General features: G+C 37.8%; 32 protein-coding genes, 4 long non-coding RNA genes and 2 pseudogenes across 76 annotated transcripts; 22 read left to right on the forward strand and 16 right to left on the reverse strand.

Moving 5' to 3' along the window:
- LOC113051628 (mitochondrial sodium/calcium exchanger protein-like) overlaps positions 1 to 6,303 on the reverse strand; it is an 8,707-nt pseudogene extending 2,404 nt beyond the window's left edge.
- Positions 6,304 to 9,379: 3,076 nt separating this feature from the next.
- LOC113051645 (troponin I, fast skeletal muscle) lies at positions 9,380 to 12,400 on the forward strand. Its single transcript, XM_026215562.1, has 7 exons — positions 9,380 to 9,492; positions 11,221 to 11,251; positions 11,343 to 11,379; positions 11,466 to 11,594; positions 11,671 to 11,760; positions 11,854 to 12,030; positions 12,117 to 12,400. Exons 2-7 carry the CDS (start codon positions 11,244 to 11,246, stop codon positions 12,204 to 12,206), a joined length of 531 nt encoding a protein of 176 aa, XP_026071347.1. The 5' UTR covers positions 9,380 to 9,492; positions 11,221 to 11,243; the 3' UTR covers positions 12,207 to 12,400.
- An 8,395-nt stretch (positions 12,401 to 20,795) lies between these two features.
- LOC113051644 (troponin I, fast skeletal muscle-like) lies at positions 20,796 to 23,731 on the forward strand. Of its 4 annotated transcripts, none has more exons than XM_026215561.1 (8): positions 20,796 to 20,909; positions 22,034 to 22,196; positions 22,279 to 22,365; positions 22,647 to 22,683; positions 22,784 to 22,912; positions 23,107 to 23,196; positions 23,303 to 23,479; positions 23,602 to 23,731. In XM_026215561.1, the coding sequence occupies exons 3-8, from the start codon at positions 22,358 to 22,360 to the stop codon at positions 23,689 to 23,691; spliced, it is 531 nt and encodes a 176-aa protein (XP_026071346.1). In that variant the 5' UTR covers positions 20,796 to 20,909; positions 22,034 to 22,196; positions 22,279 to 22,357; the 3' UTR covers positions 23,692 to 23,731. The 4 variants fall into 4 exon arrangements, with proteins under 4 accessions (XP_026071346.1, XP_026071342.1, XP_026071343.1 ...); XM_026215557.1 differs by having other exon boundaries at positions 20,797 to 20,909; positions 22,034 to 22,188; XM_026215560.1 differs by having other exon boundaries at positions 20,850 to 20,909; positions 22,109 to 22,188.
- A 1,241-nt stretch (positions 23,732 to 24,972) lies between these two features.
- On the forward strand, positions 24,973 to 42,410 carry LOC113051629 (lymphocyte-specific protein 1-like). 4 transcript variants are annotated; one of them, XM_026215530.1, is made up of 14 exons: positions 24,973 to 25,246; positions 27,032 to 27,178; positions 27,535 to 27,982; positions 28,126 to 28,235; positions 29,248 to 29,313; positions 29,386 to 29,611; positions 30,881 to 30,919; positions 31,724 to 31,767; positions 32,329 to 32,410; positions 32,874 to 33,008; positions 34,008 to 34,106; positions 34,662 to 34,754; positions 35,649 to 35,739; positions 41,340 to 42,410. In XM_026215530.1, exons 1-13 carry the CDS (start codon positions 25,188 to 25,190, stop codon positions 35,730 to 35,732), a joined length of 1,632 nt encoding a protein of 543 aa, XP_026071315.1. In that variant the 5' UTR covers positions 24,973 to 25,187; the 3' UTR covers positions 35,733 to 35,739; positions 41,340 to 42,410. The 4 variants fall into 4 exon arrangements, with proteins under 4 accessions (XP_026071315.1, XP_026071318.1, XP_026071316.1 ...); XM_026215533.1 differs by having other exon boundaries at positions 27,745 to 27,982; XM_026215531.1 differs by lacking the exon at positions 30,881 to 30,919 and having other exon boundaries at positions 24,974 to 25,246.
- LOC113051652 (uncharacterized) lies at positions 40,816 to 43,549 on the reverse strand. The gene is made up of 3 exons (XR_003276932.1): positions 43,256 to 43,549; positions 42,978 to 43,008; positions 40,816 to 41,009 (listed from the first exon to the last, which is right to left on the reverse strand). It is a non-coding gene; the product is annotated as an uncharacterized LOC113051652 (long non-coding RNA).
- A 1,207-nt stretch (positions 43,550 to 44,756) lies between these two features.
- LOC113051640 (troponin T, fast skeletal muscle isoforms-like) lies at positions 44,757 to 56,827 on the forward strand. Of its 7 annotated transcripts, none has more exons than XM_026215550.1 (13): positions 44,757 to 44,830; positions 46,098 to 46,137; positions 46,242 to 46,252; positions 48,820 to 48,987; positions 50,913 to 50,930; positions 51,851 to 51,869; positions 52,025 to 52,070; positions 52,170 to 52,286; positions 52,592 to 52,783; positions 52,900 to 53,012; positions 53,132 to 53,222; positions 54,399 to 54,439; positions 56,467 to 56,827. In XM_026215550.1, the coding sequence occupies exons 2-13, from the start codon at positions 46,118 to 46,120 to the stop codon at positions 56,501 to 56,503; spliced, it is 873 nt and encodes a 290-aa protein (XP_026071335.1). In that variant the 5' UTR covers positions 44,757 to 44,830; positions 46,098 to 46,117; the 3' UTR covers positions 56,504 to 56,827. The 7 variants fall into 7 exon arrangements, with proteins under 7 accessions (XP_026071335.1, XP_026071338.1, XP_026071339.1 ...); XM_026215548.1 differs by lacking the exon at positions 44,757 to 44,830 and adding an exon at positions 47,913 to 47,927; XM_026215549.1 differs by lacking the exons at positions 44,757 to 44,830; positions 54,399 to 54,439 and adding exons at positions 47,913 to 47,927; positions 54,989 to 55,029.
- A 376-nt stretch (positions 56,828 to 57,203) lies between these two features.
- Positions 57,204 to 100,143, reverse strand: LOC113051650 (otogelin). The gene is made up of 55 exons (XM_026215567.1): positions 100,091 to 100,143; positions 99,659 to 99,716; positions 97,162 to 97,234; positions 96,510 to 96,608; positions 96,277 to 96,434; positions 95,220 to 95,341; positions 94,874 to 95,082; positions 94,000 to 94,130; positions 93,755 to 93,861; positions 93,508 to 93,617; positions 92,712 to 92,837; positions 92,508 to 92,616; positions 92,355 to 92,401; positions 91,900 to 92,045; positions 90,796 to 90,928; positions 88,941 to 89,118; positions 88,728 to 88,852; positions 88,417 to 88,629; positions 87,426 to 87,591; positions 86,270 to 86,344; positions 86,027 to 86,070; positions 85,720 to 85,885; positions 73,379 to 73,486; positions 72,893 to 73,031; positions 72,666 to 72,800; positions 72,223 to 72,366; positions 71,957 to 72,076; positions 71,460 to 71,576; positions 70,495 to 70,651; positions 70,300 to 70,326; positions 70,021 to 70,188; positions 69,595 to 69,873; positions 69,212 to 69,329; positions 69,049 to 69,128; positions 66,390 to 68,770; positions 66,050 to 66,227; positions 65,798 to 65,946; positions 65,626 to 65,715; positions 65,262 to 65,448; positions 64,914 to 65,134; positions 64,666 to 64,804; positions 64,344 to 64,532; positions 64,049 to 64,258; positions 63,729 to 63,833; positions 63,532 to 63,636; positions 63,025 to 63,126; positions 62,635 to 62,733; positions 62,382 to 62,422; positions 62,172 to 62,247; positions 61,863 to 62,041; positions 61,682 to 61,786; positions 61,113 to 61,232; positions 60,400 to 60,445; positions 58,575 to 58,654; positions 57,204 to 58,490 (listed from the first exon to the last, which is right to left on the reverse strand). The coding sequence occupies exons 2-55, from the start codon at positions 99,695 to 99,697 to the stop codon at positions 58,290 to 58,292; spliced, it is 9,171 nt and encodes a 3,056-aa protein (XP_026071352.1). The 5' UTR covers positions 99,698 to 99,716; positions 100,091 to 100,143; the 3' UTR covers positions 57,204 to 58,289.
- Positions 100,144 to 101,359: 1,216 nt separating this feature from the next.
- LOC113051635 (solute carrier family 22 member 18-like) lies at positions 101,360 to 107,041 on the reverse strand. 2 transcript variants are annotated; one of them, XM_026215544.1, is made up of 11 exons: positions 106,857 to 107,041; positions 106,357 to 106,511; positions 104,539 to 104,636; positions 104,206 to 104,351; positions 103,987 to 104,119; positions 103,589 to 103,698; positions 103,240 to 103,350; positions 102,716 to 102,816; positions 102,506 to 102,607; positions 102,245 to 102,365; positions 101,360 to 102,096 (listed from the first exon to the last, which is right to left on the reverse strand). In XM_026215544.1, exons 2-11 carry the CDS (start codon positions 106,453 to 106,455, stop codon positions 101,903 to 101,905), a joined length of 1,215 nt encoding a protein of 404 aa, XP_026071329.1. In that variant the 5' UTR covers positions 106,456 to 106,511; positions 106,857 to 107,041; the 3' UTR covers positions 101,360 to 101,902. The 2 variants fall into 2 exon arrangements, with proteins under 2 accessions (XP_026071329.1, XP_026071328.1); XM_026215543.1 differs by lacking the exon at positions 106,857 to 107,041 and having other exon boundaries at positions 106,357 to 106,820.
- A 379-nt stretch (positions 107,042 to 107,420) lies between these two features.
- On the reverse strand, positions 107,421 to 139,207 carry ptprja (protein tyrosine phosphatase receptor type Ja). Of its 2 annotated transcripts, XM_026215521.1 has the most exons (31): positions 138,967 to 139,207; positions 133,734 to 133,755; positions 133,361 to 133,558; positions 124,278 to 124,538; positions 123,913 to 124,182; positions 123,525 to 123,785; positions 122,857 to 123,108; positions 122,438 to 122,695; positions 121,675 to 121,926; positions 120,597 to 120,863; positions 120,230 to 120,493; positions 119,564 to 119,827; positions 119,199 to 119,465; positions 117,705 to 117,968; positions 117,340 to 117,606; positions 115,421 to 115,675; positions 114,920 to 115,177; positions 114,692 to 114,835; positions 114,081 to 114,267; positions 113,768 to 113,886; positions 112,191 to 112,269; positions 111,997 to 112,044; positions 111,873 to 111,881; positions 111,402 to 111,489; positions 111,012 to 111,102; positions 110,821 to 110,894; positions 110,615 to 110,749; positions 110,242 to 110,358; positions 109,054 to 109,214; positions 108,799 to 108,934; positions 107,422 to 108,670 (listed from the first exon to the last, which is right to left on the reverse strand). In XM_026215521.1, exons 1-31 carry the CDS (start codon positions 139,036 to 139,038, stop codon positions 108,515 to 108,517), a joined length of 5,496 nt encoding a protein of 1,831 aa, XP_026071306.1. In that variant the 5' UTR covers positions 139,039 to 139,207; the 3' UTR covers positions 107,422 to 108,514. The 2 variants fall into 2 exon arrangements, with proteins under 2 accessions (XP_026071307.1, XP_026071306.1); XM_026215522.1 differs by lacking the exons at positions 117,340 to 117,606; positions 117,705 to 117,968 and having other exon boundaries at positions 107,421 to 108,670.
- A 4,335-nt stretch (positions 139,208 to 143,542) lies between these two features.
- On the forward strand, positions 143,543 to 162,085 carry LOC113051631 (tyrosine-protein phosphatase non-receptor type 5-like). 2 transcript variants are annotated; one of them, XM_026215534.1, is made up of 15 exons: positions 143,544 to 143,930; positions 145,902 to 146,016; positions 146,108 to 146,173; positions 150,302 to 150,499; positions 152,932 to 153,042; positions 153,153 to 153,230; positions 153,419 to 153,654; positions 154,065 to 154,251; positions 154,344 to 154,428; positions 154,538 to 154,617; positions 155,069 to 155,206; positions 155,979 to 156,089; positions 157,718 to 157,878; positions 157,967 to 158,080; positions 158,315 to 162,085. In XM_026215534.1, exons 4-15 carry the CDS (start codon positions 150,332 to 150,334, stop codon positions 158,406 to 158,408), a joined length of 1,563 nt encoding a protein of 520 aa, XP_026071319.1. In that variant the 5' UTR covers positions 143,544 to 143,930; positions 145,902 to 146,016; positions 146,108 to 146,173; positions 150,302 to 150,331; the 3' UTR covers positions 158,409 to 162,085. The 2 variants fall into 2 exon arrangements, with proteins under 2 accessions (XP_026071320.1, XP_026071319.1); XM_026215535.1 differs by lacking the exons at positions 145,902 to 146,016; positions 146,108 to 146,173 and having other exon boundaries at positions 143,543 to 143,930.
- A 5,252-nt stretch (positions 162,086 to 167,337) lies between these two features.
- LOC113051651 (uncharacterized) lies at positions 167,338 to 168,409 on the forward strand. The gene is made up of 2 exons (XR_003276931.1): positions 167,338 to 167,441; positions 167,527 to 168,409. It is a non-coding gene; the product is annotated as an uncharacterized LOC113051651 (long non-coding RNA).
- Positions 168,410 to 171,416: 3,007 nt separating this feature from the next.
- LOC113051638 (uncharacterized) lies at positions 171,417 to 173,166 on the forward strand. Its single transcript, XM_026215546.1, has 3 exons — positions 171,417 to 171,647; positions 171,751 to 171,935; positions 172,080 to 173,166. Exons 1-3 carry the CDS (start codon positions 171,567 to 171,569, stop codon positions 172,852 to 172,854), a joined length of 1,041 nt encoding a protein of 346 aa, XP_026071331.1. The 5' UTR covers positions 171,417 to 171,566; the 3' UTR covers positions 172,855 to 173,166.
- Positions 173,167 to 174,226: 1,060 nt separating this feature from the next.
- On the reverse strand, positions 174,227 to 177,200 carry LOC113052384 (G2/M phase-specific E3 ubiquitin-protein ligase-like). The gene is made up of 8 exons (XM_026216834.1): positions 177,066 to 177,200; positions 176,810 to 176,980; positions 176,349 to 176,716; positions 175,916 to 176,226; positions 175,353 to 175,531; positions 174,891 to 175,063; positions 174,576 to 174,804; positions 174,227 to 174,253 (listed from the first exon to the last, which is right to left on the reverse strand). The coding sequence occupies exons 1-8, from the start codon at positions 177,165 to 177,167 to the stop codon at positions 174,227 to 174,229; spliced, it is 1,560 nt and encodes a 519-aa protein (XP_026072619.1). The 5' UTR covers positions 177,168 to 177,200.
- A 4,061-nt stretch (positions 177,201 to 181,261) lies between these two features.
- LOC113051625 (uncharacterized protein KIAA0232-like) lies at positions 181,262 to 198,943 on the forward strand. The gene is made up of 8 exons (XM_026215523.1): positions 181,262 to 181,417; positions 187,600 to 188,124; positions 188,965 to 189,105; positions 189,821 to 189,890; positions 190,006 to 190,093; positions 190,933 to 194,245; positions 195,107 to 195,215; positions 195,412 to 198,943. Exons 2-8 carry the CDS (start codon positions 187,891 to 187,893, stop codon positions 195,426 to 195,428), a joined length of 3,972 nt encoding a protein of 1,323 aa, XP_026071308.1. The 5' UTR covers positions 181,262 to 181,417; positions 187,600 to 187,890; the 3' UTR covers positions 195,429 to 198,943.
- Positions 198,944 to 199,449: 506 nt separating this feature from the next.
- LOC113051627 (TBC1 domain family member 14-like) lies at positions 199,450 to 216,367 on the forward strand. 2 transcript variants are annotated; one of them, XM_026215528.1, is made up of 15 exons: positions 199,450 to 199,994; positions 200,255 to 200,377; positions 203,751 to 204,438; positions 205,486 to 205,612; positions 208,240 to 208,358; positions 209,310 to 209,392; positions 209,520 to 209,637; positions 210,189 to 210,295; positions 211,122 to 211,208; positions 211,425 to 211,519; positions 211,598 to 211,669; positions 212,390 to 212,518; positions 212,627 to 212,736; positions 212,821 to 213,079; positions 213,801 to 216,367. In XM_026215528.1, the coding sequence occupies exons 2-15, from the start codon at positions 200,317 to 200,319 to the stop codon at positions 213,855 to 213,857; spliced, it is 2,112 nt and encodes a 703-aa protein (XP_026071313.1). In that variant the 5' UTR covers positions 199,450 to 199,994; positions 200,255 to 200,316; the 3' UTR covers positions 213,858 to 216,367. The 2 variants fall into 2 exon arrangements, with proteins under 2 accessions (XP_026071313.1, XP_026071314.1); XM_026215529.1 differs by lacking the exons at positions 199,450 to 199,994; positions 200,255 to 200,377; positions 203,751 to 204,438; positions 205,486 to 205,612 and adding an exon at positions 206,517 to 207,118.
- A 224-nt stretch (positions 216,368 to 216,591) lies between these two features.
- ccl36.1 (chemokine (C-C motif) ligand 36, duplicate 1) lies at positions 216,592 to 217,650 on the forward strand. The gene is made up of 3 exons (XM_026215564.1): positions 216,592 to 216,740; positions 216,954 to 217,065; positions 217,177 to 217,650. The coding sequence occupies exons 1-3, from the start codon at positions 216,665 to 216,667 to the stop codon at positions 217,268 to 217,270; spliced, it is 282 nt and encodes a 93-aa protein (XP_026071349.1). The 5' UTR covers positions 216,592 to 216,664; the 3' UTR covers positions 217,271 to 217,650.
- Positions 217,651 to 228,450: 10,800 nt separating this feature from the next.
- Positions 228,451 to 266,556, forward strand: LOC113051633 (lysosomal acid phosphatase-like). Of its 2 annotated transcripts, none has more exons than XR_003276930.1 (13): positions 228,451 to 228,587; positions 235,002 to 235,097; positions 235,361 to 235,447; positions 235,551 to 235,703; positions 235,897 to 235,995; positions 236,346 to 236,435; positions 237,160 to 237,292; positions 259,333 to 259,421; positions 259,607 to 259,713; positions 259,806 to 259,984; positions 265,008 to 265,118; positions 265,263 to 265,341; positions 265,560 to 265,639. XR_003276930.1 is itself a non-coding variant. In XM_026215541.1 (13 exons), the coding sequence occupies exons 1-13, from the start codon at positions 228,504 to 228,506 to the stop codon at positions 265,904 to 265,906; spliced, it is 1,470 nt and encodes a 489-aa protein (XP_026071326.1). In that variant the 5' UTR covers positions 228,451 to 228,503; the 3' UTR covers positions 265,907 to 266,556. The 2 variants fall into 2 exon arrangements, 1 of the variants encoding a protein (XP_026071326.1); XM_026215541.1 differs by lacking the exon at positions 265,263 to 265,341 and adding an exon at positions 265,777 to 266,556 and having other exon boundaries at positions 265,560 to 265,671.
- A 3,512-nt stretch (positions 266,557 to 270,068) lies between these two features.
- Positions 270,069 to 274,544, forward strand: LOC113051634 (transcriptional adapter 2-beta). Its single transcript, XM_026215542.1, has 2 exons — positions 270,069 to 270,506; positions 271,278 to 274,544. The coding sequence occupies exons 1-2, from the start codon at positions 270,237 to 270,239 to the stop codon at positions 272,463 to 272,465; spliced, it is 1,458 nt and encodes a 485-aa protein (XP_026071327.1). The 5' UTR covers positions 270,069 to 270,236; the 3' UTR covers positions 272,466 to 274,544.
- Positions 274,545 to 274,623: 79 nt separating this feature from the next.
- grpel1 (GrpE-like 1, mitochondrial) lies at positions 274,624 to 278,380 on the reverse strand. Its single transcript, XM_026215556.1, has 4 exons — positions 278,232 to 278,380; positions 277,115 to 277,271; positions 275,955 to 276,036; positions 274,624 to 275,862 (listed from the first exon to the last, which is right to left on the reverse strand). Exons 1-4 carry the CDS (start codon positions 278,297 to 278,299, stop codon positions 275,516 to 275,518), a joined length of 654 nt encoding a protein of 217 aa, XP_026071341.1. The 5' UTR covers positions 278,300 to 278,380; the 3' UTR covers positions 274,624 to 275,515.
- A 9,126-nt stretch (positions 278,381 to 287,506) lies between these two features.
- LOC113051626 (VPS10 domain-containing receptor SorCS2-like) lies at positions 287,507 to 468,098 on the forward strand. 3 transcript variants are annotated; one of them, XM_026215524.1, is made up of 27 exons: positions 287,507 to 287,928; positions 346,108 to 346,175; positions 392,841 to 392,940; positions 438,071 to 438,235; positions 439,092 to 439,165; positions 441,290 to 441,354; positions 442,487 to 442,605; positions 443,892 to 443,981; positions 450,466 to 450,645; positions 450,850 to 450,996; positions 452,540 to 452,642; positions 453,574 to 453,650; positions 454,046 to 454,137; positions 455,363 to 455,470; positions 456,411 to 456,531; positions 456,718 to 456,851; positions 457,027 to 457,155; positions 457,920 to 458,091; positions 458,245 to 458,431; positions 458,717 to 458,850; positions 459,244 to 459,367; positions 461,215 to 461,327; positions 461,439 to 461,561; positions 461,898 to 461,997; positions 462,800 to 462,902; positions 463,270 to 463,502; positions 465,065 to 468,098. In XM_026215524.1, the coding sequence occupies exons 1-27, from the start codon at positions 287,569 to 287,571 to the stop codon at positions 465,127 to 465,129; spliced, it is 3,486 nt and encodes a 1,161-aa protein (XP_026071309.1). In that variant the 5' UTR covers positions 287,507 to 287,568; the 3' UTR covers positions 465,130 to 468,098. The 3 variants fall into 3 exon arrangements, with proteins under 3 accessions (XP_026071309.1, XP_026071311.1, XP_026071312.1); XM_026215526.1 differs by having other exon boundaries at positions 463,270 to 463,490; XM_026215527.1 differs by having other exon boundaries at positions 463,345 to 463,502.
- Positions 468,099 to 470,838: 2,740 nt separating this feature from the next.
- Positions 470,839 to 475,753, forward strand: LOC113051659 (repressor of RNA polymerase III transcription MAF1 homolog). Of its 4 annotated transcripts, none has more exons than XM_026215581.1 (8): positions 470,839 to 471,351; positions 471,988 to 472,072; positions 473,792 to 473,926; positions 474,009 to 474,171; positions 474,317 to 474,438; positions 474,525 to 474,644; positions 474,721 to 474,813; positions 474,995 to 475,753. In XM_026215581.1, the coding sequence occupies exons 2-8, from the start codon at positions 471,990 to 471,992 to the stop codon at positions 475,017 to 475,019; spliced, it is 741 nt and encodes a 246-aa protein (XP_026071366.1). In that variant the 5' UTR covers positions 470,839 to 471,351; positions 471,988 to 471,989; the 3' UTR covers positions 475,020 to 475,753. The 4 variants fall into 4 exon arrangements, with proteins under 4 accessions (XP_026071366.1, XP_026071368.1, XP_026071367.1 ...); XM_026215583.1 differs by having other exon boundaries at positions 473,795 to 473,926; XM_026215582.1 differs by lacking the exon at positions 470,839 to 471,351 and adding an exon at positions 471,684 to 471,903.
- On the reverse strand, positions 475,144 to 476,749 carry LOC113051660 (uncharacterized). The gene is made up of 3 exons (XR_003276936.1): positions 476,577 to 476,749; positions 476,441 to 476,476; positions 475,144 to 475,319 (listed from the first exon to the last, which is right to left on the reverse strand). It is a non-coding gene; the product is annotated as an uncharacterized LOC113051660 (long non-coding RNA).
- On the forward strand, positions 475,900 to 480,695 carry LOC113051658 (leucine-rich repeat-containing protein 14-like). Of its 2 annotated transcripts, XM_026215578.1 has the most exons (4): positions 475,900 to 476,490; positions 476,587 to 476,864; positions 478,783 to 479,646; positions 479,796 to 480,375. In XM_026215578.1, exons 2-4 carry the CDS (start codon positions 476,587 to 476,589, stop codon positions 480,373 to 480,375), a joined length of 1,722 nt encoding a protein of 573 aa, XP_026071363.1. In that variant the 5' UTR covers positions 475,900 to 476,490. The 2 variants fall into 2 exon arrangements, with proteins under 2 accessions (XP_026071363.1, XP_026071365.1); XM_026215580.1 differs by lacking the exon at positions 475,900 to 476,490 and having other exon boundaries at positions 479,796 to 480,695.
- Positions 480,696 to 487,972: 7,277 nt separating this feature from the next.
- Positions 487,973 to 499,210, reverse strand: dync2i1 (dynein 2 intermediate chain 1). Of its 3 annotated transcripts, XM_026215569.1 has the most exons (22): positions 499,066 to 499,210; positions 498,819 to 498,872; positions 498,086 to 498,737; positions 497,936 to 497,991; positions 497,509 to 497,751; positions 497,328 to 497,396; positions 496,544 to 496,606; positions 495,994 to 496,216; positions 495,806 to 495,902; positions 495,572 to 495,701; positions 495,271 to 495,382; positions 495,075 to 495,169; positions 494,820 to 494,949; positions 492,790 to 492,962; positions 492,504 to 492,666; positions 492,115 to 492,222; positions 490,787 to 490,848; positions 490,626 to 490,677; positions 490,311 to 490,471; positions 490,059 to 490,190; positions 489,677 to 489,900; positions 487,973 to 489,498 (listed from the first exon to the last, which is right to left on the reverse strand). In XM_026215569.1, exons 1-22 carry the CDS (start codon positions 499,078 to 499,080, stop codon positions 489,327 to 489,329), a joined length of 3,186 nt encoding a protein of 1,061 aa, XP_026071354.1. In that variant the 5' UTR covers positions 499,081 to 499,210; the 3' UTR covers positions 487,973 to 489,326. The 3 variants fall into 3 exon arrangements, with proteins under 3 accessions (XP_026071354.1, XP_026071355.1, XP_026071356.1); XM_026215570.1 differs by lacking the exon at positions 498,819 to 498,872; XM_026215571.1 differs by lacking the exon at positions 497,328 to 497,396 and having other exon boundaries at positions 487,974 to 489,498.
- A 431-nt stretch (positions 499,211 to 499,641) lies between these two features.
- Positions 499,642 to 532,862, forward strand: LOC113051656 (extended synaptotagmin-2-like). 6 transcript variants are annotated; one of them, XM_026215573.1, is made up of 23 exons: positions 499,642 to 500,559; positions 507,508 to 507,549; positions 508,527 to 508,661; positions 509,669 to 509,745; positions 509,845 to 509,917; positions 511,182 to 511,271; positions 515,143 to 515,198; positions 524,016 to 524,136; positions 524,249 to 524,425; positions 524,515 to 524,597; positions 524,689 to 524,737; positions 525,189 to 525,278; positions 525,395 to 525,475; positions 526,026 to 526,127; positions 527,269 to 527,343; positions 527,425 to 527,511; positions 527,673 to 527,822; positions 527,934 to 528,298; positions 529,153 to 529,251; positions 529,562 to 529,693; positions 530,766 to 530,871; positions 530,970 to 531,015; positions 531,095 to 531,237. In XM_026215573.1, the coding sequence occupies exons 1-23, from the start codon at positions 500,170 to 500,172 to the stop codon at positions 531,103 to 531,105; spliced, it is 2,637 nt and encodes an 878-aa protein (XP_026071358.1). In that variant the 5' UTR covers positions 499,642 to 500,169; the 3' UTR covers positions 531,106 to 531,237. The 6 variants fall into 6 exon arrangements, with proteins under 6 accessions (XP_026071358.1, XP_026071357.1, XP_026071359.1 ...); XM_026215572.1 differs by having other exon boundaries at positions 499,770 to 500,559; positions 530,966 to 531,015; positions 531,095 to 532,862; XM_026215574.1 differs by lacking the exon at positions 526,026 to 526,127 and adding an exon at positions 526,707 to 526,763 and having other exon boundaries at positions 499,771 to 500,559; positions 527,266 to 527,343; positions 530,966 to 531,015; positions 531,095 to 532,862.
- Positions 532,863 to 534,071: 1,209 nt separating this feature from the next.
- On the forward strand, positions 534,072 to 549,436 carry LOC113052385 (condensin-2 complex subunit G2-like; annotated as a pseudogene).
- Positions 549,437 to 550,306: 870 nt separating this feature from the next.
- On the forward strand, positions 550,307 to 721,360 carry LOC113051661 (receptor-type tyrosine-protein phosphatase N2-like). The gene is made up of 23 exons (XM_026215585.1): positions 550,307 to 550,590; positions 563,329 to 563,379; positions 574,951 to 575,064; positions 585,359 to 585,476; positions 585,895 to 586,003; positions 586,716 to 587,118; positions 589,407 to 589,640; positions 589,783 to 589,817; positions 589,909 to 590,327; positions 592,434 to 592,520; positions 595,559 to 595,638; positions 658,450 to 658,514; positions 690,854 to 691,069; positions 694,590 to 694,802; positions 699,534 to 699,681; positions 699,950 to 700,023; positions 703,673 to 703,750; positions 706,263 to 706,382; positions 706,819 to 706,985; positions 711,711 to 711,764; positions 713,916 to 713,980; positions 716,190 to 716,263; positions 720,660 to 721,360. The coding sequence occupies exons 1-23, from the start codon at positions 550,503 to 550,505 to the stop codon at positions 720,729 to 720,731; spliced, it is 3,084 nt and encodes a 1,027-aa protein (XP_026071370.1). The 5' UTR covers positions 550,307 to 550,502; the 3' UTR covers positions 720,732 to 721,360.
- Positions 721,361 to 735,355: 13,995 nt separating this feature from the next.
- On the reverse strand, positions 735,356 to 764,426 carry LOC113051662 (dnaJ homolog subfamily B member 6-like). Of its 2 annotated transcripts, XM_026215586.1 has the most exons (10): positions 764,153 to 764,426; positions 757,236 to 757,356; positions 755,218 to 755,327; positions 754,658 to 754,711; positions 754,459 to 754,563; positions 750,637 to 750,765; positions 750,393 to 750,540; positions 750,201 to 750,271; positions 737,311 to 737,475; positions 735,356 to 736,853 (listed from the first exon to the last, which is right to left on the reverse strand). In XM_026215586.1, the coding sequence occupies exons 2-10, from the start codon at positions 757,298 to 757,300 to the stop codon at positions 736,753 to 736,755; spliced, it is 948 nt and encodes a 315-aa protein (XP_026071371.1). In that variant the 5' UTR covers positions 757,301 to 757,356; positions 764,153 to 764,426; the 3' UTR covers positions 735,356 to 736,752. The 2 variants fall into 2 exon arrangements, with proteins under 2 accessions (XP_026071371.1, XP_026071372.1); XM_026215587.1 differs by lacking the exons at positions 735,356 to 736,853; positions 737,311 to 737,475 and having other exon boundaries at positions 749,482 to 750,271; positions 764,153 to 764,424.
- A 3,219-nt stretch (positions 764,427 to 767,645) lies between these two features.
- On the reverse strand, positions 767,646 to 792,454 carry LOC113051663 (ubiquitin-protein ligase E3C-like). Of its 2 annotated transcripts, none has more exons than XM_026215589.1 (24): positions 792,315 to 792,454; positions 791,206 to 791,344; positions 790,893 to 790,946; positions 790,354 to 790,428; positions 790,081 to 790,227; positions 789,833 to 789,948; positions 789,539 to 789,696; positions 789,230 to 789,383; positions 787,799 to 788,019; positions 787,542 to 787,693; positions 787,277 to 787,464; positions 785,081 to 785,167; positions 784,835 to 784,989; positions 784,527 to 784,753; positions 782,454 to 782,558; positions 781,712 to 781,799; positions 780,248 to 780,345; positions 779,938 to 780,070; positions 779,165 to 779,412; positions 774,678 to 774,890; positions 773,660 to 773,848; positions 773,401 to 773,467; positions 772,612 to 772,742; positions 767,646 to 769,373 (listed from the first exon to the last, which is right to left on the reverse strand). In XM_026215589.1, exons 2-24 carry the CDS (start codon positions 791,269 to 791,271, stop codon positions 769,203 to 769,205), a joined length of 3,243 nt encoding a protein of 1,080 aa, XP_026071374.1. In that variant the 5' UTR covers positions 791,272 to 791,344; positions 792,315 to 792,454; the 3' UTR covers positions 767,646 to 769,202. The 2 variants fall into 2 exon arrangements, with proteins under 2 accessions (XP_026071374.1, XP_026071375.1); XM_026215590.1 differs by lacking the exon at positions 792,315 to 792,454 and adding an exon at positions 791,883 to 792,282.
- Positions 792,455 to 797,263: 4,809 nt separating this feature from the next.
- Positions 797,264 to 799,962, forward strand: LOC113052497 (motor neuron and pancreas homeobox protein 1-like). The gene is made up of 3 exons (XM_026216914.1): positions 797,264 to 797,865; positions 798,982 to 799,142; positions 799,333 to 799,962. Exons 1-3 carry the CDS (start codon positions 797,376 to 797,378, stop codon positions 799,612 to 799,614), a joined length of 933 nt encoding a protein of 310 aa, XP_026072699.1. The 5' UTR covers positions 797,264 to 797,375; the 3' UTR covers positions 799,615 to 799,962.
- Positions 799,963 to 802,315: 2,353 nt separating this feature from the next.
- On the reverse strand, positions 802,316 to 810,044 carry LOC113051664 (nucleolar MIF4G domain-containing protein 1-like). The gene is made up of 12 exons (XM_026215591.1): positions 808,940 to 810,044; positions 808,450 to 808,562; positions 808,216 to 808,353; positions 807,988 to 808,045; positions 807,528 to 807,854; positions 807,236 to 807,346; positions 805,031 to 805,201; positions 804,729 to 804,850; positions 804,164 to 804,296; positions 803,687 to 803,818; positions 803,345 to 803,454; positions 802,316 to 802,990 (listed from the first exon to the last, which is right to left on the reverse strand). Exons 1-12 carry the CDS (start codon positions 809,885 to 809,887, stop codon positions 802,816 to 802,818), a joined length of 2,538 nt encoding a protein of 845 aa, XP_026071376.1. The 5' UTR covers positions 809,888 to 810,044; the 3' UTR covers positions 802,316 to 802,815.
- Positions 810,045 to 811,689: 1,645 nt separating this feature from the next.
- LOC113051665 (limb region 1 protein homolog) lies at positions 811,690 to 841,360 on the forward strand. Of its 4 annotated transcripts, none has more exons than XM_026215592.1 (17): positions 811,690 to 811,920; positions 814,015 to 814,087; positions 815,026 to 815,065; positions 815,286 to 815,425; positions 816,339 to 816,442; positions 823,033 to 823,159; positions 823,266 to 823,334; positions 824,600 to 824,685; positions 824,786 to 824,858; positions 828,771 to 828,854; positions 830,165 to 830,241; positions 830,368 to 830,478; positions 834,540 to 834,613; positions 834,788 to 834,878; positions 835,293 to 835,359; positions 837,299 to 837,460; positions 837,727 to 841,360. In XM_026215592.1, the coding sequence occupies exons 1-17, from the start codon at positions 811,858 to 811,860 to the stop codon at positions 837,810 to 837,812; spliced, it is 1,527 nt and encodes a 508-aa protein (XP_026071377.1). In that variant the 5' UTR covers positions 811,690 to 811,857; the 3' UTR covers positions 837,813 to 841,360. The 4 variants fall into 4 exon arrangements, with proteins under 4 accessions (XP_026071377.1, XP_026071379.1, XP_026071378.1 ...); XM_026215594.1 differs by having other exon boundaries at positions 811,691 to 811,920; positions 830,368 to 830,445; XM_026215593.1 differs by having other exon boundaries at positions 811,691 to 811,920; positions 824,621 to 824,685.
- Positions 841,361 to 895,880: 54,520 nt separating this feature from the next.
- On the forward strand, positions 895,881 to 903,638 carry LOC113051666 (sonic hedgehog protein A). The gene is made up of 3 exons (XM_026215596.1): positions 895,881 to 896,565; positions 900,068 to 900,329; positions 901,916 to 903,638. The coding sequence occupies exons 1-3, from the start codon at positions 896,266 to 896,268 to the stop codon at positions 902,608 to 902,610; spliced, it is 1,257 nt and encodes a 418-aa protein (XP_026071381.1). The 5' UTR covers positions 895,881 to 896,265; the 3' UTR covers positions 902,611 to 903,638.
- Positions 903,639 to 907,931: 4,293 nt separating this feature from the next.
- Positions 907,932 to 950,931, reverse strand: LOC113051668 (RNA-binding protein 33-like). Of its 3 annotated transcripts, none has more exons than XM_026215599.1 (19): positions 950,750 to 950,931; positions 949,407 to 949,485; positions 949,073 to 949,124; positions 947,249 to 947,322; positions 946,085 to 946,361; positions 942,477 to 942,569; positions 942,202 to 942,388; positions 939,329 to 939,615; positions 935,840 to 936,164; positions 932,587 to 932,639; positions 926,874 to 927,000; positions 926,363 to 926,682; positions 923,811 to 924,083; positions 923,342 to 923,629; positions 921,461 to 922,030; positions 918,062 to 918,235; positions 912,528 to 912,698; positions 912,057 to 912,145; positions 907,932 to 911,537 (listed from the first exon to the last, which is right to left on the reverse strand). In XM_026215599.1, the coding sequence occupies exons 1-19, from the start codon at positions 950,766 to 950,768 to the stop codon at positions 911,489 to 911,491; spliced, it is 3,507 nt and encodes a 1,168-aa protein (XP_026071384.1). In that variant the 5' UTR covers positions 950,769 to 950,931; the 3' UTR covers positions 907,932 to 911,488. The 3 variants fall into 3 exon arrangements, with proteins under 3 accessions (XP_026071384.1, XP_026071383.1, XP_026071382.1); XM_026215598.1 differs by having other exon boundaries at positions 918,062 to 918,232; positions 926,351 to 926,682; XM_026215597.1 differs by having other exon boundaries at positions 926,351 to 926,682.
- Positions 950,932 to 952,977: 2,046 nt separating this feature from the next.
- On the forward strand, positions 952,978 to 973,162 carry LOC113051669 (uncharacterized). The gene is made up of 3 exons (XR_003276937.1): positions 952,978 to 953,493; positions 969,090 to 969,135; positions 971,052 to 973,162. It is a non-coding gene; the product is annotated as an uncharacterized LOC113051669 (long non-coding RNA).
- A 926-nt stretch (positions 973,163 to 974,088) lies between these two features.
- LOC113051670 (homeobox protein engrailed-2a-like) lies at positions 974,089 to 979,110 on the reverse strand. Of its 2 annotated transcripts, none has more exons than XM_026215601.1 (2): positions 978,210 to 979,110; positions 974,089 to 976,398 (listed from the first exon to the last, which is right to left on the reverse strand). In XM_026215601.1, exons 1-2 carry the CDS (start codon positions 978,679 to 978,681, stop codon positions 976,082 to 976,084), a joined length of 789 nt encoding a protein of 262 aa, XP_026071386.1. In that variant the 5' UTR covers positions 978,682 to 979,110; the 3' UTR covers positions 974,089 to 976,081. The 2 variants fall into 2 exon arrangements, with proteins under 2 accessions (XP_026071386.1, XP_026071387.1); XM_026215602.1 differs by having other exon boundaries at positions 978,213 to 979,108.
- Positions 979,111 to 998,936: 19,826 nt separating this feature from the next.
- LOC113051671 (insulin-induced gene 1 protein-like) lies at positions 998,937 to 1,004,972 on the reverse strand. Of its 2 annotated transcripts, none has more exons than XM_026215603.1 (5): positions 1,004,312 to 1,004,972; positions 1,003,603 to 1,003,727; positions 1,002,818 to 1,002,984; positions 1,002,479 to 1,002,578; positions 998,937 to 1,000,628 (listed from the first exon to the last, which is right to left on the reverse strand). In XM_026215603.1, the coding sequence occupies exons 1-5, from the start codon at positions 1,004,643 to 1,004,645 to the stop codon at positions 1,000,599 to 1,000,601; spliced, it is 756 nt and encodes a 251-aa protein (XP_026071388.1). In that variant the 5' UTR covers positions 1,004,646 to 1,004,972; the 3' UTR covers positions 998,937 to 1,000,598. The 2 variants fall into 2 exon arrangements, with proteins under 2 accessions (XP_026071388.1, XP_026071389.1); XM_026215604.1 differs by lacking the exon at positions 1,004,312 to 1,004,972 and adding an exon at positions 1,003,874 to 1,004,074.
- Positions 1,004,973 to 1,033,373: 28,401 nt separating this feature from the next.
- Positions 1,033,374 to 1,049,990, reverse strand: LOC113051672 (5-hydroxytryptamine receptor 5A-like). Of its 2 annotated transcripts, none has more exons than XM_026215605.1 (3): positions 1,049,807 to 1,049,990; positions 1,044,811 to 1,045,888; positions 1,033,374 to 1,035,089 (listed from the first exon to the last, which is right to left on the reverse strand). In XM_026215605.1, the coding sequence occupies exons 2-3, from the start codon at positions 1,045,633 to 1,045,635 to the stop codon at positions 1,034,757 to 1,034,759; spliced, it is 1,158 nt and encodes a 385-aa protein (XP_026071390.1). In that variant the 5' UTR covers positions 1,045,636 to 1,045,888; positions 1,049,807 to 1,049,990; the 3' UTR covers positions 1,033,374 to 1,034,756. The 2 variants fall into 2 exon arrangements, with proteins under 2 accessions (XP_026071390.1, XP_026071391.1); XM_026215606.1 differs by lacking the exon at positions 1,049,807 to 1,049,990 and adding an exon at positions 1,047,397 to 1,047,490.
- Positions 1,049,991 to 1,065,107: the final 15,117 nt, after the last annotated feature.

Here is a 1,065,107-nt window from a genome sequence, read left to right on the forward strand (position 1 = left end):
GTATTTTTTACCTTGATCACTTTTGAGGACTTTGGCACTCCAGTGCTGTCTCCTCCAGGTCCGGCTGTCCACCGGGTTAATGGCATTCAGGAAGATCTGAGCAGTGGATCGAGTGTAAGGCAGCAAAGGCTCATACTCTCCATCATCTGTAACACACATAACACTTACAAACACATGCATGCAAGAGTTTCACATAGACAAATGCAAACCAATCGTCTAAACTGTGAAAGAAAATGGTTGATGAGTAGCATTTTCAGAGCCTAAGAAGCACACAAACATAAAATCAAATGACTGAGCAGATAGAAACACTGTTACACCATACAGAACTTCCTTAAAGATGCAAAATTCTCATTCACTTTCACTGTTACCAATGCAGATAGCAACACACACACGAGCAAACTACCATTATTATGAAAGTCTGTGGTGTTGAAAACAATCATGCATACATAACCCACAAAACTCCAGCCACGTATATAACCAACATAGTTTTAAGTTTAGAGGAAGTGACCCACCGTGTGCTTGTATGCTGGCATTCGGAATTTCTCTATATGCATCAGATGGAAGAATCTCTCCTAAAAGACAAGAACAGCGCTCATTAATATCTGCCCAGTGTTAGACCAACACTGCTGCAAAGCAAAGAGCATTACTTCCATTTCATAAACTTCATAGCACTTTATTCAAATTGACAAAGCTTTGAGTTTGCATTGTTGTGCGCACTATATCTGAATGTGTTAGAGTTTAGTGCAGTTAATTCATATATTACTAGAAATGGGAATGAGTACTTAAGTAAGCAAGCTCAGTCATTAAAAACAATAAATTTAACATGTTTACCTTAATAAAAGAAAAAACGTTGTCCCTCCTTATTGAGGAATTGAAATGTGACTGAAAGAGTGTGGTGTGTGATTTGTGAGTTGAGTGCTGAGAAAGGCTGCAGTCTTTACCCCGTTCACTGCCTGAGGTCTGGGCCGATCCATTCAGTTGATGCTTCTGACGATTGTAAACATATGCACTAACAATCACAGTCAAAACATATACAATATACAGCCCCAGATAACCTGTGGAGAATAGAAAAGAATGATAAGAAGAATCAGATGACTTCTCTAACAAAAGGAAATGATAACCATATCAATATATTATGCATATAAGTGGAACAAGCAGATTGAAAATGTGTGTCAATTTCCTAAATGAATGAAAAGATGTGAGTGAATAATGGTTATCGGACCCACGGCTTCTCCCATGGAAATATGGCCTTTATATAGGATCATGAAGGTCCAAAACACAGCTGCCATGTAGAAAATGACATCACGAAGGAATGGACGGGACGCCACAGTGAAAGGCTTAACCAGAGCAATGCTTCCAGCTACCACTGTTGTGACAAAGATTCCCGCCCCTAGAAAAAAGAAATCACATTAGGAATTTTTTTTTTTTAATGATGAATTTGTTCAGAAGGATTAAAGGTGAAGTGTGCAATGGAGCTGTATGAATACTGCTACTGTTCAGTCAAAACAAACAGTCTCAAGGTTATTATGGTCAAACCACTTGCATGATCCAAGCAACCTGCACAATAGCACAATTCAGTTTGGTGCCATTATTAGTTGAGAACTACACCGTTTACCTTAAATACTCCAACACATGTCCTTGATGTTTATGTGTGTGATGTAGGAAGCTTGGTGTATGTTTAAAAGAGCTGATCTCTCACCAAACAGTGCTCCAATGGCAAGACCAGCAGTCTGAGGGTGAGAAAAAGCAGCCATGGCACTGAACACATCTGGAGCCCCATTTCCAAGTGCCAGGAATGTTACTCCCTGTTCCACTTAGTCACGGAAAACAATGATACAAAAATGAGACCAACACAACCTCACAGCACAATTTGGACCTTTTCCAGCAACCAAAACACAGACTCATCACTGAGGATTCCACTCAGTCACACATACAACACACCCCGCTCAGTCATGTGCACACGTTTATGACACAAACACACTTTAGAGACTCTTCTCACTCATGTACAAACTTCTCCAACTATAGAGAATAACAGTCTTGGCAAATGTCAGCATATAACCTACTAACAGGCCAGTCGTTTGCTATGTCTAATTGTTTAGAATGCTGTGATATTCTCTTCACAGTTTATCACTACTGTGGTATATAAGGACTCAGCAGAAGTCCACAGCAGGAGTAATTAACCTCCTTAACCCACACAGAATGAGGACAAATGACAAGGATCAGCTGATGTGGGAATTGCAGTACCGCCGCCACAATTGAACCATTTAAAGGATACGGCCACATTATGAGTCAAGCTTAGTGTGGAAGAAATGGCTGAGAGGTTTGGGCAGAAACTGAAAACAAGAAACAAAACAAAAAAGTTACATAATACAATATAATCAAAATACATATTATAATCCATTTGCATTTAAATTCAAATTCATTTTATTTATAGAAGAAATTCACTTTAAATATATTTTGCAACATAACGACAAGTTAACTGACTTCTTGACCCTCAAAAAGAAGAACCTTTTTAAAATAAAGAGACTCAATTCTAAATTCTCCAGATAAATGAAAGAATGTCAGATGAGTAAATAGAGAAGTGAAACCTTCATCATGGCCAAAGGCTACAAAGGATAGTGTTATGAGATCACAAAGGAATATACATGTCTCTACATAAACACGTCTGCAATTATTGTTTTTACATATTATTGTTTTTACATTTTAAACAGTTACTCATTTTAATTGCGTCACAGTCCGAATGATCAATTTAACTGCATAGTGCAAATGGAATACAATGTGAACCTAAAAACACACTAAATCATATTCACGTCATTTTGTGGGTTTTACAAATATTTAAGCAGTGAACATCATTCAAAAGAGCTTGTGACTAGACCCGGTAACGCCACTGGTTCCTCAAACTGTCAGTGAAACCTTAAACTCCTCCCAGTCTTCATTCAAAACACAGTGCTGTGTAGAGTCTGGTGACAGACCTAACTTGCTTGCAGTGCAAGGGTAAATAAAAACTGTTGTTTGAATAAGTACAGGGTTTTCTTTACTCAAGATACACTATGTCTATAAACACTCATGTTTTTCTGTGTTTGAAGAGTCTTAGCATTTACAGTCTAGGTGTAGCTAATATACTGTTTTATATATCCTTTGCATAGTGCTTCATCTTTTATAGCATTAGATTTTGGCTAAATGTATTCAGCAACAAAAGACTGACCACCCTTATAGCTACATAAACTTTATAACCTGTAAGTTGAGGAAAATGTGATGTGATGCACTTACTGCCTCAGATGAGTCTGAATATGACGGATAAAACGCCGCCCGTTACCAAACGTAGCCTCGGATCGGCTCCAGGAGGGAACGAGACACTGCATTATTGAAGAGGTCGCTTTGGGGTTATCCCCCCTTCCTCGAATCTACTAAAGCCTTATGAAATCTCACAGGTGAGAATTCATCCACCTTCAAGCATGTGAAATAGAGGCAGGCGTGCCCAGGAGATGACATTGTCAGTTCACTTAATTTTGTCGTGGCCATGAAATAATAACTTGTCGTAAAAAATGTCGTAGCCACGAGATCATTTTATCGAGGTAACAACATCCTTATGTCATGGCCACGACTTCTTTTGTTGAGGAAAGGACTTATTTTTCTTGTGGCCATGACTTTAATGCGTAAACAAACCTGCGTGACCATAACAACCCAGGATTATCAGATATTGATTCATTAATATTTCATTTTGAATTAAGAAATTATTATTATACATATAATTATTAAATTATTACATTAACCATATGCCTTGGCTACTGGGCTTTATTAGGTGCGATAGTCAGCATTTAAATTAAGTTTATCATAAATAAATATTACATAAAGTGCATAATATAAAATAGGCCTACAAGAAAAAAAAAAAGTATCCATCCTACAGTCTTGTAAGTCCATTAACTTACAGTCTTTTCCCCGTAATATTTGTATATTATTATTTTTAGACTATTATTATTGGTTATGTTTACTCTCTGGGTGGCTGAGAAGCAGAAGTCTGTGATGGTTTAATACACTCCCTGAATGGACTATGATCAGTCAATCGTCCAGATCCATTCTGCACACAAGCTCCACACATTTACAAGGGGGAGAGCCACATTTGACACATTCAAGCAGTGTTGGACTAATGAAATGCAAAGCGCGGTAATAATAAGCAACAAGCGTATTGGTGCATTAAACCAACTCTTATGAGTGACATATTAACAGCATCCACCATTAATCTGCATTAAGAACTAAGTTCATATAAGCACAAGAACAGGGCAGACTGCTGCAGCTGTAGTGCATGAATACTACTGAAATAACAGAACACAGAAAACTGTGTCATGAAGTAGTGAGTAATGGCACTACACATCGGCCTATACAACCTAGTTGAAACACGCACCAGAGAGTGGTGTGGCTAAGAAATCTCGCAGTCACTCATTTGCTGCTCCCCTGCACAGACAGAACATGTGGTGTGAAAAAAGGAAATTTTCAAGTTATAAAACCTAGCCAAAAGCCTTGACATGACTTCAAGTTCAAGATGAAGCCAGACAGCGCTTGTGGATCAAAGCAAGTTCCTCTATGTTCAGAGCATCACGAGTGACTGCCTCTATTTCACTTGCTTTAACACCATTGGCGGGCGAATTCTTGTCCGCGAGATTTCACAAGGCTTCAGTAGATTCCCAAATCTACTAGATAACCCCATCGCGTCATCTTCGATGATGCAGTGTCAAAAGACCGACTCAAGAGGGAACACATATTGCCACCCTAAAATGTTAATATTATAATGGCACATGCAAGTGTTTGATCATATACATAAAGCCACAATACCAACTCTAATGATGCAGCGTTTAATTATCAAAAAAATTAAATGTTTTTACCTTTCCTGAAAGTGGTAGTAGATTTGGACATACAAGGTTTCCCCCCAATAGCAACAACATTTTTATTTGTTGTTCAGTCATAAACAACAACATAAAGCTACCCGACCTTGTGCTCATACCTGCCTTAAACTCACGTTTCACATTGAACATATCAAGTTTTAATATGCTATTTGAAGCAATGTTTGTGCATGTTTGTGTAACTTTGCTATAATTCAGTGCTTAGCGGTGAGCCGTGGAATTTGATTTTACGAATCAAAACTGCCCTAGAATTATCTCAAATACACTACTCACAAGTCTGATGCAATCAGCCCAAGAAGAAGGAACAGAACAAACAGCCAGAGGACCTGACAGGAAGAAAAAAAAAGAGGGAAGGAAAAAGAAAACGTGAGGGGGACTTTACTAACATACAAAACCAGTATGTTCATAAAATACACAACCAATATAAAATCAGATTACACAGTCTGGATGATGCATTCTCATTAGTTTCAGTTGCATATGTAAACAAACATGTCACACTCCACAAATAAACTTACACAACACTCAATACTCTGATATGCAATCAGTTTAAAAAGTAAACCGTGAGTTTGCTGACTGAGCTAAATGTATCCTCACATAGAGAGTGATGGCTAGGGGCAGCAGATTAGGTGGGAACAGGCAAAAGGTGACCACAGGGTATTTGATGAACCCTTCATCTGAAGCACAGTCCGGTGTATTCTTCACAAACTCACATCTCTGACTGGCAGACAGGTTCATCACCACATCACACTGCAACACAGATCAACAAATGCAGCTGTGAAGGATTCATTGCCAACAGTTAGGCAACATCACATATAGAGATTTTATATATAGTTTACTCATGGTCGTGGTGAGGAAAAAGAGAGCAAATGTGTTTGTCACAATAATGACTCAGTGAGGGACATAGGAAATCTAAACACTGCGTGATCACATATTTCAGAGAGTTTCGTCCAGCTCACCTCGTCTCGGTTCGGTGTAGCTTCTGCAGGTCTGTCTGAACGCCAGACATTCCCAAGAGGGACGATGTGTGTGTTTGACTGGTAAACAGTTTTCTGGCAGCTGACACGATCCCACTGCAAAGCAACGGTGCAAAACAACAAGAGCAGAGCACGCATTTCTAAGCTGCTGATTCTGCTTCAACATTGCTTTTCAAAATTCAACACTAGTAACGTTAGTTGAATTGTGGTAGTTCGATATGCCAGTTACATAGACTGCAACATTTGAGGTTCCGTCGCGCTCTTTTCCTTCATTGTTGATAAAATCCACGTATTTAGACGCTGTGAATCACAATCCGTGGGTTTGACTTAAAATCACGCAGGATTACGCATTCTGTCACGAGAGAGCCTAAACGTGAAGCGTGTCAGCCTGTCAAGTCATTCCAACACTTCTTAAAAACAGTGTGACGCGCGTTCTTATGCGCCCTCCCTTTGTCCTGAGGTTAAAGAGACATTTCACGCTTTTCAAATTAAAGGGATAGTTCACCCAAACAATTCCGAAATCACTCACCCTCATGTCGTGTCATAATAACCAAGACTTTTTTCGTTCGCCTTCGAAACGAAGCATCTAAATGGACAAGGGTGATGGAAATACCTCATGTGAAGTTTTTATTTTATTTTATTATTTCTCTCGCAAGACTTTTGCGTTCTCCAAGGATCTTTGCATCAAAAGCTCTGAAAGTTTAGTTTGGGTGAACTATCCCTTTAAATGTCGATCTCTCTTTCTGTTGACTTTTAAACTTGGCTTACAAGTTTGTAATGTCATGTAACCAAAACTGTTGGTCAATGAAATTTAAACAGTGTCTTTTTTATTTACTTTTTTCCCCCTCGTTGAAAGCGTTTTTAAGATGGCATTGTTTTGTTTGGGGTTAAATTTTATAAAGAAACATTTTAGCAAAATTGCCAATTCAAGCTGGCGTCCCAGTGGAAAAGTTCCCATAAGCCAACCGATGAGCCCAGATCAGCAAAACTGTATGATTTGACCTTCTTAAACAGCCAACTGACCAGCAAAGTCAGGAGGCTGAGATGTGTATATATTCATTTGAGAACAACCTTCTGACACTCTGTAAAGTTTGATGCTCCTGGTATAGGCCTATTTCCCCCTACTGCTTTGACCTTTATAAAAGCCTTACATGATGTAAGCTAGAAGACATCAGTATATCTGAGAGCAGCCCTTTGACATTCTCTAAAGTTTCATTAGGCTATGTCAAAATCATTTGGAGTTCAACTATGATTTATTGGGATGGGCTCTGTGAATAGTGTGAATAATATAGACGTCCACCACTGGGCTCACTGTCACATGTAATCTATAATCAGTAACGGACTACAAATTGAAAGTAATCTACCCAACACTATTTGGGGATCTAATAATTTTTATTACTAAATGTGATTGGGGATTAAGACCAACCACTGTTTCAGGTCAGTTACTTGCATTGAAAATGAATAAATTACTCCCTAAATTTTCAGAAGAAAGCAGTGACCTTCTTGTTTGGTTTCCTGTGATACAGTTCAGAGGTAGTAGTTTTACCTATATTTAGATATCATTTAATTGCTTTAAATAAATGTTAAAATATTGCTAGAGTTGTTCTTTGAGGGTTAGGATTGTGGAATTTGTTGAAAGGTCATATCAAAACATCCGTCAGCCTCCCTAAATAGCTGAGCTGATCTAAAGAAAGAGTGCGGAACAAAAACTATATATTGTCTCATCTTCTTTTATAAGAATCTGATGTTTGGGTGATCTGGTTACTCACACATTCAGTCTTTGCAAATGAGAAGAGTCATGTCTCTGATCATCGAACAGCTGATGAAACAAACGAGGGGCCGGTTGCTTTAATAGAGCCACTATCTTAAGACTGTGTCTAAAGACGTAGTCTGACCAATTAGCGAAGGGGTAATCTGTTTTCCTTTTCAGATTCAAATTAGACCAATCTATAATTCAAGTAACTGAATCAATAAAAAAAAAAAAAGTTATGACGTCTTAAAAAAAAAATTATTTGGATGTTTAACTTTTAACTTTATGCAATTGGACACTTTTCTCACTGACATATTGAGCTATTATTGCTATAAAAGATATATATAAAGATTGGTGTTTTTACAGCTACTGAAGTAATTGTTTTCCTCACTGTAAATATGAGGTACACATGTATTTATTTATTATATATTTATTATCCATGACACAACTGCTTGTATTGGTTTTTGTAGAAATTAGCACAGCATGAAAATTTGTATTTATTCAGGAATATGATTTTTGCTCTAGTCAAGATGCTACTTTTATTTACAGTATCTAAATGGCCAAAATAAGCTTGTCAAAAATGTATTATATACATCACACCATCCACAGAGCTTGTGTGTTTATATGTTTCTCTGAGCTCTATACCTGGGGCTGAAAGAGTTAATGTGATAGTGGTAATGGGTAAAATTGATTTGACATCATGTCTTAACTATTTCAGGATTGTTTCTATCAGAGTTGGACTGGAAGCACCAATTGGGGTCTCAATTTGGGATCATTCATAGAGAAACAGCTAGCATCAAACTCACCACACACAGTCTCATGCACACATCAACACGTACACATGTACACACATGCTGATGACAGCTTTGACACCATCCTCTTCCCCCTTGGAATTAGAAGCCCGCTGGGACAGAAGGTTTCTAGCCCTCGGAAACTGTCTACTAAATAAAAGGTCAGGCAGGCTTGATGGATACTGTTTCTCCTAAGGATGACCAGTATATCTTTGGCTCATGTCATGAATTTAAGGCAATTGCTGCACTGCAGTGGTGTTTAAAAAATATTGCTTATAAATGTAACCTTCGTAAATGTCATAAATGGACCTGCAAGACAACAGCAGTTGTAGTTAACACAGATTCACAGTGTACGTGACAAATTCTGTAAATTCTAGATATGTAGAAATGATTTCCTTCTGTTCTGTGAACTCCAAACACTTCACTGTTGTGAAAAACAAAACTGTTTGGAATGTGGTTCCGGTGTTGACAGTGATCATTTGACAATAACTGACATTATTTTTGCATGGAAGATCTATATTACTGCCTGTTTATCATTCATTCCTTAAATATTAAAATAAATTAAAATTACTTTTGTACTTCAAAATTGTTCACATCATAATTTTAAGGTACATTATACAGGACCAAAATTCTGTCAGTATATTCAAAACCAAAACATTGTCATTGTGCTCTGAAAATTAAATTAAATTAAATTACTATATCAAAATGACACTGACCCATTGATGCAGACTATTATTCATGTTGATTGTTTAAGTAGATGTGTGTTTTTTGTAAATTTTTTGTCTTTGGTGATTATTGCTTTTCAGAGTGCAGTAACTCATTAGGACAGTAAAGTAAAGTAAATAAGCAATAAAATAAGAAAAACTATCTTCAAGGCAAGGGTTATTTATATGAGTGAGGTTGGGAGGGGTAATATTGGCTTTCAACAGCATGAAGTCTCATTGGTCTGCACTGGACTCTAATTCTGTAAAAAGTTAAAGGGTTTGGCTGAGCCTTCACAGAATGCTATCAAACCCATCTTTCAGTATAGAGGCCACCCACAGTTCCTCGTCTGTCCTGTCAACCAGATTTTCTTAAAGGTGAGATGTCTCTGACCTGTTACACATGCTGTATAATTGCTGGATGTGTTTTAAGATGATAGTATAGACTTAAACAAAAAGATGAGCTCACCCACATAATGGTAGAAGGTTTCTTACAAAAATAAAAAATGTGTGAACTCTTCTACCATCCAATACCAAGCTTCTCTTTTTGTTAAACTTTGGTATGTTTTTTGATCTTACACACCAAAGTAATTCTTAAATTCTACTAAAATGTATAAGACATTTAGTTTTTATTTCTATAAGGAAAATACATATACATATATTAATGACTATATGGATGTGTTGTATGAAATGTGGGTTAGAGGCATTCAAAGCGAAGGAATACGTTCAGTGATCAGGAAATTAAGTTTGCTTCCTTTCTTTTATTCAGCAAAAGTTTTAGCGTATTTATTTTCATTGTAAGCATAAGCATCATCTTGCATGTTGTGTTTCAAGAAGAGTCTTTTATCAGACACTTTTTAGTCTTTTATCAAAGTGAGGAATCCTCTTGGAGTATTGCTCAAGGGCATAATGTAAATGGCTTATGAATAAAGTTTTTCATTTGCTGTAAATATTTCAAACAATTGAGCTTTATTTAAATATAGGAGAATGTTTGAAATCCAGAAAAATGTCCTTATATTATCAAGATAACATAATACAATGTGGCAGAGTTGACACTCTATGTGCTAACATTTCAATAACCCTGAAATCTGAGGCCCCAGTCAATCCATCACCCAGCTTATCACTGCAGCTACAGTCCAGTTATAGATCTTGAGGAATTCATGGGTTTTAGGAATTTAGAGAAAGACAAATTATATTTTTTGAGGATATTGAATAAAGAGACAGCATTAGTGAGAGAGGAAGAGGAATGAGTCGGTCTGATCTGTTGCCTGATACAGTTTCTGATTAATATCTTTAGCCCCTTTGCTCTTGATACAACACTTTGGATAATTTTACACACAGATATCAGCTTTCTGCTTCACTCACATTTATGTCCCATGCAGCTAAATGTTAGTCCCGGGTGAAACATAACAGCAGATTTATTTCATTTCATATCAACGTTTTTACACAAAATACACCAAAACATCAGTATGTTCATGTTGTTAACTACCATATATATATCTGTAATAATAAAATACATGTCGCTTAACATTATTATGGGCATCATGTTAATTAAATATATTCATCCCAGTACCAACAAATGTACGTACAGCAGCTGTCTGTATTGTATAGTCAGCTCATATTCCTTTTCCTGCATTTCAGCATGAGTGAATTCAGAAGTGGATTACTTAATTAACCGACAAAACAGCCACTTGATATTCTTGCATGTGATTGGTGGGATGTTCTCTGTGTAATGAATGAGTGTTAATGGAGTGTGACTTGTTTATAGCTGTAGTTCACTTTGTTAAAAGTGATGACTGTTGATAGCAGTACTCAGTGGCTGTAACTGAATAAGGTATGTTAGGGTGAACGCAGCAGAGAAGAGCTTAGAAAGGCTGCATTGCAGAACTTAATGCTTTGAGATTAAATGCTATAAACCAGCTATTTGTCCAGGGTTTCATTTAGGCATAAGTCTAAGTAACACAGTAGCTATAGAGAAGTTGACCCACACCAAAATAGAACATTTAAAACATGGTTTATCATCTGCTGAATGTGTTGACTACCAAACAATGCTTGGACAATCACTCTTTAAGACAGTCTCTCCCTGTACTCTATATTTCCTAACAGAAGAGCACAACAAGCCTGCCATCATGTCTGAGTAAGTCTGTAAACACACCTTCATCTGGAAATGTCACACATAGTGTTCTAAAGTGTTGAACTATGATATTTCTCTCCTAAAATCCTAACAGTAAAAAGATGAGCTCTAGCCGTCGGCATCATCTCAAGGTAAACCTGAGCATTTGAGTCGGTTTGTGTTTACTCTAGAGATGTGTGTTTTGTTGCATGTGTCTTTTCCCCATTGTTTGTTGTAGAGTTTGATACTGGGTATAGCCAAGGAGCTGCTGGTGGCTGAGGAAAAGCGGACAGAGGAGGACAGAGCTCGCTATATGGAGGAGAAAAGTCCTCCTCTGTCTCTGCCTGGCTCACTGCAGGAATTACAGGTACACATGCATGAAATCCTTTATTTTTATTGAAGTATTTTACTCTGTTATTAAATGTCTTCTCTACTGTGGTCAGAACCTGTGCAAAGAGCTTCATCAGAAGATTGATGTGGTGGATGAGGAGAGATATGACCTGGCTGTTAAAGTGGCCAAGAGTGAAAAAGAGGTTTACACTCACGGATTCTGCTCTCTCATTTGTTTATCTCTCATGGGGTTGACTTTTAGCGAATAACGCTACATGTTTTTTTTTTTTTTTTAGATTGAGGACCTGAAGATAAAGGTTCAGGACCTGGTAGGTAAATTCAAGAAACCCGCTCTTAAGAAAGTACGTATGTCTGCTGATGCCATGCTGCAGGCCCTGCTGGGCTCCAAACACAAAGTGTCCCTGGACCTGAGAGCCAACCTCAAACAGGTCAAGAAGGAGGTCAAGGAGGAGGTCAGCACACACTACAGCAATAAAGAAACCTATACCTGCCAAAGGAATTATTTCAAATCTTGAAATTCTTTCACAAATTATTTTAGGATAAGGAGGCAGTGGGAGACTGGCGTAAGAACATCGAGGATAAGGCCGGCATGGGCGGCAGGAAGAAGATGTTTGAATCCGAGGCTTAAACAGGCTGACATTGTACTTGTGGAGTTGATTTCTGATGGACTTTCTGTTGTCGCTGTTGCAATGGTCTGTCAAAATGTGCTTTCACATCCAACAAACTAATATTAATTAAGGTAATCATAATATTTTGAATGTCATGTACTACATGAGTGATCCATGAGCTCACCTTAATAAATAAAAGTATTAAAAGAAACTGTCATCTGATCTGATCATTCCTCATATTCCAAATTCCTTTGATTCCTCTCATCATTCCTCATTCCTCGTCACATTTCCTTATTTTTCTTACCCTACTAGCAAAAAGTCATCCTCATGTAATTAGTTTTTTCTCTATTTATCTTCACTCTAAAATATTTCATATATGCTACATTAAATGTAAAAAAAAATTAAGTATAATTTTTAGATCATAACTGAACTAAGTTAATTTATCATGGTGCTTATTGCAGAGAAAAACTGTTCTGCTGCAAGCTCTTCCCATTATTTCCTTCCGTATATTTATGTCTAATGAGCATCAAATGTACTGAACTTACTTCTCTGTATTTTGTGACTATCAAAACTCATGTTCATGTCGTTTTAGCTTTATTGAATGAATTGTCTTTATCCTGTTTAAAAAAATAAGATTACTAACTAACTAAAGTCTCTTGATGGGCGATGTCTCAAGTTCAAGACCCAAGTGTTTGTAAATTCATAAATATAGATGAACATGTCACTAAATATCTATATATGTGCATATACAGTACCGGTTTAAAAAAGAAAGTCTGTATCAGAGTAGGCACATATACTATTGTAGTATTCTACTTTATTGCATAGATAGATGGGTAACTTCACTTGTGAGTACTGAACCAAATACGAGACTTTGCAATACCTGCTTCCCTACAACTGAGATACAAACACACACGCACATACACACACGTTTTATGAGGATGTAGATGTACTGTTTTTTATACTGTACCAATCACATGTTTCTGTATTCAGTTACAGTTGACCGATGTTGAAGGACCATCTGCTCAACTGCCGAGAGTCTGATACATGACACAGGTCATCTAAAGTTACATTAAATACACTTTTAAAAAAAAAAACATTTTCTATTCGCAGTGGTGTTCAAAAAGTTAGCTCAGGTCCCTCAGCAAAATATGATTTTTGTAGCTGTAGCAGTCAGTCTTTTCTTCTTTTACAATGTAAGAATGAGAAAAGTCTTATTACTGAAGTGGCAGATAAACAATAGTCCAAAAGGACAGTTAAAGACATATTTTCTTCTGCATTGATGCAGTGGCAAAGGTGCTACTGATCTCTTACACTATTTGTTTAGTAGAACATGTAACAACAGTAAGAATTTCACAAGTTTTCATAAGCAAAATGTAAATTTTACTTAAGTAAATCCTGCATATCCATCAAATCACGTCAATTATATCATGCTTTTAATGTACTCTAATGTACCAAAAGATGTCTGTCGCCCTCGTGTGGCTGTCAGAGCAAAAGCAAGAGAGATTCATGATTGTAAGATGATCACATACAGTCATGGCCAAAGGTTTTGGCAGTGACATTGTTTTGCAAAGTTTGCTGTTTAAGTTGTTGTGGTGTTCATTCACATTGTTGCTAGATTATCGATAATTGGCCAAAAAATTAACTTTTCACAAAAATGTTATTTCACTATTTTTTGACCCTAAAACAAAATGACCAAATAACATTAATTGATTAATCATATCAGCAACACATGTATAAGTGTGAATGAGTACTACTCCGGTAAAATCACTATCATACTAATTAGATTGTAAGAGCAGACTGAATGATATAAAAGGAAGGAAGAAGCACTTCCAATCATTGTGTTCTTATTAGTGATGGAAATTGCTACAAAGAATACTGCACCTGAAAGAACAATTTACCGGATTATCAAGAACTTCAAGAAGAGAGGTTTGACTGCAGTGAAGAAGTCTTCAGGACGTCTCCTCCTGATGAGTCAGCTCCAGAATGGTGTCTCCAGCAGTGCAGAGCTTGCTCAGGAACAGCAGCAGGTTTGTGTGAGAGCATCTGCACACACAGTGAGGACAAGACTTTTGGACAACGGCCTGGTGTCAAGAAGGGGAGCAAAGACGCCACTCCTCTCCAAGAAAAACTTCAAGGACAGACTGAAATTCTGCAGGAAGTTTAAGGATTAGACAGCAGAAGACTGGTGCAAAGTTATGTTCTCTGATGAAGCTGCCTTCTGAATATTTGGGGCATCTGGAAAATCGATTGTTTGGAGAATAAAAGGTGAACACTACCATGAGTCCTGTGACGTGCCAACAGTGAAGAATCCTGAGACCATCCATGTGTGGGGTTGCTTTTCAACCAAAGTAGTGGGCTCTCTCATAATTCTGCCCAAAAATACTGCCATGAATAAAGAATAGTATCAAAATATCCTGCAAGAGCGACTTCTTCCAACGATCCATGAGCAGATTGGTGATGATCTGTGAATTTTCCAGCATGATGGAGCACCATGTCACAAAACAAGAGTGATAAGAACTGGCTCAAACATCATTACATTGAAATTTTGGATCCGTGGCCAGGCAACATCCCAGATCTCGATCCCATAGAGAACCTGTGGTCAGTCCACAAAAGGCAAGTGGACAAGCAGAAGCCCACAAATTATGATCAACTCCGAGAACAAGGCAAGAATGGATCATCAGTCAGGATTCAGCCCAGAAGCTAATTTCCAGCATGCCAGAGCGAACTGCAGAGGTTATGAAGGACAAGGGACAACACTGTAAATGTATTTATTTTTTGCCAGTAAAAGGCTTTAAAACTTAGAATACGCTTATCATTGTTTTTCAGTATACCATACAAACTTGTGGAAAAATGATCTACAAATACTTTCATGAAACTTTGCAAAACAAAATGTATGCACTGGCAAAACTTTTGGCCACGACTGTCCTTCAGTACTACACAGAAATTTTTGGAGAAAACCCAGATCACTTTTTATTATTATTATCATTTTTTTTTTTTTTACATTTTTTTACATACCTTATATTCTGAAGCAAAAACACATTCATTATTTATTTAGTCATACATTCCTTTTTAAGTAATCATGACACTCTTTGTGTAATTTTTGTCATTTACTTGATTTACGCATATTATTAGATATGAATGATACAATTAACAACATTAGAAAGAACATTTGATGTTTGTGACAAACCACTCTGCTCGAGCCCTTATTTCTGAGTAGGTGATTTGGTTCAAAAACATTATTTATATGCTTGATGAAAGTCTCTTCACATCCCAATAGCAATCACTAAGTTAAAGTGTACTAAAAAATATTTAAAAAACGCTTTTGTCCACAGTGTCAAACTGAGTCCTGAAACACACTCGCTGCCAATCAGTAGAAAGGGGCGTATCTAGTAATGATAAGGAGAAGAGAGCGCTCAGTGAGTGCACAGGACAGATATTAGCAGATCGACTATAGCAAGAGATTTTTTTAAAAAGAGGAAAATCTCGGAAGAACAAAACATTAAAATGATCAGACAAGAGGTTGGACTTGTGTAAATATTGGAGCAGTTTCCAGTGGTGAAGAAACTGGTGAAGGAGCGGGAAGGCCTGGGACTGAACACTGAGGTAGCTTTGTTTCTCCTTGATAGGTGAGTTTACATTGAATTACCATAGTAACACACATCGCTTTCACTTATTGATGGCATCATACTCTCGCCAGGCAGGCAATGTAAGGATAGCAGATTCCTCCATCATCGCTGCCAGGGTTGTGTATGTGCATGTACATCAGTCAGTTGGTGGATGACACTACTCTCTTCTTTAAGGGGTGTTATGATGCGATTTCAAGTTTTCCTTTCACTTTGGAGTGTAAAAAGCTGTTCATGCATAGATAAGATCCCTAAAGTTGCAAAGACTAAAGTCTCAAACCCAAAGAGATATTATTTCTAAAAGTTAAGACTCCACCTTCCTAAAACGGCTTGTTTAAACACACACCCACATGTCTACGTCACGATGCGGGAAGATTTGCATAACACCACTCAAATGTTCATGCAAAGAAAGAAGGCGTAACATTTATTCATACTGTATATTGTTGTTGCCGCGGCTGCCATGTTGTAGAGATGCTGTGTGTTTCAGTGAGAAAGTGAAAATACTTTGTTTTGTCTCCCGAGAGAGGACACAACTAGAAATCAGTGGTTAAGTTCTGTTTACAACACTGTTCCAGAACAGTTCAACCCAAATATTCAGATGTGTGCTGCACATTTTATGGAGGACTGTTTCCTGAACCTTAGAGAGTAGCCTACAATGCTCGCTCTGGCAGTTCCAACTTTGCAAGCACAGTGTGGCACTTCTGACCTTTAAGTACATTTTCATATTTAAAGAATTTGACACTAATGATTAAAATGTGCGTGTAGAGCAGTGCTTGTTGTTTGTCGTTTCTCCAATCACAAATGCAGACATGGTTTTATGTTTACGTGTCGCAATGCAACACTATGCGTAAAAAGACAATGTAAGTCATTATAATCACTGATTATGTCCCCACTGGATGCTGTAAATGTTTTAAAAGTGTTTGTAAAAGTCTTGTGCCAGGATACACATCACAGTATGGTAAGGGACATAACATATCCGGCACACGCTTAAGGCATTCAGCCAATCACAACACACTGGATAGCTGGCCAATCAGAGCATGCCTCGCTTGTCAGAACGATGAACTTTGTAAAAATCGACTCGTTTCAGAAAGGCGGGGCATAGAGGAGAAACAATAATGTACAATATGTGGAAAATTATGTTTTTTTTTTTTACCTTAAACCACACGAACACCAAATACACAAAATAATTTTCTTCTATTATTCCTTTTAGATTTAATGGAACATTTCTTTAAAAGGAAGGGTATTACTTACTAAAGCTGAAGGTTTATCTAGACTGACACATGCAGCTTTGGCTTTACATTTATAAAATAAAATTTGTAAAATAATAATCTGTTATTTAATTTTGTCTGGAGGAATCGTATCCATATTATTAAGATAACCGTTGTGATGAAAATCTTTTTATTTATTTTATTTTAATACTTTAAATTACAGTTTTAAAGTCAATTGGAGGAAACACTTATAAAATGTCCCTCGTCGATTTGGAATTACATCACTGTATTTTAAAAGCTGGGTGGCTTCGTTTTCTTTCTTTGTGAAATTAAATTATTTGCCTGTTAAACTCTTTGCATTCCACAAAGAAAAAGCTTCTTGATTGGTCTCTTATTTATAAACATAATTTCACTCCACATTCTGTTTTATGTGGAGCAATCTAAAAGCAAGTCTTTATTTTTCAGAACTGGTACAATAATAAAAGATTTTTTTAATGAAGGCGGTCGTCTACTGTTGTATGTTGAGTTTTTACAGTAAAAAAAAAATTAATAAAAATAAACATTATTATTGTAATATTACGTGCTTTATACTGTGAAGTTTTCTCACCGGTGAATGAGATGTGAGGTAATCTGACTACTTTGCATTCAACCCTCCACCAACGCCGTCTCTCATAGTGTTGCTGTCGTTTCAATATAACACAATATCTCACTGAATGCGCTGTCATGCTCTGACGTCAATGCTGTGATGTCATTATTTTTAGACCGCTGACAATCAATCCACTTTAGATCCTACTGTTTCAGAGGTGGGGAAACATTGCCTTTCAGCTGCTTATTCTTATAAATCAATACGCTTGTTATTTATTGATGAATTTTTATCAATTCCAAATGTAACAGTTTATTAGAAATATTTTGTTTCTGATATTTCCTGGATTAAAGTTTGGTTGATTGTGAATAGATACATAATTACTAATAAGAAAATGAAATTTCCTTTCGAATTATCCATCGTATATATCCTGTTAATACTTTCTTAAAGAAAAAAATATATATATTTATAATTTTTATTTTTATTTTTAAACAGCAACCAGACACATTTATTTTGCCACTGCCATTACTCTAAATTGTAGTGTAAAGACATTTTCTTATTTGTTAATGATAATATTGATAAAGAATTTTCTTTACTTTGGGAAAATGTCTGTTTGGATTTGTTAACTGGAAAAAAAGTGCATTGACAGAAAACAAAATATACTTACTTAATCGTCTTATCTTGTTAACAAAATTTTATAAACTCAATTCTCAAGTCAGAAGCTACTTTTCTGTTTTGCTTACTGAAACAAAACATTTATTTGGGACTTTTTATAACTCATGTAATAAGAAGGCTTTAAAAACAGTTGAAATTGATAAGTTCAATATGTTCAATCTTTCATTTGAATGTGATGTGTTTAGTTTAATTATATACCCCTGTCTTGTATTTTATTATTATTATTATTTCCATTATTTTCATTAATTTATATTTTTGTATTGTAATTGCTTTCCTTATTTGTTGACATAATGTTCTCTTAAAAAAAAAAAAAAAGCATTTTATTTTTCCCGTAAGAGTTTTGAAGGGAGTAAGGATTTTGACATTTGCCTGTTTCCTGTGTCTGGCTTCCGGCGTCATCTGTTTCCAGCTATTTTATAGATATATATATAGCTATCTGTATAAAACCACTCATTTTGCTGCTTATTATTTGCACCATATTATTTTAGTATATTTTCTTAATAATGAACACACTGGTTTGTAGAACAAGCAGTTCTACCGAAAGTATGAAGTACCAGTATGAACCGGAAGTCTCACACATTCGCAGAAAATGGTTTTCTTCCATGCTGAAAAATAAGGTGGAGAAAAGAGCAAAGCTTTAAGTTCATATGATCTGTCTGACAGAGGCATGTCTTCTCAGATACAGAAACTGTGATTTGAACACTGCATTTGTGAGTTCTACACAGTGATTGCGATTTGTACAAAGAGCTTTTTGAAATAAATCTTCAAAAGACAATCAAAATGACAACATTCAAAAGCATTCAACAGAGAGATCAGCCTGGGACATGAGTTATGAGTAATTTGCACCCAAATGTGACTGAACAAATGTTGTATACAATATTTGTTTGATTTGGACAGGGAGATAGAAAAACCTGAATAAAATGTAATAAAAATGTCAGAAATGTATAATTATATAACGTTTACTTTCCACGATTATTCAAACAGTGAATAACAGCGAAGAGTAACCAGGTTTTTTTTTTATTTTTGCATATTGACCTTATCTACAAATACCATGGTCAGTACCAAGGTTTAACTAGTAACCATATATATATATATATATATATATATATATATATATATATATATATATATGTGTGTGTGTGTGTGTGTGTGTGATGTGTGTGTGTGCGTGTGTGTGTGTGTGTGTATTAGGGCTGGGAATTTAACGCGTTAATTAGATTAATTAATTATGGAGAAAAATTATGCGTAAAAATTATTAACGCATTGAACGCACTTGCAAATGTGAAAATGTCTTCCACGTCAGATTTTAGGAGCCCAATAACCTGGGCTTGGCCAGAAAATAACAACAACAACAAAACATTTGATCCCAAAAATAGCTATTAAGAGCCTAGACAGGGACAATGATAGCCTTGCTTTATACAGTAATGTGGCTTGCGACACTGGCACCCTGATGTTACAGCAGCATAAGCCAAGTCAAAGTTCAGTTAAAATAGCTATTTTAATACTATAAAATACAGGAAGTGGTCTCTAAGTTGCATGAACATATCAAAGCCCTGAAGAAACACATTGAACCAAGTTAGAAATTAACAGAGGGGCAATAGCTGCCCCCTTAACTAGATTCAGAGTCATTTTTCCCCTTTTTATGAATTTCTTGAAATGTATGTACTGTATATGCTTTCTGAAATGTGTTTGTGTCATCTTTTTTGTCAAATTCTTACATTTTTTAAATCAAATGAAAATGAGATTCCAGAAAGGCATCTGGAGTCTCAAATTGGTGACAAAATGATCCAGCAGATTGAGGACTGATCATTTAAGACTCAGTGCCCTATGGCTATGAACTGAATGATATACAATTTTTTGCAAGGTCTCACTGTTTTTAGTTTTAAAGACAGTATGAGCTTTTCAAACAGACATGCCAACATAAGTTTGAAGAATAAGTGTATCATTATAACAATTACAAAGCAGTTGTGAGGTTTGCATGTAGTATGTGATCTAAAATGTGTCTGCAGAAGCTGTTATTCCTGTGATACAGTTGGAGTTCCCACCTGTTTTATTGCTAAACGGCTGCTAGAGAGCACAACAGGTGAGAAAACACAGAGATTTCAGCAACAGAAGTGATAGGGTTATCTTAATTTCTTACAGTTCTTGCACTTACAATAAAGGCCTCTACTGAAAGAGTGTCATGTTACTCTGTTCATGATTTGGTGAAAGATTTGTGTTTGTAGGTCAGGTTTTTATATGGTTTTGCATATAGCACCAAATATTCCCACAAGGACAGATAAAACTGAAATTATTATTTAACATACACATTCCTTTTTTTTATTGAAATGCAGAAATATATTTAGGTGATAGGTAGGATCCAAAGCATCATTAGCTCTACAAAATAATGCAAGTTAACAGAGAGTCCTCATGATAGAAGGATAGAAAAACAAATATGTGTGTGTGCTGATTGTGGGGAGGGGAGGACGGAGGGTGATGGGATTTGACAATCTCATTGGCTAAAGGAAAGATCTGTTTCCTTAAAGAGAATGGAGGAGCTGTATGGGAAACCTATATAAACCTGACTAATGTTAAAAGCTGATACTCTTTCCCTCTACAGTAATTCCCTCTGAACGTCCTGCTGTGCACTGAAAGGTGAGTCTCTATTATTCTGTCCATCTCTAACACTGGATCTTCAGAAGATCTCAATCATGCTGAGCAGCCATACTCAACCAAAATGTGACTAATAAGAAGGACAATAATAATCTTTGTAATGTACCGCATACTGGATGAAAGCACTTGTGATAAAACCGGTTAAGTGGCTGTTGCCTAATATAATACTGTGTTTTTAATATTGAAGAGACCATGGATATGGTTTGATGTCTTCTTTATGAATAAATTATAATCAATTTGAACTTTAAACTGTTATGCTCAAAAGGCTTTTATTAGAGCCTAATTTGATATATTTGTGGTATGTGTTGTTGGGATACATTTGAGGCTATATTTCATTCATTGTAAAAATATATGAATCTCATTAAGCACATGCTCACAGTTAGAGAGATCTTGCCTTCATTCATCAGCACCTGTTGTTTTTATGGAGAAACACTGACAGTTGGGTGTATCGAAATTCAATTAAAATACTGTAAAGTTGAATCAACTTTACAGACCTGTGAATTTAACAGTATAAAACTTGTAATACAAATATATATATATATATATATATATATATATATATATATATATATATATATATATATATATAACAAACACATAAGGTGTACAGTGTCATACACACAAATTCAAAATACCATCATGGTAACATACATGACATTAAAATAATGTAATAATCAGTAATTTATCAACATATGCTGTAACATAAAACCATTGTTTTAACAAAATGCTGTCAAATGTGAAGTATCAAACAGGGAATTCTGGAAATGTCTGTTCACTGTAAATTATATAACCTGTTTTTTTTTACTTCCAAAGCTGTTCATACATAAAATATCCCAATAAATCTATTTGAGTTTTTTACAGTGTAGTTTAAGGGAAATTACCATTAACCAATTAACAGGTTTTACTATAAATCCTTGCAGTCCTTTTTCACAATGTACATATTTCCTCCACACACCTTACGATATACACAGGTATGGAGACCACAGCTCATTTTAGAAAACTCCCAACTCAGTCCACGTCCAATCCAAAATCCAAAACTTTATTTGGCAAGTAAAGACGTTCTTCAGACTAGCAGAAAGTATTTTTACAGTTGTGGATGGTTTCAGCTGTTGAAGTTGAGGAGATTCTTCAAAAGGCAGCAAGTTTACTGTCAGCTGTCTCGTCTTCTGTGTTGGGTGCAGACCTTCTGCTTCCTACAAAGGAACTCTAAAAAAAGAGCACAAGACAACTGCTTCTCAAACTGAGACCCTTAACACTTAAGGTACCTCTGTGGGTATTGACTTGTACACCAGCTGTTTCTCTTTCACATTATCCCCAGCCAAATTTAGTGAATGTTAATTGCTTCCATTAGATTAAAGGCAGCAACACCCCCACCTGCCACCCACAGGCGTCTTCACCTTCACAGAGGTTGCCACAAAGAGACTGGCAAGATGTCTGAGTAAGTATTGAATTACAAACCTCATGATGTTTGTGCGGCGTGAAAATGATCAAGTTACTAATTCATTACTGAACTCATCGAATACATTTATCATCATGATCATTTTTCATTTATTCTGATGCATATTAGGTATAAATGATATTAACATTATTATTGCACATTAATCAAAAGCAGTACATTTTCTGGAGTTCCATCTGCTTCTCCTAACCATAATCATCCAAGTCAGTGAATAATGCACTGTTCTGTGCACTCTGAAATTGTAAACATTTGCTTTCTGCTAGGAAAAAGATGTCGTCCAGCCGCAGGCAACATCTGAAGGTGAGGTCATCTCATTCTTCATTAGATCTGACCTATAGGAACTGTCAGTGTCTCTCTTGTTGAATACTGTCTATGCTGCTTTTTTGACTTTGTTCTCCAGAGCTTGTTGCTTCAGATCGCTCATGGGCTTTTGGAGGAAGAGGCAGATGAGGCTGAGAAGGAAAAACAGAGATACATGGAGGAGAACTGCCCTGATCTCTCACTGCCTGGACGTATGCAGGAACTACAGGTACACACACACACACACACACACACACACACACACACACACACAGATTCAGTCAGTAACAGAATCACATCATGCTTATGAACAGTTTTATATTGGCTAAAATCACCTCATCGTATTCTATTGCCTTCAGTGCAGTGTGATGTGTGATGAGGAATAGGTGACATGTAAAAATGGGCATGTATCTTTGTGTAAAGGATCTGTGTAGGAAGTTGCACCAGCAGATTGATGTTGTTGATGAACAGAGATATGATATGGAGAGCAAAGTGGCCAAGTCAAACAAGGAGGTACTTTTGTTCTGGCTGTTTTGTTCTGTTCTACTAGTGAATGAACTTACATAACATCGAACTTACATAACATCGAAAACCTAAACTTTATTCTTGTTCTCTTAAGATTGAGGACCTGAAAATAAAGATTCAGGACCTAAAAGGTAAATTCAAGAAACCCGTTCTTAAGAAAGTACGTATGTCTGCTGATGCCATGCTGCAAGCCCTGCTGGGCTCCAAACACAAAGTGTCCCTGGACCTGAGAGCCAACCTCAAACAGGTCAAGAAGGAGGTCAAGGAGGAGGTCAGCACATATCATTAGCCTTTAAACAGACACCGTTGACATGAATGTGGAACTCATGACGAGAAGACAAATTACATGAAGGCTTGTAGTTTTAAAACATTGTACTTTTTCTGGCATTACAGGAGAAGGATGCAGTGGGAGACTGGCGTAAGAACATTGAGGACAAGGCTGGTATGGATGGCAGGAAGAAGATGTTTGAGTCTGAGGCCTAAATCAGTTTTTCTTAAATAAATTAACGTTTCCATAAAATGATTTATTCGGTTTGGTTGTCTTAATTCTCATGGTCTTTAGGGTTTTGAGAAATAAAAATTGGTAATACTGTCTAATTTTGTAACAAGTGATGTGACAATTGGTTATGTATCGTATAAAAGAGGTTTTGATGAATGTAACGGTTGGTTTTTCAGCTGAGTAATTAGTAAAATAATAATCTGACTTTGGGTCTTTGTTATTAGACCAAATAAATTGACATTCATTAGTGAAAACCATTCAAATACTCAAACAGTACTGAGAGGAGTCTTCTGGAGAAAAACAACAACAACAAAACAATGAAAGTGTGACATTCTGCTCTTTCATTATTTCATCTTCACCTGTTAAATGCATGGCTCAGTGAGACTAAAGAACAACAGCAATCGATGGCCCTGGCGGTCACAAGGGAAAACAGCCAGACTATCAAACTAGTAGTGACTTGCTCTAAATGAAACAAGTATGGAGTCGCACTCAGAGATTGTTCATTTGATAAGCAAAGCAAGATTAATCTCCCACTTGAAAATGATATGATATGAGATTTGTTGCAAATGCATGCTCTCTGTTATGCCGTTATTTATTTTCTTCTTTTCCTATCTTCCGTTCTTTATATTCTTAAAAGAAAAAAGTATTTTGTATACAGTACAAGTCTGAACATACGGAATCAATAGCAACTACTAAACTATCAAAATGCAATAAACTGCAGGTATTTAGGTGTGATACAGCTAAAGTGTGATGTATACATCTGAGCCAGCATAATTATACACCTTCACAAGCCCAACATTTTATTTGTATATATACACCTTATTTTAACTCACCATCATGCCCTGGTTAATATTATAATTATTTTAATTCTACTTCTTCTCCACCCATGCTAGGAAGTATATTGGACAACTATTATTTTCATTATAATTATGTTTTTAGTATATTAGTAGTTAGGCCATGATTCATTTAGTTTGCAATTATAATGAAGATTTAGGTCCTTATCTCTACTTATGTACTTACCTTAGTCTACCTGTTTATTATCTTTAGGCAGGCAAACCATGCATGTGGATATATTGGTTCTGAAATGAGGGCCTGACAACACACAGACTAGTGGCCCTGCAATGCTATTGTTATGAGGTGTGGATGTGTGTGTGCGTGTGTGGTATCATCTTACTTTCCCAGGGGATCATCACATGACTGGTTAGCTTTCTGCTGATTGGAAGAGAGAACTGGAAAAGACAGGAGCCAGAGTTTCAAAGCTCTGAATGAGAAACACATGGAGAGAGACAGAGGAAAGGGAGTGAGTGAAACAGAAAGAGAGAGAGAGAACGAGACTGACTAAATCCTGTTCAGTGAAAGAGGGGGAGCACATTCACACCCTTTAGAGGACTCAGTGAGAATCAGAGTAACACACTGAGATACCATCTTCAGTCACGGGAAGGCTGCCTCTCAGTGAGGAGATTCAGAGAAACAAATAAACATGTCCAGCTCAATCCTGCGACGACATTCCAGCAAAAAGGGATTGGAGAACCTCCAGAGGTCAGATGATGGTGATTTGTATGCATGTGTGTGAATGTGTTTGTCTGTGGCCATTTGGTCAGAGTCTTTGGTCTACATAGTCACACCATTCTTTGCTTTGAGTAGCAGGGCTAGATTATGCTGCAGTTTTATTAAATCCTGTTTCATGCATCTTGACTTTTACAACCTTAATCATGACTTTTAAACTCTTATTGTGCTGATAGTGATAATATGTTAACTAAAAATGCTGAGTTGCACCAGACAGTCATTAGGACAGAAAGCTTTTATCAGGCAGAAGAGAGGGGTCAAGAGGGGGAAATGGAGCATGAGTTCTTCCTGCTGTTTATCAGTTCCTCGGGGTGTTTGGGGGGGAGGGTTAAAGTTATTGTGGATTGTTTTGCGGTCACTTAGTATTTCATCCAAATTCTATGTTCAAAGAATGCATGGATATGGTAACAGTGAGACCCAAATCATCAGGCCGTCCCAGAGGTTCTGAGGGTAGATGATTGTGTTGTCTTATAGTTTTGAGAGATGTCGTGAAATGATAATGTGTCTGTCCTTTAGGATGTGTCTGTAGTTAATAAAGTAAAATCTGTACCAAAGCTGTCCCAGATGGCTGTTGTTCACACGGCACATGGTGAGTCAATTCATGACATCATATGAAATTGCAGTGACAGGCTTCAATCGCTTCTTTTATTACTGGATTTTTCCTGAGGGTGGTGACATCATCAGATCACCCCTGGCTCTAAACCTGCCGGATCTGTGATACACAGCAGCCGCCCCCTCCCTCTCTGCCCTTAGGACCCGGAGCAACTCTACTCTGCTGGAAAATTTGAGCTGCTCCACCACCCAGCCATTCTCACTAAGTTTATTCAACAAAGGAAAGAGTGCAGTTATTATTGATATTATAGATTCAGGCTATTCTGTATTAGTGCTTGCTATGTTCAGATTCAAATGTTTAAGCAGAATGTTCGTGTTAAAGAATTTGACTGTTGCTCTGATGTATGTTGATTTTCAGCAGCCATTTCTTTAGCCTTCAGTAATGCATTCTTCTAATAATAATTCTGCTAATAATAATAATAATAATAATAAAATCTTACCTACATTTTTGAATGCTAGTTTCAAACTGTTTCTATTTCTTCTCTTTTATATGCTGGCTTACTCTGCCAACCAGCAATGAAGTGCTTAGATTGCACATTAGAAATAGTGTGTAACAATAAGCGTGCCTTTGTTGCTCATTCAGGACAGGTTAAATAAAATATTAGCAGACAGTGCATCAGTTCCCATAGATGTCTGTAATGTATCTAATCTATAAGCGTATTAAACTAGTGGTTTCATTGATGAAAACACAGAAATATTTTTTGATCTGTAAAGAAGAATAAAACTGTCTGGTAATCATCCACTGCTGCACAATTATTGTAAATAGTCAGTAAAAGTGTTTCTCTGCAGATTTAATTGTGACAGTTGTTTTGTTTAGTTCTCGTAATGTAAGTCTCTGTAAAGGAAGGCAGTGAGCCATATCCTGTCAGTGGTAACACTTCCTGTCCATGTTTGACTTACTTCCTGTCCATCTCTGACCCTACCTTCTGTCATACGATCCCTATCGCTATTATAGTCATGGTGTTATATTATTGTCTTGATCATTTGTAAATTACTGCCTGAAGATTTACATCACAGTATAATGCATAAAAATCCGGTTTACCTTCATGCACAAATGCAACATTCATGAATTGTCATAATTCTGTTCCTAAACATAGAAATTATGAAGATTATGCCTAAATTTGTATTATACTTTATTATATGCAGGATCACTGTTCAGCGCAGCCTGGAGGATGCGGAAGAAATTGAGAGAGAACAACGACGACGTGCAAGAAGCAGTTCCTCTACTGAGCCGTCTCAACCCACTGTGACCCCACAGGACAGCCCTCGCACTGCACAGCCTCAGGACAACCAGTCAGTTTCAAAAACACTTCAGTCTTCCTGAAGTACATGTGTCTTCTGATACTGTGTGTGTGTGTGTGTGTGTGTTTGTTTTGTTACCATGGAATCTCAACCTCCAGATTCTGGCTCAAGCCAACTTTCTCTGTCTAACTCTTTGTGAGCTTTCTTAATCTGTTTGTGAGTTTATATTTGTATACGTGTCAAGACCACACCTGTTCTTTTGATTCAGACACTTATTCTATTCTATTCTATTCTATTCTATTCTATTCTATTCTATTAACATACTCAACTCTTGTAAGCAGACTTATTCTTATATTGGCATCCCAATTAATTCTGGGCAATTCTGAAGGTGTTTCACTGTTTGTTAGGCATCAGAATGATCTGGTTTCAATCTGCCCATCCTCTTTGGAAGTGGACGAAGGCTTCAGTGATTGGACACATTTGAGCAGACACAAACAGGGACAAATGGAACATAAAGATGTAGAAACGCATCTCAATGGCTCCCGTGACTCAAAACAGCAGCTTTGTTCCAACTCCGCTCAGCAAAGTAAACGGCATGATATCAATGTGTTTGACAGCACCCCAGTCATAAAGACACGACCCTCCCTTTCAAATCAGCACAACCAAGATGAGGATGGTGATGATGAAGACTGGGGTGCCAGAGAGCAGGAAAGAAGAGATAACATTAACGCAGCAGAGGAGGAGGAGGGAGAGACTGGACGGTGGTGTGCAGAGGAGGAAGATCCAATAAGGGTGAAAGGACATGGGTCATCTTTCTGGAAAAAACAAAACCAGAGCTGTGACATGGATGAGAAGGTATGATATTTAAGAAGGCATTTAACAAGATAGCACTCAAATAATACTTTTAACCCTTGAACCCTTAACTCAGTCATACACCAAAAACCAGAAGTGCCTACTGTAACTACTGCATGCAGTGAACATAAATGCTTCTTCCACAGAGAGAAAATAAGGCAGAGATGAAGATTTCCTACACCTCTACTGTACTCCTCCAACAGAATGGGAGACAATACAGTACTAATGGACAAGAGGGGAGGAGAACAAATGACAGGTACAGGCACAGACACACAAACCTTAAAAAGACTTGTAAAATATATGCAGTTACAATGAGAACAAGGGTTAAAATATGTATACAGTACAAAGTAGCAGGGGAGACTAAGCTTAAACCAGTCTTACACTTAAGTGACTTTAGGAAATGAATATGATTGTAATGTAGTGTTTTATTGTTATGTTTTATAATTATTCACTGATGTATATTAGGATGGATATAAAGATCTGAAGTTAACTGTTGCTTGTTGAGGGATTGACTGTTAGTTCACGTTTCAAAAAATTGTAAATCTCTGAATGACTGTTTGTGAGGAGCTTGTTCATCTGATTCCTGCCAATCACAATATTAAGGCCAATATGATACCGCTGACCTCACTTGTCACACCAATGAGCATTCATCTGGTATCCCACCTCCACCTTACTCCACTTCCATTTTTAGTCTCTTCTAGGGATTCGGTAGAAATGCATCTTTTATATGTCGATTATGCCAGTTTTACTCAAGCTCCACACTCACATACACAGCTTTACATTTTTAATTGACTGTGATGATATTAAAAAACCATGTACAGTTAAATAAAGGCAAGGATGGCATCTTTAAATGGAGCCTTCCCCTTGAGTTGCACGCAAACACAAATATACGGCATGAGAAGTAATCCGATTGCCAACAAATGATTTGATTCTTTGAACGTATTGCTCAAAAGATTCACAAACCCGGGAGTTGGATTGAATTAGTACGAGGAATCCTTCACTGAATCAGACAGCAAGGTTATGAATCAACATCTGACATACTGTGTGGAGACCATGACCTCCAGCATTGTGAGAGTTACCCTCACAATGCAATATCCTCAGCACACTGCAGGAGAACAGTTTGAGAAGAATGTGCCAATGATTGGGCAGCGATAGAGTTATGTCGATATTGACTCTGTGTTGAGAAATGACATGAGAAATCAGGTGAGTTTCGCAATTTCCCCAGAACAAATCTCCTTCCTGAGTTCAGCCTGTTTAATCTTGCTCAGAGAACTAAAGATACAAAGCAACATGGACTCTTCGGTCGATTCAGCAGCTCTCAGCAGTGCAGTGAGGTAAAATAATGCATGGGAAGTAAAATCATTTGTTCACAAGTTGCTGCTCTTCATGAATCTCTTTGTGTTTAGTGTGTCTGAGGAGGTGTTTGTGAAGAGCAGTGAGGAGGACCAAGAGCACAGACAGGAGACAGGAGATCATGAGGAGACTCATGAGGAGGTGCAGAAGAGGATGAGAGAGGAGGAGCGAGAGAGGAAGAGAAGGGATGTGATGGAAAAGCTGAAGAGGTTGAGTATATCCAGTGCAGATCCAGAGGAGCCCTTCAGTCCTCTCAGCCCCAGGAGCCCCTCCTACATGGTATGACATCATCGTCATTAGACTCAAAATCACATTATAATTAAAGATTCATTACAGATATGTCCACATATGCGTCTTAAATAGAGTTCAAACATTAATATGGTTTACTTCGTCTCCTGTCGTCATTTTAAATTGCTGCTGACCTGGAATCATTATCTAACTCACAGTTGTTAGCTGCAGAACAAATGACAATATCTGCAGTGATTAGTGTTTTATAGAGTTAATGACGTGTGCTTTCATGTTTTTGCATGTGTAAAGGGTGTCCTGTAGGGTTTAGCTCCAATTCTTTCTAAACACGCCTGAACCAGCAAATCAAGGTCTACAGGACAAGACATATGTATTACTGTGAAAAAGGAGAGACCAATTAGTAAAGTCATGACATCAGTGCATAGAAGAGAACGTTTATGGGACAGGTCATGTCAGATTTTATTTTCCGATTTGAAATACATTATTTAAATGTGAGTTTGGCCAGCAGCATTTGAGATTTAAGTATTTCCCAATTCAAGTATATAGGAGTTGGTCTTGCATGTAATAGCTGCCCCGGTGGTGTTACAAATTTTCCTGCAAGTGAACAGAATTTTATAGTTTACACTGACTTTGTTCAGGATTGCTAAAAATACTTATAGTCACACAGGTTAGAGCTAAATGTGGTCTGGTTTGTATATTCATGTTGGGACAATTTTTTACATCATTGTGCCCAAATCAACAAATGTCTCCAATGATAATAAACCTTAAAAACCTCCAATGTAGTAACTTATTATGAGGAAATAGCTTGATTTAAGAAAACTTCAGAAAGGGAATAAAAAATGGCTCATTTCAATTAATAAAACTGCAAAAATTCCTCTTACCTTTTTAAACAATAGGGTCTGTTGCACTTCGACTAATGAGAATGGGGCAGGGCTATGCCTGGGATGGGGCTGAATGTTCAGGAAATTTATTTGAAAGTTATTTTCGCAGTGAATTATTTTGCTTTACCATTTGGCGATGCTTGTGGCACAGAAATGACAATCTCAATGATAATGGTAGGTCCCTGTCTGAAATAAAACATGATATACTGTAGAACACATGTGTTTGTGCATTGCCCAGTTGCATCTGGTGTCCTCCATATGCTGTTTACCTGAATCAGACGTCTTCCATATGCTATGTTTGGTTCTGGTCTTTTCCTTGCAATGGTGGTGTGGGTTGTGGGAGAAAGATGCCAGAACAAGAAGCATCTGCTTTACGTTGCTGAGGTGCTTTGTGTGTGTATGTGTTGCTTGCTGGTTTCAGGCTGAGGGTGAGGAGTGCCAAACAGAAGGTACAAGCTCGGTGAGTTGCTTACTTTGTGCATGTGCATGACAGCATTAAATTGCACGTTAGAATGTTTGTGTGTCTGCTACTGTGTTCCTTATCTTTGCTTTATCTGTGATTATAATTGCTTATAATTGCTTTGTTTTGCATTTGCTCTGTTTATGTCTATGATCAATTTCCCTTCCAACTTACTTTTGCAGTGTTCTGATAAAGATCATCCTGATATACTGTAGAACTTTAATATAAGAATGTTTTTGAGAGTCTCAGTATGCCCCAGATACAGTATATACATGTGGGATTCATTTTAAAGCAACAGATCAGTCAATATACACTTACTGTAAGGTGATGACAATTTAGAAATATAAAGGAAATGGGTGGCAGGATTAATTTTTTTTTTTTTTTTTGGCAATTAAGGCATAATATCATGTCAAGTGAAACTGAATCTTGAAAGGCCTAGACACTTTTTGTGGAAGAAAGAGAGGGCAACAGGCTGCAAGGATTTACTGGATCAACAAAGAACATGAACAGCCGGATACAAACCCCTCAGCAATGAAATTATGAAATAAATCTGCTTACAACATCAATGGGTTAATCTGCCCTTCAGTATTGAGTCAAACTTTTGACAGAGTATGGTTTTACTATGTGCAATCATCATCCGTTACCCGTGAAGTTGCACTGCATTGCACTTTTTTTTTGTTTTTTTTGCTCGTTGCCTGGAAACATTGCACAAAATATTGCCTTAAGGTTTTTTCATACTCAGTGGTGTAAAGATTCACAAATACTCTGAATCTACTAACTAATAAATGTTCTTTTCACCTACAGATTACTGAGAGGACTGAGTCTCTAAACCGCTCCGTAAAAAAACAGTAAGACTTCAGAAACACACATACACACTGAGATGAAAGGATACACGTGATTTAATGTAGGACTGTAAAAAAAAAAAAAAAAAAAAAAACCCCTCATAGTATGGAATGTGAGGAAAAAGCAGATGTGAATTGTTGTTTTTCTGTGCTGTGGTATGACTTCATGGGTTCATCGGTATTTTCTCCTTGATATAAACATCACTTATGAATGATTCATTCATGAATGAACAACTGTTTAAAACATGGTTTACATTTCAAGCAGGCTGGTAGACATGATATGACATGTTTTCATCTGTGTATCCTTCTCCAATTCACTAAATATAAAATAATGAAGGATTTGTTTAGTCGTTCTTGCATCTCGGAATCCAATTTATCACTGGGTATTCTTTTCCACATTGTTCATTCTGGTATGAGCTATAAACAGTATACTTCACAGAGCCTTTGATTGTGTTTCACACTGCTTTGAGTCATGGTGCTCTTCGTGTCCATGCTTGTTCTGAGATGGTCTGTGTCTTGAAAGAACAGTGGCACTTTAGATAATGTTTCATTTGTTATTGAAAACAGGAACAGCATAAAGAAGACCCAACCTCCCACGATCATCTCGAAGTTAGATGGCAGACTGGAGCAGTACAACCATGCCATTGAGGTGAATTACCTTCACACATGCACTTGTATAATGTCAGTTTCATAATTAAACCTTCTGCATATATTCACGTAAATACACCTGCATGGCTATTACTGTATGTTGCTGCTTTAGCATGAATTTCTTCGCACATGAAGCTCTTATTACCACACACCCAGTGCTTACAGTACATTCACCTGCTCTGATATTTACCTTTCTGATCTCACTACAGTGGTGCTTTCAGACAACCTGCATGCCCAGGCACTTCCTCTCATTCTGATTTGCTCAAACATTTTTGTTTTCAGCCGGTTCTGTTTTCCTGCCACCTAACCGTCAGGAAACGTGTAAGAGCCCCCTGGGAAATGTGTGTATTGAGGAACCGGGTGTTACTGTGCTTTTATTGCGGAGAGTCAAGCAGGTGTTTCACATGTCCCAGATAGCATAATATTTTCGGTCATTATATGTGTGTTTTGGTCTGTGTGTGCAGGAGTCCTGTAAAGAGGGCAATGTAGTCAAGGTAATGGACGTCCCAACACCACCAGAACCTGTATCTGCTCGGAAGACCCTGTTTGAGGCAGGAGAGGCCTGGAATCAGAATTCAACAAAGGCTGTGTCCTCCAAGGTTCATACAGTCACAAAGATCATCCTCAGTTTATCAAAACATTATTTATTTATGTTAAAAGGATAATTTACTCACTCTCATGTCATTCTAATCATGCATGGCTTTCTTTTATTTCTTTAGAACATAAAATAATATATATTTTTTGAAGAATGATTTTTTTTATTTAGCCATTCAGTGGAAATCATAGCCTGCTGCAAGGATGACTTATTTTTGTAGGCCAAGAGCCGTTAACAAGTTAGTATTTTAGGACTTCCTGTTTCTATATTCCGGAAGACGTGTTTTTTTTTTTTTTTTTTTTTAGTTAAATGATATTTTATCATTTTATTCTACAACAAGCTTTTACTTGTTTTGAAAAATGAGTAAATGGTACCTCAGAGGTTGCTGGGGACAGAGGTTATCAGTTGAATACTCTTCATATCACTAGTCTGCTTTCACAGCCTCTGTGTGTTTATAATCACACTTTTGCAAACTATTATAACTCAAAATTTCAGAGAAAGTATTTTTTTTAAGTGAAGACTGAAAGAGTTGTTAGTCGCTTGGTGATGGTGTCGTGAGAGGGAACCAGTATAATGCTGAAAGCTTCCAGGTTTACCTACAAAAGTATGTTATCACTGCTGCGCTCTGTTAGGATTCAGTGTAGTTTTTGGACCCCAATGACTTTCATTGTACGCACAATTGTTAATATTATAATTTTTTTCAATTTATGTTATACAGAAGAAAGTCATAGAGATTTAGAATGACATTAGGGTAAGTGAATCTTGAAATAATTATAATTTTTGGGTGTACCTTCCCTTTTAAGGCACCAGATTGTTTCCTCACAGAGACTCATATTGTGTTATTAGTTGTTGTTTAGTTACTATAACTGAATTTCTGTTCCCTTGTGACATGAGCATACAGATATGTTGCAGATATGTTATTCTTCATCATTCTGGTGTGACTGTAAAAAGTAAGTGAATGAGTAATTTAATGAATAAAGGATGACTAATTACTCTGATTCAGGATACAGAGGGAATGAAAGTGGGTGTGGCAGATCTAATTAACCAATGGGTGAAAGGAAACAGTGATGTCAGCACCAAGAGCTCCTCCTCCAAAGCAGCTGTATGTCTATATAATGTTTATATTCTAAAGTTAATTGCATTTTTTTTATCCAGCCGATGGTACATTTTTCTTCTGAATCCGTTGTATCCTCTATCTTATTTTAATTAATCTTTAGTTCTCTTCTTTACACTTTTCTTGTGTCTGCTGTTCTTCTCATCATTTTCAGTAAGGTAAACAATTCCTATTTCCTTTTTCTTTCCATCAATACTTTATAGTTAAGTGGAACAGATAAAGTGAATTTCTTTTTTCTTTTTTTACTAACTGTTTGTATGTTTTCTGGATACAATCTATGGAAAATATGAAAGATGTTGTAAGGTTAAAGTTCATGCTGTAGCAAGTCATGTGATGGGAGAGAAAAATTGAAACAAGCTTGTGGTTTAAGGACACCATCTAGTGGTTATGACTAAAATGAACCTGTTAGACTGACTGCAATTTGAATTATATTAAATGAAAAATTATTATTTTATAATAGACAATTTTTTTATATTTATTATGCCATTTCTATTTCTGTTTATTATGCCATTTATTATCTTTCTTTGTGTGTGTGTGTGTTAGTGTCAGGATGTTAAGGCTGGTGAGGTGCGTAACATAAAATCCATATGGGAGAATCTGGGAGACGCCTCATCACAGGATAAACCAAATGCAAAGGTACATCATGTCTCCTCATGGCACTAAACCATGATCCACCTTTCTCTAAACTTATGTTAGGATTTAATTGCGTTCAAACCAACCAATGAGCAACATGCATCAGTTCTTATAAACATCACTGGAGTTTGGCTGTTCACAAGCACAGGCTCATTCTCTAGTAATCTGCTACTTTAGATTAAGTAGTACTTTAAGGGATACTCCATACCAAAATGAATCACTTGCTGCCCTCATGTTGTTCCAAACACGTAAAGTCTTTGTTCGGTATCGGAAGCACAATTTAATATATTTTGGTTGAAAACCAGTAGGCTTTTTTCTGTCCCATAGACTGCCAAATAAATAACAGTGTCAAGGTCCAGAAAAGTATGAAAAGCATTGTCTGAATAGTCCATCTGCCATCAGTAGTTCAACCGTAAAGTTATGAAGCGACGAGAAAACTTTTTGTACACAAAGAAAACAAAAATAACGACTTTATTCAACAATTCTCTGTGCCTCTGTGTCTCTCGAAATCAGCATGGTGTCATTTTGGCAAATCTCAGCGTACACTCTTCTGTATCAGCCTCGGCACAAGGATATGTTTTATTACGTGTATTTACGCTTTGGTTTGAAGGAAAACAGCTCATCGGTGCAACGCGGCTGATATGATACATATAAAGTCATTATTTTTATTTTCTTCATGTACCAAAAGTATTCTCGTCATTTCATAACGTTACAGTTGAATCACTGATGACAGATGGGCTATTCTGCCGATGCTTTTCATTCTTTCCTTTTACGGGTTTGGAATGACATGGGGGTAAGTGATAAATGAAAAAAATTTCATTTTGCGGTGGAGTAACCCTTTAATCACATTGTTTTTCAAGGTTTTACAAGGCTGTAATTTGACCTTTATCTTTTCAGGGAGTTGCTGGGAAGAAGTGCAAATTTGTTGAGAGTGGGCACGGGAAATATGAGAAGGTCTTCATTAATAACGACGCAAACTGAAGAACAAGTAAGACATTTAGTTTCTTTATTAAAATATTTTTAATTCAAAATAACAAAATATAAATTCAGCATTTTCATTACTACACAGACGTAATTTATGCTTTACCAAAGTAACTAAAATATGATAATGTGCTGTACATGAGCTGCTGCATATCTACAAAAACAAAAAAATAAATACATTTCACATGGCTGCCGTCACACCGGTCAGTCTAATCATCCTCAGTACTCATCACAATGAACAAGAAAATAATCGAAGCTTGAAATCACTTAAATTTATTTTGAAATGTTTTAGAAAGAAAACATCCAACACTGGTTTTAAGCTTTAAAAAAGAAAGAAAGACAAGTTCAAAAGGGTCATATACGGTACGTTTTAATCTAAATCCATGATCAAGATTTTTTATTTGTTTATTTTAAAGGTCTCTCCTACCTGTTCTAGTTATACTTTTCCTATTTTCCCTCTGCCCTTTTTTTAAATGAACAACACCACCATCATGCCATAAGTCATTCTGAGCAGGGCTCTTGACGCCGCTCAAAACATCACATTCTGAAGCTCTCTATTCTAAACATGTCTGCTCGCACCACGCGCCTCAGCTGACGTAAGCAAACCTAGACCCAGGATCCATTCCCCAGATGCCACATCACACTCTGAGCCTCTTTCCTTGTTTGATCATTCTCACCATTACGTTTTCAGCCCTCGCTCGCCACATCCTGAACAGCTGCACCCATCACTCAGCAGGAATGCACTAGGCCTCCATTTCTGCTGACCATCCCTTTACTTGCACTGCTCAGAGCAGAGCACAGTGCATAGCTTGTTTGTCTCAATGCTGATGATTTCATATAAAAAAAGGAAAATAAATTGACAGTGCTAAAACACTACATAACTGTATAAATTGTAAATGAATTGTAATTCTAACTAACTCTTAGTTTAAGCTTTACACTGTGCATTTGAAATGCAATCAAACTGCTGTTTTTCCTGTAGATGCACCGAATCCTCTGGCTGTTCTGTTGAAGTCTTTCGGCTCTTCACCTTGCTGTTTGCGATTCAGCAGCCCTCTTTCAAAGGCTGTAGCTATTTTGTTGAGAGGTTTCGCAGCTGCCTCCTTCAGCTTCCGGGCATCAAAGCGCGGACTGTAGAGAAGGATGGGCAGGCGGTGGACGAAGGATGGGACTAACTGGCCATCCTTCTCAATGTTTTTCTGCTCTCCTTCCTCGGTTTTGTTGCTATGTATTTGTTTCATAATTTTCTCCTTTGTTGCAAACATATGAAAAAGTACAGCGTCCCACATTTTTGTTGCCCTGGGATCATCTTTCTTTTTTACCACATCCTGTCCACCCAATGACTCTTCTTTGGCCCCTGCAGATTTGTCTTTGCCACTTATTTTTATATCTGTTTTCTGAGAATTTTTCTCCACCTCAGACTCTGGAAAACTGGGGGCTTCAGGTTCAACCACCATGTGCTTTTTCAGCCTTGTCCAGCCACTGAGCTTGGCCTTCAGGCCTTTGGGTTTCTGAGCCCCCTTAGGTTCATTTAGTTTCTTCTGATCATCTAGTGTGGGCTCAGAGAGAGTCTCTTGGCTAAACTTGCCATCATCAGTGGTGACAGCCTCGTTCTGTTTTTCAGTTTCTAATGAATCTTTTAAACACTTTTGAGGTTTTGAGGTATCAGACTTAAACACTTTGACCTCAGCATCTATGACAAGATCAGCTTTTGAATCCTGAGCATGGTGTGCCTTTACATCCATATTAGATGCTTTGGCTTTTGTCTGGTATTTAGCAGAGCTTTCTTCAGATAAAGAGAGTGGTAGAGATTTGGCAGCCTTGAGAAGCATGGCGGCAAGACTATTGTCTGCACTTGGGGCTTTTCGAAGAGACTTCATATTTGAACACGGTGAAGGCTTTTCCATATTCGATTTGGTGTCATGGTGTATGTTATTTGATGGTTTGATTATTGCATTTAAATGTCTTTGTTGTGTTAGTGAATTGCTTAATTTAGATTTGTCTGTGTCTTTAGCTGCAGCTTTGAAATCACTGTTTGTTTTATTAAAGTCCTGTAAGTCTGAAGCCAAATGGCACTTTTGGTTTGGCTCTTTTTTATTAGCACTTAGGGCTATTGATCCTTCATTGCTGTTGTCTGGTTTAGAAGATTTATCCACTGCCAGGTGGGTGACTGGGGCTTCAGTGCTAGGCGCAGGTGAAAATATCAGTACATCTGGGGGACTTTGGATGACCTGTTTGTTTTGTTTGATGGGCTTGGAATAGATTTCACATTCATGTCATGTTTCTGTTTCTGCATCTGCTGATCTTTGGTTTCTTCAGGGGTTTGATTGATTTTAGCAATGGTTTTCAAGGAGGGAGGTGTTGAATCTGGATTTATTATAACTTCAGTTTTATTTGCTTCTGATTTAGAGTAAACTACAGGATAAGATTTATCTGATTTTGCAAGTTGAGATGGCTCTGGTTTAGAGTGACTCAGAGTATTAAACATATCTGTTTTAGCGGGAGTTGGAGGATTAAGTATGTTTGATTTGCGCAAAACATCAGGACTGTCTGCACTAGATATACATGTGGCTTCAGGTCTGGATATTTCTGTCTTTGAGGGGGCTGTAATGATAGATGCACCTAACTTTGAGTGAGCTGTAAATTTAGTTTCCTCTGACTTTGAGAGGGCTGTAGGCTTAATATCGGGAGGGACTTTCGTGTAACTTCTGGTGTCTGCAGATGGCATTCTAGAGTCTGTGACATTGGTTGAGTTTGTCGTGATTTGATTGAAATCTTCAGTTTTGGTGTTTATGATACTGTGAAGTTCATTACCTTTATTGAGAGCAATAGAAGAGTCACAGACAGTGGAGTAAGTCTGGTGGGTTTCTAAACATGACATGGTTTTCTGCTCTTGATTTGCAGAAACTTGTAACTGCATTGCTTTCACTGACGCAGGATTAAAACTTTCTGTTGGATATATAGATCTGTGTGCATTCTCTGACTGCCCCGTTTGCAGTGGGATATTTTGAACTGATAAGAAATTCTTTGTTAACAATCCGGTTGTATTTGAGTTCGGAATATTTGATTGTACCAGGGGAAAAGGGTAAGTTGGCATTTTTTTCCCCTCTGCTGTAAAAGGAGGGGAGGCTATGTCTGTAGACCCTGCATTTAGTTGTCTAGGTGCCTCTGCTAAAGCAGTGGGGTTTAGGGCCTTTCTTAAAGGTGTAGTTTGAAGCCCATTGTGCATTGTATCTTCAGGATTTAAATCTAGATATACTGGTTTTACTCCAGAGATTGTTTCTTGCTCTGGTATTTCTGTAGCCGAAGTTTTTAGTTCAGTTTTGTCAGTTACTTGTACCATTTCTTGGTTTGTCATCAAGATTTGTGAGGGCAATTCAGCCACTGAAGTATGTAAAGACTCTGAGGATTTCTCTGCATTGAAATTAGAAATAATACTGAATGTTTCTTGTGATGTCTTGGTTGGAGATTTGATCATGTAATTCTCATACGCCATGTTTTTAAAGTCTTCTGGTACTTCAGGCTTAGATACAGAAGGATCACCATGTGAATTCACCTTGATTCCACCATAAGCAATATATTCAGCAGGTGTTAAACCGTAATAAGTTGACTTTGGTTTCGAGATGTTAATATCATTTTGTGATGGCCTCTGGTTGCCCAAAAACCGTGCTGGTGGTCTAGGTGACCAGTATGCAGGCATACTTGGTGTTTGAACGTTTCGGGAGTGTACAGGCGTGGATGTCTCCTGAATGATATCTGTTGGAACAGCCTTGGCTGGTGTCATTATACAGGTTTCTGGAGTTCCAGTTTTAGTCATTGGATACTCCTGTGGAACTGTAGATGTAAGCACCTCACATGCTCTAGAGCTTGTCTTACTAGCCTCAGCAAGGGTCTTGGATAAGGAAACCTCACATTTAGAAATCCTTGGTGTCAAGCATTCCTCAGAATAGGCATTAGAAATAAACGTTTTGGGTCCTGTGGTGAACACAACACCATTTGGAGTGGAGCTCCTTATTTTATCCAAAACAATTTTTTTCAGACCATCATCATGGCCAACTGCTGCACTTTGAGCTTTTACATTAGTCGATGAGGGAGGTTGGAGCAGGTGATTTTGAGGCATGGGCCCCTTTTGGTTTTCTGTAGAAATCATTGTTGTGGATAATGTAGAGTTAAATGTAAACAAGGGTTGATTATCTGCAGAAGCCTCCAAAACAGGTCTTTTTGCTCCTGTAACTTGGCCTGCATCTGTATTTATCTGGCAAGAAGGTGTTTGAGCCTCATACAGCATCCCTACATTTTGTTTAACATCTATCACTGAAGTTTTTGCATTAAATGGTGCTCCTCCTTGAAAGGTTGAACCACATGTCCAGGAGTCCTGAATGGGTGGCTTTGATATCTCATAAAAGGAGGTTTTTGGAGTATAAATCCTTGTTTGTGGAAAATCTGCTATTTTCTCCGCTGTGGAAATCTTGAAGTGTGACCCAGCTGTTTCCATGACGTGATTACATGTGGGAGGTGTGTGAGTAACAAGTGCAGGTGCAACATTTTTATATCTTTCCCTGTTGGATTGGCTCACTGGAACCTGAGATATGGGTTGTGTCTGGTAACCTGAAGCACAGGCCAATGTCAAATTTGGAGCGGGAGGTTGAACTGGAGCCAAAGGGGGAGCTTGTATTTGTACTGAGGCTTGATAGGTCTGTCGTTCACCGAGTGTGTCATGCATCGTCCCTGCTCTTGAGGAGCTGGACTGAAGCGTTTGGCTGAAGGCTATCTCACAGGATGCATCTGGGTCAGCATCTGTGGCCTGCTCTGAGTCATCGTCAAAAAGGATAGATGAGCATGTGTATAGAGGTGCTATCTGGTGCTCCAGTGATTGGGCAGGGTAAGAGTATGGCTGTGCAGACAGTGTGGGCGTAGAGCTGTAGTGTGAGCTGTTGGCAGGGTATAAGTAAGGGGAGGCAGAGTGACGGTAGAAAGGGCTGCAGGTGGAATATTGAGAATCGAGGGTCCTGCTGAAGAGAGGGCTTTCTGGAGTCCTTGGAGGGGTGGAGGGGTCACTGTGCTCCAGGTCAGGGCTGGCCTCATTTACTGGCGACAAGTTCGACCTGAATGGGATGGGCGTCTGAGAGGAAGAGCCGACTTTCTTCTTAGCACTTTTCTTCAGGAGTTTTTGCAGACGGGCATTGCCTGGCCCTGGTTTTGGCAGTAGAGGAGGAGGGTATTGCTGTGGAAGCAGATTAGGCTGACTACCATAACTTAAAGCCATCAGCATTTCAACACCTGCATTAAAAACAAGCCACAAATAGAGGTCTGGGATTAAAAATAAAACATCGATTCAGACTGAATGCTAACTTTGGCTTTAAACTTGATCCCTATTTTTCCATATGAACTATGAATTTCACTTCACTCCAAAATATTCAAACAGCTGAATGACATCATTTGGGATTATGCATATACACTGTAAACATGATTTTTCACAGTTTTAAATAAATAAATGAAATAAATTGTATATATATATATATATATATATATATATATATATATATATATATATATATATAACTGCCTGCTCTAAAAGTTTTTAAATATATATTTTTTCTCTCTCTTTAGTTGGATGCCAATCACAAAGATGTCTGAAGACAGGATGCTGATGATCATTGTCCTTCAGTTATTGCACTGTAAAAAATTTAAACCCACTAAAATTGAAAACTTGTTTTAATTGCTGCCTCAAGCTTTAAGTAAAATCAAAGTGGTGCCAAGGCCACAGACTAATGAAGAAAATCAAGTTGAAACTTTAAAAAACGAATATAATCAAGTACAAGTGACAGAAATTAATGTTCAAAGTGAAATGTTTGGAAACAGAGATGCTGTTGTAATGATGGAAAAATTATAGTGGGGTTTTTAGTTATTGTTTAAAACATCTCATTTATGTGTAAACTTTAAATCTAAATGTGTCCAATCCTGCTCCTGGAGAGCCTCTGTCCTAATTTTGGTCAAAACAAAAGTATTTTTCCACTTACACATATATTACATCAGGGTATTTCAGTTGAGTGACTGTCTAAGTGTTTAGTTCAGATGGAGGAACAACACCAGTCAGTATTAAATACAAAATGCAGTCCTGAAGAGGGTATCAGAAATGATCTGAGCTGTCATCTTAGAAAGTGCTATATATTAATTTACTGAAAGAATGTTTTTTGTCAAAATGTTGTATTATTTTTTATCTGTTAAAATTCTCTTTTTAATAAGCATTTCATGGTGAATGTTTTAGCCTCTCCATCCTACTCTCGTTTTTTGGTTATTTTTCTTCCCTCATGAATTGTTTATCCATATAAGTGAATACTATTCTATTAAGTATCATTACACAGTCAACATATGTAAACCAATCAACTAAGTGACTGAGCAGTGGAAGGTGTATTTGTCACAAAAAGTCCAAACTTATACATTTTGTATAAATGTTTTGTCTCTCTGTCCATACTATTGCAAATCTGTCCTCTTCAGTTCCATACTTTTATATGAATTTATAAATTCTGCAACAAGAAGTCATTTTGTAGAGAGGTAAGTTTATTACCTCTGTTAATTTAGGTTGATGAGCATGCATGACACTTGCATAATATGACAGAATTGACTATACAGAATTTCACCAAATTAATATTCTTGCAAGTAAAACAGTCTGTGACTCACTCTGTGTCTGTGTCTGAATGTATTCTGTTGCCTGTGTGACAGTAGTGTCACTGAAATGTGATCATAAGCTGCTTTACATTTTATTTTTGCTCACTGAATGACTGCACATCCTGAAGCCACAATAAGACTGGAAAGATAAACACCCCAGCCTCAATTCTCACACAACAGCATAGATATGAAGATGATACTAATTGATACATCCATTTGAATCCATTTAATAATTCACAGAAGAACCAATACATTATTGCATTATATCTGACTGTTAAGCATGTTAACCTGGGCGACTCAATTCCCTGGCAGATTAATGAACTGTGCTAAGGTCTGTGTGAGTATATGCTTCCCTAAGATCTGTGTGAGATATCTGAGATAAGTGCTGAAGAAGTAGAGACCTGAGACATGCCTGATTTAGACTCTATTTCCCTGTCCCCCAACATAACAGAGAAAAGACTTCATGCTGAAAGTTTGCACTGTTAGCAATAGTGTATTCAAATACATGCAACTGCAGTATTATTATTATTATTATTATATTTGTATTAATTACTTCCAGGTAAGATGCTAGTAACTTACGGTGAGGCTAGAGATGAGAGATGATGCTGATCTGCAAAAGCGATGAACAGACAGACATGAGATGGATATCAGTTACCGCAGTACTGTACAGGTACTACACACCCTAGCTGTGCATATTATATATGTCAAACAAAGACAAAAGCACCTTTCAATGGTTTTAAATCAGGCACTTTGACACTTTAGTCAGCACAACAAGCTGAGGCCTAATGTCTTTCACAGAGCCAAAACAAATCACACTCACACTATTAATGAAAGTTCAATTGTGCAGTTTTTCTTACCTGTGCAAAATTTACTGTGCAGTTAAGTGTGCAGCTGAAGGGTCCAACTCCAAATGTGTTGGCGGAAGATTAGTAGAACAGAGCAACAGGACATGGTGACCTACCCCTTTTCCATACCAAAAATAAAACTCCTTGCCTTGAATTCAAGCTGCACTCTGACAGCCAGTGAGCTGTAACCAGGCAGGGGCTTTCCACTTCACCTGAAACCCGCTGCATGCGCTCGGTTATCAAAAGTCTGAATGCATGTCTTTTGAAGATCGCATGGAATTGGTGTGATATGCTGTGGTAATAGTGGTAACTTGTCTGCCAAAGTCTGTTGGCATGTTTTGTTCGGGGCATCAGTATAGATTCAGGTATGGATGTTAGAGGCACAAGTTGCATGTTTGTTTGTATGTAAAAGAACATTTGATTCACATTTAAATGTAGAGCATTAAAAAAATTTTTTTCAAATAATTATAAATTCAAATATATATATATATATATATATATATATATATATATATATATATATATATATATATATACACAGTATAAAGAGCTGTGCAAGAACCAGGATCACTTAAATAATAAAAATGATTTGATGAAATGAAGTGTTGTTGTTGTTTTGGCCATTATATTCAGTGTACAGATTGTGGTGGACAACTACAAATTCTCAAATCTAAACAAGAACAGCTGATATGCTCTAAAACCTTACAGTGAAGGCCAGTAACTGGTCAAATCTACCAGTTGTACAAGGTGCATTTAGTAATTTCTTTCTCATTACATGTGTAAAGTTTTACAAATAAAAAAATTATTAGTACTATAAATGTTTAATAAATGATATACTATAACACAAGAAGACTCTAGCCAGTGGCCAAATATGAGCTGTTTTATTTGACATAGAGCTGGTGGCCACATGGGGGCAGACATGTTGAGATCACATGACCAGCCAAATAATCCTGGCTTAATTTCAGTCTGCCCCTAAATTGGAAATTGTGGCTGACTGTTAATAGCCCGTTTCTACAATGGCTTCAATTTGAAGCTTTCATTTTTGCATGACGCTGCATCGTGCACAACATAAAAGCCAAACCTACACAGAATCGCTATTATGGACAACAAAATCATCTACCTTAACATGGAAAAGAACTCAGCTAATTTAAATTGAACGTATTGTATAATCAGTCCATAATGGCACTTTTTAGTTTGTAATGTCTACCCTGTGCCATGTTCCCAACAGCATGCACAAAGACATTGTGTGCCCCTCTGTTAACCACAGCAAGATCTCTAAAAGCTCCTCAGACCCTTAGCATGCTCTCCTTCTTAACATGGGTTTATTTTTGCTTGCCTTGTGCTATGACAGATATAGCGACTGGGGTGCCTCAGCTTTCCAAATCTGATCATCCTTTCATCAAGCACATTCTGTGGGTCTCCTTATGGTCCAGATTCCCTCCCCCCCAACATTAGCTCCTCAGCCAATGAGACTCCTCAGAAGATCAAATATCAGTATAAGTTAAGGACTTAAGAAGTTTCAAGGTTTGCAGAGCCTTACAGCCCGTCTTCGCCATCAAGACACTCTCTTCTTTCGGCTTTTCTGAGGTAAGAGTTTAAAGGTTTGGTATCTTCAGACAAGTAAAGACAAGGCTGGGCAGTTCTTTCCTTCTGCTCACAGCTGACAGCGCTTTCCTCTTTTAAAGGTTTTTAGTATTTGGTATTTTTTCCTCTCTCACATGTTGTAGTAAATAATTGTTGTAAATGATGAACTTGATGTATGTAAATGGAATATGCTAACAGATTTCGCCTCAGTTGACAGCCTTGGGTCATTTTAAGGGTGGGTGTGGGCACTGAATGGTTCTGTCTCAGTATGGCACATTGTAGATAACACACCAAGGCCAACGCAATGCAATTTAGGATTTACACTGTTGGCTTCTTATTTGTCCTATCCTGTAGATCACCACTAATGATAGCAAAGACAATAGAGTCTTAGCAAAGAACAGCTGACAACAGATAATGGCACAAACAGGGTGGTCGCATTAGATCAATGCTCTAATGATTTCTCAAACATGGACTAGATAGTCATAATAAAATAGATGTCATAATTGTATATTGTATTGGGTCTATTTTTATGTTGCAATCACTTTTTGATTCATGTCAGAATAGAAATCCGTAAATATTCTGGCATTCTTTCCTTTAATGGCTCATAATAATGTAAGCAGACAGTCATGCCCACATAAGGCAGGGCTGACAGGACCAGAGCCTCACTGTCAAACCAGAGAGAGAGAGAGAGAGAGAGAGAGAGCTGATGCTGGGAAATCTGATCATGTGTTAATCTCCAAACGCTTCTGCAGCTGTGCTGGAGATATGAGTCACAGCACACACACACACACACACACACATTTCTGAAGCTATATTAGTAAGGACATCTGTTAGATGCAATAGTAGTTATAATTAAGATCATTATATTTATTTTATCACCAGAAAGCTTACAGTATATAAACCAATTGACATTATTTGATATAAAGCACAACATTTGGCTAATTTATGTTCAAGATTTATTTGTGAGGAAATTGTCTTATATTTGGACCTAACTGCTGTAGCCAAACCTGTGGACTCACATTTGTTTTACATTTTGCTCTGCTTTGAGCATTTATCATTTCCTTGAAGTAATGAAGTCAGACAGACAGTAAAGCCATTTTTTATAGTAAACTGGATGAAAGGATGTCATGAAATGTTACGAGTTACCTAAAATATTTAGCAGGTTGAGGTGCCTTTTACACCTGTCAAGTCAGTGATCAACCCTGTCACAGTTGTACAAAATAAAGTCTAGAGAACAATTACAAACATTCTCACTGTCTGCTTTGTGTAGGTCTAAAGTTCCCTGTCATCATGTCCGACACAGAGGATGTGTAAGTATTCTGATGTTTGATGTAACAGAATATATATTTATATATATTCATGCTCTTTGGTCAAGACTAAGTAATGATAAATCTTTTTCTCTCTTTTTAATCAGTGGGGTTGAGGGTAAGTACTAAATTTGAATTCTTCATATTTTTATTTATTTACTTATTATTATTATTATTATTGCAGTTAAAGTAAAAATGCATATGCCTTAGCCAGGATTTTCAAGTCTGTCATATCCAGAGATGGGCAGTATTTTATTTAAATGTATTTAATTACTTTTGATCGAGTATTTTGTCATTTATACTTTGCTAGGGAACAAAATATCAAATGCAATTTGTAATAAAATAATTTAAGGGACAGTATTTTGAATTTGAAATACTTTAAATACTTAATCAAGTAGGTCACTTTATTCTCAGATAACACAATATCTTTCTGCGCCTGTCTTAATAGTACTGCCAATTATAGCCTAGCAGAGTTTTTGGCTAGATACAAGTGAATCATATGACATCCTGTTGGATCAATAGGCAGATTCTTAAACAACTAGTTCACCCAGAATTCTGTTGTTAATTACTCACACTGTTCCACTCCTGTAAGACCTTTGTTCATCTTTGGACATAAATGAAGATATTTTTGATGAAATCTGAGATCCTATCAGATATTGCTCACTGAAGGAAAAGGAGGAAAAGCTATGCTACTCTACAACTTTGCTTGCTAGCTGACAAGTGATGTTAGCTTGCTAGGTTAAGGTAGCTACTTGCTTCTACGGACAAAATGAAATTTTTAAAGGGGCTTAAAGAGGCTTATTTTTATGTGAAGGACACAGTTTTGCTGTGAAAATCCAAGGCAATCTATCATAACAGTGTCATTTTAATGAACCTCATCTGTCCATATGATGTCAGTGGAACTCGCTCGCAAGAGCATGAGCAATAAGTTGTTGGCCACAACCCTTTAACAGCTTAATGTTAGTTTTTATATAGTATTTGTAGTATTTATATAGTATTTTGTATTTTAAAATAAATACATTTGATGAGCAAGTAATTATACTTTGTAATAAAATATTTTTGAAGTATTTGTGCCCATCTCTGGTCATATGCACATTTATCCACTTGATAACTGTTTCCATTTGATTGTAAATGTTATGTTTATGTATTTTTCCAGTCAGCATCAGTGTTTTCTTGGTATGTCAGCAGTTACCTTGATTACAGTATATTTAGAAACAGTGAGAGCCTTGGTGATATTTTTTTGCAGGTTTGGCTTTTCTCCATTTAGCATTACAAATTCATTAATAAAAAAAAAACCACATATTTCAAATAGAAATATTTCTCCATTGCAAGAGGGGTGCCCTGAATTTGCCTGTAGTGATTGATATTGTGCCACCTGCTTCCTGGCAGCTGCTTCGTGAATCCTGAATCTCATGCCAGCATACTGCCTTCTGCCACTGCCACAGAGAGCTATTTTAAGACATGTCAAATGCGTGCAGTGGCCGAAGGCAGTATTAATGATGCTCATGTTACTGGTGTTCTCTGAAGTGAATGCTCATGTGAGGCTAGAAAGGCCAGAGGTTCATTTACAGGAATTCCTATTACAAATTTACAACTTTCCATACAGAATGTGATCAGTCTGTACTGAACTAAGGAGCACTGACTTCCACAGAACACCACCAACAAATGAAAGGCTCGGCATGCATTTAATATATGATGCAATTAATATAAAATAAATCAATAAAAAGCATTTTGTAATTTTTGTATTCCTTTACTGCTTTCTTTTCTGGCATATGAAGAGTTCGAAGAAGGAGGTAAAAGAATAAACAAACAAATAATTTAACACCACCACTACAACCAAACCAACCATGAGGATTTGAAAATTAACTAGTCTTTCACTGTACTAATTCAACAAAATGTCCCCTTATTCGTTTTAAACTGCCTGACATTGCTGACACTGTCTGTAGTAAGTTGTAACTAAATCAAATAAAACAAAGAATTAACAGAAAGCAGAAAATGATTTGCTCAACTAATTTTGGTCTGATTCAAGAATCTTTCAAATGTCAACCTTTTCACTTAACTCATCATACGGTCAACTAAAACCATAATCATAGTAATCAAACTCATGGCAGGAAATCTAACCCGAGCTACCCAGCATGTGCTGCCCCCTACAGCTTTGGTGCCATGACCTTTGATGACCTTTTGAGTAGAACACATAAAGCAGATTGGAATATTCCAGTTTCTGGAGGCTTGAAGTTCTAAATTGTGTGGCTGCTGAAAAGGTCTTTGAAATAGTCTGTTGTTTTGATTCATTGGCTGTGTTTTTGTTAGTTTGTGGATTTTATCTGTGCATAAGTTGTGAAATTTATTCTAGTTTATTTTCCTATCAAACACAAATTAGTTGGAGATGACATTAGATCGTTAGAATCGATGGCTTTGGCAAACAGGGAAACGCAAAGTCATTTCTTGTGGGTTTTTTATTTGGCATGTGGTATCCTGGTGTCTCATCATTTTATAACAGGTTCTCCGGCTATGTGCATCCTCTCAGCCACCTGTCCAGTTTTATACATTTCAAACATGAATCTTTCTCTGTCTTTCTCACTTTAACCAATACATAATCTCCCATTTCTGAATGCTCCCTCCTCTGCAATGCATTAACTGTTGATAACCTTCCTTCCCTCGGTTGCTTGCTGCATGTACTATTAGCTGAAGAGGTAGTAGAGGTAGAGGTAGCCCCAGAGGCAGCTCCTGAACCGGAGCCTGAGCCTGAGCAAGAACCAGTGCCAGAGCCAGAGCCAGAGCCAGAGCCAGAAAAACAGCCAGAACCAGAGCCAGAGCCAGAACCAGAACCAGAACCAGAGGTGCATGAGGAAGGTATGTGGCATGAATATTCATTCATCCTTCCCATTTCCCCCAAAACAACTAAAAACAGGCAGCACACCTCATCTGCTACTTGAAAATGAGCCACATTAATGTAGTTCCCCAGTAGTACCCTTGCCCCCAACCCCAGAAATACTTTAACCACTACTGGCGGTACCTCCTCTTCGTTCAGGCCCACCATGAGATTGGTGTGGTACTACCTAATGTTGACAGAGTTTAGATCCATTCCATCTTGGTCCCTTGTGGTCCATTTGAATTTTGTTTTGCTGAATTGGACAATTTCCACCCTTTATGAACAAGGAATATTTTCCAATTCAAATTCACTTGCAGACTGGGGAGTGAGCTGGATCGATCAAGCTCTGTCAGACATGGCGCTCGTCACACCTAAAATGCAACTCTCTTTAGGGTGGACGCGGGAGGCCCGCAGTGTTGGGAAACAAATAGTAGCTTAGCCATCAAAACAGTGTAGCATTTTGGTTATCAGATTCTGAAAAAGTCAATAATTAAACACTTTCCACTTTCTTTATAATCATGTCATTCTGGAAAGTCACAGTCAAATTCAGATTCAGTAAATGATAAAAAAAACATGCACATTGTAGCTACAGTATACTAAATACTACTGCTGGTCTTCCCCATTTTTTTCCTTCTGTTTCAAGGTTAATTCTATTATACTAATTAAGTTCATTATTGTTTTGTGCAGAATATTTATGTATATTGATTGAAAAAAAAATCATAGAATCTGATATGATTTAATTTATGTATTTAAAAAAAAAATATGCAACCCCCTTAAATTGCTCCAGTGTACTTCCTTTTAGCAGATGAACTATTGTATATCAGGACAACATTACTGCCTTACAAAGCAAAAAGGCAGTAACTGCATTTTGTACATTTGTACAGTAACTACTTAGTCTGGATGACAGGATAACTTTTAAGTCATTTTTCTCAGTTCTGCACTCTGCGTAGTTACTGCCTTTTTGCTTTGTAGGGCAGAGTAGCTTGGCAAACAACAGTTTCAAAGTAGCTTCCCAACACTAGAGGCCTTAAATGATAATAAATCACATTACAGATCCTGCTCTTTCCAATTACAGTGCAGCAATGATGCTTATCAGACTTATCAGTCACTGAATGTCACTGCTTATCAGTCACTGAAAACTCTGCACTTTCCTACATTCAGATCTGTCTCTGAGTTGCCGCCAGCATAACGCTACTCTAGGCTGCATCTTGAAGAAAAATCTATTCTGTTGCCTGTGTTATAATAATTCTGCAACAAATGCAACTGCTTCAGTTGCTTTGCGGTTTCATAATATTCATGCAATGAATATTAAATGGTCAATAAATGGTCAGTATATACAAAATAATTTTCAAAGGGACAAAAAGGGCTATAATATGTTGTTGTAACTTATTCTTTCTCATTTCCATGGCTAAACACTGGAAAGGCTCTCTTTGGCACACTGGGATATAGTTAAACAATAAATAATACATGACTAAAATGATGACTAAAATAATTATTCTAAAAAGCAAAATTCTGAAAGTGTCAAACAAGATGCCATCCATTATTAAGATGCTTTTGTCCACTTTGAAATACCAGTCAATGTTTTATTTTAATATATATGCAAATATAGATTGTTCATCAGTATAAAGTATAAATGTTGTCATTTAGCTTATGTTCTTTTAATGACTTGCTCATTTTGAGGTGTCCCACTGAAATGTATTGATCTGAACATTTCTTTATTGTGAATTTTGTGTAATGAATTGATTTCTGTCAATGTATCCTGATAAAAGTTGGCACCTCAATCTGAGCTTCTGCTTAGCTGAAGTCTGCATCTGAGCACGCGGCCCTGCTTAGGGCAGCAAAAAGCACACAAAGCAACATTAATGTTCTCTATTTTACTCTTGCTTTCAACGCTTCATGCATGCAGAGGCCTATGAAGAGGAAGGTATGTTTGTCATTTTCTTGTATTTATCATTTCTGATTAGAAAGACGGCATGGGGGAGGGGTTAATGCCTGCAAGGGACACAGTGAAATCAGGTCCAAAACCTTACAACATAAGATTCTGAATGGGGAGACACAGTGAACTGGCCTGAAGTGTCAGTTGAAACTGGCACTGGTTTACCTTAAGTCAATAACAAGGGTGAAAGAATATGAAATGCTGACATTGCTCTGTGCTTTGCTTCTTTTTGCATGAATGTGCTACACCAGTTGAAGAAGAAGGACAAGATGGTATTTTTAATTCCCTTCTGGAAAATGTCTGGTCTGGATGTGGCTTTTTGCTTGTGTTTTTGGTGTGAAGGTCAAGCCAAATAGTTATGAAACATTGCAATGGCTCTAACATCTCATCTAGGTCACCTGCAGGTCTAGTCAGAGGTCCAAAGTGACCACGGATATATAACAAACTCAGATTTAGATGCTGTTAGTCAAAAGAGATGGGAAAATGAATGAAGGATAAAAAGAAAAACAAATTCCACAAGGCTTTGTTGTTATGTTAATTCTTGGAGGAGTGAGAATGGTCCACTTGCCAGGAGTTGTGTCTGTTTATACTCATGTACTTATAAGCACCTCGTGATCTGAATACTTATGCAGTGATTATATTTGTTTCACAACTTTCAAACTAACCCAGTTTATTAACATTACTGAAACGACTGAAATCAATATGTGTAATTTACTTTGTAAACATACTTTCAGAAGTTACGTCATTCTTAAAGCTCAGGTAATTTAAACCAGCACTGAGTTGTTACTAAGAGTAACTCCATGTTCATGGATATGGCTAACAGAATTCCCACTGATTGTTGACTGAGTTTGTTTTAAACTCTCTAACCATGTTACATATCCCTCTCCTTTTTTATTTTTTCATAACAGAGGAGAAGCCCAAGTTCAAGTAAGTGGAATCGACCACTAAGCACTTTTTATAACTGAGAAGCCAATTTCAATGTTGCGATGCAACACAGCATGCTCTGAGTTTCACTGAGGAGCTGGGGAAGATTGAGATACACAGAATCCCACTTAAACACATTTTGCTTTAATTCCCATCAGACCAAGTGCACCAAAGATACCTGATGGGGAAAAGGTTGACTTTGATGTAAGCAAGTTCTTCACTGTTTACATTGTGTTATAGTGTCGTATTGAACATTGTAAGAATACATGTTTGAGGTATTGATATTTATGTGTGCGCAAACAGGACATCCAGAAGAAGCGCCAAAACAAGGACCTCATTGAGCTGCAGGCCCTGATTGATGCCCACTTTGAGCACAGGAAGAAGGAAGAGGAAGAGCTCATTGCCCTGAAAGACAGAATCGTGAGTGTTTCTCGTGCCAGATTCCTACTATGTACACACTTAGAAGGGTATTTTTATAAACTGAGTTTAAAAAAAAATCTATGTCCACATGAAAACTCAAATGCATGCGATGAAGCACTTTCAAGAGCATGCCAAGCCAACAGGTGGCAATGTTGTAATCTCAACCGTAAAACCTTGTTGGCCAATCAGAAGCCTGAAATAGTATCCAGTAGGCGGAAATAACAATGAATGCTCTCACAAGAGGGTCTGGTTTCGTAGATGTATTAGGTTATTATTATGGACAAATGTATTATGTGTGTGTGCAGGAGAAACGTAGGTCCGAGAGGGCAGAGCAGCAGAGGATCCGTGCTGAGAAGGACAAGGAGCGTCAGGCAAGACGTGAGGAAGAGAGGCTGAGGAAGGAGGAGGCTGATGCTAAGAAGAGGGCAGATGAAGATGCCAAGAAGAAGTCTGCCCTGTCTAGCATGGGCTCCCAGTACAGCAGCCATCTGCAGAAGGTTTTTCTAGCAACCCCAACTCTGATTCTGTCAATCATCAATCGAAGTACAGTACTGTATATGATTGTGAAATGTGAATAGGCCTAAGTGCTTCGTTTGCATATTGCTTAAAACAGGCTGATTCAAAGAGGGGAGGTAAGAAGCAAACTGAAAGAGAGAAGAAGAAGAAGATTCTGGCAGACAGACGCAAGCCTCTGAATGTTGACCATCTGAATGAGGACAAGCTGAGGTCAGCACCAGTCTGACAACTTTAAGCCTACAGTCAATGAGGCTGAAAGAAAAACACCTTGTTCTGACAAAACACAGTTTGTGTTCTAAATGTGTTCTGGTATATATGTGTGTTCACAGGGAGAAAGCTAAAGAGCTGTGGGACTGGATGTACCAACTGGAGGCTGAGAAGTTTGAGCACATAGAGAAACTCAAGAGGCAGAAGTATGAGGTGAGGGAGCTGACTAATTTAGTCAATACACCATCTATAAACTCATTTTACCTTATGTTTCATCACAGCCTACATTTATTTTACAAGGAGAGATCCTCTACTTTGTCAACTGCACCCTGGACACATTATAACCTAAAGGGATAGTTGACTTATAAATGGAAATCTGTTACAAAAAGAGATGTTAGACAGAAAGGCCATCTCAATCACCATTAATTTACACAGTATGTAAAAAAAAGAAAAGAAAAAAGCATTAAAGTCAGTGTTGTCTGAGACGCACATTCTGCCCTCCACAGAAGAAAGTCTCATATATGTTTGGAATAACATGATGATGAGTAAATGATGACTTTCATTTTTGGGTGAATTGCCCGTTTAGTTAACAAGCATTATGTTTAAACACAATTTATGTACAACTATAATATTTGTCCACCCAACTGCATTCAACTGGCCAAATAGAAAGTCAATGCCCTGTTAATTATTAATACAACATTTAGTTCTGGTCCTCAAATTTGACTGTGTTTCTGCATTAGTGGCGGGGATTTTTCAGTGACTCTTTCTGCAGGTTACATCGATAAGGCTGTTGGTGGTGACAAGTTTTTAAAATCCTTTATTCAACCCATTCGTTCAAGAAAGCGGATTCATTCGAGACAAAACATCACTATTGTATAGTGCTTGGAGACATGATGATTGATTCTGCTTTGGCTTAAAAATATGTGGTCACATCTCTTTTTTCCACATGATCTATTGTCAAAAGCATAGTGATGTATGAAGCAAAGAATTCTCACACAGAATTCACCTGAAATCCAATAGCTTTCTGTTGGTCAGTGCGGTGAATCTGAGTGACCAAATTGAACCCGCTGCGAAATTCCTGATCATGTGGATTCCAGTTGTTGAACTATATTTCATGAAACAGTAATTGTGACCACCCCTTAAGTAACTGGAAATATTGTGTCTAAAATGTAAGTAACTTAATATTTATTTATTGAAATATTGTATAAAAGCAATAGTGCATTCCCTCATTTGCATAATGAAACCACTAAGACAGCTTGACATTAAAAGAACACGAACAAATTCACAAAAGCACATATGTGTAAAGCAGGTCTTAGTGTGTCTGTGCAGGTGATTCAGATTGTGTGTGTGTGGTAGTTCGGGTCTCAGATGTGTTCTGGTGTTCTGCAGGTTACTACCCTGCGTATGAGAGTGGAGGAGCTCAGTAAATAGTGAGTAACTGGAACTGTAGGAAGTTAAGGCTTTGGTCAGCAACAGGGACATGACGGCATGATCTGCATGCATGAGACTCTCTGGTCTCCACGGCTTCTGGGAAACAGGTCGATTCAGACCACAGGTGAAAGGTCAAATGTACTGTCACTCCTAAAAAGAATCTATGGTGAGAGTCTTCATAACAAGTTGATCTCTTTCACACAAGAAGCTAAACCAAACAGTAGATGTTAAAAGGAAGGTAGTCAGCTTCTGAGAACACATACTCCGAGATGTTTCTCCTGCAGGTAAGTGTGTGTGATTGTTCAAGCTCAATACCATCTTGCCGAGGGATTCTCCACTATGGCACAAAACACTCATGCCTGTGACATGCCCACACACTGCTGCTTTATACCAGCTCCTGGCATCTGCTGAGGTCCTGAGCATCAGTCCAGAATGATTTGTGTGTGTTTGTCAGCACTCAATGCTAGAGGGCAGCTGTCACAATCCAGGATCCTGTGGTTAAGGTATGATCCGGCAGCTTTAAAAAAACGCTCATGTGTTGTTTTCAGGTCATCTCTCTCAGAAACCGCATTGATGAATTGCAGAAGCAGTGAGTAGCTCCTTGCCACCACACACAGCACACAGATGGACTGACTACTGGCCTTCTGCCTTTACGCTAATATTTCCATCTAACTTTACTCTAATATTATTCTCTAATCATTTTCACACCCCATGAAAACTCTCAAAGAAACTGTCACACAAAAGCTGCCAGTCAAATTGGATAAAAAGTCGGATATCTGTCATTGGCAGCAACACTTTACAAAACATGTCCTAAATCTTGAATATAGGGTTGCAGTTTTGAAGCTGTTGTAGAGGTGGTAAGTATTTGGGACATTTTTGTAGCGTAATGACAGACTTACTGAAGCGTGAAGCCTTTGAGAGGGAGTTTCTGCAGAGTTGTATGAGTTTCATCCACCCTGATCTGACAGCAAACCCTCTTTGTAGTTTGCTCATACAAGCTCCCCTTGACGTTTACATGCACTCAAGTTTGATTTCAGTCAGACTAAAGTAATTATTCATCTGTTTTAAATGACATGTAAACACTTTAGTCTGACTTAAATCATGCCAGTCTGGTTTTTACGTTGAACTATCCAGATAATGACTTGTACAGAAATCGAACTACAGTTTACAGTCTATATTATAGGTCAGTGTTTCAAATCGACACGCCACTTCCCACGAAACAACCCTGCAACTCAAGTATCATGAAGAATTCTGGGTTTCCCCACTTGTAAATACAACATTGCTTAGTCATTCATGTGTTTGTAATTCATAATCGCGATATTTCTGACTCCACTTGGACACATGAATCCTTCAAATATTCTCTAACGCATTGTGTCATATGGAAAGACAGATGAAGATTGTAGCTCGATTACAACGGTGCATGTAAACATACCTGATTTCTGAATTGATTTACATACAATGAAAAATAAAGCTCACTCTTTTATTGCCAAACATGCGATACGTAGCGTAGCCTAAGTGGCACTATAAAGCACTATTCACTATTCCAGATCTGGTTTATTTTTCATTGGCGCCAGCAAATCTGAACTGTGAGGAATGTGTTTGATATACATGCGGTAAATAGTGGTAAAAATGCGATGTGTATCAGCTGCTGCTGTGATAAACATTTAAGACTAAGACAGGCCTGTTTAACAAACTGACAGAGCTCAGAGAAAGAGCGGTAAGTCCTGCTTGGAGTGAACGCGATTTCATTTCCATGTGCATGACAGAAATTGTGTGGACACAGTAGCTAAATGAGAGGAACATCCTGCAGGACTGGACTGAGAAAACTGGGAAACAATAGTATTTGGTGTGATCGATGTTACTTAAAAATAGTTGTGCTTAAGATTGAAGAACTCAAAATCTGATTGGCAATTAAAAAACCCAAACTAATGGATCCCTGTCCTGTATGGTGTTCTTGTCACTCTTCTACAAGCAGGTCAGTAAAGGTCAGTGCCACTAACTTGCTCTCTCTTTGTCTGCTATTCAGCTCCAAGAAGGGCGCCGCTGCTCGCCGCAGAAAGTAAGCGTTCATGGAGAAATCTACGCTCGTGGTCAAGACATGCCTGCTCCCTGCGTCTCCGAGCTCGGCCTTCAATCACCAGGCATCTCTGATCCCACCCACCTTTTGCAGTTTACCAGAGGCTGTCAAAGGCGATCTTCCTCACCCTGCGTGACATTAACACTGTCCGGTCTTAGCAGTAGTTGCAGTAGGAACTCCCCCCCCCCCCTCCCCCCTTGCTGTGTCTTTTGGTTCCCACCTTCCGTTTTTGTAAATAATATTTGGCTCGCCAGCTTTATCTGTTGCATCTGGCAGTTCAATAAAGTTATTCTTCAAGACTGATAAACTAGAACTGAGCATGTGTCCTGATTGTACTGAGAAAATCTGATGCTGAAACATTAAGTCGAACTGAATATGAACCTTATAATCCTGCATTTCTCGAACTCACAATGGGCCCCATGATTTGGATGCCCTGATCACACGTATTCATGTTTGCTGCAGACTGATGGTTAATTAACCAGTGATGATATGCCATCCACCCAAAAAATTATTATTCTTATCTGTAAATGGATCTAAATGTCTTAATGCACAGTTACAATTTTCCAAATCTTGGTTCTTGACCGTTTTTAAGCCAATGAGTTGAATATAACATATATTACACTGAAGCTTGAACAAAAATGACAGCAGTGATTGGCTGATAAAACCACATGAAGGGAAGCAGACAGGAAAAACAACCTCTTTAAGAAGCTTCCAAAAATAAATACTAGTTGACATGTTGGTTGAAAAAGTGCACCAGCAGGAGCTAACACGAGCCATGCCTACAAGCACATCCAGAAACCATTGAAACTGCAGTTTTGAAAAATTTAAAAAGTCTGATATAATATGCACTGATTAAAACTCAAACACAAATAGAAACTGCAGGGTTTTCTTTGTGTAAGATTTTATTGAAAATGGAAATATACATATAGTATAGTACACAATTAAATCCTATGCATATTATGTATTTAGCATTTTTTCAGCAGGTAAAATCAAAAACCAAGAACGTAAAGAGGGCTCCATGTAGAATATTTAATTCTATAAAATATTATAAAATATTTTAGTCTATACAGAGGTATTCATTATGACCGCCCTTTGCATTTTATCGATGCAACACTGCAATACTGTGAACACAGATATAAAAACATGAACTTTACAAATTCAGTTTAATGTGTGTATATAAATATCACAAAAAAAAAAAAAACATTCTAAAGCTGTTCTTAAAATGTGCCATACTGTATAAAGCAATTTTACGTTGACTTTGCAATAATTTATACCAGATTACAAAGATAAACAATTATTCTGCATCAGCTGAAGTCCTTCATAGATCAAAGCCCCGCATAATTCATACCATATGTGTATAAAGCCTTGTATTTTGAGTGACGCAATTATATATTAATAAATAAATAAAGTGCCCAAAATACAGCATAAGGTCAATTATTCAATAAACATGTGATTGCTTTATAACATATCAAATCACATAATATTCAGATCATTAAGCAGTAACATTACCTGTAGAAAAGCATCTAAATATGACTAGTAAATCTGTATTTCAGTGGGCTCTGTGGTATCATTCCATATATATATACAGATCAGGAGCACATAGCTTGTATCATTACAGTCGCTGTTGGATTCATATGCTTCTATATTACTTACACTTCAAACATTTTGATAGAACAAACAGTATAATGTGCACTGTATTTTACAACACTATATTTAAACTTCAGATTTGATGTTCAAGTTGAATGATAAGTAACACTTTCCGTTGTTCTGGTTTATGACCACTGGCAGGAGCAGTCCGTCGGTTCCTGTATGGTGTAACTAACCCACGTGGAGTTTCCACTGCAGTAGAGCTGGACTGAGCGCCGCTGCAGCCCCATCTCTCTGCAGCACTTACAGAAGCGTGCATACGTGTTGATGTTGTAGTTGTAAATACTTGCAGAGGGACACTTTCCATCACATGACACTATGTTGACCTGTGAACATGAACATGACCTGTAAGCCAGTTTACAACCAAATTAAAGCCAGATTGTAATAGGTATATTCTGAAATGAACTCACCGGTCTGTTACTACGGCAATCATTCTTTCTAATTGTCATCCTCACTGTCACTTTCTGACATGACTTGCCGTCCTCTTTACCTACAGCATGAGAAGGCAATGAATCTTTTTCATCCTGTGTTACAGTTCAGTTCAATAACACACTCACTAACTTCTGCTCTCCCTATGTTAGGATTAGATTCTCATTTATATGCTTGTTAATTGCTTGATTTCCTGTTGCTAAAATTATTTTTAAAATACTGAATTGCTTACCGTCAGTTTGGGTGAAGAAAAGTTATTGACAACAGTGCACTTCTCGAGAACACTGCTGGGACGCCACTTTAAGTGACATCACTGGATGGCTTTGCCTCAGGCTTTAAAGTGATCTTTGTAATCAGCACGTGCTTGAATATGCATTAGATAATGTTCATTTGAGAAAGTGTTGTAAAAAAAAAAAAAGTAATCTATTTGAGAAGTACAAAGCTGAATATAAATGATGTCCTTGTGCATTAAGATGAATCCCGATGTACTATTTTAATCTAGTTTGTCACTGCAATTTATAGCAGGATGATTATGTTACATTAATTTTCAAAGTCCAATTATAAAAATGTATAGTATGAACGGTAAACAGATTTTTTTAAAATAGATTTTATGGTTCACCTTTTTCATCCTCCTGTAAGATTGAAGGCTTTAACATTTAACTTTGCAAGATTTTAACAACTTTTCCTTGTGATGTATCACTGACAGTGGAAAAATACTATTCTTTCCCCACTTAGCTGATAAAAAAAGTAATCACTATAAAACTACTCATCTACTGAAAATAAGTGAGACATGAATTTACTTGAATGTACTCAAGGTCAGAGTCGTTCCACCACCTCAAAATTAAAAACAAACAAACAAACAGACAAACAAAATAAAAGACCCAAATCTGCCCCAATACTTGATTTTCCACTAAAACCTACTGTATGGGTCAGTAGTGAGCAGAAGCTGTAATGGTTTGAGTAATGTGGCAGAAAAGGCAAGAGCATTACAAGGAGACAACAGATGAAAATGCTTTGTATTGATAATGTTGCCATATCACCCAAAACATTACCAAACACCCCATTACTACAAACTACACATACTATGTGACTAGAGGCTACAACCCAAGCACTCTGAATCATGCAGAGCTACAGAAACTCTCTAACAGGCCACTACCAACAGTACATTGTTGGCGATCAACAATGCACTGCCCGACAGAGCGAAATGGGGAAAGATTTAGCTGCTTCCAAGAAACGTCTGGGAGAAAAGTGACTAGAGGAATAAATGACTTCAATGAGCAGTTATATTCGAATCTGTTGAGAGTCCTGTATTGTTTGAATGTGGGAGTACATTGTTGGAAATCAACAATGGTGATGGCGAGCCTTGAGGTCTGATGTTAGTATCAGGTACCTTGTTCACAGTTTGTGCTAACTGTGGGTTTCAAAGGGCTAACAGAGAAGGGGAACAGGGAGCTTGCAGCGCCTGGAGAGATTGTTACAGGACGTTAAACTCAGCCGATGCAACAAATCAACTTTTTGCTGTTGTGGTGCATGTCAGTGCTTTTTCTTTTTTCTTTTGTGTGAAAAAGTGAATTCTCGATTGTTTCCCAGGATTTATTGTTTTTATGTTTAGGTTTATTTATTTTGCTCTTTACCTTGCTGGTACAGAACAAAAGTCCTGTGCCATGTCTCTTGTTTTCATTCATACATATGGAGTGCAAAAAACTTGTGAAAGAATCAGATGAATCTTTTAAATAATAATATTACCCATGTTTCTTGTTAAAACAAGAGCAGAGATGAACAAAGGAGTGTAACTTCTGTACTCACATGTCTTGCAGCACCCATCCATGTAACTCACAGTGGTGCCCCCAATCTAACACAAAAATGTGGTAGGGGTCAAAAAGAAAGGACCTTTTTTTTGTTGTTTGTTTTTAGCAGTAGCATATTTAATGACTAGCTATAAACAGTTAGCAAAATGTTTATTACTTATTACTGTTTCATATCTCCTGTCATGAAGGGAGCTGTCAGTGAAAGTATTTAACCATCACTGAATCAAGAACAGCACCGTCTCAGAAATGTGATTATGTATTAATATTATATGGTTCTGTATTTTTCGGACTATAAGTCGCACTTTTTTTCATAGTTTGGCTGGTCCTGCGACTTATAGTCAGGGGCGACTTATTTATCAAAATTAATTTGACATGAACCAAGAGAAAACATTACCGTCTCCAGCCGCGAGAGGGCGCTCTATGCTGCTCAGGGCTCCTGTAGCCTACACTGAGAACATAGAGCGCCCTCTGGTGGCTGGAGACGGTAATGTTTTCTCTTGGTTCTTGGTTCTAAATAAATGCGACTTATAGTGCAGTGCGACTTATATATGTTTTTTTCCCTTGTCATGACGTATTTTTGGACTGACTTATACTTAGGTGCGACTTATAGTCCGAAAAATACATCGCTGTCACTTACATGTGTTTATGTGTATATTACCTGTACCTTGATGTATTATTTAGGTTTATGTTTATCAAAGAGAGAGAATTCACCTTCATGCACTCAGTTTCGTTGAAGGGCGGACAGCTGTAAGGGTGGGAGACGAGCACAGGTCCTGACATAGTATCTGTACAGTCATAGCGTATGCAGTCAGACACCCAGCTGCGCCCTGGCTGGAGAGGGGAACACAGATAATACACTCACATCACTGCAGAATAGACCCTATAGGAGCTAAGTCCTTCAGAGAGTCCTTCGAAAAATTAGAGATGTAAAAAACAATTAATTTGGGCTTAAATACAACATACATACACAAACACACACACACACATATATATATATATATATATATATATATATATATATATATATATACAGTATGTCTATGTTATATATATTAATTTCTTATTTTGCAATGGTGAATTAAATTATTCAGAAGTGACAGTACAGACATTTACTTTATTTTTATTTTTATGTTCTTTTAAACTTTCATCAAAGAATCCTTAAAAAAGGTACCATGTTTTCCAAAAAACAAATATTAAGCAACAAAAACTCTATTAAAGATTATTGGTAGATCGGTGCAGCTTTTGAGTGGAGGAGAACATGAGCATTTGTTGAACATCACCTTGTACATAATTACAGATCCATTCTCACTCCGGGTCAGGCAAGAAATGTTCTTACACGCACCACAGCAGCTGCTGGGGTCTTTAGGAGGGATGTATATCTGGTTCTGTAGAACACGTAACACAGTTAGGAGGTATTTTGTGTTTGGCTTGTGTGTGTCTTTGTTCATTTTATATACTCACAGGCTGGCAGTGTGCAGTGCAGTTAGTGCCAGTGGCTTTAAGGAGATAGAAACCTGTGGCAGAGTCCAGTGTGTGTGTGCAGTGTGTGGTGTAACACACATCCTGATCACGGCGCTCGACCAGTGTCTGCCCCGGCCGCATCACTCCCCGCTCACCATCCACACACACTGCCTCTCTCACTATAAATACACACACATAGAAATGCACACATATTTTTCCATAATTACACACACACACACACACACACACACATACAGTATATATAACATATGTATTTTCAGAGCATTTCAAACAGATGTGTGTTCTCACCACAAATGAATCGTTTGCAGGCACAGCGGTTCTCTGGATCAGACAGAAATGCTCTGTCTAACTGCATACTTTCCCCCTACAACACAATTCATCTGATATCAGATATGAACCAACCAGTCAAACAAGAGCCTGATCAGACACAAATAATGGAAGAATAAATGTGCGCAAAAATACATCTTCATTTGGATACAGTTATTTATGGATACTCACCAGAGCACATTTAGGACGAAGGTTTTTCTCACATGCACATTCTAAGAGAGGATGAGGAGCTTTAGTCTTTTTCAGAAACACACACTTAACATAGATCTGAATTCTGTTTCTTTAACACACATTCATAGACAGACACACGCACACAAACACAGACAAGCAATACATCAACAGTACTGACACACTGACCCTCACACTGATATAATTTGTGTCTAATGCACAGTAAATACTTCTAAACATTATTATCAGGTCTTACCACATGTCTGTAATGGACAACACTGATCTTGAATCCTCGTGGAAACTACTGCCATGCCGAATGGACATGTGATGTCTAAGCATCGAGATGTCTCACACACTGCATACAAATATACACAACACCGTTACAATAACACTTCACTTCCTCAACTAATGTGGTGTTTTGAGGATATTTCGTTGTGTGGAGCTTCAGGGCTGTCAGTTTTTATGTGACATGCGGGTTTAGGCTTCTTGTGCTTCTGTGGAAATGGTTGTTGTTGTATTCTTCTACTGTAACTGGTTTACTATAAGCTTTAGCTCACAATTTTCTCAACTGCTTCTATTGCCTGTATTTTCCACTAGGAGTAAAAATGGTAAATAATGAAATGTTTAATCACATGTTTGTACTCACAGCAGTGATAAACTGGACAGCAGCGCTCTGTGCTGTTTGTGTCCACAATCAACAATTCTCCATCTTGACACACTGGAGCTGCCTCAGAACATTTGTCACACACTAACACAATAATAAACACACACAGAAATGTATTTGCTAAAAGATTGTGCGAAAGATTTACATTATACACATTAATGCAGCAGTACACATGCCTGTCAAAGGTTAGGTAGGCAGAAGTTTGGGTAAATTCTTCATTTAAAACTAATTTCCTCCCAAATCATTTAATCATTATAGGGAGGAAATTAGTTTTAAATGAAGAATTTACCCAAACTTCTGCCCACTATTTACTCACAGAACATGACTTCTAAAGACTTGGAATATAATGAACAAGTCCAAACAACTTTTATATAACATCTAATATCTACTGCACAAGTCTTAACAAATTCTCACATTTTATTCCACAGAAGAAAGTCAGTCATATGGGATTGAAACAACACGATTTGAACCTGAATCATAATGACTTACTGCAGATGTGTGCCAAGCAGCAGCTGCCTTCAGCTCGAGCAGCGATCAATATCTGATCCTCGCGACACACAGGAATGTCCGAGACACACTGATCAGGATCACACTCTAAAAAGACAAAACAAACTCGATCCTGTATGCATGGACAGATATACAGACTCAGACACACAAGCTAAGACAAAACACATGTCCAAACTCACCACATGAGTATTCTGGACAGCAGGAATCCTGCCTATAATACGAAACCAGCTTCTCCCCATATTTACAATCGGTAGGAGCCGCCGCACACATACTCTGATTACAAACTGTCACAAAACATTAAAGCATGAATTAAACAATTTCCCAAAGCATCTGAACTTATTACACAATGGTCACATAATAGATTAGTTATATACATCAATACATGAGTTATTAACAGTACTTTTAACTTGATGGCTGTAAGCACAGAACATTTTTTTAAGTTTTCAATCATTCTGCAAAGCCCTACTGTAGTGATGTGTGAACTGATTGTGTAACGGACCACAGGCTTTGTGAGGGCAGCAGCTGCTGTCATCTGCAAGGCTGACAGGGATCTCTCCTGTACGCACGCAGACTGGCTGAGGGATATTACTGCAGTTATACTCCACCGGCGCTATGCTGTCGTTCTCACACTTATACATGCAGCAGCCATCCAGCGAGGCTTTCCAAACCTCCCCAAGTGCACGCGGGGTTCCAAAACTATCAGTACATGCTGCAAACACATATCATAACACAAATGAATTCATAACAAGAGTTAAACGCCTTTAAAAAGAGAGAGAGACAGACAAGGGACATACCACACTTGCTGGGTGGAATGCATAGGGGGGAATAGGGCCGGTGTAATAGAGTTCCCTCTGGACACACACAGCCCTCTGAAAGGCCTGTGCATTGCTCTGGGACAAACTCAAACTCTTGGTTTGGGCAGGATGGGGCAGTGCAAGCAGGCAGACATGCTTGGTACTGCAGATTTTCTGGGCACATGAATGCTACACACGAAAACATACTACCATAAGAAAACACACCACACACAACACAGATAAAATGGCACTTAACACCATACACAGCTGCGGAAAGCATTGTTACTTAAAGCTGTGTTGGTATGCCTTGATAACTACATACGGCAGAAATCAGAGCTCCTCCATTCCATGCAGATGTTGAATTTGTGGCAGGAAGCAGCATAAGCGGCCAAAGCAACACATGGATTATTCACATACTCCACATCTCTCACCCATATCTCACAGAACATTGCTGGAGGGACCTGCAGCACAAAAAAAGAAGAAGAAAAAAACATTCAGGAAATGTAGTGCATAATCACTGGTGTGGTAGCAGGTTTGGGATTGGTGGGATGTGCATGTTGTGTGCCGTACGTAAGGATGGCAGATGGTGAAGGTACGGTTGCTCAGCATGCTCATGCACTGGGAGCAGTCGCCCGTGGTGCAGTTGGCCTCCCTCCGTCTGCTGTGACTGACGTAGCTGGTGGTGTTGGGAATCTGCCAGCTATCGATGAACACTGCCGGATCCTCTTGCTCAGACACAACTGTACCGTTAGACAGAGTCAGATCATTCAGAGGATTACCATCACAACTACCTGGACAGGGTGACAAAGAAAAAGATGAGAGAGGAGGAGAGTGAGGAACATGAAGGAAGTAGGTGGCATTAAAATATGACACAATCATTTTTACAGTACATATACTCTGTGGTTAATAGCATCGTACCACACAAGCCCACTGTGGGGAGTCTGTTGTTATAGCTGTCCATCTCAATCACCATCATGCCTGTAGAGTGGAACCACTGGATCTTCAGACCAGCCGGGCTTCGGATTAGATACATGTTTCCTGTGTCCAGAATCTCAAAACCAAACTTCTTAAAACGTGGCTTTGTGTACCTGGAGTTCACATATAGCTGGAAAAACAACCCATTGTATTTCTGAACTTCTTTCAATCATGTAAATCTGCCAGGCTGGAATAATAATTGTCCAGGTTTATTAAAATCTCTTTCTTTTTTTTTTCTTTTTTTTTATCCATTACCACTACAAAAGTTGCAGCTAATTCCAAGAATTGCAAACAGATGGATACTCACGTGTCTCTGCAGACGATTGATGAGCACTTCATTGGATTTGTGAGTAATGTTTAAAGATGCCAGACACAAACTGGTAAAGTTCCACACGAGCTGGAATCAATAGAATATATCACTTGAGTTGTGAGGAGCTATCCTGAAGTTAGGCAAAACAACAGAGTTGTGCTTATCTTACGGTGTCATCTGGTCCAGAACACTCTTGCACCAAGATGCTAACCGTCTCATTGGGAAGCTGAGTCACCACATATAAAGCAGCTTTATAAATCGCAACACTTTTCCCATCAAATGTGATCAGATTAAGATCTGGAAACACTGAACAATGACCTACATGGAAAACGAAACGTGTATCTTAATAAACATTCAATAGTCCAACAAACGACAGAATAGAAAAGATCAAAGTAATGTGTGTAATGCAGGTGTTCCTCACATGGACAGTCCCATCGTGGACAACACTTATCACCATTGACCAGTACAGCGAAGCCAAGCAGACCACAGTTTGGAGGTGTAGCATCATATGGGCAGCTCTGAGACTTATTGAAGAGGAGCAACTGGCCACTGACACAAATAAGCTTTGTACATTCATCCACTACCTCTGAATATGGAGACTACACACACACACATTATTTAGTTTAGTATTTAATAACTGACTTTTGTTATACAAAATTTACAAATTCCACATATTTGTATATATATTTGTTCATACCACCACACAAGAGTAGAATGAAAAACAACTAATACTATTTAAGAGTACTTTATAATTGACTTACAGTGCATACTCTGCTTGGCTCAAGAGCAGTAGTTTTTAAAATTGCATGTGTCTGGCTCGTCATCCAGTGCTCTGTTTCTGTCGTGTAGGAAAGACTGGTCATCACAGATGAACTCAGTGTTGTTTGGGCAGTGTCTGGAGCAGGTGCCATGGCTGTGACTGTGGTGTGTTCATCCACCAGAGGGCGCTCAGTAGAGGCCGTTGCACTTGTTATGGGACTACTCTCAGTGACAGTAGAGGAAGTAGGGGGCTGTGTTGAAATGGTAGTCTGTGTAGCAACTGATGAAACAGTAGGCAGTGGAGTTGTTCCAGTTGATGATTGCAGTGTTGTGGTCTGACCAGATTCAGTGGTGTACTCTGTAAATCCAAAGGTGTATTCAGTGGTGTCAGGACTATGTGTTGGAAGTGTGCTAGAAGCAGCAATAGGGATACTAGAAGTATCTGTGGAAACAGTGGTCACTTTATCGGTATAAGTGGTTGCAGGTGTTGTCAGTGTCGTTGCATTCCTAGTTGGAAGTGATATGCTGGTTGTGGCCACAATCCATGGAGTTTCTCGCCGTGTGGTAGCCACAGCCACCTGTGAGGTCAGGACTGGGGTGACACGGGTTGTGAATTTCGGAGTCATTGTGGAAGTAAAGGTGCTGGAGGTCTCATGGACCAGTGCTGGTGTCTGGGTTGTCGCAGCAGTTGACAGCACAGCTCTATCTGTGTCAAGAGGAACCCTAGTTGTCTCTGTGTCAGAATGTACACTCCAAGGTCTAGCTGTAGATGTTTCACTTGTAGAAACAATCTCCATCTCAGCTGCAGAAGACGTTAGCAGAGGTTTCTCAGAAGTGATGGTTGTTTCTGTGGTTTTTGTTGGGGCTTCAGATACTGATGTTGCCATTGTAAGTATGGATGGTGAAGCTGGAGAAATCTCAGGCAGTTCAGATGAGGGGGTCATAGTTGTCATAGAATAAGGAGGATGAGCTGATGATGTGCTGACTTTGTCTGAAAGGAGAGCAGTGGTGGAAACTAAACTCCAGTGAGACTCTGTAGGGCTCAGCATAGTAGAAGTTGTTTTGTCAGTAGGTGACACATGTGATGTAAGCAGGGTTGATGTTTCTTCTGTAAGTGCTGAGGTGAGTGGCATGGTGGTGTAGGTGGTAAGTGGTGTCTCTGCTGTCCTGGCAGTGGTTTGGGTTGTTTCTGGGGATGGAGTTGATGTGGTTTGGATCCCTCTCCAATCTGTCTGTAATGTTTCATTGGTTGTTGGAACATCAGGATAAGGATATATAACAGATGTTGGTTGATATGTTGTTTTTGCTGTAGTTTCTGTTGGCACAAATGTAGTTTGGGAGGACACTGTGGTGATAAAGGTTGTTGGAGCAGCTGTGGAAACAGACACTGTTGATTTTGAAGTTTCGGGTTGCTCTGAGGTTGATGTTGAAGGAATAAAAGGTGTTGTTTGAGCTGAAGGTGGTATTGGAAAAGCAGAAATTGTGGATTTTACTGTAATGCTAGTGGTTGATGCTTCAGTATGTGTAGGGGAAGTGGAAATGGTAGTGATGTCCAAATGTTTCTGGGTTACAGAGGTGCTCCACGGGGTCTTCACAGTGTGTAAAGATGACGGAAAGGTCAATTTTTCTGTGGTGACAGAGGTACTCAATTCTAACATAGGTGTTGTGGTCGATGGTGAGGTGGACTTTGTCATGCTGATGGTTTCAACAGAAAACTGTGTACTGCCAATTGAAGTCACGGAGGGCATTGTGGTCTTTTCAGTAGGCATAAAGGCATCTGAGACTCTGGGGGTCTCAGTACTAGAGGTAAGAGGAGAGGACACTTTGACTGTTGGGGAAGTGGCTTCTGTGGAACTTATGGTAGTTGAGACTGGATGCGCAGGTAGAGTGCTTACTCTGGTCGGCTCTTTACTTGAGGTAGACGACAGAACAGGACTAAAAGTAGAAGGTGAGGGGATAGTGGTGGTACGTGTGAGAAGTGTCAAAGACTCTGTTGGCTTACTTGTTGTAGAGGTGCCTGAGAGAGTTTCTGAGATAGACATTGGGCTTGTGTGCAGTGTGGTGGAGGAAGTGGAACTGTGGGTGCTGCTTGATGCTTTAGTGGTTCTCTCAGTAGAAGCCAGCGGACTTGGAGAGAAAGTGGATGTTGTTAATGTGGTAATGCTTTCCACCACTCCAGGTCTGATAGGAGAAGATGTAAGCTTGGCAGTGCTTGGCATGTGTGCTGTAGGTGTGAAAGCAGTGGTGCTAGACTCTGACACTGTTGAAGAAGTGAGTGATATTGAAACCACTGGACTACTCAAGGTGGAATACTCCGAGGAGGACGTTGATGATACTGCAGTACTGGGTGGCGGCAACAGAGGAACAACAGCAGGCTTAATGCCTAAACACAAACATGATATTTATTAGACACTGCGCAAAATATCAAATTTAAACTGATATAGCTAATTGTGTTATGTTAAGCTATCTAAACTGGAGCTTAGATTTACTATGGAAATAAAAAGACAAACAACAAAATTATTTTTAAATTGTTCCATTTACAACTAGTATTAAGAAATGTTTTTTTCTCAAAAATTGCTAGCATTAGCACTGGTTAAAATGGCATGTGTTTTTTTTTTTACATCAGCATTAGTGATAGAAGTAGCACAAACAGTAGCTTACAGTCCTCCATAAAGACACATCTGTGAGTGACCTCATCTAGAACCATGTGACCTGGACACTGAGGCAGGCATCCCTCAACCCTACAGAAAGGTGCATATCAGCCATTACATTTGCAGAAAACGAGTGTGTGCATGTTTGCATGCATGAATGTGTGAGCTCTTACTTGAGGATACTGGCACAGCTCAGACCTGATGGGTCACTGCATGTCCTGAAGCACGGACTCACACATGATTCATACCGCCACTGACAGCGAGGACCCATTGGATAGTGTGGTATGGCTCCTGTAGTAAAAGTAATGATTTAGGCAAGGCAAGTTCATTTATATAGCACATTTCGTACACAATGGTAATTCAAAGTGCTTTACATAAAAGAAAGTAAAATAATTATGAAGAAAAATAAATCACAAAAATAAAACAAGCAATTTAAACGCTTTTAAAATGATGAAAAAAAAAACGTATTTAAAATGAATTTAAATTGATAAAAAAAAGGATATTTCAGTGTAATATTTCTGTGTGATTATGAGCAAGTTTGTACACACATGCTGACCTGTCAGTTTGAATAGAGTAGCGCGGCGGTACCGATCTGAGTGACTGTATTTCAGGAGTTGGAGTCTAGACAGCATGAAGTGCAGAAAAAACCCTGGCTTTGCCAGGGACTCAAGTGAATCAAAGCCTGAGACCCAGGTGTCTCTATGAAGAATAAATGTAGCTGAATCCCAGAATGCCTCAGTTTCTTCCCACTTCTGCAGCCTCAGCTGACCACTGCGCTCTGCTTTTAAGTAGTAGTTGGGTCTGTCTGCCACCTCAAATGACACCAAAGATGTGTCTGTAGCATTAAAAATGTACTCATTAAAAAAAGAAAACAGCACATACAGAATATACATAGAACAACAGATCTAAAGTGGTTGGTTTTGATTTTTTTTCATAAAAGTCACATTTTTATATGTTGATTATGTGTTTATGTTGGACTGACCATGTGGTCTGGTTTTGCTGATGCCTGGCGTCATCATGAACAACATCAGGATCTCATCAGTACTGGTCATTTCTCTTTTTGGGAACACTAGTCCACTTGTCTTATTGGCTGCCAACACTGTTCCTCTCTCTCTGTAGGTCAACAGCTTCAGTGGCCCTTTCCCTAAAGCTATGCAGATGTGCATTCCCACATACACAATTGTCAAAATTATATATGTACACATACACATATATACATATGTGCAAATATCATTATTATAAAAAAAAACTAGAGATGTACCTTTGTTGTAGTATTCACAGTCATAAGCTGTAAGAAGAAGCAGACTGTATTACTCATTATACAGCACCACATAAACCAACCATGTGATGAAAAACTGTAGTAAAGATCACTCAGTTCCTCCAGACTATTATATATTCAGTTGTTGGTTATTATTACAATGATTGACTCATCATATAGGAATATGGCGTCACTCACGGCAGACAGAGGGGGAGCGCCAATCAATGGTGACGTCCTTTTGGCAGCAGCGGTGAGCATATGCTGCAACACTGGTGCAGAAACACTCACAGTCTCCTCCACGGTTGCAGCCACAGGTGTCCACCAGGCAGTTCATATAGAACCATGTGACATCTACCTACAGAGTATCAAACACCTTTAAACACTGAAACCCTCTGTCACTCACATATACAGGTTCATCTCAATAAATTAGAATGTCGTGGAAAAGTTCATTTATTTCAGTAATTCAACTCAAATTGTGAAACTTGTGTATTAAATAAATTAAATGCAGACAGACTGAAGTAGTTTAAGTCTTTGGGTCTTTTAATTGTGATGATTTTGGCTCACATTTAACAAAAACCAATTCAAAACAATCTCAACAAAAACAATAGAGTCTGGAGGAAGGGTGGAGAAGCTCATAGCTCAAGTTGCTTGAAGTCCAGTGTTAAGTTTCCACAGTCTGTGATGATTTGGGGTGCAATGTCATCTGCTGGTGTTGGTCCATTATGTTTTTTGAAAACCAAAGTCACTGCACCTGCTTACCAAAACCTTTTGCTGACCAGCTTTTTTAAGATGTTGATTTCATTTTCCAGCAGGATTTAGGACCTGCCCAAAAGTTGGTTAAATAGCCATGGTGTTGGTGTGCTTGACTGGCCAGCAAACTCACTAGACCTGAACCCCATAGAGAATCTGTAGACTATTGTCAAGAGGAAAATGAGAAACAAAAGACCAAAAAAATGCAGATGAGCTGAAGGCAACTGTCAAAGAAACCTGGGCTTCCAGACCACCTCAGCAATTTATTTAATACACAAGTTTCACAATTTGAGTTGAATTACTGAAATAAATTAACCTTTCCACGACATTCTAATTTACTGAGATGCACCTATATATTTTGACTCAATGTGAATGTGAGCATTAATGTCTGCTGGTTTTTGTGATCAGCTTACCACAGGGTGGCAGATTTGGAACACCTCACTGAGCAAAATCCCACACTGTCTTTTTGCAAAGGGTTCTCGAAGAGGATTCAGATTGCAGGGGTGTCTTATATCAGGACTGTTCACACACTGATGGCACATCCACACACAAACAGACACAGTCAGTGTAAAGAGTTTGATAAGAGTGTTTGATTTGTAGCTACCGCCAGATTTGGGACATTCTGAAGGGCAAAAACACGTTTAGTCATCTAACAAAGTGTGCATTCATGTTTTGCATACACTACTGGTCAAAAGTTTATGATAAGTAATTTAATTTAGCTGGGATATAAATTTCAATTTCATAATATTACGTTGGTTACTGTATTTAAATTACATTGCATTACTATTTTAATCAAATTAATGCAACCCATGGTAAGCATAAGGTAATTTTTCCAAAAACCTTAAAAAAATCCTAATTTATTTCCAAATGTTTGATCGGTAGTGTATGTGTGTTTATCTGTTTGCCATGCCTCTGCTGCCGTCCAGCTGTTGCCAAACTCCTGTGGTGTTGATGAGTCAATGTTCTCTGGTGTTCTCATCTCATTCGCTGTCTTCTCATCAAAGTTCCCACAAAGACCAGTAAGCTTGCCCTAAAATAGCATAAACACACAAGTACATGCTTGTAAGGAAATCAATATTGATCTGCAAATTATTTCTTTGCAAAACTTCAAGTTTACACTTACTGCAGATTCATGAATCAGTTTCATCTTTGTTGTGTGTGTGTGTGTGTGTTTACCTGCCAGCGTGGTCCAGCTTGTATGTGTACAGTGGTTTTTCTGTCCCACAGCACTGTGAGGTCTTCCCCAAGCAGATGCACAATGATGTAGTATCCTGCTTGCCAGATATATACTTTCTGCCTGTCGATCACACTGGATGGGTTCTGCATATGAAACATATCCGCCGATCATTATCAACCACTGTTAACATACCTCAGTCATTGCAAAACCAGTGTTTCAAAAAACATAATAATACAGACACAACACCATCTGATTTCAACACTACCACACATTATGACCAACACTATGATGAACTGAATATATTCAAAGTATATTCACTCCTACCCAGGGGCGTACAGGAATCAGCTGAATATGGTTGGGGCACATTATACTTATTAAGTGACAACTAATTATAATCATAGTTTTTATGATGTTTTATACAGAAAGAGTAAAGGTCACTCACAGGTTTTCCGGTGTCATCATCAAACACGATGAAGGAGCGTCCCAAGGAGATGAGGAGAGATTTCCTGCAGATCACGCCACTCTCAAAGCAGTCAACATTCTCTGCTGTGACAGCCATCATTGCATCTAATGAGCTCTAACACACACAGGAGCACACGTTAGTAGTCAACAACAAGACATTTTTATAAAATGAGTTATGAATACCTGGATATTTCGCTAAAAGCTCACCTTGACCAAGTACACCTTACATGCCCCGACATAATCAAACAGGAATCCATCAAATGTTCTGTAGTGTCGATCTCCATAAGCCGTGCACATTGAAGGACATGGGCGGAACTCACACTGAAACGTGCCGTGCTGACACACACTGCAAAATAATCACATTCAGACCTGAGAAAGTTTCACTGCACATTTTCTCTCTTCCCTTTTCCCCTAGGAGGCGCTACGTGAATATGTTTGTGCTGAGTTTCAGTGACATTTTATGTCTCTACCAAATTTGCTATTTGATTAATTTAATATAAAAAATTGGGAAAATTACACTGTTATGCATACATTTTACTCATACATAATTCAAAACAATAAAGTACTAAAATTCAAGTGACCACATAATCTTTGATATAACATTTCTTGTAGTATAAAATGTAGTATAGCAAAATGACTGGTGTAAAAACAGATAGAAATGAATGCACAGAATATAAGTTAATGTAATCTCACCACTGATGGCAGGGGGACGATACTCTGTCTCCCGGATAATATTCTTTCCCTTTCCACAAACACGGACATGCATGTGGCTCGAAACATTCATCACCATGCTTGAGGAGCCTGAAATACACAGATGCACACAGTGTATCACACCTGTGAACATACTGAAACAGCACATAGGATGCATGTGTGAGTTTATTTATGCATGTAAGTATGCCATGCAAGTATGATGCAAGAGCTCTGAAGATTCTGTCTGAGACAAGAATATTTGGAAGGGTAGAGGGATGAAAGAAAAATCTGACTGGTGACATGGGAAAAGCAGCTTTCTCATTTCTCATTCTCACAGATCCAAAGAACTTCTCTCTCTCTGATAAAGATCTTGTAATATTGCAGTGAATCATTTCCATTGGCCTGAGGGTCTCTGAGAGTTCCCAGCACACTGTCTGTTAGAACTGAGTAAACTTACACCCCAGATAGACAGGCGTTAACAGCTCTCTTTATCCCTCAGCCAGAACGCTGGATCACTTACTGCCATCAAAGAATGTGTGATCACCTGCTCCTGTTCTGCATGCATTAATTAAGAGACAAAGAGATGGATCCATAACTAAACAATCACAAACTCCTTTGCTCACCAATTACAGTCATGCACCGGTGATGCTGCTCTCTCTCTCTCTCTCTCTCTCTCTCTCTCTCTCTCTCTCTCTTGCTGTAGAGAGAGAGAGGCATGAGAAAATAAAACTGAGACTCAAACTAAAACTCTGAGGGATGAAATTACAAAAATACTGAAATGGAGGTTAAATCCTTATGTTGGATTGAGTACTGATGAGGTAGAATTTCATAATTAAGAGTGGCTCATTAACACACATTGACTGTCAACTTCTCTTTATTCTGCTAGAATAAAAATTGGACAGAAAAAGGAGCTGAAGAAGTTAGTATTCTGTATGCAAACAGTCATTTTGTCACATTAAGGATAAGTCCACTGAATATGAATCATGGATTTCAGGGCAGGCAATATTCACAGTTTGCACATTTGATGAATACACATCCTGTGGCCCTTGTTCCTTTTAATCTGTACAACTCCAGCAAATAGATGAATTAATTTGGTGTTTCTGGGTGAGGGATTAAGGGTGGCACATGTACAGGTGCTTCTCAATGAAATAGAATGTCGTGAAAAAGTTCATTTATTTCAGTAATTCAACTCAGATTGTGAAACTTGTGTATTAAATAAATATAATGCACAAAAGACTGAAGTAGTTTAAGTCTTTGGTTCTTTTCATTGTGATGATTTAGGCTCACATTTAGCAAAAACTCACAATCACACCCTCTGTGTGTCTATACTACAGTATATGTGTGCACATCCCTTTATACACAAACTGAAACCTCTCAAGCAACAAATAAACTAGTGCATGCTGATATGTATTATCGTACAAATTCTACAAACACGCAAACTTCTTCCAAGCACACCACTGACTGAATACTTGTCATATGCTGATATACTGAATACCATTAAAGGTTGTTCAACTTCAATGTTGTTCAATTATTTTGATGAGAATAGCAAACGTTCAAATGTTCATTCCTTTAAATTATGACTTCTCATTGTAAACAAAAATACATGAATTGATTAAAACTGACCACAAATTTGTCCTATGAATTGAAAACAAAAACTAAAAAGTGGCAAATCACATCATTTAGTTCAAACAGTTCAAATAAGGTCAAAGTCAAAACTGGAAGTGCATTGATTAAAATGAAAGAACAATCTCTGGGTGAAAAGTTGTGAGTACCATTACCACTGAAAAGCTTCACTGAATAAAACACAATGTATAGCTATCTAGAGACTCAACTGTGGCATAATTTCCTCTGTGAAAGCTCTGATCTCAGACCCAGTGAGATGCATTACACCTGAGAAGAAGTAGAGGTCACCTGCATTGATCCCTGACCTTAACCCTTAACCCTAAACCTGACCCTAACCCTCAGAGAAAGGAAGCAATTGATCAGAAAACCTATGCATTCACACAAGCTAAAGGTCTGCAGCAAAGCACAGAAACATAAAGATGCCTTTCTTTTCTTGTAGTTTTCTCTCTTTTCTTTCCATCTTGACAAATGAAAATGTGCAGGAATGCATTTAAGCAGCTTATCGGTTATTTGATCCAGCTGTGCACCTGTTTACTACGTAAATAAGCATCACTGCCATTAACCACTTTGCTTTGGGGTGGAGGAGGGGGTAATTACTCCCTCTTGTTAGTGCAGGAATTCCCCTGCTCACAAAAACACTCCTATACCTGCTGCTCCCATGAGCATCACCCACAAGAAAGAAACAGGTTGCAGAGTCTGCCCTTGCTGAAGCATCTTTAACAAACTTTGACCAAAGTTACAGATGTTTGTTTCCTAAAAGCATCGATAGCCATCTATGATTGTTCTGTCAGTGCCAACATCTGGTTCAAAGTTCAGCAATTTGTCATTTCTCATAAGCATTGTTCCAATGAACATTCGCAGACAGCATCACAAACTTGTGTGGTTGGAACAACAGCTCTCGATCTGTGGTTGGAAGCATAGTATCTTGTTAGCGTAAAAATGACATTTAGCAATTTTACCCCAGTGTATGATGTAAGAGGGAACCTGTGATTAATTATTTGTTCAGGACCATGTTACTGTGGTATTGGGAAACAGTCATGACTAGCTACACTCTAAAAAAAAAAGATGGTTCTTTAAAGGTTCTTCACATGCAGTAATGGTTTCATTTAGAACCATAGCATTCTGAAGGACCCTTTTATGCTGAAATGGTTCTTTGAGTTAGAGTTTAGGGTTCTTTGTTTCGGCCCTTTTCTTTTTCAGATCTGTAACTAAAGCAACTCATTACTGACATTCTGGAGCTCAGCCATCCAACTACACAGATGGTTAACACAATCTCAATAGGCAAATAATTTCTTTCTTAAAGTGTGTATAAATTATAACATTTTTAAATGCTAATTGGTTTCCTATGTCTTTTCTCTTTTTAGTTTGTGGACATGTAAGTGTGACCAGCTCTATTCAGTCAACTATACTCTCCTCTTCTTAAGTAAGTAATGGTATTGCATTTATGTCCATTTTGTTGGTTAACTTGTTTGTTATTACTGGGGTTTATGCATAAATGTACACAGCAATCACATGACTTTATATTACTTTTTCCTTTGAACATTGTAAAATGCTCATATACTACTTTTGACCTTTATAAACTTTTTTTTCTTCACATAAACAAACGAAAGGAGACCAACTGTATATCTAAATGCAATTGTGCATTTCAGATGCTATCATGTCCTACTGTACAACCTCATCATCTGCAGAGAGAAACTGCCATTCAATCACACCAAAATACACATAAAGATTAACTTAAAGGCATCATAGAGGAAAGTACCTAATTGACACGTTGTTGTTGTTGATTTTATGTAAAACCCTAATAAACACTTCAAGATATTATAAGACCAGGCAGATAGAGGGTTAAAAACCAATATTACATTTACATTAAATGTATTAATTTAGCAGACGCTTTTATCCAAAGCGACTTACAGATGAGGACAGTGGAAGCAATTAAAAACAACAATAAGACCAATGATATATAAGTGCTATAACAAGTCTCAGTTAGGTTAACACCGTACACGTAGCATGGGATTTTAAATAATATAATAAATAAAAAGAAGACAGATAGAATTTAAAAAAGAATAGAGCAAGCTAGTGTTAGAGATCTTTACACATACACACACACAAACACACACGCATAATATAATATAATTGCATAATAAATGAAAAGAAAATAGAATACAAAAATATTAGAAAGATAGTTAGATTTTTTTAAAGAATAGAATTAGAATAGTGAGTGTTAAAGTTAGAGGGTCAAATAAAGATGGAAGAGATGTGTTTTAAGCCGATTCTTGAAGATGGCTAAGGACTCAGCTGCTCGGATTGAGTTGGGGAGGTCCTTCCACCAGGAGGGAACATTTAATTTAAAAGTCTGTAAAAGTGACTTTGTGCTTCTTTGAGATGGCACAATCAAGCACCGTTCACTTGCAGAATGCAAGCTTCTAGAGGGCACATAAGTCTGAAATAACAAATTTAGGTAAATGGGTGCAGAGCCAGTGGTAGTTTTGTAGGCAAACATCAATGCCTTGAATTTTATGCAAGCAGCTATTGGTAGCCAGTGCAAATTGATAAACAGAGATGTGACGTGTATTCTTTTTGGCTCATTAAAAATTAATCTTTCTGCCGCGTTCTGAATTAATTGTTAAGGTTTGATAGAATTGGCTATCAAGAGAGCATTGTCCAGCCTGGACAGAACAAGAGCTTGAACAAGGAGTTGTGCAGCATGTTCCGAAAGAAAGGGCTTGATCTTCTCGATGTTGAATAAATCAAATCTGAATGATCGGACAGTTTTAGCAATGTGGTCTGAGAAAGTCAGCTGATCATCAATCATAACTCCAAGGCTTCTAGCTGTTTTTGAAGGAGTTATGGTTGATGTGCCTAACTTGATGGTGAAATTGTGATGAAACGATGGGTTTGCTGAAATCACATGCAGTTCTGTCTTGGCAAGGTTGAGTTGAAGGTGATGGTCCATCATCCAGGAAGAAATGTCTGTTAGACAAGCTGAGATGCGAATAGCTACCGTCGGATCATCAGGATGGAATAAGAGGTAGAGTTGAGTGTCATCAGCATAGCAATGGTATGAAAAGCCATGTTTCTGAATGACAGAACCTAAGGATGCCATGTAGACAGAGAAGAGAAGTGGTCCAAGAACTGAGCCCTGAGGCACCCCAGTAGTTAGATGTTGTGACTTGGACACCTCACCTCTCCAAGATACTTTGAAGGACCTATCTGATAGGTAAGACTCAAACCATTGAAGTGTGGTTCCTGAGATGCCTTTTGCCAGTAGGGTTGATAGGAGGATCTGGTGGTTAACCGTGTCAAAAGCAGCGGACAGATCAAGCAGGATAAGTACTGAAGATTTTGATTCTGCTCATGCAAATCTTAGAGCTTCAACAACTGAGAGCAAGGCTGTCTCAGTTGAATGTCCACTTCTGAAGCCAGATTGGTTGCTGTCAAGGAGGTTGTTGTGTGTGAGAAATGTAGAGACTAGGTTGAACACAGCTCGTTCAAGTGTTTTTGCAATAAAAGGAAGAAGGGAAACTGGTCTGTAGTTCTCTAAAAGAGATGGGTTGAGTTTGGGTTTCTTAAGTAGTGGAGTTATACGTGCCTGTCTAAATGGTGAGGGGAAAACACCAGTGTGGAGGGAAGTGTTGATAATGTGAGTGAGTGCAGGTACAACTGCGGGAGAAATGGCTTGAAGGAGATGAGATGGAATAGGATCAAGCGGGCAAGTAGTAGGGTGATTAGAAAGGATGAGTTTGGAGACTTCTGCCTCAGAGAGTGAAGAGAAGATGTAAATGAGTGTAAGTTTGCTGGTGATATGAGCTTGACTGATTGTGGTGTGGAAAATTGTGCACTAATGTGTTTAATTTTATTAATGAAAAACATTGCAAATATTATATTATATTATATCAATAAATAATATATACAAATAATACAAATATTTAAGATATTAAAATACTTACATTAATGAAAAACTATCATTAAAAAGGTTATTTATAACACCATTAGTGTCCTATATGGCATTTTTAAAGCATGGTTCTATATGGAATCCTATAAAAAAGGTTCTATTTAGCACTGAAACAAGTTCTGCTATTGTTACAAGCTGAAGAACCCTTTTTTGGTACTGTTTAGAACCGTTTTTCTTAGGAGTGTAGTTCATTGCACAGTACAATGACTAAGCAGACTGTTTTACACTCCAAAATGTTTGTCACATTCACATGCATCAACACGTTTCCTTGGATCAGAAAAACTAAAGGGGAAATAAATGTATGAACAAAACTAATGTCAGAACTTTAGTACAAGTCAAGACTACAAAGTAGAAGCATACCTGATAGATGTGACAATGTATAATACTAGAAGAAGAAAAAAACTAGTTCTAACTTCAATAACTAGTGGACTAATTTTCAGGGAATGAACAGGTGCACTGAGGAATTCAACCTGCTTCTAAGGTCTAGCTCATGTATCAAACACAGCAAACACACACATTATATTGTTGATAGTGAGACACTGCATTTTGAATAAGATGGGCTCTGACTGTGTATGTACAGTGGGTATAGAAAAGAATTACCCCCTTTAAAATAATATAATTTGGCTGCTTTGCTGCCTGAAATGAAGATTGATGAATTTTGTTTTATCTAGCTGTATTTACTTAGTGCAACTTGTAACATCCAAGTGAAAGATATACAGTATTGTTCAAAATAATAGCAGTACAATGTGACTAACCAGAATAATCAAGGTTTTTAGTATATTTTTTATTGCTACGTGGCAAACAAGTTACCAGTAGGTTCAGTAGATTCTCAGAAAACAAACAAGACCCAGCATTCATGATATTCACGCTCTTAAGGCTGTGCAATTGGGCAATTAGTTGAAAGGGGTGTGTTCAAAAAAATAGCAGTGTCTACCTTTGACTGTACAAACTCAAAACTATTTTGTACAAACATTTTTTTTTCTGGGATTTAGCAATCCTGTGAATCACTAAACTAATATTTAGTTGTATGACCACAGTTTTTTAAAACTGCTTGACATCTGTGTGGCATGGAGTCAACCAACTTGTGGCACCTCTCAGCTGTTATTCCACTCCATGATTCTTTAACAACATTCCACAATTCATTCACATTTCTTGGTTTTGCTTCAGAAACAGCATTTTTGATATCACCCCACAAGTTCTCAATTGTATTAAGGTCTGGAGATTGGGCTGGCCACTCCATAACATTAATTTTGTTGGTTTGGAACCAAGACTTTGCCCGTTTACTAGTGTGTTTTGGGTCATTGTCTTGTTGAAACAACCATTTCAAGGGCATGTCCTCTTCAGCATAGGGCAACATGACCTCTTCAAGTATTTTAACATATGCAAACTGATCCATGATCCCTGGTATGCGATAAATAGGCCCAACACCATAGTAGGAGAAACATGCCCATATCATGATGCTTGCACCTCCATGCTTCACTGTCTTCACTGTGTACTGTGGCTTGAATTCAGAGTTTGGGGGTCGTCTCACAAACTGCCTGTGGCCCTTGGACCCAAAAAGAACAATTGTACTCTCATCAGTCCACAAAATGTTCCTCCATTTCTCTTTAGGCCAGTTGATGTGTTCTTTGGCAAATTGTAACCTCTTCTGCACATGCCTTTTTTTTAACAGAGGGACTTTGCGGGGGATTCTTGAAAATAGATTAGCTTCACACAGACGTCTTCTAACTGTCACAGTACTTACAGGTAACTCCAGACTGTCTTTGATCATCCTGGAGGTGATCATTGGCTGAGCCTTTGCCATTCTGGTTATTCTTCTATCCATTTTGATGGTTGTCTTCCGTTTTCTTCCACGTCTCTCTGGTTTTGCTCTCCATTTTAAGGCATTGGAGATCATTTTAGCTGAACAGCCTATCATTTTTTGCACCTCTTTATAGGTTTTCCCCTCTCTAATCAACTTTTTAATCAAAGTACGCTGTTCTTCTGAACAATGTCTTGAACGACCCATTTTCCTCAGCTTTCAAATGCATGTTCAACAAGTGTTGGCTTCATCCTTAAATAGGGGCCACCTGATTCACACCAGTTTCTTCACAAAATTGATGACCTCAGTGATTGAATGCCACACTGCTATTTTTTTGAACACACCCCTTTCAACTAATTCAACTAATTGCCCAATTGCACAGCCTTAAGAGCGTGCATATCATGAATGCTGGGTCTCATTTGTTTTCTGAGAATCTACTGAACCTACTGGTAACTTGTTTGCCACGTAGCAATAAAAAAATATACGAAAAACCTTGATTATTCTGGTTAGTCACATTGTACTGCTATTATTTTGAACAATACTGTAACACCAACATGTCAGAAAATAATTTGAAAAAAGTTGGAAAAAGGATCACCCTCTTGTGCCAGTATTTTGTTGAACCATTTTTGCTTTAATTACAGACTTTAGTCTTTTGGGATTTGTCTCTGTCTCTACTAACTTTGCACATCTAGACATTGTAATATTTGCCCACTCTTCTTTGTAGAACTGCTCAAGATCAGTTCAGTTTGATGATGAGGGTTTGTGGACTGCAGTCTTCAGGTCATTGCACAGATATTCAGTGGAGTTTAAGTCTGGGCTCTGATCAGGTCATGCAAGGACATTCACCTTCTTCTCCTTCCACCACTGTGTGCTCAGTTTTGCTGTGTGTTTTGGGTCATTATCATGTCATTCCATTGACAACTTTCTGGCAGAGGGCAGCAGATTTTCCTCAAAAATTTGATGGTGTTTTGCCCCATCCATTCTTCCTTCTATCCTGACAAGTTCTCCAGTCCCTGCTGCAGAGAAACACCCTCATAACAGGACATTACCACCTCCATACTTTACTGGAGGAATGCTGTTATTTGGATGGTGAGCTATATTGGATTTCTGCCAGACACATATTTTGGTGTTGAGGCCAAATAGTTCAATTTTAGTCTCATCTGCCTCAGAATCTTCAAAGTGTGTTTCTGCAAAGCTCAATCATGACTGCATGTGGCCTTTCTTGAGGAGTGACCCTTTTTGCGACCCTCTCATATACAAGCCACATCTGTGGAGAATTTGTGATATTGTTGTAATATGCACACAATGACCACTCTTTGTCATAAATTCCTGCAGCTGCCTCAGAGTTGCTGTAGGCCTCTTGGTCGTCTCTCTGATCAGTTTGCTCCGGCTCTTTCATCCAGTTAGGAGCGACGTCCTGATCCAGGGAGGGTCTGTGTTTTACCAAATACCTTCCAATCTTAATAATAGACTTCACTGTGCTTCTAGACATTGATAAAGCCTTCAAAATGTTTTCGTATCCATCTTCTGACTTGTGTCTGTCCACAACTTTATCCTGGAGATCTTTTGACAGTGCCTTGCCACACAAAGCTGATTGTTTGCTTCGGTTTCACTACCAAAAACTGAAATACTCCAGGAAAGCTCTTTTCACCTGATCAAAATGACCACAGCTGAACACAGCTGAAAGTCAAATGGCTTTGTGTGCCATTGAGAAGGCAATTAGCCTCACCTGATTAGTAATGGGGTGATAATTTTTCCAAATCAGTGATTCTGGTTGTTTATTTATTTATTTATGTTAATTTTAAGTCATGTTGGTGTTACATCTTTCACTTGGATGTTATAACTTGCAGAGAGTAAATACAGCAAAAAACTAAAACTTTGTCCGTTTTCATTTCAGGCTGCAAAGGGGGTGATTCTTTTCTATATCCACTGTGTCTGTGTGTAAAAGAGTATGGCTGCTGGAAAGTCCCTGTAAAAGGTCTAGAGCGTCAGAAGACTCATGACAATGTTCCAGAGGGCAAGCAATCAAATACTTTACATTCTGCCTTTTATAGTCACTCTAGGTGCTTTCAGATGTACGCATTACAGTAGACTGACGATCAGTAATGGATTCCTTCCAGTTCTCTTCTTAGTATTAGCTAAGCTTTGCTAAATATGCTAAATTTGCTAAATATTTAATGGTTCACAGAAGTGACTTGTGGCACAGAACAATAACTATGTATTATTATTTTAAAATCTTGAAAACCCTTAATTTTTCCTTAATTTTAATGCACATTGTGGTTTTCTTGGTAACTTACACCCATGTTTGACCAGCACAAAAAATCTGCCCGCATGAGGTAACTTAGTCCAATCCAATCCTCCGTCTATACTACAAAAAAAAAAAAAATTCTGTTTTTGTCTGGTTTTCACATAAAAAAATCTAAACATTATTAAATAAAGCTACATTTACTTGTTACATTTACAAATTCTTGATTTCTGATATATGAAAAATATGAAAATTAAGTGAGTTTACATATATATATATATATATATATATATATATATATATATATACCCCAATGTCAATTCATTGGACTTTTTGCTGCATCCTATATTCAACATCCTGCTAATACTACACTGTCAACTGTAATGATGTTAGACCACATGTGTGGCACATTTGATATTTTCCAGACTTATCAATTATCTCATCACTACTTCTCATTGTGAAATAAGGGGCCTTTGTACCATATTTACGCCAACCCAGATGCCAAACTATCAAGTTGCAGGAATTTATTAAACACTCATGACAGAATCTTAGCCATGATATTTCTTTCCCATGATGCTCTTGTGCAATGGTTAGATTGCCTTTGTAATTTAGCTTTGGCAATGTCAGAGCATTTACAAACCAACATCATACTATAAATACTGTAAATACAACTTAATCAAATGTGCAAAATAAAAATACAAATCAACAGCCACTAATTTAAAAGAAGAAAGCATTAAGTACACACTCCTATGTGCACCAACCAAATCAATGTGTGTCATGTACAAAATGTGAGCTGCTTTAGATCTCACAGATCAAAAGATTTCCACAAACAACTTAAAAAACAGAACATGGCTCATTCCCAGACTCTCCCTGGCTGGTGATGGTGTTGGTAAAAGGACAACTGATACACAGTCTTATCATGCTGTTATGGCTGCGGATGGCTTTAGGAAGTTAAGCTTGTGATATGGCACTTAACCTCAGTTTTCTTGTGTAGACACTGGTATTAAATGTATCAGATGACAAAAATCCATCTATAGAGCAAGAGTCGTGCTCTCTGAGGCCCCTTTAGTGGGAACGTGACGCGAGGGGGAGAAAAGTGGGGGAAGTGGAGTTGAGCGACAAAGAACTCTTTTCACCTCCCATAGACGGCAGCAAAGGTTCCCACTGAGTCAGCGGAGACCCTTTAACTGATCTGTATCGACATCATCACCTGCTCCGGCAGACACCATCCGAGTGAGACCTCAACATGTGGAGCAGAATGTCATCTGTCCGTGAAAGTGTGCGTGGGAGTTTGTGTGCTTCTGCAAATCTGCACTACCTTGCTTGGATTGTCAGTGGTCTGCTTCTGCCAGTGAAAGGGTGTTTCATTATGTGGAGTTTCGATTAAGAATATTATGTGACCCAGATAAGCTAAAAATCCCAGTGTATGTGTGTGTAATGGAAATGAGTAGTTCCTGATGCTCTCTAAGCTTAGCCATGGATCACTGCCTCTTCACACACGTACATACACATATAGCCATTCACCTACCAACTCCTCTACATCACACACAAACATGGACTAACCTTTTAAATATATAAAAATAAAACTACCAGTACAGATGGAGAATAAACATGCTTTTCAATTTCTGTAGAAGTGCAAAATGCATTTGGGAGACATGGAATAGATACACCAAGAGCAATCATATTAATACTCAGTAAAGCTAAAAATCCCATTGAAGCAGAGACTTAAACAGCAGAGAAGTAAATGGCACAATAGCAATATCACTTACGAAAATACATGCTATCATTAAACCATGGCAAACTTTTACATGCCTTTTATATTATATATATATATATATATATATATATATATATATATATATATATATATATATATATATATATATATATATATATATATATATATATATATATATATATATATATATATTTTTTTTATATATATATATTTTATTTAAATTTTTTTTTTTTTTTTTTGATGAACACTTTAAATTTATCTATATAAATATATGTGTAGGATTCAATGTAAACAAGTCCCACTAGGCAAGGTTTCAATTACAAATACATTACTTGCATTAAAAAAAAAAATAATAAAAAAAAAAGTTAATTGGAGGCTATAAAATTCTAATTTTTGGCCCTTTTTAGACAGTTTATTTGACAGTTGTTTTTAAACAATGTATTTTTGTCCTGCCTTGAAGCCCATTTCTGTGTGATTATTGGGTAGGCTCTGAAATGGGCAAGTCTTTGCAACAAACAGCCAGTAATTCAAACTATAAAAAAGTAATATTGAGAAATATTATGAAAATGTCATTTAAATGTTTTCCATTTTAATATACTTTAAAACATAATCTATTCCTCTGAGGGCAAAGCTCAATTTTCAGCAGCTGTTACTTCAGTCTTCAGTGTCACCTGGTCTTTCAGAAATCATTGTAATATGCTAATATGCTGCTAGAAAAACATTTATTACTTCTTGGTGTTGAAAACGGTCTGCTGCATGTCTTCTTTCATGAATAGAACATTCAAAAGAACAGCATTTATTTCCTATAAAAATCTTTTATAACATTATAAATGTTGTACTGAAAAAGAACGTTACTGGCCCCAAACCTTTGAACTGACAGCTTTTTTGAAATGAAGTCTTTTGTAACACATTCAGTTCAGCGTTTCTAATGTTTTTGTAAGTGATAACAGTCACTAAGAATGAAGAAAACAAAGACCCCACTCACCCTGCGGGACAGACACAGCCAGGCATGCACGGCTCATGAGTGGAGCAGGTGAGGTTCAGCAAATTCGACTCACACGTCTGTTCACACGCTAAACCTTTATTGACCGAGTGGCCATCTACTCGGTTCCCACAGTCCTCATAAAACTGCCCAGGTGGGCACATGGTATCTGAGAGAGGAGAGAAGGAGAACATACTCTGAACTCCAGCACTGGAGAGATATGCAAACGCAGACCAACTGCAAACACTACAGACATTCAAAGAGTTTGACATGGATAAATAACATCAAGATGCTGAAATACAACACTCACCAATAATTGAGCTCTGGGAAACAAGTTTTCCATCTTGGCAAATTCTGTTCAAGTAAGAAAAAAAAAAAAAGATTTTAACTTACGTGAGGCACAGAGTCTATTGTACTGGGATGCTGTGATATTTATAGAGAGAGAGATAAAACAGTATTTCTTTACAAAACACTAGTTGTAATTGGGAATGTGAAATAATGGAGATTTTGACAGTGTGGTGATGTTTAACATGAGTGAATAAGACAATCTTACTGTACGCCTGATGATGTCATGATCACATCTCCAGGAGAATAGTCAGCACCAAGAAAACTACATGGACATGCACTTCTGTACCAAAACAAATGGACTCAGAATCAATATATTATGTCATGTGCAAGGAGAAAATCAAACTGAAAATTTAAAAAATGTAGGCAAGTAACCCATTGTCCCAACCTAACACTGAAAGCCACAATGCTGTATAACACAGCACAGCCAATCAAAAGACATTTAATGTTTAATGTACTGTGGTAAGGAGTGAGGATGACCATAGTCATGATTCAGCTCACGTGACCTATGAGACAATAAAATCTCTCTGAGCTGTTTAAGAGAGCTGAGCTAGTAGAGTAGTTGGGGGTTAAGGGTGAGAGACTGCAGGCCACAGTGCAGCGGTTTGTGTCTGTAGTAGAGTACGAGGCTAAAGTCCTCCTCTATCACGTCTTTGACTTTCTCTCAGCCTCTGCCGGTGTGAGTGCTGTAACTCTAGCACATGCTGAGTATGTGGCAGTGTAATTTCAGGGAAGTGAACCCATGTGAGGGTGAGGAGGCTAAAAGCGTTATACAACACCTGAGGTTGTCAGATCCATAACATTTTACAGTCTGCATGAACGAGGCCTGCAAATAACTTCACTCTCTCACTACACTAAATAATTCAATCTAGGTGAAAGCCACAGAGCTAGTGTTTAAAAAATGAGGAGGGTGTTGATTTGGCATTAATTATTTTTCATAATTTCACAAGTTCATTTCATAATCCTTGACTTGGATAAAGATAAACATCTGTGGATTACCACTATTTTGTGGATAAAAATTATATAATATTATGTACATAAGTGAATGCTGTTGGGAAGCTGTTTATACACCATTGTGTTGTGATTGACAAAATTAGATGAACATGTCCCTCATGCACTTTCATTTGGAACTCCATTCAGTTCTAGTTATGCAGCAAATATAATGGATAGAAACTGTTTTAACACTTATTAAGGCACAATTAATTACAAATGAACAGTCTGTCATTATTTCATCATCCTCATGTTGCTTTTAATCCAAAGAAGAATTATGAAGCAGTTTGTAATGGCTTCATCTGTCAAGCTCCCAAAAAGTACTGTAAAGTACCATAAAGCGGTCCATATGACTTTTTTTTTTTCACTTTTACCGTGGCACGCAGGTGTGTGTATGCATGTTTAAGTATGTTCCTTCTGGGCACACGCAACCCTCCTCACACTCATCTCCACACAGCTGAGGGAGAGACAGGAACAGGCAGCGACGCTGACATGATGACACACAGACTCCATACTCCAGAGTAGATGGACACGTGATGGCTGCAAAAACATTCACACAAAAACAGGTCACATGCATATAAATAAAGATATCAGAGCACTAATCAATTATCAAAATACGTACTCAAAAGTTTGGGGTAAGAAAGGTTTTTTTTTTTTTTTTTTTTTTTTTTTTACTTTTTCAGCAGTTGATCAAAAGCCATTGTTACAAAAGAAAATCCAGAGAAAAATTCACAATTTCCATAAAAAAGTACAGTCAGTGTTTTCACCACTGTTTCTTGAAAACAAAATCAACATATTAGTCGTGGCCTAGTGGTTAGAGAGTTTGACTCCTAACCCTAGGGTTGTGTGTTCGAGTCTCAGGCCAGCAATACCACGACTGAGGTGCCCTTGAGGAAGGCACCGAACCCCAAACTGCTCCCCGGGTGCTGCAGCATAAATGGCTGCCCACTGCCCACCGTGTGTTTACAGTGTGTGTGTGTGTTCACTGCTGTGCGTGTGTGAACTTTGGATGGGTTAAATGCAGAGCACAAATTCTGAGTATGGGTCACCATACTTGGCTGATTGTCACTTCAGTTCATATTAATGATTTCTGAAGGATCATGTGACAGACTGGAGTAATGGCTGCTGAATATTCAGCTTTGCCATCACAGAAATAATAATAATTTTAATATACATTAAAATATATAACAGTTCTTTTTATATTTTAATAATATTTCACAATATTACTTTTACTCTATTTTGATCAAATAAATGCAAGACCTAGTGAGATGACATGATATGACACTTCTTAAAAACATCTGAAAAACTCTTACTGACCCCGAACTGTGGACTGATAGTGAATACATGAGTAAGTGTTAGACTGACCGCACTCAGGCAGGTGTGAGCGAAACTCAATGATGACCCCGTGTCTCCTGCAGGTGCGGGCATAGTGAGCGAGGATGGAGCAAAGGCACGGTGCTCCACATCTGCAGACATCTGCACGACACTGCAGCTGGAAACCCACTGGGCTCACATACTCGTGACAGGCAGAAAACACCTCTTGCATCAGCACGTCACACTTCTCCACTGCATAAGCGGCTGAAATTACACAAACAGTCATTCCATACACACAAAAACATGTTTTAAACAAAACCTAAAGTTTAGAAAGGCACTAGGTTTCGCATAAGACGTGTCACCTGCTTGCTGGTGTGTGTCACAAGGGTCAAGCTGGGGTAAGCTGGGCCGCGGTACGCATGCTGAAGACACACGCCATGCATTTCCAAACAAGTATGGTGTGCTTTCAATCATCCCAGAGGGTGCACTAAAGTAACACATCAAAAACAAAAAGTTGGACAATAAGTTGAATCTGAGCGAAAACAGATAACAGGGAGAAAGAAGGTGAAACCTACAGGAAGTCATCCTGAATGTTGCCGTTAAATGTTCCGCAGAGCCCCACAGTATCATCTCTCCACTGCTCCTCCAGCTGCAGGTACAGCCTGAACTCCCTCCAGTTATACTGCAGCCGCAGACCCTGCGTTGACTTCACCTGAACAAACATGGACGACAGCTCCTGGATCTGCAACACATCTGAGAAGACATCACTATATTAAACACATGAAGGACCATCAAGTAAATATGCACGTTTTAAACTTTTTTATGTTCCATATTTTTATTGTGTAAAGTTCACCCAAAGATGAAAATTCCCCATTTATTCAGCCTCAAGTTGTTCCAAAACTAAACATAAAAGAACAAATTTTGAAGACTGTTGCTGACTTTCATTTTATGGACAAACAAAAAAACAGTAAGACATTTCTTAAAATATCTTCTTTTATGTTCCACAAAAGAACGAAAGTCATACAGGTTTGGAACGACATGAGAGTTTGTAAATGATGCCAACATTTTTGGAGAACTATCCCTTTAAAGACCTCTGCTTTAAAAGTACAACACAAAACTAGGTATTATGGATAGACATCAGTGTGTTGGATATGAGTCTGTATGTAATCTGTATTGTATGCAGATACAGTTGATGAACACATTCAAGGTAATGAACACGATATTGCGTAGCTTGTCAGTGATCTACGGCTCAGTCTGTTAAATGCACCCTCTTTGAAAGCAGGTGATGTTGATTTACCGCTAATCAGGGAACTGGCTTTACTTACAAAAAATGCGTGTGACAATCACATTGATATATCACCCATCCCTATACTAAGGCTGTGTCAAAATTCAGGGTCTACATCCTTCGGAGTACTCATTTGAAGGATGTTACGTCACAGCGCCGCAACGAAGGCTGTCCAAATTCGTAGGATCCATCAAATGCGGCCCACAAATACGTCCTCCTTTTCCCCGAATTGGAAGGATGGGTGTGGTGGATCCTTTCCCGTCCTACCTATCCCATAATTCTTTTCGGCAGAGCGTAATGGTGGACGAAGCGAGCGGTAGCGGAGTGGAAGAGGAGTATGCTTTTCGATGTTTCAAAGTTTTGTAAAAACTGGCTTTTCAAAAATATATATTTTCAGTGGTTGTGTAGTTAGGCATTTTGTTTTAAGCGTTAAGCTTTTTTTTTTTTACATTTGTAAAAAAAAAAAAACTTTTACTTTCGTAAACTAGCTTCTTCCTTACTGCCTGTGTGAATATCCCCTTACACACAGCTTATTTGTTAGTGATTGAAGCTGTTTTTAACACTTGCTTAGCGCTGTCACGGTTGCTAGGCGACAGGATATGAGCAAAGGGTAAGGGAGGGAACTGAAAGAAGGGTAGGCTGTCCAAATTCACAAACACCGACTTCCGGTTTTTGCGGTCGTCGGAGGACCCCTCCTCCTTCAACCGGGTAGGAAGGATCCTAAGGAGGATGCAGACCCTGAATTTGGACACATCCTAAATTGCACCTTTTACGTACTAAAATTTGGGTTAAACCATTTAGGTGCTAAAGTGTACCTGTAAGGAACTAATATGCACCCTATAGGAATAAATAAGGCACAAAGGTGTACCTCTTGAAAATGTACTGCCCCAGTGACAGCTACCCTTTTTTCTAAGAGTGTAGTTTTCCATGATAAAGGGGTTGCATCGCATGTTAATATTAAGGCATTTTAAAATATACCATGGTACTAAAATTCATGTACCTTGGTATTTACATGGTCCAAGGTTCTTTCAACAACTTCCATGTCAAAATGAGACGTTAGTACTTTTTGGATCACTTTTGCAGTTGTTATAGCACATTTCCATGCCAGCATTTCATTACAGATCAACTGTAGTACTGTACATTACCATCTGAATACGGAAGTGAGATCCTGAACTGGCTGGCCAGAAAAACCTCTCCACTATGGCTCATTGTGATCTCAGTACGCGGATTCTCGTCAACCATCAGGTTGACCGACTGAATACAAGAACCATCCAGATTCTGCAGACACAACAAAGCAAAACAAGTCAGAACGTCCCATACCGGCACACACAATATCAGCAGCTATAGAACTACTGCATGAAACACAATGGATGAATGTCTGCACAGGGACACACACTTATCGGTTCATCTGATTCAATTTTGACTAATTCAGTAATCATGTCTTTTAGGAATTAAGCATTTATGCTTGTGAAAGTGTTACTGAGAGCTGTTCACAGGAGATAAACCACTGAATCGTTCCATTCAAGGAAATGATGGACGCTACCAACAGGTGCCTATGTGAGGATCTTTCACCAGTCACTTTACTGAAATACATCTCTCGCTCTCTCTTCTCTCTCTCTCTATCAGCAGCTACAAAGTCTCTGGCTCTGTCATTCAGAGGCTCAGATAAGCAGAATGGCTTGTTCGGAGTCCAGACAGTGACACTATACACCAGACTGCTCTCCGTGTGTTGAGTTTTATCATCAGCGGGTCTGGGCTTCAGGAAAGGAAGGCTTTGAGGGAGAGAATCTCTTCATGTTTTGTATCGTTTCATGTTTTATCCGTCAAAGCTATTCAGGGTCTAATCATGGTACAAGCGCATCTAGAACTTTGTTTCATCTCAACCCAAAAAATGAAACTTTAGCCAAAAGAAAGGCTGTGCAATTATTTGTGCCGAATCTAGAGATTCATTGAACTAATCTGAAATAAGTGTAACTAAAATACTATTAAGACTTGCTACTCTGACTGCTAATAAGCCAATAGCTTGACTAATCACACAAATCTAGAAGCTGCGATCTTAAGTCTGTCTACTGAAGCTGTGTTCCAACTCCCAGATTACTCTTTAGATCACTACACTAGAGCAAGTCTGGAACGGGATGAATAAAGCTTTGGCATGCTACATCTGGCATGCCTTAAATCTTTTCTCTGTTGTGTGCTAATACTCGAGGTTTGTGTTGGTGCGGAGAGCATGAAAGTGCACAGGGACTTACGGCTCCACAGGGTGCATTCTGAATGGTCACAGTGAACTTGCCCGAGTTTCTGCTCTTGGCTAAAACGTACTGGCATGTAGCAGGAAATGTGTAGACGCGGCCATCAAACGACTGGAAGAACATATCTCCTGTCACAGAGCACTCCCCTGTGAATAAAAAAAATGTAAAAAAAAATGTATCTTCTTAAAAATACAATAAAAACTGTAATATTATAGTACAATATTACAGTAAAGTTTCATATTAATTAAATTATAAGCACAATATGAGGACTGGACAATTTGATTTGTTATGTTTGGCTAAATAAATTAAATCTATGCAATCAAATGATAATAAAATTGAAATAAGATACAGTTGGTATCAGTGAAGTGAGAAAATATAGTTTAGAAAGAGGAGAATGACTGTAAATATACAAAAACAGTAAATATAAAAAAAGGTTAATAAAAACAGATAAACACCTGGACAGCTGTGCTCGGTGCAGTTCCATATGCCCTCAACACATGTGCTGAGACAAGAACAAAAATTGATACATTCAGTACCACACGAACACAGGTTTCAATGCTTCTTCATTCAACCAAGTATGCAGTGCATAAGAAAATATATTGTCTGACCAGTTGTTGCAATCTTCTTGTACGACATGTCCGGAGGGGTACAGCATGCCGTGGTGCTCACAGGGACACTCTGATGCTTTAACACACACCCCATTCTCGTAGATCAAATCTAGAGAAAGTAAAATGAATTGATTATCTTTAAACATTCACAAATGAACACACATTTAAAGCTTGTGATTAGTTCATTTAGTATTTTGTTACTACCATCAGGGCAGTAGCAGCCATCCAAACACTGCAGCTTGCTGTCGATACACATGTGTTCGATCTTGCAGTGCATGGGACAGCAGGTAATACACTCTCTGAAAAGGAGCTCACCGGGGCAATCTACACCTACAGCCAAGAACAACAGATACTATCACAATATGCATCTCACAGCAAGAAATATATATTTTAACACTTAAAAACTGTAAAAGCGCTTAAATATTTGACAAAGATAAATTGTACAACTTGCATCTTCAGAAAAAAAAAAAGAAGTATGGCACTCGAGATTACTGTGTTACAGTGATTTTACATCTTAGTTTCATGCCAGCTGTGGCAAATTACTGTAATGCATGACCTTATGTTTTTACAAAATGAGGGCAATAGACAAGGCAAGGCAATATTTTAAGAAATTGTTACCAATATTCCATGAACTGTTTTTATTTACACCACATTTCAAAAATTATAATAATAAATGTTAAAAAAATTCAGCTTTCCCATCACAGGAATGAATCACAATATAAAAGAAAATTAATATATTGTTAATAAAACATTAATAAATTATTAACATATTCCTGTGAGATTCTTTTTTTTTTATCATCCCAAAAACAAAAGTTTGAACCATATTTTTGAATAAACAATTCTCACACCAGAATAACTAATTCTTGGTGCAAACATTTCTTACACTGATTGTTCACTAAAATAATTTTCAGACTGTTTAAAGCTGTCAAAACAATGCAATACAACTACAAAAAATGAACTCAAATATCACAAACAATTGTGTATTTGCAATGTAACCTACTGCAAATAGGAACGTGTGCTCTCCAGTTATGCAGCGGATGTCCAGCATGGGCACATGCTCTTGCATACTCTGTGAAAACCTGGCACACGACATCACCATTGGGACCAGACCTGCACCAGGTGGAAAACATATACCCACACAAGAGTTATATAGTGCGATAACATCAACAGCATAAGTATGTGTAGGATAACACTTTGGAAAGTAAGGTGTGGTAATGTCAGTAGCTCAGTGTTGTGTCAGTACTTACAGGCAGAGGTCATTGGAGCAACTGGCCATGTATGAATATGGACTGACAAATTCATGGCAAGACTGGAACGGTTCCTTCAGTAGAGTGGTACAAACTTCCTCCACTTTCTGCAGTGAAGAACCAGAGTCCTTATTCACCAGGTGTATAGTGTGTGTAGATGTAAATATGAATCTGATTGATGTGAGACAGGAATATACAGTGTGTGTGTGTGTGTGTGTGTGTGTGTGTGTGTATGTATGCAGTACCAATAAGACACGAGGATCCTGCGTGGCACATGGCGAGGGGTAAAGAGAGGGAACAACAGGACATCTGACCAGCTGTGGCTCCTCTTCTGCCCAGCTGTTTCCAAACATAGCCAAATCCTGTGTGAAAACCCCTGCAGAAAACACAGATAAATGCATTTAAGTGATGCATAATGTGTTTATGTGCTCTTTCAATTAACATTAAGATTTTAACATTTCAATGAAAACAAAAAGCTATAGAAACAATTTTTCCAAAAATTGCTAGAACATTTCACAATTACAAAGCAAAAGACATTAACACACTGAAATAAATGTGTTTTTTATAGTAGAAATTCAAAACTGGAATAGCATTTTCTTGTAAAGCATATTCCAATAATCTTTGTTTTATTTACAACTCTGGTTAAAAAAATATATGTGGTGTGACAAATGCTTTTTTTTTTTAAGTAAAAACATTTCTCAAAAAGAAAAAATGAAAGAATGTATAATTATGCATGTAATTTTTTATAGCTTTAGATGCAGTAGTGCGCTTCACCACAGTTGACATTCCAACTTCCTATAATTATTTCATGTCAGCTACCCTAAGCTTCATCAAATATTACTTCTGATCACTGTCATTTCATATTTGTACAGTTAGTACAGAACATTTAGTTTATTAACAAATGGGTTCTTTACTCTTTCACATCATTTGCTTCAACTCAGACAAGGTTACATTGCAAATAACATTTCATATTTCTTACTGCTCAGATAATTTACTATTTTTCTGTATTGCCAAATAAAATCTACAATTTCTCATCTTGATTTAATCTTGCTGATGTTGTCTCTTTCCATCATACATTTTTTTTTTAAATACCACACTCTGTAATAGAGTAAAACTTGCCGTAGCTGGTCTTCAAGTCATCCTGAGTGTCAGCATTGAAATTGCCACATAGTCCACAGGTGTGTCCTACAAACTCAGGACTCATCTTGATGTACACAGAGCCAGTGAGCCCTTGCCAGGCCAGCGTGAAACCCTGCGGCTGAGACACTACGATGTAGTCAGAGATTCGCTCCAGCTCAACATCGTGGATATGATGGGGCAGCTGTACACTACAGAGAGAGGATGTTTAGTTAGAACTACACTCACGCATAAATCCTTGAACAGATTCTTTAAAAGAATGAGAGAGCGTGCAGGTCAGGTTTAGGTTAAGTGACCGAGGGTATGGTTGAATGTGAATGTTCATTACCTTTGACCCTTGAAAGTAACACTGAAGTTCTGTAACCTAATCTCCCCCTCCCACGGCAGGAAGAGGCTGATTGAACGTGTGCAGGAGTATGGGAAAGAACTGCATTCTGGGTCATTATGCACCTGCAAATCAATAATTCGCAATTAAGCATAATATAAGAATATTTCCGGATTAAAAAGTGAAAAAAGACCTAAAACGAAGCTAAATGTGAAGTTAAAGAGAATTCCAATTCTAAAACAGAGTGAAAGTAAAACACATTATCACTTAAATAAAGTGTATGCAACTACAGTGTGCAGCTTTTAAGATGCTTCCTCTCCATCATCAAAGAGTGGAGTCGTCTTATCCAGAGCAGCCGGGCCAATCCTGCTTAAGTTCTGCATTACTGTCGCCATCCTTTCAATTCATTGATAAATGATATTGGCACTTAAGCTAATGGCCTAAAGAAACTCCTGGCTGAGTTAGCGCACCTCCTCTGGATTCCCATCAGTGAGTCTGGGAGAACAAAGCCAATTCTGTTTTGGCCCTGGCCGTAATTACTGTATTAAACTGTAATGGGAATAAATGACCATAATAATGAGATCACTTTCTCTATGAATGCCAATAAATATTTTCCTCAGGCAAGAGCTCTGCAGTACACACACACTTATGGCATCTCTGATGCAAAGCAGAGAATAGCAGCCTGCTTAAAAAACACACACATCTAAAGCAAATACACACTCAGAAATAAGCTACAAAAGCTGTCACTGTACCTGTTCAAAAGTTTCCCCTTTGTACCTTAGTTACCCCTAAAGGGTGTGTATTAGTAACGTCTTAGTACATAAAGTGTACATAATGAATTGATACCTAAATTATTTAATACATTTTGAAAAGGAACTACTGTTGAGACACAGCGTGATACAGTCTGATGGCAACAAATCACCATTTGGTAAAGGACATATTTTCTGGTCAATAGTTATAGGTGGTTATGTGGTAGATATACACTAATTATAATTATTATAAAGAATATTATCAAAAATAAAGTTAAATAAAAATCCTTTTATGAACATTAAGAGATCACCTGTATATGTACACTTGACCGAGTGCTGTCTTCACAGTCTCTCAGTAATGTGTAGCTGCATTTTCCAGAGAAGTAGTAATAAAGTCCGTCAAATGTTTCATAGTTGTATTGTCCCCACGAGCGGCATGCCATCTCTCGCTCAAAGCCTAGGTTGGGGACTGAAATATTTGATCCATTATTTGTCATGCCAAAACTCAAAATGAGATTCAATTGAATGATCCACAGTACAGTACCTGTCTGGCAGTGTGTTCCAGTGGCCTGGTATAAAGTGCAGTTACAGGAGTCTGGGTGGACACACCGACCCCCATTCAGACAAGATGATGAACACTCACCTGTATGGCACAAACAAAGCACATTAAATAGTGTGTGTTTCAGTGCATTTAAACGTGTGCAGGTATCTGGTAACTGAAATGGTCATTGAAGCATTAAGATGAATCCTGATCTTGTGTGTAATGATGACACTCATCAGCCTGTTGAACAGATGTCTAGTGAAAAGAGGGGAACGTCCCTTTCTCACATTTCAAATGGGCATAACTCTTATTGTTTGCAGTTTATCATTACAAGACTTAGGTTTATGCATCACAAACTTGCAAACACAGTAATTATTGATATGTTATAATAGCTTATAATTCTTACTAAATGCAATGCACAAATAAAAGTATAATCACAATTCTTGTACAACCACATTAACACACATAAACAAACAGTTCCTTACAGATGAACCCATAATCATATGTGCAGGTGTCAACAAGAATACATTCAAGCAAAAAAACACACAGAGCAACAGGGGTTTTTCAACAGGGGGAATGTGCACAAAAGCCCAAAACCTACACAAAGAGGTTACTGGGCCTCCTAAACTATTGTAACATTCGGCTCAGTTCTCACCAGTGGCTCTGCGGAGCGATGGCTTCTGTGCTTCTGTTTGTTCTGTTGATGATGTGTTGCTCTCTAAGGATCTCTTTAAAGAAATAAACAAGAACAAAAGAATAATAATAATTTCAGTTCACACATAGCTTGTTGGTAGTCCTGGCAGTTTGCCAGTTACTGAAAAAAATTGTGACAAGCCTCCCAAAGCTAAGTTTCAGCTACCATATTTTCCGGACTATAAGTCGCACTTTTTTTCATAGTTTGGCTGGTCCTGCGACTTATAGTCAGGTGAGACTTATTTATCAAAATTAATTTGACATGAACCAAGAGAAATGAACCAAGAGAAAACATTACTGTCTACAGCCGCGAGAGGGCGCTCTATGCTGCTTATTGCTCCTTTAGCCTACCACTAATAAACATAGAGCGCCCTCTCGCGGCTGTAGACTGTAATGTTTTCTCTTGGTGCTTGGTTCTAAATAAATGCGACTTATAGTCCAGTGCAACTTATATATGTTTTTTTCCTCATCATGACGTATTTTTGGACTGATACGACTTATACTCAGGTGTGATTTATAGTCCGAAAAATATGGTAAATATTCATTCCACATTCAAATGTATTACAAATGCATTAAGTACAACTGAAATGTATTGTGCATTACTCATTAAAAATGATTACTGAAATGTTCATAAAAACATGTAAGCACATTGTTATAATGAGTATTCATGTGTTTTTTATTTTATTTTATTTTTTTGTTGTTGTTATTGTTGTTGTTTTTTATACAATAACAGAGGCCCCTGGACTGTAGCTCTATCCACCAAGGGGTCTTTGACTTGAAAAGACCCATGGTCTGTTGACACCAATAAGGATAACTATAAAGATTTCCACAACAATGTATTAGTATTACTATATCGGTATTTATTAACGTGAGAAATGACTTCTGCCGCTTTAGCAGGAAAGATGCTGATTGGCTGTCAGTGTTTTTATCGTTCATCAGCAGTGGGAAGAAAAAAACTTTGAAAGTGATGACAACTGTATCGTTCCTATGTGCTGTTATCGTTATTTGTGGCATGGACTGCCATTCTTTTACATTTAGAACGATGTAAACTATATCGATATCGGACTGTGAACGGGTTTTAAGACTGAAAGAATAGGCTACAGTGAATTGTCAGCAAAGAGACAGAACTTTGAAAGATTTAAATTAAATGCAAAGGCAGTGGGGATTTTGTGTTACAAGCTTACTTAATTATGACTGGCCGTATTAATTAGTTGACAAATTAAGCTTAGGTGAAAAATAACAAATCTATCCTTCAGCTACTTTAATTTGCTCTCATATAGACTATCGGATTAATTAAGACCTCCAAGAACTAATTTATCCGGAGACCCAGAAGTAGGACGCCACAGGGCAAATCTGAAATTCCAATCAAAGTCTTAATCTAATAAATCATTGTTCTCTCGGGGGCTTACAGAACCTGGAAGCAAGTGCTGTGCAAAGCATGGATAAGAGTTTATTAGACTATTACCGCAGGAGGAGGGCGATTAGCGATTCACTTCACTTCAGAACTAAATCATTTTCTTATCTGACCGAAACCGCCCCTATTCTGCCCGCTTTTCCCCATCACACCTGATATCTGAGAATTCAATAATTTTATGTAGCTTACGAACTGCAAGGGAGATGTATTTTCTGACTTAATGAACGGAGCCAGTGTGTCTCGGTGAATAGCGGCTCTGGGGAACAGCTTTACCAATCCTGAGCGCGCAGCGGACATCTGAAACCGCTTTACTGCCTCCGAAATGACGGCTTTTGTCCCAAAAAGCTCGACAGAGTCAACGCTGGGGGGTGTTCGGTGTGCGAATTAAACAATGAATTTCGGAGGGGCTACATTCATATGTAGGCTATATAATCTATATCTGTTTCATCAGTTTCAAACACAAAGTGCTCGAACAGCAGGTTTTTGCCATGGATACTTATTCAATCAAACAAGTTCTCTTGTTAGCGTAGCTATTCTTACATTTGTGGTCTCTAAAACGTTTGGACCCCAGCAGAAATTAAACGTACATATAGTTATGCTTGCATGTGAAAAGAATTTACAACCCAGTGATTCAAGTCTTAATTAGGGGCTCGATCGGGCTCCCAAATCCGTACAGAATGTGCACATCTCTTTTCTTCTTCAGTGGCATCAGTGAATCTGTGGTTGTAAAGACTGATGTCATTGTTGTTCAAATAATGAAAAATTCTAAGAATAATTATAGCTACGCAATGAGCCAAAAACTAATTTTCATAGTATTAATATAATGTATTAGAATTTATACCGCATTCATTATGTGCAAACTGCACCTTAAATAGATCCTAATTCATTCAAGGTTTTCTCACCATATTTGGTTTGACAAACTCGCTTTTGAACCAGCTTTTGGAAACCTCTTGTTTTCTGTGATGTTATGCATTTAACCTCATGGCAGTGCATTTAGCGCAGGTTTCCTGTGCGCACTCTCAATGCATCGCTTCAGCTCTCCTACCTGCTTCGTTTGGGAAGCGGGATCCCATTTCTCCAGCATTATCCTGCTGCTCTCGCTGCTGCTGGGACACACAGAGAACAAGGAGCGGTTTGTTCCTCACACACAGCTAATCAGCACTTGTTAGACAGAAAACCCAGAGGCTCACAGGCGTTTCGACTGAGCTTCGTCAGCCTGTTTCACAACTGTACAGACCTCAAGACCTTTCATGAGATTTCATCAAACGCGCGGAAAATTAGCGGCGAGTCAGGATGGCAACATTTTAGTGATGTTAAAAATAATGTCCCCCATTAGGCTAACAGTAAATAGACATAGATTATGCAACAAAATGCTTTGTTTCTTTATAATAAATAAATACACACATAAATAATACATGAAAATATAAATGCATGACGCACATCGGATAGACACATACATTTAAATAGTAATACTCACTTTCCATAATCATGCTGGTGTGTTAAATTTAGACTTTCAGTGCACCACGTGATATGTGCTGAAAAAAACAACAAATGATCATCTATACGTCATGATTACATTTTTTCCCCACTTGTATACTTTTCTGTATCAAAAAAAATATATATATACTTTATATTTTACTTAAGCTTTTTAATACAGTAAATTAATAATATTTTTTTATAAGACAGACATTAAGAAAATAAATTATTAACAGACCATCTTGCTACTCAACTTGATATTCAAGAAATTAGGCATAGCCTATAGGCCTCTATCATTATATTTTTTAAAACTATTTCGTTGACAGTGATAACTTAAATCATGCCTTTTAATTATCTACTTGTATTTTCCCTCTAAATATTGATCAGGTAATCGGGGTAGAACACATCAGCCCATCTTCATGCTGCTTACCTTGATATATTAAGATGAAGATTAATAAATAGAGTAAAAAAAGTTTCTTTCCTGGAGTTAAAATAGGATCCATCCGTGACTCATGTGAATCACTTGAAATGGAATGAGATTCTCCCCTCACAGTCTTCCACCGATGGCCACTACCGACGCATATTCCCGTCTGACTGCAGCTGCCTCTCGCGCGCTCACTCCCGTGTGTCCTCGCGCATCTCAGGTGCTGAAGATAACGCCCGTCATCTGCATAATATATGCTAATGAGCAGCATGAATACCCACAACTACATAGAGAGAGAGAGAGAGAGAGAGAGAGAGAGAGAACGGCAGGCTCCGCTGCAGGAAGAAACACTTGAAGAAAATGTTTTGATATTTCTTTCAATTTTCATGATATCGTGAAAATGAAAATAATTTTCATCCAACTGCTAACTGGGCATCAGTTAATGAAGGCTTTAAAAGATTCTTTATCATTAATAATAATAATAATAATAATAATAATAATAATAACAACAACAACAATAATAATACAAATTCTGTTGTTATTTACTCATCGTCATGGTATAACATGGTATTTTTTTCTGTAAAAAATAAAATAAGAGAAGGCGGCACTTGGCAGAATTAAGAGTTCATTACTGACTTTAGTTAAATTGGAGGGAGGGGGGGTGCAACGAGAGTGAATGGTAACTTAAGCTGTTCAGTTGTGTATTCTGTTTAACTTCTGTGTAATAAAAAACTTGTTTTTTGTTTGTTTGTTTTTTTTGGAAACCTTGTTGTGAGGAACAGACTAAATGTCAGAATCTGTGTACCAGTGCTGTGAACAAGTGCAGCTGGACTAATAAGCATGAGCCGTGAAGTTAAACATGGACAAGAGTGGAGTTTTTTTAATAACTTTGCAGGAGTTGCAATGTGGAAGAACAAGATAAATATGGAGAAAAACACAGACTTTATATTCATTTAAGTTTCAGATACAAAATTATGGATTTTTAATTTAGTTATTTTTCATGATGTCTTATAACTGCAACATCATTATAATGAATAATTCCTGTATAATATGGGATTGCCTGAAACTATCCTAATGCCACACAGATAAAAGCATTCTGCACTTCTTTGTACTTACCTACAGTAGACATTAAAAAGCCAGCTCCTTTTTAAGATATGAAACTTCCTTAAAAAGAAATACTGTGCTAACTTGTGATATAAAGTGGAATAACCTGACAGTAACTTAAGATATTTTGAATGTCTGGGGTATTAACAAAACTGAGATCAGCAGAGTTATTTGTGACCAAGTCGTTCTCCAGTGTGTAAGGAGGTAAGTTAAATGCCCATGGTTTGATGTATCTGATCCCTCTCTCATACAGTGTGGCCATGAACAGGACAGTCATAACTCTTTTCACATTTTTTTGGGTTTGTGTGGCTGCGAGCGCCCTCCAGTGGCTAGCAGAAGGCTGAAGACAGCAGCATTAATGACACACTGGATGTATCCGAAGGATGGCACACCGTATGTCTCATAGAGGAATCCTCCAATGGTTGGGCCCACAGTTCGCAAAAGAGATTGCACTGACGCACACAGACCCAGCATGGTTCCTGAACACACCACACAAACAATTGTTTACATTTAGTGCATTAAGAAAACATTTGCATGATAAATGATTCCTCTGGTATTGTGTACAATGTATATGCATATGTATGCATTGAAATCCCGTCCAGTCTAGGATGTGTGTTTGTGGATCACCTGTGTCAGATGGAGACACACTCTTGGTTAACATGCTGTCTGTGATGACACTGAAGACACTTAGAGAAAACATCATCGGTATAACGATTAAACAAAAATGGAACACATTGGTCATCATTGCCTGAAAAACACACCAAACACAAATATTTAATATACACACTGTGAGACCAGTCATATAATCCAGCTTCCATGTTTAACTGACACAACTGTTATGCAACTAATTTAAAACAAAAAAGGGAACTGTTTGCAGTGTCAGTTTACCTGTGCAAGGCCAACTAAACTGGATACCCCAACAGAGAGCAGCAGTAAAGAATACTCTGAAAATCTAGATGTAAGACGCCCAATTACAGCACCCTGGATTACCTTAAAAAGCAAGATAGCAGTGTCACTTATTGCCTCAGCACATCAGTGCTTAAATTCCAAACTATTTAAATGACGTGTGATTGATAAGAAGTGTGCATGTGTTTATACCATTTGAACTATGCCAAAGTAAGCCATCAAATAGCCATTCTGCTCTGCCTTCAGTTGAAAGAAGTTCATGGCAATGATGGAGAACATAACTTGAAATATACCTAAAATTATATGTAAAACAAAACATTAAACAACATTTAAAGTCATGATGTAACGGAAGTAGGGACAGATTTGTTTCTTCTGTGTTGTTAGGTACATTGAGAAAACAGATGTCCAAATGAGGGGCTCTACTCATCAGTTATTTGATTGGATGGAGTTGATTGTAAGAAAGGGGTGGGTTATGCAGACTAAATGATTAGAAAAGTCCAGCATACGTCACCCAAGAGAAGTCTGTCGTTTTACCGGAAGATTTGAAAGTTTGGACATTTTATGCATTATTTATCATTCACAATAAGATCAATAACATGCATTTAGAAAATAGATGGTGAACTTTCATTTCATGTCAGCTTTAAGTATGTTTCTAATTTAGGGGTGTTTCAATATGTTTAAAGTCACTAATGGCAATAGTTAAATTGAGGGTTCACCTGCTGGTAATCCAGAAATAATCTTCACTGTAAAAGTCTTTGCAACACCTGGAAACTTCATCAGTCTAGTGATCTCCCCCACATTAAACACGGAATTTGATGATCCCTTCTCTAAACAAAAAACAAAACAATTATAATAATAATTATATGTAATGTAAATATAATCCTAAATAACATTTAATTATATTGAAAATCTGCCATGAATATTTAGCTAAAAATAAATAAATCAATACAAACTTCATTTGAACAATGTACTATAATCAGATTCTTAATAGAAGTCTCTACAAATGGCTCCAGCATGAGAATTCGCTCGGTGTCTAAGTGAGTCGTGTGTTTGTTTCTGTCATACTGTTACTCTCTTGCATGGGTGGTGATTTGGTCTGTTTAGGGATGAAGTTCAACACCAGCAGCAAAGAAACAAAACTTCCAACAGCCGCAAAAGATGCTGCAAACTTTTCCCTGCATAACACACAAAAACGCTGGCATTTAAATTCTGTTTCTACTGGATTAGAGCTGCTTTCATTTCATTTTCATGTGATAAACAACATGATTGGCTTTAAATGGAAAAATGCAGTTTTTCTTTTGAATTTGCATTCATCATACAGAACAGTGATACAGAAAAAAACTGTATCACTGTTTCTGGAAAAATATTAATGTTTAATGTTTCTTGAGCACTAAATCAGCATATTAGAATGATTTCTGAAGGGTCTTGTGAGACTGGAAGAATGGCAGCGTAGTGTCCCCTACCCAAAGCGTGTGCTGAGGGTCCCACCCAGTGATGATCCTGCGATCATGCCAATGCCAAAGCAGAGGCCGAGTTTCCCAAGAGCATCTGCTCGCTTCTCATTCTCCGACAGATCTGCAACCACCATTTGAGCTCCTACAGACAGAAACAAATGTACTCCCGTACCTAGACAGTGTGTTTGAGAAACACATATGTGTGATGAGTGTATGAGCATGTGTTACCTGGCAGTCCATGCATGAATACAGCAGGTAGTTTGTGCACGAAAAGCATAAAAGTGTTGTCTGCCACTGTTAACAGTAGGAAATAAACCACTGACGCCAAGCAAGACACAGAGAGAGCTGCGCGTGCGCCGAACACATCAGCAAACCTGAAAACAGACACAATGACACACATGAATAAAAGAAATCACTAGATCATACACTACCTATGTTTGAAGTCCTATAACTGAAGTAAGAAATTAAATAAATTAGTAGTTCTCATTAGACACGTAATTACAGACACGGATTTATCCCATTTCCATACACACCACACACGGATGAGTTCTGACTGCTTACCTTCCATAAATAGGTCCTCCAAGCAGCTGAATTACTCCAACTGTGGTTTGCAGATATCCGAACCAAATAGTATCGAACCCGAGCCTCCTCGCCAAATACTGTTCCACAGAAGAAAAAAAATTAACAAGCAAGGCAGCCCATCTTTTATAACTGCTTTCTTTCTATTGGACTAGCTGAAAAAGTCTGGATTAGACTACAGTGGGCCCCAAACTACACGACCAGCTTTAATCTGCTATACAGTACATTACATTCATTTACCTGCTGCTTTTATCCAAAGTGAGATATTAAATGAAGAATATGTAATGAAGGTGAATAATTAAATAGTGATTTTATTTATACATACATACATACATATACATACACATATATATATATATATATATATATATATATATATATATATATATATATATATACATACAGAATTGTCTATATTTCTCCAGAAATTTGACCCAAAACACCAGCAGATTTTCACACAAGTTCTTAAAATAGACAAAGAGAACCAAATCAAACAAATGAGACAAAAATATTTTATTTGTTATTTATTTATTAAGAAAAAATATCCAGTGTTACATATCTGTGAGTGGCTAAAGTATATTAATCTTTGCTTTCATTTACTGGTCTGACCCCACTTTTGCAGCAATAACTGCAGCTAACTTTTCTTGTAATTGCTGATCAGTCCTGCACAACGACTTCAAGGAATTTTCGCCCATTACTCAGTAAAGAACTACTTCAACTCTGTGACATTGGTGGGATTCCTCCTATGAACCCCCGAGACTTAGTTTACAGACATATGTCATGAAAATTTCCTTTAGAATTTGCTGGTACAATGCAGAATTCATTGTTACATCAAAGATGGCAAGCCATTCTGCAGTAAAACAGACACAAACCATGATACTACCAACATCTTGTTTCACAGATGGGATAAGGTCTCCAAACAGCGCTTCTCATTTAAACCAAAAAGTTATATTTGGTCTCATCTGTCCATAAAACTTGTCTCCACTACTCCTCTGACTTGTCCACATGATCTTTAGAAAACTGCAGATGGGCAACAATGTTCTTTTTGGAATGCAGTGGCTTTCTCATTGCAACCCTGTTGTGCACACCATGGTTGTTCAGTGTTCTCCTGATGATTAGCTAATAAGGCCTTTAGTTGCTTAGAATGTACCCTGGGTTCCTTTGCAACCTTGTGGATTACACATCTTTGATTCAGTGATCTTTTTTGGGCAACCACTCCTGGTGAAGGTAACAATGGTCTTGACTTTTTTCTTCCATTTGTACATAATCTGTCTGACTGTGGATTTGTAGTCCAAACTCTTGATGACTTTGTAACCTTTTCTAGCCTTCAAATTAACAGATAATCCAAGAGATTCATATGCTTTTGTCACTCACATATATATGTAATATTTCCTGAATAAATAAATGAAAAATAGTTGTCTCATTTTTTGTTTGATTGGATTCTCATTGTCTATTTTCAGGAAAAATATGATTATGTTTGAGGCTATATTTATGCAGAAATATAGAAAATTTTAAAGGGTTCACAAACTTTCAAGCAGCAATATATGTGTGTGTGTGTTACATATATTGTAATAATTTTTCATAGAAATCGTATTAAGTAACAAATATAATATTTAAGTGTAAATATAATTAGTTCACATGATCGCTGACTTAATGAACAGTTTGTTTGTTGGAATGTCACGTGTCAAATGTGAGAGCACAGCCAAAACCCCTGCAGATATTCCAGGGCTCAGCAAAATCGATTCAAAGGAAGTTTTATTTAACTTTTGATAACATATGAAGTCGAAAAGCAAGACGAACCGGTGTAATGGAGAACTGGAGGAAGAGCCAGGTGATGTCCAACGCTGCGATGAGGTAGGTGATGTAAATCACTTTCTGCTTCGCTGCTGGTTCCATCATTCTCGCTAACGTTATATTAGATCTCAGCTTTAGGTTTTTGTCCCCCGATAGTTCTCCTTAAATGGGTAAATTAAGAGCATCTGCATCAACGTATCTGAAACTCCGACGAATACAAGTACAATTTATGAGCCGTGATCCCGCTGTAAGCATAACTTAATGTGACTGTGAGGGAAAGGTTAAGCGCAGAGCTGAACTTCAACCAGTCCTCAAACTATTAACAAGTTAAAGGACTTTGAACCGTTTCAGTTTCGCCGAAGCTTTTCTCACTGCGGTGGGAGGGGCTTATACTGGTTTAAAAACTATAATATAAAAATACTGTTGTAAATACTGTTTACATTTAATAATTGATATAAAGATCTGCAGTAGTTTCATTTCCGCACAAGATCACGGATCACATTTACCTTGGGAGTCAAACTGTCCGATTACACATGTTGTAACAAATTACCGGATTGGATGGTAAAAAATAAAAGTGTAAAGCGTATAAAGGTGTCTAAAGTGCTAAAATAAAACCATTAAGTACATAGTCCTCGCCATCTTGTTGTATATAACATACATCGAGGAAATCACTCCTTTTCTCTGTGTCGTGAACACTGGAGGCGTGACCAGGTTAGCCGTCGACAGCAAGAGCAGAACACAGGATCCAGGGGGCGTGGTTAGACTGCGTCTAGGGGTGGAGATGGGTGTGTTTAGGGATCAGGGGTGGAGACGGGTAAAGTTTAGGTGGTATATGTAAACTAGAAGCAGTTGGATCTGGATCCCCTGGATCTTGTGTTCTGCAGTGAGGACCTCTCGTCAACAATCCTACAATCAACATCTAAACTAACTAAACCGATGAGTTTACACCAGCAGAGACTGCGTGTGAGAAAAACAAACACTCGTTATCACAGGAGCTCACTGTGCTGTACGCGTAATCTTCACTAAAGGTCGCTTCATTTTCATAAAGCTAAGATATATTTAACAGGGAAGAAAGATAGCGTATTGCTGTTGGCTTTATTTTAAAATAAGAAAGTTACCATTTTGATCACACATCACAAGTATATATGTATATATATGTAGTATTTTCTGTTACACACACACACACACACACAAACACAGGTCACCACAGTAGTGTGAAATAAAGTGCATCTTTTTTTTTTTTAATCTCAGTATAATACAGAGTTCATCTGGTATGGTTCTGTATCATGACCAGCAGAGTATCTATGAACTATTTTAAAAATATGTGCAGAAAATTTCAGAATATTAAAACCACACAAGCAAAAAGTCCCTGGAACAACACTTTGTGAAAAAAAGGCTGGAAGTCTGAACTAAATATATTATGTACAAATATAACAGTTTAAGTGCACAGATGGTACAGAGTGACACTCTGTTCAAATCTTTTTGTAATAAATTACATCAGTAGGCATATACTTAACATTCACTGACCTCATTCTAAAAGGAAAACAAAAACATTTACAAACTAGGACCAGACAGGATAGCATGTCTCTTTACTGAAAATAAACAATTGAAGAGAATACCAAAAAGATTGCAACTATTCAATGCTAACTCATTGTCCTTATGGTGCATTTAAGGTCAACCTTTGGCCTGTGACATCCGGAAATAATAGTTATATTAAAAACACAGACCTGAGAACAGCAACCTGTCACTGCCTATTGTCAACAATTTACCAGCTTAACCATTTTGTCTTCACTACTGCTGTACTACTGTCTAACGGTGAAGTCCTATGTGACTGTTGCATGTCTATATTTCTGTTTATGCTTCTATTCATTTCACCTGTAGCCTATGTCTGAGGAAATGCCATTTTTATGAAGTCATATTACATAATTAAAACATTATCAGCTTTATTCTATGAAAACTCATAAAACTTCCTTGCAGCTACATTTCTGTAATTTGATAAAAACTTGATTAACAAAATTAAAAAATATTTCTGCATACTCTTATAAACAAACTTAATAAATATATATACTTTTTCCTATTTAAATAAAACTCCATTAAAAAAAAAAGAAAAGAAAAAAGAACAACGTTTCTTTTACAGCAGTGCAGTGAATTATTCATGGTACGGTCAGGCATTATGGTAGCCATTTTTGGCTTTTTTTAAGGGTTCAAAGTTCTCATAAATAGTGAGTGCAGCTGTGTTCTGGTAAATCAAATCTACGTTGTTGCCAGTCCGAGACTTGATGATGTCCATGGCACACTGGTTGAGAAACACATATTGATCCTGCAAAAATAGAGAATGTAAAGGCCTGCAGAAGACATTTCAGGAAAAATGTGTATATACATATATATAAACACATGTTTAAACATATATAAAAGAACATTATATTCAAAAACAGGTAATGAATGTACCTCTGTTTGAACCATTAGTGGTCTGTGCATGCGTAAATCGTGGATGATCCCATATACATCTACTACACCCTCCCGCTCAATCTGAAAGATTAACCGATCAATGGCGATGAAGGTTCCCGTACGGCCCACACCAGCACTGTATTATGAAAACAAAAAATATGATGAAAATGACATTTTTCTCTGTGGGAATAAAATAACAAAACGGTGATAAGTGGACATGCTTGCATATTCAAGGTTCAGGAACTGTTGAAGTACCTGCAGTGCACAAGTGTGGGTGAATGTCTTGAGAACTGGTCCATGTGCTCTCGAACCAGGTGTCTGAAGTTGATGAGAAGCTCAGTGGTCTCAGGAACTCCATGGTCTGGCCACGCAGTGAAATGGAAGTGACGAACTGATCGAGACTCTGCTGTTTTCACCTGTTATGAAAGGAATCATTTTTCCCAAATCATTGACACAATCCTTATAATTATGCATGAGGAACAGGTCCCTGTTTTAACAATCTTATCGCATGGTCTAAAGCGCACTGCGCAGGTGCACTCAGGGCATGTCTGAATCCACTTTTGCTAGTTTACAGACGGGAAAACAGTTGGCGAGCCCCGGCGTATGGTCTAAACGGCATGTCCCAATTCTCTTAATGAGTAATGGTTATTTTTTTGGGCGTAACGTGCAATTAACCAATCAGAGTCTCAACTTCCATTCCCTTTAAAAGCCAGTTGTGCTCGTGCTATGGCTGGTTCACTGGTAATTTTTCATTTTTAAAAATGTTTGGGTGCTGCTGTGTGTGAAATAAGCATAGTGTACGCACATTGTGCACCTGTCTATAGGTGCTTATTACTAACTTGCTCTTTAAGTAACAAGAAAAAATATTGCGTCAGACTTTAGACCAGGTCTGAGTTGGTCTATGGTGCAGTCGATTTTCATTTCCTCAAAATAGCAATGTGCAAACAATGTGCCTGAACACACCTCTTTTTTAAACCAGCAGGCCTATGAGCGCACATATGGGCACAAATGCATTTGCTGTCTAAACTATGTGGCACATTGTTTTGAAAATGAGAGCTGCGTTGGGCTGAAACTAGCAAAAACACTTGAGCTATGCCTTGAGCCGCATTGTGGGGGGTGTATGATAGAGCCCATAATGTCAGAATTGAGTCATATTGCAAACATATTGACAAGAAGATAATTATGACTTTATAAAATTAGTTATACTTTTATAAACTGTTTGATATATTAATGTATTTTTATGTATGAGATTTTCCCATCCTAAATGATGTGTGTATAAATAAAATGCATAAATACAAATAGTAGGCGCACCAATGCAGTAGAAAAAGAAAACACTGGAGAAAAATGTGGTGCAGTTAAAACAGTTACAGTATGTTCATGTTTTTGTGTAACATATGGTATAAATAGCACCTGGGTCTATCTGTAATATTAATATAGACTTACATTTTTCACTTCAAAGTCACGTAAAGTCCAGTCTTCCAATGTGATCTCAGAAGTATTCATCACTGTCAGATTGCTAAAATGTTTCGTCTCTGCTGGCCAGTATTCCTCACATTTCACCTGAGAGGGACAAAACATTGCAGCAGCATTCATATCAGCTCATTAATAGTTCAATACTTGAGATGAGGTATTACAAATGATCACAAAATGCTGAATGAGGATATGAACATTGAATATGTTGTGGTCAAGTGATTTATAGCCTGATGCTGGTACTGATAATTAAAGTAATCTAACAATAAACCTTACTAAAACATGAGGAATGGAGGCTTTAACAGGTGAGATCAAACAGAAAGTGAAGCATGAATGTATACTGTACCCGTCCTTGCTCATTGCATTTAGTGAGCATGACAATAGTGTGGACGTTTTTCTCCCAGATCAGTCTCCAGAAGTCATCGACAGTGCAGGGCAGTGGCCCTTGGGCTGCGATAAACTCCTTCTTTGAAGTATAACCCTAGAAATATCACACAATTAGTGTGACAATTATGTAAAGTGCCAAATGTCATATTTTTTTCCCCTTCCTACCGGCATGTAGTTGGCATTTATGTAGTCATCAAATGGGCTGCCGAGCACAGAGAGTTTGACACGAGATGAATCATCTGTCGAGAAGACATGAACCATTGTGAATATGGGCTATGTGTCTAGATCAGAGTGGAGGAAACTCAGTGTTGTGTAACTTCATGAAAGGAAACACTTGTGAATCCTGTGGTTCTTACATGGCAGCACATTGTTGTAACGATTCTTGGCTTTGTTTTCAGGTGCCTGAGCAACAGTCTTCGGCTGATTTATCCCAACTGGCCTTAGATCCTACAAACACACACATACATTTATGTAAAGAGTCTCTCTTTTGTTTTGTCTATTGATTTTAGTACATTTATATCAAAAATCTGTTTCTCTGTTAATAACTCAAGGAGGGATGCAAGTGTATGTCACATGTTTATGAAGGAAGAGGAACAAAGCAAACAAATTAGACACCTCTACTACCGTTTTGGACCAAAGATAATGGTGGCATATTAGTAGTATGGAATTTATTTGCAATGCAATACCAATTTTTTATTTAGAGTTTAACAGCTGGAAATCTACAAAAAAGCCAAAGATATAATCACCTCAAATTCTTCAGCAAATCCACAGAAGGAATCAGCTCTTTGCTTCTTATAGTAAGCCTCATAATCCTCCACCTTTATTGGAGCACTCCTTTAAAATAACACACAATTAAAAACTATACAATACACCACAGAACATTGTTTTTAATACAGTATTTAGCATAATTCAAATACAATAATATAGAAACATACTTTACAGAAAAGGGGTAAACATTTTACAATAGTTTTAGTTTCTTTTTTAATGTTAACTACACTAGTTCACAATACTTTTAAAGCATTTAATAAGTTAAAAGTTAATCTAAGCATTTACTAATCAAAAGTTGAATCTGTTAACATGAGTTAATGCACTGTGGACTAATATGAAAATAAGAAATGTTAAATTTAAAAATGAGAAGTTATGTACAGGAGTCATAAGTCAGTCAAATCATAAATATGCATGAAAATGAGTGTGGATAAACATGTATGGTTACTTACACTTTGTTTCTGTAAGAAAACAAAACAACAAATATTAAAGGTTACTTTTTATGGCTCAATATTTTTTTTCTATCAAGTTTCCAATGTGTATTATGCTTTTTTAAGAAAAGACCAGTGTACTTGCCTTATAGAGTGGATAGGAACACTAGTAGACTCGTCTTTACTTTGCTTCCTGGGAAATTGATAGCATAAATGTAATTACCTATTTGCCACTGTCTATTAATGCTTCAATCAGAAGAGAGGAACATTCTGTAATGTAGAATTACATATCTATACACACCAAAGTTTATCCAGATTAATAAGATTGTGATGTCTTACTGTCTACAAACCACAACCCCAATGATGATTACAACAAGAGCAGCAACACTGACTCCCGCAGCTGCTCCTCCAATTACCACTGAAAGATGGAGAAAGAATAAAGTGAGCTCAGAAATTATTTATAAGATTTATGCATGCACTCTAGAAATCACTGGTGGTGCTTGTCATAAGTCAAGTCCACTCATTAGAAGTGAATCTAGGGTAAGTAATGGCATCCAAATGATTTCAGATCTTGATACAAGTCAATAAAAACTAAACTAAATTTTTAAAAGGGGTGGTTGATTGTGATTTAACTTTTTAATGTTAATGTTAGTTAGTGTGTAATTTTGCTGTTTGAACAATAAAGTTCAAAGTTGCTGCACTGAAAGTTCAATGCAAACGGAGATGTCTTAAAATCTGGCTGTTTATTGCCTACAAAAACGTCTGATAAGGGACTACAATGAGCTTCTTCCTAGGTCCATTACGTCACAAAACCAGATAAAACCTCTCCCGGGAACATGCAACAAAGGGGTCGAGGCCATGTTGTGCTGCTTTAGAGAAGAGGAAGCGAAAACTAGGGGTGCATGTAAAAATCTGTGCATATATGAATCGCAATTCTGTCTTCTAATGACTAACGGATTCACAAGTTTCAAAAGCAATGTTCTTAAGCAGCGGTTCTCAATCCTGTTCCTCACGTCACCCTGCTCTCTCTGTCTCTCTCTCTCTCTCTCTCTCTCTCTCTCTCTCTCTCTCTCTCTCTCATTCAGATCATTAGATTAGCTCCAACAAACCGATCCATTTATTTTCACAAAGCAATGAGAAGCGTTATAAATGGACATGCGTACGGTTGCTGTGCTGTATTAAAGCTTTAATCAGAGTAAAAATGTATATAAAAAGCTAACAGAAGCAGTAGCATTTGCAAAAAACAGCGTGTCTAAAAGTATGAGACAACAAAAAACGAACATGCCATTAAGAGCAATGTTTTGACAGATTCTGTGCGATCTTCTTCATTAATATTCTCTGCATCTCAATCGGGCTCAAACTGATAAGCAATATAGAGGACGTCACTGTTTACATTACAGCCGAAGCACATTCTGAGCTTGAGGGGCGGGATGTTCAGACACGCTCTAGAGGCGGTTTAGCGAATCACTACACACTGAGCCAGCTGACCAATCTCAGCCCATCGCGTATTTCTGAGGGAGGGGCTTCATAAAAACAGGAAATAATTGAGGTGCCTGTGAGAGAAGGGACAGATCGGTGTGGAATAAAGGTAAATTATGTTTTTTTTAAACGGAGCATGAGCTCATGTTAGACTGCACCCCATTAAACACAATCAAGCCTAAAAAATAACCCAGTCAACCACCCCTTTAAAGCTAAGAATAGCCAGAAGACCAAAAATTCTGAGAACCCCAACTATATTCTCATCTAAATGTTTGCTCTGGATGAAAATGTGCTTGTAAATCAGTAGGCTTTACATTTGATGTAAATGCTTCTGAAGTATTTAAGGTATTTTAATCACACATCAATAAAACTTTACTTTAAAAATGCTGGTGCATTTAAGAGCTTTAAATATTGAGAGAAAGTGTCCCAGTCTTTACCTGGGTTCTCAGGCAGTGTGATGGGACTTTGGTAAACCTCAGATATGGAGTAGTATGAATTAGACACATCCACTAAACTGTTGTTTATCTCCAGACGAGTGAAAGCAATGACAGCAAAACTGCAAAAGAAAGGCAAACACATAAAGGCATAATGCAGAAGACATAACAACCAACACAAACGATGGAGTTGTGCAAGGCACACCATTAGTAACAGAGCAGTAGTTCAGTCTAAAAAAACGTGACGCTGTTATAAAAGGTTTTAATATATGCTAAGCTGAAGTTAAAACAAAGTATGGGAAGTATATTCACTTACTTGTAACTGGCTTTGGCATTTAGTTCTCCATTTTTGTAACCATTCCATTCAGTTCCATCTCCAATCTGTACACTTGTAGACCCTGCTTTTTTGACAACAGCCAGGAATGTGCTGCACAGATTTAATTTCCAGGCACTGTAGGTGTTCAACAGGCATCGATCGAACTTTTTACTATTCTCTGAGCAATCTGCATGAAACAAAACCAAAATTTCATTATAATCCAATGAAATCCAATCCAATATATATAAATGTTTCTTGAGCACCGAATTAGCATATCAGAATGATTTCTAAAGGATCACGTGATACTAAAAAATGATGGCCACTAAAAAATTACCTTTGCTATCACAGGAATAAATTAAATTTTAAAATACATTCAAATAGAAATTGTCTTTTTAAAATAGTAATCATATTTCACAATATTAATGTTTTACTGTATTTTTGACCAAGTAAATGTAGCTTTGGTGAGCATTCATTTGAAAAAATCCTACCAACCCCAAACACTTAAATGATATTGAAAACTACCCAATTATTAAAAAGACTAATGACGAGGCATTTTGAGGAGTAAACTTTTACAAATGCAAATGGATGAATTTAGAGTTTATTTGACATACCAATAGTGCCGGAGTAGACAAGCACACCATAATACAGCACAGGACCGTTTGAGTCATTGAAAACATCCGACTGAAGAATCAAGGTAAACTTGTTGTACTGTAGCTCAGATACAATCACTGATGTTATTTGAGGAACAACTGGCCCTACAAACACACACACAGAAACAGGCAATGTGAAATGCACCCACATTCAAACACAAAATACAAAACAGAAGAAACGCTCCTTACTTGTGATTCCAGTCATACAGGCGATTGATTCCATCTCGCTTTTCTTCCCACAACCAAGTGTCCAGAGCATGACATTGTACAGAGTGTTAAACTTGAGTCCAGTGAAGGTGTGGTTTAGACTGAAGGTTTTTTCTGAGTTGGAGTTCAGCTTAACTTCAAAGCCCAGGTTTCCACCAAGAGGAGGGCTCCATGAAAGGGTTAGCATTGGTAAGGTTAAATTGGGACCTGTACAGGTCACATTCTTCACTGGAGCTGCATCTGCACATTAAAACACACCAATACATTATTACTTAAAAAAATAAAATAATTAACACATTTTAAACAATGTGTTTCTTGATTATTGTGTCAGTATTTTTAAAGTGGACATGTCTGTGTGAGCTGGAAAACTACACAATCAGCACAAGAAATAACAACTCGGCACTGAATGCTGCAAATGGCTTTTTTCATACTTACAGTTCTACTGTAAAATAATATATAACAGTATGTATAGTTTGTACTAACCTGTGCATGCTTGCAGCCACACGGCTTCTCCTTCTGTGTTGTCAGAAGTGCTACTCTGCACACTGATGTTATAGGGTGTTGAAGGCATCAGATTGTATATGGTCATGCTGTTATTTGTACTGGTTAAATTGTTCTCTACCTTCTCACTGTACACTCTAATTACATATTTCGGGACCCCTTCCACTTTTGCCCAAATAACAAAGATGTTTTTTGTTGATGTGGAACCAAGTTGTAGGTTTTGGACAGGATCAGGCTCTGAAAAAAGATGCGGAGGGAGAAGGATGAGGACTTTAGAGGAGGGCTCATATTTATTGTATGTTCATGAAAATGGCAACTCAGTCCAAAATTTTTTATTGTGCCATTATTTATTCATCCTCGTGTTGTTTCAAGCTTGCTCCTCGTGAAACACAGGAGATTAAGTTTGAAAGAATATCAAGGCTCCTTCTTAATAATAATTAAAGTGACTAGGGACTATGGAACCTCAAATCTATAAAATTACAATAATCATTGTAATCATAAAGTCATTATTTACTGACATGCAAGTGGTATGAACTTCTTTTTGAGCACATTTTGGAGCTTGACACTTCGAGTCCTCATTCACTCATTATATAGAAGAAAGGATGACTATTTTTTATTATTCATCTAGTGTTCCACTGAAGAGAAAAAAAACGTGTCAAAGTAAATGATAACTGTTACTTTTTAATCTGTGACTGAAACATTCCTTTTTATTTGCCCTTTGAGGATCAATGTACTTGCAAAATTTATTCAAATCTAATCCAATGTGTAAATAAAATATAACATAGACCTACACTACTATTCAAAAGTTTAGGGTGGTTAAAATTTTGTTCTGTTTTTGAAAAAAAAAATCACTTATGATTACCAAAGCTGCATTTATTTGATCAAAAATACAAGTCACAACATAGGCGGAGGGTGAACCAACACCAGCGTACAGGCAGCCAAATGTATTAAACATCATAAACCCATCTTTTTAGGCATCACGTAGACAAGCCCCTGTTTATGTGTGAGCCATAGCACGGAGTAGGCCATAGCCTAAAATACACATCCATAGGCATATATTAAAGGATGGTTAATATGTTATTATATTAATCAATGTAATATAATGTGCAACGAGTTGACTAGAAAAATCTTTATTCTGGAATTTTGGAATTCATTCAGCGAATGTGTGCCCTCAAAACTGATGAGTTTCAGTGAGGACTCATCTGAATCCTTTTGATTGGCCATTGCATTCCTAAGTTCAACAGAGTTGTGTGTGATTGGTTAAAATGCACAACCCTGTAAAAATGCCTAAAATGAAATAGGTGCAACATAAGCAGATCTTAATTTATTGCTGCAATCAATATTGTCTGTTCATTTTCACTTTATTAGCAACAGAAGTAATAGATTATATTTGTTTGTGCAGGGGCATTTTTATCAAATTTAAGTATAATTTTGCCCCAAGTCCCCATGGCCAGGGGATGCCTTACACACGGTCCGCCTATGAGTCACAACAATAATGTTGTGAGATATTAGTTTAATATGTGTATTTCTAAAATTAATTTAAATAAATAAATATATTTTCAAATGTAATTTATTCGCCTAATGACAGATTTCAGCAGCCATTAATTTCAGCAAAGAAAGATTTTTTTATCATTAATCGTTGAAAACAGTTGCTCTGTACTTGATATTTTTGTGGAAACTGTAACATTTTATTTTTCCGAATTCTTTGATGAATAAAAGGTTATAAACATATAGTTATAAACATCTTTAATCTTTTAAAAAATCTTTTTAATGTGCCGTTGCTCAATATTGTTGAATTAATTAATATCTATAAAAAATCTTAATGTGTATATCTTAGAAAATCATTTCAAAGTAACTTATCAGTTTTATAATTTTCCATTCCCCTGAAGTGTTGAACTTACTGGTGGTTACTTGAACTCTGATAGATTCACTCTGGAAACCCATCGGGCCTACAGTAGCCACAGAAACATTATAGGATGTTCCAGGTTGCAAGCCGTCCAAAAGGAAAGTGTTATTAGCAGTCAGATATTGACTGGTTTTAAAGCTCAACCAACAGGTCAGGGTGTAGTTGAAGCTGCCATCTGACATGTTCTCAGCTTCATCCCACTGAAACCACACTGAATGGTTGCTCGTCAACAAAATCGTAATCTTTCCCGGTCTGTTTGGATCTGCAACACAGACAATTAGAATCTAGAAACACTATGTATGTATTCTTACTAAGTCTGCCACATGATTTTCTAACTATGATTTAGAGTTGAGTACTCACAAGTTGCCATGTTTACTGAATGAGATGTTTCCCAGAAGGCTGCTTTGACAGTCGTGAGTGTGACTGTGAAGATAGTTGCTGCTTTTAGTTGACTGAAGGTGTAATTGCGTTCAGTGCTATTGAGAACTTTAGAGTTGCTCCATCCTTCTTCACTGCTGATGTTCAGAATGTACCTGTCTAGTCCACCAACAGGATGATCCCACGTCACCAAGAGTGATTGGTTAGAGCCTTGATTATCTAGTTGAGGAACCACTGTAGAGGGCTCTTTGGAGAAAAGAGAGACAGAGAGAGAGAAAAGCAGTGTCCTTTAAAGAGCAATAATTCGTTTGAAAAAAAAAGGGGATTTTTGTTTGCGTTTCCTTGTTGAGTGTTCAAGTTCAAACTACGTTTCTCTTACAGGTCTTGGCAATAATTTATATAAAGAGAAACATTTCTTATCATTATTTAACTGTTGAAAACAGTTGCTGTACTATTTAAAGGGGTTATATGATGTTGTTAAAAATAATATTATTTTGTGTATTTGGAGTAATAAAATGTGTTTATTTGGTTTAAGGTAAAAAAAAAAAAAAAAAAAAACATTATTTTCCACATACTGTACATTATTGTTTCTTCTTTATGCCCTCTGGGTGGTGGAGGGATGCTGAAAGACTAGAGAGAATGAAGGTAAGGCTGCTTTGATTATTTATAGTGGTTCTCTCTCGTGGTGGTTGGATAGATGATGTGATTACTGATGGTGAAATGGCCGCATTGATTATCTACGCATACTCCTCCCGAAATTTGTTAATAAAACATCACGTTGTAGGCTATTCTCACAGGAAACTGTCATTCTCTGTCATCCTTTTTAAAATGTGTTGCACACATATTTGGGTTGAACTGTTCTGGAACAAGTGTTGTAAATACAACTTATCCACTGATTTGTAGTTGTTTCCTCTTTTGGAAGACCAAACAAAGTAGTTTCACTTTCAAAATGAAACACACAGCATCTCTACAACAAGGCGGCAGCGGCAACAGAGAGAATAAAAGTTCTGCCTTCTTTCTTTGTGTGAACATTTGGGTGGTGTTATGCAAACATGCCCACATCGTGATGTAGAGGTGTGGGGGCGTGTTTAAACAGGTGTTTTTGGAGGGCATGGTTGACTGACTCATCAACTTTTATAAAAAATATCTCTTTGGGTTTAAGACTTTTGTCTTTGCAACGTTATAGATCTTCTTTATGCACCAAGAGCTTGTAACACTCCAAAGAGAAAGAAAAACTTGAAATTGCATTATATGAAAATTTAATATTTTTGTGAAAACTGTGACATTTTATTTTTCTAAATTCTTTGATGGATAAAAAGTTCAAAAGACATTATAAACATCTTTAATCTCACTTTTTAATGTGCCCTTGCTCAACATTGTTGAATAAAAAAATCTTAATGTGTATTTCTTGGAATATCATTTCAATGTAACTTATCAGTTTTATAATTTTCCATTCCCCTGAAGTGTTGAACTTACTGGTGGTTACTTGAACTCTGATAGATTCACTCTGGAAACCCATCGGGCCTACAGTAGCCACAGAAACATTATAGGATGTTCCAGGTTGCAAGCCGTCCAAAAGGAAAGTGTTATTAGCAGTCAGATATTGACTGGTTTTAAAGCTCAACCAACAGGTCAGGGTGTAGTTGAAGCTGCCATCTGACATGTTCTCAGCTTCATCCCACCGAAACCACACTGAATGGTTGCTCGTCAACAAAATCGTAATCTTTCCCGGTCTGTTTGGATCTGCAACACAGACAATTAGAATCTAGAAACATTATGTATGTATGCTTACTAAGTCTGCCACATGATTTTCTAACTATGATTTAGAGTTGAGTACTCACAAGTTGCCATGTTTACTGAATGAGATGTTTCCCAGAAGGCTGCTTTGACAGTCGTGAGTGTGACTGTGAAGATAGTTGCTGCTTTTAGTTGACTGAAGGTGTAATTGCGTTCAGTGCTATTGAGAACTTTAGAGCTGCTCCATCCTTCTTCACTGCTGATGTTCAGAATGTACCTGTCTAGTCCACCAACAGGATGATCCCACGTCACCAAGAGTGATTGGTTAGAGCCTTGATTATCTAGTTGAGGAACCACTGTAGAGGGCTCTTTGGAGAAAAGAGAGACAGAGAGAGAGAAAAGCAGTGTCCTTTAAAGAGCAATAGTTAGTTTGGATCAAAAAGGGGATTTGTGTTTGCATTTCCTTGTTGAGTGTTCAAGTTCAAACTACGTTTCTCTTACAGGTCTTGGCAATAATTTATATAAAGGCATAAAGAGCAGGATAAAAATATATATATTAACAGGTACATTTTTGGTTACTTTATATTTAGTACAATTACAATAATTCCACCAAATTAGACAAGAGAACAATAAACACAATATTCAAGTCACATATTGTAAGACACATTAGAAATACTCAGACACATTCATAATACTCCAGTATTGTCTTCCCAAAGTCAGTGGAGCGAACAGTATATTAGAAAGGGGTGGGCATGTGTCGGAGTACATACTTGTGAAGACAGAGATGTTCACTGGTTCTCCCAGAATGCCGTAGGCCAAACTATATAGACTGAACTGACACAGAGTGCCAGGCAGCAAGTCTGACACTATGATGTTTTCAGAGAAGGTCGACAAGTTCCTACTATTTTCTGTGCAGTTGGACACTAATACTTGGTAGGAAAAGCCATTGGGATACTCCTGAGGACGGGACCAGCTTAACTTCACAGCAGAAACATTCACAACATTGTATGTTACAGAGGAAACTGGAAACGGCTCTGTGAAACAAAAATACAAGTGACTGTAGAGCAGATGTGATAGCATGATTCATGTAGCAAATATATAAAGTACTGTGTTGTCATATGCAGTGTGGTTACTAACTAGTGCGGGCAGTTATGAACTGGAGATAAGACTTGGTGCCGCCAGCTGTCTGTGTGATAATGCTGATATTGTATTGACTAGCCGACTGCAGTGACAGTAGCTGTGCTCTGGTGTTATTTACAGTCTTCTGGTCAGCTGTGCCATTAGGGTGTGTGAAGGAGAGCAGGTAGGAGTAACCAGATTGCTGAACATCAAGCTGCCGCCAGCTCAAAGATATACTGGTCTCAGTATATTCATTCAATCTCACATCAGTTACGGCAGTAGGATCTGAAAACCAATCACAAAATTTCTCTAAATAACTGCATAGACTGCCAATGCAGCATACATTATTAAGTTCCAACATACAAGTTCCTTAAAGATACAGTTCACCCAAAAATGAAAATTATGTTATCATTTATTTACCCCTCAAGACTTTTATTCTTCTTTGGAACTCAAAAAATAAAAAAATAAAAACAGATTTAAATTAGCTTCATATACGGTAATTTTTGTCCTGTGCTATAAAAGTTGTCAAGCTTCAAAAAGTTAATAAAAACCATCATAAAAGTAATCCATATGAATCAAGCGGTGTAATCCAAGTCTTCTGAAAGGGAATGATTGATTTAACAGATTTAATTTAAGCTTTTCTTCACATATAAACTTTGATCAATACATACATAGAGTGCATCAAATTTGGTAAATGGAATCTCAACCATATTTGCTTGTCGTGTGAAAACCTCATTGCCTGCATGAAGCAAGCACAACCCTAAGTTAAATCTGTTCATAATATATATCCGGACATAATGAGAGAATATTCAAAATAGCTTTATTTGAGTTTCAAAGATGAACAAAGATCTTTGGAATGGCAGGTGAGTAAAAAATGTCTGAATTATAATTTTTGGGTGAACTATCGTCTTTTATAAAGAACTATTGATTTTAATTCAATAACAAAAATCCATATTCATCTGCAAACAGACATAACTTTCTATTTCAACAATGCAACATTACAAACATTTGGATTTGCAACCACCATATGAAATCAGATACCTGTCTACAGCAAGCCACTTGGAAAGAAAAAAAACTACAAATGTGCATTGCTTACTTGTATATGCAGTGAGATACTGAGGAGAGCTGAAATATCCCATTGCACCTACAGTCCTCACAGTGATGTTGTACTGGACACCTGCATCGAGCCCCGTCAGAGAGCTGTAGTTCTGACTGCAGTTCAGCGTGCTGTTGCTGTATGACAACTGGAAATAGTGTGATATGGAGCTCATGTTAAGTGGTCGAGCCCAGCTGATGTTCAGTGAATTTGTGCTTTGCATGGTCACAAACTCTCCAGGAGGAGTAGGCACTGGAATGACAACAATATAAATCAAAGCTGTGACACACAAAGGCATGGAGCATCACCTACAGACCATCATGTGACATTCTCATACACTCTTATGTTATAAAATTCTGAAATCTATTTTCATAAACGTTATAAACGCCTTATAAACATTTGCAGCTGTAACACAAACAGCTAATGTTGACTTCCTAATACCCAAAACTCCAAAAAGCCATTACTAACAGATATTGTGCAAAGGAATTAGGAAACTTACACAATTTCTGAAAACTGCACCAACTGTAAAGCCCTTTCTTTAAAAAGACACACTTTTAGTGTAATATGCTTGTTTAGAACAGATTAGTCAGCTCTTTGTTTCTGAAAGAGAATGTCTTACTTCCTTTTCTCACTCTTAACAGTCCATGCAAATAAATTCTGTGTGTGGTGATAGAACTGTGCAGATGGGGGGTTATTTCTGTCTAGTTCTCATACACAAATAATTCAAGTGTGTGTTTGTTTTAGGGTTTGTGAGGGGTCTTACAGGTGGCATTGGATACACTATCGCTGTCCTGCTTCATTGGTCCACTGATACTTGTCACAATGACATTGTACTGAGTTCCAGGTAGCAGGTCTGAGAACACAACGGTTGTCTCATTCGTTCGGTTTTCCATTTTTAAAACCGTTCCGTTCAACAGGATTTTGACGTTGTAGAGACTCACAATGCCATCAGGCGGTCTCCACTCCACTCTCATACTCTGAGTAGTGCTAACTGCAGAAATATTGGATGCTTTACCAAGCCCTGATAACACCAAATAAGAAGAAAGAAAAAGAGGGATACTATTAAACATCACAGACCGACAGACAAAACTGTAAGCAACACAGACAAAAGGTTATGATACAAAGCCATTGGGGTACAGTATAAAATGAAAAAGTGTTTGAGTAATATGAGAATTGTAATACCTGTAAATGCAGAGATGGCTACAGATTCAGAGCTCATGCCATTTGCTACAGTTTGCACAGTAAAGGTGTAGTTGTTCCCAGGGATCAGATTAATAACATTTGTGGTTTCATTGATGCTCGGTATCAATTGTTCTCCATTTACACTCACATTATACTGATATGAAGATTTGTAGTCACTCTGACGAGACCAGGCAAGGCTCATCTGAGTGGTGCCAACAGGAGAGGCTGTTAAATTAGTCACTGGCAGTGGCTCTGAAAGAGAATGCACACAATTATATTCTGCATTGACATATTAATGTGTGTGTATTAGAGCAAGCAAAGACTAAAGACCTTAGTCAAGGCAGTGGCCTATTTAAATTTAATTAAAAAAAAAATGGGATACAGTACAAATCTCTAATATCAACAAATAACCAATGGTGTACCAATATATTGTACATACGTAGCATTAGGCATAACTTATAAAGAATTTACAGTACCATTTATTGTATAGCCTATATTCAAATTTGTTTAGCTTATACAACACTTGCACACATACAGAGGTATCACAGCAGAGTAACATTAAAACATAAATGAATGTGCCCAATTATTTACACAAAACTTAAAAAAATAGTATTAAAACTATTTACTGTATGACAGTACATCTACAGTTTAGAGAGATTTAGACTCACTGGTATTACACTGTGTGAGCTGTGAGGGTCCAAATATGTAGGCAGTTATTATGAGTGCTCTGACGCTGCAATTATACTGAGTCCCAGGCTGCAACTGAGTAATCTGATAATTATTGGATGTGGTATTGAGAGTCTGATCAGGTGGAGAGATGTTGATAGTGTAGGAGAACAGGCTGAGGGTCCCTATAGGGGGTAGCCAGTTCAGATTGACTGAATTGGTGCCGACAGCCGAAACCGACAGATTTTGCACTGCATTAGGAGCTGTGGAAACACAAACATGCTTATGCAACCATACACCCTGTAAAAACAACAACTGTAGACTTAATTTGCAGTTTATACCATCAACAGCTTAGGTTAAATGCATGCTGTGCTGTGTGCTTTACAGTACCTGTATATGCAGTGAGATTCACAGAGGAGCTCCTGAGTTCTTTTACTCCAATGCTGACCACAGTGATGTCGTACTGACTGCCGGGTAATAAATTTGTAAGCGTTGCGTTTAAAGAATTGGTATGATTCAAAGTTAGGTTGACTCCTGACTGGTTAGATCTATATGACACTTCATAGCACACTGCATCCATTGATAAGGGTTTCAACCACAGCAAAGAAATAGATACATTTGTCTGACCACTCACTCGGACCGCTTCAGGTGGGTTAGGCCCTAAGGGGAAATATCACAGATGCAGATGTAATAAATGGATTGAGGTCGTGTTTGATGTTATGGTGACAAGATGGAAAGTGTGACATCTGACTTACTAGTGGCAACCAGCACTATGTTAGAGGTGTTCTTCAGGACTCCACTGATGGTGGTCACAGTGAGGTTATAAACACGGCCTGCCATGAGGTTACTGATGACTGAAGTGTTGGTGAAGGTGGTAAAGTTGAGGGTTGTGTTCAGCTCGGCACCAGACACGTTCACAATATATGAGTCCACATGACCAAGAGGGACTGGCCAACCCACAGTCAAACTACTGTTACTGGAATTCAGCAGAGTGATATTCTCTACTTGTGCTGGACCTACACACAGGTAATCAGACCTTCATTAATATACATACACGACTGTTCAAAATGTGTTTAAAGAACGTTTGCATGAACTGATCAACAGTAAAGACATTTATATTGTTACAAAATATATATTTTTTTATTTCAAAGACTTCCTCTTCTGCATCACGGATTCACAAAAAAAAGCAGCACACATATTTTCAACACTGATAATAAGAAATGTTTTTTAGCTGCAAATCAGCATATTAAAATGATTTCTGAACTATCATCTGACACTGAAGACTGGAGTAATGGCTGCTGAAAATCCAGCTTTGCATCACAGAAATAAATACATTTAAAAAATATTTTAAATGTTAATAAAATTGAAAATATTACAGTTTTATTGTTTTTTGTGATTAAATAAATGCAGCCTTGGGTGAACATTAGAGAATCTTACATTTAAAAAGTCTTAATGACCCCAAACTTTTGAACAGTAATGCAAAAGTAATGTAAACTCCACAATACAATAAAGACACCTTAAACCTCCCTATTCTCTTCTGCCTACAGTACTTGTGTTTTGGGATATTTCATCAGCACGCCCTTCAGTGAGGTTATCAGAGGCCACTGAGGTGACTCTGAAGGTGTATTTAAAGCCTGGTGCAAGTTGTGAGATTTGTATGGAGGTTTGGTTAGTTGTGAGAAGCAGGTCTACACCCCCAAGCTACTCTATAATAGAGGCTGATGCCATTTGGAAGTATCCAGCTTAGGTTCACTGAGCTCACAGTGATGGAGTGCACAGACAGGTTACTAACAGGCTCAGGGCCTGTCAGCGAAAGAGAAAGGATATGGATATGTGTGAGTGTGAGAAAGTGGACATGGACACCCATTTGCTCCATTATTTACTTCCGTGATAATACCGAGATGTTTAACATAACATTTATGCTGCATTTTGCCATACAAAAAAGTGGATAGCTACCAAAAACTGTCAAGCTAAAAAAGGAAATGTTTTCAAATTGAATTTGTACGTGCATATCTTCCAATATGTTTGTAGCAGTCAGTTGTGTCACATGCAAGATGCACAAGTGATATGTGACAGTTTCAACAGAGGGGAAAATGTCAACATTTCTAAAGTTTGGTTGATTTATCACACAAAGATATCATAATGTATGATTTGGTAACACTTTCAATGAAGCCTGTATTTATAATACATTATAAGGGTATTCTTAAGACATTATAATGAATGCATAATGCATTACAAAAAAAATGTATAATATGTTGTATCATCAAACTTTCCTGAAGATGGTACTCCTCTGGTACTGCTTGGTGACTTCAACATCCACCTAGATCAGTGGTTTTCAACCTGTGGTCCGCGGCCCACTAGGTATTGCAGGTGGGCCGCCAATTATTTTCTGTTCATTTCCAGTCCATTCTAGGGCTGTGCGATTAAAAGAAAACGTCCTAAAATCACGATTTGAGCGTGCGTGATTTCTAAATCGCTTTATACCACAATTTTCCGCGGCCCTGACCTCCCATCCGATCCCATCAGAATGCATTGCGCCTAGCGCGAGAACAGAGACTGGGCATATGCCTAACTCCAGGTTCACACTGTCTGTGATGCGCCTTTTTTCTGAGCCAATGTTGACGGATCAGAGCGTTCTCACTGCGGTAAAAGGCTAGAAATAAAAACGTGCGATAATTAATGTCTAACACATGAGCATAGAGTGAATTTGTTAGTGAACAGGATGCAGTTTAAGTGAGAGGAGACACGTTTTAAGTGTGCACACTCTCTCCTCGCAAAGCAGTGTGTATCTGAGCAAGCAGTACTGGTTTTGTGACAGAGCAAAGGAAATCTGCTGCGAACAGATAGATTCGCACTCGTGCATTATTTTAATGTGCTTTCGCGTTATATTTATGCGCTCTCACTGCTGACCGCATACACTGCAAACACCTGAGGCACCGCTACAATTAATGAGCTCTATGAACAATGCATGGCAAAAAGGAAAAAAAAGTCCCTGTATACAGGATTTTTTTTTTTTTTTTTGCCACAAAAATTTTTTTACATCTTCACTATAGTGATAATTTTGACTTATGTCTGTTCTAGAGATGACTTTTTGATAAAGCTCTGATTGGTTTTCTTTTGGAAATATGTTTCAAATTAATCCTGAATGCATTTATGACTGTAAAAGCATATCGATGTGTGTCACAATTGCAAAATTGATAAAAAAAAATCGCAATAGTTTTTTTTTTTGGTCCATATCGCACAGCCCTAGTTTATTCAATAAATACAGTTTAAAATCTAGCTTCTGAGTACTAAGTTATTAACCCAACAATAGCGGGGTCAGTTAATTTTTTTGAAGTGGGCCGCGCAAACATATGTGTTTGGTTGTGTGGGCCGCGAGTTGAAAAAGGTTGGGAACCACTGACCTAGATAAACCCCAGGATGCTGACTTCAAAACTCTGCTCACCTCATTTGATCTCAAGCTAGTATCTACTACAGCGACTCACAAATCAGGCAACCAACTGGACCTCATCTACACGTGCTGTTGCTCTGTGGACCACTCTTCAGTTGCTCCACTGCACACCTCAGACCACTTCCTCATTACTGCTAACCTAGCACTTACTCCTGAAGTGCCTCACACTCCAATGCAGGTCACCTTTCGACGGAACCTACCTACGCTCACTCTCTCCATCTCGCCTATCTTCTGTGGTTTCATCCTCACTTCCTGCACTCTCTCAGTTTTCTGCTCTGGACACGAACAGCGCTACGGACACTCTTTGCTCCACTTTAACATCTTGCTTGGACAACTTTTGCCCACTGTTGTCTAGACCAGCACGCACCACCCCATCTGCCCCCTGGCTGTCCGAGGTTCTCCGTGAACATTGCTCTAAACTAAGGGCTGCAGAGAGGAAATGGCAGAAATCAAGAAACTCTACCGACCTCAGTGTGTATCAGTCTCTCCTCTCTTCCTTCTCTGCAAATGTCTTCATGGTTAAAACATCCTACTACCACAACAAAATTAACAGCTGTTGTGATGCTCGGACACTCTTCAAGACTTTCTCTTCTCTTCTTAATCCGCCGCCACCACCTTCTCCATCGACTCTGTTCAACCAGCTTTCTATGTTCCTTGTACAGAACAACCTCCTGGACAGCAACCAATCTGGCCTCAAAAGTGGCCACTCAACTGAGACTGCTCTGCTCTCGGTTACTGAAGCCCTGCGACTAGCAAGAGCAGCTTCAAAATCCTCGGTACTCATCTTATTGGACCTGTCTGCTGCTTTTGACCCTGTTAATCTTCATCACAACTTCTCTATACAGCTGGGCTCATCAACCATTACTCCTTCGAGGACAGCCAGAAACCTAGGAGTTGTGATGGATCATCAGTTAAGCTTCACAGACCACATTGCCACAACGACCCGGTCCTGCAGGTTTGCCTTATACAACATTAGAGAGATTAGACCCTTCCTGTCAGAGCAAGCAACCCAACTTCTTGTCCAAGCTCTTGTTGTCTCCAGACTGGACTATTGTAATGCTCTCCTGGCGGGCCTTCCTGCATGTACTGTCAAGTCTCTGCAATTGATCCAGAATGCAGCAGCGAGGGTTGTCTTCAATGAGCCAAAAAAGCTCACGTTACTCCTCTCCTCATCAGGTTACACTGGCTACCAATAGCCGCTCGCATCAAATTCAAGGTACTGATGCTTGCCTACAAGACAACCACTGGCACGGCACCAACTTACCTAAACTCACTGGTTAAATCTTATTTGCCCTCCAGAAGTTTGCGCAAATGAAACAACGCCTTGTGGTGCCATCCCAAAGAAGTTCAAAATCACTTTCACAGACCTTTTCCTGGACTGTGCCCAGCTGGTGGAATGACCTCCCAATCTCAATTCGTACAGCTGAGTCTTTATTCATTTTCAAGAAACATCTAAAGACTCATCTTTTTCGCCTGCACTTAACCAACTAACACTAGCACTTTTCCTTTTCTTGTCTTTTCATTTATTATAAAAAATAAAATAAAAAAAAAACTGGCTATACGTTCTATACTAGACTGAGATTTGTCATGGCACTTGTATACTGTTGTTCTCTTGTTGATCTGACTGCTTCTATTGTTCTCATTTGTCGCTTTGGATAAAAGCATCTGCTAAATGATTAAATGTAAATGTATCTCATGAATATTCATAAGAACAGTTTTAATAAATTATAATATTTACTTACTTGTGGTTATAGCTGATATAGCTATAGCTGATAATGAAAACGTGGCATCCACTTTTACAATGGATTATATTTCTCATAGTTATAATGTATTATAAAGTCTCATATCTTCCCATTTTTCTGATGTCTACTTTACTTAAAGCAGTCAAATACCACTTATAAGTAGTAATAAAAAATAATAAAATGTAAAAAAAAAAAACCTCTCAAACAGCCATAAGATCAGATATCAGATAAGATGAGTGTGTAATATGACACACTTGCTTTAAACTATTTTTATTGTAAACTTAGTTTGATTATTTTGATGGTACCCTTTAGACAGCTGTTGAAAAGTAACTCAGCAACTACATGTCGACTAGCGGTCATTAGAGTCTGCTACTGTAAATGTATGCTAACACTTTATTTTGATGGTCAACCAACAGATAAACTGACTAAACTTTAGCTTATTCTACCATACTAGATTCTACCATTCTTGAGCATACTAATACTTTAATGAGAGTTAGTTGGCATGTAGTTGCAAAGTTGCTTATAGTCGACTGATTAAGGGGACCATCAAAAAAATTTAACCATATAAAACATTGCATTTGTTTCAGTTGGAGTATTAAGCTCAAATCAATAAATTAGCATTAGCCTCACAGAAACACTCGAATAACACTCAACATCTAACCAGTCACAAGCTGAAGTAAGAAACTGTGCAGATCTTAAATAAACAATGTCAAGATATTTTACAGTCCATTAGACTGTAAATGAAGTAGATTTAATATGGTGTTCATTGTGTGTTATAAATAATCATAGTCTTAAACTTTTAACCACAAATACGTAAGTATTGTAGCATGTTCAAAATGTTGTTGTTTTGTAGATAACAATGTGCTTAATGTTAATGTTGCACTTTATTCATTTTTGTGTTGCAAACTGTTATTGGATGTTCAAGTTGGATCTAAAAAGAGGCTTCGCCCCGTGTGTAAGGGGAAATGGAAAGAAAGGAGGGGGAGAAGAGTGCCTTGCTGGTTCAAGTGCAGTTCTCTTGGAAGTCGGGGTGTGTACGGAATGGTTTGTGGCTGACAACAGCCCAAATAAACACCCCTTGTTCAATAAAATGCCTCGTCCTTGACTGTGAATGCTACAACTGCTGTTAGAAGTAAAAGAATTGAAGACAGCAGGAAGGGCTGTTGCTGATTGAGTCCTGACTGAGCATGCATTAGCCGAGTAGTTCTATCAGCCGCTGGTGAGAATGGATAATACATTTCGTATTAAGATGGAGGAAGATGACGGTTATGCTGGAGCCTGGGGCAGTGCATATGTTTGGTCCATGCACCGAGGTGATTTCCAATCAGTACATGGCAAATTCAGTGAAAAAGACGGTAAAAAAATGGACACAGCGACCCAATTGGGTTCAACGAAGACAAGTGAAGTCAATTAGAAGCACGCACTTCCTGGGGTCGGGCATACTGTGCAGACTCAAACTGAGCTTGATGACGTAGATGTCACGTGAGCAACCTGTAAGTCTTCTAAACGCTGTGCCAAGAGAAATGTGAATCACCCACTGAATCTTCCAGAGAAGGTGAGCGTGAACAGGAGCAAATTTTGGTATGTATTATGAATTAATTATCTCCCTTGACTTTATGCTTCCAAGTCCCCCCGATAGCCTCATAGACAGTAAAAGATTGTCTGCGGGCTTCTTCTCCTCTCCAATTTGCTACTGTGCGACAGAGAGTCGCTGGTTATGACGCAATCGCTAGCCTATTTTTTACAAAAACTGCTTCTAGGGGATAATTGGAGTATTTAAACACCTCAGGTGTAAAGTTATTTGCTGTCAAAGTGACGCCAAAATGAATGGGAGTCAATGGAATGCTAACAGCAGGTGGGGGTCCGCTAGCCAATGGCGGCACCCAGTGGTGTTTCAAAAAAAAATATGAAACCCTGCCTCCCTGGCCATTAACCACCACTGTAGCACTCTATGACGTCAGCTGCTGGTGGCGCCGGTGCGTCGATCTCGTGAGAAGAGACAGGACTAAAGGTAAACAATAATGGCGGCGCCCGTGAACTGAATCAGCAGGTTGGAATAAAAACACCAACATACTCTGGCAGATTGGACTGGGAGGCTTTTCATGCCCAATTTGAGTTATTAGCTAATGAATTTGCTTGGTCAGAGGAACAGAAAGCCCTTTAGCTTGCTCTTTGTCTGAAAAATTATGCCTTTTCATGTTTGTTGCTGCTTTACACTAGTGAGAAGGCTGATTATAGTGTTTTGGTTGGTGCATTGAAATGCCACTTTGGACAATGTTTCCGATCTGAACTTCTCCGGTCTGAGTTACACAGCCATCAGATTATTCCAGGAGAACCATTACAGGTTCTGGCCAATGATACTGAATCCCTAGCAAGGCGGGCTTATGCACATATTCCACCATCAGTGCAGAGCGAGCTGGCCTGCAATCAGTTCATTAAAGCTCTTTCTCAGCAGAGCTGTGCATACATATCCAGTTAGCAAGCCCACGTGATTTGGTTGAGGCCTTGGAGTTGGCACTGGAGAGAGAAATGGTAGTAGAAGCAGCAATGCAAGAAGCAGCAATGCAATTGGCCCCTCCCCAACCATCAGAGGCGTTTGCTCCACCCAGGAGGCAGACACAGGCCCGTCTTTGCTGGGTGTGTGGTCAGCCGGGACATCTGGTTAAGGAATGCCCTACGTTGACTAAGAATTCTGGAAACAAGAAGGGGACGTAGTAGGCAGCACACTGAAGACCCCCAGGCCCTTGTCCCGCTCATCATCAGAACAGACAGACTGCCCCACAATGAATAAAGAACATGGGGTGGTTGTGGTGGGCAGAACAGCCATATCAGATTTTTGCCATATCCCCATTTGCATTGATGGCATTAAATGCACCCCCCTAGTTGACACAGGGTCTGCAGTGACTGTGTTTCATCCTGATGTGGTGCAAAATAGAACGTAGCTGGAAGACACAGCAGTTCAGCTCTGCACAGTAACCGCTGAGCTGGCACCAATGAAAGGTAAGGGGCTGTTAACACTGACTGTGGAGGGGCATGAACATGCAGCATCCAGTGTGGGTGGCTAATGTGCAGGACAGTTGTATCCTGGGATTGGTTCTTTTTGAGGGATCATGGCTGTCAGTTAGACCTCTCCAAGGCCACGTTGAGTTTTGGCAATGGTCACATGGTAAAAATGAGGCCACCAGGAGCTTGTCACACTGATGGACTTGCTGTTGGGTTTTGGGCATGTCACCTAGATGACAAGGATGACTCGTGCTGCACAGTGCCACCCAGTGCGTCCCTGCATGAGCCCCTGTTACTACACACATGGCCTGGGTCTGCTTCTGGGAGAGACGGTGAAACGATGGGAGTTCTGCAAGAGAGGAAATGTCTATGGGGTTTTTCCTGTATCGCTCATCCTTTATATAAGCTTTCAAAGAATGATCAGTACTTTGTCTGGACGGAGAGCTGCCAAAATGCTTTCAGTACTCTGAAACAAGCCCTGGTGCATGCACCCATCCTGGCACCTCCTGACCCCAAACTGCCCTTCATGATGGACACAGATGCAAGTGGGGATGGAATAGGAGCAGTCTTATCCCAGGCGTGGCCAGATGGAAAGAAGGATGCTCAGCAAGATGCTCAGCAAAGCTGAAAAAGATATTGTGTCACACGGCGAGAGCTGTTGGCTGCCATCTCTGCCATCAGGCATTTTAAGTACTACCAGTCTGCATTTCACTGTACGCTCTGACCATGCCTCCTTGCAGTGGCTCATGACGTTCAAGGAACCAGAGGGCCAGGTGGCTCATTGGCTGGATGAACTGCAGAGTTATGAGTTCACTGTAACACATCATGCTGGGGAACGGCATGGCAATGCTGACGCTCTATCGAGACGGCCATGTAGTATGCAGGAATGCAAGTATTGTGAGCGCAGAGAAGCCAGAGAGCTGGAGCTTAGCCTGAAGGTGGATGGAAGCGGTGGGGCAGAACTGGTCTGCCGGGAGCTACAAGATGTGGATGTCACTCAATGGATGGAGAATCAGAGGCGACACCCAGACATGCAGCCGTTGATGCTGTGGGTAGAGACACAGCAGTGGCCACCTTGGGAGGAGGTAACGGCCCTCTCCCCATTCACCAAGAGATTGTGGGCCAAGTTCAAATGTCTACGGCTAGTATAGGGGGTTCTCCAGCGGGCATGGGTGGTGCCAGCAACAGGGGAAAAGAGATGACAGGTCGTGGTGCCTCGGGACATGCAAGAAGCAGTGTTAAAGGCCATGCATGGCTCTGCTGGATCAGGCCATTTTGGGGTGACAAAGACTCTTAAAAAAAGTAATTGATTGTGGTTGGCTAGGACTTACAGAGAGTAAAATTCTCATTGGTCAGTGATAACTGGCCTGTCCAGTTCAGATACACTGAGGATCTGAGCTGCGTGATAGTTAGATCGCTGGAAGAATCTGTTGTGCAGGTAGAGAAATACTGAGAGTGTGAGTGACAATTAATGAGAAAAGTGCATGAAAGAATGATATGGTGAATGTGATTGAGGGTGAAAAGGGCAGAAATATTATTTTCTTTCTTTCTCAGCAACAGTGGTCTTAATGTTTAAAGTCACTCGAAGCACTGAAAACATTTTAAGCCTGATCAATCGTTATTAGAAGTAGTAAAGACTTACTGGTGGAGAAGTTTGTGCAGCACACATCTGAGCAGTTGATCTTGAAGAAATATGTGTTTCCAGGCTGCAGTCCGGTCACTGTGATGCTATTCGGAGTGCTTGTAATGCTGGTGTTCTGGACACTGCAGGAGGAGCTGTTTCCTACAAATATAGTGATGTCTGATGTTGTGGGGTTTATCTTGTATTGGCACATGGTACCTAAATAAAGACACAAAACCAGAATTCAGTAGGTAAAAGCCTAACATTATTTGATGTTGCAGATCCCATCAAGTAGGTTAATCTCAGAACTGGTAAATATCACTGATACAGTCTGTACAAATGAAGACCTCTTTTTCAGGAAAAGTGACTTTAGAGATATTTATACAGTACTTACAGTCAGAGTGCCCCTGAGGGATCTGGGGAAGAAAACAACAATGTAAATGGATCAGATGTATTACTTTTTCCTTTTGCTTGCTGATTAGCAGCACATGAATTCACAGCGGTAACAGGCTTAAGCAAGTTTTAAACTACAAATAAAGCACTTTTCTGAGTAACTCCATTGTGCGTATCTGTTTCAGATACACATCTATTATGTGCACCACAGAGATGTCTGATGAGCTCTATGTGTGGGGGGGGGGAGTATTGACAAAAAAAAACATTATAAAGCCATTATTTACAGTAAACAAACCCGTTTTGTTATATAAAATTGAACAACAACTATATTGTTGAACACGATCAATTGAAATGACAACTAAAATGATGCAGACCACAAGAATACAGGATCTCATTAAGTGTGCCAATTGGGACAGACATAAAGAGAGGTATAACTGTAAATGGTATCCCTATTTTTGGTGAACTACACTTTTATGAACGCTGACTTCAAACACTGCTCAAACAGTATACAAGCACCATACCATCTAAGGATTTTGTCAAATAAGACTTTATTTATTCCTGGTAAGAGACATGGAGTATTCTTAATTTAATCTAAAAGCCATCTAAAAATAACAGACATGGCAGATAGGAAATTAATTCAGTTGTTTACTAAGGAAGGTATTGTGTTAACTATAAATGATAATAGGAATTAGGAACTTAGGTGTTAATGACAGCTGTTGAAACGGGTTTACATGTCTAGTGATGCATGTAAAACACACGCATCACACTAGCCAATGGACCCTTTTCACACTTCTGCGGTTCATCATAGTTGGGTTAACTTCTATGGATGTCGAATGGAAACTAAAATCTAAAAATAAACAAATAAAAAATAAAAGTATATATATATATAAATATATTTCAGAATCCCATTTCACTTCCCCTCACCGCATATAAGAAGATTTCTATTATACTAGAAAACCCTATTTCCACAATATACACAGAACAAAGGCATATACAGGCCTTCTATGATATATATGACTGCTACTACCAAATATATCTAATATCCTGGGGTCAAACTGATGTTGTTATCTGAGAATGCCCATTATGTGTCAGGCATTACTTAAAAAAAACCTAAAGCCTCAAACTTCTTCATTTCAAATTTAGACAAGAGCTGTTTCAGCAACACAGAACACACCCTGCTTGCTGTGTTAGATGACTGTTCCCATCTAAAGAGGGTCGGAGAGCACAAAATACACACTGCACACAGATCCTCATCACATCTGTCTGAAGAAACAAGTGTTAACACTCTAGAGCTGTTATTAGAGTACTCTTTAAAAAGAAGGTAGCATTACTGTAATACAGTACAGCGATCACATACATTGGGGTATGCACATAAACATTGAGAAATAAAACACAAAACAAATCAAACCAATTGCTTATGATGTGTTTGTACATAAGTTCCACTCTATATTTGCATCACTACAGCTTGTAAAAGAGCCCTGCTCTTCCTATTGAGCTACAAGGCCTTTTACAGTTTTACAAAGTGCATGCAAATACAAAGTGACAGACACTGTATTTGCATTTTGCTGTGACTTCTCCATCTGGGCAATGAACAGATAAACCTACAATCTTTCCCCAGCTATGATGAAAGGCTACCTCACAAAACACACTTCTGAGTGAGAGTAAAATGAGTTACATTTTGGTGTGTGTACGCCTGAGAGAGTGGAGCATGTATGTTTGAACTATTGCATAAATGTGTTTCCTAAAGACTACTGAGTTATTCTTGACAGAGTTTGAGATATGAAGGGTGAGACGTGTTATGTCACTCGAGACAGGAAATGAGACATAGACAGACAGACAACTGCATGAATAAATCCGAAGAGTCTTTTCAGAGGAAACACTTTCAATATTTGTCTAATGACCAGTTGTATACAATATTTGTAAAATAAAATACTTGATTTAAATTAATTAAAAATTATTATACATTATAAATTATCCATACATTTTCTTTGCAAACGTGTAGCATAATTTGAAAAAGAAACATTCCAATAATCCAACTTTAATAGCACATTTGCATAAATGTTACATTATCTGTTTATTTATGACTTGTGCAATTTTGTGACGCCAGACATTTCAAGTTTGTGCGCATTTCAACTAGCCATGACATACAATAAACCACTGAATGTGAATGAATGGACCAAAATTTACATTAAATGTGTGTGTGTGTGTGTGTGTGTGTGTGTGTGTGTGTGTGTGTGTGCGTGTGTGTGTGCGTGTGTGTCTAATCTGTTCCACCACAAGAATATGTCAGAATCCTTCTACAAGAGGGCATTATATACAGCTGGACACAAGCATTTTTGAGAAGACACAAAGACAAGCTTTATCTCACAGATGAGTGAATTTGCAGACTTCAGGATATGTACTAAACTTCCAAACTTAAGAAATGAAGGACATTTTCGAATAAGTTGCACAATTAAGGCCAGAGCTTCTGTTTTATTCACTTTCTTGTTTGAAAAGTGAGCACCACTGAGCCTCAAAGCTGAAAATGAATCAAATTTAATACATGAAATATACAGAAAATTTTAAAGCTAGAAGCTTCATACCAAGAGTAGTTCGCTATATTAGTAGAAGAAGCAATACTTCTAATTATATCTAACATGTTAAAATAAAAATTACAGTCATCTTCAAAAGTCAATAGGGAAATTATATTGCAGATATGTGTGTGTGTGTGTGTGTGTGTGTATGTGTGTGTGTGTGCATAAATAAAAAGGTAAATAAATAATATAAGTGGTGGTTTAAAAAAAAATCAGATAATGTGAGGACACCTAATTTTTAACCTACAGCCACTATATACTGTAAACACAAAGCATCTCTAAAACATACACAAAGATAAACATTTTAACATTGAACATTATGCACTAAACACTTAGTACATAATAAAACATTACATTATGTTTAAACTGTTAACTTACTGTTCCAAACTTGTGTAACTGTGTCATTCACATAGGACAGTACTAGTTAAAATTGTAAATACATTCTGTGGCTGTGTGACATACCATATTTACCACAGTGCAGAATAATTCATAAAAACATAGCTATACAGTGCTGTTTTTGATCATTTTGATACATTTGGCCAAAAGAAAAAAAAATGGGTTTCAGTTGGTTATAGGTAAAAGTTCACTTCATCCAGCGTTTTTATGTTTTCTGTGTCCTGTCACTGACTTTTACTGAGTTGTATGATTCAGTCTGAATTGCTAACCAGTTTGACCAGTTCATTGAAAAGAAGCAGATTAATTGAAAAATTGAACATTGTTGTGATTCTAAACAGTTTACAGAAAAATGCTAGACACACAACTTGACTGCGGAAATATTGTCAGGGTAAATTTAATGCTGTGGGAATTTTCTGAGTAAAATATCTTCAGATTTTAATTAACATTATTCAAATTTGTTCACAATTTTGTTTTTTATAATGCACACCAAATTGTGAGAATAATTTAATTAAAGTTCCAGCCTGATGGAAAAAGCTCTAGTATGAAAGACTAAAAATATTATAAGGCTTTTATTTATAGTATACGAGGAATTTGTTCTGCTTAAAAAAGTTATATATATAAACATGACAATCACGTTATTAGCAATGTTCAGCTCAATATTCAGGGTATAAATGTTTGATGCTTGAACAGAAATTTCATAAACGTCACTAAAACACCAAATAATTAACATTAATAGAATATTTCTCCCAAGTATAATTTTATTTATTAATTTTTAACCCATGCAATTAACTAAGGATATGTACAATATCCACGTCAAGTTATCCATCCATACAGCCAAAATGGCCTAGTGCATGAAAAAAAAAAAGGAAAAAAAAAAACGACTCCTGCTGCGTATATTCTTCTTATAATGGTTATCATTATAGATAACTGTGATTAGAAATGAGAGAGGGAACAGTGGGGGTAGGAGGTGGGGATCTAGACTGTTTTCTTTTCCCTGTTCCGCAGCCCCACGTCACAGTTTCCCTTTTCTCCTCTACTGCCTTACAGCAGTTTATTCTTCCTAAATGGGCCGGGCGATATTTTCATGAGACATTCATGCAAAACACTGTCCTTTCCTGGTGGTGTTAATTACTACGCATCATGGATTAATGGCATTCGCACGCACATTTGCGCAAGAGGAGAGAACTGAGATTTCCTCCATATCAGGCAGTGGAATCATCTTTTGGTTTCTCATGAATCAGTGCAGGCCATTCCTTAAAATCACAGGCTTTGGATAAAACTGTCTATGAGGTCTCCACCCAGTACACCAGCAGCTAATAAGGCTATTGGTGTAACTTAAACAAAGACGCAGCTTATTTTTCAGAGGTGACAGAGATACAGATTTATTTTGCCACAACAGAGGTGAACTTAATAAAAGGCGATCACATGACACTATCACATCTACACATAGAGAAATGGGGTCAGAATCCTGTATCTGGGTGAGGTTATAGAAAATAATAGAAACGTTTTAATCAATAAAGCAAGGTCAGGACAAAACCTATTCCAAAAATTCCTGCTGTCAGCTTGCCAGTCTCTATCTGTCACACCAAAGCAAACTGACTGAGATGAGATGAGCCTAAGTCATTTGCATAGATAACGTTTGCACTTCTGGTTAAACAGAACATAATGGAAAATCTTCGCACATACCTAAATTCACCATTAATCAAAATATATAAAAACCGCTGATGCCAAACATATTAGAATAGTCGTATTCATTAAACCGATATATGAAAATATCAGCTTACTAACTAACATTAGGCTACTGTTGTGTACCAGTGTGCAGCTTGTTCTTGCGGTCAATAACAGAGGTTATTGACAACTTTCTATAAATTACATTTCCCTCGAATAAACTTAAGATAGATGGTAGTTGACTTGTATTTATGTATATATTTATTTATTTATCCTATTTATTTATGTTATCCCACAAAAACAGCACATGCGTCAGAACGTTCATTTCGATTTTATTTCAAAGTAGAACAAAACGTAAATCGAAGTTCCTAAACAACGTTAGCGTTAAACATTAACGTTAGATAAAACTTTTAGGAGAACTTCAGAAACAGATAAGGTTCAGTCACACAGGATGTCATTTATGCAATAAGCATGGTTCATTTTAACAGACACGAAACTAGTAGCTATTTTAAAAGTAGCAGTATTGAACATGGATACGAGACTAATGCGGATCTAAACATCAAGACTTAAAGCTTAACCAGACAGAAAAACACTTACCGAAACGAGCACAGCAAATAACAGTACAGTCGCGCGGAAGACACTGGCCTGAAGTAAATAATGTTGACCCATAGTGGCAAAAAACAAAGAAACAAACCATAAGGTTTATGTCATTCCATAATTTGGTCTTTGAGTCTTTGTTATCTAGAAAAACTGTTCCTATCGTGCACGAAGAAAACGCTGCTGAAGGACGATGCTGCTCATTCGTGCTTCAGGTGCTCCTGTCCTGAACTTTTCTCCTCTTGACTATTTCTCTTCACGGAGTGATGTGGGCGGGACGAAACGAGAAGCCCCGCCCACAGAAACTTTTTCGGGCATCAGCATTTCAAAACCGCACCAACGGACGTTCACGGTCCTTTATAACATCTTGTTGCAGGCGACAGAGCGGGCAAGGGAGCTTAAACCGTCACAAAAATCCATTCAGATGGGACGGAACAACGAAGATAGTTAGCCTTTGCTTTAATCAGTTCACTACGGATGTGCAGAATATAAATGCATTTAGGCTAAACCTTTTTTTTATAACAGTTTAGCGCAGTCAGGTTTTAATTTACATTTATGCATTTGGAAGATACTTTTATCGAAAGCAATTGCAGTTATACGTTTGATCAGTTCATGCCGTGAGAATCGAAGCCCCATTTAACTGTTTGAGCTTCAGTCATACGTAAATACGAATGCTACTCAAGCTGTTAGATCGCAATATAAACTGTGGTTAAGACAACAGGTCAAGAGAAATTTTAAAACGTAGCCAACATGTCGATGAAATATGAATGAATGATCTTAAAACAAGTGAATGACAAGTTGACAAGGCTTATGGAAATAGCTGCAAATAGTTAGTGAAGTAGATAGAATGGGGCTCATTATTCAAATGTTTATAATGTTAACAGGTGTTAACAATTGTTAACAATTATCAAAAAATATTTCATGATATCTGAAAGCAATTATTTGTTTCACTGAGAATTATTATCATTATCAAAGTAATAAACCTGTCTTGTTTCCATCGTTCCATATTATCTTCCTCAAAAATAAATAAATAAACAAAATGATTTATTGACCACAACTGTGCATGAATGTCTTTTGAAATGTGATAATATCACAGCAATCAGTCATGAAACAGTAGGCCTTGGTTTAAAGAATCAACATCATTGGTCAAAAAGTAGGCTTATATCTGAACTCTGTGATATATTTAAGTGATAGTGAAGCCTAAGCCAGACACTAGATGCCGATGAGAGAAATTCCACAACATTAGGCCTACAATATCATAACACTAATTGTTTTTTTGTTAGTGGCAATTTTGTGAGCAACTGCTCTGTTGAAAAAATAAAGAGGAGCAGCAGAAGCACCCTTCCACAACAGAGGTACACCTATATCTCACAACACATATTTCAAGGCTTGCCTACCATTTCATTATTAGTTCTTTAAATCTTTGTTTACATATATATATACTGTTTCACTTCATTATGTGTTTGTAAGGCCTGTCAACTGATTAGCAGTGTTTTAAAAAATGTTATAAATTTTAACAGTTTTGTTGCAAAGTTGAACAAGTACTAATACTTAGCCTAGCAGTTCTGCCTTCCTGTTTGTCAATTAGGACTGTTGCTTTTCCGGCTTCTAAGCAATAGATTAAAAGATTATATTTCCATACAATTCCACTCATTTTTAGCTTTTATTTCGTTCTTACAATACAGCTGTTTCAAAGACAGTAGTATTAGCAGTCATTGGGTCTTTGAATAGCCCACGCAGGGTTATTAGTGTCAGTTTCATCAACCGTGTTTTGTAGAGCATTTCAAAAAGAAAGCTTTGTAACATATCAATCCAAAGACCCTTCCAAGTGTCAGGTCACATTAGGAGCTATTTATGCAGAAATCCAGATAATCAAGCGTTTTCCCCCACAACTGTAAGTTTCTTTTTGTTTCAGCTGAACAGTTCAGTCTTGATGATTTGGTACATCAGCCCCATAACAGTGTTTCTTTGTAAATGCTTGTGGGTGTGGTTTTCTGTGATGTTTCACTGTTCTCTGTGTTGCAACAGTTTTCTTTTTTATGGGGGTCTCAGTCCTGTTCAGTAAACTATGCAGTCTCTTGGGTAACAGAAAGCAAGAAAGGCTAGGGCAAACGTAATGATTAAATGGGAAGTGGTCAAATACAGATCTCTGGTGGATGAAACAGTGAAAGTCTTATCTCCCCACTTACAATAGAAGCTTTTTTTTCTTTTACCGCACCGATCACAGGCCTAAACACTTTTATGAACTCTAACTTCCTTTGCAAAATGCGGGTGACAATTTGTAGTGCTAAAATTAGTCTCTTACAATATTCAGTTTCCTCATTCATGTTCCTCATGAACATGTATGTAGTTTTTAGGTATAAATCTATATAAGTAATAGCACAGTGTAAAACTTGAGGACCCATAGTGTGGGACAAGGTTAGGGAGGGTTAGAGACATGTTCAACCATCAGCAAAAAGTACATAACAGTGTGTGTTTAGGTATTATGTGCAAATGTTTAAATGCCATTTAGGGGAAACAGGAACTTGCTTTCCTAAGGTGTTTGAAGTCAAACTTAAGCTTGAACATAGAATGTATGTGTATAAATTTAAGGTTGGCATAAAGTTAGGTTCTGTCAGGACAGTGTCTATGCCACCCCTCCCACCAAAACAGAAAGCCACAAACAGCCATATCTTTCTTTTGTCTCACAGCAGCAGTCATACTAGCTTCCATCACTACAATGACAGCACCAACCACACCAACCACTTTAGAGAAATTCCAAGCAATGGAAATTGTTTATATATATATATATATATATATATATATATATATATATATATATATATTGATATAGATACATATAGATGCTAATAGGACTTTAGTGTCTCATAATCAAAGAGGTTCCACAACTGTTACCCAAGGCCTCCAAAACTCATGCTGCGTTTGTTTGCGTATGATGACCACAGGCGGCGCTGCTGACGATCATCAATACAGACTATAGTTAAGCGCGTGGGGCAGGGCTTCATATTTTATTGAAGCAGCCCGGGGTGCCGCCATTGGCTAGCGGACCCCCACCTGCTGTTAGCATTCCATTGACTCCCATTCATTTTGGCGTCACTTTGACAAATCGAATAACTTTACATCTGAGGCGTTTAAAGACTCCATTTGTCAATTAATTATTTATAAAGAAACACGAAAATGTATAAAAGGCTCCATTACCTTGTATCTTACGTTATGGCCCCGTAGAAGCAGTTTTTGTTAAAATAGGCTAACCATTGCATCGTAACCTGCGACTCTCTGTCGCACAGTAGAGAAATTACCGTATGGACAGGAGGAGAAGCTTGCAGACAATCTTTTACTGTCTATGAGGCAATCGGGGGGACGTGGAGGCATAAAGTCAAGGGAGATAATTCATCAGAATACCAAAAATTGCTACTGTTCATGCTCACCTTCTCTGCAATAATCAGTGGGTGATTCAGATTTCTCTTGGCACAGCGATAAGAAGACTTACAATTGTCAGACAGGTTGCTCACGTGACATCTACGTCATCAAGCTCAGTTTGAGTCTGCACAGTACGCTCGACCCCCAGGAAGTGCGTGCTTCTAATTGACCTTACTTGTCTTCGTTGAATCCAATGGGGTCGCTGTGTCCATTTCTTTTACTGTCTAATCCGTTGAATCCAATGGGTACGCTGTGAACATTTCTGTTACTGTCTATGATTAGAAGCACGCACTTCCTGGGGGTCAAATCACCCACCGAATCTTGCAGAGAAGGCGAGCGTGAACAGGAGCAAATTTTAATTATCTCCCTTGACTTTATGCCTCCACGTCCCCCCGATTGCCTCGTAGACAGTAAAAGATTGCATGCGAGCTTCTCCTCCTGACCATACGGTAATTTCTCCTTCAATCCTAGTCTATTTTTATAAAAACTACTTCTACGGGGCCATAACGTAAGATACAAGGTAATGGAGCATTTTATACATTTTCGTGTTTCTTTATAAATAATTAATTGACAAATGGAGTCTTTAAATGCCTCAGATGTAAAGTTATTCGCTGTCAAAGTGACGCCAAAATGAATGGGAGTCAATGGAATGCTAATAGCCGGTGGGGGGTCCGCTAGCCAATGGCGGCACCCCGGGCTGCTTCAATAAAATATGAAGCCCTGCCTTCCTGTTTCTAATCGACTTCATTTTTCTCCGTTGAATCCAATGGGGTCGCTGTGTCCATTTCTTTAACTGTCTATGGTTAAGCGCCACTAGATGGAAGCAGCTACTTGTAGAATATATAGTCTGTGGGTTTTTAAAACATTGAAAGAAAGAAAGAAAGAAAGAAAGAAAGAAAGAAAGAAAGAAAGAAAGAAAGAAAGAAAGAAAGAACGAAAGAAAGAAAGAAAGAAAGAAAGTGAATGAAAACGTATCTCGTCAGATTCACAAAATGTGACAGACTCTCTTGTGCAAAACATCCAGCACGTTTTCATGTGCTTTCATTTGGTTTAGGAAAAGACGCAGTTGCTGTGGGTGCTGAGGGGACTGAATAGAAGAGGGCACTAAAGCGCATCCCTCAGCCCCGTTCTACCCTGAGATGCGTTGCCAAGGTTACACCTCTAGCTGCCACCTGAAGCGAAGCATCGCACCATCCGCCTCGCGAGAGACAATACCTCATAAATCAACACCTATTGAAAACCACACAAGAGGGATCTCACGAAACAAAAATATAGGCTACTCGGTAGAGAGAGACAGAGCATATTGAGACACGAGCGCGCTCACGCACGCACGCACGCACGCACGCACGCACTCAGACCCTCCTCATTAATGTGATTGTCAGTTCAGAGAGGCGGGCTCTTATGGAGGACTGCTCTTCGGCTCTGCAGCGTCTCCCGCTGCCTGCTCTTCCTCCGCGCGCGTCTCCGAGAGCGCTGTGATGTGAATATTAATGATGCTGCGCGAATCTCCGCGCTCATTTCCACAGCTTTCACCCATCTGAGAGGTAAGAGCGCATCCGTATTTCGCCGTATACGGTGCGGTGTGCATTATTATTCAGTGTCCATTTCATGCCGTGGAAGCGCGCGTCATGTTTTCTGAGGATGCTGAAGTGTTGTTCTCAATGAAGAGGCGAAGCGAGTCAATGAACGAGGTCTTTCAGTATGGTGCCTTTACGCATATTTATTCTGTCTGTTTCGTTCTTAAAAACAACCGCAGATTTGGTAGACTATGTGCTACTCTTGCTATCATAAGAAAACATTTGGCGGTCTTAGTTGGTGAACACAATGACTGGTGCTACATCGAAGTAAATGTTTTTTATGTTTATGGGGACGAAAAACAGATTTACTTTATGGGTATGTTTATAGCTATATATAGGAGGATAATTTTACATAACCTATGGGATGGGTTTTTGGGAGATGCATTTGTGATCCTTAAATGGCATTCAACAAGTGTAGAGTATCTAATTCTGCTTTGTGCCTGATATTCCCCAGATAGGCTGCCATCGTGTGTGTGTGTGTGTGTGTGTGTGTGTGTCTATCTGATTGCTCGACTGTGTGTGTGTGTCAGGGGAGGGGGGGGGGGGGCAAGCTTTGATTTGAATAATTCAGACTTTGGGTCTATGTAATGACTGTTAGAGCAGGAATTATTTTTTAGAAAAGGATGTTTGCTTCTAATCAGTGTATTAAGCCAATGAGACTATATCCGTCTGACTATTACAAGGGGAGGGAGACTGGTCCAAATAATCCTCTGGCCGTGATTTCAGTCTCTCTCGCTCTCTCTCGTTCTTTCTTTCCAGTCTGTGGCCCTGTGTTTGTCATTTCTTTCTCTGAAATGTATACAACCAGATGATCACATCAGCAATGCATTTCATAGGTGGAGAACGAGACAGAGAGGTGGGTTCTTTGGAAAACCATGCTCTTATTCTTGAAAATCAGAGATGGAGAGCAATATTGGGCTCAGTCTGCAGAACTTAAGCACACTGATTTAACTCATCCATAAATCATAATCCTCTCATACGAGCAAGCACAATGAAACACCGGCCTTATAGTGTAGGGCTGCTATTAAGCAGACAATCTCTCTCTCTCTCTCTCTCTCTCTCTCTCTCTCTCTCTCTCTCTCTCTCTCTCTCTCTCTTTTGCACTCTCTCATGCTGTTCTATTTAATCAAAACTATTTACATGGAAAAATCAGTATTTCCATTAGCTAATTCGTGTCTGTGAAAAAAAAAAATCCTTTATGGATAAACTTCTTTTGTATCCAAAATAAAAAATAAGGCCATGATGAACTGCTAACAGTTATTGTCAATCACTGTTTGTTTGTGTAGCGTGTATTCTGCCTCTCTCTTACAGTGCGGAGGCCGTGGAATATGTCTGTTTAGTTTATGCTGTTAATGTGTGTTTGTATGTATAGTTTTGGGTTAGCTAGCTATATATTAAAAGAGCTCAGTACAATGAATTTGCATCTCAGTGGAAACTGTGAAAAAAAAAAAGGATTTCATATTTGTTTCAAACACAAAAGGCAGGATATGCCTTTAAATGTTGCAGGAGCCAGATGGGAACTGTATTTCTCCTTTTTAGTCCACTATTGTGTCTGCTGCATTATCCCTTTGCGTGTCTGTGTGTGTGGGTGTTAGAGTGTGTATAACTGTGTGTGTGTGTGTGTGTGTGTGTAGAGGGGGTGTTGATTGTGGTTCTATATAAACCGTTTGCTGCTGAGTGTATTTGTTTCCATGGTTACCCCAATGCCAATGTAGATCACGTCATTGCCAGACCAGACCTCTGCAGCTATTGTTTACTGATCGTAGAGGAGAGGACTGAATGCGTTTTAGATACGTTCCTCACAGACCTTAAGTTCTTCCTTGTTTGTTGGTCTTTTGTCTAGCCTGTTGCTTATACTGCATTTAATTCCTGGATGTCTTGCTTGGATTCATCATCTCTCCTGCTGTATTTTGACCACCTGTCATTTTTCTGTGATAGACACACATGGAGGGCTATTTATTCAACACTGCTCAGTGATTCCTGTTGGTTGACTTGGCACGCAGTATCCTCTGCTTGTATCACCATCTGTAGTGCTCCGTACAGAGCTGCATGAGTAAGGATGATCTTCTACTGGTTTATATATTGACATTAAATGCAAGGCAAATAGTTCCTATTTTCCTAATTCTTCTTCTCACTACTCCTAGTTTGTTTTAGGTCCTGAGAGAGGCGTTTGTCACTGTCATGTGAGCCTAACTTTGCTTTTTTATACAGTAAGTCCTTCATTGTTTCTTTATGAAGTACAATATGTCTGTTCTTTCTTTCTCACAAAGAGAATACTTTGGATTGTGGTGTGGTTTATAAAATCCATGCAATAGTCTTTTTGTACCTATACACACAACACTAGCACAAAAGTGCTTTAAGTTCAACTTAACCAAATTTGTTTGAATAATTAAGATAAGTTTATAATATATTGAAATATAGTAAATCAACTATAAATAATAATAATAATAATAATAAACATATATTCATTTAGATAATAAGTTAATTATTGTTAATATAGTTCAGTAAGAAAGGAAGTGAAGTTATAACTTTAAAATCTTGTTTTACACTTATGAAAATATATCTTTTTTATTTACATAAATTCAGTTATTAAATATTAAAGGGGTCATATGATGCTTTTTTTAAAGATCATTAGTTTGTGTATTTGGTGTAACAGAATCTGTTGACATGCTTTAATATACAAAAAACACATTATTTTTCAAATACTGTACATTATTGTAGGTCCTCTATGCCCCGCCTCTCTCAAACGTGTTATTTTCTACAAAGTTCCTCCATCCGACAAGCGCAGTCTGCTCTGATTGGCCAACTGACCCCGTGCATTGTGATTGGCCGAACACCGCAAGCATTCGTCAGAAATGTAACACCCCTTTCCATAATCGCAAGCTTCATCTTTCAAAATAAATGTAAAGAGAGTTAATAATGTCCTTAGTTTTACCATCAGTTCAAGCCTGAAAGGGGAACAGAGTCACATGACAGACACAGTGATGAAGCTTGTATGTGTTTGCAGTAAACAAGCCACAGACTGTTAAAACAGATGACTCCACTGTGATCGTCTCTCTCTCTCTCTCTCTCTCTCTCTCTCTCTCTCTCTCTCTCCTACACACATACACGCGAAGTGCAAAACTCCGCATTTGAACAGTAAATAGCAAATACTTAAATTAATAACAAAACATACTTACAGCTGATTCAGAAGCGGCAGATTATCATAGCAAAGTCAGACTGACCTCCTCTCCTAGTGTCACGAAACAGTCGTCCATAAAATGTGTTGCTGTTCTGTTGTAAGTAATTTTAAAGATTCCTAAATGCATCTAATTCTGGAAGGCCAAATAAAGTTATTTTGGTTTCGCCTAGATACACACATCATCTCCCTGACATGACTGCTTCAACACTAACTGCAGTTACTGAAACCACGCCTTCTTTCTTTGCATGAAAATTTGGGCAGCATTATGCAAATATTTGATTTATATGATATAGACGTGAGGGCGTGTTTGAATGATCCATTTGGGGGGGGGGGGGTGGCAGAGTCTTCTCTTTGGATTTGAGACATTAGTCTTTGCAACTATACAGATCTTCTTTATTCACCAGGAGCTTTAAACATTTCAAAGAGAAATGAAAAATTTAAATCGCATCATATAACCCCTTTAAGTTCAAATTATTTTTATATACACTGCCATTCAAAAGTTTAGGGTTAGTTAAAAAAAAAAAATCTTACAGACCTAAATTTTTTTATTTATTCTATGTATTTACTATCATTGACAAATGAATACAGGTTGTAATTTTAAATTCTGATTAGTGGTCGACCGATATGTGTTTTTTGACAGCTAATCCCGATATCTTGCAAAGCGGTGGGGGGAGGGGGGGATTATGGGTGATAGCCGATATAAAGCCGATATTTTTATTATTATTATAATTTTATTATAATTAATATTTTATTATTAATATTATTAATATTTTATTGTTAATGTTATTAATATTGTATTATTAATATTTTATATAATTGAAATCATTTGACAATGGATTAAAAAATAATTGTGTAAAAGAAACATACTTATACTTTAGATGACAGTATTTTTCACAAATAAATTAATATTTAATAAAATTATAATATAAAAAAGTAAACACTGTAACCAACAGGGCACTCAGTATTCTGGGAAGTTTGTGTGCATTTATTTTTCAAATAAAGCCAGGGTAACCCTCATTTTACATACAGCACACAGGGAAAATTACATGAATATGACAGTGGGCAAATACATAAAGCGCAGCATCATTTGAATTCACGAGTTTAAATTATAGCATTCAATTCACATGGACCGACCTTCATACAGAGAACATGTGATCATGCTGGATACACATACACACTTCACAAAATCTCACAGCTGGATTCGACTAAGTTTGCAAGGTTTGTGAAATTAAATGTTCATTAGTTATTCAAAGATTTGTTTAAATTATACAAATATGTATTTGTTTAATGCTGACAGCAAACGGGAAAGTATTATAATGTTTGCCTTTCTATTACTAATAGGCCTGATATAAAATAAATCTTTATAATAATTTCTGTATACATTAATTCCTTTGTTTCTGATTATCAGACAGACTTCTATCTGTATTAGACCGAACAGTTAACAACAACAGTAAACAAGAAGGAGAGTGTGAGCACTGTATGATCATGCGCTGCTGCTCTCAGCGGCGTCAAAATAAAAGTCCCACCTCGAACACATCAGCCAACAGAAAAACTTATAGACTGATGCCGATATTTGAAAAATGCCAAATATCGGCCAGATATATCGGCCTTGGCGATATATCCGTTGACCACTAATTCTGATGTTTTAGTCTATAAAAAGTGAAGACAGCAAAACGTGAGGATAAATGAAAACACATTTTTACTGAGATTATTTAATTATTTGTGGAGAGTAGAGGACACCAATGTTGTCAAATAATTTAAAAACAAAAAATATAGTTTCCCTTTCTAAATATTCAGATACCTGCCTGCAAAGGCTGTTCTTTCTTCATCTTTCCCTGTTATACAGTTTGTGGCTGGGAACTGAATGCTGATTGAGCAAGTGGCATGAGATGATTATGCTTAGGTTTGATGAAAGACAATCTGCGAAGGGTGTGTACTTGTATGTGTGTGCGTGCGTGTGTGTGTGTGTGTGTGTGTGTTTGTGTGTGTGTGCATCTTTCAACTGAGCGATCTCTTCTCTTTATAGCTCATTCTGACAATTCAAGAGCATCCAGCTGCAGCATGAATAGAGCACAGGAATAAATAAATTAATAATATTCATCACAGAAGATAGGTAAAAGAAGGAGGATAAGATGGATAGAGAATGGATGGAAGAAGACCAGTCGCAGATGAGGGTCAGACGTATGAAAAGAGAGGGAGAAGAGATGTGATGAGTTGAGGGTCAGAAAGAGAGAGAAAGGAGTGAAAGAAAGGGGGATGGGTGTGTTTGTTGCTGAAGTGACTGTTTTTCTTGTAAATGCAGCCTCAGTGTGTGTGTGTGTGTGTGTGTGTGTGTGCGTGTGTGTGTGTGTGTGTGTGTGTGTGTGTGTGTGTGTGTGTGTGTACGTGTGCGTGTGTGTGTGTGTGTGTGTGTGTGTGTGTGTGTGTGTGTGTGTGTGGAGTATTGATCAGAGTGATCCACTCCAGCAGTGAATGTTGACTCCGCACTAAAGGTGACACACAGCCTTTTCCTTCTGTCTGTCAGTGCACAGTGATGTGTTTCAATATTGAACACATTTTGTCATAAGCATTTCTGCTGTGAAAAAAAGAAAGAAAGTGATAAGAATGTGATCAGCTGTAATTCAAATGATGGGGGATATTTCAGTATCGACTTCAGCTCGTGCCTCAGCATGCGTTAAAACCTGATAAAAGAAAATGATTCCATATGGTCAATGGTTCCCATTTAATGAATAAAGAATAAAACAGTAGACTAACAGTAATCATGCAAAATTAGATGGTGAATGTAATGCAGTTAGAATAACATTACTCACTGCCGCTCAAACCTCAAATCTTTTCTTAATGCTAATCATTATGGATCTTGTGATACAGTTCACACTGTATATGGCATAACACCCCATGTTAGCGTAATGTCCGCAGCACTGTCTCATTTGCATAGTCCACCTCTAAATGTGTCATTCCTCCCACAGCAATGCCATGAATTATGAGACTACTGCAGAAGCTGTAGTGTACTACTCTGTGATTACATTCAGCTGCATTGCTGCTTGCTGCTGTTTGCTCTAAATAAGATGTACATTTTGTTTTTGTTGTATATTTTTACACACATTTTATTATCTTCTGCCTCTAGTAGAAAACATGGTTTTCTCTGTGTCTATTTCAGCTGTTTAAAGACAGGACATTTTAAGACAGTATGGCAGAAGCCCCTGTTGGAGAGGACGCACCCAAAGAGCAGGAGGATGCCACCCCACTTACAGATGATCCCCTGCCAGAGGTTGGGATCGCTCTATGGGAAAGAATATTGAAAGCAAGTGTTACAGCCAGTGCTTTCCTCCTGCTGTACACACTGTCTCAACTCACAGTGAGTTTATGCACATTTCTCAAATAATAAGCAAATAACAAATAAAAAGGCGAGACACTGCAGGTGAATAGGGCAAAAAAAAATAACTAATAGTTATCACCTTACTTACCCAGTTGATTGATTACATTGATTATTGCAAACATTTTTTGTATTACAAGTTTTCAAAAATGTTATGTTTAGATATGCAAATGAGGCATTATTTAATGAAATATGTGCTAATTTGCATAAATGTCTAGTACAAAAATCTGAACACTAGATGAAGTTTGTTTAATTTTTTTGACATATTAGAGTCAAATGTTTTTACAGAGGTGTAAAAAGGTTAATGTTTTTTGTCACTCCATAATTCAGAAAATACTTTGAACAGCCAGAAAACAATATATTTTCACAATTTTGGGGGGAATAAAATGTTGTATATAATCAAGGAAAATATATATGAACAAATCCCTCTGTAAAAACCTTCAGAATATAGACAGGAATAAAAATGTCAAGTTTGGTGTGTGTAAGTGCTACTCAAGTGGAGATTTATGGCTCAGTGTTGAAAAAAACAAACTCATTTTGAGAAAACGGCCTTTAAAAATATGTATTGTAATTGAAATCTATTGACACAAACAGATAAAGTGCTATAAAAGAAACACTTAACAGTTTCTTTTGGATGTTTTCCTTCCACTAGTTTGAAAAAGCACTTTATGAAAAACCAAAAATCCCCAAATCTCAAAATTGACAGGTGCTTGAAAAAACAGTGTTTTTGCCTGCAGTGTCTCACCTTAACACATATATATCTCTTTATGCAGATGTGCACACCATTAACTATTTATTGATTTTTATGGCTGTATGTGTGAGTGTGTTTCACTTGTGTTCTGGTTTTGTATAAAAGTGGCAATTTTTGGCCTTTTGCTGATTAAGCATTTTTAATCAGAATTAAGGAGTTGATCATTTTGTTGTGTAGCTAAATAATTTTTCTATTAAATTTTTTTAATCATGAAAGTTATACATGTTTAATGAAGGTTTTTGTCAAGTAAATTGACAATAAAACCATTGTTATGGTGTGTTTGAAAATCTGTGTGCTTATTTGTCTTTGTGTCTGAATGTGTTTGTGCATATAAGTATAGAAAAAAAACTGTCTGTTCTGGGGTCTGCTGTGGTTGACCCTACAGTCAATAACTGCACCGCATGCCTTCCTGTCTGACAAACCAGCTAACTTATATACCAAGACTTATATATACACATAAACTACCATTCAAAAGTTTGGGGTCAGTGCTTTATTTTTTTCAAAGAAATTAATACTTTTATTCAGCAAGGATACATAAACTTGATCAAGTGACAATAAAGTTATTTAATGTTACAAAATGTTTCTATTTAAAATAAATGCTGTTAATTTGAACTTGCTAATCATCAAAGAACCCTGAAAAAAATATATCATGGTTTCCAAAAAAAAAAAAAATTTTATTATTATTATTATTATTATTATTATTATTTACAGCAAATCAGCATATAAGAATGATTTCTGAAAAATCATGTGACTGTAGACTGGAGTAATGGCTGATGATAATTAATCTTCGCCATCATTGGAATAAATTACATTTTAAATTATATGAAAATATAAAAAAATATTTTAAATTGTAATAATATTTCACAATAGTTTCTGATTTTTTTAAATTCAATAAATGCAACCTTGATGAGCTTAAATATTGCACTTGATATAACGCAGTGCCTGAAAATAGTCCCCATTTAGTTTGTGTAGTTGCAGCAATAGCAGAGTTGCTGTGGACTATTTTCAGGCGCTGCGTGATATCACTGCATCTGCTGCACCCATGGCATGGCAGCAAAGTTCCTTGATTATTACGCCGGAATGAGAGTATAGTTTCTAGCAATATCGACCCAGAAAATCCAAAATTTTCAATTTTCCGTCCGTCTAAGTACATGATGTAACTACAAAAGTGTCAAGTTTTAAAATAGGAAAAATATAGAAACTCTTTGGTCATTTTTGAGCGAGATGCTAACGGTCTAATCCGATTCAATGATCTATGCTAAGCTAAGCTAAACGTGCTGCCGCCAGACCCGGAGTTCGGCTGAATGGATTCGAAAATGGTAAAACTCAATTGTTTAACTCTAGGGGAGTTGAAAAATGAGCGTATAAAAAAAAAATATTCAAAAAGTGTTCCTTTAGGATACTTAACAAAACTCAAATACAATAAATACATTTTAAAAAACTTGCCCATTCCAAACTTTTGAATGGTAGTGTATTTGCAAAACAATAATCATTTATTCATTTATTAATTAAACTTGTGGCAAAATACCAAAACACATTTAGTGATTCATATCCAGTGTCTCATATCTTTCGTTGCCATTCCTAGTTGTTGATATGTAAGTCACTGTTGTCTCTTGAAGGGTTTGTGTGTGATATAGTAAGTGTGTATTGTTGGTGTGTTCAGGGTTTGTGGGTCCTTTACATGCTGAATGGATACCAGGCTTTTCCAGCAGCACATAAAGTTTTGGATCTCCTTCAGTACCTTCTCTCCACCAGTGATGCCTACGGTCAACAGGTGATGGCGCTAGAGCTGAAATATCTTCTCTGTCAGAACAAAGTGAAAAACTCTGATGAGAAAGAGAATTTAAAAGGGATTCAATATCATATGTGGTTGATCGTCTGCAGATGGAGATATGGAGGGTGGATAGCTTGTTGCCCCTCATAGCCACACTCTTCTTAGGTGTAGTCATCCTTGGTACTGGAGTGAGTATGTTTCTTTATGTTATCGCCTCTTTGTTACTCAGAGCTTTAGTTTAGCCTGTTTATACAATAACTTGATTTCCGTCAAACTGCATTACAGCATGTGCTCAGTTCAAAGTGTTGCCACAGCTTATTTAAAAAGAGCATGCACTCATTCCTTTGTGTAAAGCTTGAACTTGCTGTCACAACAGACACTGTTCTGCATTAAAACCCTGGTGCCTGGCAACCCGTCTTGCTTCCCTGACGACCGTCGTCAGTCCATGAGCAGGCAGCCCTCCTTTACATATTCAGAATGGACAGATGCTAAGCAGGATTTCTACGAGCTGGATGCTGTTCCGGAGACCCCCGTGTTTGACTGCTTTATGGACATGAAGACCGAGGCTGACCCTGTCACTCTCTCTGTCAAACCTGTGGGCTTGCAGGAAAGGTGAGACAATGCTTTGCATTTGATGTGTTTTACATCTTATAAATAATTTGTTGTTGTTGTTTGCTTTTAGACTATTCTATGATGGTTTTGAGAGTTCCATTTAGTGTTTAATGTAACAGTGTGCGCAATCTTTTAATGAGGTAAGAATCATAAATATAGTGGTGATGACGGAAAGGCTAACCACTTTTGTCATAATTAAACATTCAAAAGCAATTGTTAAATATATTTATAAGCATCTTTAAATAAATATTTTAACTACAGAAGAATTCCCTTTTCATTTAGTCAGAATGTCATATTCTAAAGTGTGTAAAACAGAAACTAAAAAAAAACAACAAAAAAACTCTGAAATGCATTTGAAATCACATTGTTTTACTTTGGGGACATCACACGAACTCTGTTGTGATTTTCAGGAGAGGTTCTAACGTGTCGCTGACGTTGGACATGTGCACCCCTGGTACTACAGAGCCCTATGGAGCGCTGCTGTCCCCTAGAGAGCAGAGCGCACAGGAGTACCTGCAGAACGCATCCAACCTGCTCACCCCCGAGCAGCTGCACAAGCGCGCACTGGACGACGCTACACTGCAGGCCGAGTTCTATGTGAGTATCACTCACAGTAACATCAATCTACTCTGTAAAACAGTGATTGTAACATGACAACACTCCTCATCTTGTGCATCTGGTGGAAACAGGAAACACCCATGAACTTTGTGGACCCAAAGGAATATAATTTTCCTGGCGTGGTGAGGAAGAATCGCTACAAAACCATACTACCAAGTGTGTAAAATACTCTGTATATAGTAAAATGTGGAAATGGCTAATGAGGTTTGTTACTATCGATGCTGCCATATATTTGTAATTGTAAGATCTAACCTTTAAATTGCAGACACACACAGCAGAGTTTGCTTACAAGCAAAAGAGGAAGGTGATTTTCTCAGCACCTACATCAACGCTAATTATTTGAAGGTGAGCGTGTGTGTTAGCATCAAATTATAATCTTATTTTGCTTGTCTATGAAGTATTTAAGCTGTTATGTGTTCATTTTTAATAAACTGAACAAATAAGTTCATGAGGAAACAACCAAATTTGTTAATCATTTAGCGTTGTCTAAATATTGTTTAAGTCTTGCAATATTTCGGTAAGATTCTGTCATTTGTCCTTTAAGTTAAGGTAATATCTATAAACGCTAACTTTTTTTATTTTAATTTTTTAGCTGAGTACAGCTTTTTTTTATGTCATAGCTTTTCAGATTTATTCTGAGATCACAAGCTGTTAGTTTTGGGCGACTAGACATTTTATGTAAGCATGTGAATGCTTTATTTATGATCACATAGAAGTGCAGTAGGCTGAAAAGTTAAGGCTCTCTAATCAGCCATAGAAGGTTCTTCTTTTGTTGATATTAGCTTTTTTCCTTTAGGGCTATGGAGGGAAAGAAAAGGCATACATCGCTACACAGGGTCCAACTGTAAACACAGTGGGGGATTTCTGGAAGATGGTTTGGCAGGAGCGCTGTCCCATTATTGTCATGATCACCAACATTGAAGAAAAAAATGAGGTCTGGATATATCCACACATCACGTCACATGATTTTGATCAGTCAGTGTTTCATGTTAAGCAATTAAACATCTTTGAGATTTTTTAAGCATTATTATGTATTATTTCTTTGATTATCAGGGTTATGCAAACTTGAATTAACAATAATTAGTTCTTGTCCAACGCACTATTGATACTGAGCACTAACTAAGGCTGGACATTAAATCACTCATTATATGCCCAAAAGCTAATTTGTAACTAAAGGTGTTTGCGAAAGCCAAAAAGTAAATAAAGATAAGGTTGAGGTGATTTTAACTCTTTACGTGCCTAGGTGAATTCGGTAACACTTTAGAATAAGGTTCCATTAGTTAATGTTAGTTAACTACTTTCATTAACATGAACTAAGCAAGAACAATCCTTCTACAGCATTTATAAGTCTTAGTTCATGTTAATTTCAACATTTAATAATGCATTAATTAAATCAAAAGTTGTGCTTGTTAACATTAGTTAATGCACTGTGAATTACCATGAACTAACAATGAATAACTGTATTTTCATTAACTAACATTAACGGAAATTAATATATACAGTAATAAATATATTATTCATTGTTTGTTCATGTTAATTAATACATGAACTAACATTAACTAATGGAACCTTATTCTAAAGTGTTACCGTGAATTCTAGCGAGTTATCAAGAATTATGAATGGAATCTGTCTGAATGGTTTAAAATGGGCTTAGCTGGACTGAATAAAAAAATATTAATTAAATAAAGTGTGTGTGTGTCCCACAGAAATGCACAGAATACTGGCCAGAGGACAGTGTCATCTGTGAAGGTATCGAGATCACTGTCAAACAGGTCATCCAGGCAGATGACTACAGTCTAAGGATTTTCACTGTGAAGGTTTGTTTCGTGTTTGAGTGTGTGTGTTCACACAAAGAGAGAAGACACGTTTTTACTGAGGAATAAGCTTGAGTTTGATGCATCCTGTGATTATGTAAAGGCGTTTATGTTGAAAGGTTTAATAAAAATAACTGATTTGGTTTTGTTTTTATTAGTATTTGGCAAAATGATACCAACTTAAAGAAGATAATTTTGTTGTATTTCAAAGTTGCTCCAAAGGCTATATCCTGGTCAATACAAAATGTGGGATATGTCATGTGTCATGTGACCATGCCCTGAGGGTACCCTAGCAGTTTGATGATAGTGCCACCTACAGGTCAATATTGCATTACAACATTGCAGTAACTTTGAATTTGTTTATAGCCCAGGAAAGACAAGACTGACTGACTGTATCAAATTTTGCAATCCTCTTTTAAAGTAGAATTCAGAGACAAAAAAAGGTGAAATCTGAGAATGCTGTGTTTAAAACCCATCACTTTTTAAAAGTCATTTCTACTTGTCAGGTCTAATTTCTTTTTTTTTCAGGTTTCTTTCATGTAGAGATTACAATACAGTATATCTAACTAATAACAAGACTAATATACACAGAAGAGTCTAATCTCCTAAATGTTTGTGTACAAAAGAAGAAAGATGAGAGGGACAGAAAGAGAGAAGTCTAGGTCGAGCGCAATTTTTTTTTTTTTTTTTTGCTTCTATGTTTTCTACTGTTTCCTCTGGAGGCATGGATGTCATGGCAACAAATATTCTTAGCAATGCAGTGTTTCACAAAAAATGTAGTTAATCACAAAATCTGTGTAAGATATCTTAAAGAGATATATCAAACTATGTGTATACATATGTTTCTGTGGGCATCATTTGGTCTGTGTATGTATATACACAAGAGCATGGCTAGACCCTTTACACTGGGGCACAAGCCCCAATAAAATATTACTAATGGTGGAGATTACCTTATACCAACCTGATTATCATTTCCCCTGATAAAATTTCATCAATTAGGTCGTGTGTATTTTCTGTGGGTTGTTTAGAATCAGAACTAGCCGTTTGCGAATGAATCGTTATTGATCTAATCAGTCAAATGGATTTGCAAAAAAATGTTTCATGATTTTTAATTGCAAAATTGATCATGATTCAGTTTAATTAATTTGAACAGTTCCCCAATACTGATGGAAGGCTAGAAACGATCCTGTGTATAAACACTATATGAGTCCTTTACAATTGTCGCTTGTCAGACTGTACTAACACACTCCCAGTTTTAAGCCATTTTATCTCATTAAAAATGGGCAAAGACATAGTTTTTACATCATCAATCCATGACGCGTCTAGTGATGGTGATGTATGTGGAGCAAGCTGTGTTTTTTCTGTCTTCCTAACGGTTCTTGATTTGGTGGTTGTCATAGGAGAAGCCACAGTGCAGAATTTGATCAGATTGCAATAGTCATCAACCCACCGTCAGCAAAAATGCCAAACTAGCAATCAAAAGTTACAGATTTTGGCTTAGGATCAGAAGAATCTCGTTGGATTTGCAAATTTGTCTCATATAGCCAAACTGTGTTCAGATTTGTGGAGTGTGAACACAGCTTTGATGAACTGCAAAGTGCATTTACATGTTGGTGACTGTTTGTGTGTAGAGTGAGGGTGAGGAGCGCACTCTCAGACAGTACTGGTACACATCCTGGCCAGATCAGAAAACTCCAGACAAGGCCCCGCCTCTTTTGGACTTGGTTGAGGAAGTGGAAGAAGCGAGGAAACAGGCTCCGCCCAACAGTGGCCCTGTCATTGTCCACTGCAGGTAACACACACTTTTGAAAAAAGCAGTTAAAGTGACAAAGTAAAAAGATCAAGCTAATATATTTAAACAGCGATTTCTCAACTCTTAGTGCAGGGATTGGACGCACTGGCTGTTTCATCGCTACCTCCATCTTGTGCCAGCAGCTAAGCAATGAAGGGGTGGTTGACATCCTGAAGACCACTAGCCAGCTACGCTTGGACAGGTAAAATATATAAATATACTGTACATTCTTTTTAACACGAGAGTTAGTTTGAGTACTGAGACAGCAGCAGAATGAATGTTAGCTGTTTGGCCTCAGTGGTATCCAGGCCAACCTGAAGTCATGGAGAAACATCCTTGCAAGACCATTAGGCTATTGTTAAGTGTGAAGTTGGACTCATGGATGCTATTAAGTACATTAACAGTTGGCCTCATGTTGTTGTTGTTGTGCTTTTAGAGGCGGCATGATCCAGACAGCGGAGCAGTATCAGTTTGTTCATCATGTACTCAGCCTGTATGAAAGACTGCTTCAGAAGACCTCAGAAGAGTAAAGCCTCCATGAGCGCACAACCTTCACATCCCTCCTCACAGAGCAGTTGATCTTCACCCGAACACATGGGGCTGGGACTGACCCTCAGTACCTAAAGTCTCATGTCTTCAAACACACCAGAAGTTTAGGTTGAATGCTATTTTAGGAGCAGACCCAACATTTGATTTTAGTCCAATCTCCAATACATAAACCCCACATTGGTACACCAATCAGTTATTAAATATACTTTTTCTTTATTCTTTGCCATAACAGTAACACAACAGAGATATACAGTAGCGGTAAGTTCTATCATACACAAGTACTGCCCACATAATAACACTCCGCAGACCATCAGTGCTCAAACATGACAATGTTTGGATGCGTGCATACTTCATATGCAGTGGTATGATGAACACAATAACAAGCGGACACCAAGGCCTCCATTAATGATGTAAATTTAACATTAGGTTTAGGGACCTCTTCGATTTCTGAGCCTACAAATACAGCAATCTTGCTTTTAATGCTAAGACATTTTTACAGGATTTATAACTCAGTGTTAAGATGAGATTTGTTGTAAAGTGTGAGTGTACATTTGTGTGCGTGTGAGAGACAGTGTCGCAGAAACAGAAGGAGAGAAACAGGTTATGTTTACTATGTGTTCAGTGATTATCAGACTTTAACTCCGGATGTGTGGTCGGTCGGTCTCTAGAAGAGGTTAGCCTACCACATTTAATACAAAATGGCCTTAATATGTGTCTTTCTGTTCGTACTGGGGTCTGTATGGTTGTGTGTCAATGTTGTCGGGCAGAGCTAAAGGCAGTGTGGTGTTACAGCCTGTCATCGTCTCATCTGGTAAGACTGAGAGCGAGACAGAGACTGATCTCCATACAGAATGATGTACATTTCCCCTCAGCATACCTTTGCCTTCTCGGTTTGTGTGTTGTCGGACGCTATATCATGTGAAACATTTTAGTTGGACTCTAGAAAGCATTGATGCTGCACCTCAAGGTTTTATGTATCAAAATGCCGAAACACTGTATCCAACTAATGTTAAATTTGTAAATCACAGCTTGTATCAATAGCTGAAATAATGACAATGGGACATATATAGTCGTGATGTTTTTTTTGTTGTTGACAATTTCGAAATTATTTTATGAGCTTGTTTTACTCTGGTTACATTGAACATTGTTTATATGTGGGTCTGCGTATCTGATTAGTTAAGATGTATAATCAGTATTTGCCCGAGTCGGCAGCTCGTACAGCTTTGCTGAGACTTGCAGTTTGCATGAGCAAGTACTTTTTGAACTTCTTTTTAATTATGAGCAAGGAAATGTTTCAGTTGCTAGCAGACATCTGTGTGTGATTTTGTGCAAATGCTACTGATGCTGTTGGAAATAAGCATCTTCAGTCGACGGTCCCACGTGATCCAGCTGGAAGTACCAATGCAAGTTCTTCTTAGACTTAGACAGCACTGCTACCACCCTTATTGTCTCCAGTTGTTCTTGAGCTAGTCATATGTCCTCAAATTGATGTTTCCTTCCAGGCAGCTCTGAGCTGAAATTAGGAAGTTTACAGAAGCTTGAAAGCACCTCCTTGTTACACAAAAGATTGTACTTTTTTTGCAAGTGTTGTTAGTCCAAGGCCTCATGATAGTTTGCCAGATATGAGAACGAGTTCCATTCACATGCTTTAATAGCTGCTGTTATAGTCTTGCAGAACTGCTTTCGTGTTTTAGTTGGTACTAAGTGAATTTTATTATTTGTTTTATTGAACTGACATATTAGTCCTATTTATTGAAAGAGTTTTGTCTGTTTTTGTGCTGTTTTCACACTGCCAAAGACTGTAGTGATTGGTCCATACCACAAAACCTGAACAATCCTAATTCTATATTTACACACTTTGAAAACTGAAGCTCTGACACCATCTTTTGGAATTGTGTACATGTAAGAAACCAGCATTTATATATTTTTAAAGTGAAAAATCTGAATTCCCACGGTAAAACCTGTTTTCTCGCTTACCCAGCCTTTTTCTTTGTACAGTTTATCTTTTCTTACATTGCATGTTAGTCTAGTATTTTGTGCCATTGTTTGCTGACACTGAATCTTCATTAAATAATTGCAAAATTATTAATTACAGTAAATTGCAAGTACTTCATAATTTGCCACAAACATTTAGTTTTATAGTTATTATTATTATTATTATTATTATTATTATTATACACACTAAGGATCAAAGGTTTGGAGTCGGTAAGATTTTTTTGTTTTTGAAAGAAGTCTCTTATGTTCAGCAAGGCTGCATTTATTTGATCAAAACTACAGAAAAAATGTATTCCAATGATGACAAAGCTGAATATTCAGCTTCATTACTCCAGTCTTCAGTGTCACACAATCCTTCAGAAATCACTCTAATAGGCTGAGTTGGTGCTAAAGTAACATTTATTATTATTAGCAATGTTGAAGTGTGTTGCACTGCTTGATATTGTTGTGGAAATCGAGATAGTTTTTTCAGGAATCTTTGGTGAATATAAAGTTCAAAATAACATTTATTTAAAATAGAAATCTTTTGTAACACTGTGAAAGTCTGTATTATCACTTTTGCTTTATTTTATTCTAACAGTTTTAGACATCATATGTGGGCACAGTTTTGTCTCTTAATGGGAAACTAGTGTACAACTGATCTTGTGAGTGAGTGAGAAAACAGGTTTTTACCTTTAAAGGAATGTAAACACAAGCTCTATTTACAGCATTTATGTCAATTATCACGGAAAATATTTTAGACTTATCACTGTGTTTTTCTTTTAAAAAACACAAAAATCCTAGTTTTGACAGAATCGCTTACTGACAATCTTCATTCACTTTCACACGCTACGTGTAAGTGTGGAGGCATAACCAGATGTTTATCTACCTAGAAATGTATTTTCTGAGGTAATCACTATAATGGCACAAATGCTGTGGACAGCGCCTAAATGTATTCAAAACCAGAACATTCCTACGAGGAATAATTTTTGAAATGTTGAACCAAATCTCTGTGTGTCTGTTACATGCTGTTTGTCACGCTGATGGCCGTAGACTGGTTTTATACATTTTCTGCCAGGACAACTTTGCTGAACATTTCCAAAGTCGTCAAACTTGTCATTTTCAGAACTATGCTGTTTTAGGTCAGTGAATGTAACCACTGTGAGGAAATTCTATTCTAATAAGATGAAGAGTGAAGCAGGCTGTTTGTGGCCTTAAAGAGATAGTTCACCCAAAAAGGAAAATTTTATGTTTATCTGCTTACCCCCAGGGCATCCAAAATGTAGGTGACTTTGTTTCTTCAGTAGAACACAAATTATGATTTTTAACTTCAGCCGGTGCAGTCTCTCAGTCGTACAATGGATGGCAATGGTAACAGGATCTATGAGAGTAAAAAAACAAACATGCACAGACAAATCCATATTAAACCCCGCGGCTCGTGATGATACATTGATGTGTAAAGACACAAAACGATCGGTCTGTGCAAGAAACTGGACATAATTTATATAGTTTTTATTTACCTCTGATTCACGCAATGTGCAAACTGTTAGAACTCTTGTGAACGCACTTCACAGCAGCAGGCACCTGAGGTATCTTCTTCTTCTTGCTTTATGGCGGATCGCAGACTTATAAGTGCATTACTGCCACCTATCTCTCAAATGGACCATTGACACTCCTAATTGAAATTGTAGATAGTGTCAATGGTCCATTTGAGAAGAAACAAAGTCACCTACATCTTGGATGCCATGGATGCCCATGCCATTCCAAACCTGTAAAAGCTTAGTTCGTCTTCAGAACACAATTTAAGATATTTTGGATGAAAACCGGGAGCCTTTGTGACAGTTTGTACTTGGTACAAAAAGTATTCTCATTGCTTCGTAATGTTATGGTTGAACCACTGATGACAGATGGACTATTCTGACGATGTCTTTCATACTTTTCTGGACTTTGACAGTGTAACTTACTTGGCAGTCTATGGGACAGTCACAAGCCTCCCAGTTTTCTTCCAAAATATCTTCAATTGTGTTCTGAAGACAAACAAAGGTTTTACTGGTTTGGAACGACGTGGGGGTAAGCGATTAGTAACAGAATTTTTATTTTGGGGTCGAGTATCCCTTGAATCACCAGTGATCACACAAATAAATCCGGTTTTCATTGGGTGTACCAATTTAATATTTTGATGCATCCACCAAACGCGAATCAGGGTCAAATAAAACGATTTTAAGTTAGAATAATTTGAATCAATGTTGTAGTTCACAGACTGAGAGAAGGGCCAAAATAGCAGTTTAGAGAAGTCATACCCCTCCCCCTGCTCACTACCCACTCACTCTCAGTCGGACCCCACGTCCTACAGAACACTCCATCTGTCGGGCTCGTCTGTGTTGCCAGAGAAGAGTAACAGACACACAGGCACCAGCAAACAAGTGTATCATTATATTATACACACAAATTAGATCCTGAGACAAACTAACACTGATTTTAATATATTTAAAAGAGAGTGTGCTGTTTTATGTTTAAATGGATACTGATGTAATCATCATGAACGACTCACTACCAGCATAGTATGTCTTTATGCACTACTGTACAAAGCTAAAACAAGCACAAAGATGAAATACTGATTTTATGAATGTGAATGCAGAGGCTTGTACCTCGGCTGTCTTAATTGCTCGTATATTTCAATGCCACCTGAGTATTTGACCTTTTACTTCTTCGTTTCACTCAAAATATTTTCTAGACTTTATTTTCAGGAAAACCAATAGTTGGTCTGTGTTTTGATATTTTATGCTTATTTATTGTCCTGTGATTTTGGTTGAAATGTTTAGCCCCAGCCCCTCAGTCTCAAAAAAAGAAGAGATGTTTTGTTTTCATTTTAATCCTGATCTATAGTGAAATAGATGTGGTTTAAAAAAATCAATTTGCCTCATTGCTTTCGTATTGTTCCTCTGCTGTTGAATCCAAATAGAATGTAACATGACTAAGTTTACAATATCATGGCTTGTATTATTGGTATAAGCTTTAATTTTTAAATAAAAATGCCTTTCTGTTAATCAGGACCATGGGGTGTTTGGACTTTGATTGACATGGAGACAAGGTGGCGTCTAGTTCAACCTGGTTTTGCCCAGTGATAATTTTAAACAAAAATTATATTTAATAGTGAGCTGTACATTGACCTGAAAGAAAGTAAAGCGAGATTATATTTTTGCTGACTTGGAATAGCTCCTGTAAATTTAGGCCTGCTGTAAAAAGTGACTACATCGAAATTAGAAGTGCAGTATACCATTTTTTATTTAATTATTTTTTAAGGAAAAAATAAAGAAGTAATAATTAAAGAGTAAAATAAATATTTAGTTTATAGGAAGTTTATATAAATTTGAAGTCTTTTGCATGCAGCTGCCTTTTCATAGCTTCCAATATCTTGGTTTCCCTGTCAGTCACCCAACCTGAATAATTGAATCTCTTTCTACTCAAATTAAAACAAGATATTTTGTTCATAGACATAAGCCTATAAATAAAAGCATGCATGCTAAATCACAGCACACCAGTGCAATCACAATTCTAAGCCTCCTGATACTGTTGAACATCTTTTTGGAGTAGTTATGTAGTGCTGTGAATGAGAGCATAAAATACATTTTGGGCAGGGCAAGCTGTACAACTACCTAAGACCAAATAATGATCTTGGCGAATGTGAGGGGGAAGTATTTTCACTCCCGAATGTAGTATTTTACAAATAGTTAATCCCCCATGATTAAAATGCCTCTGGTCACCTGTAAATAAAGTTTTTTTTTTGCCACTAGTTATTGGTCAGTTAGTTAATTAGTTAGAATCATGCATTGATAGGAGTGGTTAAAGGAAGTAAATAAGATGTGTTAAAAAATCTAACCCTTATTTATTCTGTGGAGCTGCCAGTATTGATGTATTAGCATGTCCCAACCAGCAGAAGGTGCTAGAGCCCCAGTTCAGACACATGCCAAGTGAGGAAAACCCTCAGTTCTGCTCAAGCTGATCCTAAATTTTAAATTAAGCTTTTGTATCTACATTTCTATGTATGGCAACCCAGTTGTATTGTTTCCTGTCATTATTTGAAATTGTCCCGAACTTACATGACAAATTTAATTTGTTCATTGTGCCTCCTAAAATGTGCACGATCCAGTTGAAATGTTTTGGTTGTATTTGGTAAAATAACACATTCTAAGACTTCCATCATCCCTGCCTTGAAACTATTTTGTTTCAAATTATTAGACTGTAACACTCTAAAAAATAAAAACCTCTCCAACTCAAAAATTTCTAGTGACTGATTACATCTAAAGTTTTCAATTAACCTAATTTAATTTATAAAATTACATTATTTTGGCCAATTTAAAAATTTAGATGTGATCAGTCAAAAAATAAATTACAGTTGGAAAGGTCTGAATTGTTTTACAATCAATGATTTTATTACTTTATTTGCCTCATCTTGTAAGTGTAAATGATTATAAATTGGAATGACAGTCATTAATTAGGTTGTTATTATTTAGTACATATGGTACACCCTCATTACATTGGCAAATGTTGTTGATAAGGCTTTATATGATAATGCTCCACTTGTGTTCATTGAAGTATGAGACTGACAGAAACAGTGTATGAAAACAGACACAGTTTTCCCAGACTTTTGTATTTTATGCACACAATATAAAATATATCAAAATCTAAATCACAATATTTGATTAACTAACACCGGTTTGACATATCCCAGTCAGTGAGCTGTGATACAAAAACACTTATAGAGAATATGTTGAATATTTTCTGAGAAAATATGATTTATCCAATCTATTTACTTGAACATAAATATGCCATATCATGTCTGATTCTCAAAATTGTCAGTCTAGTCTACACAAAAGTCAAAATGTTTAATATTAAGCGGTACAGAATCATAGAGTGTTACAATAAGTTGCATAGGCCTACGTATTATTTCTATTGTTGTTATTATCCTATGGATGCAAAATGTTGAAGGCACATCCATTCAGTTGTCAGAGAAACAGCGCTAGGGGTTTCAGTCGTCCTTATTAGCAGCTGGGCTGCAGCCCAAATGAACAGAGGCACGCTGTAGGCTACACCAACAAAAGCTGTTTGAGGGGGAAAGAAACAAACTTCCACAGTAGGAAAAAAAAATGGTAGTCAATGGTGCCATCAACTGTTCGGATACCAACATTTTTGGAACCACCGGTCGTTCTGATGCAAGCGCTCGCGGAGTGATATCAGCCATGACTACGGTGTACATTTTAGGACATCCTCAGATCTCAGTCATCAAATGAAAAGGCGTCATGCCTCAGACTAAAAGGCTTCAGTCATCGGACAAAACGGCATCGCGTCTCTGACTGAAAAGCTTCAGGTCTCAGGAAAAACGACGTCAGGTGTCAGGTCTCATACAATTAACGTTAGGCATCAGACGAAACAGACTCAGAAAAAAAGGCATCAGACGAAACGGACTCAGACAAAAAGTCATCAAACGAAAAGGACTCAGGTGGAGAATCGCGTTGCCCCGCCCCATGTGACGTCACACGCACGCCGTTCACAGGAAGTAGTAATGGTTGATTGATGGCAAAAGGAGGTAAGCAGCGTCTGATATTTAATATTTTATTCAAATGTTACACTAATTAAGTTATATAGGGAAGAGAACATGCTTTTCGAGAGTATTGTGTGCACGTTTAAGAAGTTAGTTAGCCATATTGCAACTAGCCAGCTTTTATTTTGGCCAAGTAGTAAAATTACCCTTACGAAAAAAAACATGATTTTACTATCAAAAACCACAAATAAATAAATAAATAAATAAATAAATAAAACACATGGTCGATATAGTTAAATCATGGTATCCACAGATTAACCATGGTTTTGCTACTCACCATAGTTTAACCATGGTGTTTGTAGTAAAACTGTGGTTATACAAATGGTACGTTAATCATTACACTAAAAAAACAATGTTACTACACTTTTACTATAATAAAACCACAATGCATTAAATATAGAAAAACTGTTGTTTCATCTCATAAATAATTATAACAATTATACGTATAAAACTTATACTTATTTAACTTTATAATGGTTTATAAGTCTTATATCGTGACATTATTTATTTAAAATATATACAGTATCTTACTATCTTATTGATATTACAATAAATATTGTTAAAATCAAAAGTGCCATATTACACATTCATCTAATCAGATATTTGATATGTTGGTTGTTTAAGGAAAAATAATATTTTTATTTTCATTATTATTGTTGTAATTATGTATAGTGGTATTTGCCTGCTTTGAGTAAAGTAACAAAACAACAATGCCAAGATATGAGACTTGTATTATATCTAAGGGAAACATTCTATTGTAAGTTAAGTGGATGCATTATATTCATTGCGTATTATAAATCATAATCTTAAATGCTATAACCACAAATAAGTAAACATTATAACACATTAAAACTGTTGTTATGATTACTCATGAGATGATATGACATATTACAAAGTTTTTTTTCTAATACATTATGCATTCATCATAATGCCATAAGAATTCTCTTATAATTTGTTTTAAATACGGGCTTCATAGGAAGTGTTACCGTTAAGTTTAATCGATAATGTACTTCTTCACTGATGTTATACAATATCCTTATACAAATGGAAAAAAAATGTTTACAGCATCTAATGCTTTTATCTTGGAGTGAAACACAACTAAGAAGATGAATAAAATCAAGTGAGCCACAGAGATGGCATCGTCCAAGAGCACAGGCATGTATTTTTCTTTTTTCTGCATTGGTAAGAAAACTATTAACTCAAAGAAAGTATATGTAAACATTTAAACATCATATACTAATAATGAACAAGAGTGCAGATTAAGTAACAAATATATAAATGAAAACCACCCAAGATCAGTAAACAATCTTTAACTATTACTGTATTCATTTTATATTAAGGGAGTTCATCCAGAGGCAGCGAGTGAACTTTGTGTCCTGAAACCAGAATCAGTTGGGAAGAATGGAACCAAGTCTACCCAATTAAAAGGCTTACACAGGTAATTCACAACTCTGTTTGTGTGTGTGTGCGCACAGCTATAGCTTAATGTCTTCATGACTCATCATTTGTGTTCATTTCTTTAGGTCCCCTTCCAGATGCTGATGTCTTGGCTTCTGGTGCAAAACTACGTCAGATTAATCCCAAGCCTTTGCTGCCGCAAATACTTGAGGGCATTTCAAAAGTAGAGTTGTACCTCTTGGCAGTCCACTTTCATTCCAGTGTCCCCGTATAGCTGCAGGTGTTCCTGATCTTAATTTCCCCCCACTACCTGTGCTTGGTTTTCAGTTTGGCTGTAATTTTAAATTTGGCCAGACGGACGAGTGCATGATCCATCTGAAACATTCGTTTGGACTAGTGGAGGTAAAAAGCACCTCTGCTGAAAACATTGCTCAGGTTCCATTTATGAAAATTCAAAGAGGACTAGCCAAACTTAAAGAGACCCATAAGTACTACTGGCAGGTACAAGGTCAGACTGCAGTGACTGGTCTACACTGGTGTGACTTTGTGACTGACACACAATCAGATTTCATAATACAGATGATCTGGCGAGATGATGCCTTCATAACATCAATGAAAGTACTGTTATAACGTTTATCTGGATGTGTATCTTTCAGTGGTATGAATGGACAGATTCTGTTCATATTATAGTATGAACCTAAGATTTATTTTTACATTCATAGTAAATATATACTTTATGTAGTTGAGTAGTATGTAGCATATTTTGTAGTAGATCTTTGATAACATATTAGATACATCACAAATTATAACAATAAATATATTGTACTTGCTATTAATTAGATAAATGTACATACCAAGGTGAATACTTTTTGTATGAAATCTTCTGTAATGTATATGATATGCATATTCTTTTACTACTTGCGTATATTTACATTTGATACATTGTGTGATATAACAAAGAAGATTTTTTTCATGAGTTATTATAAAAATACTTTTCATTGTCAACTATTTCATTGTGTCTGTGAAATTATTTTCAGGGACATTTTATTTAAATAATTTCATTATACAAAATATACAATTTTACATTACAATAAAAAAAGGAAAAACACATTTAATGGTGGTAGGTATGCATTGCAACTAACTGAAAAGGTAAAAAAATGTAATAAATAAAAAACTACTATCAAATGTTAACACTGTAACACTACTATTGTAATAATATAGATTCACTGCTCAAGAAACATTGGTCCCTGATAATAAACCATAAAACAGCAATTATGCCAGATCTGATTAATTCTTCCTGACAAGGTGAGTGGCACAACAGAATCCCAGATGTGTATTTCCTTGACCCTTCGAATCACTCTTTCCACCAGAAGTCTGAGGCGTGCAGTGGTCCTGTGTTTTTTCACAGTCCTGTTTGCTGAACTGCTTGGCACATTTGAAAGGTGGAATGATCCGTCTAGCACCAATACTGGAGAGCATATATTCAATAGTGAACCCCTTGTCTGCCATAACCACATCTCCACTGCACCACACAGAGCTACCCCAACCAGACCTTTGAATGTGGTAGTGCACTTATAACTTCAGAGTGGAGTTTCAGTGATGTAGGGCTTTCACAGCAGATTTCTGTACAGTCCAGGATGACATGCAGGTTTTGATTGAACGAACAGTAATTCTCTGGCATGGAGGAGCTTATTTGTTGCCTGGAAATCTAAATGGGTAGTGAATCCAGGTAATCGTCCTGCTCAGCATAGCCACGCTTACCCAGAAAATGTCAGCGATAACTTGATTGACTGAAACAAACAAATATATATTTAATTATAAGACAGAACCATTGTATTTACAAAATCATTTAATTCAACAACTGGTGTTAGACTCATACAGGTATGTTATAATTAGACCAAGATTTCAATCTAATAACTTGAAAGAATTTGCTTTACCAAGACGTAAAGTGACCATGGTTTTATTATAGTAAAAGTGTAGTAACATGTTTTTTTAGTGTAATGATTAACGTACCATTTGTATACCCACAGTTTTACCACAAACACCATGGTTAAACTATGGTGAGTAGCAAAACCATGGTTAATCTGTGGATACCATGATTTAATTTTGTGTGTGTGTGGTTTTTTTTATATATAGTAAAATCATGTTTTTTTCGTAAGGGTAATTTTACTACTTGGCCAAAATAAAAGCTGGCTAGTTGCAATATGGCTAACTAACTTTTTAAACGTGCACACAAGACTCTCGAAAAGCATGTTCTCTTTCCTATATAACTTAATTAGTGTAACATTTGAATAAAACTGTTAAAATATAAAATATCAGACGCTGCTTACCTCCTTTTGCCATCAATCAACCATTACTACTTCCTGTGAACGGCGTGCGTGTGACGTCACATGGGGCGGGGCAACGCGATTCTCCACCTGAGTCCTTTTCGTTTGATGACTTTTTGTCTGAGTCCGTTTCGTCTGATGACTTTTTTTCGGAGTCTGTTTCGTCTGATGCCTAACGTTAATTGTATGAGACCTGACACCTGACGTCGTTTTTCCTGAGACCTGAAGCTTTTCAGTCAGAGACGCGATGCCGTTTTGTCCGATGACTGAAGCCTTTTAGTCTGAGGCATGACGCCTTTTCATTTGATGACTGAGATCTGAGGATGTCCTAAAATGTACACCGTACATGACGATTTTGTAATCTGTCTTGTTGCCTGGAGATAAGTAAAATGGAGTCGGAAATATCGCAAGCCATTTTAACATTTAAAAGTTAAGTTTGACTATCCGGAATTAACATTGTAGATATCACCAACGTCTTTCTGACTAGTCGTAATTACATTTTGGATAGTTGGAATTTTAATTCAAGATATCTGTAACGTAATTGTGACTAGTCGAAACGACCGATAGAGATATCTATAATGCAGTTTTGACTAGGCAAAACTGAATTACAGATATCTGCAATGACGTCATTGAAAACGACATTTAACTCGTCACACATCTTAAATGACAATTGCAGATATCTGTAATTCAGTTTTGCCTAGGCAGAATGAAAGTTAAAGATATCTCAAACGTCATTATCACTAGTGTAAATTTTTGTGCATGACGTTGCTCTATTTTAGATATCCATAAATACGCAATTTCCCTTAAATGGGAAGGGGATAATTTCCTTATTTCTATGAACAGAAGAAGAAAGAAGCAGTCATGGCGTTGGCTGTAATCGAAAAAAACACCAGAAAATGGCATGAAATTCAACGAGCCCTCACACAGGGGATTTGTGGAGAGAGAGAACGTCGTTCTATTGAAAACTGTGAAAGAAATCTCGGAAGAATTGAGCATTTGCTATCACCAGACACAAACAATGAACTCAAAAGCAGTTTGGCTCAACTGAAAACTCTAATAGACGCAAATTTCCATGCTGGGGAAGAGAGACGTTTCTCTGTCAGGCGCATTAGTTCAGGTGAGTCTATCACTATATTCATGTTTTATCATATGTATTAACATTAAAGGGGAAGTCCGTTTTTAACATCTATGGTTTTCAGAGGAACACGTGAATGCTTCACTTTGCGCGGAATGTTTAAACCCAGACCACTACTCTACTAACTTTTTTATATAGAAGAATATATGATCATTTAACATGGGCCATGTTAAATTATCATATATTCTTCTGCCATAAACAGTATAGAAACCATGAAATAATTAGACCACCATTTACTTGCATTAAGCAACTCTATTGTTATTTTTATAATTAGCATTAATATAATTGTTATATAATGTATTGCCACACTTATATAGCCTATGTGAAATATATTCTCAGAAAACTGTACACCACTGTTATGTCCACTGGTCACAGCAATAAATATTTGGAATTCCACAAGTCTCTCCATTTCCAGTGTATCTATTCTATTCATTAACAATATGCTATATCAGTGCATGTATGAGAATTGGTATGATGATAAATTACAAAAAATAAACAGTCCAATGCTGCTTAAACGCTTAAACTTAGTTGACTTTTTCTTTTTGTAGGGAGAAGAGGCCGACCAGCCATTGATGTTACCAGAGAACACATTGAATTTCTGCTGAAGCAAGGCCATACAATTTCAAAAACTGCTGAAATACTGGGATGCTCCTCATCATTTTTGTACAAGAAGTCAAAGTTGTTGGGTATACCTGTTAGAAGTATGCTGTCTGCAATAGATGATGGTGAACTAGAACAACATGTGAGGCAACTTCAGAGCCAATATCCTAATTCTGGAAATGAGGTAATTGGAGCTCTTCATCTTTAGGCTGTATTTAATTCACATTTGTGTGCTATTGTTTTGTGAATATCATGCCAATTTAGATATTTTGACAAATCTGTTGCAGATGATAAGAGCCCTGTTGCGTGCACAGGGTGTGCTTGTTACACGGTCCAGGGTGCGTGAGATGTTGACACGGGTCAATCCTACTGCTGCTGCAAGGAGATGGAGCCAGACAGTTGCAAGACGTGTTTACCATGTACCTTACCCCAATAGTTTGTGGCACATTGATGGGAACATGCGTCTCATAAGGTTATTATTACCATACTTGTCATACTTTTTTAATATTTTGAAAATAACTTCAGCAAGTAAAAAAAGTTTACAGCTATATTGTTTCCAGACGACTGTCAATTGTATTATAATCTTCAAGTAATATTTGTTTTTCAACCTTTCTAGATGGGGTTTTGTGATTCATGGTGCAATTGATGGATACTCCCGTCTGATTACTTACCTCAACTGCAGCACAGACAATCGTGCCACAACAGTGCTTTCTCAGTTTTTGAAAGCAACATGCCTCTATGCCCTACCATCAAGAGTCAGATCTGACCATGGTGGTGAAAACATCCTTGTGGCTTTATTCATGCATCTAGTTCAAGGACTTGAACACAGAGGATTCATAACCGGACGATCAGTTCACAATCAGAGAATTGAACGCCTTTGGCGTGATGTATTTTTGCATGTGTTGCAGCACTTTTACCTTATGTTCTACTCCTTAGAGGATTCAGAGGTTCTAAACCCAGATGATGATGTCCACAGACTTTCACTGCATATTGTTTATCTTCCTGAGATTCAAAAAAGACTGGAGCAGTTTAGACAGGCCTGGAACCTCCATCCGTTGCGAACAGAAAATAATCACACACCATCTCAACTCTGGACAGAGGGTATGCTCAAAAACATTGCAACAGACAGCACAGCTGTCAACAATGTCTTTGGGGAAAATCCCTACAGCGACCAAAACATTGATGCCATCCTAGCACAGTATGGAATTCAAACACTGCCTACACTTGATGAGGAAGAGTTCCCAGCTGTTAATGTAGAGCCACCTCAACTCATCCTCACTCAGCAACAACAGACATCTGTACACAATGCAATCCAACACCTTTCTGATCTAAAGTTAAAATATCAGGCTTGCTGTACTGCTATTATCAGTATTTTGCAAACACAGGTATAGTCCAATTCCAAGCCCAGAGACAAAAGTTAATTGGCTGCATCTATTATCCAGGACTGAAAGACATTAAGTTTAAACCTCTTTAAGTTTTATTTTCTGTTAAAATAAGGTGGTATGGGCAGTGCAGCTGATGGAGCTAATGCCAGGTATGCTAGATTTAGCACACTTTTGGTGCTGTGTTATGTTTTTTTTTTGTAGTACTGTTGGCTGACAATATTTGTATTGTTCCTTTCTACTCCCATTGTGTTATAATTTGTAGAAAAAGTGGAAAAGCATCTAATTAGTATGAATGAGATTTAAAATGTTGAACAAAACTCTTAATGTATTAAAAATTGTAAACATCTTAAGGTTTAAATGGAATATTAGTTAAAAGACAAGATTTAAAAATGCATGAAAAAGAAAATTCAATATGAATCCTTGGAAAAATGGAGAAGGATCCAACTATTTTGAATGGGGATTGAAAAGATGAATAAAAAAAGATGAATAAACTGGTAATGTATGAAAAACATAGAATGTTTAATGGCTTGAATGAGAATTTTAGATTAACAGTGGAGGAGAGAGGTTTAACTGCCAAAAACACCCTAACTTCAATCCACTAATCGGAACAGAGACCAAGTCGTGATGGGGACAGGTTATTATGATAAGCAGTTGAGGTTGACATCCAGCCAGACTTTTTGTTTGCCTTCTCTGTATTCATTAACATGTACATTAACCAAACATACTGGCTGTTATGAGTGATTTCAAACTCACTGAATTAGAAGCCCAATAATTTCTTACAGTTGGTTAATAAAGGATATCTAATTCATTAGATCAACCTCAGTGTCGTCATAGTAAACATGAACTATAAGCCCAATATGTGTCTCATAAAATCTAAAGAAAAAAAATACATTTTCAAAACAAATAAGATATATAAACATAACTTAAATAATAATAAAAAAAAAAACTACACAAGTTTGAGCTAGCTCAAAAAGCTCAATATTGAATAACCGCCATCAACTGAATCGAACTGTTACTCATGCAAAATGAACAGGATTACTGCACCTAAATTTTTTGTTGAAGTGAGTTGCTTCAACAGCATTCTGTTCAATAACTTTCAAGCAGAAACACAGCTCAAGTGAAAACTGAATTTCCATTAATACGTTTTACACACAGTGACATCATGCAAGTCCAAAGGTTGGAGCTTGCAAAATTCCCTCAATCATGTGTTGTTGGAAGGCTTCATAGGAAGAGTGCAGTGGCAGGCGGAGTACAAGAATACAAGTATTTGCTTCTGGGAAGATTCTGTTGCCCTCATGAAGGAACTGAATTTGTGGACGGTGTGGAAATCCCAGTGGAGGCACTGTTGAAGCACCAGATGTAAACTCCAATACCTTCTCTAGGGTGACTGGACTGCATTCTCCTTCTGTAACACAAGAAAGTGGTGAGAAACACGCATGTTGATTTTATGTTAAGGCCACAACGTCTAGCCCTAACCTTTTGTATGCGTTACTTTGGAGCAATTTGCACGCTGACAGAGGACCACAAAAGCCTCAGTCAAGTACATTTTTGGTAAAATATTACAACACAATATGAAAAAAAGTTTAGGGGAGCTACCCACGTTCAAACAACCAGACTTCACAATGTCACTTCAACTATTGCATTTCAGCATTAATTTTCCTGCCAACTAGGACAACATAAGGACCACTAATAATGATATTTATGAAGTCTGTTATTATAACTTGTACAATAAATAGCATGCCTTCAATATCAATTAACCAGTCACGCCAAAAGCATATTGTCATGTTTTCTCGGTCTCTCCTGTTGCTGCCTTGCACAGAGAAGTCCACATCAAATAAAGTGCATAGGTCCTTCGCCTGCAGTGGAATCTCCTCACTGACAAACATGTTGTAGAACACTGCCGGATTCTTCCTCAGCTCCTCCAGTAAACCAAGTGTTTTTAACCCCTCAACAAACCTATAAAAACATTTTAGAATGTGTGAATCGTCCTGGGCAAATGACGGTTTCTTTTTTCAGACAGGTAAGAGAGGTGAGGCACTTACTGGTCCAGGGCAGTCGCCAATCTTCCATTGACGAAGAAGTTTGCAGCTGACTGGACAAGGGAGTCCTTCTCCTCCAGGCTGGACACATGTCTTAAGGCACCTATAATGCTGAGACTATCTGCTGCCTCTGCAATTGCACTGTTCGCCTCTCGGACTGTTGTTGCTTCCTGTATCTAAAAAGACAGACAGAGAGAAAAAAAAAAAAAAAAAAAAAAAAAAAAGATAATGAGTGGCTTGTAAAGACACCTTCCCTATATAAATTAGATGTTTAAGCAATAAAGCACTCGTGTTCATGAGAATGTTCATAGATATCCTCATGGCTGTGGTTTGGCCGCAGCCATGAGGCTGAAGGCCAAGTGACACAGGTAACCTGAACACGTTTGAAGCGATTCATAAATAATAGAAAATAAGGCTGTGTCACTGTACTGTACATTCAATGTATAACAACTTTCTCCTGCTTACTTTTATTAACTGCTCCCTGAAAGCATGGTCACAAACTTCATCCACCATGGCCGGTGGTGTTGGTATCCCACAGATTTGATTGAAAAGTCTTTCGGAAAAGAAATGTGGACCGACTCCTCCATGGACCACACACACAGCAATCATTTTTGCCACCCACATGTACAGTTTAGTCTGCAAAGCTAAAATGAAAGAAATAACAGTAAAATATTGCTCTGCTGTAATGCTTGTTAATTTAACACCTTAAAATGCTATGATTAATATTAGTGCTACTACAAATAACTTTTTATTGCACATTTCAAAACATGTTTCAAAAAGGTGATTCAGTACATTAAAGAAATTAAGAATCATGGAAAAATCCTAACCAAGAGTTAACAAATTAAGGCAAAATAACTAAACAAAAGACGATACAGACAAACACATGAAGAAACCTGCCCAATACATAAAACAAACAGAATAAACAAATCAGACAGGAGAAATAAGGGAGCAATCATGTTTCAGTGATGTACATTTCTAGAATTGTGCCAGTTGAAGGAGTACAGTCCTAAGAATTTGGGCTTCCCTACCTTGAGTATCAAGAGACAACTGCCGGTCTTTCTCGTGTCCCTCAAAGATATTTGACTGGTGGACGGCCCTCATCAACAGCCTTAGGTACTCTCTTGTCGGGCCGCCTTCATCAACTGCCCCTTCACCATTGTCATCTTCATCCACAAAAACAACATCCAATTTTGCTTCAGGGTTGAAGAACCTACGCTTGAATGCCCGCAGGCTACAAAGTAAAACATTATCCCTGCACACATTTATTTGGTTGCTTGTTGGACAGAATCTCCCATCAACTTTGCTGACCATTTTTTTCAATATGGTCTGTAGATCAATCCTGCAAACAAAGAAGTTCATGCATTTTATTTTAACCACCTGATTAAATGTAAAATGATATAGAAAATGAAACCTCTACATACACTAGAAAAATATAAAATCAAGTTAATGAGAAAAACTCACTCATCCACAGGTCCTCCGAGGTGATGTGTTGATACAGGAGGCTGATTCTGTGAAACCGACTCATCTTGTTCATCAAGAATAATGATTGGTTCTTGGACAGATGAAGGAGAGAGTGATGGTTCATCATAAAGAGTCAGGATTTCTTGTGGTTGTGAGAACAGAGTGAGCGGTGGCTGGGTGGAGGGCTCAGGCAGCAGAGGGCGGGTGGAGGGCTCAGGCAGCAGAGGGCGGGTGGGGGGCTCAGGCAGCAGAGGGCGGGTGGGGGGCTCAGAGAGACTTGGCTGGGTGGAGGTCTCAGACAGTGATGACTGACCGTGAGATGTATGGTGTAGGGCATAAGCTCCATTTTGTTGATCTGAGAGAATTTCCTGAAGACAAACATGCATAATACATGAGCTTGCACAAATCAAAACACATTCAGTTTTCATTCGAGTCAGGAAATAAAAATGCAACACATTTACCTGTACATCCTTATTTGAAAACCAAAGCACATATAGAGTTGAGGATGCTTTAATGCCATGATCCATTATTGACCCGGAGGAACTACTCTCAACTGATCTTGATGATGCAGCTTCTTGCACCACAAAGATTTCACTGGCAATATCATCTTGTCCCACAAAGTCAAACAAGATCTAAAAAGATGTGAAAGTCAAGTTTTACAACCCATTGAACCACTGAGAAGACACTTGATATTTTCTTAAGCTGAACACACATCACCTGGATTGGCTCTGACAAACGGAATTTCCTCATATTGGTGTGTCCATTTGGATATTTAAATTTGATCAACACCCCATCTGAGGGTTCCTCACATGCAGACATTCGCTGACGTCTTGCCTCAATAGCCTGAAATGTGATCTCATAAAAAAAAAAAAACCAAAAAAAAAAAAAAAAAACCCCTTTCGCTAGTTTATCAAACTATTTTATTATAGACAAACCTTTTGACGTCTTTCCTCACAAGCCTGATAGACTAGTTTCTTCCTCTCCTATTAAAATACCACATTAAAATGTACACATGCATTATGTAAGAGAACGTAAACCATACATAAAACTTGGAAGCATTACCTTCTCCTGATCCACCAACAAACTTGTATTATACTCCTGGTCTTGCTGGGCACGTATTGCTCGCCATTCTTGAAGAGCCTAAAGCAAAAAAAAAAATAAATAAATAAATAAAATAGAATAAAAAAGGCATTGATCACAAATCACCATTAAATAGTAGGCTACAGGCACATAAAATTAATAAATACTATTCTATACGGTGTCAAAATTGGTTACCTGATTTGCAACCACACTTTGAGCTTGGGTACTCTCAGCCACAGGCGTGGTCTCATCTTGTACCGCAGCAATTGAGAGTGGTGGGAATGAATTTATGGATATGGCAGAGGATGTGGATGCCACCTGGTAGTACACAGAAAATCCAAATGATTTCACCTTCAGCAATAGAACACACACTCATAGTGGACAAAAAACACACATATACACATCCAGTCTAGCTTTTAAATGTTTTATATATATATATATATATATATATATATATATATATACACACATACATACACACACACACACACACCACTCATCACTACAAAATTCATAGTGGACATAAAATGGACCTGATCTGAAACCACTTGTGAGGTCTCATCTACTGCTGGAGCTGCGAGTGGTGGGAATGAATTCAGGGACATGGCAGAGGGTGGTGATGTTACCTGAGCATAGAGAGGGTAACTTCAGTTATAGGTATAGACATTACAGAGAACACATTTATATGATTGTAGTATGATATAAATCCCTGTGTATAATTCCATACCTGCAACACAGTGGCTCGTGGCACGATGTAAAGCCTGCTTTTACCAACAACAGCTTTAAGTTCCTTCACAGAACTAACTTGCAATTTCTGGATCTTGCGTCCTTTGCCTGTCCTTGCCAATTCAAAGCCTACCAAATTTAAACTGATGCGAGGGTAGCTTTGGCAAACAAAGTTGTTTAATTCAGATAAACTCCAGTTTAACCCAATCTTTGAGTTGGTTCGTCCGGCCTCCATTGACTCGTGCACAGGTTTTCCTAAGAATGGAAGTGTAAACATCAGTATAATCGGTTCCTAGTGGCAAAGTAACATTCATTAGTTGCTACAAGATCTTTCAGGACTCATATTTTCAGACATAAATCACAGTGTTGCCAAACCCCAAAAGTAGATGTGTGACTACCACAGTTAACCTAAAATCATTTGTGTTTCTACCAAGTTTACAGCTTTGAAACTAAACGAACCCTACACTCCTAAGAAAATTGCATATGACAGAAGAAAGAGCCTGGTCTCACTCACACGGCAATCACACATTTGACCATATGTGAAAGAACATTAACATACAATATACGGTGTAGCTTACGGTCTGAATTCACCACCCAGATCTTCACACTAACCATAACCACCATTGACTAACTTCAGATAGCTGATGCAAAAGGATTCATTGGGAGGTATTCCTGGACACTTTCAAAGTGACGCCTTGGCATGAGAAAGTGTTGTATAGGTGTAACTATTAAAATGGCTACATGGAAACTTATGGAAATGCATCAGAGAGTAGACTTCTCTACAATATTTCTTTAAAACAAATGCTAAGTGTATTAATAGTTTCCCAATTCCCAATTTCCCAATATAGACACAGTATAACAAATCGGACCATACAGGCTCAAGCGAACATAAAATCCAAAGCAGCTCATTCCATAGCTTTCTTTGCAAGAAGGTTAGATAATAAGGTGTAAAAGTAAATAACACAATTCTTATCTGCTTCAATCTCATGTTTACCTAATCCATGTTTAGCCAGTTCCTCAAGTTCTATTGTGGGGGGCAGAAAACCATTATCTGGCCCTGGAAGGAGGAAAAGTTTTGCTTGCCAAATAGGGTTTTCCCTGCGGCCACCAGATCCTTCTGTAAAACACAAATACATAATGGTCAGCAGTGATTCTTGGTTAAAATGTTCCTGTGCGCCTATTTATGAGAGAGATTCACACTAATACACTTTAATAATGATGCTGACATGCATGATATTCTGGTGATTTTAAATGTACAAGACTATCTATGAAACTTTCCATGTTATCATGTCATGGAAGCTGATCTTTAAACACAATTTTTTTTTGTTTCAGACTCAAACAATAGGGGAGACTTTTATTCTTATGAAGATGTTATTGAACTATATGGTTTAAATGCATCAAAACAGAACTACATTAAGCTTACAAAGACTATTTGAATATGAATGTCCCTCAACTATAACTCATATATATATATATATATATATATCTTATGATTTACAGTTATTATTGTCATCACTTCAAAAAAAATCCCCTCCAATAAAAAAGCTTTACGTTTTATAAATGTAATCTTTAGTTTTTCCTTTTCTATGTATCCCCACGTCCATGGTTCTGTATTCAGTAAAAAAAAAAAAAAAAAAAAAACGTGGGGTAGCCACATACTGTGCTAACAAAAAAAAAAACGTCTTTTAGGCAAACTCGTTGTACACGAACAATGTTTTCAATACTCGAGTTCATGTGTAGGGACCCTTATAATACTACAAGCAAAGTGTCATGTTGTGTCGAGCCTTCTTGATATTTAAAAAAAACCCAGCCATTTAATGTGTATTTGCAGTAGTTCTAGCCCCTAGCGAACCCATTCAAAAAGTCATTAGACCGTGAAGACAGTCAATCTTAAAAGTACAGTTTTTGTCGTCAATATCATTTTAAATGAACGTTTGACTCCAGTACATTCACACAAAGACCCTATAATACATTTTGGCAACTGTTTTGCTTCAAGTTATTAAACAACTACCCCGAACTTCTGATAGCACATTAGCAAATATGATGTTAAAAAAGAAAAAATACCTCGAACACGATGTATTCGCCGGCGAAATAGTCGTCTTGTTGTGGAAAGTAAGGTTGAATCATTACTCGCCGCCAGCTCCTGTCTTGCACGGGCTGCAGCATTAAAAAGACGATTAAAAATTGCTTCGCCCCCTGGCTGCTCCGACATGGTGCTAATCAGTGCTAATTACAAGTTAGCAGGTGCAATTTGAATGATTAGAACAACACGCTCTGCTCCCGCCTAAAGTGCGATGCGGGCCTAATTTGCATAAAGATATCTGCAACGTAATTTCGCCTAGTCAAAACTCTAATTCAAGATATCTGTAATTACATTTTGACTAGGCTGAATGAAAATTACAGATATCTCAAATTTCAGATATCTCTAATCAAATTTAATTTCAAGATATCTATAACTTGATAATAGATATCTACAATTAAATTATGACTATCCCTAACTCCAGTTTGAGATATCTACAATGCCATTTTGATTAGTCATAATTCCAGTTACAGATATCTACAACGTCATTTCGCCTAGTCAAAACTTAATTTAAGATATCTGAAAAGGAACATGTAGATATCTTGAATTGACTTGAATTAAAGATATCTTGAACTGGAGTTATGACTAGTCAGAATCAAATTGTAGATATCTCAAACAGGAATTACAGATATCTACAATTCAGTTACAGATATCCGTAATTCACAAAGTGGATATCTGCAACTGAATTGTAGATATCTGTAATTATAAACCCCATACAAATGAATGGTGAAAGTGATGTCATTTGTCCTAGGAATAATATCTTTAAGGATATCTGAAATTACAATTATGGATAGGAAGAATGTAGTTGCGGATATCTGAAATGTTCTTTTTGACGAGGCAAAACTGAAATACAGATATCTGCAACACACATCCAGTCTAGCTTTTAAATGTTAAAACGGCTTTCCATACGGAAATCGTTTTAAAGTCATTCCCTGTCAGCCATGTTGGCTCAACGCGAACTGTCATATGATGCTTAGAGACGTAAGAGGCACGCCCACCTTGATCCAAAATGTCGTCAGCTGCGTCCTAACCCGAAATAAGGACGTACGTAACGTACTTTACCCAGCGGCTGATCTCTGTGACGCTGTTGCGGCGAAGCTCCAGAGCTCGAGCTCGTAACGGCGGCGAGAGAAGTCATCGCTTCTCCTGCTGCTATTTAGCACACTGCGTAGGGTTACAGCAGGTAAGATTATTTCATCGTATTAAGCTACATTTCGGTGTGTTGCGCGTAATATATATTAGTTATGCTCACCGGGTCCGGTCTGAATCGATAGCTAATGTTTTAGACCGTCTTGTCAAGTATTATTACAAACGCCTGTAGTCAGGCGAATCAGCCGCGCCTCCTCCCCGGTTTAGCAACAACGGTGCACTAGCATAGCTTAACGCTACCTCGTACTGTTTGGATAAATAACGCCCACTGTCCCATTTAGACAAATTTGCTTTTGAATTTATTGTACGAAGCACACGTATGGACCGTTTTATGTTGTGAAGTAAAAACATGTACGTTGCCTGTAGTTTTCGAGGAAGTGATGAACCGGGACTAACGTTAGCGTTTCACTCTGTCGCGTAAAATGGTGCCCGAGTTTGCCAGCCAGCGACACCGTACGAGCGGTCATCTGTTTACATCTCGACTCCGTCAGAACGGCACTTTAAACGACGATAATATTTACGGTGCAAATTCAATAAAACTAAATAATGCGTTTCATGGCGTAGAAAGGAGGTTTATTGTTGTGCAATGCAAGGAGAGCGCTTGTCACGAATCCGTGTGTAACTTCGGCTGGATATTGAGCAGAGCGGCTGCTCCACTTTGCGCATAATGATCTTTTGCACTTTTCTCAGTGTAGTCGAGCCGAACAACATCAATGTTAGCTGAATCATGCTGAGTAATGGGAAAGTGGTTTGGGGTTAGTCTGTTGCGCTCATAGAGAGTGGCCTGTGGAGGGGAATCTTTATAGAAACAATCGGTCTTTATTTTTCACCATTTCATTATTTTGTTGTTCAACGTACTGAGATGATCGCAAGATATAAACTTCGTGACTTTGTGTCAGGTGATAGCTAGCTCGTAGCTGGTCTTCTGTCGTTGGCAAACAATGCGCGTTGTTTTGGTGTTTGTAACATTTTTAGACAGACGTTTCTCGGACACATCGGGGGCGGTTTCGCCTTTAGGTGGTCGTTTAGGACATGACTACAACTAACTGTATAAAGGCTTTTATTCTAAAGTGATTAACTTAATCCATGTGAAAGCAAAAATCAAGCGCTATACTAGTAGTCCCCAGTCAAGTTAACACTTTAATCCGTTAGTAATGCAAGTGAAAGGAAAGTTCTTGGTCTTAATTGTTCTGCAGAATATTTTATTGTGCAATCTTGTCGTACTTTTACAGAGGTATTTTATATAACTCCTGGATCCATTTAGGCTGATTAAAGTCATTATATGAATGTAAATATCAAGGCCTTGATGAAAGCAGAAAGATAAACTAAAGTATGTTTGTAGTCAGTGACAGTAAATGAAGGAGTGTTCAATCCCCTCCGCAGGACAGTCTGCTGAACAAACAGTATGAACAGCTTTCAGTTTCAACTTTGAGTGGAGACAAATGTCTTGTCCACTCCAACACAACAAACTGCTTATGTCAGACAGGGAGGAAGGGTTTTGTTGTTTCTTATGTCCGCATTCAGTAGTAGCATATCCAAGCTTGATTCCTCTGCATTTGCAAAGCATGAATGCTCAGTTGGGGGCATGTCTTGGGTAAAAGTGCATAGATGGTTACAGTGGTTGGAATTTTCTTGGGCATGTAGAATTTGGCTTATTCACTGAAAGCTCTCCTTAAGCTGGGGACACACTTCACGACTAGCTGAAGCTTTCGAAGACTGACCTCAACACACTTAAAGCCTGTTTCCATCGACTGGCACAGATTCTAGGCTTTAACAGTCATGTAGTGCATGACTAATCAAACACACCTGAACAAGTTAATCAAGGACTTAATGGTTTATTAGAAAGCCACAGGCAGGTGAGTTTTAATTCGGGTTGGAGCTGAACTCCGCAGGGTTGCGTCTTTCCAGGACCGGAGTTTGCCACCACTGATGTAGTGCAGGGTTCCTCAAATCTTGCACTGGAGGGCCAAGCTCAAACCCTGATCGAACTCACCTACCTGTGACTTTCTAATGATCCCAAAGACATTTGCCACATTTCCACCAAAGTTACCCGGAACATTTGTACCATGAACTTTTGTACTTTTGAACTTTTAATATAAAGTACGCTTATTTTGGACTTTCATCCTCGGTAGTTGTGACTTTATGCATTAGACTCGGTAGTGTGATGTCCGCAACGGCGCAAATCCGGTAAATCTGCAAACAGCAGCGTACTTGATAACATCAGTCTGCTAACCTTGGCTACTGCAATTTTCCTTTCTGTATATTTACAATAAAACGAAATAGGATATAAAATATCACTGCCTCCTTTCATTTTCATTTAAACATAATAATAGCCACATAAATGTACTTAGTTCAGGGAAATGTGTATATACACAGTAATTACAATAAAACAAAATGTCAATTTGCCTTTTTTATTTTCATTTTAACATATAGATAAATTGAATACAGACCAAAGATCAACTGTTGGATTTACCCAAAACGAATTATATTTTGTTTAACCACTGAAGAGTAGGGCTGGTTCTCGATTCAGATGTTCCAGATCGATTCGATTTTGATTCACAAGCTTTCAAATCGATTAGATTTCGATTCTCGATTTGATTTTCTATGCAAATGCAATTGATTCAGCGATCTTTTGTGCACGAGGTAAATTGTGAGGAATTTTGCTTGTGAATGCATTTGAAATCAGCGGAGCCCGGCACGTCACCTGTATCCCATGGGTCTTAATGTACTTAGTTTCTAAAACTACAAATCTAAAATGTTTTTTTTTTAAATAGGCGCTGTCTTTATAAATAAACAGATTTGAGTTTTAAGCAACTACAATCTCGCCTGAAATAATTTTAAAATTACGTTTCATGACACAATAACAGTAACATTTAGAAAATGATCAGAATAAATGGTGGTTGAAATCACAATGCTGCGTGAACTCAACCAGTTAGCATGTTTAGCACCCAAGTCCCGCCCCCGAAAGTTCCGGAACTTTGAAAAAGTACCACCTCGCCAGCTGGGACTTTCTGAGGGGCATTTTTTTTTTTTTATCTGGAACTTTATTTAGTTCCTGTGCCTGGTTGCATGAAACTCCTTAAGCTAAGAAATCCCTTAGATATAAAGTTAAGGGTACCCTTAGTGAAACTTGGGTTGCAAGAAGTTGCAAGAAACTAAGGGTTTCCTTAAGGAACTTTAGGCTGTTATTACGTTTTTCCCCTTAATTATCTAAGTGTTCCCTTAAGCGTTGCTACAAAGTCCTTAGTGACCATTTCACCTTAATAAATTTAAGGGACCAAAACAGCTCCCTTAAATCAACTTAAACTCAAAATACGATGGCTGATTTAGTGTTAATTGAAGAGGAGGAAATACCAAGGCGTGTTTTTAATGATCGTAATAATCCCTTGGAGACGATGAATGGTTGATGAAAGGCTGAAAAGTATTATTATAACCACTTACGAAAACAATAATTGCCTTTTCATCCTCTGTTCAGTTTGGTTTACGTTTTTGTTTTCTGTTATGTTTGTACTCTCCATATCAAAACTATATTAATAAAAGTGTGATTTTAGCAAGGGTTTGGATTTGTGGTTCGTTATGTTCTGTTTACTGTTAGAGGTAGTAACTATAGCAACCGCGGCAATCTTTGCCGTATGTTGTCAGAAACTACTGCGAAATGCTTAGTATAAACACTTAGGTAAGAGTGACCGTTAAGAGGTTTCTTGCAACGCTCTTAATGAAATCCCTTACCTCAGGGATTTTTTTTCCCCTCAGGGAAACCCTCACTTAAGGAGTTTCATGCAATCGGGCACTGGTTCCTGTGGTGTAAACACACCGAGTACCAGCCCAAAGTCCCTAGTTCCTTGGTAAAGTTCCTGCGGTGGAAATGCGGCCATTGATTAACATGCTCAGGTGTGTTTGATTAGGGTTAGAGCTAAACTGTGCAGGAAAGTGTTCTCATGGGCCAGATTTGAGGATCCCTGCTGTAATGTTCTCGGCTTTAGAGAGTATGCATGTCTGTGCACCTGTAACTCTTTGTAAGTTATAAACATTGGTCAATATTGTTTATTTTTTTTGTGAAGCATATTAATCTGTCTCGAAATGCTCACCACACAGCATCATGACGTTTAGGACCTGTTTCTTTGAAATTGTTTGAAACTCATGTATTGTCTTGCATAACAAGAACTGCAGGAACAAGTCATAATTATAGTAGTATTCCAGGCATGCTCATACCTTGGGCAGTGTCAAAAGGGTTAGTCGAGAAACTGTCATCTTATGCTTATATTGTAAGTTCTTAATTTGAACACAAAAAGATATAAAATACAGAGGTTTTGTTGAGAGCATGTTACTTCCGTCTTACAGTTTCCTCTTTCTGCTTTCATTAAAAATCATTGGCGAATCTTCACAGTCAGCACATAAAAGAACTCTTTGTGATGTTGGAGTTAATTGTGCGCTCAAGTTCAATGTGCTTTTGTCTTGGAGGAAGAATTTTCAATAGGAAATGCTTTTTAAAGACATAAATCAGAAGAAAAAAGGTGGATAATATGAGATTCACACAAAATAATAAACATACCGAACTTTCTTCTGTGTTCATTTGTAGAATCACATGCATTTTATTTGTACCCTTTAGGTGTGACTATATTAATATAACACAGCCTCTCATACATTTGTTTAATTGGATTTGATTCCAGCTGCATTAAATTCTAAATGGTATTTACACCGAACCATATTACACCTCACCTTAAAAACATTGCTGACTAATCCCGAAACATTGTTACTGGAGCACTTGTAATAGTTATACAAGGTGCCAGGAATGGATGAAAACTGTACTTTCGTTTTCCTTTTCCAAAACCAAATCTTGTGGATACGGATTACATTTCAAGCGAGTTCAAACATCAGTAAGGACACAGTTGTTGCAAGGTAATAACCATGTTCGATTTGATGTAGTGTTATACTGACTTTTTTTTAAATTGGCAAACACCCGATTTCATGTTTTGGATGCAGCCTTCAATGGATTTCAGGAGACTTTTATAGAAAGTTATTATAGGAGAAATGTTATTATCGAATGCTTACATGTATTGTAAGTTGTAACCGGTATCAAAGCTATGTCTTTATCACGGTTTATGCACTTACATTATAGTATATGATTATTAACAGGGTGTTAATTACAATTAGTTATATATTTTACTTTTTTTTTTGTTTCGTGTATCTCTTTCTTCATCACTGTAAGGTGATTTGAAGGAATTGCCCTGCTATAGGCTATTGGCTGTGCTAATTAGAATGTGGCCACAGCAACCGTCGAGTATTTAAACTGCTTGGTCACTGTCACAACTTGGGACAAACGATTAGTCTAATTGGTATAGTAAGGTGGAGGTGTGCAACATGTTCAGCTCCAGCACGCTGTAGAAATGCAAGCATGAAATTTACTACAGTTTTAAAGTAATTCTATAAGTGTGAAACTTAGGGCTCTATGATTTCCACAATGCAGAAAATGCAGACAGAATTGTGGAATCCAGTTCACTTAAATCGGATGTTAAGCTGCAGAAAGACTTTTATATGTGAATCCTGCATGTTCTGAGTGTGTCTGTGCGAATGAATGTCGCAGACACATGGTTTTGTTTACCACTCATACTGAAGCCCATGTGCCGCTCACAGTGTTTTCATCATATGCCCTTTCACTAAATGAGGACATAAATACATGAACAACATCTCCAGAACTGCAGTCAGTCACTACATGAACATTTGATACCTGAAAACATATGTTGCATCATATACACACAAACAAAAACTCTTCACGGCAACCTGTCAAAATAAAGGTCTGGTTAAATACTGCTACTGCTTATAACAAAATTATTATTCAAGCTTTATTTTTTAACGAATAATCACACTTTTTTTTTATCATGTTTAAATCGTACACCTGTTGTGCAGAACTTTGTTTGCAAACAAAACGAAGTATAAATAAAATGTATGTCCTAGGGTCATATGTAATTTGTTGAACTTTTAATAAATTGCTTTTCTATTGTAAGTTTTATAATTTCAAGACATGCTTTTTGATTAATAAACTTTAATTTAACAATTAAAATGTCCAGAAAAACAAAAATGGTAGGACAAAAAAAATTCAGAAAAATTTAAATAGAATGGAAAATGGAATTTTGAATAAATAAAACTGATTTCATTGGGCCCTAGAATCTAAGAGCTTTTGTTTTTTTTCTCTCTCTCTCTCTCTCTCTCTCTCAGGTTGAGCCTGGGACCAGCTGTCCTCCAAGATGAACCCTTATGAGTGAAAGTAACCTATTCAATAAAAGCCATGCCTGAAGATTAGAGCCACCTTCTGCTTACAGCAATACAACCATACAGAGGATTCTACATGACTCTTCATGTAGACCTTCCTGTGTTTGTCCTGCTGGATTGAGTCCTTCCTCTCCTACTATAATATCAGCTCTCTCCCATTCATACCGCTCCCTCTTGCACTTTCATGTCCACCTGGAAACATGTATCTTCTTTTGAGAATGGCTCCAACCTAGTCTCATGCATCCAATGAGTGGAGAGTCAGACGGCCCTGCTCCTGAAAGAGTCTCGCGGGCCTTCCCTTTGTCAGGCCCTGTGTCTTCCTCAGAGATGTCCTCACTGCAGTCACTAGGGCCAGTGCAGAGCTGGCTGGGTCAGGAGCTGGAGAAATGTGGCATAGATGCAATGATCTACACCCGTTATGTCCTTAGCCTGCTTCTGCATGACAGTTATGACTATGATCTGCAGGACCAGGTATAGTTAAAAAGTGTCAGCACATCTGGAAAACATTTTGTGACTTGTTTCTGTTCAAATCTAACAAAACGTCTGTCTTAAAGGTGTAGTTCAACCAAAACTTTCAAAGTCTACTATGAAGTCAAATTACAGATTTGTTTTTAATCGTAAACCAGCTTTAGTGAATCATAAAGAAAAAAAGTGTCTTCCATGTTAGGGCTTGATCAATTAAAACAGGAGCATTGAATATATTTAGAAGAAATTCAGGTCCCCCAGTATTCATTTTGTGTTCAGTAATAACTAGCATTTATTTTGATTCTCTGTAGTTTCATTCTGCAATTATTCAGATTTTATTAATTATTTTAAAAGAAATACTGAATTTTATTTAATCAAATGTTAATCCACAAACTTCTATGGAATTAGGCTGTGAAATATTTAGTGCCTGTATCTGTTTAGAACCTAGGTCTTCAACCCTGCTCCTGGGGACCCACTGTCCTGCAAAGTTTACTTCCAACCTGCTTCAGCACACCTGGCCTGTGACTTTACAAGTGATCCTGAAGACCTTGATTATCTGGTTCAGGTGTGTTTGATTAGGGTTGGAGCTGATCTCTGCAGGACAGTGGGTCCCCAGGAGCTGGGTTGAAAACCTATGGTTTAGAATATGGTATTTTTGTTTGGGACGACATTTTGTTTTTTTTGTACAATAGAGATAAAGTATTCTGAAGCAACAGGATGCAAGTAGTGTTCTTTTATTTTCTTGAGAGCTGTTTATTTGGCAGTAATTGCATCTTGGCAGACATATGTGCACAATTTCTCTACATTTATACTAAGCAATTTACTCCTGATCTTCCTTGTGCACAGGAAAATGACATCTTTCTGGGCTGGGAGAAGGGAACAGGGAAGAAATGGGGGAAGAGCAAGAGGAAGGGAGGGACTGACCTTACTCTTGAAGAGATGAAGAAACAAGCTGCTGTGGAATGTTTGCGTTCAGCATCTGATGAAGTAAGATCCGTGTTCCCACAATAATTTCCCCTGCTAAATTGCAATTAGTGTACTTTTGTGAGTTTGTGTTTTGGAATTAGTAGAGCAAACATTGGTTAAGCAGTCAAGAATAGCTCTCCTCATTAAGACCGTAATATGGCAATCAGAGTTTGAGTAATGTGGCAGTATCTCAGATCCACTTTCTCTTGTGAAAATCATTGATATGCTTTGCCTTTCCCTCAAAGCCTTTTAAAGTGATGATGCTTATTTCTGTAAAAAATCACCAGAGTTCAGATGTATTCAGCAAATTATAGATTACACAGTGCATGTTTTATGTGGTTACTGTTTTAATTTTGTTTATTTGAAGCCTTCTAATCCGTAAGTCAGCTTTCTAAGGGAGAAATAATTTCATATTAAATACCTTGTTTTTTAAGAAAACAATTGATTTCTTTTGCAGTGACAGAACTATGATTAACCCCATAACACATTACATGGTAGAGGTCTGGTTACTCTCAAAAAGTTTTCCCTTAAATGTTTTTTTTTTTTTTTTACTTAAAGCAGTTACGTGCACAAGTTACATAAAATAACTAAATGTCCCTATGGACTAGATATACTACCTTGATCATTATATGTTTAAAAAGATATTTAAGAGATGCAAAATTAACAATCAAAAATGTCCATAACAATTTTCCCCCTATGTTACTGCAAGTTAAATTACTCTTTTGTTCTCCTTCAGAATTCTGGAATTGAAAGCTTGGTTGAGGAGCTGTGCTCTAAACTCAAGGATATTCAAAACAAACAGAAAGGTTGGTTTGCGTTTTCTGACTCGTGCAGGTTAATGCGAAAATGGCGTTGTCTAGCAGCTGTAACAATTTAATGTCAGTACTTTTATTAAATTGCTTTGCTATTATTATCTTACAGAAAAGGTAAAGCAAGGAAATAAAAAATCTGATATATCTCAGTCTCCTGAACCAGATGAATCATTTTCTTCTAAGGACCAGGTTGAGATGTAAGTAATTCAACTGTAGTCTGTAATGTAATAATGTGGATTGTTGTACAGCTAGGGTAATGATTTCCATGTAATTAGAGCAATAGGACTGATGTTGTGATGTGCCCTATTAAACCAGAAAAGCCTATGATTAAATTAATCTAAATGAAAAGCATGCCTCAAAGTGAATGGGTAGTTTTTTGTTTTGAGAGTCTAGTAAGTGTTCATGCTAGGGTCGGGCAATATGCCCAAATAAATTATTATAACCTTTTTCTATACAGTATTGATATTTATCACAATATCCATGATAATTACCATTTATTGGGAAGGAAAAGCTTTACATATGTTTGTAAACCTTCAGAATGAACATAAACGTAACTTGTTTGTTCTCAATTAAACTCCATAAAGTGAGCTGCTTTTTAATTTAGGTTTGGAACAACATGGGGGAAAGCGATTTAATGACAATTTTCATTTTGGGGTGAAGTATCCTTTTAGCTTTAATATAAAATGTGAATGAACAATAAAGAATCAAAACATTCGCAAACAATATCTAGGGAATTTGTAGTCCTGACTGAAGTGAAATGAAAATGGCTTTTTAAATAATGGAAATGCATTTCAGAAAGTAGCGCTGTGCATCTGATTTGTTTGGGTAATGGTTGCATTTCTACTGTTCAGCACCATATGCTGTCAGAGAGTGAATAAGTACATCTCATCCATGCTCGTTTACATGAGTGTATAATATAGCAGCTTACATAATCCTAAATAGCAACTTGAAAATGACTTTATGCTGTAATTTTCTTTTGGCTCTTAATTTTCTTTTTCATATTATTTACACTAAAATATTATTATTTCTACCTTAGGTACTATGAAGCTTTTCCACCTCTCTCAGAAAAATCAGTTTGTCTCCAAGAAATGATGACTGTGTGGAACAAAGCTAAAGCCTGCAACTATTCCAGTTCATCATCATCTGCTGTCCCTCAAACAAGCACAGACACATCCTCTCCAAAAGATTGCAACAGCGAAGGTGAAGCTTTTAAAGACCGAAAAGTTGATGTACCCAGTTCCAACACCACAATCAGTGAGAGGGCTCAGCAGCGACGCACTAAGAGGGAGAAGGAAAACCGATTCCATGGAAGCGCAACAGGAGTGTGTGATCAGGTTGCTCCTCATAGTAAGAGACAGGCGAGACACCGGTCTGAAGGGAGGTTTCGGCCCAGATCGTGGTCCTCTGGCTCTAGTGAGGCTGGCTCTAGCTCCAGCGGTAACCAGGGTGACCAGACCCTTAGTTGCAAAGCAGTGCGTATAAGACACAAGTCTAGAGAGGTCAGCAGCAGAAAGAAAAGAGGCCGCAGTGGTGGCGGACAGGTCAAACTGGCCCTAAAAGTCATCGACAAAGAAGAGTGGAAAAATGCACGTGGCAACATCAGTACCACTGGAGGCCCACCTAAGCAACAGCAGCACTACATCAAAAAAGGCAAAAGACCTCTGAGGGAGATCCGCAAAGATGCTAATCTGGCTGAGGCACAGGAGTCAGGAGGAGAGGCCAATAAAAAGGAATATGTGGAAGAGCCACTTTGGTATACAGAGCCCATCTCGGAGTACTTTGTCCCTCTCAGTAGAAGTAAATTGGAGACAAAGTATCGGAGTAAAGAAGACTCTTCCAGTGACGTGGCCATGTCCATTGATGTTGACTGTCTGTCAGAGAGAATTCAAGGGATCTGCATTGCTAATTCTTGTTTTCAAAGGGCATACCTTGCAGCAGGCACTTTTGTGGATGGTCACTTCATTGAAGTCCCTGATGAAGGTGATGAAGAGGCTCCTGAACTAAATGGGATTCCAAGCTGCCCTCCTCCTGAAGATGGTCAAAATTTAGATGACGAGCATCTGTCTGAATTCACTCACTTCTATGAAGTTGATTTTTACCAATCCATATTGGATCCTAGTGCCTCAGATGCGGTACAAGAAAGCCGAATCCTGAACATGATTCGACAGAAGAGCATTGAGCGAAAACACTTTGAAGCAGGATGTGTAGATTTAGATGGCCTTGAGCTGCAAGGGGAAAGTGCAATAAGGATTGATTCTCTGGGAGCCTCAGAAGCAGATGTTTCTATCACACAAGATATGGAAAATATTGCCCAGGTCTGGGAGTGCTGTTCTTCATCTAGCTTGGAAGATTTGGAAGGAGAAAGCTGTCTCGGTGACTCTCCAGTCAGGCTCTCCCCAGTGTTGGACAGTGTTCCTTTTAGCTTTAGTAAACTGTCTGGAGCTTTTGTAGGGCATCATCTCCAAGAAGCCAGCAGTAGCATCTCTGCCCTGAACTCCTGTTTTCCGCTTTTTGAGTTGCAGTACGATAGCCCTACCTTTTCTTTTCCCTGCGACTCTCTTGCGGAGGGTCAGGACAATGTAGATTCAAGTAGCTGTTTAGATCCACAAGGAAACAAACAATCCCGTTTGCTGATTTGGACCAAAAACAGTGCCTTTGAAGAAACTGAACACTGCTCTAACTTATCAACAAGAACCTGCAGTCCCTGGTCCCACTCAGAGGAGACCCGGTCAGATAGTGAACAGATCAATGCTCCAGCGGATGAATCTGCTCAGTTTGGGAGTGAAGAGGTCAGTTGTGTCTCCCTTATCCCACCGTTATGCCTAGAAGAAGAACTTTTAGATTTCTTTCAAGAGAACTCCAGTCACCAGCAGGAAGAAACAAGTGTAGGCACAGAGCCCAACCAGCCCTTCAATAAGAAATCAAAATTGGAGTCTGTTTGTGGCATAGCATTAGAGCAGGATGAGAGTAAACTCTATAATGCTGTTTTGTTTTCAGATGTCCCAAATCAACAAAGTGATGAATACACCTCAGGGATAGTTAAAGACATTTGGATGGCTATTGGAGACAGAGACTGTGTCTTAACACTTGGGGTAAAGAATACAAGGGAACACTTGTTTTCTGATTCTACCAGCTACCATTGCAGCTGTCTTGAAAAGGATGTAAAAGGTGAAATTATTCAAAAGAAAGCTGTGCAGTGTTCGGAGTATCATCTTTGGGATGGGCAGAAAGGAGATGAGGGACTTCCTAAAACCAAGCTCTCTAAAATGAATGATGGGGATTACACGACACCGGCCAAGCCCTGGAATTGTAATTCACAGGACAGCACCTCCTTTATCCTCGGTGGGGTTTATGGAGAACTGAAGACTCTAAGTGGTGACAGAGAATGGGCTATGATTCCACCTGGTGATGCTTGTGGCAGTTTGTTGCAGTGTGCAGCAGCCACATCTTCTGACATGGTAACCATAGCAGGAGCAGATGTGTTTATGAACACAAGCAGTTGCTTTGCTCCTGGCCACAAGCCATTGTGGAGGCCTCTTGTGTCCCTTGGTCAAAATGAGAAGGCTACCAAGAAACCCGGGGATGGTTTGAATAAGGGATTTTCTGTTGTCTTCCATGAAGATTTACTGGGATCGTGCGGAGGCTTTCGTGGAGAAGAGTCAGGATTGGATTACGCATTTTCATCCTTTGATATGAACAACCCTTTTTCCCAGGTCCTGCATGTAGAGTGCTCCTTTGAGCCAGAGGATATGGCCTCGTTCAGCTCGGGATTCAAGCCAAAATCCATATTATGCTCTGACAATGAGCCCTTTTGCCCTTGGTTATATGGCATCAACCGGACTCAGTATCGGGCCATTCGAATTTCCCCAAGGACTCATTTCCGGCCAATATCAGCCTCTGAACTTTCTCCAGGTGGGTGCAGTGAGTCAGATGTAGAGTCTGAGAAAGAGGAAGCGAATCTTCCAGTTGGTCAAGCAGACCTCTTTGATGACCCACAGGCTGACCTCAAGCCTCTTGAGGAGGACGCAGAGTGCGAGGGCCCTTATTATGGAAAATCTGAGTTGGAGTCTGGGAAGTTCCTACCAAGATTAAAGAAGTCTGGCATGGAGAAGAGTGCCCAGACTTCACTCGATTCACAGGAGGGTGGGAGCACCCTTCTGCCGATTACTGAACAAGAGGTTTGCGTACATTGTGAGACTGCAGCGGTTTCGGTGCCATGCTCTAATGTTCAGTCCTCTGTTTTTCAACAAGAGGGATCTAGCAGAGAGGCAGAGTTGTGCAAATGTGCTGCAACTGATCAGATTCCAAAAAGTGGGAAGTCGTTTGATGTTGCTCAAGATATGCATGAGGTAAGTGACTGCAGAGCCAGCTTTTATGTAACCTTGAGAGACACTCATATAGAAAATTGTATGATATGTTAGCATGTTTTTATCAGTTGATATTGACCTGCTCTTGAATGCACTCAATTCATATACAGGTGCATCTCAGTAAATTAGAATGTCGTGGAAAAGTTCAGTTAAGTAATTCAACTCGAATTGTGAAACTTGTGTATAAAATAAATTCAGTGCACACAGACTGAAGTAGTTTTAAGTCTTTGGTTCTTTTAACTGTGAAGATTTTGGCTCACATTTAACAAAAACCTGACCCCAGCCTCAGTCCATTCCTTGTGAAGTTCACTCAAATTCTTGAATCAATTTTGTTTGATAATCCTCATAAAGCTGCAGTTCTCTTGGTTGGTTGTGCATCTTTTCCTTCCACTCAACTTTCTGTTAACATGCTTGGATACAGCACTCTGTAAACCGCTAGCTTCTTTGGCAATGAATGTTTGTGGCTTACCCTCCTTGTGAAGGGTGTCAATGATTGTCTTCTGGACGACTGATTAGCTCATTGGCATTTCATCATATTCTAATTTGAGATAGTGAATTGGGTTTTTGTTAAATGTCCGCCAAAATCATCACAATTAAAAGAACTAGACTTGTGCACTGAATTTATTTAATACACAAGTTTCACAGTTTGAGTTGAATTACTGAAATTTAACTTTTCCACAACATTCAAATTTATTGAGATGCACCTGTATGCATTGACAGTACTTATTATTTAATGATTTGCCTTTTTACCAATGGTAAAGAAGAAAAAACATATAGCAGTCAGTGCATTTCCCGTTACATTCATTTGTTTCCACTGATTGATATTCTTTGTCTCTTAAACAGTTACCTCTGTTGAATTTTGGAGAACAGTGCTCAACTAATATGCAGCAAGAAGAGTGCTGGTGGCAAAGTACTCTATGTTCTCCTTTATTTCCAGGTTCTCAGTGCGGAGGTAAGAAGAGTAAACTATTTAAATGTATTAGATACTGGGGAAGCCAGTTGTACACTGCTTTTAGAAACCAATTGATCTATCAATAGGGAATAGTCATGATTAATCTTACTGTCATATTATAGACACTACATTGAATAGAAAAGGGTAGTCTGAGTGTCTGTTCAAAACTAAATGTTGTACCTTCCGTTGCTTATAGGAAGCAGTAATGTATGATTCTTCTGCTGAGCGTGGAGTTATACCAATGCTGATTTCCTCTCATCACTTTCAACCAAAATGCAGGGGAAGGATAGGAGGACCCTTACAAGAACAGTGAGCCCATGGCCCGCAGTGGGCTCTTTCTTAACCACGCTCTCCTAAGCCCTGTTATTCCTCAGCCATTTCATCTAAAACGGCGTGTCATCAAGATGAAAACATAACGAGAGGAAAACATGGCAGTAGGTTGAACGTACAGTTAGATGATTCTGGTCAACAGCATTTATTGTAGACTTGTTTTCAGTCTGTTAATTCCAAGGTTGATCAATTTTGAAAAGAATAAAAAAAAGGCATAGTTAAGTTTTAAGAATGTTCTTTAATTTACCCCTTATAGATTTTAGCATCACTTTTATGTTTGATCTAGGATACACTATAACTGTGGTCCTACTGATTGTGCATGTGCTTGTGAACCTAGCCTCAGTCTTTCTAATAGTCAAAGTTTCTGTGACCGAACTATGAATACTCAGAAGTCCGGTTGAAAGCACTACGAATGCGACATCCCCTTCCCCACTCGGATGGTTTAGCATTTTGTCGTATTTTTATTTTATTTTATTTGAATTGTAGAGGATAGAGTTGTGTGAGGTTTGGTGTGTTGAAAGAAAAAGTGCTTTTGCCACCCCACCCCCCACTTTTGTTCTGTTACATCAATTATTTGTTGATGTTCCACTTTAGTTTGATACTGCTCCAAAAACATCTTAAAGAAATAAAGCAGGGTAATATGTTAAAGGTGTAGTAATACAATAAGCAAAAAAACTAAACACGCTGATTAAAACAGAAGTCTAAGTAAAGAAATCTATCCTTGTCCTTGAAATTGAAAGTTGATTTCTTTGCTTAAGTTTCCCATTTAATTCAGTCATTGTGATAAATGTTTGCTAGGTTATTTTGTCCACTTTAGTTAAAAAAATATTTGTCAGATGGCTTGTTATCTTTCATAAAAGTTATTTTTTTGGAGAAAGGTGTGGTGTCAAAGGACAGTTTACATTTTCCTGAATACAAGTATAGTAAGATATCTGAAAAAAACAAAAAAAACATGTAAAATATAAATGCTGAAGATAAAGTCTACAAGGGAAATAAAAATTAAAAAGGAGGGGGAGGGGGCATAGGTCACTGAATATTTTGACTATACAATTTAATTTTAGTTGTTTCGAAGTCTTCAAAATCTATTACACCTTACAGTTGATCATATAAATGATCAGTTGCAACATAATTTTATGTATTTGTTCTTTAAGTTTAGTTTTGTGAATTTCAGTGAAATTTCTTCCCCTTCTTTACCTAACTAAATTGTGACTTCTGATTATCCATAAAATGACTTGATTTGTTTTTTGTTTTACATGAAAAGAATTGAGTGTTTCCAGTAATGGCAGTCAATGCCCGTTTCAATGTGTGCTGATGTCATATGGCATGGGCAATGCCTAGTAAGACTTCAAATGAAGAGGGATATACAAACGCAATATAGTATTTTGGCACACCATAACTCCACAACCTTACAATGTTAATGTATTTTTGTGTAAAAAAAAAAAATACATGCGTTCATTTTGGCTACACCCCCCTCCCCCCCATGAATAAGGCCCAAATGACTTTTCCTATAAAGTTTGGTAAGTCGCTTGCCTATATAATTTTTTTTGTGGCTGTGGTATGAGAGGAGTATGGTGTTCATAATGCAAAATCCAGTCCAACACAAATATTTTTGGCTCTTATTTTTTCATCTTATCCATTAATTTTGGTCTGCTTCTAATGGATGTCTAGCATGCCAACTGCCACCTTCAATCTAGCCTGGATGAGTATTTTCCCTCATTTCATTTTGTTACAGATGTTAGCATGAGAAATTACATGTATGCTACATCAGCAGAGTGTGAATTTACAAGTGAAATTTGGGAAAGGTTGCTGTTTTTGGAGAACTCTCAATACTTTGGTTTTCTTGAAAAAAATGTGTGCATTCTTTTTGTGTACCACTTCTGTGGGAATTTTGGTTTAAAGCATTATTGTTGTATATTTTAAGGGGGAATTTGAATGTGGTAATGAAGTAGAAAATTATATCACCCCATTCAACAAAGACCAACAGATACCTTTGGAAAAAACGTTTCCTTAATTGGGCACAAGGATTAACTTTTTTTTTTTTACTTTCTCTGGCATCAAATGTCAAAAAAAAAAAATTTAAACTATTCATTTAAATGTGCTTATTCTCCTTTACAAGGGAAAAAGTTTTTGTTGACATGTTCTGAGATACACATTGGGGTAAATTGTGATCTTGTAACATTAAGATCTATAGAGTATTTTATGTATTGGTGCTAATGTTCATACACTACAGCAAAGATGTAATCTTCAAATGTGTGTAAGAAAAAGGCCCACACACACTTGGTCTCTTTGAAAGATTTGTGCTTATTTTAACAGAAGCAGGTTGGGCCTTGTTCTTGAGTCTAGCTCGAGACCTTGTTTGTTAAAGTGTGTAATCCAAGACTGTATGGAAAAAGTTGTAGACCATAACCTTGGAGAGATTATTTTGTATGACCCAGTTTGAAACAGCTTTTGTGTGTGTTTGTTTGTTTCACCACATTATTTCCTCATTGTGGTTGGTTGTGAGAGTTTGATTATTGTTTTACAGAGATCATACATATCCAGTTCATTGAAATATATATAGTGGTAGAAACAGTGTAAAGGCACAAAATTATTTTACTGTACACTATAACTGGTTACAGCAGTGCGTATAGATACCTTTATTGGATTTGTATTTAGTTGACAAATAACATGTTCCAATTCAGTTAAATTTTTCCATTTTAACATGCTGGGTTGCTGACTAATTCCAAAATGCAATTTTATATTTGTGTGGCATTAATTTCTCCAATCAATACCCAAATTACTTTTTTGTTCTGTCAAGCACCTTGAGTTAAATATTGCCACCATCCAGAATTGTAACTTGTATTAGTTGGGTTTATGTTAAGAAACTTGTTTATGGTGGGTGGGTGACAGACGACAAAAGCTATTTAGATTTAAGCGTTTTAAGAAAATGCATATGTGTAATACATGTGTCTGACAGCGAAATATAAAAGAACATCATAGACTGGTTATTTAGTTAAAGAACTTTTGAAATGGTTACCTTTCTTAGTTTGAACAGACTCATTTTAAAATGAAAAAGAGTGACTTCATTTTATGTATCTTTCAAATTTAACTCTATAAGGTTATGGTTGCCGGAGAAAGACCTGAGTGCACATGTCTATTTGCATTTTTTTTTCTAAGGTTTTGGTTTGGAGTACTTTTGGAGAGGATGACTTTCAAGATCTGCAATGTTGTATAACATCAAATGCAAAACTCTTTACTGCAACGGCTTCTTAATTGGAGCCCAGCCCTGTATCTTTCCTCTGAATACCTGATAAATCACCAAACCCCAACACAAAGATGGTTGCATTGTTCAATTGCCATGTACATCTGAGTACATGATTTTGTTTCATTGTGTTGTTTCTAAACATTAAAAATAAACTTAAAAAAAATCCTAGTTCTTCTTTATTTGTAAACCGCAGGAGAGAGACTTTCTGAAATGGTGATTTATACAATCACTTCCCAGATAGCTCAATTCTGAATAGGTCACTGGTACACATTAAGCTTTGCCACCGAGCCAGCCTGATATAACAGAATCAGACCAAGGGAAGTGTGGAACCCGGACCATGAAGACTTTCCAGCACAACTTGTCACAGAAAAGTACTTTACAAATACTGTAACCTACTTTTTAAAGGATGTTCTCAGTGCTAAGAGTATGCCTAACAAGTACATTTGTCTCCTGGTTGTAGTGAAATCAAAGGCTTAAAAATTAAATAATTAAAAAGTTCTGTCAGTAGCATCGAATGCACACAACTGGCTGAATTCCTGGTAAGCAACTATTTGTATTGTAGATGGTTTTAATGTAGACAGTGCAACTGAAATGCTGCTATTGCTATTTCCAGCAAATGGCCAGGCGCGTTCATTGTAAAAGGGAGATTCACCTTAATCAGCCTGATGCAGGTTTAGGGGTTTGTTTTAGTTACTATAGCAACACTTTGTCTTCTGGTTACTGATAACATACCTCCTACGGTTTCATTTCTTGGATTAAAACTAGCAATAAACCGTATCTACGCACAAAACAAACTTCACACCTTGTGTACACACGACAAGACAAAACTATAATAAATCAGCGAAGAAGACAGTATGAGACTGTGGGCAGCTGCGTCGACGGGGAGCGTTGTATTTTGATCGCGTCGCTCAGTGTGTAACGTTACAGTGTGTACAGGGCGCTGGAGGTCACTTCCTGATTTACTGACTGCCGACAATACGTCCTAACTATTTCAAAACGCTCTGCCTCTGTTTAAATGACAACGGTTTGCGTGCCTGAAGAGCAACGTTACCCACAAAGGTGAAAGTAGCGATAGTTTTTGACTTTATTTGATGCAGACCAGCACTTCATTCAGTCGTAGCGCAGGTGGATTGATCGCTTTGCATGTTTTCCTGCCACATTTATACTGAGGATGTTTTAAAATGGCGGTTGTAGCGTCACAACAGGTAAGATACTTTTCATTAGCTTTTATCTCTCTGTCAGCGTTACTCGTGCGCAAATAGAGCTAGAGCCTTTTGCAGTCAGACACTTAATGTAACATTTAATGTCTCCTGAACCAGGAACAGCGCAGTTCACAAGAAGGCGAAAAGTTTTGAGTGAAGTTTAGAGTTTCGGCGACAACGTAAATGAAATGCAGAAGCGCTTGTAAAAGCGGACAGTGTTATAACCGTAATAATAGAAGTGTTTGATGTGTTGTTTATTGGAGGGTCTGGAGTAAAGGTAAGGGGGTGATGGACGCACACACATCCCTCCACCTGCAGCAGGAACATGGCAGAAGCAGAAGAGCTCACGTCCGGTGAAAGCAACACAAAGGGTCAAAGCACTGATGGTAAGTTCAAAGTAACTTTGAAGCCATAACAGCTACATCCTCCAAGCTGTTTGTTTAGAGCCCTGGATGTCAAAATTATTGCACATTAGCATCACTGGCTCTTGAGACATGGGGGAACTGTGCTCGAGTGTAACCAGATAAAGCTTCAGAAATGTTGACATAAAAAAATATAGCATGCACTTCAGTGAATGAATGAAATGAGACTAAAGGATAGTTTAAAAAAATAATATTGTAATGTATAATTATTGTAAAAAAAAAAGTCAAATAAAAATGTAATATTGATCATTTAAACCTATTTTGAACATTGGTGATTACACGTGTATTCTATGCAGTGGGTATTTTGTGTTTATACAGTTGCTAGCTATGAAACAAAACATTCATATTATGCATACAAATATTTAAGTATTTAATAAGTGCTTCAGGGGAGTTAGGAATAGAATTATATGCAAATGACTTGGGAATTCTGAAAGCAGAAATGCTGGTAATGGTAGACCATACAGCTTCCCAAAAATGACTCCTGTTTGAGCACTGCCAGAATATATGCACATGATATACCTCCTCCATCCCACAATTCCTCCAACATAGATGGAGGATGTTGATTGCCTTGAGAGAGAATAACAATTTCATAGTATTTTACAAGCATTAGAAGCACATCATCTCATAGAGTCATCAAGTAGATCTGTATGGTTTGGAAGAAAGAGCTTATTAATTTTGAAAATAAATTAACTAGATAATTCACATCAGTTCTCTCTGACTACAGGAACGCAGTAACTCAAAAAACTCAAAGACCAAAAATGCATTTGAGAAATGCATGGGCTGGGTCACTTTTGAAATGATGACTGTTATTGTTTAAGGAGTGTTTTGGGGCTTTTAAAGTATTGTTGTCCTGTCAATAGCTGCAGTTACTGATTCCACTTTCAATTATAGATTTCATGGCTTTCTTCAAGCATGTTCTTTCCACAACAGAATAATGGTTTGTAGATTCTATGCACATTTTTTAGTTTCTTTTGTAGTAGATGAGCAGGTGCACACACCTGTGACACACACTGAACCATATTCAGTTGGGGAGGAAGAACCAGTAGAGCTTGTATTATCCATTGCCTCTCCCAATATAGATTTTGCAAACGCATCAGGCACAATATAACATCTTGTTCTTCATCTCTTTTGTTTGGAGCTGATGTTCTATTTTCTACTTTGTTTTTGATGTGATGTCCTCTGGTCATATGCACCCCAATCTTTCTCCCTCTATCCTCATTTAGGTAAAGAGCTATTTTTTTCCAATTTTGATGAACAATATGGTTCACTAGATTATCAAGGTTGTTTGAGGACAGCTTTCTCATAGTTTAGTTGGAGGGAGTGTTAACCTGACGTGTCCTTAGGTCTTTGGGTTGCGTTTCTTCTTTTTTTGTTTTTTTGTCTGGTTTCAGGTTGCTTTCTCTACTCCTGCACACTGAAGTAATGTGATGAGAGGTTGTTGTGTCGTTGTTTTACTGAGGGAAGACTCAGAGAGGTGTTTATCCAGCCCTGCACACTGAGTCTTGTCACTCTTCAGAATTTACCTGGACCATTGACACATGGGGAATGTGGGCTGAGAGCACAGATCTGTCACTTAATGGAAAATGAACATGGGCCCACTTTACTAATAATATGACAGAATTTTCTCTATTTATTCATTTTGACTAATGCTTTGTTTCATGATTCAAGGTTGAGGGAAATGAATAAATAAATAAATATATATATATATATATATATATATATATATATATATACACACATACACACACACACTCACCGAAAGTATTATTAGGAACACCATACTAATACTGTGTCTGCCCCCCCTTTCGCCTTCAGAACTGCCTTAATTCTACGTGGCATCGATTCAACAAGGTGCTGAAAGCATTCTTTAGAAATGTTGGCCCATATTGATAGGATAGCATCTTTCAGTTGATGGAGATTTGTGGGATGCACATCCAGGGCACGGAGCTCCCGTTCCACCACATCCCAAAGATGCTCTATTGGGTTGAGATCTGGTGACTGTGGGGGCCATTTTAGTACAGTGAACTCATTGTCATGTTCAAGAAACCAATTTGAAATGATTCAAGCTTTGTGACATGGTGCATTATCCTGCTGGAAGTAGCCATCAGAGGATGGGTACATGGTGGTCATAAAGGGATGGAGATGGTCAGAAACAACGCTCAGGTAGGCCGTAGCATTTAAACGATGCCCAATAAGCACTAAAGGGCCTAAAGTGTGCCAAGAAAACACACAGTGGTAACAAGGCATGATGGATCCATGTTCTCATTCTGTTTAGGCCAAATTCTGACTCTACCATCTGAATGTCTCAACAGAAATCGATACTCATCAGACCAGGCAACATTTTTCCAGTCTTCAACTGTCCAATTTTGGTGAGCTTGTGCAAATTGTAGCCTCTTTTTCCTAGTGGAGATGAGTGGTACCCGGTTGGGTCTTCTGCTGTTGTAGCCCATCCGCCTCAAGGTTGTGTGTTGTGGCTTCACAAATGCTTTACTGCATGCCTCGGTTGTAACGAGTGGTTATTTCAATCAAAGTTGCTCTTCTATCAGCTTGAATCAGTCGGCCCATTCTCCTCTGACCTCTAGCATCAACAAGGCATTTTCGCCCACAGGACTGCCACATACTGGATGTTTTTCCCTTTTCAAACCATTCTTTGTAAACCCTAGAAATGGTTGTGCGTGAAAACCCCTGTAACTGAGCAGATTGTGAAACACACAGACCAGCCCGTCTGGCACCAACAACCATGCCACGCTCAAAGTGGCTTAAATCTCCTTTCTTTCCCATTCTGACATTCAGTTTGGAGTTCAGGAGATTGTCTTGCCCAAGACCACACACCTAAATACATTGAAGCAACTGCCATGTGATTGGTTGATTAGATAATTGCATTATGGAGAAATTGTATAATAATCCTTTAGGTGTGCGTGTGCATGTGTAGGGTGTAATTTTCCCTGAGTTTCTTGGATACAATTGATTTCTGTCCATGTGACCCCAAGATATTTGTAAGATAATTCCATAAGCAGAAATTGTATTTATTGCAAAACAATTCCTGAAAACCAGGACAAATAAAAACAATTTTATTATTATTATATTCCTATGCCTTCATGATCAAGTCTAGTGAGGTATAGTAAGATTTTTCCTGTCCAATGGTGTTTTTTATTGCCAAACTGTCCATAGAGGTTGCAGGAATGAAATACTGTATGTAATCTGATGCGGTGGAAATTACATTTGTTGGTTCAGAAAAAAAGTTTATTTTCTATAAGGAGACAAAACAACCATATGATTTACAGATTAACTTTTTTCTTTATAAGGACTGATTTACTTTTGTTATTTGTCTTTCTAGATTCCCAGGTCTCATCGTTCAGCAAATCTTCACACAAGCAGTGTTTGCCTCTCACCCAAAACCATGTCAACCTTCACATGCCCTCAGACTCTCAGCCGCCGCATGTCTCCCTCAGCTTCAAATCAATCCCTCCCTTCAGTAGAACATGTGATGAGGATCGCAGCAGCTTGGCCTCTCAGGACTCTGGAATCCCCACCCTTGAGATTAACCCGCCTGAGCACATTCATGCTCGAGTCACCACTGTTCCACCTCCACATGATGATAATCCGGCAACACTAAACTTGGATGTTTCAGATAACTCCACACTCAAGTCTTCCACCTTCCCACGATGTGACTTTGATTTGGTCCGCCTTTATGGAGCAAGTGGGCTCTCGAGTGCGGCAGGCAAGGGCACTTTGAACCGCAGTGATGAAATTTCAGTGTGCAGTGTTTCCAGTTTAAGTACTGAGTTTTCTGCCACATTGTCAGTCAGTAATGAGGACTTCCAAGACTTTATGGTTACATCCGAATCCAGCGCCGTTGTTACATTTGAGAATGAAGATGTCTTGCACCGTTGTGACAATTCACTCTCATCTCCTACTGACCTACACGGCAAGCTGAGCAGCCCGCAACGGCAACCTGTGGGGGTCTCTACACCACATGAGGCTAGACCCAAGAGACTGGGTCCACTCGCCAGCTTCTTCCACAAGTATTGTAGCATTTGCATTTTTAATGTTGTTAAATTCACACCAAGAAACTACTGATTTGTTCAGTAGTATCATGATTTGCTTATTGTGTTAACTTGAAGAAAATTTGCCTTTCAAATAATGTTGCATCAATATTATTTAACTTTTTTATCATTCAATTACATAAAAAATGAAAAATAACTTGGTTTTTAATTTTTCATGTGTGTTTGCACTGGAATTCTGCAATACTCTTGGCCACACCCTTTCATTTTTCTATTATAATCTAAGCTCTTTCTTTATCCTTGAGTTCTGTCATTTATAACAACATAGCAACCTAAAATAATCATTTCTGTTTTTTGTTTTTGTTTAGTATAACAAAACCTTGCAACAAACATTTGCAACATCGCAAGTTATTGTTTCCACTGTAATTTTTCATCTCAACTTTGCTTTCTATTTCATCTTCTGATAATAGGGTTTCTCATCACCGGTGATTTAATTTCGGATTTTTTTTTACTTCCGGCTATAATATGCAGTATTTGATATATCTATGATATGACTATGATACTTCAGTTTTTTTAGTGCTCCAAAGGTCTTAAGTGGCTTAGGTCCTTCATAATTGAATAGAGCTCATCACTACCTGGACCTCGGCTTGTTCTCGAACATCCACTCAAGTCACTGTCCACTGTGCTGTGGGTGATCATTTTCAACTTGTAGCACATGCCTCAGAATTACCTTTCCTTTGATGAGATGGAAAGGTAATTCCATAAAAAGATGATTTCTTATCATCTATGCAGCACAGACTTTCTTGAAGCTTCTCTTAATGTTAAAATGGCTCAAATGTTTGTTCATTCTGCCTCACTCTCCACTGTAGTGCAGTATTCTTTTAAGTTTCTCCCTTTTTTCTGTTCTGTTCTATTCTGTGTTTAGTGAAACGTGCTATAATAAAGTGTCTCTTTGTGGAATTCACATTGCTTAAAAATAATTCAAAGACAAAAAAAAAACCTTGAGGGTAATTTTCAGAAGACATAGCACTCTGTTAACTCCTTTTATTTCTTTTCTATATTTGTAAGGAGTCTTTTTACTAAGACAATGAAGGAAACAAGTGCACTGGAAGAGCAGAGAGAGCCTGGCTGGAAGCTGTTTGGTAAAGTTCCACACAAAGAACTTTCATCCAAAGACTCCAGGAAAATACAAAAGGTACGTTCACACACCTGCACTCATACTAGGTCAAAATGCAATGTAGCTGATTTTTGAGTGATTTTTCATGTAGTATGGTTGTGTCAAAATTGTGAAAAAATAACTATAGTTTCAGTATTCAGTGTTTAATGTAACCTTCATAGAGTATGGCCCTATAGAATGTCAGAGCCAGTCTGCAGGTTTTGGACAGTCTAAAGTTGCCAGATTTTGCAGAGTTTATTGTATGTTGGGCACAGACACAATTTATTTTTTTTAGCTTCAGAATATGTCCAATCTTAGAATATCAAACATGTTTGATATTTTGAGCCAGTTTAGAACGCATGTTGTTTTTTATTTGCCATGCGTCTCCTCGCAATCTTGCCGTTGAGTTCTCATTTTAGGGAAAATCAACCCATGAATGTTTTTCTCAGCTGGAAGAAAACATTTTAACAGTGAAGCTTTCACATGTTTAAAGATTTATGTACACTAGTTTTAGATTTTTCACTTTGATTCATTATGCATCAATCAAATTCAGAGTTATTTTGATATTGTTTATAATGGGGCTTTGTTTCCAGTGTAAAGGCCTGCAGTTTACTTTAGGTAATTTGAACCCCATGATTCTGCCTCCCTGTGTCCATCTAGATTTCACCCACATCCAACTCCTGCCTTTATCTCTTGCTTTTGTTCTCTGCAGCTGTAATGGAAGATCGAGGTATTGGGTGACAGGTTTAGAGGTGCTGGTTAATTTAGGCTCTGTAGCAGTGGCTTATAGGAAAACATGAGTTAATCTTAACTCAATATGATGTACTTCTGTCCTGTGCTTTTGACTTTAAACATTGCAATATTCTCCCTACTGCCATGTACAAGTCCTAAAGGAATAACATGTGTAGGGTGGTTTGACAAAATTGTTAGGATGTTTCTTGTTATATTTCATTTGAAACAGTGAAAGAGATTCTCATGAGAACTGATGACACACAGCAGATTATTTATCATCTTTGTACATGACTCAGACATGCACAGCAGAGCACAGAGCGCACTGATCACATGAGACGCAGTGCAGAGAGCCGTGTGCTGGAATCCATTAGTATGGCTGCCTGTAAATCATGGATCCTCTCTCAGCACTGTGATGATGACGAGTAGTATTAGCATGCACACACACACACCTATGGACACGACAGGAGCACGGGACAGAGTCTGATCCTCTGCACCCCTCTGATGTAGTGCCTCCCAGTTGGGTGCACGTTTGTTAGGACGGAGTAATAGAGAGAAAGAGGGCAAGGAAAAACAGTGTCAAGTAACTAAGCAGGAGTGAGACCGCAATAACAGCAGAGGAGCAGGAGCACAGTAGTATCATGCTACTGTTTCTCAGGGTGTGTCCCATATTCCTTGCGGTCTTCCTCTGCTGCTGTGCCTTGTCTTTCGGTCTGCAAGGCACTTAAGCTTGTAGTTGTGGAAGTACAGCAATGGTGTAGAGTTGTGTCTGGAACACTGGATTCTGAATGTCTCAACAGCACTGCAGCGTTCATGGTGAGTTTGTGTCGTATTTGTTTTTTCCTTTTCCCCCTTCCTTTTTTGTTTTCTGTCTGATATAAATTGAGGAAAATGAGAAGAATATAATAAAGAGCATTTGTAGGGAGGAAATGACGTGGAGAGAGCGATTCTTTTGTTGCAGGTGTACCTGATGTTCAGGTGTGAGCACATTTGTTTGTTATTAATTTTTCATTCTGTTTCTTTGGTTTGCTGTCCCACTTTCACTCTTTAAACTAATTAGGAGTTCCTTGTCTCATTTTTTTTGGTGTGTCCTTCTATTATATACATTTGGCTCAAGTTGGAATGTAGGTCATTTTGTCTAGTTTTATCTCTGAGAGAGTGCAGCGTGGGGGCAAATTAAATATTTATATTCATTCATGAGCGATAGCGTGTGCTTTCTGTATATTAGTGTATGATTTTGTAAAATTCTTTGGACTATATGGGCCATTCTACAGAATTGGTCCAAACTGCTGTCCCACAACCAAAAAAACACATTTAAAAAGCGTTTTAGTACTTGCACTTGGCCAAATATTGTCTGGTAAACCATAAGTCAATGGAAAGCTTATTTATTCAGCTTTCAGATTATGTATAAATCTACATTTTGAAAAACTGACATTTAAGACTGTTTTTTTTTCAGTCCAGGGTCACAAATAGCAAAAAAATATTTTTACAATGTAGATGTAAGCAAAAGCTCAGTAGGTCAATATAACCCTTCTAATTAAAATATTATAACTGAGTTTTGGTTGTGACATTTGGGGAGTGGACAAATATTCCAAATCTTTCTGAAAATACAATATGAGAATTAACTGCACAATAAATAAGAATGTGTACCTTTAGATATTATAAAATGTGCATACATACAAATATTTTTGAAATATAAAAAATTTTCAAGGCATTTTTTACTCTTTGATTTTCAACCAATTCTGTAGAAAGGCCCATATACAGCATTGTTTTTTGTTTTGTTTAGCTTTTTCTACTCATGATTGAAATGTGTTTAACAGGTGCTATTCATCATAAGATTTATACATTTGCTTTATAGTATTTTCATTATTTTATACATTATTCATATAAAGTGTATACATTTATTCTGTTATTTATTTATCTTTTTATTTATAAAGGAATATGAAGGAAGGAGTGGACAATCTAGCAGTTCCATATCTCCCAAGAAGAATGTAAGAAGGAACCTGGACTTTGAGCCACTTTCAACCACAGCCCTTATACTGGAGAACCGTCCAGCGTAAGTTTTGTTTTTGTGCATCTCCTCCGGTCATGAAACCTCATTCCTGTATGATGGGTAGAAAAAAAAAGATAAAATAAATAAATAATAAACACTTTCATCTTGCATGCAATGATATGACATGCAGCACAGATGATATAATAATAATAATAATAATAATAATAATAATAATTCAATACATTTTATATAGTGTTTTTCTAGGCACTCAAAGCGCTTTACATTGTCAGGGGTATCTCCTCATCCACCACCAGTGTTCAGCATCCACCTGGATGATGCGACGGCAGCCATAGTGCCATAGTGCCAGAATGCCCACCACACACCAGCTTACTGGTGGAGAGGAGACTGAGTGATGAAGCCAATCAGCGGATATTTGGATTGATAAAAAAAAAAAAAAAAAAAAAATTGGTAACACTTTAGAATAAGGTTCCATTAGTTAATGTTAGTTAACTACTTTCGTTAACATGAACTAAGCAAGAACAATCCTTCTACAGCATTTATAAGTCTTAGTTCATGTTAATTTCAACATTTACTAATGCATTATTTAAATCAAAAGTTGTGCTTGTTAACATTAGTTAATGCATTGTGAATTACCCTGAACTAACAATGAATAACTGTATTTTCATTAACTAACATTAACGAAGATGAATAAATACAGTAATAAATGTATTATTCATTGTTTGTTCATGTAAATTAATACATTAACTAACATTAACTAATGGAACCTTATTCTAAAGTGTTACCAAAAAATTAATTTATGCATTTAGCAGACGCTTTTATTCAAAGCATTCAGGCTATCAATTTTTACCTATCATGATATAGAGCGCTAGTATAATTTAAAGCATGGGGAATATGGAATAAAAAAGGATTTATAGATGTAAAGTATTTCAAAACATTTTCTCTCGAAAATAGAAATGTAAAGTCCATTGGAAGTAATTGTGTATCTGTGTGTAGGAATCTTCCTGCAAAGCCTGAGGAAGAAGCCCAGAAACACAGACAAGAATATGAAGAGATGGTGGCTCAGGCCAAGAAGAGAGGTGACTTTCTTTTCACGCTTTTGTTTGTGTGTCCAGTTTCGTGTGCTCTAGAGGGCGCTGTTGAAACAGATTTCCATTTCACTGCCATTCCTCCTCTCTCTCACTGCGTGTATGTGTTTCTATGCAGAGCTGAAAGAGGCCCAGAAACGGAAGAAACAACTAGAGGACAGGTGTAAACATGAGGAAAGCATTGGCAATGCTGCTCTCACCTGGAGTCAGGAGATTTTACCCAACTGGCAAAGCATGTGAGTCTGCACACAAAAATCATTGACACAATATATCACACAAACAAGCATTCTTGACATTCCATTCAAATAAATAACAGACAAACATTCTAAGACGACTAACATTTGGCAAGAGATGTTTTGACAAATTAGTGAGAGAGACAGACTAGAAGTGTTTGCTTAGGTGCTCATCTGATACAGCTCTCATCCTTGTTATATCCAATGATCTCTCTGCTGTCCCTGTGAATAGAAGTGGCTTAAAGTCCTAAAATATGCTTTGAGAGAAAAAAAAGATAAAGCAAGCATGTGTGAATTACCCCCCCCCCCAATTTTCTTTTTTCTTTTTACAGTGTTCAGCAGACATGTTTCTTTTAATATCGAAACTAAGTTTATCTGCTTTATGAACCAACAACAATGAAATAACTGAAATGGTTTAGCGCAGTGATATGGACATCTTAATCCAGTCAAACCTGCCTGGAACTACTTCAGCCGTGTGTTTCCCTGAGAATATTTGCACACAATGGACTTGTTAATTGACTTTTTTTGCTCTGTCCTTCTCTTCCCTATTCCAGGTGTTCATCCAGGCGGGTGAGGGATTTATGGTGGCAGGGTCTGCCACCCAGTGTGAGGGGCAAAGTCTGGAGTTTAGCGATAGGCAATGAACTGAACATCACAGATGGTATGAATGGGTTTTATCTATCCTTTATCACATACACACATGATGCACACATACTTGATTAAATATGACAATGTATTTTTAATTCGAAATGTATGGATGAACAATGATTCTAAATATAAAGTCTATCTTTTCTTTTAAGTGTGTAGTAATATAAATGGCTTTGTATCATGGGTTTGTTTTCTTCACTGTGTTTCACAATCAGTGGCCTGTGGTTTGATTGGTATTTAGTTTGAATCTCTAGGCTGGCATAAACCCACAAATTTATACCATAAATGTGCGGCCGTAAACAAGCTTGAGCCTTGTTTTGTGAGAGCAGCATATCCAAAGCAAAGCATGAATCATGCATTGATGTCATATGCTAATGTAAATGAAGTCATAGGTATTAATAACCAATGCTATTTTGGTTGTTCACTGTGAGAACTCTGCACCGAAAGCTGTTGTGGTTTAAATGCTATTTTGCAATAGTGATCTGTTGTGATCACGAGTAGAAAAATAAAAATGAACATTTGGAATGGCAACAGATTCTTGACGAGACACAGTTTTACAAGCTGGGTTATTATATTATGAGAATTTTGCTTCACATTTTTGTTGAAATATTCCCTGTATTTAAACACAATGCAGGTATACTTTGTTTTTAAGTTAAGTAAACGGGTGAAATCCCAGGAGTTGAGAAGCGCTGAGTAGATCTTCAAAAGCAAATTTGATTTGTAAAAACTGTTAGATGTAATAACCTAACTGTATCACTAGGGGGTCTCTTTACAAAGCAAATAGGGATTTTTAGATGTAGGTCATTTTTTCTTATTATTTATGTATGTGTCTTAAACAGAGCTGTATAATATCTGTTTGGCAAGAGCCAAAGAAAAGTGGAATGCCTTCGTAGCCCCAACAGCTGCTGCAGAAACAGAGAATGAAGGTAAATGTTACGCATTTTTCCATTTTTTTTTCCAAGCACATGCTACTTTTGTTTCTTTTCTCCCACTTTTGCTGGAATAACTTCTTGAATCTCATATCAACCATTATTTATATACTTGACATTCTTTTATTATCCTACTCTTTTTGTTTCCTGCTATTTCTCCTCCATCAGCATCCCTTACTGCCCTTTTGTAACTAATTATTGCTCATTTTTCAGATGCAGGGTTGTCTCATGCTGATCGAGAGGCCAGTCTAGAACTGATCAAATTAGATATTTCCAGAACCTTTCCCAGTCTCTGTATTTTTCAGCAGGTAGGGTGCATTGCTGTTTCTGGTGTTTCACATCATCTGCTGACAACTGTGTCATTATCTCTTGGGCTTTATTTTCAGGGAGGCCCATACCATGATGTATTACACAGCATTCTGGGAGCTTACACTTGCTATCGTCCGGATGTGGGATATGTAAGTCTGGTTTACTATGATATCTTATTGTTTAAATGCTGTCTAATATCTTTTAAATGTATCCTGTACCACTGCACCTTAACCTCAGTTTGCTTGAGCATTGACTCCTATAAAGAGATGTTTACTGTAAAACAGAAACTGACAAAGATGTTGTGTCGGACAGCTGGTTTGCTGGAGTTTAAAGGTTTAAAGTTTGCTCTGTTGAAGCTATTATGCACGTAATAAGCAGAGCCTTAGACCTTATTCTGCTGCACATGTGAGAAAACCAGAGCAATGTGTGCTGCACAGCCCTCTTACATCCTGCTCACAGACCACAGTGTCAATCGTTGGCCAAAGAGCTTTTGCACTTTCACCTCCACAAAGATGCTAGGTGTTCAGCTCGTATTATAAAATTTGAGAACATATTTTACGTTTCTGTTAATGTTACTTAATCAAACAGCTTCACTTGTATGACACAACAATTTTAAATTCAAATCTCCAATGTATTTTAGATGCCAAGTTTAGAAAAATCCTTTGGAAAAAGAAAAACTTTTTTTGTCACTATTTTGTGACTAACACTAGTGGTCAAAGAATAATATCTGTTAAAAGGTTTTGAAATAAGTCTCACTGTGGCTGTGTTTATATGATCAAAACTAGAGTAAAAGAGAAAATCTTAATTATTCCAAACTTGTAATAGATGAATCCTCATTTATGTATCTCTGTTATGTGTTTGTTGTGTAGGTGCAGGGCATGTCCTTTATAGCAGCAGTGTTGATTCTCAACATGGACACTGCTGATGCCTTCATTGCATTTGCCAATTTGTTGAACAAGCCTTGTCAAATGGCTTTCTACAGAGTGGACCACAGCCTTGTGAGTTTTTATGAGGAGTCTTATTAAGTCTTTTTAAGTTGTGTGATCAAGGAAAAAATAGTTGTTATTCAAGACTTTTCAAATGCTCCTGTCATTTTTCTTCCTTAGATGTTGACATACTTTGCAGCATTTGAAGTGTTCTTTGAAGAAAACCTACCAAAGCTCTTTGCACACTTTAAAAATAACAGCCTGTCCTCTGATATTTATTTAATTGACTGGTAAGTGACATACTTTAAGTCCTGTCAGAAATTTGCCCCTGAGAAACAGATTTATTTATCATAGATCTGCTTTTGTCTGTGTAGGATCTTCACCTTGTACAGTAAATCTCTCCCGCTGGACATTGCGTGTCGAGTGTGGGACGTGTTCTGTCGCGATGGCGAGGAGTTTCTCTTCCGCACGGCTCTGGGGATTCTGCGTCTTTACGAGGACATCCTCACACACATGGACTTCATCCACATCGCTCAGTTCCTGACGCGCTTGCCGGACGACATCTCTGCTGACGAGATCTTCTCCAGCATAACCACCATCAACATGAACAGCAAGAACAAGAAATGGGCACAAGTGAGCATCTTTCTCTGAACAATCATAAAAACACATAACATGCATTTCATGAATAGTTATTAAACAGTATTATGTGAAAGTGACGTGACATACAGCCAAGTATTGTGGCCCATACTCAGAATTCGTGCTCTGCATTTAACTCATCCAAAGTGCACACACACAGAGCAGTGAACACACACACACACACACACACACACTGTGAACACACACCCAGAGCTGTGGGCAGCCATTTATATGCTGTGGCACCAGGGGAGCAGTTTGGGGTTCGGTGCCTTGCTCAAGGGCACCTCAGTGGTGGTATCGCCGGCCCAAGACTCGAACCCACAACCCTAGGGTTAGGAGTCAAACTCTCTAACCCCTAGGCCACAACTTCCCCTTTTATCCAATCAACAAAACATTAAAAATATTATTACATTCAGCAGCCATTACTCCAGTCTTCATCATCATGTTGTGCTGAAAAACATATTCAGACTTCATAAACCATAATGAAAAAGCAGACACTAAAAAAATCATAATAATAATTTGAAAGCATTTTAGCATAAGGTTGCACATAAAGTGTGGGGAAAAAAATCAGAGGGTCTAAATACTTTCTGAATTATATTTTAGTTCGAAAAGGATTAAATGTTATATATACAAGAATGATACAATGCTGTTCATATTTAAATTGTTTCCACTATATACATATATACACACACACTTTCTCTTCCTTTTGTACCTCTAGGTTCTTCAGGCTTTGCAGAAAGGACAAGACCGGGGCAGTCCTCTACTGAAACACTAAGGATGCATCCTCATGTCTTCTCTTCCACCTCACAGAGACGAAGAGAGAAACTCTTGTTGACCCTGCATACCTCTGGTACCACATCAGAAAATCTCAGTTCCAGTCATACATGTCCAGTCCCATACAAACTGATGCGTGGGAATACTAACTGACCTCACACGGCTGGAACGGAGGCAACACATCACGTGAATGTACACTCCCAACTCACAAGAAGTGTGGCAGTGTGAGTTTGTGAAGATCTAAATGATTTAATGTCTCTGTCCTTTCATTACTTTCACCTTCACTCTTTCTCTTCTGCTTTATCCCTCAGCTTAAACAAGGCATTTCCTTTTACGCAAAATAAAATAATAAGGGATTTTCCTGAAATGGTTTACTTCTAATATGAAAGCATATTGACTTAAAAAGAGATTGTTGACAGTCTAACTGTACTTTTTTCTTGGTGGCCTCTGAGTATCCTTCAAAGTCCTGGAATCTCAAAGGTAGTGTTAGTTTAAAAAACTAGAAGTGCACAAATCATGACGAGTTTTTGTTTGCTAGGATTCAAAGTCAGTGAATCCCAACATTGTTTCTAAGACCTTTTGTAAACTTTTAATTTAAGTTTCTTTTTAAAGCACTATTATTTATTCTTCCTCATATTCTCTGTAATCTGTGTTTCTGTTCTCTGTATTACAAATGTCTTTATTCAGAGATTTGAGTGAACACTGTTTGTGGAATTGTTACTGGATTCTCGCTCCCCTTTTTTCTCTCTCTCTCTCTCTCTCTCTCATTTATTTATATATTTTTTTTTTATAGGAAGTGTTGTGCCAGTCTTAAACCAAACATGCTGAAATACTAGCATTTCAGTTCATGCCTACAGAACAAGGATTTTAGCATAATGGATGTGGCTTTGACAGTTTGGTGCAGCTTGGGTCTAAAGGTGGTTGAAGTGTTGAAAAGAAGCTGGATTGACTGTGTTCATAGATGGTGGTGGTTTTCTGTCATACGGCTCATCTCAGCATTATGCTTGGTGTTACACTTTGCAGTAAATTATTTTTGGCGTTCAACACTTCATCAAATTGAGATTAAAATCGGACAAAATCTTATTATTCAGAATCTATGAAATACCATGCAGGAATACTTCATAGTCTTTACTTGTTTCATGCACACATGCAGTTAACTGGCCTAAAAAGTTTAGAGAAGTAAAAGTAAGGACCTTACATCAATGAATTAATGCTGCCTAAAATACTGTAAACCCATTTTAGTAAAATATATTTCACTGTGAAGTATTGACAGTATCATGTTAAACATCCAGATGTTTATTTATTATCTTGATTAGGACACATGGTAAAGTTGATGGATTATTATTTTTGTGAGGAGGGGGAAAAATACCTAATTTCATATCCTCTGAGAGTGTAAGTGTGTATACTGTGTGTGCACACGGTAATATGTTAACAAGCTATGAAGGTTCCAGAATATTGAAAGGCACTTGATATCTTAAGTTTATGTTCAGATATTATCAAGATAATGTGAGATTTCACGGCTGTGTGATCACTGTGATCAAAGGAACACCTCCCACCTTTTTGTGGTCTAAACCAAACCACAGCAATAAGCTGCTTTGAAAACATATACTTTTTTTTCATAGATTTTCACTGTGGTCTTTAATGTGCTCTGCCATTTCATGTTTCGTTTCTTGTTCATTACCATACAGGAACAGAACTTGTTTTGTGTTCATGTTGGCTGTTTTTTATTATTATTATTATTATTATTATTATTATCTGATTATTCATTGCCTCAGTTTTAAAATATTTATATATCTGGGGGACATGCACCAGGAGCTTTAAGGAAATGGCCTTCATTTTTGCTTTGAGTCCAAAGTTTTGAAAGAACTTATGCACATAACTCAGAAAAAGAGCTTAAAAGACTTAGATGTCCAGTGCATTCAGCTGTTTGAGTTCATGTACAATAAAAAGAGTAAAGACAATCTCAGTTGTAATGGCTGAGATGACGTGTGTGTGTGTGTGTGTGTGTGTGTGTGTGTGCGCGTGTAAACAACTTCATGTTATATTGTGAGTACTTGATCATCACCATGAACAATTCATTCTGTTCAAAAGAGCATAGGCCACCCAGGACTACAGGAAATGTTAATAATGAAGTACAGTAATGTTATTGTGCAATGTATTTATTATGTTAGTGTTTTATGTGGGGACTGACAGAATTAGTCTGTTAAGATGAAAGCAGCAGGGTGTTCAATGTTATGAATAACTGGCCAGTCCAAACTATTTAATGTTAGCGTTTTGTTCATCTATATCAACACTGTATGAGCAATCAAATGTGTGCAGACTGTATGCATGCAATCCCACACTTACTGAAGCTTTCAGAAGCTATTTGAGCAAGCACTGATGCAGCTCACACAACACGCTTTGACCTGTCTGTGTTCTTATGTGTTTGTCCTTCTGTCAGAAAAATGCTGCCTTTGCTTTTGTTGTCAATATACAGGTGATATAGAAATAAAGTTGTATATATTCGTGGTCCATTGTCTCTTGACTTCATTAGTGTTCACACTGAGAATAATGGCACTCTAGACTGAGTCATACACGAGGTGCAGATTTGCTACATATAATAACCACAAAGCTGTTTCCTGTAAGACTTATGAGCACTTTTTTCAGTTGTGATCACAGTGGAATATTTTCTTACCTATAACCTGCCCCCCCCTACCCAAACCACACTAGCCCCCTCCCCTTCTACCTTTAAAAGCTATAGAGTAAAGCTTGTAGGACATTATCCAGTTGATAACAGCTTTATCTCAAGAAGAAGAAGAATCTGCAGTTATGCGTCAGTATTTTCTTTGTCTTTTTATTGGTCTTCTGGCAGTTGCATTCCTCCAGTCTGGTGTAAGGGGCAACAGTAAGTCACCCTAAAACACATTTATTTGTTCAGTTCTGTGAATAGAAATGTATATATATAAACACTTTATCAGTGTCGTAAAACTTATTTCCAAGGGTGAGTTAGAAAGCTAACAATTTTTCTTAAGAGCAGTTTATCTGTTAACATTTAGGTGTTTGATGTTAAAATATTAATAAACTGATTTATTACATAAATTATATTTTTTCAACACAGATGCCAATTTACCATCTGAATGCTGTTTTAATCTTTATGGGAGAAAACTCCCCATTGCTAAAATTGATTCCTACATCGAGACAAGAGTGGATTGCACCAAACCTGGAGTCATGTGAGTTTTCATTTATCATATTCATAATAATTCTAATCCTAACAGTAAAAATCTATTATACTGTGTTTGTAAGATTTCTGTGTGGAGTAACTGATCTTTTCTTACTTCCAGTTTTGTCACAAAGAAGAGTTTTCGTATATGCGTGGATCCTCAGCTGAGCTGGGTGAAGACTGCCATGAAAGCAGTGGATGAGCGTGATCTTTAGTGATGCTGCTGTGGTGATGATCAGTATGCTCAAAGGAATGCTTTTTTTTGTTTCTTAAGTGAAGTATTAGCTCAGTAATTCTCTTTATGTAATGCTCTGATATTCTTTTCATTATTATCATGTAAAGCATCATGTCAAGTAACTGCATATTCTGATGCATTAAGTGCTAAAATAATTGTTTTTCCTTTAACTAGTGTTAATTTTACTGCAAAATAACATGTAAAAAGACAACAATCACCCTGTTCTTATGAGGATTACAGGGACAATTTATGATAGTATTATCTTAATGTAGGCTGAAGAAAGAAATGTGCTTTTGTTTGATTCTGTATAACAGCAGTTATAGATGTTCTTAAGTCTAATAAAGCAGAATACAAAAACGATGATGAATTTTGTTGTAAAATCATTTCTCTGTTATACTGTACCTCAGTAACAACGGCAGAGCTTATCAAGGCAAGATCAGATAAATCAAAAGCATTTCTGGTTTTGAAAAAAAAAAGCAATAAATTGTGACAGAAACAAATTAACATCAGCTTCTTTTAAGGATATATATGAACTGAATTTTTATATTAAATATGGAGAAAGGAAAAAACACTTGTCATTTATTGTATTACAAATATGTACAGTATGTTCATGTTATCAATTCAAGGGTCACTAATTATTTACCTTTTCTGTGTTCATAGAATATTAATTTTTTTACTATGCACTCAAGAACACATGACTGAACAGGGTCTTTTAAATTAGTGAGGATAGAATTCAGTACAGCAGATACAACACAGAACAGACAATAAGTGTTGTGTGACTAAAGAATATAAAATGAAAAGAAAAAAAAAACTAAAAATACAGCAGTCCTGATGAACAAGGAGAAACCGTTTGGTATGAAGTTCCACCATTTAGGATTCCAAAATAACTGTATTGTTGCTCTTTTTTTTTTTTTTTTGCCTGAAATATTTTCATCAAAAATGATATTACTCAGTTGGTCTAAACTGGCAATACCAGTATGAAGTTAAAACAGATAAAGCTAATATATATATATATATATATATATATATATATATATATGTTCTTTCCATATACAACCTGTCAAGATCACGAGGTGTCATTTTTATGAAAGATCGCCAGTTTGCATGAATCTCCTATAGGTTTTTATAATTTTTTTTTTTTTTTTTTTTAGAGCTAGATGTCCTTGAATTGCTCCCTATGTGAAATTGCTGGATAGACTCTCAGCATTGAACTTTTTTCACAAATTATCTGTCAAAGCAAGATTACTCAAAGTACTACTACTAATAAGTTGTATTTATGCTAATCTACAGGTTAGGTTGTAAATGATATTCATGGTACTAAGAGAATCTTGTCTGTTGATGTGTTTTAAAGTTCCATAAAAGTAAAAACCATGACCACTTGATTATTAAAACATGAAAGGGCCTCAAATAAAACAAACCAATTAAACTAAATAAGGGGGACCTAGAGACAAGCCTACGGATGTGAGCATTCTTAACTTCATATTGATAATTGAAAAAAAGTTCACAATAGAATTGCATAGAATAGAATAGCATCAGCATAGAATTGCAGACTGTGTTGGTGGTGGTGTCTTTTAATAGCACTAGTTTCTCACCTGCCTACAAAGTGTCGCTAGATGTTAACACCTCAGGGCTGTCAGCGGAACACTTGAATTTGTGGTCAGACTCTTATGCCAATGACACTGTACCACTCTCGGCTGCTTTTCCTGTTGGAGGCCATATGCTGCTCGCTGTTTTTAAAATAGATTTGAGTCTTTAGTAAAACAAAGATCACCAATAATGTTAAACGTAAAACACTAAATACTTTAAATGTTCCACTTTGCAGCAACAGCTTGAAAAAAAAAAAAAAAAACTGAAATGTTTCTTCCCTCTTACATTTAAAAGTTATGCGCTTAACCAAACATTATTTGTTGAACACGTCCCTCTGTAATTTACATAGACTCACAATGTCAAATATGTTTGTGGGCCAAAAATGTAAGTCATTTAAGTAAAAATTCTCCACATTAATGTACACACAACACCTCATATTGACAGAAATGAGAGAATTGTTGACATTTTTGCACATTTATTAAAAAAGAAAAAACTGAAATATCACATGGTCCTGCGTATTCAGAACCTTTGCTGTGACCCTCATATATTTAACTCTTTTCCTTTGATTGTTTTGTGTTTTTCTACACCTTCATTATAGGTCCAGCTGTGTTTGATTATACTGACTGGACTTGAAAACCACACACCTGTCTAATAATATATATATATATATATATGACCTTACAGCTCACAATGCATGTCAGGGCCTTAATTCTAAGCGATATGTGTGGAGAAAAGCAGGCACTGCTCATCACCTGTCCTATACAGTCCCAACAGTGAAGCATGGTGGTGGCAGCGTCATGCTGTGGGGGTGTTTTTCAGCTGCAGAGACAGGACGACTGGTTGCAATTGAGGGAAAGATGAATGCGGCCAAGTACAGGGATATCCTGGATGAAAACCTTCTCCAGAGTACTCAACACCTCAGACTGGGCCGAAGGTTCACCTTCCAACGAGGCAATGACACTAAGCACACAACTAAAATAACGAAGAAGTGGCTTCACAACAATTGTGACTGTTCTTGAATGGCCCAGCCAGAGCCCTGACTTAAACTCAATTGAGCAAGGCTTTTCTGTCTTTCCTCACGGTTGCAGCAGTGTCTGCTCCTGCAGGAGCCTTTTCTGTCTTTCCCCACTGCTATAACAGTGTCTGCACCTGCAGGAGCCTTTTCTGTCTTTCCCCACTGCTATAACAGGGTCTACTCCTGCAGGAGCCTTTTCTGTCTTTCCTCACTGCTATAACAGCGTCTGCACCTGCAGGAGCCTTTTCTGTCTTTCCTCACTGCCACAGCAGTGTCTGCTCCTGCAGGAGCCTTTTCTGTCTTTCCCCACTGCTATAACAGCGTCTGCACCTGCAGGAGCCTTTTCTGTCTTTCCTCACTGCCACAGCAGTGTCTGCTCCTGCAGGAGCCTTTTCTGTCTTTCCCCACTGCTATAACAGTGTCTGCACCTGCAGGAGCCTTTTCTGTCTTACCCCACCTGCAGGAGCCTTTTCTGTCTTTCCCCACTGCTATAACAGGGTCTACTCCTGCAGGAGCCTTTTCTGTCTTTCCTCACTGCTATAACAGCGTCTGCACCTGCAGGAGCCTTTTCTGTCTTTCCCCACTGCCACAGCAGTGTCTGTGTCACAATAAGGTCCAGAGAATACCAACTGAAGGAACAACAACAACAACAACAACAACAACAACAACAACAACAACAACAACAACTAGACAGGAGAGACATATGAGAATCAACTAACCAACAACACGAACAGGATTGCCAGCCAAACTTAAAGGCAACACAAATGAGCTGCAGCTGGCGCTCATAGACCGCAGCTGTGGTGCTAGTTAACAGACACACACAATCAGAGAAGCAAGATGAACACACAGACCCATGAACCATGACAGTCTGCTCCTGCAGGAGCCTTTTCTGTATTTCCTTACTACCGCAGCTGTAGCTGCTCCCCCAGGAGCCTTTTCTGTATTTCGTCACTGCCACAGCAGTGTCTGCTCCTGCAGTAGCCTTTTCTGTCTTTCCCAACTGTCACAGCAGTGTCTACTCCATTCAGGAGCCTTTTCTGTTTTCCCCTTCTGTCGCAGCTGTAGCTGCTCCCGCAGGCAATTAAGGTTGTCTGCATGTAGGCCATCACGAGCCTTAGTTTTGTTAGTCTGTAATGTTGCTGTTCTAGCATAAAGAAGATCTGCAAAGTTAAAAAGCTCAAAGACTAATTCAAAAGGAGATATTTTATTTAACAGAAATCACTTTTCAAAAGCTAAAGTAGATGGCCAAACAGCGTGTGTTTCTTTACTGCAGTGTCTGCAAAGTGCATTTGCAGATTTTGACTGTTGAGTAGCACTTTAACCACAAGTTGTCAAACAAACGCATCAAAGCAGATTTTCCCAAATAGACATCAGCTTTGCCTCACTGATGTTACATTTGATGACTGCAGTCAGGGAAAATTAAAGAAAAACCCTGTACACAATTGTATCGGTATTAATATCAATATCAAGGATACTTGCCTTTAAAATTATCAGTAATGTATCTAAAACAAAATAAGTGGTATTGCCCATTCCCAGTGGCAAACGCCTGCTTATATAGCCAGGGATTTCTCGCCTACTATTAGAGTAAAATCAGCAGTGTAATATTTGCAGGGTTAAAAGATATTAATTCCCAAAGAGCTGAATGAACAATCTACAGTGTTAAACAGTACTCATGTTCAGTGTTGTTATTTGGTGTAATTTCACTTTTATACTAAAAGTGTGGATTAAAATCCCGAATTGTCTGGACTCCACCCTTCAGTGACTGCTGCCTTGCGAAGTGATGATGCTATCTTTTCTTCGAGCGACGGAGATGGTAATTTGGATTGATTTTCTCTTGATAAAGGTAAATGGCAAAATAAAATTGCTGATAACTTTAATCAAAGTACGATTGGTGGTGAACACATTTAGAAATTACTAACTGCGAGTGTTTTGTCAGGTTTAGTGTTAAGTTTGTGGTCGTGAAGTGCAGAGATGTACGTTACAGAAGAGTGAAAGTTTCTCATGCTGGCAAGGGGGTGTCTAGGGGGAGGCTGGGGGAGGCAGTGCATTTGGCGCCATTTGACAGTGCGTGTGCTTCGGGCATACGCGCTGAGAAAAAGTTCATCATGTGAGAACAGAACGCCAATTAAATGTTTACCTGGCAGAGCCTTAAAGAAATGGCATGTCCACAATGGTGGCACAAATGAGCTTTGTCACCCCAGTTGCTACCCCAAAACAGCGAGCGTATGGGATCGAAGTGCACTGAGAGTGGAACAGAGTGATTTTGACTGAAACAGTTTTTTTTTTTTTGAAAGTCAGAGAATTCCCGCGACTTGCGACTTCCAACGAGGTCCAACACTAAAATGCCCTCGCGGTCCGGTCTGTCCTCGATTTCTACGGAGGGTAGCATATTAATTTTTTTGGCTGTGGACGATAAAAATGTCTCCACCATCTGCTTTTGAAGAAATATTGTTGTATTATGCTGCATCACACATTGTATCAGCTGCAGTTCTGGTGCCACAAAATTATGCGACATACATTAATATAAGTGTAAACTCAGCGGGAAAGTTATGCTCACTGGACACTGCACTTATTCACAAAATATTTTTATTTTAAATCCTTACTGGTTATTTAAACATTTCATTCGTGTGCTTTTCTGACGTGCGTTTTTTCTGAGAACAATCAAGCACAGCACGAAAACGAAAAAGCCCTTCAAACTGTGCTTGATTTCTAAGTTATGTTTTGGGCTAAAACTGTCAAAACACACAAGGTTTATGTATAGGCTCAGTCTAAAATTAAAGTTAACAACTGAAAGAGGATGCATCTGTATATTAGATGTGCGCATTAATGACATAAATAGTCATAATGAATTTCAAATGACATAAATCAAAGTGAGATTTTGCAGATAAAAATAAACGAGGTTTTATTAACAAAGTTCGGGAGAAGCACGTGCAGATAATTAATACAGGTGGAGAGGACTCAGCAATCAATGGTAAGAGGTTTATATACAGCAGTCTCACTGCAATTCATTTGACAGTCTCGCAGCAGTTAGTAGCTTTTTGGTCTCAGCTCTGCTACCATGTCTAAATTAAGCTCTTCATCCGATGTGGACAGAAACATCACCAAGACCTACATCACCAATCACCATCACCTACGCTCACCAAGACGCCGAGGCCAGTCTTCACCACCCCCGGCAAGGCTTCCACCTTCTTCCACGTCCTCCTCCTACCGCTCGGCCGTCCCGACAATTGGGACTATTGGGAAATGGACCGTAGCTAGATCAAGGGAAGCGCTGGGCAACTCAAGACATACAGGCTTCGCGAAAAATGAACAAAGCAGAGCTGTATGATCTGTACGTTTCCCTACAGCCTACTCCTAAAATGACCCACAGGCAGAACAAAGTTCGCCTGCCCAGCTACCACCATCGTGTTCCCACACAGGATCCGGCTCACTTCGCCCATCGAGCCGCAGAAACAGGCTTTTAGCGAGCCTGGGCCGCGTCCCAGATTCCGCCATGGTTATAACCAGGTTATAACCCCGCCCACTTCTAGTGGCCTGCGGCTCCAGTAGCTCAAACAAGCGCAGGCCTGCCTCCGCTTGCAGCTCAAGCCCACACTTCATCCTATAATCCTTCCTTTTCGTCATACCCTCCAACTAACTTTCCTTTTCAAGCCACAGCGGGTCATCTAAGCGTGAGGCCGCCGCCGACATTCGCAGCCCCGGATTATACCCTTCCCAGCTCTCTCATACAAACTATTCTCACTTCACAGCAACTCCGATGCCTGTTCCGTCCAACGCAGTCGCCATGGAACCACCACCAGTATCCCAAAGTATCCGCGCACAGATCCTATCAGGTGCAGATGTAGACCTTTCCTCTCATCTTCCTCTTCTCCCAAGAGCGGAACCAGACCGCCGAATAGATGATTTCTCAGTTACCCTAAAAAACACAAACACTCACTTATCTCGTGTTCTTTCATTTTCTGAATTTGCAATTGTTTTTTCCCGTTTCACTGAAATCATCTGTTCAGCTTTCCCCAACTCAGCGCCAACTGAACGATTATCAAGCAATCATAGCCGAGCTTGCACTGTCCTATGGGGGTGGGCACTTCTACACGTACCATAAACTTTTTCAGCAAAAAGTGCAGTGCGAGTCGCACAGTAGAATCAGCGCACATACCGGAGCGCACTCGACTCAGATCTACACAGCACTGTTTTTGGGTTGCAAAAACATTACTTGCGCAGTTTGCAGGTCAGTGACGCACTCAACTGCATCGTGCCCGCAGGTTAACTCTTCCTCTCTTCCCTATGCGGGAACAAACACCACTAAATCCACCAGCTACGTGTCTCGGGGAGCAACCACCCACGTAAACCAGGACTCTCCTTTCGACGAAAGCGGACAGCCCTGTAATCATTTTAACAATGGTAAATGTAACCGAGCACGCTGCCGGTTTATGCACATCTGTAGGTTCTGTGGCGGCACTCATGCCGCTTCGTATGTCCAGTTTATAAATCTGTGAATAAAAAATCTAAAAATGATTTGGCGACTCCTGTAAATATTTTGCGCATGCACTTCGAACTAGCTCATCACCCGGACGCTGAATTTACTCATTATCTGCTTCAGGCCTAAAAAACGGCTTTAAACCCGGCTTAGAGTGCCCACTCTCCCAAAACATCACATGTAATAATCTTCAATTTGCACTCATGCACTCATAGAACCTGAAGTCGTAAACAAACTGGTCAAAAAAGAAGTTGAGTCAGGCTTCATGATCGGTCCGTTTGACAATCCTCAATTTGATGGGTTTCCAGAGGCGGATCAATTCCCAACTCCAGTACTTCGCTATTCAGAACTAATATTCCCGTAACCCACCTGTTAAAACCCCTGCTTGACGCATCGCTCGACACTATCCTCCAAGCAGTTTCTCCCAGAACCCTCCAATCCTACGTGACGGCTTGGAGATGTTTTAAAACATTCCATGTCTCTTATAACATGCCTTTCCCTGATTTTTCTCTTCTTTTAGTCACCTCTTTTATTTCCTACCTTAATAGCATTAAGGGCCTTCAAGTCGGGTCCATCAAAGGTTACTTGAGCGGCATCCAGTTTTTCCATACATTGATGTATTGGGCGCTCCTTCCCCTGAGATAAACAACTCCCAAACCTCCCTCCTGATCAAAGGGATTCAAAGATCCCAGCCCACCCGTCCCGACACTAGACAACCCATAATGCTAGACATTCTCACCAAATGTATTCGTGCCCTCCGCACAGGCTACCAGCCCATCAGTATCGCTCGCACACTCGACACTATGTTTAACCTAGCCCTTTTTGGTTTTCTCAGATGTTTGGAACTCGCCATCACTTCCAAATTCGACCCAAAAATCCACCCCACCATCTCAGACTTATCAGTAATAGATGGTGAATCAATCATTTGATTAAACAAAGACCGACCAAACCAAAAAAGGTAATTTCATATACATTTTTAATCTCTCATCGCCAATCCAACCATACCAGTCAATTCTGGCATATTCGCAATGGAGAAGCTCTCAGGCCAAATCTCCTCTTGAACCCCTATTCATAGACAAATCCAAAAAACCTGTGACACGTTTTTGGTTCCAGAAACACCTCAAAGCCGTTCTCCAACAGTCAGGCATTCCAGTAAAGAATTTTTCAAATCACTTATTCCGTATTGGGGCAGCAACTTCAGCAGCCCAAAAAGGCCTCTCCCAACAGCAGATCCAAGCCCTTGGGAGATGGTCCTCAGATGCTTTCAATAGCTATATCAGGACCAACCGATTCCACATTAAAAAAAACTCACCTAACCCTTATTGAATGAGAAGGGGGAGAAAAAAATGCATTTGATCTCGCAGCAAGAACTTTCCTGGTAGAGCTCTTACGTTTTCCTTTCGTCCAGTGAGCATTGGGCCTCACAACGGACGCAGTGTGAGAAAATCTCCCAGTCAAACTCTCATTTTCCTCTTTCCTGTTTCCTCTTTCTGTGCAGCGAGCATTTGGTCTCACAGTGGACGCAGCGAGAACTTTCCCGGTAGAGCACTTACTTTTCTCTTCCGTCCAGCGAGCATTGGGTCTCACATCGGACGCAGTGTGAGAAAATCTCCCGGTCAAGCTCTCATTTCCCTCTTTCCCATTTTTTCTTTCTGTCCAGCGAGCATTTGGTCTCACAGCGGACGCATTGAGAACTTTCCCGGTAGAGCACTTACTTTTTCTCTTCCGTCCAGCGAGCATTGGGTCTCAAAGCAGACGCAGTGTGAGAAAATCTCCCGGTCAAGCTCTCATTTTCCTCTTTCCTGTTTTTCTCTTTCTGTCCAGCGAGCATTGGTCTCACAGTGGAGAAAGGCAAAAAACTCGCCTGATCGGTCGCTCCAAATTAAAATTGCTCCCCGTTGCAGGCCAGCAGGGCCTGTCAGTCCAGGTACAGTGAGCCGCCATCACGGGCCCACTGGTCAAACATTCAGACCCTTTCTCAAGATGCCAGCTCGCCAAACGCGGTACTCATTTGGGGGGGTCTTTCGTTCGGTGGCTGTCCTCACAGCATCCCCCCACCACCACTTCTCCACACTTCTAGTCCTAAACCACTTACATAGGGGGGAGTACTCTGGGTTCGGGCCGAACTCTGAGCTCGGAGCCCTCCCCCCGGACAGCATGCCAAATACGCATTAAACTTTACCCCCTCAATTGTATGTAAGTGTGAACTCGTGAATACCCATTAAAATTTAGTTGAGCCAATGGGATCACTCGGGATCCTAAGTGAACCCGATTTTCGAGGTGGGAAATTTATTTTACTGTCTATGGGTGTTAAATTTAAAGTATCAAAATGGTCTCTCAAAATTTCTTCTCAGTCCTTCTGAAGTGTTCACGGCCGTGGGAAGAAAAGGCACGACAGACACAAGATCTGAGTATACCCTCACTTCAAATCTTTATTGTTATACATTGTTTATATAGGATAAAATAAAGGTGGTAAGATCTTTTTCAACCAATGAGCTATGGATTACATATGTGTTGAATATGAGCCAAAACAACAAGTTATATAAACATACATGTGTTCAGGAATTACTGGACATATAAGGAATAATACTGGCACTGAGCCTTTCAACTTTCTGCAAAGGTCAAACTAAACTCAACAACCTGGGCCTAAAAGGTCCCCCCACCAATCTTCACCAATTCACCTTTAGGTATCATCTGCACATGCAGGTATACATTGAGCTAAAGAGACATAATGGAGAGAGAAAACACAGATGGGAGGAGGGAGAAAAACATAGGACAAGGAAAGGGAGGGCAGGAGATAAAGAGAAGACAAAAACACACACACATATATATATATATATATATATATATATATAGCAAAAACAGGAAACATCTGTTAAAGGAGCGAGTAAGAAGGGAGGAGGGATTGCAACCTCACAGTAATATCTGACAGAGATCATGAAATAATCTAACAATGGGAAAATCTGTAAACTTGGGACCCGAGTCTGCGCAGTAGACAGCAAAGTGGAGCCGCTTCCCACCCACACTCCTGCAGGGTCAATCGCAAGCACACCTGTCTGCTCCAATTTCTGTCTACTTATTGCTGTACAAGATGCTTGTGTTGAAATAAGGTACGACTTAAATCTCTTCCTAAAGATCAGTAAAAAGTCAGTTTGCGCCTCAGAAACTGTAAGTCTGAGCTGTCAATCATGATGTTACACTTCCATTTTTATAGCATCACATAACTAACTTAAACCAAACTTAATTAAGAAAATGAACACTTGAACTTACATCAGTGTGATAAAATCTACATCAATTAACAAAAACCATGTTTACAAACTAAATATTTGAAGTGAAATTAAATTATTTATTTTGTCTCACGTCCCATTAGATTCTGTTGAGGGGAAGTCGTGGCCTAATGGTTGGAGATTCGGACTCATAATCCAGGTGCAAGTCTTAGGCTGCCAGGAATTGTAGGAGGGGGGAGTGAATGTACAGTGCTCTCTACACCCTCAATACCACGACTGAGGTACACTTGAGGAAGGCACCGAACCCCCAAATGGTCCCAGAGCGCCGCAGCATAAATGGCTTCCCACTGCTCCGGGTGTGTGTTCACTGCGGTATGTGTGAACTTTGGATGGGTTAAATACAGAGCATGAATTCTGAGCATTGTCACTTAAGTGGGGTTTTTGACCTATTCTTGGACCAGCACCTGCAGGCGATTGAGATACGATAGCTTCACTTTTGAGAACTAGTGCGGCACACTTGGCCTGAACCCAGAACGTTATCAGGAAGGCTATTCCAGAGTTTGGGAGCCAAATGCAAAAAAGCTCTACCTCTTTTAGTGGACTTTGCTATCCTTTACTATTATATAATGTTACCTATTTATATTATTTTACAAAATCTAAATAAACATATAAAATATATTTGCTGATGAGAATTGATGCAGGGACACATTTTTGCTTCAATTATTTAATGGTATAATCACACAATTACATCACAACATCATTTAGCAACTTGTAGCAACAAATTGACCTTCCTTTAGCAATTTCCTCTGAAAATTAGTTGGCAACACTACTGTTTGCCAGACCAGCTAGACAAAGATCATCGTTCAGTGAGGTTACTGTGCTCTGCTTTAGCTGCTCGCCCACAAGTATGGAGTCCTGTTTTCTGGCCATCTCTTTCCTTTTTGCTTTCGGTCTTTCCAGTGGAGAAAGGACGCTGAAGTTTGTCACTGTGGTGAGCACTATAATGTATAATCTGTCTGTTTGACAGAACCTTTTGTCCTAAAAGTTCCTAAAATGACACATTCTGGCTTCCCATATTCTGTTCATATTTTTATGCATTAGAACTCTGCGTTTTTGTGTAAATATAAACTGTTGTTTGTGTCTTTTAATTTTTTTCCACCCTCAATGCTTTGCATTCATAAAGTTGTCTTCTGTCGATGGCTGTCTAGTTTGAAACGGTATCAAACAGTAACGACGTGTAAGTGGTAATATCTGCTGACCTGAGTAACCATTGTTTGCTACCAACTTTGTTTTTAGCTTGCAACTTGTTTTTGATGAAAACTTTGGTTATTAGATATTAGAATAAACCTCCCTGTTCCCTTCAAACCAATGAAATGTCTTGATATAAGCGTATGTCCAAGTAAATTCTATTTGCTTTGTTTGTTTTGGATGTATAGATTGGAAAAGTTTTGCATATGCATTTATAAGGACGTTCTCAGATTGACTGATATAAAGTTTGTTTGACGGTATTAGACAGATACTCACAGGAAAAAATAAATTCCTATGAGTATAATTGTATAAAAATCTGAAAGCATTAGAATGTAGAACTGAACACACATCACAGTTTATTTGGATTAATCATCCACGATAAGTTGCAGTGCATAAAGGCTCGAACAGTGGTGAACTAGTGCTTAGGCCAGTTAGTGACCGTCTGCAAAGTAAATGAAAATGATAAAACTTATTTTTAAGTTTTAAGTTTGAATTTAAATAAAAAATACTGTAATTGTGATTATTATTATTATTATTACTATTAATAAAGACATTAATAAAAGAATAACAATATAAAAAATCATTATCATTCCATTAGCCAGTGGTTATGCAGTAGGCTGATTCCAGGTCTTTGTGAGAAATCTTTATTGTTTGTTATATTTACAGACACCAAAATGACACCAAAAAAGTACACGCTATTGAAATGAAAACCAATAAATAAATTAATTTAAAAATATATACACTCTTATTTATCAACCTCATAGTGTGTTTCTTGTTATTTTTTTATATTAGTTTTAGTCACAGAACTATAGCAGAAAACATGCTATTGAAATTCAACAATTAAAAAAAGTGTTGTTTTGCAGTTGTATTGACTTGAGCTTGAAAATCTAAATTTAAATAAATTAATTCATAAAAAACACAGTTTTATTACACAACTTCAGTGGGCGTGTCTTGTTACAGATTAGACAATCATTTTGATGTTGGTTTTCAGAGGCGGACAAAGTACACAACTCTATTACTTGAGTCAAAGTACAGATACTGCTGGTCAAATATTACTTCATTACAAGTAAATGTTGTAAAGACAGATTTTTACTTAAGTAAAAGTATAGAAGTACTTGCTTTTAAAAGTACTTGAAGGAAATTTACTTTTGGTACTTGTTTAGTTTTTTTGTCAATGCACTTTATTATTGTTGTTGTATGTAATACTTGCAATACCTTTGAAGTAACTTACAATACATTACACCTACTGAATACACAGACTAGCTTGTAGTATATTTGTATATTTGTAATAAAAAGCTTTAGAAGTTTTACATTTAAAAATAAAACACCCCTACCCAACCCCAAAAAAGCAGGATGGTAGTTATCTCACACAGCTCTGATAGTGAGTGCACACATATATTTGTAGCTGTTCATCTACATTTGAAAAGAGTGGACAGTGAAATTGCTGTAAATACAGAGTGATAAGAAAAAAAAAAAAAATCAAACCTGCTTAAAAACCCAGCAACACAACTGTAGCTGTATAACTTTACAACCACAACACTGCTGCTTAAAAACCCAGCAACACAACTGTAGCTGTATAACTTTGCAACCACAACACTACTTCAAAAAAAAAAAAAAAACATTGCGAAACAGCAATTCGACAAAAAAAAAAAAAAAAAAAATGGCCAATGTTAAAAAAAATGCTGGGAAATCACTTCATGTAGCCGTACAAGAGTGATTACTGATTAACTGTCTGAAAAAAATTGAAAGTCACTGTTCAGAGAAGAAAAAAATCACATTTCAAACCTGCTACGTAACGACTTGATTGAAATGTAGTGGAGTGAAAAGTACAATATTTGTCTTTCAAATGTAGTGAAAAAATAATACTCAAGTAAAGTGCATATATTCAAAAAGTGTACTTAAGTACAATACTCAAGTAAATGTACTCCGCATCTGGGGTCTCATTTATATAACTCTACGTAGATTTCATCCTGAAAGTGTACGTATACAGGCATAAAAGCTAGAACCTGAGCAAAAATACCTTTATAAATCTTAGTCAGACGAAGAATGTGCGCACGTATATCTCCACCTGGACTCCTCCCCGAAATCACCATATATGGAGCTTACAACGCCTAGTTTTATTATGCATAACCTCATCTGCTTATCATTTCTATGCATATTCCCCACCAATGCAACACGATATTTAGCACTGTTAAAATGGGGAGGGGGGTGGGGTACAATGGTGCTTCATGTATTCACAGTTACTTACAGTGTTAAAGAAATGGATTCTCATGCTCAACATGGCCAAAGTTTTTAAAAATAATTTAGAAGAATGACTGAGAATTTCTGCCGAAAATCTTTTTTCCGGGTTGGTACAAGTTTCTGCCGGACTTCTGCCGGAGTCCAACATGCACCGGGAACAGGTCTGACTTACTGGCGGCAATGCGAACCAAGCTCTTGCTCCGGTCGTACAGGGACCGAACAGCCCAAAGTAGGGGGCCGCCGACCCCATACTCCCAGAGCACCCTCCACAGGATGTCGCGAGGAACACGGTCGAATGCCTTCTCCAAATCCACAAAACACATGTGGACTGGTTGGGCAAACTCCCATGAACCCTCCAGCACCCTGGAAAGGGTGTAGAGCTGGTCCTGTGTTCCACGACCGGGACGAAAACCACACTGTTCCTCCTGAATCCAAGGTTCCACTATCGAACGAATTCTCCTCTCTAGTACCCTGGCATAGACTTTCTCGGGGAGGCTGAGAAGTGTGATCCCCCTATAGTTGGAACACACTCTCCGGTCCCCCTTCTTGAAAAGAGGGACCACCACCCCTGTCTGCCAGTCCAGAGGTACTGTCCCCAACCGCCATGCAATGTTGCAGAGGCGTGTCAGCCAAGACAGCCCCAAAACATCCAGAGACTTGAGGTACTAGGGGCGGATCTCATCCACCCCAGGTGCCTTGCCACCGAGGAGCTTTTTAACTACCTCGGTGACTTCAGCCCGGGTGATGGACGAGTGCCCCTCCGAGTCTCCAGCCACTGCTTCCTCAACGGAACACAAGTCGTGGGATTGAGGAGATCCTCAAAGTATTCCTTCCACCGCCCGACGATATCCCCAGTTGAGGTCAACAGGTGCCTATCTCTACTGTAAACAGTGTTGGTAGGGCACTGCTTCCCCCTCCTGAGGCGTCGAACAGTTTGCGTGAATTTCTTCAAGGCCAACCGATAGTCTTTCTCTATGGCCTCACCGAACTCCTCCCAGGCACGATTTTTTGCCTCCACGACTACTCGGCTGCAGTACGCTTGGCCTGCCGGTACCTGTCAGCTGCCTGTCAGACAAGCCATCCAGGCCCAATAGAACTCCTTCTTCAGCTTGACAGCATCCCTTGCTTCCATTGTCCACCACCGGGATTGGGGATTGCTGCCTCGACAGGCACCGGAGACCTTACGGCCACAGCTCCGAGCAGCCGCAGCGACAATGGAGGTGGAGAACATGGTCCACTCGGACTCAATATCCCAAGACTCCCTCGGGATCAGGTCGAAGCTCTGCCAGAGGTGGGAGTTGAAGATCTCTCTGACAGGGGGCTCGGCCAAACGTTCCCAACAGACCCTCACAGTACGTTTGGGTCTGCCGAGTCTGTCCAGCTTCCTCCCCCACCATCGGATACAACTCACCACTGTGGGAGATTTTTATTAATAAGATTTTAATCAATCAAGAATAATCAATGTGGATCTAGCCATTTTTGTTGCTAGTTGTTTTTCCATTATAATCCTATAGGTAAAGGATAGAAAGGAATATGCCTACGTGCTGGAATGTTCAGAACTGATGAGAAAAATATGGTCAGACATACAGAAAGGGCCTTTCTTTATACCAAAACAAGTAGGGGTCTCTTCTCCCTAGGGAGGAATCAAAATTGCAAGCATAAGGAAAAGTCTGACTATTTGGAAACGCCCTGTATAGGGTATATAATGAGATGCTACCTAGCATTCGGGAGATCTTCTCACAAAGAGGATCTCGGCTTTGTTTCTCTCCGAAATAAAGTCTATCTTCTGGAAACAAAACCCAGAGACTGTGTGATTCCTCAGATCCATGGCAGAAAAAAATACACTACACCTCTAGGTGGTAATCAGTTGACAGCTCCGCCCCTCTCTTCACCCGAGTGTCCAAGACTTATGGCCGATTTATATAGTTATTTAGATTATTTTGTGCAGCCTATGTAGTTAATTAGCATAGTTGTTAGTGTAACGTTAGTATTGTTAAAAGCATAGTTAGTTAGTAGCATAGTATTGCAGTTAGGATAGCTTCAAGTTAGCATAGATTTATCTGTATTTAGTGCAGTGGTCAGGATGGTACGTAGGTGTAGTGTTGCTGGTTGCAACAGCACTGCTGGACTGCAAAGTTTTCCAACAGACTTGAAAATTAGGCGCCACTACGGTTGCATGCACTCGGCCTGGAAGACCGCGAGTTCCCGCCTAGCATCGTTGGATGCCGATCGCGATGCGGGAGATAAGACTGCCATTTGAGCCAGCACTTTTCAAATATTGCCAGTGGGTGGAGTCAGGCTCTGACCAGGGGTTTAGTTACACTTTAAGTCATGATGTTAGGACTGCTGGTTCCAGGTCCAAGCCTCTACTCATTTCACTTGAGAATACTCAGGAGCATTTATTAACACTATTTCATTAATATTACGTATTTAAGATAATTGTAATTTGCTGTGCACACTACAGTCTCCGTGCTCACAGTGTCTCAGACACTAATATTTTAGCTGAATAAGTTTGTTGTTTTTGTGAGGGTGTCTGGCAGAGCATTAGGTCCCAGAAGTGGTGAAGGATGATGTCAGACATAACATACAGATATTCTTAATGGAAAGCTTGTATGGACAACAGCGTTGTTTTCCAAAACAATATCAAATTGATAGGGGAATATTTATGCCATCTACATCAGAGGGAACTTGTTGCTTTGGCAAGAGGCAGGCAGTACTGAAACACCGTCTGAGCTGTTATAGTACACCCCCAAAACAAATTCAAGACATTTTAAAAGAGCATAATAGGACCCCTTTAACCACTCCTATCCAACCAGATATTGAAGTTAGAAATCCCTGTATCATGACCACTAATTAACATACTTTGTCAGTAAGATACTGTAAAAGTGGGTTTTGTTCAAAGTTGCTGTGATCCATCCACATAGATCTTTGATTTGAATATTTTTTGGTAACTAAATATTGCCCGCTAAAAAGTAACTAGTAACTTGTACTCTGAGTATTTTTTGAGAGGAGTACTTTTTACTTTTACTTAAGTACTGTTTTGACAGCAGTACTTTTACTTGTAATTGAGTATTTTTTCATCAATGTAACAGTACTTGTACTCAAGTCCACTTGTATATCAAGTCCACTTTACAGGGCACTTATTACGGTCGAATAAGAAGAAACGCTTGAATGCTGCTGCCTGAAAAAGAGACTGAAGTAAAAGTGTCTAATGTCACTATCTGGTGAAAGAACTGGCGGATCTCCACCAAATTCGGGAGATCCATTCAGCTCAAGGAGCACTCTCAAACACCACACTCTGCTCATCGGCATGATTGGCTAGATAGGTTAACCTCCCCGTACCTCCCGAACCCCTTGGCCTTATGATGCGGTTATGGTCTCATTCGACAGAGGGCTTCAAGTCTTACACTCAGTTCACATTACAGAGGTTTCCTTAAGATGAAGGGGTCCCCCAAATTTGGTGAGGATTTGCCGTGCTTCAGTGGTATACCATAGACTACACTAAGCTTTAAAACTTTTCATCCAGGTCACCAGTAGCAAACAATCGAGAACCCTCTGCTGGAAAAAAATATAAATAATTACACCATTTCAAGCATCTTATCTGCGTTATATGTTGTGTAAAAAATATATTATAATATCGGCAGCACATCCGCCAATGATGATATGTCAGAGACGAAATGGTCAAAAATATCAGCTAAACGATATGTTGGTAAGGCTCTAATTGAAGCAAGTCTGATTTCTGTTAAAGACAGATAAAGATAAGGAGATAAACTAAATTTGCTCATCCAATTAGAATGTGTTTACAGACAACTGTGTGGCCTGTATCCAAGTGTCAGGATGTGCACATGACAAGTTGGTTTTGCTCCTGAACACACACCTAAATCCCCAATACTTATATGACCTTTTTCTCTGCCAGCTTTATCGTCATGGTGACAGATCTCCAGTCATGGCATATCCAGCTGATCCCTATAAGGAGAGTGACTGGCCCCAGGGTTTTGGACAGCTCTCTCGGGTACAGTATGCAAACACACACACACACACACACACACTCACACACTCACACACATGCCTTATGCTATTTGTTTTAACTGGTTAGTCATCATCTCACATTCAGATGATTCCTCACAAAAACAATTTATTTCTTAATGTGTCCAACTATTTAAGTTAGTGCTAAATTACTGAATGCACCTTTAAGGACTTAATACAATTCTTTTTGTATAAGATTTAGTAGGAGGCTGTTTTTATTACTTCAACTCAATCTTCTGATCACTCCAGGAGGGAATGAAGCAACACTTCGAACTGGGTCAGTTTTTAAAGAAACGCTACACGGGATTCCTGAGTGAGAGCTATGACCGGCATGAGGTTACTGTCTCTCTAAATTATTGTTCAAATATGTTCAATAAACTTTAAAAGATTTATCTGACTTATGTGTTTACATAAAAGTAATCCTGTCTTTGTGCCATAGATATTTATCAGAAGTACAGACGCCGATCGGACTCTAATGAGTGCAGAAGCAAACCTGGCTGGCATGTTCCCACCTAATGGTTCTGAGATGTTTAATCCAGATTTGAAATGGCAACCAATACCTGTCCACACTGTCCCAGAGGACCAAGATAAGGTAATACATCACAATGAAGTTCTCACTTTACTTTTCAATTTTTTTTTGCACACTGAAACTTGGCCCTGACCTCTCTTCAGTGATGAAGTCAAATCTGCACAGAAGCAGCATCAATAAGTGTCTCTGTATGTTTAAAATCAGTTTCCATTGCTACACAATCTGCTTTCAGTGTGTTTTTCTTTTTTCTTTTCAGCTGCTCTCCTTCCCTCTGAAAGACTGTCCACGTTACTCACAGTTAAGGAATGAGACTGAAAAAACAAACATTTTTCTTAACATGACTGAAACCTACAAGGTGAGTCCACCATGTGAAAATTACAATTAATAATTAAACTAATAACATTGTTACCTTAGATTTTAAAAAGTATAATGAATCCCTACATCCTTGTTTTGTTTGGGTAAATATCATGTAAATGGATCAAATGTAAATCGTTTTGTTGATTTTGTGAATATGTATTGTCAGATGGCAGAAAACTTATGCTCCTCAGTCAAAGTATTTACAGTTTTAGTGCAATTTTTTCATTATATATTTTAAATCTTGCTCCCTGTTTTTACAATGTAACTTACAATGTTAGCATGTGTATCTTGAAAAAAAACCCCACTAGATTATGATCATTCATTGTGATGTCATTATGTTTTATGCAGGGCTTTTTGGAGATGGTGAGAAATAGAACAGGACTGGAGAAACCCAACATTGGAAATATTTGGAGTTTGTATGACACATTGTTCTGTGAGGTGAGTTTCACCTGGTATTTATGCGCACACATGCACTCATGGCTATATCTAGGATTAAAAAACTCAGTCAATCTCACTTGCTAAGTATCGTCTATAGGAATGAATGAATGATATATTGAACTTTTTTTTTTTTTACTCACTCACTATCAAGTGCAGATTTAGGACTCCAGAAGAACAAATTGCATTTATTTCCTCCATAGAATAATTTATTTTAAATGATAATCATTAAAGACCTACTGTGAGCTACAAAGTTTCCTGCCTACACTCTCAAAATATTTTAATATTTGTGTGTGTATGAGTGTGTGTGTATATATATATATATATATATATATATATATATATATATATATATATATATATATATATATATATATCCATTACTGTTTTATTTGATTGTTATTAGGCATTTAAAAATATCAGAGGAGGCTCGTATTTATACAAACACATTTACTTGGGAGTCATGACAGTCGTTCACAAGTTTGATGGCTTGTGGGTAAAACAATTCCCCCGTCTGTGTGGACACATTCATGATATTATGAGGCTTTGCGGTAAATGTCTTGCAATAATGGCCATACCACAAACTGAATCACCATTACTTAATTTTATATCAGACTGATCTCATGCTCAGAATAAATTAAATCCTAATGCTCAGACAGACACCATGAACTGTGTCAGATCAGAAAATCTTCTCTCTCCACCTCTTCTCGTTATTCTCCTTCCCCAGGCAAAGCATGGGATGCGACCACCTGATTGGGTTACTCCAAGTGTGATGGAGACGCTAAAGGTCTTAAACAACTTTGGTTATCAGATTTTGTTTGGAGTCTACAAGAAAAAAGAGAAGTGCAGACTTCAGGGAGGTGAGAGCTTTTTCTTTTCAAATTAATTTCAAATAAACCTACAATTATGCAAATTAATATATGTAGCGGCCCCTCGGATATATTGATCAAGATGCAGAGAGTTTCAAATGGGTGTCAATTTATTTCTTCCTCTCAATGAGCACCATGCACAATGAACACCATGAAAACTACAGAATAAACAGAAATACAAATTTCTTCTATGTAGTTTCACAAATAATTTGCACATAAATCATGTACACATATTAATCATGTTTACACCCAATACAAATTATTTTAACAAATGACCAATATGAAATGTGTTTTTATTTAAAGGGGGGGTGAAATGCTATTTCATGCATACTGAGTTTTTTACACTGTAAAAGAGTTGGATTCCCATGCTAAACATGGACAAAGTTTCAAAAATTAAGTTGTACGTTTGAAGGAGTATTTTTGTTCCCAAAATACTTCTTCCGGTTTGTCTCAAGTTTCGGAAAGTTTTTTTCGAGTATGGCTCTGTGTGACGTTAGATGGAGCGGAATTTCCTTATATGGGTCCTGAGGCACTTCTGCCGGAAGAGCGCGCGCTCCCGTATAGCAGAGCACTGAGAGCACAACAGGCATTCACTGATCAGAGCGATTCACTGATCAGAGCGAGAGCGTCGCGAAAAGTCACAAAAGAAGTGTGTTTTTGGTTGCCAGGGCAAGACAACCCTGCACAGATTACCAAAAAAAAAAAAACAGCATTAAGGGACCAGTGGATGGAGTTTATTTTTACAGAGCATCAACGGAGTTGTGCAAGTGTTTTTGTTTGTTCCCTGCATTTTGAAGATGCTGGTTCACAAGGCCCAGTTTGACGACGGATTTGCATATCGTTTATTTCTTAAGGATGATGCAATCCCAAGGAAAAAGGGTCACGATCGTGTGTTGGAACCGCAGGCAGTGAGTAAAACTGCTTCAAATATCTCTGCCTCCTTGTTAGTGCGTCACCTCCCATGCCGGAGACCCGGGTTCGAGCCCCGCTCGGAGCAAGTCGTTGCTGCTGCTTTTGTTCAGTTTCAGCCTCTGGATCTGATTCTGGATCATAAATAAACGACTGAATCTGACTGTAAGCAATGGTTTGTTTTGGATGATGGTTTTCCCCTCACGGTAATGTCACAGCTTCCACATGCTCTCAACGCAAAAGCCTATTCGCGCTCGTGATTCTTTAGCTCCGCCTACACGTCACGCCTCCAGCCGGTTGGGTTTTTCCGGGAAAAATCGGTACAGACTATCTTTCTCTTATGAATATAATAAAACTAAAGACTTTTTGGAGTTATGAAGGATGCAGTACTACTCTGTATGTACTCAAGATTAACATTATATTGAGTGAAAACGAGCATTTCACCCCCCCTTTAACTCCTGTGACTCAGTGAGCAGTTTCTTGGCTTCCTCGACTGTTGGAACACTGACTGACAATGACTGTCATTAACATAAAAGGTTTTCTCTATGAATGTTGATGCTAGTGGATAGGTAACTTAGTGTTGGCGTGCCAGATGTTTCAAGCCAAAGTTGGCACATCCTGGAGACGAGGCGGCTCCAAAGAGATGAACCGGCACCCTGTAGTCCTGTGGTACCTTCTCTAAATCTCCACCTTTCCACCAGAGGAATTTCAGATAATTCCGGTATTCAGGAGTGACAGAGAACTGATAAAACATTCTTTCGATATCAAAGATGAAGCATCTCATAATGGAACTGTATGAAATTAACATCGTTCTGGGACACAGATTTATCTTCATAAGTTCTCTCTGTGAAGTCTGATTCTAGGGGTTTTAGAACATCTGTCGTCAATGGAATTGGCAGTTCTTTTACTGTGAGACGATGCACAGAGCTCTGACTTCCTTGTCTGTCTAGGTGAGGATTTGATGAGCCTATGATACTCCATCCTAGTTTTTATCTCTGTGCAAACGGTTGATTTTTGTCCCCAATGATAATCTCAAGAGGAGTTAATGCTGCTGGACAGTCATATCTTCTTCTAAGACAAACGTTGAGTCACTCTGTGTGTCCAGTATTGCGTACGTAAGTACTTCTCTGTGTGGCTCTTGTATTGAAGACACAAGGACTGGGACGATACTTGAGGTAGCTGAAAAACTTTGTGTTGATGCATGAGATACGACATTGTGAGTTTCCAAGCTTGCATGGTTTTCTGTGGAAGTGGAGCTATTCGTTGTTGTTTCCACAGGTCTTTGTTTCCTGTCATCGTGCGAGCAGGTTGGGTGACGACGGTTGCATATGTTGCATGTGTGTCGTCTCTGGCAATCTTTGGTCATGTGACCCTTCCTCAAGCACCCAAAGCAGAGCCGATTTTCACAGATGAATGCCTTTTTATCTTCACTACTCTTTGCTGTGAAGGTGGGACACTTGGTGATGTTATGAGCTTCACTTTTAAAGATGAAGCAAGGTGATTTTGGTTTACTGCCATTTGTTTCTTGTTTCTCCTGAGCGAAACTCTTTGTTTGTGTATTTGTGTTGAGAGCTTTGGCTTTCTTTGGTGATCTTTCATTTGTGGCCCTGAAGTTCATCAACAATGTAGAAACAATAGGGTTACAGGCTATCCGTGCATCTTTGCTCAGGAAATTTATGAAGCATGCAAGATCTAGATAGCTTCCGGATGTGTCAAGTTCCTCCACAACAACTCGACTCCACTTGCGCACGATACATTCTCGTAGTTTTTCTGAGCAACTTGTGATTTTCCTCACAATTGTTAAGGATAGCTAGTCCTTTGACGTGGGGCATCGCCTCAATGCAGCCTTGGAGGAAGTCAGCAAACTATTGTAGTGCTAGTGGATATTGTAGTGCTACCGCGCCTACATTGGAAATAACGAAAATGAGTGCGCAAAAGAAGTGACATGTGAACGGCCCCTTAACCTGCTGGAAGTAGCCATCAGAAGATGGGTGCACATTAAAATTCTTAATTTTACCATGGTTGCTGCACAACCGGTTTGAAGTTCTGCGTGACTGCCGCTAGAGGGAGAAATGCGACAATCATGTCCTAATGTCATGTGCAGTGGAAAGGGGGCTTTTGGCTTTACATCGCATGTGATCTACTCGTACAGTGTGAGTTGGTACCTTTCCAAAATCGCACTGAAATCGCACAGTGTTCGTTCGGCTTAAGGCATTACTAATCAATTTTCAGTAATATTTTTTTGCGGTACATGTTCAGTAACGCTTGTGTTACAATACACTTTCAGCACAAAATGTTATTTAGTTTTATTTCTCTTTCTATCCACGTTTTTTTCCTGACGTAAAAATGGGCACCGCCATTTGTAAATTAAATGGGTTAAGCTTCCGGTCTCATTTGCATCCAGCTATTTTTAGCTGTACAAACCAGTTCGATATTGACAATTGATGTGTCCTATAATATTATTTTAATCTGTTATCTTAATAAAGAACACTGGTTTGTAATTCAAACGGTTTTATTGTTTACTGCACCTTGTTAGTCTCCTCGTTATTTACCTATGGCTGCGAATTAAACGGAAGTCTCACCCATAGGCTTACTTCCGCATTGAGCAAAAGGTGGATAGGTATGTTCAAAGTAGTGATGGGAAGTTCGGATCATTTTACCGACTCGGACTTTTGAGTCTCGTTCAGCAAAATGAAGGAATCTTTTTTCGAGTCATTTCGTTCATTTTAGCAAAATGTTATTAAAATATTAAGTGCTACCTCCCCAACACATCTAGTACTTCTGCAAACGTTGATCACACAACAAACAATACAAAAATAAAATGCTATAAGATACAGAAAAAAATATTCATTCTTTACCTGGGTCTTCAGTCTGTGATTAGCTCATCTCACCTCTTACCTGACAAGAAGTCTTCGGGTTTAAGTCATTCCTTAATAACGTGACAGCCCCATACGCAAAACCAACGCGGTCTTGAGCCGGAAAGAGAATTGATTAGTTAATCTCATGAGTCTTTCGGGTCTCGGGTCGAGTTTGACTCGTTCCTTAATCACGTGACAGCCCCATACGCAAAACTAACGCAGTCTTGAGCCGGAAAGAGAATTGATTAGTTCATCTCATGAGTCTTTCGGGTCTCGGGTCAAGTTTGACTCGTTCCTTAATCACGTGACAGCCCCATACGCAAAACTAACGCAGTCTTGAGCCGGAAAGAGAATTGATTAGTTCATCTCATGAGTCTTTCCGGGTCTCGGGTCGAGTTTGACTCGTTCCTTAATCACGTGACAGCCCCATACGCAAAACTAACGCAGTCTTGAGCCAGAAAGAGAATTGATTAGTTCATCTCATGAGTCTTTCGGGTCTCGGGTCGAGTTTGACTCGTTCCTTAATCACGTGACAGCCCCATACGCAAAACTAACGCAGTCTTGAGCCGGAAAGAGAATTGATTAGTTCATCTCATGAGTCTTTCGGGTCTCGGGTGTCGGGTCGAGTTTGACTCGTTCCTTAATCACGTGACAGACCCATGCGCCATTTCTGACATTTCTGTCACTGTGTTTTTGTTACTGTTTGTTGAGGATCTATGGTTTGTTATTATTTTATAAATAAATAAAACTCTGTTACAAATAACATATTGATTAATTTGTCTTCTTGACTGTCTATCGGTAAATAAACACTAGGCTATATAATAATATAATAATCCAAGTTTACAATAAAAAGTATTTATAGACTAGTTTGTTCATTTTTACTCCAATTTTGAGTTTGCTGGTATAATAATTGCTTTTCCTAGGCAGACTTGACATATTGGTATAATTTATGTATAAGAAGATTTCTCAAAAAAGGACATAATGACATACATTAAAAGCAAATAACATTTTGAATTTGAATTATTAATGTTAGTTTAAGACATTAAGGTTATGATAACTTCAGCTTTACTAGTTTTAACCCAGCTCAGAGTGAGGAGTTTCAGATCCTGGTGCACTGCCAGTGAAGGGGCCATGTTTTGGGAAGACTTTGACGAGAGGGTAGCAAGTTTGAGGCCTTCTGCTACCTCTTCTAAGACCTCAGATGCTATGATGGAGATGCGGGCCAACCTTGCAGAGCCACTCTGCCTGGTGGAGGAGATGTTCACCAGTATACAAAAGCCTTTCTGAAGTCACAAAGACAAGACTTTGCATTGTGTCCACATCCGTGCCATCTGAATTTTTTTTTCTAAAACTGGGCAGATTATCTCAGATAGAAGAACTCAAAGACTCAGCCCATCCACGGTCAGGGAGCTTGTTTTTTTTTTTTATTAAAATGCAAACATGAATAAAAAGCAAGTCCTAAAAATATAGCCACAGTGTGTTTTTTATTTTAAAGCTTATTTATTTTTATTTATTTAGAAAAAGACTAGCTTGTTGTGCAATATTTTTGTTGTGGTGATTTTAAAGGTAATTTGTTATTGTTATAAGGCTCCGTAGCTTTAGTATCTCTTAATTTTCATTTATTTTTTATTCAAATGGTTTAAAATTATTTTGGGAATAGTTATCCTCTTTGATATAAAGTTTTATATTGGCACATAAGTGTTATTTATTTTAAAACGCATTCATTTAAAATTATTATGTAAAAAAAGCAAAGCTTGTTGGCCATATTTAGTTTTTCTTTTTTTTTATATTGTACTTTTAAAGTTCATCTGTTAAGGTTATTAGACCCTGTGGCTTTGTTATCTTTTAATTTTTATTTAATTTTTAATTATTTACATTTTTATTATTTTAATTTATTTTGGAATAGTTGTCCTCTTTGTTACAAAGCTTTTCTGACACAAAAATAAACAATAAACAACAATTTAAAAGTATGTACACAGTGTTTTTTAATGTTTATAAAGTGTCATATGTCACAAAAGTATGGTTTACACAGACAATCTGATTTAATAACTGCACAACTAAACAAAAACAAACAAACAAACAGACAGAAAAAGATCAACATTTTAAGCATAACCAACTCTTTATTTCCACATTCAGTGTTATGGAAAAGTACCACCAAGACAGAAATTAAAAGCAACAATTTGAAACCAGAAATGCATCACGTTACCGTAAGAGTAAATAATACTAATAATAAATAGGTACTACGCACCCATTTTGTAAGGAAAGTTGTAAATTAACTAATTACTCTAGCCAATGTTGTCACATCACGGGACAAAAGAATGAAAAACCCAAAGAACCGAAAGATGAACTATTCAATTCTCTGCATTCTTTTACTGTATATGGTTTAAGCGTATGGGTCTGTCATGTGATTAAGGAATGACTCGACCCGAAGACTCATGAGATGAACTAATCAATTCTCTTTCCGGCTCATATTGCATTGGGTTTAGTGTATTGGGCTGTCACGTGATTAAGGAACGAGTCAAAAACCCGATAGACCCGAACTATGAACTAATCAATTCTCTTTCCGGCTCAGACTGCATTGGGTAAGCGTATGGGGCTGTCACGTGATTGAGGAACGAGTCAAAAACCCGATAGACCTGAACTATGAACTAATCAATTCTCTTTCCGGCTCAAGACTGCATTGACTGACAGGTGAATTACTACGACTAGAACAGAACCTATGGAATAATGCGCATGCGCGACTGAACGAATCACTCCCCGAGACGACTCGTTCTTCCCGAGTCACATTAAAGATTCGTTCAAAATGAACGAATCGTTCAAGAACGACACATCATAGGGATGGGGATACCACATTTTATCCATGCGATACGATACCGATACTTTTTGTTACAATTTTAACGATACTGATACCGATACTGCTTATAATTTTAAAAGTGTATGTGATTTTTCTAAATAATCTTAATATATATATATATTAATATCAGTGGTGTCAAAAGTATTGGCATTCATTACTCAAGTAGAAGTATAGATACTAGGGTTTAAAAAGACTTTTGTAGAAGTTGAAGTATCAACTCAAGCTTTTTACTCAAGTAAAAGTGTAAAAGTACTGGTTTAAAAAACTACTTAAAGTATAAAAGTAAAAGTAATGTAAGGAAAAAAAATGCCATTAAGAACAAAAGCTTGGGCCGTGCCACAAGGGCCTATTGTGCACTACCCCACCTCCTCAAAAAAAAAATTTTCTAAAGGCCATAATGACTATAATGTTATATTAAAATGTTCATGTTGAAAAATTTGGGAGGCACTAGGCTACCTGTTTCAGCCACATATATGCCCATTGAAAATGAACTCATTTTAGTACAATGCAAATACATTAAAGAGCTAGAGATATGATGACTAGTTGCCAATAAGTATTGTTATGGTGCAAAAAGTCAAACTTCAGAGGCATGTCATCAATAACCTTGAATGGAATGTAAATGTACATCCAAGCTTAGCTGCAGGACTCTGTGAGGGCAATGGACAAGAACATTGGTGCAGGCTAAAAACAATTACTCTTGTGTGGTTGACTATTTACAATAAACATTATAGTGCTGTCAAAATGAATGATTAATCTAAGTGATTATTCAAAAACTAAAAATGAAAAATAACTCATAATCCTGATACCTTCTTGACTGATAGCTTCTTGTATTCGGTACATACGTCTGCTATGTCCAGTGTTCGGAGGGTAACGAGTTACAAAGTTGATATAGAGCTTCACAGTCCCACCCACAGCCCAAGAGAGCTCTGGTGCCGGAAGTAAATTTCCCATTCATTTCTCCCATTCACTTTCGGAAAAATCTGTATCTAAAGAGTTTTAGAGCATGTGTGAGGATAACCAGCTACGGCTGAACTCATAAGCATATAACATATCATTTCAAGTGAAAAAATTAAGACAAAATCCCAAAAAAGTCAAAGGTACAAGACTGTGTACATATTTTCATTTCGAGCGCAGGAACTACTCATCAGTGGTGTCAAAAGTATTGGCATTCATTACTCAAGTAGAAGTATAGATACTAGGGTTTAAAAAGACTTTTGTAGAAGTTGAAGTATCAACTCAAGCTTTTTACTCAAGTAAAAGTGTAAAAGTACTGGTTTAAAAAACTACTTAAAGTATAAAAGTAAAAGTAATGTAAGGGAAAAAAATGCCATTAAGAACAAAAGCATGGGCCGTGCCACAAGGGCCTATTGTGCACTACCCCACCTCCTCAAAAAAATTTTTTTCTAAAGGCCATAATGACTATAATGTTATATTAAAATGTTCATGTTGAAAAATTTGGGAGGCACTAGGCTACCTGTTTCAGCCACATATGCCGCGTTTCCACCGACATTACCAGGAACTTTTCTCCCAGGAACTTTTCTCCCAGGAACTTTTTTGTCCCCCCAGACCCGTTGCCTTCTGCGTTTCCACCGCGGTCTAAAGTACCGGGAAGATTATGCTAATTTGTCCGGTGACGTAGTATTGCGTGCGACTGCTTCTTCTTGTCAGGTACAGACCGTAATCATTCTTGCGCGACAGAAAAGGTAGAATGGATGAGATCCAAGGAGTGCTGCTTCTGCTCATGTTGTATTGGTTTACTCAAGAAATGATGAACCAAACGGCAGAAAAAAGACGAGCACTGATAGTAAAGCGTATCCAGAAAGCTCGTAATGCTCGATACAAAACGAGACAACGTGTCTTATCAGCAATTGCCGACATCGACCGTGAGATGGCTGGGACTAACGCGCGACATCGAGCAGAAAGAACAAGATTGGTAAGAAATAATTAAATCGAATTTATCCAGAGTTGTGACTAATGTTATTATAGATTTCGTGAACTTATTTTTGCCACTTTTGTGTGTTCTAGATTTGCGAGTACTATCGAATACGTCGCGTTGCGCCATCAGTTTGGGTACACAATAGAACAACTGCGTGGTGGGACAGCGTGGTTTCGACTTTCACCGAGGCCCAGTGGATAAAGAATTTCCGGATGTCTAAAGATACTTTTATGTACCCCTGTCGTCGATTGCAACCTCAACTGGAGAGACAAGACACAAACTACAGACTTTGTATAACCATCGAAAAAAGAATCGCCATTGCACTGTGGAAACTAGCAACCAACTCCGAGTACAGAAGCATCTCTCATTTATTTGGAATTGGAGTTGCTACTGTGTGTCGATGTGTTCATGATTTTTGCTCCGCTGTCGAGAAAGTACTCATGCCAGAAGTTATTAAATTACCGAAAAGTTAAAAGAAATGGCTACATATTTTGAACGCAGATGGGGGTTGCCACAGTGTGTAGGTGCAATTGATGGGTCACATATCCCCATTCTTGGACCTGAGGACTACCACACAGAGTACTTCAACCGAAAGGGCTGGCATTCGATCATCCTGCAGGCTGTTGTAGATGGAAGGGGACTTTTTTGGAATGTTTTTGTTGGAGCACCAGGCAGCCTGCATGATGCCAGAGTGCTGCGTTTGTCAGGTTTGTGGGGACTAGTTGATAGGGGTTTGTTACTACCTGATGTAACAAAAAACATTTGTGGACATGATGTGGGATACTTTGTCCTTGGTGATGCAGCTTATCCTTTGAAGAGCTGGCTGATGAAACCTTTTACTGACAACGGACAACTGACACCCCAAAAAATTGTGTACAATCAAAAAACAAGCAGAGCCAGGGTGGTGGTGGAGAATGCTTTTGGCAGACTAAAAGGAAGATGGAGGTGTTTGCTAAAAAGAAATGACTGCAGTACGCACAAGGTCAAATCCCTGGTGATAGCATGTTGTGTTCTGCATAACCTTTGTGAAATGAATGGTGATGAGTTCAGGGAAGAATGGGTGACAGGTGCATTAAACCAGCCTGATGGTGCTCAGTCAGCCACTGTAGAGGCTGAGGGACTAGATGCACGCACAGCTCTAATGCAGTTTTTGACGACAACATAGTAAGCTGCAGTATCACTGCAATGTAATGTGAACAGCTGTGATGTGCCTTGTGTTCATGCTGATAAACCTGTAATACAACATTGCAACAAAAGCAGTGTACAACTTTCTTCTAATAAATTCAATTTACTAAAACTGAAGTGCATTATCATTGTAATATGAGTCTGTAATGTGTGTTTGATTGTAACTATAAATACACAGCTTATTAGTTTTTAATGGATTAATTTAATGGATAAACTGCAAGTCAGTACTTAGTCACAGCATTATGGGTATTACTAGTATTAGGGAATTCAAGTAGTATCTCCTTTTACATATTGTATGTGTAATGTATTATGTGTTACATGTTTTAACTTCTAACCAAAACATTTAAAAAGTTTTAATAATGAATTTAAAAAAATTAATAATGATTGAAAAAAAAAGACACGGGAAAACAAGTCACACTTCAAACTTTATTTTACATTAGTAATTGGGACAAAAGTAAAATATAAAATGTACAAATAGAAATAAAATTTTGGAAAAATTAAATAATAATGTGCAAATGTATTTTAGAACCTGACCAATAACAGGCAGCAGCCCAGCCAAAGAAAAAAACTTAACTGCAGTAATTCCAATGGTATATAAAGTACAGTAGTCATCATTTGACGTGGATCAAAAGTGCAGAGTTGACTTTATAAGAAGATTCTAGGACCACTTACATTACAGATTTTGATCCACTACAAATGTTGACTACTATATATCTACTCCCAACAGTGCAAAGAAACATTTATACACACACACACATATATATATATAATATATTTTTTATATATATGTGTGTGCAGGCGTGCAAAGACAAAGGTTTAAAGTGCAAACGAGAATCTGTTCAGTCAAGTGGCTACTTTTTGAAAGACTGTACAAACTCTCCAAGAACAGACAGAAACCCAGCCTGAAAGTCTCTCTGTTGGTGCCTGCTTTCTCTAGCTTCTGACTGGAGGAATGCCAACTCTTGCCTCCTCATCTCTCTCTCCTCAGCCTGGCTCTCGAGTAACAGCTTCATGTACTCGTCTCGCTGTTCTTGTCCACGCTGCAGGACGGCTCGATTAGCATCTTCCATCTCTCGCAATGCATCAAGGAAGTCACTATCCCTTTTCCTCTTGCCTACAGTGAAATAAAAATAGTCAACATGTGGTAATAAACACACAGTCCACCCTGACATAAAGGGAATCATCAAAAATTATTCAATGGATTATTTTTTCTGAAAAAACTTCCTTTTAAACCATTCGTGTTGGCCCATCATGTTCCATATTTTAATGTTTGATCATGGGCAATCTTAGTTTTAAATATCAAATAAACACAATGTCACAAAACCATTAACATTTCCATGAGGTCAGTTTTGAAGAAAAGTTATGTTTTTGGACAAACGTGGGTAATACCTTGGCGTGTGTGTGATTCAGCGGGACAATTGAGACGAGGGCTACTGGTGATTGCAGGGGAAAACACGCTGACCTCTGTTGCCTGCAATTCACTCGGCCCACTCGATTCGTCTGGAGAAACATAGTGTAAAAAAAGTTAGATTGATTTATCACTACAACGACTTTAAGACGATATCATTTAGATGTGATATATACATATATTTGTATTTACCTTCAACCCACTGTTCGTCGGATTCCGGCATGGCTTCCAACAATGCAGTAGCGGAGTCCGACGTCACCGCTGCACCAGAAAATGATGGTCTGTGTCCTAGTAACGCGTCTAGGCGGTCAAACCACTTCTGTTGTTGTGATCCTTTATTTTCTTATAATCTTGCTTAAGTTTTTTCAACTTCTCTCGGCATTGTTTTCCTGTGTGCACTATCCCGAGCTCGCATAGCCGACTCGACATTCTCAAGTACACCTTTTCATTGCGGGTCGCCGTTTCCAGTTCCCGCTGGATGTCCTCTTCTGAAAATACGCTTAATAAAGCCTGCACCTCCTCGTCTGTCCAACGATCGTATTTTTTATTAGATTCCATTGTTGAATGTTCGCACCGCAACAAATGTTTGAAAATGGCGCATGGAACTTTCTGCTGCCTGGAGTCGACCAATGAAATGCGGCGTGAATCCGACCAATCAGCGTGTTCAGCGCCTAGTCCCACCCCCGAAAGTTCCTGAACTTTGAAAAAGTACCACCTCGCAAGCAGGGACTTTCTGGGGGGCATTTTTTTACCCGGAACTTTTATTTAGTTCCTGGTTCCTGCGGTGGAAACACACCAAGTACCGGACCAAGTCCCTAGTTCCTGGGTAAAGTTCCTGCGGTGGAAACGCGGCTATATATGCCCATTGAAAATGAACTCATTTTAGTACAATGCAAATACATTAAAGAGCTAGAGATATGATGACTAGTTGCCAATAAGTATTGTTATGGTGCAAAAAGTCAAACTTCAGAGGCATGTCATCAATAACCTTGAATGGAATGTAAATGTACATCCAAGCTTAGCTGCAGGACTCTGTGAGGGCAATGGACAAGAACATTGGTGCAGGCTAAAAACAATTACTCTTGTGTGGTTGACTATTTACAATAAACATTATAGTGCTGTCAAAATGAATGATTAATCTAAGTGATTATTCAAAAACTAAAAATGAAAAATAACTCATAATCCTGATACCTTCTTGACTGATAGCTTCTTGTATTCGGTACATACGTCTGCTATGTCCAGTGTTCGGAGGGTAACGAGTTACAAAGTTGATATAGAGCTTCACAGTCCCACCCACAGCCCAAGAGAGCTCTGGTGCCGGAAGTAAATTTCCCATTCATTTCTCCCATTCACTTTCGGAAAAATCCGTATCTAAAGAGTTTTAGAGCATGTGTGAGGATAACCAGCTACGGCTGAACTCATAAGCATATAACATATCATTTCAAGTGAAAAAATTAAGACAAAATCCCAAAAAAGTCAAAGGTACAAGACTGTGTACATATTTTCATTTCGAGCGCAGGAACTACTCATCCCATAAACCACCGCGCCCCATTGAATTCGTCTGAAGCCACAACTGCGAACGAGGCAACAAGCCTTTTGAGCAACATCCAAATCTGATGACGGCCGCTCGCGCGAACTTTTTCCTCCAGTGAATTTTATTTTATACAGTGAATGTGCAGTAATAGCAGTTTTTTCAGTATTAATCGTGTAAATAAATAGTGTTTTATATATGTATTGTGTATTGATTTTTATTTTATCATCGTGTATTTTATATTGTGTGCGTGTGTGAAAGTGGTTAACGATAACATCAGCAATGGTGCAGTGCTTTGTATCTGACTGCAATCACTGCTCAGTTGTCAACACATGTCGTTGCCATTACACAAATGTTCAGTAAATGCACAAAAAGGTATGTCTAGGCTAAATATTGTTTTGACAGTGGCATTATAAAATGCTTGATATGACTCATTTCAATAGGAGGCTACAGTAGCCTAGCTAAAGTGGACGATAATGCTAACTAAAGTTACCAACCTCCCTGCAAAACTCTCAATGGCAGCCAAGGAGATCATGATTGCACTGATAAGTCTACCGTGCAAAAACGCAATACAGGTTTTTATTTTATTTTATTTTTTTATTAATGATCTTCAGTCTTCACGGACCTTCGAGGGGTTTAACCAGACGGTTATACGAGCTCCACCAATCAGATGCATCACTGTGGGATTGTGGGATTGTTCAGGATTGTGGGTAATGAAGTACTTAGCCAAGACATAGCGAATAAAAGGCATTTACATCAAAACAAGGTTAGTGCCCCCATGATCTTTTTACGTTTATATGAGCATATACTGTTGCTTAGTACAGCCGTAGCTGGTTTTAAGTCTACCATGTATGGTTACGTTTTAATGGCTTACACCCCAAATGTCAATGCAGAAATTGCATTGAATTTTTAGTTCCGGCACCAGCTGTGGGTGGGACTGTGATGCTCTATAGCCTAGATATCACAACATTGTCATTTGCGTCATTAATCGCAAACGATAATTTATTAAAACGTCTCACTACCCAACTACCTACAGTAGCTTAATTTGTGGAGGACGAAGAGAAAGCACCCATTTGGCAAATGAGCCAGTAATGAGAAATAAATAATAACTTTTAAGTAGGGTCCAGTGCCTTTTCGATACTCTTAAAATGGTACTGGCGCCTCAACGTGCCTGAACCGATACTTAAAAAAAAAAAAAAGAACTACAAAAAAAACTATGGATAACATTAAAGAACATTACAAATATTTAAAATAAATCCATAGCTTTCACCTTGGATGCTCTCATTTCCCAAGTTGTGCTTCCCTTAATCTAAGGCTAATAAATGTATTTCACAATCTGGGTCATTATTTAATACAAAAGTACACATAATGTTTCTACTGTATCTCTGTCACTCACTCTGATATTTAGTTAAGATGAGTGCTGTCTGTCACTGTCTTAAATCAGTTCTGTGAATTACTGTATGGTCATTCTTTATAAAGTAGCAACAATCTCGTTTTTAAAATACAGTACTGTGCAAAAGTCTTATGGAAAAGAAAGAATAGTGTTTTCACCCCAAAAAAAGGGTTTTAAGCCAGTTATTTATATCTTTTGCTGCAATGTGTCAGTAGGACAGTAGTTTGCCATTAATTTTAATAATAATCTAGTGCGATTTTGAATGCACAAGCAGTTTGACGATGGCAAAATGAATGTTTGGAATTGTAAACTGATATTTTATACTGACAGTGACACTCTACAGCAAAATATATAAATAACTGGCCGAACACCATTCTTTTAAGTGAAAATACTGCCTAAGACTTTTGCACAGTAGTGTATGTACGTATGATTAAATGAAGTATATTTAAATAAGTGTAAGGAAACAGCTGTTTCGTGATTAGCGGTCACAAGCGAAAACTTTACACTAGATGAGAAACCGACTGATCGTGACCTTTTGTAAACTGTATTTATGACAAAGAACTTCACAGATACAGATATTCTAACAATCTATCGGTAAACACACACCTTGTGTCCTCTGTCTCTGTTTGAGCTCGCGCTGCTCCACCGTGGTCGGCGGATTGAAGAGCGCGCTGAAAGACGGGAGGAGACCGGACTGACGCCGGTTTCATTTGAAATTTAAGCGGACTGACTCTGAGGCGATCGGATACTACTGGTTCCAACCTACTTTTAAGAAATATATTTTTTGATAAACGAACCCAAAACTGTCTATGCAGTGTGATGTGACTTGTGTCATGTGCAGGTGTGATGGATCGCGTATGGACCAGGGTGTCGGAATGGTATATGTGTATACTTCTCATCCAACCACAATCAAATTCACTCCATCCTGATGGCGCGATTTATCTGGATAGGGTTTTTTTCTTTCTCTCTCTCTGAACGATAACAATCCGGTGTGAAATAGCAGTAACGAAGCTATTTTTTTAAATGTAAGGAGTAGAAAGTACAGATACTTGCGTGAAAATGTAAGGAGTAGAAGTAAAAAGTCGGCTGAAAAATAATTACTCAAGTAAAGTATAGATACCCCAAATTTCTACTTAAGTACAGTAACGAAGTATTTGTACTTCGTTACTTGACACCTCTGATTAATATATATATATTAATATATATATATATATATATATATATATATATATATATATATATATATATATATATATATATGTATGTATGTATGTATACATTTATAAGTACATTTGCAGTTACCATGGCTACAAGAACGATTATTTGTGGTGTTATTGTTAAATAATTTTCATAAGGGAACCTGAAAAAAAAACTAAACAAAAAAACAACTTTCACAGGAATGTGCCTGAAAGTGATAAATGGGCCTCATTTTCACCTAAATGTTTTATAATTTATTTTAATATATATTTAAAATGTTTAAGGTGTGCATTGTAGCTGACACCTAAATGAACACATTACAATTGTTTTATGACTGCAAGTCTTTCTCCTCGAATTCTATTGAGCTTCAAATTTGTGTTTGAGCCCATGTGGAAAAAGTAGCACAATTTACATATGATTTACAGTTTATTTTAATAAATATCAAACATTTAATTCAATTGTGCATTATAGCTGACACCTACATGAACAATTACAGTTGTTTTTATGACTGTAAGTCATTCTCCTCAAATGCTACTGACGTTAGAAATGTTGGTATGTATACCAATATCGCGTGTAACTTTAGAGACGATCCCTAAATTTGAGACTCTCGAACGTCCCAGCGTCCAGCCAACTTCATTTTTTCATAGTTTTCTTTTCTCTGCACCGGATTGGTGATGTCCTTTACCCAGGCATAGATGTCCATTCATCAATTATGAACATTCAGCCGCAAACATCAGCTGCGAGCGGTTGCGAGAATGGTGCAGGTTTTTTTTTTTTTTTTTTATTTTTTTTTTTTTTTTTGTGCAACTGGGATGGTGCCCTACGCAGACTGCGTTTTTTTGCGTTTAGGGAGTGGCGGTACTGCTGTCATCTTTCACGCAAGTCGCGACCGTGCATGCCGAGTTGTGATGGTGAATGGCACATTGCACTGCGCGCAGCCGCAGACCAATCGGTGTTAACGTCATACCACCGCGTCCGCGAATGTCGCAGCAGAAGTCGGACTCATCAGACCAGGCAACGCTTCCCTATCATAGGTCACTTCGATGCTGCGGTGACGTCACCACGTATGGGAACACCTCCGGTGTGACGAATGTCTGAAGCCCTATACCATCCCGCCAATCCTATTGGCCAAATGGCGCATAGCACCACCCTACGCATGCGCACGCATGATATACCTGGGTGCAGCGCGCCATTTCGCTCAGATTTCATTCCTTCAGGAATAGCGAATCATCTGTGCCCTATCATCTCGCGTTCTCCAGCGATCTCTTCGAGCAGTGTTAACTCCTCTTCGCGGACGCGATGAGTTTTCGCAAATGCAAGGAGCCATGTACCAGGTACATCACGGCGGGGGACACTCATGACAGGTGCGTAGTATGTCTTGGTTTACATCACGCACAGGCGGCGCTTAGCGGCCTTTCTTCCTGTCCCCATTGTGATGGCCTGCGGCTCAGAGTACTGCGCTCTAGGGTGGAAGTATTCTCTAATGTCGCCCTCGAGTCTAACCCCCGTCAGGTCACCTCTGCGACTGCCGAGGCACCGCACGAGGCGAGGGCCTGGGGTGACACGTGCAACATGGACTTCGTGGACAGCGCAGCGCTGGAATATTCTCCACATCGCTCGCTCTCCCCTACCCTGCTGCAGAATAAAACTTATACTGAGCCTGTCGTCTTCTCTAATGAGGATTTACTTCCCACACCGGAGGCATGCGCCGCCATCTCCTTCGGTTGTGGACGCTATGACGACGATGTTTTATCCACCGCGGCCTCGGGGTCTGAGGACTTCGCGACCGACACTAGCCCTCTTCCTCCTAGCGGACAGGAGAGGCGTGTTTCCCCCTCCTACAGTGAGCTGTTGGATGTGGTTTCTCGTGCGGTGGGTAAATTGGGGCTAGACTGGGAGGTTGACAAGGCCAAGGCCCAACCTTCTTCTAAGCTGGACGACCGTTTTCTAACTAGTCGGACACCTACACAGCCCCGGAGGCCTTTACCTTTTTTCCCGGACCTCCACCAGGAGGTTTCGAGGTCCTGGAAACAGCCGTTTTCGGCGCGGATCACTAATGCTGCGGCCGCAGATTTCGCCACCGTTTCTGATATGGCGAACCATGGCTACACTATGATGCCCCCGGTGGAAGAGACTCTCGCCGAACACCTTGCGCCTAGTTCGGCCGCGGCATGGAAGTCTCGCCCCCTTCTTCCTTCGAAGGCGTGTCGAGTCACGTCTAGTTTGGTGGGTAAATCCTACATGGCGGCTGGTCAAGCGGCTGCTTCACTCCACTCTATGGCGGTCCTTCAGGCCTACCAAGCGGAGTTATTGAAGGAATTGGATGAAGGTGAGGGCATCACACCGGAGGCAGTGAAAGAACTTCGCAGAGCTACGGATTTGGCGCTACGTGCTACCAAACATACCGCTCGTGCAGTAGGCCGTACTATGGCCGGTTTGATTTCGGTTGAGCGCCACCTCTGGCTTAATCTCACCGATATTAAGGAGAAGGATAAATCTTTCCTTATGGATGCCCCTGTCTCCAGGGATGGGTTGTTCGGTGAGGCTGTCATGTCAGTAGTGGAGAAGTTCAGGGCAGCGAAACAGCAATCAGCCGCTTTCCGCCAGCTGATTCCCCGCAGACCCAGGGAGGTTGAACGCCGGCAAGCGCCCGCGCGTTCTCGCTCAACCTCCTCTCACCGCCAGCGAGCAGCCTCTCGAGAGGAACCCACACCTATGGCGCCTCCTCGTAAGGATTGGGGCCCTAGGGTTTTTCCTCCGGCGCACCAGCGTCAACGTAAACGATTGAACCTGACCTCGACGGCTAAAGCCTCTCGTTCTCGGGTACCGAATAGCAGCTCCTGATCTTTTTGCTGCTTGCCAGGGACTGTGCCCTCCGCTAGAGAGCGCTGTCGGACCGCTTTCACGCATCCTACACTCTCATTGCAGTCCCCATGCTCAAACATTGGCTGTCTCGCCGCAAACAGCACCTCGAGCAGCATTGGATCGAGCTGTAATGACAGACGCTCCCTCAGACACTCTGCGCAATCCTGCTTTCGGAGTTCGAGGGACGACTCAAGGACCCTACACAAACGGCCCGTTTATGACGGCTCGCGCAGCCGCCGCTTTTTCGCTAGCGGCAGAGCCCGATGTTCCATCTGTTGGCCTAATTCCTGCCGTGGACACGTTTCAGGATTATACTCAACGGAACGCAACGACTCTGGCGCATACGCTTCCCCGGTGCACGAACACCACAGGTTTTTCGTGTCCGGTCATTTTAACGCGTATGACAGCGTTGCAGGGAGCGGAAGTTTTGAAACCGCTAATATTGTTTCGGGCCGCGTGGGAACGCTTGCCCGGCATTTCTCAATGGGTGTTATGCACGGTTTGTCACGGATACACCATTCAGTTTCGGAAAGGCCCGCCTCCTTTCCGCGGAATTCTTTCCACTACGGTGAAGTCTACGGAAATGGCGGTGCTGCGACAGGAAATGTCAGCTCTGCTGAGCAAAGGGGCTATAGAAGAAGTACACCCCTCTCAGATGGAGACAGGTTTTTACAGCCGTTATTTCGTGGTACCGAAAAAAGACGGCGGATTACGGCCCATTCTGGATTTACGCCGTCTGAATCTTGCACTCAGACCGAGCAAATTCAAGATGTTGACGGTGAAATCTATTCTGTCTCAGATCCGACCAAACGATTGGTTTATTACGATCGATCTGAAGGATGCGTATTTCCATATTCAGATCGTCAAGAGACACAGGAAGTTCCTCAGATTCGCTTTAGAGGGCAAAGCGTATCAGTACCGAGTTCTTCCCTTTGGCTTGGCTTTAGCGCCCCGTACTTTCTCAAAATGCATGGACGCAGCTCTGGCCCCGTTGCGGCTCCAGGGCGTTCGTGTGTTGAATTATTTGGACGATTGGCTGGTGCTAGCGCAATCGCGGACTCAAGCACACTCTCACCGAGATCTTGTGCTGAATCATTTAAACAGCCTGGGCTTACGAACAAATTTCAAGAAAAGTGTTTTAACTCCCTCTCAACGGATAACTTTTCTGGGAATAGATCTGGACTCTCGCGCGATGACAGCGAAGCTTTCTCTCCCGCGCGCTCAGTCGATTGCGTCATGCGTGCGGCACTTCAAAGCGGGTCGCACGGTGACTGTGAGATTGTGCCTCAGGCTCTTGGGTCTAATGGCAGCAGCATCCCCCGTGATTCGTCTGGGATTGCTTCAAATGCGCCCCTTTCAGTGGTGGACAAAAAGGCGGAATATTTCACCCCGTTGTCTCCCGCATCGCACGATTTCGGTGACACGGCGGTGTGTGATGTCGCTAAAATTTTGGATGTCAACCGAATTTCTCCTGTCAGGAGTTCGACTGGGAATGTATGCTTTCCGAGAGACTGTCACGACGGACGCGTCTTTGACTGGTTGGGGAGCTGTGTGTCGAGGGCGACCAGCCCACGGAGTATGGACAGCGGCTCAGCGCGGCTGGCACATAAACAGACTGGAATTACTGGCAGTTTTTCTGGCTCTCCAGTATTTCACGGATCTGCTGATCGGCCGTCATGTGCTGCTCAGATCAGACAACACAGCGGTTGTGTCTTATCTGAACCATCAAGGAGGATTGCACTCTCGCCCCCTGTGCAGGCTGGCGAGGCATGTATGTCCCGGTCTTTCTGTTGAAACCACTGAGACTATATTGAATTCTAGAGCAGCTTCTACGAGACGCTTATATGCTTTCAAGTGGAGACCGTTTACAGCCTGGTGTGGCAATCATAATGTGGATCCAGTTTACTGCCCAGTGGCTTCAGTGCTGGAGTTCCTCCAGGAGCGTTTTTCGGATGGCGTTACACCAGCCACTTTAAAGGTTTACGTGGCAGCCATTTCAGCTTACCACGAATACATAGGCGGTGCCTCTGTGGGGCGTCATCCATTAGTTTCTCGTTTCATACAGGGTGCGCGACGGCTGAGGCCTTTCCGCCCTGTGCGAGTTCCTTCATGGGATTTATCCATTGTGTTGCTAGGTTTATCAGGGCATCCGTTTGAGCCCTTGGAGACCGTATCGGATAAATTCCTGACACTGAAGACACTTCTTCTCATGGCTTTATCCTCCCTCAAGAGAGTTGGGGATTTACAGGCTCTTTCTGCATACACCCTCATGCATGGAATTTGCACCGGGCTCTGTGAAGGTGCTGCTGCGGCCCAGGCCTAACTATGTTCCTAAGATCGCATCTAACCCCTTTCGCTTTCAGCAAGTGGTTCTGGAAGCTTTTTCACCTGCTGAGGCTGGGTCAGGAGATCTAAGTCTTTGCCCTGTGAGAGCTTTAAAGACTTATGTGGATCGTACAGCCCCTTGGCGTGAATCTGACCAGCTGTTTGTCTGCTTTGGACATAAAAGTAAGGGCCATGCGGTTACAAAGCAGCGCATGTCCCATTGGCTGGTGGAGGCAATTTCTTTGGCCTATGAGGCGCGCGGACTCGCTTCGCCCTTAGGAATTAAGGCTCATTCCACTCGAGCTGTAGCTTCTTCTCAAGCTTTTCTCAGTGGCTCTTCTATGGATGATATCTGTGCTGCGGCAGGATGGTCCTCACCGAGCACTTTTATCAAGTCCTACAGTCTGGATGTGAGGATGGCCCCTGGCTCCCGGGTTCTCTCCGCTTGAGCAGATGCTTCCTCGGATCTCAGTTATCAGGTACGTCAGGCGTTTTGGTATATCGTTCCCATACGTGGTGACGTCACCGCAGCATCGAAGTGACCTATGATAGGGAACATCTCGGTTACGTATGTAACCTTGGTTCCCTGAATAGGGAACGAGATGCTGCGGTTCTGGCCGTTCCGTACCTTGATAATTCTTCATCTTCAGTCATGAAATCTGAGCGAAATGGCGCGCTGCACCCAGGTATATCATGCGTGCGCATGCGTAGGGTGGTGCTATGCGCCATTTGGCCAATAGGATTGGCGGGATGGTATAGGGCTTCAGACATTCGTCACACCGGAGGTGTTCCCATACGTGGTGACGTCACCGCAGCATCTCGTTCCCTATTCAGGGAACCAAGGTTACATACGTAACCGAGATGTTCTGACCCTTTGACATCAACAAGGCATTTTTGTCCTAACAACTGCCGCTCATGGATATTTTCTCTATTTTAGACCATTCTCTGTAAACCCTAGAGATGGTTGTACATGTAAATCCCAGTAGATCAGCAGTTTCTGAAATACCCAGACCAGCCCGTCTGGCACCAACAACCATTCCAGTTTCCAAGTCACTCAAATCCCCTTTCTTCCCAATTCTGATGCTTAGTTTGAACTTCACCACATCTAGATGCCAAAATTCACCTTGCTACCATGTGATTGGCTGATAAGCAATTTGTGTTACCAAGCAATTAAACAGATGTACCTAATAAAGTGGCCGGTGAGAACAACAACAGCAAAAAAATTAACTAAATGAATAAAACAATAATAATAACCAAAAGCCAGATACAAACATAATATGAGGTTAAACAGAGAGTAGTTTTTGACATTTAAAAAATAAGAGAGGATTCTTGACAGAGCATTTTGATAGTTACACTCTGACACTTTCATGCACATGAATGCAAATCAGTTTTGTAGGAGTAGAGGGAGAGGCTGCACCCTGAAAAGGTGTGCAGTTATAGTGCAGTAAAATGTCAATGTAAAGAAACAGTGGACAGACCATTCTACATTCAAACTGAAATACACAAGTGCAGTACTGTGATCCTGTGACACTTTATTGTGCTAAAACTGCACTTTTGCTTTCATTTACAGGCCTGCTGTTAGGTCAGATTATTAAGAATCTGTCAAATGCTGCAGTACTGGACTCTAAACAGGAAGTGAAGATGATGGTATACTCAGCTGTAAGTCAATTTAAATGTGACTTAAATGACACTTAAATGAGACATCAGGAGACCAAAACACCCAAACTTCAATTTCTACAGTCAATAGCCTACTAAAAAAGAAAGAAAGAAAAATAAAATAAATGTTTCCTCTTTAGAGTAAGCAGTTCATGTAATGTTCTCCCATGTAACCCTTTCTTCACTAGCATGACACAACAGTTGTAGCCCTGCAGGAAGCTCTGAATGTCTTTAATGGCCTGCAGCCACCTTATGCATCGTGTCATCTAATTGAACTTCACCAGGAAGAGAACGGGTAACTGTGTGTCAGAACTGTGTTTTTTAAATCCATGTTTCAAGTAGACACGCTTTGGTCAACCAAAATATACCTTTGCGTTGCTCTTTCAGGATGTTTACAGTGGAGATGTCTTATCGCAATGACACTAATGTGTCTGAACCTTACCCTGTGTCTTTACCGGGCTGTTCCCAGCGCTGCTCCCTACAGGACTTTGTGAAACTCACACGTGAAGTCATACCACAAGACAGGGATAAAGAGTGTCAGATAAGGAAGGAAGCCACAGACAAAGGTAATCACAATCTTTTATGTTAATAAATGCTGTTTATTGTTTATATTTTTAAAACACTCTTTTTTTGTGCAAACATAAACTGTAAATTATGGATATTTCATTATTTATTGATATTTATAATGCAATTTATTATTTAGTAGTTCCATATGACAAAAGATATTTTAAAATATCTTTCAAAATATAAATGGCCTACCATATTGCTTTAAATAGATTTTTCTATCAATTTTAGTTACTTAGATTTTTATGGTTTTCTCTCATATATGTATAGAGGTCATCATTGTGCTGATTGTGTATGGATGTCTTTTTTTCCCTCCTGGTTCTGCTGCTGTTTGGGTCTCAAAGGGTGGGCCACCCTAAAAATGAGTTTTGTCACTCCTAAACAGATTATGTGAGCAGATAGCAAAATAAAGTGAAATTGACATGACATTCAAAGTGCATACACATACCATGAACACACACCCAGAGCAGTGGGCAGCCATTTATGCTGCGGCACCTGGGGTGCAGTTGGGGGTTCGGTGCCTTGTCTGCCTACATCTCGAACCCACAACCTTACGGTTAGGAGTAGGGCTGCAGCTTTCGATTCTTTTTTTAATCGATTAATCTAGCACTTAATCGATCAATTAATCGGGTAGATTTTTTTGTGTGTTTTTAAACAACCAAAACAAAATAATGCATAACGAAAATGATGTGGCTGTAAAATGATCAAGCATTTGGCTTTTATTTCTAAAAAAAAAAACAGGTATTGATTCCAACTCCAACATTTGGCTCCAAAACTAAGCCTATTTATTGCAATTTTTATAGATTATGCGGGGGACCAGGGGGACGTGTCCCCCCCACTTTTAATATCACGGAAATTCGTCCCCCGCACTTTTTCGTTCAAGTGTGCTCACATAGAGGTTTTCAAGAGCTGGTGTGAATAAATATATATTTAAACTCAAAGAGACAAATAGTCTGCACATGATCTGATATTTTATTATGACCCAGAATACAGAGGGCTACTGAGAATACAGCGTGATGGTCATCACAGAGCGCTAAACTCTCCTGCAGTGTGTTTCATTCATACTCGAAGCCAGAGGGCACTCTTGCGCAGAAAGTCATACCAGGAAATTCCTAATATGGGCAAAAGCATCCAGCTATCACTGTATGAAAACAGTTTTAGCACAGGATAAAATAAAAAAAAGGCCCAGACACTTTTGGAAACAAGACGATATTAAACATACGATTGCAACTATATATGGTTTTTCAAGTCATTTCCAGCAGGTGATAAGTAAAGTATGAACAAGTCAGTACAAATTGACAAGCATGTATTACAGAATATAAACTATTCTGCCTTATGTGATAAAAAAATTTTTTGTACTATATAAACAAATCATTATTATTTGTTATTGTCCAGCAGTTATAGATTCCTAAGCCAATTAAAAGTTAGAAATTTGAGAAAAATTAAAGTTGCCTATAGCATCCACTATCAGTCAACAGTTTTTGAACAGTAAGCTTGTTAATATTTTTTAAAGAAGTCTCTTCTGTTCACCAAGCCTGCATTTATTTGATCCAAAGTACAGCAAAACAGAAAAATTGTGAAATATTTTTACTAGCCTATTTAAATTAACTGTTTTCTATTTGAAGGAGTTGCTTGGCTGGAACCAGTAAAGAGTGGTGCTACTTCAGCTATGCTTTACAAAGTATAGAACAAGGAATAAAAATCTGAATCCATGCATTTGTTTCCTGCTTACATGTTCACCGGTCATATCCGATCTGTGCCACATGAGAGGAAAAAATTTGAATTGAGTCACTTGAACTATGCAGTGTAAATGGGGCCTAAGTTGCACTGGACTATAAATCGCATTTATTTAGAACCAAGAACAAAGAGAGAACCAGTGGTCGAGTAGTTTTACTTCGTTACTGTACTTAAGTAAATTTTTCAAGTATCTGTACTTTACTTGAGTAGTTTTATTTTGAGTAACTTTTACTTTTACTTCACTACATTCCAAAGCATAAAATCGTACTTTTAACTTCACTACATTTCATAAAACATATCGTTACTCCCTATATATATCACGTGCTCCGACACGCAGAAGCGGTGTCTGATTCATCATGAACAAACTGAGTATTTTCAAAATAAACGTTTTCGAATTTGAATGACCCGATTACAGCCTAATGTGTATGGATTGCAGCTGTTCTGGAGTCGACCACTCATGATTCAAATGAACCGTTTAGTGCGAGTCTCCAGAAGTAAGAACTGGGAGATCTTGCGTGTGCGTCTGATGTTGCTAAAAGTAAGTTATTAATGTTGAAATTTTGGATTTATTATTGTAACTGAAAAATCATATTTAGGTCAAATTTGTCTGTTGTTTAGGAACTAAATCCATTGTAAAGAGTGATCTATTTATGCCCACTGAAATGTTCGATTGCAGACGATGCAGACACATCAATTTTAGGTAAAAAAAATAAAAAAATAAACACAGATTAAATACAGTTAACGTTACTCATGCATGTTCAAATTCCCCGCTGCCGTAATGTTTGAGCTCCACCTGTTAGTCCTTATCAGCCTTTGAGAGGAAGAGAGAGAACAAAGAGACAAAGCAAATACACAAAACAGACACTGGGACATAACACTATACTTTAAATCCTTTAGTTTAAATGTGGTCCCATGAATAGCTTTTATATGGTTCTGTTGTGTTTTTTTTTTATTCTAGAGTCGCACCTAGGTACAAGTCGTATCAGTCCAAAAATACATCATGACTAGGAAAAAATCATATATAAGCCACATTGGACAATAAATCGCATTTATTTAGAACCAAGAACCAAGAGAAAACATTACAGTCTACAGCCGCCAGAGGGCGTTCTATGTTTTCAGTGTAGACCACAGGAGCACTGAGCAGCATAGAGCGCCCTCTCACGGCTGTAGATGGTAATGTTTTCTCTTGGTTCATGTCAAATTAATTTTGATAAATAAGGCTGCATTTACACTGCAGGTCTTGATGCCCAAATCCGATTTTCTGACTATATCCAATTTTTTTCACGACCCGCTTAAATCATCTTTTAAAAGTGTCCCGTATCCGATTTTAGCTTTTACACTATACTCTGCTGAAACTACCAAACATAGACGTGACCCGGAAAAGAAAGAAAAACAGCACGAAATACAATGGATGCAGATGCAAATAAAATTATAAAGTGTTTTGCTTTCCACAATATTTTGAAAAGTCATCAAAAAAATCAGCAAAACATTGGTCTCGTACGGCGGAGAAAAAAGAGGAGCCCTTGTTGCAGCCTGGGTGAATTTCGGGCCTATAATAAGTCTATAATAGTGTGAGTCTCCAGAAGTAAGAACTGGGAGATCTTGCGCGTGCGTCTGATGTTGCTAAAAGTAAGTTATTAATGTTGAAATTTTGGATTAATTATTGTACCTGAAAATCATATTTAGGTCAAATTTGTCTGTTGTTTAGGAACTAAATCCATTGTAAAGAGTGATCTATTTAAGCCCACTGAAATGTTCGAGTGCAGACGATGCAAACACATAAATTTTAGGTAAAAAAAACCAACAAAAAAATAAACACAGATTATTAGCTGATGCTAACTGTCTAGCTAACAAGCTTGCTGGTGCTAACTTGAGGTAATTTTTATAAATAATGTCCAATATTTTTATTCAACCACCTATATATATATATATATATATATATATATATATATATATATATATATATATATATATATATATATATATATATATATATATATTATATTACATCTGGGGAGAAAAGAAAGGATGTGATGTTTAGAACATGGAAACTACAGTAATTATCAAAGTGGGAAGAGATGCACCCCGTTTGGCCAGGGGTGTTTTTACACCACAGACAAGATTTGAGAAGGAAAAAATCATTATGAAAATATAATTATATTTTCATTAAAATGTTCTTCCTAACTTCAGGCCTTATTATCATGTCATATATAACTGTGATGTTCTGTAAAACAACAAACTTTAAAATACTTTGTTCTTACTGGTGAAAATCAGATGGTCTCTGTTTTCTCTCCGGTACATCACAGTGTAAACTTCACAGTTAACATCAATCTCATCAACATAGTCCATATCAACAACAAAAATATATCTTGACTCCATATAGTGGTTATTTTGGAAAAAATCCCAGAAATTTTGAGCAGTAGGATTATAAAAAATATGGGCTAATATTCGGTTGTTAAGTGATGACGTAAGAAGCGCTGTTTCCGGGTCCAAGCCTCAACTCACTTCACTTGAGAATACGACCTCAGCAGCCGTTTATGAGCACTGTTTATTCATATTAATCATTTAAGCTAAACACTTTCAAACTTACGGTTTACACTACAGTCTCCCTGCTCACAGCGTCCCAAACACAAATAATTTTTTAATATTTTTTTTCTGGCTATCTGGGACTTCGGTATGGAGTTAAAGGTTAAGATTATAACTTTTTCGCTAATATTCTATCACATTGTGAGTTTATATTAGCACCTTTTGTTGTTTTCTCGTGGTAACTGATAGAGCGTTTGGACCCGGAAGCGCTGCTACGTGACGTCAGACTTAACAAGCGAATAAAATTAAATTAAGTAGCCTAAATAAAATTACAAATATCTATCTTTCAGTACTTTTTTACTTAAGTACATAACAAATCGAGTACTTTTGTACTTTCACTTGAGTAAAATAGAAAAATTAGTACTTTTACTTTTACTGGAGTAATATTTTACTATATGTATCTGTACTTTTACTCAAGTACTTGATTTGTGTACTTCGTCCACCACTGGAGAAAACATTACCATCTACTGCCGTGAGAGGGCACTCTATGTTTTCAGTGTAGACCACAGGAGCACTGAGTAGCATATAGCGCCATCTCGTGTACTGTTTTCTCTTGGTTCATTTCTCTCGGTTCATGTTAAATTAATTTAGCTAAATATGTCGCAGGACCAGCCAAACTATGAAAAAAAGTGTGACTTATAGTCTGGAAAATACGGTAAATGTTACCTTAAATATATATATATATATTAATGCTATGGTCAGGAGCTGCTGCTGGAGAGGATATACTGGAAGAAGGTGGCACAAAAGAAGAGGAAGAGCAAAACAGAGAGGCAGAAGGCAGCATTAGACAACCATCCCCAGAAGGACCTGATGGTATGCCCATTGTCAGCAATATTATCATGATTCTTCATTTTGGTTAGGTCATATTTAAACTACAACGAATACAAATGAGGTTTATTTTATTGATGTAAAATGTCATACTTGCATTGTCCCTCATAACTGGTTTTACGTGAAAAGCCTAGTTGCAAACAGCCGACCCCCACCCCTTGCAACCCCAGTAATCAAATTCTAGACACTCCCCTGGTAAGGGGCAACAGTAAGTCACCCTTAAACCTATTTGTTCATTAGTGTGAATAGAAATGCATAAAAAATAAATAAATAAACAAATCAGTGTTGTAAAACCTATTTCCAAGGGTGAGTTGTTGATCTAATGATTTTTCTTAAAAGCAATTTATCTGTTAACATTTAGGAGTTTGATGTTAAAATATTAATGAACAAATTCATTACATAAATTATGTTTTTTTTTCAACACAGGTGCCAAGTTACCATCCGAATGCTGTTCTTATACTTTTAGGAGAAATATCCCCATTACTACAATTGACTCCTACATAGAGACAAGCGTGGAATGCCCCAAACCTGGAGTCATGTGAGTTTTAATTGATCATATTCATAATAATTCTAACAGTAAAAATCTATTATACTGTGTTTGTAAGATTTCTGTGTGGAGTAACTGATCTTTTCCTTCTACCAGTTTTGCCATCAAGGCGGGTCTTCGTATCTGCATGGATCCTCAGCTGAGCTGGGTGAAGAGTGCCATGAAAGCAGTCGATGAGCGTGATCTATACAAAAAAAATGAACATCGTGGTCATCCGTTGTTTTAACCCAACAAGTTGGGTTATTTGTTTAACCCAGCATGCTGGGTTGCTTTTATGATTTAAAATTACTATACTGCTGAACCCAAATTGAGCTAGAAATTAAACCTACAAACCTTGTTCATTTTAAAATCCCTTTTACACACACACAGAATGACTATCAAAATGTAAATATTAATTTAAAGAAAACAGTCAAAAGTAACATGCATGTAAGAAGAAATGCAGAAAAGTATGAAGCATTTGTTGAATATATCTTAAGATCAAATGTAACGTTTGTGGTAAATTTTGTCATATACTTTTTTTTTCTTCAAAAAAGCTATTACCGTAATTCCTCAAATAAAAGACAGGGCCTTATTTACCTGAACTGCAGAAGGTAACAGGCTTTTATTGGAGGCAGGCCTTTATTTCTAATTCCATCTGTTTGATAAGTAATTGTTTTGAATAAACCGCTTTAAACTAAAAGCGATAGTGGTCCAGTGGACAGAGATCATAACATTAGCACAGAATCAGTTCAGAATCAGTCACCAAAAGAATCAGTTCGGTTCACACCATAGGTTCAGACGCGCTCTGTGTCATTCTGCTCCACGCTGAATCACGCATGCGCAGTACCCTCAGCTCCTCGGTTCTCGAATTGGACGCGTCCGACAGAAACAATTCTCGGTTCAGTGTACTGATGATCTGAAAACCGATGCAACCGTTTCTTGACTCAAGAACGAGAACCGCTCTGGCAGTGGGCGTGTTCGTTCGTTATTTGCCCCTGATGATTATCCACACAAATTTACCCCCGGCCTTTATTTAAGACTAGCCTTTATTTGTCTGTGTTGACTACGCCCCCGGCCACTATCAGAGGCCCAGCATTTATTTGACTACCGGTTTTTATTTGAGGAATTACGGTATACAATAATTGCAAACTTAGTTAATAGTTCTTTACAAAACTATTCTGGCATGACAGTAAATAAACCACAACATTAACACTGATGTTATAACATTTATCAGAAACGTGTGAAAGAATGTGAGCATGTTTATGAATGACAGAGTAAACTCCATTTCTACTAAACAACGCAGAAAAGGCATTTAACATTTTGTTTTACAAATTATACACCTACAGTTTGTTTCATAGTCCATGAAAATAGATCAGGCATCTCTGCCAATTTTCATGATCTCTTTAGCATAACTGATAGTCATGAAGAAGCCCCATCAGCACAGCATGTGACATCTTCCTCATCCAGGGCAGCGTCCTCCTTTAAAACCACCGCTGCATCAGTTTAGGGGAAAGGACATTCTCTTCTTTGACCAGCATTCATCCCAGTCAACACCTGTTCTTCATCAGTGGCCTAAAAAGAGAAACCCATTTGAAAAAAGAAAACTTTTAATAAAACATTTTCAGATAGAGGTGTATTCACATCAGTAAGGATAGGTAAATAGTCTGTTTTATAATTTCAACACTTTGTGTGGTTGTTTAATGTCTCTGTCCATCACAGCGCTCAAGAATGCTATAATGGAAGCACTAGTGTGAGGGCATGTCATATTGTATAAATAAATATTGTTTTCAGAACAAGGATAATCCTAACAAGGATATATATCATATGCAATATAATTATGTTGTAAATTGCAATATAATATGCAAACAATACTTTTAACAATTTTAACAATCACTTCATCAGCCTCACAATAAATAGGCTATATTACATAACACCATTTGCTTTAGGAAACTAACAGTTAGCTTACATCTTACATCACATCTTACATCTTACATCACGAAAAAGATAATGAATTAACATGTAAATGTTAATAGCCCTCTCTTAAAACCTAAAAAAAAATGTTATATTTTAAAATAAGTAAATATGACATAAGCCACTATAAGCTCTATTGGGAATATTTCCACCTACCATGGTGTCGTCCGATGTTAATGTGACGTGCATGTTATCTTTCATATCCACGTTCCCAACCCAGCACCAAAATTGTGTTAAAACCATAGACTGTATAAAAACAACCCAACGTCCCAAAGGAACACATTTTTGTTTCTTAAGTGAAGTATTAGCTCAGTAAATCTCTTTCTGTAATGCTCTGATATTCTTTTCATTATTATCATGTAAAGCATCATGTCAAGTAACTGCATGTTCTGATCCATTAAGTGCTAAAAGAATTGTTTTACATTTAACTACTGTTAATTTTACTGCAAAATAACATGTAAACAGACAACAATCACCCTGTTCTTAGGAGGATTACAGGGACAATTTATGATTGTATTATTTTAATGTAGGCTGAAGAAAGAAATGTGCTTTTGTTTGATTCTGTATAACAGCAGTTATAGATGTTCTTAAGTCTAATAAAAAGGAATACAAAACGATGATGAAGTTTGTTGTAAAATAATTTCTCTCTTATACTGTACCTCAGCAACAACGGCATAGGAGAGCTTACCAAGACAAGATCAAAGCATTTCTGGTTAAAAACAACAGAAAAAAAGGCAATAAATTGTGACAGAAAAAAATTAACAGGCAGCAAATTAAATTAAGGCAATATATTAACTGAATTTTTATATTAAATAGTTATTTATATGTACATATGTTCATGTTATCAGTTCCGGTGTTCAACCTTTTCTGTGTTCATAAAATTAAAATGTCCTATTTTGCACTCAAGAACACATAATTGAAATTAGTGAGGATAGTATTCAGTACAGCATATACAACACACCACAGACAATAAGTGTTGTGTGACTAAAAAAAGAAAAAAAAAGAAAACAAAAACAAGGAGAAACTGTTTGGTATGGAGTTCCAGTATTTGGGATTCCAAAATAATTGTATTGTTGCTTTTATTTTTTTTTTTGTCTGAAATCTTTTCAACCAAAAAAATCTATTACTAATTTGCACATAGATTCCATAAGCCAATATGGTCTACATTGGCAATACCACGATGCACAAGTTAAAACAGATACAGCTTTTTTTTTTTTTCACATGAAGTATTAATAAATTACCTTTCAAAGCAAGATTACTCAAAGTACTACTACTAATAAGTTGTATTTATGCTAATCTACAGGTTAGGTTGTAAATGATATTCATGCATGGTACTAAGAGAATCTTGTCTGTTGATGTGTTTTAAAGTTCCAAAAAAGTAAAAACCATGACCACTTGATTATTAAAACATGAAAGATTTTTCAACATCAATTGCCCACTGGGAATTCCGACAGTGTCCATATGTTTCTCATTGGGACAAATGAAGATTCGAGTCCGTGTATCTTGAGCCACTGAAACAGAGACGAGACATCACACAGAGGATCTTGTAATATGGGCAAGATCATATAAATTATATTGGCTCCTTTTTTGTTTTTGGCTCTTCGTTATGCCCAGCCCTTCATGTTCCAATCTAAATTACATCAGAACATAAAAAAAACAATACAAATTATAATAACATTAAAGCCCATTAAAAAATAAAATTACATTTTGATTGTGTTTTAACTTGTTTTACAACTGAAACATAAGCTTAGTAAATTTCTTCCTGTGATGATAATTTTTTTTTTGTTATTGTGGAATCATGACAAATATCTACAGGTTTCCTTTTTGAGTTTGTTGTATCTTTAATCTTCTGCATTAAATGTCAATACCTTTTCTAACTGTACCTTTACTGTAGAAGAATGCAGTAAACTTGTTTTAACTGATAGTGTCATGATTCCTATACAACAACTTACTTATTATCTTTAAGCAGTATTAGTACCATATTTGTTATTTTGCCACATTATTTGAATCATCTGAATCATAATTTCTATATCGATTAAAGCAACTCTTAAATTGTTTTTGTTCTAGTTTATAATTGTTTTATATTACACACTTAATTCCAATTATATATATATATATATATATATATATATATATATATATATATATATATATATATATATATATATATATATATATAAATTACATTACAAAAAAATTACAAATGAATATTCCTATGAATATTTTTGTTAAATTCTTGTACGGCAATAAAGGCAAGGTTAATCAAATGGCCAAACAAAATCTAAAATAAATTCTTCTGTCTGTCTTCTGCTGTTAATGCAACACTTTAAAGTATTTACATTTAATAAAATTAATTAACCTAAAAATAATGACATGCAATTTCTCAAAAGTAACCAACGTTTAGCTCATGAAACACCTAAACTATTTTGTGTCTGTACTGGAGTGCGTGCTTGTTGCCATGGTCATCCACAGCGAGAGCCAATCGCAAGCATCCGCTGTGAACTTATTAATATTAATGAGACGCAGCGGCGTGACCGGAGATACTCCACTGCGCATGCCCAGCCCCGCGCCACTGCTGCTTCCAACAACAAGCGGTAGTAAGCAATATGGCCGACCTAGGGAAGAAGTACTGCGTGAACTGTCTTGCAGATGTTACGAATTTGCGGATTCGCTGTGCCGAATGCCAAGATATTGAACTCTGTCCGGAGTGCTTCTCTGCAGGTGCTGAAATCGGCAACCATAGGCGATGGCACGGCTATCAGCAAGTTGACGGCGGGCGCTTCTCGCTCTGGGGTCCCGAGGCAGAGGGAGGATGGACCAGCAGGGAAGAGCAGTCGCTGCTCGATGCCATCGAGCAATATGGATTTGGTAACTGGGTACGATTCTCAAATGAGTCTATATCGATGCGGCTTTAATAAAATTATTTTGCATTGCAACACGTGCACATCAACACAAAATGGTCATGTTGATTCAGCAACAAATGATGCATAGCTGACTTAACTAACTTAGAGAAAATAGTTTGTTAGGAATCAACCAGATCCCCTAGGTGTGTGTGGTGCATATTGTCTTGAAGGATTATTTAACCCAAAAATGTATTTCAATTTTGGTCATTAATAACAGCTGCAGAGTATAGAGTTTCCACAGAGAGAACAAACTGTGCTTTGCACTATTACTGAAAGCACTGCCTTTGTTATTCATTAATATTTGCATAGCTTATTTGCATTAATATAACGTATTAAGACATTACATACATGTTTGAGTCTGTAACTTTAATATTATTATGACCTGTATGTTAAAAGCTTCACCCAATTATGAAAATTCTGTCATCATTTACTCTCCCTCTTTTTCTTCCAAATCCATAAGACTTTCTTTAATCTTCGAGACACAAAATGAATAATTTTTTTTATAAAAGCTGATGAGATTTCTGTCCCTCAATTGAAAGACAAAAAACTTTCAAAATCTTCATAAAGACATTTTAAAGCTAGTAAACATGAATCAAGAGGTTTAATCCACGTCTTCTCAGGAGACAGAGTTGCCATCTTCATTTGTGTTTTCATTGTGTTTGTAACGACATTAGGGTGGGTAAATGACAGAAATTAATTTCTGGATGAACTAACTCTGTATCCTTGTTCATTTCTGTGTGTTAGGAGGATATGGCAGCCCACGTGGGTGCCTCACGCACCCCTCAGGAGGTCATGGACCATTATGTGAGCATGTATATCCATGGGAATCTGGGCAAAGCCTGCATCCCTGACAGCATCCCCAACCGTGTGACAGACCACACCTGTCCCAGTGGAGGTCCGCTGTCTCCTAGTTTGACTACCCCTTTGCCTCCTCTAGACATATCTGTGGCAGAGCAGCAACAGCTTGGATATATGCCGCTCCGTGATGACTACGAGATCGAATACGACCAAGAGGCAGAGAAACTCATCAGTGGCCTGTCTGTGAACTACGACGATGAAGATATCGAGATCGAGATGAAACGAGCCCATGTGGACATGTACGTGCGGAAGCTGCGTGAGCGCCAGCGACGGAAAAACATCGCTCGTGATTACAATTTAGTGCCAGCCTTTCTGGGACGGGACAAAAAGGATAAAGAGCGAGAACGACCAGGTGGAACAGGAGGGGTTGGGGGCGTAGGTGGAGCTGTAGGATTGGGAGGTGGTACCTCCATTATTCCGACAGGGTCACTGGGCTCCTCTTCAACCGCAACGCCAAAACGCAAAATCACCAAGGAAGAGAAAGAGCAACGGACAAAACTCCGTGCACTCTGCCAGTTCATGCCACAACGTGAGTTTGAAGAATTCTTTGATAACATACACAAAGAGCGCATGCTGCGGGTGAAAGTTCGGGAGCTTCAGCGTTATCGGCGGAATGGCATCACAAGACTCGACGAGTCGGCCGAGTATGAGGCAGCACGCCACAAACGGGAAAAACGGAAAGAAAATAAAAGCATTGCTGGCTCAAAGAGAGGTAGCAGTGGTGGAGGAGGAGCGACCGGGTTTGGAGGAGGAGTTGGAGCAGGAGGTGGGCTTGGAGGAGGTGGAGGAGTCAGTGCCATCAAAGAGGAAGGGAAGGACAGTGAGTTCTCCGCCATTGAGAAACTGTCTGGCTTTGAGCTGCTTTCTGATCGGGAAAAGGTACTGTGCAACTCTATGAACCTAAGTCCCACACGCTATCTGACTGTCAAGACTATCATCATCAAAGATCACTTACAGAAAAGGCAGGGCATTCCCTCGAAAAGCCGCCTACCCAGCTACCTGGACAAGATGCTGAAAAAACGGATTCTGAATTTCCTGTCGGAGAGCGGCTGGATATCCCGAGAAGCCTCGTAACCACACTGTCCAAAGATTTGGCTGTAAGAATAATGACTGTAAACATATTTTTCTACCGTTTTATATTGCATCTCAGAAAAGCCTGTGAAAACAAAATGACTGTAGGTGCCACACTACTGGATGTGGGCCTTCAGTCAGTCTAACATGTCTGTTTTCGGTCTCAGATCTTCTCATAGGAACATAAACATGGTTATAGAAGGTACTAAATCAGTAACAATAGGAAACTTTCCATAAGTTGTCCTTTGTAATATGTCAGAGTATACAACAATAACCCATTGCCCCACGTTAAAATGCCTGTTGAATGTTTCCTGCCAATAGAGAATGAATAGAGTGTTTAATGTTGGACAGAGCAGATCTTTAAAATGGGTTCAGTGTTTCTTGTTTGGTAATAAGGAAACTAGGTCAGGTTGCCAAAAGTCTAACGTACTTGTGTTCTAACCTGAATTTGCCGGTTTCAGTTGGATTTATTTGGTTTTGTCAATTGTGGGAATGTTGAGTCACATGAGGCATGCTCCATACTATCTAAATGTCTGAAGTTCATGTTTGATGATTATTATTTGTTGGAGTTGACCTTTGTGAGGTTATGTTACATTGAGCATGTTTCAGAGGCTCAAGTTAAATGGCGAATACCCCGATTATATAAAGTATTAGTTTGATATCATTCTTATTTGTTGGGTAATGGGAGGGAAAAAAAGTCAACACAGCATCAAGGGTTCTCATGTCAACATGTTCACAGTTTATAAGCTGAGACTGTATGTTATAAATGCATACTACAGTTTTTTAATTTTCAAATGACAAAAATCTTCATGCAATACCAAATCTTAGATTACAACGGAGACATATTTTTCCATGATTTTTAATGTTATTATTGACTGATTGAGTCTACCCCAAAGCTGTAGAAGGCTAAGAAAAGCACTGTTCACAGAGGCCAATATAGTTTTGAAATGTTTAATATATTAAGAGTCAAATAGAATTGAAAGGCACAGTATCATTTTTTTGTTTGTTTTTGTATACAATAATGGAAACAACTGTGTTAAGTGTGAATCTGTTGTAAAGGACAAGGTGGTGGTCCTCATCTGCTTTTATACAATAGTTTTTGCCCAAGAGATTGGTACATATAAAGTCCCATAAACAGTCATTCATTACTGAGTATGCTTATGTTCTGTGCCTTGAAGCATATTTGCCCTGGTTGATGCTTTTTATTCCTTTCCTTTTCCTTGAAATTAATATTATATTTTAATATTAACTTGTACCACATCAAAAATGTACAAAGATTAAGGTTTATTTTAGATGTTATTTTGGCTTGATTGTTTTTCTTCAGATTTCTATGGTAGCTGTAACTGCCCCACACAAAAATATTTGTTATGACTAAAGCCATTAAAAGGAAATGGGCACAGTTGTGCTCGGAGAGAAACTCATTCAAGACATATATGTAGGATATTGGCTGTGTGACCGTTTGATAAAAACTGGATGTAGGCATTAAAGAAACGGTTATATCTCATGAAACTTGGTCTAATGAAATTATGAAGCAAATATGAAGGGGTCTTTTCTTTTTCCACTGTGTTCTTTCGCTGCCTTTTTATTTCATTTGTATAAAGGTGCTTACATTTTTAGAAAGGGTTAGTTTGCAGGTTATGCTTTATGGTTGAAGGAAACCCGATCACTGGTTAAAGTACCCAAGCCATTATTCAAGACTAGTTTAATCAACCAACATTACATTGTTTTTGAGGAAAAATTTACCAATTATTAGGGTAAATATTTACACTTTAAAAATCATTCAATATGCTATTTTAGAGAATATAAATATTTTCACAAAGTAAAAACCAATTTTAAAGTAAATGTGAGCAGAGATATGAGAATTACCATGACGTCACAAAAAGACACTATTGCAAGTTAATTTTTAAAAACAATGTGAAATTTCAAAAGGTTTTTCTTTTTGCTTCATTGTGCCATGTATGTCCTCTGGTAAAATAGTCAATTTGGGAATTATCATATTTGTCAAAATGTTGAGTATGTGGAAAGTATTTTATTGCATATGTCATGTTATTTCCTACTTTGTATTAAAGTGTTGAAATATAACCTTTTTGTCTGTTATTAAGAAAATAACATTCCACCTAAAATGACCAACAAACCTATGGAAGGTGTAATAATGACACCATTTAAAAGGAGGTAAATTCTTTATTTGACAGTTGTCTGCTTGTTCACATAGATGGAAACATTTAATCCAATACCTTTTTAAATTTGACGTTAATATTTTTAATATAATTCTATTCATATTTCAACCACAATTTCTAAGGACTGATCTTTCAAGGGGCCTTCAATGCTTCTTCTTTTCCCAAGATCTCCACAAAAGCCACATCAGTAGTTATTACAATCAGTGGACTAACGTGTGATGTTTCATCAGGTTTGCACACTAGGAGACTAATGGTGAAAGTTAGAGAAACAACTGCCAGTAGGCAGATTATTGTAAAATTATGCATTTTATTTTTGGATAAAATGTTACTCTCCAATCCTGTAAAGAAGACTTAATTGTTCTCTCATACAAACTGAAAAACTGCATAACACGGACAACAAAAGTGGAATTTACCAACTGCTGTCACAGACATCACCAAACCTGTAACATTCTTCAGTGAAATAATTAATGTAAGAGCAAATAAGCATGATAAGAAAAGATGTTCAACAATTTAATATGCTGCAGTGTTCCTTTAAAAGCTTTAGATTATTCAAAAGCTTCCGTTTCTCAGAAAGTCTCAGAAGTCCCTGGAAAGGTGATGATCCTCCAGAGAATACTGATGCATCCAGTCAAAGGTTCTGTGACTCTTCTACTGTACCTCATACATGCTCAACTCTTGTTTTTTTTTTGTTTTGTTTTTTACTGAATTATTAAATCACAAAGTTTAGTCTGGGATTGTCCTTCAGTTGTCAATATATTGGATTTCACCTCTCGGAGGCACAAAAAAAACAAAAAAACAGTGGAGCTTAAGACCAGCTAACTTACAGAAATCAATCAGTTGACCCGGCCATAAACCCATCAAAGTGTGTAAGACAAGTTAGGGGGCTTTGACTACACCCACCAGAGCTGGCCGTAGAGTACGACCATGCAGCTTGTAGCCTACTTTAGTAACTACAGCTATGGTACCTGCCTCCTTGCCCTCCACAGGTGCGTGAAAGACAGCCTCATGCTCATAAGGGTCAAACTTCTGACCATCAGGGTTAAGCTTAACAAGGCCGTGTTTTTGGAAGACCTTTTGGATCTGCACCTCAGTCATTACAAGGCCATCATAGAGATTCTTCAGGTGTGGATTCGCAGTAGATATTTCAGTTTTTGGTACGCTTTCTGTTGCCTTCTCCAAGATGTCAGCCACCTCCAAGAGATCTTTACAGAAGCCCTGGATTCCTGAGAAAAGAGATGGGAGTTACATTTTTTTATAAACTGACCAGAAATGTTGGTTCACAAAAACTGCTTATAAAAGAATTCTAATAGCTTACCATAAAGCTTAGCATCATCAATCATCTTTTGACTCCTTTGCCTAAGGTTCTCAGTGTCTGCTAGCGCTCGCTTGTATTTATCCTTCAGCAAAAGACGATTAACAAAAAGATCAGACAATGAACTACAAACAGCATGCTGAATCTTCAAATCCATATTCTATTTAAACTGCTCCCCTCAACAAAGATAAAAGAAAAACACATATTTGACAAATGACAAAACCTCATTAACTATTTGCAATGATTTTCTTTTCTTAAATACCTGCAATCATTTGAATAAAGAACTCAGCAGATTTTATTGTATTGGAATATTACAAGGAATAATGACAATATTTTTGGAGTTTCTGTAATAAGTAATCTGAATGCTTCACATGTAAAGAAATGACTAGGCTGCTGTTAGAGACTCAAACTCACATCCCGAGCGAGGCAAGGAAATCTTCTGAACATCACTAATCTGAAACACGAACTTCTTAATAAATAGAATAATTTTTGTAAACAAATATGAATAAAAATGGATAAAAGTGTCCTCAGTGTAGGGTAATCTTGCATAGCCAGACCTTCAGTCTGATGGCTGAAGGTCTGGAATCCATAGCAGCTTTCATTGGCCAAGGCCCAGCCATGAGACTGTTTGACCATTGTCAAACAACCAATCACAGTTCGTTTCCTTCAGCGTGACATTTCGGGTTGTGGAAATGTCACCACAAAAACAGACCGGTGTGGAGATTCTATGCCGCAAACGTTACATTTTTCACATACTTAATGAAAATCCAGCATTTCGTTTATCCTGATAAGTGCTTGTCGTCACAGTTGTAAACACAATGGCTTTCTTTCGTAAGGGGGTTTGGCGCCACGGTATCTTTGTTTCCAGATGTAACATTAAAGAACGCGACACACACGTCTCGCGGAAATCCTGTAGAATTCAACCAATCCAATGACGACTTCAACACTCCTGAAGTGTTACCACTTTTGTGTGCCATATGCATCAGAAGTTTACCCAACGGTCCGTGGGCGTGACATGTATGTGTAGGGAAACTAAAAGAGCTGTGGTGTCCTTGAAATACAAGGGCAACTGAAGGTCAGGATGTGCGGTGGAAATAAAAACTTCTATTGTCAGATTTCATGTAAATTTACATCTACAACAGATGCTAAGAATACAGCAATACCGTAACATCTTTTAGCTGTTCTTCCAGTTGTGTCTTTTCTTCTATGAAGGCTTTCTCAGCTGCACTGGGCTCTGGTTTCTGAGTCACATTCTCTTCTTCAGTCCCAGGCACTGAGCTTTTCTGTTGGGCTGCCGTGCAAAGGAGGCGTGGAGTCGCCCTGAGAGAAGTTAAAAGATGAGAATATTCACCAACAGATCCCTTGCATTACAGGTTAAATAAAAATTTTATTACATTTATGCATTTAGCAGACACTTTTATCCAAAGCGACTTACAGTGCATTCAGGTTATCAATTTTAACCTATCATGTGTTACCGGAGAATCGAACCCCCAACCTTAAGCTTGATAGCGCAATGCTCTACTAATTGAGCTACAGGAACGGTTATATAAATATATATTTTATTTCATGCTGACTGTAACAGAAATTGTCATGGTGAAGCAAGTATGTAAAAACCAGTAAAAAAATTTAAAAAAGTTCTATAATAGACTACGGTAGTTAATTTAAAATAACTGCTTCTTTATGGGTAACAGTCATATCTGAATGGGTGATGTAAGTTTTACTTTTGAGCATGTAAAGAATTTAACCTTAAACTGGTTAATTTTATTGTAGAATATATATGACAGGGCATTCTAGATACCTTGACATATGCAACTGGTTAAGAGATAGTCTACACCTATCATGAAGTGAAATAGTGGCAGTACAACTAGTATAGACTTCAGTAAGTGTTTTAACACTAGCAGGCGTTGGAAACAAGTCTTTCATTGCCATGCCAACTTGTGGAAACTATTTTTAAAGGCTTAAAGAGATTAAAACTAAAATCCTGAACTCAATGGAAAAACGTTCTGTATGTAACATACAATTATAAATGACAGACCTTAAAGAAAACAAAAACTGAGAAGCAACTGTAATCCCATGTAACTAAACGTATCTGACAGGACAAAAAGACAATAATGTCTAAACACTGTGACGTGAAGGTAATATCACTGAGGGTCCTTTAGCATCAAACATTCATTAGTGTAAAGCCCACGCAACGGAAAGATAATTCATTTTTGCAAAATATTTAACGTTACCCAAGCATGGACATCATCTACACACGATAACAGTGCTACGAAAACTTACCTTACTAGTGAAGGGGACGCTATGATAGAAGAGGTCTGTCTGATCGCACGCACACACCAGGTCGCCATCGTCCCACAGTGTCCACGCTGAGAGACCTGCAGAGTGGAGTGTCTCGTTCAACCAATCGCAGCTCCTGTTCTTACATGCTTGCCTTACACGACCAATCCTCGGTGTAGTCAAAACTGACGTAATTCTGTAGTTTGGTTGAGAGGAAGGTCGAAACATTCTGCACGTGACAAGGGACCGCGTCGTGTTCCTTGGCCGACTGAAGGTTACCTCACACTTTTATTACTCAACAACACCGAGCCTTTACTTCACTCCCAGTCCATCAATTCAGGAAACACACATGAATACATTTAAAACCTGCTGTCGAAATTGCATTAAATCTGTATTGGAAGACTCGTATTTTATCGTGGATAGTGTAAATAATTCAAATGTAGATGCAGACATGTAACCTTAAGTTAACAGAAATTCTTAGTGGTCAGACTTAATGACATGAGTGATGGAAATTCTAAAACAACAACAACATCTAATTGTATATTTACATCATGTATATGTTTAATTATAAAAAATATTATTATTTTTTTTAACTTAATCAGTTGTCAATATTTAGAATTAAAGTAGATGTTTTTGTGAATTTTCTTTCATGTTTTAAAGCAGACAAATGACATTGTTTACTCTTTAAATTTAGGCCAGTAATCCTCTGATTCTCAGTCAGCCTTGTCTGACTCTTGGATAAATCATCTGAGAGATTAAGGTCATGAAATCCTAACTTGTGTCCTGATTTATGTTTACAAACAGTTTCTGCTTGCATAAGGAAGATTTCACGTCTTTGTCATGCCTCACGTTTGACCTGATAACCCTTTCTAGGTCAAAATGTTGTCTAGGGGTGCTCCGATCGTTAATGCGCATCTCGTCAGTAAAGCCGGTTCTCTAATCAGCGGTTAATTCTATCAGGCGCGTGATTTCACATAGAGCAGCTGTTACTAAACAGAGCCGTTGTTAACTGAGAAGATGCGCCAATAAACGCTGAAAATGAAGTGGATTTGCGCATCTTCTCTATTAACAATGGCTCTGTGTATTAACAGCTGCTCTATGTGAAATCACTAACCGCTGATTAGAGAACCGGCTTTACTGACGAGATGCGCATTAACAATCGGCTGATCGTGATCGGAGCACCCCTAATGTTGACATCAAATATGAATGGTTAGCACTGTGCCAGTGTAAAACAAATAAATAAAATAAAACACCTTCTACATGCATAGCCACCTTACTGCATGTTTGATGGGATATGCATATATTATTTTGGAATTCCAATTTGTATTTCCAGCTTAATGTTAGACTTTGGGTTGGTAGTCTTGTCTTTTGACTTGTATTCTTGTGTTTTGTAGGTTAGCACTCTTTCTGAATTTGTGGAAAGATTTTATACATACATGCAATATACAAATTTACAGGTGCATATCAATAAATTAGAATGTTGTGGAAAAGTTCATTTCAGTAATTCAACTTAAATTGAGAAAATTGTTTATTAAATAATTTCATTGCACAAAGACTGAATTAGTTTAAGTTTTTGGTTCTTTTAATTGTAATGATTTTGGCCCACATTTAACAAAAACTCACCAATTCACCATCTCAACAAATTAGAATACTTCATAAGACCAAGAAAAAAAAAAAAAATTGTGAATTGTTGGCCTTCTAGAAAGTATGTTGATTTACTGTACATGTACTCAATACTTGGCTCCTTTTGCTTTAATTATTGCCTCACTTCGGCGTGGCATGGAGGTGATCAGTTTGTGGCACTGCTAAGGTGGTATGGAAGCCCAGGATTCTTTGACTGTGGCTTTCAGCTCATCTGTATTTTTAAGTCTATTGTTTCTCATTTTCGTATAGATTCTCTATGAGGTTCAGATCTGGTGAGTTTGCTGGCCAGTCAAGGACACCAACACCATGGTCATTTAACCAACTTTTGGTGCTTTTGGCAGTGTGGGCAGATGCCAAATCTTAAAAAAAAAGTGACTTAAAAAAAAAAAACCCAGAGTGGACCAACACCAGCAGATGACATTAGACCCCAAATCATCACAGACTATGGAAACTCAACACTGGATTCAAACAATTTAGGCTATGATCTTCTTTAGTGTAAATGATGTGACATACACCCAAGTATATTGACCCATACTCAGAATTCGTGCTCTGCATTAAACCCATCGAAAGTGCGCACACACAGCAGTGAACACACATGCGGTGGAGTGGGCAGCCATTTATGCTGCAGTACCCGGGTTCGGTGCCTTGCTCAAGAGAACCTAATTCATGATATTGCCAGCACAAGACTCAAACCCACAACCCTGGGGTCAGGAGTCAAACTCTCTAACCACTAGGCCTTCAGACTCTAGGAGCTTGGTTTCCAAATGAAATACAAAACTTGCTCTCATCTGAAAAGAGGACTTTGGACCACCGGGCTACAGTCCAGTTCTTCTTCTCCTTAGCCCAGGTAAGACGCCTCTGATGTTGTATGTGGTTCAGGGGTGGCTTAGCAAGAGGAATAAGACAACTGTAGCCAAATTCCTTGACACATCTGTATGCCTTGACCCCAGCTTCAGTCCATTCCTTGTGAAGTTCACTCAAATTCTTGAACTGATTTGGCTTGACAATCCTCATAAGGCTGCGGTTCTCTCGGTTGGTTGTTCATCTTTTTCTTCCACACTTTTTCCTTCCACTCAACTTTCTGTTAATATGCTTGGATACAGCACTCTGTGAACAGCAGCTTCTTCGGCAATGAATGTTTGTGGCTTACCCTCCTTGTGAAGGGTGTCAATGAGTGTCTTCTGAACCACTGTCAGATCAGCAGTCTTCCCCATGATTGTGTAGCCCAGTGAAACAAACTAAGAAACCATTTTGGAGGCTTAAGAAACCTTTGCAGGTGTGCTGATTTGATTAGCTGATTGGCATGTGACCTTATTCTAATTTGTTGAGATCGTGAATTGGTGGGTTTTTATTAAATTTGAGCCAAAATCATTACAATTAAAAGAACTGCAGACATAAACTAGTTCAGTCTGTGTGCATTGAATTTATTTAATACACAAGTTTCACAATTTGAGTTGAATTACTGAAATGAATTTTTCCAGAACATTCTAATTCATTGAGATGCACCTGTATACAGTTGCAATGAAAATTATTAAACACCACAGATACTGCAGTACTTTACAAATACAAGCTTCTCTGAAGATCCATGATTTTATCAAAATTGCATCAATAACATTTTACTGACATATTATAAGTAATAATGTCAGTATTTTTAGAGTGGGGTTTTGTGTTTTGTTTGTAGTACTCAATCTCCTGTGGATGCGGAGCTTGGGCCAGGACTGATTGCCAGTGTGATGGACCCACCATTGATGTCAGTGAGAGCAGCTGGCATCCCCAGGTCCTCAGCACAGGCCGGAAGTCATTCATTTTCAATGTGAGCCGGCATCGAGAAACTGCGCGGCGCGACTAGGCAATTAAGAGTGTCGAGGATAGTTGAAATCAGTTTAACTTTATGGTTATGTCAGCATTCTGTCACCAATGGAGTTTCGGTTCCTTGCCACTGTCGCCTCTGGTTGCTTTGTTGTGGTCACTTCATCTACAGCGATATCGTTGACTTGATTGAAAATAAATGCACAGACACTATTTAAACTGAACAGAGATGGCATTAATGATGAACTGCCTTTAACTGTCAATTTGCATTATTGACACACTGTTTTCCTAATGAATGTTGTTCAGTTGCTTTGACGCAATGTTTTTTGTTTAAAGCGCTATATAAATAAAGGTGACTGGACTTGACTTTGACCTGGTGGTCTCCTGTGCCATTGCATGATGGCTCTGGCCTTTCACTGTTCCACAAGTCTGCCATTACTCCATGGTCCAGACCTTCCACTATACACAAATGACTGCACTTCAAAGAACCCTCTCTCAAGCTACTGGAATTTTCAGACAACACCACACTCATCTGCCTCATTCAGGATGGTGACAAGGCTGCTTACAGAATGGAGATTAAAGAACCGGCTGTCTGGTCCAGTCTTCACAACTTGGAGCTCAACATGCTCAAAACAGTGGATATGGTAGTGGACTTCAGGAGGAACCCCCTTGCTCTCCCCCCACTCACCATCATGGACAGTACTGTAACAACCGTGGAGTCATTCAGATTCCTGTGCAATAACATCTCTCAGGACCTGAAGTGGGACATTCGCATAGACTCCATTGAGAAAAAGGCCCAGCAGAAGTTTTACTTTCTTTGACAGCTGAGGAGCCACAGGAGCTGCTGTAAATGTTCTACTCTGCCATCATTGAATCCGTCCTCTGCAATATTAACTGTCTGATTCAGCTCAGCTACCAAATCTGACCTCAGAAGACTACGTCTGATAGTCTGGACTGCTGAGCAAATCATGGGTACAACCCTCCCTACCCTCCAAGAACTGCAGTCGTCTAGAATGAGCAAAAGGGCTAGCAAAATCACTCTGGACCCCTCACGTCCATAATACTCCCACTTCTAATTGTTGCCATCTGGCCAGACACAGAAGCAGTTTCTTCCCTCAGGTAATCCATTTTATGAACACTTGACAGTAAACATGAACACACAACACTGTTATACATTTATTTAACACATACTTATTTACATTTCAACCTGTACATAAATTGTCCATTTTGTATATAGTGTTTTTGCTATTTTGCACATTGTCTACTTTGTATATATGTATATTATTATGTGTCTTGTCACAGTCATTATGTCACAATGTGGAGCTTCTGTCACTAAAACAAATTCCTTGTATGTGTAAGCATACCTGGAAATAAAGATCATTCTGATTCAGATTATATTTTGACTTCTTGTGAATAAACTGCCCTTGGGTTCTCACTTCAACTTGTCTTCAGTGGACCATTTGTTACAGTAATGTAATAATAATAATTAATAATTCATTACATTTATATAGCACTTTTCTAGGCACTCAAAGTGCTTACATAGTCAGGGGGTATCTCCTCATCCACCACCAGTGTGCAGCATCCACCTGGATGATGCGACGGCAGCCATAGTGGTGGAGAGGAGACAGAATGATGAAGCCAATCAGCAGATATTGGGATTGTTAGGAGGCCATGATGGTCGGAGGCCAATGGGCAAATTTAGCCAGGATGCCGAGGTCACACCTCTACTCTTTTCGAAAGACATCCTGGGATTTTTAATGACAACAGAGAGTCAGGACCTCGGTTTAATGTCTCATCCGAAGGACGGTGCTTGTTGACAGTATAGTGTCCCCATCACTACACTTGGGCACTAGGACCCACACAGACCTCAGGGTGAGCACCCCCTGCTGCCCTCACTAGCACCTCTTCCAGCAGCAACCTAGTTTTCTCAGGAGGTCTCCCATACAGGTATCGACCAGGCTCAGCCCTGCTTAGCTTCAATGGGCAACCGTCTTGGGCTCCAGGGTGATATGGCTGCCAGCTAAAATATGTAATATTTTAGAGTTATAGAATTTTTTTTAATAACACCGCAATGTCATAATTATTCAATCCCTATTCAATATTGTTTTCAAGTCACTTTTTTTTGTATGGTGGGGAACAAAATCTTAAAACAATGAAGCCTTTAGAAATTCTAATGAAAAACTGATTTAGCTGTTACACATACATAAATTTTGCCCATGCATGTGCTGACATGAGTAGCTGATATGCAAATTCAACAGAGCTCTCAAAAGCTTTAGAATAAATAGTTACATTAAATTAAAAAGTCTAAGGCTACATGAAGATTTTCAACAAGACATTAAAAGTTCCTAGAGACACAACTGGCAGCTTAAAATGTGTTGTACAAGAATCCTTTGAGGTTGCTGAAGAAAAAGCACAACATCGTAATATATAATTGATTAGAGCAACTGCAAAAAACCTGCAATGTACTGCCAAAGACTTGCAGAGTATAAGAAGAACACTACAAGCATGGCCTTCATGTTGGTGCATCTTGCCAAATGTCAATCTTGACCAAAGAACATCATAAAAGCCCATTTAAGTCTCCAGATTTAACTCTCATTGAAAACATTTGGTTGATTTTGAAGAAAGCAGTGGTAAAGTGAAAACCAAAGATTTTCAGTGATCTGAAAGCTTTTTCCAGTGAAGTATGAGCCAAGACTGCAGTAGAGAGGTGACATAGGTGGTGTTTATTAGTGGTTTTAAAGAATAAAAGATTCTGCACAAAATGTGACTTTTGGGGGTTGAATCATTTGAACAATAAATGTTTCGAGCCAGTTTGAAATGAAATTGAAATTTCTCCCACAGTGAACCAGTTAGTAACAGGCCATAATCCAACAACCACCATAGCCCTTGAGGACCATAACGGGCGATTATGGTTTTTAATGGTTCATTTAGGCCATAACAGAAAAAGTCAATCAACATGAAGTCCGGGAGATCAGAGAGGTGAGCAATGTCCAGAAAGTCTTGAATGTGGTCCTTGAGGGAACGCATTCCTTGACAGAGGTGAACTAACCTGAGTTCTGGGTCCAATGGTTGGACTGAGACGCTCGATAAAGCTGCTGGATCCGGGTGAGGCTCAGTATTCTGTAATGTGGGGAGGCATGACAACAAAGTGGAGGAGTCACATGCAAGGCTTTATTAGAAGCATAGTCAGACAGGCAGGGTCAAACACCAGCAAACAGATATAATCAAGGGCAGACAAAAGTAATTCAATAAAGAGGAAAGGGTCAGGGAAGGCAACAAACAATCAGAAACACGGCAAGATAAGATAACAAAAACCAAGGAAATGCTAAAGGCTAACAATACTGAGCCCTAAATTAATGGACTTAACCAGGCTATAAATAGGGTGAGACTGATGGAGGTAACAAGACACAGGTGGATGCAATAAGTGATGAGTCCGGCAAAGGATTATGGGAAATGCAGTCTGGGTAGAGTGGCAAGTGTCAGAGGTGGAGTGCACTCTGGTTGAGTTCATGGGCACTCCAGCTGGAGATCGTGACAGTTGTATGGTCTTCAGTTGGGGAGAAAGAGTGGAAAGATTTAGCGCATGCAGATATTATCGTTTTTAAATGCACAGATATTAAATTGTCTATTCAGCAACAAATTAACTTAATACCATTTTTGAAACATGAAACATGAAACAACAGCATGCCTTCTTTAAAGAAGTTATTGAAGATATGTTCTTATTTCTTTTCACAATTGTAATTGGGAAACTACAACTTCAAAATTATCTGATGGCAACTGTGGAGAAAAATTATTATAATACAAGAATATAATACAAGAATAAATGCTTATTTCCTTTGACTTGGTTTCTTTTAATAAATCCGTGTTTGTTCATTTAATTTTATTTTTAACATGCATTGTAATCATGGTTTATAGGCCTATTAGACAGAGCAACCATAATAATATGGAGGACATTTAGCTATCATCTGTAGTTAGTATGCTTCTGTCACGTGACTGCTGTTAAGGAGACGAAGGCATGATGAATATTATAAAGACCAATCCTTTTAATGGTAATCCACATGAAGAAGATGGTCTAACACACAAATCAAGGTAATAAACTAGACACACCTGAACCAAAATACTTAATGAACAGGAGACAGAAACTAGGTCACACAGAACACATAGCGACGGGGTGGATCCGGAGGGCCAAGGCGGAGCAGATGTCTCCGGCGACCGAGGCGGAGGCGGGACTCCTGAAGGCCACGGTGGAGTCGGAGTGACAGTGGACCAAGTTGGAGCAGGAGAGAAGAAGGAGCCTGACAGAGCCTTAGGAATGAGTTGTAGCCAGAGGAGTGGAGTCCCGAGTCAGCAGATCCTCCAGCCATGAGGCTGATGGAGACTGGCATACCCGTGGCGATCCCTTCACACAAACCCTCCACACAAATGGTGGGCTGAGGGTGAGTAGAGGGGCTTCCAGGATGCAGCAGTGGTAGTGGGGCTGAGGCAGGGGTGACAGGAGGAGGCAGGAGAGGGTGGGTGGGTCTGTGGGCTAATCCAGACAGGTAGAGGGTTTTAGGGACGGTGTGTGCCATCCATGACAAAGAAGTTCAGATGAAGGTGGGAGAAGATAGGGCATGTCTGCATATATATTCAAAAAAAGTCCATTGAGCTAGGCTCATCCTCAGCCATGGTGCAGTGGCTGGAACTTCCCTCCGCACTCTCGCTGTCCATGGCACTCTCCTTCGTAGCAAGTACTGTAGCCGGCTCTCACACCTGCTCTGATATCGATTGAGGCTCTGGCTCTGAGGCAATCCTCAGCTCGATCGTTCTATCTGGCGATGGATCATCGGTTGTGAAAGGCTTTGGCTCTCCATCATTGGTGTGCTCAGGCTTATACTCTGCACTGCAGGGTGATGGTGGACTGGACTCTGGGTCTGGCTGGTTCTGGATTGGGGCTAGATGCTTTCCAGACACCGGATGATTTCCTCCCTCTAGCACAGGCCGATGGTGTCTGCGAGGTCAACGGGCCGATGGGGATTTGCCCTGATCCAGGACAGTGAGTTCAGTGTTGCATCGTCAGAATCTGTTAAAATGGCGAGCTGGCTAAACTCAACAGCATTGTCCAAAATGGGAAGGTTTTGATGCGCTAGGATGATGAATAGGACGGTGAATACCATAACTTAAAATAAAAACTGACAAAAACGGAAAACAAAACAAGGGGGAGATGGTGCTTACTTATTCTTTGTGGTTCAGTATTCAAAGGCATGACAAAGATTATAACAACAAATCTTTTAATGGTAATCCACACAAAGAAGAGGGTCTAACACACAGGGTAACATCAACAACACAGGACAACAAACAGTGAACAGAACACAACTTAATTAGGTTGGCAAATGAAAATAATTAAATAGACACACCTGAAGCAAAAGACTTGATCAACTGGAGACAGAAACTAAGTCACACAGAGCACATGGGGAAAGAAAACACAACAATCAGTTCAAGGGTGTGACAGCTTCCAGATATAGTCCTGATTATTTACACTAGCCAAGAAAAATGTCCAAGACAGTATGTGCTTTCTTAAAGTTGAAAACTAGCCTATAAATTAAAAGAGATTAATTTAATGTAACAGTACTTAAAAATCCAATATTCAATCAGTTCCTTTTTTTCTTTATTAGAGGTGTTTTAGTACAAACACGTACAAATCATTCACTTGACTAAGTTCGCCACTAGGTGGCAGGCGAATACGGCTCTTCGGTCTCAGCTGTCTACTATAAAGCACATGAGCTGGATCTGTTGAAGCTCTGCTTCCCCACCCTCTTCCCCTCTCTCTCCCTTTCTCTCTCTCCCTCCCTCTTACATTAGAGCTTCCCATCTTTCGATTGCATCGCACACGCTTTGACAGTGTTAAATGAAGGCGCTCATCATGGCAGTTTTGGCGCACCTGTACCTAGCTGTGGTTTTCGCTTGCGCGTGGATGTCACTGTTCGGACCGATTTCATGTCACACCGGCGTTATAAACCAGAGAGACGTACTGGACCGAGGGCTTGACATCCGCGGTGGGCATGCCAATGGCAGAGATGAAGCGATTATCTCAGCGCACAGCCGCGGAGATTACAACGGGGACCCCGGCGGACCGGTCATGGGAGTTCCCCGAGTCCGGAGGGCATCGACTCCGGAGAAAGTCTCTCTACTCAGCAGCTCTTTCGTCCTTAAAGGGGATGCCACCCACAACCAGGCAATGGTCCACTGGACGGGTGAAAATAGCAGCGTGAGTACCCCCCTCCCCATATCCTGTCAAGTCCTGTCATGAGGTGCGTAGATGCGCTGAGAATTCATTTCGGCTTGAGAAACAGGTCAGGTAGACTAATGAAGCGTCATGAGCTGATGGGCGCGTGTTTAGACAGCAAGTAGATGCATAACGACCAGCTTTCATCTTCACACAGAACACATCTGCTGTGTATCGAGAGGTTTAGGTTCAGTGTTTACCTAACCATCCTGCATGTAAAGTGAGCCAGAATGACATTTGATGCCGAAACGCATTTATACACAGTGTACTGTGCACCTGTACACGCCTAGGAAACAGAAGTTCACTGCAAGTCATTGTTAGTATACACCTGGGTCAAGCACAATTTAAAGTTTGACTGTGTTTACCTGGGCTTGCTGAATCATAAACGATACAATGAAAACCTATCAAACGAACGAGCGCGAGCGGCGCGTATGCGCTCTGAACAAACGCGCGCTTGTTTGTGTGATGGTAGTTTGCTGAATTGTATCTGGAGGAGACAGCTCTCATTTTCAAAGCTGCCAAAACAACTCATGAGCTGTTTACACAAGATGCAAGCGCCTTGAATAAAACCTGCGTTTTAATATCTGTTGAAGTATGATGCTTGCAGGTCACGCTTCTGTGCTCGGCTTCATTTGCCTAATGGCAAAAGTTTTAGGAATGAGAAAATATATTGCTCAGAATCTTACATAATTTGTCAAGTTTAAGTAGCAACTTTGTCTCAGATGTTTTTCCTAACATTTTTGACGTACAGTAAGAGTTTAAAAAACGCGTATGGGATCAGTTTGAAGTTTTTGAGAATTGTAACCTGACTTGTAATTGCAGTCTTTCAAAGTTCTTTGCACAATTTAAGACATTGGTGAACGTCTTATCAAACTCTAGAAGAGTTACATGTGTTTTTTTTTTCCAAAATAAATATGTGAAAAACTGTAGTTGATCTGTAGAAGATGCTAATTAAAAAAAATATTACAGAGATATAATTTCTGATTATTAATGACTTTGCTTTGGGAATCTCATGTTATAACCATAATTAATAATACTAATAATTTTTATCTGAAAGTTTTACAACGCTATTGAAACCTGATGCTCTGTACTTTCCCAAAAGATCTAGAAAAATGCAAACAAAAACTTCATTTTTAGAGGCATGGATAATGTTTGAGTGTATTGGAGATGTAAATCTGTGTGGACTGTGTTCTTGTTGCTTCTTTCAATTACTTAAGGGCTTTAAGCAGTAGTTGTGTGAATTATGCAGGACCTGGCTGCTATGTCAGATGTTCTGCAGTGAGGAGAGCTGTAACCTCAATTGAGCCGAGCAATCGACCCGGGTTATTATTGTTAACTGAAAGTAAAACCATAAAAAATGTAATTAAGTGAATAAAATATAAACTGAAATTTAATAAAAACTATATAAACATTAGAAAAAAAAAAAACAATAAAACATTAAACTGAATCATCAGTGAACTGAATTTAGCTGGAAAAAATACCTCTTTGTTGTTGTCTTCTTGCACTATTGACTAACTATTTTGCTGTTGGACACTGTAAAGCTGCTTTGACACAACCAGTTTTGTATAAGGCTCTATACAAATACAGGTGACTTGACTTGACACGAAAACAAGAATGAAAAAATAAACTTGAAAATATTCACAAAAACTGTAATGGAATATCAATTATACTAAAATAACACTGCAACCGACAGACACACAAAAAAGATGCACAGAGATCAACAAGCATACCACTGCGTATTTGGTCATTTGCCAGCTTTGCTGAGAGGATTTTAACAGAAGCACAGCCATTCTTGAAGATTTCTGCCCATTTCATATCCACTCCAGATTTTAATTCATAACAGGGTTACTTTGGCATCTGGGGATTGTTCAAAATAGACTGATCTCAGTGCCATGTGGGAAAGATGAACTTTCCAGAATTATGGGTAACTAGAAGGAACTGGCGACGTGTTAAAAGCTTTCTGTACTGTGAGACTGTTTATGGGAACTCTTCTTGAAATTGCCTTCAACCTGTGACATAACTGCTGAATTTGCCTACATGAAAATATTATAAAGCCAGCCCAGCACAGACGTGTGTATGGATTTCAATTATTTTTGCAGTTATCTGCTGTTGAAATAGGAGCATGCAGAATCCATGTTCAATATCAGTTGATTAATGGGCATTCTACATGTTTCATTATAGCCCAACCTTTGGAGAGAGGCAAATATTTGCTGTGCTTTAAGTGATGTGTAGAATAGATTCAAAAGAAAGGAAATACAACCCATCATTATTCCAGTACCTGCATTAGGCTCCAGTCCTGGAGAATGATACTAGACTCTTGACGTAATTCCAGCATAAGAGCCTTTCAACGTGCTGAACAGGTGCTTTTTGTGTTTTCCGTTTTTCTCTGTTGTTCAGCCTCACTTTCTCTGGGGAGTGTGACCATCTTGATTCATTTATTTTGCCCTCCTGCACTTCTGATGACAAAACTTTTTTCTGTTAATATGAGGAGATATAGTCATCTATCTGGTGTTTAGCAGCAGTCTCTGCTGTTGTTTGTGTTTGCAGCATTGTCAGAAACCATCCATCTGTTTGCCTGCTGATAGCTGTGTTTAGTTAAGACAGAGAGAGAGAAAGGACACAGAAAACTAAGATATTGGATTTGAAAAAGTCAGATAAAGATAGATAGACAGACTGTATTTATTCCCAAAATGATATACAGAAAATAAAAAGGAGTCCAAGGGAGCAATGGTAGAATGATTGCATACAGTTTCATTTAGCTCACAGTGCATGCATGTTGTTCTTTTGCCTTCATGCTATTAGAAAATCTGATAAAATGAAAGACACGTGGCTCATTGATATTTCCAAGGCAGTCCAGAAATGCCACCACCGTGTGCGCTTCTCTCCTGAGTCATCAATTTCTTGTTTTCCAAAGCCTGGAAGCCTGAAGAAAATTATAAACGCAACACATTTGTTTTTGCCCCCATTTTTCATGAGCTGAACAATTGCACAGGTATGCCTTAGGCTGGCCACAATAAAAGGCCACTCTAAAATGTGCAGTTTTATCACACAGCACAATGCAAGTTTTGAGGGAGTGTGCAATTGGCATGCTGACTGCAAGAATGTCCAACAGAGCTGTTGCCCGTAAATTGAATGTTCATTTCTCAACCATAAGCCGCCTCCAAAGGCGTTTCAGAGAATTTGGCAGTACATCCAACTGACTTCACAACCGCAGACCACGTGTAACAACACTAGCCCAGGACCTCCACATCCTAGATTGTCTGAAACCAGCCACACAGCTGCTCCAACAATCAGTTTGCATAACCAAAGAATTTCTGCACAAACTGTCAGAAACCGTCTCAGGGAAGCTCATCTGCATGCTTGTCATCCTCATCGGGGTCTGTGCCTGCAGTTTGCCATCATAACTGACTTGAGTGGACATTTGATGGCATCTGACACTTTGAAGAGGTGTTTTCTTCACGGATTAATCCTGTTTTTCACTGTACATGGGAGATGGCAGACAGTGTGTATGGCATCGTTTGGGTGAGTGGTTTGCATCAGCCAACGTTGTGGATCGAGTGGCCCATGGTGGCGGTTGGGTTATGGTATGGGCAGGCATATGTTATGGATAATGAACACAGGTGCATTTTATTGATGGCATTTTGAATGCACAGAGATACCACGATGAGATCCTGAGGCCCATTGTTGTTCCATTTATCCACGAACATCACCTCATGTTGCAGCACGATAATGCACGGCCCCATGCCATGTTGCAAGGATCTGTACACAGTTCACTGAGGCTGAAAACATCCCAGTTCTTGCATGGCCAGCATACTCACCAGACCTGTCACCCATTGAGCATGTTTGGGATGCTCTGGATCGGTGTATATGACAGCGTGTTCCAGTTCCTGCCAAATTCAATTTACATGCTGTATATATATATATACAGTAAGATTGGACACACCTTCTCATTCAAAGAGTGATGACTATGAAAATTGTAGATTCACATTGAAGGCATCAAAACTATGAATTAACACATGTGGAATTATATATGGAATTATATACATAACAAAAAAGATTGAAACAACTGAAAAAATGTCATATTGTAGGTTCTTCAAAGTAGCCACCTTTTGCTTTGATTACTGCTTTGCACACTCTTGGCTTTCTCTTGATGAGCTTCAAGAGGTAGTCACCTGAAATGGTCTTCCAACAGTCTTGAAGGAGTTCCCCGAGAGATGCTTAGCACTTGTTGGCCCTTTTGCCTTCAGTCTGCGGTCCAGCTCACCCTTAAACCATCTCGATTGGGTTCAGGTCCGGTGACTGTGGAGGCCAGGTCATATATACATAATTAATATATATATAAGAAGTTGCTATTATTATACAAGGCATGTCTGCAGTATTTCACTGTCTTTGACACGTCCTCCTGAAGGCTTACTTCATGAAATAAGCATTCATTCATGGTTCATACACTTAACAAACAGTTAATTTGGCCCCTCCTATTGCATGGGCAAAATTGTTAGCACGTTTTGTCTGTCTGAATCAATATTCCCTAGTTGTTTCTGAATGTTTCTGTTTTGCAATGAGTCAGAATTGGCTTGCAAACATGTGGACAAAAGTGTTTTCCATACACATTTTATAAAGCCTTTCCAAATCCAGTTTTCCAATTCCAATCTTCTTTCAAATATCTGTACTAATTACTGGCATGCCATTGGTGGTTTTGCTCTTTTCAGTACTGAGACTTTAGTTTCTCTACTTCTATTAGCCCAACTTATTAGAGGCTTGCTTGTGGTCCTTTTCCCTTCCGCTCCCAATGAGGATTTCTTCCTTTGTTTCCTGGGAGACCTCATCAGAATCTGGAGGGAAAGCTCAGGCGAAGAGTTCATGTGCAGCATGCAGAATTGGTTTTATGCATTGGTCTTAGACCTGCATATGTCATATTGCTCCTCCAGTAGTGTTTTTGAAGGACTAGTTACCCCTAACTGAAAATGTTTACATAATTTACCCAGTGTTGTATTCTTTTATTTCTTCCACAAAAAACTAAATAAGACACACAATATGAGTCATAGAGCGAAAGTAGTTTGTGATTTATGTTGGAAGGAGGATTGGACTGATACTCTGAAGCTCTGGCACTTGGATGGCTATGCACAAGACAACAAATAAACAGCCTAAGATGATGATTGTTAGGGCTTTATGTAATTCTGAGCTCTCAGATTGACATCCGTGGTTGAAACATAAAAGTAAGGAGTTATTCGTGGAGAAATATGTGCAGACAATATGTCATGACTAAGTGTCATTCTGAAATAAAGGCAATGCATTTTGAAATTGATGTATTTATAAACCACCATAAAAATTTGCTTTACTTTGTACAGATTTGAATTATTTACACTATCATCTACGGTTGTAATAAAAGCAGACATAATCCATGTTCAATATTAATTTAATTGATTGAGCAAATGAGAAGATCTCAACATCAACATGAGATTTCTGTGTGTGAAGACAGAGGTTCTAATTGTGTTTTGGTATAGATCAATTTTAGTTTGAGAAAACAAATTCATAAATGTTGAGAGGGTAACTTTTTGTGTGATTCAAGTGTTTGTCTGTCAGCACCATATCAGAGCAGATCTTTCCAGCTGACATTTATGAGCTCAAGTATTGGATTTTGGCTTAGAAACATGACACATGTGGAATATACAACAGGTGCCTTTAAATTCACCTCACAGTTCTGAACGGTGCTGAATATCAAACTACAAAAATAAGCAATGGCATATTTTTCATAGTAATAGTTTTTCAACCTTAATATCCCATAAAGCACCATAAGGATATCATAAAAGCAGTCTTTTTAATGTATGCACTTTAGGCTAAACTCAAGTTTGAAGCTATACGATAACTTTGTGTGTGGAACAGACTGAAAGTTAAGCCATTATTTACTGACAATCTTCACTAGACGGGACCTCTCAAATCCTCCTTCTACGGAAAGCAGCTCAGACATTCTGCCAATGATCTCTTTTCATATTTCACAAAAGACAAAAACAATATAGAGGATTAGAACAACACGAGAAAAGATGAGACAATTATGACAAAGCTTGAATTGTAGGGAGAACTATTCCTTTAATAAACCACTCAACTATGAACTTATTAAACCTACAGCTGTCAGATGTGTTCATCAGTCTAGATCTATATCACTTTGACTGAGAATTGCTCCTGTCTACAGTACATAAGAGTTAATAAAATACAAATTCACAAGACCACCAGCCTTTTGTTTTCAGCAGTCACACAAAATTGAAAAATAGCAGAACAAATGCCTGTTGTTTTGAAGTGACTATAGCTGGTATAAGTAGCTATTTGTTACAGGAAGATCTTACAGACAACATAATTTGGTTTGTTGGCTATAGTTGTTAAAATGTTTTCATCTCTTTATTCTGTATGTGTTTTTCTATATATACGCACACCTCCTAATCAGTCTGTGCCAATTCATGCAGTGACTCATGTTGATTGCATGCACACACTGTAAAAAAATAAAAAAATAAAAAAATAACCAACCTTAAAAGTATTACATTAAACTATGATTACTGGACTATGTTTTACAAGAAAATACTGTTTTGTTTTTTTTTACTTCAAGATTTCATGTTTAAAAAAGTTAAGTGGAATTACAGTGTGTAGAAAGGGCAGAAAAACAGAACTTAAGGAAGCTTTGTGAGAATGAAATTCCTAGTATTCTATAAAATATTAATTCAGTGGTGCTGAAAAAGTTATATCAGAGAAAAAAACTCTTCTAGTAAACAGAAAAGTTTAAGAGCCAAGGACATTTCTGTCCTTTCTTTGTCAGCTGCGTTGGCACTCGTTCATCATTTCACCTTTTCTTTCCATGGACAGTTTGTGCACTAATCGATCTCTGAGAATTCAAAAGTTGTGTGTTACATTACTCTGAGAGCATGTTGATAGAGCTCATTGTTCTAATAGCACAGTTTTATCTTAGGCGGCAGTGAACTACTGGTAATAAGACATCTTCATTGCTTAAGTCTCTTAAACCCTAAACGGACCACATAGGGAAAATTGCAGTGAGAATGAAATAATTGGTATGATGTTACTGAAGCATGTTTTCAATGTTAGAGTGGATCTATTTCATGATGAATCCTGTATATATTCTCTCTTCTCTCTCTCTTAATCAGCGTGACAGTGTGCCTTAATGAAGTCTGTACGTCTGTGCCTAATGACTCTCTGTCCTCTTCTCTCTAACCTTCAGCTCATACACAAACAATATAAAGGATGATGTCTTTCATATGTCATTTTCAGCAGGACTGACAAGTACCATGATGAAGGCTCCATGAGCTCTATCAATTTTAATTACAGAGGCACTCAGATAGTTATTGGGATCGTTCAGGTCAGCCAGGATGGCAATAAAAACTCGCCCACGGGATGTCAGTCACTATATATACCTCATACTTTTTAATCTCGGTCATTTTAAATCATAATATGAATTGAATATAGACTGCATGCTTGATTAATTGCCTACTGTCTGAATTTGAAAAGGGAGAGTTGTAAAGAATAATGCATGAATACCAAATTGACCCCCAAAGGACACCAAAACACAATCTTTGCAGCTTCTTTTCCATTCTGATGTTCTCTTAACCTCTTGTCCAGGTTTCATCTGGAATATTCTAGCTGTTATATAATAACTGGAGGAATTTTTTTTATTTCACTTTCTCTGAGAGCAAAGAGTGTCATGATTGAGGCATCTGGTAATTTGACATTAAACCTCATTTTTCATACACTTTCTTACTGAAAATAGTATGCTATAAGAAAGAAATCTGTAAAAAAAAAAAAAAGACAGAAAAAAAGGATAATATCCTGCAGAAAATTACCTGTACCTTTTCTGCTAAGTTTACAGACATGTGCTTCCACTCTGAAACTCAATACAATTCAATACGTAATTCAACAAACAGGTAAAAACCATGTGAAAAATCTGATAATTCCTTTATAGTATTTCATTTTTAAGGACTTTTCTTAGAGTGAAGATGCTCAGCAGTCTAGTTTTTCAATTACTGAACTTGTGATTAATTGTGTTCAAGAGTGAAATATTGTTATTTCAGTCATCTTCGTTTAAAAATGTGAATGTCCTTACACTGGCTAAATGGGATCAGAGACATTATATCTGCACACTAACGTGCAGTCTCAAACCAGCAAGGGAATAGGATGAGTGTTGATCTTTAGGAAATAACAATACACTGCCATTGTAAAGCAGAGAAAGACTGCTGAACTCCCATGATGCACTTGTCACACTCTGCATTCATCCTACCTCTTCTGAAGGACAAACAGTATATCTGTGCTAGGCTGTATTTATGATTTGATGAGCATAGAGTTTTAAGGTCTATACGTGATTTGAGCTATAATCACAATTATCATTATGTCTGTTATCATCTGACTGGTATAACCTGAGCTACTTTGAGCTAAACTTGAGAAACAATTACGGTAGCTCAAAAATAACTATGATACTAAAATGTAACTGTACAGTTATATTATTTATAATATAAATTTAAAGGACTTACAAATGTTTACATTACCAAAGCTATTTTCTATATGCCATTAATTGTATGTTTCATCATAATCCCAAATGTAAAAGTAACTATGAATACTAATAAGTAGAACAAAACTGTATATATCTTTCAAAGATCTGTTGCCACTAACATGGCAAATCTGTATCAGCCTGGTGTCTTTTGTAGCTTTAGCCTTGTTTTCAGGAGATCTGGTGAACCTTTACTGCCGTAAAATTGTGTAGAAGCCAGTCAATCAGATACGAGCTTGCCAGATCGAGAAAATGCCTGCCAGTTTTGTGTGCAATATCAGACGGTCGGTCCTGAACGAACTGTGGGCGGTCTGTGGATGTACCGTCTGAGGCTGAGAAGAGTACTACAGTAACATTTGGATTGTTCTGAGCACTAGCATTGACTAACATGTAGATATTTTGTTTTTCTGGCATAAGAACAAAGAAGATAATTATCATTGTGTATGTGTTAAATGAGAGACACTATTTTCTATTATAAACCTTTTAGTTCTTTTCACCTCACTAAAATCTATTTTCCAGTGTTATATCTTTGAGCACATTTTTATTTAAGATCTCATCTATTGTATTTTGCAAACTCAAGTGGTGTTTTGTATTATAAGCAAGAAAAAAATAATAATTTGCCTATGAATAGGTGATTGATTTTGATATGCTTAATGTATCTGCTAGGGCTAAGCGATTTGGCAAAATTTTTAATTTCGATTTATTTTCAGAACGTTTGACTTGACTCTATTTTTAAGATTTTGAACAAGTCAACTTGAAATTGTAACTACAGCATGATTCAAATAACTTTTTTTCTTTATTAACCCTTTAGTTAAAAAAAAAAATCTATTATTTCCAAGTGCAGCACAACATGATGTAAATGTTAAACAATTCACTTGTTAAATATCTTTACAAAAAAGATGCATGAACTACAATTACATCTTGTACAAACTTGTCTTATACATATTATATGTTCAGAAATAATACAAGGAAAATGCTTTAAAAAAATCTCAAAATTCAAGGTAATCAAAATGACCACCAGTACTCTAATATTAACCTTAAATGTGCTGTAAAAACAATGCAAATGCATGATGCAAACATGAAATATCAGACATACATACAACAAAATATATTGGTAGTTCTGTACAGGTTTTTATTAGACTGTGCTGCTTTTCCTTTGTTTTTTCCTGTGTAACCATGGACGCGTTTGACTTGCGCTCACGTCTCTTGCAGCATGAAGTGGTTTACTAAAAACACGCTCAACTTAAAAAAAGTTCAACCCCCATTTTCCTGCATTTTTCCTATTCCACTGACCACTTTGCAACTTTGTCAACACAAAAGCGTATTCTGTGTGAAAGGTTTTTAGTGATACATTCTACTTATGGTCCTTCACCGAGTGTGTCACACGTGAGCGATTGATCACGTACGCCGACATGTGTTTTGGATCATTCTTTTCTCTTTACTGTTAACATTGGCACATTGTCAAAGTGTCTAATTCTAATGTGATTCCTCGATTATAATAATAATAATAATAATAATAATAATAATAATAATAATGGCAAAACATTAAATTTGAATTAATCGATAAAATTTGAAAATTCACCCAGCCCTAGGTTGTTCATCATATTGAGAGTGTTATACACAGAGCAGGATAGTGGCAAAAATACCAATGACCAGCTGCTTGCACAGAGAGGTCAAGACCCTGGAACACACACACACACACACACACACACACCGTTGTGCCGTGTACCATTATGCTCCATAATTTCACAGCCATATGGCTCATGTTCTCAAGTCTTAGTATTGCCTATTGAAATGTACTGTCATATGTGTCATTGCACATTTAGCTGTTATCATTATATATTGTGAAATGCTAAATATAATCACCCACAGAACTGACTGTTTTGTGTGTATGTGAGAATCTGATGGACACAATCTGTCTGTCTGTGAAGTGAATCTCATAGTCCTGCTCTACCCCCCACAAAGCCACCAAACGCGCTTCACTCCATATCCTCCATATATGTGTCTGCTATTTTTATCTGTTTTGTATGGAAGCTTATTTCTGCCTCAGGATAAAAAATAAAAAAGGTAACTGGAATTTTTCATCTAACAATTCTGCCTTTTTTCACACAGTTCTGGCCTTTATGTGAGATATAAATACAGAATTGCAAACTCCAAATTAATTTGATCATTTTATATGTATATATATTTTTGATCTAGAATAATCTCACTGTGATCTTGAAATGAATCTAGATTAATCTAGATTAAAATGGCTCATTCGAATTCTGTCAAAGGCATTCAGAATATATGTGTTACCCAAATAAAATTGACAAACAGTAAGTCTTTGAGAAAGGGTTTATCAAGCTAGGTGGTGCATTAGAAAAGAATTTCATCTCCTGTTTCCAAAATACATCACAAAGTGCTTGAAAAAGCTGTAAACTAATTCCATATTTAATTCCATACCTTACGCTTGTTTCACACATACTCTGTCTGCAGTGCGTATGCATTGCATATTTTTTTACGCACCCATGTTAACGGATTCTTGTTGTGTTCCAGGAGCGTTGCATCTGCTGCAGTGCAGCGATTGTTTACGTACCGAGTAGCGAACTGCAAACACGTCCTGTTTGAAAGCACATAGAGTCCGTGCTGCACCACATACGTAACACACACGGGGCCCTATTTTAACGATCTGAAACGCAAGTGTCAAAGCGCGAAGCGCAAGTAAGTTTGTGGCCGGGTCTCGGCGCTGTTGCTATTTTCCCGGCGGGATAAATGGCTCTTGTGCCCGGCGCAAATCTAAAATGGGTTGGTCTGAAGTAGCTTCATTATTCATAGGTGTGGTTTGGGCGTAACGTGAAATAAACCAATCAGAGCGTCATCCAACATTCCCTTTAAAAGCAGGTGCGCAAGTTCCATTATGGATTGCTATTATTATGGCGTATTTACCAGGCGCTCGCCAGGAGCGGTTCACAGCCGAGGAGACTGATGTTCTTGTAAGAGCAGTGAAAGACAGAGAAGTTGTGTTGTATGGCGATGGGAGAAACCCACCCAAAATAGCGTCGGTTAAACAGGCGTGGGAGGAAATAGCCACAATTGTTTCATCGATTTTTTTTCCTGGTTCTTGACGGACAAACCAATTTGTCAGATGTCCTTATATACATATATGACCTCAAACAGGTCTGATCCTTAATTACTACAATTAGCCTGAATAATTTGTAAGATAGATTTATGCCTATTTTTTCACATCTTCGTGGCACACCACAATGATTTCCGTCATCTCATGTGTTAATATTTTTTTAGTGTAACAATTTATGATTTGCAAAAATAACTGTTGCATCTGTGTAGATTACATGAGCAAGTGTATGCGCGTTGTGCACGCTATACATTATGGTCAAGCATGCGCCCTTAAAATAGCATAATGAACAACGCGCAACGCGCCACTGACTTTAGAATAGGTTTTTTCTGGTCAGTGGCACAATTGTTTAATGGAACAGCAAAATAGCACCAGGGATTGTTTGCGCCGGAACACGCCTCCTTTTTTGCGCTGAACCGCCCAGGGAGCGCAAGTTCATTCACTAGTTTAGCGACGTGCTTCTGTGGAGGGAAAAGCGCGCTTTGCGCAGGTGCAAAATAGGAATGACACATGCGTCGGTGTACAAAGTCAATTGCGCTGGGTGCAAGATAGGGCCCAAGGACTGCATACGCACTGCAGACGGAGTATGTGTGAAACAGGCGTGAGCAGGGCCATAGCTGGGGTCAGCGGGAACCCGGTGAAGGTTGTACCAGTGGGCCCTGTTTGAAATTGTTTAATTTGTATGTTTGTTTATTTTTATTTATTTGTGCTATTTACACATTGTTTAAGTTTTTTTCCAGTTTGTTGGTGTCAAGGTACAGAAACCAAATAATTAAATGTAAAATAGCACTGGATAGTCTTCAATGTAAAAATGAATTATACAATCAAACCTACATTTATTCAGACACCTTCAACATTTCTCACATTATTACAGTTTTGCTATATATATCAAAAAATATATCTGGTGTCTGAATAATTTTTGGTTCGACTGTTAAAACTACTAAGTAATTCAGTCAAGCAGTGAGTGATTTTCATTTTCATTTTCTTGGATTAACATTACAGCAGCCAGTCGCTAAATTAGGCGCGGTCACTTTAAGAGACGATGAACGCATCCAATATAATACACATCCCATTTTTTTCCTCAACTGTTTACTTTCACTTTAGAAATAACTGACAGTTTGTTCGAGCATAATTTCCAAGGTGGATATTTTGACATATTTTGTATGTATTTGTCGGCACAAGAGCAAAATAAGCAAATTCGGTGTTGAAGTGTTTTGAGACGCCCTTTTTCTGCGTGAGCCCTGAACACCAGAACACCGCGAGTACTGAATTGGGCTCTTTCACATCTTTTTGTTTGTTCAAACTGCGATTTGTATTTGTTCGTTCAGGTGCAGGAGGGACTTCGAGGAGAACTTCGCAGAAGAGAGCTCGGTTCAGTGTCACTCTCCGTGATTCGCGGCTCTCTCTCTCTCTCTCTCGTGCGCACCGAACACAGCGCGCGAGTAACCAGCTACTCTGTTCAGCTTTTCCGCGTCTTGTTTTTGGATGCTTTAATGTTTAAATTGACAAGCGGTAAGGCTTAAAAACACGTGAAAAAGATAAGCTTTCGTGACGATGCCCAGCAGTGGCCCGTCAACTGTCCTGAGCATCTTTTTAGGCTGGCCTCCCAAACCAACTTTGAGAATAGATTAATGGCGATATGTTTTTTATTGCCCGATAAGAGTCTCATGTTAACGCCGATAACGGTCCACCACTAATATATATATATATATATATATATATATATATATATATATATATATATATATATATATATATATATATATACTTGTACTCTATTTGTGGCACCATAAATATGCAAATTCTTTCTCTGCCAGCAGGATGCACTTAGAGCGGGAGATATAGAGGTTTCCCTGGTAACAGATGTACACAAAGCTCACAAATGCTCCTTTATCAGACATCACATGCAAAATAAAATGAAAATGACATCCAAACTTTCTGAAGACAGTCATTTTCTTTCAGAAAACGTTTATTTAATGAAGTCAAAGCCTTTTGGAAAATGTATGGGAAACACTAACTGCTCTCTCTGTTTTTTTTGCCTGGTCAGTCTCTGCTTGTTTTGGTTTGAATTCAGTGCTCACTTCTTCTACATTTGTAAAACTCAACTCAGATTGAATATGACTGAAGAGGGAGGCTTTTGGGTTTGGTTGTATAATCTCTTGTCTTGATCAGTTGTTGGGTTGTGGTCAAGAGGACAGCTTGTCACAGATCCAGTACATCTCTCATCTCTCTACAGCAGACACATTTATATATAGCTACAACATACAGAGCTGACTGGGAATATAACATGGCTAATTCAATCAATGGAAAAGAAGGACAAGCTTCTTTCTCTCTGACTTTGTCTCCCTTGTGGGGGTTTTCCCGTTTCAGTGTTACTTTTGCTAGTGAGCATTTTGAGATCTGTCTTTTCTGCTTGGGTTAAATTGGTCAAATCAAACACTATAACATCAAATGAGGTAGCCTACAGTATGTGCAAAAGAATGTATTTTCAAAATTGTTTAGTCAATGGATTGTCTGAATGGTTAATCGACGACTCTATCTTAAGGAATCCTTGTATAATTAGGCTGTTTTCAATCAAATCCGAATTCTTAGGGGGAGATTTATGGAAGGCACATTCTTGCATTCAAAAACAGCTAGACAGACTGCAACAGGATGGAATAAAATTGGCATAATGAATGGAATAGGAATGGAATCATTTTGGTACTTTGAAACAGCATTTCAGATGGCACAAGATGCTCAAAAACATTGTAAATTAGGACATGGTTTCCACAGACATCTGTCTGTTTGTATGAAATATAAAACTGCAAATGAGAATTTTTTTAAAATGTATAAAAGCTCAAATTAAAGCTCTACCACTAAAAATACAGAAGATAATATATATATAGTTCAAAACCTGTTTAAAATAATATCTAAAGTATATGCATATGGCTGTAACGGTGATGCTTTATAGAGATTAAGGATCAATTTTAGACTCTTAGAAGATGCTTGAAGTTTTCTGAGAAGGTTTTAAACCAAAAGAGATATTTTTGAAGTATTTTGAAGTCATGAATAATTTGCATGAATAATTTGTCATCAATTTCATGAATCACAGCCTCTTAAAGGCCATAGTTCTATTGTTAACTTCACTTTTAATAAAGTGTGTGCTGATCCTTGTGCCTTGAACTTGCTGTAAAAGCAGTCTTGCCCTCAAAATACAGCAACATCAATTAACATCAAAAAATAATAATAATAATAAAGTACAAAGATTGTGAAACAAAAGATTTTGAGTTATTACTTTGGAGCATAGGAAATGATTTTTATGATTTGTGTGAGTTTATAACTGCCAGGGATGGTTATCTGGTTATCTTAGTATGGTGTCATTTCTTGCATGTTTTTCCTCTCATATTTTAGAGATTAGCCTTCTTTGATACTTCAGACAGTGAAAGCTCAGCATGTTTCTGAGCCATTGGCAGCAGAAGCAGTTTTCCTGTGAAAGAGAGATGCACAAAGAGCTGTGCTTGTCTGATGCAGCAGAATGACCTGGGAGAGGGTTATTGTGCGGCCCACAGCAGGACCTCTGTAATGTTATATTTCTGTTCAGTGATGGAGATATGTGACTGTGTACTGAAGTGATGAAATGTTTGAAAGAGACAGAAAAGAAAAACCTGCTCACTCAAACTTGTATACTGGGATGATCATGTCATAACTAATAAATGGTGACTATCAGTGGAATCAGTAGAAATCATAAAAACATTCAAACTAAAGACACAAAAACAATTTTTAACGAGAGACATGACTGATCATGTCTGATGAAATCTTACTACATTAAGGGTTTTGCTGCATGAATCCAACTGAACCGAATGTACTTACATTTTTTTTTATTATAGTTTTGTTTCATTAAGTAATATATATATATACTTAACCATAACCATAACCTTTACTTAATGTAACAAAGCAAAAATGAAAAATTTCATTTTAATAACAACTTAATTGTAAAAAAAAGTAATATTTATTTCAGCAGCTAAAAGCTTAATTACATCAATTGCTAGAATCAACCATACAATGCTACACAAATAGCTTTAAATATCTACGTATGCAGGCAAGAATTAGGAATCAAGAATACTGCTCTTCGTGTGTGTGTGTGTGTGTGTGTGTGTGTGTGTGTGTGTACTGCTCAAGGGTCCTTTCTATCCACGACTGGTAGAAGCTGGAGAAAGGCCCTCAGCTTTCTATACTGCTGTCTTCGCGTGACTGATTCCCCCTGCAGCAGCACAGGGAGACATTTTTCTCTTCCTCTTAGCTTGTTCTTTTTTACTGTTTTTTTTTTCTCTTTCTCTTTCTCTTTCCTTTTCTTTTTATTTCTATTTTAGTGTATTTCTGTGCTTAATTGTCTTTTTTGCTTATTGTTTTGTTTTAGTGAAATGTATTGTTTTGGTTTAGTCCCTTTTCTAGCAATATTCTCCTGCTCTCCATATTTTAGTCATTGGTGTCTGGTGTTCTCACTGAATCTTATCCTCCGTCATTCACTGGGATGGACAAATGAAGTTTTCTTTCCCTGGAACCATTCTATTTTTCATTCCCATTCACACACAGACACACACATATTCTTCCTCCACTCTCCAATTTCTCATTTTTCTCTGCCTTTTTCTCTTTCTTATTTTCTATTCAACTCCCTCTCTCCATTTTGTTACAACAGTCTGAGGAGAACCACAAAAATCCTGAAAGATACTTTTCTTCCACTTATTTTATTCCTCCAGGCAGTGGAATTTACAATAAATCTCTCTCTGTGTTGCTGCACTGCGTTGGCTGTGTTAATCTCCTTTCAGTCTCCCTTTTCTCTTTTCCCACCCTGATCCCATGATCACAGTGATGTTCCAAGTCTTAAGTGGAGCTGAGTGCTCATGTAATCAAATTCCCCCTGGTTTACCACATCACTGCGGTTACAGTCATATGTATTAGTTCATGACCTTTGACCCCACCTTGGATTTGGGACAGTCAAATTTCAGCTCTGACCTTCTGAGGAGAGAAGTAACTTCTGTTCTGTTAGAAATAAGTGTGAACATGTTAATTGTGTGCATATTTAAAATGAATAATTTATATTAAATTTGGCCTATGGTCAAAAGTAGTTCAAAATTCTCCTCAACATTTGTATTCATTTAATGCACTGGAAGAACTTGCCTTAGGATTGTGGACCATTTTATTGCACATTCACAGTCCCAGCAGCTGGAAAGGAGTGGAAACTGATTGATGGAGTAGGACATTGTAATCATTGAGGATTGTTGGAAGGTTGAGCTTGATACTAGTCAGTCTCTGTACATCACAGACTGAACTGAGCCGTTGCACAAACACTGACTCTTTCCTTTTTGGAGGTTCTGTGTTCAGTAGGTAGTTAATTCATTAGTTGAGTTTGATTTCTTGAGAACCCTTATTGTGACAGTTGCTTTTGACTGTTTATGGATCACTAGTGTTTGATTTGTGATTCTAACTCTAATAATGAACTTTGCATGTGGACTCAACATCCTTATATATATAGAAAAATATATATATTTAAAAACAAATGAACAGTATTGATGTATTGCAGTAAAAACCCACTTCCATGTTTGCAAGAATCGCTTTCAGGAATTGCTAGATATTTACTTTCCAAATGATTCAATTACCGCAGTGCAGAATCCCAATGCAAACTGTAGCATCTGTTTCACTGGCCCATTGAAGTAAATTGGAAATCTTGCAATTTCCTCCAGTTCCCATCCAGAACTAATGTTTTATATGGAAGCATTTGGATCTTCCCTTGAAATACAAGATTTAAAAAGTTGTTGAGAGAATTAGGTAAATATTCTGAACTTTCATCGCATCCTAATAAATATGTGTATTGCATTACCATAATGATGCCAGAGGAAGCTCCAGAACTTATCAATGAACTGAGGATTTATCTGTTGCCAAGAATACATGTGTATGAGAAGGGCACTAAGCCATGATGAAAGAGGGAGATCTCTTCAACCAATGCTGCACAAAGTACTCACTTCTTGAACAGACTAACCAGCTTAAATGGGAGATCAAAAGAACAACATCTTTGGCTTAATCACATATCATTATGTAACTATTCATCTATTACTAACAAATCAGCATTATGTTCATCTTAAACTAGTATGGGAATGTAGCCATCTAGATCAACAATGCCAAAGACAATTATCTAAGTTTCCCACTTTACTGTTAATCATGCTACAGTTTGGAAGGCTGTTGCATCTGTCACCTTCAAAAAGTGCCCTTTAAGCTCACTTTTTTTTTTTACGATGGTTCCCTTTTTAGGATCTTCTTGATGTGTGCTAACCCTGTAAGCACTGTAATTAGTGTGGCTGACCCCAGGGTCACCAGAAGCAGGCCTGTGTTGATAGCACCTGGGCAGGTACCTGAGGACACTCCATCAGCACCCTTTCAGCTTTCATGGAGCATTGCTCTTGATGAGAGAGGGGGATGGATTGTGAGCATTTTACCGCCACTCATATTGAGGGTCAGTGTGCTTTGCCAGGACTGTTAGAGTTGGAATTTTGATCTAGTCTTGCCAAATGAACACTAAATGCCCCTTTTAGGGGACGTAATTCCTTTCCTTGGCAATACCTTTGGCACATTGCCTAGTGCACCCTGCCCTTCAACTTCTATATAGTGAATTCATGAATTTCTGTAATGTATTGAGGCCAGTGTGATGTTAGGATGCTCAGGGAGTTCAGCCATTTTTTGTTAGAGTTTTGTCAAGTAAGGTGGAATGTACCGTTAAACTAAAGTTAATAAAACAGGTTTTCCTGACCTCTCCACTACTAGAGATGCTGAGTAGTTCTAGTTTTTGACACTATGCCTGTGAAGGGACATTTTCAGAATGTAAAGCATTTCCATTTGGCTTTGAATAGAGTGTGAAATGCCAGGCACCTCTCGGGCTGAGAATAGCTGAGTGTTTGACGTCAAGCACGGCTTCACATGTAGAAATGGATAAACAAAAAAAGTGCTTTCGAGAAATTTACTCATCTAATCTTTACTGTGACATTCTATTCTTGGCATGCATTGAGGATGTGAAGAGCAAAAGGTGTGTAGCTGGATACTTTTCTTGGTGCAAAACATTAACACAGATATCTAATATATCTATACTACCATTCAAAGTTTTTTTTTTGTTTTTTAAAGAAGTCACTTAAACATTTTTACATTTTTGACAGAAGTCTCTTAAGGCTGCATTTATTCCATTTAAAATACAGCAAAAAAAAAAAAAAGGTAATAGTGTGAAATATTGTTACAATGTACATAGAACAGTATATTTTTTAATATATTAATTTATATATTTATAAAAAAAAAATATTCTTATGATGCAAAGCTGAATTTTTAGAAGCCATTACTTCAGTGTCACATGATCATTCAAAAACCTTTCTCAACATTTCTTATAATTATTAATATTTTATTATTTAGTTCAGTTCTGTGTTGGTTCAGTTGTCCGGTGTCGTCATTGTGTTTGGATTGATGCTCTGTATTGCATTTTCAGAATTTAAGACTGTGACTTTAATCTTCTTACATTTATTATTCTAAAATCATTCAAATATGTAATTAATTTTAATGAGCCATTTAATGCTTCTGCAATGTATCTGGTGTAGATCGCCTCTTCTTGATTGTCCACATTTGTAATACTTAGAAGATAGTTCACAGAACCACAAATCACACATTGTGTGTATTTTCAGTTAGAAGCTCATTGGTATGATGGGCACTAGACATCGGAAAAACAGGAATACAAATTGTGCTCACTTAGAACCTGTGGTGCAGACCGGTCATTCACACTCTGATTGGTTGTCATTGTGATTGCATGGTCTTGTGAATACCTGTGGAGTGGTTAGTCATCCACAGTTTGCTATAACAAAGAATAGGTAAAAACTCTACAACTTTGATATGGGAAATGAGAAACAGATGGAGGCCAAGGAAAAAAAAGATGAAAAAAAAAATCTCTAGAATGCAAATTGCTGTGCTGCGTCTTTAGAGCAGAGAATGACCTGTCACTGTGGAAACTGAACGAATATGATAATAGCCATTAAAGGAAACATCTGTCTTCCTAATGGTAAATCACCACTAAATGTAACTCTCTAACGCTGTAATTGAAAAACTCATGCAACTGGATCAGGAGCTGTTCTTCTCCCGCAAGGTGGTATTTACTGTACACTTGCTTGTGTATTTTACTCCTAAAATCTAATCATGAAATGACCAAGAATTATATGTGGCTTTTATGTGGCCAAGTATGAGTGGAATATGTGTACCCAATTAGATAGTGATCACTGGGCTACTTAAGGACCAATAACACTAACATTTGAGCTTTAATTACTCACTGCCCTTAGTGGGGACATATCATCAGGTTTATGGAGCTAATTAACAGACTAATTAGTTAGCTTAGGATAAATAAATGCACCTTGGAGTTACAGAGGAGCTTCTCCAACCTCCACTGTGCTCCATGACCTCCCATCCTCTGAAAAGCTTTGTACTACTGTTCAAACGTTTAGGGTCAGTAACGCAGAACCTGATTTTACCAAGCGAGACATGTTCCTGGGACAACATCTTTGTTGACCCTGGAACAACATTGTGATTAACCAATCAGATTTGAAGAACAAGTTTATAGATTTTGTGAAGTTTACGCTTACAATCACTGTTAGGTGTCATCTATCATTTCCTCTGATTTTAAAGATCACTCATGGTTAAGGTTAGGTTTAGTTGTAAGGATATGGTCAAGATTACATTTTATGAGTAAAATGTTGTTCCAGGGTCAACAAAATATGTTGACCTATGAACACATCAAACTCAGCAAAATCAGGACATGCGTCAATAATGAAAAAAAATGACATTTTTGTAAACACAGGAATAAACTTCATTTTAAAATATACTTACCAAATAGAAAATTTTAAATTTTAAACAAATAAATAAACAAAGCAGCAATTGTCTTTTTCCTGATCATTTTAATGTTTAAACACCTGTTTATGTGTGGATATGTGGCTGTGGATTAGTGTGTGTTTAGTTCTTAAGGTAATAGAGAGAGTTTCAGAAAGGTGTAAAACTCACCTTCCTTCACACACAGAGATTGTTAGAAAGTCTGATAATCTACTGCTGAAATCTACTAGACAAAGACTCTCTGGCTATCTTCTCATTTGATGGGGGATTAAGACACACACACACACACACACACACACACACACACGTGTGTGTGGGCCATGTGGCATCTGGCTATATTAGATAAGGCTCCAGCAATCTCTTTCTTTCTTTTTGTCCCCTAAATACCATATTGGCACAATTGTTTACATTATATTTGTCATGCCATTTGACATGACTTATAAACCCCACTGAGTCTGGAATTCTCTGGTTTGAGTCTCGGTCCGGCAAATACCATGACTGAGGTGGCCTTGAGCAAGGCACTGAACCCCCATCTGCTCCCCGGGCGCCGCAGCATAAATGGCTGCCCACTGCTCTGGGTGTGTGTTCAGTGTGTGTGTTCACTGCTGTGTGTGTGCACTTTGGATGGGTTAACAGAGCACGAGTTCTGAGAATGGGTCACCATACTTAGCTGAATGTCATGTCACTAATCTTGCTTAGAAACATGCTTTAGTGCTGTAACAGTGACATCATCTAGAAATGTGTATCTAATTTGTCTGTATGTCCACAGATGTTAGCATGTTTTGGCAGTATACAGCTTTTTTTTTGCTTAGTCAGAGAAGGTCCAGTCTGCACGATGAGATGAGATGAGATGAGAGTCAGCGTGTGTTATTACCTGTGTCAGCCACAGCTTTCAGCAGTGTTGGTCAATAGTGTCGTTAAAAATAGTGAAGTTCAAATAGTTAACTCTCCAGATGAATGCATCACTGTTTCTGAAATAAGTTAGCTTTTCAGAAGCAAAGATATATTATTGATCAAGGCAGCACATGTTTGAGTGAGATATGCATGTTTGAGCCATACATAAAAATTGTTATGCTTTCATTATTACAGTGTTTTTGAATGGATAGTTGCTCTGTCTAGCTGCTTAGATTGCTTTCCATAGATATGACAAGTAACATCATAAAAATCTAAATTGTTTGTCATTTTTATTAAGTTCACACAATTGGTTGAAGTGATGTTAAACAACTTCATAGCTGTTTTTTAATAGCCCATTGGAAACTAAGTGTTCAGCAGTTCCGTGATGTGTGAGTTTTATAATCAACCAGTTGTTACCTTTTTTATTTGATTGTTAATTTAAAAACCACTATAATTATGTTGCTACAGCTCTCTTGATAATACAGTATATCTAAATGAAACTATATGATACATGCAATAATAATAAAATGATTTGAAATTAATTCATCCTTATAAATAATCAGCATTATTAATAGAATGTAAATTGGCATAGCTTTCAAGTTCATTTATTGGACAATCCATCACAAGCTATTTGTTCTTGGCAAACCACCTCTGTTGTAGAAATCCTTTGTAAGGCCACAGAAGAGCAGTGAAATCTCCCTGTAGGTTCTGATTCATTTTCATTTAGCTCACATACACTTCTTTCTGTTTATCATATCATATCTGTATGATATGATATGTTATGATATGACATGATATGATATATGTGTCTGAACAGGCATTTTTACAGAGGAAGCATTGATTCAAAAAGTTACAATGACTATTTTCTAGAATAATCTGCACACTCCTTTCTTTTGAAGAACTCTTTAGCAATACTTACTGTGCTGTGTTATAGATAACTAATAGTATTTTATTATGCATGATTCAATATAGAATAGTTTTTTCCAAACTCCTAGTCAATAATGTGAGCAGCTTGTGTCCACCCATAATCAGCTATTGAAACAAGATCCTTCTTCATTCCAGAGCATTCGTTTTTTCCCTTTAGAGTATTTAGAGCACTATAGAAATACAAGCTGCATTGTAGCAGTCAGAAATTCCACCAAAACTCAGGTTTCCTTTTCCAAAACTTTTCCATATCTTCAATCATAGGACCACCTTCTCATAAGGTGGCCGCTGGTATATGCTAGGAATAAAGAGCAATAATGTCTCCCCATTGTGGTGAAACTATTTATTTATTTATTGATATAGAAGAATCTTTTCAGACAACTCCTAGAACTCCTAGTACCTTCTGCTACTGTTCAAAAGTTTGGAGCTGTTTATTTATTTATTTGTATTGTTTTTGAAAGAAGTCTCTTAAGCTTATCAAAAATAAGTATACTTTAAGTTAATTTTTTATTATTAAGTTTATTTAGTATACTTAAAGGTGCCATCTGTCATGTCTGGCAAAAAAATCAAGTCATACTCCACATTCCATACCAGATGGGGGCAGTATGCCTCGATAAAGTGAATTGGTCTACTCTAGAGTAACAAACGAGAAACGGCATTGTCTCTATAATCCGCCCCTACCTTCACAACAACCCTAGAGCCATAGCCGAAGCCTAAGAGGACGTTTTGCCTCCACAGGAACGTTGGGTGATGTCAAGTGATTTTGAAACATGACATCTTCATGCTACTCCCCTTCAATTTTACCAGTTTTGTTCATATTACATTTTGAGTTGTATTTACACATTATTTGAATTCAATTAATTTGACAGACAGCATTCTGTCAACATCATTGGTCAACATCAGACAGCTGATGTTGACCAAGCTAGCGCCAACCAACGTAACCAGAGCTGCCAACTCTCAAGCATTCACCATGAGACACACGCAATTGACTCTTTTCACACGCTTTCACGCCACACATCAATTTTCTCACGCACAGAAAAACCACGAAGCAAAGAGGACACGGAGACCAACAGACTAGACAGAGCAGGTTAGTTATGATATAAAAAATGGGTAAGTTATAGCTAGCTAATTATCAAACGCAGCTACGGTTAGCCATCGCTAACATTAGTACGTTTATCGAACAGCCTTCGATACTTTTCTATGTTATAACTTCCCGAAAAAAATACACAAACATATAAAACAAACTTATAGCGAAATACTAACAGCATCTTACTTACCAATCAAAAAGAAATGTTTCAAGTTCGGAGTCGAACCTCATTTCTTTCAGGTCCATCAGTTGGCCGAAACTGGTATTATGACACCTGTCGGGCCGGGGCTAGTAATGCTAATGCCAATTAAGGTTGATGATCAATTTTTGCACATGGCACCTTTAAGTAAAGCTCAAGTATAATTTTAAGTATACTTTATGTAAGTTTACAAATATCAGTGTACTTGTAAGTGTACTATTTCAATACTTTTTAGGACTAAATTGGCTTTGTATACTTTAAGTATATCAGTAGTAAACCTTTAGTACACAACTAGTTTAAACATATGTTTTTAGTTTGTACTGCAGCTATACTAAAAGTGAACTTATAGGTATACTGATAGTTTACTAATTAAATGTAGCATTTTTAGTACACTTGAAGTATGGTCTCAGTAAACTGCTTGTTTAGTAGTTTTATACTGCAAGTATACTCGTATGTTCTCTTTAAGTGCTTGTATTTAAAAACATTTTATTCCAGCATCATGCATTCTTTAAAAAAACAAAAAAACAATCCAATCCAAAACTCTCTCCATAGACTTTCTATTGCAGGACTGCCTCCTGATTCATAACAAAAAACAGAGCAATGCCTAAAAGCTGCTGTGTGACAAGGTGTACAGCAAAAAAAAGCAAAATGTACTTATGTACTTATGTCTTATGTACTATATATATATATATATATATATATATATATATATATATATATATATATATATATATATATGTATATGTCTTGTTTAAATCTGCATTTTGATTGACGGTCCGTCATGAGCCGCAGATGTCATGTGAAGTCTGTGTGACTAATCTATCTGTTAATAGTTTATAGTTTATTTTACCTTTAATAGACACCGTGGATTCCACGAGCTAGTGTAAGTTTCTGCATTGTCATGATGAAGAGTGTGCAAATGATGTATGTGTGTCAGATTTTCACTGTTTTCACTTTAATGAACACACATGAATAACTGCATTTGACCTTCAAAAGAGCTGCTGACAGATTCATCTCTGTCTCGCTCTCCTGTCATGCTCACACACATTTACTGAGGCTTGACACATTTTACTTGTCACAAGCTTTACTGATCGAGGGAGACTAATTACTGTTTGAATGTATTATAACTCTAGTCATTTTTATTTTTATTCATATTCTTCTTCTTATTATTATTTATACAACCATAACTTTTCAGTAAGATACATATGGCACAAGGGAATGTAACTTTTTGTTGTCACTTCCTTACCCAAATGTATTTTCTACATTTCAACATTATATATGAAGGCTTATACTATCAGGGGCTGAATGAGTGTCATCGACTGGTGGTCATACAGCTGCTCCAGACAAGTTGAGCCATGCTCACGTGGGAGACTCGATTTCATCCTTTCTGATCCCATTACCCCTCTTTCCCCACCATAAATCAGTGTTTTTCTCTGTTGTATCCTAGACTAATAATTCAGTTCATGAAGCTAGCACAGCAACAAAGCTGGAGTGTTTTCATTTCTTGAAAGGTTTTGCTGGAACAGACCAATGTCATTTTTAAGTTATGCACATTTTGGGTGTAGCCAAATAGCCCCTCATTCTTTGAGACGTGCTGATAAGAGAATATTGAGTTCATGCTAAAACCTTAGTTATTGCACAAAAGAGGCCTAAATTACATTTGATTATGTTAAGTGTTTCAAAAGTAAAGGCTTCAGATGAATCTGGTGAATTGAGAGTACAAGCATTCAGTGCTCATTAGCAAGAAACAGTCAGAAATAAAAGCAATGTGGCTATGGCTCCACAAACACACACACGCACACGTTTGTTTTTGTGAAAAGTGTGGACATCCCATAGGTGTAATGGTTTTTATACTGTACAAACTGTATATCCTATGGCCCTACACCAACCCTACCCCTAACCCTCACAGGACACTTTGTGCATTTTTACTTCCTCAAAAAAAACTAATTCTGCATGGTTTATAAGTGTTTTGTAAAATGGGGACATGGGTTATGTCCTCATAAGTCACCCTCTCCTGTAATACCTGTGTCATACCCATGTCATTATACAGAGTTGAGTCCTGATATGTCACTCAAACAAAAGCACACACACACACACATTTTTAAAGTTCATGATTTTCATGGAATACATTTTATTTTATTAGAGCTGTATCTGAATTAGCGAAAATATTTTTATTAAGATAACTAAAACAACGCTGATCATTGATAGACATTATGAATAAGAACATTATGAACATTGTGATTAAGGATGATTTCTCTGTGTAAAGACACAGTTACAGTAAGACAGCAGGCTCTTTGCTCGTGTTACTGACAGCCCACCTCAGACTCCATAAATACCACAGGGAAACCCCCAGCACTCTTCTATCTCACACCTGAAGCCCCTATGTGGCCCCCTTTAACAGACACTAATGAGAACATCATTAATCAAGGCCAAAACAAACATCTCTGAGCTCTTGCACTATGAGGAAATCAATAAAGGGCTACACTACACTCTTGCTTAATTAGGCTGTCGGGAACAGGGATAAAGACACCCAGTACACAGGCCTCTGGAGGTAATAAAGGGTGAGGGGGGTTCTTCTTCTAGCCTAGATACTGTATGCATGTGGTGAGGTTGAGAGGATAACTGTGTCACTCCTATTTAAGACCCAGCTTTGTGAAGAAATGAAGCACTAACAGTCCCAACCTGCTGCTGTTGATGAAATCTTGCCTCCCGGCACACTAACCGATAAAGATTAGAAGACGGTGGTCAATTTAATGAAACGCCTGAAACATTTCTCTGTCACATTATTCCCTGTCACGTTTTGATAGCAAATCAGCATGAAGCTAATAAGAGAGGAATGCAAAAATAATAATAATAATAAAGTAAATTTAATGTTCATGGATATATTCTAGAAGTTTGAATAACTTTACCTGCACTCTAAAATGTTGTAAAACATCTCCAGTTTGGCCGGTGAGAGGTGGAGTGTGAATCAGTGCTTATGTCAGGATCTGCTACTGCAGCCAACACATTGTATATTGCTGTGATCAATTTTAATATGTCATAGTTTCCTCCACTGGGGCCTTCTCTCATTGTGTGGGCTGGGGTTAAAACTGTGCTTTAGTGCGCCCCTGTCGTACCAGGTAAAGCATTATAATCAGATGAATTGGGAAGCATTTTATTGTAACGCTGCTCTAATAATATATTACTTTGTGTTTCATATTTTGGCCCTTTTTACCCCTTGTGTAGATTAGATTTTCTTTATTGATCTGGAGCACTCAGAGCTTCCTGCAGGGTCTAGAGACAGAGTTATGCTTGAGACAGACTTCATAAAATATTTGCTGAATGTCTGATGCTGTAGGGGAAAGATAAGTTTTGACCTCATGAATCACTGAAGTACCAAATAAATGACATATGCACAAGGTTTACTAAAGTATGTTTTAAAAAAGACAATTATCAAAGCAGAGAATTGTGATTTCCTTTTGTGCAGTCTTTTATCATTTAAAAAAATACAGAAACGCCTGATTTTATGATATTATTGGCACATTCCACGAATATAAATTGTGTCGCATGACTTCAAAGGTTTTGTTCTAAGACTTGTTGTTAGCAATGTTGATGAACTGTATAATATATCTAGCACGAAAATTAAATTTAAAATACAAAACTGTCTATCCATCCATCCATAAATTCTTTTGTGAGGTTGTGAATCCCACCAAAAATTATTAAACAAATAAAACATTGCAGGTGCTAATTTTGAAAGTACATTTTATCTGTAACACTGGAGATCTTTATTAGTAAGCTGTGTTTGTCTTTGTATTCTTTAAACAAATCCTGAATTCGAAGCATCTCAACAACGCTGGGAATGATTTGAATTACTGAAATGAATTAATTTGAATTACTGAAATCACTGCATTTCTAAAAGTTGTATTATGTAAAATGATTCTTTTTGTTTTGTAGAAATGCTGAAATCCTCAGATTCCAACAGTCTTTTTGAAGAGAACAGGGAGAAAGTGCATTATTGTGATATCAGCAGTTATGATTATTAGGGTCTCATTAGGTTAACTGTCCATTGACCTCTGACCTCCCTGACAGTGAAAGATTAATGCGAATATGCAGTAGTTTTCACCATTTTTGACCTGTCCTTCACCTCCTTTGTGTCTCATTCCACCTCCTCTTAAACTACGCTCCTCTTTTCCCTCTGCTGGGTCGGAACATTTTATTTTTCACATTATCTTTTCTTTCGGTGTTTTATTACAGTTTCTCCTGCTCCACAGGACTAAAATGCACCTACTGATATGGCTTTCAGAAGATCTTCAATTATATCTTTGTTCTTTGTGTAAAAATCAATTATGCATGTGACAGTATGCAATCACAGTCTTGATGAAGCCGATGAATTATGCACGCTCATCTAATTAAATCTTTCTCTACTTTCATCTTTTCTAGCCCACTTTATCTTGGTTTATTCCAATCTCTTGAGATCTTTTTTTGCTCTTTATCATCCTGTGGCTGGATCTTTTGTTTATTATAGTTAGATATCTTGCATGGGCATCTATTTTGTCTTGAAATTAATTAGAGAAAATAATTGTTGGGCTCAATGCAAGCCTAGTCTTATTTAACAGTAACATAAGCAGAAAGAAAGTCCCTAGAGAAATTAGCTCCTTGACAGTTATAATTATATCATACATTTATTAGAAATCTTAAAGGATGTCAAAAAGTAGCAGGTTCACATAAGGTGAATGACAGAGTACAAGAGTTGTGTGGAAGCACTTTGAAAGCATCGATCAAACAAAATAAGTGAATTTGTGTGTCAGAAACTTTACTCTCTCCATTACTGGACAATAAATTGTTTGTGCATTTTAATTACTTAACGCCTGATTTGCATATCATTGTGGTGATTCTGATGACTTTATTAATTTTACTGTATTCAGCTGTCGTTTCTCCATTAAGTTAGCCTGTATGCCCATGATATATTGCCTTAGCTAAACTTGAGCTAACTTATTACATGGTAGCTCATGAGTCAGGGATGTTAGTAAGACAAATTAACTATGCCTTTTGTCTTTTGAAAAATTAGCTGTAAATTGGAGGCACAGGTAGCTTATTCTTTTGTTCATCACCACTCTCCTCCACACCGAGACAAACACAACTGGAAAGGGAGGGAGGGCTTCACTTCTGCTGCTGTGCTGATCAGTGTGTGCTACTGTGCTTCGCGGAGGGGAGAAAGGCATCGAAACTCGACAGAGCCTCAACATTCCTCGACCTGACCTGATATTTAGACTTCTTATTTGTTTGACAGGGAAAGCAATGTACAAACAGAAACACACACATGCACACATATATACATATATTAATGATGATAATAATAAAAAAGCCCCCCAGAGAAAAAGGGCACTTTATCTCGACGAAGAAAAAGGGCAGGTGTTCAAGCCCCTCTTTGATGTCTATGTGTGCACATGCCTGTATATTTATATCTTTTGTAAAAAAAATTATTCGGTATAAATCATTATTTCATTTTTAATCTGCCATTCCACCTTTTCATTTTTTTAAATTTATTTAATTCAATTATTTTTGCACATGCCTCACACTCCTTTATACTTTCATTTTCATTTGTCCTCAATAAACATTGCTCTTAAAACTATTTGTTTCCCTGACACTCCTATTTCACTTCCATCTCTGCATTTCTCTACCTCTGTGTATTGCATACTGTATGATCCATTTTATACAGCTGTTTTTTTTTTTCATGTGTGTTGCTATTTAGTATTTTAGTTATTCTACTTGTCTGTTCCCTTGTAATTTTAGTTACTTTTAATTTAAACGTTGCATAAAGAAAGCATGCCATAAATAAAGAGTAACACACACATAAGAAAGAAAGTTACAGTATTGATACAAACTTCATCAAATATGAGATAATATAAAATAGCATCTCTAAAGAATGTAATTATTCAGCTCGTATATTCGTTTTGTGATCCCGATGTGATGTTTTCTCTCTTTATCACACTTACACACAAATATTTCCCTCTTGCTTGTGATCCACACAATAGGAGCTTTTATCAGTGCAGCCTGTGTTGACAAAACTCCTGTTCCTTCAGCTCACCTACAGCTGCTATTGACCTCTGTTAAATGGATTCTCACACTGGAAGTGCAGTGTTGTGTGATGTCCAATTGTGTAACAAATTGGTTGGAGTCAGTAAAAGATTAGATTTTCCCTTCATGGCATCTGGATAGAAATGCTGATAAATATTGACTGTAGTCTTTGTCTCCTGTGCTGGAAGCTGATCTGAGATAGTGGTTTAAAAGGGCTTTGCATGGCTCATTTCATTATTATCAAATGATTATTCTGCAGATACTTACATTTCTGAGGTAGGCCCCGAAATGAGTAAACCTCTCAGGGAACAACTGTAAAAAAAGGAAATCTGCTGTAGATATAAGCAGAATGTCCACTGCAAAACATGGTCCAAGTATGAAATACGGTCTTTAAAAAGTTATCCACCCAACGTTTTAAAGGGCTTGTGCAGCTTGAGAGCCAGATGGAGGGAATTCAATAAAGAATATGGACCTTCTCTGTAAATCATTAATAATGTGGAAACTATCACATTTACAGGCCAACAACAGTCCCACAGGATGCGATCACTCCCTTCACCGGCACCCATCCACAAAGTTAACCAAAATTATTAGGCAATACTTCATAAATGGCACATATGTGATAAGCTCTTTCTTCTTGCACACATCATTTACAAGCACTTTTTTATACAAAAGATACTTATACAAGATAAAATTGTTTGACAGATCAACTGAAACAAATCCAACTATTATGAATCTGTCTATTTCTGGACAAACAGCGTCACACACAATATTTATTTATTTTTGTGGCCACAATTTTTGGTTCTGGCCAAGAATTTCTATTTCAGTGCATTACTAATTATGTCCGTAAAATCTTATAGGATGAGCTGCATTCAAAAGTGCTGATGAATGCACATCTGTGACTAGACATTCGAAATGAATTTGCCAAATGTCTATTTGATTTGGCAACTGTCTATACATCTACACAGTTAGTCTATGAACTGTTTTACTCTGTAAGAGTGTATGCTTCATTCACGCCATGTCGTAATTAATTACTGTGATTTCCAGATGACAACATGTGACACTCCACTTGGAGCTGTTCACACCCTTCTACTCTGAACTATTGCACTAAATGCCTAAACAGAATGAATCTGAGGTGCTCAGGTTGTTGGGGTACTTGTTGTAGCTCTCTGGAAACTTTATACGAGGAGATGAACACACCTTTAGCTCCATCCCTAATCAAACACACCCGAACCAGCTAATCAAGGTCTTACTAGGCATGCTAGAAACTTCCAGGCAGGTGTGTTAAGGTAAGTTGGAGCTAAACTCTGGAGGACACCGGCCCACCAGGAGTTTGGTAACCCCTGGTTTAGGAGAAACCCTTGACCCATGGAAACAACACTGTGACTTATTTTTTCAGCCTACATCTTTAAATCAGATGTAGAATATAGTCATTATTTTGTCTTTTAGAACACAGTGTATTTTATTACACTGTGTGTCACCACTAGACACTTAAGGGAAAAAGCACAACAGCGATTTGTTTTTAATTTTAAACTACTTCCAGCTAGCCTGCAATTTCTTTACTTACCTATATAGGCTAGTGACAATGCCCCTGAATTTTCGAGATACCCCTACCGGAGGTAGAACTAAACCCAACAATGTTTTTCCTCATCTCTAAGGTCTCCCATATATGAAATGGATTCTTGGCTAAAAATATTTTACTGCTAAGATTGTTAAATTAACAGATATTGTTATACACCACAAAACCAATAAAGGACTAAAATATAGCCTGTCCGTATGGGAGTTAAGGCATATAAACTAATGCAGATCAATCACACAAGCTCTGAGAGCTTTGAAACTTGACATGTTTGTAGTCAGGAAGTTGATTTAACTACTAGAAAAGACTGGATGTGAATATCTTGATGTATGGAATAAATAGAGACATGTAAACACATATCTAAAATAAGCGGACATGCACAAATTCAATATCTATGCAGAATGTTTTCATTTACTTTGTGCTTGCTTTGCCTGGCATTATCATAGAAACACATATGATGGCTTGTTGGAAAGGTGGGGTTGTGCTGAATCCAGCAATACCAAATATGTAAATATATGATAAAAGAGAAGTGTTCTGTCACTCAATGTATGATGTGTCCAAAATGAATGAAAATGGAACACTGACATAATTGAGTCCAAACCCATTCATTATCAGTGGTGAGAAGAATGTTGAGAAATTCAAATATAAGAGACATCAAAAAATATTTAATATGGCACCTTGTACTATATGGAAACAAAGATTGAAATCGAAAGATAACACCTTACCATAGCACAAACAGGAGACCAGGAGTTTTAACTTAATGAACTTTTTAATAAAACTATAACTTAACTTCACACAATACAACTTAAATTACTGTCTTAAATAAAACAAATGGCAATCTAACTAAAGAAACAAACACTCTTCGGGGAAATGAGCCCTGTCTTCTCAGGCTGTTTAGTTTATTTTCTAGCAGCAACCATTTGGAACATCAACTGCTTTTGGTAACCATTGGAGAAGGGTCTGGCTGCAGACTTGCAATCACTTTCACTTGCAATCAACACAAATCGTGCATGTTGCCACTGGAGACAAGACGCTGTGGTTGTGATTAAACGATTAAAACTAATTTAGTACTATAACGTACAGGGTCCTGCAAGAAAAAGACAAGCACAGACCTTGGCCACAGAACATCAGAATATGAATGCAATGAACAAAGTCTTTCGTTACGCGTTTTCCTCCTGTAGAAAAAAACTAACACTTAATATGGCATAATGTATTCAGACACATTAAGTTCAATTAAAAGATCAAATTCGATATATAGTTATTATTCAATGTACTGCAAGTCAAGCAGATGGCTATGAACACAATGTGCAAACTTTGTCCTCCCATACAACATAATGCTTAATGTGGCCTAATAACAGACTAAGATGATAAAGACAATTCAGTAGGCCTAGGCTATATGTCTTGTTGTTGACTCTAAGTATATACAGACCAGCAAATATGAACGGGCATTATGCATTAAGTGATTTTAAAGGATCAACTCCGTTAATCACCACCACAGCGTCTTGTCTCCATTGGCAACATGCACGATTTGTATTGATTGCAAGTGATGTCACAGGTAGCAGAGAGTTCAAGTAGCAATTGCAAGTGACATTGTAATTTAGTTTCTTTTTTCTTGTCTTCACAACCTGACTTTATAAAATGTTGGGGAAATTCAAACGAAAAGTAATAAAAAAAATAAAATAAAGACTGCAAGTGATGTCACTAGCGGAAGTGCAAATGTCTGAGTGTGCAAGTCTGAGAGTGCAAGTACAAGCCTGCAGCCAGACCCTCTTGAAACATTTTGGGGTCAACCCCCCATGATGTTACAACTGCAGCACACCACTCATCCACATTGTCATCAGTGACAAAGTGGGTCATATTTGGACAGTCAGGGCAAGAGCAAAACCCTGTGCAGGTCAAGCCCACAGAAAGACACTGGCATTTGGTGGCATCAGTGCAGTTTCCATCTTTACAGTAGAGGTGGGTGAGGTCTCTAACTCCTTTAGGTGCTGGTGCCTTCTGGAACATCACAGATTAAATGCAGCCACCTTCTCTGAGCCTCCATCCTCTACCAACTGGGATCCAGAGAAGAGGTTTGGCCAGGTGGCTGTGATGCCACACTGCTGTTTGGTACATGGCTCTCAGCACATGTTGCTGGAAGCCATCTTCTGTTGGGGGTAGATTTGCTGCTGACACCTCAGCTCATCCAGGTTGGTGCAAGGATGCCCATCTTGGTGCCTCTTCTTTGTCTTTCAAGATCTTTGATTGAGTGTTGGTGGTCATATCTATCAAAAACTATAACGACACAGCTGTTACCTTCCTTTCCCATTAAAGTTGCGATCTTTTTCCAGACACACTCACCCAGGTCATTGTACGTTTGAAAGGCTGAATCATTGAGCATTTGAAGAAGATCCATGCCATCAATGATATATGCTGATGGTTCTTTTACACTTGGCAGCTGCTGTTGTCTTCTTTATGCTTCCATCATCAAAAAACAAAGAGGGTGGGACAAAATCATGTTTAATCTGAGATACGAGATTTTTATGACTTGGGAGCGGGGAGATACGAGGTTATGCACTCATTGATAAGAATGATACAGACACAGACGTTGCTGCTGCCAGCAGTGTTCATCAAAGTCTGCGGTCGTGTCGAGCCTTTTGACAAGAGATAAGGCTTTAAGGGGTAACTAAACCCCTGGTCAGAGCCTGACTCCACCCACTGGCAATATTTGAAAAATGCTGAAAAGTGGGCAGAGCACAGCGGAGATAAAGGGGACAAACCAAGGGCAGGGCTGAGCCGGTGGGGCGTGAACCTGAGACCCTCAGTGACAGATTAATTGACAGCTGCTGTTAGAGTCGCTAAAATGGAGAGTGACTCTAGTGACGCAAGTAGTTTTGCAACAGGGCGTTCATTTGAAGTAGAGGACTTTTCTCCCCCACCTTCACCTGAAGTGGAGGATGTCGAGGTGTCTGAGGACACAGGGCCAGGGCCTGAGCCATATCAATTCAAGCCACTGGCTCAAACTGCGGTCTTAACTCCCGGATTCTGATAGGCATCCGATGATGCTAGCGAAGCAGCCGTGCAAGAGAGAATGGGCCAGTCTCCGAGTAAGGCACTGCGTCGCTTTTCAGCGTGAGCTGTGTGGAGCATTACAGCTGTGTGGAGCATTACCGAAGCATTACAGCTATGGATTTTTAACAAAACAAGCCTACTCAAATGTATCTAACCTAACGATTTTCATTCGTTATTGTAAGAAATGAAAAAGAGTTATGCAAAGATAGGCTTACTTGGCGCCAGTAGACAGACCTTTTTTCTCCCATAAATAAAACCTGTTAGCCTACTTGGGGCATTTTACATGCACAGTGCCAACTTTGTGTCAGTAAAATAATAATAAAAACAATAATTTAATGCTGGTATCCAAAACATTTAATTCAATACAAGTAGAATTAGAAATTAGATACATTTTAAAACTTCAATGCACATGTATAATAAGCCTAGTAATAATAACCCTAGTACTATCGATCATAACATACTTCTACAGAGACTGGAAAACTGGGTTGGGCTGGGTCTGGGATGGTACTCAAATGGTTCAGGTCATACTTAGAAGGGAGAGGCTATTATGTAGGTCTATTAGAGCATAAGTCTAAGTGGACGTCCATGACATGTGGAGTGCCACAAGGGTCAATTCTTGCACCACTCTTGTTTAGCCTGTATATGCCTCCACTAAGTCAAATAATGAGAAAGAACCAAATTGCCTATCACAGCTATGCTGATGATACCCAGATTTACCTAGCCATATCTCCAAATTACTACAGCCCAATAGGAGGATCAAGTGATTCCAACGATATCGTTTCTTTATCGTTATAGTTATGGTGTGGACTCTGCTATTCTTTAATATTGAGAACGATTTTTAGAACTATATCTTTATCGTTATCTTTATAGTTATCGTGCTTGGTGTGAACGGGCCTTTAGCGGGCAAAATCCTCAATATATAAGCACTTTAACAACTGAAGACCGGAGGAGGTATGGAGAGAAGCTTAAAATTTGTATTGGTGACAAAATCGAAGCTATTCAAAGCCCATATGAGATCTGGGATGACAAAAAACGTTGGTCCGACTCGTCCGTGTCTTGGCCACGAATCTGCTGGGGAGACATTTATTCTTATTTAATAGAAACCCCTGGACCCTTCACTCATGAAAGATTAAAGGCTTTCAAAAGTCTGAAGGCCTATGATTATTTTGTTTCTCGAAAAGTTGGGCCAGTCTTTTCTGCCAAGCAGAAAGCAGTGATCGTGCTAAAAGCAGAGGTTAGACCTGGCCAAGGAGAGTCACAGCATGATTCGCATCTCCCGTGGGTGATCGCCAAAGAGAAATAATCACTGCTCACTGCGACTGCAAATCCGGGTAAGTCTTCATTGATCAGTGTTCTTATTTACTTATTTATTTACTGAAAATGTAGTGACTGTTGTACCAATTCAATTGTGTTCAGTGTGAGACTTTCAATGGCGTCTGTACTAATGGTGAAAAATTGTATATCACAGCTTACACATTTCTCCTTCTTTCAAATCCAGTCTTGGAGAAACATGCAGTCGTGTAGCAGCTTTAATGTTTAAAGTAGAAGCAGCTGTCAGGATAGGACTTACAAATGCTGCATGTACTAGTGAGGCTTGCAGCAAAGCACAGCTACAGAATGATGTGAGGAACATAGTCTGGGTGCTGTGGATTGCGGTTTGGGACACCTGAATCAGAAAGCGAAAACATATGACTCGGTTGATTTGACTCAGTTTTATTTATTTTTATTCAATCTTCTATAAATACATAGTCACTAAGACTTACCATGAACAAAATGTGCCTCACAAACTCGATCAGAAGCTGCAGGCTTTCTTCGGAGCGTCCAGGTTCAATCGCCTAATTGCACGCAACCATTTCTTTCATTTTTCGATATCCTTTTCGGAGGGAATTCGAAAAAACTTTTTATCAGGCCCCCAACTAACTGTACAATCGACCACACAGCAAGAGTGAACCATCCTCTTCTCTAAATCCTCCTCCAAACGTGCAAAACAATCAAATTACAGGTATCTAGCGGTGTTTCCTGCCACACGATTCCCATGATGCAACGCGACAAACATAAACAATGACGTCACAAAAGATCCGCCTATTGACTCCCTCTGCCAATGCATTGATAAAATTAATAGTTGGATGTGCCAGAGCTTTCTTCAGCTAAACAAGGAAAAAACTGAAGTCATTGCATTTGGAAACAAACATGAAGTGTTCAAGGTGAATGCATACCTTGACTCTAGTGGTCAAACAACTAAAAATCATGTCAGGAATCTTGGTGTGATGTAGTTCTGAGTTTCAGTAGTCATGTCAAAGCAGTAGCTAAATCAGCATACTATCATCTCAAAAACATTGCAAGAATTAGAGGTTTTGTTTCCAGCCAAGACTTGGAGAAACTTGTTCATGCCTTTATCACCAGCAGGGTGGACTATTGTAATGGGCTCCTCACTGGCCTTCCCAAAAAGACCATTAGACAGCTGCAGCTCATCCAGAACACTGCTGCCAGGATTCTGACTAGAACCAGAAAATCTGAGCATATCACACCAGTCCTCAGGTCCTTACACTGGCTTCCAGTTAAATATAGGATTGATTTTAAAGTACTTTTACTCGTATATAAGTCACTAAATGACCTAGGACCGAATTATATTGCAGATATGTTCACTGAATATAAACCTAACAGAGCACTCAGATCACTAGGATCAAGTCAGTTAGAAATACCAAGGGTTCACACGAAACAAGGGGAGTCCTCCTTTAGTTACTATGCTGCCTGCAGTTGGAATCAGCTTCCAGAAGAGATCAGATGTGCTAAAACACTAGTCACATTTAAATCTAGACTCAAAACTCATCTGTTTAGCTGTGCATTTGTTGAATGAGCACTGTGCAATGTCCGAACTGATTGCACTATATTTTCACTTTTTTTTTTTATGTAAAATCATTTTCCAACTGTTTTTAAATTCATTTTAGTTTAGTTTTTTTTATCATTTTAAAAGTTTTAAAATTGCTTGTCTTTATTTTTATTATTTTTCTTCATGATTATTTTACTTTATTTTATGTAAAGCACTTTGAATTACCATTGTGTATGAAATGTGCTATATAAATAAACTTTCCTTGCCTTGCCTAGTAATAAGTAGACATTTAAAATACATCAATAACTGATATCATAGTTTAAAACAGATAAAATCAGAGTTAAGGCTTGCTTTATGTGTTGCTCGATGAGGATTTCTCAGTCGTTGCAACTTTAAATCCTGAGGACACAAAATGCCGTGGAACCTCCTGCCGCGGAGTGAAGAAGAGGTGGAGTTACGAGGATTCTCAGACAGTTGAAGTGTCCAATGGAGTTAAGAGATTTGCTCTCAATCTATTTTCAACACTTTAGATTGTTTACCACGTGGGGTTTGACCAATAGCATTGAATTGTGAAAAAATATGAAATAGACAAAATTTGGACATGCAAGGATTCTGCCTGTCAGTGACGATATTTTAATAAAGGTGTTCCATTCCAATGTTAACCTGATTCTATTGGATCTGTGGTTCATATGAATTGTATAGTATACTGTGCATTATGAAATGTATCATTATTAAATGTATCATAAATATAGATCAGCACTTGCCTAATGTAAGTTACTTTGCAGTAACCATGAATTTGTCAACATTCTTCTCACCACTGAGGCTATTTTGTCCAGCGTTCTTTCATTTTGGACACCTCATACATTGAGTGACAGAACACTTCTCTTTTATTATATATTTACATATTAATAATTTAAGTTCTATTGTGTGAAGTTAAGTTATAGTTTTATTAAAAAGTTCATTAAGTTAAAACTCCTGGTCTCCTGTTTGTGCTATGGTAAGGTGTTATCTTTTGATTTCAATCTTTGTTTCCATATAGTACAAGGTGCCATATTAAATATTTTTTGATGTCTCTTATATTTGAATTTCTCAACATTCTCATCACCACTGATAATGAATGGGTTTGGACTCAATTATGTCAGTGTTCCATTTTCATTCATTTTGGACACATCATACATTGAGTGACAGAACACTTCTCTTTTATCATATATTTACATATTTAGTATTGCTGGATTCAGCACAACCCCACCTTTCCAACAAGCCATCATATGTGTTTCTATGATAATGCCAGGCAAAGCAAGCACAAAGTAAATGAAAACATTCTGCATAGATATTGAATTTGTGCATGTCCGCTTATTTTAGATATGTGTTTACATGTCTCTATTTATTCCATACATCAAGATATTCACATCCAGTCTTTTCTAGTAGTTAAATCAACTTCCTGACTACAAACATGTCAAGTTTCAAAGCTCTCAGAGCTTGTGTGATTGATCTGCATTAGTTTATATGCCTTAACTCCCATACGGACAGGCTATATTTTAGTCCTTTATTGGTTTTGTGGTGTATAACAATATCTGTTAATTTAACAATCTTAGCAGTAAAATATTTTTAGCCAAGAATCCATTTCATATATGGGAGACCTTAGAGATGAGGAAAAACATTGTTGGGTTTAGTTCTACCTCCGGTAGGGGTATCTCGAAAACTAAAGCACTTTTTGACCATTTGTCACTAGCCTATATATGGATTACATTTTTCTCCTGGGTTTATTTTATTTTATTTATTGGCTTTGTTGTAATATGTAATGTTCCTTGTACACTTGTCATTTTATATTTTGATGATAACTGTCCAGTTGAATGTGTATATGTGCAGTACATCCTATATAGAGAGAGAAAAAAAGTCCTATTTAAAGATGGGCTGCTGTAGCTGTGTGAGTGCATCTCGCTGATGTATTATGCTCTGACATAGACTGTACACTGTAATGCACAATATATACAACACACTGAGTGCTACTCGTTTGGACGTCCTCATTATGACTCTCCCTGAGGCCATTTCTCTCTGTAAAAGCCCTGTAATAATGTCTTCTCTCCTCTGGCGTCATATAACAGATTATGGTTGTGTTGACGTGAATTGCCATGGGAACTTTTCACCTCACTGACCCAAGATTAATCATCATTATCTGTGGAAAGTAAACACTGACTAAGAAACACAATACAGAGCTTCCTAGTTATGTAACCTTGCAGACCATTACATGCGATTTTAGTTTTGTTTTCTGTCATGATCGGGTGATGGAAGAAAGTTTATAGACTTGAAACGATCCCTCAGTTCATTATGCGGTGCCATCAAAAGGAAAATATGTGAGTTCGTCATCAAATAATTCTCAAATCTGGTTACATCCCATGAAAGCAATTGCATTTGGGAATGAATATTTATTAAACCAGCCATTAATCAAATTTCTTTTCAGACCTGACACCTTTACTGTGTGTGCCATCCGTCCGCTTTAGAGGATGGAAAGAGTGCTTGAGGATGCGATTTCAGCAAGATGCCTCTCAGAAAGGTTTAGCGAAAGAATCAACGAGAGGCTCTCTTTTCATTCACCCCTGCATGATAAACGCTGTGTAGATATAGATATAAACATTCAGTCTGTGAGATACACACAGTGTTTGTGTGATATGCTCTCATTACAGTCGTGTCATTAAAGTTCACTGAGTAATTCAATGTGTTCTGCTTTTCAAATGAGAATCATTATGTAAGGCCTTTGGATGGCCAAGCTCTCACCCTCTGTCTGTTTTTCTGCCCCTCTTTCTCATTTGTTCACTTGCTCATTCATTTACTCACTCAGCTGGAGTTTCTCTTCTTTCTTTATCTGTCACTCTCTCTCTCTCTCTGTCTCTCTTGTGCCCTCTGCTATTTCATCTGTTGAAGTAATATGTTCTTTCTCACAACAATTATGTTTGTGACGTACAGTACTTATAAGAGTTTGGATCAGTGGAGGGAAATAACTGAAGAAACTGTGAAGTTTTATCAGTTTTGTACTGTTGCTGCCTGTTTGTCCTGGGTTTCAAGTCAAATACGCTACTGTTCTAAAGTTTGGAGTTGGTAAGCTTTTCTAATGTTTTTGAAAGTCTTATGTTCACCAAGGTTGCATTTATTTGATAGAAAATATACAGTAAAATCAAAAACATTGTGAAATGTGATTGCAACTTAAAATAACTGTTCTCTATTTGAATATTTTTGTACAAAAATATGATTTCATTCTTTGATTCAAAGCTGAATTTTCAGCAGCTATTACTCCAGTGTCACAAGATCCTTCTGAAATCTTTCTAATTGACTTATTTATTGCTCAAGAAACATTTATTATTATCATCAACACTAAAAATAGTCGCGTTGCTTTATATTTTAGTGGGAATGGTAACATTTTTCATGATTCTTTAATATTTAAGAGTTTATAAGATTTTTTTTTATATTTAAAATAAAAATGGTTACACTTTAGTATAAGAACCAATTCTCACTATTAACTAGTTGCGTATTATTAGCATACATAATAAATGCTGTTTATTAGTACTTATAAAGCACATATTCTGCATGACCATATTCTACAGTATGTACATCTCTAATCCTAACCAATACCTAAACTTAACAACTGCCTTACTAACTATTAATAAGCAGCAAATTCTGAGTTTATTGAAAAGTCAAAATTAATGGTTTTTTTTTTTTTATAGTGAGAATTGGACTTTAAAATAAGGTGTGACCATAAAAATATTTTGTAACATTAGAAATGTCTGTACTGTCACTTTGAATAAATTCAATGTGTATTTGCAGAATGAAAATGTTGCATTTTTAAAAGTAAAAAAAAAAAAAAAAAAATGTCACTGAGCTCAAACTTTTGAATGATAGTGTATACAATAATTCATTTTGGGGATATTTTGATTTCATGGATCCCTTTGGATTCTCTCAACCCTTTACAAATCAAAGTGATCTCAATCAAACCTCTGCTGACTCATTTGCACGCATGGTGTTTATGTTGTGCCTGTAGTCCATAAGACTAAAATATCTACTTTTTTCTCCTTTATAGCTGATAACTATCAGACTCAGACCTTTGCTTATTTTAGCTCTGACAGCACTTCTCTGTTTGTTGCTTTTTTGATAAGGTCAGCTCTGCTTGGCTCTGGGGCTCCTGCGATGGGTGTCAGCAATAGCTGAAGCATTGTTTTGGCTTTAAGTCATGCAACCGTCTGATGGCATGGGGTTTGTTCTTTTTAGAAGTTTGTTAAACTAAGTTACACTCAAGACTCAAGTTTGTTACTGGGGTGGTCTGTAAAGTTAGATCCAGTTTTATTTCATGGTAAATGTGATGATTTTGCAAGGTGGTGTTGTTACTAGGGGAAGTAAAGCATAGCTGTTCCATGTGCTCTTGTATTAACAGATTATGTCAGAGTATTTTTATTATATAACATCTTGTAAACAAAAAGGGTTATGCTGTAATTTATTTACTTTTTGGCTTTGAGAAATGGAAAGAGACAGGTGACGTTAACATCTGTGTTTTGAATATGATGGCAGTGATCCGATTTATTTATTATTATTTATTTATTTTTTGCTGTATTCACCACTCTTATTTTTTTCCACTTTGTTGTAAGACTGGCAAGGCAATCAGGTATCAGAGATGGTAACAGCCATTATGAAAGTCTTTCAATTTTTCCATGAACTTCTGATCCCTGTGGTTCTTCATCCTAATGGCACTCAAGTAAATTGTTGTGGAGTGTAGTCTGCTCAGCATGTAAGAGGACTGATTCACCTGACAAATAATACAAGCAGTTTCACCTGAGAGCAACTGAAAGCTGTTTTACCTGAGATCATTCTCTTTTACCATAGAGAAATGAGTAACTTTAAGTACCTATAAAATGAAAGATGGACATTACCTTGTTCAGTCACACAGACACACACAGCCAAGAGATCTGACTCAGTTCAAAGCTGGTATTTGGTCTTGCTTGGGTCTCTTTTCTTTTAAGATTTGTTCTGTTTATACAAAGGCTGGCCACCTTGAAACATTCTAGAAACAGACAAAACTGGGTGGTCACATGTTTACAAGTATTGCTTGCCAGTAAACATAGCAGATACTCTCCAGCCAGTGAAAACAAATATCTATCGCCATTTCTTTTTCCGTACCATATGTTATAGAGGCTATGATAGGAGATAATATAAGGTTATAATGAGAACAAGAAAAGGAACCTGAAACTCTCTAGCTTGAGGAATAGAAGAAAGTTTAAGGTACAGTTCACTCAAACATTTACTCAGCCTCGTGTTGTTCAACCCCTCTTTGATTTTGTTTCTTCTGTGGAACATAAAAGAAGATATTTTGAAAAGTGTCTTGTTTTTTTTTTTGGTCCATATAATAAAATTCAAAGTGGTGCAATAATCTATTATGAATGTGGTTAAATACAGCTGGCTGTGGAACAGGTTAGATATAATTAGTTAAATTAATGAGATTGGTTTACATACAAATGTCAGGAAATTGAATCGTTTGGAAGCAGAAATAACACAGTTCCATACTCCAGTCGATAGGTGGCAGTACTGCACATTGACATGTCTAAGGCAGCATTGAAATGCACCTGCAAATTCAAAAGCAGCGCCAGAAAAAGCATTATCCTTGCCATTTGCATGGGAGAGGCCTGGATCATGACCTGTTTGAAAGGAAAGTTACATCTATACTCATTGTAGATAATTTGACAGATTTTAGGGTATATGCATGTATTATTAGTGCTGTTGATATCCTATTTTACTAATATCAATGCACAGACAATCGTTTAGTCCACTAAATAGCTAACTTGTACATGGTGCTGATTAGGGCTGGATTTTAATCATTTAGCTCATTTCTGAGTTGACAAAACTTACAATTTCTTTGTGAAGGTAACTAGAGGTTACTATAAAAACTTGAGTATTGGTAACTGTTTTACAAGTTAAGATCTTAGTTCAGTTAACTTAAAGATTTAAGTACATAGAATTCAAAAGGATTTTCTTAACAGCTTGTTTACTACAGTTCATCTGAGAAGTACAGTACTAGCGAATGCACAGCTGCTACAGTGGCCATCCAGAATTACAAAGAAACATCAAATTAATACATTTACATTTTGAAGTACAGTTTCATCAGAATTTTCTTCTATATTTCAAAATCAGTCCAAAAATCCTAAAATTGCACTGGTTTAAATATTTTTTTTTTTTGTATACACCATCTGGCCAAAAAAGGTCACCGTCTGGATTTAAATAAGCAAATACTTGTGTTATTATGATTGGATCAAGATTGCAGTGATCGGCATGTTTCTGGCATGTTGTATGTTTGGCAACAAGTCTTTTAAACGTAACCGATACAGTGCTTCGCTTTTTATTGTCGGAAGACATACCAATGTACATATTCCAGGATGACAATGTCAAGATGCACCAAGCTCAAACTGTGAAAGATCGCCCAACACAGAGTCCTTAACTGAACCCCAGTGAAAGTCTTTGGGATGTGTTGGAGTTGATTTTACACTGCCTGTCCAAAAACACTCAAATTATATTGGAACGCCTTTAGCTTTCATTCCATTGTGTTTTCATTGAGGGATTATTTCAACAAGTTCTTGCAACATAACAACATTCATTTCCATCAAGAGTTGCATTCATTTTTGGCTGAGGTATTGACAATGGGAGAGTCGAACCACTCTGTAAAGTTGACTCAGTACATCCTAACGTCAATAGGGTTAAGCTCCGGACTCTGTGGTGGATAATTCATGTGTGAACACGATTCCTCATGCTCAATGAACCACTGTTTCACAAACTGAGCCTGATGAATTTTGTTTTTGTCATATGATTGTCGATTGTCACCAAATACATGGGTACACTTCCGACATGGTTGTTTAAGAAATAAAAAGCTACACACTGCATCGGCTGAGTTAAAACTTTTGTTGAGAAACATACACTGCAATAATGATCACATCCAATACTTTTTTAGTAATTACTTATTTAAATCCAAATGGTTTTTTTTTTTTTTTTTTTTTGGAAAAGGCAGTGTATGTTTGAATGATGTATCTAAAATGTATCTAAAATGTCAGAGTTTGCAAACAATGTTAACATCTCTGAACATCACACTGTGACTGCCATTGGGACACAGCTCATTCACTTTCTATCTTCCAGGACTTTTGAAGTGCAGAGACGTTTCAGAAAATCCTCATTAATCTAAAAATTGAGGTGACTTGTTGCAAACTTTTGTACTTGAGTCATTTTAAATGTTAAAAGTGATAGGAAAATTTTAGGGATGAGAGGACAGCAGGGAGATGCTTTACTCTTGGGAGTCAGTGCATAGTTTAATGGAGCGAAGATGCCAAAAATTACTTGATTCAATTAGCCATGAGAGCATTAGGCTGAGCTTCAGAGATCTCTCTATACTCAACATGTTTACATTGCTCTCCTGTAAACCTTGTGTAGTCAGCATTTTCAACCTGTCCCTCACCCAAGCAACTGTGCCAACATGTTTTAAGTCCACATCCATTGTGCCAGTACCGAAACACTCCTCCCCAACGTGCCTGAATGACTATCGCCCCGTAGCACTCACACCCATCATTATGAAGTGCTTCGAGCGACTGGTCCTAGCACACCTCAAAGACTGCCTCCCACCCACACTGGACCCACACCAATTTGCCTACCGCAGAAATAGGAGCACAGAGGATGCAGTATGCACAGTGCTGCACTCTGCACTCACACACCTGGACAATAACAACACGTACGTTAGGATGTTGTTTGTTGACTTCAGTTCAGCATTTAACACCGTCATTCCCTCCAAGCTGACCACAAAACTTGGAGACCTGGACATCAACACCTCCCTCTGCAACTGGATCATGGACTTTCTGACCAACAGGCCTCAGCATGTTCGGTCAGGTCACACCCACTCCACCACCATCACACTTAATACTGGCGTACCACAGGGCTGTGTGCTGAGCCCATTCCTCTACTCCCTTTACACCCACGACTGCAAGCCTGTGCATGGATCCAACTCCATCATTAAGTTTGCAGATGACACCACGGTGATTGGCCTCATCAGTGACAACGATGAGACTGCCTACAGGGAAGAGGTACAGCACCTGGCCACATGGTGCGCTGACAATAACCTGCTCCTTAACACCAATAAGACCAAGGAGCTCATTGTGGACTTCAGGAAGAAGAATGGAAGCACGCATGACCCCATCCACATTAACGGGCTGGCTGTTGAACGTGTCTCCAGCTTCAAGTTCCTGGGAACCACCATCTCGGAGGAACTGTCCTGGGCCACAAACACCTCCAGCCTGGTCAAGAAGGCTCACCAGCGCCTTTTCTTCCTCAGGACACTGAAGAAGAACCAGCTGTCTTCATCCATCCTGGTTAACTTCTACCGGTGTGCGATCGAGAGCATCCTGACTAGTTGCATCACAGTCTGGTATGGGAACTGCTCAGTGGCTGACCGCAAGGCACTGCAGAGGGTGGTGAAAACTGCCCAGCGCATCACAGGGACACCACTTCCTGCTCTTGAGGACATCCAGAGGAAACGCTGTCTACGTCGAGCTCGCAGCATTCTGAAGGACTCCTCTCACCCTGACCACGGACTGTTTAACCCCCTGCCCTCCGGGAGGCGTTTCAGGAGCCTCCGGACAAGGACCACAAGATTCAGGAACAGCTTTTTCCCTAAAGCTGTCTCCTTGCTGAACTCTGCCCTCTGACACCCCTAAACACCCCCCACACCACACATAGACTCCTCCCCCTCTTCAACACTCTGACTGATTTATTTATTTATTCACAACAAGCAAAAACAGTAACTTATTACCTGCACTACTGTCTGTTCATCCAGGAACACTGTATAATCCATTTGCACATTGTAATATTTTCTATGCACTTTACTGTCCATTGCAATACTGTAAATTATGTTCATAGTTCTGCCTATAGTGTACATACACTTTTACATAATCCATCTGTATAGTATGTTCATAGTACACCTATCTGTATATCGTGCATATAGTATTTAATATCTGTAAATTATGTCCATAATACTTACCTGTATAGTTATTGTACATATTATAGACCTTTATTCTGTACTTACTGCTTATTGCACTTCTGGTTAGATGCTAACTGCATTTCGTTGCCTTGTACCTACATGTGCAGTGACAATAAAGTTGAATCTAATCTTGAATCTAATCTAATCATATCCCTCTTAATTACTCTCTCATCAGATGGATTCCTTTCTAGTTGTCAGGGTAATTTCCCCTAATCCAGATAAAGCTCACACTGAAGCAATAGTTTCATATATGCATGGCCAATCTAGACTTCTTGAGACGGCACCAGCCCACATCAAAGAAGACTCTGAGGCAATGGTTTTTGCTTCGTTTGGAAAAGATTAGCGGTTAAAGCAAACATTGTGTGTGTTTACAACAGAGGGTTTGTGTTTTCACATCTCATGTCATCTGAAGCTGTTGGCTTCTCTTTTAAATAAATCTGAATAAATGAGTAGCCTATTTTTTTTATTACATCATATTTCATAAAATTCAAAATGTGTCTGTACGTTTTTTGTTATTATATTTTTTTATTTAGTACGGACCATGTTGATGTCAACATGAAACATTAGCATATTGACCCCCCACTTTAAAAATATATATATTTAATTGGTCTGAATGAAAATATAAATTCATTTTTTGCCACTAGGTGCCACTTTTGGAGCTGTAAAAATAGCGGTTTCCATGGTTATGCTGTACACAAATGACAAATTAATGATCTTAAGGCAGTTGGAACCACAGTCACCAAGCAAAACATTGGTAACAAACCACTCAACAATGGACTGAAATCATGCAGTGCCGCAAGGTCCCCCTGCTAATGAAGACACATGTACAGTACAGGCCCGGTTAAAGTTTGCCAATGAACATCTTAATGATTCAGAGAAGGCTTGGGAGAAAGTGCTTTGAACAAAATGTAGGTCTTTGGCATTAACTTGACTCGTCGGGTCTGGAGGGAGAGAATTGCTGACTATGACCCCAAGAACACCATCCCTACAGTCAAGCACAGAGGTGGAAATATTATGCTTTGGGGCTGTTTTTCTGCTAAGGGTACAGGACAACTCCACCGCATTGAGGGGTAAATGGACGGGGCCATGTACTGTGAAATCTTGGACGAGAACCTCCTTCCCTCAGCCAGAACTCTGAAGATCGTGTCTTTCAGCATGACAATGACCCGAAACACACCGCCAGGGCCAGAGGAGTGGCTCAAGAAGAAGCACATTAAGGTCATGGAGTGGCCTAGCCAGTCTCCAGAACTCAATCCTATAGAAAATCTGTGGAGGGAGATGAAACTTTGAGTTGCCAAACGACAGACAAGAAACCTTAAAGGGGGGGTGAAATGCTCGTTTTCACTCAATATCCTGTTAATCTTGAGTACCTATAGAGTAGTACTGCATCCTTCATAACTCCAAAAAGTCTTTAGTTTTATTATATTCATAAGAGAAAGATAGTCTGTACCGTTTTTTCCCGGAAAAACACGACCGGCTGGAGGCGTGACGTGTGGGCGGAGCTAAAGAATCACGAGCGCCAGTAGGATTTTGAGTTGAGAGCGTTTGGAAGCTGTGACATTACCGTGAGGAAAAAACCATCATCCAAAACAAACCATGGCTAACAGTCAGATTCAGCGTATATTTATGATCCAGAATCAGATCCAGAGGCTGAAATTGAACAAGAACAGCATCAGCAACAACGTCTCTATGTGGTATGTATTGAAACTGTATATATTTGCTTAGCGGTTTTGGAAAATTACTAAGTTCCATTTTATGTCGTCTTTTTTTTTTTTAGCTGTACATGTGGAAAGTGCAGTTTGATGACAACATCGCATGTTGTTTACATGATGTGCTCACACGCCGATAGCTAAGTTAACAACACAGAGATATTTGAAGCAGTTTTACTCACCGCCTGCGGTTCCAACATACGATCGTGACCCTTTTTCGTTGGGACTGCATTATCCTTAAGAAATAAACGATACACAAATCCGTCATCAAACTGGACCTTGTTTGTAAAACAAGCATCTAAAAATAAACTCCATCCACTGGTCCCTTAATGCTGTTTTTTTGGTAATCTGTGCAGGGTTGTCTTGCCCTGGCAACCAAAAATACACTTCTTTTGTGACATTTTGCGACGCTCTCGCTCTGATCAGTGAAGTCTGTTTTGCTCTCTCTGCTCTGCTATACGGGAGCGCGCGCTCTTCCGGCAGAAGTGCCCTCAGGACCCATATAAGGAAATTCCGTCTAAATTCCATCTAACGTCACACAGAGCCATACTCGAAAAAAACTTTCCGAAACTTGTGACAAACCGGTGCCGTCTCAAGAAGTGTATTTTTGGAACAACTCTTTAACTCTCCAACTCTTTAACAGTGTAAAAAACTCAGTATGCATGAAATAGCATTTCACCCCCCCCCCTTTAAGGATTTAGAGAGAACCTGTAAAGTTGATGGACCAAAATCCCTCCTGAGGAGTTTGCAAACCTGGTGACCAACTACAAAAAAAACATCTTCTGTGCTTGCCAACAAGGGTTTTTGCACCAAGTACAAAGTCATGGTTTGCTTGTGGATTAAATACTTATTTCACTCACTCAAATGCAAATAATATTTTTAACCATTATATAATGTTTTTATTTTTATTTTTTATTTTTTTTGTGGTTGGTATTCTGTCTCTAAACGTTAAAATAACCCTACCATTAAATTACAGACCCTTAATTTTTTAAGCGGGCAAAATTACAAAATCAGCAGGGGTCAAAGAAATATTTTCCCCACTGTACACACACACTTTTCTGTGCCAGGTCTCTGTTAGGACCACCCTGGATAGAAAAGGTGTCACGGTGCAGGGTGCCGTCTCAGCTTCCCCTGTGGTCTGTGTTCTCCTGTCTGTTCAGTAGCTCGTGGTCTGGGCAATCAGCGCTGATCATGGCGGGGTTGTGAAGATCACGAGCTGATTCTTCCCCACCTGTCGCTCGTTCCCCCACTCCTTTATATGTCTCTGCTTTTCTGTCTGTGGTCGTGAGTAGATTGTTTTTTCTTTGCCCATGTTTTGCATGATTCTCAGTATCAGTCTCACCTTCTGTTCTTTTGTCAAAGGATCCGTAATTCGGAGATCCGGCAGTGCGAGTGGTCCGCAGTGTGCCGGCCAGCTCGGTGATCTCTGTGTGCGCCAGAGCATTTCATTATAGTTTATGTTATTTTGTGTTTTGTGGCGAGAATAAAGATTCTCCTTTTCTTTACTCTGCATCTGAGTCCTCTGTCCAGTACGCACCCTGACAAAAGGTTTAATTACTGTAATAGATATAATATCTTTTTTAAGACTGAAATTACTTCTAAATGTATCTGATTGAATCTTAAAACCTGCAGCATTACAGATTAATGTGTTTACTACTATTATTTATTCTTTTTTAGTATTAAGTGAATATGTATTGCTATTATATTTCTGTCCTCTTTTGTCTTTCTTGTCCAGGTCCCACTCACAATTGCTACCCCACAGGTTTATGTTTCTTTGACCTTTAATGATAACTGATTCATTCCAGTCATTATTTTTGAATTTATATGTTTAACTGAAACGTGGGGATCTGCAAACATTTTTTTATTGCTTCAGTGGAGAGTGCAGCTTTATGCGGTCCACCTTAAGGGGTCTCAGATTCCACAGTTTTTTATGACAGCCAGTTTCAAAGCCTAAACAAAGAGTGCAAAACCAGTGTGAAGTATGAACCTTTAGTAGATATGCATAATGTATTCATTTCAATTCGATCCTCATCCTTAATATCTTAAATAAAAGTTATCTGTTCTCTGTTCACTTCACACAAGTACACAAATAAATGAAGATGGATAACATAGCCAATCTTGTCAGGAAGAGGCTTCAGGCTCTGAATGCTGATAATGAGACAGGACACTTTCAGTGGAAGAATGATATTGGGATCGTGTCAAATTTAAAGAATGTCAAAAAGAAATACAGATGGAAATGTCTCATCAAAGAGGAATTATTGCCTTGCAGAGGCAATAATCTACAAAAGCAAAAGAGAGTTGTGGGTGGGGGTGGATATAAACAGAATAATGTAGATATATGGGAAATTATTACAACATAAAGAGTTGCTTGAGAGAATTACTGTGTTGCAAAGGTGACAGCTGTTATGGCAGTAATAACAGCTGTGTCCACTATGGGCTTCTCTCACTGTTTCTGGCTGAGGAAAGCCTCCACTGTCAGCAGGCCAGGAGGCCTTGCCAGATCTTCTATCTGCAGAGTTCATTATAAGCATATCTTTCCTCTTTGTTCATCAATGCACCGTTGTAGGCCATTCAATCACGTCTCAAACATACAAGCACACAACACTCACAGTTAGACACCCTGTGCTTTCACTTTAGTTTTTTGATTTTGCCCACAGATTTTACAGTCTGGCTGGATTTACAGGGAGTGATGGGAATAAATCATTGGGAGGAAACAAACAGCTGGACAGTGGGTCTGTGGTCCTTCCCTGCATTCCCTGCATCAGCTGTTTTTATGTGTCACTCACATGCCGGGTGTTTATTGCCAATCTGTTCTTAGAAAACAGATTGTGTCGAAATAGAACAACATACACTACCGGTGTCTGTAATATTTTCTTTGTCTTTGAAATAAGTATTTTATGCTAACCAAGGCTGTATTTATTTGATGTAAAAAAAAAAAACAACAACAAAAAAACTGTAAAACAGTATTATTGTGAAATATTACAAACTGTATTTGTCATTTTAAAATGTAATTGATTCCAAAGCTGAATTTTATCTACGTCGAAAACAGTTTACATTTTTTGTGGAAACCGTGATACATTTTATTTTTTCAATAATTATTTAATTAATATAAAGTTCAAAAGAACAGCTTTTTAAATATAATTGTATGACATTGTAAATATCTTAACTGTCTCACTATTATTTTCATTTTAAATATTAGTCTTTGCTGGAAAAAATACTAATACATGCAAAAAAAGAAAAAAAAGATAAAAAAATCCAGCAAGAATGAGCATACACACTGTAAAAACTGATTTTTTGAACGTGTAAATAAAGATAGCATCAGTTAAGTAAATTTTACAAACAAATACTATTTTGCCTTTTTATTTCAAAATATCACGTTTAATTCAATAAGCTACTTGAGGTTTAATTTTTATTTATTTTACTTTAATACATAAGTAAATTCAAATGGAACTGGCTAAGTAGAAATGAAAGTTAAAAAACGTATATTTTAATTGGAGCCGTTTGTTATGTTTACAAGGATTCTTTAAGTAAAAAAGTTGTGTGTGGTGTACCAAGTTTTGAGGTCTCTGTGTTCATTTGGCTATTAAATTTTTGTGTGGCATACTTTTTTGAGTGGGCATACTATCTTAAAAAGATAACAGCCTGTCTACATGCTTACTTGCATGTTTGCAAGTGAACCACATACTGTAATAGCATGGTGGTTTTCCAGTGTTACCTTGTTAAAGTAAATTGTATAAACTCACAGATTTTATTTAATTCAATGTATGAGTTTTACTTAAAATATGTGAGTGCAAAATTTGCAAAAGAAAGACTAATCTGTACACTTTTTTACAGTGATAAGCATAACATAATGTAATATTTACAAATAAAGAGTCAACAAAATTAACTGGGAATTTCTTAACTTAAAAATGTCTAATTAAACCTACTAATAATTATGTTTAGGGTTTTACTTGGAAAATTATGTTAATTTACTAGCCTTTTCTGAGTGAAAAAACTTTTCCACCGGGGGTTTTTCCACAAGGTTTTTTCAAGTAAATCCTACTCCACATTTTTCAGTACAGAGTGGATGCTACACAGCGAAGCTTTCTCAGACTATCCCTTAGGACATAAAACCACAGTTTGCTGTTTATTTGTATTTATCCTGTGCTTTTTAAAAACCAATATACAATAAAGTTTTAACTTTATTTTAAGTTTTAACCCAAAACTTCACTCCACTGGATTATGGGTAATCAGCCGGGGATAGATTAGCATCTGACACATTTTAAACTGGAGTACTGTCCAGTTAATGCAGAGGAAAATAAATTAGACGTTTATCACGTATCCTCATTCTATCCAGTCAGTCGTTTATTTCAGAGACACTAGACAGTCATTTAAATTATGAATGGCTTTCTGTGTATCTTTTTCTGTGTGTGTGGTCCCACTGCATCAGAAAGGTTAGCTGAGGGATTGTGCATTATTTACGAAGTGATTCATTTTCTTTGTCTGGCTTTATAAGAGTGACTTTCAGCATAGACTCAGTGAATTATTCCCTCTCTATCACTTGATTTACTGCTTTTTAAAGAAACGTTCATTGGAATGCCTGATTGTGAACTGAAGTCAGTGCTCTGTGCAGTCACAGTTCACATGTGGTATGTTTGCCATGATGGGTTTTTCAGTGATGCCTCTTGTGGCATCGTGTTTGTCCATTCACGTCTCGTCACAGGCTGGTTGACTTTTTCCTAATAAATGTCACCAACTCGCTGAGAAATGACATTCTCCCAAAGCTACAAATAGAGAACTTTTTCTCAGCACTTTTTTAGACATAATTTCACAAATTTCAGGTAAACTGTGCACTTTTTCGAAGGCTTGCTGAAAAATGCACTGACAGATTTTTCGAGCAGCCTGAGAAAAAATGACTGGAATTATACAGTACATTTCTGTATCCTCTTTTCTCTTTGGGTTTTGAAGCACTTCAGGCATGAGAGAATGAAACATGCAACATAGCCAGTACCCAGTAGGAGGAGAAAACACAACCGCAGACAGACATGTGGAGGTCAGGCGGTTCATCAGTGGCCCCCCTTGTGTCCTACTTGAATGCATCCCTAAAGAAACTCAGTTTATTTGGAGAGTCTCCTTTCAACAAAGTTAGAATCTATTCAGATGTCTGCCTGAATTTCAGGGGCTGTAAACAATACAAAACAACATCAACATATCGTGAAAATCATTTGTGAACTGTAATATCCTCTATAAATGTTGTCAGTGAGAACAATAATTGCTTCCATAATTTATATTTCATTATTTGATTAGTGTCTAATGCACCTGCACTCTGTCTCGTCAACTAATTAGATTTATAGTGTCTATAAAAGACGTCCTGCAGAAGCCTTATGTGAAGGCGCTGTACAGTACTTGCTGTCTTTTAGGCAAATTGCAGTCCTTCCCAGCATGTGATGTACTGAAGATATTTCTAGACTAAGATTTAGATGTAGTTAAACCCAGTTTGCCAAGCTGATATTCTGGGATGAGGGCCAGTATGTTGGTATAAATGCACTGGCACAGCTCTTTTTCTCCTAAGGTTTCCGATAGAGAGTCTGTCTGTTGCCGTGCGGTGGACTGATTGATGTCTACTGTACCTATCCTCTGTCTAACAGCATTACTCATGGTTTCCCCCCAGCAGTACTATGACCCCTTGTCTCACAACAGTACAGATGGAGAGACAAACTGTAGACCTGCCTTTTCTTTAGTTGACATCATTTTTTGCCACTGAAGGGAAAAACCTTTCGACTAGCGGATTAATGATTTAAGCGTAAAGGCTTCTGTGACGCAGTTGAGAAAGGATACAAGAGGCACTTTTACACTTTTCCTATCTTGGCAAGCCACATCTGTGTGTGTAATGCTTGAGGCATTTATCTGCTTTTATGCAGGACAGCGATGGTGACAAATCCCAGGGATCTCTGCTGAGGTTTGAGAAAACGCTTCAGTCTCTCTGTTATCCTTTATTGAAGTTATGCGCTGTTAAGCATATTTTAAGCATATTCTAACACCTCAAGTAGTGTGTATAGAAGAGAACTGTATTTACAGTAATACTTTTTCGACTTTGTGCAGTTAACATGTGTCTCACCCCTTAACATGTGTCCTATGTAATTAAGGAGGTGTGTTCTATACCCCTTCCAAACCTTTCCAAAGCCTTCCTAAAGACCCAAGCATTAGAAGCACATGGCTGAAGTTTATTTTTAATGATGTGCCTGATCTTTTATTTTGAATGTGTGCAATAATCTTAAACTTGGATGTGTATCACAGTATGAAAAAAAAGAAAATATCTCTTTCTACTTCTGTTTCATTGCAACTAATGGGGAATATATATATATATATATATATATATATATATATATATATATATATATATATATATATATATATATATATATAAATATAATTGGGGAATATATATATTGGGGAATATATATATATATATATATATATATATATATATATATATATATATATATATTCCCCAATTTTTACATTTCTATTTTATTATTATTATTATTATTATTATTATTATTATTTGTCATTTAACAGACCCTGAAAATTAATCTTTTAACATTGGTAGCCTATTAAATCGTGTTTTTAAAGTGATAAGAAGTATCCAAAAAGGAATGTCCATTTTTTCAATCTGTACGTTATAATGTTGCTAAGGGTTATAATGTTGCTTTATAATGATACATAAATCAATTAATGCATTTAAAATGATTGATTATTTTTGTCTCAAAATACTAGAAGTTGAATATCAGCCAGAAATTTTTAATGAGTGCATATTATTTTGTTCTAGACACTTATGATGACAAGATTTACTCAGTATCAGGTTCTTCTTGTCCTCAGTGCTGATTTTAACCTGGTTCTGCTCTCACTTCCTCCTTTGAAAGCAGATAAACTGAGGGCCTGTATATTAAGGAAGTCTTTGCTTCCCTTCACTCTCAGCTGATGTCAGCTTTGTTATTGCTCAAAGTAAATGATGTGAAGATTATTCTCTGCATGCTGATGTCAGTAATGAGTTCAGTGGGCTTTGCTCTAAGCTGTTGATCATCAGTTGTTATTTTCCTCAGACTGTATTTGCATGTTGTCAGTGAGTGAAAAGCTTGCTCCCAGTGGTCCATTAGCGTTGTCCTGCAGACAGCTGGGTGCAAACAGACTCTTTCCAAAGGCCACCATCTGACGCCTGTGCGGGGACACTCGGCCCCCTGGGTGGACTGAGAAAACTCTTTGCTGTGTAGCCTGATGCCAAAATGCATTGTGGACAGCTAATATGTTTGATTAGGTTCAGCATAATTAGTTCAAAAGGTATTGTCAAAATGGTGTCTGTACTGATGAATAGGGAAGATTTGCAGTTGTTTGCGATCACAATGTGGTATTTATTTGGAGAAGCACAAATGTTTCTGTCTTCTTGAATGATAAATTCATGTTTGATAAATGTTTTATTCATCCCCATGTATGTGAAGCCTTTAAAAATCATAAGTGGAAAAAGATACTTGGTTATTCTTCCAGATACAGCTGTGTTTGCAGTTAAAGTAAGCCTCCTTTTCTTCAGTATTCCCAGAGAGAAAGGTTCTTTAAATTAGTTACAGATCGCATCTGGTAAATAGTTATGTTCTTGACAAATTATGGCATGAATAGCCAAGAGGATGTTTGGTAATGGCTGATGCCTGAGATGCTTTTCAGATTTGTTTTGATGGAAGTTGATGAAAGACAAAGTGAAGGACAACGATAGAGAGAGGAAAGGAACATAATATGTGGAGTAATAAAACGCAGAAAGGAGACTTGTTTTCAACAATTTTGATAATGATCAGATGGCTTGCTTTTGCTCAAATCAGAAACGGAAAACAAAACAAACGAGACGGTGCTGATTCATATGCACTATTTGTAGAATTACAGTCAACTAGAAAGACAAAACTTTTGATTTGATTAGTTTATCTAATTCTCTCTTATAGGCTAATGTTTAAAAGTTTTGGCTCAGCATGGATACTAAGGTTTGGTTTAATAAGGAATAAAGAATTGATTGTAAGTGTCAGAAAAGTCATGTAGAATGTTACAATAGGTTTCTTTTCCAATAAACACTGTCCTTCTTGTCATTTCTCTTTTTTTTTACTTAAATGTCTGTGTGTGTAATAACAGTTTCCACAAAAATATTAAGTGTTGTTTTTGCGTTTTCATCATTAAGAAATGTTTCTTGAGCACCAAATCAGTAATAATAATCAATAATAATCTTATTATTAGAATAATTTCTGATGGATCGTGAGACTGAAGACTGGAGTAATGACTGCTGACAATTCAGAAGTATCATCACATGAATAAATACATTATAAAATATAGTGAAATACAAAACAGTTATTTAAATTGTAATAATAGCCTATTTCACAATATCAGTTTTTAATGTATTTTGATCAAATAAATGCAGCCTTTGTGACTTCTTTCAGAAAGATATAAAAAATCTTAACAACTTGTAGAATGGTACAGTGAATAACAGTGTGTGGGAATTTATTTTTATTTTATCATTAATTATGAATGTGGAAATCTTAAACTTATATCACTCAGTGTTTAGAGCAGCTGATCTGTATATATATATATATGAAAAAAAAAACACATTGAAATAAATAATTTATTAGAACAAAACATATTTGGCCCTTTTTTTTAATTGTAAGAAATAAAGCACATTGTATACTGAATCCTTGATATATATATGCCATGAATCACTGTTAAAGGTTAAAATAGCTTTTCAGCCACAAACAACCTCCAAACCTTTGCTTTTTTGCTCACACCTTTCTGTTTTTAGCACTTCTGTTGTCTACAGAGGGAGGGACAAGCTCAGGGCAATAACCGTATCAGCCGATTCCCCAAGCAAAGCCCAAGACTGGCCCGGTCCACACGCTTCCTGACACATTCTAATACTGGCCTGTCAATCACCCTGCCAAGGCCCTGAATCTCTCTGACCCTTTTCGTGGCGCTGCTTTTCCACTGGGCTTTGCTGTCAGAGACCCAGTCTGTGAGGCAGCAGAGAAAGATAAAGGAGACACAGACAGAAGTCATCCCCCTTCACTCACACACTACTGTTTTGTTACTGCAAACTCAGGCGTCCTACTTACATGAATAAAAGATAGGAGAGACTTTAAGGATACAACCCACCCTGGCTTTTATACCTCAACCAGATAGACAAGAGGAAGGCATCATTGTGTGTGTGTGTGTGTGTGTTCTCTATTCGACATGTGTTTTAATGTGTTCAATGCTTAAAAAAGCATTTACCATCCATTACACGAACTTGGACTGAAACCAGTTTTATAGAGATACAGTACAGTGCATTTAATTGTAAAAATACTTCATGGTAAGTAGAGTCACATGGCAGAAAGATTCTTGTGGTGGAGCTGCAGTACATTTCATCATATGTACAGTATTGTGTTGATTGAAGTTATTACTGGCAGCCTAATCAGCAAGATAGCTGTTTTTTTTTTTTTTGCTTTTGCAAAAATGCCATAACACAGAGAAATACATACATAAACCCTACAACATAAATTGTAATTACCAAGATGTTACTTTGTGCATTTTCAGACCTATTGCAGCTGTCTGTGCATTGTTCCTGTTTGGATTAAATTACTATAATGCAACTGATGAATGTTGAAGAAAGCTGCTGAAGAAACATTTGTGTTGTGTTGTGTTGCTTATTGAATGTGTGATTTTTATTGTTTTATGCAGGAAAAAAAAACTCATAAAGAAAAATGTATAAAATAAATGAACTGTATGTTCATCATTGCTATAGCAACAGCTTTCAGTGCAGTCAGTCTTAAAGATCCAAAAAAGAAAGAAACAGAGTAGTTATTAGCAGAAGCTAGGGAGATGTTGGCCATCAAGAGTTGATGACTGTCAAATAAAGTTAGTGTATGCTGTCTGACACCAAACACATCATGCTTCTGTGTAAGTCTAAAGAACTCAACTCTTGCAGTGATGTCTCTCTGCTGGATTTAGAGAACATTTTCTCAGAAAATTTCTCCCAGACTGAAAAGTTCTTATAAATGCAATGTTGCTACAGATATGAGATCCTACAAGAGAGAGGTGGATTGAGTGTTGTGTTCTCAATGTGTTTGATTTGCTTCATCTCACACACATTTTCAATGGGATTTTTGGACACCACTGCATTTTTTATATAATTGTAAAGACAAATTGTGTATATGTATGTATAAATATAATAATTTGTATTTAATGACACTTTTTTTGTCTTCGTAGGTCATCCTCATTCTCACTAAATATTACCATGCAGACTCCAACAAAGTTCTTGAGAGTTCCCTTTGGAGGTAAGTGACAGAAGATTTCTTTTAAAATTAAAATTATAAAATAAAATGTTATAATTTCTTTAGATTGGACTTAATCTGATCTTCAGCTAAGACTAAAGAAACTCCCACTCAGTTATGTGAATATGTGGGTTTCCTAACTATAAAAGATCTAGTATGCTAATTAAATTTGTATTCACTGCAGTGATTTTTTTTTTTTTGAAGGGCTGAAATTATTCAAGAAAGATGAACATCATGATATATAAATATGGTATACAACTGTGTCTGTGATTTCTTGCTTTTAGCAGATGTTACCGTTTTAAAAGGTTACATATTGGATTAAATAGTTATAAAAATTTAAATATAGAATGGATGATTAAATTGAAACAAGATGCATATTGAATTAACCGAGTGAGAGAGAAAGAAATAGGAAAAGATTGAGTGCAGCAAAAGGGGCCAGTCGCATAGACTGAATTTTTGCTTTGAAAAAAAAAAAAAAACACGAGATGCAGGCAGTAGAAATTGAAAAACCTCAATGTCTTGAGACAGTTTTTTTTTTTTTCTAAAGTTGAACTTAATTTCATTTGAGTGTTGTGCTGAGAATGCTGCAGCATGCATGGGAAACTGTGGAAAACTAGCGCAATGGAATGGAAAAAAACGTGCTCTGTGTGAACAGCTTCTGAAGCTCTGAAGAGGGAAAGAGAGATGCCAGTGAGGGCTGGAGTCTCATCTGATGGCCTTTAACACCCTTGTCCAAGAAGACAGAGCTCAGGTAAAGAGGAAGAGCATAAGAGGAGAATCCAAGAGCAGATGCCAGTGAAAAGAGAGTAAATGTAGATGACTGAGGTCTACTGTACCTTTATTCGGTTCAAAACATTCAAACTGACCATCAGCAGGTCACAACTGACCCTCCCAACAGGCTAAGACTGTCTGTGACCTAGGGAAAAGGTCTCTTTTGGAAAGAAAACAGGGTTGTAAGAAGTAAAAACATTCCATTGTTCAAACCATGCAAATTTACCATCTAAGAAGCAGGAGTTCATGTAGAGAGCATAGAAATGACCATTGTTTATTCCTGGATCTTTCTCTTGTGTTGGTTTCTGCCATCCTCTTGGGTGTGATAAGCGTCTCTGCAGCGAACTTAGAGATGACTTCATCAAGACTGCTGAAGACTTTCCCGGACCATGGGCTAATTGCCTCACACTATCCACTATTAGCAACTTACCCTGACCGTTAATGACTGCCAGTTAGGTCTTTGTTTGTTTTGCTTTGTTTGGAGCTTTGTAGACCTTTCTGGGTTAGGCAGAGTTAGGCTTAATGACCAGTCTATCATGAGAGAAACGTATTATTTATTGTGGGGTTTAAAGATTGAGGCCACTGAAGTGTGAAAAGAAGATGGAGCTAAAAATATAGTGCCGCATATGGAATAATTGATGCCATGTTTGTTCCAATGCTCTCATTAGCCTGTCTGTGTGAGGTTGATATGAGGGTGGCATTAATTTAACATTGGGGCTCAGAATATATCAGTTGCACAGCTGCCTAATGACCAGGTGGAATGCTAAACACTGTCTTTTTCCCCGCTAGAGCTTCGCCATTTAACGGACCCAATGTTACATGCGGGCAAACAGAAATGTGCACTAGAGGAGCTGAAAAGAGATTATATTTTGAAAGAAAGGGAACAGGGCTGTACTTGACTTTTGTTTGGGCAGGTAGGGAACCGTTGTGGCCATCTGGATATTTCTTTATGGCAGAAAGGCAAAAATGAACAGCTTCATGCTCTTTTTTCATTTCGTTATTTGAGTCGTAAGGATAACATATTCCTTGTCCCACCTATCGAGGGCTGTATTTGACTCACTTGAGTTGCACTTGCTGCTTGTAAGGAACAGTTGGTAAGAACGCTCATGCCTCTCATGCAAGAAAATGTTTCACTAACACAGATGGCTTTCCTAAAAAAAAATCAGTGTTCTAGAATAAATGAATCGAATTAGTAAAATTTTCTCTTACTTTATTCATGATATTCATAGAGCCGCCGAATCCCAGACTTCAAAGTCCAGTCCGTCATTAACCAGACAGACAGTCTTTCTCTACAAGTCATTCAATGAATTATGTAGAGTCTTCCGTGTTGATGTTTTAATTGTTGTTGTTCAACTTATAAATTATGCACTGATATTATGATGGAGCGGTCTAAATTCTAAGACACAGGGAGCAGATAAATCAAATTAAACTGGAGATTCAAGTTCAGCTGAGGCCATGAGGCATTTTATTTGTCGGTTAATGTTGAACATTATCTGCATCATGGCAGAAAAGTGTGTGAAATTCTTTTGGTGGTTTACTGAGGAAGTAGCTTAAGGTACAGGCTTTGTTCATTTGAATCAATTAGAACAAATATTATGTCAATGTCTGACCATTATTGTACTGTGTTATTTGGACAGGAAATGAAAGAAGTTTCTGGCAGGGCTGTTGATGGAAGATAAACAAATACAATTTTGATTAAACCGATAATAATAAATAACATATATCACTTTGCTGAGTAAACCACCAAATACAGATATTAAATTATTATGACAAATGATTAAAATATGACAAAATTAAAATATTTTCATAGCCAATAATGACATTTTATTATATTATTATATATTTGTTTGTTTGTTTTAAATAACGTAAGGGTGAGTAAATTATGTAAGAATTTTCATTTTTGGAAGAACTGTACCTGTATAAAAGATAACAGTTTATCAGATAACAGTTATTGGTTCTCCCCCAACTCCACCTCCTACACCTCTTTTTCGCACTAAGTGCAAATAGCCAGCCTTGTTGGCTGAAGCGGTTTACACTAACTCCGCCCACCAATGTGTGATCCGGCTGGTCAACGCTGCAAAAGACAACCACCGTTTGTCAGCTCCAGTCTCACAGATGCTAAAACATGTGACGCATTCAATTTGAAGCGATCGACCTGGGTCCGAATCCACCTTTTGGCAAACTTTTTCAAATTTCAGATCACATCAGAAAAGCATTTATTTTTAATGAAAATTAAGAATATAATCAAAAAGCTGAAAATAAACTAATGGGTAGGGTTAGGATAGGTGTAGGGGGTGCTTTATTGTTACAATAAAGTGCCATTAATTTAATAATTTGAATTAAAATTACAATTTACACTAAATAAGTTAATATTGTATACTATTTTACAATGTACTACAATACTGAGGTGTAGATAATTGCCACATCATTTTTTGCAATAAGTAGTAACATTTTAAAATAGTGCAAATCTATAGCTACAGTATATGCACTTAGTATACACTAAATAGCATATCACCAAAAATGCTGCTATTTGCACTCAAAGTAAATACCAGCTATTGCTTTTTGCACTGAGTGTAATCTATCACTAAGAAAATAAATTACACTTAGTGTAAATAGCCACTGCCTTTTTTTAATGATCAGTCTGCATGTACATGCAAAATCTAAGGTTGTACTTCAAGCTTGAATTTCTCAGATGGTAGAAAAATTCCCTTTTGCAGAAGTTATGTGTTGGGAACATGAATAATGGTGTAGATTTTTTTGTTTTGTTATCACATTATTATTTTTCAATAATTAATCACACCACATTGAGTGTCGACAGCATTAGTTTCTGGACATATTCATGATACATGATTGTATCTTAAATGTTCATGGCCATGAGAAGGTCTGGGGTTCTTACATAATGTAAGTATACTAAAATATGAAATATAGTATACCACTATACTGAATCTGGGCAGTCAGGGTAAATACAAATAAATACATCAAAGCTGATATGGAGATACCTAGAGAGACACCATAATAATTAAGCACCTTAATAATTCTTGATGGTACTAGCAGTTAGCATCTAAAACTAATTTAGTATCTAAAAATATACATATATTCCATTAAATTTCACATACAGTATTGTTCAAAATAATAGCAGTACAATGTGACTAACCAGAATAATCAAGGTTTTTAGTATATTTTTTATTGCTACGTGGCAAACAAGTTACCAGTAGGTTCAGTAGATTGTCAGAAAACAAACAAGACCCAGCATTCATTATATCACGCTCTTAAGGCTGTGCAATTGGGCAATTAGTTGAAAGGGGTGTGTTCAAAAAAATAGCAGTGCCTACCTTTGACTGTACAAACTCAAAACTATTTTGTACAAACATTTTTTTTTTTTTCTGGGATTTAGCAATCCTGTGAATCACTAAACTAATATTTAGTTGTATGACCACAGTTTTTTAAAACTGCTTGACATCTGTGTGGCATGGAGTCAACCAACTTGTGGCACCTCTCAGCTGTTATTCCACTCCATGATTCTTTAACAACATTCCACAATTCATTCACATTTCTTGGTTTTGCTTCAGAAACAGCATTTTTGATATCACCCCACAAGTTCTCAATTGGATTAAGGTCTGGAGATTGGGCTGGCCACTCCATAACATTAATTTTGTTGGTTTGGAACCAAGACTTTGCCCGTTTACTAGTGGGTTTTGGGTCATTGTCTTGTTGAAACAACCATTTCAAGGGCATGTCCTCTTCAGCATAGGGCAACATGACCTCTTCAAGTATTTTAACATATGCAAACTGATCCATGATCCCTGGTATGCGATAAATAGGCCCAACACCATAGTAGGAGAAACATGCCCATATCATGATGCTTGCACCTCCATGCTTCACTGTCTTCACTGTGTACTGTGGCTTGAATTCAGAGTTTGGGGGTCGTCTCACAAACTGCCTGTGGCCCTTGGACCCAAAAAGAACAATTTTATTCTCATCAGTCCACAAAATGTTCCTCCATTTCTCTTTAGGCCAGTTGATGTGTTCTTTGGCAAATTGTAACCTCTTCTGCATATGCCTTTTTTTTAAAAGAGGGACTTTGCGGGGGATTCTTGAAAATAGATTAGCTTCACACAGACGTCTTCTAACTGTCACAGTACTTACAGGTAACTCCAGACTGTCTTTGATCATCCTGGAGGTGATCATTGGCTGAGCCTTTGCCATTCTGGTTATTCTTCTATCCATTTTGATGGTTGTCTTCCGTTTTCTTCCACGTCTCTCTGGTTTTGCTCTCCATTTTAAGGCATTGGAGATCATTTTAGCTGAACAGCCTATCATTTTTTGCACCTCTTTATAGGTTTTCCCCTCTCTAATCAACTTTTTAATCAAAGTACGCTGTTCTTCTGAACAATGTCTTGAACGACCCATTTTCCTCAGCTTTCAAATGCATGTTCAACAAGTGTTGGCTTCATCCTTAAATAGGGGCCACCTGATTCACACCTGTTTCTTCACAAAATTGATGACCTCAGTGATTGAATGCCACACTGCTATTTTTTTGAACACATCCCTTTCAACGAATTCAACTAATTGCCCAATTGCACAGCCTTAAGAGCGTGCATATCATGAATGCTGGGTCTCATTTGTTTTCTGAGAATCTACTGAACCTACTGGTAACTTGTTTGCCACGTAGCAATAAAAAAATATACGAAAAACCTTGATTATTCTGGTTAGTCACATTGTACTGCTATTATTTTGAACAATACTGTATGGTTTTGCACTCTGTGGCACGATTACCAGCAGGATATACGGGCAGGTTGGGGTGGAGGACAGATTCTGGAGGAATTGACAGAAAGAGTGAGGCAAGCAACTGTTCACATTGCAAAGTGACACTTCATTTTGCTGATGTCGTCTTACCTTAGCATTTTATTTTTGCTACCAATCCTCTAAAGCTTTTATTTTTACCTCGCTCTGTTTGTTTCTATGCTACTGCTATTTATTTGTTATTATTGACCTTTATGTCAGTAGAGAGAGGGTGAGAACACAGTAAGTTCCAGTGATCACTGAATATGTGATTATGTGTGTGTTTCCTCTTAGGTTCAAGTTAAATTCCCTATAGAGCAAAAGAGATATTTATGACAGCGGTGAACTCTCGAGGTTCGACCAAAAATGCATGTTTCAGTGTCAGTGATCTTAGATTTAACTCTGTTTACATGTAATATATATTTTTTCGAATCCACCACAGTCATTCTACATATGTTATTAATATATATCTAAATTATCCCAGTCTGAAGTGGGAAAACTACTCTCTTTTGAACTTGACTTAAGTACAGAGTCTGCAGCTAAATGAGTGTTTCTCAACCAGCAGCCCACGGCTGGCGAGCTCTCACTTGTGTTCTCTAATTTTAACCATTTAGCATTGATGGTGTTTCATCTTTGCCTGCATTTCCACCAGTGCACATGTACGAGCTGATGATAGTAACATTTTTTTCATACTTTTGCATTGTAAAAGTATCATTTGTAAAATATATCCTTTTTTAAATTATAAACTGACAGAAATAACAAATAAGCACCAATTATTTCAATGGTATGCACTTCATCAACAGTCAGTCTAATAAAAAGCTATCGGTACGTGTCTGTTTGGAGCACGATTTTTGTGCCATCAAGCAATTCAGGTGATCCAAATACTGAATTCACCAACTGCAGTGTCAGCATTGTTTCATTCATTAGTTTTGCAGAATTTCCCTTTTCTGTGAGGGACTTCACCTCATCTTCAGTTATAGATGTGAGAGGACAGCTAACAAAATGAGATCACTTTGGAATCCTTTCATATGTTGTCAAAAGGTCACCCAAGCTTGGTAAATGATCCGATTTAGACTTCAGACTTTGTGAAAGTGTTTCCAGTTTGGTGCACCATATGCAACAGATGTTAAGCAGTTGGAGCGGGTGGTCTATGGGCATGACTTTTATCTCATATCTCAGACTAATATATCATTATTTTTTAACAGTCCAAGGAAGGACACATTTTATAAAATCTTTTTCTTTATTTTTTACCTGCCATCATACCCTTGAGTCCCCCTGAGGAGATTAATGCTACATTCCCACAGCATCATAAAATGGTTGCATGTCCTGATAAATGCGGTTTTGCTCACACACAGTTGAGTTAGTGTCAGTAATGATGATTGCTTTATATATATATATTCAGTGCACAGTAAGTGTTGTCTGAACAAAACCTAACTAGACAGCTAGCTGTTTCAGTTGGACTGAAAGTCTTCATCTCCATCTACAGTTACAGACATTATTCACAGGTACTGTGAGAACAGAAATTGGGTTTGTCATTAATGGTTCATGCAGACAATATTTCGAGGTCCTCCTGTAAGCGGTTTATGAAGAGGACAATTTAAGATTCACAACTGTTGTCAGACTCCGCTGGACTGTACATGGCTCTGTTAAACTGAAAGAAAGTTGCCTGATTTGAAAACACCTTTGTTTTATAGTGTAGTTTATGATGATAAGAATATGCACTTCTTCAAAATATGAATACATATGATTTCTTTCAAGCTTGTCAAAGAACCAGTGGAGCCAGTGGATGTATACAGTATAAATGACTACTTCTCAGAGTCTGTTTAGCAAACTCCCAGTCGAGCTGAAGCTGATTGTGCAGTTTTGAAAGCACAGACGCAGGCGGCATGAATACATTCTGATGTGTTTACCTGGAGTGCACCACAAATAACATGAGTGTGCGCACAGAGACAGACAAGGAGCTGTTGTGCACGGAGACGCAGGAGTACACCCACATTCACACACTGGAAGCGGAGCAGCACTTCCAGTCACACCTTTCAAATGCATTTTGTGTTTAATACTCTCTCACACTTGTCTTGTGCAGATGGGATTTATAATTCATGTGTTCTTCACACATCTTTTGAACTGCTGAAGAAGGATTGCCAAGCCCCCATCATGCCTCACTAACACACACACACACACACACACTTCTCAAGGGGATTCACTCCTCCATAATACATGAAGAGATTCTCCAGCATCCCATCAGCCCCCACCCCTCTGACCCCCTGTGCCTCCGACAAGTGTAATTAAGGGTCCTTGGGGGAGGAAGAGGGAACAAAAGGAAATCACTTTAGACAATGCCTCCCAAGGCCACCAGTCTTTTTAAAGAGACTTTAAAAACTGATTTTAGTATCCCAATATCCCAGCTGTTTATGCCTTTACTTTATACTTTTTTCTTCTATTTATTTCTACCTTTCTTTACTTGGATCTATCACAGCTGCTGCTTCTCTCCATCTCTCCGTGTGTTTGTTCATTCAGTCACCCGTCACTCAGCCCACACAAAATCAGCACAGAAAGCTCTGCAGATTTCCACAGAATAGGAACGTCTGTCATTCACAAAGATCTAGACATCTTCCCGCCTCTTCCACGTTTGTTTTTAAAAGGTTTTGGCTATTTTGATTATCACTAGGTGTGTTATACTGTCCGGTCAGCTTAACACATTTTACCACGAGTTTTAAAACGATGGCAAAAAAGTCAGCAACAGATTCGGTTGAAATGTTGATGATGAAGACTTTCACCAAGGTTGCATTTATTTGTTCAAAACCCCAGTCTAAACAGTATTGTTGTGAAATATTTGTACAATTTCAATATCTTTTAAAATGTCATTTATTTCTGTAATAGCAAAACTGAATTTTCACCAGCCACTACTTTAGTAAAGTCTAACATGATTAGAATTGATTCTAAAATGATGATTGAGGGCTCAGTAAATATTTTTTACTGTCATCAATGTTGAAAAAAGTTGTGCTTCTTAAGATTTGCTTGGAAATGTTTAAAAAGTTTAAAAGTAAAAAAGTTTTAAAGGTTGTTTTTTTTTCAGAACTTTTTCCTGTTTAACAAAAAAGAGAAAAATTGATTAAACATTTTATTTTAAAGACAAAAAATGAAACATTTTTTAGTCTTATACACCTAACAGTACCTACCTACCATCATAAGTGATAATTGTATTTGGGGTTCCCAAATTGCCATTGAAAAGTTTAAAAACCCTTGCTTTAGGTTATAATCCTGTCAATCGTTCTGTCATGACTTTCTCCATGACTGAGATTTCCTCTTCAGTTTGTAAACTCTGTACTCTTTATAAGAATCTTTCACTTTCCCTTCCTCACTGCCTCTGAGTTGTTAAATAGTTAATCGTGCTCTGGCTCTTCTCCTGCATGTATATTGTAATGTTATGGGTGCATCACACTGGTTTTCCTGCAGAATCTGAGAGAAAAATAAGATCTGTAAGAATAACATAAACTATAGTTCAGTATCTGTAAGGGAGTTTTTTTGTTTGTTTTTTTTTCCTTTGAGGACCCGAACCAATGACCTCGAGCCAGAGGCCCTCTTTGTCCCTTTCTTACACAAGCACATTCACACATAAAAAGAAGAAAACATGTAGAAGGCTTGAAAATGCGGCTGAGCGGAAAAGGAGAAAACAGTCCGGGGAGGCAAAATATTCAAGTTGCCGTTCTCCACAGATCATCCTAGATAGTCTTTTCTCGAGAATCGAAATGTGAACTGACATGCTTTCTGGCACACTGTATCTAACCTTCCCATGTCTGTGTGGTTGTGAGTGAGAGTCAGAAGAGCTTGAAGCAGCTGTAATGAGGGAAGGTGATGATGGTGCCGTTCACAGTGACTCTATTTACACCCCAGAACTGCTAATGATGATAGTGAAGGCGAAGAAACAGACACAAACTGAGAGTCAAATGCATATGCATGTACATGCAAAGTAATTAATTGTAATTTCTATATTTTTTGTTGTACATTTTTGTGTCCATGTAACAGCTTTTGCTATGATTTGTGCAGTATAATCGTGTTCATTATAGCAGTAAAGCTTCTTTGAGTTCTGAGGAAGACTTAAAATCTATAGAGATGGTTAGAAAGATATTAAGTAAATCACCTCAGACATACACAGCTAACTGGAAAGACGAATTCAACGGCTAGTGCCCAGCTGCTTTCTTGCACAATTCAAGCGGTTTTGCATTTCCTACATAAAGGCTGCTGACTCATAAATACTTTCATCCACTCTGCTGTTTCTGTGGCAGTGAAAACTACAGGGTGTGGGATATGATAGACAGACACAGAGAGTCTGCTAGATTGTTGTATGAGACAGAGAGAGAGACACATATGATCTGATCTGATGAAATGCCAGTTGAATTATTGTTCAATGTGTAGGTGTGAAACATGTTTAGAAATGATTTTTTTTATAATTTGGAAATGCCCCCCCCCCCCCCCAAAAGATTTTCTGGGGCATTTTGAACTTAACTGTGGATTTTTTTTCGTATGATATTATAAAGACATGCAATATGGCATTTAGATACTTAAGATGAATTAAATAAATTCTTAATCGGATAAATTATGGACAGTTCAGAAAAAAAAAAAAAAGTTTTCCACAATTAATATTTAGCAAGACACTGTCTACCATCTTAGTTAAATTATTATTCTTTAATTTATTCTTTAATGCCGTCTTTTGAGCTTTGGGCAGTGATTGTTTCAAATTCTTACTCCAGCGTTTTATTAATTTTTTCATTCCTACATATTCAGCAACTGATCTGACCGCTAGTCAGTATGGTAAAATGCACTAAACTTGTAACTAGAACAATGGAACATAGCAAATGTAATATTTTAATAATAATATAACCCTTAAAAAAATATGAATTCACTATGGGGTTATTTTTCGTCCCTCATCTGAAATATCCGGTGGTTTCTTTGTTCCTTCCATTGGCATTTTTTGCCCAGATCCCTGGTCTGTTTCTGACCCCGGTGTAAATATCATCTAACTGAATGGCTGTGTGAGCAAATGCACTGCTTTGAATATCTGTGACAATCTGAATGTATGTGTGTGGGATTGCTTAGTCTGTTGTCAAAATCGTCCCTAGAAGTGAGGTGAATCAATGATTCATAAATAAATACCCTGTAATCGGTATTATTAATTAGCTTTGTATGAAAATTATAAAATTGTATGGTTTATACTCCTTTAGATAAGTGTGTGTGTGTGTGTGTGTGTGTGTGTGTGTGTGTGTGTGTGTGTGTGTGTGTGTGTGTGTAAAAAAGGACAAAAGAGAGAAGGAAAGACATGTAAATCTGGAATGTGAATGGTTTTTGAACGAGCTGAATGGAGTCAAACGCGTCACCATCTGGAGAGAGTTTCACATTTCTGTGGACATTCCTTCAGTGACGAAAAACAGACTCAAACTAAATTACAGACAGCTGCTGCTCTGAGAAACACATAAAGGAAAAGTGAAAAAACAAGTGTCCCCATGCATTTGTTCTTCATTTGCGTTTGCAGAAACTGTGAATGGATTCAGAGCTCAAAAAACAATGGCTCTTCTCTTTCCCCACACGTTTTCCTATTTACCCTCTTCAGTTAAAGTGCTTGGCTCGTCACCAGCTGGATTTCACCCTCTCATTTTGTTGCTGAAGTGAGGCTGAAGTTCCGGACCTCACAGCTCAGGGGCTAAACGGTGCTGACAGAGCCTCTGTAATAACAGGACACTCGGGAGTTGTAGTTCTCCTGTCTCTCACCCTGTAGCAGCTGAAATTATCTATAGGTTTGTGCAGGTTAAGTATTATTAAGCAAAATCATAAAAATGTTTCTGGCAGGTGGTTAAGAGAAGATCTTTCAGACATGTCTTTGTGGTGTAGACATGTGTCTACAGCTGCTTAGATATGCATATGCACACACTGTTATTTCTTTTCATCAATACCCACTGATTTTTGCCTTCCCTCTCCTCAAGACGTGAATAATACATTCCTTCATTTCCTCGGCCCACTTTCTGACCACACGCATGCTCACCGCTGACCGTAACAATTCATTTCATACCAGATCACTTAGCTCTCACCACAGACCATGTTTCTGTAGTGCAAATGTCTTACAATATTCAAAAAGCCTGTTATCTTAAACTGTTTAAAAACTATCTCATGAAGTGCCCTGCCTTCTGTCGTTTATTTTGGGGCCGTGTTGTGTGCTGATTTGAGTGGTCTCACACAGATCCTGCTTTGAATCAAAGCTCTTGCACACACAGACACAGACTAATGCTCAAGAGTGAGTATTCAGCACGTTTCAGATGTGAGTTTACCATGGTGCTGTAGGCTCAGTGGGGAGCACTGAGGATATACAGTCACACAAAAACAGACTATCCAGCTCCATTCTCCAACAGACAGCCTGCTGTGTGTGTGTGTGTGTGTCTCTGTGTGTGTTTTTGGCAAAGGTGCTTGGCAGACAAGCCCATCAATGCTGTGAAAGTGTTTGCCAGGCTTTTATCAAACACCTCTGCTGGAGCTCATTGATTCAGCCCGGCAGGGTGGTCAACCAAAAGAAATCCTTGGTTTAACTTCAGTGCATGTGCTGTGTTGGTCTCTTGTATAAGGACCTTCGGTCACTAGTTTTTGATTAAAATGAACAATGTAATATTGTATTCAATCTGGCTTGAGATACAAAGCTGAACAACAAATGTGATTATAATTAGATCTTTTTTTCTCTCTCTCTGCGAGAACTTTTTGAGAAAAACAAAAACGATGATAGGAGTTGAGAGTGTGAAGAGACCTTGTTGTGCTGCTGAGCACAGTGTACTTGGACAGCAGCCTAGCTTCAGGCACAGACGCAGAGAGCTCACTTTGCTGTGATCTCATTCTCTCACTCCCTCTCCTGCTTTCTTTAAGACCAACACCTACACACACAATAAGATGGAGGCTAGTGTAATCAAAAAGGGCAAACTCATGATGTGTAAATGTGGCATACAATAACACATGCAGCAGCAGTTAGCAACTTGTTTATACAGGGTCCTTCAAAAATTTGAGCATTTAAGTCATACTAATATATACAAAATATCCAGTGACATCTATACAAGTGATTTTATTTTATTATATTTTTAAAAATAATACATCCAAATTATTTTGATATTTGTATTCATAATTCAAAGACATTTTTAATTAGGACTTGGGTTTTTGTAGTGGCTCAAAGCGCCAGCTTTGCTAGTGAATTGCTAGTGAATTTGCATGTATTTATAACATCTCATTTGTATTTTCTGTCCGATTTGCTTGTTAGATTTATTTATTTTTTATGATGTTTTCATACAAATCTAATCGTATGCTAATTTCGTAAAATATGTTTTTCATGTAAACAGGACTGGATATTAATGTTCAAAAGAGATTATTTGGCCACTGTTACCCATGCAGTATATGAGCTCAATTTGACTAATTATACTGTGAACACTGCATGATTAACTAAATAACATCAGTAATGAGCCACAGCCTATACAGTTGAAATGAAGTAGAAAACAAAAAACATTTTAAAAAAGTAAAAAGAGATTATTGTATCTATTATCTATCTATTATTTCTTGGAGAAAACACTTTCTCATTACTCAGCCGCAATACCATAGAGCTTTTCTTCTGTTTCTTATAGCAATTCTGGCTCCAATTCTGTGAACATCTTGATTGGTTTGGGACCAAACAAGAATAACGGTGTGGATAAACTCTCATGATCCTTTACAATTTCATTCCAAGCCCCAGGGCATGAAGAGATAAAAGGAGATGGGGAAGGAAATGGAGATTTTGGGAGAAAAACACACCGAAAGCATTGAAGAGGGTTCTTAATTAAAGCAAAAGTGGCCAACAAAGATGCTGTCATACTTTTCCAAGCCTTTGGCCACCTCCCCTTCTCACTTATTCCCTTTCACACACTCTGGAAGCTCTTGAGTAACAGGGGAATAAACAGTCCTGCCGAAGTTCAGAAGTATAGGAAGTCCTTGAGAGTGCCAAGTGTGCTGCAATCTCGCTAGCTGGTTGCTGTAAATGTGCTGGCTCTCTGAAAAGCAGTCAGTTTGGGCCTAACATGGAAATCATGTTGTCCAAACCATGAATGAACACCAGGAAGGCATGCATTCATTAATGCTTTTATATCTCCTGAATGCTCTTGAGGAGTTTTTAAGATGCACAATGTACAATCTAGGCAGAAGGAAACTGAAGTCATATTGCATGTAAAACTTTCGCAACTTCCAGCTGGTATTTTTTATTTCTGGGCACACATTTGCTAAGACTTTATTGTCAATTCTGCAGCCTGCTCTATGTCCCCCTAGACCTCAGGAATATTTGGTGTAGCCGGTCTCATCAAGCGCTCTGTGCTGCTGTTGGATGATTCAGTTTGTCTGGGTGTACATGGCAAGGTAAACCAATGAAGATCTTAATAGCTCAACTACAGACAGACAGACAGGTTCAGACACTGAGTTCCAGCATCACAAATAGTTTCGGCACCCAAGAAGGAAAGAAAGACAGACCACATGATTACAGAGTTACCCATCCAGAAAACAATCAGGCTTCCATTTCTGCATAACAGGCCCATCACATAATGTGGTTAATGTTGTAACACATGTGGGCACATTAAGTTAATTAGTCCTTAAACTGTAAGATGATTCAATCGTCCCGAGCTGTAATGGCACGTAGAGGGAGAGAACAGATTGACTGTATCTGTCTCCTGTGCTCGTTTGATAGTGTTGTTGATGACAGCGAGGATTTGAAGTGATTCTTTTAATATGATCATGACTGATAAGATGTGAGATATCGTAATTTAATGTATAGTAGGGTATTTATGCTCATTATGTCCAAAATGCAGCTTTGTAGACAAAAGCTAAATGAGTGGTTTTCTGATACTTCAGGTATTGTCTCCACTTGTATCCATCTCTTTGGTGCTCAAACTTTCTCTAAGAATGTCAAAATAGAAATGTGTGCAAAATATTCAATTACATAAAGAAAAGCTGTAGCATTTCAGAATAATTTTTATTTGTAGATTATTTATACATAAATATTCAACTATTATTTTACCCATAAAGGATCATTCTGTTATCATTTACTCACTATCATCTCATTTAGACGTCTATGATTATTTATAAAAAATTTTGTCCATAAAATGAACTTCAGCGGGGTCCTATTTGTTTTAAACTCATTGACTTTCATTGAATGGACAAAAAAGGGATTTTTTTTAACCTTCTTGAGTAAGGTGAACTATTATTTTAATTGTAGATTATCATTATTGTTATTATTATTATTGTGCAATAATATAATGTTAGTACACATTGACAGTCATTACTATTAATAAAAACATGAATTCACAGATGGTTGTAGTGTATTCAGTATGCATTACATAAAGGACCAGACTGTGTTCTACACCCACAGCATCAAACATGTTATTCTCTTATTATTATTATTAAAATATTTATATCATCCAAAGAAGAGCCCTCAGTCCATGTGACTCTATATTTAATCATCATTTCCAGACTCTGTACGAGCACACTCAGCAAACAGACCGCACACTAGCATAGCGCTAATCCTCTCAGCAGATAGCTTTGTTATGTCCTGCTGGGTGCTGTGAGGAGGCCGGCGATTGAGGCCGAAGTGTTGCTGTTGACCACTGCGTCCCAGTGGGGCTGTTTTAATTGAGTAAGTGATCCCTGCTGGCTCAGAGTGTGTCTGATGGCATTACTTATCATCATATAGTGTATGCTAGGTATGCTGTGAGTCCAGTTCTGGCCCATTTAACTGTTCTGTCATTTCTGTAATCCCTGTTTTACTTTGACTTGTACAGTATTTCAGCATTGAAAGCATTAGTTCATCTTAAAATGAAAATGATGTCATCATTTAATAACCCTCATATAATTCCAGACCTGTACTTTGTGAAACAATGTGTCAGCTTTATGCAGGGCAAAAAAGTTAATAAAGACAGATTTTCCTGAAGTGTACTAATAGTGATGAATCTTCGATCGCAGAAATTGTTACAGCGGATTTTATTTGTGTAAGATTTTACTGATGTATTGTTTTGAAAACTAGAAACTGATAAAGACTAATTTTAACCTGCTACTTATTGAATTTGTCTCTCGACTGTTTGCTGACTTTGGCAGCATTTTGGCAGGCTGTTGAAAAATTACATTTAAAAGATTTAAAGTACCCAAGTGCCAATTACAGTGAATTGTGTTAAATATAAATCAATATATGCCATGTTAGATCAGAGAAACAGTGAGAGAAAGAGAGAGAGAGAATAGAGTTGAAGTCGAGAAACTGGATATGTGCCAACATGTGTGAGCTCCCACTGCTGTGTGGGGAATATGATATTTGGGTAGCTTAAGTAGGAGGTGTCATATTAAAGTGAGACATATGGCTTAAGGCTTTTGCTTATAAACCTTGGAGTTAATTGAGAATTCATAAAAACAGTAAGAAATTTCAATAAGAGTAATTGGAGAGCTTGAGGGGGGACCATCCTTAGACTCTTTAGCACATATTATACATATCACTTCATAAAAGAGACTTTTTAAACGTAATTCTTAATGGCCCTCATGGGGCTATAAGTGTATTCTCACAGGGCACACATTTGCCTTTTTAATATGTTAATCCATGAAAAAACAAGAAAACACAGGCAATGGTTATAGGTTAATGTGATTACAGTTTTTTATCTATTAGTCGTGAAGTGTTCAGTTATTATAAGTGCATTTCTGAAAAGGCATAGTAAAAGTAAAAAGGCATAGTTGACATTTACTGTATATCACTTTAAAAGTAGAAAAAAAAACATGTAGATATGTAAAACATTTATATTCTGACAATGAATAATGTAGTGAAATCTCACACTTGAACATCCTGAAATTAAGAAACGGAGCAAAAGTAGAATTCCATTTCAGTGACAGGAAATGAATGGGCTTTTCCATAATTTACCCCTCAGGCCATCTGGCCTTGGGAATTTGTTAGATTTCATCTCTGCGAGGCAAACAGCAATCTAACTCTGTGTTCGTATGGTGTATTAATATATGAGAACCCAGTGGCTGATCTGCAAACATTACACAAGACTGACTGGAGTCAGTGGTAAATAAAGCATCATCCTGATCTATATTATTCTGTATATATTCTTTCCTTCCCATAAGTCCACACAGAATATGCACTCCTAAGAACAGGAACACCCACACAGTGCTGTACACATCCCCCGGCCTTGACATGTTCCTTCATTAAATATTGTGACTAATTTGAATTTAATGCTTTTAGCTACCAATATAATAGTTCTCAGCTTTAATTAACACAACTTACCATTCCACGCATGAAAGTCTGCTGATTCTGCCTGGACTTGTTTCACATCAACAGATTCAAACTCTACAATGTCAGTTTAGCTGTTTCAGTAAAAGTTCTTTTGACTCATTTCCTGAAAAAAGATATATATATATATATATATATATATATATATATATATATATATATATATATATTCTTTTTTTTCTGAACATCTTATCAATAACTTTTCCAGAAACAGATGTATAATCCTAAAACTTGTCAACACCAGGAATTTGGATGACCTTTTACTGATCATAACTAATTTGAATGAATCTAAGTTTAATATTTTATATGATAAATTTTTAGTATTTTTTTATGTCTCCAGTATTACATTCACAGCCTAGATTTGTAGACCTTCTGCACAAACAGATTTATGTCAGTGAGTGTGAAGCGACCTGCAGTGAATACATAAACGCTAATACAATTCAGCGAAAGGGAATGTCGTTCAAGACCTGCATGACTTTATTCTGTAGAAACAGTAAGGTAGAAGAACATATTTTGGAGAATGTTGCTAACCAAACAGTTTTGGCGATCATTGACTTCCACTGTGTGTACAGAAAAACACAGAAATTTCTCAAAATATATTTTCTTATGTTAACAGAAAAAAAATAAGTACATACTTGTCTACATGTCACGTAACTTTCATTTTCAACTAGCCCTTTAATGCCAGAGAGAAACAGAGACACATGCAAATGTATATTTACACAGTAGTTTGTCCATATCATGTCCATAATGTCAAACTCACTGATTTCCTAACACTTAGACAACTATTTAAGTTTTGCTTGTTTGTATGGAAAAATATGTTGGGATTTGCACCATTACAAATCTTTTCCTACCAGTGTTTAACACAGGCTAATTTGTCTTTTTCCTGTGCCAGCGAGTACACGTCTGTTCTCTGTTCACTTGTATTAAATCAGGTCACACATGAACTTCACTTTCTTCTTGCTTATCCTGGCTCACCGTGTGCTGTGCTTTGAGATTGATCAAATCTGACCTGATTTCCCAAGGGTAGTGTGGCACACAGTTTAAGAAGCATCTGATGGGTTTCCAAAACACTGCTCAAATGGACAGGAACAGCAGAGAGGGTGTAAACGGGTGACTTGACACATCATGCTTATGTTTACAGTATATTAAAGTCAATTGTCAAGACTGTTTTAGATTTTTGTGTCATGCTACATATTTACATATTTAATATATATATATATATATATATATATATATATATATATATACACACATATATACACATATATATATATATATACTTATATATAAAAAGTTATTTCTCTCATCTCCAACATTAACATTCAAAATCTTGTTATATCTCAGTATGTATAAGCTGATTTATGTCAATGAGCCGCAGTGAATACATAAATAATAATTGTATTAAATGTGCCAACGTTGTGCCAAAGTTCACCTAAAAATTTTAATTCTGTCATCATTTACTATCCCTCATGTTGTTCCAAAACTAAATGACTTCCTTCTGTGGAACATAAACAAAGACATTTTGAAGAATGGTTGCAAGCAAAAAAAAAAACAAATGTTTCACATAAGAAAGCCATACAGGGTTTTGGAATGGCATTAAAGCAAGTAAATTATTATTCGGAAATGTTGTAACTTTGATTTGAAATGGTCATAAGTGCTTTGCTTCACTTACGCTCGTATTTATTGGTTTGTGAAAAGGAATAAGGTTTTTGCAAGTTAAATCACCTCCATATTAAAATCATTGCATCTAGGAGATCTTCTCACTAATACAATAGAGTGAATATAAAGTGTTTGTGTGTGACCTTCCTGTCACCCCTGGGCTAAACATAATCCAACCTGACACCTAAATGTGTGTGGGACTTCTAATGGATGTCTTGCTTTGCTTTGACTGTTAGCTAACAGACACCCCCAGGGACCGGAGACAGACACACACACACACACACACACACACACACACACACACACACACTCATATGCGGTAGAGTGGAGCTGAAGTCTGCAGATTTTTCTTGTGGATATTGTTGAGGTAATTTTTTTGGAGAAAGAAACCTTGTACAGATGACATCTAAATCAATGTCTGACTTCAAAGCAATTTAATACTGCAATTTGTACTTAAAGTGACCTACCCAAGTGTTCCTAAATTACTATACAGCATGAATCATAAGTGCCATCTTAAAATATATATTTCAGTTAAGTCTTCTTTTTTTGTCTTTGTCATAAATTTGAGAGTGCAGTTTGAGTTGAATTTGAGTTAAAGGACACAAATATAAAGCACAGAGTAGTCTTGAGTCCTGAAAAAATTATTCTTATATGACTTTTAATGAATCAGTCTAAAAGACTCAGGATTTCATCATGGTGGTTTCTGAATTAGCATCTGACCCATTTACCGAACTACAAATTAACTTTTTTTATTATTATTATTTAAGGGCAGTATTTGCAAATGCAGCTGATTTTCAAACAGGTTTTTTTTCAGTTGAGTGAGAAATGTTACCATGCTATGTGTACTTAATGTTAATTAACTTCAATTGTGATGAAGTTAAAACAATTACAATTTTACAAAAACAGCTGTAAGAAACACTAGATCTTCTAACACTATAGACATTTTACAGGATCTAAGTCAAAGCCATTTTCCTTTCATGTTTACTTTGTTACAGATCAATGTAATTCATAGCAGCTTTAAATCTTGTGTTGTGTTGTGAATCAGGGTAAAACATGGCTCTTTTGAGGAAGGATCAAAAAAATATTGCAAGTGAAATAGATCACTCCTCTTTCCTAGACAGGGACTATGCGTTTCAATTATGCTAAGTGGACTACAGCTTAGATTACCTGTCTCTTGTGTTAGCTCACCCTGAGAGAGATTCATTCAATTAGATGGAGGTGTGTAGATGGTTCACAAAAGCTCCTCTCGGACAAGTTGTCAAGTTTCTTAGGCCCTGTCCACACGGAGACTGAGCTTACCCCAATCCGATCTTTTTTTTTCCTCGTCTCAAGAAATATCCGCGTCCACACAAAACCACAAAATGATGTAGTATACATGCCAGACCAGTATGTGGCGCTGTAATTCTGCCACAGAGATACACTAAAAACAGAGAAGAAGACTTGGACTATGCTCATAAACCTTGTGCGTGGTACACAAACGAACATGGAACAATACATTTATTAATCAGTGTTAATGTTAGTTAATAAAAAGACAATCGTTCAGTGTTTGTTCATGTTTTTGTTGCTGTTACATGGCGTAGAGGTGTCTGACTAGGGGCGAGACGTGGGCTGATGACGTCATCGTTTCAGAAAATATACGGATTAGCCGTCCAGACGAAAACGCAAAGACGGCATTTTCAAATTTATCCACTCTGGGATCCGGTTTCAAAAAATAGCGGTTTCACCTTATTGAAATGCCGGATCCGTGTGGACGAAACGCCTATCCGATAAAGAATTTGTGCGTATTCACAGAAACGCGTCTCTGTGTGGACGGGGCCCTAGTCCCTGCTAACCTCCGACCCTCACTAATACATTGATTACCTCAATGAGACTTTAGATTTGTATCTGATTAATATCATTAATGGTTAGAAATGTGTCTCTTATTTATTTTATTTTTTTAGGACCATGCACTCTCAGAAAAAAGGTACAAAAGCTGTCACTAGGGCGGTATCTTTTCAAAAAAGTTTTAGGTACTTTTAGGTACTAATATGTACACTTACATATTTTAGGTACTTACATGAATCTTTAAGGTACCAGTATGGACCCAGTATGGAAGTTGTGCCTTTTGAAAAGGTAACGCCCCAGTGACAGCTTTTGTACTTTTTTTTGCATGAGACCAAAAAGGAACACAGTGTACAAAGGATTTGAATTAATCTGTAACCTTTGTATAAAACAATAGAAGTCTACAGTATGTCCTCATTTAAATAGTAAATGTGTGTGTATTTCTTTGTTTGTTTATTTGAGTGTGTGTGTGTGTGTGTTTGTTTAGTTAATATGAAATTTTGACAAGAGTCCCTAGGGGATGAACAGATGTACTTGTCTCTGAACTAACAGCCTGTTGACAATGTGCAGTGTCTGGTCACATGTGGGTTCTGTCAGAGAGAACACACACACACACACAACACAGACCTTGTAAAGACACCCTCTTTGGCCCTTAATTGGATTGTTTTTGGTCTTCAGTGTTGTATGATGTGTGTGTGTGTGAGAGAGAGAGAGAGAGAGTCAGAGATGCTCTAATTGGGTGAATTGTGGCTTGTGTATGACGAATGTAGTCAGTACACAGCAAGTGTTTCTGTCTTTCTCACTCTCTCCTCCACGCTGATACCAGAGAGTCTTATTGGAGTAATAATGTTCATTTTATTCTTTCATTCCTATATCTAGTTTTCTTTTGCTTTGTTAGTGTATGGTGTTTCCACATAAAAATAAGCTCACATCAAATGATGGCACGTTTGGTGATGGACCAAAAACTGTTTTATCTCATTCGCATACACAGCACAGAAACACCAGCTGTCGACAAATTTATACATTATGAGTCCAGTATAAAAGCAAGTGTGCTTTTAATTCAATTACAGAAATGAGTTGCCTTTTTAAATCACACCAAATAAATTTCACACTTATGAAAGACAAGCTTGTGACAGAATGAAGTTTTCAGTCCAACTATGCTTTCAGCAATCTCTGTTTTCAAAATGGGCAGCGCTGTAAAATGTTAATGGATGCCATGATGCACGGTAGCTAATGGATGGCTACAAGAAGCTGCTGGGCTGTTTTAAAGGGCACATTTCTTGAGTGTTTTGTGGACACATGGTGTGATATAACAGGGCAGATGTGAAGACCATGTCATTTCAGTTCATTGGTCAGTCATCATCACATTTACAATATTTATACTTATCTAATTTATTCAGCATCAAAATGTCAGAGACATAAGATTACACGGTTATCTGTCATATATTATATGAATTGTCTTTGAGACCATGGGAAAGGGGCAGCGAGATATCAGATGTATTATGGTTGTATTGGATTTGTACATGAAGCATTTGCGATTTCATATTTCTGTGTTGATCCCATTGGAATAGTGTGCTTTAAGATTACGCTGTATTAATGAGCAGTTTCTTTGAGCCGGTTTATGTTTTGCTCTGTTTCTATCAAAGCTTGTTTGAAACCGAGCTCTATAAGCTTAGTTCCCATTAAGTGTTGGCGTTTTCCCTCTCAGATTAGATCAATTGTGAGGAGTGTTATGGATGACTCATTGTGGATTCCTCAGGCAAACAGAAAGATTTGTGTCAGTGTACTTCCTTGTAAACAATTATTAAGTAAACAAACAAAGAATGCAGTCAAACACACACACACACACACACACACATAGTTGGTATAAAATAACTCTTGCCTTAAAAGCATCCGTCTAACCAAAACACTCTCTTTGTCAGAAAAGCTTTGACTCACTGTTAACTGTTTTCCCGTCTGTCACTGAACCTGCCATTTCTCCTTTATTTGAACGATTACTTGCCAGCTGTCCGGTGATGTCATGTTGGGGAGTTTTGCCTAGCGATATGACCCTTGAACCTAGCAGCAAACAAATTGTCTTTCAGATCTTCCATCGAGGGTCAAAGGTCAATTAGCATCTAGAAGATAAGGGAACCAGAGATTTAGTCAGTTGGAGAGAGATTGTGCAGTAGGGGATGTTAAAGGTTATATGGTAGCTGATAATAGAAGAATTATGTTGTATTTCAGAACAAGAGTTTACCTGACCAGATCACTAGCATCTTATAGGGAAGTTTTTCTCAGCTGGTGGGTCGTGACCCAAAAGTGGGTGTACTTTCAAAGAAAAAACAACAAAAAGTGTTAACCAAAAACAACAAATGTTTTGGCATTTGATAACTGACTGGAATATGTTTAAGCAGGCTGCCACATAGTGGCCAGGACCAGCAGACTGAAGGACAGCTTCATCCATCAGGCTGTCAGGAAGCTGAACTCGCTTGCTCCCGAAATTGCCACCCACCACCCACTTTTAATTCTCTGTATGTATGTACTGTACATGTGGAAGAATTGACAATAGAGCAGACTTGACTTGACTTGACTTCTTCCTCCACAACTCATCATAGGTGCTGTGGAGGAATTCTGCAAGCTGAGGGTTGGCTGCTCATTGAGCAGGAGGGCTATCAGTGTACAGAGAACCTTGAGTTTCATCTCCTCATAATGAGGACAGTTAGGCTCGACAATTTCGTCTTCCATGTGGCTGCTGCCCAGGCAAAAGACGCACCAGCCATGTCCGACTGGGAGCTCGATGGGTCTCGCACAGGCATTGCAAGGCTTGATTGACATCATTGATCTCACTGGAATGAGAGAATAATCCATTTCTGTGATGAATCCACGGCAAGAAAGGCTTCTAACTTGCAGTATGAAGGAGAAATATTCTTTGGAAATGGCACAAAGTGACGCATTATATAGGGGGCAGTTCCGCTCCCACATTCATGTGATTAAACGCCCATTGGCTATTGCAATGCAGCATTATTCAATCAGGCTTAAGCATTTCTATGAGAAAGGTGTTTTCCAAATGTGGGAAATCCCCTACTCATTAAAAAGCTACGTTCATTACAGTAGTGAACATCATGAACATGATAAACAACATGAACATGATAACCACCAGACAGACATGACCTCAACATATATATAACAAACAACAAAGTGCTCATTCTGAAATCTGAAAAAAAGATTTATGCTTTGTATACACATATACCTTTTTAAAGTTTAGAACGCGATGAGCAACCCAGTCATATATAGATCAGTGGTGTCAACCTTTTTTATTTTTATAAATCGTTCATTTTATTGGATGCAATATGAACTGATTTGTTACATGTATATAAGCTCAGAGGACAATATGTAAAAAAAAAATATAAGTAATATTAAAAAATATATATATTACAACGCAAGTGTTTGTATATTTTCATGTTCATGTAAAATATATTGGTTTGTGTAACTATAAATTTATGCTGAAGCAGGCTTTAAATATGTCTGCTTTATTGACCAATATCTCTGTAATATAATAGATCTGTAGCCAACCTGTCAAAAACTGACCATGGATCAATATATCATGTAATTTCATAGTTACTGGTTTGATTTTGTAATGATTTGTCTTAAAGTCAGAGTAGGTCATTAAAATTAATAAGCACATAGAATTACATATTCCTTAACACACATTGTATCTGTAGTGTATATATATGTATATATACATACATTTACATGTTTATTATTTATTATTTATATCTAATGCAGGAATAAGAAAAGTATTGAGAAAGTGAGAGAGAGAGAATAGAAATAAAATTTATCAGCGGTGTTCTGAATTTTCAGCCTGGTCCCAGCTGTCCTCGTGAGGGTGTCATTTAGATAAATGCTCCCAATTACAGCACTGCTGCCCTATCTTTTTCGGAGAGTGTGTGCCTGAGGGTGTTTCTACACAATATTAGAAATCATACTACATTCTCAAAAAATAAATAAATAAAGGTTTTTTAAAGGCATCAGTGGCTCCATGACGAACCTTTAACATCCATGGAACCTTTCCAATTTATTTTTTGAACTATTAAAATGTTCTTTGCACATAAGAAAAAAAAGTTTATTTGAGAAATATTAATTGTAAGGTTTTCTATCTGTGAAAACACCTTTTTGGAAGCTTTATTTCTAAGAGTGCAGCATGATTTTTGTTTCAGAATGTTTATGTGACTGCTTTGGATGTGTCCGTATCTAACCAGATTGTTTAATAGCTGCACAAGTCAGAATTATCTCTGTGTTCCCAGCCTCACGTTGGCAGCTGACCAGGCCCTCTTTACAACACTGAGTGTTATGTCATGTTTCTTTCTGATTCTGCTCTGCTGTTTGGAGAAAATAACCTGTGTGGCAAATGCTGTTTTTGTTTGTTTGTTGCTGTTTTTTAACTTAGCTTGAATGTTGCTATGCTATTTATAGAGTAGCGGTGAGGTAATGCCCTTTGGGAGAGTTGTAGGGTGGATGGTAGTGTTTGGTTTGAGAAAGATGTCAGAGCTAATCAAAACAGACATGGTGAGTCATTGTAACTTTCCTGAACATAGGGATTCATCAAAACTTCTCGTTTCTCTCTCTACTGGTTCTCTCCAAATGATCTCTTCTTTTAGTTAACTGGTAGGTAACCTTGCCCTACCAACTCAGTATACTCAGATGTGCAGTGTAGGTATGTGGACTGGCTTACTTCTCCTCGGTTTTTAAACAATGAAAGAAATTTATAGGCAAACTACTCCTTTAAACGATTTCTCAAAACAAAACAAAAAAAAGTTTATGCATTGACCAAAATAATGGCACTAATATATAATCTTAAAATACAGATTATCGAAAAGCCATAATATAAACATTCCCTTTGTGGAATTGATGTTCCTTGAAATAGTCATATATATGAGTTATAAAGTCTCAAGACCTATTCCTGCTCTCTGTGCAGTAAAAAACTTTATGATAGCCTAAGTGGGAAGGCATTAGTGAGAATTAATTGCCCTCGTGCAGTGTAATATGAGGGGTGTACATTAATCAGCAGCGGCCTAATAACTACCAAATACATTTCAGGCATCTCTGAATGGAGTGGCCATTTCATTGAGTTTTTATCAAAAACTTTATTGAAAAATGTGATAGGATTTCTTATTTCAAATGCATCTATTAATCTGCTACTGTTTGTTCTGTATCATCAGGTTAGCAGTTATTTTATTTTGTTCTTAATTCTGTTTAATTCAGTACACCTCACATCCTTTTACAGTAGCTGAGAAGTCATGGCCTAGTGGTTAGAGAGATTGACTCCTAACCCTACGGTTGTGGGTTTGAGTCTCGGTCCGGCAATTCCACGACTGAGGTGCCCTTGAGCAAGGCACCGAACCCCCTCCGGGCGCCGCAGCATAAATGGCTGCCCACTGCTCAGGGTGTGTGTTTACTGCTGTGTGTGTGCACTTCGGATGGGTTAAATGCAGAGCATGAATTCTGAGTACGGGTCACCATACTTGGCTGTATGTCACGTCACTTTTTTTTTTTTTTTTTTACGTTTATGATGTGTTAAGGCCCATTCACAACAAGAATGATAACTATAAAGATAACTATATTAGTGTCCACAGCAATGGACAATATCTGTTTATTATGAGCACATAATTGCCCTCTGCTTTAAATTCTCGAGCTTGTTATAGCAAGATTGATTCTGATTGGCTGTCAATGTTTTTATCGTTCATCAGCTGAAAAAAAATATCATTCTTAAAGTGATTTCAACGATTTCGTTTCTCTGTCACTTAATCATTATAGCTATAGTGTGGACTCTGCTATTCTTTAACAATTTTTATAACTACGTATTGTAGCATATCAGACCCGAACCAGACAAATTAAAGAGTCAATCAGGACCATGGTTGAAACATGAGCCAAATTCCTCGGAAAGGCAACAGGATGTTGTAAATCATTCCTAGTGCCACAAGTCAGAAGAAAGATAACCAACCAACTCGTTCACAGAACAGCTTTCAACATTAACACTATTAGAACAATTATTGACAATTTCAATTCGGAGAAGAGATTGTCAAATTTGGGGCAAGTAATCAAGATTGGTGGTCAAAGAGATGCAGATCCGACCATCACATGTGAACCCATGAGAGTAAACAAGATCCTTGGATTGACTTCCCCCCACCTAGCAGAACCAGACTGAAATGCCTGAGGGACCTTTTAACCTCTGGTCTCCACAGAACATCCTTATGTTGTCAGAGAATGGCACAGGATCTGTCTTTTATAGATGTAGATGGACCAAAATGAACTCAATTATAAATGAATACTTATTCACTTATTCATACTTACTTATAAATGAATATCAGTCCATTGCTTATCTCCATATTCATTATATGTAACCCACACATTTGACTATCATGTTTATAATCACTTATTGTGTATGTCTTTTAATAACTATTGGATAGCTTAAGGATTCATATTCATGTTTAGTATTTATGTGTTTGTATTTGGTTGCTTGAAACGTTTCTGACCATCAGTTATTTGTCAAATTTATCATATTCTTGTGATAGGAATCATTTACAAAATTATACCCTGAAAGGGTGGGAAAATTCGGACCACATGCTTGATAAGATAACATGATTTATGATACCCCAAGCAAAGACAATATCTAATTGGTCAATACAACATTTGAGGTGTGGCCAAAAGGCCAGTTTAAATACTCAGGACACCATCAAATTCTGCTTTTAGTGTTTGCTTTTAGTCATGCTTTTAGTCATCACTGCTAGCGTTCCTTGAGCTCTGTTCCAGCGTGCGTCGACCTGCACACCAGCTGCTATGTAGCCACGATGAGAAGAAACGCCACCTACTTTCAAATTTTACTTCTGTTCTTTTACTTTAGTTTCTTTTTTTTTTTTTGTTTGAGAGTTTCGTGTTCTGAGTTAAGTTTTGTAACGCCGTGTCTCCGAGTCTGACCTCGAGTGCCCGTTCAACTTAAACGCCCAACGACGGGTTTCCCAAGACGTCACTTTAATGACTACTGAACTTCCAGCCAATCAACAACCTCGGGGAGCCCCCTCTTCAACAACAACAAAGGGAACCCCTTTTACAAAGGAAACGCAAGTACCTCCAGTCTCTGATCTATACTGGTTTATCTAATATAATTTTAACCTCATAGAGGAACTCAGTGCGAGGGTTAATTAAGTGATTGATGGCTGTTCATGTCCATGCAATTTCACGTATTGCTGTAAACTTGGGATTCCTCATTTTCATTCTCTTAAACTAATTACTCTAACTTTCTATATTCCTGCAACTTGTGTGAATGAGTGAGTGTGTGCATTTATGTGTTAGATTAGTTTATATGTCTTACATTTATCTAAAAAGCCTTATTCATATTGAAAAAAGAAGTATCTTGTGTTTTCTGCTTACAAGTTAATGTCTTAAACTTCCAATCTGTAATGCTGAGTCAGAGACGTTATGATCCATAAGCAGCTTTATTTCAATAATCCACAGAGTAAACAGAAACAGGTCAATCAGGGGCGTTAGATACCACGTAGACAAATCACAATCATACACCTTGACAGAGCGTAGAATCAGGGCTGGCGGCTGGCAGGCAGAGGCGAGAGAACAAGGCAGAGGTTGATAAGGCAGGCGGCAGAGAATCAGAGTCCAATAATCAGTCCAGGTCATACACGGAAGATCCAACAGTGGGAAAACGCTCGGTAATGTCTTCATGGGCAAAACAAGACTTCGCGTTTGAGTGAACAGGGAGAGTTCCTTAAATAGGGGATGAAGATGAGCGACACCTGTGCAGGTAATCAGCCCCAGGTACGGGGTGTATGGGAAATGGAGTTTGAAGAAGGTTAATACTCGGGTGACGGTTCCCTCTGGTGGTGATCGGAGGGAGCCACAGAGGCTGTGTTTGTGACAGAGCCCTCCCCCTGCGAGCGGCTCCTGACGCGATGAGGTAATCGTCGCCGGGGTCTTCCTCGGGGTCTAGGAGCGGGTCTGTCTGGGTGATTTTGATGGAAGTCCGTGATGAGAGTGGGATCCAGTATATCATCAGCATTGACCCAGGACCTTTCCTCAGGACCGTACCCCTCCCAATCGACCAGATACTGTAGGACTCGGCCCCGGCGACGTGAATTCAGGATTTCGTGAACCTGATAGGCCTCCTGGCCATCGATGATGAGGGGAGGCGCTCTCTGGTCACCAGCCTCCTCTAGGTTCTCCGCTCCTCTCGGTCCACCAGCGGGCTTGAGCAAGGAAACATGGAAAGTGGGTGAGATACGGTAATGAGATGGGAGAGATAGTCTAAATGATACTGGGGTGATTTGACGGAGGATTTTGAAAGGACCCACGTACCTGGGACTAAGTTTCTTGGATGGTAGTCTGAGGCGAAGATCCCGTGTGGACAGCCAAACCCATTGTCCGGGCTGGTAATCCGGAGGAGCTCTGCGGTGTCGATTGGCCTGATCTCTGGTCCGACGAACTGCTCGGAGAAGGTGAACATGAGCGCTGTTCCAGGTCTCCTCACAGCGTCTCAGCCAAGCATCAACTGCAGGTAATTCGGATGGTTCGCCAGACCATGGGAAGAGAGGAGGTTGAAATCCTAAGATGCATTGGAAGGGAGTCATGCCAGTGGAAGGTTTCTGAAGGGAGTTTTGTGCGTATTCGGCCAAGAGAAGGAAGCGACTACAATCATTTTGATTCTGGTTGCAGTAGGATCGAAGGAAACGGGAGAGTTCTTGGTTAAGACGTTCGACCTGTCCGTTGGATTGTGGGTGGTAACCTGATGTGAGACTAACATTGATGCCCAACTGTTGGCAGAATGCCGACCATACTCTGGAGGTAAACTGGGGACCCCTATCGGAGACAATGTCCTCCGGGAGGCCATAGAACCGGAACACATTTTCACAAAGTGCCTCTGCTGTTTCGAAGGCAGTTGGAAGTTTGGGTAATGGGATGAAGCGGCAGGCCTTGGAGAAGCGGTCGATCACAGATAGAATTGTGGTTTTGCCCTGCGAGAGAGGCAGATCAGTAACAAAGTCGATGGCTATGTGGGACCAAGGACGTTGAGGAACGGGTAACGGGTGAAGAAGACCAGCGGGTAATTGATGGGATGATTTGTTAGTGTTGCAAGTGATACAGTTTCTAATGTAATTGATGGAGTCTGCTTGCATTGAGGGCCACCAGAAGCGGTTAGATAGGAGCTGGACGGTGGCGGTTATACCGGGGTGTCCTGAGCTTGGGGTAGAGTGGACCTGATGTAGTACTCGTTGTCTCAGTGTTTGAGGGACGAATGTGCGATTCTGGGGAGTCTCAGGAGGTGGAGGTTCGATGCGTTGGGCCTCAATGATCTCAGTCATAATGTCCCATTGGATGGGTCCAAGAATGATCGTGGGAGGAATGATGGGTTCGTGGTCTGGAGTCTTGTCGTTGGTTTCGTAGAGACGAGAGAGTGCATCTGCTTTGGTATTCTGGGAACCCGGACGATAAGTGACTTGAAAATTAAATCTTGTGAAGAAGAGCGACCACCTGGCCTGTCTGTGATTCAAGCGTTTGGCTGACCGCAGGTATTCAAGGTTGCGGTGATCCGTGAGGACTGTGAAGGTGTGTTTAGCCCCCTCTAACCAGTGCCTCCATTCCTCGAATGCTGCTTTCATAGCAAGGAGCTCGCGATCTCCAACATCATAATTCCTCTCGGCTGCGTTTAGTTTCCGAGAATAAAAGGCACATGGGTATAATTTCGGTGGATCTCCCTGACGTTGTGAGAGTACAGCCCCGAGACCTGAACTTGAAGCGTCTACTTCCACAATGAACTCCTGCTCTGGATCAGGATGATGTAAGATGGGCGCTGTGGTGAATCTATCCTTTAGGGCCTGGAAGGCGTTGAGGGCGGCGGAGGACCAGTGGAGACGCTGAGAGCCCTTCTTAACCATAGAAGTCATTGGTGCTGCGATGGAGCTGAAGTTGCGGATGAACCTTCTATAGAAGTTAGCGAAACCCAGGAAGCGTTGTAGTTCCTTGAGAGTCTGGGGTAGGGGCCAGTTGACTACAGCGCGAACCTTCCCCTCCTCCATGGCTACTCCTCCAGCGCTGATTACGTAACCCAGGAAGGAGATAGTCTGCTTGTGGAACTCACATTTCTCCAGTTTAGCATACAGTTGGTGCTGGATTAGGCGTTGGAGGACGGATTTGACCTGTTTCACATGTTCTGTATATGTTTCGGAGTAGATGAGGATATCGTCTATGTAGACTATGACCCAACGATTCAACATGTCCCTGAATATGTCGTTCACAAAGGCTTGAAACACGGAAGGACTGTTGGAAAGGCCGAACGGCATGACCCGGTATTCGTAGTGCCCAGTGGTGGTTGAAAAGGCCGTCTTCCACTCATCCCCTTCTCGAATTCGGATCAGGTTGTAGGCGCTTCGGAGGTCCAACTTCGTGAAATACTTTGCTCGGCGTAGTTGCTCTAGAGCCGCTGGGACGAGTGGCAAGGGATATCGGTACTTCACCGTAACGTCGTTGAGGCCACGGTAATCTATACAAGGGCGGAGGCCTCCGTCCTTCTTTTTCACGAAGAAGAATCCTGCAGAAGCTGGTGAAGTGGAAGGTCGGATGAATCCCTTGGCTAATTCCTCCTCAATATATTCCTTCATGGCTGTGGCTTCGGGTTGAGATAACGGAAATACTCGGCCCTTGGGTGGTTGAGCGCCTGGCATTAGTTCAATGGCGCAATCGCCTGGTCGATGAGGGGGTAGCTGCGCAGCCTTGGTTTTACTGAAAGCCTCCTGGAGATCGTCATACTCTGGAGGCAGTGGAGAGGCCGATGGGGAAGTATGAGTGATCGTGGGTCGGGTGCAGGAATGGAGACAATGTTCTTTGCAATAATCTGACCATTGTGATATCTGTTTCGTGGACCAGGTGATGATTGGATTGTGTTTTTCCAGCCAGGGCAATCCTAAGATGATGGGGTTATGAGGAGATTGGAAGCTGTAGAGGTGGATCTTTTCAGAATGGAGAGCCCCGACGGTGAGTTCTAACTCCTCCGTGATGGTTTGGATGCGACCGGAGCCCAGTGGTCGTCCATCTAGAGCTGCCACTGCCAAGTGAGAGGTACACGGGATACAAGGGATGTTATGAGTCTCCATGAAAGTGGTATCAATAAAATTTCCCGCAGCTCCGGAATCAATCAAAGCCCTCACCTCGATGCTAACTCCCTTTACATATAACCTGACTGGTCTCTCTAACATGGAAGAAGATTTAGAGGGATAGCTCACCGCAGCTGAATGTCACGGCGGTCGAGTGGGGCATGAAGCCCGTAGATGTCCAGCCAAGCCACAGTATAAACACAGGTTGTGCTGTCGCCTGCGTGACCTTTCCTCCTCGCTTAATCGGGTAACTCCGATTTGCATGGGTTCTGGATCCGGGCTTGAGCTGTTGATCGGGGTGAATGATGAAGTTCGGTAACGGGGCTGACGTGCCCGAATCAGATTGTCTATCTTGATGGACAGATCGATGAGTTGTTCGAGGGTTTTGCCTTCGTCTCGGCAGGCTAGTTCGGTCTGCAGCTCAGCATCCAGTCCCCTCCTGAAGTGCAGGCGTAAAGGGTCGTCTGGCCAGCCAGTTTGTGCAGCTAGGGTGCGGAATGAGAGGGCATAATCTGCGGCCGATCTTCCTCCTTGACGGAGTGTGATAAGCTGTTCACCAACCTCCTTTCCTCCCGCGGGGTGTTCGAAAACCTCTCTGAATCAGAGTAGAAATGCTGAAAAGGTGGTGAAAACTGATCGATCACCGTTCCAGATGGCTGTGGCCCACTCTAGTGCTCTCTCCGTGAGCAAAGAACACACAAACGAAATTCGGCTGTCCTCTGTGGGATATAACGAGGGCTGCTGGTTAACGAACATCGAACATTGTAATAGGAACCCCTTGCATCTGGCGGGTGATCCATCAAATTTTTCTGGGAACGCCAAGCGCGGGTTTACTGAAGCGGGAGGTGTGGCCATGGCGGCGGCCATTTGCTGAGGTTGAGGTGCTGCTGGAATGCTTCCCTCCGGGGTTTGCAGGCGGAGTGATTGGAGGGTTCGGATCATTTCTTCAGTGAGAGAGGTGAGTCGAATCAGCTGCTGCTGATGTGCTGTCAGCGCCGCGGCTTGAGCGGATACTTCTGCCGTGATCTGGAAAAAAGCCGCTGGATCAATATCTGGCGAAGTCTTCTGTAACGCTGAGTCAGAGACGTTATGATCCATAAGCAGCTTTATTTCAATAATCCACAGAGTAAACAGAAACAGGTCAATCAGGGGCGTTAGATACCACGTAGACAAATCACAATCATACACCTTGACAGAGCGTAGAATCAGGGCTGGCGGCTGGCAGGCAGAGGCGAGAGAACAAGGCAGAGGTTGATAAGGCAGGCGGCAGAGAATCAGAGTCCAATAATCAGTCCAGGTCATACACGGAAGATCCAACAGTGGGAAAACGCTCGGTAATGTCTGCATGGGCAAAACAAGACTTCGCGTTTGAGTGAACAGGGAGAGTTCCTTAAATAGGGGATGAAGATGAGCGACACCTGTGCAGGTAATCAGCCCCAGGTACGGGGTGTATGGGAAATGGAGTTTGAAGAAGGTTAATACTCGGGTGACGGTTCCCTCTGGTGGTGATCGGAGGGAGCCACAGAGGCTGTGTTTGTGACACAATCTTGTTACTGTGCTAATTAATAGTGTTTTCACTATACTTTGGATATTAATATCCAGCGCAGATTTGATGTTAAACATCTCGTTCAGTGATTCGCAGGGCGTCTCAGTGATCAGCCGTGAAACAGTGATTCTGTTCAAATTCCCTTTAAAATCTTAAATGATTCCCTTTGAGCTAAATTGACCTGTTTCCCTTACAGTGTCTTTATCATTATTTTAATAATTATTGTTCTTGGTGTGCAGGCCTTTAGACTTTGCAAAGATCACTGTGATTTTCCCTGAAAAGATCTATATCTAATTTGACCACAACCCTTTTCTTATTGTATTTAGGTCACTATTATGTTTTTTTTTTTTTTTTAATTCAGACATGCTTTCATATTCTCTGCTACTGAACCTTTATTTTTGGCTGTGTTTTCTCTCGCAAGTCTTCTTGTTCGTGCAGAGAATTTTGATAGACAACCTTTACTAAACTGAGTGGTTTGGTTTTGCTTCCACTGTCTGATATTTGAGCCAAAAGAACCCACTGGGACATTCACACACTTGGAATTTATGTTTTCCTAATTACAGCATTTGTTGTGTTTATATTTATTAACTCATTTGGTATTCTCTTTAGTATTCATTTCAGTCGTTGAAACTTTTAACTGTGGGGCTTTCAGCCAGAAAATGCTTTTAATGATTCAAAGGTAGAAGCCAATTGTGAGGAGGTTGCATAATTTCACATGTTTTTCTGTTTTGTTTTATCTGCTTGTCATATTTCCCTTTTTCATTTTTTGTTAAGAATATCATAAAACAATTTCATATTAAAATAATGAATATTTGATTTAGTGCTTAGGAACAGATAAAACAGCAAGCTGTATACAGTATATTTGCATTTCATTAAAACCATTCACCACCATTCAGCTTGTTTCTTAAATGCAGAAGGACTAAAATCAGGGGATAGGGGATATTTGCACTGTGGCACAGAAGTACCTTGTACTGTTGTAGCACTGGAGTAAACACTTCACAGATCCTCTTGAGCGCTGATACTTGGTTCTTCATGACCTACTTCAACCTATTTGTGTGTCTTAATGGTGTGCCGGGTATTTAAAACTGACACAAATATGAGTCAGCAAAGACCTTGGATCATATTCAATGTTTTGTTCTTTAAGAATTCTTGAATGAGTAATTAATTAGTTGCTGAATGAACCGTAGTTCCTTCTGTAGTTCTGTAGCATGTTGAAGTTGTGTAAAAGTTCAAGAAATGAGACATAAATGTTATTTGCCAGTATTTTGGATGCTCTCCAATGGGCAGAAATTAATTACTCTTCCAGTTACAAGATTTACTAATTTATATATTTGGATTTACACATTGACCTTTTTTAATGTCATTGATGTTAACAGTTGTTTGTGCAAATGAAAAACATTCACTCAATCTTTCACACTTTTGTTCACAATGTCCTTGAAACTAAGTGTGACCATTTACATCTATGCATTTGGTAGGCACTTTTAGAAACACTTAATGGGCATGTCCCACAAGGTATACATACTGTAATACAGATGCTTATGAATGTGTCATGCCACAACCAGCGAGGACCTCAATGTAGACTTTTAACAAGGAGCGCAATCTTTGTGCATACGACCACTGATAGTCCAGTCTCCTGCTGATTAATCTGGTTAAACTAACTCTACCTACCTTCTTGTTTCAACCTGCTGGACAAACAACAACTCTTCTTTTCCCACTTAATGCTGGTGTGACTTATCTCAATCAACCAACACTGTATTTGTTCACTAAGACCAGAGAAGAACTGGATCTCTGACTGAGAGCTTTTTTTCTGTTACTGTCACCTGATGGATTTTTGGTTCTTTGCCACCATTGTCTGGGTTATAATATGCACTTAATATTCATTAACCAAAATATTATTAGTCACTTAGTCACAGAAAAAAAAATACACAGGAAGTGGTAAGGTCACGCAGTCCATGACGGACAGATCATCAATGGCTGGATTTTGTGGTAATACAGTAGCCTACATCCAAACGCTCACCTATCATTAATCAACCTCAAATAAGGCTTATCATTTGAAATATGTAAGTAGTAGTAATTTTACATGGCCACTCAATCTAATGTTAACCTAGAAATATGTGCGCTGTTCAAGTATCTGTGAAAAGTGTGAAAGCTGAACAGTAGCACTGACAGATGGAGGTGCAGTCAGTTATTCATACAGATAAAAGTATTAAATCTATTGAATATGTAAAGCCTCTACGTTTATTTTTGGGCACTCACAATAACAACAAAACATTGTGCTTTTGTAAAATAATGAAATCAAGTCAAGTCACCTTTATTTATTTAGTGCTTTTAAGATTATGTCAAAGCACTTTACAGTATTAAATAGGAAAATAGTGCGTCAGTAATGCAAAATGACAATATCAAACACTCAAATTTCAGTTAAAGGCAGTTCAGTGTTGTCATCATTAAGCTCAGTTCAATTTAAATAGTATCTGTGCATCAAGTCGACGATATTGACTGAAATGTTACTCCCCTTGCTATACTGTGATACGTGTCCCAGTCAGAACACCAGCCGACAAGACAAAAACAATATAACCCATTACAAAAGAGCCATTTGTTGCATCCAGTGGAGACATAATTACAGATTATAATGACTTATACTGTACATGTCTGCAATTGTGATTGGAGAAAAGACAAACAGCAAGCACTACTCCACTGCTCAAAACTCGCATTTGAATCATCAGTGGCAAATATATAAACATACTTACAGACTGTGTTTCAGAACAGCATGCATTGTAGTCTTCTCTCCCAGGAGAGTTTTTTGCTATTGCAGCAGTTAGAGTTCCATACGTGCTGGATATATAGATCAGGGTCGCTAAAGACCCGAATATGTCAGAATGATTGGCGAAACATTCATGCATTTAAGGGTAAAAGGCACATTATCATGATTTAAAAGTTTTATTTAAAAATGTGCGATTAGTCGACTAATGCTAAAAATTAACGACTACTAGTCGACCAGAGAAATCTTTAGTCGAGGGCAGCCCTATCAGAAATATTATCGATATGCATGAACTGAATTAGCCTGGATAATGACACTGTTGTCTTCTGAACAGCTGCTTTATAGCTAAGTCACACCTTGCAGCATCAACACTGTTTTTGAACTGAATTGAATCAAAATTCAATTGACTAAAGCTGAATAACAAATTATATTGCTGTCTTCTTTAGAACTGCTTATAAATTCATTGAATTTATTTTGAAATAGACTAACTTTACTCTGTTATTGAACTGAACTGAACCAACACTAAACTGAGCTGAACTGTATGATGACTATTTTCTTTTTAGAACTGCTTAAAGCACAGTTTGATCTGGCTATTTTCTTATTTGTTACTGTGAAGCTGCAGTCTATATAAAGCTCTATAGAAATAAAGTTACATGATTTGACTTTACTTGACTGTCATCAGTTAATGCATTCCCTGGGAGCCATACTTATGACCTTGATGCTGTTAGCACCATGCTGTAGTGTTTGAGCTGAAATAATTGCTATCCTTCTATAGATTTTCAAAGGTGGGGAAAATGTTTTTTTTTACTGATTTAAGATTGTTTACTTTTATTTACATAGTAGATTTGGAAGTCCTGTAGTTCCAGGATTATCACAAACAGATTTGAGCGGATTCACCAAGTATATTTAGGAAAAATATGTTTTATGGACATTGAATATGTGATCTCAGTTGAAGAATGATGCCAAAGGGTGATCAAAAAATACAAATGAACTTGATTTAGAGTATTGAATCTAGATACATGTATAGTTGTCAAGTATACATATATGATGACTTGACTAAAACTATAAAAACAACTCACAATAGTTTAATGTTGCTACAGTTAACCAACATAATTATTTGTCTTTATTTTCATCATATGTATTGCAGTTAATGGATACCAAACATTTTCATATGTGACATATCATGTTAGTAGCAGATCTCTGGAGGAGAGTGCAGTGGTTTTACAAGAGGAAACAATGAGGATGCAATAATAGAAAAGTTAAACAACAAAAATAATTTCACCTTAGTAGTACAAATAACAAAGAGCATGCCATTGTCAGATCACCAGGAAAAGAGAAATTGCCTGTTTAAAATGCAGGGAGACTATAAAAGGTGCCGGTCATGGCTCATGTCTAGTTTTTGGAAGACCTGTCAGAGGGCTGTCCTAATTCTGTGTTTCTAGTGGTGGTCTGAAGGATTTTACACAAGCACAGAAATCAAGTATGCTTGTCAAAGTTTGTGTTAGTTTCATTAGAGATCCATCAGCATGCAAAAAAGAACAGTCAAGGACAAGGACATTTACATGTGCAATGCTTTGAAAAATAACATGCATATTCTTTGATGCGTAAATGTGTTTTCGGTCTTACTATTTCCTCCAGCGCTTCCCTCCAAATACACAGGCTGTTCTCATACCTTGAACCATGTTTTAATGTGACAGTGAATGGCTGCATGGAGTATGACTCATGATCCCAAATGAATACAGGAAGTCACAATGTTTTCTGTTCATTTCCAATCTTGGAAACAGTTCACTTTCCCTAATGGCAAGAATTTGATTTATTCTGAGGTTTAGATTTCCCTCAAAACTAATTTGACTTTATGCTAGCTTTATGCATCATCAAGGGCTGTGAAGGATACGCCATTATCAGTAGATTGGCTGATGATGTTGATGGCAAGATATTTTATGCCTAATACATTTCCATTGTCTTGAAATGCACCTTGTTTACCTTTTCTGTTGATAAAAGAAATGCGGACTTTTATTCAGCAAAGAAGCATTGAAAAGTCTCGACTACGCAGGGTAACCCTAATCACAGCATGAGTATATGAAGGCAATGCATACCAGCTTTTTTTACTGGTGGCCTGGCCGCTTAGCAGTGGTACAGCAACCGTGGTGACGTGACGTGACGTCTCCATTCCCTCATTCAGGGACAAGGGTTGCCATATGTAACAGAGATGTTCTCTTTCATTTGGTCACTCTCAATGTCACGTTAGCGACCGACGAAGTAGGATCCCTACCAAAATGCCATGGGTGCTGCCCCTTCCAGTGCCCAGTGCGAGCCACCTGTGACACCTATTTGGTGTATGCCGGGGCTTGGAACAAGTAGTTCCACTCACCATTATCAAAGATTGGACAACACTTGGAAAATGTACCCGTTCCACTTGGAACTGGGACAGAAGCCCAATCCTTCCCGAAGGAGTTTTTAGAAAGCAAATACACATATAGCATCAATTTAGGTGTACAGCATATGGAGAAATTGGAGGTGATTGTAACCCTCTTGGAAGGCAGAAGTCTGCTAGGAAACAGGGGCTCTAAGGCTACCCTTGTGGAAAAGTAGTCTACTTCAAGTTTATTTGACTAATATGCGGTACTTAAGTGAAGTTCAAGTATATTTTTAAGTATACTTCATGTAGCAAGTATACATATATCAGTGTTCTAGTGGAATATTGGAAGTGCACTGTTTCACTACTCCTTGGGACTAAATTGGCAGAATTTCTAATATATAAAAGTATACTTTTAAGTATCCTTTGAGTATAACAGTAGCAAATTTTGAGTACGCAACTAGTTTACCTCTATGCTTGTACTGCAATTATACTAAAAGTGAATTTATAGGTATACTGATAGTTTACTAATTAAATACTTTGTACACTTTGAAGTATAGTCTCAGTACACTCAGTAGTTTAGTAGTTTTATTCTGCAAGTATATCTGTAAGTTTTCTTTAAGTGACCTTTACATCATACTTTAAGTATACTACTATGTCCCTATTTAGGTTTGAATTTGTATTAGGGCCGGGACTCGATTAAAAAAATTAATCTAATTAATTAGAGGCTTTGTAATTAATTAATTTTAATTTTAATCGCACATAAATATTTGACCTGAGAACAGTGACAAGTAATTTTTTTTCACATGGATTTAAAGTATACCATTGAATAATGACTGAATACATAAGCTTAAGCAACAAAATATTGTTTATTTTTGTTCAACCAACTCTAGCAGACCAGTGCAATTTTTGCCATTAAGTGTAGCAATGGCATATTTAGAAACAATTTAGAAATAGTACATTTCAGAAATTCAGGAAGCTTATAGGTGCTGGAACCTTCTGTAAAGTGTTTTTTTAAGTAAAACACAATACTGTCAATTACATTCAGAACATTGGAAACCCTGACTATTAGAAAACATCTCTCTGTTGCTTCAGAGGCCATAACATACTAAGTCCAACTCTCAATAACCTTGGCCAAAACAATAAAGAGTTCAACATAAACTGCCAGTTGCACCAACAAAATAATACATAGTTCAACTTAAAGTGTAAAGTCCATGCTAGCTGCTATATGTTTTGCGTTGAGGTGATACTTGAGGCTCGATGTGCTGCAGTGATATGCGAACGCTAGTTGGTGCTTCAGTATAATCGGTCCGCCGAAACTCATCCAGTGAGAAACGTTCCGCGGAGCAAAAAGAAGTTTTTTTTCTGTAAGTAATTAATCTTAATTAACGCGTTATTTTTTGTGTAATTAATTAATCTCAATTAACGCTTTAAAGTCCCGGCCCTAATTTGTATATAATTTGTTATATGAACATCTGAACATACAAAACATCCAAAGAAAGAACAGGTATCTGCTTGTAAAAAAAAAAATAATAATAATAAAAAAAAATAAAAAATAATATATATATATATTAGTGCTGTCAAAATTAGCGCGTTAACGCATTTGATTAATTTGAAATATTTAACGCGTTAAAATAAAATAACGCAATTAACGCGGTTGCAGTTTTTTTTATTTCCAGTTGTGGCCTATGTATGTTCAACGTGCAAAGAAATATGGATAAGACCAAGGAAGGACTTTTAGACGGAAAGTTTCAGTATAAAACTCTGCCGGATTACTCTTCAGTCTGCCTCAAGAAACATTATGACTGTATGACTGTAACAGTGCGTAAATCAGACCTTTCTGTAACGCTAACGTTAATAAGCTTAAACGAAAATAAAGAAATAATTGTGTAGCGGAGTATTTTTTGTACACAGTGCCGCGAACTGTCAATCACTCCTGTACGCGTGCATCACTGTCCTCCTCACAGCTGCAGCAACTTGCGCTCTCTCTCTTCATCAGGCTTTAAAACAAAAAGGGGACAAAAAGATCATATTGTCTATGTGCACAGGCTATAGATTAATTAGATAAATGAATATCTAAATTTGTGCCTTGCCGTCTACGGTATTTTTTTAGAACTTAGAAAAAAGATGCTGCAGCCAATGAACAGCCAGCGGGGGCTGCAGGACAACTCAACCTCCGCAGACCGTTTTTAATGTTTATCAGACAATAAATACTCAAGATTTTGCTTTAGTATAACTCGCAACGAGTTTCACACACCTTCTCCGGCCACGTTGAGTTGTTGACACTTAACAGTGGGAAAGCGACACATGCGCTATTCACTTGTATTATTTAAGGGTGAATGGGTAATGTAGTTTCTGCTCTGGGTGGGATGAATTAGGAAGCTTGCATTGTGAAGGGCGCTCTGAAAATCGGCAGTGCAGGTAAAAGATTAAAACCTCTATTAAAACAGATGTCCAAATGAGCGCACCGGTACGCTACAAGCACGTTCTGGGCGCACGGAGAGGTGGCGGTACGCTCAAGAGCTATATTTGGAAGTGGCGGTACTGAGTACCTGTGCATACCGGCCCACTTAAAGCACTGGCAATGACTATACTTTGGAATTTTTTTGCAGTACACTTAGAATTCAACATGGAAATCATTTTTGTTTTTTATTGGCATTGATTGTTTTGAAATTCAAATGGTACTTACATGCCTGTGTTTTTATTTCTGTAATAAATATGGCTTTCAAGCCAACAGTTAATTTGGAGGATATTGATGGTTTATTGCAGGTATGTTGTTTACATGAGAAAATCTGTGTTACAAGTTAAACAAAAATTCCAATAAACAATCATATTTTGAATTTAAATAGTTTCTTTGTCTTGAGTTTACATTAATTATTAACATTTTACATTTACATATCCAAAAAGTTTCAGTCTTTTAATTGCGATTAATCGCGATTAATTTAAAAAAATTGTGCGATTAATTAGTTAATTTTTTTTTAATCGATTGACAGCACTAATATATATATATATATATATATATATATATATATATATATATATATACATATTATTATTTTTTAATCTAGATTAATCTCACTGTGAACTTCAAATTAATCTAGATTAAAATGGCTCATTCGAATTCTGCCGAAGGCATTCAGAGTATGTGTGTTACCCAAATAAAATTGACAAACAGTAAGTCTTTGAGAAGGGGTTTATCAAGCTAGGTGGTGCATTAGAAAAGAGGCTCATCTCCTGTTTCCAAAATGCATCACAACGTGCTTGAAAAAGCTACTAATTTTAAAACTAATTCCACATTTCACAAGGTGCAAACAACCTTACGCCTGTTTCACACCAATGTTTACGTTTTTTTCAAGTTTGTAGGTGTCAAGGTACAGAAACCAAATAATTAAATGTAAAATAGCACTGGATATTCTTCAATGTAAAAATAAAATATACAATCAAACCTACATTTAGTCAGATACTTTCAACATTTCTCACATTATTACAGTTTTGCTATATATAAAAAAAATTATTTCTGGTGTCTGAATAATTTTTGGTTTGCCTCTTAAAACTACTAAGTAATTCGGTCAAGAGCAGTGAGTGATTTTAATTTTCTTGGATTAACATTACAGCAGCCAGTAGCTAAATTAGGCGTGGTCACTTTAAGAGACAATGAACGCATCCAATATAATACACATCCCATTTTTTTCTCAACTGTTTACTTTCACTTAAGAAATAACTGACAGTTTTTTCGAGCATAATTTCCAAGGTGGATATTTTGACATATTTTGTATGTATTTGTCGGCACAAGAGCAAAAATAAGCAAATTCGATGTTCAAGTGTTTTGAGACGCCTTTCTCTTTGCAGAAGAGAGCTCAGTTCAGTGTCGCTGTCCGTGATACATGGCTCTCGAACTCTCTCGTGCGCACCGAACACAGCGCGCAAGTAACCACCTACTCAGCTTTTCCGCGTCTTGTGTTTGGATGCTTTAATGTTTCATTCGACAAGCGGTGAGGCAAAAAAAAATATGTGAAAAAGATAAGCTTTCGTGACGATGCACAGCAGTGGCCCGTCAACTGTCCTGAGCAAGCTTTTTGGCCTCAGCCAGTCGGTTATATAAAATATAAAGGTGCAAGTCATCATAGCTCGCCTAGACCCAGCTCCCAACCCAACTTTGAGAATAGGTTAACGGCGATATTTTCTTTATCGCCCGATAAGAGTCTCGCGTTAACGCAGCACGTTAACGCCGATAATGGCCCACCACTAATATATATATATATATATATATATATATATATATATATATATATAATATATATTAGCTTCATGCATTATATTTTAAAAACTTTAATGTGAACCAAAAGCTGAAAAAAGGCTATGAATTGGAATCAGAATAATAATCAAAACGTAAATGGAGTCAATCAACACCCCAAAGCTTGACTGTAATGATTACCTCTTCAGCTGTCATCATTTTATTCCATAACGTTACACTTTTGATGCTGTTTCATGTCAGATGATCGTGCTACATTTGCTAGTATGTGGTGTTTCTTTTTTCTTCTTCACTTGTGTTTTTTTTTTTTATTCTGTGCAGAATGTGTGTACTAGTGCCCTCTAGTGGGATCAGACATTTGGATAAATTTGAAAAGCATGACGATGCAAAGAAAAACTCTATTGGGTCTGGTTTTCTGAGTGCATACAACAAAAGTATACACAGAAAAGCACCTCTAACACAGTGTACAAGTACATAATTCAGTTATTTTTCACGTTGCATGAATAGAAAAATACACACAAAATTATTTTGAATTGTCCGTTTTGATGAGTATTCAGGTACACACACTCAGTTACATTTTAAGTGAACGTAAACAGTTGGAAGAATATCGGATGTGTATTAGTACATAATATTAGTGCATTCAGTTTTAAAGGGACAGCATCCTTATTTAGTTGATATGATGTGTCATTAATGTTAATCAAGCAACAAAAGACAGAGAAAATAACTCAGTGCTCTTGACTAAATAACTTTATTAACCCTGATGAGGATTCATCTAAATGTATTTATATAAATAAACATTTCTACTTGAAAGAATGAAGAATGTGATAAGTTGTTACAATGAATATTATATAACCATTTGTATTTCATTGAAAGGAGGACCATGTTCTTGTTTTTTTTTTTGAGAAGTGGTTTTATTTAATTTGAATATAAAGGCATGTTGTGTGTAACAGCAGTTATATCTGTGTCTAAAGGCTATTGTATGATAAAACCTTAATATAAAAACCTAGCATTGGATATTTTTTGAAAAACTTAAATGCATTACACTAACTAAACACTTTAGATTCTACTGTAGATTTAGTAAACTAGCATCTTATGAAATTTAGTTGACTAAAAATCAATTTAGATGACTACAATTAAAATGACTAAAACTAAATGGCATTTTGGTCAAAAGACTATAACTATGACTAAATCAAAATTTGGTGACAAAATGTACACTGATTGGAAATCAATAAGGTTTGTTTTGAAGTTCAAAGCAGCGTATTATTTCTGTTCTCCTTCTTCACCTTTTCTTCCCTTCATGTTTCTTTATCATCCACACTCCTCCTTCTGTCAGTTAATCAGTGGCATTAAATGAGCCATCCGATTAAGTTAGCATCATTAGCGAAACTTTGGCAACCGAAGTGCAGCATGCCACACAATCCTCCAAATTAGCTTTATTAGTTACATAATGTTCCTCCGAGGCCTCTGACATTTCACTCTCCACAAGAGGATTTACTTAATGAGTTGGCTGTTTCTGGTGCTCGCTCCACCAACTCCGCTGATGACCTCTGCCGAGTTTGACTCCACTTTGGAGACGCCGCCATTGTCTGATTGCGTATTCTAATTAACAGGCTCGAATGAATGGCAGTGTATACGGTATTCAATTATGATTTTAAAGTAATCATGGGTTTTTGGTATTATTTTTTGGTGTTTTTGTAAGCTAAGCTTTGTTATCTAAGATTTTTTGAACAGTATAATAAAGCACTGCCTTTCTTGTGATATACCATCTGTCATGTCAGTGTGGATTTGTAAATTGTATTAATAATTTAGGATAGGATAAGATTGATAACAAACACAATTTATTTTTATTTTTTTAAATAAAAGTGTTTAATATTTCATTTAAAATTTCCACTTTGAAAAACACAATCCTTCATGTTCACAATTATCCTATTTAAATTTAAGGCTGTTTGTAGGATGTTGTTCCTGCAAACTTTTGTCTAGTTCCTCATCCTGCCATGATACCTCGCTGTGATGTCTTCGAAACATGACTCCTGGCATAATAATCAGCGGCAGCCCACTTCCTCCACCCTGCCCAGCCTTCCCTCCCGCTTTCATTTAAACCTCTCGAGCTGAAACACCTCTGTTCTGTTCCGTTCTGTCAAGTCAGAAACCAAAATGTGAGCTCAGCAGGAGCTCCAGCGGAGAGCTCTGTTCACTTCTGTTTTTAATTAGTTCTATGGGGGTAGTCTTCAGTGCTGTATGTTTGTGTTGAGAAATAGTTTTTGATCAGGCATTTTGCTACTCAATCAGCTGCCAGCATCAGTATGCTTTCTCTCGACCTAACTGAGAGTATGTTAACAGTGAGTTAAAAGAAATGGAGAGTCACTTTAAATGTAACCCTGTAACCTTGACCTTGTTGTTGTGCTCTACTGTACAGACGTGAATTGACATTTCCTTCAGCCGGAGGCTTTTGGTGTGAAAGGGCTTTTATATTTGCCAAATATATAACTTTTTATATTAAAAGCAAACAAGTAAGCGCAGCCCAGATTTTAAAAAGTAATGCAAAAGTAATGTAATGCATTATTATCAATCAAAAGTAACTAAGTAAAGTAATTAGTTACTTTTATAGGAAGTATCACAATATTGTAATGCATTACTTTTAAAAGTAACTTTCCCCAACTGGTTCTTAAGCACATTTCATGTAACTGTTGTGTGAGAATGATTGCTTCTGACAGTGTCAGACTGGTTTAGGCTTCAGATTTCTGCCTGGTTGTTTTTTGCAAATATTTCCACACCTGTGATGATGTCTTGTCATGTCTGATATTTACAGCAGTTCAAATAGCTTCTCCATGAACTGACATCAATCTCTGGCTGGTTTATGTCAGGTTAGCTGCCACACTTGAAACATCGTCATCTTAAAAACTGATTTGACACTGTCCTCACCGAAGTCTACTCACAGTTTTAACATGCTGCTGTGGGCAGGATCAAACTGAAAATTCTTGTAAATTTCATTTTGTTCGGTTGATAGTTTGAGTTTGTCTCTTTCTGCCATTTCATATCATAACAGTCTTTAAGGCTACTGTATGTCTATATTAATCTGGATACATTTAAAAGCAGCATTTTCATATCAGAGCACTCTCTGTCCAGCATTTTCTCATCCACACCGAAACATCGGAAAACGTTAAAATCATTGTACAGTGCATGTGTATACTGTATAATAAAAGCTCACTGAGAGAGGATCAGGCATAATACATTTCACATGCTGTTCTTCTGGCATGATCATTTTATTGGTAAAATGTCTCACCACTTACAGTTGCTTCCAGGATGCACTAAGTCGTAATTACATGTATGGTCTAATATGCAATTCCATTCTTGTTTTCTCGCAGAGCAGCAATTTGTAAATCGTCTTTGCAGCAATGTTATATGAATATTAGACAAAGTAATATATATCTTTAGCAATGCTGTGAAAGTGAATATCACATAATAGACAGTATTACAGTACAAACATAGATATCTGTCGGTAGAGTATGCGTTGCATGACTAAACATGCATCATTGTTTTCAAATACCTCCATTTTCACAGTCCACATTACAATATGAATACAGCATTTTTAAATTATCCACTTGGGAAGGTATCTCTTTGAAAAGCTCTGTTTTCACAAGGACAAAAATGCCATTTCATTGTGTATGGAAGGCCAAAATGTAGAGAAAGATATATTTGTCCATGTATCCAGATTGTTACATTCTGCAAAAACACAATGGCATAAACATTTCAGAACGGCTGTTCAAAAACGGGTGTTTTGAAGCATTTATTATCGGTTTGTAAATGTCAGGACTACTAGCATCCTTCCCAGTGCAGTTTGGCTGATTTATGAAAAGTTAAGTTTTTTGCTGACTGGTTGCTGACTCCCAGTTCAGTCCAAAAACAGTCAACATGACCATGAGATCACTAGCAGTCAAGAGCCAAAAACAGGACATTCTGAAAATGTGTATTTATTTTGTGCTTGCTGTGAATATTTCGAAAGCCCAGTGTCAAGTTTTCGTATTTATGACATCTTGACACAGATTTGGAGTTGAAAAGCCATGAAAATGTTTATGAACAGTATCTTAACATTTAACCAAACAGTTCAAACCAACAGTCGGTTATATGTTTTTGTCGCCTCTCGGTTCTAAATCTAATAGTTGGAGTTTATCTAGATGGATATGCTTGCATATGTGCGTGACTCAGTAATTAAACAGCGTTAATATCAAGGAGATGACCTTTCTTTCTCTTTCTTGTTCCTTTCCTCCATGCAGATCAAGTGATTATGGGTCAACCTACACCAAGCTCAACCTGATGTCTGGGACAACCATCATAGTCACAAACTTCTACATCTGTCCCACCAATAAGAAAAAGGTGAGAGACTCTACTAAATCCTTTAACATTTTACTGCCATTTTACTTTCATGATGGATCCATATAATTGTGATATTATTTGTAATTTTCACCACATATGTTAATAAATATGTGAGTATGGTAATTATTTATCATGCACCCATACACTGAAATTAACACTCAATTATAAATTATTAGCAATGGTGAATGTTTAAGTACAGGTCAGGGATTCACATGACTATATAAAATTGTGTTTTTGAGACCCATATGGTTCTTCTTACTTGATATTATAATGCAGTCATATACAGCTAATAAATATGGCCCATGAGTATGTGTGAGTATAATTAAATGTGAGGAGTTTAAGGTCATGTGATTTTTTTTCCTTCCCTTATGGAGATTGATGGTAATGATCACCCTAGAGAAACTATGACATGTCCAAGCGTGCTCAAGTCATCCTAATGAAGTTTACAGGGATCTCCTTCTCATTAATTAAACATGAACACACATCACAGCTGAATAAGTGCTAGCTGTCTATAATAAGCAATTTAGCAGAGACACGTCAAAGCTTGTCTGCTGTCTTCAGCTCTTAATACAATCCACAATATTAATAGTTCACAGGAAAATAAGAGTTACTTAAAATTATATGCAGTACATTTGAGGACATAGCTGTGTTTTGATGTTTGTGGCTGCAAAGCAAAGTGCACAGGAATTGTTGACTTCAGGAGAAAAGAGAGAAAAGCAAGTTCACAGTCACTCCTGATGGTTCAACAGTCAAACCCCTTTCCCATGTCAGGCTCCTTTATCTTCAAATCTTGAATGACCGTACCTTGACACAAAGAGTGTGTTGAACAGGGCAGGATAATACATGCACTTCCTGTTTTGTCTGGGGAAAAAGTGGGTTTCATGAAAACATACACTTTCAGGCTTCTAGTGAACAACCCTTGAGTGTCCTCACTGATGGCGCTTGCGTCAGAGGCACTTGTAGTGAGCCGCAGGAAAAGCATCTATTTGCCGAGCTGGCAACATATTTCAGCTCTGACTCACAGACATGATGCTCACGCTGCTATACAGTGGTTGTCATATTATGATGCTATTCATCATAATCACTTCTCTCTACTTGTCTTTATATCTATACACACAAAAACAGAATGTGCTATTTCATTATATACCTGTTGGTATAATAATAAAAAAAATGCTATTTGTTTGGGTGTAGTGTTGGGAGACATGTTATTCATATTAATAAGTTATGTTGAATATTGACATTTTTGACAAATCTTTGATGGCAGTGTAACATTTAGCAGCTTTGATTTTAAAGGTGCTGTATGTAAGTTTTTGACAGTACTTAAAGCTCCAGTGCGTAAATGTTGTCTCTTTGTTGCCATCTCTGTTTGAAACCTGTAGTTGCAGATATTCGCAAAATTATATTCTTTATGTGCATTGTGCATTGGCATGGCTCCTCAGCGCGAATGAATCTAATGTTTTGAGTTGTGTGTGTGTGATCCTCAACACCGGTGTGTCTATTCTCTGTACTTCAAAATTACAGATATTATGTCTTGGAAGTATGTCCATAAGACCTTTCACATGAAAAAGTCAAATGTGTTCTAGTTTTGTTCTGACCAATAAAAAAAAAAAAAAAAAAAAAAAAAAAGGTTTTACAATCAGTTGCACTACTAATGCTGATTAAATAGTGAACTCAGATCACGTCAAGCCATTCAAATTATTATAATTGTTATAGTTTGTTCTCAAATGATGATACATCAACATTGCGTGACTTGCATGACTGACATGGATTTAGTGTGTATTAGCATAATCTGTAAATTTCAATTTCTGTACAGTCTAATCTCTAATTGTCATACCATTCCAATGTATTCGAAAGAAACTGGGTCAGAGATTACAGAATCTGGGCAAATTCTCCCCGACCTAAAAAGCTTTGGCATCAATTCTTAAACGTTTTATGACAAGAGAAATATTAAAATATAAATCCACTGTTCAGTTTACAGTGTGTAAGGCTCATCTTAAAAAACGGATCGAACGACTCATACCCGAAGACTTGGGAGGTGAACTAATAATTTCTCTGCATAGACAAAGCCACTAGAAGCAAGCCTGCAAACTTTAGCAAGAAAAAAAAGCATAAATGCTAATCCTAACCTATTCACTTTGTCAGTATGTGGGATAGGAAACCGCTTTTTTTTTTTTTTTTGTCAATGTCGAAGGAGGAGATGCTGAATAAACATCTTTTTAGAGGAAACAGCTTATCCTTCAATGCATCAACAGCCTATCAGCTAACACTATTCAGTATTTTTGGATTGAACTACTTTTAGAGTTTACATAAAAATAAAAATAAATGCCGTTTTATAAGGAAGTCACTGACTTTTGCCATAGGTGGGATTCATCTTACGGCACATCTAATTCATTCCTATGGTATCTGTAAACTGCTAGTGTCGCACAACTCAGATTGAAATTCAGTGACGTCAAGACTGTAATGTGATTGGTTATTAAGGCACACGTGATCCAAATTGACCATTAAGCTTTCTCCAGTAGTAAGTAATACAGACCCTCTCATCTCCCTATAGTAAGACAATCTCTGGCATAGCCTTATGCCTACAGGACTGTTGCGTGATGAACGAACCACTCGAACCCAAGGACTTGAGAGGAGAACTAATCATTTCAGTTTCCTGTATCGAATCTATTGGATGCTGCGCATGTGCAGTCAACACGAAATGAACGAATCCCTAGCTGAGACAACTTGACGTTCCCGAATCATTTTAAAGATTCGTTCAAAATGAACAAATCATTCAATAACAACCCATTACTAGTGTCTTCTGAATATGTACACACACACGCACATTTGTTTTTGTGAAAAGTGGGGACATCGCATAGGCGTAATGGTTTTTATACTGTACAAACTGTATATTCTATGGCCCTACACCAACCCTTCACCTAACCCTCACAGGACACTTTGTGCATTTTTACTTTCTCAATAAAACTCATTCTGTATGGTTTATAAGCGTTTTGAAAAATGGGGACATGGGTTATGTCCTCATAAGTCACCCTCTCCTTGTAATACCTGTGTCATACCCATGTCATTGTACAGAGTTGTGTCCTGATATGACACACAGTGTGATTTGTTAAAAAAAGAGTGTCATAATTTAAGTCAATGTAGATTTAGACTGTAGTGAAATTCATGTAAATTAAATGGTACGCTACAAACACTAATTTTTAAACAGTATTTTTATTATTTTTTATTATTGTTTTAACAAAAATAACTAAATTAAATAAATGCTCAACAATTAACTTATTGATCATAAATATGTGCTATGTTTGATTTCTGTCTTCTGTGCCTTGCTTGACTCAGTTTCCCAGTGTGTGCGTTTTGATTATTGTAATCAGTTCACTTGTTGTTTATTAATTGGCCTATTTGTCTTCATTTGGTTTAGAATGTATAGTCCCATGTTTCCTGAGTTCATTGTCCTATCTAAATGTTGTGTTTGTAAGTTTTGTTAGCTTATTTTTCTGTGTTCCTGTATGGCGTTATTTGGATTAAAGACTATTTTCCTTGTTATTTCATCTTTGTGAGTACTCTGTTTAGCACATTCATGGCACAAGGTTTGTGAGACAAAGAGAGAGAGAGTGATGGTGAAGCTGATCCTACATCTCACAGGTCACTGTTCAACTACACAATGTCAATCAGTCCCAGCATCCCAGCGTAGAGGAGAGGGATCAAACACCACTGATCCAAAACCAAAGCAGCTGGCCCCCTCATTTCTACAGCGCTGAGCTCAACCGAGCGTGAATAAGAGCAAGAGACACAGAAAGAATGACGCGTCAGAGTGAAACAGGGAAAGACAGAAAAGCAAGACTGACTGCAGTTGCAAATAAAGCCATCCTTGTCTCTGATATATCTTTGTTAAGTCTCTTAACAAAGATGAGCAGTATCTTTTCCCAGTCTCTAATTAGAAATATTCAGCAGTGGTGTTAACAGCAGCTGATGCCGCAGTAATGGATTCGGTGGAGTTCAGTGCCGCCCGCCTTCATTTCATTAATAGCTTGCGCGGTTCAGACAAAGAGTTTAAGCAAACAGTTTAATTTCAAACGGCATAAATTTCACTTCCTTTGTCCCGTGTTATCTCTTGCTGGAACTCCAGCAAGCAATTATTCAGGAAATAATGTGAGATTTGTCCACTCTAGAGATACAGGGAAAGTTCATTAATAGGAAATGGCCTTCAAAATGAGAAAGCAGGACGTTTTTACTTTATCGGAGAAAGAATGTTGTTACGCTTTTATGGTTTGTTTCAGATTCTACACTCTTTGAAGCATTTACATATTTTGTGTCTTATGTTAAATATTATTTAACTTGTCTTAATTGTCTTTTTTGCTGACTGTTATCCAAACGGAGTACTTCCATGATTTGGAGTCACAAATGTCACGCTATAGAATTTAAACAATATTGCATGCACTGTGTTAATGATGCTTGCAGCATAGAGAAGTCCTCTCCCATTCTTGGGGACTCGTTCTATTTAAAAAACTCCCGTTACTTCAGTATCTATAGTCAGAGCATAAGGCCTGAGATTAAAATCTCCTTGCTCAGTGTCCTGAAACCGAGCTAAAACAGATATAAAAGACAGTGGCACAGTCGCTGACATTTAGGAGTTTAATAAATGCATTGGAAAGTGAGTGAAGCAAACCAGTGTTCACATATTCCAGCTCCAGAAAGCAGAAAGGCCGCGTCCACCAGCGTGAATGCCTAATGGAACGATGTTGCTCTGGGTGAAAGTTCTCACAGAGCTGGGAACAGGGAAGAGATATAAAAGCCAAGAGATGTTCACTTGTTTCTCATAGCTGCTTTACCTTTAAGAATTTAGCAGGATTTTCTCTCATTTTCTCATTCTTTGGTGAAGGATTGTTGTCTTAGCTGTGTTTATCCCAACATGAAGGTCATAGACTGTTAGACTTGACTGTAAATTGATGTGTTAACCATAGACTGTAAAAAATATGGACGTAGTGTCCGTGACGTCACCCATAGACTCCTCAATAGCGGTTTTGAAGCCTAAAGTGTGCAGAGCGAGCCGTCGCCATCTTGGCAGCGCGTCACCACGCGACTCTCCCGGATAATCGAAAATGGGTAAAAAAGGTGGGAGCTGATTGCTGAAGCTCCGCCCACCTAACGCGACGCCATTGTCAGCAGCGGCAATCCACCTGTCACTCAAGTGGCCACGCCCTTAATTATGCAGAACTTTAAGGCTTAATATAATTTAAACGGATGAGTTATAAAAAAAATTCACCCCCCTCACAGTTGTCATGAAGGGCAAAATTAGCAATATAGACCAAAATCATTTTTTGAACCAGGCTGTAAACATGTTTTTTTTCTGCTGTAAAGTTGGACATTTTAACATGGGGAGTCTATGGGACCGACTCTCTTCTGCAGCCAGCCTCAAGCGGTCAGTCGATCAATTGCAGTTTTAGTCACTTCCATATTGGCTTCACGAGAGAGAACGGGAGGTTGACGCTCGGTATTAACCCACTATGATACACTACTTGTGGGATCTTGATCTGTTGATCGTGGTTTAGGAGATAAATATATGTTGGACTTTAGTTATTTGAAAGACTATTTTCTAAAATGAGAGATAATTCTCATTTGAACACTTTATCATTATGTTTTGTTAGTACTGTTGATGTTATTGAAATTAACTAATTAACTTATCCATGTCAAAATATAAACATTGGCATTTCTCCACAACATCAACTAGAATGTGCAGTCAAACTGAAAAGGACATTCTGCCAAATATTAATGGCGGGCAAATAAACAGAATTCTATGCCTAGATTTGTTCAAAGTGTCCTAGCTTTTTTTTTATTATTATTAATCTTGTCCTTAAATGCTAAAAATGAAGATTTTTTTTTTTTTTTTTTGCTCAGCTTTACAAGATTATGAAGTCTATTAAGTAGTCCATCGTTTAGCCATGCATAAGTATTATGATTTGCTTCTATGGTCATAGACTCTTTAAGTTGTAATGAGCTTTGAACTCTTTTGTAATGTGTGCCGACATACCCACATACCCTCACACCACTAAAAGAACCATAACATCCATAAACACTCAGACTTAAAAAGCATTTGAAATTATGAATGTGATTGATTTTCTTGAATCATTTCCCTAATCATGCAGTAGTTGCATGAGAATATCATCAGACCCTGAAATAAAGTTTGTGAAATCACAGTGACCTTTGTTTATGCTTCTGAACTTACTGAGAGATCGATAACACTGATACATGTCGCTGATTTATTTTCACACACAGTTTGGTCTCTTGTCATCATTGCCATTACATGGAATTTGTAACAGATAAATGGATTGGTCTGACCTGATTTTCCATAACCAATCAATAAAAGACAAAAATCTACAGAAAAAATCTTGTGCTACAGTGTCTGATGACCAAGACTCTGTACATTTAAAGGAAGAGAAAGCATGTCCCTTTGCAGCTTGGACTTACTGAGGGAGTTTTTCTTCAACTCTTTATATTTTATTTTTTTGTCCAAAACTGCTTTAAGGCAATTTCTGTGGCAGTAACATAATACCAAAAATATGTATTGTTTTCCAGAACTCTTCCCCCTCTGCTATTGGTCAGACAGACTAAGCATATTCATGTGGGATAGGAGAAAGTATTTCAACAAAAATTGCTTTAACCTTTTTTAAATGTAATCATCATGTCCCCTGCTAACCCACTTTTTGTGTCTGTCATTATTTAGGCTTGATTTTCTGTAATTATTTATGGGTATTAGATAAAAATACATGAATTCTCTTCTCAATAAATTAAAGGTCAACTTTTGAGTTTGCTTTTGTGGCTTTGATTTGTGAGAGCCTTTATAAATTATACTTCTGAGCACAAACTTGTAGCACAAAAATAAAATGTACACACATGAAAGAATTTTAATTGTTTTCAGTATTTATGGAACAATATTATGCATAGTATGAATTTTTGTATATATATATATTAAATATAGAGTAATTATATTGTTTGTTTGCTACTTTAAAACAGTTGTTCTTTACTCATACATGTCTTTGTGAACGAATTTCTTTCACGAAAGCTACTTTGTGGCTTCTTCAGATTATAAAAAGGTAAGAAAGAGATGGTTCATTAAAGAACCTTTACCTGAATGGTTCTTTGTTAAACCAAAAATGGTTCTTCTATGGCATCACTGTGAAGAACCTTTAGAAGCATCTTCATTTTTAAGAGTATAGCTACTCCCTTTGACAGTTATGTGCATTCTGTCATTTTCACCCTGCCTTATTTGTTATTCCTCATTTAGTTTAATTTCATTTCTTTTACACTAGCCTACTGTACTGACGAGAAAATAAGCAGCAACACATCCTTGAAGATCTGTCAGCCATGGCTCTTTCACACCAAGAGTCTTTTGATGTTTTTGCTTAATGATACATGTAATAATGTGTACAGTAGTTAATACAAGCCAAACGCATACCTTCTGTATCTCTGTGTTAAAGTATGAAAGGAATAGTTTTCCCAAATTGAACATTTTCTGAAATTGTACCCATCCTCAGGCCATCCAAGATGCAGTTACGATTGATTCTTTATTGTAACAGATTAGTAGAAGTTTGGCATTACTTCACTTGCTCCCCAATGGATCCTCTGCAGTGAATGGGTGCCATCAGAATAAGAGTTTAAACTGCTGATAAAAAGTAATCCATATGATTCCAGTCCATCAATTAATGTCTTGTGAAAGAAAAGCTGAATGTTTGTAAGAAACAAATCCATCCAAGACTGTTAAATCCATAAAAGTCCTCTATCCTTAAAATTGCTTCAGTTTAAAAAGTCATCTTGTCTCAATCAGGAGAGAAATATACACTGATCAAGCACCATTTACAATCAACAAACAAATGCTGAACAAATCAAAGTGGACTTTGATGTCAGAAGACAAAAGGGGATTGACTTTTTCGGTGCATTGCTGAATGAATAAAATAAATAAACAGGTAAAATGTGGGATGAATTATACAACAAAGGCTTTTTATTTACATTTTCTCCCTCGTAGCCTTACATCACACTGTCAGATCAATACAACACTCAGATTTATACACAAGAGCGTCCACATTAGCAAAGAGTAACACATTTGGATGTTTTTGATTCTCGAACCTTGATATAATATTCTTGCACAATTTATTTTCTTACATTTTTATGTAATTGAATTTATTTGTATTTATTTATTTGTGTGCTGAATAAATCTTGTATTATTTAAAGAGTCTGTTTTGTGCTCATGTGTATGACAGTAATAATTCAACTTTGTTTTGTGTCATGTTAATATACAGTAACCATCTCCAGTCTCCTTTATGCATTTAATAGATGAATGTGAACATATACTTGACGTAGTAGACCTTCTAGGAATTTTTTTCTATGATTTCATACTAATTCTAATCTCACATACTTCTCAGGATGGATTGTATGCAAATTGGGTTCCAGGGACAGTTTTGTGATATTTTATTGAATTGTTTTTCTTTCTGGGACTCTGAGGTAGATTGGCTGGGACTGTACTCTGAAATAGTTTAATCACACCTGGATGCCGGCCAAACTGTTTGAGGATAAATTGATTGTAGCTGAAAAGAGGTGATGGAGGTTGGAAATAAATTCATGATGACGTGGAGTGTTTTTCAGGGTTTACAGATGGATTGATTGTGTCTGCTCTCAGCTGATATGGAATTTTTGCTGCAGTGTTGAACTGAATCATCTGTTCTTTTGTAAGGGAGATGGATGATGAGAAATCTTTTAAAGTGCCCCTATTATGGCTTTTCGAAAATTACCTTTCATGCAGTGTGGAACACAGCTCTAAGTGAATTAAAACATCCTGCAAAGTTTTAAATCTGAAAGTGCACCGCATATAAAGTTATTGTCTCAAAAGGATATTGAAAGGTGCTGCTTGTGGAGCTGTAAAAATAGCAGTTTCCCCAGTAACGCTGTACACAAAGCAGCACTGCGCTTACAAACACTGTTTTATCAGGCATTACAGGCATCGTGAAATAAAAATGAGACCAATCGGACCAATCACAGCAGATTATCATCAAGCAAAGGAGGGGTTTGGAAAAATTAATCATTAAGCGAATCATTTGGGAGTTGTTGAGAAAGTAAGGTAAAAATAAATGCATATTATAAGACAATGACAGTGTTTTTTGACCTTGCATGCATGTCAACCTGTTGTTAGGGACTCCCCAAACCAAAATATGAATATATAATAGGGGTACTTCAATCACCTCACCCAGAGATGCATGCACACATGCTCAGACAGATCTGAACTGAACAGTGGGGTCCAGAATAATCATATTTTACATCTTAGTTTTATTGTGTAAATTGTAAAGTTTAAGGATTTAAAATGCACAGCATATATTTAAGATTCTGCAGTATTTCTAGGTAATCAATCAAGTAAGCAAGTTTGTGACTTTGACACTCTTATTGACCATGCACCTGATATTTTGAGAAGGCACCAATTGCAGTCCTGACTCAAATCTACACTGCAAAAAAAAAAAAAAAAGACAGAAGTGCTTTTGACGTGACATTTAGATGTCTTTAGGTGTCTTTACACAGACAGCCAAGGTGGCATTAATACATTTACAAGCAATTATAACTGTGTACTGATACTGTGGACTGAAGTAGGTCAGGGCTGACATAATTTTATGTGCATTATGTGTTTTGAGCAGGCACTGGACAACCTTAACTCAGGTGTGTAAACATGCCTTTGGTGTCCTACAGTCTAATAAAAATAGCAAAGGAGGGTTTTCACAGCAATGTCATAAAAGAACCATTTTAAATAAAGAACCTTTATATTTTAGAATGTAGAAGAACCATTTATGATTCCCTAAAGAACCTTTCAGTGAACAATTCTAAAATAACTTTTAGTGTGAAGAACATTTTAATAATCTAAAGAATCTTTTTACACTATAAAGAACCATTTGTGGAATGGTAAGGTTCCCAGATGCCCATAAGAGCCTTGTTGGACCTCCTGTCTGCATTGGATTTAATGTGAGTGGATATGATTTGCAATCCCAGAGGATTTCCTGAGGACCTCTCCTGATTTTCCCTGCTAATGAGCTACAGAATTAATCTACAGTCTTACATTAAAGCAGGAAAAACAAATACTTGCGTATTCCACAAAGTCAACAAAGAGGGTAATTTTCCATTTTTTTACATGTCATGACTGTGAGGAAAGCGATTTGTCAGCGAGTGCCTGAGCATCCTCTTTCTGATGTTCACTCTCATTTCCTGTGACAGATGGTTTTAAGTGCACTAAGGTCATTCTCGTTTGATTGACTGTCTGTGGTTATGTCTGTGTTGTTCTCTGGCATTCACGCACTGATTGATGGCATTTGTCTTTTGTTTTTGTTTCCCTTGTTATTGCTTTATTGCTAAGTTGATGTTTGAAAAACAAAAAAGACAGCCTGCGTGTTCACTTATCTTTGGCAAATGATGTTTTTTGTCAGTCCGTTATGATTCTTACTGATGATGTCAGACAGAGACGGAGAGGGTTATCTGCTGTGAATGTCTCACACACTCATACATTCATCAGAAAGCTTGTATGAGGGGATGAAAGAGCATGAAACTGCCAGCGGCAACATATCCCATCAGAGAGATTCAATGCTCTCTCTCTATCTTTGTGTAAGGATAGTTCAAACATAATGCAGGTGCGCTGATGGAAGTCTTGATGGAATGTGGCTTTCCTGCATAATGGTGGAGGGGTCTGTATTCCATTTTAAGCATAACAGTAAATGTTTAAAAAAAGGGCATGGTGTTCATTCTTCTAGATGTCGTAGTTTACCTGCTGGGTTGAAGGTCCCAGCTGTGACTGAAGGTGACAGTGAATGTTCTTTCATGTCCTGCATCACTCTGATTATTCCACCCCTTTCCTATTTTTTTTATAGTCTTCTCCTCCTCACACCAGGAAGACAGTTTTACTGTATGTTATTTTGATTCTAATCCATACAGTATGTAACTGAAGTGCACACACTTAAGTGCCGAAGCACTTTTGTAGCCAGTTTGTTAACCCTTTCAGACCCTCTCCATTGCAATGTTTTCCATCCAAAGGATTTTGCACTGAATATTGCATTGCCAAACTTATGCCTATGACACAACTATGATATGAATCAAACTATTATATAATTTTCCAGTCTTAATTTATAATATTTTAGAGCATTTAAAATGTCCAATATTGGACAGGGTCTCTTTGTAAGCATAAGAGATACTGCCTATTTTATATACAATAATACTATAAAATGGCTAGTTGGGATTTAATAATCCTTCCACAAATTGTGTCCAGACAATTGATGTTACTGTTTGCCATGTCCTTTTTAAATATCTCACAATTTTAGACATGTCTGATTGTGAAATTAAATGATAAACAAATAATAATAATAATAATAATAATAATAATAATAATAACATTTATAATTGTAAGAAATCACTTATTAAACATATCCTCAAACTGCATTACTGTTATGATTTGACAAAACATTTCTTTCTTGAAGCAATTTATAGCAGGTCCATATGTATAAATATTTTTGTATATATAATTGTATATGAATAATTGTGATATACACTGCCCATCAAAGTCAGTAAGAAAGAAATGAATACTTTTATTTAGCAAATACACATCAAATTGATCAAAAGAGACAGAAGAGACATTTATCATGTCACAAAAGATTTCCATTTCATAAAAATAAAATATTAATAAAAAAAGCATTCAATAAATATATCATTTATGGTTGCATTTATAGAAGAAATCAAGAATGGTCCAATTTTTGTTGTTGTTTTTGTTGTTGTTGTGTGTGTTTAAGTGCCAGGCCACTATTGCCCCAAATTGGACACACACACACACACACACACACGTCTCAACAGAGGTACAGAACAAACAAACTCAGTTGGAGACTCGTCCTCTGCATCTCTCTCACACACAAACACACACTGACACGAATGCAGTGGAAGCATGTCATTTGTGTAGCTTCCTGTTGCTCTTTCCCATTACTTTGTCTCATTACCCAGCATGCTCCTCTTTTGTGAACATCAGAGGAATTTTAATGTCTTCCTTTAAACTTGTTCTCTTTGGTTACACAGTTAGAATCAGCTTAAACCAACTCCCTCATTCTTGACCATTAAGCAGCAGACTAGAAAGCTGATCTTGGGAAATTGGCTTGAGACGGACCTCTAAACCCAGTGTTGAATGTGGTTATATGTGTGTGTATGCTGAATATTTGACAAACTTCTGTTAAACTGTTTGTTTAATGCAAATACATGCCTCATTTCCTTCTTGTGAAGAGTGCGGTCACACTTATTGAATTGAGCCTGCTGTTAAAATCAAGGACACATAGGCTACACGTGAATATAAATATAAATACATTTCTACATCAGTGTCTTCTGATACTGTAGGGCACAGTGCAGTCAAGCATCCTTCACATTCTCATATCTTAGTGTGTGTGCATGACAAATCGTTTGGCCTTGAGTCTTGCTCAGCTTACCGTATACAACTCCATCTTGACAAAGCGACTGAACATTTATGCCTCAAATCCATCTTCCAAAAGCTCCCCCACATACAATTTCTCTCTCACACACTAACACTGCCAGAAAGATGGTCTCTTTCGCTGCTGCAGTAAAGGGAGGGGAGAAGTTTGGATTTAAAATGATTGCGATGGTCTTTGTTATTTATTGTTTAGTGTCTTATTTATGTGTATATATGTGACACATATATGTGTATATATATATGTGTATATACAGGGCACAAACTGAGGTGGGATGTGGGGGGATGCCATCCCCCTGGTTGAAAAAAATGACAAAAAGCATCCCCTCAGTAAAACCACCATCCCCTTTGTGTTAATAATGTATATTATGTAAACATTATCATGCAAATGAAATGTTAAAATTATCTTCTTAAAATATTTAATGAATAACAGCGTTTGGCCAATCAGAACTCGGTTCTGTAACAAGCTGTGTACAAGCGGAAGCAAGGAAGAGAGTCTAAAAGCATTCACTGTGTGATGAAGCCTATTAGAATACAGGTGAAAAATAACCTTATAATTCAAGCAATTCAAAAAATACCCATGTATGAGTTTTTATGTTTTCATATTCATTGCACAAATCAACTGCAATTTGTAGTTTATTTAGTGACTGCTATGTATACCTTTATACTGTGTAAACTAATGCATGAAAAGGTGTGTTTTTTTTGGGGGGGGGGGGGGGGGGGGGTTTGGTTTTTTACTATATTTCGTAATAAAACATATATGTGGCCAGAACAGTTCGTGGAAACTTTTACATTTTATCATTTTAAAATGTAACCTTTTAAACATGTATTTTAGTATATTGCAATATTTATTTAAAAGATCACTGAATATCCACTAACCTGAGAACTGCCCAGATTCACTCTAGCAAATTTAACATCTGTATCTTCAGTTAGTGATTTGACTAAAAGTGGGTTGTGTGTGAACGTGAGCCGGATCCAAGCCAGAGTTGCGTAGTTGTCTCTCAGTCTGGATGAATGCATGCTACAGTCTGAAATCTTAAAATAAATATAAAAAGCTGAAATAGATGAGGCTGCCAAGGGGCATGCCATGAAAAATTGGCCAATTTGTTCCTGAACTGGAATCATTGTGCGTGTCTGGAAGGCCAGGGCTCAGCCTGCTCCCGTCACTCGTCTTCCCTCTCTTTCATTCACCATCGTTCTCTGTCTCTCCAACTTCTTTCTACCCTGTTTCTACTCCACTGGCCTCCAGGCTCTCTTTTAGTGCCTGTCCCCATGTTTCTCTCTCTGGCTTTGTCTTGCTTTCATGGATTAAAACACTGATTGGAACAGAGTTTCTGTAGGAAATTAAGCCAGGCTTGAGAATATTGCGAAAAATGCTTTAACTTAGAATCTAAGATATCATTTTTTAATTAACTATTTTTAAAAAAATAGAATTCAATCCTTTTGATTGAATCCCGCAAGAGAGAATATATTCACACAGATTATTCTTGAGAAAAGATGCCATTGCTTCTTTGCTATAGAAAAAGTAATCTTTTTTATCTCAGGTTTCACATACAAAAATAAAATGAAGCTAAAACAGCAAGGCTTTGATAATGTACTAGTGATGTTGGTTTTATTAATGATCTCAATTAAGTGATGAAGCATTTAACAAATAACAACTAAGTAAAGCAAAAACATTATAGAGGTGAGTGAAAAATATATTCTTAAAGAAAAGAGCTGTAAGAGGAATGAGAGAGAGAAGCAGAGGGATGGAAGAATGGGAAAATCAGCAAAGCAGGTTTAGTTCCTGTCATTATTCTCTTTTAAATGTCATGTATTTTCAGATACATATCAGATATCACTCATTGGTTTAACAGTAATAGCTGATGAACATGGAAGGATGTTTATCATGCAACCCTGTCATGCACATGAACATATTTCTGCAGCACTGGAGACAAACCTATAGAACATCGGTCCTGATGAATATAGAAAGTCTTTCACATTAGCCTTTGTTTGACTGTCATTACAATCAAAGGCAGCCTGGGGATTAAATAAAGATAATGGAAAAAGTTTCATATTATGACAGCACTGTAGACAGGACATATTTAAATCGTTAGACGTTTTGTCTCCCTTTAGGTCAAAAGACATTATGTCTGGTCAAAAGACATAATGACATCAGTGATAAATGTGACAGAAATGAATGCAATTTAAGGCAAAGACAGATAACATTTTATAGCTGCCTTACTGATGAAAGAATTGTGTGCTTTATTTAAAGGGTTACCCCACCCTGAAATGAAAATTTTGTCATTAATCACTTACCCCCATGTCGTTCCAAACCCGTAAAAGCTCATTTTGTCTTCGGAACACAATTTAAGACATTTTGGATGAAAACTGGGAGGCTTGAGACTGTCCCATAGACTGCCAAATAAATAACAGTGTCAAGGTCCAGAAAAGTTGCGTGTGCACTTCTGTGTCCCGCGCGCCACAAGGATGTGCTGTTTTATTTCAGATCAAAGCTGTGGATCTCAAGCCTCATGGTTTTCATCCAAAATGTTTTAAATTGTGTTCCGAACAATTAAGCTTTTGGCTTTGGAACGAAATGGGGGTAAAGTGATTAGTGGCAAAATTTTCAAAATATTTTTATAATATCAGTCATCATGAATGCTGTCAATTTTCCCTGTTGAATAATTGATCAAATGTGTAGAGGGATTTTTTGGGTCGTCCTGTATTAAAAAACCTTCTCACGTGAAATGCCTATATTTGATGACTTCTTGGACCCACAGAAGCGTCTTATGAATGTTATATGAACATGATTATTGGATTGCGTTCAGAGCTGCTTTTGATGTTCTGCTCATGCTGCAGTGAGCTCGCAGCTCTCTCTCTCTCTCTCTCTCTGTGTGTGTGTGTGTGTGTGCGTACCGTTTTGTGTAGGAGACACAAAGTCTCCAAGATCCACACAAAAGCAATGGGTCTTTTAAAACCTGCTCAACTTCTTAAAGTCACAAAAAGCCTTTTCCTGTAAAAACCGACTATGAATTCCACCTTAATAGTGTTTCCTGCTTCATCCTCATAATTATCTTTTAGATTGGTGATGTTTCACATTTGGTGTGACATATGGCACATTTTCTTAATAATTTTTTCTTAAAAAATTTATTAAACTAATCAACATTAGGGGAGACTCCCAATAAAAGTATAAAGTAGGATCAATGAGCCATGTTTATTTATTAATTCTAGTCAGCACTAATCAGACATGTCATTAGTCAGCACTAATGAGAAATATTACTGCAGACATTTAATGTGTATTGATCTGCAAATAAGCAAACTTCTTATTTTATCACCAACATTATACAATTTTATATACAATAAATAAACTGTAATGTGATCAAGGACAAGACGAAGTGAGAATCCATATGCAAGCACAAACGGAAAAACCAGACCTGAAACCGGAGTAAATCCACACAGACAGGAACAGTCACTGACGAAAGACCACTGAAACACAGGGTTATGTTTACACAGAGATGATAACAAGATAACAAGCATGGTGGAGCTAATATGAAACTAATGAGTCACTATGGAAACTAATGATAGTAACTATAGAAATAAACAAGGCAGGTGCATGGAGCAAGAGGGCATCAAGACAAACAGGAACTGAACGCAGGAAGAAAGCACCGAAAGAATATAATGCAGTCCTTATCACATGACAGGAGAACACAAAACTGGGATTGTGACATATCCCCAGCTTCCAGACTCTCCAAACTTTGTCAGGTCCAGGAGGGAGAGATGGAGGGCCAGGGTCGTGTAGTGGAAGAGGACCTGGAAACAGAATAGGAACTCAGAGCCAAGGTAGAGCTGGAGGAGCAGGTGACCAAAGCAGAGCCGGCAGAGCGGCAAGCCAGACTCAAAGCCAGATGACTGTTTCCTCACAGTTAAATGCAGCCCAACAACAAGAGAAGTGAAACACGATCTGGATGTTAAGCTGAATATTATAACACTATAGCAAATAGCAACTTAAAAGAATTGAATAATAACTTGCAAACACATAAAAAACGAAAGGGAATCTACCGTCTTCTCAAAGTTTCCCCCCAGAATTTGTTAATTATTTTGTTGCAGATCCGAGCAACTCAATTCTATATTGCACAAGGCTTTCTTCCCTTGAGAAGAAACCCAAAGGAGGCAGAGCTAAATTATCCAGACTCTGCACCCTTGTATACATCAGAACATTTTATGAATGAATACATCCAGCCCCCTCAAGAACTGACTGTGCTCCGCTCCCAAACAAACCACATAAACCGCTCCCAAAAAAAACCCACCCATGATGATGATTTAAAATGAAGTTTGCTCATATTCAAGAGATAGAGATGATGAATCCTCAATCGCGTATCAATGCTCACAACATCAACCTCCTCAGAGGAAGATAACTGCAGCATCGAGCTCACACTCGGGGGAAGAAACCACAGAGCAGGCTTCTAAACACACACACAGAGGGAGTGATAGATCCAGGGGTGAAGGTGGAAATAAAGATAGAGCCCATCTCCGTTCCACTAGATCCATACGTGATCACCACAATCTCAATCGCCACCATGTCTCAGCAACAGTGGGACCAGAATCACAAGGGCCTCTAACATGGACAGACTCCTCAAAGCTGACATCCTTCGGGATATGATCACGTAGCCTCCCTGGTAGTGGCACACAAATGCAGCAAGCGAAGACACAAGAAAAAAATCCTATGTCACCGTCGACCGCTGATGCTGTCTATACTCCTGTCCTTGTGGTGACTAAAGACACAGTGACACAAATACTCAATATAATTTGCAGGAAAAAAAAATGCTTTAAACAAAATAAAGAAATGTGGTGCTGGTGGAAGTGAAAGCCATTTTTCTGGTGATTTTTCGGATGAACTTGAATTTTTTTTTTTTTTTGTTAAATTAGATTCTGGGGCTTTGGTTTTGTTCACAACATACGCTTCTGTTCACAAGTTTAGAGGCAGTAAGATGTTTTTGAAAGAATTATCTTTCTCGCTGAATTAATGTTATTGAAATAGTACATATAGTAATATACTTTTTTACAGTACCATGTTTATTTATAAACACAATAACAAATTATTGTTTTGATTAAATATTATATGATTCAAAATCCACTGGTAATGGTGTAAACTCACTCTGTAAAAAAATATTGAAATATTGACTTCTCTTATGATTTTCCAACACTCAGAAACATCCCTAGCCTGACCTTGACTGTTGTTTATCTGGCTCTGGGCTCAGTCAGGACTCAAGCACACATTAGTTCAACAGCTCCCACTCCAGATGAATAAGAGTGTCATGCAACATGAATTATTACTCATTTTATATTGGACTGGATAAACACCAAAATCATGTGCATCTACATGAATATGTACCTGATTATTCATATTAACACATTCATATGACAATCAAATTAGTATGTCGTTTTTGTTATTTGTAGCATCTGATTCCTGTTGGCACCACACTGAGCGAGGTACAGCTTACAATGACACCCTGTGACCTGTCATAACATGCCATAGCATCCTTCCTGCTGTACACCACAATACTACCGCACCTGCCATAGTCGGGCAAAACATGCTTCTCATGCATTATGCATATGATGCTGTCTTAATGACCAAGAAACTACACACAGGGAATATGCATAACAGAGAGTATCAGTATGCAGCATGAGACGCCCCACCAGAAGAAATAAGACAGACCACACGTGTGCTTGGACACAACTATGTGGATGTTTTCCATAACAATGCTACGCGCTGGTGCATAAACCAGCATTTCAGGATGTAGTTGTGTGTATGAGCGAGAGCGAGTGAGCTGTGGCTTATGCCTCCAATACAAAAGGAGGAGGATGTTGCAGAAGTGGGAAGGAGGGAAGAAAGGGACAAAGGTGGGATTTTTTGGAAGGTTTGTGAAGGATGGGGCTGGGAGACTGAGACGATAAATTAAAAACAGAGATAAGTGCTTATCTGCACTCATTTATTATTTGTACCAAATCTCTCACCAGAAATGGCTAGACATGTTTGTTTTGTAAGAAGATTGATGGTTTGGGCTTTTCACCATTGTTTCTGCATATATTAAGTGGTCGGGATAAATGAGGCATAAACTTTCTCTTTAATTACTGTGGTAAATTTATATTTTCATGAAAAAGGCAATGTTGTTGGCTTGGAAGTGGACTAAAATATTTTTACAAATTTAACATGTTTTACTTCTAACATTATTTATTATCTCAAAAGTTACATGTTTATGACAGACTTATCAAAAAAAATGTTTTAAAAACATTAATGAAGACACACAAAAATATGCATATTTTTTTTGTGATTGTTTTTAATAAATGTTGATACATTATATTATATCTGCTTTTACACATAAGCTGAAGTAATATTTTCCACCAAATTTAGATTTAATCTTAGGAAAAAAGTAATGAAATGAATGAAAATATGACATGACTTGGCTAATTTTAAAGGATATAATAATCAAAAGACAAAAATAAAAATAAAATACTGTAAAAAATTTACACTGGCTATCATACGTGTGTAGAGCAGAGGAAATATAGAAATATACTGTATGGGCATTATGAAATTTGCAATAATTCAGTTTGGCTCCAGATCCAAGCTAACCATCTGAACTTTACTTTGTGAAGCACATGAAAAACCTTCGCTGAAAACTAACAAAGTCTTGTTTTTCTTTCCTCATGTCTTCGTTTCATATAAGTTGTGAACATGACTCAGTCAAGTTTAATAAGCCTCCAGAGAGCTGAGTCATGCTTTGACTTTAATAAGAGCAAATTTTGTCATAAGAATAAGCCTGTCAAGCCTAAACATAATAGAAAATATTTCATTATTACCAGTTTAAGCATTTTCATTTGTAGTCAGAGAAGTGCTCAGACTGGAGCTGTATGCTGCTTAGTTAAGATTGGAAAGATGTGTGTTATGGTGGTGTGCTTCACTGTGCCAGACTTTACTGTGTTTTAGTGAGTTTAAATGTGTTTCATCAATCCTCTGTCACCATCTTAATTAGCCTATTCAAACTGCATGACAGCCTCTGCCGACCTGAAAAACAACTCATTATAAAAGCCATGTCACCGCTGATTTTTCTTTCATTTTATTTCTTCTTCTCCACTGAACTTTTCCAAGTCAAAACTGTTAAAAAGGGCTCAACAATATATATATATATATATATATATATATATATATATATATATATATATATATATATATATATATATATATATATATATATATTTTTTTTTTTGGTCCATTTGGTTCAGTAGTTCAGATTTTTACGTCCTGCAAACATTTGCAGTGTCCTACCATAATATAAAATATATATATATATATATATATATATATATATATATATATATATATATATATCTGTATATATATCTGTATATCTGCTCTATTGTCTAATAAATGAAATCCATTCAGTGGCACCAACAAGTGTCTTTCTTGCACCTGCTTGCTTTTCGGTATCAGGGTCATGGTCATTCATAATATCTGCTGTTTAAAGAAGCATAGTTTTATTTGCTGTGCAATCAGAATTTTGATAATGATGTTAGTCATTTGAAAGTAGTTATTAGCGATCTGTTTTAAGTAAACCAACTAAAAGTAGAGCACTGTAACTCTGAATATCTCTTTACTCCTTCTGTAGACGTTCTTAGTTTGTCCCTTGTATTGGTTCATTTATGAGCAGTTGTACATTTTCACTATGAGAAACTGTTAACCATGCACGTATATATTTTTAGCCTATGAGTAGTTCATGTAATGGTTGAAGAGACGGGGACACGGAAGTTGCATTTTCCCTATAAATCCTCTCACTTGTGTGTATTTTTTTTTATCTGCTCATTTAAAATCCATTAGCAAACTGTAGAAAAGAGAAGAGTTGAAAAAGGTATATGGTGTTAAAAGAAGTGCTGAGGTGCTTTAAAAGATCATCTCCTTAACAGTCTAAATATTTCAGTTAAGATGGTCTATCTATAAAAGCCTTACGACTAAGACACATAAATGCACTAACTTGCACATATAAAGGTGGGACTCGATCTACAACCCATTCTCACTCCAAAGGCGTCAAAAACCGAAGCATGGTCAAGCGCCCCTAGCGTCACTTTTATGACGCCAAATGTGCCTCTCGGCGTCGAATATCGAAGCACTACGACCTTCATTGCTTTCAATGGGAAACTTTTGGCGTCAGAATTCGACACGAGGACATGAGACGTTTATCGCTATGAAATCACGTTCAAGAAGTCTCATTCAGCACACATCGCGATACTTGTTCCACAGTTTGGGTGAGTAGTCGTAAATACGCTCTTTTAATGCCTTTTATAAAATGTATTCTGTCTTATTTATTAATCAAATTAGTGCCATATGTTTAATCGCTGTATTATATCGGTCATCCGCGGCTGTCTTTGAGTTTCATTGCGTTTAAATAAATGAACACAGCTGCTAATTAGTCTGATTAAACTGTATCTGTCACCTGACGTGCCATAGACCTTCGATCCGTTTTATATTATTATTAATTTCAGGATTAATGATGTAAGTTGTATTTGTAGTAAAATCATGGTAATCACGACACTTACAATAGTAATAAATGAAATGTGAAGTTAAAACACAGTAAACAGGACATTAGTAACTGTAACTGTAGTTTTACTATGGTATATTAATAATCAATACAACAATACAATAATCACCAAACCAGCTATGTTTGTATCACTGTAATGTTAGTGTTTTTATGTGCTTTTATATGACAGATATCACAGTAATCATATGTTCTCTAGCATGCTTTTAATACCTTTTAATGTAAATCCAAAAAAAAAAAAAAATCAAATTAAAAATAAATAATAAAACATGTATTTTTCCATTTTGCAGTTCATTCATATCAGTTTATATTTATATATATATTTATATATATTTATTATATCTAAATATTTTGCTCACAGATCATTATTAACATTCTTTATATAATTCAATTTTATTTACTCTTCCCATTTTATTTTTATTTTTAGCTGAAAAGACGTAAAGGCAGTCAGCCCAGTGGTGTTTCTGGAGAGGGATTCCTTCAGAAATGGAGAAGAAAGCTGCGGAGGCAGATATATGCAGCAGTAAGTCTGTGATAGTTTGTCCCTTTTATCAAACACTCCTGCTGTTATAATTTGTACAACATTTGTTGTTTCTTAAACTGTTGCACTGTCCAAATACCCACACTTGCCATCTTTGCACTTGACCACTTGATTACTTATTTGACGTCTTTCCTGTATTTTGCCTAGTGTTCAAGTGAGCATGATGACCACAAGTGTGTGTCGAACTTTTCATGACCTGATGACTGTGTTTCCCAATCCTGATCCTGGAGAACCCCAGCACTGCACGGTTTTGGTGTCTCTCTTATCTGCCTTGGAGTCTTCACTGATGAGCTGACATCTCAAATGTGCAGTGTTGGGGTTCTCCAGGACCAGGATTGGGAGCCACTGCCTTATGGGACACTTATGTGTTTACAGAGATTTTTAATAACTAATTATCAATATTTCACATACTGTACATTGGACAGCTTCCCATGACCTCTTGTGAGATCTCGGCAAAAAGTCTGATGATTTATTCCAAAACATGATGCATGATGGGATACACTAAGCTTTGTATAGTGCTCCGGAGCAGTATTGGAGAGGTTTAGTGTGTGTTAAGGACGCTGTGCTTTGGCATTATTAAGACCGGGGACAGTCTCGTTCACACACTGTCATGTACACACACTCTCAAGTGGCCAAGACTGCAAGTGTGGGTATCTGGACAGGGTCAAAGTCTTAAAAATGATCCCTAAACACATCACAGTCTTAATAATCCAGTTTAACACTTGTATGATATTGTACAAGTCCCAGGACGGTCTCATCTGACACTATCATAGAATTCATATGACTATAGCTTGCTATTAATTACTTGCTTTCAATAATGGATGCATTTAACATTTAATTATACAGCATCTTTACAGAGGCTGCTTTTATGGTCTAAACAAAACACAGTGTAATGTATAAGTTGAATGTAATTTAATATTTCCTTCCTTTCTGTCTTACAGGATTGTTTGAGGATAACGCTGTAGCTCCATCATGCACAAGGACTCACCTCGTTTACTCTTTATCCCCCGCACACACAGAAATGGTCCCTGGATCAGTGATTAGACTTTGCAGTGGTTTGATTTTTGCAGAAGATGTAACTTTGTTTTAATTATAAGCTCATAATGAATACATTACAGAACCAGTGATGAAAACAATAGTTAAAAATAGCGCTCCATATTAAAAATATATTGCACACTTGACATGCATGTCTTCATGGTGTTTTTTTGTGAGTTTGAAACATTTACATTGTGTTGTATAACATTTTGGTCACAACACTTTTTTCCAGTGTTCTCTGAAAGACATACTGTATTTACTGTTTTGTTTTTTAATAAAAGCATTTTCATTTGCATACTGAAAATAGTTAATGTTTACAACATAACTGCCTTTTTATTCTTTATGGTGGCAAAAACGAGCTTGGTGACAGAGGATGCAGTGTAGTAATTTGGGCATGTTGTCTTTAAATGAGTTTGACATATAAATAAATAATGGAAGATCCTTACAAAAATATGCATGTTTATTATGCTTTATGTATTTATTTGTTCATTCATTCATTCATTCATTTATAATTTCAGTTTTTATTCCTAGAGTTCAAATGGTAGAGAATGGTAAATCACAGAAACACAAATGTGAACAATTTTAACTTTAAAACACAATGTAATATACAATGTAAATTTTAGAAGCACGTCATTTGATTAGTAAATATATTTGTCTTTGGTCAAAAAAAAATACAAATCTTAAAAATGTGTCTTATATTTATTATAGAGGAATCTGTCTGTTAGATACAACTGCGACTGCTGGGCATGTGCACATCAATATTGCCCAATGTTTGTCAAGCTGAACAACGGAGGAAGGTGAAGACGTTAATAAAACAGAATCTAATAAGTAGCAAGCTTAATCTATTGTTAACCGAATCTATCCCTTCAGCCGAAAAACGAAAGACGTCGGTCATACATGGATAAGGAAGTGTGACGCTACTGCTCAGCTTTGATGTCATTGGCTATGAATTTTCAGGACAGTCTGTGGTTGGACTATCTTTTAACCCATATTAAACAGCGCATCATGTTAAAAAGTATGTTTTGCTGCTATCATCACATTAGTAATATATTAAGTCAACAATGAAGTGTTGCTATCTTGACAAAAATGACATCTTTAGCGAGATCCTAATCCTAACCCTAAGCATAACTTCAATGAACTACAAAAAACAGCCCCCTAGTGTTGCCTTTGCATAGATAGAACGACGGAGGCTTGTGGGTAATGTAGTTTAAAACTTTTTATTAACGAAACGAAATAAATTATTTATTTTAAGGAAAACTGGATATCTAAATATGTTTATTGTGCAAACCTCTATGATATATTTGAGAGGCAGGCTGACATGTGGTATTTTACAGTGAGCAATATTTTTGTCAGCTTTCCATTTATTTCTGAAAACTGAGCTCAACATTATTTTATCAGCATAGCATAAGTAATAATCCTGCCCATTTTCTCTTTGATATGTTAATTGGACTCTGATTTACAGCCATTTGAAAAGTACAGTTTTGGGCTCTTCCGGGGGGTGCTACTGGGCCCCTGGGGGTAGAAGGGCAGTAAAACCTACATATATGTATTCTCCTCATCATGAACAACAAACTGAGCTGAGTCACATTTATATCTGACAGTTTTCATAGTCCTCTGTTTTCTATTCTATTCATCATGACTATTATACCTTTTGACAGGACATTGTGAGGCCATCTGATGAAACATTGAAAAATTAGAAAGAAATGATTTAATAATGAAAATAATAGATTATTTATTTGATTTTTGAAGTAAATGGCAATAAATATAATGGATGAACCTGCAACAACTTGCCATTATCTATTCCCCACCTGTAAAGCAGTAATCAAGGACAATGTATACACATTGTGATACTTCACTATTACACAAGGACAAATTCATGTATGTATATATATATATATATATATAACTATTTAGCAAAAATCAGTGTAAAAATGTCCTCCTCACCCCCGTATCTTGCTCCTCAGGTGCTGGACATCAGTAATGTGCCTGCTCTTGGTTTTAATGCAGTACAAGATCCACGTTGATCATTCCTGCTACATTCTCAGTTATCCCTCAAGTGTTTGTAACAATAAAGCCCATGGCACCATCTTGTAATGCAGAATAATTAATCTCGTAACTCCCTTTATTTCACTAAAAAATTTGCATATTTGTTACTAAAATATAAAAAAATTACTTTCTGGTGTACTGATGTCCCAGATGTTATTAATCCGATCAAAAATGTTTATGTCTAAAATAAAAAATAATCCCAATAATTAATATGTTGTTTTTCCAAGTCTAAAATAAACACATATGAGCCTACCTAGTAAAATTATGTATTTACCAAGAATCTTCAGAACACAATATTCACCATTTTCATTTTATTGAAGCATAGACTATAAAGTTGATAAAGTAGCATCAAGACAAATAAGATTCAATGAAAATAATTATCATCAAAAATACATTAACCTCATATATAAATCAGTTCACACAGATGAGTGATGAAATGTCCTTAAAAGTCACACAGTCCCATCCAGTCAACTGTGATACAGATCATGTGATACATATAAGACATGAGATACTGTTCCAGAAAATAATGATTCCCATCATCACATCTAAACTGGTTTCATCTCCCCATCGTGTTCTTCTTCTCTCGTGTCTGGAAACAGTTTGTGGTTGATATCCAGCACTGATGAGGTGTAGCTTGTCCTCAGCCAGAGGATCTCTCAGTCCTAACATCCCAGACCTGGTCAAAGTGAAACAAACAAACAATGCAGATGAAGTTGTTTAATGGACAGAGAGCGCAGCTTATGTTCTGTGTGGTTTTAGCAGGGTGAGCAACTATGACCCTTGTAGTACTGTACACTTACCATTCTTCAAGCTGTTTTGAGACCTTTTGAGAAGCTTTTTCTCTGAAGAGAATTTAGCACATCCTCTTCTTTCACTCCTTTCAAGAGCATCACTTGGTCAAAACCCCTCATTTGGCTGATAAGATCATCTGTACAAATTAAAATACTGCAATAAAAATTAAAGAATTAAGAAAAAGTTACAGAAGCAAAGGTCTTGCTCATGAGACATTAGCATGTGTAGTTCTCAGAGACTCTAGAATTCATCTATTGTTGCAGTAAATGTGTTTTCTTCCTCTAGAATCTTTCTCCAAAGTTCCTGACTTCTCTCACAAATGTATTTTAGTCTGTGCAGTGTAAGGCCTGGCTTCAAACCAATCCACTATCAATTCACAATTTATAACATAACATTTAGAAAACAATGAAATAATGTACATTGGTGTTTATATCAACTAAACCAATTTCATGATACTTGTCTACTCTTAAAACAGGTGTGTTTTTAAAAACATAATATTAAAAATGTCCAGTCACACTTTGCTAACATGCTGTAATTGTAATAGTATAAAAAGAAATCAAGGCTGACATGACCAGTTCTGTGAGAGATCATCATAAAGTGTTATATAACACAGCATTGCTTCACCACACACATACCAGAGGACTTCTGTTTGTTTGAGCACAAGATGACCATCTTCATTCCTCATCCTGAGCAAATCATTTCCTTGGTCTTCCTTCTCTTCTGTGAAACAAGATAATCTCTACTTACTCTGTGTGCGATTAATATTGCTCATTAAATATAATTAAGTTAATTTAAAGTAAGATTCAGACCAGAGCATTTGATGAGTAAATGTTGATTAAAAAAAATATTCTAAACAAATGTACCTGGGAAGAGCTGATCATGGCAAGATTCGCTGAGACTCAGTAATAGCTCTTTTAGTTTTTAGGAAGGTTTGTGAGGGTTGGCTCTTGAGTGAGCTGTTGAGCTTGATATTTTAGACCTGAAAAAGAAGAACAGCATTAGGATTATCTGCAAAAAATCCTGTAAGACAGAAAGAAGGAAATATTATTAATTACGTGCAACTTGTACATTACACCTCTGTATAATTAAATGTTAAATGCATCCATTATTGAAAGCAAGTAATTAATAGCAAGCTATAGTCATATGAATTCTATGATAGTGTCAGATGAGACCGTCCTGGGACTTGTACAATATCATACAAGTGTTAAACTGGATTATTAAGACTGTGATGTGTTTAGGGATCATTTTTAAGACTTTGACCCTGTCCAGATACCCACACTTGCAGTCTTGGCCACTTGAGAGTGTGTGTACATGACAGTGTGTGAACGAGACTGTCCCCGGTCTTAATAATGCCAAAGCACAGCGTCCTTAACACACACTAAACCTCTCCAATACTGCTCCGGAGCACTATACAAAGCTTAGTGTATCCCATCATGCATCATGTTTTGGAATAAATCCTCAGACTTTTTGCCGAGATCTCACAAGAGGTCATGGGAAGCTGTCCAATGTACAGTAACAGTGAAATATTGATAATTAGTTATTAAAAATCTCTGTAAACACATAAGTGTCCCATAAGGCAGTGGCTCCCAATCCTGGTCCTGGAGAACCCCAACACTGCACATTTGAGATGTCAGCTCATCAGTGAAGACTCCAAGGCAGATAAGAGAGACACCAAAACCGTGCAGTGCTGGATTGGGAAACACAGTCATCAGGTCATGAAAAGTTCGACACACACTTGTGGTCATCATGCTCACTTGAACACTAGGCCAAATACAGGAAAGACATCAAATAAGTAATCAAGTGGTCAAGTGCAAAGATGGCAAGTGTGGGTATTTGGACAGTGCAACAGTTTAAGAAACAACAAATGTTGTACAAATTATAACAGCAGGAGTGTTTGATAAAAGGGACAAACTATCACAGACTTACTGCTGCATATTTCTGCCTCCGCAGCTTTCTGTCTTCTCCATTTCTGAAGGAATCCCTCTCCAGAAACACCACTGGGCTGACTGCCTTTACGTCTTTTCAGCTAAAAATAGAAATCAAAATAATAAAAAGGGGAGAGTAAATAAAATTGAATTATATACAGAATGTTAATAATGATCTGTGAGCAAAATATTTAGATATAATATATATATATATATATATATATATATATATATATATATATATATATATATATATATAAATATATATATAAATATAAACTGATATGAAAGAACTGCAAGATGGAAAAATGCATGTTTTATTATTTATTTTTAATTTGATTTTTTTTTTTGGATTTACATTAAAAGGTATTAAAAGCATGCTACAGAACATATGATTACTGTGATATCTGTCATATAAAAGCACATAAAAACACTAACATTACAGTGATACAAACATAGCTGGTTTGGTGATTATTGTATTGTTGTATTGATTATTAATATACCATAGTAAAACTACAGTTACAGTTACTAATGTCCTGTTTACTGTGTTTTAACTTCACATTTCATTTATTACTATTGTAAGTGTCGTGATTACAATGATTTTACTACAAATACAACTTACATCATTGATCCTGAAATTAATAATAATATAAAACTGTTCGAAGGTCTATGGCACGTCACGTGGCAGATACAGTTTAATCAGACTAATTAGCAGCTGTTTTCATTTATTTAAACGCAATGAAACTCAAAGACAGCCGCGGATGACCGATATAATACAGCGATTAAACATATGGCACTAATTTGATTAATAAATAAGACAGAATACATTTTATAAAAGGCATTAAAAGAGCGTATATACGACTACTCACCCAAACTGTGGAACTGATAGCAAGTATCGCGATGTGTGCTGAATGAGACTTCTTGAACGTGATTTCACAGCGATAAACATCTCATGTCCTCGTGTCGAATTCTGACGCCAAAAGTTTCCCATTGAAAGCAATGAAGGTCGTAGTGCTTCGATATTCGACGCCGAGAGGCACATTTGGCGTCATAAAAGTGACGCTAGGGGCGCTTGACCATGCTTCGGTTTTTGACGCCTTTGGAGTGAGAATGGGTTGCGATCTAATGTGAGACATGACACGCACTTGCATCACACCACATCAAAGCTCTGAATCTCTCGCCATGCATCCAATCCTCTTATTCCTGATGTGGTATTTCTCTGAAAATCTAATTCAGTATGTCACAATCCAGACTACGACAATAGGTGATGGAGTCTTTCATACAAGCACCTTCTTTAGAGAATCAGAACACATCCTGTGTGTGTCTACCTGTCTACCTAGTAAAAATGAACAATTTTGCGTGTTTTATAGATGTGAAGAGAAGTGATGATGTGTAGTGTTTTGATGTACTGTACATAAATGTATTTGCTGACTGTGTCTGACCCATTTATTAAGAAGTTCGGTCTGCCAGCCCTCATTAAAGATCTACAGGCCATGAAGGACATTACTAAAATAGGTTTCACAACACCTAGTAGATGCCTCATTGGGCTTCAGTCAGTGTTTATAATGGCTAATGTCTCTGGAAGATTAAAGGTCTGTTATAACAAAGAGGTAGTTTGCATTAGCTCACTTGAGCGTTTAGGCTCGCCATTAGTGATTTCGACCTGTGTCTCTTTAATAATAAGCCACATAGCAGCTACAAGTGCTCCAAGATAGAGAAGAAATTGGTGTGATTTTTTACTTCTTAATTGCAAAAACAATATGTACTGCTGCTTTAAACTATAAAATGAAACAGAAAAATGTCAGTCTGCACAAATATACTTATCAAGAAAAAAAAATAAAAACAGCACCAGGCCAACCTTCAAGAGAGCATTGTGTAAACTTTTAAGAAACCTTTATATTCCCCCTCCCCTTTTTCAGACATTGATTACATGCAACAGTGAGGACGAGGGATTAAGAAGATGTACAGATAAACAGTGATGCTGGCACTTTCATTCACATTTAATTTGGCAAAACATCTGTTTAATTCCAGCAAGCATTAATACTGAATTACCTTGACAGACACCCTTGGCCAGCAAAGGGTCAAGGAAGGAGGAGACAACTATTAGAGTCCAGTGTTATTTATAGTTAACCCTTTTTTCTATAAATACAGGTGCATCTAAATAAATTAGAATGTTGTGGAAAAGTTAATTTATTTCAGTAATTCAACTCAAATTGTAAAACTCGTGTATTAAATAAATTCAGTGCACACAGTAGTTTAAGTCTTTGGTTCTTTTAATCGTGATGATTTTGGTGCACATTTAACAAAATCCCACCAATACACCTCAACAAATTAGAATACTTCATAAGACCAATTAAAAAACATTTTTAGTAATTATGTTCATTTACTGTACATGTATTCAATACTTGGTAGAGGCTCCTTCTGCTTTAATTACTGCCTCACTTCTGTGTGGTGTGGAGGTGATCAGTTTGTGACACTGCTGAGGTGGTCTGGAAGCCCAGGTTTCTTGACAATGGCCTTCAGCTCATCTGCATTTTTTTGGTCTCTTGTTTCCCATTTTCTTTTTGACAGTACTCCATAGATTCTCTATGGGGTTCAGGTCTGGTCAGTTTGCTGGCCAGTCAAGGACACCAACACCATTGTCATTTAATCACCTTTTGGTGCTTTTAGCAATGTGGGCAGGTGCCAAATCCTGCTGGAAAATTAAATCAGTATCTTCAAAAAGCTGGTCAGCAAAAGGAAGCATGAAGTCCTCCAATATTTATTGGTAAACGTGTGCAGTGACTTTGGTTTTCAAAAAACAGAGTGGACCAACACCAGCAGATGACATTGCACCCCAAATCATCACAGACTGTGGAAACTTAACACTGGACTTCAAGCAACTTGAGCTATGAGCTTCTCTATTCTACCTCCAGACTCTAGGACCTTGGTTTCCAAATGAAATACAAAACTTGATTTCATCTGACAAGATGACATTGGACCACTGGGCAACAGTTTAGTTCTTCTCCTTAGCCCAGGTAAGACGCCTTTGGCGTTGTCTGTGGTTCGGCAAATTCTTTGACACGTCTGTGAGTGGTGGCTCTTGATGCCTTGACCCCAGCCTCAGTCCATTCCTTGTGAAGTTCACTCAAATTCTTGAATCAATTTTGCTTGAAAATCCTCATAACACTGCAGTTCTCTCGGGTGGTTGTGCATCTTTTTCCTTCCACTCAACTTTCTGTTAACATGCCTTTTATGTTAACAGCCAGCTTCCTTGGCAATGAATGTTTGTGGCTTACCCTCCCTCTGAAGGGTGTCAATGTTTGTCTTCTGGACAACTGTCAGGTCAGCAATCTTCATTGAACCAAACTGAGAGGCCATTTTGAAGGCTCAGGAAACCTTTGCAGGTGTTTTGAGTTGATCTGCTGATTACCATGTCACCATATTCTTATTTGTTGAGATATTTAATTGTTTTTTTGTATTTGTTTTTTGTTAAATGTGAGCCAAAATCATCACAATTAAAAGAACCAAAGACTTAAACTACTTCAGTCTGTGTGCAATGAATTTATTTAATACACAAGTTTTTACAATTTGAATTGAGTTACTAAAATAAATGAACTTTTCCACAACATTATAATTTACTGATTATACACCTTTCTCTTTGAGTATTACTCAATTTGTTTGGCCTAGGAAACTACATTCAAGTATTTGCATGGTACAACACAAATTCTGCCTTACTGTTATCTGTGTACGAGATGTTTTTTATGGGAAAGTGTGCCTTTTTGTGTAGTACATATTCAAGTGACCACATTTTTGTGTTTGTACATGCAAGTTTGGGTATGTGTGCTTTGGGCTGTGTATTTGTCTCTGTTTGTGACTGGTGCATTTTGTCCTTTTTGCGGAACAATCAGGATTTTTCCAAATAGCATTGCCCGATATGGTCCCGGGCAATGCAGGACTGTACTATTCTGGAAATCAATAATGAACAAAAGGATGAATGAGGCAATTATGATTATGAAAAGAGCAGAACAACACCGGGCCTCCAGTGGGCTGCTTTTCAAGTAGAGATGTTCCGATACCCTTTTTCTCTTCCCGATACCGATTCCGATACCTGGGCTCAGGGTATCGGCCGATACCGAGTACTGATCCGATACCTGGGTGTGTATCTGTATATACAGCTGTATATACTACTAGCCCTGTGTAAATTGCTAGAATTCTTTTTATGGTGTGCTTCAGACAGATCCCTCAATAAAACATGAACAAATACATGGTGAACTACTGTATTTATTACAGTATTTTTATTATCTAACATGAATTTGACAGTATTATTTATTTTCATATGCAAAAAAGAACTTCAAATGCAGCCAAAAATCTAACACCGCAAACTAAAAAAGGTATTTAAGTTTTACAATATAACTGTATAAAAAAACTGCAACAAATAAGTCTAGGAATATAAAAAAAGATCTATTAATCAGATAATCTCTTTACAACAAAACAAGTAAAAAACAAGCAACCATCTAGGCATAATTATTATTATTATAGAGACGTATTATTATTACTGTAGGCTACAACAGTAGCTTTATATATTGTCAATTTACTCATGTAAACCAAACATTTATTTTAATGGGCTGCCATGAAGATCTTTGAGTGTCTGTGTTTATGATATGACAGTATTCTCAAATGAAACGGTAAATTCTCATGAAGCTCTCGCGCATCTGTGCCAGTCACCCACAGAGATGTAGATTTTGCGGGAGTAATATTTAAATAGTATTTTGCAGTTTAATATTCACAGACACTAGTATATATTCGGCTACTGTCTGGAGCCCTGCGCTTTGACTTACACGGAAGCGACTGAACGCAGCTGCCGGTACTGAATATACTTGAGAGTCTGTAACTACCGGTACTACAGAGACATACTGCTAACCACTGATCTATAATATAGAAGCGGCTTCACTGTCTTTTGGCAGTTTAGAATGTGATGAGTGATCCAGTCATATATAGATCAGGGCTGCTAACGCGTTTTCATTTCTTCTTCGCTGCTCTAAACAGGGGTTGCTTGTGGCAACACAGCACAACTTCCTGTGTTTTCAATGCATTTTGAGCAGCGAAGAAGAACCGTGCAGCAGTTAGGCAAAGCTTGCGGTCATAACTAGGTATTTTTTAAGAAAATGGTATCGGATCGGTATATGGGTTCATGTACTCGCCGATGCCGATGCCAGAATTTGTTGTGGTATCGGAGATATTTCCGATACTAGTATCGGAATCGGAACAACTCTATTTTCAAGATTGGCTGGCAGAAGAGAGAAAAAGAAAAAGAAAAAGAAAGTGAATCATTCATACACACTCACTGAACATGATGTGACTGACGTGTGATTGACCTCAAAACAATTCTGTAATCCAACAATATATTATTGTAGTGCCTTAAGAATTCCTGTTTTGCATCAGCCTTGCATTGTTTTTTTTTTTTGTTTTGTTTTTTTGTGCATGTTGAAATGCTCAAACACACACACACAGAGAGTTTTCGCTGTGAGGACCCTTCCCCTAGATCCCTGAGCTATTCTGGGCTCTTCTTACTGATCTCCTGATAACCCCATCTCATTTTCTCAATGGGAAATCAGAACAGTAATCACTCTGAAAGATGTTGGAAGAGAAGCATCATACAGGAAAATGTGTGTGTGCATATGTGTGTTTATTTTCATGTGCACCCCTTGCTGCTGCCCTGCCAAGCACTGTCATTTTCACAGTGGGTTTTTAATGCTATGGTGCAAAAAAAGGAGAGAAATAAAGAAGAGAAAAGCAAGAGGTAGATACAAAGAGAGCATGTGAAAGAAAGTCTGATAGGAAAAGCATTGTGGAAGACCACTGGTGGCAAATAACAAGTTCTTATTCTTAACTCATTTCCACATTGTGTTTGTGTGTGTGTGTGTGTGTGTGTGTGTGTGTGCATGCGTGCGTGTGTGTGTAAAAAAGTATCTCCAGCTTAAGAACAGTGTACACTATGATTTTGGCTATAATTTTGCTGAGTCAGATTTCTGCAATCATAATGTATACCAGAAATCAGTAAAATTATATCTTAAAGAAAAATGAAAATGCAGGATGTTTCTGTGAGGTTTGTATTTCTCTCTCAGTCTCCTAAAATTTGACATATTAATTTTTTTTTTACTAAACTGTCAAGACACTGGGACACATCTCATAAAACTGGGACTGTCCTGAGTAAACCGGGACATCTGGTAACCCAAGCCTTTAGGCTCTTGTCAGCCTAATTAATCATCTGAATGAATGCAGCATGAACTTGCATGACATTTTCTGGTCTGCATTTACAGGCCATGACAATTGATGTGCAGCATAAGTGGACTGAGAAAGTGGAGGTTTAAAGAAACTAAGATAAATTAAATTTGCATCAACATCAGACAGAAGCCTGTTGTTGATAAAGTTAAACAAAGATGTTAATGCTTTTATTGTTACTCAGTGCAGACCCCTTCAAATAATATGCAAATTAATGCAAACATACAGTAGCTTCACTCGCAGCCTCAACACCATCACCTTGACTGATTAATTCCCAGCTCTCTTCTGTCAGATCTACATTGGTGTTGTGGTTCACTGCATATTATTGTTAGTGAAGCAAACCAAAGATGACATGCACCGACATTAACAGAAATGAATTGTTGCTGCATGCAAATTTTTATCTCTGTTTGCATTTTGATTTTTCTGTTGGAAGCCAAACCAATTCCATAGTACATTATCGCTAGTGGTTTAACACTTAGTTTTTGAGTAATGCTGTTATGTTTGTATCCTCAGGGGCGCTATTTATATCCCAATCTTTCTCTGTCAAATAGAGAGTAAACTGCTTCGTTCTTGCTCGGTTGTCTGCTCATGATGTGCTGGGTAATAGGTGTTTTCACTGTCACACTGTTGACAGAAGCCATCACCCTATCGCGGGCTATTTTCATCATGTCATAAGCTCTGTGCGATTGTCAAACCACCGTCTTGTCGTAAAAGTGCATGTCACAGAACAGTGTGATCCTTAAAGTGATTGTTCACTCAAAAATTAAAGAGCTGTCCTATCTATATATAAGGAGGAGTAATAAAAAATGATTTGTGCGTTTGACCTATTATGAGCATTTGTCTTTTGTCTCTTATGCATTTATTTATAACTTTTTTATGTAGCAAATGCTAATGTTCACTGATTTCAGTGTTTTAAATGAAATATCTGAGATTTAAATATGTCTGTTAATATGCACAGAAAGATACTTCATTTTACAGATGGACTGGATTTTACTAAATATTCATGTTTTCTTGTTTATTAAATAAATTATCCAGTTTTATTTTCAGATGGATCCATACATCTGCCATAAAATAACAGCACTTTGGGATTCATACAACTAATAGATTGTAATAAAAGCCGAAGTAAAACTCTTGATGTAATTGACTTACATTAACAGCATCATGTCTGCACTTTGCGATTGAACGTAACATCCTAATATCCACATGTGTTGGGGAAAATGATCTTGTCATTCTTTCTCTGTATCTGCTTGTGTGTCTAACTCAGCTTCTCTCGTCCTCTCTGTCACCCCTTGCAGACACTGGCAAAAGTTCCTCTACCTTGTTTCTATTGACATCCGGTAATCCATTTACAGCTGTTCACTACAGCTGTGAAAATACAAGAACATTTGCCATCTTTCCCTTCACACCCTCAGACATTAAGAATAAATAAGGCAGGTGAGAATGAATGAGTGGGGAGAGAGAGAGTTTGAATAATGATGTTTCCACATGAGCTCAGTTCCCCATTATTGACACAATAGGTAATTATTCCACCTATTCCTCTGCTTCAAAACAGCAAAGAAGGTTTGAATTGGTTTGTCTCCTACTCACTCGACTGGTGAGGAGTGCCTGGGAACAGCGGTCTCCATGGAGACCACATGGTAACCAGGGTAACCTGGCCTTTGACACTAGATCAGTTTTCAGAGTTAATGGATTGAACCTTTGGCATGGAAAGGAGGGTCTTTATCGCCCAATATTGCAGAGCTACAACTGCAGTCATGTTTGGATGATCTTGTTTGGTTAGCATTGCTCACATTAGTTTAAATTTTAGCATCGTCTCTTATTTTGAGTGTGTGTCTTGGGCTGCCATTCTGCCCACAGTCCAACACAGAAGCCGCTTCCTCCTCTCTCAGGGTGAATCATTCAAGTGCATCCTCTCCTCACTATCTTTTTCAGAGGAGCTCTGAACTCGACTCTTCATTTTTGTCAACACTTGGCCTCCTGCTTAAAAATTAGAACCAAAAAACTGTGGAGGAAATGATATAGCGAGGGTGCAATTATAATAATGCTCATTAGTGTTAGTGTTGGTAAAAATATATTTTATAGTATTAACATTGGTCTATTACTAGCTGGTTTAACACTGTATTAAATCAAGAAAGAAATAGGAAGCATACTGCATATTTCATTGAGTCAAAGGAATTTTTCTTTGTGTTATTATCATTACTTTTTAACAATAAAGTCAGAAAGCAGAGATATCATTAAAGAAAATTCTGCTTAATTGTATAGTTGGTCTGTTTTGGGGTTACATCTGCTGACTGTTTGTACATCCTTTCCCCATGACAGAGTCTTAAGTCATTACACAACATAAAGAAATTTCCTCTTGCTTTCTGCCTCCATTCCATCCAAATCTCTCTTAGACCTCTCTGTTTTCATTATTGTCCTGTCTGGAAGTGGATATACGGCAAAATAATCTTGCCATTCTCAGGGTTTAACATGATGGTCCAATAAAAGCTAAATGAAATGGAAAAGCTTTTTTTTTTTTTTTTTTTTTTTTTCAAATAGAGATTTGCTGATACATAAAGCAAACAGTATTCTATTTCATTTTGGGAAGAGTGAAAGGTCAACCTTTCATTTACCCCAACTACTATTTACTCCTCTTCTCTCTCTCTCTCTCTCTCTCTCTCTCTCTCTTTCTCTTTCTACCACCCCAGTGTTATCCCTATACGCTATGTGCAGCCATCAGGATTTAAATTTGACCATGACTACACAAGTCTGTGGCCTCAAAAAGAACTGCCACATTTATCCATGAATCATCAGTCAAATAACAGCAACCATTTTATCACCGGGATGCATATTTTTTTTATTTATTTTTTTGTAGGCCTGAATTAAGCATCTGTATCCAAAGCCATTTTCTCCATTTGAGACATATCTGTGTCAGACAAACAAATTGAAATGGCAGTTACCCATGTGGCACAATGCTTAATGGATGATGACAGTACAAGTGCAGCTATTCAGACCTGTACCTGTGAATGTGCAGCCGTTTGATTTCACCCGCAGTGAGTGCTAGGGATATTACTGGCGAAGTTTGTGTTTGCTTTTTAAACCCCACAATTCTTCAGAGGAGAGAGGCCCTGCATGTATGATAATCAATCAGACATGCTGAAAGGTTTGAGCATGCACAGCCCCGTCCAAAAATATATTAGCTAGTGTGCGTTTCTGCCAAGACATACAGAGTCTGGTCTTAAACTATTTGCTTAATGCCTCTGAGATCTGCACAGCACAGAAAAAAGGTGTAAAACTTTTCATGATGAAAATTGTGTAGTACAGCATGAGGTTAATAATGTAACTAGACCTCATTCACTGCAATGTTTTATGTTCACCTAAATCCTAGCAGTAGTTTTGATAGTAGGTGAATGGTCACAGAGGGCTAGTCTCATGTAGGGTTGACCTTTTGCAATCAAGTAGCACTGTTCTCTTATAGCTGTGCCCTTGAGCAAATGACACTTAGCCTCTTGGTGCTCCAGGAGTACTGTTGCTGTAATTAGTGTAGCAGATGATGAAAATTGTCAGCTAAAGGGCAAATTCATAATCTCTGACTACATATCTCTAACTGAGCTCTCAGTGTGTATGATAGGACTCGGAACCAAAAGCAGATTTTTACTGGAACTGAATGATTTTCAACTATGAAACATACAGCGTGACCAGTGAAGTCCATCTGCAAAGAGAAAAATTCGCATGAGATGGTTCTTCTCTTAGTGAATCACAAGCACAAATAAACAGAGAATTACAATACTTGAGTTAATAACTATTATGAGTGTGCGGTTTTTGGTGTTTGAGTTATTGTTTGTTAACTACAGAAGTTCACTGGGAATGAACAATGCTGTATTTATTCATTTAAGTTAATTTTAATTTCAGTGTTGGTTAATAACATTAAATAATATTAACAAATTAGACCTTATTGTAAAGTGTTACTAAAAAAATCAGCTGGAACAATTTATCAGTTAATTTAATTTAATGAACTACAGATCATTAATGTTAGCTAAAGTTATTTAATTAACTATATATATATATATATATATATATATATATATATATATATATATATATATATATATATATATATATATATATATATATATATACATAGTTCATTATTTAATGAATGATGTTACCACACACAAAAAATGTTAGTTTATTTTTTGTTCATTGTTTTTGAAATGAGTCAACGATTGGCAGAAGAATTGCAGATTTTTTTCTTCTTCAAATATTCTGAAAGGAACCACTGAGTAACTTCCTTACAATTCCCGTCCCTAAAAATGGTTTTGAAATGTCCGATTTCTATTTCAGGCAGGAAGAAACCAACGCTATCTCACAGCCAATTCGTACGTATTTTACGAGGTGACTTATTCGTATGAATTTGTACGACCTCACTCGTACGATTTTATATGATTTGTCTAAACCCCAGTGATGGTTAGGGTTAGGGGCGGGGTTAATTCATACGAATTGTGCAACTCGTAAAATACGTACGATTTGGCAACAATCGTATGAATTTGTATGAGTGTGGTCGTACGAATTCGTAATAATAATTTTATTTAATTATTATTTTTATTATTTATTTTTTTTTATTTTTTTTACAAATTATGCTGTTACGATAGGTACATTAATTAATTTTTAAGTTATATGTGTAAAATTATTCTAAAATTAATTTTAAATGGACCCTTGAAGGACCAATCCTTTCTATTAAATTTGAACAGTGACTGCTTAGAGTAGCAGCTTTTATATGAACTGCTGTTTTAAAATCCTCCCATCAAATCTGCTGTAATGATGTTATCATAACGGAGACAAATGCACAGATGGCGCTTTTTGCACGTTTAAAGTGGTGTGCTGAGATTACTCACTCAGATCTCAATGGAGTCAGAATCAGAGAGCCCCTGCTGAGACGGGGAAGGAGATTAAGCTTTCCCTGTGGAGAATCTGTGCTGTGTTCACCCAAACAGACTGTTTGGAATTGGTGACTACATATGGAGAAATTTTCACATTGGGTCCTTCCTACTGTTATTTGATCGACATAGGTTCATTAGGTCATACAGATTATGTGATTGCTCATTTCTGCTTTTTATAACAGAGTTTTAAAGTTGCAGGTTTACATGAAATTCATGTTTGCAGAACTCAGCAGAAAGAAGATTTTTGTGTATTAATTTTGATAATTTGAGTGTAGTATGGGGCACCGCACATGACATAAAAAAGTAAGTCTCTGTAGTGCAGGGCTCTGTAGTGTAGCACTCTCTCAACCGTATTTAATACATATTAAAGTGTATTTAATCATTGTTTGACAAATACATTTTAACATATTTCCCAAAATAATTAGAATTTTTTTTTTAGTTTTTTTTTTTGAGTCTTGTGTGTTTATGAGAATGGGGGAATCACTGCATCATCCCTTTTAATGTAGATTCTGGCTTTTTTTGTCTGTGCTTATTAATGTAGTAGAACTGATTGATTCCAGTATTGAATCTGAAAGGCATATATCATTGGCATTAATTAATCTACCTACATAATTCAGCAATTTCCAAATGCCCCAATTCAATCTAATCTCTAATAAGCTTTTGGGGAAGGGATCTAAATGAGTTCCTTTCGAGGACTGTCACAGTTCAGCTAAGTTTAGATTATTTCAAATTTGTCTCCAGGAACACATCTATATCATTAGTTATATATTTTTATTACAGTTGTGGAAACACACATCTAAACATGACTTTATTTAGCATATTTTATTAGCAAACAAATAAGTACAGTAAATGTGATTGGGCCTAATCAGATTGTTTCCCATCACAGTAAACCAAGGCTCCAATATATTGCTGACTAATTAAGAGTTTGAAGGCTAAAGTATATCAATATTTGATTGATCATCTTATCGACAAACTGTTCCCACAGCTAAAATATGAATTATTTTGATATAACACTTTAGAATTACATATGTTTTTTTTTCAAGAAGCATTTTTCAGGAACTACTTTTCTTTTAGATGTCTGTATAATTTGACTACAGTATGAGTGGATAGCAATTTCACCCAATCTCATATTAATCTTGAGTACCTCTAGAGTAGTACTGCATCCTTCATATCTCCAAAAAGTCTTTAGTTTTATCATATTTAGAAAAGAAATATATAGCTTTACAAACTCTCCGAAAACAGCCGAACTCCTGGAGGCGCACCGTGGGCAGAGCTAAAGAGTGGCCGTGCATTCACACTGCCGCTGTTGAGTGTCAATGTTGCCAGAAGTCATTCATTTTCAATTTGAGCCGGTGGCAAGCAGTGGTGCAGCACGTCTTTTGAAGGTGAGGGCGTCGAGGAGAGTTGAAGTCAGGTCAACTTTATGGTAATGAGCTATGACGTGGTTGTGCGGCAACCAGTCGGAATGCAGGAGTCCTTGAGAGGATTCCAAAAAACCTAGTCCTGTAAACTAGGTTCTGACTACATCAGTTAGAACCCTTGTTTTTCAGCACAAATGCAATTCATTTGATCAAAACAACACCGAGTTGACCAATTACATTTAGGTTACACTTCAACTAGTCTCGCCTAGCCATGACAGCTTTCATTGGCCAAGGCCCACCCATGAGGCCGTTTGACCGACGTATCAAACAACCAGTCACATTTCATTCAGTTTAGCGTCACATTTCGGGCCATGGAAATGTCACCCCAATAACAGACCGGTGTGTAGAACTCTCACACGTATTTTAAAGATTCTATGCCATGATCTTTAAATATTTTCATCCTGTATAATTCAACCAATCCAATGATGACTTCCTAAAGTGTTTCCACTTTTGTGTCCCATATGCATCAGATGTAAACTGCATGTTGAAATTAGACTGTTAGACAGTTATACACAATATGAATGCGACAAGAGATAAAACCATCTCAGTGTAATGTTTTTTTTTTCCATTCACCACCTGTGACCGTGAAAAGCGACAGGACATCACATGGTTTCTATATGAGGAGATTATAATCTCTTTTCAATGAGTGCTTGCTGTTCACTTTGGATTTCGTGATCACATGCCCTCTGTGTAAAGAGAGATCAGCTATACAGTATGTCAATGAGCTCAGGATCGGTTGAGCAGCAAATCCTCCAGCATGGTCTGTCTCTCCACTCAACCCGTGATCAGTCAAATCTGACTCCTGCAGCTCGTGTTGGATGCAGGGTTGTCAACTTTCTATGGAATTGGACTACTCTTAAACTGTTGCCATGGCTTGGTTTTCCCCCTTGAGTTAAAGGTTTGAAATGTTGCATAAGTTGCGTTTGACTGAAATGCTTGTATTGAAGCGTTTTGCATTCTACCTATGATAAAACTGTTAGATGTTAAGTTTTGTGGAGGACGCCCACTGGTAGGAAGCTTTTTAGCTGTGTTTATGATAAATATGCTTAACAGTGACTGTAAAATATGTATATTAGGTATGGAAATTACATATTTTGAGTTTTGATATTTGAGATTGCGCTGCTTTGGGCACTTTCAACATTAGTTTTACCACCAACCAACCACACCCCAGCCCCCCACACTGCCCGCAAAATAAAAAATTATGGATTTACTGATACATTGATATGGATCAGTGCACTGATCAAGTATAATTGTAAAAATGTACATAGATCATGTTAGCCACATCTACATGTAGTGTCTTAAGGGAAAAAACTCTTGAAGAGACAACTAGAAGAATTGTTATAAAAAGATACTGAGACTTTCTTGAATATTATCATTGCTTATCTTGTTGCAATAAAAAGATACTGAGACTTTCTTGAATATTATCATTGCTTATCTTGTTGCATCTCATTGAATCTTATTAAATTGTTTCATGTTATGTTTTGAGCTCTCAGCAAATATTGTATCTCTGGCTAAGAGAGTAGATGTCAGATTGAATCATGATGAAAAGTCTTAATTTATAGCCTAGATCATGGACCATTGAATATCTTCTGATTGGCAGAGATTGTGTCATGTCACACAGTAGTCTGTCTTTCAGGGTGAATAAAGCACTTGTTGCTGGAAACATGTTGCATCTTTCTTGGACAGGACATGGTGTAAGAAAATGTATCACTTCATCACATGATCACCCCTACAATCCCACATATTAACATCACTTTAACTGTATTGCTTAGTCACAACATGTTTTTAAGGATGTGTTTTGCTATTTTTCTGCCAGCAGTCAAGGTGCACATAATTACGCCTTCCTTAGGTCATAGTCAGAGAGCCGAGACCCTACAGTGCAGGAAACTGTATAATTTCTGCCAAGAACTGCACCTACAGAGCAAAACATAAAACAAAAAATAAAAAAAACAAATGTAACCTAGTAGCCCCAAGCACAAAGCTGTGATCATGCACACAGTGTGAGCATTGTTATCCATTTTTTCATTTTGTCTTCAGTGTTTTCATGGGTCCTCGTCCCTGGTGTAGGTGTTTGATGTGTGGGCTGTTCTTTAGTCTGAGTTGAGCCATTATGACAGGCAGGAGGGACTTAATAACAGTGCTTTCACCTCAAGCATGCTCCTGACAAATTACCTGTGAGACCTGGATTTAGAGAAGGGTCAGCTCTCTCTCACACACACACACAGGCACAGACAAACACACATTTCCTTTGTCTCACTTGAAAAGGGAGTCTCTTCACTGGCCTCTGAACCTTCACACTATCACACAGACATAATAGACGCTTAATGTCTATTCAAAGTGTTTGATGTGTCTGGGAGAATATTTCCGTATTCCACATTTGGAGAGAAAGAGAGTCGGGGGAATCTTTTCTGTATATGTGTGATGTCACAAGCTTGCCTGTTGGCAGAGGGGCTTTCTTAAAGGGATAGTTCACACACATCTTTATTTATTTACACTTAGTTTAATCCGTATGCAAAATAATGTATTTTTCAATGACAGTTCATAGTGATCAGAGTCAAATGCTATATTTCAGGACTTGCAAGTCTTTGTGTGAGGACAAAATGTAATTTTAAAGGAATAGTTCACCGGAAAAAAAAAAAGGAAATTATGTTAACATTTACTCACCCTCATGTTGTCCCAAAGTTGTATGATGAGTTTATTTCTTCAGTGAAAAATATTTTAAGTAATGTCTAAGAATTATCTTTGATAAGTGTTTTTTATTTATTTTTTGTATTATTATTTTAATATCTTCATTTTTTGTCCATACAGTGAAAGTCGAATTAATATTCACTCCATTGAGATGTTCACTTAAAAACCACTGAGACTAGACTCAAGCGTTGGGCAGGTTTGTGAAATAATTTTGTTTGTTTGTTTTAAACCAGTTGTATGAACTGGATCTGTTTAAAAAAAAAAAAAAATCACGTTTAGTTTAGAATGACTTGAGGAAGAGTAAATGATGCCAGACTTGCCTTTAATCTGTGCCACTAATGACTCTTGACCCCACTGTCTGTTTGAGGACTCTCACTAAGAAAATCATTTCTTCTAGGAATCCTATTTCTCTTTCTCTCTCTAAGAAAGTGCATCCAGTAGAGCTAAGCCAGAATGCAAACCCGAGCAGGTTTCTGTTGTTTCAGGAGAAGCTTTCAGCATTCAAACAGCACTCCACAAATCTCCCCTCGGCTTTGTGCAGTTGAGTATTGAAAATTTGCCATTGCCGCAGTCAGTTTTCTTCAAGTCTGTCTTTTGTTCCAGTGGCTGAGCTCAGGTGCACAGAACAGACCTCTCTCACTCTCTCACTCTCTCCCCCTCTTCATCTCTCTTTGCTTCTCATTTTCTCGCTCAGCACTGACTGGAAATCAAAACTGCCAATTTGCATATGAAATTGGGTGGAAAGCAAAATTAGTAGAGCTGCATTGAGTAAAAGTGGTTACGCACACATGTACACTCAGACATGTTTGTCCCTTTCACTGACTGCTCTGTTTACAAAGTTCCACTGCACCGAAAGACTCAGAGGAGTGTTTGAATTAGCAACTCGTTCAGAGTTTTGTCACATCATGAATATTACCGCTGTTCATTAGTATGAGTAATTAGGTGAATACAATCATGTGGCAGGGTTGCCAACTCTCATGCATCTGGCGTGACACTCACACTTGGACTTCAGAGTGAGATAGATGCTGAAAGCGTGAGTGTCACGCCAGATGCATGAGAGTTGGCAACCCTGATGTGATCTCGTTCATGAATGCTGTGTAAATGTAAAGCATTTGAACATTTGAACAATTTCATAGGAATGTTGAGACAAGCAGGAGGATTGTTCTCTCATGTATGTGTGTAAATCCACCAAGCTCTTTGCATTGTCTTTCATCCAATCAGAAATAGACATACAAAGCTTCATTTTACATAAATGACCCATTGTCACTTGCCTGTTGTGAAAGAGGATCCGGTTGGAAATCTTTAAGCAGATTAATCTTATAACCGATTACATGACCTACAGACATTCCCTAAAACCTAATCCTGAAGTGGCAGTCAGACATCATCGCAGGCACGTGATTACGCTCTTAAAGCGCCATCAGACACCACATTCTGCCCCATGTTGTTTTACCGGCCTCTATAGCCTCTTCCAGCCTCGCCAGCTTACCATACTCCTCTGGGACAGTCACAGGATGTTGTCTGATGGCTTTTATCCACAGACCACAAAGGGGGCTCTGTGCTAAACTCAGCGAGTTATTGCTTTAAGAGGGAAGTCTTACAGAGAGGAGATTCTTTCCTTTTTTCCCCTAGAGTCTTTGTTTTGGGATGGATAACTTGCTTTACAGAGATCCCTTTGAGAGTCCCTCTGTTTGTCAGTCCCTGTGAGGATCCCAGTTTGTTTTTCTCTTCTGGTAGCAGGTAGTGAACTTGCCTCCCGTTAGAGACCCTTCAGTACACAGTTGCTTGAACAACAGCGCCACTTAAAGGTAGTTAAAGGAACTGTATAGAAAAAAGTTAGATTTGTTTGGTGAATTTGCAAAACTCTGGGAAATTCAGAGGTAGAGAAGGCAATTAAAAAAAAACTTTTTATATTTTTATATATTTACTTTTTTTACCTTTATGTGTCCTCTTTATCTTTTATTTGTAACCTGTGTGTGTGTTGGGCAACAAAAACAGAAAATATACATTAGTGTGCTTTAGTGAGTGTGTGTGTGTATATGTGTGTGTGTGTGTGTGTGTGTGTGTGTGAGTATAATATAGTTCACAGCTTTACTGTACAGTAATTAGATGATCTTGAGTAGGATTGGCCATATATAATAGAAATCTGAAACAATAAAAATGAAATGGAAGTGACACTTTACCAAAACTGGTTTTGTAATTCAGTGAACGGATCATAGTTAGATGACAAAAAATACACTATAATGTCTTTATAAACATGTAAATACAATATAAACATAAATTGCAAATATATATATATATATATATATATATATATATATATATATATATATATATTATGTTGTGCATATTTAAAAAAAAGTAAAATATTGCACATTCTTTAAAAAAATCTTTAGGAAGCACTAACTAACATACATCTAGCATGCAGTCACTGAAGACATTGTGTTATTTTAGGTGATCTTGGTGAGCTCCAGCATCAATGAGCGGGACCAGATGCTCTTCATCAGCACAGATGAGGGTTCATCCTTCCAACGGCAGCCTGTCTCCTTCACTGTAGATACCCTCCTCTTCCATCCATCTGAGGAAGACAAACTTCTGGCTTACAGCAAGGAGGCGAAGGTCAGTGATGAAAGTGTTGGCCAATACAGATTCATGCAGTCGAGTAAATGAATATTAATGACACAAATTGAAGTCAGTGTTTTGTTTGGCAGCTTCAAACAAGTTGCTCGCAAGACCATAATATGTCTTAATTCCAGCTGCATGTTTGTAGATTTTCTTGTCAGGCTTAACTTCCTGAATTAGTCTTTGTGGCCTTTTCAGCATTAATGATTTAGGTCTCGGCTGAATGCCTTGACCAACTGTTCTCAACACATTTCTCACCCAGCTTTGTTTATGGCTCTGCTTTTTGCTCTCCAGCATATTGGCATCCTCATTATTAGAGTTATGAGCAGCACTGTTTGGCCTTCAGGCTATGGTTGTCTCTCGCTAAAGAGCATGTTTACATTGTTAACGGCTGGGTGAACAACAAGGCAAGATCTGTGTGTGTGTGCGTGAGTGTTTATGTGCAGATGATGAATTGCTAAAACCCCTAAACATTGCTTGCAACACGCTGCATTTATCATCTCTGAGATACAATGAAAAGTTATGATGAAGTTTGATGGGTATTTTCCATGCAAGTGGAGATCAATATATTCTCATTATAGGGATGATCAGTTGGGGACAGATGCACACACACACACACACACACACACACACTCATCATATGTGATTTTAATTGGTATATATGTACAGTTTCCCACAACCTAATTGCTATATACAGTATACAATTAATTTCTCATCTAATTCTCATGATCCTGAAAAGGATCATGCAAAGCGTGTTTTAATCTAATCCAGTCTAAAAATCAATGTTATGACCATTGCTTCAAGCTTCTGTTGACAGTAAATAGTGATTTATTTGTCTTTCTTTATTTTTCAGCTGTATATCTCCACCGATCTGGGTCACAAATGGACTCTGCTACAGGAGCGTGTTACTAAAGACAGAGTTTTCTGGTGATTTTTTTTAAATATTTTTTTTATGATAATAATTGATTTTTTTTAAGTCACTCTGTATACTACTTAAAGTAACCTCATGTTGTTTCCAACCTGTATGACTTTCTTCTGTGGGAAATCAAATCAGCTATTTAGCAGAATGTCTGAGCTGCAGTCTTCCATACAGTGGGGATGAGAGTCTGTAAAGCTACGAAAAAATAAAATAAAATCCTTGTAAAGGTGGTATTTAAGACTTCTGATGACATATGATGGGAAACAGACTAAAATATGAGCTATGTTTCACTTAAAATGTTGCTTGATGACCACAGTCACCATTTACCTCTACTGGAAAACAACAGCTTTTAAATTATTTGGTATTCCACAGAAGAAAGTAAGTCTTTCTTTGGGTGTCAGTGCTGTTTTGTTATACTTTACATTGCCCTCTGAGACTTTCTTTTAAATCCACCTTCTTAGTGGAAGTCGACCACTTTTTCATTTTCCATGCCTTCGCTCCCTGGTTATGGTTCACTGCTACCACAGCTGGCATTGAAATCCTGTACAGAAGTGATTTATTTCTCCACCCCAACCAGTCATTCTGTCCGACCCTATCTTTCTCTGTTTTGATCTGTCTTTTGGTCTTCTGCTTGCGTGCCATCCTCCCAGCACACTTTACCAGAATCACATACACACAATATATGATTCTGTATCGTTTGTCTGTGGTTGATAGTGATCAAAGGTGAAAAAGTCAGCTCCCGTCAGCTTCTGCCGTAATAAACCCCATCCAGCACATTTCATTTGGCTAGAGGTTTTACAGTGACACTGTAAATCTGAAGCTCTTTTTACTCTATTCCTCAGCAGCAGGGGGTTTGATAAGGGTCGTACCCCTTCCCTCTCTACTGTCTCCAAACCTCTTTAAAACATCTCAGAGAATTGCCTCAGAAGTCGCGACAGAATCAGTTCATAGTGAGGGTTGTGTCTCTCTCGTCCTCCCTGTCTGCTGCCTCGCTCATAAAACAACAGAAGGGGAGGTCTGGAGAGGAAAGATCATAAATCAGCGTGGCTTTAATGGACAGGGATGCTGTCTGGGAGGGTGGTCTGTACCGTGTGGTCAGGAGAGAACTTATCATGTGATGTCGAGACATGACGGTCAAGTAATCTGCCATAAATCAATGTGGAGCAAGATTATGTAGTTATTATGCTGCTGTAAATATTTTTTATGTAGTACAGCGTTGATTTAGAACCATTATTTTCCAGCTGAAATGCTGAAGATTACACAGTCTGATATATACATGGACATAAATGTCTTCTTTTTTCTTCCTAAGCCAGTTAAGTGCAAACCTCTCCCAGCAGCCGATTTCATTGATCTTGTCAGTCAAAGTCCTGAGATGTCCACACAATGCTGAAACAAAGACTAACCCCTCACCCTAACCATTGGCTGGACATCCTGACAGATAGCATTACAGTTTTGTCACGATCGGCTCTGAACGGAATGCATGAAGTCTGAACTTTTCGTGACTAAATCAACACACTTTCTTAAAAGGTTCTGTTAATTTCCTGCTTGTTAAAATGCTTGCAAATGATGAAGGTTTTGTGCGAGTTTACTGAGCTAGAACTTCACTGAGCAGCTTAGTAACCTCCAAACAATTGTCTTTAACACAGCTAGACAGAAGACAGTGAGCTGTCTGCATTCCTTGAAACCAAGGGCTTTGTATGTGTCTCTGTGGTTGAGAAGATTCTGCTGAGCAGATGTTTTAAAGGGATGGTTAAAGCAAAAATAACATCTATTTTGTCATCATTTAGTCACTATTATTTCACTTTTTTTTCCTTCTACGGAAAACAAAAACTGTCACTGGTTACTGTTTTGTGTGTGTTTTGAAGTATTCGAGCTTCAAAAAGGACACAAAAGCCCCAAAAAAGTATCATAAAAATAGTTATGCACTATATTTGAGGTCTTTGTGTGAGAGAAAAGTCTTCAAAGTTTCCCCTTATCTGTTAAATGATGTCATCGGAACAACATGAAGGTGAGGAAATGGTGACAGAATTGTAATTTTGGAGTGAACTATACCCTTTAAGATGTCCTTCTGTGTGTTAGCCAGTCTTGTTTGACCCTCTCTTACTACATAATAAGTGTATGCTTTGTTTAAGGGCCGTGACCAGGGTGGATGTGGATCCTGATCTGGTTCATATGGAGATTCAAGACATCAGTGGTGGTAAGGGAGCTCATGTGTTTATAGAACAGTTCATTTCAATTCAGTTTGGGCGGATGGGATGTTTAGGGTGTCAGTTTCAAACAAACCTCTTTCAGCAAAATTGTGTTTGTGTGTGTGAAAGAGAGCAGACGTGCAGATGCAAACTCCGAGCTCCATCACACTCAAGCCAGTGAAGGTTAAACGCCACCTGACAGCCACATTGCAACCTACAAACACATACACATACACAGAGATGTGTCTAACCAGTATGAGAAAATCCCACTGGACACATACAGTACATCAAGCCCTTCTTCTGATGAATGAACTTTCAGCTGTGTACCTGTTGACTTTGTGTCACACTGACAGACGCAGACCCGAAGTGTTTTTTCTCCAACTCAGTGACTCCTTCAGCCTCTCATAGGATGTGCTGGTTGTGTGTGTGTGTGTGTGTGTGTGCACATCTGACCTTGTGTGACAGAAGACAGAAGCAAAGCATTCAGCCATTCTAATTGCTTTTTAATGAATTTCTCTGCTGTACTGCTTTGACTATCCATTCGTCCTCTTCAGTGAAGTAGTATGCCTGTTTGTTTGCCTAAAATTAATAACAAAAAAATAAAACCACAGAGAATTAGAGGAAACAACATTATGAGAATAGCAATTAAGTTCCCCACTTTGATATGTAACCTTTGGCCATGATTTTTGGAGTAAGCATTCTCCTCAAATTTGTTCATAATTTTCCAATTGGTTGTCCATGATTGTCCATGTGTGTGTGTGTGTGTGTGTGTGTGTGAGAGTGTGTGTTTTGTAGAGGTTGCTGAGCCATCTATTGTGTGAGATTCTAAAGAGGAAGGCCACGTCGACAGGGCACCTTGACACTGTTTTCCTATAATTAATTTCCTGCCATTCTGAAGCAAAACAGTTTGCCCTGTGAGGATCAGCATCAGCTAATATTGTTAAGAGCCCCTTGTTTTGTTTTTTGTTTTTGTTTTTTTTTTTGCAGATATTTTTTACTCCATTTACCTTTGGAACGGCTTCTAAATACTCGCTTACAAACGCTGTATGATCAGAATTAAAAAGTCTTTTGAAAGTCAAATTGTTAACTTCACTTTTCCTCTAACCATTTTAATGTGTGTGTTTTTCTGTCTTTCACCAGGATACCTTTATGTTACATGTCTCATACAAAATTGCTCTGATAAAATGGTGACAGCACAGTTCTTGGGGAAGATTGACCACAATTCCCTCTCAGTGCAAGATGAACACATATTTGTGAAGGTATAATGATGTGAAATGTCTTTACATATGATGTATGTACACAATTATTTGGATAGATCCATTCACACATCAGAGAGTACAGTGTATTATAATATTATATAATGTGTCATATACACACTACCACAGAATACACTAACGTCAATAATTTAAGGTCAGTAAGATTTTTTTAATGTTGTTACTTATGCTCATCAAAGCTGCATTTATTATCAGAAACAGAGTAAAACAGTAACATGGTGAAATATTATTACACTATTAATACAATTTTAATATATTGTAACATCCTTCAGTCCAGTCTTCAGTGCCAATTTTCATTTTAATATGCTGATTTGGTGCTTAAGAAACATTTCTTATTATCATCAATTTTGAAAATGTTGAAAATGCTTAGTATTTTTGTGGCAGTATATTTTTAGGATTCTTTGATGAATTTTCTTGCTGAAAATTCTAAGGATTAGCATTTAATTCATAATTCATTAACATTATAAATTGCTTTACTGTCACTTCTGTTAAATGCAATTCTTTACTGGCACTTTCAGCCAGGCAGAATAAACACTGGTCAGAGTCTTATATTACTTTAGAAGAGTTTTTTTTTGTTGTGATAATGATCTTCTGAATGCACATAATGCCATTTATTTCATGACTGCTTGCCAGATAAAGAACTGAGTTTTTATTAACTAGCACAGCTATGTAGTAAAAATTGTGTTGCCAGGGACAACAGCCAGTTACACAGTTTTCCGGTCGTTATTCAAAAATTACTGTAAAGTATGTCACGACTGACTGATCAGAATCAAGTATTCCAGACTGCCATACTGTGTATATATATATATAGCAGAGTGAGGATTATGCACCTGCAGGACTCTGGGTGTTTAACCAACATTAAAAGCAACCAACATTTTTTTTCCCCTGACCTTTTTTAATTAGCCAATTACTCAAGGACATTTGCTTGTTCTGTATTAAGTTATCTCATTCCCCCCTCACCTGCTCAGTTGTTTTTTGAAGGGATTGCAGCTGTTAAAAAGGATCTCAGATATGCCCTTGAGAAACAGGACTTCGGTGTGTGAATTGTTTGTGTTTGGTCAAAGAGTCATGGACACAATTTATGTGAACCATAGAGACCAACAGACAGAGATTCTGATTCAGTGCTTGTAAAGACTGAATCTGTTAGGATAATACCAGCAGGCAAAATCAACATTGTAAATTGAGATCGAAAAGGATGAATAGGAAAGTGAGAGTGATTTGTCTCAAAATTGGGATAGTGAAATAATACACACTTTCTTTATTTTTTTTAGGTATCTACAGGAAATCGAACCAAGTATTATGTCTCATACCGAAGAAATGAATTTGTTCAGATGAGATTCCCTAAATATGCCCTACCAAAGGTACGGTCCTCAGAAATGTGGCTGTTAAATGACCAGTATTTACTCTGAAATCACTTTTGTGTGCAATTTTGGGTTGTATTCTTTGCAAAAAAGAAAAAAAAAAGAAAAATGTATGTCACAAATGTAAGTTGCACAAATGTACGTTTAAAATAACAAAAAAATAGCTGTGGCTCAGACACATTTTTGTGCTAATCATTCAGCATAAATGTAATGCAAAGTGATATTTAATATCATAAATGTGTTTCCATATTGTTTTTCTAAAATATAGTTTTAACTTTCTGCTGTTTAGTCTCATTTAATCACATCACTGTAAATTAAGCAATATCAAAAATATCAAGATTGCTGTTTTGAAATTAAGATCAACAACACTATGGAAAGTGTGATATTGCTTTTATATAGCAGTTCAGTAAACAAGTTAACATTAAGTATTTTAGAGTAAGTTAATAACGTAGTGATGTTTTGTTCCTGAATAAATCAGTGTTTATGAACAAGTTGGTTGAGTAAATAATTAAATGACTGAATCATGAAGTTTAAAGGGATAGTTCACCCAAAAATGAGAATTATGTCATTAATGACTCACCGTCATGTTGTTCCAAACCCGTAAGACCTCCGTTTATCTTCGGGACACAGTTTAAGATATTTTAGATTTAGTCCGAGAGCTTCCTGTCCCTCTACTGAAACTGTGTGTACGGTATACTGTCCATGTCCAGAAAGGTAAGAAAAACATAATCAAAGTAGTCCATGTGACATCAGATGGTAAGTTAGAATTTTTTTAAGCATCAAAAATACATTTTGGTCCAAAAATAACAAAAACTTTGACTTTATTCATTGTCTTCTCTTCCGTGTCTGTTGTGAGAAAGTTCAAAACATAACATTGTAGTGATATCCGGTTCGAAACGAATCCTTCGATGTAACCAGATCTTCTTGAACCAGTTCGACAAATCGAACTGAATCGTTTGAAAATGTATATTAGGTATAATACGCATTATCCACAAATTACTTAAGCTGTTAACTTTTTTAATGTGTCTGACACTCCCTCTGAGTTCAAACAAAGCAATATCCCGGAGTAATTCATTTACTCCAATAGTACATTGACTGAACTGCTGTAAAGAGAGAACTGAAGATGAACACCGAGCCGAGCCAGATAATGGACAATAGACTGACTCGTTCGAGTGATTCGTTCGCGAACCGGATATCACTGAAATGCAGTGTTTTGAACTCACTCACAACAGACACGTAAGAGAAGACAATGCTGAATAAAGTCGTAGTTTTTGCTATTTTTGGACCAAAATGTATTTTCGATGCTTCAACAAATTCTAACTGACCCTCTGATGTCACATGGACTACTTTGATTATGTTTCTCTTACCTTTCTGGACATGGACAGTATACTGTACACACAGTTTCAATGGAGGGACTGAGAGTTCTCAGACTAAATCTAAAATATCTTAAACTATGTTCTGAAGATGAACTGAGGTCTTATGTGTCTTACGGGTCTTACTCATTTTTTGGTGAACTAGCCCTTTAATTGCTGAATGAATCAGAGAGTTTGAACAAATTGGTTAAATGAATGATTCAATGACACACTTATATATGAAGACAGTCACTTGTTCTTGTGTGCTGATGTAACTTACAGTAATAGTCACTGAAAAATACCCACCACTAATGCACAGACTGTCAGCGTATCCAAAACTTGCAAACACAGACAAATGGAGTGAAGCAAACAGTGAAACTGGAGCACAAATGTTACATTTTTAAGTTTTATGTTTGAAGTTACTGCAGTTTTTGTCATGAACTATGTACTGAATGTGAATTACTGTTTGAAGGTGGTTATTGTTCTTTTATCAACTGCAGCTGTTGTGGATTTCACTTTAAAGCCGGAGACTAACTATGACGTATTGCAGCAATATATATGAACTGAAGAGCACAGTTGGTGTCTAGCATTGAAATACCTCACCATTACAAGCCTGATGTGGGTTTAACCTACTGAGGAGCCGTGATGTATGGCGGTAATATGCCATTGAAAGAAGACAGCTGGCTAAGGGTAACAGCTGATGACTGACCAGGCTGTCTGTGGCTCTAACCCAAGGGAGTACTTCAGTAAAATGCGGGCTGACTGTAATTTAATAACATTGATTGGAATGGAGGCCAGAGGGGCCTGCTTCATGTATATTTCACCTCAAAGAAAGAGAGGCAGGGAAAGGAGATAGGCTGTAGGGCAGCTGCTGTCAATGGCATTTGTAACTATGCCAACCACTGATTCACTGTGATAGAGTGAGTGAGTGAGTGATTGAGAGAGAGAGAGAGAGAGAGAGATTAGAGTACTAATAAAAAGATGCCCTAGATTACCAAGCATTTGTCTTAATGGCAAAGGATATAAGCTTTGATTTAATTACTGAAGAAGTAGAACATGTTTATTCGCTCAGTGCATATTCAAGGGTTTTTGAACAATTTAGAAGGGGATATATTTATCATTTCACTTTTGTGGTGTCATTTTGTGGGTTAAAACAATATTGTTTTTTCCCTCTTTCTAGACCTGCTTCTCTCTGCTCTTTTGGTTGCTTGTCGCTTGACTGAGCAGATAGGTTAAATTGTAGACACCCGGTTCAAGAACCCAGAAGAGAGCATGAATGTGTGTGAGAGTGACGGGGTTGGCTGATGTTGTGCCCATATTTTCCATAGTGAATAATTGAAAGCCTTTTGAAAAATGCAAAGCCCAATTCCAGTATGCAGTCTCAGATCTCTCCTGAAGTTTTCTTTATGTTATGGATTAATGATGGTCCTTGGCTCCTGTGGGACGATTTGTTTGTTGTAACATTTAGGGCACTAAATAGCTAAGCTCCATTTCTTCCTTCCTTTTTTTTCCCCCTTTCATCCTTCATTTTTCTGATTTTAAAACTCATCTCAAATAATTTTTGTTTGTTTGCTTATTTTATTTTTATTTTTTTCAAATATTTGCATGAAGTAAAGCTAGCTATATCTGAAGAACTAAAGATGAAGGAAATGAATGGCTATAAGGCTGCTTTATATATAAAGATATAGTGCACCCAAAAATGAACTTTGTATCATCATTCAACCTTGTTGTTCAAAACCTGCATGACTTGATACATGTGGAACACAGAAGTAGGTGATTTTCAGAAAGGAAAAAAAAAGTTAATTGAATGATGCCAGATTTTTCAGTTTTGGGTTATCTGTCTCTTTAAAGATGTTTGCCATTTAGTGTTTCAGCATCAAATTTAACCCATCTAAAATTAACAAATAACACCAGTGTGTCAAATTTCAAGAGGCACATTTGAACCAACTTGATCTTTAATAATTAAGTGTAGTTGAGAAATGACGCCATTCTGGAAAATGTAACTTTGTGATGCATCTCTAAATTTTGCATGCCTGCTTTAAGTGTTTAAGTGCTTAGATAAATGTTGGTATTGCAATCAAATTGCAATCATCCCTGAACCACACAAAATCACTTAAAAAGGGTCCAGTGCTCTTTTACTTAAAGCAGACTTTGAATAGAAACAATATCATTGATTTTGGCCAATTAAGACCTGTCTCTGTGCTTCAAGAATGGAGCCGCATGACCAGAATTCAAATGCACCACTATTGGAGCTCAATTAAACCACCAGACACAGAGAAAAAGCAAACATTCTGCTGGAGTCTTAATATCCCTTTTCATTTCTTTTCTTTTTTTTCTTTACAGATTTCCTCTCTTTCCATCCATACTTGTGTAGTTACCTATCCCATCCTTCTATCTTAGACCCACGGTCAGTCTGCTGATAATTCAATCAGGGATTGTGGCTATTGGCAGAGCCACAAATGTCCTGCAGCTGTGTCTTGGCTGATAGGGCTCCTGTGCCTGCTGTCAGAGACAGATGGATAGTGCTGTCTTAAGATCTGATCGTGCTGCTATCAGTACTGGGGACCTGAGTGTCCCGTCACACAGCATGATAGACAAAGACAAGCCAAGAAAATGTAAGACTTAAAAAGAAAAAGTGCTTCACTTAGAGCTTCCTCTTCTAATCATCTTGCTCCGTTGTTCTTGTTGCTGTTTGTGTGCTGATTTCAATGAGCTTATAATCCACATTTAAAACTTCCACTCTCTCCGGGGTAACCTTCAACAGCAGTGTTTAACAGCAATGACTTCACTGTCTTGTGTAAGCTTTGATGGGAAGATGACCTCATTGTTAAAATATGAATTCACTACTAACTAAAACATGTTGAGCTGTTCATATTTGACCCCAAATCAAGAGATAGGAATTACACTGCAGTTCTAGACAAGAGGCGTGTTCAGCACCATGTCAAAATCTGATCGAAAAATTAAATAGCAAATGTGGAAGCAATTACTCAGCTATTACAATTTGTGATTACTTATTTTCAGATGTCTTCATGAACCTCATGACAGCTAAGGTTGGTAAAAGTGTAAATTGAATTTGAAATAATGTCTGTAAAGTCGTGGACACATTTAAAATCCACTCTATATAAGAGCTTCTCTGAAATTTGCTTCTTCAGAATAGGCTTCAGGGGAATTTGGTAGCTACTTTATCAGAAGTGTTTGTGTGTGAATATAGAACAATATTTTAGGAAGGAAGAGAACATAGGGATGAAGCAGGATTAGAAGTCTCTTTGATAGTGAGCTGGAACAGTCTTTTTTTTTTTATAACGTTTTTTTGTTAAGTTTTTTCTACACACTAAACTCTCTTTAAGCCAAGATTTTCCGAGTTGGGTCATTGATCACAATAAGTTGAAATTGTGAATATTGATGGTACCATTTTGTTTGCATGCATTTTGTGTTTTTATGAAAAATATTGATACACCTTGCCGGAAAACAACTAATTTAGCCGGTTATGAGAAGGAAGAAAAACAGACCACGATTTCGGTACTGCTCTGTGGCACCACCAGAAGTATAAAATATACAGATGCAACACCACTTAAACAACTAATGTTCATCATTATGTTGCATTAGAAAAACTTCTTGGCATTTTGGGAAGTGAAAAAGTCAGAGAAGTATGAAATTGTCTGGAAAATCGATTTCATTCTGACCAAAATCATTTGAACTCACATCATGTCATAATATTTAGAAATTTTAAGGACATATTACACAGAAAGCCTCTTGGAAAGTTTTCTGTGCCTAAAATCATTCTTTACATAGAAGCTGCATGCACAGTGTGTGTTGGTCCACATGCATACATACAAGTAGTGTCAGGGTTTTGGTAAGGAGGAACTCAGGTGCAGACCGGAAGTAACGAAACAGGATTTATTTAACAAAAAGGGAAAAACAAAACCCACGAGGGGGAAAACAGGACTAGGGCAGATACAACAATAACTAAACAGGACTGATTAATCAAGATAAACAAAGACTCAAAACAGGAGAACACGAACTACAAATAACACTCACGGTTATACAGGATACAATATCTCAATCACAGGTGAGGAACACACAAATCACATCAGAGGTACAATGAACCGACGAAAGACAACGCACACTAGGAGATCTAAATAGGGGAACTAATCAAGACACGACAGGTGTTACAGATAGGACAATCACGACACGACTAGGATAACAAGGGGGGCGGGGCAAGGGAACGAGACAACACAAGCACATGGCCCAAAGGCAAGGCCATATGCTTGTACACAAAACATGGGTCTGTCATGATCCTGCCTCAAGACTAGGAAAAATCAAGGACACGCGGGCAGAATCATGACAAGTAGTTGCAGATGCTCTTTAAGTGTGTTAATTTATCCTTTATCTTCCCTATTCCATTCTATAATTCTCAGAGCAAACAGGTGTTGTGTAACTGTCCTCTCACAGAGGGGGTTCAGTGCCTCTAAACTGCTGTTAGTGGGACATAAGTGAGAAATAGCCTTAGAATTTGGTCTCTGAAGCACATTAAAGCCACTCAGCACTTCAGGGACTTTGCTAGCTCTTCACTTAAGTTCTTCTGAATGAATTCAGCTGGGGGCATCTTTGCGCCTAAATTAATGCGACCCACTTTCACTTTATCGGGAAGAACAACATGGTGACAAACTCCCCCGTCCTGGCCCAGTCATTGCCACAGCACACGACTGTATGCAGCTAAGCTACCAAAACTGAGGAGCTTAATGTTGATTCTGTTTTTTAAGGCAAACCAGAAGAGCTAATTATAGGATGGATTCATTAAATGCTCATGCTTTCATTTAATCTAAATCTGTCCCTAAACAGTTCATGTTCCAACACATTTCTTCAGAGCAGCTCAAAGTAAACTCTTCATTTCAAAGCAACCAAGTATAAACACCAAAGATTTATATGCAGTCCTTTTCTGTGGTTGTTTTATATAAGCACAAGTGATTGTGTGTCTCTCTTCACACAAAGATGCAAACACAAACAAATCATGATGTTAATTATTTGTACTGGGAAAACATAAACTCTCATTTTCATTGAACTTATTTCACTTTTATCCTTACACGTGGTTGTATTTTTCTTCTTCTCTTTGTTTTTGTCTTTCTGTGCAGGATGTGCAAATTGTGAGTACAGACGAGAATCAGGTATTCCTGGCTCTGCAAGAATGGTATCAGACAGACACGTACAACCTCTACCAGTCGGATCCACAAGGAGTCTATTACTCCATTGTGTTGGAGAACGTCCGCAGCACCAAGCAGCCTGAAGAGAATGTCCTCATCGACATCCTAGAGGTCAGCATTTCACCCCACAAGTACCTTTGAAGACAAGGCAGTGTGAGCTCCAACCTATTGCATAATGAACTAAAAATAGCTCAGCTGTGGTCAAATTTACATTGTTAGAGATCTTTACCTATAATATCTCAAAAACACACTGGGTGACAGTGCCGCTGATGTCTACTAACTCTGCTACATCTTTTGGTTGTGTGTGTTCATCAGGTTCGTGGCATCAAGGGCGTATTCTTAGCCAATCAAAAGGTAGATGGAAAAGTAATGACTCTCATCACCTACAACAAAGGCAGAGACTGGGAACCACTGGCTCCTCCCACAACTGATATGAATGGCAAACCTGTCAGTTGCAAGCAGGTAAATATGTCTGCTCATTCCTCATTTCAGCTTCCACTGCAGCAATTCAAATGGTCTTTTGCATTTCTATGTATCTATCAGTGCTAAATTGCTTCTGCACCCATTTTATTTGTGTAGGACTGAGTTCGAGAAATCCTTTCTTGGGACAATGAAAGTTAAGCAGAATAATCACAGTTTTAGTTTTGTTTTTAGGCCCCTATTTATATCTTTCAGTTAATACAACATATTATTTACATAGGATGTGCATAAGCAACCATGCAAACATTTGGGGTTAGTAAGATTGTTCTTTTTCTTTTAGAAAATAAAAGTTGTACTTTTTATTAATACCTTTATTTAAAATGAATTCACTTAATAAAAAGTGACAGTAAAAACTTTGTTACAAAAGATTTCTATTTCAGATGCTGTTCTTTTTAACTTTTCTATTTATCAAAGATTCTTGATAAAAAAAAAAATATATAATGGTTTCTACAAAAATATTTAGCAGCACAATTGTTTTCAGTATTGATAACAATAAGAAATGTTTTATTGACCACCAGATCTGCATATTACAGTGATTTGTGAAGGGTCATGTGACACTGAAGGCTGCAGTAATGCCTGCTGAAAATTCAGCTTTGCCATCAAACTGTTGTTTTAAGTTGTAATAAAATTAACTATATTCATCTTTTACTGTATGTTCACTCAAATGAATGCAGCAATTGTGAGCAAAAGACACTTCTTTCAAAAACATTAAAAAAAAAAAACATTTGATTGGAAGCCTGCCACCGCCACATTTGATTTAAATAATATAATAGTGCTAATGTAATTTTCCCTTCAGTTCGTTGCATATTCATGCAAACAAAATTGTGACTTTAATTCATTATACATCTACAGATGTATATCCAGCTTTTTTCCTGTTCAGAATGATCGTACCGCAACAGTCTCAGACGCAGACAAGTCATTGACCCCTCGATCTAACTCATCTCCTGCTGTTTTCTGTTGAGGGTTGGTGGGCAGAGCAGGCACTGGTTCTGCTGCTCTCTAATGAGACAAAGAAAGAAAAACGATCATCAATCCACACACACACACACACACACAACTAGAGATGATATGTATCATGATAAATGCCCATTTTAATTACTGTGACTGGTAGCTGGCCATTAATTAAGACACAAATATGGTTTCTGGCAAACAAGCGAGATGAAATAAGATATGAATCACAAGTTGAAAGGATATATATTGACTTCTCTCTCCTTTTCTGTCTGTCTATCCAACCCTTCTCACATCTTCATCTCTCAGCCATCTGTTTGACGTCTCATTGTTCTCTTCTCCTCCTCACTTATCAATCACTTATTGCTTATTTGACACCTTAAATATGCTGTATATTCATGTTCTGATCCATCTTTTATCCAGAACATTATGTAGTACGACTTGTGGTTTTGAATTATGGGCTGCTTAATGTCGAACTTAGATTGTTACTAAAGCAAGTTTTGTGTTTTTTCAATCAGTCTAGATTCTCTACTAAGTGCACACCTTATGTTACTGGTTGGTTTTTTTCTCTTCCTAGCCTGACTGTCACCTCCATCTCCACTTGCGGTGGGCTGACAACCCGTATGTATCTGGAACGGTCCACACTAAAGATTCTGCCCCAGGCCTCATAATGGGTGCAGGTCAGTCTCCATGACAAATGTTACACATCAGCATTGTCGCCATAGTTGTGAGGAGTCTAAAAACTCAAATCAAATGAAGCTCTTTACTCCTCGACTCTTTTCAGTTACAAGGAATAATTATAATCCAGATCCAAATCTGCACTACATCATGCTTAGGGAAATCGTAATAGTGTGTACAAAGTAGACTGTCTCTTCACAAAAAAGAAAAGGAATGCTGAGAAATATTTTTAAGGGGGAAAAATGAAATGTGATGTACAATCTGAAGAACATGAGAAAATGAAACCTTGTTTCTTTTTCCATTTCTGAATGTTGTGCACTGCAATTGAGCCCACACTGAGGCACAAAAGGAGGCAGGCACAGATATATGAAATATTTGCTCTTTTTTGCCACAGGGTTCATGGGGAATTGATGAAGACAGTACATTAATGTTCTTGAATCCAAGGCTAGAGCTAATGCCAGTTCACAAGGTCATCAAGTCTATCCATTTCCTCAGGGTTACACACACACACACGCAGTGTCACAGTGACTTGTTCACTCTTGACTTATTTCACTTACTAACAAACACCTGAGTAAAACACCTGGTTTTAAACACATTGCAGCTTGTTCTCAGCATATAAATGTATGTGTACATACACCGCAGACAGTAATCACTGAGTTTCCAAAATCCTGCTTTCTCTTGCTATTATTGTGCACTTCCTCAGTAAAATGTTCAGCTCTGACTAGTTCTCAGCCTTTGATCCACAATAGCCTCCAGTTTTCTTACAGTTGCAGTCTTTTTATAAGTAACTCGCTCACGTCTACTCCGCCTCTTCTCCTAAAATTAAACAAAGTGAGGAAATTGCTGCTTCGCCTCAAGTTAAAAAGAAAATTAAAGACACCCTCTCCCTCTTTTTATTTATGTGAAGATATTGTGCGTGTATCTTCTCTTCAGGTAACCTTGGGTCTCAGCTGGTTGAATATAAAGAGGAGATGTACATCACCTCAGACTGTGGCAAGACCTGGAGACAGGTGAGAATCAACACACTAATGATCGGCAAATTTGTTTTACAATGACTTTTTGGTGTCAGAAAAATGCTTCATTATAGCATTTTTCTTCTGTGACTTGTCACAACTCTTAAGGTTTGCTCATTGTATTTAACACCCAACTTTCCCAATAGACTTGGTTTCGGTTTGCTCTTGTTCTTATTCTGCCCAGTTTTATTTGACACCCTCTCTTTTGCTGCTGTTTCAGCACTCAGTATGTGGCAGACTTATTCCTCTGTCCTAATGCCTCTTTGGTGATTTTCGAGATTGTTGCAACCTCTTATTTAACCAGCTCTATTTTTGACATTAAATATTGATTGACAATTATGAAGATGAACTTTAAATGCCTTCAAGAGCTTTTTTTCATTCGCTCACTGTAGGTTTTTGAAGAAGAGCATCACATTCTTTATCTGGATCATGGCGGGGTCATTGTGGCCATTAAGGACACCTCAATCCCTTTAAAAATACTCAAGTAAGATCAATATTATTATTATTATTTTTTCCATAATGTAGTGTCTGGACATCATTTCTAAGCATTTAAACTCAAAAGCTCAGCTAAACACAAATGGCTGACATGACAAAGACTGAAAGAAGAACTTATATAAAAAAGAGAGAAACTGAGTACTAACTAGGTATTATGAAAAACAGTAATTCAAGACGTTCTCTCCGTGGCTTTTGCTGACCTGGTTGTGCTGATAATCCTTTGAGTGAGTGCTTTAAGAAGCTCATTTGGTTTTGGAGGGCTCTTCAGACCACCCTGAGTTCCTGAGCAGCGTAAATCTCTTCCTTCACACTCAGACAGCTCTTTACCCATGTAATATGAAGTGATTCACATACTGGATATCAAGTTCACCTTGCTTCACAAATGTGCGTAAAGAGGAGACCTATGAAGATCAAAGAGAAAATCATTACCATCTCTCACATAAGTCTTGAAGCCTTTCATCGGGCATTGAGTCTTGGCAGTACAAACACTGCTTCTGTCAGGGTAAAACTAAGAACTTGTAGTGCTTATGCTGGCTTGTAGCCTACAAACTCTCATATTCATGCCGTGAGATTCGACGCAGATGGAGGGATTTTTCAGCTAACAGTATGTTCCCAATTTTCATGAAGAGAGAAATGAATGATGGATCACATTTGTGACCCTGGACCACAAAACGGTTCAATTTCTCGAAATTGAGATTTATACATCATCTGAATAAATAGGCTTTCCTTTGATGGTTTGTTAGGATAGGACAATATTTGGCCAAAATACAACTATTTGAAAATCTGGAATCTGAGAGTGCAAAAACAGCTTTAAATTTGTCCAAATGAAGTTCTTAGCAATGCATATTACTAATCAAAAATTAGGTTTTGATATATTTACAGTAGGAAATTTACAAAATATCTTCTTGGAACATGATCTTTACTTGACATCCTAATGATTTTTGGAGTAAAGGAAAAATCAATAATTTTGACCCATACAATCTATTTTTGGCTATTGCTACAAATATACCCCAGCCACTTAAAACTGGTTTTGTGGTCCAGGGTCATATGTATAATTAATTTTAGAGGATTTTTTGAAAGTTGTAAACTGGGTTTCACGTTCGCTTAACTTAAATACAAATGTCTTCTCTCAAAACACAGATTTATAATAGGTCATAAAATGTGTGATATACAATTTTCTTTTCCTTGTGTGTACTGCTAATGCTTTGGCTTAGATTCAGCATAGATGAAGGACAAACATGGAGCATCCACAACTTCACCAGCACTTCTGTGTTTGTGGATGGACTTCTGAGCGAACCTGGAGATGAGACACTGGTTATGACGTGAGTATGAGCCCTCTGGAAATTGAACAGGAGTTACTAGTCCACAAATAAAAAAAAAATTACATTTTGGCACCATTTACTCACCCTCATGTTGTTTCAAAACTTTTACAACTTACTTTATTCTTTACAACAGAGAAAAACTTGTACAGAAGAACTATCCATTTAAGACAGTTGTAGGACAATTTTATTATTTTGAAGTAATAGAAAATCCCATTTTCTGAAAGATTAAGGTGATGTATATTTTATTCTGTACTTCCTGTTTTGGTTTTATGGCCCTCAGTACATAGAGTAATATTAACATGCTTTTCCTTTATTTCACTTATTTTGTTTGTGCTGTTTGAGCATAACCCCGATCTGAATTGGTTATGAATTTTGCTCCAATTGCATTTTTCTATCAGGCCTTTAGACTATCATTGTATCATTGAATATTCATTGTAGAAGTATATTTAAATATTCTAATCTCAGCTATGAGTGCTATACTGGATGATCAAAGCATTTCTAATTGTTTGTGACCCTTGTGCACTGAATTCTACAAAACACAGATACAGGGTTCCACCTTGTGGCGGTGAACAGTGCTTTATTTGAGATTAAGTAGAGAGCATCTTCCCGTAGACCCCAAACAGCTGGTGGTCTCTGTGTTATATAGCAGCTAGCCTTTTGATAAAGGCAATGTGAAATTCAAAGGCCTCAATTAAAGAGACCCCTGCTCATTAGTAAAGCACGTTCATGTGTCTGTCCACTCGCGATGCATCATAGGATAGAGAGTGTTGTGACTTGAAGTCAAAGTTACACTCTGATAGTCTCACTTTTCGGTGAAAGGGATGAATGGCTTTTGTCTCAACGTTTGCAGATTGAGGGATAATGGGATGTTTATGGATGGAGGGATGCATTAATGGACAGACGAAGGCTTATGTTTATTGATGTTTACTGTTGCGGACAGGGTATTTGGCCACATAAGTTACCGTTCAGATTGGGAGCTGGTGAAGGTGGATTTCCGAAAGTCATTTCCCACACAGTGCACAGAAGCTGATTATGACTCCTGGAAACTCACTGACCTTCAGGTAACATCAGGCTGTTTTTCTGACCTCTGACCTTCTGACCTACAGCATGTTCAAAAACAGTAGGAAAGAAGATATATATATATATATATATATATATATATATATATATATATATATATATATACAAAAAAAAAACTCAACTCCTCTGTTTTGGAAATAAATTTTCATTTAAGTTTTCTACCACAGGGAGAGAAATGCATCATGGGCCAGGAACGAGTGTACAGGAGGAGGAAAGAGTCATCGTTCTGCATTAAAGGGAAGAGCTATACATCAGCTTTAACAGCTAAACCTTGCCAGTGCACAGAGAAAGACTTTGCCTGGTATGAAACCGAGAGATAACCCTTGCACATTTCAGGGCAATTGCAACTATATTGTACACGGATGCCTTTGCTTGTAACAGACAATCTTTACTTCATTTTCACACCCCAGTGCATTGCATTGGGAATTAGATCTGGGGCTAAAAATAGAGCTTTACGTCTCTCTGTGTGTTCCCAGTGACTATGGCTTTGAGCGTGCTCCCAGCCTCAGGTTAGAGGGGGATCGCTGTTATCCTGATTTCTGGCATGATCCTGACGCTCCACCTGAAAACTGCCATTTAGGACACAGCTACAAGTCCAGCACAGGGTAATACACTCACACACACTGCTGTACATCAGGAAATGCTGGTCATACTCACCACACAGTTTTTACATTGAAAAAGCACAGTAAATGACACTACAGAAAACACCCACTCATGCATAGAAAAGACACTTTAGATTAAAATGCAAAGCTTTTGAAAGGCAGATATAGTTAGTACCAAGTCCACATGTATTTTGAATGTCTTTTGGATCATGATTTTTTGGTAGTACTACTGTATATTACCACCATTCGCCATTTTCTTTTGGTTTCTGATAGAGCGATTGGACTCAACCGTGTCAACCATGTCAACAACTGGATAGCAAACTATGTGATGATCACTATGCAGTGCATAGTGAATGAGTCAACAGTTTGCATGATTGTGTTACTTCAGTTGTCTCATGCCTCATGAACTTGAGCAGAGGCTAAATTTGAAGTTTTCAGTTCCGACTGAAATTATTACTGTAGCAACCAAAGCAGATGGACTACAGGGACAGATCAGATTTCATTGCTTCCATAATGTGTTAAGGAGAGCAGCAGACCCTCATGCAGAAAAACCTCAGCTGAAAAAAAAAAGTTGTTTGTTTTTTCAGGTTTTTTGAGACAATACCTTTCTGGACACATTATATAGATGATTTATCCACCTTTTTTTAGGCATTTAATGATTAAATGCATATTTTCTGTGACTCCAGACCACAACATCACATGGATTTTCCAGTTTAAGGCAAATTAAAACTAGTCAAGACTAACACGTTTTGTGTTGTCTGTTGTAGTTACCGGAAGGTCATCGCTAATGTTTGTGAGGGTGGCTTGAATAAAGAACAGAGCGCAAAGCAGCATTCTTGCCCTTTGCTGGCCCCTAAAGGCCTTCAGCTGGCCATCAAAGGACAGATGCTGGCCGTGGCACCTGGTGATGACATCACCTTCATAGTCCATCAGGAACAGGTGAAATGCAAAACTTGCAGTTTCCGAATTTGAATGTTAAAATGTAAGAAAATTCTAAATAGGAAATGTCAAGATATTTAGGCAAAGAACAATGTTTGACTAATTTGTATGCATCTTTAACTTGTGTTTGTTTCATTGTAAATCCCTCCTCAGGGTGACACCACCAGCACCAGATATCAGGTCGATCTAATGGACGGTGTCAGGGCTATATACGAAAACCTGACAGTCACAGATGAACCCATTCAGCACCGTTATGAGAAGCCAGGTGTTTACCGTGTCAATGTGAAGGCTGAAAACTCTGCTGGACATGACCAAGCCACACTTTACATCCAGGTCACAGGTCAGTAAAGTTCAATTGAGTTCAAAGGCTGCTGCATAACATTTTGGAACATAATGATTAGTATAATCTATAATACTGTGAGGTTAAAAGGTTTTACAGAATCATAACTCAGAATCAGGCCCATGTAAAATCTACACAGAGAAAGCGCAGATTTTACAGAGTATTGATGGAAGTTGGACACATTGCTCACACTATGCTGTTTTATCTCAAGACAGACTTTACATATTTTTTCCCTGGAACTCTCAATTTGTCTATTTTTCTGTTTTGCTCCCACCTTCTCTCCAGCTCCTCTTCAAGATGTCCATCTGGAGGTGGTCCCAATCGCTGGCAGACATCAAGAAGTAAATCTCACAGCTATAGTGCTGCCCACTGAGGCAAACCTTACAGTGTTTTACTGGTGGATTGGAGATAACCTTCAGGTACTCTGTGGTAATTAATAATATTCTATAAAAATACACTCATAATACATGCTTTCAGGGACTGTGTTTTACATTAGGTGTTCGTGTGCAGTATTAAAATAATTATTCTGACTTTAAAACAAAATAGTAATGAGGGTATGTAATAAATTCACTGGCACTGAAACTTTACATCTAAGATTATATGCATACATATGTGTGATTGTAATGAGAAGTTTTAAGATTAATGGTTAATGAGTCCATATACAGTATGTGCAGTCTCATCCATGTAAAACAATTAAAGAAACTGACCTGGAATTAATTTGAGATGCTTATGCTTAAAGGTTCAGGTGTAGCCGTTAAAGTGATGCCTTTACACTTACATGGACATGTATGATCTGTCTTTACCCTCGACAGCCAAAGCTGACTCTGGAGAATAGTCTGATTGCAAGGTTCTCTGAGGAGGGGGAAGTTCCTGTGACGGTTCAGGCTTCTAATGGTCGATCCATGGTACAGGACAGCAAGACTGTCATTGTCTATGGTAAGATTAAACACCCCTTATTACTGCATCAGCATTAGGGGCAGACTGGCCCTCTGAGCACCAGGAGTTCTCCCTGTGGGTCGGCCTATTTAAATATACTGTAAATAATGATATGATATGAACGATAGTTACGTATCCTTCATATTCAGCCCAGGCGAATGGCCCGAATAGCCAAATTCTGTAATTTCAGTTTCCCTCAAAAAAAAAAAAAAAAAAAAAAAAAAACCTTATCTTCTGTTCAGTTCAATCATGTATATTTAGCATGTTCAGAGTGCATTGGTTCAACATCGTCAATGTTAAGGTGTTTGAGATGGCCAATCAAATCAAAGGCAAGTTTACTGTTCACAGATTTTTGAGCAAGAGTTCTAGCATAATGCTTTTTAATGGTTGAAGAATGCGAGATAGTACATATAAGCAGCTGAACATGACGAGGCCTAATCCAGCAATATAATCCAATAATCTGTTTTACAATAAAAATGGTAATTGACTGAAAATAATATCTAGGATACCCTTGGGTGAATTTCACCAATATGAATATACATAAAACTCAAAGTAAAAGAATTATCAGCCTCAGAACTGTCTTCTTAAGAATTACACCAAGGTTTATTAACATTTTGGGTATCTCCATGGCAGGTCTGTGTTAAAAACGAAGGAGAAATTTCACATTCCTTATTCACCTAAAATGCAAACTGTCACCATTTATTAACCCTTTATTGATCTTTACAAAGCCATATGGCCCAATTTTTTGACATGGTTTCCGTGCTGCTTTCAAAGTCTTCTCTAGATTTTCTATGGAAAAGGCCTGTGTAAAACAAATTAAAATTCTATTTGCCATGTAAACCAGGAAAGACAAATTATAACTTGAAGTGCAGCAGTCATGCATTAATGTTAATGAGAATCACAAAAGACCAGTTATTTCAATTAAATATTTTTAATAGAATTTATGTTTCTGTTGATTTTTCTGTTAGCGATTTGTGTTTAATTGCTCTGCACATCGTGTGATATGGCGCTTTAGCCCTGCATGTACTGCATGAATAATCTGGACCTTGTGACAATCACAGACTGTATATAATTAAACATCAGAAGAACACTCTCAATACAGTTGCATTTAAAACCCAACCTGAGGTCTAACCCTATTCTTGTAATGAGAGTGTTAAATAGAACTGAAATATTCATGTGATTCCAGAGCTGCGATGAATATTCATGAGCGTGTTGCGATAGGGATGAGGTCATGCTTGGAAAGCAGAAATGACAGTCTCCCTCAGAGACAATGTTCAGCTTGAATGCAAAATGAAGACTGCTGTCATATTGTTTGTCCTCAAGCTGAAAGTAAACCTTTTAGTTACGTTATTTTATAATTTATTTTGGATGACTTGCCAACTTAAATTTCTGTAGAGAAATTACTTGCCTGGAAGATTTTCATTTATTTTTTTATTTATTTTTTTATCTTTTAAACTGGCTATACAAGTCTTTTTCAAATTTGTCGAGTCATTTGAAAGTTTTAAAGGTATATAGTTCACCCCAAAAATGAAATTCTGTCTTTATTTACCGTAATTAATCACCTTGCTTCTTGTCATTACAATGCCCACATTCCATACCCATTTGTGAGTGTGAGACTGACTGAAAGTCTTTGTCTACCTCACCTCTTGCCTCTTCTTGCTCAGTAGCATCACCTCAAATAGTGAGGCTTTTAGTTTAACTAATACGAGTTCAATGATTATGAATTATTGTATTTATTATTCTTTTGTGCAACAGAGGTGTGAATCTCTCAGTAGTTTTTTTGCAACTGCAATACTAACTTTAATATGTTCACAATACCTTGATCATAATACAGCGTCTCTCTTCAGATCAATTCCAGGTCATCCCATTGAGTTTCAGTCGTAATTTGGATCGCTTTAACCCAAACATCCCTGAATGGAGACAAGATGTGGGACAAGTCGTATCCAAGATTATCGCTAAGGTTCTCGCCTCAATCATTGACACAAACACACACACACATTCATGCCCTGTTTGTTTTATGATGCCAGATATGTTTAAATGTACTCATCATGCCTCACTCTGTGTCTAACAGCTCACCGGGGTTCCTCAGGATTCTTTGGTTACCATGGTGAAGCCCGGTCTTCCCACCACTGCAGACCTGTATGTTCTTCCTCAAGAGAGCACACCAGTGAAGAGAAGTGTGTTTGTGGATAAGGTACATATCATGCTGCTTGTGATAATGAAGCCATCTCAGACATGAGAAGAGATACATCCTAAGACAACAAAACATTAGTCTAGCGGTGACCTAAAGTGAGGACATCCTAAAACAACTTGTTAGAGCCTGGAGATGCTATTTGCATCAGAACTAAACATGATACACAGTAAATGGATAAGTCAAGTAAATTCATTTCTTGTTTATGCCTTACCTTGATTACTAAGACACAATGAAAGGAATAGTAATAACTAGCATATGATGGTAAGAATATCTGGAAGGGATATCTGTTAGTATTTAACTCTCATATTCTTGTGTGTGTGTTCTTCATTTGCGTAGCGTGTTCCCACCATAAAGCAGATTCTGAGTGAGAACAACGTGAGCTTCATTGTGAGAGGAGGGTTAAGAGTATTGGTGACTCTGGCAGACTCAGATAGAGGTGAGCAAAACAAAACAGATTCTACCACCTGACAGACACACACACACATCTAGAAAGTATATCAATGAGCCACTTAATGATCATAGTATTACAGCAAGCCCTTCATCAGTAATTACTAAAAAATAACCAATGTATTTCAAAGGAGCTATAACTAGTGACGTGTCTGCCAGCACAACACAGACTGGTGCGTCACCTCTACCTCTTGCTTTTAGAAGTGTCATCTTTGTTCTTTAAGTACTGATCTGCTCATACAGTGATAGAAATAATGCAATAATGTCTTCTGTTTCTGTCCTGTTTTTCATCTAGTTGTTACGTAGAGTTGACTTCATTTACTCTTATATGTATGCTTCCTTTGGCTTGCATTTCTGTTTGGGTTTTGAGCTGTCAGTCATGGTGCTCTTTGGTTTGAAAAACATGCTGTTTGAGTTTCCTTTACTGTTAACATTTTATCTCAACTTCATTTTTATTTTATTTTATTTTTTAGTGGTTTGAAAGTTTGTGAAAGTTTCTTTTTTCACTGTTGTTTGTGTCACAGCCACACAAATGCCTTCAACCACACAAGGTGTGTACATTGTGTGTGATTTGTGTGATTTTGGTTCTGGTTTAAAAAATTTTTTTTTTTTTTATTGTTTGGTAAGTTTTCAAATAATTAAAGTAATAGTTAAAGGGTTCACCCAAAAAATTAGCAAACTATCCTTTTAATCCCTGTGGAATTGCACGTGCTAATGATAGACAGGTTAGCAGATAATTATGATAAACGATGCATTAAAGTGTGATGATCAGAGATGTTCCTCTTCTGCAGGCTCTCGTCTGGCTGCAGCAGGTCCAGGTGTTTGGGCTCTAGCTGTCTTTCTCCTCGTCAGTCTGATCTCTGCCGCAGCATTCATACTCTTCAAATTTAAAAGGTTTGGTTTTTTCTCCCACAGGTTTTATTCTATGTATACTGCAATATTTCATGTTTTTTGGAGACTTCCCTGTCATTCCTGGGTGTGTTATTAGAAGAAAAAAAACATTTAATTACTCAACCTATTTCCAAATGAATAACATGCACAGCACACTCATTGTGTCTTGCTGCCCATCACTGAATCGCATGGCATTCACATGTATGCAGGAACCACAGGTTTTCTTAGAAAAAATCTGTAATCTTTTGATAATGCTATTGATATTCACTGCCCCGTCATACCCCATCACTGATAAATGCATGTTCAGTCCCCACATGTCTAATTGACAGCCAGATTATATAACAGAACATGAACTACAAAACTGTGACAGGAAAAACTACAAAAACCATGGTTCCTTGCTGAGGCCAGAGGAGAGCAGCCTAACGCGTCCCTGGCTGCGTTTCAGAAAACTGCCAGGACGAAACGTTTATGCCCAGATGCACAATGAGAAGGAGCAGGAAATGACCAGCCCTGTCAATCACAGTGAGGACACACAGAATATCATTCAAGGCGAGGAGTTCATCGATGACGACCTTGACTCACAGACACTAGGTAACGCCGGAAGTAGGAGCAAATTCAGTTACTCTAGACTAACCAGTCACTACTAACCAGAAAAGAAAAGTTATGATCAGTCACTCTAACATCAGTTTACTACTAATTCAGAAATAGGGTCTATTATTTGATTTTTTAAATCACAATTTAGTCTGAGGACCAATTCTTACTATAAACTATTACTTTTGCCTCAATAAACTACTTATTTGCTTCTTATGAATAGTAAGGTAGTCGTTAAGTTCATGTATGGAGTATGATTAAGGGGTTTAAATAAGGCCATGCAGAATAAGGCATTAATATGTGTTTTTTTATAAACTAATAAACAATCAATATGCAAGTAACATGCATGCTAATAAGCAGCTAGTTAATAGTGAGAATTGGTCCCTAAACTAAAGTGTTACTGATTTATTTGAACACTTTACAATAAAGGTAATTTTGTTAAAGGGTTAGTTCATCCAAAAATGAGAATTATGTCATTAATGACCCTCATGTCGTTCCAAACCCGTAAGACCTCTCCGTTCATCTTCGGGACACAGTTTAAGATATTTTAGATTTAGTCAGAGAGCTCTCAGTCCCTCCATTGAAGCTGTGTGTACGGTCTACTGTCCATGTCCAGAAAGGTAAGAAAAACATCATCAAAGTAGTCCATGTGACATCAGAGGGTCAGTTAGAATTTGTTGAAGCATTGAAAATACATTTTGGTCAAAAAATAGCAAAAATTACAACTTTCCGGGTCTGTTGTGAGTGCGACTGGTGTGACAGTTGACGTACGACGCTGCTGACGTGTTATCTTTGTTATTGGGCGCACCAGAAAGCACATCAGCATCATCATACGTCAACAGCATCACTGAACGCACTCACAACAGACCCGTAAGAGAAGACAATGCTGAAAATTTTTTTTTTTTTGTCATTTTTGTTATTTTTTGACCAAAATGTATTTTCAATGCTTCAAAAAATTCTAACTGACCCTCTGATGTCACACGGACTACATTGATGATGTTTTTCTTACCTTTCTGGACATGGACAGTATACCGTACACACAGCTTCAATGGAGGGACTGAGAGCTCTCGGACTAAATCTAAAATATCTTAAACTGTGTCCCGAAGATGAACGGAGGTGTTACGGTTTTGGAACTACATGAGGGTGAGTTATTAATGACATAATTCTCATTTTTGGATGAACTAACCCTTTAATGCATGAGGTATCACAAACTAATTAAGAACTATACTTTTATACAATGAATGTTTATTTTATTGAAATTGAACCTTATTTCAGAGTGTTATCATTTATTTAAATGGGTCAAAAGGCACATAAAACTATTAAGCTTCTAATATTATTAATATTGTTTTATTTGTTCCACTTACTATATTTTTTAACATGGCTTTTAAATGACTTGAATGTTATCATTACTATTTACCTCATGGGTTGTTTAAAATGTCTACAATTCGAAAAGACAAACTTATAAAAATGCATTTAGAGCAATTTATAGGTATTATTATTTTTCTTCGAGTGATTAAGAGCATTTTTTCACTTGCTGCCTTTACAAAACCTAATTCTGCTTTTCTTGTTGCCAGGCAACCACTCAGGAGTGGTGTTGAGCATAAATTCAAGGGAGCTGCACAGTTACCTGACCAGCTGATGACCAATGTGAAGGTGCCAGTGACGAGCACAATAGACTATGCCTTCCTCCTCTCTTACAGGAGAGAGATCAGAGACGCGCCTGCACCAAACCTTCTGCTCCTCTCTCTATCTCCTCTCTGTCTTTGTTCCCTCATTCCAGGAGGTGGAGTTTGTACCCTTCACTGATGATCACATATGCTCGCGTACATTTTCAAGTCCGTTGATCTTTGCACCCTGCCGTCTGTCTCATCCCTGTCCACCTTCTCTCTGATTTCTTCTCATTATTGCTCTTATCACAGAAGCATCAAATCAGCCCCACTTACTGATTCCCAGGGAGAAACTCATTGACAAATGCTTTATTTTCCATCTTTTGTTTGTTTTGTGCCTCTCCTGTGTTTTGTCTTTCAGTCTGAATAGTGTTTTGACGCTCTTAGGCCATGGAGGTGCTGTGGTCATTGTAAAATTCAGACTAGATGAATAGGTGAGTAAAAGTGCTGCAGATGTGGTGCAGTGCAGGATACAATACAAATTTAATTCAGGGGAAATGATGTTTGTTAGATGTAGCCAAAGGGAAAACGTTTAAGATCTCCTGTCACCCTCCTTTTGTTTTGTATTGTAAATGTCTTTGAAATCAATTTTAGCTGAACCCATCAATTTTCATATGCAATAACACATGACATCTCTAGCTTCAATCACTAGCTCTATTCTTTTGCCCAGTTTCATGATTATGCTGTGCAGTAAAGTCAAGTAGTTTTTGTCCATGTCTGAAGCTGCAATATCTCAGTGATGTTTTTCTTTTCCCATTCCACATCAATATCGATGGTGCAATTAATAATGGTGACAACGATGTAAAACGTATTAACATTGATCACACTGACCCAAGAAACGCAAACAAGCTTGGTCTGTTTTATTGCAAAATATGATATTACAGTACCTTTCCCACTACTGCCAAATCAGCACAGCTGGAAGCTTCTTGGTGTTCCTGGAAAACCTGCACCAGTTATCACGATCATCGCTTAAATTCACAACTCCCGGGACGTCTTTTTGTGGGGTGTCCTCAGGATAGGGCCTGGGACATTGACTGTTTGCCCCTTGAGCCTTATTCCGGTCTGTTTTCTTCAAGAACTACATTGCCAAATTTTCATGTTTCAGATTATAGTCCATCTTCTAAAGTATCTTTACTGCATAATTAAACAATATCCCCTAGCGAATCAAATTCCATCATTCATCATGTCAAAATCCTTAGTGAAAGCTAGCTAAATTCACATTCTCCTTTATTTAGATTTCCTCACAAGCATCAGCCATTAGATCTTGACACTCAACACAGGATGATGCACAGCATAGCAAGTGCTACCTGTCAGGTGTAGTGTGTGTATAAGCCTATATTAGGCACAGAAGGACACGGTTACGTCCCTTTCGTTTGGTTTGTATTGTGTATATATAATGTGTACATAGAACCTTCTGTATATAGACCCTCCTAAATATGACACTTTCTATATGACCAAAATGTGCACTGATTGCTCCCAAATGCCTCGCACTGGGTTTTCTTGAATTCAGGAGTTCTACATGGACATGATTTGATCACTTCTGCTTCTTTGTCTTCATTCAGCATTGTATACTGAAGGATATTCTTAATATTTCACACTAGTTATAACATTCACACTCATACTACTACAGAACTCTGTCTTTGTGTGCATTCCAATATATATATATATATATATATATATATATATATATATATATTTTTTTTTACATTTTAAGGGTTCTGCTGTTTGCATCTCGCTGTAGAAATGACTAGTGTTTTATGGATGTGAATGGATGAGGGTTTCTCACTTGAACTAATCACAGTTCATAGCTTGTGATTTTATAGCTCGTCATAGCGTGATGTTCAGGTGGGTTCAGGGAATACTGCATTTTCAGCTGAGAAAGACACTGTGTATGTTACTTCATTCTACATGAGAGAGAATGGGTTCAATTGGAAGTAGGGTAACCGTATGTGCTCTTTTTCCCAGACGTCCTGGCCTGGGATTTCTCAATTAAAATGCCTGCTTCTTTGTTTTCCTATTGCTGTCATACTTGCTCAAAGTAATGACTAAAAAGTAGTGGTGCAGGCATTGGACATAAGGACCAGTTGTGGTGTGCGAGAAAGTGGGATCTACAGAGAAGTCAAAACAATGCAAATATGCATACACAGGATGTATGAGGCCTGTAGAGAGCGTCAAATGGAAAATAAAGTAAAAACACAGAAATTTTCAACAGTTTAGAAATGGAAAATGGGCAAAAGATAAAAAAAAAATGTAATAATAGGATGTACCGTCAACCCTATGGGAGGGAAGACTTGACCAAACATAGTTTGCAGGCTCACTGTCTCTTGAACACATTCTGTTGCAGTCTTTCCAAGTTTGATTCAAACCTTCAACTCTGTTTTATGACCGTCTTGAGTCTATAAATTCTCTCAGCATACACCAAAAAGATTTACATGTTCCAGTTTATGCTTACTGTATGTATATCAATAATACATACCTGTTGATTTCTAACAGCATTGCACCAGAAGCTGAACTTTTTTTTAAAACCTGTATATGCACAGTTATATAGTAGTGTGTCATTTGTATTTTTGTTTCCATCCATGAAGCGATAATGCAGAAACGCTTGAGTGTTATTGATGAGACATCTTCCACTAAGAGACGTTTCTGTGCAAGTTTACCTTTGTGATGGCACACTCCTGCAACAAGGACACTTGTATACACACCTGGATCCTTTTTGAAATTCAGTCTCAAATGTGGTGGAGAGACACAGTTGAACTGATGCTATATTATTATTATAATTATTATTTTTTTTGTTCTTGTTTCTTTATAATGTAAATGTTTTTGACTCCACCGCAACAAGTGAAAAGCACTTAATCAGCGCGTCTGAATTCAAATACACTAACTGTAAAGATTTGTTTTGTTAGTTTGAACTGTTCAATAAAGTTTTAATATTATTCATTAAGCTGATACTGTTTTCTTTTTAGCCTATAAAACAGAACCTTGGCTGATGATTCCTCTTCACGACCGTAACCTCAATAAAACTAATTTATATGGCTGGTGTGATGTTAATTTGATTTGATGACATTTAGGGCCCTATTTAAACGATCTGAAACGCAAGTGTCAAAGCGCGAAGCGCAAGTAAGTTTGTGGGCGGGTCTCGGCGCTGTTGCTATTTTCCCGGCGGGATAAATGGCTCTTGCGCCCGGCGCAAATCTAAAATGGGTGGGTCTGAAGTAGCTTCATTATTCATAGGTGTGGTTTGGGCGTAACGTGAAATAAACCAATCAGAGCGTCATCCAACATTCCCTTTAAAAGCAGGTGCGCAAGTTCCATTATGGATTGCTATTATTATGGCGTATTTACCAGGCGCACGCCAGGAGCGGTTCACAGCTGAGGAGACTGATGTTCTTGTAAGAGCAGTGTAAGACAGAGAAGTTGTGTTGTATGGGGATGGGAGAAACCCACCCAAAATAGCGTCGGTTAAACAGGCGTGGGAGGAAATAGCCACAATTGTTTCATCGATTTTTTTTCCTGGTTCTTGACGGACAAACCAATTTGTCAGATGTCCTTATATACATATATGTATTGCCACTATTGGGCAAACAGGTCTGATCCTTAATTACTACAATTAGCCTGAATAATTTGTAATCAAGATTTATGCCTATTTTTTCACATCTTCGTGACACACCACAATGATTTCCGTCATCTCATGTGTTAATATTTTTTTAGTGTAACAATTTATGAATCTTAATAAAAATCTGTGTAGATTATATGAGCAAAGTGTATGCGCGTTGTGCACGCTATATACATTAAGGTCAAACATGCGCCCTTAAAATAGCATAATGAACAGCGCGCAACGCGCCACTGACTTTAGACTAGGTTTTTTCTGGTCAGTGGCGCAATTGCTTAATGGAACAGCAAAATAGCACCAGGGATTGTTTGCGCCGGAACACGCCTCTTTTTTTGCGCTGATCCGCCCAGGGAGCGCAAGTTCATTCACTAGTTTAGCGACGTGCTTCTGTGGAGGGAAAAGCGCGCTTTGCGCGGGTGCAAAATAGGAATGACACATGCGTCGGTGTACAAAGTCAATTGCGCTGGGTGCAAGATAGGGCCCTTAGTAAGTGTTTGCACAGAAAAAAAATTGTACAAAACGGTTCAATAAAATACAGGTTGGTTGGTTATTTTTTTATTTTTAAGAACAAAATGTGAAGCATGTGAAATTGTCCAAACTGTGTAAAAAAAAAAAAATACAGGTGCTCAGTACTGCAATCTGTAAGACACTTTTTAAGACTTGCAACCCTCAGATTATTCCACTGAATTAAAGTATACGTTTTGCATTTTCCGTCATTCATTTTCTTCTGTGTTACATGCAAATACACTAAGCATAAACTTTGTAGTGCACATATTTGAACATTAGTGAGGTTCATGGCATCGGAAAGCATGAATGGCGCCGCCCTCACTCAGGACTGTTTTTCAATTCTACAGGCTCACTGCATAATTCCACTTAAAAAATGAATTTTAAATAGTGAATGGTGCAGTTTACACACACAAACTGAAGCGCGTGTGACGCTCGCGGTGATTTCAGTTTCTGCCATCTCACTGAATGAGTAAACACATGAACTCCAGAACTGCACTGAGAATCACTTAATGAGCATTTGACCTTTTGATTTGAGTAAAACTAGCATCACATCCATGGGCGTAGGTTTGGTTTAATTAACAGAAAAAAATGAATTTGGGAAAAAAATAAAATGGAATTTGGGGAAAAAATAAACGGATTTCATAGGGCCCTATGATTGACATATTCAATGACTGGTGATTTTCTTGTGATGAGATGTTAGCGTAACGTTAGTGCAGAGGCAGCAGGACATCTCATGAACTTAAGTGACATGACATTCAGCGAAGTATGGTGACCCATACTCAGAATTTGTGCTCTGCATTTAACTCATCCAAAGTGCACACACAGTGTGAACACACACACACCTGGAGCAGTGGGCGGCCATTTATGCTGCGGTGCCCAGGGAGCAGTTGGGGGTTCAGTGCCCTGCTCAAAGTTGTGGTATTGCCGGCCCAAAACTCAAACCCACAACCCTAAGGTTAGAAGTGAAGTGACATTCAGCCAAGTATGGTGACCCATACTCAGAATTTGTGCTCTGCATTTAACCCATCCGAAATGCACACACACACACACTGTGAGCACACACCCGGAGCAGTGGGCAGCCATTTATGCTGCGGCGCCCGGGGAGCAGTTGGGGGTTCGATGCCTTGCTCAAGGGCACCTCAGTCGTGGTATTGAAGGTGGAGAGAGAGCTGTTCATGCACTACCCCCACCCACAATTCCATCCGGCCCGAGACTAGAACTCACAACCCTTCGATTAGGACTACAACCCTCTAACCATTAGGCCACGACTTCCCGTTAACCTTTTAAATCGTCTGTTACATCATCTTTTATTCAGTTTACATATAAGAGCCACAAAGAGTTTGTGTGCAGTAAGACTCTAAAAAAAGAAACATTCTGTGATATGTGGCCTTTTTACCATTATTATTATTATTATTATTATTATTATTATTATTATTATTATTATTATTATTATTATTGTTATTATTATTATTATTATTATTATTATTATTATTACATCTTCAACATATCTGGTCCACACTCCCAGTACAGCAGGTGGCGGTTATCCACCAATAATAAAAAAAAAAGGAAGAGGCGTGGCTTGTACGTTGTTCTCGGAGATAGAGACTGTTATTGGTTTTCCAGATTTTTACAAACGTAAGACAAGAAATAGGAGACGTAATCGTTAGCGAGAGGTCACAAGCGCTAATTTAAGTATCGGTTGGATCAAGTCTCGTAATTTAAACCGACAATTATCGTTTTCAGGAGGATCTAGGTCAAGAAAGGGATGCTGCTGTTACAGACACAAATGCTGAAATTTATGTTGCGTTTTTTCAAAATAAGAAGCCTTGTCGTAAGCCGAATATGTCAATCTCGACCGAGTCATTTTCTAATCGAATGATTTTTCATTGTACAAAGTATTTTATTTCTGTCCCGCACCGCGCGTAGACGCCAAAGCATTTTTAGCTTGTATTGTATTGTTAGTTGGACAACAACTCCGCAAACCGATCTGTTTGTGAGCCTAACCTAACTTACTAGGTTACTGTATTCATTCGCCCAGAATTTTTTTTATTTGGAAAGTGGCAGTACAACAGTAAAGGTAAGCATTACGATCGATACACTGTCAAATGTCGTCATTATTAAAGTATAGTTGGTCAGCTATTGAATGTAAATAATCGAATGTATTTATTCCTAAACCACTTTGCTCTTTCGTAACGTAATATTGTCTTATTTTGCCAGTGAATATGCCCACTTTAGTCTTGTATATTTTGATTTTTTTTACCTTACACGCCCATGTCGATTTATAAAGTAGGAAGCGCTTGTTGGGGGGAGGGGCAGATGTGCTCTTACGATTATCTAATGGTTTTCAGATGTAGTCAACAAATAATCCGTCTTTTAATGAAGTTTTATGTGTGGTCTATTGAGTTCGCAACTTACGCAATACAAAAAAATGGAAATTATGTATTTTATTTAAACAAAAATGCCATTTTCTTGTTCATACATACAATAATGTGTCCATACGTAAACTTGTTTTTAGTAACGCACTAAGCGGGAGTTATTTCACTTTTCATGTAAATAACCAACGCTACACGCACCCAACGCTTTCCATTCGGGCATCTCCATTAGTGTTTCACTTGAACTCGATACAACTGTTAGTATGTAACAAGTTATGCACAAAAAAAATGAATGGCAGACACTTGGCTTCTGTTAAGTGTGTGTGTGTTTTGTTTTCCAGCTATGAAGCTTTTAGAGAATTCCCTTTTTGAGGCATTGAGCTCCCAGCTGTGTGTTGAAACTGGAGATTCCCACATCCTAGGCAGGTATGAACTTTGAAAATAATATCAAATGCTTTTTCTTTAAACTGTTTTGAACTCGAAGTGTTGTGATTTACGAAAATGTGTGGTACCTTGTAAAACCTGGATATATGAGAGAAAATGTCAAGTGTGCTCAGGCTTTGCAAAGTCTCTTAAAGTCTCAAAGTCTCTCAAAGTCTCTCACTTCCAAATTTTCAAACCCAAAAATGAAAATTCTGTATTTTACCAGAGACCCACCCTCATGTCATTTCGAACTTTGAATCTTATAGTGCTCAATGGATATGTGTTGATCAATGTTTAAAAGCCTCTATTAAATCTGTGTCTCTTCAGAAGACTAGAAACAAATCACTCTATTCATAGGGATTATTTTTATGATCTCATTATGAACTTTTTGAATCTTCAAAGTTTTTGTGGAATGAACTGTCAATGAGGGGACCAAAATGTCTCAGGTTCCATTAAAAATACCATCATTTGTGTTAAGAATATTCATTATTCATAATTCATAAAGGTTAATGAACGACATAAGGGTGAGTAAATGCTGACAGAATTTTTCACTTTTGGGTGGACTATCCCTTTAAAATCATGTAAATGTCTGTAGTTAATGCACAGATTAATGAATACACAGTCCTAAAATATTTAATTTGGTACAGATGGCTCTTTCGGAGTGCAGTCTCCGTAAAAATATAAAGAATCCTTATCCAGTCGACACAAACATCTGGAAAATTAATGGAAATTCATTGGTTAAAAGAGTGCCCTGGATTTAAGTTGTTTTAGAGGGTTTAATCCTTGTGTTTTAACAACTGTGTCTCTTAATTCAGTAGTTCCATACTTTAATAATTTCAAACAATGTCACAGTGCTGAATGCTGATGTAAGTGATTATTTAATCTGTTTTGTTTTCACTAGTGTATACTCGTTTCATGGTTATCTTTTGGGTTTAAAACTGTATGGTAATATTTCCTTTCACTTTGTGAAGACGTAATAATATACCCTGAATAGATAACTTGTTTGTTGTATTTGTTGATTGTTGTACCCCTGACACAGTGTCCCCTAACACATACCGGTGTGGTTATTTAGGGGTGCATGTAAACACAGCTGTGTTTTATACGATCTGCCAGCTTCTGTAGAATTTAATCATGTTATTGGACTAGTGTAGAGTGCAGTACAGAGAGATCAAAGGTGGTATTTGATTAGAGCACAGATACTATATATATATATATATATATATATATATATATATATATATATATATATATTTAAGTGTGTTTGCTTGTTTCTTCTGCTGATTTGAGGAGCTTCAACACCACTTGAAGGAAATGGGCAACAGTGTCCTGAATCATCTCTGTGTGTCAACCTTTGCCCTTCACCTATAAATACTCACAGGACTGTTACTGGGACAGTCTAAAGTTGCACAACCTCTCTTGCATAAGACAGCAAGATACGCATGCACAATTTTCCCATGCCCTCCCCCCTCGCTGTACATCTGTTACAATTTTTGCCAAGCCTAAAAATATAGGTTTGGATAAATCTAGCAGTCGAGGTTGGGAAGATTCAAATATTTGTTTTAATCTTATTCAAGTAGTTAGAATTTTACTGCAATTAAAAAAAAGTTTGTATCTTATATGAAACCCAAACAATATATTATGTCGACATTTGTGTGTGCAGTTGTTTATTCTTATAATAATCAGATCAATCGCTTTGTTATTCCTTTTCTCTTTTCCTATTAGTAGGATCGAGAGCTACTCGTGCAAGATGGCTGGTGATGACAAGCACATGTTTAAGCAGTTCTGTCAGGAAGGGGAGCCACATGTTCTGGAAGCGCTGTCACCCCCTCAGTCCAGCAGTGCTCCGAGCCCTAACCTGTAAGCCTTAACGCATGACCATAGGCTTCACCTCAGCTATTGTGGTTACACTACACAATCTCTCTTGTGCGCTTTATTTTAGATTGGGGAAGAGTGCGGAGGACGGAGAGAACCCACTGAGTGATAAGTGTTGCAGGAAGACCTTGTTCTACCTTATCACCACTCTGAACGAGTCGTTCCGGCCCGATTATGATTTTAGTGCTGCCCGTGCCCATGAGTTCAGCCGAGAGCCCAGTGTTAACTGGGTTAGTATGACTGGTTTCCACTGTATCATAAAAACACATCTGCTGTGTAAAGAACTTATGTAAAAAGTAGTTTTGAAAGGGTTGTATATGAACCTTTCGGAGGTTGTTTGATTGTGTTTTCTAACGGTCTGTTTGTGTCCTTCAGGTGGTTGAGTCTGTTAATAGCAGCCTTTATTCTGCTGTGGGGGAGCAGTTTAACTCTTTAGGCCCAGAACTGTGGAATGCAATTGATCAAGAGATAAACTTGCAGAGCTGTGACATCTATAGGTGTGTGAGGAGAAAATAAATGATTTATTCCTCATTAAATGTGTTCTGTACACTTATTTTAATAACAGCCATTATGTTGTTTGTAGCTACAACCCAGACCTTGACTCTGACCCGTTCGGTGAGGAAGGCAGCCTGTGGTCCTTCAATTACTTCTTTTACAACAAGAAGCTTAAACGCATTGTATTCTTCACTTGCCGCTCAGTCAGGTCAGTAATCACTCACTGTACACACATTATATAAAAGTAATTTACTTGTCTTTTTTTAACATCATCATCTGTTCAGTGTTCTCAGTAGTTATGGTCGCAGTGGTCTTAACAATGAGTTGGACATGGAGTTGGATGATGAAGAGGAAGTGGACAACTTCATGGAAGACAGGTGAGATTGATTTAATGAAGACATCTTCATACACCACGTAATTCATAAAGGCTCAAGTTGTCATAGACCATTAAAACAGGGAAAAAATAAATAATTGTGATTTTTACAATATGTAATAGGTCTGTGAGCCATCTCTGTTTGCCATAGTCTTTTAAAAAGGTATCTTTGTTCTGTTTTGCAGGTTCCCCCGAGCTCTGTGCGTCTAAAGCTTTCTCAGGGATGACAACCTGTGCCTCAGCCAAATGACCTATCCTTTGCACACAATTCCTTCTGTCCTCTTTAAGGGGGAAAACATTTTTATTTTCTGGGGATTTTTATAAAGGCGTTTCGTTTTTTACTTTGGTCTACTGTGGGCTGAGGAGGGTTAATTTTACAACTTCCATTTGCCTCTAAAGAACTAAGAGACTTTCAAGAGAATTCCAAGAGAGCTGATTGGACAAGGTCTTACATTGACTCATTTAGGCATTGGCTGAGACGAATAAAAACCCATTGGAGACCAGCTCATCCTAGAAGAGAAAGTCACATTCAGACACCAGCATGTTAACAGTGGACCTATAGACATTTTAGACTTATTTTTTTCTGAAATCTTTATGTAAGACTGAACTATAAAGCTTTTTTGGGGAAATTTAATTATTTGAAATTCATCTATTTTAGTATACACCACACTGATTTGTATTATTATTAAATGTCTTCAGGTTTCTGTGCCAATCGTTGTTTTGGCATAGCTGTATAGTAAACATGCAAACCAAATATTTGTTGAAGCTTTTAAGCTGTCCATGAATATGTAAATTTTTCATAATGATGTGAATTGTATAAATAACAGACATGACATGGAAAGAAAAATGAGAATGGAATATGTTGCTTGTTGCCAGATATGCAAATAGCATTCAATTAAAATGATTAAACATCTGGAACAATAAAAATACAGGTTTCATCACCATATTAGGCTTTTATATTCACTTTTATCTCTTCATTTGTAACTGTTTTTTTAATACTTGTTCTACCTTAATACCTGGCTTTGTGTTTAATCCAATGCACACACAAAAAATGGTTTAATGTCAAGATTTTTATTTTAAATAAAGTATATAGTTGGTTTACAAACTAATAACTAACAATGCAGTAACAATCAATTTGTTGACCTTTTTTTCATTTTGCGATAAAATTTATTTATTATGGAAGTGCAAAACCAATTTTTACGCGTTAGAAGTTGCAAATCTTCACTATCATGGTTCCTTCCTTGTTGATTTTGGGTCAGGCGTCGTCGCCAAATAAATGTGTCTTTGTTGCGTCATCAAAAGGCGACTATGTTCAGCCGTAAATATCGGGAATGGAGTCGGAGCGGCATGGAAAAACACCCCAGATATTTTTTTAAAAATTGTAAGATTTATACTGATCGTACAGAGTTATATTTTACAAGTCAATTTCTCATGTTCCGCGTATTGTTTTCAAGCCATAAAGCAGAGAAAAATTGCTACAACGCGCTAAAGATTGATCAAATATTAAATCCTATATTTTGGTGTGGCAAATTAGACATTTAAGTCGCTCGTGACATTCAGATGCCTGTTGAGCGAGTATAACTGAATATAAGATGCAGGATTACAGTGTGATGAGGGAGGTCATTTTGTACCTGCTTTGAAAACATCGAGGTGATTTCCGGGGCATTCTGGAGAAACAAAGGTTTGTTTCTTTAGTTTCTTGTTAATTAATCAACATGCTGTAATCGGCAATTTGATTTGTAGTATTAATCCCTGATGCGTCCTCACCTGTGCACAGATGGTGCAGTCTTTGGTGAAGCTGTGCGCCCGGGAGGTGGTGAGTGACCACAGCTCCTCGCCGTGTTGGTTGAGTTGTGTGCCGCGGGAGCTCTACCGAGCGTTACTGGACGCTGCCTTCACCCACTGCCGTCCTCTAGCTGTCGGTGAGCTCGTCCAGCGGTGGCCCGAGAGAACACTGACCGTTGGAGGCAGCAGAAAAGCGGACGAGTGTCCCCCGAACCGCCTCTGCGTCCAGGCTCTGCTGCTGGCTGTGGTCAGGGGACTGACGGACAAGAGGTACGGATGTGTTCTCTCTACATGTCCCTTTTCAATTGAATGACAGAGGGTGCCATAGAAGAGACGTACGCAGTACAGTGCCAGCATGTTACACATAGTAATGAAATTAATCATAACAGCATGTGATATGTAGAAGTGTCATTACTAAGGCATGCATGGATGACAAATAATATAGGAATTAATTAAAATGCTGACTTTGGGAAGGGTTGTGAGTTCTAGTCTCGGGCCGGACGGAATTGTAGGTGGGGGGAGTGCATGTACAGTTCTCTCTCCACCTTCAATACCATGGCTTAGGTGCCCTTGAGCAAGGCATCGAACCCCCAACTGCTCCCCGGGCGCCGCAGCCATTCTGCCCACTGCTCCGGGTGTGTGTGTGTGTGTGTGTGTTCACTGCTCTGTGTGTGTGCATTTCGGATGGGTTAAATGCAGAGCACAAATTCTGAGTATGGGTCACCATACTTGGCTGAATGTCACTTCACTTAATATCAAGTTATTTTCTAGTATTGAACCTCAACACACACAAATAAAAAAGCCCATAAAATGATATATTGACATTATATATATTTTTTAAATTAGCCACTAAACTGTAATATATGCTATGTGTGTGTGTGTGTGTGTGTGTGTGTGTGTATATATATATTATAGTTTACATCTGTGTATATATAATAGTTTAGTGGCTAATTAAAAAAAATATATATAATATCAGTATATTATTTTATGGGATTTTTTACTTGTGTGTGTTGAGGTATGGGATACAGCTTTGTCATAATTATTCAACCCCTGCTGTTTTTAAGTCACTAATATACTGCCGAAGTCTTTGCAAGATGGCCTGATGAAAGGAGGAAAAAAACATTTCAATGCAGAGTATAAAAATAACAGACAAGCATGTTGGGACATCTTGCCTAATGCCACTCTTAACCAAGATGAACATAAAACACTGACTTGAATATGCTAAAATTCAGTCAGAGGTAGGTGTCAAGTGAAAATTCATGATTTGCTCTGACATTATTCGTTTTCAGAATCGTCTGTTAGTTTATTCTTACTGCAGACGTGAACTGTAATGCTTATGGACTTGTCTTTCTGGGCAGGATAAGAGATATTAATCGCGAAGCTCGATGTAGCCTACCACACCGCTGACAGTAATTGAATACAAAATATTTTTTTGTACATCATGTAGCCTAATAATTATGCAGTAAAACATTATATATTAACTGGGATTATTAAAAGTAACTGAACCATTTGACATCTTGGACAGTGTAAATGCTTGGAAATATTCATGTCTATTAATTCCATTCATTATTTGTAGCGTGCCTGCCATCCAATAATTCGCAACATGTTTTGTGCTTTGTTGCTTATCATCAGAAATAAATGGTCAGCTTTCAAAATTTGCTTTCAAATATTTTCACAAAATACAAACTATAAATGTGTTTCCAGCCACAGAAAGACGCCAGTAAAACACAAAATGTCACGTAAGGTGACCTATATTAGTAGTTGTAGTCCTTGTGGTGTGAATGTCATCTCGGATAGATCTGTAACTGCGGAAGAAAGTGTCGTGTGAACGCGCCTTTTCTGCGCCAGACGTAGTTGCGCCTGATCGTGGTGCAACAGGTGTAAATATTTATCATTAAGCTGGACGTTGCAAAGCCCAGTGTAGGACTTATACCCAGCTTTTTTACGTCTAAATATTAAATATTTGGTGGAATTTGAAGAAAGCAGTAGCTACGTGGAAACCAAAAACTATCAGTGATCTGGAAGCTTTTTCAAGCAAGGAATGAGCCAAGATTGCAGTAGAGACGTGACAAGCTTCTAAGCACTTGCAGGCAGAGTTTATTGAACATTAGACAGTCATTTTGTTTTCTCTATCACTCTGTTTTTTGTATTGGTTTATATCGAGCTCTCTATGTCCCTCTCTTACCAGGTGTTGCCTGCAGATACTGGATCTCAGTGGACTTCAGTGTGAAAATGGGAGAGTTGAGGACTCGATGGGCGGATGGTCCCTCAGTGTTGCCCTTTGCTCAATGGTGCTACAAGCTCGAGCTGCTGCCTCCAGGGCTCACAGGAGAGATGGAGAGAGAGAGAGAAAAAGAGGACTGGAAGCAGAACGCAACCGGGGCTCTATCAAACGAGACCGGGGCAAGGTAGTGTCTGGGAATAGTGGTCAAGGGAGTCAGGGAGGACACGAAGCGCAAGAAGTAGAGAAGATGGAGTGCAAAACTAATGAACGGATGTTACCAGAAGATGAGTCAGTGAAGGGTGTCAGGAGGAGGATGGAGATCCAGAGAAGAAAGACTTTATCCGAGGGGAAATCAAACACCAGCAGTAATAACAGTAGTTTATGCGACCAAGACTGGGACGAGGTAGTTGTGGTCCATGTCAGGACTGACCTTTTTGTTAATTCTCGTTCCTGGGAGCGTGTCCGTGATGCCCTTAGTCAGCCAGGTCCACTACGGCTCCACTGCCGCTACCTCCGCGTGGAGGAACTCTCGGCACCCTCCATAGCTTGCTTGTTGGGTCTCTTGCCTCAGCAAAATCTGCTAGGTGTGGACATCCGCTACTCCAGCCTTGGGGCGTCAGGCCTGGCTATGCTGCTTCCACTGTTAGCACCTTTTCCTCAGCTGCACTCTCTGAGACTGCATTACTGTAACTTGGATTTACAACGCACTCAGCCTGGCCAGCAGGGGGCACTTCAGGACATGTCTAAAGGACTGAGTTCACTGAAGAAACTAAAGAGATTATGCCTGACTGCACTCCGACTGCCAGGACACCTGCGCCTGCTGCTCAGGTACAGGATAAATGCAATGACGAATAGATATAAATAGATTGCAATACTTTATTTTGGGTGTATTTGACAGCCTGCTTGACAGTGTATGTTTTTCTGAACCCTATGAAAGCAACATTTCTATGAAGTTGGCACATGTTTTCTGTTTGCAGCTCTCTTTCCCAGCCTCTGGAGGTGCTGGAGCTGCCATACCTGTGCCTGACCTCCACGGACCTGGCCTACCTCTCCTGCAGCCAGCACGCTCCATTCCTGAGAGAACTTGACCTGAGCGAGAACTGGCTCGATGAATCGTCCCTGCCCTCTCTGCGCCGTCTCTTAGCTCAAGCCCAGAACTCTCTGTGCCAGCTTTCACTCTGTGGTTGTGGTCTCTCAGACACTCTCCTGGGTGCTCTTCTTCCCTCGCTGTCCTGCTGTCGGGCTTTACGTAGCTTAAGACTGGCCTTAAACCCGCTCTCTAGGACGGGACTGCTTTCCCTGGCCCGTACAGCGGCAGGAATGCCTTCTCTTCGTCTGCTGCTCTATCCCAATCCACTAGAGGAATATGAGCCTGGTCTGCCGGCTCTCCCCTCCAGTGCTCAGCTGCTGGATTGGCGTCTGTTAGAGGAGTCTGAGGACAGGGACTTGACTAGGAGGTTGCTGGAAGAGGTTCTGAACTTGAGAGGACGATCCCGGGACCTTCTAGTGACCTCTGACCTTTTAAATTATAGTCCCGACTTAACTGTGGATGATTAGAGGGTGAATGTCCCAGAACTCACTCTTTTAATAAGTGACTATCAAAACTATTCTTAAACAAGTACTCTCAGAATGTTTGAACCACTCATAGGGAATGTACTTGTGGTTGCCAAGCTTTTTTCAGTTATAGCAAACCTTAGCTTATACACACAATCTAAAAAGGCCAGCTAGCGGAAACCTTATCTTATATTATATGCAGTTTCTCACATGAAATGAGTTTGATTTGTATTTGTTTGTTATCCATTACATATGGTTTTATTGCTTTATAGGGCAATGTTTATGGCAAACACAGATAGAAGGAACATGAACACTTCTAAAAAGTTTTCTTTTTTTTTATATATATACTAAACTCGTGTGTACTTTTCTGAATTTTTTTTATGCTACCAGTAATAATAATAACAACACATTTTTGTATTTTGTCAGGGCCAAATCTTTTATTTTTGTGTGAAATGGTTTTCAACAGTATATGCATTTTTGCCAGTCTAATTTAACCTGACAATTTTTAACGTCTCGTGGTGGAAATCAAGACCTAAACGGATAATTTACTGGACAAATGAAAAACTTACCCTCTAAATGATTTTATGACTTCATAAAGAACTTTCAGACATAATTTCTAACTGTCCTTTAATGACTTTGGTGTTCAATTAACGTTCACAGACACAGAATTAAACCAGTTTGTGAACGTTCCATGCAACCTGTAACTTGTATATTAAAAAAAAAAAATTGTATTGCACTTTTACAACATTATTATTTGTCCTGGAAAATATTTTAGTATAACACAATTCTGTTAAAAGGAGTTTTTATTTATTTTTATAATTTGTTTTATTGTGTTACTGTCAAAGGTTGCAGAGTGTAAAACTGTCAAAATGCTTTCTTGAACAAAGAAGTCATGTCACATACAAATATTATTGTCTTGGTACATTTAATTTACTGTCATTCTCTATTATATTTTGACAATAGTTTAAATATTAATTTAATACAAAAATTCAATCTCATTATTCAGTCTGATTCCAAAACTATTTTTGAATCGAATTTATTATAGGTAACTAATATTAAAACCGTTTTTGTTACTTGTGTCACTATACCAAAAATGTATTTATCATTTTAAAACTAAAACATAATACTTTTCAAATAATTTTAAACAAAATTGAAGCAATTGCAATTAATTATTCTGTCTATTTATCGATATGTCTTTCTGTGTCAGGGAGAGGATGAGGTTAGAGTATATTAAGAACGATATATCAATAACAGTATATTATGTCATTATTTGACCCTTTCATCCATCTTAAGGCCAAAATACCAATACCAAACCCAATACCTATACAGGTTACTGGGTTCCACAGAACTGATTTCACAGCATTTGTAAGCTTCGTTTTCAAAGGCTTGCTCTGCATGGGGTCCACACGTGTTTCGTTGCTGCTGCAGACCACTCTGCATGACACAACTTCCCCCGTACTGAATAAGGTGTCATGTAAAGCAAGGCTTTCGATGTTCTTTGCTCGGACCTCAATATGAATGTGTTGAGCCCACATAATGTGCATTGGCTGGCCCAATAACATCCTAAAATTCAGACACTTCAGGGCCTCTTCTGCATCCTGGCAGTATTTAAAGGTAACAAAACCATACCCACTTGATAAGTTGGTTGTTTTTGTTCTGCACACTAGCACAGAAGAGATGGGTCCGAATGAGTGGAATTCTGCTTGCAGCAGTTTTTCAGTCACATCTTTGTGCAACCCACCAACAAACAGTGACCCTGTCATTTTGAGCGTCCTTTTGGAAAATATTCTCCTCAAAAGCTCCTTGTACAAAGTACAACTGCTGAGAAAAACTCACAAATCTGCGAATAAGTAACAGCTGCGTGCAGTGTGGGATTTAGATCAGCAGATCACTGCGAGAACCGGCAGCTCTGCTCCTTTTATAGTTTTTTTTTTTTTTTTTTTTTATTATTTATTGTGAATGCAAACAATACAAAGATGACATCAATTATATACAACTTTGTGTAGAGTACACAATATGTATCAACAATATGTCATCTGAATATACAAAACAAACATACAATTTAACAATTGCTAACATGAAAAATAAAAAAAAGAACATGAGGGTAAGATATTGATTTATATTTCAAGTAGAGTATACAAATTAAAGTCATTACAAATTGAAGTTGTTTTTCTAGCTTTCTTATTTACAGAGGATGAAATAGTATTAAGATACATTTTAAATTCTTTCCGAAAAACAAGAAAAATTGGTTTGTTGTTGGTGAATTTACATTTATGGATATAGAATTTGCCAAGAAAATAAATTAAATTTATAACAAAACAAGATTTGTTGTTATTTGAATCAGAATCAAAATGTCCAAAAATAATATCTTTAAAAGTAACAGATATGTCTTTCTGGATATTATTTTTAATAAATGTTTCCACATCTTTCCATAGATGTTCAGCATAGGAACATGTCCAAAATAAGTGAAAAACAGTTTCTGTGTGAACTTGGCAGAATGAGCATCTTGTCTCAATATTGTTTTTATATTTAATCATAAAATAATTAACAGGGTAAAATTTATTTAGTATTTTAAATGATACTTCTTTCACTTTATTGGTGAGAAAATATTTTTGTTGTAAAGACCAAATCTTTTTCCACTTTAAATTTTTAAATAAATTATTCCAGTAAGAGATTGCAGGAGATATTGAGATAATATCTTCAGTAAAAAGGGATCTAACTTTTTTATTTCTATCTTTTTTTCCTGAAAAACATATTTGACCTATTGCAGTGTCTACTGGCTCAGGGAAAGCAATATTTATTGTAGTAGATTGTTTGTAGTTTTTAAAAAGCATACAAATTCCTGATGGTATTGCTCCCATAACTATTGCAAACTCTTTGGGAGTAACTGGCATGTTGTATTCTGAAAGAAATTCTGCATAATTCATTAGTAATCCTTTGTCATTAAATAACTGACAAACTAAAAGTAATCCATTATTAAACCACCGATCAAAAAATAAAGTTCTATTTTTGTATAAAATATTCTGATTGTTCCAAATAAAGAATTTATGGGGAGTGAAATTATGTTTATATATTAAAGCCCATGCCAAAAGAACCTGTTGGTGGAAATTTGAAAGTTTGATAGGAATTTTTGATAAGTTATAGTTGCACATCAATAAAAATTTTATACCTCCAATATATGAAAAAGTTTGTTGAGGGAAAATATTCCAGATGGAGTCTTGATTTTTCAAAAATCGATGAAGCCAATTTATTTTGAAAGTATAATTTAAGGAACTAAAATCAATAAAGTTTAAACCACCTTTGTCGTAAGAATTTAAAATTACAGATTTCTTCATATAATGGCATTTATTTTTCCAGACAAAATCTGTTAGAGCTCTATCAATCAATTTACATGTAGGCTTATCTACATATAGAGATTGTGCGGCATAAGAGAGGCGTGAAAGTCCCTCAGCCTTAGTGAGCAAAACTCTTCCTTTAATAGATAGATCCCTTTGAAGCCAGCAATTAAGTTTTTTCTTAGTTTTTTCAATAATCGGATTAAAGTTTGTTGTACATCTATTTTTTTCTTTAGTTATTTCTATACCAAGATATTTAACAGTGCTTTTAACAGCTATGCCACATATTAAAGAGAGATTACAATTTTTAATGGGAAATAATACGCATTTATCAATATTGAGATTTAAACCAGAAACTTTAGAAAATGACTGAAGGATATTTAAGGCTACTGGGATTTGAGAGGAATCTTCCAAAAACAATGCTGTGTCGTCAGCCAACTGACTAATGATTAATTCTGCATTTCCAACAGTGATTCCTTTCAGGTTACTGCTTTTAATATGTAAATTGAGAAATTGCACTGCAATTAAAAACAGATAAGGAGACACTGGGCATCCTTGACGAACACCACGATTTAGAGAAAACCTGGGAGAGGTGCCGTTTTTCAGTTTAATTGAACTATTTCCATTTACATATAACATTTTTACCATCTTACAAAAATAATCACCAAAACCAATTTTTTGAAGTGCTTGAAATAAAAAACCATGTTCCAAAGTATCAAATGCTTTATAATAATCTAAAAAAAAGATAAAGCTGTCATTAGAAATTAAATCAGAATAATCTAAAATATCTAATATTAATCTTATATTATTAGATATATGTCTATTTGGCATAAAGCCAGATTGTGTTTCATCAATAATAGAAGGTAACACTCCCTTTAATCTTTTAGCCAGTACTAAAGCAATTATTTTATAATCATTGTTTAACAATGTTATTGGACGCCAATTATCTAATAAAGTAATATTTTTACTTGGCTTGGGAATTAAAGTGATCAGCCCTTGGCATAATGTGGGTGGAAGAAACGATTTATTTATGCTTTCCTTAAATACGTTTAACAAAAAAGGGGCTATGTTTTTACTGAACATATGATAGAATTCTGATGTTAGACCGTCTGTACCAGGGGACTTATTCATTTTTAAAGATTTAATTGCTTCCTCGATTTCTTTTAAGTTAATGGGAGAATCACAAATGGTTTGATCAGTGTTACTTAATTGATTAATGGAAAATAATGACTCAAAAAAATCATGAGCATGTTGTTTGTTAAATTTAGAGGTGTACAAATCGTGATAGAATTTAGCACAAAAATTTGCAATGGCCTTTTGGTCTTCACAGAGAGATCCATTGATTAGTAGCTTTCCAATCAAATTTGTTTTCATTTGTTGTTTTTCTAGTCTAAAAAAATATGAAGAGTTTTGCTCACCTTCCTCGATCCATCTTTTTCGTGATCTTACAAATGCTCCCTGAGCCTTTTCTTTATAAAACTCATCTAGAACATTTTGATGCTGAACAAGCTCAACTTTTTCAGCATCAGACAGAACCATTTTAGATAGAAGATTTGAGATTTTATATATTATAATGTTCTCTTCATTTTTTTTCTTTTTAGCCAATTTGCTACTAAAAGTACGCAAGTATTTACCAATTTCATGTTTCATCAATTCCCAATTACTACAAAAGTTGTTTTCCTCATTAGCTTTTTCAAAATATTTAGTGATTATGAAATTAATTTTATCCTTTACTTCATTATACTTAAGCAATGAAATATTCAACTTCCAATATGAGGTAGTTCTATGTAAATTAGCAGAATTTGATAGAGGAATGCGTATAGAGATGCATTTGTGATCAGAAAGTGGTGATGGAATAATATCAGAAGATACATTGTTTAAATCTCTAGAGATAAGCCACATATCGATACGTGATTGGTTTGAGAAGGAATTATTGTTCCACGTAAATAGTTTTTGAGAAGGATGAGTTTCTCTCCAACTGTCAAGTAAAAAAAATCGCTGCATAAACCTCTTTAAGTACAAACTAGAATTATCAGGAGACTTTGGAGGCCATCTGTCTAAGACGTTATCCAAAGCTACATTAAAATCCCCTCCAAAAACTAAATAAGAATTTGGATATTTGGTTAGCAAATTTAACACATGTTCTTCCACTTGATCAATAAGTTTTTCATTATTTTTTTGTTGATTAAACCCATAAATATTAACAATAATAATGGTTACATTCGAAATTTCCAATACAAGACAAATATAATGTCCACCAGGATCACAATTAGAACATACAATCTTCCCATCAAAACGGTTTTTAAGAATACAGACACCAGCTGAGTTACTTGTTCCATGAGCCATCCATAAATCAGATCCCCACTGAGATCTCCAGAAATTACAATCCTCTTTGGTTGAGTGGCATTCTTGCAAAAAACAAAAGTCAGACTTAAATTGTTTAAGAAACAAAAAAATTGCTTTCCTTTTTGTAATGTTTCTTAACCCTCTAGTGTTGAAAGAAATTATAGATAGAGACATAAAGGAAAAAAGAAAGGTCTACAATAGAAGTAGAGTATATTAGTCTCTGAAAATGTGTTAACACACGTAAAATGATGAGAACAGCAAACTCTATATTAATACAAATAAAGTAGTGTAATTCAGAATTTAGACATCAACATCTATAGAACTTGAGTAGTCTTTTGTCTTATAATTTCAGATTTCTTATTTATGTAGTGTAAATACAGCCAATATAATAATAAAACCATCAATGTTGTTGGCTTAGTTTTTTTTTTTTTTCTCCTCCACAAGGAAAAATACAAAACATATTCCTGAGATTAGATTGCCTTCTAAGTTATAAAAGAAAAAAAAACACAAAAACAAAACAGATCTCCAAAGTATCTTTTTCTCAAAATTATATAAGTAATTATAACTTAGAATGGTAGTAATTATAATAAATACCTTCAAAATACCAACTAAAAATAAATATATATATTTGGACTTTGCCTTCTTTTAAGGGAAAAAATAAATTAAACCTAAGGGCAACAATCTCTAAATTAAATAGCCTCTCGTTAACCCACGGTTTCGGCACAAAGTGAAACAAGTTTCATGTATATCAGGTCAGCTAAATGAAGTTTCAGGCTGGAGGGAATATTTCAATTCCTTCTACAAACGCCCTACCTCCAATAAAGTAAGCACGCTTATTATTTTGTCTTGCTTTTTCCACTGCCGGCCATAATTTGTTTCTCCTCTCTTTATCTGCAGGAGATAAGTCCTCAGATATTTTCAGGCCGTTTTCCCTGAGAAAAGTAGACTCCTTTGCTGCACGCCACACAGCGTCGCGATAAAATCGGGAGGCAAATTGAACAATAACTCCTCTAGTTTTGTTCGGCTGCTTGCGACCAAGTCGGTGTACAATATCAATGGCGTTCGGAAGTTTGTCTCTGTCCTCTGGCAGGAGTCGCTGACACAACTGGATCACCTGTAGTCGAACATCTTCTCTCTCCTTCTCGGGGACTCCGTAAATTCTTAAATTCCAACGTCGCGAATAACTTTCCAGATGTGCTAGTCTTCTCTCCTGCTCAGAGGTAGTCTGCTCCATTTTGCCCATCTTGGACTCCACTGCACCGCACTTGGTTTTCAGACAGTTAACCTCTTCGCTCATAAATTCGATTGCTTCTTTGACACTTGTGATTTGCTTGGTGTTTTCATTTATTACCTCCTTCATGTTGGTAATCGCGCGTGTGTTTTCTCCTATGATTTTCTCCAGGGAATCAGATCGAGTGTTTATTAACTGAGAAAGTGCTCCAAGTTGAGAGAGCACGTCAGCAATCTCAGATTGATTTGTCTTCCGTTGTTTGGCGGCAGGAGATTTGCATGGCGTGTCTAAAAGTGAAGGAAATTCCTCCTCGCACAACATGAACTCGTCAGAAATTGCATCTACCTGTAAATCTGTCTTGACGTAATCATGCAGGTTTTCTGTCGCAAGATTATTAGAGGCTTGCAGCGCTTCATGATTAGTTTTGATTGCAGGACTAGTGGTAGCCTGTGAAGCGTTCTTTGTTTTCCTTTTTTCGGACTTGCCCATTGTGTCACTCTTTACTAGAAGAACATTTATTTATAAATTGCTATTTGATGTTAAAAGAAAGTAATTTAGACTTATTCTGACATCACTAAAAGTAAATTTCACCATTTGAGTTTGCAGAGCACATCAACTCACATGTTTCTAGAGCGCCATCTTGAACCGCCCCTGCTCCTTTTATAGTCTCCGAACGTTCTAACATTGCGATGACGTCACAGTAAACCGCGTCATCGGAACTATGACGTCAACCTGTAGGCTGATCTGCTGTTAGAATGACATTTGTTCCCTCGACAAAGTAAAGTTTATATAGCATTTATCAGAGCAAATCTGACCAAAGTCAACGATAAAAATAAAATAAAACCGATGTTACTGTAAGACAAATGGAACATAAATAAAATCCAATTAAAATGCCTGGGAATAAAGACATGTTTTCAACTTAATTTTAATGCCATAAGGATTTTTTGGATTGGCTTTTGGATTGTCGCAAAAAATAAGCTCTGTGTTCAACCATAGTTCATTAAATATGCACGTTTTGATGAAAAACGTGTCTCCACGTACCATTCAATAAAATTCGAGCGCATTTAATCTATTAAATAACAGCAGAGTGAGCGAGTTTTTGGATATGGTAACACATTTAAGCTTTGTTAGGATGTAAACACAGAATGTTATTTTATCATTGCTTCTATGAAAACCTCACATGCTTTATTAGCCTAGAGCTTTATGTGGCCGTAAAGTTTCATGGCGCATAGTGCTTAAAGACAAGTGTTTAAAGTTTCACATTCGCCGAAGCGGAGACTGGAAAAAAAAAAAAAAAAGGTGAAAATGAGACCAGGTATTTGATGGTGTTCTGGCTGTAGGATTCGCCTCTTGAGTGCATGCATTGAAAATGCAGTTTGCCTCAGAGACGCACTATCATTGGTGTCCATGACTAAAAGATGACAAAAGTCCTTAGTGAGGGTGACAGTCCTCGGTGTGCAGTTGGAGTTGCTAATATAGTGAAGATGAACAGAACGAGAAAACAGAAGTAATTCTTGATAGTGAATAAATGATCTTAAATATAATTCATGTTTAAATGCTTGTCAGTGTAACTGTACAATACATATTGCAAAACAATACAAATGGATATAATAAATGTTTATATACCTGAGAAACAAAAAGGTCATATTTATGCGATCATTTAGCGTTTGATCGAACCTTACTGCTTCTTACAGCAACAAAACCATCATGTTCTTGCTAACATCAGCAAAATTTCAGAATTAACAAATTGTATGCCAGTGAAGTTCATTTGTTATTTGTACAGACCAAAAAGCTTAGCCACTGTGACAGTATTAAACATCCATTTCTCATTCTTTTCAAGCTGTTCGAGCCATCATCAGTGTACTGTAGCTGTAGGTACCTTATTGGTGTACAAATGAAACGGGGTCTGCCCGTAATGCACATGACTTTCTCTAATGTATCTTTGTGTTTTCCTTCTGTAATTTGCATATAATGTATTTAAATGGAAATTAATTTGAATCTGGGCTCAGATAGATTTCTGCTTGATTTGGATGAGAATCTATCTAAAAAGCATTGTCCAAAAAAGACTTAAGTTTTTCTTTATCATAGGCATTCGGCACTGTAAGTGACTCCTTAAAATACTGAATCTCCACCTTGCCGGACTGCTTGGCGAGCGCAACGCCAGAAAATGTGTTTTGTTTGGCTGGTTCACCAAACACTGCCATGGCTGTCACCCTGTGAAAAAGAGTTAAGATAAGATAAGATTTGGAAACAGTTAAGCACCTGAAGTACCAGCTCTACCTCTGTTATAACACATGAAGGAATTAACCGACATATTATCTTACTGTATAGCACTAACTAAACTTTTTTCTATCAAATAAAAAATCTAATATTCGATGTCCTGGCTTTTTACCGGTCATTGTGTATATTCTCAGTGACGAATGGCACATGATCCTTCACAGTCATGTCCCAGATGTGAAGATCAGAGGCAGCATCCAGAACACAGAACACAGCTGGCCGTGTCGGAGACCACTGCACTGACAGAATGGAAGCGCCACTGGAACATCCAGACCATTCCATCAATGGATCTTCTCTCAGGACAGAGTGCAATCGGACTGTTCCATCACCACAGCCAACCTAAAGAGAGAAATCAATATAAAATATATATTCTTTCAGCTAGAACCTGTGAAAACTGGGAGTAAAACCCCACTTGCTTCATCACTATTAACAGATCTCCACAAACACAGAAATACATAAATACACATACAGAACAAAGCAATTCAAGCTGCTCTTACCAAGAACAAAGGTTCCCCAGAAGGACTGAAGTCAAGTGCTGTGACCTCCACCGGTCTACAGCTATCAAACTGTGATCTGTACAACTTTGGAAGAACTTTTAAGCTATGCCTTGTACCATGTCTAACCAGACCCTTCAATAATAAAAGAAGAAAAATACACATTTCAAGAAACATTTTAAGACCAAGAAATTCTATAGGAAACACCACTAATCCAAATATTCAATATCTTCAACAATTTCATGCAACACCCACCATATTAGTACAAATGAAGTAATGGTTTGAGTCAGAGGGGAGGAACTTCAGCTGAAGGCTCACAGGAGGTCCAAATCCCATTATAACATCTTGAGGTGATTTCTCAGTGGTCTGTAGAGAGGAGCTGTGGAGTAGTTTAACTTTACCACCGGGCCTCAGACCTATCAAGGCAGGCACAGCATTATAAAAATGAGAGGGGTATAATAGACGTGCATGAAAATATGATTTCAACTCAATTCATATGAATAGCATTTTTACACACTGTTCAAAGCAGCTTTACAGAAAATAGAAAAATAATTTTAAACTTAGGCTTACCCAGGTCTGTTTGAGAACCAGAATCATTTCCTTTTTGCAGCTCAACCACAACCTGTCAGAGACAAAATATCCAAATTTATCAAATGAATCCCTTGTTACAAAAACACAGCGCCAAATGAAAGAGGGTTGAAAGTATAAAGTTACTGGAAATGCTGACATACCCAGAGAGTTAACACTCCATTTTCATCCAGAGATCCTAACTGGAATGACAGTCCCAGGGACTCTATGTTTTGCAAAAGGAAAACAAGAAATTTGTTTTGGTAATTTTCAAAATATACAATACTGTTTAAAGGTTTTGGTGGGTAGTGGGTACCGTTTTAAAGAGGTCATAGGATGCCTATTTTTTAGGGTCTTAATGAAAACTCTGTAACATAGTTTGGTTAAAATTTCTCAATGGTAGAGTAAAAAAAAACACATTTTTAACCCTGTCAAAAACAGCTCTTTTCAGAGCATTGCATTTTCCAGCATTTTCCTTTAAATGTTAATAAGCTCTGCTGACCCCGCCCCTCTCTCCCAAGCTGCTCTCTGAAGCAGATGTAGACAAGAATGTCTCCGATTAAGTGATTGAGGTGTTCTGTTGTTGGATGTAATAATGAATATAGCAATTTACTCCCGAAATCTGAGCCACAGAAGACACGGTCGATTACGTTTGTTTTTGAAGAAAATGCACCCCCAATCTACAATAAGGGGTCGAATCATTCATGATCCGGTTTTTCAAGAGAATGCGCCCCCCAATCTACATAAATGGGTCGTTATTCTAGTGTAAAGTTTTTTTAATAAATGTTTGCAAATCGCCTTTCCTAATAATGTGCTAATTAGCAAGTTTGAAAATGAATTAGTGGCTAAAGTAAACAGTCCCTCAACAAACATTTATTTAAAAAAAACTTTACACGCTTCTTATGTCGGTGAAACTGCATTACGAATGATTCGACCCATGATTGTAGATTGGAGGGGCATTCTCTTCAAAAACAAACATAATCCATCGCGTCTTCAGAGGCTCAGATGTCAGGAGTAAATGACGACTGCTATATTCTTTATTACATCCAACAACAGACCACCTCAATCGCTTAATGGGAGACTTGTCTACATCTGCTCCATAGAGCAGCTTGGAAGAGAGGGGCGGGGTCAGCAGAGCTCATTATCATTTAAAGGAAAGGAAATATATTGAAAAGAGCTGTTTTTGAAAGGATAAAGAAAGGTGTTTTTAACACTACCATTGAGAAATTGTAACATAACTATTTTACAGACTTTTCATGAAGACCCTATTGAATCATATACATTTGTGGAAAATGGGCATCCTATGACCTCTTTAATGAATCAAAAGAACACCAAATCTTTTCTAAAACTATAAATGTCTTAACACTTTTAATCAAATGAATGCATTTTTGTTGAATAAATCTTAAAAAAAAAAAAAAACTTTTTACTGATCCCAAGTTATGAACTGTGGTGTATTTAATTTCTATATAAAAAAACACTTTAAACACATTACCATCTATGTCTGCAGTTAGTGTGCTCTTTGAACTTGTATCAGCAGTCGCCAGTACAGGTTCAATGGACACGACGGGAGAGAGATGACCCACCACTGAAAGCACAGCATCTGCAAGCACACAAAACACAGGTCAATTTAGTTTTAACCTGTGACCTGACTCCAAATATCTATATCTAAAAACAAGTAATATAATCAGTTTTGCAAATGCTTGTGTTTTATCTATTATTTATTTTAACCCTCTCAAGGCAGGCGTTGCTGATTTGCATCAGTTAAAAACTAACTACCTTATTAATCCAGAAACATATTTCATGTATCTGGAGTTACTAAAACTTAATTTGAGCCTGAGAGGGTTAATGGCGCAGCAGCTGATGCAGTTAGCTCTGACTGACCTGTAGAGAAGGTCGGATAGCGTAGTGTCCACAGCTCCTTGCCAACCACCAAGTTCACGTGAGTGCCAGAATGTTCTCTGAGGTCCCATACCACCACTGAGCCTATTTCTGTACCAGCAAACACTAGTGTAACTTTACCAGGACTGAAACAACAACACCTCACCTGAGAGGGGTAGACAAATAGGAGAAAAGGATATCAATTTTTCGTGACTTTTATGGGAGTGCAGTTAATTTCAGAAACAATCAACTATAAATTTTAATGATGCCAGTATGTTCTCCTCCATACCTCAGATTCATAAAGAAGAATTTTTTGGGGTCTGGATGGCTCCCAGATGTTCCAAACACAGATAATTGTCTCACTGTCAAGGCGTACAGCACTGCTTTTGGAGGAAGGAGGATGAACAGACAGAAGGGTCTGTCTCTGGACCTGAGAGAACTGCAGCAGACTTACCTGCCGACCTGCGCACATATACATGATTGTACAGACAGTGTCTATACCAAGAGGGCCATACACTTCCTGAAATGTGAAGCCAAAACTTTTCGATCTGCCCCTCTTTATGTAAATGAATGAGATATGAGTTGAACAACAACAAATAATACATTACACTTCAAGTAAATTTTGTCTTAACATGGTACCTGTTATTTTAAGTCGCTCTTATCACACTCATGTATGTTTGAGAGTTTGTTTTTCTAAGGAGTGTTTAGTTTTAGGTATTTGATGCTATAAAATCGGGGTGTGGGGTCGTCAGCACAAAATGACAGGGGCCATTTCTTGGACATTTTGTTTACAATGGAAGGACATTATCTGTACATATTTATCATCATAAAAAAACACAGTTTACAGTTAATATTTATTGACGATCACTAAATGTGATGTTTGAAATTGAATATTGAATAATTGGATCCAAATGAATCTAAATAAACTGGAATTTAAACTAAAAATTAATTATGTTAATGACTTTGCAGTAATAGACATTGATGTACATTTACATTAATTCAAAAATCCTAGAACTAACAGTCAACATTTATTCCATATCAAAATGTATTCTGAAGTACACATACAGTGATGGCCATTAATATTGGCACCCTTGGTAAATATGAGCTAAGGTGGCTGTGAAAATAAATCTGCATTGTTTATCCTTTTGATCTTCATTAAAAAAATAAAAATAAAAAAGTGTGATTATGAACATGAAATTGTCCAGCCATGACTCCCTGTTCCATAGGATTATAAATATGAGGAAAACAAAAGGGTAAAATTCCCTTAAATCAGCCAATCACAAAAAGTAAAAACAAAGAATATAGTTCTGATGTGCAGAACAGGTTTGTTGAGCTTCCCAAAACAGAAAGTGGCTGTAAGAAAATAGCTAAAGCATTTAAAATCCCAATTTCCACCATCAGTGCAATAATTAAGAGGTTCCAATCAAATACACGTCCTAATGCACTCTGAGGACGAGAGTTTAAGTTGCCAAAGACTCCTCAAGAATCACAGCTGAAAAATTGCAGAGATTAGTTGAGTCTTGGGGTCAGAAAGCCAAAAAGAAAAAAAGGAAGCCTCTACATCACACAAATGTTATTTGTTTTATAATGTTTTATAAATGTAATGATTTTTAAAAAACAACAACTGCTGGCTCTTTCAAAAACAAACTCCAGCATATTAACCTGTCACACAGGACTGGAACTTCAAATGGGACTGGCTCAGATCAGATGAAACATAAAAAAGAGCCCACCAGATTTAATGTTGCGGGCCTGTTTTTCTGCAGGAGGTCTTGGACATCTTGTTCAGATACATGGCATCATGGATTCTATCAAATACCAACAGATAAAAAAATCTATACCTGATTGCCTCTGTAAGAAATCTTATAATGGACAATGTTTGGAGCTTCCACCAGGACAATGATCCAAAACAAACATCAAAATCAACACAAAAATTTGTCACTGAGCACAAAATGAAGCTTTTGCAATGGCCGTCCCAGTCCACTGACCTGAACCCTGTAGAAAATGAATGAGGTGAACTGAAGAGAAGAAGCTCAATCTGAAGGATCTGGAGAGATTCTGGATGAAGGAATGGTCTCTGATCTTTTGTCAGGTGATCTCCAAACTCTTTAGGCATTATAGGAGAAAACTTGCAATAATAGTGGCCATCATGCATAGGTTAAGTTTGTTTTATGTTTTGAATGAAAGATCAAAAGGATAAACTATGCAGATTTATTTTCATAGCCATCTTTGCTCATATTTACCAAGGGTGCCAATATTAATGGCCATCACTGTATCCCAATAACTGCTACTTATCAGTTAATGTAATTTGGAAAACGTTACCATGCAGGAAGGGGAGTTTGGTATTGAGTTGAATGCAGCCATCACTAAAGGACAGTGCGTCAGTTTGAGAGCGAAGTCTTTTGACAGAATTACTCTCTGCCATATTTTCCTCTATCAGAACAGCCATCACCTGACATACAAATAAATTGAGTATTTTTGCACTTTAGTGAAGATTTATTTTAGATATGTGCTAATAATTTAAAGAGTTTATAAATGTTTATAAATAAAAATAAACCCATTAACAGCATTCTTTACCTGTGCAGCAGAACGTAAAAAAGCAGTCAGACGTTGAGAATTAGTATTTATTCTTGAAGTGGATTCATCTGCACTGTCTTCAGATGCCTTAGACCCTGGTTACAGTTCAGAGAACAATTTGTTAATTGAATTTGTTATTTTTCCATTTCCATTTGGTATCTGTTACTAATGATAGAGTCAGTGATGAACACAATACCTCCACATGCTGCATTTGCTTCTGGTGGGTGTTGTGTCCATTTATCTGTCATGTTCACTTCTTCTGTTTGTATATCTCGATCAGTGTTGTCTTCATTGCACTGGACATAAGCCTGGAGGCACAGTAATCTCATGAGATTTTGAGCAGAAAAAAAAAAAAAGTTGACAGAAGATATAAAATTGGCTTGATACATCACATAGTCTCATACTGACTATTATGATCACGATATGGCTGAGTACTTCAAATATCACCACTGCCCTTTTGTATCGTGGAAGTACCAACAACTTCCTAGATTTCTAACCTGTTTTGTATTGGCTGTTCCAAAATTCTTGATGTACATGTCATACTCGTTGACCGGAGGCAGGTCCAGCAGAGAGAAGGTGATGGAGAAGTCTAAATCAATCAGACGCAGAAGTTCTTCACTGCGCTGCCTTCAAATCAAATCAAATTAGTTTAATTAATTAGTCAGCAATATCATTTTTATGCTTACTTCTAATAACCACTAATTCGATTATTATAAAGGTAGAGAACTTGCTTCTGTTTCTTGGCCACTTTCTGGCTGACCTCTCGTTGCTTTGCTGATACAAAATCAATAATTTTACCATGTGTTCGGCTTCGGTCAGAGTTCCTTTCTGTGGAAAAACAACAAAAGCACAGATTTATGTCTTCCTTTTCATAGTCGCTGGTGGAATGTGCAAATCAACATCAACGTCTGTTGACTACCTCTCTGGGTGACAGCTGACTCTGCAGTTGTGGCCTTTGATCTGGCAGAGTAGATTCTCTCATTTTCCTCATCAATGGCTCTCTGGACGGCTTCTATCTCTTCTCTTCTCTTAGGACTCAACTCCCTCTTGACTTCTCTCAATTTTTTGTCATGTTCCTCTTTCTCCTCCTCCTCATTATCATCCTCCTCTTCATCAACATCCTCAAAGTCTTCTTCATAATCCTAAAAGCATCACAGATAGAACAACATAATAAAATATGATTCACATCAGATAGTAGGAAAATATATAAAGAATTATACATATATAAAGATAAGAACAATATATATAAAGATTTTATGTTTAGGTTAACATGTATTCATCATATATTTACCAAAATCTTTGTTTCAATGTTTTTTTGTTGCAGAAAACATTTTGATGTCTGAAATTATGACACGCAAGTAAAACAAAATAAAGGCTTTGTCCTTAACAAAATTTGTTCACCATTTATATTATTCTGCACTATCAAACAAAAGTCATGTATGTAATGGGACCATTGAACTGCTTCACACCTCAAAATCCTCCTCATAATCATTATGATCTTTGCTTGATTGTTTGTTCTCTTCATTCTCCACCTTGGAACACAAAGACATGCAATCATATTAGCCACAATGTGCGTTTACTCCTTTACTCAGAATTTACCGTAGAGATAGAAAGCAGAAATAGATGAACATGCAATGAAAATATTTTAAATATTAGCTTCTGAGAAAAACAAGTTGTGGGACTCTATGCTTTCATATAAGATCTGTCATTTAGGCTGATTTAGGCTGTTCTTGCTTTTCGCGTGCTTATTTTTAACATGCATACTATACCTGCAGAACTCTTATGTATGCATGTTGTGAGGGCTTTGTATTGGTTCAAGTTTGTATTATACATGTTCATTTGCTTTACATTTAAAAATGCATTTACTTACACTCTCTGGCATATTTAAACAGAGCTGTATGAATCTGTGCTTATAGCTCTGTTCAACCAGAGAAGAAACAAATAGAGAATGATTTGATTTGGTCTTAAAATTTGACAGTACTAGGCCGGTCTGATCGAGTCAGGTTTTGTTTAGATTCCATTTGGACTTCAATTTAATGCACATGCAGTACACTAGTAATAGTAGAAGAGTTAACAGTAAGTGTTAAATCCATGTTGTTAACAACAGAGAATTGTCATGCAGGAGCTGACTTTTGACATTTTGATAAAAAAAGAAAAAGAAAAAATAAGTATAAATAAATTGTTCCAAATTCTCTGACATGCATTAGATAGGTTGAATTTTCATTTCGTGCTGACTTTAAACAGAAATCTTACAGGGATCTCTGGATCACTCATTTCAGCTTGAATAGACCTCCATGTTAACTGAGGTATCTTGGTAGGTTCCTGCTCACCCACACAAATATAAAACATATGTAGTGAAGATTTATAACCTCACAAACCTTAAAAAGCAAATGGGTGTCAAGGACATTGTGCATTTATTTGACAATGTGTATACCTCTTTGTCTCTATTTATCCTTTCACTCAGGTCATGACCTGACGAATCTTTATGTTTGCGCTCTCTGTCACTCCTCTTGGATTCTGAAGCCTCTTTGTGCCCTTTTTCACGCCGTTTATCTCTCTCTTCCCTCTCCCTGGCCTTTTCCCTATCCCCATCTTTGATGCTGTGGAAAACATCCTTTGACTCTTTCCGCTCCTGGTGCTGCTGTTCAACTTCTCGAGAGTGACTTGTGTGTGCCACCTGTTGACAGCAACAACTTTAGCAATAAACAGTTCCAGTTATCAGTTCCAATGTAGCTCATTCAATCTGCTGACTAACCACAATTTTTAAACATTCCTCCATAATATCAGTACAGTCAGAATAACGTTATTACTATATTATCAGCATAATGTCTTGCAAAAATAGCAACAATCTTATGGCTTACATGACTTTCTTTATCCCTTCTTCTCTTCTCTCTATCTTCTCTTTCTCTTCTGTGTTCTGAAATAAAAGAGATCATATTAATATTTTGATAAAAATCAAATAGGCATTAACCTAAAAAACACAGGCACATTTATAATAATAATAATAATACCCTTTTCTTTGTGTCCAGAGTGTTCTTTATCACTGCGTCTCACTCTCCTTTCTCCATCCCTCTGTTTTTCCTCATATTCATGTCGACGCTGTTCACTTTCTCTTGCTCTGTGTCTTTCTCTCCTCTCTCTTTCTCGTTCTTTGTCTCTCTCCCTTTCGTCTTTTTCTCTATCTCTTCTCTCCTCTTTCCTTCTGTCTGTTTCACTTTTTGGCTCCCTGTCTCTCTCAGCTCTCCTTCTATCTCTATCTTTTTCTCCTTCCCTGTTTGTCCCTCTGTCCCCCTGATTGTGCACTTCTATGTCCCTGTCCTTATATCGGTCCTTTTCTCTATCCCTCCGTCTTTCACTGTTTTCCTTCTCGCCTCGATTGTGTCCTTTTTCTTCTTCATCTCCTTGTCTGTTGTCTCTCTCTCTCTTTCTCTCTTTATATCTATCCTCCCTGATGTCTCCCAGCTTGTCATCCTGGTTTCTATTCCTGTCTGGGTCTCTGTGTTTGCTCTTCTCTCTTGTGCTTTCTCTCTCTCTCTGTTTTTCCTTTTCTCTTCTTGCATCTCGATCAGGATCTCTGTGACGGCGATCCAGAGACTCTCCATCCCTGTATTTCCTGTGCTCCTCTTCTCGTTTAGATCTTCTTTTGCTCTCCTCATTGTGTGCCTGACAAAACAATGACATTTTTTCACGGGTTGTGCTTTTAAACCTTGTCTTTTTCTTACACACAAACAAACCGCAAATTACCTCAATGTGCACTTTTAAGTCATCAGACCTCCAAGTATCTTCTTTTGTTATTTTCTAATGAAAGGAAGGGGGAAATGGACAGCAAATATGTTTCAACTGTGCAGAATGGAGCTCGATTACCTAATATAACGTAAGCAGTTTTATTTTGCTATCGTTGAGTGGCTAATCGTGCTGTTCAGCTTTAAAATGGTCAGGAATAACAATCGCTACACAACAGCCGCTCCATACGGAATGAGATTTGCTTTACCTTCACAGGGTCCATCTCTGCAAAGATCCTCTTCTCCCTTCTCCTGTTTAATAAAACAAGCACAAGTTTATGTTGACAGCTTTCACCGCCATACCGCTACACAGCTAAAGCGCCTGCGCAGTTTATTGCTACTATGGTAACCTGCCAACAGACTGTTAAATCGAGCAAAGAGCAATCGCTCGACACAAATATTACTATGGTAACACTGTCGAATTTAGATAATAATCGAAAAATCGAACTAAAAGACGTTTAAAATGTGACAGCACACAATATATCAAATATGAAATAGTGCTTGCTTTGTACTATACACTTGCACATATCTACAGTCATTGGCTAGTTAAAAATAAATTAGTACAATATGTTGACGTATTTTACATCATCATCCATGTTTTCCAAATAATTATGGCATATGTGCCAAAAAGTGTTTATCTATTGCTAAATTCGAAACCACATAGCCTTACTGGATAAAAAAGATATTATAAAAATAGTACGGGTTTAAGAATTCAACATATGTCTTTATTTGTGTCGTCCTCCTTGCGTTCAGCTTAGTTTACTGAAAGCAGCAAATAAAAAACCTGAGATGAACGAACAACAGACAGCGCATTTTGGCACAAACAGTCTATCAGAAAATATGAAACGAACAGCTTCTTGTTATTGTTTTCTAATTAAGAGTGAACACTTGGGAGTCTCTTGGCTGTCGACGCCTGGTTGTTTGTGTATCTGCAGCTGCTCGGCTCAGGGTGGCGGGTTTGCGCTGTCCTGACACTCAAGGACCTCCTGTGAGCCGTTGTGTGTGTGTGTGTGTGTGTGTGTGTGAAGAGATCAGCTGTCATAAACCAACACTACAGATAGCAGCAGCCAGCAGCAAGAGCAGGTCAGACGGGACACGCGCAGAGGCTCTTGTTCAGTTATACACAGCTAGATCAAATCAAAGCGAGCTGCCACTATCCGTGTCAAAATGGACTGGTGTACGGGCGAACTAACGTGAAAACATCCTAGTGTAGCCTACTTGTGATGATCTGAAGTGTTTACTCTCTCAGCTTTTGCATTGAAGCACAATGTATACGTTTGACAGCCGTGCGTAACATTTCGTCCGGTCTGACTATGACAGAGGACATAATGACGGCTGTGCGCGGAAATCTTTCTCAAACAGCAGGTGCCTCGGGACAAAAGGACAGCGGACAAACTGAACCCGTAAGCGGGGAGATCCCTTTCTCGTCGCCCGCGGAGCTGAGCCAGGACCCCGCGTCCTGCACCGGGGAACTGACGCGCACGTGGCTGCAGTTCGCCAAGACATTCTTCATTATCTTCCCCATATATGTCTTGGGGTATTTTGAGTTCAGTTTCAGTTGGCTCTTAATCGCACTCACGATATTTTTCTTTTGGAAGAGAAACACGAGGTGTAAGAACACTAGGCTGAATAGAGCACTTTCTTTTTTGGAGGAAGAGGACACGGTTAAACAGGAGGTGGATGCAACCGAGTTACCCTCATGGGTGAGTTCAACTCCTCTTATTGATAAGGTTTACCGTGTTACAACACATCAGTCAGCACACTAGAAAACAGAGGAAAATTAAGAGGAAGTTTATTTTTATTGTTTAAATTATAAAACCCCATCCCCAAAGCTGGACTAAAAAGACAAGAATGGGTTATGTAGGTGTCCATGGAACCATAATGACATTTAACATGTTTAGGCCTTTGTGGGTGGTAATGCTGTTTACAATTTTACATTTAGTAAACAAACACAAGATATTTCCTTCATTCAGGTTTATTAAACTCGGACTTCTTTTTTTAGCTTTCAATGTTCTTCTATCCATTCAGCAAACTCTTGAGTGCTTGAAATATAACTAACTTTGGATCTCAGCTGGTCCCAGGCTGTCAGACTTAAGGCAGAACAAGACTTTTTGCCTTTTCGCCTGTGAAGATGAACAGTGTTTTTCCTAATTATGTCTCTACCCATTTTCTATTTTTATCTTTCATATAAGCATTATATTGAGCTTCTGCTCATCAAGGCTGTAATCCAAAGCCAAGTGCAACAAAGTAAATATACGTTATGCAATGAGATATTTGGACCTGAAGGGACTGAACCCAGGTCTGTCTGTGTAGTTGAACATGAGGACTCGGTGTGCTGCAGTCTGTATTCTATAAAATGTCATTTGTACAGAATAATGCCATAAAAATGTGCAGCATGTAAAACTGTAAATAACAATTAAGTAGCTAATTGCAATTACCTTACCATTTTATTGTGAAATACTGTTAAAATTTAGTTTTAATTTAATAAATAATTTTACTAGTAAAAACTACAAATTGATACATTTTACTATGAAAGACAGTAGATTTACAACTGATTATATCTTTCGACCCCCCCCCCCCCCCCCAATTTTAAATGGAAGTGCTAGATGACGGAAGTGTTAGCTCACGATGGTATCAGAGGATTGTATTGTGAAAACATGTAAAGTTTTTTGAAAGGGATATGTTTGAAATGATTTATTAAAAGGGATACTCAACCCCAAAATTTAATTTATGTGATTAATCACTTACCCCCATGTCGTTCCAAATACTTAAAAACGTTGTTCGTCTCCGGAACACAGTTTAAGATATCTTAAATTGTGTTCCGAAGACGAACAAAGCTTTTACGGTTTTGGGACGACATGGGGGTAAGTGATTAATCACATAAATTAAATTTTGGGGTGGATTACCCCTTTAAATTTTTTAAACCATTATTAAGTTAGTGGTGAGTCAATATGGAATTTCCAGTCATGGATTTCCAAAGTGTCACGTTTGCATGTAATGCGTACAGTCTTCTTGTCTGTGTAGTGTTAGTCATTTATCAGATACATTTTTACATGGACTCACAAGCACCCACTACCATCTCTTCATTTAGACTACAACTGCTCCGAAGCCTTAATCAAATTACATTCTGGCATGAGTCCACTTGTCTGTGTCAGATTAGAAGTCTGTTGAACTGGTTTATGTTGATGAGTTTGAAGTTGTTGTTTTGTTTTTGTTTTTTGTTGGATTTTTTTTTAAGAAAATGTTTCTCAACAGAGGCGTTATGGTTTCTGTGATTTATTAACATTTTGTGGTGCCATGCTTTTAAACCAAGATGTATTTTCTGAAACACTCAAGACTTGTTTGTCCAGTTTCTCTGTGGTTCCTGGGAAATGTGTGATGCATGAGAAAGATGCACTTCTCTGTAAGAGGTGTCTCAAAGAAACATGCTATTTATCTTGCCTAGAAGAGTCAAGCTTGCTGCACTAATGTCTAGTAAAATGCATTACATAGTTTAACATTTAAAATCATGCATTTAACAAAAAAAATATAGGAAATATATATATAGGAAAACAAACCATTTACATCACAGATTATCAGATTCTCATCAAATGATGTCACTGTCGGGAATCTAGGCTATAGTCTATCTATACGTCATCTCAACCTTACTGTGGCAACTCTGAAGTCTCAACAGTCTCATCTTTAGCCAGATGTTTTTTTTTTTAAAGGAACATTCCAATAGACATCTGTCTATAGACTTGTCTATGAAGAGAAATCCTCAGAGATCTCTAGTGGCCATAGAAACAGAGTTACTATGGGAACTTTCAGTGTCTTTCCAACATATCATTAATACTAAACAAAATAGTCAATATTCATTTTGGACTGACAACCGAAGTCTAGTGCTGTTCGTAGTAGCTCTAGCTGTGTCCAGACCTTAGCTGTGTCCAGACCTTACTTCAGACCTTTTTGCCGTGATTGATATATGCTACAGTGTCAGTTGGAGAGCTTGTTGAGAAAAGTGCTGTACTGTCACACATGGTACTATGCTCAAAGCTACACCAATACTGTTTTGCATTTTAAATAATTTCATAGTAATTGCAGTCACACACCTCCACTTTTTGCCTCTTGAGATTACTGTAAAGATGTTACTTTTATAGGACAAATCCAGAAGGGGTTAGCTTTATAGGTGCCGCAAATGCAGTGTCTTCTCAGGTCAAGAGTGTGTTGTGTTCTCAGGTAACCAGATGTGACTTAGCTGAGATTTTCCTTTCAGCTTTTGCTTACTGTCTTGGAGAGAAGCGTTTATGGTCTTGCAGCTGTGTTACCACTGTGATGAGATTCAGACGTGCCCTACACATTTGTTTCACTTGTGTGTAGCATTTGTTTTATAATTTAAAATGTTTAGTTTTAATATGTGAAATTAAATTAGGGGATGTGACTCGGCACTGGTTTCATGATTCAATTCGATTACGATTATCATGTCAACGATTTGATTCAATTCGATATCATGATGCCTCACAATGCATCACAATTATAGCCAATTTATTTTGTGCATTTTTATTAAATTATATAAGCAGGCTACTTTTTTAAATAATTATGTTTATTAATATATACTTAATTAATTATTGTTAAGAATTAAAAGTAAATATAGCTGCAAAATATACAAGCAAATATAAAATAATAAAGGTGGGGGGTAGACAATTACTAGTGATAAACAAAAAGCACTTTCAGTATTTGAAAGTATTGATAGTTTGCAGATAATCATAGTTATGTTTTTTCTTTTTTTTTCAGCATTATTGCCAATTGATTATTACTGATGAGATCATAGACACTAGCAGCTTTAATAGACTGCATTCACACTAATGCACAGATATATTTCCACATATCAGATGTTTTATCCTGTTCTGAAAACATAACTGACTGTGCAAAAATGGCCCAAATTATATATATATTTTATATATATATTAGGGCCGGGACTCGATTAAAAATATTAATCTAATTAATTAGAGGCTTTGTAATTAATTAATCGAAATTAATCGCATTTTAATCGCATATAAATATTTGACCTGAGAACAGTGAGAAGTAATTTTTTTTCACATGGATTTATAGTATACCATTGAATAATGACTGAATACATAAGCTTAAGCAACAAAATATTGTTTATTTTTGTTCAACCAAGTCTAGCAGACCAGTGCAATTTTTGCCATGAAGTGTAGCAATAGCATATTTAGAAACAATTTAGAAATAGTACATTTCAGAAATTCAGGAAGCTTATAGGTGCTGGAACCTTCTGTAAAGTTTTTTTAAGTAAAACACAATGCTGTCAAGTACATTCAGAACATTGGAAACACTGACTATTAGAAAACATCTCTCTGTTGCTTCAGAGGCCATAACATACTCAAGTCCAACTCTTAATAACCTTGGCCAAAACAATAAAGAGTTCAACATAAACTGTTGCACCAACAAAATAATACATAGTTCAACATAAAGTGTAAAGTCCACGCTAGCTGCTATATGTTTTGCGTTTAGGTGATACTTGAGGCTCGATGTGCTGCTGCGGTGATATGCGAACTATGCATAGACAGTAAAAGAAATGGACACAGCGACCCCATTGGAACTCAATTGAGACAAATGAAGCCCAGTTTTAGGGTTTTTTAGCACTTCCGTTTCTGACGCGCAGACTCAAACGAAGCTTGACGACGTCAGCAACCTGTCTGACAGATGTAAATCTTCTAAGTGGCTGTGCGTGCAAACTGCCATCGTTAATCTTGCACAGACGGCGAGCTTGAGCGGGGAGTCCTTTGTCGTGAGTGAGCAGGAGTAAGTATTCTGATTAATTATTTTGTATAGTATTTTAAAATGTAGCGACAGTACGCCATATTAAGTTAATTGCCTGCGAGCTTCTCCTCCTGTCTGTACGGTAATGCGACAGAGAGCCGAGTGGTTATGACGCAATCGTTAGCCTATTTTTTACAAAAACTGTTTATACGGGGCCATAATGTAACATAGAAGGTAATGGAGCCCTTTATACATTGTCGTGTATCTTTAGAAATAAATAATGGACAAACAGAGTCTTTAAACGCCTCAGATGTAAAGTTATTCGCTGTCAAAGTGACGCCAAAATGAATGGGAGTCAATGGGAATGCTAACGCAAGTGAAGTTCTGCTAAAAGATGGCCGCCCCCACCCGACTTCAACTTCCGGTCGAGTTCCTTGCCCCTTGGAACTATGATGCGAACGCTAGTTGGTGCTTCAGTATAATCGGTCCCGCCGAAACGCGTCCAGTGAGAAACGTTCCGCGGTGCAAAAATAAGTTATTAAAAATGCGGGATTTTTTTTTTTCTGTAATTAATTAATCTTAGTTAACGCGTTATTTTTTGTGTAATTAATTAATCTCAATTAACGCGTTAAAGTCCCGGCCCTAATATATATATATATATATATATTAGGGGTGCTCCGATCACGATCGGCCGATCGTTATGCGCATCTCGTCAGTAAAGCCGGTTTTCTAATCAGCGGATAATTCCATCAGCTGCAAATATATTTTATTTTTATTTTTTTTATTTTTTTCGAATAGATTAAGATCGATTTTTGTTTTCATAACTATGTGAACACCACAAACCACATGAAATTAATTTTTTTTTGGTTCTGATTTGGGCCACTTTTGGTCATAAGTCACATACAGGATGATTTGCAGTTCCACTTCAGTATCAACAGTCTCTGCACCCCTTTGCCTAAATGTATTACTTCAGACTTATGTGCCCTCTAGAAGCTTGCATTTTGCAAGTGAACGTCGCTTGATTGCGCCATACCAAAAAAGCACAAAGACACTTTTACGGACTTTTAAATTAAACGTTCCCTTCTGGTGGAATGAACTCCCCTACTCAATCCGAGCAGCTGAGTCCTTAGCCATCTTCAAGAATCGGCTTAAAACGCATCTCTTCCATCTTTATTTGACCCTCTAACTTTAGCATTCACTATTCTAATTCTATTCTTAAAAAAAAAATTATATATATATATATATATATATATATATATATATATATATGTGTGTGTGTGTGTGTGTGTGTGTATATATGTATATGTGTGTGTGTGTGTGTGTATAACTTGCTTTCTAATATTTTTGTATTCTGGTATCTGTTTTCTTTTCATTTATTATACAATTAACAAAAGCAAATAAATAATAAATCTAACGCTAGTTTGCTCTATTCTTTTTCTGTAATATTTGTTTTCTTTTTCTTTATTATATTATTTAAAAGCCCTTGCTATGTGTACTGCGTTAAGCTAATTGAGACTTGTTATAGCACTTGTGTATCATTGTTCTTTGGTTGATTTTGATTGCTTCTGTTGTCCTCATTTGTAAGTCACTTTGGATAAAAGAGTCTGCTAAATGTAAATGTAATTTAAATGTAAGGCATTCGAGGTTTATGTCACTCAGAGTTAACATTCTTTATACTGCATTGACAGGAGTCATGCAAAGATTGTAGCCTACATACCAGAATATGGAAGAAAGCTGCAAAGGTATGAAGAGACACATGAGCTGTTATAGTATGTATTATGGTTACAGCTCTTAAAGTTGAGGGGAAACTGAGGGAAAACTTTGCTGTCTTTCTCCTTATCCTTGTTCTACCTCTCACCTGCTCACAAATTTTGCTGGGTTCTGCTGCACGTCACTTTATAAATGAATGCATAAACAGACTTCAGTGACCTCCAGATTTAGTTCTGAATGACAGTGCTATTGTGAAGTTATTGTTATTCTTTTGTGCATGTGGGTCAGTTCAGGACTGTGACCAGTTCACACTTGAATCTGTTATTGACCTGTTTGACTTACTTTTTTCTGTAAAATACAAAAGGAGATATTTTGAAGAAACTTTTTTTATATATTGTAAGTCAGTGGGGTCCAAAACAACACGGGACCCCAATGACATTATTGACTTTCATTGTATGGTACTGCTTGAGAAATCAAAAAAGTTTTAGTGTGTCATCTTGCTCCCTTCCACTGCATGAAACACATACAGGCTAAGCATTTGATTCTACACATGCAGGGATTAACTGCAGCTAAACTTGTTGATCCTATGTAAGTGAAAGTCGTGAAATTTGTCAGGTATGGTAACACTTACTCACACATACATTTGCCAGGTATGGTAACACATACTCAGAATTGGTGCTCTGCATTTAACCCATCCAAATGCGTGCACAAACACACGCCCATTAGCAATTGGGGGTTCAGTGCCTTGCTCGAGGGCACTTCAGCCATTGGTACTGAGAGTGGAAGAGAGCGCTGATTTTTCCTGCCAGCACTGAGACTCGAACCTCCAACCTTCGGGTTACAAGTCTCTAACAGCTCTCTAACCATTAGGCCACAGCTGCCCCTATTGCTCTACCTATAGAAATGATTATAAAACTGATGTAAAAGGAAAGAAGAGAATGCACATGGGTGACATTTTTTTTTTTTTTTGTATAAATAACCTTTCACATGTTTAGACAGAAAGTCGTTTTATTTTGTAATATATTGACTGTTTATTTTTTCATGCCATCTGTGGACCAAGGGGGTGTATGTATGTGTGCGTGTGTGTGCGTGTGTGTGTGTGTGATCGCCAGAGGGGTTTCTTCTAACACACTGCAGCACATTTACAGAAGCTGTTTTATTAATATGATACATTTTTCCACCAGGTTCATTATCCAGATGTGGAGCGAGTTGAGTGGCTAAATAAGGTGAGAGAATTATTAGGTACTAATTGCCTGTCCCTCATAATTTCTAAGTAATCATCATCCAGCACTCTAATAATCTGATACTCTCTTGCCCTCTTTCTCTCTCCCTTTCTCGCTCTCATTGGTTACACACTGGTGCTATAATCCAGTGTGCTTTGCTCATGTTACACCACATATAGCAACCATTTTTCACATTCTGTGTCAAAATCAGTGGCTTTTTAAAATATTCATTGTACATATGAAGGCTCCCAGTCTTCATAAAACATGCCTGATTTGAATATTTATTTGGAATTTTGACCAGGGGCGTAATTTATGTAACAGAATGGCTTCATGCTTCTGCAAAGTATGTCTGAACTTTCTAAATCATGCAAAAATTTACGGGAAACACTGCAGAATCACTGATGTTTTTAAACATGATAAAACTGAGAAGGATAAAAACACTTATTGTACTGTGTCATACTAATATTACAACCTACATTTTCACACATGCATTTTGAAGCTCATAAATGTGATGTACATTATATCAATGTAAAAAAAAACATTTTCATTATTTGACTGTCTACATCACTAACTTATTTCAAAAGTTTTAGACATTATTTCTTTTCTTTCAGACACGGTATCCTACATTTAGTTTTTTTTAATAATTCTGTTTGTGCTGTACCAGCGTGGCTACCTGTTCTGTTGTCTTGAAGAATAGTTTCTAAAATGCCTAGAGTATTTACAGTTAGTCAAGTTACAACATGTCCTCAGGCCTCTGGAAACTCTCAATCTTGTATCATGCAACCTTGTTGTGGAAAAAAATATATATTTTGCAAGACTTTGCTTTTAGTAAATAACATAAAACACTTTTCTGATAACTAAAGAGTTTCAGAAAAGCTTATTTATCATTCAGGTCAATAGCAGTAAGAACTGAAGATCCGTTAAGTGCCTCAGTTTACTCAGTTGCATAGTACTGAGCAGATACACTCTTTGCCTTTCAGACAGTGAAACAGATGTGGCCTTACGTGTGTCAGTTTGTGGAGAAGCTGTTTAAAGAAACAATCGAGCCATCGATCAAAGAAGCCAGTCCCCACCTCAGTACGTTCGGCTTCACCAAGATTGATCTTGGAGATCAGGTATGCATGCTCACTGCCTATGAACTTTTAATGCTCACAAAGTGCATCCTATTAGAGAACGTAAATCTTTGTTCATGATGTTTAATTTAACATCAGTCAAGCTGGATTTTGTTGTATGGCACTTTAGACATCAACATTGCACACACTTTTTTTTGGCTCCTTTGCATCTCAGTCAGCTTGTGATTTAACATATCCAGTTATTCAGAGTGTAATCTTGAAAACGAATTCCATCAGTTGGCAGCAGGACTTAGCAGTTAATCCACATGAGACCACATTTTGTGGTTTTGATCAGACAGACAACACAAGCCTCTCAGGTCTTCTATGCATTATTTCCTGAGCTGTCACCACTGTCCCTAATAATTATTATATATTTTTTTTAAATGAAAGAAATCAGTAGGCATTGCCTAGCCCATTCACTAAATATAACTCAATATAGGGGCAATGCATTTTATAGAAATATTAAAGCTATATATTTATATATTATGTAAGGTATTTATATATTTATTTATTGTATTTATGTATTTATATATTTATAGGCACAGTGGAAGTACAGAATGGCAGTGTTTTTAACAATTCAAGGTCATGCTATTATACTACATCACAGAAGGTTTTCTGTTTTAACTATTTATATTCATACATTAATAATTATGTATTTATATTTAGTGTAGTTCATCACCTAGACATTTAGTTCTTGTGTTCTATTTCCCTACAGAAAACTGTGTTTCATTCAAATACTGTGCATGTAATTTGTGGTATAAGACCATCTTGCATGTTTTTTTAAAGATAAAACATTGCTTAACAACTTTGCGCCAAAGAGACATTGCACTAAAAAGCTATATATTACATCAGGAGTAGGAAGATTGACGTAAGAAGTTTAAACCTTTTGGAAAAGCTGACCACCTGTCAGATGGAAATAGTTTATGTTGTCAGGGCTCTGTGGAGGAATGCATGCTGGTTAAAGAAATGTCAACCTCCTGACGGGGCATCTGTGCTCATCTCTGTCACAGCCTCTCAGAATCAATGGGGTCAAAGTTTACACTGAGAACGTGGACAGACGGCAGATCATCATGGACCTTCAGATCAGGTGACCTCACGTCAAATATGCTATGCTGACATCTTTAAATTCCTTTAATTAAATTTCTGGTTGTTGTACAGGTTTTAATATTTGTCTTTTCTTTTATAGCTATGTTGGGAATACTGAAATCGATGTGGATGTCAAAAGGTACTACTGTAGAGCAGGGATCAAAAGTATACAGGTATATTGTTATATATTCTCATAAAACATTTTAGAGTGATAATTCTCTGCTCTTGTACCACATACAGCAGTATGATTGCACTGTTATTTGTTCATAACCGATAAACAGCAGCTCTGTTATGTGGCATCTTCCATTGAGTTTGTCTCCATGACCCAATAGATTATCTTAGCCAAGGCCAGAGAGTTAATTTGTTGGATACAAGGAAGCACTTTCCTATAATATGATGCAACCACATGTTCCTTGGAAAGAATCCAGTTGACTGTAGAACGGAGCCTATTTTTATTTTCACAGAAAGGGTGTGTGTGTATTTATAGGGAGGCGTGTAACCAAATACTAAAATGCCCTTTTACCGTTTGTAGTGCATGATCAGATATGTACATACATGCTCACATATTGACCGTTTTGTACATAATTTATGGACTTGTTTCATTATGTCGCATTAAATGCATAGCAGAGTAAACTATTTGTGTGACAGCATGCTGTGTTTATGTATGATGCGTTTTTTACTATATAGCACGGAAGTCTATAATACCTGGAGAGCGCTGTAAGCATTCCCGTTAATTTATACGACAGTTACACAGGCAATGTGAGACTGCCATCTTTGCTTCATAGACACTCAGTTTCAGAAAAATTCCTTAAAGGACTACTTGAGACAGGACATTCCCTTGAATTATTTGTTCTCATTAGCAGCTCTTTGGTAATGAATGATTGTTTCTAATTCTTTTGCTCAAAGCTGTAGTGATGGTTGTGAAGGTGAAATGTCTATCACCGAGCCGGTGGAGTGCTGTCAGAAGCAAAACAATAAATGCATCATTGTTGAGATGCTGAAACATTCATCCTTAGCCTGGGGTGCATAGTGGTTAGATTGACAGCACTGCCATCTCACACCAGAGATCTCTATTGTTTTCCAAAAAGAAATGCCCATCCTTAGAACAAAATAAATTTACATGAGATATAAATTAGCAAATATTAAGACTTTTTTTTTAAATGCAGTTTAGAAAAATTATTTTTTTTCCATTTAAGGACTCCTAGGCTGATAGTGATAAAGTGTGTTGTTCTAAATTAAGGAAGCAATACTTTCACTAATATAATCTGGTTAATGACAGATTTTATTGAGTTTATTTAAATAAGGATATTTCATATGGCATTAGTCGGTACACACCAAACCTCTAGTAAGAATCCATACAAGTGTTTTGAAGTTTAATGTGATGTGTCTGTCTCACTTTCTCTCTCTATGTATGCTCTTGACTGCATGTATGGACAGCTTCATGGAGTTCTGCGGGTGATTCTTGAGCCACTTTTGGGGAATATGCCGCTGGTTGGTGCTCTTTCCCTCTTCTTCCTAAAGAAGCCAGTGAGTTACTAATTGTGCTATATTAAAAATAATATTTTTTAATGTTCGAAAGAAGAAGAAAGCCATGCAAGTTTGGAACAGCATGAAAGGATTAGTTCCCTTCCAGAGTAAAAATTTCCTTAAAATGTATTAACTCCCATGTCATCCAAGATGTCCATGTCTTTATAACTCCGTGCAATGCAAAGCTAATGTAAGGTGTCAGTTTGTGGTTAAAAAGTATATACATTTTTATTTTTTTTAGAAAATGATCAATTGTTTTGCTAGATAAGTCCCTGAAGGATAAGCTGAAGGATTGGACCTTCCGCCCATTGGCCACCATTTAAGTCCATTATGTGGAGAAAAGTCCTGGAATGTTTTCCTCAAAAATCTGAATTTCTTTACTGAAGACAGAAGGAAATGATCATCTTGGACGATGGGGGGAGGGGGGGGGGTTATCAGGAGCTAATAAGGAACTAATTCTTGAAGGCCGATAATAATTTTGACAGAACTGTCCCTTTAATGTGCTCCAAAAAAAAACACCAAGATCTATTGCTTTAAAGATCGTCCTTGACCAACTATATATTTTTTCTCACACTCTATGAATTCCACTTTAGTAGTCTATAATGATATTTGATCATTTTTGTGAGACCCATTTGACTAGGGGTGTGCCGGTTTCAGAATTGGTGATGACGGTTATGACGTGAGTCAAATGTGACGGTTTATAACATAACCCGGGGGGGGGGGGATCTGCCGTAGAGTCAATTGGTTGTTCTTGGAGATAGCAGGTTAACTCCGTGTCAGCGCGCGCTCTGATCGGTAAAGGGGCAGAGATTTCAGACCTCCGTTTATTAAGGAGATCTGTCACAAAACTCATCATCCGCGCCAACGTTTTTTGAGCAAATTTCAAAGCCGCACCCGCCCGCCATCCGCGGATTGTTTTGCGGTCTATGGCGATGTAATGCTTTGCTGATGCGAGCCGCAAAAAAAAGCCTTTGTCTGTTCTAGAAAGGATGCAGCAAAGATGTTTAATGCTAATGTATGAGGCATAGGCCTACGCTGAGTTTCATTTACGATGAGATGCGCTCTAGTTCACAGTGCAGTGCAAGTGAACGCGGCGTGCTGGTGCTTCCATGTTACGGTTATCATTGTCTGCTATATTTGCTTTTTATTTATTAAAATACATGCAATTGGTTGATGAAACATTTATTAAAATTAAGATAAAATTTGTACAAAACGAAATTCGTTTTTAAGAAAGGTTTTCTACAAAGCAAAATTTTGTGGTAAATATCATGTCTGACGATTTACAAAACTTCATTAAGTGGTAAAAACCATGTCTCCCGATATATTGCGCATCTTATGATCCTATCTAAAAAATGAAAATAATTTTTGATAAAAAATGTTTGTAAAAATGTTTTTAATGACACGGTTTTGGCGGTTATAGAGTTCTAATGACGGTGTTCAACTATAACCGCCGGTCTCACGGTTATATACTAACCGTCACACCCCTACATTTGACGTGAGGTTAGTTTATCAAGGGAGGGTATGCTCAGTCAATTCAGCAGATCCAATGGCATAAACACATAAAAGAACTTAGGGGAATACAACTGATGCAAAGTTGCTGTGTAATTGGAAGAAAACATTGTAAAGGAAGAGAAAGTTATTAAAGACATTTGTCTTTTGCAAAAACGGAATGACTGAGGTTCTATTTAAAGGTTTGCTAAACAGCATAAAATGATCTTACCAGCTCTACCATGTGCGTATAGCAGTGGCAGCCAGTCAGCGTCACTGACCCAGATTCTAGTCTTTCAGTACCAGATTAGTAGCAGGGCTAATTTCACAGCTGGTTATCACAGCTCAGCCTGATTTATAGCTCACATTTTGCTGCTGTTCCTGAATGAAGGCTTGAATGAGTAAGGTGTAGGAAAACTAAATGAGTTTTGAGTCCAGTGTGAGTTGTCCAGTCTGATTGTAGTTTGATGCACTGCAGAGGTGGCCTATCTTCATATATTCCTCTGCAGTGTGGGCAACATTGAAACAAATTCACAGAGGGAAAGAGGCTAAGAGAAAAATTTTATATTGCATTTATCCCCATTTTAATGGATGGTTTCTATTTCTGTGCTTTATTTTCTTCTATCCTTTGGTCTATCTATCTTGTTTAAGTTCTGGGACACTGGGACACTGATTGTTCTCATCACAGTAACAAACGTCTCAGGTTACGAATGTAACCATGGTTCCCTGAGTAGGGAACAAGACACTGCATCCTTTAGGGGTCGCTATGGGGAACGCCTGGTCGTGACTCGTGTCTGAAGCATACAATGGAAAAACGCCAACAAGTTGGCCGGTGACAGCCCCTGATGTCACTATCGGTGCGACTATAGAATAAATAGGCTTGAGAACATGCCATTCACTTCTTCATCTAAAGCTTGCATATGAAGCATGGCAGGAAAGGGAAATGACCAAGAGCTTAGCAATATACTTAGTCTTGGCCTGTCACACAGGGGCTACTGCTTGAAGGGCACAAAAAAACAGCGCAAAGGATTTTAGAAAGAACACAGAGAACTAGCGTGCAAACCTACCACAGTGTGAATTTCAGAATGTGCGCAAGACTTCACTTGCACACTTACCATAACATGGATTTTTAAGACACTGTTCTAAGGGGCTCTCGTGGCACTCTGAAAGAGCAGCTCATAGATGGAATGGTGCCTCCCAAAAACAATATGTTTGAGAGTCATCAACTTGATCTATGGTAATAATGCTGGAGCGCATCAGAGAAGCGAAGGAATTGCCTAGTTCACCTGATGCTGCTGGTTGCCAAGTGCTCTGTGGAATTGGAAGGGGAAGATAAGGGCAGATGTAAAAAAAAAAAACAAAGAGAATGAGTAGATACTCAAGTATCGCTCTGATTCGGACAAAAGCGCTGATGTCTTGTCTGGATCACATCCCTTAGGTCTTGCCTACCTTCCTTTGACCCACAATTCCTCTCATCCCTACCCGCAGGTGGGAGAGGAGCACGAGCCGTGACACTAGCCTTCTGTGCCCGTCTCTGATCCTCAGACCGAAACGGACCAAGACCCCCATGTTGTTCGGGCTCAGACCTGGATCTTCGTGGAATGATTTGAAGGCTGCTGAACGCGCCTTCACCTCCCTGAACTTCTCGACTACCGTCTCTACAGAGGTACCGAAAAGTTCAGAAGGTGAAACCAGAGCATTGAAAAGAAAGCCCCTTTCTTTCTTCCCAAAATTTGCCAAGTTCACCCACAGATGTCTCTCTGCTACCATCATGGCTGCCATAGACCTGCCCATGGTGGAGGCGGCCTGCTTGGAAGCATGGAGAGAGAGATCTGTGGTGCGGCGCAGCTCAGCTACCTGATTGGGGAAAGGCCTTCACCTTTATCCAGGTCTTTCAACAGATCAGCCTGATATGCTTGAAGCACTGCCATCATGTGCAATGAAGCCACAGCCTGACCTGGTGCTGCATATGCCTTGCCATTTAAGTGAGATGTATCCTGAAGGGGCTTAGATGGCAAGGAGGGAAATTTAAGAGAGAACGTCTCCTCTCTGTCGCCGGCCAACTTCTTGGTGTCCCATTGTATGCTTCAGACACGGGTCACGGCGAGGCGTTCCCCATAGCGACCCCTAAAGGACACAGTTTGAAGTTCCCTTGAAAGGGAACAGTACATAGTATTGTTATTTATGTGCTGGATTTAGAGTGGAACTTGACATCCATGTTCATATCAAATTACAGCCTCAAGCATGTTCAGACTTTTTTTATTGTTTTTCTTTTTGCGTTATCTGGTTTGTGCTCATTTTTCTCCTCTAAACAGATAAACATGTATTTCTCTATGTTAGCAGTGTCTTTAAGTATATGATTGATTCTCTCTTTTTCATTCAGCTTTTGGACATAAACTGGACAGGCCTCACAAATATATTGGACATTCCAGGGCTTAAGTAAGTACATTTTTTCTTCCTACAATGGATTGTATCTTTACTTACTAAGACAACAGTCTTTGTTTCATTTAACTTATTTTAATTTATTTTCATGTAAAGCATTTTATATAACCTGTGATTTGAACTATGGAAATCTTTACCAATTGAGACAAGGCAAGCAAAATCCCTTAGAATTCTTAAAACTAATTTATTTAGGATAGCTTTTACTTGACATTTTGATATTATTTTATTTTTAAATTAATTAATTTCAATGCCTTTTGAGTGCATTTCTCATCATCTTGTTTATTTTGTATATATATTTATATATATATATATTTTTTTTTTCGTATAGTGTATTTTGTTGTTTTATTTAGTCATAAAATCCGCTTTGTAAAGTAACATTTAATTGTGCTATAGAAAATAAAGATTATTATTATTATGCTGGTTAGGCTTCTGGTTCTGTTGTGATTTAAGGGCCTCTTGGTTTTTGTCCATAGATTTATAAAATGTAGTTGTTCATCCACAGACAAGTCCAACAAGGAAGACATGATAGGGCAACTAGTAAACTAGTAAACACATCTGTATACAAAATAGCAGGAGAAGAGTTTACAGAGGGAATTTTGCGACCACAGGGCATAGAGTCTCCCATTGGGGTGTTAAGGACAGAGCTAAACAATACTGGTTTATGGTCGGAGAGACAAAATCCATCGATGAAATAACCAGATCTAATATATGACCCTTATCATGCGTAGGCTTCGACACAGACAAAATCAAATTAATAGAGGCAATGATTTGAAGAAACCCCTTATGTTTCAACCTGCTCTGTTCATTTAAAATACAGCAAATATATATTAAATAATGTTTACTGTTTTGTCCTGCAATGTATTCACAATTAAGTTAGAATAATTAAATGTACGCATTATGCATTTAGATTAAAGGTACACATTTTTTTTCTTTTTTTCCCCCCAAGAATTATTCAGATGCATTAACTAAAACAATGTTTTCAAATAGCCTCAATAGCCTCTCAGTGTTCTATGTACTGGCAGATTAGAGAGATCCTTAATGTGTTGCTATATCATACTGTCTTTTAGTTGGAATAGATTAACGAGTGTTGAAAGAAAGCAAGTAAGTTGCAGAAAGCAATTTGGGGAAAAACGTCTCTAGGTTACGTATGTAACCCTAGTTCCTCGAGGGAACGAGACGCTGCGTCAAAAGCGCTTTGGGGAACGCGCCCAGCGTGCGCGACTCTGAATATCGTGTGAAATCAGACCAATGGAAGAGCGTGACGTCACCGGCGGAGTGACGTAAGCGACCAGGAAGCTATAAAAGCACGTGCCACGCAGCTGGCGTCAGCTTCGAGTACCAGCAAGCGCCGGCAGGGGTGCCGGGGGGGTATGGCTCCGAGACGCAGCGTCTCGTTCCCTCGAGGAACTAGGGTTACATACGTAACCTAGAGACGTTCCTCTTCAGGAACTCGAGCTGCGTCAAAAGCGCTTTGGGGAACGAGTACCAACGCCGCCAGACTACCAAACCCCTGCCTAGTGTGTATCCGAAGAGCACAGCTTAGGTCAGGAGGACTGAAGCGCCTGGAGTGACTGGCATGTCTAGGCCATAGAATCTGACAAACGTGGAGGGCGTGGACCATCCCGCAGCGTTGCAGATGTCCAGCATGGATACACCTGCTAAGAAGGCCTTGGAGGCCGCCATACCTCGGGTAGAGTGAGCCTTGGCTCCCGACAGCGGGGGACGACCAGAGGACTCATAGGAAGCGTTGATAGCCTCGACTATCCAACGACTGATAGTCTGCTTAGAAGCAGGAAAACCCCTCTTGGGGGGACCGTAGCATACAAGCAATTGATCGGTCTTTCTCCACAGGGCAGCTCTGTGGACGTATGCGTCCAGCGCTCTAACTGGACACATACAATTTAGCTTCGCCTGGTCGGGCTCCCGAAAGGGAGGAGGACAGAAGGCCTGCAGTACGACAGGTTGTGGTGTAACAGAGGGAACCTTAGGAACATATCCCGCTCGAGGGTATATGAACGCTTTAGTCACGCCTGGTGCAAATTCAAGATAAGTAGGGGCCACAGAGAGGGCCTGAAGGTCTCCTACTCTCCGCAGAGAGGTGATAGCCAACAGAAAGGAGGTTTTAAGTGTAAGGTGTCTGTCTGAGATATCTTGAATAGGTTCAAATGGGGGTCTGCACATTGCCTCTAACACCACCACCAGGTCCCACGGGGGAATACGGGACCGTACTGGAGGTTTCAGCCTCAGCGCACCGCAGAGGAAACGTGTAACTAAGGGGTGTCTTCCCAAAGACTGGCCATCGAGAAGGGCGTGGTAGGCCGCAATAGCCGCCACGTAAACCTTCAGCGTGGAGTGGGTCAACCCTGCAGAGAGCCTAGCCTGTAGAAACTCCATAACTGTACCAATCGGGCAGTTTGCTGGGTCTAGCTGGCGGTCTCTGCACCATGAGGTGAAGAGTTTCCACCTCAGGGCGTACAGTTTCCTCGTTGAGGGAGCTCTGGATTGGAGAAGGGTCTCAACAACCTCGGTTGAGAGACCGGCTGCTAAAAGTTGTGCCCCCTCAGGGGCCACACCCACAGCTTCCACAACTCCGGGCGAGGGTGAATTATCGTACCCTGCGCCTGCGAGAGGAGGTCTGTCCTGATCGGTATCTCCCACGGAGAGCCGTCGAGGAGCGAGACTAGATCTGAGAACCATACTCGGCCCGGCCAGAACGGGGCTACTAACAACAGACGGACCCCGTCCCGGCGTACTCTCGCCAGAACTCCCGGGAGCAGAGCAATAGGGGGAAATGCGTACAGACGAAGCCTCGGCCAGGTCTGTACCATAGCGTCCAGTCCCAGAGGAGCTGGATGAACTAGAGAGAACCAAAGGGGGCATTGAGACGTCTCTTGAGATGCAAATAGGTCTACTTGAGCCCTGCCAAATATTCTCCATATCTGCTTCACTACTTGTGGGTGAAGTTTCCACTCCCCGGGCCTCGGCCCCTGCCTCGACAGTATGTCTGCTCCCACATTTTGTTTCCCAGGAATATATACTGCTCTTAGTGAGAGGAGTTTGCTCTGGGACCACACCAGGATCTGGTGCGCCAGCTTGTACAAAGGGCGCGAACGCAGACCTCCCTGGTGGTTGATATAGGAGACCACCGATGTGTTGTCGGTGCGCACCAACACATGGTGACCCCTTAGGTCTGGGAGGAAGTGCTTCAGTGCACGAAAAACTGCTAGCATTTCTAGACAATTGATATGCCATGTTCGATGGCGATCGCTCCACAGACCACGGGCAGGGTGGCCACTCATGACTGCACCCCAACCAGTGAGGGATGCATCTGTCGCTAGCGTTACACGGCGACAAAGAGCTCCCAGCACCGGGCCCTGTTTCAAGAACCAAGGTTTCTTCCATACATCTAAGGCACGTAGGCAGCGCCGCGTGACCTTGATAGTGCGGAGTAGATTGCCCCTCGGGGAAAATCCCTTGGTCTTGAGCCACCACTGCAGGGGCCTCATGTACAGCAGGCCAAGAGGTATCACGTTGGACGCAGCTGCCATCAGACCCAACAATCTCTGAAATTGTTTGACAGTGAGTGACTGGCCTTGTTTGACTCTCTCGACTGAGATGCGGATCGACTCGATACGAGCAGGGGACAATCGTGCCTGCATCGTGGTCGAATCCCATACTACGCCTAGATAGGTGGTTCTCTGAACCGGAGAAAGTACACTCTTCTTGGCGTTCAGTCTCAAACCCAGCTCCCCCATATGTGCGAGGACGACATCTCGATGCCGAATCGCAGCCTGCTCTGACTGAGCTAAGATCAACCAATCGTCGATATAGTTGAGAATGCGGATGCCCTGCATGCGCAGGGGGACCAGAGCCGCGTCTACACATTTTGTGAACGTGCGGGGTGAGAGTGCAAGGCCGAAGGGAAGTACTCGATATTGGTAAGCTTCGCCCCCGAAAGCGAACCTCAGAAACTTCCTGTGATGTGGAAGGATGGATATATGAAAATATGCGTCTTTGAGATCTATCGTGACAAACCAGTCCTGGGACCTGATCTGTGCTACAACTTGCTTGATTGTGAGCATTCTGAATTTTAGTCTCATAACTGAACGATTTAAGACCCTCAAGTCTATAATCGGACGCAGCCCCCCATCCTTCTTGGGAACTATGAAATACCGGCTGTAAAATCCGGATTCCCTGTCTTGAGGAGGGACCACCTCGATGGCCTCCTTCTCTAATAGGGTTTTCACCTCCTGTTCCATAACCAGACCCTGCCTGAGGCCGACTACTGTCTGAACGACCCCGTTGAATACTGGCGGCACGGAGCCGAACTGAATGCGGTAGCCTTTTTCTACTGTGTGCAGGACCCATCGAGATACATTTGGCAGTAGTTTCCACGCTGCTAAATAATCTACTAAGGGAATCAGTCTCTCGAGACTGATCTCTGGTGTAAGAGGCCCCCGCAGGGGCGGCGAGCGTCTCAGCCCCGCTACGCGCACGGGCGGAAGATACTGAGAGCGATGCTCGCTGGGACCTGCTGCGCCCTGGATCACTGGCAGGGTTAGCAGACCGGCCCCCAGAGGGCGCTGAGGGGAGACGGGCACCGTGTACTGCGGTGTGTACCGCTCTACCCCAGCAGAGGCTGCCCTCTGAAACCCTGGGTTGTTGGCGTCAGGGTTTCTTGGCCGAGGACTTCTTAGCTTCAATAACCGCCCTGAGATCTTGTTTGGGCTGGGAAGTCCTCGGCCGAGAGCGTCGTCGAGACTCTCGTTCCCGACGCGGAGGAGCACGAGAGGCGACGCTCTGCTTCTGAGCCTCGCGGTACGAGGAGCTAGGGAGCGGCTGGGGCATCTCCCGCCCAGATGCCCCGAGGGAGCGACGAGGGAGGAACTTATGGAATGCCGCCGCTTGCTTGCGGGCCTCCTGAAACCTGTCGACGACAGAATTGACTGCGTCGCCGAACAGGCCAGTCGGCTGGATCGGGGCGTCCATGAGGCAGACCCTGTCCCGCTCTTTCATATCAGACAGGGTCAACCATAAGTGCCTCTCCGCGGCCACCATAGCTGCCATGGACCGCCCAATCGCTCGAGCGGTCTCCTTGGTGGCGCGGAGGGAGAGATCAGCGGTCCTTCTTAGCTCAGAGATATCATGGGACTTGATCTCCTCTCCCTCATCTAGCTCCTTGAGCAGATCGGCTTGGTACGCCTGTAACACCGCCATGGTGTGCAGACACGCACCAGCCTGACCTGCTGCCGCATACCCTTTGCCCACCAAAGCCGAAGTTGTTCTTAGTGGCTTTGAGGGCAATGCCGGGGCCTTTAGAGACGACGCCGCACCGGGGGACAGATAGCTCGCGAGCGTCTGTTCCACCCGGGGCATCGCTCTATAACCGCGCTCTCCCATCCCCACTACGTTCCCGTAGTAGTCTGACGAGGGGATGTAGAGGCGGGCCGAGAATGGGCGTTTCCACGACCTGGAGATCTCATCGTGCAGGTCGGGAAAGAATGGCAGGCCCCGGCTGGGAGGTGGCTGACTCGCGCGCAGGAAGCGTTCATCAAGCTTGCTTCTCTGCGGTTCAGCTGCTTTCTCGGTGGGCCAATCGATGTTTAGCTTGGCCACCGCGCGAGTAACCACCTCCAAGAGCTCCTCATACTGCGGCGAGTGGGGTGGCGAATCCCTGTCGAGCGACTCCACATCAACTTCCTCCTCGGAGGAAGAGAGGCGAAGCGTCGACCCCTCTCCCTGAGTGGAAGGAACCGCTGAGCGTGCTTCCGACTCTAGGGATTGGGTGCCGGATCTGGCAGAAGTGGAAGGAGATAGGGACTGGCCCGTCTCCATTCCCTCCACCAGATCCACTTGCGAACCCCACGAGTGCAGCCGCCGTTCTGCCTCAGCAGAAGCGGGACCAGCACCGCAGGGAACGCTGGCGAAGGCCCCCTCCTCGAAGAGGGCCCTCCGGGAACGAAGCATACGCACCGACATCCGCAAACAGTGCGGGCAGTCGGCCCCCTCGAGAGCCGACTCGGCGTGCTTCGAACCCAGGCAAACCACGCAAAGGTTGTGTGTATCCCCACCCGTTATATATCTCGGGCAGGGAGGAACACACAGCCTAAAACGCGATTTGGAATCGCCAGAATGCTTAACTTTCGCCTTGCTTTTGGGCATTGTCTAGGAGCTCTTAAACTGGACAGACAACAGTAAATAAGACTCACAGACAAACAGTTTGACAATCACACACAGAGCGCTTGCTGAGAGACGCGAAGCTGACGCCAGCTGCGTGGCACGTGCTTTTATAGCTTCCTGGTCGCTTACGTCACTCCGCCGGTGACGTCACGCTCTTCCATTGGTCTGATTTCACACGATATTCAGAGTCGCGCACGCTGGGCGCGTTCCCCAAAGCGCTTTTGACGCAGCTCGAGTTCCTGAAGAGGAACAGACTAGAGGCATGTGTAATGATAGCGTGAAAGGGAACTAGATTCTGGTAAATATAAATTTTTTGAAGATCAAGTCTTTTATCTTCATGAAACCATACATTTGCCTGTGACATCCCCCATCCAAAGCTCTTATGGGTTATTTAGATGGCCATAGGGGTCTAAGAACACCTTTAGAAATGTTTTTTTTTTTTCTCTTGATATGATAGAGTGTGGATGTGGATGTAATATTAGGTGTTGAACAAGCTTTGAGGTTTCTGTCATGAATTCATAGTTTACAACTCATATCTGCATCAGTCTGGTTAAGCATTCTTTTTTCTGTTGTCGAGTGTCATGTTTCATTATTGTCTAGATGAGCTGGGTTCCAGGGAACGGATCAGCTGGATTTAGCTTGAAGCTTATTTTTGTATGTTGATTTATAAGTATGCCAACAATGCACAAAATGGTTAATGTTTCTTTTACCTTTTAGAAGTGTCCTTGGTTGTTTATAAGTTGAAATGTCTGGCTTTTGAAATTTGCCTGCTGCAGTGTAAAATCATTTCAAATGGAAAGAAAACAAATGTTTTGGAAGGGAGAGTACTGTATTCATTGCGTAAAATGGCAGACATTATTATTTTCTTTTTATGGTGAATAATAAATAAAAAAACACTTGCTTAATGTGCTTGCTTAATGGTGTTGTTGTTGTGAAATGAAAGCTAGTTGGTGTTGACTACAGCCATGCTCAAAATGAGTAATTGCTCTTGTGATTAACTTACATTTTAAAAACAGCAAAACACAATACTATACAATATACTGTCATCTATAATAATATAATACAGAATATTTGTACTGTACAAAATAGTTATTTACTGTCTAAAGTTGACTTGGACTAATTCATTTATTTATCTTTAGCCATCTATGCATTACTTATAAAAATATCCAAATGAATGTGGTGTGTGCTGTTAGTATACAGTGAGAGAATTGTTGGTTTAGTCAGCAAGTCAGCGTTTAGATGTGGTTTTTGTGGTTAGCAATACATTCCAGGAGGTACAGGATTGTTTTCTTTCTTTCTTTCTTTCTTTCTTTCTTTCTTTCTTTCTTTCTTTCTTTCTTTCTTTCTTTCTTTCTTTCTTTCTTTCTTTCTTTCTTTCTTTCTTTTCTGAAGATCAGTTAGACATTGTTTTAATGCAACTTCTAACTTATAAGACAACACTAAGTAGTAGTAAACAAACTAATTTAGATTAAACTGGTTTAGTTGCTGGCCACAGAAATGCACTTTCTTCACCACTCTGAACAAAACACCAGCTATTCAGTGAAGACTCATCTGAACACCTCTGATTGGCCGTTGCATTCATAAGCTCAACAGAATCATGTGTGATTGGTTATAATGCAAGGCGCTGTGAAACGCGTCTGTCTCTAGCTCAGCACCAGCCAGCGAATGCCGTTTTGACTTTAGCAGATGGTGATGTGCCTCAGTGAACGTTCTAATCACACCAGTGTGATCGTATCAAATGATGAAGTATGAATTATTAAACCACAAAAGAAAAATACCTTAATGTGTCTATAACATCAACTCAGGAATTTATGTATTGTAATAGTTACACATCTGTCCATTGTGTAGAAGATTATGGTTAATATCAAAGTCCTTGTAGGCAAGTCGTGCCACTCGGCCGCCATCTTGGCAATGCCTCCGGGCAGCTATTTCAGAATAACAAGACCAGCTCCTATCTAAATGAATGGGCAGAGAGTCAGAACTGCATTTTCACTGGTCACCGGGACATAAAATCTGCATGTATAGAAACAGCAGTGAAATATGATAAAAATCGCTGAAAATGTTTTATCACTTTGCCCCGAAATAAGGTTTAAAATGCCTTTTTCCCCACAGGTTATACTTTTACTATGCATGCGCAAGGGTTCATGACACCAACTTCATTTACTTCTCTATCCAGATAGAGTGTCTATTGTGCCGGTGTCTTACTTAGAATGTAAGGTAACATATTTGTGGTCGATATAAAATGCTTTAACTGGTAGTTCAGTGCCTTCGCGTTGTTATCACCCTCTTCTCTGAGGATTCCATTTGATCTTGCACAAACACCACAACTCACTGTCGACAAATGGTCTCCACTGTCGCAAAACCTCAACTGTGCGCATGCGTCAGTGGAACCAGACGATAGACTTAAATGTTTCCCGGCTTGACTGTTAAAAGCAGATGATTGGCTTTCCAGCAGGAGGGGCGGAACATGTGCATACAACTGCCATCTTTGTCATTACAAGTTTTCCTTATATAGTTGTATTTAGGATTGAGGAAGTGGCGTGTCTCTAATAAATCATCTCTGTTAATATCCAGAAGTACATCACCACTTTTGTACTTTCAAGAAAATTTCATTTAAATCTTTTTCATTCGCAGTGGCTTTTCAGACCACATGATCCAGGATATTATCAGCACTTACATGGTGTTGCCTAACAGGATCACTGTACCACTAATAGGTGAGGTTGAATTGGCACAGCTCCGTTTCCCCATGCCAAAGGTGAACACACACACACACACACACATCTCAACAAACCCTATAAACGTTTGTTCATATTAATATTCATTAACCTCTCATTGTCGTTTGTTGTATTCTCGTTCACACTCATTAGGGAGTTCTAAGGATTCATTTTCTTGAAGCTCAGAATCTGGAAGTTAAGGACACCTATCTGGGCGGGCTGATCAAAGGCAAGTCTGACCCCTATGGCATGCTGCTGGTCAGCAACCAGCTCTTTAGAAGCAAGACCATCAAAGAATGTCTGCACCCAAAATGGAATGAGGTGTATGAGGTGAATACATGTACACACATGCTCATTTACTGCGTTCATACGTCTCATGTACATACACTGAAATGTTCATGTATGTGTTTTATCATCAGGCACTAGTATATGAACATTCCGGACAACATCTGGAAATTGAGCTCTTTGATGAAGACCCAGATAAAGATGACTTCTTGGGCAGGTGCCACATTCATTTATATGGCTGTAATGTGCAGTGTTGTCTATTGTAGACCTCTTAAAAGATGTGTAATGTTTCTTTTATTTTGTTCCAGTCTAATGATTGACTTGAGTGAGCTTCATAAAGAACAGAAAGTTGACGAGGTAATGCGGTCACACTCTTGTTCCTGTTGAGATTAACTTACAGCTCACAACAAATGTCACCACTAGTTCTATTTCAGCACCGTCTTATTAAACTGACTTTAAACTTCCAAATTTGGCTGTATTGTAAGTAGGTTTAGGTTTTAGTATATTTTCAAACTATTTTGTTTTTATTCCAGTCGTTTGTAGTCTTTTTGCTTCAGTACAAATATTGTCATCTTCTTTTCCACAATTTAAGTACTGTACATTCTTGTCTCATTAATGAACTGACTTGAGCTTCCATAGATGCATACATTATTATTGGGGGGTTTTTTATCCCAAAGAAGACATTATCACCAGTTGTGTAATTTATTTTGAATGCTATAGTATTCCACCATTGGTTTGGAATGATCTGAATGTTACTTAAGCCCATAGCTACCATTCCAGTGTGCTAATCACATTTTTTTTTCTGCAGTGGTTTGACTTGGAAGAAGTTACTACAGGCAAACTTCATCTCAGATTAGAGTGGCTGTCATTGTACCCGAGTGCTGAGAAACTAGATCAAGTATGCACATACACGCACACAAACTGACTGACATTGATAGACATGACTGTGAACATATACTGGCTAAACCTTTTATCATTTAATTCTCGTCATCATCGTTTGCTCTATCTTATTAGGTATTATGGAGCATAAGGGCCAATGACAATCTTTCCTCAACTCTGCTAGTTGTTTGCCTGGACTCTGCCAGTAATTTGCCGGTAAGAACAGTAGTGATGAGCAAACATAGCTTCTGTCAGAAAATGTACAGAAAATGACTTACTTTCATTTTCATTGTTTTCATATTCTACTTTTACAAAAGGATGGAAAGTGTTATTTATGTTCTTTGATAGTCTAGTTTGATATGAATAGGAATGTGAACAAGCTGCAGTTTTACACCCCCTAATGATTTACATGCAGTGATGTTGTTCCCAAGGCTGTATCTGGCAAGGTGCAATTATCATCTAGTTACCTTTTAAATAAATTATTCACCCAAATATGAAACATCAGTCATCATTTACTTGCCCTCATGTTGTTCCAAAACTTGCTTTCTTCTGCAGTCCAACTATTTTTGTGCATTTAATGAAAGTCGATGGGGTCCAAAACAATATTGCAATTTTCATTGTGGGCTGAACTATGATTTTAAGGAATGTTTGTTATTTAATTGACACCTTTTAATTAATTTTAAAGGTAATTATTAGTTTGCTATGACTGATGTACAGTGAAGACTTTCTTAACGCTTTACATTATGCCTTACTCCTCTCCTGTAAGAGTGTCTTTGAGGGCAGCTTTGGCTGTGGAAACCTAAAGGAGAGGAGGGCCTCTGGCCTAGTCTTTTGTGAGAACCCCGACTCTCTCTGTAGAACATTGTTTGTGAGTTTGCTAGTAATCTGCATCCTGGTTCTCCTGACCTAGCTGTAGCTGTTTACCTAACATTGTGACTAGACATTGCTTCAATTCAAGCTGTTCTCCAGTAACAAAAAAACAACACCATTTACGTTGATCTGATGCATGTGAACTGCCATTTTTACCTGTTGGGCATGTGTAACTTATAATTGTCATACACAACTATGATCATCACATTTCTTAGATCTTTGTCCCGTTCAATACTCCCATGAATACTTAGTAACTGAGTATGTTTATATAATTTTATTAATTGTATTTTGTGTTTAATCTGTCAGAAGCCAAGTTTTTAAATATATAGCTTTTGTTTTTGCAGTCACATTAAGTCACATGATTAATCTAAATACAGCTTGGTCATTCTTAGACATATGATTGATGTGTTTTTTTTTTACTTTTTGTCCCTGCCTATATTGTTAAAATGATTCTATATGTATTTGTATTATTTTATTTGAAATCTGTAGGGCTGGACAAAATCAAAATTCTTGCATGTGCTCTTGCTATGTATTAACTTTCCCATTCTCAATTTTTCTCATTCCTTCTTGTGGAAAGACCAATTCTCTTGACTTTAACCCTGATGGCCCCAATCCCCCTTATAAAGGCCTTAAGGTACATTGAGAATGCATGCAGTTTATAAAGTATTGTGCATAAGCATTGCACTCGCATCTGGACCCCAAGCATGATTTTACGTCTTTTATGATTTGTTTCATTCTTTAGTTATTTGGGTTTATTTCTCCATTGTTTCTCCAGTGTATTTTCCCTCATTCACCACTGCATGTGTTTAAAGACTTACTGTACTACTGTTATTTATACTTAATATATTCATGTCTTTATTTAATTAAGAAACTAAAACAAGAGGCTTCTGTTATTTAGACTGCTGAGGTATTTACATTTTCATAGATGAGTTTAAAATAAACTTCTTACCACAAAGCACTTTTAAGGAACATATCTTTAAAAAGTCTAGCTGAGCTATGATGTAATTATGATTAACCAAACATGTACAATCAGCTCGTGTTACCGGAGAGCTGAAGTAGATTTTTTGTAACTATTAAAGGAGACTGGTCATATATCATACTGTACAGTTGAATGTTTTCTTTCCATTTTTGTTCAGCAGTCTGGGAAGAAAGTGAGCATAGATCCAAATCCTTTTGTCAAACTGACTGTAGGACAAAAGATGTACACCAGCAAGGTAACATTCATTAATCAGCTTTAACCTGTTCTAGACAAGCAATACACATATATTCAGTCCGGTTTTGCTCCTGATTTTCAGGTAAGATATAAAACTAGCGAGCCGCTGTGGGAAGAGGCTTTTCACTTCCTTATCAAGAACCCACACACAGAGGAACTGGAAATTGAGGTATTCTAGAACGGAACACCCTAAAAGAATGAATATTAAAGAAGTTAATAAATATTAAGAAAATGTTAATTATGCTATACATCACTCAGTATAATGTAGAGTTGGTTAGAATGAAATACTGTTAATTTTGAAAACTCATTTTGAAAACTTGTGTTTCTCAGGTGAGGGATAGTAAGCACAAGTGCTCTTTGGGAAGTATGCGGGTGGCACTTGGTTCTCTCCTGAAGGAGGTGGACATGACGCTGAATCAGCAGTTCCCCCTGCAGAACTCTGGCCCCAACAGCACCCTCAAACTCAAAATGGCTCTCAGGGTCGGTGTGTTTGTATGCTATTAAAAGATATTGTCTAATTTTTGTGTGTGTGTTTTATTCAAGACTTGTGTCTGACATGTAGTCCATGTAAATATGTTTTCTTGTAAACAGGTCCTTGGTTTAGAGAAGGAGGTCACATGCAGCCAGCCGTCGTCTGTCCGAGTCAGACACACTAGTCGGAATAGCACTTGCATGTCTCCACAACCTCAAGCAGCTACTAGCACCAGCAACTCTGCAGTCATCCAGCCATCACACAACCCGTCTTGTACCCTTGCACCAGACACCCCTCAAGGGAAAAGAGGATTGGATGGCTCCCCGGTGCGGATAGCAGAGGCAGGCCACAGCGTCTCCAGTCTAGAGATGAACAGCTTGCAGAAGCATCAGTCTCCCAGAAACTCTATGCCTAGTCTGGCCTCTGACATCTCGCTGCCCTCTGCCACACTGGAGCTGCAGCACAGGTTACAGCAGCCACAGAAGTGAGTATGTGTCAATGACATGCTGATTCTCTGTATGCAGAAGTCATTTGGTTAGAAAACACACTGGGGAGTTCTGTCTACTGTGTATGAGAAACACTTAAAGCCAAAACACTGCCAAAAGTGAGACACAAGCTATATCCAGTGCTGTGTGAACCATTTATCTGCACAACACAGCACGACTGACTGGATAGCTCCGAGCAGACTGACCAGACCAATTTGAACAGTAAAGCAGTGGGGAAGCGTTATACAACCCATTTGTATTTGTCATTGACTCCCTTGTTACAAACCATTATGGCATCCATGTTGCTCATACGGTATTGTATTAAACAACCCCAACAGTCTATAACACACTGAAGAAAACTGGAGACAACAGACAAAGTAGGATTTTCAATCCAAAAATCACCACCCTTACCAAAAATGACCATGAATTTACACAAACTGAAATGTATTGCCAGAAATTTTGAATATTCATGGTAAATATTACGGACTACCGTTCAAAAGTATGGGGCCAATAATAATATATTTTTTTTTTTAAATAAGTACTGTTCTTTAAACTTTCTATTTATTCTGAAGGATCATGTGACACTGAAAACTGGAGTAATGGCAGCTGAAAATTCAGCTTTGCCATCATAGAAATAAATTACATTTTAAAATAAATTCAAACAGGAAACACTTATTTTATATAGTAATTATATTTCACAGTATTATTGTTTTTTTGCTGTATTTTTCATCAAATAAATGCATCCTTGATGAGCATAAGATGCGTATGAAATCATGCAGAATGAAAATATGTTATATATTCATGTTGTAAATATCTTTTGAATTCATTTTGACTTGCTATTTCTCTGTTACAGCGGGTCTGGGCTGAGCCAGTGTCCGCTCGGTGAAGTCCAGCTCACTATCCGACACAGCTCACAAAGGAATAAACTCATTGTAGTGGTTCATGCCTGCAGGTGAGAATGCCACAGACACATTAACCTTCATCTTTCTGTGTTTTATAGTACTACTTCCAATCATTTTGTTTGCTAACTTTTGCCTAATTTTAACTTTTACACACACAAAAATCCAGTATATTAGTGATTTATTTTGGTTAATGATCAGTGGTTAACTCTCTTGAACATTAACAACAGTGTGTGCAAATAAAGGGGGACAAGTGTTTGCATTTGTATGTTTGAATTTATATAAATGTGACACAACAGGTTCTTGTGAAAATACTTCTCTTGCGTTTGTGTGAATATGTGTTTCCATGTGTCTTAATCACAGAAACCTCACAGCACTGACTAAAGATGGCTTAGACCCATACATCCGCCTGTACCTGTTACCAGACAAGAGCCGCAGTGGCCGCAGAAAAACCAGCACTCTCAAGAAGACGCTCAATCCTACCTATGACCAGTTGTAAGAATTTTTCAAATCTGCAATTAATTTGTTCTTTATAATAAATGATGCAAAATACTTTATGTACTCAAGTCCAGACAGAATGTTATGTTTTCTAATTGCATGTTAATTGTAATTAAATGAGAATGTGTTATAGTTTAAATGTATATTAAATACATTTAGCTGAACTTTAGAGTGTTTTTGACCCCCTTTGCTCAAAACTTAAGTACATCTCTATATGCACTTTTTATAGTTACTTCTATTGTCTTTGAATGGTGGAAGTGTACTGATGAATACAGACAAGCATTTATTGTAAACAACTGATGTAATTCATATCGAAACTCATGAAACATGCAGTGTATTGACATATATTTGTAATTACACATTTGTAATAATGAAGTTGCAGTTCAGTAAATGTAAAATATATTTACTTGATATTGGAATATTGAATTAAGCACTACAGTTAACAAAGATCAAGTACTCGACATGTGCTTTAGTGTGTTAGCCAACATAATACACAAATTAAGATAGATTATTAAAACATTATCAAAACATTTCAGGGCAGCTGAGGAGGGAAAATGAGCAACTACATTCTGTTCATTGACCATCGGAGGAATAAATGATTGTAATAATATATTACAGTGATTTTTTTTTTTTTTTTTTTGTACTTTTGCTTATAGTCTTAGAATACTATTACATTACTAATAGTATTCACATGTCAAACCTAATGTGGTTACAGACATAGTGACATCTATTACATTCAAATGAGAAGAGGACCCACCAGATTCAAAGTCTTGTCTGCTGTTAATCTTATGCATTTGCATGATATTCCCTTCAAATGAAATCCACAACAGAGCTTCTTACTGAACAGAGCTAGTTAACCGTTTTCCCCTCCAAACCAAGTCAGCCAAAACTTTATAATACTGTATACTGTATGATGCAACTGCAAATGTTTCTGAGAAATGTTATTTTTGTTTAATTGCATTACTGAAGGTTTATTGATACCAGTTGTCTGCATAGTCGAGTGCAGATGCATGTAGCATAGTAAAACAGTAACTATAGTAACAATCTCTTGTTGTGTTGCTTTTGTCAGCTTTGAGTTCAGCGTGTCAATAGTGGAACTGCACAGGAGGACATTGGATGTCGCTGTCAAGAATGGAGGAGGACTGTTGTCTAAACACAAAGTACTACTAGGCAAGGTAAAAAAAACATTGATGCATTCACATTCACTTCTATTTCTCATTCTGTTGATCACTGCATTTCTATGGAGCCTGACAGATGTCTTTGTCACAGGCAGTTGTGGACTTGGCAAGTGAAGACATTTCTAAAGGATGGACCCGATGGTGTGTTTCTCATTCATTTGTTCAGTCACTCTTCTAAATGCACTTTTTCCTGATTATAAAAGCTTCCTTTATCTCTCAGGTATCATCTGACTGAGGATGGATCAAAGAAGATAATTCAGATCTAGGGGTTCATGCTAGAAAGCAGATATGAATGGAACCGCAGATAACTGGGACATGTCACGGCACGCACAGGATTGAAGCTTTAGTAGCAGAAGAGCAGCGCTGGACTATCTAAACCAGGCTAATTCTGCTGGGATTTACACTGGCCTACAAAGTGTCTCTCTCATTCTCCCCAAAGCTAAAACTGCCACCTGGTCCGCTTACTCTCTCTTTCTCAAAGGATTCAATCTGATTGTCTTTTTTGTTTTGTCTGCTTGTTTTTGTTTTATTCATCTTATTGGTGTTTGGACAAATAATTTCCCTTTTTTTTTACCTGATAAAATACGTTACCCATGAAGTTAAGAAACGATGATAGAAAAAAAATATATTATTTAGATCATTAGATTTATTAATACATGTGCCTTTATTTATTGCATTTAAGTTATTCTGATAATATTTTGAAACTTTTTGATTTCTGGGTTTTGTAAGCAATCAAAATCACATCTGAAAGAATTTCATGTTAATGGAAAGTCAGATATTATTGTAGCATTGTTGTTGTTTTTTTTTGAGACAGTATATTACATAAAACACATGGCCAAAGCCAAAGGCCACACGTAAACCTTTGTATGTATATATATGAACATTTATTTTTTTCTTCAATTTTATGCTTATTTTATCTCATACAGCTATTTACTGTTACTGTATGTGCAGATCTTCATAGATGATCCACTGGTAATTTATTTTAGAAGTATTTTACTGTATCCTGTTGCAGAACACAAAATGAAAAGATTGTACAGAAATGTTTGATACCCATTTTGTCAGCAACAGTTTTAAGAGAAAAAGCATAATGTGTATTTAGTATGTGACATTTTTAAGATGTTATGGATTGTTTTTAAAGACTGTGAAATGGCTGTTGATATGATTTCCAGCCTTATTCTTCTCTATGCATGATATCATTAAAATGTGAAATTCAACTTGAATCACACTGAACTTGTAACTTGAACCACTTTCAGAATTTTAGGATTGTGGACCACACAATTTGTGGTTACAGTTTTTCAATACGTTTAACAACTTTCCTACTCTTAACCCACTACTCCTAACTCTTAACCCACCAACACACAACTGTCAAAACAGTTAATTACATGCTCAAAATCACACATTGTAAACAAAACTCCAGCACTCATTTTTAACATGCAATAATACATTAACACAATACACTATGACTACCAAAACACTGCAAGCATGTCTCAGAAATCAAATAATTATTCCAAAACACTAACACACGTTGTCTTCCAACAGGAACATTTAGTCCATCACGGCACAATGTCATAAAAACACTAACATCAGATGGAATTACAGAAACGTTATTTTATATGCCTCAGCCCTGCCCTTGTACAATAGATTGTATATTGTATTGATCATAGATCGTGTGTTGCACTGCATTGTTTTGAAGCCTCTCTACATTTTAGTTTTGTTGTTTTTAGTAAATGCATGCATTTTGTTTCTTTGCAGCAGAAATTCAGTACAAAAAAGTAAATGACCCATCTCAGGTAGGTTTACAGAATGTACAGTTTATGAAGAAAAAAAAAGACAACAGAGTCAGAATGAAATGCTTTATTTGCAACGAGAAATTAATGCAAGATAAAAAAAAATATGCAATATGTTAATTGTATAGCCTACAGAGACCGATATTGTACTAACTGTGTATAGGATTTTGAAAATGTGACTACAGATTGGAGAAAGGGATGTTAGCAATTAAAAAAAACTTGCAAAGAGCCTGAATGCATTTTTAGCTTTATCCATTCATACTTTTTTGTTTTTCATAGAATATTTTAACATGTCGTGTGGAATGTGTTAAAGCAACCTAATAAAATATAATGTTCAATATTTAGGCCTTTATTAGGTCCAGCAATACTCAATTATAGAACATGATACTGATAAAGAGCAATATTTTCTAATAACTAAAATCTAAAGTTTCCTTTGCTTGGCATTCTAAAAAGAGGGAAAACAGATTAAAGTTGTTTTATTTTTTTATTAATATTTTTCTATAACATAAATGTAATTACAATAGATTGTATCATCTGTAATATCTCTGATAATTCTTCACCTCTGTACCTCTTATTGTTTTACAGTATTGGAAATGACTTAAAATACAATGTGCTTTTGGCTCCATCTGCTGGACATTAGCTGTTAGTTGTATATCTTAGAGTAGTAAATGAACAAGCCGATGCTATTTAACAGTAGTTAGTGTTTGAAGCGTTATGTAAATTAACGTTCTACAACGATAAAATCTGTTGCATTCAAATTCAAGCGCCGTCCATCTCGCCTACAGCAGGTGGCGCTGTCACATTAAGAATGGCAAGGACGAAACGTTACGCCTGACGCCATCGCGGGAAATATGGAAAATATTGAAACGCTCTGATGCGCTGTTCTTCCTGCGTTACATGTCAACAACCTGAGAAGAGATGTATGTACGTTTGTATGTATGTTTGTATATATATATATATATATATATATATATATATATATATATATATATATATATATATATATACACACACACACACACACACACACACACACATATATACACACACATATTTTTATATATACATATTTTCGAAATGTGCTAAATAGCAACATTATCATTACAAATGTGTAATTACAAGTATATTTAACAACATGACTTAAAGTTTCATTAGAAATTACATTAAAATGTAACTTACCATAAAACATAACACTGAGTTTGGGATTAAGTATATTCTTTTTAAGTATATTATTTCCATAATAAGTAATCTTTTTAAAAGTATGCTAAAGTGTGCTTATTCAGAAGTTATTAATGTAATGTACTTAATGTATGCATACATGGATACAATGTTTTATCTGTTCGAACAACCATAGAACAATAGAAAAGCAAGAGAGACAGAGAGCCAAGATCCTTTTGATAACGTGTCAAAATGTTGGGTAGTTTTTTTCTGGTTTCCTTTCAGATACAGACAATGGCGGGTATAGAGGGTGATACAATTGCCTCTACAGTCTCTGTAGACATTTTGCAGGAAAATGACACTTACACTTATCTTCTCGAATGTGCCAAATGCTAAACAGGAAGTACTTGTAATTTAACTCTTAAAAAAAATGCAGTAATGTGAAATAATATTTCAATTTAAATGAACTGTTTTGCTTTCATATATTTTATTGTGCTTTTATTCCTGTGCTGGCAAAACAGATTTTTCAGCAGCCATTGCTCCAGCCTTCAGTGTTATGTGATCTTTCAGAAATCATTCTAATGTGCTGATTTGCTGCTCAAGAAATGATTATAATTATTATTATCCATGTTGAAACCATGCTTAATATTGCTGCTTATTATCTTTGTGATATTCCATGTCCCTAAGTTCAGTTTCCGTGTTCAGAGATCAGGTTGTCAGGCCCCTGCTTTGACCGCTGCACTATACACAATGCATTAGCCCTTTAACCTAAGAGGAGCCACATTGAGAGGGGCCAGCTGAGGTGGCTCGGGCATCTGTTCTGGATTGCTCCCGCACACCTTCCTGGGGAGGTGTTCTGGGCGAGTCCCACCGGGAGGAGGCCCCGGGGAAGACCAAGGACGCTGGAGGGACTATGTCTCTCAGTTGGCCTGGGAACGCCTCAGTATCCCCCCGGAAGAGCTGGAGGAAGTGTCTAGGGAGAGGGAAGTCTGGGTGCCTCTGCTTAGACTGCTGCCCCCGTGACCCGGCCCCGGATAAGCAGAAGAGAAAGAGAAGTATTTTTGTGGAAATGTGAAACTTCTTTGATGAATAGAAAGCCAAATAACAGGATTTATTTGAAATAGAAGTATTTGTTACATTAATGTTTATATAATGCATCCTTGATGAATACAGTAATAATGTTTTTTACATCACCACTGGACTCTTAAAAATTCATTTTTTTTTCTTTAATAGGGTTGGAGAGTATTTCCTCCATTGTTGTCTTTTACTCCAGGTATAGAGAGTGCTTTGCCACTGTCACACACACTCCTAGTAGGTTATTCATTGGCTGTTTGAATGCTGATGGAGATGGGATCTAAAAGGGAAGGAGGAGTTTGGATGGACTGCTTTCCTTGAATGTTTGGAGAACACTGTTACCCTTGAGGAACTGGTACTAGAACAACTTTATATCCATTATATATAATAAACAGGCAGATCATTTGATATTCTATATTGTGGATGAAAAGTGTTCATGCTTTCTGGGTATATTCCCAGGTCAGTGAGCTCAGAAGGTTATGTACTCTACGAGAGGTGCTTCTTGCTGTAGACCTGGACCTGCACCTGAGAGAGGGCAGCAGGTCATTGATCCTCTCCTCCAGTGTTTCTTCAAGGTCTCTCATATTAAACAAGAAGAGGTTTGGGTATATGTGTTTGTGGGCTCATACATCTGAGACATTATTTTCCACTGTAGATCATTTTTATATAATTTTGTTTATTGCTTATTTTTCAGGGGAAACGGTTCCTTACCTTCCTTGCCTGGAACGACAACTTCATTCAGATGATTCATGAAACTATTAAGAATCAGCTACAGTTTTTCCCAAAGTAATTCAAACACTCCTGACCTCTTGTTTTATAATGCTTTGCTATGTAACTTTGTTTATGGTAAGAGACAGTACGAAGAGGAGTCAGACCACTTGTAGAAATATGAAACCAAATACAAGCTACACTCAATATATACAGGTGCATCTCAATAAATTAGAATGTGATGGAAAAGTTCATTTATTTCAGTAATTCAACTCAAATTGTGAAAATTGTGTATTAAATACATACTTTTGGTGCACATAGACTGAAGTAGTTTAAGTATTAGGTTCTTTTAATTCTGATGATTTTGTCTCACATTTAACAAAAACCCACCAATTGGCATGGCATGGAGGTGATCAATTTGTGGCACTGCTGAGAAATTTTTCATATTTAATAAAAGGTATCTAAAGCAATCTAACCTAGGTCTCAGGAGCAAATACACATATAGCATCAGTTTAGATGTGTATATGGAGAAATTTGAGGTGATTAAAACTCTCTTGGAAAGGCAGAAGTCTGCCGGGGAAACACAGGCTCTAATGCTATACCATGGACTATACACATACAAGTACTGCTTAGGTCTCAATATGGAACCCAGCTTTCCATGGTTCTCACGGATTCATCATGAAGAGCAAAGCCAGGCCTGGGTCTGCCTCCTCCAGGGGCAGCGCTTGCAGGTTCACCACTTGGTCTTTGAAGGGTGTAGTGGGAACCTTGGGCACGTAGCCAGGCCGGGGCCTCAGAATTACCTGGGAGTCAGCCGGCCCATACTCTAGGCATGAATCGTCGACCGAAAATGCATGTAGGTCCACTACCCTTTTGATGGAGGCCAGTACGAGCAGGAACAGAGTTTTCAATGAAAGAAACTTCAGATCCACTAAATGCAAAGGCTCAAATGCGCCCTGCTGTAGCGATTTAAGCACTAGAGTCAGGTCCCAGGGTATAGACGGGGGCCGGGAAGGATTTAACCTCCTGGCCCCTCTACGGAAACCTGACAATGAGGTCATGCTTACCCAAAGACTTCCCATTCATGGGGTCATGGTACGCAGCAATAGCAGAAACCTGGACTTTGAGGGTGGAGGGAGACAGCCTTCACTCCAGTCCTTGCTGCAGAAAGGAAAGCACGACCGCAATCAGGCATCTTCGGGTCTTCTCGGAGAGAAGAACACCACTCGACGAACAGTTTCCACTTCAAAGTGTAAGCGTGTCTCGTAGACGGTGTTCTTGCCGAAGTGATGGTGTTCACTACCTCTTGGGGTAGGTCACCTAGAACCTCCACATCCCGTCCAGGGACCGGACATGGAGTTTGCAAAGGTCTGGATGCGGGTGCCAAACGGTGCCCCGTCTCTGAGTCAGTAGATCCTTCCTCAGAGGAATCGGCCAAGGAGGGGCTGTCGCTCGGAGAACTAGCTCGGAGAAACTAGCTTGGAGAACCAGGTCCAAGTGGGCCAATAAGGCGCCAATACCAAGACTTGCTCCTCGTCCACCTGAACTTTGCATAGTGTTTGTGCGAGAAGGCTCACTGGGGGAAACGCATACTTGCGTAGGCCCCGCGGCCAGCTGTGTGCCAGTGCATCCATGCCTAGAGTTCCCTCGGTCAGGGAGTAGAACAACTGTCAGTGAGAGGTCTCTGGAGAAGCAAACAGGTCTACCTGAGTGGCTCCGAACCGTCTCCAAATCAGCTGGATCGTCAGGGGATGGAGTCGCCATGCTCCCAGGAGCATTGCTTAAGACAGCTCATCTGCTGTACAGTTGAGCAGGTCTGGAATATAAACGGCACGAAGTGACCTCAGAACCTTCCGACTCCAAAGGAGGAGGTGGCGGGCGAATTGTAAAATGCGATGGGAGCAAAGACCACCTTTTCGGTTGATGTATGCAACAGTCAATGTGTTGTCCGTTCAGACCAGCACATGCTTGCCTTGTAAGTGACCTTTGAGACGGTTCAAGGCAAGTTGCATTGCTAACAACTCTAGGCAATTGAAGTGCCACTGCAGCTGCGGGCCTGTCCAAACCCCTGAGACTGCATGCCCATTGTACGTGGTCCCCCATCCTGTGGTGGAGGCATCCGTGTAAACCACAGCATGCCTTGAGATCTGCTCTAGGGGCACCCCTGCCCAGAGAAACGCATAATCTGACCACGGGGTGAGGGTTTGGCAGCAGGCCGGTGTAACTTGGACCCGGCGAGTGCCGCGCTTCCACGCTCACCTCGGGACTTGGCTATAAAGCTAGTCCTAGAGCAGTCTCATATGTAGCAGGCCGAGCGGTGTAAGTGCCGTTGCGGCCGCCATATGCCCCAGAAGCCTCTGAAAAAGTTTCAGTGGGACCGCTGTCCTGCCCTTGAACGTATTCAAGCAGGCTAGCACCGGCCGCACACGTTCCTGTGTGAGGCATGCTGTTTGTTAGACCGAACCCAACTACATACCCAGAAAAGAGATCCTCTGCCTCTGCGAGAGTTTACTCTTTTCCCACTTGATCTGAAGGCCCAACAGGCTCAGGTGCCGAAGCACCAAACCCCTGTGCTTGTACAACAGATAAAAAAAAATAAAAAATGTACCAGTGGAACCGTACTCGCAGTGGGGCAGTGAGATGGAACACAGGGACCCGACTTGGCTTGTGAGCAGGCTGGAGTGTGGTGCGAGTGTGGGGTGCAGGGCTCCCCTGGTTCCACGGGTTGGCAGAGGGTGCATGAGTAGGGCCTTTGTTGATGCTCTCAAACTGCCGCTGCTGCCATCTGGCGAAGGAGGAGGATGAGTGAAGTCCGGTGCTTGGCCGTCCGCAACTCTCCATGCCCTCCTTGGACCCATAGAGGAAGAAAACTGCTCTCTCGTCGAGATTTCCGGATTCTCTACCTGGCCTTCCTCCAGGGGAAGGAGAGGTGCCTTCACCACCCCTCAGAAAGCAGCTACCTCTCTCTGGGTCACCCGTCCTGGGGCCTCTTGCTCTTTCGCTCACCGCCAGGTTTGACAGGGGCCAGGACGGGAGGGGCAGCCTGCTCTATGGCACCACTTGGAGACTGCTGCAGATGCGGCGAGGAGCGGAAAAGAAAAGGTAGCCCTGAAGGTAGCGGAGAACATGACACATCCACGAAAGCCACCTCAGCGTGCTTGACAACCAGACACGTGAGGCAGCGATCTTGACCATCACCCGGTGCCAGGTAACGACCACATATAGAAACGCACAGGTGAAATGGCATCCTTAAAGGATGGTCCGTCATCTTTATAAAGAAGCACCCGTGAAACTCTTTTAGAGGAAATTCCTCTTAGGAAATGCTCTTTTAGTGCTGAGGCACACAGGGGAGATGTCCGCTTGGAACACGACAGGGGGCAGTGCAACCCACTCGACACTGGAACGACCGCCGCCATCTCGCCATCACAGGAAGCTTCCCAGAGCGTGCTGAACTCGCAGTTTACCGTAGACACAGTTGAGGTAAGCAGAACAATACTGTCGCTCGGCTTCAAAGGGAAAAGCTGGTATGCATTGCACCTGCTGCCTTCTTATACTCACGCTGTGATCAGCGGCAGCTGGATGCAATAATTGCATGCCAATGTGCATTGTTTTGTTTAGTTTAGTTGAAGTAGATTGGTCTATTGAAGCGATATCCCGTTTTGTGTCGGTCACCGACGTAGCGTCGAGAGTGACCGACTGAAAGGGAACCTTTTTTATTTGTGGATTTATTATTAATGGTCTAAAGAAGAACTGAAAAAAATCATATTTTAGAGATTCTTGTATTTAAGTTTTTATAATCCATTAGAAACAAAATATATTACTTATTAATTAAGTCTGTATGAATTAAATGATTTATTTAAATTACAGGTGTCATGTTTTTGATTTTATAACATCAATACTGCTTTATTTATTCAGAATCACAAGTATCACAAGTATGTGTATTTTAGATTTATTTTATTACAAGTATGCCCTAAATTACTTCCTTTTAAAAAATAACAAACTTTCAAATGGTTTGTGTACGTAGTCATATTTTCTTTAAAAACTGAATCTCTTAAATGTCTTCCACAATGTCCTACAAACTGCCGCGCAACGATGGGGAACTTCAAACAGCTATAAATAATAATATTGTTTATGTTTGTCAATGGCACTAGATGTTGGAGGATGTTCTCTCAGTGCAGGACACTGGTTCCATGGCCAGCCTGCTGGAGATCCTTGTCATTCTATGGGAGAGGGTTCAGAAATCTCTCAAGACTAACCAAGAGGCCTTCATTTACACCACGTCAAAGTTCTCATCTATTCTGCCCCGGTATCTTAAAATCTTTCATGTAAGAGGCACAATCACACAGGGAACCAAAGGACAATTTTAAAGAGCAAAACTGAACACTGTAATCACATCTTTAAAGCTGGTGAAATATGGTTCTAACATGACGCAGTTTTGTGTATATATGTGTGCGCAAGAGGAAGGGTGTAAAGCCCCTCTCATTCTTCTAGCCTCTCTACTTCCTATCTCTGCTGTTCCAGCTCTGATGTTAGCAGGACTCTCACCCTCAAATACCCCTCAGTGCAGCTCATATTTTTAAATGCCCCATTTAAAACGATAATGCAGCTAAAAAAAAAAAAAAAAAAACTTGACATAAGATTAATCTGAATTGTAATTTTTCATGGAGCTTTTCCTGTAAAGGACAGTTCAATGAAGAAAATAGCATTTCAAAATCATATTTCCTGCTGATTGAAACCGCGTGGTGTCTCAGCCATCTCTCCAGAACAGCAGGTTGGCTCAAAAGTGAAATGCCAATTTTGATTCCCATTTGATCTAATAGGCATCCTTTAATGCTGGTGGGATTGAGTGTGTTTTCAAGGCTTTAGAGCAATCTGTAGGGCAGTCTGTGTATTGCATGACTGTGTTTTCCTCTCTGCAGGAATAAAGTGATGTCTCACTTGAGGAGTTTGAAAGCAGGCACCGCTGTGACATCATACAGTCAGTCGGTGGAGTGTCTCTGTAGCTGGGGGCAGATCAGCCATATTATGGAGCTGATAGAGGACTGGCTTGTGGAGGCTGCACCTGTGAGAGCGGTAAATAAAGTGTCCATGTTGGGGGTCATTAGGTTTTTATGGTATTTTCATATTCTCAATGATTACTCACACTCACTCACATCACACAGCAAGGTGATGAAGATACAATTTGCAAAGTGCATTTTGATGGGCTGGAAGAGTCAAAACCATATCTGGACCTAAATTATCTGGATTATTTGCTCCTTCACCCTAAAACACGAGACTGTCTGTTCATACTGCCGCTGGATCAGATCAGACCGCTCCATAGAGCCCTCAACAAATGGAATGTACAGAGGTTTGATGATGACTATTACAAAAAATTGGTGAACATTTACTCTTTTTGTGTTATTACTTTCATTATAATCAACATGGTAATTGCAGGTTTTCACATGTCTTGCTTTGAAGATACTGCTGGACAAGGCTGTTTAGCTAAATTACATGATGTTTCTGGCCTTATTATATTAATCAAAGGGTTTGATGAGATTATATAATTGTTTTGTTAAAGGGGAGTTGTATTTAGGTCTTCAGATATTATGTTCAAATTTTCTGCTTTTATCAGGGCCTGAATTTCATTTTGAAAAATTGGGGAGAATTCCCCCTTTAGGTGACTTTTATGTTTTTTTATTAATATAATTATTATTTGAGGGTATTTTTAGGCATATTTTTTTTAAATATAATCATCTAAACTAAATGTTTCTTCAATCAGTGTTATTTGCGTTTTACAGTTTGTAATGTTGGTGATTTGGGTTGTGTAATGTTTGAATTTTATTGATTCTGTTTCTGCATATCAATTCTGATTCTTAGAATCCAATATAAAAAAAATTAGTTGTTAAATTTATTCTGTCTTTTTACAAAGCATACTGTTACAGCTGAATAACATGAGCAAAAATCAGCAAAAGCAAAAGCAGCGTACAGAACACTTAAAATAAGACCACAGTAAAAACAACTAGATTAATATATATGTGAATTATTAAAGGGTTAAAGACAAGTAAACAGTCAGTAATAAAATTGGAACCTACAAATCAATTAATAGCATCAATAAAAACTGAAAAAATTTCAGGTAGCCTACGTAACTGTAGAAAATGTTAAAAACACGGAATAGTTTTCTTTTAACAAATAAAATATAGATTCATTAAAGTTATTAAATATATTCAGTCAAGATCAGTGAACACTGTACATGGGTTTTCTTTCTCATCTGTTTACGTTCACGCTAAAAACGCTGTTTATGATGATATACTGACGTAATTTTCTGCATACTGTCCGAGTCAATCGTTCGTTCATTATGTGGCTCGGCTCGCTGTTCATCTTCAGTTCTCTCTTCACAATAGTTCAGTCAGTGTATTGTTTGAGTAAATTAATTACTCTGGGATATTGGTTTGTTTGAAGTCAGAGTGAGTGTCAGCCACATTAAAAAAGTTAACAGCTTAAGTAATTTGTGGATCAATGCTTATTGGAGACGTGAACCGTTTTAAACAATTCAGTTTGATTTGGTGAACTGGTTCAAAAAGATCCTGTTAAATTGAGTGATTCGTTCACGAACCGGATATCACAAACTGCTGTTTTGAACTCTCTCACAACAGACAAGAAAGAGAAGACAATGCTGAATAAAGTTTTAGTTTTTGCTATTTTTGGACCAAAATAAATTTTCGATGCCTCAACAAATTCTAACTGACCCTCTGATGTCACATGGACTACTTTGATGATGTTTTTCTTACCTTTCTGGACATGGACAGTATACCATACACACAGCTTCAATGGAGGGACTGAGAGCTCTCGGACTAAATCTAAAATATCTTAAACTGTGTTCCGAAGATGAACGGAGAGGTCTTACAGGTTTGGAACGACATGAGGGTGAGTTATTAATGACATAATTTTCATTTTTCGTTAAACTAACCCTTTAAGTCTGATTTGCTAGCTGACCCAAACCAGATATTTATAGAAGAGCACAGAACTGTCTCAATAATAGCCGAATAAAACTGTGTCCTCTGTGCATGTGGCAACTTGAACTTTTTCAGTTGATGAAGGAAGTACTTCCACAGCAGGACCTTTTTCACAGTGGAGTCAATGTGAATGTCCCACTTGTTGGAAACTCAGAAGCGAAGACCAGGAGATGTTGGGATATCTTTCATACAGAAGTTAGTCTTTTTTGAGGACTCGCTGTGCATCGCTGCAATCATCAAAGTCTAACCAAAGCAGTGTTACTTTGGAGGTACTTTGGAGATACAGTCGAGTTGGAGACAATCAACACAATAAAATGCAAATGCAGTACAGGAATCGGACACTGGCACCAAATGCATAGATGCTAATCCAATCAGCCTGACAGTCTCACCCATACCTTCACATTACCATAGAAACAAAAGGCACAGCTGTGCCTTGATCTTAGCAGTCACCTTTATCTTGGGACCCTGCCCTATGGTCAGGAAGTACATGAAGACAAAAGGTTAATGTCTCAGAAACATGGGCTGCTTGACTTGATCATCTCTGAATGCCATCATCTTAACCTCAAAATCTTAAAACACAATGTACATAACTTTTTAGTTTATATACTATTACATTGAAACCTATATTTAACATTTTATACATTTGTAATTCCTCACACTTCAGGTCTTGAGAGATGGTTGTGCCCAGGAACCTGAATGACTGTTCATGATGGTGAGTGGGGGGAGAGCAGGAGGGTTTCTCCTGAAGTCCACAATCATCTCCAAAGTTTTGAGTGTGTTCAGCTCCAGGTTGTTGTGACTGCAACAGACAGCCAGCCGCTTAACCTCTCATCTGTGAGCAGACTCATCTCTGTCCTGGATGCGGGCGATGACTGTGGTGTTGTCTGCAAACTTTAGGAGTTTGACAGAAGGGTCTTTAGAGTTGCAGTCTGTGATGAGTGGGGTGGGGTTGAGAGCTGTGGGAACGGAGCGAGGCCAGTGGAGTGTTTGGAAAATGAGCGACATCTGCTCCACTCACCGGTCTCAAGTCCCACGGAGGAGATTGGAAGCATACAAAAGAGGAGCAACGACAGTGAAGGACGAGAGAGGACCAGGCCTGGGTTTTATTTTGTTTTAGTTTTGTTTTTGCGTGTGTGACATTCATCTGCTAGGGGCTGTCTCGCTGTTTTCTGTTTATTTTGTTAATAAAGCTTTCATTTTGAATGTCTGCCGGTTCCCACCTCCTTCTTCCCGTGATTATGAAGTTTCTATATTGTTACACAGTCATTTGTGTAGAGGGAGAAGAGCAGTGGTGAGAGAACACAGCCCTGGGGAGCTCCGGGGCTGATGGTGCAGGTGTTGGATGTGAGTTTTCCCAGCCTCACTAATTGCTGCCTGTCTGTCAGAAAGCTGGTGATCCACTGAGGTGGGCACAGATGGAGGTGGGCACAGAGAGCTGTGTGAGTTGGTTCTGAAGGGTGTCTGGGATTATGGCATTGAAAGCGGAGCTGAAGTCCACAAACAAGATCCTTGCATAAGTCGCTGGTTTGTCCAGATGTTGGAGGATATAGTGCTGACAAGCTAAAATGAACTGTACTTGAAGTTTTCAGGTAGGCATAACAGTAATATTAAGGTACAGCAATACCACAGAAACTGAATCATCTGTTTAACATTAAAATAACACTGGTTAGTCTTCAATGTATGAATAAACATTAATGACAGACAGCAGCAGGTTGTCAAATTCTTTTGCTTATGTGTGCAGTCGCTGTTGTTTTCCTTCCCGAGCAGAGCAGAGGTCAGAGTGAAATTCACAGAGACAGCGCTGAGAGCTTTTATTCTCCATGGCCAGCTCAGTATCCATCTTCAACACAAAGTGAGTGTACTGCAGTAACTCCACTGCATTCACTCTTTGAGTCCTTCACACTCCAAACGAAGCCAACATTCATTGAACACACTCACTCAAATGATGTTAAGATGTGAAGAGAGTTTTAAAGAAGATAAGTTGTTTGTTAGTACTTTACCTGTACATTCTCAAGCACTGAATTGACATGACGATTCATTGCAGCGGTTAAAGTAGGTCTCTAAATCTGATGCCTATTATACAGTATTGACATCTTCCATCTGTCCTATACTGAACTGTGCAAATGGTTTTCATTGGACATGAATTGTCATAATATTTCACAATATTACCTTTGTTGTATTTTTGATCAAATAAATTCAGCCTTGGGGAGTATGAGAGACTTCAAAAACATTTTTAGAAAATTTTACCAACAAACTTTTAGTTAACCAACATTTGAAGGCTTTATATATAACATTTATATTTTAAAAAGTGTTTTTCTTGTTGAAAATGATGACAATACATGAGGCCTAATCCTAAAACGAATCCAGTTTCGCAATGAGTTGTGCAGACACATAAGTTTTGAGCTTATGTGTCAAGAGCAGCTTCAAAATCCTCGGTACTCCTCTTACTGGACCTGTCTGCTGCTTTTGACACTGTTAATCACCAGATTCTCCTGTCCACCCTCAGAAAGATGGGCATCTCTGAAACTGCTCTCCTGTGGGTTAAGTCCTACCTCTCTGACAGATCCTTCAGTGTGTCTTGGAGGGGTGATGTTTCAAAGTCACACCACCTTGTAACTGGGGTTCCTCAAGGCTCAGTACTTGGACCACTTCTCTTCTCCATCTACATGACATCTTTAGGATCTGTCATTCAGAAGCATGGCTTTTCTTATCACTGCTATGCTGATGACACCAAACTCTACATCTCATTCCAGCCAGATGACCCGACGGTAGCTGCTCGCATTTCAGCCTGTCTGAGTGACATTTCTAGCTGGATGAATGACCATCACCTTCAGCTTAACCTTACAAAGACAGAACCCATTGCTTCATCACAACTTCTCTATACAGCTGGGCTCGTCAACCATAACTCGTTCGAGGACAGCCAGAAACCTAGGAGTTGTGATGGATCATCAATTAAGCTTCACTGACCACATTGCTACAACGACCCAGCCTGCAGGTTTGCCTTATACAACATTAGGAAGATTCGACCCTTCCTGTTAGAGCAAGCAACCCAACTTCTTGTCCAAGCTCTTGTTCTCTCCAGACTGGACTATTGTAATGCTCTCCTGGCGGGCCTTCCTGCATGTACTGTCAAGCCTCTACAAATGATCCAGAATGCAGCAGCGAGGGTTGTCTTCAATGAGCCAAAAAAAGCTCATGTTACTCCTCTCCTCATCAGGTTACACTGGCTACCAGTAGCCGCTCGCATCAAATTCAAGGTACTGATGCTTGCCTACAAGACGACCACTGGCACGGCACCAACTTACCTAAACTCACTGGTTAAATCCTATGTGCCCTCCAGAAGTTTGCGCTCTACAAGTGAACAACGCCTTGTGGTGCCATCCCAAAGAAATTCAAAATCACTCTCACGGACCTTTTCCTGGACTGTGCCCAGCTGGTGGAATGACCTCCCAATCTCAATTCGTACAGTCTTTACTCATTTTCAAGAAACATCTTAAGACTCATCTTTTTCGCCTGCACTTAACCTACTAACACCAGCACTTTTCTTTTTCTTGTCTTTTTCATTTAATAATACAAAAAAAAAAAAAAAAAAAAAAACCTGGCTATGCATTCTATACTAGACTAACTGAGACTTGTCATGGCACTTGTATACTGTTGTTGTTTTCTTGTTGACCTGACTGCTTCTATTGTTCTCATAGAATGATTAAATGTAAATGTAATGTAAATGTGTTGCATGTTTATCATTTATTTTACCTTTCTGTATCATTGTCAGATTTGTTTAACAGTGTGCAAGAATGTGCTGCGGGTTTCTGTAGGAGACAATGATTTCAGAGACCATTTACTGCAGCATGTAGCCTCTGTACCTGCAAACACGTGAGGATTAAGTATTTATGCTGATCAAGGGCCCAGTGATTGTATGAGTTGTGTTTAGTCAAGATACAATGTTTGACCACCCTCCCACAAAGGTTTCCAATAGAGTGCTGCAGCTGTGATGCCAAAACCCAGAGGACTCACATGGGTTTGCCTGAGATTTTTTTCATTGGTTTTTCAATTCTTGTGTAAAATAAGGTCTGTGGTAAGAATAAATTGAACTGCACACACTTGAACCTAGATGTTCTTGTGTAGTTAAGTTACCCATTGTAAATATTATAAAAAAATATATATATTTTTTTCATTAACTAGGTCTGTGCGAGTTAATGCTTTCTCGCATTAACAAATTATTTAATTAATTCCTACAATTATTTGTGCATAACAATGAGATTGTGACGAGTGGGGCGGGGCTGAGAGCCATGGGAACAGAGCGAGGCCGGTGGAGTGATTTGGAAATTAGTGACACCTGCGACAATCACCGGTCTCAAGTCCCACAGAGGAGATTGGAAGGATACAAAAGAGGAGTGACGGCCGTGAAGGACGAGAGAGGACCAGGCCTGGGCTTTATTTTGTGTTTGGTTTTTAATTGTGTGCGACAGTCATCCGTCTCGCTGTTTTGTGTTTATTTTGGTATTAAAGTTCATTTTGAATGTCTGCCGGTTCCTGCCTCCTTCTTCCCGTGATTATGAAGTTTGTACTGCATTACAGTGATTAATCGTGATTCATTGCAGTAAAAAATTGTTATCAAGCAGTAAATTAACTTCACTGCTTTCAAATTTGCACTTGTAGTAGCTATGTGTAATTTACATTGTACAGCAAAACATCCAAGTATTGTCAATTTATATTTACCACAGACTTTGTTTTATTCCTAAATTGAAAAACCCAATTATTTAAACCCATAGGAAAATCTCAAGGGGACCCCTAGGTGAATTAGTCTTCTGGTCTCAGCACTGTATAGAGTAGTGCTTTTAATACAGTTGTGTGTGTATGTGGGTTCATTTAGAAAAAGCATATATGTGCATCATCATGTGCTCGATCTGCTTACTGAGCTGGCACAGGGGCTGCTTTTCCCATGAGGCTTAGACACAAGAATATCAACCATCCCTCACTATCTGCATTTTGACCAACATCTTCCAGAAAGTTGTGGAAATCATAGCGCATAGACTACCTAAAGACAAGGAAGAGGGTCAGGAGGTGAGGTCTTTAAAAAGAGACATTAGGGCCTTCCTTAAATACTCTTCCATTGCATTTCCAGATGCTTCTGATTGTGTTTAACAAACCTGTGTGCACATGTACATATTTAAACTTAAGTTAGTATTGTTAACATTTGACTGAAATTTGTACCTGACAACATTTCTTTCTGACTCTTTCTTTTAAAAAAGCCTTTCTTTATATGTCTTTAGCTTTGTTGCTCTTCTGAAGAAGCTCTGTATGACTTTTTGGAGACTAAACTGAGAGGTCAGAGTTCATCAGAGGAGACTTCTCATCACTCTGTGCAGCAGTTATTATTGATATCAGCCGCACTCTGTAGAAGGTAAATCCGTTAATTTCTTCAGTTTTTTATGTTGTGTGATGTTTGTGTGGCATTGCTTCTTTGTCTGTTTATTTGAAACATTTGTTGAGCTCAAAGCATTTCTTTTTACTCAGATGTCTTTTTTGATTGAGTGATATAAATAAGAATATATTTTGTTCTTGAGACAAAATGAAACCATAAGCAGTGTGGAAAAGTTATCTAAGACCATGTATAAAAATAAGTTAATGTACAAAAGAAACAATTTGAGACACTGAAGCTTGAAATAATAAATGTCGAAAAGCAACAATCTGATGTTTCTTCATGCAGATCTCTCATGTGGAAGAGGTGTTGACTCCAGAGCAGTTAATGACCTTTCACCTCTCTCGAACACCATACTCATAGTGATGCTCAGATCACCTGCTGTTACCAGGAAACTTTATACAACAGCTAGAACTAAAAGCCTTTTTTATACTATTGAGCACTTCTGATTCATTTTCTGGTATGATTTAGGTTTTTTATGTCTGAAATAAGCTCCTCCATTGAGTCAGAGGGCATCGATGGTATCACACAATGGGCTGCAGTTACACAAATTATGACCATCATCAAACAATGGGATCCTAGATTATTTTGCTACTGTTAAGGCCCATTCACACCAGGAAAGAGAACTGTAAAGATGAGTAGAACTATATTAGCATCTGCACCAACGGATATGTCATCCTCCACTTTAAATGCTCAATCTCTTTAAAGAATTCTGATTATCATTCATTAAATGGAAAATAAAATAGATCTGAAAGTGATTCCAATGATTTGTTCCTCTGTGTTGTTATCATTATAGTTGTGGCGTGGCTTTCCCTGTTCTGACAGAATTTTAACAATTCATAAAACTTCGTAGTTGTCATCCTCGGTGTGAACAGGCCTTTACTTTGTTCCAACACCTGAATGCTTGATAGTAAAAATGTAAGAACTTTATAAAAAATATTCTAAACACATTCTCAAAGATTTGCATCCCCAATTAATTTTACACAGCTTAAAGCATATAACTACGGTAGTCCAGTGGTGCTGGACTTAGAGAAGAAAGAGAGATATACAGTGAAAAATGAGACAAAGATAAATTCCTATGAGTACATGATTGTTTTTACCTTTCTGCTCTGTTCCTTACAGCCGATGCATTTATTGTAGAGTTGAAGGAATTTGCTTTGTCTGTACGCAGACAAATACAGAGCCATTACCACATCATTACAAAAAACTGACAATATACACAGGTAAAATATTTAGATGATATATTGTGAAAGCTGTTGGAGTTCTATATAAAATGATAGCTGTACAACTGTTAATGTTGTTTTGCTCTCTCTCTCTCTCTCAATCTTAGGACCATCTATGAATCCACTGTCAGGATGCTGAATGACATTCTAGATCCATTCCAACAACCAAACAGTTTAATTGGCAAGCTAAAAATTTAGAGTTTATGCATATTCCCACAAAATCCTTTATTCCTTTATTCCTATATCCTGTATTGATGAAACATGTCCCTCCTATTTACCTTTTCTGCTTTATCCTCAGATCCATTTCCAATACTGGTCTGAGGTGTTGTACTTCTAGTTTTCCTTAATAAACCATAGAAGTGTACAGAAAAGTCATTGTAAACTCTGAGATATGTATATGCGATTTATTATTTATTTTTTTCCTAATCTGAGATCTTTACAGTGTCACAGTCTATAATCATGGTGTGAAATATATATATATATAAAAAACACGAGATTAAAATTTTGATTTTGAAGAAACTTGCTCAAACCTGAGCCTATGATTGAACTTAACTAAATGTTTGGATGGATTGTGACTTTTTCTCTTTTTCTCCTGTTTGATGTTTGCTTTTCTTCACATAACCCTAGTAATACATTCCAAATAATGCCTATTTAAAACTCTGTCCCATCTTTTAATTATTCAAGTAAAAAAAAAAGAAAAAAAAAAGTGAATTTTACCCATAACCATTTAGTTTTCGCAATCAGTTCGTTATGTAATAGTAATGTTTTCTTCTTTCGAGGGAATGAATGGAGATTGTTTGATACCTTTGACTTATTTATTCCCCACACATGTGGCATGTGATTTATAATCGTAGTGCGTTGATTGTCAAGCACATCACACCATTGTTTCGTTAGGGAGCACAATCTTTGAGCAAAATGACTGCTCTCGAGAGCAACAGAGATAACCCTTCCTCAACCGCTTCTGTCTGATAAGAAAAGTGCGGTCTACCGCTTCAAACTAAATACAACTGACTGCAGACATCTTAAAAAACACACCTCGAGAAAGCGCATGTAGCTAGTGACGTCAGTAGCTGAGGCGGGGCGCTGACCGTGGTGCTGAACGCGCCTCGCGCCTCTTGAGTTGAGTACAGGACCCAGGGTAGGAGAGCATCACTCATCTCACTATCCTCCATCTCATTCACCTCTGACCTACTTCCGCTCTAATCACATCACCCCTGAAACGTGAGAGGCGCTATGCCAAATTAACGGGAGCTGTTTGGGCTCGATGGGCAGGATGGCTTCTGTGCGCGCGCTGCTCCTCGCTTTGCTGGCTGTCCACGCGCTCGCCGTTGCTTTCGCGGACAGGAAATTCGGTAAGTTAGTTCAACATGACGCCCCAGTAAGTGTGATGTTTGTCGCCCTTCCCTTTAGAAATTTAGAAAAGCTAACTTGTGTTTGTGTACGCCTATGTATGTTTTCATTGAGTGTAATTAATGAGGTTAGTCACAACAGTGGGTTTTTTTTTCCCATTATTTTACATGACTCATAAATGTATCCAACTGGTTGGTTAACAGTACGGTCACATAAAATCCTTCACCCTTAAGTTAAGATTTTACAGCCCATTATTGATTTAATTCGGGGTCACATATACCTGAATCAGCATCCTTGTTGCTTCTGGAGCAATTTCCCCATCCACAAATCAGATTTCAGAGACGTAAAGGGCTTCTACACTATCAACTTATGATTTGCTTATTGCACTGAAGAAGAAAGCCCAGCAGCTTGTCATTTGGGAAGTAGCCTTATAGGGGTAACTTTGTACATTATTTAGGTACATGGTAAGGGCACATAATACTATTACAAACTACCAGTATGCACCTATTACTGGGTACATATGTATTTTTAGGTTACTGTCCCAGTGAATTCACATTTCTGATGGTGTATTTATTTTAGTAGTTGTTAATGATGCTGAAACTCTAATAGGATTGTTGTTCCAGCACAATCAAAATTTGCTGTTCCAGTAACGTGGACTGGTCCTGATTAAGAAAAATGGTTAATCTCTATGCTTCAGGACAGTTACCTCGGAGCCTTGTTTCCTTGAGCATGCAGAGTGCATAGGGTCGCCAGACAAATGGGAGATCGTTCTAGTGCTCCTCACTGACAGTGGATTACATAATCGCGTTACGGTTCGTTAAAGCATCTTGGCAGGCTTCATCTTTCAAAGGCACAGGCCAAGAGTGAGAGCCAGCCTCGGCTGGGAAGGACTTGGCTCGAGCTGTAAACAGATACAGCTTTACTCGTTTAATGAACCGGTGCATTTACACATAGATAGTGAGGGAGCTTTGATCATTGAAGAGCGGGATGACTGCAAACTTTATTAAAGATTGGAGCCTTCAAATACTTGGGCTGGTTTGTATGACAGTTCCAACACATGCCATGTGCATCAAATTTTTGTTATAGACCAGAGCCATGGCATAGTGGGCAGTCCATGTGCTCACGGTAATACATGTTTGAAGCTGGCTTGCGTCATGTTAAGATCACATTCCCAGTCTATCCCTCATGCCTGCAGTCTTGTTTTTAGACTTATTTACTTTATCATGTGGATGTGTATTAGTTATTTTAAAGCATTTTAAAAATTATGTTAAGGCTGATTTATATTACATTCACTACCCTGAGAGTTGAATTTATAGTTTGCAAGCTAAAGGCCAAGTCACGAATTGTGATTCTGAAGTTTTTTTTTTTTTCTTGAATGCACAATGGTTACTAAATGATTTGCAAACACTCATCTGGGTTTGGTCAGTGTAATTGTTGTTAAGCAAGCTGTGGTTGGAGAACAATGCATCGTGTGATTGTGGCTGTCACACTCTGTGGCTGGGATATCAGGTTGGCAAAGGCTGGGATGAGCAAGTTCTGTGAAGCCTTGATGAATAGAGCAATTAATTCAACCAAAAATGAAATTTAGCCCATAAATTACTCACCTTGAAGTCATCCTAGGTGTATATCGCTTTCTTCTTTCATATGAATCCAGTCAGTTATTAAAAAAATTGTCTTTGATCTTTCAAGCTGTTTGATGCAACTCAGTTGGTGTTGCACTCCATCGGTCATGAGAAGTTTTATAGAAAGCGCATCCATTAAAAAAAGTGTCTCACACGACTCCGGGGGGTGAACAAAGGCCTTCTGTACCATTAAAATAAACCATTAAAATAAAATATAATAATAATAATAATAAAAAGGAAAACTTAAAAACCTTAAAAAACTTAAAACATAAACCTAAAAAGGAATAAAAATGATGAAAGCACATAACAAAATTACTAAAAAAGTAAACACTTTAATGTAACTCATAAAGTTGTACTGTGCAGATCTTAAACAATGTTGCGATATCAGATCTTTATAACTGTGGGAAATAGGCTATAATCCTTTCAAATTTAAGTGGAAATAACATGGTGTATGTTGTGTTTGTTTAGATCATCAAACTCTTAAATGTCATAACGTACTGTTATAATTATTTCAAATGGCATGGATACAGAATGCGATGCTGGATTTTTTGGACAGGAATTAGAGATTCCAGAGACAGAAATAGAGTGGGTCATACTTGTCCTATGAGAGATGAAAATGGTCAGAGGTTCTGAATTTCTTCTTTTTAAGATTTTGTGATAGTCTTAGTGATGGTTGGATTCACAGGTGGTTGGATTCATTAGTGTGTGTTTATGTACACACACAGAAGCACTGTTATTTTTAATAAGTCCCACGTATATTATGTTTACGTCATCTAATGAACATGATACAGGAGATGGTAGTTTTCCTCCATTCTCTTCAGCAGCTCCATGAACTTCCTGTGAGGAGATGGAGAGCGTGGGAGATATTTCTCATCTCAAGTGTACAGGAAGCAGCAGAGATTCAAACGGAGATGTTTTAACAGAACAGATTTATGGCTCACTTAGAATCTCTGGTGCTTCCTGTACATTTGAGGTAAACAATATCTCCCACGCCTGATACACCTAGCTCATGAGCATCACAGAAGAGCTGACAAGAAAACAAGGGACAGATATATTTGTGTACTGTCAGTTGAGATTAACTTATAAGGAATATTTATTGGTGTTTAGATAGTACACCCTGACCACAGCTAATGGTTAAATTCATCTTGAGGCTATATACAGGCTACTGTAGGTCAGAAAAACCCCATTTAAACATACATAGCTAAACGGACAAGTTTGAGATAGACATGACCGCCAGTCATTTATCTCAAGTCAATTTGTATGAAATAGTTAATCATCTACCTCTATCTCCATATCTCATCCAAGCCATTCCAAGAGGTCTGTTTAAGAGAGAGATTATTTCTGTGACCCCTGTGAGGTTCAACTTCTCACTGCGTTTAATAAAGCTGCTGTCAGTTTAGAAGAAAAGAGATGATATGATCAAACGTGGACAGCCTGGCTGAATTTCGTAGCCTGGGTGTCTTCAGGTTTATCTAATGGAGAGGCCTATGACCTTCAACATATAAATGTGTTTTAACTGATGTTTAAAAGAAAATTAGTCAAGATTAGCCAATAAGCAACACCAATCAAATATCTGTTGACATAACAATAAATAATATACAGTAAATGATAGCCTAAAAATAATTTTCCACATTCATCCTGCATGAGTAACAAGCTTAATCAGAATGGTGCTTTGCTCATTTTTCAGTTAACTGTATGCTTCTCATTATATATTTAGAATCAAATTATTACAAATCAAATCTATTGTCTAAACAGACAAAGGAGGTGTAAATTTGCCTAATTTGCCAATACGTATTACTGCTTTTCCACAAACGTTACAGTTGATGCTTGTTGTATAACATTCATTTAAAAGTCAGTCATATACATTTTATTTTTTATTTCATTTTTAACCACCCATAAACCACTTAAAGGAATAATTCACATAATACAATTATAAGTTCTCTCATCACCTACTCACCTTCATGTCCTTCCAAACCTGTATAACTTTCTTGTGTTAAATGCAAAATATATTTATTTTAAAATTCTTTCTTTTTTTTCATACAATTAAAGTCAGAGAGGTTCAGTGTCATTCTGAACCCCACTGAGTTTCATTATGGGGACAAAACCAGTTAAGAAATAGTGTTCCAAAGAAAAAAGAAAGTAATACAATTTGGAAACAGCATGAGTGCGAGTAAATGAACAATCCCATTAGGTTTGTCTATTTTTGTTGGCTGTTTCTCAATGAAAGCTCTGAGTGTCACTGCTAATCGTCTCAGTGTGAAATCTGATTGTTTCTGAAGCATTGCCTGAGCTGAATGTGTCTGTCATCGCTGTCCTGTTTTTGCTAGATGAGCTTTGGTATCTGCGTGTGGTCTTGTCATCTGTCTTTGTTGGAGTGTGAGATGGAGAGAAAGTCCTTCTTTTTGCTTATTTGTCCAGACACAAGCTGTTATCTGTGAGTGTATCCCAGCATCCTTTTAGCCCCCCAGTGTCTGGAATTCTGGCACACACAGGTAACACAGACTGCAATTATAACAGTAGTGTGTGTGTGTGTGTGTCCACTGTACTTCTCTGATATATCCATGGGCGTAGGTTAGGTCTCACCCGCATAACCCTTTATTTTGAAGAGTGTACTCTTTGTTCAGCTGATTAAAGTCTTTCAGGGAAAATAAATATATTAATAACATTCAAGAAATCAAATTGACATTTAACAATCACATAAATCATTGATGTCAATGTGATATCCATATGACATCAGTTTGACATCTAAACTATGACATTGATTTGATGTAAACTGAATGTCATTTAACACATTGGCCTGCATTCACATTAAACCAATTTCAGTATAACTTCATTAATTGCTGCTCAAAACGACCATAAAATGATGTTATACAGCATCTTGACTTCCATCACGCTTGCTTTAACAAAACGGTGTGCAACAATCTGAGTAAGCATTATGTAAATTCACGAATTATTTCCCTAATAACCTAGATGTGGACGTGCTTTTCACAATCCTTTCTTAACAGATCTTGTGTTCCCCACTGACCTACATACTACAGCAAGCAATGCAGTAGCTGTAATTTCACACATTAGACTATTCTGTATTCAGTTCAGAAGCTTCCTGAGCTTTCCATTTCTTTTGGAGTTCAACATGTATTAAGGAAAGTAAGGAAAATACATATATTTGTAGAAGGAAAGTAAGGAAAATCACAAGCCCAAAACATAGGGACACCAAACTTAATTCCAACAGTGTGTAGAGCAGATCTCGCAGCTCTCAACCAAATATCGCTATTGACAGCATGTACATAATGATTCTTCAAACTTCATTATACAAAAGTTTGGCATGGATGAGAAATGAAATAAAATGCACTGCCAGGCTTAAGTTTGAGAAATTGTTGTCTACCTGGGCATTGGGTTGTGAGGCATGAAACACTGATTGATTACCTGGACTTTTGCAATTTATCCCCTCACGAACTCTATTTTGCACTATGGCCCAGGTGTTCTGAAATTGTTTGGACATTAGTGACTAATTTGGTGTTCAGACCACTGCTATACTGGACACAAATCTATTGTTACATCAAGAGAATCTTGAGCAATATTTTGGGTTCAAGTTAAGCTCAGTCGACAGCACTTGTGGCATAATTTTGATTACAGATACAAAAAAATCGACTGAGCTTACCTTTTACTGAACCCAGCATATTCCTTCAAATAGAATAACTGGCAAGATATTGCAATTGATTCAATTCTTTCCTACTTCTCTCACATACACACACAACAATCACAACAAAGCAGATCTGATACTCTCTCACCTCTTTCTGACAGTTGGTATTCGGGCAGAGCGAGTGGTCTCGCATGTCCTTAATCATCGGCACTAATGTCTGAGCATGTGATGTCATGTAGGTGCGTGTGTCCACAAGCCTTTAGTTCCCTTAAAAAGATTAGCTTTCTTTAGTCCAAAGTACTTATGTTCTGTGTTGTCTTCTATCCTTCATTTTCTTTCCTCTCTCTCTCATGTGTATATGTCTAAATCATTCAGCGGGACAGAGGAAAAGGTCACACTGTCTGTTCCTGACTCCCATAGTCTCATAGTGCCACCAAGTCTCTCACATCTTTAATTCATACTGATAGGTTGACTCCTGGAGCTCCCTAGTGTGTAATTGCTTTCAGCTGGACCCACCTGACAGGGTCTTTCCTTTCCTGACATGTGGTTCAACCAACATTTATAAACATATATACTGTATATATACATTACAATTATTTATAAGGTCTTGATTGAAAGGAGTAATGCATGAACTGTTTAAAAGTAATGACATATGAGAGTAAGTCTAATGTTTTTCAGGTTTCACACCCATCTAGAAAAAGGGTGATGCTCCTATTATGTAAATGGGTTGTCACAGAATAACTCATTTTTGACAAAAACGTCAGATATAATCTTATAATTCCAAGGTGACAAAATGTGTTTAATCGACTTCTTGAGAAATCCATGACAAAAAAAAAAAAAAAAAAAAAAAAAAAAAAAAGCTCTAAAAAGCAATATTTAAAGAGCCTTGTTTTGACTGGTGTGGGAAGAAATGCATAAATGATGTACTTAAAGATTTAAAGAGACTGTACCCTTATTTAAAGATAATCAGGGTATCTCTAAAGATTTAAAAACAACTATTTCAAGTTTCTAAGTAAGAACAAAAGTACAAAACTGTTTGCTTTTGTGTGTACTTTAGTGTCGAAAAGTAGAAATACTGATTTATTAGGACTATTGTTCTTTGCAGTTTTGTATAATTCATTCTTAAGTAATACTCCTGTCTGAGGATTGAGAGCTCTGTTATTTTCTGATTGCTTTAGACAAATAAATATGCATGATTTGCAAATATGTGTAAGAATTGTCACTCAGGATTTTTCATTCTGGTAGTGTGTGTTATAATTTGTCACAGCTAGTGTTTGCATTTGTAATATTCTGCTGCAGTTGTCATCAGTGATGGATCCTGGTTCAGGGTGGCAATACTTTCTCCCACACACTGCTTGCACACCTTACATGTGCTGTGACCATTTTAAAAAACAAAACAAGAAACAAAACTTTGCCGTTCTCTGAGGAAATACATGGAATGCATAAGTCTCTGCAAGAACTCCTGTCACCGGTTCCTTCAGTAACCCATAATAAACCATAAAGGCATTGAAGCATAGTATTCATCTATAGGATATGAAGTAGGATATTTGTGGCACCTTCAGGTTTCTGTGAAACCCCCAATGATGTTGAGTACTTTATTATTGTCCACTACCACCATTTATTCTTTCAAGTCAAGATTATTGGAAAAGTTACATTTTCCTTCTGATGTTGATAACAGTGGGTAAACCATACACTGTAAAAAAATGATTATGACTTTAACAGTAAAAGACTGTAAAATGCTACAGTGATAACAGTGAGATACTATATAAGGCAAACAATTGTTACAGATCTAACCTTTAATTTAAGGTAATTACAATTACATTTCATTGTCAACAATTCACTGTATTATTTACAGTGAAAAAACTTGAACTGACTTTTCCAGAATACCCTGCATGACACTTTACATTTTGAAATAACCGTTTCTTCTTAGTTTTTTTCTTATCAGTTGTGTACATTTAAAAAAAAAAAATCTTACACTGAATGTTTTTAAAATAATGTTTCTTGCATTATTTTAATACCATGTGTTTTACAATGATGGTGTTTAGTATTTGTGTGGATGACATTGTGCGCCGTATTAGTATTTACATCCTCAGTTTGTGGGAAAGCTGCTTGTGATGAACTTTGAGTCATCATGTGATGTTCACCACCTGTTTTTGGTGGTTGTCAGTGTATTACAGTGGTACAAAACAGATGTTAGTACTTCAATAGGTTGGTATATTAACATTATATCAGTTAATGTAATACGGTTTAAACTGTAGATTTAAGTTAATTCCATAAAACCTAATATATATATATATATATATATATATTTATATTTATTTATAAATTTATTTATTAGTTTTTTACAGTGTAGTTTTAATAAACTTTATTAGATTCTGTCCTCTCTTTACACTGATAGAGAGAGAGAACCAGACTGAACAAAATGTATGTGGGTGTGAGAAGATTACCTAAGTACTGTATATGTGAGCAGTAACATTTTTAATGAGACTCTCCCAAGTCCCAAGTCAAGATGTGCTATTAATTTACTCTCGGGTCATGTACCCTGTCTGTGTGCAGAGTATGCAGCTGAAAACAACACTGCTTCTTTTCCATTCCACTCTCATTTCTGCTTTCGCTCTCTCTCTCTTCTCCACCTTTCAATTGCTTTTCCTATCTTCTCTTTATTTGCATCTTTGCTAAATGGGCTGACCTCCCAAGTGACAGTGTGAATCTGTAAACAAACCAACATAAAGTTGAAGCAAGAGAGAGTCATGTCCTTGGCATATTTCACAATTGATGTTAATTGGAAGAGTCTTAATCAAATGTCTCATATGCTTGCTGCACAGCTAAACTGAAACATGTAATTCCTCCAGTGAAATGGAGATCTTTTTATTTTATTTTTTTAGCAGAAAGGTAGAATTTAATGAATTTAATGAAAAAAAAAAACATATCAATACATTAACTCTGTTTCGCATTGTACCTAACAATGCCCTTCACTCGTGACTTATTCACAAAACATTTAATTTTGCATGGCCTCTCATACCTTAGGCCTAATTGAATTATTTTGTAACCATCCTTATGCCTTTTTTAAAATATATATTTTTTCCCCTCATATCTTCCTCTACTAAAATTGAAGTAAAGGAGTCATAGAGCTGCTACAAAACTGATTTCAATTAAGAATGAATTAAGATAAACAATATCCAAGACCATTTAGATGGAGTGGAATCAATGAAGACACATTTCTTACAGCCATAAGAAAGCACTGGAGGCCTGTTAAAAACACTGCAATGATTCTTTCTGCGGCATGTGGAGTAGTAAAGATGGGAATGCTAGAGGTTTGGTAAATTCATTGGCCGAATCATGAAGGATGGCAGGTCTGTTTCTGCGCTTGTTGATGGAATGAAACATCTAGATACTTTCCTGATCTATAAGAAAATTTTTAGCACATTTATAGCAATATGAGTTTATTAATTATACTGGTCATTAACATCAGTAGCTCCTTAGCTAATCCAAGGCATAGTATGGAATAAAAATCTTAAATTAAAACACAAAGAGTTACTTTGAAATGCTTTTGTATTAAAAATAAATCCATGTACTTCCAAAAGATCCATAATCTTTTTATGTGTAGTCACCATTCTCGACTTCTTAACATATGTGGGCATTAATAATCTCTGGAAGCATTTGTGACCCTGGACCACAAGCAGTCTTAATTCGCTGGGGTATGTTTGTAGCACTAACAAAAAAAACAAACAAAAAAAACATTGTATGGGTCAAAATTATCGATTTTTCTTTTATGCCAAAAATCATTAGGATATTAAGTAAAGATCATGTTCCATGAATATATTTTGTAAATGTCCTCCCATAAATATATACAAACTTTATTTAATTTATGATTAGTAATATGCATTGCTGAGAATGATTTGTACAATTTCAAAGGCGATTTCCCTCAGGATTTTGTTGTTGTTGTTGTTGTTGTTGTTGTGTTGTGGTCCAGGGTCACATTTGTTGGTATTTCATAAAGTGAGTTATACATTTTTTTAAATTTTATTTACAACATATGTACATATGTTCATAACGCTTTCGTAAATATAGCAGCCTACACAATGTTCTACATTTACAATATAGCTAATTAAGCTAACAGGTGGCACTGGTTATTTTTAACCTTACCAAAATCCATTTTCACATCACATGTAGTTGAATGGTAGAAGATGGTAGAATTAGTTTGGAGTGCAAGCATTTTTAGCATCAGGTTCATATAAACTGTTATTTAGCATAAAAGGCATTGGATATCCACAAAAGGCAGGAATTTAAGTGTTTATATATCTCCCCAGCTGAATTAAACTCTAATTCATGGAGTTCTGCAGGTTTGCTTTAATCACCATAGAATGGGGCTTCACACGCACTGCTGATGTTGTTCATCCTCACAGACTGAACCTCTGGGCAAATAAGGCACTGTGTGAGGTGGGAGGGTTGAAATGGATTCTTCATAAAGATGTCAGCCTGTAGGCTTCAGTCAAAGCGTCTTGCTGTGGGAGGGGGGAAGAGTCAGTTGTGCTCAGCACCTGTGGCTCGGAAGAAGAACAACATTTTCATCAGACATGAGCACAAAATCTCATCTGTCCTAGATTGTTGCTTGCTAAGAAAACTAAAGAATTAAATGTTTGTTTCACTTTTTCTTTCTGTGTAACACTGTACTGGTACAACTGGCACCTCTATTGAAATGTGTTTTATAAATGCTGTAAATCGAGAGCAACAGTTATGTCTGAAATCACGCTGTTGTAAGTCTACTTTTTAATGATAACTTGTTATCGTTTAAGGACAAACCAACTGTGCGCTATGCTCGATGGCACATAAAGTAATGGAGTATGGCTTTCTAATTATTCTTAAAATAACAATTTAACAGAGGAAATTCTGGTGAAAATCACATTAAACAAGATTCTGCAAAGGAAAAAAAAAACCTTTAATCAACATCTTTTATTCAATAGTTTTATATTTATCCATCATTTTTATTTTATCATGCTTCATGAGATTATAGCTCTTTCCCTTATTAAAGCTGCTCCATAAAGAAACTTTATAAACTTTATAAAGTGTTTATAAACTTTTTTGCTTCAAATAAAAGTTTGTTAATCACCATATAAATATTGTGCTAGGCCAATTGATTTGTAATGTTCTGGACATTTTTTTTTTTCCTTAGCAGAACATTTAATTATAATAACGTAATCTTAATGTCGGAGTTAATATTCTAATAATGTCCACAAAACAATTATCCCTTACATACTGTCTTCTCATTAGACAATATTGTCACTGACAATGACTAACAATCTCAAAACAAGAGTGTTGGTAATCTATCGCTGAAGTGTTCCTCTGTAGTGAGCTGTGCCATGGAAGCTTCTTGTCTCCCCTACAGTGAAAAAATAGACTTAAGATATTACTCTTTAATTGCGTTTCCTTTTAATCAACCTCAGGAGCCAACAAGCACAAGCCGGCCAGGGTGTGCAGACACTCTTTGGAGATAACAAATGGGTTTGTCGATCTGATTTAGGAGCTAGTAGCAGGCAGAACACGTTTATCCAGACAGACGTCGGTGTGAGGAGCGGGGGTAATTAATTAATATGTAATGCTGATGAGAATTCTGACAAGTTCTAATAAAAGAGGCTGAGTGGTTTGATAAGACTTGAGTGCCCAGGAGTAATTACAGAGCTTTAAACAGTGTGTAGAGCAGAGTTTAGTGTGGGACCGTCTTCATGTTTAATAGAGACAGAATCTTCACCATTGACAGGCCATTTATTACAGCCAGCTTTCTGATCCAGCATGCCAATATCAGCACTCCACTTCATGGCATATCTTTTAGCAAGATTTTTCTGAGTAGATATCAGGTGTTTTGCAGATTTTATTTTGCTCTAATTTGTTGATTCCTTCTGGCTCCTTTATGGATTATGACTGACAGCCGTGAGGGCATACAGACAGGGACAGAGAAAGACAGATAATAAAGCAAATGTGTGAGTTATAAAGTGATTTCAGAGGCTTGAGAAATGAGAGAAAATGAAACATTTCTCTACTGTGAACGATGTAATAAACGTATCTGGTAATGACAATGGAAAGGCAAAATGCAAGCTCTGATTCTTGCTCTATGTCTCTTCCTTTCGGGGACATTTGTCTTTCCCTTATGCTTTATCAAAGGACAGCTGCTAAAGAGTCCCTTGGCCATGCGCACGCTCTCTCACACACATACACACACATGTTGGCACGTGTACAAAGCTCTCTAATCTTTCCTCTTGTCACCTAAGAGCTCCCATTCAGTCCTGTCTCCATGGAGACAGCAAACTGTTTCGTGTTCTGGTCGGTTCAGCCTCAGCAGTCTGTGTGTTCACATCTTATCCTTCCTCATCTCTCTAGAGCTGATGTCCACAGTAATTACATGAACTTTTGTTATTTTCTTTATGTATTGACCATATCTGTTATCAGCAGGGAGACCTGTTTCTTTTATTCCTGTGTACTCCAGAAATGATTCAGAGGAAGATGGCGCTCAGTGATAAGTGTCTAGGTCAGTGGAATCACACTGAACCATGAGAGGCTGCCAATCACATCAATTCAGTAGATCACATGCTGCAGCATCACACCTCTCTTCCTCTCTTGTCATTTATCCATCTGTTAATATTCTATATATCACACACAGACAGTTTTGCTCTAATACTCTGTGCCTTCCCGTTCCTCACATTTGTCTACTGATCTTTATAATTTTTTATCTGAATATGAAAATAAATGACAGGTAGGTAAATGACAAGGAGTGATAATTTGAATGATCAAATTCAACAGCAATAGTGTTGATGTACAGTTCAACAGAAAAGGGAATTTTCAATCTACACTGGGATTTAGGTGGTGGGGTTTTTTCTGCACGTTACATCATTACGACAGTAGGTGGCGACAAGTAACTGTCAACTGAGTCAATGATTCATTCACTCAATGATTTATTCACTAATTTAATCATTTACCGACAGTGAATCATTTAGGAATAAAACGAGTGAGCCATTGAGTCATTTACTCAAGGGATTCGTTCAGCAATAGGGCTACTGATTCACTGACTGTGTTTTACCTAGAGGCACAGAAGGCAGAGCAAAATATAGGCTACTTGTGATATTGATCCTAAACTGTACGTTTCTCAAAACTAACTTGTTTACTGAATTTCTGTATATTGGAAAAACAATATCACACTCGCTATAGCTGTTGAATGCTATAAAAGTGATAGCCATCCAGTGTCGAACCAAAGAGTATTTATTATAAATAAGGATATTTCAAATCCTGTTTACTATTTAAATTAGAAATCCCACTAATTAGAAGTCTGTCTTACATGGCTAATTTTCTGCTTCCTCAAGTTGAATTCCAGACATTGATCAGAAGAAACTTGATGAGCTGTACAAACCGCTTTAATGAATTCCCTCACCCATATTTTAGTGGCTTTCCATTCCAGTGTTGATTTTTATTTTGTATTTCCCCCACAGGTTGTCTGTTTGAAGATGAGGTATGCGAGTCGTATGAAATCTGCATCAATGGTGAGTCGTTAAAAGATTATACATTTTGCGCTATCACCATTTAAAATAAATGCTTCTCTTCAAAACTGCAGAAAACTCAGAGATAAAGACTCTTCCAAGCTGGCACTCTACTTCCCACAGAGAGCTTTACAGAGTGCATCTATCTTACTTTTTATGGCTATAAATGATCTTGTGTTTGGATTTATTTTCTGGGGACATGTGTTTTTATGAGTCTGCACAACATATAACTGCTGCAAAAATGTAGGCTAGTTTGGCGTTGGAACTAAAAGATTTGTGAACTGTATGTTGAACATTTAATTTAAGTGAGAAATTAAATGTCAGGTTAACTTAAACGTTTATTTATTTATAGTATTTTTTTTGGGGGGGGGGGCAGTTTAATAAAAATGTATTTAGAAATTATGTTTTAAATATATTGTGAAAAGCAACCAGTAAGTTTCTAGCCTTACCTGTGCTGGTGTAATGTGAATGTATCTTTGGAAAGCAAGAAAAAACTTCTTATGAGGATTGGTTATGGTTGTCCTGATGATGTAATGAGGTCAGGCAGTAACTGCAGAATGATCACTGATGGACAGCTGGCTTTTGTGGGACTACCATCTAACATTTCTCAGAATGCAAAGCAATGACTGTGTGCACTTTAAGAGAGAAAGCAAGGAACTGAATGGGGATTTGTCTAGTAAAATGGCCTGTCAAGTCAAGTTCAGGCTGTATGTGAAAAGAAACAATCAAGGTTTCTGTCAGCATTTAAATTGTTCTTTAATTGTCTCTGGTTATACTCTGATCAAGTAACTGGTTTATTGTAAACATAAATCCCTTTACACCTAAACAAGAAGCTTTAATTTGTAATCACCTTTTTTTTATACTGTCCCAACTTCTTTATGGTAGCTCTTTATTATGTTCTTATAGTATTTATTTGTTTATTTCAGGTGTTGTAATTGTTATCCGCATTTGTAGATGCTAAAAGCTCTAAATTTGATGCTTTGATGTACACTATAGTTGTTGCAATAATAATACTTGAACAGTACCATAATCAAAGTATTGTCTTATTAACTCAATCTCTGTTGTCAGAAAGAAGAGAGTGAGAAAGTGCAGCTGGTATCCGTGTATCTATAATATGGAAAATGTGTATTGAAACAGTTTCAAATATTTCAGTAACTGTTTTTTTTTTTTACTACTAGTATGACATATTATATGTAACAGCCGAGTACATTGACCAAAATAGTTAATGATACCTGTAAACTTAGTGGCTTTTTTAAACAAAAGGTAAATGTATAAGTATTTCTTTCATTTGTTCAAAGCTGCGTTTGGAACCATGTGTATGATTCATGTGTATGATGATTTTCTCTTGAAGTGAAATACATTTCAAACCATTCACTTCAATTAAACAAATGCAGTGAAGAGTGAAAACCCAAGTACTTTGGGAGTGCTGTCAAACCTTAGGACTTATGAAGGAAATATCGCAAGGACTGTCAGGGGACTTTTATCTCCCCTGAGTTTCTGTCTCCATCCTTTGCTTAGTGTTGTTGCACAATCTGTTCACTTGAGAATGATTTGGAGTGACAAGATTTATTTTTGATGGATGGGCTGCTTATCCACTCTTTTTAACAGAGACAGAAAATAAATCTTTAGATTGAATGTGCTTGATCATGATGCTGGCTCACCTCAGATCACCTGGAGCAGAAGGAAGGCCAGTGGCTACAAACAGGCCCATAATCTGATAATGTGAGAGATTATGGACAGGTTGCATTTTCAACCTTTTTTTAAAATGTTAACTTTTAGTGTGTTAGCAAAAAACCTTTTCACCTTCATATGAGACCCCATCAGTCCCTCCACTACCTCTTCAGCACTTGTGAGGCTCGATTAGTGTGGGTATCACCCAGTTTACTGTCAGGTAATGTTGTGGCACTGCAGAGAATTGTCCTGTCTCAGTTCCTGTTCAATTTCTACACAATGGATGTACCAGTACAACACCTGCTCATGCACCTGCAGACATTCACAGGCTTCTCCATTGACAGTGCAGAGCATTCAGGAGACAGGAAGCTAGTGGTGGACCCAGTATTTTGGCATGAGTGAGAACAGCCTGCAGCTGAATAGAAAGAAGAAGAAGAAGAAGAAAACAGAAAGACATGAGTTGGTGGAAAAAACATGAAGCTCTAGAGGACTTTTAAGACAAGTCATCATTCAGAATGAGGTGAAACAGTATGGGAATTTAATTAATAATCTAGACAGGGCGTTAAACAGCCAGAGCGTTGAAATGTGGACTGATTCAGTGCTTTTTTCCTCCCTATAGTTTGTCAGTAAGCCCTTAAAGGGTTAGTTCACCCAAAAATGAAAACTTTCACCCTCATGTTGTTGCATCAAGCAGTAAATGATGAGTGTCAATTTACCATATTTAATGTGCTCTGTATAATGTATATGCAATGATCTGTTATATGTGACCCTGGACCACAAAACCAGTCTTTAGTCACTGGGGTATATTTGTAGCAATAGCCAAAAAAACATTATATGGGTCCAAAATTAAAAAAAAAAATTTATTATGCCAAAAATCATTAGGATGTTAAGTAAAGATCATGTTCTATTGAGATATTTTGTAAAATTCCTACCGTAAATATATAACAACTTAATTTTTAATTACTAAAATGCATTGCTAAGAATTCATTTGCACAACCTCAAAGGCAATTTTATGTATAGATATATGTATATATTTTTTGCACCCTCAGATTCCAGATTTTCAAATACTATCTCAGCCGGAATATCTTTATTTGTGTTTTGAAGGTAAATCACTTTGGAGTTGCAGAAGTTTTATTTATTGGGTATTTGTTAGCAAATAAATCACTTTGGAGTTGCAGAAGTTTTATTTATTGGGTATTTGTTAGCAAATAAATCACTTTGCAGTTGCAGAAGTTTTATTTATTGGGTATTTGTTAACAAATAATCTATGTCCAACTGTATGTTAGCTTTTGTTCTCTGAGTAATCAGTGCTTTTGCGCTTTTTTCTGCTCATTTCTTTACAAGTGTTTGTATAGACATTTGCAGAGACTGTTGCACCATCATCAACCACTTATGCTTGCCAGTCTATTATTGTGGTTTTAATCAGTTATATATTCGCCTTCCCCTAACTGTCTTGTGAAAATGAAACCAGCTCTGATTATTTTGATGTTATAAAAGTCAGATGGATTGTTCTCATCTTTAGTGGGTGGTTCTTGGCTAGACTTAGCTGTGAAGTGGACCAGACTTTACACCGGTAGTCAAAAGTCTGGCTCTGTGAGACTAGGAAGTGTTTAGGAGGACCAGGCAGTGTGAGTGGGTGTACTTTATTGTCACATTGTATTCTTCTACTGTATGCTTGAATTAAATCTGAGATAGAAGATTACACCAGTGTTGACTACTGTGGGTATGTTGATAGGAGTTTCTAAGTTACTCTGAGGATGTGCTTTTGATAAAGCACAACTGGATAAATATGTGATTATCAACAGTTTAATTCAGGTAAATCTGTGTTGCTGTCAGGGCAGTTAGTGCTTCTTTTTAGAAAAATGCTACAGGTCTAGTACTTTTAAAAGAGGGTTTGTGCACAAAAAAGAATATGTTCAAATGTATGAGCCAGCAACTGTTAGTAGTCTGTCAGGAGGTACAGGATAACCGTCATGAGCTACATACTTTAAATTCACGAATATACATTTGCCTGCAAATCACTCTTTTCTCATCAGTCATTGATGCGAATGTTACTGTATGTGAGTTGTGTGGCACTCCATTTATGAATGCATATTTTGTTTCATATTTTTAAGTATTATAATGTATTAAAAATGCATGTATTTTGCCAGATGTTGACGATAACACTAATGGCATTCATTACTAATAGATTTAGTCATATTTCTATTTTATGACAACGGTTATTTATGGCGTGTCAGTTCAGATCACCAATAATGCTGAAAAAGAGGCCAAAAATGAGCCTAAATACATTCTTTTGAGAGCATTTGAGTTTTGATTTATTTATTCTTGTTGAGCTGCCAGCTATTGATCCTCTGTGATCTGTCTTCTACTCTGAATGATAATTACACACTGAGATCATCCATAAAGTAAAGTAGGCTCTTTGAAAACATTTTAGTGTCAAGGGGAATCATATTAAGATGTTAATATATACAGTACAGTGTGGTACAACATAATAAGCATTTCCACCTATGCGTTTGAGTATATGCAGTATTTGAATATGCACTATGGCTTGCTCTGTTATGAAAAAGCTTTTCTCAAAGGAAGAAGTTGACAAGTGAAATTCTTCAAAGGAAGAATGCAGGAATCTTCTTAAACTAACGGGAAAAATCAAGGGACATTCATGGAGGTCATTATTTACTTATGCCATTAAAGCTAAGAGTTGAACAATATAAACCTGTCACTTTAAGGGTAAGTGAATGTTGGCTCGACTGTGGTTGCCTCGGATTTTTAGAAAGTGTACAAACTCACGGGAAAGCTGCCAATTAGTCCATCAGTTACTGTTATTACAATTACTGGTCAGTAAGACCACTTCCCAGAGACGACTGATCATTAAAATTAATAAAAAATAAATAGATATAAAACATCTATTAGAGTAACAAGCATACACAGGACACTCCGTATATTCAATATCAGAATGAAAGTCATTATCTGCTTAGACAATTTAACCTTTTCTAATATTTTTCCTCTGCCTTTTGCAGACTAGAAAAACATCTCTCTCTCTCTCTATCTCTCTCTCTCTCTCTCTCTATCTCTCTCTTTCTCTATGTGTATATATATATATATATATATATATATATATATATATATATATATATATATATATATATATATATATATATATATATAAAACTGTGGTGGTAATAATATGAGTGTTTGCATGTTGATGCAACATGTTCAGTTGCAAGAATGCAGAAACAATTTAAACAAAAAGGAAAAACCGCTTGAAAAATACAACCACATATTGTATTCTACACAGTGATGCTGGTGAAATAAATTTGAAATCATTATGGTGATATTATTCTGCCTGTGTGAAGAACAGAAATGTATTTCTAGTCAGCAAAAGCCAAAGGAGCTTTGGGTCCTATAGTTAAAAGGAACTGGTAGGTAATATGCTATATTTTGTTTCTTAAGTCTTAGATTTTACCTTTCAAATTGAATAACTCTGAAATACTGCTTCATAAACAACACCAGAACCACTGTATACACTCCTTATATGCAATATGCTCCTTCATAGCAGATTGCATTCCTGGTGGCTCTAAATGCATATGGATAAGATGGTCACTTTCACTGTTTAAAAAAGAGTGAATCTGTCATGGGACACACATTAAATTGTTGTTGTATCTTTATTTCAACCATTCGAATATTACATTGGTCAACTGATGTATCACCAATATTTTACCATTTTTCAATTATCATTTTTTCTGTTTAGGTTAAGGAGTAGTTCACTTCCAGAATTAAAATTCTGTCATCATTTACTCACCCTCCTTTTGTTCCAAATCTGTGTGAACACAAAAGAAAATATTTTGAAAAGTGTTGGTATCCGAACAGTTGATGGGCACCATTGACTTCCATTGTATTTTTTTTTTCCTACTGTGGAAATCAATGGTGCCCATCAACTGTCTAAAAATGATGAGCAAATCAATTATCCTTCTGGAAGTGAACTACTCCTTTAAGAGTCAGTAGTGGGACTTTAATTTTGACAGCATTGAAAACGCTAGCACTAGAGCTTCCATTCTTTGTTCGTTCTGTTTAAAATCATCAGATAGAACCTTAACAAAGGAAGCTGACTGTACAGTACTGTATGTGCAGACAGGAGAATTTCTGCTGTCACTTAACATCCACATGCAACAAACTTTAAATCTTTGATTTCGAACTATGCTGTTATGTCATAGCCACTGTGTACTCATGTAAAATTATCATAACCTGATCTTTTTTAGAGAAAATATGATTCCCAAGGGCAGAAACTTACCATTTTACTGAGTACGCTGCTGGATCTATTTACTTTATTTTCAGTCATTCAAAAAATAAATATTGGAACAGAATTGAAGAACCGAGAAGTTGCTATCTGAAGTTTAATATTTAATTTACCCATTCATTATTTGTAATTTTTTTGATAATCACTCTTAAAAGGAAAGGTTCCAAACGTGTTTTCACAGCATTGCCATAGAAAAACCATTGTTGGTTCTTCAAAGAGCTTTTCAGTGAACAATTCTAAAATGAACCCATTTTCTTAATGTGAGAAGAACATTTAATCATCTGCAGAACCTTTTCCCACTATAAAGAACCTTTTGTGCATTGGAAAGGTTCCATGGATGCTAAATGTTCTTCATAGAACTAATAAATAACCTTTATTTTTGAGAGTGTTGATTCATTTTCAAATGATTTATTTCAAATTTACTAAATATTATCTAAAATAAGAATAAATCTCAATCAGTTGACCATAATAATATTGCATTGGTAGGTAATGTCGAAGTAACCATTACACTGCTGTATGGGCTTAACTTTCAATGAGAACTGCAAATGAACTAATTGTCTCAATGAACAAAGGCCTGAGTATATCCAGATAATCTACTAAATTTGTGGTTCTTAATGCTGCAAAAATGGACTCCTCTTCTGTGGCACTGGCTGTTCTTTATCTTCATTAGTATCACTCTGCGGTCCACTCTGCATGGTGAAATCGATTTTCTGCGGCCATCCGTGGGTCTGTCTGAGACTCATTACATTAATGGTTTTAACATCTTTGAATAGCTGACTGGGTCTCTGAATAAATTTGAAGCTCTCTGTTGTTCATTCTAGCTGTTGTCTCACATATAACCACAGCCTCCTGTTCTGTCATTATCTGCCCATCTCATGACTTATATACCAAGGTCTCGATTGACCAGCAGACAAGGAATTTTTTTAGGAAAAATAGCGAAAATCAGAATTACTATCGATTTGGTCGCAACATCGTGTTTCACTTGTTTCATTGATTAACATAATTGCCTCGTATTGTCAATGTGAGACGTGCCTCACTGCCTCATTCCCAAGAGCACTGTTTGCATCCTCACGACCTGCTCTCTTATTGAAAGAAACCTTGAGTTATTGTTATTTGTGAATCTTTGGCTATATTAGAACAATTCTTTTAAGATCCTCGCCATCTCTGACAGCAGCTCGGTTAAATGTGGTCTTTAATGTGATGGGTTAGGAATCATAACTTGAGAGGAGGAGAGGAGACATTTCAATTGTTTTATAGTTTACTCCATTAAAGATTTCTGAGTATAGCAGTTCCAGTGACCTCAACTGTGCTATAAAATTGTCCTGTCTCTTCCTAGAAGTGTTTCATAATCTGTTTACTCATGGGGAAACACAAGAGATGAGAAAAGAAAACCACTTAGCAAGTCTGGCATCCACAATTTGCTTGTAATGCCAGTTCCTCAAAAAGAGATATGAGACACAAGTTTAATGTCTCATTTTTCTCCCTTCTGACTTTGTCAGAGTAGATTTACTTAACTGTGCAGAAGTGTTACATTTTTTTAGTTACTGTGCATTTTCTTTTTTTCCCTAATGTTTGTTTCAGTTCAGTAGTTTCAGCAAATGATTTGAAATGTGGTCTGCTTTCTTATTACACTCCTAATGCTCTCAGCAGGGGCTGATTAAGTGATTTGGGGGCCCTATAACATTTCTCACATTTACAAACTTGAGGTTGCTTTCACTGTTGTGATGCTCACTGCTGCACGACTGTGTCCCATAGATGTGTCCAGTCTTTGAGATTTTTCATGTACAAGTTATAAATAAAGAATTTCTTTAATGTTGTAGATCCCTTGTTCACATTTAAACAGGTTATAATAGAGTCGACTAGACACTAGGTGGTGCTTTGGGGTAATTTTCAATATGCAGTTGTCAACACAAGGTAAGGCTGTCTAATAGCCTACTAAAATAATACTTAAAATACACATTTATTTTTTTATTTATTTTAATTACACATTTAAATTAAACTGAAGGAAATTATACATTTAACACACTTTAACAAGAATTATTTCAACCAAACATCATAAACAACTGTGTCTGTGTGGGAAGTGGGTCCTTCGTAAAAAAACAAACGAGCGCCATTTAAACAAATTTAAATTGGCCCCTTATAATATGCACTGTTGCTAAGCATTAAATTATAGCTTCAGATGCATGATATTTGTAGGGCCCTATGAAAATCGTTTTTTTTTTTTTCTGTTTAGTTTTTTCCGGATTAAAATTTTTTTCTGGGTGATTATATAGAATTTTATGTCTAAATTTATGTCTAATTAATTAAAATCATGAAACTTGTTTAATTTAACAGCAATTTAGGCCTATTAAAGGTTTAACGAAAATGACATTTTTAGGCCCAAATTCTGATTTCCATTTCAATCTTTCTGTACTCTATTTTAATGGCTGAATAAAAAACAACTCTAATTAATTGAATTCATAAAAACTACATAATTTCTTCAGTTTTATTTACTTATTTTGTAGAAATTCTGTGTTGTGTATTCACATTTTTATGATGAAGGCAAAAATATGAATCTATTTTTCATTTCAATGAAAATAAAACAAACCTTTTAATTTTTGTACATTCAAAGTGCTACACAACAAAAGTTTCCTGTGTAACGAGCAATCTCATGGAATTGGTCAAATATTGAATTAATAAATCAAATACAATTCCGTTCACTTTAATCAAACCATTATATGGACTAGTCTAGTGTATGTGAATATTAAATGGCAAAAATACTATTTAGCTACCACAAGTGTTGAGCATGCTTCAATAGCAAACAAAACATGCGTCCACATTTTCTACATTGCGGAAATCATAGCGACCCTACTTTTGCTAAGAAGCACGTTCAACATGGACGTACAGACGGTTGTGCTGGTAATGAACACCACAGCCACCACTTGTTCGTCTGCACTGAATGCGCATCCTGCAAATAAAAAAATTAAAAAAAAATTTAGGGGGGCCGTTCACTTTTGGGGGCCCAACGTGGTTGCTTACCTTTGCCTAAGTCTGCCTCTGGCTCTCAGTGGTGTCTTTTGCTTAAAATAGTGTTTTATTTGGCTGTGTATTGATTTGAGATCCATCAGTTAGAAAGCCAATAAATGTCTACTGGCTTCTTCTCTTAGTAAGAATTGTGTTTTACTGAACAATGCTTAGATTGTAATTAAAATAATCGATTTTGAATGATGCAGTCTTCAGTGGATCTGTATTTACACATGAAACAATAAAACAGCTCAAACGTTCAAAATTTGAGCAATCATCCCTAATAACAGATTTTGGCAGTATCTACACTAGTATTGACTGTGGATATGTTACATATAACAGTCTTTTGCCAATAGAAGGACTGTTCTGGGACTCCTGAGTGTATCAGTCGCCCGTTTTGCTTGTTAAGTCTCCTCCTTGTGGTAGATCACAAGAATTACAACACATTAACGTTTTGACACTATAACGTTTTTTTTTTTCACATAATATAAGATCAGTACAATAAAGGTAACAGAGTGCTGACCAATAATTGTGAAGTATTTATTTTAGTATTTTTATTTAATGTTTGTTTGGTTATGGCATAGTTCTTTCAATGTGACTGACTACTGTTAGAAGTTTAAGTTTTATGTTAATTTTAAATTTCAAACTTGAATTTAATTTTAAATTTAAATTTGAAATATTTATTGTCATTTTCAGTAACATACTAAACTGTTTTTTTCAAATATAATTGATTTGCATGTGTGTAATGTTAGAATTTCACATGCTTGAAACCTTTTTGTAAGCTGAGAACGTTTCTCTGTGTCAGAGGCAGTTTGAGAGATCCAGACCTCCTCTAAACAGGTCAAATGTTATGAAATGTCAGTCTATATTCTCCATTTGCACTCCATCTCTGATCTATCAGAAGACATAATGGCCATAAAACTGAACGTGGAGCAGTCCAGGATTTTCTTGACGTCGGACCTACCAGAGCTCTCAGAGCTGTTATTAAGCTTATCGTAGTCAGTATAAAGAGCATTTTGCAAATGAGTGACAAAGTGCAGGGTTCTAGAGGCATATCATTTACCACCAAGTGGGAAGCAAATGTATCATGTTTGATAATTCAGCCTGCCTGATAGATTTTATATTACCACTCACTCTATTTCCCCGAGGCTGTGTTTTATGGTTGTACAGTGTAGAGCTGGAGCAATCGTGGGATAGAGGAAAGCGCAGCCGAGTCTATATTTGAGCGCAATGACTGTAATTAGAGTGTGATTATTCCCGGAGACGACTGGAAAAAAGGCAGTCGACAGTGAGGGAGGTTGCTATGGAAACCGTCACGGAGGCAGTGAAAAGGGTCTGTTCGCCGGTGGTTATGTCATGTGTCTGGTGCGCATGTGAAAAGTTCGGACGAGGCAGCTTTCAAGTCAAAAGGAGGTAGAGTAGAATCTTTAGTCTGTGTACTCTGAAGATGCTATTAAAGCTTTCGTTGTCTCATATTAAATGTGTATTCGGTAACACTTTAGTAAAGGTAACACCTATTAGTTGCTTATAAGCATGCACATTACTAGAATATTAGCCATGTATTAATGCTAATTAATAAAATATTAATGCCTTATTCTACTTCCCTAATCTTAATACCCAATACCTAAACCTAACAACTATTAATAATCAGCAAATTAAGAATATATTGAGAGAAATGTCATAGTTAATAGTTAACAAGTGTTACCTATTCTAAAGTGTTACCGTGAGCCAGTTTGGAACTTACAATGACAGAATTATTTACGATGAAACAATAATGCTAACTATATTGACTGTTTATGCCTTATCGTACAACATTAGTCGGACAGATCCCATCACGTCGTGGTGCAGATGAGCAGCACAGATGAAAACTGCTCTTACAAGGTGAAGGAAACACTGGTGGTCATTAGTATTCGTCGTGAGGACCGCTGCTATACCCTGCATCCTCCCTGTTCGCCCAGATAGCCATTGAATTATGAAGCCAATCTGAGGCATGGTTTGGGTTGCCTAGCGACGGACTTCTGCGTGGCACTGGGTCCCTGGTGATGGGGAGATAATCAAGGGGCCAGATAATGTGCGTGTGTCTCTATATATGTGCGTTTCCTGATGGCTTGTGTGCTTATCTTAAAAAATGTCAAAAAGAAAGAAAGAAAATACCCCAAACCCCTGTGGCTATTATGACCCCAAGCAGAAACTTAAGCTTCACAAAATAAATTGATGGCCAGTGGACACAAACATGGGTGGTCAGGCTTTCTGTTATAATGATCACCATCTTGATCTAGAGGAACAACACTGCATTAAAAAAAATACAAAATGTTTTTAAAGTTTCTTGATAATTTAGAGATCAGGAAGCTGTTTATATAATATAAAATATCATTTGCCTCACTAAATCGTATATTGTGATCCTTACAGAATCATTGGCTAATGTCTTGTATAACTTTTTTGTTAATTGTATGATTTTTGTTATGTACTTTGTTCTTGCTATGAAGATGGCCTTGCTGATGACAGTGTAAAAAAAGAAAAAAAAAACACTGAATAAAATGTATTTATTTTTTATATTGATCATACAGTATGTGTTTGTAAAAGCTGACTGTATGTTTATTTTGCAGATGGGGTTTTTGGCCAGTGTCAGAGTTATCCAGGTTCAGTTCCCTACACTTCTGAGGTGTCTCCAGCAGCGGTGCAGCGTTTGAGGAGCGTTCTTCAGAAGCTGGCCCACAGAGGTATCACATCTCTTTGTGTGCTTGTTTATCATGTTCACGTATCACATTAAATTGTTTTCTTTTTCTCCAAAGTATAAGATACGTTTCACTGTGAAATTATTGTTTATGTGTTCACAAGTCCATTGTCTGTTTTTCTAATTACACATCTCTTTGTTTACCAACTTCCCTGACTGTTAATCATTCAGCTCTCATCAGCTGTCAGATGCTTTAGCTCTCAGTCTGTTACCTTTTATCTTTTTTTTTTTAGATCTGACATTAGCTTGTTGTCTTGTCATCTCACTTCACCTGCTTATTTACTGCCACTCATTTACCTGTCAGTGTTACTGTAACTCTTTTGCCATTTTACCCACATATGTAGCAAAGTCTGTCTATTAGCTGTCTTAATTCTCCTCTCAATATTTACAAAAACCATTCAAAAGTTTGAAGGCAGTAAGATTTAATTGTTTTTCTTAAAAGAAATTCATTTATTCTGAAAGGATACATTAATTTGATAGAAAGTGAGAATACAGACTGTTACACTGTGACAGAAGATTTCTATTCCAAATAACCTCTGTTCTGAACATTCTGTTCATCAAATATTCTAGGGGAAAAAAATTAATCACGGTTTTAACAAAAGTATTAAGCAGTTAGAGTCAGATGTTTTGAACACTGATAATAATGTGAATTAGCAAACCAGCATAATAGAGTGATTTCTGAAGGATCATGTGACACTGAATATTCCGCTTTGCATCACAGGAATACATAACATTTTGAAATATATTCAAATAGAAAAAAAAAAAAACTTGAATTGTAGAAATATTACACAATCATACTGATATTGCTATATTTCGATCTAATTAGAATTAAAAAAATCTTAACAACCCCAAACTTTCACTGGTTGTTTTTACCATGATTGCTTGTACACCTTGTTGACATGATTAAATGCTGGCCAGATTTCTTTGAAACCGAAGATTAGTGAGTAACAGACTAAAACATCATCAAAACTTCACTGACAGCAGTTTCTGGTTTGTCAATGTACTTAGCTAGTAAGTTTTATCTTTGGCAAAACTGTGTCACAATCAGTTCCAGAGCTCGTCATCTCAAGTCAAAGCTGACACACAGCCAAACGTGCGCTCATCTTTCGTGGCACGATGCTGTCTGTCACATGGACAGATGAAAGAGAGTAGGATGAAAGGATGAGACTGAGCACTCATCCACTGCTCAGGGGCTTGGAATTGGACATCTAAGGGCTTTCATGACAGAAAGGTTCTCGATGAGACACCGTGTTAGCATTGCTGGACTGATAGAGGAAATCTTCTGCAGAGATGTGAGTCTTAATGTGTCCAAGCTGAACATATTGTTTGAACATGCCTGGTCTGGAGGTCTGACTTGAGATACTTGCACTTGTACAACAAACTCCGGGCACTGTCTGTCATCAATGTGCTGCAGTTTTGCTAGAATGCATTTTCATCAAAAACTTAAAGCCAGTTGACATGAAAAGCTAATAAGCAACACTGAAGTGATTTTGATACAAGGCATGTATGTGTGTATGTTCGTGTGTGTGTTCACACTGTTTAAATGATTGCAAGCTATTTCATCTAAGCTTTTTCAAACTATACATGCAATATGCAAACTATACTACTAATCCTATAACAGCATTTTTCAGTCAGTCATCTGTATTATGAAATCAGAACATGTAGATTCAATTAAGATGGTACATACATTGGTTTTAACAAACTAAATATTCAATCAAATATTGAGTCAAATTCATTTAGCTGTAATAATGCAATTTACAAAACATTTTATAGGAAAACTATCTGTTTTAATAGAACTGAAGGGATAAGTCACCCCAAAATAAAAATACAAAATAAAAAAAATCATCAAATAACATTATGACAAGGTGAAATAAGACCTCTAGAACTCTATTATAACAGCTATGGTTATGAAGGTAAGTATAAAAGGGATGGTTGATTCTCTCATTGATTACTCATCCTCATGTTTTACAAACCCTTTTGACTCACTTTCTTCTGCTGAACACAAAAGTAGATATTTTGAAGAACATTTAGGTCCAAACCTACATTTGACCCCACTGAAATTTATTGTATGAACAAAAAACATTTCTCCTAATATCTACTTTTAAATACCTCAGAAGAGAGTAAGCGGAACATGTTTTTAACAACATGAGGGTCGATAAATAACAGAATTTTAATTTTGGGGTGAACTATCCCTTTCAGACCTTCCTTCACAGCAATAGCTGTTATAAGACAGTTTTAAGGGTCATATTTAACCTCTCTTTGTCACTTTGTTAGTTTTTTCTGACACCAATCAGAACACAGGACTTATTGTTGTCAGTTTCCAGCATAGCCATTTGGGGGCAGCATGCTCCATCTGTCTCTCTCGGGTGAAGGATCTGAGGCTATAATAGGCTGCAGAGGCTTGCTCCCAGCTTGATCTTTTCAAACAGTCATAAATGAGAGTTGAAAAGCGTGGAAGGCACACAACCATCTTTGGGTAAATTACCAACATGGTAATGAATATTAGAGAGCCAGAGAGATGGCCGACTTACTCCAATTATCCATGCTAAATAAAGAGAGAGAGATCAGGAAGATGAGAGGCTGTGTTCAGCTTCCTCTCTCTATAATTTTTTTTTTCTTTTTGGATGCAGATGGTGTCTGAAACCTCGGCTTTTGATTGACATGCTGTGTTGCAGTGTTTTTATTTTAATTTCAGAGCACTTTTGCAAGGGAAATCTCAGGCGTCTTTAGATGTTCCCTTGTGTGTGTTTGTGTGCAGACAGATGACAAATTTGTGAACCATTAAATTTTATCTTATCTTGTTTTCTTGTCCATTTGCCCTGTATTTGTGTATTTTTATGTGTGTCTGTGAAACATTTTTATACACGGTTAGGTTTTTTTCGGTTAGGTTCGAGATTTCATCACATCTGCCTCGCAACCATCACATTGCACCTTTTGTAAGCATTACAGAACTCTTTAGCAGACCAACATCCTTCCACATACCTCCTCACAGGAGAAGGGGAGATAGGAAGATAGATGTAGAGAACATCAATGCCATCGACTCACAATTCTCTTTATCACGCGTTTAGAGTAGCTGTAGAAATCACGCAATTTGTGAAGCCAGCACCACACACTGCACAATGTCATTAGATCGATGCCATTGACCGGACGGCAAGAATGTTCTCTCTTTGTCATAGGGGTCCATCACGACAACTGATAGCCCTCCCTGCTGTGAGCTACCCCATATTTCATGCCATTGTCTTTAGATGTTCTTCAGATTTCCCAGCGCCTGGATTTAAACAGCCTGCTCTTAATACATCGTGCCATTCCTTTGATCTTCAGCCATGGTCAGTGTGTCTTTAGATAATGGGAAGTTACATATGTCTCCTGGAGTAGAAAGCTATTAATGAATAGAGAGGGACAGCTAGGAGGTGATAGAGAGACAGTTTGGGTAAGGAGCAGCTGGAAGGGAGAGTGAAAAAGAGGGGGAATTAAGTTGAATTTAATGGGTTGGTCTTAAGTGAGGTCACACATAATGGACAGCTGAAATACCCCAGAACTGATTCTCTGAAATCATATAAAATTACTCAGCTGTATGTCATGCATAATTTTTCTCATGCTGTTCAGATGCTCCAAGCTAGTTATGCTATACCTGGTCTTACATTTACTGCTTCTGAATAAAAAAACACACACACAAAAAAAAAATGAACCAGGACAGTGTGCACTGCCATTCGAATGTTTAGGTATAAGTAAGCGGTAAGAGTTTTTTTTTTTTTTTTTTTTTGCTTTTAAAGAAATTAATACTTTTAGTAGGGACATTAACTTGATCAAAAGTGAGAGTAAATACATTTATAATGTTAGAAACTATTTATATTTCAAAGAAATGTTTCTTTGAACTTCCTATTCATCAAAGAATCCTGAATCTATCAGTTTCCACAAAAATATTACATTTATTAAGTTTATAAAGCAGCAAATCAGCATAGAGTGATTTCTGAAGGATCATGCAACACTGAAGATTGGAGTAATGACTGCTGAAATTTCAGTTGTCATAACAGGATTAAATTACATTTATATATATATATATATATATATATATATATATATATATATATATATATATATATATATATATATAACAGACAACATTGTGTCTAAAATATAACACAATACTAAGTTCTTATTTATCGAACTGTTGTATAAATCAATTTCATATTTGCACTTGTACTATTCGAGACAAAACAGCACTCGTGTGATATTGCACTTGTTGCTAGTGTGATATTGCTTAACTATATCATATGATATAAATATGAGACAAATCTCATAAAGGGACATTTTCTCCCCAATCTCTTGAATTTTAGGGGTATGGAACTGCATCCTATAGACTATATCACCCAGCGAGATTTTGCCCTTCTTCATATTCAACAACTGTGGTGTGTTCATCTTGAAGTGGCTTTCTGCACACGGTTCAGTGTTTGACATCAAAGTACCACGAGTGCTACAGTATAGAGAGTCGACAGCTCTGTATGCGTTCCAAATTGCAGTACATTGATGCTGCTTCAGAAATGAAAATTGAAGTATGTGGGCCGGGAAGGGGTGGGTGTGCTGATTGTGTAATTTTTTTTATTATATTATTTTTTTTCCATAACTAATTAATTAGATTAACGTGTTAAATCGACAGCCCTAATGTAAAGTTATGTTATTAAGGAAAACTAAAATTATGCTCATGAAGTCAATAAATTTCACATTACTGGTCTTTAACAGTCCATAACAATCCATTTTGCAGCTTGTCTGAGGTAGACTTGGGCTATTATTTTTTTAACAAAGGATGTATTGTGTTCCATCTACACTATTTTTTTAATTGTAAATATGAAGACAGACATCTTTGGCTATTTAGTGTTAGTCACACATCTTACACCACGGGCGTTACATTTGTAAGATTCAGTGCCAATTCAATAGTTTGAAAAACGTGTCTCAAGATCCTTGTGTTCTGTTCAACACTAAATAATATAGTACATATTCTTAATTACAGATACTCCATCTCAAAATATATGTTTTTTCCTCATACAGTTTTATGCGACAATACATCCAGTACTTTCAACAATCCGTGACTCTTTATTTTCCAGAATAGTTGCAAATATACAGATTTGTATATTTATCAGTGGACCTGATATCTGAGTAACGTAGGTTCTGGCAGGGGGTTCAGGTAAAACAACACAAGGTGTATGAAGAGACACTTGTGCTGTGAGACGTGTATAGATGTGTAACATGGCCCTCCAGGCTTACTTGTGACCTTTAACCTTACCGTCATCCAAGTAGAAACTCCATGTTCAGATAGAAGTTCAGCGAAGCAAACTAATTCACCTTGACGTGTGCATTAGAGCTTCTTTCTCTCATGGCCCACGAGAGGTGAGACACAGGGGAACAAGAGTGAGAAAGGCAGATAGAAAGAGAGCAGGGGACATTGGCTGCAATAGTGCACTACATTTTTGACGTATACCTCTTAGCCTCTGCTAAAGCCATCCATGACTCCTTTGTGATTGTATGTGTGCAAGTGAGATGTTCGAACAGCTCCTCATTTGCTTTACAACAGACTCTTGAAATTTCTTTCCACAGCTTGTTAGATGCTGTTTTGAACTGTAGGTCCATAACAAATACAGTTACTGTATATGGAGCTCAGTATTTTAACATCATTTATTTCACATACAGACTTTAACTTTACAGCTTGAACTGAAAGTGGAAGACATGACTATGAATAATGAACTGGCACATTTTGCACAACTATGCTAACTAGCACGTAGGACGAAAACATTGTTATTAAACTTGCAAGTGGCATAACAAATAAACTGAAAACACAAATAAACAGGAGAACACAAATGCATAAGAAAACAGTACAATTCAACAGCAACAGTTAGGCAACAAATTAGATTTCAGCAGCCACAATGTATGCTGGGAAAATGTTATGCTCTGCCAAGCAATCTTGGGAGAGCTACAAATGTATTTATATGTGTTGTGTTGTTTGATAGTTTGAGAGAAGCACTGTATTTGACAGATCAGGCTGTGAAAAACACATTTGATTGGTACCTGTTCGCCTGTGTGTAAGCCCTCCAACATGCTAAATAATGAGTCCTACAATTTGCTGATATTTCTCCCTGGCACACTCAGAGTTAACTGTCAGAAGGTCTGGTAAAACCAGCATTGCAAACAGGGGCCATTATTCCAAATAACAAATTGTTGGTACTGTAATTAGTGCAATCAGTAATTTAAAGCAGCAGAAGCATATGTGTACTTGTATATTGTATATGTTGCATATCTTGTATATGTTTTTTTTATTGTCTGTTTACATTTTGCAAAACATTTGTATTAATAAAACCATCTGTATTAATTTGTTGATTTACAATTACTTGAATTTAGTTTTGGGGAATTTTATGTGTTTATTTTTTTAATTCTTCAAAAGTGCTTTTCAGTACAGTAAATATCAGCAGTTTCTACAGAGCCCTCATGGTTCTCTTTTCCACAGAGGGCTTGAGAATATCTAATTATCTTTCTGCATCTGTTGCTCTGCAGAGTTCACATCATTTTGCGTGGGGTTCACTCAAGACAGCCACCAAGTATTAATCTGTCCAGAAGCTCTCTTCTCGAGAAATTTCTAAACAGATGCTTGTCTACACATTGCTGCAGAGTTTTCTGTTTTTGCTATTTTCTGGCCAATGAAGATGGCTTTTATAGTAGATTGGCATTCTAGCAGACATTATACCAACAAAGCACTATTTAACTTAAATTAATAAGATAAGTAAACTAATAATTTTTGCCCATCAGACCCCTTCTTGAATGAGGCATGTACTTTTTCCTGTAAAAATAAAAGCAGCCTCGCTGAGCAGAAGAGACTTCTTTTAAAACATTAGAAAATATTACAGATCCCGCTATGTGTGAATGTTACAATAAATTTATTAACAGAGCTTTCGTAATTATTATCAATATTATTGTTTTTTTTATTTGAAATAGCAGTAATATTACAGATTTTATAGTATACGATTTATAGATTTATAAATGAATCTCATTACGAATACATCATACGTCTAGCATTGTATCATGTCTTGTAAAAAAAAAATCATAAAAATGTAACTGAGCAAAAGAGGAGGAAGTCTGTTTCAGCACAGATTTCCCTCACACTTTTGAACTACGAACCCTGGTTGACAAGCAGATCCGCCATGAGTTTGTGCAGCGCTGTCAGAATACATAATAAGTGCGTGTATTAGAAAACATACTGTTCTGCAGTTTATTTACTAATTGTTTAGTATTATACCATTTCGCGATTTCAGTCATCAGAAACCAGCAACAATCACCTATTCCTCTTCTCATCGAAGTGCTTGTAATGATTTTTGCATCTTTCTCGGAAAGTTTGAAATGCTTCCACACTGCTGATGTGTCTGTTGCATTATAAAGAATGCACATCTCTCACTCTTTGCTGGTTGCTCTTTGATCGTGTCATGTCATTGTTCGGTACAATTTATTAGGCCCCTTGCTTTTTCGGTTGCCGAACATTCCCGTGCATGCCTAATAATTATATAGGGAATATTAGATCTCAGATCCTTGATTGTCGATATAAGAAGGTAGCCTAATAAAAATTCAGGGCTTAACAGAAACCAGATATTCAAATTTGGCAAACACTGCAAATATCTCTAAATTAATTATCATTCTGCAATTGTTAAAGGCTTTTATGGAAGGTTACTTTCTTTTTCTTTTTCTTTTTTTTTTGGAAAGGGAGCAAAATCATGTAGTAACAGGGTTTTGTGTAAAAATGTTTTTGTTAATTAAAATTAGTTATTTAAAAAATAATGAATTTCAATCAAATAGATTGTCAGTGCCACCATTTAATGCATTTAAAATGAGTTACTTTGGTAAATTAGTTTTAGGTTAGAGAATCGACTTGGGCTTACAACAACTATATGTATATATATATATATATATATATATATATATATATATATATATATATATATATATATATATTTGTGCAAATATTAAATATTATCAGGGTGTATCGTATTTGTGGTATGTGCCAATTGAGTTGAAATAATTAGTGCATGAAGATACCATATAATCCAGCAAAAGCGCACCTGCCCCAGTTGCCTAATTTATGCTATTGTACCTTCACAATAAATTAGGCAATTTGTGATGAACAGAATTAAAATCAATGTTTGTCAGCTTCACTAATTGGAAGATGGTTCTACATTAACTTGTGCTCCAATTTGCATATTGACCCACACAACCAAAAGCCAGTCACAACAAAGAATGTAAGGCATGTCTGCTGCTGAAAAGGGATTTAAATATTTGAAGATCATGGCATTCTTAGAAAAAAAAAAGCAATTGATGTCTGGAAGAAACCCCAACCACCATCACCCTTACACAAGTTTTGATAGCAGCGACATCAATGACCAGTCTGCTAATTAGTAATAGCACATTATATCAGGCTCCATCTAAGACCTAATGAGGTGGACCTTTCCTGAGATAAAAGGGTGTAGCACTCTGGGTGACAGGACAGTAACACCATTCTAATATGTGTGTTTCCTTAGAGGGTAAATGCTGATGGTAACATAGGAAGTTGTGGCATAATGGCCTAACGGAGAGAGAGTCAGACTCATAACCCAAAGGTTGTGGGTTCGAGTCTTGTACCGGCAAGGATTGTGGGTGGCAGGAGTGAATGTACAGTGACTGAGGAGCCTTTGAGCAACTGCTCTGGGTGCCACAGCAAAAAAAAAGGCTGCCCACTGCTCTGGGTGTGTGTTCACAGTGTGTGTGTTCACTGCTGTGTGTGTGCCCTTAGGATGGGATAAATGCAGAACATTAATTCTGAATATGGGTCACCATACTTGGCCACATGTCATGTCACTTTCATGTAACACAAATGCTCAGCTATCCTCATGCTTGCTATTTCTCTTACATTGTTCACTGAATTTTTATGCAGTTTTTTTCTTTAGTCGGTTTTGTTTTTTGCTGAATATATCCATTAAGTTTATTCAGAATGTCATGTTCATTCATTTTAGTCAGTTTTTAAATGGCGTCTAATTTTAGCAGACATCAATTTTAGTTGATGAAATTGTGCAAAATTAAACCATTTAATAAGTAGTCTCTTTATGCTTTAGTTACTGAGTGTGTTATGGATTAAGTGTATTCATAATGTGACCTGCACATTCTGACTGGCACTGAACCTCTTGTCATATTTTTGTCAGCTGTTTATTAAAATCAACTTGTCATGATATTCATTTTTATCTCATTGAATGAAAAACCTTCATTAGCAAACACTTTGTTGATCATTTAATTGAAAAAATATCTATCTTCAAAATTATTTTTTATATATTTTGTGTTACATTATTAGCACGCATCCTCGGATCCCTCAAAAAGGCACAGCATCTGTAATGTAACATTTTCTCTCCTTCATCCAACATATTATTCGGTGATGGATAGAATACATGGTGATGATAATATTAAGCTGAGCCGAGGTCCCACTATAAGCCCACAATCTGTCTTCTGCCTTTTTTTAGCGATATATGTAAATAAGAGATTTACATTGTCTGCCCCTCTTCTCAACCCCACCCATCATGTTTCCAAGAAAACAGATTAGCAGGACTGAGTGTCGGACGCTGGTGGAAGGCTAATGAGGTCACATCTATAGGGGTTTAAGGAGATGCTCTTCAGATCTTTATTTGTTCTCCTGCATCTGTGGCTTGTTAATGACATTCCTCCCATTCATCCGTTCAGTCACTGCATACCTGTGTCCCTTAGTGCGGTGAACAATCTCAAGTATGTCTGATTCGGTGACATTTGCATGAAAGCTGGATGAACGTGTCTTCAGAATGCACAAGATAGGATTTGATGCGTCAATTTGGCGTTTTTCTATTTATGTTTTTCCTCCCTGGAATTTAGAGGGTGTTGTTTTGGATTCCGACCTGAGATTTGTTATTTTTTTGATATTCTTTAAAGCGTGGCAATTTTTTAAATGGTAAATTCAGGTGAATGAATGATTGTATACGTGAGGTACTTAAACAAATGCAAGAAAACATATGGGCTAATTAACATGAATACTTTGAATATCAGCAGCAAGATGTTTAAATGCTTGTGGTAAAAAAGTGCATCGGTGTGCTTTATCCATGATGGTGACTTAACATAGTTTCTCTTGTCTGGTCTTTGTAATGTATTTTGAAATGTCAGCAATTCAAGGTGTAAGCGGGGTTTCTTTGAATATAATCCGGTTAGTTTATGTATATGCCACTTTATGGTCCTCTATGTTCATTTTATTATAGGATATACTTGGCAGGATGACACAACTCAGGAGGTAATCTCCAAAGAGCTCTCACAACTACCCAAGGTTTCTCTTGAAGGATTTACAAACACCTTTTCTCGTTTCAATGGCAATTCCAGGTGAGCCCCTTAAATCCTCTGTTGCGTTTAGCATCCATGACAATAATGAGATTATGAAAACTTTTGTTATAGTAGCTGTTGTTGTTGCAATGTTTTATTAATTCAAGTTTAGTATTTTTATGTAACAGCAGTTGATAAGACAACAAGTTCATTCGTTAACATTAGTTTATGCACCTGGTGTCTTCAAAGAATTTTGCACCATTTGTTTAACATTAATTTAAAAATATACAATATTTATATACCATACAATTTTTTCACATTAATAGTGCTTGCATCTAATGTTGACAAATTGAACCATTTAGTAAAGTAATAATCTGATAAAGACATGTTTGTGTTCTAGACACTTTTTTATCTTCTAATATCGGTTTATCTGTTTTTAAACATGGAATTGTATTATAAACATTCCCAATGGGCACAGGAAGCTGAAAGAAGTGAGCAGGACACTGGGGAGGTACCTTCAAGGTTTCCTGCCTTCTGATGTTGCCACCTTCAAACAGAGTCCTCAAGGGCAGCAAGTGCTTTGGAAGGTGAATCTCCAACTATTTATATACATTTTTTCACGTTTGCTCACATACTACTTGAAGTATTTTGATGCTATATGACAGTTGTCTTAAAAAGTGTCCTTAAAATCTTCAGCTTGGGGCTGTAAACAACTGGGCAGAACTACCACATATACATGGATACATTGTAGATGTGTGTGAAACATAGTAGTTACTAAATGCATTATTTTAATGCACTGCTAACAAGTGCACTGTACATGCTGTGGAAAGTTAAGTTTGGCAAAAAATCGGCATGTATTGCTACTTGCTCAGCATTTCATTAGACAACTGTCAGATAAGCACATAGCTACTGGGGACATGCAGAAAGACTCAACCTGCTTGGGACCCACAAACCAACACCAAACAACTGTTCTTGAAGTTAACAGTTGTGAAAGTTGATAAGTTCACTGCACTATTGAACTTTAGTGTCCTGCAGTGCTTTTAGAGCCAGCCGTGTGTATGTGCTGGGCTGTTCATCGAAGCCCACCCTGCTGTTCTAAAGTCAGTTTGGCCTTCTACTTTGCAATGGTGGGAAGACTATAATTGTTTTATATAATTTCTCATATGGAGCAGAGCAAAAAGAGGGATGCTGATATAATGTGTATTATAGGTTTGGTAAGAGGAATGTTTCTGTTTTGCATGCCAAGTTCCTTGTTTATTTATTGATTTGTTTACATATTTATTTATTCTTCAACCATAGTACAAGGGAGATGGGCCCCGTAATCATAAAGGTGTAATTCAGCTCAAAGAGAAGACTCCCTTGCCCCACATCTTCTTCCTACAAGGCCAACCTGATCTCCCGGCCATTATGGACCAGCCTCCCCCAGGTCGATCATACTTCACTGGTTTTGAGCAGGATCGTTCTGGAGTCCCTCTTGCTGAGCTTCAGCAGTATCAAGCTGGGCCCATGAGAGCACAAGATCCTGGTAAAGGTCAAACACAGGGAAAGGTGCATTACCTCAGCCTCCAGCACACTTCTGATACCAAAATAGAAAAACTGCCAGGAGCTTCCAAGCAACCTCCAAAGCCCCAAATCGAAAAATTGTTTTTCAAATCTTCAACAAGCAACCCTGCTTACAAGGAGGCCCTCAGTTCAGTAGATGGTGAGCTAATAATTCTACTATATAAATTTCTATATATAAACATTGTATGGGTCAAAATTATCCTTTTTTCTTTTATGCCAAAAATCATTAGGATATTAAGTAAAGATCATGTTCTGTGAAGATATTTTGTACATTTTCCATAAATATATCAAAACATAATTTTGGATGATTTGTAATATGTATGGCTAAGAATTATTTTACAAACACACACACACACACGCGCGCACACACACACACACACACACACACGCACACACACACACACACACACACACACACACACACACAGCTCTGGAAAGAGACTTCAGCAAAATTATCTGTTTCACTGGTTTTACTATTTGCAGGTACTGTATGTATTTAAGTAAAACGACCATTGACTGTTTTATTCCATAAAATACTGACAACATTTCTCCCAAATTCCAAAATGGACATAATTTAGAGCATTTGTTTGCAGAAAATGACAACTGGTCAAAATAACAAAAATGAGGCTTTTTCAGTCCTCAATAATGAAAATAAATAATGTTTTCAGACCTCAAGTAATGAAAGAAAAGAAGTTAATATTCATTTTTAAACAACACAATATTAGTGTTTTATCTTAGGAAGAGTTTAGTATTTGGTGGAATAACCCTGATTTTCGATCACAGCTTTCATGCATCTTGGCATGCTTTCCACCAGTCTTTCACATTGCTGTTGGGTGACTTTATGCCACTCATGCAGAACTTCAAGCAGCTTGGCTTTGTTTGATGGCTTATGACCATCCATCTTTCTCTTGATCACGTTCCAGATGTTTTCAATGGGAGTCATGTCATTGTTCCTGGGCTCAGTGTTAGAGGATTGTGTTAGCAGCACAAAAAGTCATGGGTTCAATTCACAGGGAACACATACTGGTAAAAAAAAAAAAAAAAAAAAAAAAAACACATATAGCCTGAATGCACTGTAAGTTGCTTTGGATAAAGCAACTTTGTATGTGGCTTGATTCATAGGACCTTCATAAAGACGAATGTGACAGATTCTAGCCTCTGCTGAAGCACCCCCAGGTCACCCATCTTTCACCAAATTTCACAGTGGGTGTGAGACACTGTGGCTTGTAGGCCTCTCCAATTCTCTGTACAACCATTAGATGAACAGATGTTGTGCAAAACTGTAAATTAGACTCATCAGTGAATGTCCAATTGGTCTGGCTGACCCTGGCACTTCTTTGCTTCTCATTGATGAAGAGCTTTCTTCTAGCTTTGACAACTTCAGCCTTGCTTTTAGGAACCTGTTTCAAACTGTCCTTGCCATGCACTTCACCCCACCTGTGATTTGTCATTCTTTTTGTATGTCACTTAATGCTATCATACGGTTGTTAAGTGACATTCAAATAAGTTGGCGGTCAGAGCAGAGAGTGGTTTTCATGTCTGTAGCTTTGTTTTCCCCAATGTCTGCAGCTTGACCTTGTTCTTAAGAATTGCTGTTTTTTTTTTTGTTTTTTTTTAACGATGGAAGCAAACTGACGCTCTTTTCAACTCTTTTGGCATGGTCAATCATTATTATTTGATTCCAGTTACTTGTGAGTTACTACTAGCACTGTTTTTGCCATCCAGCTGATCCTATTAAAAGAGGATATTCATGACCACAACAGTGCTTTTTATACTTTTCATCAATAATTAAGATTTGGTTGAGGTGATCACCTACTCGGTACTTCATTAAGCAGAATGAGGTATGCCTGTGTTGGAATTCAGCAGACACTGGAGAGGAATGGTTGCCATACATTTAGAGATGCTGATTTAAGAAAAGATTGGAGTGATCTTTTTGAGTGGAATTTTTCATGCTGTATATTTACATAAATATTTTTATATGCATTAAAAAAAAGATGCCAGGAAAAACAAATAAATAATTAAATTCCCATATTATGTTTATTCAAACTCATTTAATGCATTGTAGTATTTGCATTCTAATTATCCATGTTCAGGATCAGTCTAAAGTGAATGAGGAAACATTAATATCATTAATATAATTTGTACACCCCAAAAACACACACACATACCTTTATTAAGAAAGAAACTAAGGGTAGAGATGAGAAACACAGTCTGGCTCCAAATACCTATGTGAGATGAATTAAACATAATGTGCTGAGCAATTATCCCTTTTATTGGACTGCACACAAACACTGACAGTTCCATGAGGAGTTTGTTCTTATACTTATTATTAATCAAACAGGGGGTCATACAAATTTGAGCAGTTTGGTTCTTGTACACTTGCAAAATACTTAACCAGATTCTATTCTTTCCTCTGTTTTCTCTCAGAGAAGTTCATTGATGGAGTGGTTAACCAGCTCGGACGTCAGAGCGTCAGTGTGGATACTTTGACCCCAAAGGACCTGGACAAGCTCTCCAAAGTCATCACCCAGGCCCTGCAGGTGGTGGATGGAGTGGAAGGGGTCAAAGGTAGAGAAGCCACACAGGATGAAGTGGAGGCAAAGAGAGAGCCCAGTCAAGGGTTACATCAGATGGAGAAAGCAGATGACATCACACATGAAGGTAGTAACCCCTTAACAAAGATACATATTTGATAAGTTCCTGGTTACACATGCTTTACAATCCCAGTTATAGGCCTTAAGTAGAACAATTTGTGATCAATCAAGAACCACAATCTTTACCATAAATTAAATTCTGTTTACAGAAGCAGAAGACACTGCCCTTAAATCTGATGATGAGGTAATATATGGAAATACACAGGGCCATGTGACTCGTGATATATCTTTGTGATAAAGTCAATAGAAATCCCAGGTTAATTTTCTATTTCCAGGGCAAAGGTTTTATCAGCCAGCTGCTGGAGTTCCTGGATCGTAACGCTGGCCCTGGATCTGTGCATCCTTCCCAAGCAGAAGAGCCTTTTCTGGGGTACGTCGACCAGCCAAATGCTGGAAGCCCATTGAGGGCTAGTTTGGAGAATGTCCAGAGCCGGACAACACAAACAGATCTGGACCTGGTGAGGAAGAAAATGGAACCGGACACTTTGGAGACAGAGCCACTGGTGGACGCTGAGGTAGAACAGTGGATGCATGGGTCTCCGGAGGCGAAACCAGAGGTTCAACCAGGAAAAGAGCCACAAAACAATTCCACGGTGAAAGAGGAGGTGGAAAAGAAGGGTGTGAAAGTGGAAGTGAATGTTGCAACGTATTCAAGTCCACATGATGGAAACTTTGGCTACATTATTACTGAAGAGTAAGTATATATTGCATAGAAACACTTACATAGACTGTCATGATGAGGAACAAGATGTTTGCACTCATGAAGGGCACATGGATCTATAGTATGATTCTGAAAGAAGTCTCTTATGCTCACCAAGGCTACATTTATTTGATTAAAATTTATAGTAAAAAAAGTAATATTTGGTAATATATTATTATATAACCTGTGTGTAACTGTTTTTAATTTGATCATATTTTAAAATGCATTTTATTCCTGCGATGGTAAATATCCGAATATCCAGAAGTCATTACTGCAGTCTTCAGTGTCACATGATCCTTCAGAAATCATTCTAATGTGCTGATTTTGCACTCAAGAAACATTTCTTATCACTGTTGAAAACCAGTTTGCTGCTTAATTTTGTGTAAACTGTGATACACTATTTTCAAGATTCATTGCTTTATGTACAGTTTAAAAGATTTAATTTGAAATTTAAATATTTTGTAAGATCATAAATGTCTTTGTCACTTTTGTCAATTTAATGCAGCTTTGCTCAATAAAAGTATTATAATTTCTTACATATGAGGGAACATTTTTAATCACAGGATCAGTGTATGTTTTATATAAATTGCAGATGCATTTATCTAAAAATGGTAATAAGGAGTCATCTGTGGTTTACATGGTTACTATGATTTCTATGCATAATTGAGTTTTTATCTGCCTCAGTCATATTTTCTTTTTTCATTCAGCGTCCATGCTCAGTTTATATTACTGCATTCCATATTGCAATTTATTTGCTTTCCCTCAGTCATCCTCTGTGTGTATTAGTGTTAGTGTGTAGATGATTGTGTGTGTTGTGTACATTTCTCAAAGCGAAAGATAATGGCATCCGCAGCCACAGCATCTTCAATAACTTGATTTATCTCACAGAGGTTCACTTACTGCAGTCCCATTTAACTTGGAGTACCTGAAAACACACAGACATATTCTCAAAAAAGGAGATGTGTGTAAGGAAAGTGTGTAAGTGTGTATTGGAAGGCAGTGGTAGGCGTGAAAAAACATCAGGAAAACAACTGCACTCTAGCATCTTCTAATTCTCACTTGCTTTCTCATGTGTGTGAATATGCTTCCATTTGGAGGCATATCATTCTTCAGGCTTGTGTGCAAGTTGCTTTGTGTGTTTGCACGTGCTCTGATATGTGAGTGAATGTGTGTGTTTTAACTAATCATAAAGGCATCGCACTTCACAGTGATTCCATTCACACCTTATTGTTTGCCTCATTGCTGGAAAATACAGGTGATTTACACAAGCACACAAGCCACCTGTGTCCTATTCCCTATGCGTTTTTATCCACTCGCTGCTCTCTGTATACCTCCTGTGAGCTGTGTTCAATACTGTTTCTGTTATGACATTCATCTAGCAGCACCCATCTGCATACATTTGAAATGTTCTTATATTGTTGTCAGACCTCATTTTTTAACAATTATATGTTAAGTGCTGATGCTGAAAGGCATATTTGCAGATTTGATCATGTTCATCCTAGAGGAATTGTGTTAATTTCTGCAGTCTCAAGGTTGAGAACCTTTGTTGTAGCCCTAAATATTAAAAAGATGATGTGTAACTACGCTAGACATAATTCATACCTTATATCGAGCAGGAAAAATGCACTACAGTAATGAAATGAAATAATTAGATTTTAGGTTTTTGCCTGACAGACAATACAATGGGTGGAAAAAAAAAAAATTTGTTAGACTTAAGTGATGGAGAGATGAGCCATATAAGAGATTTATGATTTGTTTTTAAATTATTGCCAAAAATCAACCATCTACACTGTCAGAAAACAGAAGCTTTCACTGGGGATTTGAAAGAGTACTGAAACGTACCATTTATGTACTAAACTGTACACTTTAGATACAAATGTTCAAATACAAATTCAAATAAACCTTCTGAAAGGTTATTACCCCAGTGACTGATTTTGTTCGTTTTTTTTTTTCCCTGAAAGTTTAGCTACTGCATGACTACACTATAAAAAAAATGTAAACCCATAGCAACACCCTGGCAACCACCAACAACACCATATTTTCTTGTGAAAATGTACAGATCTAGCTAATTGTTCTTTGTTTATTTTTGCCAATACCTAGTTCGCTGTCCACTGACCAGGGGCTGAGCCTCATGGAGCTGTTAGCTGAGAGAGTCAGCCTTCATGTAACAGATTTTCTACAGCTCTCGTAAGTGCATACACACACACACAAACATATACATACATACTTGTTGAAGACAGTCTCATGCTGGTCGACTCTAATGGCACTAATGGAACACTCACCCTGTGGTTTTGTTTAGTTTCTCATTTTGCAGTATAGTTTGGGCTAAGTACTTATTTTCAAGTGACAGCGCAGTGATTACGAGTGTGTTCTGAATTCTGTGTATATAAGTTTAAGCTTTATATAAATGGTTCAGAGAGAGAAAGAATGCATCTCAGTGTGTGTAGGTGTGTATTACTCTGACCTGCCTGCAGTGGTAAACTCAAGTTCAATTACAGCACATTTTCTGATGATAACCAATGTTCTACAAGTGCACAGATTAAAGGCAGCTTTCTGCTTAATTGTTTGGAATGAAACAAATGCTTTTCAGGCACTCTTGAATTTCACTGGGAAAAACTTGCTGTGGTTACATTTCACTCACATTTAATAAATGAAGCTTTATATACAAGGGTAAATAAAATACAAATATTAATATAATTACTAATTTTTTTGCACTCTCTCTCTCATCCACACAGCTTTATTTGACTTCTATTATTTAATATACAAATACACATTCTCACCCTATCTGAAAACACACATACACACACAAAATTTACTTTATTTCTATATTGATTTTATAAATGAAGATGTTTTTTTTAAAAATGGGTTTGAATTAAATGGCTAAACACACACACACACACACACACACACACACACAAACATTTTATAGATTTTAATTACACTACAATTAAAAGCATTTTTTTTTACCCAAAACAAATTAAAACACTTATTCAGCAAGGATGCATTACATTTATTAATAGTTACAGTAAATTCATTTATAATGTTACAGAAACTTCCTATTCATCAAGGAATCCTAAAATAAACAGAAAAACAATTTCTAAGAAATGTTTCTACAGCACCATAATATAATGATTTCTGACAGATCATGTGACACTGAAGAATGGAGTGATGGAGTCATTTTAAATAGAAGTAATATTTTACAGTATTATTTAATATTTAATATTATTTCCTCTGTATTGGTAGTGCGAGAATAAATATAAGATATTGCTAAAAACATGCTTTACAGGCCTCACTGAAAAACAAACAAGTATAATGTGTGTACTGTAGCTGAGCCCTGTTCAAGGTGAGCTGTGTTACCTGCTAATGTATCTTTTATCATCTAATGCATTTCATCTTTTCTGAGAAATAATGGAAAGGTGTACTAGATGATGCACACTCTTATATAAAACATTATGTCATAATGTCTGCATTTTTTGGACGGATATAAAGATAAGATGGCTAGAAAAGTAGACTACACAATGCAAAAGTAAGCTTCTGCTCATTTGATCATATAATGTAAGCAATCAAAGATCACGAAAATTCAGCACACCCTTGTGCAAACATTTGTACACTCAAATGTGGTGTGCCATATTTGCGCTTCGCACTGTGTTGCGGTTGCATAAAGAGTTAGAGTAACACCTCTCTGAACTCCAGACATGACGTAAGGTTTGTACTGTGTGCAGACAGTAGGGGGCACAGAAACACACACACACGCACACACACACACACAGTTGTGTATTTACAATCAGACAGACTTGTTCTCTTATACACATTGAGACATTAACACATTCATTTACACTAATTCTACCTCTCTTCCGTTCTTGCACTCATTTATTTATTTTTTTACAACCCACACATACACATGCAGTCTACCTGTCATCTCCATCCCACACTCTCCCCCATGGTGCAAAAGGAGCTGAACAGAAGTGGTATCGTTGCGTTATGTCTGTCCTCCCTCTACGTACAGGATGTTGGTGGCATTTTACTGAAAACTTATCAGCACTGATGATGTTATAAACGGGAGTATGGGCCATTGTGTTTATTTCGCTTTAAAAGCCACTGTTTTCTTCCAGAAATGTCCAGAAGCCAAAACAGAGGTGTGTGCTCAGGTATAGAGAGGAAAGCAAAAGATGGGTGGAAATCGGTTTAGGAAAAGTAAATATAAGTGGAGTTATAATGTGTGAATTTTTAGGGGAATTATGTTTTTGTAAATGTTAAAAAGCAGCATGTATGAGGGCATTGGTAGCAAAATAATAATAATAATCATCATCATCATCACATTATACAGACCTAACTATAAATTATACAAAGTTTATTATAAATAAAATTAAAACTGAAATACAACAGAACTGTACATTACATTATAGACCTAAAATTCTTAGCAATTTGTTTTCAAAACAATACATCTTCTAGATTACTGTTTTAGTAGATTACGGATTATCCTGCTCTGGATATTATTTTTAAAACTTGAAAACAAGTATGTTGAGCTATGACTTACAATAATTTTAAATATAAGTATAAAATGAGACATGAGAGTCTAGAAGCTCTATTATTTTCCAGCAGATATCTGGGAGTCTGTGTGTGTTAATTCTGAGGATGAGAGCTTACCTTTGACTTGCTCTTGCCACCTGCTGACGTGTGAATGGGATTTTGTTCTGGTGACAGATTCATTCCTCCAGTCTTCCACCTCACTTTCTCTTTCTCTTTTATCCCCCCCCCCCTCTTCTCTTTTTCTATCCCATTTTTCTCTCTATTTGTGACCCTCATTTCACCCTGGTCCGCAGGGGGGGTAGCTTCAGAGCTGCATTCCAGATAAATGCATCTGAATGGCTCAGAATCAGGAACTGATACTGAATTGGATTTATTTCATGGAGGAATAACTTGTCAATTTATGTCAAAAGCAGAGAAGAAAGCTAACGGCACAGACCTTTCATAAGAAAATTAACCAAATCTAAATCTCTAGTGATCTGCTGTGGTATTGCGGTACTGCAGTTGACTGCATCTGCAATAATGTATTTTTTAAATGATAAAAGAGTATGTTCATGACTCACAGCTGCAAAAGTTTCGTTCATCAAACTCACTGCATACTGGCATTCTTTAAACTTTCTTTTCTCTTCCTGTTTTCTCCTTATTGTCTCATTCTCGGTGTCTCTTCCTCCCCTATTTTTCTTCTCTGTGTCTCTCAGGGTTCTGGGTCCAGCAGTTACCTTTCAAGTGCGCCCCAATGCTCGAAACATCAGCACGGCCCAGCTAGCCAGAGTGGCAGGTACACACAAACTCACGTGCACACACACACACACACACACACCACTCGTTCCGCTACTGCATTCTAGTTACTATTCTGATCATCTCCTGACACATTGGGGAAGAATCCTCTCATAGAGCCATGACCTTGATTGCAGCATTAGTTATTTTCAAGGTTTAATCCCTCTTTTTACACACAGTTCAAACACGTATGTGCACACACATGGAAAACCAAGAAAGCAAACCAAACTGTACTGTTTTAGTTTCAGTACCTGTTTCCTTTGTCTTCTGTTTTGCACCAGTATTTTCTTTTTAGATGGGCTCTGCATACTATTGATATTTTTTATAAAACTTTTCTTGTTGGTTGTTAAAGTAGTCATACATCTTTGGTTCATGGTATATAATTGTTTTGGTAAACTCTGGTAAATTTACTCCATAGATTAAAAAAAATATATATTTAAAGAAAAACATACACTACTGTTCAAATTTTTGGGGCCAGTAAGTATATATATATATATATATATATATATATATATATATATATATATATATATTCTAAAATCAGTTTTAAACTAAATTAATACTTTTATTGAGTAAAAATATATCCGTTTCCACAAAAAAATATTATACTGTTTTCAACATTGATAATAATAAGAAGTTTTCTTGAGCAGCAAATCAGCATATAAGAATGATTCATGAATGATCATGTGACACTGAAGATAATGACTTCAAAGTAATAAATTCTATTTGAAAAATGTAAACATTCATACTGTTTTACTGTATTTTTTTCTGTATAATACATGCAACCTTGTTGAACATAAGAGACATCTTTAAAAAATAAGGGTAAATGGTAAAAGGCTTTTGAACGTTAGTTTATGTTAATTAAATACAAATGTCTGTGACTGACATCGTAATCTGTTAGTCTGACTGTTTGTAAGGACTATAAAGCCTTTGTACTTTGACTTTAAACTTCAAGATAAGGATTTTTCAAACAGTATGGTAAGTTTTTCTTGTAACATCTGTGCTATGTTAAAATGTACATTTATTAGTTATTCTGTAGGAATTTATTTTCATTTTATTCAGTTTTAATTTAAATGAACTGAATTTGAATTGCAGTTGTGCATCCTGATTGCTACCTAACATTTACATTAAATTGGAATAGCACAACACAGGCCAATAAAGCATGGTACTGACCATGCCAGTTGATTATGACTTTGCTATATATGGAATTTTAAAAGTCTTTCGCAGTATTGTTTGAAAATTCAACACTGCAGTCAGGGACTGATCACATTTAATTCATAAACTGGAACAGAATAGACTGTAGTCCTGCTTCCCATTTTCAGTCACTGTTTTAACATTTAACACTCAGGATTTCATATTTGATCTTTAATGCACAAAAGAAAGGGCAGAGAATGAAAGGGGGAAAAAAGAATCTGACATTATAAGGTCTGTATTTCTTTGATCCATCATAATTACTTCATAACCACATATTCATGTGAATTTGTCCCATGCCTATCTGTAATTCTTGACAGATAAGATTAATGGGTATGTGCTGAGATGCTGTCACAGTTTGACTTAGTCATTATGAACTTTTTGTTTATTTTTATTTTGTTATATCTCGTGCTAAAAAAAATCACTATCGCTCTTTGAAATAATGACAAACAGCCAGTACATGAGGTGCGTTTATTGACATTTTTAATTTTTATTTATTTAATTGTCAGTGTTTTGACCTCGGTAGTAAATGCACTTATTTCAGTTCTACGAATAATGCATGAGTGTATTTGTGGCGTGATGTTAAAGTCTCTGGACATGTCGTCCTTCTCGACCCAGTTCTGCTTAACATTGTGCGAGCAAACGTGTTTGTGCATGTTAAAGCTTGTGCATTAAAGCCTTGCCGTCTATGGAAATGCGTCCCAGTTTTGTCCAATTGCTGTAGTTTGTATTTCGACTTTTATTTGTGTACGTGTGTCTACGTGAGTGTGTACATCTCCAGTCTCTCCTCCCTTTGAGAGTCTCTTGTAGCATGTTGAGAGAGTTAATGGCTGAGCTCATCAGGCTCGTCAGACCCAAATGTCAGACAAAATGTTAAGTCAACATGATCAGCCGCTCTCACACGGCAGATAAATTATGAAAACCCTGGTGCCTGAATACCAATTTATTACTTTATTTAAACAGAGAATCTCTCCTCATGCTTTATTACTGCCGTATACACACCGCTGATCGCACCTGATCATTTATTCCAGTTTTTGTGCCTTTGACATCACCTGAGGTATTTAAGCAACTTCAAAGTATTTTTGTTCAGTGGAAATATGGAAGAGTGTTGAGGATTATGTTTAGGCTGTAACATGATAATATGTGTTTATATGTCCATAATCTAAATCTTTCCAGGAGCAGTGCATTTACGTTTAAAACAACGAAACCTGACTTGCTTATTTAACTTATCAAATGCTTACTGCAGAATTCAAATGACATTAGAACATTTTGTTATACAGTAGCTTGAATAAATTAATTTTGTGCCTTGTTAAATATTCTCTAAAAACCTTAATATATGTGTCATAATTGGCCACCAGCTTAGCAGTCCACTTTTTAGACACGCTGAAAGGCATTAGTCTTTTGTGCATGTAAGGAGCTGTTTTGTAGCTCCACTAAAACCACCTGTACTGTTGACCTAGCCACATTAGAGAACATTAGATTAGCATATTAGGCAGGATACTTCCTTTGCACATATAAACCACCTCTATTCAGACACACAAGATAAACAAGGGTTTCATGGGTGTCTTATCTAGTATTCTATGGTTCTGCCACAAGCATCATGGTCTATGACCATGTGTTTTGTCTGTGTTGTTGTTGTATATCATACAAATGTGTCAAATTACATTTAATTCCTGTATTTCCCATTGGGGGTAAATAAAGTGTTTCTTTCTAAATGTAATAATGTAAGAAGAAGGAAAAATAAACAACTGAAATACCACAGCAGAGGATTTTTAGTTAATTGTTATTTAATCATCAGGCATTTTTTCATACATTATTAATATACCAGAATGCACATAACAAGTAAATCATTTATAAGTTTAGTTGCAAATGATTCATTTAAGTCTATGCCATATCAAAGACATATAAGTCAGTCAGTCATTTATCCTAAAGGTTGGCCATCCTCAAAATCCCTTGTCCAGATAAAAAAAATATTGCAAATGTGAATGCCTTTATTGCTGCATTAAGCGATACTTAACATTTTGTCAGGAAGAAATCTTGCTGGATAACATACAATTATAAACAGTATATGCACGCAGGATCATATTTTATACTAAAAAATTTAGAATATATATAATGAATATAGACATGGCGTATCAATTATTAATATCCTCTTATTAATTTGATGCAAAGTCGTTTTGAAGTGTACTGTATGTCAGAGCAGTGTAACCATGGCTTCACAACCATGCAACCATTAATTTTCTTCACACAGAATGAGATCATCACTTCCTGCCAAGCTATTTCCAGTGGAGGAGCAGCAGTATAGATGGGTCGACTTGTATCATGTAGGGTCTATGTATATATGGGCTGGGATTTGGTATTCTGATGCAAAGCTGTGCTCAAGTCATTCAAGCTGCTAGCAACACAGAAACTAAATGAAGGGCTTTATGGGGGGTCTGGGGTACATTCATTAGGATTGAGGAATTTGTGTTGTACCCTATTCATCTGGAAAGAAAGCTTTGGAGAAAAGACTGGATATGGTAATCCCTGCTTGGTCTCAAAACAAAAGATGAACCCCCCTGCTTTGTCTGTGTGTATGTGTGTGTGTGTGTGTGTGTGTTGTGTGTCCTTCACAATCATTTATCGGGCCATTGATTCATCCATAGTGTTGATGAAATGGCACCATAAACTGCACAGTGTAATCTTACAATGTGTCATCTTTCTCTTCATCTCTCAGTCGCTTTCTCTTTTCTTTCTTTTATCTAACATGCTTTTTTTCATCCTATCTGTCTGTCACATTTCATTTCTGCTTGTCTCCCACTTCTGCTTCTCCTCACCTTTTGCAGTCCCCTAGTTAATTTATGTGGCTTATTTTGTCTTGATACTTTGTCGTGTGTTTTTGTGTGTGCGTTTGCTCTGTCCTCTTTACTATTTAGTGTTAAAGCCCCCCGACCTTTCCTCTTGAGCATGTTATTAAATCTCATCTAAACATCAACATTTATAAGATTTATTACAGGTGGACAGAGGTTAAATGACCTTATGTTTTGTGTAGTGATCTGTGAATTTATTTTGTTGCATATGATATATTATTTAAATTAGTTTGAGGAATATTTTTTCCATACTTGAAGAAGATGCCCCCCTGAGAATTAGGACAGAAGGTTGCTAGTGTTTTTATTATTGATCTTAATAATTACAATTCATGAAGATTATTATTTAAGAACTCAATTATATTATATTATATTATATTATATTATATTATATTATATTATATTATATTATATTATATTATATTATATTATATTATATTATATTATATTATATTATATTAATAAAGGAAAAAAAATCTTCATCATTCATCATGATTTAAAGTTTTTTTTATTTATTTTTTTTCTAAATGGAATCTTTAATCCGGATTCATAGTATATTGCTTTTATGAAATTCTTTCTAATTAAAAATATAAGTGATGCATATAATTTCATAGAATAATTCATATGTGTTTCTTTGACTGGTTATTTGATTTGTCTTTGATTATTAATTCAATAATAACAATAACTAAACTGTCAAAATGCATACATTCACTTAGAATATTTGATTTAGTATTTTAAATGAATGACATCTTTTAAAAAAAAATATAATAATAACTTATTTTCATTTTGCCACAGATGTCCCAACAAGATGACTGCAACTTTGCATATTCACAAGCATCATATATACACACACAAATATATTCTGTTCATTTATGACATCCTGAAAAACGCTCTCAAGAGAACTGCAAGTTACATTTCCAAGAAGGGGCATTCTGCATCATCATTTGTCTTTTGGGTGAGATTTCATTAAAGTCTGTTGTACACTGGTGCATTTTTTATGATGCTCTGATCAGGTGATATTAAACTCATAATGTTGCATATCAATCACAAGAGAAAATGGTCTCATCTAAATTCATATGCTGAAAGGGAACATGTGACAGTGTAGATTTTCCTGTGAAATATGAAAAGGCTTTTTTGACAAAACAATGCATTGTGCTTGAGCTTCTTTAAAGTGAAATGTTTGTGTGGGAAGTGTGTGTGTGTGTGTGCTCTTGTTTTTGTGACAAATCAGGACACAACTCTGTATAATGACATGGGTATGACACAGGTATTACAAGGAGAGGGTGACTTATGAGGACATAACCCATGTCCCCATTTTTGAAAACGCTTATAAACCATGCAGAATGAGTTTTATTGAGAAAGTAAAAATGCACAAAAAAATGCATAAAAAAGTTCCCTGTGGAGGGTTAGGGTTAGGTGTAGGGTTGGTGTAGGGGCATAGAATATACAGTTTGTACAGTATAAAAACCATTACGCCTATGGGATGTCCCCACTTTTCACAAGAAACAAACGTGTGTGTGTGTGTGTGCGCGCGCATGTGCATAAGGTAGTGTTTTTGCTCTTCTGGAGAAACTCTACGTCTCAGTGTTTCAGTGAAGTTGCTATATATGACAAAGCAAGCCCATGGAAACTTTAATGTGAGAGCACATATTGCTTTTGAAGATTAGGGATGTGCCATAGGTTGGGCATATCAATGTAGGCCGATATTTGTTATGTTTTAATGTACTAGATAAAATAGGCTAATATATTTAAGCTGAATTGAAGTCATATGATCATGGGACTCCACAGTATTTATCCTATGATGTTAAACACATATAAAATTCTATGTTTACTCAGAGTCTGTAAATATTTTTTTTTTTTATTCATGGCATAAAAAACACTTTGCTTCTTTATATATATAAAACAAATGTGTTATATGTGAGAAAGTTGTATTTGCCGTTTATAAAAGAAACTTGGACATGTATAAAGTTTTAAAATAAGAAGTAGTTTTCCACGGTGCTTGAGGCTTGGTGACAATTTCATGATTAGCTAAGGAGAGATTTTATTTATTTAATTAAAGTTTTAGGCCATTATATTAGTAAAGATTCTTTCTGGTTCTAAAATCTGAGGCATTTCCAAGCATGCGCTATTCTAGTAATATCGGAACTCAAACCATTCCACCATTTGTATCACTCCGTTTACAGTATTTCTTACAGAAAGTGCAATAGCAAATGCCCATATCCACTTTAATTTCTATAAAAAATGCTGTTTTTGTCACAGAATGTGTTTTTAAGAGTTTTTTAAGGCACGAGTGTTTATCTGGGGCTTGTTAATAAATATTTAATTAGAAATTCATTGCCATTTGCACAGGTAGATTACAGTATAATACAATACAATACATACAATAATAAGTACATTAACATCTATTTAAAAATTAGCTTTGATATTTTCAAAAATGTGAGCTCCAGGACATCAGCATTCAACATCGCTGATGAACCCACCGAGAGCAGCATTATCTCAGCCAGATCTTCTGGAATTTGCCACTGGCTTTGATGTCTATATAGTGATTAAACTTATCAGTATGTGTGCTGTCTGCAGCCTTTGTCTGCGCTGATCTTAATTTACAAACACGTAATTAAAATGAAGTGTAACAAGTGCTGCTAACAGATATTCTGTGATAAAGTAATCCATATGAAAACAACGCGATGTCCGTTTTTCATGTCTCCCTTCATTATATCTAATGTGACCACACCCCCGCGCTGAACGTGCTATTCAGATTCAAACTGAAGCGTGCGGCTTGAATACACCCACACAGAAGAAAAAGCAGCGAGACTGTTCAAGTTTTTTATTTTACTGTTTGCTTCGTGATGAGAGGAATAAGACATAATTCACCCCAAACAGATGCTAACGCATAGTTTACCGTGGAGGTGTGTGCGGAACAACCAATCAAACCTGACTATGTTAGTTGACCAATCAGAACACAGTATGCTACAGAAAGGTGGGGTTTAAGGAAACTGAATCTTTTGAACAGCTTCGCGCGAACCGTTTGGGGATCTCTGAGAATTGAGGTAATTTTAAAATTATATTTTGACAAAATGACAATGTTTTTTAACCTTGGATGGATTTAAACCTATTGTACAGGACTTATAAACAGTGATAGGAAGCTTAGAATTTTCATCTTACTGGATCTTTAATATATTATTTGTTCCAGTGCAAACTGTTTTGGCTGAGAAACTTGTACGATGGCTGTTGTTTTTGTTTATTAAACATTATTATTCAAGTTATTATCATAACACATTTTATATTAATAATAGTAGTAATTAATAATAGTATTTGTTATTGGGAAACAGTGTGTATGTGTGTTCGTGAAGGTGATATAAGTAACATTGTTACACCATTAGATGGCTGAGGGAGTCAACAGTAAAGACTTTTATATTGAAAGAGACTGAAAAAAATATATATATATATTTTTAATAACATTTTGTAATACGCAGCCAACAAATGCAGTGAGCAGCGCTGTCATTGGAAATATCCCTTAACAGATGAAAGGACACTACAACAAAGATATTGCTTTGCTCAGCGGAAATTCAAACTAATTTTTTTATTGTGAACTTGAGATTAAGCAGAAGAATGAATTCTGTATCAGATGCAGGTAATCACACTCGCTCAGTCCATCTCTCTCTCTCTCATAATACGCTACTCCACATAATACAGTGAGCTTTAAATACAGTGATACTATAAGGTTTTAATGAAGCAACTAAACATTCACTCAGTATTAGTTCTAAAGTGATGTTATCAAATTAGTAATAGAGGCTTGGTCTCAGCTGTTAAACTGTCAAACTGAGATTTGAATCCATAGAAGGAAGTAGTTCTCACTAAACAGAGTTTTTGAAGAGAGTGTTTGTCTCTCTTTTATTTGCACACTTGTGCCATCAAACTGTTGTATAAATGTGATATCGCCCTCGTAGCCATGCATTATGGCTTTATATGAGCATGCTGTGATATGGCTGTAAATATATTCTTTATCATTTTTTTCCCCTTTTTGTTGGTGTGTGAGAAAGAGAGGGTATAAGGGTGTGTCAAACTAGTATTTGGATAGATTACCACTCTTTGTCTGGCCTTTCATATCTGTGGGGGAGATCTTGGGGGTCTCTAAGGGGTTGACCCCAGTGTTGCTCCCAGGCCGTGAGAACCCTGGATAGGTCAGAGTCTGGACAGGTTAGGGCAGATGGAACAAGGATCCCTGCTGGTCATGTCCCACCAGAAAAACAATCAGAGCCACTGTCAAGGCCATCTACACCTGCTAGTACCACAGCAGAAATGTAGTAATAGACAGGGATAGCATTTCAGGTAAACAGATAAAAGGAGAAATCATAGAAAATGTGACAAGTATGCAAAAAGGAAAAATATACTAAAGGTTAGACAAAGTAAGAGGAATCGTACCCTGAATTGCTACCATGTTGTAGGTCATGACCTTCTAGAACAATAATGACCGTGCTCACACTTTAACATAGGTCAGAGTGACAGTTTACGACAGCCTCATTTATTCCTCTCTTTATCTTCCTCTCCCTTTCCCCACGGTTCTCTTTGAGGAAGTTAAACCGAGTCTGCGTTTGTTTCAGAGTCTGGTTACTCCGTCTGATTTGTACTCCCTCAGTCTCATGTTGTCTTTATTTTTGCTGACATTTCTTCACATCCGTCCACATATCTGACATCTCTGCCATGTTTACTTCCTCACCCACTCATCCCTTTCTCTCTTGCACTATCTATCTCTCTTTCTCTCTCTGTAATTGCAGTGGTGCGGTGCAGGGGCTGCTCGTCTGCGCTCCAGCTGGGCAGATTAGCATAGATCTCCCACGCAGACACAGTTGACCTTCACTCCACCAAACACTTGTCAAAATGCCAGCCATAATTACCCTGGCCTCTCCAGTTAAGTAATGGCTTACATATACCTGACTCACTCTTTGCCACCAATTGGATGTGATATATATTTGAATATGTGAATGTGTGTGTGCAGTGAGATTATTGTGTGTGTGTTGAACTGTATATTCTCACTGTTCCTTTGAGCATTTTATGAGGGCTGTATGAATTTTCACCATAAGTGTACAATAATTCACATCACATCACAATCTCATCAGCATTTGACAAACCAATAGCATTTCCTTAAGGATTTCAATTGACCTAGCTATTTATTTAATTACCAGTGTCACAGATCACTTAATACAGATCATTTGATATTAAGTGTTCATGGTTTGCACAGCGGTGTGGGCTGCAGCAGAAGTGGAAACATGTTCCATTTGTAGCGTATTCAAGCATCTTATACCGTTTAGAACACTCTAAAATGAGCAAATATCTGCTATTATATAATGAAATATTTGTTATTTATGTGTTGCTTAAAAAAATGATTGAGTCAGTAGACATCAGTGGAGAAAGCGATGTTATGTTTTTTTTTAGCATCATTTAGATAGGTCATGCTAACTGGGCATGCTAATACTGTGGATATTGTTAGCTATTTTAAATTTAAGTGTTAGTCTTAGTCCCATGTTAAAATGCCCTTATTAGTTTTAACATATTTATTCAAACTTATTCTATTTAGTTTTAGTCAAGTTTTAGTTGACTAAAAAGTCTCAACATTTTAGTCTATTTTTGGGTTCTTTAGTAGTTTAATCTCAGTGCTTTAATCACTGTCTGAGCTAGAAAAAATCTCTGATCTGTCCCCGACATATACTGGATCTTAAAAAGAATTCGTAGTAATAATAATAATACTATAGCGTAGGGTAGGGTGAAAAACTCTCTCATTTTCTCCTCTAACTTCAAAAACATCCGACATCATTGTTTAACTTTTTTTGTAAAGGGCATTTGACATTTCTTTGCATGTTGGCTTTGTAAACAATGGGTCGGTACTTCCGCTTACGTCACATGTGACCTTTCCAATGTGACTACGTAAAGTGTGAAGTCGAGCTAGTGCAAGACAACCATTTGTGGTGAAAAAGTATTTAATTATTATTATTTATTTTTTGAAAATGACTGATCATTGACTTGTTGACCACCATTGAAGTCCATTATTGTCAACTAGTCTGAACTTCATTTCCCATTATCCCTCCTGCTTCTCACCTGCTCATTGTCACCAATCAACTAATCACAATCACCAGCTGTATCACAAACAACCCCCCCCCCCCCACCCCCATTAACATTTGGAATGTTACTCAACTGAAATATACTTAGCAATTTTTTTTTTGCACTCCCAAGTCTTCTCTCTCTGATCTCTAGCGTCCAGTTCCTTATCCCAGTCCTCAGCTCTATGTCATTTGCTCTTCCTACAAGAAAGGAAAGGAAAGTGTTTACCTCTTCATCAAGTCCTGTAAACGTGTGTGTTTGTGTGGCTCCTCACCTGTCTGATCTTCCTCCTGCTCCATCTACAGTGCTTATCTGATCACCCATTGTCTTATTGATGCTTTTGTTTAAATAAAGCTTGTTTGGAAAGTTATCCTTCTCTCTCTGGTCCATGTGTCCTGTGACAAGTATTTGAGAAAAAAAAGAAAATAAAATAAAAGAAACCTGGAATGTTTTCCTCAAACATTAATTTCTTTGCGACTGAAGACGGAAAGAAATGAACATCTTGGATGAAATTGGTGTGAGTAAATTATCAGGATGTTTTTATACTGGAAATGTATAATCCTTTAAGTATTAATAAATCTCACATGTCTGGTGTTTAAAAATCATAAGAAAAACCATAATAGATGATCATGCACAAGTAATGACTTTTAATAAATGAACATCGATTTTGTCATCGTTACACTGACCGTCAGGGAGGTGAGATGTAATCATTTAATGTCTCTTCACATTCTCATTAAGTAGGAACTGGACCACAAGTGTTGTTTGGTGTCGACTAGCTTATGTTCATATTTTTGTAGCTTTTTTATTTGAAAGCACATTACACATTTGTCTTCAAACAAAACCTCTGATGTGTAATGACACCCTCTTTTTAGCCCACTGCCACCTCTGTGAGTTGAGTTAATTCCTGCCCTTCTTAATTTTCCCTCTATCTCTCATTTTTCCTTTCTCTAATTCCCTCCTCCCCTGCTTTCTCACACTCCATGTGTCTCTGTTCACCTCCCGCCTCCCACTCCTTTCTTTTTCTCATCCTTGACTGCCCTCCATGGTTGAGCTCACTTAGTTCTGTGATCAAAAATGTCACCTATCTCCAGTTTCTTAACTGGCTGTGGGTGAGAGTAAGAATGAGGAACAGAGTGATAAGGTTTTTAAAATATGCTAGAAAAAAAAAGCATATTTAGTGAATTTAGCGTTTTTAGTAAAGGCAGTTTGTATCCTACTGTCCTTATATTGTACGTATGCTTGTACATTATAATTCAAAAGTTTGGGGTCGTAAGATTTTTTTTTTAATGTTGTTGAAAGAAGTCTCTTATGCTCACCAAGGCTGCAATTATTTATTCAAAAATAAATAAAAATTGTAATATTGTGAAACATTATTCCAAAACAGCTGTTTTCTGTTTTAATATATTTTAACATGTCATTTATTCCTGTGATGGCTATGCTGAATTTTCAGCAGTCATTACTCCAGCCTTCAGTGTCATGGTCCTTCAAAATATATTTTTAAATGTTGATTTGATCTTTAAGAAACATTTTCTAACATTTCTATTATCAGTGTTGAAAATGGTTGTGCTGCTTAAATGAGAGGTCCAATGTTATTTCATGAATTCTGACTTATTTACACTGTTGAATTCTTATGCTAAACATAGCCAAAGTTTTTTTTTTTTATTAGTTGAATGTATGACAGAGTACTTCTGTGCCAAATACAAGTTTTGGAAAGTTTTTCTTTAGTATCGCCCTTTATAACGTCATGAAAGGTGGAATTCCTTCTCCAGGAACAGCTCGTGCACACAGCAAACAGAGCAAGAACCAGAACAGCCCATCAACTTGCTACATTTAGGTCACAGAAGTTGTTTGCAGTGCTGCACAGGACAGTTGCATTTGTTATTAGGTTTTTACATTTACATTTAGTCATTTAGCAGATGCTTTTATCCAAAGCAACTTTCAAATAAAAACAAAATCAACAAGAGAGCAATGATATGCAAGTGCTATGACAAGTCTCAGTTAGCTTAACGCAGTACACGTAGCAAGGTTTTTTGTTGTTGTTGTTGTTGTAGTTTTAGACTGCAAAATCAACAATGTCACCAAATAAGTGTGTTTTTGGATGTAAGGGAAAGGTAACCTTGTTCAGTTTCCCAAAGAACCCAGCATTTAGAAAACAGCAGATGCAGTTTGTTTTTCCAGGGCAGCAATGGAATTGTGCAAGCGCGTTTGTTTGTTCCCGGCCTTTTCGTGTTTAGAAACAAATTAAATAAATTTGATTCAGTTAAGTTTTTGCCCCTGTTTTAATTATGTTGATGTCACAGTTAGCAGAGTATCGCTACGCAGAAGTTGTGCGCGCTCATGGCTCTTTAGCTCCGCCCATTGCATGCCTCCAGGAGCCCAACTGGTTTCGGAGAGGAGCATAATGCTTTAGCTATCTTTTATAAATCTGATAAAACTAAAGACTCTTCAGAAATATGAAAGATGCAATACTCTATAGATACTCAAGATTAACATTAGATTGGCTGAAACTGTGTTATGTCCCCTTTAACATTTTTGTGTAAACCAGGATACGTGTACATACTTTTTTTTCATGATTCTTTGAATACAAAATTCAAAAGAACATTTCTTTGACTTAGAAATCTTTTGTTACAATTTAAAACTCTTCACTATCACTTTTGTTCAATTTAATACACTGAATAAAAGTATTAAAGGGAAGTCGTGGCCTAATGGTTAGAGGGTTGGACTCCCAATCGAAAGGTTGTGAGTTCGAGTCCCGGGCCGTCAGGAATTGTGGGTGGGGGGAGTGCATGTACAGTTCTCTCGCCACCTTCAATACCACGACTTAGGTGCCCTTGAGCAAGGCATTGAACCCCCAACTGCTCCCCAGGCGCCGCAGCATAAATGGCTGCTCACTGCTCCGGGTGTGTGCTCACAGTGTGTGTGTGTGTGTGTGTGTACTTCGGATGGGTTAAATGCAGAGCACAAATACTGAGTATGGGTCACCATACTTAGCTGAATGTCACGTCACTTTAAAGTATTTTTCTTATTATTATTATTGACCACAAACTTTTGGACTGTAATGTAAACATTGTTTGGGATCAGCTGAACTGCATTATAGCATTATATTTTAAAAATAATCAGTGTCAATACTTGAGTTTTATACCGAGATTACAATAAAATGAAATATAAAAGAAAACCCTTACATCAGGTCTGTTAACCTGTGATTAAAGATGAAAACATGAGCCAGTTTATCATTCATTTCCAACTGGATGGTCTTACAGTTTTGGAGATGGTCTTATCATCTCCAGCTGGTTAATTTGAATCTGTCTCTGGCTGAGTTGTCCCTTTCTGGACTATAGCTCTGTGCTATCATATAATCACCCTCGCGGTGGTTTCCAGACATTATGCAAGCCTTTGATTAGGTACCATGCTGTCTTCTGTGTGCTTGGATATGTGTCTAGGCTTTTCTCACAGTAAAAAAAAACTTAAGTTTGAATGAGTGTGAAATTTGTGCCGTGATTACAGCAATGTCAGGACGTGCTGTACTCTGGGCACACTGTATGGCATCTCGATTAGGGCTTGGGTTTTTTGTGCATGGAGCTTTATCCGGCTTTGAAACTGAGAAGTGAATTGAAGGAGAGAAAGATTTGATCAGCTCTGTGATCTGTTCTTTGTCATGGCCTTTTCACACCAAATGCAGAATAAATCATCGATCGAAAGTCTGTTTACACCGAGTCTGAAAGTGCTGTTCTTAACCGCATTCTGAAAAAAAAAAGTTATTTTAAATAAGGTACAGTGATATTTATTTAATGTATTCAATAGTTAACACAACAAAAACACCAGGTATCAGGTACTTCAGGATAGTCTTCTAATACAAAATAGCATTAGCACTAATAATATGGGAGACTGTGTAGAAGCATAACCAAAAACTTGTGTGAATAGGAAATAGGAATCCATTGTTTTTCAAAATCTCAGACATACTGTATACATTATAGCAGTCCTACACAGCTGATTCAAAATGTTCCACCTTCTTGGATTGTGTGTTTAACTCAAGCTCATTGATATCTCTCAAACCGTTGCAGTCCAGACGAGGTGGCAAAGCGGTAAGCGCTTGCTGTGTCAACACAGATTTATGGAGAGGAACTTCAAAACAGTAGCAGCCAGTTGGACAGCTGGCATGAGCTCTAGTGTATTGGTGGAGGCTCTGCCCGTAGATGGGGATTAGGAGAATGTGGGCACTGTTTTTGTCTGCTAATTCCCATAGTGAGGTATTTGTGAAAAACAAGCATGAATAATATCAAGTGATTTGGGCTTGATGAACACGAACATTTTGGCAAATGTGAGAGATTAAGGAAAGTGACAAATGAGACAGACTGCCAAAGAGAGAGAGAGAGAGAGAGAGAGAGAGAGAGAGAGAGACTACACACTGATCAACAGAGACTGAGCAGTTACAGTATGTTTATTTGATGTATTTTATTTCCTAGGTAGGATGACGTTTTATTCCCACCAGGAGTAGGATAAGCCGTTTATTTAAAAAATAAATTAATTAATTAAAAAATTTATTAATTAATGAATTAAAAAGCATTGACTTAAGGATCCCACCATTAGGGAGATATCTGCCATTAGTTATTCAGTCACTCAAAAATTCAGTCACATTGAACAGGTCCTTGTCACCTTGATATTCATAATCTGTTTTTATAAATCAGGGTCTGCAATCAGTGCTACTCGTGCCACCACACAAACGATAAGAATGAAGAAGATTGATTACATTGTGTATTTATTTAATTATTTAGTTTTGTTTTTTTATCAATATTTAATTCCCTCTGCATTTGCATGACAAACAACCCTGTGCAGTAATCCTTCTGTATTATCCCACAGTGGATAAACATATTAAACCCGGCATACCGTTTTAAAAATTCCATGCACAAAATGTAATGATGGTGAAACTCACTTCATTAAGGGAAGAGTTTCACGGTAAATTATCACCACATGACATATGAAAAATGATTCATTCATGCTATGGTGGGAAACTGAGTCCATCATCCAGCACCACAGACACCACAGTGTGAGTGAATCAAATAGAGTTGGGTCCGAGTCCACCTTTGTCGAGTACGAGTCAAGACCAAGTCCACAAACTTCGAGTCCAAGTCCGAGTCCGAGTCCAAAAGGGGCCGAGTTGGACTCAAGTCCGAGTCCTTAAAGGCCGAGTCCGAGTCGAGTCCGCCCGAGTCCAGAAAGTTATTTAAATTAAAAAGATTATAAATTGGAATTGTACATTTTTACATTCTATTAATATTTTAACCTTTCAACCCATTAAACCAATGGCAATATAAAAATGTAATAAAAAAAATACCACTGTTACATCTAGTCATTGCCATTGAACATTTTTATTTTATGTCAACAGAACTAGTTTCCTATGAAAAAAGTTTTCAAAGGTTTTATTGTATTACAAGTGCATGAAAATACAAATGAACCTATTTTATTATTGTATCACACTATATTGTCCTCCAGTTAAATATTACATTTCAGTTATTTAATGCCTCTCCCCCACATTTGACAGAGGTAAAGTGCAGCCAATGAGGAGATCCTTAATGATGACATTATGAATTTCTTGTTGTCTTGGAGAACTTGCATCATAAAGTTGCATTGCTTGTTTGGTCAGGTCTGGTCTTGCAAATCCTGCAATGCTGAGCTGCAGGGGCGGAGCCAGAAGATGTAAACATTCGGGGCTTAGCCCAAACCTAGGGGGCTGCAGGGGTGTACTCCGCAGGGGAGATTTTTTTCCCCCCATTTATGTCAGCTAAATGCACTATTTTTCAGGCTGTTTGAGATAACAGAATGCCTAAAAATCTATACACTATCTGGGAAAATGATGGTTACTCAGAAAAAAAAAATATTCACCCAGTAGAGCCTACAAACTATTTTGTATTTAATTGTTCTCCAGCTATATTTCTCAATTAATCTTATCCCACTAATGTGCCGAGAACAGTTGTAAAACATGCCCTGAAATAACTTAGCATTTGATACATTGGGATATATTGCTTTTGAATCTCTCTCTGGCCGGTGAGGTTTGCTGTTACGAGTTCCTTTTTAAAAAAATTGTTATGTCCATAATGTTAATTTCAGGCGGTTAGTCAGTGAGCTCGCTACGACGGCGGTGAAATAAAAAGCCCACCAGCCCCTAATGACAACGACGAAGAAGATGATTTATATTCTTCTTCGTTAGTTTTTATCGGCAGTTGGCAAACAAGCGAAGTGATGCGTGATGCTTTACCGTCCGCCACAACGCACAGTAATAGAGCTTTTGTTTCTTTTTTTTTTTTGCCGCTCCAGTCTGAGAGACTGAGAGGAAATGAAACAAAGTTGAAGTTATTTTTAAAAAGCTAAAAGATTCGGGGCTTTTGACAAAACATTCGGGGCTTAAGCCCCATTAGCCACCCCCCCGCTCCGCCCCTGCTGAGCTGTGCAGCATCTGTTGGTTGCTGCTGCTGTCTTTGGTAGTCGGTTGCATCGGTTTTCGGATCACCAGTACACTGAACTGAAAACCGTTTCTTTCGGAGGCGCCCGATTTGAGAACCGATGAACTGATGATACTGCGCACGCTTGTAATTTTTCAAGTATTTTGTTAATCATCGGAAAGTGTGATAAAACTATATATATATATATATATATATATATATATATATATATATATACGTTTTTTTTTTTTTTTAAGATAGGGGCTACATGTTTCTAATCTGTATATTGTAGATTATGTATGGGCCAAAGGGGTTTTCAGGGAAGTTGGACAATAATTAAGACTCTAAAGACTCCATGTTTAATATGAATAAGGGATGATTTATGAAATATCTGTACTGTATTTATAGTTAATGATGACAGATTCACAAACTGAGTTTGAACAGGAGTAGAGCAGCTGATGATACTGAAATGCAGCATGTGCCGGTGTCCTGACATTTTATCCTACCCTGTCAGATTTTCCTACCCGGGTTTTGAGCGATTCTCGTTCTCGAGTCAAGAACCAGTTGTATCAGTTTTCAGATCATCAGTAAACTGAACCGAAAACCGTTTCTTTCGGACGCGTCCGATTCGAGAACCGAGGAGCTGATGATACTGCGCATTCGTGATTCAGCATGAAGCCGAATGACTCACAGCGCGTCTGAACCGAACTGATTCTTTTGGTGATTGATTCTGAACTGATTTTGTGCTAATGTAATGAGTGCGGGTAAACCGAGGGCTTGAATAAAGGGCAATCTGACGAAACGTAAGTTAATTTAATAACAAATACATCGCAATGGATTATGTATCCGGTGAACTGTTTTATTTTCAACCGGTTTATTGAATCAAACCGTCCGAAAGAACCGGTTCGCGGAAAAGAATCGAACTTCCCATCACTAATCCACATTGATATCCAGTGAGTGGTACGTGTGTTTCGTCTGCAAGCAGGAGACTTCTGCCTGCCGGTGTGGTGCAGTAAAATGACAGAAGGGGAGACATTCATTAATTTATCATTTCAATTTTATGCTGGTTTTATTGTTACACATGACGCGGACTCGACTGTACTCGGAATATTTTCCGAGTCCAAAATGTTCAAGTCCGTGTCAAGTCCGAGTACAAATTCACCCGAGTGCGTGACAAGTCCGAGTTCATTCAAAATTGGACTCGAGTCCGGACTCGAGTCCGAGTCCAAGTTCGAGTACCCCAACTCTAGAATCAAATAAATAAAAATGGCACTCAGTGTCAGAAAAGTTATTAGCCCCTGCTGTAGACAAACACATCTCTTTGTTTCATATCAAAACTTGTGTTTGAGGCATACTTCTTTGTCCATTCTAAAGTGCTTATTATTTCATTTATATATATATATATATATATATATATATATTTCTTTGTGTTTCTTTATTTCCACTTATGCAAAATGGTATTGCAAATGTTGTTAGAGTATTAAAGATTTTTACACTTGAGATCCTTCAGTTGTAGTTTAGTATACTTAAGCCAGGCTCAGACTACAGGAGTTTTAAAATCCTAACCAATTATGAAATGTGCTTGTAACACAACTATAAGGAGGATCTTTGCAGATTTCCTTGTGTCAAATCTTAAACAGGCACACACTACCAGATTTGAAATTTGAGGCACATCACACACTACAAGATTTTCTCAAGTGTATCATGTCAGAGGGAACGTCTCATTTGATCTCACGCAGCAGATCCTCATTGATGTTTCAACAACTGTTTGCATACGTTAGCTAGCATAGCAGCTTTTTACACTCACTACATATGTTCAAAACTGATTCGATTTCACCCCAGCGCTTCATTTTGTCTTTACGGTTGTGGTATATTTTCAACACATACAGACAATCGTGTTATTACAAAACTTCTACAAGCATCTCCACTATCCAAGGGTCATGCATTGGCTATTGTGAAAGTACTGATGTAATCATAACTGTCATCATTCCGATTTTAAATCCATGTTTGATATGATCAGGAAGGCTCCATTCTGTGTGCGAGCAGATCGGGAGGTGAATGATTCGACCTGTAAATACTTCATATTACCACATAATCTGTGCTGAACATCGAAACAGATTGAGGTCCTCATCAAGATTTTTTCCTCTGATTCTCAGGAAGGAAAAATCTGGATAAATCGGCTTAAAACACCTGTAGTGTGAGCCCGGCTTTAGATATAATTGAAGTAATTCCCAATCTTTGCCAAAAATTATGGTTACACTTTGTTTTAATGTGACACTATTCTCATATGAACTACATGTACTTACTATAGTCTGAAAGTTAAGATTAGGGTTTGGTTTGGGGTTAGTTGCTTGTGATTGTGAATAATTTATTGTCATTACTGTAGTAAGTAGGGTGATATTGTTTACATTTTAACTGGCACAGTACCGGTATCTGTATCTGAATTTTGGTGCCGGTACTCAACGGTACCTTCTTTTGGTAAAAGAAGCAGAAGCAGATCTGGAAATTACATTTGTGTTCATGTCTTCATTTAGTGAGACGCAGAGGCAAAAATAACTGCGAGCGTCATGCATGCTTATTCAGTAACATAGAGGAATCATATTTAAACTGTCTTTTTTTGCATTTTAATATTTACTAGTTCATATTGCAATTCAAATTAAGTAGCAGACCTATTTTTGATTTATTTGTGCAAAATGTATGAATTCAATGGCATTCTGCACTATAGAGTAAATTATGTTTTTTATGATTGGACTTCGCGATGCCATCTGCGTTTTCGCCCTATAAATGTAACAACACTTAAGAACATTTTGGCTGACCCTGTGTGTTGTTTGAAGGAGTTGCAGGGCTGACATCATGTCATAGGGTCTCTCTTTTTTCTATGTAGCATTGATAAACGTGAATCAGTATTCTGTATTACCAATTCAATTTGCTCGGTACTCTTAATAGTACAGAGTTTGATACCCAACTCTAGTAGTAAGTGCATGTAACATGTAGCTACATCTTTAAATAAAGGGTTAGCTGTCTAAATCATTTCCTGAAAGTTTCTTGCCTGAAAAGCTTTGCAAATTTCAAAGACTTGATTCCACTCTTCACTCTAAAAAACACATATTCAGGTGGTTTCTTTCAGGTAATCTCTCAGGAGGAGGGCGATCTGATCGATTACAGCCACAAGGGGTCTTCTACATGCTGGCAGCATGTTCCAGTCTTCCTCACACTGCAGCTTTATACACAAACAAGACTACAGTATTCTACAGTATTCTTCCTCTCCTTTCAAGAGGTCTATAACTGGCCGTTCTTGTGCTTTTCTTTCTCCCCTCCTTTGCATCTCCTGGATGCCCTCAGATAGCTAGCTCTTGATAAAGGAAGTATCGGAGAGAATTGATTGGTCTGCTTCAAGGTGAATGCTGATTGTAATTGCATGGAGCCTTATTTGGCTCTTCCTTTGGACAAACTCAGGAAGTCACAGGCTCTGCTGCTTTAAGGTTTCTGTGATTCCAGGGTGTTTTGGCTTTGCTGATTTAACTTTATCACTCCGATTTAACGCTGCATTGTTATGCTGGATATTATTAGGCACTTGGGAATGATCAAGGTTTTAATTGCTCAACATTTCTATGACTTGTTTGCATAATATATTTTTTTTGTATATGTTAAGATCAGTCTGCTGAGGATTTAAAAAAAAAAAAATTAAAACAGTCTAATTAAAATTATTTATTTTACAAAAAACATGATTCCAATGGTGTGCCGTATACAACTGTATAATTTCTAGTATATTCTTTCAAATGTTTTCATACAGAATTTATAGATTTAAGCAGGCATTTGTTTTTCTGGACCCACTTTATATTAAGTGGCCTTAACTACTATGTACTTACATTTTAATTAATAATTTAGTACAATGTACTTATTGTGTACATACATGTTTTTACATTGTACTTATATTAAAAAAAACCAACATGTAATTACATCTGTATTTAATTTCTGTAATTACATTTATAATTACACTGTTGACCCATACTTTACAGCTTAACCCACCCTTAAACTTACCCATACCTCCAACCCTCTCCCTAACCTTACCCCTATCCCACCTCAATAGCAGCAAAAGTGTTTTACAATACAATATGAACACAATAAGTACATTGTACTTATTTTTTTATGTAAGTACATAGTAGTTAAGGCCACCTAATATAAAGTGGGACCGTTTTTCTGTGCTAAATATGCTTTACACGAGAGGTATGCATAAATAATATTGCACTGTATTTATGGTCCTCCTGTCTATACAAGAGTGTGTGTGTGTGTGAGTGTGTGTGTTTGTGTGTGTGTGCATATGTTTTCTTTCTGTATAATGGAAAAGTGTGTGTCCAAGATGCCCTCTTGAAAGCAGTAGTGTTCCGTCTCCCTCACTTGTGTTTTGTGAACACACACACAAATTGTGAGAGAGGGTGGAATAACAAAGACAGGCACCCTTCACTTCAAAGCAAGCGAGTGACATTTAGGGCCCTCTGTGTTCAAAGCCCCCATTTTGCTTTTGTAGTTCTGCTTTGAGTATAATTAATATATTTCCTCTTCTAAAGGACTTGTTGGGAGTTGGATTTGCACACGGCTTCAACCAGTCTCTGCTTATTTCATTATGCAGCTGCTCTAAAGGAGAAAATCATGAATATGTCTCTTTGTTTGATCCCCCCCCCCCCCCAGTATTTTCATTAGAAACAAGTTAGCTTATGACCATATCTGCTACCACAGAGACAAAAAACAAAACAAAACAAAAAAACACAAACTGTGAAGAAATATTTGCTAGTTTAATTTTCAATGCGCTTGACAGAATGACAACTGAAATGATTTTCGACTGAGAAAAATGCCTTTATTTCAATAACATTGTCTGTTTTCATACAGATATCACATCCATTGTGTAGCTGTGAAAAGCTATTTGATCAGATTCTCAGTGTATCCTTTGGTTTCTCATTAAATCAGCTGTCATTGCGTCTTCTATCTGCTTTTTAATCCTGAATTTCCTACTATACCTTTTTAGTCTGCAAATCTAACCATCAGGCTAACTGAGCTATTGTCTCATGGTTAGTGGCACTGCATCTGAAAGTTTTACTTCCTTTTTAGTTCTGTGGCCTGGATGTTTTTAAAACAGAAAGGATGAGAGCACTACAAGGCTGGTGCATTTTCTAACCAAAAAAAATATTGCTTTCTCCATTTCAGAGTTGAACTGTGGTCAGTGTATCTGCTCCTAGCTACTTACTTTAAAATTAATTTAAATTAATCATTTGGTACAATGCATTTATTGTGTACATGTGTATACATTGTACTTATTATTTAAAAATACCTGCATGTAATTACATCTGCAATTAATTTCTGTAACTACATTTCTAATTAGACTGTTGACCCATCCCTTACTCCTTAACCCACCCTTAAACTTACCCATACCACCAAACCTGTCCCTGACCTTACCTGGTTCCCACCTCAATAGTATCAAAAGTGTTTTGCAATACAATATGAACAAAATAAGTACACTATACTTATTTTTTTAAATGTAGGTACATAGTATTTAAGGCCACTTAAAGGAGTCATATGATGCTGCTAAAAAGAACATTTTTTGGTGTATTTGGTCTAACGAAATGTGTTTATGTGGTTTAAGGTAAAAAAAAAAAAAAAAACATTATTTTCCACATACTGTACATTATTGTTTCTCCTCTATGCCCTGCCTTCTGAAACACGCTGATTTTTACAAGGATCATAGGTCCGAAAAGCGAGGTGTGCTCTGATTGACCAGCTATCCAGTGCATTGTGATTGGCCGAATACCTCAAGCTTGTGATGGAAATTACATATTGTACATGCCCTGTCCAGCCGGAGCGACGAGACATAAACATAAACAAAAAGCACACACAAAAAAATTTGAAGGCCCAAAATAAAGTTCTATAAAGGAGCATCCGTTGAGCTTCGGGCAATCCGGTGATCCACAGTGCAAAGTTTATATATTTCCACAGTGACCAGTACGGATCAGCTCTAGGCATGATGAAGTGGATATCGTCCTCTTTTGGAAGGCCAAACAAAGTAGTTTCACTTTCACAGTGAAACACACAGCGTCTATACGACATTGTGGCGGCGGCAACAACAATAATACAAAAAGAATAAAAGGTACGCCTTCTTTCTTTATACAATCATCTATGCGGCATTATGCAAATCTTCCCACACAGTGAGGTAGAGATGTGGGTGGTGTTAGAACGAGCCATTTTAGGAGGGTGTGGATGAGTCTTAACTTTTATAAAGAATATCTCTTTGGATTTGAGACTTTAGTCTTTGCAACTTTACAGATCTTCTTTATGCACCAAGAGCTTGTAACACTCCAAAGCATGGGTGTAGGTTTGATCTCAGCTTTGGTGGGGAGACCCCGGGAACCCCCCCCCAGAATATCACAATACAGAAGTGAATCTACTTCATTTCATTACATTGTATCCTGACCCCGATATACCATCCTGTATACTGTCCTTAAAGAGCTAGTATAACTGTATAATCTCAAAAATTCACTCTCAAAAAATAAAAATAAAAACGTGAGACTGTGTAATGCTGAACAACCAAACGTTTTATTAACACAAATTATTATGTACATTAGTATTTACACTAAAAAAAAATACTCTGCCACAAGGAAACAAATCTAAATAAATAAATATATTAACCCTTTTCTATTATAAACACTATTTACCCTCCAGTACACTCACGTTTATGTTGACTGCAAGATTCAAAGTCAAGGTACAGGCTAATTGACATGGGTAACTGGGTAACACAGTTAATCACCAGTTAATACTATTACCAGTTACTAATACCAGTTAATACTATTTTCCACAGTAGAATAAAACTGAATTTTTTTTTTTTTTTTACTGGCCTTGTGGCACAGAGACAGACCTGGTAACTTACCGTTGGCAGTCGTCAACATGTGCGCGCACACACACACACCACCAGCTCGCTGCTAGTGCAAGCACAAAAGTAGTCCCGGTCCGCGCGTGTAGCCTGTCAGATACCCCGGCGCCAATCAGATTACAGCTTTTCTTGTATTGTCGTCGTGAGCGTTAGAATCGATCCAAATAGCAGTGCAAAGATACAAATAGCAGTTCAAAGTTACAAATAGCAGTTCAAAGGAGCTTGCTAAATATTGGTGGGGACAAATTTGCAGTGGTGTCAAAAGTATTGGCATTCATTACTCAAGTAGAAGTATAGATACTAGGGTTTAAAAAGACTTTTGTAGAAGTTGAAGTATCAACTCAAGCTTTTTACTCAAGTAAAAGTGTAAAAGTACTGGTTTAAAAAACTACTTAAAGTATAAAAGTAAAAGTAATGTAAGGAAAAAAAATGCCATTAAGAACAAAAGCTTGGGCCGTGCCACAAGCGCCTATTGTGCACTACCCCACCTCCTCAAAAAAAAAATTTTCTAAAGGCCATAATGACTATAATGTTATATTAAAATGTTCATGTTGAAAAATTTGGGAGGCACTAGGCTACCTGTTTCAGCCACATATATGCCCATTGAAAATGAACTCATTTTAGTACAATGCAAATACATCAAAGAGCTAGAGATATGATGACTAGTTGCCAATAAGTATTGTTATGGTGCAAAAAGTCAAACTTCAGAGGCATGTCATCAATAACCTTGAATGGAATGTAAATGTACATCCAAGCTTAGCTGCAGGACTCTGTGAGGGCAATGGACAAGAACATTGGTGCAGGCTAAGAAACAATTACTCTTGTGTGGTTGACTATTTACAATAAACATTATAGTGCTGTCAAAATGAATGATTAATCTAAGTGATTATTCAAAAACTAAAAATGAAAAATAACTCATAATCCTGATACCTTCTTGATTGATAGCTTCTTGTATTCGGTACATACGTCTGCTATGTCCAGTGTTCGGAGGGTAACGAGTTACAAAGTTGATATAGAGCTTCACAGTCCCACCCACAGCCCGAGAGAGCTCTGGTGCCGGAAGTAAATTTCCCATTCATTTCTCCCATTCACTTTCGGAAAAATCCGTATCTAAAGAGTTTTAAAGCATGTGTGAGGATAACCAGCTACGGCTGAACTCATAAGCATATAACATATCATTTCAAGTGAAAAAATTAAGACAAAATCCAAAAAAAGTCAAAGGTACAAGACTGTGTACATATTTTCATTTCGAGCGCAGGAACTACTCATCCCATAAACCACCGCGCCCCATTGAATTCGACTGAAGCCACAACTGCGAACGAGGCAACGAGCCTTTTGAGCGACATCCAAATCTGATGACGGCCGCTCGCGCAAACTTTTTCCTCCAGTGAATTTTATTTTATATAGTGAATGTGCAGTAATAGCAGTTCTTTCAGTATTAATCGTGTAAATAAATAGTGTTTTATATATGTATTGTGTATTGATTTTTATTTTATCATCGTGTATTTTATATTGTGTGCGTGTGTGAAAGTGGTTAACGATAACGTCAGCAATGGTGCAGTGCTTTGTATCTGACTGCAATCACTGCTCAGTTGTCAACACATGTCGTTGCCATTACACAAATGTTCAGTAAATGCACAAAAAGGTATGTCTAGGCTAAATATTGTTTTGACAGTGGCATTATAAAATGCTTGATATGACTCATTTCATATGGAGGCTACAGTAGCCTAGCTAAAGTGGACGATAATGCTAACTAAAGTTACCAACCTCCCTGCAAAACTCTCAATGGCAGCCAAGGAGATCATGATTGCACTGATAAGTCTACCGTGCAAAAACGCAATACAGGTTTTTATTTTATTTTATTTTTTTATTAATGATCTTCAGTCTTCAAGGACCTTCGAGGGGTTTAACCAGACGGTTATACGAGCTCCACCAATCAGATGCATCACTGTGGGATTGTGGGATTGTTCAGGATTGTGGGTAATGAAGTACTTAGCCAAGACATAGCGAATAAAAGGCATTTAGATAAAAACAAGGTTAGTGCCCCCAAGATCTTTTTACGTTTATATGAGCATATACTGTTGCTTAGTACAGCCGTAGCTGGTTTTAAGTCTACCATGTATGGTTACGTTTTAATGGCTTATACCCCAAATGTCAATGAAGAAATTGCATTGAATTTTTAGTTCCGGCACCAGCTGTGGGTGGGACTGTGATGCTCTATAGCCTAGATATCACAACATTGTCATTTGCGTCATTAATCGCAAACGATAATTTATTAAAACGTCTCACTACCCAACTACCTACAGTAGCTTAATTTGTGGAGGACGAAGAGAAAGCACCCATTTGGCAAATTAGCCAGTAGTGAGAAATAAATAATAACTTTTAAGTAGGGTCCAGTGCCTTTTCGATACTTTTAAAATGGTACTGGCGCCTCAACGTGCCTGAACCGATACTTAAAAAAAAAAAAAGATCTACAAAAAAATATGGATAACATTAAAGAACATTACAAATATTTAAAATAAATCCATAGCTTTCACCTTGGATGCTCTCATTTCCCAAGTTGTGCTTCCCTTAATCTAAGGCTAATAAATGTATTTCACAATCTGGGTCATTATTTAATACAAAAGTACACATAATGTTTCTACTGTATCTCTGTCACTCACTCTAATATTTAGTTAAGATGAGTGCTGTCTGTCACTGTCTTAAATCAGTTCTGTGAATGACTGTATGCTCATTCTTTATAAAGTAGCAACAATCTCGTTTTTAAAATACAGTACTGTGCAAAAGTCTTATGGAAAAGAAAGAATAGTGTTTTCACCCCAAAAAAGGGTTTTAAGCCAGTTATTTATATCTTTTGCTGCAATGTGTCAGTAGGACAGTAGTTTGCCATTAATTTTAATAATAATCTAGTGCGATTTTGAATGCACAAGCAGTTTGACGATGGCAAAATGAATGTTTGGAAATGTAAACTGATATTTTATACTGACACTCTACAGCAAAATATATAAATAACTGGCCGAACACCATTCTTTTAAGTGAAAATACTGCCTAAGACTTTTGCACAGTAGTGTATGTACGTATGATTAAATGAAGAATATTTAAATAAGTGTAAGGAAACAGCTGTTTCGTGATCAGCGGTGACAAGCGAAAACTTTACACTAGATGAGAAACCGACTGATCGTGACCTTTTGTAAGCTGTATTTATGACAAAAAACTTCACAGATACAGATATTCTAACAATCTATCGGTAAACACACACCTTGTGTCCTCTGTCTCTGTTTGAGCTCGCGCTGCTCCACCGCGGTCGGCGGATTGAAGAGCGCGCTGAAAGACGGGAGGAGACCGGACTGACGCCGGTTTCATTTGAAATTTAAGCGGACTGACTCTGAGGCGATCGGATACTACTGGTTCCAACCTACTTTTAAGAAATATATTTTTTGATAAACGAACCCAAAACTGTCTATGCAGTGTGATGTGACTTGTGTCATGTGCAGGTGTGATGGATCGCGTATGGACCAATAGGGTGTCGGAATGGTATATGTGTATACTTCTCATCCAACCACAATCAAATTCACTCCATCCTGATGGCGCGATTTATCTGGATAGGTTTTTTTTCTTTCTCTCTCTCTGAACGATAACAATCCGGAATGAAATAGCAGTAACGAAGCTATTTTTTTAAATGTAAGGAGTAGAAAGTACAGATACTTGCGTGAAAATGTAAGGAGTAGAAGTAAAAAGTCGGCTGAAAAATAATTACTCAAGTAAAGTATAGATACCCCAAATTTCTACTTAAGTACAGTAACGAAGTATTTGTACTTCGTTACTTGACACCTCTGCAAATTTGTCATCTCAAAATATTGATGGGGACTAGTACCTAGCGTCCCCCCCTAAACCCATGCTTCAAAGAGAAAGGAAAAATTTGAATCGCATCATATGACCCATTTTTTATATAAAGTGGGACATAAAATTGTCTAAAATGCAACTACAACTTGTAAACATTTAGTCAGTTAAGTTTTAATATGAAGGCTTTGATATTTCATTGAACAAGCTTTAAAAACTTTGACGTGTAATGAATTGCCCTGAGGCTGTGTGTTTAACCAAATGATGCTCATCCCTTGTGGTTAAACTCATATTTGCTCTATGACTGACTGATGAAGCTGTTTTGTTCCATTCATGGAGGTGTAGTGGTGGACTGTGGCTATGTCTTGTTTATAGAAGCCTCTCATCTCCTTATGCTTATCTTCACCCTTTCCTCTTTTCTCCACACCATTTGTTTTCTTTCTCTTTTTTATTATCCTGATATATTCAATTTTTTTAGAAGGTCAATGCAGAAATATTTGCATGATATCCAAAGAGACCCCCCCCCCTTTATATCTCATAGGCCACTTAAGTGATGGCTGTTATTTCACAGATAGCAGTTTCCCTCATCCTCAGCAACAACATCCCAGTTTCTGCCTTTAAGGTAACAGGGTAGCTTGATTTAAAAGCATTGGGTAATATAGTGGTTCCTCTTTAACCATGCACCTCACATTCAGCATCAGCCATCATTTATATCCTGATGAAGATCAAAGTTTATATTGGGATGCATCCAAAATGCAAACCCCTAATCCCTCACTAAAATTGAAAGTACCTTGGTGTGCACCCTTCAATGAAAGAAAAAACTGAGAGAGGAAGAAGAAGAAATAGACACAGAAAGAAAAATGAGAAAAGAAGATAATGCCTGGAATGAATTATGTATCACTCCTAAGAGGAATATCACTCTTCTTGGTTGGCCTCTCTATCTACCCACTGTCATGGGTCACTACCCAGCATACACCAGGGTACCACTGTGCTTCCAAAGTAAGTCATCCCCTGCTTCCCCATCCAGTCGCTCTCGTGGTTATAAGTCTGCCATATCTGAGCCTTAGCTCCAAGAGGACAGACTCTTTCAATTTAACTCCAATATCCGCTTCTGATTGAGTAGCGTAGGCCGAGGAAAGCAGAATTCATAAATTCACCACTCTTCAAGGTTTGTGTGGGGGCTCTTGGCCGTGGGGAATGCATCCAGAATATATCATTATAAACCTGCACTGAGTGAGATGTGTCATGTGGTGCCACATCAGTCACCTCCATTTTGTGAAAAGAGGCACAAATATCCCCTCAAATTTTCAAATGAGCTTTTTCTAATGATCACAAAATTGTTTGTAGTTACTCTCGAAGATGCATGCTGAGGAATATGCCAGGTTTAGTACAAGATAAGTTCAGTTGATATTATTTGTAGCATAATGTTGATTACTGTGAAAATTAATTCCCACTTTGTCCCTCTTCTCCTTAAAAAAAAATATGGGTTCCCTTTCAAGGGAACTTCGAACTGAGTCCTCTGGGGGGGTGGGGGGGTGCACTATAACACTTAGTCGTGACATGTGTCTGAAGCATACATTGAAAAAACACCAACTTGTTGGCTGGCGACAGGCTCTGACATCACGCGACTATAAATCAGTGCCAGGAGAACACATCATCCTCTTCTTCGTCTTCATTGACTGTTTTGTTTGAAGCGTGCATCTGAGAAAATAACCACGGTAAGAGCGACCTTTTTATGTTTAATGGCATCCACTAGCAAGGCGTTTAGACAGTGTGTACATCCGTTTCGGGGTTATTTGACACCTGACGACATACACAGTCTTTGTGTCTCTTGTTTGGGCGAAGAGCGCATGTGAGATGTCCTTGAGGGGGCGTTTTTCAATGAAAAAGTCTCTCTTTTTGAGGAAAGAGGGGCAGCCATTTGCTTCCCGTGGTTCAGGACCCGCCGCTGATGAGACACAGAGGAGAGTGAGCTCGTGGGGATCGCAGGTGGATCTCGATGAGGAGTTTAGAGAGAGACTTTCCATTTCGCGCTCTTCGGTGGCAGATGAGAGTGAACTTCAGGAGGAAGATCTGTTGTCATTAACCCTTTCTGATACTGAAGTCAGTGCTCTGCTGGGTTCTGCCCAGGAAGAGCAGGAGATGTCTGAGGGTGTCGAAGAAGCTGAGGCTGAGCCTTCTCAATCCTCCTGCCCTGTGTATGTGGAGCTGTTAGAGGTTATGGATCATGCCACGGCGAAAGTTGGATTTGCCATGGAAGCGTGCCAGCAAAGTGACCCCGCGAAGTCGCCTCTACGAGTGTTATTTTTCTGATCATAGCCCTCCAGCCCAGTTGAGCCTTCAATTCTTGCCTGATTTACATGCAGAAATCGAAAAAGAATGGAAGAGGCCATTTTCTTCTCACATCCATCAGTTTTAGCATACGAGTTATGCCAACATCGAGGCGATGCGCGAAAACGGCTATGACAGAATGCCCCCTGTAGAAGAGACGCTGTTTGGCTATCTCTCTGTGGGGGAAACATCCTCTCTTAAATCTCCCTCTTTGCCATCTAAGCCCCTCCAGGATACATCCCGCTTAAATGGCAGAGCATACGCAGCAGCAGGTCAGGCTGTGGCTTCGTTGCACACGATGGCAGTGCTGCAGGCTTATAAGGCTGATCTGCTGATTGACCTGGATAAAGGCGAGGAGGGCCTTTCAGCTGACCAGGTAGCTGAGCTGCGCCGTACCACAGGCTTCTCTCTCCATGCTACCAAGCAGGCCGAGACATCTGTGGGTGAACCTGGCAGACATCGGGAGGAAAGAAGAGGGCTTTCTTCTCGATGCTCCGTTCTCGCCTTCCCGAACTTTTCGGTAACTCCATCGAGATGATGGTCGAGAAGTTCAGGGATGCAAGGGCGTGCTCAGCTGCCTTTAAATCCTTCATTCCATGAAGGTCCAAGTGAGGATCAAAGATTGGCAGAGAAGGCTAGTGTCACGGCTCGCACTCCTCCCCTACCTACTGGCAGGGGTAAGAGGAATCGTGGGTCACGAGGAGATAAGCAGAACCTGAGGCATGTGATTCAGACAAGGCAGCGTTCTCGTCCGAGTCGGAGCGATACCTAGGTAGCTACTCATTCCCTTTGGGTGAGTATGTAACCCTTTCTGTATATACTTATGTGTATTAAATTGCTGGTGGTAATGTGTCTATTAACAAACTATGTAAGTCCGGCCTCGTGCTCTGGTATTATGATTAGGACACATCCCGTCCACGATTTTAATATTGCCTAAAACATCCAGCAGTTTGACCAATAACATGCAGGTATTGTACATAATCGACCAATCGTGGGGCTGCATGTGAGAAGGTGATATCTAGAGGGAATGATCAAAGTGATGCAAATATGCGCACGTTTGTTCGTTTAATTGACTTGAAGCGTCGCTGCGCACATATCCCAAAAAAAACAAAGTGCGCCACAATGCTTCAAGTCAAACGAACGAACAAACATGTGAAAGCGATTCGAAAGCATAAGGAGCCGTCTGCTCTGCTCTTTATAGCGCTCATAAATGTTACACATCGATACATATGATATTTTAGGCATTATTAAAATCCTGGCTGGTACGTGTCCCATATAAACGGCACATATGGTCACCCTAGATCACTCTGATTGGCTGTTCAGTTTATCAAATCAGTTTATGAGAAGAAAAAAGCAAAGAAAGTGATGAAAATGAGAGTCACACAGAAGGCTGTTTAAATGTTATGTCATCTTACCTGAGAAACCAACTTGCAAATATTTTCATAATAACATTGTTGTCTGAAATGAAAAGTCAAATCCACTGATCAACATGATTCATTTTCAAAATGGAATGCAAGAGTTGCTTTATGATTTGTATACCCTACTGTTGGTTTCCCTTTGAATGATGTACAGTACATAGACTACTGCCACATGTTGACAAATCTGCAATCAAAAAATGTATGTTAAGTTGGCCATTGGCTGTAGTTTAAGCACAACTTTTTAGCACAGACACACACAACGTGAGGTCAAAAACTCAGTTGGCTTCCATCGACACTTGTTCTGTGTCAGTATCAAATAATATACAAGTTGTAATAAAAAAGTTGCTGCAAATTCTTTTTTTTCAATTCTTAAAAAATTTCTGTTTTTATTTCCTTCAATAAAAGGCCTCAGACAAAAGATATTTTGTAAAGATCACAGTATGTGTTTATAGTTACTCTGGAAGATACACTTAAACTCTCCTGGAAGTGTGTGCATAAAATCTCAAAAACAGATTAACCTCAATTATCCGGCCTGTTTAAAGGCAAAGCTATTTGCTATATAGTCAGACAACAGTTAATGAAAAGGTATAAATTCTGTCACAACACTGTGATGGTGGCATTTGTATTCATGGCCTTACACCAGTGCCACACTAATTACCTGCCTGAAGGGTACTGTGGAGAGAATAGCCCTCTGGATATTTCTGTACTTCACACAACACCTCTCTTTTCCTGTCAACACACTGGGGACACATCCCTCTCTCTCTTTCTCTCTGACTCTCTTTCCATCCATCGCTTTGGCCGAGGATGTGTCACATTATCACCTGGAGGTGTAAACAGCCGAAGAATTACCTTTTCCACACCGATTTCTCACATACACACACACACACTTTCAGCACATACACACACTCAGGTACTTACATATGATATATCTTATTCAGAAATGAATCTTTCTCTTGCTCAATGAATTTGACCACTTTAAATGTTTTCCACTTATTCCATTTCTCTTTAACTATTGCTTATGCTTACAAAACCTGTTTGTACATACGCATACAAACCCTTGTCTTTCTCTTCATGCATGCATCTCAATGTCCCTTGTTTCTCCGGGCTGTCTCTATTTTTGGTCTCCATCTCTTGCTCTGTCTATCTCTTTCTGTCCATGGATGGCTCACAGAACTCACAGTGGTGAGACTTCCTCTGATGTTCTGTGTCCTCCGCTGTCAAAAAAGCATCTTAAATATCATCCTTGCATAATGCAAATCTTGCATATTTTCTCATACTATATACACAATTTTTTCAAGTGTAAATGTGTTTCCTGGATGCAAAGCTTAGTATATATTGAATTCATTCTATACTGATAAATATCAGCTTATCTGAGAATATGTAATTAGTGTTATATAGTATAGTATAGTTGCTGCTAATCTTAAGCCTAGTCAGAGGTAGGGGTCAAGTGAAAAGTCATGATTTTCTCGGACTTGATTCGTTTTCAGGATCGTCTGTTAGTTTATTCTTACTGCAGACGTGAACTGTAATGCTTATGGACTTGTCTTTTCGGTGGACATGTGGACACCCTCAAACTTAATCTTCATTTAAAATGTTTCAAGTTTTTATATTTTTCATTTTGCTATACTGGGATAAAACATACTGGGATATATGCTGAAGTTGTTGGATGTGGTGCCCTACCTAAAGGTTTTCCACAAGCTGCCACTGCTTTTGAGTTTGAAACTTTATATTTACAGACAATGTTACTGATTTTAGAAAGACTTTCATTGTCTTTTAATTGACAGAAAGCTCAAACATTAAATAATTTACATAAAATTCCACATTTCTCAAAGCTTAGTTGCTCCATTGTTTTTATGTGTTGCTGCTAAATAGAAGGTTTCCTTGTTTCAATGTTCTCAATAACAGAAGAATAGTCTTTTAAAAGGATAGTTTATCCCATAAAGTCTGTCATCATTTACTCATGCTAATGTTATTCCAAACCATATGACATTTTTGAAGAATATCCTGCCCATTTTCTTGAAAGCTAATGGCCTCTGGGGCATCTCTAACCGGTTTTGCTATTTTGGAGAGGGAGTGTGTAGTATTGATGCTCGTACATGGATTCATAGATGAGGCTGCTGTTTGCAGCTGGCTGTTTGTGTGTTTACCTTTGTTTCCCATTGTGTTTGTATTTGCCTGGGTGTATTTTGACTTTGCCAGACTGTGTAAGCTCCTGCAGTTGCTCCATGTGGTCTCTCTCTGGCAGTATCGCAGGTCCTGTTGTTGGCAGTTCTGTCCTGCCAACCCTGGCAGCCCTCAGCCAGAGGGAACTCTAGCCATAGTCATTACACAAACCATGATACACTTGCCAGTGTCACCACCATGCACTGAAAGAAAGCTTTATTGTTATTAGCAGTAGAAAAAGTTAAATAATCATCAAGTGGTATTTATTTTGTTATTTCTTAATTTTAGTAAGTTAAAATAAGTTTTATTAACATTGATGTACTAGTAAAGTTCTTTACAGACATAAACAAAGTTCATTGTGTTTGAACTTGCCAGTTTTTGTGACATTAAAAGTCATTTTTCCCATGCTTTAATTCCTTATAGGCAGTCATGGTAACTTATTGAAATAAACCTTGGTTTATTTAGAACCTTTCCAAGTTAAGGTTAAGAGCTTTTTAAAAAAATCTGATTTAATCTAAAGATTGTTATATAATAAGGTAAATTTGCACTATTGTGATTTATAAAGAATCATCTATGATCTAACCAAAACTACTATTTCATTATTGACTAAAAATATGTATAAGGTTGAACAGATAAACACTATAAAAAGTGATTTCCTCTTTCGGTATTTCTGCCTTTTTTCCCCACTAATAATATTTAAACAGCCTTAAATCAAGATAAATTTACATTAATATTTTATATCTTATTTTCTGAAAGATTTATCAAATTGAATGATTTTGAATGTAAAAGGTCATTCAATTTGAAAAACATTTATTTTTGTAAACCCATTGGCAGATATATTTCTTGTTTTAAGCTTAAACACAGTTAATTTTGATACTCTTTTCAAACAAAAAGATTTAATTTTGCATCTCAAGTAAATGTTTCTTGATTTAAGGATATTTAGATATTTGTACTGAAAAAGATGACAAAATACTGAGTAAGAAAGAAAATATTGTCTGCTGCCCAGCCAAAAATTAAAAGCTGCATAGAGTAAGTTGTAAAAGACTACAATAATTCAGCATGTATATCTGCCAATGACTTTACAAAAAAAAAAAAAAAAATGTTTTCATTTGACAAAACACAGCAGAAGTTCTCCACTTTGTCAATTAAGCATGTTCAAACTGATTAGCAGTGATCAAGCCCTTCTCTTTTCAGTCGCTTAACAGAAATATTTATTTTGGAATACATAATATGCTTTAGTGTTTTAAATGTTCCTGAGACTGACATTTATCATGCCCTTAAAAGCATTGATCCTCACTGTCTTTTACATCTCTATTAAGCATGTAGTTATACTTGTAGTTAAGTGCATATGCTTATTGTAAATCCTGAATCATAAACTCTCAGCCACCCACAACCTCTATAAAAGGGCTTTTTAACCCCAGTCTTTGCATTTTGACGATGTGAATCATCCTGTCCTCATCAGACATTGAAAATATACGTTTTGAACCTGAATTGTTCTTGACACTTTGAACCTTTAAACAAACTTCTCAGCACTTGATTCACAGACAGTGAAAGTTAATATTTTTAAACATGTACAGTATGTACTGTATGCAGTCTGTGTTATGTTGTTGTGCAACTTTTACATTTGGAGTTTCAACAAAACTATGCCACCAAATGTATTTGAGTTCTCAAGAAATTATTGTTTAGTTGTTGTATCTAAAAATGTACTCATTTCTGTGCCATGAGAAGTACAGAACAAAATTGCAATTGGTTTGTTTCTGTAGCCCGATTAGTTGTTGAACCAATCGTGTATGTTTCGGGAGACTACTTTTTTTGAATAATGGTAGACAGGGGAGAGTTTGAAACTTGTAATGAAAAGATTGGTATTTGACCTGATATCCATGTCCTATGCAGTGCTTACAAGGATGAAGAAGTGTGGATGTATTGAGATTTCTTATGTTTTTTAAAAGAAGTCTTTATAGGCACCATTAGCACCATTAACAAACCTGATTCCAAAAAAGTTGGGACACTACAAAATGTGAATAAAAACTGAAAATACAATGATGTGGAAGTTTAAAATTATAATATTTTATTCAGAATACAACATAGATGACATAACAAATGTTTAAACTGAAAAATTTATAATTTTAAAGGAAAAAAAGTTGAATTTAAATTTCATGGCATTAACACATCTAAAAAAAGTTGGGACAAGGCCATGTTTACCACTGTGTGGCATCCCCTCTTCTTTATATAACAGTCTGCAAATGTCTGGGGACTGAGGAAACAAGTTGCTCAAGTTTAGGAATAGGAATGTTGTCCCATTCTTGTCTAATACAGGCTTCTAGTTGCTCAACTGCCTTAGGTCTTCTTTGTGCCATCTTCCTCTTTATGATGTGCCAAATGTTTTCTATTGGTGAAAGATCTAGACTGCAGGCTGGCCATTTCAGTACCCGGATCCTTCTTCTACACAGCCATGATGTTGTAATTGATGCAGTATATGATCTGGCATTGTCATGTTGGAAAATGCAAGGTCTTGCCTGAAAGAGACGACGTCTGGAAGGGAGTGTATGTTGTTCTAGAACTTGGATATACCTTTCAGAATTGATAGTGCCTTTCCAGATGTGCAAGCTGCCCATGCCATCCGCACTCATGCAACCCATACCATTAGAAATGCAGGCTTCTGAACTGAGCTCTGATAACAACTTAGGTTTTCCTTGTCCTCTTTAGTCCAGATGACATGGCGTCCCAGTTTTCCAAAAGGAACTTCAAATTTTGATTCTTCTGACCAGTTTTCCACTTTGCCACAGTCTATTTTAAATGAGTCTTTGCCCAGAGAAAACGCCTGCGCTTCTGAATCATGTTTAGATATGGCTTCTTTTTTGACCTGTAGAGCTTTAGCCAGCAATGGTGAATGGGACGGTGGATTGTGTTCACCGACAGTGTTTTCTGGAAGTATTCCTGAGGCCATGTTGTGATTTTCATTACAGTAGCATTCCTGTATGTGACGCAGTGCCGTCTAAGGGCCCGAAGATCACGGGCATCCAGGATGGTTTCCCAGCCTTGACCCTTACTCACAGAGATTGTTCCAGATTCTCTGAATCATTGGATGATATTAGATGATGATTACTTCAAACTCTTTGCAGTTTTTCTCTGAACTCCTTTCTGATATTGCTCCACTATTTTTCGTTGCAGCATTAGGGTAGTTAGTGATTCCCTGGCCAGCTTGACTTCTATGAGACACTGCCACTCTGAGAGGCTCTTTTTATACCCAATCATGTTACCAATTGACTTAATAAGTTGCAAATTGGTCCCCCAGCTCTTCCTTATATGTACATTTAACTTTTCTGCCCTCTTATTGCTACCCGTCCCAACTTTTTTGTAATGTGTAGCTCTCATGAGCCAATATTTGGCATGACATTTCAAAATGTCTCACTTTCAACATTTAATATGTTATCTATATTCTATTGTGAATAAAATTTACGTTTATGAGATTTGTCATTCCTGTTTTACTCACAATTTGTACAGTGTACCACATTTTTTGGAATTGGGTTTGTATTAATTACTAGATTAATAATTGAAGGGGTCATGAATTACTTTTTTTTCAATCTTTGGCAGATTGTAGACTCATGGCCCACCACTATGATTAGCTAACAGTTGTATAAATTTGACAGCTACATCTTTCATAGATGGACGCTGCTGTGATTTAGGTTAAAAACACATAAATACTCACTAAATACCACATAATAAAAACTTCAAATGAAGTTTGTTTTTTCATTTGGGGGCAAAGAGAAGTTCGAAAAAGCTAAGCAACAGTATACTATTTTGAACTTTCCAACACCCCGGGCTGCTGGAGGAAGTGTCGCGATGCTTGCGCTTATGCCCTAAATACAACAACAATGAAATGATTAAGTGTGGGAAATCTAGGTGTGAGATGGTGTAGCGGATCTGACCCGAATCAGACAAATAAAAGAGTCGATCAGGACTGTGGTTGAAACACGAGCCAAATTCCTCAGGAAGGCAACCGGAGGTCATAAATCAGTCCTAGTGCCACAAGTCAGAAACAAGTTCACCAACCAACTCTTTCACAGAACAACTTTCGACATTAACACCATTAGAACAATTATTGACAATTTCAATTCAGAGAAGAGATTGTCAAATTTGGGGCAAGTTATTGAGATGCAACGCCGGACATCACATGTAAACCCATGAGAGTAATACACAAGATCCTTTGGATTGACTTCCCCCAGCAGAACCAGACTGAAATTCCTTAGAGGGGGTCAAGAGAATGGCACAGAAACTGTCTTTTCTACATATATATGGACCAAAATGAACTCTTATATACTGACTTATCATATCAGTATATCAGAATATCAGTCCATTGCTCCATATTCATTTATATGTAACCCACACCTTTGACTTCATGTTATAATCACTTATTGTGTATTTCTTTTAATAACTATTGGATAGCTTAAGGTAGAGTCCTGCACGGGTTCGGGTGACGGGTGACCCGCAAATTTGGCTGAAACGGGTGAAAAATTTCCAACAGTGTCGGATACGGGTGCGGGTCGGGTCGGACACAGGGGAAACACGGGTCTAAACACGGGTTCAAAACAGTCACGTGCCAACGTAAAAATAGGCCTACATTCCACTTAAAAAAAAAATCACAACTGCGCGTACGGCTACATGAGTCATTAGTTAACAGACTTTAAAGATCAGCCAGCTTTTTTTTTCCGTTGTTTTTGTTTTCCGTTTATATATATATATATATATATATATATATATATATATATATATATATATATATATATATATATATATATATTCTGAAAATGACTTTGTGCAGCTCTGGCGCAGAACCGCCTCTCGCAAGGCTCAGCTGTGAACGATTTAAAAATGGGTGCGTTCGACTTGAAGCACAACCTCATACGGTGGTATGATTCGCTCTTTTGTTGTTCTGTTTTCTTTCAGGATCAAAAATACAACAAATGAAAGCATTTATCTGTATTTCCGACTGATGAGAACTATGCATATACATTAATAAATCAGTCAATTTTGTATTTTATTATGAGATATTTTATTCTAATGTGATCAGTGACTCAAGCACTGATGGACCAAAGAGCATGTATTTCGACATTTGCAGTAAAAACGTGAAAAATATAAATTCTCAGAAAATGCATTTAATACCAATATATTGAAAAGTCTGTTTATATACTCCATTAATAAAGGAGTCCAGACTTTGGAAAAATATCAGTCCACATGCGTTTTATATTTATTATGAGGGAAATAGACATGCACGCTTGCGTGACACAAAAAATATTTAACTTTTAGGTAGCAACATTTTTTTTAGTAAGTCTGTCAATTACACTAAGGTTATTACATTATCTGCTATATTTTTGCTTCTTATTTATTAAATACGGGCAATTGATTGATAAAATGTTTTATCAAAATTAAGATAAAAGGTATTTTAAAAAGAGTTCTCCATAAATAACTTCTGTATGACCTGGCAATAAAATTTGAAAAAATGTGTCTAATGTGATTGGCTTAACTGATTTGATTTCGGGTGCAGGTCGGGTGTCGGTTCTATTTTAAGCAGGTCGGGTCGGGTGCGGATTTTAATTAGTGCTGCTGTCGGAAAACGGGTCGGATGCGGTTTTAAGCACTGCGGGTATGGGCGGGTGCGGATTTACAAAATCGGACCCGTGCAGTTCTCTGGCTTAAGGATACATATTCATGTCTCATATGTATGTGTTTGAATCTGTTAGCCTGAAACAGTCATGACCATCAGTTATTTGTCAAATGTATCATATTCTTGTTCTAGGAATCATGTCCAAAATTAGACCCTGCAAGAGCGGGAAAATTCGAACCACATGCTTGATAAGATAACATATGATTTATGATACTCCCTAGCCAAGACAATATCTGATTGGTCAAGACAACATTTGAGGTGTGGCCAACAGGCCAGTTTAAATACTCAGGACACCATAAAATGTTGCTTTTAGTATGCTTTTAGCTTTTAGCTTGCGTTTAGCTTTTGCTATCAGTCATGTCTGCTTTAGCTTTTAGCTTATGTTAAGCTTTTGCTATTAGTCATGTCTGCTTTTACCTTGTAGCTTTGCTTCCTAGTAGGGCTGGGCGATATATCTAATGTTATGATCATGCGCATCTAATCAGTAAAGCTGCTTCCGTGATCACAGCTAAAATCGCTATCACCTGCTTATAATTGGAGTGGCATTTAATAGACAGAGCCGTAGGTCGCTGACAAGCTACGCAATATCGCATTCATTATCGAAGGTGATTCATCTGCTATAATGAACGCGATATTGCGTAGCTGTGTTTGCTTCTTTTGTTATTCATCTACTACATGTGTGAATCGGTTAGACCAAGTTTTGAGTTCAGAAACTTACAGGATGTTTTTACAGGCAGTACAATTACCTCATATGTCAAAAGATCAAGCAAATTTAGATTTCTCAATGCATGACCCCTATATATTAAAACACCGCATTTTGCTTTCATAGTTAGCCACATTTGTTGGATCCTTTTTTAGTTATGTCAGTGCTTATAAAGTTTAGTTTTGGGGTTGTAGAGCTAGTGCTATTTTAACAGTACTTCCCAAGCACAGCCGTGGTTTTCAAACTCAATTGTCTTCCTTTCCTTTCTCGCCATATTAAAAAGCAGGGAGAGCTCAGAGTTAGAAGTTCTTTGTCTTAACCAGGACTTTCTTTATTAATAAAACTATCGCATTTGCTCTGCAATGCTGTGGGTTGTCACTAAGCTTTTATCTCTCCTGAGAAACAAAAGGGGAAATTAAGCTATGGGGCAGCCATTTTCAAGCTTCAGTCCAACTAATGACTAACCAGGCAGAGCTCTCTAAAGCCGTCTCTCCTTCTCTCCCTCCAACTAGAGTTATCACTGTGCCATATATGATTACATTATTAAAATTTATTTTCCCAATATTACAGTTGCTCATTATTAAGGAGTAGCAGCTGAGAGGAGGCAGGAGAGAAGAAGGCCAAAATGGCGGGAGGTGGGATATGTTATGGAGGTTGAGATGGGACGTGTTTGTGAGCAGCAAGGTCATGAAGGGGTACTGTGATTAATGCATTTTGTGGTATATATGTGTGTGTGTGCATGGATGTGGATGTGGGAGGTGGGTGTTATATAGTATATCTGATAGGTGTCATTTTCATCTACACCCCCCCCCCCTCATTGCTGTTCTGAGTGACGCTGTGTGTGATTTTTAATGACAGCTGGAACAAATGGGTTGTAATGAGGTGACCTTGCCATGTAGTCTGTTTGCCTCACCATTTTTTTCTCTCGTTCTCTTTCTCTGATCAGAGGGCCATGGAACATGTGTTTGAAGCAATGTGAGAATGAACCAGTTGCAGGGGAAGGTTATGAAGCTTTTGGTAGCATGATGAGTTGGCACCAAGTTACTAATGCCTATGGCGGGTATTCTGTGTTGGCAGTTAGTGTTGTAAATGTTTGTCTGTTTTATAGATATATTCTTCCATTACGTAAAATAATGTTTATTATCATGAACCCTCTGGCACATGTGGATGCACAATTTTATGTTTGTAGACAGCAGGCAAACTATAATGACTTACATTATTTGTCACTAGTTTAAGGGGAAGTTCACTCAAAAAATGGAAGCTTTAGCCTAAGTTCTGCCAGGAAGACTCAATCACTTCGTCACTAATTACCTTCATCATTATCCAATCACGTCTTTATACTCCTGTATAAAAGATCGTACTTACACATGTTTGAGTTCGCAGATGCCGACGCGACAACAACCTCCACCCTCCCCACCACCACCAGGATGGTCCTGTCCTTACCTTCCAGGGGGGTCTGTTGCGCCCCTGCCTTCGTCTTCAGGCAGGAAATGCAGATTCGCTACCCTCGGATTACGAACCATGGACGGGGCCTTCCGCCAAAGAAATTTATAATTGTGCTCGCTGAGCTGTCAATAAATGTATGCTTCGTACATTCTTCGTACATCTCCCGAGTCTTTCTGGTAGAACTACATTTTGTCATCATTTATTCACCCTCATTGCTCAACCCCTTTGACTTCCATTAAATTAAGAAAAAAATAACTTTATTTATAAAATATCTTCTTAAAGTCATTAAGGCTTGGAACTACTTGAGGATAAATAAATTATGACATAATTGAATTTTTGGGTGAATTAACCTTAAAAAGGCAGTGGTCAAGACCACTCAGTAGATAGCTGTGTCATTACATTGCCCCATCTATTCCCAGCTGGCATCACTTAAATAAAATGAATTATTTATTTAAAAACCATGTTTGCAGCATTAATATTTATTAAATACAGTTTCCGACACTGTTTGTTGCTGTGATTCAGTACCAGTAAAGCAGCTGGATCTGAGCATGTGAAAGCGTATTCACACCCTATACCTCCTACTGCTTTAGTTTTAGCCGAAATGGAGATCCTCCCTCTGTGTCTCAGGGCTCCTGGAGAAAAAAGAGCCCCCCCAAAAAACCTGCACCTGGTTGCCACTTGTCAGCTTGCCAGATCTTGCTTCATGGATGTTTATATACACTTGGCTTTGGGACAGGAAAGCCATCAAAACAAATGAATCTGCTTTGATTGTTTCTCAGTGATATTTACACTGATGCAAGTGATGGTTTTTCACAAAAGAGCTGATTTTGATTTAATTACACAATTTATATTATTTACAAAACATTATTTTTTCAGTCGCATGACTGAGCGGTTCAGCTGACACAGATCTATGATTGTGTGCAACCCCCACATCCTTCTTTGGATCTAAGAAATACCGGCTGTAAAACCCAGATTCTCTCTCATGAGGAGGGACCACCTCGATGGCCTCCACATCAACCTCCTCAGAGGAAGACAGGCAAAGTGTCGAGCCTTCACCACGGGAGGAAGTAGCCGCAGTACGGCTTCCGAACCCAGAGATCGGGCAGATCTGATGGGAGAGGAAGGAGATAGGGAGGTGCCCATCTCCATTCTCTCCTGAAGGTCTAACTGCGAACCCCACGAATGAAGCTGCCACTCTGCCTTGGCAGAAGCGGACCATCAATGTGGGGAACGCTGGTGAAGGCAGTGGAAGATGCTCTCCTCTTTAGGTTTTGATTTTCTGAGTGCTTTAGACATTGCGGAGCTTATTAGGGTTGGATGGTCAAACAACTGTAAATAAGACAGATTGGGATTGACAACACACAGATGCGCACGCTGAAATATCAGAAAGCTAACTGCCTCACGTGCTTTTAAGCTTCCTGGTCAATTACGTCACCCACCTATGACGTCTTGCGTTTCCATTAGGGCTGATTACACATGTGATACAGAGTGTTGTCACGCAAGGGCGTTCCCCATAGCGTTCAACGCAGCTCGAGTTCCTGAAGAGGAATAGAGTCGTCTTATATTGAAGGTCTAGACTTGTCAATAATACACCCACGGCAATAGGTGGTGCCAAAAACGCATAAAACGAGTGTGCCATAAAATAAGTAATGTAATTTGTGTTGTAGAGATTATGAGTGAAAACAAAATTAAAAGAAAATGCTTACAGCGGCATGATTTGTGACTGTCATTAGCCCGATGGGACCAAACTTTCTCTGTAAGTGATTTTAAAGGTCCTATGAAACATGAAAATTTCACTTTCTGAGTTTTTTTTTTAAGATTAATATGAGTTCCCCTAAGTTGTATATGGTCCCCAAGTTTCTAGAAATTTGAATCGGTGTAAATTGAGATTTTTCTATCTTTCTCTGCCTTTGAGAAAATGGAAGCTCAAACGGGCTGATCTTGAATCTCCTCGTTGTGACGTTGCAACGAGAATTGTTACCTCCCCTTTCTCTGCTTTGCCCACCCAAATATTTACATATAATTCAGTCGCAATGTCAGCACAGGCGTTACAAACAGACTTTTACGATATGGATTTGACAGCACCACCACAAACAGTGAGTAACAATGTTCATTAATGCCTGATCTGTGGTCAGTGATTTCTGATGTGTTGCTAATTATTAAATTTTACACAGACTTTATTTCTAAATTGTTTTATACTGTTTATGCATCAGTGAATCAAGCCAGTGACTAAACGATCAACTTCACGTTGTTTCTCTTAGTAGCATGAAACAAATCTGTTATTTAAATTGTGATTTAACTACAAAGAGCGATCAAAGAACGCTCGCTTTTTTCCGGAGCTGTTACACATTGCGAGTATATCTGCACACTTGCCCAAACTGCCATTACAATGAATGACGCTGTTATGCTGCACAACGGAGCTCTTACTGTATTCATGTGTTTGCTGTTAGCTGTGGTGAAAGCATTTTGTGAGATAACGTGTTGCAATAATGACGAGATCACTGCATCCACGCGATAAACAGACTCTGTCTACTCAATGCTCATCTGCAGCCTTTCATGTGATGGGAAAAGATTGAAAAAATAATTATATAATCAACAGTTCCACGATTCGTTAATCTCGACAGCTGTAATATATATATTTGAGAGGGGTTCCACATGAACGCATTTCGTATGCAAAGATGTCAGCCAATCACAACAGTTGTGTTTTACTAGGAGTCTCACAGCAGACACGCCCCTTCAAACAGAGCATTCAAGCCAGACGGCTAATATCAGGATCTAAAAATGCTTTTTATTTCTAAATTTTAAATGTAAAAATCATACTAACAATATAAGTACCCCTAAGGAAACATTAAAAAGCATTTAAAGAAAAGGAAATAATCCATGTCATGGGCCCTTTAAAAAATAAGACAGTACCGAGATTTGAAGACTACAACAAGATTTCACATCTACTTTTAATAAATTTTTATAGGCTACTATGAGATGGATGGACTAAGTGTTATATAATTCAAATGGGCTACCTGTTATTTTTATGGTATATTAAAAGGTGTATTTTTTAAATGTGATTATTGTTGGTACATTTTACCAGAATTTACCATGCTTTCAAAGAGAGAAAAAAAATGAGATTTGGAAAAAGAGGGGTCGTCTTATAATCAGGGTTGCTTTATATTCGGGTCAATATGGTATTATTATAGTGAATTTGAGAATGTCTTCGTATTTGGTTTTTGTCTAGCATGTTAGCAGCACTTGAGCTGACATGAACACCACAATTTTAAAAACTTTGGATCTTGAATCATTAAAATACATAATGCATAATCTCTTATTATTATTATGAAGTAACTTTTTTTTCATAATCATAAAATGTTCTATTGTTTTTAGCTGAACTTCAATGGGCACTGTAGGTTCGGTACAGATAAGGCTCTGGCATATAAGTAAAATCGTTTTGAAAAACAGCTTTAACTGAATGAATAAATATGCCTAAAACGATTTAGCCACATTTTCTAATTTATGGAGGTTGCATTTTGCACCCACATACCAAAAAGTCAAACTCCCCCATTTCAAGAGTTTTAGTCGCTGTTGTGTACAAGGTATACAGATAAATTATTAAATGTTTCTAATCATCTACAGATTGGTAATTGTAGCATTAGCACTGCAGGGTGACTAAAGGTGCTAGTGGATTAGAATATTATGCAAATTATACAGGTTTTACTGCTCATTTTAAATTATTTTTCAAAATTCAAAATTATTGTTTGTTAACTGTGAAGTTATGCTAAATTTAGAGAAATCATTTTATGAAAACGATTTTGTGTTTCATGATTTTGTTTGGCTGCTTTTAGAAGTCCAATGAATACCTCAGTGGTATTCACAATACCTCAGTGCCAAAATAAATGCTGTTGGTAATAAACTATAAATGGAAAGCACAATTTTAAGTTGTTTGAATCTAGAGTAGTATTTCATTCATTCTGGAAAAAAAAAGGAGGGAGAAAAAAAACTCTCTGGGGTGCCAGCTGCTTAGTGTGAAAGATTAGCATCACCATCTCCCCTCATTTGACATGCCTATATACACAGTATTACAAAAGTCACAACCTATTAATCAATGTGTGTGTGTGTGTGTGTGTGTGTGTGTGTGTGTGTGTGTGTGTGTGTGTGTGTGTGTGTGTGTGTGTGTGTGTGTGTGTGCGCGCACATAACAGAGAGAGAGAAAGGGCGACAATGTTCAGGCTCTTTCCAATGTGTCAGTCTTATCTGTGTTTTTACAGTTTCTCTATTTAAATGTCATCCAGAGTTTGAACATAAAAAGTCTGATGTGAAGTTGGATCATTGTGTGTAGTAGTCTGCTGGTGGGTGGGTGCATGGTCGTATTTGTGTGTATTTGCATGATAGACTTCTGAATTTAGTTGGGAACAACTAGAGATGTGTGAAATGCTCCATATCTAGCAACAGCCTTTATCTGAGACAATATCACATGACAATGAACACACAAATCCAAGGATCTGAATACAGCCGTCGGCTCTAGAGCCATTAAGTGAGCGAGAATGATTTTGTTCTATTTTAGAGGTTGCTAGGCAATTTTTAGGCCAATCAGGTAATGCATCCTTACCTCACCTCCCTGTTCGACCAATCGGGCATTGATCAAGACTGATAATAAGAAAGTGGAAAAGCTAATAAATAATCCGGTTGGACGATGCATGAAATAGATTTCAAAGATTTTCAGCATGGTCATTTGGTTGTTAATAAACAGATCCTGACAACCATTAGTGTACACTGGAAATAAGAGTCGACAGTTCCAATGTAAAACACCCATTCTGCCCTGATTCAGCTGTAAACAGCCTAATGTTTCTTTCTTTGTTTCTTTCTTTCTTTCTTTCTTTCTTTCTTTCTTTCTCTCTTTCTTTTCTTGAACTGTGGTGTTCTATACCAGATTTTTCAAATTCTTGCACATCTAGACACAAAGCCTTGATTTTATATCTATAATTCTATTTTAAATATATAATTTCAAGCCATTATAATCTAAATAATATTAGTGTTGATAGTTTTATAAAAACAAAATTAACACAATTATGTTTGAAATTAGGGCTAACAACATGCTAACCTGTCACCGGTACTGAGTGCAATTTTTCAGTTTAGTTTTCTGAATTAAGTCTTAGTAAATTATGTTATTTAATGATCAGTTTATGTTCAACTGAATCTCTTGAATCTTTAATATCTTACTAAAAATGTTTTTTTTGTTGTTTTGTTTTTTATTTGTAGTATTTTGGTATATTGGTTTGGAGTATGAGTGAAAGTTGTAACTGGTAACTGTATTCAGGGGCGTAGCACCAAATTTTGGGCTCTGGGTACAAACCATCTTGCTGGGCCCCCGTACCAAATACCATAATGATACCAATGTGTGGGATATTTTGAAGAAAGTAACCAAACGACTGATGGACTCCATTGACCTCCATAGTAGGAAAAAATATACTATGGAAGTCAATGGGGACCAGCAACTGTTTAATTACCAACCTTCTTTAAAATAAGAAAGGAAATCATACAAGTTTGGAACAACTTTAGGGAGAGTAAATGATGACAGAATTTTCATTTTTGGGTAAACTATACCTTTAAAGTTTAAATGTGTACAATAACAATGTACCCATTTTGCTTATATCCTCTTAACACTTATATGGATATGTGCTTATATCCTCTTAATTACTAATTACTAAGTGTTAAAACAGGCAATTCCGCTAAAAGCTCACCTTGTCTCACTGTCACATCCACCTCACTGTCACTGCTTTCAGTTTGTAATATGACAGTAACATACAGGAGCATACAAAATCAAACATTTATTTACATTATTACTTGTGAGAACTCGAGTCATTAAAACATACTTTTGTTCATTGATGCACAATTCAACACACAGAGTCTTTGGACTTTCCTGCTGAGTAACTCACGCTTTTTCTGTGCATGCTGGTTAAAGGTAATGCATGTGCACAGACCTGGCCTTTCTAACACTGCCACCCCCAAATTTGGGTGCAAATTTGCTCTGTTGAAGGCTGACATTATACAGTCTCAGTCACTGGTAGGAATGTCATCCACTTCATCTGGGATCTCTTGCAGTACAACAAGGTGAACTATGGGCCTTGTGTAGACTCTCTGTCCTTTATCTGTACCTCGGCCACTCGTACACTATAATCAGCCCCAAGGAAGACATGCACCACTCTCCTGATCTGCCAGAATGAGTGAGGCATCTGGGGGCCGACCAGCATGACAACTCTTCTGGGTTTGATGTCTGCTGATGGATTCTGCCACTTCCCACTGGTTTGTAATCCTGGTGAATAGTGCTTAAGGAAGGTCATCCGGAATCTGTCAGCCAACACTTGTGAATGCCTCCATCTCTGTCTTCCAAGGAGTTCGGACGCTGGTTAGATGATTTTGGGCAGGGAACCTTCCAGCCACCCCATCAGAAGGCAATTTGGGGTGACCGTATGTCTGCTGATACGTACCCAAGTAGTTTGTAGTTTAAGATGGCCTCAATTTCTATGAGGACAGTTTAAACAACTTCTTAAAATCTCTCGTTCCCACTCCCCTCCAAAGCATTGAGCAAAGGGAGGATTGAAATGAAAGCTAATCTGTTGTTTAGCTAGCTGCTGCTGTAGCTCCTGACTGAGCTGATGAAAGGCCTCTTTAAGTTCTGTTCTGTCCTAAAACGTTGGTGCCTTGGTCTGAGTATAACTCTGTGGGTTTTCAACGTTGACCTATGAACGGTCATAGTACCACGATGTCAGGACCTTGAGGTGCATAGTCAGAGTGATCAGGCATTTGAATAAAAGGCCCATCTCTTCAACGTCCCATGTTGACCAAGAAGGCTTTGAAACAATCCATTCTGGTTGAATGGAAAGGAGGGTTGAACAACCGAAGTCGAGGTAGAGGGAGGTTTTAAGATTCACATCCTCTGGCATAACTCTGCAAGCCTCTGTCCATTCCTGGATGGCATAGTCTTTGATGAATAAATGGGTATTGGGGTGACTGGGATCCAATACAATAGTGTACTGCACTTGGATCATGGCCCTCTATCCATCTTAATTGTCCTCTAACTTGGATTAGATCACTGGCTTTGTTAAATTCTGGAGAGAGCCATAGTACTGTAGTTGGCTTTTAGAATGAACAGGCTTACTACTCTTTAACAGCTGATAGTCCTTGGGAAAAATGTTTGTGTGCGCCTTTCTCAGTGCAATCAGCTCTGCCACTTGGTTAGTGCTGGCTGGAGGAGAACCAGAACCGCTTTCCACTAGAAGAATTCGGCCTGGGAGTACCACTCTGACTTTAGCGTCTGCAGAGTACAAGAAGTGACACCCCCAGCACGAGGGGCTGGAACACTGTAGGTTTAGGGACTGCTCCGCACAGCAGCCCCTGACCGCCTCAACCTCCTCAGAGGAAGAGAGGTAAACACGTGTTCTCACTTGAGAAATTCCATCCCAAGAGCCCCTTTACATCTAACTCTCATAGTCAGATAAATATTAAATTTTATTCCTCAGAATTAAATGTAGTCAATAACCAGATGAGTAGGCACGGTCTGGTGTAGAAAAATTCACATCAAAATGAAACAATGAAATATACGAAATATACGTTTTTAATTTATTATTTATAGATTTTTTTTTTTGGCACTCAGTCACACAAACAACATCAATCAACTCGTTCGCCAGATCATGTGCGATCCCCGCGATCTCTGTCCTTGCCGTGCCTCAGCAGCAGCGGGGCCGCAACCGCAAGATCGCATGCACGGACAAACTCCTCGGAGCATGCCCAGCTAGAGCGGAGCACTTAACAGTGAGAAAAGCACAATCAGGCCCCCGAGAGCCGACTGGGCTAGCTCCACTCCTCATTAATGCTGCTCATTATAATATCAGGCATAATATGCTTGTGTAACGGTGCTTGTGCAACTGGCGAGCTCATCGACGTCTCCACATAGTGGGCGCCGGATCTGGTGGTTAAGGATGAAGATAGGGACTTGCCCGTCTACATTCCTTCCACTGGATCCGAAAGTGGAAGGAATGTAGTGTGAAAGCGGGGCTGGCACCGCGAGAATTGTCAGTGAAGGCTCCCTTCTTAAAGAGAGTCTTCTGAGAGTGAAGCAAAACGCTCGCATCACATTCGTCAACTCCCTCGAGAGCTGATTCTGATTGTTTCACTCTCAAACAGACAAAACACCAGCTGCGTATGTCCCCCTCCCCCCTCTCTTTTTTGTTTTCGGGCAGGTAAAACACACAGCCTGAACGCTGTCTGCTCTAGCCCAAAACTTCTCTCGCTTGAAGCTTAGACATAATGGAGCTTATCAGTGGACAAACAACACTAAATAAGACTCACAAATAGCGACTGAAAAACACACAGAGCGCTTGCTGAAGACACAAGGCTGAATTCCGGCTTCGCAGCTCTTACTTTTAAGCTTCCTGGTCTCTGACGTCACCCGCCTATGATGTCTCGCCTATCCATTGGACTGACTACACACGTGATTCAGAGCCGTCATGCTGGAGGCATTCCCCAAAGCGTTCTCCAACGCAGCTCGAGTTCCTGAAGAGGAAACACTATTGTGCTGTATCAGAGTCTTCAGGAGCCTGACTGGTCCATACAGGGTCCATCCAAGCCTTGTATTTATGGCTGCCCGACCACCAGGTGGGCCAAGAGGAACTATATGAGCTGGCTTCAACCCAGTGAACTGCTTGGATTGATAATGCAACTGTTCAGGATAAGCAAAGGTCTCTTTTGGGGGCTCATACAATGTTCTTGAATACAGATGAGAGATCTGAGTATCTGGACAGTTTTTCTCTGATAAAAAGTGGAACTGGTTTCCTCAGGGTGCCACAAAGGAGAGGGACTTGGGTAGTTACAATCACACCACTGTTTTCATTCATATTATTAAAGTTATGGTGAACTCTGATTAGCACGTTCTCGTCTGGAAAGATGGGGAAAGGTTACCCTTTTTTACCCTTGTGGTAAAAACATTTAGTCAGAGAAAACGCATTGCAATAAACAGACAATAAACATACTCTGTCTACTCAATGCTCATCACTGCAGTCTTTCATGTGATGAGAAAAGATCTAAAAAATAATGCTATAATCAACAATTCCACGATTCATTAATCTCTACAGCTGTGATAGTAAAAAAAAAAACATAGTAAAAGTATTTGAGAGGGCATCCACATGTAATATCCATTTCAAATGCAAAGATGTCAATCACAACAGTTGGCATTTACTCTGAGTCTCACAGCAGACATGCCCCTTAAAACAGAGCATTCAAGCCAGAGGACTAAAATCAGGATAGAAAAACGCTTTTATTCCTACATTTTAACTGTAAAAACATCCTAACAATATATACTAAACGAAACTGGCTGAGGGGTTGGTGGTGAAGACTATGGTAGATGTAGATAAAAAAAACAAATGATCTGAGACATGCAAGGTTTTGACCAAGATGTTATCTTTCATATAATTGCGTGTGATCGAGTTGGTTACCTGATTTATGGGCACCTGTGGTGTTGAGTAGATGAAAGTCAAAAGAGGTTAGAAGAGAGTGGAAGTCAGCAGCATGTGGCTTCTCAAGGTGGATGTTGAAGTCACCAAAAAGTAGTAGAGGGCTGTAATCCTCAGCAAATGAGGACAGCAGCATATCCAGTTCTTCTAGAAAGTTCCACACCTGACCTGGAGAAGATTAAATAACTACAGTGTGGATTTTTAAAGGTAGTGTGACTGTAATTTCATGAAATTCAAAGGAAGCACTGTTAAAATTCTAAGAGCATGTGAGGTAGGTGGAGTGGGGGGTAGAATATGGAAAGATATTACTAGTGTTGGGTATGGTTTGAATTTGAGCAATTCCAATTATTTTTGATTCCCATTTTCAATTCCAGTGTGATATATAATGGTATCAAACATTTATCCTGTCTCTCTTTTTTGCAAACCATTGATGCTGAATACCATGAACAAAAATCAACAGGCTACATAAAAACTGGACTCTTTAAGAGCTGTTTGTGTGCAAAATAGAACTGCATGATTCTGGATAAATAGATTTTTTTTATTTTTCAATGGAAGTTGTGGTTCTTTAATAATTCTGAAGAAAAATCATTAGACAGCTTAACAAAACATGTAATTAATGAATAAATGATTCAATGACTCAAGATGTACTTTTTTCTTTTCTGGATGAATCAGCGTTCTTGAAAGAATCTCTTGTATGATTCAAAGACAAATACATTTTAACAGCCCCCTACTGGCGTAACAATGTAATCGACAAATCTTCATTTGAAGTTTCAAATTACACAAAGTTTATAACTGAACTATAAACTTTTAACCCAGTACTTCTGTGATTTGAATTTTTGTAACAGAAATAATAATACTATGTGGTTTAAAAGACTTTATTAGTATTTTTTATTCATGTCAGATGACAGCTGCTCTCTTTAGGTCAACGGCAGTGCGAATGCAAAGTTACATGTTCTAATCACACTGATGTGATCGTACTCTGCACAGACAAAACAACAAATGATCACAACATTGATCACACACGTCAATAGTTGAAAAATGAAACAGATAAATCATTGTAATTTAGGAACAGAATCACATTGTTGTTGGAATCATGTTTGCCAACTTTAATGATCTATTTAATGTAAGCGTTTTGTCATGTTGGTGGTGACACCTCTCTTGTAACATGTTTAGCTATCACAGATATTATACTTAGCTTTTTTGGCATCTGATAGCAAATGTAACCAAAATTTGGAGTGCTTAGATTAGCGAGCAAGGTCCTGGCAGATCACTAGGTCTGGTCCTCATAGATGAAGAAAAAAAAAGAGTGCATAGGAATCTATAGGCAGAATCAACATTTTTATTTGACAACAAGTATCTGATTCCTGACCTTAAGTGTCCAATTCTGGAATCAGAATCAATTTTCGATTCCCGACCCTAGATACTACTGTGCCTTGTCGGTGTCGTTGCTTGTTGGTGTCACACAGGTAGAGTCAGAGGGAGTAGGGCTGAACATGAGGGCTGAATTTTAATTTTATATTTTCACTTCACAATAAGTCTATATATATTTTTGACAATAATAAAAACATAGATTTTTCACAAAAATCTTTATTTAAGATAATATAATATCACAGATTTTTTATAGACGCAATTGAATCATATAAACTCATTAGTGTTTGATTGATTAAATCTAAAGGTTTTGATGTTCAAATAAAATGACTTAATTAAGAAGAGTGTCATTAAATGTGTTTAGATTAGGATTGTGCTGTTTATGTTCAAGAAAAAAAAAATTAAGGTACCTCGGGGAGCATCTACCCTGTCTTACCCTAACTCCAGTATGATTCAGTTTTTTAAATAAAAAGCTGTAAACATGGGTGCGAACACTTACAAACAATTTCAGAGTAAAATAAGCTATCAAAAAGTGAATGGACACACTTTATGTAACCATTATAACTGCTCAGCATTTAGTTTAAATATTCCTCAGTTTCTTTAGTGTTAGTGTATTTAGTTGACTGGTTTGCACCAGGCATGTTTGCTTACTTTGCCTGTTGCCAAATTCTAATCTGGATCTGCTCACTGTTTCCTGGGTTTTGCTTTTAGAGTTAAACACTATTAAAGGGTTAATTCCAGCCATTACATTTCCAATCACTTACTTGCATCTAGCTCTGACTGCATATGGCCAGATCACTGCTGAATTAACCATATATTAAACTCTTCTTTTTCTGACATTTCTCTGGGTGAGGCTGTACTTCAATGTTTTATCCAGACCAAAGGGCACAGATCTGCAGGCTGAGATGTGGCAGTGAGATGTACTGTAAGACAGTCTGTGTGGCTTGTTGCTAACTGGTCAGCTGCTTGCTCAAACACCAGCTCTTTGTTGCTGCACCTCTCATCTGTCACAGTTGCTTCATCTTATTGTCCCTCTCCCCTTTCATCTCTGTTTCTTTGTCCCTCTTTCTGCCCTCCGATCTTTATTCAGCACCTTTCTTTGTTTCTCTTTCTTTCTGTTTCTCCCCCTATCTTTTTCTCTTTCTAGCTTTCACTCTTTTGCGTACTTCCACTATCACATCTCATTTTCTCTCTAATATTCACTGGTGGATACAGAGCAGAAGGTTTCTTGCTTTGATTCCATCTCATAGGCTTATCAAAGGCAGACCAGCACAATTTCATATCAACAACGAAATATACAAGGGCGAGATGCCTTACTGCAGGAGGAGAGATGGTTGCTCGCTTTTCAAAATGAGTGGGGGGGAAAGCGGCTTGAATTTGTGTTTGTTTTTCCTCCTGAGACACAACAAGCCCTGTGACCATGATACAAATGAAGCAAGAGCGTCATTTCATGTTGAATAAAAGGGTTGAATTAAGACGATTTGCCTGTAAACACACCTATTTGGGCTTAGAGGGTGGGGATTCAACTCCTGAACATCTGCCTGCAATGTCGGTGGTTTTTCTTCTGTTTATGAAATAGATAGTCTTAATGTCTAAATACTGCTTGGATTAATATATTATGTTTGGAGCAACTTTACAGCACTAAAAATCACACATCTGTGATAAATGTTGCAAGTTATTGTCTTTTTCAGAAACCATAAAGCTTATTTATTTGCTTGTTAGGAAATACATATTGCATATTAGGGCTGTTATGTTGTCCCATTTTTTCACATCATCACTGTGACCAAAGGAATTCACAATAATATTATTGTGATATCTAAAGAAATTAAAAAGAAAATTACTGTCAGTAAAAATTGGTTATTTATTTGGCAATTAATCTCAGTCAAAATACAAGTGTAGCGAGATTTTGTAACCAAAATTATACAAAACGTAAAAAAACAGCCTAGAGTTTCAAACACTTTGTCTCAGGATTTATCAGGGATTTACTGCATTTACAGCCAGCAAAGCAACATTTTAGCAAAATTCGAAAAGTGTTTTTATATTTTGAATACTTACTGCAGATAGAAAATAATCGTGCACACCCTTAGTAGAGTGTCATGCTTTTGCCTGTCATCTTCTCTGATATGATTTTGTGCGTCAAGTTGTGGCTACACACTGCATTGTCACAATTTCTTATTTTTATTGCGGGTGGTAACTAGTGTTCAGGTGCAGCACCCGATTCTACTGTGTTGGAGTATCAACCAGGAGTGCGTTTCCCGAAAAGCATAGTTAGACAACTATGTTCGCAAGTTCCATCATTAACAACATAGTTTTACGATTCAGTGTTTCCTGAAACCATAGTTCAAACAAACATTCGCATACAGCGTCGCAAACTTATGTGGTTGGAACTACAGCGCTTGAGCCGTGGTTAGAAGCATAGTTTCTTGTTAGCAAGAGGATATGGGCTTAAATAAATATGGTCTATGGTATAAGCAAGCTAACATGCAGTACAATCTATATATTCCATTCTATCTAAATATAAATGCATTTCAGACAGGACCTCTTTGGCAAGTTACTTGAGTTTATTGAACACAATTTATCTTTTGTGGTATGGTTCCTTATGGGGGTTCATGCTCCCAAAATAATTGAACATACAAGAGCTTAAACATTAACCCCTGAAACCATCTGCTTGGAAATACATGACAATTAAGACAATTAATAATGTCTTTAAAAGAAAAAAGTGGTAATCGTGTAGATGTAGCAGTGGGACATCTACTGTATCCTGTAGCTTGGTTATGAGGATGAGTGTCTCTCAGCATTGAGTTCCATGCCAACCAGGACTTGAAAGCCTTAGTGTTCTGAAACAAAGAGACAGCTGACCACATTAGCTGGTTGCAGTCTATGCCTCTGTGGCCTGACTGAACTAACGCTGGGCTCAATTTCAGACAGGACCACTTTGGCAAGTTACTTGAGTTTATTGAACACAATTTATCTTTGGCTGTATGGTTCCTTATGGGTGTTCTTGCTCCCAAAATAATTGAACATACAAGAGCTTAAACAATAACCCCCAAACATAATGAGAGGTATTACTGCCTGAAGAACCCCCCAAAAACATCCGTGTTCCATTCCTGCAAAAGAGAAAAGACAATGTTATTGAGATATTCTAAATGAAGCCTACTGGCTAAAAGAGGGGTATTCTCCCCTCAAAAGGATGGAGAGAATAGCAGACTCTTCTCTAAATTTAAATAGCGAGGGGTGTTTATCCCCTGCTGAGGGATGAACAGCAGGCCCCTGTAGTTATAGCAGCAAGGGTGTTCTCTCCAGCGGGAGAAAACAGCAGTCCCTTTCTTTTTGAAGGGTGTTTTTCCCTTGGTGAGGTATAGAACAGCAGACCCCTGTAGTTATAGCAGCAAGGGTGTTCTCTCCAGAGGGTGAAAACAGCAGGCCCTTTCTTTTTGATGGGGTGTTCGTCCCTCGCTGAGGGATAGAACAGCAGGCCCCTGTAGTTATAGCAGCAAGTGTGTTCTCTCCAGCAAAAAAAAAACGGCATGCCATTTTCTTTTTGAGGGGCATTTGTCCCTTGCTGAGGGATAGAACAGCAGGCCCCTGTAGATGGTGTTCTCTTTTTAGGCAATTTAGGCAAAAGCATTAGCGCTTGTCCAGATAACATTTAGCATTGATACAAGTTTTGATAAAATTTAAGATCTTTACATTTAGTATCAAGCACTTTATCGATACACCAGTTAGCTTGAGCAACAGCAAATGGCAATAGTCAGATAAGTTTAATAAAAGCATCCCCAATAGATGAGCCTGAAGCACCAACAGATTAACAAGGCTCGTTGGTCAATTTGACTGGCAGTGTTACTGGTGTGGTAATATGATAGCATGTCTAGCAAACATAACTGAACAAATAGCTTTGGACAATTAGTAATGTCTGAAGCATTTTCGCCAAAATAGCACTAGGCAATAAAAAGAAATCAACTTTGCTTAGCTTCGTGAAAATGCCTTTGATTCTTCTTGAATATCTCGTTTCTTCGAGCTGGGAAGCAGATCTCGTGTAAAGTTGTTGGGTCAGTCGTATTAGTACAACACGGGCAAGTTCGGTTAAGTTCACAACTTGAAATCTGGTGAGATACTCTGTGGAATCCTGTCAAAAAAAAAAAAAAACAGATTTAATGCTTTCTATGGAGATAGATTCGCCATCTGATTAGTTCCTGAGAGAGAGATAGCTCTTGCGAGCAGTTTGAGCCTTGCGAGCCCTTTTGAGCATACTGACCAGGCAGTAGTGCCACATATATATATATCCTGTGTCTAATAGAAGAATGGTATTGATTGGAGCTATTTGATAACTGACCGCATCAGCTGGTCGCAGCCTATGCCTCCGTGGCCTGACTGAACTAACGCTGTGCTTGATTTTAATCTATGTATTTTTGTGGATTGTCTAAAAGCATCGTTTTTGAAAAGCGAGCATGTGCATAAATACGTAAATAAGAGAACCCCAGTGTATGACGCAAGAGGAAACCCACTAAATCAAACACCAAAAAAGCAAAATGACAGGGAACAAAAAGTAGTTAATTAGTCATCAGGTACCATTCAGCATCTTAGAGATATCTAATCAGTTAAATAGCAGAATGTATTCCTCCACCACATGTTTGTGACGTCGTTAACAACGGCCCAATGTTGTTTAACTAATATGGTTCAAACGACGGAGATACAACCATGTTCTGGAAGCAGTCATAACAAGCTAGTTTGTTTCAACAATGCACTGAACTATGGTGGTTAATCAGCAAGTTACGTTGTTGTATGGGCAAAATTATCGTTAGCCAACTATGGTCGCAAGTTTCGTCATTACCCACATAGTTCAACGATTCTGTGTTTCCCGAAACCATAGTTCAAATGAACATTCGCAAACAGCGTCGGAAACTTGCGTGGTAGGAACTACAGCTCTTGACCTGTAGTTAGTTAGTTTCTTGTTAGCAAGGCTTAAATAAATATGATCTTGGGCACAGTAAGTAAGCTAACATGCAGTGCAATCTATATATTACATTCTATCTAAAAATAAATAAATTTTAATCTGTGTGTGTTTTCGAATCCTCTAAAATCACTTTTTAAAGAGTGCGCATGTGCACAAATACCTAAGGAAACCCCGGAGTATGACGTAAGAGGGAACCCCCGATGAATCAAACATCAAATAAAGCAAAATGACAGGAAAAAAAACAGTTAATTAGTCATCAGGTGCCATGTTAAATACAGCAGCATCTTAGAGATGTCTAATCGGTTAATTAGCAGAAGTTATTTCTCCACCCTATGTTTGTGACGTCATTAACAATGTTGCCCTATGTTGTTGAACTAATGTGGTTAAAACGACGGAGGTGTGACCATGTTCAGGAAACAGTCATAGCTACCTAGTTTGTTTCAACAACAATGCATCGTACCATGGCGGTTAATCAGCGAGTTACATCGTTGTATGGGAAACTCACCCCAGATCCTTTCTGGCATTAATTAAGGATTAATAGAAAATAGTCAAATGTAACTACAGTATGTGAATATATTTATAAAATTATAAAATTCACATATATTTATGTGGATTTTATATGTTGTCAATATTGTGACATTGTTTGTTATTGTGCATTTCCACCTATGAACAGTGAGATCAGGCTACATTTTGCTATTAAGCACTAAAGACCATGTAATTTTACCATGAATAAAAGAACAAAAGTGATAAATCACTGTAACACATATCCTCCCGTGGCTTGTTGCATAATTTTAATTCACACGATCTGTTTTAATGAGATTTCTTGAATTTTTAGCAAGGATTGTGGTCTACTCCATCCCGTGCTGTTCACTTTTAGCATCTGCATTTTTTGCTTATTAACTCCTAGCTGATGAAATTCTGTCTGCTGATTGAATGACATTTGCTAAATATTTTCTGCCCGTCTTCCTGAAAAACAAGCATCCCTCAAATATCCCATCTCTCTTTCTGTATCTATCGTTTTGTTCTTCTCTCATTCTCTGTGATAGATATGTATAGACAGGCTTCATATGTGGAGGGTTTGGCATCTGTCATGATATCTGCTCTAATTCTCGAGTGATTGCTCGATAACGGATATAGCCACATCGGGCGAGCACTTGTCATCATCTCTTTGCTTGCAGCCATTTTCATTGGCAGCAATGGAGAGGGATGGATTGATTGGGTGAATAGGTGAGAAGAGGAACGTGGGTGATGAGATGAAGATGTGATATTAAAAGATCCATGAGCACTTTATAGAAAATGCTTTTTTCTTTCATCCTCAAACGGCATCATATTTTTGCAAACAGATCGGGGGAAGACATAATGGGATGGTCCTCATTTCATACACAATGTCTCAATCACTATTTCTCTCCTATGTAAAATGAAATAGATGCACACAGGCCTCAGTATAGGATGATGATAAATAAAATTAATGTTGCAAAATGTATTCTTTAAAAAATATGATTGCATAAAATTATGACATTATAGTAAAGTGCTTTTTGAATATGCCATTGCCATCAGTATATTTAACATACACAACTATAAATGCTTTCATACTAGAACTTAGTATGAAACCAAAAGTGATCAAAGTTAATTAATCAGACAAGCACTGTAAATATATTCAAAGTCCAGTCTTTATCAGGTCAAATGGATCTGTTGACTTTTATTTACTGTCATTCTCAACTTTCTGTTTAAAGTGGACTACAAATTCCAAAGTCAAGACTTTCAAAAAGGTGATATATTAGTATAACTGAGGTGTTGGAACAGCTGGTACATTAAGAAATGCATATCTGGAATAAAAGCGTAGTGACTGATACAATAGCCAATTAAAGCCAGTTGAAAAACAACTTGAAAATTAAGCCTGACACACGTTTTCATGGGCTGTCATGAATAATTTGGAATGTCAAGACATTTTTTTACAAAAGCAGAAATATGAAGCTTCCAGAATGTGTTTGTATGTGTGTGTGTGTGTGTGTGTGTGTGTGACATATTAGGACACAACTCTGTATAATGACATGGGTATGACACAGGTATTACAAGGAGAGGGTGCCATATGAGGACATAACCCATGTCCCCATTTTTAAAAATGCTTATTAACCATACAGAATGAGTTTTTGGGAGAAAGTAAAAATGCACAAAGTTCCCTGTGAGGGTTAGGGTTAGGTGTAGGGTTGGTGAAGGGCCATAGAATATACAGTTTGTACAGTATAAAATCCATTACGCCTATGGGATGTCCCCACTTTTCACAAAAACAAGTGTGTGTGTGTGTGTGTGAAACAGATTGTAAGTCACAATTGCACTGAAATGGGCTTATGTTATTCACTATATTTTTATTTGTCAATATGACAAATGTCATGTATGATATCTGATGAAAATATGTTTCATTTTTAAAGGCCTCATTATTTGCTCTTCATGGCAGCTTTTCAAGACCACCATGATTGTTTGGCTGCTATTTTCTTTAATCATCTGTGGACAGATCTTTTCTCTGTTTATCTTTCATTACCTTTGAACCTCATCCAAATCCAGCATACAGTCCTAAATGCAACAAAACACAAACCTTCATGAGGCAATTTCTTTCTTTTTTTTCTTTTTCAAAAGCAGGGCATCTTACCCTCATGCAGTCCCTTTCCCCTGAGAAATGCTCAGGCTTCCTGACTCTGTCCCCAGCCTTTCATTTACATTTAAAGTGGCTGCAGACAGGCCTGAGTGCAAAGTGGATGGTGGAGGCCTCCACAGTCTCTAAGCTCTAATAAATGGAGACTCTGAGGGGTTCTGGGGATTGGCTGTGACACAAGGTTAACCTGGGTGCAGCTTCATTTGCAAGAGTGGGTCAAAGCTCAGCACAGGTGAGAGTGAGATTTAGTCCCTCGTGTGAATATGTGATGTGAGAAGGCATGTTTGTTAACATGGTTGCATTTGCTCTTATTTAGCATTTCTTCGGTACTCTGGAGAAAAACATATTAACAAATCATGGATAGTGGCATAGTATTTCTACTTGTATTCCATATGTGAATATAGTCTTAATTCCTAGGTGGAAAACTGAAATATGTATGATTTAGTTAGATTACTTTAAATTATTAATTATTACCTAGGTACTTCATTAAAAAAAATTGGTCAGTGACATAAGATTGGCCATAATAAAGAAAAGGATTATTATTATTATTTTTAAATCTCCTTAAAAAAAAATCTTAAAATGCCTAAAACACATGCTTAGAAATATAATCTTTGTAGTCATGTTTTTTTTTTTCATGTTAAATTTAAAAACAACAACAAAAATATACTTGAAAGATGTCAAATAGTGAAATTAAAAGATTTCTAAGATACTTTTTTAAAACCAGAATTTAATTCATTTTGATTTAAAAAATTTTTTAAAAAAGGTTATGTGATATTGTGAGACTTTGACCTTGACACAGTCAATAGGGTCTGCATGGGTCTTTCTCCGTGTGACCAGTTCCTGTTTTATGGTTTAATTTTCTGGATTTTTTTTTTTTTTTTCATCACATGACTCTTGTTTGGACATTTTTTAGTTTAGGGGTGAAGTTATTATTGTTATTGTTGTTTTTATAGCGGAGAGAATATTTGCTGCCTCTATTTCCGTGCCTGTACAACAAAACATTGTGTATATGTGGCAGTGATAGATGTTTAGTGGGCTTGGATGATCTCTGTCTCAAGAAGTGATATTTTGGTGCAGAATAGCTCAGCTGTATTTGAGACCCAGACACTAAAAAAAGTGTCTTTCATTTTCTCTCAACCACAGCAGCAGCACTTTAGTTCACACACTCCCTCATTCTTGTTCCATCACACACAAACATACACCTGTTTATAGAGACCAGGCTTTAATGCTGTCTCAGGCGGGAGAGTGGGAGAAGGAGTTCTTTCATGAGTGAAAGACAGACAGACGGTGATGGAAAGAGAGATGGGTCGTTTGTTGATTGTTCTGAGGCATCGTGCTTAATCAAATGGAATGTAGCTTTAAGAGTGTACGGCGAGAGGAATGGGCTTGGATAGATTAAAATCCTAATTAAAGAATCTCCAGCAGACAAGACCAGCTCCGGAGACCAACTTAGCTGGTGTCATTGGCATAGACGTCATCTGGGGGCACTTAAAGAAGACTTTCTCTCTCTTTTTTCTTTTTGCTCAACTGATTCTGCTCGGTATTTCTTCAGAATGTTTCCCCTTTCTCTTTTCTGTCCAGATTCTTCACCTTGGCTTCCTTACATTGCCATTTTATTTTCACACTTTTCTTGCTTTATCTTCCTGCGTGTTTGACGGTCTGTTTTTCTTACATATCTTTCTCTCTCTCTCTCCACTATCTCAGTACTGCCTCTTAACCCTGCTCCCTCACTCTGTCGTTCCTGCTCCAGCAACGTAAACAAAGTCAATTATAATTCCACACTGTATAATTATTTTCCCTTCTGTGTAATCTGTAAAAAGCCTTTTAATTCACCCCCTCTCTCTCTAAATGCACTATCAAAGCTGTGCTTGAAAAGAGCAACTTGCCTGAGAATCAAAGTAGGAGAAAGTGTTTCATCTTATATGCTAAGCTTTTTTTTTTTTTTAGCTAATGCATTTTGTTTGATTCTATCATTGTAAAATATGCTTAAATCCACATTCAGTGTTAGAATGTACACACTCTCACACTTTTGTTGTGCTATGTTCCTTCATGGCTTATAGAACATGGCAGGTAATTGTTCGCACATTTAGATCAGTAAATGACTGAGATTATGCCCACCTCGTGTAATGAACATATCTGATGCCCTATTTGTTGCTGAAAGTGCAGTATGTTTTGTTTTTTGACAAAAAAGACAGAGCACCGGAAAAGAGGATAATATTAGAATTTCCTCATTAGTATTTTTCTCAGTTATTAACTTGGCAGTGTTTCAGAGTATTCATTTAAAAATATAGAATTTCATCATTAAAGTTACTGATTTTGGTGCCACTAAATGAAAATAGCTTCATGACATCAACGAGTGTTTTGTTAAATCTACTCATTGCTGACCTTCAGGCTGATTTTTTGTGGGTTTGTTTTGATTAGAGTAATATTTGAATTGCTTTGCAAGGGCTGTAAGCAAACCTTACTTCAGGCCAAATGGAAAATGGCTGATATGTAACACATCATGATTCTTTACTGTCTCTCTCTTGCCTGCAGATGCAGCACTTGACATGCCACTTGAAATGGCTAACCTTATGTGTTTAAGGATTAAACATGTAACAATATTATTGAAAGGAACCACTGATTTTAGTGTTCTCAGAAGTTACCAAAGAACAGATATATCTTATCATCTCACACAACCACTTAGTCAAAGACAAATTGTTACCTGCAAATAAAAATATAGAGCCCACACACAGGGTGTCATATTTTTGGACCTTTTATAAAATACAAAAGCTCTCAAAGCTTTAAAAATAGTCACATACTGAAAAAAGGTCTGGAATTCTGATCCATCAGCTCAAAACATCCACAACGGTCTAAGTAAATTCAGTTATTGCAACCACAAAGTTCTCTTTTTTTAACCACTGCTCTCAGATTCACACAGTAGGATAAATGTTTTTACTCGCAAGCTTGGTGTATTTTTGAAGATGTCAGTCTCCGTGGAGCAATATACTGAAGTCTGTAAACATACTAAAATCATGTTTTAGTGCTAATAATCCTGAAGAGCATGTTACACACCCTCTTATCATTTTCCTCAGACTCTCTTGATTGTTGCTTGCAGATATTTGTCATTTCATATCATAGTATTTCAGTGTTTTCTAATGTAGAAAGTAATTTTCAAACAACAGACTTCCCAAAACTCAGTCAGATGAGGTCAAGCACACCTATCACACACACCTCCATCTCAGCACTGATGACACGCTATATACCCTCTGATGTGCTCTCACTCAGTCCCCTTTTTCTCTTTGACAGTTGAGCAGAAAGGACAGCTGGAGAAGGAGAGTGGTCTTCAGATACTTGAAGCTGGACTGAGTGATGTAAGTCAGAGGAAAGGAGTCTTCTTTCTCTCCCCTCTTCCTCCCTCACCAATGATGACATCCTCCTTTCCCAGAGTGCAACCCCTTATTGAAAGTGTTTTACTCACAGAATCTGTCCCTTCACTTAGCATTCTTTTATAGATGGTGTACATATCGAATTTTAGAATGAAATGTCATGGATTAGCAACAGCACCACCAAGCATTAAATGGATAGTTCCCCCAAAAATGAAAATTCTGTCATTTACTCTCAAGGTGCTGTGTGAATTTCTTTCTTCTAAAACACAAAAGAAGCACGTTTTTAGTAGTATCTTTTTTCCATACTAAGGAAGTCAGTAGAGACCAACAACTGTTTGGTTATCCAACATCTTACACCCGAAGGAATGAGGATACATCATTAAACCTCCTTCTGTGATTATGTGCTATATATATATATATATATATATATATATATATATATATATATATATTGTGTGTGTGTGTGTGTGTGTGTGTGTGTGTGTGTGTGTGTATGTGTGCATAAGGGTGTATGTGTATGTGTACTGTATGTCTGTGATTGCCATTAAAAAGAGCTAAGCGGCTCTTTATGTCACTGATTCAATTCGCTCTCTGCTGCAGAGGCAACATGCCAAATATACTCTGTCAATCAAAACGGCCATACAACAGAGAGAGAGAGAGAGAGAGAGAGAGAGAGAGAGGATGGAGGGACAGATGGTTATTAGTTATCTCAATCAAATACATGGAAAGAGATGTTTGAGACTATTGCCTAACACAGAAATTTGGCAGTTTCACTAGAAACTAGCACTAAAAGTGCTGTTCTGCATGAAACATGAAACCATTTAAAACTAACTATACTGCACAGGTACACAACATGGGTAGATTATCTTAGATTAAAGATGGTTTTGGGGATAATAATCAGAGAGGATATCCTTGTATTGTTCTCTGAATTTAAAGGAACACTGAGTGAATGAGTCTGTTCTTATCCTGGGACATTTGATCTCACCCCCACATGCCCTTAAGTCTGTGTTGTTTTGTTGGTAGATCTTCAGCGACCCATTGAGCACTGCTTAACAACTGCATTGATGCAAAATCGCCTGTTAGAACACTGTCAGAATGGGAGGTGTAATGAATACTAAATTTTTGATGATGATTTCATGATGAATTCAGTAAATTAATATTTATTAAACTAATATAAATGATGGAACTTTTGTGTGGTATAAAATGAATACACATTTTACCTTCAATACCACGACTTAGGTGCCCTTGAGCAAGGCACCGAACCCCCAACTGCTGCCCGGGCACCGCAGCTGCCCACTGCTCCGGGTGTGTGTTCACAGTGTGTGTGTGTGTGTGTGTGTGTGTGTGTGTGTGTTCACTGCTCTGTGTGTGTGCACTTCAGATGGGTTAAATGCAGAGCACAAATTCTGAGTATGGGTCACCATACTTGGCTGAATGTCACGTCACTTATTTGTCAGAGAAGTACAAGAGACATGGAATTATTTAGAATCCACTTCATGGGGCAGTCGTGACCTAATGGTTAGAGAGTCGGACTGCGGGTTCGATTCTCAGGGAGGTGCACTTGAGCAAGGCACTGAACCGCCAACCGCCAATATTTGAGACTTCCGACTCATTAGCTGCAAAGGTACTTAAAATAGAGGAACATAAGCAATTAGTCACAAACTCATATTATTCATTGTCAGGTTTAGAAATCTAGATTAGGAAACAAGCTATATAAATAACTAGAAGAACAATAAAGTGCAGTAAACATCAAGCCTATTTTCACTGCAAACCCGGTTGTTTATGATTACAATAATAAATGAAAATAATATTATAACAAAAAACAGTTTTCAACATCAAGCAGCATAATGGTCGTTTTTTTGTACAAATAAAATAAACGTAAGCAGCTGACGCCGGTAGCCTTGGACTGCAGTGAAAACAAGTTGCATTCATCCACAGTATATAGAATATAATGTTGTGTTTTAATCATCCACAGCACATGACAGTAAGTGATTTGCAGGAAGCAGTTTAAAAATATTTTCTTGGAATGCGTTTTTAGAAAATGTTGGAATATTTTTGATGATTTGCATGTGTTGTCAAATGTGAACATTTTCTTTTGTGTGTGTGTGTGTGTGTGACTTTGGACAATCACTGAGATAGATGTTTTTAATTTTCAAGTTTCCTTCCCTCTGCTGTTTGCCACGACGCTTCCATTACATGAAAATCCAGGCATTGATTGTTTGCCAAGAATTAACGTCAAGCATATTCCTATTGAACGCAGCACTTTGATAACCCATCCTCCCACCTCCACAAATTGTTTTCCGATCCACTTACGGTTGTCTCCATGCCAACATAAGACAAACACAACAATAGAAAGAGGAAAATAAATAAATAAATAAAGGGATGCATGTTTTTTGACACATTAGCAAGAGATGCAGCCATCTCGCTAAAACAATAACAGGATTGGCTCAAGTGCTGTCAGTCTGTGAGCTGACATAATGCATCCTTTAATATTCATAAAGAAATTAAGTGAAGAAGGTTTTGAGGGGCAGTGGACGGATGTGATGAAAGGAGAGGGTGCGTGTGCATCCACATCGATAAATATTCATCGAGGCCTCTCAGCGGAGGTGAGAATGTAATCAAGTAGGGTATTGATGTGCCGGCAGCCTTTATGAACCTGGTCCAAATTAGCTTTCCAATAGAGAATGTGACCATAAGACCTCAGTATGTGTGCCACAAACAAGCAAAGAGAAGAATACATCGCAAAACAAGCTACGCTTCTTCAGTCTCGTCCATTCTCTTTTCATCCACTTTAACTGCTGGGTTGGTAGTAGAAACTGTCATCCATATTATTATTTGAATTTGACAGGGTCATGAAACAGCTTTTATTCTTTACTGGTGTGCGCATACTTGAGAACTATGTTTGCAAACTGTTCATGAGTGCATACATTTTACAGAACAGACTGACAACATATTATTTTGTTTATAAAAATGAAGAGTAATTAACAATGAGATTGAGCTGCTGGTCATTTTTAACATCCATACTGACCCTTTTTAAAATCAGATTTAAACAGCGATGTTTTTTCTTTTTCTTCTTCTTCTTTCTTTTTAACCCAGAGCTCTCATTACAGCGCTTTAGTTTTTTTTTGGCCCTCTCTTTCTCATTCTGTCTGCTCAAACACCTCTGATAGTCATTTCCACCATGCTGCATGAGTACAGGGCTGCTGTCTAAAGTTTGTCATCTTGGCCCGTTTTGTCGGTAATTAGCCTTAATCACGACTGCTGTGCAGGGGTCGGCGGGGGTACAGGACTCTCTACTGGAAGGGAAAGAGAAATTATCTCAGCTGTTTGAATGTGCTCAGATGGCGCTGAATAAAATAAAAAGCCATGCAGAGCTGTGCATATGACTGTGTGTGTTTCACCTATGTGTGACAGAAGGTGAACTAACAAAGGTTATGAAAGGCATAAGGAGAAATAGATGGGTATACTTGTAGGACAGAGGAAAAGGATCATAAGCAGATCTTAAAGGGGCATGACTGATCTAGAAAAAGAAAAAAGAAAGAAAGAAAAGAAATGAAAATAAAAACGTCGTCCCATGGGGACCAACCAAGTCATAGGATTCCTCTCACCTCACGCATGAATGAAATCTCTCTCTGTTTCCCTCTGCTAAAGTAATGGCAGAAGTGCTTAGCTAGAGATCTGATATGACAGTGGTAGATGTAGACTGAGGTAAGGAAATGTCACAGAGATAAGGAGGGAGGATCGATAGGCATTCCACAGGTCGCACCTCCATGTGGGCACATGCAACATTTAAAACGAAGACATGATTATTTGATGTGATGTCTGAATGTCATATAGAGCTCCTGCATGTAGAGCTCTGTTGTTTTGATATTTGGACCTAGGTGTTTTGTTTTTTAATGCACACAGAAGCAATACAAAGGGTGACAATAAAGATTTTTCATATTAATATATGTACTGAATATTTGTGAAATCTGGTAGAGATGAGGGAGACAAAAAAAAGTGTGTGATGGAAGCAGGGAAGGGGAAGAATTCTTTTTTCAGTTGATAGTTGATAAATGTGTTGATTAATGTTTTAATGAACTAATTTGCTGGCCAGTATATCATATCTTGCTCCCTGTTAAAAGATGAACCTCTTTATAGCTCCTTCTCTGATTAAAAGACAAAAAAGGACAGAGAGAGAGAGAGAGAGGATGGGTGTTTAAGGGAGGAAGAAACACAGGGTTATGCACAAAGGATAAAAATAAAAGGGAATGAGAAATAGGCAGAGCAAGACGACCGGGATATGAGAGTGGGAACGTGAAGGAGATACACAGTACATAGCTCATAAAAGGCTAAAGGAAAAGCATGAAATGTTTTCGTCCTTCTATCACAGCCAGAGGTCACGGGGGGCACACAGCACCTGGTGATGTCACCCACCCCCTGACCACCTGTATGTCAGCTGGCCCAGTTGTCATAGCGACAGTGACTCTGCCACCCCACGTCAGCTATGATAGGTGTTTCCATAGCGACTAAATCCCCAACACTCTCTGTCAGCTGCACAGGCCTATCGTTCACTCACAGTCTTTGCCAGCAGTTGGTGGGAAGTGTGGGAGACATCCAGGTGTAGAGAGGTGATGGAAGGAGAACGTCCATCATCACCCAAAACCAGCCATGTGTTTTTGTCTGCCCAAAAGCCTCAAGATAAAATTTTTGCAGGAAATCAAGATTCAATTTGTTAACATTAATTTATGACAAAGCTAACTTGAACTAATAATGAACAAAATCTTTATAACATTTATTGATCACAATGCATATATATATATATATATATATATATATATATATATATATATATATATATATATATATATATATATTTAAGCAATGGATCAACTATAAATAATTAAATAAACTTAGGAATGAACATCAGTTAACAACGAAAGATGTTGTATTTTTTTTTTTTATTAAAATGAACGTAGATTAATAAATGTTGTGAAAGAAATATCCATTGTTAGGGTTTAATACTCAATGCAAAGGTATTAATCAATATATTATTAATATATGAAAGATATTAAAGATAATTATACAAATATAAAGCAGGCTGTTTGGGGTGAGAGGACACAAAAAGAAAAGAAAAAATAATGGCCTGTAATTTTTGCTATCAGATATCTCAGACATTTTTTTTTTAGATTTGGAGATTCTGTAGGCTACTTTGATGGGGCATTTGATGCACTTGTCAAGAAACTGGATGATTGGGGAAGGACAAGGGAAGTATTTTAGAGGACAAGAGATGTGTTTGAGAATGGTGTACATGTAATGGTCAGTGAAGTGCTGAAAGAAAAGTTTAGAAGCTTTTCTAGGAGGGATGGGCTGTGATTGCATCTGGCACAAGAGCAGGTAAAGGGAAGGATGTGAATGTATGAGCCACTGCTGTTGGCTACTTTATTAGCGGGAGGCAGATCCTGACAAATAATACATCTGACTGAGTTTGTGAATAAATTGGGGCAGGAATTATTTCAGGTTGTTTATGCATGGATGCAGCCATTAGCAGCAGAATTCTCCAAGCACCACTTCAACAGATAATGCAGGAAGGAGCAGAAAATCATCTATGACAGGCAGGAATCTCAACTGATTTACCTGTGGTGTGTGTGTGTGTGTGTGTGTGTGTGTGTATGTGTATATACCTTTTATGGAGAAAATTAAGCATGTCTACATGCCTGTTTTTGTAGAATAGTCTTAGTGAAAGGCTTGTAAACATTGTCTGCTTATTTACTTTCAGTTATTTACCCTTAATTTAACCAGGTAGGTCATTTAAATTCAAATTCTCGTTGTAGAATGGGAGCTTGGCAGGTAACCATAAATACAACCACAGACAATAAATAAATAAAAGATTGAAGACAAAATGCTAAATGAACTGAAACATGAAAAATCTATAATTATTAACAGGTGTAAAAAATAATATTTAAATATGTAAATTCATAAAAAGACAACATATAGGCAAACATTTATTAAAGGAGTTTTTAGGGTACGCATTTCATTGAAACATCAAAAAGAGAGTGTTGGTGTGTATTTTTATATGTATGCAAGCAAAACCTCAGAGAGCCTTCCCAGAGTCTTTCACCATCCCTGCACTGACTTTATCTTTAGCGTCCCTTCTCTCCCTCCCCCAACCCAACAAGAGAGTAGAATTTGATGCATTGGAAATAAACATTAGCATATAATACTGTGACATGCCAAGGAAGGGATTTGCTGTCAAATCACATCTTGCAGGTGAAGAAACAGGAAGAGCTTTCTCCAGTAAGTTCACAGATCCAGGCCTCTTCACCAGACCTTCCTTTCAGATTTTTGCCTGCCTTGCCCTGCTAGTGTTACACTTCATGTTACATATGTGACATGCTGTCACATGCGCAAATGTAATATGCACCCACATCTCAGTTCCACAGAAAAAGCTCAGTGGCAATTAAACACTTGTGAACTATTGTGAGCTACAAAAATTCAACCAAATACAACGTTATGCTATAATTCGGCTTAGTATTGTTCAGGATGTTTTATTGCTGTCCATTCTTGTCAATTCTTGCCATTCTTGCTCTTTCTAATACTGTAATTAAGGCATTGAATTGAAACCTGAAAATGCCTCACACGTCTAGCACTTCCAGACAGCGGTTAATATAACCGCTCTACAGTTGGTGTGTAAGCTGATGTTTTACCGCAGCACTTGAGAAGTCTTTGGGGGAACATATTGGTGTTTCTTTTGTGATATGTAAATGGGGTTTCCGTGAAAATCCCCATTCGCACTCATGGCTCATTAAGAGGCTTCTTAGAGTCACACGTGTGTCAGATATTAGACTGTCAGGAGGCTTAGGAATACTAACAAAAAGGAATACCAAGTCAGACAAAGGCATTCATCCTTGGTTTGTCTTTTCAGCTATTCTCACTCATTTGATGCTTTATTTTATTCAAGCAGTTGAGTGTGGTGATGATCTAACATTAAATTATAAGACAATTGTTTTATATATATATATATATATATATATATATATATATATATATATATATATATATATATATGCACACTTTTTTTATATTTATTGCTCAGAATGTGATATTCACAATTGTATTTACATAAAAGGTGTTTGCAAGACTGAGCTCAATCTGTGGAATTTGCTGAAATGTACATACATTTGGATCAAAGGAATATTTGATACATTTCTTTGCCTGATTAGAAATGACCTTGAAGGTGTTAATCAGCCACATATAAAGGAAAAGACAAAGTTGAGATCACCATGGCAACACTAATATTTGTTTTATTGAAGGCCTACAAATATGGCCTTCGTGTCCACTGAGCGGTGGCATAAATGAATAATATGGGGCTTCATTGGTGGTTAGATCGAACATCAGTTTGCTGTGTACACTTTACGTGAGGGAGATCACAACTGCACAGATGAAAGCACCTCAATCTAATCAGGTGAATGATCAGATTATTATTGATTCAGGATTAGAAGGTCAAAAGCAGCTGCACAATAGGCCTGTGTGAGCTTCCATTGTACAAGAGAAAAAAAGTATCAATATTTACCTAATTATTTCCGGTCTTGCATGTGAATTTATGATGGATGCCTTGCTCAGTTGAAAATTTTATGACAAAACATAATTGTGAAACTTGTTATTTGTTATTACACTATGTATTGTACATTTAATGGTTCATAACTTATTTAAAAATGTGCCAGCTTGAGGAGGCGGTTAGTCTGATTCTGATTAGATCTTCTTCAATAGTTTTTCCTTGCTATGATCACCTTTAACTTGATTACTGTAGGACTTGGAAGGCACTAAAGCTGCTTAGGAACAATGTTTTGAAAAATACACTATACAAATTGAAAAATTTAAACCATTTCCTAACAGGCTCACATTGCATTATGCTTAAAGGGATAGTTCACCCAAAAAGGAAAATTATGTCATTAATGACTCACCCTCATGTCGTTCCAAACCTGTAAGACCTCCGTTTATCTTTGGAACACAGTTTAAGATATTTTAGATTTAGTCCGAGAGCTCTCGTTCCCTCCATTGAAGCTGTGTGAACGGTATACTGTCCATGTCCAGAAAGGTACGAAAAACATCTTCAGAGTAGTCCATGTGACATCAGAGGGTCAGTTAGGATTTTTTGAAGCATCGAAAATACATTTTGGTCCAAAAATAGCAAAAACTACGACTATATTCAGCATTGTCTTCTCTTCTGTGTATGTTGTGAGAGAGAGTTCAAAACAAAGCGGTTTGTGATATCCGGTTCGTGAACGAATCATTCGATCTAACCAGATCTTTTTGAACCAGTTCACCAAATTGTTAAAATAAACCAATATCCTAGAGTAATTCATTTACTAAAGCAGTACACTGGCACGGCGCCAGGATTCCAGTTTTGGATAGGCCAGACCAATTGTGGGATGGTCCTTAAATTAAAAATGTAAAAAAAAAAAAAAAAAAAAAAACTTTCCAATCACTTAACCTAATAGGAAAATATTGACTAATATAGCCTACTGTTATATTATCTGTGCATATGCATAATATCGATTTTAATAGCTTGATGCTATTTAAATATTTTGTTGCATTGTTAAAAGTTTCGGTGCATAGGACAGACCTATCCGCGATCGCTCTCCATGGTTCTGACCAAAGAAGAGTGCTTTGGAATCTCCATTAAGCATGAAATGCATCACTCGCGCCCTTAAATAATGTCTCCGCTGCGGCTGCGCATACAACATATAGGCTAACCCTTTCATGCGTAAATGTAAAATAATCTGGCTGACCAAACAGCATGAGTTTTTCAAGGCGACCGTTATTTTATGGTTTCCATGGTGACGCGTCATTGCTTGTCACGTGACACATCGCAGCAGCAACAGCGCTGAATGAATGATGATCTGCTTTTATATCATTTTTCCTTTTTTATTCAGAATATCCACAAATGTGTTAGCTATATTTACGCAAACCGGTTCTTTCGAAAATGGTTCACTGGTTCTTTTGCACTCTACGTAATGACGTCATTGGCGATGATTGCCCTTGGTTCAAGACTTCGGTTTGCCCGCGCTCACAACGTTAGCACAGAATCAGTTCAGAATCAATCACCAACAGAATCAGTTCGGTTCAGACGCACTGTGTCTCAGTCTGGTTCACGCTGAATCACAATGTGCAGTATCATCAGCTCCTCGGTTCACGAATTGGACGCATCTGACAGAAACGGTTCTTGTTTTGTTCGTTATCTGGCTCGGCTCGGTGTTCATCTTCAGTTCTCTCTTCACAGCAGTTCAGTCAGTGTACTGTTGGAGTAAATGAATTACTCCGGGATATTGCTTTGTTTTAACTCAGAGGGAGTGTCAGACACATTAAAAAAGTTAACAGCTTAAGTCATTTGTGGATTAATGCGTATTAGAGACGCGAACCGTTTCAAACGATTCCGTTCGATTTGGTGAACTGGTTCAAGAAGATCTGGTTACATCGAGTGATTCGTTTGCGAACCGGATATCACTAACCTGCAGTGTTTTGAACTCTCCCACAACAGACACGGAAGAGAAGACAATGCTACAAATGTATTTTCGATGCTAACAAATTCTAACGGACCCTCTGATGTCACATGGGCTACTTTGAGGATGTTTTTATTACCTTTCTGGACATGGACAGTATACCGTACACACAGCTTCAATGGAGGGACAGAAAGCTCTCGGACTAAATCTAAAATATCTTACTGTGTTCCTAAGGGTCATTAATGACATAATTTTCCTTTTTGAGTGAACTAACCCTTTAAGTCTGTGATAACATGAGGATGAGTAAATCATGTCAAAGTTTTCATTCTTGAGTGAACTATCTCCTAAAGCCAGGTCATGGTTGTGTATGTTTTGTTTTGTTTTTGTTTTTTTTGTTTTTTTGTTATTGTTGTTGTAGTTGTTTGGAGCAAACAAATAGAACAGATAAATCATAACTTAAGATGTTTTACCATCAGCACTTTGTTTCAAACTTTAACATGTTGTACTGTCCACTTTGAGCCAGTCTGGACATAATTTAGATTTTTGTGCCAGTCCAGAGATTCTTTACATCTCCACTGCCGAGCCTCAGACATCAAAGCAAATGATGTTGTTCTCCTGATGCAGAGGAAAGAGGGAGTAACACAAATGAAATGAAATCACAGATAATAAATTTATCCTGAAATACCAAGATTGCGGCACACATCTTCAAAGCTTAACCCCTGTTTCCCTGTTTCCATCTTTCAATGTTCTGGAGATGAAAGTCTTCTCTTTTTAGTGCTTTTTTACATGTGCACATCCTGTTGTGTATGTTTTAAGCATTTAAATGTAAAGTGCCTGTGGTATACTGAACCCTTTATGATAATCTTTATCCAACAGCACCTCAGAATTTTTTCTTAATTGAAATAAACTAAAGGTCTTTTTTATTTCAAAACTACATTGATCAACTGCTGTCTTACCTTTCCTTTCCATTTTAATAAAGGTAGGTTATAGTTGTATCAAACCAAAAAAAACATAGCAAAAAGATTTTCTATAGCCATATTTTATTTTTCATCAGTGTTGTAAATAAGAGGTCAAAGATCCTGTTGCTTGATTCTTCAGTGCTCAGCCTTGCTATTATTTGACACACTAACTGACATCATAAACACCTACACTTGCAACAGATGGAGGGCATCCTAACTTCCTGTTCAAAAACACTGTGTGTTAATGAGGTGCTGGAGTGCTAATGTGGTGTGTAATGTTCATACTGTGTGAACCTGTCAAATGAAGTGTGTGTGTGTGTGCATGTGTCTGAGCTTCAATGTTATAACTTTGTTTATGTTGCATTTTTCGAGTCAACCTAATGTGCTGAGATCTGCGCTGAATGTGGTAGAGATTTCAGTGGGCACATCAACCGCCACTAACAACAACCATGCTGTTAGGAGCCCAGTCTGCCTGCTTGAAAAGTAACTTAAATGTCAGCGGTTGCTGTGGTGGATCCCTGTGTGAAATGTCATATTGGAGCAGCCTCTACAGAGCGGCTTTCTCTCTCCTCTCCCTCATTCTCTTTCCTTCTCTTTCATGGGAGCAAGGGCTCCAGAGGATGGATGAAAGAGAAGGAAAGAGAGGCGGACTCGCAACTCTTGCAACCTTTTACCATGGTCTGACCTTTTGGTCAGGGGAAGAGCATTTGATGGCAGTCTGTGCAGGCATTCCCCCCCACCAATCAACCCCTGAAGCAGCTCTCCAAAGCAGTGTGAGAGTTTTTCTTTTTTTCTTTTTTCATTTATGAGTCTTGAAAGGGAATAGTGTACATGTGGGCACCTGTATCTAGCTCTCATTTCATCTTCCTTTCGTTCTCCATTTTAAAAGCTAATGGCTAGGTCGTCCTTAAGCTGATGGGATTTAAACCAGCTATTTTGACCTTCCACTCTCAAGTCTTTTTACATAATCTGAGAGATTTTACGTTTTTATTACATTTGCAGCTTTTATTTTGTGTTATTTTAAAGTTACATTAAAAGTAATGTAAATGCTGCTGCTGTCATGCCACCAGAGCTTGTCGGACAACAAATGCTTCAAATTAGACATAATTTATTTCTTGAAACCCAAATACCATTACCTTATGTTATTGTCTCTCAATTGATTGTAACCTCATGTATCCAACAGAATAATGCCATTTTTTCCTGAAACATTTTCCTTACCTTGGCTTATTTAAAACCAGCATTGGGGAGTATTGGCTACTTTGAAGCTATGTCTCACCAAGCTACAAACATAATTTGTAGTAGTTTGTTACACTTCAAAATAGAATCATAAATTATTTACTTTAAGTACATTTAGGTAACATAAGGGGTCATATATTTTTTTAATAAATAGAAAAATATAACTTTATGATTTACACTACAATTCAAAATGTTGGGGTTGGTCTATTATAAATAAAGTAATAATTTCTTACAAAAAACTAATCTTAATGACTCCAGTCTTTTGAATAGTAATGTAATTTATAGCTTAATTAAAAATCTCAATTAGGATTAAAGTGTAAACTAAAAACCAGGTAAAGCCATGTTAAATACATGAAAACCATTTAACATCTTTCATAACTTGTTAGAAATATAGTCCAAGGATTTTGGGGTTGCATCTTAGTCTAAACTGACCGTTACAGAGACATTTCAGAATGATGGCGTGGCTGCCAACATTCGCTCTAGGTATCTTTGACGACCATGTTAATAATACCATCATGCTCATTGTTGTACCTGCATGAATGGTCATGAGATGTGTTTGCAGCTGTATAGTGTGGATTGAGAACCTTTCTGAGTAGTGAAAACCCAGGTGTAGATGAGGATCATTTTCATTTTAAAACACCATTTTAAAACAAAAAAACACTAGTGTAAACAGGGCCTCAGTGAATGGTTTTGGGAGTCTGTCTTTTACATTAATCATCCAAATAAATTATTCACTAAAATGTCAAGAATCAAATCTAAATGTTTCATGGGAGGACCATTTAAGATGAATCGACTGACTAGAATCCATCACTACATATCAGAAATGCAAATGTCTTGGTATGTGTCATGCTACTGCAATTTTTTTTAGCTAGTTATGTAAAGTTATTAAGGGCTGTTCACAACAAAAAGGATGATAACTATAAAGATAACAATAAATATATAGTTCTAAAAATCATTCTCAGTATTAAAGAATAGCAGAGTCCACACCACAGCTATAACAATAAAGACCGTTGAGCTAGGTGGGTGTGGTTTGCAAACAGCTCCCACCTTTTTGCCCATTTTCGATTATCTGAGAGTGACGCTCTACCAAGATGGTGACGGCCACCTCTGCACACTTTTAGATTCAAAAATGCACTTCGGAAACCAATGGTTGACGTCACAGACACTACGTCCATGTTTTTATACAGTATTTGGTGTGGACGCTAATATCATTATCTTTATAGTTATCTTTATAGTTATCATTCTTGGTGTAAATTGGCCTTTATTGTCAACACTGGTTAAAAGTCTGTGAATTATTTTGTCTCATAAACCAGTTCCATCCAAAACAGTGGAATGATCAGTTTATAACAGTCAGCTGTTATGTGAATTATGCACTATTGCCACGTTAGTCTGGTCTAGCTTTTCTTCCAGCATGTCGTCTCATTTGTGTGTATGTAGAAAAGAGAGCGAAAGAAAGAAACAGACAGAGCTAGCACCCTCAGGCACTGAGGGAGGGTGGTGCCGGGTCACAGCTGGGTACAATGCTGGGGTTTAAATGTCAGCCTGGCAGGTTCTCCCTCTCAGTGCCATTTTGTGGGATATGTCACATGGTATAGCACTGGTGGGGTCAGAGGCAGAACAGGTCTGAACCCCAATGAATGGTCGACTGCTGTTTCTCACGGTAGACATCATTTTGTAAATCTAACAGCAGAAATGTAGAGACAGTCTGTAATACCAAGTACATAAACAATGCACCAACTTCAGCTCAAACTGTGTAAATATAGCATAGTGTTACAAATGTGTTAGCAGTTGGTGATTTTCACAGATTGCTGTCCATACTATAGCAAAAAGCTGATGCTTTGATTTGGGTTATGCAACACGCATTTGAGTAAATTATTATTTACTTTTGGTGAAGCTTTTGGTGTTGGCGCTATGGCGCTTCAGCATTCATTACTGTGTTGAGTATGTTAGGCGTTTCAGGCTGTAATATCCCCAGTTGTGCTGCAAGCGGCAAATTTCCTGTGCGCCTCAGCACATACAGTAAAAGAGCATTTCCCTAAAAGAGAAATTTCTCTAAAAGATCAATAAGTATTTAAAAAGACGACTGATCATCTTCTCACCCGTGTGTTTCTGGATGCGGTCGTTACCTGGCGCTGGGTGATGGTCACATTCGCTGCCTCATGTGTCTGGGCAAACATGCTGAGGCGGCGTTCACGGATGAGTCATGCACCCCACATCCCTCTCTGGCCCGCTCACAAGCTGCCCAAGTTGGGTCCCTGTGTTTCACCATGCTGCCCCACTGGGGGTATGGCTGTGGTTCCATTGCCACTGCTGCTATCTAAGGCTCGTCCTGGTGACTGACAGGCAAGAACTATGTCCGGGAGTGGCATGGCTGGTTTTGAGGATCACAGCAGTGACAAACGCCTCAGGGAATCAACCCCCGGGGGCCCACCTCTCCTCTAGCACTCCGATCCAGTTGAGCAGCCAAAGGAATGCGCTGGGCCCTCTTCAAAGAGCATCCCAGCGATATCCTTTGGTGTTCCTCCCGACGACCGGATGTCGATCACTGTATTGGAGGGAGGGCTTTCTGTGGAAGATTCGGCTGCGCTGCCGCATCCGGGATGGTGGCAATGCCTATGTAAATCAGATCCAGAGATGTCAGCTATGCAAGTGGCACCATGGAGCTGGGCATAGGCAGGCAGCCCCACCCATCCAGGCCCCCTTCAAACCTGGCGGTAAGTGGAAGATAAAGAGGACGGGCGACCCAGAGAGAGAGGAAGCTGGTTTTTGGGGGATGATGAAGGCACCTCTCCCTCCCCCGTTGGAGGGCCGGGTGGCGAATCTGGAAATCTTAATAAGAGAGGGTTTTTTTTATTTCTCTGGGTCCCAGGAGGGCACAAAGAGTTGCAGACGGCCCATCACCAGGCCTCACTCATCCTCCTCCTTCGCCAGATAGCAGCAGTGGTTGATTAAAGAGCTTCAGTGAAGGCCCTACTCACCCACCCTCTGCCAGCCTGTGGAACCAGGTCTGCCTTGCATCCCACACCACTCTACGCCACCACTCAAAAACTGCCTGAATTGGGTCCCTGTGTTTCACCATGCTACCCAGCCCTACCCAGTGCTACCCAGCCCATCTCAGTGGCTTCTGAGGAACATCAGCCTTGGCAGTATCTGCTTCACTACAGTGAAAGCGGCCAATGCACCTGTTCTGCGGGCAGAGATCGCAGTCCTACAGTGCACCTTGTCTTGAACCATCTCAAAGGGTGGTTACGAGGCAAGCAAGTGCTGGTCTGAATGGACAACACAGCAATCGTTGCGTACATAAACCGACAAAGTGATCTGCGCTCCCATTGTAACTTGCCCGCCACCTCTTCCTTTGGAGTCTGAAAGCCCTGGCTTTGCTCTGCTCCATCCGAGCATTAAGATGCTACGTAGACCAGACACCAAGCTTCAGGACCTCAGACCAGCTCTTTGTCTGTTATGGAAGCCGGCAGAAGGGGGGAGTGCCATCTCTAAGCAGAGGATGGCCTACTGGATTGTGGATGCCATCACCCTGGCTTTTCAGGCACAGGTTGTGCCCTGCCCATTCAAATTCTGAGCTCACTCAACTAGAAGTGTTTCATCCTCCTGACTTGCTCGCGGCACCTCACTGACAGATATTTGTAGAGCTGCAGGCTGGGTGACCCCCAACACGTTTGCTAGATTCTATATCCTTCTTGTGGAGCAAGTATCCTCCTGTGTTCTCACCTCAAACGGGTAGTGGCCCCGAGAGGCCCCAGTTAGGCTTGCTAAAACTGCTCCAGAGTGTCCGTACTGTAGACCCTGTTGAGATCCTCAATCACCTTCAGATCCTGATATCCTTGTACTACCACTGAGCGGCCGTGTCACCAGCTCAGCTTCTCATCAAAAACCTGGTATGTATTGCACCTGCTGCCTTATTATACTCACGCCATGATCATATGATCATATTTTGATGACAATATTTGCATGCCAATGTGCGTTGGCTCATTTAGTTTACACTCGAAGAAGATTGGTCTATTGAAGTTATTATCCCAATTCATCAGTCACCGATGTGATGTCTCCGTTCCCTCCTTCAGAGGGCTACCATACGTAACTGAGATTTTTTTTATAGTACAATGACCTCTTATGTGTCAAAAGGTCATGATTGACGCTATGTTTTTCTCCACAGCATTTTCTTTCATTAAGGTTTTTCAACTTAAATGAGGTGCTAATACAAATGCATATTGTGGAAAAACTGCAAAATAATCATGGCTTTTAAGCTGTCTCAACATGAGCTGATAATTAAAAGAAATGAAGTAATAATGTGCGCAAATATGTCATTGATTGTCTGTGGTTTCTGCTCAGTGCTCTTATATACATATATTTTATTTGATGTCCTGTGAAACTGAATATAATTTAGTTGTAGTACAGTTTAGCTATGGTTAATGTGCTTTAAATCACCATAACCAACACTTGCTGACTATCTGACTGCTCTAATGTTGTGCCTGGTGGTAGAACTAAGCAGAGGAAATATATAGCCAGACTGTTCCTCATAGCAATTCAAGCCAACACATTACCAGAGTTTGAGTTGTGTTCTGTCTTTTACCTCGAGGCAAACGGAGAATAGCTCTCATGTAAACTTAAGACACCATTAGCTCTGGTCGAAGTCCTCTGGAATGAACTGAGGGAGAAACCCAGGCTCCATAGCATAATTAGCAGTAGTGACAGTTTTTTAGATTAGCAGTAATTAAGCGTTGAAATCAGAGTGATTGGCACGGAGTCAGGTCTCAGCGTTGGCCTGTCAGGAGTAATTGTGAGGCGATGGATCAAACTGGCCTGGCTCTGTTCCAGGCTCTTGACTATCTCTTACTCTTTAGACACAAGGGGAAAAAGAAAAATAGACAGAGAAGGCCATGTATTTGACCAACTTACAGCCCCACTTCCCAAGAAACTCAGTTGCATGATTGATAGACAGACATCACATGTAGAGGATAGTCATCAAGCTGTGTTTCAGTCATGTAGTCATGACAATGACTAGGCCGCCAGGGAAATGTTTTCTCCCACTGGTTGTGCTGTAGTAACGAAAATGCTAATGATATTCATTTGACCATTATGTTGTAATTTTTCTTCTCTTTTTTTGTCTGTCTTCTGTGTAATGGCACTTGGACCTTTTTTCCTTAATGACTGACCTCTCTTGCAGTCAGTGATGTGTGCTTTGTGAGTCTGCGGTTGAGCGAAGTGGTGGGAAGGGGAGACAAATTAAATGTACAAATGAAGTAAACATCTTGGGAGAATTCAGAGCATGTGTCAGCAGTGTGACATCAGCAGTAATTATTGTTATTGTTGTTTCTGTATCTCTCCTTTGCTGTATTGTTTTTGTGGCAGGTATCTGTCAAATCTAAATGTGTATAATGAGTGTATGTTGTCTTTAGAAATGGAGGTTTTAATGGAGGCTGTGTCAGGATTATTTGTCTAAACCAGTGTCAAAACTCTCCATATACATAGAGTGTCTGAAAATGTACACAGAACTCTGAATGTACAGTATACAGCACCAGCTTTTTAAAAACATGTTTTGTCAAATGACATTTTCTGAATGTATGGTTCAGTAATAGCACATTTAATAATTAAATATGACCTATTGTAAATATCACAGTTTACAAATTATACATTATAAATGAGGAATTTTTTCAAAGGGATCATAATAATTGCATATTCTTTATTTATTACTGGCCTGAATAAGCTATATTATTTCAAATTATATGTAGTTCAAAATATAAAATTTAAACTGTATATATACGTTATACCCAACTCAAGAAAGTATAGCGAGCAGTATGTTCAAGAAAGTATAGCGAGCAGCCAGACCTTACAACCGAACCATTGTCTGCCTAATAAAACCCCCAGTTTCTATACAAAAATGAATTAACAGCCCCACAACCACTCACGGCCGGTCCACAATTCAAAATCACAATACAAGGGAATCGCCGCCGTCTCAGTCTCTTCGTTCCTTAAGACGATGCAGGGTATCTCGCACCTCCCGTCGACAGGGTTCCTCCACGGATGGTAACCGTGGAAACTCCACCCGGAACTGCGAGGAGGGGAAAGTGGATCAGTCAACTCTTCACAACAATATCGCGGGATAAAGCCCACTCGTTCTTAAGACAGTCGCAAAACCACTTCCCTTTCATACGAGGAATAGAGTGTGTTGGGATGATACTTTCGCCGTCTTCACTGCGTCCCGATAAATAGTGGTCAGCTCGCGACTATCTGGGGAATCAGAGGCAGAGTAATACCAGCCTTTCCACTCTCGTGTGTTGCGGTGCGTGAAGTCGTGTTCGGGCTCCGGCTACCAGCGCAGGTTATCAGAATCCATCAGCTTTTATCCTCTCCAGCCACTAATCATGAAGGTTGCTGATCGTTCCCCATTATCAGCCGCACCTCTGCATAATCGTCTCACATACATACATATACAGGCATCTGCACAACCCCAACCCCCAGACAGTTTAGTCGACATATCAATTAAGTGTAACCCCGCTACATTTTTACCCCCCCTTTAATAGGGCTCGTCCCGAGCACTTAAAGGTCAGTCATAGGGCATAAATGTCCCATAGTTCAGCTTATGGTCCAATCTTTTACGACCTTCAAGGTCGGTAGCGCACAGGAAGGTTCCCCCGGTTATCACAGACCGGGTTCCGACTAGGAGCACATGGCTCTGAATGTTCTGGGGCTGTGCAGGGGTCTATCATTGGCTGTGGTGGGACTATTGTGTCCTGAGCAGTCCCTACCAGTCGCAACTCTGGGCCAGGGGCTTCATGAGAAGGGGCAACTGAGGCAGAAGAATGAGGTGGAGTCACTATAGGGTTGGATGGTACGTCGGCTGGCTCTGGCAATGAGGTCGAAACAGGGTCGAGCTGATATGGTGGGGCTGGCTGAATTAGTACCACAGGAGCAGGAGGCCAAAAGGGTTCTGGGCGATTAGCTATCCCGTGTTCGTGTACCCCATTCTGTTGACTTTCCGCGGTGTCATTATTGATCGGAGGGTCCCAAGGGCATGGCCGCAAATTATTACGGTGGAGGGTCCGACATGGACCATCTTTACCCTCTGGTCTTATGATAAACACTGGGCGGTCGGGATGGGACTGCCTAACGACCACAAAGGGTGCTGGGAGCCACCATGGTGCAAGTTTACCTTGAGCCCTGCGATGAAAGTTTCTCATCAACACCCTCACCACCCCTTAAGATGATGCAGGGTATCTCGCGCCTCCCGTCGACAGCGTTCCTCCACGGATGGTAACCGTGGAAACTCCACCCGGAACTGCAAGGAGGGGAAAGTGGATCAGTCAACTCTTCACAACAATATCGCAGGATAAAGCCCACTCGTTCTTAAGACAGTCGCAAAACCACTTCCCTTTCATACGAGGAATAGAGTGTGTTGGGATGATACTTTCGCCGTCTTCACTGCGTCCCGACAAATAGTGGTCAGCTCGCGACTATCTGTGGAATCAGAGGCAGAGTAATACCAGCCTTTCCGCTCTCGTGTGTTGCGGTGCGTGAAGTCGTGTTCGGGCTCCGGCTACCAGCGCAGGTTTTTAGAATCCATCAGCTTTTATCCTCTCCAGCCACTAATCATGAAGGTTGCTGATCGTTCCCCATTATCAGCCGCACCTGTGCATAATCGTCTCACATACACACATATACAGACATGTGCACAACCCCAACCCCCAGACAGTTTAGTCGACATATCAATTATGTATAACCACGCTACATACACTCAAAATATCAACAAAACATTGTGCTTTTGTAAAATAAAGAAATCAAACAGGGTGCGCTTTCTGGTGTCTCAGTCTCTGCAAACTTCTTTCTGAAATGCTTCACTAAAATGAATCAAAACTCAGTGAATACTTCACACACAGACTTGAGACATATCTATGGAAAGCTTGAAGTGTCTGCTTTTAAATGAAGCCAGTATTATCTAAAACAAATATTATCTGATGAAGTAATCTATATAGAACCAACACAATGTACACTCTTTCCCGTTTGAGCTTTTTATCTGTAATGTGTTCACACTCAGTGCATGTGGTTTATACTAAGAATGTTAAGTTTTATAAATGGATTAAAAGTCAAGTTGCTGCTTTTATACCTAGGTAATATTTTTCAGTCAATATTAAATTAATGAAAGATCTAAAATTTTCACTTTGAAGTGTTTTTTGTAGGTTTGGTATGTTTTCAAAGTAACTTGAAAGTAATTAGTAATCTGATTAATTTGTACATGCAGTAATCAGTAATGTAATCAAATTACAATTTTCAAGTAGTAATAAATCATTTGTTATCTATTACTTTTTTGAGTAACTTACCCTACACTGTGTGTGTGTGCGCGTGCGTGCGTGTGTACTTTATACTTGTGAGGACCAAATGTGTGAAAAAAAGATTTTTCTGGTATCTGATATTTTATTAGACATATCATGTGAATTGTAAAGCTTATTTAGCTGCACATGGAGACGTTTTTTTCAATTATCACTCAGAAATATAATTATTTTTTATTAATAAATATTACATGAATAAATTCCACAATGAATTACAAAGAAATGGCAAGTAACACATAATTGTGAAATTACCTAATTTTTTTACTAGAAAAACTGAAATAGTATTTTTCTTGTAAAACATGCTTCAGTAATATCTGAATCATTCAGAATTTTGTATTAGGAATTGGCACTTTTAAAACGTGTAAATGTGTGGATGGACAGACATTCTAGCAGATAGGATGGCCAGAAATTGTCATACATAATAATTTTTCATGAATTCAATATTCTGTATACATTGACTGCAGGGGATGCATATTTGACGCATATTCATATTAAATAGCTTCAAGCTATCATCTGACAAAATTGTGTGTCCTTGAAATGCAGTTGTAGGCTGAAGAAAGGGTATCGCAGTAAAGCTACTGTTAAGGAGTTTTACAAGCATCATCAGAAAGCAATAAAAAATTGCATCTGGCAGGTGTTTTAAGTATGATGCTGAACTTTAAACACTACCACATTAAAGAGGAATTCACACATAATATTGTGCAAAACCTGTTAATAGAAGTGGAGCAATGATCCACAACTTCTGATTAAGGTGTGTTTAAGCATTCATTAAGGATCCTTGAAAAGTATGTTGATAATATAATCTATAAAATAGCTAGCTGTATCCTAATGAAAATTAGGTCTTAGTCATAATTTAACAGAGACATGCAAAATAGATTAAAGGACCTCACCAGCACATGTAATTCTTAGATGGATGACTATACAAAAAATGTCTAACTCCACATAGTACATCAAACATTTTTAAAAGGAAAATGTTACCCCACAGTGTAGGTGTATGGAATGTCGCAATAATAATAATAAAAATAATAATAATAATAATGGTACAATTCTACTTGTACTATTGTACTTGTTTGTATTTGTACAAAAGCACTTCCTTCTTTTTCCAAATTACATGCATGATATCTGTTGATTACAACAGTCTCATGTGATATTAAAGGGATAGTTCACCAAATAGCAAAATTGTGTAATTAATAACTTACCCTCATGTTGTTCCAAACCCGTAACACCTCCGTTTATCTTTGGAACACAGTTTAAGATATTTTAGATTTAGTCCGAGAGCTCTCAGTCCCTCCATTGAAGCTGTGTGAACGGTATACTGTCCATCTTCGGAAAGGTAAGAAAAACATCATCAAAGTAGTCCATGTGACATCAGAGGGTCAGAAACTAATTATTCATTATTTTATAATTATATAAAAATTATTCAGCATTGACTTCTCTTCTGTGTCTGTTGTGAGAGAGTTCAAAACAAAGCAGTTTGTGATATCCGGTTCGAGAACGAATCATTTGATGTAACCAGATCTTTTTGAAAAAGTTCACCAAATCAAACTGAATCGTTTTAAATGGTTCGCATCTCCAATACGCATTAATCCACAAATTAATTAAGCTGTTAACTTTTTTAATGTGGCTGACACTCCCTAAGAGTTCAAACAAACCAATATCCTGGAGTAATTAATGTACTCAAACAGTACATTGACTGAACTGCTGTGAAGAGAGAATTGAAGATGAACACCGAGCTGAGCCAGATAATGAAAAATAGACTGACTAGTTCACAAGTCAAGAACCGTTGCATAGGTTTTTGGATCACCAGTACTTCTTTCGGACAGTTCGATTCAATAAACCGGTTGAAGAAAATGGTTAGCTTCTTTTGCGCTCGACGTAATGGTGTCATTGGCAATGATTGCCCTTGATTCAAGCCTTCGGTTTGCCTTCATAACGTTAGCACAGAATCAGTTCAGAATCAATCACCAACAGAATCAGTTCGGTTCAGACGCCCTGTGTGTCTGTCTGCTTCACACTGAATCACACATGCGCAGTATCATCATCTCCTTGGTTCTCGAATTGGATGCGTCTGACAGAAAAAGTTCTTGACTCGAGAACGAGTCAATCTTTCGTTCGTTATCTGGCCCGGCTCGGTGTTCATCTTCAGTTCTCTCTTCACAGCAGTTCAGTCAGTGTACTGTTTGAGTACATGAATTACTCTGGGATATTGGTTTGTTTGAACTCAGCCACATTAAAAAAGTTAACAGCTTAAGTCATTTGTGAATTCATGCATATTGGAGACGCGAACCGTTTAAAACGATTCAGTTCGATTTGGTGAACTGGTTCAAAAAGATCTGGTTACATCGACTGATTCGTTCACGAACCGGATATCACTAACTGCTTTGTTTTGAACTTTCTCACACAGACACGGAAGAGAAGACAAAGGGTTTTTTTTGTTGTTGTTGTTTCATTCTATAATTTCCTTGTGGGCATAGATGAAGTAAAGGTCATAGCCACTAACCAGTCACATCTCTTGACTTATAAGCAATGACATCACAGTAATCTTTCTTTTTACACTTTTAGACTTTCAGCGACTGCTTTTAACATAAATGCAGGACTTGACCCATAAAGTGAAGACATTTCATCTTTGGCAACATAATGGCAGTAAGAAATAAGTTCTGTGAAAAGTCTCCACATTCTTCAGCAGGTAGATCACAGTACTTAGGTCACTGGTCTTTTGAGGTTTGAGAGGCAGTGGTGGAGCAGCAGTCTATAATTACTGCATCTGACTCTTAGTGGAGGTAAGACACCTTCAGCAAAAGGCATCTCTGATGCTGTTTTTAAAGGTTTTTAAAACAGGGCTTTCTCTTTAACCTGGTGTTTATCAATAACAGATTGTGATTTAAATGCAGTTAAAAGTAGGGCACAAATCAGAGAGTGTGGCAACTTATACTCTGTGCGGGTGTGTTTTAAACTGAATGGAATCTTACATAATCTGTAAGATTCTTCTTATAGGACAGATTAAAAATGTGTTTTTTATTTATTTATTTGTATTATCTATAATGAATAATTTAAACCTTTTAACCTCACTAACACATTAGTTATAGTATCCGTGTGATTAAGGCACAACTGAAAAGTAAGGCATATAGAAGAAGCAATAACAAATAACACAAAATTGATTACACTTTGTACATTTGAGCAGATTCATCATAGCCTTCCATCTGATGTTTGAAAAGCCCTAAATGCCATAATGTGCTGCACTTTCATCAATAAATTTCATCATATCTCATTTCAAAGTGGCTTCCAAGCATGTCCTTTAAAAAGCAAGAACTTCTAATAGAGTTCAACATAATAACTATGGCTGAAGGCCCTGAGAGCACAATGTTTCTAATGAAATCCATTACTCTTAAACTTTAAAGGGAGCCTACCAGAAGTATTGATATGGGCATTAAGGGAATGTTTTAATTGTTGGCCCTGGCCCCAGCAGCTTCGAGTAAGGTGGACTGAACCGTGAGTCAGCGTTTTTCACCAGATCAGCAGCAGTGTGGAACAGTAATTGTGCAGCTTAGAGAGTTTTTTATGATGCGGCACAATGTAGTAAAATTTGGTGAATAGATGTTTTCACAGTGGAGCCAGTTGATACCACGTCGGTCTTTTTTTAGGGATTGTTAATTGTGTCTTCCTGAAATCATGTTTCCCAATTTTTCAACTTGTATTCGACTATGTATTTGGTGTTAAACAGCACAAACAGTGCTGATATTCCTTTGACATTCTACATAGTCCATGGAGTTTTATTCTTAGTAACTGTGTCGCCTCATGGTTTGATTTTCTTTATTGGTTTGCTTTTCAATGTTATTTTGTAGCTAAGTCAGCTGTGTGTGTTGTTGGGTTTTGATCATGCTGAGTCCATACACAAGATGACAAGCGTAGCATTTACCTTGATCGCTAGCTTGTTCATAGCTTTGAACCGCCTGGCATGGGTCTTTCTCTAGCCTAGATTTAGACAATGAGGGAGCTTATTTTAACAAACTAATCTACAGCAGAGACTGCAGCGACATGGCCGACACATATCTCTCCCTAAATTAGTCCTTTAAGCCTTGTGTATGTATGAGACATAGAAAGCCAAATGTTAGCGCTCACCAATTAGTGCAGCGGTGTTCAGCGTGGATTTGTTTTTTTTTCCATCTTCTCCCCTCTGCCAAATCTCTTTCATCCATGAAGGAAATGTAAAGTTAATTCACTCCAAAATGCCCTGAAAATGTCACACGACATCCTGATGTTGGCTCATCAGTGGTGAAGTGGAATCATGTTTTAAAACTAGCCAAAAATGCTAAGTGTTTAAATGCTCTAACCGACAGGATATTTATTAAGCAAATGCTTGTTTTCTCAGTATTTCATATAGGAATGCTGAGTCAAATAATTATTTGATTAGGCTATTTTTCCTTCTCAAGGTGCACTGACATTTACTGCTGTTCGGGTGAATTTTCGTGGTTGAAATTGAGAATATGAAGAGTAGGACATCAAACAAATATTGGTGATGTTTTACACATGCATCTTTCTATGTTATATTTGGACAAATGACTTTGGTGATTAATCAGTTGACAATCCTTAAAAGTCTGAATTACATAGTATTGGCTGGTAACACTGTTAAAAGATCTGTTTAACAATTGTTACCGCTTTGTGCCAAGTCATTAAAAACAGCCTAAACTGCACATTTGCTGTTCCACAAAATGTTGTTAATGTGACCGCACCTTTATACCATCACAGTCAACACTCTTTCATGGCAACTTAATACAGAATGGGAAAACCGTATGATATCAAACGAACTGGGTCGTATGAAAGGTATGACGTTAATAGTTGGTTTTCCTATTAAACTGATGGCTAAGTTTATATTGATTTTACCATCTTGTACAAATTAAGACTCCTCGTTAAACAACATTAAACAACAGCATGTTGCTCTTTGTCTTACTTTTGTTAATGAATAAATTGCACAAACCTTTGTAAGGATAGATATCAGGAGTGTACAATGTACTTTCAGTTTTTGCACCTAAAACTAAATTAAGCTATAACATCCTTTCAAGCAACATCAAAAATCGATTACCCTGTTTGGGAAATAAATAGTTCTGTAACGTTTTTTGTGTGTAGTATTAGACTGAGTAGGCAAGTTAATGGCTTTGATTTTTAGATACATTAAACAAAGAAAAAGTACAAGGAGAGGAGCATGGAGATGAGCAGAACAGAACAAATACCAACAGAATATCAAAATTCAGGTATTTTTGTAGCGCAATCTACAATTATGACACTTTTTAGCATCAGACAATTCGCCACAACCGATTAAAATAAGCAGTCTTCTATGTGAAGCCTACAGTACTCTCACTATACACTGTTCAAGCATCTTCATTCGAGACTGGGGGTTATACCTGAGGAGAGACACTGATAGATGGTGCTGTGGGTATGGTTGGAGGCAGCCTGACTTCACCCTCCATGTGGATGCTTGTTTAACATCACTTCCTCCTTCTGTAGTCTGTGATTTAGATACAGTAGATCAGTAAAGTTAAAAGAGTACATCAAGTGACGGTACTATTGTTTGTCAGTCACCACAGGACTCTTTACAGCCTGAAGACATGCAGTGTTGTCTCTGTATAATGCTGAGTGGCACAGCAGCTCTAGGTTTAGTTAGAAGTTAGTGTTAAAGTCCTTGTTGAAATATGATGTTGAATTTTGGTGACATTAAATGTCTATAATTTCACATATCATTCCTTAAAAGGTTGTTTGTATGTATGTGTGCTTTGAGAAATGGCGGTGAGGTTTTTAGTCATTCAGATTTTGTTCTCTAGAATATTGCACAAATGGTTGATGCACCATTGCTTGAAGCTGTGAAATAATGATTTTATGCATATTAGGACACGGATGTACCATTCTTGCAGGAATTTATCAGACAAACGTATAGACAAAATAGGCATAAGGTCATAAAATGGATAGAGAAAAATTAAATTATGGAATACTGTATGTGCTCAGTGTGGTTATCTGAGCATCCTGTGGTTTTGGGCTTCTGTACAGTTTGTTCATGTGGAAGATCATATTTTATACAAGTCATTCACTACAGCATGCCCAGATTCTTGCAGCAAGAAAGGAAAATAAAGCAAGGTGAGGTTAAAGGTGGAAATATGTCTGATGTGTGTTTTCTGTTCTCGAGATTCTGGAATGGGGCGAACCACTTTATTTGTTCCTCTCTGATTTCTGCCAACTACAGCTGTCACGCTGTGGGACAAAGAGGGGTAAGCAGGGGACAACGGAGGGAGGAGTAGTGCAGCTGAAACCAAAGATAAACTGAAGACCCCTTCGCAGACTCGTCATCTGCATTTGACGGGACCCCACCCCCAGTTCCTTCAACCCACAGACACACACACACACAGCCACTTACCTCACGGGCACATGTTGTATCGCTCTTACACACTCTCCCTCTCTGAGTGCTTGCATTGCTTTCTCTTTCTCTCGCACACACACAAACACTCAAACAAGCCTCCCCCTCCCCTCTTTTCCCTCTCTCTATTCTCCCTGTTAGACTTAGTAATCCCTCTCTGCTCACTGCAGCTGTTGCCCTCCTCAAACCTCACAATAGTCCCCCAAAACTGTAATTTTTATAAAGAATAAAATAAGTTTTATTTTTTTTTTTTTGCTTATTTAGTCACTGCTTCACTGCATGGGCCTCATCTCATTGACTATAAAGTGTTTCCTTGGCCTACAACGAAAAATTGTATCCTTAAAATGTGTAGTAACATCTAAATTCAGTGATTTTATTCTAAAGAAAATTTATATATGTATACATATATATATATATATATATTTTTTTTTTTTTTTTTTTTTTTTTTTTTTTACACTGCTGAATCAACCCTTATATATAAGGTTACACCAATAAAACAAATTTTAAAGGCCAGATTAGGTAGAAACACTTTTTACAGTGCATCTTGTCCATCATAAAATCATGCATCATTTATTATTATTTTATTGTATTATTTAATGCTTTATTTTTGTTATTATAATACCCCCTGAGTGAACCAAATCCGACTAAGTAAAGAAAATAAATCTCTATTAGATGTTTAGGTGGGGGGGGGGTGAGAGAAAACAATCTCCTCTTCTGTCAATAAACACATTATAATAAATTTGTAAATGCTACATACTTAGTAGATCTAAGTATGTCTATGTATAATAGCCATGTTAAATAAAATAGAGAAATAAGGTAAAATGCTAGACGATGATTAAATGGTAATTTACGTAAAACGTCGGGTCGTTCTAGGCAGTGGAGAGTGAAGCGTCCTTCTCTGTCTGGCTCGTACTGACTGTAGTTGGCAGTAGGCGTTGCAACATTAGTTAGTTCTGATTGCAATATAACGGATGAAAGACATGGGAGAAAATGTGGGGGAAATCCAGCGATTCAGCAGGCACAGAAATCCCGAATAGTTGAACAAATGAGTGACAAGCTCTCCGTCCATTCAAGCTGGCCCTCTACCCCGCGCGCGCTCTGGACAACATGTGGAGGCATCGCTATAGCAACCAGTGGATGTGACATGTGCTACAGACGGCGACTCGAGTCTCTCTGAATATAAGGAGGGGCTCCGAGAGAAAGAAAAAAAATCCCTGGCTTTTCAGTCGCACATGATCATTCAAAGGACCAGACAACCCTCTGCAGCTTCTTATAAGTCTTTGGGAAATGTGGCGGACGATTTAGCTCGCCTTTTTTTCTCCCGCTCTGCCTCAGTCCTTTTCTTTCAAACTCTTTTTTTTTTTCCTCTCCGTTTCTGAAAAAAAAACTGTCTTCAAACGGCTACGGTCTTTTGTTGAGATGGACGCAAAGGGGAAGGTTTAGAACTTTTCTTAGCCGGCGGGATTTCGAAAGGAGGCTGCAGTCTCCAGTCGGACATCTGCGGAATAGGATCTTGAAAAGCATCCCTCGCGCGCTGTCCGAAAATGGAACTAGGTAACTATCTATTGCACTTGCACATGTCTGTTGATGCGCATGTATAGTGGTGGGTAAATAAATGTTACGAGGCTCTGAAAGCGCCATTAAGCGTCACCTAAAACTTATTGCGCATTCGGATGCATCTGGACTGATAATGAGAGTGACACTGTCCTGCAAGACTTATATGGCGGTACTCCAGCATGACACATTTCATTGTGCTTTTTCATTTAAAGCGCTTCTGCTGAGAGAAGCTCGTGCGTAGTGTGTGCGATTTAATGTCTAAGATGGTTTGCAGATCGTTGTGTAATTGATATTGGTCGTGAGTCAATAGAGAGTGGTAGTAAGAGCTGAGCAAATGGTAGAGTTCAAACAGAAACATCATTCTGTTTCTTTATAGAGAAGGGAATCGGTGTTTAGCTGTTCGTTTGAGGGAAATCGATCGCACTGAAAGCGGTGTTCAGTCTGCGTGGGTCTTTGCGATTTGCAAATGAGTTGGAGTCCAAAATAAATAATAATATGAGAAAGATGAATAGGTAGGTTGATGGTGGAGAAATAAATAATAATAAATAAATAAAAACTCCGTGCACTATTTGGTGGTAATTTATAGTTTCTTTATCTCTAAAAAAAATTTAATTTTAAAAAGATTTTCCATACGGGCTAAAGAATAGTCCCGTGGGCCATAATATTGTATAAACTTCAAGGACTTAACAAACTACAATTATCAGAGATTCATTCTATGCTTATTGCATATATTCAGGTGTAATATTTGACTTGTAATGTAAATAGTTTTTACACATTGGGTATGTCTAATCTGTTATTTACATAAAAAATGTTAACTTGAGTGAAATAGTTATAGTGAAATATAATATATAATTAAAGTCACAATAGATTTGCATGTATTCCCTGATGTACAATGTAACTTTGAATTTTTCCAATAGGATGCCTACATTAATGGGGTTATCTTTCTCTATATAGTAAAACAAGAATATTTTTCTCACTTAATACAAATTTAGTGTAGTTTTGTGTGCAAAAATATAAGAACTAGGAATGCAAATTAGAAAGATTGTAAGACTGATTTTCATTTGTTCAATATTGTGTGCATGATGTTTTTTTGTTTAGTTTTTTTAGTTCTTTTAGTTCAATGTATTTATTTATTTATTTTCCTCATATTTTTAAGATCTATAGAGCTGAGATGGGAGTGGATGGTTTTAAAATAGAGTGATTATTGTGTGTAATAGAGAAAGGATATAAGGGCGGCCCTTGTCTCAACCTTTCACCCGTCATAGTCTCTCCTCCACCCAGCCCTTCCCTCAATGATTTAAATCAGCCGGAGCATCCCAAATCTATCTCCCTTTTTTTATCTCTCTCTTTTTTTTTTTGTAAATGTTTGATTTTCTTCTATCCTTTTTAAAGGGGAAAAATAGAGGATAAAAAAACAACAACCTTTAAAATAAAAAAGTCTATACATACAGATTGCTTAAAGTTAATTGCTATCAGTAATATTTGTCTGGCCGTACATTGATCTTTTTGTTAGGGGTTAAGTTTATGTTTTACCTTGGCTTGGACATTAGTCCTGGATTGAAGTGTTATTTTATATGGACACTGAATCACCATTTTACAAATGTTGTTATTCAGTAATATTTAATGTAGATTTATCAGGATTTTTGGTAAATTTTCAGTCAAGAGATTCATTAGCTGAAAAGGGAGGATAAGCAATCAGATGACCCTGCAAACACACACATTAATCCAGGAACGCATTCACCCAGTAACATATTTTTCCTCTTCTTCTTTGCTATGTCTTGCTTTTAATTTTTTGTGTGTTTTTATGTTTTTCATTTTATCCGTTTAAAAAAAAGATTCATATTTAGATAAAAAAAATATAGATTAAAAAAAAATGTCTAAATTATTATTTAGATTAAAAAAAAGTAAATGCATTTGTTTTATTTTGACTTTTTATTATATATTTGAATAAAGAAAACATTACTTCACTGAATTTTTTTTTGTGGAATTCTAGATACTTTATAGATTTATTTGCACAAAATAAATCAGAAATTTGCAAGTCTGCAAGTTGTATTCTCTACAGAAGAACAAAACCATAAAAGCATAAAAGATTTTGTCTGTCCCTCCCTTTTTTACCTTTATTTTCGGACTCTTTTTTTCCCCCTTGTTACAGTTTTCTTCTCTGCTTTTATGTAAACTGTGTCTTTGTGGGTTCTCTGCTATAAGACTAAATGTGTTGCAGAAAGTGAGAGGATTTGACACATTATTTAATTTGAAATATTCATCAGATTTGTTTTCCTCAATAAAGATTTATTTTTGTTTTTTTTGAAAGTAAAGGTATAGGTAATCCCTCATAACAAAATACCATGTAGAGTCTGCATTTTATTTCTAATTTTTTGTAGACATTTTTGCTGTCCTCTTATAGTAAGAGAAGGCATTGCATAGACTGGTTATTTATTTCTCTTATTTATTTTCTAATAATTCCTCAGCGACATTGAGTTTTCCCCCATATTTTAAATATGTATTATATATATATATATATATATATATATATATATATATATATATATATATATATATATATATATATATATATATATATATATATATTTATATATATATATTGCTTTTAATTACATATATTAATTGTACATGCACCAGAAGAATATGTGTAAATCCTTTAGAACCATTTTTGTATGTACAGTATATGCAAATATGCTGTAGGAATCATTTTCTTAGTCATCATTAATTTCATATACACTGTGATCTGCATGTAACTTGGGAATAGAGTATATCAAGACAACATTTTTCATTTTTCTTTTATATCTTCTCTCACTAATGCATGTATTCTATTTAGTTATAATTAATTGCGGACATTATTTAGCAAAGCACCATTTTCTTTTCAGAGCCAGCTTTTCATGTTAGAGATCTTTTCATGTAATTCGATTGAGAGCACTAAGCCTATAGAGGGATGGAGAGAGGAGAGAGAGGAGATTCTGTTCCAGCTGAAGGCACCCTCCTCTCTACACACTCTCCATGCAACGTTTGAGGGGTGGAAAGCAAATCATTTCTGCACCAACAAAAGCTCACAATCACAAAAAAAGTAGAAACTAATCCTTAGAAACTACTAAACCTCACATTTAGGTGCAAATATTTTCAGTAACGTGTAGCCAGTGAATGGGGGATTTCAGGATAAATGGAGTGGCATATGTAATTAAAGCTTGATTTGAATATTTTGTGCTTCTCAAATTTGCATTCTGTTATAGAATGTGTAGCGGTCCTAAATGTTACGTTTTAGAAAAATAATACTTCAATAAAGAATGTGAAGTAGATTATGAGTATCCAGGAAACAGAATAGTCATCGTTTCTAAAATAACGATCAGAAAAATCAGTCGTAGGATTGCTTCTCATTTGCTCGCATGCCTTATAGTTCTGTGATCAGTCAGTTGGTATGATAGCACTGAATGCGAATAGAGGCAGATTAAAAAAATTCTGAACCCCATTCTGAAGGCCTCAGTCTATTCAGCCTCACAAGGCATTTGGAAACAATACGCCACCAATCCCCCAGCAGCTTAGCCCCGTCTGTCAGCCCTCCCCCCGAGGGGCTAACAAGCCTGACAACCCCCTCTACAGTGGAACGTTAGTGGGGCTCGGACCTTTTTGGTACTCCCCCTCGGCTTAGAGCCTCTCCCATTTTATTAACTTGGAGGTCTGAGCCAATTCCCCCATCCCGACCAAACCCAAGACTTGGAGGCTAATTAGCAACAAGCTGGTACAGTGAAGACCGACCCTAATTGCTCTGTGGTGGTATGCTACAACCTGCCAAGACAAGCTGCTCCATAGGCCTTCGCTTCCCAAGTGTCGGCTTGAGGTGTATCTACGTCAGTGTGTAATAATTATAAGCAGTATATAAGCTTCTTGGTACCTAATTTAAAGTATTATATGAAAACACCAGTTGGACATTATACTATGATCAGCCGAGTGATATATATATGTATATGTATATGTATATGTATATGTATATGTATATGTATATGTATATTTTAAATACATCCTCTACATTTTGAAACAAATTTTTTATTTTTTATGGTTTTATGTTACAATTTATTTTAAATGTAACATATTCCTGTGATGCAGAGCTGAATTTTCAGCAGTCATTACTGAAGTCTTCAGTGTCACATGATCCTTCAGAAATCATTCTAATGTGCTTATTTGCTGCTCTAGAAGTATTTCTTATTATTATCAGTGTTGAAACAGTTGTTTTTCTTAATGCTTTTATATACTTTATATATAATTTGTGTCTGTATTATCTTGTGTTCAGTTCACAATGTTGATCATAGTTTCTCTCTCTTCTCCGCTCTAATTTCAGAGGGGCAAACTGAACCACATCCCCGTGGTCAAACAAAGTCAAGTGGAGCAAGGCAACTTTTTGATTCTGGTGGTGGTTTCCATGGTTTTTATTGTCATGGTGCTGGGGATGTCAGGGGCCCTGTACTGCTTGCGCTATCGCTCCCACCATAAGCTGAAGGAAAAGCTCACTGGTTTGGGCAGCTACACAGGCCACGATGCCACAACAGCATATCAGGTAGGTGCAGGCAGATTATTACATCCAATTGTGTTTTTGTTTTTTTTCTGACATTCATCTATTCAGATTAATATGAATACAACAAGCATCTCTGATTTTAAGATATACTGGACAAGTTGTCCTCAACCAAGGTTATTTTAACCTTCGATTCAGCAAACCTTTTCTGAGTAACACTGCCCATATTTGCGATCATCACCAGGTGTATAATGGTTTCAAAATGATTGTAGCTTATTAACAAAAAGGCAATTAAATTAATTTAGAGCTTCTTTTCCTTAACTATTACCCACTGGAGCAGACGCAGATGTCCTTGCACGACTGCAGTGTTTAATATGAATCCTAATTGAGGCAGATCCCTTTTTAGCAGGGAAATGAGTTTGTTGTCTGACCTTTCTTTCACGGCTCCTGGAGGGAGGGCTTGCGGTGAAGGTTTATTGATTTTGTGTTGGGCTCAGCTGTACTCAATGAGACGGGATCGCAGGGTGCAAGCGCTTGGCTTCCTCCCCCACCTTCAATATTTAATAAACCTCTCACACTTTGTCGAGAAGTCCCTTCCATAAACGTCATCCCTATCAGTGTGGCAAAATAATCATCGTTTCTCAGTATTATTACGGTGTTGTCACACGTTATATCTCGACACCTTTGTAATGTTTTCATTTCAGGTTTCAATTACCTTGTATTGATTTTAATTTGTGTGTAATGTTGTCGGATCATGGTTTATTGTGAGTGCTTTCAGCCCTTTAGATCTGCCAGGTTGCTTAGGTTTTTTCTTTTTTTAACCGAATAAGATTAAAGGCGTAGACAGGGCTCTTACTGTGTAGTTGTAAGGGATTTCCCAACTGCTGCAGCTGAAATGAATGCAGTCTTGTGCACAGGGACTCTTACAGTGAAACATGCAATTAGAATCAGTTCTGCCGCAATGATTCTGTAGCAGATCACAACACACACCATCGCCACCCACCTCCTCTCTCTCTCTCTTGTTCACACACACACCCTCTCACATTATTAGACTTTTATTTTTATTCTTTTGTTAAACACACTCACACACTTTCACACTTGTTTGTTCTACCTCCTAATAGCGCATTATATGATACATTTCTTAATCTAAGATTTTGTCCTGTTGTAATAAAGTATAGCAAAGATACTTTTGGTATTGTTTTGTACTCCTCTGACTTATTCTGTTATAGTTACATGCATTACTTAAAGTAAAAAACATGCTGTTAAAGTAATATTTTTTAAAATAATGAAATATTAAAGGATCAGATCATTTTTGCGATTGATTTATGAGACTAGGTGCAGGCTGGTAGACTACAGCATGGCACTAGCAACATCAAAGCAATGGGTTCAACACTAATGAAAACACGCATGATTATGTACACCTTGAATGCACTGAAATTCATTTTAGATAAAAGCGTTTACCGAATGCATAAATATGTTAATGTTAAATGTGCTCAAGAACATGCATTCATTCATTTACTTTTAGTTCATTTATTTATACAGCTTTCACTACTCCTTGATGGGGGAATGATCTTCCCAACTTTTCCTGAACAGACAAGTCTCTAGCTACCTTTAAGAAACATCTAAAAGCACGTCCTCAATGAGCATTTGACTCACTGTCTTCAAATCTTTCTTCTGATCAGTTTTGGAAATTAGTTTAGATTAAAATGGTTGGTAAATGATTAAATGCAAATTCTAAATGAGTTTGATACTTATTGGTTTACTGATTAAAAGAAAAGCAAATGTATGTGTTAATTTGTGCTGGCTGTCATGAACATGATTTTATTAGGAAGTGTCCACTGTTTTAGTAGCAGTTTTAATTATTTTAATGCAGAATGACTCATGATGGACATCAGCTCAGATCTAGTCTGTGACTGGGTTTAGAGCTCTTTGGCCTCTGTTTAGCCCCCACAATCTTCCCTACTGGTTTCTCTCACTGGGGAGCTCCATTAGTGAGACAAACTAAACTTCCACCTCCAACCCCCACACTTCCTCACTGACCCTCACTGACCCTGTCAGCCTCACTCTGCTCTCTCTCTCTCTCTCTCTCTCTCTCTCTCTCTCTCTCTCTCTCTCTCTCTCTCTCTCTCTCTCTCTCTTTGGTTTCACCAAAGGAAAAAGAGGAGTAATCACAACCGGGAAAAATTAGCAGAAAGCTTTTAACTCAATAAAAGTAAAGCTCTTCATGTTTTTAAAATGGCTTTTAAATTTTACTAAATGCTGGTGTGTAATAAAAAAAAAAACTATTTGCTTAAAAAAGAGCATAGTTGCTTGAAGCTTTTCAGAATGGATTTAAGTTCTTGTAAATAGTTTTAAACATTATAGAGTGCATGTAGTCAGAATTGTTTTGTTTAACACCAACAGTGCTGTAAGCGATGTTAGCTATTTTACTATCTTCCACCAATGGCTTAGATCTCCCTCCTTCCTTTTCAAGATCCCTCCCCCAAACATCAAATCTGATCTCACCAAATCAAACGGGCAAAATTAGGCAGAGAGCATCCCATCGTCTTCTGACTGGCAAACAACAATAGCGTCCTGCAGCCGAATTTATAACAGACATTATCTCAGCTCTCCTTTTTCAGCGATATCTAGTGCAGACATTTTCTGTGTGCTCTTCCATAAATAATTGCCCACAGCAATTATGTGTTGAGTGCCAGGTTAGCAGGAATCTAATGACACATCTGTGAGAGAATCCAGCTTTTACACTGCAGCATACATCTGATATCCTCATAGAGTGACTGATCCTTGGGAAGGTGATTTAAAAAATCACCAGCAAACAGCAAAGGGCTGTTTATTTTTACCTTTCTTCTTACAGTCTGCTGCTTTATTTCATTTGGATGAAGAGAAAAATGGTAGATAAAAGCTTGGAATTATAATTCCTGAGTGATGTGACAGAAATGTAGTCATTAAGGCAAAGGAAAGACTTGTGAGTATAGCAGCAAATACAGTTTGTTGCTGGTTAATAAATGCAGTGGCTTTATTCTGAAAGAGAGAGCGTTAGCTGTATTTTCTAGTCAGTTTCATTGGTTTTGTTTATTAATTGCTAATTCGGAATGTTCTTGATGGCATTTTATGAAGAATTTAGTCATAAACTGTCATATTGTAAGCAAATATGCATGCTTATGAGTTATTAAATATGTGACCCTTATCTATGAGCCTTGTGTTTAAATATGACTGGTAGCATAAAGCAATTATTTGCTCCACTGGTGGGTCGTGAGTTTATGCAGATGATAGATTTCATCTTGTAGAGCAGACAGTGACGTAATGTGTTGTGGGCTGTATCGTGAGATGCAAAGTGGAAAAAAAATTTAATAGAATTGATTTTATCCAGAATTCGGATATAGAATCGGTTTGTATTTGTGTGTGATTTTTTTATAAAATAACTTTTATAATATTCTAAGCATTATATCCAGTGCTTTGATGTTGTATTTTATGTGATTGATCGTTTTAGTGTTTAGAACAGTTTTAGTTTGCCCCAGATAATGTCTTCACAGATAAGTCTAATGTTCGTCCACTTTCTCGATAGGATCTCTGTCGTCAGCGCATGGCTGTGCAGACATCAGAGCGTGGAGAACGATCAGAGGTGTTTCACCCATCGCACACGTCACGCATTAACAGCGTGTCCTCACAGTTTAGTGATGGGCCGATGCAGAGTCCCTCCACCCGGAGCAGCACATCCTCCTGGAGTGAGGAGCCTACCCAAACCAACATGGACATATCCACTGGACACATGATACTGGTAAACAATTTAATATACTGTATGCTTACGTGAACTCAGGACAGAGACTATTAAACACAGTGCCTTAAACTACTCGCCCTCTCCATATACAGACTGTGTCATTGCAGTCATAATCAAGATGAAGATAAATACACTCTCTTTTTTTGTTTTTATTTCCCCTATATCTCACATCATTCACTTATTTCAGATTTTGGGTTTGTTTTAGCTCTGAAAGAGACTGCAGGGCTCCATGGACGCTGGCTTTTCTGACACAATGGATTGTTTTAATTTCGCCCTGACTTTTGTTTTATTAATCTTAGCACAGCTTCGACAGGAAAGACTGATAGGTGCCTGGTAGCATTGTGTTCATTACCGAGCAGGGTATCTATCATACAACCAGCAGTGGAGCAAAACACTGAGTTGATTCATTTAGCGTATTGTGTTTTGCTGTAATGGATGTCCCTTATTTAGATTGTTTAAGGTTTTTGCAGCAGCTAATAAAACCATGTGCATTGTTTGGCTGAGATGCTTGTGCTCAAGCGTACACAATTACAAAGCCATTGTTCAAGCATTCAGAAGTTTGCAAAGTGCTGTGGTAATGATTGAATCGATTCTTCAGATGTTTTTAAGCGTCTTGTCTTGACACACACACACACACACACACACACAGCAAGGATAATAAAACAATAGGCAGGTAACTCTTATAGACTGTGTTAAATTATAGACTGTGTTAGATTATCAAGTTGATATTTGATATTTATCACCATTGGCTGATCTGCAGTGTGTCTTTTATTTTGACAGCTCCCAGACTTTTATTTAGATGCACAGAAACCTCCATTCTTTGTCTTCATTAATTTGCTGTATACAGTATATTTAACTGTCCAATTTAATAAATTATTAGACAGTAATGTTAAACAAAATAGGAAATTATATATGAAAAGGGACTATTATTAGTTAAAGAAAAGCGAACACTATTATAATTGTATATGATATTTAAATATTCCTTTATTTGTAAAAATACTATAATAGGATTTCAAAATCAAGAAGTTGTTGTCTAAAGTTCAAACATTTCAAATAAGTTTTTAATCAAATAATAATAAAAAAATCCATGTTATTTTTAACAATGTTTTCTTAATTTTGTAAATATCATGTGAAATAAATATTAATTTAATTGCAGCATGTTTTAAATCTTTAAATTAAATTGTGTGATATTCTATATTGGCTTTATATCGACCATCTGCCACACTGCTCTCATCATCGGCCATAAAAAAATCCAAATTGGTCAATGTGCTACAGAAAACTTCAAAATCACATCTCTAAGCAATGACTGCAATAACAGCTAGTGCAATGTACTATCAGAGGTTACTGCTTGTACGCTATCCATCTCTCAATGGGTGCAATCAAAAACGGGTTATGAAATAATAGCTATTCTGAATGTGTAATCTAGCATGTCAGACTGCTATCAGACATATGTTTTCATCCCTCCTCAAGTATAAGAGCAAAGCTAGAGAATGCATTCCCCATAGCCTAGCTTCATATGGAGCTGCCCAGATTTATAATAGCCCCCTTCTTTGTCATTATATTTTGATTGACAATCCTACGGCTTCTCTCTCTGTGGTTTAATATATACCATGCATTTGATTTCTCATGAAATCTCATGAAAATACAGCTTATTATATAAATACATTCTAAAAGCTGTTGTTTCTGTACATTTATCAGATATCTGATCAGATATGTATGTTTTTTGTACATAAAACGTGAGGCTTAAATCAGATATTATGACATAGTACTTGTAAAAACAAATACACACAATAAGAATAGTATGTCCAAATACAGAATACTTGAAAAGCAGCAGACGCAAAGGACCCAGATGACCTACTTATGTCGAGATTCTAAAGGGTGCATTATAGACAGTACTGACACTGTAGGTCAGCATCACCGGAATTTACAGCTTCCATAGTACATCTGATTAGTACCTGCTCAGATAGTATGCAATTTCGGACACACTGTGAAATTTAGCCTAGATTTCTGACCTTTTTTATTATATATAGCCACTGCGGGATCATGAAGAACTAATTCAGAACCTTGGACAGCGCCACAGTTCACTGCTGTTGCTCCATTGCACTCTGTGTTTATTATTCCACGTGCAGCATGGACATGGTGAAAGATAAATCTTTTTTTTTTTTTTTTTAGTAGAGCAAAGTCCATGATATGTTCAGTATTAAATGTGTGTGTGCATTTGAATACCCTGTAGTATTTAGAGCTTATTTGACATTGCTTAAAGAAGAGGTGGGGTGATTTTTATTTATTTATTTATTTATTATCAACGTGAATGGAGAGAAAAGGGTCTGCTGCCTGTCAGGGAGAAGTACCTCAGTGATTAAATGGTTGGCTAGTTGCCAAATCCCTCTGTCTCTGATTAAATCATGCATCATCTTCTTAATAGAGGAGGTATTAGAGAAGGCAAATAGAGAGAGTTACTGTTACATATGGTCTCAGAAGCACACACACATAGGCAGATGCTCCATCAACCATCTGTAACGTAAAAACAAGAAAAACTAAAAGAGAAAATAAAAATAAAAACTTCTGCCCAGAAGTCAGATGTATGTTTAAGAAGAGCAAATTGTCCTCATAACAGCCATATGTGGCCACTTACACTGGCTGTTTGTCAAGTCATGGCACTCATGGCACAGAACTGGAGAAGTAAACTGATTGCTGGGTAATTTATTTATCTTGTGATCATATGTAACTTGAAGGATGAGAACATTTTAAGTGCAACTGCCTGTCACGATTTTTGCTGGTAAAAGGCCAGTGGTTTCGTGGAAAAGTGCTTTGTATGTTATTAAGTTAAGCTAGAATAGAGATCAGTACAGGTCATGACTTAGTTTGAGATTTTTAATTATTCTTGTGCATTATTATTCATGTATTTACAGTACAGTCAATATAATACATTCATTCAACAAGGATACATTAAATTGATCAAAAGTAAAAAATACAAATTTTACAATGATACAAAAACATTTTTGTTTCAAATAAGAAGTGTGACCTTTCTATTCATCAAATAATTATATACTGGTTTCCTCAAAAGTATTAAGCAGCACAACTTTTTTTTTACATCGATAATAAAAAATGCTACTAGAGCACCAAATCAGCATATAAGAGGGATTTATGAAGAATTATGTGACACTGATGGCTGGAATAATGGATGCTAAAAATTCAGCTTCACCAGAATAAATTATATTTTTTAAATATGTTTGAATAGAAAATAGTTATTTATTAAAAAATATATATAATAATAAATCTTACCAACTCCAAACATAGTAATGTATCTGTTATGGAAAATTTGAGTAATAGCTGTGCTCTAAAATGATAGCAATGGTATTTGTGTCTTTAAACTAAAAGGAAAATCTTCTGACACCTAGATTTTCTTGGTCATTGGCCCCATTTTTCTCCTATTTAAGTTAATCTTATTACAATGGCATTTAATCAAAGTCTTTTCTCCTTCACCGAATCATGAATTCCATATGAACCATAATGTCTTTAATTAAGCAACTTGTCACACGGTTCATCATCTATTAAAACAAGGTCACACACACACATGCCCACTGTTCAGAGCAGTGCAAAGTCCTAGTCAAATAGGAAAAAATATAGCAGTGATGTTGGTGTGAAGACAATGATGTACTGTAAGTTATATATTTAAAATGTTCCTCTGAGATTACAGATCGCTGTCTGTGTACAGGCCAAAAGGATTCTTGACATTAGGTTATGAGTTTGTAATTGGTTTTCACACAATACATTTATAAACACACATTCACATGCCATACATGCACAAGGTAAACCCCTTCTTGTGGGTTAACAATGGGAGGCCAGAAATAAGCAGCCAAAAAACAAGACACCAACCGCCAAACAACACTTATGCTCTTACACTCTGGCCAGCAACACAGTCCTCTGAGCTCTCTGTCTGTCTCTCTCTCTCTCACTCTTTCTCTCTCTGTCTCTGTCTCTGTCTCTCCATCCACTCCCCTTTGTCTCAGTTGAATTCAATTTGGGCTTCTTGGGAAGGCGGCTTAAGCGTAGACAGTCTTATCAGCATTTGTGCAAGCAGTGAAAAGGAGTGATTGAAGCAGGCTGAAGAGGCACTGGCGTGCCCAGGCCTTTCAGGAGTCTTAATTGCATGTGTGATTGTCAGGACAAGCCCCCTCCCTGCAACCCCCTTTCTCTCCTCCTCTCTCTCCCTCTTTCCTCCTTTGTGGTGCATGTTTAGGATTACTGTCTACTATTCCCGTGCTGAACGGGTTTGAGCTCTTGTCTATCTGAAGATGGATAGGTGAGTGATTGTATTGTTGTGTAGAAAGAAAGCACAGAAAGCGATAGGTTGGCCTTAGAGGTAAAGCTGGATTATAGCATACGAATGCAAACTTGCTATGTAGCATTTTTACTCACCGGATTAAGGGGAGGGACGGAGACTTAATTCAAAAACGTTTACACAGGAAGGCAAACAGCACATGAAACGCATAAGCACAAGAAATATGGTTAATGCTCTTGTTTACGTTGTATAAACAACGAATGTAACACTGAATTGTATTGAAATCCTCTGCTGTATATTTGCGTCATTGTTTTATATGTTGTCTGGGCTGGAAATGCTTGTTTTATTTATTGAGTTATGCATGTTACAGGAAATATTTGATTCGCTATAACATCATTAGGACCTTTCAAGCAGCTTTTGCCTCTGTGTCTTTCTCCCATGTGTAGACGTATATGGAGGATCACCTGCAGAATAAAGATCGTTTGGATAAGGAGTGGGAGGCTCTCTGTAGTTACCAGGCTGAGCCAGCAGCGTGTGCGGTGGGTCAGGAGGAACAGAATGTCCAGCGCAACCGCCCACACGGCGTCCTTGTGTGTGAGTGCTTCACAAATCGTAACTGCCTCGAGTGAATTCATATTTGTTTCTATGCCGTAGGCCGGCAGCACAGCATGTCACAGGCTAATGTGTTCTGTTTTGATTCATTAAAAAGTCAGGGGCCTCTTCTAATCATACACTAATCAGAACTTTGTATCCTTTTCATTTTTATAAAAACATGCATTCTCTACTAAAGGAGTGTTATTGAATTGTTGATGCTCTAGTTATTAAGTCATCATCTGTCTCTGTCTGTCTCTGAATACTGTAGATGATCACTCCAGGGTCATCCTGAAGCCAGAGAATAACCAATCCAGATCTGATTATATCAACGCCAGTCCCATTGTAAGTAGACACACTTGTTATCTACATATTTATGCATCATGTCCATTAATGGGAGTGAAAACACCTCTTACAGGTTGTTCACGTGACTGAAACTCTTCCTCTTTTTGAAAAGGTGTTTATGTCTCTCTGTGCCAATTGTCTTTCCCTTCTTTACTCTGTGGATCAACAGTGACCTTTCTCATACTGTTAAATATGCCCTTTTATGTATATGTAGACACTGAGAAACTGAAAAAACACAAAGAAAAAAAACTGAAACTAGGTTAAAATAGTCAATCATTCATTTCTAGAAAAAAAAAAAAACAAGCATGTCAAAAATTATTAGCCAGAAGGAAGGCCTTTCTATCAATGTAAGCTTTTTGTGTGCATAACATAAGACAGAGAGCACAGCATTTGAATGCTTGAAAACCTAACACTGTGATTACATCTCCATCACAGACACAATCATTTTTGTTTAGGCCCCTTTATCAGTACACTCACATAATGTTAATTAGTATAATACCTGTGCAGCAATATCACACTGAGAAAGTCAAACCGAGTCATTTTTACATGCTGTTATTTGTGGACTCCAACTCGTCAAAAGATGAGACAAAAGGCACCAGCGAGTCAGCCCTCCCTCCCCGAGGGTTCGTGCTGAAGTCGGGTAGGGTGCACTGATCCGCTGGTGCGGAGACAAATGCATGGAGGCGCAGTAATTAAAGCGCAGCAGGGATTTGGCAATGTGTGTTTCAAAAACTGTGATAATTATGTCTGTCAATGTTTGTGGCTTCTTTCTCATTAGCTGCAAGAAAGAAAAAGGCCTCAAAGTAAATCATTTGTGATATTTTTCACAACCTCCTCACACTAACACCCTATCTTTCGGATTTGGTGACTGTTTGGGGTTATGCTCTGGATCTGGATTTTTGCTCTGGATCTCTGTTTCTCTATCTCTCAGTCATACAAACACAAAAAAGGTATAAATGGTGCAGATAAAGCTTTTTGGATGTTATTTAGAAACGCTTCAATCCTTTCAGTAATATTGAGTAAATTAAACCAAGTGAACACTATTGCATTCTTTGCTTTGTTCCATCAATCTTGACTCCTATTAATTTTATTTCAATATAAATAATAATTCATATATTGAGGTAATGTATCCTGTGAACAAAAAATACTTTGCCCTAATCTTCTAAATTTACTGATAAACTGCTAAAAGTCTCTGATGTCTTAAAGTAATTAGACTTTAAGTGTGTGATAATCTCTCTGAGTGTGAAATGACAAATCGACTATAATAACACCCTTTATAGAGAGCGGGTAGTCAAAAAACTTCATATAGACTGCCAGCATTAGCCAGCTTGTGTATATATAATTGTTCTACCCTCAAATTGCTCTTGCCAACAATTAAGGTTGTGCAAAGCAATTATATCCATTTTCTGCCATGCTAATGGGTGTGCGTGTCATTCACTGTAACTATGGGGTATGAATCTGTCTCTATCATGCAGTGGTGTTTGATCTTTTTGTGAAGCTATAGAGAAATTAGAGGAGAAGTACTGAACCATGCAATTACTTTAGCAAAAGTTTAGAAAGGCTTTGTGATCGCCTTTTGTGCTTATAAGTCATATATTCTCCGAAACGCACTCACAAAGACAGCTGTAGCATTTGATCGATGTGGTGAAATATTCATCAAATCAGAACTTTTTGGATGTGAAAAATGTCCACATTTATCAGGAGGGCTATACTTTTTAAATGACCTTAGCTTGAAGATTCAAGGACATACACAAACACATACACATCTGACACCCTTACCCTTTCAGACAGACACGCTTTTGTTACAGCTTAAAATGAGCACATTCCAGTCTGATGATAGCTTTCACTTCTTTTTGTAAGGAGTCATTTCATTTCAGGTCAAGATGATATTCTCTGGTAATGCATCCAGACCATAATATGGTTCCTCTAATATGAGTGCGGACAGGATGTAATCAGCGAATTATTATTATTTTTTTTATTTATTATTATATATTTTTTAATGGACAGATAGTGGGATGTGTGGACTAATGTTCAGAACCAATACATCAGACACACATAATAAGAGTTCATTTCTGAATTTTGGTCATCACAGCTTGTAGGCAAAGATTAATAAATAAGAATTGATCAATAGCATGCCCCACTCTGACCATTCACCTGTACTGCATAAATCAGTAATTGCCAATTGAGTTTACGTTTTCCCGTGAATATATGTGTGATTTCCTCGGATTGTTTTCCATCCACTGTAGATTCAAGATTAGATTTTTATCTGGCACATACACAATTACATACAGAATACAACCTGCATTGAAATGCAAATGTGATTGCTCCAAAGACTATGCATAAAATATATAAAGATAAACAGTTAGAAATAATAAAAAATCTAAAGTAAACCTGAAGCACTGACAGTATACATCAAAACTTTTTTAACGTTGATGTTATAATGTTGAAATAAATTTGTAATAATGCTAAATTAAATTCAGTATGATATTATTTTATATAGTATATAAAATTAGTATGAACAGAACGAAATGTTAATTTGGTAAAATCTAAATTAGTAGGCTTTATACAAGTCCAAAATGTATCAATGTAAATACACAGGTTATACTATACATTTAAGGGTTAGATAATGTAGAAACAGCTCCTTACGTTAAAAATTAAAGATACTACTTTTAGCAGTGAACACATTCTGGTTTGTGTCAGTGAAGAGATACTCGAGTCTTACTGATGGAAATAAGGTTGAGAAACCCTGACAAAGTTTGCAAAGAGGTGGGTTGTCCCTTTGCTGTGGTTTAAAATATAATGTTGCTTGTTATGGTTTTGCTGCTGATTAGCTGAAGTGTTGGTGAAGCTCCTGTCTGTCATTATTTAATTGTGGCTAGTGCATTAATGTCATAGTCCATATCTATATCAAGGTTTTTTTTTTTTTCATCATTAGCTCTTTTCCATCAGGACAGCTTTCACTCAGACAAGACACACAATTACACGCAGGCACCCTCCTCCAGCCACTGAGCTTCTCATCAATAAATGCGTTTGATTAGAGAGATGCCTTGCTTTACTCCCAGAGCCGGCTTTAATCAGAGGTATTAAAGAATGCACATGCTCGGAGAGGACAGACAGGGGAGAGAGAGGAAGAAGGGGTGACTGGAGATGATAGAAAGATATAGAAATGGAAGAGAGAGTGGATGCGGAGTAGATAAAAATGAGACAGACAGAAGAGGGGAGGTGGTCGTGAGAGAGACAACTCTGCTCTCATTAGTGACAGACCTCTGTGCCTTCTCTTTATTTGATTTGCTTTTTCCTTTTTTTCTCTCAAGCTTTTTAAGTCCAAACAGAAATCGTGGACATTCTGTTTCTCTAGGCAGCAAGTTTGTTTATCCCTTCCCCAAAGATCGGAGGGGACCGATGAAATGCTCAGAAAGCAAATAAATAAGATAAATGAAACCGTGCAGATAACATAGAGGCTTCATGTCAGAGGAGAGCACCATAGAAACTTGCGTCCTTTCCAACATGCAGTTATATCGTTTTTGTACTTCTGTAGAGTAGATATATAATATCAACAGAGTGCTAAGTGTTTCGTTTTCACTATTAAATGAAAATGTTCTTTTCATGCATATTTATGAAAGATTTCCTACGTCTTTTCAATTTTAAGATGGACCATGACCCCCGAAACCCAGCCTATATCAGCGCTCAAGGTCCTCTTCCCTCCACAGTGGCAGACTTCTGGCAGGTAAGATACGCAGTGTTGTCCACATCTGATACATATGGATAAAACACAAGTGCAAGAATGAAAATGTTAGGTTCATGATTCCTGATTCAAAACCACTTATCAGAGTTAATAGTTCCTTTTTTACCATTTTAGACTCATGCAAACCCATTAGCAAGAATCGCTTTTACATTCCTATTGGTTTTCAATATCTATCTGTAAAAGCAAATTGAGAACTTGAAATATACTGTGAAAGCATCTGTGCACCATATGAACTCTAAAATAAGGCAAAGCTGGGCTTTTTTTGGCAATGTTAAGGGCAAAAGGACACTTTCCATCTGCTTTCAGAAAGCTGCGCCATGAGCATCACCATATTACCTTAATTAGGAGAGCCAAAGGTCCCATAAGGTTTGGGATTCCTCACTGCACAGTGTCAGTGCTGAAAATACAAGTGAGGATCTGAGCCTTTTCTGCTTCGAATGAGAAAGTTTCTCAGTATAATAGTTCTGATTGTAACAAATAGATTTTAGTGCTTTTAATTGTTTGTTTGCATATTAGAATCAGTGTTAATTGCTCAGTTGATTTTAAGAAACACCTTAATGCTTTTTGCTCGCATGTGTAGGATGTTTTTATCTCAATTGATAATTTCCAACCAGCAGATACCAGCAACATTGAATTAGTTTTTTCTTTGTTTCATGTGTGTGCTTTTGTGCTTGTTTTTGTTTCGTTTTTTGTTTTTGTTTTCTTGCAGGTTAGATAAGGTGTTAAAGACAAACCATAATCTACATTTTTATTAATTGACTGTGGTAATGTGTTGCTGTCATTTGACCCTCTATAATCACAAAGCTGTGTTCACAAACAGATGTGGGTGTACACTAATTGATGTTATTGGTTGTTTGAATTTGTCATTTTGTCAATTTGTGACAGAAAATTAATTATCTAAATTGATTTAATTCCATGCAGATGAATTATAGACAGTCGGACCAGTTCTGAATTCAAAAAAGGCCATTAAAAACTCCATTTAAATTAAACTGAGTACATTAATCCCTGTCAATTAGCGTAGTGATGTCATTGTCTCTGTTTCTTCTTCTTATTAATGAAAAGATGATTCATACCAAACAGAGCCAAGCTTTTAAGAGTTTGCAGAGTCTTAAGTTTTCTCCTTTATATAGGGCACGTGTACATGCATATGTACTTATATTATGTGCAAACCTTTTCCTTATTAGGCATGGCTTGAGGATGTTAGACTTTCTCTAATTTGTCATTCACAACAACAACAAAAAAAAAAATGTTAATTTGTGGTAAAAGCATTAATGCTGTTCAAAGTTACATTAATAAAAAATTAGCTGGTTTACTTACCAAACAGAAACTAATAATTAAAGAGATAATTATAAAAATGTAGTTTAACAAAACTGAAGGTGACATATTGGTGTTTTAGGTCTTTTTAGATGTAGTTTTCTGGAAACATTGATTTCCACTGATCTCCTAAAGATAAGTGATGATTCTCTTTAAGTCCATGGTACAACGAATGTCAGAATTGAAGATTTATCCACATTTCAAAAAAGACTTTTTTATCTTTGCCTAATATTATGAAAAGTTTTCCTGAGATGGGGAAGGAACTTTCAACTACATCTTTCAAGATTTATTCACAGAATATTCAACTGTTGCTTTGTGCGATTTATATTCAGAATTCTGAGCAAGCACAGAGCACTCAATCCTGTTCTCTGCAGAGGTTCAGAAACATGTTTGTTGGTTTTGTTTGACCTTATCCCCATATTGCACTGCAAATCTCAAACTCAACAATATTTGATCACCTGGTTTTCAGAAAATGTTAAACTAAACAAAAAAAGTTTTTTTTATTTTTTTATTTTTTTTATAACAATACTGAATAACTGAACAGAGATGACATCATTTGACTAATAATATATACAGTGATAAGCATCTAAACACATTTCTGTCTTTATTCCTGTGACCTTTTATTTATCAGCAAATTCATCTGCAATGTTTTGTGAGATTAAAAATGAAAACATATTCATAATAACTTTAACTTTATGTTGCTTTTCAAACCACTTTTACCATGGTGTGATGTGTCTACATTTCTCTGTTAACGACTCTGTGGGGACATGCGGCACATGAGTTTGATTATTTTATGAGCAGGATCATTGTATTTTATTGCTACCATAAAAGTCAGTGTTTCCCCTCATTTTCATAATGGCCGCAGTGGGCCTTTCTGTGACTGAAGGACACAGTAAAAGTGTGATTAGGGGAAATGGAGCAAGGCTGAGGAGGTTCCGCATACAAGGAGAAGGGGAGATCGAGAGAGGTGGGCTGGAAGACTAAACTAAACCTTGATTAGTGATGAGTGGGGTTGAGTTATTAAGACCAATTCTCTTTAAAGTGAGCTCCACTGGAAAACTCTCTGAATCCAGTCATTCAATAAAAGAGGGATTTGATTTTGTCTTGAGAATTTATTTTTAGCTGTCCTCCCCTGTCTACATTGAAACACTGATTTAGTATTTTCTGCTCTGCTGTGTAGATGGTTTGGGAGAGTGGCTGTGTGGTTATTGTCATGCTGACACCTCTTGCTGAAAACGGGATCAAACAGTGTCATCAGTATTGGCCTGATGAAGGCTCAGACCTCTACCACATATATGAGGTAAAGCTCCTGTGGACACTGTGGTTTTATATATTTGAATGATGTTTTTAGACCTTAACTTAATATAAAGACAATGGACCCTTTTCACAGACTGTGATGGCGTATTTCCAGCTATTAACTGTAAATTTAGCAAATGTAATCTCTCTCTTGGAAAATCTTAGAAATGCTATTGTTGATTTTTCCTTTTGCTATTAGAGAAAATGGGGACTCAAAATATATTTGTTGTCATTTCCATTTACCATTATAGAAGTTTACCAACTTTGCCAACTACTTTTCCACTTCTGAGAATCCTGGAAATGTGAAAAGGTTCCATGACCACCCTATTAGTTATGCCAAAATCTTAAAATCTTACATTTTGAACCTTGACAGCTTACATATTATATTACAGGACGTTCCAGTGATCGTGTAAAATCATACTCTTCTTATGTTCTTGAAGGTAAATCTGGTCTCTGAGCATATCTGGTGTGATGATTTCCTGGTGCGTAGTTTCTACTTGAAGAACGTCCAGACTAATGAGACCCGCACAGTCACTCAGTTCCACTTCTTGTCCTGGATGGACCAGAATGTTCCAGAGTCAGCTAGAACCTTGCTGGACTTCCGCAGGTATGTGTCCAGCTGCTGTATGAATGCTTACCTAAGCAATTTTCATCTTAATCAAGGTTTTGGGCCAGTGTACTTATTTTTTTAACAAGTTTTTGTTCATTTACCTTCAGCCTGTAGGTTTAGAAAGATCAGAGAGTATGTTTTTGAAGAAATAAAATGTTGCCCTTTAGTTAAAAACTTTTTTGTATTCCAGATCCTTATATGTGTGCATAGTAGCAAACACATGGCAATCCTGCAATAATCTCTATTAAATTTAACACTCCAATAAAATGTGAAATGTTCAGCAGTAAAACAGTAGTTAAAGGAACAGCAACAGGCATCTGTACACATAGACATAAAAGGGGACTTGAGCACCTGCCCTTTTTCTTCTTTGAGATAAGTTCCCTTTTATCTGGGATTTTTTGTATTTTTATAAATGAATATATGTATTATGTGTATCTGTGTGTTTATCTGTTTGCACACAGCTTTCCCCATCAAAAAAAATAAATAAAACTGAAATATCAGGTTGGGTCATGAAATCTGCACAGGCGCGCAGCACAGCAGTGTAGCAAATCATAGACAAAGAGAGATCCGCAGAAGTGAAGCCCCCCCTCCCTTTCCAGTTGTGTTTGTCTTGGTGTGGAGGAGAGTGGTGATGAACAAAAGAATAAGCTACCTGTGCCTCCAATTTACAGCTAATTATTCAAAAGACAAATATGCTTATTTGTCTTACTAACATCCCTGACTCATGAGCTACCATGTAATAAGTTAGCTAAAGTTTAGCTAAGGCAATATATCATGGGCTTATTGGACTTAATGGAGAAACGACAGCTGAATACAGTAAAATGAATAACGTGATCAGAATATATATATATATATATATATATATATATATATATATATATATATATATATATATATATATATATATATATATATTTGATATGCAAACCAATATTTGACACTAGGCATTGCAGATGAATAGAATAATCAAAATAACTAAAGCATATCACCACAGAACTTCCCCAGTTATTAATTAATGACTTACAACAAGATTATTTTTGTATGCTGATAGATCTTACAGCCCTCCCTCAAATGTGAAACAAAGTTCTTGTCACCATCAGTTTGTGTGTGTGTGTGTGTGTGTGTGCATGGTACAGTAAGTGTAATTATAACAATATTATGAGTGTGAGGGACTTAAAATAAATTGGTAAGCCAGAGTTGTGTTAGTATAATTAACGTTTTGTTTAGGAAAAAAATAAATAAATATGATAAGTGCCCTTTTTTCCACTTGAGCCCCTGCCCCTCTAAATATCTGTGCATGTCCCCGAACAGCAGTATATGCCTACCTCTTTTTTCACCCACTGTGAGTGTTCTAAACAAATGCAACAGGACTCCTTAAAAACCTTAAAACCTTAAAGAAATTTAACAACCCTGGCATAGGTGGATATATAGCTACAATAGGATGATCCATTTTGGTCTTCCAGTTTTGTAGTTAATGCTCAAGCAGAGTTAACAAATTTTAGCATGTGACAAATTATGTTGGCATGTTGCATTTCAGACTGTATGCTTTGTACTTTTGGAGTTTCATGAGTAATCGTTTGGAGAATTTCCTGTTGTTGACTCAGAGCTTGTGCAGCTCGCTCTGATTTGCTTACATTCATGAATTATGGTATATCCATAATTTATGTAACCATTTTACAGATACAGGTGAGCAGTATGCTTTAGATTTCAGATGGTTCTCCTTATAGCTACTATACACAGTCTATGCTTTGGGCAAATGTCTTATTTTTTGTTTATGTAGTTAATTATGTTACCTGTCATATGAGATTAAAATGTAAGCATTAGATTTGGAGTGCTGATTCTCGTGTTGCAATCATGGGAAGACTGTTGGATTATGCACAAAGCATTTAGATCTGGAACGCTGATGTTAGATCTTGTGCCCTGATAAATGAATAGGTTGGGTCTGATCCGCCATCAGCTGTCTCACTGATGATTTACATATCATCCTTGATTCTGACTTATCACTCACATTCTGAGACCCAGAGTTTTCTGAATATTCTTTTCACTGTAGAAAAAAAATATCTCCCAAAGTTTCAATGACACCTAGGGCATTGAGGCTTTGGTGAGATGGTTTTAACCCTGGTGCTTCTCTTTGACTTGCTCTGGTTTCTGTTGCCATTCTGAATATCTCCCTAAAGGCCTGTGACAGAGTCTTGTCTCATACACTTCCATGACTCACACAGAATCTGTCACATGCTGCTCACTCACCTTTTTTTGTTGGCCAGCTAATTAGCGGTTGCCAGTGTCATTTTTGTGATGTTGCAGCTAGTTATATGAGCCCAGTTGCATAGTCACAAAAGTGATCATTGGAAACTGTATCTCCTCTTCCAGGCCCTTGATTTTTCCTTGCCTCCCCACCTGTATCTCAGACTCACCACATGTCCCTGTTTCTTGCACTCACCCACCCTTTTTCTCTGCCCCTCTGTTTAACCAAAAACACACATGGTGCCCTAATGCCCAATGCACTCTTTCAGATCTGTCCTATCTCAAAGAAAACAGATAGTTGCAAAGAGGAAAATATTTAAAGCACTTTAATTACACATTTTTTGTGGAGGAGACACCAGATTTAGTTTATTTCAAGGTCCAAATGTATTTTTTTTAATTAAAACCAAAACCGAAAACCGAATTTAAAATCTGTAGATGATATGTGAGTAAAATGGATTTATTAGTTTTTCTTTTTTTGATTTTAACTGAGCATTTCACTTATATCAGTGTGGCCAATATAGCCATTCATATACTTTAACGTTATAAGGAACTACAACAGGTTACATGCTTGAAGTCAAAGTTAATAAATTCTGTTTAATAAACTCACCAAAGCCAATTTGTTGTATTTGGTTCTTGATGAGTGTTGATATTGTACTCTGCTGTCTTTAAATAACATTATGTAAATGCATGCTTTGGGATTTAGAATTGAAAGTCATCCCATGAGTTTTAAGATCTGATCTTAAAAACATATTTTGGTATCTCTTGAGAAATTACCCTTGATGTATGCACAAAGCAGGGTCATTTTTTTTGGAGGGGGGGGGGGGGATTTAAGCGAAACACTGTATTGTATAAACATTTAAGAGTCAACACTGTACATTTTCATGGGAACAGCTCCTATGTGTTTAATACTTATGGTTTTGAAGGCATTATAACTGTGCAAGGTTAATGTGTTTTGGATCATGACACCTAACCACATATCATTTACTTAATGACTTTTGTCACAATGTGGATGATTTAACAACCTCTCCATTTGTTTTAATTGTTTGACATTAACCTATTGGTTTATTATGATTTTGATAGACACATGTTAGAAAGTCCACTGGTTTGACAGTAGCGTGTTTGATATTTAATTATTTATTTATTTATTTCAAGCAAATAGTGTGATAGTTCACCCAAAAATGAAAATTTGATGTTTATCTGCTTACCCCCAGGGCATCCAAGATGTAGGTGACTTTATTTCTTCAGTAGAACACAAACCAATTTTTAGTTCAAACCGTTGCAGTCTGTCAGTCTTATAATGTAACTGTATGAGAATCACGGCTTAAACATACAAAAAAAAATTAAAAAAATTAAACCCTGCTGTTCGTGACGATACATTGATGCGTAAAGACATAAATCAATCGGTCTGTGCAAGAAACTGAACAGAATTTATATAGTTTTTTACCTCTGTTGGACTTCAATGTCTGAACTGTCTTAACTGTACTGTTCTCAAGCAGGCGCATGAGGCTGCTTCTTCCTATTCTTGCTTTACAGCGGATAGCAGACTTATAAGTGCATTACCACCACCTATCTCTCAAATGGACCACTGACACGCTATCTACAATCTCAATTAAGAGTGTCAGTGGTAAACTTGAGAAATATGGCAGTAATGCACTTATAAGTCTGCGATCCACCGTAAAGCAAGAAGAAGAAGAAGCCTCCTCATGCACCTGCCGCCTGCTTGAGAACAAGCTCAGGAGGACCCGCTAAGGAAAGTTCTAACAGTTTGGACATTACGTGAATGAGAGGTAAAGAAAACTATATAAATGCTGTTCAATTTCTTGCACAGTACAATCATTTTGTGATTGTATTATTATTAATCACAATTATTAATATTGCCCAATATTTAATGCGCATCTTGTCAGTAAAGCCGGTTCTGTAATCAGTGGTAAATCTCTACACGTGTATGATTTCACACAGAGCAGCATTTACTACAAATAGCCATTGTTTACTGACAAGCTGCGCCTAACCATATTCTGTGCATGTTTTGCGCACCTTGCAAGTGAACATTGGCTCTGTGTAGTAAAGGCTGCTCCATGTGAAATCACACACATGATTTACCACTGATTACAGAACTGGCATAACTGACAAGATGCACATTAAATATCAGGCGATATTTATCATGCATCCCAATTTTATTGTGTTTTACCCTTGATTCCCATCCACTCACATTATAAGACTGACAGACTAAAACGATTTAAGTTAAAAATCTTGGTTTGTGTTCTAGTGAAGAAACAAAGTCACCTATATCTAGGATTCCATGGGGGTAAGCGGATAAACATAACATTTTAATTTGTGGGTGAACTATCCATTTAAGCAATGTCATATGCTTATATGTGCTCATATTTATAAGAGTTTCTAAAATGGCAGTTAAATATGTCCGTGATCTACTTATTTGCACTTCCAATATTAATGACCTCTTTTTTTCTGTCATTACAGAAAGGTTAACAAGTGCTTCCGGGGCAGATCTTGTCCAATAATTGTTCATTGCAGGCAAGTACAACAATAATATAAAAAATGCATTTATAAGCTAGTTGCATCAATCTAAAATACTATGACACTATACTAATACTAATACCAATACTAATGTGTGTGTATATGTGTATATATATACTTACTGGCCACTTTGGAAGGTGTTGGAAACATTCCTCAGAGATTTTGGTCCATATTGACATGATAGCATCATGCAGTTGCTGCAGATTTGTCGGCTGCACATCCATGATGCGAATCTCCTGTTCCATCACATTTCAAAGCTGCTCTACTGGATTGAGATCTGGTGACTGTTGAGGCCATTTGAGTAAATTGAACTAATTGTAATGATTTGACCTTTGTGAAATGGTGCATTATCCTTCTGGAAGTAGCCATCAGAAGATGGGCACACTGTAGTCATAAAGTGATGGAGATGGTCAGCAACAATACTCCGTGGCATGTAAATGATGCTCAATTGGTACTAAGGGGCCCAAAGTGTGCCAAGAAAATATCCCCCACACCATTACACCACCACCACCAGGCTGAACCGTTGAGACAAGGCAGGATGGATCCATGCTTTACGCCAAATTCTGATCCAACCATCTGAATGTCGCAGCAGAAATGGAGACTCATCAGACCAGGCAATGTGTTTCCAATGTTTTTCCAATATTCTATTGTCCAATTTTGGTGAGCCTGTGCAAATTGAAGCCTCTTGTTTCCTGTTTTTACTGACAGGAGTAGCACGAGCTGTAGCATATTTGCTTCTGGGTTTGACGTGTTGTGTTCAGAAATGTTATTCTGCATACCTTGGTTGTAACAATTTGTTCTTTGAGTTACTGTTGCCTTTCTACCATCTCTAATCAGTCTGCCCGTTCTCCTCTGACCCTTTGACATCAACAAGGCATTTTCTTCCACATAACTGCTGCTCGCTGGATATTTCTGTTTTTTGGACCATTCTCAGTAAACCCTAGAGATGGTTATGTGTGAAAATCCCAGTAGATCAGCAGTTTTTGAAATACTCAGACCAGCCCATCTGGCAACAACAACCATTCCACATTCAAAGTCACTTAAATCCACTTTCTTTCCCATTCTGATGCACAGTTTGAACTTCAGCAAGTCGTCTTCAACACATCTAGATGCCTAAATGCATTACGTTTCTGCCATGTGATTGGCTGATTAGAAATTTGTGTTACCAAGCAATTGAACCGGTGTACTTAATAAAGTGGCTAGTGAGTGTATATGTAAAAGTGAAATCAGTATTCAGTCCAGTGGTCTAAATTATCAGTGGTCTTAAATATCTCTCAGGTTCTGGTAGACAAGATCCACTGGTAATATAAATTAAATATTCAGTAAATATCTACATGGATGATGGTAAAAATGGATGGCCTTTACGCTCAGTGTGAATCTGAGGAATGTGAGAGTCTGTGTATACCAAAATACTGGCCAAATGATATTTAACAGCAGGGGTTAATGACCAACATATTGTGCATTGTGGGGAAGACAGGCGTCACAGCTGTCATGCATATTTGAATAATTCAGAATGATATCAGGGGAGAGGGAAGAGTTTCCCTAAATAGTTCTCATTTCCCAAACCCCCCACTTGAATGTGTTTTGTGTGTGTGTGTGTGTGTGTGTGTGTGTGGGTGGGTGGGTGGGTGTGTTTGCTTAAACCTGAGCAAAAAGAAAAAGAAAGTGGCATACAAACTTATTCATCCAGTAATACACTCATAATATTCAGCTGCATGTCTTGAGAAGTAACCTTGATTTCAAATCATAATGCAGTTTACCATCCAACTGCGCCTTGAGTTTAGCTGGTTCTGGCAATTTAGTAGATTGCGTAGAAGGTAAAACAAGTTTAAAATGCTTTTGCAAGTCACTTCAAATTCCCACTGTGTTCAGACACTTAGTTTTTTGCTCTTAAAAGAGCTGTGTTGTCCTATTTCGTTTTTTTGCAAATACAGTTTAGTTCTGCAAAGAACATGAAAACAAGTCAGCAGACATCTTTGACAGAATTATTGCGAATGCTGAAGGATGATGCAACAGCAAACAATGCAGCTGAAACACATCAGAGAAATGAATGCTTTGTTTTTGTTTCAGCAGGCACACTTGAAAGTTTATTCAGACAGGTCTGGTCTTTTCTCAGAAGTTATAACGAGTTTCTGTCTTCATTTGCAGCGATGGTGCTGGAAGGAGTGGAACTTACATCCTGATTGACATGGTTCTAAATAAAATGGCCAAAGGTAGGAGCACATGGCACAGATGAGGAGGTGTTGTCATAACACAGGGTGAATGTGATTTCACCAAGTACAACATGTTCCTGGATCAACATCCTTGTTGATCCTGGAACAACATTCCAGTCAACTAATCAGAATCGAGGGATAAGATTTCAAGAGGCTTACAATCAGGGTTAGATGCTTCTACACCTTTGTTATTCACCTATCATTTCTCTCTGATTTTAGAAATAAATTATGGTTAGGGCTAGGTTTAGGGGTAGGGATTGGGTTTGGTCTATATTTTTAGACTGTAATGTTGATCCAGGATCAACAAAAGATGTTGATCCAGGAACATGTCTAACTTGGCAAAATCACGGCGACAATAACACAAGGAAGGTCTCGTCGTGCATTAGGGGATAATTGAGGTCTTTAATGAATGGCCAAGGTTCTCAAAATGCTAATGTGAATAAAAGTGCATGAAAACGTGAAGGATAGAGAAAGCGTGCATGTGATTTTTCATCTGTAAGCAACAGTGAGGGTTTCAGTTTGACTTTTTCACATGCAAATATTAAACGTTCAGTTCTGCATAGAGTTTAACTAGTCATGTGAGTCCAGCCACGGAGACGGAAGGTGCCTTCATAACCTGTCCTATCATTTCTCCAGCACTGGCACCATTCTTCCTGACCCCATCTGGTGAGGTCACCAATGCATTTGCCTCTCCCCATCCTTTTCTATTCTGGTCACCAGTCCATCCCTACTTCTGACCCGACCATGGTCCGTAGCGTTTTCCATAATGAGGAATCAAAGGCCAGATTCAAGGGAGAGTGGCTCCGCATTTGTGCCTCTTTCCCATGCTGTCAGGGGCCCGGAGCCTCAGTGGCCCCCTCCATCTCCCTTTTGTCTGCCCTCTAGGAATGAGGAGGGGCTCCCAGGTTGCCCACTTTTCAGTACTTACTTGTGTGATCAAAGGCCCAGAAAGTCCTAAACAACAGAACTCACCCTCTTCCATTCCCTTTTTCTCTCTCCTGTTCATCACTTCTTCCTCCTCTCTCTCTCCTTCTTTCTTGCTCCCTTTTATCTCAAACACCCCGTCGTATTTTTCTTTCGATTTTCTTCATCTAGGAATGAATTGTAAATTAGCGCAGAATGCCGTTTAAATTCCAAAGCCTTTTCTTGTTAGATGCCCCCTCCTTTGCTTGCTCTCTGTCTTTCCCCCTAAACTTGGGAATCTTGCACTTCTTAAGACATGAAAGTGTTGGAGCACTTTTGAGGCTGGAGCCCCAGCTGCACTCGCTCCCTTTCAGAAAGCATCTATAAGGATTCCCATTTTTTTCTTTCCTTCACCCTCAATCTCTCACTCTCTCTCTCTCTCTCTCTCTCTCTCTCTCTCTCTCTATCAATCTGTGCAGAAGGGAGGGGTAGTCTTTCTTTTCTTTTTGAAGAGAAAATGAATGAGAAATAAGGCCTTGTTAGACCTCTACTGCTCTCCACTCATTTATGTGAAGAAATAACAATGGACCTGTAGAAATAGTCATTCATGCTAAAGGTGAAAGGGAGATTTCTGCTAATCAGCCTGAAAAATGTCATATTCACTTTACAGTTTTGGTTCAGTCAGTGGTTCAGATGTAAATTTGTATTGACAAAAACAACAGCTCTACATGAGTGCAGATTTAAACTGTGTGCAGTGTTTACAAGCTCTACTGCTATTAACCAATGTCTCAGAATCTCTTATTTTAGCTGATTATTAATCTTAGAAATAAAATTATCTGCAGGTCTTGGCTAAATCTGCGGAAGTATACTGTAAAACACTTTAAAAAGAGGTGACCTGCAAAATGTAAATGAATGGCTTTATTCAAAAATATTATGTAATATAACTGAATCGATCTGACTAGGTTGCTACACCAAGAAAATTAATTTCAAGAGTCAGATTGGCTAGAAAAAAACTCAAGCACCTCACTTTTTCTGTGCTTTTTAGGCATGTACAATTACTGTTTTTTATAGTTGAGATTTTTATTACTGGTATTATTGAATTTATTTTGTATTTCTTCTAGAATTAGCCATCAAGTTATTTACTAAAATAAAGTTAGCTAAAAACAAGGTAGAGACACAGTCTATAAGCTTTATCTAACATTGTAAAGGGAATGTAATTCCACAGAAAAAGTGGGTACTGGAGAGAGTGCAAGATGATCTATGATTATGGAGTACTTTGAACTCATGTTATGTTTCTCTGTTGCAGGGGCTAAGGAGATTGATATTGCTGCTACCCTGGAGCACCTGAGGGACCAGAGATCAGGCATGGTACAGACCAAGGTAAGACACCATGTAAAACTCTGCTTAAAGAACAGGGTGGAAGTCCGAAATGATGGGCAGGTATTTAGGGTCTCTGTTAAAGATGAAAATAAAAATCTTAAAAAAATAATTGTTTTAAATTTAGAAAGTAAAAATTTGTTTTGTGTGAAAACTAAATCTAATTTTAAAATCTTAATGTAGGCTTTTTTTCTGTAGCACGGCTTTTATTGCTTTGCAATTTTCTGCAATTTTTCATCCTTGTATTTGGTGCATCTTTAGCTTTTTAACAATTCAATATTAATGGCAATATTATAATTCAATACAGTGGTAAGTTCAATATCAGTAGGGAAAGTTCAGTCAGCTGCCTTTAAGCAACTGAGTATACGTGAAATTACACCTGCACACATCGTCCTGAGACGTCCTTTACAATACGACCCTAACCACACTGCTACAATTAACATCGATTTGTAATCTAAAACCACATAGTCAATAAAGCAGCGAAAGCCAGCTCAGAAAATTCACTTATAATTGATCACTTCTTCCATGACAAATACGTCCTGTTGATGCCGCAAGCCACAATGTTTTGAACATCAACCAGAAGGGCTTAGGGCTTTTTTATATATATAACCTATGCTAAAGAAACATATATTTAGCATTTTACTGTTTGGGGATAACAAGATGAGCAAATGACAGTCCCCTCCTCAGAGCCAATTACACTAGCTGCTGTTTATAAAAGATAAAGACCTGACTACCTGTTTAGCTCCTTTAAACTGAGATATTAAGCCTCCATGGATTTTGTTGAAAAGATGCCCATCTATTCAGAGAATACTGAAAATAGTGAATATGTAAGAGGTGTTATATAAGTAATACATATCAGTAGAATATAAGCTTCCTCTCTGTTAGGTTATTTTTATTCATTTTTCATATATTCAGGTTAGTGAATACATTTTGTTGGAGCAATCAACCTACTTTTCAGAATAATCAGCTATTCATTTTTTGGTGGGCAACAAAATCCTAATATTGTAATGAAATCCGGAGTTGTTTCCTCAGCCAAAAGTAAATGTAATGGTTTCTAAAGTAACTGCAAGTTGACAACTGTCAGAATGTAAAAGATATAAAAATAAAAAAATAAAAGTGCTGTTATTTCCTGAGCAAGTCCTCATCTTCTTTATCAGTTCCTAGTCACATTGTAGCTAGTCTGCGACTGTAGGTTTTTAACGCTGTGATGTAATGCCTGACCAGTGGCGGCTCCAGACAATTTTGATTGGGGGGGCAATGGGGGGTCCTGGTCATTTCAAGGGGGGTCTCATGAAAACCAACAAATATACAGTGCACACGACTAATAACTGCATATTACTGCTACTAAACAACAAAAACAACACAGCACATCAACTACTTTGTTTATAATTAATTAATCAATTGCAGTTTGCAAACAATATGCTCAAACTTTAAAGGGTTGGACCTAATCAATAAGTCCACCTTAAATATTGATACAAAACATAAAAAACTGATACACTGGAATATAGTGATTCATATTATTATTACTGTTGTAGTTGTTGTTGCCTAAAATCGAACACCTTTGCAATGTAAACAAATGACAGGCTACATTTGTTATTCATATCCTTCACACTGCACTTTGATGTCAGGTATATTATGCATTTTTTTATTGCCATTGATATTTTTACATTTATTTCCAGAGAGATATTATTGAGTTTACAGGCTAATGTGGTCTTGCTGTTGTAAACACTGTTGCTATTGTAGAAAAAATTATAATATTTGCGTCACATTTAAAATATAATTATATTTTAATTCATTTCTGAATAGTTTTTATTTTTATAATGATAATTCAGAGAATGAGAAAATCTGAATAAGCCTTACCAGTGTTGTGATAATTATTTTTAAGGCACTCTATTTGTTAAAAAATAAATAAGTAACGTTAGTGTAATATAATAATAGTGTAGTCAAATAACATAAAAAAGACCAGACCCCTCGATGTCTGTGAAACTTTTCTCCCTCAAACAGCACTCTAGCGTTTCTACACACAGCAACATATCTGCATGTTCTCACATCACATCGTTCTTGTAAAATAATAATAAGTAAATAAACATCAAAATCACTTCGCTGAGAATGAAACACCGCTTACCAGCTGCCGCTGTGTTGAAAATATCCTTTAGCAATTAAAAATGCGCGTCGGATGAGGTCGTCGTAAGGTGAAAGGTCATCATGTTGGTCATTTTATTTACGGCTAAATTATTATTAATAAATTGTACTAATATTATGATTGGGCGTGGGCAGGCATTCACAAAAGGGAATGTTATTACAAAAAAAATCGAGGAGATTTTGCTTTGACAAAAGGGCACTTAAGGGGCAAAGGAGCAGGTGCTCAAGTGAACCGGTTCTTTCGGACAGTTCGATCAAATAAAACTAGTTGGAAAAAAAACGGTTCACCGGTTGTTTTGCGCTCGATGTAATGTCATTCGCGACGACTGCCCTTCTTTCAAGCCTTCGATTTACCCGCGCTCATAACACTAGCACAGAATCAGTTCAGAATCAATCATCAAAATAATCAGTTCAGGCGAGCTGTGAGTCAGTCTGCTTCACGCTGAATCACACATGCGCAGTATCACCAGCTCCTCGGTTCTCGAATCGGACGCGTCTGACAGAAACGATTCTCGTTCAGTGTAAGGATAAATGTAGAATAATTATTATTTATTATTATTCTGCGTAGTTTGAAGATATTTTTATTATATATATATATATATATATATATATATATATATATATATATATATATATATATATATATATATATATATATATATATATATATGGATATAATCAGGAAGAGGGTGGGGGGTCAAATGGGGGGTCAAGGCGTTTTTTGGCAGGGTCTTGAGACCCCCCAGGACCCCCCCTGGCGCCGCCGGTGTGCCTGACTCACCAGTAAGGATGTTTGGATCGTTCTGTTTTGTTTCCACTTATTTATGAGCAAAATATTACTAGTATTATTAATATAATTATAATCATGTCATTTAAATGAATTGAAAAATCCTTGTACATCTTGGGACTTGCTGTTACATTATTAATCACTTTTAAATTAACCGTGAAACTTTTCATTAGAAAAAAACATATATATATATATATATATATATATATATATATATATATATATATATATATATATATATATATATATATTTATTTATTTATTTAAGTATTTACCATAACCAAACATGTTGCTCTCAAGCTCTGTTGTTTGTTAGTTCTGCCCATTTCTAGACTCTACAGTACAGTATTTGTGATTTTCCTGTTCTGCCCTGCTCAGTCAATATTTCAGCTCTGTGTGGCTCCAAAAAGCAACATATGTTCAAAGGATGTCTTTGGATGTCAAAGGATGCCCTGCATGTTTAGAACACTCTCAGAGCAGGTGCTCGTGTGTGAAATTGGTCTTCCTCCTAAAATTCATTGTACCCTCTCCATTCCTGGCCCAGAATAGGAATGTTTTGCACATTAGCAGCTCCTTGAGCGCTCCGGCTTTTGTTTACTTTGGAAGAGAAGCTCATAAACAGCTTGACTGATCAGAAAAATATCCACAGCAATAGTTCGTCATGTCTGGAGAACATTGAGGCATTAATGTGACACCATCTAGTGGTAAAATGGTCACATTTACACTTTTACTACACAGTTGCCTTTTAAATCGCCTTGCATATGACAGTGAACGATAATTGTAAAAGCGATCAAATCCTTCTCATGCATTTATGATCATTTGCATGCATTAGGTGGTCCATGCCTCCAGCATCAGCTATTACCACTACAAAGTATATTTATTCAAGCATTTTAGTTTTTTGTATTGACATCACAAACCTTTACCTTCACTTGCTACTGTACATATATTACTATACATCTATACATAATGCTACATTATTTGAGAGACTAATTTATGTCGGTTCAAAATACAGCAGAGTTCATGTTAAGTTAATTCAAGAGGGATTTTTATCCATTTCTTGTTTTGTGAAGCTTTGCATCTGACTCGACGCCCACTTTAGCTTGGTTTATTCCATGGCCTGCAGTGGGAGGCTTTGGTTTCAAACGTTAGTTTGAGGGTCGCTCTTCAGACAATGATCGATCTTCACGGGGTGGCCCTCAGGGAAGAGACAGACTTTGAGTCATAGTTTGAACCGAGCACATTCTCTGCAGCTTTAAATACACACATCTACACAAGGAGTATACACACATTTTGTATGTACTTTCCAGCTTCTCCAGTTCTTCTGACTGCTTTTTTTATGATTCTTTTTAGGTCCATTTTTCCTTTATTCCACAAGCTATGTCACTGGCATGTGTTTGTGCTAAGTGTAAAATGTTGGTGTTTTTTAAAGTGCTTGGCTGAGTTTCTTCCACTTTCTCCTTCTGTCTTCAGGACCAGTTTGAGTTTGCATTGACTGCTGTAGCAGAGGAGGTGAACGCCATCCTCAAAGCTCTGCCTCAATGAAGGAGACTTTCACAAACACTTCCAACCTATATTCTGTTTTGTGTAACCTGGATAGTTATGAACATTGACACCATTTTAAGCTCTATCCAAATTCAGACGCATTGTATTGCATAAAACATTTTCTTGTACTAAGTGTGTAAAATTCTAAAGCATTGAAATAAATGTATATTCAACTAGCCAACTAGGCATGCAATCATAGATTGTCTTTGCTGCTCAGATTGGTGTTTAAATACCCACTAGTTGTGAATAGGAAATATCTGAACAATATGTGTTTGTGTGAAGCAGATGTGATTTTAGCGGTATTGTATTACACTGCATTAGTTCACTGCAGTTATGTTCTTATACAGTGAGTTCATGTGGCTACACTTTAGTTATGGATGAACAAGACTAATGTGACATTGAGAATAATACAGTATATAAGAAAGAGTTCTGCAGTTATGATCTCCTTTGCATCAACTTTCATTGTTGTGATAAGTTTCTAGATCAACTAATAAACAGATTGTATTAAATATAGATCAACTGATTATACATACAGAATGAACAATGTGATGAAAAATGCTCTGGTAAAATGTAATTGTACATATTTTTGTGTGTGCGATTTAAAAGTAACATAATAAATATCAAAATGCCGAAACTTGAGTGATAATTGCATTTAGTTGCATAATGGAGGAAGAAATACTGAATGAGAGAGACTGTACCAACAGTTATCCTCACATGACTTGTTGCTCAGTTCTCTAAAATCTGTTCTGGTGAGTTGAACAAGAGCAAAAAAAAGATAATTTTTCAGTTTTGCTCATCTTTCACTAATATACAAATAATACAAATTTATTATTGTTAAAAAAATAGTTTGGAAACTTTTCACTTGGGCGCTTAGATAAATATTCACACTTCTTAATTTCCTGTCTGCAGTGTTATTATTGACAGCACTTATGACATCCATGTGCCTTCCTTCTATTTTTGTATGATGATTTGCATTCCATTTGCATATGTATCTGTCGCTTAATCAGTATGCAGCCAATCTGAATGTAAGGAGGGCATGCTAATCATCTTATGAATAACTATATGGTAACCATAATTGTGCATGTTTAATAGGTCGTCATCAGAGGGATACAGGTTTATTAGAAAAAAATTATGGATGGTAATTGCTTCCTGCAGCAACTAGAGTATTATGCAGGATTGTGATATGCTGTCGTCTCCCGTTCAGGGAATTCATATTTCCTGGTATCGTTCAGCACTGCTAACACGATTAATTATTGCATTTGGCGACAGCTAGTTTAACTCAAGCTGATTTTTTTATTAACTTAGTTTCACTATCATTCTTTTTAAAATTCATCCATTTAGATTGTCTTTGATAATTTGCATTGTGATTATTCTCGTCTGTCCCAAGTTGCTTAAATCAAAATGTCATTATCTATTTTCTTTTCTCTCCCATATGAAGATATCAAATTTTTACCACCACAATGTCTGTGTCAAAGAGGAGGTATTCGTGTTAGTATTATTATTTCTAAATTATTCCATTTTTATTACATTCTCTGACAAACCAGAACTGCAAATATTGGCCTATTTGCATGTTTTTCTCGAATTTGTCAGACCTCACGTGACCCAAAAACCTCCAAAAGTCCACAAAGCTTAGTTTGTAAGTCATGGAGGTTGATGTTAGATGTCACAAGCATAAAAAATAAAAAAATAAGATTTCAAAGCTTGGTTTTCTCAGAATTACATAACTCACATATGATAAAATGGAAACTATAGATTCAAACTGAAAGATTGCGAATGATCACTGAATCGAACCATCTGAAATGCCGTTTAATGGGATATATTAAAAGCAGAGTGATTAAAACATCGTTCTAATTGGTTTAACACCAGTTAAATCAGTGCATGAGCATTTTACTGTGCTTCTGTACTACATAAGAGATTTACTTCTACCTGCCACTGCATTAAAGGATTAAAATGAAACTGGTGAGAATATACAGAAAGACATGAAGCTACACAGAACACACACAGCCCCTCGGAACAAATCGCGGTCCTGGATCACAAATAAAGGACACCTTGATCACACCAAAAGGGCACTTTAAAGGGGCAGAGGCTCGAGTAACCCCAACCCCACCCGTGTACGCCACTGCATTCTTTTGTATGAAAGTTTATCCGATTTTTTCAGGAATTAAAATTTCAGTAATTCAGTGGATGATGCACATTGTTGAGGCATCTTGAAACTCATTGATATTTAATGAGTGATGAGTTCCAATATGGCAGATGCATCAACGTGTCTGGAGCGGTCAAATGTGGCATCTACTTATACATATCTATGGTTGTCATTAGTCTGATTGTTCCCAGCTGTGTCTAGTTAGTCTTGTTTACACTTGTGTATTTAAGCCCTTGTGTTTCCTGTGTTTATTGTCAGGGGTTGTTTCTTTGTGGATGTTCCATCAGCATACTCATTCTGTAACTTGTTGTTTTGTATTTTTGTTGTTGCTATTATTATTATTTCACTGTTCACTGGTGTTACAGATATTATGAGCTTCTACACCCAATCTCATGTGTATGGTTTCCCACAATATTCTGATAGTACTTACTGATATGAAGAAAACGAGATTTCCCAGCTCCAAATTTTTCACTGTGAATGGACTAAAAGTTACGATTAGAAGTCCTCAGGAGTATGACTCAATCAGAGCCCTGTAGTAAAGCTCACTTAGAAACCCAATTATTTTTCCATATTATGCCCAAGTCCCCTCTGACAATCACTTGGTCCGGTATCCCAGCTCTTTAAGAGAGCCCTTTTCAATAGGAGATTCCCTTCAATAGCACTTCAAGCTCAGTTCCAATCCAGCTCATAATCATGTCTTTGCACCCGTTGCCCTCCTATAGAAATGAGTCAATCCAAGAAAAGATGACAAAGAGAATCTCATGTTTAAAAGCAGTTTGTATTTATTCTGAGCAGTGGATAATTGCATTTGATTTTACTATTTAAACAACCTCCTACTAACATACATGTAGTTACATAACAGCTAGCATGTCCTCCTATAGCTTTAAGATATAATCTGATCCAGTTGGGTCTGTCTGAAATGCTAGGCTGTGTGAATATCCTTTTTGCAGACTGGTATACATACTTTCAATAAACAATATCTTTAGGCATAGTGCAAAAGTCAATTGGTTTTAAATCAGAAATAATCTAAGCACTTCTTGGTTTACCAGCAACATTTTTCAAAAAAAGGGCTGCTTTTGAATGTACTGTACCTGTTTGATCAATAGGTATCTGCACAGGTAGCCCGTTTTACCCCTAAAAAACGGTGGTGAACCCTGATGCTGTTTGGCTTGGGTGACTTCCAGAAGAGCCATGTGGGAAGTGATCCAAGTCTCCTTGAGACGGCTGACTGAAGCCGGGCTTGTTTTCTCCCATCTGAATGTTCAGGGCTATAATGAGAGGGGAGCAGATTGCAGCAGTAGCGTCTCATGTCTGGCCAAGACCCCTGCTTGCTTTGATCTCCAATAAAACACAAACAAGCTTTTTAAACATGGTGCTCACCATGTCCTCCAATGCAATGGACCCAATGAACAGAGAAAACATGAATAGGAGTTTACACACACACACATACACAAGCATTCCCATTCTCCCTTGCCTTGATATGCTGGTATATGGATGGACCTCTTTATAGAGCATCTTTCATGACCTCATCAACTTATAACCAGGCTCTTTTACAGACCATGTATTACAAACATACACACACACACACACACACACACACATATAAATATATATAAAAGAATTTACATCCAAATTAAAATATTTTGAGTAGTTTTGACTAAGTTGTTTCTTCTTTAAAAGAAATGAATACTTTTATTCAGCTTTTAAAAGTGACAGTAAAGACATTTATAATTTTACCAAATATTTCTGTTTTAAATTACTGTTCTTTCCAACTTTTTAGTAATTAAACCATATAAGAAAAAAATTAATGTACCATGGTTTCCACACAAATATTAAACAACATTATCAACACTGATAATAAAAAAAAAGCTTCTTGAGCAATAAATCAGTATGTTACAATGATTTCTGAAGGATCATGTGACACTGAATTCAGTATTTTTCATAAATTCAGAAATATTTTTAAAAAGATTGTTATTTTAAATTTTAATAATGATCAAACAAATGCAGCCTTCTGAACAAGTAAATGTAGCTGTGATGAACAGAAGAAACTTTTAATATTTAAAAAACATTTTTACCGATGCCAAACTTTGAACAGTGTACCAATATAATATTTAATTCGATATAACATGATTTCATGCACATGTATACAGCATAGATTTGGCTAAGCCGGATGATTTAACACCCAAGGTGACTTCCACATGTTGAGGAAGTGAGTGTAAGATAAGGGAAATCTCCTGATCTGAATAAGAATCTCCTCTCATTACACCTCGTGCTCTCGCATGGTTATTAACCATAGAGGAAGCACAAGGAGGGGCTGACAACATGAATGAGGAGAAAAAAAACAGACTGACATTTCACAAGCTTTCATCCCTGTCCCATCATGCATCAGGGGACACTTCTGGCATTTTGTCTCCTCTTTTTTTCCTCGTTTTCATCAGTGTCGATGACGGAGGTCAACTCCGCGACCCCAATATTGCAAACTGTCACTCAGAGTAAGTGAGTTTATCAACACACATCTAATCGGCCAGCCTCTCCGCAGGGACTTTTACCATCTGCATACTGAGATTGGCTTTTCCCTCCCTTTCCTGCTCGGAGTCGAGGAGGCGTCGCCCCGTGCTCGCATAATTATCAACGATAAAGAGCGGCGCTAACAAGAATGTCATGGTATATTAGTGTCACAGACGTATTTAGACACTTAAATGATATGGATTCTGCGGTTGCAAGTCAGAGGTCAATGATGATACGGGAGGCTTAAGAGGTTATTTACAATTCTGAAACTCAATGAAGGATCGTAAATGTTAAGATCTGTGACACAGAAACTCAAAACAAGCAGTGATACATATAAAAGCCTAAAGATCACAAAACACATTCTTACTCGAAAATCCTAATTATGAAGAATAACCAGAGTTAGGCAAATTATGTTCATGTAGCCTTTTTTCCGCACGTGTCACCATTCTGAACACTAGGTAATTACTAGGTTCAACAATACGCCACTGACTTATTCTCCCCCCTACAATACAAGTGAACTTTTTTTTTATTTGTGAGACCGTGTGCTGTCACCGTGTAGGTGTATGTGCATATGTTTCTGTGTTTGTGACATTGAAACAGCAGGCCCCATGTTGTCCTTCATCTGTTTATGGTAATTATGGCTTTCATAACTTCTCAGCACAGGAGGTTAGTCGGCCCGATTCCATATGAAAGGTTTAAATGGTTTATAGGGGAACAGCTGCACTAGTAAAAAAATAAAAAATAAATAAAACCTTTGTATCAGGCATCTGCATGTTGTTGTTGTTGTTGTTTATTCTAATATAAAGGATGAAATAGCATGCACTTGTCACTGCGAAATCTCTCCCTATGTTCAACGTGAGAAAATTCAATAACGTGTTATTAAAAATGCTCGCAGCCATTGTAAAGACAACCCGCACGTTTAGGCTGAGGTGGAGACCTGGTTATGCATTTTAATGAGACTGTGATTCACGGCAAGAAAAAGGTGAATAAAAGCCTGAAAAACTAAATGTGCCATGCAAAACAATAAGCTGCAACAACTGAGTCTGCATTCTGACAAAGTAAGATAAACTCGAAAGGGTTACTCAAACTCCATGTGGACAGACATTTCGGTATCTTCTAGTGTTTTGCTAAATGCAACCTTTTTTTTCACTGCAGCCAAAGTGGTCCAATAAGGCTCTCATCCCATTTCACATTTGCTGTTAGATCCACATCCTTCTCTCCTCTCATACCTCAGATGTTTGTTTTTTTTCTTTTCATCTCATTTCATCCCTATTACTCTCTAACTTTCCTCTAGATCTCTCCTGTCTGACCTTCCCTTTCCCCTCTCCCCACTATGGTGCTCTCTCTTCCTCTCTCAGTGTCTTGTCACTCATCAGTGGCTAATCTCTTAGGTTAGTGGAGGTCAGGAAAGATCAAGATGTCAACTCCTCGGTGCTCCTGCTGAACAAATAACAGATAGTGAACCCTGAACCTTTGCATGAGAATCATCATCATTTTTCTGCAGCTGGTTACTACAGCAACCAGGACTCTGCTAAAACGCCTGCCCTGGGGTTTCAGACACCCCCCTCTTTACCCCCCGCCCCGCTCCGCTCTCACATACTTCCCTCTCATCTACATCACAGATGAGTCCTCTCTCTACTCTGCACAGAAAAAAAAAGAATTCATCCATAATTCATTGTGTGTCCCACCCCCCTTCAGGCACGACAGCCCATCCTAGTAACAGGAACATAGCAACAGCAACAACTCTCCACTAGGCTTTCAGCCTATAGGGAGCTTTCAAGTCTCATCGAATTTAACCAATAGGGTGAGAGTGGTGAGGAGGGACAGGGAGAATAGTGTTTTACTAGACAACTGGGAAGCACAGGCACTGTGTGCTCCAATCGTCCAATAGTGCCCCGCAAAGTGAATTTAAAGAGGTATTTTGCCATCTTAAGTGAATTTAAAATGCATATGACAATTACAGTTCATTCACCGTGGGATAGAGTTAAAAAGACACAACATATTTGTTTTTGTATTAAAATTGAAACATTTGCATTCAATAAAAGGATTTATATTTACTGCTTTACATTTGTATAAATGGGTTTACATGAGATGTAATTTCTATATATGGTGTAAGATGCCTCCATTAAGAAAAATGTAGCATGTAGAGGATCGTAATGCATCCCCCTACACACTACTATGGCCATCAAATGGAAAAAAAATGACAATTTTGTTCTGACCTTACTGAACATTTTATCTAAAGAACAAATGAATCTTAAAAAAAATTTTTTAGAAACTTTAACTATTTTTTAAAAGCTGCATATTGGCAATGTAATCTAAATACCTTTACTGAAATTGAATGTTTCATTATGTGATAAAGGTATCCGAAAGGCAATTACAATTGAACCATTTTTTAAACCTAAATATAGCAACAGTAACTGTGCAGTGAGACTGAATTATTCAACTATGATTGAGGTTGTGATGTTTTATGAGTTTACAGTATATTTCTTAGGCTGTGGAATTATTAAAATAAAAACAACTTAAATAAAAATAATTTTCAAAAAGAAAAATGTATTATCTTATCTTATAACAAACCTATTTAAGCTCTTCCAAGAACACTCAACACCCCAGTACATGATAACGAATTCTGATCATTTTTATTTTTTCCCGGCCACTTGACCTGTTGACATGTTCTGTAAGCCATATGACTAAGAGACCAGAGCAATGCACATCAACAATTATCCTCTCAAGTGATGGAAAATTAAAGCAATGCATTTGTCAACAGAATGTGAAGAGTTCTGAAGACTCAAAAAGGGTTGCAGGTCTGTCCTGATCAGTCAGACTACACTGAAAAATAATGCTAAATGAAAATAATAAAAAACATTTATTACATTTATCCCAGTCACACCTCTCTGTCTGCAGGTGGTAAAGTGAAGTGCACACTGCACAGATGTTGCAGTGTACACAGCTCCATCAGCCAGGACATAAATGGAGTATCTTGTTCAGTTCAAGTCATCTTTTTCAGGGGCAACTACAGTACACATCTAAACAGCAGTGTAACTTTGGTAAACTTTGCTCTTTGTAAGCAGCAAAATTATCCCAGAGTTTATCTATAGGAAAATAAAATGTAAGCATTTATACGCATCAAGTTGAACCATCTAATCCTGGCAAGTTGTACTCTACATTGGATAGCTGGATACATATTAAATCAAATTAAACTAGCTAAAAAAATCACAATGATCTAAAACATTTTGATAATGAATAAAACATTTATTGATAATACTGTATGTTCTTCGTGAGAGACTTGTAACTATTAAAACAAACAGAAAAGCAATGCAGAAATTGCACCATATATTAATGCATTATGATGAAGCCATTAGAATGAGTTCATCAAAGGCAAGGATCAAAAGGTGACCACAAAGGTATTCATGGTCTGGACACACATCAAGGATTTGGAACTTTCAGCTGGGTAAGAACAGTTTGAGTTCTTATGTTCTTTAATAAAGCTTATGGCAGGTGTAGGTTTATGACTCCCACTGTATGGGGAAGCTGTTGAAATCAGAAATAGAATGCCACTGGGGCAGTGAACCTCCAACAAGCTTCAAAAACATAAAATCACTAATAAATAGTGAACCAGCATGTTGCAGTGTGTGAATTAGACGTGAAGATCTTAGAAGGTCTGAAAGAATTACAATGTGATGCATATTTATGGACAGGTGGTTGTAAACAAAAATCCAACATCAGTAAGCCTCAAATTTCTGTCATTCACACATAACAGCAGACAAATTAAATGGTCAGTTTAATTTCAGTTCAGTTCCAGTATATTATTATCGTTATTTTGTTTCTATTTTTCAGTGGGTTTTTTTTTTTTTTTTCAACAAAGTTGGTTATTCCCTAGCTATAGCTCAGCTGGTCTGCATCCTATATAGGCCAAGTACACAGATCAATATAGTTGTCACTCTTCATTTAAGGGGTCATCGGATGCAAAATTCACTTTTGTTGTTGTTTGAACATAAATGTGTGTTGGAAGTATATGTACACATCCACCCTATAATGATAAAAATCCACACAGTGTTTTTTTTAAAATCCCTATTTCTCTACCCTTTACCAAAAAGTTAATTTTATTAAGTATACTCAAGTAAAGTTCAAGTATATTTTTAAGTATACGTTATGTAGCCAGTATACAAATATCTGCGTTGCAGTAGTATACTTGTAAGTGTACTGTTGCAATATTTCTTGGGACTAAATTGGCCCCTTTCTAGTGTATAAAAGTATACTTTTAAGTATACTTTAATTATAACAGTACACAGCTAGTTTACCTCAGTGTTTGTAGTTTGCACTGCAATTACACTAAAAGTGAACTTATAGGTATACTGATAGTTTACTAATTAAATACTTTGTACACTTGGAAGTATAGTCTCATGCTCATAAGTTTTCTTTAAGTGAACTTTACATCATATTTTAAGTATACTACTATGTCCCTATTTAGGTTTTAATTTGTATATATTTTTTATATGAATATCTGGACATTGAAAATATCAAAGAAAGAACACAGTATCTGCTTGTAAACAAAAAAAAATTATTCTAGCTTCATGCATTCTTTTTTAAACACTTTAATGTGGGTAAAATTTATGAAAAATAAAGAAAAAACATTTTAAACAAAAAGCTGAAAAAAGACTATGAATTGGAATCAGAATGATAATCAAAACACCCCAAATCTTGACTGTAATTATTACCTCTTCATTGGTTGAAATTTTATTCCATAACATTACAGTTTTGATACTGTTTAATGTCAGATGATCGTGTTAGATTACATGTTAGTATCCGTTGTTTCTTTTTTCTTCTTCACTTATGTTGAAAACACTGTTTCTACGAGTATAGCTCAAATATATTTAGACTTTTTGTAATTATTAGTCAAGTATACTTAAATGTCATTTTAAGTATATTTCTGAGGAGTACATAAAGCCCATTTCTGAGACATGCATAAAAAGTATACTAAATGCATACTCTCCTATTTTTATGTATTCAGTGAAGGAAAGGGACTGCAGTCAGGCCATCAGACAGATCTTCATTACCAATCGTTCTAATGCTGTAACACACAATAGAGCTCCACAATCCTGCACAATGAGTTAAATGTTTAAAGTTAGCATTTTATCCTTAAATATTTCATTCTCCCTGAAGCATACAGCATGTTATTGAGAAATGTGAGTTTGAGAGCTCTGAGTCGAGTCACAGATCAGACTTCTCAAATCACTGTGGTGCTCTATAGCTGTTACTTCACATCTTGAATATAGCTGTGGCCACGGCATGCCGTTTCCCCTTGGATACATAAAACGGTAAGTTAATTACTGTGTTAAACCCATTCATGAATCATGTCTGCTCTTATTGAACTAATGCCACATGAGATGCTGTATCAACGTTTTCTTTTGCACACATATGATAACTACTGAACATGCAAAAACAAATTAACGCATTGCTTGCTATTAAGGGTCAGTAAATTAAAGCGTAATTGAAGGCGCAAACACAGATAACAGTATTTAGGGATTTTTTAGGGCTTTTATTTCATGAGTTGGCTTAATGACGTTGAAGATTTCAATGTGGTAATTTGGGAACAAATTTTATACTGTTAATAGGGGAAATGACGATACAGACTTTAAGACTGGATGCAAACACACTGATTCATTGGCTGATTTCATTTCAAATTCCTAGCCTGTTAATAACAAACTCTGCTACTTCGCTTTGCTTCATAGACAGAGTCTGGAAGGGCGTAATTGACAATAGTTCCCTTATCGAGCCGTTCTCTCGACATTTACTATGGGGAAATCCATTTCCTTGAAATTATGAAGTCTGATTTATTTTTAGCCAATAGCCAATGCCGCCCCCGCCCTCACATGATTGGCTGACAGCCCTCAATATAGGTGATCGGCAGCAATATGAGCAGCCTTGTGGTCCTCCATCGCCATCTTTTGCTGATGCTGTCCGGCATGTCCAATGCCGAAAAGAGGCACTTCCTGGATGCGCCGGTGAGCCCCACGGGCGGAAGCTCAGGGAAACACTGCTCCAGGTGTGTGTTCACAGTGTGTGTGTGTGTGTTCACTGCTCTGTGTGTGTGTGCACTTCGGATGGGTTAAATGCAGAGCACAAATTCTGAGTATGGGTCACCATACTTGGCTGAATGTTACGGCACTTTCACTTCAATTTCACTGAAGTGGAAAGTATTTGCTAACTGGTGTGTTGAAAAAAAGGAGGACCCCATGAGTTGCGACATCTCCATTATTCTGACCTTCCTACAGGAACGTCTGGATGCTGGCAGTTCTCCATCTACAGTGAAAGTCTACATGGCCGCTATCTCCATTTTTCGTGACTTGTTAGATGGTCATTCAGTGGGGAAGCACCCCCTGATAACTAGCTTTCTCTGGGGAGCTAGCCGGCTTAATCTGCCCCTCTTTCATCAGATGCCATTCTGGGACCTGTTGTTAGTAATTAGTGCGCTGTCCGACCCACCTTTCGAACCAGCAGAGTCTGGCGACCTCAAAGTGCTCTCATTTAAGACGGCACTACTGCTCACGCTAGCTTGCGGCAAATGAGTGGGAGACTTGCATGCCCTGTCAGTGAACAGCGCGTGTTATGCAGTTTGGACTGGACGATAGTATGGTCAGACTTTTACCCAAACATGGCTACTCACCTAAAGTGCTCTCAATGCAGTTCAGAGCTCAGATAGTTACAATTCCAGCATTTTGCCCCGAGGAGGACAGTAATTCAGTGCCTCAGAAGTGCGCTTTGTGCCCCGTGCATGCCTTGCATGCTTATGTGAACAGAACTAAGCAGTTTCGAACTTCAGAGCAGCTTTTTGTCTGCTATGTGGGTGCCAAGAAGGGCAGCGTGCTGTTGAAGCAGAGGCTGACACACTGGATAGTGGAGGCTGTGCGACTGGCTTATTCTTCCCGGGGAACCGCTTGCCCAATGGGGATTCACACCCACTCCACAAGGAGTTTGGTGTCGTCATGGGCTTGGGGCGACAGGCATGTCTATTCAGGACATTTGTTTCGCAGAGGGCTGGTCGTCTCGCAACATGTTTGCGAGATTATATAACTTGGACATTCCCTCATTCGCATCACAAGTGCTGTCAGTGCAGGAGGAGGGAGTTTGAGCAGTCATTGGACTAGGCTTTGGGCACGCCCCACCTGGCACATGCCCTAGCCATGGTTTTGACCAGGTCTCTTTCAGTCAAAGATTCTGAGTTTTTTGGGCCCCCGCTATCACCTTTATCAAGGGCTGTCAGCCAATCAGGTGAGGGCAGGGCGCCATTGGCTATTTGCAAGCAAAAGAGTTAATCAATCAGACTTCATAATTTAGAGGAAATGGATTTCCCCATACGTAATGTCTCATTCACTCCTCTCAGGGATCTAAGGTTACGTGAGTAACCGGAGACGTTTTCTCTCTCGTGGGGGCGGGTGGGGGGCGCTTGTCTGAAGTTTAAAATCATTGGTTACCCGTAAGCCAATCACATAACGTTTGGTTATGACTAGTGTTTTATGTCGGCTCAGCCGCTTCGAACTTCCACTGTAAACACGGGTATGCAGCAAGAAAAAAAAAAACATCGAGCAAGTTTCACTGCCTCCTTAACCTGATCCTCCATGAGAGCAACCAAGGGAGACACAATCACAATTATCGCCCTGCCGGATTTTGGCCTCCCCAGTTTCTCGCTGATGATCGGTAACAGTTGATAAATTAAACTTTTCCCAAACCTGTCGCGAGTAAGGCCACAACATCACTTCCATTCAAAATGTAAAACAAACATCCCGTGTCTCCATGTCCGCTGTCATTTTCGATTTCCCTAACCTAAACTACAATCTTAAATTCGGTGCTTAGCGTCTACATCACGGCTCTAAGCCCGCCCTCTGTTTGTTGATTGCAAGATACCTGATTGGCTGACGCCATAGTGATGGTAGGCTCAGTGGAGGGTTTGGGTAAGGGGGATCATTTTGATTGCATGATTTAGAAATACTCAGCAGTTTGAAAACACCCACCAGTTCATAAATGCCCACATTTGCTCTGCAGAGACCTAAGTCTCGTTGGATTGATAGTTCACCCAAAAATAAAATTCTGACATTGTTCCCCCTCAAGATTTTCCAAATCTGAATGAGTTTCTTTCTTTCTGTTGTACACAGCCATTGACTGCCATAGTATGGAAAAAATGCTACCAGCAACACTTTGGTTACCAACATTCTTCAAAATATCTTCTTTTGTGATCAGCAGAAGAAAAAAATCTCATACAGGTTTGGAACAACTTGAAGGTGAGTAAATGATGACAGAATTAGAAGAATTTTTGGCTGAACTGTCCCTTTAGTTTTAGGTAAAAGAAAAATGTGTGCATCCAGTGAATCTATAAGAATGTATATTTGTGGCATGTACAAGGTACACTGTAGGCCTGAACTGTTACAGTGTGACTAAGCTAATCAGAGACAGATAGAGAAGGTGATAAATCAGATACACATGGAAATTATCATGTGAAGTCTATGCTAAAGAGATCTCTGATGCTGACTGAAAGCAATTGGGGCTAATGTAGAACCATATTGTCTCCAGGCAGAGACAGAGGAAAGTTGGTGAGTAAAGAGATGTAAGGGGAAAAAAGAGAAAATGCTCAGGAGGACAGGAGGAGATGGAGGGAAAGCAGAGTAAGAGGGAAAGATCTCACAGGGGAGCTGTGTGTTAGAGCATTGTTTACCTGAGATGGGTCGATGTGTGGGTGGTGAGGGGGCAGACTCAGATCAGATCTGTCTTTCCTTTCTCTGTCATTCTCCATCTCACAAAGACAATGTTTTTTTAAAACTGTAAGCCTACGGCAGTGATTGCTATCCGCTGACCAAGACAGTCTTAGTCATCACCCAGCATAAAACAGGAAATAATTCTAAATCACTTTTCAGATTGTGCCAAATGCATGTTTGTCTATAGTGTACAGAAAACATTTGTGAAAACTTATTCACATTTGAATTTTCTGCCGTACTGTGGTCTTAATTGCTGCAACTGACCAACCAGAATCATGCATTCAAGAGAGTCAAGATAAAGCAGTAAGTCATATGAGGCAGTGTTTAATGAAACTGTAAGAAAATATTCTTCCTCACAGAAGCTGTTCAGCTGTTTAGCTATAAAACATGAAACAATTATTGGAGAGATCTCAGGAAACCAAAGGAGTGTCTCATATTAAGTATTGTCAGTGATCATGAATTCACAAAACAAACACTACATGAAAAGGGAGGTAAATCATTAACCCTAGCCCTATAACCTTAACCATTAACAGATAAATGAATCCTGTCAGTGCTGTTTCACCAATTGTTGTAAAATACAGAACACCGAATACAAGTAACACTTTAATAAATATGAGCAAAATGATGCTAAGTGAACAAGCTTACATTTCCAGTTCCAGTTGCGGATTCTGATTTGGATTTGAATTGAGGAAGCAAGCAGGATGCCAAGTAGCAATCTGAATTTAAAATGAATTGATTCAAATACATTTTAACTAGAAAAACAAGTTTGTCAAGACAAACTATGAATGTTAGCTTGGCAACTTTTTGTTTAAAACATTTATATAGATAGTTTGGATAATATTTTAAATGAAATAAATACAGGATTACAGGTCATTTTAAAAGATAATACCACTTTTGTGTTTTCTTCTTTGCTGTACTGACAAACATCTCCACCTAGTGTTTCTTCACAGACCTCTCAAACACAACTACAGATATGCTAACTGTGATTATGTGAAAGCAGTATAAGGTGAGCCACCGATATGACTGCCGCTGTGCTATCTAACAGTGTGTGTGTGTGTGTGTGTGTGTGTGTGTGTGTGTGTGTGTGTGTGTGCGTGTGTGTGTGTGTGTGTGTGTGTGTGTGTGTGTACAAATTATTGATGTTACATTAACAGAACATATAAGAATATGCAACTTTCAGGCTTTATTTGGTGTACGCTTAAAAAAGGAAGAAATAACTAGACATCCATGTTTCAGAAATATATATATATATTTTTTTGTCAATATTATAAAGAAAAACCTTCACAGCTGTAAGTAAACAACAAGCCATTTTCTGGTTAAAATGTTTTGTGTTGAGTGTTTCCCCCCAAAACACAATTTATTAGTTATTGCTGTAGAGCATGACATGTTCATGTTTATGCCTTTGAAAAGTCCTTTATTAAAACTGCCTCAGTTCAAGCCACTACCAATTAACAGCTTAAATCTGTATAATCAAATAATGCATAAAGCATCAAAAACATTGACTATAACACATCAGAGTAGAAACTTTTTAATGTGTATTACTAAAAATGTGTCTTTGTAGGGCTTCATTTTTATTTCCCTTCTTAAGGAACTTTGATTTTCCACAGATTTGGGTTTCATATTGAAAAAACAAAACAAAACACATCTATGCAGTAGCCGGGGTAAAATTAAAGCCATGCTCCAAGTTTTGAAAGGACATAGCACATCTGGAGTTTTCTCTGAAATATTGATACAGTGCTTAAGACTGGATCAAAAGACAGGCTGGTGAAACGTGTTCTCTCACATTGGTGAATGAATAATTCAAAAATCTTTTTCTCCCTTGTCCTTCTCTCTTTCCTATCTCAGTGCAGCAGTCCGACCTGTTCTATATTCCCTCATCAAGCTATCTCTTATTTGTCACGTCCACATTTATGCTTTCAAGCATTTTACATAATATATCATTCCTGAGTTTGTGCTCCATCTTCTAAAACGAAATGTATAAAGCGCCAAATCTATGGCAAACACACAAACTTTAAAGTGCCCCACTTTTATGAATTATTTTCTTCATCAAAAATATATCAAAGTGCTGAAAACAGACATGCGAGTAACCTGAACATCATTTTAAAGGATAATAAAGAGGTATATTAGGGCTGTAAAACATGAATAAATGTATTTCAGTTGGGTTTATTCATGCTATGAGTGCACTGTTTAGGTTCTCTCTCAGATTGCCTGTTTTCAATAATGCAGGGGAATGTCCTACTATATGCTTAAAAACCATGAATAAAACAGTGAGTGGTTGCTTTTTATATATTAAATCAGGATAATGAAAGATCATTTGCATTACAAGCATGGTGATGTATCACCATGTGATTAAATCATATGGTTGGTTAAATTTCTTCATCCAAGAAAAAAAAAATAGAATGGAGAAAATAGTTACAATGATCTGATGTGACTGCAACTCTTTAGTTGGTCTTACTGACTTTGACAACTCAAACAGAACACTGAGAAATAAACTTTCTATGTATGCAATTAAAAAGAATAATTTGAGCATGTTTGACAGTATTTAATAGTCATGTCTTTATATATCCCCTTTGCTTTTAGAAAATGAATAGTAAAGACAACACAAATATATGTTCATATATTGTTAAAACCACACCCCAATACGAGGAGCCATTCTTGGCATCCGCTTCTTTTTGCTGTCTGAATCCTTCATCAATAGTTTCTTTCTCCTGGTGTCAAAAATCCCTACAAAAAAATGTAAATGAGTTACTACGAGAAAATCTGATGAGCTTTGACTTTGTAACTTGACTAATTTTTGAAAACATCCTTCTAATTGTTGTAGACATTAACTGTGGCTCACAAAAGAGAAGAATTCAATCACTTTAAATTATTAAATCCACTGGAATGTTTTTGTTGGAGCCCATTTGGAAATTTGGTATTTCCAGATACTGTTGAGTGCTTGAAGCAGTGTAAAGCACATTGTATTAGATATAAAAGTTGCCTGCTGAAATAAATTTCATGATCAGGTTGATGCCCTCTCCACCACGCTGACAAATCATACCTTTTAATACCTGACTCACTCATACAACCTTGAAAAATACAAAACTGACAATCTTTATTAATCAACTCTGCATGAAACAGCTCTGCTCCTCTGATCCTGATCCTTTATCCTACAGGCACAGCATTCAGCTGGAACACAAACCTCTGGCAAGTCCCAGATTCTGCAGGCCTCTATCCTCCTCCTCCTCCTCCTTCTTCTTCTCCGAAGGGTTCTGGGTCACATTTCGGAGGTAACGGTTGTTCGGGCCAGTGCCAGTGAGGGCATTCTGTCTGTGGCTTTCCTCCAATGCATTGTCATCAGAAGTACCTGAGAACAAGACCAGACACAGATCAGATGAATTTCTATGAAATGTTATTATAACTTAACTTTGAATGCACACTCTAATATAATCCAGTCTTTAGAGTATTTATTTATCTTTACCTATTCATCTTTAGAATACTGATAAGTATTTTTAAGTTTTGGAGTATGAGAATGTGAGGAGTGGGACAGGGCTGAGAGCAATGGGGGAGGAGTGTGTTCCTCGTTTTATTTGCTATTTAATATGCAATTTAAAAAATAATAATAATTATCAACAACAACAGAAACCTCCTGTACACCACTGTACACTGGAGAAAACATGGATAATCATAGGTTTACTTCTACTTTATTTTGAGAGAATTATTATTTTTTTCCCATTTTTACCCAAAATAGGATGGATTGGCCATTATTTAGTGCTGTTAACACATGGAAGCTGGAGGCGCGCAGAAATTCCACGTACTGTACACAATGAGTCACAGAAGTAATACAACTGATGACTTTACAGGAAATCCCTAATATGGACAAAAGTATTCAGCTATCTCTGTAAGTGAATAAAAATATAGAAACGTATTGAATGATCAAACATGAAGAAAATAAACATTAGACTGTGATATAGTTTATCTTAGTATATTTACAATCCATTGCTAATCGACATACTTTTTTTACAGTAACTATAGATTATATTTTCTGCCTCATTTGACTGATGACTAAAAACATGTTATAATGTTCACGTTTGTTGGAGAACAGGTTTCTAAACACTTCTCATTACAAGTCAGTGCAGAAGAAGATGTTTGGCTGTGTTGCTTTTTTAAATGCACGTTATAAGCAGGGAGACGTTTCATGTCAGCACGCACAAAAGTTATTTAAACACAAAACCGAAAAACCCAATTCAGAGTTACACAATAAATAGTACAAACAAACCCAAACAGAAGGAAGCTTGATGTTGTGTTTCCTGGTATCTACATTGTTTATGTAAGCACTGCCATGATCTTTAAGCAATTGTTTATTTAATTATTTCAAATCTAACATCATCCACTTTGCTTCAGGGCACAAATTCTTTCTCATATTTTTGCACTGCTTTTGAGAAAAATATGACATCAGTGTTCCTTCACACACACAACAAGACACGAAACTGCAAAGTCTACTCCATTTTAATAATCTGTGATGATAATATTCAATGCACAATCAATCATTCAGTCAAGCTTCATGGATTATGTTCATTTAATCACTGCAACGTATTGTGGAACGATATGCTATGGAACATTAGCGGTTTATAATAAACTGGGTTTAATGTTTCAATCATGTGAAATATCTGTCAGTGCTCACCTGGAACCATAAAACAAACATGATCAGGTTGGTTGTTATTGAATACCTGAAATCTCCCAAAAGCATACACATAAGGAATATTGCTTGTTTTAGAAAGACACAATCAGTATAATCTATATTATAGTGCTTTAACCTTACTTTCTAAATTCCTTTCTCCTGAAAGCTTATTTAATGTTATACTACCTCCATTCAGGATGCTGAGTTGATTGCATGTATGTATTCTGCTTGAATAGCCTCTGCTTCTAATCAAAAGTTATTCAATTTAAACAAAAAAATCGCCTTGCCACTACAATGCTTAAAGGGTTAGTTCACCCAAAAATGAAAATTAGCTTGTGTTTTACTCACACTTGAGTCTTTCTAGGTGTATATGACTTTCTCCTTTCAGACGAATCCAGTCGGATTTATATTAAAAATTGTTCGGGCTATTCCAAAATCTGTCATTGCACTCAGCAGGTGTTGCAGGTGTTGCAACAGCCTAAAGTCGTCAAATAAAGTGCGCACATTCATAATAAACGTGCCCCCAGGGGGGTGAATAAAGACATACTGTAGTGAATGCATGCGTTTTTGTAAGAAAAATATGTCATTATGAGATTGTCATGATTCTGCCCTCGTGTCCTTGATTTTTCCCTAGTCTTGAGGCAGGATCATGACAGACCCATGTTTTGTGTACAAGCACATGGCCTTGTCTTTGGGCCATGTGCTTGTGTTGTCTCGTTCCCTTGCCCCGCCCCCCTTGTTAACCTAGTCGTGTCTTGATTGTCCCATCTGTGCCACCTGTCGTGTCTTGATTGTTTCCCCTATTTAGGTCTCCAAGTGTGCTCTGTCTTGCGTCGGTTCATTGTGATTTGTGTACCTCATATGTGTTCATCATTCGTGATTGTACCTTGTCCTGGAAACTCCTCGAAGTCTTTTGTCCTGCAGTGAGTGTTTGTTAGTAGTTAGTGTTCAGTCTTTGTTTACCTTGTTTATTGTGTTTTGTAGAATTATTTAGTGTTTACCCTAGCCCTTGTTTTCCCCCTCGTGGGTTTTTGTTTTCCTTTTTGTATAATAAATCCTGTGTTGAGTAACTTCCTGTCTGCACCTGAGTTCCTCCCTTGCCAAAACCCTGACAGAATGAACCGACCAAAAAGGAACTCAGCAGACAGGAGGCAATTCTGGTTATCATCAGCCAGCAAGCGGGATGGTTATGAGGGCTCTCGCCTAGTGGTGTTCCGGGGGACCAGGGGAGGTCGCTCCGGAGCAAGTGGTCGAGAGGAGGAGCCACAGAGGTCCCCCCCACCTACCCAGCTGCCAGCAATCCCAGAGGGTCGTGTCCTGGCCGTGGCAACCCTGGGGGATCAGGCAAGCCCCTCCCAGAGTCCTGAGGTGCCCTCCACAGCCAGCAGTCTCCCCATGAAACGAGGGAGACGGTTTTCATGGGAGTCAACTTCTGAGTCTTCGGCGTCCGAGACTGCCCTGCCCGAGACCAAACTCCCCCAACCCGCCTCTGACCCAGCTGTGGCCTCTGCACCGCGCCCAAGGAGGAAGAGGAGGAAGAGGGGGCCTGCCGGTCCTGTGACCCTGTCTCCTCCCGTGCCAGCAGCGGAGAGCGCTGGCGTGCCCGTGCCAGCAGCGGAGAGCGCTGGCGTGCCCGTGCCAGCAGCGGAGAGCGCTGGCGTGCCCGTGCCAGCAGCGGAGAGCGCTGGCGTGCCCGTGCCAGCAGCGGAGAGCGCTGGCGTGCCCGTGCCAGCAGCGGAGAGCGCTGGCGTGCCCGTGCCAGCAGCGGTGGGCGTGCCCGTGCCAGCAGCGGAGAGCGCTGGCGTGCCCGACCCAGCAGCGGTGAGCGTGCCCGAGCCAGCAGCGGAGAGAGATGGCGTGCCCGTGCCAGCAGCGGTGAGTGCTGGCGTGCCCGTGCCAGCAGCGGAGAGAGCTGGCGTGCCCGTGTCAGCAGCGGTGAGCGATGGCGTGCCCGAGCCAGCAGCGGTGAGCGTGCCCGAGCCAGCAGCGGAGAGCGCTGGCGTGCCCGAGCCAGCAGCGGTGAGCGCTAGCGTGCCCGAGCCGGCAAAGAAGAGGGCAGTATGCAAGTCGGCAGTCGTGAGAGCGCAGGAGAGTGCCGCGGCCGACTCTGCAGCAAAGACTTTAGTTCAGTGTGTCTCATCTCGTAAGGAGATGCCAATTGTCTTAGCGGCTAAAGCCTTTTCAGATTATTTGTCTAGTCTTGTCCGTATCCTAGAAGTCCCTGTCAGTCCTGTCTTGTCCTCAGACCCTGTCCCCAGAAATCCCGAGTGTCCTGATGTCGTCTCCCCGTGTCCCGTAGATGTCGCCTCCCCGTGTCCCGTGAGTGTTGCCCCGTGTCCTGCTGATGTAGTCATGTGTCCTGTTGATGTGGCCCCGTGTCTCGTAGATGTCCCGTGTCCTGTTGTCCCCCCATGTCCAGTAGATGTTGCCCCGTGTCCAGTAGATGTTGCCCCGTGTCCAGTAGATGTTGCCCCGTGTCCAGTAGATGTTGCCCCGTGTCCAGTAGATGTTGCCCCGTGTCCCGTAGATGTCCCGTGTCCAGTAGATGTTGTCGTCCCGTGTCCAGTAGATGTTGTTCCCCCGTGTCCAGCTGTCGTCTCCCCGCGTCCCGTAGGTCTTGCCCCGCGTCCCTTGTCTGCTCCTATCATGCCCCCTGTCAGTTGTCCCGAGACCCCTCATCGCCCCTCACCACCCAGACCTGCCCGTACCCCCCGTCGTCAGCCTTCGTCCTGTCCTCCTAAAACTCCTGCCCCACCCACTCACCCTGGTCTGTCCCCCATGAACTTTGTGGTCCCGCCTCCTCCCCTTCCCTGTTTGTTTTTTTTGATTTGTCACCCTAACCCTGCCGTCGTGTATTCATGTCTGCCTTTGTTATTATTTGTCATGTCTTGTTGGTTTGTGTCGGTGTCCCAGTCCGTCATGTCAGTCATGTCCCGTGTTTGATGTTCCCTTGAGGAGCGTCTGGAAGCCGCTCCTTAAGGGAGGGGTTCTGTCATGATTCTGCCCTCGTGTCCTTGATTTTTCCCTAGTCTTGAGGCAGGATCATGACAGACCCATGTTTTGTGTACAAGCACATGGCCTTGTCTTTGGGCCATGTGCTTGTGTTGTCTCGTTCCCTTGCCCCGCCCCCCTTGTTAACCTAGTCGTGTCTTGATTGTCCCATCTGTGCCACCTGTCGTGTCTTGATTGTTTCCCCTATTTAGGTCTCCAAGTGTGCTCTGTCTTGCGTCGGTTCATTGTGATTTGTGTACCTCATATGTGTTCATCATTCGTGATTGTACCTTGTCCTTGAAACTCCTCGAAGTCTTTTGTCCTGCAGTGAGTGTTTGTTAGTAGTTAGTGTTCAGTCTTTGTTTACCTTGTTTATTGTGTTTTGTAGAATTATTTAGTGTTTACCCTAGCCCTTGTTTTCCCCCTCGTGGGTTTTTGTTTTCCTTTTTGTATAATAAATCCTGTGTTGAGTTACTTCCTTGTCTGCACCTGAGTTCCTCCCTTGCCAAAACCCTGACAGAGATATGGTAGTATGGTGAATTTATTTATAGGAGCAAAGGAAGCAAAGTTTCCTTACTTTACTGAAGGAAAACCAGTCTCCTCTTGGTCTATATCGAAATCCTCCAACATTTTTCTCAGCAAATCCTCAGTTTGTATTCGTGGCTGCCATTTTGTTATTTTCTTTCTCCGCATTCATCACTAATCACGTAACACCGAAGTACTACGACATCCGCTGGAACTGCTTCGGCATATGACAGATTAAGGAAGGGATAGAAAAGTGTTTATGTTTGAAATTTGGATATTTTTCTAACACACGGATTCACTACAGAAGGCCTTTATTCACCCGTGGAGCCAAGTGCGGCACGTTTTATTATGAATGTGTGTGCTTTATTTGGCGACTTGAGGACTGTTTAACTGTAACACCCACTGACTGCAATGATAGAGCTTGGAATAGCCAGGTTAATTTTTAATATAACTCCGACTGGATTTGTCTGAAAGAAGTAAAATATAGACACCTATCTAGGATAACTCTAGGATGAGTAAAACACATGCTAATTTTTTTGGTGAACTTACCCTTTAATTCCCCAAATCGTCCAATCAAAAGTTGTGGTAGCACTTTATTTTACAGTCCTGTTCCTCATGTACATACTATGTACTTATTATAGTAATTACAATAACTATGTAATAACTAGGTACTAACCCTGAACCTACCCCTAACCCTAACCCTACCCCATGTAGTTACCTTGTATTACCAGAACTTTCTTAGATAAATACACTGTAAGTACACTATAAGTACATGTTAGTACACGTAAAATAAAGTGCAACCAAAGTTGTTTCTGTTTGTTTGGTGTAAAACAGTATTAAGTTTGTTTCTTATTGGATTTACCCTGAAATAATTCATTTTGATATTACAAAATATTTGGGCTGAGAAGTTTTCCATTTCTGTTCAAAGTCCTCCTGTTCAGTTTGTGCACTTTTATTCTCGCAGAAGAGGAACTTTTGACTCACATTATAAAGTCTGGCAGGGCTGTGGGCAGACATTTTGAGGGGCAGTGGCCAAAATCACCAGGGGTGGTGCAGTTATTGCTCAGCCACATTGTATACAGATGACACACACATATATCTTCATTTGAAACATAAGAATGGATTAGACCCATTGGCCAGCTGCCAATTGGATGTTAAAGCATGGATGACCCTACATTTTTTGAGTATGAGAGTAGAACAGAGATTATGTTGATTGTGTTTACCCCTTCTGATACACACTGCATACAAAAATCTACATCTTGGTGTTCTGGCACCTTATGTAAAGCCATACGTGAAAAATCTGGGTGTGGTGTTGTACAGTGCCTTAAAGGTTGATAGACCAGTCAACCAAGTTAAAAATGAATTCCTTTCTTTCTTTTACTAAGTTTGAAAGAATAATCCATGCTTTTATCACCACTAGGCATGATTATTGTAACTCTCTTTATTTGGCGATCAGTCAATCTTCCTCAAACCACCTTTAAAATGCGGCTGCTATTTCCCCTGTCCTTCAGTCGTTACATTGGTTACCTGTGCACTACAGGGTTGATTTTAAAGTGCTCTAATTGGTTTTTAAGTCTTTCAATTTAAAACTAGGTTAAAATCTTTTTTTATTTGATTTGGGTTATTATTCATGATTTGCATCTGCTTTACCTTGTCTTGTGTTTTGAAGTTTTATTTGTGACATTGTCTTTTTTTTAATTGTTAATGGTTACTTATTTTGTACAGCACATTGGTCAAACGTAGTTGTGGTTAGTTGTGCTTTATAAATAAATTTAAATGTAAATTTATATGCACTATTGTAAATGATGTCTCCAATGATACTAACAACACAGTTTTAAACATTTATTTATAACACATTTAACCTGCCATTTACAGACAATTGTGCATCACCCCACAAACACACAAATGTCTCTGAGTAAACTGCTACTAAAGCGCTTCTTGCCTGACACCCAACACCCCCTTTTGCCCATAATCGTGATGCATTCATTAAAATTTCATGTGGAACGCATTTATTATGATTAGTCATGTAAATAGATTGAGATTTCTTTATTCTTTTTGCGTGTTAATTTACATTTATATTGAATTAGTGTACGTAATATGGGCTCGAAAGAGAGAATAGAGAGGCTGATTATGCTTGCAGATTATGGGCACATCTCGTGGCTATTGTGTTGTGTAATTAAAGGGGAGAGAGGAGAAGAAAAGGGACAGATGTTGCTTCTCAAATTACCGGACCTTTTTTCATCCCGGAAAAGGCCTGAGCAACACCCTCCTCCACCAACAACCCCCAAAGAAAAGATGAAAACTAGAATACATTTAGAAGACAAGCCACAAGCCTTTACCACTTCTCTTGTCTGGCAGATCCTCTTCTTTGAGCTTGGGGAAGAGAATCACTGTGACCTAAACCACAATTGCAGCTGCCTAAGGTGACACTGGGAAATGTCACTGTTTGTAATATGGCTCCTCTAAAAGCTTTTAACATCAAGAAGTTAATTGCTTTAAATGATAACATACTCAGAACAAAATATGCCCCCGATCAAAATGTATTTTTTATGTTAACTATACTGTTTTTATTTAGCATAATACACAACATATAGAGTGATTATGACTGGAAACATCGGAGATGATTTTGATCATTTTGTATGATTACCATTTAATTTGGTAGAAAAGAAGACAGTTTCAGTAAGTTGGTTACTAAACATGAATTATTCCAAATATAGTTAGCCTACCTTGTTAGTTTCAGGTTCAGTCACACAGCCTACAATTATGTGTATCTATAAATGTCTGTAATACAATGTTTTAGGCTACACAGAGAAAAGTTCATGTGTTGAATAATATATCTTATATCATATGCAAGATGGCTAGTTTCTTATTGTCAAAAATGTGACATATTCCTAAATATGACAGGAACATCCAACAAGTATGTGAGCAAAGAACCTCCTAGACTTTCTAGTATAGCCAACTAATCAAGACCAATAGAAATTTGCTCATGTACTTCTAACCTGAGCTTTTTCCATCCCTGGCATATAAAAGAAAGAAACAGATAAAGGATCAGTAGACGAGGAGATAGCAAAAGAGAATGACACATAAAATGAAAGATGAAGGAAGTGATAAAGATGACAGAAACTGTGTGAAAAGGATAGAAGAGGCCCAGTCGTCGACACAAAGCCTAACGAGCCTGGTCAAAGCATCCTGCACGTATGATTGGATTTGTGATTACCGCGAGGTAGCCTCAGCGACCCCGTATATTTGCAGTTTATTACCGAAGGCGCACTTCCATGCAAACACATGCATTCTGAAATGTATTCAAGCAAATCATGGCGCTGTGCCTAAACCCCAGTCAGGAACTATACGTGGAAAATAAGTGTCCCTCACTAGCTCTCAGCGGAGCAAAACCCTTGGCTTTAAGGTTTCTCATCCCCGTCAAGCTTTGAATAACAAGCAGCATTTATCTGTCCATGAAAGGTAGCGGGACAGATCATATCATGCTTTTTAAATATGGAGGGGAAATAAAGAAATGAAACAGATAGGCTTTCTCAAGCCTGGTGTATTCAAGAAGGAGGGGGATTCAAGGTGGGTTTTTTTGGAAAAGTCCTTGCTTTGAGATCAGTAGCCTAGGCTATTAGACTACACTATTATATGGTGGTTATGGAAAGTTCTAATCCATTATCATAGAATTACTTTCAGTGGCGAAATAAATATTTTGGCTGGAAAAAATTACAAAATATAACAAATACAATCGTTTAATACTTATTAAGCATTTTTCCCCCCAGGTAAAATCTCAGTTTTTCTTTTATAGAGTGATACGTTTAATTGCGTACCCCATATGAAAAAAACACTATAGTAATTCATAGCAAATACTTTAGTGTTTTTTAATCATACTATAGTAAAGTGTATTATACTGTATATATTATAGTATTTACAACACTTTTAATGAATGCTACAGCATACTGTAGTACTAATAAATACTGTAGTATACTGTGGTTTTTACCAGTTATAACTGCAGTGTATTGTAGAATAATATACCATATAGTTGTAATACAGTATTGGGTTGGGTAATTTATTTATATTACTATGGTTGTTATCCTACCACAGCAACTAAAATTAAATTTCAACTAGAATTATGTTTCAAAGAACATGTGCTTTGTTCGAGCTGCAAATGGCATAAACTCTGTTTGAGGTTTGTTATGATGACCATAATTCTCTGTTGGTTTTCTTAAAAGTGCACTCAGTATTTTCCCTCATTAAAAAAGATTTTATACATTTAGAAATGAGAAGTATTTTATACATAGTGAGTAGAATATATAAATATAATGAGTATGCTTATTTTTTTAGAATATACCGACTATAGCTTTAAAAGGTTTATACACACAAGGATAAAGACCCCACCTAAAGCTGTTCTATTTTACATGAGCAGGTCTCTTTATGGGGACTGCCATGTTGAAGTCACATGACCAGCTGAATACTACTACTTTATCTTGGTCTCCTGCTGACGCTGATGCTTACAGAATTAATAATGGCAGACTGTGAATAGAGCTTAGAAAGTTCTTAAAATATAAAATTTTCAGTGGCTGAAAAAAAAAATACTATATTCAGATTCCATGTGTATATTAAAGTGACATGAAAAACAAACAACAACAAAATGGATGGCCATCACTGAGAAATTAGACTGGATCTCTTCCATCTATTCTATCTTACCTAGAATCATTCACACAGCCAGGAAAGTGAGCATCCCCATCTTTAAATGAGACTAAAGACAACAGCAAACACTTCCCACTGACAGTAAAATAGCATCGGAGCAGGTACTAACACAAACCCAGAGCTGACCTCATGTTTTCCTCTCCTGTCACTCCTATCTTTACCATCTTTCATAAGCCTTCGGAGGACAGCAGTAAAACATGAGGGGAAAACACTCTTCATCAGGATTAGGATGTTTTCAGCTTCAGGTTTCATCACAGTTATGGATCATTTTGATCAAATTTGGATCATTCATCAAAGAAAGAGACAAGGGGGGGAAATTAACATCTATTTTTGTCTACATAGACTTGTCTGTCCATAGTCTATATTGTCTGCTTTCATTTATCAGCTACAGTCTTGGTTTGTTTTCTTACAGGGCTGGATTTGAAAAAAATCATAATTTCAAAATGTACATATTACTTTTGATGTCTCAAACTTTCTGTGATGTATTTAAGCAATACTGTACAAAATAGCCTATTGTAAACGTTCACAACTAGACAGCGTTAAGCTTGACATGCAGCATTGAGGAGAGGAACCACTAATTTTATAATAGTTATTTTACCATGTTCTAAATAAATTAATTTGTGTTACAAAAAGTGGTTAAATTTATCTTTCTAAACCTGTTGTAAACCGACATATTACGCAAAACGTTTTGATATCACTGAAGAAATGGCGTCCTCTGGCGCTCTAATGTAGACACTACCTTTGCGTTTCAGTGGACAATACGCGGTGGATATTACACCGTTCCAGAAAAAAGTTAACGCCTTTCTAAGGACATTAATCATTATCACATGTCAAGTCTATTTAGCTATTACTAAAGGTAAAGGACAAGGCAAGACTGACTGGAACTGGAAAATGGTGTTTGCGCAACATTTAGACTACAGGAGGCGCCAGTGGACAACAAATCGGCCTAACAGAACAACTCTCTACAGCTTTTAGCTTATGACATCTTCAGTCATAATATTAATCTGCTTCCGGTTGTAAAATGCCCTCTGAAAAAATGAGGACAGTAAGCAAAAATAGGCTACCGTCCAAAAGTTTTGGCTCACATAGAACCTTTCGTTTGTATTTTGATGCAGGTTTTGTAGAAATTAATATCTGCTCATTTTCAACACACCTGTGACTTACCTTAATGAAAATAATTATATATATATATATATATATATATATATATATATATATATATATATATATATATACAGTGCCACTTGAAAGTTTGTAAAAACCTTTTGCAGAATCTGTGTAATTTTCACAAAGAGAGATCATACTACATGCATGTTATTTTTTTTATTTAGTACTGTCCTGAGTAAGATATTTTACATAAAAGATGTTTAAACTTAGTCCACAAGACAAAAATATAGCTGAAATTATTAAAATAACCCCATTCAAAAGTTTGTGAATCCTTGGTTAATACTGTGTGGTTACATGAATGATCCATGATGTTTTTTTTTTTGTTTTTGTTTTGTGATGGTTGTCCGTGAGTCCCCTGTTTGTTCTGAACAGTTTAACTGAACAATGTTCTTCAGAAAAATACTCCAGGTCCTGCAGATTCTTCAGTTTTCCAGCATCATTTTCATATTTAACCCTTTCCAGCAGTGACTGTATGATTTTGAGAGCCATCTTTTCACACTGAGAAATACTTGCGTGTTTCCCGCAAAACAAATAAAGTACAATTTACCTTGATCTTCAAATTCAAAAAGTTTTCACCCCCAGCTCGTAATGCATCGTGTTTCTTTCTGGAGCATCAGTGAATGTTTGAACCTTTTTTAATAGTTGTGTCCCTCAATTGTTTTCAGTGTGAAAAGATGGATCTCAAAATCATACATCATTTTTTTGTCTTGTGGACCAAATGTAAACATCTTAAGTAAATAGAATAACATGCATTTTGTATGATCTCTTATTTTGTTACAATTACATTTAAACAGACTCAAGGGGTTCACAAACTTTCAATTGGCACTGTGTGATAGATATCAAAAATCAGTTCATTATGGGTTAATGCTAGCTCCTGTGTTCACAATCTTGAAGATTATTGAAGCTATGCACATCAATATGAAAAGCACAAGGTCTAAATGAATGAACATCTGCTGAGGTTTTGATCTCATCACATCATGGCTGTCCAAAACTGCAGGAGCAAGTACTGTTTATATATACTTGCAGTTAAATCAAAGGTTAAATCTTGTCTTTGTGCCCTGAAATCAGCAATGCAGAACAAACCAAACAAAGCCACTGAAGTGTGTGCACATGCATTTGTGGATATTTTAGAGGCTAGTGGAAACAATAAGGTGATGTAAAGGCAGATTGAAATGCAATGTTTTACTCATTTTAATTTGTGTAAGTGCTGGGATGAGACATACATCAGCCAAGCAAATAGACAAACCTACACACAAATTGGAGTTTATTTTCTAAAGACCACCGCAAAGAAACTGAAAGTGCAACACTCCAAACAGGTGAAAGTGAGATTTATTGAACCTGAAACTTTGTCCATATTAGCTTTTTGTCTTACAAAGAGTAAAATGTCCAGCATATAGTCATACAATATTTATTCTTAATAATGGAAAGGTCTCAGGTTATACAGCAGTTAGGTGTGAAGCGATAATGACAAACTATTTATTCAACAACTAAATATTATAAACAAATGGTGGCTACTAACACTGGTTAGATCTTATTAAATGTTTCAAAGTGGAGAGGTTAAGACTTCAGCATTTAAACAGTTGAACGGCTCAACAGCAGAGCGCAGACACAACCTGTTAAACTCCAGTTTCAATTAGGCAATGAAAAGAACAGCCATCAGCTGACAGAAAATAATTAATTGTGCTTTGCTAAATTGAGGTTTACAGTTCTTGGGAGGAAGAAATGCCCCCTGCCCCCACCAAAAAAAAGAAAAAATTATATATATATATATATATATATATATATATATAAAATGGAAAAACGCTTATATTGGAATGACAGTTCGCCGTTTAAATCTGAGATTCACTGCACAGAGGGCAAGAGCACCACTTAAAAGCTTCACACATGACCTCCTGGTTTACTGACTAGTGGAGAGCAGGTGTTTTGGTTGCCATCAGCCAGGTTAGGAATGTTTGGGTTTAAATGTTTCGAATGTTCTTCTGCAGAGTTCAGAGGTCACTTGTTGTCCAGTCGGAGAAGCTGCTCCTTACCATTGACTGTGAGAGATTTGAGCTGACCGTCCTCCTCTACCTCCACTCTCTCTTGACCATTCTCTACAATGCTGTAATGACACAAAAGTTAGCTGTAGATTGAGGTGACATTACCTGTACAATTATCACCATAGTCAGCAGTAAAGTCTTCGTCAGATTATGAGCAATCTGCATATATATGTTCTTTGGTACCGTTTGGTGGTGATCCTCTTTCCATTGATGAATTTGGTGGATGTAGAGACGGATCGGAAGTTACCCATTCCACCACCACCCCCACCAACTGAGGAGGAGGAAAAGGAGGTGAAGCCACCCCCACCCATTGGGCCAAATGAGGTGAAACCTACAGAAATGATGACGATGTTCAAATACACAGTATACCAGTCATACCCAGAAGGACCTTTTGTCATTTTCATGGGCTACACACATATTAACATACCTGTGTCAAACCCAGAAAAGGGGGAACCAAATGGAGAAAATCCAGGAAAGATTGAACCTGTCGTTCTGCTCCGGCTCACACCCCTATGACGCTGCCCACCACCAAAGAAATCTTCAAAGGGGTCATCAGCTAAATCAAAAGAAATCAAACAATATTATAGCTGTACGTGTAAAATATGTTAGAATAAAGTGGTTCCACAAGCACAGTTTATCTACGACTGAACCATTTACCAACTGCACAATATTGTATTACAGAACTAGAGAAACCATTTACAGCATCTAAATATGGAGACAGTGAGGGGAAAAATACTTTTCTGAAATCTGCCATTAAAAACGGGGAAAAAGTTTAACGAAAATAAATTCCTCACATTGACTGACAAACACAGCTCACCACCACAATCATTCACAAATCAAGCAACCAGCTTGACTTAATTCACACACGCAATCGTATTACAGACAACATTTTGGTAAAACCCCGACACATCTCTGATCATTTCTTTATAATATTTCACCTACATCCTGCTACCTGTGTACTGTGCCACTAACTGGTTATTTTTAGGCAAAACCTACGCTCCCTTTCCATTTTGCCTCATTCTTCACAGACTAACACCATCAGTATTCAGTTTTCAGCTCCACACACACAGGAACTCAAACAGACCACATCCACTGCTAAAACTCCCCTCGCTTCTCCCTCTCTTCAGTGACTACTGTTTTTACTGAAAAACACACAGAATCATGAATCTGCTGTGATCACTAAATGAATCATTATTCAGTTATTTAATATCCAAACAACTCTCAGCATTGTCATAATTACAGCAGAAATACCATCGAAAACATCTAAGTTAATATGGCAGGCCTTTTGAATGTTGTGTTGGACAATAAGTGGCTTTTTGAGTCAAAAAGGTTGAAAACCACTGGCTTGGCTATAAAAAAGGTCACCAGTTTGATCTATCTGCTTGTTTTAGACACCAAATACCATCTATTGACCAACTCTGGCCGTCTGCCACTCAGAGTAAGGAAACATTGTTTCAAGAGAGCTAGATTATCATCTCCTGAAAAACCAGATTACTTTTACATAAAGGTAATTACTATACCATTTATTACAACAAACACACCTGAGAGCTTATAAATGTATGATGCATTGTTACAATTGTTTGACAGCCACTGTATATTCACAACTTTCTTTAGACAAATTAATAAATTAAGCCTTGGAGTAAATGCTTCTATCCAAAGTGACTTACAGTACAGGTGTTATAAGGGGGAGAATCTCCCTGGATCTACGTGCACTGCTCATGTCTCACTGGTCCTTTAATGCTGAGATCAAACCCACAAGTATTCGTTTTCGCGCTTTTATTACGTTTACATATTTTATTTCTATTTTCTTCTCTGTTCATGGAAATACTAGGCTTATGGGGGCTGTAAAGATCTATTTTTATTCATCCTCATAATTCTGGGAGCAGTGTTGCAATGTAGCGTCATGCCTGCTGAAACATGTCTAGATCAATGCTTCTCCATTTTCAGGCACCTTCATATGAACTTTTCCCATCTCCTATAAGTAGTTTGATTTGGCAAGTAGAACCACGACTGATATCTTCACAAGCGCGCACACACACACACACACACACACACACACAGTTATTCTAACCCACCCCCAACCTTGTCATGGCTACATAAACACAAATAAACACCAATGATCTTCTATCATCAAGGATGGACCTCCTGAAACATTCCAATTCGAAAATTCTCAGTGCGTTGACATATTTCTCACAGATAAACATATATTTGCACACATACCTGTTGAACACATACACTCATTTTCTCTCTCATAGCGGCCTAGAGCTATTAGCCATTCCCTTTCTCTTGCTGCTCTTTTATTCGGAAGCTATTTCTGAGAACATTCCTAGTGGATGATGCACAGTCTCTTCTCGTCCCCCTTGCTGGTCAGAGCGCTCTCGCCATATTTAGAGTGCCTCTATGTTTTACACACATGCCGTTCAGCCATTTGCTCCCAGCAGTTAGAGTCAGTAGACATGGGGAAACACAGCATTTAACAGATGACTAATATGTGTGATCTACAATCACTCCAACAACACCATTTTTAACAGTTAATAAACTCCTCAATCAGCTTTCATGCTTTTAAGAACCCAAAAACAGAAATTCAGTTACTGTTTACTCTGCTTTGAGTCATTATAAACCTTTTGTTATTTTATGTGTGGAAATTATTATTTTTTAAATCTTCACATAAAAAAAAAAAAAAAAAAAACAGTATAGATGGGCCCATATCAATAAAGAGGTTCAACCAACTCGGAGTTAAAATGTGAACTCTGATTCACCATGAGATGAGAAACTGAGTTTTCGGTTTAAGAACAGCTGATCTTAGTTTGTTCACCCAACTCTTGAGTTATGCACATGCACCATGACTATAAAAAGCCATAAGCAATGGTGCTCCAATTTTATGAATCTGCAACATCACCCGAAAAAAAGAGATCCGCATACTTTTCCCCAGTAAAACTGGAAATGCTACTGCAAGCATACAGAGACTATGAGCATATATTTAAAAAAAAAAAAAAATGTCTGCAGTGGTGAAGGAGAGAGAGTTGGCATGGGATAAAAATTGCTGCTCAAATCAAATCGCATGTTTAATTTTTAATCACTGTTATAATAACAGAGGTCAAAACTGGCAGAAGGGCAAGTTACTGACTGTTATGTTCATTTGACATTTTACATCAAATAACAAAATATCCTTCAGTGTCTATTTCAATGTGCAGCAGCTTTTTCCACATGGATCTAATGCCGTTTTCAGACAATTAGATGTTTTCTCATCTAATTATGGTAATGAAATTAACACTTGATATACTCATATAAGGCTCATAAAAGCAGAGGCTCTACACCACCACCTCTGAGAGATGCAGAGGAGACGGCCTGAGTATGAACACTGGAAGGACAGCAGCTGAGGGAGCTCCAGGAGGAAGTTCAGTGATGTTCAGTAAATGCCAGGGTTTGATTCTGTAGAATTCATGTAGAACTACACGATTTTACCTCATTCTTGTGTATTTTCAGTTACCGGTTAAGGAGTTCTGTATCATCAAATTATTAGTAAAATGTGTGGAATGAATGAATGTATGAGGTATTCCAACAATGCTTCAGCTTTAAAAAGGGGGAAAGACTGAAAGAAACTCTGGGATTACTGAAGAAAACCTGCTCCTGACCAGGTTAAGTTCACAGAGTAACCATGGTATACCTCTCTTTCAGAAACGGGCTGGACTTACCCCACTTTCTCGGGTTTGAGATAACACCTGTTCTCAAACCGAAACTCCAGAGCTTCCCCCATTTCAAAGAGACCTCCTTTCCAAAATGGGCCTCAGCCTCAGATGTGAAATTATTGTATTTATGTATACAGATATATAAAATATAAAACAGCCCTTTCAGTAATGTGAGAAAAATGTTCCCATAATATACACCCAAGTTAAGGGCACATTTATAGAGAGTATTTTTAGTGAATAATATAGTTATGGTAGATTAACAGAAAGCTAATCGTCAAATGAACCCAATAATTTCATTCAAAACCTAATTACCTAATTATAACTCAAACCGTGTCACTGCAGTCACAGAGACACTGTGAGAGATTAAATGACCTTCATTTCCTTTCTTTGGGAATTTTGTTCTAATTATACATACTGCTGTTTTCACTGACAAGAACCACTTTATTCTGAAGCGATGCGGGTTGAACGTGGTTTTGCTATTAAAAATCCTATACGTCCTCTTTTACTATTCCACGTGTAATTTTTGTTGTGTAATCAAAATAAATTACACATGCACCTACCAAAGAAATCTGCGAATGGATCTCGGCCTCCAAAGAATTCCCTGAAAACGTCTTCTGGATTTCGGAATGTGAATCCTCCCATGAGATCCTCATCATAATGGCCTCCTTTTCCAACAAGTAATAATTAGAGGAAAACCACATTTTCAAAAACAGGTAAACGTGTCAAAATATGACATAAATCAGAAATAACTTTACTTACCTCTATGAGATAGGCCTTCTTTACCATATTTATCATACTGTCTCCGTTTGTTTTCTGTATGAAAAACAAAAAAATGTACATACTGAGAGGACAACATCTGAGCCGTTAAAGGGGGCTGTTCTGTGCCAAAACTATAGTTTAGAACACGTGTTAAGTTGATCATTACTACTAAAACCACTCAAGCAGGGACGAATGTAACTGGCCATTTTTTAACAGATATTTAGTCTGGTAAAGATTTAATCCACAGTGTGACTGATATCTGCGCCAAATGCCATCCTATTCTGAGGACAGGCGCCATGCCTCGACATGTTTAAAACATTCACAAGTCAAACATTTCAACTGCCTACAGTCTTATTACACTAATCCCAGCTCATTCTGGGTACAGTTCTTTATGCTTTATGCTGTTTTTACCAGCATAAAGAGAATATCCTATGGGACATTCATTCCATAACAAGTCTTTAATTTAACAATTTAGAGTAGTAATTTAAAATGTTAATTCTCCAAAATGAGATGTAATCATATTTTTAAAAAAATATATATATATATATAAATAGCAATACCGTCTGACAGGACTTCATATGCCTCCGAGATCTCTTTGAACATTTTTTCAGCTTGTTCTTTGTTGTTTGGGTTTTTATCTGGATGCCACTTTAGTGCTTTTTTTCTGTACCTGTAAAAACAAACAAACACACACACACACACACCCTTATTAAAATAAGACAACTTAAGGGTGAAAGGACAACGCAAAAGAGGTTCCTTAAATAAAATCCAGTTTAAGAAACATTGCCAACTAAAATCTGCATGTAGATAGATGTAATACATGTAATGCAGTTAAATATTAAAACCATTAATTATTTTTGGGATGAGAATTAATTTATTTTATGAAATGGTGACCAGTCACAAGACCCAAGGTATTTGCTTTGACCATAAATGTGAAGACATAAAATCGCAATAAGCATTGTGCTTTGTTATTTTTGATATTAAATAAAGTCTAATTTAAAATTGTGTCCATTTTATTAAAAGATTCAACAGTTTTGGTGCTGTTTAATGTGGTGACCGATTGCTACAGCGGCTGAACGGATCATCTCCTCTGCTTTAACTGCAGAAAAATTATATCCGGTGACCATAAACTCTAGAGGAGCACTTCACTAAATATATGCACCATATAACACATTCATTATCATTTTTACTGTTCTTCAATATTTAATTTACATTAAATAAATCCATTAAGTTTTTGTAATATAAAATGTTTATATTTAAAAAACTAATTGGATTAGAAATATAATTATGTAAGTGCAAAGTTAGTATTATAATTGTTATTACTATAAAAACTTTTAATAAGTGTAATAAAACACACAAATGAGTTCATTTTAATCGTCAGTATTATAGTAATGTAATGTATGTAATGTAATGTAATGTAATCCAAACGACTCTCATGTAGATTTTATAGTTTTATAGAAACTGTTTTTTTCCTTGAGAAAATTTGCCATGCACTGTAGCCGATATATATACAAAATGTATATTGATTTAGAATTTGATTGAATCAAGCTTGTTAATCGACATTGAATTGAATCGTGAAATTTGTGTCACTACCCAGCCCTAGTAAAGAGTCTGGTCATGTCTACAGTCAATAAGAAAATTTGCTAAAACTTTTAATTCCGGACTGGATTGACTTCATTTAACATCTTAACACAGTTGTTCCATTCCATTCGCAAGTTTTTTTATATATACACAAGTTTAGATCAGTTTTGAGATCTGATGAAGGAGCTTGGTGTTATTTAGTGTAGAAAACAACAAATTTACACACATATAGTATACATTTTAATTGATTTAGTTATGGGTTAAACATAACTGCTTTAAGACCTATGTAAATCAATACCTAAGAGTTCATTGTAAAGTACTTCAGGGTCCTTCTTTATGATGCTTACACATCACTGCATTACAAAGTCAAGCACTACGACTTCAGATGGTGTGACAACAGGTCAGCATCTCACACACTAGGCCCGAGTCAGCGATACACACCCACCCAGCAGAATACAGCAGGGTCAATGGCCTAAACCAGACACTCCATAGTCCATACACTACCAGATGTGTCCTTTGCACATCTTTTAATAGTGTTTGCCCTCCATAACTCTGTGCTTTAGAAATCCACCCCATAACCATCAGCAAATTCAGTGACCTATAGAGTCAGCATTCAATTGGCATTTGATTACCTGACAAACAAAGGACAGAACACCCTTCCCAGGGAGCTAGATGAATAAGGCATTGACAAGGCATGAGGCACAATGTGTCTAAACATCACTAAAAACTGTCTGCTCCCCATCTATCCACACACTGTATTCCCTTTAATCCTTGTTATTGTTAATATAGAGAGCTGTTGGTTTTTTTTTTTTTTTTTTATAGAGAACATCAGAACCGAGGAATTGAAACAAACAGACATTAGAGACAAGCAGCAAAGAGCAGAGATCTCAAAAGCACAGTATCAACTAACCCCTGTGCTTCACACAGTCACTGTTATCATTACTGCTCTACTGTGTCCGGTGTGCAAAAATAGATGCCCATGACACGGAGTACTTACGCTTTCTTTATATCATCTTGGGATGTATTTTTCGTCACACCCAGGATCTCGTAATAATCCCCCATGGCTCAAGTTTTGGGTTTCCACTCCTCTGGATGAGGATAAATTTTCAGCAGTGGCCCTGGAAAGAAAAAGAGAGCAAGAAATCTTGTTGAAGAAGATATAAAAGAGGGTGTGTTTTGGTAGCTATGTGGGTGGGTGGCTACTGTGACAGACATCTTCGAAACTCCGACTCGTCATGTGAAAACATGGTTCTAATTTACATTTCATCCATAAAGGCATCTATCATGATTCATGATTATATTTATCCAAATAACATTTCAGGTTCCTATACTTTATTGTACTGTATAGTGTATATCTTCTTATCAACAAATTCCAGCCTTTTCTGGCTCAAGTTCAATAAAATAAACATGACAAAAACACTAAATAAATAAAATATTACCAAAGTAGTTTACAGATGTTCTCACATTTCCTCCAAATAACTCATTTATTACACTTACAAGCCATAATTCAATCCGGTCAACTCGAAAAACATCTTATCATGAAGAACAAAATGTCAACTGCTTCCAAACAATCAGGAACCAAATGTCCAAATGCAGTAGCTTTCCAGCTGGAGCTCACTGGTGTTATTTATATCTACAGTGCCCTTCAGGACAGGACCAGAGGTGATCATGGCACAGCACTGGCTTTCCTCTGCATTGTTAAAATAAATACATTTAGTTCACCCAATAGTTCACAAAAATCACAGTTTCACACCATCACTGTACTGTAGTTACAGCTTTAAAATGTGTTATTTTTAAATGTCTGGGTAAAAAAAAAAAAAAAAAAAAAGTGCAGCAAAGTTGAATTTATTTTTTTCTATGGTTTGTTTCTCGTAATGTTTGCTGAATTCTGTTTTGTCCCACAGCTTTTGTTAAGGATGACTGATTTGCTGCTTGAGCTACTGCTGCCCTAAAAAGAAAAAGAAAAAAGACTGGCATGGTAATTCAACCTAAATCTGTAATTAGTTATTTAAATTTTAGTTTATCTTTTAATTACAGTACTCTTGCGAAAGTATGTGTTTTGAGTATATAAGAGGTCGATGATTTATCGGTTTTACCGATTAATCGGCACCGATAGTTGATTGCTGGAACAATCGGTTATCGGCAAAAATCCATGTCGATAGTTTTCCGCGTTTGTCACGTGGTGCTGCACTGAGCAGAGCGAAAACTTCAGACAGAAAATCCTGCTGCACATCAGAGCGCCATTCACATAGTTTTCCATTAATTTACATTTTATTTTCCACCTGAATCGTTGTTAAATGTACATAATGAATTGTATATTGAGCATTTCCATCGAAACTTTGTCTTTCTGTGGCTCTAATAAAGTCTGTATGTTTCATTTACAGAGCTATAATATAAAACTTATTGCATTTTTAAAATAAATACATTTAGTTCACCCAATAGTTCAACAGTTCACGGTTCATGCCTTGATTTGAAATAAAAATTTAAATACACTGAATTTTTGAGGGGAAAAAAATTAAGCTTCTTTAAGAAAAAATAAATAAGTTGTTTTATGCATTCAAATAATTAGACATGCTAAAACAGAATTTGGTAACAATAAAATAAAATAATGGTGAGAAAAAATAAAACATTTCATAGGGCCCTAATCATGTAATTTTTGTTAAACTTTTATTAAACTGATTTGAAAATGTATACGTTTCATGATTTTATTTAATTAGACTTACTTTATGATTAAACTTTAATTTAACTATTAAAAAGGAGTGGAGTAAAATTAAAATGTAAAAAACAGAATCCAGAAAATGTAAATAACTGTATTTGGAATTAAAAAAAAAAAAAGGAATTTAGGAAAGAATTTAACAGATTTCATAGGGCCCTATTAGAGTGTGGTTATTTCAACAATTACCATTACAGTTACTTTTACGTTTTTTTTTTTTTTTTTGTCAGTATCCATTTTAAAAACTATCGGTTAATTAATCAGTATCGGCCAGTGTGGTCCAACCTTGCTATCGGTAAAATCCAATATATATATATATTTGTATAAGTATCTGGGTCGTTTCCTCCAAATTAGACAAGGAAGGCAGCCTCTACTCAAAATATTAGATGAGAAAAAAAGATTGTTTGTAGAACAAATATAAAACAACGCAAATATTACAAAATCTAACATTAAAAATTATATAAATTACTTGTATTCCTAAAGAAACCTTGTGCAACTGCTATACCAGAAGGTAAAGTAACAGCAGGAGTACGCGACTCTCTCGCCTCCCTCGAGCCCACTGGGGATGATTTGGTGGGGGATAATAGAGATGAATAGGGGAAAATCACGTGAGAGGAAGCAATGCCTACATCTCAATACGATTGGATATGACTGGTTATGTTTGGCTGTGATTGGCTCATGCGATAAATCATGTCTCTTGTGTTCGTGTACGTTATGGTTTTGTGAATCAATGTGAACTGACAATGCAACGTAATTAATGGGAAGACTCATTTAAAAAAAGAAAGTAAAAAACTCAAATACTTCGATATAAATCTTCTTAGTAGATCATCATTACATCTTCATATAGTAATAATGTTTTTAACAATGTTTTCCCAACGAATACTGGACTCCTGCTCAAAATTATAAATTAATATAACGAGAGCAGAGCAAATCGATTTCGGAACAATGCAATCAATTTACAGGTAAGAAAGCACCCTAAACCTCGGTGTCTGTGACAGGATTTATTGAGCTTTAATGACTGATGAACAGAAGAATTTAAAAAAAATAGTTTAAAGTTAACTGTTATAAACTGCTGAACATAAATATATATTCACACACATACACACACACACATATATATATACACACACACACACACACACATATACACATTTTTTTTATGTTTATGTTTAATCAACCAAGAACATGTGACTGGGACATGAATTTACATTTGATAAAAAAAAATAATAATCATCATTTCAGAACACCATCGATGGTGCAATGGAACAGCAGCGATTCAGCATTGCATTTTTTACCGCTGCAAGCAAAGCAGCTCCGTTCTAATAAACACTGCTTTAATATTCATTATATACAGACAAGATGAAAAGAAAATACCACCTAAACTTTTCTAGCCACGTATCACCCTGTAGCCCAAGACTAGTGTCCCACTGAAGCAGTACCTGGATGGGAGACCTCCTGGGAAAACTAGGTTTCTGTTGGAGGAGGTGTAAGTGAGGCCAGCAGGGGGTCCTCACCCTGTGGTCTGTGAGGGTCCTAACACCCCAGTATAGTGATGGGGACACTATATTGTCAAAAAAAAAAAAAAACACTGTCTTTCAGGTGAGACATCAAACCGAGGTCCTGACCCTCTGTGGTCATTAAAAACCTCATGGCACTTCTCGTAAAGAGTAGGTGTGTAACCCCGGTGTCCTGGCCAAATTGCCCCCCTTGTGAATCATGGCCTCCTAATAATCCCCATCCACTTGATTGGCTCCATGACTCTCTCTCCTCTCCACCTGTAGCTGGTGCTCACTGGCGCTGTTGTACTGTAACAGGTGGATGCTGCACACTGGTGGGGGTTGAGGAGAGACCCCACCCACCCACACACACAGACACACACACACACACACACATGATTGTAAAGCGCTTTGGGTGTACAACAATACACAATAAAGCGCTATATAAAGGCATAATTCATTCATCCATTAATTAATTAATTCATTCATTCATTCATTATTGAAGAACAGCCATTTACAGACTTGTCATTTTGGAAAATAATTGCAATTCAGTTTGAGCAAATCCAAAACAGAGATCGGCTGATGAAAAAAACTGCCGGTTGTTCCAGGGGTTCACCGCCTTCAGCATCCTACACACAGCTGACTGACTGCTCACACCAGCAGGATATACAGGGGTTGTACACTTTCAGTCTTTGAAGAGACAGGAAAAACACCATACCACAGAAATGGCAACAGGTAAATTTTGTGACATTTTCAAATCACGGGAAATACATTGAAACAGGTAATTGGCCCATGCCTAGGAGGCAAAAGTTGTGTAGGCTAATGTATTCCGGTCTTAAAATACAACTTAATTTTAATTGATATGCACAAAAAATAACCCAGTCATTCAATGCTCTGATTGCATTTATTTTCATTTAATTGAATATAAGATAAAATCTCATATTTGTTCAAAAGAATACGTCCATTGTTTATTGGCACAATGGTTATCAAGGCTCATCTAGGCACTAAAAAAAATGGACTATATTGCTAATATTTAATACATGAAGATTAAGCACAGAAAGATTATCTGCAGGACCTAAGTATACTCAAATTTTACAACAATGTTTGGCAATGTTTAGTATGTAAAAAACACCTACTGTAACAAATGGAGAGACAAAAAATAAATAAATAAGCACTGAACATTAACCATTAAAACAATTTAAGTTTAAAATCTGTTACTGCAAAAAAAAAAAGGATTGTAATTTCTCTCTTTACAATTCGTGTGTTGATTTTAGTATAGAGCCTGAACCATGGAATTACATTTGTGAACTTGTGTTAAGAGGAGAACACTATTGGTAACTGAGAGCACAATCAAACAAATAAATAATATATAAATAAATAATCACACACACACTAAGTAAACAGAACAAAAGGACACTATGTAGAATTTTGTCAAGGATTGATGGATGCCAATTTTCTTATGGCTTGGACATAATCCTAATACTCAATACACCCCCCTCCACTTCACCTGTTCTCTTTAACTGGATCATTCAGTGCGTTTTTTTAAACCACACCTTCTGCCCCACAGCCAACATTCCTGACTCACAGCTCCATTCAATTTAAAACACATTTTTGAGACGGCCTCTTCGCGAAAACACAGTTTTAAGCAACAGTCCTCTCTCCATGATTATTTTTCCTCTGTCCTATCTTCTTCCAAGTCTCTGTTGAACATTCCTTAGCTCCTCGACATGAAACAGCAGTCAGGGCAAGCTCACAAATGTGTGAACATGTGAAATGGCTGCGGAATTCTCTTGAGCTTTGTTTTTCTGGCTTCTCATAGTGGCACTAAGAGGAGGCTGTCAGCTCAGCTCAAAGCAGATCACTTGACTGCAATAACTTGCGCCAAAGCTGACCACAGCTCAGCCAGTTTTTGTTGGTGGAAACTGGTTCAGTGGTTCGAAAGGCTAAATTAGACATCTACACGTGAAAGGCAAAGAGGTACACAACAGGAACAGTCCTAAAAATAAGCCAGTATGATAGGATGGGGATGTATGGGTGTTTGCGGGGATGCCTGAAGGCAATATCAGATCAGTAGATTAAATAGCTGGGTTCGTTGGCCAGGTGTTGAATCAATACAAACTGTCAGTGTGCCCATTCACCTTCTATTGTTTTTCCTTCTATGAGAATTTAGAAAGAGAGATTATTTGAGTGAGCATGTGTTTGTCAATGTGACCAGTTGATGCACTGCTGTATAGGATAATGGGAATCATTATTCGGCAAAGGTGTGACAGACTGAACCAGAGGACAGCTTAATGCACTGCTTATGTGTTTGCTTGAGGTTTATGGCCAAATGATTCAAGTTTCTGACTAATGCTACAAGGAAACTTAAGAAAATTGTTTCTCTTTCTTTGAACAAGTACAGTGACACGTTGTGGTAATTTCTAGAAGAAAAAGACACACTTCCTTATAGAAGATGCCTGGCAACCAAAGACTATTTACAAGGGTAACTTCTTTGTCCCAAAGAGAGATTTGATTGATTTGATTGACATTAGGCCATTAAAATCGGTTTTTAAGTACTAAGCAATTATTGTGCATGTATTGTAATATGATTAAAATAATAAATATTGTCTGTCGGCCACATCAAGCAACAGTGAATTATTTTTTACAGCTTAAATAACACGTTGTTGTTGACTGGATGGAAGACATAAAAAGTTTCAAATAAATTCTGCCTCTTCTTATGTTGAAATCAAGGTGGATAGTGATATAGCCATAAAGAGAATGAAATGTACACTGGTACCATCACAAAGGCAAAACCTACACTGGGCATTTTTGAAAGCATTGATCTTTCAGAGAAACATTGACAGCACTGAGAACTAAAGGGACAATTTGCTGGTTCACTTGGTCACATCTAACACCATTTTATACTAGCACAGTCGAACTGTCTTATGCTACCCCAGTTAACCGTTTTACCCCTGAGGAAGGTTAACAAATTTGAACAGCTTCTCTCGAACTAAAAATGACGTACTACACATAATAATATTACAAATCAGTATAGTCCTTAATGGATTACAATGTAAAAGGTTTTAGGAGTCCTTATTAAGCATGCCTAAATATGAAAATGCGTCAGTTTGAAATTGCAGACAAAAACGTCAAAGATGTCAGACTTTTAGTACTTCCTACTAAAAGTGTAAACCGAGATGATTTCAGGTACTTTCTGCCAAACAGTGCCGTGCGTGAACAGTCTTCAGCTCACTTTCTAGATTTTTCCTTGTCCTTATGTTGTTCTACAGACTGAAGAGCGATTGAAGAGCAATGTGATCTCTTTAATTCCGTCCACAATTTCTATAAACAGCATCAGCACTAATTAAAGGGGGAAAAAATGTCCATCATGTCTCAGGTTCGTATGACATTTCAAAGCAATAATATTACAGGTGTGACCAGAAGCGAAAAGTTCTAGAAAATCGAGCCACAGTTCGCCAGGTTCGAATCGTATCACCTGCTTATGTCAGTTTACGTTACACATAAATAAAAGACACTGTCTGAGATTTACATGTAACACTGATCATCTTTCCATCCTATTTTCTCTGCCATTGAATTTAACGGGGGAAACGCGCCAGGGATGTTGTCTGGTTAGGCAGCTCACTAGATTGTGAAACAGACTGCAACGTTATCTCCTTATTAAAGCAAACCGAAAAATCATCATATCTCAAATTAAAACTCACCAACCTTATGTAACGGATAACGTACAGGTGTCCTTATCCCGCTGCTTTATTCGGACCTCCAGTGTGTGTCCCAGTGATGATGAGGTCGAGTTCCTTTTTTCTACCCCTAAAGGAATGATTCGGTTTGTTCTTCTCTTCGTTTGTGATCAGAATAAGTTTCCCATGTGAAGGACAAGGATCAGCAGACGTGTGACTCTTTATCCCCGATATTGGGATGTCGCTAATGTTCTCCAACAATCCGCCGACCTCTTCTAAGAGCCGTTTCGTCACTTCCTGTTACTCGAACAGCTTGAGGGAGATTCTGCGATGTGTCAACTAATTATTTTGTGATATGGGGGGAATTGTCAAAAAAGACTTTTTATTTATTTATTGTAAAACTAATATCTAATCTACATATAATCAAGTAAGTGTCCTGTGAAGTGAAAAGTGAAAGTGCAGCTATGGCAAGCCATTTTAATCTTAAAATATTCCCAGCGATACTCGTCGTAATTGCATTTGTAGGCTACTTATAACAATTTTACTAGAAAGAACTGAATAATAGAGCTCTGTAATTTAATTCCAACTAGTAAAACAAATGGAATTACTACAAGTAACGCTGGAAACATTTTAAAATAAAACAGATTTCCATATACGCAGCGTCACCTTTACAGGTGAAGCAAAGGGTGAGTCGGGAGAGGTGTGACCTGTGACTGGCTGCTCTCACTGGGTGTGTGTGTGTGGGTGTGTGTGTGTGTGTGTGAAACCAGATCGCTCAATGCCCAGACAGTCACCATAACTCCATGTTTAATGAGCTAGGTTCTAGAACAAATCCATATGTCAAAATTAATTAGGGACTGCCATGTGTATTTAACCACTCCTTCAAAAACGATTTTTATTTCCCCCAGAATTATGGAATATTATAGGCGGAGGCGGATATGTTTACATGTCCTTCAGGATTCGTCCAAATGATTGTATCTTAGTAGACAGGACATGATGCATGCATTGAATTCAGATGTTGCCTTGTCCCCTCCTGCTTCCTGATAAAGATAAGGATGATTATTCATGAGACAGTGACTCATGTGGAAACCAACACGGATGGGCTTTCTGGGTTTTCAACTCTGATAACAATAACCAGAATCTCTTTAGCAAAACACATTTAAATACATAATTCTTTATATATATCTTAGAAATATATATATATATATATCTTAGAAATATATATATATATATATATATATATATATATATATATATATATATATATATATATATATATATATATATATATATATATATTGTTGTTGTTGTCAAAAAGCTTTTTTCGCACAATTTGGCAGGAAACACATATGAGATGACAAATTGCTCTTGTCCGCTCCCCATGAGTTCATGTTGGAACTGGTTAAGACAGCATTAAGATGTCAAAAGAAGTAAATAGTAAGAAGAATGTGTTGGAAGAACATCTTGTAAGGCTGCATTCTATAAAAGAATGTTAGTGTGTGAAAGTGCAGCAGAATCCTATTGGTTACGTTCTGTTTCCCTAGCATTATATTAATTAAATGGCTTAAAATAAGTAGATAACTATTTTTATTCTTATTATTTGAAATGCTTTATTTTATTAATTTATTTTATTAGGCAATAGTTGTGGAAGCACTTTTAAATCGAACAACATTACATATTTGAACAGGGGCTTAACATACAGTGCAAAGCGTAAAAACGGTATAAGCATATCAAATTAGAAAATTACTAAATTTCCAGGCTCCATAGGAATCTCTGCAGGAGGGAATAAAGCATTCAGAAAAGCATTCAACTATAGTGACAGTGTTATGTAAAACGTGTAGGTGTTTCAGCTACAGATTTAAAACTGTATAGGCCAGCAGAGGGTGAAATTTCTTTCTTTCTTGATCATGCATTCAGTGTCCATTTAAGCAGCGAGATAATACCAATATGTGCCTTCTTCCAATATCAATGATTCAATTAGACTCTTATCTTGTAATAACAGAGGTCTCGGTTTATAAATGCTGCATTTCAAAACTTTTATAAAATCATTTATTTTTAGTTGTGTCAAAAAAACTCCACAGGGAGGCACCCTTGCACACCTTTCTAATGTAGTAAACGAATTTCTCTGTTCATCTTTATATACGGCAGTTACTGTACCATGTTTATGATACATTAGAAATAATGTTAACCGTAATCATCTTACAGTCATCTTTTTGAAAAAACTGTAAATTTACATAAGATTTGCCACAATTTTGAACAGATTTAAATATATATATATATATATATATATATATATATATATATATTTATTTATATATAAACATTTTTCTAAAAATCTGTTCAAATTTGTGGCAAATCATCTTATGTGCAGAATTGCAAACATTTTTGTATTACAACTTTTCTGAAATGTTTGAACATGCAAATTGCAGAAAATCTAATTAGATATACAAATTTGCATACATTACCACAAAACAGTCTGAAGCTTGGTTCATAATTCTTGTTCATTTTGTAGACTTTGTAAATTAGAGTCAAAGGTTCTTACAGAGGGGATTTAAGATATCCATCTAATCACTCCATAAATCAGAAAATACGGTCACCTCCAGAACAAAATAAGCATATTTTCAACATTTTTATGAAAAGAATGTATAATTATTGATGAGCAAATGCATCTGTAAAAACCTTCCGGATATGGATAGGAATAAAACTGTAAAGTTTATGTAAATGCTACTGAAATGGGGGTTTCTACATTGACAAAGATCAATTGTATGTTTAAATTATATATTTAATTCATGTTTCACAAAACAATTTAACACAATTCAATAATCTACATAAAAATTTAAAAAAAAGATAGAAATAAGTCCCTCCCTTTAGAAGAGGAAATCAGACTCTGTTAAACGTGAAGGGTTTTATAAAACCCATTAATTGTTCCTAATGAATTCTCTGAAATGAAATCTTTAAGCTTTCACATTCTGGTGTGAAATGACTTGACCTTAAGTGCAATAATAACATTTCTAAAAGCTTTATAAAATACCTTTGGTATATTTTTGCACGTGGATGTGATTGATGGCCAGAGGCATTAAGTTTGAGCTATAATCCATTATGAGGTAATATGCCCAAATAAATCTTCCCATAATTAAGACCGATCCTTCATAGCTATAGGACAAGTTGTTTTTTTAAGACCCAATTACACCTGTCTGAGATTTGGTCAGAGAGGGAGGAGTTTAGAGGAGGAGGGTGAGACTGAGGCTGGGAGGATATATGGAGAGGATCCAAGGTGGAATAAAAAGTTCCCCCTGCTCTCTTGCTCTCATAGCAGGACCCCATTAGATTTATGTCAAACATACACCCTTAATTTATGTTGTACCGATAATGCATTTGTGGTCCCGAATAGCCTCCTTTCTTGTTCCATCACTGGATGTTTCTTTAATTATATGTCAAAGGCCATAAAACTCCAAATGAAAATATCATCCCCCAGTTTTTCTTAAATATTCCATTTCAACAAAAGATGCTGATATCTCCAGTGCAAATAAAAACTCAAAACATATTTTAATCATCGCCATACACTCTTGATACTTCGACTGAACACCTGCACTTAAAGTCGGTAAATGTACATCTTTCCACAAACTTTGCTTGTCCTTTCTCATCACCAACATCAAGAGAAACTCTACACATCAGTGTTTGTAAACAATCAGATGTTCAGCACCTGCATGATGTCACATTCCTCACTGAACAGATGTTGGGAGACAGGTTATTACTGAGAAGGTGAAGAGAGAAATCTAAAATCTTATACAAATGCTGTGTGAACATTAAAAGATGTAGACATATACATATTCACATATCCATCATCATCAGCTCTCTGCCAACCAACCTTGCTGACATACTTCACTCCACTTTAGTTTACTGAATTGTTCGGAGCAACAGCAGATGTTGTAGTAGTGTCCAGTACACATGCCTTGGCTTTGAAGTCACACTTTTCCTTCATTGATCAATTCTGTTTCACTTAAAAATCTCCCCTTGGACTACTTATCTAAAAACAACCTAAAAGTCATCAGTCCATTTTTATTTTATTGCACAAAAATTTTTTTTTTAGCATAATTATCCATCGCTATAATGGCAAGGCCCAATGTGTGGAATACACACACATATATATTTGAGGCCTGAAATCTCATAAACAGGAAAGTTGCAGCTGGCCACTATTGTATTTTCAAAGTGAAGTGTACTGTAACTTTCTTTAGGTAAATAAGTCATCATTACTACATGATTAAAACAAGATGACTACACACCATTGTCTGTGCTACTGTTCTACCACCCGTTAACCTTCACACATCCTGCCATGACTCTGATCTATTAAACTCTTTTGTTGGTGGCACATTAGCCATAAAATAATTTTTAGTCTGGAAAATGTATAGCTCAGAGTTTTCAACAAATGGTCTACCGTTAGCAAGACTTGTATCAAGGTGTGTATAGCTGAAGCGGTGTGACATAAAACCAAGGCAACTCTTTAGTATACTGTACTGAAGAAGTTTCAGGCATGCTGTTACTTTGGAGAAGCTTGTTTAGCTTGTTCTTGAGTTAGCGAGGCTAATGCATGCATTTTATTGGTAGACACTCAAGTTGTGCAGCACTATGGTGACAAAGAGCAGTTGAAACCGTAAAATGACATGGTCTTAAAACATCCCCTCTTGAAGTTAGCAATGCAAAACCAAGGAAAATCTACAAGTAAATTTTGCGTTGCCATTTTATTCTTTCGGTATCTCCAACATTTAGATCTTCCTGTTTAATGTTAGTGCTTTCGCTCAATGGACGCATTCTGGGAAGTTGCTTTGAAATTATAAATGAATTATGTACAAGTTTACGCTCTTTGAAGTAAAAATAAAACGGAGCATATATTGGTACGTGCCACAGCTTCAAACTTTCTGTTTCTCTGTTTTTATATGCCCCAACACCTTCTGTAAATCACTGTAGATCCACAGCAGACGCATTGTCTGTCCTTTCTGATCATTTTCTATCTGGTCACCACGACAAAAGACGAATATTCTTGTCTGGGTTTGAAGGCCATCAAGGAGATGAAGTATTCCTCAGCTGAGCTCAAAGCCAGCAGAGGATTCAATAGCATAGAGTAACTTGTTTCGCATTAGCTGAGGGTCACAGAACTCCGGCAGCTTGAGAAGGTTCATGCAAGTGCTAGCAGTAGGGAGACGCTCCAGGTCAGTGCCTCCGTTATGGATGCAGAAGGCCGGGTACAGCTCCTACAGAGAATGAGAAAGCAGGGTGTCTCATAAACATTTAGGAACAATATTCTACAAACACATTTGATCATATACATACATGGTAGAAATAAGGGGTGGTTGAAAAGAAACAGGAAGTGCTGAATGTGAAGTGAAATGTTAACATAAAAAAAAAATTTGTGCAAAATAAAGGCATAAAACATGCCTTTCTACTGAGTTGAGTTTTGTGTAAACAATAAATACAGAGTGACCAGTCTTGTCTAATTCACAAGTCACTTTTTTCTTTTTCAGTTCTTTTAATGAACTGGTCAAAAACACTTGACGTTAATGGGTTAAATCAGTCTGACCCATCTTTCACAGAAAGAAACTCTTTGAATCGCTCAGGGCGGATACTGAATCAACATCTGACTCACTTACTGAAACTGCAAGTTATTTTTAATCCCATTAATGACTGTAACCAGATAAATATTGGAAGTGGCACATTCCATGGACGAGATTCCATGAAGAGCATTATTAGACCGTTTTCTAAGGCTGCACAAACAGCACATTCTGAACTTGTTCATGCTCATACCAGTATCGTTGCTTATTGAGGAAGTGTATCGTTGCTTATAAGAGGACATTACTGGTAATGTTACAACTTCCCATACCAGTAAATTGGCAAAACAAATTTACGGGTATTTTTGAAAAGCTCCTGTTCACACATGATCTCTAAATGGGAATTTTCCGGTCATTTACCAGTAAAGACGGTATGTGTGAAAGCGCCTGTTGTGTCTACACTGCTCACGACCACAGATGAGCCACACAGTACAGCTTCAAACTGAAAGTGAAAGTTCCAGATCCATTTCTACTGTCAGTGTAGTGCAAGCAAGTGAAGGGGCATCAGTGGACCACCGATAACAACAAGTTCTCTTTTTAAACATTTTAAATGGACAGCATCTGTGCAGATAAATAACAACAGCCTAATATCGGATGCAAAATCTAAGCTTACAACTTTTCAGATCTGTGAAAGGTTACTGGAAGAACAACAAGATAGGCCTAATGAAAAAATGATCCACGTGGCTGTAAGGCTCAACCCCAAAATGCACCTGATTAAACCTGCTTTAACGGGCCAATTCTTCTAACAATTAAGGTATTAAAGTATCGTTGCTTATTGAGGAAGTGTCACGATGGGAGCCATCGTCTTGAAAGAAGCGTATCCATCATCTTTTATAAATAGCTCTCTGTGACAGGGCTATTTCTCCCCTAATGAATTCTGGGGTGTTTAACGGCACCTAATTAAGGCTGAGCTGGCTAAAGAGGCAGACGAGGTGGGAGGCCATCTCCCCTTGATCGGTCTCTCTTCGTCTTTTTCCTCTTGCTCCTCCTCTCCACCCGTTCCTCAGAGCGTCTGCACCAAAGTCAAATTCATTAAACAGCCCCACTTTAATTTTGGCAGTAACACATATCGGTGGAATTGCTCAAATGATTTCCCCCCCTCCCAAATTCAAGGTAATCCGCTTTAAACTGATGACAGCTATTAAAATATGTAATAAAGTCAATGAAATGACAATTACTGTCCTTGGTTAGTCCAAGTAAGGCATAAAAACACATTTAATGATGTTTCTGTTCTCCAGATTTTGCAGAGCGTAATAAGCACAACGGACAGACTCCACACTGTGACATACAAGAAAAAGACTTAAGATTACATTCCTAGAGGATGAGACAATACTAATCCTGTTAAATAAGTCGGCAGGATAAGAATAAGATGAAGTCGGCAGAATTCTCTAATACTCATTTTTTTGGCCTGTGATTACACGCTAGATCCAGTCAATATGGTCAATAAAAGTGCCACAGAATTCAAAAATCACTTTTATAAGGTGTTTGAACACAGTTGTGTGGCCACAGTGTGTGAAAACAATCAGCCTATAATGGGTCTCTCCACACAAGCAGTTCCAGACTACAAGTCTCGCTCATTTGTGAAGCATATACACAGCCCTGAGTGAGAAGCTGCAGTCCGTCATTACTGTTCTCTAGCTGTGGCTGCTGGAGGTATGTGCCAGCGCCAAAGCGCCAATGAACATAGGAGTCTCCGTAGACAGCGGAGGACACAAAGGAAATATCCTGGAAAAAAGTTGGAGTTGTCCAAAGATTGCTTCTGAAAGAGGGATCGATACCAACGCTTCAGGTGCAATGTCTCTGCCTGTTTTCACTAATGCTTCCTTCACTTGCTACCAGAATGATCGTGAATAGGAATGTGGTAGTTAAAATTGCATTTGGTAGCAATGTGTGAGGTCAGTAAACATGGTCACATAACACCTATCTGCCCACAAGCATGAGCTCTTGAAGCTCCGCATTCTTCAGAGAAGAGAGCAGGGTTGCCAGGTTTTCACAACAAAACCCTTCCGCGGACTTGAAAAGCAACCCACAACAACAGTGTTGAAGTAGCCCAATTCCACCGGAAACCAAGGACTTGGCAACGCGGGAAGGGAGGCTGGTGCACCGGCTCATTTTCACGTAAAAGGGGACACACACATAAACAGAGCGTTTTTGATCATACACTAAAAGTGCCAATTTCAAGAAGCTATAAAAAATTATTTGTGGGGTATTTTGCATACCCACTCTGGGAACTTCAGAGAACAATTTAAAATACTGTACCAATGCCATTCTATGGGACCTTTAAGTCAAAGCCATTTGAACAGCCAGTTCAACAGGGCATTTCTAAGTTTTATCAGTCAGATGGATTTGACACATGCAGTGGCACTTGGCAAAGCCTCAAATAACAATCCTAAGGGTCACAACCTCTCTAGCACAAACAGAGGTCAAGATAAGGCCTATCCTGAAAACTGTTATAATGTGAAAATGATTTGTTACAATGAGCCTGTTTGTTCATACACCCTTGTGTAAATTAATGACGATATACTACGACAAAACAATCCGTTCACTTCATTATTTCTCTGTTAAGAAAGGGAGCAGAATTCTTTGCGGTGGGGATCTTGATAAGTTTATTGAATACAATTTTAAATCATCGGCAGGTGTGAGCTGGCGTGAACTTCATCTGAACTCCATATGTGATAACAGATGCTAGTCATATCGATGCAGCTAAGTTGGGTCATGTCTGCACATTTCACTTTTCCTGTGAACCCACCATGCAATCCCAGAACAATTATTAACTCATGTTTAAAGAGTTCAGACACAACAGATCAGAACCTCCGATGTCTTTCACATGTCAAAAGTTTATTAAAATCATATTTTCAGGGGGGTGTTGGTCAATCTCACTAACCTTGAAGCCTAAGAGCGGAGGCCGTGAGCAGCTCGTAACAAACTTTAGCAGCTTGCGTTTTTCCTCATCGCTGAAGCTCTCCACCACATCCCAGAATAGTTTGATCACTGGATGATTTGCTGTATAACCTCCTGAATAATACAGCAACAGTTAAGAAAAACAATAAAGTTAAGAATATAATGCATAAAATGAAATTCTAAAGACTTGCATAACTAAACCCTTCTGAATTATCATTATTATGAGCTTTAGTTAATGGAACCAAATTCATGTCCTGTCCAAGCAGAGGAAAAGTTGAGTCATTCGAGTTCACACATAAGGCTGGAATACACTAGACAACTTTTAAAATAACCAGGCATCATAAACTTGCTGCCTTTGAAAATAGTTTCAGTAAAAAAAAAAAAAACTAGGCATTGCATCATAAAGTAAACATTTGAGGATCACACAGTACCAGACTGTTAAAGGGATAGTTCACCCAAAAATGAAAATTTGATGTTTATCTGCTTTCACCTACATTTTGGATGCCCTGGGGGTAAGCAGATAAACATCAAATTTTCACCTTTGGGTGAACTAACCATTTAAGTCATTCTCAACACAACAAACTCATGCACAAACATACAGCTCATTGCTAGGAGGTGCGTGTGAAAAGAAAACAATGTGTTCTAAAACTGGTACATTGCTCTCCATTACTAATAAATACAGAATATAAAAAATATCAACCTGACCTTAAATAAAGCTCAAAATCGAAGATGAAATGACTCATAAAAAGTGTTATGGGTGTTCTTGTAGTACCTGAGTAGTTGGTAAATTTCTTTAGGTCTTCCAGACAGATGGGCACAAGTGCACCAGAAATCAGTACCTGAAAAAATAAATGGACTTCAGTTGTTTACGTTTAATAAATGACCACAAATAGGAGTGTTTAAAGTAGGGAGTAAAGAAAAGACAGGCTGTTGATCTCATTGTTACTATTTGATTGATTGGTTTGTATGTAGACAGATGTGCCTTTTCTCACTTTTACAGTGTAAATCTAAGTGTGTGTGTCAGCTGCTACCTGAATTTCCTGCTGATCAAACATGCGCAGCCACTCCAGGTTAACCACGTTGGCCAGGCCCTGTCGAAAGGCCAGGCAGTGTGCTCGGATCTGTTTGTTCAGACGGTAATCGGCCACTAAATGGATGTAGGCTATGCTGTTGGCTGTGGTTACCGGGATGTCCTTTCCACCTGGTTTGAGCTCGACCACCTGGAAAAAGACAAATTGACGGAAGTGTGACAGGCGCCATCACCCTGGGCTCAGTGAGGATTTAATTCCTTGTTGAAAGTGGATCTGTACAGCTGCAGAGGAAAGTGCTGATGGCAATTGAGGAACACGAGTGCACATGGACACCCTTTACCTCGCTAATGAAGGGGAAAGAGAATGAACTGAATGTTTACTTTTACTAGGTTTTTTTATTATTAAAAAAAAAAAAAAAAAAAAGGAATGGGAAATGTAAGTTTATCAATAACAAAACCTACCAATCGGTTACCTATTGTGGCAAAGTTTTTATTGTATTTTTTTTAATCCTTAGTTGTTGTTTTTTTTCCAGAATTTTGTTCTTTTATATTTGATAAAATGTATACATTGTCTATATAATTAAATTGTTATTTAATAATAATTTTAACAATCAACATTTTCTAAATGCTAAAGTGAAAAAATGAGCTTGAAACAAATGTGGAGAGCACATAAAATTTCCCTTCACACACCTTTTTCTTTTTTTACATTACATTATATTTAGTCCTTTAGCAGACACTTTTATCCTAAGCGACTTACAAATGAGGACAATGGAAGCAATTAGAAATCGCTGGTGAGGAGTGGCAATGCTCTAATACTATGCTACCCAGCTGGTATGTTTCTGGTCAACAGAGAAGTTCTTTCAGAGAGATCTAGACAGAGACGTGCTTTATCTCTGTCAGCCAAGACTAACAACAGTTAGATCAATCATTAACAATGCAAGAGAGGGAGAGAGGAGACACAAAAGACAATCAAAAGAGCATTAAAAGTGGGGGGGGGGGGGGGGAGACATGCTGTTCACCTGAGCCTCCCCGAGATCATTGTTGACCACAGTGAAGTTAAGTCCAAGGTCTTCCACATCGCCTTCATAGCTCTTGAGGAAGAGCAGGTTTCGGTACATCTCTGGGTCTAGAGAGGCCAGATGGTGGATGTCCACCTCTGCACTGGTGCCCAAGAGCTTGGACAGGAAGAAACTTGCAAATGGCAATTCCACTAGCATGTTTTCATACAGCGCCTGGGGGACAGGAGAAAGAGAGAGATATTTAACTGAAGACGATGTCCAGGAGGGCAATATCTTCATCCTACTGGCTAATCTGTCCCAAATACTGACACTTTAAACTGAAGAAGCTCAAACTTTAAAAACATCAATTGTATCCTTATCCTGTTCTTCCATTAAGGAGGGGGGAGTCATAAAAGCTAAAGTACTGCAACAGTTCTAAAAAGACCATAACTGAGGGCATTAAAATATACAGGCCTTGAATAAATGATTGCACTAAAATCCCTCGACCACATAAGCTACATGGATTATAAATTTCCTAAATCTCCATAATGCATGCATCTAAAACACACACACACAGAGAGAGAGAGAGGCTGTAAATCAGAGCATTTTCTAAACACAGGTTAATTGCGGGACTTCAAACGTGGGACATTTTTTATGCAAAATAATCCACTTAGCAACATTCATCCCACAAGCCCTGTTGTGGGAACATATGTGCTGCGCCCTCCTGAAACCTATCAATAACGTCGCTCCCGGGAAGAAGCCGCAATAAGGATATGGAGGCACTACGCACACTATTTTTCAAACCTTCAAGTTATTTATGGGTGTTTATTGCCAGAAATTGTGCCAAAATGACTTGGGATAAAAAGGAGTAATGAATGGCCGGGCCTTTTAATATAAGTGAGTGCAGTGGCAATGCAATTAATGCAAATTGTGGCACCATCAGGAGAGTAAATGCCAACAACTTAGCAACTGCCTTCTGTTTCTGCCAAATAAATTTGTAAATTTACAGCATTAAGAATCAATAAAAAACTTAACACACTTGCCATCAATCAGGAGTTCTGACCTTCTCTTTCCTCTCTGTTGCCCTTTGGAGAGGGACAGTTAAGCACTGCTTGTTGAACTGCAGAACACCTGGTATTTATGTGTGTGTGCGTGTGTGTGTGTGTGTGTGTGTGGGCATGAATAGACTGTAGAAGTATTTGTGTGAAAACAATTCAACAGGAGGTCATTCTAAACAAGTGGCTACAAAGTTTCAGTTAAATGGCTGCAGCGTGTCTCAAAACCTTAATAAAAAGTCATTATTTTCTAAGTATCCACTTTCAATATTGTGGAAACACGGTTTTCTTCAACATCATGATCTATAAATGCACTCAGCCCATGCTGTCTACATTCTAATATGCAACAGCAGTTCTGCATGTTCAGATTCAAGATTTTATATATATTTTATATATATTTATATATTCATGATCAGTGTTGTGGGTAACGCGTTACAAAGTAACGCATTAGAGTACTCTAATTACTTTTTTCCTGAAATTTGTAACTTAATGCGTTAGTTTCGTGCGTAAGTAATCAGTAACTTCGTTATTTTTTTTTTTTAAAAAGTAATCCGTTATTTTAAGGAAAGGAAAATCCCGACTGCAGCCTGCTTTTTGTCAGACAGTAGTCCTAGGTCTACTGTGCCACCTGCGGATGTACAGTATCAGCGGAGCCGAAGCTCTGTGATCGTAAAGTCAATGGCTGTGATGCGTCTGTGCCCTGCGCCTGACCCTGTGTGTGTGTGTGTGGGGCTTTTTTTTTTTTCGAACTCCCGGCAAGATAGCAGAGAGGACAGCTTTTGGTTTATGGAAGTACGCACATTATTTTCAATTCGTCAACGAAAAAGAAAAGAACATAACGGTAAAATGCACACTCTGCTTTGGTGAAAAGCTTCTGTCGACCGCCAAAAATTCTACCTCAAATTTAACGCTACGTTTTAATCACTACTTTGAAGAGTAAATGTAAGAGGACTGTGTTAAAGCGAATTTAGGCTTGTGACTGTGAGTGACACTTTAATAATAATTAATTCGGCTATTAAGCGATTTGTCATTTGCCTGTGTGGCAGTGAAGGATTTAATTCGGTTTGTTATCATTTTTGTTTGACAGGCAGCTGTTAATTTCTGTTAGATCATTGGCTGGCTGGTTGTTCATCATTTCTAAATGGATTTAAATCTGCAAGCCTGTTTAAGGTTGTGTTTACAAGTAAGCATACTTGTACTTTGATAACTGCATTATTTAAAGTTAAAGAAAAATCAGGAGTTATCTTGTGGTGCTCATAATGTACAGTAGCCTAGGCTACCCGGGCTGGGTAACGTTAGGTGCGAATTCTGATTAATAATATGTTCTGTGATAAATAAATAAAACGCCATGTAGAATAGCCGATTGCTGACTGTCTATCCTGTTATTGTTATCCTGCAGTGTTAATTTAGTCGGATGACTGACGTTATTCATTGTCGGGAGTCACGACTTCTAGGTGCATTTAAAGGGGACAGGGGCTATGTCTGTCGTGTGTCGTGTGTGAGCCGCTGCAAACGGCTTTTAATTTTTGGTAACGCATGAGTACTCTAACGCGTTACTTTTATGAATAGGTAACGCTGTATCATAACTGATTACTTTTAATTGATGGTAACGTTGTAACCTAACTAACTACTTTCCAAAGTAACTATACCCAACACTGTTCATGATTTTATAAGTCACATATGCAGCCATATACAAAATACAACTTGCAGTGAAATGTAAACCTGGTAAACATTGTTGACTGTCTGTATATTAAATATATAAACAGTAAGCTAAAAATGGTAAATGGTTTTACTAATTCTGTTGAAACCACTGATTATCAGGTTCACACAAAATCTGCATTTGAAATGATGCCATAACTATATTAAAATGAGCAGAAAAGCGGATTTCGCAAATCCAAACTGTATCAAATTTTCTTCACTGATTCCACAACAAAAAAAAGATTTTCTTTTGACAGAAATATTTAGCCAGCAATATAACATTACCTCTTATTTGAAAAATAAATAAAAAAGGGTCACTACATCACAGAAATGATCAACAGTTTTTTTCTGTGTGTGTGTCTTCTGTGTGTGTGAGGCCAGCCAAACTGCAACAGTGATGCAACTGTAATCTATACAGGTCGTCTTTATAAGAGCACTAAACAAATATCAATATCCCCTCAGTCTGCCACTCCTTCACATATTTATGGAGAGAGAAGGAGGGTTAATTGAAAGTCAAATTCAAATTAATCTCGTCACCTTAATTGTTTTGCCCATTACTGAGGAGAGGGGGCAATTGAATGGAATAGGATCAGGAAAGTAGGAGGGCGGGGGCAGCCATTCCTCAGAGCAGGAGCTCGCTTATGTCCCTTCCATCGCACAAGGTGTGCGTATGTGTGCGTGTTCATTATAGCGCTCTAATAAGTGGCCAGAATTGCCTCTCCACAAGTGGTGTTGATGCCCGTGACTGTAAAACTGATCAAAACTCTATTACCAGTGGCACGGAGCCTGTTATTTATGGTGCTAGCTGATTTAACGTCCATGGCCAAATGCGACGGCTACACAAACAGAGATGGGGAATCGTGGACTAATGGAGTAGCCTAATTGAGCAGCGGGCTTCTTGGCATGAGGTAATTCATCTACCCTTCCCCCAGTCAATGTGCTTCGTGATAAACAATCCTGGGCATACGCATTAATGAAACTTTAAAAACATTAGCGGCTAATAAATACCAGCTAGCGGACACACGAATGAGATGGTCAAAACAACAGCGACAATAAATTGTGGCTCAAGGTGTAGACATTAAAGGAAAACACAGGGCAAAATTAGGATAATTAGAAAAGTTATTAAAAAGGGCTTATGGTAAAACATTTTCCACTTATCAACCCTTTTAATTAACTACATACTGGTAACTATGTGTACAGATTCTGGAAATGCTTGGAAACTGTGAATTGTAATTTTTGAAGCTAAATTAAAGTTGCTAAACAGCCTAAATTTTCATGCAGCCAAACATTTCTTATGTTTTGACGGAGGTTTCGTACATGTCACTTTCAAAATGATCTTACAAAAATAAACCTAGATCAAGGAAAATGTGGAGCAAAAGGGCACAAATAAACTTGATTTTAAACCGCAGTGGCCTCGTAAATCAAATGGATAGGATTTATAATGGTAACTAAGCTACTCATCCTGAAACCATTGACTGAAGCTGAACTTTGACCTTCAGCATTGATCTAAATCACCTTTTTTGTGTTTGAGAGTGTATGAAAGTGAAAGACAAATGAAATAAAGTAAAATTCCAAAAGACAAGCCACTGCAAGAGTTATCAAATAATTCATTTACGGTAAAATAATGTAAACAAATGGTGAACAGGTCTAGCAGGTTAGATTAAAGTGATTCTGTAATGCTCTATCCTCGCTGTGCCACAGAAGAGATCAAAATGTTACAGTGTAGTGCACTAGATGATGTGAACCTCGTCTTACCTTTCCCAGTATCCTGCCAAGGAAGTAGTAATGCCAGGTGAAGGATTCTCCCATAAGCATCTCGGCAGTGGGACTCGGATAGAGAAGACCTTCATTAGTTGTCTTGAAGAAGCCTTGGTTAGGATTAAAGCCCGACTTCAACAGCTCATTCAAGAACTCTCTGAATATTCCTCCTCCGTCAATGCCAGCTTCATCTAGCCCATGTGCATTGAGCAAATGAACCCTGATCCTCTTCTTAAGATCAGGCTCTGAAATGGAGATAAACAAATGTATTTAGCATGTTCCACACAACACCCAGTAAAAGTCGTTACGTCTTTGTGGGGTAGACTACAATACAGGGAATAATATAATGAGAAAACATATTAATGAATTTATGTGGTAAAATTAGACAATCATATTTTCAATTAAACTATTTACATGTCACTTAAACCCACAATGATATAAAAACTAGGCAATATGCGCATTAATCCAAATAAATGAACTGTTTTGACCAGATCATTTGCAATTAGACTATGTCATAACGCAATCTTTTTTTTCATGTCATCTGTAAAATCACAACTAAAGAGACTTTCTAAGAGACTCAAGAGGCGAGTTCTTACACTCAAGACGCCTTGCACTAAATCATCTAAACCACTTTTGTTGACAGCTGCTATTAATTATCATATCTAATTCTTAAGCAAGGTTAATGCCTTTTTCCCTACATTCATTGTGCTAACTGCTTTTTATTAGGGGAGTTTTCAACACGTTTGAAGGGGTAGGTTTGCCTCGTTTACCATTTTCGAGGGATAATTTGTCGAAAGCATCTTCATAGATGTAGTTCCTTCGAATGGTGATATTTACGCCATCCAAAAAAGGGCCCTCTCCTTGCACTTCACGCTTATCAGCGTAGATCAACTTCTGGAAGATCTAAAAGACAGAATGAACAAAGTTTAGTTCATTAACATCATTTAACACCTCAGAAACTGAGCATGCGTTCATTTGGATTTTTATTTGTGTTTCATATCTAAAGCATAATACACAATCTCATCACATAATTACAACGTTTTGACCAGTGTTGGGCACAAAACATACTCCACAGCATACCTTCACTCTCTCCTCAAAGGGTACAACAAACGGAAGTTCGGTGAGGATTGCCAAATGTCTCTCCTCTGATACTGACAATGGTGGAGGCTCCAGTCCAACTGGGAGGGAAAATAAACATTTCTGTGAACCTGTATTCTTTAAGTCCACTTTAACAAATATCTCATTACAAACAAAAAACGCTTTTCAACCAAAAATCTAATAATATGATTAAATTATGGCTGTGGCTCTTCAATGCTGTCGATATAAGATCAATTCCAGCTTGCGTTATTTGTCAATCGTGTTTTTGATATCATTGTCACTTCTTGCACTCTCTCTGCACATATGCATGTAATGAAAATGGCAAAAATAAACAACGTGTACAAATATAATAAAAACACCCAATAATGTGTTGTTTCACCTTTAGAAATCCATCCAGTAATTTATACTTCTGCTCTTTAATATACATGGACAACAAAAGACAAAACACTATAGCAATTCACTAAATAAGCAAATAATAATACTTAATAATACTTTTATTCATAAACGATGGATTAAAAGTGACAAAAGTCAACAAAGAATCCAAAAAAAAATAGATCATGGTTTTCTCTAAAAAAAGGAACCGGAGTAATGACTGCTAAAAATTCGGCTTGGCATCACAGCAATAAATTACATTTGAATCCATTCAAACAGAAATCATAAATTATTTTAAATAGTAATGATATTTCACAGTATTCGCATTATTTTCTGAATTTTTTTTTATCAAATCAGTGGGTCTTTTTAAACAAAAGAAACTTGATGCCTGTTGGACCTACTTCATTTGCCTTGCTGTGTGCAGTATTTACAGAGCATCCCATTAAAGATCACTCAATCCCCACCCTGTCTTTCCTGCCACACACTTTTAATTAACTCAGCAGCGATTTGCCCATCCACCTGTCCTCTCGCTCCATTACAGGGACGTTTGTTTTGTATTAAAACTCCGTCCTACAAACGTTTTGACCATAGGAAAAAAAACTGCCATAGCAGCAAATGAGAAGTGTCATTCATCTAATACCCTGCCTGCATGGTGGAATGGTTCTGCTCAATTAGTCAGGCCTCTCTCTCTCTTTCCACAAACCAGCCATCAAGGGGCCATCTTGGTGGAGAAATATGGTGCAGCATGGTCAATACAGGAGCCATTCGTCACTACCTCGCAAGCCCATTTAGGAAAATGAAAAAGGTCCGGACAAACAGGCAGCCAGATGTGTCCAGCCTTAGGCTAATTGAATTTTTAAGCACATATGCTCCAGGGAGGCACGGAAAAGACAAGAAACACTGGTACTAGTTTGCATCAACACACTCTTGAGTACTATTACCTGTTTTGAAATGAAATTGCTTGACTGGCTGTTATTATAACTTTGTGTGTGTGTGTGTATTATTATTACTTTAAGTGTGTGTGTGCGTTCCACAACACTTCAGTTGTGGTTGTTCTCCATGGAGAAGTCTCACCATCTAAATTGGACTGAAGCGGTCCGATGCGTCCCATTCTCCTGGTTCTCCACACGTGTCTTGCAGAGGGCACATAGAGCTGAGTCACCTACACACAAATATCAATATATAAATATCTAAAAAGCTATAAGTTATTCCACACATACATATGAAAAAAAATCTTGAATCATTATACGATCATGATAAAATGTATTTATTCTAGGACTGCATAATCAAATTTCTAATCATGATTACAATTATGGATGCCACAATTAGGTAATCATTCAAAGCGGCAATTCATTATTCAAATTCCACTCATGTTATTCTGAGTGCTTGTGTTTTTCTTTTTTCATTGTTTTAATTATATAATACCATGCATTTTTTTATTATTAGTATTATTTAAAGAAGGAACCAATCCAATGTATAGTTGACATTTGAGGCTTAATACTATAGAAAAGCAATAAAAGGTTTGTTTGGTTTATTTTCATATAAAAACATGGCATGCGGTTTCTTCAAACAATGGTAAAACATCATTCAGTGTAAATTGTGATAATGTAACAATCATCAACAATTAACATTTGTCATAATTCATTCTTTTAAATGCAAATGCTTAAATTATGCAGCAAAAGTGTCTAGTTTTCATTGGATCTTTATGGTTTTATCAAAAACAAATATTGCTGTCACTTGATTCTTTGATTGATCAGCAAAACTAGTATTTCTGTTTAATAGTTTGTAATCACATGATTAGACAAATTAATTTGACCTTATCTGCTCTGATGTTGACCTCATGAGACAGCCAGTGACCTGATGGACAGAACGGTCTTCGAATATCTCGGGCTTTCAGCATCTTCACAAGGTTGGTAATCACCTTTACAAATCAAAATGTATTTTAAAAAAAAAGTAATAATAATGTTCAGTACAATATTCCTTCACACATATAAATCATTTCAATATTAAAAGCAATTTAAAATACTAAGCTTCCAAAAAACATTATGATTAAGTCATTAACAGTTCTGCAAGTAGATAAAACTATCTGCCCAATGTAATCCCATTTCTTATCCCAGACAGATAAACTTTCATTGTTAATCAGTTTGTGAGTTGCTAACACAAATATACAGATACTCACTTGTACCAAAAATAATTAAATGCTACAATTCACCAAAAGTCTTTTCTATGTCTTCATTATCTTTAAACACTGCGTTATTAACCCATAAAGTCAATCGACTCCATCCAAATTCATTTATCAACACTTCTGCTTAATACTCATGCAAAAGCTTTTTTCTTCTCCATTCTCCACTGTTAGATTACAGTGTCTAACGAACGTCTGGCTGGCCATTTCTAGAGAACGCCTATCAATCTCTGTCCTAGACATGCTAACACCAGAGAGTCTGTAATAACAGCAAGTGCAAAACTCTGTTGCTAGTGGGTTTATGGGGCAGGGGGTCCGAAGGCTCTTCCTGTCTTAGCGGAATGAATAAGCATTGGTTAATTAGCCCATTGGGTTGAGTGCAGGCCTTAATGGGTCTCTCCAAAACTCCAGCGGTGACATCCCTCTCCAAACACAGCCAAGAAGACAGTTCCATTAGCAATATTAATACAAGCTTAGTTGATCATTTTCATTCAATTAACTTCTTTCAATTAAATAGATAGCTCGACAATAGGAGTGATAAAACATCCGGAGGGACGGCCCATGGCTGGAGCCAAACATTAGTGTGCGAGGGGTCAACAGCGTTAGAGCGGACTGTAAATTGCACATTCAATTTGGGAAATGCGTTTCTCCTGCTTGTACTTCTTTAATGGCTCCTTTTAGCTGACAGGAGGCGTTTTCCGCCATCTTTAGTAGAAATCTTTCAGAACCTTTTGTATGCCGTACTGATTCAACTAGTGGAACCCAAACAAAGAGCGCTCACTTGAAGTGTTCAACTCAGAAGGAATAGTAAACTAAACTATTCCTTCAAACTATGATATACACTGTGTATCACTGAATACAATGATATAATAAATAGTGGACAAATCTATCTATTGGTTTTAAAGCTATTTGTTTATGTAAGTCTACTTGTGAGTGCACTGATCACAGTTTGAAGAAAAGCGTCAAACCCGTTAAAGAAACTTTTAATGATGTCTTTCATTAAAGGGAAAGTTGTGGAATTTTTTTAAAGTTCTTGTGGAGAAACATGTGTACTGATATGTATTGTATAATCATATAAATTGCTTAACGTTAATTGTATAATGCGTCAATCACTGAGATACATATTTATAAATTATGAGATTTAATTTTTAATTGTCAATGTTGAAAAGCTCTACAAATCTAGTGAAATGAAAGGACAGAAGTGGGTCAATGAGCTGTCAACAGCGAGCAAGAGATCTGGTCATCCCACACCGACAAATAAAAAGAAAGAAGACGAGGAAGAGGATGATGGAGGAAGTCTTGGAGTGAAGAAATAAAGACAGCTGACTAAAATCCTAATGCTTTTGTTCAGCTCACTAAGTCTTGGCAAACAACCTATTAATTTCCCGAGTGAGTGCTCTTCCTGCCGGCCTGGTCAGCACTGATGGCCCCAAAACAGATGCCCGGACTATTCGCCTCATTAATTGTCAGCTCATTTAATTAGGTCATCAAAGATATCGTTAGCACTGCTAACACAATGACCGGTTAAAAGTAACGCCCACCATCTACTGAAGATATTATCAGTGCTAACAAAACTGGAATTGATACTAGTGATAATCTTCTCAATACTGGTAACGTTTAATCTTTTTCAGCACATTATGAAAGTGAACTCTGCATTAATATCAGTGAGGAAATAAGAGTGTGAGATGTAGATATTGAGTGAATCACCTTAAAGAGCTGGACCCATCGTTTCTGCTGAGCTTGAATGCGCTGCAGTACCTGGCTGTTAGTTTTCACCCCGACACTGCGAAACGCTGCTACATACTCCTCTTTGTGCTCCGTCTTGGTCTCAGGATAGGCCAGCTTAATGATTCCCAGACACGCGTCCCGCAAACAGCGAGACAATGTCACCAACTCCGCCAGAGAGAAGGGCATCATTGACGACTGGCTCTGACCTGCCCAAACAATGACTAAAATTTCAGGAGTTCTGTAGAATTAACAAGATTCTGAAACAGTAATCGAATACATGTTCATACCATCTGCTGAGCCAAAGAACTCGCTGTCGTGCACAGAGATGAGTGAATGACTGAAGAGTGAGCTGAAGAGATAGAAGAGAGGAATGATCCTGTTGGAGTCCTCCGGAGACATTGGAGATCCTCGAGACATCACCTGCAACAAGGGAACCATAGAGCTACACAAAAGAGAGAGAGGACCAAAAAAAATGGCATCGTCAATATGATACTCAAGATGCACGCATTAGAAAATAACTGTAGAAAACTTACCCTGTGATCATTTTAGTCTTCATAGATGTGATTAAGTGCCAAAGGTGTCTAAGAAAGCGGGCATTGAAGGCTAAACTGTACAAAAGCCTGAAAAACACACGCACAAAAAAAAAGAGAGAGAAATAAAGATATTGAAGTAAAACAGTGGATACCACCAAACATAATGTAGACTAATAAACAATACCCTTACTGAACATTATTCACCAAAGTGCTACAGGAACTATGCTCGTCACTAAATGTGCAAATAACCACATCCCCTGCCCATAAACCCTAAACTTCCCAAATTTCCAGCAGGACTCATAAAGTAGAAAAAAAATAATAAACAACCCAGTGAGCTGGAATTTCTCGTCTTTGTATGTGGCCACAGGAAAGATTAAATGAGCCATTAAGCTTTATTTAGGTGAGGCACCTTCCATTAGTAAACTAGCGGTCTGCTTCAGGGTCGTAAACAGACCAGTGGTTCCTGTGGGGGCTCCATTTAAGTTAATGACAGTCAGAGAGACAATGTAGCACAGCCACAACTGCCTGACCGTAGTAGCAGTGTTGCTATCACAAATTAGATCCTGTGCTTAGGTCACCCTGATCATTAAACCTAACAGCTGTCACACCAGGGGGCATGCGTATTTTGTGTCAAGGGGCGAAAGAATAAATAAAGCATAGTTGGAAGTAATTAATGAAGAAAATTAGATTAAAACTGGTTAAGGTAAGAATGTATACATCCACCTCTCTCACACACACACACACACACACACAAAGTACTTCTGTTTACAAATTTATAGACCTTTCCCCTCAGTATGCTTTATGTCAGATAATTTAAAAAAAATAACAAAACAATTGCAGACCTCTAACTGAAAATGGATGAAACACTGAAATATGTAGACCTTATGTTCAAGCCTTAACTTCCTCAATATAATACAGTAACAAGAAATGCATACATTAAAAATTGTTGATATTAAATCAAGGACTAAATACAGTAAAGCTAATTGCATCTCAGCACCTAATTGCATGCTAGCTAGATGCTAATTGAAACTTCGGTAGGTACAATTCAAATAAAACTGAGTTTAGCACTTTCTAAGCTTTAGAGAGCATGTGTTGGACTGAAATATAATCAAATCAAATGACTTTACTGGACCTCACACAAACACTCTCAAAGTCAGTTTCACTGCTCTAATAACTCTAGCTTTTATTAACATGAATAACTGTGACAATGTTTTTTCTTTCTTTTAACTTCTTAAGGTTCTTTGCATCTTCATAGTGTCTTTAAATAGCCAAAACAAATACAGCAGGCTTAACATTAATGAGACCTTTCCATGGATAAGAACCAAGTGCGCTAATTAAACGAACACAGTTTTGATATTATAATGACCTTCTTTAGTGTGAAATACAGCCATACTCTTCACTTTAAAATATGATCATGTTTAAAAGGCAACCAAGTTTGCGCGCTCACTGGGCACTTCTTTAAAGGTTGTAAATCAGGGCCAGCTGTTATACCTCTTGTAAAACTATCCCATCCACTCCTGCAGGAATTAATCTTCCTAGGCCAGCTAATTATTTTGTACAGATATCCGATAATGACAAAGTAGTGAAGGCAGTATTTATGTTAAAAGCCTTCTCTTCTGGACGGGCTATAAAATATAAAAATACCACCAAATAAAAAAATGGAAAGGATATGCAAGAATCACTGTCCTCCTTATTCCATTCTATCAGCTGAAATCCAGTTCTCATTTTGTTAGCATTGCAGAACCAGAAGTAGATTAAGCAAAGGAAGAGAGAGAAAAGAGCTCATTACACTGACTAATTGATGAGAGACCGCAACTAAAACTGCCCTGGTAATAAAAAAAATTTATAAATAAAACACAGTAAGATGATACTTTAACACCTGACTGCTTCATTAGCAACATTTCTGCTTTATCTTATAAAAAAAACTGTGGAAAAAAGAAGAAAAGACAGAAAAAGTTCGACAGTATGATGTTTGAAATTCTTTTTTTTATACACGTATAAAAGTGCATCCAATTCTCATTTGATTGCAGCTATTTCTTGAATGGATCTCTTTTTATCAGAGTGGTGTAGCAAGCCAAACTTATCTTAAAGTAAGCACAAGTATGCACTGTGCTGTGAATCTGCTTATGTTTGCTATCCTTAATGTTGCAGAAAATGATTCATTTTTTTGATGGGTTGTTTTCGTATATGACTAACCTGACTCTGGGCACCATCATACGATGTTGCACCATCAGTGTGTGACAGATGGAGGCCATCATGGTGAAGATGTCTTCACTTGCCGTGTCTCTCCAAACTAATGTTAGCAGGGCATTAGTCTGCTGCTTGGTGTCCATCTTCTGAACACATTCCGCTGTTATATAATGCACAGATATCCAACTGCCATCCTTTAAAAAAAAGACAAAAGTTTTTAGATCAAAATGATATACTGTGGTACTGTGGATAAGAGAGAATCTGTGTGTACCTGTGCAGCAGGACGCTGTACGGTCATTTCTTCTTCATCTTCTGAATCACTGTTGATGTCAGCTGTACTGTTGCACTCCGTCACTGGCAACAAGGGCAACAGAGTCTGGAGCGCATTCAAGTACAACAGCAACCCTCCTTCGGAGAGAGAACCTATACACATGAAATGGACAGAATAATTGTATTCACTGATCGGTCACCTCAGAAACACACAGTATATGAGTGACACTGTCAAGTGCTATTAAGCACAATGCTTACCCAGTTCTGATTCTCCAACTGTTAGCACAAAATAAAAGAGCCATGGAGCCTGAGCCCGGGCCCGGACAGAGGAGGCTATGGTGGCCTGAAGTGACCAAAGGAAGTTCTGAAATGGGAAAGCTAGTTTTGGGTCTGACAAAGCTGGCACGAAGAAATGATAGATTTGTTCAGTGAAAGGTGCTGAAATGAACTCCTCAGTGAAGGCTGAAAAAACAAACTGCCTGTAAAGGAAAGAAGACGAAAAAAGTTGAGAACCTGTGAATTGTTTATTATATATTGTAACTGTACTGTATGTTTCAGTCTGCAGGAAGGATATTGCCTAATTTACTTTTCTAAATACTATACTATATATCTTATTCAATACTAATATTATTCCCTGTATGTACACACATTTACACAAGCTTTTGGCTATTTGTGTGTCTACAAGACAACTATATTCACAACCTTTGTTTGCTGACAGGAGAGCTTTGACCTAGAAGAACCTTGTTGGTTCCCCATTTAGCACACATATTTTTCTAAAGTGACAGCACAGTAATCCAGTTATTTTAAATGGATGTATTTTGCCTTTGCTTTACAGACAAAAAGTTACAACAGAAGTGGGATGGCCACAATTTGATTGATTCACACTAGAATAAAACCACACCAATTAACAAAATAATTAAAGTCTCTTATGCTCAACAAGGCTGCATTTATTTGATCAATAACGGTTAAAACAGAAATACTCTAAATACTACTCCAATTTTAAAAACAAGAGAGCTTTACATTTTAATATTTTTTAAATACGCGTTTCATTTTTGTGATGGCAAAGCTGAATTTTCAGTGTCTTCAGTGTCACTTGATCTTGCTATTAATTTCTTTAAAAAAATAAATCTTACTGACCCCAAACTTTTGAACAGTAGTATACATTATTAATATAAAAAGAAATCAACAAATTTTAATTTAATGCAAAACTCAGTAGCAAATAAAATCTTGCTGGTTTGTCTGGGTGCATGCCTCTGTGTATGTGTGTGTAAGAGAGCGAGAGTGAGAGAAAGGAGGAGAGAGGACAAACACGAGACTGTACGCACAAGCTTCTTCCCTCACACTTTTGTCGTTCATCAGAGAGTAAAGAAAAGAAAACAGCAGTGTTCGTCACTCAGAGTGTTAGAATGGAGGGTAAATGTTGTGTAAACATTACATGTTGAGTCAATGAGTCTGTCTGGAGTTTACTACTCTCTGTAAACACAGCAGTGAGAGAACTATGTCCATCGGTCTCCTGGAAGGATAAAGCTAACGGTCTGCAGTGAGGGGTCAGTTTGCAGCCTTTTTCCTAGAACCCTTGCATCACACACACCAAAACAAAGACATTCCTCTAACGGCTTGAACTGAATGCTCTCCACAGCGTGTATAGCATGCCTTTTTTTCCCAGTATGCACCTATGTGAATATGTACCTGGTATCTGGGGGGCAGGAGTTGTATGTAAAGTGCAGAGGCTTGAGCGTGTGCTCCAGCAGCGTTTGTGCCAGTGGAATGGAAGGGGCATCACTGTACTCTAGACTCGATGGCAACTTGTGATTCACTAACACATACAGAGATCTGTAGTATCCTAGAAGAGAGAAGGAAAATATCATCACAATAGGTTACAGATGCAAACTTTGGCTAAATCTAAAAAAAAAAGTGTCTTGTGTACTCTCTAAGTGAATATACTCATGTACGGTCTTAATAAATGATAAAGATAAAGGATGGGGCAAAACTCTCTACCTTTCTCTACCATATAGTGCAAGATTTGCTCCATAAGTGCAGCGACATAGTTTTCATCCTTTAGAAAGGGCAAGTAGGTTCTCTCAGATGAAAACACCTCCAGCATCCTCATCGGGACGGTCACATTCAGACTGGAATCTTCACATGCTTGCAATAACCTTAAACAGATAGAGAAAATGCTTAGCAAGCAACCAACAAGAAGATCTAAAGGTTTCCATGTGACTGTGACAGAAGGATTTATTATTTTAGGTATGCAGCTACACAAATCAGTATCTGAGGAACATCTGATTTTACCTGCAACAGTGCCCCAGTATCCTCTTGATCTGAAACAGGCAGCTCTGTCTTTCTGGCCCCGTCAGCAGCTTGACGAACTGAGCATGATGCTTTACCAAACTCTGGCACATCCAGATCTACAGAAGGTTCATAAAGTCAGTGACAGCATAACAATATCAATCTGCCCGACTTCACATTAAAAGGGCCAAGAACAAATCTTCACTGAGCCTCATATGGCTATAATATCTATGTAGAGAGGCCCTCCTCACCATTCTGGGTCTGTCTTCACTTAGTCTGTAAAAAAAGAGAAGCTGGCGAGCAAGTTGACTGAGTATGGCACCGTCTGTGAGCTGAGGGCCAGACCCTGACTGGCATTGACACGCACAGCGGTCAAAGAAGCCCCTCTGAATGGCATGCTATATGAAAAAAAAAAAGAGAGAGAATACTTGGTCATTTAACAATCTGTCGATCAAGAATACAGACAGATTCTCTGTTTGAAGAATCCCTTCAACACTTGTAGAGTTTCAACCGCTTCCACATACTTGCTGTTTTCTGTCTTGGTATCCTCTTATGTAAGACTGAATGATGATTGCATTTTTTAGTCTTTTCCTCTCGTCCTGTGGAAAATTCAAAGAGGAATAAAAAAACATATATGAAGGACAAGGCCGTTATTTCTTATTTGTCCACAACTTTAAGTTTCTCATCCTCATTTCTGACTATAAAATGCAAACATATAACTAAATACTGTACATCTTAGGTTATTCACTGGCAGCTAAAAGTATGTGGACTCTCAAGATACACTTGAAAATGCGTGAATATCATTGCATTCGATTAATAAGTCAAACCATGCTTTTTTTCAGAACTAACATCATTTTTACATTTGCATTTATTTATTTTGCAGACACTTTTATCTAAAGCTCCTTACAAATTAGGAATACAATAAGTGATTCATCATTACAAGTCAAATAAATACGAGAAGTGCTCATAATATAAAGTTTCGGACATTATTTAGAACATTTCTGTCCTATTTTTACAATAAAACACATAGCACTTTAAAAAAAAAACAAAGGCCGATGCTCACCTCCCTTTTCCTTCTTTCTTCTTGTGTTCGATGAAGAAGTGATGCCTTCTCCTCCTGTACAAAACACACATGTGAGACATTTCAAAACAGATCCAACATAAAAATGATAAAACAATTTCTGCCAGATTCATGTAGTCCATATATGGAAATCATTTACACCAAATATTCACAAACATACCACATCATCAGTTTCCAAGTAATAATTGTTGTAGACAAATGTAGAGATGCACAGAACTAGACATTTGTGCGAACAAAGTGCTCAGCATTTCAGACTATTTGATCATTTAGCCATCATATCATATGGAAAACTTACTTTTCTGCTAGCACCCCCAAGAGACACCTTGGGTGTTCTCTTGAAATCTCCCTCGAAACTGAACATGGTTACACTTTTCCCATCGAGCAGCGATCAATGCAAGTACTCGGTGTGCAGAGCAACAAAGTGTTGTCTGTACCTACAAGACAAAGAAAACTTGAGACGGGTGTCAAGCCTATAAACTAAACATTACAAAAAAAACACTGGTCAAATAATTTGTGTGTGATTCTGATGATAAACACTGGTCAAGAAGCTGAAAATACGTGCATGTTAACATACTGCTGAGAATAAAGCAAGCTGTTATGAGGAAGATATTTAAAACAACTCTATCCAAACTCCAGAGGTCAGTCACAGAAGTTTGCAGCGGGACTGACACTAATCTGGCACTTCAGCAGGTGTGATCAACACGAAAAAGAAAGCAGAAATGTCAAAACATTACCGTTGAAATATTGCTTCAACTTTTTGTATACATTAAAAGCCAGGAAATATACCCTAGAGTCATACACATATCTGTGCGCACAAAAAAAATGCCTCGCCATGCAGCCTCGTCTGAGCGAGACATGTTGTACAAAAGGCTGTTTCATAAGAGCCAAACACATTAAATGTTAGTTATGTCTCTAGCCAGGCTAGTTAACGTTAGCTTGCTAACCTACAAAACCAGCAAAGAATCACAATACCAGAAGTTCATCATCATTTATGGACGTGTTGTCGGTAGTTTTAGGTCTAAAGGATCACTCGCGCTGTAGAAGACAGAGTTCAGGTGTTTTTTCTTCAGTCAGATCAAGTGAACTTCTGTTAGCCTTTTAGCTAAAGCTTCTTTGACTAGCTAGCTAATGACTCAGCAGCAGGTCAGTTGTTTTCCGCCTCGACAATTCACCATTTCCCAGTCATTTGCACATATACGTTTATGTTATTGGAGTATGTTAAGATTTAGCGAGATTTAAGGCAGTAATCTGGAAACATGATTGCAGCACTGTTCTGGCATGATAGTTCAGGTTCACACAAACTTCAGTCATCCGTCGCTTCCAGAGTCATCTAGTGATTTCAGTGATGTTTTGCGGCTTTTCTGTTGATGAGTCGTATTAATAGATGAAATGCGAATTGTTTACCTGGTTTTATTGAATGATCAGCCGAACGATACCGTTCAGCGACTGGAAATCAGAGAAAACAAAACCGAAATCGATGCTCTTGCTGTAACTAAACAAACCCAACACTGAGAACAGCCCGCCCACTCAGTAGTAAGGTGAAATTTGATTGGACAACATAACATTTTCTTCCAAACGATTGGTTAAAGACGGGGTCAATAACATGAGACATGTCACAATCACTTCCTGGATGAATCCCAGAAATTAAAGGAAACCAGTTGCGGTACAAGGGCAATATATTATCTTCGAGAATGTAACTAAATCATAAACAAATAACTAGATCATCTTTAAAAATGTATTATAAAATGCAATTATTTATTGGTTTGTTTGTAAGTAATGTAAAAAAAAATCTATGGCTATTTTTATACAATAATTTATTTTTATAAAATCTAAGGCTCTAAAAAATGTTTGTGTATTTTTCAGGATGTATAGTTTAAGTAAATAATAATAAAAAAATATATATTATTATTTTTAAAAAAATTACAAATCCCTTTAGGATAAATCGTTTTTTATTCTGTTCTATTACATACATTTTCTTAGAATATCATGAATTCTCAAACACATAGCAAAACAAAAATCAACCAATTTACTGTACATAAAGTTTTGATTAATAAAAGAGATCGTTCACCCCTGTTCCCAGAGCCACTGACGGCTGGTTGTTCCAAACCTTTATGAGTTTTTCTTTCTTTCTTTCTTTCTTTCTTTCTTTCTTTCTTTCTTTCTTTCTTTCTTTCTTTCTTTCTTTCTTTCTTCGCTCTCTCTTTCTCTCTCTCTCTATCTCTCTCTCTCTCTCTCTATACAAGTCAATAGCAAACAAAATTATTTGGTTACCAACATTCTTCAACATTAAGAAATTAAGAAAGAAAGTCATACAAGTTTTTACTTTGAAACAACATGTGGGTGAGTAAATGATGACAAAATTTAAAATTTTGGTAGAAATAGCCCTTTAACTTTGAAGCCAACTAACTTCCAGATAATTCTGCCTACTCATCAGTGCATCACAGGCATCTTCTGAAGTACTGTATAGGTCTCACACTCAAGGCTTGACATCTGATTCTTGTTGGACGGCAGTAGCAAGACTAGAATCCACTCTGTTTCTCATATATATTATAGAGGGATTTATGAGTTATTGATTGATATCCTGCCTTTTAGACCTGAAAAGAGGATAACAAGCCAATACAACAAGACTTCTGGAGATTATTCAGAATACAAAATGGGGGTCTCATCATCTCAAAAGGTCTCTAATTTTTAAAGATGTCAAAAAGGGTCACACATTTACATTAACTCCATGGGTTATATATCTCAATAACTTTTTGTTGTTGCTGGTTTATTGCTAAAATGTTCAAGTCTCATCTCTTCATGTATTTTTAAGTAAAAAGTGTATTTATGCTATTTCTTGAATCCATGCATCCTATATAAATATATACACAGATACACACACACACATGCACATATTAAGGAACAATTGTTGAGTATTTTACAATTTATTATAGGATGAATAAAGAATCATGCAGCCATATGTTTGTTTCAAACATAAAAAATGTATACATACATAATTCATAATTCAATTGCAAGTCTTGAAATCTTGCTACCTGCTTGTTCATCTTAAATCATAAGGGTTGTTGTTGATTTCATAAATACATTTGTTAGAAAAGATATGCTGCGTTTAACATTTCTCTCATGAGGCACTCATTTCAATAAACAGCGACGGGTATGAAATTAATTCATTTAAATTAGCCTGACATCTGGTGACGTCGTCAATCACGGGCTGGTGTCACGGAGAGAGGGGACTTGTGGGTCATCTCGTTTAAAGCACATTTTAAATTACACCACTGACCGAGATGTGTGTCGGTTATTCATCACATTAGTGGAGTCTATCAGTTAAGTGACACATGGCTTTCAGGCTAGTTCACTGGTTTGTTTGGACAAGTGAATCATTTTAAGAGATAATAAGGCTTATCAAAGCAAACAGATGAAAAGCGCTTATAGCCGAGAAGGAATTGGTAAAATATGCAGTACGTTTAAAAGAAATGATCTTCATGTTCAGAGTCCTTGGGGGAAAGAAATCATGGCGCTACTGCAATCGGATTCCTGGTGACTTTTGATGCTGGAACTATTCATTGTAGCCTACACCACCAATTAAATTTATAAAAAATATTATGAGTCCCAAATGTGTTTTAAAGCAGTGTAATATAGCTGCATTTCAACACACTGCCCATTTGTGCCATTATGATCGAAAATATTTATTGCAATAAAAGAGACAGTGGAGGTCCCGTTGAATTGGCTTTTCATAATGAACACATTTACCATGGATAATTAATATATAAACTATTTCAATTTGTCATTGTGATGATATGTGTTCCACTTAATTGTGAAAGTAATTACTGAGCGAATGAACAGCTTTGAGGAGAGTCCCAGGCCCTTCTATCTCAGGGTGCAATAATAATTTTACTCTCTCCTGATGTGATGAAAAAGAGCCATAAATCTCTCTGACGCAGGTCCATGGCTGCATGTTTCACTGATAGAAATATGCATGCGATCCCTTAATGAAATTAAAACTGGGAAGGGGACAAAGCGGCCGTAATGTGTTTAAAGACACAATTGCATTGGATTGAGAGGAACTTGTGGGATTCCAGGTAGCAAGATCCAAACATAGCACTTTATGCATTTATTGTTGCGCTGTATAAATCACATAAAAACATTTTCGTGTTCCAGTGTCGTCCAAATACTTTCTGGGCCACACTCAGCAATAGACATATACTGTGCAGTGATAGCTAGCCTAATTGTTATGTTGTTAGCAATTACGCTTTTCTGGCTTAGTGATTTCTATTACAGAATTAGTCACTGCATCATTATTGCACCCTGTTATTCTTCTTCTTTCGGCCCGTGACTTGTTGATTTCCCCAGAGCAAATAAACGCGTGCGAGAAGTCTCTGGAGAGTGGTTAGCTGATGAATTGAGGAAAACCAATCCGCTTTATTGGTAGACAGGTTAAGGGCAACAGCGTGTCAATAATTTTCCCCCGACCTTTTCCTCCATTAGCTTAAAGAGGCTTATTTTAAAGAGGACCAGAACCCCGTAGACACGGGTCCTCCACAATCCCCATCCCTCCATGTGCTTGAAGAAACATTAATGATTTCGATTTAAAGAGCGCGAGATCCAACATTTACCGAAGACACTTGAAAACATGTCAATAGGCTATAGCCTGTATTTTTTCCTTTACATTTATTTTCTAAAATTAACAAAGGTCTTGTTTTTTGCCCATGATTACGCCGAATAAATAGTCTCGATATTAATTCGACGAACATTGTTCGTTCTAATGGACTGTTATAATCACAAATATGGTGCTGTTTTGATCAAATGCGACAAATATTTTATAATCCCGTTGCACTGGGTTTTTGTAATAGCCTATCCATAGGCCTAGTATTTAATTTATAGCCCATTATTTTATTTTGTATTATTTTTACTATACCCTAATGTTAAAATAATTTAACATACAAAAAGTTGCTAAAACATGTCAAACGCTTATAAAAGCCCACAGACTAATTTAATCGTTAATCGTGTAATATATATTTTTTTATTTCCGCCTAAAAGATGGATAAAGACCGACGCAAAAAAAAAATATATATATGATAATGTTTTCCCTAGCAATACTTTTCTATGCGTTTCAAACGCCTTAAAAGAATCCTCCAAAATTAAAATAAGTCTGTGAATTTTATCCTCCAGAGTAAAATTCCGATATCATCATATTTCTTAGCTAAACAAATTGTACAGTCTATGTGTACAGTATGGTAAAGTATTCAGGCAGGAGTAACTTATAAGGATATTTCCACCCGCTAAAAAGGAGGACAAGTTGTTACATGTGTTTTACATGCTATTGGAAATGTATACGATTTACTTATTTAAATAGCCTAAACTCTTAAAAATAAAGGTTCTTCAGAAGGTTCTTCAGAGTGATGCCATAGAAGAACCATTTTGGTTCCACAAAGAACGATTTAGTAGCCTAAAAGGTTCTTTAAAGAACAATCTCTTTCTTACCTTTTTATAACCTGAAGAACCTTATTTCGCCACAAATAACTTTTTGTCAAACAGAAAGGTATTTCAGATCTTTATTGAACCATCTAGACAAAAAGGTTATTATATGGCATTGACATGGTAGGCCTATTTGTTGCTCAAAACACTTGTTTAATAATTTTTTTAAATTTTCCTTATTTTTTTGTTAAGTTTAATCATTATTTTACTCCTTACATTTTTGCTGAAGCACTTAGGCTAACAAAAAATATACAGAAATATTCACTGCAATTAAAAAACGTGGAGCAATTAAGCTCATAGCGAGAACAGTCTTTCCACGAATTTGTCCTCTTTGTTCAAAATTCAAAGTAATATATTTTTAATATCAAATGCGTTTATGCCACTTAGATTATTCACATATGATCATCAAATAAAAAAATGCCATAGTCTTTTACATAGCCTATACTGTATAAACATATAGGGTGTAGTTTTGCTAATTTTTGTAGGCTACATTCGAGTGCACTTATCAGTCATCATCGTTCAATCAGTCCTATTTTTTTTTTTTTTTTTTTTGCATCAACATGTCAAAAACGCTCGAAAAATTATATCATGATGATAACTCGTCTTATTATAGAACAGACTGAAACACTGCGTCCAATATTGCTCTTGTTAAGCGATGCAATTTTTCAGTCTGATTTAAAACTATTTAAGCCTGTTTTAATCATTGCACTTTAATAGTGAGGACACTTTCTGTTTCTCCAACACCTTCCACGAACGATACAATATTGTTTTGGAGGACTGGGCTATAGAACTCACTGAAATCACTGTCCAATCGGATGTCCACAAGGATGACGTGAATGACCGATCCACTCCCTCTCGGGCAGCGGTTGACAAGCGGATTTCTGGCTTGCACACCTTGGCCAAAGTCATAACTTCAAGGAGAGCAACGGTGACAGTCGTGACAGCATTTTGAAGTTGTGAACGACACGTTAATCTGTTCGTGAGGTGGGTCAGATGGAGAAATCTAAAAACTTTCGCATCGACGCGCTTCTGGCTGTCGATCCACCAAAAGTGCAGACCTCGCCGCTGGCGCTGGTCACCTCCCTGCCCACCTCTTCAGTCTCATCCTCCTCCGAAAGTGTCCAGGAGTTGAACTCGAACTCCGAAGCTCTTCGAAACGAGACTCCGTCGCCCCCCAGGATATCGTCTTGCGGCTTGATTCCCAAACCGGGTTTCTTAAACTCTCTACATTCAGGCATGTTAGGACTACACCCTCAGAGCAGCACCGGGATCCCCCCTCAGGCTCTCTACGGTCATCCGATGTACACTTATTCAGCAGCAGCACTGGGTCAGCACCCGGCTCTGTCTTACTCATACCCGCACGGCTCGCACCATCACCACCCCAGTGACCCCCTCAAACTCACCGCCAGCTCCTTCCAGCTCGACCACTGGCTGAGGGTCTCCACCGCGGGGATGATGCTGCCTAAAATGGCAGATTTCAATGGTGAGTTACATCTGAATTGCATGTGGCTAAATAATAACATTATTATTATTATTATTATTGTTGTTGTTCTTAATTGTCAAATTCAAATTAATTTTATTCTTTTTTGTGGCCATGTTCTGTAGATATAGGCAATATATAGCCTAATAAACTTGTTTTTTTATTAGCTTACTGGTTATTCTGTATTCATTTTGAAATTGCGGAATAACACTGTTTATTTTCAACACGTGCCCTACTACTGTTTTATTATTTATAATAATTAAAAAATAATAAAATCAAATCAGTTTTGTTCAGAGCTACGGATCACAGCAGCCAGATATAACAAGCGCGTGCAGGGTCACGTAAAGCTGTTCTCTGACGGAGACTGAACGAGCTCTGTCTTTCAAAGAGGGGCTAAAATTGACAGATAATGGACAGAGGGAAAGTGGCGGACAAGTGTGAAAACCACAGCTTGCCAACTGTGTACACTGCAGACACTGTCTCTCTGTTCCGCTGCTCGTCTGCAGATTTTCTCAATCCTCTCCCAAACAAATCAGATAGGGTGGAAATGTTAGCAGATGTCCTGACAATGCCGTGACACATAGAGGCTGTGTGTGATTGGGAATTGCTTTTGAGGGTTTTAAGAATGAGAGCTTTTATCATTTCTCGCCGTGCCATTTACACGGTGTGTTAAAATCTATTGTGCGTATAGCGAATTAACTGTAATGTATTCTGTAACATGACTGTAGGCTGTTAATAATTTAAATATGTCAAAAACAGCATCTACATTTGCAACTATATTTGCACAGTCTTTGCCACTCTCAAACATTAGTTTTTACTCTTCTGTGTAGTAGGCTACGATATTTTTTCAGCAAATAACTTTTTTTTCTGCTTATAAGTCTGTAATTTTCTAAGGGAACGGAGTATAAAATAATCTTTGTAGAACTTCAAAGATTTTTTTTTAATAAAGGTCTTTATTTAGGCTAGCCTATTTTGGAATCTAACTGGAATCTTAAATTTTAGATTTCAAAAATGTTGTAAATTTGTTTTGGCGTTTTCTAAAACACTAATTTAATTTTTGCTGTGTCGTAGCCTACACAATATGCATATGCTATACCGTCTCTGTTTTAAATTCTGCAGGCCAGGCGCAGTCAAACTTACTCGGGAAGTGCAGAAGACCAAGAACCGCGTTCACAAGCCAGCAGCTCCTTGAACTTGAGCACCAGTTTAAGCTGAACAAATATCTATCGAGACCCAAACGCTTCGAAGTGGCCACGTCATTAATGCTAACAGAGACACAGGTAAACCAGCCACTTTTTACCATTTAAAAATATCTAAATTAATTTGTTGAATATAAATAGGCCTGTTTTTATATATACTATGCTAATAGTAAACATTCAATACATTTAAATATTACAATTAATAAAGTCAAATTATATTCGATTGCTCTGAATTATTTATGAATGAGACATGTCATGTTTATATTTCCAGGTGAAGATCTGGTTTCAGAACAGGCGGATGAAATGGAAGCGCAGTAAAAAGGCTAAAGAGCAAGCCGCTCAGGAGACAGACAAGCAAAAGGGTAAAGGAGACCAGGACAAAAAGCACGGACTGGAGAAGGACTGCCAGAAGGGCGATTCAGTGAAAACTAACAGAATACGGGACTTTAGGGACAGCGATGACGAAGAAGGAGATAATTACATGCTGAATTCATCCGATTGTTCCTCTGATGATGAACGAACCAATGCAAGTGATATCAGTCCACAACCATGAGACTTCGTTTCCAAAAAGACACTTACATAAGAAGTAGCCTACCATGTGTTATCATCTTGCAGTCAGTGTGGAAATGCTGAGAAGGACGCCCACTTCTCCGTGAGGTGAAGCCTGATGTTATGGTTGCAGAGCATGTGGTAAAATTGCATCAAGCAAAATAGATGAGTAGGCCCATCACTATCGGTAATAAATCACTGGGATGTTCCTATTCGAGTTCATTTCTGAACTCAAGTGGAATGGGAAAAAAAAACATCAACCAGAACCATGTGATCTGTTTATTTTTATACAATGTATTTATAAGGAAATCGCTTTTAAAATGCATGTAAATTACTGTTTAGATTTATCAGTTGCGCTCTGTGAATAAAATTAATTATTTTCTAATTTCGGTGGGGTCTTTTCCAATTTGTAACAACGTTGAACTCGAATATTCCATTACAAACGAGAAGGAAAAACCCTGGATGTGAAGCGGTCTGTTGTCTGTCTGTTAGTGGCACGGTCGGGTGGGTCCGTGCTAATGTGTGAGGAAGCAAACTCCAATAAGGAGAAACATTTCTCATCACTGCAGCAATGGGCAGCTAATGCACCTTTTGAGACGAAGATCATCCATCATAAGAGCACATCACAGAAGCTATATTAGGTGTTTTTATATTTATGTTAGACTTTAAGTGAAGTGAAATTAGATTGACCTTTTCACACTTTTTTTTTAGACACTTCATGTTAGATCTAGCCAGAAGTCTGTTTCTGTCATGTTCAGAGTATAGTGATGAAAACAAGCCTGCAGTGTTAGCTTACCTAGAGACGCAGAACTTGTACTTGGGAAGGACATGAAAAGAAAATGATAAAGAAAAAGGATGCTGGATTACTCCTCAACAAGACTATTTTAATGGTCTTTTCTGCAATCTAATTGAGGTCTATTTCGCATAAGTGAATTTCCTCCTTTATTAAAAATGACATGCTTTTATTGGGTAATAAACCCAGAGATCCATCTGGTCTTTGCCAAGGAGCTTCTTCGAATCAATTAGAGGACATTTAAATATAATCACTATCCACTCCTATCAGTCCAGAGCCATGACAGCTATCTACTCGGACACTGAATGTGATCCGAATTGTTCTTTGTTTTTCATTGACTAAGCCACTTTAAGCCTTATTCTCAGTGGAAAACAATCGGTCCAAAACACATTTAGCATAATAAGCTGTGGTTTTTGGGGAATAACTCTTTACAATGAACTTTTTCATAACTCTATAAAAAAAAAAAACAGAAGTTAAAAATCAAGGCCAATAAATTAACCTTGCATTACTCTTGGGTTCTAAAAGACTAGTGGGGTATTCAAACAACAGAAACAGGAATTCCGAGGCAAATTAACAAAATCTAAGAAATGGGTTCAGTTTAATGCAGCCATAACATATTATGATTAATGTTACGAGAACATCCACATAAACAAAAGCTTCAGTTATCTGAAAATACTCTGTTGGACAACAGTAAACAATGATTTATTAAAATGCATAATTAATCTGGCTACAGGTAGTAGGCTACAGGTAGTAGTCAATTTAGGAAACATTAGTTACTGATTCAACTAATGTCTGATTTACTCTACCTTTACGTTTACCCAGCTGCATAAGTACAAAGAACCCATCCTTATCAGTGCTACTACCACCCTCTAACCATTAGGAAAGAAATCCACTCAAAAGTGAGCAGGGTGGGACACTTCCTTGAGACCGGAACGGTGAGACAAAACATATAATAAATGCATAATAAACCACATGATATAAATGTATTCTAATTATGCGTCATGTGATTTGTCAGTAGGGGCCAGTGTAAGTGTTTCATAGGACCTTCTGCACATAAAAGAACAAGCCAATAATGGTGATTTTTTTAAAAGCATGAACACTTTCATATTTCTCATATTTAGTCTATTGCACAAAAACATGTAATATCCTCCCAAACAGTATTTTAAATGTGGTCTTATCAGTTCAAAGGCAACTTCGTTTCCTATTTCTAGTTCATACTAGGGTCAGTATCAACCTTCCTCTGGCCTCACACAGACAGACAATAGCACACACTATTTACAATCACCTGTGTGTATTTTAGTGGGCTGGGCCCCCATTATACACTTCTCCTCACATATAGTGACAATGTTGTCTTTGTCAAAGGGTGGAAAAGTGGGCCATCTGTAGGTAACCCTACTTTTTCCAGCTTTTGAACTGTGAGAAAAAAAAACAGCCAGACTGTTGTGTATTTATTACTGGGTGTAATGTGACGGCCTGTTTGAGCTGACACCACAGGATGTGATCAGGTTTAATTAATCAATTAAAGATCTTTTGTTGTAGAGCTGCAAGAGTGTGGTTTAAGCTGTCTGACCCCATATGATGGTAGCTCATCCTCTGATCTCTCCATGCTGATGTCATTAATGCAGATGTTGCTGATGAATTAACAGAGAACATCAAGTGTAACGGTAGCCCTCTGCTATGTTATGCTGTCCGGAGTACTGCTGCATGTGCAGATGCTTCAGACAACAGCAATGAACCTACATTTCATGATGAATAAAGCAATGCATGTCTGTGCTCTTTTCTGAATGAAGTTAATACATTATTGTTTAGATGCAGTAAGCTATTCAAGTCTAAATCTCAGAGGCTAAATTTGTTTCCAGAACAGATACCAAACACATGTGGATTGGAAATTAATGAGCAGCAGAAGAATAAATAATGGTATTCTCTTTATCAACTTGGGACATATCACTGGATTTTTTTTTATATATATATATAAACTAAGAATTACAATGAAGCATTCCATTGTGATTTTCTATTATAGAAAATATAATATGTATTATAATAAACATTACAACAAGACCAAATATGTATGCATAACACAGTGTTATATTTGAGTAGATTATGAGTAGGTCAATAAAAAGTACAAAATGTCAAATATCCAAACTCCAAATCTAAGATCTGTTGACATCTTACCATAAAAAACTGAGCAGACAAAAATTACCATTGAGATTTTGTAGCATGTAATTCTTCAAAACACATTAAAATGTATTTATACATTTCACATATTTTACCTTTTATTTTTGTACAGAATTCCAGAATGAATACAAAAATGCTGTAAGATGTCATGTGTCGTAAGGTCTGCATATTTCCCCCATAGTAATACTCATTTTTTTAGTCTGACGCATTATTCACACATTTCTGTGTGCAAAAGCTCTAGAGCTTAATTTTGGCATCCCGGGCCTCCATGGCTTTAGTGGCGACCTCAGCTCTATCCCGGAGTACCTTGACTTGCTCAGTTTCTTGGGTCTGGATGTTCCGGAGTAGAAAGTGACTGATGAAAAGCTTCAAGCCTTCCCGAAGCATTCCCAGCTTGGGAATTCCAGAGATCCTGGCACACAATGGTAGACACACAGGCAGATATTGACACATTAGACCACACACACAAGCAATTTTAGATGGATGTCAGCACATCTGGTCTCGGGATGTCCCGCACATCTGGTCTTTTTAAAAACTTACATTGACAAATAAATATTTAATATTTAAATATTTAACTCCATTTCTCTTTCTTTTTTCATTTACTTTATACTGCCAGTGTGAACATTGCCTCTGAAACAACCCGCATTTCTAAATAGCGATTTTGTCTCACATGATTACAAAATAAAGATTTATGCCTTCAATAAATTCATTATGAATATTAATATACATAGTTCATACTCATTTTTGTAGTACAAAGAATACGCACCTGCCAAATATATTCACAAGATCTTCTGGCTCGGTTTCTTTAAGGAGTTTTGAGAGAATCTGCTTCAGAAATTTGACTTTGGGTTTATCCAGCTCCCCGAACTCAATAGCCTTATGAAAAGAGAAAAACAGGCAGAAAATTAAGCTGCCATTCTTAGTCTATCAAAGGCAATTGTAAGTGATTCATAAAGAGGATGAAGAATATTACACATACATACATACATATACATATATATACACACACACACACACACACACACACACACACTACAACATTACATACAAACCACTCATGCATTCTACAATGGCTTCTTGGTGAGGGAAGAACTTCACCAAACATTACCTTAAGAATGGAAATGGAGAGACACTTCCTGTGTAAAAGATGAGTGACCAGGTGGACCAGGTTACTGAAGGACCTGCTGGAAAGGTTTGCCAGGTCTTTGAACTTGTCCCACAGGCTAAACTGAAAGGTCATCTAAAGCGCAGAAGAAAAGCAGAGAGGGTTTACTCTTACAAAACGGATGAATGTTTAATTGTAATACACTTAGTAAACAGCTACAAGCTACTAGGTAATATATGCTGCAGAACTAGATGTAAACGGACTGACTATTATCAGTATTCATTGATTTTAATATAAAAAAATCTTACAGCTTATCTTATATTATATTGCACGACTATTAAATCAAAATACTCAAAAACACCTGAATGTTCTTGGCTTGAGCAACAGTTTTGTGTAAACATACAAAGAAGACAGCAGTTCCTAACGCAGTGAAAGCAGTGACACAAGCACACGCTAGGAATCACTGCTCTTCCACTCTACCTGGAAGCGCCGGTCATGCGAGCAAAATTTCTCTGCCAGAACTGCATAGAATCTATTGAACATTTTCTCTTGCAGACAGCAGTCCATCAGAACGTGAACTATTTCCCGCTCTTGCTGGTCTTTCAATCCTAACCTGTGAAAGACATGAATTCACTGAATTGGGTAAATAATGGTTCATGACAAATATTACAAACACAGAACATCATGTTTGAAATACACAGGAGGAAATCAGTCTGTTAGCAAAAAAATGAAAAAAAACTTTGTGTGATAACCTTAACTAAAATATTTGCCGTCATCACACAAGGTTATCGTTTCAGAAGATCAGCAATATTATTGTTGCTAAAAGAAACATTGTCCTGCTAATAAGAGAGATCTTGTTTCTTTTTTAATCATTTTATACAATTCCTTCTCACAAGTAGTGAGTAAATAAGTGCCAGATTGATTCTGGGATTACATGACACTGTGATCAAAACCTAATTTGCAATTAAATATTTAAAAAAATGGAAACATGGCCATTGTCATTGAAAATCAATGAGAATAAGAAACCGAAACTATGCTGACAAACCTTAAAAGTTTCTCGAAGGCATCCAAATAGTCTTCACATGACATAAGCACGCAGAAAATGTTCCTCCTGATGTCAGTGTTCATTCTTTGTTTACGTGCAAGCTCCAACATCTTTGCACTGTACTGCAAATTCATAAAGAAAAATAAAACATTCAGATGACAACTTTTGCATGGACCTTGACTCTCATACAGTTGAAAATAATTATGCACCTGAGCATTTAAATCACAGATGAATAAATGTATAAATAAGCAAAAACACACACATGTACGTACACACACACACATATATATTTTTTCACGTACTTGTTCCCCTTTGGTGGATGGGGTGGTAGTCTTGTTTCCATGATCATCAATCATTGGTGCTCCACTCCAGGAAGATCCTACAATCCACCAACGGCCGACACACTCAGCTTCCAGAAGGTTATCTAGTGAGACTCTCAACTTCATGTCACTTCCGCCAGCACTGCTGTGTATCTGTTAGGAATGTTATGTTTATTTATTTGATTTATTTACTTTTTTAACCAGGAAGGTCCCACTGAGATACAATATTTCTTCTACCAGGGAGTCCTGGTCAAGACAGGCAGCAAGGACAAAAATGACAAAGAAATGCATTATCACCACACGATCAACAAACACAAAACACTAGTTCTCTAAAAACCCAAAGCCTAATCATTTATTAAAACATGTACACTGTTCTATAAAAAAAAAGACTTAAAAAAAATGTTTTTAAAGCGAGAGATGTTACAAATTCAATATAAAGAGTACCTTGAAGCTTGTTCCATACATACAGAGCATACTTAGTAAAAATGTATCCGTTTATCTAGTATTATAAATATTTGTACAGAATTTCAAAAAGTTAGATGCAAGGGGGAGTCGTGGCCTAATGGTTAGAGAGTTGGACTCCCAATCGAAGGGTTGTGAGTTCTAGTCTCGGGCCGGATGGAATTGTGGGTGGGGGTAGTGCATGAACAGCTCTCTCTCCACCTGCAATACCATGACTTAGGTGCCCTTGAGCAAGGCATCGAACCCCCAACTGCTCCCCGGGCGCCGCAGCATAAATGGCTGACCACTGCTCCGGGTGTGTTTGTGTGTGTGTGTTATCACTGCTCTGTGTGTGTGCACTTCGGATGGGTTAAATGCAGAGCACAAATTCTGAGTATGGGTCACCATACTTGGCTGAATGTCACTTCACTTTCACTTAGATATATACTGTGGCAGTCTACCCACCAGAGATTTTAAAATAAAAATTAGCATATGGTATTTCCTCCTTGAGATCAATGAAGTCTATTTTATCATTTCATATATATTACAGTAATGTGTACGGACACTTGTACCAGAAACAAATCGTAAAGCAGCATGATAAACTACATCCAGATTTTTCAAAACATTCAAAGGTGCATGTACCGTATATAAATTATATCACCATAGTCCAATACTGATAAAAAACTACTTTCGACTAAATGTTTTTAAGCAACAAAGGAAAAACTTTTTTTTAAATGAAAATAAAAACCTAACATCAATTTCATTAAAAGGCTATCAATATTAGAGCTATATGTCAGCTTATCATGAAGCCAGATACCAAGATACTTAAAAGATACAACCCTTTGGTACAAGCTGTGCACCATTTAGAGTTGTAATCAAAATCATTAAATGATAATCATGTATTTAGGTTTTTAGCATTCAACGATAATTTTAAGTTAAGTCTGAAAATAATTAAAATCATTCTGTAAAGAATCCATTGCCACTTTTAAAGATGGAGCCACAGTGTAGATAATGGTATCATCTGCATAAAAGTGTACATTTGCTGGCTCTACTCCTTTACCAAGTTCATATATATAAATAGAAAATAAAATTGGCCCCAAAATTGATCCTTGAGGAACACCTGTCTTCACTATTAGGGGAGCAGAAGTCATGTACACACATGAAGTCCTTCCAGTCAAATAATAAGAGAACCACTTCAACACTATATTACTAAAACCTACACATTTAAGCCATGCAATAAAAGATCATGATTCACAGAATCAAATGCTTTCGATAAATCAGCAAAGAGTGCAGCACATGATTTATTTCACCCAATGCATTGACAATGTCAATAGTAAATGACATTGCAGCAGTTATAGTACTACATCCTTAGCTAAAACATGAGTTTAACAAAGTATTATTAGCTGAAAAATAGTACAAACAGTTTGGTGCATAAGAGACAAGGTAACTGACTACAAACACATCCCACGATTTCTGTAAAATTACTGTACAAGAGTCAGATCAATGTGAACACACCGATCTGTCAAGTTAGTCTGACACCTGGTGGACACAGCGAGAAGTACATTTAGCACCAAAAACACAACATTTATACTTTACATTTAAGGCTTGATCGAACTGATGGTTGATAATACAGGTGGATATAAACTAGTTACCCGCTCTAAGCATTTATCCATTGCAAGTCCACCTTATAAAGGTAACAGTGTAAATTACACAAGTAATGCAAATTAACATCGGTCGTATTCTCACCAAAGTCCTCTGAAGTTTCCTTAACTTCTCCGCAGGTTCAGGGTCATAACCTGGAATCTTCCTCATGTCATTGTTCTTCAGTGCCAGCATAGTCTCCAACATAAACCGAATCTGACAAGCAGGCAAATACAACAAATGTTTTCACTTGAAACCGACTGCAGCGTAAGACCTCATCTGTGATTCACCTCAGTTTTCCTTTATTTGTAATTCACTTTGGATGACTGAGTCTAGTAAATGATTAAAATCAAATATAATATGATAACTCCTAAGCACTAGAAGACAGGTATCTCACCCTTGTTTGGTCTTGAAAACGCTCTCCTTCAGCATTGGCTTTCCGCTGAGCCTCAGAGATCAGCTCCTTGAGAGCTAGAGGGTCATCCTTTCTCAGAGCGAACCCGACGTTCTTCAGCACCAGCAGAACCAGTTCTACATCCTTGGCGCTGAAACGTGCCACCAGCTTCTTCAGGATGTCAAACAACAGGAGAGCATGGACCACGTGGAAGTTGTAGAGGTGGGCAATTATGGACACCAAGTTGTCACATTCTTTGTCTGTAGCATTAAGCTGACTGTAGGTTTTATCAAACTGACGGACTACAGTCTCCAGAAAATGAGCTCCAACCTCAGGGAAAACAAGTGAGAAAGGAAGAAATCAGCCAGCGTTGTACAAATCTACACACTATGACATAGATTCTTATAACATTATACCACAGTGACTGATTGTGGACAGGTGTAAGGTGAAGTAAAATAGATACCTCCAGGCCAACACTGTGGTGAAGGACACTGACAAGAAGGATGTGCTCCATAAGAAGCCTGCAAAAGGGAGTCAGTGATAATTAAAAAGTCACTGATTTTTAAAGTCATATAAATATTATATTTAATATAAATAAAATATTTAATTTAAGTGAGCCAGGCTTTCTCGTGTAAACATAATCAAATGAAATAGTAAACTGGTAATCAAAGGCTGGGAATGAAGTCATTACCTTTCAGGCATGAGAGCAGGTGTGACGCAGGCGGCCAGCAGAATGTCAGTGAGTGTATCGTTCATGTCCTTCCTGCTGGAGCTCATGTACAGCTCTTCTAACTGACTGCTGATGGATGCCATGTTGGGCTGACTCAACCTGCCAAACACAAGACAGGGTTATCAAACTGATCTTGAAAAAGAAAGCTTCTTCCAACTGTGCATTATGTAGTGTATAGCTTCGGTTGCACCTTACCTGTTTATCAGACCTTTCACAGTGCGCTTCAGTTTCTCCAGCTCTGCTTTGCGTTTGCTGTCCATGGCTTCTCGTAAGTGAGGTGGAACATACTTGCCTGCTGTGGCAGGATTCTATAAAAAGAACAAACCACAAATATTAGCTTCAAAACATGCTTCTGATGAGCAATGAGCATGCAATGTGGAAAGTAAAAAAATTACCAATACTGACTCCATGATACTGAATATAACACTATTGTCTAACTCAGAGCAGCTTTATAGCAACACTGACATGGATATTGAGTTGAATAATGACATTATTGTCTTCTGTTGAAATGTTTACACATTTAGTTACACATTCTATTTGCAACGTTAACACAACATCCAGCTTGCTGCTACTGTTTTGAAACAAACTGTACTGTAGAAATGAACGAGACTTGAATTGAGCATTAGGGCGAGGGAGATTTAGACCTAAATAATAATAAATATTATCCAGATTTAGAATGACATACGGGATTCAGGTCTTTCTCCTCCTCATCATGAGTTTCCTCTGACGCATCTGTATCTTCGTCTCCTTCCACCTCATCTTCTGTCTGGGCGTCATCTTCTACATCCTCCTCCTCCTCCTCCTCCTCCTCTTCTTCCATCTGTGTATCATCCTCTCCATCTCCTGCCTCTTCATCAGTGTCATCTTCGTCCTCATTGTCATCCTTGTTCTCATCCTCGGTCACTTTCCCATCGCTATCCTCGTCCAACTCATCAAAGTTATCCTTTGCTTTGTCAATGTCCATCTCTTCATCACTCTCATACAGGCCCGTTGCAGATGCTCCAGGCTCGAGAATCCCTAAAATGTAATCGAGTCCATCGTCGGTGAATGACTGAGGTATACTCTTTTTATTCTTTCTTTTATTCAGCCCAAGGCGTTTCTCTAGTCTCTTTATTTCTTTGTCCTCTTCGATGTTCGCCTCTAATAGAGCCCTCTTTCTGCTCTGGTTCAGATTAGGCTTCTTTCTCTGTTTAGGCAGATCTTCGGAGAAGTGGACTTTCCTCTTTGTTGTCTCTTCTTCGCCATCTTTAATATTATCAACAATGTCTGTATTAGTCTTCTGCTGTCTCTGAATGTTGTTTTTAAGACCTCCAGTCGTCTTCAGGGCTGGTTTCTGTGTCTTCTCCTCTTTCTCAGCAGCAGTATTTGGAGCAGGATCCTCGCTGGGGTTCTGCAGTGACTGACCCGTGTGGTGACTTTTCTTTTTGGCTTTCTTTGACTTGCGTTTCTCTTTGCGCAGCTCTTTTCTACTTTTCCTCTTTATGAATATTCCTCGTTTGTCGCTTTCATTTTCACCGAAGCCGCCTTTGCTCTTTACAAAGTTAGTAACGGAATCCCTGAATTTCTGAAGTTTATCCTTGTTTGTTTGCTTTCCAGCTTTCCTTTTGCCCCTGTTCTGCGCCTTTGCCTTCATTTCTATATGAAATATATCTGGCCGTGCTTATAATATGTATTTATTGTAAATGGTTGCGTGTCTACAGTCTGAAAGATCGCATGAAAGAGTTACCAGAAAAGACAACACATGCAGAAGCTGGAGGCCGCCATTGTTGTTTCTTCGTTAGACGTCATGACAGTAGAGAAAACAAAACGGTGTGGCTTTATCGCCATCTTCTGAGTCGGAGTGTATTTGTAGCAATTTGTTAAGTTTATAATAAGTGAGTGTATGTGTAATGTGTACATTTTAAACTACTTTGGAGATACAAGTAGCTTAATCCAAAGACATCTGCACATAGCCTGATATACTCTTTGATGCTTAGCAAACAATAGTGTAAATGTATATTTAAAATAATAATAATACAAATAATAATAATAACAATTATTATAAAATAAATGAAAATGTAGATGGATTTATTGGTAGTTGAAGTAGCACTGATACACACACACACACACACACACACACACACACACACACACACACATATATATATATATATATATATATATATATATATATATATACATATATAATTATTAACGCATTTAACACACTTTTCCCACCCCAGATCTCTGTGGATCATCTGCCATTTCATACAGTCGATGGATTATTAATATGAGGCAGGGCAACAATTTACTGCGTGATGGAGGCTAGAGAATATCCCTAAAATTCAAGGTATGGGGCAAAATGCCTGCTTCTGAGATTGTGTCTCATATTTACATCACATAGTAGTTAAGAAATTCCATAAGAGAAGCTAAGTGCAAATGTGATAATCATCTTATACAACAGTTCAGTTAATATTGTGTTATTTTAGACACAATGTTGTCTGTTTTGTCAGTTTTGCCGACCAGAAGACAAAGACAAAGCAGTACCATTACTTTCCGAGCATCCCACAGCAGCATTTCATTTATTAATCCATGTTTTCAACGAATTTGGTGAACCATTTAGCTCGTTGAACCATTGGCCATAGTCTCGTTGGCTTTAAAGCGGCGCTGCACAGACCGATCGGTGTGTGACATCCGCGAGAGTGATTCAGAAGCACAAGGAGTCGTATGTTCTCTTAAGCTACTGCGGTACTTTGATGTCACACACCGATCGGTCTGATGGTGATGATCCACTTCATGTCAAACAAGCCTAATGATTCAATGAACCATTCATAATGAACCGTTTACTTCACTCCTGAATGAATCAGCAATTTGAACGAATCAAATGAATCAATAAATGACTCCATGACTTAATCATTAAGACCACCACCTACTGGCTGTTTTAGTTTATTATTTAGAGTATCATTTCATTAAAGAAATAATTTAATATTTTCATAGTAATCATAATACAAATAAGAAAATAAAGTTATAGTTCACCCAACCAAAAATGACAATTCTGTCATCATTTACTCGCATGGTCCAAAAGAGTAGGCTATGTAATAATTTTAATCAAACAAAATATTTGTTGCTGAACCTTCTTTTTGTAATCTCTGTTTGATGCTTTACACATCAATGACTTTTATCTTTTGGGAGTAACTTCTCCAAATATGATGCGCGATTAATTAGATTAAAAAAATGTATTGCTTACCAGCCTTAATATATAAATATATAGCCAAAATATGCTGTTATATGCAGTCTCAGTATAACGTTTCAGCTACTTCAGGAAACGTCAGACGTGTCCAAAACAATCCTGAAAATAGTTTGAATGATGTAAATCTTACATTATAAATCTATTTTATTCTCAAAGTGACAGCTCTGCTGTGTGTCCTGTCACATGTCGCTGAATGATGACGCAATGTGTTTTGACTGTTTTGGTTGTTTATTTGGCGCTGAGACGCGAGCGCTTTCAGTCAGTCGAGCTCTGCACCAGGGATCTGTTTATCTCACAGAGGCGCTTTCTCTTACAAGTGAATGGAATCGCCACAAAAATGCGTTGCTAATGAATGTGTTTCTGCAATATGAAGAATGGAAGAAGACGATGTGACGATTAGAGAGCAGAATTTCCACAGCCAAGTGCGCGAGTACATCGTGAGTACAGAGAGACTGATGACTGTGTGTTTGCGCGCTCCTCGTTTCATCTCGCGTCTAGCCTGATTTACGTATATTTCTTAAACTATAAAAGATGAATGGGTTTACTATAATTGAAAATTATCATAATTTCTCCGTACAAAACATTAGTGTGTATGAGAAAGGTACATTAGGCTAGTTAGCTAGCTAGCCTGTTAGCTCGTCGTTAGCTACAATATTGAGCTAAATAATCCCTTTCTGATTAGATTGTGGCGCAATAGATTCACTACGGTTATATATATATATATATATAGTTTCTAATCCACATTTTAAAATACCAAATCAAGTGGTTTTGTAGTCTAGATAGTGCAGCAGTTAAAAATGTTAACAAAATAATCTCACTGATGCAGTTTTGACTCTCTTTAAGTTAATTGTCTTATTTCAACCACAGTCATTTTAAGAGTAACACCTGCCCTTTCGGTAGACATTTTACCACTAACTTAAGAGAGAATGTAGAAGTGTGCAGTTTATTTCAGAGTCTAAATTATTTTTGTGTGTAGAAGTGAGCAGTTATCAGCTGCATACAATGTAAGCTTTTCTGGCTCTTTAGTAATGCTGGGATGTTAATGAGCAGGCAGTTTCTAAACTGCCTGAAATACAACAAACAATCCTTATTTTCTAAAGCTATTTTGTCTACAGCTTATGCATTTTCAGTATGTTACATTTTATAATTATAACAAATTAATTTAGTCAGTCACTGTCCTGTGTTTATTAAACAAGGATTTTCAGCATTGGGATGTCTTGTACTAAGATCTCTGTTGCTGCTTAATGGGTAATGCAGAACTGAAGTATAAGTATGGTTAATGCCTCAGGGCCATCTGCTTTGTCAGAGTTATTTGTAATAGTCTTGCAAGCATCAGTTTGACTGGTTTGAAAATTATCAACAAATAAGTAATGCTTTGGACCATATGTCATTTATTTCCAGCATAACTGTTTATGACTTTAGCTTTCAGAGAGGAAAATTATGCCTGGACATTTTCTAGCTGTTGCTAAAACTTATGTATTATTTACATTCATTATATATTTTGAAAGAAGTCATGTTTATTGATACATTTCATTGTAAAAAAAAAAAAAAATTCAGTATGTTTTTTTTTTTATGTGGCTTTAATGCCAGATTTCAGTAAAAATCTGAAAACTGTAACATATTAATGCTGTTGCTATTATATTATGGATTATTTTATTTGTGGACTTTCCCTAGCAGGCACCACTAAATTTGATCATGTTTTAGATTGGGCTCTTTAGCTTGTGAGACTGCTGATTAGTGTTTAACATTGTCAAGCTTTAAGATTAAGAACAAATATGAATGCAGTACATTGAATAGCGGGTTTGCTGAATGCTCCTGTATTATTAGGTTTTGGATTGGATAATGGAAATACTGTGGGTTTGTCTGGAGGTGTGGATTTTGAGTGCTGTCTTCTAGTGGAGCACACAAAACGTCTGTGCTTCACTCGGCAAAGAACTGTTAAGCATATTATTTATGCTTTAATAAAAGTTATTTGTTTTTCCAAAGCAACCTGAGCTATGATATATATTTTAATGGTGAAGCACAGGTGCATGTATCTAATGTTTAATCTAATGTATCTGTTAGCGCTCTGTAGTTCTGTGAGGATACAAGCAAGGTGTAATATGAGTAAACGTTCAAGCATGAACGGCATGTTTACGTACACACATCCATCAGTCGGTATTCTTAAAATACACTCCGGTCTCGTGGACAATCTCTGCTGATTCATACCATATGACATCACTACAGATTAATGATTAGCAGATTATTGATGATTAAAACAAAGGTACTTTACTTTGTCATTCAGCTGGACTATTACTGCTTATAAATATGTTTGATACAAGTAAGACTTGTGTTTGGTATCAGTGAGTTTCTAGACACACAGTAGTACACAGAATCTTACTTGGGTTCAATTTCTAGACTACTCTCAGTTTCATCTGATATACGATGCGGTTTGTAGTTAAAAAAAAGGGTATGAAAGAAAAGTTGAAATCAAAAAAATGCTTGCAGAACAGAAGTGTTTGGAAACCCCATCTCATTCCATGTGTTTGTAGATCTGCTTCCTCCTGTTTGCAGTGCTGTACATCGTGTCGTACTGCATCATCTCACGCTACAAGAGAAAAAGCGGTAAGCATGAATAAGATACAGTTCTGTTTCTGATCAAATTGTTGTACTATTTAAATGCAGTTGTATATCTAAAATGTACTATTTATAATTATATTTGTATATTAATATTTATCGATATTAATATGTAATATTTATAACATCACAATACCCGTGAGAGCTCCTCAGATTTAGTGTCGATCAAATTCCTAGATGACAGAAGGGCAGGTTGTTTGGTTGCTTGCAAGCTTTTAGAGGGGTTACACGGTTTATAACTCCATGAGATCTTATAGTAATCTTTTGAGCGTTATCATAACTCCATAACATATGGTGCTGCCACCTCCAGCCTCCTTTACACAAACAGTTATGAGGACGATTTTAGTTCCTGATCAGGTCATGTCCTATCATTTAAAAGTAGCATAAGTAATGTCAGCTAACCCCCGTGGAGAGCGTTGAGCGCAGGTGAATCTGGGTTGTTCTTAAGACTCCTGTCTCTATATCTGCGCTGAGCTGCTATTGTGAAGCATGACTGTTAAGCTCTTAATGTAGAGGCTTTTTCAAGGGTCTGAATAATGAAATTTGTGTAATTAGTTTAAAGTGCTGTTCTATCAATCTCTTTCTTTTGTCTTTCTTTTTTAAATCCCCCCCCCCCCCCCAACCTGCATTGACTCTTGACAGCCTCCATCTGGCCGGTTGATTGTAAAGGTTTATTCACATGTTTGTGATTTATAATTTACCAGTATTGTTTTCAAGTAGCTTTTAGTTAAATGAAGACAGATCATGGTTTAGACTTATTAAAACATCTGTCATGCTTCTGTGACCTCTGTAGCTGAGGCTGTTTGTGTTGCAAACTCGCACTTCTGATAAAGATTGTCTGAGCATCACAGCACCAAGATCGTCATCTCTATCAAAAACTAAATGAGTTTAAATCTGTGTCTGGTTTATGCCTCTTATGCCAACAGATGATCAGGAAGATGAGGATGCCATTGTCAACAGAATATCGTGAGTTGTTTGATACTGTTTTTTTTTTTATAGTGCATTTAAAGGATGCAGTTATGTATCTTAAGTTGTAGTCACTTGTTTTTTCTTAATGTAACCCCATATTATTACATCTTTAACTTAAATGTGAAAATAAAACGAATTACACATCATTCATAATAATGTAGAAGAATTATTACCATGCTTTTCACTAACGTTTTACTCTGTTTGCGCCTTTTCTCAGTATGTACCTGTGTACATTCACACTGGCAGTGTCTGGAGGAGCTGTCCTTCTCTTACCCTTTTCTATAATCAGTTATGAGATTCTGCTCTCCCTACCAAAAAACTACTACATACAATGGCTCAATGGATCACTCATTCATGGTCAGTATCACAGCCTTTTTTATTTTAATATAATATGTGTAACTTCACAAGTAGGTTGTAGCCTACTGTCTGTCATGCATTAGTTGCATGACAGAAATAAATGCTTCTTGTGTTCTGCTGATGGCTTACTTTGTTCTTCTATAAACACATTATGTTATTTGTCCTTACCTTTGGATACTTTTAATCGAAATTAAAGTTTAAATTGTGTGTTTCATAGAAAGTGTTTGTTAAATGATTTGTGCGTTGAACAATGTAAACCGTATTGAATTTAGTTGGCTGAGGCCATACTCCTGACTCCTACCATTTCTAATAATTTGGGTACCGCTCAAAGTATTTTTCTCTTTAGCTTCAGTCGTGTCCACAAGGTGGTGTCATGTGTCTGTTTTTGGTGCAGATCGGGTTCTCTGTTTCGAGAGGAGTTTTAGGTCCCACTTTATGTTAAGTGGCCTTAACTACTATGTACTTACATCAAAAAATAAGTTCAGTGTACTTATTGTGTTTATATCGTATTGCAAAACACTTTTGATACTATTGAGGTGGGAAACGGGTGAGATGAAGCACAGGTTTGCTGCTATCGGCAGGTTTAAGGGTGGGGTAATGTAATTACAGAAATCTTACCAAATGATTTATTTAATTGTAAGTACATAGTAGTAAAGGCCACTCAATATAAAGTGGGACCCAGTTTTTTAGGTTGTTTCATATGAAAATATTTGGGGTTTTGAAAAAAAATGAAGACTAGAAGTTTGATTCTTGAACTCTAATTCACTTGTTTTGGAGGAAGAATAATCAAATCAGATTAGACAAAATGTTTAATGAACAAGGGATAGGGGATTGTTATCCAATTGATCAGATTAAGCTGAGCTTAATGTTGCAACGAAATGAAAGTTGAATGAACTGATTTGTCTTTCTTCAGGCCTGTGGAACCTGGTGTCCCTTTTCTCAAATCTCTGTCTCTTTGTGCTGATGCCTTTTGCTTACTTCTTCCTGGAGTCCGAGGGCTTCGCCGGTTCGAAAAAGGTATGTGGTCATGTGCGTTTGTGTGTTTTCTGCAAGCTTGAGGCTTTGTGATTATATTATGTACACATGAAGGTCAAGGACACATAAGATGCTAAAGACATATGTACAAACCAGTGCTCCCAGCACACCTAGGTTTGTGCACTTACTCACCCTCGGCTGGCCAAACACACACACACACACACACACACACACACACACACACACACACACACACAGTTTTATGTGTGACCCTTTTGATTTCAGCCACTCCCCCGCCCTAAAAAGATAAAAGTTCAAAAGCAGAGCGGTCTTAATTCTACAGCTCATTCAGCCTTATGTCATTAGTTACTCAAAGAAGAGCTGTCACTGGCGCTTATAGAGACCATAAACCAGCACACACACACTGTCACAATAGAGCGTGTGGATGAAAACGCAAGGGTGGGAGGGAATGCATCAAATTCCCTTCTGTCTTACTCTCATCACAGTTTGAAGTCGCTCCTGGTTTATATCCCTTCTGGCAAAGCTACTTAAAGATGAGTTGCTACTGTAGTTTAAGAGGGCTGCACTCATTTGTACGGGAGCGAGGCGTACTGCTTCGTTTCGTCTCGTTTGCACCATGACTGTTTCTAGCCATTGATCAACCAGAAACACAGGAGAGAGGGAAGCACTGCTTTATGTTGGCCTACACGTCTCAGAATGACCGGCGTGGCGTATGTGTGTGTGCGCATGTGTAGCAAAAGACAGGAAATGATCAGAAACTGCCGCTTGTATGAAAGCCCCCTGCTGATACAGGGAAGGGTGAAGTCGTCAACCGCAGAAGCCCATAAAAACAAGATTTCATGTTTTCTTTTTAAGTATAAAGTCAAATGGCCTGCTTGTGCCAGTCTCCATGTTAGATGGTTAAACGGGGACGTATATTTGGCAAATTACATTCAGTAACTGGAGGAAATGAAACTGGGTAGTTTGTTAAAAGCTTGTGAGAGCTGTAACTGGTGCATTTTATGGGGCAGTGTTTGTATTAGTACTTCATCAAATGTAATAGCCAAAAGCAAAAATATCTGCCGGGAAGGAAAGTGTGTGACAGAATTGCTTTCTATCTTTTATGTTCACCAAGTTTACATTTATTTGATCAAATAGTCAGACATTATTATTGGTAAATATTTCTACAATTTAAAATAGCTGTTTTCTGTTTGAATATATTTTATAATATTCAATTTATTTTGATATAGTATTTGAATAATTAAATTTCTGCGATGCAAAGCTGGATTTTCAGCATCATTACTCCAGTCTTTCGATGTCACAGGATCCTTCAGAAATCCTTCTAATGAATTAAATTCTCTTAAATTGATTAAAAGTGTCAGTAAAGACATTTTATAATGTTGTGAAAGATTTCTGTTTGAAACGAATGCTTTTCAAAAAAAAAAAAAATCATCAGCTGCTGAACTGGATGCTTCAACGGTTTTCAACACTGATAATAAAGCACATCAAATAACAAATCAGCATCACAGAATGATTTCTGGAGGATCATGCAATCATGTGAAGGATCTGAAGAATCATGTGGAAAATAAATAGCTTGGACGTCATATGAATACATTTCATTTTAAATTATATTAGAATAGAAAACAAAATTGTACAAATATTTCTCATTATTTCTTTCAAAAACAGTAAAGATCTTAATCACTCTGAACCTTTGAATGCACACACAAAGCTTGTATGGATGCTCTGGATGAACAGATATATGTGTAGCCTGGATCTTCAGTTCTGATTTTGTCCAACAGGTGGCAGGATTATGATTTCAGTAAGAAAGAACCTGATTTCCCAGTCAGTATAACATGAAAAAAAATTGAATGAGGAGGTCCTAATGGCCTCCTAATTCTCTAGGATGCACATTGTGATAGCACTAGTAAAATCTGTAGTTATTATATTATGTGTGCAAATGGACATCACCTAATGGATTCGTTAAGAACGACATGAAACATGTTAAAAATGAACACATCTTTCTCTCTCTCTCTGTGTGTGTGTGTGTGTGTGTGTTTGGCAGTCTCTTCCTTTGTAGTCCGTCCACAATAGGGCTGATATTTATTTTTGAGATGTGATTCTGGCTCCCAGGCTCTGCTTGCTGAGGCCGTGACACTGCGTATTTACTTTGCCTGCGCCCCTTTCTATACCTGTTTCTATGACAACATATGAGTCTCTCTGTTTTGATGGGAAAAGGCCAAACACTGGATTGAGTAATAGCCTCCATAGTCAAGCCTTAGAAAGCGTGAATATTTGGACGTATTGAGGTGTTTCTTGCATCAGCACTGTGCCACACTCTTCTGGGAAGAGAGGGATGTATTCATTGGACTTTCGCAGTGGATGTGTTTTAGTACTTTTAACAACACACTGAGAAACGATCGCCTGTTTGCCGCTTCAGTTTATTTCGGAATCATTTCTTCTTTTTATCACTCTTTTAAACCTTTTCTTGGCTTTTGACATCTTGCTGTTTGTGTTCTTGACAAAGTCCAGATTAGTTCTCAAAGGTCTTATTTGTTAGACACCTCATGCTAACAAGAAAAAGATGGTGAGACTGTGGGAAGAGGGATAAAAAGAAAATGAAACGCGCACACAAACTTCAAAAGTAGTGAAGTGCCTTCCTTAAGTCATATATCCTGTTTCCTCATCATTTTGACGGGCTTCTAACGTGCTAGTCAGAATGGCACATCAATGGTGTGTGTGTGTGTGTGTTGATACACAGTGATTCATGTCCCCGGTGTGTTCTGTGCTCTGTTTTGTGTCTCTGACACTGCTTTCAGTGTAGCAGAAAGCCGTGTCAGAAGAGAAGGTAATGACTACTGTTTTTGATGAGAGTTAGTAGTTTGTGGAGGGGAAACTAGACATGGTCCGGTATGAGATTTTGACGGTATGATAACCTCGAGCAAAAATATCACGGTTTCACAGTATCACAGTATTGTTGTTACAGCTCTGAAAAGTGTTATTTTAATGACTGGGTAAAAAATCAAATCAAATAAAAATCCCTGCTAGACACAATATATTTTGTTTTTGAGCAACATTCAGAATATTAGAAACAGTTGAATTAGTTTCTTGTTTTTCTTTGATTTATTTCCTAAAAAAAATAAAAAATAAATAAAGACTGACATCTTTAATCTATAATTAAAGCTATTTAATTCGTTATATAATTCATATACATGCTTTCAGCTTTTAATGTTGTCTTTTCTAAAATCTTTGTGTAAATTATTTTTTTGTTATTTATGTATTAATATGACTTAATTTATTTTAATTATTATTGTTTATTTAATTTATTTATTCCTATTTCTTTTCTTCTTTATTTTGAAGTCTACCAGGGGGTGGGACGGGTTGGGATGGGTTCTAAATTTGCACAGTCGCTTTTTGTTTTATACTACTGTTCCCAGAATAAAATTTCAATAAACAGTTGTTAACAAAAAACCTTTTCAGAAGACCATCAGCTCCCGTCAGAAACGCATTCATATAAACCCCCAAATCAGCATTGAGGATTTTCTTCCAATAGTTTGTGCATCATGAACAGTGAGGGATCTGCCTGCTGCACTATTTTTCTCTGTGCGTCTGTCTTCAGCATCTCTGGCCTGAGTTAACAGGCATTAACAGAGTATACTTTTGAAAGCTGTGCGGACGCGGCGCTGAATGTGAAGTGTACCCGGGCCTTAAGTTCTGCCATCCTACACACACATGACTGACCAACAGGTCCAACAGAAGGAGATGGGGTCAGTGTTACTCTCTACACTGCACTCAGCCTGAGGGATTCCTACTCTTTCAGTCTTTGAGGAGACATGGAAAACAGCGCATAACGCAGGAACGGTATAATGCAAAATATTAGTGGTTTTGAAACAATGACATTTTTAAATCACGGTTTACCTTGAAACCGGTAATCGGCCCGTGCCTAGGGTAAACCATAGTGGACAAAGGAAATACGCTGCATGTTTGTGAACATTTCTGTTGTTTTGTGTACAAGATCAGAGATCCGTCTTAAAGTGCCCCTATTTATGCCTTTTCGACTATTACCTTTCATGCAGTGTGTCATGTAGATGTATGTGAACATTAACTATCTACAAAGTTGTGAAGCCAACAGTGCACAATAAAGTTATTGTCTGTCAAAAAAGGTCAACTCTCTATTGCCTAAATGAGTTGTCAAAAATTTTAATCGTATTCTGTTACAGCTCTATGTCATGAAGTAACACATTTGCATAATGTCCACCCATGTTCTACGTCGCCAACTTGCCTGCCCACAAACACTGTAAAATTTCTGTGTGGTTTACATCATTTCAAGAAGACGATGTTAACTATGCTGTGAGAGTTGTGACACTTCCCACTGAGAAACGTCGTGCATGTGAATCTCTTGTCAATCAGCCAGTTCAACCGTTTCACAAATCACAAAGCACTGCGCCATCTGACCAATCACAGCAGTGAGGTCTCATGGAAAGGAGGGGTTTAGAGAAACTGATTCTTTGAACTGCTTCGCACGAGGCGTTTATGAATCATTTAGAAATTAGGTAAAATGAAATCTATATTCTGAGAATTTTTTCCACAGCTTTTTGACAGTTTTTTGACATGCATGTAAACTTGTCTTAGGAGACTAATTAAACAACATAAGCAAGCTTAAAAATTTCATAATGTGAAGAATTGTGCTTGTTGAAACTGCATGCAGACTTTTTTCAGGGGTTCTGTTTTTCCTCAGGAAAAGCTATTTTGTTTTCTTTCTTCTGATTGAGATGCACTAAACATTAACATGTAAAAGATGTGTCTTTATTATATTGTTATGCAGACAGTCATTTGGAGAATGAGAGCGAGAGAGAGAGAGAGAGAGAGAGAGAGAGAGAGAGCAGTTTGTGACCCTGATGCAGACTGAGGGTGTGTAAGGTCAGGGAGAGCCCTAAAAAAGCATCCATTAATGCAAACACTTGCATTTCCATCTATCTATATCCCCTTGTCTCTCTCTCTCACACATACATCCATTTCTTGGAAATCAACCTGATATATGCAGCTGTCGATTAGCAGCTGATTAGACTAAACTGCAGTGTGTGTGTATTTGAGAGGGAGAGAGATAGTGTGTGTGTGTGTGTGTGTGTGAGTGTGTGTGAGGAAAGGACTAGATGCTGAATATTTTAGAGTTACTATATTAAGCAGCGCTCACATTTAGATGGGCAAGAAAAGAAGAGCTCAAGGCTTCACTGGCTTTTCTGCCACCTCTCTCTCACTGTCTTAAAGACAGGAATGGTAACACTTCACTTTTAAACTCTACTCTTGCTTCCAAATACATTGAGAGGTCCGTAGTAGTTACTTTAGAAAAATGCTCTTTTTTTTTTTTGCAGACTGCAACAGTGTTGTTTATGAACGCTGATTCTTTAAAAGACGCTCAATCACAGTCCCAATATCAAAGTTTCAGAGTCCACTGATTGAAGTCTGATATGAGGCAGATGTTGTTCATCAGGACGTCACTTGGAGGTGCTCTAGATTCTTAATATCATGAAGGACTATTCAATTCTGCACATATACAAAGTGCCTTGAGGATTGAGACAGGCATGTGTATATGAATCAGTGAATGTAGACACTTGAAAATGTGTGGAACGGACCGTTGGGTTTAAGGTGAAGGGAAATAATCATAATGGTCAGATCTGCAAAATGTGGTACATGCTTTCATCTCAGTTTGTCATTGTGAATGACAGACGTGTAAGCTACCATTTAAATGTTTGAACAAAGTCTCTAATGTTCACCAAGACTGCTTTTATTTGCTCAAAAATACATGGAAATATTAATATAGTGTATTAGTACAAAAAAATCTGTTATTTGAATGTAATTTAAAATCTAATTTATTCCTGTGATGGCACATCTGAATTTTCAGCATCTTTACTCCAGTCTTCAGTGTCAGTGTACTAATTCGCTGTTCAAGAAACATTTCTAATTATTTTAATGTTGAAAACAAGTCATGTTGCTACACATTTACATACATACATACATTTAATGCATCATTGCTGAATAAAAAAGTCGAAATTTCTTCCCCCAAAAAAGCCTTACTGACCCCAGGAACTGTGTGTATGTGTGTGTTTTCTGAAGAGTGAAAGATCAGACTCCTCACAGTGTCGCAGTTTACAAACACTTGCAGTCACCACCGTCATCAATCTGTAGGTTTGGGGGGAACGAGGAAATCAGAAGTGGGGTTAAATGCCACACATAAGCCACTTACAGACCGAGAAAAAAAACTCCTAATAGTTTCCAGATGAGCCTCTGGAGTTAATCTCAGACAGTAGCAGCCACCTTTTTCATTTTAGCCGCAAACTCTGACCGGACATGGTAATAACTGTTCATATAAGTGCGTGTGTGTGTGTGTCAGTGACTGAGAGAGAGGAAGGTCATTAGTTTCTTTGTGCAGCTGGTGACCTATTGTTGTGTGTGTGTTTTGTGTTGGGAAGGGGGCTTGACATTGAGTCAGTGTTATAGGAAAGTCCTGGGGCTTCCAGAGCTAAATTTCCAATTAGAGCCTCATTTACACCTGCTAATCTCTGTGTGTGTGTTTGCGAATCACTCCTGGTTATAGTCAGCTTGAAAACTTTAAAGAGGGTGTTTTTTGGTTTCAGGGCATAAAGTCTCGAGTGCTGGAGACATTTGTCATGCTCTTTCTGCTGGGTCTCCTCATCCTGGGCATTGTATGGGTGGCGTCTGCTCTCATTGACAATGATGCCGCCAGCATGGAATCGCTCTACGGTATGTCTCTGAACCCTCCTCCTGCGGTTGTGGATACATGCATGTGATATAATCAGTTATGTATTGATCTGTGGTTTACTGTGCCTGTCACGTTCTCTTGTTCTAGATTTATGGGAGTTTTATCTGCCATACCTCTATTCCTGCATCTCTCTGATGGGAGGACTGTTGCTGCTTAGTAAGTTAATATGAATTTTTTTTCGTATTTAGCCCTTAGTGGGCACTGTCACTTCCAGTGCAGTGAAGAGTATGAAAATTGTAAAGAAAATTAAGTTGGACGGTTTTCAAAGAAATAAACTTTTATTATTTGGAGAGCAAGTGTTACTACAATTTGCTGATTTGAGTAGAACCTCCTCTACAGCTGGTTGAGCATCAGCCTTTTTGAAAATGTATGATATAGTCATATAGTCACGATTAATCCCTCCTTTTGTTCTTTTAGTGTAAAACACTGTGGAAAACACAACTACATTTTACTTGGGAATACTTTCATGAATCTCATCGGCAGCGGTAGCTGTTTTGTTGGAATGATACCTGTAATTAAAATGGCTTAAAATATATTTTCCAGATCAAATAGATGCGAGTCAAAGTGGCATACACATTAAAACGCTAAAAATATGAACCAGGGCCAGGACTCGATTAAAAAAATGTATCTAATTAATTAGAGGCTTTGTAATTAATTAATCAAAATTAATCGCATTTTAATCGCACATAAATATTTGATCTGAGAACAGTGACAAGTAATTTTTTTTCACATGGATTTATAGTATACCGTTGAATAATGACTGAATCCATAAGCTTAAGCAACAAAATATTTTTTATTTTTGTTCAACCAAGTCTAGCAGACCAGTGCAATTTTTGCCATGAAGTGTAGCAATGGCATATTTAGAAACAATTTAGAAATAGTACATTTCAGAAATTCAGGAAGCTTATAGGTGCTGGAACCTTCTGTAAAGTGTTTTTTTTTTAAGTAAAACACAATACTGTCAATTACATTCAGAACATTAGAAACACTGACTATTAGAAAACATCTCTCTGTTGCTTCAGAGGCCATAACATACTAAGTGCAACTCTCAACAACCTTGGCCAAAACAATAAAGAGTTCAACATAAACTGTTGCACCGACAAAATAATACATAGTTCAACATAAAGTGTAAAGTCCACGCTAGCTGCTATATGTTTTGCGTTGAGGTGATACTTGAGGCTCGTAGATGTGCTGCGGTGATATGCGAACGCTAGTTGGTGCTCCAGTATAATCGGTCTGCCGAAACTCATCCAGTGAGAAACGTAATATCACCCACCCCTGCTTGCCCTGAGAATGCCTTTTTCCTTGTTTCAGCCACTGCTGCATAACAGAAGTTAAATACATTTGAACTAGTTCAATGGTTGCACTCACACTCTTGTTTTAGAAAAGCATAAATGAGTGTGTGTGTGTGTTTAAAACAGCTTCTTGTCTCATCTCGCCAGTGTGTACTCCAGTAGGACTGTCACGCATGTTCACAGTGATGGGACAGTTGCTAGTTAAGCCAACAGTAAGTACTATTACACAGTCTATGTGTGTGTATGCATTTGGGAAGATCCACCCTATCATTCTCCCTCACACCCTCTCCCTCTCTTTCCCTGTCTGTATAGATTTTAGAGGATCTGGATGAGCAGATTTATTGTATACAGCTGCAGGAAGAGGCCTTGGAGCGTAGACTCAATGGTGAGTGGTTTTGTTTTTTTGCATGATGGGCAAATGCAAGGTTTATTGCCTGTTCGTATTATTTTCTGTATAACCCGAATGACAGCGCATTATTTGCATCTGTAACCTCTAGCATTTATTCTGCTACAAATGTTGTTCTCCGTTGAACCACCTTATCATGTTTTCTCACTTTCTTTAACTCCGTCCTTTACCGGAAAAATCATACCCATGTGCTCCAGTGTTTCCTATACAGGATTTTGATTAAATCAGATACGTAACTGGTGAAACATCATTAAAAATATACTTCGAAGTTTTTAATTCTCACACACATTCGTCTTCTTTTAGCTGACATTTATTCCCATACACAAACATCCACACAATGCAGGAAGTGTTCATGTTTAAAGCCAAACTAGACTTTTACTTCAACTCAAGCACACAACAGAGTGTACAGATGCCAGTCCACACAGAGCATGTGTTTTTCTATTGAATTCACGGAGGTAAGCTAGATCTAAACTGATAGTACCCAGTTGCTCAACTCCCATGGATGATTTTCAATAGCCTCTCATTTGGTTGTTTAGTTCTGTAGTGTTGGCCCGAAAGGCGGATTTGCTTTGAACGCCTGATAAAGTAATTGTAATCTGTTTTAACGATTTTCGCTTCTTTATGATTGCTGTTTGATGTGCAGCACATTGGCAGTCACTGTGATGGGGTGACAAAAGGCCACTAGGGACGTGGAATGTGATTTTGGCAAAGCTCAAGAACTCTGCATTATAGGAAGGTCTCGCTCAGGCGTTAAGTAGAGAACGAATTTACCTTATCAGGAATTTAAGGAATTTTCATTCTTTTCTTCCTTCACCCCACAAATGCAAAACCTGAGGTGAAGTTGGGGGGGAAAAGAGTTCAAGAGGAAGCTTTTTTTTTTCTCTTATCTGTGTTCTATCTAATAACAGTTATCCATCTGAATGTAACTTCATTTAGATCCTACATGCCTGCACATGCTCTATTGAACACCTTTGATATGGGCTAATAAGTGTGTTAGTTATTACATTAATGCAGTGATCTGCATCTCTACTTCATCTCATGTCAGCTTTACTGTCCTGACGTTGAGGCCATTAATACAGGTTAAATAAATTGTTCTTTTTTTAAATGAGAAGTATCTGAATGCATAAATGTAGTTGTATGTATTTTGCTATATGTGAATGTGCGCTTTTTTATGCACTGCGAGGGAGTCTTGCAACTGAGTGTGTTCTTTCATACCAGTCTGGGTGCAGGCATTTGTTTGTCCTCTGTCTTGGCTCTTGCTATGCTTTTCTCTGTTGCCCAGATGCGCAGTGGCAGGGTGACCTTGCAAAAACTCTCCTCGGTACCGGACGGCTCTCTGCTTTGCATAATTACCACTGACGTAATGCAGAACCGGCTGAAGTTTCTTTAGAAAACAATGACATCATCTCCTCTCCTTCTGCCAGCATCCCTGCCACAGAGCATCACCTTTATCACCTTAATTGAAGGGCTGTATGCAATCATTGTCTAATCTTCCTGAAATGGGGACAGCAACAGTTCTCAAATTATTTTTTTTAGTGTTTTATTAGTGTTTCTCCCCACCATTGCCTATGTCTTCAGATTATGTCATATGTTTGTCATCAAGAATTAGGTTTTTAAAGGAATTAGGGTAGTTATTTATTGATAGTTTTTTGAATGCACTGTATAAACAAAACTAACTTTGTTTGCAAATATGTAGACATGATAAAATGCAGTACCTAATTAGTAGTTATTAATACTTTTTCTTTAATATCAGTATCTTTCAAGCTTCTGAAAGGTTAAACTCGGTTGTTGATTGAATTCTGAGATCAAGTTGCGCTCAAACATTAATGCAGGCTTGCAGGTGATTGTGGAGGGGCAGGGTTTAAGCAGACTAAATGATCTCAGTCCGGCATATGACAGCTCTTGTTTAAGAAAATGGTATCGGATGGGTATATGGGTTCATGTACTCGCCAGAATTGGTTGTGGTATCGGAGATATTTCCGATACTAGTATCGGAATCGGAACAACTCTACTTTTTTTAATGAAACATAGATGGATGAGTACAACATGCATTTAGGAATTAGATGGTGAATTTTCATTTCATGCCAACTTTAAAGTGTGAAAACACTGGTCTTAATAATCCCAGGAAATCACACTTTTGACAAAACGATCCAGATCCATTCAGAAGTCTTAACAGTTGTTCTTTCTCTCACTTGTAACTCACTTCTTGTTAGCCCCTCAGGGCAGCCTTGAATTCTGCTTGGCAGAACAATCCAGTCCTGATCAGCTAAAAGTGACACTTCCTATCTCATTGTGCTCACAGTTTTGGTTTGAGGGTACAGATTTTCCCTAAAAATCACCAGTATAGACAAGTAGACGATCAGGAACACACCTGCTGTGTTTTTTCTTTCTTTCTTCTTTTAAAAGATTTCTTTATGAACCTTAACCTCTACCAGACAGGGCGTGTACATTCATCATAACAGCAATCCCGTTTTGATCAAAGTGATCGACTGCTCAGCCTCATGTCGGTGAAAAGATGAGAGATTGTGTTTTTATTGCATGCCAGTAACGGTGTAACACTGAACTAATTGCTGCTGATCTGCCAGTGTGTGTCCCCCGAGGCTGTGCAAACCTTTCCTCTGCTTTGAGGAGCAAACAAGCCACTGAAACAGTGAGAAAAAAAATGAATGAAATTGATAAATAAGAGCTAAATGAGACAGAAGTCTGTGGTTTTCCTGGAGAACCCCTCTCTGGTTTTGCCCTCTCACTCTCGCCTCCTGACACACACACACACACACAGACTCAGTGTTCAGAAGAAACCTCAGTCCCTTCTTCCGTCAGAACCAGTTGCAGCATGCACACGTCTAGCCTAGACTCTGAACTACTAGTGTCGGGGGTAATGCGTTCTCAAAGTGTACTTCAGTTCTGACACAAACACCCGAATACTTAGCTGACTTTTCAATTAAATCACTTTTTCAAGTGACTAGTGATGAGATTTTTTTTTTAACTATAACATTTATTACTCCCTAATACTGTAGCTCCAGAAGCCTCTCCATTATCTCTCTGTCTTGAGTCTCCATCCTGATACTGTCAAGTTTCAGAAGCTTTTAGTTCTTGGACCAGTATATCAGAAATGCACCTGTCAGTTATTAATAATTTTGCTCTCAGAGTATGAGGAACAATTATAAGTCATAATCATAAAATAAATGACAAGTGACCATTATAACAGTCCACCTTTTATGTTCGTTATAAGCTATTTTTGACAATTAGGAAAAAGCTTTAGAGGCAAAACATACCAAAACAAACAAGCAAACATGTCAATGATTTAATGTAATTAATCCTTAATTACATCTTTTTTTATTATTATTATTAATAATTAATAAGCATTTTAAAGGACTAATGCAATAGTATATTTTTCAAAGCATTGTTTACCAGCGCTGTTAACCACATGTGTGGGACTCGTGATATTTTCTTAACTGTTGCAGATGTTGAAAATAGTTAGAAATGGTTAGAAATAGTAAGTGTTGAGAATAGAAGGTTTAATAGAAATGTTCCAGTGTATACTATAAGGCTGAGCTGTGGTGGACATTGAGCTCACTTCGTATGCATTCTGATATTTAATTGCTACCTCCACAATTTTTACTTTCAGTAAATGAATGCATTTTCTTTCTTGACAGATTTTCTGACAAACGATATGATTATATTAAGTAGGTACTTGAGTTACAGTAATGATAACAACGCTCAAACCACTGATTTATGTTCACATCCCTGATGTTTCCTAGGGGTTTTATCTTTTTACAGAAGCTCTTAATAAAGATATCCAAAGTAAACCGAATGATAGTATCTTGGTTTCATTTCTTCTGCTCTCTCTGTCTTTCTCTAAAGCTCCTCCTGTCTTTGTCCGTCTCTCAGGTACAAACTCTTCTTTCCATGGAAACTCTCAGCTCCATCTCTACAAAGAGCTGGACAACATTCGCAATCAGAGGAACAAACTCGGTAAGAGATGTTTTGAACAAAGTTTAATGAAACTAATTGAAACTCTTGATTCTGAACTGTCAGTTTCAAATATGTGTAGGCTGCAGCATCCACTCCTCCTAATATTGTTGAGTTGCAAAGTGTGTGCAGATTTGAGTGTGAACAGTCATTTGGAGTGAAGCCAAATAGGGTATGGCTGTATCATTTTCGACGTCAGCCTGTGTTTTGGGTTGTTATAAATGATTCCAGAAAGACAAGTAGTTGGAAGGAGAGGAGGCCACAAAGGCACTTAGGATATTGGCATGTGCTGCAAACTTTATTGTGGCTGTCTCTCCAAGTGCGCTCATTAATTTAGAGGCAGCGGGGTGCATATGTGGGGAACCCTGCCAAGCTCAGAGCCAGAGCAGAATCAGAGCGAGAGATGTTGGGAAGGTGAGGGTAGAGGACAGAGCAGCACAGAAGTGACAGACACTGGGATTGAGATGAGTGTAGTAAGAGAAGCCCCAATATTTGTCACTGTCCTGAACTATATACTGAACCCTCAGTACTACGCTTACATAGATGTGGATTTACTCAAATTTTTCTATTTCCATATATTTTAAAATGTCATTTATTCCTGTGATGGCAAAGCTGAATTTTCAGCAACCATTACTCCTGTCTTCAGTGTCACATGATCTATCAGAGATATGCTTCTAATATTTGCTGCTCAAGAAACATTTCTTATTATTATCAATGTTAATAACAGTTGTGCTTCTTAATATATTTGTGGAAACTGCACAGAAGCTTTATTTTTTTCCATATCACTTTTGATCAATATGATGCTTCATTGCCAAGTAAAACTATCAGTTTCTATCCAAATTTCACTGACCTTAAACTTTTAAACACATGTACTGTATATGTGTGAGACTTCACAATAAGTTTAATTTGTTAACATTAATTATTGCACTTCATAAACTGACAATGGACAATACTTCTACAGCATTTATTAATTTAGGGAGATGTTAATTTATACATAGACTACTACATTGAAATATTTTGAGCTAATTTTATTTTATGTAATAATACATTTTAACTTGTTCATTGCTTGTTCATGAAACTTGTGTAATGTAAAGGTTGTTGTTATTTTATAGCTTTGCTAGATAGAAGATAATCTTTTGAAAATCTGTATTAAACAGATTTGTCATTTTACTAGTTACTCTTTTTCTTGGTGTGAAATCAGACACACATTAATGGACTAATTAAAGGGATTGGGTATCATTTGCTCAGAGTTAGTTCACTGTAAACATATGTATTGTCCGTACTAGAATCGCTTCTTTCACCCTCTCTCCTAGAAAGGAGAAAGAAGGCCTCAGCCTGGGAAAAGAACCTCCTTTACCCCATAGTGATGCTGATCCTGCTTGCTGGAACGGTATGCAGGGTTATCATAATCAACCACAAAGCATGTGACTTGATGCAGTTTATTTCATAAGTTGGTTTGGTGTTTCTTTCTATCGTTTATAACTCTTATGTTTGCTTTCATCCATGCTGGTTGCAGGCGATTTCTGTTCTCCTGGTTGCCCTGAACATTGTGTACTTGCTTGTTGATGAGACCGCTTTGCCAAAGGGTTCAACGGTAAGAAACATGCAAGTCAACAAACTTGAAAAGGTAAACAAATACTCCGCTTGTCCTTCACTTGTCTACCACTTCAGTCTTGCAAAAATCATGCTTTGCGTCGGGACACACTGAATTCCAGATATGCTCAGGTGTGTGCTGTAGAAGAAAAGGCAGGTCGAGATGTGTATCGTGTCGCTGCTGTTTGATGCTCTTTATCAGAGTTGTGCTCCCGTTCGCTCCGCTTGATGTCATTTCAAAAGCACTCACGCACTGTACGTGTGTGAAACTCTGGACACAGCCCTCATTCGTCTTAACTGGGGGTTTCGAATACTTGGCCGAGGTCCTTTAAAGCTGCAGTAGGTAACTTTTGTAAAAATATATTTTTTACATATTTGTTAAACCTGTCATTATGTCCTGACTAGGGCTGCACGTTCTCAAGTTTTTCATGAACCGTTAACCGAGGCCCTTAGCGGTTAATACTCGGTTAACCATAGTGTGCCATAGTAACCATAACCATAGTAATTTCCGGACATTGGCCGAAAAAAAAAAAAAGGAATGTCCGACAAAATTTAATCTCTCCGGTCAAATTGTCCTATTAAAACTGCCTAATAATGCCGCCCATTAACACAATCTGAATTTGAGAATAAGCCTAAAATGTATAAGGCAAAAGGTAACAAGCAGACTCCGCGGCCGCCTCGCTAAGGCTATGACTATGACTATGTTTGACACGTACAATATTTGAAAAGCGATAATTATTTATTTATTTATTTAAATTACATTTATATCTGAATTTATGTCAACCTATAGACTTTCAAATATCAAAATGTCATGAATTAATATGTATTTTTGTACAAAATGACATATAAACATATTTTCCTATTATACTTTGCCTGGAAACGCTTCCAACAAGGCGTCGGTTCTATTTCTAGCATGCACGCGTCGAGCCGCGCGTCTCACACAGGCAGTCGACAAGCTCTAACCTGTTAACATGGGAACCGAATTAAAAACAGACACGCCACGCAGCTGAGATGCTTTCGCCACGCATCCAGTGTGTCCTGACCGGCCTAATGATGCCCGGGTGTTGGCTGTTGAGATTACAACAACGAGGTTGTACTTGAAGTATATCTAAGCACTGTATTGCAATACTTGCATTTTGCCCCGTCACTCGTATTAGCCCGCTTCATATTAGAAAAATGACTTCTTCTTGTGGACATTACAAATGTCTGGGAGCGCTCTGGCGATCTCTGGTGGTGCAAAAATGTATTACAACTAAATTCAATGCACGCCATTGACGTCACTTAACCGAGCAAAATGTTTCACTCGGTTACACAATTTTTAACGGTTAATCGGTTAACCGGTTAACCATGGACACCCCTAGTCCTGACAGTAGAATATGAGACAGATAATCTGTGGAAAAATCAAGCTCCTCTGGCTCCTCCCAGTGCTCCTATTGCCATTTGCAGTTACGGACCGTTCCCGGTAAGAAACAACCAATCAGAGCTGCGGATAAGCAGATAAGCGAGTACACCATGAATCAATTTTCCAAACCGTGTTTTTGGCTTGTCCTGAATCACTAGGGTGCACCTATAATGGGTGTTTATATTCTGACTATTTTAGATTGATTCGGGGGTACCGCGGCGGAGTAACCCAGTACCTTTGTGATTCTTCATAGACATAAACAGAGAGAAGTAGTTCTGGCTACGATGTTCTTCCGCAAGACGCAAGCAGTTCTGTTTATTAACCGCTAGAGCGTCAAAAGTTACCAACTGCAGCTTTAAGTCAAAGCTCTGTAATGAAATCATCAATTAACCTTTGCGAAGACCACGTAAATTTTCTCTTTGACAAGGAAATTAGAAGCTGCGGCTGGTTATACATGGATCCAAGTCAATTTACCACTGATTTGAGCTTGGACAGGTAAATAGTTTAACAGGTCCATGGGAGCGGTTACATCATTTCCTGTTTTCTTAAACGTGAACATTGTTTTGTTCTCACTCTTTCTTTGCTCTACAAGAGTGCCCAGTCCCCATTCTAATTATTTTATTAGTGTCGATGTTTGCCTTGGCATGACGCTTGACTGAAAATCCCCCAAATTACACTTGTCACATTGTTCAGAGACGAAGGGCCCTCTTGACAGGCTGGTTAATGGTTTATGCGTTTGATGAGCTGGACTGGTGCCATGCTTAAGATCTCATGTAACCACCACAACCCAGCAGGGGTGTCTGAACGCCTGTTTGATGGTTTTTACGTCGGGTTGGGATGTGGTGTGTGTGTGTGTGGGGGGGGGGGGGATCAGCATTCCGAAAACATACTTAAGAGAGAGATTGATTGAGTTCAGGTAAATAGGTTAACGGTGAGACCGTCAGATACGGCAAGGCATCGTAAATGTGGCTGTGAGGTAAAGAGATCTAATGCAGTGGCACTGATTGCAGATCAAACTGAAGTTGTCTGATGCAATGTTGCTAATGACGGCAATAAAAGTCTTCTTGCTGTCATTCACCATAGATTCAGAATCACTGTCGATGCTAAAAACAGCCTCATTAATGTCCGCTCCTCATCTGAACCCGTATCTCACGTGTCATATGGAGCAGAAGGAGTGATGGAATGAGAAACGAGATGAGAGGGAAAGCGAGAGAGATTGTGTTTCTCTTTTTGACTTCTGAACCTTTGACAAGAGTCAACAGATGACAAGTAAATATCTTTCTACTAAAAAAAAAAGAAGAGAGAGAATGAAAAAAGGCCTGTCTAATCCATGATTGGTTTTTTTGGTCCTTTTTTTGTTATTATCCTTCATCAGAGGTAGTTGAGGCACATCAAAACATGTAGTGTTAGTTAGGACACACCTGAAGGAAGGTGCACACACCGATATCCTTCAACTCAGCGCCAGCAAACACCTGACACAGCTCTGAGCAAAAAAAAGGAGATTTGAGATGCCTGTCCAGTTCAATAGTATCAGTCAGTTTATGATAAGTTAAATGACAGTAAAGGATGGATGTGGAGTGAAACGGCACATATATGATCAGTGTTTTGTACGTATATGTTTGATCACATTACCAGATTTTCCCACTGCACTACAACCTCAGCTTCTTGCTAACTTTATTTTGGCTGGGTCACATATATAACAGTTTGAGTGTTTGATGATATTTTTGGAGCAGGTGTTTAAGTTGAGCTTCTCTGGTTTCTTCAGGCCTGTCATCAATAACAAGAAGCAAGACTGACATTATAAAATCGGCTTCAGATTTGATCTAATCCAGTTAGAAAGATCATCATAAATATTTTTATATGCTCCGTTGATTTTTAATTGGTCTGCTGTCAACCACACATCGTTAGAATGAGAGTGATGATTGATTTTTATTTTGTATATATATTTTTTTTACTTGTCAAGGCCAGACTAAGGTTGTTTTACATTGATAAATCGTCAAATAAATGTTGGCTTTTATTGTAAAAAATTCCAATCCAAACGTTGCGATCACATCAATGACTTCAAAAGATATTCAAGGCCTGAGATTGAAAAACGTTGTTTGCTAGCACATTTGTTTTCGTTTATTTTTTTCCACATTTTGCTCTTAATTTTTGGCAGCTATTCATTCTGAGCAGCCTCTTGCTGTAAGAGCACCATTGCTTCTTTTTTTCCTTCCTTTTTTGTTTTTTGTTTGAACACCTGCTCACATATTATGCGTGTGTGAGCGGCGGTGAATTTAAAAAGATTTCTTTCATCTGCTTCCATTCATTACTTCGCCAATTTCACTCTGTCTGTCCTCATTGGTGAGAAGGGAAACTTCACTAATCTGAGCTTTATATGTTTTATTTCTTCATAATAGCGTTCACTCAGAACAGCTCCAAATATTTTCTGCTCTCACTGCCTGAAGCACTGAGGTGTCAACACTGAAGTCTTATTTAGATTACACAGCTTCGGTTGTAACAGGAGCCTTTGCATTGAGTACGTCGCTAAAACACGTCCACTGTATGCACTTAACCCATGTAAGAGCATCAACACAGTCCAGAACCTCAACCGGTGCCTTTGCCTTTATTTTGAAACCAAATTTTCTTTGGGTGGGAAAAAAATCAGTTTATGAAAATAACCATTGACTAACTTTCACCATTTGTTTCTGCAGGAGAGAGATCTTGGCAATGCCTCCTTATCCACATTTGGAGTTGCCCAGGCGGTTATTGAAATCGTTCTCATGTTGTATCCTTTGCTGAGTGTGATACTCTAATGCTGCCTGAGTTTGATCACAGATTGTGTGTGTTTAGTGAAGGGACTCAAAGTTGTTTGCTTATGATTGCTGCGAGTGTGTTCTAGAGGGAAATGTTAGTGAATGGTTGGACTGAAACAACTGTGTTAGTCTTAACTGTTGAACAGTTATCTGTTGGTCTCATCTGTGGTTGGCTTCTATAGCCTTCGCATCTTTCAGGAGCTCACCCCCAGAAAGGACGACACTACCATGACGACGGTAGGATCTGCAACACTGCTTCACTTTTAAGGCTTGTTCACACTAATTTAGACTTTAAGTATAAAACATTTACAAATTGTCCATTGTTCCAAATCTCCTGATTTTGGTGGCGAGTCAAATTGTTCCCAATCATGAGAAGTTGAATTCTTGTCATCCTTCAAAACGTTTGTATATCTAAATGTGTTGTTATGCATCTTGGGGGAAAAAAAAGTTCTAACCTCCCCATTAAAAAAAATGTATTATTGCATCGCAACATTTTGTACTTAATGTAAAGGAGTTCAAGGATATGCATTGTTTTATTTTACTTTTATAAATCTGTTATTCTTTTGCAAGATCATTTAGCAAATCTTTTATCATATATTTATTTTGGAATGGTGGAAATGTTTCTTAGTGTTTTTTTTTACTTTCTTGTAGATCATCGGTTGCTGTGTATCCATTCTAGTGCTGAGCTCGGCCTTGCCTGTCATGTCCCGAACACTTGGTAAGGTCCATGTGTGCACTATCCTTTATAAGCGTGTGTCTATTTCCTGGGTTACCATAAACATTGCATTAAGTATGTGTTTGTGTTTGGACACCACCATTTTTATACATTTTCCAGCTCCACTGGTGTGTATACACACACAGGCAAACTCATTTCACTGTTAAGGAAGTTACATTCCAGCACAAGAATGGATCGAGAAAAAGGACAGACGAGCAGCCGTCACAATAGCTGCAATAAACAACACGGCAAGCTACAGACAGCTGTTCAAATAGCTTTGGGTATATGTGTGTGTGTGAGTGAATGAGTGAGTACAGTGACTCACTGGGAGCTTCAGAAAAATATCAGTATTTCTGCTGTGCTATACACTGAATTGAAGAAAAGAGAGGTTGCATAAAGTAGGTTTTATTTGATGATCAAAGAATTTCAACAACTTTGGTCATACAGAGGCTTAAATTAAACAAATTAAAACACATTTGCTATCAAATAGACTCAAACGCCCCTGGTTGGAAAGATTGAAGTCCTGCAGAAATACTCAAGGGTGTGTGTGTGTGTGTGTGTGTGTGTGTGTGTGTGTGTGAGACTGCAGGAGCCTGTTGAAAACGTGGGAAAGGCAAACTGACTTGTGTGACAGCACTGACTTTTACACAGATAGTTAACAACTCTCACCCTAAAACTCTCATTTTTAACAATATTAAACGCTTGATATTTTTTTACTTCAATTCTGAGAAGTAGGTTACTTGGGTATCTTTATTTCATGAAGGCGTTAGAAGGGGTCACCTGAAAAAGGATTTGCTTTACTTACATTAAGAGATTTGAACGTGTGAGAGAGCCATTCACCCAAAGTTTTATGCCATTGTTTTAATTTAACGTTGCTTTGAGTGACTAGCGGTTATAGACCTTTTTGTATCTAGAGGACTACAGTCAGATGTTATTAGATTCTATGCAATTCATTTACTCAAGACAATGGTGTGAATTTAACCCGCGCCAAAAAAAAAATCAGGCATGCACAAGAGAAACCTTTTGACATAACATATACATTTCCACGTGCATATTCAAATAACTAGATGTATTCTGTTTTTAAAATCTATCTTTTTACAGTTCCCTTTACAGAGTACAGAAATTGGTCATCAAGTCCAGAAAAGCTCTTTTAATTAAATCTGATTTGTGCACTATATCCTACTGCAGTTTTTTCTCCTTTTAGGACTGGCGGATAAAACTACAAGGGATTTATTTAGGTGAAAAATAGAGAAAAGAAATGAATGGGTCTAACTAATGAATCCATTTCACGTTTTAGGTTTGCAATTCAACACTGTGTTTATTTATTTATTTATTTGCATTAAATAGTGGATGTTGGACAGACAAACGTTTTTTTAGTTTTTTTTTTAAGCTGGCCGGTCAGTCTGAAAACTTAGGATGCATATGTTTGCCCACGAGTGAAAACTTGACCCTTTTTTACCACTTTCAACAAGCCTTTTTTGATGATGCTTGAGATTTTGAATGGGAAACATTGAAGTTGTTTTAAGTTATCGTCAGGATTCAGCCTGTTGTACCAAATGTTTTATTTAGAGGAAGTCCAGAAAAAGCTTGAGTTATAGTGTTATTTAAAGGAGCACCCAAAAAGCAGGAGAAATAGGAGAGAGAAAAAAAAAAATCCTGCCCAATAGGAGAAACCATGAAGAAGTTAAAGGAGGAAAAAGGAGGTAGATTGTTCCTTTTTGAAAGATGACGCTAGTTGAACTCTGATCTAATTGTGATTTAAAGTGCTTAATTTGTTGTCAGTGTTTGAAAATGATTATTTATTTAATATTTCTGTCTTCAGACAAATGTTACAAATCTGGGTGTGATCTGAAACATGAACATGAAAGTATTTTCTATATAGTACTAATATGAAAAAGAGAATCTGTATGCTAAAAACTAGAGTGTGTCTTGTTTTCTGCAGGAATCACAAGGTTTGATCTCCTCGGGGACTTTGGACGATTTAATTGGCTTGGAAATTTTTACATCGTACTTTCGTACAATCTTCTGTTTGCTGTGGTAACCACATTGTGTCTGGTCCGAAAGTTCACATCTGCTGTGCGAGAGGAACTCCTCAAAGCCCTCGGTAACTCCATTCTGCTAGCACTTCCTATATTGTAGTTTAATCTCCAAATTTCTTTCTTGTCTGCTTTTTCCACAATTGCGTTCTGTACTGTATCTCTTTTTACGCTCATGTCTTTGTGTCTGTATATTCAGGGCAGTCCATACTAGAGTGCATACTAAAGATGGTGCATACAATGCATACTGTAGTTTTAGTTTTGAAATGCCATATTATTTGTTTACGAGAGTCAAAGCATCCAAATGTTTAAATACTTATCTCTTTGGTTTCAGGTCTGGATAAACTAAATCTGTCCAACAGTACGACAGATGCAGAGTCAGGGAAACATGCGGTCAACGGTCATCAGAAAACTCTGTGAGAGCAAAATCGAGCCATTCTCACACAAACTCATGTATGTGTATTCAGTTGGCTTTATCATTTTCAGAGTAAAGTGATAAAAAATCAGAGAGCATCCCAAAAAAAAAAAGGTTTGGAATCAGTCACCCGACATGCAGTTTATGTCCATCTCTCATTTACTGTACAGTTGTGCTTGTCTCTGAAACTCTCTGCAGAATGCTTCCAGCTCTGAACAGTCTGAGATTCACAATGAGTTCATTTGGGCTTGCAGGGTTTGCTGTTCAGCTTGTTAATGCTTACTTTTCAATTCTCTTTAGTGAGAAAATGTTATATTGCTGACCTGCACAACTAAAAGGCCTACTGACTGCACCTTTCATTGAGGGATTATTATTATTATTATTATTATCTATTATTTTTCCCTAGTTCTATCAAGGGAAATATTAATCTGTTTGCCGAGCTGATAATGTCACGTGTAATGAAACACGCTTTAGTCTCAGTTAGGGAATCTAATTATTATCCTTAATTACTGTTTAATAACATTTGGTTAAGTTATGAGGCCCATAAAAACAATTGCCCCTAAAAACAACACACAACTGACATAAACATTTTTGATATTGTCAAGAGACCTTTATTACGTGTGATATGAGTACTAATATAAGAAACTATATTTGATTAAGAATTGCAGAATAGAAGCATTGCAGTGAGTCTAACTGAACATTTAAACTCAAGTTAAGTTACAGATGTTTTGATGCCAAATGAACTGGTTCTTAGGCAAACGGGGCACATTCAAAAATTAGTTCAAGTAAAATGTGATGGGCAACTGGTCAGCACTGGTCCATAGCTGTCAAAATTATTACTTGAATTATGATGTGTAAAGTAAGTTTTGTAATCTGAAAACTTGTTATTCTGCCATTGCATATGTTTACATTCACGTTAAGATGAAGATCAATTATTATTTATAAGTTTATCTATTATAAATGCGGAAGCATTATGGTTTTTAATTTCCTCATGCTTTACTGTGACAGTTCAGGTTTGTTGGATGTGGCAGAGTTAAGTAATGGGAATTAACAAGGAATCTCTCCAAACATGTGCCGCTTTCACAGTTTTGGCATATTCTGGGTAGCACTGGAACTGTATTAGGAGTGGAGGAGCCTACCTGCCAAATTTCCTCCTGCACTGCAACTGTTCTTGTTGTTTCCATCAGTAGGAAAGGTTCAGAGGTGGACATTTTGGGTTCAAGTCACTACCAACAACCAGCTTAATATGTTACTGTGTTTACTTGAATTGGGTGCATTTAGGAATGTTGCGGCCAGCCGGTCAATCTTGCTAATATCACTTCAATCATTTAACACATTAATGGATTGTATCGTTGTCTTGAATAAGGAAGGTGATCAAATTTAAATGACAGCAAGGAAATGCTGCTCTTTTGTCTTAATAATAAAATGCACCAAATATTTGGGAGAAGGTGAGGCACAATCTTGGGATACACTTCCTGTTCCTCTACTTAAATCTGCTGCTACTTCCTCCACAACATTTGATGCTGTGCTACATGTACTACGCAAACTGAGAGCATATAAAATCATACATCCTGCGAACTTGGTTATTGCTGCAGAGCTTGTGGGGCTCTATATATTTGCCTTATTTCAGCATCACCTTCCTCTGCAGCTGCTTTGCTTTTTGCAAATGGCAGATTATCCGTGAACATAGATGTTTCGTATGTTTTTCCACTCACTCTCATGCTGGATATTAAGCCAGCTCAGTCTGTTCAGTCTCCTGAAATACTGGTCTACACAGATCAGAGGCTAAATGCTTGTATATAAAGGCTGTGAAACCAGGACTGCAGAGCCACATCAGTCTGATTCACACCTATTAAAGCTCATTGTGTGATGTGATGAAATGAATGTGAAGTCCGAGCGGGGTCAGTTGTCATTACGCATGTAGAGCGCAGCACGACTCATTGAAGGGTCTGCTTTGTAGCTATGAAATATAGTCAGAGAAGCTTTTTTTTATTATTATTGTTTAGAAGTTATTGATTGCACCGTTAATGTACAATATGTTCAGTATAGTTTCCATACATTACATTCCCATTCTGCAACAAACCCAACAGGCTAAAAGAACATGAAGAAATCGGTTTCGGCCATTCCTGAGGTTTTATATACAGCTGAACAGACATCCAGTGTTCAGTCTTCACTGTTCATCTCATAATAATGTAAATGATGTATTTAAATGTATATACAGTAAATTTCCTCTCTTTATTTTTGTAGAATGTAGATATGAAACTGCTCTTGAGCCTCGTTCATACTATGCTATTTGTCAAAAAGACCAGACAATGAGTCGCTTAGAATTTGTTTATTGTAAAAAAAAAAAAAAACAACAAACAAGAAAAATCACCTCTGATGCCTTAAACAGGCTTTCTGTCTCCTTTTATCCAGTATTGAGGAGACAAGTTGTGCATGTGTAAGATGTGCAAATGAGTAAAAGAGTGAGACCGAATGTTAGCATGTGGACCTTTTTATCGACTAATTCACTGTGAATGCCTCTTGTGATTGTCAATAACATGGCATACCAAAACAACAGGGTGTATCTTTTAACTCGAACTGGCCAAAGGCAAAAAAAAAAAAAAATCTGTTAGGGCACTGATATGGAATATTAATGTTTGGGATCAGATTGGATTTTGTTTGAAGGATTGACATGAGGGACACTGAATCTAAACCTGTGAAAAAGGTCATTTTAAACTTGACAGAACTTGGGTTCTGTGGTTCAGTTTGACGTTTTTATTTTCATGGATTTAAAAAAAGTTACATGTAAAATATCTTTTCTTCCTGTTGATTTGCACAAAGAATATTTTGTAAGAAAATATCTGGGGAATGAGTGTCAGTTATGTCAATAATTGTGTCATTGAAGTAATTATTTTGTGTGTGTGTGTGCGTATTAATCTTTAATGTCACTTTTGTCTGCACAAATTTTGTAATGCCAGAACATTGTATGTCATTATTAACTATATAATACTAAATTCTACTCTTTGGCTTTAATGTAATAGTTTTTGAACATATGTTGCTGTTACTTTATGCAGCAGAGAGCCGGAGTGTCAGCTGGTGTGTTGGGTTTCTCAAAATAGAGGCATTTGCAGTGATATACAAGAATTAACTGGGAGAAAAAAAGAAGCCTATTCATTCCATATTCTATCATCTGCTCGATCTGATTGTTGTTCATCTCTCTTTCCAATCCTCCTCACATCACCTATACAACATTGTTACAAAAAATATAGTACATCAAGGATGCTGGATCATTTCAGTTCATCGGTTGACTGTCCTGTCTACACACCAAACCGCTTGTTTGTTCATCATAGGCTAAAAGTCTGTGGGCCTCCTTTGAATTCTCATCTTCAGCTCCGAGGGAAAGCTTAATTCTGTTTCCATTTTTGCCTGTAGCTTCTTTTACTTGTGTGAATGTTTTTTCAGAATGTATTCTCGTATTTGTAGAGTTAAATTGCATATGTTTGTGATGCAGAATCTTTAGTTTACTTTGTATTCCACTTCAGTTTACAATACAGTTTGTGACTTTTCAGTATTTGTTTTGTTGTTGTTTTTTGGACTCTTTGGTGATTTAGAATTACGAATGAAGCCTTTCACTGTGATGTGGGGGAAGTTTAATTTGTCTCATTAAGGAAATAAATAGAACATAAAGTCTATCTAATAAATACACTTTCATTTGAAACAAGCATTTTTAGCAGAAAGAGCATGTGGGTTTCACCTCAGGGCAGAAAAGCTCAAAGGCCTGCAGATGGGGTTCATGGAAGAGATGGGGACAGGACAATAATAGGACATTTTTTAGTCTTCCGAGCTGTAGTTTGAGCCCAAGTGGTTCAGACAAATGGGGAAATCCTGAACAGCCTGGTGGAAGCAAGAAAAACAATCATCAGTAATGTCGGTTCTCAGGTATTTGTGTAATTTGTGTAAAAGAAGTCGTTCCAGTACTAGGAATTGGCAGTAGTAAACAAGTAAATGAGTATGGACAAACAGTAATACTGCCTGCTAGTGAGGATTACAATGATAATGCTTAAATTCAATCCATCCCCATCCAGCTTCTTTCAGTGAGGTGCTAAAACGTCAGCTACATAGTATCTATATCATACAGTATCCAATTACAAATATTAGGTTCAAACATTAACTGTGCACTACCCATAAAATGTGCTGTCAGGGACATTCTTGACTTTTAAGAGACTATAACCATTCAAAAGGCACAGTGATTTATACTAGTAAGCCCACTGACACCAGCTATCAGTGCTACGCAATCATTTGCTATTTAGATAAGTGAGGTCTAAATTGCTGTTGTGCATCTTTTGATCAAACTGACTATCACTATTATCAATTCTGATGTTCTAGATTGAAATGTAACAAAACTGACTGAATCCTGCTTGGTGCAAAGATGGAATAATTAAGTTTTACAATAAGGCAGTATTATTATATTTTTCAGTGTCACATGATCTTTCAGAAATCATTCTAATATGCTTATTTGGTGCTCAAATATTATCAGTTCAGATAATTGAGACACACAGCTTGAGTTCTGTCCGAGAGTGTTTTGCTGCTACATTATTGGGAAAATGATTAGCAGATTTATGACTGCCGTGTGCAACTCGTAGTTCAGATGAGTCTAACAGAAGGTAGGTGTGCAGTCATAATCATTAACTGACCTTTATTCAGCGAAGACCAATCGCTTTGCACGAGAACATTTCATAATTGTTCGTTCTGTTTGTCTGGGTGGGAACGAGTTGGTTCTGACTTGAACTCTGCTAACTCTAGGTTTGAGAGCCTCAAGTTATCTGCCAGACCTCTCATCCAGAAGATAAAAAAATGAGCGTTTCCTTATTTAGTGGATCACCGCCATTGGCTGCCTCAACACAATAACAATGAGGCCCACTCAAATGCCAAATCTTCTCTTCAGCTTGCATGTAATGAAAGGCTAGGCGTGCATTATCCACGCAGCCGGTGTTTTTTAGTAAACACGGTGGATTATTTCCACTCATTCATTAGCAAGGTAAACGATCATCTCTTGGAAGGTTTGATACTGTTGAATTGGAACATCTGTGCCGCCAGTGCGGCTCAAGCGCTGTGGGACAGGTGGTGGCACGTCTGGCGAAGGGCAGGACCGAGGAGAGACTGCAGAGAGCGATTAGAGGCATTGATGAGCTGCTCTTTTATAAAAGTAGACTGGTATTTCAGTCTCCGTCTGCATGTGCAGGTCAAGGAGCAGCGGCATTATCGCAAACCTTCTCTTGAGCTTCCAGCCATTCCTTATCCTCCATTTCAGAAACACTCATGTACTTGTTGTCGAAGAGGCACAGGATGTCATGGCTCGTGGCCACAAAGCGATCGATATCGTTCAGGAATGCATCCACGTCTGCGCTGCATGACTGCACCGAGCTGTCGTTCATCTCCTGAAACTGATTAATGAAACAAATGACACGAAAATGGGTTTCGGTCCGACATTACAAGGCAAACTGATGTTCCGTCATATCATAGATCAATTCTGAGTCTTACCGTGACAATGAAAATCTGTTAACAGCCAGATCAATAGCAGAAAATCTGTTAACAGCCAGATCAATAGCAATATGAATGCATGTATAAAGGAAACTTTCTGGACAATCCCAGAAATTGACCTGCAAGATTAAGCATGCACAGGTCCGCACGCACCTCCTGTGGCGGCTATCGCAGCGAATGACATCAGTGCTTTCTTTATAGCTGTATTTGATCAGTAATTAAACGGACGTTAAGTGTTCCACAGAGTTCAAAGGTAGGCCTTCCTAAAAAAGGACAAACAACTTTTGCAGGGTGAACTTTGTCTCCTCATATTCAGAGAAAATGAGGGCAGGTACAATCAATCTTAATGTCACCAATTTAACTCTCTAATATGTTGACTTAGTGAGGTACCTGAGGGGAAAAAAAGAGAGCGACTGGTTGATTGAAAACCTATCATCTAAGAGCAAAGCAATAAGCACACTACATTCTTTCTCTCTTTGTTCCACATTGTTTAGCTGGTTAACTGCTTCATGGTGTGCCAAAGGTCCAGGGAAACACATGCAAGCACCAGAAATACACTACGAACTCATTCACATGGCAATTTAAATGTAATATCATGCCAAAGTTATATGATGTTGCTTTAACAACAATAAAAAATAAGCACCAAATACTTAAAATGAAAACAAGTAAAAATATCATAATCAATATAACATCAGACGAAAACCCACTTTTTTATTGATAATAAAAAAGATCAAATTAGTACATATAAAGTGCATAAAAATGGAAATGAAACCCAAGTAATAATAAAAGATAACATAATACATAGAATTTTTCGTAATTTTGTAATTTATTAAATAAAAGATAAACTAAAAAGATACACTTTAAGCTTTCTCTTAAAAATATTAAGTGAGCTTTGGATAATGTGTTTGGTAAATTAATAAATGAAATATTAATACAGATTTGGCAATGCTCAAAAATATACAATGCGGTCACGGGTCAATGCATACATCTGTATGATTTTAAATAAGAACACTCTACTTTTCAACACAGTTTCAGAATATGGCTTGGAGTCTGAAATACTGCTGTCACTTCCAGAACCGTAAACAAGACTTGACAGTTGCTGCCTCACTAGATGGCAACCTTTGCTTTCCCTGGGCTAATGCATGGGACTTCTGTGTGGGATAATGAGAGGGCTGCAGGGACAGACGTCTGTGTCGGTGAGGTCCCAGACCAACAGCTTCTAACCACTTTCACCTGCTGTCAGTATCCTGCTCTCTGAAGGGTCAAAGGGTGCATGAAACCTGCTGTGGAAAAATAAACTGTTGAAGCCTTCATTTCTAAACACACAAATCTTGTACTAAATCAATTCTTTTTTTCAATTAACTTTTTTTACTTGGGGCTTTATTCTCTCAGACTATCTCTTCATTTTGCTGAATAATAAAAAGCAAATTGCACAAAAGTTATTTTGTGCACAAGGTAGTCATGTCAGAAAGCCTGTATTCTGAGATTTGAAAAAAAGGAGAGAGAGACAGAGAAAATAGTGACAAAATTGTTTAGATGGATATAAATTGTCCATCTGCATGAACTTCACATCTTTACCGGACAGCACACTTGTCTTTTACCAATAGAGGCGAGCACCATTGTCTCATACTGCTCTTTCCTGCAAATCATGCAGCTCTTCCTGCCTGAGAACTTCTCAAAAGACTTCAGACACATCTGAAATTAGTGGAACAAAGGGACTAAATCACAACTCTTTTCATCACAAGTTGTTATCAAAGTCTCCATGCCCATTTAAGATGCTGGGAGGATCTGTATTGACTTACTTTGTGAAATACATGAGAACCGGAGAGTAACCTAACCAAAGATCACAAAGACATCATTAAAGGATGAATTTTGAGATTTTAAGTTTTCAGTCGATATATAATTTCTGATGATTTCTAAAAGGCAATGAGGAAGTCTTTTTTTTTTAAACACAGGTCAAAACTCCTGTTATAATGTAGATTTTTGAGGGTGCACTCTTTTCATAAATTAATCTATTACTTTTCCTACATCATTTTAACAAAAAACATTGGTAAAATATATCATTTTCAAGTTTGTCAAGATTCGATTAGATTGGATTGTAATATAGTAAGGTAAACAGTTAAAGGATTAAAGAAGATCATTAAAAATGCTGTCTTGACTATTTTCATTAGTGATTCTATAAACATAGTATGCCAAATGCAAAATGAAATATTAATAGCATGCGTGAGTTCCAGCATATTACTCTAAATAATGCATGGTAATGAATTGATCAAGGTGGCCAGTGTATTTATGTATAAAAAAATGTGTAAAAAGACACCAGAAAAAGCAACTGAGAGTGCATACTGTCTGTGTTCTGCCCATAGAGCTTTTTCTAGCGGCCACGAAAGATGTCTGATAATCTACATGCATTCAGTCTCCATTAGACTGTATTCATGCACAAACTTTTCACACCACTTCAACAAACACAGGAGCAGGTGAAGCAGCTAGCTAACTTGTTAACACATACAATAGTTGCTTCAAGGGATAGTTCACTGAGTTTATTCACAAGATTTATTTACGCTACATCATCCACTGAAACGCCACTCTCGTGAATGATCATACAACAGCTAGTGGAAGCTAGAGATTATGGTTTATAAAGTTTTAAATATGGATATTTTTCCTCACACAACCACATAAGTTTACTTCAATACTTCAAAACTCATATAAGCTGATCTACTTTCATAAATCTTCATTTTTTCAGCATTCGTTTCAGGATACAAAATATTGAACTGTGAGGAGACACATTGAAGGTTAATTTCTCTCATGAACAATCAAGACTGCTTATTTATTTCTTACTTTAGTAATGCATTACATTTCTTCATAAAACTTCTTTTTAGAACATTACCATAATTGTCTTCATTCTCAAAAAAAGTGTCTTCCTAACAGGGATTGTTCACCCAGAAATAAACATTCTGTCATCATTTTCTCATCCTCATGTCGTTCCAATACTGTATGACAATCTTTCTTCTACAGAGCGCATAAGATAATATGAAAATGGGTTGTTGCTTTTTTACATAACATTAAAGTCAAAGATGTCCAGTGGTTCTTCAAATATTCTTCAAAATATGTTTTTGTGATATTCATACAGGATATTCATACAGGTTTGGAATAACATGAGGGTGAGTAAATGAATAAGTTCCAAAGAATAAGAATACTGGTGCTATAAATCCTGCATCAATGTTTTCTGTAGCTTGTAGAAACTGCACCTTAGCTTTGCTTTGAGAGCACATTTGGTGAAGAGGTTGTTTTCTGTAGTCCATAACGCACACTAGTTCTGACAGTTAGCAAAAGTCATTTTCATAAAAGGTTGACATTTAAAATTATGTGTGTGTGTGTGTGTGTGTGTCTCTCTCTCTCTCTCTCTCTCTCTCTCTCCATATATATATATATATATATATATATATATATATATATATATATATATATATATATATATATATATATATATATATATATAATCTCATTAAATACCAAAATCTTCGGTTGTATTGTGCTGACAAATTAATACTTTGTAAATTTTTGGTTGGATTGCACAATAAATCACACAGGCTAAATGGCATATTTAGCCAAAAATCAACGAAAGGCAACAACTTTGGACCAATGTACATTTTGTACCAACAATACTCATTGCACTTAACTGTCAAATGTAAAAAAAACCTTTAACTAATTTGCATTCAAAATTAATTTGGCTCAAAAATGAAGGTGCAGTTACCTTAGGCTGCTGACGAAACTCCTCCCTGCACATCACAAAGGGCTGGTTTGAGTCTCCCTCCTGAATGGACCTGGTTTTGACCTCTGCCCACTCTTCTGCTGTTAGCCTTCTTGAAGGAGCTACCACCAGACCCATCCTTTGGGCTGCATCACCACCAACAACTGAACATTAGCCAAGGTGAGCTTTCAGCAAAACCTAAGCATGAAGCACCATGATCGCAGCCTACCAAGAGTCAGAGGTGGAGGGCCACGATCCAGAACATACTCTCTCCTCTTGTCCTTGTGTCTGCTCCGGATGCCTCTCTGTCTTGTGTTGTGATTTTTCTGCCTCCTACCAACAAATGCAGCAGGACATGAAGTGTCTGGAATGTTTTGAACAGGAATGCTTCATGTGATATGGTCTTGTATTGCTCCAGCTGCTCCAGAGTCAGTCTCCCGCGCTCTGCTTTACAGAATATGGAGCTGTCAAACTCCGTTAATACACTGTAAACCAATTCAGACTACTGTATGAGGACAAAAAGCATGTTTCATACTGATGGCCATCCCAGCGTAACTGTGTATTCTGACTAAATAGATTTGTTGTCAAGGAATCTCCAGTACTGAACAAATAACAAAAAAATTCACTATTTTACTTTTTTTTTATACCAGTGACTGATTATTTTTCAAGAGTTATTAAAAGCGTGAAATGGAGTGATATTTATCATATCTCAGTCAAGACAGACATTCTCCTTCAGTTCACACACTTCTGTGGGATCCTGCGACAGTCGACCATCAGCCACTGAGATGAATGGCAATGCTAATCTTATTATTGAGGTATATGGCTTTCTTTTTTCTTGGTTTAACTATAAACAAATGGCCATGAAGCATCACTAAAATTATGAGACTATTTTAATCCAGTGCAAACAAACCTTTAAACTTAAACTGTGTGTTGAAGAGCTGCGCTGAAGTCTGTCATATTGATACGGAGAGTCTGGGAATTTGAGACTGTCTGGTCTTACAGCAGGTTCCTTTTTTATGAGAAGATTGCATGTTGTTAAATTGAACGTTGCGTCTTATACCAGTGATTTATGAGTACCATAACAATGGTAGATTATATTGTTATAATGATTACAGGATTAAATGAGCAGGACTAAATTCGTAAAGCATAAAATATTTTTTAGTCACCAGTCTCATAAATGTGTCATGATTGTAGCATTTTAAATAACTATTATGCAGTCTACTTTATAAAGTAAATTTATCTGTGTCTCACAGAGATATGAACACAGAGGTTAGCCTAAAAATAGCTTCCAAGCAAAGACATAGGCTACTTAGATATACGAGAACTTGCGAATGTGAACAACTGTTTACCATGTCATCCAACAGCTGACTGTGGTGGAATCAGAACAGTTTCCGAAACAGCTATCGAGAGCACAGCGACTAGAGGAACGCTATCTTACTAAATTGTGAGGCACAACCCTTATGAAACAAAAATATATTGCAGTATATTGGAAAATATTATGTAATATATTAGGCATATATTCTTTTATATATTTATTTTTTCCAATATATTTCAATATATTGAAAGCGGCAATCATTTGTATATTTTGCAATATATTATATAATATATGTATCATCAATATATTATTAAATGTATTCAAACATATAAAATATTAGAAAACAAAAAGGGAAAATAATATATTATAATATATCACAATATATTTTAAGAAAGTTTGGTAAGTGGTAGTTTTCCTGCTGTGACGTGACATACAGCCAAGTATGGTGACCCATCCTCAGAATGCATGCTCTGCATTTAACCCATCTAAAGTGCTACAATGGTGAACAAATGGTGAAAACAGAACATTAAACTCCAACCGTCCTCCCTTGATCAGATTCAGCCATAATTTTTTCTTAACTCTGAACTTTTCTTGACATGTGACAACACGATTGAGGTGACTAATGAAATCAGCTGTGGGATAAAGTGTGCACTTAACTGGTTTGAGGGGGGAAATCATGTGCATGGCCGATGTATACCAACCTATATATAAAAGTTATAGTTTATCGTGAATGCTATTTAAGTTGTTTTCACTCTTAAAAATAAAGATTCCAAGGTTATTGCAGAAATGCAGATTTTTTTTTTCTTAGTGTGAAGAACATTTTTATAATCTAAAGAACCCTTTTCCTTTATAAAGAACATTGGTAACACTTTAGAATAAGGTTCCATTAGTTAATGTTAGTTAACTACTTTTGTTAACATGAACTAAGCAAGAACAATCCTTCTACAGCATTTATAAGTCTTAGTTCATGTTAATTTCAACATTTACTGATGCATTATTTAAATCAAAAGTTGTGCTTGTTAACATTAGTTAATGCACTGTGAATTACCATGAACTAACATTAACGAAGATGAATAAATACAGTAATAAATGTATTATTCATTGTTTGTTCATGTTAATTAATACATGAACTAACATTAACTAATGGAACCTTATTCTAAAGTGTTACCAGAGCATTTTGTAGAATGGAAAAGTGCATGGAAATACAGATGCTAATTAAGAACATTTATTTTTAAGACTGTTGAAGAACTTGTATTACATGTCTTCTGTCCTTATTATTGTTTTTTATTATTATTATTATTATTCCAAAAAGTACTCATACTTTTATTAGGCCTGTAGATTTCTTTTTCCATATGATTAAGTTTTATTATTATTATTATTATTATTATTATTGTATTTAATTTTTTAGCTTTTTAATTCCATTACATCCCTGAATATGAACTTTATATGAATAAGGTCAATGTTTGAACACATGTACTGTCTACAGTGAGCTGGAGGATCTCATCATCGAGCTGTCATCAAATGCTGAATTCCTCAAAGCTTCTTTGTTCATACCTGAACCATGAGCTCAGGAGTCTCGAAGAGGTAATTTCTATGATGTTAAAAAACAACATCACATCAGTGATCATAATGTAACGGCCCCTCATTTGATCAGTCAAGTCCAATTAGTTGGTGAGAACAACTGGCTGTGTTTAGCACCTGTTTCTAGGTCACCATCACATCAATAAAAGGGGGTGTCTTCAAAATATTGGACTTCTTTCTCAGTGTGACAGAGGGAAACATCATGCTTTTTTTCTATAGACCCATGCATTCTTGAGATTAGTACAAGAAAAATCACAGCCTATGGCCTTAAATGCAACAGGCAAAGGTGTGGAGCAAGTTATTTGTGAGGAATTTATCCTCTGAGTGTTCAATCAAAACCTGTCTTCCTCAATCCTCAAAACTTGAGACCATTCATTTGTGTTTTTAAGTAAATAATCAGTTTTCAAAAAGAAGTACAGTCAAGTCTTTCCATAAAAGCTGCTTTCTTCCAACTGTCATCGAAATGGATCTTAGTACGTGCTTTCATTTTCAACAGGGACTCTGTTTGTTTTCTTCATCTCTATAAATACCAGTTTAAAGAGCTTTCTATTTAATTTTTCTTCTCTGTGAACCTTTTTACCTGTTCTGAAATAAATAGGGCACTCACCTTACCATGCAACGTATCGATGACCAGTGTTGGGTGTAACGCATTACAAGTAACGCAAGTTACATAATCAGATTACTTTTTCAAGTAACTAGTAAAGTAACACACTACTTTTTATTTACCAAGAAAATATCGGAGTTACTTTTTCAAATAAGTAAAGCCAGTTACTTCTTTCCCCATTTATTGATTGAAAGCTCCCCTGTCCCCTTGTGGAGAGATATTGGGAGTAAGATTTAAAAAGTAATGCAAAAGTAACGTAATGCATTACTTTCAATAAAAGGTAACTAAGTACCGTAATTAGTTACTTTTTTAGGAAGAAACGCAATATTGTAATGCATTACTTTTAAAAGTGACTTTCCCCAACACTGTCGATGACCTAAGAAACAAGGGCTGTGGGGTCTGTTGGTGTGATATGTTGAATAGGAAACCTATGCTGAACTTCTGTGCGAAGTTTGCAAGGCACAGACAGCTTAAAAGAGAGAAGTAATCCATCGATATATCTGCGCTCAAAAGGAAGGGGCAAGCATAATCTGAACAACAACATGCTTCAGGTGAAAGTGGGAAAAGAGTAAGTGTTTAAATGTTTGAGATGAATTGTGGAATCTGTATTACTGAATAATTTGAAACATCAGTAAAGAAACTGCCCAAGGATTGTTGATCATGTATACTTTAGAAGCATTATTGGCTCTTTTTGAACGACAAATTCAGAATGGACACACAGCACAAAAGCCTGTTCAAAGTCCCTACTTGTAGGACTTAGTGGCGGAAAGAAAGAAAGAAAAAGAAAGAAAGAAAGAATAATTTATTCATTTTTAAAAGTTTTTTATTTTTTTACTTGACCCCTAGCTGACAGTTTGAAGAGTCAGGATTTCTTCTTTTTGGAAACAAATTTCATGTGCAAATTTCAATGCAACTGATAAAGATATGATTAGTATTAAGCTCCGGTTTACACTGAGGTTGGAATTCATATGGTGAGGGCAAGAGTTATAAAACATTGCCCTGTACTGAACAAAGGAGCATATGTTAATCATTTCAGTGGTGGAGATTATATGAATTATTACAATGGTGGAGATGACCTAGCCACTCCCAAATTATTTCCTGTGCTTCCTTTTAATAAAAGTTGAAATGCCTCTCTTATGTAATACAACATACATCAACCGAGATGGGGGCTAATCAAAAGGTTATTGCTATTGTGTTATATTTGTCATTGCTGACTATGTAAACCAGTCTTTGTCTGTAAAGACGGAAGGCGAAATAATTTGAATATATCCACTAAAAAATGAAATGCAAATCACTGTGTGCTTTTGCGTCTTTTTATTTCATTTGCTAAGTGCTACATTACCTCATGCTTTTGGACCTCACAAAGGATTTCCCATAAATCTCCTGGCGGCTGAGAGTAATCGATCAGGCGGTTTGATTAACCTGTCTGAAGGGTCCTCCCACAGTACTACAGGTCTTGGCTGGCTCTGTGTATGGCTCGTTGGAAATCTTCATTGTCAGTTAGCCTGGCCAAGCTCAGACTGCAGAGGATGAATTCTGGACCCAGCCTGTGCTGAACGAACATCTCTGCATTCATATTGCACACAAACTATTGTGACATAATTTTGGTGATGGCTTGTGGATCAATAACATTGCAAGTGATGCTTTTACTATTTGTCTCTTTGGTCACGTTACTTCCTGCCCATCAGCATACCTCATCCACTTATACGCCATATAATAATAAGTCTGGATGCTTTGCTCTCACTCTCATTTTCTGTAAGGACTTGCTCTGTGTGCCAAGTGGATTTCACTTGAATGTCGCAGTGGTGCCCAGCAATCTGCAACACACTTGCAAAGCCATCTCGTCCTCATAATGGCCAATAATTGAGCAGAATCCATCACGGGGCTGAAAATAGACTGCAATAATGGCCATAAATTGTAGCCCAGGAGAGATTAACACATGGAGCTGTACCAACCCTGCTGTGCCTGAGAGTCTCCTTTACCTTCCAGAGACGAGCTTGTCTCATTCTCCTCTCCGTCACCTGCTGATTTCATACACAGGGCCAGCGATTAAAATTATAGCTCCTAAAGCATGAGGCCTTGTGCACATGGTGGGTAGATGTGTGGGAAGAGCTGTGCTAATGCCCACCATATAGTATACTGAAGTTAGTTTTCTGTGATAACTCACCTGTGCGGCATGTTCTATTGAGAATACACTGGAATGGAAAAAAGAAGCTTATAAAGAACTGACAGTAATCTGGATAGCCTCGGGTGGTTTGATGGCTTACTTCAACCTCCTAACTGTTAAAAGCATAAAGAGGAAATCTGCATAGAAAATGAGTGTTTTCACTGAGTGTTGATTTATTATCGTAGTCATTAACGTTTAACCCCCTCTCACATATACACAAACAACCTGAGAGGGTAATTAACTCACCTCATTTAAAGCAGAAGTTTAAAGCCCAAAGACTTCCTTACAAGTGCCACATTAATCATGGCTTATTTGGAGTGATTGAGTGAATGAATGACTGAATGATGGAGGCTGCCGGTGCCTTGGGTTGATGGAATGTGTTTGTGGTGAAATGTCGTAAATGCAAAAGTTCTCTGAGCAAGAAATATGAATATGTCCCAAACCACTCACTAGAATTATCACATAATTGGGGACTTTCCACGTCTACTGTAAGGCAACACCCTTCCAACTCCCTACGGTGTGCCCCGAGTTTGAGTTTGGTTTGGATTTATTAGTGGTTTCCGAAAATGTTCTCTCTATGCAAAATAGTTTGCCTGATAATGTCGATCTGAGTGTTGGCAGCAACTCTGCAAAGTTCTGTTCAACGCAGTTTGAGGTTTGATAAACTGATCTACATGGTCTACCGTTAAAGTACACACACACACACACACACACACACACATATATAGTCTATATTAAAGTCCACACACACATATATGTTTTATTATTCATTCATTGCTAATCAATAAGTGCCTCAAGAAGCTCAATCCTCCTGGCCAGTATTATTTCAATGATGACCATCAAAATTCCAGCTAGTTTCACATGTTGCTGTGACGTTTGACTTCAACCAGTTCTTTCCATTTGTTTGTTTTGTTTAATGTTCTCTCACACTCCATATCCAAATGATTGGATAGATAAGCACAGTTCTTGAAAAAGAAAAAAGCCTAAATGACACATGTTGCCTCACTGTTCAGCAGGCAAGTCATTCAGCACACCTTTGATACTTCAAAGCATGTTGAGGTTGTGCCAAAGGAGAGCACTACTTTAGTCTTGTGTTGTAATTTCAGACAGTGATGACAGATCAACTACCAGTGCATATTTACTTATTTTTCAACCTACCAAATATTCAGTGCATAGAACCACTTTGCCTTTTTTTGCTCATTCTGAAATACACTTCTACTGTATGTTTGTTTAGCTGTACCCTTTGCTGTCCAGAGTATGTTATGTACTTTATATCATAGTTCGACTACACGATTTTAAAGTTTATTTAGATTCTGAATGTTCTGTCTAAATGTTGATTTTTTCTAGGCCTTAGATGCTTCAAAAATTTTCCTGAATAGGTCCAGTGGAAGTCAATCTTTTTGAGAAATTCTGTGCTTATAAATGTAGTGACATGTGACCGACACTTGATGATAGCGTTTCGATATGGGGTGTTAAAACATCCTTCATCCATACCACAACATCTGAAGCATCTATTTGACATAGGCTGTGACGGGGAAAAACTGAAAGTTTGATATGCTCTGCTGCAGATCGTTAATGTTGAGAAAACAAAATGATATGCCTTGAATATCTTTACACTAGATTTACACTAGAGATAAAAGTAATGTGTCAGTACAAATTTTGGAATCTGTATGGCATACTCATCACCATCTGCTGCAATACAGATTAAGTCAGTGGAAATAGAAAAACTAACAAATCATCACATTTTCAGCTAAAAATATCCCAACAACGTTACATTATGTGTCAAATAGTATGTTTATGAAAAGTATTGTGAGCTGCACTAAGATTGTCCGTAGTCTTAAATGGCGCATGCATCTCTGATTAGGAAAAAGCCTACTTCAGAAGTCACACTCAAATGTTAAAAAAGGGTCAGGGGGTTATGAACCTCAATGAGATTCCGTCTGTGGCATGTTACAATGCCAATTTTTTTGTAATGACTGGTTGATAGCCTTAGGAGGTGACAGCCTGTTGGCTGCCAGCCTGACCCTGCCATCCGTGCCGAGGTAAACAGGTGCGTCTCTCATCACTTTACACCCCCTCAGCTGTATATCTTCGAGAGCATGAATATGGAAGAAAAAATAAAATGGTAAAAATTTCCATATGTCTTATATCACAGTTCATAGCTCACAAGTTATTCTCCTCACACCTGGGCATCTAGAGCTCTAAGGCATTAACTCTATAATGACCTGCTCACCTTTTTCTTAAAACTGGCATCCTTCCAGATGTTTTATTGTTTTAGAGCAACAGCCATTATGTAGGCCAATAATAGTAAATATTACCAAAACAGCCTTGACAGCCTATTGAGACCATGACCAAAGCCTGTTAGCCTTTTTATAAGATGTTTTCCATTTATGTAATCTCTATTCTGCATTGTCTTGTGCTTATACCATTACATACCTTTCTGTTCTCCAAATGTTAAAAGGTGCATTACGAACAATATTGGCAGGGGGAAGAGAAATGCCTTGGGCCTTGACAGCTTCGATTGGCTGACAGTTTTGTCTCACGTTTCAGTGATGAACCATTGGGCCCATCCACGTGTCAAGGAAGGGAAATGGAAGATCAAGGGCAGACGAGAGTGGCATGTTTACATTTTTCTCTGATGTTCCACTCTCCGCATCTCTCATCCAGCTCTGTGAATCAATAAAGGATGGATGAAGTGGAGGAGGAGATCCAGTTCACATAACCCTTCAGTAGGGTGAACCAGCTTTGTGAGCTTTTTCTCCTGTTGAGGAATTACAATGAATCACTCAGCACAATTTGGAAATTTGAACAGAAAGACCTAATGATGCTTCCACTTGTATGATATTTTGTGCAATACAATATACTTTGATATTAGCCTACAACTGTCCTTACTTCAGGCAGACATTTATAGATAGTTACTGTCATACACTGGAAACACAACACAATAATTTAAAATAATAATTATTATGATTCTATTTAATGGTTCAATTAATGATTTTGTAATACTTTTTCTGGGGATAAAAAAACAAACAAATGCAATTCCATTGCCAAAATAAGACACTTAACGTTACAGTAATATATAAATAGGCCCATGGAAGTTTTTACTTAGCCTATCAGTTTTAAATTAAATCAAATTTAATAATCAACATTACTAAACAAACAAAAATGTGGTAAAATTTTATTCATTTATTATTCATATAAATCAATGAACCAACAGCAGCTTTTAGCCTACCAGGAATGTGGAAATCATTGGGGACATAATCACCAATATGACGGTTCAGTTCACACAGCAGGTGTTTACCTAAAATACGATTTTGAGATTTTGAGTCTTGATGGACGGGTCGGGTGTAAGTTCGCGGTGAGAACACGGTTTTCAATAACTGATTCTGAACAGTTTGTGACCCTAACCATATTAAGACCTCAACTACTGTACTGACAACCAAACTGCTGCGGTGTGAGCGTGCACAGTTGTGAGCTGCGTGCGCTCGCTGCGGTCTGTGTGTTTGATTCTCTATCAACCGACTCATTTGAATCATACTTTCGGGAATTGGACTATACGCTTGTTTCGCTGCATGTTTTTGATTCAGTCAAATGAACCGGCTCAAGAGTCATTCGCTCGGGAGTCGCAGACAGTCCTCAAGCTAGTTCGGAAATATCGTAATTACGAGTTTATGCAAATAAATGAAGAGCGAAGTCGTATTTACAAATGAAAACTCTTTATTTTAATGAGACATGAGTTGCAGACGTTGGAAGGAGCGTTTCGATTTAAAACATGGCGGAAACAGGGATTTTCTTTATATTGACAATATATTATGTTTATAAAGAGAACTCATCACAGCAATTTTGAAGCGAATAATGTAAAGTTAATCTCTCCGCTTTCATGCAAAATGTCCTCCATTGCAAAACTCTTTTCATGTCGTTTTACATCAAAAGGACTGGATGAGGTAAGGATGAAACCTAAAAGCTAGACTCAGACACATCAAGCTTTGCGTGCCCTTTAATGCTTAATTATACCTGTTAGGGTGATGAGAGACTTAGCCCACAAGCCTCGTGATTAATAAACAAGCCATCAAGGACCCAACAAGTTCCTGCTCATCACCTTGACACATACATTGAGTAAGAGGGTACATATCAAAGACCATGCTATACATCTCGCATAGACACACACTCAAAACCATTAAATAGGCCCACGCCAGCCCAGCTTTGTCTACTCTCTGACCTGTTTATTCCTTTTCTCACTCTGTATCCTTTTGTCTCTCTTTTGCACACCTGTTTGAGTGACAGACGATGAGAATGCGCTGACGCTTGTAGCTTGGATGGGGTGAGTGACAGCCTCAGTCATGCTTTCATCTTTCAGCATTTCACTTCAGCTTTGTAACAGCCCAGCAAGGGGAAGGGGTGCGTTTGGCCCGTTTAGTAAATAGACACACCTCTCTGGGAAAAAAGATAGCCCAGGATGGAGTTACTAACTGCTGAAGCTGAAAAACATAGAGCGACCTCAAGCTGAGGTCATGTAAAGAGTCCTCTTTTGATAGTCTTACATGTGCAAAGAAATCCAAAATAGGACTTTCCGTAAACTTACATGACTTGTGTACGAAGATCAAACACTATTCTCATCTGCCACACTAATCTGTGATAAGCAGCGAGTTTATACAAGTTTAAATGAGATTCGATAAGTAAACGTGAAGCTGCTCCTAGTTGTTCTGATTGTATAATAACATTATTTGGCTGTAAATGCCTAAACTGCTTTGTTTAATGTTTTCCATTTTTAAATGCACATGGATGATCGAGCAGTTCAAGCCAGTAAGCCTTCATCTTTCCTGCAGGTGAATGCTTTTTTTGGCAAAAAACAGACAAATGCTGTGGCTGCAGTAAACATATGTACATAAGCAATGTAGTTTTTCAAGCTAAGTGTTTGTGTGCAGTCATTTAAGCTGTTAAAATAAATAACTATTGTTGTCATCATTATCACTCCTGATAAAGAGGAGTAAACCACAGTGTTTTTTTTTTTTAAGTATAGCATTGGGCTGGATATTTTTAGCCGAGGGTCTGTGATTATTAGTATTTAATTACGCTCAGATAAATTTGTGTGTGTGTGTGTGTTTAAGTTTAATGTGTTAATGAGAAAATGTTTTTGTAGCATCCAATACCAATTTACTCTGCTGAGCTATGAACTGTGAAATAGCTATTTTGGGAAGGTATAGAAATGTCTTACCCCTGAGGGATGAAGAAAACTTTTCTCATTGACTTTCTACTACTTTGAGAAATAATTGGATAGAACTTCTGACATAGGCTGACTTTCTATCACTGGTATTTCATTGGTCGCCTCTGTCTAGACAACCTCACACCACTTCTTCAGCTATATAATCAGTCTGGAGGTCTTGGAAGCTGAAATTGGTTCTGTCCATCAGCTTGCGCACTGCAGAAATTGACCTGCCTCTAGCCTTCGTGTTTCATCTCAGACTATAGCCTCCAACAAGAAAGGGCAAAATGTCTCTCCGCTTGGCGCAATACTGTTCTATAAATTCTCTTGCACTCAATATGAAAGTGAAAAGGTCTCATGGACACTAGTTGTAAATTGAGCATAGGAAACCTTTTACTTTAGCTATGAAATGGTTTTAGTTCACTAATAACTTGTTGAGAGAAGAAGGAAAGACCATTTTCTTTTAAGGTGAAACTGAATGAATGCTTCAGTCACAAGTTTTATATGTGATGCTTGGGGTCTCATTGTGTATATAGGCAGTTTAGGCTTTGGATTAGTCAGTACAGCTTTCCAGGTGTGTTAAAATTATTTCTTTAAAAACCCCTGTTCACTACTTCACTGCACAGTATCCACAGTTTTGTTGTACAGCAACATTCTATTATTTTGTAGTAAAAGGAAATAAATTAATATATTAAATGAAATAATGCTTTAATGAATTTTATGTATTAAAAATCTTTCATATTAATACCATTTTTTTTTTTTATTTAATTGTTTTTAAAAGTAACTTCACTTGTTGCCATTTAGCCATGACTATATTCAGAATATACCTTTTTGCTTAAATGCATCATGTAGTTTAAATATTTACATCATTATGTTATGTTGCATTCCCCGGTTTGATTAAAGACTACTGCTCTGATACTTGTGTGAAAGGAAGCTCACTAAACTTTTGTCTGTTTGACCTTTCTTGACACCCCTCTCTCTCTCTGCTCTCTGAGAGACAGCTGTTTCTGTCTTGGAGTGTTTGGACACTGCTAATGAGGGATGCTTTGTGGTGTTCCTCTGTCCAGAACGGTCTCTTTAGTTGTCTCTCTCTAGCGGTAGGTCTAGACCTTTCTTTGACCAGCTTCTCATCAGAAGCAGAATCCCCATTAAGGGCGGACCGTTGTCAGCTGAGAATAGAGTATATTATGTGTGTGTGTGTGTGTGTGTTTGAGTGTGAGCATCAGAGAAACGGCAAAGTCTTTTCCACTGTGCTCTTGCTCAGGAAGGATATAAAGCACATCATTGTAATTTCAAAGGATTCCAGTTTAAAGCATCTGTGGCCACTCTAAGCCCATCTCTGCAGATGCATGTTCTGTGCAGATTATGTCAGCTTGCTGTCCACATGACTCTCACTCTATTCAGTGAGAACCGGAGGAGCTGTCAATGCAACACAACTATTGTGTCTTAGCCTACACTGTAGCAATTACAATGTATATACCATTGTGAAAGTTTTCTCAAGTGGTTATGGAGAGAGGGAAGTTTTCATGTAAAAAATGCAGACTGGACTGAAATAATGGAAAGTAACTAGGCATCATTCATGTTTGGCATGTTGAAATATTTCACATTTCTTGTAAATTGAGGCTAATTCACGTGTTTTTGTTTTTGTTTTTACAGTTTTATTTATTAGTTAATTCTACATATGTTATTCCTAAAAATATTTCATGAATAATATTATTATTGTATGTTATTTTGTTTAGATATATTGTATATTGCATAACTTTATTTGATCTTAGTTGAACATGTTGTGTATGATTGAATAAACTGGTTAGGTAAGATAAAAAGTACTGAAAATAAATCTTGAATTAGGCTAAATATTTGAATTCATAAGAGAGTTTATTTTCATTACATTTTGAGCTGTATTGCTTTATAATGAGCTTAATAATTTTTCCAGCCTTGACCAGTTGAACAAAACTTGACTCAAAAGTTTCCCTGGTCATATTCATAGTTACGCCTCTTAGTAATATTATAATTCGTCTGCACAACCTGCAGTATATTCTCAAATCATATTTACAGACACCTGCAGAAAGTTATATTAATGCCAATAGATCTGCTCAGTGAATCTAGTGCTGGTGTTTTAAGTGAAGTGATCCCACTAGGTAGATTGTACAGGTCAATGCAAGTACGAGCTGTTGTCTTAACCTATTCAACTGTTTTGACTATCAGCCAAACACAGGCTATGCTGACATTTGAGGAGGCCACATTCAATTCTGGACTAACTGCGTAGTGCATGCACGGAAATTGAAGAGAGCGTTTTAAATTAATTTGCCTGTCCTCATGCATTAGAGAGTCTGCATAATGAAACATTAGTCCAAATTGTTTTGCCATAGCATTTGTCACAGAAGATCTAAGCGATATTGCATGAGTGGTGTACAAACTCACAGCAGCACTTTGACAGACCTCACAACTTGCAGAGAGATGCTGATGACTAGTGACAAATTAAAGGCAGGAAAAGGGGAGGGTGGCTTGTTGGTAGCTAGAAAAGTGTGGTTGGAAAAGAAAAGATCATACCTTATCATTGATTTTACTAATGATGAGTGCCCCCAGTGCAACAATAGTAATTTTGCCATAAAACTGTCAGCAGTTCATCAATCTCTGGAGGCCTTTCCTTCCTCAGGGGAAGATTTATTAAATGCTTACAGTCATGGGCCTGGACTTGCCTTGTCTGTCTGTAGCATACAACAGAGCTAGCCTTTGAGAGGTTAAAGTCCTCGTGCTCACACTGTTACGCAGTGAAAGTTGCTTTCTCTCTCTGTATGTCTTTACATGTTACAGAAGAACTCTTGGTTTTTTGTAAATATCAAAATTCTTCTCAATAGGATAGACTTTAGTTCAGCCTCACTATCGTGGTTTCCCATTTCAACCCTTCTGATTGTTTTGGTCTTTTATCTTTTTTGAACTTGTGTATTTTGTCTGTGTTCTTGAGGCAGTCGACTGTGAGCCAAGACATGCACTTTAAATGCCTGAGGACTGAGGCCTGTCTGCCAACAATAGGAATTTCCCTGGTTTACACAGGATAGATTAAGCTCATCCCTTTTTTCCCCTTTCCCAAGAGCACATTATGGTTCTACTTAAACAATTTTGTGCATGTAATTCTATGCGTATCGCATGTATGAATACCAGAGTTGATGGTATCGGATACTTAGTCGGATATGTTTAAGTTCTCGTTATGTTTGAGGATAAAGTGCAGCCTCTACTGTCTGAACATTACAACATGAACCTCAAATTAACATGATGAACAGAATTATGTTCAGTTGACAGGATTTGAATTGCTAAGACCTTTCCATATTTTTGTGTGTTTTCTTCTTTGTGAACAGACCTAAACTAACTAAATATGGCGGGAAACTTGTCATCTGACGTAATGCAGCAACATAATGTAATGCATCTAAACAACACCGTCTTTGATGATGTGAGATTGTGAGCCATATTAATAACTCCCCGGTAAACCTGTATGTTATCGTGACCTCAGATTATCCTACCGTCACTTTCAGAATCTCTGTTACGTATTAGACACAAATTAATTTCCATACATATGCCATTTGTGATGTGCCTTATATGTTTTGAACACCTGGGTACCTGTATAGAAAGTCTGTATAGTAACTCAGAGATGAGTTAATTCAATTAAAGATGTAATGAACAGCTTGGAGATGAACCTGTAAGATCCATCCGCTGCAGGCGTTGTGAGCGATCAGCGTCTGCAGATAGTTTAGAGATAAACGGACGCATCATGTTTAGATGTTAATCGAGGGGAAGCTGAGGGCTCCACCCACATGACACCTCAATCATCCTAACCCTTTATCACACGTAGTAAACGTCATAAAAAGCCACTTTAAAGATGATGAGAGAAATCCAAATTTTGCTTAATATTTATAATGATGTGATTAAATGATTGTTTTTACTGTCAGAGCTTGCTTTTGCTGCTGTTCCATTGCTCCTTTGAAGTCAGTTTGAAACTGTGTTTCATGTGGTCATGGAGTCTGTAATTTTTTTTTACAAGTGAAGGTGCAATTTGCTGTAAATGCAGTATCAGTGTTTCAAAACCCATAGAGGGCCGTTTAATTTCAGAGGCAATCTCTTAATATTTAGGAGAGGAGAAAAACGAATGAAAAGTTAAACAAGACCTGCATCATATAATTAAAAGTCATAATCATATAGCTTTTGAGAGTGAATTGCTACACCTGTTGAGGCTGCTTCATATCCAGAGCCATTTTCAGACTTACAGACACTCATTCCACGATCAATGCATCTAGTCTTTTTTCTCTTTTTTCGGTGGGACACAAAAGAAGATATTCTGAAGGAAACATTGGACCTTTAGTGTATGGACCAAAACTGAGGCATTTTTTTAAAAGACCTTCTTTTATATTCCACGGAAGACAAAGAAATCTTGCAGGAGATTACATGATGACAGAATTGTAATTTTCGGGCTGAACTATCTCAGGATGACATCCTGTGTGTTCCTGTAATGGCAGATGCTTATTTAAATTGGCTGATTAGGTCACAAGTTGCAAAATGTCAAGATTAGCATATTTCCTTTCCTTTGAGAATAACATTCTAGAAGGTGCACATGATATGTCGTGACTATGCTCCATATTGTTTTTTGTTTTGTTTTGTTTTTTAGAATTATGCAGCTTTAATAATAATAATAAAAAAACACTCAACCACGTCCTGTCTTAATGCTTCTTAATCTTAAAAAAAAACACTGTCTCAAAAAAACACTGGTACCATTGCATCACATGATATGTGCGGTTTAAACTGTGTTTAACACAGTTTGGCCATAAGGCTGCTTCAGAGCTGCTCCATGATGTGAATATATGACTATCAGGATGACACAGATGATACATAAATTACATTTCAAAGCTGGTTCTTTTCCGTCAGTTCACAGGAGGCGAACAATGTGTGTCTTTCAGTATGAGGACACAGCTGGTCTGGTGCTGCATGTTAAGTATTATAAACAAGCGTTGCACCTCTTTTATTTGGGAGATTATCATCTTCTAGGCTTATTAGGAGGACATTTCCCATAATATCCTGAAGATGGGTTTACGCAAGAATCCCCGTGACTTTGCATTTTGATATAGACTAGTTCTTGTATTGTGATACTATACCATTGAGTAACTTTTGTCTCAAATTACCCACAATGCTACAAAGATTGTCAGAGACGTTGTTGAACATCACCAGACAAGAATTCCCTTCCACCACAAGCTGAAAAACATTAAGGTGTGATCATGAGGGGCGTACAATTTTGCTGGAAGTTTTGGCTCATGTTACTTGTTTTCCTGCTAATAAATAATGATTCATGTGATGTTTTATTCAGTTTCTTATGAAACTAGTGACTAGATAAAATATTGTTTATTGGACAAAAAAAAAGTTCTCAAACATGCACACATAAAATGTAAATATGTAATAATGTAAATGACAATACTTCCTGGTGTCTTAATTATTGTATTGTGTCTTTAAACTGACGTTTTTGCCAATGGCAAATAGAGCTGCCATGTGTTCATCAAGTTGTCTTTCACTCAAGAGAGAAAAAAAATCATTTGTCCTCACCATTTACTGAGGACAATCCCCTTCACCCATGTTGTTTTTCTTTTGCAGGTTGAGAATATTTTTACAAGCTTCTCCAGCCTACCAGAGACAAGACCCAACATAGAGAGGTAGTGAGACATGCTTCAGATAACGGAGTAAAAATGTCATGCGGTCACAGAACTATGTGTGGAAATCATGTCAAGAGACTCGAGCCGATGATGTGTTTGGTACTCACTGGATTGGGGATGAACACAACTGGAACGTCTGTGATGTCAGAATGATCCACAGCATTTTTCCTCCCTAAGTTTAGTAATATCTAAAATGTATCCTTCAAGTTATTCTTCTGCTATAATGAAAAAAAGTTGGAAAGTTCAAATTTTTGTAGAGAAAAGTGGTTGCTATAATGGCTGCTGTTCAAAACTGTTGAGTCAAAACAACTGAGCAAAAGGTTTTTATAAAAATCTTTAAACATTTTGTAAAAAATATTAAGATATTTATATTTGCATAAGTCAGATGTAACACCACGTCTCACTATCTTGATACTAATACATTTTCCACTAAAATGGCATTGAAATGTATTAGTATCTCAAGGAGAAGCTGTTTTGTGACACATTTGTTGTATCTTTACATTATCTGAACAAGTTTCTCAGCATCTTCCATCTCTTGTTCCATGATGGTGACTGTCTCTAAATGTGCACATCTAAGCTGCACAGATCAGCAGGCCGGTGTTACCTCAGAGTCCCCTTAACTCTCCCTCTCCATCCAGTTTTCAATCCTTCCTATTTTTAGAGAATATATCTTTTCCTGATGAAATACAGTAAAATGCACTCAGGGCCACATGTCTGCCTCCCTCTGCTGCGCTCATACACAGTGCATCTTTTTAAAGTTCTTAACTGCTGACTGGCTTGCTGACCTTCCTTCATTTTATATAATGCATGAAATATTAATTTCAAAAATAAATATAGGCTTTCCTACCAAGTTCTACCATGGTCTGAGCAAATTAGCTTTTTAGCTGTTCAAGAAATTTTTTGAAGCTGACCCATTTTTCTTTCTTCATTTTACTTTTAATATACATTTACATACATAATATACAGAGGGCTGCATTTATTAACAGTGATATTGTGAAATATTATTACCATTTAAAACAACTGTATTTAATTTTTGTACAATTTTTATTAATATTTTAATATATTTTAATGTAATCTATTCCTTTGGAGAAATGGCTGCTGAAAATATAGCTTTACCATCAGTCTTCAGTTTCACATGATCCTTCAGAAATAATTCTAATGTCCTAATTTGGTGCTCAAGAAACATTTCTTATCATCATATTTCATCATATTTATTATCAACATTTCTTATCATCATTAAGCAACATTTCGTTGCTTAAAATTTTAATGGAATTTTTTCTTTCAGGGTTGAACTGTGCTGTCATCGAATAATGCATAGCTTTTCCCAGTGTAACTACAGAAGACATCTGGTAATGTAAAAAAAACAAAAAAACGTTGTTTTGTTCCTATGTATTGTTGAACACTCTTCCATTGACTTTTGTACTCTGCTATTTACGTTCCTTTCACCTTGATCTTCCTCTTCTCAATCTCAATGAATCTTCCTGAATTTCCAAGAGAACACTAACATATGTGTCACAAAATGGTGAAGGGTGGATGGAAGAGATTTAGTTTTAGGCCAGTAATTTCTTGACAAATCATATGTCTGCATCACTGACACATGATGAAGCATATTAAAGATAATATCATAGTTTACGAACAGATAATATATATATATAAATGAAATCAGAATTCAGAGTAAAAGCCAAGTATTTTCTTTTTTCTTGTTTTCGTGGGTCCAATAAAAGTAAAAGGCTTTGCACTAATTGTAAAACGGCAGTTCTGTTTAAGCTGTTATGAATGTTTACACACATACACACATAAGCACAATTCTATGGCTGGACTATTCTGTGAAAACTGTAATTGTTCTAACCAGCATTAGTTTGCTCAGTATAGTTTGTCTTGCATTGACTGTTTTGACATTTCCCACACACATTACTTAACCTGATGCTGAACCTCTTTTTAACTGTTTCAGACAGGAGGAAATAGACTTTTTTTTTTTTTTTGTCTTACATGATGCATGGCGATAAGAAATAGGACGCCTCCCCCTCCAGGTCGCTGAAGTAATACCACTGCAAAACCATCCCACTTGATGTGGCAGGATGTGCAGGTAACAACAGCAAACAAGTGTTTCAATAGCAATTATTAGCTGGAAGTGAGGTATGTGTGCGTGTATGCATCTGGGCCAGCTCTTGGGCTTTAGAGTGTGGGTGTGCGCCACTCAAAGCTTTTCATTAGTTTTGCCTTGTTTCTCCTCTTTCCCTCTCGAGTGTGTAATGTGTGTTGGGACACAATGGGAGGATCTGCAGAATTGTAGTGAGAGGCTGTAGACTGTGTTTGCTGGCGCTCTGAAGAGCCTCTTCACCATGCTTTGGTCACAAAGACCTTTGGGATGTGCCCATGGCTTACTTTGTTCACTGGAAGCATTTCACACGCACCCAGGGCAACAGACCTCAAGGCCTCAACACTCGGCACAGTTATTGAAAGTTTTTGTGCTTTTTTTTTTTTTTGTCTACCTATCCCTCCCCACCACACCTCCTTTTTCCCACAAATCCTTTCTCATCCTTGTCATTCAAATACCACTGTTGGGCAAACAGAACATTCTTCTCTCTTTTCTCTCTTTCTTGATGTTGCCCTCCATATTACCCAATGGTAATTGTTTTGAGTTCTACAGCAGTAAAACGTTTGTCACCTCACTTTAGTCCATTTGACAGTGAACATTGCTTCTGTTTATTAGAAAATGTTATGTGAAGTAAAAGAGCAAGAAGTAAGCTGATAAATGATCATCACCTTCTTCTTTGTTGCATATCTTAGAATTGGCTTCTCTTTCAATCAGAGACTGGCTGGATTTATTTTATCATTGTTTAGCAATAAAGCACTAAAACTAATTTCGCTAGGTTATGACTTGTTTTATTATTCTATGCCTTGGCCGTAATTCCCTCCTTGAACTATTACGTTCTTGAATCATGCATTTGATGTAGGTGATGTAGCGTGCCTTTTTTTGAATATCTACAATATGAATGTCATATTTGAGATATGTTTGCACACATACAAGAAAAAGGACATTTTGTATCCCTAACAATCTTTTACCCCGGTGAACAAAATATTGCAGTTTTTCTGACATGCCTAGAAACCTCCATCTCCACAGCAGCTTAAGTGTCACATGAAAAAATTATGTGTCAGGGTTTGGGCCTGATAAAATATTGATGGTGGTCAGTGGCCCAGAGCAGCTGTATAGCGTAAATTTCTGCTCCGTAGGAAAGGAGGTGGTGATTAGCCTCATACAGAATCAGTGCACATTTATGATAGCATTCACTTCATTTGAGTCCTGTGAACCACTGATGCACAGAATTGACCTGCATTTGTGCATTTTAGAGGCAATTCAAAAAGTCCTGATAAAAATAATTAATTTATCTATTGAAGGTAAAATAAAAGTATATATTATTATTATTATTATAAATGTATCTCTTTAAGATCCAGTATATGCTTGGAACAGATCAGAGATTTTTACAGCTCAGACAGTGATTAAAGCAATGAGATTAAACTAGTAAAGAACCATTACTGTATTTGTGCTCTAAGAGACATTTAATTATGTGTTAGGCAATAATCAATCATGAGATGTAATTTTCATGAAAAAAATTGGCTACAAAACAATTTGAATATATTGTTGAATATATGGTATGGACTGATGCAAATCCATAATATTAGCCAAGCTTGGTGTGAATGTGTGAAAACTTAGTTCTGTCAGACAGCAAGCATGTTTGACTAGGACGAAGTTTCATCTCTGTCTATTTTCATGGGTTATAAAGATAAAATAAATAAAACATAGCTTCGCCTTTGGAGCACTTTGCTAAGATGTTGTATCACTGAAAACAGCATCACTCTGTCAGATCAGATTGAGAACAGTGCAGTGACACATCTCTGCTGAGGAGATGATCAAATGTACAAACCATGTAAGGAGAGCAAGGGCTATCAAACACACGCCAGGCTCCAACACCACCCAGTCACAGAGCACTCCCTCACCGGAATACTGATCACGTACACCTGCCGCTCATCTACACGCCCATCATCCAACACGCAAAATGCACTCACCCATGCTTCATCACTGTCCGGTCTTGTTTGCACATAAGACTTTCCTACCTGCTGACTTCAAGGACTCCTAGTATTGTACTTGTCTCCAACGTCTCCAAGTTCCCTCCTGTCTCTACCGTGAGCGTGTGTGTCTCCCTTGTCTTCATCACCATCTCCACCATCGCCTTTCAGACCACCATTCAGCTCAACTCCAAGGACAGTATCACTTCCCGGTATCCTCTCAGCCATTCATCTTACATCTGCTTGTTTAAATATAACCATTACCTGCCATCTCTTGTCTCCGACCCTTCTGTCCTGTAACAGAAGACCGGACCAAGACAGTATTACACAAGCATGAGCCAACCAGACCACTTCCAGGACCTCGTCGGTGCCGACCAGAATCCGTCAGCACTCCAGAACCAGCATCCGAACCCATGCAATTAGACACAGCTCGACTGTCAATGACTGAACGGCAGAGATGGCTGATCCAGAATCTGTGTTTGTACTGTGGATCTCCAGGGCATATTCTCTCCACATGCCCCACTCTTCCTCCTTGTCCCATGGTTAGTGCCATTATCCCTTCCGCAAATCAAATGAAGCCACTCACCACCATTGTAACACTTACTGCTGCTGATGTTTCCATTCCAGTTAACACACTCCTTGATTCTTGGTCAGCCGACAACTCCATCTCCGGTTCCCCACTGCCATCAGCTTAACCTTACAACCATGGTGACGCTGTCTGCCTATCAAATCCACTCCATAACTGGATGACCGCCAAGCAGAAGACAGGTCCGCCATCGGGTCGGCCCACTTACATTGCAAATCATAATACTCCACAAAGAGAAGATTTATCTGCTGGTTCTGGAGGAGTCCACCGCTGACGTGATCCTTGGGCGCCCGTGGTTGGAGCAGCACAAACCAGTCATTTCCTGGAAATCTGGCGAAGTCCTGAAGTGGGGCGGCAACTGTTTCCTGGAATGCCTATCCAATTTCCTGTTCCATCCTATCTGCCTCCTGAAATGCTTTCTGTCTGCGCCACTTCCATTGAGAGCCCGATGGAGAAACAGTCAGTGGATATTCCCTCATGTTACGCCCCCTTCAGCGATGTTTTCTACCTTAAGAGAGCCTCTAAGCCACCTCCACACTGGCCATGGGACTGCGCCATTGATCTGCTTCCAGGTTGACCAAGTGCCAAAAGGAAGGATCTATCCACTTTCCATCCCGGAGGAGAAGGCCATGGAGGAATACATCGAGGAGGCTCTGGCACAAGGTTACATCCATCCATCCACTTCCCCTGCTGCTTCCAGCTTCTTCTTCGTGGAGAAAAAGGATGGAGGCTTGCGGCCAACATCACCGTTAAATTCAGATATCCCCTTCCTCTCGTCCCAGCAGCGTTGGAACATCTCAGTGGTGCCACTGTTTCCACCAAGTTGGAACTCCGCAGTGCGTACAACCTCATCCAGATACATGAGGGGGACGAGTGGAAGACATTTTCATCACACCTACAGGGCTCTATGAATATCTGGTGATGCCATATGGCTTTAGTCAATGCCCCCTCCGTGTTCCAGGTTTTTATCCATGTGGTGTTCCGGGAGTTCCTCCACAAGTTTGTCCTGGTGTACATCGATGACATCCTAATCTACTCCCGGAGCTTGAACGAACATCGTCGCCAAATTGCGGAGGTCCTGAAACGCCTGAGGGAATACCAACTCTACCTGAAAGAGGAAAATGGTCCTTCCATCAGCCCTCAGTGCAGTTCCTTGGATACATCATCGACTCCCTCAACCATCAAAGAACTCCAACGTTTCCTTGGTTTCTCCAACTTCTATGGCCGTTTCATCCAAAATTACAGTTTCATTGCCAGTCCTCTTACCAGCCTCCTCTAGAATAAGCCCAAGTCTCTGTCCTGGACCCCTGCAGCCACTGAAGCCTTCAACAACTTGAAAGAAGCTTTTTCTACCGCACTGCTCCTGGTTCATCCTGACCCCAACAAGCCCTTCACCGTGGAAGTCGTTGCAGCCACCACCGGAGTTGGAGCGGTACTCTTCCAGCAGCAGGGGAATCCCAGCAGACTCTACCCATGTGCCTTCTTCTTCCGCAAGCTCAACCCAGCGGAGGCCAACTATGACATCGGCAACCGCGAACTTCTGGCCATCAAGCTAGCAGTCGAGGAGTGGAGGCATTGGTTGGAGGGAGCAAGACATCCATTTCTGGTACTTACCTACCATAAAAACTTGGAGTATCTTCGGATGGCCAAGAGACTCAACCCTCGACAAGCCCGGTGGGCACTGTTCTTTATCCGTTTCAACTTCACAATCTCCTATCGTCCCGGACCCAGGAACGTCAAGGCAGATGCCCTGTCCCGTTGCTATGCACCCGAAGAAAGCCCCGAAGAACTCGGTGCAATACTTCCCGAAAAGCTCATTGTCAGCCCTATCTCCTGGTCCCCAGAAACCATTCCGTCCTCCGAGACTCCTACCAATGCTCCGCCAGGTTGCCCTCCAGACTTACAATACATCAACAGGACTCGGCGCACTCCACTTATCCACTCTGCTCACACCTCACTAGGCACTGGCCACCTGTCAATGAGGGTCAATGAAACCCTTTCGCTGCTAAAAGAGCACTTCTGGTTGCCCAACATGGCCACCAGGACTCTTGGAACCAGTACCTGGGATGGGGTAACAACCACCGCTATTCCCCTGGTAAGGGGAACCCTCGGACGTACCAGCTGTCGATTTACTGGTTCCGAGAGAGCGAGAGGGTCTGGGACTCCGCACACCACCAGCTACAACAAGTCCTACATAGACGCAGGATGACAGCAGACCTCCACCGTTCAGAAGCCCCAACCTATCAACCAGGACAGAAGATTTGGCTGTCAACTAGGGATATCGCCTGCATCTACCGTGCCGTAAAATGAGTCCCAGGTTCATTGGCCTGTTCACCATCACGGAGCAGATCAACACCGTCACATATAAACTTCAGCTCCCACCTGAGTACCACATTCACCCCACATTCCACGTATCACTCCTGAAACCTCACCATCCTTCTGTTCCTCACCCCACAGAGCCTGGCGTAACCACAGCCAAGACCCCTTCCACTCATCCTGAACGACGGCACTGCTTACGAGGTTCGCGAAATCCTGGAATCCCGGCGTCGTAGCGTACAACTCGAATATCTGGTGGATTGGGAAGGGAATGGCCCTGAGAAGTGTTCATGGGTCCCACGCAACGACATACTTGACCCTAAAATACTGGAAACCTTCCATGCCACTCATCCCAACAGACCTGCCCCTCGAGCCACCACAACGTCGGGGTCCTTGGCCCTCTGGAGTGGGCCGTGAAGGGGGGGGGGTACTGTCACAGACACGCCAGGCTCCAACACCACCCAGTCACAATGCACACCCTCACCGGAATACTGATCACGCACACCTGCCGCTCATATACACGCCCATCAGCCAACACTCAAAAGGCACTAACTCACGCTTCACCACTGTCCAGTCGTGTTTGCACATAGGACTCTCCTACCTGCTGACTTCAAGGACTCCTAGTATTGTACTTACCTGTCTCCAACGTCTCCAAGTTCCCTCCTGTCTCTATCATGATTGTGTGTTTCTCCCTTGTCTTCATCACCATCTCCAGCATCGCCTTTCAGATCACCATTCAGCTCAACTCCAAGGACAGTGTCACTTCCCGGTATCCTCTCAGCCATTCATCTTACATCTGCTTGTGTAAATAAAACATCTCTTGTCTCTGACCCTTCTGTCCTGTAACAAGGGCATCTGTGCCTATCTTTCTGTAAACAGAATTATGACTTGTTCCACCATATAATGCTGGTGCACACACACACACTCACACACACTTCCTCTTTATTATGTTTTTCAGATTCATCAGAGTTAATTTCCCCAGTATGAGAAAAATTCTGACATTTTGCTTAATGTGATTTACGATGATAGGATATATGGCAATGCAGGACTAAATGCCTTTTTGCTGTCTACTCAGCCACTTCACCTCCTGAAAAAATTATGAAAATTTGGAATAAGGTTAATCCATCATAAGAACATGGTAAAGTGTCTTTTGAGGTCTTTAGATCTGCCTTGTCAATTATTGCTTGTGTCTGTGAGACCAAAGGGGAGTTAATTATTATTTGCCAGTGCTGTCTGAGGAGTCCAATCCTTTTATGACTGGTTTCTTGAGCTAGAGACAAGGGAGTACTCCCAATCTGTTATGCCCATCTAACCATTAGAAAAGATTCCCATTCCTACTGTCATCTTTAAATTGCAGTGCACTTGCATCCTTACACTGTAGTTGAGAAGAAGAGGGATAGTTATGGTAACACAAAGGTGTATGTGTGATTCCAGTCTTTGATAGTTATGGTAACACAAAGGTGTATGTGTGATTCCAGTCTTTGATTATTTTTACAGCAAATAGAGACACAAGCTGGATACTATTACTTACCATTAACTTGTCTGTTTTGATTTTGAATATTGCTGGGAAGTTATTGGTGATAAACCATGAATGAGTAAAAAAAAATACATATATAATATACCGGTATAATCTTTTCTTTTTGAAAAACTCTCTGTATTGGTACATAAAAATAAAAACCGCTATTTTCACTATCATTGCCTGAACAGACTTTGACCTTTGTGACAACATGCCCCTATGGCAAGTGAAATGTAGTTATATTGATATGTTTTCCCCTAGGGCTTAAAGGGATATTTCTCCCAAAAATGAAAATGACCTTATTACACACCTTGAAAAAATAATATCCTGTGGTCACCACTCTCTCGTGAACACGCCTTCGACAGTTAACAGAAGATAGAGATTAAAGTTTATAAAGTTGTAAATATGGATGTTTTTTCTTACACAAATGCATTGCATGATTTCAGAAGGCCTTTATTAACTCTACGGAGCCATATGGACTTTTGTTATAGTAGATGGGTGAATTTTTTTGACTTAAAATTTTGAGCTACCATCCACTCCCATTATAAAGCATGGATTAGCCTGGACGTTATTTAATATAACTCCAGTTGTATTTGTCTGAAAGAAGAATGTCATATACACCTACGATGGCTTGCGGTTAAATAAATCATGGTGTAATTTTCATTTTTGTGTGAACTTTCCCTTTATGAGTGGAAATGCAGGAGATTTCTGATATTTGCTGTGTTACAATATGCCTACTTATACTATGCCCTTAAAATATGTAACTTTTTGGTAAAGAAAAAGTATATAATTTTTTGAGTGTGTAGTAGAACAGTAGTAGGCAAGCTATCACGTCATACAATTGTGTCTATAACGGACGCTCTGTCACACCCTGTCACTGTAAACTGGCCTGTCAATTATCTTGTCACAGCTCATAATTTCATTAAATTAACTTCCTACCATATTGGAAGGAAAATAAGTAACACATTGGCCTGTGAGCTGCGAGTCTTCATGCTGAGAACTCGGCTCATATTTTCTGCATAATGATGCATTTAAAAGTTAACAACTAAACGGATGTTTATAAAAGTTTCCATAACCATTGGTCGTGCACATCCACCATGTTTTTAGTTTTTTAATGCTTTTTATTTGTGTTTGTAATTCTAAACCAAATCGTTTGTCAAAGCACAGTGGGTTGTGGGTAATATTAGCCATTAGCGTGATCATGGATCCACACTTCTAAAATCAACCTCAAATAGTAGACCATCCGGGGACTTCTGATATACTCTTTTTAACATACTATGCTTTGGGACACTTATTTTAATCTCACTTACTATTTAGGATAGATAGTATGAACATTGCGATGCAGGGATTGTGACAGAAATCCCAAACCCAATCAGAGTTACAATGATCATCATTTCTGATCACGTGACTTCTGCTTAGAATGGGTAAGAACGCTGCTCTTACTTAAACTGATGCTAATTTGGCTATTGGGGTCAATATCTTGTAACCCACATTTCGTAAACTTTAATGATTTCAGATGACTTCAGAAACATGAAGAAATTAATTTCATAACAAATCAGGCTGGTAGATGGTGATCAACACTAATAATTATACATTTAGAATAAAATGCACATCATTATCGGATGATTCCTGAAATTCCTTAAATCACTTACATTTCAAACTTTCACAAGGGCAACAGCAAAGCTTTTAATCTGTATGGAAACCATTAAGACAAAATATTTTGACTGCCAAAAATGCTGTGGATTAATGGAAAATGTAATGAAATTAAGTGGAGTGATTTATCACCATGCAGTACAGAGATTTACCATAGGAGGGGTGTTAATCCTCATGCTAACTTTTTAAAAGCTTGCTCCTGTTTGTGCTTGTACTGCATATCAAAGCTGCACAAAAATGACTCAACAGTGAAATCATTTTATGCACCGATAATCATTTTTGTTTTGTCATTTAAAGGTATACGAATTATTTCCCTATATGTTAAATGTTTAGTTTTTTTAATAAAGATTTTCGATAAGTGGACACTTTGTTTTGATTCAGTGTGAAGCTCTAGCCTGCTGCTGCTATTCACTATTTCATTACTCTGCATTTCCACTTATTTAAAAGCTTATATATATCAGTGAGTTAGTCTCACACAGCATATCAGCCATACTCTATATTTCTCTTTCAATTACTGTTTTACAATTTCAATGTTGTCTTTAACAAAATTGCCTTTGAAAGATGGATAGTTTGAATGAAAAGTTATCGAATCAATTGTAAAGATGTTCTTCTAATTAATAGTACAACAGATTAAACAGCATATGATAACTCTGTTTGTAATATATTTTAACAAATCATATACTGTAAATGTTTACATAGTTCACCATCATTAAGTAGCATTTTAGTACTGTTACGTACTTAAGTGATTGGCATGTCACGTCATGTTTTATTATGCCTATTTTAGCACAATTTGGTTTGTTAATTGCAAAATCCTGTTGATGTCAGATACTTGAGTCAGTATTACATGGTTCACCAAAATATCATGCACGATATTTGTGAGATGATAAACAAGTATTTGCAACTATAAACCTGTTGTTGTTAAAAAAAATAACAAGCGGCAATCACTCGCCTCTTTCTACAGGTGTTATCTAGTGACTCAGGTTGAAGAAACTAAATAATTGGTGAATATAGATGTTAAGACTGGAGGAGCATTCATAGAATCCCCTGAATCTATGGCAGCCATTCTGAGGATTTGTGGGGATTTCACAAATAAGTAAAATCCTGTTACGGCAGCTTTAGGGTGTAATAAAGACACTGATTAGTCCAAACATATTAATAACGACGGTATGAATCCCACTGCTCAGCTGGTAGCAGATTTAGATAACACGGAGATGATATCAGGCTGACGGGACAATGAATGAATGAGCATGCCCTCATTGTCCCAGTGGTCATGTCACATTGCACTAATAGCTGGATTACTGGCTGACTTAAACAGCTTAGGGTTTCTTTTCTACATGCACAGCAGTCCCAGTGCTGTGCTGCTGAAAAGTGAAAGCCTTCACACAGTGCTAGTCTACGTGGTCTCTCAAGGTTTTCTGTCCGTGTAGCTGGCCTTTGACAGAAAACAATCAGTCTCTGCGATTTCAATTCATGTGTTGCCATGGAAATGTCTCTGAAGCTCATTCTCTGATGTGCTTAACTGATTTATGTTCAACTCAATGTCACAGTCAGCAGCTAACATATTGGTGCTCATATCACATGCAGAAGCTCTTTTGATCATTTAAGAAGGGTGTGATCACTCTTGACACAAAAGCAAATTTTTTGCAGATGCATGTGTGATATATGCATTATTACTATACTACTTTTTTTTTTTTTTTTTTTTACATTTTTGTAGCCTTGTGCGTGTTCGGCAGATGTCCCTAGAATTGAATAACATCCCAATTTTTATACCTCAGACCCCAAGTATGCGTCACAAAAGACTAGGCACAAAGAATACAAACATGTCATCGTTTCCAGACTTTTAAGTTGTCTCCTACTGTGCCTTACTCAATCTCAGATTCAGAACGGTTGGGGTTTGAAATGGAGGCATGACGTGAAGGCTAGCAGATAATAGCTGTGTATGTCTCGAAAATGTTGAATGAAGAGTCGTGTGGGAGCGAGGAGATCAGAGAACACAACAACAGCAAAAAGGCTAATGAAGTCATGTGAAGACATATGAACACATAGTCAAGACAAGGATGCAGACTCAAGCAATATATGAAGTGTATTGACCCATAATATTGGTTTTAAAAGACCTCAACCTCAGAGACCGCTGAATGCAAAGTGTTAATTCATATGTTCCCTTTTGTTGTGGCTCGACAAAAGCGGCCGAGTTTCTAACTCGCTCTCGGAGTTGATGACAGATGAGTCTTTCGGCAGTGTTTGCCCAGGTGTCAGTCCCTCTAACCCACTCAGCCAAGGGTGCGTCTCACTTTTTAACCTACGGCTGTCATCGTCCTTGTTGGCCTTTATGCGCACAATATCTTTCTCACACAAAAAGCACCTAACAGGTCGATTCAAACAAGCCATTAAAAAAACCCAAGAAAGCTCATTGGTTTCGCAAAGTTTCGGAAGTCGTGACCATTATCAGCATTCTTTTTTGTTTTGCAATGTTTGCACTAGCTTTCCAAACAGAATCCATCTCGGGGTTGGGAGATTAGTCCTGAATAGATATGAAATATGTATATGTATCTGATCACAAAGCGCGAGGCGAACCCTTGGCCACAGCTGTGGCAGTCAGGGCCCTGGACCCATTTCCTGTTAATATGCAGTGTGCATGCTTTAACTAGCCCAGCTAAGCATTCTGTTCACTCCAAAGCCCATTTATCAATACAGCCCAACTCACCCTGCGCAAAAGTTTTACGTTTTATGGCCCAAGAATAAAGTGCATAATTACTCAGATGGTTAAAAAAGGTATGACCTGGAGCACTTGGCAAGGAGACGTTCACTATGCTTCACTCTGTGTCTTATTAAAGACAATTTATCTTTGTAGAGATGTAGCGAATGGTTTTAACATATTGTGCTTCTTTAAAAGTCCAGCGTACAACGAAATTAGTCTGCTAATAAGCAGGATAATTTTTGGCAGCAGGCCGAGAATGGGAAGGCCTAGCACATTTTAAGACTTGTCTATCACCACATGTTGTTTAGTCTGGGGTCTGAGGAGGTGTGCTGGAAGCATGTGCTTTGAGCCTGGCTCCTCCCTCATTCTACTGCTCCATAATTGAGCAGCAAGTTATGGTTAACCCTACTTCCTATACATCAGTGCAGTCCAGCCCAGACCAACTCTCAGTTCAATTCATGATTATCTCAAAGATTTAAAGTCGAAAGACCAGTACCGAGTTCTGATTGGCCAGTCGTTTTATAGTTTGTATAACATTTAGTTTGTGAAAGATCATAAGTAAAGAATTTTAATATTTAAACTTTTTGATAAGTTTTACATAATACACATTATTAATCTAAAGGGAATGGGGGATGCATTTTATATATATATAATATTGATTTGAGATGATCACATGATCTAAGATACACTTCAACATCTATTTTCTCAAATATACCTCACTGGCCTCCAAAAATCATGTTTTTCCTAAATAAAAAGAGAAACTGATGTGGTGCTTTATGTTTGTGTCAGTCTAAACTCTGACAGAGAATGCTAGCTCATTAGTTAAGGAATTGGGTTTCTTTAACGTTTGTTTTTCTAAGTGTCTCCAACATAACAGGGAGCTCATGGCCATCAGCACCTCCTCTCAGGTAAAAGCACTTCCTCTTTCAGCCTCTGCCTCTTGCTGTTTGCTCAACCTGATCCTGAGAAAAAAGGAGTGAATAACTTTAAAACACTGTTGCACCAATGAAAAGAGCCTGACATGAAAGAGGTACAGAAATGAATTGAATGCTGTGCGGTTGATGTTTTTTTCTCCTTCCTCTTTGCTGCCCTTACATTGTGAGGCCCCATCGCTCTATCTCTCTCTTGCTCCGTCTTTTTCTCTCTCGTGCACTTGTTCACTCGGTTTCCTTCGCTGAAAGACTGGCGTGGGTGATTCATCACCGTGCCCTGTCAAAAGCCTTTTCCACAACATGGTGAGAACAATGTGCCTGTGATTGGGATTGAGAGGCACAGATTGAGAGATAGAAGCAGACCTGTGCTCTCCACTGCTCAAGATTGGGCTTCACCCCTAAGACCATTTTAAAGAGTTACGCACCCTGACAAAGAGCTCATGCAAACTCGGAATAACACAGGTGACTGTGCCATGCTATGCTTGGACATGTAGTACAGAGACAATAGTCCTGACCATTCGATCGGCCTTCCCAATGCCAACAAGTCCTAACAGATTTGTCCATATCATTCTTTCTCCCTTCACTTTCTTGTTCCTTTACGTCATCCAGTTCTTGTTCTTCTTTTTCTCCCTTTCTTTCTCTGCCTATCTCTGATCTCTTTCTTTTCCTTTCGCCTTACTTTGCCTCAGTATTATCTTTTGTCCACAAAGCAGTCCATGTGAGAACTGAAATATCATCACAGATCTGATTTAATTCATGGTCACAGGCAGCCATTGTGCTGTCATCAATTGCATGATCACAGCCCATTACCATACCAGACAAGTTTGTGAGCCAATCCCTGTCCTCTTTCTGCCCTCCAACACCAAGAATATCATAATCATAGGACATTCCCTGTATTTGCCATATAATGGCCATTGATTACTGATATCTCTCCCACTGAGTATGAACCATCACCACCACATCAGTTACATTAACTGCTTACAGTTGCTGCAAACAACCCATATGTTCATATATTAAATGTATTGTAATATACCGTGATGTATTTGTTATAAAATGTCATATGAAGTAAAAAGATAAATGAAACGTGTTAGAAATTAGACCAGTTTCATATATTAAGACATCAGGCATTACATTATGACCACCCTCCTAATACTGTGTTGGTCCCCCTTTTGCTTCAAAAACAGCCAGGCAGTAAGGAAGTCGACCGGAAGTTGAAGTCGGCTGTGTGCTGCCATCTTAGCATTCCCATTGTCCATTTCTTTTACTGTCAATGAAAACAGCCCTGAGTGGTCAAGGCATGGACTCCTGAAGGTGTGCTGTGGTATCTGGCACCAAGATGTTAGCAGGAGATCCCAATGCCAACAAGTCCTAACAGATTTGTCCATATCATTCTTTCTCCCTTCACCTTCTTGTTCCTTTACGTCATCCAGTTCTTGTTCTTCTTTTTCTCCCTTTTTCTGCTGCAATCTTGTAGCAGAACTTCACTTGCGTTAGCATTCCCATTGACTCCCATTTATTTTGGCGTCACTTTGACAGCGAATAACTTTACATCTGAGGTGTTTAAAGACTCCGTTTGTCCATTATTTACTTCTAAAGATACACGACAATGTATAAAGGGCTCCATTACCTTCTATGTTACATTATGGCCCCGTATAAACAGTTTTTGTAAAAAATAGGCTAACGATTGCGTCATAACCTCTCGACTCTCTGTCGCATTAGTGTACAGACAGGAGGAAGAGCTCGCAGGCAATTAACTTAATATGGCGTACTGGCGTTACATTTTAAAATACTATACAAAATAATTAATCAAAATACTTACTCCTGCTCACTCACGACAAAGAACTCCCCGCTCAAGCTCGCCGTCTCTGCAAGATTAACGATGGCAGTTTGCACGCACAGCTACTAGAAGATTTACATCTGTCAGACAGGTTACTGACATCGTCAAGCTTCGTTTGAGTCTGCGTGTCAGAAACGGAAGTGCTAAAAAAACGCTTAAAATGGGCTTCAATTGTCTCAGTTGAGTTCCAATGGGGTCGCTGTGTCCATTTCTTTTACTGTCAATGAAAACAGCCCTGAGTGGTCAAGGCATGGACTCCTGAAGGTGTGCTGTGGTATCTGGCACCAAGATGTTAGCAGGAGATCCTTTAAGTCCTGTAAGTTGTGAGGTGGGGACTTCCAAAGATCGAACCTGTTTGTTCAGCACATCCTACAGATGCTCGATTGGATTGGGATCTGGGGAATTTGGAGGCCAAAACAAGACTTAAAGTCATTGTTGTGCTCCTCAAACCATTCCTAAACCATTTTTGCTTTGTGGCAGGGCGCATTATCCTGCTGAAAGAGACCACAACAACCAGGAAGTACCGTTTCTATCAAAGGGTGTACATGGTCTGCAACAATGCTTAGGTAGGTGGTACATATCAAAGCAACATCCAGATGGATAGCAGGACCCAAGGTTTCTTAGTAAAGGAGCATGCATATGCACACCATACGAGGTGCCGGTCAGAAGACATCAAAGTTGCATTAAGAAGCATAAGACCGCACGCTCACTTGCAGGTGATTCTTTATATACCAACGTTTCGGCACAACGTCTTTGTCAAGGTATAATTTCTTGTAAGGTAAGGAGAGGTATAAATAGACAATTATTCCCAGATGTGCACAATTAAATAATCTCAGTCCAACCAACAATAAATTAGTATTAAAATATTAAACACATTCCATCAAAATACATAGATTGTCCATTGGTATATATATTGACCGAATACACATCAACTTACAAAAGCACCAAAGGTTTCCCAGCAGAACATTGCCCAAAGCATCACTGCCTCCGCTGGCTTGCCTTCTTCCCATAGTGCATCCTAGTGCCATGCGTTCCCAAGGTAAGCCACGCGCACACACTTGGCCATCCATGTGATGTAAAAGAAAATGAGATTCATCAAATCAAATGAGATGCACTGTGTATTCGGACACCTTTCCATCAGAATTTTTCTTTGACAAATTGGATTGAGCCAGCCTCCTCTCTCCACGTGCATCAATGAGCCTTGGCTCCCCATGACACTGTCGCTGGTTCACCACTGTTCCTTCCTTGGACATATTTTGATAGATACTGACCACTGCAGACTGGGAATTTCAATCCTTACGTTTGCCCAATTTTCCTGTTTCTAACACATCAAGGCTGCATCCGAAAACTTAGGCAGGTGACTTGCTAGAAAAAACTCATTTTCTGTATCTGCTGGCACTTCCTGGGCTTGTTGATGCCTGGGGACTTGAATTTGGGAATCTGGCTTGTAGTTATTGAAAGTAAATTGAAATAGTGCTTATTTTACTAATAATTCACAGTGTAAGTGTTGTAAAGGAAAAAGAGAGTGCAAAATCCCTGACATGACATTTGCATGATCTGGAGGCCTTTACTATTTATAAATGTATAAATCTCGAGTGAAACTGAAGACATAATTCTGACCATAACCTAAAACATTATTCATATCACAGACACAATTATATCTGACCCCAAATGTGATAAATTGCCAAATGATTAGAGTTCAGATAAAGCTCATAAAGGCAATAGCTTTGAATGGAAAGTGTAAATCATCTGAAAAAAAAAAACATTCTTAATGTTTCCCCACATTTTCCGAATATGTCCTGCCAAGATGGGGAGTATATCTGGAGGATGCAAATTCTTTTGGCCTTTCCAAACTGAGATGAGCTGAGGCCTGTGGCTGTGATCAACCTGTCCAAAGACTTGTCAAATAAACACACATGATAACCTTTCAAAGAAGCAGCATGTTAAATGTCAGTGTGCATCAAGCTGCATTCAGGCTAAACACATACGTTTTCATGATTTAGTACACCATGGTTTTTTACTGCTGGCAAACTGGATCCAAGCTAAATAGACAGCAGTGCACTTGCAGCAAAATTAATTAAGAGTTTGGCCACCCTTTTTTCTTTCATCAATTTCTGTAATGTAATTGGTGTAGACAGCAATGGAAAGAGTCTGTAGGACAGGGTCTGCACAAGGGTATGCAGGAACCAAAAAGGTTCACAAGTGCATTTATAACGGGTAAATATGTAGCACTGAACAGCATACTGCCATGCAAGATTTTTAGTGCTGCAATATTAGTGCAGTCCTGGCAGGACTTGTTCCCAAAATGAATGTGTTGACTGAATTATTATAATCATTTGGCATGATCACATAATGAGTATGAAAGTGAGATACAATGACTATGCATTTCTGCCCACCTTCATCCCGAAGATTTAGTGTTTTGTGGACATAAAGATTCAAATTGATCTTGTTTTCAGATGTGTAATAATTATCCCTTGTCTCGAGTGGATCCTGGAAAACACCAAAGGGTGACGTCATTAATGGCTCAACCGCTGTCTCTCTCTCTCTGCCGTTTCTTCTTCTTTCAGCCGCTCTTCCTATACGAGTCACTTTTAAAGCTGGGCAGATGATAGAGGATATAAAAAAAATGGATGTTAAAGCATAAAACTGTCAGACGGGTCTTGGATGGGTGTAAATGCTCCTCAAAAGTCTGTCACCCAGAACTAACGGAGTCCCCTCAATAGACACCAGCCTCTGCGCTCATTATTCAACCCTCTGCTCAGCTGATAATTAAGATACTATCGCTGTCAAACTGGAAACCTAATACAAAATTAGCATCACATTAAGAAGCCCATAAAAATTGTACAATGTCATATGATAGATGAACATCAATGGCTAAATCACTAGACTGTTTGTCCCGATTTAATCACATTGAATGAGCTGTGTGATCTAAAGGATATTTTAAAAATTCATAAAGATATAGTTATTGGCATACCAACATCAAAACATAATCATCTATATTTATGTCTCACTGGCTTACAAGTTTGTATATAATCGTCAGTGTTTGGATGTATATTGATTTATTTATTTAGTACAATGTTCCTAGGCTTTCAGTGAAGAGAAAAGATTTATATTCGTGATATGTGAAAGAACCTATAACATTGCTCTTTTGGATAAAACTGTTTGCTCACACCGTAGAATGAGTTCAATTAATTGTAGAGCAAGCTAGCTTGTGTTTCCTGTGTTCAAAGCCTTGCATCGAAACTGTAGACTGGATAATCTCCACTGAACTTCACAGCTCCACATTTGCCCAACAAACAGTGTTTAGTGAGCCACAAGAAAGTGAATCTAGCTACTCTCTGCAACAGTCCTGTAATTCTGTCAGGTACCTTCGTATTAGAGACGGCTGCTGAAATCACATCAAATAGAGATTAAAGCAGGAGAGCGCAGAGGAGGAGCAAAGATCTCACACACTCTCAACTGCTATTAAAAGAGATGGTGTGGATGAAGCGTAATTTGGAAAATGATTTTCAAAAAGAAACCAGCTAAGGAAGTATAATTGCAGATATGAGTCTTTCCTCTTTTTTTTCAGTAAAATGGTTTTAATCATTTAGCAAAATAAAAATCTTTGCGTCAAAATGTCTTTAACTGATAACTAAAGAGTGATTAATTCCAAACATGATAAATATTAAAGATAGATAATGAATATGTAATATGTTTCTTTGTAGAAGTAATGTGAGTAACCATAATCATTAATTTATTGGCTTAAATGTATATTTTGTCTATTTAATTTGTCAGACCAATGGAAATCAAATTTAAAAAGTGACTTTAAATGAATACTTTTATTTAGCCATCAGGCACAGTACATTAATCAAAATGGACAGTAAAGACATAATGTTACAAAAAATAAATAAATAAATGCTGCTCTTTTACATTTTCTATCCATATAAATAATAATAATAAGAAGAATACAACTGTTATCAACAAGAAATGTTCCTTGAGCACTAAATCAAAATATTAGAATGCATCTTTGCATCATGGACATAAATGACATTTAAAAAATAGAAAAGTTTATTTAAATTGTAATAATATATCAAATAAGCACAGTTTTGGTGAGCATGAGAGACTTCTGTTAAATCAGCATATAGATCAGCTCCTCTGGCCCTCTTGTTTCTCTGAGGAACCATGGAAGAGGGATATGTCTTCACCCCAGCTGACATTGTAAAAAGCTCAAACTGTCTCAAGGGTTGCCTGTCACACAGACTCCACTGCAAACTCAGCTTCAAACTACACTTATCAGGAGCATTTCTATAGCACTGTGTCGAAAGACTCATTGAGTTTATATGGCTCAGACCGAGTGTGTGTGTGCGTGACACTGCCGCAGCCCTGGAGTGAGTGTGTGATGTGTGAGAAGACAGGTTGGAGTCAGGGAATGCAAAATGAAGTGTGGTATTTCTAAGGATGCCAACACCTGCGTCAGTCTTGTCTCTGAGCTGTTAGCTCTGCCCCGGTGCTGCCCCGGCATCTCTGAGCCCCTGTCCTCTCATTGACTCAAACACACTGTCAGTCACACACAACACACCTCAGACTCACACAAACCGCTCTTCTCTTATTTAGGTACAAAAAAATACCTAACCAGACAGAAAGCCAGAGGGACAGAGAAAAAGTCACCAAAACAGGATAACATTTTTAACTGGGTGCTAATGGGCTTTTGGGACAATGTGGAATTCGCCTTATCCAGAACTTATCTTTTAGACCAAGAGATCTTTGGCTCACTGCTCATCCTGTGTGCATGTTGAAACGCTTGGATTCATCTTTGTGATGTGTTACGAGGATGATATGGCAGTTTAAATAAGAGTCTTAACTTTCATGTGCAAAAACTATTAACTGTTATGTTGAACAGTGAACAGTGGCCCTTGTTTCCTGATTCACAAACACTGTTATGAGCTTCTTTGCAATGTAATGTTCTGTGAGCTTGCAAATAAGTGCTGGTCACGTTAGACAGAGATTTAAATATGCAGAGGGAATTTTAATCTTTATTTTTAATAAGATTTCCACCTTCTTATGTCTGTAGCCTATAATTAGAAAGTCTGGCTGGCTAGATTGACAGAACATTTTTTCCCAGAAGAGAGCTGGTGCACAGTAGTCTCACACACATACACACACACACACACACACTACATGTGTCATCTAACAAAGTGGCTATCTCTTTCCTTTCACCTACTCTATTATGTGTGTATGTCATATTTTCAGCACGAATGCACTTAAAGGGATAGTTCTCAAAAGATCCTCACATCATTCCACCCATGCATGCTTTTATAATTTATTCTGAGGATCATAAAAGAAGTTATTTATAAGAATGTTTCAGCTGTTCAAAATGGCTGCATTGATCACTATTTATGAAAAACAGATTCAAATGCAAGCATTGATTCACTCTCGAATCGAATTGAAACACTGGTCAATGAACATATACGCAGCTGACAGTAAATGAGACGATGCAAACCTCAAACGTCATGAGATCATGAGATCTGGTTCTGTTATGTGCGAGAACCTTTGAGGTTTGATGTTAGTTGACCTTTCATGTCTGTGCTCTAATCCTGGATATAGTCTGTATGTGTGCATTGATCAATGTTTTGATCTGACAAAACTGATTGTGTGGTTTGCAATATATTGTAAGGTTGGATGAAGTTGTATCACAATACCCTTGTGTCCTTATTGGAGCTTGAAAGTTTTGGAGCTCACTGACTTCTGTTTTCTTCACAGTCTTTCTTATTCTCTATAAGAAAGTGTCTGCATCTCCTCCATCTATCATCCTCTCACCTCACTCTCTCTTTCTATCTCTCATGTGGATGAAGGGCAGGAGTGTAGTCTCTATATTTAGAGCAGGCTGGTTTATTTACCTGCTGCCCTTGCTAACGTGTCCTTGCTAAATGGAGGCGAGTAGGTCTATCACCATCCTAAGGAGAGTGTGTGTGTGTGTGGGGGGGTGTGGGTGTGTATTTCTAGGTATCTTGATTCTGCTTTTAATCAGAACCAGACAGACCAACCAATCTCTGCTCGTCAGTGTTATTATGCTCCTAACAAGAGTTATTGATATGACCTGCCAATCTATGCTGCATTATGCTTGTCAAAGTAAATGCTTGTTGAGGAAGTAGTTAGATAAAAGCCTGCTGATCTAGCTACGACTGCAGGAAGTAGTATGTTCTCACAGCTGCCTGCATATGTATAATGTGGCCATTACTAATAAACAGCTCAAAAGGATCATTACTGGTTCTGAATCTCTGTTTGTTTAATAAAGTGTCTTCCTGTTTGCTGCATTAGGCAACTTTAGCTGTTGATTGACGTACATTTGTTCTTCTTGCCACTCAGATCAATCTAGTGATCAGTGTTGGAGGGTTGGGTGCAGCTGAGCCGTTGCGTCTCTTTCTAAACCTCATTTATCTTTGTCACACAAATACATACGTCCATCTCTCACGTACATATACACACACTAACCAAGAAGTCTGAAAAATTCTACTTGTCTGCACCACTAGCTTCTTCTTCATTTCTTCATTTCAGTCACTGGGCAGACTGATGTATTGTCTCTTTGTGAGGATGTTCTGTGTGCAGTCATATTTGTAGAGGGATAGGTTTGCATCTCGTACATTTACTCCAGGAATCATTCTAAACCTGTATGACTTTATTTCTTCTGTGGAAAACAAAAGAAGATATTTTGAAGAATGTGTTTGACCAGAACAACACTGGACACCATATTTAGTCAAACACTCAATTTTTTTGTTCAACATGCCATCTTTTGTGTTTTATAGAAGAAAGAAAGTTGTCCGGTTTTTGAATTATTTTATTGTGTGAAATACCCATTGAAATTATTATTCAACCAGCCTTTACTTTACTTTAGAAATAAATAAATAAACATTTATGTGTTTTAAATAGATTTATTATTAGAATTATTTGGAGTTTGTGTGTGTGCTCTATGTATTTGATCATACTAATGTTCCTTGACCTTAAATCTTCTATCTGTCTAAGTGAAGTGACAATCGCTCTTACCTGAAGTTAATATAAGCTGAGGGTGTTCCTTTATGTTTGTTGTACATTTATACAGAGTTTTGTTATGTAATGCAATTTGGGGGTCTACCTTCTGTTCAGAAGTTTTTCTATTCTTCTTGTTTTAAATCCAGCATCTGTATCTGTTTTAGCAGTCCATTTTCCCTCTCATCACTGCTGATGTTAATGTGGTGTCAACAACAGTACAGTCAGAGTCTCTAACTACACTACAGTTGGGGAACACCTCTATATCGCCCCCTATTGGCTCTTTGCAGTAGTTTGAACACAAAGAAAAGAATGTTAGAGCTCACATTGTATCGGTCCCCTCACCTCTCAGTCTGTCACACAGAGCATGAGGCTCAGAGCCAATTCATTTACGTTTTTGCTTAAGAAGACTTTAAACTGCTCAGTCATCTCCTCATCCAAATCCTCGCCCCACCCCCACCGCTGCCTTCATTCATCAGATATATCAGGCTCTCATTTGCAGCCTTTTACTATGTTTGAGGTCTTCATATTCAGGACTCAAGATTTAAAGCAATTGAAGCTTATAGATATAGATATAGATATAGATATAGATATGTGATGTGATATGACACAAAACATTTAGGTGAATTCCCCTGAATGGATTGAATGCCAAGATTAAGCACCAACTATAATTGCCTATTGCTTGGCAAGGATTTTGTTGCTTAATAAGACTCTTAAAATAGTTTTGGGATCAGAAAGCTGGTTAGGAACTTTCTATTCATCATAATCCAAGCCGTGTTACTCGTGATGGTTATTTCCTTTCAAAACATGCTAAGTAATGCTGTTGAGATGTGGAGGCTTTTTTGAGGTAAATGTGTTTCGGAGGAAGTCATTATATATTTCTTGAACATCAAAGTGTCAGTGGGACAGGGAGATGAATTGTAATTGGACGGTTCGGGTCATGCTCAGTGCCAGGGTTGCCTAGAGACAGGAAACGCTTGAATCTAATTGGCTTGTCTGTCTGATGCTGCTTGTCAGTGTCCTGTCCTGCATCACAGCACACGTTATTTCAGGCCGACACCGAAAGATGGGAATGACCCTCTAGAAGCAGATCGACTAATGGAATTATTACTAGAGGTTCCTGGTATGGCAGAAGAAAGCATGCATGGAAGCATCAGAAGAGCTGGATGGAAGCAGTGTATTATTGGGCTTGAATTGCTCCGCAGGCTGTATAGCACAGGGATGTCCTGAGATGTGGTTCTCAGAACTAATAATCCAACGAAAAAAGACCATAAAAAATAGACTTATCTTATTGTTCTTCACTTGTTTTTTCTTTCATGTTTAATTTCCTAAAACCATATTTTTCCAGGGATGTCTCTTTCAGCAAATTGTCATTTTATGTTACTTTAACAACACACAGGGTTTGCTATTGCTAGTAAAAAAATAAAAATAAATAATTAATTGTATTGTTTGTTTTTTAAATATATGCTATATAATCTACATTGTACTTAGAGTTTACAACATAAAACAGTTTTGCAGTACATTAATCGCAACCAAAATAAAAGTTTTTGTGTGCATAATATATGTTTGTGCTCTGTGTATATTTATTATGTATATATAAATACAGACACATACAGTTTATATTTTTAAAATATTTACATATATTTACGTATATATTTATATCCATATAATTAATATTATAAATAAATAAATATACTTAATATATAAACATAATCTATTTTTCTGAAATATATACACATGCATGTGTTTGTATTAACATGTACATAATAAATAAACACAGTATACACACATATATTATGTAAAAAAATACTTTTATTTTGGATGCGATAAATCAACAGCATATATATATATATATATATATATATATATATATATATACTAACATGTAAATATATTTATATATTTTATATTTATATAATGTATCTGACAAAGGTATATTTTGAAGAATTCAATAAGAATTTGAAAGCTTTAAATTGAGCTTTAATAGGACTATAAAATCCAAAGCAACATGGCGTACAAATATTTAGTACTGAGATCTATTGTGTAAACTTTGGAAGATGCATGTTTGATATACATCAACGTTCAAACCCAAGGAAATGATCACAGCTACACTGAGATATTATAATACTCTCAAGTAAAATGTGGCTTGTAATGTGTATGTCGACACTGTATCAGATGAAATGTGATGATGTATCTGTGTGGTAATGTGAGGATTTAGCTTAATAGAATGTCTTCATAAAGTCTTGTTGTTCCAATTGCAAATGGATCCAAGAAATAAACAACAAATTAATTAAAAATACATGTAATTTGCTTGCTAGCTATATTATATTCCAGATCATTTGAGATTTTTTTCCATTCTTACAAACAGTAAGCCATTGATGTGAACGATTGAACCACAGATGTTTAATGCCTACAACAACAAAAACAATAAAAATTACAATACAGTGAGAAGAGCCGTTTTGACTCATCAGAGCGTGTCATATTCTTGTTTATTGTAATTACAAATGCTGAGGGCAGCGTGAAATACAAAATGCAGAGAAAATCTCCACTATATTTCAACAGCACTGGAGTGGAGACAAATTCAACACATTTGTGAGCGGTGAGTGTTAGTCTGCGCCGCGTCTTCAGTTCTAATGTGGCAAGCTGGTGAGGTTTTGTGCACCCTACTGTCATTTATGCTGGAGCGACGCAGGACCCGCGCGGATGTGGCAGGTCTCACGTGGCCGAGCTTGACTTCATGCTGATCAGGTTGGAAAACCTTAGTGAGCACCAAAAATACAAAGAATTAATTTAGTGTGATTAATTATAAACATGTAATGTGATGTGTTTGAAATTAGAGCATCACATGTGTACATGTCAAGTCACCTTTATTTATAAAGTGCTTTATACAATACAGATTGTGCCAAAGCAACTGTACAGTGTTAAATGGAAAATAATGCAAGAGCTTATCAGTTAAAGTCAATTCATTGACGTCATCCATCATCCAGCTCAGTTCAGTTCTCCTCCAATAGTGTCTGTGCAGTCAAGTCAACAAAGTTGCCAGAAATTGTATATTACATATGTATATGTTCTGCACCTTTCCTGCACCTCTGCCTTTCATATACACGCACACCTGTCTGTCTTCTTTGTGATCTTTGTCTCTGTGATGCTCGACTTCACTTTTACAGCTCAGAGAAGTGCTTTAAATCGCCCCTCCTTCCAGTCGGACAGTTCCAGTCATAAAGATAAAGGTTGAGGTGCTTCCCACCTGTGCAGACATACCGATCCAAACACCTGCCGACATGAGCCATATTGTTACGCATTAGGACGTCATTCAGTGGAAGTGTGACTAAATCATTGTGATTTAGCTGCTTCAAATTTTCATTAATATTCTTGATTATTTACATTTGTAGATATGGGGAACGTGATGTATTTCCTGAGGTTGCATCACTGAAAAAAGTCTACAAACACTTCCATGAACTCAGTGCTTGTTCTTACAAGCTGTATAAAGTACACACAGTAGTCATTTTTAAAATGTGGGTAAGTAATCACATTTTACAGACAATACTTCTTGGCTGAAACAACAAAAACAGTTGGTTGATGGTCACATGTTATGGTTTCAGCTTGTTTGTATTAGGTTAACATTTGTGTTAACATAATCTTATGATTACAGCTGAGATGATTTGGGTGTGAAATCAGCGAACACAAGACAAGAATATCTGAGTACAGACAGGTGTCTTCATTTGCATGAAGTTAAATCCTCAAAACTCTCCAAATGTGTGTCAGAGTTTAATGGAGTTATGTCTAAAACTTAAAACTGTTTTGATGATGTGGGTGAACTTCATCTGTAAACTTCATCTTGTAAGGCTGTAGTTTATAAAAAGTCATTGCCGTAGGCTATATGAGGGAACGAGCAAATCAATTAAATAGAAGAGAGAGAGAGAGAGAGAGAGAGAGAGAAAAGGAATCTTTTAAAGTTGTACCGCCTCTCAACCTGGTGCAAGCTTTGCAAGCATGTGTCATGCGTCTGTCTTCTGAGCTCCTGCTACATACTTAAAGAGCCACACAGATGGGAAATCAAAAATTACCTGTATTACAGTATATGATGTAGCTGTCCATCTGTGTAAACAATGTGCAAATTATTAAACCAAATAGTACACGATTTATAAAGTTATTGGCTTCTAAAGTAAGGAGTCGACGCTGAATCGCTGAAACGAGTCGTTATAGATTTCAAATCTTTTGCCCATCTCTATGTACGTCACTAGGAACACTTTGCATAATAATCTCCGCCTACCGTCTTGAGAGAAACGGAACTCTGACCTCCCCCACCCCCCACACACAGACGCTCTGGTTGGTGTGATAGCATCATGTCGAGGAGACCCGTTTGTTTTATTTTCACTGCCAAAGAATGAAGATCAGAAGAACCAATGGCTAAAATTCATTTTCACCACAATACCAGAGCAGTACAACAAATCCCTTTTGTTGTGTTCACAACATTTCACTGATGACTGCTTTTCTAATCTCGGTGAGTACAGCGGGATTTTTAAAGCATTTGGCCATAAAAGAGGGTTCATTACCAACCTTATTTAGACCAACGAACATCTCCGAATCACAACGCAAAGTATGATTATGAAGTTATGTGTCTGTTTTCTCCCGAGCGTCTTATCAGTATGTGTGCTGTCTGCAGCCTGTCTGCACTGATCTTCATTTACAAACACATCATTAAAATGAAGGGTAACTCCGTAAATACTCAAGAAGAGACATGAGAGAGATATCTATAGAAAGCTTGACATGTCTACTTTAAAACTAAACAAGTGCTGCTAACAGATATTCTGTGATAAAGTAATCCATATGAAAACAACGCGATGTCTGTTTTTCATGTCTCCCTTCATTATATCTAATGTGACCACGCCCCCGCGCTGAACACGCTATTCAGATTCAAACTGAAGCGCGCGGCTTGAATACACCCACACAGAAGAAAAAGCAGGGAGACTGTTCAAGTTTTTTATTTTACTGTTTGCTTCGCGATGAGAGGAATAAGACATAATTCACCCCAAACAGATGCTAACGCATAGTTTACCGTGGAGGTGTGTGCGGAACAACCAATCAAACCTGACTATGTTAGTTGACCAATCAGAACGCAGTATGCTACCGAAAGGTGGGGTTTAAGGAAACTGAATCTTTTGAACAGCTTCGCGCGAACCGTTTGGGGATCTCTGAGAATTGAGGTAATTTTAAAATGATATTTTGACAAAATGACAATGTTTTTTAACCTTGGATGGATTTAAACCTAATGTACAGGACTTATAAACAGTGATAGGAAGCTTAGAATTTTCATCTTACTGGCTCTTTAACAGAGGGGGATATGAAAAGAGCCACAGAGACTGAGCATTAGATGGTTTCATTAACAAGCGCTGAATTCTATATTGCTGTTGGTTAACAGCAGAATTGAGGTCCAAAGTGGATTTTGTTTTTGTTCACAGCTGGAAAGGCTGGTGCAGGTTTGTCTATCTGTCTGTACAGTAGTTCTGGACAGATTCCACAGATCTGAACCACACCTTTCAGATGCTTCTAATATGATACTCATCTACAGGAAACTATTATTTAAACAGACTCTTAACTCGATAAAGCTGACATGCTAATCTGGAACAGTAATGTTTAACTGATTGATAAAACTGCCAGTTTCAAATACCTAATATAAAGCCCACAGAAACGTGTCTGAACCATCAACATCTCTTGAAGCAAGTTTGTCTGGAGTTTGTTAAGATCCGTAAATAGATTTAGAAAGCTGATTTAGCTTTTGAAGCTACCACAAGTCATCAGAGCTTTAGAGCCTGTAAAACAAGGTGAGGATGTTAAATAAACCCACAGATGCAGCTCTGGACTTTCTCAACCATTTGTTTTAGGCTGTTTTTGGGATTTAGGGCTTGCTTTTTTCATTTCAAAATTTCTACATAGCATATAAGTAAGGGATGATGTACAGTCAACCCATCTTTATCACAAAATAAAAACCCCAAACAGGGTGATCAGGGCTGTGATTTGAAGATTTGAAGGTACAAAATGCTAACTAACAAAATAAAACATGAAACTAGCACAGTTCTGTAGCAAACTGGTTGCTTGGGGCAAAAGTCAATGATACAGTTTAGTGGTTATTGTACAAAATTATAATAATAAACAAATTAACAACAGAATCAAGAACCAGCTCATCAATGACAATAACCACAACAGGTGCTCAAGAAAGCGTTGCGCAAAACACACCAGAAAATGCCACTTCTACAAGGATTTCAATATATTGCTAATGCTTAATGCAATGCTGATAAAGTGCTAGAGACAAACCATCTGGGTCAGATCTCTAAATGACTCTTGAAGAGGTGGATCACAGCATCATTTGGTCTTTACATACAACTCTCACCTCAAAGCTTTTGGTTTATTTTCCCACCTTTTCCTCTCCTCTTCATTGCAGGCTTTGCTTCGTTCCTTTACAATCATGCTGCCCTCGATCGCAAAACTCTTGCGACTGGAATGAGGTCATTATCCAAGTCTGCCGAGGAACTGCTGCATTCACTCTCTCTCTCTGTCTCTCTCTCTCTCTCTCTCTCTCTCTCTTCAGCAGCAGTAGTCTTTGGGATCATTTTGCTCCACTCCTGTTCTCTGATGACGTTACACCACTTATCCTTATCTATCACCTCAGAAGCTGAAGCGTGCAGACACATGTAGTTAAAAATTAATTTTACAATCAATATGAAAAATATTGGCTGTGATGTTTTTTCCGTGAGCAACATCCTAGAACCTGTCCAGCAGACTACTGAGTGCGGGAATGTTTTGAAATCCCTGTTCACTGTTCTCGAGGAAAGACAGCACTTCTCATGATGCCAAGGGGAACTGTACGACGCTTACACTTTTTCTAGTGGTTACTGTGGTCAGCCGTGTCAAACGTTGACTACATTTCCAGAGAAATTACTGTTGCTCCAGGTAATATGGCACGGGCCACAAGCACCCCAAGTTCATTAAATAGATACTATCTGTGTCCTCAGGTCAAATGGCAATTGAACAAAGTATTCTGCAGCAGAAGGTTCACTCTCACGTGCACACTTATTTGTTTCCTCAACTTTCTCATATAACTGCAATAATATTTTCTGCTGTCCATTACCATTTTACATTTCTGCTGTCTTTATCTCTTTTTTTCCAGGGGGTTTTAGAGTGTTAAATATTACAAATAAATATGGAACCACATATAGTGCTGAAAACAAAAGGTTAAAACATGCTACCAGTCATTATAGTATTAGTATTATATATTGGCTGATGACAACTAAATCAGTTTTCTCAGCCTCCACAATGGCATTTTTTTTATGGCACTGAGTGGAATGTGTTAAGTCAATATGAAAACGCTATTGATATCGTGCATTTTTTTCAGCATTCTAGGGTTTATGAATTACTCTTAATGCTCACCAGCCCCCTTTGCCACCTAAATCTCAGTTGGAATTGAAAACAGCACGTATTTGCGCATCTCTGAGGCTCTCCTCTCTCTCCCGCTGTGTTGGGTTGACCTGGGGCTTGGCTGTCTTGCCTTGGCCTTGAGAGGACTGAGTCTGTGTTTAAGTAGAGGGAGCGGCTGAGCGAGGCAAATAAAAAAACTCTTTACACACTCCCAGACTGAGCTGAGCTGGAACCTCAGGTACGCGATTGTGAAATTCCTCACGTTCCACTCCCTGCAGTCCACAACAACGAAATCGAGGCTAAGTGTTCCTCCACAGAATGCTTGACCGTAAGAAAGTTTTGCTGTACACTGACTGCTTAGGGTCATTCTCAAAGGAGAAGTCAGTTGGAGCTACCTGCACAGTTACATACCTGAATGGCCTGAAATATGATGTTTATGTAATCATTATGCTTGAATAAACAATACAGGAAAGGAAAACATATCAGTGACCTCTTAATTGCTGATGAATGCCATTGCAGAGATGTGATTGATGATGCTCCACTACTGTGTCTCCACTGTTTTCTTGAAGTCATTACCACCGATTTTCTAATACACAGACGATAAAATGTCTGTTGCAGGAGTACCTTTGCACTCATACAGATTATTGCCAACTTCCAAAACCACGTAATATCAGTTAAGTTACAGTTCATGTGGTGTTCATCACAGTGTGGCAGCATATCGAGCAGAAAACCTGTCTGTACAGTTCACCTTTTACAGTAGTCAACATTTGAAGTGGATCAAAACAGTTCATCAAAGTTGTCCTAAGAGCTGCCTCTCTTTAAGTGACGTATTTGGAGCTTATGAAGTTGTTTTAGAAGAGATTAATTTGCTGTGTATGTTCTGAGAGAAGGTTCATTTTGTCTTTACCCTGATGATTAATACGATGTGTAATTTTATTAATTTACCCAGACCTGATTCCCTTTTAAGGTATATATATATATATATATATATATATATATATATATATATATATATATATATATATAACAAAAATATTTGTTTTTGGGAGAGAGAAACAGACACACTTTGCCTTTGTGATGCGTGTTAAACTTCCTGCTTTACTCCTGACATATCAGCATTATTTAATGGCATTTTTGAATTTTCTGCAGTCAAAAAAGGCACACTCCAACCCAATTGAACAACAAATCACCTGTGTCATAAAACCTTCAGCTGAGGCCCTACTCTTCTCAGTGTATTTCTAAAGAAAAGCAGCCACCATCATTGATAGAGCAGAAAATGTGTGAAAACGAGAGATAATAAGACAATGAAACACATACCTTACCCGCTGCTATGGGCCAGGGAACACAGTGGTTACCATGGCTTAATCTGTCACTGAAGTGGACTTTAAGGGGTGACAGGGTTTTTGCAGGTTGATCTTTCTCCCAAACAGACAGCTTAGCATTTGTGTGCACAGGAAGAGCCCTTTCCAATATCTCAAATAAGCTGTGTTGGGTAGAAGAGCCAACTTAATCTCAGTCTCCAACTCTCTCGATCTCTATCCCTGTCAAATTGCAGCTGATAGAGATGGAGGAATATTTCATTTTATTCTAAATGGATCAAAACATTCCTGGCTTTTCAGTTTGGAAATAGACATGTGGACAATATTTCAGAGAAAATTAAATCCTGTAAATTGTTCAGAAATGGAACCTTTCACTTTAAACCCTTTGCAGAATGATGCTGATATAGCTGACTGTGTATGCATAAAATGAATATTTTGCAAGATCTGACACTTTTCCCATTTATTAAAATACAAACTAGCCGCAATGATGGCACAATAAGTGATTAACCTGATGAGTGTGTGATTCAGGAGATTAAAAGAAAACGAAAATGTTTATATTACTTTAAAACGTACTTCTGTATTTTAGCCATGTTTTGGGCTGTATTTGTAATCGGTTTGTTTCTGGTTCATCTGGATTGATGTGCACAAGCATAGTCTGCACTGACTGTGATAAACGAAACTTTGAAAGTCGCGTGGTTTATTTTGCCTTAAGCAGGAGCATAACAAAATACAGACCAACTAATTTAAACAAAAACGGTTTCTTAGCAGGTCACATATGCGGCTGGGGCATTTGCATCCCAGTAGGCTATCAAACTGAGCACACATGCATGTGGACAGCCTCACAGACAGCAGCGGGCAAAACTGATGCGTTCACATCCCTCCCCTGTAGCCCACCTTTCTGAAAGGTTTTTGCGCGTCTGTTTAGAGGGATAACATCAGAAGGGTTCGTCCCGTCGAGCCAATCAGGTCCCTCCCTACCTCAGATCGCAGCTATAATACATAGGAGTATAGAGGCTTCTCGCATAAGTGGCTGTGTCTTCAACTAACGTTGAGATTTCGAGGTCAGTCTTACCTTTCATATCCACACCGCAAACCTCCGATGCGGTATCAGACGCACATTTCCGCACCTGTCACGGTAGGGCTCGGCGACGAGCGACACGCGTGAACTGAGGAGACGGCAAGGACGTCGCCGGAGAGCCGCGCAGCGAGAACGAGAAATCCTGCGAGACAGACCGCGCAGGGCGCTCGAGAACACCGCAGCGAGATTCACCGCGCGGCAAAATGCGGCTTAAGACGAGAGTGCTGCTGGTGTCTCTTCTCAGCCTGTCCTTGGTGGTGTCCGGACTGGCCTGCGGTCCCGGCAGAGGCTACGGCAGGAGAAGACATCCCAAGAAGCTGACACCTCTCGCCTACAAGCAGTTCATACCTAATGTCGCGGAGAAGACCTTAGGGGCCAGCGGCAGATACGAGGGCAAGATCACGCGCAACTCGGAGAGATTTAAAGAACTTACTCCAAATTACAATCCCGATATTATCTTTAAGGATGAGGAGAACACGGGCGCGGACAGACTCATGACACAGGTAATTCCTTTCCCTTCAGAAAGCTCCCCGGTGCCTGTTTGAAGTCAGACGGATTGTGAATGAGTCTGACGGCATGGCTCGCTCTAATGAAGCTGTGCGAGAGAAATGCCATCAGGAGAGCCCAGACCGGCTGGTTGCCTCCTTGCTCACCCTCATTGTGGAAGGCTGCGTGAAATATTTATGCGCTTCTCTGTTTCTATGTACACACTTTTGCTCGCGATGAGATGGTACATCGGGCGCGCGTTATCTGTTTTGTAAAACGTGGATATTCTGCTAGATAGGTACGGCACCTGATCCGACGGGACAGTGATGGTCAGAATATTTTAGTCTTATGGGAGCTAAATATGGAACGAATTAAGCATAGCCTACATGTTGATGGGATCCCTTAGTCGGACCGCAGTCCACCCGCTCTCAGACGCTGCTTATCTGGGCATGAACACATTGACATTTCTCGAAGGATGTTTTTCGATTTGTCTCTGTTTACCTATTAGTGGGCCAGGACGGTACCACTTAGTGGCACAGTCAGATACAATGGCCTGTGTTGTCTTCACCCTCTTTTTTCGATACTATTGAGGAGTTTGCTCATCTGCTGGCAGTTATAGCACCACATGCGATGCTGTATAATCTATAGTTGTTGTAGCCTACAACTGACCGATATATAGGCTAAGAAACAGCAAGCGACACACAGTCTGAAATAAGTTTTATGTGGTACACTCCAGGAGTTGAACAGTGCAATATTATTTTAATTGAAGTATGCGCTATTATTTTGGTAAATGGGTAGGCTATAGCTATGTAAATAATCACTTAGATGCGGAAAACAGTTTTCTCTGCTCGAAAGAACATTATTGGACTCGTTAGAATTACATTTATTTATTTTAATGGTGAATGCTAGAATTTTGAATTGCTCAAAAATTACATTAATTTGTTTTAGCTAGCTATTTAACTTTTATGTCGTGTGAAACGACTCAACTTTTTTATCTTTTTCCCCTTTTTTCTTTCTTTTCTTTTTTATTTTAGAAACCAAGCTAGACCTCTGGAAAAAGTCAGACAGCTTTGGGAATAGTCTGTCTGTCCCCAACATGGCTTTCCACTCTCGTCGCATTAGCAGAGATCATTTGAACTTCTGACCTTTTGCCAATGCAAAGGAACAATAACATTGCTGCTTAGTAAATGCATCGAAAATGTATTTGCTATACCAAGCATATTCAGGATTGCTTCCGTGTAATTTACAAAGTGATTACCCGGAGTATAAACATTTTATTAGGAGCTATTTTGGACGTGTCTTTGTGGAATAGCTGTTCGGCTCAAAGTCTAAGTCATGACTAGATTATCGCATGGACGAGATTGTCAAACAAAGTAGCTACCGCGCAGGTGCATTATAAAGTTTCCCCTTTTCTGGTCCCTAAAAAAGATGAAACCCCTGTCTGGTGTGGTTTTCTCAGATGTATATCAAACTCTACTTAAGGTGAATGTGATTACAAGTGTGCGATGACCCGCGGGCACACACGCTGCCGTTAAATTTGGAAGGTTACCCTTGCAATCTTGTAACTTCAAATGAACGTCTCTGTCTTTCAAAGGGAGTTAACGAGGTGTCCTGTTAACAAATGTTTTGGAGAAGCGCACCCGAGTGGAAGAGATGGTTTGTTGGTTGCATTGCACGCTGTGTAATGAGTTGGGCTTAACGGTGCTGCTCGCGAAATTAAGCGCAACTGCGAGAGCATCCAGGAGGCTGTTTGCTCTGACAGGTAGCTGATAAGTGTTTGCTCTAAAACAGTTGATTTTGGGAGGAGATTAGTAGCTGACTGTGACTAGGCGGCTTGTTGAACAAACCTCGTGTGGAGCACAAAGCGGTTCCCGCTGCGCTTCATGGTGGCTGAACAGAATTTGGCTCGATTTGCGGCACACGACCCAATGAATTAATAAAGAGTTTAGGCTTCACGGTTCTTGAATCCCCAGCAGTTTTGCTCAGAATGTGCTAGGTTGTGTCTTCCTGTGCCTTGTTTGTATTTTTCTCTCTCAGTCAAGTGCCACTTAGTGCTGTATAGCTGATATGCAAAATTTCTATAATCACTATTTTAGAAAATCTATTTTATTTCTATTAGGGTGAATAACTATTCTGTCATTCTTCATTCAGGCCACAGATATTCCACAAATGTATCAGTATCTCAGTCAGTATGAAAATATTTCATGTAGCCACATATAAGAGGACGCATCTGTGAAGTGCAGTAAGATTTTGGTGGTTTGACAGATCCACAGACATATGTTATGCATGGTGTGTATTAAACACTAGAGACATAATGGAGTTAATTGAAACATTTAATATTTTATGATTTACTATTTTTAAATGTGGAATGGAATAATCTAGTGTAATAAGATGCATGTTGCATTTACTGCAGACATGAAAATGAAAAGATCAAGCACATCAGTCGAAAGTGAGGCAATAGTAGTCTGGGACAGAAATGTATAGAACAATATGGGGTTGGAGAAAGAGGGAGAGAGTGAGCTAGTCAAAGCTAAGATGCATGTGTGAATTATTGAAGGTATGATTTTGGCCTAGTGTCACAATTTGCAAGCATATTTTAAATAGATTTTATATAACCTCTGAAAGACTGTCAGTTAAGCCATCACATCACGTCCCTTGAGCAAACCTGTGCTGCAAGAATGATGAGTTGTTGCTTCTCCAGTTGGACGCAGAGAAAGAGTCTTTTTGTGGTGTTTTATTTGACATATTGGTTAAGTGATGGGAAGAGTTGTCCTGGAGAGAAGGCCAAGCATCTCAACACAGGGTCCCAGGAAAGGTTAATGGGTGCACCACCCAAACATGGCCTAAACAGTCCAAAGATACCTGCACCTTAGAGAGAGCCACTGTTCTAAACCTTAAAGTTAATACATAAACACTACAAATCACTAACTGAAAAATCCCTGTTTTTTATATATTATTGTTATTATTATTTTGCCTTCTAATTTCAAGGTACCATTGTATGTATTTTGGCCTTTGAAAGAGAAGAAGCCTTGATGCAGTCACATCTTTCTCTGGTTGGATCTATATGTCTTAGATCAGTGGAGCGAATGCAATCAATTTTTCATTGAGTTCTTTGGGCAGAATATCCTTGCATGCGAGGCTGAATTATTTCCAGTGTAAATGCAGGTTTCTCATACGCTTATTTGTCAGCCGGTTTATTTGTCTGGACGCATCTATTGGGGTATTACAGAATTATTGTCAGTAAAAGATATCTTCAGAGTTGTGATCCTCAAGAAGATTGCTCAGAAAGATACTACTTTTTCCAATTTATGTCTTTAAACAAATTAGCCCTGTTGCTATATTCTAGGGGATGTAAACAGCTTTTATGTATAAAGCTATACTATTATTTTTGGAGATTCGGAGCATTATTTAGGCAGTCATTTTATTTTTTTAACATGCTTATGGCAGTTTGGATCAATGAACGGAAGTATTCAAAACCAGTTAGTTACATTTCTTCCTGTTCTCTCTCTGTTCTATTAGAGATGCAAAGACAAGCTGAACTCCCTGGCCATCTCTGTAATGAACCAGTGGCCAGGGGTTAAGCTGCGGGTGACAGAGGGTTGGGATGAGGACGGTCACCATTTTGAAGAATCACTCCACTACGAGGGAAGAGCTGTTGATATCACCACCTCTGATCGAGACAAGAGCAAGTATGGGACACTCTCTCGGTTGGCTGTGGAAGCTGGATTTGACTGGGTCTATTACGAGTCCAAAGCCCACATCCATTGCTCTGTCAAAGCAGGTGAGACCATGGCAGCTTGTTTGGGACGGCAAAATAAACAAGTGATGGGCACAATGCTTCACATTCGATTTCGTGTGAAATAAGCATGGTAAAAAATTATAAACTGCTTTTAAATACAGATATTGAAAAAAAAAAAAGTTCTTAGTCTGTTGCTGAATTATTAGCAGGGGCGTCTGACTGGGGGTAAAACCAGTACTGATTACCAGGGCCCCAAAGGAAGAGAGGGCCCTTGAAAAGTCTGGAATATATTTTATTTTACCTGTATATTTTCATGGGGGGTCCAATCAGGACTGCCTATGCACAGGGACCGGGATCTTGTGCAACGCCCCTGATTATTAGTGTAATCATAAAAATAACATCTGGCAAAGGCGATTTTATGAATAATGGCCAAGCCAATTGTTTTAAGGCTATTACTCTATTAAACCTTAACACCTTAAGACAAACACAGAAAGGCTTGCCAGCCAATATAAATGATCTGATCTTACATCGCCCCACTCTGTCTCTTTGAAGGAAGCGCTTATCAAGACTTCACAAGCTCATTCACTAGAACACACACTGTACACACATTTCACTAGAGATATATAAAAACAAATCGAGGATGTTTTCACACGCGCGCTTGTAAAAATAGGCTTCGATGAAAACACGACGAAATCATCACTTGCGCAAATACGATTAAATTCTTGTCAGGATTTTATTTAGTTTACCATTGATTGAAGGTAATTTAGCTGGGACATATTGGGGAACCCTCATAAAGCTTTCACCAAATCGTATCATTTGAATTCTAAACACATTTACAAATACATGACGGCTTTGAACAGAGCCGGGTCGAACTCGCTCGGCTCGCCCAAATCTGTTTCTCAGTTGTCAACATCTTATTTCATGCCCTAGAATCTTATGAGAGGATTAGACGAAAAGTCCATTCTATAGCTCTGTTTACCGAGCCGAGAGATCGGAATGTGAAGAGATCCCACAAGACCCGAATTATTGTAATTAAGCTTGAGCAAGAAAATGAAAGGAAAGAAGAAGAGGGCATTGATTGACTACCGCTAGCATTTCTAATTTACATTCAAATCTACACTATTAGAGGTTTGGGAAAGGGTCTGGGCTGAGTAAATACTGTTTGAGCCTGCTTGGGGTTTTCTCATTCTATAAGTGTGAATTGTCACATAGAAGTTTCTGCACCTGAGCAAATATGAAAGAGGCGCAAGGAAAGGCAGAAGTGTCCTTTTCCAAGAGTGCTCTGTACACAAGCTGCATTAGAATGACAATGTGCGGGCTTTAATGGTTTTTAATTAGAGCAGTCCAGACTCTTTCCTCCTTCACCTCACACAAAGACATTATTTTGCGGGGAAAGCTCTCGATTTACAGCATAATAATTCCCGTAGCCACGTTTTCTTTTGTTTCTTCGGGCTTTTTTTGTGCGTGAGCCGACTTTGGTGTTGATTTAACTTAACGTGCATGTTTTTCGAACTTGTTGTGCTCCATGACCTCATCAGTTACAATTTAAAATCTGATCAATTAGCGTAATATTTTGATATATTTGATGTATGATAAAATGATTCACTCGTTGATATTTATCTCGACAGAAAATTCGGTTGCGGCGAAATCTGGAGGCTGTTTCCCAGGCTCGGCTCTGGTCTCGCTCAGTGACGGAGGACAAAAGGCCGTGAAGGACCTGAAGCCAGGGGACAAGGTGCTGGCGGCGGACGGCGAAGGGAAGCTCGTGTACAGCGACTTCATCATGTTCACAGACCGAGACTCCGCGACGCGACGCCTGTTTTACGTCATAGAAACGAAAGAACCCGTTGAAAAGATCACCCTCACCGCTGCTCACCTCCTTTTTGTCCTCGACAACTCCACGGATGATCTGCACTCCATGACCGCCGCGTTTGCCAGCAGTGTCAGAGCCGGACAAAAGGTGATGGTTGTTGATGATAGCGGTCAGCTTAAATCTGTCATCGTGGAGCGGATATACACCGAGGAGCACCAGGGCTCGTTCGCACCAGTGACTGCTCATGGAACCATTGTGGTCGACAGAATACTGGCGTCCTGTTACGCCGTAATAGAGGACCACAGTCTCGCGCATTTGGCCTTCGGGCCAGTCAGGCTCTATTATGACGCGTCATCGGTCCTATTTCCCCAAAACTTCATCAGTCAGTCCAATGCGACTTTACAACAGGAGGGAGTCCACTGGTACTCCAAGCTCCTGTATCACATGGGGACGTGGCTTTTGGACAGCCACGTGCTTCATCCTTTGGGGATGTCAGTAAACTCAAGCTGAAAACCCTCCTTTGGAAATAAAGCAAGAGAAATCACACTAATGTAGGATATAAGACAATATTAGAACAAGCAAGAGAGAAAGAGAGAGAGCGTGTGTGTGCGTGTGTGTGAAAGAGAGAGAGAGAGAGAGAGAGAGATAAAGGCCACGAGCGGAGCTTGGATATTTATTACAATGACTTTAAAAAGATGTCAGTTTCAAAGAATAAATGGAGCCTTAAAAGTGTTTTTTGCATAATTTATTCTCGCGTGAACTCAGGCTGGAGGCACACAGACGGATTCGAATGCAGTGTGAGCTCATCCAGCGGTGCAGAATCTATTTTTGTATATCTCATGTAAACAGAAAAAAAAGAAGAAAAAAAAAGAACAGTAAGAAAAAACTTTCATGACAGGTTGTAACATTCTGTGCATATGTGCAAATTACTGTTATATTTTAGGGCAAAGCAAACGCCGTGGGGCTCCAGAAATTATATTTTTATACACAGAATTGTACATTAGGATTTTGACCGAACGTTACCTAATCACTTTTCGTTATTTGAAAGAGTGTTAGATACGAGAATATATTTTAATTTAAATAGGTGCAGAGTCTTTGCAGTCTTGTGCTGTTTTCTCTTTTTTTCTATTATTTTGTCATTGCTTTGCTTGTCAGAGTGGGACAGACATATACGTCCTTTGTTCACTGTTCTCTGCTTTCATTGTTTCATGTGTTTCTTTAAGAAAATACGAAGTGCACATTCTGATGTTAATTCAGTAACGATGATAGCCCCACAGTAAAGAACAAAGGGTTTCGTTGAACAAATTAATAAGTAACTACTGTACTTTGACTAAAATGTATTTTTCTTTTCGTATTTTGTAATAGTTAAATAGTTTTATAGAAATAAATGCAGCTGATGCACAGTTTGGATAGCATATGATTGAGTGGCCATACCAGTTAACCTACCTTTCATCAAGGCAAGGTGTCAGGAGATGTATAGAATTTATTATTTATATGTTTATTATAAATGAATGAGATAAAGAAAATATTCAAACTGATTGTTGGTATGTTTTTATTTTTTTAATATAATTTGATAACGCAGACATTAAACATCTTCAACTATCATTTCCATAATCAGTTTTAATATCATTATTATAGATATTAACGCTCATGAATATTTCATTGTTATTGCTGTTGTCTAAATACTCGGCTCTCAGGGGCTGCTATTAATATATTAACCGGGCCAGTAGCTAATGTTCATTGCTGGCACAAGAAAAACGAAAAAGCCTAGGAAATGCATCGAATTAAACACGGCTTTGTGTTTTATTGTTACAATAAAAAGCGGTAAGCTTTCTGATCTTGTTGATCAGAGGTGCATAATACGTTTCCATTTCCAACCCACGTAAACCGGGCTATTCAGCTTGGATAAAACTCGGGTGGGAGAAACAAGAAGTCCATTCAAACAAACGTGTGGAAATAAGAATTGAAGTTAAATCGTAGACAACGGCTGTCGTTAAGACGCGAAAAACTATTTGATCTGGATTTTGTATGCTTGCGAAAAGTTGTGGTCCCACGCTATATATGAAGAGGGATAGTTCTTTGCAAAAGCATCTGAAATTCTCTCACCCAGATTAAAAGGACAGATTTGCGTGCTTTAAACGCACCAACACATTTCCAACCGGAAACGGTTCTGCTTATAGACAGTTGATGCAGAGGTTTATTGGTGCTGAAGTTGCTCATCACCAAGACGAGAATCACGTCAAAGATGTGACGCAATCAAATAGGCTACACATTTTTGACAAAATTCACATGGATGATACTGAAGGAAGTTCCCACCACCCCATTTGTGCGACTAAACACACTTTTCCATTATTCGTGTAACTGGGATTTTATAGTTAATGGCAGAAGTGAAACAGGTGGTGCAGGAAGTGAAGAAGCACTCCACTTCCCGTCTAATGATAACGGTTAAATACTCTCTCTCTTTCTTTTCATGTAAGGATTCTAAGATTATTTGTACCAAGAATACTTAATACTTAAAAAAATATATATATAATAATTAAGTGCAGTTTAATGCACTTGACTGATTTGCTTAATTTTTAAATGATGTTTCGTTCTGTTTTGACTTGCAATTTCAAAGACTACATTTGAACAATACTACACTTCATTAAATTGTATGTGATCATTTAACCATTTTCATGCAATATTGTATTTATCTTGTTTATCATGGGTCACATAATATGCTGCCAGATCTTAGTCTGATTTGGGCCACATATAACCTGACTGATCTGGGCCACACTCCTCCCATCAACAATCAGCCCTCATGTTTTTTGCCAGATCCCCACCGTGTCGTCTTTGCCACACATGGCCCAGCTCTGGCTGAAAGGGTACATGCCATTGCCGACAGGAGGCCAGCAGTGCCACCTTGAGGCCACATGTGGGCCAAGTCCGTTTGCTATGTGGGTACACCATTGCACGAGTCTTTCATAACTTGGGGTTAAAATAAGCCCAGATCTAAGGATCTCAGTTTCCTTTGGTAAATCTGAGATGTATCATGTGGCTTCTACATGCAAGCAAGCGAAAGACAGCAGGACCTTATGCAGCCATCTAAAAACAAGCCCCAAACCCATTCACAAGTCCAGACAGTAGACATTCCCTTGTGTCTGAAATGAATAAGCAACTATAGCATTCACCTTTGAAATGACAGAAGCTGGTCTCATGCAGCCCTGGCAGAGTGAAACAGTGCTGTTTTGTAAAGCTGAATGGCCAAATGTCACTTTTACCAATTCAACAATTTGTAAAACTTCCACAAGCACCTCCCAGACCGTGATATCATTCATGTGTACTCGCTTATGAACAATGTTACCAATGAGAGGAACAGTCAATGTGAGCTCAGCGGATAAAATGCCTATTGAGAACAATACTAAAGCTTGTGAATGTTCCTGCGTGACTGAGCTGTAAATCCAGACAGCAACCTCAAAGACATCAGCATGAAGGATCAATAAATATAAAGATGAGCTATAGGTCAGTGTCTTCACTAACAACATATACAACCATATCCACTTTTTGTCTTTTATGATGGATGTGTGCATGTGTGTGCACGGACACTTTGAAGGGTGTTAACTAGTGAGTGAGCTTTTGAACTCTGTCGCAACACGAATAGAAATTCCACTACCATTTCTTGAGAAGACTTCATTGTGCTGCAGGTTTTGCTGCTTTTTAGAGCTGTTGGTGAGGCTCACTCTCAGCCTGACCTTGAGCATTTACACAGACACAAAAGTGACCGGGCGAAAGCATTCCTCGAGCAGGTAAATAAAACCAACTAATCCTTCAGAGGGGCCTTCTGCCGCGTCTGCAGAGAGAGCAACTGTTTCAACAAACGCTTGCTGGCATTTGCAAACAAATATGGACTGGCAACTTTTGTGAAGTGGGAACGAACTAAAGCCTGTCTATCGTTAAATTCCAATCATTCATCTCCATTGCATAAATATTTACCCAAGTGACAATCACTTTTACAAAACTACAATTTCCACGAATGACAACACGTAGGCTGCAGGACAGACTACAGCTTGTTCGGTGTGGACCACAGGGCTTATTTGAGACATAATGATTGATTAGTTACACTTTACAATAAGGTTTCATTCATTAGTTTTACTGCGTGTCAACCATAAACCATTCTAGTGCATTTATTAATCTTAATGTTTATCTCAGCATTTATTAAAACATTAATATCAATTGTTGTATCTGATAACATTATTCAATGCACTTATCTAAGATGAACATTTTAAGTAATATTAACAATATTTGGTTGCCAAATGCTGTAAAAAATACATTGCTCATTGCTAGCCTGTGCAATCACCGGGTAAACAACTAATGTTAACAAATGAGAAGTTATTGTAAAGTGGTACTGATTCCTTTCTAAAAAAGCTGTAAGATATGGAGATATTTTTGCAGGCAGCTTACAACTGATAAACATCAGTCTCTCAGAAAGCAGATGCAAGGTGAGTGTCAAAAGTCATTCATTTATCAGTAAACAACAAGACGGGCAACACAGAAGATAAAATCCAGGAAACAGATTTATTTAAGGGTATTATTCATAACAAGTACAGTCAAGGCATGTTATCGGTTTTCATTTGACAAGCTCCATGAAAGGTTACTAAACAAACACCAAATATATTGTTCCTAATACAACAAGTAGGACAGTCTGGTGTACACATTTCAGACACTTCAAAACAGTTTTAATACAAGAATGAGGGACAACAAAACTGCAATCAAAACAGCATAAATCACCCCCCCCCATACAATAATGATTTCCAAGTAATGTTTTCTTTTCGTCCAACAACACAACGTGAGCTGGTAAGAGTGTACAGATCATTCTTGGGCTTTGTGCAAGTTTCTGAACTTTGGAACTCAGAAGGGTGTGGTCCCAGACACGCAAAACTTCACGGACGTGGGCTAATACAGAAAGGAAATCCAGACGCAAGGTCCCCCTGCTTTAATACAGAAGGATTATGTTCACACAAACACCACACTGAGATCAACAAGCGCTTTCCCATTCAGCCTTAAAGAGCAGAGAGGGGGGGGGGGGGGGGGGGGAGAGGGAGAGACAGAGAGAGAGGGAGAGAGACAGACAGAGAGAGAGAGAGACAGACAGACAGACAGACAGACAGAGAGACAGTGAAAGACAGAGAGAGACGGAGAGAGGGAGAGAGAGGGAGAGGGAGAGGGAGAGAGCGAGAGAGAGGGAGAGGGAGAAGGAGAGAGGGAGAGGGAGAGAGCGAGAGAGAGGGAGAGGGAGAAGGAGAGAGCGAGAGAGAGGGAGAAGGAGAGAGCGAGAGAGAGGGAGAGGGAGAAGGAGAGAGCGAGAGAGAGGGAGAGGGAGAGGGAGAGAGAGAGACAGAGCGAGAGAATGAAAATAAATCCAAAGAAAAGAGAGTGAGAGAAAAACCCGAGAGAAGAGGTATCTGGCAGCACTTAAACTGAAGAGCACCTGTTGAAAAACGAAGAGAAGTTAGCATCATCTGGAGGCAGCTCTACTGTAGACAGACACAACAGTATTTAGAAGTGAAACCAAAAGGAGGGTTTTTCACATCAGTTTCAGATTTCAGTTGTCTTCTGATTTGAATATGCAGTGGTTTTCAAAAGCACTGGCCCATTCATGGAGTGTCACTGGAATTATTTTAGGAATGGATACACCGGGCACAGATCTAACATAAAAGGCACAAAAACTAAGCAGCTAAGAAACCATAAACCTGATGGTCTAGCCGAGTTCAAATGAACAACAGAGCGCTGAGCAAGACTACATTCAAAATCAGATTGACATTCTGTAGTATGTTTTTAATACATGTAATGTATTTTATGGCACCATCCTGTCCTAGTTATTAATGATACCAGCAATTGTTGTTTGCTAGTGTGAATATATATGACTTTCTCCAAACACAATCTCATCAGGTTACAGTTGTTTTAATCTACATACGTTACATAATCTACATACGTCAATATTACCTCAAGAAATCTGCTACTAAAACACACACACACACACACACACACACACACACACACACACATTAAACATTAAGTTTCTAGAGCTTCTGTACATTTCTAAACAGTCCTTTTGAAAACCAATGCCATCTTAGAATGAAAAAGGGTACAGATTATTTGATTTATGAAAAACCCTCCTTTCTGTGCGCCTGGAAGCTCTGTCCTGGAAAAGAGAAAAAAAAAATTTAATTACAAGACACAAATAATCATACTGCTGCCAACAGAGAGCAGTGTATTATGTATGATGCTTAAAATGGGAAGTAAAGAGAGACAAAATGATTACACAGAACAAGCATCAGAATTTACAAGTGTCAAGATTTTCCCCATGTATTCATAGGGGAAAAAATGCTGCATCTCCGGACTCATAGTTGACTAATATCATAAGAAATAAAGGTAATCTTATAACTAATTTTGAGTGTACCAGCCACTTGCAATTGACAGAAATAAATAAAACAAAACAAGATCCAACAAAAAGAAGACCTTTAACCTACTCCGCTTGTCAGAAACATCTGCCCAAAAAGAGACCAATTATTCAATCTCTGAAAACGTATCACGTGTGATTACAGTTCAGAAATAAACAGTTATTCTACACTTTCAGTGAAGTTACTAAAAGATTCAATATGAATCTGTTTTTCTCTCTGATAAGACAGTTTATAAATATTATGTCTTAAAAGATGTATACTTGGAAATATTGTTTTTAAAAGTCTCTCAGACTAGATGAAACCTTTTAAATCCATAGGATTAACTATTTACAGAAATACATTCAAAACAATAAATAAATTAAAGTGTGCATCTGCAACTGAAAAAAAAACAGTGGCCTATACCAATTTTACACAGAATGTGTGTAGAAAACTCCGTTAACAAAACAAAATAAAAAAAGCTTATAGTTTTAAGTGCATTCGTATGTATTTTATGACATTATTCATAATCTTACCCATTATATGTATTTCTGTGATTCCTAGAAGCTCATGGTGTAAATGAACACAAACACAGACAAATAAGGCACTGTGATGAACCATTCCCAACTACTATATTATAAAAGACAAAGGTAAATCAGAAAAATACAAGTGCATCTTAAACCTCGAGGTGCTGAAGGGTAGCAGCTTTACAGGTGAACTCGACACACGCAATCCATGAGCATTCAAATCAGAACACACAAAAAACCTCTTTGAGAGAAATCGTTGCACCTTAATTGGAAACAATATTTTCCCCTAAAATCAGTTTCTATGGTTGGCAACAGAGAAAGATTCAGGAGGTTGGAGGAAATGGAGAAACCAGTATGTGGTGTTCAGAATAATAAAAGACATGCACGAGGGAATCTTCAAACACAAAACAACAGACAACAGTTCATCGGGATCAAGACAGCTGGCTTCACATACCTGCAGTTACATGGTATATATGTGACCATCTTTTATTTTTCATCTTTAAAATATCATCAAATAATAAGTTCTCCAATAACAAAACGGTTGTAAAATGACCAAGGAATATTTTTTATATGTATATATATATATAAAAACAAACTGAGAAAAGAAATTCACCGGTCACGTACTAGTTCGGTATTTTCAAACACGGAAAGATTTCAAGATGAGAAAACAACAAACTTGACAGCTTCATACACATTTCTTTTTGTTCATTATATACAAGAAAGTGACCACGGATAACAGTTGCTCCCGAATCCTTTGAAACTGCACACCTGGATGTGCTAATATCTACAGACATCATTTTTGATTAGATTTTGTTATATTATCTAGAACGGAGATATTTTCAATACTACAACAAGACTTTGTTTGTGCCTATAATGTAAATTGGTTGGATTAACATTAGTCACATATATGAAAACTGTAATGCACTAGATCTAAGATCATTTCTGGGGCCATGAAGTGACCATTCAGATTAAGCTGAGACATATCCAAGCACTATGCTTGCACAGTACTGACGGACTATTATTATTATTAGTATAAATAATAATGCTGACATAACAGTTTGAGGAGTGAAATACTCATGATTGAAGCCATGCAATCATTTAAAAAGTGTGTAATATATTGACTGGAGAATGAAAAATGTATGGGTTTTCAAAAAAAAAAAAGAAAAAAAAATCCAAAAATCTAAAGCTTGGGTAACAACTTATAAAATAAATAGGAAAATATTTTGATTGACCAATCCTGATCTGCATTCCCATCTGACCAGCTTCAAAACAATTAACGGAGCCAAAGCTATACGAATATAATTACAAACAGTCCAAAATATGTCTTTCTTCCCAAACATATGACCAAGCTGTTGTTGTAAACGGGACAGTCGTGACCTCTTCACAATTCATAAACACATCTAGTGCTCTACACAAGCAAACAGACCTATCAATAAAATCCAAGACTCAGCAATCCTCTTCCACCCACAATACTTGCTGAACTCTGAGGAAAGAAAACTAAACGCATTAAAAAGTAGCATTACTGAAGGGGGAGACTTGCCTTTAATACTAGCTGAGAAGCTATTCCTAACAACAATTAAAATAATCGAAATACTCAATTCCAGCACCAAAACTTAAAATCAAAGTAGAAAAGCCATTTAGTGTCAAATCGTTTCTCAGCTGTCTTTAGTTCACAAAGACACACGTCACGATCACCACTCCAGCTCCGCAGAACAAACCTCAACTGCAATACAATCACAACGGTGAAAGAGACGATGAAGAAACGTGAGATCATGAAGAGTCATAGAAAACTGCACACAAAAAAAAGACACCTGCAATATCACAGTGGCTTCCAAAAAAAAAAAAAGCTCAACCCAAACATGCCCCTGAGTTTCTATACCAGCACTTCAACATCTCTAGCAAGCAGTGCTTTACACTCTGATATACCACAGGAGACAGAGCTCTGTACAGAAGACATCTGCTGCCCTCTACAGGTCACATTTACAACTGAAGCTACACATTACTGTTCAATCAGGCCAAACCACCCGTCAACGACAAAAATATAAATACATACATACATACAAAATATATTTTTTAAGTGATTCCTATTTGACTGAAACCGGCCATTCAAAATATTTGTTCTAATTATGTTGAGAGCTTGAGGATGGGAGCAACTATTATCAACTGGCTTAAAAATGTCTTGGCTTTCATATCTCGGTCTCTCTTTTCACCTGCTGGCTTGGACCATTACGGATTACTCCATATATAAATGAAAGTACAGAAACAAAGTCAATAACAGCATGAGTTCAGTGCTGTGCCATTTCCAGCATGTTTGTGATTCTGTCGACAGCGCTCTCCACACAGATCCCACAGCTTCATCCTCCCGACTCTGCGTCTGTTTTTCAGAAATAGACGTTCTCTTCTTGTTCACTTCTCTTCGTCTTCTCTGTTGAACTGACTCGCTCCTCAGCCATCAATAACGGAAACATCGATGTGAGACAAATCTATCATGTGCCTATGTAATCAAGGGAACATGTGATGGAAATGAGACACTCGCACTTAAAGCAAGCTAATCTGAGGCATCTCCATCAAAAAATGAGGATCAGTGGAGTCACAGGTGAGCACGTGTTCTTTGTTTTGACAAGTAACACTTGCTGATGCTGCATTTCGGCACATTTCATTTGCCCTTTGGCTGCACAAACCATTACGCATAACAACTCTGATCTGCTTCAGCCATTAACACAAACACCTTAATAAACCCATATATGAGGAGACTTATAGATTTGATATTTGATAACTGTACTATAAAACTAATTTTTTTTTTTGGAGCTATTAAGGTGAAATAGGTTTCAATTCAAAATCTAATTTGCAGCATATATTTACAATGAAAATTCGGCCTTGGTATGAATAGGCCTCATTCTAAAAAAAAAATAATAATCTAATTATCCATAAAAGGTCAACTACATTTTGTGCATGCATGCATTAAGCAGAAACAAACAGCACAATGCTGCAATAGATGAATTCAAAAGCTTACCTGTGAAAGCTGTGCTGAAAACTCACTGCATGCTGTGGGTTCACAAACTTGGCAATGGCCTTCCGCTGCTCTGGCAACATTGTAAACATCTATCAAAGAATCAGCAGATTATCTAGGAGCCGATCTAAATGCTCATCCTCATGTTTCAGTAAGAGATGGCCAAGTTCATACAGGAGCACAACCCAGAATGCACAGCTAGATGGCGCTATTGGAATATTTTAAGAAGAGCACACTTTTATCTTGGGGTCATAGTCTTCTCAGGAAACAATTCTTCTCCCAAGTAAAGTATTTTGCAAACTCCATCTGATTCTTTTAATGGCGTTTATGTGAGGGATAATTTACAGCTAAGAGAGCATTGAATGATTTTATTCCACGATGTGTATATATATATACACACACACAAACACACACGTATATAATAAAAGCCAGAAATGTGAATTGATTAGTGGAAAAAAGGTAATGAAGCCTTACCTCAAGAGGGCCAATGGAGCTGAGAAGGTTCTTGAGCTGTTTGTTGGTTGTGGTGGTAGAGAACCCTTCGATGCAGACACTGCTTCGCTGACAGTCCTGAGCTCTTGGGGTCTGCTGCATCACACGCCCCCCGCCCCGGCCACGGCCACGGGCTCGACCCCGGACCACCACCTGTGCACATCAGGGAGGGGAATATTAACAATGATGGAAAGAACAAGTAACAGTACACTCTACACGCTATTTGATATTATATATATTTATAAAAAAAACCTCTTAAAAACATTATAATTTATACTCATTTAACGTTTCTATTATCATGCATTGTTAAGACTTCTATGGTTTAACCATATGAACAAATTGTTGCAAAAATCAAGGTAAACCATATTATCAAATTTCCTGTAGCCGTGATTTAATTACCATTAATTTAATTAAATAATCCAAGCTAGAGAATATTAGATCATATAGTAAAAAATTGTATTTTCAACATGAAGATGAAGTGCTTTATGTCTGAAATAGGAGAGACAGTCCGCCAATCTCTTCAGCACTTTTCTGATAAAGTCTGTGAAGCGGTTAGAGGGAAGAGAGCTCTGAAAAAGGTCATCATTAAGTCACGCCCGGAGTCTGCTAGAGGCCAAGTGACAAAACCTGCTGATGACAATCATGTGGTCTGTTGAGACTGAAGCTGAGCTCTCGGGCCTCGAGAGCAAAGCTCTGTGCTGGGCACAAACCAAAGACACATAATGCTTCAGCATAAGCCTTTCATATTAGAAGGCAATAAAGTATTTTATGCTCACTGAGACGGCACTTATTTGATCAAAAATAATGTAAATAATAATTATATAGACAATACACACACAAAAAAAAAAGATAAATATTGATTACATTGGTCAAAAGAGAGAAAGATCTCAAATTTGTCATCAGCCTCTGCAAAATATAGTCTTATAAACACATTAAATATTTTAGAAATGAAAAAATATATACATTAATAATCATATATATATATAAAACAGTTTTGCTATTTTAATTTTATGAATTGTGATTTTTTTTTTTTTTGTAGATAATTTGATGAAGATTAATCATCAATCACAGCATTTATTTGAAATGGAAATCTTCTCTAACATTATACAAGTCTACTTCACTTCATACTTCCTGGTCACTTTCAATTGCTTTAATATATCTTTATTCAGAAAGGATGCATCCATTTCTTAAAAAAATATAAATATGTGATATATATATTTAAATGATATATTAATTATATATATTAATTATATTATAATATATTAATATTAATACATTTGGAACAGTAATAAAATATCCCAGTACAATGCATCTTCTTTTTACATATAAGAGAAGCATCAAAAGGCCCAGGTTTGCTGGCTCTGGACACAAGTAAGTGCAGCAACCATGCTGAAAAAATCCCTTATGGCTTCCCAATGCTATGAGCTAGATGCTTTCTCACCACATACCGAGTATACAATTCACTCTTGCTCCAAGCGAGACACTGGGTACAGTGTCAGTGAGTGATTTACAAGACCACAGTTATCCCTGTAAACAGCAGTCAGTGTTTAGGATATCCGACTCAACACGAGAGCTCAGGCAGATGCAGCAAGGCAGCACGACTGAGACCGTGCGAGGGGATGTGTGGGAAGGCACTCTGCTGTGACTGACTGACACATGTTAGCACTGCGTTTATCCCCTGAGAATGGACTACTGTACAGAGACAGCAAGGGATCTTCATCTCTCCTGCTTCAGCCCGTCAATATCATCACACCTGGCAGTCTGTTCCATATCATTACTGCTCCTGCTCTCCTCCAAAACAGCTAGCAGTCCCCTGGGAGAAGCAGTGACACAGCCAAGCCACAGCAGGAAACCAAATCTGCCATCTTTACTACAGCTGAAGCGTGAGAGAGAGAGCAGCTCTTTATGACAGAGAAAAAGAGGAAATGGTGCGTCTAATAGAGAGTGCAGATGTGAATTGTATATTCTGGAGAACACTACACGAGGCCAGGAGGAACAGCAACAGCTCCACTCAACGACAACAACAACAAGAATAAAACAAATACAACCGATAAGGGGATTCAAGTGATTTAGGTCAGAAATGTGCAGTTTCATGGGTAAGTTCAAACTTCTCTCTCTCTTCTACTTCCTGACAAAGATATGACACTTTTGAGAACTAATACAACAATGAACGGCAAAATGTAAAATGTGTTATGTACACAACCATTCAAACATTTGGGGTTATTATTATTATTATTATTTTTTTTTTTAATGACTTATGCTCACCAATGACATTTCTGATCAAATAAATAAGATGGTTTATGAAACCGCTTCAGCATTGCCTGATTTGTTAGGTTATTTCTGTGGTCTTCAACCCTGCTCCTGGAGAGCTACCATCCTACAGATTTCAGCTCCAACCCTAATCAAACACACCTGAATCAAGGGGTTCAGGGCTACTTGACTTGATACACACAGGTGTGTTGGAGCGGGGTTGGAACTGAAGTCTGCAGGACGGTAGCTCACCAGGAGCAGGGTTGGAGATCCCTGGGTTATTTCAAGTAAGGTTTCGGACTTCAATCCCTGCTTTTTAGGGGTGGCACGGTTCGCTGAAAAAAACCAAACCGTTCGGTTCTCCACACTCGGCACGTGCTGGGACCACGGTTCAACTTAAATCTGACAAAGCACCTAAATTATGGTTTGCTATAAATAACATGTAGCTAGGCGTAAAACAAACAGGGTTCAGCTAATATGTGTTTCTGTTGATGGATGCACATTCTGGCTTCCCAGACATTACATCAACAGCGATGAGAAGAAAAAAAACCTACCCTGGACAAATCATTCACTTTTGTTCAACACGAATCCCATATTCTGGAATATGAGCAGTCACTTATTCCGTCATCATCCGGGAGCTGATAGCACGTGCTCATAGATGAGATCTGAACAACACACGTTAATATGTGTTAAAACTAAACTCATTTAAGCTTTGCCAGTTTAAACATTTAAGAGCAGTGAGAAGAATTGTGCGTGTCATCATCCGAAGCGCGCAAACCCGTGCCTCAGAACGCCCACAAATATTAAGCTCTCTCTTAAGTATTGTATTTAAAAGGACAAATTCAGACAAAAATTATGTCAAAATGCCCGTCTTGGTAAGTATCCTAAAGCAGATATAGCCGGATGAACGTAGGCCACTGTATCAGTGCATTCTCTTAAAGTGACAGTCTTTATATTAATCGAACAGCAACAACAAAGATTTAATCATTGCTCTTGATTAAAAAGCTTTTGTAACTTTAATAAAGAATAATCTTTAATTTATACAGTCCAACATGCAATGCTGTTTTACATTTTATTACTTCATTTAATTTCTGTTCCTAAAAACCTATGCTTGACCTACCTTAAAAAAAAACAAAAAAACTGAAAATCACTGTTTATTTTTTTTCTTTATTCTATTGTATTTATTTGTGCTGTTGCTTGTAGTTGGATAGAATATTCTTTATTTTGTTTAATTAGAAAGTATAGTTTTTCCATAAACATAGCAAATACCGAACTGTACCGAAACAGTGACTCTAAATCCGTGAAACAAACCGAACAGTGAAAAAGTTGAACCGCGTCACCCCTACCGCTTTTCTTAGCGTCTTTTATGAAACAGGCCTCGGGTCTCCGTAGTGTTGTGACTCGTCAGATTCACGCAGCAGCAGTGGTATTAGTCACAGATTATTGGTCACTTTTTAAATAATCATCCACTAGTAATTTTTGTATAAACAAATAGTTTTTTACCGATGCAAATATGTTAGAAATCATGCAAACGGCAAGTTGTAGCCGATTCACACCTTTTAAATCTATGCTTCTCTTCATTAACTTTGATGTCGACGCACCGGTTCGAATCGGTGAATCTTCTAGATGGGAAGTGTATGAGAACGGTTTACTCCTGCTGACATACCCTCGTGTGCCGCAGTGATACGGTGGCTATATCGCAGACAAAGACAGGGCTCGACCGTGCAGGTGCTTCAGTCGCATTTGTGACTAAACATAGATGTGTGCAAACTGTAAAATGTATTTAGGAGCATTTTATTTGTAAAAATAAAAATTGAATGTAATAAAACATCTTCAATACATGAAATGGTAAAACAAACATCTTAATGATCATTTTAAGACATCTTATATTTTGAGGATGGAAAAACTAATTGCCATACAGCCTATTGATTATTAAATTTCAAAAGGCTATGATGTCATTAATTTAAAAAAAAAGAGCGGGTGCTGTTGCGCACCGCTTCAAAATGATTCTCAATCAATGAATAGAGCACATTTATACCTTGCGATTGCTTATGAATTTAAGTTGATGATGCGTGACAATGTCTACTTTATGATCTTAATATAATGTTTTAAACCTTGTAAGAATGTATAGTTTATCTCTCATCTGAAGGATCAACCCCGCAATACAATAGATATTTCAAAATAAAAGTCACGCTGTATTTAAGGTTGTTTTTAATTAAAAGTCACACGTTACATTCTTTTTTTTCTGGGAATTATTGGTATTTTGGTTACACAATAAATTGTATTTAATTTAATTTCCATTTCATTCATAGGTAACCTGTTGTAGTTTCTGGCTGGGATGCTTCCCCACAGGAAGAAACGTCAAAGATTATTTGACATATTTTTCCATATATAGATTTTAGATATAGATATAGATAGTATCAGTTAAATCTGTGTCCTAATCACTGAGAGAGACATTATATGTCTATGTTGCATATTGCAGTGCATAATATGTAATATAAAATATTATTACATGTAATGTAATTTAATGTTTAATAGTAGCCTACAATCTTAAAATTAATTTCAATAAATGTCACATTTAGTAGACCATTTTTGTGGGTAATAGGAGGATTTTCCAGTATATTTCAAACCTGTGGGAAGCACTGTACATGATCTGTCAGAAATCATACTAATATGTTGATTTGATGCTCAAGTAACATTTCTTCTTATTATCAAATGTTGAAAACAATTGTGCTGCTTCAGGATTCTTTGATGCATAGAAAGTTCAAAGGAACAGAACTTACTGGAAGTAGAAATCTTTTGTAACATAAATGTCACATAAGATCAATTTAATGCATCCTTGCTAAATAAAGAATTAATGTCAAAAAAAAAAAAAAAAAAATCTTACGGACCCCAAACATTTCAGTGGCGGTGTATCTTACCATTCTTGGGGTGCCACAGAGGATAATGAGAGATGGGGAATTTGATCTGATTCCTCGTAAACAAGTTAAATGCATTGCTTTCTGGCAAGTTTCATAATTTCCCTCCACAGTACACAAAATGCATAAAACAATTTACAGTTACAATTTATGACTATCAGCAATCTGCTTCCACCGTAATGCTTTAATTCAGACGTTCCCAACTCAGAAAGCCATGGCTTAAAAGAAAGTCGTAAATACATTCCTTTCGACATGACTTGAAATCATCATTAGTATCAGGGCTTAAAATGTCATTGTGCACCTGTCCAATTAAAGGCTTATGAGAGTAATCCAGATTCAATGTCATACCCGGTTCGTTTGGTTTGCCGTGCCACGACCAGCCTGTTGTTGATTTTGTATACCACCAGTTGCCATGGAAACTTTCCTGATGGGACCAAGTCTCTGTTGGGGGGCAGGCCGACCGATTGGTTGTTGTTGCTGCTGCTGCTGTGGGGGACCAGTGATGGGACCAGCATCTGCCTGCTGAATACAGAGCAGACACATCTTACAACCCACACAAAGAAAATCTCCAGCGGCACGCAAAAACAACAAACATTCCAGTCCACCATGAAGTCTGATTGTATCACAAATATTCAAATGCAAACTGCTTCTATCAAAAGTTATTAATACAATGGCAGACTTACAGCTCACCAAACATACTGTGATCAGTTTAAACTGGCACAGCTTAAATAAAAAGCAAACAGAGACACAATTAGAGACAGACGTGTTGAATTGTGTGACGTGAAACATCTTTCATAACAGTGATGAGTGCATCTCCAAACACAGATGGCATGGAAGTGGACCTGTTTAAGATAAACTGCCTCTGGCTTTTCCTCCAAATTTGAGTGGTGGGGGGATTCTTCTTTGTTATTTTTTGTATTATTCAACTACATTGTAAAAAAAAAAAAAAAAAAAAAAAAAATAGAGAGGATGTGCTGGTTTCTTTCAAATCAAAGCATAAATGCATGCTAGGGCCGTCCAATTTTTTTTTTTTAATTTTGCATTCAAATTTTAGGTTTGCGTTAAGGAGGCTGCTTTAAGGCCAGAGCCGGGTGTACTTCACATTCGGTGCTCCTTTCCATCTTGCGTCTGCACAGCTTTCAAAAGACTGACGAACTCGACACACAATACCACTTCGCTCTCATTTTCCTCGTGCGTGCGCTGTTGTACGGGCACCGTCCACGTGGTCTCAGAGCTTGATGACGAAAATGACAAAATGCGGATGGTGTGTGGATGTAGTCGGCCCAAGTATATTTTGGCTTTTATCAGTGGCACACGAGATGCATTGACAATGTAAGTTTGATTGCATTATAATTTTCTTGCTAGCCTATCTAGTTGAAGCCACTAGATGCGGCGCTGCTGCGATGCTCTTTCAAAATATTGCAGAAAAAGAGAACAACAATGTGGACAAGATGTTGTTTACATCACAACTGAAACCAAGCCATTCACACAGAACGCATATTTCACACATTTTCTAGAGGGACACCGTTGGACTCGTTCCGAAGATGAACTAAGCTTTTACGGGTTTGGAACAACATTTCATTTTGGGGTGGAGTATCCCTTTAACATGGTAGATAAAAGCAGCTTGTTTTTTTTTTTTTTCTAACATTATACTATAGGTGTACTACTTATGTATGTGCTGTTGTGGTAGGCCAGTATCAAATCGTATATTTGGCACACTGCCTTTGTCTTGTCCTCACTCAATTTAAAGTGCTCCCACACACCTGAGGTCTTCAGTAGGGGTGCGCCGATCGCTAATGCGCATCTCGTCAGTAAAGCCGGTTCTCTAATCAGCGGTAAATTCCATCAGGTGCGTGATTTCACATAGAGCAGCTGTTAATACACAGAGCCGTTGTTAATAGAGTAGATGCGCAAATCCACGTTCATTTTCAGCATTTATTTGCACATCTGCTCAGTTAACAACCGGCTTTACTGACGAGATGCGCATTAACGCACCCCAGTCTTCAGCATTTTTATCTTCTCTTCCAGATGAACTGAATAATGACGTTAACGACGTTCACTCATGGACGATTCATATTTAAGCACGAATGATAAACGTTACGAGGGGATGGCAATTGTTAAAAAAAAGAAAAGAAGAATATCTGAATCTCAAACTCACAGAACAAATGTAATATAGTCCACCACAAAGAGAAACAAACATCAGCATATATTCCTTATCTGACAGCAACACTTATATTCAGTCTGGTAAAGCATTGAATACTGTGTGCTCCCTATAAACACATTCCTTCAGTCTACAACAAAGACATAATTGCCAAACCTGCTGCACTCATACTTTTCTCCCCATCTGTCTTTCAAAGCCATGTGCATTATCTCAATTGCATCTCCACGTGAGAGAGGTAATGGATTAATCTTACTCGATACAAAATCCACACCTTCTGATTACATCAGATGCACCGCTGCAATACAAAGGGTGGGTTGATGACATTTGACAAGCACCTCCCCCTCCCACCCCGTCACCTCCATCCCCCAAGCTGCTTTTGTACGGCACAGGCTTTCTATTCTTACTGATGAAAATTTAATTTGCTCTTATCTGTACGGCTAAGCTGGGGAAAAACACAAATCCGCCTAAACCGCCATCTCCCTTTCTCCCAGACTCTCGCAGGTATTATTACACCGATATCGACACAGACGAGGAAGATTAATTGCAGGTGTCCCCAGACCGACAACTATTCGAACACACATCAATGATGAGCTGATGGATGAATAAAGCGAGAGGCGAGACGAGATAGATGAAGAGAGTAACACTGATTGAACACAAGTTAGAAGGGAGAACAAGAGAGAGAGAGATAACATTGTCAGGCGGCTGAGGTTGACAGCAGGAGAAGGGAAGCACCTAGAGGATCAGATTCTCTCCATCTGACACCCCTCCCCATTCTTCCTCTTTGTCAGTCAGATCCACAGCACTTCAGACAGCTGCATGTAGCTTTCTATTAACTATGCTGACACACAGCTATCTTCATCCACAGAGATTCTGCACTCAAAGGAAATATTTAGCTTCGTTTCAGGAAGGAGACTGGAAAAGAACGTTTTCTCCTCATTCAGTGAAGCAAATATTATCTTAGAGCCCATAAATCATATTTGGGTCCTTCTTTTCTTGATTGAGACTCTGAAAATGTCCTGCCAGATTTGTAAATGACCACCTCAAACTCTAGCCTTAATGCTAAAAGGCTGCTGGAACCCTCAACATAAACTTCCATTAGGTCTTGCTCAAATTGTCATGTGAAAATAGTAGCTTGACTTAAAGAAGACACCACTGGATCTGTTGTTGTGACTCAAAGTAAAAGTGCAAATGCCAAGCAACTTGCTTTAATGATGCCCAGAACAGTGCCATTTATTGGCTTAAAAGGTAAAAGAGTTCTGTCAATTAAGTGTGGTGTCACAAATCACAGCACAGGGAGCACGTTATGTATTGATTCTCTCAAAAAGAGAAAAAACATTATGATTTAAAAATCTTAAGTGGTCAAATAAAGTAGACTCCTTGACTTTTAGAGTAATTGGAAATCCTGCTCGTCGAGTTCAGAGGTCTTTGATTTTATTCTATAAAGAGCTCTGGTGACAACTACTTTGGAAAAAAAAACCACCAAAAGGACAAAGACAAAAAGAGAAAGAATTGAAAAAGAAAAAATAAGTGGCATGTGAACTTTAAAGATCACATCTAGTGTTTAAACTGGTAACAAATTCACTCACCTCTCCCTGAAGTTTAACTAGTCGCACTTTCTGTGGGACCTGTGGTGGTTCTACGATGTTTGTTCTTTGCATCACTGTTCTCTTTCCTCCAGGTTGAGGCTGAGCGACTGGCCCTTCTGATGGGTTGGTCTGAGCAGCACCTAGTCTTTGAATGTTTTGTGGGGTCATGGTCCTCTTCTGCTGCGGTTGCCATTGACCCTGCGTGCTGGCTTCAGGAGCAGCGTTCTGTTGCTTCTGCGGCCCAGACCAGCCTGAATTAGTGTTCTGCAGTCGGGCCTTCACATTTGGACGAGGGGAACTAAGACCTGACAAAGGGTTCTGGGGGGTGCCGTTAGAGGTCAGTGAAGGGACCGGCTGTGGGGGTTGGGCTGCAGGGAACGGTGTGGGGTTCTGAGTTTGTGGAGTCTGGTTTGGGTTCTGGCTGCTTTTCCTATCCATCAGCTCTTTTTTGCGCATCCCAGCCTGCATCTGTCTGCGCTGCTCTTTACGCTTGAGGATCTCTTCTCGCAGACGCTTCTGTTCCTCGATCTTCAGTCGGTACTGACGTGTCTCCTCATCTTCATCTGGGTCCTAAACAAATACATTTTTGGATAAAAAATTAATTAAAATTGTCGTCAGCTTTAATTTTTTGGCTGGATGAAAAAAAAGGTGTAAAAATACAGTAATGTATGTTTAAGTTTGTTTCGTTTTAGTATAATCAAAGTTGAGCGTTCATCTCTATGCCCAATTATACACAACAAATCTGAAGGATTAAATAGAGTTTGCACATCACTTCCTTTGGTGTGCATACACACACACACACACACACACACACACACACACACACACACACACACACACACACACACACACACACACCAGTTCAACTGTAGTCCAATTAAAATGTATACATGCTGGACAGTCAAGCTACATTTGGATTATCTGTATTTATTTGTCTAAACTGGTATGATTTCAGACAAAAAAAAAAGAAATTTTAATTGACTAATATTTAAGGTAAGCATTAAAAAAAAGCTTTGCTTGTCCGTTTCATTGTCATGACAACTTATGTGGTTATTTTCATGCCAAAACTCAGGTCGGAAATGAAAAATTATCTTTATAATCTATTTTCTTAAAAAAACTAAGCTTTTACAGAAAGTATCAGCACAAAAATAGTAAAAAGGATAGCCAATCAGCCAAAACATTAAATCATTTAGCAGACGCTTTTATCCAAAGCGACTTACAAATGAGAACAATAGAAGCAGTCAGGTCAACAAGAGAACAACAACAGTATACAAGTGCCATGACAAGTCTCAGTTAGTCTAGTACAGAACGCATAGCCAGGTTTTTTTTTTTTTTTTTTAAATAGATGAAAACAACAATATTGCCGTGTTTCCACCGCAGGAACTTTACCCAGGAACTAGGGACTTTGGCCTGGTACTTGGTGTGTTTCCACCGCAGGAACCAGGAACTAAATAAAGTTCTGCTGTTTGAAAATTTACTGGATTTGCGTCGTCATCCCACTCGCAAGACGAATGCGCAAAGTCTGAACTACCGAGGAGGATGCACGTCCAAAATCAGCGTACTTCGTATTGAGAAACATGCGCAGACCTACGTCACCAGTCTATTAGCCTAATCTACCCGGTACTTTACACCGCAGTGGAAACGCAGAAAGCAACAGGCCTGGAGGTAAAAAAGTTCCTGGTACAAATGTTACGGGTAATTTTGGTGGAAACGCGGCATATGACTATATAAACTAATCAATGAGTGTATTGCAGTGGAATAACCCAGTTCAAACAGAACAAATGTAGCATTTTAAATAGTGGCTACTGCAAAAGTCTATGGATGGAAAACATGCTGAATGTTAACCCCTCCCACATGATCATTCATGCTACGCAGTATTACCTCGGAAGTGGTGCTTGACTGTGCAGCTGGACACTCTTTCTTCATCTCAGGCACACTGGGCTGCTCTGGTGCTTTGGCAGCTCCCTGCCCCTGTGCCACAGATGATCCTCTTCCTGCCGGTCCAGCACGTGCAGCCTGCCCTTGCCTAATATTCTGTGCTGCCCTGCTAACAGGCTTTGCTTGCCCACCAGGCACTGGCAGGCAATTATTGTTGCTTGTGGCGATGGGCAGCTCACGGAGATTGCTGTTGCGTTGAGTAGAAAACTTCTGCAGTGGAGAAGGAGGCATCTGAAGAAGAGGAGGTGGTGGTCATATATATGGGTTGACGATTCATAGTACTGCAAAGACTGAAAATCAGTTCAACTAACAACACTTTTGCTCAAAAAGCTATTGAGCTGACATACATGAATTAACTATGTTTATTTATATTATATATTTATCTTGACAAATACACATTTGAATGGCTAACCATTTTGGGTCTGGCATGGTTATTTCGTTGCTGGTTGCCCTGAGGTTGGCACTGCATCTGTCTTTGGTCGCTTTGAATCATCCGGGGAAAGTGGGGCTGAGAGAGGTGCACCATGGGATGTTGGTCCCTTGGGTGGTGTTGGTGGTGCTGTTGGTGTTGGGGTGGAGGCTGGGTGTGAGGTGGACCCTGGAGGGGCAAGTCTTGTCTGTGTTGCTGGTGCAAGGATTGATGGGATAGTGGCAGATCATGGTGCATGGGCAGCTGCATTAAACCCTGAATACCACAAAACACAAAGAATACAGCCTGAATAAGACCTCAAATCAAATATACAGAAAATAATCCAGAGCAAAGTTGTAGCCTTGATCAGACGAATGAATTAGATCAAGCTTTAGGACATTTATACTGAAATGTAGGCCAGTCATGATTGAGAATGTGGGTACCTTTGAAGTCAGCGCTGTATATATTTCAGTAGTCTTACAGACAGATCATTTTTCACTATTATCGTAGTGTACAACTAAAATCATTTATAATCTCAAGCCAAGGAAAATAACACCAATTTGTGTTTAATGACGATTAAGAATAATTTTTTTCATTAAAGAAAGCTAGACCTGATGTGTAACTACTAACCCAGTGACCTCGAATAACCATGAAGTGACAAACAGTGCTAACACAAGAGGGCAGTCTTATCTGCTGCTTCAAATGAAGACTGCAGCTTCTCTTTGCACAGGAGACCACTACACCTACGTCTTACAAAAACAGCTGTCCAACCAAGCTAAAACACCTTAGGTATGGCTCTTTGTCATATACAGGACTGTACACAGACTTTGTGGTCAGTATGATTTATTTTTATTTTTTTAAAGAAATTAAAGGGGTCATATGATGCAATTTCAAGCTTTCCTTTATCTTTGAGTGTTACAAGCTCTTGGTGCATAAAGATCTGTAAAGTTACAAAGACTAAAGTCTCAAATCCAGAGAGATATTCTGTATCAAAGTTAAGCCTCTGCCACACTTCCTAAAACGTCTCGCTCAAACACGCCCCACATGTCTACTTCACTGTGTGGAAATATTTGCATAATGCCGCAGCAAAGAAAGAAGGCGTGGTTTCAGTAACAGTTAGTGTTGAAGCAGTCATGTCAGAGAGATGCTGCGTGTATCTAGGCGAAAACAAAAGCACTTTATTTGGCCTTCTGAAAGTGGATGCATTCAGAAATATTTAAGATTACTTACAACAGAACAGCAATGCATTTTATGGACGACCGTTTCGTGAACCTAGGAGAGAAGGTAATTCTGATTTTGCTACGATAATCTGCCGCTTTCAGAATCAGCTACGTCATCACTGTGTCTGTCACGTGACTCTGTTCCCTTTTTATTGGTAAAACTAAGGACATTATTAACTGTCTTTACATTTATTTTGAAAGATGAAACTTGCAATTATGGAAAGGGGCATTACATTTCTGAGGGGTTAACTCCGTGTCAGCGCGCGCTCTGAACGGTAAAGGGGCAGAGATTTCAGACCTCCATTTATTAAGGAGATCGGTCACAAATCTCATCATCCGAGCCAACGTTTTTTGAGCAAATTTCAAAGCCGCACCCGCCCGCCATCCGCTGATTGTTTTGCGGTCTATGGCCATGCAATGCTTTGCTGAAGCGAGCCGCAAAAAAAAGCCATTGTCTGTTCTAGAAAGGATGCAGCAAAGATATTTAATGCTAATGTATGAGGCATAGGCCTACGCTGAGTTTCATTTGCGATGAGATGCGCTCTAGTTCACAGTGCAGTGCAAGTGAACGCGGCGCGCTGGTGCTTCCATGTCACGGTTATCATTGTCTGCTATATTTGCTTTTTATTTATTAAAATACACGCAATTGGTTGATGAAACATTTATTAAAATTAAGACAAAATTTGTACAAAACGAAATTCGTTTTTAAGAAAGATTTTCTACAAAGCAAAATTTTATGAAGTGGTAAATATCATGTCTGACGATTTACAAAACTTCATTAAGTGGTAAAAACCATGTCTCCCGATATATTGCGCATCTTATGATCCTATCTAAAAAATGTTTGTAAAAAATATTTTAATGACACGGTTTTGGCGGTTATAGAGTTCTAATGACGGTGTTCAACTATAACCGCCGGTCTCACGGTTATATACGAACCGTCACACCCCTATAGAGAAGATGCGCAAATCCACTTCATTTTCAGCGTTTATTGGCCCATCTTCTCAGTTAACAACGGCTCTGTGTAGTAACAGCTGCTCTATGTGAAATCACGCACCTGATGGAATTAACCGCTGATTAAAGAACCGGCTTTACTGACGAGATGCGCATTAGCGATCGGCCGATCGTGATCGGAGCACCCCTACTTATAACGGTAGTGTATGACTGCCTCATTTATTACTGAGTTCCAGGATTGTGGAAAATACAAAATAAATGCCAAATAATTAAATTTTTTCCTATACTACATTTTTCATGCCATGCTTTAAATTAACATGCAGTATTCAACATGCCAGCAAGGCCATGCAGATTTCTGGTAAACTGACTTACTCTCTGGCGTACCTGCATACCAAACTGCATGTGCTGTGAGTTAAATGGGGGTCCTTGCTGTTGGGGCGAAAAGGGCTGCCTGTGACCCCCAAAGCCACGAGGTCCTCCATGCTGCGGGGCCAAACCTGTCCGAGAGGGCTCTCTTTGGAAAGTACCGCCTCCTTGAGACCCTTGGTTCTGCCCAAGCCCCAGAGAGCCAAATCCAGGGCTTCTGAGTCCCCCTTGTAGGGGGAATGATGGCGGGCCTTGCCCCGATAATGAAAGACCCCTGTTATTCATGAGGGGGGCAGGACCTGGCTGGTCAAATAAGTGCTGGCCCAAAAAACGTGGTTCTAGAAAAGAGAAAAGAAAGGAATAAAAGATTTAACGTGAATGAGAAGCCAGAAACCTAAAGCATCAATTCTGACTGCTTCAGTTGCTGGTAAATGACTGGATGGAATAACAAGAGACAAAACAGATATTGAGAACATTGCAGGTATAGTCTATGCAGACAACCAGTGTGACCACCTTAGATTGACCTTACCACCGGGGAAGAAGTGCTCTGGATCCTGATGATGTGGCGGTGGTCCTCTCCATTGCTCCTGGTGGGGTAGAGGCCGCTGAGGTGGGCCAAAATTCCCTTGGAGATGTTGCTGGAAATCAGGAGGAGCCTGAAGGTGGACAGACAACAGCAAACATCACATTGAATCCACAGAAAACATTAGGACTATTTCAGCACCAAAATATTATTGTCGACACATGAGTTTCAAAGCCAAAAAGCTTCTTATTTGTGCTCCTTATCTTCTTATTTAAAATGTAACCCTTCATATTAAGATCCATATCCATTCTCAGTCCTCACTTAACCCTTTGCCCCCCAAACTTGTCCAGAGGAAAGACAGATAATGAACGTTATTAATCCTGCAGTTGAATACCAATCCCCTCTCCTTTATTCTTTGAAAATATCCCTTGCTTTTAAGAAATTAACCTTCGTTCGAAGGGCCACACTCCAGCAAACTGTGATGCTTAGCACTTCTTTACTCATTATAAATGACTTAAGATGTAATCAAACTTTTAATCCACGTTTTCAGCTCTAATCTTCAGTCGGCCAGTGAGTGTCACCAAGGCCAGCCAAGTTGCTTAACAGAAGGTCAATCAGGCAGCTTAGCTAAGCAATGGCCGAGAGGGAGCGGGAGAGAATCACATTGTGATTCTTCATTTCTCTATTCAAAAGGTCAGCTCCTGTAACACAGTGGGAGCTTAAGTACATTCACAATACCTTTGCAAGTTTGCATTCATTTGATAAAAGGAGCATGTCCTTTTGGGGAGCTAATCTTTCGTAAATACCCATGGATCGGTTCAATATGTTACCAGTTAGGATCTGCCTGGGAGATATATAGGGAGTGAGAAAGACAAATGCCAAGCATGGGCTGCTGCAATTTTTGAGACAAGCCTCAAGTGTCTTAAAATACACTCTGCAACTTATTCATTTCTGCTGTTTAAGTATCTGACAAATTCTCAAAGATCAAGGTAAAGAAAAGTATAAATATATACACACACACACACACAGAGAGAGAGAGAGATAATTCAGTGAGTGCGGTAACTAATCTAAACGCCTCTGATTGGCCAGTGCATTCATTAACTCACTCAACAGAAACGTGTTTGACTGGTTATAATGCTCAACATGGAGAAAAAAAACAAACAAACAAGAAATCAGATGCAGTGTAAGCAGTTCTAAATGTAATGCCACAAACACTTTTCATTACATTTTTACATTTCACTTAAACGGCAACAGAAGAAGTTGATTTATTTTAATTGTGCTTTATCTTAAATTTTGGTAGTATTTTTGCCCCAAGCCCTCATTAATTTCTGACCCTGATATACAAACACAAAACATCAAATATGAAAAACTAGTTTCTTACATTTCTAGACTAATTTCTTCAATATTTCTAAGTGTTTTATTTATAAATGTTTTATATATACAAAAATCCTTCTAATGGTGCTACTTTCTAACATAGAAGCAATTTATCCATCCAACTAATGCTTCACTTTGTAATAAATGTTGTTTACAAAAGAAAATATAACTTTAAACTTCTACTAACTTGTAAAATAAAGCCAGGCTATGTTTTTATTTTATACAAATTTACTAAAGCAGTATCAAACATAAAATACAATATAAATAGGTAGAATGGAGATTAATATTCAAAAACTCTGCAGTAGTAAATATTCAGAGAAATTATGGATCAGCCTATTGTAAAATGAGATTGGATCATATGCTAATGTATGATAATCAAGCACCCAGAGGGCTAATGGACACCGCTCCGTGCAAAATGCCAATGGCATTTTAAATTGTGTCTTGTCTATATCAGAATGGCTATGGGAGGCAGACAGCTGGAAATGTGTCATGAATGTGTGTGTGTAACTTCTTTTATATTCAGCAATTTTAAAAAAATGAACAATCATTTTAAATGTCCACAATGTGCCCAAACAAGGGGTCACAGTAAATGATTAGTTGACAAACACATGAACATAAACTTTCCTTTTCACAATCAGGAATTTAGGTATAGGACACTCAAGATTCACATAAACTTTTACTATCAAGAGAGAATTTCCCAAGTGTTCATCTTGTCAGAATACATGGTCCATTAAACACATTTTGCTGGATTGCAAAGTTTGTTTTGAGGTATTTAGACGCTTTAGTTTTAATTTTGAATAAAAAACATTTACTGTTATAATTATTAGTAGTATTAGTATTATTATTATTAATGTGGAAAAGCTGAGAATATTTTTTTATATAAATTGAAAGTACAGCATTGTTACATTTGTTACAGTTACATTTATTTGTTACATTTATATTATTTACATCAAGCTTTTGTATGGTAATAGTGTATATTGTTATTAAAATTTCAGAATGTTTCACTTGATTATACATTTAGTCAGGAATTATAGTTTGGAAAAATTAACTAGTAAAATGTTTACACATTATGTGAAAACTAGTACAAGTATTTAAATACATAAAAAGAGACTTTCTCATGTTTAAGATCTCTGCTGAATAAAGTGCTTCATTCTTTTTTCTGAGGAAATCTCAAATCCTGAGGTAATCCAAATCACATCTTCAAGTGTGAATTTGGTCTTATTCTTCTCATTGCGAAGCAAACTTTATTTTCTGTTGTATTTTCTGTTGTATGGGCGTATTCAAGCCGCGCGCTTCAGTAAAACATTATAAATCTAATGGTCACATTAGAAGATAATAAAGGGAGACGTGAAAGACTGGACATTACATTGATTTCATATGGATTACTTTATCATAGAATGTTTGTTTTCGGCAGCACTTGTTTAGTTTAAAAGTAGACATGCCAAGCTTTCTATAGATATCTCTCTCATGTCTCTTCGTTGACTATTCACTGAGGTAGTTCATTTTAATGACGTGTGTCTAATTGAAGATCAGCACAGACAAAGGCTGCAGACAGCACACCTTGTTTGTTATTTTTATTTTATAAGTGCACAAAGTTTTGTTATTATGTCTGTATACAAAAAAGTAGACCCTTTACAGATTTGATTGATGTTTTGCTCTTATCTGTACGATCAAAACTGAAAGTGTAATTGAAGTTCTTTTCGGGGCCATGTTGATGAGACGCTGTTTCGTTGTGAAAGCGAAAATACTTTGTTTAGTCTTCCAAAAAAGTTTTATTCACAACACTGTTTCAGAACAGTTCAACCTAAATATGATTTGCCACTGATAATTCAAACGAGAGTTTTGAGCAGTGTAGAGCAGCGGTTCTCAATTCCAGTCCTCGTGCCCCACTGCTCTGCACATTTTGTATGTTTATCTTATGGCTTCAAACTTTTGTTCTATTCAAATGTAAGTGCCCTTTGAAGTGGACATCACAGGACATTGATTACGGTTGGACACGAACATATATGTTCCATTCACAGTTCATTGAAGTGTGTGAGAAGTCAATTTAAATTATATTTATTTCCAGAGGTATTTGTTGTCACACTTGTCCGTGTGTGAAGACATTGTGCAGCAGAAATCTGTGAATAAATGTTCCAGAGTGTGGTAAACTTCAACAGAGGTACCCTGCTCAGGGAGTATGGAGCAATGAACACTATGTAGGGAACATGTCAATGGGAACACAGTTCATGCAAGGATCTCACTTCGAACGAGCTGATTATCTGAATCAGGTGTGTTAACAGAGATGTCCAAAATATGCAGAGCTGAGGGGCAGGGGGACTGGAATTGAGGACCGCTAGGGCTGTCAACGAATATTCTAAATTCGAATATGTATTCGAATAGTTAAAAAAAAAAAAAACGAATTTCAAAGGTGAAAATTAATATTCGAATATAAAAAAAATGTGTAAAAAAGGCCCGCGGTAGTAGAGGCGTGGTTGTCTGCTTTGCGAGTGCAAACTGAGAGTTCTGGGACAGGTCACAGCCTCACAGGAGTCGCACTGTCTGGCACAGCATCACTGCTGAAAGTTGACGCGTCTTCATGGAAGATGGCAGAACGTGCAGAGCCCAACTCGACCGCAGCAGAGAAAATGAGGTAAAATTGTTGACCCACAAGATAAAGTTGTATGCAAGCTATTTAAGATACAGTTAGCATACCATTCAACTACTAGAAACATGAGGTCACATTTCAAAAATGTACACCCAAATGAGCATGGCATAATGTGTGGAACTCCAGCTAAACAGTCACGTCTTGACACTTAACGTTACTTTGCATCGCCCGCCGCAAGCACTTTTTCTGCAACACGACAAGAGGCCATAACGGATAAAATAATTTAGTTCATTTGTAAGGACAGGAGACCGGTCAGTATCGTGGATGGGGCTCGCTTCGGGGAGTTCTGTCAAGCAATGGATCCGAGGTTTGATTATTTCTCGTTTCATGTCAACGAAAAGTTCGATGTATACCACAGCACAGTTCGCTCGGAGCATTCAATGTCAATTCTATATGCTGTAAAACTTCAATTAATATTAATAATATTTGTTTCAATAACTGAATAAAGCCTGCTATATTTGGGACAACAGTCGGGACTTTAAATTGCTTGCACAAAAATTAGTCTGTTCATTTAAACCATTATGCGCAGAGAACGTGAGGGTGAGAGAGCGTGAGGTCTGCAGTCTTGGCCATTAGTTGATTTCCTTGTTTTTGTGTAGGTAATACGTTGTCATATATGTTTAAACTTAAATAGACTATCTATACAAGTAGTTATGTCTCTTTGTATTATTTTGGCCTGTTATTGGCATAATGCGCGTCATTGACAACATGCGCAACCAGATGTTCGAATATTCGTGTATTTTTTAGAGGGAATATTCGAATGTCATTTTTGAGCAATTTTGACAGCCCTAAGGACCGCTGGTGCAGAGTAGCGCTTTTTATTTGTAGTTTTTCCCGATCACCCGTGATCATGTTCCCAATGGATGCAAAAAAATGGCTCCTTTGTAGTGGGTTTCATTGTTTTTGTCTTGTCACGCTAGTGTTCTGACCGCGACAGGGCATCACAATATGTTAAGGAGCGCAACATTTCCGTCACACACTTGAGGCATTCGGCGAATCACAATGCACTGGATAGCTGGCCAATCAGAGCACACCTCGCTTTTTAGACCGAATGAGCTTTGTAAAAAAACTATGCACAGAGGAGAAACAATGTACAGTATGTGGAAAATAATGTGTTTGTTGAACCTTAAACCACATAAACACATTTCATTACACCAAATACACAAAATAATGTTCTTTTTAGCAACATCATATGACCCTTTTAAATGCTCCCCACCCTTTCAAACACCAAGTTTTAATTTCATATCCATATTCCAAACTGAAACACTGAACTATACATCCTATAGACAGCAGTAGTAAAAAGGATAATCAAAGTCCTTTTAACAGAGAGGAAAAAGAAGAGAACTGGGAAAACAAGAAGAGTTCAGAAGGTCTCCTCCTCAGCAGAAATCACTTTAGCTACAGCACGGGCAGCTGCCTGATAGCTCCTCTACATCCTTACACACAAATAAAGGGATTTTACATCTGTTCTGTTTTCACAGTCTCCTTATCGATTTAAATTGGCAGATTGAGCACACATATGATGATGTTTTTAGATTTCTAGAGACATGCCATCCACACAGCAAGACAAATATTGCTTTCGGTGGCTACGTGCCAGTCAAACCAAGAAATACCATGATGTCTTGACCGTAACACACTGCAGTTTTATGCAAAGTGAAATCAATTAATTGTATCTTAAAGCAAGGTGAGGTTACTTACCGGGGGTCTCTGTGGACTGAAGTTAGGCCTCGGTTGGTTCTGCACAGGAGGCACTGAGATTAAATGGAAATAGAGAAAGCATGAGTCAGACAGGAAAAGGGATGCAGAACCAGATAGTGAAGCAGGGTAACAGACACCATGAAAGTCTCTTCTTGTCACGTGTCTAAACCAAGGTTTGTCACAGCTGGTCACAGAGAGGGGGCTGTTTTGCTGATTAAACGGTGCATCTCTCTCGCTAGCAGACTGGGCCACCTAATGAGATAACTGACAGTCAAAGGGAGTCATTTCGCTGTGAAACATTTCACCTCCGCAGATGTGTGCATGTCAGAAATCTGGTTTAATGCTGATGGACTGCCTAAAGAGTGAAGGCCATACAAAAGGGGGGAATAAACTCTTTAAAAGGACCTGAGCAAAAATGCAAGTAAGCATCAGCCAAAAATGCAAAGGCCTTAAAAAAAATGAGCAGGGAATCTGCTTGTTAAGTTGTGAGGAATACTGTTTCTGAGTCCAAGCCTGTACTCATTTAAGTTGAGAATACCATGTCAACAGCCATTTATGATCACTATTTAATCGTGGGGTCACATTTAAACTAAGCTTTAAAGAACTACCGTGTACACTAGGGCTGTGACGGTAAGGGATTTTTTCTTAACGTAGATGAAGAAGCAACAATTCACGCAGTTTGGCGGTTTATCGCACCCCAAACCCCTAACCAAACACCCCCCCCCCCCCAACACCTACCTTCACCTGTGTGGAAAAACGCAAACTGCTTAAACTTTAAATAATATTATTTAACTTTAAATTAGGCTACATTTAAAAAAAAAATAATAATAATTTAAAGTGCAACGAGGCTTTTTTCTGATTTGGGTTTTTCAAAGTGCAACATAAAAAAGGAACATCAGGCCAGTCTATAGTCTAAGTTTATATTCCGCATCCAACTGCTATATATATATATATATATATATATATATATATATATATATATATATATATATATATATATATATATATATATATATATTTATTTATTTTATTATAATTTTTTTTTCACTTTGTTCACCCACTGTCCATTTATAATAACTTTCTTCCTGACCTGACCATTCACGCTAATTGTAGATCTGGCTTCCAGAATCTCACATTTAAATATTCACTACTGAAAGTGAAGAGAGAAAACAAATAAAAAAGTAGTCTGTATTGTATTTGTAAATTATATTTGTTATCATATTCGTCTTGTCCATAACAAAATAAGTTTTACATTTTGCTGTCAACACAATAGGAAAAGTGTCACAGAGAAAGAAAAAATTAATTTGTAGGTTGTACAAAAATTGTAACCCATTTGTTATTTTAATTTGTCTTGTCAAAATCCAAAATTCGTTTAACATTTTGCTGTGAACATAGCAGGAAAAACATCATTTAAAAATATAAGCAGAATATGAACAAAACCGTTGGCTTGTAGCCATTGCAAAATTAAATCACTTTTTAACCAAACAATTTAATGTCCCTAAGAAGAATGTCCCGAGTCAGACTTCCCTGACGTGGGTTTCTTAGCAGTAAACTGACAATTTTTCAGCCCACGCTGAACATACTTCAAGGACAATACATCCTTTGCTTCGCCATCCTTATTCTGCTCTGTCACTCATCTACAACTTGCCTTTTCTGAGGGCCGTATATCTACCACCGGTTAGCCTGCTCTGAGGACCATTATGCACATGCTGCGCACACAGACCCTGCAAAGAAAATACATGTCACACAAAGCACTGGGCCATGACAGTCCGGAGCGCAGGCTGTACCGGTAGCAAAGAGTGAGTAAAGCGCAGATATGCTGTTCTGAAAGGACGTCGTGAACGGGATATTGTTAGACCCCCCGCTCCTGTTCAAATTACACCAGCATTATCCTCAGCTACCATGTTTTATTCAGGAATTTAATCCCGTGTCACAAGAAATCTGGTCATGTCCCGTGGTTACTGAACCAAAGCAGACCTCTAGCTTCCTCCTGCAAATACCTTGCAAAAAAAAGTGCGGTTAGATGACCTCAACACCGAAGTCAGCATCTCATTACCGCAGTAATGGGGTTATCTTCACAACCCTAGTGTACACTACAGTCACCGGGCTCAAGGCATCCCAGACATCAATATTTCTACAATCCATAAAAGATGAATCACTGTCTGGCCATTAAAAGTCACAATCATGATCTTTTTGCAGTATTAACACCACACCTTGAGTGGATATTAGCAATCTTAGCTGTTACAGCACCTAATACAGAGTTTGGAATTGATGGCATGAGTTGATTATGAAATATATTTTTAAAGGATTTCATATGGTTTCCTGAGGTGTGCTTGTAAACATATGGGTTTTTTTCTCCATCAAAAAGTGTCAATTTTGAGATAAATGGTCATTATAAAAGGCTTATTTTAGCCTTCTGATTTAAATGCTCTGTTGGAAGGGCATGTTTAGCTGTGAGACTTCAATATAAATGACCACTGCTGTGATCGGATAATATCTTTGCATATAAAATGAGTATTATAAGTGGAACTCTCTTGAAAATTTTACTGCCTTTTTACTATAACAGCCAACAAGACTCGAATTGACTGCTTTGGCTATTTAAAACCTATTTTTTGAACGCTTGGTTTATAAATTAATCATGATATAGATAGTGGGTGGTTTTCAAGCAACTATCAGGAACAGTGAGATGTTAAACATTTAATTAGTGGCTTGAGTCACTAATGCATACACAGAAGTAAAACACTTGACAAAGTACTTCTGTACACGAGCCCTAACATATTACACCAACCACAGGTCATGATGATCATGAAATGCACTTTTTTTTTTCTCCGAGGTTAGTTTATAAAGTTTGCGAAGAGTTTGGCACCAAAAAAGGCTTTCATTTGAAGAACAGATAGGAGTTGTTAAGAAAACCTCCTTGATTACATAAAACAATGACACATGTTAAGGACTGTGTCGAGGAGAATAGTGGGAATGATTTTCCTGATTAAAAATCTGGTGAAGGGTATAAAAAAAAATTCATATTTTGAACTGGGGTTAAAACGGTTAGTTTTGAGTTCTTAAACTAAACGTTCTTGTTTTTATTGCAGAGTGACCTCTATTATGTGTTAATACCAAGACAATTTTGATTCATGACCCCTTTAACAAGCAGATAGGCACTTTACAATTTTAAAGATGTGTTACAGCAGACGCTTAGACAGCCTCCATTCACCTAACTATATAAAAATCAGGTTGGTGGTCTTTGGGGCCATACCTTGCACAGGTGAGGAGGAGGGTCCTCTGAAGTGAGGGTTGATGTGAATGTTCTTGGGGTGATGCTGTTGATGCTGCTGGTGTTGGTTGGGATGTGCATGTGAGTGCCGCAGCGGTGAGTTCAATGAGCGAGGTACGTGCGGGTCATGTTGTGTTCTGGGTCCCGGGGAATGGTGGGCCAGACGTGGCATCAACAGCTGCAGTGGCTGCTGAGGAATTGGGGTGCCCGGGTCCGGGAATAGCCCAGGACCTCCACTGCCCCTCAGACCAGGCAGACGAGACTGATGGTGGTGATGCTGAAGTGGAGAAGTCATTCTGAGTTGTTGCTTTAAAAAAAGAGAGGCGAAATAGAAAGACCATCAATCAATAACATAAGCTCAATCTCTTTTACCCTTTTCTTTGACTCCTTAAACTCACAAATACACACTGTTGTCTCTTGAAAAACCTACACATTTTAGATTAATTCATCATCAGATGAAGACCACTTGTACTTTATAGACGGGTGGAGATGAATTCAATAAAATCATTACAGCAGTGCTGCTATCTATATACCACTGTTTGAAGCATAAAGTAAAAGAACACATCAGTGTTGAGGAATGACAAGTCATGTCAAAAGCCTTTTGCCTTTTCTATGAAAGAAAATCAGCTTAAAAAAAAAAAAGGTGCAGCTCGAACGAACAGCTCAAGCGCAAAGGGATTACACCCTCGACAGATATTTAATAATAAAATAAGCGCAGAAAGCTAAATCCTTCAGCAAAGTACAAATTTAATTTGGTGTAATGCTTCCTCAATGGACTGCCACCAAGTTATTTGCCATAATCCATATATCAACATGGATAAGAGGGAGTGAGAACGGTGATAATTGTCTTTTACTCAAAAGCAAACGGACTCCACTCCACGAGGGTGAGACAAGACACAACTGATGCATTATTATATTTAACAGCCTCAAAAGGTAAATCTAATTTCAATAGATCTGCCTGATCACCAAGGAAGTTAAAATTTGTGTTTGCAAATAGCGGTCACTACTACATTCGACCGACTCTCGATTTGTATGATTTTTTTGACAAGTCAACTTGAAAATGCAACTACAACATGATTCAAGTAATTTTTTCTTTATTAACCCTCTAGTTAAAGAAAAGTATATTCCAAGTGCACCACACATGAAGCTGACATGATGTAAATTCAAAATCACTCGTTAAATATCCTTGCACAAAGGATGCATGAACTACAACTACATCTTGTACAAACTTGTCTCATATATGTTCAAAAAAATAAAAAATACAAGAAAATTGCTTTAAAAAGTCAAGGTAATTCAAATTCAAAGTAAAACACCAGTAAAATTTTATTAACTATAAATGTTCTGTAAAAACAAATGAAACGGCAGCTTTCAACCTGTCACCATGATGCAAAAATTAAATATCATACATACAGTAGTAGTTCTGGACAGGTTTTTATTCGATTACACTGCTTTTCCATGTAAACATGGATGCATTTGACTGTTGTGCTCGCATCTCTTGCAGCATCTCATGCAAAACACAAAAAAAAACGCGGTGCTCAAGTTAAAAGTTGCTCACCTCCCATCTTGCAGTCCTAACTTAAGTGTCCAACTGTTGCAAAGAATGTTATCATTATACACTACCTTTCAAAAGGGGTCAGTAAGATGTTTACCAAGACTGCATTTATTTGATCAAAAATGCTGTTAAACAGGGATGTCCAAACCTGTTCCCGGAGAGTTTAGCTCAAACCTGAACCAGCTCATCAAGGTCTTCTTACTCACTAAACATTTTCAGTCAAGCAAGTTGGAGTTGGTTGGAGCTAAAGCTTGCAGGACATTGGCTCTCCAGGAGCAGGATTGGACAAACTACTGTAAAACCTTAATATAACAGGCCTGCCAATGTTGGGAAACTTTAAGTACCACATTGTGTTTAGTTCACATGCTTAACCTGCACTTTACTTTGCACAGTCATCAAAATCGGTTACTGAGAAAACAAAACAATCATATATACTTGAGGAAAAGACCACTGCTTTTTAGCATGTTTGAATAGAAATCAAAGTTCAGGTCAGAGCGTGGTCTCTTATTACTGGGAACATTTATACACGTTCAAAGTTTTGGTCATAATTAATTGAAAACAGATATGATTCTTAAGTTCACCATCAAGCAATTCAAATACTTCTCTCATAGACTCTTCTGATTCACAAAACTAGATCAACATTACAACTTCCCTCCCAAGACTGGCATCAAAAACCCCAACCACAATGAGGTACTTTCTTTTGTCCTCCACAACTGTGGGGTATAACTGTATAACCAAATGTAAAAATTAAACACTTTATTGCTACTCAGTCAAGAGCAGGGAGTAATTTTCTCTTTTTATTTAGCTGTTAGATTAACATTAATGACAGACAGCAGCAGGTAAATTAGGCAGCTGAAGCACGGATCCAATATACCAATACACATCTGATTTTCTCCCAAATGTTTAAATCAAATTAAGACAACCGTTATATTACGTGAATACTCAAAGGAGTTTTTTATTTATCATTTTGTGAGCATTTGACCATTTAAATAAAATAAGCCAGACAACATGAGTAAAATGTTTATGTGGCTTATAGCATTTAATAATTATTTTTAACATTTTAATTTTTTTCATTCATACATATTGTTTTATATATATTACTTTATACATATTACTTTATCAGTTTAACATGTTAAATAATAAATTTAAGCAGCCCTGCACTCTGCGGGTTTATTTACTTCGATAACGTTCAAAATGACAAGGTTCCAGAAAAGAGTGTGAGTAGAAGCGGAATGCTATCAAATAAAAACTAAAGTGCATCAGTACAATTTCATGGAACAGTGTGAACACAAAGAGTTTTGTTCAATTGGTTCACCTGGTCTACATTTAGTACTTTGGAAGATAACTTTAATGAACTCTAATGTACACCCTAATATTATCATATTACAATAATACATTTTGCTCTCTCACTTGAAGAATGCGCATTAATTCAAGACCACTCTAGGCCTAAATTCAGACCATTGAAAAATGCGTAATCACTATGAAATGCATTAGTAATGCACCGATACTGGTTTCGGTATTGGTCCTAATACTGAGCTCCTGTACTCGTACTCATAAAAATACTTTTTACTGGACTGGTTCTGGAAAAAGTGATATTGTTGCATGCCAAACATTTATGTAAATACTTTCATGATATTATGTGGAGTCTGCTTCTTACTGACTGTGATGTTTTATTTAAAAAAATTATAGAAATAATAATAATATAATAATAATCTCCTTTACCCACTTGCAACAATGACAACTGCGCACACCTTCTGCAATGGTAACTTGGCTGATAATAACTGCTGGCCATATGACTGGTGCATCTCAAATTTTTAATTGAAGGTGTCGTACAACAAAATTGTATGAGTGTTATTAGAACAGGTTCAGTTGGAGCATTTGTATTGTGTGTGTGTCATTTCAAACCATCAGTCTCTTACCTGCATTCCCAAGTTCATTTGCATCAGTGGAGGCCTTTGCTCATTTATTCTTCCTCGACCTCCGACTCCATCACCGCGGAAACCTCCCATTCCAAATAGAGGGAAATTGCCTCTTCCACTGACTCCTCGTCCTCCTGATCCTCCCCTTCCTCTGATCCCACCTCTACCTCCCATTCCTCCCCTCCCTCCATCCGCTCCTCTTCCTCGTCCTCCAAAACGGCCCTGCTTCCTCTGACGTTCCCTTTCCTCAAACTCCCACAGGTCTGCTTTAGCATCATCAGAGAGCTCTGAAAGGAAAGACAAATAAAAATACAGATTTATTTGAAAATGACAGTTATTATCTTAGAGATAATAAGTGGTAATATTTGAAAAACGAGGCAGCTGATAGTTATGAAGGATCAATTTAACCTTTTTCTTCCTGATCATAAATAGGATAATGTCAATAAACTGATATTAATATAGTAACTTGTTTAGAAGCACTTGGTTAAGTAAAAAAAAAAAAAAAAAAAAAGGGACACAATGCCAGCTTTTTTTTTAAAAGTCTGGAATGTTATGGTGACAATTTTAGCCATCAAAACAGAATATAAAATTACATCAGAAATATCAGCTACTAGGGCTGTCACTTTTGTGAAAAAATCATTTTCGATTTTTAAGACATAAGTGTTCATTGAATCGATTGTAAAATCGATTTTCCATGTCTAAATAAAGACTGTTTCCTTTTTCAACGTCAAATAACGGACGGATGTAAAGAGAGCGCTGGAAACGCACAAGTCAGTAGTATTTCTTATTTATTGGCATGAAGTTTCTGGCAGAAGAACAAAAAGCAACAGGAGTACAACATTCTCAAAAAAATATATATGCAGAGGGGACGGCTGCCATAACAAAAGAAAAACATCACTGCAGGCTTCAACCCGGCTGCATTTATGAATTCAAAAATCTCCAGGATTACTTTAAATAATGATTCTATCATTTCAAACAACTGTTGAAAAAACTTGAGAGGACTTGAGAAGCAGGCCATGTGTGAATTTTTTTATTTATTTATTGAACGTAACCGACACTTAGGCTAGGCAGCACTAGGCAGGCATGAAACATGCAAAAAGGTTAGGGCCATTACAAATTTATTGGACAGGAAAACAAGTCGATCAACATTTTCGGGGGCCAGAGCAGAGCGTTTTTTATTCACTATATGTCCAGCTGTTGAGAGGACGCGCTTCAACCGCACTGATGTCCCAGGGACACTCATGTACAGCTGTGCAAGGTGGGGGTATTATTGACAATTTTCCACCACAAAAGCTGGTCGCTGTCAGCTTGCAATGGTCCTTTTCATAACTCAGAATCTCCTGTAACTAGATTCGCGAATGAGGCGTATTCGCGTCTAACGCGCCCTTATATTGACTTATTGAAATTATTCGCGCCAGACGCTCTATTGCCGTTTGGTGTGAACACAGCATAAGAGGACTGTCTAGCTTTCGCAAGGCATACTGCACTTTCGGAATTCTTTATTTTCTTTTTCTGCTAGGTTGTGAGTTTCGTTACATCGATATTTTTTAATTGTTTAATTATGATAAAATTAATAGTGTACATATTTGGTTAAAATCGATTCCCTATTTTCATTTTCGAAACTTTTTTTTGGTTGGTCTGATCGATTGTGCAATCGATTTTCGAACTAAAAGTGACAGCCCTATAAGCTACACTTAATTATATATATATATATATATATATATATATATACGGATTAACAGATGTCAACTTATTCACAGTGGAGAAGTGAGTTCTGGGATGCTCATGTGGTCAGTCAAATGATTGTCTGCTGTAAATAAAATGTCAAAGGCTTGGAATAATAAGAAAAAATCATATTTAATTTAATAATAGACAACTATATCATTTTTATAATTTAAATCGCCTGTAAAAAACAAACAAAAAAAAAACAGGAAAATAGATACACTCTAATTTTATATTTCAAAATGATGAATGTCATTAACTTATTTATCCTAATCTCCACATTTTTAATGCAACCTGTTATTTACATAAGATAAAAAAAGCTGCTTGGTTTATATTTTTATGTATATAATTGCTGCCATAATAATGATCCAGTTTAAATGTTTTCATGCTTTTTCTCTTTCGTCTTTTTGTTCTTAACAGCTCATACTAGCTGTGGTGAAGCGTTTCTGAAATATTGCTCTTGTAAATACTTCCCATTATTTCAGTAAGAAATATGCAAGCAAAATACAGCAAAGTGCAACCGCTGCCATACGTTGTTTGGCAGTGGTCAAAAGTGATTTAAACTCAAGGAGAGGTGGTTTTTGTCAAAAAAATAAATAAATAAATATATACAACAGTAGGTTAATCAGCATGGGGATTTTTACATGGGAGGTGGGAGAAAATTTTTTTTATTCTAGATTCGGACGGCAATAAAATAATAGACTAAAGCCTTTCCGCGTCCGCTATGGACCGCTAGGTAGGCGTGACGTAAAAATCATCATTGAAGAGTGTGTGCGGAGGCTTTGAGGCACCGTGTGCCTCCCATTTTTTGTCAGTAGGCTTCAAAAGCACCATTGCATATGTGCAGGCTGTGTGAAGAAGCCCGTTGCTACTCGAACCTGTGCAATCAGTCAAAACAATATAAAGACAGCCACATGTGCAATAATTCTGGGCAATTGTTTGTTCACATTTCGGAGCAGACCATCAGCGTACGCTTTCAGTAGTATAAATACAAGCTGTCCACATCCATGCTGCTAATGCGGAAAGTATAACACAGGATTCACTCTTGTAAATGCTGAAAAAAGCTTAAGTCACCATGAGAAACAATTACTGTCCAAAGATTTGTATACCTATAACAGTACAAAAAGGTGCTTCATTTGTTTGTAACTAACCTAAAGTATCTGGGATGTTCCTTCTTTTACTGGTAGCATCAGAGAGTCTGACCACGGTGTCATTTTTGCGCTCTGTCTTAAACCGCAGACGGCCGGATTCTTCAACATCCTCCTCCTCCTCATCGGACTCCTCTTTTACATCAGTCTCTAGCTCAGCCTCAGCTTCTGGATCGTTTTCATTCTCCATCTGAAACATAGAGAATATATTTATCATCAGACTCACGCTGTGTGACTTTAAACATCTCCATGAAAGACAGGAATTCTAATTCTTTGACCTGAGAGCCATCCTGCTCCTCAGTTTCCTCCTCCTCAGCCACTTCTTGCTGGTCAGTCTGCTCTTCACTATACTCAGTCGGGTATTCATCCACCTGTGAAGAACAATCAAATCTTTACTTTATTCACTGGAAATTCAAGCAGGACTTGAACATCAGGGCTAAACTGATCTCTTGTCCTTCATTTGCTGAAACACCTGCTGTGGAGCGTGTCACAGGTCGGCACTACCAGGACCTGTTCAATGGCAAAAACAACAATGATGAAGATAAAACATTAGAAGGAAGCAGAATCACTTCTGAATGAAGAAGGTTAATGCCACATCTGAGAAAGAGGCCAGAAAGGCCCCGGTGTAGCATTCGAAAGTTGGGGAGGGGAGGGAAAGGGAGGGGCGCACTGAAGTGGAGTCTTTCTAAATTAGCATAACAGTAGGAGCCCAGTCTCATTACTATGCCCCATTACTATTCCTGCTGCTATTTGAAATTCAATGAGATGTAAATGTTTGACATGATACACAGAGAATGGGAGATAAACATGCACACGGCTCAGTGGTGGTGAAAATATCATTGACTGTGTTGTCTTTACACACCAACACACACACACACACATATATATATAAACAGACGCAAAGAAAGCTCTGGTGCACACATAGCTCACTGACAGGGAAAATATCATCATCTGATTCGGAGCAAATGCTCATACACGCTCAAGCACAGAATGTACAAAAGCATCTGAAGAGATGGGCGCACACTTCTGCTGACTACCTTGCTGAATCTCACGTCCTCTGCCACAGATCTTGTCCCTCTGCACACGGTCCTTTGTCTGCTTCTATAGCCACAACAGGTCTGGTCTCCATTCCCCACTATACCTACAGGTCCTGTTTCTGTCCATCTGTTAAAGCCTACCGGCCCACTAGCCCATTCCCTCCGCTGAAGTCCACATTTTACTCCTTATATTGAGATCTTATTTTGGCTGTGGGTAATCTGAATGTTACACTTAGGCAGTGTTGTGCTTGAATGCGTTCATTGAACGATCGTTCATGAACTCGTTCATATTTTGGGCGAACGTGAACTGAACATGCTGTATTACTGCCTGATGAACGTTACTGTCAACTCATTCATTCTGGTGTCTGTGAACGGCACGCTAGAAACCCGGCTAAAACACACCGTAAACGGGTCTTAATATGTAGCGGAAAAACACCCAATCTGGCAACACCAGCCACCAGTGTCGCACCGCCGTCTGCGCATGAGTGACGCGTCATCAAAAAAAAAAAAGCATGGAGGCGACAGCAGCATGTAGCAAGAAGGCGTATGATCATTTAAAATAATTTTATGATGTTTATGACAAGGTCGGTGAGAATGGGAGACAAAGCATTAAAGCAAAAATGGGGAAATGCTGTACCCTCAATGCTAATGTAAACCCTGGTTGGATAAGGATTCAAAATTGGATATGAAGATGAAATCTGACGCATAGCTTCATTGTTAAAACTGATAAAATAATTGCTGTCTTTGATTCTATATGGGCTGTTGCAATAATTTTTAAAAATAATAGCTCGCAGCAACATATGGAAAAAAAGAACTATGAACTAGTTCATTCTGTGAACTTAGTTAAAAATTTTGTAGTTTGAACTATGAACTGAACTAGTTCATTTTAAAATTTGTAAATTGAACTTTGAACTAGTTCATGTAGAAAGTGAACTTTCCCAACACTGCACTTGGGGATGCACCGGCAACTGAAATTGTTCAGCCAGAAACATCAACAACAAAAAATATTTTGTTCGGCCGAAATTTCTAATCGTAAACACAGCCATGTTGAAGCCTGCAGTAAATGTTTTGCATTGTTATGGCAGTCCACTCTGCTTATTGTTTTTCGAGAATGTTGGCACTCCTGTTTGTCATTGTGCATGAAACCTAACGCCAATAAATCATCAGACTTACCAATATATTGAATCTTTAAAACATCTTGCCTGTTGTCCGTGGATTTACCTATATTTGGTGTTATTTGCCGTATAAAATGTATTTAGACATGTAAAATTTTTTTACAATTGATTCAATGAACACTTGTCTCTGAAATCAAACAGGAACAATCCAAGAAAGCAAAGTAAACGGTCTCTCATTTGTAGGTTGGATTGACACCTAGCGGTGGATGCAAGTAAAACAGTATAACAGTACCTCATTTTTTTTCTTCTCACCTGAAATTCATGCAATAAACATTTTTTTTTAAAAGATTTCAATTTGTTTGTAGTCTATATTGCCTGCATCAAAATGAGGTTTGCAATTATGCGCCCGAAGGCACGGGTTGAAGACCCAGCCGGTGATGTCACAATATGCTAATTTGTTTACATTTATACCTACGTAATCACCATCACCAAAATTTACTTTTTCTTTTACATTGAAACTTGAAATTTTTTTTATAAATATATATATATATATATATATATATATATATATATTATATATATATATATATATATATATATATTATATATATATATATATATATATATATATATATAGAGAGAGAGAGAGAGAGAGAGAGAGAGAGAGAGAGAGAGAGAGAGAGAGAGAGAGAGAGAGAGAGAGAGAGAGAGAGAGAGAGAGAGAGAGAGAGAGAGAGAGAGAGAGAGACCTACCCACAGACCCCCTTTTTTTTTTTACTGTTACTGCAAACCAAAATATTTTTAAGGATGGCCTAACTCTGGATAACAGTGAACAAAGATGCTAAGCACCAGCAGCTAAGCGACCTTGTAAACAGAGATATCACACGCTCAAGCACAGAAAACCAAGCAGCGTTTAAGCAATGAGAATATTTTTCAAGAGTGCTACAAACAGCTGGCAAAGATAGTTTTTGACCTATGTATGTACAACAAAATACTCTCCCATGACAGTTGACAGACATTTGGGATTGAATAAGCAACCTCCAATGTCTCGTTTTCCTCTTTTCATATTACTAACTTTCTCTGATGTCCAATACATCAATAAATTATCATTTTCAGTAGGATGTTTGAGTAGATTTTCAATGAATTTGTTCCCAAAACTGATCTGAATGATTCATGAAGTTGATTTGGGTCTCAAATTCTCATGCGACATGCAATGCTCATATTTGAGGGAACTGTCCTATTAATACTTTCATAAATTCATAAATGCATACAGAAAGGACACAACTCATCAATCAGGCTCCGGTGTCATCCTTGATAAAAACTACATTAAAGGTGGTCAATAACCTTTTCACCTACAGCCAACTTTATCAGATCCTGTCTGAGTCCTCTTCCTATTAGCCAGCATGGATTGGCAGGACATCTGCTGTACAAAGACTGTGAAAAGAGTCTCGCCCTGAACAAAACCTTGAAGCCTGAGGGTCACAAAGCACGAGGTGTCAGGCTGCAGACATGGAGGAAATGTGGTGGGGGATTATGGATAGGGCTGACATGATAACCACAATATTGTAATATCACGATACTGACAAGCCAACCACAGACTATGACAAGCAACCGCGATGTTCTGCACTTGATAAGCCCTTCAAAATCAACTTAAAGGGAAATTTCTTCACCACAACAGACCAAATTAGAGGGAGTGTGTGCAAGCAATAGATAGCAAGAGAAAGTGTTACTTACTTGAAAATCATCATCCAGTGGCTTGTCGATCTGTAGGTCCAACACTTCATCTTGAAATTCATCATATTTCAAGTCTCCTGGGTATTCCACCTCTTCATGCTCTCCTTGGTACACATCTCCCTCATATTCCTCACCCTGAGAGAAACCCGGTTGGCCCCCTTCTGTCTCTTCATAGGTGTATTCAGTGTATCCACCTCCGTCAGGGTCTTCATCGTGAAGGTGACCAGACGTGCCCAGACTCAGTGTGGCATTTAAGCTCACAACGTCACCCTGACCACTGGATCACGGATACAAAGACATCAACAGACAAGCATGTGTTAAGCTCTGGACAATAAAGTGAAGCCCTTCGGTTACCACAATTACTATATTAGAGATGAAGAGAAGCATGTCACCTAAAATTGTTAATGATTCAATTTGTTAACTTTATTTTTTTATTATTGCAAAAAAGAAAGCTGTTTGATTAAGGCAGAGGTCAAAGTTAGGTCAATGTCATCTCTAATTAGGTTCTGGATGAACTATTGATTTTAGAGCACACATAAATTGATTTTTTTTGCTTTGCATACATTATGGAGTGAGGGCAATTTTTACCCTACGAATTGAAAAGTGAACAGTTTTGGTAATGTGGCATTTTTTATTCATTTTTCAAATGCACTCATAACAGACCCAGAAGAAAAGACAAGTCGTTAAGTCGTAATTTTTGTCATTTTTGGACCAAAATGTATTTCCGATGCTTCAACTAATTCAAAATGACCCTCTGATGTCACATGGACTACTTTGAAGATGTTTTTCTTACCTTTCTGGACATGGACAGTATACCGTTCACACAGCTTCAATGGAGGGACTGAGAGCTCTCGGACTAAATCTAAAATATCTTAAACTGTGTCCCGAAGATTAACGGAGGACTTATGGGTTTGGAACGACATGAGGGTGAGTTATAAATGACAATTTTCCTTTTTGGGTGAACTAAACCCTTTAAACCAATTGCAATTTTATCATATTAGAAGATTTTATAATTTAGTGATTTGTCAATTAACCTCAAAGAAAAGACCATTTCGAACATGTTTACACTGATATGAGTGCCATATTGTATAATTCACTTACGTCTCTTGTAAACATCATTTGTGTTTTTGAACAAAATGTTATTTGTAGGCTTTGTTATGGTACCTTGCATTTTGGTCTTCTTCATCACTTTGTAACAGGTCATCATTAAGCTCCTCATCTGACAACTCTGAGGGGTTCTGGGGCGGACAAAAAAAATGAATAATAATAATAATAATAATACTAGTTTAAAAATCTTCTGCTTAATATGATTGATATTTTGGTGAAAATGTAGTTGGCCTTATAAGTCTTGAACATTAAAGGGTTAGTTCGCCCAAAAATGAAAATTATGTCATTAATAACTCACCCTTATGCTGTTCCAAACATGTAAGACCTCCTTTTATCTTCGGAACACACTTTAAGATATTTTAGATTTAGTCCGAGAGCTCTCGTTCCCTCCATTGAAGCTGTGTGTACGGTATACTGTCCATGTCCAGAAAGGTAAGAAAAACATCATCAAAGTAGTCCATGTGACATCAGAGGGTCAGCTGGAATTTTTTGAAGCATCGAAAATACATTTTGGTCCAAAAATAGCAAAAACGACGACTTTATTCAGCATTGTCTTCTCTTCCGTGTCTGTGTGAGAGAGAGTTCAAATCAAAGCAGCTGGATATCCGGTTCGCGAACGATTCATTCAGTTCACCAAATCGAACTGAATCGTTTTAAACGATTCGCGTCTCTAATGCGCATTAATCCACAAATGACTTAAGCTGTTCACTTTTTTTTATGTGGCTGGCACTCACTCTGAGTTCAAACAAACCAATATCCCCGAGTAATGCATGCACTCAAACAGTACACTGACTGAACTGCTGTGATGAACACCGAGCCGAGCCAGATAACGAACAATAGACTGACCCGTTCACGAGTGAAGAACCAGTTGCATCGGTGTTCGGATCACCAGTAGTTCTTTCGGACAGTTCGACTCAATAAACCGGATGAAGAAAACGGTTCACCGGTTCTTTTGCGCTCTATGTAATGGCGTCATTTGCGATGATTGCCCTTGATTCAAGCCTTCGGTTTACCCGCACCCATAACACTAGCACAGAATCAGTTCAGTTCAGACGCTCTGTGTGTCGGTTTGCTTCACGCTGAATCACACATGTGCAGTATCATCAGCTCCTCGGTTCACGAATCGGACGCATCTGACAGAAACGGTTCTTGACTCGTGAACGAGTCAATGTTTTGTTCGTTATCTGGCTCGGCTCGGTGTTCATCTTCAGTTCTCTCTTCACAGCAGTTCAGTCAGTGTACTGTTTGAGTAAATGAATTACTCCGAGATATTGGTTTGTTTTAACTCAGAGGGAGTGTCAGCCACATTAAAAAAGTTAACAGCCTAATTCATTTGTGGATTAATGCGCATTAGAGACGCGAACCGTTTAAAACGATTCAGTTCAATTTGGTGAACTGAATGAATCGTTCGCGAACCGGATATTCAGACTGCTTTGATTTGAACTCTCTCTCACACAGACACGGAAGAGAAGACAATGCTGAATAAAGTCGTCGTTTTTGCTATTTTTGGACCAAAATGTATTTTCGATGCTTCAAAAAATCCTAACTGACCCTCTGATGTCACATGGACTACTTTGATGATGTTTTTCTTACCTTTCTGGACATGGACAGTATACCGTACACACAGCTTCAATGGAGGGACTGAGAGCTCTCGGACTAAATCTAAAATATCTTAAAGTGTGTTCAGAAGATAAAAGGAGGTCTTACATGTTTGGAACAGCATAAGGGTGAGTTATTAATGACATAATTTTCATTTTTGGGAGAACTAACCCTTTAAGTACACCTGATGGGAATATTTTATATATTCCTATCAGTTAAGATTGCTTATAACCAGTGAAAATAAGTTATAGGAGAAACTGGCAATGATGGAAATCACTTTACCTTTTTTGATGACAGCCAATCTTCTTCAAGTAAGTCTCCCTCCTCCAAATCACTGTCAATTGATACATTTATGATTAAAAAAAATGTGGTGCTTTCAAAAGCCTGACACCATTTCAGCAGAGCAAAGCAACATATTAAAAGCAACAACTTCATTTGCTTTGCAAAAACCACAGCCCACGGCAACCAATTTGTTATATCTATGCTGGTGAAAATTATTGTGTATGCCATGAAAGACTTTTGCTGGAACGCTAGGAGTGTTTCTGGGAAACTGTTGCTCTCTTTATTAGTCTTTTTCATTCTGCTTAATAGCAGCAGTGAGACAGTGAAGACTTACCTTTCCAAGTCATCATCATCTCCTCTCCGTCTTCTTGACCTTTCAGCACCAGGCTTATCATATTCATCAAACTCATCATCTACATGCAGACAAGAGAACGAAACACATTCGTCTTACATTATTACCTTTATATAAAATTATACTTTATGTCTTATGTTTACATTTTTGTATATGCTCAGCCCTAGTCTCCAACAGCAAGATTTTTTGCTTGAGATGTTCAGGTTCAAGATTCTGCAGTGGCACAATTTTCCCTTTGAAGCAAATTAAGTAGTCTTTGAAGAATGTCTCTAATCTTAAGGGGACAGTTTATCCAAGATCGAAAAATCCTGTGATCATTTAATTTCCCTCATTTGATTCCAAATCCGTATGGCTTGTCTTTTGCACAAAAGAAGACATTTTGAAGAACGATGGGAACCAAACAGTGCGCTGACCACACTTACCCCTATTGTATAAATGGAAAACAAAGAGAAACTTCTTAAAATATCTTCTTTTATGTTTCACAGAAGAAAGTAGGTCACAGAGGTTTGGACTGGCATGAGGCCGAGTAACTAACCAGTGCATATGTCTTTTGGAAGAAGCCACTGGAAGACTGTACCAAGTGCAGTTCTTGACATATTTACTTTCTAAGCAGTTCAAGTACCCATTTAAAACATAAATATGTTCACTGGAAAGCACGTTCCCATTAGCATGTAATCCAAATCAAATTCTGAACTTGAAAACAGCATTAAAATCTGATCTGCCTCTGTACAGCTTGAGAGTGATTTACTGTACGAATGACATGTTGAAGGGATTTACAGGAACCGGTCTTGATCTCTGTAATAAACCGCTACAACACACACTTGACATAACATCACGCCTACATTTAACACACAAAAACGTACTTGCTACTACGGAATGGAAAAAAAAACAGCCACCTATTGATTTGTGTCTCTGGCCTTGATAAAACAAGTCTTGCTGTCTGTCGAGGCAGCGGTACAGATGCTTACATAACCTTACAGACTTCAACCTCATTCTTCATCCACCATTTATGTGTCAAAATCACTATCCAAGTATAACTCATTCTGTATGTAAACACACGGGCTGCGCACTCATTGCAACCCTTCAGCTAACGTTAGCAACCGAGAATGAGTAAATATGTAAACGCACGCCGGCTAATAACTCACGATCATCAATATAACAAACCATAGAAACAGAAAACATAGTCGTGGCATTAAGTAAACCCTGTTCAATCTACAAACCAACAGCAGATCTCAGAAGCTCAGCAGATAATGAAACAAAAGCAGCTAACTCGTTAGCACTAGCTGGGAGCTAAACTAAGTGTAATTGAATGCTGCATATCATACCCCCGCCACTGGTCGCCATAACCCAAGATTGTGTGTTATCTTGGAGACTCTTGTATCTCTACACCGTCGATGAGTGCATTGAGACTGGTTTAAGTGCAGAGCTTTAGGCCGTTAGCTTAGCGTGAAATCTCCTCAGTCTGAGCTCTGAAAACATCTGCACGAGCCGCGCTGCATCATGGGTATGACGCCGCGAGAGGAGGGATGTGAGGGATCTGCCTAACTGTACAGACTTGGATTATTATTTCGCTTTACTGTATAATCCAAAAACAGACTGGAGTGTGGCGTGACAGAAATTTGCTTTTAAATTCTAATATGCGTATCTGTTTCCATCTTAAAGCCGATGAGCCAATTTCATTTTATTTGTATAGCGCTATTTAGCCTACAATAATTGAATGATTCGGAAATGCATTTTCCCTTAACATTCTCCATCAGAGCTTGGCTTGTTGATTGATGGTTGTTCAGGGGGTCAGAGTGGAGAGTGGGTCTAGGTTATAGATACAGTAGACTGAGGTGATGAATGTGTCAATTAAGATAAGATCAAGCAGCTGTTCATAGAATTTATTTTTCTTACTGCATGGTGGTTAATTCAGTTGCAGTACACATTTTCATAACATCATTTCAAGCTTTCTAAGTTAGACAAACTCTTCATTCAACAGAAACACTATGAGGTAATTGCATTTTTAGACTATAAGTGTATTTACAGAACGTGTGTGGTGTGCAAGTGATTGTATTTAACAGTAGCTGCATTTAGGCCTAATGTATTTATTTATTTATTTCCGTAAAGTGGGTATTAATTTTTCACTAAACTCATTGTTTTATATATTTTCTATAACCTTTAGCACTGGCAGAATCATGTTTTTGTTGTCAATAATACAGAGCATTCTATATTTTTTAATGTTTGTACATGCACTGCTAAAAATTAGTTTGTGGTGAAGTAAATAATGCAGAAAAACAAATGTAATTTCTGCATTAAATAATTTAGTTCAGGCAAGAATAAAAAAAAAATGAAAAAAAGTAATGTTAGTATATGAGTTTATAAGTATATATATTATTTTTACTGAGATTTTTAAAGTAAATATCAAAGTCATTATCCTGTTGTTCCAATCATGCACTTAGGATAAAATAATAAATACGGTAAGATCTTTTTTTTTTTCTTTTTTGGCTGTTTTCGAGATGTATTTACACTGTTTTGTGTTTTATGGTTGCTTTTACTGTTAGGTTTAGTAACTTGCTGTTTTGTGACATCTAGAGGTCATTTTCTTCTCAAAATGATCCATTCATACTCAAACAATATTCACTGATTGTTACCATCATTGTGAATCGTGCCAAGTACTGGGGTCTTTGTGTTCCTTAGGTTAATAGCTACATTCCGTCAACATATTACTTTGAAAAGATTAAGGAGCAGTCTACTAGTTTACGTACATGTGTGTAAGTAAACCACATGCTTTAATGGCATTTTCAGTGCTTTGTTTTTAGAGTAAAGTTTACAAACCGTGACTGAGTTGTCTACTTCAGTATTGCAGGGCAAATTTAAGTAGACATTACTCATCAAACTCTAATTGGCCATGTTAAATTTACTTATTCCTTTTGCTAGTTTTAATTTATATAACTTAGTTAAGTATATTTTACATAATTCCATAGCCTACTTTAATTTTACTTTACAAAAAGATACATGCAAAAACGCGCAAAACAAAAAATAAGTTAATTTTAGCTACTTTTTTTTCCAGTGATATGATTGTTAATTAGGTCAAATTAATTTCTCTAATTAATTTTACTAGTTGGAGTTTGGAAAGAATTAACTTAGAAAAAAAGTCAATTTAGTAAGTAGATGAGATGTTTCAATGTGATCGATGTTTTAAATGCTCAAGTTACACCATCATATTAATATAACTGATTTTTAATTTATAACTGAAAATTATTATTAAGCTAAACGTTTTTTTCCATGTGAGGTTAGGTCACATGTAAATGGTTCTATCATATATATATATATATATATATATATATATATATATATATATATATATATATATATATATATATATATATATAATTTATTTATTTTTTATATATAATTAATATTTATAATGCAGGAAAAAATTATTAATTAAAACTGATATTTCTAACTGAAAATTATTATTAAGCTAGAAGTTTATATATATATATATATATATATATATATATATATATATATATATATATATATATATATATATATATGTTTCATAAGTGTAAGGTTAGGGCATGAAGTTTATATTGGGAAATAATTTGCTGCATGTGTGACTTTTGTCCATATCTTCAAGCGGCTGGATGATAAATCTGATTCATCCCCACCTTCTTTGACTGCATTTCCGAAAGATTATTTTCTCTCTGCATCCATCTGTGGAGTCATTCAGAGGTTATCATTTCTGGGCCGTTGTTATTGGATATTGTGCTCCAGTTCGGGACGCCATTGGTCTGGTGCTTGTCAGTCTGTGGCGCGCCGATGCTCGTGAACGCGCCGCGCAGACAGTGCACGACACGCGAGTGGCCAGAGAGTGTCTGGAGTCTGTCTGAAACTGATAAAAATGGTGATGGAGTTCATCCAGAGTCTCGCTCACAGTCATTAGAAAAACAAAGGGAGACAGAGCGGAATTATACAATCTTTCAACACTGTAGTCCGATCGTAGCTTGACAACTAGATTATTTAGCGCATTTCAAAGTTTTATTCATGTTTTTCACCAGACAGACAGTTCATTAATTCACAGGTAAGATGATCGTGGCGGGGCGCAAATCTTTTTGTCTGGTACAGTCTGCCGTTGGTGATTGTGATGTTCATGGATATATCACTTATGTGTGCGATGTTGCTTCACCATAGTAAACAAGACGGCGCATGTAAACCGCAGATCGGCTGCTGGGTGCTCATTTTAATGTGATTACATGTTACCGCATGTCTTTTGGCGAGATGAAGAAAGAGTTTATCGCGACCATCTCTTCACTAAGACAGATGACGCACCTGTGCTCACGTGAGCACGGTTTCTCATTAACCCCATGAACTCCTGATGCCAGAACACCGTGCTGCCGTGTGAACATCAGCCCGTCTGGACTGAAAAACATGCAGCCATTTGCCAAGTCTGCAGCTTTTTATCCGTAATTTGAGGCCCGTCGTTGCGCGTGAGATTTTCGCTTGAGGTGGATGACTGCGTTGTAATTCACCGTGGTTTGGCGTTCAGCCTGGTTTCCTAGTAAAAAATAAATAAAATCAGATTTTAGGTAAAGGTTGGTTAGTCTAATGACAGTACGTTGACTTCAAATGCATTCGGCAAAATTACTGACAAAATAAATAAACAACAAAGCCAAAAGCTCCTCGTCACGCGTGTCGGTGTCGCGGTCTCAGCTCGCAGCTGTCAGTGCAGTTCTGTTGCGCTCTTTCTCCGATGGTCTCGTCCATCAGTGGTTTGTTCCCTAGTATACTGTAAAGCCATGCTTTGACTTAGCCAATTAAAATGTATCATAAGTTCCCAAATAAATATAACTCGTTTATTTTATTCATCCGAGAAATAGAAGTCGGTGGCTAGTTGGCGCAAAGATGAGAGTTCTATAACTAAAAGTTCTATCACAATTCAAAATTGTCCTATTACAATCATTTTAATAACGTTATCGTCATATTTTTGAGCCGTCGGGTTAATAATTGACAGTCAGATCATATATCATTAAGGCAAAAAGAAAGCGTAACTATAACTGATATTTACAACTGACCAATGATCATTCAGCTAAAATATATATTTTTTATATGTTCCATAAATGTGAGGTGAGGGCGTGAGGTTTATATTGGGGCATGTTGTTACGTTGTGGAAAATATTACAAATATATACTATTTATAAATTGTAATACTGTTGCTCAGAACAGTGTTTTAAGGTTATTGAATGATAACATTTACATGTTTGCTGTTTCAATTCTTATTTGTTTCATAATCATTTTAATTTAGCAGAACAGTCATACTATGTTTTTTAATAACCCATACTGTAATGTGACAACATGCCCTGTGAGGTCAATGTGTGCTAAATATACTGTCTTTTCTTTCTTTTTTCATCGGCAGATAATGGTAAAACAGTAGCTTTTTTATATTGCCAAGACTTTAAGATATGTGCCGAAACATCAGTTGACTGCAGAAAATACTGAGCAATATTCACTGGAGTAAAACATTTATTATGAGGCTTTCAAGTAGGCTATTTTCATTGTATTTTAGTTGTACTATTTTTTCCTTGCTGTATTTAAAAGCTACCAATTGATCCTATGATATTGTCTTTAGATTAGAAGAATGATTGTTAATCAAAACGCAGTGCACTCATCCCAGGATTCATGTGGTGTGCAGATCAAAACCTTTCAGATTTAGTATGGGCTTCCATGTTGTCTATTGGATTTGTTGTTTCTTCTTTACTTATCTTTACCTTTTATGTTGATCTTGCGATCTGAAGTTGTTGAGTGTTGGGTCGGGTTTCTTCCCCTTAAGTTGTTGTATATCAACCCTTTTTGACCTGTTGTATGTTTGTTATTATTCCTGATTTGAAAAGGCACCACGAATCTTTTACCCGTGCGGCATGGCTTTGCATGTTCATGCATTCATAGTTTTAAAGCAGACAGAGACATCTCTCTTTGATATTGATATCAAATAAGCAGTCATAGGACTTAGCTTTCCAGTCATATGCAAAACAAGATGGCTGCTTCACGGGAGGCACAAGGCTATACATTGGTAAATATAGTGGTCCCTTTATATTATGTCGAGTCAGTATAAAGTGTCTTAGTGAAAGAAATTGGGACACAGCACACACAGGATGGTATCATGCCCTGGCCCAGAGGGGTTGTGCAATAAAAAGAAGAAAACATCAACATATAAGCAAATAAATGTTACAAGTTACAATAATTGAATAGACTTAAATGTAGACTTCAAAAATCCTTGTCTCATTCTCATAGATGCAGATATCTAATTAATGAAGTACATTATCTAAATACAAGGATGTAACAAATAAAAAATATATCATTTTTGAAGGTCACACAAGGTTATGGTGTGAATTTATTTTGAAATTCATATTTTGTAGCGGTAGATGGCCTCTAGGGTTGATAAGTTATGTATAACTTAATTATTAAAATGAATACGCATTATGACACATAAAAATGTATGTTTAAAATATTAAGAATTAGTTATTAGTTATAAATTGAAATTGAAATTGGGCATTGAATGAATCCGATTTTAATAGTAGTGATTTTATTTGTACATCTATATAAGCTTTGAAGATTTTGCCTTTTCATTAACGGTATTTGCTTAATATTATGTAAACGGAGTACTACATTTTGGAGCACATGGTCAATGTAGAATGGTTGTGGCACATATGAGAGTCCTAGAGAGATCGGTTTTCTGTTGGTCGAGTATTTTTGTTGCCTACAATCTAAGCTGCCAATATTTTTTCGGCAATTTGAACAGCTCAGTGCGTGTAGAGGGTGTTCCTTTTTCCTTCTGTTTGACCCAGGGTTTTCATTACTGTAATGTTAGATGATATTATAAAAGCTCCATTGCACACAGCTGTATATCAGTTCACCTTACAGGCCTATCAGTGTCCAACCTTAGTTCTCCATGTTTCAACTGCTCAGGCTGTGTGTGAAAGTGTGTGTGTGTGTGTGTGTGTGTGTGTGTGTGTGCATGTTGGATAAGCTCACAGGCCCAGAAAACATTTGTTTGTAATAATGAGTGGTATTTGAAAATGTAAAAAAAAAAAACTACTAGTATTTCTATTTGAAGGTGAAGTATTATCAGGCATTTTATGCTTCAAAGTGCTAAACAATGTGTTACATCCATCTGATAAATTGTAAATGTATTGCTAAATTTATATGGGATTTTTCTTTTTTTTAAAGTAATGTTTTTATTTCATTGTCTGATATCTTTAATGTTAAAATGAATTTTGTTGACTGAAATGTATTTGTGCATTTGGACCGTGAGTGGCATTAGGATTGCTGTTCTTTTGCAATAAACATGTATTTTATTTTAATTTTAATTCTTTGTATTTGGGCTTTTGTTATTGGCAGTTTCTGATGACCTCTTGGAGCTGTCACAGATTCAGCCACACTTAAAGGTGATACCCGTGTTCTGCGATTGTGCTGCCGTGTTGATGGTAGGTTTGAAAGGGCATTTCCCCCAGTACTCTGTGAAGCACATTTGGGCATGTCATGGAGAGAGCGGTGGAACGACAGGAATGCAGAGAGGTGTGCATAGGTGCGATTATGAAAGCCTGCAGGCTGATGAGTGTGCATCAGAGAAGCTAATGCTAAACGAAACGAGCCTCTGTTTTTCTTTGTCAGACGTGACGTTTGAAATGTTGCTGAGTAATCGCACTTTCAGCTTGGCACACCAATCATTTCCAGCACTCGCCTCCTATATCAATTTTTAACTGATTTCTTCATTGAACACGACGATTAGACGGGTTGATTAACGGACAGGTAAAAAAAATTAAAAAACAGACAGTCGGGCATAGAAAAAGCCAAATGTTTGAATATGAAGGTTACAGGGAGACTCTTGAGAGAGAGAGAGACTCAAAAAGTCATTTTCCGTGACTTCATATTGATGGCTGCAGAAATGTTTTTTTGTGTGGAATGAAATCTCTCAAAATGAAGATGGCAGCCATATTTTTTTGTAGTGTACAACAGCGCCCCCTAGGTCTCTCTGTAACTCTTGTAGAGTGAACTTATGGATTTTGTGTGTGAAAGAGCAAGGCTTTCACACTCCTGCATTACTTGCATATATACAATATCAAAGCCACTATTGCATTTTAAAGGGACCACTGGCAGGCAGCCAAAACATAGAGCCTCTCTCCTTTTGGTGGCTGCTGTGGCTTGCTTGCTTTCTGCCTTTAACTTGTGTCCTCGTGCTGATGGCAGCGTAACGTCTGACTCTTCTCAAAGCTTAACCCAAGTGCTGGAGCGGGACATTGGTTGTATTAGGACAGCTGCCTCCATTTTAGGGAGGAGTTTTGCAGAGGAAGATGGATACCCTTTCCAAACTAGCCGAATTTGCTGCGCGATTCAGTTCTGACCTGAGGCATCGCCTGCACTATTTAGTTATGTTTTGTCATTCGATGTTCATGTGTTACCCGAATGTGGTACATTTTCCTGATATTTGCTTTGATTGCATTTGTTGTGTTAGGAGATAAGATGGAACAATATGAATTGTGCTTTGTCTCGAATTAAAGCAAATGTGCTTTTTATAGCTCTACTTTAGACTTTCCGCATAGCTGTTATTATGACTTTTTTAAAACGCACACAGAAAGATTTCAGTCTTCTTCTTTTTAAATGCATTTCTGGATTTGATATAATTAAAAATCATAAAATCCAAATGAAATGGTGCCTTTAGGCCTTCAGGATTTTACTGGTAAATGATGATGTGCTCTAATCCGCTGTGAAATGTTATTTGTCTTATTTTATTGTATATTACTTAAGCATAACTATACTGTTATGTTTTTGTTTAGTTTTTTACCCCCAGGTAGCAAGTTTGGCCCTAAAATTACAGATTGCTTTAGCAGGATTCAACCATTTTCCTTTATTTATTTATTTATTTATTGTTTTTGTCCAAAAGTTAAATAATTTGAATTTGAATGTGTCCTTAAAATTATGTATTTATTAAAGCATTAATTTCCAACTCGTTATTCGTTCTCGTGCATTAGAAATAATCTGTTTAATAATTCTTATCTCTGTCATTGCTTAGTATCTCTAAGATGATTGTTTCATTATGTCAAAGTATTTGTGTTGTAAACTGGACAAATTAAAATATGTGCATATTTTGTGGTAAATGTTCATTGAAGCAAATAAATGTAGTAAAGAACAATATATTTTAAAAAGTATTTTTGCTGTCTTTTTAAAGCATCCCAGTGATTTATAGAAATGTTAAAAAATATAATTTTGTCAGTTTGTGTAAATACAGTAATTATTATTAGTATATTAATGTTAAATGTAATAGAAGCATTTAAAATAGCTTTTATAAATCGGTCATCATCATATTCATAATTTAAATTAAAGTTGGACTGTTTCAGCGGTGTAGAATGAATTATTTTTATTGTTATTATTGTAATAAAAACATTCTTTTAATTGTTTTAATATAACATTTTGTATTTGTATTGCTAAAAACATATTTGATTGACTCATGTGATACAAATATGTTATAAACTAGATTTTTTTGGAGTGTAGAGAGTGTATTAAGCCACAACGGTGCCACTGACTGTGTGTGTGTGTGTGTGTGTGTGTTGGAGGGTGGATTTGTGGCTCAGTGTCTGGGGCTTTATGCTTCAGTATCTGAGGTACACAGTGTTCTGGAAGATTCGGCCTCTTGAGTGACCTGTTGCCCCTGAAATCCTGCTCGTAACTGGACAAGCTTCAAAATGGGATACTTATGAGGAGTGTTTTTGTGATTATTAGTATAGCTGCTTTACACATTTTAAGTTTGAGCATAATGTTTGTAAAAAAAAATATATATATATTATTATATACTATTATATAATAATAGTTATTTAATACAAATACATTATTTAATACATTAACTTTATTGTCATTTTGGATACTGTGCGATAACAAGAATTTACAAGAACAGTGGAGGGGAAAAGAATTGACTGTTTCAATGCTTTAGAGGTTTTAAAAAATGTTTTTAATTAAAGATTTGAAGAAGTTTTTTTTTTTTAAAGTAATAAGTTTAAATGTTATGTCCTGCTGCTATGAAAGTCACACATCCTTTTCCTCAGGAATATGCTTATATTTTTACTACCGATTTCAGTTTATTTGTTAGTTCCATGTTTATATATAATGTTTCACTTGTATATCTGCATAATTTTCTACTCTGAAAATATTGACACTATGTACTGTTCCCTAATACTTTTTTTCTCTAAAATATTCACGAGTACTGAAGGTTTTATATTATTCTTTCAAATTTTTTAAGAATTCTTTTATGCATAAAATCTTTTAAATGATGTTTAGAGAATGCTGTAACGAAGCTGTTCAAATTTAGTGTCTGTTACTGTCGCTGATCCTTTGTAAAAGTTATAGCAGTTGTCTTGAGGATTGACACACGAACATCACGCCATCACGTCATTCCTTTCATAGCGCTCAGAATGATTTGAGCCGGATAGTAAACTGTAGATTTGATACGCTGGCATTGGTCAGCGATCCACTAATTCAAGGCTATGCCAGATGAAATGCCAGCCATCGCTGAGGGCAGTTCATTTGGTTTCATTTATCAACTCTCCACGTATGATTGGTAAGTCTATGTATTTTACTGATTCAACTCACATTTCTGTTAACAGAATAGAAGGCCAAAACAAAGAGCTTAGCTTTGTTAGTTGTGAACATTGTATGACTTTTTAAAATGCTGTGTCCTTGTATACTTTTATCCCTCTTTAATGGCTTTTCAAAGTTGCTGATGCTATTTTCAAGCACATTGTATTATGCATTGGGCACTCTGGCAGATTTTTTAAACTCTTTTGCTATTTTGTAATTTAAAAATTTGAAATTGAATAACATTGTTCAGGCTTTTGTGGAACTCGACAACAAATCTTTTCAGATGAATTGAGCTGCCTTTTTTCATTGCAAACAGTTATATGCATGATGTTATTTGTTATGTTTCACTTTTTATTTATTTATATATTTATTATTTTTGTTATATGCATGTTTCCTAAGCTGTCTGAATGATTTATTACATTCTGAAGAACTAGAAAGAAGGTTTGTTTATTCCTTCCTCCCTAAAGGCATAGTATTTTAATGAAATCTCATCTCTGTCTCTCTCTGACACTCACTCTCACATACACACACACACACACACTCACTTTTCCTTTTTCAAAGCTGCTGATCACCTTATGGCCTTTTAATTTAGTCTGAACGATGGCGATGAGTCCCCGTATAACACTATTTGACATTATATCACTGAGAAAAACTAACCTCGCCGCTCCACTTCCAGATATGAGTGTGTGTATGTCAAAAATGGCTTCATATGCAAGCAGTGTGTTGTTAAAGGTTTTGGTCTTCTGGTACGGCCATTCTGTTTGACTTTCCCTGTCTTCAGCCGTGGTTGTATATTTTTGCCTAAGTGCTGTTTTGATCGATCTCAAGAGGTGACACAGATTTAACCTTGACCCCCATTTTTATTCTGTCAGGTGTTAAGGCTTTCCAAACAGTCGAAGCTCATTAACAGTTCTAGAGCTAAATTTCATTTTGATGCTGTTCTGCTAAAGCGTGTGTTGATGGGCTGAAAACCAAATAAACCGGTGCCAGTGATTAAAGGCCAAGTGGTTAATCCCAGCAAAGACACCAAATGAACACTGCAACTCTTCGATAAGAAAGAGCCGTGCTTAGGCACGCAAACATCCCAAATATCAATTTCACGTCTGATCTCCCACTGACACGCAATGTGTGAGAGTGCAGGGGCCTTGGCAATAGTGTCCTGTTATTTCCTATCAATTAGCACCTAAAGGGGATTAACCCCTGCAACACAGAGGAAGCTGATAGGATCACTTTGAATTGCAGGGGTCACCTGCTTCCCTCATTAGTGAGGACCTCTCTCTCTTTCTGTCTGCCTCTCTGTCTGTCATTTTTATATATTCACTACTAGTTTAATAGGGGAAGTAGACTGATATGTTTTTGTGGACATGTTATCATGAATGTGTTTTGCAAGAGGGTTAGATATTGGGTGATTAGTCACGCTGTGTTGTGTTCTGCTGCTGTTGTACAGGTGAGAGTGAATCAGCAATGTATTCAGAGTTGACAGCTTTTCTCTTATAACAAGCCTAGCAGAATGAACCTCACAGTTTGAGTCTGGCTAATGTTGATGTGTCGCGCAACACGGGGAATAAACTGCTGCTGACTTTACTCTGGATTCATGAACCTGTGCTGGTGTTAGTATCTCCTCAGGAAAAGGTAGATTTAGTAGCAATAACCTTCGAGTTTAGGCCCAAGACATTTTTGGAAAAGTTGGCGGCCACGTCGATCCAATGGAATGACCATGTGAAGCCATTTATTTTGTACCATTTTATATATTTTATATGCTGCATGATAGTCACCATTTTTTAAATTATTATTATTTTTATTTTTTTTCCTTGACAAAAGCCTGAGTAGATGATGACAGCATTTTTTTTGTGTGTGAAATATTCTTTCTGCTTTCTTACCAGTTAGTTTGTGCTGGTATACAGCGAATAAGTAGTTGACATAACATTTATAAAATCCTTTTATAAAGTTGAAATTTCCTGTGATGTGAAATGATTTACTCCAGCTAAAATGTTTTAAAAAAGCATTTAGCTCACTCTGTTATCACTTGCTGATTTTGACCTTTTAATAACTGACAAAGAAACAGTATTTTTCACACTATTCACCTATCTGTATACCGCTGTTTTCACTGTCATAAAAACGGGCGGATAGCTTCTTTGTTCTATGAAGTCCCTCCTTCAGATATAGGTAACGAGTTCTGATTGGGCCAGCGGTTCCTGTGTTGTGATTTGACAGCAGCTGAGCGCGCACTGCCCTCCTGCTAACCTGATTGGGCTAGTTTTGAGAAGCAAGTGGGCAGGAGCATGTGCTGGAGATGTACTTATAATCAACGGAGCATTTTTACTGACGAGATGCGCATGAAAATCGCATCCGTTTTTTTGCACAGCCCTAACATCTAGTTAACAAAGCTAAACAGTGTTGCCCTTTGTGTAATAAGTTACAGAAACTGTTAAACGCACCAACTTAAATAATAAAATACACTTACCGGTTCTGGTCCATATTTATTTTATGTTTGCTTTTTTATTTGTGCACATCAGTCGTCCGTGAGGGGCTGATGCGCTATTTTGTGTTTATTTTGAATTATTAAAGTTTCGTTTTGATTGTCCGCTGGTTCCCGCCTCCTTCTTCCCGATGATTATTACAAACGCCTTCTCCAGACAAAGAGGGAACTGCTCCATCTTTCAAGAATAATCATTGTGCGAATCCAGCATTAAACTGATTGAGATTGAGGAAGTTGTCCTCAGCAAGCTGTCTTCAGCAAAATGAGATGCACATAGTTTTACATGTGGATTATAATTTTCGGGAACCGAGTTAAACATAAATTGTAACCATTAATCTCCAAGTACAGCGTCCTTGGGAATCCCAAACAAAGGTGATTGGACTCAGAGATGAAAATAACAGCGTTTCGATGTCATGTCGACAAACACAGCTCTTCCTTCTTCTCCGTCGGAGCGCAACAAGGCCACGCCCCCTGTTTGTGAATTCATGTGGGCGGAGGTTAGTGTTTTAGTGATGTCATTACTGCAGGAACTAGAGGGATGTAGTCCAAACAGGTCTTTTTTGTAGGCGAATTCTGTTAAATCAAATATCTCGCTTGGCATTGAACTTTGAGCTTTAGCATTTTGCAGATATTATTTATACTCTAACAAGAACATTACACAAAAACTAAAGTTTAAAACATGGGATCACGAAGAAGGGGACCTTTAAATTCAAGAGTGAAATCATTTACCTGTTGACAGTCTGTGTAGTTTGATGACTGAGCTCCAGAAAATCAGTAATGAGGTGCTATATTAGAATGGGAGTATATTAGAAATCATGAATGAAATGCTGTTTCATTTATCACAGGATGTGAATATAGAAATGTGCAGCTCAATATCAAAAGCACATTTCAGCCAGAGATTCTTTTTAAAATCATGTGTCAGTTAGCACACAGTACGTTTGTATAGCTAATGTTTTTGTGATTTCTTTCTTTGTGTAGTCATTTCCCCTCTGCTCATGCTGTTTTAGTAAAGATGCTGCCGCAGACTTTCATTAACCGGGCGCTTCAGGCAAATATGCAGTAAGAAAACACATGCTGTCTTTGGCTTTCCAGCTGTGTGGATGTCCTTCCATCTCTGCTGTTTTTTTTATATATACTTCAAATGAGGTAATGTAATTGAAATGACAGACTTCTGACATGTTGGCAAAAAACAGATGCAACTTTTACTCCGCTGTACTTCAGAGTCAACTTCAGTGTAGGAAGTCATGCAAATGATCATATTGTGCATTGTTAATATTAGGGTACATATATTATTTCCCTGGTCTCAGCGTTGCTACTTCATTGCTCCTTGAGGTGGCGCTCATCGCATGAATGAGAGAAAGGTGAACATAAGTTAAAGGAGCAATAGGTTACTGTCTTCTGAATTTTTTTTTTTTTTTACTGGTTGAAAGTCTCATCAAATCCCGATAACAATCATTAAGTTTAAGTGGTCTAAATGTATTTATCTTTATTTATATATTCTGTGGAAGGTGTAGGAACAATAAATGTTCATCCAATCAAAACGCTCGGTCTGAAATTGGCTTTCCTACCTGCCTGTCAACATATGTATTTGCATATTTGTTGTACTTTTAAAGTTTTCTAACCAGTGACACGTGATGTAGCCCAGCGGTTCCCAATTCCAGTTCCAAAGTCTGGACCCACCTTGGCTTTTATACCATTGATGGGACAAACAGAATCAACAAAGAGTATGTGATATGCATGGATTATATTATTTGCATGAGCTTTTAAAGTCTTGCTGGTAAACTTTTAATATGTGTGCTGTTATAACAAACGCTTTTTCTGAGCTTGTACACCTGATGTGTGTGCACACTAAAAAGCCTGTCAAAAAGTGCCTGTTTACTGGACTATGTTATCTTTTGCATGTGATTGCTCTAATACTGCCAAAAACATACAAGGTTTACATATAATCACAGTTGGTTATGTCTAAAGGGAAAATAAACAGTCAAGAGACAAACAGACAGCTCTTAAAGTGACAGTAGACGATTGTACTAAACATGCTGCCACTTGCCATTAAAGGGTTAGTTCACCCAAAAATGAAAATTAGCCCATAAATTACTTGCCCTCAAGTCATCCTTATATGACTTTCTTCTTTCAGACGAATCCAGATTGAGTTATTAAAAAAATTGTCTTTGATCTTTCAAGCTGTTTAATGGCACTCGGCAGGTGCTGCAGTGCATCAGTCCAAAAGAAGTGAAATAAAAAGTGCCCATCCAAAAACAAAAGTGTCTCGCACAGCTCCGGGGGATGAACAAAGGTCTTCTGTAGCAAATGGATTCGTCTGAAAGAAGAAAGTCATATACACATAGGATTTCTTCAGAGTGAGTAATTTATGGGCTAATTTTCATTTCTATTGGTGAACTTACACTTTAAAAGAATAGTGCATCCAAACATTTACTAACTCTCATGTTGTCCCAAACCTTTATTAATTTCTTTCTTGTGCTGAACACAAAATACAATATTTTGGGTAACCAAACAGTTGCTGGTCACTATTAACTTTGTTAAAAGTAGAAGAAGAAAAAAACATACTATGAAAGTTTACTAGGGGCAAGCAACGGTTTGGTTACCCACATTGTTCAAAATAATGTTTATGTTCAACAGAAGAAAGAAACTCATTCAGACTTACAGCAACTTGAGATTGAGTCAATTATAGAATTTTCATTTTTGCAGAATTAAGTTTGGACATAAATGAGAAAGAGAAATAATCTGCAATAAACCTTTTCACGGGCATTCTCATAGACAGATATCGTGATTTATCATTATAGGATTGTTTAGCAATATATAAATTATCGCAGAATTGCTGTATAATGATATTATCGTGTCGTGAGCTATGTCTCGTGCTCTGTATTGTATGATGAGGTACCCTGTGATTCCCACCTTTACAGGACACTATTCAACAAAATAGATATTGTAGCATTTACCCCTTTGTACATTTACTGCAAATGTGAAGACTTTTGAGAAGATGAACATTTATAGATAATTTTATTAAAAGGAAAAAAAAATTGCTTTAAAGTATCAACATTTGTCAACCCCCCCCCCCAACCCCCCCCCCCCCACTGTTTACTAATGCACAACATGAAAATGAACATGATGGTTTTTCTAAGAATGGTTGTAATAACTTATTAGTTTAAAGACTGTGTTTGCATTTGTTTTTTTTAAATGCATCATATCAGAAAGGTGAATTTTAAAATGAAATATAAATTTTAAAGTGAAAGTAATGATGAATTTGACCAGATGTTTACACCGTGATTTAAATTTGTAAAAAAAAACTTAAGTGTAAAATGTCCACCAATTTTTTTTTCTATATCAAAGTGATTCAGCTGTACTTTTCCACAAGGAAAAAATTATTATAATCGCCCTCTGTCCTCTGGTAAGTGAAAAAAAAAAACCTAATTTTGGCATAGAAGACTTGAACAGTACCCTCCACAGCACCGGCCTCACAGTCTCATCTATGTCTGGTGAAAATAGCACAGAAAAGAGAGTTAATTATCTCCACCCCAGCCCAAAATGCCTCTGTCTCTCTCTACACAGATTGGCTTGCGATTTGCATGAGGATTTTGAGAAGCTTTTCAGTATGTTTGCCGTGTCTGTCCTGGCTGTCTGTTTAAACAGGCCCCGGGTAATGAAGAAGAGAAGATGGAAGGAAGGAAGGAAGGAGGGAGAAAAGAGTATAGGTGTGATAAACCCTGGTTTCCCTCATCAGCCCTTTTGGGATATGAAGGCCCCAGATGGTGTAAGGGTGTGAAAGCAGCATTGTGTGTGTGTTTATATGAAAGTGTCTGTCGATCTGTCTGTCTGTCCGTTCGTTCTGAAATCAGGGACATCCTTAGTAAAAGAACCCGGCCCTTATGTCATCTGTTTGAGGGGAAGCTTGTCTCTGTCTCTGAATGGAGGCAAAGGAGAGTGGACACAACTCCCCAACTCCCCATTATCCTTGTCCCCGTTGCCCTCTGCAGCCCAGAGCCTGACACCCAGCACTGGGGGCTTTGATTAGCCAAGTAGAGACATTGGTGGGGGGTCACACTACCCTCTGCCCTGATTAGATTGCACTTGGCCACTGTTGACCCCTCCTTCTGAAGAGAATCATGTGAGGGGTCTGGAGATATTGAGACGGGCATTCGGGAAGGCACAATAATACACCTCGACCTGTCTAGACTCTGCTGTTAACAAACAGATAATGTAACCTTTTTTGTGTTGTTGATCAAATGTCTCTACCCTCTTCTCTCTCTCTCTCTCTCTCTTTAATGGATTGATTTTGCACTATAGTTTGAGGATTTTAAAAGTTAACAAATTACAAAGTATTTTTTTATTTAAAAAAAAAAAAAAAAAAAAAGATCATTCCTGGTAAAATGTATTAACATAACACAAGATATAAAAATTTATTCTGATCCCACATTGTGAGACGTCACATTTTCTGTAAGTATTTATAATAAACTAATTAATAATGCTACCTTTGATTTTTTTTTTTTTTTGTATTGCCTTTCTTTGTAAGTGTGCTTTCAAATGACTTTCATTAATGTCACATCAAATGCATTATATTTAGATATTATTATATTTAGATAAATATATGGTAATTGATGTTAATATTGCGTTACTGCCTATGTGCAACATCAAGTATGTACTTTTTTCTGTTACTTCCTATTGATTTAAAAAAAAAAATATGCAATTCACAAATTGATGAATGTTATGAACTGTGCAAAAATATTTATTTGTTAAACTTAAGGTGGAAGGCACGGAATCATTTTCCTTATTTTCTTGTACTATGCTGAGTCAAGATCTCTTGTAAAATATGATGATTGTGCCTTTTGGGAGTTACATACACAAAACCTGATGACAAGTGAAAAATTTGGTCACAGGAATATTGCAATTTCAAAATATTTCTGAAGTGCTGGTGTGAATGCTGTGTGTTCGCATTGGTCTACCTTTCATTATGAATGGCTGTAGGCATGGTTTGCTCGCTGAAAGTGCAGGAAGTGCTGCTGTTGTTGTTCCTGTGCGGGTGGCTTGGTGCCTGCACTGCTACTGCTGATCTAGAGTCTGTGATGGTCCAGTGTTCTGTCAGGAATGATTCTGGGTGGATTAGTTCAATCTGACCCTGGAACAGTCGATATGGAGGCGGTTTGTAGTAAAGGTGGTGGGTTGCGATGGCATACTCTGTGTGGCTGCTCCAGCCCCGCCCTCGAACCAGTCACTCAGAGCCAAGAAAATGGCAGATGCAGTGAGCTGCCAAGAGAACACCGATTCTCCACCCACCCCTCCATTTCCCCAATCCCCCACCCATCTTCCCTGCTCGCCTCTTCCCATGTTTTGTCACTTTTGAGGTAAAATGAACTGAAATCTTGTGTCCTTTGCAGTCTAAATGTCTCAACATTGACATTGTTAAGGCCAGCTCTTCCATGCCCATGTTTTGAAATTCCCAGGTTTGTGTTAAAATGAAACATACCACACCACTAAGAGTTTCTGTGGATAAAAATCATCCATATCTTTACATACATACACCTTCCGCTGAACACTTTCTTCACTACTGTGCGTAACCATGAAAAGTGTAATAGGAGTAATTTACCTCATATTGGAGATGCTTTAGTAAATGCATTTCATGGCAGTCAAAACGTCATGAATGTTTTAATGAAGCCTGTCATATGTGATGAATGGATGTAGTCAGGGTTTTTCACTGCTGTACTCCCACATGGCAGATGATTGAGGGTGGAGAATCTGGATTGCTGTTGGAAAATATGGACATTTCCTCTCTATTTACACTCATGCCATTATTTGAGCACGGCTTTGACTGAACTGTTCAAGTGTACTGACCGTGTTTTGTAGGGAGTGTTAAAATCTGCACCATTGACACTAAATGTAAGATAATGTATACTGTACAATGTGTTCGATGTACTATTGATGTACTCTAGTACTAGTACTATTGAGCATTTGCAGAATCATACTGCATTTTCTCCTGCCTTGCTGCACCATTAATTCCTCAATTATGCTTTTTATGAAGGTACTCCAACTGTAGTTCTGTGCAGTATAACTATGCTTCTAAATTTGTAGTCAAAAGCATGTAATTGTAGATGCTATGGCAAAGTTGAACTCACTACAGTGTCTAATTAAATCGTTGTAACCAATAAACGGTCTCAACAATGACCCAGTTTGTTTGCCAGCACACCAGAGAGAAGCAGGGCAGGTCCACGAAGGATGTAATAAAACTCCCCCTGATGGAGCAGACCCGTTTCTCTACCCTCTCTGATACTGACTTTCTCTGAATGTATTTATGTATGTGAGCAGGTTGATGTGAAGGTTATTCTGTGGAGAACATGTGACCCTCCCTGTTTTCCAGCTTGAGTTGATGATAAAATGGAGCTCGACAGTTCAAATGAATAGATCATTGCATGTCGGACTGAAAATTACACTCTCTATACTTGAATGCTGTGCTTTCATGGTGTTTTTTTTCATTGAATTTTAAGTCTGCATTTTTTCCCCCCTCTTTTTTGCATTGATGTGTCTCACTGATGTTCTTTTTGTGAATTTGTCTGTTTGTCACAGGATAGTGAAGAGGAACAGAGATGATGTGTCTGCAGAGATGATGCAGGTAGTAATAATAACATAATTGTATGTATACCTCTTTTACCTGCATTAATCTCTCCCTCACTTCCTATACTGTCTCCTCTACTCTTTTTCTTTCTCTCACTATTTCCATCATATCACTGAAGCAGAACAGCAGAACTACTTCCATATGATCAATAAATGTATATAGCAACGTTTTTAAATCCATATAATATTAGCTGTTTAACTTAACTTAACTTCTAGTTCTTTGGACAAGTTGCACAAATGATCCACATTGTAGTAATACAATGTTAGAGCCGTTCTTAATATCAGACCTGTTTGCTCAAACTGGTCTAATTTGTTAAATGTCTTCTTAAAATATAATACTCAACCTTTGTCATTTTATTTTTTAACATGATCATTATATATTATCCAGAGATAAATATATCAAGTCATTGAGCTTCAAATTAGATTTTTTTTTAAAGTCATTTTATTATTATTTAAAGGCTCATCCATATGCTGCATAATTACAGCCTTTTTTAAATAAACTCAACAAAAATGCAAAAAAAAAAAAAAAAAAAAAAAGAACAGTTTAGATGCAGTCTACTGATGTTATTTACATTTGTAATGAATGCTTAGTGTAGATGTTATTTAAAAAAAAAAAAAAAAAAAAACCCTGCACTGAAACTGTTTAAATATGTTATATATAATATCAGGAAGGAGCTAGCATACACACATTGTTCACTTTATATTTGTAGACCTTTAAACGTAATAGAGTGTTTTAAATGGTTATTTTGTCCTGCTCATGGTTAGTTGGAGTCACGGTCAATTATGTCTCCAAATATCGTACAGTATAAGGTCAAAAGTCACTGTGCTGTATTAGAAAGATGACAGTAACTATTCTGGAAAGGTCAGCCACTCAGCTTGTTTCCAAAGGAAACGTGCCACAGTGACATCTTTGAGCTTTTGATTTACTTTGTATTAGATTTAGTTAATGATATAGCTCCCCGTGTGATGACAGAAGTTAACCTCTATGTATTTTCAGTAAGATTTTAAAAATGCACAGGTCTCATTTGCACTGAAGTCAGATTTTGAAGTTTTGGAGTTAATGGTTAATTAGCTGTAATGTGACTTCACTGCAAATGTGAACACGTATACATCCGATTACTTTAATTGTACTTTGACTTTTAAATAACAATACATTTGTTTTGTTTTTATTCAGGGCCAGTCAGTTAACATGTTTTTTTCGTAGAAGAAACTTAGAGTATATTTAGAATAAAAAAGTTTTATTTCTACCAAATCCCAAGGCTGCATTTATTTAATCAAAAACACAGTAAAGAAAAAATAACTGTTTTCTGTTTTAATATATTTTAAAATGTAATTTATTACTGTGATGGCAAAATTAATTAACAGAAGTCTTCAGTGTCACCTGATTAAGAAATCATTCTGCTGATTTGCTGCCCAAGAAACATTTCCTTCTTCTCAATGTTGACATTTTTTTTTATCTGTGCTGCTTAATATTTTTGTGGTAACTGATGAATGAAAAGTTGAGAACTGAATTTATTTAAATAAATAGTTTGTAATATAAATGTGTTTACTGTCACTTTTGATCCATTTAATGCATCCTTGCTGAAAAGTGTTTAATCCTACTACTGACCCCCAACTTTTGAACTGTAATTTTATAGATATCCGTCCATGCCTCCATAAGTACAATTTTGTTCTTAATAGCTTTTTAACATTTATACAATTGAAAACTTTAACTTTAAACTTTAAGACAGCTAAAAATGTATTTTGCGGTTTCTATGAAGTTATTTAAAACTTCAGAGTTGTTGATTTTGATTTCACTCTGAAATCACTTTTAACAGGTGCACATCATTCCAGTCACTAACTTCAGTGACTGGCACTTGTACCTTACATGCACATTAAAACGTCTCATTAACTTTTTCTTTTTTTTTAAATTAGTATAACCCATGTGGAGGTGCTGGTGTGTGTATGTGAGACTTAAGAGAGAGACCGAGTGAGAAAAAGCAAGAGACTGGAGTTTCAATGCCTCTGCTTCCTTTTGTCCTCTGAGTTGACTTCTTAGGAGCCCAGTGCCGGAGTTCCATACATGAGAGATCAAGAGTTACCAAGGTGCTCAGGAGATAGACACACACTCACACTCATTCACTCAGACTCATTTCCTTTGCATGTCAGAGCCCTGCTGGGGTTTCAGTAGAGGTCACTGACACTGCCAGTGGAGCTTTCCCCTAAATGAAAAACCAACCCCTGTGTATTTGTGTGTGTCTGTGTGTTGCTTACTGAAAACCGTAAGGTGCTAAAGAAGAGGGTCCTGAATTGATTTAGTTATTATAAATGACTGTACTTAGTCAGGGGATGTTCTGTGATGCATTTCATGTTAACGTCTTCACTAAATCTTGTAAAATGCAAGTCTTGTATAGGTTAAGAGTTAAAGTTGCAGATGTGCAGCATAGATACACTAGAGTGGAGGATAAGATATGAGATGCTCTTTTCCCATCAGCTTGGTTCAGCATTAACTTGTATTGTAACAAGATTAAAATATATTTGTCCTGCGGATTAGCATTCTTTACCATCCCATTGGTTTCTTTGCCGGACCGGTCTGCGTATGTGCAGCAGTGTTTTTGATCTGCCGTGCGTAGTGAGGACCCTGGCTTGGGTCTGGCCATCCAAAGGCCTGGTGTGAAATCGGCCTGATGTCATCCCTTTTGTCCTCCATTTGCATCCCTCACTCCTTTAATGACGTTTCCGAACCTCGCAGGCACATTCCTCAGTGGTCCATAGGAAGCGTTTGGAGAACTCGGGGCAGAAAAGCACAGTGGGAGTGTTTGGAGAGTTTGGGGGGGTCGAGGGTGTGCGGATCTTTTGTATGGAAAGCAGACGAGTAGACATCCGTATTCTGATACTTTCCCTGCACCTCAGGCTTTTCTGTTGTTTGTCTGGATTGCTATCAGGCAAAGTTTAAGTCTGATAGAAATTGTGTAATTTGATCATGTATACATGAACGATGCCTTTAATGAAAGCACTCTGTTTGTGGCCAGAAGTGTATTTTGATGTTTATCTTAGCAGTGTAAATACAACAGGTTATGACAGCAGATTTCATTAAATGACAATGGTGTACTTTCTTACCCTAGAAGAGCGTTTTTATGTGCACATAATTGACACTGCCTTCTGAGACATATATGAAGTTGAGACCACAGTTCAAGTGTAAATATCTAAATAAAGTGTGTGTGTGTGTGTGTGTGTGTGTGTGTGTGTGATAGTGAAAGTTAAATGTGGGTGTAAGGTGAGGAAAGCGAGAGCTGAAGGGGGGGAGGGACTATTCCTTGCAGAGGAAATGAGCCACCTGCAGCCATGACAGGAGGTTTTGACCTTCATTTGGGGTTTCTTTCTCTCTCTCTGTCTCTAAATCTCTCTCTCTCTCTCTCTCACACACACACACACACAGTCTGTCTCTCATTACTTTGCTCACACAAACACACATACTTCTTCTCTATAGAAAGCCAGTCAGGGAGCTCTCCCCTCAACCATTGGGCATCACTTCCTCATACAAGGGGCGCTAGAAAAGAAATGTAGATGAGGCATTGTCATTGAGCAGGTCAGTGCATGGGAAATGCCAGTTGTCTGTGCCCCCCTTCACCTCCCCCCAGAGGACAGGTAGACTATGACCAGTTTTTTTTAACTAAAGATCATTTACATATTTTAGGGAAAGTCAGGTTACTGTTTGGGTGACTTTCCTAAAAGGACATATCTTTTATGTGTTTAAAAAGTAGTTTATATGTTGATGAGTCCTGTTGTCTGGCTGCTCTCTGGCAGCCCCTATGTAAACATTAGTTTTAATTGTCCAGGACACTATTGCTAGCTCTTTTTGTCTGTTTAGGGGCACATTTTCTGCTTTTATTTTATTTTGTATGTTTAAATAACATGATTGTTGGCTTGCAGATATTGTAGAGCATTGTATTAGGTGGTCTACAAAGTTTATATGAAGTTTATACCCCAAATGCCTTTGTTTTATTTGATCAAAAATTATACATTTCACAATTTAATTTAAATGGGTTAATTTTTTTTATTTAATTTTTTTTTATCAGTGTATTTTGTGAAGTGTTTGAAGGTTATGGTTGTGACTTTTAATGATCAGTATACATTTTTATGAGATTCTGAACTGATGAGAATCTCTCTCTCTCTCTTTCTCTCTCTCATTTATTTGTTTATTTTATTTTATTTTATTTTATTATTTTGGGTTTGTGATTGAACATTAAAGTGAAATGTTAGCGTCCGGTTTTTAAATTAATACTGCAAAATGAACCACAGAAATTACATGCGTAGCAGTTATTTTTATCAAGAATGGATGTTAATTAACTAATGCGTTTGTCAAAAGCAGTGGTTGTTGATATTTTATCAGGAATTAATAAAGATCCTGTTTTCTAAAAAAGCTGTAGGCGTTAATCCAAAATCATTGTTTCTGCCTCAGGTCTAAATAAAACTAATAAATGAGTCTAATTTGCATGTTATCTTATGGGAACTTTTTATTTAAAAAGTAACTTTTTTAAATTATGTACACAAGGCCCCGAACAGGCGGGTTCCTCGTCTCCCCGGATATATATATAATGGATATAACTATAATAATATTTTTATTATATGTAAGCATGCAGGGAGAGTGAGATTTTTTTTCTCTCTCTCTTGAGTAAACATTTAGTTAGCCTAAGTGTGAAGCAATTTAGGCTATTCAAATTAGGCTATATTTACAGTGTTTGTAAATATGCAGTCGATACTTTGAGCGATTTCAAAGGCTATATGGAATAAAGTCGACTGTAAAGTGTCAAGCTTCTGTGGCAATGCCTCCGTTTCAAAGGGTTACAGTTAAAATTATCTGATGCAGAGTGTATCATGCATTCATGTAACCTATTCGCTGATTTTAAACAAAAACGATGTTCTGAAGTTAAACAAATGAATGGGGAAAAACACCAAAAGTGCCATGTGTTTTTGGTGATTATTATATGGGTTTTTGGATATCTACAATGCTTCCCAAATGCTGATGGTGCATTAGCGACTCACTCCTGATTTGGTAAAGCTCTGTGTGCCAACGCTGTGACGTCATTTCCGCTGGGCTCAGCTCAGTAGACCGTGCCACGTTCTTTTCAACCCAAGAGCCAGATAAGGCTGGAGCGCGAGATAGTTATCAAATCCAACAGTAGAAGCAAATACATAAGCCATTGAGACATTGATAACTATTATTCTTATTGTTTATTTCATTCTTATCAAGATTTCAGGAGGCAGTTAATTACACAATTAATACGTACGTAATACAAATTATTTACACATAACAAACATTACCTGTAAACACAAAATAAAAATAGCATTGTATTATCTCTTTTTTTTCAGCTTTCAACATAGCTTTTATAGATAGATCTTCGCTGATGAGTAAATTCATTAGGTCGTATATCAAAAGGCCATATTCATAGATATGCTTATTTGCAGTTGAACTCATGTTTCTCTGATTCGGCACAGTTCTGTGTTATTAAGTTTGCACTTGAACTTGTAAGGCAAAGTGTGTTAAGTTTGGTGGCTAAATAGTCACACACTCTTTTCAGGTATAAAACAAAAAGGTTCAAACAGTAAAAATTCCACAATTTGGTATATGGATACAGTCTGCAACTTAAATCTCGATCATACCTTTTAACTTTTTCTAAACACGCGTGAATATGCCCTAATATGACAATTTGCAGCTTTCATGCAAAGGCCCCAATACCGCTTCATTCACATAAAGAAGTTATTGCAATATAAATAAGCAATTTAAACACCTTAGAAATCTACTCTCACATAAAAAGCAACACCTTGTTTCTTCTTTTCTTCTTCTTAATATAATCTATATAAATACATAACAAATATGAAGTCAACATTAAAACAGTATTTTAACATTTGTCATACAGTAAACAGCTGGTTTGCTTATTATTTTTCATTCCTTAGTTTTGTGTTTATATATAGCTGTATATTTATATATTTGTTTATATTTCTGTGATGTGTTGTGGCGCTTACCCTGGCTTTTTTCAAGAGTGGCATAAGCGAAATCATTGTCAGTGCTACACGTTAATAGGCAGCATTATGATGATTAAAACATACTTTGCTACAAAAGATGATTATATTGCTCTTTTATAAAATTTATGTATGCGATTTAAGACGCTGTGGTACATTTGTTTATTTATTTAGCGCACCTAGTTGAAATGTTTGGCCCAGGCTATGAAGGTTAACCCAATGTTATTTCGTTTATGTTAGGCTATTTCACATGATAGTTCAACCAGAGAACCTACAGTGTAATGCACTATATTGTTAACTACGTTCTTGCGCGTTTTATTTATTTATTTTTCTTCTCCAATTCACTCATTAAAACGAACCAGGCTAAGACTCTGCATTTATTTACAATAAAAATAACGGTTTCTTTCATTTTTTTCGGTTCTTTTTTTTAATCCTGCTGCGATCCGACGATTGCTGCGTCCATTGTGTATCAAACATCAAATCAAATACGATAAACTTGTAAATAACACACGCATTTCATAGTAGGCTACTCACAGTTGCCTGGATGCAGCAGAAAAGACTCTTTGGACTAAGCAAGGTTTTCACTTCTTCTTTTTTTTCCTCAACAGCTTATAAACGTATATAAACTCCCGTTGTGTTAATCGTGGAAAACGCCTGGTTCTTGTGACAGCTTGACAAAGAAGAATTATAAAAACAATTGTTTCTTAAGAGACCCACTCTGCCCAAGTGCAAAAAACGGCACATATATAGCCTACATTTGAAATAATTTGGCCATTATTTCATAAGAGAATTGTATTCAATAAATGTATTTTTGACATAATTCGATATAGCCTCTATTTAACGTCAGTAATGCTGGTATATTTATTAACTGGCCCTTTATTCTTTTCAATTATTGCATTGTAAATATAACCTCGCACCCACCCCTCCCGACTTTTTCTGTCTCAGTCACTGTCTGATTTGTCTTCCTTTGACGTGGTGCTGTGGTTGTACAGTCCCTGCGCCATCAGGTGCAGTGCCAGAGAGTTCTTGGTGCCGGTGGCTTTTTTGATTTTGGCTCGTTTATTCTGGAACCAGATCTTGATCTGTGATTCGTTGAGTCCCAGCTCCTGCGCCAGACTCTGCCGTCGCTGCTCGGTCAGGTAGCGGTTGGTCTGGAACTCAGTCTTGAGTCTCTGAAGCTGCTCCGCCGTGAAGGCCGTGCGTGGACGTTTGTCCTCTTTGCTTGCGTTTTTCTTCTTTGGTTTGCGAGATCTAGGACCTGCAAGTGAGGAATAACAGACCGTTATACATTTTTCACAAGGTGGCGTATTCGTACGAATTAAGCCACCTCGTAAAATACGTACAAATTGGTCGTGAGATAGCTTCCTATTTATATTCATGCAGAGTCTTGAAGAGAAGGGGGGCTGTAAAACATGTTCAGCGTAGAGTTATAATTTATGAATTTGTTTTACGTTGGCTTTTATTTATTTATTTATTTATTTATTTATTTTGCGTCACATTTGGGTGTGAGCAGTATGGATCTCTCTCTCTCTCTCTCTTTCTCTCTCTCTCTCTCTCTCTCAGTGGAGGCTACATTAATAGGTAATGCGGGAAACCTCAGCGATGAAGCAGAATTTTAATGAGGGATTCACGTCTTGCTCCACATTGGACATTGGGTTGGACATTTCTTGTTTAAAAAGCCTTTTTAGGCATTAACATTGTATGAATATGGTTATATGGCGATCACAGGCCGACGTGAAATTAACCCATTCGACACAATAGCTGTTTAAGGCTAGTGTTAGTCGAGAGCAGTCCAAACAAAACGCGAGATTTGCTTCACGACGGCTAAAACACTCCAACTGCAGTTGAACAATAATTTCATGAATATCTAGATATAGGCTATACTTTTTTTTAAACGCGAGAAGGCGTTGATTTTAAAGTAGGCTAGTCTACATTTCAACGTGAAAGTCTAATGTAAGACTGGCGCGAAAATCTACTATTTAATTATATTATTTGACTTTTCTTTAACGAAAATAAAATGATAGACGAATGACATGAAATAGCGACGGTCTCTCGTAACCTAAAAATAATAATAGGCTATAGTTATCAACCAGCATTCCGCTGTTAAGATTAAGCGCAGAGGTGAGAAATTGGATGCCAATAGTGGTTGGCCGTAATTCCAAGTATTTTAAAATGTAAAAAGAAAAATATTCGACGGACTAGGCTAACTGACCATTTTTGCCCGAGTTTGCGATAAATTAGCAGTCAGTAGGCTATGCACGTACGCTTTCTTCTGTTTTGAAATATTATAAACAGCCTACAATTTTAGTTAAATTATCAAGTTACGAAATGTAGCTACTTTACTGCACAGATGCACCAATAAGCAACTACTTACTCAAATATAGTAGATGCGAGGCCTACGCCATTGTCAAAAATATGCTAATGAAACATCAACAAAGACGAAAGACTCACAGGGCAAAACCTCTCACGTACAGCCATTCAACGTTCAAATTGCGTTTCTGTGATATTTTATTTACTTCTTTATTAAAAGAAGATCAATTTCGACACATATTGCTCATTCTCTTCGTTTAAACTATAACAAAAATAGATAGACCAGACTACAATCATAATTTCCAATACACAAGCAAACGGTATGGTAAGGAATTTAAATGAAAGACGATAGGCTATATTAAGTATAGGCCTGGGTCTAAAATGAAACGTTTGGTCGTTTTGACGTAGCTACGTTTTGTTAAAACTACTTTTCTACTTTTCGTTTTGATTGACGTTGTAGCCTATTGTTTACTTTTAGATAACATTAAATCCAATCGCAACTTTCATAATTAAAAAATATGAAAGATGTGAGATTTTAATTAAACCGATATCTTTTTAATTATTAATGTTTTCAATAATTTGGCGATTTGTATTTCATCTTATTGAGTTTGTTTTAAAATAACAATGTCCCTCTAAATTTGGGATGGGCTATACGTGATTAGAATCGAATATAGTGGAGATTAGAACTGTTTGCATTTAACAGATTTCCCAACGCTATTTCCTGGCACATGCATGGTAAGGAATTAAAGGTAGACGTACTACCTGACGACGGTCTGTCCGAGTATCGTGTGCAGTAAACCCAAGCGGGCCACAGCATAGGCTGGTTAAGTTGTCCATTGGACTGTGAACTATCCGACTCTGAACCCAGGCACTGATCCACATTCTCCCCGCGGGTCTTCAGGGGCTCTTCGCTTTCTATCTCTGCCTTCTTTCCTCCGCTGCTCGGATGTGTTGTAGAAGTCCCCTCTGCTGGTACTGTACTTCCCACCTGTCCCGTGCTAGGACCCGTTGGATTCTCTCGCGCGCCGAGATTGCCCTCATCGCGCGTGATGTTCGCTTCTTTCTTGCGGCCAAAGTCCGGTCGCAGGATGTTGTCGATGAAGAAGTTTGTGATGCGGTGCGGGAGCTGCAGGTTCCCTGGAGCTTGCAGAAGGGGTCGTATGGCACTGTTGGACTCGTCCGCCGCTCCTCGCTGCTCCGCGTCTCTTGCGCTCTGCTCAGTCTCATCCATGCTGAGACACACTTTCCACTTTCCGTGCTTAACCCTTTATCGCTCTCCAGCACTCGGGCAGTCGCACCCCACTCCACGGGCGACTCCGTCCACTTTGTTCACTTCAGGCAATTTTCAAAACTAAGGCAAAAAAAATCTGTCAGTGAGCTTTAGCGACAGTAAAAATCCTTTGCGCACCGTGGTCACAAAGGAAAAACATAGTTACGCCTTCCAATCACGGAATGTTCTCTGTCTAAGGTTATTGAACCGTAACTTGCCAGTTTGGTGCTATTTGTTTTCTGCGCAATGCAACTATCAGTGGCTACTCTGAGGACAGAGGAGTGGGGCTCCTAACCGCTCCTGAAATACTTTCACTCCAGATTTCTGTTCTTATTTTTAATACGAGCCCCCAGTGACGTTACACTCCGGTATCCTAGACACGTGCCTTTGACCAATAGAATAGACAAGAGCCAGTCACATGGCCCTGATTCGAGGGTAACAGACAACACTCATCCTTGCACTTTTAAAGACACAGTGCTTCACCAAAATACAAATTCGGGCAGTGCCAAAAACGCAGCCTGCATACTGAACACGGTCTTCACGTTTTAATCATGCAGGTTTTCTTGTAGCGCAATGTGTGCATGTGTTTTTTTTTTTTTTATCTAATAAGATTTGGTCGTCAACTCGCTTTCACAATACACTCACGAAACCACAGATTTTCAAATCTGAATTTTAATGTAATTTTTTTCTACTAGTACTATATGTTAAGTTTTAATAGAAGGGGGATATTTTATTGTATTATTTATATAGCAGTTTTATTAATTTGAAAAAAAGCTAAATGTAAAATATGCGTCAAGCCAAAATGAGTGGAGGCAACATTCCGTAATGGTGTGCCCAACACATAGTAACCATTTCTGTTTTCTTGATGTGTAGTGACTTTTTGTGTGTGTGTGAAAAGCAGTAGGAGAAATTAGATTTCCTCAATACTCAGAGCGTTATTATTTAATTTGACATGATTTACAGCTATAAAGGTTTTCATCATTCTTATTTCAGAATCAGTAGTCTATTTATACGTAGGCCTATATACTGCACACTACACAGAAAAAGTATACGAAAACGGAGACACTTCATATTTTGAGCAGTACCATTTTTAATGGTAATAATAATTGGATGCTTATTTCTTTGGACAGGTGCCTATGGCTCTTTAAACATACCTGCTATTTCAAAGATGATCAATCTACGTATAGTCGCGCCCAAAAATGAAATAGTAGAACAACTTTTTCACTCGTTCATAAGCTATAACCACAGTACTCTGGCAACAACTGAATCCTCTCAATGAAAGTGCAGTAGCTATAGCTTTTCTAACTGAAGAGGTTTCTCAGGAGGCCTTCTATGATTGCATTTCTCATTATGAAGTTTTTGTGGCGAGCCAAGAGCGTGCAGTCTCTTTTCAAATTGGTGCATATTATCTAACCACATTATTTTAATGGCACTCACAAAGCATTTTTTTTAATCTATTTATTTTTTACACCTTTCTATGATTGTCCACATTTGAATAAAATATTGTTTTTAAAATTCTGTTGGGGAATAACCTGTGGACCAAAAATATTATTTAGTCATGTTTTTATGTTGGCTATTCATATTGAGGCCCTATTGTTGCGTGATGGAGACCCCCCAACAACCATGTGAACATCCATAGCGGTACAAGAGCCACTGGCCTGTTGTACACAACCGCCTTTCTCAAGAGTGGAATGGACAAGGGCTGTAATCTAAAGGTCTTCAGTGATGCTTTGGCTTTAATATCGACAGGGCATTCTATTAGAAAAAATAAGAATCACCCACAAGACATTCACCGTGGATTCCATGCGCGGAATGGATGAAAGACAGTAGAGCGGTTGACAGATCGCAAGCGCCGTGGCCTGCCCTGCCCTCCTCTATTACTGTCTCTCTGACTGAAACGCTCGCTCTGGCATAAGCGCGTATTGCATTTTTCGCAATTATTTGTTTCTTTGTGCGTAGAATAAATTCGTTATCAGACGTGCATATCATTAGGCTATACATCATGCCAGCATTATAGGAGCCAGAACTTAGGTAATTAAAATAAAACAACAATGCAATAGATCAATGATGTTCCATAAATGAAGCACCCTTGTCTCCTCATTTACCCCCCACTTCAGCTGCATTCTGTGATTTCACTGACCAATATGAATGAATATTTCTATTTGCTGTTATAGAGGCCTATTATCGATGGAGTCAACGTATAGAGCAGAGTTTTATTTGAATCATTGCATTGTTCCAGTTTAGATTGGAAGTGCGTGCCTATGTTTGACCCTCTGTGTATTCTTTGGACTATCTAACAAACAGATGCCACTGGCTCAGTCACTACAATAGGTGTTGACGCGCTGACTCGATTTGTGAATGGACGCACTGGTGTGTGTGTGAGCCTTGTTGATCGTAGAGCTTGCAGTCTGATGTAAAGGATACACCCCGCCTCCCCTCAACTCTCTCACCCTCTCACCGTCCTGCTCTCAAAGACACACAAACAGTCATAACACGGTCAGTCAAAGCACTCCTGCGATATGAGTCCTGACCCCTTCAGGGCAGGATCCAATCCAGCCAACCAGGATCTGCAATGCACGAGAGCAGTTATTTTTGATCTTACACACACAAATATATATTTTTCTTCCCAAATAAACGCGACTTAAGTGACCGCCCCAGAAATTATTTTAGCAGTATATGTTTGTAACCAACCGCCCAATATTTGGTGCAGTAAAAGTGACGTGGATATTGGTCTAAATGCATGACTGATGCTTCTTGTTTTAAATCCAGACCCCTCGATCAAAGCCAGGGAACTGTTGGGGTCCGGATCCTGACAGAAAACGCCGGGAGGATAGAGTTGACAGGTTTTAATGCTTTTAATTCTAAAGCGTCTGATCGTCCTGGCGTAAATAAGTCTCCTTTCAGTGACACAGTCTCGCTGTCCCTGACCCACCGTGCATGTGGCGTCCTCCACAAACCTAATTAAGGCTCTTTAGATGGGATCAAGCTAATTGAATGCTGCTCCCATCTTGAGACCCCTTTTGGAGAAAATGGCTTCATTGACAGCCAAAACTTTAGCCGTGTATCTCTCTCTAGTCATTCTTGAATATTTCAGTGTATCAAAGAGACAAAACTGTTATGCTTATGGACCTTTTTTGACCCAACTAACTAAAAAAAATTATAATTGACGCTGCTTTTATAGACGTGTCATGTCGGTTAGATTTTCAAATGCAAGAAAGTGCCACAGGTGCATTTTCACTTTCACAAATACCAAGCATTTTCTCTCCGTGAAAACTCGCATTTACAGTGTCAGCCCACATTATATTTAATTAACATCACGGAGCAAACGCATTTTCTCAAAATGGTTTGTGGCCAGTTGTCAGAAACTTTTACGAAAGTGAAAAAAAACAAAAAAAACATTTGTCTACTCTACACTCTTACGAATTGTTATAAATATAATTTATTCATGTTTGATCTGGAATAAGTTGTATTTAGATAAATTAGTTCATAAAAAATAGAATCATTGAATAATATAAAAAAAGTGTTTTAATTTGGTTAAAAATATGTATGCGCAATATTATGTATCTGTATTTTATTGTGTTATTCTCTGGCAGGAATCTATGACTGAAGTTTACATCCATTAACTTTTTTTTTTTTTTTTTTTTTTTTTTTTTTTTACTGTCTACGTTCCTAATTGTTCCTTTTAATTACATTTAAATGTTGTTCATTTGTTGTAGTCTTAGGGACAGATGTTTGTTCTAACCTTCGTTTCACTAAAACGAAGTTAGTGTGTTTGTACTGAATATAGCCTACTAAAAAGTAATCTGATTTTGAAGTTATTTAGTTAAAATTGGTACGAGATTAAAAAGTTGAATTTTTTTTTTCTATTACTTCAAAATTGTACTTCATTTAATTTGAAATCAGTGTATTTTAAATATGCGTGTCTGGTGTTGTAAACATTACTGAATGGTTGATTTCTTTAACAAAACACGTTTAATTGCTTAAATCTGCATTTCTATTTAGATTATACCGATTTAAGATTGTAACATGGCACCAGAATTCGTTAATAATCCCTAATGCCATTTCATGTTCTCATTTCCAGTTAATTTGATAAAAGCAACCAATCTGAATATTATAAATAGTCTATAGCCTATGTCATTTAAAGAAATAATTCTCCAATTTTTTTTCTTCATATTTTACTTGAGAGTTTGCTAAATAATAGCTAAAATAATAATCAGAGGTTTTATCATATTAATAATGTATCTTATAATAGGCTAATCAAGCTAAAAAATATACTTTTTTAAAATCTGTAGAATAAGTTTTGATTGCTCGGGAGATGATTTGCCCGCATTGCTAATGTTTTTCAATGCACGGTGCTATATTCTGTTGAGTCGTAAACAATCACAAGCACGTGAAACAGGTGCCAGTGAAATTCAAAGCATCTGGACTCCCGCGAAGAAACCAGGATAATGAGCCACCCAGGGTGTCCAGCCATCGGTACAGGTGACCCATAGCATGCGGATCACCCGCCTCTAATGTCACTACATTTTCAATATTTATTTATTTTCTGAATATAGGGATGCAAATCCTTTACCCTATACTGAAGTGTATAGCCACCACAAGGTTTAGCCTAATACTAATTGCCAAATGTAAGATATCCCAGCACTTGAAGGGTGCATATACGTGATTTACATTAATTCATATTCAGAGAGGGACCAACATTAACAGTGCCTTACTATATTCGCTAAATAATTATTTAAATTTAATTTGCGCATAGCCCTTCCAACAGAACACCCGATTCGAACGTTATCACTCGATTGAATGGGGCGTTATCAGCAGTTATCAGCCCATAGCAATGGGCCAGGAGGGGCCTCCTGTGCCTACTAGTAGGCTCAGAAGGCCGTGATCATCCATCCAAATGGTTGATCACCCACAAATATACAAGAGAAGACTCCAGATCCAATCCCAGAATTCCTGCTCACCTGTAATCGGAAGTCTACTGGACGAATGCGGCAACGTTGCGATATTTCCTGCTTAATATTTTCAGGTAAGACTATTAAAATGATAAAACCGAGCATTTAAACTGTAATGGAAAACAATACATACACTCGTATTGCGTGTCATGATTGTTGACATGAGATAACCGTATTGCGATGTGTCTGCAAACGTTATCGCTAGACCATACGTTATTAGCGTGTCGTTATGTTAACGTTGCATGCTTGATGTGAGCATTAACGTTGCTAATATGAGTGTGTATTTACGTCTGAAGCTAATGGGGGAATTAAGTTTCGAGTTAAACTGTCAACATGACTTTTGCTATTGTGTATGCTCGATAACTCCTCACTGAAGCCAGATCATAGGCTTAATGTAGCCCATATCGACTTGAGAGAAATATTAAACACAAGACGTATTTTACGGCTGTTTGGAAACCTTGGGATCTTGACTAGAGTGTAAAATAAAGTTCTGTGGGTTTGAACAAAGCTTGTCTGGATTTGATCCTATATCAGGAAGCTTTGGATCTGTCTATCTGTCTGTCTGTCTTTCTATCTATATACCTTCTCAAAAAAATAAAGGGAATACTTAACAACACAATATAACCCACAAGTGTTCCCTTTATTTTTTGAGCAGTTTATATATATATAGCTAGCTAGCTGTGTATCTATCTATTTATATAATCTATCTTGCAATCTATATATCTAGTTATCTAAGCTAGCTGTATCTAACTATCGCACCAAATATCCCTCATCTGACTTCATCCCATTTTCACTCATGTGTTTCTGTCTTTTAGGCTGTGATAAGAAGTACGGTACGGGTTGCACTTTACTTTATGTAATAATTGCCAAATATTTTGATTTCAGATATGGGAAAAGCTCTTAAGATGACCACACGTTTCAGGAACGTTAAAATTAAGTTGGTGAGGAGGTCTATCGCTGGCCCTGCGAAGTTTTCTTACCTCAGTCAAGGTCTTCCCCAGCCCAGCTACAAACAGACCCACCCTTCAGACCCATCTATTACATCTCAACCTGCTGAACCTGATGATGTGACACCGAGCTGTTCTGAGAGTGCATACAGTAAGGCAAAGAAGAGAGAGCTTCATGCCTGGGATGCAGTCAAGGATGAGATGCTTAAGGTGACGTTTGAATGTTCAGCACCGATCACTACCCAGTGTGCTGTCTACCGAGAACATGCTGATTATAGGTGCATTGAGTGCAGCTCCACTGCAGTGTTTTGTGAGGTTTGCCTGAAGAGGATTCACAGAAATTTACTGCATCTTCCTGAAAAGTGGAATGTAAGAACAATAGTATACAGTCTTACATTGCTATTGCTATACTTGCATACAGACAGCAAACTCACAGTAATGTCAACAGATTCATTAGATACTTCGAATTGTTTTAGCACTGTGCAGTATCAACTGTTAGTGTCACAAGTTTGTTGTTTTAAAAACATTAGAGCTATCCATCTTTCTTACAGAATGTTTACTATGAGCCATCCTCCCTGGGGTTATTCTTATATTTACCTGAAGCCCATGGCACCCATGCTGTGTACACAAAGGACATGAAGATCATTGTCAGCACAGGTTTGTCATTTTACTTGATACAAAATCTTAATGTATTTTATTGACAGGTTAAGGAATTCAATCCTATTACATGTGGAGTAATGATTTCCTTTAAAGAATTAATCAAATTTGTGATGCAATAAAAAAAAAAAGTTGTTTGTTGATTCCAATAATTACAAACATTAAGTTATATGTGACACACTCAAGTGATTTAGTCTATACTATACAAACTAAATGTATAGTTTTACTATCATGATGGGTAAAAATGTATAGCCTGAATCCACTGTAAGTCGCTTTAGATAAAAGTGTGTGCTAAATGCATACATTTAATTTAATTGAATTTATACTGATTTGGTAGTCTCTATAGTACTACTAGGTTATGTTTTTATGTTATTTTCCTCTTTATATTTGGCAGGACGGCTCTGCTAGAGCTTGTTGTTTCTCTGTCACTGGAGTGTCAGGTTTCTGTTGAGGGTTTTTGCAACACCCCATATCCCATTTTAGGCATCACCACTTCCGACAAAGAGGTTTGGTTGATATTTGCCCACAATTAAATGATGGAACCATATGCCCAGCATGTCCAAAGGTTGGTTATAATTCCAGCATGGTTCTTGTTTGATTAAACTAATGGCATAGAATTAAAATCTGAATTAATATCAAACTAAGTTAATTTATGTATGTAGTATTATAATAGAAGTAATAGTATAAATGTATAAACCTGGTGCGGGTACAAAACCAGTGTTACTGTAAGTGTTTGTTTTCCAGGCGGATGGAGATATGATTGTCACATTGGATGCCAACTTTGGCCTTGTGAGGAAGCAAAGCTCTGGTACAAGTGCGGTTGATCCATTACACAGAACCCACGTGTTTGTTGATGAAAAGGATGTAGAGGAATACCTGCTATCACATCTTGACAGCTCAAAGCCTCAAGAGGTTAATCATTGTTGCAGAATTTCATGGCCTGTGTCCATGAAATATTAATTAAACTTGTGAAAAAAGATCACTATTCCTCTCATAAATCTATGTTTTCCTTAAATCTTTAGGACTGCAGTAAGCTGCTCTCATTCAAGGTATCCAACAGATATATAATATAATATAATTTAATTACTTTACTGCGTTACTTGTGCAGACATGTTGTTTTACTAGGTCTGATCTATTTTAAAGCTTAGGCACTGTATTTAAGCATACATATCACCACTAGTCTGTCTGTATGAGTACAACATTAAAAAATAAACTGTCTATAATTGTTACTGTACAAGCACAGTAAAATATTTCTATAAAATATTGCACTACTGTTATTTTGCATAGAATACATTGTTCAACAATATTTTTGCACACTCATCCAACTGCATTTATTACCACTGTTCTCACGTTCCTGCTGTTCATAATGTATATATAATCCTTCATTGCTCTGTTCATAATGTACATACAATCCCTACATTGCATTCATATTTATATTCTGTATATACTCTGATCAATATTGTATATAGCAACTCCACTGTACATTCTGTATATCATAGCTTTACTTACTCTGCACTTTTATGTATATAAAACACTATATTCTTGCACTTCTGGTTAGATGCTAACTGCATTTCATTAGCTCTGTACTTGTACTCTGCATAATGACAATAAAGTTGAATCCAATCTAATCTAAAAAAAAAAAAATGTGTTTACCATAATGTAATATGTTATTTACTGTAATGTACAAATGTGGTCAATGTGTGGGAGGTGTTTTGTTTTTTGTGAGCTCACCATCAAAATCCCCTTCGACTGAGTTGATATGAAAATAAATGATTGGATCTTGAATCCTCTGAAGCAACTATGAGTTTGTAAAAAAATAAAAGGGAACATAGTATTGACTCTACGAGTTACAGCCATGTTTTTAGCCATGGTGCTCTGCACTTATTCACAGCACATTTAAAGTCAATGAAAAGCAATTTACTTAATAAATAACATGCAATGAATTTACAGTCATAATCCGTATGTGACAGTGCGACACATACAGTAGGTTCCTACATAACTGTTATTGGCTTGAAATTCTCCAGATCCAAGCCTATGTAATTGAACAAATTTTTTTCTCTTCTTCAAATTGGCTGCTCTCATTTTATTTTCACTTTCTTCTTTCAGTGAATGTATATTACATTTAGTTTGTTCGTTGTTCGTTGCCATAGTGGTTACGCTGCTATCGCTGAAACCACGTGGCTTGCATAACGTAGTTCCGCCCAAAAGTATTTTATTCACAAGACATTTTTTTTAAATGATGAATTCAACATTTGTCCACGAAAAAACAACAACAAACATATAACTCAACAATACGATATGTTAATATAACTTTTGCACATTTCTCCTTCGATTCAGAGAAACCCATTTTTGGTAGCAGAAGGTTACGGAAGTGCATTGTGTTGTGGGCGGGGTTTGCGGGTTCTACATTTCTGCTAAAAAGTCTTAAATAAACAAATATATTTAGATTTTCTTAACGTAAATCATCTAGATGCAGTGTAATTAATAGATTGGTTGCACTAGATATTTGATATATTCAGTAGATATATCTTTTTACAACCCTAATTTCCAACCCTAATTCGCAAACCAGATAAACTACAACTTCAGTGCTTGATTTGTATCAAGCTGCACTGAGTAGCTATAGGGAATTGTAGTTTTTAACAAATTCGTGTATTTCTTAGAATTGGATATTGCAAATAGTGAGTTGAGAGTACAGTGTGGAGTTTAGGCGGATTGTAAACATATCTATGTAATCAGATTTGAAATGTCTAAATTTTAAATGGGTTCAAATTACTTTTAACCAGATCTGACAATATCCCAAGCTGTTGACTATATTCACATCATAAATGAGGACAAGAGCTCTCTATAACAGTTAGTCCCATGTGTGTAGCCCTTTTTATTGCTTAATTATAAGCCTTCAAATATGCACCAAGGTGATGTTTCAAAGGTCAGTATTTCAAAACAGGAGCCATGTAGAATCTTCATACTTACATATGTTACTCTCTGGGTCAAGACCTTTCTAACAATGTATGTGGTTTAGCTCTACGACAAAGTTTTCATTTTCTCATTTCACATGCACAAGCCATCTCGGGTTTCAGAGAGCTATTTGAAGGCTCAATAGCCATAGCCTATATAAAAAGAAGCTATTTGCTTGTTTGTTTGTTTCTGACTTTGTAAACAGATTTATGAACCCACAACATGACAAATACCCTGTCCGCACAAACACACACACACACACACACAGAGAGACTCATTTTGCATTTCTGTTTGGTACACACATGGCTTATATATATATGCTATCTAATTATGGGATGGTTCACCCAAAAATGAAAATTCTGTCATCATTTACTCACCCTCATGTCATTCCAAACCTGTATGAGTTGCTTTCTTATGTTGAACATAAAATAAGATAATTTGAAGATTGCTGGTAATGGCTGGTAAAAGTTAAAGTTTTTCTAAGTAGAAGATGGTTAAATGTTTTCTCAGTCCATGTTACCAAAACTCATGTGTCATTTAAAAAGCATGTTTGAAAGCATGTCAATTAATTTCTTTGCATTCATCTAGATGCAAAGTAATTAATAGTTTGGCTATACTAGATATTTTATATGTTCAGTAAATATATAATTTTACAACCCTAATTTGCAAACCAGATAAACTAATCAGATTTTAAATGTATAATTAATTATAGATAATAAATATAATTGACCAACAGCACTTTGAATTGAAATGTAGTCTACCCACGGCAGCCAACTGCAAACAAAAGTGGAACACACCAGTCCTCCCTCACATAAACTGACAATAAACTTTATTTATCTGAATCCAAGGAGAAACAATTGATATCCTTAACACAGATAAAATGATACCCTTCACATTTTCTCTTAAATGTTTATCATTAAAATAAAAGCGTAACAGTAATTGTGAAGAAAATACTTCAGAGTGGAAGTAAGCAATGCCATAGAAACCATTTAAATTTAAAATAAATAAATTGTAGTGTTCAACTATATACCAAAGTTTCTACAAGTACCAGTAACCATCTTTTCAATATATTTTTGTGCCAAGCATCTCCTAGTGACAGCAAAACTGTGAAAAAATGTAAAGTTATGTGAAGCATCTAATCATAACATGAAATCATACTCTGACCCACTGTTGTGAATATTATGGTGAGGTCCTTGCTAAAACCCAGCCCTACTGAACCAATGATGAAACAGGTGTATATATATATAAAAAAACATGTAGACTCAATTAAGTACTTTATTAGTCCCCACATAAGTCCTATATAAAGGAGAACACATTGATGGTGCCAACAAACAACAATAAATAAAAATTGGGGTGAATGAAAATAACAAAAAGATCACAATTTTCTTCTTATGTGTGAAGTGTGGTCATTACAATAAATTTGCAGCATATGTATGTATTGTGTCTGTGTGTGTGTGTGTGTGTGTTTGTATGGATGGGTTGGGGGCCGTCAACACAGTAAAACCAACCCAAACAAGTAACAAGATACATCTTCAGGGTGTTTGCATGGTGTCTTCGCATTGACAGTGAACACATTGGCAGTGAAGGCACATGTTCTTTTTAAAGCCACATGCTGTGTGTGACCATGATTGGCACACTGTGCACTGAGACCATGAACTCCACTTCTTTCTTGCATTCTTCTTCTTATCATCATGGACGTGGCAGACACAGCACAAATTGCCTCCATCTACCAAAGGAAAAACACAAAAATTTTGAAAGTCAAGCCAGTTAGTTTAAATCATACTCATCACTATATTTAAAGCAACATCTCAAAGGCAGCTTGTTCATTTTTAACTGTTGCCAAAGGAATATGTGGGTATTGCACATCAATTCATCTCAGATCTTGCTGATAATAAATCATAAGATAAAAGCAGTTTTCATGGGTTCCATTTCAGAAAGCGGCTTTAGGAAAACTCTGGGTTTTTCGTTTCAGAAATGGATGTAAATCAAACCTGAGACAGAGGGGTAACTAAATTTTAATTTAAGAAATCTCATGACCACTTTGTTCTTCAGCTGCTTCCAGTTTGAGATGGTGGTATGAGTCTTTGACAATTTCTTCAATGTGAGAATATTTGATGTTGATCAGCTGGAATATTTTTTTGTAACAAACTCATTTGAAATTATGATAAAAACTAGAGATAAACTATCCAGTTTTCTAACACAATGTTTTGCTCACACCACAATTGCTGTTGATCATCCTTCCATCTAATACTTTAAGAATACCACTAATGCTTAGCAAATGAATCCTGTTTCCAAACTTCTAACTTTGGGGGAAGTCGTGGCCTAATGGTTAGAGGGTTGGACTCTCAATCGAAGGGTTGTGGGTTCTAGTCTCGGGCCGGACGGAATTGTGGGTGGGGGGAGTGCATGTACAGTTCTCTCTCCACCTTCAATACCACGACTTAGGTGCCCTTGAGCAAGGCATCGAACCCCCAACTGCTCCCCGGGCGCCGCAGCATAAATGGCTGCCCACTGCTCCGGGTGTGTGCTCACAGTGTGTGTGTGTGTGTTCACTGCTCTGTGTGTGTGCATTTTGGATGGGTTAAATGCAGAGCACAAATTCTGAGTATGGGTCATGTCACTTCACTCACTTCACTTCACTTCACTTTATTGTAATTTGGGCATCCCTCACCTCAGGGTTTAGGTCCTGTGCCTGCCCATGTGCCCTCAGTGCTGCTGCCTCTTGAATGTATTTCTGCTTTGCATCTTCCCCCAATGTGGCGCACCTGCCCTTAATATCATTCATTGTGCCTGAGGAAAAAATAGATGCACAGAAAACTTAACGCATTAGAGTCAGCATCTCCTTTCTAAAGTAAATTCATACAACGACAATCAGTACTTGGGTTGTGAAAACCATTTATCTGTAACAACTCTGTAAAAACAAGATAACGTGTAAAGTAGATGCCCTGATGATTCTTTTAAATACACTCAGCATTCTTAAACTGATGAATGCAATTTGCGTGAGTGAAGTACTTCCCAAATACTATCATTAAAATCTGTTTCATGACGTTTCATGACCCTCATAAACCTTATGTCAACAAGGCCACCATGTATGAAAAGAAACAATTTAGTATAAAAAAAATAAAAACAGTCTTTAAATTTTGTTTCTCACCTTTGTTTTTGAATATGTCCCTACAAAAAAGATTGTAATGCGACAGCTCTCTAATGTGAACTTTGGCCTTTGATGGACGGGGCTCAGACGAAGCATTAGTCATTTGTGATCACCAATCCAGTTCTGAAAAACAAAAAAATAGCAAAAAGGTATTACACCAATTAAACCGAATGTTAACAAAACACATCATTTATACAAGCAGTGCAGCAGAATGATTTATTTATTTGACATGATGTTTGTTAGTGTGGCACAAAAGTAAACCTTATTTCTACGACACTGGTGTCCAAACCAGTAGCTGATGCAGCTCTTGGTATTAATTCTGAACAAACTTGTGTCATTCCATCCTCAAAAAATGATTTCTGATTCCCATTAATGGGAGTTCTCTCTTTTTGAACAACAACAAAGAAAGAAATAGATAGTCAGTAATAAAAAAAGACAGTGTTGCAGATCACACCATCGTTCTCAGACACTCTTGCCTAATGCTCTAGATCAGCAACTGTACAGCTTACCTCTCTCGGCCATCTTCAACCTAAAACACAAACAGAGAGAAACTTGCACAAGACAGATTTGTGAACAATAAATTCTAAACAGCCCAAAACCAAAATTTGGATAGTTCAACAAAGACATAGTAATAAAAGTAATAAAGTAATAAAACAAACTTGCCACAAAAGTCCTTGCAACCAGCTGGAAATGTATGCTGTAAAGGGAGACCCAAAAGTTAGGTAAAGAGACATTAATGTAACACAGGCAGGCAGACAGACAGCTAAACAGACAGACAGACCTTTGGGTTTTATTTTTCAAGTTAAAGTTCAAGATAGATAGCTATATATATATATATATATATATATATATATATATATATATATATATACATATACATATATTATAAATATATACACAGCTAGCAAGCTTTAGAGAGTGAGAGAGAAAGAGAGAGACAGACAGACAGACAGACAGACAGACAGACAGACAGACAGACAGACAGACAGACAGACAGACAGACAGACAGACAGACAGACAGACAGACAGACAGACAGACAGACAGACAGACAGACAGACAGACAGACAGACAGATAGACAGATAGATAGATAGATAGATAGATAGATAGATAGATAGATAGATAGATAGATAGATCCAAACCCACAGAACTTTATTTTACACTCTAGTCAAGATCCCAAGGTTTCCAAACAGCCGTAAAATACGTCTTGTGTTTAATATTTCTCTCAAGTCGATATGGGCTACATTAAGCCTATGATCTGGCTTCAGTGAGGAGTTATCGAGCATACACAATAGCAAAAGTCATGTTGACAGTTTAACTCGAAACTTAATTCCCCCATTAGCTTCAGACGTAAATACACACTCATATTAGCAACGTTAATGCTCACATCAAGCATGCAACGTTAACATAACGACACGCTAATAACGTATGGTCTAGCGATAACGTTTGCAGACACATCGCAATACGGTTATCTCATGTCAACAATCATGACACGCAATACGAGTGTATGTATTGTTTTCCATTACAGTTTAAATGCTCGGTTTTATCATTTTAATAGTCTTACCTGAAAATATTAAGCAGGAAATATCGCAACGTTGCCGCATTCGTCCAGTAGACTTCCGATTACAGGTGAGCAGGAATTCTGGGATTGGATCTGGAGTCTTCTCTTGTATATTTGTGGGTGATCAACCATTTGGATGGATGATCACGGCCTTCTGAGCCTACTAGTAGGCACAGGAGGCCCCTCCTGGCCCATTGCTATGGGCTGATAACTGCTGATAACGCCCCATTCAATCGAGTGATAACGTTCGAATCGGGTGACGACTCTCGCGACAAGTGTGGCGCGTGACATGTGCACAATAATCACTTGCCTCTATAAACACTTTTCTCTCATCCACCTCACTGCGCACTTGTTGCTTAATTCACTTTAGCGTCACTTATTTTGTAAACGAATTAGTATCAAAATACATAAGCACCTTACACCTAGCTCGTCAAGTTAGCTACCGTGAACAAAAAAAAAAGCAATTGGTCATAAATTGAATAATTAATGACGAAGGAAATATTAAAGAAAAAGTGGACTGTTTATGAAACCCGTGATAGGCTATATAACGTGTCAAAACTTAAACCGTGCCATTTGCATTTGCAAGTTTCGTTGTAATTTGCCTTTTTATTTATGTAGCCTATTTTATTTTATTTTTTGGAAATGGGGTTGGATTTTCTCTGCGTGTGGCATCACTAATCATGTCTTCAGGTTCAGCATATGTAAGCATATATAGAGAAGAGGCTGATTCCATGTGTCGCGTGCCCCACCTTTAACCTAACCACATAACCCCTAAGATATTTATTTGAGCACAGCTGAGGTGAGAGGGCTTCCTGAATCGAGGTCTTCCACCAGCTGCCAATCATGGTAAGGCATGGACCTGATATGCGCTCAAAGGTCCCATCATGTTGCTTGCCATTATGTATAAAGATTTGAATGTTGAATAAATTTCTACATCAGATGTTTTCACAGTAGCTAGGGTATTTTTTTCCCCAAGTGTCCCTTCCAGTGCCCCTCTGAGAAAGTTGGAGTGGTCTTTTGTGCGTCTGTAGTCGAGCGGAACCTGCTCCGTCCACAGCTGCTCTCCTGCTTTGTGACGGGCAATGCGGAATGCCTTATTTCGCCATCTTTCACACACATCTATTTATCTCCACTTGCCTGTTTTTGCACTTCATACTCTTCATTCAATTTTAAAATATTCCGCTACATAAGCGGCCTATCCCTTCATGCTTTGACTTCACAAATTTGACATCACTTGTCAAAAAAGAGTTCAAAGGAGAAATCTCTGCACAGTGTTTGGAAGATAAATAGAATCGTTTTCCTCATCATGTCTAAATGTGCCTTGTAACAAATAAACGTAACTTGAATTTTCTAAATATTTAAGATTACTCAAACTAACAGACGAAATTAAGTTATGAATGATAAACGTTAAATAACGCACTAGAGGGCGGAAGCCAGTTATCCTCCAAATAAATCTTGTGTCCGCCATGTGACCCAGTCTAGTCCCGTTTCTCCTTCCTTCTGCTGCTCGTACTTAATGACGATGGGAATATGATGGGGATTTAGGCTTGCTAAATGAATTGTTAAGTGCTAGTTATTTGTATAATATCTGCTCTTGGACGAGTTATTATTATTATTAATATTTTATTATAATTTTTTTAAATAATTGACATGAATTACACGATTCTTTGGGAATTAAAACATTAGACATGAATTTGTCTTTGTCGCCTGCGAGTTACTTTTAGATTTTACTGTTTTGAATTACAAGTAAGGGAATAATATCTTTAAATTACTCTGCTTTTTAAATCTCTCTCTCTCTCTCTCTCTCTCTCTCTCTCTCTCTCTCTCTCTATATATATATATATTTCTTTTGTTGGTTGTTTTTTTTAATAATCACAAAAGTGGAGTGTGAGCGTTTAACAGCTCATGTTGAGGAAGTTAAATCATAATTGTCTGTGTGTCCCAGGCTATTTACCAGTATTTGAGTGGCTGGCCTGGGGCGAGCGACAGTGAGGGAGTGGGCCTAAATTCTGAGACACACATTGAAAGGTGTCCCTGCAAAATATTTAGGTCAAATGACTAAATATAAAAACTCTGGCATCGTATTACATTCTTTATCTAAAATAAAATGGCAGAATGCCACACAAAGGCCACTGACCTCAAGGTAAATGTTTGATGTCTTTAAATGTCTTTTTACAGAATTGATTCTTCATAGAAAATTAAAAAATAAAATAATAATAAAACTATAACATTTGAAATAAAAGCAGTATTTTTAAGAAAATAAATTCTATTTCTTCAGTCCTAACATGTAGTGAAGTGGCAATACATTTATTTCATATTCCTTTCTACAGGTTGAGTAACAGTACATCCAGCTGATTTATGAAAATATGGAATATAGTTGGAAATGTACAGTATGGAATCAGACAGTAGATTTCATTATTTAAACAATTATTTGAACCTTCTATTTGTAATATTTTATTTATTTATTGTATTCATCAGTGTCAGTTAGATCCTGATCAAGAGGGTTTCGCAGCACAGGCCTACTGTAAGAGTGTGAGTTCATGTGCTTGATTAGGTTGTAATAGTTGCAGGCCTAACAGCAGTCAGCAGACAGTTAATCCCAGGCCATAATGCCACGTGTATTTCATTTGCACTGTAAAGGATTTGTGCGGATCAGACACCACCTGATATTTACTTTTCTGACTACAGTCATCTCAGAACTGGGAAATTCATTCCACTGCACACAAGAGGGAAGTGTATTTTATTTTCATTTGTACAGTACCTGAAGTATATTTTCTTGTAATCTTCGTTTTAAATGACATTGTTGACATAAAGTGTCCCCATAATAAATGACCGACCTGTTTCGTCCTCACTTATTCCCTTCATATACCTGCAGACCACTATAGTATGTTGCTTCCAATAAGGTTTTTTAGGCCCATTTGGCATTTCTTAGACTAGGATGTGAATCCTAAATTAGATCAATTGCAGAAATATTCTATTTTTTTTTTCTGAAGGGAATGGAGTTATGCTGTTATAATGACAGCTGATTATTGTTTTACTTGAATCCTTGTCGAGTCCTGTGACCTTGACCCTCCGTACTGAATAACACTTTGATATAAGAGTTCTTTTTTTGGGAGCAACCAATCCACAAACCAATCAGGACAAGCGGGGCAGAATCAGACCGACTGAGGCGAATGGAAGTCCTGGTCTGGTCAGCTGTGAGGGGTGAGATTTTCAAATGCCAGGCTGGCATTTGAATTGCATCGCGGGCAATTTGGACAGAAATTATACTGTTGTTTTTTTTGTTTTTGTTTTTTTGCACCCTCCTTTAACACCATTTCCGGTCTGTGTCCCATTATTGTTCAGCTCTTTACTGCTACCCTCAAAGATTGAGTGAGACATTGATGAGACACTGAGCGAGAGATACCGAATTAGAGAATGGAGAGAGATTGCCATTGTGCTTTAACATGCACACGTCAATCCCCAGAATCAGTGACGGTGATGACTGAGGCAGAAATGATTTCACAGCCTGGCAGTCCAATTTAAGATAATTCGGTTAGTTGAAAAAGGCAGAGATTAATTTTGTCTGTGATTTTATTCTGTTTTTGTCAAATTGGGCATGTTTCTATATGGCTGCATTATATCTTTTCAGCTACAAGACCTTCAAGAGGGCTTGTGTATTCTCTGTAATCTATATTTTCTTAGTGTCTCTGTCTCTTTGTCATTAGCGTATTCTATCTTCTCTCTCTCTCTCTTTATCCCCCCGGTCTCCTTCATCTCTTCTCCACTTCCCTGTCCTCTTGTACTCCTGTGCTAGTTCAGTCAGAAGCCAAAGAAATGTCAGGGGTGAGTTCAATAAGTCTGGGTAATTGCGATTCTGTCTTCTCGTCCGTTCGACTGAATCATCTTCCATTAGAGGAGCAGTGGGGGGCCCTTACTCGGAGCCAAAGAGCAATCGAAATCCTAAACGCCTGTTAAAGCCTCTGCAAGTCATCTCTATACAAACACATGGAAAATCCATCAACACGCACAAACATTTTAATTTTTTGTTCTTTATTTTTTGTTGTACATCTTTTTTTTTTTTTGTCCTACAGAATGGTTGATATGAACCTTTTACTGAAAATAAATTGCAGGTTAAGTGTTATGTTCAGAAATTGTTAATTTATTGCCCTGGCCAAGGTTCAGATCTAAGCCCAGATTCATAAGCACAACACTTTCACCACCAGAAATTGTCTGTATTGTTGAGTGTAATTCTGATGCAAATTCACACTCTCTTTATGCTTGCATTGTTTTATTCAGCACGTGTTGCTGATTTTGTCTTCAGTAACCACCAGAAATGCTGAAATGTACTTTGCTAAAGATTTCTAAAAGCTATTTTATTTTATTTTGAGAATTCCCACATTTTCAGTTGTCCAGAAACCTCTGGCTTTTGTATTAGATGTGAAGGGACATCTCTTGTACACAATGACATGCTTGTCACTGTTGAAGTTTGATAGGGAACAGGCAGTGTCCCTCTGTGCTACTGTCGAAAAACGTACAATACTGCCATCTGCTGACGTCAATAGGAACCAAACGTATGAAAGTGTTCCACGAAGGGTAAAAATGTGCCAGTTTACCCTGTATGTATACATTTCAGGTATTTGCAATACACAATGCAACTATTTTTCTTCACGTTTCTTGGGAAGTTTAATTTATTGTTGAAATAAGAATTCGACCAAGCATCCTGCACCTCACTCCTAACACACATGCACCATTAGTAATGCATTATGATTTATGAGTCGCTCCACTGATTTTTTCCCCTAGATTAGAGCCTTTATCTTGTCAGATGATGTGTAATGTATATTATACTGGTAATTTGATTAAATAATTATCCATAAAAAAGTAACTTCACTTCACTTCATCAGCGACAACTACTGTGTTCATAATAAATTACTTTTACTGAAAAGAAGTGACATACAGCCAAGTATGGTGACCCATACTCAGAATTCATGCTCTGCATTTAACCCATATAAAGTGCACACACACAGCAGTGAACACAAACACCCGGAGAAGTGGGCAGCTAATTATGCTGCGGCACCCGGGGAGCAATTGGGGGTTCATTGCTTTGCTCAAGGGGCCTGATACCTCAAGTTCAGGACACTTTACCATGAAGCAGCATTACATTCCCTGGCACACCAGGATGCACCCTTTATTCGTTTAAAATACAGTGTGACAGCTCATGTTTGCTCTTGACTTTGAAGGGAAGATGATGTGGTAGGTTAAACAGTAACTAACAGAGCAGAATATTTAAATATGATGTTTTTTGTGTAATAATTTCTGAGAATATAAATTAATGGACGGGTAAAATTGTATCAAGTATGTGCTTTCACACACATTTACATGTATGGTCAATCCTAACTGCTGATATAAAAAGATGAGGGGGTAGGATAAACTCTATCAGATGATTTCTCTTCTGCAGAGTCTGAACAGAGGGGAAGGGAGAAAACATGCTGATCAGTTTGATGACTGAAAACAAACGAAGATCAGTGTTTTTGTTTGTATTTGCTTGTGTGTACACTAAATGTATAACTAGAAACAACATTCTATTTTATAAAGATACTTCACATGCTGGTATAAATTATTAATTAATTAATTTATTAATTAATTAATCGGTCAAATGCTTCAAGAATGTCAGTAATGTTTCACATATAAATTGTGATGAAAATCACTTCATTCTCAATCAGCTGTTTTGCTCAGTGGTGCAAGGAACAATGCAAAAAGTAAAATTCAATGCACTTAAAACAACAACAGACATCTGGGCCAGAAGTTAATGGGCAACTTCTTTTTTTTTTCAAGGTGAGCCTATGCATGCCATTTAAAAAATGCTTTTAAATGTATATTTTTAACCCGAACCACAGTTTATGATTCACAATAGTGTACAAACAAAAAAAAATAATTTACATTTAATATCAAACTAGTTCTGCCTGGTATTAATGAATAACATGCACCCATGATGAGAATGAATAACTCAAAGACCATTCTGCAACACGATTTTATTCGTTGAATCTAAAACAATATAAATGAAATGGCAAAGACACACATGCACACTCATTACTGCATCTCTCACTCCTCACTAAATAAAGCTTTCGTTCAGTTTTACATCTCTCGTTCCCTGAAGCAGAGGTTCTGAAAGAGCCTGCTTCTCCTGAGAGCAACATCACGGTTTTAAAACATTCCCTCGTGTTCTTCTTCAAACATTCCCAAAATACAACACACAGCATTCTCTTAAAAGGGTTTCTCCACTTTACTAATGCTAGTAACAACATGGTGGTGTTTTTATTTTTTCCAGAACAGTGGAAATGGTCATTGGTATCATTTGCAAGATTATCTTTTGTGTGTGACGTCTTTTAAAAATGAGTCTGCTGTCATTTAACAGCTTCACATATACATATAATCTGTTTATTGCTGGTATGTTGCTATACTGCATACGAGTCATCTGGGGTACCTTAACATTATAAAAAGTAATAAATATGAAAGAATACCAGGCTCAAAGAAACTGATTGCACTTCATTTGCTAAGACCCCAAACCTACACACTAGCCCAGTGATTCCTCTTATTGTAGATACAGAAGCGGCTACAGGTGATCAGCAATACATAATGAATAAAGTAAAAAGTAAAAATGACCATACTGGAGAAGAAGTGACAAAAGCACTTAATTCTATAACACAAAGGCAATCACAGATTGCAAAACCTTGAGGCCACAGTACAAATGTCTTCTGGACGTTTAGTTATCCTAAGTTTCCAACCTTTTGATTTAGAAACCTTCAAACAGACTTCATCACACCTTTTCTGTGAGTATACATGTACACAAATAGAAGCATCCTTGGTGTTTTAACTTGTGTTTGATTCTTATTTCAAGTTGCCACTTAATTTCTTGCAAACGGTTTCTAATTTTACTTTTGGTCTACGTTAAAAACTAAGTATGATAAACCCACAATCAGTTGAGTCTATATACTACACTAAGCAGTCGGCACAAATGTGATTGGCAAGTCAAACCTCTCTCTGGTTCTCAAAATAACACTCAAGGTGGTCGGTCTGTATGAGAGACTCGCAGTGCTGCCAGCGTTTCCAAAAGAATAAAAACTACAAATCCTATATAGACAGTACACAGACCTCTTTGGATATTTTAGGGATTTTGCACAGTCTCAATTTTTTTCCCTTTGATTTCTCTTTCAGTTTTCCAGCGCAAAGTAAAACTAAAAAATGTGCACTTCCAAACCACATTTTTTGCCTGTCCTTATCCATAGGACCAGCACACACACTCAATTTGTATACACAGTTTCACCATTACTTCTCACTCGTTCACCTTCAGTGAAAGTGAACCTAGCTATGATTTTGTACAGTCCAATAGTGGCACTCCAGCAACCTGGTAATGAGGAGACTGCTGTGACCAGTAACTCTACTGTAACAACGAGAATGCTGATGGTAGTAATGAATGCCAGGGGGATTCTTTTGGCTGTTCAAAAGGTGCTGTTCAAGGCACACCAGCCTGCTCTTTGTTTTCTTGAATCATTATATAGAGGAGCACAATTAAGAGCAGAAGTTATGCTTGGACAGGAACCAGGAACACCCAATATAGTTTGAAGGCCCTCTGTTTTGGCACTCTTTGTAGCTCACTTCATGACCTCTGACACCCACTTAGTCATTATGAGGCTTCTCGGTTGAGCCCTGCAGAGAAACAGACAGTGTGTTAGTAAGAAAATGCAGTGTTTGCACATCTAGCATAACCAAATAGACTAAATAAAATAAAATAAAAAGGGAAACCACTTGATTTGCATTCACCTCCTTATAATCTCAGAATATGTGACCAGGCAATAAACTGTACCACTGTGCATAAAGCCTAAAAAGAAATATTAATATGCAGCAACTGACTACGCATTGGAAGTCGGAGTACTCTGCTTACTTCTAACTACCTAGCACCCCAGGTTTGCATTTAAAATGGTGCTTTGAGCAATTCAAAATTGGTTTGGACACAAAGCTGAAGCTTGTCCTGTTAAAGCCCACTTGGCCCCTCAACACTGTGGCTATAATTAGTATGCACTATATGACACATGCCTTGTATATGCACAAATTATACAGGGCTTGTTTGGATGTGGGGCACTGTAAAATATGATAGCCCCTCATGGACCTAGACCTCCTCACACGCCTCACCCATGGGCAGCTGGCCAGTCCCCAAAAACAGCAATCTCTAAGAGAACATCTACTCCTCCAAAACCAAACGGTTTCAATGGTAATCAATTAGAATACTGTCGTTGTGATTGTTTGAATAGTGTTAGTACTATTAGTTGCAGGACTTTACATAAATTATATTTAAAAGATAAAGTGATTGAGGACTACAAAATAATTCACAGGCACATCAATGGCCTCTGTTCAGTATATTCAGATAAATCGAGTTTGTAAATCTCTTAACTGGCCACTTCATAAAGAAAGCTGAGAGAAATACAAGCAGAGCACTAATCCCAACTGGTCAAGCAAAATCAGCTGGTGCCAACTCGAAAACAAAAAACAGCCTGGAATAACATGTAAATCGCACCACTTGGAGCCAGTAAATCACTCGGTTTACCATCTCCTGACCATTAGCATGAAAAACAAGGAGCGTAATCTGCTTTCACGCCCTTATTGAGAAAGAACGAGGTTATGTCAGCAAGACAAAGAGCCACAGCTGACTGAGAAGGCTTGGAGGGGATGGCACAAGCATGCCTCGGACTACAATCAGCAGCTAATTATGATGTTTCAGTCCAGGCGCAAGACAGTGTGGATGTCAACAGTGCACTGGACACGGTTAACAGACGGATCACTAGAACAATAGAAACGCACTTGATAGAAAAGCAATATTTTCACACATTTCTAGTCAAATTTAAGTGTGCTATAAGAAAATGTAAAAAGTACTGTCCAGACCCCTATAGTTTTACACATTTATGAAAATTACAAGGCAAACCGTCTACCACTTTTCAGCTACCGTATGGTCCAATCTGGATAAAGTTCTGTACTGCATCAGATACAAAAACTACATTTTTCTGTTGCCTTTTCTTAATGTTAAAAACTTGAATACCTCTTGAATCCCAAGCATGTCTGAATCGGTTTATGAAATCACTTATGTTAACAGCTGTATCTCAAATCTTGTTTAGAAAACTAATCTTGTCTGAAAAGTGCTTAAAGTTCTAGATTAAATTGTAAACACACAAATTGTTTTGTGTAATTATCTGGCTCAAAGTCTGATTTGTTTCCGAAAAGATTGAGGCTGGATATGAAAAGAGCAAAACATTTACACCGAGTGCTGTGAATAGCTGACGAACCATTCCAGGATATTCAGTTTCACTTTTGCTTCTGTAGGCTTGCCCCATTAAAGTTTCGTTTCTGAACAGAAAAGAGCCACTAGGCCTAGTGCAGAGCACTTCAGGAAACTAAAGACAATACAGGAGTAACCTAACAGAGTTACTGTACTTCAATGATGCCATGGAATATGAAAGACAGGAAACAGGTTTGGTGAGCAGAAAACATGGGGAAGAGTTGCTTACCATAGCCAGCTGTCGGCCGATATTTCCAACTGTCACTCCACCAGAGAAGAAAATACAAGGCAGCCACGAACGCACATACAAGAAGTCTGGAGACGTGTACCTGAGACACAGTACAAGAAATGTACTAAAACAACTTGCTAATAACCTCCAACAATTGTTAAGTCCTAGCTATGAGGGAAAAATGACATCCAGACATTTACAAGAATCTCTTATCTGAAGATTGAGCATGTATTATAAAATCAGAAGCGGACCTGTGACTTAGCTCTCACTTGGTAATTGATGATAAATGACAAGCTGTTTTCAAATGCAATGTTTCTTTATGTGTGAGTCATAACTTACTGGTAGATGCCATTGTAGACCAGCAGCTGAGCAATGAGGGTGGCTAGAAAAGCAGTGGTCAGCCCTAGTCCGAAGCCACTCCTGGAGCGGTCAAACGTCCACCAGAGGCCCAGAGACAGGGCAGCCAGAGTTAGTGAAAGCTGCACATTATTGGCAAAGTCCAGTTTCTGTGAGGTACTCTGACTTAAGGGAAATACAATTTAGTTCTAGGTTTGAACTTTCTTTAGATAAATGTTAAAAAATGTTTTGAGACTTCATGTGTGATAATACCTGAAGGGCTCACTGGTATTTGAGGAAATCTGTCTCAGTGTGATTCCAGTAATAATAGATCTTTTTGACTAAAGGCTGGAATACACTACATGACTTTAGCCCATATTTTTGCCCTAAAATGCAGTTTGGAGAAGTAGACACTAGTTGGCGAAACAGTCTTTAGATTCTGAGCAGTCAGAGTTAAAACTATTGTATGATGGGACTCACATTTTCTTTTATGTTTAAAAGTATTTTTTTTTTTTTTAATCTTCATCTATCAAGCAACTCCTTCCTAGCAATTATGTGTATTTTCCTGCATGAGTTTTAACAACATTGTCAATTTCCTGTGTGATGCCTAGTTTTTCTCTATAACAATTTACAAAGTCAACAAGTACATGATGCCTAATATGTTTATAAAAACTGTTCAGAAAGGTTGTGTGGTGTCCAGTCTTAAAACAACACAGATCTGAGAACAGTTCAAAAGTCTGCACGGTCCACACTGGCTACAGTTTAATGAGTGTGACTGGTAAGGATACAGCACTGGCGTGATTGATGCCCACAAAAACAGCAATGCAACGCGTCACACTGGCCCACTCCCGTTTAAACTTGTGCGGTTCTCCAAGATGACGGTCCAAGCAGGGGTACAAGAGACCAACCACAGCTGAGGAAAGAGAAAACATAAGTGCTTTAAACAACAGTGATTCTTCAAAAACATGAAGAAAAAAAAATCACATTTGATGAATCTAATTTTGTATTTTTCTTCTGACTGCTTTTTATAACAAATAACCAAGAAAGCTTTTGTTTTACCCATTAACTGAGTAAGAGGGAGAGCACAAGGACAAAAAAGGCATTTTTGCTACTGAAAAGAAGTAGACTGGTATGTGTGGACTGTGAGCAATGCAAGGGGGAGGAGTTGTATGTGACCAAATTTATATCAATTTCACTTCCGTGTCTCTCTTTTCAACTAAGTGGCATGTTCTGTCTTCCAGCCAATGGCGTGCCTCCTCGCAGCTCACCCGTTCTGAGCGCAGCCAATGAAAACGCAGCACCCCAAAGACTGACCCCGAATGCCTGGCTGTTTCCAGGGCAGCGCTAACCGATAACGACAGAACTCAATGTCAACAAAACTGCCCCCAAATCACCAGTATGAGTAATGTAAATACGATAACAAAAGGTCCACGGCAAACAGAAGGTTTTTGCCCTGTCGACACAAACGAAACAATGTAATATGTGTCCCCGACTCACCCGCAGCTGTCCCACAGCAGAGGGGGATCCACCAGGCCGAGGAAAACAGCGTGTCCAGCACTTCCTCTGGGAACAATGTGACGTTTCTCTGGATCTGGAGCAAGTTCAGCACCAAGGCGAGAACTACTCCGACGATAAACAACACTAGCCCCCGGCGAATTAAATTAGCGGACTGGAGGCTGTGCAGAGAGCCGTACGCGTGTCCCAGGACTGAGGTTATGATGGACATCATCTCTCCTGATTTACAAACACTCCAGCTAGCGCTCGACAGATCCTTAGTCTTTACAGTCGATGAACAGGAGCAGCTCCAGCAGTGCTCCTCTAGTCTTGGCATTTGGCACTGCGAGAACCGAAAATGTTATTGTTAATGTGAAAAAAAATGCTAGAATAATACCTAGAGTCAAGGTATTACGCTACAAATACTTTTAGCTCAGCAAACTACAAATACTGTCGTCAGCGAGTTCTCAGTGGAAGTAACTGGCTATGAAAACACACATGATCCTCAGGCAGTCCTCGTCTTAACCAAGGCGCATCTGTGCTTTTCGAAACTATTCTGCAAAAAGCTAAGCTAACAAAAGACGCTTTCAGATGTGGTGTTTGGTCACATCATCTCTTCGCGCAAGGCTGCCGTCTCTTTCTCTCCACAGTACTATAATGCCACGCGCGCGCTTCCTCTGCAGAAAACAAGCGCGGTCATGTCTGGTGAGTCGCGCTGGCCAATCAGAGAGCGGCGGGCCATATGACGCGAGCGCACGCCACCTCCCTCTCACGGACGCGCGTTGTTTATGTTCACTGCCGTCAGCTGTTCGTCTGTGTGTGCGCGCGCGCGTGATGACAAATAGTCATGCAAAGTTTTCCATTTCTGGTTAAGGTTTAATGACCTTGTTGTTAATGATAGTTTCTTGTTTAATTTTAAGCGACGGAAATTAAGCTGTAATCTTGCATTATTTAAATCTGAACTCTACTTGGTTCGTGAATGAACTCCGATCTTATGAGTTAATACGGGTTTGTTAGTTTTTCGTACGTGACAGCGTGCAGTGTGCCTACGTGATGCATGTGCTGGACATTTTCCATTAGACTGAAAGAGGGAATCGGGTCATGATCGTCAGTGGGCTGTTCCCCATAGATAATAAGTGTTTGTACTCGTAGTACTGATTCAGAGTTCAAACTCTCACCTGAGTGGAACCACTACTCACCAGATAGAGGGGTCAGATGTTTGCCCTTTGTCAAGAGACTGTCAACAGCTATATACTAAACATGTCAGGACAGGTGATTACTTAAATTGCCTACATGATCATATAAATATGCTAGTACAAAAACAAGAAGTACGTAACTGATGTGTTGTAAGCATTTCAGTTGCGTCTGCCCTGTTAAACAAGTTCACACAGTAGCAATGTCTGTCCTTCACCTAAAAACATTTCTCAGATGCTATAATGGCAGGTGCTCAAGATCCATTCACTGAGCTATTTAGCCCCATTAACTGCAGGAACCCATTCAGTTTTCATTTAGTTATACTTCTCTACATGTTCCTTTGTTTATATACTCCCACCCCCACATGCACACACGCACACACGTCGATTGTTGTTATGTAGGTTTTGTTGGCCTTTGTTATTTTGTATTTGTTTCCTGTAAATAGTATTTTTACTTTTTTGCATTATAATAAAAATAAAAGTCGATTCAATTTAACAGCAGCAGTTTAAAAACTCTGTAAGATCATAAGCAGATGTGTAAGATACCTTGGGAGGAACAGAGAGTAGACTGGGGAAGTCTTTCTCCTAGGACTGGCTCATATTTAAAGTAATTTATGACAACACAAACATATAATCATAGATCCATTTGTAATGCTCAGGAGTGGAAAATAAACAACTATATTGTTGAGCTGGGAGATTAACTGAAATCCATTTTAAACGAAGTTAACATTATCCAAGTGAAAGTATCAAAGCTCAAAAGCTTTGGAATGTGCCCTTTAGCTGTCTAAGTGAATCATCTTTCACATTCAGATTGTTTTTCTAAGTGTTGACACTTTCTTTCAAATCCACAGGCAGACACAACAGAAAAGCAATAACTGTAATGAAGGAGTGATTTTATTACTGGTTTAAAAAAATTCTAATGAAATATTTTGCAATTGTTGTTGTTCTAGAGCTATAAAGCATGCAGGGTTCTCTCACTGTCAATTATTAACACTTGGGCAAAACATTCATATTTCATCTGTGTTTCAGGTGATTCGATGTCCTTAGCTCTTTCATTCCTGTTAATTCTTAAATGATTGAATAACAATGTGCATAAAACAAATCTATATAATTAGAATGGTATTTCAGCTTGAATATAGTGCACACAAATATAGTTTGAATAGGAACATGTATTGACATAAAGGAATAGTTCACCTTCAGTTGCTGGTCCCCAGTGACTTCCATAGTATGGAAAAAGCACTATGTAAGTCAATGGGGACCAGCAACTGAAGGTGAACTATCCCTTTAAGGTGGATCACACTTGAAGGTCTTTAGATTTTTTTTTCTTTTGTGCACATTATGACCTAGAAACCTAGAAGAACTGCTGTTTTAAGGTCTCTTCTAATTCTGTATAGGTCAGTTTTTCACATGAAAGTTATCCTGTAGACAGAGTTTCACACTGTGTAACGTTAATATATGTTGTTAATACACACTAGTAGTGCTAGGGGAGAAATCAAAGGGCTGATCTATGATAAATGTATTTCAGTCACTGCTCCTCAGTCAAGAATTGAGGTGACCCAGGGATCATTATGTTTATTTAATCATCTTTAATCATTGCTGGAATAATGTTTCCTCCATTTCTGTCTTCTACAACTTCAGGTTTGGATATAGCCTCACAAAGTGAAGATGGCATTCAGTGCCTTAATGCACAGGAAGCTCATGCAAACACAGACCTTTATACAGGCTAAATAAAATTTTTGTCTGGTTGAGAGGACAATACACCATGTGGAAATTCTGCCCTATAGTGGCTTATACTCAACAGTGCTTTGTGGCACAACATCTGTGTGGCAATGTGTGGGAGAGAGATAATGTCTGGGGATGGGCATCTTTTCTGAGGAGGGGGGGGGGGGGCAGGGGTGGGAGGGACAGAAGCGTGAGGCAGACGGGAAACTCCCTACGGTCATCCTACCTCCCCTACAACTGGGCACCAGTGAGGCTCTTCTCATCCTTCAACACCATGCACACATGATTTCATACAATCAACACAGTACAAGGCTGAGGTCTTTTAGCATTTATTTAACCACCTATAGCCAATAACAGGAAAGAGCTCAGTTGACCTAAGAAAGGAGAAAAGGGAAGCCTTGAAATGGCAGACAGGCACGTGGTTGGATGAAAATTAACAGGTTGCTCAACAATAAATGTGACATTTGGAAACTAAAATAATATTTTAGCATATGAAGATGCTAAGAAATTAATTCTAATAATTATAATAGGCCTTAATCATTAAACTACTTAATTACTGCCTCTTCTGTCCACCTTTAATCAAAGTATCATTATCATAACCGGAATGCTAGCAATGAAAGTGAGCAATAAGGGGCATGCTCAAAATGCATATATAAAATAAATGCATAAATGTATGTATTTCTCAAAGCACTGTTTATTTAGCTAACTAGCCTTAATTTTTTTAAAAACTTTTTAATTGTTTATTCTTGTCTGCCTTCCCCATTTCTCTCTTGCAGTCTCTCTAGACACTTCAGCAGCAGGATGTTATGTCAGATCAAATGAATCCCAGATGAAGCGTGGCAGAGATTAAGCAGCAAGTCTGGGTGGAATAGCAGCGTTTTCAAAATAATGAACATGTTAAAGTGGCTGCTTTAAATTGACTCATCAGACGAGACATCCTTCTGCCCTCCCCTGACACAACATGAAGTTATGTGGTTGAAACCTTCTAATCCATCCTTTGAGACTCAGGATTAAGCTCAAGGGCCAATTTTATCCTCTTTCACAGAATTTTTGGCAATACATTGCTGTGCGAATGCTTGTTGATGTGTTGCATTTTGCTTATATAATATTTTCCTCATATTTATTTCTACTGTTAGCTATAAACACAGAGTATAGCTCATCTTCATTTCACAGTTTAACTTCACCTTTAGAGCTCAACATTTTAAGAGATGAACCCTTATTTCCATAGGATTTATCAGATGCAAAAATGATTGCATTGCATTTTCTTTAATGAAAAAGCAAAGATTAATCACTAAAATATCAATAGTTGGTAATCTATTTTTGTATGGGGGTTGATGGGTCCTCTAGGTCATTCTCTATTCCTTCTAACCAAAACCACAATAAATATATAAATAAATACATTCAGTTGATAATAACAGAGAACGAAACAAGTCCTACTTGAATATGTAAATAGCTAATGAGAAGAGCTCGTTATTTGAATAATCAATGCTCAATTAGCAAGTTAATTGGAAACAAATTATTCTAGAAATAATTACACATCAGAGTATATTTGGAAGTTCAGCAAATGTGCTACAAATGTATTAATTGGTCTTTGCTATATTATTAGATTTTCCTTACAAAGTACAAAGGTTTTGAAAAACAGCATGTAGTATGGGCTCAGTATTGTGTCCAACCAGCTGACTGCCAGAGCACCTTGTGATTGAGCCGACCAATCACACACAGCTTCATCGGGGTGTGTGGCAGGAACTGACAATGTTTTGAAGATTGCTTATTCATAAAAAAGTAAGGTGCGGTTATATATATGTAAAGAGATAATAAACAAGAAGAGAGATCATTTACATAATATCGTATCTATACAAAATAAACAGAAAATATTGGTTTGTAGTTTTAATTAAATTTTGCTCCTTCTTACAAACAATAAATCATTGAGAAAGGTGATGCAAGGTTTTTTAATGTCTTATCATGGAGTTTAGAGATATGCTTATAAATCATGAATGTACATTCATAAACAGCCTAATACACTTGTAAGCTATGCAATATGTAAATTGTGTATAGTATACCATTGAGTCCTGTGTGTGTGTGTGTGTATGAGTGTGCGCGTGTGTGTGTGCATGCTGGGAACATCTGATTAGTGCCAATTTTAAAATGTCATATATATATATATATATATATATGACAAATAAGGCAAACATTGCATTATTAAGTTATTTTCCATGTTCTATTTTGCAACAGTTGTTAAAGAAATTGCTAGAAGCTATATTTCACAAACAATTAAGACTATAATTGTAGTTTCTAGTAAAACATACACTATTTTTTGTTTGTTTGTTTTCTTGTTATCTCGCATTCATTTAAGATGTTTTTTTCCCAATTCTTTTTTCAATTTATTAACAACATTCTCATACTACATTCAATATTGTCATACATGTAACACACATACTTTGCTTTGCTGAGTAATGGATTATTAAAAGTACAATACTCCCTCCTCTGGCCAGGGCTGGAATTAGGGTTTAAAATGCCTCTTTGATGTCGGGCTGTTTGGAATGGAACCGTAGTGTACTGTTTAGTATATACCGTAAATGTGTGTGTGTGTGTGTGTGTGTGTGTGCGTGTGTGTGTGTGTGTGTGTGTGTGTGTGTGTGCAAATGGCTGCATAAAAGTTTCAAACAGTAAGCTATGATGTTGTGAAGTTTAACATGAGAGGCATATCGCGCACAAACACTTTCCCTTTTTCCTGGGAGGGCGTACAGGTGCTTCAGTTAATTCGTCTGGGGAAACATATTTCTAAGGTACCAGGCTGACAGTCTGTGCTAAGGATTTGCTAAGCTTGCAAATTTAGTGACATCAAATGCTATCACTAAAAATGAATGCTCTTTGTTAAAACATCGAGTTTTTAAATTATCTAGGAAACTTAGTTGCCTATCGATGATACTTATAAGAAATGACATAATTCATATAGAAAAAGTTGCTGAACATATCTCAGCATGTTTCTTATTTTAAAGCTAATATAACTTGACTCAATGTAATTCAGGATTACTTCAGCTTGTTAGCTCTAATACCGCTTGGTTTATTGCCCATTCTTCAGTTATCTTTATAAATAAATACCACTGCTTAATTATGTATGCTGACCATATTGATTATTATTTTAATGTCCTGCTGGATGAACAGGCTTGATTAGTGTGATAAGGAATTTAGACATTTGGAATCTATTTGCCTGTGCATAAATAACTTGACTCTCAAATGTGAGTAAAGCCTAAACTCACGACTTTATGACTTTCGGACAGTATATTATAAAACAGCATGTGGAAGACTAAACAGTGTATTTTGTGATCTCATTGTGACTTGTAGTACAGGGTGTTTATTGATTTTGCGATGCTCATATATTATAATGAGAAGGAGAGGGAAGGGCTATATTGAAGTACAGTTGAAAATATAAATGTCTACAGTTTTGACATGAGGATGATGATAATGAACACTCATAGGCTTGATGAGGGAAGAAGGACTCCAAACATGGCTGGAAATTACACAAAAAGGTCTTAATAATCTTTAATCTTTTGATGACTGTTGATGGGTACGAATCACAGAAATGATGAGGTGGTGACAGAAACATTCAATTTGGCCAACAGAGAAGATTAAATCATGTATTGAGCGTCAAACGGGTGCCTGTAGTTCATCTATCAGCCAGGAGAGGGCAGAAGCACAAAAGCTTACTCTTTGATCAAACGGAGTCGTCGGTCACAAGGAGAAATGATGTATTCTTCCATCTGTCCTTTGATGGCACTGTGCTTCTTCAGCGAAGAACAACAGAGATGCTAATTGATAACATTTGTAGATAATTACAGCAATTATTTATAAAGTTCTCTTGTCTTGAGTAATAATTGAGGCTTGTTGTAGATTCACGACCTTTATAGACAATAGAACTGGGCGGGATAGCTATTTACAATGCATTTATATCAATTACTTAAATGCACTAATAAAAAATGCACAAAAGCAGTGGATGTTTGCTGGTGATTTACTGATTAGATACTGATTATTGGCTATTTTCTCATTAAATCGATAAATCAAAAATTTCACATTAAGGAAGAATCCACTGTCTTGTTGAATACTGGGTTTTCTATCTGTCTGTCTGTCTGTCTGTCTGTCTGTCTGTCTGTCTGTCTGTCTGTCTGTCTATGTCCCATGACTGGTATCAAATGCTTGATAATAGCATACAGTGAATATCAAGATATGAAAGTAAAATCAATTAGATCCATGTAATTGATTAAAAATAGAATGGAGATTGATTTTCTTTTTAATCAACTGAAAAGTTATTAAAAAAAACCCTCAATTTAATGTATGTTAGGGGTAATTGAAAAATTAATAAAAGAAATCAGAGGGGATTTATTTTCCCTTTCAGGAAAGGTTCTGTGCAAAACACTTCTAATTAAACATCATTTAAAACTAACCTTTAATGAAATGTCTAGTTTAATGCCACTATAGTGATGTTATATCTAACATATGTTGCTCAAATTCCAGTAGTGGATGCTTTAAATTGTTTAAAGCACATATTACTGAAAAATCCCTAAAGAAAAAAGGACAGGGCTGACAGAAATTACTTAAGATATACAGTTCAAAATCATCTAAAAGGGTGATAACTGCACCACAGTCAAATGTTTTCAACAGGCATGCATGTGGAAAAGAGGCTGATTTTGACAAGAAGAAACAGGCACAAAGAAGCTTAAAGGAAGGTTATTCTGAACTAAAAAGCGTAATATGTTATGTGTGTGACATAAAGAAAGAAAGAGCAAGAGATGGAGACAGAACAGCTCTAGTATGAACAGTTGTTAGGCCGTTTGATCTTGCACCAATCCATGTCCCATAATCAATACTCATACACGCAGACAAATACACATAAAGGATTCTGTTCTCTTGTCAGCATCATCTTTTTAGCACTCCATCCATCTATTCCCCATTCATTCTAGGTTTTATTTTCCAAAACATGCAGGTCCATTCAAAATGTTTAAAAATATAATTGTCATAAAAACTCCATATAGCAAATCTGTGGCTCAAAGTGGATTCATGCATAACTTTCAGACACTAGAATGTCAGTATTTGTGCAAGTTTTATGCACTTTCTGGTCTTGCAGATGGGATCAATTAAGCAAACAACATGCCATATACAGTTCTCAATAAACTGAATTTCAGAAACATTCTGGGTTCAGTACAAGTTAAGCTCAGTCAACAGTATTTGTGGCATAATTAATTATCACAAACATTAACTTTCCTTTTTCAAAACAAGCAAAAATCAGGGTTCCAGGAAAGCAATTACAATAGAAGTTAATGAGGACAAGCAATAAAACATTAAAATAACCACTGTTTTTAACAATGTGGCCACAGGGTGAAAACAGTAGCTGTGTTAACTTGATTTTAGTGTGAAGAAAATTGTATGCTAACCCTTGAAGTGTAAAGTGTACAATTTCTAAAACAAATTTTAACTGCCAAGACAGTTGACACCATAAACCCTAAACAGATTCTGAAAATAAGGATCAAAATAGCTTTACAGATCAAATAACATACAAGTTTCAACATCTGAATTAATTTAAGTGCTTTGATATCTTATCATTTTTCCATTTTTAAGATAGCAAGGGATTCATTTAAATCCATTTTTATGGTTATCAACATTATGGCACAAGAGCAGTCTATTATATCAGCCCCAGAATATTCTTTAGCTTTAAGTTGAAAGGCACAAGGAATTTGACATGTGAAACACAAACGAGTCAATCGTGCGTTCGTTCTTCTTCAGTTCTCTCTTCACAGCAGTTCAGTCAGTGTACTGTTTGAGTACATGAATTACTCTGGGATATTGGTTTATTTTAACTCAGAGTGAGTGTTAGCCACATTAAAAAAGATAACAGTTTAAGTAATTTGTGGATTAATGCTTATTGGAGACGCGAACCATTTAAAACGATTCAGTTCGATTTGGTGAACTGGTTCTAAAAGATCCGGTTACATCGAATGATTCGTTTGCGAACCAGATATCACAAACTGCTTTGTTTTGAACTCTCTCTCACAACATACACAGAAGAGAAGACAATGATGAATAAAGTCTTAGTTTTTGTTATTTTTGGACCAAAATGTATTTTCTATGCTTCAAAAAATTAAAACTGACCCTCTGATGTCACATGGACTACTTTGATGATGTATTTCTTACCTTTCTGGACATGGACAGTATACCGTACACCAGGGGCGTAGCACCAAATTCTGGGCCCTGTATACTCTCAATGTCAGTGGGCCCCCTACACATGCCATTGTACGATGCGGGTTAGCAAAATGAAAATTCAATTTTTAATGATTTTTTTTATTATTATTTGAATATAAACAAGTATAAATAGTGTTTAAATCTATTTGACCTACTTGTGCTCAAATACCTTTAAACCTTAGGCTACTGGACTGGCCAGTGCTGCTACTGCTGGTGTGTCAGAACCACTGGTTGTTTCTGAAACTGGTTAATGTTGGCAACCTGACATTAGCTGGACTGGCCCATAATTTACATACAGCAACAAGCAGCCTGGTTGACAATCTAAGCTAAAGATTTAACATTAGCATACATACATTAGCAGCAGCTGTCTGGAGTTGACTACGTTAACTTTAATTGGATGTAGGTGCTAAGGTGCACAACAAGCAAACTCAGTTCACCTTTTGGAAAGAAAGCAGTCATCAGCTGCTTCCCCTCATTCTGCCTCCTTTCTTTTTCCTTCCTGTCTTTCTTTTTTTGAAAGCCCGATTTGGGCTTTTTGCACAGCATGATCAGGCTCCAAGGCTCTAGACTCACTGAGTTACTTGTTTGCCCGCCGGCTGCTGTCAATGGGCGGACTAAACTATTTCGGGGTGGGGTGGGGGGGTCCAGAGTGTCTGGCACTGAGTTCATTCTCTCAGTTGGTGTTATCAGTATATTTTGAAATGAATAATGACATCAATTGGAGGGCCCAATTAATTTGAATTAGGCTACAAAAAAAAAAAAAAAAAAATGGATGGGATTTCAAAGGGCCCTCTGCCTAGACGGGGCCCTGGGTAGTCAGGTCCACTTTTCCCCCCACTACCACGCCCATGCCGTACACACTAGGTGTTTCTCAATGTCAAGGAAGGATCCTCGGAAGCCAGTATTTCGAGGATGCTGCGTCATCGACATCCGTCGAAGGACTGTTCCAATGTCGAGGATCCTCAGAATTTCAACCAAGGACTGAGTCCTTCGTTTGAAGAATATCCCATACACAGGAAAGGATGCATATGTGTATCCTTCGCGCTCTTCGAACTCTCAAATCACCCACAATCCTATGCGCACAGCTTTGCTCTCTAACGTTAGTTCAAAAATTAAAAAATGTCGAGCATTAATGTTTTTTATTTACGTTACCAAACATTTGTTATAACTGTAGTAAATATAAGTAAAGTTTGACGTTTAAATGCCAGTACAAATTACTACCGTATTGATATTGTAAATTATACAAATACAAATGGTTAACTGAACCGGACCTGTCTTTAACAATTGGTTGCGTCAACGGCATTTCTTTTATAAATAACTAGTTAAGTTGTCCAAGTAATTTAATGATACCATTCACAGCGTTATTCAAACGGACCTTTTCACTGACGTAAGGACGCAATTACGAGAACTTGCTAGCCTGTTCCATTTACGTGTTCTCCGTATGCTAAAGTCTCACCTAGCCTCTGAAGGAAGTGACTTGGAAGGATCAGTCCTACCAAGGAAGTATCCTTGACATTGAGAAACGCCTACAGTTTCAGTAGAGGGACAGGAAGCTCTCGGACTAAATCTAAAATATCTTAAACTGTGTTCCAAAGATGAACGGAGGTCTTACAGGTTTGGAACGACATGAGGGTGAGTTAATAATGACATAATTTTCCTTTTTGGGCGAACTAACCCTTTAACTTTCCACATCAGATTAATATACATCCACTTCTCTCCAACAAATGGGTGCTTATGTTGTTTCTTGTTTATTCCAAGGAAATAGAGACTGTATATCCTATCAGGTATTACTGATATGACCTCAGTTTTAGTCCGGAGGTCTTTATCATTCTCTCCCTCTCTCACTTACAAGTACACACACACACACACTAAGTGGCTCCCTTGTTCTCCTCTTTCTCTCAAGACCTGTAATTGCTCTACAATCAATGACATCAAACACTTTCCTCGGATGCATGAATTTAAATCAGCCTCTTTTACTGTCCAGCTTTCTCCCAAAGACACAAATACTGATTCGCACACACACACATATGCTTTAAGTTCTGTGAGCATTCGCAACAAGAGGTTGTCATAGATACCAGCAAAATAAAAAAAAGCCTCCTCACCATTTTTCCATTCATGTATTTGTATGTGTGAATTGCTGCTTTTCATTATTTTTTTGTGGTCATGCTCAGAGTTTGGCGATTCAGCTGCTGTGTGAGATACAGAAAGAAGGATAAAATAAACTTTAGCATTTGAGCATTTGCTTTTTGTGTTCTCAGATGGTGTGTTGCCCCTTCACAATAAAGGGTCTCTCTTTACTTTCACATATTTTGTTCATGTGCACATACTTCAGTTCAGTCTGCTGTTACACATATGCGGAGTGAAGTCTCAATTTCATCGGGCAGGTTTTGCAGCACTAATAACTGGCTAATCGCCAAACTTTATTATTAAAAGTAAATGTATTTTATCAAAATCAGCTCAGAAATCTTTCAAATCTTAGTTTGAATGGATATGGCACTTCTCATTTAAATAAATCAGAATTGCTCCCCAGATAACCCTGTTTTGAATAAGTAACTTTATATGTTATCAGTATCATATTTCATCATCCTTCAAGATAAATCTGTGCACCTAAATCATCTGTAGTTCTTCCACTCATATGCAAATACTGCTTATAAAACAGCTCAAATGATTCAGTTGAAATAATAGGAACCATTGTTCCTTTCAGTAAAATAACAGCAATCTTCCAAAGGGCAGAAACAACCTGCTGGATCCCATCCTATACTTCTCACTCAGGAGGAGATCCAAGATGTTTCGATTGCACCTATGTATTTAGTTTTTCCTGCAGAAACATGATTTAATCTAGATTGGGAAACTGTGATGTTTCAATGAACTGTATGTGACAAATAAAATACAATGACTTGTTTTCCATGTTGCTACAATTCTGAAGGTTCCCTGAACAGTATTATTGTTATAGGGATCGGTATACTTCTGCTATACTTATATTTATTTATATTTTTAAATCATTAAATGAAATAGGCTTACATTTTTTTTTTTTTTTTTTTTACATGTACAGTAATAGCGGTGAGGTGTATGCTCGTGGCTCGTGGCTCCCTCAGGTGAGCGTGTAAAGAGCAGCTGTGAAGCTCATTCCAGGGGTTTATCTGGCCTACAGCTGGACACTCATGGCCTGCCTACTTGAGCTGACTCAGACATGCCAAATCTGACCACTTCACCAGCAGAGCTGAAGTTTGGTGGAAAGAGTTTAAATTAGTGAGAGGAAAGAGTTGATGTACAGCTCAGAAAGGAGGCAAAGGTGCCAAGACATGGGGCAATTCAAAGATGACATAGATTCGGTAAATGATCCAACTGGAGGGGCTCATGCTGAATTGTTACATAATAAGAAAATCTAGTTTGTCATCTACATGATTAAAAATGCCTGAGCATAAAAACTGAAATAGTAATTGACGGTACAAAAATAAAACAAAACCTTGAAATGAAATGTTTATAAATTAACTTTAGCTCATCGTGTTCTCATTCTTAAAGTGTAATGTAGGCTTGATTTATTAAAGAAAAAGCTCACTCAGAAATTAAAATTTGCTAAGAAATTTATTCACCATCAGATTTGGAGAAATTTCAAATTTCATCACTTGCTCCTCTGTAGTGAATGGGTACCGTCAGAACGAGAGTTTAAACAGATTATAATCACTGTAATCCATATGACTCCAGTCAATCAATTAATGTCTTATGAAGTGAAAAGCTGCATGTTTGTAAGAAACAATTCCATTATTAAGGCGTTTTCACTTTAAACCATTGCTTTTGGCCAAAATATCAGTCAATGATAACTCTTTTTAGAGTTAAAAAAGTCCATCTCTTATTGTAGTCGCTCATCAAAATCCACCAACATATTTGTTTAGAACACTTGAAAACCGTGCTTGATTTGTGCATATTTCTCAGATTTTAGATAAGAAAATTTATGAACAATTAAGGACCGAGGAATTGTATTTTAGAGTTTCAGGATTCAGTGGTTTGAAGTTAAAAACACCTTAATGATGGATTTGTTTCTTACAGCACTGTAAAATCCAATAGTTTGCCTTACTTAGATATAATTAGTTATCTTTACTTACTAGATTTTATTAAGTTACAGCTAATTTCAAGGCAAATAAAACAATTTATTTACTGCTTTGAGTGATGCTTACTTAAGAGATTCAAGTAGCTACAAAGGAACCAATGACATTAATACTGTACACCAGTGAGAAACAGTAGTGCACTGATATGTTGCTAATGTACAACAAAACAACAGAAGAGGAAGAAGAAAAATAGTTTAGACTTTTCACTAATTTCTTCCACTTCTCAAAAGTCAGCTTGAATGTTGAATTGTCAATACACCTGAAACATTTGAGAGAACATCACATAAGCTGACTTCATAAATTGATGTTGATTTTCCTAAAAAAACATATAGTGATTAGTGCCCTCTTTGGCTGGACACATGGAACTTCAATTATGTTATTATACTTTTTATTCCTATTGATGCAATAATGCAATATATAATCTAAGTTATTTGGTTTCAAAGAAAATGAAGTAATAAATAGATTATTTCTAGAAGGTGACTTAATTTTACCATGTGTAAGCATATTTTGAATGTTGATCAATGAGCTTTTACAATTTTTTGCTTTTCATAAATACCTTGTGAAGCTTTTGCTTGGTTTTATACAATCCTAATATTTGTGGCAATATCTTGCAATTGGCCATGCTCACATTGTATTCACACTGTCAAGCACAGACTTCAACATTCAACACACCAAACACAATAATGGTAACAATTAAATATTTCTTTTATATTATAATAAATTATAATAATTCATAATATAATAATTGATAATACATTATTTTATTAATTATAACAATAATAATTTTATTTGCTGTTTTTGATGTGCTACTAATGACACAATACAGCAAATCAATTTGACAAATTAAGAAAAACATAGCAACTGCATTCTTTATTCATACCGCAATGCACTCTGGGAGTTAGTAATTCTGAGCAGCTAAGTCAAGAGTAAACCTCAAGTAAAAACTAACAAATACTTCCTACAATTCTTTTTTATTTACTAGAACACTCATGTAAGTGAACTATACTAACTAAGCATTTGTCAGTACAACAAGCTATTCACATTTCACTTAACTTCGTTTTTTTAAGGCAATCAGTTTGCATGCTTTTTTAAGTTAGTCTGACAAATTAGATTTTTTACAGTGAACAAACATGCAGTTTTTAGCTTCACAAGACATTTATTGATATATTGGAGTTGTATGGATTACTTGTGGATTATTGCAATGTTTGTATCAGTTGTTTGAACTCTCATTCTAACATACAAGACTTTGGGAACCAAGTATGTAATGCCAAATTTCTCCAAATCTGTTCAGATGAAGAAATAAACTCATCTATATGTCCTGACGTTGAGCACATTGTCCGCAAATTTTCATTTTGAGGTCACATATCCCTTTATGTGTGCTTGTGTTATGAGTGTGATTGTTTGGGGAATAAGATTTCTTTCTAAGACTTGATACAAATACTTTAGTTATTTTTAACATGATAAAGCATTATTTTTTTAGTGCCACTCAGAAGACATTTCATTTCCGAACTGCTTTGATAAATGTAGAACAATAACAGTACTTAAAACAGTTACCAAATTAAAATGTTTAAGTCTAAACATGATAAAACTGAGCGTGCTTTTAGCGTCACTTTTAGAGGAAACATATAATTTTGTGGAAATATCATCACAGGTGTAACGCCACTTTAATAAAAAGTGGCCCAGCTTACCCAACTCTCCTCTACATGCCATATACAAAAACAGCCTGTACAAACCTCAACCTCCATTTCTCTTATACACACAAACACAATCTTATATTACAATGTACCACATATTAAACACACTGTTCTTTGTTAATAAAACATTTGGGAGGCATAGCCTCATTCACTTTCTGTTCGTTAATAAGCTTATGTTCAAATATGTTTATTACGGGACCTTATAGTGTAATATGAAACACAGTATGCACTATGCAGAATGTCTAAAAAGCAATAACAGTACTCCTGAACTCTAAAATACACACCTATCAGGCAAGAGAATTGAGGCACGAGCCCAAAACACAGGGGAATAAGCCTAGAAAATTGCTATGAAACACTTGAAACACACAAATTGTTCCCTCTGAAGGGCAAATACTTGTGTTTACTTCTATCTTTAGCTGCATCTCACTAATAAACTCATCCACATGATCTCAAAGGACAAAATGCCAGACATCTCATCACACCATGTCCAATCAAGTCATCTCAGCTTGGGCAGCCCCAATACGACTGTGTGACTTGCACCTATAGATATCAACAGAGCTACTCAACACCTTGCTGCTTCGCCACAGCCTCAGAATTTCACAATGAGGTAAATCAGTTCTACATTTCAGTAGAAATTCTCATTATGGCCAGTAAAAATACCTCAAGGAGCTACGTAAATGATATTTGTCCCTATTCCATTTAAAGTCAAAGGGAAGGACATGAAAAAGAGACATCTCCTCTCCTGTTTTTTTTTTCCATCAGATACAATTAATGTAAAAATGCAAAAATATATGAGATATACATATACTTAATTTTAACATTAAATTACTGTACATTAGAAAATAAAACAGAGCTTAAAAAAGCTTCCCCACTTCAGAATGCCACTGCATGTCGCTGTACTACACATACACATTAAAACACAACAGCAACATTTTGGAGTTAAAATGAATTTTCATTATTTTCAGTACTTTAAACTGAACAATCAATCAAAAGTGTTTGGGTATCATAATTCAAGATTAAATTTTGACAGTTATTATTAGAATCTCATCTCATTTTATGATGACCTTCTGTCAGAGGAGTGCATGCGAGTGTGTTCAGAATTATGAGTGAAGTGTATATTGTGACAGAAACAATGAGCAATAACAGCTGGACGATGACACAAGCAGGTTAGGGTGAGAGAGCTGGAGAGCGTGTCTGGACATAATTGTGTTTTCTCAACTAAAACAACAAAAACAGCCGGTTCAGACATGCATGAGATGGTCATCAGCATATGACCATGTTTATCTCACATATTTAAGTCACAAAGATTTGGGGAATACAACTCTCTCTCAAATAATCTGAATGAGGGAACAAAAGGACAGACAGCTGCATTCTCTCCTTTGAAAAATCTGAGAGAGAGAGATGAATATATAAAAGTAAAAAGATGAAATGGTTAATATTTGTCCATTTATTTGAAGATTAGATCTATGTAAGTATCTTTTGTATAGGAACCCTATATCTTTAGTATAGGAACTCCATTTAACTCTTAGTTTCTATTCAGCTGAAGGTACCAGTGACTTTAATCAGAACAACGATTTGAGCCATAAAGAGCCCCCTACAGAACAAGAGGGAGGATTGAAAAGAGGATAAATCATGTTAGACTGGCCACCTGGTCTTGTTATAAAAATAAGAAAAAAGCCTGGACAGAGTGTGGCATTAGAGGTGGTTTAATGAGGCTATGGGTACAGTCAGAGCCTAATCATTAGTGGCTTAATAAAATATGTGTTCTCTCAGAGCTAAGAACCTTACAACTGAATGAAGTGCTGTGATCTTTGCATTGCATCAAAGAAAAGTCACTTTGATATACACCTAACACGATTGAGCAAGCAGTCAGTCAAAGCCTTCACTTTTCAACAAAATTAGGTTCATTCTAATTCACACCATCATTAAATCTCAGTAATAGTTGTCAGTCAGATGCTATCCATAATAATCACTGAAAAACAACAATTACATTCTTTCTGCTCTGAGATGAGCTGATACTTGAGACCATGTCTATTAGTTGCATAACTAACTCTAATCCCATTAGTCCCTATTTCAATTGACTTTTCACTTTCTAGCATATTACACACATCACATCTCTTTTGCTGCAGACTGCATCAGTAGTTTTATGGGAATCCGCCTTTGTTCAGGTTCATTCAGAGCTGTATCTGTTTCATTGATTTGAACAGTCTATTTTGTTATAATTATAGACGGGTCTTGTAATATTCTCATCGTCCTTATAGGTTTGTTTTAGTGTAATATTTTAATGTATGGTATAGTTTCATACAGCAGAGTTCACTGATACGCCAGTACACTCCTATAAATAAAGGTGCTTCAAAAGGTTCTTCACAGCAAAACCGTAGAGGAATCATTTTTGGTTCCACAAAGAACAAAGGTTCTTCAAAGAACCATCTCTTTCTTATCTTTTTATAATCTGAAGAACCTTCTTTCACCACAAAGAACCTTTTTGTGAAACAGAAAGGTTCTAAAGATGTTCTATATGGAACCATTTAGACAAAAAGGTTCTTCTATGGCATCGTGAAGCACCTTTATTTTTAAGAGTGTAGGTGGTGAAAAGTCAGTGAGTCATGGAATCATTCACTGATCTGATTTTTTCAAAACAGTGATTCATTCAGGAAGGAAACAGCTCTCACGTTTAAGTAATTTAATCATTCATTTAACTGATTTGTTCAAAAACATTTCAGAGTCACTGAGCCATTCACTCAACCGATTTGTTCAAAACACTGATTCATTCAGAAAAAAAAAATACCAATAGGCTACTGTGTTTCTCAGAAACATGCAATTGTGAATTTTGCTATGGCTTCATTTGGAAAGACTATTACTAGACAGTCAGAAAACAGACAAAGTAACTAGTAATAATGTGTTTAAAATGTAAGCTGCTCAATATTAACGTCTTGTTTTATTAAACTGTAATCTTCTATTTTCCTGTGCCTACCTTTATACTGGGAATGATGTTGTCCCCTATTTTGTTTGTTCCAAATGTGAACCGGGGTGGATATTATGCTAAAACAAAACATTTTCATGTAAGGTATACTTTTGAACTAGTAAGATGTAAGGGTTATACGTTCTGGAGGAGCAGGAGACTTATGAGAATCAGATGGGAGATCATCCTAAAGTCAGGTGGCTGGTGGACTTCATCCCATCTGGTGAGCAGTCCTCTATTCCAGTTCCTCTGGGGTGGTAGTGGGCCAACTATGGATATGCAAGGATCAACTAGAACTCAAAGCCTGAGATGGATGAAATGGATCCTGTGCCAATAAACAGACAGGCAGAGTGGAACAGTGTGGTGGAGAATCTGCCAAAACTCTTCTATCCATATAGTGATGTAAAAGGGAAAGTTGGTTTTGAGCAAATTCTGTATTGGTGGAAATGATGGCATACTGGAGTCTACACGAGTTTCTGATTTGCCATCTCTATCCATGAAGCTTATTATCTAATGTGTTTTCATTGGTAAAAAAGAGTCTGTCTGATATTCATGGTATGTACTTTTTATCATACATGTTTGGAAAAAGACAAAGATTTGTGTAAATTACATTTGGTGCTAGACATTATGTGTGAAAATGTGTGAATATTTAGCACTTTTTTTCATGAAAGAATGATGGGTTGTTAACCCTAACATGAATTTTGTGTAATTTCCTTTCACCTGAAATATGCAGAAGCTCACAATCTTGCCACACATTTATGACTAATTCAAACTTGCTGCTTGAAAGAATTCAAAGAATAGGACTCAGATTAGAATGATGGACGTGTAGACTTTAAATCCGACACGACTGTCTTTATGTTCCTAGTTTTTACTTTTCTCAGAAAATTGCTGTTATGCAATGTAATTGAGTGCATTGAACAAGTCTTAATCAAAGATGAATTGTATTGCATGAGGTCGATTTTCTGGGTTGATGAACACGGTTGATTGGACACTTGGTTTGAACTTTCCAGTTTGAAAGGTAAAGCAACCATCAATGGATTTATAGTATATGTATTTAATCCGTTTTGTAAGTAGTTCAGTTTTATGACTGACAGATGTAGATTTACAAAGAATGGCATGTGAAGCAACAGAAATACCTTACAATCTAAAAAAATATACAAAATTAAAGGATGCGACAATCTTTGTTGAGCAGGATCTTACATCTCCACACATGCATCCACACATACTCTACAATCAGCCAGCCAAGCCATTCTTATTCTAACTGGAGCATGGCCACCTCTTTACTCTTTACTGAGATTCTCACACATCTCAGTAGTGTTCGTCATCAGTCAGGCTCATTCAGATCACCTTGTTGAGAGATCAGCGCTCATGAAAGACTCTCGAGACCATTGGCAAACAACAACTTCAGTGAACGAATGCTATGTCAGTTTACAGAGGAGACCATTAATAACACTTTATCAAAGAAAGATATAGAGAGGACATTTTTTTCCCATTGAAACTAGGGAAACACCTCAAAACCATGGTGAAGAAGATTATGACAAAGCTTGTCTATGATGAAGCTTGTGATAGGTCTATGTCTCAAAATTACAATCTCTGATTTCAGGCTTCAGCTGAATGTCATCTTGTCATTGAAGCGCAGCACCCAATAAATGAGGCCCATAGCAATCAATACAGTTGTATGATAGTCCATGGCACGCTTAGGTAAGGTACTTGACTGTTTTTTTTTTTTTCTGATGAATGCTACAGCTTTTTTTCCCCCAGGAATGCTGGGAAATTGTGTGTCTTAAGCTATCAAAAATAATCTTCACCACGCCAAGGAAGCATCTGACCAATATTTCCAAACTCTATTGATTTCGAGTCGCTGATGATTTTACTCAAATTATCGACGAAAATAATAACAAAAAGGCACTTTTATTATCAAATAAAAACCAAACGTGCTGTTTACTAATAAACAAAAATAAAACACACAGGATGCACAAGGATGATCTGTTATTGCTGAAATCTCACCTTCCTCTGTTGGCGGTTCTGTCACTCTCACTGATTGAGAACGAAAAGAAGGGTGGAAGATTAAATGACTGCCTGTGACATTCCTCACTGACTCCGAGTCACGTATTGCAATTCCCATTTTGGCAGCAAATTAGTGTGAAGCTGAAATCAGAAGAGAGGTGCAGGCATATGTAAACAACTGTAATAGACCAAATTAGGATGCAATTCCTATAGGGACTTTGCCCTATGAATGATTGTGATGTGTGTTTGTTTCTTCATGGCTTGTGGTAGAAATATGCTCTTTTCACACCTCCAGGGATTCAGTGAACACACATTTCTCCTTTTTCTTTATTAGTTTAAGTTTTGGCAAATCTTAGAAACATGCTTGGTTCCATAATCACCATTAATAGCAGTCCTTACTATAAATAGCATTTGTGCCTGTGCATTTATTAAAGAAACATTTGGATGATGTCAGGCAAGGACAACAATGGCTCATTATCATCAACTGGAGGTAAAATAGGATCTCAGCGGCCAATACGTTTAAACCTGTTGGAAGCCATTGAAATTGAGTCACTGGGGCTGAGGAACATGGTTGTGTGCAATCCCTGCTTTTGATTTTCATTTTCCTATTAAAATGAATCTGAATTTTAAATAACTTAAAGTAAGCTGGTTTGAACCACTTCACACAAATGCCACCATATCATATTTGATGTATTATATATACATTTTTAAAGTGAAAAGTGAATTACCCATTGGAGTTTTTTTTAGAGCTGGTATATTTCTAATGTGGTCCAGAAAATGCGGCTTTCTAATTGTGATTTTCTTCTTAAACCACAAGAACACAGTTTCTAGAAGTGTTTTCACTCACCTATTTCATAGCATTGACAAATCTGCAAACTTCTGTTTCAGTGTTGGTCAGTGAAAATGAACGCTAACAATTTCCAGAGTATTTCAAACCCCCTCAATGACCATCCATGACGTAAGATAGTAGTATGAGAACTCTATGCTGACTTTCATCTTTGTCTCTGTAAAATCTTTTTCATGACCACCTTGCTTCACCATAAAATACTGAGACAGGAGCTGACCTGTGTGCTGAAGCGATGACTCAGACTCCAACTTCTGACTCTTCAGTGCCAGCTTGATATTTTGTACTGAGTTGTGAAAAGCAAGAAAGTCATTTTATTGTTTATTTTTTCACACATTGCTCACAGCACTAATTCCAGGACCCTATTTGCACCTACATTTAGTGCACAGACAGGGCATCACTTGTCCATCTTTGAGCCTATCACCTTTGAATGAAGCAGGGAATATTACCACATGTCTGAACCAGAGTATGAGAGCAGAGCGATGTGATGTTTGACTGAGCGAGGACTGGATTTTTTGGAGCACTGTGGTTTTTACTGTCTCTGAGAGCGCTCCACTACCGCTCCATCACGAGCACAATTAATACACATTCATATGATCTGTTATATGATCTTATGACTGTTTGAGAGAAAACATTTTTTTTTTTATTACTTATAAGTGGTATTTGACTGCTTTAAGTAAAGTAGCATCAGAAAAATGTCAAGATAAGAGACTTATTATACATTATAATTATGAGAAATATAATCCATTGAAAAAGTGGATGCAACATGGTCATTGTGTAATAAATGATCATACTCTTAAAAGCTATAACCACAAATAAGTACAAAATTATAATATATTAAAACTGCTCTTACGAATATTAATATAATATAGATAATATAACATATTATAAGGTTTATAATGCATTATGCATTTATTATAATGCCTTACGAATACCCTTATAGTGTATTATAAGTGCAGGCTTCATAGAAAGTGTTACCGAATATTCTCTCTGTTTCTGAAGTAACTACAGCCCTCAGCTTCACCATGGTAGATGCTGCACAGGCAAGTGAGTTATTTGAGTCATTTAATACAGACTTGGGCTAATTGTAACCTACTGTTCCAGTAAGCCATATTAAAACTGTTCTTCTAGTATAGTGTATTTATTTCTTTATATAAGTTCTGAACAGAACTTTGGGATATTTGTGATATTTCAAAACATACTGAAATACTCTGAGCGAAGGCAAAGCAGTGTTTCTGATGAGTGCAGCGAGGAGAGGGAAATACAGAACCTGGAGGGGAAATAGTTACTGCCCCACTCCGCTCACATACTCTGGTTTGAACACCACAAACAGGAAACTTCAAAAGCAATATTTGTAGATGAAATACACAGCCTCTCAGTCTGGTTGGCCTGTTAGGCACTTGGTGGGGTACTTTTCCCCAATATGAAGATATTTTTAGTTGTGGTACGTTTTGGATTACATAAGTTAATGTGATCACATTAGTACCAGTACATGCATGCTGAACAGACAAGTGGGCACTGTTACATACATTATACCACTTCACTACAATAAAAGTTACTCATGTGCTTTAGTCCAAGCCTTCCAATATGCACAAAACTGGTGTCACAAAACTTTCCAGGTTAAACATTAGTGCTGACTTTTCTAAAAGTGGCTTTTCTCATGAGAAAATGTGTTAGATCACTCAAGATGGACATTGATACCAATGACTGTCTCCTTTTATGACACACTGTTGGGACAATGGTTTTATTTTGCGATGAACTTAAGTTGCTGTAATATTTGTCTTCCCCATTCCACATCAATGCTACTGTGCATCTGGTCACTTGTAAATGTAATGCTAGGCAATGACTGAAGGTGTGCTCATGTGAATATGCCATACAGAATATTTTTTCATTGATTGATTTATTGCTGATGAAGCAAGTAAAACAATACCATATAACATTACCCTTTAAATGTAGAATCATTTTGTTTCCAGTATGTAGTTGAATCCTTCTAGTTGTAGTTGAACATGAGGATACAGTCACTGGCTGATTTGTTGGCTAAATGAGCATATGGCATTTTCCATCTTTCTAGATTTTTTTTATGTGGCTGTGGCCTTTGTAAAATATGAAGCCTATTGAGTGGAATTATTGGTTTCACCTTGGGGATGTAGAAGAGAGATCTGTCTAATGAATTTCATAGATATATTAGAACAGTTCTCCCAAGCATATTGTGTGCTTTCTTGGGTGAGGTGGAGAGAACTGTTGTGCTAATACGGTCTCATGAACGTGCAGCACATACACAGGTATGTATCTTAGTAGCAGAAAGATAATAACTGGTAGGCATATCTTACAGGGTGATGGAGAACACTAGGGGAGAACTGGAGACTGGAGGAGGAATCTGGAGGGATGAAAATAATCCTCTTGTAGGTTTTAATAGCCAAAAACAAATTTGAGGAGGAGACTGGATCTTCAGAAATCTGAAGGTAAGCAGATCACAGGAGTAGTCACAGACCACACAATGGGACTGTATCATAGACTGTATAAAAACATGGACGTAGTGTCTGTGATGTCACCCATTGGTTTCTGAAGAGTTTTTTTGAAGCCAAAAGTGGGTGGCCATCACCATCTTGGGAGCGCGTCACCAAACGTTGCTCCTGGATAATCGAAAATGGGCAAAAAGGTGGGAGCTGGTTGCTGAAACCATGCTCACCTAGCTCGACAGCACTCAATTCACCTGTCACTCAAGTGGCCACGCTTTAAACTGTAATGCTTAATATAATTTAAACAGACGAGTTATAAAAAAATTCACCCCCCACAGTTGTCACAAATGGCAAAATTAGCAATATAGACCAACATTTTTTTTTTGCACCAGGCTGTAAAAAAAATCTTTTTTTTCTGCGGTAAAGTTCCATTTTCACATTGGGATCCTATGGGATTGACTCCCTTTTGGAGCCAGCCTCCATCGGCCAGTCAATGAATTACAGTTTTAGTCACTTCTGTGATGGTTTCAAGAGAGAGAGCGGAAGGTTGCTGCTTGGATTGTATTTGTGACAGGCTTATATGGAGGTGATGAGAAGTGACAAGTGCGGAAAATGACTGAGTGCAGGTGAGACCCGGGAAAGAAGAAATGAAGTGCAGAGGTGGCTGGTGGCAGTGGGATTGTGATAAATATGCTAGTAACTCACATATTTCATCCTCACAAACTTGTAATATGAAATATACATATTGTTTAGAGATTTTATATTAATCAACTGTGTGTTTCTAATACGTTTTTTCTAAATCTGAGGATATGTATCTAATAACATCGCTGTATTCTCTAAAAAGCATTTTAAAAGTAATTTTCATAGGCTTTAACTTTTACTCACCTTTAAACTGCAAAACAATGAAGAGTAAACATGTTTCTCATTCTCGGTGAATGTCATAGTACAGATGATTGAACAAATTCACCCTGAAAGCACCTTTTCCTCTGATGCATTCCACTGTGAATAGCATGCCTTTACAACACATTTTTCTTTGCACAAGTCTTCAGACAATAACATTATGTGATGTGCCTGCAAACCACATTACACAAGGCACCATTTTGTTCTTTTTCATCTTTTCAAACACAACACATAGGTTCCAGTTTAAAAAAAAATACTTTTCCTGTCAAAGAAAATAGTATATTTGGCTGGTGGGAAAAGATGTGCATTCTAAGAAAAGTCTGTAAAAATAGGACACAGTGTTAAAGGGGTTATGATGTTGCTAAAAATAACATTATTTTGTGTAATGCAATGTGTTTATGTGGTTTAAGGTTCCAAAAACACATTTTTCTCCACATACTGTACATTATTGTTGCTCCTCTATCCCCCCCCCTTTCAGAAACGTATCGATTTTCACAAAACTGTTCGTTCTGTAAAGCGAGGTGAGCGCTGATTGGCCAGTTATCCCGTACTTTGTGATTGCCTGAGTACCTCAAGTGTGTGATGGAAATGTTACGCCCCTCTCTGTACTGTCATGCAGTGTGTCCCAGCACAAAAAGACAAAAACAATAAAACCCATTATAAACAGGGCACTTGTTTCATCTTGTGGAGACATATGGTGTACTCACACTAGGCACGGTTGCCATGAACCGGGCCCGAGTACGATTGTCCCCCCTCCCCACTCCCCCTCTGGCCTGCACTCACATATAGGGTTTCAGCATTCTTGCCGGAGCACGCTTACGTCATTATGGTGCGACGGTTTCGGGATAAACAGGAAGAGCGGCGCTCTCTGAACGCAATGGAGTACATCGCTCTGTTTTCTTTGTGGATAATTTTGTGTTGTTTGGTCCATAGTCTGTTGTTAAACAGATGTGTCGCCTTAGTGGCGCGAACATTTTCACGTAATCGTGCTGCTCGTATTAGGATGTTTGCAAGGTACCAGCTGAAGTGCAGCAAGGACTTTGCAGTTTTTAGTTTTTATGCGTTTTGCACCTCTGCCGTAGACCAAAGCGACCCTTTCCCTGCCATGTTGGTTTTGGAGCGTCGCAAAACCGTGACGCAACACGTCCTTTTCTGTGCTCCGGCACGGTTAGCGCTCACACTGCATGCGAACCGCGCCCGAGTCCAACTGAACCGTGCTCTGGCCCACCTCTTCCAAGCGGGCCAGGGCCGGCCAATCGAGCCGCGCCCGGGCACGGTTTGGAGCACACACACTAGTCAAACGAACAGCGCTTTGGTGGTCAAACGCACTCGGGCACGGTTCAAACTGGCTAGTGTGAGTACACCCATAATTACTGATTAAAATGACTTTTAATGTCTTTTTAGGTATTGTGTTGCATATCATTCCCAATAAACATTTGTGCATCAGAGAAATTTCAAACAACAAGCGCTACCTTACACTGCTTAAAACTCATGTTTAAATCATCACTGGCAAATTCAAATTCAAGTGCCCCCATTATGCCTTTTTGAATATTACCTTTCATTCAGCACGTCATGTAGCTGTATGTGAACATAAACTATCTGCAAAGTTGTGAAGTCGACAGTGCACAATAAATAAAGCTATTGTCAATTTAAAAAAAAGGAGTAGGCTCGCTATGCCTAAATGAGTTGTGAGGAATTCGAATCTTATTCTGTTACTTTTGTATGTCACAAAGTAACACATTTGCATAATGTCCACCCATGTTCTACATAGCAAACTTGCCTGCTCACAAACAGTAAAATTTCCATGCGGTTAACAGCATGTCAAGAAGTCACTTGACACTTACCACTGTGAAATGTCCTGCTTCAGTTGTGCTTGTGAATCTCTTGTCGATCAGTCAGTTCAACAGATTCATCATCAGACTCCTTCTCGAATTGGTAAGCTACAATCGATAGCATCTTTTCTACAGTATGTATTGATAAGTCTCCAGGGCTGTCATTCCATCATGGCAATGGGCGTTACATTTCTGACACGTGCTGTACGCGGTAGACCAATCCAGAGCTAATCTCTATTCGACTCTGAACCAATCACAAAAGACTGCATCATCTGACCAATCACAGCAGTGAGGGCTCACGGAGAGGAGGGGTTTAGAGAAACTGATTCTTTGAACTTTTTCTCACGAGTCGTTTACAAATCATTAAGAAAATAGGAAATAACAGAAAATAATGTTTTTTTGACCTTGCATGCATGTAAACCTGTTTTAGGGGACTCATTAAACAATATTAGCAACCTTAAAAATGGCATAATAGTGGCACTTTAAAATGTACTTACAGGCTGTGAGTCAGAAGCGTCAGTCTGTCCCACTTTACAGAAACAGACATTGTAGGCTAGTCTCACAGGAAACAGTCCTCATCCTTCGCAAAATTAGCTGCACACGTATTTGGGTTGAACTGTTCTGGAGCAGTGTTGAACCCCCGATTTCTAGTTGTGTCCTTTTTTGAAGGGCCAAACAAAGTAGTTTCCCTTTCACAACAAAAAACACAGCTTCTACACAACATGGCAGCCGATGTGGCAGCAACAGCGGGAATAAAAGTCACACCTTCTTTCTTTGCGTGAAGGTTTGGGTGGCGTTGTGCAAATCTTCCCACATTGTAAAGAAGAGATGTGGGGGTATGTTAGAATTAGCCGTTTTAGGTAAGTGTGGTTGACTTAATGTTTATAAAGAATATCTCTTTGTGTTTGAGACTTTAGTCTTTGCAACTTTACAGATCTTGTTTATGCACCAAGAGCTTGTAACTTTCCAAAGAGAAAGGAAAAACTGAAATCGCATCATATGACCCCTTTAATAAGTAATTTTCCATATTTATTTTGCACAGATGCACCAGTATCTACCAATATTTTGAATAATGTCCCGGCAGACAATTATCAGTTTGTTTGTTTGTTTGTTTGTTTTACTGATATTTTCTTACAGTTATAAATTCCTTTTGAAAGCATATAGCCTTGACATTGTGGTTCATAAACAACAACCTAATATTACAGTATGAACTATATCATACTTCTAATTATTACTTATACTAGTACAAAAAGGTATATGTTGTTAAAATGCACAGCTTACATTACAGCAGATATGATGAAACAATATTCCAGCTGGTGTTGAGAATGAAAATTTTGGTCAAGTAAGAATTTTAATCAGAGGACAGAAAACAGCAGCATTGTTTTACCAATTTTCACAGTAAGTTAAATGTGATGTACCATGGTTCTGCACATTTTTTTTTTTTATATATATATATATTTTCTTCAGTTGGGCTTTTCACACTGTATTTAACACCAGGTTATTGTGATTTTACTTTGCTCAGTTCGCTTTTGCATTTCTGTGATGACAATAGAAATTCTTAAAACTGCTTAATTCAACCTCCATATCTAGTTATTTGCTCATCATAAAAGCAATTTCTCATTTGTTTGAATAAATTGCCATTGCTTTGGTACATTCTTGCAATTGATTTATACAACAGTATTCGGTTTCCTACATATTAATTTGCTTATGTGTTACTCAGAATATATTACTGGATGTAATAATCTTACCACCCTAAAAAGTCTAGGCATTAGTTCATTGCACAAGTCATTAAATGTAAAAAGGTTGAACCAGTTGTTATAATATAGGTCAAGCATATGTTTTGTATTTATTTCTTTTAGACTTTCTTGTAAATGTGCCCTGAACTGATGAACTTCTCTGCAGGTAAATCTATGAGGGGGAATGAGGCTGATAAGATATTCCAAAGGGTTATTTTTATGCTGCATTGCAAAGGAAGAAATCCCTTGAGATGTGGAGGAGAATGTGTGGTCCAGCAGACCGAGACGTCAGGGGGAGTACAAAACTGTGCTTTAATCCCCCATACAGTGCTGCATTTACAGTTTTAGGGATGCTTACTTTTTTATTTTGTATTTCTTTCTTTTTGCTGTAAAATCCTTATGTCTTTTCCCTGTCCTGTCTCTTGCGATCAGTATCCCACATACAGTAATATAACTTTGTAGTTTGTACTGTTGAATCTAATATATACCATACAAGAAAAGTGTAGCCTTGTGCATTTTAGTCATATTTTACTTAAGAAAATACTTAGAGTACAGTGTTATATTTGAAAATAAGGTTAAGCATTCTGAACAAAGCTTTTGTTTGGGAAGAAGAACATTATGATGACACTGATATGTTCACTGACAAGAATATTTACTTTTGAGATGAACTTGTTTTGAGCAAGATTCCAACTTCTGCAGGTGATCTATTTTGTTCCACTGTTTGTACAAAAGCATTGCACACATGGCTAGTTTTAGTTTAGTTTTTAGTTTAGTTTATCTGTGCTAGTTAGTCCACAGTCAAAAAAAAAATAATAATTTGTCTTGGTGGCCTTTAATCAAAACTGCTCTGGAATGGCATTCCTTCTCTCATTGGGCAGAATATCTTAAACTTATTTTAACCTGAGTGGTGCACTTCAGAAAGCAGTATCATGGGAAAAGAAATAGTGAATAATAGATTGTTTTATTCTTACAGTTATGGTCTCCTACTCAGGACTAACTGAATGGTACAGAAATAGAAATATATAAAGTGATGAAGAGCAAGAGCGAAACAAGCTGCTATAACACAGGTCGTGTGCTGCTCGTCCAAACAATAATACTGACACCACAAAATGTATGAACATACAGTGTGAAACATGGAAAACAATAAAGCAAGATTGGGTAAGAAAGGGATTTTTCTATAAAGCCCTATATTAAGAGAGACCAAATGTGACCCTATAGCACAAAAAAAACAGTATAAAGTCACTGGAGTATATTTTTATCAATAGCCAAAAAAAAACATTGTATGGGGCAAAATTATCGATTTTTCTTTTATGCCGAAAATCACTGGGATATTAATTAAAGATCATGTTCAATGAGGATATTTAGTAAATTCCTACCAAAAATATATCAAAACTTAATTTTTTATTGTTAATATGCATTGTTAAGAATTCATTTGGACAAATTTTTTTTTCTCAGTATTTTGACTTTTTTGCACCCTCAGATTCCAGATTTTCAAATTGATGTATCTCGGTCAAATATCGTCCGATCCTGGCAAACCACACATCAATGGAAAGCTTATTTATTCAGCTTTCTGATGACATATAAACCTCAATTTTGAGAAATTAACACTTAAGACTGATTTTGTGGTCCAGGGTCACATATTCATGTTCCCACTCTTTGCCTTTCCATTTCCTTTTTCATCTCTCAGTATCTGGCTCACTTTCTTCAACCTTTCAGAAGCTTGAGTACTAGTCTCACTACAGACATTACTTTATTCTCATAGACGCATATGCAAAGTAAAAGTTGGTGCTGCCCTAAAGTGGAGTCTATGAATAATGGATGAACTGATAAACTGATAAAATATTTTAAAGCGATACTGTTTCAAACTTATTGTGATTCTTTGGACATGCACTGGAAGCACTGTGATAGCTGCTAGGGGCAAAACATATTCACTGATTAACAACTGTAGCACAAACAAACAAAAAAACTAAAAACTGCAGGCTTGTTTACATTTGGTTCCATGTAATCTCCTTATTCCAATTCACTCTGCTACAATGGTAGCTTACGATGTGATGCTTGGAAACAAAGGCATTGTTATGAGGTCACTTATAACAACTATTCTGTTCAAAATTTCAATTTCACTTCATTATACTATGTCTTTACCTGAAATCATGAATTGTCTTAGTTCATCTTTTGCACATCAACTTTCCTCATAAGGAAAAAATAATATAATGAATGAAAATACAAATTGCTCCTTAGCCAGTATATTTTTAAGAAGTGAAAGGATATTAAGCCAGATTTTCATGAAGTGTAAAAATGCCTACATCGTGTCTTCATTGACAATTAGAAGAAAAAGGGCTTTGATGTTTCACATCCATTAAAACAGTGGAACGAATCTATGGTTTCACAGAAATTGCAAGAGCTACAGAAAGTTTGCTTAGTGTCTGAATGATTTGTTCAATCTTGCTAAAGCAGACACTTGGATGGTTTAGAAGACGTGCATTATATCAGTACTGCTGAATCAACAGATAGTGCCAACTTGTCTAACCATGAAGACATCAGCAGCAGCAGCATTCATACACAGACAGATCTCAACACTACCCCTGCAGGGTTTCCGAAGTGTGTTGGAAATCCCCCTTCCTCCTTTAACAATGGTTAGAGTGAGTGAATTGCTTGTTCTTCTGTGTCTGAACTGAGAAGAAGGCTTCTCTTGATGTTCTTCTCACTTTCTACTCATAAAACCCAAAGGTCTTCATTCTGGTCTTTCTTCTTTCTGTTCCTCATCGCTGTCTGGAAAAAAGGTTTCTAAACGCGTTGTTGTAGTTCTTGTTAAAGGCTGTGTAGATGAGCGGGTTAAAGAAGGAGTTTGAGTAACCCAGCCAGAGGAAGACACTTTTCCAGACAGGAGGGATGTCACATGAACAGAGCGGAATGATGAGCTCAGCAAGGAAAAAGGGAATCCAACAGAGAACAAACACACCTATCAGGATGCCCACCATCAGAGCTGCTCTCCTCTCTTTCTGCTCTCGCCACGTCTCGCCATCCGTCTGGAACGATACAGTAGCGTGACGGACTGTGAAGGCCATCTGTGGTTGTCGTTCAGCCTCCTTTACCTGGCAGTAAACAAATAGGATGTATTGGTAGTGTTAATGAAGTACACAACTATTTAATTTGTTACATTTTTCATCTTTAAAGCTTAAATAGTTCAATCACTGGCTGATAGCAGGCGACGTTTTTGGCTTTCCTACAACCTATATCAACCCTATCCACTTTGTATGTGTTTAAGTTGATTGGTGGGCAGAAAGCAGCAATCACACATTTTGTTAAAATTGAGTCTCTGTGATCAGTTCTGTGTCAGACAGGTTTGGACTATGCAGAGTTTCATAATAAAAAGTATAGTTTAATTCATATCAAATAATTAAAAATGTTATAATAAAAAACAAAACTCTGAAGCACTGTAACGGTAAGGTAGTACAAAATTCCTTTGGTACATATCCGTGTCTAGACATCACACTTTTCCTACTCTGATCTTTAAGGGACACCTGCTATGTGCTGGTTGCATATAAACAATCTGCACAAAATCCATGACAAAGGAGTGAATCTTTCCGACAGAAAACACTTGCCTGAAATGCTTTGTTCGTAGTCCTGCCATTATTTGTATGACAGTTACATCCTATAGGAGCATTCTGGTCATGTCAAAATTAACCTAAATGCGAGATTCCAACTTGTAAAAGCATTCACATCCTTGTACAACTCGAAATTACAACTTGTAAACTGGGAATATCTTAGAGCTCCGACTTGTACCATGTGACCACTGTAGATTAATTTAGGCATAGTGTTGCCATAGTAACACATAATTCTGAGTCCGAGGGTGTGAAAAGCTCAGAGAAGGATGTCACATGTTCATCTAGAAATTACGGTAATTACCACTTGGTGTGAACGCAGCACATGTTACAAATTTGCATAAAACCAGCCTAAAAACTACCTGCTTCGACCGGCCCTCAAAAACAGTTGGGTAAGTGATGTCGAGGAGAGACTGTTTTTTTCCACTTCAATGCCATAGTTACCATAGATTTCATATGGTTTACAGCTGCTCATGAAGCAGATTTCCCGAACTTTGTGAAACTGACGTAGTTTCTGCTATACATGTTTTTATGCGATGAGATGCTAAATGTATTTCCTGACTCTCTGTGGTCATTAAAAATCCCATGGCACTTCTCATAAACAGTAGGGGTGTAACCCCGGTGTCCTGGCCCAATTGCCTTCACTGGCCCTTGTCAATCATGGCCTCCTAATCATCCCCATCCACTGAATTGGCTCTATTTCTCTCTCCTCTCCACCCTTAGCTGGTGTGTGGGGAACGCATTGGTGCCTTTGCACTGTGGCTGCCGTCGCATCATCCAGGTGGATGCAGCAAACTGGTGGTGGTTGAGGAGAGACCCCCTCATGATTGTAAAGCACTTTGGGAGTACAATAAAGTACTATGTAAATGCCTAATTCATTCATTCATTCATTCATTCAAAAGAAGCATCTAGCTGCTTAATGTGTCGCACAGAATGAAAGCATGTTAAACTCACGTCACTTTACTGTGTTTCCATAACACCCACATACTCGAGTCTAGACCAGGGCAAACAGAGAAGTAAATATAAACAGCCAAACATTCCAGTGCTGTTATGAGCCTCTAAAACACAGCTTATCCAATCAAACTAGGGGCCCAGAAATATATTTTTTACATGGATAAATTTGCTTTGACATAAAATGATACACTACAATGTAACAAAATAGTATACTGTATTGTTATATTGTACATGTACAACTGGATGAGGTTTTGGGGCAGACCTGACCTACTGAAAAGAGATGGTCTTCATCCCTTCAGGGGTGGTGCCACACTTCTATCTAGAAATATGACACATAGTCTTACAGACTGTACTTGACTAACTGTGGCCCAGGTCAGGAAGCAGAAGACTGGCTAAACCGACCATCTGCTAGCCACCTCACATCACAGAAGTTAGTTAGTTATCAGCACAGTTAGAGATTCCTTCACCTAGATATCATAAAATGTTCATATTCAACAATTGAAAAAACAATATAATACAGATAAACAAATGATAAAGCTTGGTTTAATGAATATTTGATCCTTTTCTACTAAAGCTTTTTTTTCTAAATATGATCACAGATCATAACCTGAATCATAGAGGATTACATTACTTTAAACGAGCAAGATTACTGTAACAAACATGAACTGCACTCAAAAGGTAAAAGGAGGTCTGGTTTCAAGTATAATTTGTTTGAAGTAATGGTGCTCTATATAACATTATTTAGTGTAATAAATGTTAATTGATGTTGATGCAGTGAAATTCTGAAGCACAGCGATGATATCTCAGATCATTATATAGTCTGTGTATACTCCATATAGCTAAAGCTGCAAATTCAACTCCTTGTTACAAATATGGTAGAACCATCACATATACAACAAAAGACTGCTTTGTAAATAATCTTCTCGATTTGTCTCAATTCCTCACAATATGCAATAGCTCAGGATAAAACGATGGTGTAACAGAAACTACTCTTTCTCAAACAGACTCTCTCTTTCTATCACTTACGGCCGCTCCTTTATGTTTAAAGATGAAACAAGCACATTCACACCCTAAAGACAGCAGCCTGGAAGATGGAGTGCAGCTGGAAGGTATTTCATATTGCATGGAGGGAAAGTACTTCTACAGACAGAAAATCCTTAAAAAAAACTTCCTTTAGAAGAAACAAACACAACCCCCAGTATTTATTCAACACAGTGGCTAAATTAACAAAAAATAAAGCATCAACAGGCAAAGTCATTTCCCAATAGCACAACAGTAATGACGTCTTTACTTCCAAGATCAATACTATTACAGATAAAATTATAACCGTGCAGCCACCATCTACAGTATTGCATCAGACAGTGCACTATAGATCCCCCGAGGAACAGTTCCACACCTTCTCTACTATATGGAGAGGAAGAATTGTATAAAATTGTTAAATCATCTAAACCAACAACAGGTATGTTAGACCTTATACCATCTACTAAAAGAGGTGCTTCCAGACATCATAGATCCTTTTCTTAAAATTATTATTTTATCATTGTCATTAGGATATGTTCCAAAAACCTTCAAACTGGCTGTCATTAAGTTTCATTAAAGCACCCATTAAAAACCACAACTTGATGCTGGAGTATTAGTTAATTACAGACCGATCTCTGTCAAAGATAATAGAAAAGGTAGTCTCCTCACAACTATGTTGTTTCTTAGAGAACAAAATAGTATCTGTGAGGACTTCCAGTCAGGATTTAGACCATATCATAGTACAGAGACTGCTCTCATCAGTTACAAATGATCTGCTCTTATCATCCAATCGCTTTTTTTCTATTTCTCTATTAGTCAGTTAGTGGATCTTAGCACTGCATTCAACACAATTGACCACAGCTGCTTTGGAAATATCTATATTGTATAAAGTGCATCATGTTTTTTTAAATGAGCATTTAAATTAGCTTTAGTAGCTTTTTGTTTAAAAGGCTGTAGTTGAGTGCACAGAATACTGTGGCAGAACAAAGCACAATTACTGTGTGTATGTGTTTGCGTTTTGACAGACAGAGGAGGAAATCAGGCAATTAACAGATTTTTGGATTGGTGTACGTTAGTGAGAATAAATGGACTTAAGTATTTTATGTGAAAACAGATAAAAAATAGGGAGTGTGAGTACGCTTGTGAGTCAGGATACAAATGGTAGAACAAGAAATAAAAGAGATGGTGAAGAGACTGAGGGAAAAAACATCACAGAATAACTGGATGAATCCAAAAGATGTGGATGCAAACATCTTCATCTGAGGAGTGACCGTTGGTATCTCATTCCAAAGATGCCACAATCTCTCATCAAATTCTCTGCATTGAATGTATGTAGATGATGTTCAATGCATATTAACTGCTTTTGTAGGTGTTCTGCTGTACTTGTTTTTTTTTTATGAGAAATTAATACTTTCCTTTAGCAAGGTGAGCCTTGGTGAGCATAAGAGATTCAAACATAAAAAATCCATTTATTTCTATTTCAAATGATAAAATGTAAATAAAAATAATATTACAATATATACATGTCTATATATATGTTTGAAAATAGAATATAGGTTGGATTGTTAAGGAGTTTGCCGTTACTATCAAATGCCATCTCCATGACTTTTTTTGTTCATCACTACGTTGGACAAGAGTAGATAAATTTAGTAATGCAGACAAAAGAAAAGACATAAAAAGGTGAGACATGAATAGAAGATAGAGAATAGATTTCAAATAAGAGAGACAGAGGAACTATCTAATTCAATGCAATTAAGCTTTAATTGCGTGTCTACATTAACACTGTTGTTTAAGTTTGTCCCAATTAGGAAAAAACGGTGGACACTGAGCATCCATGCAGTCTCGATTTTTACAGATTTTTTTTACTTATTGACTTCAAATGTATATATGGAGCATTTAATGATAATGCCAAAATAATGATAGGATGTTTTTTTTTTTTTGGAAAATTATATAGTCATGTGGTGTAATTTGATATGAAGTTAACCACTGAAAATTAATTATGTTGAAAATTGGTTGTAGAACCAATTCATTTAGAGTAGATCATGCGCATTATCTGGAAATCTAATAAACTAATATAGAAATGCATATTTACAAATGATTGTTATGTGTGAGGAAGCAGTGAGAAGCTGCTTCTAATTATACCCTTTTCTCTCGCTCTGTGTGTGTTGAGAGGGAACTGTGTGTCAATGTGGGGCAGGTGTCAGCTCTGTGGGTTGAGCCTAGCTTCAGAGAAAATAGCTCTGCTACGTTTGATCTTCATCTCTGCACTGCACCCAAACTGTTCTATTCTCTCCGTCTTTTAGTCTTCATTTTTTTGTTTCCTCTCGCACCACAGCTTACAGTAGCAATTTGAATACTGTTTATATGAACAAATAAATGAAATCAAGGTTCTTTAATTTATATGATCCCATTTAATAGTCTCAAATACAAAATAATATAATCGATTAAATAAATAATTGTCCTAAACTACCTACTGAGTGTATACAAGCAGTCTTCAATGAGTGACTTGTTGAATCATTTACTCAACCAAGTTGTTAAATTATAAATTCAGAATTTCTGCATTGATTGCAGATAAATTGTGGTCTGATCAGTGTGACTACACTAAAAACACACAGCTAGTTGTATTTATTTTTATTTCTTTTACATTTTATTGAAGATACCGTGTAATTACTGACAGGGCAGGCTGGAAAAATTAAATTAAAAACTGTTTCGGCTTCTACAAAAGTTACATGGAGTCAGTTAAGGAGATGAGATTGGAAGTAAGGATCACACAGGTGCCCAGCCCTTTAAATAAAGGCACACAAAGCCTGGTTACTTACAAATATGTTCTCATCTTAACAGATTGTTTAGGGTGAACCATGCCTTTATCCCAATAGCTGCAAGATGTAAAAAGAAGAAAAAACAGTGCAAAAGGATCAACAAATCCAAAAACTCTCTCTAGGAGCAGGGACCCTGCAAAGATGGCTCTAATGTTTACCCAAGACAATCTGTTGTTCCACATTGCTTCTGTGAACAGTTGAGGCAAAATACACAATAGCAGAAAGAGCTCCAAACCTCATCTCAACCAAAGTGTGGTGAAATGCTGCTTTGTTGCCTCACTTTGCGATCATTAAAAGGTGCCATCTGTAATGTTTGGCAAAAAAAAAAAACAAGTCATACTCCACATTCCATAAGAGTGTCAAAAATCGCTCTTGCCGCTCTGCTCACGACGCTGCAGAAAGATTTGTGAGCGCTCAGACGCTCTAACGTAGATCGAATGCTTATTTTGTATTTAAAGCGGCCGCAAAGCAAACAAGCTTGTTGATCTCGTGCAGACTAACCACAAGGAGTTATAACCTCATTAAATCTTTTTGTGGACGAAATATTAGGATCCTTGAAAATGAACAATCTCAGACACCTTGGTCCACGTATCACTTTTAATTTATTTTTTATGTCCCTGTAGGCAAACAGGGACACATCATAGATTAATACAAACGCTAAACAGCAATAATCAACCTGTCCTTTATTCTGCTTGAGAACTAATGTGCCATAGTGATGGCCGATTCGTGAACGAATCGTTCAATTTAACCGGTTCTTCTTAGTGAACCGGTTGAACCAGTTCACCAAATCGAACTGAATCGTTTGAAACGGTTCACGTCTCCAATAAGCATAAATCCACAAATTACTTAAGCTGTTAACTTTTTTAACGTGACTGACACTCCCTCTGAGTCAGAATAAACCAATATCCCGGGGTAATCCATTTACTCAAACAGTACACTGAATGAAATGCTGTGAAGACCGAACTGAAGATGAACACCGAGCCGAGCCAGATAATGAACAAACACGCCCACTGCTGGAGCAGTTCTCGTTCTCGAGTCAAGAACCGGTTGCTTCGGTGTTCGGATCACCAGTACACTCAACCGAGAATCGTTTCTGTCGGACGCGTCCGATTTGAGAACCGATGAGCTGATTCTCGTTCTCGAGTCAAGAACCGGTTGCTTCGGTTTTCGGATCATCAGTACACTCAACCGAGAATCGTTTCTGTCGGACGCGTCCGAATTGAGAACCGATGAACTGATGATACTGCGCATGCGCGATTCAGCGTGAAGCCAACTGACTCACAGCATGTCTCTGAACCGAAGGGATTCTTTTGCTGATTGATTCTGATTCTGTACTAGTAGTTATGAGCGGGTATTTTGAGGGCTTGGATGAAGGGCAATCTGGCGAAACGTAAGTTAATTTAATAACAAATACATCGCAATGGATTATGTTTAGTAAGTGGATCATGGTTTCTGCACTGATGACACCTAATTTATTTACTTTATATCTTCAAGACTTAAATCCTCATATGCACATTATTGCTGTTACTGTATTTAGGTGTTGTTGCAAAACTCAAATGTAAACTTTTCATGATTATGAGGTTTTAACTGACTAAAGTTATGATTACTGACTTTATATATTTGAATGTTTGATAGACGTGACGCCATTACGTCATCGCCAATGACGTCATTACGTCGAGCGTGAAAGAACCGATGAACCGGTTTTTTCAACCGGTTTATTGAATCGAACCGTCCGAAAGAACCGGTTCGCGGAAAAGAATCGAACTTCCCATCACTAATGTGCCAACTCTCAAGCATTCACCGTGAGACACACGCAATTGACTCTTTTCACACGCTGTCACGCCACACATCAATTTTTTCAGGCACAGAAAAACCACGAAGCAAAGAGGACACGGAGACCAACAGACTAGACAGAGCAGGTTAGTTATGATACATAGGGCTGTGCAAAAAATCGAATGCGATTTTCATGCACCTCTCATCAGTAAAGACGCTCCTGTAATTAGAAGTATATCTCCAGCATGTGCGTTCAGATCAGGGTTGCCAGGTTTTCAGAACAAATCCTGCTCAGTTGCTTCTTAAAACTAGTCCAAAACTAGCCCAATCGCGTTTCCGGGAGGTTCCCCGATAAAAATTGCTTCCCGGGGTTAAAATATAAATTTTTGGGAAGGGTTTTCCTGGTAAAATTAGCATTTTAGGGGCTAAATATCACGTTATTGGTATTGGGATTGCTTCAAACCGCGGACATGAAAAACAACCGCAGACTTGGCAACACTGGTTCAGGTGGAGCGGCAGTTACTGCACAGAGCCTTAGTCTACCGACAACTAACACAAAATCGCTTTCAAAATCGACAAAGAATCGCCTGCGATTTTAACATCGATGTTGTGTAGATTGTCAGTGAATTACGGCTCTGTGTAGTAAATGCCAACCAGTGTTGCCAAGTCTGTGGTGGTTGTTTTTCATGTCCGCTGGTCACAGCGACCCCAATACAAATAACGTGATATTTAGCGCCTAAAATGTGAATTATATCAAGGCAACCCTGCTAAAGAACCTATATTTTAACCCCGGGAAGCAATGTTTTATCGGGGAACCTTCTGGAAGCGAGATTGGGCTAGTTTTGAGAAGCAACTGGGCAGGATTTGTTGTGAAAACCTGGCAATCCTTATCTAAACACACGTGCTGGAGATATACTCCTAATTACAGGAGCGTCTTTACTGATGAGATGTACATGAGTAAAGACATGCACAGCCCTATATAATAAAATGGGTAACGTTAAGTTATAGCCAGCTAATTATAAAAAGGCAGCTAAGGTTAGCCATCGCTAACATTAGCACGTTTATCGAACAGCCTTCGATACATTTCTATGTTATAACTTCCCGAAAACAAATACACAAACATATAAAACAAACTTCTAGCGAAATACTAACAGCATCTAACTTGCAAGTTCGGAGTCGAACCTCATTTCTTTCAGGTCCATCAGTTGTCTCCAGCGATTAAAAGCAGTGCCGATGTTTACTCTGGTATTCTTATCGGATTTGATTTGTGATTCAGAGCGCGGTTGTTTCCCTGTAGCGGGTGTTGGTCTCTTGCCAAGGGCTTCAGCTATCCTTCCGCTCTCTGAACTGAACTGAAAGTAGTGGGCTGTACTTTCCACACGATTGACATCAGGTCCAGGTACGCCCTGCGAGTTATTTGTGTATTGCAGGTTGGCTGGTGGTTATGTTGCCCGCATACCGCCTCCCACGGCCGAAACTGGTATTACAACACCTGTCGGGCCGGGGCTAGTAATGCTAATGCTAATTAAGGTTGATATCTCTTGACATTTTTTTAATGACATCATCGCCCTTATTTCTTCTCATTCTTTTGATGCGTGTAGGTCATGTTATGGATATTTTTACCTCAATTTCTGCATATGGCACCTTTAAAGGAACAATGAATTATAAAGTGTATCAATACATTTTACAGAAGAATGATGGAATGAATGACTTCAAGTTTCAGATCACACAAGTATATCCACTACAGAACGGCTGAAAAAAGAAGATGCCCAAGTCCTGACCTTGAGCCAATTCAGAAGACTGTGCTATCAAGAAAACACAGAAACATGGATACTGAACTGAAACAGATTTGTGGGAAGGGATGGGCCAAAACAGGTCAAAAGTCCTATAAGCAGTTAAAAAAAAAAAAAGTTTGGTGGAGGTTGTGCTGCTAAAGAATTATCTACAAGTTACTAAATTCAATCTTTCACTTACTTCCTGCACTGTGAATAAATACACTAAATTAATAGCATTTACATTTAGTCATTTAGGAGACACTTTTATCCAAAGTGACTTACAAATGAGGACAATGGAAGCATTCAAAATCAACAAAAGAGCAATGATATATAAGTGCTATAACAAGTCTCGGTTAGCTGAACACAGTACACATAGCAAGGGCTTTTAAATAATATAATTAAAGAAAACATAAAATAGATAAAAAAGAATAGAGCAAGCTAGTGTTAGAGGTATTACATATATATATATATATATATATATATATATATATATATATATATATACACATACATATATATATATATATATATATATATATACACACACACACATGTATAATATATATATATATATATATATATATATATATATATATATATATAAATAAAATTGTATAATAAATGAAAAGAAAATAGAATACAAAAAGATTAGAAAGGTAAGTTAGATTTTATTTATTTATTATTAATTACATTCAATAAAATTGTGGGGAAGGGGTTATTTGTGTTATTAGTTTAGTCAGATTGTTTATCTATAAAGACGTCCAAAGGTTATGAGCAGTAAATGCAGAAATGGGGTTGACAAAACCACTGTATCTTGCCACTGTATAAAGCCTTATATAATCTTCAGTTGTTGTTTTTTTTTTTTTTTACCTCTATGACCTCAGCCATGGGTGTGATGGTGTTGGTCTTGCGAGAGCCAATACGGAACTTGGCAGCCTTGTAAATCTTCCAGTAGACAAAGAGCACCACGCAGAGGGGCAGGTAAAAGGCTCCAAAGGTGGAGAAGACTGTGTAGGAGGGCTCCTGGCTTACTTGACAAGTCAGACCGTCTTCTGAGTAGGTCTCACCCCAACCGAAGAGTGGCGAAAGCGAGATAACAGAGGAGAGCAGCCATGTGAGGCCAATCATCACATTAGAGATTCGTTTGCGTGTCTTCAGCGTGTACTCCAGGTGGCGAGTGATGGACCAGTAGCGATCGAGGGCAATAGCCGTCACGTTCCAGATACTGGCTGTGCAGCAGAGCACATCACAGGAGATCCAGACCTGACATAGTGCCCGACCCAGAATCCAACGCCGACCATAGAGCTCTCTAACGAGACTGAGGGGCATAACCAGTCCTGCAACCATCACATCCGAGATGGCCATGGAGGCAACCAGATTGTGGGGCACACGATGGAAGGTGCGCACCCTCAGGATGGTCACCAACACCAGAAGGTTCCATACAAAAGTGGCCACCACTAGCATGGCCAGCAAAGTGAGCGTGAGAACACTGAACACAGAAAATGGACGGTACAGATTACCCCATTCATATCCTCCAGAGATATTAGCTGAGAGAACTGTAACATTGGATTGAGTCATGGCAGCATGTGACGGTATGCAAATAGATAGCTGGCCCTCATTAGAGGACAAGTTGAAAATAAATGTCACTGCCAGAGTGGATAATGGTTTTCTTATTAGATATTTTAAAAAGTTCATTAAATGTAAAATATTTGCAGGAGTTTGTTTTCTGCGTAGGCGTCATGTGTTCTTGGCACTACAACTTGTGAGCTTATTGTCCTTTAGCTCACAGTTCTGTAAGCTGGTCACTGAAAAGGTAGGCGTTTTAAAGTGCTACCATACTGACTATGGCATTATGATTGCACACGTTGATAAACATGCGTTTATAGCATTCTGCAATGTAGGGGTTCCCAGGACACACATTTGAAGGTGTGAGAAGACATCCTCCATCCTATAACACAAGAAAAAAGGGAATAAATACATTTCATAGTTCATCGCACAGAATCACCTTATTCAACCACCACCAGAATTAGAAAACAGCCCTAGGCTATATGAAATGGGCTTCGTTCTTTTTCTATATATACACATCTCATGTGTTTGTGCCAGGACATTGTAAACACATCATAGCATGTGCACACTGTGAAGGGTCTCATTCTGGCCATGAACAGTGCATATTGTAAGCTTTGTATAACTTCGCAATCCCCTGAATTTCCCCTCCATAATTGCAAATTCATCTGTTTTGATGTCCCATTGTGCTGTATTAATTAATAAAACAGCAAGAACAAATAATAATGCAAAACATTGGGGCTGATGAATAATTATCCCTTTCCATTCCACTCCACTGTGCAGTGGTTTCTCTTGGTTATGGCTTGTGATCAGATATCCTCCTGACCTTTCATGATATGACGACTTCTTATTTTAGCTGCTCAAATCTAATTCCAATCCAATGTAAAGCTCATTCTTTATTATTTTAATTCTGCTTAATAAATTGGCTCTTTTATTATTTATTTGTCTGTAATTCGGGTCCATGGAGTCCATGAGGTTTTAAATCCTCCACTGGGTTGGATGTAATTTGCTCTAAGTGCTTGAGAAACAGATTCGGTTCAATTATTTGTAGCAATGAAGTTACACAGGAGACTTCAATTGACTGCCTGTCTTCATATTGACCTTCTTGCAGTAATGTCAGCTGCTAAAAGATCCATCGTACAGGAAGAAGCATCTTTATCCCAAAAGCCAAGCCATCCACACTGAAAAGTATCTGTACTAGACGCTGTCATAGAGATAGACATTATTATAGAGCCAAAAGGCTTTGATTTTCATAAGTTCCTGGTTTATGCTTGTCAAATCTGAACCTCTGTTGGCTTTCAAAACTCGATAAGGGGTAAAAAAAAAAAAAGGACTACAAGCCTGTCAAGAGAGCTCAGTGATAGAATCATCAAAACATCACATACTTGTCAGCAGCACAAAAGTGAAGGGAATATTACAAGCTATCGTATCAGTGATGACAACAATGAGAGGCTTGAGTTTTCTGCCCTGTTGATTGCTGTGTGTTTGCCCTCTGTTTGAAAACAGTTAGACTAACATAAAAATCCCACTTGTATTCTATTGACTGAAAGGACACAAAGCATATAATAGAGTCACTGTGGCATCAACACACATTTTGTGTTGATTAACGTCCCTCTGATAGTGCATATCATTACCCAGCATCCTCATCAGTAAGTCTGGAATCTGTCCTGTCAGGAGGAACAGAGAGGAAACACAATGTCCACACTCGACAGGCTCATTACCACACAAGCACAGAGGAACACTGATTACAGCTTCCCGCTCATTTTCTCTCAGAGCTCTCTTTACTCTATTGGTGTATGACAAAGTCACTCTAAGGAGAAAATGACATTTATGGAAAAGATCTAGGATTTACATCAAACAAAAGTCTGTCCGTGGCATGCTAAAATAGCTTACCCTTATTTTTGAAAATAGTCTTCCTTTTTACCCATCATTTCGTTTACTTTCATCTTCCTTCTCTCTCTGCATCTCTTCACGTCATCTTTAAATCTTTCCCTGCTCTCCTTCGCCTTCCATCTCCTATATCAGCCTGTGCCCAAAGCCATGAATTTGGACACACATATACATAAACACATAGTCAGTAGCAAGAAAAGCCCCCAGCATATTGTCTTGGCAGTGTTCAACTAATCATTCCTGACAGTTTCCCCTCAGCAAATCAACCAGGGCACTGGACGCACAGTCTGAGATAGACACCTGTAATTTATTGCCATTTCCACAAGATTTCCACAAGAGTGAGATGAAATAAGTTTATTTTTTGGTTATTTATATTATATATATATATACACACACACATATACACAAGCTTCATTCTGTCCATTATTTACTTAGTATGCCAAATGACAGAGAAAAGAATAGGACAGTAAGAAATTAATGAGATAGTCCACTCAAACATTTAAATTCTGTCATCATTTACACACCATAATTTTATTCTGAACCTGTATGACTTTATAACAGAAAATATGACAATATAGTCATAGCTGAGTGAATTGTCCCTAATAGAAAGAGACAGAAGAGAAAAGAGAATATGTATACCAATATACTTTGAAATCCTCTTTAGTTCACAACACTTAGCTTTTCAACCTGATTACAAATACAAGAAGCCGGTTCCCATAGTGGCTGCAGATAAATAGTTAAGGGTTCACAGGTTCATTTCCAATTAAGGTAACGGAATAGTTACGGAGAACACAATCTAGCACTGACAGTATTGGGCTCTCAAGAACAGCACATAACCACAGGCTGTTACAGGGGCTGTCTCTGCAGTCAGTGTAGTACATGCTACTTTATATAAAATTCATATTAAATAACATATCTGACTTGAATACAACCAGTAAATTTAGGTGTTACCACATGAAGCATATTTTGAGTACATTTTTACAATGCAATTTGACTTATGGATGTGTTACACTAAATATTATCAAGTGCATTGAATTGTGCATTTCCACAGACACCCAGACCCTGGAGAGAGAGCTTAAACATGCTTTAACAAGGTTTGGTAGTTTTAGTGGATCCTCTTGTCGTTTTAGAGGAGTTGTGAGGAAATTAATGAGCTGGTCTGACTGATAAACCAGTAGCACAAGGACTTAAAGTGTTTTAGCATCACATATGAGAGCAAATGAAGAGATCAAGTAATGGCACGCTGTACAAATACAAAGTTAAACAAATACAACCAATTGAGAATAAACTGTCTGATTTTTTACCATGAAATTATGCAAATGTAGTTTATGATTGGTCTGAGCTATCTAGAAAGACCAAAAGCACTTAAGGAGGACAATTATTAACAGCCATTGATCTATTGTGTAATAGGATAGTGCTTCTGTGTGTCAAAACAGTTAGCAGTAATAATAGTCAACAATTAATACACAGTAAAAATATTATATATCCAATTATAGCCTACTTGTTTTAATGACAGGAGGTTACTGCATACAAAGAGTTTTATCTACTTGAATCTGAGAGAGAGAGAGAGAGAGATTGAGTCAATGGATTTACTCTGAAGCGAGCTGTTGTGAACGGACAATAGTTCAGCCAGAGATGCGTCAAATGCGCCACATAATATCATTAAAAATCATATCTCATTACTCGCTCATTATTGTCACATTATTCCATTTCTGTTGAGTTAGTGACATTTTCTGTTTAAAAAAACATGGTTGGACCGACTGTTAACGACATGGCATAATTACTATTGCTATTTTATGTTCTTTGTGGCAGAGAAATGATATTTATACGTTGCACAAAAGCGGAGCTTTATGTAGATCAGTGACCCAGCATGAGAGCAAACTCTCTGATTCGAGCACGTCGCTCAAATGAGGTGCTGAAACAACAATCGCTCTTTTCGAAGAAACTGCGCGCGACTCTCACCAAAATCTGAATGTACTGAAAACAACTCAATTCAGCAACTACCTACTTTAAACCTGCCAAGCTCAAATCAACACATTTCACAGATCAAAGCGTAAAATAACGGGTGTTTACTTCTGGTTTCGCGACACATGAGCGCAATCGAATCTTCTTGCATACTCTGGGTCAGAAAAGGTCTTCTTCCCTTTTTCCTGATATCTGCCTTTTAATCGTGACATTTAAATCCCAAAGGCTTTAAAGGTGCTGCATTAAAAACGTTGTCTCTATACTCCACTTCAAGAACACCCAAATATTTTCTCAGAGCTCTATATTCTATAGGAAAGGACGACAATAAATCACTTATTTTGAAGTGGACACGCCGCATGTCTCTCGGTAAACGTCGCCAATGCATCACACTTAACAGTTATCTACACTTTGCACACATCACATGTCTACTGCAGCTCTTAATACTCACCTATAATCACAACAGCGATACAAACATTCTGCAAAAGTGCAGGATTTCTTCGCTTTTTTCGGTCGAGTGTAACTGTTCTGCCCACCTGAAACCGTCTTCATCTAAAACACACACTACACTTGAGTCAAGGCTGCACACCGCATGTGGATTGAACCAACGTGTGGCGTAGGGGTGCTGCGTGGATACCTTACAGAATTCAAGCCTTAAGAATCACATATTCGGTCTTTTAAGACCATTAAAGCTGTTGGAAGTACGATATTCCCAAAATGTAAAAAAAAATATCGCTAAATTGTAGAACTATTGTAAATAACAGATCAAGAGCTGATGATAAGCTCAAACGCTTTACCTGTCTTACACTTGTCAAAAGTTTTGTTGTATTTCAATGACATGGAGGCAGATCACGTTAACGCTCCATTCCAGACAATGATCTACATTAACATTTAATTAGTTCAATCTGAAAGCTTTTTCAGTTTCAGCAGCATTGTTTTTCCTAAGCGCGCGCATTCCTCTTGGGACCAGAGTGCGCATTGAACTGGAAATGATCAAATCTTTAGTGGCCACACGTCAAACACCGTGCGGCACCCATAGACGGGCGGCACCACCTGTTTTTGTTGTTGTTGTTTTTCTGTGGGCAACTTTTTAACTGTTGGGAATAAAAACAAATCGGAGTAGGCCTATCTATATCACATTACGTGTTGTTGGCACCAGCTTCAGTCACCAAAGCATGATTGGGCTAGTCAAGATTACAAAAGAGTTAATTGGTTGTCAAATTCAGTGGCTAAGCTAATAATGCATTTTTCATTGATACGATAGACCCGGTTCGGGCCTTCCTTTTGGCGAACTCTTTTTCTCCCTTTTCAAATTTTAAACCACGCCAGAAAAGCATTTATTTTTTTACTAAAAATTAAGGAAATAATCATAAAGTTGAAAATAAAGTAGCGGGTAGGGTTGCCCCAATAAGGTGGCATCCACTTAATAATTTTAATTAAAATTCATTTTACACTCAATAAGTTATTATTGCATATTGTTTTATAATGTATTACAGTGCTGAGGTGCAGATAATAGCCACTATTTGCAATAAGTAATTAGCAGAATATACTGCTATTTTAACATAGTATACATAGAATCTAGCTATTTACAAAGTGTAAAGAGCATATCACTAAAAAATATGTTATTTTCACTTAGTGTAAATAGGCTGTAGCAACCCCAACATGAAACATCTTTCCACGCCCCTGGTGGCATATGTCGGTGAACATGTCAAAATAATGGTCAAAGGCTACAGATTTTAGCTGATCAGAGGAATCTTTTAGGATTTGAGAAATTTGTTTCAGATGACCAAATCGTGGCGTATTCGTACAATGTGTGCCTGAAGCAAAATAAGGTCTTCATGTCAATCACAAAAACTAGCAGAGATTCTTATAACTCAGAATGATTTCCTCAAGGCGTTGACTCAAGACATTCTAAATTCCAATAACTATGTTTGTTAATTATGTTTGTTATAAATGTAACAAAAAAAGGTATCATTGCATCCCAGTGTGATGCCAAATATGATCTTTACATGCAATGGAACAAACTAATTGCTGTTTCATTTATAATCAATTTAAGGAAGTAAGTGAAATCCTGTAACTAATGCTTTGGCATTAGTGAGAACAATTTGGTAGCATGTAATATATCCTGTAAGTTTACTGAATAATTCCACATGCCATAGATCACCACACCGATCATTTATGTTCACAATAGAGTACAGAGGCACTATAGCTTCCAACGTATATACCTCACTTAAAAGTGTGACTGCGACTTTAACATTGTGACTGTGCTTCATGCACATCAATGCACATCAATAGCACTCTGTTGTGGTGAACACAAATCAGGGTAAGGGACAGTTTAAAGTAAAAAGAATTAGCTTGTATCCACTGTTTCTAATGTATCTTTTGTTTGTCTTCTGGCTTATTGTCACACAGACAGAACTTTAATTATAAGGGAAAATAGTATTAAAGTTCACTTTAAAATGTTTACACTTCTTGGCACTTCTTTATTCGGCAAACCACAAATGAAGATTGGGTTTGTAAATGATGGCAGAATGTTAATTCTTGAATGAACTGTAAATTTAAGATGTAGAGGGGGTCATGCACTGTCATCTTAACTATACTTAACTATATTCTCCCAAACAGTTTAGTCCAGCCAATATTGTGTATTTGAAGAACACATCAATGACTCGGATAAATACTAAAAAACATACTAAAACTATGAGACAACAGCTTTGCTAAAATGCAAACTTTCATAACAAAACATGTCGAAAATAATTTATATCACCTGGATTGCTTTTTTTTATATATACTTTTTCAACAAATAAAGCACAGCAAATAAAAGCTTTCACTTGAAAAGAGCAAATTTAAATGATCTTAACAAGGGTAATGCTGGAGACCAGAAGAGTGGCCTTTTCATTCAGTGACTTTTAATGAGTCTGTGGCAGGGATTCAAGGGAAAATCAAGCTATTCATTATTTTTAATGCTTTCAACTCAGGGACTGATTAATATCATCTCAATTTATGACCAATGCATGCTGTGTCCTGTGGTGACTGTTGGAAATGTGCAATCAAAAAATGAGAAAGGAGATTTCAAAGTTGATGAGGCAGTGCACCAGTCAACCTAAGTAAATAAATCTTCATCATCAGTTTTATGTCTTTTGTGTCCTTAAAAGTCTTAATTTCATAGACGTGTCCACTATCAGTGGTGATACTGAAAGTGGAAGAATCAGTGAATCTCATTTTGGAGGAGTTTTACTAAAGTCTGTTTTCAGGGGTGCAAAACAATTCCAAAGTTTAAAGCTGTGGGACCATGCGTGATATTGGAGATGGGCATCATGATTTTCATTATATTAGACTCTAGCTTGCTAGTTTTGTTTTACTACTTAGATATAAACCAGTATGAATTAATTCTTAAAGGTATTTTGTCATTCATATTCACAAAGGAATCTGGGCTAAATTAGGAAAAGTAACCGATAAAAGCTCTGATAAGTTGTTGAGGACAAAAAGTAAAACAGGAACAGGAATGATTTGGGAAAAAAAGAAAAAAAAGATGAACACACCAGAAAGGCTTGGTAATTGAAAAAGCAGAAGCAATATTCAAGGTGAGGGGGAATAGGAACATTAAATGTGAGAAAAAGAATTAAGGAAAATAACATTAGAGCTGTAAGAGAGGAGCAGAAAAATAATATAATTTAGCAGATGGCAAATCTGTATAGACTAACCCAGCAGAAACACTCTCTCAACAGGTAGCCTTAACAGAAAGGAAATCACCTGAAGCTCTACCATCAGCTCTGTCTCTCACTATTTGCTGTCTGCAGACAGTAGGAGCATGTGTTTTTTTAAGTAAGAGATAGAGAGAGACATGGGGAGTGAAGATATGAGACTTACTGGTGGGAAATAGCTTCAGGTAGTCAAAGATGTCAAATAGCAGCTGCTGAATCATTTGCTTCTCTTCCCCTGAAGAGAAATTAAATTCACTGAAGTCCTTGGTACTTCAAATGTGTTTCCATTACTAAAATAATGAAAAGCTGTTGGTCACTGAGCTAATCATATTGAGGAACAGGTCACTGAGTTAAGCTTTGTGTTTGCACTCTCTCAGCCAGAAATAGACCCAGCAGTAGATCCTTTCCATTTGTATTGTTCTTTTATTTGATGAATTTCTGTAAACTGAAAAAAAGTCAAATTGTATGAATAAGAGAGACCTGAATTTGATTAACAGAGCAAGAAAAGAAATATGTGTGAATTAAATAAAGAGGCACATGCAACATTCATCATGACTTTTGCTGCTCGAGTGCCCCTGGGAAACTCCTACACTGGAAAACAAAACAGAAAAAACAGTAGAAAACTGGAAAAGATACTGGTAATGCCCCCACATATCTACGTCACGGTGTGGGAAGATTTATATAACACTTGCCAATTGTATACGCAAAGAAAGAAGTCGTAACTTTGATTTTCGCTGTAGTATTATTGCTGCCACCACCATGTCGTGGAGACGCTGTGTGTTTCGTTGCAAACGCCAAACTACTTAGTTTTGCCTTCCAACAGAGGACACAACTAGAAATCAGTGGATAAGTTGTATTTACAACACTGTTCCAGAACAGTTCAACCCAAATATTCGAGTGTGTGGAGCACAGTTTACAAAGGAAAGTTTCCTGAACCTAGTAAGGGGCATATCATTCCTGTCACACACTTGAGGAATTCGGCCAATGAGAACACACTGGATAGCTGGCCAATCAGAGCACACCTCGCTTTTCAGAACGATGAGCTTTGTAAAAATCAACTTGTTTCAGAAAGGCGGGGCATAGAGGAGAAACAATAATGTACAGCATGTGGAAAATAAACTTAATAACTGCATAAACACATTGCATTACACCAAATACACAAAATAATGTTATTTTTATCAAGGTCACATGACACCTTTAGGTGCTATATAGCATCTGTCTTTAAAGGTGCTATTCAGAACCATAAGAGGAACCTCATTCTCCTCTTTCGATTTTAGACATGTCACTCCACTCTGCTATGAATCGAAATGTACTGCTCTTTTGAATTCCTTTTGTGCTTTCTGAGGTCAAAAATTCTCATGTGGGGATCCTGGAATATTTCCTTATAAGGTTGAGAACAAAGTTACCTTCAGGAAATACACTGGTTTTTAATGTTTACATGTTAACACACCGCTATGGAAGCCTTAATTCTAACTGGTCTATAACAGCATTCAGCAGTTTGATATTTATAGATATTTGCTGTTGTCCATAGCAACACTCTATACTATATAAGTTCACTCAGCTGGTTAACTGAAACTGGTGCTACTCCCCTCATATCACTACAGATTTGCTCTCTTGTTTCATGCAAACGCAACTCACGGTATCTTGCATATCAATTATTTACTGTAATGAAAATGACCAAGATGTCTATTAATAAATTGTTGCAATCTTTGTCTTGTTGCTAGGCTGATTGCTTTGTACATTCTATTATTTTTTCATTTTTTCTCTATAAGATAATATACAGTCAAAATATTATAATATTTGTATAATATTATGTTATAATTAGATAATGAAGAGTCATCTGGTCATTATAACAGAATACCCATCTGCACTGTACAAAACTCGATTCATCACTTCTACATATCTTTCAGCCACTGCCCATTTGTCTAAACCAATAGTATTCTGTCGTTCTATCCATGTTTATGTGGATTTGTGAACAGTTTATGTGGACAGGCAGCTAAGGTGAAGGTTGTTCTGCAGTGCTTTTATACATTCTCTATTCATACAGAGAAATGGTTTTCTTCAAAAAGTTAATATATTTATCGGCCTGATTGTCTCAAAAGAAATCTATGCACATGTGTATGACATGCACTCTGTCATCTATTATTTGAAGGATCTATGTATGAAATATACTCACCACACTGCTAATTAATGTGACCCTGGACCAAAAAAACAGTCTTAAGTCATTGTAAATACATTGTATGGGTCAAAATTATTGATTTTTCTTTAAGTGAAGAATTATTAGGATATTAAGTAAATATCATGTTCCGTTAAGATATAGATTTCCTACCATAAATATATAAAAAATTAAGTTTTGATTAGTAATATGCATTGCTAAGGATATCATTTGGACGGCTTCGAAGGCGATTTTCTCAATATTTAGATTTTTTTGCACCCTCAGACTCCTGATTTTCAAATAGTTGTATCTCGGCCAAATATTGTCTGATCCTAACAAACCATACATCAATGGAAAGCTTATTTATTCTGCTTTCGGATGTTTAAATATCTGTCTAATAAAATTGACCCTTGACTGGTTTTGTGGTCCGGAGTCACAGATGTGTATGTGCATGTTCGAGAGAGACACATTGACAGATTGTGATTTCATGGAAGGCCATACCAAAAACCTCTGCTCCAAAAAATCAAGAAAATGGGAATGGCCTGTCTTGGATACACTACAGTAGTCAACATTTGAAGTCAACATTTCAAAAAAGTTCATCAAGGTTGTCCTAAAACAAGAACAGATATTGCTTTGGTTTTAGGACAACTTTGATGAAAGGCTTTGATCCACTTCAAATGTTGACTTCTGTAGTCAGGTGTGAAATAGATGGGACGTGGAGCCTCTGTCTGCCTTATTGAAAGATGATTCATTTTTCTTTTTATTAGCTAGCTCTCACACGATAATTCGGATTGAAGAGAAGACAAGACATCAACCAAGAAGCAGCCGTGCACCCACTGCAGGAATCATTGCAAGACTCTCTCAAGGCTCAGCTTCTAAATTGTGTAAATTTTAAAATGTATTGACTTCTAGATTACAAGAACCACTGCATAATGCAGCAAACGTATAGTCATTATAGCTAATTTTTACAATCATGTTGGTTTGACTAATTTAGTCAAAACTGCTAAAACAATATTAGAGAAACAGCATCTTCCATGCATTAGATTATTTTAAGTAACCCACTTAAATAGACTCAAAATTATTTTATATTGATTAATTACTTTCATATTTCTATACGTCAACTATATATATATATATATATATATATATATATATATATATATATATATATATATATATATATATATATATATATATATATATATATATATATATCCCTCCTTCATTTTGCTAAAAAATAATAATAAAATTAATTAATTACTTTTAAATATTGTCACTCTCTTAAGTCCTGTGCAAAGCATGCTGGGAACTACAGTTTAGTGATGTCAACAGTAATAATAATTTTCAAGTACTTGAAAGTAACTTGATTGGTTAACACTCACCCATAATCCAGTAGACTCCAGAAACTGGTTCTCAAATATTAATGAAATAATTTTAATTGAAATGAGGTATGCTAAACCAAGGTGGATTTATTGACTATTACAGATGTACACTGTAGTTTGTTTATACCTAACTATTTTATATAGAAATAAAATGATCCGCATTATACTAAAGGAAAATGTCTTTTTTATCACCCATATAGAAAGGTGAACTTGCTGAGGTGATAAAGGTTTAAGAGGAGCCTTTCCAAGACTGACAGGCAAGCTAAAACAACCACTTGTTTTTCTTGGAGGGTGAGCGCTTCATTTAAAAGAGTGCAACAGTTTTTGTGGCTTAGCATCTTTGTTAATAAATTGAATAAGATAAACACTGTCAACATCAGAACGGAGGCAACATATGCTGTCATCATTTCCAGTAAACAAACACGTTCATGCATGACTAGTAGCTTTTTTATCATCCATTGTGCAACTCTGGCAAACATTAAATTAGTTTCTCAAGTGACATTTCCGTTTCTCCTAACACATTTTGTTTCCAAAATTTCAAATGTCGTATGACTCACTTATCAGAGCAGTTAGGAATTTTGTTAAATGCACAAAGGTTAGCAGAAATAAAGGGTTTCTTTAGTTATGCATGCACATTTTTTCCAAATTACTGAACAGCAATGCATATTTTGTCATTGTTAAAATACACAGTAGTATTTATGCCACATAATTTATAATTAAGGTTCAAAAGTATCGATGTTAGATGACAATGTTTTTGTTGCCTCACCTGCGTTTATCCAGACTGCCATCAATAGATTTTCTGGAGGACCAATGACGCTCTGTAAGAAACCCTTGCCTCTCTGCCTCATTAAAATAACTTCCTCTCCTCTTCTCCACCTTAGCCTCGAGGGAGGCTGAATCAGAGGGTCATATTCACACAAGCACTGCAGGGTCTTACCGACCCGACACATAACAAATTGAACTGCCTGCTCTGGGTCTGAACTAATGTAAATGTTCATCAGCCAGCAACCCACACACTGACCTGCTTGTTCACTGACAATTACCAACATTGACAGCACACCAGAGGTCTAGGCCTAAGACCCTTCAAAACTGGTTTGTTACTGTTTGCATTGATAAAAGTATTTCTAATACAGCTCAATCATATATTGAGATATTTTTCCTCTATCTAGGTCATTCTTTTATCATTGAGCAGTGTGTTTTCAGCTTTTGTATATCTGTCGGCTTGTAAAGGAAGTGTCCTTGGCAACAGCTGAAGGAAGAAACTGAAGTGAACTAATAAAAGCAGGATGCTAACTGCGTTTAGGAATGTCCTTAACTGGAGAAGAAATATATTGCCTGAATTAAAGTCATTTGTACACATGAACCATCAAAGTGTTTTCTTTACTTTTTTGCTGTGTACATTTGATTAACTGCCGGGACAGCTTTTTTTCTTTCTTTCTGTAGCTGCTTCTTCAAATCGTAGCCTGAATAAACACGTGAAATAGACTTAGTTTTATGCACAATAGGCAATGGTCCTCCAGTTACCTGAAATATCCTTAATGTGTGAATACAATTCAATAATACAGTAAAACTATTTGGCGAGAAACTGTCCTTGACATATTTTAAGTAATCAAATCCTTATAATGTCTTTTAAGAATAAAATGGTAATTATCATTTATAACATTGCAGGTAGGGTTAGGGTTATTTGTAATATTGTGATTCCTATTTCCTTCCTATGGCAGGGTTATTTTGCATGGGATGGCTCACATGATAAAAGATGTTTAGAAGTTGTGAAAATTGACTGATAATCAGATGATCAGGTTTTAGCGTTAACAAGAAACGCATTGTTCAAACATCTGAAATGATTGATTTAAGAGAACTGGGTTAAAACAGATGGAAAGAAAAAACGTAAATGTAAAAACAAGAATTGCATCTTTAACATGAAAGGAATTTAATCTCTCAGTCTCGTCAGTGCAGAAGGATTAAACTTGAATTTACATTAAGAGCTTTCTGAGGGCTGTTTTGTTAAAGACTCAAAAGTCTCTTGAGAATGAAAGTGGACAGCAACAGTAAGAATTACAAAAAAAAAAAAACTAAATAAAACAGTTTTTAGTGACGCATAAACAGCAAGTTTAGATTTCATGGGAGAGAAACAGAAGATTTATCTACAATAATAGTTTGATTATTTTAAGTTAAAGATTATTCACCTTCGTTGTGAGTACAAACTCAAAAAAAGTACAAACTCAAAATATAAAGAATCATTGTTTCAGATGGCACCGTCATTGTGAATTGTATCGTGTTTAATGGGGTCTGTGCATTACACAAGCCGGAAGCGTCATTATTGACACATGACCACTCATACTACATGTGGACATTTGATAAAAAAAATTATAAAAAATGCGAGACATCATTCGCGGGGCCCTCAAATCGAAGAGGGCCCCAGGCGACCGCCTGTATCGCCTATTTGACGGGCCGGCACTGCATCTCACACTTAAGCTACAATGCAGGAAATCCATATGAAAGGAAGGAGGAAAGAAAGAGAGAGAGAGAGAAGAGCACAATCTGTTACACACTGATTAGAGGTGAACCAAATCTAATATGATTTGTCTGATAATTACTGCTAAAATGACTGGTGATAATTGAAAGTCAATGATTCATTAGAGGTCTTTCAGGAAGAAAGGCATTTCCCAGGTGGTCTTCAGCCCTCTGGGTGGACAGGCTTGGGGCAATGTCCTCTAAAGTTTGAGAAAATTGAATTGTGCTTCCCCAAGGTCATGTAGCTAATAGATTCAAGCTGAGCTCAGTCTTAGAGTGTTGAATGAATAAATAAGCATAGAACAACAACATTATGCAGCTGGATTAAAAACAACAACAACAACATAACATTTACATTCTGTTCTGCTCTGCCCTTTTTTAATATTTAAAATGTTTTGTCATTATGCAAACTGGTGTGAAAAAAGCTCTTATGGAATATCAAACAGAATATTCCATAAGAGTTACATGAGTGAAATCAGTTTAAGAGCTAATGTGAAACCTTGTCCTTGTCTTTTGCTCTTTTTAAAGAAAACTTTTATAAAGACATTCTGACAATGAAAGTATTTGAATTACGCTGCACCAGTGAGTGACAGAAATACGTTGTGCAACCAGCTTGAAGCTTACACTTATAAAAAAGACAATCTCACTCCTTTTTACTGAGTGCTTAGTAAAAATCATTAGATGAATATGCTGCTAAAACATAAAACCAGCACAGCTTATAAATCATACACAATTCAGTTTTTTGAAAATCTAAAAATCTAAAAATAAGACTTTTAAAATAAAAGTTTTGTGTGAGAGGTAGGTTTAGAGGTAGGATTAGGGTTTAGGGGATATAAGTTACAGTTTGTACAGTATAAAAACCATTACGCCTATCCCAATATAACATGGAAAACCAGTGTATGTGTGTGTGTGTGTGTGTGTGTGTAGGCACTACAGACTCTTTCCTTTGTCAGTACAAATTGGGATGACATCTTATCAGACTTATTTTTGACAATAATTTCCCTCTACAAAGAAATAAATATTCAAATATTTAATATCTGTTGTGTTGCATGAAACAAATCACCTAAATTCCAGCAAGAGAACAAATTAAACTTGCATGAAAAAGTGTTCATGTTCATTAACATATTTGATAATAGAAGTGAAAATGCAAGTTGTTGTCCCTTGATCACCTTCATAGGACCCTTGTTGCTTTGTGAGCATCTTTAAAACCTCTCCATGTCAACTAATTAGCCTGCGATGCTTTCATGAGAAATGCTGTTTTTAATTACTGTACTGTTTAGTTTTTCCTCTCCACATCTGGACTGTCTTTCCTTTAGTTAAATACTCTACAGTTGGATTCAGGGACTATAGGCTAATTAGTGCAGTTGAGCTCTGGGATTAATCAACCAGTCTTATTTACATATTCATTGATTCAGTTGGCTTAGTTAACTGAAACGAGTAAGCATTTGTAGACACTCCTGGCATGTGGTATCATTTACTTGCAAAATCTTTTGTCTCAGAGACTAGAAAAAAATTACAGTTCACCTGCCAATCTGTCACTACTAGATAAAGACTGAAACAAGTCTGCTCACCAAGGCTTCAATTATTAGATAAAAAATATGCTCAAAACACTAATATTGTGAAGTATTTTTACAATAAAGTATAAATGTAAAATGTAACCTGCTAGTGTATGTTTAAAATGCAATTTATTCCTGTAATACCAAAGCTGAATTCAGTGTCACATGATCTTTCAGAAATCACTAAATGATTAATTATCCAGAATTATTCAATATTATTATCAATTATGAAGCTTTTAATGCTTAATATTTGTGGAAACTGTGATATATAGTTTTTTTTCAGGATTCTTTGATCAATAGAAAACAAAACAAATAAATCAATTAAATGCATCAATGCCAAATTTCTTTTCTTAGACACTTTCTCAGATTTAGGCCAACTTAATGCACTTTTCACAGTCCTTTGTCAGTTCTTCTTCCATCTCATTCATTCTTCTGCCCCATACCTTGCTTCTTGACAAGACACCTGTCACAATTCTATATGTTTTCTACCCACATCTTGACTTTTTTCAATCTTCATCTTTCAAAGCAAGATTTGCATGATAAACATATTCTGTGTTCCTTTTGTTCTTCTTCAAATAATTATGTTTGTTCACACATAACGAATTAGAACTCCAAGCATGTCATACTGATCCTGTCATATGTTTTACCTGTTTTAATTGTTTTATGCTTAATTTATGTAATAATTTGATTTTGTTCAGAAAAGCATGAAGCAGCTTTAAACATGATGTACTGAAAACAGAAAGATAAAATTAAGACAGAATGAAGCTGTTCATTGAAGCTGTGAACTTGTGGGAATGGCTGCAGCATTTCTACATTCAGAGTAGCAAATGTGGGCTTTATCTTCTAAACTCTGGAGGGAAGTTGGATCATACCATATCAGTTCGAAAGGAGGGGGTCCATTCAAAAAAAATTGTTTGTACATTTAAGTGTTTATTCGTGTATTGCTTTAGTTATGATTGTGTGTATGTTTATCTAAATATTTTGTCTATCTTTAAGTTTTTTTTTTGTGTGTGTTTTTTTTTTTGATTACTTGTTTGTATTAGTGAACGTTGTCTTATGTTTCTCTCCCTGTTGTAATCTGGTATTTCCCGGACCTATATATGTGCTCTTTGTCATGGCAGACGCTGTGACTGTAGCCTAACTCTACTACTTCTGCAGTACACAGTATATATCCAGTGAACACTATGGGACATCGCATGTGGGTCAGTGACAAATACGGATGACTGAGATGATAAAAGGGGAAAAACTTGAAACATTTAGAATGAATGATCTAAAAAATATGTTACAAAAGTTGATTTGAATGTCATCAGACATTATTTTGAAAATATGTGTAATATATATATATATATATATATATATATATATATATATATATATTTTTTTTTTTTTTTTTTTTTTTTTTTTTTTTTTTGAGTTGTTCATTGCCTCAGAATAGTAATTTATTTGCTTTGTTTTATATTTTGGGTCATTTTTAAGCAAATCAAAGTATGTTTGTACACTTTTAGAAAAATATCAACTGCCTCCTGTTTGCACTTCTCATGTGTTGGTCAGAATCTGAATACTCTTTTAATGTTCTTTAGAAAAACCATGACATTTACTTGAACAGATCTGATGTAGGTTTTGACTGAATCATGTATTTGGGCCTTGTTATTATTTAGATTTACCTCTACTAAGCTCACTATCCTCCACTCCAACCAAGACTGAACTCTTTATCTTAGAGTCCATTTTTACAGCATGTCATTCAGTCAAGCAATTTGGTGTCTGTCAGCTGTGATTGCTTCGCCCTCTCCTTCATGGAGAAATGGATGATGGTATTCAGCACTATATATATCAGGCAATATCTGAGCACAGCAGAACATTAACAGATTTCCAAGTACATACAGAGACCATTCATGTGATTCACAGAACTATTCAGCAATGTTTCAGCAAAATAAGCCACAGCTTTGCAGTGTAGCAATGCATAGGGAAATGTAATGCCATTTCTACTTTAATCCAAAAAGGAATGTTCTGCCTGTTAATAAAAACTGATGATTGACATTGATAAAAGTAAAAGTAAGTAGTAAGAGTTTTTTCACCCGTATTACTCTCCCTGCATCTTCTCGGTTTGTGTGAAGTGCCTCAACATGACAAATGCTGGTTCCCTGTGACTGATGCAGCCTTACAGCACAGGATCATGTGCATCTCATGCAATACTAGCTGTGGTGCACTGCAAATATATCAGATATCTACTGATTTTCTCTCTGATTTTCTTTATAAAGAAATATGTTGTGTTTGAGCCGAAGGCTAACGTCATGCCCTGCCTAGATAGTCCAATTAACTTTTGTCTTGTTGGTTTATTATAATATCTAATTAAGCCACCTTTTTATCTACCCAATATTCAATACAATGTCATTAAAAATTGAAATAACTGATCATTATCTTTCTTTTACAGCTCTTCAGTACTCAGATCAATTAAAGGGTCAATTAAATAATGCCCACAGAGTGTCACAGGCATGTATATTTTTTTCTGTTTAATATTCATGATATAATTATTGATATAATTAAGGGAACACATTTAAGTGGAACAGCTCTGTAAAAATCTAAGCTAAAATCCTGTGAGATTAAGGAACAATTACAAACACTTTTGAAAATGGTTTTATCTGCTAGGTTTCTGTATCCCTCGAGGACACAAGTGTAATGGGATTTCTCCATTAAATTTAGCCGTGCTATTATTAGAGGAGCATATAAGGCAGCATAAGGCCTGAACGGTTTTGATTTCTATACTCTGTAAACAAACAATTGTTTATAGTTGATAAGAATGGTTCAATCGATTGTACAAAATCTTATTTCTTGCTCTTTTTTTTTTAGAAAAATCATTGCGTAAATGGCACCCAGTTGTGTCATTGTCTGCAGCCACTATTGACAACATGTACCAAAAAGGAATTTAGTTCATGTCCAAAATTATATAAATTATGGCGCATATAGTAGATGATTGTTTGATTTGACTGCGTGATTGAAGAAACACAGATTAACCTTTTAAGACTTTGTGCAAGCCATGGAAATCAGCAATTCAGTTGTGTGAAGATTTACTGTTGTTTTTTGAGGAGCTGAGTATAATTGCTGTTCTTGTGTTTTGCAGAGATTTGTAATGGAAAAGGGAAATTAATTATTACAACAACAACCAAACAAATTATGCCAAATCCTTTCCTAGTCAGGAGTAGAATATGATGGACAACCAGGAGACAGTAATAAAATGCATTTCAGTTGTTTATTCTACTTGTAGAAGAAAGGAAAGTCCTCTGTGTTTCATTAATGAGCTACAGAGGATTCCCAGACAGATTTACTGATGTTTAATAAACCACTGATTTATGTTAAGTGGGCTAATGTGTTGAACTGCATTTGGATAAAATGACAAACATTGATGCATAAATTGTAAAATGCACTAGCACTAAGACTAATGGTCACATTCTCATTTACTTGAATGAAAGTTATTGACTCTCAGATTTGAGTGCTTTAGCTGGAGTAAAATCAAAACTCTCAAAAAAATCTCAATTAGAAACATCTTTTCACCACTGTGATTTTTTTATGTTTATGCAATGTTGAAACCCTGAAAAAATGAAATTCCCTTTTCAATTATGAATATACATTTGCCATTTGAGTGTTTTTGTCTCCTGACTTACGTTAAATACATTAACATATTAAAGCTGCGGTAGGTAACTTTTGATGCTCTAGGGGTTAATAAACAGAACTGCTTGCGTCTTGCGGAAGAACATCGTAGCCGGAACTACTTCTCTCTGTTTATGTCTATGAAGAATCACAAAGGTACTGGGTTACTCCGCCGCGGTACCCCCGAAGCAATCTAAAATAGTCCGAATATAAACACTTATTATAGGTGCACCCTAGTGATTCAGGACAAGCTAAAAACACGGTTTGGAAAATGGATTCATGGTGTACTCGCTTATTATACATTTTTCTACATTTTGAACACAAACAAAGTTACGGACCGCAGCTCTGATTGGTTGTTTTCTTACCGGGAGCGATGTATTTCTGCAAATGGCAATAGGAGCACTGGGAGGAGCCAGAGGAGCTTGATTTTTTCACAGATTATCTGTCTCATATTCTATTGTCAGGACATAATGACAGGTTTAACAAATATGTAAAAAATATATTTTTACAAAAGTTACCTACTGCAGCTTTAAGCAGAAGACGTTATCTGCAATATGTGACAATCGCAACAAGCTTTGTGTAAGTACTATGAGAGGCTATAATTTTATCCACGTCAGACGTTTACTAGTCAGTGTCTTATTGATGAAACTCGAATAAATATGTGTTTTATGGATGGTTTCATGTTTATTTGATGTGCTAGCATTTGACCATTTTAGGTCTGGTGGTGCAGAGCTACAAAAGTTGTGTTTTTTTTAGGGGCGGGGGGTCATGTTCGTCAACATTTAAAATTAGACATTTT

Source organism: Carassius auratus, chromosome 32 (genome assembly GCF_003368295.1).
Source record: "Carassius auratus strain Wakin chromosome 32, ASM336829v1, whole genome shotgun sequence".
Classification (NCBI taxonomy): domain Eukaryota; kingdom Metazoa; phylum Chordata; class Actinopteri; order Cypriniformes; family Cyprinidae; genus Carassius; species Carassius auratus.

Bases quoted from the DNA above. Each gene is read 5' to 3' on its own strand.
- ptprja (XM_026215521.1), bottom strand. From the start codon at position 139,038: ATGGGTCAACATTATTTACTTCAGGCCAGTGTCTTCCGCGCGACTGTA. The intron at 117,607-117,704 runs GTGAGTACTCAA...TCTGTGTTGCAG, and splicing joins TTCAGTAAACATGGCAACTT to ATCCAAACAGACCGGGAAAG. The intron at 115,676-117,339 runs GTAAGTTCAACA...ATCTTTTTTCAG, and splicing joins CAGAGTTCAAGTAACCACCA to AGCCTGATCCTGTCCAAAAC.
- LOC113051662 (XM_026215586.1), bottom strand. From the start codon at position 757,300: ATGGGGGATTATTACGAGATCCTGGGTGTGACGAAAAATACATCCCAA. The intron at 755,328-757,235 runs GTAAGTACTCCG...TTGTTTTTACAG, and splicing joins CAAGATGATATAAAGAAAGC to GTACAGAAAAAAAGCACTAA. The intron at 754,712-755,217 runs GTATTGCTATTT...TTTTTCATACAG, and splicing joins ATATGAAGTCCTGTCAGACG to AAAACAAACGGAGACAGTAT.
- LOC113051638 (XM_026215546.1), top strand. From the start codon at position 171,567: ATGCTGTCTGCAATAGATGATGGTGAACTAGAACAACATGTGAGGCAA. The intron at 171,648-171,750 runs GTAATTGGAGCT...AATCTGTTGCAG, and splicing joins ATCCTAATTCTGGAAATGAG to ATGATAAGAGCCCTGTTGCG. The intron at 171,936-172,079 runs GTTATTATTACC...CAACCTTTCTAG, and splicing joins GGGAACATGCGTCTCATAAG to ATGGGGTTTTGTGATTCATG.
- dync2i1 (XM_026215569.1), bottom strand. The intron at 496,217-496,543 runs GTGTGAAGCAGT...TGATGCTTTTAG, and splicing joins ATTATGAGGAGGATTTTGAG to GATTATGAAGAAGACTTTGA. The intron at 489,499-489,676 runs GTAAAAAGCCAG...TCTTTTTCACAG, and splicing joins GAGAATATACACAATGACCG to GGTGACAGCCATGGCAGTGT.
- LOC113051635 (XM_026215544.1), bottom strand. From the start codon at position 106,455: ATGATGGAACCAGCAGCGAAGCAGAAAGTGATTTACATCACCTACCTC. The intron at 104,352-104,538 runs GTAAGCAGTCAG...GTCTGTTTTCAG, and splicing joins GGAGGACCTATTTATGGAAG to GTTTGCTGATGTGTTCGGCG. The intron at 103,699-103,986 runs GTAGGGGACACT...TGTGTTATGCAG, and splicing joins ACCCTCAGCACACGCTTTGG to GGAAAAGTTTGCAGCATCTT.
- LOC113051671 (XM_026215603.1), bottom strand. From the start codon at position 1,004,645: ATGCCAAGACTAGAGGAGCACTGCTGGAGCTGCTCCTGTTCATCGACT. The intron at 1,003,728-1,004,311 runs GTGAGTCGGGGA...CTCTTTCCTCAG, and splicing joins CTGCTGTGGGACAGCTGCGG to CTGTGGTTGGTCTCTTGTAC. The intron at 1,002,985-1,003,602 runs GTATCCTTACCA...AGTACCTCACAG, and splicing joins GCATCAATCACGCCAGTGCT to AAACTGGACTTTGCCAATAA.
- LOC113051666 (XM_026215596.1), top strand. From the start codon at position 896,266: ATGCGGCTTAAGACGAGAGTGCTGCTGGTGTCTCTTCTCAGCCTGTCC. The intron at 896,566-900,067 runs GTAATTCCTTTC...CTGTTCTATTAG, and splicing joins CGGACAGACTCATGACACAG to AGATGCAAAGACAAGCTGAA. The intron at 900,330-901,915 runs GTGAGACCATGG...TTATCTCGACAG, and splicing joins CCATTGCTCTGTCAAAGCAG to AAAATTCGGTTGCGGCGAAA.
- grpel1 (XM_026215556.1), bottom strand. From the start codon at position 278,299: ATGGCGACCTGGTGTGTGCGTGCGATCAGACAGACCTCTTCTATCATA. The intron at 277,272-278,231 runs GTAAGTTTTCGT...AACTTCTCTCAG, and splicing joins GCGTCCCCTTCACTAGTAAG to GGCGACTCCACGCCTCCTTT. The intron at 275,863-275,954 runs GTAAGCTATTAG...CTCTTTTCTCAG, and splicing joins TGATGATGCTAAGCTTTATG to GAATCCAGGGCTTCTGTAAA.
- LOC113051668 (XM_026215597.1), bottom strand. The intron at 946,362-947,248 runs GTACCATAACAA...TCCGTGATCCAG, and splicing joins GAAGAAGACCAAAATGCAAG to TGGTCAGGGTGACGTTGTGA. The intron at 942,389-942,476 runs GTCAAAGAATTA...TCTATGTTTCAG, and splicing joins AGGAGCAGGATGGCTCTCAG to ATGGAGAATGAAAACGATCC.
- LOC113051656 (XM_026215572.1), top strand. From the start codon at position 500,170: ATGACAGAGGACATAATGACGGCTGTGCGCGGAAATCTTTCTCAAACA. The intron at 511,272-515,142 runs GTGAGTTACTAA...TTTTTCATTCAG, and splicing joins TCTTCTTCCTAAAGAAGCCA to CTTTTGGACATAAACTGGAC. The intron at 531,016-531,094 runs GTGTGTTTCTCA...TTTATCTCTCAG, and splicing joins TCTAAAGGATGGACCCGATG to GTATCATCTGACTGAGGATG.
- LOC113051672 (XM_026215605.1), bottom strand. From the start codon at position 1,045,635: ATGAACTTTTTAAAATATCTAATAAGAAAACCATTATCCACTCTGGCA. The intron at 1,035,090-1,044,810 runs GTAAAAAAAAAA...GTTTACTGCCAG, and splicing joins CCATGGCTGAGGTCATAGAG to GTAAAGGAGGCTGAACGACA.
- ccl36.1 (XM_026215564.1), top strand. From the start codon at position 216,665: ATGCGTCAGTATTTTCTTTGTCTTTTTATTGGTCTTCTGGCAGTTGCA. The intron at 216,741-216,953 runs GTAAGTCACCCT...TTTTCAACACAG, and splicing joins GTCTGGTGTAAGGGGCAACA to ATGCCAATTTACCATCTGAA. The intron at 217,066-217,176 runs GTGAGTTTTCAT...TCTTACTTCCAG, and splicing joins TGCACCAAACCTGGAGTCAT to TTTTGTCACAAAGAAGAGTT.
- LOC113051665 (XM_026215592.1), top strand. From the start codon at position 811,858: ATGGAAGAAGACGATGTGACGATTAGAGAGCAGAATTTCCACAGCCAA. The intron at 828,855-830,164 runs GTAAGAGATGTT...CCTCTCTCCTAG, and splicing joins CAATCAGAGGAACAAACTCG to AAAGGAGAAAGAAGGCCTCA. The intron at 835,360-837,298 runs GTAAGGTCCATG...TGTTTTCTGCAG, and splicing joins TGTCATGTCCCGAACACTTG to GAATCACAAGGTTTGATCTC.
- LOC113051631 (XM_026215535.1), top strand. From the start codon at position 150,332: ATGGCAGAAGCCCCTGTTGGAGAGGACGCACCCAAAGAGCAGGAGGAT. The intron at 155,207-155,978 runs GTCTGGATATAT...TGTGTCCCACAG, and splicing joins ACATTGAAGAAAAAAATGAG to AAATGCACAGAATACTGGCC. The intron at 156,090-157,717 runs GTTTGTTTCGTG...GTTTGTGTGTAG, and splicing joins TAAGGATTTTCACTGTGAAG to AGTGAGGGTGAGGAGCGCAC.
- LOC113051658 (XM_026215578.1), top strand. From the start codon at position 476,587: ATGGTGCAGTCTTTGGTGAAGCTGTGCGCCCGGGAGGTGGTGAGTGAC. The intron at 476,865-478,782 runs GTACGGATGTGT...CTCTCTTACCAG, and splicing joins AGGGGACTGACGGACAAGAG to GTGTTGCCTGCAGATACTGG. The intron at 479,647-479,795 runs GTACAGGATAAA...TTCTGTTTGCAG, and splicing joins CACCTGCGCCTGCTGCTCAG to CTCTCTTTCCCAGCCTCTGG.
- LOC113051640 (XM_026215548.1), top strand. From the start codon at position 46,118: ATGTCCGACACAGAGGATGT. The intron at 52,784-52,899 runs GTTTTTCTAGCA...TGCTTAAAACAG, and splicing joins ACAGCAGCCATCTGCAGAAG to GCTGATTCAAAGAGGGGAGG. The intron at 53,223-54,398 runs GTGAGGGAGCTG...GGTGTTCTGCAG, and splicing joins TCAAGAGGCAGAAGTATGAG to GTTACTACCCTGCGTATGAG.
- LOC113051659 (XM_026215581.1), top strand. From the start codon at position 471,990: ATGAAGCTTTTAGAGAATTCCCTTTTTGAGGCATTGAGCTCCCAGCTG. The intron at 473,927-474,008 runs GTAAGCCTTAAC...GCTTTATTTTAG, and splicing joins AGTGCTCCGAGCCCTAACCT to ATTGGGGAAGAGTGCGGAGG. The intron at 474,172-474,316 runs GTTAGTATGACT...TGTGTCCTTCAG, and splicing joins GAGAGCCCAGTGTTAACTGG to GTGGTTGAGTCTGTTAATAG.
- LOC113051629 (XM_026215530.1), top strand. From the start codon at position 25,188: ATGTCCAGCTCAATCCTGCGACGACATTCCAGCAAAAAGGGATTGGAG. The intron at 25,247-27,031 runs GTCAGATGATGG...TATTATATGCAG, and splicing joins GGATTGGAGAACCTCCAGAG to GATCACTGTTCAGCGCAGCC. The intron at 27,179-27,534 runs GTCAGTTTCAAA...ACTGTTTGTTAG, and splicing joins GCACAGCCTCAGGACAACCA to GCATCAGAATGATCTGGTTT.
- LOC113051633 (XM_026215541.1), top strand. From the start codon at position 228,504: ATGGAGTCCTGTTTTCTGGCCATCTCTTTCCTTTTTGCTTTCGGTCTT. The intron at 235,098-235,360 runs GTACAGTATGCA...TGATCACTCCAG, and splicing joins GTTTTGGACAGCTCTCTCGG to GAGGGAATGAAGCAACACTT. The intron at 259,422-259,606 runs GTAAGTCAATTT...TTTCTTCACTAG, and splicing joins AGATGATGGTATACTCAGCT to CATGACACAACAGTTGTAGC.
- LOC113051644 (XM_026215561.1), top strand. The intron at 22,684-22,783 runs GTGAGGTCATCT...TTTGTTCTCCAG, and splicing joins GCCGCAGGCAACATCTGAAG to AGCTTGTTGCTTCAGATCGC. The intron at 22,913-23,106 runs GTACACACACAC...CTTTGTGTAAAG, and splicing joins GACGTATGCAGGAACTACAG to GATCTGTGTAGGAAGTTGCA.
- LOC113052384 (XM_026216834.1), bottom strand. From the start codon at position 177,167: ATGTCTGCATGTGAGGAACCCTCAGATGGGGTGTTGATCAAATTTAAA. The intron at 176,981-177,065 runs GTGATGTGTGTT...ACATCTTTTTAG, and splicing joins GTTTGTCAGAGCCAATCCAG to ATCTTGTTTGACTTTGTGGG. The intron at 174,805-174,890 runs GTAAGTGCCTCA...ATGTTTTTATAG, and splicing joins TTGGCGACTGCCCTGGACCA to GTTTGTTGAGGGGTTAAAAA.
- LOC113051627 (XM_026215528.1), top strand. From the start codon at position 200,317: ATGGCAGAAGCAGAAGAGCTCACGTCCGGTGAAAGCAACACAAAGGGT. The intron at 200,378-203,750 runs GTAAGTTCAAAG...TTGTCTTTCTAG, and splicing joins AAAGGGTCAAAGCACTGATG to ATTCCCAGGTCTCATCGTTC. The intron at 208,359-209,309 runs GTAAGTTTTGTT...ATCTGTGTGTAG, and splicing joins ATACTGGAGAACCGTCCAGC to GAATCTTCCTGCAAAGCCTG.
- LOC113051664 (XM_026215591.1), bottom strand. From the start codon at position 809,887: ATGAAGGCAAAGGCGCAGAACAGGGGCAAAAGGAAAGCTGGAAAGCAA. The intron at 803,455-803,686 runs GTAATGTTTGGT...TCTTTTCATAAG, and splicing joins TCTCCATTTCCATTCTTAAG to GCTATTGAGTTCGGGGAGCT. The intron at 802,991-803,344 runs GTGCGTATTCTT...ATTGTGTGCCAG, and splicing joins CTTGTGAATATATTTGGCAG to GATCTCTGGAATTCCCAAGC.
- LOC113051663 (XM_026215589.1), bottom strand. From the start codon at position 791,271: ATGTTCAGTTTCGAGGGAGATTTCAAGAGAACACCCAAGGTGTCTCTT. The intron at 789,697-789,832 runs GTAAAATCAGAT...TATCTGTTTAAG, and splicing joins ATACTGGGGCACTGTTGCAG to GTTATTGCAAGCATGTGAAG. The intron at 780,346-781,711 runs GTGAGACTTCTC...TTTCCCTCCCAG, and splicing joins GCTTCAGTCCAATTTAGATG to TTGGACTGGAGCCTCCACCA.
- LOC113051625 (XM_026215523.1), top strand. From the start codon at position 187,891: ATGCATCCAATGAGTGGAGAGTCAGACGGCCCTGCTCCTGAAAGAGTC. The intron at 188,125-188,964 runs GTATAGTTAAAA...CCTTGTGCACAG, and splicing joins ACTATGATCTGCAGGACCAG to GAAAATGACATCTTTCTGGG. The intron at 189,106-189,820 runs GTAAGATCCGTG...GTTCTCCTTCAG, and splicing joins TGCGTTCAGCATCTGATGAA to AATTCTGGAATTGAAAGCTT.
- LOC113051670 (XM_026215601.1), bottom strand. From the start codon at position 978,681: ATGGATGAGACTGAGCAGAGCGCAAGAGACGCGGAGCAGCGAGGAGCG. The intron at 976,399-978,209 runs GTACGTCTACCT...CCTCACTTGCAG, and splicing joins GGACAGACCGTCGTCAGGTA to GTCCTAGATCTCGCAAACCA.
- LOC113052497 (XM_026216914.1), top strand. From the start codon at position 797,376: ATGGAGAAATCTAAAAACTTTCGCATCGACGCGCTTCTGGCTGTCGAT. The intron at 797,866-798,981 runs GTGAGTTACATC...TAAATTCTGCAG, and splicing joins TAAAATGGCAGATTTCAATG to GCCAGGCGCAGTCAAACTTA. The intron at 799,143-799,332 runs GTAAACCAGCCA...TTATATTTCCAG, and splicing joins TAATGCTAACAGAGACACAG to GTGAAGATCTGGTTTCAGAA.
- LOC113051661 (XM_026215585.1), top strand. From the start codon at position 550,503: ATGGGCAGGATGGCTTCTGTGCGCGCGCTGCTCCTCGCTTTGCTGGCT. The intron at 563,380-574,950 runs GTGAGTCGTTAA...TTTATTTTGCAG, and splicing joins GTATGAAATCTGCATCAATG to ATGGGGTTTTTGGCCAGTGT. The intron at 716,264-720,659 runs GTAAGACACCAT...TTCTGTCTTCAG, and splicing joins CAGGCATGGTACAGACCAAG to GACCAGTTTGAGTTTGCATT.
- LOC113051626 (XM_026215524.1), top strand. From the start codon at position 287,569: ATGAAGGCGCTCATCATGGCAGTTTTGGCGCACCTGTACCTAGCTGTG. The intron at 443,982-450,465 runs GTACGGTCCTCA...CTTTCTGTGCAG, and splicing joins CTAAATATGCCCTACCAAAG to GATGTGCAAATTGTGAGTAC. The intron at 454,138-455,362 runs GTAAGATCAATA...GCTTTGGCTTAG, and splicing joins ATCCCTTTAAAAATACTCAA to ATTCAGCATAGATGAAGGAC.
- LOC113051650 (XM_026215567.1), bottom strand. From the start codon at position 99,697: ATGCTGGAGAAATGGGATCCCGCTTCCCAAACGAAGCAG. The intron at 72,367-72,665 runs GTGAGTGACCTT...TTTCATATGCAG, and splicing joins ATGATGACACCGGAAAACCT to AACCCATCCAGTGTGATCGA. The intron at 65,449-65,625 runs GTGAGTATCCAT...TTGTTTTTCCAG, and splicing joins TCAATCGTCTGCAGAGACAC to CTATATGTGAACTCCAGGTA.
- LOC113051645 (XM_026215562.1), top strand. The intron at 11,380-11,465 runs GTAAACCTGAGC...TGTTTGTTGTAG, and splicing joins GCCGTCGGCATCATCTCAAG to AGTTTGATACTGGGTATAGC. The intron at 11,595-11,670 runs GTACACATGCAT...TACTGTGGTCAG, and splicing joins GCTCACTGCAGGAATTACAG to AACCTGTGCAAAGAGCTTCA.
- LOC113051634 (XM_026215542.1), top strand. From the start codon at position 270,237: ATGGCCGACCTAGGGAAGAAGTACTGCGTGAACTGTCTTGCAGATGTT. The intron at 270,507-271,277 runs GTACGATTCTCA...TCTGTGTGTTAG, and splicing joins AATATGGATTTGGTAACTGG to GAGGATATGGCAGCCCACGT.